The following is a 1,153,433-nucleotide window of genomic DNA, read 5'->3' as shown; positions in this document are numbered from 1 at the left end:
ATTGAATTGGTATTTTTTTTTAAAAAAAGCTACAAAGACAGTATCAGCACAGATGGATCCATTGGTGAATCACACAAACATTCAAAACAGAACTAATACCACTTCTTCAGACACTCTTCCAAAAAATAGAAGAGGAAGCAATATTTCCCAATTTCCCAACTCATTCTTTGAGGCCAGTATTACCCTGATATTAAAATAAGACAAAGATATCTCAGGAAAGGAAACCTAAAGACTAGCATCTCATAGAAATAAAGATGCAAAAATCCTCAACAAGATATTAGAAAACAGACATCTATAGAACATTCCATCCAACAATAGAATATACATTCTTTCCAAAAGCATATGGAACTTTCTCCGGGACAGACCATAGGTTAAGCCATAAAAGAAAATACTAACAAATCAAATTCAGCAACATAAAATGATTTATACTCCATGGCCAAGTGTGATTTATCACAGAAAAGCAAGGATGATTTAAAACCTGAAAAACAATTAATATACCATATCAATAGAATAAAAAATGAAAGTCAAAGTCATTTCAGTGGGTACAGAAAAAACCATTTGACAAAATATAACACCCTTTCATGACAAAAACTCAATGAATTAGGAACACAAAATAAATTTCTTAACTATATAGAAGACATATAAGATATACCCACCTACCAATGCAGGAAACATGGATTCAATCCCCCTGTTGAAAAGATCCCTTGGAAAAGGAAATGGCAACCCACTCCAGTATTCTTGCCTGGGAAATCCCATGGACAGAGGAACTTGGTGGGCTACAGGCCAGGGGGTCACAAAAGAGTTGAACACAACTTAGCAACTAAACAACAGCAAGATATACTCACATCTAACATCCATAAGATCAGCTACAAGACAAAGATATCTGTTCTTACCACTTCTGTTCAGCATGGTACTAAAGGTTCCAGCCTGGGTAATTGGGCACCAAAAAAGCAATAAAAGGCATCCAAAATGGAAAGAAGAATAAATCTATTTTTATTCACAGATGACAAGATCTTATACATAGATCATCCTAATAAATCCACTAAATACCTGTTAGAATTAATAAACATTCAGTAAGGTAAAATATAAGATGGATATACAAAGATAAATGGTATTTCTATATACTTGCAATGAACAATCTAAAAACAAAATTAAGAAAACAATTGCATTTATAATAGCAGCAAAAAGAATAAAATATTTAAGAATAACTAATAAAGGGATCTTTAATCTCTTCCAACAAAATTTTGTGATTTTCAGAGTATGTATAAGGTTTACACTCCTCCTGTTCAGGTGCCACTTGTTATGGTCTTTTTGACAGACTGGAACCTGGGGACAGGAGTCAATGAAAAGAAGGGGAAGAAAAGAAGGACACGGGGGACCCAAGTCTCTAATGGAACAAGGGTACTTTAATCATGGCAGCGTGTGCTTATATATTGTTATACACAGAAGCTTTAGGCAGAAAAATAAAGTTGAGTAAAAAACACCAAAACCAGACGCATAACAACAGTAACTAAGGGAATAACAATAGTCATAGGGCCATAACAACAGTAACTAGGAGAATAACAACCGTCACAGGGCCAGAAGACAATCCATGTATTAGAAATAAGAACATGACTAAGTAGTTTTATAAAAAAGTAAAAGGAAACTCCAGTACTTTGGCCACCTCATGCGAAGAGTTGACTCATTGGAAAAGACTCTGATGCTGGGAAGGATTGGGGGCAGGAGGAAAAGGGGACGACAGAGGTTGAGATGGCTGGATGGCATTATCGACTCGATGGACATGGGTTTGGGTGAACTCTGGAAGCTGGTGATGGACAGGGAGGCCTGGTGTGCTGCAATTCACGGGGTCGCAAAGAGTCAGACATGACTGAGCGACTGAACTGAACTGAACTGAAAAGGTTACTGAAAAAAATCCACATATGCGTTCCATCTCATGACCTCAGTCCTGAGAACTAGGTACAACTCTGCTCGTTCCTGTTTTCCAGGAACTGATAAAAACAAAAGGCCCTTGAAAAACAAAACACAACATATAAGATTCCTTAAAATTAAACGTTCCCTGACAAATAAGTACATGAAAAGGTTCTCAGGGGAACGTATATCAAAACCAATGAAATGTCCACTTCACATCTAGTAGGATCACTATAAACAAAAAGCTATATAATAACAAGTGTTGCCAAGTGTGTGGAGAAATCGGAACTCTTATACACTACTGGAGTGGTGTGGCCTCTTTGAAAACAGTTCCTCACATGGTTAAACATAGAGCTATAAGGAGTCATGCATGACTGAGTACACACACACACACACACACACACACACACACACACATCATATGACCCAGCAATTCCAATCCTAGGCATATACACAAAAGAAGTTAAAACATAGATACACACAAAAACTCAGAGACAGCAATGGCACTTCACTCCAGTACACTTGCCTGGTAGGCTGCAACCCATGGATTCGCTAAGAGCTGGACACGACTGAGCAACTTCACTTTCACTTTTCACTTTCATGCATTAGAGGAGGAAATGGCAACCCACTCCAGTGTTCTTGCCTGGAGAATTCCAGGGATGGGGGAGCCTGGTGGTCTGCTGTCTATGGAGTCTCACAGAGTCAGAAGTGACTTAGCAGCAGCAGCACACACAAAAACTTGTTCATGAATGCTCACAGCAGCATTAATCAAAACAGCCAAAAGGTATAAACAACCCAAATGTCTACCAACCGATGAACAGATAAATTAAATGTGCTATATCTGTACAGTGAAAATTTATTCCACAATAAAACAAAATGAAGTGCTAATATATGCTACAACATGGATACGTCTTGAAAATATCACATTAAGGATAAGAAAGCTGTGGTACATATACACAATGGAGTATTACTCAGCCGTTAAAAGAATTCATTTGAATCAGTTCTGATGAGATGGATGAAACTGATTATACAGAAAAGAAAAGCATATATATGGAAAAGAGACACAGATGTGTATAACGGACTTTTGAGGGGGATGATTTGGGAGAATGACATTCTAACATGTATACTATCATGTGAATTGAATCGCCAGTCTATGTCTGAAAAGAAAAATTTTAAAAAAATAAAAAAAACTAAAAAAAAAAAAAAAAAGAAAATATCACATTAAGTGAAAGAAGCCAGTCATACAAAGCCATGTATAGTATGATCCCAATTATATGAAAGGTCCACAGTAGGCAAATCCAAAGACACAGAAAACTGATTAGTGGTTTCCAAGAGTTGGAGACAGCGGGGAAGGGGAATGCCTGCTAACATGTATAGGATATCTTTTTGAGGTGAAGAGATGCTCAAAAGTTGACTGTGATAGTGGTTACACATATACTAAACAATAGTGAATTTTATGCTTTAAATGGATAAATTATATGTGAATTATATCTCAATAAAGTTGTTCTTTTTAAGGAATCAACACTTAGAATATTTTTTTAGAAAAGAAGCTGTGATTTCCTCCTGCAAGAGCACCAAAACTGCAACTAGCTGTTGAACAACCATTGACAGAAGGACACTAGAACCCACCAAAAAAGATACCCTGTGTCCAAAGACAAAGAAGAAGCTGCAACAAGATGGTAGAAGGGTGCAATCACAATCAATTCAAATCCCATACCTGCTGGGTAGGCAATCTGCAAACTGAAGAACAATAATACCAAAGAAGTTCTCCCACTCTTGTGAAAGTTCTGAGCCCCACACAAGCCTGGGAATCCAGCAAAGGGATTAGGAATCCTCAATGAATCTGACTTTGAAGGCCAGCAGTATTTGATTGCAGGACTTCTGCAGGATTGGGGCAAACAAAGACTCTATTCTTGGAGGGTAAAAACAAAATCTAGTGTGCACCAAGATGCAGGAGAAAGGAGCAGTAACCCTACTGAACCAGACCTACCTGCTAGTGTTGGAGGGTCTCCTGTGGAAGTGTGGGTCAGCAGTGGCTCACCACAGGGACGGGGGCATTGGCAGCAGTGTCCTGGAAGGTGTCCCGTGGAGTAAGCCCTCCTGGAGGTCACCATTAACCCTACCATAGATCCTGTCGACCCCAGGACTGGGTCACCTCAGGCCAAATAACTAACAGGGAGGAAGAGCAACCCTACCCATAAGCAGGTAATTGGGTTAAAGTTTTACTGAGCATGACTCTGCCCACCAGGGCAAGATTCAGTTTTTTCTTCTGGTCCCTCCCATCAGGAAGCTTACACAAGCCTCTTAGCCTCATCCACCAGAGGGCAGATAAAAGAAGCAAGAACCACAATCATGCAGTTGCCAGAATGAAAACCATGTCACAGAAAGTTAATCAGAATGAAAAAGCAGAGAGTTTTGTCCCAGATGAAGTGACAAGATAAAACCCCAGAAAGACAACTAAATGAAGTGTAGATAGGCAACTTTCCAGAGAAAAGAATTTGGAAGAGTGATAGTGAAGATAATCCAGAATCTCTGAAAAAGAAGAGAGAAGATTCAGGAAATGTTTACCAAAGACCTAGAAGAACTAAAGAACAAACAAACAGAGATGAACAATACACTAGAAGGAATTAATAGCAGAACAACTGAGGCAGAAGAACAGATAACTGACCTAGAAGACCAAAAGGTGGAAATCACTGTCACAGAATAGACTATAGAAAAAAGAATGGGAAAAAAATGAAGACTGCCTAAGAGACCTCTGGGACAACATTAAACCCACCAACATTCACATTATAGGGGTCCAGAGAGAGACAGGAGTGGAGAAGGAAATGGCTACCCACTCCAGTATTCTTGCCTAGAGAATCCAGTGGACAGAGGAGCCTGGTGGGCTGCTGTCCATAGATTCGCACAGAGTAGAACAGGACTGAAGTGACTTAGCATGCACACATGCATTGGAGAGGGAAATGGCAACCCAATCCAGTATTCTTGCCTGGAGAATCCCAGGGACAGAGGAGCCTGGTGGGCTGCCTTCTATGGGGTCACAGAGAGTTGGACACGACTGATATGACTTAGCAGCAGCAGCAGCAGAGAGAGAGAAGAAAGAGAGAAAGGACTCGAGAAAATATTTGAAGAGAAGTAGCTGAAAATTTCCCTAACATGGGAAAGGAAATGGTCAACCAAGTCCAGGAAGTGCAGAGAGTCCCAGGAAGGATAAACCCAAGGAGGAACACACTGAGACATAGTAATCAAGCTAACAAAAACCAAAGACAAATACAAAATATGAAAAGCAGCAATAGAAAAGCAGCAAATAACATATAAGAGAACTTTCATAAAGTTATCAGCTGATTTCTCAACAGAAACTCTACAAGCCAGAAGGAAATAACACCATATATTTAAAGCAATGAAAGGGAAGAACCTACAACCAGGAATACTCTACCCAGCAGGTCTCTCATTCAAATTTGATAGAGAAATCAAAAGCTTCAAAGACAAGCAAAAGTTAAGGGAATTCAGCACCACCAAACCAGCTTCACAACAAATGCTAAAGGACCTTCTCTAGGCAGGAAACACAAGAGAAGGAAAAGACCTGCAGAAAATAAACCCAAAACAATTAAGAAAATGGTAATAGGATCATACATATTAATAATTACCTTAAATGTAAATGGATTAAGCGCATCAACCAGAAGACATCGACTGGCTGGGCAGATTAAAAAAACATGTTCATGTATGCACTTCCACTTACAACACTCTACTTAACCCCCAAATTTTATGAAATTATTTTATATTGTTTGGTTAATCATGTTTCCATTATGGCTTGTGATTGTAATTATCTTTTCTTTTTTGTCTGTCTATTGATTGTAAAAACTGATAAACATCTTTTACTATTGTGATTATGTAACTATTATTCACTTAATACCATTGATTATGATTGGTTAACAGAAAATAATAAAATTCTATATCACTAAAACTACCACTTAATAGAAAAACCTTTAATCACTTAACAATCCAGATATATATCAAAATTATCTTGGACTTTTGAAAAATACAAATGCCCAGATATTGCTTTTTTCCCTCCATAGTACCACATGTGTCTCTAATGAGCATCCATGTTTAAAAACAACTGGAGTATACGATTTTTTTTACTTTTATATAGTTACAATTTTTGTATTTCATATTCAGTGTTCCCATTTCATTTAGTTTATGTTTTCCAATTTCCCTATCTCTTTATTGTTGTTATTTCTCAAGCCTTTATCAAGCATAGTAGAAAAGCCTTTGTACACACACATATATAAATAGTATGCATAATATAATATATATGTTAGAAAACTTATGGATTTTTGCCTAGCTAAAACATTTATGACATTTTGATGCCACTTGTTTGACTTAGTATGAATAGAATGCTAGATTTCAAATTTATATTCACTCAAAACTTTGAGTGGCATCTAATATTGGCATCTAATAATTTGGCATCTAATATTGGCGTCTAATAATTTGGCTTCTAATATTACTGCTAAAAGACTAGAAAGTTTATTATCTTAGTGATTTTTTAAAAATTTGAATGAGATTTGAACCTTCTAATTTGATTCTGAAAATATAAAGAAATACTATATTGTAAAAAAACACAAGAAATTAACAGGTAATATAGTGTTATTAACTAAAGTACAGATTTTGTTCAAATTTCACAAAGTTTTATGCTGGTGTTCATTATTTGTTTTCATATCTTATTCAAGATTCCACATTGTGCTCAGTTGCATTGAGCAACCTCAGCTGCATGCAACAAATTTTGGTAAATTTGGAAAATTTTTGATTTTCATTCTGTTATAAATATTTTTACTTCCTTGTTATGGCTTCTTAGATACATCCATCATTTAAAAGTTGATATTTAATTTCCAAATACATAATATTTTTAAAGTATCTTTGATATTAATTTCTCATTTAAATGCTTTTTTCTCTGCAATTACTCTTTGTGTTTTTTCAGTCTTCTAATTTTATTGAGACCCTCAATGTCTAAGTCAAATATCTCTCTTGGTAAATGTCATATTGCACTTGAAAATACGTGGGATATTTTCATATGTCTTTTAATATTGATTTCTAACATAATTCCACAGCGATAAGAGAACAGACTATGATTTGAACACTTTTAGACCATGAAATTTTTGCACTTTGTTTTATGGCCCTGGATATGTTCCAGTGTCTCCTAGTTTACAGTCTGTGGGAACTTGAATAGAATTTGTATCCTACTGTTGTGTGAAAATTGCATAAATCTTAATTATGTTGAATTGGTTCACAGTGATTTTCAGGTCTACTATATCCTTCTACTTCCCTATATATTCATTCCATTAATTTTTGAGAGTTTGATATTGAAACTCCTATAAAAATCTTGATTTATCTACTTAAAAAATAATTGTAATATATAGTGAAACTAAATGGAAACTAAGTGGAGAGTGAAAAAGTTGGCTTAAAGCTCAGCATTTGGAAAACGAAGATCATGGCATCTGGTCCCATCACTTCATGGGAAATAGATGGGGAAACAGTGGAAACAGTGTCAGACTTTACTTTTTTGGGCTCCAAAATCACTGCAGATGGTGACTGCAACCATGAAATTAAAAGATGCTTACTCCTTGGAAGAAAGGTTATGACCAACCTAGATAGCATATTCAAAAGCAGAGACATTACTTTGCCAACAAAGGTCTGTCTAGTCAAGGCTATGGCTTTTCCAGTGGTCATGTATGGATGTGAGAGTTGGACTGTGAAGAAGGCTGAGTGCCGAAGACTTGATGCTTTTGAACTGTGGTGTTGGAGAAGACTCTTGAGAGTCCCTTGGACTGCAAGGAGATCCAACCAGTCCATTCTGAAGGAGATCAGCCCTGGGATTTCTTTGGAAGGAATGATGCTAAAGCTGAAGCTCCAGTACTTTGGCCACCTCATGCGAAGAGTTGACTCATTGGAAAAGACTCTGATGCTGGGAGGGACTGGGGGCAGGAGGAGAAGGGGATGACCGAGGATGAGATGGCTGGATGGCATCACGGACTCGATGGACGTGAGTCTGAGTGAACTCTGGGAGTCGGTGATGGACAGGGAGGCCTGGCATGCTGCGATTCATGGGGTCACAAAGAGTCAGACACGACTGAGCGATTGAATTGAACTGAACTGATAGTGAAACTAAATGTAACCTTGTATTTTCCAAGTCTCCTGAAAATGTGTTATCATCCTTTCATAATTTAAAAAAATAAAAATTAAAAAAAGATGAGATGAAAGTCACAAATTAATTCTTTACTGAGATTCCTAAAATTAAAGTTTGCTCCTTGCTCTTAATATTTTACCCTCAAGAGAAGAGTTTTAAGGGTTACAAACTCTTAGATGTTGCTATTACAAAGTTGAAATAAAAAATTAAATATAGGAAAAAGAAGAAAACGAAAAAAATACCCAACAACTCAAAAAAGCTGTGATCCACTTGTGCATGTGCACTTAGTCACTCAGTTGTGCCTGACTCTTTGCAACCCCATGGACTTTAGCCCACCAGGCTACTCTGTTAATGGAATTTTCCAGGCAAGAATACTGGAGTGGGTAACCATTCCGTTCTCCAGAGGATCTTCCTGATCCCCTGGGGATCCCCCAGGGATCGAACCCAGATCTCCAGCATCGCAGGTGGGTTCTTCACAGTCTGAGCCACCAGGGAAGCCCTCAATTAGTGGAGATTTCACATACAGAACAATAAGGAAAGAAATATGGAACTTGAAAATATAGAACCTTAGGATGATCTGGCCTCATGGAGGTTAGAAGTGGATCCTAAGCTATTCTGGAGACCTCTGCAGCAGAATTTTAAATATTCACTCTTAGCTTCTCTTTTCCTTTTCTCAGATTCAACTCCCAGTGTCAGCTTCTTGACTTCTTGATTTCTCTAGTTCCAGTTCAGAATCCTTTCTGCACAGAATTTCCTGCCAGACCACTTTCAAGGCTCCACCAAGCCAACTGACCTTTGGTCAGATGGACAACTTGATTCAACTAACCATGCTTACCATTACCCCACCTCACTGGATTCAATTACTTCCTCTTCTCTCCCTTGCTCCCACAGCACTCTGAACTTCTCTCTATTATATGCCTGAGGCTCTAGGATTCTGGCCAGTAACTGCATTTCTCTCCCAGAAACCTGGCCTAATTTTTCTCTACTTCCTCCAGGGCAGCTGGCACAGCTAGGTGCAATATAAGTACTAAGCAAAAAGCATTCAACAATAATGATAATAGCATTTATCAAGTGTTTACAATGTGACAGGCAGTAAGCCCTTTGCATGAATTAATTCATTCAATCCTCACATCAACCCTATATGGTAAATGCTGTCATTATCTTCACAATACTGATAAGGAAACTGGCTTTAGAAAAGTTAAGTAGCTTGCCCCAAATCGCACAGCTAGTAAAGAATGGAATGAAGCACAAGCACTCAGCTCTCGAGAATTTGCAAATTATGTGAAACTCTGAGGACTAATACTGCTGCTGATCCTAAGTCACTTCAGTCATGTCCAACTCTGTGCGACCCCATAGACAGCAGCTCACCAGGCTCCCCCGTCCCTGGGATTCTCCAGGCAAGAACACTGGAGTGGGTTGCCATTTCTTTCTCCAATGCATGAAAGTGAAAAGTGAAGGTGAAGTTGCTCAGTCGTGTCTGACTCTTAGCGACCCCATGGGCTGCAGCCCACCAGGCTCTTCTGTCCATGAGATTTTCCAGGCAAGAGTGCTGGAATGGGGTGCCACTGCCTTCTCTGAAGACTAATAGATCCTTAGGATTACAGTGACTCAAGCTTTGAAGAGCTCTCTATAGGTTGAAATGATGAGTTAAAATGGACAGGGTGAAATATTCTAGCCCCACCTCTCACCCTCAATCCAACTGCACAAGTCTAGGAAGGGGAAGATGGGGCTTAGCAGCAGCAAATTTGGAAAACCCGTTGAACTTTTCCCTTCCCCTCATCCTCTTCAATCAACCATTTGCCAAATGAGGTTGCATTCACTTCCATGATAGTTTCCCCATCTTTGCCCTACTCTCCATTCTCACTGACTCTGCCCTAGTCTAAGACACCACCATCCCTTCCCTAGACCATAGCAAAAGTCTCCTAGGTGACATTGCCTCCAGCCACCCCTTTCTCCACACCCAGGGTGATTATAAAACCTTACTTGGCACACTTACCCTTAAAGAATCCCTATATCTCCCCTTACGAAATTGTGAGTCCTTGAGGTAGAGACCAAATCTTGTTTATCTTTTTATTCCTCCCCACTACCACCAAAAAAAGAGACACACCCACATGCACACAAATTTACACACATACAGTGTACTCAGTGCTGTGTCACCTGTGATGATTGATTCTTAAGTTTCATAGGTCTACTTAACAGGGCATATTTCTATTTCCTGACTGAGGATGGTAGGACAAAGATCTGGCCCATCACCGTCCACATGCCAGCCCTGTGTCCGCAAACTATGTCCCCAATCAACCATGACCCTGAGCGCTGTTACCAATTGATTGGGAAGTATCCTTTCCCTCCTCGTGTTGGATCACCAGCAGCTCTGCCTGACACATCTGATTATCAATTAAGTGAAACCACTCAGAGGTTTATCCAAAGGCCAGACACCTGGAGGGTTAGTAGAGCTAGGTTGTTTCCATCTCTCCAGAAAGACCACACTAGAGTGGCATCTACCAAAGGTATGATACCCTGTAGTAAGCTTTCCATGTCATTTTTATCTGGGATACTTAAGCCAGCAAGACAGTAGGCACTGGAGCAGTGGCTGCATGGTACTGGAGCGACTTTCAGGAGATATCCCACATCCAAAGGCAAAGAAGAAGCCTCAGCAAGATGGTAGGAGGGGTGAAATCACATTTACAATCAAACCCCATACCCACCAGAGACACTCAGAGGGCTCAAACATGCCTTGTGTGCACCAGGACCCAGAGACCCCACAGAGACTGAGACAGAACTGTGTTTGAGTCAGCAGTGGACTGCTGTGGGGGCAGGGGCTCTGGGTGCAGCAGACACGGGTATGGCATCAGCCCTCTTGGAGGAGGTCACCATTAACCCACCATAGAGCCACCAGAACTTACACAGGACTGGGGAAACAGACTCTTGGAGGGTACAAACAGAACCTTGTGCACACCAGGACCCAGGAGAAAGGATCAGTGACCCCAAAAGAGACTGACTCAGACATGACCGTGAGTGTCCAGGAGTCTGGTGGAGGTGTGGGTCAGCAGTGGCCTGCTACAGGATTAGGGGCACTGAGTGTATCAATGCCTGCATGGGACCTTTTGAAGAAGGTCACCATTATCTTCATTCAGTTCAGTTCAGTTCAGTTCAGTTCAGTCACTCAGTTATGTCCGACTCTTGCAAACCCATGAATCACAGCACGCTAGGCCTCCCTGTTCATCACCATCTCCTGGAGTTCACTCAGACTCACGTCCAGTGTGTCAGTGATGCCATCCAGCCATCTCATCCTCGGTCGTCCCCTTCTCCTCCTGCCCCCAATCCCTCCCAGCATCAAAGTCTTTTCCAATGAGTCAACTCTTCGCATGAGGTGACCAAAGTACTGGAGCTTCAGCTTTAGCATCATTCCTTCCAAAGAAATCCCAGGGTTGATCTCCTTCAGAATGGACTGGTTGGATCTCCTTGCAGTCCAAGGGACTCTCAAGAGTCTTCTCCAACACCACAGTTCAAAAGCATCAATTCTTCGGCACTCAGCCTTCTTCAAGTCCAACTCTCACATCCCTACATGACCACAGGAAAAACCATAGCCTTGACTAGACGGACTTTAGTCGGCAAAGTAATGTCTCTGCTTTTGAATATACTATCTAGGTTGGTCATAAGTTTTCTTCCAAGGAGTAAGTGTCTTTTAATTTCATGGCTGCAATCACCATCTGCAGTGATTTTGGAGCCCCCCAAAATAAAGTCTGACACTGTTTCCACTGTTTCCCCATCTATTTCCCATGAAGTGATGGGACTGGATGCCATGATCTTCGTTTTCTGAGTGTTGAGCTTTAAGCCAACTTTTTCGCTCTCCTCTTTCACTACCTCCACCATAGTTTGGCCTCAGGTCAAATAACAGGGAGGGAAGACAGCCCTGCCCTTCAACAGAAAATTGGATTAAAGATTTACTGAGCATGGTCCCGCCCATCAGAATAAGACCCAGTTCCCCCTCAGTCAGTCTCTCCCATCAGGAAGCTTCCATAAGCCTCTTATCCTCCATCAGAGGCCAGACAGCCTGAAAACCACAATCACAGAAAATTAACCAATCTGATCACACGGACCACAGCCTTGTCTAACTCACTGAAACTATGAGCCATGCCGTGTAGGACCACCCAAGATGGACAGGTCATTGTGCAGAGTTTTGACAAAATGTGGTCTACTGGAGAAGGGAATGACAAACCATTTCAGTATTCTTGCCTTGAGAACACCATGAACAGTATGAAAAGGCAAAAAGAGAGGACACTGAAAAATGAACTCCCCAGGTAAGCAGGTGCCCAATATGCTACTGGAGGTCATTGGAGAAATAACTCCAGAAAGAATGAAGAGAAGGAACCAAAGTGAAAACAACACCCAGCTGTGGATGTGACTGGTAATGGAAGTAAAGTCCAATGCTGTAAGAGCAATACTGCATAGGAACCTGGAATGTTAGGTCAATGAATCAAGGCAAATTGGAAGTGGTCAAACAGGACATGGCAAGAGTGAATATCGACATTTTAGAAATCAGCGAACTAAAATGGACTGGAAAGGGTGCATTTAACTCAGATGACCATTATTTCTACTACTGCGGGCAGGAATCCCTTAGAAGAAATGGAGTAGCCATCATAGTCAACAAGAGTCCGAAATGCAGTACTTGGATGCAATCTCAGAAACGACACAATGATCTCTGTTCGTTTCCAAGGCAAACCATTCAATATCACAGTAATCCAAATCTATGCCCCGACAAGTAATGATGAAGAAGTTGAAGTTCAACAGTTCTATGAAGACTTACAAGACCTTCTAGAACTAATATTCAACAAAGATGTCCTTTTCATTAATAGGGAACTTGAATGCAAAAGTAGGAAATCAAGAAATACCTGGAGTAACAGGCAAATTTGGCCTTGAAATACAGAATGAAGCAGGGCAAAGGCTAATAGAGTTCTGCCAAGAGAACACACTGGCCATAGCAAACACCCTCTTCCAACAACACAAAAGAAGACTCTGTACATGGACATCACCAGATGGTCAATACTAAAATCAGATTGATTATATTCTTTGCAGCCAAAAATGGAGAAGCTCTACACAGCCAGCAAAAACAAGACTGGGAGCTGACTGTGGCTCAGATCATGAACTCCTTATTGCCAGGTTCAGACTTAAACTGAAGAAAGTCGGGAAAACCACTAAACAATTCAGGTATGATGTAAATCAAATCCCTTATGGCTACAGAGTGGAAGTAACAAATAGAATCAAATGGGATTAGATCTGATAGACAGAGTGCCTGAAGAACTATGCATGGAGGTTCATGACATTGTACAGGAGGCAGTGCTCAAGATGATGCCCAAGAAAAAGAAATGCAAAAAGGGAAAATGGTTGTCTGAAGAGGCCTTACAAATAGCTGTGAAAAGAAGAGAAGTGAAAGGCAAAGGAAAACAGGAAATATATACCCATTTGAATGCAGAGTTCAAACAAATAGCAAGGAGATATAAGAAAGCATTCCTCAGTGATCAATGCAAAGAAATAGAGAAAAAGAATAGAATGGGAAAGATTAGAGATCTCTTCAAGAAAATTAGAGATACCAAGGGAACATTTCATGCAAAGATGGGCTCGATAAAGGATAGAAATGGTATGGACCTAACAGAAGCAGAAGATATTAAGAAGAGGTGGCAAGAATACACAGAAGAACTGTGCAAAAAGGATCTTCACTACCCAGATAATCACGATGGTGTGATCACTCATCTAGAGCCAGACATCATAGAATGTGAAGTCAAGTGGGCCTTAGAAAGCATCACTACGAACAAAGCTAGTGGAGATGATGGCATTCCAGTGGAGCTATTTCAAATCCTGAAAGATGATGCTGTGAAAGTGCTGCACTCAATATGTCAGCAAATTTGGAAAACTCTGGAGTGGCCACAGGACTGGAAAAGGTCAGTTTTCATTCCAATCCCAAAGAAAGGCAATGCCAACGAATGCTCAAACTACTGCACAATTGCACTCATCTCACACACTAACAAAGTAATGCTCAAAATTCTCCAAGACAGGCTTCAACGATATGTGAACTTTGAACTTCCAGATATTGAAGCTGGATATAGAAAAGGCAGAGGAACCAGAGATCAAATTGCCAGCATCCATTGGATCATCAAAAAAGCAAGAGAGTTCTAGAAAAACATCTATTTCTGCTTCATTGACTCTGCCAAAGCATTTGAATGTGTGGATCAAAACAAACTGGAAAATTCTTCAAGGTATGGGAATACCAGACCACCTGACCTGCCTCTTGAGAAATCTGTATGCAGGTCAAGAAGCAACAGTTAGAACCGGACATGGAACAACAGACTGGTTCCAAATTGGGAAAGGAGTACGTCAAGGCTGTATATTGCCACCCTGCTTATTTAACTTCTTTGCAGAACACCTCATGAGAAACGCTGGGCTGGATGAAGCACAAGCTGGAATCAAGATTGACGGGAGAAATAACAATAACCTCAGATATGCAGATGACACCACGCTTATGGCAGAAAGTGAAGAACCAAAGAGCCTCTTGAGGACAGTGAAAGAGGAGAGTGAAAAAGTTGGCTTAAAGCTCAACATTCAGAAAACTAACATCATGGCATCTGATCCCATCACTACATGGCAAATAGATGGGGAAACAGTGAAACAGTGACAGACTTTATTCTGGGGGGCTTGAAAATCACTGCAAATGGTGACTGCAGCCATGAAATTAAAAGACGCTTGCCCCTTAGAAGAAAAGTTATGACCGACCTAGACAGCATATTCAAAAGCAGAGACATTACTTTGCCACCAAAGGTCTGTCTAGTCAAAGCTATGGTTTTTCCAGTGCTCATGTATGGATGTGAGAGCCGGACTATAAAGAAAGCTGAGCGCCAGTGAATAGATGCTTTTGAACTGTAGTGTTGGAGAAGACTCTTGAGAGTCCCTTGAACTGCAAGGAGGTCCTACCAGTCCATCCTAAAGGAAATTAGTCCTGAATGTTCATTGGAAGGACTGATGCTGAAGCTGAAACTCCAATATTTTGGCCACCTGATGTGAAGAACTGACTCATTTGAAAAGACCCCGATGCTGGGAAAGATTGAAGGCAGGAGGAGAAGGGGACGACAGAGGAAGAGATGGTTGGATGGCATCACCGACTCAATGGACATGAGTTTGAGTAAACTCTGGGAGCTGGTGATGGACAGGGAGGCCTGGCGTGCTGCAGTCCATGGAGTTCCAAAGAGTCGGACACGGCTGAGAGATTGAACTGAACTGAACTGAACTGGACTGAACCCCATAAGGGAAGTAGGGCAGGGGCTTCATATTTCAAGGGGGCTCAGACAGGGAAATGTCCAGAGTCAGCAAAGCTGCCCATGGAATCCCAACTGCAACACACACATGCCCACTATTTTTCCCATGTGTTGATTTTATGGCATGCACACACAAATAAGCTCAGTAAAATGTGTTGCTGTGATGTATAAGAAATGGACCCTCTTGTCAAAGACCTTATGAGACCAGTAGGGGGGTAGTTGAGTCAAGGGCTCACTTCTGTCCAAGAGATATGCGTTCCAGTAGCTGCTGGGTCTTGACTGGGGCTTTGAAGGATGAGCGACATTAGAAAAAGCAGAGCACACTTGTGAGTACAGTAGCAGCGGTTCCACTCACACACATTCCTGCCATCCTAATAAGTGCAGGGATCTGAAATATCAGACATAATCTGCATTAGTTAATCAGACTTGTTAGACCACTGAAGAGCACCAGTCTCAGCTGAAAGGAAGTAAGCTGAAGCAGGACACATAAGCCACCAAGAAGCAGCTCTGGGACTGTGGCAGCGGATGTGCTATTTCTATGTGTGTATGTGGTGAGGGTGGGGGCTCAGTGGGACATGGGAAGAGATGGGACTGCAGGCACCATGAAATTCCAGGATCAACCCAAACTCCAGGGTGCCCGTTTGGTCACTTGCTCCTCATCATAGCCTCCCTCCACTTGCAAGCGTGGTTGCGAGCTTATCACTACCCACACTGCCGGTCCCCTCTACAATGTTCCCACCCCACGGAAAAGGCTTCTAAACTCCTGGAGTCCTGTGACTCCCCTATTTATAACTGACACATACATCCCTTCTAGCAACTTCTTAATTCCCTTCCCTCCTTGATTTTTCTCTATAGATTTACAACCATCTAGCATTCTATGAATTTTATTTGTTTCCCTTCGGTCTGTCTCCCTTCACTATAATCTGAGTGCCACGAAGGAAAGGATTTTTTTTTTTTTTTTACAACTGAAGTATAGTTGGTTTACAATGTTGTGCTAGATTCTGGTGTATATATATATTTCTGATCCTCTTTCTATTCTAGATTATTATAAGATATTGAATATAGTTCCCTGTGATATACACTAAATTCTTGTTTCTCTATTTTATGTATAGTAATTTTATATCCATTGATTCCAAGCTCCTCATCTATCTCTCCCCTCCTCTTTCCCCTTTGTGGCCATCAATCTGTTTTCTATGTCTGTCAATCTGTTTCCATTTTGTAAATAAATTCATTTGTAATATTTTTAAGATTCCACATATGATATATACTTGTCTCTCTCTGTCTGAATTTACTTAGTATGATGATTTCTAGGACAATCTATCTTATGTTGTTGCAAATAACATGATTTCACTCTTTTTTGGCTGAGTAATATTATATTATATATATATATATGTGTGTGTGGGTGTGTATAAATATACACACCCACACACACATATATATATATATATATATATATATACCTTGTCTTCTTTGTCCATTCATCTGTCAATGGACATTTTCGTTGCTTCCATGTTTTGGCTATTGTAAATAGTGCTACTATGAACATTGGGGTGCATGTATCTTTTTTAATTACAGTTTTCCTCTTTTCTGGATATATACCCTGAAGTGGGATTGCTGGATCATATGGTAACTTTATTTTTAGTTTTCTAAGAAACGTCCATACTGTTTTCCATAGTGGCTACACCAGTTTACCCACCGACAGTATAGGAGGGCTCATGAGGGAAGGCCTTTTTGTATGTGTTTGCCTCTTATATTCACTGCTGAGTTCCTCAGTCTCTGTAACAGCGCTTGGCACAGCATGGGTGCTCAACTAATATTTGTGGAATGAATGAGGTCTCACAAATCCTCTGCCAACCATCAAGCCTGCAAAACCTCCCAGGACACACAAGCACACACCAAGCCCACAGAGTGGTGACTGAGCACTGTTGTTACAGAGAGCCACCTAGTTTGCGTGAACAGCTAAATCTGGTGTCCTTCCTCCAGTCTCTGTGTCGCATGTGCCCCACATCCACCCACACTTGTGACTTGGGCCAGCTTCCTCTTCTCTCAACTCACATAATCCTTCCTCAAAGGGACTTTAAATTCCAGCTGAAACTCTGCTCTACTACCTCAAACTTTTCCCTAGTCTCATCCAATTTCATTGACATCCCCATCTACTGCTTTTTTCCTGGATGATAACTCAGGCCAAGAAACATTGGCTTACTGTAGCACAAGGTACAAAGCTGTTTCGACAGTCATTCAACACACAATTATTAAGCACCCATATATAAGATGCCATACAAGGACAAAAAAAGACATGATTCCTGTCCTTAAGGAGCTCCCAGTCTAGTGTGGGAGTCTGGAATGTAACCAAATAAATACTAGTCTGTGGGACCAGTTCAGTGACAAAGAAACACCCAAGAGTTGTGGGTGCCCAGAAGAAGACCCTCAACCCAGGCTGGCTTCCAGAAGGAGAGGTTGTATGGGATGAGGTTTGAAGGATGGGAAGGAGTTTGCCAAGTGATGAAATAGGAAGAAAAAAAACAAATGTTTTAGGCAGAGGAGGCAGCATGTGCCAAAATCTGGAGATGGGCAAGAATTGTTTTGTAAGGTAGGAGTGTTCCCACCTACATGGGGAGTGGAAGAGATGAGGCTGAAGAGGAAGGCAGACCCCAGAGCACGCAGGGCCTTGCAGACCATGGAGAAGAGTTTGGATTTTATCCAGGGGGCACTAGGGAGCTCCCTGAAGGGTCTTTCCAGGGATGTGGAGCATGGGTTGGAGGAGTTAAGCATGAACTCAGGGAAACAAGAGTCATTGTGTTATTCCAAGTGAGGGGGTGGGGTGAGGTAAATTAGGACTTTGAGATTAACATACACACACTACAATATATAAAATAGGGAAACAACCAGGATATACTTATAGCTTAAGAAACTATACTTAATATCTTGTAACAACTTATAATGAAAAAGAATATGAAAAAGAATATATATATATGTGTGTGTGTGTGTGTGTGTGTGTGTGTGTGTGAATATCTTTGCTATATGCCTGAAATTAGCACAACATTATGAATTAATTGGTCTTCCCTGGCGGCTTAGAGGGTAAAGCGTGTGCCTGCAATGCAGGAGACCCAGGTTATGAATTAATTATACCTCAATAAAAACTATGGACAAGTGAGTGGTGAAAGATGATGATGGTAGCAGTGTGAGTATGGAGGTGGGGACAGACTCAAACTTGAATGGTAAGGAGGAGAGAAAAATCCCTGGACTTGGGGACTGGTTGGCCAGAGGGGAGGGGAGGGGATGCTTCAGGAAGGGAGAGATGCTGAGCTGGGGTAGAACCATGGTGGCTTTGAGGTGCTTGTGGGATATCCAAGGGGAGATTCCAGTAGACAGTGAGACTCCTGAGTGCCGACATTTCCCTCTAGTGGCTCTGTCCTGTCCATCTGCAGGTTCTCCCTCTCATTTCCACCCCTAAGCCCTGTCATTTCTACCAGATCTCTGTGTTCATACCTCTCTTCCCTCTTCTTTGTGAGGCCATCAGCTTGTCTGCCCACCTCCTTCCTATTACCTTATTCTCTGTGCCACCCCAACTAAATATCCTAAATATGTCTGAGTACAACTGCACATTTCTAATTAATACATACTCTTTTTCCTGTCAGTTTCTTTCTCATAGTGAATTTTTAACTGCAGGTATGCACATTAACTCTTGACATGGAAGCATCCGATCAGAGAATTTTATTTGAGGTACTATTAATAAATAGAAAGGTCCTTAGAATGTAAAGCCGGGAGAGGGGAAGCAAATTGTCAAGGTCACACACAGTGAGCTCATAGCTGAGACAGACTAGAACCTGGTACTTCTGTATCCCAGGCTAGGGCTTGAGGGCATAGAGTGGATTCTTTCTAGCATAAAAAGGGTGCTGGGATACTGAGCAAACACCGAGGGTGGTCACTTGCCATGAAGACATAAAGAGGAGTTAGGAAATCTTCTCTTCCAAACTCCTCCAGCAGAGAGTTGTTCTTCAGTTGACTCTAGCTTTCCTGCTTCAAAACATGGGTTGTCCTAAGCTGGCCTCTGTCCCCCATGTGTTCTCACTGGGGTGAATGCCACCTGGTGGCTGTTGGTGAGCTGTTGGTGGTACAGGTGAGCTGTTGGGACCAGCCCATTGGAGGAGAATGGAGACAGGCATCTTCTTCTTCAACAGTATCTCCTTCGAGCAGAGACATGGGTGCTTCATTGGCCAGTCCAGAGATCACCTAGGGTTTGACATTCTTGCTCAAACAGTAGTTTCTGAGAGCCAGGGGCCCGATGAAGAGCAATGAAGATTAATTACTCACAAGGACAGGGTCCATCTCTTCCAGACTTTCCCTAGGGAGAGGGAAGGCATCACAATGGGAGTGGGGGAACTCCTGGGGCCTCCAACCCACTTGGTGGCCTCTCTGAGACATAGAATCTGTTCCAGAGTTCATCCAATTCACACAAAATTGCCAGTAATTATCACCCAGGGCAGGACACTTGGAGTCAAATTTCTTCTACACAACTTAGTAGCTGTGTGATCTTGGACAACTTATCTAACCTCTCTGAACCCCAATTGCCAACTCTGTAAAATAGAAGCAATTTGTATCCACCTTACATTGTTGTGAGATGCTTACAGAAGAGTACGGATGTGAAAGAGCTCTATAAACTATAAACCTCTGCAAAAATGAGACAAAATTTTATTGTCAGGAATTCTTCCTACTGTCTGACCTCTAGCATTGACTCCTCTTGCTGTAGTTTTAGTTCGTAGTCTCTTAGTAATCCTTCTTCTTCAAAGTGGAATGAGGTGTCCTCCAAACAGTACTACTGCCTTCCTGAATCTTGTGAAGCTCCCATATTCCTTTTACTTAAAAATCGAGACTCAACTGGACATAGTCTCTGACTTCAGATCTTGAAGGTGTGGTCACAAGCAGAGGTTGTATATGGGATCTGGGTGGCCTCCAGGGTGGGAGATGAAGGATGTGTGCTAAAAATTTGCTTCTTCCCCCAGCTGCCCTTCTTCCAATAGCAGAAAACCAGTCCCACAAGACCACCTCAGAAATTTGCATTTTGAACATGCACCCCATGTAAGTCCAGTGAAGAGTACCTCAGAACTGGGCTTCAAGGACAGCTGTCCAGATTTTTCAACATGGCTGGAGCCAGGAATTAGCCATTCTGTGTTCTTTGCAACTTAACACAAGGCAATATGCTTAGCCCACCAGGATCCTCTGTCCACGAGAATTCTCCAGGCAAGAAAACTAGAGTGGGTTGCCATGCCCTCCTCCAGGTGATCTTCCCAACCCAGGGAGCCTATCCAGGTCTCTTGCATTGCAGGTGGATTCTTTACCATCTAAGCCACCATGGAAGCCCAAGAATACTGGAGTGGATAGCCTATCCCTTCTTCTGGGGATCTTCCCAATCCAGGAATCAAAACAGGGTCTCCTGCCTTGCACGCAGATTCTTTACCAACTGAGCTACCAGGGAAGCCCTCACAAGGTAATAACTTACCGCAAGTAGTGGTAGTGATGCACTGTGAGTGACTGGGAATGACATCTGAGATCCAGCCTATTCACCTCTCTCAGGTGATATCTCATGAATGTGACCACACAGGCCCATAGATGCCTCAACTACAGCCCAGACTGGGGGAGCTGTGACCACCCTGGGCAGCACAGATCATGGAGAGGCAAAGAGTCAATTTTCCCAAGTCTGGAAAAAATAAGCAGAGTGACTTGGGGGAAGACAGCAGCGAGCCCCTTTCAGAAAGGACAGAAGAGGAGTAAAAGAGATGGAGCAATTGAGGGAGATTGTCAGAGGGTCTCTGAGCCCAGGATTCATGTTCAGGGAGGTGTCTTTGGGGGTAGACAGATGGGAGCACAGGGCAGCGGATTGTGTCAGGGTAGGGCATAATATGATTTCCAAGCAGCTTGAAGGGGAAGTCACCCAGTTCCTTCTCTCTATGACTGTATCAGTGACAGCAGGAACTGGTGCCATGCATGGTAACAGTGTCATCAGATGCACACCAGACAGAGAGGCAGGAATACCAGGTGTGAGTGCCACTCCTACTATAGATGCACTTGGGACACAGAGAAGGAAGGTATCTATGAACAGGTTCCAGCTCTGCATTTGCAACCAGTGCAAGGACCTCCAGAAGAGCTGGATAGCACTTGGCAGTGGTGCTGCACAAAAGATCGTTGACTATGCTAAAGGCTTTGACAGTAGATCACAACAAACTGTGGAAAATTCTTAAAGAGATGGGATTACCAGACTACCCGACCTGCCTCCTGTGAAACCTGTATGCAGGTCAAAAAGCAAGTTAATTCCGGACATGGAACAACAGGCTGGTTCCAAATGGGGAAAGGAGTACATCAAGGCTGTATATTGTCACCCTGCTTATTTAACTTCTATGCAGAGTACATCATGTGAAATGGTGAAGCACTGGATGAAGCACAAGCTGGAATCAAGATTGCCAGGAGAAATATCAACAACCTCAGATATGCAGATTTCACCACGCTTATGGCAGAAAGTGAAGAAGAACTAAAGGCCCTCTTGATGAAGCTGAATGATGAGAGTGAAAAAGCTGGCTTAAAGGGGCTTTCCTGGTGGCTCAGTGGTAAAGAATTCACCTGCCAGTTCCACAGGCATGGGTTTGATCCCTGGGTCAGGAATATCCCCCAGAAAAGAAAATGGGAACCCACTCCAGTATTCTTGCATGGGAAATCCCATGGACAGAGGAGCTTGGTAGGCTACAGTCTATGGCATCGCAAAAGAGTTGGACATGACTTGGCAACTAAGCAACATGCTATTAAGGAGCTTTCAAGAAAATAATATCCAGTGTTCCATCTTGTGGGTGAGCTGTAGTTATTTAAACAATCCCCTGTTGTTGACTGTTTAGGTTGTTTCCAATTTATCTTAAACTGCCAAGTTTTAAACAGTGCAGAGAGTCTCCTTAGTCTAAGGTGGTTTCAAGGTAGCCCAGCACAGAGGCAGGGGAATGGGTGAGATGCACTCCTCAAGTTCATCTTGTGCTAAATGCTCTCTCCAAGGGGATGGCTTCTGTTCTCCTTGAGAAGTTTATTTCAGCAATAGCTAGGGTTGTTTTTGTTTGATCTCTGAGCTGACACACTATTCCTCCCAGCTCTAAGGCAGTTATTAAACTAAATCCAGGCTGCTTATAGCTTTAGCTTTTTTGGTGACAAATTCCAATTCCTGTATTATCCACTACTGTGGTAGCTGCCAAGAAGTGTTTTTTGTTGTGGCTAACAAGCATAGCTCACAAGAAGTACCTTCCGCGGCCCAGTGAGCAACCTGATCCTTCCAGAGATGGAGGTGGGAGTGGGGCGAAGGCAACTGAAGCCAGACTATGTGGTCAAGAATGGTGGAAAGGGGCCATTAAGGTGGGTATCTTTTATTTATGGCTGAGGGACCCCCGTGAGTTTCAGGCGGACAAAAGTAGGGGGAGGGAGATCCTGCTGAGGAGAGGTGTGGAGTCAAAGACAGGAGGACCAGTTAGGGGAGGTTGACATTCCCTCTGTAAATAGAAGGTGGCAAAAAGGACAGATAATACCAATGTTTCTTCAGATCCTTTCCAAAGCATGCCAACTGATTTGCCTTTCTTATTCCGATGACTGTCCTCAGGAGCTAGATGAGACAAGGATTATGATGCCTATTTGAAGAATAAGGAAAATGAATCTCAGAGACATGAAGCAACTTACCCAAGGAGGAGGACTCATCTTTCCATTCATTCGACAAACAAGCTCAGGCACTGTGCTGGTCACAAAGATGAATGCAGCCTGACCCCTACTCTTTACTGGGCAACAGCCATGTGATAGGAATGGTGAACAAGAGGCGCATGGTCACCACCCTCAAGAAGCTTTTGCATCTATAGGCACCAGGCTGTACAGTCCAATCTGCCTGGTCTGTGGCAGGACCTGTGGCTATATCTAACTTTAAACAAGTGGAAACATATAATCTCTGTGTACCTGGAAATACAGAAAGCTTGGCATTGATGAACCCTTGGTGATGCCTATCACAATCCCACAGCTAGCAAAAATTCAACCCCGGGCTGCCTGATTCCCAAGCCTCCCTCTTTATCAGTGCTCCACTACTCTCCTCCTGCGCCCCCAGGATGAATGGCCAATAGCATCTCCCATGAGACAGCCAGCAATGGGCATAGCTTGGGGAAAGTGGAAGGGTTGGGAGAGTAGGGTCTCTCCTTAACTGTTCAGTGTCTCTCCCATGACCCTTGCCACCTAATCCCTCAAGTTCCTAAGGTGCTTTCTACCCTACTTCTGGAAGAAGTCTCAGTCCAGTGTCCTCTTCTAGTCTCTGAGCTTGGAGGAGTAGAAGTACACATGCTTCTGGTGAGGCGCACTTCACTCCACCCCTGCCACTAGCTCAGGGTCACAGAAATCCTTTTCTGTTGATTTTTGAAAATGTTAGAGCAGAATAGACAGGAAAGCCAGAGGGAATTGGGAGATCTTGGTCCTGGTGAGCAGAGAACATTAACAGAGATTCAGTTTGATGTCTGCAGCTCCTACCGCATCTTCCTGAGGTGATGTCAGGAAGCTGAGGGAGGCTAGTATAAAGGAGTCTGGGGTGAAATCATGCCAAACTACAAGAGAAGAGATGAAACTTAGATGCTGAGAATTTCCTGATGACAAAGACAATGCTTTCCTTATGCCTGTCTCCCCACTCCTCGAAGAAGAAACCATCAAACCGGGCAGCCTGGGGTTGAATTTTTGCTAGCTGTGGGCTGTGATAGGCAGGATTTAAGCATTTAGTTGCAGGTCTTCAATTATCCATCTTTCTCTTCCACAGTCTTGGTGATGGAGAAAGTCCATGCGGAGATGGTGGTATTATAAGATGGTAGCTGTTCCCCCAGCCTGGGTCATAGAACCCTCCTGCTGACCCATGGTAGACATATAAAATGAGAGTAAACTTTCTTTTGAAGTCACAGAGATTTGGGTGATATTTGTTACTGCAGCATAATCTGACCGATGTTACCTAAAACAGAAATCATGGGCAAGTTACTTAATCTTTCTGTGTCTCAGTTTCCTTGTTTGTAAAATTTGGGTAATAAAAACCTTAACCTCCTGAGGATATAAGAATAAAAGGATCAGTAAAAAGAATGAAAAGAGCTGAGGACAGTCTCAGAGACCTCTGGGACCATGTCAAAAACACCAACATTTGAATTATAGTGGTCCCAGAAGAAGAGAAAAAGAAAAGGTCTGAGGAAATTATTGAAGAGATTATAGCTGAAAATTTCCCCAACATGGAAAAGGAAATAGTCAATGAAGTCCAAGAGGCACAAAGAGTCCCATACAGGATAAACCCAGGGAAAACCATATCAAGACACATATTAATCAAACTAACAAAGACTAAACACAAAGACAAAATATTAAAAGCAGCAAGGGAGAAGCAACAAGTAACATACAAGGGAAACTCCATACACTTAACAGCTGACCTTTCAGCAGAAACTCTGCAGGCCAGAAGGGAATGGCAGGATATATTTAAAGTACTGAAAGGGGAAAATCTACAACCAAGATTACTGCACCTGGCAATGATCTCATTCAAAATTGATGGAAAAATAAAACAGCTTTTCAGAGAAGCAAAAGTTAAGAGAATTCAGTACTACCAAACCTGCTTTACAACGAATGTTAAAGGGACTTACATAGTCAAGAAATACAAGAGAAGAAAAAAGATCTACAAAATCAACTGCAAACAATTAAGAAAATGGCAATAAGAACATATATATCAATAATTACTTTAAATGGAAATGGATTAAATGCTCTAACCAAGAGACATAGACTGGCTGAATGGATACAAAAACAAGACCCATATATATGCTGTCTACAAGAAACCCACTTCAGACCTCAAGACACATATAGACTGAAAGTGAGAGGATGGAAAAATATATTCCATGCAAATGGGAAGCAAAAGAAAGCTGGAGTCGCAATCCTCATATCAGACAAAATAGACCTTAAAATAAAGAAGATTACAAGAGATAAGGAAGGACACTACATAATGATCAAGGGATCAATCCAAGAGGAAGATTTAACAATTGTAAATATCTATGCACCCAACATAGGAACACCTCAATACATAAGACAAACACTAACAGAGATAAAAGGAGAAATTGACAGTAATACAATAACAGTAGGAGACTTTAACATCCCACTCACACCAATGAACAGATCATTAAAACAGAATATTAATAAGGAAACACAAGTCTTAAATAATACATTAGATGAGCTGGACCTCATTGATATCTTCAAGACATTCCATCCAAATGCAGAAGAATACACCTTCTTCTCAAGTGCACATAGGACATTCTCCAGGATAGACCACATCTTGGGCCACAAATCAAACCTCAGTAAATTTAAGAAAATTGAAATTGTATCAAGCATCTTCTCCGACCACAATGCTATGAGACTAGATATCAATTACAAGAAAAAAAGGGTAAGAAACCCAAACACGTGGAGATTAAACAACATGTTTCTAAATAACCAACAGGTTGCTGAAGAAATCAAAAGGGAAATCAAAAAATTTCTAGAAACAAATGACAAGGAAAACACCACAACTCAAAACCTATGGGATGCAGCAAAAGCAATTCTAAGAGGGAGGTTTATAGCAAAACAATCTTACCTTAAGAAACAAGAAAAACATCGAATAGACAACCTAAGTTTACACCTAAAGCAACTGGAAAAAGAAGAACAAAAAAACCCCAAAATTATCAGAAGGAAAGAAATCATAAAGATCTGAGCAGAAATAAATGAAAGTGAAATGAAAGAAACAATAGTAAAGATTAATAAAACTAAAAGCTGGTTCTTTGAGAAGAGAAACAAAATTGACAAACCTTTAGCCAGACTCATCAAGAAGAAAAGAGAGAAGAATCAAATCAACAAAATTAGAAATGAAAAAGGAGAGGTTACAACAGACAATGCAGAAATACAAAGGATTATAAGAGACTATTATGAACAACTATATGGCAATAAAATAGGCAACCTGGAAGAAATGGACAGATTCTTAGAAAAGCTCAATCTTCCAAGACTGAACCAAGAAGAAATAGAAATTATGAACAACCCAATTACAAGCACTGAAATTGAAGCTGTGGTAAAAAAATCTCCCAAGAAACAAAAACCCAGGACCAGATGGCTTCAGAGGAGAATTCTATCAAACATTTAGAGAAGAGCTAATGCCTATCCTTCTAAAACTATTTCAAAAAATTGCAGAGGAAGGAACATCTCCAAACTCATCCTACGAGGCCACCATCACCCTGATGCCAAAACCAGAAAACCAGAAAAACACAACATAAGAAAAGAAAACTACAGGCCAATATCACTGATGAACATAGATGTAAAAATCCTCAACAAAATTTTAGCTAACAGAATTAAGCAACACATCAAAAACCTCATACACCATGGTCAAGTTGGGTTTATTCTGGGGATGCAAGGATTCTTCAATATACGGAAATCAATCAATGTGATACACCATATTAACAAACTGAAAGATTAAAACCATATGATAATCTCAATAGATGCAGAAAAAGCCTTTGACAAAGTTCAGCAGCCATTTATGATTAAAACTCTTCCAAAAATGGACGTAGAAGGAACCTACCTCAACATAGTAAAGACCATAAATGATAAGCCTACGGCACACATTATTCTCAATGGTGGAAAACCTAAAAGCACTCCCCCTAAGATCAGGAACAAGACAAGGGTGTCCACTTTCACCACTATTATTCAACATAGTTCTGGAAGTTCTAGTTACAGCAATCAGAGAAGAAAAAGAAATAAAAGGAACCCAGATCAGAAAAGAAGCAGTAAAGCTCTCACTGTTTGCAGATGACATGATCCTGTATGTAGAAAACCCTAAACACAGTATCAGAAAATTACTAGAGCAAATCATTGAATTGAGCAAAGTTACAGGATACAAAATCAATACACAGAAATTACTTGCATTTCTATATACTAACAATCAAAAATCAGAAAGAGAAATTTAGGAATCAATTCTGTTCACCATTGCAACAAAAGAATTAAATATCTAGGAATAAACCTACCTAAGGAGACAAAAGAACTGTACACAGAAAATTATAAGACAATAATGAAAGAAATCAAAGATGACATAAACAGATGGAGAGGTATTCCATGTTCCTGGGTAGGAAGAATCAATATTGTGTAAATGACTATACTACCAAATGCAATCTACAGATTCAATGTGATCCCAATCAAATTACCAATGGCATTTTTCACAGAAGTAGAACAAAAAATTTCACAATTCATGTGGAGACACAAAAGACCCTGAATAGCCAAAGCAGTCTTGAGAAAGAAGAATAGAACTGAAGGACTCAACCTTCTTGACCTCAGATTATACTACAAAGCTACAGTCATCAAGGCAGTATGGTATTGGCACAAAAACAGAAATATAGACCAACAGAACAACATAGAAACTCCAGAAATAAACCAATGCACCTATGGGTACCTTATTTTTGACAAAGGAAGCAAGAATGTACAATGGGGCAAAGACAGCTTCTTCAATAAATGGCGCTGGTAAAACTAGACAGCTACATATAAAAGAATGAAATCAGAACACTTCCTAACACCATACACAAAGAAAAACTCAAAATGGATTAAAGGCCTAAATGTAAGATCAGAAACTATAAAACTCTTAGAGGAAAACATAGGCAGAACACTCGATGACATAAATCAAAGCAAGATACTTTATGATCCACTTCCTAGAGCAATGGAAAAAAAAAAGTAAACAAGTGAGACCTGATTAAACCTAAAAGTTTTTGCACAGCAAAGTAAACTATAAGCAAGGTGAAAAGACAACCTTCAGAATGGGAGAAAACAATAGCAAATGAAACAACTGACAAAGGATTACTTTCCAAAATATATAAGCAGCTCATACAACTCAATACCAGAAAAACAACAACCCAATCAAAAAGTGGGAAAAAGATCTAAACAGACATTTCTCCAGGGAAGATGTACAGATATCTAACAAACACATGAAAAGATGCTTAACACCGCTCATTATTAGAGAAGTGCAAATCAAAACTACAATGAGATATCACTGCACACCAGTCAGAATGGCCCTCATCGAAAAGTCTACAAACTAAATGCTGGAGAGGGTGTGGAGAAAAGGGAACACTCTTGCACTGTTGGTGGGAATGTACATTGATACAGCCACTATGGAAGACGTTATCGAGATTCCTTAAAAAACTAGGAATAAAGCCACCATATGACACAGTAATCCCACTCCTAGGCATATATCCTGAGGAAACAAAAATTGAAAGGGAAACATGTGTCCCATTGTTCATTGCAGCATTATTTACAATAGCTAGAACATGGAACAGCCTAGATGTCCACTGACAGATGAATGAATAAAGAAGTTGTGGTACATATACACAATGGAATATTACTCAGCCATAAAAAGGAACGCATTTGAGTCAGTTCTAATGAGGTGGATGAACCTAGAACCTATTATACAAAATGAATTGAGTCAGAAAGACTAAAATAAATACCATATTCTAACACATATATATGAAATCTAGAAACACGGTACTGAAGAATTTATTTACAGGGCAACGATGGAGAAACAGACATAGAGAATAGACATATGGACATGGGGAGAGGGGAGGAGAGGGTGAGATGTATGGAAACAGTAACATGGAAATTTGCATTACCATATGTAAAATAGATAACCAACAGGAATTTTCTGTATGGCTCAGGAAACTCAAATAGAGGCTCTGTATCAAACTTGAGGGGTAGAATGGGGAGGGAGAGGAGAAGAGAAGAAGGTTCAAAAGGGAGGGGATATATGTATACCTATGGCTGATTCAAGTTGAGGTTTGACCAAAAAAAATTCTGTAAAGCAATATTTCTTCAATAAAAAAATAAATCAATTAAAAAAAAAGAATAATGGAGCAAAACATAGAGGGCATAGAACAGTCTGGGGCTTATAATATTAATATTTTCAATAGGGGTAAGATTTATTATTATTCTCTCCACCTGGAAAATATCAAAACGTGACCAATCAAGTTGAGCACAGGTACAAAATGAACAGAGGAGCCCGGTGGGCTACAATCCATGGTGTCACAGAGTCAGAAATGACCGAGCGACTAAGCATATTGCCTTGTGTTAAGTTGCAAAGAACACAGAATGGCTAATTCCTGGCTCCAGCCATGTTGAAAAATCTGGACAGCTGTCCTTGAAGCCCAGTTCTGAGGTACTCTTCACTGGACTTACATGGGGTGCATGTTCAAAATGCAAATTTCTGAGGTGGTCTTGTGGGACTGGTTTTCTGCTATTGGAAGAAGGGCAGCTGGGGGAAGAAGCAAATTTTTAGCACACATCCTTCATCTCCCACCCTGGAGGCCACCCAGATCCCATATACAACCTCTGCTTGTGACCACACCTTCAAGATCTGAAGTCAGAGACTATGTCCAGTTGAGTCTCGATTTTTAAGTAAAAGGAATATGGGAGCTTCACAAGATTCAGGAAGGCAGTAGTACTGTTTGGAGGACACCTCATTCCACTTTGAAGAAGAAGGATTACTAAGAGACTACGAACTAAAACTACAGCAAGAGGAGTCAATGCTAGAGGTCAGACAGTAGGAAGAATTCCTGACAATAAAATTTTGTCTCATTTTTGCAGCGGTTTATAGTTTGTAGAGCTCTTTCACATCCGTACTCTTCTGTAAGCATCTCACAACAATGTAAGGTGGATACAAATTGCTTCTATTTTACAGAGTTGGCAATTGGGGTTCAGAGAGGTTAGATAAGTTGTCCAAGATCACACAGCTACTAAGTTGTGTAGAAGAAATTTGACTCCAAGTGTCCTGCCCTGGGTGATAATTACTGGCAATTTTGTGTGAATTGGATGAACTCTGGAACAGATTCTATGTCTCAGAGAGGCCACCAAGTGGGTTGGAGGCCCCAGGAGTTCCCCCACTCCCATTGTGATGCCTTCCCTCTCCCTAGGGAAAGTCTGGAAGAGATGGACCCTGTCCTTGTGAGTAATTAATCTTCATTGCTCTTCATCGGGCCCCTGGCTCTCAGAAACTACTGTTTGAGCAAGAATGTCAAACCCTAGGTGATCTCTGGACTGGCCAATGAAGCACCCATGTCTCTGCTCGAAGGAGATACTGTTGAAGAAGAAGATGCCTGTCTCCATTCTCCTCCAATGGGCTGGTCCCAACAGCTCACCTGTACCACCAACAGCTCACCAACAGCCACCAGGTGGCATTCACCCCAGTGAGAACACATGGGGGACAGAGGCCAGCTTAGGACAACCCATGTTTTGAAGCAGGAAAGCTAGAGTCAACTGAAGAACAACTCTCTGCTGGAGGAGTTTGGAAGAGAAGATTTCCTAACTCCTCTTTATGTCTTCATGGCAAGTGACCACCCTCGGTGTTTGCTCAGTATCCCAGCACCCTTTTTATGCTAGAAAGAATCCACTCTATGCCCTCAAGCCCTAGCCTGGGATACAGAAGTACCAGGTTCTAGTCTGTCTCAGCTATGAGCTCACTGTGTGTGACCTTGACAATTTGCTTCCCCTCTCCCGGCTTTACATTCTAAGGACCTTTTTATTTATTAACAGTACCTCAAATAAAATTCTCTGATCAGATGCTTCTATGTCAAGAGTTAATGTGCATACCTGCAGTTAAAAATTCACTATGAGAAAGAAACTGACAGGAAAAAGAGTATGTATTAATTAGAAATGTGCAGTTGTACTCAGACATATTTAGGATATTTAGTTGGGGTGGCACAGAGAATAAGGTAATAGGAAGGAGGTGGGCAGACAAGCTGATGGCCTCACAAAGAAGAGGGAAGAGAGGTATGAACACAGAGATCTGGTAGAAATGACAGGGCTTAGGGGTGGAAATGAGAGGGAGAACCTGCAGATGGACAGGACAGAGCCACTAGAGGGAAATGTCGGCACTCAGGAGTCTCACTGTCTACTGGAATCTCCCCTTGGATATCCCACAAGCACCTCAAAGCCACCATGGTTCTACCCCAGCTCAGCATCTCTCCCTTCCTGAAGCATCCCCTCCCCTCCCCTCTGGCCAACCAGTCCCCAAGTCCAGGGATTTTTCTCTCCTCCTTACCATTCAAGTTTGAGTCTGTCCCCACCTCCATACTCACACTGCTACCATCATCATCTTTCACCACTCACTTGTCCATAGTTTTTATTGAGGTATAATTAATTCATAACCTGGGTCTCCTGCATTGCAGGCACACGCTTTATCCTCTAAGCCGCCAGGGAAGACCAATTAATTCATAATGTTGTGCTAATTTCAGGCATATAGCAAAGTGATTCACATATATATATATATATATATATATATGTATAATATATATATATTCTTTTTCATATTCTTTTTCATTATAAGTTGTTACAAGATATTAAGTATAGTTTCTTACACTATAAGTATATCCTGGTTGTTTCCCTATTTTATATATTGTAGCGTGTATATGTTAATCTCAAAGTCCTAATTTACCTCACCCCACCCCCTCACTTGGAATAACACAATGACTCTTGTTTCCCTGAGTTCATGCTTAACTCCTCCAACCCATGCTCCACATCCCTGGAAAGACCCTTCAGGGAGCTCCCTAGTGCCCCCTGGATAAAATCCAAACTCTTCTCCATGGTCTGCAAGGCCCTGCGTGCTCTGGGGTCTGCCTTCCTCTTCAGCCTCATCTCTTCCACTCCCCATGTAGGTGGGAACACTCCTACCTTACAAAACAATTCTTGCCCATCTCCAGATTTTGGCACATGCTGCCTCCTCTGCCTAAAACATTTGTTTTTTTTCTTCCTATTTCATCACTTGGCAAACTCCTTCCCATCCTTCAAACCTCATCCCATACAACCTCTCCTTCTGGAAGCCAGCCTGGGTTGAGGGTCTTCTTCTGGGCACCCACAACTCTTGGGTGTTTCTTTGTCACTGAACTGGTCCCACAGACTAGTATTTATCTGGTTACATTCCAGACTCCCACACTAGACTGGGAGCTCCTTAAGGACAGGAATCATGTCTTTTTTGTCCTTGTATGGCATCTTATATATGGGTGCTTAATAATTGTGTGTTGAATGACTGTCGAAACAGCTTTGTACCTTGTGCTACAGTAAGCCAATGTTTCTTGGCCTGAGTTATCATCCAGGAAAAAAGCAGTAGATGGGGATGTCAATGAAATTGGATGAGACTAGGGAAAAGTTTGAGGTAGTAGAGCAGAGTTTCAGCTGGAATTTAAAGTCCCTTTGAGGAAGGATTATGTGAGTTGAGAGAAGAGGAAGCTGGCCCAAGTCACAAGTGTGGGTGGATGTGGGGCACATGCGACACAGAGGCTGGAGGAAGGACACCAGATTCAGCTGTTCACGCAAACCAGGTGGCTCTCTGTAACAACAGTGCTCAGCCACCACTCTGTGGGCTTGGTGTGTGCTTGTGTGTCCTGGGAGGTTTTGCAGGCTTGATGGTTGGCAGAGGATTTGTGAGACCTCATTCATTCCACAAATATTAGTTGAGCACCCATGCTGTGCCAAGCGCTGTTACAGAGACTGAGGAACTCAGCAGTGAATATAAGAGGCAAACACATACAAAAAGGCCTTCCCTCATGAGCCCTCCTATACTGTTGGTGGGTAAACTGGTGTAGCCACTATGGAAAACAGTATGGACGTTTCTTAGAAAACTAAAAATAAAGTTACCATATGATCCAGCAATCCCACTTCAGGGTATATATCCAGAAAAGAGGAAAACTGTAATTAAAAAAGATACATGCACCCCAATGTTCATAGTAGCACTATTTACAATAGCCAAAACATGGAAGCAACGAAAATGTCCATTGACAGATGAATGGACAAAGAAGACAAGGTATATATATGTGTGTGTGGGTGTGTATATGTATACACACCCACACACACACACACATATATATATATAATGGAATATTACTCAGCCAAAAAAGAGTGAAATCATGTTATTTGCAACAACATAAGATAGATTGTCCTAGAAATCATCATACTAAGTAAATTCAGACAGAGAGAGACAAGTATATATCATATGTGGAATCTTAAAAATATTACAAATGAATTTATTTACAAAATGGAAACAGATTGACAGACATAGAAAACAGATTGATGGCCACAAAGGGGAAAGAGGAGAGGAGAGATAGATGAGGAGCTTGGAATCAATGGATATAAAATTACTATACATAAAATAGAGGAACAAGAATTTAGTGTATATCACAGGGAACTATATTCAATATCTTATAATAATCTAGACTAGAAAGAGGATCAGAAATATATACATATTATATATATTTATATATAATATATATATAATATATATATACACCAGAATCTAGCACAACATTGTAAACCAACTATACTTCAGTTGTAAAAAAAAAAAAAAATCCTTTCCTTCGTGGCACTCAGATTATAGTGAAGGGAGACAGACCGAAGGGAAACAAATAAAATTCATAGAATGCTAGATGGTTGTAAATCTATAGAGAAAAATCAAGGAGGGAAGGGAATTAAGAAGTTGCTAGAAGGGATGTATGTGTCAGTTATAAATAGGGGAGTCATAGGACTCCAGGAGTTTAGAAGCCTTTTCCGTGGGGTGGGAACATTGTAGAGGGGACTGGCAGTGTGGGTAGTGATAAGCTCCCAACCAGGCTTGCAAGTGGAGGGAGGCTATGATGAGGAGCAAGTGACCAAACGGGCACCCTGGAGTTTGGGTTGATCCTGGAATTTCATGGTGCCTGCAGTCCCATCTCTTCCCATGTCCCACTGAGCCCCCACCCTCACCACATACACACATAGAAATAGCACATCCGCTGCCACAGTCCCAGAGCTGCTTCTTGGTGGCTTATGTGTCCTGCTTCAGCTTACTTCCTTTCAGCTGAGACTGGTGCTCTTCAGTGGTCTAACAAGTCTGATTAACTAATGCAGATTATGTCTGATATTTCAGATCCCTGCACTTATTAGGATGGCAGGAATGTGTGTGAGTGGAACCGCTGCTACTGTACTCACAAGTGTGCTCTGCTTTTTCTAATGTCGCTCATCCTTCAAAGCCCCAGTCAAGACCCAGCAGCTACTGGAACGCATATCTCTTGGACAGAAGTGAGCCCTTGACTCAACTACCCCCCTACTGGTCTCATAAGGTCTTTGACAAGAGGGTCCATTTCTTATACATCACAGCAACACATTTTACTGAGCTTATTTGTGTGTGCGTGCCATAAAATCAACACATGGGAAAAATAGTGGGCATGTGTGTGTTGCAGTTGGGATTCCATGGGCAGCTTTGCTGACTCTGGACATTTCCCTGTCTGAGCCCCCCTTGAAATATGAAGCCCCTGCCCTACTTCCCTTATGGGGTTCAGTCCAGTTCAGTTCAGTTCAGTTCAGTTCAGTCGCTCAGCCGTGTCCAACTCTTTGCAACTCCATGGACTGCAGCACGCCAGGCCTCCCTGTCCATCATTAGCTCCCAGAGTTTACTCAAACTCATGTCCATTGAGTCGGTGATGCCATCCAACCATCTCTTCCTCTGTCGTCCCCTTCTCCTCCTGCCTTCAATCTTTCCCAGCATCGGGGTCTTTTCAAATGAGTCAGTTCTTCACATCAGGTGGCCAAAATATTGGAGTTTCAGCTTCAGCATCAGTCCTTCCAATGAATATTCAGGACTGATTTCCTTTAGGATGGACTGGTTGGACCTCCTTGCAGTTCAAGGGACTCTCAAGAGTCTTCTCCAACACCACAGTTCAAAAGCATCAATTCACCGGCGCTCAGCTTTCTTATAGTCCAATTCTCACATCCATACATGAGCACTGGAAAAACCATAGCTTTGACTAAACAGACCTTTGGTGGCAAAGTAATGTCTCTGCTTTTGAATATGCTGTCTAGGTTGGTCATAACTTTTCTTCTAAAGGGCAAGCCTCTTTTAATTTCATGCCTGCAGTCACCATCTGCAGTGATTTTTGAGCCCCCCAAAATAAAGTCTGTCACTGTTTCACTGTTTTCTCATTTATTGCCATGAAGTGATGGGATCAGAAGCCATTATCTTCATTTTCTGAATGTTGAGTTTTAACCAACTTTTTCGCTCTCCTCTTTCACTGTCCTCAAGAGGCTCTTTGGTTCTTCACTTTCTGCCATAAGCGTGGTGTCATCTGCATATCTGAGGTTATTGATATTTCTGCCGGCAATCTTGATTCCAGTTTGTGCTTCATCCAGCCCAGCGTTTCTCATGAGGTGTTTTGCAAAGAAGTTAAATAAGCAGGGTGATAATATACAGCCTTGACGTACTCCTTTCCCAATTTGGAACCAGTCTGTTGTTCCATGTCCGGTTCTAACTGTTGCTTCTTGACCTGCATACAGATTTCTCAGGAGGCAGGTCAGGTGGTCTGGTATTCCCATACCTTGAAGAATTTCCCACAATTTGTTGTGATCCACACTATCAAAGGCTTTGGCAGAGTCAATGAAGCAGAAGTAGATGTTTTTCTAGAACTCTCTTGCTGTTTTGATGATCCAATGGATGCTGGCAATTTGATCTCTGGTTCCTCTGCCTTTTCTATATCCAGGTTGAATATCTGGAAGCTCAAAGTTCACGAACTGTTGAAGCCTGTCTTGGAGAATTTTGAGCATTACTTTGCTAGTGTGTGAGATGAGTGCAATTGTGTGGTAGTTTGAGCATTCTTTGGCATTGCCTTTCTTTGGGACTGGAGTGAAAACTGACCTTTTCCAGTATATATATATCTTACATGATGTAATATGTGATATATAATTTATTTGATATATAGTATAATATATGAATGAAAGCCTGAAAAGAAATACACTAAAGTGTTGCACTGATAACCCTGGATGGTGGAGTTAAATATGATTTTTAATTTCTTCCCTGAACTGTCTACTCACCAAATTTTATCAATTAAATATACGTAATACTCAAGTACCAATCCAAGCTACAATATGAAGGTATCTTGAAAACAACATTTGGGAGAGTGGCTATCAGCAAACTACTAAGTAAATTCTCAGCAAATCTCTACTGTGTACCTAGGGCTGAAGTAAATTATGAGTCCAGTGCCCCCAATGGAGCTTGGAAGGGGAAGTGGAAAGCTTATTTGGTAGAAGAATGAGACCAGTCCCAGCTCTGCCTTGAGCTCCCTGAGTGATCTCGGGGGAAAGCACTTGAAAATCCCAGACACTCAGATCTGAAATGGGCTGTTAAATACCCTCTCTACTCATCCACAGCAGATATCACTTGTCCAGTCATGGAACTCTTTATCCCTTAGTCCAGATGTCCTCAGAATCTTCCTCAGACAGTGTTTCAGGTAGTCAGTGCTTATTGTGCACATTTTTATTCTCAATCTATAAAGGAGATATGGTATTTATACAGAATGGAATACTACCTAGCCATTAAAAAATGAAATCTCACCATTTTCAACAACATGGATGGACTTGGAGGGCATTATGCTAAGTGCAATAAGTCAGATAGACAAAGACAAAAACTGCATGCTATCACTTATATGTGGAATCTAAAAAATACAACAAACTCTTGAATATAACAAAAAGGAAGGAGACTCACAGACATAGAGAACAAACTAGTGGGTACCAATGGGTGAGGAAGGGTAATATAAAGGTAGGGGATAAAGAGGTACAAACTATTAGGTATAAAATAAACTACAAGAATATATTATATATCATAAGGAATATAGTAAATATTTCATAAGTGGAGTATTACCTTTAACATTATGAATCACTTCATTGTGCACTTGTAACTTACATAATATTATACAGCAACTATACTTCAATTAAAAAAAAACTTTTATCTCCAATTTGATCTAATTCCCTCATTTTATAGTTAAGGAGAAAAGTTTCTTGAAACCACAGAATGAGTAAGTAGTCACACCAGGACTTGTACCCAAGACTCCTGCCTCCCTATGCAATGTGTGTTCCACTTACCATCTGCCTCTCATGGGACTTCTCTACACAACTGGGGTTGGGACGCAAATAAAATAATTTATCTGAAAGCACTTCCCAAACCATTAAATGTAATACATATATGTGGACGGGTAATTGTTATTATAGAAATTGGATAACTTAACAGTCTGTATATGTTTCAAGTGCCCAGGCTGTGTGAGACTTTCTGGAGTAAGAGAGAAATACAAAGAACACATAATTCCAGGAAAGAAGCTAGTGAGCAGAGGTGGCTAGTGAGAACAGATTCCATTCATGAACATAAGAACCAGGTACAGGTCTAGGATCCGAAAGAAATCAGGTGGTATGTGAAGACTTGCTGTGTCTCTGCTTGGTTTCTTCTTTGCTTCTGTCTCAGCTTTCCATGGTCATGGCTGCCACAAGCTGGGGACATTCTGGAATTCTGAAAGTATCTGCTACAGGAAATATAGGCATAAATTATATATAAATTAATGTCTATATACTTGCAGAGAGGTGAATACACAGTCCAACTAAACCAAAAGACTTGTAGTTCCCACTCTGGGCCCTACACCCAAGGCCAGCCCCATTTCTTCTGGGCAGGATGCACCACTCCTTTATAAATTGTTTTGAAACATCTTTATCATTCATGACTATTTGTCTACATAGGGATCTTCAGTGACATTGTAGGTGGTGTCCACTCGGGAGTGTTTGGTAAGTGGCTGAATCCCAGGTGTGCTTCAAAGGCACATGTAGCCTTTAGGGCAATACTCACCAGACACAGCGGGCACCATCACCATGCAAGTAAAGGGGACTCTTCTAGACCAAGACTCTGGCAGGTGGGAGGGCTTAGGCCCTTCTGTGATAATTGAACCACTTCTCCCACAATGTACTGGGGCCTGATTCCCAGGGTGCGAGCCTGAACCTCAGGTTGTCTCCTATTGTGTACCCTCCCTTCCATTTCAAAGGCCTTGGCATTCTCATTTGGGACAGGGAAATAGTAACTCTGCCCCCACAGGATAGTTGTGAAGGTCTGAAAGAAGAGCTATCTAGAACACAGAGTATGGAGCTGCCTGTGGAGAGGCTGCCATAATTGACCACTTCCTTACCTTTCTCCAGGGACAGAGCCACTCGAGGGCCTTTGCCTCCCTGACCTGTAGCCTCACTCTCTCAGACAGCCAACCAAATGGCGTGAGGAAACCAGCAAGTCACAGTCAGGTCTTGGTCAAGAGATTTTACTTCCACTGCCAGAGGCCTTGGTTTTATTGTTCTTGTATTTTTTTTTTACTTTTCTTCTGAGTTTTTTTGTTTTGTTTTGTTTTAGGAATGAATGTTGAATGTTTTCAAAGGTTTTTTCAGAACTATTAATGTATTAACATAGCAGTTTATATAATAGATTTTTGGCTATTGAATCAACTTCCCATTTCTTCAAAATCTGTTCTTGGTCATGATGTTTTCTTAACTTGCTGTTGAAATCTGCTCACTAAAATTTAATTTTGGATTTTTTTGTGTCAGTATTCATAAGTGATATTCATCTGAAATTTAGTCCTTTAAAAATTATCTTTATCATATTATAGCATGTACTGTGCTGTACTTAGTTGCTCAGTCATGTCCAACTCTTTGTGACCTCATGAACTGTAGCCCCCCAGGCTCCTCTATCCATGGGGATTCTCCAGACAAGAATATTGGAGTAGGTTGCCATGCCCTCCTCCAGTGGATCTTCCCAACCAGGGGATCGAACCCTGGTTTCCCTCATTGCAGGCGAATTCTTTACCATCTGAGCCACCAGGAAACATATCATAGCATGTATTATATCATATTTAGATGTTAGTGTTATACTCACTTTGTAAGAAGAATGTGAACGTTTTCCTTTATTTTCTCTGAAGCAATTTATATAGCATTAAGGCTATCTGGTGTCTCTTGCAGGATTCCCCTATGATAACATCTGGGCCTACTGGATTTTGTGGGATAATTTCTTAAAAATTTGCTTTAATTCTGTTATAACTGCTCTGCTTATGCTTTCTATCAACATGTTAAAGTTTGGCAAATTGTATTTTCCTATGAAATGATGCATTTCATCTAGGTTTTCTAATTCATGTATATATATTTATACAAAGTAGTATTTTATTACTTCTTAAAAATCTGCTGTGTATTGCTAGTTATTTCTTTCCTGTCCTTTTATTTGTGCTTTTAATTTTTTAAAATTAAATTTGCTAGTGGTTCATTTCCTTTCTTGATTTGGTTCAAAAAACCAGGATATTGACTTCTTTAATCTATTGTTTTTCTATTTTCTGCAGAGGCCTTGTTTTTATCCACTGCTTCACTCAATCTCTCCAGCTGCCTTTGAGGCAAATGTTATTATTAGCTGCGTATTAGGGATGAGGTAGCTCAGCAAGGTGAAGTGACTTGCCCATGGCCACCGCTATCACAAACAGCTCTGTCTGTCTTGGAAAGCCAAGCTTGGTTCATGATGCTACATGAGTCACAAGAAAGTTCCTGTTCACTGAACTGCTATGTTCACAGCACTGTGAACGGGGGTGATCAGGAAAGCCTTCCAGCAAAGCCCTGGATCCTATAGAATTTCAGATAGGTAAAATAAGGGAAAAGAAGTGAAAAGGCAGTTCAAAGATACATGGCTTGATGGGTTGAACACTGAATAAAGCATTAATCATGGATGGAAGCTGTAACTCGTGTCCTTACAGCTGTGTAACCATGGAAGATTTACCTTTCTTCTCTGGTCTCAGTTTCCTCATCTACAAAATGGGGCAGTTATCCAACATTTTATAGGGCTACTATGAGAATTTGATGAGTTAATATATGTAGAGCTCTTGAAATAGTATACAGATGATACTTGAAATCTCAATAAACAGCAATTGGCACTAATACTTAATAGAAGAGGAAAGATCATTCCATTCTTAACTAGAAGCAAAAGCAACAGAATACAAAGGTTAATGTAATAAATAAACCAGTCTAATATGGAGTCAGATTTATTCTTCCTTACTACCAGACCAGATGGGGAAGAGCCTGGAATTTCAGGCTGAGAAGTGAGGACTTTGTCTTGAAGGTGAAGGTGAGCCTTGGATGCATTTGTAGAGACAGGGGGTGGTGTGGGTAGTACCTGCAGCACTTAGGAAGATGTGAGCTTCAGCAAGGCTCCTCCCTCTGCCTGAGTCCTTGTCTACTGGAGATGTGGAAAGGGAGTTGCTCTGTGAAAGGCTGAGAGCTCTGGGTGAAGTGTCCAGAGGAAAGGCCCATCAGACTCCCACACTAAGCTTTAATTTCCTTGGGGACACCATCTGGGTCGCTGACCACTCCAAAAATTGGGCTTTCAAGCTGGGTATTCATTCTGCCTGGGCAGGCAGGCTTCCCTGCTGTCTTCTACCATCTACGTGAGTGATCAGAGACACTTCAGTGCTCTCTCCACTTCAACACACTGCCTCCCCACAGAAGCCTGCTCTTCTTGCCCCTCAGTTTTCTCTCACCTTCCTTTAGGGGACTTATCAGCCACATGTCATTTCTAGGCCATACAACTTGAGGCTGAAAGGGAGTTCAGAGATCATCTAAGATTGTGGTCTTCAGTTCTGCTTACATGTTAGAATCACCTGGATAACTTAACCTGGGCATCTGGTGACTCTGATATGCAACCAGGGCTAAGAAGCCCTGATCCGGGGTTTCTTAAACATCCCTGGCGATAAGAATCATTACCTGGGGTACTTGTTAAACATTCACATTTCGGGGCTCTATCCTATCTAGTTGGGCCTCTTTCTGACTGGATGTAGGATTAATGTTACTTCTCCCTGCTCCTTCTATTCTCCCCACTAGAGATGAGCCTCATGGAAAGCTCTGTGTGCAGGTTGTGGTGAAGAGTTGGTGTGGGGGCATTTCACAGAGCCATTTGCCCTGGCCCATTATATGATAGAATGTTCCTTGAGCAAGAAGCAGATACTCAAAGCCTTGGCAACCATTAAGTATAGATGAGGCCTCAGCCCTGGGGGATGCTCCTTCTACTTTTTTAATAGCTGCTAATCCCAGAATAACCTGGGGAGAAAAGTAGAAGAATGGAGTTGGAATGAACCTCCCAATAAGTCTAGCTTTCCCCTCATGCCTTGGAAGAGACAGTGCTGGGCAGACAAGCAAGAATTTGGGTGTAGGGGTAGAGAAGCAAGGAAGAGGGAGTGGCAAGAGGACAGTTAGGTGTAAGGTGCGGGTTGGGCACTGCATTGTGCCCCCATAGGGCAGATATCGAAGACACAGAGCCACAGACACAAATGCCGGAGTCTGAATCTGTAACGTATCTCTTTAATATCCAGTGCCGCAGAGAATGGCAGAGCAGCAACTTTAAGGCCTAATATTTATTTTATTTTATTTTATTTTATTTTATTTTTAAATCTTTAATTCTTACATGCATTCCCAAACATGAACCCCCCTCCCACCTCCCTCCCCATAACATCTTTCTGGGTCATCCCCATGCACCATCCCCAAGCATGCTGCATCCTGCGTCAGACATAGACTGGCGATTCAATTCACATGATAGTATGCATGTTAGAATGTCATTCTCCCAAATCATCCCACCCTCTCCCTCTCCCTCTGAGTCCAAAAGTCCGTTATACACATCTGTGTCTCTTTCCCTGTCTTGCATACAGGGTCGTCATTGTAAGGCCTAATATTTAGCACTATATGATTCACAAGTGAAGCTGTGAGGTTCCTTTTTTTAAGGTTTAAGTGAAACAGAAGAATGATCTTGTGTGACTTCCTTTGAAAATTAGTTGAAAAGATAGTGTTAAGGAGCATAGAGATCACTTTCTGTTCTTTTAAGATCGTCTATACAGAAACTCTCAAGTTATGTAGAAGAGGAATAGGAGATTGATTTATTTGCCAGGGACACTCAGCTAAAAACTGGCAGTGCTGATCTCATAATTTAACTTAGTAGTTTCTTTTCCAATTATTAATGCCATTTTGGTTACAGTTCTTACATATTTTATAAAAGTAGGGGATGAAGAAAGAGGAGGGAGTGGATGTAGACTATACTTTAAAAAATGTAGCTGTGTAGAGATTGTGAACTGATGTATAGGTGTATCTTTAAGAAAATTAAATTCCTTAAAAATTTTTTTTAATTTAATTTTCTTCTGCTATGGAGTGTTTTAATTTTTGGTTGTGCTGGGTCTTCACTGCTGCTTGGGCTTTCTCGAGTTGAGGCAAGCAGGGGCTACTCTCTAGTTGCAGTGCACAGACTTCTCATTTCAGTGGCTTCTCTTGTAGAGCACAGGCTCTAGGCATGCAAGCTTCACAAGTTGTGCTACATGGACTCAGTTCAATTTCTGGACCAGGGATGAAAGGGGAAAAAAAAAATCAATTCTCCTTGTATTACTATGTAAATTCAACATGAAGTCATTCAAGAAAGAATTGAGATTTTTTAATTAACATTTGAAGGTTCATTTGAAAGAATACATACCAGAGAATAGTTAAGGGAATCTGGAAAAAGAAGATGAAGGATGGATCTCCCTACTAGGTAATAAAACATTTACTGTTAGACTTTCTAAAACAGAACGGTATTAATGAACAGCCAGGTAGACAATTGAAGCAGAATAAAATCTAGACACAGAACGATAAAGACCCAGAGAGATGTTATGGGGAGGGAGGTGGGAGGGGGTTCATGTTTGGGAACGCATGTAAGAATTAAAGATTTTAAAATTTAAAAAATAAATAAAGAAAGAAAGAAAAAAAATAAAGAAATTACTTAAAAAATTGCTAAAAAAAATAAAGGGTATGAAACATTCAAAATTAGTGGTTAGTCATGTTTTAAAAAATACTAAAGTAAATATCTGGTGGAGAAAAGAACCATCAATGTAATTGAAAGAAAGGGCAAATTGCAGGGTAGGGGGTAGATCAGAGAAATGTTTATGTAAACAAGGGGAATTTTTTCACCCATCAAATTAATAGATAATGTGTATTCAGTCATTCAGTGCAAGTTTGAATATATACCATGGGACGTCCAATCAAGAGTCCTAACAGTGCATTTACCCTCTGACTCAGCAATTCTTATTTTTAGTCATTTATCTTAAAAAAAGTCTTATGTATGCACTAAGGGTATTCGTCCAGTTGGTAGTATTAAGCAGTCTTACTGAGTATTTATCATTTCATCTACAGATGAAGGAGAATGTAATGGCAACCCACTCCAGTACTGTTGCCTGGAAAATCCCATGGACAGAGGAGCCTGGTGGGCTGCAGTCCATGGGGTCACAAAGAGTCCAACACGACTTAGCGACTTCATTTTCACTTTTCACTTTCATGCATTGGAGAAGGAAATGGCAACCCACTCCAGTGTTCTTGCCTGGAGAATCCCAGGGATGAGGGAGCATGGTGGGCTGCCGTTTATGGGGTCGCACAGAGTCGGACACGACTGAAGTGACTTAGCAGTAGCAGCATAGTAGATTCTCAAAAAATATTCATTCAATAAATGAATATGCCAAGTTTCAGGGTTCTGAGGACACACCTCAGGGCCAGCTGTTGAGAGGCAGACTGGCTGAGCTGAGCAGACACTCTCCCTTCACCAGAGGCCATCTGCTTTGATTTGCTTCATTTTTTTTTCCTGAGTTAGATTTCATTGGACCTTAGGATTCTTTTAAGTGTAGAAACCACAGATGTGTTTCAGTGTTTTCATATTATAGATAAGAAGAAATTGAAACTTAGGAGAAAGGACTTGCCTTGGTCACACACATGCATGCTGCATGCTAAGTTGCTCCAGTCTTATCTGACTTTATGACCCTATGGACTGTAGCCCGCATGGCTCCTCTGTGCATGGGATTATCCAAGCAAGAATACTGGAGTGGGTTGCCATGCCCTTCTACAGGGGATCTTCCTGACCCAGGGATCAAACCTGTGTCTTTTATGTCTCCTGCATTGGCAGGCGGGTTCTTTACCACTAGCGCAACCTGTGAGAGAACAGAAACTGGGGCCATGTCTGTGTGAGGCCTAGATTTCAGGCTCCCTAAAGTTGTCTGAGGGTGACCTTCAGCAGCTCAAGCTCCCTCACTCAAACCTCTGTTCCTCCATCTTGAGTCTACTTAGCCTGGAGATTGAGAAGAAAGCATAATGGAAAGGAAAGAGGGGTAGAGGAGGAAAAGAAGGAAGAAAGAAAGGGTTTGCTGAACTGTATGTTGAGAAAGAAGGGAAATTTTGGAGTAGAGAATATTAGAAAAGCAGGGTTGCCTTAAAGAATAACATAATTCTGGGAGAAACTTCCCAGAGTGTGGGGTGTGAGCAAATTAGCAAAAATGGCATTATCAGGCTCTCTCGCCCCACTAAAGTGTGTCTGCTGCTATGGCTGCTGCATCAGCCAGGAGAGAGGCTGGGTTATGGTTGCTGGCCAGCCAGGAGAGAATAAATGTGCCTGCAGTTCCTACGGCTCCTTGAGTCTCCTTCCACCCTCTTAGCTTGCACCTTCTCTTCCATGGATTCAGCAAACAGTGCACACAGTGAGACACAGTGAGACAATTGATGCTGTGAGCAGGGTCAGCAATACACAGAGAAATGCTGCTCTTCAAGGCTGGACTAGAGAGTAAAACAAGGTGAGACTCTCAAGAGGGAGGGGAGATATATATATATATATATATATACATGCAACTGATATACTTTGTTGTACAGGAGAAACTAACACAACATTGTAAAGCAATTATACTCCAATAAAAATAAATTAAATTTTAAAAAATAAGGTGAGACTGAGAAAAAAAGAATCAAACTTAACCCCAAAGTGTCCCAGTCTGAACTCCATAATGGCTCAGGGTACTTGGTGGTGTCTCTCTTACAATGTGCCCGAGTCAGAAGCCTTGGGCATCTGTGGGCAAATAAGTCCATCTCAGACAGATAAATTGCACTTCATCAAAATTAAACACTTTTGCACTTCAAAGAACATTAACAGTTAAATGAACAGATATCTTACAGAATGAGAGAAATAGTTGTAAATCATATGTCTGATAACAGTTTCATACTCAAAATAGAATTCTTACAGCTCAAACACAAAAAGTCAAATAACCCAATTCAAAACTGGGCAAAGGACTTGAACAGATATGTCCCCAAAGAAGATACACAAAGGGCAAACAAGCAGAGGAAAAGACATTCAACACCACTGATCACTAAAGAAATGCAAATCACTGAGGAAACACAAATCCACAATAGGATACAAATTCCCACCCACTAGGATGGCTATAATTTATTTAAAAGAGGAAAACAGCACGTGTGACAAGCATGTGGAGAAATAGGAATCCCTGTACACACCATTGGTGGGAATATAAAATGGTGCAGCCTCTACTGAAAACACCTTGCTGCTTCCTCAAAAAGTTAAACAGAGTTAACATATGACTCAGCAATTCCACTCCTAAATATATACCCAGAAAAGTTAAAACTGGTTTTCAAGTAAATACTTTTTCACAAATGTCCACGGCAGCACTATTCATAACAGGCAAAAGGTTGAAACAACTAGAGTGTTTATTAATAGATAAAAGAATAAACAAGTTGTGGTCTATCCATACAATGAATTACTATTCAAAGATAAAAATGGAATGCAGCACTGGGCTATCTTTCTATCTAGGAAACTTGGATGAACTTTGAAAGCATAAGCTGAGTGAAAGAAGCCAGACTAAAAGCCACACAATTTATGGTTCCTTTTATATGAAACATCCAGAATAGGCAAATCCATAGAGACAGAAAAGAGATTACTGGTTGTCAGGGAATGTAGGGAGGGCTGAATGAGGAGTGAATATTTAATGGATACAGGGTGTTCTTCTGGGGTGATAAAATTTTGAAATGACAGAGAGGTAGTGATTGCACAACACTGTGAATGCATAAAATGATACTGAATTGTACATTTAAAGTGGTTAATTGTATATTATGTGAATTTCACTTCAATAAAAAAAATCATGCTAGATCACAGCTGCCCTCTGTGAATAGGAGATAAGCCATCTGAGCAGTAATTTCCTTAGATCTAGTATTGCGTGGCCTTCTGAAGTCTGAGCAAACATTTTGTACACACTCCAAACTTAGCTTGATAAACAATAGCAGCTACAGATGCACATAGTGTTCCATAGTTAATCTATCTGGTTATATACAATTCAAAGTATGAAAACCAGGGCCATCCATACCCTTCTCTTTCTTATTGGAACCTTGATTGTGTTCACAGTACCCATATTCCTCTGCATGATCATGTGCTTCAAGAGATGGGTCTGATTGGCCTAAACCTATCACACAGGTATCAACCCATGGCCTATGATTGGCTTAGCCATGGGCATATAACATAGTTCAGACTAGCGAGATGCTTTGGGGAGCCTATGGAGGGCCCTTCTGGGATCTTCTTGTTTTATAACAGAGCTATGTGGGGAGAGATGATCTCTCTTGTCTTCTGTGGGATGTTGTTCTACTGAAAAGGATATCCAAAGCAGTGGCAGCCATCTTGCAACAAGACTCAGGATGAAGCCACCATATGGATCAGAGAAGAGCCATAGATAACCAAGAAACCACAGGGAGGTAAGTCCTGAAATCATCTTGATACATATCCTCATTCTCTCTTGTTCAGTCACTAAGTCATGTCTGACTCTATGTCACCCCATGGACTGCAGCATGCCAGCCTCCTCTGTCCTTCACTATCTCCCAGAGTTTGCTCAAATTCATGTCCATTGAATCAGTGATGATATCTAATCTTTTTTTACCTTCAATCTTTCCCAGCATCAGGGTCTTTTCCAGTGAGTCAGCTCTTCGCATCAGGTGGCCAAAGTATTGGAGCTTCAGCTTCATTATCAGTCCTTCCATGAAGGACTGGATTCTGGGTTGATTTCCTTGAGGATTGAATGGTTTGATCTACTTGCAATCAAAAAGACTCTCAAGAGTCTTCTATAGTAAGACAATTCAAAAGCATCAATTTTGGGGCACTCAACCTTCTTTATGGTCCAACTCTCACATTCATATACGACAACTGGAAAAACCATAGCTTTAACTATATGGACTTTGTCAGCAAAGTGATGACTCTGCTTTATAATATGCTGTCTAGGTTTGTCATAGCTTTCCTTCCAAGAAGCATGCGTCTTTTAATTTCATGGCTGCAGTCACTGTCTGCAGTGATTTTGGAGCTCAAGGAAATAAAATCTGTCACTGTTTCCAATTTTTCCCCATCTGTTTGCCATGAAATGATGGGACTGGATGCCATGATCTTAGTTTTCTGAATGTTGAGTTTTAAGCCAGCTTTTTAATTTTCCTCATTCACCCTCATAAAGAGGTCCTTTAGTTTCTCTTCCTTTTCTGCCATTAGAGTGGTGCCATCCGCATATCTGAGGTTGTTGATATTTCTCCTGGCAATCATGATTCCAGATTGTGAGTCATCCAGCCAGGCATTTCGCATGAAGTACTCTGAATGGAAGTTAAACAAACAGGGTGACAATACACAGCCTTGTTGTACTCCTTGCCCAATTTTGAACGAGTCTGTTGTTCCATGTCCGGTACTGACTGTTGCTTCTTGACCTGGCATATAGATTTCTCAGGAGACAGGTAAGGTGGTCAGATATTCCCATCTCTTTAAGAATTTTCCATAGATTGTTGCGACCCATACAGTCAAAGGCTTTAGCATAATCAGTGTAGCAGAAATAGATGTTTTTCTGAAATTCCCTTGCTTTCTCTGTGATCCATCAGATGTTGGCAATTTGATCTCTGGTTCCTCTGCCTTTTCTAAATCAGCCTGTACATCAGGAAGTTCCTGGTTCACAAACTGTTGAGGCCTAACTTGAAGGGTTTTGAACATAACCTTACTAGCATGTGAAATAAGGGCAAATGTATGGTAGTTTGAACATTCTTTGGCATTGCCCTTCTTTGGGATTGGAATGAAAACTGACTTTTCCTGTCCTGTGGCCACTGGTGTTCAGTTCAGTCGCTCAATTGGGTTCAACTCTTTGCGACTCCATGGACTGCAGCATGCCAGGATTCCCTGTCCATCACCAACTCCTGGAGTTTATTCAAACTCATGTACATTGAGTCGGTGATACCATCCAACCATCTCATCCTCTGTTGTCCCCTTTTCCTCCCACCTTGAATGTTTCCCAACATCAGGGTCTTTTCAAATGAGTCAGCTCTTCACATCAGGTGGCCAAAGTATTGGAGTTTCAGCTTCAACATCAGTCCTTCAAATGAATATTCAGGACTGATTTCCCTTAGGATTGACTGGTTGGACCTCCTTGCAGTTCAAGGGACTCTCAAGAGTCTTCTCCAACACCACAGTTCAAAAGCATCAGTTCTTCGGTGCTCAGCTTTCTTTATAGTCCAATTTTCACATCCATACATGACTACTGGAAAAACTATTGCCATGACTAGACGGACCTTTGTTGGCAAAATAATGTCTCTGCTTTTTAATATGCTGTCTAGGTTGGTCATAACTTTTCTTCCAAGGAGTAAGCATCTTTTAATTTCATGGCTGCAGTCACCATCTGCAGTGATTTTGGAGCCCCCCAAAATAAAGTCTGCCACTGTTTCCACTGTTTCCCCATCCATTTGCCATGAAGTGATGGAATCAGATGCCATGATCTTTGCTTTCTGAATGTTGAGTTTTAAGCCAACTTTTTCACTCTCTTCTTTCACTTTCATCAAGAGGCTCTTTAGTTCCACTTCACTTTCTGCCATAAGGGTGGTGTCATCTGCATATCTGAGGTTATTAATTTTTCTCCCAGCAAGCTTAATTCCAGCTTGCGCTTCTTCCAGCCCAGTGTTTCTCATGATGTACTCTGCATATAAATTAAATAAGCAGGGTGACAATATACAGCCTTGACATACTCCTTTTCCTCTTTGGAACCAGTCTATTGTTCCATGTCCAGTTCTAACTGTTGCTTCCTGACCTGCATACAGATTTCTCAGGAGGCAGGTCTGGTGGTCTGGTATTCCCATCTCTTTCAGAATTTTCCACAGTTGATTGTGGTCCACACAGTCAAAGGCTTTGGTATAGTCAATAAAGCAGAAATAGATGTTTTTCTGGAACTCTCTTGCTTTTTCCATGATCCAGGGGATGTTGGCAATTTGATCTCTGGTTCCTCTGCCTTTTCTTAAACCAGCTTGAACATCTGGAAGTTCACGGGTCATGTATTGCTGAAGCCTGGCTTGGAGAATTTTGAGCATTACTTTACTAGCATGTGAGATGAGTGCAATTGTGCGGTAGTTTGAGCATTCTTTGGTATTGCCTTCCTTTGGGACTGGAATGAAAACTGACTTTTCCAGTCCTGTGGCCACTGCTGAGTTTTCCAAATTTGCTGGCATATTGAGTGCAGCACTTTCACAGCATCATCTTTCAGGATTTGAAATAGCTCAACTGGAATTCCATCACCTCCAGTAGCTTTGTTCTTAATGATGCTTCCTAAGGCTCACTTGACTTCGTATTCTAGGATGTCTGGCTGTAGGTGAGTAATCAAACCTTCGTGATTATCTGGGTCATGAAGACCTTTTTAGTACAGTTCTTCTGTGTATTCTTGCCACCTCATCTTAATATCTTCTGCTTCTGTTGGGTCCATACCATTTCTGTCCTTTATTGAGCCCTTCTTTGCATGAAATGCTCCCTTGGTATCTCTAATTTTCTTGAAGAGATCTCTAGTCTTTCCCATTCTGTTGTTTTCCTCTATTTCTTTGCATTGACTGCTGAGGAAGGCTTTCTTATCTCTCCTTGTTATTCTTCGGAACGCTGCATTCAAATGGGTATATCTTTCTTTTTCTCCTTTGCTTTTCGCTTCCCTTCTTTTCACAGCTAAGGCCTCCTCAGACAGCCATTCTGCATTTTTGCATTTCTTTTTCTTGGGGATGATCTTATTCCCTGTCTCCTGTACAATATCATGAACCTCCATCCATAGTTCATCAGGCAATCTGTCTATCAGATCTAGTCCCTTAAATCTATTTCTCACTTCCACTGTATAATCGTTAGGGATTTGATTTAGGTCATACCTGAATGGTCTAGTGGTTTTCCCTACTTTCTTCAATTTAAGTCTGAATTTGGCAATTAGGAGTTCATGATCTGAGCCACCGTCAGCTCCTGGTCTTGTTTTTGCTGGCTATGTTGAGCTTCTCCTTCTTTGGCTGCAAAGAATATAATCAGTCTGATTTCGGTGTTGACCATCTGGTGATGTCCATGTGTAGAGTCTTCTCTTGTGTTGTTGGAAGAGGGTGTTTGCTATGACCAGTGTGTTCTCTTGGCAGAACTCTATTATCCTTTGCCCTGCTTCATTCTGTACTCCAAGGCCAATTTGCATGTTACTCCAGGTGTTTCTTGACTTCCTACTTTTGCATTCCAGTCCCTTATAATAAAAAGGACATCTTTTGGTGGCGTTAGTTCTAAAAGGTCTTGTAGGTCTTCATAGAACCGTTCAACTTCAGTTTCTTCAGCATTGCTGGTTGGGGCACAGCCTTGGATTTCTGTGATATTGAATGGTTTGCGTTGGAAAGGAACAGAGATCATTCTGTCATTTTGAGACTGCATCCAAGTACTGCATTTCGGACTCTTTTGTTAACCATGATGGCTACTCCATTTCTTCTAAGGGATTCTTGCCCAAAGTAGTAGATATAATGGTCATCTGAGTTAAATTCACCCATTCCAGTCCATTTTAGTTCGCTGATTCCTAAAATGTGGATGTTCACTCTTGCCATCTCCTGTTTGACCACTTCCAATTTGCCTTGATTCATGGACCTAACATTCCAGGTTCCTATACAATATTGCTCTTTACAGCATCGGACCTTGCTTCCATCACCAGTCACATCCACAACTGGGTGTTGTTTTTGCTTTGGCTCATCCCTTCATTCTTTCTGGAGTTATTTCTCCACTGACCTCCAGTAGCATATTTGGCACCCACCGACCTGGGGAGTTCATCTTTCAGTGTCTTATCTTTTTGCCTTTTCATACTGCCCTTGGGGTTCTCAAGGCAGGAATACTGAAGTGGTTCGCCATTTCCTTCTCCAGTAGACCACATTTTGTCAGAATTTTTCAAATTTAGTTTTCAAAATTTGCTGGCATATTGAGTGCAGCACTTTTACAGCATCATCTTTTAGGATATTAAATAGCTCAGCTGGAATTCCATCACTTCCACTAACTTTGTTCATAGTAATGCTTCCTGAGGCTCACTTGACTTCATACGCTAGGATATCTGGCTCTAGGTGAGTGACCACACCATCAGGGTTATCTGGGTCATTAAGATCTTTTTTGCATAATTCTTCTGTGTACTTTTGCCATCTCTTCTTAATCTCTTCTGCTTCTGTTAGGTCCTTACTGTTTCTGTTCTTTATCATGCACGTCCTTGCCTGAAATATTCTCTTGATATCTCCAGTTTTTATGAAGAGATCTCTGATCTTTCCCATTCTATTCTTTTCCTCTATTTCTTTGCATTGTTCACATAAGAAGGTCTTCTTATCTCTCCTTGCTATTCTTTGGAACTCTGCATTCAGTTGGGTATATCTTTTTCTTTGTCCCTTGCCTTTCACTTCTCTTCTTTCCTCAGCTATTTGTAAAGTCTCCTCAGACAACCACTTTGCCTTTTTGCATTTCTTTTTCTTTGGGATGGTTTTGGTCACTGTCTCCTACAACAAATGTATGAACCTCCATCCATAGTTCTTCAGGCACTTTGTCTACTGGATCTTATCCCTTGAATCTATTCGTCACCTTCCCTATATAATCAAAAGGGATTTGATTTAGGTCATACCTGAATGGCCTAGTGATTTTCCCTACTTTCTTCAATTTCATCCTTTGTAGAAGATTCAATAATGGCCACCCACAGCTATCCAGTCCTAATCCCTAGAAAAAGGAGCTCTGCAGATTAATTAAGTAAAGGATCATGAGATGAGGTGATTACCCTAAATTATCCAGGTAGGCTCTAGATACAATAATATGTATCTTTATAAGAGAAAAGCATAGGCAGTTTAGAGAGATGCCCAGAGGAGAAAGCAATGTGGAAGCAGAGGCAGAGATTGGACTGATGAGGCTACAAGCCAAGGAATGGCAACACTTGCCTACAAGTCACCAGAAGCTAGGAGAGAGACAGGGAACAATTCACCCCTGGAGCTTCAGAAGGGAATGTGGCAATGTCAACAGTTTAAGACTTCTGTCTTACAGAGAATAAATTTCTGTTGGTTTAAGCAACTCAGCTTGTGGTAATTTGTTATGGCAGCCCTAGCGACTTCACTTTCACTTTTCACTTTCCTGCATTGGAGAAGGAAATGGCAACCCACTCCAGTGTTCTTGCCTGGAGAATCCCAGGGACGGGGGAGCCTGGTGGGCTGCCGTCTATGGGGTCGCACAGAGTCAGACACGACTGAAGCAACTTAGCAGCAGCAGCAAGAAACTAGCAGACACCCCTTTGGCCACTCCATGGGCTTCCCAAGTGGCACTAGTGGTAAAGAAGCCACCTGCCATTTCAGGAGAAGCAAGAGATGTGCATTCAGTCCCTGGGTCAGGAAGACCCCCTGGAGGAGGTCATGACAACTCACTTCAGTATTCTTGCCTGGATGATCCCATGGACAGAGGAGCCTGGCAGGCTATAGTCCATAGGGTCAGAAAGAGTCAGACCTGACTGAAGCAACTTAATACGCATACATGCAACCACTCCATACACCTTTTACTTCCCTTGGGCTAATTCTCTATTGACTCATCCCAGCCTCAGTAGAGGTGGCACCCCCATCAATCAATTTCCCTGTGGTTGCCTCCCTCAGCTCCTACAGTACATGTTGAGCTGGATTGTGTCTATCAGGGCTGATGAGGAGGATTTTGGTGAATTCTTCCTGCTCATTCTCCCATGTTTAGCCAACCCACCCAACACAGGAGCCCCTAGTGGCCCCATCATTTTATGTATGTACACACACTCATAAAGGCCTGGTCTTCCATGGCCTCCCATTAACCTCCTGGCACCTGACCCATGGACTATCTTGTTATTCATTCCAAAAGGCCTGCTCCTCTGTTCTCTCCCTCTCCTCATCTTTTACCTCCCCAGAAACACACTTTACCAAGTCCCATGCAATGAGTAACTTCCAACAGAGAGGGAGCCATAGGCTCAGCTTCATCCTCTCCATGGAAGTAATAGTTTATCTTGTGTGTCGGCTTGACTGGACCACAGGTTGCCCAGCTATGTGGTCAAACATTATTGTGGTGTATCTGTGAGGGTGTTTTTTGGATGAGATTAACATTTGAATCTGTAGGCTGAGTAAAGCAGATTGCCTCCTGAATGTGGGTGGGCATCATCCAGTCACTTGAAGGCCTGAATAGACCAAAAAGGCTGCCATGCCCCCTCCCCTGTGCTATGAATAAGAGAGAACTCCTGCTCAAATGCTTGAGCTGGGACATCAGTCTGTTCTGGCCTTCAGACTTGAACTGTAACACTGGCTCTTCTTGAGTCTAAAGCTTTCAGAGTGGCATTTACATCATCAGTCATCCTGGTTCTCAAGTCTTTGGACCTAAACATTAGCTCTCTTGGGTCTCCACCTTGCTGATGGCAGGTCTTGGGACTTTTCAACCTTTGTAATTGTATGACCTAATTTCTTATGATAAATCTATCTATCTACCTATCTATGCTATTGGTTCTTTTTCTCCAGAGACCCCTTACTAATATACCAAGTCACCCAGTCCCTCCTAGACATTGAGTTCCTTCTACCTTGGATGTCCTAGGATTTAGAATCAGGAGACCTGGGTTCAGATTATGACTCTACCACTGTTCTGCTATGGTCACTTGGACATTTGTCCATCGATGGCCTCTGTACATTGGTCTGTAATGATGGGAATAATATCTGTCCTGCCACCTTGGTGGGCTACTGATGCAGTCAGCCGTAAGACAATGGTGGATCCATAATAATCGGTCCCATGGAGCCATCTCCCAGGGACTTGGGCCCAGATATATTCAAGTTCCAGCTACAAGGACATGATTCTGCTCTGGGTTTGGCAAGCAGGCAGTTCTGACCCTGTTCTCCAAATCAATTCACACCCCTGCCCCATCTCTCTCCCTCCATGTTTCCCTTCATCCCTCCCTCCTTCAACCTCTTCAGAGATTTGCTCAATTCTGTAACTCAGAGTGGGCCAGGTCGTCCAGCCTGTTGACTCACAAACCTGTGAATGGAGAGCATTTCCAGGCAGCCTATTTGCATAAGCCTTTTTTGTAAGGTTGTTATTTGCTTCTGATTGCCAAGACTTCTTCCTGACTGTTTCTGATTAAAGAGACATTATTTAACACTCAAAGGGATCTGGGTCCTAGGAGCCCTGCGAGTGTCTCTAAGGCTTTGTTCCTCTCATCTTTCCATCTCTCTTCCCCTTATCTCATTTTCCTAGGCCCTCTTTTCTGTTTCTTATAAAAACTACCCTTGGCATCTGTTAAAAAAAGAATAAGAAAGCCCAGATGGCCCAAGGTTGGCAGAGGAGTGAGACTTACCTTGGGGACCTCTCTTTAATTACTGCTATATCTAGTCTCCCTGGACTTCATACTTACACAGGCAGGACCCAGTTAATGCTTTGGACTGTGGGGGCACCTAGAACATTTTCCTTCATTCTCTGTCCTCAGTGTAGAATGTATAGTTAAGGCTTTCCTACAGGTACATGAATAATAGGATAGACATGGCATAAAATTGCATTATCTGGCTTACAAAAGAAGCTATTCCTGAGGCCCTTGCCAGTCCCATTCCAGCTCCTGGCCTGCCTGCCTCCACAATGCAGGCGCCACCCATGGTGTCCATGGATCTGATAGGGCTGCAGAGGTTATGTCTTACTGAAGGGCCATCTCTAGCAGTTTGAGTTTCTGGATCTGGATCTGCCACTTCCCCAGATCAGTAACCCCGGAAATGTCTTCTTTCTAGGAGAGAACATACCCACAGATGGAGTGTCTGAATGCAACACAGTAACCCACCATTCATATATTTGGCACACATTTGGTAGACGGAGATGCTCTTCTTACATTTCTTTCCTTTTCCTTTTTTTCATCCCTCTCCTCATTGCCATCTTTCTCCTCAGTATTGACCTTGTTTCTTGCATCTCACCCACAAGAGCAGAATCATTCCTGCTTCTACCTTCTGATGGCCCAGTGCTGGGGTGACAAAGCCTTTCCAAATGTCTTCTCTTGCCTTCAATGGGTGAGTCAGTTCAGATGGTTGGCTTGCACCCCTTTCTCTAGAGTCAGCTCTGCCTTGTTCAGTTGATATTACCAGTCATTTGCTCAAAAGCATGGCCTGAGCTCCCATCAGACCAGGCCCATGCTAAATGCTGGGGACTTGAGGAACTGAGTCTCTGCCTTTTAACAATCCATAGTTGAGAAGACAGGCACACAAACAGGCCAGCATCATGTGAAGGAAGCAAGGTGCACATACCCCAGAGTAGGGTTGAGAGGAAGACCAAAGAAGGCTTACAGGAGGGAATGAATTCTGACTTGAGATCTGAGTAAGGAATAAGAGTTAACCAGGGAAAAGGGAAGAGAAAGGGCTTTTCAGGCAGAAGGACCTGCATGATCAGAGCCTAGGAAATAAATGAAAGCATGACATATTCCAGGAAGTGCAAGAGGTCAAGCATGGCCCGAGCAAAGAACATAAGAGAGGATGAGGCACATGTGCAGGGGCCAGTTGTGGGCAGTTGGTATGGCACATCAGAAATCTGAGATTTTATCCTGAGGGCTTGAGGGAACCACTGAAGGGCCAACCTCATGAATCCTTGATTTTGATCCTAAGGCAGAGAAGGTGAGTGTCCCAGAGTTGCACACCTAGCTCACATGGCATAATAGCCTAGAGATGAAACACTAAGGCTCTGGAACCAGATTGCCTGGATTGTAAACACTGTTCTGCCCCTTAATACATAAATGACCTTGGACAGTTTCTTAAATCTCTATAGACCTCAATTTCTTCATCTTTAAAATGGGGATAATTATAGTACCAACCTCAGAGTTCAGTTAAGAGGATGAAATGAAATAATACATGTAAAGTACCAAATGCCTATGAAGCACTCGATACATAGTAGCCAAGAGTTTTTATTAACACACATAAATATACTCTCACTATATGCCAGGCACTGTTCTAATTATTTACGAAATATTACCTCAGTTAACCCTCACAACAACTCTATGACAGCTGACTAAAAGGAGCTACAAAAGTCTCTGGGAAAATAAAACTGATAAGGTCAGAAGTTGGCCTGAAATTGAACAAAGTTCCCATAAGGATGGAAAATCAGGAGCACTGTAACAGTCCCCTCAGAACAGAAGGTTCTGGCTGGACTGGCATGATGCCTCTGTGTGTGTGTGTGTGTATGTGTGTATATGTGTGTGTGTCTGGAAATGGGGGTGTGGTGAGAGACAGTGCCATGTAGCAGGCCAATCCCTTTCAGCTGCAGAGCCAGCTTGGCCTGTAAGTAACAGAACAGCTGGCCCCTTCCCTCTGTAATTTTGCTGGGCCTCACCCAAGTGAGAGGTGAAAGCATATCACTAGCCCTGTCTCCTGTCAATGTGGTCTGTTTAGAAGGCCTGATCTGGGACCTGTCCGGACCAATACCTCATTCAGCCTGAAGAGTACTGCCCTCCTGTCTCCTTCCTCTACATAATCCTCATCTGGCCAGAGGCCCAGGCCCCCTCCCTTCCCTTTCCCAGATAGGCTGCCTCCTTCCGTGACAGGCAAGAAGTTGAAGACAAGAACAGTCCCTGGGCCCTGCAAGGGGCATGCAAAGCACCAGCCAACATAAGCCTTGTCACCTCTGTTAGCAGGATTGGCCATGTATGTGATTTACTGCTGCGTGAGGGCTACAGGGTCATCTGTGTCTGGGCCCAGGTCCAGGTCTCCAGCCCTCCTTCAGCCCCACCGGCTCCCAGACAAGCAGTTCATCCAGTATCCGCATTCTGAAGGGGTATAAGAGCTAGCCTGCCTCTGCTATTGCCCTGTGACTGGTGTGCCCACCACACAATCTAATGCCAGCAGAGGCACAACAGGACACACCACAACCCAAGGTTGTATAACCCAGTACATGAGAAAGGAAAGGATGCATGCCAGAGACTCACGTGCATTTGTGCAGGGGTATGTGACTCTCTGTGTGTGCACCCGTGTATCTTTGTGTCTGGAGTTGTTTTTCTGTGCCACTATGTGAACACGTGCTTGTGTTGCCCTGCATCTCCATGCATGACCATAATCAGCGTATCTTTTCTTTTCTTTTTTTTCTTAAGTATAGTTGATTTCACAATGTTGTGCTAGTTCCAGGTGTACAGCAAAGTGACTCACATACACAGACACACGCATATATATGTTCATTATATATTCCTTTTCAGATTCTTTTCCATTATAGGTAATTACAAGACATTGAGTATAGTTCCCTTTGCTATACCAAGAAGGGCCTTGTTTTGATCTCTTTTAAATATAGTAGTATGTCTCTCTAATCCCAAACTCCTAATTCATCCCTTCTCCCTTTCCCTGTTGGTAACATAACATTATTTTCTATGTGTGTGAGTCTGTTTCCGTTTTGTAAATAAGTCCATTTGTATCATTTGTTAGATTCCACAAATAATGGATATATGATATTAATTTCTCTCTTTCTGACTTACTTCACTCCGGATGTGAATGTCTAGGTCCATCCATGTTGCTGCAAATGGCATTATTTTGTTCCATTTATAGCTGTGTAGTGTTCCATTCTGCATGTATACCTCATCTTTTACATCCATTCATCTGTCAATGGAAACTTAGGTTGCTTCCATGTCTTGACTATCAAAAATGGTGATGCTATGAATATTGAGATGCATGTGTCTTTTTTCTTTCTTTGTTAAATTATGAAAGTATGATAACACATTTACAGAAAATTGAAAAATATAGAAGAAACTTACATATAATTCCACTATATATTGTAATTATTTTTAAATAGTTAAATTCATATTTTTAGTTAGTTTCAATATCAAACTCAAAAATTAATAGAATGAGTAGACAGAAAAGTAGAAGGATATAATAGACCTGAAAAGCACTATGAACCAACTCTACATAATTAAGATTTATACAAATTTCACATAGCAGTAGGATACAAATTCTATTCAAGTTCCCATAGACTATAACCAGGAGATACTGAAACATATCCGGGGACATAACACAAGGTGCAAAAATTTCATAATCTAAAGATATTGAAATCGTAAGTCTGTTCTCTTATCACTGGGGATTTATGTTAGAAATCAATATCAAAAAATATTTGAAAATAACCACATAATTTCAAGTGCAATGTGACATTTATCAAGAGAGATCTTTGACTTAGCCATCAAAAGCCTCAATAAAGTTAAAAGAATGAAAAAACACAGAGGGTGATTGCAGAGAACAAAGCATTTAAATCAGAAATTAATATCAAAATGGGAGATTAATTTCAAAGATACTTTTAAAATCTAAATAAGGATGCATGTGTCTTTTTGAATTAAAGTTTTCATCTTTTCCAGCTTCATATAGCTGGGAAGTTATATGAGAGCAAGGAGTGGACTTGCTAGTTCATATAGTAACTACTTTTAGTTTTTTAGCACATTTTAACACACATTTTGAGGAGCATTCTGCTGGAGCCATTGAACACATTATGCCCAGACAGCTGCTGGTTTATGACAAAAAAGCACTGTTTTTATCATCAGGCAATGGACTCTTCTGACATCCCTGATCCTCCCTTCACTCCTGAATTCCTTCATCAATCTCCATCACAGCTAGGGTCACCAATAGAGTGAGGTGAAGTGGGTAAGTTCGGGGATGCCCTTTTCTATTTTTTCTAGTAAAGCACTGATGTGCATTTATTACTATTTCTATAGTGCAGGGCCAAGACTTTGACTTGATTTTATGCATCTTTTTTGATGTGCATAAAATACGTCCATAATGCATATTTTATGATTCCCAATTTTGTTTCAGTTTTATTGAGAAATAATTGACATACACCACTTTACAAGTTTAAGGTATACAGCTTATGGTATGATTTAATTATATTGTGAAGTGTTTTCCACAATAGGTTCAGCTAACATCCATTATCTCATATATGTTGTTCAGTTGAACAGTCATGTTTGACTCTTTGTGACCCCATGGACTGCAACACACCAGACTTCCCTGCCCTTCAACATCTCCCAGAGCTTGTTCAAACTCATGTCCATTGAGGTGATGATGCCATCCAATCACCTCATCCTCCGTCACCCTCTTCTTCTCCTGCCTTCAGTTTTCCCCAACATCAGGGTCTTTTCCAATGAGTTGGCTCTTCACATCAGATGGCCAAAATATTGGAGCTTCAGTTTCAGTACTTCCAATGAATATTAAGTGTTGATTTCCTTTAGGATGGACTGGTTGGGTCTCCCTGCAGTCCAAGGGACCCTCAAGAGTCTTCTCCAGCACCATAGTTCGAAAGCATCAATTCTTCATGGTCCAGTTCTTTATGGTCCAATTCTCACATCCATACATGACTACTGGAAACTCCATAGCTTTGATTATATGGACCTTTGTTAGCAAAGTAATGTCTCTGCTTTTTAATATGCTTTCTAGTTTTGTCATAGCTTTTCTTCCAAGGAGTAAGCATCTTAATTTCATGGCTACAGTCACTGTCCACAGTGATTTTGGAGCCCAAGAAAATAAAATCTGTCACTCTTTCCATTTTTCCCCCATCTATTTGCCATGAAGTAAGGGGACCAGATGCCATGATCTTAGTTTTTCAAATGTTGAATTTTAAACCAGCTTTTCACTCTTTCTTTCACCTTCATCAAGTGGCTCTTTAGTTCCTCTTTGCTATCTGCCACTAGGTTGGTGTCATCTGCATATCTGAAGTTATTGATATTTCTCCCAGCAATCTTGATTCCAGCTTGAACTTCATCCAGCCTGGCATTTTGCATGATGTACTCTGCATGTAAGTTAAATAAGCAGAGTGACAATATACAGCCTTAATGTATCCCTTTCCCAAACTTGAATCAGTTCATTCTTCCATGTCCAGTTCTGACTGTTGCTTTTGACCTGCATACAGGTTTCTTAGGAGGCAGGCAAGGTAGTCTAGTATTCCCATCTGCTTAAGAATTTTCCATAGTTTTTGTGATCCACACAGTCAAAGGTTTTAGCATAGTCAATGAAGCAAAAATAGACAAGATGGACTGGTCATGGTGGAGAGTTCTGATGAAACATGTTCCACTGGAGGAGGGAATGGCAAATCACTTCAATATTCTTGCCTTAAGAACCCCGTGAACAGTATGAAAAAGCAAAAAGATATGACACTGGAAGATGAACCCTCCAGGTTGGTAGGTGCCCAATATGCTACTAGAGAAGAGCAGAGAAACAGCTCCAGAAAGAGTGAAGAGACTAAGCCAAAGCAGAAACAATGCCCAGCTGTGGATGTGTCTGGTGGTAAAAGTAAAGTCTGATGATGTAAGAACAATATTGCACAGGAAACTGGAATGTTAGGTCCATGAATCAAGGTAAATTGAAAGTGGTAAAACAGGAGATGGCAAGAGTGAACATTGACACTTTAGAAATCAATGAACAAAAATGGAAGGGAATGGGTGAATTTAATTCAGATGACCATTATATTTACTACTGTGGGCAAGAATCCCTTAGAAGAAATGGAGTATTCCTCAGAGTCAAGAAAAGTTCCCAAAGTGCACAGCTGCTGCTGCTGCTAAGTCGCTTCAGTCGTGTCCGACTCTGTGTGACCCCAGAGACGGCAGCCCACCAGACTCCTCCAATGCTGGGATTCTCCAGGCAAGAATACTGGAGAGGGTTGCCATTTCCTTCTCCATCCAAAATGCACTACGTGGGTGCAATCTCAAAAACTACAGAATGATCTCAGTTCATTTCCAAGGCAAACCATTCAATATCAGAGCATTCAAGTCTATGCCCCAGCCACTAATGCCAAAGAAGCTGAAATTTATACCAGTACTATACTATTTAGAAGAAATGGAGTAGCCATCATGGTCAACAAAAGAGTCCGAAATGCACTACTTGGATGCAATCTCAAAAATGACACTATGATCTCTGTTCCTTTCCAGAGCAAACCGTTCCATATCAGTTATCCAAGCCTATGCCCCAACCAGTAATGCTGAAGAAGCTGCAATTGAATGGTTCTTTGAAGACCTACAAGACCTTTTAGAACTAACACCCCAAAAAGATGTTCTTTTCATTATAGGGGACTGGAATGCAAAAGTAGGAAGTCAAGAAATACCTGGGGTAACAGGCAAATTTGGCCTTGGAATATGGAATGAAGCAGGGCAAAGGCTAAAAGAGTTTTGCCAAGAGAACGCACTGGTCATAGCAAACACCCTCTTCCAACAACACGAGAGAAGACTCTACACATGGACATCACCAGATGGTCAACACCGAAATCAGATTGATTATATTCTTTGCAGCTAAAGATGGAGAAGCTTTATACAGTCAGCAAAAACAAGACCAGGAGCTGACTGTGGCTCAGATCATGAGCTCCTTATTGCCAAATTCAGACTTAAATTGAAGAAAGAAGGGAAAACCACTAGACCATTCAGGTATGACCTAAATCAAATCCCTTATGATTATACAGTGGAAGTGAGAAATAGATTTAAGGGACTAGATCTGATAGATAGAGTGCCTGATGAACTATGGAATGAGGTTCGTGATACTGTACAGGAGGCAGGGATCAAGACCATCCCCATGGAAAAGAAATGCAAAAAAGCAAAATGGCTGTTTGGGGAGCCCTTACAAATAGCTGTGAAAAGAAGAGAAGTGAAAAGCAAAAGAGAAAAGGAAAGATATAAGCGTCTGAATGCAGAGTTCCAAAGAATAGCAAGGAGAGATAAGAAAGCCTTCCTCAGCGATCAATGCAAAGAAATAGAGGAAAACAACAGAATGGGAAAGACTAGAGATCTCTTCAAGAAAATTAGAGATACCAGGGGAACATTTCATGCAAAGATGGGCTCGATAAAGGACAGAAATGGTATGGACCTAACAGAAGCAGAAGATATTAAGAAGAGGTGGCAAGAATACACAGAAGGACTGTACAAAAAGATCTTCACGACCAAGATAATCACGATGGTGTGATCACTCACCTAGAGTCAGACATCTTGGAATGTGAAGTCAAGTGGACCTTAGAAAGCATCACTATGAACCAAGCTAGTGGGGGTGATGGAATTTCAGTTGAGCTATTTCAAATCCTGAAAAATGATGCTGTGAAAGTGCTGCACTCAACATGTCAGCAAATTTGAAAAACTCAGCAGTAGCCGCAGGACTGGAAAAGGTCAGTTTTCATTCCAGTCCCAAAGGAAGGCAATACCAAAGAATGCTCAAACTACCGCACAATTGCACTCATCTCACATGCTAGTAAAGTAATGCTCAAAATTCTCCAAGCCAGGCTTCAGCAATACGTGAACCGTGAACTTCCAGATGTTCAAGCTGGTTTAAGAAAAGGCAGAGGAACCAGAGATCAAATTGCCAACATCCACTGGATCATGGAAAAGCAAGAGAGTTCCAGAAAACATCTATTTCTGCTTTATTGACTATGCCAAAGCCTTTGACTGTGTGGATCACAATCAACTGTGGAAAATTCTGAAAGAGATGGGAATACCAGACCACCTGACCTGCCTCTTGAGAAACCTGTATGCAGGTCAGGAAGCAACAGTTAGAACTGGACATGGGACAACAGACTGGTTCCAAATAGGAAAAGGAGTACATCAAGGCTGTATATTGTCACCCTGCTTATTTAACTTCTATGCAGAGTACATCATGAGAAACGCTGGGCTGGAAGATCACAAGCTGGAATCAAGATTGCCAGGAGAAATATCAATAACCTCAGATATGCAGATGACACCACCCTTATGGCAGAAAGTGAAGAGGAACTAAAAGCCTCTTGATGAAAGTGAAAGAGGAGAGTGAAAAAGTTGGCTTAAAGCTCAACATTCAGAAAACGAAGATCATGGCATCTGGTCCCATCACTTCATGGCAAATGGATGGGGAAACAGTGGAAACAGTGGCAGACTTTATTTTGGGGGGGCTCCAAAATCACTGCAGATGGTGACTGCAGCCATGAAATTAAAAGATGCTTACTCCTTGGAAGAAAAGTTATGACCAACCTAGGTAGCATATTCACAAGCAGAGACATTACTTTGCCAGCAAAGGTCCACCTAGTCGAGGCTATGGTTTTTCCTGTGGTCATGTATGGATGTGAGAGTTGGACTGTGAAGAAAGCTGAGCGCCGAAGAATTGATGCTTTTGAACTGTGGTGCTGGAGAAGACTCTTGAGAGTCCCTTGGACTGCAAGGACATCCAACCAGTCCATTCTAAAGGAGATCAGCCCTGGGATTTCTTTGGAAGGACTGATGCTAAAGCTGAAGCTCCAGTACTTTGGCCACCTCATGCGAAGAGTTGACTCATTGAAAAAGACTGTGATGCTGGGAGGGATTGGGGGCAGGAGGAGAAGGGGACGACAGAGGATGACATGGCTGGATGGCATCACGGACTCGATGGACGTGAGTCTGAGTGAACTCTGGGAGGTGGTGATGAACAGGGAGGCCTGGCGTGCTGCGATTCATGGGGTCGCAAAGATTCGTACACGACTGAGCGACTGAACTGAACTGAACTGAACTGACTCTACTATTTTGGTGATTATAGCACAACCTGAAACCAGGAAGCATGATGACTCTGTGTTCTTTGTCAGGATTTCTTCAGCATTCAGGGTCTTTTGTGGTTCCATATAAATTTTAGGAGTTGTTTTTTTTTTTCTACTTCTATAAATAGTGTCATTGGAATCTTGATAAATCAGCTTTGAATCTATAGTTTTTTGGCAGTTAGGTAGTATCAACAATTTTTTCTGGTAGTATTAACATTTTAACAATATTGGTTCTTCCAACCCATGAACCCGGGATACTCTCCCATTTATCTGTGTCTTCTTCAGTTTCTTTCATCAATGTCACAGTTTTCAGAGTAGTAATCTTTCCCTTTCCTGGTTAAATTTATTCCTAAGTATTTTACTGTTTACAATGTTATTGTAAATGAAATCAACTTCTTTTTCAGAAAATGTGCTGTGCATAGAAATGCTACTGATTTTACATGTTAATTTTTTATACTACAGCATTATTGAATTCATCTAAAGGTTTTTTCTTTTTGATGCGTCTTTCAGCTCAGTTCAGTTCAGTTCATTTGCTCAGTCATGTCCGACTCTTTGTGACCCCATGAATCACAGCACGCCAGGCCTCCCTGTCCATCACCATCTCCCAGAGTTCACTCAAACTCATGTCCATCGAGTCGGTGATGCCATCCAGCCATGTCATCCTCTGTCGTCCCCTTCTCCTCCTGCCCCCAATCCCTCCCAGCATCACAGTCTTTTCCAATGAGTCAACTCTTCGCATGAGGTGGCCAAAGTACTGGAGCTTCAGCTTTAGCATCAGTCCTTCCAAAGAAATCCCAGGGCTGATCTCCTTTAGAATGGACTGGTTGGATGTCCTTGCAGTCCAAGGGACTCTCAAGAGTCTTCTCCAGCACCACAGTTCAAAAGCATCAATTCTTCGGCGCTCAGCTTTCTTCACAGTCCAACTCTCACATCCATACATGACCACAGGAAAAACCATAGCCTCGACTAGGTGGACCTTTGCTGGCAAAGTAATGTCTCTGCTTGTGAATATGCTATCTAGGTTGGTCATAACTTTTCTTCCAAGGAGTAAGCATCTTTTAATTTCATGGCTGCAGTCACCATCTGCAGTGATTTTGGAGCCCCCCCAAAATAAAGTCTGCCACTGTTTCCACTGTTTCCCCATCCATTTGCCATGAAGTGATGGGACCAGATGCCATGATCTTCGTTTTCTGAATGTTGAGCTTTAAGCCAACTTTTTCACTCTCCTCTTTCACTTTCATCAAGAGGCTTTTTAGTTCCTCTTCACTTTCTGCCATAAGGGTGGTGTCATCTGCATATCTGAGGTTATTGATATTTCTCCTGGCAATCTTGATTCCAGCTTGTGATCTTCCAGCCCAGCGTTTCTCATGATGTACTCTGCATAGAAGTTAAATAAGCAGGGTGACAATATGCAGCCTTGATGTACTCCTTTTCCTATTTGGAACCAGTCTGTTGTCCCATGTCCAGTTCTAACTGTTGCTTCCTGACCTGCATACAGGTTTCTCAAGAGGCAGGTCAGGTGGTCTGGTATTCCCATCTCTTTCAGAATTTTCCACAGTTGATTGTGATCCACACAGTCAAAGGCTTTGGCATAGTCAATAAAGCAGAAATAGATGTTTTTCTGGAACTCTCTTGCTTTTTCCATGATCCAGTGGATGTTGGCAATTTGATCTCTGGTTCCTCTGCCTTTTCTTAAACCAGCTTGAACATCTGGAAGTTCACGGTTCACGTATTGCTGAAGCCTGGCTTGGAGAATTTTGAGCATTACTTTACTAGCATGTGAGATGAGTGCAATTGTGCGGTAGTTTGAGCATTCTTTGGTATTGCCTTCCTTTGGGACTGGAATGAAAACTGACCTTTTCCAGTCCTGCGGCTACTGCTGAGTTTTCCAAATTTGCTGGCATGTTGAGTGCAGCACTTTCACAGCACCATTTTTCAGGATTTGAAATAGCTCAACTGAAATTCCATCACCCCCACTAGCTTGGTTCATAGTGATGCTTTCTAAGGTCCACTTGACTTCACATTCCAAGATGTCTGACTCTAGGTGAGTGATCACACCATCGTGATTATCTTGGTCGTGAAGATCTTTTTTGTACAGTCCTTCTGTGTATTCTTGCCACCTCTTCTTAATATCTTCTGCTTCTGTTAGGTCCATACCATTTCTGTCCTTTATCGAGCCCATCTTTGCATGAAATGTTCCCCTGGTATCTCTAATTTTCTTGAAGAGATCTCTAGTCTTTCCCATTCTGTTGTTTTCCTCTATTTCTTTGCATTGATCGCTGAGGAAGGCTTTCTTATCTCTCCTTGCTATTCTTTGGAACTCTGCATTCAGACGCTTATATCTTTCCTTTTCTCTTTTGCTTTTCACTTCTCTTCTTTTCACAGCTATTTGTAAGGGCTCCCCAAACAGCCATTTTGCTTTTTTGCATTTCTTTTCCATGGGGATGGTCTTGATCCCTGCCTCCTGTACAGTATCACGAACCTCATTCCATAGTTCATCAGGCACTCTATCTATCAGATCTAGTCCCTTAAATCTATTTCTCACTTCCACTGTATAATCATAAGGGATTTGATTTAGGTCATACCTGAATGGTCTAGTGGTTTTCCCTTCTTTCTTCAATTTAAGTCTGAATTTGGCAATAAGGAGCTCATGATCTGAGCCACAGTCAGCTCCTGGTCTTGTTTTTGCTGACTGTATAAAGCTTCTCCATCTTTAGCTGCAAAGAATATAATCAATCTGATTTCGGTGTTGACCATCTGGTGATGTCCATGTGTAGAGTCTTCTCTCGTGTTGTTGGAAGAGGGTGTTTGCTATGACCAGTGTGTTCTCTTGGCAAAACTCTTTTAGCCTTTGCCCTGCTTCATTCCATATTCCAAGGCCAAATTTGCCTGTTACCCCAGGTATTTCTTGACTTCCTACTTTTGCATTCCAGTCCCCTATAATGAAAAGAACATCTTTTGGGGTGTTAGTTCTAAAAGGTCTTGTAGGTCTTCAAAGAACCATTCAATTGCAGCTTCTTCAGCATTACTGGTTGGGGCATAGGCTTGGATAACTGATATGGAATGGTTTGCGTTGGAAAGGAGCAGAGATCATAGTGTCATTTTTGAGATTGCATCCAAGTAGTGCATTTCGGACTCTTTTGTTGACCATGATGGCTACTCCAAATCTTCTGAGGGATTCCTGCCCACAGTAGTAGATATAATGGTCATCTGAGTTAAATTCACCCATTCCAGTCCATTTTAGTTCGCTGATTCCTAGAATGTTGATGTTCACTCTTGCCATCTCCTGTTGGTCACTTCCAATTTGCCTTGATTCATGGACCTAACATTCCAGGTTCCTATGCAAGATTGCTCTTTATAGCATCGGAACTTGCTTCTATCACCAGTCACATCCACAACTGGGTATTGTTTTTGCTTTGGCTCCATCCCTTCATTCTTTCTGGAGTTATTTCTCCACTGATCTCCAGTAGCATATTGGGCACCTACTGACCTGGGGAGTTACTCTTTTAGTATCCTATCATTTTGCCTTTTCATACTTGGGGTTCTCAAGGCAAGAATACTGACGTGGTTTGCCTTTCCCTTTTCTAGTGGACCACATTCTGTCAGACCTCTCCACCATGACCCGCCCATCTTGGGTTGCCCCACAGGGCATGGCTTAGTTTCATTGAGTTAGACAAGGCTGTGGTCCTAGTGTGATTAGATTGACTAGTTTTCTGTGATTATGGTTTCAGTGTGTCTGCCCTCTGATGCCCTCAGCAACACCTACCGTCTTACTTGGGTTTCTCTTACCTTGGATGTGGGGTATCTCTTCACGGCTGCTCCAGTGCAGTCACTGCTCCTTACCTTGGATGAGGGGTATCTCCTTACCACTGCCCCTCCTGACCTTGAATGTGGAGTAGCTCCTCTAGGCTCTCCTGCACCTGCACAGCCACTGCTCCTTGGACGTGGGGTTGCTCCTGTAGGCCGCCACCCCTGGCCTCAGGTGTGGGGTAGCTCCTCTTGGCTGCCTCTGCACTGTCACAGCTTGGCACTCTCCGCCACTGACTCTGACCTCGGACGCAGGGTAGCTACTCTCGGCTGCTGCCCCTGACCTCTCGGCCACACTTGCCCATCTTTAGGATTTTCTAAATATAAAATTATATCATCTGCAAATAGACACAATTTTGCTTCTTCTTATACAATTCTAATAACTTTTATTTCTTTTTTGCCTAATTACTCTAGCTAGGACTTCTTGCATTATGTTGAATATGTGTTGAATTGAGTGGTGAGAGTGAACACACTTATCCTGTTCTTTTTTTTCTTTTCTTATTGATTCTAGAGGAAAAGCTCTCAAGCTTTTACCATTTAGTAGAATGTTAGCTATGGGCTTTTCATATGTGCGTGCATGCTGAGTCACTTTAGTCGTATCCAACTCTTTGTGACCCTATGAACTGTAGCCCTCCAGGCTCTTCTGTTTATGGGATTCTCCAGGCAAGGGTATTGGAGTGGGTTTCCATGCCCTTCTTCAGGGGATCTTCCTGACCCAGGGATCAAAGCTATGTCTTTTACATCTCTTGCATTAGCAGGTGGGCTCTTTACCACTAGTGCTACCTGGGACGCTTCTGTGAGCTTTTCATGTAAAGCCTTTCTTATGTTGAGATATGCTCCTTCTATGCCTAATTTGTTAAAGATTTTTATTATGAATAGATTTTGAATTTTGTCGAATGCTTTTTCTGCATCTATTGAGATGATCATATGATTATTTCATTCTATTAACATGATGTATCACATTTATTGATTTGTGATTTTGAGCCATTCTTGTATTCCAGGGATAAATCCCACTTGATCATGGTGTATGATCCTTTGATGTGTTGCTGAATTTGGCTTGCTAGTATTTTATTGAGAAGTTTTGCATCTATATTCATCAGGGATATTGGCCTATAGTTTTCTTTGCTAGTAGTATCCTTTTCTGGTTTTGGTATCAGGATAATGCTGGCCTTGTAAAAGGAGTTTGGGAATACTTCTTCCTTTTTGGTTTTTTGGGAGAATTTGAAAAGGGTTAAGGTTAGGGTTAAGGACTGACTGACTGAAAAAGGTTGGTATTAATTCTTCTTTAATTGTTTGGTAAAATTCACCAATGTAGCCATTTGATCCTGGGCTTTTCTTCATTGGGAGATTTTTGATTACAGATTTAATCTCCTTACTAGTAATCAGTCTATTGAAATTTTCTAGTTCATTCTTATTCAATCTTGGTTAAGTTCTATATTTCTAAAACTTTTTCCATTTCTGTTAGGTTGACCAGTTTATTGGCATATTGCTGTTCATAGCAGCCTCTAATGATCCTTTGTATTTCTGTAGTTATTAGTTGTAATGTCTCCTTTTTATTTATAATTTTGTTGATTTGGATCCTATCCCCTTTTCCCTTGATTCGTTTAGCTAATGGCTTTTCAACTTTGTTTATCTTTTCAAAGAATCAACTCTTAGTTTGGTTGATCTTTCCTGCTCCCTCTTTTATTTATTTCTTCTCTCATATATATCAGTTCCTTTCTTCTGCTAACTTTTGGCTCAGTTTGTTTTTCTTTTTCTAGTTCCTTAAGGTGTAGTGTAGGTTGCTTATGGAATCCTTCTTGTTTCTTAATGTAGATGTTTAATGCTATGAACATCCCTTTCAGAATTGTTTTTACTGCATCCCATAAATTCAGATCTGTTGTGTTGCAATTTCAATGCATCTCAAGAGAGTCTTTCATTTCTCCTTTAATTTTTTCTTTTTATCCCTTTGTTGTTCAGGAGGTTGTTGCTTAATTTCTATGTATTAATGAACTTTCCAGTTTTCCTCTTATTAATTTCTAGTTTCATTCATTGTGGTCAGAGAAGATAATTGGTATGATTTCAATTTTCTTGAACTTGCTAAGAATGGTTTTGTGGCCTAATATATGGTTTTTCCTTGAAAATTTTCTGTGAGCACTTGAGAAGAATGCATTCTGATGTGGCTGGATATAATTTTCTATATATGTATGTTAGACAAATTTTGTCTATAGTGCTGCTTAAATCTGCCTTTTCCTTATTGATTATCTATCTGGATGATATATCCATTGTTGAGAGGGGGGTATTAAAGTTCCCAATCATTGTTATATTGCTGTTTATTTCTCCTTTTAGCTCTGATAGTTTTTGTTTTATATATTTAGGTGCTTTGATATGAGGCACATAAATGTTTATAATTGTTACATCTTCTTGATGAATTTGACGCCTTTATCATTTTGTCATGACTTTATTTGTCTCTTTTTACTATCTTTAGTTTAAAACCTATTTTGTCTGGTATAATTATAGGTATCTTGATTTTTTTAAACTACCATTTATTTGAAGTGACTTTTTCCATCCATTCACTATGTCTATTTGCATCTTTAAGGCTAAAGCAAATTTCTTGTAGGCAGCATATCATTGGATCTTGTTTTTTTTTTTAATCTATTTAGCCATTCTATGTCCTTTGATTGGAGAATTTAATCCATTTCTATTTAAAGTAATTATTGATAGGTAACTTACCATTATAATTTTTTTAAGAACTTACTGTTGTCATTTTATTCACTGTTTTCTGGTTGTTTTGAAGATGCGCTGTTCCTTATTTCTTGTTCTATTATCTCTTTTTCATGTTTTGATGTATTTTTGTATCAGTATGCTTTGATTTCTTTATCATGTGCTTTTATTAAATGTTCTTTTTATGTAAAAATCTGTAGAGGTTTTCTTCTTACAGTTACCATGAGGCATACATAAACTATATTAAAATTGTAACATCTCATTTTAAGCTAATAATAACTTATGGATATCAACTAGCTATGATTATACTTACTACATTCATTTTTTAACTTTTAAACTAGAGTTGTAAGAGAATTATTCACTACCATTACCAAATTACAGGATCTAACTTGGGATGTCCTATTCAAATAGAACTTGATAAAAATAATCATTTTTAAGGTGAAAATTTAATGCTTTAATTTTAAGCCTTATAAAAATATCTGTGTCAAATCTGCCCCATTAAAGCAGTCAGAACAAAATATTCCTAGTGTCCGAATGAATTCATATAAGCAATCAGGTCAAGATGTTACGTGTGTGTGTGAGTCTCTGAATGAGTATTTGAGTGTCACTGGCTACACGCTCTTTTTGTGAACATTTGGGCCAGTCAGGCACCTGTAGGCTGGGGGCCTTGTTCAGTGTATACAGTGTGTGTCCATGTGGAGAAAGGTGCCCATTGCTATTGCCTACAGCAATAGCTCATTAGAGTGTTTCCACACTTTACCAGGGTGTGGAACTGAGGCTAATCCATGGGAAGATGAGCTACTATTTGTACCTCCATCTTCACTGTTCAGCTAGCCTTCCCAAAACAATCCCTCTAGTGGGAGATCATAAAGTGTCTCATAAAAGAGAAGGAAGCCTGGGGCCAGTCATATTCATACTACACATTCCATTAGGGAGAAATGGATTTGAGGATGGTGGGTGTTGTGGGAACCCAGTCTTTTAAGATTTTAAGATGGAGAGAAGCCAGAAACCCAACCTCCTCAACTGTCAGCACACTGGCATCCTGGGCAGTCTGGAGGGACTGAGGCTGGAAAGGTAGAGTAGGACTGGTCAGGGAAAGTACAGGCAGACTTGAAGTGGGACTGGGCTGACCATGAGGGCTCAGTCCTGGGCTGTGGCAAGCTTCAGGGCACATGAACTGGGCCCAATTCAAAGACGAGGCTGGCTCTGATGTCATGAACCATCCCTGCTGTACCTTTGCTATGAGTGGGACTCTTAATTCTCCTGCCTTCATGATTACAGTTATCTCCCCTGATCTCCCTGCAGCTCTTCTTGCCTTCTCATGTCCACAACCCACACAAGCATCCAGAGTGAGCCTTCCAAAAAACAGGCCCAATCTTGTCACTCGCAACCTAAAACCCTCTGCTTGTTCCCTTGAGTCTATGGCAGCAGTCCCCAAATTATGTGGCCTGGGATGATCATTGGGATCTGAATACAAAAAGCGTTCCCAGGGCAAATATGTTAGGAAAATGCTTCATTCAAAAAAGTAAAACAGATGTCTTTATTGTAGAGCAGATCAGCATTTGTACTGTGCTAATATGTATGTCATCTATCCCGTATTTCTCATAGGACATAGCACTCAGCAGAACCCAGTTTGAGAAACACTGGTTCTGAATGCCATTTACAATCTGGTGCTTGCATACACCTCCAGCTCCCTTGCCTTTACTCATGCTGTCCCCTCAACTGGAATGCCTTCCTTGGTCTTCCCATTGTTGCCTAATTCATACTCATCTTTGAAGACATTTAGACTGTGCCTCCTCTATGAAACCTACTCTGGCTTTCCCCACCCACTCTTCATCCTTTACTCTCCAGGCTGTGCCTATGTCTGACATGTGAGTTATTGCCATGTATTGAACAATTTCCATATTTTCCTCCTGCATGGGATTTTGAACTCCTTGTAGGCAGTCTGGGCTTTATTCAACTCTGGGCCCAGAGCCCAGTCTTGTTGAATGCTAGATGGAGAGATGGGACAGAAAGAGAAATAGAGAAAGGAGAAAGAGAGCTTAAGAGGAGGAGAGAGGGAATGAAAGAGCAAAAGCAAGTATATGAAAGCTTTGGTCAGGAAGCCCTTGTAGTGCCCTAGTTTCTATGTGCCAAGCTAATGGATTGGAAATAGAAGAACAGAACATTATATAAGATGCTCTATGCAGCTTTTCTAGAAATGGACAATGGCTCTTGGCTTATTGGCATCCAATAAGGCTGCAGCCCACACACATTTCTGCTCAAGCCAGCCCTCATGTGCCCTCCAGCACACCTGCTGCCCACATAAGCCCTAAACCCAGCCCCTGCTCTTGCCCCTGCTCTTATCTGGCTTTTGGGGCCTCTTTGGCACCCCTTCCCTGTTTTTTTCAGGACATTTCCCTAGTGGCTATGAGTAGGTTTCTGTCCTGGGGATGGGAGCAAGATGGAGGGGAGATAAGAAAAGGCTCAGTGAATGTTGGGAAAGGCAGTCTCCTGCAGCTGTCCACCCCCTACCCACACTAGGTCTTGGGCCTGGAATGCTGTGCAGGGCTTAAGGCCTTGTGAGGGACTCTCTCTCTGTTCCAGGCTTTAGGTACTTTCCTTTGTTCTGCTTAATCCCCCCATCAGTGACCCTCAAGTATGCTCCCAACTTTCTGTATTTTAGCCCCTGGAGGCAGGGAGGGGAAGAATGGGGTTCTTCTGCTGCAGCATGAAGTGTAGCACCTGTAGTCATGCTTCAGAACAGATCCTCCAGCCCTGGGGGACCCACACTCTGCAAGGGACTGAATCCTGAGAACCCTTTCTCCTCTCTTGCTATAAGTAAAACCTGGCATGCCTGTCCTCTGTTGTCAGCAACCTGGAATCATGCACTGGTCTCTTACCCTGGTGGCACTTATTTGCTTTTTAACCTTGGCTGCACAGTCTGAGCACCCCATGAACAATGACACAGAGAGACCTCTCCACACACTGGTTGCTGGGTTTCACCCTCTGTGTGTAGGCAAACCAGGATAGCACAAGGCTGAGGTCCTGGCAAGAACTCCACTCGGAAAGAGACATCATCTCAGATGTTTACAAACTTCTTGGCCACGTTGTCAGGGCAACTCTGTGACACTTTCCTGGAGGCTGTCTAGGAGGAGGGCTGCAGTCCAAGAAAGGCTGACTGGAGGCCATGCTTCTGACTGCACCCCACCTGAGAGCTGGGCTTCCTGCCTCAGCAACAGCCACCTGCTGCACCCCCTTGCTGAGATTCACTTCCTTGCAGAAGTCTGGATAGCAGTAAGCTCACCCAGCTGCTTCTGAAACCATCCTGGGGCTACGATCCTTGCCTTCTGTAAGTTCTTGATCCTATCCATTCTTCTCCTCACATTTGCTTGAGCCAGGGAACAGAGAGTCTGGACTGTGGGTGTGACTTTGTGTGTGCACACATGAGTATGTGTGCAACACATATATGCATGGGCACGTGTGTATATGCATAGGCCTGCCCATACCCAGGAGAGGGCCAGGGGCTTCTTCTCAGGGAACAGGAGCCCAGAAGCCCCCACATCTACCCCCTAATGGAGAGTATGGAGGGTATACCCTGGTTCAGCCTCCTAGATCCTGTGGGGTTAGAAAAAGAGCTGGTTGTAGAGGTCTTCCTCAGGTTCACATAGTTGAGAAGCAAAAGAGTTGGGTTGAGACCCCTCACAACTTCACGGCTCTTGACTCATGGAGTAGGCTTTTTTTCTACTACCCCAGAGCAGACAGAAGCATCTTCATCCTGCCTATCCCTGAAGCACTGATGAGAACCACAGAAGCCAATGCATAGTTGGAGGATTGTGTGGCTGTGAGAGATGACTCTTAGGTACTGTCCGTCCCTGGGTGTCTGGTGGAGTGTTGAGCTCCTGGAGGGTACTCAATCTTGTCTTTTTGCTTGCCACTGCCAAGGCACCAGCTTGACAATTCTCCCCTTACATCCTGCCACTTCTCTCTGCACCCAGCTGCCCAAGCTGCAGTGGCTGTGAGGGCTGCTCCTTTAGAGCTCCGAGAGCAGGGCTGTGTGGTACAGTCAGTTCCCTGTAGTCCTTTTCTTCTCCCTTTACCTTCTCATTCTTGATCTCCAGACTTTGGTCTTGGCCAGTTAACCCCAATCACAGTCAGAAGGCATTGGGTTAGACCAGGGGTTCTCAGCCCTGGCACTATAGATGTTTGGGGGTGGGGGAATTCTTTGTTATGGAGCCTGTCCTATGTTCTAAGCAGCAGCATCCCTGGCCTCTCTGCCATTCCGTGTGCCACTGGCACATGCCTCCCTCCACCACGCCCCTAGTTGTGACAATCAAAAGCATTTCCAGATATTGTCAAATGTCCCCTGGGACACAAGACTGCCTTCCATTGAGAAACACTGAGTTAGACTGAAGGCAGCTACTGTCGTTCTGCTTCCCTTTCCTGGAAAGGCTGCCATGTGGTGGGATAGTCCAGCTCCAAAGCCCCCAGTACCTCTCTGATGGCTTTTCTCTGCCATGTTCCTTTCCTGTTTCCACTAAATCCTGTAACTCCAGGGCTAACACTTGGCGGCTAGGCCTGGACACTCCCATCCACACAAGACCTCAGGACTCAGGTGGCTTGGGGTGAGAGCTGGTGGGAGGGAAGGGGACAGAGGCTGGCGGAGGACACTAGGACTCACCAGTAATAAAACTGTAGATTTTCAATGCCAAGTCCTAGGCCAATGCATCACTTACATTTTGTAGCCCAGCTGGGTCTTTTTAAGACTTTGTCCTGCTAGGTGCTCACACCATGGCTGAGCCCCAAGCTCCTGGCTTTCTCCTCTTGAAATTCCTAATGAATTAAATGAAAAGTCTCCCTCTGGGCATGTGGGGGCAAGCCTCTGCTCCAGACCCATCCCCACATGCATGCTAAGTTGCTTCAGTCATGTCTGACTCTGTGCAACCCTATGGGCTACAGTCTGCCAGGCCCCTCTGTCCACAGGATTATCCAGGCAAGAATAGTGGAGTGGGTTGCTGTGCCCTCCTCTGGGGGAATCTTCCCAACCCAGGGATCAAACCCAGGTCTCCCTCATTGCAGGCAGATTCTCTACCGTCTGAGCCACCAGAGGTTTTGTGAGCATCTGATGAGAAAACAGATATGCAAACTGCGTCAACTACACTGAAGAGGGGCTGGGTTTCATTTCTGTAACTCCCCCTCCTTGCCCCAGGCCCTGGGCCCTGTCTCCCTTCTCCTGCCCCTCCACCCCCATTTTTGTCTCCCCTCAACTCTGCTTCCCCTCCTCATAAAGCTGTCACAGGCCAGGACATGGCCATTTCCTCTGACTACACAATCAGTGCTTGTTTATGCTGATGTTTTTCTGTGACCTGGACAACATGTCCCACACCAGGGACAAGCTGGAGCCACTGGTTCAGCTGACTCCGCCCCCTGGGGGAGCTTGTTGGAAGGAGGCCAGTCTTAGGCCAGGCTCAGTTCTTCCCCGGCCCCTCAAAGGGGAAGCTAGGAGCTGGGGGCTCTGCCTCCCAGTCAGGAGCTTGGGGCCATAAATCACTGTCATCTGACAGCAAGAAGTTTGTCTAAGGTCATATAAGCCAGTTAGAGGCCCTGATAGGAACTTGCTTGCCTCTCTAGACTAGGAAGTATAACCGGGAAATGATAAGGGGAGTCCACATTCTTGTTCAATGCGCCCAAAGAGAAATGTAGAGATGGACACCCAGCTGTGCAGGCCTCAGGACCTCTCTCTCCCTGAGCAGAGGTGTTTTTACTCATTTATAGCTTCTGTGCTGCCCTCTGCCAGGTCCAGCTTATTAGTTTTGTAGGCCCAGCATCTAGGGCCCACAAAAATGTTTTAACTTTATTATCAGAAGAGAAAAATGAATATAATGCCAATGGATATATTTATAATGATTAGTCTGGTCCAGACAATATTTGTTTTTATATCAATGCAATTTTAAAATATTGTCTAGGAAGGAAGGGCCTATGAAGACAAAAGTAGGCAAGGCCTTGAAAGTCCATATGCTGCCCCAGTCTCTGCTCAATCCCAGGCCTTTTCCATTAGCTTGAGATAACATCCAGCTGTCTAGAGGCTGCAGCAGCCCAAGGCCACCCTACGGCCCTTCTCGGGCAGGGAAGGAATCCTAGGGGCAGGCAGGCCAGCCCCCAGCAGCCTGTGGGGGTGGCCTGGGGCAGAGGAGAATAACTTCTGTGACTAGTGTGCATCCCTGCAGCCCTGTGCCTCTGCCCTCCATTCTGGTTTCAGCTTTCCTCAAATGCTTTCCCCCCCTGTTCAATAGCTCTCATGCTTACCACTCCCGGTTCCCTCTCCACCATTCTAGCAGACACACTGACACTACCAGCACGAGGTGGGAGCATCCTCTCACTTCGTTCTCAGAGGTGAGTGGGAAGAAGACAACCTTGGGCGGAAGTCCCAGCTGAGCCACTTGCTTGCTGCGCACCCCAGGGTAAGTCTCCTTGCCTCTCAGACTCTAGATCTCCATCCAGGAAAAGGGGATGATAACAATGCACAGGGGACTTTTGAAGTTAAAGGATATCCTGTATGGGCCTGGTATAGAGTCAGCAATCAGTATCCATGTGCTCCCTCCTGGGTGGCAGAAGTTTGTTGCCGTCCTTACTCAACCTTCCCCAGGTTCCTTTGAGCTCCAGGGCCCCTTCCCATTCCCACAACCTCAATTCCATGTTCTTTCATGTCTCCCTGCTCCTACATACAAACATTCAGTTGCATTCAGTACACACTCCCTGAGCTCCCTGATGTTGGCTCTTCTAGACCAGACCCGGTGCTGGCCACTGGAACTACAGAGACACCTCTCACTTGGCCCCTGTCCTGGATGTCATAGCCTAGACAAAGAGATGGGCTTGTACATTTGAGGTCAGTTTTATGTGATAAAATTCCATTCAAAAAATACTTCATGAGCTCAGAGGCAGGCTGGGTGGGGGAGGCTAGCTGAGGGTATAAACAGAAAGGATAGAAGAGCACAAACCAAGTTGCAGGGGGTGGGACTTGGACAGCAAGGGCTTGGAGTAAAGGAGCCTACACAGTAAACACAGGGAAGTGGTCCCTTTCTGCCTAGGACTAGACTGGGCACTGTACTGGATATGTGGGTTCCTTGCAACACCATAGAGAGGTAGGCATTCCTGAACCCATTTTACAGATGAGGCTCAGAGAGTCAAGTTCACACTGCTAACAAGTGGCAGAACCAGGACTTGATCCCACTTCTGTGTCTCCGGATGCCTTCCCTGGACCTCCCAACCTCCTCAAGCTGGGCACTATGAAGGACTCAGAGATGAATCTCACCAGGATCTGGATCCCAGGCGCTCCCAAACTAATGGAGATACTGGCAATGTGACTGGTACCCAAAGAATCCTAAGATGAGGCATCAGCAAGATGGAGGTCTTAGATGCACAGGGCAATGACAACTCAGAGGAGGGACAGAACAAATCTTGCTGGAAGTTCTGGGAATGACTTTATTGTAGAGACATATTGGGCCTGAGTGTTGCGAGACTGGTGAGGCTGGAGGGTGAGAGTACCTTGCAATAATCAACCTACCTTGTTAAGTAATTCACACATCTCTCTGAACCTCATTTTAGTTATGTATAGGGAAACTGGGGCCCCCGAAGATTAAATAATTTGTCCACAGCCCCACAGCTAAGAACTGGCAGAGATGAGACTTGAACCTGGGTCTACTGAGTCCAAGATAGTCCTACATAAAGGAACTAAAGGAGCATGCCCAGGACATGGCTGGAGAACAGAAGTGAAGGGGGAAGAAATGTGGTGGACAGATCAAGGCTGCACTGTGGGGTCCTGAATGCTATAGTTTAGCAGTCAACTGGAGGGGGAGGGAAAGTGGAGGCACTGACTATTTTTGAGTCAGAAAGACACTCGACTTTAGAAAGATTAACCTGGTACTGAGTATAGGTGGAAAAGGGTGCAAGAGGAGAGACAGGAGGTAAGGACCTCTGCTGAATATCCAGGTAGAAAGAAATGCACAGTGAACTGGGTTGCTGCAGACACTGGGGCCGGGGCTGAAAGGGGGACGCCATGCAGCAAGACTCAACCAGATGTGGCTACTTCCTCATTAGGCCCACGTGATCTGGCCCTACGCCTTTGATCCCACCTTCTCCCACTTTCTCCCACTCCCTGCACCCCAGCCACCCTGACCTGGAAATGTCAACTCTGTCTTCACCTTAAGGTCATGGTACTTGCTCAGTATTTCTTCTGCCCATAACTCTTTACCCTAAATCTTTGCATGGCCCATTTCTTCTCCTCAGGTCTTGGCTTCCATATCACCTGCTCAAGAAGGCCCTCTGTGACCACCCTATTGGAGTAAGTGCTCAGTCGCTATTACCTCAGCAGATTTTAATACCTTCATCACCATTATCACAGCTGAAGTTAGCTTGTCCACCTCCCTCCACCCATCCATCTACTAGAATGGCACTAAAGGCAGGTGAGACTCTTATCAGTCTTGTTAACTGATGTATTCTCTGTGCTTCAGCCGAGTCTGGCAAAAAACTGACATTCCACAACTACATGTTGAATGGCAGAATGGATGAGATTTGAATGAATGGATGTATGCATGCATTGGTTGAGAAAGAAGGAGGGATCATGGCTGATGTGGGGATCTGAGCTGGGCAGCCAGGAAGAGAGAGCACCACAAGTTGAGACAGAGCAGGAAGGGAGCAGACTGTGTGTGGGAAGATGGTGAGTTTGGCTTGAGCCTGTTAAGTTTCATATGCAGGTGGGGCCTCCAGGTGGAAAGGTCCATTTATACAGTGGGAAATATTGGCCAGAGCCAAAAGAAGTGATGGAGCTCTCAGCCATGATGGTAGGGGCATCTGAACAGAGGTTTAAACTGAAACAATGGATGTCAGCGAGGTCCCTAATGAACAAGGTGAGACAGAGAGGACAGGATAAGAAAGGAGGGCATGGAAGAAAAGCAGCAAGATCAGCCCATGGGGCCAAATTCTTCAGGAGGAAGTAGGGTGAAAACCAATCAGTGGTTAGGATACAAAGAGATCACCAGGATATTTAGAGCCTGGTGAAGAGGTAGGTGTGTCCAGAATGGTGAAAGCCGAGGTTGTGGGGGTCTGAGAGTCATAAGGGTAGGTGGGGTTTTGGTGCAAGTTAGGAAATGATATGCATATGTAGCCCACCCCCACCCAGCCACACACCCAGGTCCAAGCCCTGCACAGAGGCTGACTGGCAGGGAGGAGGCAGGGCAGGGGAGACTATGATTTATTCATGTCTGCCATGTCCTACGCACTGTGTCGCCATATTCACAATCATTGGTTTAACAATGACAACAACCTTACAAGACACAAACAGTCATTAGCCTTGTCTTCTGTGAGAAAAACCAAATCAGAAAGGTTTCATGTGCCACTTCAAGTCACAGAACCTGGTGATGATAGATCTTGTCTGGGTTTGTCTACCATCTACCCTCAGCCACTCTGGCAACAGGGCACTGGAGACTACAGAAAATAACAAATTGATGCTTGCAGATAGATTGTCCAGTTCCCATGTGGAATTCACCCACAGTCTGGTTTCATTCAAGTAGTGGGTCTGGGGAAGTATATGGGTTGAGAATTTGAAGATAAAAATTCTCTGGCAACAGGGAAAGGCCAACTCAAGGTGGATCAAGATATAAGACTGAGGGTTACAAATGGCCATGGGTGGTGCCTGCCATGTGTGGGAGCGGCCTGGGTGACCCTCATCATCATGACATTTACTCCCATGTCTATAAGCTATGGCAGTCCATTCACAGACTGCATGGTGGGCCAGGCAGAGATGCAGGGATGGAGGAATGGAAGCCTGTGCTTTACACAGGGGAATAACACTAAGGACCAGAGAAGCTCCCCTGCTTGGTACTACCTCTCTCAGAAAGACAAACATGGAAGAGCCACACCAGGCAACTGGTCCAGGGCCTCAGAGTCCAGAGCTGAAAAGACTAGGAGAATTCTCTGGCCCTTCTAAGAGCCTCCTCTGTAACCCTTTTCTGTCTCCTAGTGGCCATCACCTGGGAGGTCAATTTCATGCCACCCATGAACAGCATGCTCAAGCTCATTCTCTGTTACCATCACCATGGCCTCCTTCCATGACCAAGTGGGGCAGCACTGTGCCAGAAGGTCCCCTAGCTTCCTGCCTGGAAAACTACTGGCTTGGGCTTCACACCAGTGTGGCCTAACACCAGAGCTGCTTGAGTGATCTCCTATCCTACCATCATACATAGGTTGCCTTCATTGTTTTCCCAAAGTCAAGGGGCTAACAGGCCCTCTGCTCCACTCTCTTCCACGTCTAGCCAAGACCCCCAGGCAGCAGCAGTGAGGAAAGTTCAATGACATGTATGTATGGCTGAACCCAGAAGAGATTGGAAGAAGGTGACAGAGAAAGGGACTTGACAAGTACCCTGATCTGTTCAGGTGGGGAAGAGGTACAGACTGGGATGGGCCATGCTGAACAGTTACCAAGTCAGACTTGTGATGAGGTGATCACTGGCCTGTTTGGCCCAAGAGGAAGCTGAGGTTCTGAGAGAGACAGAGAGAGAGAGACAGAAAGAGAGCGAGCAGGACTTGTTTTCTCCAGGCTGCTCAACAGTACTCAAAGGGTACAAATAGACTGGTTGGAAAGCCTATACTCTCTCCAGCTGCCCCTCAGAGCTTGGGAATTTTATGGCTACAGCAATGTGACCAAAAAAGTGCTTCCTACAGGAAGTCAATATGAGGAGGCCTCTCTTTGCTGGTCACTAGAGCCAAATCAGGGGCTGCCCTGAGGCACTGAGACATGTCCTGTGGGTAGAACAGGGTCCCCACGCTTCCTGAGACTGGGTCATACTCTTTATCCATCAGCTTGAGCTGTGTGCAACAGAGGAAGAAAGGACAGCATAGCCAAAGGCATCGTTCCATAGGGCTATCATTAGTATGCATGAGGTCATGCTTGGGAGCTGCTCAGATGGGGGACCTGGTCAAGTCAGGGAATAGGGTTTGTGGCTTCTACTGAAGCCCTGGCTTCTTGGAATCCTACCTCCCCCCAGCCCCAATCAACTCCCAAAGAGAAAGACTGAGGCCTTTCCCCATTTCTCCTGCGGCCTCCCCTGGTGTCCTGTGTTAATGTTCACAACATCTGAACCTGAGGTTGAACTGAACCTGCATCGTAACTTGTCCCTTGTCCCTGGCCAATCATCTCCACAAAGACAACCACACAGATAGAATGCGTCTCTAGGAATGCTTTATTGTTGCACTGGGGGGTATCACATGGACTGTGCTCTCCACCTCCCCTGTTGCATCTTAAGTGCCCTGCCCCCCAAGGCTTGCTAGACCTCTGCCCCGACCCACAAATTATGGTACACTCATGATAGAATATGTGTGTGTATATATATAGATAGATAGATGTGTCTGTATAATATATATATATATATATATATTTATCTATATGTACATAAACATTTTTAATATTGATAAAATACTGACTGTACAGTATTTATAGGTACAAATAAAATAGGTTTAAACATTACAACTGGTTGGCTGGAACGCATCCCACTCCTGTTTATTCAGCCAAAAATAACAAAGCACCAGTTGGTGTTTGGCATTTGACTTTGCATGTGAACCAACACGACTAGTAGGTGGGATAGGTCAGGTTTGGATCAAGTCCCAGTGGGCTGAGATGACACTAAGCCCTTCCATCTGATGGGCTGGCTGCTTGAACCAGGGGCCAGGTCTCTGCTGGAGGAAGGGTCTGTCATATCAGCCTGCTACCACAGGCAAGAAGAGCAGAAAAAGTGATACAAACACAGATAGTGTCTCCTCGCCACCATCTGCTTTTATTCAGCCTGTGCGGTGTCTGTTTACTCACTAGCCATGGCAGTGCATGGCCAATGGCTACATGGGACCCTAGAGAGTAGCAGATAAAGTATGGAGCCCAAGTCAGGGGAGACTGGTTCATTGGTCTCTTGAGATCTGATAAAGGAAGGTTCTCCCCACTCTCACATCCCAAGCTATCCCAAATCGTCATATCACCCACTGGGACCCATCATTGCCCCCTCCTTAAATCAGCCTCGTAAAAATCAGCATCTTATTTACACAAATCAAACAGCTCATGGTGGTTGGGGCTGTGCTGTGCTCTGCCCCTGTGCCTGTCCACTCCAGTTCAATTTCTCTGCAAAAGCCAGTTCAGGATCAATGCTGGGCCCAAAGGCAAGACCAGAACCTCCTGTCCAACCTCAAAAGGACCCTAGCAGCAAACAGGATGACTTAACCTCTTGGAATAGCAGAGAGCTGGGGCTCTCTGCCTCCTCAACCTACAGGCAGGAGAGCTGAGAAGACTTTAGACTGACTGGTCGCTCCATGGACCCAGAGGGCAGTAGCTGTCTTCCTGCTCTAAAAACGACTCCTTTCTCTCAGAAAGGCAGAACACAGGTTCAGGGGTGGAGGTGGAATGGAGACCAGACACTGAAATTCTCTTTTACTCCCTTGTACATATGGAGGAACTTCAGGAAGTAAGGAGGACTGCATGGCCTTGCCTCTACCCTTAGGAGCAGCATCCATCTGGGGGCTCTCTTCTCTCATCCCCCCCATCACTGCCTTCGTGCCAGGGGGCCTGGGCAGTGGCACTCTGGGATCAGGCTGAGGCTCACAACTTTGTCTCAGGGCCAGCTGCCTGCATGGTCGGGAAGGAATCCCGGATCTTTGCCACCTCCATGGCGCACAGGTGTCCAAAGACTTTGTTGTACCAGTCAGGAGAACGGCCCCTGAGGAGATAGAAGCAGGAAGGCATGAGTTGTGGGTTCTCCCCTTGAGCCCCTACCAGGGACAAGGAAGACAGGACTTGCCTCCTAGGATCAGGGGCATGGGGCAGGGTGGGGGGGACACCAGGGCTGAGGGGGCTTTGTACCTGAGGTCAGCACGGCAGATGTGAGTGAGCCGGGAGCGGCCCAGGCCACAGGGTTCCATGAGGTACTGGGACGTGAGCATCAGAGCCCGCACCCCCGACTCTGGCACAGGCTGCTCAGGATCCAGGGACTGAGACACGAGGAGGCAACCCCCACGGGGCAGGTCAGAGCGCCACATCCTGCGGGGAAGGGATGCACACATTCAGCTTCCTGGCACTGGCCTCCTCCCCACCTCCCCAGTCCCCCAAGCACAGAAGAGTGACAGCTCAAGCCCCTCACCGGAGCACCACAAAGTCACGGCAGGGATGGGGTGCCATGCTGTCAGTGACATAGTGGTACAGCTCCACACCCGGCATCAGGGCTTCCAACACCTGGGCCCGCAGAAGATCCTCATCCCAGAGGGCCCTCTCCCGCAGGACACGGTGTAGCACCACGGCTGGAGGAGCTGCCACTTCTGTGGATGCCTTCCACACGCGCAGCGGGTGCCCGTCTGGCGCCTGTGAGCAACAAGAGTGGGGACAGGGGCAGCTGTCAGGCCTGGAGAACTCCCACTCCACCCCTGGGCACCGGCCTGCCCTCACTCTAGCCCCCAACAAAGGAAGGCTGCAGGGCTACTCCGCTAACCCCAGCCAGATCCAGACAGACCAGCCCTATGTTTCCTGTCCTCTTTCTCCTTTCCAGATTTCTGCTCCTCTGCCTGCTCAAGAGCACAAAAAGATGACAGGACACATATTCTCCAAGGCCTACTAGGCTGTACCAAGCAATGGGCATAGTACGTAGAATTTCTGGAACCGAAGATGATGGTCATCCTTAATGAACTCCCCCACCTAGCATGGAAAGCAGAGCACGTCCAAAGCAACAAAAGCTGCCACTCCTGGTGCCTTCTGCATGTGCCAGGCCCTGTACAAGCCTCTTACCCTGATCCTGTGAGGGGGTTTTTACTATGACCATGGCAAACCTCAGACTTGTGGCCTTACTTATAATCAGAATTGGAGAAGGAACATGGCTCATGTCAAGAACGACAGAGAGAAGTAACCTCCAGCCTGGGGCATGACTGGAGCCTTTGAACGGAGGAGGGGGCATATCAAGTTAGGGCTGAAAATGGCTGGGGAAATATAATGCTTGGGGCAGGTCTGTCCTGGCAGAAGAACAGCAGCGGTAAGAAGCACAAAGGTGGAAATGTAAGGAGCTCAGCGTGACTGCGGTGCAGGGAGGGATGGGAGTGAGGCTCTAAAAGTCGTGACCTGTCTGGAGCAGGCCTTCAGGAAGGTAATGCCAGCAGGTGCTCCCTAAGACAGAGCCCTGGTCTCGTTTGCTTCTCACTTTCTTATGGTGCTTGCTCTGCTGCCTGCCATTCTCCATTCTCCATGCAGAAGCACAATGAGAGGCGGGGCAGCTCCTTCCTTGAGGATCCTTGCACACAGCCTGTGCTCTGCTCCCCTCCCCTGGTCCCATGGCCAGCCTGGGCAGCAACGTCCTCACCTTCTTGCAAGCCAGCTCCGTGTGCTGGGGCCCTGGCATGCTCATCCAGCCCTTGAAGCGCTCAGCAGCATTGTGCAGCAGCTCCTGGATGCTCTCTTCCATATAGAGGCTCAGGCTTACACCAGCAGCCCGGGCCTGCCGCAGTTCAGCCAGGGCTGGGCCCGGAGGGCTGAGTTCAGCCGCACTGTAGGAGCCACACAGCTGCAGCACCATGTCTTGAGGCACCTGGGAGGGCATACACAGACTGGGTTGGGGGCCATGGGGAGTCGCAGAGGGTCAGGGACCTCCAGTTCTAGAGCCTGTGGGGTCTGCCAGGTTCACTTTAAGGGAGCAGAGGTCTGGCTGCTGCGGGGTGGTAGATGAAAAACTGCAGGGGAAGAGCTAAAAGTAGAAGATTGAGGCATATGTGGTCAAGATCGGCCCTATCCCTGATTTAGGGCGCAAAGGTCAGGTATGTTGGTTCTACTGGGTCTGGGAAGTAGGCACCATGGCCTAGAGTGACTCACCTGGAAAAGCTTCTTGCAGTCGCTGATCATGTATGATAAGCCCTGAGTGGCAGCCATGTTCTCACTCAAGTCCCTAGGGCCTGGCCGGCCAACTAGGCTGCGTTTGTTCTTGATCCTGGAGGGAAGGGCCAGGAAGAGAGGGCCAGGAAGAGAGGATGGCACAAGGGCACAAGACAAGCTCTCCAGAAGCCCACTTGCCAGTCCTGAACACAAAACTATCTGTTGCCCTTTCCATGGAGAAGGCAATGGCACCCCACTCCAGTACTCTTGCCTAGAAAATCTCATGGATGGAGGAGCCTGGTGGGCTGCAGTCCATGGGGTCGCCGAGAGTTGGACATGACTCAGTGACTTCACTTTCACTTTTCACTTTCATGAATTGGAGAAGGAAATGGCAACCCACTCCAGTGTTCTTGCCTGGAGAATCCCAGGGACGGCGGAGCCTGGTGGGCTGCCATCTATGGGGTTGCACAGAATCGGACACGACTGAAGCGCCTTAGCAGCAGCAGCAGTAGCCCTTTCCAAGCCCCTGCTTCACAGCATCCAGCTAGCCCCAGGCCCCTGAAGAGTCAGACTGACCCCTTGTGGTGATGCCTGGGAACTGCCATGCCAGCCAACCAGGGCCAAAAAGCCAATGAGCCCCAAACCCTCCCTGCCATGCCCTGCCCTGTTTCACCTGGGTGAGGGGTTATCCTTCTTGGAGACGTTGAGGTGGAAGATAGAAGGTGCCAGGCACACTGCCAAGTTACCGGCTGTCATCTGGTTCTCCTCAGCAGAGGCAATGTCACTTAGGAAATAGAGCAGGGTCTGTAGTACCTCTCGGTTCTCATCAGGGAGCAGCAAGGTGGCGGCTTGTGTGGCTGCCAACCACTGATCCTTGGGGAGGACTGTGAGGAAGGCATGACAGAAGGGCTTCCTTATTCCCCAAGAGCCTCTGCATTCCAGGAATGCAGAAGGCACAGCAGTCCCAAAGTGAAATTGGTGAGGGGGAAGGTGGACTCTGGGTGCTAGATCAAGCCCAGCTCTATGTGAAGTGTACCCTTGTGGAAGTCCCTGCCTTTCTTCAGGGCCTCAGTCTATCCTTCCATATAAAGGGTTTGGGGAATAGAATGTGGTCTTTAACAACCTTATAACTCGGCATAGAAAATCTTTCACTGAGCTCATGGGCATGCCTATACTTGCCTCCACAAGGTTTATCTTCCACAAACCCTAGGATTCAGGAAGGCTGAGAACCTGGCAAGTTACTGGGGATAGGTGGGTGACTCACGCTGGTAGATCTGCAGGAAAGTAGTAGTAAGCTTGCTGGTGAAGATGGGCTCGGGCAGGTCCCGGAAATACTGCTTCAGTAAGTCAGCCACATCATAGGCTGACTGACCGTCATAGCAGACGTTGTCAGGGGACGTCTCATTCATTTGACGCAGGTTCTGGATCCTGGACTTCACCCCAGACTTGCGGAAGATGCCCACCTGACCCATGGAGGGGAGGCAAGGAGACTGTGAGGCCAGCCATAGACTGGGTGTCAGGAGTGTAGGCCACCCCAGAGATCCCCAAGCCTGCAAGCTTCCTGCTAGGCAGGGTAGGAGAGAAGTGGAAAAACCAAAGAGATGGGTTTTTATAGCTTTGGGTCCAAGGAGAGAGATGGCCTTAGGGGAATGAATAGGAAAACAAGGTCCTAGGCTAAGGTAGGCTCCTTGTAGATGGGGGCTACTGCACTTGGGTGAGAAAAAGCTGGCACAGAGCCAGGTGAAAGGGAACTTGAGTCCATCCTTCTTTGGCCTTCATGAGTATAGGAAGTCTCTGTTGGGCCAGCCTGACCCAGGGGGAAGGCCAGAGTGGCTCCCCTCCCCCGATCCCTCAGCCTGGGACTTCTTTCCCATTGCCATCTCTCCTCATGCTCCCTGGAAGGCCTCACCTGGTCCAGGCACTGGCTACGCAGGTAGCGCATGGCTTGCTGAATGCTCTGGGGCAGTGGCTGGCCTGTGCGCTGCACATGAATGAGGGGTGGCACCCCAAATACCTGCTGGCCCCGGTAGTCAGGTGTCTTGTTCCTCTTCATGAACTTGGGGACTGACCTATTCAAGGGAGAGACAAAAGATCAGGAATGGAGACAGGGTAGGCCCAGACACGGCTTGGAGACTGTCTCTAGTCTTGGGGACTCAGGTGGGATAAGAAACATGTCATCTGCCCAGAGTCAACATTCATTGAGCACCCACTCTAGGCCCAGTCCTAGGGAGTCCCAGAGGAACACAGGGAGCTCTCAGTCTGGCCAAGGAGATGACTGCATTGACAGGCAGTGACAATACACATGGCCAGAAGTGAGCCAAGAACTTAAGGAAGACCCACAAGGGAGGGTAACTATACCTAGCGGGTCAGGGAAGGCTTCAGAGGGAAGGTAGAAATTCAGCCAGTTCTTGAGGGACAGGTAGGCATTGTCCCAGGGGAGAAATGGGGAAAAAAGATATTCCAGGCAGAGAGAAGAGCATGGCCAAAGGTAAAGAGGCAGGAACCAGATTCTACATTCAGAGAAGGCTGACTGGTCTGCTGGCCTGAATGGTGCTGTTGTTTGGGTGTGGTAGAGTAAAGACCCTGACAGATGAGGCAGGGTTGAAATGTGAAAGAATCATGATGGGAAGGAAACTGGACCCTATTCTTTGAGGAGGGTTTTGTCAGGAAAATGACCACCAAAGCTGCATTTCAGGATAATCTCCTTGATGGTAGCATGGAAATTGGGATAGAAGAGGTATAGCTGGGGAGCCTGGGGTTCCCCTTCACCCCCTCCTCATTCATGGCACACACTCATGTAAATCCCACGTGCATCTCCCACAGACATACATAAGGCACCCGGAATGGCTAACAAACATACGAAAAGATGCTCAACATCACTCATTATCAGAGAAATGCAAATCAAAGCCACAATGAGGTACCATTTCACGCCAGTCAGAATGGCTGCTATCCAAAAGTCTACAAGCAATAAATGCTGGAGAGGGTGTGGAGAAAAGGGAACCCTCTTACACTGTTGGTGGGAATGCAAACTAGTACAGCCACTATGGAGAACAGTGTGGAAAGAACTGCCTTATGACCCAGCAATCCCACTACCGGGCATACACACCGAGGAAACCAGAACTGAAAGAGACACGTGTACCCCAATGTTCATTGCAGCACTGTTTATAATAGCCAGGACATGGAAGCAACCTAGATGCCCACCAGCAGACGAATGGATAAGAAAGCTGTGGTACATATACACAATGGAGTATTACTCAGCCATTAGAAAGAATATATTTGAATCAGTTCTAATGAGGTGGATGAAACTGGAGCCTATTATACAGAGTGAAGTAAGCCAGAAAGAAAAACACCAATACATACTAATGCATATATGTGGAATTTAGAAAGATGGTAACGATAACCCTGTATACGAGACAGCAAAAGAGACACAGATGTATAGAACAGTCTTTTGGACTCTGTGGGAGAAGGCAAAGGTGGGATGATTTGGGAGAATGGCATTGAAACATGTATATTATCACATGTGAAATGAATCGCCAGTCCAGGTTTGATGCATGATACAGGGTGCTCGGGGCTGGTGCACTGGGATGACCCAGAGGGATAGGATGGGGAGGGAGGTGGGAGGGGGGTTCAGGATGGGGAACACATGTACACCCATGGTGGATTCATGTCAATGTATGGCAAAACCAATACAATATTGTAAAGTAAACAAATGAAAAAACCTGAGATTTAAAAAAAAAAATAAGGCACCTGGAGTCATGCTGGCCTCTCTAGTTTCCCAGCACATCCCACTGGTCCACTGACATAGGGGCTCTGCCTGCCTGACCCACTTTCTGAGGGTGACCCTCCCAGGACCCTGGAGTAGGGCAGGGAGGGATCTAAGACCTGGATAAGCAGCTCAGTGGCCATTCTGGCCCAGGAGGACTCACCAGACCCAGCCCTGCTTGTGGGGGATGGTGTACTTCTCCATGAAAGTGGTGAGCCGCAGCAGTGAGCCCTTGTGCAGGAGGTGTATCTGGCTGGCAAACTGCCGGTTGATCTCCAGCGACTCTGAGTTGAGGCTGGGCCGGTGAGAGTTCTGAAAGCTGTGCCAACGGAGCTTCCTAGTGAGGGGCAAGGGGGTAGAGAAGGCTGGAGGAGCAGCTTTCAGCAAACCTTAGGAAAAGTTGTGTTCTTCTGGTCCTTTTCCTCCCCCCACCGAAGAAAAAATATACAAAGAGATGGGACCACTGTCAGCACTGCTGCGGGGATCCATGGTGGAGGAAGCTTAGATTTCCAGGGCTGCCCAAAGGCAAAGATGTTGTCAGGGAGGGTGGTACAGAGATCAGGCCCATCTAGTGCCAGCAAACAGTATGAGCCCCTCTTCCATTCAAGACTGCAGGGGAGGGGCTGCTCTGAAAGACCCAGAATAGTGAAGCTGGGGATCAGAGACCATCTCCTGCAACACCCTTGATTTACACATGGGCTACCCAAAACCCAAAAGGAGCTACAGTTTGCACAGGCCATAGCAGAGGCAGGTCCTAAAGCTTACATTTTCTAGATTTCCTGAGTCCTGTACTTTCTTTTTCTCTTCTGGGACTGACTGCTGGCAGGCAATCACTCAGCCCCTAAGAACTTTCCCCTGCGCCTTGTGACTAAAAAATTGGCCTTGGGAAAGGGGGATATGGAGAGCGGATAAGGAAGGGAGGGGAGAAAAGGGGTAGAGAAGAGATGAGAGGAGGAGGACGGAAAGGGAGAAGGGAGAAAGAGAGAGACAACAGAAGCCCTGCCCCACCCTTACCCTGAACTCCCACCTGCAGGGTCTGGTAAGTGAGGCCCCGACACCTGAATCTCGTCGCTCACGGGATACTGATGTCTGGAGTCCAGTCGGGGACCCTGTAGCCTCAGCCTCGTTCATGGAGTTCCCGCTACTATCCAGCTCACTGGAGGAGGCCACAGTGTCGGAAACGTGTCCTTCTTCCACAGACAGGCTGGAGGAAGAGGTTGGTTCCCCTCCTGAATGTGTCTCCTCCTCATGATCCTGGGCAAAGCCCGGGGCCCCAGTCTCTGACTGTGCCAGGAACTCAGCCTTGGCAGGGGTCTGAGGCTGAGCCAGGACTCCAAGTTGCACATCCATGTGGCCCAGGGCTAGGGACTCCCTGACGGCTGGAGCCTCTCCCTGGGTCCAAGCCTCACGGGTCTGGCCTTCCACTCCATCGGTGGCTATTTCTACTGTTGAAGTGGCCTCCTCCTCTACTTCGTCCTCCTCTTCTTCTTCCTTATCTCGAGGCCCCAGGTCTGGGCACATGGCCTGAGACCAGAGCTCTACCCGCTGCTGCAATCCCCACACGTGCTGGAGGATGTCATCCAGGTGAGTGTAGCTGTCCCCACCTTCCTCCTCCTCCTCTTCAGCCTCGGCCCCAGCCAGTACAGGCTCAGCTGGATACAGCTCCGGCATGTTGTCATAGATGCTGGCGTGGCTGCCTGTGGAGCCACAGGAGCCCCGGCGCCCTTCACAGCCCCAGTGTCTACCTGGCTGCCAATCTGCCAGGCGGTGTCCATCCTCTGGGCACAGGCTCTCAATGGACAAGGAGCGAGGGAATGTGCCTGGTTTGTGGTCTCTGGGCACATGCACCAGGCAATCACCCTGGTGTGCCCGCGGAAGACGCTGGAACATGGCCTCAGGCCAGGCCTCCCAGGCCCTCTGAGTCTCAGAGCCACTGCCACTGGCTGAAGCGGCCGCCTGGTTCTTGGCCCGATAGAAGAAGCCATGACGACTTCGGAAAGAGAAGGCTTTGGTAACCTTTTCTGAGGTGACTGAGCTGTGCTCCAGATCTGCTTGCCGGCCTCCACCCTTCTCCTTCCGCCTCAGAGACTCAAGGTGCTTGAGGAAGCTCTGGGAACGGTGCTTCTTGGTTTTGTCCTGGGGACCCTCCTGGCCCCGAGTGGGGCTGAGGAAGGGCCAGTGACTTGGGCTGGAAGAATGGCCTAGCAAGGGCAGATCCGCTGGCTTAGGTGGTAGGCTCACGGTGATGGCAGGCAGGGAGGTGGCACTAAGCTCAGTGAGGACGCCCTCACAGCTAGAGGTCACTGGCAGGCCAGGGCTTGGTGGGGCCAACAAGTCAGAGGACCCCATGTGAGACCACTGCTTACTTTCTCGCTCAAAGGTCCAGTGGTTGCTGATGGTACAGTGCTCTTCCTCCTCTGAGTCTTCATTCTGAGAAGGGCATCACAGGGTAGGGTCACAGGTAGCCAGTCCACAAGCCCTTTCTTGGGCTCCACTCTCTGCCTCCAAACTCTTTGGGGACTTGGGGGCAAAGGGCCCTGCTCTCTGACTGAGAACACATCCTCAGAGTGGGAGGCACTCCTCTGCACTCTGGGAGTGCCAGAAGAAGCCAGGAGTCATGGAGAAAGCCTGGATGGAGGGTAGTGGTCATCTGATCAATCAAATCCCTAACCATTTTACACACAGGGAAACCCAAACAAATGAGAAGCTGCTTGCCCAAGGTCATACAATGTCACAGGAAGATCCTTTGGAGAAGGACATGGCAACCCACTCCAGTATTCTTGCCTGGAGAATCCCATGGACAGAGGAGCCTGAAGGGATATAGTCCATGGGGTTGCAAAGAGTCAAACATGACTGAGGGACTAACAATTTCACTTTCAAGTGAGTGACACAGCCGGGCTGGAATCCAAGCATCCCGACATCTTGTCCTCAGCAGCCTCCCAGTGAGTCTTGAGGCTACAGTCTTAGATAAGAATCTCAGAATGCCAGAGCTAGAAAGGATATTTTACATTTTCTAGTTTTCTACTTTGCAAAGTGGGGAAGCTGAGGACTAGAGAGGGGAAGAGGTTTGTCCAAAGTCACTGAAAAGTCAGTGCAGAGCTGGGGCTAGGAGCCCAAGGTCTCCTGTTTCCCTGGCAACTTGTTGACGGCAGGCCTCTGGTGGAAAAAGCTCCAGAGAAAAACCCATAAAGTCTGACCCCAGGGAAGGATAGGTTCATTTCCCCACCTTCCAGGGCTACATGCAGACCCAGAGCTATCTTAGTTTCTACAAGCCCAGACTAGCAGAGTCAGAAAGGTTTTTGGAGGGTATTAATGCTGCCCTCAATTCATTGTAGAGCTGGAGAAAATGAGGCTTAGTGTGGTAAGACTTTGTGAAGTGAGATTGGACATCCTGACTTCTAAGATCTTCTAAGATCATATAGGCCATGATTTTCCATCACATTATTCTGTCTCTGCCCCTAAGTCAAGGAGTTTTTGCCATCACAGAGAAGGCATGTAGGCAGATGGACTTCCCTGAGGGATGGCCATCACTAGGTCAAGTTATTAGAAAATCCAGGAGGGAGTGGTGGGCTGATAAGGCTGAGTGATGCTATGGGTCAGGGTACTTTTTCTCATACCCCAACTTCGAGACCAGGCTAGCGGAAACCCAGCAGCTTCATAAAGCCCCCTACATCCTACTCCCAGGCTGGAGCAAGGCAACACCCTGGACAGCCCAGACTCCTAGGACACTGGAACTAGTTTTATAAGTGGTCTGTGTATGTCCTGGGTTCCCCATGGTGCCACAAGACCACAGATCCTATCCTTGCCCTAACTCACCTGCTTGCATTGAAAATGAACCTCCAGTTTCATCGAGGCACAACTGTTCAAGGTCATCAGCCTCCTGCAAATAATATAAAGCAGGGTTCACCCAAGGGTCACAAGCCACTGAGCCTTCAGGGACTAGCCTAGACACTAGGAAGATGCCGTCCACTGCTTCACGTGCTCAAGACATCAAAACATCTCCCAAGTCCCCGCGTTCATGAAGGTTTCAGTGCTAGACATGATGCTTTAGATATTATGGGCTCTTGTCTTACAGGAATTTACAGATGTGAGACAAAAAATAAAAACAACCACTACAGAGATGGGACACATTCAAGAACAGAGCAGACAGAAGGCATAGAGGGCACACAGAGGGTGGGACGAGCAACTTTCCTGAAGGCAGGGGGGTGCAGTCAGAGAGAAGTCTTTCTGGAGAACAGAAATGGGATTTGGATCGACAGAGAGACAAAGACTCCTATCCCAGTCTTCAACCAAAGCCTGTGACAAGGTAGAGAGGGAAATGGTCAGTAAACAGATCAGCGCATGTGTGAGGGGAGGACTGAGACTGATAAGGCTGGTCAGAGCCATGTTGCAAAAGGCCTCAGGTGTCGTGCTAAAAAAGCTTTAGACTTGTTTCTGCAGATGGCGACATATTTCAAGCAGAGGAGCACTCACTGGGAAGCTGACTCTGGTGGCTCTTGTAGGGTTGGATCAGAGCAAGGATGGGAATGCAGAGATGGAAGACAGGAAGGCCAGTTAGAAGGATGGATCCAAGGAGTCGTAGTTTGGCCTCAAAAAGTAGAGGGGGATGAATTAGAGGAGTGTTTGGAGGTTCTAACTGAAGGGGAAAAAAAGGCCAAAGACCTTGGCTTCCTAGTGCCTGGGAGTGGGCGGTGAGGATATCACAGGCACAGAGACAGAGGGAAGAGTGAAGAGCAGGAGAGCAGCAGATGCGCTTTGTTAATAGGCAGGTTACTCTGTCGGGGGGGCAAGGATGGCTTTTTTCCCATAAGGAAGCCCCAAGCCAGGCCCATGACCTCCCAGGCCTAGCCCTTAGCCCCCCTACCTGCACAGGGCCCCCAAAGAGTCCTCGTCCAGAAAACTGTGGTCCTTCTTCACAGAGCCAATATCCACAGGAAACAAACCTTCTGTATGGCAGAGAAAAGCAGAGATGAGTCGAGAACAGCAGGTTAGAAACTCAGTGCCAGGGACCCTGCAGTGAGAAGAAGGGGGCCCAGGCAGCAGGGAGCTAGGCAGGTGAGAGCTGAGGAGGAGAAGAAAGGCTGCAGTGAAGCAGGGACCCGAGGAGATCACGGTTGGCCACAGGGGGAAGATCAAGGAGAAGACAGAAAGGTCGAGCTGGACAAGAGGACCCATCAGTCAGTGAGGCAGGTCCATGCGGGAGGCTGCGCAAGACAGGGAACCTCCTCTCTGGCCCAAGGTGAACCAAGGGCACCAGGGAAAAAATAAGGACATTGTGCAGTCAAACAATAGCTCCCTTTCCCTTCTGCTCAGAGCAAGAGCACCTGCTCCCTGGGGTTTGAGAAGGGAAAGGGGAAGAGGAAGGAGTGGAGGAAGAGGAGAGAATACCTGCAAAATCTCACACCTCTCTGCCTACTGGTAAAACAAGCCCATGGACTCATTTACTAATGTTAATTGAACACCAACTTTCTGCTAGGCACTGGGGACACAACAGCGAATGAGACAAAAACGATCCAAGCTTTCACGGAGTTTGCGCTCTCACAGGGGCAACAGATGGTGAACAGTATGTGAGAGAAACAAACTATGCTGTTACAAATGCTAGCAAAGACATGAGCCAGGGTGACAGGGTAAAGAGAGGCCTTACTAAGGCAGTAACTTCTGAGCTGAGCCCTGAAGAGCAAGAAGGGGCCCAACTGGGCAAAGAGTCTGGGAAAAGGTCTCCAGCAGGACCAAAACTAAGGCTCCAAGGAGGGCGAGAGTCTGGTGTGAGCAAGTGGTAGAAAGAAGCCCAGAGAGTAGTGAGCAAAGTGGAGAGAAGCACGTGGAAGCTGGGTGATGCAGTTTTGTCGGCCAGAACAAAGCACTGCCGCTCACTTCATTTTGGGTGTGCCATGAAGCCCATGGAGGAGTGAGTGACAGAGTGGAGTGAGGTGTACTGTGGTCAAGCCTGCACTCCCTGGGTCACTCTAGCTGCTGAAAATCAGAGTAGCGGACGGAGTGTAGAAAGGAGGCTGTAGCACTAGGCTGGGCAAGCAGGTCACACTAATGTGACAGTTAAGGTGGTATGAAGTGGATTGATTCAAGAGATAGTGTGGAGGGAGCAGGGTCTTGCTGAAGGGTTAGATACAGGCACAAAGGAAAAGAGAACCAGAGGATGATGCCGGGATGTGGGGCTTAAGTGGTGGTGGCGCCATCAGGTGGTAACATCTGAGACGTCTGTCAGACAGCTGAGCAGAGATACTGAATTGAGAGTTGAAGAGATGGATCTGGAGTTTGGGCCTAAGGTCTGGACAGAGAGACATTGGGGAGTCATCAGAATATACATGGTGCTCAGAAAAGGATCTCCTCAGAGATAAATGCCCAGAGAGAAGGGCTAGGACAGAGCCCTGGGACACTCTAACAATGAGGAGCAGTTAGAAGAAGCTGAGCCGGCGAAGGAGACTGAGAGTGGCTGCCAGAAAGCCGGGAGAAGAGGGCAGTCCAGGAGCTGGAGTGGCCAACTGCACTGAATGCTACTGAGAGATTAAGTCAGGTCTGAGAAGGGACCACTGAATTTAACCACATGCAGGTCCCTGGTGAACTTGACAAGGACTGTTTTGTTAGCGAGGTGGGGATGAAGCGAAGGTACAAGTGGGGATGTGGGAAGAATAGAAATAGCAAGTATGAACAACCCTAGAGAAAAACAGAAAAATAAAGGAAAGCAGAGAAATAAGGCCACTGGGAGGGGAGGTGAAAGCAGGGCTTCCAGAGTGCACCCTCCATGTTACGTCTACATAAATACCGTCCTTGGGAGCTGTGCAGTGCAGCGGGCCTGCTTGAGACAAGGCACTTTAACATATGGGAGACCCCAGAACTTGTGAGAGCTGATGAGCAGGCAGGAGAAAAGACAGGACAGAGGTTGTAACTATGGGAGCAGGCCAGGATAAACAGCTTCTTGTATGGTGGGAGAAAAAAAATGTTATGGGTCCCATGTTCCAACTGAAAAATGGAGGGATAAGGCAACTCGGGTTGGGCAGGGGGAACCACTGAGTGACCTTACCTTCAAAAAGCTGAGCATACTTAGGGAATCCTGTTGCTCGGAGCCACCTGCATGCTTTTTTGGCCTCAGCTTCTAAAACAGATGAGAGGAAGAGAGATAGGCAGAGGAAGAAGGTTAGCAGGTGCTGGAGGCAAGCCACCCTGGGTATGCACCCTTGAACCTCCAGCAGGGAGGTACCGATAGCTCTGGTGACCTGGAAATGACAACAGAAGCACAAAGGGGCTAGCACATTCACTCCATGTCACAGCTAGGATTTCCTCTCTGCTCCCTAAACCCTACTCCCTGGATGTGGTGGGACACCTCTCTCACACTGTATTCTCTGCCCAAGAACAGGACCACCACCAGCAACAACTCCAAGGAACATCTGGGGTCAAGGAATACTTCAGGGGAAGAAACCACCACTGTGTCTTCATCCACTCCTTCCTCCACCACCGGGGAGGCACCCCCTTCCACAGCCCAGGTCCAGCTAGGCATACAAAATGTTCAACAGCGTTATTCTATTTTCCATCATCATACCTAATATTCCCCAGCATTCTGATAACAAATCTCATTTAACACACACCATAAGCTGTGCGGATTTTAATATGCTCAATTTACACACATCCAAACAGGTTCAGAAAGGAAGGACTCATCTATAAGTCTCACACAATAAGGCAGTAGTGCAGAGGCGAGAGTCCAAGCTCAGTGTGATTCCTGCTCAAGGTTCCGACCCCTTCTAACAAAGCAGCTCTTCCTCCCCCATCACCAAGGTCCAGGTGAGGATGCCTCCATCCCCGTGGGGCTTCCCTGGACTGCTCCAGCCCTCCCCCATGGCTTGGCCTCTTTGCGGCACAACAGCTGACTGTCCAGCTGACAGTGCTGGCTTATGGGAGTCTTGGAGGGCAATGGCTGGGTTAGCCTCCCAATTCTGCCCTGGGAGTGCCTAGCGCAGGGTGGGGCACCCCTGCTAGCCTCAGTGGAGACTTGCAGGTGGACTAAAGCCACAGTGGAGGCCCTCCTGGCCATGGCAGGCTGAGTATCTGCAGCAGAACCCTGGGACTGCCCAGTTCCCCACCCATGGTGCCAGGGAGCAGCGGGGCTGGGACCATAGGAGCTGTCATTGATGTTGGGGCCACAGAGAGGCTGCTGCCTCTGCAGAGCTGCTCTGCCCATGGATTCCTGCCCCCACATGTCTTCCACTTCCTTACAGACTATAACCAGGAGCCTCCAAGGAGACTGGCGAGGATTTTCCAAGACAGGAAGAGCTCTCTCCCCAGTGCTCTCCCACAGGGAAATCCAAGATGAGATTCTGGCAGCCAGGAATCATAAGGTAAAGGACACAAATGTATTTCAGAGATGCTAGGTGGGTAGACAAGGGAAGGAAGAATGCGGGAAGGTGGAAGTTGGCCGGAAAAAGATAGGCTCCCCAAGGGTTACTAATGAGGAGTTGTTGCACAGAAGAAAAGGCTCTGCAGCCTCTGGAGCCCCTGAGGGCTTAATGGGCCAACAGGGCAGGGGTAGGGATGAACATTCTGCATTTCTGAGAGCGTGTGCATTGGTTGCTGCCGTCCCAGTATCTGTCTCCGCAAGTAACTGTAGCCAAGTTTGCTCATGTCCGTGATCCACACAGATCAGTGTGGGACCATGCACCTGGATGCACTCCCCCTCAGGCGCCTCAGTCTGTACCCACACCTGCATCTGTGTGCACACATGTTTTGCGTCACCATAACCTTCTAACCTAAGACAGAGATCTAGGAATCACGAGGACTTCTGAGAAGTACTGGAAAGTGTTTGCTCCCACAGAGCCCAGCTAGCAGTACCTCAGCCCCTCTGGCAGGGGGCAATGCTAGACCAGAAAAGGATCTGGATCTCCAGGTCAGTGGTGATTTGGGGACACAGTGAGAACAGCCCTAAGGAACTTCACTCCAGCCCAGGCCACATTTGACGGACATGGTTTTGCTGGTAGGACAGCTGAGTCAGCTGCCACAGCCACTTCCCTGTCTCTTGCTCCTACCGCCCCCCCCCCCCCCCGGGAAAAGGCCACCCAAGGCAGGGAGACCACCCTTCAGGATCAGGTCTGCATGTCAGGAACACACACTTGAAGACCCTTGTAGCCCCTGGTCACTCATGGCTAGAGGGAGAACAAGGAGGAGGCAGCAGAGGGAGACGCATCCGGATGCCCTTCCTGAGCCTGGAGGAGGTGGAAGACGGCAGAAATGAAGTCCTGATCTACACATCTGCACTTTTCACCTGAGTCACAAGGGCCCGTGGGAGAGAGGAAGGCTGCCCACGCCCCCAGTGCTTGGCAGTAGCCCTGGCCAGGGTTGGTGGGAAGGGAACCAGCTCACTCAGGTGGGTGCCAAGGCTTTTCATTCATACATAGAGCCCTCCATGCTGTGCTGTGTTTAGTCGCTCAGTCTCATCCGACTCTTTGCGATCCCATGGACTGTAGCCTGCCAGGCTCCTCTGTACATGGGGATTCTCCAGGCAAGAATACTAGAGTGGGTTGCCATCCTCTTGGGGATCTTCCCAACCCTGGGATCGAACCCAGGTCTCCCAACCTTGGGAAGCCCAAGAATACTGGAGTGGGTAGCCTAGCCCTTCTCCAGAGGATCTTCCTGACCAGGAATTGAACCAGGGTCTCCTGCATTGCAGTCAGATTCTTTACCAGTTGAGCTACCAGGGAAGCCCTTAGAGGCCTCTAGCTTCCTGCTATTCAAAGTGTGATCATTGGACTAGTGGCATCGGCTTCACCTTGGAACTTGTTAGAAAGGCAGAATCCCAGACTTTCTGAAACAGAATCTACATTTAAGTAAGTCCTTGAGTGATCTGCATGCACATTAGAGTTTGGGAAGCACTGGCACAAATCAGCTAGCTCAGGGATTTTCACCCGTGGACGTACATTAGAATCAACTAGGAAGCTTTGTAAAAATACCAATCCCTGGGAGCCCCACCCCCAGAGGCTGATTTAATTGATCTGTGGTAAGTCTCTCCAAATCAGTATTTTTTAAAAGCTACAGTATAGATATACTGAAAACGGCCCAAGGGACTTTACCAAATCACACAGAATTAAGTGTCACAACTGAAATTGCTACCATCTTTTAATTCCATGTCCTGTGCTCTTTCCATTGCATTATGGCACCCGCCTTCAGATGCCACATAAACAAAGGGCTTAGATTCAAAGGAACCAACTCCAGGTCCCCAAACTTTTTTCTGCCCTTCTGATCTAGTGGGGTGACAAGTCTGAGTTCAAATCCTGGTCAGTCACTTGCTCTCTGACTAAGCAGTCTGACTAGCTAATTCTCTAACTTTGGGCAAGTTGATTAACCTCTCTATGACTCAGTATTCTTTTCTGTAAAATGACAAAAATAGAATCCACCACTAATAGCTACTGAGAACATTAAATAAAATACCAGGGATAAAAAGCACTGGCACATTGTACCGAGCATTCAGCAGAGAGTTCCTACCCAACACTGACAGAAGGGTCCCAAGGAAAAAGAGAAAATGGGAGAAAAAGACCCAACGAGTATTCTTTTCTGGGCCTGGATAATGGCTGCATCTATATCTCTGTCAGAACTAGAACTAGATGGCTCAAGGAAGTGAAAGTAGGAGGCAGAATTATCAAAGAGGCCACAATAATTCCAAAAGACAAAGCAGCCAAGGAGTAAGAAGCAGGGTCTGAATGAATCCTCAGCAGCACCTCCTGGCAGGAATCTAAAGAATGTAATGGCTTATTACCTGGCAGGATGTCAGGGACTTTGGCTCCTGACAATAGACCACCTCACAGAGGCTTGAGAGGCCCTGAGGCTCCCTCCCAGATGAAGTGGTCAGGGACTTTTGTCTTAGTGATTAAGGGCTGAACTAAGGTGCTTTGCTTTGTCCTTCCCACCAATTCTAGCCTGTCCAGGTTGGGGCCAGGAGTGACCACCCATCCCCAGTAGTCAGTCTCCCTGGGGCTGGGGCCCAGGGAGCCCAGACCAAGGATTGTCTTATGCGCCTGGCAGGAAGAGTGACACTGGGCAGGCTGAGACGAGTGATGGAGGAATGTCTGTGGCCCCTGGTCCTGCCTGTGTCCAGATGCGCAAATTCCAACAGTTTTAACTACTACGTTCTGCAGGCCATTTTGCTGGCCAAGACTAGGGTAATATGCCAGGACAGGTCAGGGACAGCATCCGACTGGCACAAGCTGGATTCCACTAAGATTTAAGCTGAGATTCCCTGGGGAGGGGCCCAGCCGATCCCCTCAAGGGTTGGGGGAGAGGACATACTAGAATGCTCCAGAGTCAATCATGCCTCAGTCTCCCAGAGGGAACGACAAAGAAGAAATAGCTGAGCAGCAGTGTACTGTCTCAGGGGTAAATGACAGTATCTACACCTACACTTCCACAGGCCACATCCAGGGAGCCTCTTAGCACGGCACATTTTTCTACACAGAGAAGGATACAATGAAGAGAAAAGCAGGGCTTCTGTTTTAGAGAAACTCTACATGAACAAGGGAAGAGTTTATATACTTAGGAAAAAGGCAGCACTATTTCCCACTGAGGAAATACAATAACACCCAAAGATGATAACTGAGTTGGAGAAAAAGCTTTGTCCAATCAAGCTGACTCTCCCACTTGCTGCCTAAATCATATGCAACTTGCTTTACTCTCTAAGCTTTGGTTTCCAAATCTACAATTTGGGGACTAACAACTTTACTGCCTGCCTCTGAGGTTACTGTGTGTATCTGGCTGGGTTCTGTCTGATTTGAGAGGTTGTATGAAAGTTATCAGAGAGGGCTGCTTTTATTAAGACAACTTGAACTTTGTATCCACAGAGTCTTTAAAGTTCAGTTCAGATTGTGTCCTAGGTATAAAGAAGTGAGAAAGTGAGCTAGGAGAAGAAAAGACAATCAGCAACTAAGCTGCCAGAGCTCAGGTCTCATCCAGCCACTCTCTTCACTCGCCAGTCACCCCTCTTCACACCACTGTCAGGGAACTCAAGCCCTTTATGCCTTTGGTTACCCTGTGGGCTGTGAGATAGCTGCTGCCCAAGTCCTGGTTCAGCCTGCTCCCTTCCAACCCCAAATCTGGCTCAGGCCTCAGGACCGGGCAACATCCAGGGCCTAGGACAAGAAAGGGGTAGATGTCACAGAGGGCCAGATCAAAGTGTTCTTGTTACTACCAGAGCAGTCCCCTCTTGATTTGGGCTACACATTATAATCTGGGGAACTTGAAAATGCCAGTGCCAGGGCCCAATTAAATCATGACCAATTAAATCAGACTCTCTGGGGATATAATTAGTTTTGTTTTGTTTTTGAGATCTCTCCAGGTGATTTGAAAGCACACCCATCGAGAACTGCTACCCAAAACAGACATAACCTGATAAAAAGCCACAGCATAGGTCTTCAGGAAGATTCTATCGAGAGGCTACACTCAGGCGTGTTCTCATCACTGGCTCATGCTCTCTTTGGGGCCAGCGAACAGTGATGGGAATGCATGTGATAGACATCTGCAGGTGTCTGTGAAGGCAATTTATTCAGTTAGCTGACTTATTCCATGAGGCAGCTTTCAACAAACTTGGTTTCGTTTCTCTTACTTAGCTGCCTATTTGGAAGGGCATCTCCCTCGTGGCCCTCAATGCAGGATGAGTGATAGTCAGTCATGTCTGACTCTTTGCAACCCTACAGACTGTAGCCCACCAGGTTCCTTTGTCCATGAAATTCTCCAGGCAAGAATACTGGAGTGGGCTGCCATTTCCTTCTCCAGGGTGAACGCAGGATGGGTATCTCCAAAACAAGGTTTGTTTCAGCATGGTGTCTCCTACCTCCAGTGAGCCTAGGGGAAAGAGCCAATGTTCAGAGGGGTGAAGAAAGCCCTGGGAAGCTGCTGTCTATGTGACAACACAAGTTCACAGGTATCTATGTGACAACTCAAGTTTCCAGGGTGGACTCTGTGAGGCCAACTTGTTGCCAAGGTAGGCAGAGGGGCCACCGACCACTCGTCTTGCTGTTGCACCTGGGAAATGCCAAGTCCTGGCAAAGAGCTTCTCAGATCATTTCTCCTGGTTGATGCAGCTCAGTTCTTCTGCCTACCCCTACTCCTAGAGAGGGACCCCCCTTGAGGAGGTGGTGGCCTTCTAGTAGAGGGCTCGGATCTCAGCTGACCCCAAGTGCTCGTGACCTGCTCCTTCCACTCTCCCATAAGATTACACTAATGGGCTTTGGCCATGACAAATGTGTCCACTCAGCCCCGAGGCAGTACTTCATTTGAATTTGCACAAAGGGGTCTGTGGGATTTGTTCTGACCCTAGCAAAGGTGCTGCAACAGGTGACCACCCAGATATGCACCTCTCTCTCTGGGAGACTGATGGAGAAGGGCCTTCACAAGGGCCAAGACTAAGAGTTGTCATGGATGCCGGGACTGTCAAGACTTCCCCTCCTGACCTTGCAGTGGACATGCCGGGGTCTACCATGCTCTGTCCACTGGGAGGTCAGGTGTACTAGTTGTCTCTCCTGCTCTTAGCTGGAATCACAACTCTAACTAGGTTCTTACAGGGGAGGGGGAAAGGGAGACTGAGACCAAAATAGCTCTTATCCTACATTCCAACCGTTGCAGGAGGGGTGCCACAGCAAGGACTGCTGATGTCAAGCGGCCGAGCTTGATAGGGCTAGACACTGAGTGGCCTCTGGTGGCTGGGCAGAACTTGGGGCCCCTGCTGCACCTGTTCGGATGTGAGCCCTGGTTTGGGTGGCAACAAAATGAAGCCACGAAATCTACTTGCTGGCCAGTGGCAGGTTCACAGGTGTGGCCCTCCTTCTCTAACACTCCATGTCCATGCCATGGCCACGGGGCCACAAGGATTCTCAACCAGAGACAACTTAACCCCTCACCCATCACAGGAGACCTTGGGCAATGTTGGGAGACATTTTTGGTCATCACAACTGGGGAACGATGCTGCTAGTATCTACTGAGTAGAGGCCAGGGATGCTACTAAACATCCTATAATGCACAGGACACCTCCCATAATAAAAGAAAGCTTGACTCCAGACCTGAAGTGTAAGAGACCAGGAACAGCAGCTTCCTTCCACCTTACCTGGGGGCCTCATGCTCCTCCAGGCAGCCCCAGCCCACCTTGGGGATGTCCTGAGAAGTGAGGTGAAGAATGAATGCAATGTTCACTGTACGTCCCTTATCTCTGGACACTGTGGACCCCTTTCAGGGTCAGCCAGGGGAGGTGACAGTTCTTATTTTTGGAGTTTTTATAAATATGGAAGTGATACAAGGAACTTCCAACTGTGCTCTGTCTCCACACACATACACAAAGCTGTAGCCCAAGCTGCAGCTGTAAGTGGAGGAGGGCCAGACTTCTGGCCTGCTGGGGCTGCTTGAGAATTTGGGTCCAGAGGTGGCCCAGTTTGTGGTCTCCTAGGCAAGCACTTGATGCAGCAGAGCCAAAGCAGACAGCTGACATTTTGCCTAGCACAGGGCTTCCTTGTGAAAGTGAAGGTCAAAGCTGTCACCTCCTCTGCCACAGAGGCTCCATTAGCTTTCTTGCCCTCAGGGGATCCTGTCCCCTACCCCATCCCAGGTGCTCTGACAAGGTCATGGGAGACAAGGAAAGACAGGTGTTTTAATAATCCACGTGCTACTCCATCACTTCCAGTTCCCAGCCTGGAGGCAAGAGATGCCAGCCTAACTGGTATGGGGCAGATGGAACTGCCCTCCACTGTGGTATGGGTAAACAGAGTACTGGATCCAAAGTCAGGAGAACTACATTCTGATCTTAGCTCCACTAGGAACCTGTCAAATGACCTTGGGCAAGCTAGTACCTCCATCTAAGTGGCAGTTTCCCTATCTTTCAATGGCCACTCACCAAAATCTACACCCAGAACAGAAGTATGTGTGATCAGTAGAGAGGGGAGCCTCCTCTTACATGCTCTCTTCGGGGAGACTCAAGAAAGAACCCTCAATAGGGACCAAGAACAAACCCATCTTTCCCTTCTAGTTCAGCTCTCCTGATTTCTGGCCTCCAAAGGCATCAAACATTAAGGCTTAAACCTCCAGGCAGGCTGGTCGGTCCTCTCTCTGCTCATGTATTTAGCCACCAACGTCTATCCATTTTTCCATCCAACAGTCACGATTTCCCATGCCCAATCGTGCTCCAGGTTCTCATGCCTGGATTATTTCCTCCCTGCAAGTTCCCAGCCTCCAGGCTGACCTTTCAACAGGTCATCCTGCCAGCTTCTTCTCCCAAGAGCCCAGCTCTGACCTGGCCACTCTCCTAGTCTGCAACTTAACGGGCTCCCCATTGCCCACAGCTGGGGCAGACATCAAACTGATTTCCACCTCCACATTCAAGACCCAGCCTGATTTGAAGCAGCAAATTCCTATTATTTATCACGATGGAGGTCAGACACCCTATCCCATGAAAGCTTCGTTCCCTGAAGCCTTCAACCCCCTACCACCCAGTAAAATTAAGTGCCCTTCCCGAATATTTCCATTACCTTCTTGACAGCACATAACTGTGTCCCCCATTCCACTGGAGCTCCAGCAATTGGGTCCTTTGTATCTCACTCTCCCCAGTGTTATGTGGTGTGGGCTACTGCATGTTCTGGCAACACCTAGATAGATAGGAAGTCCTGTTTCCCAACTAAACATTGTGCAGACCTTCGACTTCACCCCCTCCTCTGGCATCTCCACAGTGAGGACACGGAACTGAGCTGCTGCTGCTGCTGCTACGTCACTTCAGTCGTGTCCGACTCTGTGCGACCCCAGAGATGGCAGCCCACTAGGCTCCCCCATCTCTGGGATTCTCCAGGCAAGAACACTGGAGTGGGTTGCTATTTCCTCCTCCAATGCATGAAAGTGAAAAGCGAAAGTGAAGTCGCTCAGTCGTGTCCTACTCCTAGCGACCCCATGGACTGCAGCCTACCAGGCTCCTCCATCCATGGGATTTTCCAGGCAAGAGTACTGGAGTGGGGTGCCATTGCCTTCTCCACAGAACTGAGCATTCATCTGCAACTCAGCAGACTGGCTGACTGGCAGCCCACCTTGCCCCAGGGAAGAAACCATACATTCAGGAACCAAGGACCAAAGGTGTGAGAATAGAAGATAAACTCTGGATGAGGGTGGAGGCATTCTGCCTCATGGAGCACTTAGCTCTCCCATCCCAAGCTCCTGTGAGCACACAAACTTACTTAAGAGAAGGGACATCCACCATCTTCTGCTTCCCTTTCCTGTTCTGCAAAATGTTGGTGCTCACCTGTTTTGACCCTGTACCACCACTTCTACATCCCAACCCCCCTTCCTAAACCCAACTTCCCTTTCCTCTTGCTGAGGCCAAATATAAACTTCTGGGCAGGAAATGCCTTGAAGGAGCTTGGCCCCACCCTGAGATCCAGAGAAAATTGTCTCTGACAGAAAGGAAATGGGCCTGAGAGAAGCAGCCTCCTCAGGCCAGGTCTGCTCTCCTCTGGAAGCCAACAGATACAAGCCTGCCTTGGAGCCCAGCAGCGGCCAAAGGGAGGGCTGGGACAAGGAGCTCAAAGGAGAAGGTAGGGACAGGGGTGATGATGGGTATGCTCAGGCCATGGTGAGGTGAATGGAAGGAAAACCCCAAAGAGTGGCCTGATGGCCGTGTTAGGACTCCAGAGCATACAGGTTCTGTGGTACAGTGAGTGGGAAGAGTAACAAGCTAGTGATCTTAAAGACCTGACTTTTAGTCCTAGCTCTGCTACTTCTCAGCTCTGGCTGTAATCATTATTGATAACAATTTTTATGATACTGAATGTAATTATGTTGTGTATTAAGAACAATTCATGATAGACACTAATATTTACTTACTATGTGCCAGACCCTGAGCTAAAGACTTTATATAGATCACACTGGATAAGACTTAATCTCTCTATGCCACAGTGTCCTCATCTGTCAAATAGTATTACAATCATAGTACTGACAACATGAGGTATTTGCAAATATAAAATAAGATAACAATCACAGCAGCCAAAGGGCAACAAGTCATCATTATTGTCCCAGGCATTAGATTAGGTACTTTTTATATGATTTATGTTATTGAGCCTTCATGACAACCCTGTGAGGTTAGTGCTCTGATAATATCTCTATCTGATCAATGAGAAAACTGAGGCCCACAACTTCAGAGTAATTTCCCAGGGTCATCAGTGAAGAAGTGGTGGTCCAAGATCCACATTGAGGCAGTCTGGCTCCAGAGTCAGAGCCACTACATTAGAATCCTCATTAAACAGGAAAAATTATCTAGGCCATAGACATAAAAAAAAATACCAGTTTTTCTGCAGTATGAACCGTTAACCTGAAGTCAGTTCCCAGTAGTGGAGAAGCACCTGGTCATCCTGTATCTCTTTGGTCTCCACAACAGCCCTGTCCAAGGCAGACCTGCTGCATAAAAGAGGAAACTAAGGCTATGAAATGTCAGTTCAGTTCAGTTGCTCAGTCGTGTCCAACTCTTTGTGACCCCATGGACTGCAGCATGCCAGGCTGAAAGGTCAAATGGCTTCTATTGGACTACAGATGAAACCAGGAAACTGAGTAAATGCCCACAGCCCTCCTGTTGATCTGTTCTCACATCAGCATCCCCAGGCTCTCCCCTCCAAATCCACTCCCCCTTGGTTGTGTATTTATTCAACCAATACTACCTGAGCACCTACTCTGCACTGGGCCCTGTGGTAGGCACCAAGGTCTGAAAACTGAACAAACATTGCTGGTACTAGGCCCTTCCTTCTCAGGGAGGCAGAGGCTAAGATGGACTGTCCTTGAAGCACCCTCTGGAGCTCATTTGGAGGCAAGTAACAGAATAAGCTCGAAATGGAGCTGGGAGCTGGTACAACCTGAGGGAAGGAAGCTCGCAGCACCCGAGAGCCCTGAAGTGGGAACACTGGAGGGAGGACTAGAGCATCTAGACCAAAGCCCCTCACATACATACCCAATTTTAGCACGTGCCAGGCCAGCTGGAGGGCTCACAAAAGCGAATCCAGCCAGCTACCCACATGCCCTTAACCACCCACACCTTCTAAATGATACAACCTGGTTGTGAAGATAGCTCACTAAAATGTCTCTTCTCCTAATGCCACCCAGCAGCCTGCTCTCCGCCCTCAGTGCTGGAAAGTGCTAATCAGGCAGGCCTGCCGCCATCAGAACAATCCCCACTCCCTCCTGCACACCCTCCCTCACTTCAGTGCAGCTTTGCTTTAGAGCATGGATACCCAGCCCTCAGTGTTTTCTCTCCTCTTCATCTGTCAACCCTGGGGGGTCTGGAACATGCAAGGACCTGGGGACTGTATGTACAGGACTCAGTGATTGCTGGTGGGTGTGGGGAGCAGTCAGGCAGGGGTGGGAGACTAGAGATTTAGCTCTTGCCTCCCAGGCAGGCATCTGGGAAAGGGAAGGGGAAAGCATGACACAGTCGCTAAGGATGTGGGTGGTGGACTCAAACTGCCTGTGTCCTGATCCAGCTCCATCACCCTTGAGCCACGTGACCTTGGGGCAGTTCTTTTAACCTCTCCCTGACTCAGTTTCTTCATACATAACACGGGGGTGATTATAGCAGTACACGCCTTACTGAATTGTCATGGGAGCTAAGTAAATTCAAATGTGTCAAGAATTGAGAAGAATTCACTATTGTTCTCGGTGTTATCATTGTTACTACGTCTCTTTCAGAGTCATAATGTCACTAAAGGAGCCCGGAGGAAGGGAGCCCTGGAGGCAAGCACAGTCAGGAAGAGCTTTTCAGGAGGAGGCAGAATCTGAAATGACAGAAAAGTCCAGACTTAGGCCCGAGAGGTGGCAGGTTTGAGCATAGCATGTCTCCAAGTTAGTGAGAAATAGCAGTGACAAGGTAGAAGAAAGTACTACTAAACAACAATAACAGTGAGAGTGCTATTTATACTATTGGATTTAATATTCAGCAACACCTGAGGTAAGTACATACCTCCATCTCACAGCTGACAAAATGGAAGCTCACAGAGGTTACAGAATTTGCCTGAAGTCACCCAGTGCTGCGTTATACCAGAGTCCCCACTCCTCACAGTGATACTCTCCTGCCCCGGGCATCACATGTACACTTCAGGGGGTGTTTTGCTTTGACTCCACTCTGGCCCCTTTCCCACATGACCTTCTCTGTTTGTGCCATTTAGAAGACACTACTCGGGTCGGGGCTGCTCAGACTAGGTGTTTGGGGCAACGTGCTTCCCAAGCTCGTTGCCCCTGCCTGCCTGACTTGACTTCAGCCTGGAGCAGAAAGGTTGGCTGCAAGTGCCTCTCTCGCACCTCAGACAGGCCTGCCTTTGGCCAGCCCAGATAAAGGACAGGAAATCCTCAGGCACCTCCCCTAGAGATCCCTCCCTCTACCATGGGAACAGAACTACAGCCTGGGCAGAGGTTCCTCTGCAGTGGGGAAGCTGCCAAGTCAGCCCCAGCCGCCTTGGCTGCCAGGTGTGGTTTGGGGGAAACAGGGAAGGCTGAGGGTCAGAAGACATGGGTTCCAAATCTTTCCTCCCTGGAGACTGAGCGCTTCCTCTCTCTGGGCCTCAGGTGGGGATCAGCCAGGATCCTGCTGCAGGGATCACATCGTCTATCTGACTGGGTTGTTCTGAGAACAGAAGGGGATCATGGAACTGAAAGTCCCTTGGAAACTTTAAAGAAATGGTAGGACTCGTCACTGTCATCATCATCAACTGCTAGAGGCATGGCTGAACTGGTGTTTCTCCCCATCTGATTCACACTTCTAGGCCCTGCTGTGGGCATGGCTCAGACTCATTTCCAGCTTTGATGCTCCTTAAAATATCCCTTTCCCGCACCCCCCACCAGCTCAAGAGACAAAAGCAAGTGGCAGAAAAGCAGGCTATATGGTCAGCCCCCACACAGTACAATGCAGTCAGCCCATCCCAGTGAGCACCTTCTCTCCTCAGGCTTACCCTCAGATGTGGGGACACCAAGAAGAAGGCCCTACCCTCCCAGGGCACCACAGTCATGGGAGCTACCTGGACCAGAATGACAAACAAATCAGAGAGAATTGTATGAGCTGTTTGGACCCAGGACTCCTGGTGTTCAGAATCAACCTGCTGGAGTCACCATGAAAAAGTAATGGAGAAGTCTGGAAAAGTTGAGGGTACAAATAAACGGAGGCAAGCGAGGGGCTTCCCAGAGCCACAAATGGTAGAATGTGCAAAGGCCAGTAATGAAGCTGGGAAGTACTGGTCCCAGGTCCCCTGAGGAACATTTGGAGGATCTGAGGCTGTTTGGCCTGGGGAAAACACAGAGGGACTCGGGTTCTGTCCTCAGACATCCACAGATCAGAGAAAACAGATAGGGTCTAGGTGGTCCCAGGGGGCAGAGCTGGGACCCAGGGGTAAAAGCCAAAGGGAGACAGAGATCAGCTCAACATCGGAAAAAAAAAAAAAAAAAAAAAACTTTGGAGATTCCATGGATGTAAGCAACTGCTTTGAAACACTGTGCTCCCGCTTATTGAAACTGGGTGACAGGAACTGCTCGAATACTTGGAGGGGAAACCCGAGCTACTGAAGGAGAGTTAGACCCAGTGCCCTCTAAAGGCCTTTCTTTCCTGAGCTCTGTCTGCTTCCTACCTCTAGTGTATTGCTGGAGAAGCATAAAGGTGACCAGAGCTGGTTAGGCCCTTGGCCGGTTCCCACAGAGACCTGGGATCTCAGCAGCACTGCGGGCTGGTACTACACAGGGAGGGAGCAGGTCACTCATTAACTTGTGGCTGAATGGGTCGAGGGTGGCCACCTGGGGCAGATGCAAACATGAGGAGGGGCAAGAGAGCAAACTGCACAAAAGGCCACGCTCAAGGAAAACCCAAGCTGTGGTAGTTCAAGGCCCTGCCAACCCTAACTGACCAGCCAGCTGAGAGTATTTAGTGACTAGGCATGGTACAATTTGAAACCAGCTCACCTTTGCCTTGTGGATAAGAAAACATTCTTGACTGGGAATGCATAGTCTCATGGCTAGAAGGAAGCCTGGGAGACCACCAAGTCTATGCCATGGACCCAAGCTAGGCCCAGAGAAAGAAAATTGTCTTTTCTGAAGTCACTCATGGAGAGGTAGCTAGAGAGAGGCACAACCAGAAGCCAGGTTTCCTGACCCTATCGCAGGCCCATGGGGTTCGCTAAATGTTGGTTCCTTCTTGTCTCACTGAAACTGCAGAAAACTTGTGGTCTAGAGCAGTGGTCCCCAACATTTTTGGCACCAGGGACCAGTTATGTGGAAGACAATTTTTCCACAGATGAGGGTGGGGGGGGGCGGTTTGGGGTTGGTTTCAGGATGATTCAAGTTCATTACATTTATTGTGGACTTTATTCTCATTATTATTACATTGTGATATATAATGAAATAATTATGACTCACAATAACACAGAATCAGTGAGAGCCCTGAGATTGTTTTCCTGCAACTAGACGGGCCCATCTGGGGGTGATGGGAGAGAGATGGGGAGCAACTGTAAAGACAGATGAAGCTTTGCTCGCTCACCCACCACTCACTTCCTGCTATGTGGCCTGGTTACTAATAGGCCACAGACTGCTTCCAATCTGTGGCCTAAAGGTTGGGAACCCCCGGTCTAGAGCTACCTATATCGGACGTGTGTCCTAGCTTGATCCTTCCTAATTCCCACTGCTTGTCAAGATACAGGCTCTCTGAGGAATGCCTCCTCCTCCACTATGGAGGACTCAGGTCTTATGTCCCAGTCTGGTGTGAAGGGACCCACAGCTGGACTGAAAACAGACACACACAGCCCCCCCCCCCCCCCGCCCAGTAATGGCAAACGCTTTGAGTGGGCATTTCTTGCTCTTTTAGACTTTCAAATTGAGATCAGGGATTCAACTGTTCCTTGAAACACCCCCACTCCCTATGACTCTGATGCCTAAAAAAACAAAAAAAAAAAAAAAAAACACAAAAACCTTACCCCACTGTCCATCTGAATTCCTATTAATTCAATTCCCTGGCTGTCTCTATAATACCACCCAAGATGCATATGTATCCTTCAAGCAATGTGAATGACTACTTCTGCTTCCCCAAGTGAAAACACAGGGGCAGAACCTTAATTGGCCCCAGAAGTTCTCATGTCTGAATGTTCATTAATGTCCCCTTGGGGGAAGGTAAGGGCTCAAAATGGGGTCCCTTTAAGGCCTGGGGTGGACAAAGAGTTAGTTAATGGCCATCCCTAGAGGTGACTTTCCAAGGTGGTTATTATGTGGCTCAATCATTAACCACGCAGTGGCAGGACCCCGGGTTTGTTCGAAAGGAGCCACTCCTTTCCCAAGGACAGCCCAAGAGCAGGAGGCTCTGGGGTAGCAAGGCCTGGTTGAGGGAAACTCTCCCTCAGCTACACAAGGGGGTGGAGGAGGGCTGGCCCGGATATGGAGGAAGTCAGCACACCCTTACTGGGGTGGGAGGGAAAAGCGAGACAGTGAGGGTTTTTATCATGAATGAGAGAGGAAGCTCCAAGCTGGGTCATGGTGATTAGATGACAAGCTGGGAAAGACGCTCATCCTGAATGCATCCTGTTTTGCTCTGAACTGGAACTGGCCTTGGGGGCCAGGGGCAGGGGAAGGCCAGGAGGCGAGAAGCCTCCCAGGAATTCTCCCAGGCATGCTGACCTCAAGCTCCTGGGTGGCCCTGGAACTGGGCAGGCCAGCAAGAAAGTCAGAACTCTCATTTACCCCTACAGAACTAAGGCACGCACACACTTTCTACAAGAATCCTCCACAAGTCAACCTTGGGAGCCCAAGCCCCAGAGCTGAAACCTCAGAGACAGCAGCAGGCACTTTAAAACAAGGGGGCTAGGGCTCCATAATCCCTCCAACTCAGACCATTCGTAGGCCTCTCTTTCAGGGTTCAGCTCAAATGTCACTGCCTCTGTCAGTCACCTTCCCATCGGTCAAAACTCACTGCTCCCCAGGTCAGTCTTCCCAGGGCAAAACATCCTCAACAAAGGGAAATATGAACTGCTAGAATCTTTGATGATATTAAGGAACTGTTTTCAGATGAGATAGTGGTGCAGTGTCTAACATTTGAGTCTCTATCATTCATACATATATATGTAATATGACTCTAGACAAATTGATAAGGTGTCTGGGATTCATGTCAAAATAACAAGAGAATGAAGTATAAATAGGGAAGGATTGGCCATGTGTGGCTAATGGGACTTTACTCCATCGATCATCTCTACTTTTATGTATGTTCGAAATTCTTCATAATATTTTAAAGCCCTCACCAAGGTAAAGACTTGGTGTGTCATGTACCCATGCCACTAACTCCCATCTACTAGATGACAGATTTCCGGAAGGTGGGGGTTACACTTTGTGTCCTTCACAAGAACTAGTACCAAGAACTTAATGACTAATAATTTATACAGCACTTGGTAGTTTACCAAGCACTTAGCCATGGACCTTCTCACTTAATCTACTGAAGCGGAAAAAGCAGGGAGAAACCAAGAGTCTAAGAGACTGAATGGAACAACAGAGCCTGAAGTAGAACCTCCATGTGTCCTGCTCCCAGTCCCCTGTTCTTTGCCTGACACCACGCTAGACTCCTGAGGAACTTTACCTTCAGTTCTGCAGTTCCAGCAAGGTCGGGGTAAATAGGGACAGAAACAGTGGGGCATGCAAGTTCCAAAGTGAAACGCTGGGCAGGAGGAGGCTCAACACACACAGCACTTCAGATTGGTGACAAGGACCCAGAATGGGGCCTCCTGTCCAGTGACTCAAATTTACTAGGACCTGTTCCCCCTTAATACACACACATAAGCCAAGGCCCCAAGTCACAGATGAATAAAGCTGCAAAAAACACTTGACACCAACAACTATGTGCCCAGCCTTGTGCTCAACTCCTCTGTTAACAGTTGCAGGGTGGAGGAGTTCACACATCCCATCCTAAAGCCCTTGCATCTTTCACATCCCCTCTTTACTTTATCTGATAACAGCCTCCCAAAGGATCCTACCCAAACTGGGAGCCCAAGAAAAGTTATCTTTAATCTATTCAAGCCAGAGACAACTCCTTCTTCTAGTGAGAGACCCCATGGCTCACCTTCCCCAAAAAGGTAGAGGCACACCCTGCCTTTGTTAAACCTGTCACCTGCTGAACCTTACCATCTGCCACAGCATCCCCATTATAGCCTCCATCCTCTCCTCCTTTCGGGACTTTCTGGCTTTTAAGGAACAGAAATTCCAAATCTCAAATCCAGGACATAGTTGGACAAAGGACCAGCCCAGATTGTCTAGCAATATGGTAGCTGTAGCCTTCGGGTGAGAGTCCCCCACTCCCCAAAATCATCATTCCCATCACATTCTTCTGGGTTACTCCATCAACCACTCAGAAAGCACCTGCAGATGCCATCTCCTCTACTTCTCTACACTCTTGTGCTGCCTCCTCTCATTCCCAGACAAGAATTATCTTTTATTTCAGGAGGATGAAAGTAAAGAGAAAATTCAGAGAGTAGTAAGACAGACGATGGGTGGGGACATCAACCCCTAGAGTTGGGGCAGGAACAGATCCACAGTAGGAGTCAGGGTTTGAAAATAGCCCTTGGTATGATTCATCACCGTCTCCTGCAGGGCCCCCCAACATGGGTGCTCTGAGTGAGATGGAGACAAGCCAGGGCCCTCCAGCCCAACCTCTGGGGCCCAGGGCTGGCCCCACTACTCTCCACCTTCAGTCTGGCTGCTGTCTTGGTTGCCTTTCCCAGTACCACTAGTTTTCCAGCTGGCTTAGCTGCATAACCACGACAAGGCTCTCCATCTGCATAGCTCCTGTCACCCCAAGCATCTCAGAAACAACACTTTGCCAGCTTAAGAGCCTGGACCCACGCAGCAAGTCACCAGATGTCAGGGTGGAAGAGACTGGCCCCTTATATACTGAAATCCAGCCCACTAACCAAGGTGCAGTTGAAAACACTGGCCCACAGAAGTAGCATGACTCGCCTAAGGTCACATGAATTAGTGGCTGAACTTTGGTTTTCTGAGTTAAAACTCAGTACTTTAAAAAGTCTTGGGAGAACAGAAATGGAGGAGAGAACCTCATACTATCTAAATGGGGAAATCCACCAAACTTCTACTAAATGGCTCACAGGTTCTCTAATCTAAAACCATCTTGGACTTCATGGGGTAATGGAGCCCTGAAAAACGCGACTTATCCAAAGGATTTCGCTTGATCCCCGCCGCTGTCTTAATATCAGGAAAGTCCGGGCGTTTCTCAGAAGGGAAGGCAGTGGCCTGAGGGGAAAGCCCAGGCGGCCCAACCAGGGGCTTCCTGGAAATGCGCTCAGCAGAAGAGGAAGGAGAATAGGAGAGGAAAAGCGGCGTGACTCGACCACAGAGCCCAAGCCCCGCCACCCCGCTCAGTTTCAGCCCGCCTCCGAAGCCCCAGAGCCGCGGCCCTGGGCTCCAACCAGGCCCGGGGGTAATGCGCGGACAGCTGTCTTCCACCACCCGACTCGCGGAGCTTTCTCGGGATAATCGCGGACGGCGGGCTCCGGGAGTCCCCCAATTTCGGCGACTCTGGCCTCAAATCCCGGGGACGCAAGTGGTTCAGCTCGCTCCCCTTGCGCCTCCTGTGGACGCCGCGCAGCCGAACCGCTAAGAGCGGGGCCGGAGCGCGCTGGAGAGGCGAGGCGAGGGAGCCCTGGCGCCTCGCCGGCCCCGACCTCCTCCGGCCGTCGCCCTAACTCCCACCTGGAGGCCGTGTCCGTCGCTTTGGGTTCGAGTCCTGACGCAGCTACAAGCGGGCGGGAGGCACGCGCGGAGCCTGGGGTCGGGCGGGGGTAACGGTGCCAGCCAGAGGAGCAGCTGCTGCGGCCGCTTAGCTGTTGTCAACCCGGAGCCACTCGCGGCGCAGGTGGCGACAGAGCAGCTGCGAGTCCGGCGGCGGGGACGCCCCGCCCACCTACGGGACCTTCAACCAATGAGGGCGCAGTCCGGCCCACCGAACTCCCCAGAAAGCTGCCCAAATTGTGGTGGGTGGGGCTCTGCCTTCAAGTTCTTCCAATCCCTGGGCCTCTGCCTCTACCTCCGGTCACACCGCTGAGGGGGAGGGGGGGCATTGGAGGAAGGTACAAACTCAGGGCCAGCAACTAAGGGTGAAGAAGCGGGGTGACTGGCGCGCAGACTAATAATCTATTAAGCTCTGTGTCTGGCACTCGTGTGGGGAATTTAAATACTTAGACCATGCAATCGGGAAGGTTCAGTTGCTTGCTGAGAATAATTTGCGAGGAGTTCGGAAGACACAACTTTGGTGAGATCCCTGATTAGTTGGGGCAACCAAAAGAACATTAGGTATTTGAGAAGGAAGTTGCCATTCCCACCTTGTTCAGGCCTCAGCATTCTGTAACACTCCCCACGATTCCCAGCTCTCTGCCCGTGTCCAAACTCTGTGCAGAGAAATGTAGGGAAATTTTGGGGTATCTGCATTAATCGTGTTAAAAAAAATCCCCCATAGCTCAGTTGGTGAAGAATCTGCCTGCAATGCAGGAGACCCCTGTTCGATTCCTGGGTCGGGAAGATCTGCTGGAGAAGGGATAGGCTACCCACTCCAGTATTCTTGGGCTTCCTGTGTGGCTCAGCCGGTAAAGAATCCTCCCACAATGCAGGAGACCTGGGCTTGATCCCTGGGTTGGGAAGATGCATTAATCATGAAATGAGAAGGCTCCCAAGAGTTGTGACAAGTACCACCAGAAAGCCTGTTTAAATTTGGTAAGAAACAGAGTGTAAAGTTTTGATTTCTCTCTTGCCTTTCCTCACAAGGGTCCAATACAATTTCACACTTTCATTTCATTGTTGAATCAGGAACCCCTATTAGTCAGGGATGGGAGTACCCAAGACCCCATGCCATCCAATCACTATCCTCCACATTTACAAAATAGAAACTAAGACGAAATGACTCACTCAAGTTTTCCCAGCAAATCCATGGCAGGAATAATACCTGCACACTAGTCATTTTCTCCTAATAGATGGGAGATTTCATACCTGACAAATGGGAGAAATGAAGCTGGAGTTTCTAGAAAGCAAGGAGTGCATCCAACTTGTTGCCCAGAGTACACAACATAGAGGAGAGCAAAATTTAATGTTTTTTAGCACTGCAACTTTCTTAAAGTCGTCTGAGGCAATGGCAGAACTAGACCTAGCCCCAGGTGCCCCCCCCCTTTTGCCTGGCCTTCAGTACGCTAGGCCAAATTGGAATTCTTCCACCTTCCCTCCCTGCCAGCCCTGATGAGAATGAGGGGAGAAATGGTGAAGCAAGGTGTGTACATGTCTGTTCTTCTCAATGACAAGACTGCACACAGCTGGCACTTTGTTCAAGATGAGCAATGTCCTCTTGGGTCTTGGGTGTGGATGAAGCCTGAATGCCAGAACTAACTCCTGGAAACAAAATCCAACCCAGAGTCAGAAATCTTTATCATGGGTGGGAAGGGAGATGACTTTCTTCCTGACACTGGGTTGCTATATTTGTAAGCATCCCTAAGGCTCTGAGTTGGAGCCAAACTTACCATGTTTCTGGAAAAGGCTAGAGGGATATAAGAATGTGGGTCCTGCAGTGGTCCTATAGGTTCCCTAATGATGAAAGTGAAAGAGGAAAGTGAAAAGGTTGGCTTAAAACTCAACACTCAGAAAACTAAGATCATGGCATCTGGTCCCATCACTTCATGGCAGATCGATGGGGAAACAGTGGAAACAATGACAGACTGTTTTTTTTTTTGGCCTCCAAAATCACTGCAGATGGTGACTGCAGCCATGAAATTAAAAGATGCTTGCTCCTTGGAAGAAGAGTTATGACTAACCTAGACAGCTTATTAAAAAGCAGAGACATTACTTTGCCAAAAAAGGTCCATCTAGTCAGAGCTATGGTCTTCCCAGTAGTCATGTGTGGATGTGGAGAAGGCGATGGCACCCCACTCCAGTACTCTTGCCTGGAAAATCCCATGGACGGAGGAGCCTGTTGTAGGCTGCAGTCCATGGGGTCGCTAAGAGTTGGACACAACTGAGTGACTTCACTTTCACTTTTCACCTTCATGCATTGGAGAAGGAAATGACAACCCACTCCAGTGTTCTTGCCTGGAGAATCCCAGGAATGGGGGAGCCTGGTGGACTGCCGTCTATGGGGTCTCACAGAGTTGGACACGACTGAAGCGACTTAGCGGCAGTAGCAGCAACATGCGTGGATGTGGGAGTTGGACTATAAAGAAAGATGAATGCCAAAGAATTGATGCTTTTGAACTGTGGTGTTGGAGAAGACTCTGGAGAGTCCCTTGGACAGTAAGGAGATCCAACCAGTCCATCCTCAAGGAAATCAGTCCTGAATAGTCATTGGAAGGACTGATGCTGAAGCTGATGCGAAGAGCTGACTCATTTGAAAAGACCCTGATGCTGAGAAGGCTCAAAGGTGGGAGGAGAAGGGGACAACAGAGGATGAGATGGTTGGATTGCATCATCGACTCAATGGATTTGAGTTTCAGTAAACTCCGGGAGCTGGTGATGGACAGGGAGGCCTGAAGTGCTGCAGTCCATGGGGTTGCAAAGAGTTGGACACATATGAGCAACTGAACTGAACTAAACTGTACTGAAAGTCAGGAAACCATATCAGAGCAGATTCCATCCACCACATGACACCAAGCACAGTGCCTACAGTAGCTTCTCAATAATGTTTGCTAATGGGTGAATGAATGTTAAAAGATACTCAAGGGACAACCATGAATAAATACATGAATAAATAAATCAAATGAATGATGAGCAAAAAACTCAAGTTACCTTTCGGTAGATAAATATAAGTGAATCAGATATGATGGGTTCTGAGACACCCAATTCTTTAAAAAAAAAAAAAAAAAAAGGAAAGGTTATCAAACCAGAAAACTACAAAAGGGAAAACTACAGGAAGTGAAAAACTACAAAAAGTAGAAAAATTACAAAAGGAGCAATTGCTATAAATAGTTAGAACAAGAGCTTCACAATGCCTATCATAGACTAGGTACTCAATAAAAACATCTGGTCATGAGCGAACACAAGAATCAGCAAAAGCTACAATCCTAATATTTGCAATGCACATTGTGACATTCTGAAATGGCCCAAGCAGATGTCTAGGCTATTTCTGTAGGTCTTTTTTTAAAAATCTCTTTCCCTTATCCCATGAGCTTCCAGAAAATCAAGGAGAGTTCAGTTTCTTCAGAAAAACAAAGATAACTCATCTCCTTCAAACACCAGCATCCCTTGCTCCCCAAGATCCCCAACCTAAGCCAGGGTCTTGCATGAACAGATATTCATCAACGGTTCCTGGAAGATGAGAACATGGTACCTTTTCACAGGTCCCTTTCTGGACAGCATCTTGAATAACTCTGGAGATAATGGGAAACTCCAGATTCTTGCCATCCCTTTTCCTATAACCCCCGCCCCCCATTTCCTGTGTGTCCTATAGTGTTGCTGCTGCCCTAGATGCCAGCTGAACCATCAGGCAGAGAAGTGTAGCCTTCATGAGGGTAGGCTGAGGGCAGGTGACTAAGTCTCAGGGTGCATGCATGTGTTTCTATGCCTGAGGCATGGGGCTGCCCTCATTCTATCACTACCATAGCCCACTGTGTCATACAAAAGTCAGGACAGTGGATTCTGGAGTCAGACAGCCTGGTTACAGAAGTGCAACAATGCTACTTACTAACTGTGTACCTTGGGCAAATTTACTTTCCAGCTTTCTGTGCTTCAGTCTCCTTATCTGTAAAGTGTGGATGATAATCACCATCCTGACCTTATATTGCTGCTAAGCAGATCCACTAGACTAAATTACCTAGAACAGTGACTGGCACCTAGCATGTGCTTCCAAGTGTCAGATATGATGATAGAGGCACTGAGCAATGGTGGAGTGAGTCCTGGATCAGGAAGTAGGAAAGTTGGGTGCTAGTCTCTATGGCTTTCTGTCTGTGTCACCCAGGAAAAGTCATTGTGCCACTCCAACCATCAGTTTCATCTGTAAAATCAGGGGAGAGCACAATCTCTAGTGGGTAAAGTTGAGACAATGGATGTGAATACTATAAAGGGTGACAAGATGGCACTGAAGGTGTTGCAAAGCTAAGCTTTTGCCAAAGCCAATCAACGCTTTCCTTCTAGGCAGTGGTAGAGAGAAACTCCATAGGCTGTTACCCTGAGTCTTACTCTGAGACACTTGGGTCTCAATAAGTGCCTATCTGAGAAATTAACAACAGTCCCTACACCCCTCCCTGTCCAGATGGGAATTTCTTGGGCTACTGCCATCAGACGCATAGTCCCACTCCAGAATAGTCCAGGGTAACATCAGGAGTGTTGGGGCAGCTCATGACTGCCTCCACACACTTGGACTAGGCAACTGGAGGCAGAAAACCCAGGCCCACTTAGTTCCGGTCCTCAGCTCTTCCCCAGACATCCAAGAGCCTGTCCCCATCCCACCCCTCAACGTCTCCAAACACCAGATAAAAGTGTCAGCTTGAAGGCCTGCAGCATGCACACAGTAGACCTAGCAATGAACCCCTTTCACATCCAGGCTGGGACTCTGGTCTGGCTTTACAGGACTGTCTCAAAGGAGCTAGAGGTTTTCTACTGCAAGCCCCCCATCCTTGGCCCACAATACCACCTCCCCCCAAAGCTCAGTTAGTTCCCTTGGGGAGGTCTGCCTGCCTTGGGTCAAAAAAAATAGGTGGGTTCACACTGGGTACACACTCCCAGAGCAGGATGTCCACCCCCAGCCCGACGGCCCACGCCATTCCTGCCCTTCAGAGGAAGGTCACAGTGTGTTGAAGGGAAATAAGCAAAAGCAAGCCCACTTCCAGCTAGAGACTGTCACCTTGCCCTGCATCTTCCCCATGCACACAAACAAGCAGTTGAGGTCAGAGGAACCTCCCTCTACCTTTCCCAACAGCCACCTCTGTCCAGTCTAGCTTCAGTCCTCAAACTTGCTCCTTCCTGTCTAGGCTCAGTTTCCTCATCTGAAAAAATGACTGGGTCCCGGTTTCTATGGTCCCTTCTTTCCAGATTATTCTCTACTCCTGTGAGTCTCTCTGTGTGTTCCTGTGGGAGTAGGACTTCCAGAAAATTACATGCATGGAGCTTCTGTAAAGGAAAGGATGGTGGGGTATGAGGGTCCTCTGAGGGTGGGCATTAGTAGGGGGCCAGGCAAGAAAGAGCAGATGAAAGAGTGAAAAAGGAAGAGGGGGCTGAGATGAAATTCAGAGAAAGGGAGGGGCTGAGGCCAAGCTGCCCAGAGGACTGGAGACTTGTCTTCTGCCTCCGGTGCTGTCCTCAGCTCATCCTGCAGTAGTGGACACCCAGAGCCTCTGAACTAAGCTCAGGATCCTGCCCCCTTGCCAGGATCCTTCCACATGTCCCTCCCGGGAAGCAGCTCCCAAGACAAACTCTGGGAGTGTGAGGAGATGAAGGAGGAGGGGTTCTTCTTTTCCACCCACAGTCTCCACCATCAGCCCACCACAGCCTAACCTCATGCTGCAGCCCACAAAGTTGGAGGGCTGCTGGGGCAAGGGGTTGGAAGGAGATAGAGAGTAGACTTTACAGTTCCTGCCCACAGCCTGGCCCAGATTAACCCCATGATTATGGGTCTCTGGGGTTTGGTAATCTCAACTCAGGCAGACAGTACCAGACGTGTGGCCACCTATCCACCCTGTCTCCTTCCCCTGAAGAATAGCCCTCAGAGGTCCCAGGATGGCATCAGAGAGGTCATGGGATGTGTGATGTGGCTCCAAGGTCACTCAGTAATGGCTTGGATTTTTGGCTTTGGACTCCTGTTTCATCTCAATGTTCCCTTCAGCAAGCACAGCTCTCCCCCTTCCCCAGTACCCCTACACACACACACACACACACACACACACACACACACACACACACACACAGAGTCTGATTCGACCCTGAGCCAGGGCCAGGGCTCCCCTACACATACACAACAACCTGTCAGTCAACATGGTGGGCACTCTTAGGGACTTGGGTAGGGAACAGGGTAGACAGGCCCAACAAGGGTCCTTGCATTCCTGGAACTACCATGCCAGTGCAGAGGGCAACAGCATCCCTAGATGGAGAATGCTCAACCCAGGCAGGCAGGCAGCCAGGTGAGGTCCCAAAGGACAGGGAGAAAAGAAAAGACAGCAAGGTTGGACATCTGATGTGTCTGAATCAAGCAGCCCACCAAGAAACACCAGGAAAGCTGCTCCTGGGTCTCATTCCCACCAAGACTCCTGGATCAGGGGCCAGGACACTGCAACTCTGGCTTCTACCTTGCTTCTACCACAAGGATACTGTGTGACTAGGCTGAGAATCTTGCCCTCTCTGGTCTTCAGTGCCCACATAATAAGATGGTCTGATCTGAGGATCTCCATAGCCCCCCATCCTTCAATGGATTCACACATTCCATGACAAATCTAGACCTGGTTTGCTATTCCTTACGTGGCATTTGAGTGGGAGCAAGGGGGAAATTACCAGGGGGAAAGAACGGGCAGAACATGAAAGGGTTTTTTCAGTGCTCAAAGAAATATATATTTTTTCCGTTGAAAAAAGACAAAGTGCCAGGCACTCTTGGAGACTTTCTGGAGTGGAAAGAGACCATGGAGATGGAGCTTTTAGGCTTTTCTGGCTGACTAAAAAGGTGTTGCCAGGGTGGCTGGGCTGTGTCACACAACTGTGGGAAAGAGTGGGGAAGGAAAGTGCTCTTGGAGTGATGGAGAGTGTAGGGAGCTATGGGTTCGGTAGTAAGTCATGGAGACAAAACATGGGATAGGATGGACAGATATTCGAATGAAGAGATAAAAATACATATAGTGGAACAGGAAGACATACAGGAGGCTGCAAATGCCATACCAGAGGCAGCAACAAAGTGCTAGAGGAATAGGGAGGCGGGAACATACTATTTATTAGAACTGCCTACAATGTGTTAATAACCATCAGTTCAGTTCAGTCGCTCAGTCATGTCCGACTCTTTGCGACTCCATGAATCGCAGCACGCCAGGCCTCCCTGTCCATCACCAACTCCTGGAGTTTACCCAAACTCATGTGCATCAAGTCGGTGATGCCATCCAGCCATCTCATCCTTTGTCGTCCCCTTCTCCTCCTGCCCCCAATCCCTCCCAGAATCAGAGTCTTTTCCAGTAAGTTAACTCTTTGCATGAGGTGGCCAAAGTATTGGAGTTTCAGCCTCAGCATCAGTCCTTCCAATGAATACCCAGGACTGAGCTCCTTCAGAATGGACTGGTTGGATCTCCTTGCAGTCCAAGGGACTCTCAAGAGTCTTCTCCAACACCACAGTTCAAAAGCATCAATTCTTCGGCACTCAGCCTTCTTCACAGTCCAACTCTCACATCCATACATGACCACAGGAAAAACCATAGCCTTGACTAGACAGACCTTTGTTGGCAAAGTAATGTTTTTGCTTTTGAATATGCGATCTAGGGTGGTTGTAACTTTCCTCCCAAGGAGTAAGTGTCTTTTTTAATTTCATGGCTGCAGTCACCATCCAAAGTGATTTTGGAGCCCCCCAAAATAAAGTTTACCACTGTTTCCCCATCTATTTCCCATGAAGTGATGGGACCGGATGCCATGATCTTCATTTTCTGAATGTTGAGCTTTAAGCCAACTTTTTCACTCTCCTCTTTCACTTTCATCAAGAGGCTCTTTAGTTCCTCTTCACTTTCTGCCATAAGGGTGGTGTCATCTGCATATCTGAGGTTATTGATATTTCTCCTGGCAATCTTGATTCCGGTTTGTGCTTCTTCCAGTCCAGCGTTTCTCATGATGTACTCTGCATAGAAGTTAAATAAGCAGGGTGACAATATACAGTCTTTACGTACTCCTTTTCCTATTTGGAACCAGTCTGTTGTTCCATGTCCAGTTCTAACTGTTGCTTCCTGACCTGCATGTAGGTTTCTCAAGAGACAGGTCAGGTGGTCTGGTATTCCCATCTCTTTCAGAATTTTCCACAGTTAATAACCATAGTATGCAGTGTTTGCTCTTTCTGAGAGTAGGATGCCCGCCCAAGGAGAGGTGGGGAGGGACAAAGCCAGACGGACTATAGGGATTCAAGTATGGTGTACCCAGGGACAGAGCGAGAGATGGCTAGGAATTATAAGCAAGCGGACTGCGGGGGTCAAAGCTCTGAAACGGGGTTGGCGGGGGGAGTGGGCTGCCAGTCAGGCGCGGGGTTGAGATGGGACAGATGAGATGGGAGGTGGCGAGAACGGGAGTGCAGAGCCTGCGGCAGTGCAGCCGAGCCCTGACTTCCCGCAGGGTCAGCTCGGCTCTGATCACCGGGTTTCCAGCTCTGCGGGTCCCAGCGGGTGCCCTTCACATCCCGCGGCGTCCCACTCCGGAGCATCAGGATCCACAAGTCCCGCCCCCAGCCCAGAGCCTGGGCCATGAGTTCTTGGTGGCGCTTGAGCCTCCGGTGGCGGTGGCGGCCGGGGACTCTGCGCGCGGTTGGCAGCACCGAGGGTGGGAGGAGCCAAGCGAGCTCCCGTCCCCACCTTGAGCAGAAACTCCCACTTTACGGTCTTACACCGACTTCCAGTCATTTGGCTTCACTGCGCTGCCTCGCCCGGAGAAGTCAATGGCACCCCACCCCAGTACTCTTGCCTGGAAAATCCCATGGACGGAGGAGCCTGGTAGGCTGCAGTCCGTGGAGTCGCTACGAGTCGGACACGACTGAGTGACTTCACTTTCACTTTTCACTTTCATGCATTGGGGGAGGAAATGGCAACCCTCTCCAGTGTTCTTGCCTGGAGAATCCCAGGGACGGCAGAGCCTGGTGGGCTTCTGTCTATGGGGTCTCACAGAGTTGGACACGACTGAAGCGACTTAGCAGCAGCAGCAGCAGCAGCGTTGCCTCACCAACCGGCCATGTTGTAGTCCCCCTCTGGCCTTCACCAGACCCCATATTTGAGAAGTGTCTCACCACCATCATTTCTTCCACTCCAGTTCAAGATAGTGATGGTCTTCTTTGTCAGCAAGTCAGCCCCTCCACCTCCTGTCTACCCCAGATCTCACAGACCATGTGGCATGAAGACCTTGTGCAACAGCCAGATGGTCAAGGAAACAATGGCTTCCGCCTTCTTGGCTGACTGACTGACTCACTCCTCAGCCTACTCTACTCCCACACTTCTCACCACCCCTGTTTTCTGTCTGACAAGATCAACTGGACCCTGGGTTCCAAAAGGTACCCCTTGAAGCTCTCCTAGTGTCAAGAATACCTTGGACCTTATGAGCAGGCTGCTGCTGCTAAGTCGCTTCAGTCGTGTCCGACTCTGTGAGACCCCATAGACGGCCTCCTACCAGGCTCCCCCGTCCCTGGGATTCTCCAGGCAAGAACACTGGAGTGGGTTGCCAGTTCCTTCTCTAACGCATGAAAGTGAAAAGTGAAAGTGAAGTCACTCAGTCGTGTCTGACTCTTAGCGACCCCATGGACTGCAGCCTACCAGGAAATCCCATCCATGGGATTTCCTAGGCAACTGAACCTCAGTTTTCACCCATGTGATATGGAGATCACCCTTACCCCAGAGAATACTCCACTGTAAAAGTTCCATGAGCTCACTTTTGTTTGGTTGGAACTTTTGTACCCAAGGACCCATAAGGCTGAGGGGGAAGAATGTGTAGAATCCCCAGGGGCTGAAGTTGTAACCCGAAGCTTTGTATCCAAGCAAGGAATGTCTTTAAAATACCTGCTCTTAAACATCTTGAATTTTCCAAATAATTCCAGTGTACATCCATATTGTTTTCATATAAAAATGGTGCTTTAATCCTTTAAGCCTTTGAGGAAAGTTGACACTCCAGGAAGATGAGCCACATTGGTCCTGTGCATCCAAACACCTCTAAGCCCCTGCCTTAGACCCCAGGGATACCAAGCACCTGGCACATGGAAGGCCCTCAGTCACTGAGAACAGACAGTAACATTTATGAAGCACTTGTTATGTGAGTCAAAGTTATAAACACTTTCCATGTATGATCACACTTTAAGCATCATGAAAGCTCTGTGAGGAGGTCGAATTATTATCATTGCCCTCATTTTTGGTGGGAAAATTGCAGCACAGAGCGATTAAGTAGTTTGACCAAGGCTGCACAGTTAGGAAGTGACCACTGGGCTTTAAACCCAGACAAATCTTTCAGCTTTGGTTAGTAATCACTATATATACACTGCCTCTTCAGCCACGACAGAGCCTTTTACCCATGCATCGCCACAACTTCAAACCAGGAAAATTGAATTGGCAGAAGCAGACTTTATTCCAACGAGATGAGAAGCTCCTTAAGGGGAGAGATGTAGTGTCTTCTCCCCATAACCCAGTCAGGAGCTGGTTCTCCATTCATGTGTGGCAACTGACTGTTTCCTAGCTCCAGCAATCTCTTGGACCCAGCACCTGTTGGGCTGGTGAAAGAGCACTAGCATTTCACACAGGAGTCCTCTGCCAACCTCCATAGCAAAGATCCAGATTCAGAAAGGGCTATCCATCACCTACAAGGACAAGTCCACACATCTAAGTTTGACATTCATAGTTCCACACAAGCTCACCCAGCCAAAGCAGCTGGCATTCCCAGGACACACTAAACTTCATTAACTATCCTAATGTGTTACATGTGTTCTTCTCTCAACACACACACACACACAATGCTTATCATTTCCTTCACTCATTTCACATTTACATGGTGCTTTCAATGTACCTGGCACTACTCTAAGCATTTTGTACATTTTAACTCATACAGTCATCATACAAACCCTGTAGGTATTATTATTATCCCATTTTACAGATGAGGAATCTGAGGCATAAAGAGGTTAAGGTATTTGCCCTATCTCCTTCACTGGGCAAAGTCCCACAGACCCTGTAGCCCCTCTTATGAATAGAATAAGCCATTCCCTTTCCAGTCACTCCTTCAGCTCAGTTTCATCAGCAATAATTCTATATTGAATTATCTGTATGTCTTCCTTGTCCAATAAGAGTTTGGATCCTCTGAGGCCTGGGACTGTGTTTTACTATTTATGGCATATACATTGATCAGGAAGGAGCTTGGCACAGAGTTGGTATTTAGGGAATATTTGTTCAAGGGCTGAATGAATGACTCAGAAGCAGCCTTGCCCAAACTCACTGGTGGCAGAAAGATTTGGGGTCTTCTCTCCCCAACATCACTAGGGTAGAGGAACATCAAGATGGCTTGGTGGCCAAACATGAAATGCAGCTACCTTTGGTGAGAGGAGAAGACAGAGAAGGCCTCTGCATCCCTTCCTGCACTTTGTGTGGTTAACTCAAACCTGGCACCCTGACCACAGAGCCATTTGAGCTGATGGGGTATCTACATCTAGCAAGTCATGAAAGCTGGCAGCTCTGGGTTCTGCTCCAGAGAACTGACCTCACTGGTTTCTGTGTTTCCCTCCCAAGGTCCCCACAACTGTCTGCAGTTCAGAGGTTCATGTGGAAAAGAGCTTAAATGTCCTTCCCCCAGGGAGTTGGGGTTTGCTGCTTTAAGGCTCAAATGTTATGCTTCAGTCAATTTGCTTTATCCTTCCCACACTGGCCAAATTCACTCTGTGGACAAGTAGAGGGCAGTTTGGGCACAACTCTGGCCTCAAGTCCTGGTTCCACCATTCAGTAGCTGTGTAACCTTTGGCAAGTTACTGAACCCCAGTTACTTCATCTAGAAAATGGAAACAATATTTTCCTGCCCCAGAAACCTCTAGATAATGGATCTGAGAGCACTTTTAAATGGAAAATGACCAGATATAGAATTGTGGTGGAGTACTTCTTGGATCAGTGTTCTGCCTCCAGCTGAAGGCAGAAAGGTGAAAGATGGAGAGTGTCTTTCCTGTCTCCTCTTGGCTGTGTCTGACTATGGCCCAATTATTAGCCTTTTCTGGGCCTTAGTCAAATAGAAAGGATCATTCCTAGGTCCTAGAAGCCTAGTCTTATAAGAGTTACTGGATGGGCAGCAACAGTGTATAAGTTGCACAGATTTTATCAGCTCCAGAGAAGAGGTCCCTAAGAACTGCAACTCTCAAAGCAGCCTGGACTTTGAACATCAGCATCAATGCTACTTACTAGATGACATGTCATATCACTTTTCTGGGCTTCAGTTTCATCACTATTAAAGGGAGATGGTAAATACCTACTTGGACTTCAAGGAGATCAAACCAGTCAATCCTAAAGAAAATCAGTTCTGAATATTCACTGGAAGGACTGAGGCTGAAACTGAAACTTCAATACTTTGGCCACCTGATGTGACTCATTGGTAAAGACCCTGATGCTGGGAAAGATTGAAGGCAGGAGGAGAAGGGGACAACAGAGGATGAGATGGCTGGATGGCATCACCAACTCGTGGATGGACATGAGTTTGAGCAAGCTTTGGGAGTTGGTGATGGACAGGAGGCCTGGCTTGCTGCAGTTCATGGGGCCACAAAAAGTCGGACACGACTGAGCGACTGAACTGAACTGAACTCAACTCAACTCCAACTTCACCAAACTGTCGTGTGACCCAAATGAGATATAAGATAAGCTTGTCAGTGGCAAACCCACCCCTTAGCCCTTCACCTGCCTCGCTGCTTCCTTCCTGTCCTTCCTTGTCAGCCTGTGTCACACAGGCTGATCAGTTTAGTGTCCACTAATTCTTTCTGCTTTATGTGGGAAGTAGTCATAGCACCTACCCACAGTCGCACCCCTCCCACTCCCCAACTTTAGCACACACAATTTCACCCCAATGGAACTTGCAGAAGCCCCTCCTCCTCTCTCCATTACCTGGCAAGATGCAGTACCACCAAACAGGAACAGGGACCCTGCAGTCTGGCTCAGGAGTCCAGGACTCAGTCCATTTAAGCAGCTGGCCTTGCCATGAATGGCTTTTGTGTCAGGGAAAGAGTTTGCAGTTTGGCAGGGATGGGGAAATCAGTCATCTACATCCTCACCTTTGTGTGACTAGCCAGGAGGACTGGCAAGTCATGGCAGTAAGCAGACTCTGTTTGCATCCATCACTGGGTGTGTTCCTTTGGGATTCCAGGCCAGTGCATGAGAGAGCACCAATGGGCCAGGGCCCCAACTGAAGCCCAGCATGGAGTTGGTGTGCCCTCAGAGAGCATCTGCTCCACACCCTCATTATATAGATGGAGGTCCTAGGCTCGTCCAGGGAGGGGCAAGCAACCCAGGGCCCTGTACTCAGGTTTGCCCTTCAGTATTTGCTCTTGCCTTGCCCTGTCCTGCAGATCCTGTCATCCTCCTGAGGTCTTATGGGTCTGAGTGGTTCAAATGATTAGGTCAGAAGGGATCCAGAGAAGTCCCACTTTTCTCTGAGGGGTTGTTGAGTCACTAAGCTATATCTGACTCTTTGTGACCACATGGACTGTAGCATTCCAGGCTTCCCTGTCCTTTTATATCTCCCAGAGTTTGCTCAAACTCGTGTCCATTGTGTCAATGAGGCCATCCAACCATCTCATCCTCTGTCTCCCCTACTCCTCCTGCTGTCAGTCTTTCCCAGAATCAGGGTCTTTTCCAGTGAGTCAGCTGTTCACATCAGGTGGCCAAAGTATTGGAGCTTCAGCATCAGTCCTTCCAGTGAATATTCAGGGTTGATTTTCTTTAGGATTGACTGGTTTGATCTCCTTGCAGTCTAAGGGACTCTCAAGAGTCTTCTCCAGCACCACAATTTGAAATCATCAGTTTTTCAGTGCTCAATCTTCATTATGGTCCGACTCTCGCATCCATATATGACTAGTGGAAAAACCATAGCTTTGACTGTATGGACTTTTGTCAGCAAAGTGACGTCTCCACTTTTTAATACATTGTCTAGGTTTGTCAGAGCTTTCCTTCCAAAGAGCAAGCATCTTTTAATTTCGTGGCTGCAGACACTGTCCACAATGGTTTTGAAACTCCCCAAAATAAAATTTGTCACTGTTTCCACTTTTTCCCCATCTATTTGCCATAAAGTGATGAGACTGGATGCCACGATCTTAGTTTTTGAATGTTGAGTTTTAATTCAGCTTTTTCACTCTCCTCTTTCACCCTCATCAAGAGGCTCTTCAGTTCCTCTTTGTTTTCTGCCATTAGAGTGGTATCATCTGCATATCTGAGGATGTTTATATTTCTCCCAGCAATCTTTATTTCAGATTGTGAGTCATCCAGCCCGGCATTTTGCATGATGTATTCTGCATATAAATTAAATAAGCAGGATGACAATGTACAGCTTTGACATACTCTTTTCCCAATTTTGAACCAGTCCATTTTTCCATGTCTGGTTCTAACTGTTTCTTCTTGGCCTGCATACAGGTTTCTCTGGGGGCAGGTAAGGTGGTCTGGTATTCTCATCTCTTGAAGAATTTTCCACAGTTTGTTGTGATCCACACAGTCAAAGGCTTTGGCATAGTCAATAAAGCAGAAGTAGATGTTTCTCTGGAATTCTCTTGCTTTTTCAATTATCCAGTGGATGTTGGCAATTTGATCTCTGGATCTTCTGCCTTTTCTAAATCCAGCTTGTATATCTGGAAGTCCTCGGTTCACGTACTGCTGAAGCTTAGTTTGAAGGATTTTGAGCATTATCTTCCTAGCATGTGAAAGTGAAAGTTGCTCAGTCGTGTCCGACTCTTTGTGACCTCATGGAATTCTCCGTGGAAATTTCCAGGACAGAATACTGGAGTGGGTAGCCTTTCCCTTCTCCAGGGCATCTTCCCAACCCAGGGATCAAGCTCAGGTCTCCTGCATTGCAGGCAGATTCTTTACCAACTGAGCTATCAGGGAAGCCCCTCCCAGCATGTGAAATGAGCACAATTGCATGATAGTTTGAACATTCTTTGGCACAGCCCTTCTTTGGGATTGGAATGAAAACTGACATTTTCCAGTCCTGTGGCCACTGCTGAGTTTTCTGAATTTGCTGACATATGGAGTGCAGCACTTTAACAGCACCATCTTTTAGGATTTTAAATAGCTGAGCTGGAATTCTATCACTAGGGGGGAACATCTCTAAAGGGAACATCTGTAATTTCTCCTCTGTGTGGTATCCTCAGTTAACTCACGCCAAAGTCTGTAAACAAAAGCTGACAAAGTGCAGGTTGTCAGATAAACAGTGGTGAGCCTTGAACACCACTTACAACATAAGTGTAGCAGTGAAAGGAGTGGGAAGCCAGGCTGTCCCTTTCTACTTCCCCAACAACAGTGAGTTGGAAAACAGGCTGCTGTTCCAGAACCTTGAAGGAGGAGTCTCATGAAAATGTTCTCTCATGCCAAGAGTTCAGTCAGAAGGGCTAAATGGCAGGATTTAGCCCCCGTGTCAGCTACATCCCCCAGACTGGAGAGCTCAGGGACAGGCACCACATCCCTTGTCAGAACAAAACCCCCAACCCTGTGTAGTTAGAGGCTCTGTGAGGGCAGGGCTTTGTCTTGTCTTAAAGTCTGCGGTGGGCTCAGCCAGATATGAAGGTCCAGAGGGGCTGTTCACACTCAGGGCCCAGAGGCAGGGTCTCTGGGTCAGCCTCCCCTTCCCTCCTGCTCACCCCTCCCCTCCTGCTCACCCCTCTTTTCCTGGCTCTTCTCCATCCAAGCCTGGATGGCCTATGTTCTAGTTTAACTAAGGAGGTTGTTCTCTTTGACCAAGTTATTATCCTTCAAGCCTAGTGTTGCCATCCCTTCGGCCTTTTACTAGCTATATAACCTTTGGGCAGGTTACTTGCCCTTTCAGGTCTAATGACATCTTCATCTGATCATGAAAAGGTTAGATGGACTACATCAGCAGGCTTGCAAATTGTGCCTCACAGTGGCTAGGAAGGAGGCTTAGGCCTATCGTGGGGATGTTGGGGGAAGGAGAACAAAGGAAGGCTGAGCCTATCTCACCTTGCTTCAATCAAAGTCATGCTGCTTTTTGTTTTATACTTTGAGCTTCCACATAGGATTTAGTTTACACCTAAGAAAAAGCAAATGGACTAGACATGAACTCACACTTGGGCCTCAGTTCCCTTCTGAGTGATTATTACAGGCCATAACACAAGTCAAATGTTTAGAGCAGTGCCCAGCATATAACAATGGTGACAATGATAGCTATTATTTATTGAGCACCGAGTGCCAGACATTGTGTAAAGGTTGTACCAGAGTCAACTCATTTGCTTCTTCCAAATCTTCCCAAGAGGGTGCAATTGTTATTTTCATTTTACACATAGGACACTGAGGCACTGAGAAGTTAAGCAACTTATCCAAGATTACACAGCTAATGGATGGTGCACCTGGGATTTGAATACAGGCATTTTGACTCTAGGGTCCTACTAGGATCAGTCCTACTATTGGTTCTCAATACATATTTAGTTATTTTTGCTATTCTTGTGGTTGTTTCCATTGGCATGTTCTCTTATCCTTCATCTGCAAAATGGGCTGAGTTCCACCTCTCCGTGTGACTGTGTGCCTGAAACCAGACCATGGCTGTAGAGCAGGTACATTCCTGCACTGGCAGCCAGGCCAGGCTTCAGTATGCCCTCAAGCTAAATCTGCAGAGGTAAAGCCTATGGTTTGAGGCCACTTCCCCAAACAGTGCACAATGGGAAAAGGGTGAGTTTGCTAAGAAAATAAGTGTTGGCTCACATGCTCAGAGCCTAGAGAAAACCAGAGAGCAGACCAGCGGAAACTTGTAAGGTGGCTGGATGTCCCACAGGCGACGAGGCTCTGCTGACATGCTCGGTTCAGCCCTTACTGACTCAGCACTCTAATTGCCCTCCATTTGCCCAGGTCAGCCTTCCTTCTTCCATTTCATCTCCTTTTCTGGCTCCCTCTGTTTTTCTCTTCCTTTCTTCTCCTTCTCCTTGCTCAGCAAGGCTCATAATAACTTGCCAAACCAGAACTCTCATATTTCTTATATTTCTGCATGCCAGGGGAATTTCATAGCTGGTCCTAACTTCTTCTCCTAAATGATCCCATTCTGGCCACATTCATCTCTTCTTGGGGTTCACTAACCTTCCCCAGCTGGTTCCCTCAACTTGAACTCAAAGCCCAAAGCTTTGTCCCTCTGCCACCTTTGCTTGACTGTCAGAGCCACTAACTCCCTGGGTGCGTCCCTTCTCTTTTCTGAGTCTCAGTTTCTTTATCTTATAAAGGTTGAAGGGGAGGTGGTGATTTGACTAAATGATATCTGAGGAGTTTTCTAGCTCTAACTTACAACCATTTTATATCTGATCCATTTAGAAAATTGAATTTTCTTGACCACTTCTCTCTCTCTCTCATTTGTATCTATGTATATGTTTACACACACACACGTGTGTGTGTGTGTATGTGTGTGTGTGTGTGTGTGTGTGTGTGTGTGTGCTGAGAACCCTGAAAACAGGGCTTTGGGCCAGAATCCGAGGAACTGGGAGCTTTACAAAGTGGGTCAGCATGTTAAAAACCAAGTGACTTTAGAAAAATTGTTCCCTTGTTTGAGGTTGAGCTTGATTCCAGAGGAAGCTCAGGGAAATGTGTGTCCAGAACCCAGGCAGGAGCAAAGCACCAACTCCTCTAGGTGTAGCACAGCCCCTGGGCTTGAGCTCCATGCCTGACTCTCGTCCCTTCCAAGAGTGACCTGTTGCACACAAGTCATCAGAACTAAGTGCAATGGGGACCCAACCCTGGATGGGCCAAGATTTCTGTTCTCAATGTGCTGACAGTCAAGTTACCGAGACCAGCATGGAGATAAATAGAGCATCCTTTACAGTTGTTCAAACACTTATTTATTTTGTCTCATTTGGTCCTTACAACAATGCTGTGAGATAGCAGGTGAGGAACTGTTATCCCATTTAACAGAGCAGAGGACTGAGAGTCAAAGATAGGAGATAATTCACCCTAGCTGAGTGGAGAGCTGAGAGACAAACCCAGGTGTTTAATCTTCAGAGCTAGTGCTCCCTGCAAAGCCTCATGCTCTCTCACGTTTTCAATAACCTTGATAATATAACCTTTCTGGGAAGCTACTAGAATAACTTCTTAATGGTGGCTAACTTGGAAAATGGGAGTGAAGATTAATGGGACTTTGGCTCTCTATTTTATATCCAGATATTCATTAAGGTTTTTCCTCTGAGAATGATTCCTAATCAGTATGTGAAGGAAATGGGCTTCCCTGGTAGCTCAGCTTGTAAAGAATCTGCCTGCAATGCAGGAGACCCCAGTTCTATTCCTGGGTTGGGAAGATCCCCTGGAGAAGGGATAGGCTTCCCACTCCAGTATTCTTGGGCGTCCCTGGTGGCTCCAAAGGTAAAGAATCCACCTGCAATGCTGAAGGAGGGCATGGCAACCCACTCCAGTTTTCTTCCCTGAACAATCCCCATGAACAGAGGAGCCTTGTGGGCTATAGTCCATGGGGTCGCAAAGAGTTGGACGTGACTGAGCGACTAAGCACAGCACAGCATGTGAAGGAAATACTCCAGTACAAGGGAGAACTTGATCCATTCTCTAAGACAGATATACACAGTATGCAAGAGACTTAAAGATTGGAGGACATACTATTTGAATTGAGTTTCAAAGAATGGCAAAGGTCTGAACAGACTGAAATGGAAGTGGGAGTCTCTGAATCCGACGGACCCCAGCAGCACTCCAGCTCAGCAGCTGTCAGTAACTTCTGAGAAAACCGTGCTGACTAGAAGGAATTCTTCCTGAACAATTAGGTACATAAAATGGGCAGGATTTCCTGTTTTCTTTCCTTTCTTCATTTTATATTGTGAGGTACCTAGGCCTGAATCCCAGCTTTGGGAAACACCTGCTTCACCCACTTGCCCCTCACCTGGAACATGATCACAAATGGCTCTGGGGGTGGGCCAGACCAGCCAGACTTGAGCAGAAGGAGCCATGGGGACCAGGAGGCTTTATATACAGAAGGGGGCCCAGCCAGGCCTCCCACACTGCTTTTCCCTAAGGTCCAGGATCAGTGTCAAATTATCAGATGATCAGATTGCTCACATTTTTGGAAAAACAAGGTCAAACACCTATTCAATTAAGTGTCACACAACCATAGTGTGTAGGAGATGGAAGGGCCTTAGTGGCCGCTCTATCCAATTTCTTCATTTTAATGATTGGGAAGTCAGGGCTGAGAAGAAGATAGTTGCCCAAGGTCACAGAGCTGTTAGCCACCAAGCCACTGTGCCTGACTGCAACTTTCACCCTACTGACAAACGACCCTTGTGAGCCAGGCCTCCAAGGGGCTCATTGGCCAGTATGAGAAATAGCACATCTGGTCTTTGAAGACTGAAAGGTGAATAGAAGCACATCTGATACTTCCATCACTCCGCCCAAAGTTGCCCTTTGGCCTCTACACACTGGTTCCCTGGAGTGGGGGTGGGGCTCCAGAGCAAAGAGTTAACCTGGGCCTTCCCCATCGCAGAGGCCCAGGGGCTCATTCCTGAGGTCTCAGCTCCTGCCTTCTTTAATCTCAAATCAGACTTCTGGACTGGAGAAAACGTCTCTCCCTTCCCCCACTCTCTTGCTTGGACTGGTCATGGTGGCAATTTTCATAATCATTTAATAACTATTATTTGTATATTGCCTGAGAGCAATCCCTGGGTCCAGAAGATCCCCTGGAGAAGGGAATGGCTACCCTCTTCAGTATTCTTTCCTGGAGAATCCCATAGACAGAGGAGCCTGGAAGGCTATGCAGTCTATGGGGTCACAACGAATCAGACATGACTGAGCGACTAACACTTTCACTTTGGGAGCTTATTGAGCTCTCTCACTCCCACTATCACACTTAGTTCCCACAACAAACCAAGAATTGGGTATTTGGATCTTTACTTTCAAACGGAGACAACTGAGGCTCAGAGAGGTGATCACATAGCTGATAAATGAGAGAGCCAGACATCAGACCCAGAGATGTCCAAATTTTTCAGAAACCAAGCCCTTTTCATCAACCTTAAACTACCTTTTTCACTGGCATCTTGGGAAGGATGCATAAGTGGATGGGTGGATGGAAGGATGAAGCAAATAGCCCTTGAACACTGTCTCTGTGGCTGGCTATGTATTCAGTTCAGTTCAGTTCAGTTGCTCAGTTGTGTCCGACTCTTTGCAACTCCATGGACTCCAGCACACCAGGCCTCCCTGTCCATCACCAACTCCTGGAGCCTACTCAAACTCATGTCCATTGAGTGAGTCATGCCATCCAACCATCTCATCCTCTCTTGTCCCCTTCTCCTCCCACCTTCAATCTTTCCCAGCATCAAGGTCTTTGCAAATGAGTCAGCTCTTTGCATCAGGTGGCCAAAGTATTGGAGTTTCAGCTTTAGCATCGGTCCTTCCAATGAATATTCAAGACTGATTTCCTTTAGGATGGATTGGTTGGATCTCCTTGCCAACCAAGGGATTCTCAAGAGTCTTCTCCAACACCACAGTTCAAAAGCATCAATTCTTTGGTGTTCAGCTTTCTTTATAGTCCAACTCTCACATCCATACATGACTACTGGAAAAAAAACATAGCTTTGACTAGATGGACCTTTATTGTCAAAGTAATGTCTTTGCTTTTTAGTAAGGTGTCTAGGTTGGTCATAAATTTTCCTCCAAGGAGCAAGCGTCTTTTAATTTCATGGCTGCAGTCATCATTTGCAGTGATTTTCAGTTCAGTTCAGTCACTCAGCCGTGTCTGACTCTTTGCAACCCCATGAATTGCAGCACGCCAGGCCTCCCTGTCCATCACCAACTCCCGGAGTTCACTCAAACTCACATCTGTCAAGTCGGTGATGCCATCCAGCCATCTCATCCTCTGTTGTCCCCTTTTCCTCCTGCCCCCAATCCCTCCCAGCATCAGGGTCTTTTCCAATGAGTCAGCTCTTTGCATGAGGTGGCCAAAGTACTGGAGTTTCAGCTTTAGCATCATTCCTTCCAAAGAACACCCAGGATCAATCTCCTTTAGAATGAACTGGTTGGATCTCCTTGCAGTCCAAGGGACTCTCAAGAGTCTTCTCCAACACCCCAGTTCAAAAGCATCAATTCTTCGGCGCTCAGCTTTCTTCACAGCCAATTCACACACATGACACATAAAGAAGCTCGGAGGCCAGAACTGTTTGCTTTGAAGGACCATGTTTCTTTGGCACCCTGGTGATCCACACTTCAACCCTGCCAACTAGCTGTGAACTAGGCATGTTCCTCAGCCTGGAAACCAGAACCAGAACTAGAAAGGACACCAGGGATTCTCAAAGGTTTTTTACTTCCTAAAAGACCTTTTGGTGACTGTGATTGGGAAACAAGACGGGATCCACATCCCAGGAACAGAGAGCTGAGAGGGGGAGAAAATCAGGCAAGCTTACAGCTGCTTATGTAGGTTGATGTAGTAGTTATCCTGTGAGAGATATTTAGGGACTGGTAAAGTGTGTCCCTGTTTTTGATGGCTTTCTCAAGAAAAGAAGCATGTATTTCATAAAGTTTGAATGTTGTTCTGCCATTTGCATGTTCTGTTAATGGATTAATAAACTCATTATTCATTCTGCTTATTTTCTTTGTTTTAGAGAAAGGCTCTGAGTGCCAGCCTACTTTGATGATCTTCAGGGAAACAAGAAAAGGTGCTTCGACTTTCTCTGGGGCCATAGGTTAAAGGGAGCAGGGGATCTCTGGGGTCCAGATGTGCTGATAACAGCAGTGAGGTCAAAGTGTAATAGTGCCAAGTGGCAGATGGGGGAGGTGGGGAGCTTTGGATATTCTGAAACGGTTTCTCCTCCACTCCTTACGAGTCTCCTTTGGCCTTTTTCTTATTCCAAACCTTGAAGGGCTTTGTGTTTTGTTTTCAGTAAAGAGGCCATTCCCTTCCCTGGTGGAATGTATTCCCTGAAATATCCTGCTCCAGGGGCACATGACACAGAGTTGGAAGCCTCTGTTCTCAGGAGCCCTACTTCCTATGTTTTCATTTTTCCTCTTGAAACATAAACCAAACCAACTCTTCCTGTTTCTGGTTTGGGGATGTGGAGAGTCACACAGCAGGGACCCTCTAGCAAACAGGTCAGAAGGGGCCTCTGAAAGCTGCCCCTTGGCTGCCCTGCCATGGGAGGAGGGCTGTTGGGATGGGATTTTAGTCCCATGGAAAGAGGAGAACGGCATCCAGGCTGTGATGAGGAAGCAGCCAATGCTGGTTCTGATGCCTGTTTGTTCTTCTTTGCCTTTGCCCTTACCCCAGGCTGACCAAAACCAGGTTGCCATGGAGCTTGTATCAGCTGAGCTATTGATCTTCAACACTTGGTTGCTGTCAATCTGGAGCAAGTTTAGGGGAGAATCATCAGGACTGTGAGAAATTGGGAGCTGGTGCTGTTCACTCTCTGGAAAGACAGATTCTAGGAGGATATTATACAAGAGTGGGGACTTGGGTTCTAGTCTCAGTTTTACTACTAAGTGCTCTCTTCTGTTTTTCAGATGACCTACCTACTCTGAGCTTCAGTTTCACCAGGTGCAGTGGGAGCATTAGACTGTATGAGCTATAAGGCTCCTTCCCTCTCAGACTTTGGGAAATTCTAAGCGCCAGCAGATTGATCATAGAGAGGAGGAATATAACAACTTCCACGAGACTGCAAGGGGTGAAAACAAGACCACTGAGTGGAAGTTGTGAGGAAGATTCTGGTTTCACATAAAGAAGGACTTTCAACTGAGTACAGAAAGAAAAGGAATGCTTGACCATACCTGGAGTTTGGACTGAGCCTGAGTGGATATATAGGAGGAATGGTAAAAAAAGGAGCCTGTTAGCAATTGACCACATGACTAGAGCAGTGGTCACCAATATTTACTTTTATGTGACCAACTTCAGTCTCCAAATGAAACATTTATGGAACCTCCAAGAGGTGAAGTAGATTTGGTTGAGTGAAGTAATCCCACAGCTCTGTCCTCCCCTCATATCTCCCAGTGAATCTCTGGGAACTCTAGAGTTCCTCAGAACTCAGTTCATAAGCTACCAGTTAATATAAATATGGTCTTTAAGTGTCCTTCTTGTCTTGAGATGTAGGCAACCTCCAAGTTTCAAGGGTTTGGTGGAAATGTGTTTTACATGGATCTGTACCATTGACTGCAACTCTTAGCCTCTCAAAGCCTTGTCTCAAGACAATTTGTCATCTGGAGCCAGTGAGGGCTCTGTGTTAGTGTGTAATAGCTAGTTCAGAGCTGAAAAGATAGGGAAGAATGTCTGCTGAGAAAAGAAGTCACTAGTCTAATTACCAGCAGTTCTTTCGCTGTGCCATCAAAAATAAATGGCAGTCCTTGCAGATTCATTGTTTGTGTGAGGCCCTGTACTTACTTAGTTCTGGGAATATAGAGGTCAGTCAGATGTAGCTCTTGTATACCAACAACTCATGACCCATGGGATATACAGAAAAGAAAAGAAGCAAATGCAGAACAGCATGTTGTGTTATAATAGAGATATGGACAAGGTGGGCTTGTCCAGAGAACCAGAAGATGGCTTGACAAGCCAAGTAGGGGAGCTGGCAAAGATACACGCAGTGGACAGTCCAATATAAGAGCTCAGTGTATGTACAGGAAATACTGTCCCATGAGGCTCAGAAATGTGTGGGTGTGGTGGGAGATAAGAAAGAAAGATAGGTTATTAAGTTGTGAAGAACCTTAGTTGCCAGTGCAAAAAATCTGGATTTTGACCAAAGGTAGGGAACAATCAAAGGTTTTTGAGCATGACCAAATTTTTCTTTTAAAGAGAGAACTCTGACAGCAGTATGGAAGGTGGACTGGAAGGAAAAGCAAGCTGTCAGGGAGACCAGTTAGGAACCATAGAAACCATCCATGACAGAGCTCTTAATGGCCAAAATGGAGGACTATGACAGTGTGGGTGGAAAAGAAGGGACAGATTTGAGAAATATTACAGAGAAGTTTCATGGACACGATTTGGTGACTGGATGGTAGCCAGTAAGAGAGGGAGGAGCCCAGGCAATTTCCATGATTCTTGCTTGAGTTACAAGGTGGATAATAGTACATTAACCAAGAAAAAGAATCCTAGAGAAGGAGAAGGTTTCCAGGAAAATGATGAAGAACTATGACTTTTAGTGTTGAGTTTGAAGGATTCATGTGACTTCCTGGTGGAAGTGTCCAGTAACACTTCTCAGGTCCTTTCCAGATCTGTCATTCCATTTGCAGTTCCCATTCCTCCACCCAGCCTGTGTGTAGCTGTCCTTATTCTGATCAGCCCTTATTCTGATCAGCCCTTATTCTGATCTTCTGGATTGGCCCAGGCTGCAAAAATGGGCAACTAAGCTGTGGCTCAGGACATTTGCCTGGCCCATCTGCAAGCCTGGCTTTCTATTTTGTATTCCTGAAAGCAAGCATAGGGGACCTGGAATTCCCATCCCCTTTTGACCCCAAAAGAAGCTATTAGACTCTCCTCTATGGGTCTGGAAAGCCTTTCCCTATCCCAAAGAAACATCTTGAAATTGCCCTTTCCTCTGACCCTATCCCTGCCTCTCCCTCCTTTCAGTCTGACTCTGACAGGAACAAGGGGTGGAGGATGACACAGAGTAGAGTACAGATGATCTTGAGACCTTCTATTTCAACTTTCTTATTTTTCATACATGGAAATTGTGGCTCAGGCAGGGGAGACAACTAACTCAAGGTCACAGAAGGAGTTAATGTCAGATTTGGGATTAGATCTTGGAATTTTCAACCCATAGTCCAGTGTTATTTACCTTGGCTAAATTCACTGTAGACCACAGTTGAAAGATTTCCTGTTTCAAATGATAATCAATTCCAGGAACCCGCTAACTCAGTCGATTTTTATACTACTCCAAGTTGCTGGGTAAAATATCTGTCAATTGCTAGATAAGCTATGGCCCGCAAATGTTCTTCATCAAAAGGCAAATGTTAAATGGCCAGATCTGTCAAGAATTAGTTACAATAATGATTTGGTCATTTTCAAAAGAGAGGAAGTTAATTATTATTATTCTGATAATTTTCATAGGCTCAATGTTTCGGTATACTCTCCTCTTGAGCCTTAGAAGTGATGTTTAATAGTAACTTAAATAAATATCTTTGTTTCTATTTTTCTCCCTTTTAAACTAGTCTTCTCTGCTCTCCCAGAGCTGGAGGGAAGGGTCTGAGGCATCTGATGGATGAAGTCTGGTGTTCAGGCCAAACCTGCCGCCAGGCTGAAGCCAGGTGGGTTGGGGAGCCAAGACTCTTGTTACAGGCCAACTATTACCCCCACCCCCTCACCAGGTCACCTCAGCCATTTCAACAGGAGCTTGGGGAGAAGTCCTGAATGGCTATAGGCAACAAAAGAAGTCTTGTGCACTGGGAACAAGGGGCCTCAGGGAGGATTTAGTGCAGGGCAGTGGGAGGGAAGGTTAGCAAGCTTCTCACCTCTGTGGGCTCCTGGGAAGGGGAGCTAATAGGTTAAACAGAAGTATAGGTTCTGTAAGTCAAGAAGTCATTGAATTTCATTCAGAGCAGTAAGATACCTTAGAGGCCATTTGGACCAAGCACTTCACTTTATAACTGGGAACACTAGGGCCGAGAGAGGGGGAGGGATAGGCCCAAGGTCACACAACTGGTCAAAGAGAGAGACAAAATGGGAACCTAGAACTTCTGGTACTCTGGTCAAGTGTTCTCACTTCAGTACCTGTGAGGCAGTTCCGAATGGTTCAGGTCAGAATTTGTTTGGAGGGAAGGGGCTCCTTTTAGGCTCCAGAACTTATTTCCAACTCAGGAGCAATTCGTTCTTAAGTAACAGGAATAAGGAGTATGGAGTGTTGTAGGGAGCCCAGGAGCATTCAGCAAGTCTTGGAGTGAGCCACAGAGGCCTAAAGGCCCGTTTGACCTGCCAGTTTATGTAACCACTACCTGTGGTTTCCAATGCTTGGTATATATGCAAGGGGTGATTTGGAGTGATACATCAATATTTTGAATTATGATAGATATATGTGAATTCATTATGTATTAGGAAAGCTGTAGCCAGTATCTCAATCCCTCATTTCATAGATATTTACAGCTTGGTGGTGGTTTAGTTGCTAAGTCGTGTCCAACTCTTTTGCGACCTTGTGGACTGTAGCCCCCCAGGCTCCCCTGTCCATAGAATTTTCCAGGCAAGAATACTGGAGTGGTTTGCTGTTTCCTTTTCCAGGGGACCTTCCTGACCCAGGGACCCTGGGTCTCCTACACTGAAGTGAGGTTATAGTTTAAAATCAGGCTGAAGTAAAGAAACATAGTAAATACATACTGTACAGGATGAAACGATGCCAAAAACCGTGAAGTTGGTTCACCAATAAGTGAAATTTGGAGAATATTGTGTTAGCAGATGCTTGGGCCATGATGGCAGGATCATCAAAGGTCATTCAAGCCATCCTCCTGGGCCTGGGCAGCATTATATATGTTGAAGCCAGTTAGATGTTCATAATGTTGATGCCTTTGAACTGTGGTGCTGGAGAAGACTCTTGAGAGTCCCTTGGACTGCAAGGACATCCAACCAGTCCATCCTAAAGGAGACCAGTCCTGGGTGTTCTTTGGAAGGACTGATGCTGAGGCTGAAACTCTAATACTTTGGCCACCTCATGTGAAGAGTTGACTCATTGGAAAAGACCCTGATGCTGGGAGGGATTGGGGGCAGGAGGAGAAGGGGACGACAGAGGATGAAATGGCTGGATGGCATCACCAACTCGATGCACATGAGTTTGGGTGAACTCCGGGAGTTGGTGATGGACAGGGAGGCCTGGCATGCTGCGATTCATGGGGTCATAAAGAGTCGGACACGACTGAGCAACTGAACTGAACTGAACTGAATGTTCTCCTGTGCAGATGGCGCCAAAGATTTGCTCTGTCCATGAAACCACTAGGAGAGAAGCAGTAACATGACAGAGAAACCTTTGATTGACTAATCTTAATAGGAAGAAGATTACATATGCAAAGCATCCTCAGTCATCAGCTTTGAGTCAATGTCTTGACTTTTTCTTCTCTAAAAGGTCCCTGGTCAGTCCTCCCCTTCACCATTTCCATTCTACTCTGGTGGAAACTTGCAAGAATGGCATATGAAAACACAACAGGCTCAGTGTACAGATAGAACACTGAGAGTCATAGAGGGGAAAGTTCTTAAGATCCTTCAAACATGAGTTGTGCAGTCAAGACTAGATCCCAGGCTTCAAATGCTTATTCCACATTTGCTGCCCTGCAATTCCTTCTTCATTGCCCTCTTGGCACATTCCCCTCAATCTAACCCCAAACAGGCATCTATAGCCTCCACTGAAGTCCTGGCTAGTACAGCTCACTTTCTTTAAGACCTTCTAAACTCATCAAGGGGCCAAGAAACTGGTAACATTGGTCATATCAGAGAGGATTGCTGAGTGGTGAAGAGACAGGCATAGGGAGATTTTGTATTTTCATATCTCTTGAATTTTAAAACAAGTGAAAGCATAACCTCATCCCCCCAAATCAATAATAAATCAAGAGTTCTCTCCCTCCCTGAGCTATATTTCAAAGATAATCATATTTGCTCAGCACTTTGATGTTTTAAATGAACCATTTATTACAATCCATGCAAGAACCCCATGAAGTAAGCTCCATTTTATAGACATGGCCACTGGTCCAGAGAGAGGAATTCCATGCCTGGGCCCACACAGTGAATTGCTTATGAACCAGGTCCTTCGATTTTTGGTGTCTTGCTGCTTCCACTGTCATAGTCACATAAACTCTTAATTTGTTGCAAATTGGCTTTCAATCAGCCTAAGGCAATGTGTTCACATTTGTCCTTAAATAGACATTTTCAAACTTTAACCTAGAGAAGCAGCACAAAAGTCAGTTCTAGCTCAGTTCTGTAGGTGACAACCTCTTCTGCCTGGTCTTACCGTCTAAAAGACACTCCTCTTTCCTCTAGAAACCACAGACCATCCAAGCCACCTGGTGCCCACCCTCCCAGGATGCAGCCCTGGCAATTTAGCCTGGCACAGACAATCTAATGAGGCAACCTGGTAACTTCTGCCAGTGCTTTTTTCTGGGAAGGGTCATTAAATCTTCAGGACCTGAAGATTTCTTTTTAGCCTTTGCAGCTGGTGTCGCTGAAATAGTGAAGTTTGTCCTTTCCCCACTATGGGCAGCCCACATATATTGTGCCCCCAGAAGTCTCTGTTGCAAAGTAGGAACTGTGTTCTGCAAGAAGCTCTGGAAGGAGATGGGGGAGGTTGGGGAGAGGGAGGCAGTGGAGAGAAACAGATGTATGCTGCATGCTGATCAAAGCAGTGTTCCTGCTCTAAAATGGGTCCCCTCTCATCTGCTGTCAGGGCAATGCAATAAACACCTTCCCTGCTGGCTTTTCTTTTTGAGCAGCCACCACCCAATACCTCAGGGTCCTAAGGTGGAAAAGCCCTTAGAAGGTCACCAGATCCTTTCTCTGCCTCCTTGTAAGACCAGTGACCTGGGGAGGTCCTCAGGAGCAAGGGCTCCAGTTGTCTATTCCAACATCTTACCAAGATGCTCTGCACAGGCTCTTAGCATCCCAGTCCTTAATTGGTGCCTTTCTGTTTCCCTTAGCCCCAACCCTAACTGCCATCTAGCAGCCATGCTCATTCAAGTCCTGATCTCATCCTGATGAAAAACTGTAGCCAGTGGAAATGGCTGAGGTCAGGTTGGAGCCAAGAGGATGACCTAGATGACCTCAGAAAAGCCCATTTGATGCCAGGAGTCCAGGCTCTGGCAGCAATTCTTTCCTGGAAAATATCTTTCTTTCTCTTTCTCCCCAAAGCAGTCATCTCTAAACAACTGTGTCCTCTTCAACGGAAGGTAGGTGCTCCAGAATGCCACCCACTTGTTCACACCTAAGTGGGATATCAGAGGCAGAAGACAGTTAAGCAAAGAAATTTGTAGGAGAAGAAAGAGAGGGATTTTTCTCCCTCAAGGCTATGTATATCCCTTCAGTCTTAACTGACTCTCTTGGTAGATTTCCAAATAAAGTAAGCATTGGAAATATCACAGATATCGAACTCCAAATGCCAAGTCTCTTTCCTTCACCTCTTCTTACCTGTTCCCTTTCCCAACATATCTCCCATGCCTGATATACTTTCTTGTGAAAAGAAAGCATCTGAGAAAAAGGGAAACATATGGGTGGCTGCCACTTGCTGATAGCTCTATAGGGAGACCTTCCCCTGGTTCCCTGACTGGAGAAAATCATCCATCTGAGAAACACAGAAGTTCTGCATGCTCATTCACTTCAAAAGACCTCAGAAGTGGACCTTGGGAAAGGAGCTCGGGAAATGCCCACTGGAGGGAGACAGAGGACATCTCCAGCTTCGGCACTAGGCCATCAGCTCCACAGCCCAGACACCTGATCAGCTAATCTGTGAGGATCACTGAGAAGCTCAGTGCTATCGCATGCTACGTGTGAGCCCCACCTTACACACTTACCGGCATTCTTCCTCCCCTGCAGCAATGGGAAGCACTGTAAAATAAAGAGAGAAGAAATTAAGGCATTACAGAGCCCCACAAAATATTAGAATCAGAAGGAATCCTTGAAGTCAGCAAGTTCAATCTACCCATTTTACAGAAAAGCACATGGAGGCCCACAGAAAAGGAAAATGAGGTACATGTCGAGAGCAAAGTGGAGCTTAGGAGCTCAGACTCCTGACTGCCCACTCCACACTACTTTCTCCCACTCCACTGACTGACTCCTCTGGTTCATGTCATTATCATAGAATAAGAGCACCTCCAAGTCAGGAGATTGGAGGCAGTCTGTGCAGGTCACAGTACTGTTCCAAGGCCTGACAATAAGAATTCACATAGAATCAGTCAGCATTTGCTTGGAACATACCATCCTTGGCATAGAGTCAGCCAGGTTAGAAGCAAGGTATGTTGGTGGAAAAAGCAATATTTGGAATTGGAAAGCTCAAGTTCCAATAGGGCTCCCTTTATTGCTTATGTAACATTAGATATTACCCATAACCTTTCAAAACTCACTTTCTGCATCCATAAGCCTAGGATAGTAATAATCCCAAGTTCACATATTTTGTAAGAAATTGCAATACACAAAAATATTTTAAATGATAAAGAATATTAAAAATTAACTCATTGAAAATATTTATACAGCACCCTCTCCTCCATGGATCACAGCCTTGTGATGGTTGAAGGGGCTTGTGTAACTCAATGAAGCTATGAGCCATGCTATGCAGGGCCACCCAAGATGGATGGGTCATAGTGAAAAGTTCTGACAAAATGTGGTCAACTGGCGGAGGAAATGGCCACCCACTGCAATATTCCTGCCATGAGAACCCCATGAACAGTATGAAAAAGCAAAAAGATGTGATACTGGAGGATGAGTCTCCCAGGTCAGAAGTCGTCCAGTATGCCACTGGGGAAGAGCAGAGAGTAATTACTAATAGCTCTCCAGAAAGAATGAAGCAGTTGGGCCAAAGCAGAAATGACACACAGTTGCAGATATGTCTGGTGGTAACAGTAAAGCCCAATGTTGTAAAGAACGATATTGCATAGGAACCTGGAATGTTAAGTCCATGAATCAAGGTAAATGGAACATGGTCAATCAGGAGATGGCAAGAGTGAACATCAACAGTGTAGGAATCAGTGAACTAAAAGTGATGGAAATGGGTGGCTTTAATTCAGATGACCATTATATTTACTACTGAGGGCAAGATTCTTTTAGAAGAAATGGAATAACTCTTATAGTCAACAAAAGAGTCCAAAATGCAGTACTTGGGTGCAATCTCAAAAATGACAGAATGATCTCAGGTCATTTCCAAGGCAAACCATTCAACATCACAGTAATCCAAGTCTATGCCCCAACCACTGATGCTGAAGAAGCTGAAGTTGACTGGTTCTATGAAGACCTACCACACCTTCTAGGACTAACACACACACAAAAAGATGTCTTTTGCATCATTGGGGATTGGGATGCCAAAGTAGGAAGTTAAGAGATACCCAGAATAAAAGGCAAGTTTGGCCTTGGAGTACAAAAATGAAGCAGGGCAAAGGCTAACAGAGTTTTGTTAAGAGAACACACTGGTCATAGCAAACACCCTTTTCCAACAATTAAAGATACAACTCTATATATGGACATCACCAGATGGTCAATACAGAAATCAGACTGATTATGTTATTTGCAGCTGAAGATAGAGAAGCTCTATACAGTCAGCAAAAACAAGATCAGGAGCTGACTGTGGCTCAGATCATGAACTCCTTAGTGCAAAATTCAGGTTTAAATTGAAGAAAGTAGGGAAAACCACTAGACCATTCAGGTATGACCTAAATCAAATCCTTTATAATTACACAGTGGAAGTGATAAATAAATTCAAGGGATTAGATCTGATAGAGTGCCTGAAGAACTATGGACTGAGTTTCATAACATCGTATAGGAGGCAATGACCAAAACTATCCCAAAGAAAAAGAAATGCAAGAAGGAAAAATGATTGTCTGAGGAGTGCTTGCAAATAGCTGAGGAAAGAAGAGAAGCAAAAAGCAAAGGAGAAAGGGAAAGATATAGCCAACTGAACTCAGAGTCCCAGAGAATAGCAAGGAGAGATAAGAAGGCCTTCTTAAATGAACAATGCAAAGAAATAGGGAGAAACAATAGGATGCAAAAGATGAGAGATCTCTTCAAGAAAATTGGAGATAGCAAAGGAACATTTCATGCAAGGATGGGCACAATAAAGGACAGAAACGGTAAGGACCTAACAGAGGCAGAAGAGATTAAGAAAAGATGGCAAGAATATACAGAAGTATACAAGAAAGGTCTTAATGACCCAGAAAACCATGATGGTGTTGTCACTCACCTAGAACCAGACATCCTGGAATGTGAAGTCAAGTGGGCCTTAGGAAGCATTACTATGAACAAAGCTAGTGGAGATGATGGAATTCCAGCTGAGCTATTTCAAATCCTAAAAGATGATGCAATTTAAGTGCTACACTCAATGTGTCAGTAATTTTGGAAAGCTCAGCTGTGGCCGCAAGACTGGAAAAGGTCAGTTTTCATTCTAATTCCAAAGAAGGGCAATGCCAAAGAATGTTCAAACTACCATATAACTGTGCTCATTTTACATGCTAGCAAGGTTATGCTCAAAATTCTTCAACCAAGGCTTCGGCAGTATGTGGACCAAAAACTTTCAAATGTACAAGCTCCATTTAGAAAAGGTAGAGGAGCCAGAGATCAAATTGCCAACATTCATTGGATCACAGAGAAAGCAAGGGAATTCCAGGGAAACATCTGCTTCATTGCCTACACTAATGCCTCTGACTGTATGGATCTCAACAAACTGTGGAAAATTCTTAAAAGAGATGGGAGTACTAGACCACCTTACCTGTCTCCTAGGAAACCTGTATGCGTGTCAAGAAGCAACACTTAGAACTGGACATGGAACAATGGACTGATTCAAAATCGGGAAAGGAGTATGACACGGCTGAATGTTGTCACTTTGTTTATTTGACTTATATGCAGAGTACATCGTGAGAAATGCTGGGCTGAATGAATCATAAGCTAGAGTCAAGATTACCAGAAGAAATTTCAACAACCTTAGATATGTAGATGATACCACTCTAATGGCAGAAAGTGAAGATGAAGGAACTAAGGAGCCTCTTGATGATGGTAAAATGGGAGAATGAAAAAACTAGCTTGAAACTCAACATCAAAAAACTAAGATCATGGCATCCAGTCCCATTATTTCATGGCAAATAGAAGGGGAAAAAGTGGAAGCAGTGACAGGTTTTATTTTCTTGGGCTGCAAAATTACTGCAGAAATTGACTGCAGCTTTGGAAGGAAAGCTATGATAAACCTAGATAGCATATTAAAAAGCAGAGACATCAATTTGCTGACAAAAGTGTGTATGGTTCAAGTTAAGGTTTTTCCAGTAGTTATACAGATGTGAGAGTTGGACCATAAATAAGGCTGAGCACCAAAAAATTGATGATTTCAAATTGTGGTGCTGGAGAAGACTCTTGAGAGTCCCTTAGACTGCAAGGAGATCAAACCAGTCAGTCCTAAAGGAAATCAGTCCTGATTATTCACTGGAAGGACTGATGACGAAGCTGAAGCTCTAATACTTTGGCCATCTGATGTGAAGAACTGACTCACTGGAAAAGACCCTGATGCTGGGAAAGATTGAGGGCAGGAAGAGAAGGGGGCAACAGAGGATGAGATGGTTGGATGGCCTCATTGACTCAATGGACATGAGTTTGAGTGATCTCTGGGAGATAGAGAAGGACAGGGAAGCCTGGTGTGCTGCAGTCCATGGGGTTGCAAAGAGTCAGCTACAACTTAGCGACTAAACAATAACAACAACATCAATGCCCTACAAGACACTATAATAGATGCTAAGAATATAGCATAGATTTAGATAGATAAGGTCCCTGTCCTCATGGAGCAGGGACAAATCACAAATAGGTAAATAAGTCAATAAGTAAATTATAGCTATCAGTAAGATCCAAGAAGGAGAAACCTTAAAACCAGGATAAGGTAGAAAGTGATAGGATAGATGGAATAGGCAGGGATTGCTTTAGAAAAGGTGACCAGAGAGTATCTCTCAGGGGTGCTGAACTTTGAGCAGATGCTTGAATGATAAGAAGGAGCCAACAATGTGACAATCTGTGTACAGAACATTCCAAACAGAGGTTGAGAGAGTCAAGTGCCAAATTATGCAGGGTTTTGAAGGCCAGGGTGAGGATTTGGCTTTGATTCAAATGATGTTAAGTAGCTATCGGAGGGCATAGAACAAGAGACTGGCAATCATAGAGAGATCACTCTGGCTGCTGTGTGCAGAATGGATTGTGGAACTAAAGAGGAAGCAGGGAGTCTCTCTTAGAAGGCCTTTGCAATAGTGCAGGTAAGCAATGTTGGTGGCTTAGGTTAAAATGATAGTGGTAAAATGTGAATACAATAGTTAAGGAAAGAAAGAAGGGTTCCTCTTAGAGGTGGAAGAGATTTCTTGCCTATGCTCCTGCCTTCAAGCAGCTAGTCTCTAAGCCACCCAAAATCTTATAAGGAAATGAGTTGCCATAGTACTTTTCACCTCTCTTATCCTTGCACAGATTGCTTTACCAGGTGCAGACACTTGACCACAATGATTTCTAGTCCCAGGAGATTAATATAAGCCCTAGCGACCCTGAAATGAAAAAAGTCAAATCTACCTTTGTAGACTGAAAGACAAAATCTGGTGACTCTCCAACCCACAACTGGCCACAAGAGAGAGTAGGGGTAAGAGGTGTCCCTCTTGAGTGTTCCCTGGCAAAATCCTCAAGAGACATTAGTCTCAGGGAGATGGCAATTTCTAGAATGAGATAGGTACAAAGAGAGGGAAAAGCCCAGTTGAGAGAGACTAATGAAATTCTCCTACAAAGCTCCAAAGTGGACCCATGATTAAGCAAGTCAATATAATTTTCAGTGGTGGACAAAAAGGGAGTAAAAAAGAAGGTTGAAGAGGTGGGAGGGAAAGTGGAAGCAGGGCCCTGTGAGATCCTAACTGTGACAGTTCTGGAAAATTAGGAGATGAACTGGTGGGTAGGACACACTGTTATTCTGAAATCGTATTCTATTCATATTAAATTCCCTCCTCTCCTACCCTAAACCACTAAAGGTGTAAGAGAATTGAGGATCATTCAGGAGCTAATTAGGCTTTAAATTTACACAGGTATTTGCAGGTTATAAATAAGTAAGCTATCACAAAGTAGACTGTCATAAACAAGGTAGGTTTTCTTATGCTCATGTAACACATGAGGAAAATGAGGCCCAGAGAAGAGAAATTACTTATCCAAGGCCATACAGCAGTAAATGGCAGAACCAAGTTTACAGTTTAGGCTGATGGGACTCCCAGTTTTATTTTATCCTATTCTTTTCTCTCTGGGGTCCAGGATAACCTGGCCATGAAACCCACTCTTCTTTGGACCCTGATCCTGGCACTATTTTGGTAGCTGAGAGGCTTACAAGGGAAAATGGGGTATGAAATTTTACATCACAGAGTTTGCTACAGGATGAAAATTCTTTTTGTTTCTTGGTTGTAAAACATATTCTTTTACATGGAGATTCTGGACAGAGGAGCCAGGAGCCCAGCAGTTGTAGAGATAGGCACTCTGGAAGAAGACCAGGATTGGTGGTAACAATTGGTTCCCATCCAATTGGTTCCCATCCAGTGACTCACTCAGTTACTCATTCATCCATTTACTCACTATGAGCCTCTAAGGGCCAGGCCCTTTAATAGGTACCCAGGGCTTCAGATAAATTAGATATATTCCTTCCCCTTGAGGAATTCATGGTCAAGTGGGGGCAAGAGGTAGGCCACAAGTACAAATCATCATAATTCCATGTAAATACTGGAAGAAAATCACGACAGGAGGAATAGAAATAAAGTCAAGGAGGTATGGAAGCATGAGATTTGAGGAACAGTGTATATCTGGCTGGAGAGCAGAGTGCCAGACAGAGAGTAAGAACTGGGTGTGGAGCCAGTGGTCAGGGCCAAATCATGAAGAAACCTGTAGGTCAGTGTGATAGAACTTGAACTTTATCCAGAGCCCAGTGGGGAACTCTTGAAGGGGCCTAATCAAGGTTTATGTTTCAGGATGCCTCTGTCTGTTGAGTGAGGAATTGGGAATCTGAGTGGGAGAGGTTAGGTAAAACTTGAGACAGGGAGGCTGGAGAAGATTGGGTCAGTGGCCTTTGGGATCAGAAAACAAGACACTAATATATGAACTGTCTACATAGTGGGACCACAGTAAGTGACAGGATGCGGGAGATAAAGAGAAGTTGAGGATGAGTCCAAAGTTTCTGGCCTGGGCAACCAGTTAATAGCACCAGGTGGAGGTGCTATTAACTGGGGTCAGGAACAGAGGGAAAGGCCTGATTGGGGTAAGTGGGAGGGTAATTTTCTTTTTGTAATGAATCTCATTTTGAACCTCTCAGATTTGAAGCCTATGTGGAACATCTGCTCAGAACTGTACAGTAGCCCCAGCAGTGGACCTGCAGATACAAACTTACACAGAAGCAGACATGGTTCTTGTGTTTGAGGTGCTTGCCATCTAGTGGGAAACAGAGTAGCTAGACAGAAAGAGACAGATACAGAGTTTTTGAGAGAAAAAGAGAATTTTATTGAAAGAGTATAAAAAGAGAGAGCCAGAGCCCAAAGGGGGATGGATACAGGAAGCTGGTCTCTGAGTGAGAAGTCAAAGGGTCTGCGAGGGATAGTTTGGAGGCCGTCCACAAAGACTACTGACAGGCTTTGTCCAGACTTGAAGAGTTCTCAGCATCATTGGTGGATTCAGAGCTCACCATTCCAGCATCCTCTCTGCTGGGCCTGCAGGCCCAGTACTTGTCCTGCTATCTGAAGGCAAGTCAGTGGGGACTTTTCGTCTTTTCTTTGCCTGGCTTCCTTGCTCCGCCTCAACCCCTGGCCAGTCCTGTGCCACAGGCCCCAGCCTAGGGCTGGTCATGAGAGCACGTTCTTGACATTCCAGCCTCCCCCAGCCTTCTCAGCTGGACCACACAGAGCCCTATTCACAGTCTGGGCCCCCCTCCTTAGTGGGCTATCACCACCCTCAGGCCCAGACCGTGTGTTGCCAAGAAAGACTGTGGCCACTGTGGGAAGGAGACTCCCTGATCCCTCCATAGCTGATTCCTCTGTCTCTTGGGGTCTCTCTGTCAGGAGAGGGTTCAGTGGCTTTGGTTACTTGTCTGTGCATGTGAGTGCAAGTGTGTTCTATGCACTCAGCCAACTTCCTTTAGGCTGGGCCTAAAATAGAGGCTGTGTTGGGCTGGACATAGGGGTGGATAAGACACAGGTTGGATCCTTAAAGGAGTTCACAGTCCAGCATGGAGGTAGCTGGGTACGTGGAGGGTGGTGTGCAGGTGAGGGCTGGATTGAGCCTGCCACCAGGTCTTCAGTTGGAACATTGGCGTCATGGTGTCACTTTTAAACCCCATCCCAGTGGCCTGGGAACATGTGTTCATGGGTAGGGTGTGAAATCTGGGTGTGAGGTGGTGTGGTCCTGAGGGATGCCAATTTCTTCTCTGGAAAGAACAGAAGAGACATTTAAAGGGGGAGAGAGATTTAAAATGGGACTGAGTGATAGCAGGCATTCTGGTCATGTGCCTTTGACCAGTTCTTTGCTAGACCTCAGACTTGTTGCCTATAATGATAGGTGGGTCCCTGATCATTCTAATCCTTTCATCACAAGGAAGAGGGTGAAGGACAATTCCAGCTGGGAAAAGACACTATAAGAAAGGATTTCAGGAAGGCCTTTGTAGAACTCAAACTGGGACAGCATTTTGAGGAATCCCAGAGGGTTCTTTTTTCCTTTCTCTGAGGGAGCAAGCTATCCCAGACTTAGCTTGAAATGTGTGAGCCTCTCAGAAGTTCTGACTCTCCTTTCCCACCCACCAGAACTACTATGGTCTAATAACCCACCCACCCCTAAAAGGGGATCCAACCTGTAGCCTCAGGGATACTGATCTGTATATCATTTTCTAACTCACCCACTGACAGCTATCCTGCTGCCTTGGGCTCTTTTTGCCTTAATTCCTTCCTGCCAGTCCTGGTGGAGTGTTTTTTGCTCCTTTCCCACTCCTCACTTGGCCTGCACCACGCCAGGTCTGGTTCCTTGCCTTTGGGCCCGTATCGCCCCAGCCTTCTCCAGCTTCATGCCCTCCTGCCCTCCCCACGTCCACAAGAGGCAGAGAGCTGGGCTGGAGAGGAGAGACAGCGAGAGGAAGAGAGAGAGCACAAACAGCTGCAACTCCCAGGGGTTCTCTGGACAATCTCAGGAATGTCACATCCCAAAGATTTGATTTTCCCACCAGCCAACAGGGACCCTCTTTCCTGCCTAGAGCTTGGGAGTCCCTCTGGGAGAGGGGCCTTAGACAGGGTGAGTGCAGTAAGGGACTGGAGAGGGGAGATGCAATGGTACCGCAGCAGAATGGGGCCTCTTTTTCAGATTCTGAACTAGTTTGACCCAGAGTGGGTGTAAGGGTAGAGATAGGAAGAGCTAGTGGAATGGCCTAAACAACTCAATTCCTGAGCCTGAGGGTAGTAATATCAGTGTTTCCTTCTGTCTTTTTATCTCCACAGAATGTCACCAATTCTAGGCTTTCTTTGGGCAGGTAGAATTTCACCCCATTCTATGGATGAGGAAACTGAGGGCCTAAGCCATGGGCCCAGGATCACAAGAGCAACCCATGAACTATCTTCAAATTTAAGTCAAATTTTCTAAGTACATACTGTGCAGCAAGCCCTTTCACATGCAATCAATTTTGAAGTGGAGACTATTATCCCCATATTGTAGATGAGGAAACTGAGGCTCTGAAGGGGGAGGAAAAGGCAGAATCTGGGCTCCCAGTTCCATTTCCAGCAGCTACTACATTGTATCATCATACTGCATTCTTCTCTGAAGCTTCCAGGGGGACCCAGGCCAGATTAGCTAAAAAGGCCAGAGAATTTTAACTCACACCCATTTCCAGGGCCTCAAACCCCATTTTCCAAATGCAGAACTTCCTTTCCTCTGCCCCTTGGCAGTTGCAGCCTTGGAGCTGCTGGTCTAACTGGACTCCAAGGTCCCTAGTGGCAGAGGCTGCTCAGGGGTGGGCCAAAGGGATGGGATCGAGGAGTTCCACTCCCTAACTCCACTGTGAAACCTCTGACCTCACATCCCAGCACAGGCTGCCTGAGCTGCTGCTCCCTGTTATTGTTACTAGTGATTTGGAAATGCAGGCCAGGCCCTGGCTCCCAGAGCTTCTTAGGCTATTCTCCAGCCCTAGGGACTGCTGGGAGGACTGGCCTTCAGGGCAGGCTCATTTGTCTGAGCCTGGGCTCAGCTCCACTCCCCAGGGAACTTGAGTGGAAATCACTGACATTTGGGGAGCAGATTTTTTTTCACTTAGCTTAAAAGTTCAGAGAAGTATATATTGTCAACTTGAAAAAAAAATTGCACAACCTAAAACTTGAGAATTACTTGAGAAATTCTTAAGAAAAACTTGAGAATTTTATTTGACAGTCTTTCCGAGGGCTTCAAGCCCGGAAGACAACCTCTCAGGTAGCTCTGAAGGACTGCTGCAAAGATGTAAAGGAAGAGCCAGGATATACAGAGCTTTCAAAGACCAGAGAGTTGGAATATCAAAAGATTAGTGTTAATTAAATAAAACCAGATATCTCAAGTTAATGAATGTAGCACTTTTCTGTGTGTGGGAAGATGCAAGAGTCTTGTTTGTTTGTTTGTTTGTTTGTTTTCAGTCAATGATAGTAAGTATAATGAGAGTTATTGAAGCTGGAAGGACTTTCAGAGATAAACCAATCTAACCCCCTCATTTTATAGATGGAAAAAAACTGAGGCAGAGATTACATAAACATAGTGGAAAGAACATGGATTTTGGACCTTGATTACCTGTATTTAAAATCCCAAGTTTATCACTTAATAGCTGTGTGACCTTGGATAAATTTCCTAACTGTTCTGTATTTCAGTCAAATGAGAATGATGAGTGCAATAGCACCCACCTTGCAGAGTTGATTGTGATAATGAAAAGAGTTAATATTTGTGAAGGACTTGGCACAGTGTCTACCATATACCATGTGCTCTATAAATGTAGCTAATCGCTTCTTTCTGCAGTGCTTTGGGCTGGGGCATGGGTGGGGGCACAGTGTAAGGAACTGGCATTGCCAATCTGTAGGTTTTCCCACTTTCTTCTTCCTCCACCAGCCATATCATCAGACATGTCCTCCATTCCCAGTAACCCCTACTCATACTCTTTTTGGTACCAAAGAAGCTGAAGGCAAAGTAAGAATTTGTGTCCAAAACATGAGTCAGAGTAAAAGCTTTGATTCCTATTCCCCATCTTACCTCCTTAGTGCCCATGGGCACTTCTCCCACTCCCCAAAACAAATACTGTCCAATCTCAGATGGTTCTTGAGCAAATTTCACCAACTGTGCTGAGATGAGGCAACTGGAGGAGAAGGGGCAAATTCTGGAGGTCCTCACCCCTATCCCTTGATTTTTGCAGCTGTGCTGTTGCAGAAAGTACCCTAGTCTCCAGTTAAGCTTTTCCTTTGCCTTGAGAACTAGGCAGATTTGCACACACAGAAGGGGGTGCTTGAGAGTGTGTTCTTGTGTGAACTCACGAGAGCCCTCATGCACATCTGCACTCATAGGCCTGGCTGTGAGAGTGTACAGTGACTGGGCAAAAGCATGGCATTGTTGGTTGGACCAAAACTGGATGGCCAACCTTGACAAAGTTTCCCAGTTTACAAGGGATTTTTCAGTCTGATTTGCTTTGCCTCCCATAGAAGCAGGTAGGTGAGACGAGGTTATTACCACATGCATTTATGTGCATGTGTGTGGCAGTCCTGCCGGAATTGCTATTATAGTCTACCAGAGACAAGCGGTGTTTGGATTTTGCCACAGAGCAAGTAGAAGGACTACAGACTATGTGTGGATCTGGTCACCCTATGTGCGACCTTGGGCACATCTCTTCCCCTCTTTGAGCCTCAGTTTCCTCATCCATAGTTTGAAGAGAGGAAAAGGGAGGGAGAAACAGATGACCTCATTGAACCTTGTCATCCTTGATATTGTGTGATTAGCTATGTCTGTTCTAAGGGGAAAGAACTGAGGGCCAGCAGGGAGTACTGATCCTCTCAAAGTCACCTAGAGGTCATGGCTGATATGGAACTCCAGCTGCATTCTCCACCTCCCAGGTCAGTGCCATCCAGGACCTAATAAGCTCGCCCGATACAAAGAGAGTAACATAAGAGAGGATCCATGTTCTGGGCACTCATGATGTGCATCACACCATGCTTGGTCTGGAATGGGGCAAAAGGACACATCAGAGAAATGGTCCTGTGTGTATGCGTGTGAGTATGAGGCTGAGGGGACTCTCATGCATACACAGTGCTATGTTGAGAGGTCATGGATAACTTCTCAACCTTCACTGGCCTCCAGGGAAGACGCATCAGACATGTATGGAACTATTTACACTGAGTTCATCTCACATCCAAACACCTTACCCTTGGGCTACTCCTAACCCCAGCACAGCTCAAGGCAATCCTGGACCCTGGCCTGACCTCTTCCCACCTTCCCAGTAACACTAACTTCTGAAGTATCACCCTTCAGCTCCCAAACAGGTTGTTTCTGGTCCTAGAGTCAGACAGGGCCAGAGGAGAGGGCTGAAGAGGAGTTGTGGCAAAGGAGCCAGTGAGACTTGAGTTCTTAACCCTGGAGTTGCCAAACATGGAATAACCTTTGTTCTTTCCGCCAATGCTCCCAGTGAATAGTTCAGAAATCTACTGCCAATGAGTCATGTGTATTGACCAGTTATTTCACACCAGGCACTTTAAAGACGCAACATTCTCAAATCCTCATAGCATCTCTGTGAGGCAGGCCCTGATTAGTGTTATTTTGCAGACAAGGAAACTGAGGCTCACAGAGGACTTGCTTAAAAGCACACAGCTCAGGTGTGTGTGTGTGTGTGTGTGTGCATGCGCGTGCGCATGTGATGGGGTCAGGGCTGGGATTCTAAGTTTCTTTGCTTCCTCCCTCTTCAAATATCCTCAGCTGATGGAGAGTTCCATGTGGCGCTGGATGCTAGGAGCTCAGTTTCCCCATCAGGACCACAAGAAGGTAAAATGAGACATCTGAAATGGCCATTTCAGCTACGGCAGGTTCAGGCATGGCCATGCCCCTCCCTGTAGGCAGCTTCTGCATCTGCCACAGCTCCCTCCCACACAGCCAAGCAATTGCTCACAAGGGGCCCAGCTCAGAGAGGCAGGGTGGCTCAGGGCATCCCATACCCCTGACTGGGTTTACAAGCCCAGAAGTCCTGCCTATTTGACTGGGTCTGCAAAGCAGTAGTGCTGGAAAAAGAGACACAAAACTCAAGGTGTACTTAGGTCTGGCAGGCCGCCTCTTAGTCTGAGATCTGTGTGTTGATTCATGTCTGCCACAACCCTGTGTGTGCACGTGTGTCTTTAAGCTGTATGCATGCTTCTGTATGTCTAATTGTGAGTGTGCCTGCAAGCTCATGCATGGGAGAGTATCTGTTTGTGTGCATGCATGCCTACCTCTGTATGTGCATGTGTGCATGTGTGTGAGTCTACATGCTTGTGGATGTGTACTATCTGTGTGTGCATGTGTGATTGTGCATGTATTTGCCTCTATGTGTGCATGTGTGTGTGCACACACTTGAATGGTGTGTCTATGCGTATGTGTGTGTAGCTGAGAGTATGCAGAAACACAGGTGTAGGCTCCATCTTTGTGGACACACACGTGAGTGAATGTGTGCATGTGTGCTAATGTCTGGAACCAGGGATAGAGGTCCCTGACTTTTTCTTGAGGATCTCTGACCCCAACAGTCTCTAAAAAGAGACTGTCATTGGTGAGAGCATTTGCCGGGAGTCTGACAGATTGGGGTAATGAGTGCAACGGGATTTAAATCCATGCCAAACATCCAGAATAGTTCTCCAGGGAGTGGACAGTCATATCAGTCTGGTGTCCAACCTCATAGGTACTTTCACCTCCACTTTGCCCTGCTCTTCTCATTGGATCCATCTCTCATCATCTGCTCTCTACTCCTTACTGCCATCGCAGCCACCTTCCTGGCTTTCACATCGCTACTTGGGACCCTCCACACCATTTTTACCCAAGGCCACTGGAGTGATTTTCTTAAAACTGTCCACTTAACTATATCCATACTTTATTGAACTCCATCCTCTAAAACAACAGTCCTCAGATTTTGGAATTTCATGGATGAGGAAGGCAATATTTAAATAAATGAGGAAGGGAACAGTCAGAGTATTGGAAACTTTATTTTCCTGAGGACAAAAATTTTTTAAATGTCACACTTCTATTTCATAAAAATAAATTGTTTGAACGCCACCCCCATAAGAAGTAATAGTAATCTCTAAATAAAGAATAGTCCTTTGACTTGAATTAATTTAGCTTTCTGAAAACTGCAATGCATTAGCCCTACCCTTCTCATGTTTTACTGCAGATGAGTGAAAAGCTCATTTGAGAACCTCACTAGGTGAGGGCCAGGAACACACGGATCAATTCCAAATTCTATGGGAGGTAGACTCTTGTCCTCCATCTCCAGCTTCTCTCTCCTCAAACCCTGCAATAAGGCACGTGATGAAACCAGCCCTTCCTCCAACCCATCACTGCCTCCAGACTCTTGCTGATGAAGTTCCCTCTGCCAGGCATGCCTGGAATGCCCTTCCCCCCATTTGGACTGACAAACTTCTCTTCCTTCAAGCTCAGCCCAAATGTGACCTCCTGTGAATCTATTCCAAGCTCCTCCAACGATGCCAGCTTGACTTTCATCTTGTCTTCTATGTAGTCAGGCTAGTTGTCAAAAGTTCTCCCTACTGGGTGCGGCTATGGGAAGCCATATAGTGTCAACAAGACTATGGATTTAGGAGTTCAGATCCCATCTCTGCCAATCATATCTGAGTGATCTTGTAAATATTTCTTGATCATTCATACTGTCCATTCCCCATCTATAAAAGCAGGAAAACAATGGCTTGCTTATGGCGAAAATCACCATCACAGTTGACAAACGGAAAGTGCCTAAGTCTGACACATACCATATGTGAAATAAATATCAGTTCCCTGATTCTTTAAAGCAGAAATCATATCCTCTACATCCTCATGGGTCCTGCTGTGCTGTGTATCCCGCATGTACAAGATATTGCAAGCACTCAACCACTATTTATTGACCAACTAACCATCTAGCATAGTGTCTGGCATATGTCTTGATAAAGATTTAACAATTTTCTTACCTCTTCTTTGAGGACAAAAGCTATTTGGTTTTTTGTGTAATTCCTGTGGTGCCTAACACAGAGTAGGTATTTAATATATGTTGAAGGAAATTAGTAGCAATAATCATAATAATAGTTACCATTATTTGTATGGTATGGATGCTACATGCCAGGCATCACACTAGGAACTTTACACACATCGTCTCTTATATTTCCATACATTTAATATGTAAACAATAACACCAACCTCACCACCCTATAAAGTTGGTGTCTCTATTGTCTTTATTTTAAAGCTGAGGAAATGGAGGCTCAGAAAGGTTAAGAATCTTGCCTTTGTGGCAAGGCCAGGGAAGCAACAGAGGCAAGTTTTAGAAGAGCCAGCCAGCTGTCTTATTTCTGTGAGAAAGCAGTAGAAGATCACAGAGCTGTTGTCAAAGGCAAGACTTGAACCCAAGCCTTTCTAGCTCCAAGGTAGTCTCAGAAGCCTATCTGCCTTCCAGCCAGCACTCAGTGGTCCCCAGCTGCCTCCTTCAAACCAGAGCAGTGGAGTGGGCTGGGGCTAGGTAACCTCTTACCTTCACTTTCCTGAAGCAAGCCCAAAACACGTCCAACAGAGGCATGGTGGGGTGAGGGGAACTGGCAGGGCCCAGCAGAGCTCTGCTGGGCACAGGTCTCTCCCTTTCTGGGGACCAGGCTACCCAGGCCCCTGGGCTCAGCCAGAGCTAGCTCTGATCCGGTGCTCCATCAGCGGCTCATCTTGGGAAGAGGCGGAGAGCAGCGGCCTGAGCTCAGCTCGCCTGCACTTTTCCCGGAGGGCCCGAGGGAGGGAAGGAGGGAGGGAGGGAGCGAGGAAGAGAGACTAGCTGAGGAGGAGGGGCCAGGAGGCGGGTCGCTGATTCAAACTCGGCACCGTTAACCAGTTGGCTGGTATTGGACAGCAATGTCAATTGAAATTCCCTGAATTTCAGCTCCCAAGCTTGGAGCATCCAGCCTGCTGCAGCTTACCCGCCAGTCCTGCCACCTGCACGCTGGCCTGCTTGGCTCCTGCCACCTGCGAATGATACACCAGCCCTTCCTGGGGGCCTCTGGGTAAAACCGAGACCACACAGGGACACTGGAAAGAGTGCCAAGGAAAAGCACCCAGGGAGGAGAGCCCTCGACCTGAGCAGGACTCAGGTCGGTGTGGAGACACAGAAGGGGAAAGGCCTGGGCCCTGGGTCACAGGGTCATCCTCCTCACCCTGCTTTAACGTCAGGAATCATGACTCACTCTGGCATTTTGGGGAGGCCCTCTCCTTTTTGGGCCTCAGTTTCCCAACTGTACAATGAGAGGCAGGCTCACAGGTCACTAAGTCTCAAGTCTGCTGTGTGGCTCCCATTTGGAGTTAGCTACAGGGCAAGTCTGTAGGAAGATCCCTTCTGGTAATTACTACCCCTTTCAGAACTGCTGTGCTGCCCTTAGGCATCCGTAGGAAGTCAGGGAATGCCCCAAAGAGAATCCCAGCTCTCAAAGATCATTTCCTCCATCCCCCTGCCTCAGAGCATCACAGCTTTCTCCCAACTCAGATATCCTGGCTGTGTGGCCTTTTCTGAACATCGAAGCAGATGACAATTTCCCTTCTTTATCCACTCCCATGCTCCCATGCTCAGAACACTCCAGTTCCAGTTTAGCCTGGAATCTAGTCTTGAACCCCCTGGATGCACTGAAGTCAGCTCTTTCCGTGGAAACAGAGTTAGCACTAGCCACTTCTAGAGGCTTTTTGGGCAGGAAGCCATTAAGAAATTGTGATTCCCCTCCCCCACTCCAAAGCTTCAGCAGGCAGGGTGCCATGGCTGATGGCCAGAGGGTCCCAGGGACCGACCCCAGGCTTGGGTCTCTGGGGGGATACGTCATCACAAGTCCTAGAATAACTTACCCCCCCCTGGCCTCACTTCCCTTTCTGAGATTCAGGATGGTCAGGCAAAGGGCCAAATCCTGGGGCCCGAGAAGATCTTAAGCCTACTTTGAGCAAGCCTCTGCCTCTGTTTGAGGACTTTCCTCATCTGTGATTTGGTCCAGAGGTTTGTCTTGAAGGTCTCTAAGGATCCCTCCAGTCCTGCTTACAACTTACTCTGTGGCCCTCAGTTTCCTTATTTGTACTCTGGGGAGGTTGTGATAACGGATCTCTTACCTTCTCTCTAGCCTCTGGGTCATCTCAGATATTTGTTCTCCTGGGCTCTGTCAGAAGGATATTCAGAGCTTCACAACCACCTCCAACTGTATGCATGCTCACGAGGGGAAGCCCCCTGCCTGGGGCAGGCAAGTAACACAAGAACCAAGAGTGAAGCAGTGTTTCCTCCTTTGAATGTATCTCCTCTTTCCCCTCAGCCACATGTTTGAGGATGGACAGCCACAGAGGCTGTGCGGTAAGAATGCAGGCCTCCCAGAATGACCCCCTTCATTAGATTCAGGCCCCTGGGCAGAGGTGCACCAATTGTGCCTTTGGACATCCATTCAGGAGGCAATAGTGCACAGCATACTGACTTGAGAGATCAGGAGATTTCAGTTTGGGGCCTCTCACACTAGTTTAGCTTTGAGCTTGAGGATAGCGTTCAACCACTAAGCCTATGAACTGTGGTGCTGAACTGTCTGGATTCAAATCCAAGTTCTGTTACTCTCTAACTAGGTGACCTTGGGCTGCCTTAATTTCCTCATCTGTTAAACAGGGGATAATAATAGTACCTACCTGGTTGGGAGGTTTAAATTAAATGAGTTAGAGCATTTAGTACAGAGTCTGGCATACAGAAAGTTCTCAAGAAATGTTATTTGGTATTACTAAAAAACTAAGGCTTTGGAACTTGACAGACTTAGATTTGAAAACTGGTTTAGTAGTGTGCCCTCAGGAAAGTCACCTCATTTCTGTTTTCTCATCTGTAAACTGAGGATTCTCTGTTTATATGAGGGAACTACTGTTAGGAGTTGATGGAAGAGAACATTCATTTACATTCACCATGCTGGGCACATAGTAAGCGTTCAATAGATGTGAGTTTCTTTGTTCCCTCTTCTTTTCCTGGGTGTTCCTGATTCTCCTTGCTCTTGGTAAAGCAGAAAGAATGTTAATTTGGCATTCTTTAGACCCAAATTAAAATCCAGGCCCAGCTACTTTGGGGCTATATAACTACCTTGGGCAAGTCACTTTCTCTCTGGGACTTTCAGTTTCCCTGGCTGTAACATGAGGATGCTGAAGCTGAAGCTCCAATAATTTGGCCACCTGATGCGAAGCGCCAACTCAGGAAAAGACCCTGATGCTGTGAAAGATTGAAGGCAAAAGAAGGAGGTGCAGAGGATGAGATGATTAGATAGCATCATCAGCTTAATGTACATGCATTTGAGCAAACTCTGGCAGATATATAACTACCTTAGGCAAGGCACTTTCTGGGACCTTCAGTTTCGCTGGCTGTACCATGAGGATGTTGAAGCTGAAGCTCCAATATTTTGGCCACCTGATGCAAAGAACCAACTCAGGAAAAGGACAGAGGAGGGACAGGACAGAGGAACCTGGCATGCTACAGTCCATGGGGTCGCAAACAGTTGGACACAACTTAGTGACTGAAGAACAACAAGAAACATGAAGATGAGGGTAAAGATCACTACTTACCTTCCAGACTTGTCATTAAGGAAGAAGCAACATGAAGAACCTGATGTATAGTGGTTTCTCTCAGTCAACACAGATTCTCCCTCCTTTCTTTCCTACTTCTGTCCTCCTTCCCTACCTCATGGGGGCTCTGAATCTGGGAGGGCCTCCCTTGCCTCATACCCAAGACCTCCCATGATGGGCATAACAGGCTGCTTTTGTTTGGTGGCCAGGGTCCAGAGGGGCCAGTCATTGAGGGGGTGAAGAATAGGGTATGGAGAGTATAGCAATTAGGACAGGTGGACCCAGAGGGACTGGGAACTTGTAGACAGACAAGCAGGGAGGTTATCACATTAACCCTCATGAGACTAGCTGCTTTCTTCCTTCACTCAGGAACTGGCACTGTCTGCCATAGGGTGTCTTGTCTAAGGCCCAAGTCACCAGTCTGTGCCAAGGAACCCAGGTGAGGGAGATAGTATATTATCTGGTATAGCTTAGATCTGTGAATTCGGAAGAATGGCCTACCTCCCAAGGTCACTGTGTTCTTCTCTCTGTCAGATATTGAGCAGATCATATTTGGAACCACTAAAGTGAAAAGGCTTTATAGAATGAGACAGGAAGTCAGAGACCTTACTAGAACCTTCTTAAACTTTTTGCTCTCAATATCTCTTTATAGTATTAAAAGTTATTATTAAAGATCTAGACATTCTTATTTATGTGGGTTGTATCTATGGATATTTATGGCATTAGAAATTAAGACTGAGATGTTTAAAGAGGATTGATGGATCCATTTATTTTAAAAAACATGCTTCAAAATTAGACATGTTCACATATTTTTAATATATTTTGTGAAGAATAACAATATTTCCTAAAATAAATTTACTGAGAAGAGTGGCATGGTTTTACAGTTTCTTGCTGCTCTCTTTAATATCTGGCTTAACAGAAGATAGCTGAACTCTCATGGTTGCTTCTATGTTCAGTCTCTTGTGATAGGTTGTTTTGACTGAAGTATGTGAAGAAAATCCTGCCTCTCAAAGATACATAGTTTGAAAAGGGAGACCTCATTGATCACTGAAAAGGGTTTCAGGGACCTTTAGGGATTCTTGGGTCACACTTTGAGAACCACTGTATTATGAGATCCTAATTAGACCTCATTAGAGAATTCTGAAACATTTGTGCTGGAAGAGTCTTACAGAGCATTCAGTTTGAAATTTTTCATCGAGCAAAGAGGGAAACTGAGGCCCACATAAGGAAAGGAACTACCCAACTTCACACAGCAAGCCAATGCTGGAGCTCATACTTGGACCCAGATCTCCTGCTTCCTAGGACAGTTCCCTTCCTACCAACATTGTTAAATACAGGTTAGTCAGTAAAGAATCTGCCTGCAATGCAGGAGACTCGGGTTTAATTCCTGTGTTGGGAAGATCCCTTGGAGAAGGGAAAGGCTACCCACTCCAGTATTCCTGCCTGTAGAATCCCATGGACAGAGGAGCCTGGTGAACAACAGTCCATGGGGTCACAAAGAGTTGGACATGACTGAGTGACTAACACTTGCTAAATGCAGCTCTATAGTTCCAAGTGGACTATGGTGGAGAGTACCCTAGTCTGGGTTATAGGGAGGTTTGGGTTCTAATACTAGATTTACATCATTGATGCAGCAGTCAAAGCTTTTCTAAGCATTCAAAGATTGCAGCATAGATCAAGAATGTAGTAAAGATTATGAAGTAGTGAGCTCCCCCATAATTAGATGTATACAAGGGAAAGTTGGCCCAACTAACTTCTCATGTTCCTAACATGAGAGCCTAACAGAGGTGACTATAAATGGTACATTGCACCAAAGTTCAGGCAGGATTCCTGTGGCAGGGCCTAATCAGTCCTTTTTCCAGGTTGAAACAACAGGAACATGGTAACTCAAAAGAAGTGTTTGAATAATTATTCCACACTTATTTTATTTAAAAAACTGTTTATGCATTTATTTGCTTATATTCTACCTTTCATTCACCAATGTCCATTCATTCATTCAACAAATATTTACTTGACACCTACTACACAAATCTTGGCATTTGTATTTCATCTTTTTTTCCCCTTGGTCTCTAAATATTTACCAATGTTTCAATCAGTGAAATCTACTATAACAGATGGAGAGAGCAAAGCCCAATGGAAATCAAGTTTTCTAGTAGCCCATAGGCAGACAGGAATGGAGTGAAAGGTGCAAGTCTAGATTTCCATTTCTAATAATCACAGTAGAGAATGGAAGCATAGAAGTGTTCCTATGAGACAAATAGTTGCATTACAATCTCCAAACAGCTATTTACTCCCCTAGAAAGGAATATGCTATTATATAAGCTCCTGGAGGACAGAAATTTTCTCCCAAGGGAATATGGTTTTCCAATGCTCGTGTATTTTTCAGTACACAGCCACTGCCTTTGGCATCTAGCACTTTCCATCAGTCGGGCTCAGGATCTTATATCCATGCCTTTTATGCATGTATTCATTCATTCATTCAGTAGATCTTACTGATCACCACACTGTGCTTGGCCCCAAAGACATAGAGATGATGACGTATAACAATAGCTGCCATTTATTGAGCACTTTATGTATACTCACTCTGTTCTAAACACTCTCAAAGCTTTATCACATTTAGTTTTCTCAATAAGTCTCTGTAAAAATTACTCTTATAATTCTCATTTTACAGATAAGAAAATGGAGTCTGAAAGAGGTGGAAAATCTTACCCAAGTTCACACAGTTGGTAATTGGCAGTGCTAAAATTCAAGCAAAACCCATTTGACCTCAGGACCCATGGACCTCAGGGCCCATGCCCATACACAGTACTCTCTACTCAGATATGGTCCCTGTCCTGGTAGAGGGCTGGTTCATGTTCCATAGAAGAGTTAAGCCAAGAGATAAAATAACTCTGATCCAAGATATAGCAGGGGAGGTGGAAATAGAGAGACAAGGAAAGTACTATCAAAGGATAGATCAAGGTCAGCTCAGAGAATAAGAACATTTGAAAGAAGAGATGTATTCAGCTTGAAGAATGCACAGGATTTGGGGAAATGATGGATTGAGTATTCCAGACAGAGGGGCTAGCATAAGCAGAGGCCTAGCAGTAAGAGTTCAGAAATTACCTATTAATTACATGTGACAAAATTCATTCAGGTGGTCTGCTGTGTAGGTTGCATCAAGCTGCCACACTGAGCAAAATATAAATACAAGATGCTCAGTTAAATTTGGATTTCAAATCAACAATGAATAATTCCTTAGTACAAGTATGTCTGAAATTCAAATTTAACTGGTATCCTGAATTTTAGATATTTTCTATTTTATGCAGTCCTAAGGGGGTATAAATGAGATGCTAGAATAAGAAAAAGTAGATTAGAACCAGGTCATAGACAGCCTTCAGTGTCAGGTTAGGTAGTTGCCATATGACCTTCAAAAATGCCTCACTGAGTTTCAGTTCCCCCATCTGCAATGTGAGGGCACTGAAATACATCAGTAACTCCTAAACCTGGCTATACATCTGATTTTAAAAAGAGAGACTGCCAAGCTACTTCCCAGATATCCTGAATCAGAACCTTAAGGAGTAGGGTCCGGTTCTCTGGTGATTCTGATGAATAGCTGGGATTGGAAACCAATGGGCCAAATGGCTCTAGGGGTCCTCTAGCTCCCATGTTTATTATGACCAATCCAATAATTGATTATAATGGAGAGGCAGAATATACCTTTATACCTTTAAATCCCTGAGCTCCTTCGGTCTCCTGATTTTCCTCATCGGGGGGCCTGACACCAAAGACTTTGGGAATTCCCTTTCCATTTCTCTCTGAGACAGAAGATTACCATTTTAAATGAGGCGGTCCAGCAGATGAAAAGCAGATAATCATTTCTACAAAATGCCCCTTGCCTTGACAGGAATTTTCTCATGCCCAAGGGAGGGGACCGGGTATGGTTGGAAAATGGGATGGAGACTAGGGTTCTGTGTGTTACAGGACCATTAAGGCAAGCAGCCAGAGACTGAGGCAGGCCTGAATGTGATCTCCGGAAAAGACATGAGATGTCCCTTGGAGAAGTGAAATTCCTGCTTTTAGAAAGTCTGGTCTTCCAGTCCCCAGGGCCTCAGGTGGGAAATGCAGAATTTCCAGCTCAGGAATGCAATGTCCCTGTCCACTGCCACAGTGGTTCTGCCCATAAGTAGGTCAGCTCAGCATCTCCTAGCTCCTGTGGCCCCTAGTCCAGCCAACTTGTTAGGCTGAGAGTCAGAGGCAGGGCAGGGGACATGAGATTCCCCAAGGATCAAGCTCTACTATGTTTCCTAGACAGGCTCAGCACCCCTCACCTTGGGCCAACCCACTCCACCTCTCTGGGGAGGCCTTGGGCTTCATTTCTAAGTGCAACAGCCCCGAAGGGCCACCACTGGCTTGGCCTCACAGGAAGTGGTGGTAACCGAGGGCTGAATCCCTTGAGCATCTGATTGTCAGCAAGATTGTTGGTCATTATCAGCCCAGCACATGAGCAATTTCCTGCATGAAACATTGGCTCCAAATGCTCTGACAAAGGGGCTGCTGTCTCGGCCCTCACAGGCTAGAGAGAACCTGGCAGGGTCAAGTGCAGGATGAGAAAGCTAGCCAACAAAGGGAAAGGAAATGGAGAATGTGTCACAGATGTGGGTAAGAGAACTGAGAAACAGGGCAGGAGAAAGAAGTAAACTAGCTTAGAACAAGTTCTGGGCCAATGACACAGCAGGGACCTCCTCTTCAGGCTCCAGAATGGCCTATGGGCATGACTCAGGGAGACTTTGGGTTAGGGTAGTAAATGCTTGGGAACTTCTTTGCCAGGCTTGGTGGGTAGAATGAAATTCTTTGTCATAGGATAATGGCTTCAGGAAACCTGGCTGCCCTGAGAGATGGCAAGACCTAGGCAGGCACTACAGGGTAAGCCTTGCTACATTTGCAGGAAGGCAGGCAGAATAGGCTCTCTGGAGAGCCAAGGTGACAACCAGGAGTGGGGATGCTCAGGGGAGCATGCATGCTAAGATGTTTCAGTCATGTCCAACTCTATGCAATGCTATGGACTATAGCTCGCCAGGCTCCTCTGTCCATGGGATTCTCTAGGCAAGAATACTGGAGTGGGGTGTCATTTCCTTTTCCAGGGGATCTTCCTGACTCAGAGGTGAAACCAAGGTCTCCTGCATTGCAGATTCTTTACCACTAGTGCCACCTGGGAAGCCCCATGGGGCAGTGCAGGTCTTCAGTCTCATACAATGTCTTGGGGGAGAGTGTGGCAATTGATGAGTCCATGGACAGATAATGGCAAGTACTCTAGGAGAGGTTGAGGATGTGGCACCTGGAGGGTCTCTGTCTGTGGGTGGGAGGATTCCAGCAGGGGAAAAAAGGCCAGATTCTAGTTTACGAGGGGATCAGTAAGGGCAAAGCAGGACACTCAGGTCACCAAGGATGAAACTAGGGATCAAAGTGGGGACTTGGTCACCATTACCAGTCAGAGCCCCATGAACCAGGATGCAGGGCCAGGGCCAGGCCACAACAAGGTTCTGATGCTGAGTCCAGAAGGTGGGCCTGGGCTCCCCAGTGTCAGGATGGATGCCAGAAATGGGGCTGGGCCAGTAGGTAGGATCAAAAGGTCTCAGCTATGTGGGAAAGAGATCAGCAGTGGCTGGGTCCTGGGCAATGTTAGATAATAGGCCCTACAGCACCAAGTTCAGTGCAGAAGTGTCTGTCTTCTTGAGCTTGACACCACTCAGCTTAAACAACTTGACTCAGAGTCTGCCACAGTGGCCAAAAGCCTCCTAAGAGGCCCAGACTCAGGAAAAACAAGCCTTGAACTAAGAAGCTGTGACATTCTTGGTGATTTGGTGAACTCTGAGACAAGCCATTCCTGGGCTTCTGGGTCTTCATTTTTCTATCTATCATCCATCCATAGGACTGGAGGAAGAAAAATACATACATAGAAGGAGAAGAAACCAAAAGAAGAGTAATAATAACAGTGATGACGATGATGAAATAAAATATAGAACATTAAGAGGAAAGTATAATGACGAGTTCTAATAAAATAACCACAATCATAGCTAACATGCATTAAGCACTTACTTTGTGCCAGATGCCTCTCTAAATACTTTTAATGGATAGCTTCATTAACCCTCACAGAATTCCTGAGTGGTAGCTAGAAATGAGGAAATCAGTTACTTTTGCCTGAGGTCCTAACAGTTGTCAAGTGGTAGAGTGAGCTTTCTAATCCAGGCAGGCTGGCTCCTGAGTCTGCATAAGTAACTCTCATACTCAATAGTCTCCAACAAAGAGGCTCATGGGGATAATAATAAAAAAAATCAACCCCAGCTCCTCCTTGTAGCCCAGTTAGTAGGAGTGTCTCCATCAGTGAGCATGGCTTGGTTGTCCTCCATATCTATTTGTCAACAATAAACAAATAAACAAGTAAATAAATGTGCAATAAAAACAAAGTAAAATTCCAGGTATTGACCAGGGCTATAAAAATACAACAGGAGGAGAAAATGAAAAATGAGGCCCAAAGCACAAAAAGTGTCATCTGGCTGGAACTGGAGCCTTGATCTCTCTATGCCAGACTTCCTTGCATTGTCCTATTCTGTCTCCTCACCCTCCATCCCACATCTCATCAACCACCTGCTTCATCAAAGCCTTAGACTTTGTCGATTCTACCACGGCCAGGGCTCAATGCATGTGGTGGGCTGGTTCTTCCCATGGGCAATGGGGCTCCCCTCTCTAGCTATTAGGAAAAGTGAAACTGTTAGTTGCTCAGTTGTGCCTGACTCTTTGTGACCCCATGGACTGCAGCCCACCAGGCTCCTCTGTCCATGGGATTTTCCAGGCATGGATACTGGAGTGGTTTGCCTTCTCTAGGGGATATTCCTGACCCAGGGATCGAACCCGGGTCTCCTGCACTGCAGCCAGATTCTTTCCTGAACGGAAACTCCAATTTGCCATTGTCTTTCATTGCCAGCAATGCAGGAGACTTGGGTTCAATCCCTGGGTTCGGAAGATCCCCTGGAGAAGGGAATGGTTACCCATTCCAGTATTCTGGCCTGGAGAATTCCATGGACAAAGAAGCCTGGCAGGCTACAGTCCATGGAGTTGCAAAGAGTCCAACATGACTGAGTGCCTTTCACTCTCAATTTTCACTTTTTCATCGCTCTGGACTCTGGGCTCATGAATAGTAGTGCTGACCCCTGGTAGCAAGGCCAGGCAATGGGTAGAGAGGCTAGTGTTCTAAATTCCTGGAATTCACTAGCAGTGAGCTCCTCAGCTTACAGATAGTGGTGAATCTGTACACTATTCAGAAAGTCAGGCAGTCAGCTCCTTTTTGAACATCAGCCACCACATGATTACCCAAGATGAGAAAGACACAATCCTGCCCTCAAGGAGCTTGTAATCTAGTTTCGGGAGCAAAACAGACATTTCTATTGGAAGGGAAGGAGCCCTAGACTGAGAGGAAGTAGACATACCTTATAGTCCCAAGAAGCTGAGTAATCTTGGGTAAACCTCTGCATCACTCCATACCTTGGTTTCCCCTTCTGAAAATCTGGATGACAATCTGTCTTGCTAGGGTTATTTTTAAGATTAAATGATAGGATGGATGTGAAAATACTGGAGATCTGTAAATTGAAGGGGGTATTTACCCTGGTCTGAACAGCTAAGCTGGATGTGGCCAAAGTTAACTTAGACAAGGAGAGTGTTGTGCTCTTCAACTCATTTACACTTTCTTAAGAAAATATAAGTGGAATTCTTTATGAATGCAGCTTGGCTTTTACAGCAACATCTATTAAGTTAAATACTTACATCAAATGCACAACTTACACATGATTTTTAAGTACACAAACAGATACAATTCCATACTTTTCTCATTGGTTTTCAACTGTACTTAATCATTAAGATTAAACAAGTAATGCATATGAAATATTCTTTGTAAACTGGAAAATGCAATGGAAATGTGTTATTATTACCAAATGTAGGCTCTGTTATATTTCCGTCTAGAATCCTCTAATTTTAAATTAGGCATTCCAGTAGGGCCTAACTTATCTGGCAGCTCAGGTCATTTTGGCATCAAAGGTGAGCACATCTTATAATGTTGGGATGGGATGGGTTCCTTGGATCCAGCTGAGGTCCACAGAGCTGACCAAGCTGCAGTAGATTTGGCCATTGTGGGCCACAGACAGAAGCCCTCAGGAGGAGACGGATTTTGATCTGGTAACATAAAGAATGTTAAGACCTTGGCATTTGGAGTATAAAGACCAAAGACTATAGGGGTAAAGACAGGACCAGCAGGCTTTAGAGACACCACACAGCTTCCTGTGTCCATGTCTGTGGGCACACTTTTCTCTTTTGGGAAAAGGATGGGGCAGAAGTAGAAAGAGATAGGTGAAATCTCAGGAGCTTCAAGGCTTCAGCAACTGCTCATTTCCTGCTCTGTTCTCTCTGTTTTCAACTTCCTCACTTCTGAGAAATTCTCCACTCTCCATTTTTTTAAAAAAAAATGAAATCTGCCTAATTAAATATTAGATGATTCTAGAGGGAAATGTAAGGGAGTCTACATTTGATAGCAATAACACATTTCTGTCATATTTTCCAATTTACAAAGAACATTTCACACGTATTAACTTGCTTAATTTTCACAATCAAGAATATCTGAAGACAGTTTTATTTCCAGCTTTTTAAGGAATCTCCACACTGTTCTCCATAGTGGTTGTACTAGTTTGCATTCCCACCAACTGGTTTCTTTTTCTCTGCACCCTCTCCAGCATTTATTGTTTGTAGATTTTTTTGATAGCAGCCATTCTGACAGGCATGAGATGTTACCTCATTGTGCTTTTGATTTGCATTTCTCTGATAATGAGTGATGTTGAGCATCTTTTCATGTGTTTGTTAGCCATCTGTATGTCTTCTTTGGAGAAATGTCTGTTTAGCTCTTTGGCCCATTTTTTGATTGGGTCACTTATTTTTCTGGAACTGAGCTTCAGGAGTTGCTTGTATATTTTTGAGATTAGTTGTTTGTCAGTTGCTTCATTTTCTATTATTTTCTCCCATTCTGAAGGCTGTCTTTTCACCTTGTTTATAGTTTCCTTTGTTGTACAAAAGCGTTTAAGTTTAATTAGGTCCCATTTGCTTATTTTTGCTTTTATTTCCATAACTCTGGGAGGTGGGTCATAGAGGATCCTGCTATGATTTACGTCAGAGTCTTTTGCCTATGTTTTCCTCTAGGAGTTTTATAGTTTCTGGTCTTACATTTAGATCTTTAATCCATTTTGAGTTTATTTTTGTGTATGGTGTTAGAAAGTGTTTTAGTTTCATTCTTTTACAAGTGGTTGACCAGTTTTCCCAGCACCACTTGTTAAAGAGATTGTCTTTAATCCTTTGTATATTCTTGCCTCCTTTGTCAAAGATAAGGTGTCCATAGGTGCATAGATTTATCTCTGGGCTTTCTACTTTGTTCCATTGATTTAGATTTCTGTCTTTGTGCCAGTACAATATTGTCTTGATGACTGTTGCTTTGTAGTATAGCCTGAAGTCAGGCAGGTTGATTCCTCCACTCCCATTCTTCTTTCTCAAGATTGCTTTGGCTAGTCAAGATTTTTTTTATTTCCATACAAAATGTGAGATTATTTGTTCTAGTTCTCTGAAAAATATCGTTGGTAGCTTGATAAGGATTGCATTGAATCTATACATTGCTTTGGGTAGTATACTCATTTTCACTATATTGATTCTTCTAATCCATGAACATGGTGTATTTCTCCATCTATTTGTGTCCTCTTTGATTTCTTTCATCAGTGTTTTATAGTTTTCTATATATAGGTCTTTAGTTTCTTTAGGTAGATATATTCCTAAGTATTTTATTCTTTTCATTGCAATGGTGAATGGAGTTGTTTCCTTAATTTCTCTTTCTGTTTTCTCATTGTTAGTGTATAGGAATGCAAGGGATTTCTGTGTGTTAATTTTATATCCTGCAACTTTACTATATTCATTGATGAGCTCTAGTAATTTTCTGGTGGAGTCTTTAGGTTTTTCTATGTAGAGGATCATGTCATCTGCAAACAGTGAGAGTTTTACTTCTTCTTTTCCAATCTGGATTCCTTTTATTTCTTTTTCTGCTCTGATTGTTGTGGCCAAAACTTCCAAAACTATGTTGAATTGTAGTGGTGAGAGTGGGCATCCTTGTCTTGTTCTTGACGTTAGGGGAAATGCTTTCAATTTTTCACCATTGAGGATAATGGCGGGTTTATCATATATGGCTTTTATTATGTTCAGGTATGTTCTTTCTATGCCTGCTTTCTGGATTTTTTTTTTTTTAATAAATGGATGCTGAATTTTGTCAAAGGCTTTCTGTGCATCTATTGAGATAATCATATGGTTTTTATCTTTCAATTTGTTAATGTGGTATATCACATTGATTTGTGAATATTGAAGAATCCTTGCATCCCTGGGATAAAGCCCACTTGGTCATGATGTGTGATCTTTTAAATATGTTGTTAGATTCTGTTTGCTAGAATTTTGTTAAGGATTTTTGCATCTATGTCCCACTGCTGGGCATACACAACAAGGAAACCAGAATTGAAAGAGACACGTGTACCCCATTGCAGCACTGTTTACAATAGCCAGGACATGGAAGCAACCTAGATGTCCATCAGCAGATGAATGTATGAGAAAGCTGTGGTACATATACACAATGGAATATTATTCAGCTATTAAAAAGAATGCACTTGAATCAGTTTTGATGAGGTGGATGAAACTGGAGCCTATTGTACAAAGGGAAGTAAGTCAGAAAGGGAGACACCAATACAGTTTATTAATGCATATATATGGAATTTAGAAAGATGGTAATGATGACCCTATATGAGAGACAGCAAAAGAGACACAGATGTAAAGAACAGACTTTTGGATTCTGTGGGAGAAGGTGAGGGTGGGATGATTTGAGAGAATAGCATTGAGACATGTATATTATCATATGTGAAATAGATCACCAGTCCAGGTTTGATGCATAATACAGGGTGCTCAGGGCTGGTGCACTGGGATGACCCTGAGGGATGGGATGGGGAGGGAGGTGGGAGGGGGGTTCAAGATGGGGAACGCATGTACACCCATGGCTGATTCATGTCAATGTATGGCAAAAACCACCACAATATTGTAAAGTAATTAGCCTCCAATTTAAATGTTTAAAAAAGAATAGCTGAAGGCCAGTGAGAAAATACAGGGGCTTCTCAGGTGGCCTTAGTGGTAAAGAACATGCCTGCCAATTCAGGAGACATAAAAGATGTGGGCTCAATCCCTGGGTTGGGAAGATCCCTTGGAGAAGGAAATGGCAACCCATTCCAGTATTCTTGCCTGGAGAATCCCATGGGCAGAAAAGTTTGGCAGGCTGCAATCCATGGGGTTGCAAAGAGTCGGACATGACTGAAATGACTGAGCACCAGTGAGAAAATAGAATTGTATCTGTTTGTGCATTTAAAAGGGCTTCCCTGCTGGCTCAGATAGTAAAGCATCTGCCTGCAATGTGGGAGACCTGGGTTCGATTCCTGGGTCGGGAAGATCCCCTGGAGAAAGAAATGGCAATCCACTCCAGCACACTTGTCTGGAAAATCCCATGAAATTGTGTGTGCTTTGCATTCTTAGACACCCAATACTACCACTGCCTCCCAAAACATACTTTCTGACCATAGTTTATCAATCCAGGGATGCATCTAGGGATGGTTAGCTGACTTAAGCCTGGACCACCTAATTCACTTCATGTCAAATAGATGGGGAAAAAATGGAAACAGTGACAGACTTTATTTTCTTGGGCTCCAAAATTACTGCAGATGGTGACTGCAGCCATGAAATTAAAAGATGCTTGCTCCTTGGAAGGAAAGCTATGACAAACCTAGACAGCTTATTAAAAGCAAAGACATTACATTGCCTACAAAGGTCCATATAGTCAAAGCCAAGGTTTTTCCAGTAGTCATGTATGGATGTGAGAGATGGACAATTAAGAAGGCTGAAGAATTGATGTTTTTGAACTGTGGTGTTGGAGAAGACTCTTGAGAGACCTTTGGACTGCAAGGAGATCAAACCAGTCAATTCTAAAGGAAATTAATCCTGAATATTCATTGGAAGGACTGATGCTGAAGCTGAAGCTCCAATACTTCGGCCACCTGATGAGAAGAGCCAACTCATTAGAAAAGACCCTGATGCTGGGAAAGACTGAAGGCAGGAGGAGAAGGGGAAGACAGAGGACGAGCTGGTTGGATGGCATCACTGACTCAATGCACATGAGTTTGAACAAGCTCCGGGAGATGGTGAAGGACAGGAAAAACTGTCATGCTATAGTCCATGGAGTTGCAAAGAGTTGGACATGACTGAGGGACTGAACAACAACAACAAATCTAATTGTACCCTTTAACTTTACTATCTGGAGGGATTCACTCACTCTCAGGTTATGTGAGGCACAGAGGCCATGTTATCATGTGAAGAGGGCCAGTTTTCTGCAGGTGAGACTGAAGATGGCTTGCAGAGAGAAACTGATAGTGAGATACAGCTAAATTCAGGTCCTGGCAGTGTTCAAGGGCGCAGATCCAATTGTTCCTGAGGTGCTGCTATATTCCAGTCTCTTGAGTTTGGTTTTTCAACCATACATTACACTACTTTTGCCTAAGCTACTTTGAACTGAATTGGTCAATTTCTAACAAAATTTTCTATCCTTGGTTTTTCATCTTCAAATATTTTATAGGCAGTACTGTCAAAGAGAGAAACCGAGGCAACTCATTTTTGGGTCATTTTCTTATTTGACATATTCACTTCATTTGACTATTGATTATTTCCTCTCTCTTAAAACACTTCTCTTATGTTGAAGACTCTTCATTCTCCTTAATCTCCTCTTCTGTTTCTGATTCTGCCCTTCCCCATCTCCTTCAGGGAGACATATTTCTCTGCCTCACCACTGCTATTCTCTAAAATTATATCCTAAGCTCACTCTACTCTCCCTAGATGACCTTATTCATTTTCAAGATTTCAACCACATTTTATGTGCTAATGACTCCCAACATTTGTTTTCAGGCCAAATCTCTCCTTCAGCTTCAGACCCATGCATCCATTTGTCTATTCAACACCTTTTGCTGAATGTGTCATGTGCACCTCAAATGCAACACATCCAACATTGAACTCCTCATTTTGTACTTTCGTTTATTCTTCACCTTAATGAACAGCACTCACACACATTCAGTAACCAAAATCAAAAACCTGGGAATCCTCCAGGATTCTTCTAATTTTCATTCACCATGTTCCACTGTTTCATCAGTCCGAACTGCTCTCTCAGTTTGTCAGTTGTTTTCCTTTACTTAGTGTTAATGGTAAGGGAGTTATTTGTAGCAAATTAGAATTAGAAATGGCTCCCCAAATGCCCTTCTCACTGACAAAGTTGTAATGCTTTGTAATTATCTATCTGAGTTATTATAACGGCTAGTCTAGCAAAAATATCACACACACACCTAATTCTAGAATCTCCTCATCCTCTCAATCCCTACCATCCTTGGGCTGGATCAGGCCTCAGTTTCTGCCTAAGGTAGGTGGAAGGGTTCAAAGTGCTCTGTGGAAGCATATCAGGCCACCATGAGAGGAGAGGGAAAGTGTCAGAAGCTAGGGCTCTAGACCCTACTCCTTCTTCAACAGTGCTTGTAGATGTGTTGATTTCTTGATTTATATATTGGAATACAGGAAAATTTCATTGGAGTAGACACTGTCTAACCCCTTTCACATATCTCCTGTCACTTGATCTTTACAACATCCCACAAGGCAGAAAATATGCATGTTTTGACAAGTAAATTAAGGCTCAGAAAGGTTATGTGACTTGCTTAAAATCACAACAGCTAAAAAGTAGTGGAGCCCAAATTTGAACCCATCTGTCTGCCTCTCAATTCTGCCTTTCCCCTACCATGCCATAATTCTTCCTCCCTGCTTTGCCTGGACATGCACATACCTCATTCTTCTAAGGTACTAGTTCAGTTTCAAGGACAGGCATTCACATAATGCCTAGTCGGGGAGCTGGAGAAGGGAACAGGCAGGGCAGAAATGTCTCCTTATATCACATACCAAATGGAAGAACTGGAAGAGACCTCCTATTTTGTAAGAAAGAGACATACTCCTGAGAGGAAAAAGACAGGCTGAGCATGGGCCATAGATCCAGAAAGGACTCAAACTCTTTTGATGAGTCTCACCAGTGGTTTTACATCTACAGAGCATTGAAGACTGGACTGATTTTGAGAGAACTGAAATTGCTTCATTCTGTGATCCTAAATTTTATGCATGCTAACTCACTCAGTGGTGTCCGACTCTGTAACCCTATGGACCTTAGCCCGCCAGGCTCCTCTGTCCATAGGATTTTCTAGGCAAGAATACTGGAGTGGGTTGCCATTTCCTACTCCAGGGGATCTTCCTAAAACTGCATCTCTTGTGTCTCCTTCATTGGCAGGATTCTTTACCACTAGAGCCACTGTGCTGGCATGGATTCCTTACCACTAGTGCCACTGGGAAGCTGCTCTAAATTTTATATTCATTATCATTACTTAAATTATACCTACATAAATATTTTATGACCAGAAAAATTTTTTTTTAATTTAGTTTAATAACTTTTCCTGTCACTCCCATTTTATAAACAAGAAAATAGTGACCCAGAGAGAACAGACTGGCTTGACAAAGTGGGTTAATGACAGAGCTAGGGCAGGAATCCCTCAGAAGAAACGGAGTAGCCATCATGGTCAACAAAAGAGTCTGAAATGCAGTAGCTGGATGCAATCTCAAAAACAACAGAATGATCTCTGTTTGTTTCCAAGGCAAACCATTCAATATCACAGTTATCCAAGTCTCTGCCCCAACCAGTAATGCTGAAGAAGCTGAAGCTGAACGGTTTTATGAAGACCTACAAGACCTTTTAGAACTCACACCCCCAAAAGATGTCCTTTTCATTATAGGGGACTGGAATGCAAAAGTAGGAAGTCAAGAAACACCTGGAGTAACAGGCAAATTTGGCCTTGGAATGTGGAATGAAGCAGGGCAAAGACTAATAGAGTTTTGCCAAGAAAATGTACTGGTCATAGCACACACCCTCTTCCAACAACACAAGAGAAGACTCTACACATGGACATCACCAGATGGTCAACACCAAAATCAGATTGATTATATTCTTTGCAGCCAAAGATGGAGAAGCTCTATACAGTCAACAAAAACAAGATGAGGAGCTGACGGTGGTTCAGATCATGAACTCCTTATTACCAAATTCAGACTCAAATTGAAGAAAGTAGGGAAAACCACTAGACCATTCAGGTATGACCTAAATAAAACCCTTATGATTATACAGTGAAAGTGAGAAATAGATTTAAGGGCCTAGATCTGATAGATAGAGTGCCTGATGAACTATGGAATGAGGTTTGTGACATTGTACAGGAGACAGGGATCAAGACCATCCCCATGGAAAAGAAATGCAAAAAAGCAAAATGGCTGTCTGGGGAGGCCTTACAAATAGCTGTGAAGAGAAGAGAGGTGAAAAGCAAAGGAGAAAAGGAAAGATATAAGCATCTGAATGCAGAGTTCCAGAGAACAGCAAGAAAAAATAAGAACGCCTTCTTCAGCGATCAATGCAAAGAAATAGAGGAAAAGAACAGAATGGGAAAGACTAGAGATCTCTTCAAGAAAGTTAGAGATACCAAGGGAACATTTCATGAAAAGATGGGCTCGATAAAGGACAGAAATGGTCTGGATCTAACAGAAGCAGAAGATATTAAGAAGAGGTGGCAAGAATACACAGAAGAACTGTACAAAAAAGATCTTCATGACCCAGATAATTACGATCGTGTGATCACTCATCTAGAGCCAGACATCCTGGAATGTGAAGTCAAATGGGCCTTAGAAAGCATCACTACAAACAAAGCTAGTGGAGGTGATGGAATTCCAGTTGAGCTGTTTCAAATCCTGAAAGATGATGCTGTGAAGGTGCTGCACTCAATATGCCAGCAAATTTGGAAAACTCAGCAGTGGCCACAGGACTGGAAAAGGTCAGTTTTCATTCCAATCCCAAGAAAGGCAATGCCAAAGAATGCTCAAACTACTGCACAATTGCACTCATCTCACATGCTAGTAAAGTAAGGCTCAAAAGTCTCCAAGCCAGGCTTCAACAATACGTGAACCATGAACTTCCAGATGTTCAAGCTGGTTTTAGAAAAGGCAGAGGAACCAGAGATCAAATTGCCAACATCTGCTGGATCATCGAAAAAGCAAGAGAGTTCCAGAAAAACATCTATTTCTGCCTTATTGACTATGCCAAAGTCTTTGATTGTGTGGATCGCAATAAACTGTGGAAAATTCTTCAAGAGATGGGACTATGAGACCACCTGACCTGCCTCTTGAGAAACCTGTATGCAGGTCAGGAAGCAACAGAACTGGACATGGAACAAGAGACTGGTTCCAAATAGGAAAAGGAGTATGTCAAAGCTGCATATTGTCACCCTGCTTATTTAACTTCTATGCAGAGTACATCATGAGAAACGCTGGACTGGAAAAAACACAAGCTGGAATCAAGATGGCTGGGAGAAATATCAATAACCTCAGATATGCAGATGACACCACCCTTATGGCAGAAAGTGAAGAGGAACTACAAAGCCTCTTGATGAAAGTGAAGAGGAGAGTGAAAAAGTTGGCTTAAAGCTCAACATTCAGAAAACGAAGATCATGGCATCTGGTCCCATCACTTCATGGGAAATAGATGGGGAAACAGTGGAAACAGTGTCAAACTTTACTTTTTTGGGCTCCAAAATCACTGCAGATGGTGATTGCAGCCATGAAATTAAAAGATGCTTACTCCTTGGAAGAAAACTTATGACCAACCTAGATAGCATATTCAAAAGCAGAGACATGACTTTGCCAACTAAGGTCCATCTAGTCAAAGCTATGGTTTTTCCTGTGGTCATGTATGGATGTGAGAGTTGGACTGTGAAGAAGGCTGAGTGCCGAAGAATTGATGCTTTTGAACTGTGGTGTTGGAGAAGACTCTTGAGAGTCCCTTGGACTGCAGGGAGATCCAACCAGTCCATTCTGAAGGAGATCTGCCCTGGGATTTCTTTGGAAGGAATGAGGCTAAAGCTGAAACTCCAGTACTTTGGCCACCTCATGCAAAGAGTTGACTCATTGGAAAAGACTCTGATGCTGGGGAGGGATTGGGGGCAGGAGGAGAAGGGGATGACAGAGGATGAGATGGCTGGATGGCATCACTGACTCGATGCACGTGAGTGTGAGTGAACTCCGGGAGATGGTGATGGACAGGGAGGCCTGGCGTGCTGCGATTCATGGGGTCAGACACGACTGAGCAACTGAACTGAACTGAGGGCTTAAACCCAGGTCACCTTATGGATTCAAGACATGGCTCACTCTATAATTCCATTCTGATATCCTAGACGTTCATTTCACATAACAAAAGAGGAGACCCCATCTATACCATAAGAAACAACTTTAAAAGTAGTCTTGCTCATTGTTCAGCATTAATTGGAAGAGAACATTGCTGAAAAGTTCCTGGTAGGAGGAGAGAAAGAGAAACACACTTCACAGAACCTTTCACTTTCCAACCCTTTGGAATTTTAAATCCATTTGAGCATGCCTCATTTTTATCATCATCTGGAATTTTCCAAAAAGGCATTTCACATTGCAGTCAATTATATCACATTTAATGCCACCTTGTATAACAATCAGATCATTCCATTTTGCGTACCTGCGGAAAAATGCTAACTCTTGGAGAACTTGCAGCCTTCTTCCTTCATTTGTTTTTCATTCCTCCTTTTCTATCCTGCTTTCCTTCCCAGCGTGTAAGAGGCAGACCCAGAGTTGATCAAAGGAAAAGAGAAGGAAGGAGGAGGTATACAGATCCACAGAGTCAACCTGGAACTTTCTTATAGACCCAAGTCCCCTAATCTACATCATAGGCTAAGAATTTTCAGATGGAGGAAGCAGCAGGGGCTCACAGGCAGCCACACAGTGTCAATCTCCCTCTAGTTCTGGAATCAAGTTCATATGGCCTTGCAAGTAATATCAGAGCTCTGCCACTCACATTCACCTCTCTGAGCTTCCATTTCATCATGTATAAAATACATGATGTAAAAATATGAGTAAAAATATGCATGGGGTTTCCATGTTAAGAAATGGTCATAGCATGTGTGAAAAACTATGTGGTAAACAGTACAAAGAAGTCACACTTCTGTAAGATGTGCCACATCTCTTGGTGTATATGTGTGTCTGCTTGCAGGGAAGTGGGTTGGAACTGGGACAAGATTCAGTGAATCCCTTAGCCCTGTTCCAGGCTGACATAGATACGGAGCAGTACCCTGAAGCCTTACCTTACTGGGGTCGCTGCTGCCCCTAGGGGATCACTCCTTGTCCTCTGAACCAGCTCACCAGGGGTTTACATTTATATTTGGAGGGATGAAGGAGGGACGGAGAGTCTAGTTATGCATCCCAGGACCCATTCTGAAACTAACACATACTGAAAAAATGGAGAGGGACATTCATTTGGCTAGGTTGAGGGCAAATATGTGAGTTCTTTTATATCTCTTTGCAGGCTTCTTGTTTTAGGAATTCCCTACCACCCTTCTCCAGTCCCCTAGTTAGGCAGGAAGGAAACAGCACAGGAGATAAGTATATAGAACAAAGTAGATATGATACAAATATTATCAACATGTCCATGTAAAAGTTGAAGTACAGAGGGCAAAGTTTGGAAGGAAATCTGAAGTAAAAGGTAAGGGAGGGTCTTCTTTATTATCCATCCATCTCTATAAGAAAATTTATTTTCAGTAACAAATATGATAATAATGGCCAGAAAGGAGACATAGAGTGAAACTTTTGCTTAACTTTTATTAATAATCACAATGATATCACTGTTTATTTCAAATACACAGTATGAATTGAGGAATAAACCATAGGAGTTGGAAACACAAACTTCACCTGAAGTGAGCTCAAGCAGTCCTGAATGGTTCTGAACCATTACAAACTTACTTTTGAAGAAATGCATGTTGCGGAACCTGCATGCTGTTGGGGGCTGTCTATGTAAATGGGAACTCCCAAAATTAACTTCCATGTACAATAAAATGTTTATTAAAGGTTAGGTAACAAAATCATGCTAATATGAAAAGTCGTAAAGCAATAAATTTTTTACATCATTGTTTCTTTGTAAATTTTGTTCACTGAAGAGTCAAGTAGTGTATGTACTATAACACATTTTTTCTTTACATAACTTTTTGTTTTGTCCTGGTGCTTGCAATTGACTTCATCTTTCCCTCACTTTTAAAAAACTTATTTTCATCATATTCTCAATAATTTTCTTCAAACTCTCTATCATATTAGGTATTCTAGCCAGTTCCTTTTTGTTCAGAGGTCTCCCCAGCAGAGGTTGTCCTCCTGTTTCTATCTGGGTTGTTTTGTCAGGACAAATGCACATTTCTTATCATCTTGGAACTTCAAGGTTTTCCTGGGTATGATCTAATGTTTACACTTTCTTGGTATATTCCTACATTTGGCGGAACACATCTTCAAAGGAGTTTCCAATAAAAAGGTGGGTGGAAGTTTAATTTTATGAGTTCTTATGAGTATGAATTTCAATTCCTGGGTCAGGAAGATCTGCTGGAGAAGGGATAGTCTCCCCACTCTAGTATTCTTGGGCTTCCCTTGTGGCTTAGCTGGTAAAGAATCTGCCTGCAATGCAGGAGACCTGGGTTGGGAAGATCCTCTGAAGAAGGGAAAGGCTACCCACTCCAGTATTCTGGCCTGGAGAATTCCATGGACTGTATAGTCCATGGGATCACAAAGAGTCAGACATGACTGAGTGACTTTCACTTTATGACTTTGAAGATCTTTTAAAAATTCTATTATCATACTTAATTTTCAGTTCTGTTGGGTGTAGAATTATTGGTTTAAAACATTGTATCATAATTATTTCATGATATTGCTTAATTATCTTCTAAAATGCAAAGCTTTTTGATAAGAAGCTCAAGGTTAGTCTGATTCTTATTTCTTTGTATGTGACCTGATTTTAACTGCCTGAAAGCTTTTAGGATCTCCTTTTTTTCCTTAATATTCTGAAATGCTATCATACTATGATTAGTCATCACAGGATATTAGGCTCCTTTTCATTCCTTGGGGTGATATTCATTATGCCCTTTCAATTTAGACATTCATGTTTCTTGTTTCTGGTAAAATCTTTTGGATTACTTTTCTGATGATTTTCTGCCTCTATACTTTCTTTTTTCTTTCTTTATGTTATCCCTAGTACTGGGACAATGAATCTCCTTGATTGATTCTCATATATCTCTTATCATTTTTCTTCTATAGTTTCTTTACTTTTGTCTTTTTGTTTTCTTTTCTGGAAGATTTTCTTGACTTATCCACCAATTCCTCCATCAATTTAAAATAATTTAAGAATAGATATATTTTTAAATTCCAGTTCTCTTTTGTTCTCTGATTTTTTTCCTTATCAACCTGCTTTTGTTTTCTAAATCCAGTCTTCTTGAGACAAGTTAGATTTAATGCACTTCTATCCCCTGAATTTTTACTCTTTCTTCCAAATTAATTTCTTCTTTTATTTATCTGTTCTCTGTATATTTAGCATTAGAAACAATCATATATCTGGAGATCCTTGACTTTCGATTCATATTTTATTATGAGGCATTAAAATCTGGTTAGGAACAAATAAAATCAACAAGGAAGAAGGGAAGCAAAAAATGAAATACAAACAGAAACAAATAACCCTAACTATATTTCAAATGAATAGCATAACTTCACTGAAAAGGAAAATAAAGTACCTTTTAAACACAGCATTTGACCATATAGTCTCAAGCTAAAGATAAAAACATATATATAAGCAAATATCAAACTCTAGAGTTAGTTGGGTTTTTTAAAAATAGAGGTATGATTTATTATTTCCAAAACTAATATGTGTTCTAGGATTGAGCAAGAAGTAAATATTTTGTAGAAATGGGAACCATGACTTTCACTTTTTAAAAAGGGAGTTGTAAAGTGAAAGTCTCTCAGTCGTGTCCAACTCTTTGCTACCCTGTAGACTATATAGTCCATGAAATTCTCCAGGCCAGAATACTGGTAGCCTTTCCCTTCTCCACGGGATCTTCCCAACACAGGGATCGAACCCAGGTATCTCACACTGCAAGCACATTCTTTATGAGCTGAGCCCCAAGGGAGGCCCAAGAATATTGGTGTGGGTAACGTATCCCTTTTCCAGGGGATCTTCCTGACCCAGGAATCAAACCGGGGTCTCCTGCATTGCAGGTGGATTCTTTACCAACTGAGCTATCAAGGAAGTTACTAATAGGAAAAAATGGGTAGAATGAACCATGTGGTTGGAATTGGAAGTATCAGCATGGCTTTTAATATATGCTTATATCTGCATTTATTCTAGCTCATCCTCTGAGAGCTCCACCTGAATTGTTTTCTTGCCATTGCCCATTACAAATTAAGAAAGAGTTAGTTTCAGACTAAAGCTAAGAAAATACAAGATGAGCCTGGAAAAATCTTGGTTTTCCAAAAAACATGCTCAAAGAATGTTGGGGACATGTCAAAAGGACACAGGAGCCAGTCTGAAGGGACTGAACCAGTCAAATCTGGTACAATTTGAGTATCAAAACAAAGAATGTAAGAGACTATAACTCACAGAATAAATAAGAATCCTTGAGTCCATGCAAGTACACATAAATGAATAAATGCATAATGGAGAGAGAAAACACCTCCTTAGAGTGGAATGCCAACTAATAAATGTAGAACAAGTGCTGGAATTAGGAAATTACCATTTCTCAACCACCATAGTGATTATTTCAGATAAGAATTATCCATGGATGCTAAAACTAGTGAGTAAAAGTTTAATGAGAACTAGAATAGTTACACAGAGTATCTCCCTACAAGCCACATATTAATTACAAAGAAAATGTAGTAATGTTGTAGTGGATAGACTTGGCAAACAGGTGATTAAATCAGATGGTTAAAGTGAACTTAATCAGGTGATTAAAGTGAACATTGCCAGTAATGGGACAAATGGGCATCACATATCTGATGATATGATGCACTAAGAAAGATGAAACATCACCTTCATGAAGTGAAGTGAAGTCGCTCAGTCGTGTCCGACTCTTTGCAACCCCGTGGACTGTAGCTTACCAGGCTCCTCCACCCATGGAATTTTCTAGGCAAGAGTACTGGAGTGGGTTGCCATTTCCTTCTCCAGGGGATCTTCCCAACCCAGGGATCAAACCTGGGTCTCCCACACTGCGGGCAGACGCTTTACCATCTAAGCCACCAACCTTCATAGTATGCTTAATAAAAATGCATAACCTAAATCTAATCCTGAGAGGACATCAGATAAACTCAAAGTGAGGAATATTGGTTCTAGAAAACAAATGGCCTATACTGTCCTAAAATGACAAGAGCATGTCAAGAAAGAGAAAGACAGGAAGCATCTAGGTTAAAAGAAACCGGATTGAATTCTGAACTAGAAAAAGAATTTATTTTGATTTTTCTATAAATATATTAGTAAGTCGATTGGTGAAATTTGAATAATGTTGATATTAGGTAACAGTTAAGTGTTAATTGCTCAGTCATGTCCAACTCTTTGTGACCCCATGGACTGTAGCCCACCAGTCTCTTCTGTCCATGGAATAAAAAGAAGCCTGCCAGTCAATAAGCCCTCACCAGCTCCCAACTAGATTCCTCTGTCCATGGAATTCTCCAGCAAGAATATTGGAGTGGTTTGCCATTCCCTTCTCCAAGGGATCTTCCTGACCCTGGGATTAAACCCTCATCTCCTGCATTGCAGGCAGATTCTTTACCATCTGAATATTAATTTTGTGATTTTGATATTTATATTGTGGTTATGTAAGAGAATGTCTTCATTATTAGGAAATTGACAGCAATGTATTTAAGAGTAAAGGGGCATCATGCCTGCAACTTCCTCTCAAATGGTTTTAAAATAATGTATATATAGTGATATAGATAGATATAGATAAGTAAATTGAATGAGACAAACCAAATGTGGTTAAATGTTAATACTTTTGGGAATGTAGGTGAAGGGTATATAGGAGTTCTTTTAATATTTTTGTATCTTTTCTGTATTTATGAAGTAATTTAAAAACAAACATTTAAAAAATCTGGTTGGAAATAAAACTTTCCAAACTCAAAAAAAAAAAAAAATCTGGTTGGGAACTGGTGAGGGCTTATTGACTGGCAGACTTCTTTTTAGGATGACTGGGTGGTAAACTGGATGATATACTAGGACACTCCAAAACATCAGAAAACAAGGGTATTTTCTCCAGAGTTTGTCATTTTTGTTTGAGAAAAATCCTTCAATTTTTTGGTCAAAGGATAGACAACTGACTGCTGAGAATGAGAGTGAAGAAGTTGTTAGAGGGTGATAGGGTGGTTGGGTTCAAATACTAGGTCCTGTCTTCCCTGACTAAGTTCTGAACGAACTGAGAAATGAGACAAAGAAGAAAGTCCTCTGGATAACAAAATGCAGTCTTTGTATCCATAAAGAATAAGAATACAGTGTATATCAAGACCAAATTGATTTCCTAATACTAAAGCCCAGAACTGGAATAGTTTATCCACTTGCTGCAGTGCTAGAACATTCCAGGACTCCCCATAAGGTGGGGTGGGGTGGGTTCTGCTAAGGTGGTTGCATGGTGGAGATCCACTGAGAGTACACACTCTCTATGGGAAGACCACCCCCCTCCCCATTCAAGGAGTGGAGAGGAAGGAGCTAGAATTACATGCTGGTTTCTCTTTCTAAACTCAGCAGTTAGAGTTATGAGAAGAAGAGAGTGTTTAAGAAATTCTTTCTCCCAGAAATCAGGAATGGAGAATTACTCTCTATAGAGAAGAGTTAGCACTTCTCGGCACAGACTTTCAACATCCTTGTCTTCAGCCTCACTTTCTACATCTGCTCAGCATCAAAAGAGACACAGATGTATAGAACAGTCTTTTGGACTCTGTGGGAGAGGGGGAGTGTAGGATGATTTGGGAGAAGGGCATTGATACATGTATAATATAATATATGAAATGAATAGCCAGTCCAGGTTCAATGCATGATACTGGATGCTTGGGGCTGGTGCACTGAGACGACCCAGAGGGATGGTACGGGGAGCGAAGTGGGAAGGGCATTCAGGATGGGGAACACGAGTATACCAGTGGCGGATTCATGTTGATGTATGGCAAAACCAATACAATATTGTAAAGTAATTAACCTCCAATTAAAATAAATAAATTTATATTAAAAAAAACAAAACTGGCATTTCTAAACAACTACACTGAGGGACAGTAAGAGAAGATCTTAGTGAGTACAGAGAATGCATATGCAGAGAAGTGGGAGGAAAGCTCATTAACATGAAGCTGTGCATGTGGCTCACAGAGGAATCAAGTGCCAAGAAAGGAGTTGTCAACAGTGTTATGTCAGTGAGAGGCTGTAGGAAAATGAATATTGGAGAAAAGCCCTTGGATTATAAATCTAAACTAGGGTGTCAGTGACATGTGGAGAGAGGGTGAAGGCACAAGTCCCATTGCAAGGGGTCAAAAAGTGTTGATCATTTCTCTCTTTGTGCTTCAAAAACATCCTAAAAATGACCTGCCTTCTCCCATCAAAGGTACAGACTTTTCTATCCTGGCCAGCACACAGTGTTTAGCTTTCCTCTCATTTCTGGCTCTGACTGTTTCCCAGTGTGATGATACAGAGGAAGAATGTGGTAAGAGGCTGGCTCTCACTTCAGTGCTAGTCACATGCCAGCTTTTCCCAGGCAGGATTATTCCCATCCTAAGTGCTGAGAAAACCTGAAAACTGCTTTACCCAAGCCAGGATACTATTTCCCCTCTTCCAGAGAGTCAGGTTTGAGTTCATAAGGTTGTGCAGTCCACCAATCCAATAGAGGCCATGTAGAAGGAAACGGGCCACGTAGAAGTACAGGGCTTCCCAGGTGGCACTAGTGAGAAAGAACCCACTTGCCAATACAGGAGACTTAAGAGACACAGGTTCAATCCCTGGGCCAGGAAGATCCCCTGGAGGAGGGCATGGCAACCCACTCCAGTATTCCTGCCTGGAGAATCCCATGGACAGAGAGGCCTGGTGGGCTACAGTCCACAGGGTCTCAAAGAGTCAGCCACAACTGAAGTGACTTAACGCAAGCACACACAGAAGCAGTATGGCAGAAAGGAAAGAGACTCTGAAATCATAACTTTGCTATTACCACATGAATGAGATTGGGAAAGTTACTTAACTTCTCTGAGATTTAGTTTCCTCAACTATATGGGAAAATAATGTCCATTCACTCATAAATAGCTACTAAAGATCTACTAAATGACTAGTTCTATGAACAACACAGGCATGTCATCCCAGAGCTTATGTTCTAATAAGAAGGCAGACATTGCCAACATAATCACAACAAATGTTTAATTGCTAAGGGAACAAATAGAGGGAGTACTTAAACTTGTATAGGGAGAAGGGACTTATTAAATCATCTAGAATTAACCAGATAAAATGTGTGGCTAAAGGGAGAGAATCCCAATTGGTGGTGGTGGTGGGGGGGTGGGATTCAGTGTGCAAAGACTCAAAAACAAAGGTGAAATAATTTCAGTGTTGCTTGAGAAGAGAGTGCCAAGGGAAAAGAGATGAATTTGGAAAGATAAGAAGAGGCTAGATACTAGCAGGTCTTAAGGCAAAGCTAAAGATTTGGGGCTTTTCCCCCTTAGTACTGTGGAGGGAGCAAGGTAAAAGTTTTGTTTTGTTTTGTTTTAAGCAGTGCTGGTAAGAATAACGTCATTAAAAAAGGCAGAGTAAGGAACATCCAAAATTTTTCCCTCCATAAAATCAAGAATGCTGGCAGAAATGATCAAAATTAGCTTTTTTCAGAACTTTGGAAATTAACTAAAAGTTTTGAACAATTAGAGGAGTGTTTATTCAAGAAAAGGGCTGAATCTCAGTAACAGTATATTCTATGGCACTTTAACTTGCCCTACAGCTATACCCACTTCCCGGTTCCACAGTAGACTTGAAAACCTACTACTCACAATCACAGTGAAACCAGAAGCCTGGAAGCTAATGGAAAGTGCAGAATAGAGTTGGAGCTCTAGTCTCTACAGAAGTAATATACGATTACTGTATACGATTTTGTATACGATTAAATTAAGTAGGGGTTTCCCAGGTGGCTCAGTGGTAAAGAATCCACCTGCCAATGCAAGAGATACAAGAGATGCAGGTTCAGTTCCTGGGTCAGGAAGATCTCATAGAGGTGGAAATGGCAACCCACTCCAGTATTCTTGCCCAGAGAATACCATGGACAGAGGAGCCTGGTGGGCTACAGTTCATAGGGTCACAGATAGTTGGACACAACTGAAGGCGACTTAGCATGGCACAGCAAAGTTAAGTTAAACTAATCTGAAGTAGATTGTTTTAAATTGAGATGTGAATTATAATCCCCATGGGGAAAACTAAGAAAATAACCCAAAACTATAGTAAAAAAGATTACAAAGAAATTAAAATAGTACACTGAAGATATATATTTAACATAAAAGAAGCAATAGAGAACTATTAATGGAGGATAGTGGTTCATGGGGTCGCAAAGTGACAGACACGACTGAGCAACTGAACTTAACAGAATGGTGGATTAGTGAAAGTCATTCAGTCATGCCCAACTCTTTGCAGCCCCCTGGACTGTAGCCCACCAGGTTCTTCTGTATGTGGGGATTCTCCAGGAAAGAATACTGGAGTGGGTTGCCATGCTCTACTCCAGGGTATCTTCCCAACCCAGGGATTGAACCCAGGTCTCCCTCATTGCAGGCAGATTCTTTACTGTCTGAGCCACCTGGTATCAGTACTGACATTGAATGCAAATGATTAAAGCACTACAATCAAAGGCAGAGATTTGCAGAAAGGATATAATGTAAGTATGTGTTATTAATAAGAGATATTCTTTTTCTCAAAAACACAAATAAATTGAAAGAAAAATGATGGGAAAAGGTGACTTCCCTGGTGGTCCAGTGGCTAAGACTTCCTGCTTCCAATGCCAGGGGCCTTGGTTTGATCTCTTCTCAGGGAGCTAGATCCCATATGCTGCAACTAAGAGTTTACATGCCACAGCAAAGATGAAAGAGCCCTCATGCCACAATTAAGTCCCAGCACAACCAAATAAATAAACATTTTTTTAAATTCACTTCAGTTGGATTTTTCAATCAGTCACTTCACTGAAGGCATTGTTTTAATACTAATAAATATAATAAAATACTGGGAAAAGATACACCATACAAACAGTAATCTAAAGAAAGCTGGAGTGGCTATATTAATATCAAACAAAATAGATAAGATAACATTTGTTCAGTTCCATTCAGGCGCTCATTCGTGTCCAACTTTTTGCCATCCCATGGACTGGAGCATGCCAGGCTTCCCTGTCCATCACCACCTCCTAGAATTTACTCAAACTCATATCCATTGAGTCGGTGATGCCATCCAACCATCTCATCCTGTCATCCCCTTCTCCTCCTGCCTTCAATCTTTCCCATCATCAGGGTCTTTGCAAATGAGTCAGCTCTTCGCATCAGGTGGCCAAAGTATTGGCGTTTCAGTTTCACCATCAGTCCTTCCAATGAATATTCAGGACTGATTTCCTCTAGGATGGACTGGTTGGATCTCTTTGCAGTCCAAGGGACTCTCAAGAGTCTTCTCCAACACCACAGTTCAAAAACATCAATTTTTCGGCATTCAGCTTTCTTTATAGTTCAACTCTCACATCCATACATGACTACTGGAAAAACCATAGCCTTGACTAGAATTTGTTACTAAAGGCAAATATAATGATAGAAGAGTTAATCTATCAAGAAGATATAATCATAAATGTATATGCACCAAAAAATGAAGCCTGCAAAACACATGAAGTAAAAACAGAAACAAAGGAATAGACAATTCAACAATACTTGATGGAGACTTCAATGTTTCCACTTTCAATTACACACAGAACAGCTAGATAGAAGATCAACAAGGCCTTAGAAGACTTAAACAATATTAGATACCAACTATACAGCTTATAGAACACTCCATACAACAACAGCCGAACACAGGTTTACCTCAAGTGTACATGGAACATTCACCAGGATAGATCATAATATTATGATATAGGAAGTCTCAATCAACTTAAAAGGATAGAAATTATACATAGTATGTTCTACAACTACAATAGAATAAAATTAGTAATTGATAACAGAAAAAACTTTTGGAAATTCATAAATATGTGCAAATTAAGTAACATGATTGCAAATAACTAATGGACCAAAGAATAAATCATAAGAGAAATGAAAAAAAACTTTGAGATGCATGAAAAAATACTAAACACAAAACTTATGAGATATCTGCTTTGGGGTTTCTTTTACAAGAACGCTAATCTCATTAAGTGTTAGTATTAATACCCTCTGTTCAATTTCTGATATTGGTAATTTGTGACCTAATTATCTCCCAAAGGACCCACATCTGAATACCATCACATTGGGGGGTTAAGATTTCAACATATGCATTTTGAGGGGACACAAATACTCAGTCTATAGCATGAAATGAAGCTAAAGCAGTGCTTAGAAGGAAATCTACAGCTGCACAAGTCTATATCTAACAAATAACATAAATCAGTAATCTAAATTTCCACTTTAGGAACCTAGAAAAAGAAGAGCAAACCAAGATCTGGCCAGCAGAAGAAGAAAATAAATATTTGATAGAAACTAAATGTCATAAAGAATAGAGAAACAATAGAAAAAAAATCAGTAAACCCAAAAGTTGATCTTTTGCAAATGCCATAAATATTGACAGACCTTTTACTAGACAGATGAAAGAGAGAAATTAAAATCAGAAATGAGTCTTGTATGTTATTTTTCACTTTTCCCTTGCTGCGAATGGGATGTAATTAAACTTAAAAACTTTTGCACAGCCAGGGAAACCATAAACAAGACAAAAAGACAATCCTCAGCATGGAAGAAAATATTTGCAAATGAAGCAATGGACAAAGGATTAATCTCCAAAATATACAAACAGCTCATGTAGCTCAAAAAAAAAATTAATTAATTAAAAAAATGGGTGGAGGACCTAAACAGACATCTCTCCAAGGAAGACATACAGAGGGCCAACAAACACATGAAAAGATGCTTAATATCACTAATTATTAGAGAAATTCAAACCAAAGCTACAGTGAGGTAGCACCTCACGCTGGTCAGGATGAACCATGCATGTGTGCTCAATTGTGTCTGGCTCTTTGTGACCCTATGGACTGTAGCCCACCAGACTCTTGTGTCCATGGGATTTTCCCTGCAAGAATACTGGAGTGAGTTGCTATTTCCTCCTCCTGGGGGTCTTCCCGACCTAGGGACTGGTCAGAATGGCCATCATCAAAAAGTCTATAAACAATAAATTCTGGAGAGGGTATGGAGGAAAGGGAATACTCATGCACTGTTGGTGGGAATGTAAACTGATACAGCCACTGTGGAGATCAGTATGAGGTTCCTTAGAAAACTAAAATCAGAGCTACTATATGACTTCCAAATCCTATTACTGGATATATACCCTGAGAAAACCATAATTCAAAAGGAAACTTGTACCCCAATGTTCATTGAGGCACTATAATAGCCAGAACATGGAAACAACCTAAATGTCCATCAACAGATGAATGGATTAACAAGATGTGGTACATATATACAATGGAATATTACTCAGCCATAAAAAGAAACAAAATTGTGTCATTCTCAGAGACATGGATGGACCTAGAGACTGTTATGCAGAGTGAAGTAAGTCAGAAAGAGAAAAACAAATATTGCATATTAGTGCATATATGTGGAATCTAGAAAAATGGTGTAGGTGATCTTATTTGCAAAGTAGAAATAGAGACACAGACACAGAAAACAAACTTGTGGATACTACAGAGGAAGGAGGAGTGGGATGAATTAGGAGCTAGGGATTGACATATATACACTGCTATGTACAAAAATCGGAGAAGGCAATGGCACCCCACTCCAGCACTTCTGCCTGGACAATCCCATGGACGGAGGAGCCTGGTAGGCTGCAGTCCATGGGGCCGCTAGAGTCGGACACGAATGAGCGACTTCACTTTCACTTTTCACTTTCATGCATTGGAGAAGGAAATGGCAACCCACTCCAGTGTTCTTGCCTGGAGAATCCCAGGAATGGGGGAGCCTGATGGGCTGCCGTCTATGGGGTCGCACAGAGTCAGACACAACTGAAGTGACTTAGCAGCATGTACAAAATAGATAATTAATGAGAATCTAAAAAAATTATCCATGCTCCTCCCACAAGAAATTAGAAGTGCAAAATAATTCCAAAGCAGGGCAAAGTAAGGAAATAATAAAGAGTATGAATCAATGAAAATGAAAACAGAAAAACAATAGAGAAAATCAATGAAACTGTGCCCGAATGCTCAGTTGTGTCCGACTTTTGAGACCCTATGGACTGTAGCCCCCCAGGCTCCTGTGTCCATGGAGGTTTCCTGGCAAGAATACTGGAGTGAGTTGCCATTTCCACCTCCAGGGGATCTTCCTGACCCAGGGGTTGAACCCAGGTCTCCTGCATTGGCAAGAGGATTCTTTTACTGCTGAGCCATGGAGAAAGCCCAACAATGAAACCAAGAGCTGCTATATTTTGAGTCCAATACAATTACATATACTTTGCTGAGACTGACAAAGGAAAAAAAAAAACACAAATTACCAATATCAGGAATTGAACAGAGGGTATTAATACAAACCCTGGGACACCAAAAGGATAATAAAAGAACACTACAAACAACTCTACACACATCAGTTTGATAACTTAAGTGAAATTGACCAATTACTTGGAAAAGAAATTACCCCAACTCATCTAATATGAAATAGATAATTTGAATCACTCTATAACTATTAAAGTAACTGAAATAATAATTTTAAAATTAAAGTTCAGATTGTTTAACTTGAGAATTCTACCAAACATTTAAAGAATTAACAAGCCTACACATCTTCCAATAAACAGAAAATGATTTCCAATTCATTTACGAGGCCAGTATTACCCTGAATACAAAACCAGACAAAGTACAAAAAAGAAAACTATAGACTGATATCCCTCATAAACATATACACAAAAATTCTTAATAACATATTTGCAAATAGAATTCAGTGGTATAGAAAAGAAATTATGCATCTTGACAATACGAGGTTTAATTAAGGGCCACAGGGATACAAGATTGGTTCAGTATTTGAAAATAAAATAATTTAATGCACCTCTTTAACAGGCTAAAGAAGAAAAATCACAGAATCTGAAGTGTTGATGCATAAAAATCATTTGACAAGATTCAACATGCATTCTTGATTAAAAAAAAAAACTCTCAGAAAAATAAGAATAAAGGGCAACTTCCTCAATTTGACACATATTTTCTATAAAAACCTAAAGCTAACATTATAGTTAATGATGAGATCCTAAATATTATCCCTCTAAGAACAGGAAAATTCTTACCACTTATTCAACATAGTTCTAGAAGTCCTAGCAATAAGGCAAGAAAGAAATAAAAGATGTACTGATTACAAAGGAGAAATTAAACTGTCCCTATTTTCAGGTGGCATGATTGTCTACACAGAAAATTTCAAAGGATCTACAAAAAAAATTCCTAGAACTAATGAGTGCAGCATGGTCATAGGACATAAGATAAACATAAAAATCAGTTATGCATCTGTACACTTGAAATGAACACATGGAAACCAAAACTGAAAAATACAATACCATCTACAATTACTCAAAATATGAAATACATAATCCAATAATGCATGCCTTTTATATAAGTTTTTTCCCCTATTCATCACATTGTGTAGATTTATCCATGTCATTACGTATATAATTTCATTCCATTTTGTTGTTGAGTAGTGTATTATTGTATACCACTGTCTGTTAATCATTTCTCATGTTACAGACATATGGATTGTTTCCAGATTGGAGCTACTATGAATAAGGCTACTGTGAGAATTCATGTTCATGTCTTTGTGTGGATATGTTTCAATTCTTTTTGAATACATACTTAGGTGTGGAATTGTTGTGTCATAAGAAATGCATATGTTTAAAAGAACTGCCTGTGTGTGCTAAGTCGCTTCAGTTGATTTCAACTCTTTGCAACCCTAGGGACAGTAGCCCTTCAGCTCCTATGTCCATAGGATACTCCATGCAAGAATACTGCAGTGGGTTGCCATGCCCTCCTCCAGAGGAAAGAACTGCCTAACTGTTTTTAAGGTGGTTATAACATTTTCACTACCCATTTATAAGATTTATGGTTGTTTTACATCCTTCAAAAGATTTGGTATTGCAGTGTTTTTAATAGTAAATATTCTGGAGGATATGTAAAGCTGTCTCGTTGTTGTTGTTGTTGTTGTTTTCTGAGATATAATTGACATATCTGGGGCCACTGGAGAAAGGAACAGCAAACCACTTCAGCATTCTTGCCTTGACAACCACATGAACAGTATGAAAAGGCAAAAAGTTAGGACACTGAAAGATGAACCCCTCAGGTTGGTAGGGGTCAAAGATGCTACTGGAGAAGAACAGAGAAATAGCTCCAGAAAGAATGAAGAGGCTGAGCCAAAGCAGAAATGACACACAGGTGTGGATGTGTCTGGTGGTGAATGTAAGGTCTGATTCTGTAAAGAACAATATTGCACAGGAATCTAGAATGTTAGGTCCATGAATCAAAGTAAATTGGAAGTGGTCAAACAGTAGATGGCAAGAGTGAACATTGACATTTTAGGAATCAGTGAACTAAAACGGATCTGAACGGGGAAATTTAATTCAGATGACCATTATATCTACTACTGTGGGCAAGAATCCCTTAGAAGAAATGGACTAGCCCTCATAGTCAACAAGAGTCCAAAATGCAGTACTTGGGTGCAATCGCAAAAATGACAGAATGATCTGTTTGTTTCCAAGGCAAACAATTCAGCATCACAGTAATTCAAGTCTATGCCCCAATCACTAATGCAGGAAAAGAAGTTGAACGGTTCTATGAAGACCTACAACACCTTCTAGAACTAACACCAAAACAAATGTCCTCATCAGAGGGGACTGGAATACATAAGTAGGAAGTCAAGAGATACCTGGAGTAACAGGCAAATTTGGCCTTGGAGTATAAAATGAAGCAGGGCAAAGGCTAACGGAGTTTTGCCAAGAAAATGCACTGGTTATAGAAAACACCCTCTTCCAACAACACGAGACAACTCTACACATGGACATCACCAGATGGTCAATATCAAAATCAGAATGATTATATTCTTTGTCAATGAAGATGCAGAAGCTCTATACAGTCAGTAAGAACAAGACCTGGAGCTGACTGTGGCTCAGATCATGAGCTCCTTATTGCAAAATTCAGATTTAAATTGATGAAGTAGGGAAAATCACTAGGCCATTCGGATATGACCTAAATCATATCCCTTATGATATACAGTGGAAGTGACAAATAGATTCAAGGGATTAGATCTGATAGACAGAGTGCCTGAAGAACAAAGGTTTATAACACTGTAGAGGAGGCAGTGATCAAAACCATCCCCAAGGAAAAAAAAATGCAAAAGGGCAAAATGATTGTCTGAGGAGGCCTTACAAACAGCTGAGAGTGAAAAAACTGGCTTAAAACTCAACATTCAAAAAACTAAGATCATGGCATCCAGTCCCATCACTTCATGGCAAATAGATGAGAAAATGACGGAAACAGTGACAAACTTAATTTTCTTGGGCTCCAAAATTACTGTGGCTATTGACTGCAGCCATGAAATTAAAAGACCCTAGCTGCTTTATGACAAACCTTGGACAGCTCATTAAAAATCAGAGATTTCATTTTGCTGGCAAAGGTCCATATAGTCAAAGCTATAGTTTTTCCAGTAGTCATGTACAGATGTGAGAGTTGGACCATAAAGAAGGCTGAGCAATGAAGAACTGATGCTTTTGAATTGTGGTGCTGGAGAAGTTTCTTTAGAGTAATTTGGACAGCAAGGAGATCAAACCAGTTAATCCTAAAGGAAATCAACTCTGAATATTCACTGGAAGGACTGATACTGAAGCTAAAACTCCAATACTTTGGCCACCTGATGCGAAGAGCCAACTCATAGGAAAAGACTCTGAAGCTGGGAAAGATTGAAAGCAAAAGGAGAAGGGGATGACAGTGGATGAGATGGTTGGATAGCATCACCAACTCAATGAAACTGAGTCTGAGGAAACTCCAGGAGATTGTGAAGGACAGGGAAGCCTGGCATGCTGTAGTCCATGGAGTCACTAAGAGTTGGACATGACTGAGCAACTGAAAAACAACAATAATTGATATGATATAAAATTCACAATCTTGAAGTTTGCACTTCATTTTTAATATATTCATTATGTGCAACTACCACCATCACTATATATACACAGAACATGTCTATTACCCCATACATGCTAGCAACTAGTCCCAATTTCCCCTCCCTATGTCCCTTGGAAACCACTAATCTGTGTTTTGTCTTTATGGATTTACCTGTTCTGAACATTTCATTTGAATGGAATCAAATAATATGTGACCTTTGTAACATGGCTTCATTTACCTGGCATAAAGTTTTCGAGATTCATCCATGTTGTAGCAAGTAATAATGCTTGTTTTATATATATATATATATATATAATGGATGAATAATATTCCATTGTATGGATTTACCACATTTTGTTTATTCATTCATCAGTTCATGGACTTTTTGATTGTTTCCATTTTTTGGGAGTTATAAATATTGCTGCTATTAACATTTAAATAAGTTTTGTTTGAGCATATATTTTAAATCCTCTTCATATATATCTAAGAGTGGAACTATTGGGTCATAAGGTAATTCTGTATTTAATTTTTAAGGAATTGTCAAACTGTTTTACACAGTGACTACACTATTTTACATTCTTTCCAGCAATGTATGAGGGCTCCAATTTCTCAACATCTTCACCAGCATTTATTATTGTCTTTATTTTTGATGATAACTATCCTAATGGATATGAAGTAGTGTTTCATTGTGGTTTTTACTTGCACTTCCTTATTGGTTAATTATGTCAAGCACTTTTTAATGCACTTATTGGTCATTTATATATCTTCTTCGGAGAAATGTCTATTCAAATTCTTTACTTATTTTTATATTGGGTTGCCTTTTTATTTATTGTTGAGTTTTAAGTTTCCTTTATATATTTTGGTCATTTGATACTGATATATAATTTGCAAATATTTTCTCCCATTCTGTGGGTTGTCTTTTCACTTTCTTGATAGTTTGCTTTGACACACAAGTTTTTAATATCTATGGAGTCTAATTTATCTATTTTTTCTTTGATTGCTTTTACTTTTTGGAGGCATATCTAAGAAGTAGTTGCCTAATCCAAAATCACTCAGATTTACACTTATTTTTTAATCTAAGAGTTCTATAGTTTTAAATATTACATTTAGATCTTTGATACATCATGGGTTAAATGTATAGGATGTGAGGTAGGGAACTAAATTCATTCTGGTTATCCAGAATATCCATTTGTGTCCACATCATTTGTTGAAAATACTATTCTTTCCCATTGATTGATCTTGGAACTCATTTAAAAAATCAAAATTTATATATTAAAGTCCTAACCTCCAGTACTTCAGAATATAATTGAATTTCAGTTGTTAAAGAAGCAATTATGTTAAAATGAAGTCTAAGGGTGGGTCCTAGTCCAATATAACTGGTGCTCTATTAGGAAGAGATTTGGATACAAACATACACAGAGAGAAGACCATGTGAGGAAATACATTGGAGGTGGCCATCTAAAAGCCAAGGAGAGCAGCCTCAGAAGCAATCGATCCTGACAAAATCCTTATTTCAGATTTCGAGCATCCAGAATCATGAGGAAATAAACTTTAGTTGTTCAATCCATGCTGCTGTCTCTGGTACTTTATTGTGGCAGACTAATATAATGATAAATATATACATTTATTTACAGACTCACAGTATTATTTCACTAGTCTCTCTATATATATATCTTTCTTTTTATTCTAGTACCACAGTCTTGATTATTACAACTGTGTAGTAAGTTTTGAAACTGGCAATTCAGAGTGCCTAAACTTTTCAAGATTATTTGTCTATTTGAAATTATTTGCTATTCCATAAAATTTTAGCTTTTACAATATTCTGTGTACATGAAACATTTTCTTTTTCCATTTATCTGTCATTGGACACTTAGGTTGTTTCCACCTCTTAGTTATTGCCAATAATGCAGCAATGAATATGGAAGAAAAATATATTTACCAGATCTTGTTTTCATTTCTTTTGGACAAATATGCAGAAGTAAGATTGCTGGATCATGTGTTAGTTCTATTTTTATTTTCTTGAGAAGGCTCCATACTGTTTTTCATAGTAGCTGCACCATTTTCCATCCCCCACCAATTAATTTCTCTATATCCACTAACACTCATTGTTTTGTTTTTTTTGTTTGTTTTTACATAATGACCATCATAACAAATGTGAGATGATATCTTATGGTTTTAATTTGCATTTCTCTAAATCCTGAAAGATGATGCTGTGAAAGTGCTGCACTCAATATGCCAGCAAATTTGGAAAACTCAGCAGTGGCCACAGGACTGGAAAAAGTCAGTTTTCATTCCAATCCCAAAGAAAGGCAATGCCAAAGAATGTTCAAACTACCGCACAATTGCACTCATCTCACATGCTAGTAAAGTAATGCTCAAAATTCTCCAAGCCAGGCTTCAGCAATACGCGAACCATGACCTTCCAGATGTTCAAGCTGGTTTTAGAAAAGGCAGAGGAACCAGAGATCAAATTGCCAACATCCACTGGATCATCGAACGAGCAAGAGAGTTCCAGAAAAACATCTATTTCTGCTTTATTGACTATGCCAAAGCCTTTGTGTGGATCAAAATAAACTGTGGAAAATTCTGAAAGAGATGGGAATACCAGACCACCTGACCTGCCTCTTGAGAATCCTGTATGCAGGTCAGGAAGCAACAGTTAGAACTGGACATGGAACAACAGACTGGTTCCAAATAGGAAAAGGAGTACATCAAGGCTGTATATTGTCACCCTGCTTATTTAACTTGTATGCAGAGTACATCATGAGAAACGCTGGGCTGGAAGAAGCACAAACTGAAATCAAGATTGCCGGGAGAAATATTAGTAACTTCAGATATGCAGATGACACCACTCTTATCGCAGAAAGTGAAGAGGAACTAAAAAGCCTCTTGATGAAAGTGAAAGAGGAGAGTGAAAAAGTTGGCTTAAAGCTCAACATTCAGAAAACTAAGATCATGGCATCTGGTCCCATCACTTCATGGGAAATAGATGGGGAAACAGTGGAAACAGTGGCAGACTTTATTTTTGGGGGGCTCCAAAATCACTGCAGATGGCGACTGCAGCCATGAAATTAAAAGACACTTACTCTTTGGAAGGAAAGCTATGGCCACTCTAGATAGCATATTGAAAAGCAGAGACATTACTTTGCCAACAAAGGTCTGTCTAGTCAAGGCTGTGGTTTTTCCAGTGGTCATGTATGGAATGTGAGAGTTAGACTGTGAAGAAAGCTGAGTGCCGAAGAACTGATGCTTTTGAACTGTGGTGTTGGAGAAAACTCTTGAGAGTCCCTTGGACTGCAAGGAGATCCAACCAGTCCATCCTAAAGGAGATCAGTCCTGGGTGTTCATTGAAAGGACTGATGCTAAAGCTGAAACTCCAATACTTTGGCCACCTCATGCGAAGAGTTGACTCATTGGAAAAGTCTCTGATGCTGGGAGGGATTGGAGGCAGGAGAAAGGGACAACAGAAGATGAGATGGCTGGATGGCATCACTGACTCGATGGACATGAGTCTGGGTAAACTCCGGGAGTTGGCGATGGACAGGGAGGCCTGGTGTGCTGTGATTCATGGGGTCGCAAAGAGTCAGACACACTGAGTGACTGAACTGAACTGAACTGAAAGATTATTGATATAGAAAATTTTCATATGACTATGAAATTATTCATAATTTCAAGAAATAAATTCATAATTTCAATAATTATTCATTATTTCATAATTTGGCCATTTGTATATTTTCTTTGGAGAGATGTCTATTTAACTCCTTTTTAAATATAAATTTATTTACTTTAATTGGAGGTTAATTACTTTACAATATTGTATTGGTTTTGCCATGCATCAGCATGAATCCACCAAGGGTATACACGTGTTCCCCATTCTGAACCCCCCTCCCACTTCTCTCCCCATACCATCAGTCTGGGTCATCGCAGTGCACCAGCCCCAAGCATCCTTTATCATGCATCGAACTCGGACTGGCGATTCTTTTCATATGATATTATACACGTTTCAATGCCATTCTCCCAAATCATCCCACCCTCTCCCTCTCCCACAGAGTCCAAAAGACTGTTCTATACATCTGTGTCTCTTTGCTATCTCACATACAGGGTTATCATTACCATCTTTCTTCATTCCATATATATGTGTTAGTATACTGTATTGGTGTTTTTCTTTCTGGCTTACTTCACTCTGTATAATATGCTCCAGTTTCATCCACCTCATTAGAACTGATTCAAATGTATTCTTTTTAATGGCTGAGTAATACTCCATTGTGTATATGTACCATGGCTTTCTTATCCATTCATCTGCTGATGGACATCTAGGTTGCTTCCATGTCCTGGCTATTATAAACAGTGCTGCGATGAACATTGTAGTACATGTGGGATTGCTGGGTCATAAGGCAGTTCTATTTCCAGTTTTTTAAGGAATCTCCACAGTTCTCCATAGTGGCTGTACTAGTTTGCATTCCCACCAACAGTGTAAGAGGGTTCCCTTTTCTCCACACCCTCTCCAGCATTTATTGCTTGTAGACTTTTGGATTGCAGCCATTCTGACTGGTGTGAAATGGTACGTCATTGTGGTTTTGATTTGCATTTCTGTGATAATAAGTGATGTTGAGCATCTTTTCATTTGTTTGTTAGCCATCTGTATGCCTTCTTTGGAGAAGCCGTCTGCATATCTTTGGCCGCTTTTTATTTGGATTATTTTAGTTTTGTGCTATTGAGTTGTAGGAGTCCTTTATATATTTCAGATATTAACCCCTTGTAAGATATATTGTTGCTGATTTTCAGTCGCTAAGCTGTGTCCAACTGTTTGTGACCCCACGGACTACAGCATGCCAGGCATCTCTGTCCTCTACTACCTCCCAGAGTTTGCACGAACTCATGTCCATTGAGTCAGTGATGCTATACAACCATCTCTGCTGTTCCCTTCTCCTTTTGCTTTCAGTCTTTCCCAGCATCAGGGTCTTTTCCAATGAGTCGGCTCTTCGTATCAGGTGGTCAAAATGTTGGAGCTTCAGCATCAGTCCTTCCAATGAATATTCAGGGTTGATTTCATTCAGGATTCACTGCTTTGATCTCCTTGCAGTCCAAAGGGCACTCAAGGGGCTTCTTCAGCACCACAACTCAAAAGCATCAATTCTTTGATGCTTAGACTTCTTTACGGTCCCACTCTCACATCCATACATGACTACTGGAAAAAAAACAATAGCTTTGACTATATGGACCTTTGTCAGCAAAATGATGTCTCTTCCTTTTAATACACTGTCTGTGTTTATCATAGCTTTCCTTCCAACGAATAAGTGTCTTTTAATTTCATGGCTGCAGTCACTGTCCACAATGATTTTAGAGCCCAGGAAAATAAAATCTGTCACTGCATTCACTTTTCCCCCTTCTATTTGCCCTGAAGTGATGGGATAGGATAGGATACCATGATCTTAGCTTTTTTAAATTGTTGAGTGTCAAGCCAGTTTTTACTCTCATCTTTTATTCTCATCAAGAAGACATGCCAGATATATAGTTTGCAAACATTTTCTCTCATTTCATAGGTTGCCACTCTGTTGATTATTTTCTTTGCTGTGCAGAAGTTTTTTAGTTTGATGTAATCCACTCACCTAATTTTTGCTTTTATCACCTGTGCTTTTCATATCATATCCAAGAAATAATTGCTAATACCAATGCAATAGGGCTTTCTCCATTTATTTTAGAATTTTACAGTTTCAGGACTTATGTTAAAGTCTTTAACTCATTTTGAGATATGTCTTAGTCTGCTTGGGCTGCTACAGAAAAATACTACAGGCTGCGTGGCTTATAAATGAAAGTGTAGTTACTCAGTCGTGTCTGACTCTTTGCAATTCCCATGGACTGTAGCTTGCCAGGTTCTTCTGTCCATGGAATTCTCTGGGCTAAAATACTGGAGTGGATTGCCATTTCCTTCTCCAAGGGATCTTCCCAGTCCAGGGATTGAACCTGGGTCTCCCACATTGCAGATAGATTCTTTACCATCTGAGCCACAGGGAAGTCTAGGGTGGCTTATAAGCAATAAAAATTTATTTCTCACAGTTTTAAAGACTGAAAGTCCAAGATCATGGTTCCAGCACAGACAGTGAGGGCCTTTTCTGGATTGCAGATGACTTCTTGTATCCTTCCTGGTAGAAGAGGGCAAGGGAGCCCTCTCAGGCCTCTTTTCTAAGGACACTAATCCCATTCCTGAGGACTTTACACTCACAACCTAAGTACTTCCCAAGGCCCAGCTTCCTAATACCATCACAGTTCAGTTCAGTTCAGTTCAGTTCAGTTGCTCAGTCGTGTTCGACTCTTTGCGACCCCATGAATCGCAGCACGCCAGGCCTCCCTGTCCACGACCAACTCCCAGAGTTCACTCAGACTCACATCCATCGAGTCAGTGATGCCATCCGACCATCCATCACAGTGGCTACTAAAACTTTAACATGTGAATTTTGAGGGGAAACATTCAGTCCATAATATTCTGTTCCTGTTCCCCACCCTCTGACATTCATGTCCTTATCACATGCTATCAATTCAAAACTGTAAATCCAAAGTCTCATCTAAAGCATCTAGAGGAGATATGGGTGAGACTTAAGGTAAAATCCATTTTAGGGGAAATTTCTACCTAGCTATGAACTTATGAAATCAAATAAGTTATGTGCTTTGTCAAATAAGTTTTTTGTCAAATAAGTTATGTGTCTTACAATGATAAGACAGGCATAGGATAGACATTCCTTCTAAGAGGGAGATATAAGAAGGAAAAAAATGGAAACAGGTTCAAAGCAAGTCCAAAATTTTAATGACCACTCAAGTAGAGGAACCTTCTGGACACACTGGAGCAGCAGTCCTTCACAGTTTTTGGCAACCCTGCCCCTACAGCTTTGCTGGCCACAGCTCATTCTGCAGCTCTAATGGATTGGAGTCACATGCTTGCCACTCTCCCATGCTAGAATCACACACACACAAACACACACAAACACACACACGTCACCTGCCAGTCTGCAGTTGCAAGGATAGTCTGGCCCTAGAGTTCCATTAGGCATTGCCTTAGCAGGGCCTGTCCACATAGTCCTCTGACTGGATCATGCACCTGTGGCTAAAAATGACACTGTACTTCAAAATCTAAGTGGGGTGCACTTCCCTGGTGATCCAGTGGTTAAAAATCCACCTTCCAATGCAGGGGACATGGATTCAATCCCTGCTCAGGGAACTAGGATTCCACATGCTGTAGGGAAACTAGGCCCTACAGCACAATTACTGCCACAACTTTCTAGTGCCACAACTAGAGAGGCCCATGTGCTTCAAATAGAGAAAGTCTGCATGCCACAACAAAGACCCAGCAAAGCCAAAAAAAAAAAAAAATCTAGGTGGAGGTAACCATGATCCCATGGCTTATGCACTCTGTACACTGGTAGAGATAGCACTGCACCTATGCAGCCAAATTACACCATCTGTACCCTTCAATGGAGAAGGAAATGGCAACCCACCCCAGTACTCTTGCCTGGAAAATCCCATGAATGGAGGAGCCTGATAGGCTGCAGTCCATAGGGTCACAAAGAGTCAGACACAACTGAGCGACCTCACTACACTACCACTATGTACCCTTCAAAGAGGTGGATGATTTTAGTACAGGAACGCAAGGAGCAGAGTTGTGAACTCATTCTGCCCCACGGGCCCTTTCACTATGGGCTTATGATGGGAGAGGCAGCCCCAGTGGCCTCTGAAATGCCTTTGAGGACATTTTTTCCAATATCTTAGACAACAATAAATCCTGATTTTTGTTTAGATGTCTGAGTAATCTCACCACTTTCTTAATGGATAGCACCTGGCTTCCATTGATATGGTGATGCATACTAATCTTCTTATCAAATTTGGCCTTTGTGTTTTCTCCTGACAAGCTTTCTAATTTCTTTCATCAGGAATAAGGAGATCAGTCTGGGGAGAACCAGCATCTTAACAATATTGAATCTTCCAATCCATGGATGTGGTGAATATCACCACTTACTCAGGTCTTCCTTAAGTTTTCTTAGCCATGCCTTGTAGCTTTCAGTGTGAAGATCTTGTATGTTTCTTGTTAAATTTATTCCTAAGGATTTTATGTTTTTGATACTATTGTATATTTTGAATTTAATTCTCAAACTTATACTACTAGTATATAAAATCACATTTGATGTTCTAACATTAACCTTGTATCCTCCAAACTTGTTAAATTCATTTATTAAGTCTAGTAGTTCTTCTGCAAATTTCTTAGGATTTTCCATGGAAACAATTATGTAATCTACAATAGAAATAGTTTATTTTCATTCTTTATAATCTTTAATCCCTGTATTTTTCCTGCTCTACTGTACAACACCCAGTTGTGGATGTGGCTGGTGATGGAAATACTGTCTGATGTTCTAAAAAGCAACACTGCATAGGAACCTGGCATGTTAGGTCCATGAATCAAGGCAAATTGGAAGTGGTCAACCAGGAGATGGCAAGAGTGAACATTGACATTTTTGGAATCAGCAAACTAAAATGGACTGGGATGGGTGAATTTAATTCAGATGACCATTATATCTACTACTGTGTGCAATAATCCCTTAGAAGAAATGGAGTAGCCATCATAGTAAACAAAAGAGTCCAAAATGCAGTACTTGGACGTGGTCTCAAAAACTACAGAATGATCTCTGTTCGTTTCCAAGGCAAACCATTCAATACCACAGCAATACAAGTCTATGCCCTGACAAGTAATGCTGAAGAAGCTGAAATTGAACAGTTCTATGAAGACCTACAAGACCTTCTAGAACTAACATCCAAAAAAGATGTCCTTTTCATTCTAGGGGAATAGATGCAAAAGTAGGAAGTCAAGAAATACCTGGAGTAACATGCAAATTTGGCCTTGGAGTGCAAAACGAAGCAGGACAAAAGCTAACAGAGTTTTGCAAAGAGAATGGATGGGTCATAGCAAACACCCTCTTCCACAAGAGAAGACTCTACACATGGACATCACCAGATGGTCAATACTGAAATTAGATTAATTATATTCTTTGCAGCCAACGATGGAGAAGCTCCATCAGTTCAGTTCAGTTGCTCAGTTGTGCCTGACTCTTTGTGACCCCATGAATGGCAGCACGCCAGGCCTCCCTGCCCATCACCAATGCCTGGAGTCTACCCAAACCCATGTCCATCAAGTCGGTGATGCCATCCAGCCATCTCATCCTCTGTCGTCCATTTTTCCTCCTGCCCCCAATCTTTCCTAGCATTAGGGTCTTTTCAAATGAGTCAGCTCTTTGCATGAGGTGGCCAAAGTATTGGAGTTTCAGCTTCAACATCAGTCCTTCCAATGAACACCCAGGACTGATCTCCTTTAGGATGGACTGGTTGGATCTCCTTGCAGTCCAACGGACTCTCAAGAGTCTTCTCCAACACCACAGTTCAAAAGCATCAATTCTTCAGTGCTCAGCTTTCTTCACAATCCAACTGTCACATCCATACATGACCACTGGAAAAACCATAGCCTTGACTAGATGGACCTTTGCTGGCAAAGTAATGTCTCTGCTTTTTAATTGTTGCCTAGGTTGGTCATAACTTTTCTTCCAAGGAGTAAGCGTCTTTTAATTTCATGGCTGCAATCACCATTGGCAGTGATTTTGGAGCCCAAAAAAATAAAGTCAGCCACAGTTTCCTCATCTATTTGCCATGAGGTGATGGGACCAGATGCCATGATCTTCATTTTCTAAATGTTGAGCTTTAAGCCAACTTTTTCACTCTCCTCTTTCACTTTCATCAAGAGGCTCTTTAGTTCTTCTTTCTTTCTGCCATATACAGTCAGCAAAAATAAGACTAGAAGCTCACTGTGGCTCAGATCATGAACTCCTTATTGCCAAATTCAGACTTAAATTGAAAAAAGTAGGGAAAACCACTAGACCATTCAGGTATGACCTAAATCAAGTCCCTTACGATTATACAGTGGAAGTGAAAGATTCAAGGGATTAGATCTGATAGACAGAGTGCATGATGAAATATGGATGGAGATTCATAAGGGAGGGATTAAGATCATCCCCAAGAAAAAAGAGATGTAAAAAGGCAAAATGGTTGCCTGAAGAGGCCTTACAAATAACTGCAAAAAGAAGTGAAATGAAAGGCAAAGGAGAAAAGGAAAGAGATACCCATTTGAATACAGAGTTCCAAAGAATACCAAGGAGAGATAAGAAAGCCTTCCTCAGTGATCAATGCAAAGAAATAGAGGAAAACAATAGAATGGGAAAGACTAGAGATCGCTTCAAGAAAATTAGAGATACCAAGGGAACATTTCATGCAAAGATGGGCTCGACAAAGGACAGAAATGGTATGGACCTACAGAAGCGGAAGATATTAAGAAGAGGTGGCAAGAATACACAGAAAACTGTATAAAAACGATCTTCACAACTCAGATAATCATGATGGTGTGATCACTCATCTAGAGCCAGACATCCTGGAATGTGAAGTCAAGCAAGCCTTAGGTAGTATCACTATGAACAAAGCTAGTGGAGGTGATGGAATTCCAGTTGAGCTATTTCAAATCCTGAAAGATGATGCTGTGAAAGTGCTGCACTCAATATGTCAGCAAATTTGGAAAACTCAGCAGTGGCCACAGGACTGGAAAAGGTCAGTTTTCATTTCAACCCCAAAGAAAGGGAATGCCAAAGAATGCTCGAACTACTGCACAATTGCACTCATCTCACACGCTAGCAAAGTAATGCTCAAAATTCTTCAAGCTAGGCTTCAAGAGTATGTGAACCATGTACTTCTAGATGTCCAAGCTGGATTTAGAAAAGGCAGAGGAACCAGAGATCAAACTGCCAACATCCGTTGGATAATTGAAAAAGGAAGAGAGTTCCAAAAAATCATTATTTGTGCTTTATTGACTACGCCAAAGTCTTTGTGTGGATCACACCAAACTGGAAAATTCTTCAAGAGATGGGAATACCAGACCACCTGACCTGCCTCTTGAGAATCCTGTATGCAGGTCAGGAAGCAACAGTTAGAACCAGACATGGAACAACAGACTAGTTCCAAATCAGGAAAGGAATACGTCAAGGCTGTATACTGTCACCCTGTTTATTTAACTTATGTGCAGAGTTCAGTTCAGTTCAGTCGCTCAGTCGTGTCCGACTCTTTGCAACCCCATGAATCGCAGAACGCCAGGCCTCCCTGTCCATCACCATCTCCCGGAGTTCACTCACACTCACGTCCATCGAGTCCATGATGCCATCCAGCCATCTCATCCTCGGTCGTCCCCTTCTCCTCCTGCCCCCAATCCCTCCCAGCATCAGAGTCTTTTCCAATGAGTCAACTCTTCTCATGAGATGTCCAAAGTACTGGAGCTTCAGCTTTAGCATCATTCCTTCCAAAGAAATCCCAGGGTTGATCTCCTTCAGAATGGATTGGTTGGATCTCCTTGCAGTCCAAGGGACCTTCAAGAGTCTTCTTCAACACCACAGTTCAAACGCATCAATTCTTTGGCACTCAGCCTTCTTCACAGTCCAACTCTCACATCCATACATGACCACAGGAAAAACCATAGCCTTGACTAGATGGACCTTAGTCGGCAAAGTAATGTCTCTGCTTTTGAATATACTATCTAGGTTGGTCATAACTTATCTTCCAAAGAGTAAGCGTCTTTTAATTTCATGGCTGCAGTCACCATCTGCAGTGATTTCGGAGCCCCCAAAAATAAAGTCTGACACTGTTTCTACTGTTTCCCCATCTATTTGCCATGAAGTGATGGGACCGGATGCCATGATCTTTGTTTTTTGAATGTTGAGCTTTAAGCCAACTTTTCCACTCTCCTCTTTCACTTTCATCAAGAGGCTTTTTAGCTCCTCTTCACTTTCTGCCATAAGGGTGGTGTCATCTGCATATCTGAGGTTATTGATATTTCTCCTGGCAATCTTGATTCCAGCTTGTGTTTCTTCCAGCCCAGCGTTTCTCATGATGTACTCTGCATAGAAGTTAAATAAGCAGGGTGACAATATACAGCCTTGACGTATTCCTTTTCCTATTTGGAACCAGTCTGCATCATGAGAAATGCTAGGCTGGATGAGGCACAAGCTGGAATCAAGATTGCTGGGAGGAATATCAATAACCTAAGATATGCAGATGACACCACCCTTATGGCAGAAAGCAAAAAACTAAAGAGCCTCTTGATGAAAGTGAAAAAGGAGAGTGAAAAACTTGGCTTAAAACTCAACATTCAGAAAACTAAGTTCATGGCATCTGGTCCCATCACTTCATGGCAAATAGATGGGGAAACAATGGAAACAGTGAGAGGCTTTATTTTTGGGGAGGGGGCCTCCAAAATCACTGTAGATGGTGACTGCAGCCATGAAATTAAAAGACCCTTGATCCTTGGAAGAAAAGCTATGACCAACTTAGACAGCATGTTAAAAAGCAGAGACATTACTTTGCCAACAAAGGTCAGGCTAGTCAAAGCTATTGTTTTTCTAGTAATCATGTATGGATGTGAGAGTTGGATTGTGAAGAAAGCTGAGCACCAAAGAATTGATGCTTTTGAACTGTGGTGTTGGAGAAGACTCTTGAGAGTCTCTTGGACTGCAAGAGATATAACCAGTTCATCCTAAAGGAAATCATTCCTAAATATTCACAGGAAGGAGTGATGCTGAAGCTGAAACTTCAATACTTTGGCCACCTGATATCAAGAACTGACTCTCTGGAAAAGATTCTGAAGATTGAAGGCAGGAGGAGAAGGGGACGACAGAGGATGAGATGGTTGCATGGCATTACTGACTCAATGGACATGAGTTTGAGCAAGCTCCAGGAGTTGGTGATGGACAAGGAATCCTGGCATGCTGCAGTCCATGGGGTCACAAAGGGTCAGACACGACTGAGTGACTGAACTGAACTGATTGAGATTATTGTGGAGAGACAGCAAATTAGCCAAGTAGGCATGTTCAGGTTCTCTCGCCCCACATTTTGTAAATAATGACTATGTAACAGCTAAGATCCCTTATAGCACTTCACATCATGAGTTATTCTTTTGTTCACGTGCTACTTTGTGTATGCATATATGTGAGCTCCATCCAAAAAAGCAGCGGCATTACTGCTTTGTCATGGCTGTGTCTGTTGGGTTAGCCACGAGAGGAGAGAATGGATGAATACTGCTATGGCTGTAGCATCAGCCAGGAGAGAATACTGTTATGGCTGCTGTGTCAGCCAGGAGAGAGGCTGTGTGCGGTCATGTTGTGTTATGCTATGTCTGCTGCTACAGGTGTGTGCCAGCCAGAAGAGAATAAACATGCCTGAAGTTCCTGTGGCTCCTGGCATCTTCTTCCAGCCTCTTTCCTCATGCCTTGCCTACCCTGGGTTCAGCAAATAGTGCAGAGAGTGTGAAAAGAGAGACAACTGGTGTCAGGAACAGGATGAGAAGCAATACAATTACCATATGATTTTTATCTTTTGTTAATTTGTTAATATGGTGTATCACATTGATAGATTCGTATATATTAAAGATCTGTTGCATTCCTTGGATAAATCTGACTCAATCATGGTGTATGATCCTTTTAAGGTGTTGCTGGGTTCTGTTTCCTAGAATTTTGTTGAGGATTTTTGCATCTATGTTCATCACACAAATATTAGCCTGTAATTTTGTTGTTGTGTGTGCGTGTGTGTGTGTGTGTGTGTGTGTGTGTGTGTGTGTGTGTGTGTGTGAGAGATGTCTCTGTCTGGTGGTGGTATCAGGATGATGGTGACCAAATCAACTATTCATGTTTGAGAGAGCTCTCATCCACCAAAATAAACTTTCTTGACTCTTAATTTTGTATTATGGAAAAAATTAAATGTATACAAACATAGAATAGTGTAATAAACATCCATGTAACCATTACCCAAAAGCCTGGGAGGAAAAGGTTGAAGAAAGAATGAGAGATGAGAAAGTAGAGCCAGATGGTACAGATAACTCTTTGTAGTGCTTCACCATAGGGAATAGCAGAGAATTGGAGAGTAGTTAGAAGTGCATATAGGGTAGAGAAGCATATTGGTAAGTGACGGAACTGATTCAATGGACAGGAAAATATTGATGATCATAGGAGAAAGAGAGGGTTTATTTACAGGAGGAAAGTCCTTGAATAGTCTGGAAGGAATGAACTCCAGTTCACAGTGGAAGGATGGTCTTGTGATAAGGGCATAGAGAATTCATCCTTTGTGTTAAGAAGGAAGGCATATAATACAAGGATGGATGTCTGAAGAAGGACCAATTTGGTTGTGGGAAGGTCAACTAATTGTCTTCTGATTGCTTCTGTATAGACAAAAAATAAGAATTGAGTTTATTACGAAGAGTGGGGAGATAGAAAGATGTTGGAGGCTTGAGGAGAAAGGAAAAGGTGTGAAATAGCTATCTAAAAGAATGAGAGAGTAAATGGCTAAGAAAATGTATGATTGTTAAGAGATTAGGGGCTTAAGTATTGTGGTTATAAACTTAAAGTGAGACTTGTCAACATAGCTTTTTTTTTTTTTTCCTTTCAGCCATGTTCAGATGTCTGAATGCAAGCATGGAGAAAGGGGAGAATTTGGTTGAACTAGGGCACAGTAGAGGTTTCATGGGGTCAGAGAGGGATGGGAGCTGGAATTGGATTAGAGGGTGTACAGAGCCAAGCAAAGAGAATGGTGCAGGTGATAATGGGAGGCTTGAGCTTCCTTCTTGTGGCAAATTAAACAGGAATGTAAGGCATGAAGGGTCTGATGGTCTTTTAAAGAGAATGTAACTCTGATCACTCTGGCCTTCCTGTTCATCACACACACCACACTTTTTCACATCTCAGGCTGTTTGGCTTGTTGTCCCCTCTCCTAGAACACTTTCTCCATGCCTTGTTACCTTACTGCATTCAGGACTTCATTCAAATGTGAGCATCTCAGAGAAGGCTTCCCTGACCACTCTTCCTAAAAGAGCAATCCCTCTCCTAGTCACTCTTTGTGTTTTTACTCTGCTTAATTTTCTTTCCAGCACTTAAACATCCATCTGACACATCTTTGTTTAATTATTTGTTTATTGTATCTATCTCATTACCAGAGTTTCAGCTACATGAGAGATGAGAGAAGGACTTTTTTATTATCCACTGTGGTATCCCCAGTGCCTGGCACAGTATCTGCAACATATTTGGTGCTCAGTTAACATCTGTTGAATAAATAAATGATTAGTTCTTATTATAGCTTCCTTTGGTTTGGTCCTTTGAGGTAGGTAGTATTGTGACAGCAATAAGCCAGGTACCTATCAGGAGCTTAAGGTATCCTGTGGACCACTTTATATCCTGCTGTGAGTAAGGCTGAGGCAGCAGTTCAGTTCAGTAGTTCAATTATGTCCAATTCTTTGCGACCCCATGGACTGCAGCACGCCAGGCTTCCCTGTCCATCACCAACTCCTGGAGTTTGCTCAAACTCATGTCCATTGGGTCGGTGATGCCATCCAACCATCTCATCCTCTGCCATCCCCTTCTCTTCCTGCCTTTAATCTTTCCCAGCATCAGGGTCTTTTCTGATGAGTCAGCTCTTCATATCAGGTGGCCGAAGTATTGGATATTCAGCTTCAGCATCGGCACTGGAGCTTCAGCTTCAGCATTCTTTCCAACAAATATTCAGGACTGATTTCCTTTAGGATGGACTGGTTTGATCTCCTTGCAGTCCAAGGGACTTTCAAGAGTCTTCTCCAACACCCCAGTTCAAAAGCATCAGAAACCTGTAATGGAGCCAGAAAAAAGTCTTCTAGCTTTTATCATGGTCACTTTGGAAAACATGAGGTAGGACATAGGACAGGAGGAAAGCAAGATCAACTTTCTACCATACACCTTCCCCTCATTCTAGCGAGCAGTATTACTGGTTATAGGCATGGCACCCCACTCCAGTACTCTTGCCTGGAAAATCCCATGGACGGAGGAGCCTGGTAGGCTACAGTCCGTGAGGTCGCTAAGAGTCAGACATGACTGAGCGACTTCACTTTCACTTTTCACTTTCATGCATTGGAGGAGGAAATGGCAACCCACTCCAGTGTTCTTGCCTGGAGAATCCCAGGGACAGAAGAGCCTGTTGGGCTGCCGTCTATGGGGTCACACAGAGTTGGACATGACTGAAGCGACTTAGCAGCAGAGTTCTCAAAGACTATAACCTGGAAGTACTGGGTGGTGCAGGAAAATAGCAGAGATTGTGTCTTTTGCTACTGAAATGGTTAGGGGTTCTAGGCAGAGGTAGAGGTGTATAAGATGTCAAACTTGGTTATCAGGGAGGTCAGAGCTCAAGAGTCCTGTGTGTAGCAGGCAGAATGCCAGAGCATTTGAGGGTCTGGTTTAGCATATTTCAACCAACAATTTATCCGAAGGAGATGAGCAGTGGACAGGGAGAGTAGTAGTTGAAAGCCCTGGGAAAGGCACAAGATAGATGGATTATTGATTTAAAAAAAAAATATGGCAGTGCAAGTCAAAGAGTATGTCCTGCAGGCACCAATGAGGCAGCAGATAATGGCACTGAAGTGGCAAGTCAAGAAATAGACTATCTTATTCAGGGCATCTGCCCCATAGCAAATGTGGGATTGTAGCCATAGGAGCGGAGGAATAAAAGCATAAGATAAATCTCAGGCTTTCCTAGTCTATACTTGGTCCTATATGTTTTTTTCTGTGTGTCATTCAGAACACTGGGCATTATGGAGGCCTTCGAAAAGCCTCAACAAGCAAGTTGATTGTCAGGCTGTCTGTCAGGGTAGCAGTGACACCTCAGCAGAATATCCTTGCTAGGATCTCCCAAAGGCTATGCTAGTGTTGATGCGCACTGTGAAATCTGCCAAAGCAGAGAGCTTCTGAGGCTCTGCCAGACTCTGATCATCTTGAGCATTGAATCATTACTGCCTCCTGATAGAGCCTGTCAGCACAGTAAGAGGTGGGGAATTCAAAATATCACTAAATGAAGAATTTCCTAAGGTGGAAGAGACAGTACCTGATTTCCCTTGTTTTTGACTTGTACCAGGTTTACTCAGTTCAGGGGCTCACTGGAAGCCAGCTTTGAGGGAAACAGTGTCTCAGAGATAAACAGCTACTCCTTGGTCCAAGAGGTCACAGAGGGCAATAGCCTCAAGGCCCTATAATTTGACGAGAGTACTTAACAGGCCAGAGAACATGTATTAATCACGAGCTGCAATAACAAACAACTTTTACGTCTCAGGGGCTTAGCACAATGGAAGCTTGTTTATCTTTCAAGTCAATCTGTTGGAGAATCTGTGACATATCTCCAAGTGGTGACTCAAGAATTCAGCTATTTCCATCTTGTAGCTCTATCCCACATTGTGGCTTCAAGGTCACCCTAATGTTCCAACAGTAGATAGAAAAATGAGAGCGAAGAATCACCCACTACTTAACCATATTGGCCCTGAAATGATACATATCATGCCTACTTATTTTATTGATAAGAACTAGTCAAATGGCCCTGTCTAGAGGTAGGTGGGGCTGGGAAATGGCTGGGAAGCCTCCTCTCAGAAACAAGTCTACATCATGGAAGGGAAGCTTGGACCTTTGGTCACCAGTTAGTGCTCCCTGCAACAGGACAGCCCTCGGGTACTTGAATTGCCCCAGTTCAACTTGAAATGCTCTCTTTCCCTAATATTTCTCAAGCATTAAAAGATAAATGGCCCATTGAGTTCAAATTTTGAAAATTCCTGAATTTGCTTCAACTGTTCAGCAGGATGCAATTAAACAGAAGTATGCAGCAAATCTTCTGTCCTCTTTTATAAATAATGGGGATGCCACCAGAAGAATCTGAGTGCCAGAGGACCCTACACAAAAGTTCTGCTTGAGGTATTCCCTGAATCTCAAGATTCTAACTTTGAAACAATACCTCTTTTTGCAAGGGCTGGTGACCTTGTAATGAGATCAATTACATTTTTGTGGTTACTGTGTGGAACGGCTATTCTCCATACCTCTCAGGCAGTTCTTTTACAGAATGTCTATTTGCTGGGTGAGGCAGACCGGATATGATCCACAGTTTGCCCTAGGTGAAGGACATGACAGGGTCTTTCTGAGATGGATACATGGATGCATGAATGATTGACAGCACCCATGGCCCTGTATAGTACCTATCCTGACCTGCAAGGGTAAATAGGATTACATGGGCTCCTTCCAGGAGATTTCTATTTATCTCATCCATTCAGACTTACTGTAGTGTCAGGAAAGTTGCCTAGTTAAGTCTCTTGAAACAGCTTTCATTTTAAAAGTTGTGAAATACCACAGAATCCACCCTTGCCTAGATCCATAGGTGGGCCCCAGGCAGAGGTATGCTGGTAAATGTGTAATAAACAGCCCTCCTAAAAAAAAGCTTTAATGATTTCCATGGTGCAAATATTCACTATGGCTGATTCCAAGCTATCAATATTATACCACTGAATACAAAGTTGAGGAGAGATGTACAGTATGTCTAACACTAATATATATGTTTAGTATTTCTATCATACAGGTTTCACGGATGTAAATAACTTGAGTGTAAATAACAGTAAAAGGTAGTAAAATCATTAGGAAGTGTTTAGCTTTGAGTATTTACTACCTATGTTTTAGTATAAAATATTTAAGAGTAAGTTTAATGTTTAATAATGGCTGTGATTAATAACCAGCAAGCAACATTTCTGAAAATTTATCAATCAGCTCTTGTGAACTGGCTTGAGTACATCACTGATCTCAGTCCTCTCACCCCTGTACCATGGTTAACCAATCAGAGTAGTAGAGAGAGGAGAGGAAGAGTGAGCCTAGAAATGGACAATTTCTTCTCCCAGTGGACTGAGAAATTTCCCAGCAGTGATAACAGGGTGCCCAGGACAAACCACATGATCTGTCACAGGGACAGGCACAATTGTACATGTTGGTGGCATGTGTGTTTAAAAGCAGATTTTAGGGGGACACAGCCTACATAGATTTGTGAGCTCATTTGCAGCCTTGAAGGTGAGTCATGTAAAAGCCCGAGTCATGGGTTGTACTGAATGGCCGCCCATAAACACATTGAGTCACCAGTTTAGCTAGGCTTCCATCCTACTTGTGGAATGGCTTGGAAAGTCCTAGGATTGTCCTCCATTGGAGTCATTATTCTAACACAGGGCCTATGCTGGTTAATCTATGCCTTACCCTGGAAAAAGTAGAAAATAGATGTCTTGATGCCCTCTAGCCAAGATAGCAGAAGTTTGGCCATCACATCCCTGTTCCCCATCACCTTCACACACACAGAACTGACAGAAAACGTATAGAATCTTTGAAGAAAAAGAGTTGCCAGTCTGCATAGACAGAAATGTCATCTGTCAATTCTGCCACTTGTTTATCCTCTCAAAGAGCTGTGAGGCCTAGGTCTCCATGAAGCGTTTCAATTGTATGAGAAAGTATGCTTCATTAAAAATCACTTGAGCAGAAGCAGAAAGGTTATGGTGGTAGTGCAGTACTGTCTTAAGCATGTGTAAGAATTATCCAATACCGCTTGTTCTTCTATGCTTATATAGAAGGTACCTTGGGAATTAAGGGCTCATTGCCTGGTGCTCATTTCTTGCTTCTGCATTTTTGATAGTCTTCCATTCTAGCCCACCACCTCAACTCAAGCCCTGTATTAGTTATCAACTGAGTGAGTGAGTGAGTGAAGTAGCTCAGCCCTGTCTGACTATTTGCGACCCCATGGATTATAGCCTGCCAGGCTCCTACATCCATGGGATTTTCCAGGCAAGAATACTCGAGTGGGTTGCCATTTCCTTCTCCAGTTATCTATTACTGGATAACAAATTACCACCAAAACAAGAAACAAAGCGTCTCATGGTTTCTGTGGATCAGGATATAAGGAGCAGCTTATCTGATAATCGATCTGATTTTGCTGTTGACCATCTGGTGTTGTCCACGTGTAGAGTCTTCTCTTGTGTTGTTGGAAGAGGGTGTTTGATATGACCAGTGCGTTCTCCTGGCAAAACTCTACTAGCCTTTCCCCTGCTTCTTTCTGTACTCCAAGGCCAAATTTGCCTATTACTCCAGGTGTTTCTTGACTTCCTACTTTTGCATTCAGGTCCCCTATAATGAAAGGGACAACTTTAGGTGGTGTTCTATAAGGTCTTGTAGGTCTTCACAGAAGCATTCAATTTCCACTTCTTCAGCATTACTGGTCGAGGCATAGTCTTGGATTACTGTGATATTGAATGGTTTGCCTTGGAAATGAACAGAGATCATTCTGTCGTTTTTGAGACTGCATCCAAGTACTGTATTTTGGACTCTTTTGTTGACTATGATGGCTACTCCATTTCTTCTAAGGGATTATTGCACACAGTAGTAGATATAATGGTCATCTGAGTTAAATTCACCCATTCCAGTGCATTTTAGTTTGCTGATTCCTAAAATGTTGATGTTCATTCTTGCCATCTCCTGGTTGACCACTTCCAATTTGACTTGATTCATGGACCTAACATTCCAGGTTCCTATGCAATATTGCTCTTTACATCATTGGACCTTGCTTCCATCACCAGTCACATCCACAGCTGGGTGTTGTTTTTGCTTTGGCTTCATCTCTTCATTCTTTCTGGAGTTATTTCTCCATTGATCTCTAGCAGCATATTGGGCACCTACCAACCTGGGGAGTTCATCTTTCACTATCCTATCTTTTTGCCTTTTCATACTGATCATGGGGTTCTCAAGGCAAGAATACTGAAGTGGTTTGCCATTCCCTTCTCCAGTGGACCACATTTTGTCAGAACTCTCCACCAAAGATGGAGAAGCTCTATAGAGTCAGGAAAAACAAGACCAGGAGCTGACTGTGGCTCAGATCATGAACTCTTTATTGCCAAATTCAGACTCAAATTGAAAAAAGTAGGGAAAAGCACTAGACCATTCAGGTAAGAACTAAAACAAATCCCTTATGATTATACAGTGGAAGTGACAAATAGATTTAAAGGACTATATCTGATAGACAGAGTCCCTGAAGAACTATGGATGGAGCTTCGTCACATTGTACAGGAGACAGAGATCAAGACCATCCCCAAGAAAAGGAAATGCAAAAGGGCAAAATGGTTATCTGAGGAGGCCTTACAAATAGCTGTGAAAAGAAGAGAAGTGAGAAGCAAAGGAGAAAATGAAAGATATATCCATTTGAATGCAGAGTTCCAAAGCATACCAAGGAGAGATAAGAAAGCCTTTCTCAGTGATCAGTGCAAAGAAATAGAGGAAAACAATAGAGTTGGAAAGACTAGAGATTGCTTCAAGAAATTGAGAGATACCAAGTGAAAATTTCATGTAAAGATGGGCTCACTACAAGACAGAAATGCTATGGACCTAACAGAAGCAGAAGATATTAAGCAGAGGTGGCAAGAATACACAGAAGAACAGTACTAAAAAAGATCTTCATGATCCAGATAATCATGATGATGTGTTCACTTACCTAGAACAAGACATCCTGGAATGTGAAGTCAAGTGGGACTTCTTAGGAAGCATCACTATGAACAAAGCTAGTGGAGCTGATGGAATTCTAATTGAGCTATTTCAGATCCTAAAAGATGATGCTGTGAAAGTGCTTCACTCAATATGCCAGCAAATTTTCAAAACTGAGCAGTGGCCACAGGACTGGAAAAGGTCAGTTTTCATTCCAATCCCAAAGAAAGGGAATGTCAAAGAATGCTTAAACTATCACAAAATTGCACTCATCTCACACATTAGTAAAGTAATGCTCAAAATTCTCCAAGCCAGGCTTCAACAATACGTGAAACATGAATTTCCAGATGTTCAAGCTGGTTTTAGAAAAGGCAGAGGAACCAGAGATCAAATTGCCAACATCCGCTGGATCATGGAAAAAGCAAGAGAGTTCCAGAAAAACATCTACTTCTGCTTTACTGACTATGCTACAGCCTTTGACTGTGTGGATCATGACAAACTGTGGAAAATTCATCAAGAGAGGGGAATATCAGACCACCTGACCTGCCTCTTGAGAATCCTGTATGCAGGTCAGGAAGCAACAGTTAGAACTGGACATGGAACAACAGACTGGTTCCAAACAGGAAAAGGAGTATGTCAAGGCTGCATATTGTCACCCTACTTATTTAACTTCTATGCAGAGTACATCATGAGAAACACTGGGCTGGATGAAGCGCAAGCTGGAATCAAGATTGCTGGGAGAAATATCAATAACCTCAGATATGCAGATGACACCACCCTTATGGCAGAAAGCGAAGAACTAAAGGGCCTCTTGATGAAAGTGAAAGAGGAGAGTGAAAAACTTGGCTTAAAGCTCAACATTCAGAAAAGTAAGATCATGGCATCTGATCCCATCACTTCATGGCAAATAGATGGGGAAACAGTGGAAACAGTGACAGACTATTTGGGGGGGCTGCAAAATCACTGCAGATTGTGACTGCAGCCATGAAATTAAAAGATGTTTACCCCTTGGAAAGAAAGTTATAACCAACCTCTGTTCAGTTCAGTTCATTTCAGTTCAGTCGCTCAGTCGTGTCCGATTCTTTGCAACACCATGAATCACAGCATGCCAGGCCTCCCTGTCCATTACCAACTCCCGGAGTTCACTCAGACTCACGTCCATCGAGTTGGTAATGCCATCCAGCCATCTCATCCTCTGTCATCCCCTTTTCCTCCTGGCCCCAATTGCTCCCCAGCATCAGAGTCTTTTCCAATGAGTCAACTCTTCGCATGAGGTGGCCAAAGTACTGGAGTTTCAGCTTTAGCATCATTTTTTCCAGAAAACACCCAGGGCTGATCTCCTTTAGAATGGACTGGTTGGATCTCCTTGCAGCCCAAGGGACTCTCAAGAGTCTTCTCCAACACCACAGTTCAAAAGCATCAGTTCTTCGGCACTCAGCTTTCTTCACAGTCCAACTCTCACATCCATACATGACCACTGGAAAAACCACAGCCTTGACTAAACAGACCTTTGTTGGCAAAGTAATGTCTCTGCTTTTCAATATGCTATCTAGAGTGGTCATAACTTTTCTTCCAAGGAATAAGTGTCTTTTAATTTCATGGCTGCAGTCACCATCTGCAGTGATTTTGGAGCCCCCCAAAATAAAGTCTGACACTGTTTCCACTATTTCCCCATCGATTTCCCATGAAGTGATGGGACCAGATGCCATGATCTTAGTTTTCTGAATGTTGAATTTCAAGCCAACTTTTTCACTCTCCTCTTTCACTTTCATCAAGAGGCTTTGTAGTTCCTCTTCACTTTCTGCCATAAGGGTGGTGTCATCTGCATATCTGAGATTATTGATATTTCTCCCAGCAATCTTGATTCCAGTTTGTGCTTCTTCCAGCCCAGCGTTTCTCATGATGTACTCTGCATATAAATTAAATAAGCAGGGTGACAATATACAGCCTTGATGTACTCCTTTTCCTATTTGGAACCAGTCTATTGTTCCATGTCCAGTTCTAACTGTTGCTTCATGACCTGCATATAGGTTTTTCAAGAGGCAGGTCAGGTGGTCTGGTATTCCCATCTCTTGAAGAATTTTCCAGTTTATTGTGATCCACACAGTCAAAGGCTTAGAAAGCACCACTACAAACAAAGCTAGTGGAGGTGATGGAATTCCAGTTGAGTTCTTTCAATTCCTGAAAGATGATGCTGTGAAAGTGCTGCACTCAACACACCAGCAAATTTGAAAAACTCAGCAGTGGCCACAGGACTGGAAAAAGTCAGTTTTCATTCCAATCCCAAAGAAAGGCAATACCAAAGAATGCTCAGACTATTGCACAATTGCACTCATCTCACATGCTAGTAAAGTAATGCTCAAAATTCTCCAAGCCAGGCTTCAGCAATACGTGAACCGTGAACTTCCAGACGTTCAAGCTAGTTTTAGAAAAGGCAGAGGAACCAGAGATCAAATTGCCAACAGCTTCTGGATCACTGAAAAAGCAAGAGAGTTCCAAAAAAACATCTATTTTTGCTTTATTGACTATGCCAAACTAGCCTAGACAGCATATTAAAAAGCAGAGACATTATTTTGCCAACAAGTCATAGCAAATAAGCAACAAGCAAGGTATTACTTTGCCATTTATTCAAGGCTATGGTTTTTCCAGTAGTCATGTATGGATGTGAGAGTTGGACTATAAAGGAAGCTGAGTGACAAGGAGTTGATCCTTTTGAATTGAGGCACTGGAGAAGTCTCTTGAAAGTCCCTTGGACTGCAAGGAGATCCAACCAGTCCATCCTAAAGGAAATCAGTCCTGAATATTCATTGGAAGGACTGATGCTGAAGCTGAAACTCCAATACTTTGGCCATGTGATGTGAAGACCTGACTCATTTGCAAAGACACTGATGCTGGGAAAGATAGAAGGCAGGCGGAGAAGGGGATGACAGAGGATGAGATGGTGGGATGGCATCACCAACTCAATGGACATGAGTTTGAGTAAACTCTGCAAGTTGGTAATGGACAAGGAGACCTGGCGTGCTGCACTTCAGGGGGTCGCAAAGATTCGGACACGACTTGAGTGACTGAACTGAACTGAACGATCTGACAAGTTCTGACTCAAGGTCTCTAATATAGTTGCACTTAAGATATTGGCAGGAGTTTTAGTCATCTGAAGGCTTTCATAGGGCTGGAAGATTCACTTTCAGGATGGCTCAGTCACTTGGCTTTTGGCAGGAGTCCTCAGTTCCTCACCATGTGGGCATCTCCATAGGCCATCTGAGTGCCATCATAATATATCAGTTGACTTACTCCAAAATGAGTGATCCAATACAGAAGGAGCTCAGGGGAAGGTACACTGACTTTTTATGACTAATCTCTGAATTGACACGGTTAATTCTGCTTTATTCTGTTCATTAGAAGCAACTCACTAATGAATATTCATCCTATTCATTGGAAGCAACACATTACAGGCACTTAACCTTTAAGCAGACAGGAATAGGGTCTGCCTTTGAAGGAAAGAGTGGCAAAGAATTGGTGGACATATTTCAAAACTACCACAGTTTTGCCTTTGTCCACAAATTATTGATATTCCTCCCACATGCAAATTACACTCACCACTCCCAAGGATTCTCAAAGTCTTATCCAATTATAGCATCAGCTTGAAGCCCAGAATATCATCATATAAATCAGATCCAGGTGTACTTGAAGCTCCCCTCTTGTAGTTCTTTAAATATAGTTTCTCAATGACTGTTCCTCTCAACTTGGTGACCATGAACTACAGAGACAAACTATCTGCCTTCATCACTCCACCCCACTCCCATCACTCAACATACAGTGGTTAGAAAGCATAAGATAACCTATAAAAATATTGCTCTACAAAAAAAGAGGGGAAATAGAAGGCACAAGGGAGTCACTGCTTCATAAACAATTCTGAAATCTACCTGTGAAAATGTTGGAAGTTTCTTGATTCAGTCCTCCTCCTATCTGGGAATAATTCTTCATGGCTCTTGGCTCTGCCCCGCCCCCCCCGCCGCCCCCCCCCCCCCGGAGTCTTGTTTCCACCTTCCAGGTAATCTTTCCTTTTCCTTGAAAGACAGTCTATGTTTACACTTGCAAAGTTTCTTATATTTTTTCCTGGCAGAAGAGCTTTGGGAGTCCAAATGTCTCATTTCATTTTGTACTGTTTCTGCCCATTTCAGTCCAAAATGATAGTGTTTCTCTAAATATAATCATCTTTAAAACTTTGCAAGTCTTCTGTGAATCTTCTTAATGTTTACTCTATTACATCAAAGACTCTCCCCCAAATATCTGTGAATTAAGTTCTTCCTAGCATTGAACTTCTTCTGAGAGTACTGAAGGAGGGTACCCTTAAGCTTCTTAGAAGTTCTATTGCTTGACTGGCTGCTCTTTGAGCCCTGACCTTGGATCTTTCTGAAGTCTTAATAAAGGATTTTACAGTCTTACCTTACTTAGGCTTTATCTCTGGAACATTCTATCCTGAGAAATCCCTGTTGTAAAGCCATTTCTTAATTTTAGCATTATTTATCACTTAGACGATTAGAAATCTTCAAGAGCAGCAAATCTGGACTCCTTTCACATTTCACTATAAGCAGCACGAAGAAACCAGGCAGTGCCTTCAATACTTTAGCTGGGAGTTTTCCTAGCTGGACTATCCAGTTCATTGTATAGATTTTCTACTTTCCAAATAAGTTCAGGTGAAAGTGTTGCTAAATTTTCTGCCACTACATAGCAAGGATTCCCTCTGCCTTCATTTTCCAGTAACATTCCTTACTTCTATTTAAATATTCATTTGAAGCCTCCTCAAAGTTTTAGATTTCTACTAACAATCTGCCCATAAAATATTAGCTTCTCCTTCCAGTTTTTGACTGATTCTCAAGTCATTCCCACAGTTTTGGATATCTGTTATGTTGGCATCCCACTTCCAGGTATCAAAATCTGTGTTAGTTATCTAAAGCTGCATGACAAATTACTCCAAAATCCAATGACTTAAAACACACAGACACAAAATGTATTATCTTATAATTTCTGTAGGTCAGGAATTTGGGAGTGGCTTATCTGGGAACATTGGCTCAGGGTCTTTCACATGGCTGTAGTCAGGATATAAGCAAGGTTGCAGTCATCTGAAGGCTTGAATGGTGATACAGGATTTACTTTGAAAATGATTCACTCACATAGCTGTTGACAGTTCCTCACCACATGGTTTCTTCTTAGGCTGTTTGAGTGTCCTCATGATGTAGTAACTAACTTCACCCAGAGTGACTGATCAATGAAAGAAAGCTCAGAAGAAGCCACAGTGCCTTTTATGACCTAGTCTCTGAAATGTGACACTGCTACCATTGCTTTATGCCATTCATTAGGAGCAAATCCTAAAGGAAAGGGGACTTAGGCTTCATCTTTTGAAGAAGAATGTCAAAGAATGGTTGACACATTTTAAAATCATATTTTAAATCATTATAATCCTTTGTTCCCAGCATGTAATGACTGAGACAGGTGGGCAGAATACTCTAACTTAAGCAAGAAAGAAGGAATACTCAGAGAAATTAAATGGCTTGACTGATACTCCACAATAGTTCTCATGGAATGCTCAATCTAGATACTCGGAGAGACAGCCAAAATAGAGGTAAATAAACAGGAATCAGACAATTCTACATCTTCTGAGAATGATGCTGTATATTTTCTATCTTCTTAGCCAGAAAATATCTCATCTTTATTATATGCCATTTTTTTCACTATATGCCAGTGTCCATGATCAGTGCTTTACATGCATTAGCTTAGTTAAGATTCACAAAACTCTATGAAGTAAACACTTTTATCATATCAGTTTAGAGGTATGAAATCTGTGGCTCAGGTTAAGGAAGAAGGAAGCAACATGACCCCAGAGCTACTGGCACAAAAGCCAAGAATCCAAATGTTTGTCAACTAGACTGCTTTAAACAGCACACAAGATAAAAAGTTTCCATCTTAAAGCTCCAAGAGAAGTAAAGATGAAGACTATCTGTGATTAGTCTAACTAGCAGTAGTATTATCAATGTATTTTAAGAAAATATGGCTTTAAAAGAATGAAAACTACCATTTATTAAGCACCTGTTATTCTCTAGATGCTTGACTCATGAAAGCTCATTTCATCTTCAAAACAGATGTGTGTGTAGAGTATAAGTAGCCCATTTTACAGAGGAGGAAACACTTTTTACAGATGAGAAAACACAAAGAGATGAAATTACTTGTTTTAAGTAGCACGAATATAGTCAGATGTGTTGCCAAAGCCTGGGTCCGTGACAGTGATTTTTTACGAACTCCACATAGGCTCAATATGGCCACTAAGGCTTAATGAGGCCCTGGAAGGTGCTCAACAGAGCCGATTCCCTTGTTTTAATCTAGCTTACATAGTGAACATCTATATATTTGAGTCAAGGGCATCTTGGTTTAAAAAGAGGAAAAAACAAACAAACAAAAAAAACAACACAAAGCCATTGTCAAGTACACCATAAAGCTTTTTTTGAGTCTACAGGTTTATGAAAAATTTATATTTATAGTTAATTCACTCTCTTCATTTCTTTTAAATTTTTTTATTTTATTTTATTTTTTTTATTTTACAATACTGTATTGGTTTTGCTATACATCAACATGAATCTGCCATGAGTACATAAGTTCCCACTCCTGAACCACCCCCCACGTGTACCCCAATGTTAATCGCAGCACTGTTTATAATAGCCAGGACATGGAAGCAACCTAGATGTCAATCAGCAGGTGAATGGATAAGAAAGCTGTGGTACATATACACAATGGAGTATTACTCAGCCATCAAAAAGAATACATACGAATCAGTTCTAATGAGGTGGATAAAACTGGAGCCGATTATACAGAGTGAAGTAAGCCAGAAAGAAAAACACCAATACACCAATACACTAACACATATATATGGAATTTAGAAAGATGGTAACAATAATCCTATATGCGAGACAGCAAAAGAGACGCAGATGTACAGAACAGATTTTCTGACTCTCTTCACTTCTAACATCATCTTTAGGTAGAATCGTGACAAACATTTCCAAAGGAAAGACATTAAACATGAATTTAAGGAAGACTAGGTCTTCAGAGAGTAATTCAGATGTTGGTTTGCCAGTAATTTAATAATTTTTAGTCTGTGTTTATGACACTAATAACCATCATTCTAAAGGAGGAAATGGTAACCTGCTTCAGTATTCTTGCCTGGGAAATCCCATGGACAGAGGAGCCTGGCAGGCTACAGTCCACAGGGGTCATAAAGAGTTGGACATGACTTAGCAACTGAGCACACAATAACCATCACTGTCTATTTCTGAAATAAAATTAATTATTTTAAGTAAAAATCATCTTGAAAAGTAATAATTAGGAATTTTAATTCCGGATAAGCACATTTTACAATGTCTGTCCCATTGAATGCAGTTATAAGGCATGGTGGCATGAATGGAGCAGATAATTGAGGACTCCAAAAAGTAAACAGTAACAGGAGGATTGGAGGATTGGAAAAGAAAGTTGGAATTTGAAGTATCACTTCCACTGGCAATGAGTTTACAGTTTTCTTTCCTTGAGCATTCCCTAACCTGAATTCAGTACAGCCCCAAACCAAGAAGTGGGCATTAGTGAAGATATAGTTCCAGGAAATCTCTAGTTTTAGTGTAAGGAGCTGAAAAGGGATCCCTCTAATGCTTAAAAACAGTGTAAAAATTCCCTATTTTCCTTTTGTGCTTTTTTCTCCATTCTCTTGTGCTCCAGTCCCCTGTTGCAGTACTGGTAGTGGTGGCAACAGTAACAAATAGGAGGCAACATACACAGAGAGGGAAATATTCCTCAGGTGAACCCCCTTTGCATGTTTTCCTCTCTGTTCTCCTGTCACTTGGCCCTGAATACAGGCACAGTTGCTGAAAGTGCATGACAGAACAGAGTACCTAAAGTCCTAGTTTAATGGCTAGAGGACCAAAAAGTAGAGCTACAGAAGCAGAAAGTACCAGGGAGGATCATGGAGTGGGAGAAATTCAGAAAAGTGATCTTTAAAACTCTTTATGAACTCCCATGCTTGCATTTCCAATTGTATGTGCATGGACCTGATCCAAAGTAACATACATAGATTTTGAAAAGTAAGTTAAGGGATAAAATACTAGCAAAGTTCCAAATTGGTCATTGAGTAGAACACACTTGGGCAGATCTGATTAGAACTGTAAAATCTTTGAATGAGCAAAAACTAAAATAATACAGCAGTACTAAACCTATCCTAAAATAAATATCAAGAAGTCTCCTCTAAATAGAAAAGAACCATCAATAGAAAATGTAAAATCACAGTAGGAAAAGCAAATATATAAAAGAATTGAAAATCACTTAAATAAGTTAGCACATAGGTTAAAAAAACAATAAAAAAATTTGTAAAAGCAATTTACAGGAAAAGGATAAGCATGAAGATGTAAAAATAGGACATCAAAATCTGTGGGAGGGGAGTATAAAAATGTAGATCTTTTAGAATAAGTTTGAACTTACTTGACTATCACATTAAAGCTAGTAGATACAGTTATGGGTCAACATATTTGAATTCCATGGTAACCACAAATAAAAAAATACACAACAGGTTCACAAAAACCAAAAAGAAAGGAACTCAAGAATACTACAAAAGAAAATCATCAAACGTCAAACAGAAAAACAAAAAGAGTTTAAAATGAGCAAAAGTAAATTATAAAAACAATTGGAAAACAAAGTTTAAAATGGTAATAAGTACATACCTATCAAAAATTATTTTAAATGTTGATGGATTGAGTGCTATAATCAAAGACATAGAGTGGCTGAATGGATACAAAAGCATGACCCAAATATAGGTTCCCTACAAGAGACTCCTCCTTCATGGATCACAGCCTCATGAAGAGGCTTGCATAACTCAGTGAAGCTGTGAGCCATGCCAAGCAGGGCCATCCAAGATGAACAAGCCATAATGAAGAGTTCTGACAAAACATGGTCCACTGGAGAGGGAAATGGCAGCCCACTGCAGTATTCTTGCCTGAAGAACCCCATAGACAGCATGAAAAGGCAAAAAGATATGACACGGGAAGATGAGCCCCCCCCCCCCCCCCCAGCCCGGGTCAGAAAGTGTCCAATATGCTACTGAGGAAGAGTAAGAGGGCAATTACTAATATCTCCAGAAAGAATGAAGCAGGAACAACACTCAGTTGTGGATGTGTCTGTTGGTTAAAGTAAAGTCTGGTGCTGTAAAGAACAATATTGCATAGGAGCCTGGAATGTTAGGTTCATTAATCAGGGTAAATTGGACATGGTCAAGCAGGAGATGGCAAGAGTGAACACTGACATCTTAGGAATCAGTGAACTAAAATGGACAGGCATGGATGCATTCAATTCAGATGACCATTATATTTACTACTGTGGGCAAGTATCCCTTAGAAGAAATGGAGTAACCCTCATAGTCAACAAAAGAGTCTGAAATGCAGTACTTGGGTGCAATCACCAAAACGACAGAATCATCTCAGTTTGTTTCCAAAATCCATTCAACATCACAGCAATCCAAGTCAATGCCCCAACCACTGATGCCAAAGAAGTTGAAGTTGAAAGGTTCTATAAAGACTTACAAAACCTTCTAGAACTAACACCAAAGAAGATATCCTTTTCATCATAAGGGATTGGAAAACAAAAGTAGGAAGTCTAGAGATACCTGGAATAACAGGCAAGTTTGGCCTTGGAATACAAAATGAAGCAGAGCAAAGGCTAAAAAAGTTTTTTTCAGGAGAAACACACTGTTCCAAGCAAACAGTCTTTTCCAACAACCCAGGAGATGACGTGGACATCACCAGATGAAGCAGGGTAAAGGCTAACAGAGTTTAAGTAGATACAGGGTAACAAGAGTTCTGTTGTTGCTGTTGAGTCACTCAAGCTGTGTCTGACTTTTTGGGACCAACTTGGACTGCAGCACGCCAGGCCTTCCTGTCCTTCACCATCTCCCAGAGTTTGCTCAAACTAATGTCCATTGAGTAGGAGATGCCATCCAACCATCTGGTCCTCTGTCGTACCCTTCTCCTATATTGAGTTCTATACTGAACTATATTTGAGCCTGAGGCAAATATTAAGGGAAAAATCTCAGGCTTCTAGCAAGATGAGGGAAAAAGAAAACATTTAAAAATAGCCAGAGCACTCTGCACTTAGAAAGGCCTGCCCTTAGGGGAAACTAGAGCCTAAACAGCTGGGGCATTATGAGGGCCCAATTGGCAGAGGGAAGGGAAATACCCAACTTCAGCCAACTGTAACCAACCTGTGCCACCAAAAGGGGGAGGAAAAAACTGAGAAACACTTGTGGAATATATAGTTCAGAAGCACAGGCTCACTTAAAGACTGAGACCCAATCATAGGACTACAGAATGCTTCCCCTCTTCCCTCACTTTACCACATTACTAAAGGTCTATTTACAGCAATTCTTTTTTTTTATACCTGGTACATCATGTTTGGCTATCAAGAAAAACATATAAGTACACCAAAAGGCAAAAACACAATATGAAGAGACAGAGCAAGCATGAGAGTCAGACATTGAGGGATGTTGGAATTATCAGATGAGGAATTTTAACAACTATGATTAATATGTTAAAGGTTACACAAAGAGACACATTTCCACTCCACTGATCTGATGCTTTCTACGGACTTGCCAAAGGAATAAAAGTAACATGTGCCACTTCTAAGAATACTGTTTACCAGGAGCCACTGGGTGATTCGTTCCACTTTATCTTTTCCCTTTCACACAAGACCAACAACATTCCACATAAGGAAAGCTCCTTCAGTCTGAGCCTCTTATTAAGATACAGTAGAGAAGTGCCACCAATGGCCTGCAAAGGATATAAGTGTGAGTGAGAAATAAACATTTTTTGTGGTAAAAATAGATATTAAGTGTGCCAATGGATAAAATACATAACATTCAGGAACAGATTGGCAATGTAACCTGAGAGATGGAAGTCCTAACAGCCAAAAAGATATCCCAGAGATTAAAAACAAATAAACAAACAAAAAGAAACCTGTAACATAAATGAAGAATGACTTTGAGGGATTTATTACTAAACTGGACATGGTTGAAGAAAGAATTTTCTGAGCTAAAGATATATCAATAGAATCCTCAAATACAGAAAAGCAAAGAGAACAAAGACTGAGGGAAAAAAGAACAGACTATCCAAAGAATGTGGGACAATTACAAAATGTGTAACATATGTGTAATGGGAATACCAGAAGAAGAAAGAAGAACAGAAGAAATATTTGAAACAATAATGCTGACAATTTCAACAAATTAATGTCAGACACCAAACCGCAGATTCAGGAAGCTCGGAGAACCCAAGCAAGATAAATGCAATAAACAAACAAATTACACCTATGCATATCATTTTCAATTTACAGAAAATCGAAGACGAATTTTAAAATCCCAAAAGAAGTCAGAGGAAAAAACCAGCTTGACTACAGAACAAAGAATTACATAGAACTTCTCCTCAGAAATCATGCAAGCAAGAAGAGAGTAGAATAAAATATTCAAATATTTAGAGATAGATAAAAAACCACCAACCTATATTTCTGTACCCTGGAAAGCGATCCTTCAAAATGAAAGAAATGAAGGCTTTCTCGGACAAACAAAAATATGAGGAAATTTGTTGCCAGGAGAAGTGCCATGCAAGAAATATTAGAAGTTCTTTAGAAAGAAAGAACATAATATAGGTCAGAAATTCAGACCTATGTAAAGAAAGGAAGTAAGTAAATGTTAGTTGCTCAGTCATGCCTGACTCTTTGTGACCCCATGGACTGCAGCCCACCAGGCTCTTCTGTCCATGCGATTCTCCAGGCAAGGATACTGGAGTGGGTTGCCATTTCCTTCTTCAGGGGATCTTCCCAACCCAGGGATTGAACCCAGGTCTCCTGCACTGCAGGCAGATTCTTTACCAACAGAGCTACAAGGAAAGCCATGTAAAGAAAGGAAGAGCACTGAAAAGCGAATAAATGGCAGTTAAATAAAATTTTTGTTTTTCTTATTTTTAATTGATCTAACAGATAACAATATGTTTAATATAATAATAGCAACAATAGACTCTATTATAGATACTGATGTATATGTCTCATGTACATGTACATACATTTATGTATGCTTATATATAATTGAGATAAATGACAGCAATGATACAAGGGATGGAAGAAATTAGGATTATTTTGTAATTCTAAGGAATTCACACTACCTGTGAAGTGGTATAATGTTATTTGAAAGTGGAGTTGGATTAGCTATAAACATATATTGCAAACTCTAGGGCAACCACTAAGAAAAGTTTAAAAGAGAATTATAACTAATATATTAAGAGAGAAGAGAAAATGGAATCATATAAAATTCTTGATTAAAACCACACATACAAAAAAAATAAAACAGAAAAAGAATGAAAGCTAAAATTAGGGAGAAAAGAAGGGCAACAAATAGAAAATGGTAATGAATATGATAGACATTATTCTAACTACATAAATAATCATTTTGAATGTCAATGGTATAAATGGATCAATTAAAAGACAGATTGTCAGAATAGATCAAAAACCCCAACCCAACCACAAACTCAACACTTTAAATATGAAGACACATACACATTTAAATAGAGAAAAATATGCCACAGTAACACTAATCAAAAGAAAGCAGGAATAGTTATATTAATTTGAGGCAGAACACACTTCAAAGTAAGAAAAGTTATCAGGGATAAGAAGAGACACTATGTAATGATAAAGGAGTCCACTTTCCAAGAACACATAAAATTCTTTACATGGATGTTCCTAACAACAGAACATCAAACTGTTGAGGGGAAAACTGGTAGAACCTCAAGGAGAAATAGATGAATCCATTATTGTAGTCAGACGCATCAATATCCTCTCAGAAATGAACAGATACAGCAGACAATAATCAGTAAGGACATAGTTGAACTCAACAATGAAGTGAAAGTGACTCAGTCGTGTCTGACTCTTTGCAAGCTCATGGATATACAGTCCATGGAATTCTCCAGGCCAGAATATTGGAGTGGGTAGCCTTTCCCTTCTCCAGGGGATATTCCCAACCTAGGGATTGAACCTAGCTCTCCCACATTGCAGGAGGATTCTATACCAACTGAGCCACAAGGAAAGCCCAAGAATACTGGAGTGGGTGGCCTATCCCTTCTCTGGCAGATCTTCCTGACCCAGGAATTGAACCGGGGTCTCCTATATTGCAGGCGGATTCTTTACCAACTGAGCTATGAACCCCAAAATACCATCAGTCAACTGGATATAACTGACATCTATCCACTACTTCATTGAGTAACAGCAGAATATACATACTTCTCAAGCTCACATGGAACATTCACTAACACAGACAACACTCAGTCAGTTCAGTCGCTCAGGTGTGTCCAGCTTTTTGTGGCCCCATGGACTGCAGCATGCCAGGCCTCCCTGTCCATCACCAACTCCCAGAGTTTACCCACACTCATGTCCATTGAGTTGGTGATACCATCCAACCAGCTCTTCCTCTGTCGTCCCATTCTCTTCCCACCTTCAATCTTTCCCAGCATCAGGGTCTTTGCAAATGAGTCAGCTCTTCACATCAGGTGGCCAAAGTATTGGAGTTTCAGCTTCAGCATCAGTCCTTCCAATGAATATTCAGGACTGATTTCCTTTAGGATGGGCTGGTTGGATCTCCTTGCAGTCCAAGGGACTCTCAAGAGTCTTCTTCAACACCACAGTTCAAAAGCATCAATTCTTCAGTGCTCAGCTTTCTTTGTAGTCCAACTCTCAAATCTGTACATAACTACTGGAAAAACCATAGCTTTGACTAGCTTGACCTTTGTTGGCTTTAATATGCTTTTTAATATGCTGTCTAAGTTGGTCATAACTTTTCTTCCAAGGAGCAAGTATCTTTTAATTTTATGGCTGCAGTCACCATCTGCATTTTGGCGCCCCGCCCCCTTCCCCCCAAAAAAAGTCTGTGACTGTTTCCAATGTTTCCCCATCTATTTGCATGAGGTGATGGGACCACATGCCATGATTTTAGTTTTCTGAATGTTGAGTTTTAAGCCAACTTATTCACTGTTACTCATCAAGAGGCTCTTTAGGTCTTCTTCACTTTCTGCCATAAGGGTTGTGTCATCTGCATATTTGAGGTTATTGATATTTCTCCTGGCAACCTTGATTCCAGCTTGTGCTTCATCCAGACCAGTTTTTCTCATGATGTACTCTGCATATAAGTTAAATAAGCAGGGTGATAATATACAGCCTTGACGTACTCCTTTCCCGATTTGGAACCAGTCTTTTGTTCCATGTCCAGTTCTAACGGTTGCTTCCTGACCTGCATACAGATTTCTCAAGAGGCAGGTCAGGTGGTCTGTATTCCCATCTCTTTAAGAATTTTTCACAGTTTGTTGTGATCCACACAGTCAAAGGTTTTGATGTAGTCAATAAAGCAGAATTTGATGTTTTTCTGGAACTCTCTCACTTTTTCAATGATCCAACGGACGTTGTCAGTTTGATCTCTGGTTCTTCTGGTTCTTCTGGTTCCAGCTTGAACATCTGGAAGTTCACGGTTCACCTCCTGTTGAAGCCTGGTTTGGAGAATTTTGTTTATTACTTTGCTAGCATGTGAGATGAGTGCAATTATGTGGTAATTTGAGTATTCTTTAGCATTGCCTTTCTTTGGGATTGGAATGAAAACTGACCTTTTCCAGTCCTGTGGCCACTGATGAGTTTTCCAAATTTGCTGGCATATTGAGTGCAGCACTTTCACAGCATCATCTTTTAGGATTTGAAATAACTCAACTGGAATTCTATCACGTCCACTAGCTTTGTTCACTGTGATACTTTCTAAGGCCCACTTGACTTCATATTCCAGGATGTCTGCTCTAGGTGAGTTATCACACCACCATGATTATCTGGGTCATTAAGATCTTTTTTGTATAGTTTTCTGTGTATTCTTGCCACCTCTTCTTAATATCTTCTGCTTCTGTTAGGTCCATAGCATTTCTGTCCTTTAGTGAACCCATCTTCACATAAATTGTTCCCTTGGTACCTCCAATTTTCTTGAAGTGATCTCGTCTTTCCCATTCTATTGTTTTCCTCTATTTCTTTGCACTGATCACTGAGGAAGGCTTTCTTATCTCTACTTGCTATTCTTTGGAACTCTGCATTCAAATGGGTATATCTTTCCTTTTCTCCTTTGCCTTTTGCTTCTCTTCTTTTCACAGCTATTTGTAAGGCCTCCTCAGATAACCATTTTGCCTTTTTGCATTTCTTTCCCATGGGGATGGTCTTGATCCTTGTCTCCTGTACAATGTCACGAACCTCTGTCCATAGGGCATCAGGCACTCTGTTTGTCAGATCTAATCCCTTGAAACTATTTGCCACTTCCATTGTATAATCGTAAGGGATTTAATTTACTTCATGCCTGAATGGTCCATTGGTTTTCCCTACTTTCAGATTTCAAGAGAGACCATATTCTAGGCCATTAAACACACTTTAAAATCTTTAAGTAACAAAAGTCATCCATTATCCGTTCTTCAAACACAGTGGAAGTAACTAGAAACCTATAACAGGAAAATAACTATAAACTGTTTTGATGGAGAGTAAACAACACATTTCTAAATACGGCAAGAGTCAAAGAAGAAATCTCTACAGAATCTTTTTAAATGTTTAACTAAATAAAAACAGAACACAACTTAAAAATTTGAGGGATGTAGTGAAAGCAGTTCTTAGAAGGTAATTTATAGTACTGAATATATATTTGAAAATAATAAAGATCTAAAATAATAAAGATCAAAAACGACAGAATGATCTCTGTTCATTCAAAGGCAAACCATTCAATATCACAGTTATCCAAGTCTATGCCCCAACCAGTAACGCTGAAGAAGCTGAAGTTGAATGGTTTTATGAAGACCTACAAGACCTTTTAGAACTAACACCCCAAAAGATGTCCTTTTCATTATAGGGGACTGGAATGGAAAAGTAGGAAGTCAAGAAACACCTGGAGTAACAGGCAAATTTGGCCTCGGAATGCGGAATGAAGCAGGGCAAAGACTAATAGAGTTTTGCCAAGAAAATGCACTGGTCATAGCAAACACCCTCTTCCAACAACACAAGACAAGACGCTACACATGGACATCACCAGATGGTCAACACCAAAATCAGATTGATTATATTCTTTGCAGCCAAAGATGGAGAAGCTCTATACAGTCAACAAAAACAAGACGAGGAGCTGATGGTGGCTCAGATCATGAACTCCTTATTACCAAATTCAGACTCGAAGAAAATAGGGAAAACCACTAGACCATTCAGGTATGACCTAAATCAAATCCCTTATGATTATACAGTGGAAGTGAGAAATAGATTTAAGGGCCTAGATCTGATAGACAGAGTGCATCATGAACTATGGAATGAGGTTCCTGACATTGTACAGGAGACAGGGATCAAGACCATCCCCATGGAAAAAAAATGCAAAAAAGCAAAATGGCTGTCTAGGGAGGCCTTACAAATAGCGGTGAAAAGAAGAGAGGCGAAAAACAAAGGAGAAAAGGAAAGATATAAGCATCTGAATACAGAGTTACAGAGAATAGCAAGAAGAGATAAGAAAGCCTTCTTCAGTGATCAATGCAAAGAAATAGAGGAGAAGAACAGAATGGGAAGGACTAGAGATCTCTTCAAGAAAATTAGAGATACCAAGGGAACATTTCATGCAAAGATGGGCTTGATAAAGGACAGAAATGGTATGGACCTAACAGAAGCAGAAGATATTAAGAGGTGGCAAGAATACACAGAAGAACTGTACAAAAAATATCTTCACGACCCAGATAATCATGATGGTGTGATCATTAATCTAGAGCCAGACATCCTGGAATGTGAAGTCAAGTGGGCCTTGGAAAGCATCGCTATGAACAAAGCTAGTGGAGGTGATGGAATTCCAGTGGAGCTATTTCAAATCCTGAAAGATGATGCTGTGAAAGTGCTGCACTCAATATGCCAGCAACTTTGGAAAACTCAGCAATGGCCACAGGACTGGAAAAGGTCAGTTTTCATTCAAATTCCAAATAAAGGCAATGCCAAAGAATGCTCAAACTACCGCACAATTGCACTCATCTCACATGCTAGTAAAGTAATGTTCAAAATTCTCCAAGCAGGCTTCAGCAATACATGAACTGTGAACTTCCTGATGTTCAAGCTGGTTTTAGAAAAGGCAGAGGAACCAGAGATCAAATTGCCAACATCCGCTGGATCATGGAAAAAGCAAGAGAGTTCCAGAAAAACATCAAATTCTGCTTTATTGACTATGCCAAAGCCTCTGACTGTGTGGATCACAATAAACTGTGGAAAATTCTGAAAGAGATGGGAATACCAGACCACCTGACCTGCCTCTTGAGAAACCTGCATGCAGGTCAGGAAGCAGCAGTTAGAACTGGACATGGAACAACAGACTGGTTCCAAATAGGAAAAGGAGTACGTCAAGGCTGTATATTGTCACTCTGCTTATTTAACTGATATGCAGAGTACATCATGAGAACTGCTGGACTGAAAAAAAAAAAAAGCTGGAATCAAGATTGCCGGGAGAAATATCAATAACCTCAGATATGCAGATGACACCACCCTTATGGCAGAAAGCGAAGAGGAATGAAAAAGCCTCTTGATGAAAGTGAAGAGGAGAATGAAAAAGTTGGGTTAAAACTCAACATTCACAAAATGAGGATCATGGCATCCGGTCCCATCATTTCATGGGAAATAGATGGGGAAATAGTGGAAACAGTGTCAGACTTTATTTTTTGGGGCTCCCAAATCACTGCAGATGGTGATTGCAGCCATGAAATTAAAAGATGCTTACTCCTTGACTTCCCTGGTGGCTTAGACGGTAAAACGTCTGTCTACAATGTGGGAGACCTGGGTTCAATCCCTGGGTCGGGAAGTTCCCTGGAGAAGGAAATGGCAACCCACTCCAGTACTCTTGCCTAGAAAATCCACTGGACGGAGGATCCTGGTGACCATGGGGTCGCAAAGAGTCAGACGCGACTGAGCGACTTCACTTCACTTCACTTTACTCCTTGGAAGAAAAGTTATGACCAGCCTAGATAGTATATTCAAAAGCAGAGACATTACTTTGCTGACTAAGGTCCGTCTAGTCAAGGCTGTGGTTTTTCCTGTGGTCATGTATGGATGTGAGAGTTGGACTGCGAAGAAGGCTGAGTGTCGAAGAATTTATGCTTTTGCACTGTGGTATTGGAGACGACTTTTGAGAGTCCCTTGGACTGCAAGGAGATCCAACCAGTCCATTCAGAAGGAGATCAGCCCTGGGATTTTTTTTGGAAGGAATGATGCTAAAGCTGAAACTCCAGTACTTTGGCCACTTCATGCGAAGAGTTGCCTCATTGGAAAAGACTCTGATGCTGGGAGGGATTGGGGGCATGAGGAGAAGGGGACGTCAGAGGATGAGACGGCTGGATGGCATCACGGACTTAATGGACATGAATCTGAGTGAACTCCGGGAGTTGGTGATGGACAAGGAGGCCTGGTGTTCTGTGATTCATGGGGTCGCAAAGAGCCGGACAGGACTGAGCGACTGAACTGAACTGAACTGAAAATTAATAATCTAAATGTTCACTTTAGGAAACCATAAAAAAGAGCAAATTAAATCCAAGATAAGCAAAAGAAGCAACAGTTAGAACTGGACATGGAATAACTGACTGGTTCGACATTGGGAAAGGAGAGACATATCAGACAAAATAGACCTTACAATAAAGAAGATTACAAGAGATAAGGAAGGACACTAGATAATGATCAAGGGATCAATCCAAGAGGAAGATATAACAATTGTAAATATCTATGCACCCAACATAGGAACACCTCAATACATAAGATAAATAGTAACAGAGATAAAAGGATAAATTGATAGTAACATAGTAGGAGACTTTAACACCCCACTCACACCAATGGACAGATCATCAAAACAGAAAATTAATAAGGAAACACAAGTCTTAAATGATACATTAGATGAGGTGGATCTCATTGATATCTTCAGGACATTCCATCCAAATGCAGAAGAATACACCTTCTTCTCAAGTGCACATAGGACAATCTCCAGGATAGACCAAATCTTGGGTCACAAATCAAACCTCAGTAAATTTAAGAAAATTGAAATGGTATCATGCATCTTCTCTGACCACAATGCTATGAGACTAGATATCAATTACAAGAAAAAGAAAAAAAACGGTAAGAAATCCAAACAAGTGGAGATTAAACAACATGTTTCTAAATAACCAACAGGTTGCTGAAGAAATCAAAAGGGAAATCAAAAAATTTCTAGAAACAAATGACAAGGAAAACACCACAACTCAAAAGCTAACCTATGGGATGCAGCAAAAGCACTTCTAAGAGGGAGGTTTATAGCAATACAATCCTACCTCAAGAAACAAGAAAAACATCGAATAGACAACCTAAGTTTACACCTAAAGCAATTGGAAAGAGAAGAACAAAAAAACCCCAAAATTATCAGAAGGAAAGAAATCATAAAGATCTGAGCAGAAATAAATGAAAGTGAAATGAAAGAAACAATAGTAAAGATTAATAAAACTAAAAGCTGGTTCTTTGAGAAGAGAAACAAAATTGACAAACCTTTAGCCAGACTCATCAAGAAGAAAAGAGAGAAGAATCAAATCAACAAAATTAGAAATGAAAAAGGAGAGGTTACAACAGACAATGCAGAAATACAAAGGATTATAAGAGACTATTATGAACAACTATATGGCAATAAAATGGGCAATCTGGAAGAAATGGACAGATTCTTAGAAAAGCTCAATCTTCCAAGACTGAACCAAGAAGAAATAGAAATTATGAACAACCCAATTACAAGCACTGAAATTGAAGCTGTGGTAAAAAAAAATCTCCCAAAAAACAAAAACCCAGGACCAGATGGCTTCAAAGGAGAATTCAATCAAACATTTAGAGAAGAGCTAATGCCTATCCTTCTAAAACTCTTTCAAAAAATTGCAGAGGAAGGAACACCTCCAAACTCATCCTACGAGGCCACCATCACCCTGAGGCCAAAACCAGAAAACCAGAAAAACACAACACAAGAAAAGAAAACTACAGGCCAATATCACTGATGAACATAGATGCAAAAATCCTCAACAAAATTTTAGCTAATAGAATTCAGCAACACATCAAAAACCTCATACACCATGGTCAAGTTGGGTTTATTCCGGGGATGCAAGGATTCTTCAATATATGGAAGTCAATCAATGTGATACACCATATTAACAAACTGAAAGATTAAAACCATATGATAATTTCAATAGATGCAGAAAAAGCCTTTGACAAAGTTCAGCAGCCATTTATGATTAAAACTCTTCCAAAAATGGACATAGAAGGAACCTACCTCAACATAGTAAAGACCATAAAAGATAAGCCTACAGCACACATTATTCTCAATGGTGGAAAACCTAAAAGCATTCCCCCTAAGATCAGGAACAAGACAAGGGTGTCCACTTTCACCACTATTATTCAACATAGTTCTGGAAGTTCTAGTTACAGCAATCAGAGAAGAAAAAGAAATAAAAGGAACCCAGATCAGAAAAGAAGCAGTAAAGCTCTCACTGTTTGCAGATGACATGATCCTGTATGTAGAAAACCCTAAACACAGTATCAGAAAATTACTAGAGCAAATCAGTGAATTGAACAAAGTTGCAGGATACAAAATCAATACACAGAAATTACTTGCATTTCTACATACTAACAATGAAAAATCAGAAAGAGAAATCTAGGAATCAATTCTGTTCACCATTGTAACAAAAATAATTAAATATCTAGGAATAAACCTACCTAAGGAGACAAAAGAACTGTACACAGAAAATTATAAGACAATAATGAAAGAAATCAAAGATGACATAAACAGATGGAGAGGTATTCCATGTTCCTGGGTAGGAAGAATCAATATTGTGAAAATGACTATACTACCAAATGCAATCTACAGATTCAATGTGATCCCAATCAAATTACCAATGGCATTTTTCACAGAAGTAGAACAAAAAATTTCACAATTCATATGGAGACACAAAAGACCCTGAATGTCTTGAGAAAGAAGAATGGAGCTGGAGGACTCAATCTTCTTGACCTCAGATTATACTACAAAGCTACAGTCATCAAGGCAGTATGGTATTGGCACAAAAACAGAAATATAGACCAACGGAACAAGATAGAAACTCCAGAAATAAACCCATGCACCTAATGGGTACCTTATTTTTTACAAGGGAGGCAGGAATATACAATGGGGCAAAGACAGCTTCTTCAATAAGTGCTACATGGACAGCTACATGTAAAAGAATGAAATCAGAACACTTCCTAACACCATACACAGTTAAACTAAAAATGGATTAAAGACCTAAATGTAAGATCAGAAACTATAAAACTCTTAGAGGAAAACCTAGGCAGAACACTCTATGACATTAATCAAAGCAACTAGAGAGAAAGCCCGCAGGCAGCAATGAAGACCCAGCACAACCAAAAATAAAATTTAAAAAACATTATAAAAAAGACTAGTAAACAGAAATCCTCAAGAATATAAAAGAGCTAAATAACATCATCAATCTGCATTTGTTTATTAGCTCAAATAAATTTTTGCTGATTCTTTGTAGTTTTACTTCTTCGATTTCAATCTGGATGTTTTTTCCTTTTTTTCTTCCCTAGATTCCTCCAGTACAATGTTGAATAGAAGTGGCAAAAGCAGGGACTTCCCTGGCTGTCCAGTGGTTAAGAAGCCAAGCTTCCAATGCAAGGGTCTCGGGGTTCAGTCCCTGATTGAGGGACTAAGATCCTGCATGCTGTGGGTGTAGCCAAAGTAAGTGGCAAGAGCAGAAATCTTTTTCTTGCTCCTAATCTCTAGGGTGGGGAGATGGCAGAGGGACATTCAGTCTTTTATCAGTAAGTAATGGCTCAGAGGTTAAAGCATCTGCCTGTAATGCAGGAGACCCGGGTTTGATCCCTGGGTTGGGAAGATCCCCTGGAGAAGGAAATGGCAACCCACTCCAGTACTCTTGCCTGGAGAATCCCATGGAGGGAGGAGCCTGGTAGGCTACAGTCCATGGGGTCGCAAAGAGTCGGACACTACTGAGCGACTTCACTTTCAAGAGGGTAACAGGCAGGAAGGCTAGGGGCCCCAAAACAGAGGAAATAGGCTGCAAGTGTCAGACATTTTTTATCTCTTAAGCAGCAAGAGGAAACAAACTACAAGAGTCAGATTTTTTTCTCTTCTCTATACAAATTTAAAAGGGAGTTTCTTTTAAAATTCTGTGTTGCCATGATGATATCTGAACTTTTCTCAAACCCTGAGCTAACCAATGCATTTTCTTATGGAAGTGTTTTTCTTAAGCTTTGTTAATGAACTACATATTTACCTTAGCCTCTGTCTTTCTTCAAGTTGGTTCTGCCTAAGACTCAGAGCTGGCTTGACCCACCAGTATGTTTTACTCAACAAATCAGTACGTTTTACTCATGCAAACGTTCTCTTAAGCTATGTTAATGAGACTATGTATTTGCTTGGAAACCTGCTTTTCTTCAAGATTCATGTCAATTGTTTTATGGCCCGGGATGACTCACCTTGTGCCAATGTTATCTCAAAATGCATGTTGTGGGTGAGGAGCCTGGTGCCATGCTCTGAGTTTTGAGACATTTCCTTTCTCTAATTAGCAGCATGTTAGAAGGTATATAACCTCTCACTAAAAACTACTAGGGGGGCACTCTTTCTGTCCCCTTCTGATGTCTATGTCAGAAGCCTTCTCTATCTCTTTTATACTTTAATAAACGTTTATTAAGCAAAATATCCTAGCGATCAGGCCTCGTCACTGGACCCAGATTGAATTCCTCTCCTCTGGAGGCCAAGAATCATGGTGTCTTTCACGGTTCAGGAACAACCTTTCATCTTGGAGGCTCATCCGGGATTCTTCAGGACAAGGTAAGGATGCTTAGAGCTCTAGTTCTTTGTTCTCCTAGTGAACACGTTTTCTGCTGTACTTTACTAACTCTATGGTGTGCTTGTGTGTGTGACTGAAAGAGACACACATGTGCTAACCAAGTGAAAGTCGTGTTTGACTCTTTGCAATCCCCTGAACTGTACAGTCCATGGAATTCTCCAGGCCAGAATACTGGAGTGGGTAGCATTTCCCTTCTCCAGGGGATCTTCCCAACCCAGGGATCAAACCCAGGTCTCCCACATTGCAGGCAGATTCTTTACCAGCTGAGCCACAAGGGAAGCCCTGTAGCTGTGTCCTAATCTGTGGTTCAGAGGTGACCTCATATGGCTTATGGCAGAAACCCTGTCAGGGGATTATACCAATCTGATAATGTCAAGAGGTACCCAATGTCTCCTCCGGGGGAGTGGCCAGAGATGGACCAAGTGTGTGGACTGAACTCTCCTTTCTTAGTCAAACTTTCCAATCTCTTTGACCATTTCATAACTTTCTGGGAATTAGAACTATTAACCTAATCTGACAGATCATAGACTTTGAAGAGACTCATGATCTATGCTGTTACTGTGTACTATTACTTAGGTCCCAAACTAGATTGGTAGTCAAGAAGTGCGTAGCCTCACTAGGAGTTGAAAGTTCCGAAGCTAGATGGATGTCTAGCTCCAACAGCATCTCTCAGGTTAAAGTTTACTCAGGTAGGAAGTACAGTGGGCTTCTTCCTTTAGTAACACTAGCTCTTAGTAGACCAGAGGAGTCTCTACAGTGGTTTTGTCCCAACTCTTTAGATATTCTTTCTGTGGAATTTGTGGGAATGAACTGGAAGGACTGGCCCTAATAATTCGAGGACCAAAATCACTTTTTCCTCACTGGTCAGCCCTTCACTGTTTCTTTTGCTATCACTTATACTGGTGTAGTAATGCTCAGAAGGAACATCTTTGTTCTATGTTTGTCTCTTTATGATTTACCGGTCTTATCATGGTCAGGAATATACTCAAGGTTGTGCACAGGCACCCAAGGAGACAAAGGTTTCCCCTAGCAGTCTTAGTTTGGGAGGCATTCTGAAAGGTAACTCTGATTGCATCTCAGGTGGCATCAGAGGTAAGCAAAGGTTTTAGTGATGAGGAACTGGACATTAGTCTGGGATGACATCAGGTCTACCCCTGACACATCTCCACCCCATCCCAGTGGTATAACGGGGAGGGACAGTAGTGGCATACCTGTGTCAGTAAGAGACAGGTTAACTCTGGCCAGGGAAGGAAGCTTAGGTGGAAGACCTGTCTCCACCCTCATCTAGACCAGGGAGGGATGCCTCCAATAGAAAGATGGCGCTGGTCGCTTTTTTTTTTTTCTCTTTCTCTTATAGATGGGAGCTAACAATTCCAGCCTCACTCCTTTGAATTGTATCCTGAAAAACTGGGATGGATTTGATCCCCAGAGCTTAAAGAAGACATACCCGATCTTCCTATGTGTCAGGAAGCATTTAACAGGAGGCTTCCTGTGTGCTGTTTTGGATCTGTCATGAATCTCCTGTCCCTTATTAATATTAAGAGGAGCTGGCAAACTGCTCCCGGGTCTGAGGAATTCATGCGTTTCCTTCGTTAGTTTTTCCATACAGTGATTTACGACCCTCTTCCTTTCTATGAACCATATGGTAAAAGTGGTTATTTACAATCCTCTCTCTTTGATATGGATTGCCTTATGATAATTTGTAAGTCTGGACTTTTGATTTTTATCTTTGCTGAAAATAGCTACCTTGTAAGACATGTTGAATAAAACACCTTTGCTCCATCAGAGCTTGGGTCCTAGTGTCTGTCTTTCTCTCTCCCTCTCTGACTAATTCTTTGCAGCACAGAAGCCTGCTGAGCTCACTTTCTTGCCCGGGCTTCTAAGACCCTCTCCAGAAGGTGCACTGTGCCTTCACCCCCTTGAGAGGGCACCCAGTGCCTACATGAAGCAGTGCAAGCTCTGTATCAAGGGCTTTATCGGTTTTCTGCATAAACCAAGGAATATCAGCCTCTTTCTCTGTCTTTTACTTTCTTATCTTCGACTCCAGACCACCAGGTTCTGGTCCATTAAAGGACCTCAACACCTATGTGATACTGCATGGCCACAGTATCCATTGGAAGATGGTGAATGGTGGCCAGTTGGAGGGTCTCTTAATTATAATATTGTTTTACAATTAGACAGGTTCTGTAGAAAACAAGGGAAATGGGTAGAAGTAGCATACATGTTGCCCTTTTTCTCTCTGTGAGACAAGCCAGATTTACATCCTAAGGGTATAGATTTGGGTATGAAACTTTCAGCTTCCTACTCTGCTTTATGATCTTACTTGGAAGGAAGTGATGTATATCCTGGGACAGACAGTAACTCCTGACTCAAAAAAATAGAATTTGGGGAAAGCTGTTGCCTATGGAGATGAATGGTTTGGTAATAAATCGGTAGGGAAGAGGAAGGATAAGATAGCCGCCCTCCACCCTGGGAATCAGGTGGTCCCAACTATAGAACCAGATTGGGAGTATACCACGGCTAAAGGAAGATGGGATCAGAGTCATTTTGTCAGATGTGTTCTTGAAGGACTCAGGCAAGCATGTGCCAAGACTTTATGTCAAAGTGGCAAACATAGAACAGGAAGAGAAGGAAGCTCCTGATAAATTCCTACATAGCCTGCTGCTGCTGCTAAGTTGATTCAGTCGTGTCCGACTCTGTGCGACCCCATAGACAGCAACCTACCAGGTTCTTCTGTCCCTGGGATTCTCCAGGCAAGAACACTGGAGTAGGTTGCCATTTCCTTCTCCAATACATGAAAGTGAAAAGTGAAAGTGAAGTCGTTCAGTCATGTCGGACTCTTTGTGATCTCATGGACTGCAGCCTACCAGGCTTCTCCATCCATGGAATTTTCCAGGCAAGAGTACTGGAGTGGGGTGCCATTGCCTTCTTCAAGATAGCATGAGGGAAGCCCTTTGCAGATTCACTGAGATTTATTCCAAAAGTTAAGAGGGAAGAGTGATCTTAAAAGATAGATTTCTCACTCAGTCGGCTCCAGATATCTGCCGTAAGCTACTAAAACAGGCTTATGGACCAAATCAGTCTTTAGATAATCTGTTTCAACTGGCCCAGACAGTCTATTACAGTAGGGAATATGAGGGAAAGAAAGAAAGGCAGAGAAAGACCAAGAACAGGTGGAAGCCCTTGTAATGGCTGTCAGAATCGTTCTTAAACAGCCTGAGAAAAATGCCAGGAGGGACCTAGGTAAAAAGGGATGAGCTTGCTATTACTGTGGAAAAGGGGCACTTCAAATGAGATTGCCCTCAGGCATTCAAGCCATCCCTGGTTCCATGTCCAGTTTGCAAGGGACTACCCTGGAGGAGAGACTGCCCTCAGAAGCATAGGTCCCAGGGGTCGGACTCTTGAGACAATTAGAACTGAAGGTGCCTGGGGGTCCCCACACAAGCTCCTGTCCTAATTACACCTGAAGAACCCTAGGTATTAATGACTATGGGGGGCAAATCTGTTGATTTCCTTTTGGACACTGAGACAATTTACTCTGTGCTTACTGAAGCCCCTGGCCCACTTTCTCCCTGATCCGCTTCCATAATGGGACTGTCTGGGTGAGCCAAACATTATTATTTCAGTCGTCCTCTGAGCTGCAACCAGGACTCTGTGCTATTTTTCACATGAGTTTCTGATTGTGCCAGATTCTCCCTCACCCCATTTGGGGAGGGATATACTGAGCAAGGTCCATGCCTCTGTTTTCAAGAATATGGAGCCTTCCCTTTCTCTCTCATTAATTGAACAAAATGTAAATCTTAGAGCGTGGGCTGATGGAAAAACTGTGGGTCGAGCACAAAATGCTATTCCTGTACTTCTCAAGCTCAAAGGCCCACACTCATTTCCACATCAAAAGCAGTATCCTCTGAAACCCGAGGTTAAGGAAGGGTTGAAACCCATCATTGATAATTTAAAGGAGCAGGGGCTATTAATTCCCTGTAACAGTCCATGCAACACTCCTATTTTGGGTGTAAAGAAATCAAATGATAAATGGATGCTAGGTCAAGATTTACAAATAATAAATGAGGCTGTAGTTCCTTTACACCCAATGGTGCCTGATCCTTATACTCTATTGTCTAAAATTCCTGAATGACCCAACTATTTCTCAGTAATTGATTTAAAAGATGCCTTCTATTCTGTACCATTGGTAGAGGAAAGTCAATTTTTATTTGCCTTTGAAGACCCTATTCAGCCAGCTTCTCAGTTAACCTGAACAGTTTTGCCCCAGGTATTTCATGACAGCCCCCACCTGTTTGGGCAAAGTTTGTCATGGGATCTACAAAACTTTAATAGCTCCCAGGCAGTGGTGCTACAATATGTAGATGATATTCTGCTCTGTGCTGAGACAGAGGAATCTTGCTCACAAGCCTCAGAAGACTTCCTAAACTTTTTGGCTGGCTGCAGTTATAAGGCATTAAGGGAAAAGGCTCAGCTTTGTCAACAATCTGTTAAATATCTGGGCCTGATCATATCAGAAGAGACTAGGGCCATAGGCCCTGAGAGAACTAAACCTATACTAGGTCATCCCTTACCTATGATTTTGAGACCATTGAGAGGGTTTTGGGGAATCACAGGTTACTGCTGCATTTGGATTCTGGGTTATGGGGAAATTGCCTGGCCTTTATATAAACTTATAACTAAAATTCATGAAGCCCAAACCGATAAACTGATTTGGTCTCCAGATACTCAAAAGGCTTTGAAGGCTCTTCAGACTGCTCTCCTGCAAGCTCCTGCTTTGAGCTTGCCCATAGGGTCAGAATTTAATTTGCTTGTCACTAAAAGAAAAGGTATGGTCTTCAGAGTTTGAAACAACTTCAAGGGCCTCACCAGCAACCTATTTCCTCTGTTTGGGGGTCCCTAGTCTTCCTGCCTGTTACCCTCTCATACATATGGTATTAGCTGTGGATTTCTTGTAGATGCCTTTTATCAGGTTGGGGATGTTCCCTTCTTCTCCTCATTTATTGAGTTGTATTTTTTCTTAATCATGGAGTGTTGGGTATGTTTATTGACATGATTTTTGTTCTTTATTCTTTTAATATGGTACAGTACATTGACTTTTATATGTTGAATCAACTTGACTGGGATAAATCCCACTTGGTCATGGTCACTCTACTTAATTTGAGGGTTATAGTCATGAAATTTGTGTTCTATTAGCAAAAGGAAAGTCACAAAAATCAACAGAATTAAAGTGAGACCAGAAACAGATAACAGAAATATGGCTGATTAATTTTTGATAAAGTTATAACAGCAATTCCATAAAAGGTAGTCCTTTCAATAAATATATGGAACTATTGGATATACATATGCAAAAAAACTGAAGATTGACTTAAACTGACACCTTATACAAAATTAATTCATCATTTATAGCCAAATAAAGCTGGGAAAAACAAAATTAATTTAAAATCTATCATAGATATAAATAAGAATTTCGTGAACCACACAAAATTGCCCCTGATTAAGAACCACTGATACAGATATAAAATATAAAGCAGAAAATACAGGAGTAAATATTCATGACCTGGGGTTATCCAAATAGGTATTAGACATGTCACCAAAAGTATAATCCATAAAATTAAAATCTGATAATTTGGACTTCATCAAAATTAAAAACTTTTGCTCTGTGAAAAATACTGCTAACAGAATTTTAAAAAAACAGGCTAGAGATCATGATGTAATATTTGCAAATCATATATCAGACAAGTGACCTTTGCCTGGCATATATAAAGAACTCTCAAAACTGAACAGAAAAGAATACAAGCAATCCAACTAGAAAACAGGCAAAATACAGAGACATTTCACAGAAGATCTATGAGTGGCAAATAACCACATGAAAAGATGTTAAACATCATTTGCTCTTAATGAAATACAAACAAAGTCACACATGAACTGTAACTACAAACTTACTAGAATGGCTGAAATTAAAAAAATACTGACAACACAGGGTGCTGATAGCATGCAAAGCAACTAGAAATCTCCTATATTGCTAGTCAGAATGCACAATTTTATAGCCATTTTGGAAAACAGTCCAGCAGTTTCTTATAAACTAAACAGTACATTTACCATATGAGTCATCAATCCCTTTCCTAAGTAATGCTATAGAATTTAAAACTTATGTTCACATAAAGATTTGCACAGGGATATTCATAGCAGCTCTATTTTTAATAGCACAAAACTGGAAAACAACACAAATGTCTTTCATGTGGTGGATGGATAAACTGTTATATAATACTTACAATGAGGTGGTACTCCACAATGAAAAGGAGAGAACTACACATTCACACAACTTAGATGAATCTAAAATGTATCAATATTATGTTAACAATGATAGAAGTCAGTTTCAAAAGATGATAGATTGTATGATTCCATTTACATACTATTCTCTGTAAGACAAACTGTAGCAACAGAAAACAGCTCAGTAGTTGCCAGTGTTTGGGTGGGGGGAGGGTATCATAGGCTATAAATGTACAGCACTATGGAGATATATTTTGGTTGAGGGAAATATTCTATATTCTGATAACACAAATTTATTTCTATGTATACTCATAGAACTGTACACCCCACAAAAAGGTCAATATTACTGTGAGTGGAAAAAAAAAAAAACACCTGGCAACTGTAAAATATCTGTTCCCTTTGTCAAATATGCTAGACAAAGTAATACACTCCAAAATTTCATCACAGTTTATTACAAACTGCTTTCACATAGTATAGTCCACTTAACCCTCACGATGAATGCAGAAACAGGGATAATATATTCCCATTTCACACATGGGGAATATGTGACTTAGTGGAATTGACTCCCTCCAAGTTGTTTATATAGTATATATATATATGTATAATACAATAATATAAACAATTATATATATATATATATATATATAGCCAGTCTATATACCAAATATATATATGTATATATATATAACATAGTCAATGGACAAAGCCAGGGTGAAATCCAGTTTATCTGATCCATAGTCCAGAGCTTTGTCCACTTTTCATGCTGCCTTTTCCAACTCAGACTTCTGACCTTTTAGGTGTGTAATACAGGGCACATCATTTCACCTTAGTGTCTTAATTTGTAAAATGAAGATGATAATGCTCACTTGACATAGATGAAGTGACGTCTATTATGTTTTCTACTCCTCACGTCTCTTCCTATTGGGGACCTGTCCGTCATCCACTGTGTGACTGCCGACAGTTATCAATGTGCAGGAGTCCATCTCCACCACCACAGAGAGAGACACTTAAAACAATTAATTGGATTGCTCTATTGCCCTGGACACAGTGTTCCAAGGGAGTGCACGTTACCCAGGCCAGCTTCACCCTTGTTGCTATGAGGGAAAATGCCCATCCTTCAAAGAGCTTGATTTGAGCTCTAAGGACCATGCACATTGTGAGCAGCTGAAGGACATATTTGCAATTATATGAATACCAGAGAATGAAATCAACCCCCAGGGCTGACAGAGGGGTGAAGACACACAACAAAGTCTTAAAGACATTGTTTGAGCATGTGGATGATTCAGTTGTGCCAGAAGTTAGGCCAGCCCTCTGGACTTCCAGGTAAGTGAATATGTATATAACTTAAGTTAGTTGACTTTCTGTTACTTGCAACCAGCTTATGAATATTGTAAAATTAAAGAGATTATATACATAAAATGTCTAGTCCAGTGTCTGGCACATAGCTGCCACTGAATAAACATTAATACTGTTATTTAAATTTCCATCCACCCCAACCATCTCCCCTAAATATACTAAATTAACAAATATAGATCAAATACTATGGAACTTTTTTTCTCTTGCTATTCACCTCATCTGAAGACCATATTTTGCTTATTTTCCCAGCATTTCTGTATGGATTTAGATGAAAGCCTCAAAAAAAAAAAAAAAAAAGGTGTGTGGAGGGGAGACCTGGCAGAGCAGGGCAGGTTTTTACATTCTTGTCCTACTAGGGATCTGTTTCCTACAAAAAATTACCAACTATTTACTTCATAGAGAGCCAAGGATTTACATATTCTGGATATTTCATGTAAATGGCATCATAATATATTATCTTTTGTGCCTGTTTTATTTCATATAATGTTTTAAGGTACACGTTCTACCATGTAACAGTACTTCATTCCTTTCCATGACTGAATGTTTCTATTTTTATTTGAGAGTCTTATCTTGGTTATACACTTGTTCACTTACATCTCCATTTATTTAGCATTCCTTACAGTATTAATTTCATTCCTTTTTCTACCTAATGACTTAATATTTTTTCTCACGTCTTCCATTCTAGTGCTAGGCATCTCAGATGGTGGAAAAAGCACAGGCTTTTTACTCAGACATGTCTAGGGTCAAACTGTGGTTATGTAAGGGATAAGAAGATGGTAGTCAATGAAACACTGCTACACAAGCACTAGGATAGCTAAAATTATTAACACCAAGTTTATAAAATAAGAAATACCAAGTGTTCAGGAGGATGTAGAACAATGGAACTCTCACACACCCATTTGGGAAAACTGCTTGGCATTTTTTTTACAAAGTTAAAAATACATGCATTTGCCATGTAAATCAATAATTTCCTTCCTAGGTATTTATCCAAGGTAAATGAGAGAACAGCTCATAAAAAGACGTGAACAATAATGATCATAGCTATCCTATTCAAAATAGCCAAACAATGAAAGTCATCTGTGTGAGTCTGAGTCCTCTGATAGGGCTGGGTAAAATGTGCTAGATATGTATCAGGGAAAATCCTGAGAGAAAAAATGAGGACAGAGTTAAGGGAGATTAGAAGAGCCATCAGATCATCATGCAGGTCTGATATCGACTGAAGGAGAGAAGGAAGGTTGGCTGAAAGCATTTTTGACTATAGTGCTGTTCTAAGAACAGTACAGTGAGCCAGTCCAGGAGTCCTTAAACCAAAATCGCTCATCAGAAAAGTCCCATCATCCAGGAATGAACCTGTCTTGGTATTCATATCACACTCTCATTGCAGGAAGCACCCTGTGGGAAATGTGGCTTTGGTGACAAATTCTAGAGCACAGATGAAACGTTCCTTAACAGGAGAATGGATTTGATTTATTTTAATTTGAAAAAAAAATTCCACATACAAGAAAGTTGTTTATTTTTTCTATATATGCTAGCTTTTATTAGTATTGTTTTATTGGAGTATAGTTGCTCCAAGTGGATAGTACTGTTGTTTAGTTTCTACTGTATACCAAAGTGAATCAGTCATACATAAACTTATTGGGTTAACCAAAAAGTTCCTTTGGTTTTTAAGTAAAAATAAGACACCTTTTTTAAATTTTCTCCAAGAACTTTATTGAACAACATATTCACCATTTTGTTCCACTACCGTTTGCCATTTTTCAGGCAATTTGATAATTCCATCTTCACAAAACTTTTTATCTTTTTGAGCAAAGAAATGTTCCAGGTGTCTTTTACAGTCTTCCAGGGAATTGAAATTTTTTCCATTAAGAAAATTTTGCAAAGATCAAAATAAATGGAAATCTGAAGGTGCAATGTCAAAAAAAAAATTTAAAAAAATTAAAAAAAAAATTAAAAAAAGGTGCAATGTCCAGTGACTATAGCAGATGAATCAGAACTTCCTAGACAAGATTTATCAGTTTTTGCCTGGTCATCAAAGAGACATGAGGTCTTGCATTATCCTAGTGGAAGATTATGTGTTTTCTGTTGACTAACTCCAGACACTTTTCATCAAGTGCTGCTTTCAGCTGGTCTAATTGGGAGCAGTACTTGTTGGAAACCATCCATTGGTTTTCTGGAAGGAACTCATAATAGAGGACTCCCTTCCAATTCCACCATGTACACAACATCACTTTCTTTGGATGCAGACCTGTCTTTGGTTCCCATGTCCCACAATCTCTTCTGTTCCACATTATTGTACAGTATCCACTTTTTGTCACTATTTGTTTTAAAAACAAATTTAAAATATTTTAGTTACATTTCAGTAGAGAATCACATTTGGAAGTATGGTCAAGAAGTTTTGTTTTGTTTTTTCTGCTTATGTGGAACCCAAACATCAAAGTGATTGACATAACAAAGCTGGTGGAAATGATTTCAATGCTTGATTTGGATATTTTGAATATACCAGTGATCTCCTGCATGACATAACATTGATTGTTCTCAATTAATGTCTTGATCACTATCAACTTCAACTGACCTACCCAGCCATGGAAAACTGTCACACAAGAAATCTCAGCACAAAACTTCCCAAACCACTTTTGACATGTTCAATCACACAGAGCACCTTCTCCATACATGGAGCATTTTGTGTGTGTGTTTCACTTGCATTTTTAACTTTCTTGATATAATAAAGCATAATATGCCAAAATGTTGCTTTTTTCTTCCATCTTCAATATTAAATTCACTAAATTTTATAACTTTTTAAATGCATGCTGACATAACAGTTGCATTCTAACAAAATTGTTAGAATGTTAAAAACAAGTAAGCCCTACTAGAGACATCTTACCAAAAGAAGAGAATGAACTTCTTGGTTTTCTAGAACTCTTTTTTTAGATTTCCTTCCCATTTAGGTCACCATAGAAAACCAAGTGATTTACAGTAGGTTCCCTGTGCTTTACAGTAGGTTCTCATTAGTTATGTTTTATACATAGCAGCTTATATATGTCAATCCCAGTCTCCCAATTCATCTCCACCCTCCCCCCATTACCCTTTGTATCCGTACATTTATCCTTGACGTCTGTGTCTCTATTTCTGCTTTGCAAATAAGTTCATCTACACTATTTTTCTAGATTCTACATGTATGGATTAATATAGGATATTTATCTCCTTCTGACTTACCTCACTGTGTATGACACTCTCTAGGTTCACCTATGTCTCCACAAATGACACAATTTCATTCCTTTTTATGGCTGAGTAATATTCCATTGTGTATATGTACCACATCTTCTTTATCCATTCCTCTGTTGATGGATACTTAGGTTGCTTCTATGTCCTGGCTATTGGAAATAGTGTTGCAATGAACATTGGGATGCATGCATCCTTTTGAATTATGGTTTTCTCTAGGTATATGTCAAGCAGTGGGAATCCTAGATGATACGGTAGTTCTTTTTAAGGAACTTACATAATGTTCTCCATAGAGACTCTATCAATTTATACAATTTATATTCCCATCAACAGTGTAAGAGGGTTCCCTTTTCTCCACAACCTCTCCAGCATTTGTTTGTAGATTTTTTTGTGATGGTCACTCTGACCCATGTGAAGTGATAACTCATTGAAATTTTGATTTGTATTTAAAAGACACTTACTCCTTGAAAGAAAAGTTATGACCAACCTAGATAGCATATTCAAAAGCAGAGACATTACTTTGCCAAAAGGTCCATCTAGTCAAGGCTATGGTTTTTCCAGTGGTCATGTATGGATGTGAGAGTTGGACTGTGAAGAAGGCTGAGTGCTGAAGAATTGATGCTTTTGAACTGTGGTGTTGGAGAAGACTCTTGAGAGTCCTTTGGACTGCTAGGAGATCCAACCAGTCCATTCTAAAGATCAGTCCTGGGTGTTCTTTGGAAGGACTGATGCTAAAGCTGAAACTCCAATACTTTGGCCACCTCATGCAAAGAGTTGCCTCACTGGAAAAGACTCTGATGCTGCGAGGGATTGGGGGCAGGAGGAGAAGGGGATGACCGAGGATGAGATGGCTGGATGGCATCACTGACTAGATGGACGTGAGTCTGAGTGAGCTCTGGGAGTTGGTGATGGACAGGGAGGCCTGGAGTGCTGCAATTCATGGGGTTGCAAAGAATCAGACATGACTGAGTGACTGAACTGAACTGAACAATTAGTGATGTTGAACATCTTTTCATGTGCCTCTTTGCCATCTGTATATCTTCTTTGGAGAGATATCTGCTTGGGTCTTCCACCCATTTTTTTTGATTGGGTTTTTTGGTTTTTTGGATATTGAGCTATGTGAACTGTTAGCATATTTTAGAGATTAATCCCTTGTCAGTTGCTTCATCTGCAAATATTTTCTTCCATTCTGAGGGTTGTCTTTTTGTGTTGTTTATGGTTTCTTTTACTGTGCAAAAGGTTTTGAATTTTATTAGTTTTATTTTTATCTCATTTGTTTATTTTTGTTATTCTCATTACTCTAGGAGGTGGAAGAAAAAAAGATCTTTATATGATTTATCAAAGATATTTATCAAAGATTTATCAACACTCTTGCAAATGGTATTCTGCCTATGTTTTCCTTTAAGAGTTTTACAGTGTCTGGCCTTCCATTTAGGCCTTTAATTCATTTTGAGTCTATTTTTGTCTATGGAGTTAGGGAGTGTTCTAATTTCATTATTCTGTATGTAGCTATCTAGTTTTCCCAGCACCACTTATTGAAGACATTCTTTTCTCCACTGTATGTTCTTGAATCCTTTGCTGTAGATTAATTGACCATAGGTGTGTGGGTTCATCTCTGGACTTTATATCCTGTTCCACTGATCTATATTTCTGTTTTTGTGCCAGGGCCATACTGTCTTGGTTACTGTAGCTCTGCAGTATAGTCTGAAGTCAGGGAGCCCGATTCTTCCAGCTCTGTTTTTCTTTCTCAACATTGCTTTGGCTATTTGGGGTCTTCAGTATTTCCATACAAATTGCAAAAATTTTTTGTTTTAATTCTGTGAAAAATGCCATTGGTAATTTGATAGGGATTGTAATGAATTTTTAGATTCCTTTGAGTAGTACAGTCATTTTCACAATATTGATTCTTCTAATCCAAGAAGATGGTATATCTCTCCATTTGTTTGTGTCATCTTTTATTTCTTTCATCAGTATCTTCCACTTTTCAGAGTACAGGTCTTTTGCCTCCTTAGGTAGGTTTATTCGGAGGTATTTTATTCTTTTTGTTGTGGTGGTAAATGGGATTGTTTCCTTAATTTGTCTCTCTGATCTCTTGTTGCTAGTGTATAGGAATGCAAGAGATTTCTCTGTGTTAATTTTGTATCCTGCAAATTTACTAAATTCAATGATTAGCTCTAGTAGTTTTCTGGTGGCATCTTTAGGATTTTCTATGTATAGTATCATGCCATCTGCAATCAGTGACAGTTTTACTTCTTCTGTGCCAATTTGGATTCTTTTTCTTTCTTTTTCTTCTCTGTTGTGGCTAAGACTTCCACAACTATGTTGAATAGTAGAGGTGAGAGTGCTGAATAGTAGAGATGAGAGTGGACACCCTTGTCTTGCTCCTGATCTTAGAGGAAATGTTTTTAGCTTTTTAACATTGAGAATAATGTTTGCTATGTGTTTCTCATATAAAGCCTTTATTATATTGAGATAGGTTCCTTCTATGTCCACTTTCTGGAGAGATTTTTTTTTTAATCATAAATGGGTATTGAATTTTGTCAAAAGCTTACCTATTAAGGTGATCATATGGTTTTCATTCTTCAATTTGTTAACAGTGTATCACATTGATCAATTTGTGTATATTGAAGAATCCTTGCATTCCTGGGATAAATCTCATTTGATCATGGTGTATGATCTTTTTAATGAGTTGCTGGATTCTGTTTGCTAGTATTTTGTTGAGGATTTTTGCATCTATGTTCATCAGTGATATTGACCTGTAATTTGTGTGATGTATTTGTCTACTTTGGTATCAGGGTGATGCTGTCCTCATAGAATAAATGTGGGGGTGTTCCTTGCTGTAATCTTTTGGGAAGAGTTTGAGAAGGATAGGTAGGTGTTAACTCTTTTCTAAATTTTTGATAGAATTAGCCTGTGAAGTCATCTGGTCCTAGACTTTTGTTTGTTCAAAGATTTTTAATGATGGTTTCAATTTCATTACTTGTGATTGGTCTGTTCATATTTTTTTATTTCTCCCTGGTTCAGTCTTAGAAGGTTGTACTTTTCTAAAAATTTGCCCATTTCTTCCATGTTGTCCATTTTATTGGCATATAGTTGTTTGTAGTAGTCTCTTATGATCACTTGTATTTCTGTGATGACAGTTGTAATTTCTCCTTTTTCATTTTTATTAATTTGAGTCTTCTCCCTTTTTTTCTTGATGAATCTAGCTAAAGGTTTATCAATCTTGTTAGTCTTCACAAAGAACCAGCTTTTAGTTTCACTGATATTTGCTATTGTTTTGTTTTTACTTCATTTCTGTTCTAATTTTTAATATTTCTTTCCTTCTACTAACTTTGGGTCTTTTGTTCTCTCTAGTTGATTTAGGTATAAGGTTGGGTTGTTTATTTTTCTTATTTCTTGAGGTAGGATTATATTGCTATAAACTAATGCTTTTGCTGCATCCCATACGTTTTTAGGTCATAATGTATTGGTTGTCATTTGTTGCTAGGTATTTTTTAATTTCCTCTTTGATTTCATCAATGATCCATTGATTATTTAGTAGCACACTGTTTATTTAGCCTCCATGCATTCCTGTTTTCTATTTTTTTTCCTGTAATGTACTTCTAATCTCATTATGCTGTGGTCAGAAAAGATGCTTGATATGATTTCAATTTTCTTAAGCTTACCAAGGATTGATTTGTGACCCAAGATGTGATCTATCCTGGAGAATGTTCCATGTTCACTTGAGAAGAAACTATATTTTGCTAATTTTGGATAAAATATCCTATAAATAGCAATTAAGTCTATGGTATAATGTGTCCTTTATGGCTTGTATTTCCTTACTGGGGCTTCCCTGGTGACTCAGTGGTAAAGAATTTGCCTGCAATGCATTTTCTGTCTGAATGTTCTATCCGTTGGAAAATGGGATGTTCAAATCCCCCACTATTGAGTTGCTGTCAATTTCCTCTTTTATGGCTGTTACCATTTGCTTTATGTACTGAGGCACTCCTACATTGGGTGCATGAATATTTACTATTATCTTTTCCTTGGATTGAGCCCTTGATGGCTATGCAGTGTTCTTCCTTGTCTCTTACAATAGTCATAAAAGTCTATTTTGCCTGATACGAGTATTGTTACTCCTGCTTTCTTTTGCCTGGAATATCTTTTTCTGTTCCTCCACTTTCAATCTGTATGTGTCCCTAGATCTGAAGTGGGTTTCTTGTATACAGCATATTTACTGATGTTGTTTTTGTATCCATTCAGCCAATCTGTTTCTTTTGGTTGGGGCATGTAATCCACTTACATTTATCAATATGTATGTTGCTATTACTATTTTCTTAATTGTTCTTGGTTTGTTTTTGTAGGTCATATCCTTTTGTGTTACCTGCCTAAAGAAGTCCCTTTAACATTTGTTGTAAAGCTGGTTTGGTGGTACTGAATTCTCTTAGCCTTTGCTTGTCTATAAAGTTTTTGATTTCTCTGTCATATCTGAATGAGATCCTTGCTGCGTAGAGAATTATTGGTTGTTGGTTTTTACCTTTCATCACTTTAAATACATCAGGCCATTCCCTTCTGGCCTACAGAATTTCTGCTAAAAAATCAGCTGATAACCTTATTGGGATGCCTTTGTATGTTATTTGTTGCTTTTCCCTTGCTTCTTTTTGTTTATTCTTTGTATTTCACTTTTGATAGTTTGATTTTATGTCTCAGTGTGTTTCCCCTTGGCTTTATCCTGTATAGGACTTTCTGTGCTTCTTGAACTTGGGTGACTATTTCCTTTCCCATGTTAGTTTTCAACTATAATCTATTCAAATATATTCTCAGACCATACTTTAAATGTTGGTATATTTAATATTGTTCTAGAGGTCTCTGAGACTGTCATTTCTTTCCACTCTTGTTTATTCTGCTCATCTGCAGCTATTTTCACCATTCTATCTTAAAACTCACCTATTTGTTCTTTCTCCTCATTTATTCTCCTATTAATTCCTTCTAGTGTATTTTTCATTTCAGTTATTGTTTGTTCTCTTGTTCTTCTAGGTCCTTGTCCCTCTAGGTTTCTTGGATCATCTTGATCCATACATCCATTTTATTTCCAAGGTCTTGAGTCATCTTTACTCTCATTACTCTGATTTTTTTTTCAGTTATATTATCTATTTCACCTTCATTTATTTTCTTGTGGGTTTTTACCTTGCTCCTTCATCTGAAACATATTTCTCTTTCATCTTATTTTGTCTAACCTACTGTTTATGGTATCCTTTCTCCAAGTTGTAGGGTCGTAGTTCCTCTTGCTTCTGTTGTCTGCCCCCTGGTGGGTAAGATTGGTCCAGAGGCTTGGATAGGTTTCCTGGTGGGAGGGACTGGTGCCTGCACTCTGGGGGACAGGGCTGCATCAGGTATGTGTTCTGGGGTGTCTGTGAGCTTACTACAACTTTAGGCAGCCTGTCTGCTAATGGTTGGGACTGTGTTATTATCTCTCTGGTTGCTTGGAGTTAGGTGTCCAGCAGCACTAGTACCTGCAGACAGTTGGAGCTGGGTAGTGATGTCAAGATAAATTCCTTCAGGGAGCACATGCCAATTAATATTCCCTGAGTCAGGCACTTTTCCAGCACTCCAGTATCTTAGACTCAGTGCTCCCACCCTGGAGACCAAGGCCCAACTCCTGCCTAGGGAACCAAGAGCCTGCAAGCTGCATGGCATGGTTGGAGAAAAGGGAAAAAAGTAAATACAGAAACAAAGCCCCCCCCCCCCCGCCCGCTAAAAAAAAGAAACAAAGCCCAAGACAAATTATAAAAAACAAACAAGTCAACAAACAAAACAAAACAAAAATCCAAGAAAAAACCCAAGAGAACAACCAAAACCTGACCTCCAAAATGAAATCAATCAATAAAGAGTAAGCTAACAAAAACAAAATATAAAAAACATAACCAAAAAGTAAAAACATAAAAGACACATTTTAAAAAGACATATTAAATATCTTTAAAAGAATAAGAATAAAACAACTGAACAAGACCAAATAATCAAAAAACAATAGTAATAATATTTTCCTATGGCTTCCACTATCAGTGTCCTTGCTCCCACAGTGAGTCACAGCCAACCCTCATCTCCCCAGGAGGCTCTCCAATACCTCTATCTAGTCCTCTGGACCTGCTGTGGGTATTGTGGGGTGGCTTAGACTCTGAGCCCTGGGCTTATCTTTGGTTTTGGCCCCACCTCTGCATGTGCACTACCCTCAAGGGTCTGTTCCCCACCTAGGTGAGAGGAAGTGAAACCAGGGGCTGATTGGGTCACACTTACTTACTCAGGAGGGGCATGGCACCCACAACTGGGGTATGTATGTAGTGCCAGTGGCAGCACACAGTGGCATGCAGTTGCAACAGACTGGGGCATGCTCTCTCCGGTGGAAGTTTCTTCCAGAGCCCACAGAGGCAGGAGCTGGCATGTGGTGGTGGTGGTGGCCCAACCCTTTGTGCACCACTCAACAACGGTTCCTTGTTTCCTAGGCAGACCACACTTCCTCTAGGAGCATTCCTGGCCACAGAGCCCCTCATTCCTGTTCCCTCTGTTGTATCCATGCAGCCAACAGCAGTCTCTTCCCCAGATTTGATCTCCTAACCCCACACTTTAGCACTCAGTCCCCTCCAGCATTGGCTGAGTTTCCCAGGGCTGATTTCTGAGAAGTCTTTGCCATGGGTGATACTCAGGACCTCAGAGTCTACATGGGTAGAGGCTTTGCTTGAGGGGTGGATGAGTCTGCTCAGGTGAGTGCCCTTTCCAGTGCCTGCAGAGGCAGAAGCCAGCAGGTGGGAAAGGGGGTTGCAATGGTGGCTCCAACCCTTGCATGCCACTCAACAATGATGCCTTGGCTCTATGGTGTTTCAGGCATCTTCCACAAACTTCTCCTGCTGTGGTGCTCCTCACTCCTGTCCCTGCAGGCTGTCTTTTCACACCCAACAGCTGTCCCCTCCCTGGATTTGCACTCCAAGTCCCACTTTCCAGCACCCAGTCCCCCTCCATAAGAGGAGACACATGACTCAGGCTGGGGTGCTGGGCTGTGACCCAGACCATGCACACAGTCCCTACTTTGCCCAGCCTTCCACATAGCATTCACTGCATTCCCCTCCAATCCTCAAAAGGTCCCAGCGGATTTCCCCACTGTGAGGGAGTTTTTCTGAGTGCAGGGACCTCTCCTCATCTTCAGCTTCCTGCCAGGCATGCTGGTCCCTTCCCAATTCCTCCTTTTTTTCTTTCTTTCATCCTATCTGGTTGCAAAGGAATTTTTCTTATTCTTTGAGGTGTCTGAAGTCTTCTATTAATGTTTAGCAGGTGCTCTGTGAGAATTTTTCCATTTGTAGATGTATTCTTGATGTATTTGTAAGGAGAGCTGAATACTGCATCCTCCTATTCTGCCATCTTGACTGAGAATGGGTTTTTAAAACCGTGGGATATTTATACCATACAATACTGCTGCTGCTGCTAAGTCTCTTCAGTTGTGTCCGACTCTGTGTGACCTCATAGATGGCAGCCCACCAGGCTCCCCCGTCCCTGGGATTCTCCAGGCAAGAACACTGGAGTGGGTTGCCATTTCCTTCTCCAATGCATGAAAGTGAAAAGTGAAAGTGAAGTCGCTCAGTCGTGTCCGACTCTTCGCGACCCCATGGATTGTAGCCTACCAGGCTCCTCTGTCCATGGGATTTTCCAGGCACGAGTACTGGAGTGGGGTGCCATTGCCTTCTCCACCATACAATACCACTCAGCCATAAAAAAGGAACAGACTATGGATACATACAACAAAAAGAATCAACTTATAAACATGCAGAGTGAAAGATCAGACACAAAAGACTACATGAAATTCTACTGGGTTGGCCAAAAAGTTCACTCAGCTCTTTCCCAAATGAACTTTTGGCCAACCCAACAGAATGGGAAAAACTAAAGTGACAGCAAACCGCTGATTGTCTGGGACCAGTGATTGGAGGACATTGTTTACAAGGGGACACAAAAGGCCTTTTAGAAATGATAACAAAATATTTAATATCTTGATTGTGGTGCTGATTATACAACTGCTTACATTTGTCAAAACTCATCAGCTTGTACATTTAAAATGAGCCCTTTATTATATGTAAGTTATTCCTAAAATGTACTGAAACAATATTTTTACAGAGATTGCTTGGTGCACTCAATACCTAGTCCCTCTTTTTCTTTAATAGCAATAGTCCACCTTTATTTGGGGCAGCAAATTCACTTAGCTGAAAGTGCATTTCTCTAACTCCCCTCCCCACCCCAGCTATATACACCTGATATAAGCTTCCTAGCAAGGAGATATAAGCAGAAGTGCTATGTTTAACTTCTCAGAAGATAGCTTAAAGAGAGCTGACTTGCCTGGGGAAAAAATTACTCTTTTGTTTTCCCCTGCTTCTAACTGCTGTCTGATATGCATATATAGCAGACTAGGCTCAGCAGCTGTCTTAGACCATGAGGTAACCTCCAGGAAGGAAACTAATACTGAGCATGGCAGCACCAAGAAATTGGAGCTTAGGTCCTAGGTGGTGCCAGGGAATCACCATACCAACTCCAGACCTCCCACTTCTAGACTTTTGTATATGAGAGGGAAATAAACCTCTATCTTATTTCATACATTCTTATCTGGCATTTTTTTCCTATTATATGCAGTAGAACCTAATAATAACTGATTATGTTGTTTAGAATCAGACCTGGGCTCAAGTCCCAGCTCTGCCACTTACTAACTGTGTGGCCTTGGATAAATAATTTCACCTCTGAGTCTCTGCTTTCACATTAGTAAAATGGTACTAACACAGTTTGCAGGGCTAGTGTGAGGGAGAACTCAAAGAAAGCATACACTGAATGTCAGCATATAATCTCTCCCTTTTAGTAAAGCAGCAGGCTTTCCCCTTCCCAGAAAAGACTGCTAACCATACAGAGTGAATAGCCTCATGGGTCACCAACTGCTTCAATACACTGGATAAAAACACATCTCTGGGCTCCCATAGCCTCTACTAATATGCTTTCCACATTGTAGTCACATTTATCCCTTTATCTCTCTCTCCAGCCTCTCCTTCCCTGTCCCCACTGAGATCAGACCTAACTCTACTCCTCTTTCCCTCCTACCTGTATTCTGGAATGACCCTCCTGAGTCTAAATCAGTCGACAAATATTGAGTGTCTATCATGTGCCAGTTTCCTGGCCAGGTTCTAAAGATAAAAAGTTAAATTGGCCATGATTTTTGTCCTTTTATATCTCATGATCTAGCAGAAAAGTCAAACAGGTGAGTATAATTCAGCTTAATTCAGTGTAAAGTGCAGTGACTGACAAGAACTTTACCACAAGGCAAGAAAATGTTACCTCCATGAAGGGAGAGGCTATCTTGTTCAATTTAATCAGCACTCAATAAATATTTATTGATGGAATGAAGGGTATTATGGTAGCACAGAAGACAATACCTAAACCAGGTGGCATAGGGCAGGAATTAGAAACTGCCCAGGAGGAGGGTAGTTAACTTCCTGGAAGAAGTAAGGCCTGGCTGATTTTTAAAGGAAAAGGCGGGTATGGAGAGGAGACAGCATGAGCAATAGCACAGAGGTGAGAAACAGCACAGTGGGTATTTGGGGACAAGTAGTTCATTGTTGCAAGAGCATAGAATTTAAGGCCAGGAACTGAAGCTAGAGAGGAAAGCTGGGTCAGGTAACAGAAGACCTTATAATTCATGTTATAAACACTTTCAGCTTTATCCTAGAGAAGATGGGGAGGCAGTGGAGAGATTTAAACTGAGGAGTTTTTCAGTTGCTCAGTTGTATGACTCTGCAACCCCATGGACTGCAGCATGCCAGGCTTCCCTGTTCTTCACCATCTCCCAGAGTTTGCTCCAACCCATGTCCATTGACTTGGTGATGCCATCCAACCATCTCATCCTGTCCTCCCCTTCTCCTCCTGCCTTCAATCTTTGCCACCATCAGGGCCTTTTCCAATGACTCAGCTCTTTGCATCAGGTGGCCAAAGTATTGGAGCTTCAGCTTCAGCACCAGTCCTTCCAATGAATATTCAGGGTTGATTTCCTTTAGGATTGACTGGTTTGATTTCCTTGTTGTCCAAGGGACTCTCAAGAGTCTTCTCTAGCACCACAGTTCAAAGGCATCAATTCTTTGACACTCAGCCTTTTTTTAAATATATATATTTTATTGAAGTATATTGACTTACAATGTTTCAGGTACACAGCAAGGTGATTCAATTATATAAATACACATATATAATTTTTGAAATTATTTTCCATCATAGGTTATTGCAAGATATTGACTACAGTTCCCTATGCTATACAGCAAACCTTTGTTGCTTATTGAATATATATTTTTAAATTAGAAACCTAGCATTCTATTCAGACTAAGTCAAACAAGTGGAATCAAAATGTCATAATTTTTTAGTTAGGCAAAAATTCATAAGTTTTCTAAAATATATATTATACATATTTATATCTATGTATACAAAAGCTGTTTTACTATACTTGATAAAGGCTTGAGAAAGAACATTTAAAAAAGAGATGGAGAAATTGGAGAACATAAACTAAATGAAATGGGAGCACTGAATATGAAATAAAAAATGTGAAACTAGATAAAAGTAAAAGATCATCATATAGTCCAGTTGCTTTTAAACACGACTGTTCATTAGAAACATATCTGGAGCTCTGGAGAAAAAAGCCTCTTTTATTGCCCAGCTCTCACATCTGTACATGACTACTGGGAAAACCATAGCTTAGACTACATGGACCTTTATAGGCAAAGTAACATCTCTACTTTTTAATATGCTGTCTAGGTTTGTCATTGCTTTTCCTCCAAGGAGCAAGCATCTTTTAATTTCATGGCTGCAGTCACCATCCACAATGATTTTGGAGCCCAAGAAAATAAAGTCTGTCACTGTGTCCATTGTTTCCCCATCTCTTTGCAGGGGAGATGTGGTCAAATCTACAAAGGAGGTAACTCTGACAACAGTATGACAAACAGATTTGAGCAGGTCAACTACATACAGGTTTCTTGCTATAGTCCAAACAAGAGAAAATGAGGACTGAAACCAAACTGTAAGTGAGGATAGAGAGGAAGAGATGGAGTTGAGCCGGGTTCAGTGAGTAAAACTAGCAATATTGTTGAGAATAAATATAGGGAAGTAGGAAGAAGTTTAGGGCAAATTTTTAGATTTTTAACTTGGGTAACTGGATATAATGGTAATGATGTTCTCTACAATAAGGAACATAGGAGAAGCAGGCTTTTGGAGGACCAGTCAAATTCAGTTAAGACATGACAAGCTTAGAGACCATATGGGACTTTCAAGTGACCATCCAGGAGGCAACTATTTCTATGTCATGTTATATATCATACATCAAAGTTCTGGATAAGATTTCAGAGTTATCAGAATTCCTCAAACTAATTATTGGCTCATCCATCCAGGAGTAGAGCTTGCTGTGTTTGGACACAACTAAATGCAGGGCTCAAGCCTCCTGAAGTGTTCCTCAGTTGTCAGATTCTCTTTCTATAACTCATACTCTTTAGCTGTTTCCTCCAGGTGGAGAAAAAGTTGGCCACTGACCACCCTAGGCCTGTATCTTTACAACTCACTATCCAAAAAGAAGACAGTCTTTCCTATTATTTCTAGCAGAAGACTAAGGAGGCCTCTGATTAGGCCAACTTGGACAGATACTCATCCTTTCATTAATTAGTGTGTTGAAGAGAAGGAAATAACATGATTGGCTCAGTTGGCGCTTCCTAGGTGGTGCTAGTGGTAAAGAATCTGCTTGCCAGTGCAGGAGACATAAGAGACGTAGGTTCAATCGTCGGTCAGGGAGATCCCCTGGAGGGTATGGTAACCCACTCCAGAATTCTTGCCTGGAGAATCCCATGGACAGAGGAGCCTGGAGGGCTACAGTCCACAGGGTTACAAAGAGTTGGACACAACTGAAGTGACTCAGCAAGTGCACGCAGGTCTCACGTCTACTTCTGTGGCAGGGAGGATATGAGCACCACAGATGACACCTCACAATACCAGTAAGGGAGGAATTCTTCAAAAGAACTAGAAAGAGGATGGAAACGCACATTGAACAGGCAAAAGCCTACTGTGGCAGTTGAAATTATGAGAGTAGATTTCACTATGTAGGGACTTTGTAGATTGAGAAGAGCAGGAGGCAGAGAGGAAGAGGAGCCCATTAATAAGAAATAGATGATTATGAGAACACACAGTTTGATATCATGGACAAGAGGAAATTATTTCCAGGAGAAATTAGGAGTGATGGATAGTGTCAATGAAGAAGAGTAGTGTAAGGACTTGGCAATTAGGAATGAGAACACTAAAGTGAGCATAAAAGCCAGAATACAGTTAGTTGAGGTGTTTGTTAGTTACATGTGAGTGTAGACAAGTTTTTTTGAGAAGTTTGGATGACAAGCTCTAAAGCTTAACCTATCAACTATATTCTAAATCAAAGTCCTTTTCATCTTTGGGGTGTTGCTCCCTCAATAAACCCTTTTCCCTGGAGCCTATAACTCTCATGTGCTCCTTCCTATTTCATTGTTAAATATGCACCTATCCACTGACGAAGAAAAGTGTTGGTTTCCTTTTTTCTTTCTTTTTTGGTATCAGGTTACAGTCCTATTCAGGTATTCTACTCTGATGTTACAGAAAGAACAGAGGACCAAAAGCGAAGAAAACTAGGTTATATTCTGATTCCTTTCAGTAACATTGGATAAGTAACTTTCCCTCTCTGGGACTTAACTTTTCATTGGTAAAATGAGCAAATTGAAATCAGTTACCTCTTAAATTCCTTTCATGTCTAATGTTCTGTGTCTGAAAAGACTCTTCCTTCCTTCTCATCTTTCTTTTGGCAGCCCTGCCCTCTATCAACTATGCTTGTCACCAAGACTGAGACAACGCATTCTCTCAACATGCCATCACATCTGTCAGCTCAAACCTACATATCTATGATTTCTACAACTCTCCAGACTCCTATTTCCAGTTGTCTCCAGGATATAACCATTTTGATAGCCAAACCTGGCACCTCTACAACTGTTCTCAGAAACATGGCATTTTCCCATTCGTACAGAAGAGCATCTTTCTTGCTCTTGGCACTTTCTTCTATCTTTCTCCCAATCCAATTTCTCATGTTCTCACTTATTCCTTCAAAGTCACTCTCATCAAGATATTACCATTTCAGAACATTCGGAGGTGCCTGATTTCTTACCATGAGACCTAGCTTATGATTTCCTACTTTTCAATATTTTCAATAATTTGGCCTCACCTTATTCTACTAACTTCATTTCCCCAATTCAGTTGAATTCACTTCATTATATGAGTTATTAAAAAAATCACTGTATTAACAACTTTCCAATTGTGTTCTTAAGAGACTGGCTGGCTTTGTAACCCAAGGCGTATTATTTCATTTCCCAAGCCTATTTCCTTAACTACAAAATAAGCTTAGTTTTACCTACCTCACAGAGTGAAGGAAGATGTATAAAGACAGCTAGAAAAGTGTCACAAAGCACTGTGACTGTGTACAGGACCATGTGCCACACTCACACGTGCACACAGATGGCTTTACAGGCTTGCCTTCTCCCTCTCACCTTTGCTCATGAGTATTCTCTGCTATCTGGAATGCTCTTCCTCCTCTCCTCTTGGATGAAACATTCTCAATATTTCAAAGACTTTCTCTTATTCTTACTGATGACTATGACATCTTATGTGGTACCAAAAATAAGAATCACCATGTATTTCAACTATTATATGTGTCAGTGGAGTAGAAGATATAGTTTCTCCACACAGACTGTAAACTGAGAGGGAGGATAGTCTACAGCACAAAGCTGAAAGCTGTTTTTCACCACACTCTTAAGTTGCATGACTGATCTGGTTTAGTTTAATTGGGTAAACATTTTAGTTTGGCAAGAAACTGATATAGGGGGCTATGGAGTCATAAAACGTGAGTCTGAATCCTGGTTGCACCACTATATCCCTTTGGGAAACTTTTTTAAAAATATAATTTTATTTAATTGGAGGCTAATTACAATATTGTATTGGTTTGGCCATACATCAACATGAATCTGCCACAGGTGTACACGTGTTCCCCATCCTGAACCCACCTCCCACCTCCCTCCCCATACCATCCCTCTGGGTCATCCCAGTGCAACAGGCCCGAGCATCCTGTATCCTGCATCTCCTTGAGTCCCGGTTTCCTCAACTGTGAGATTAACGATAATACCATCAACCTCAAAAGACTGCTGTGATTAAAGATACTGTGGCAGCAGGCAGGTAGCTAAATATGAGCAGAGAAATGGGGGCAGGAACCAGGGTGCAAAAGATCATGCAGCTTGTAAACAGCAGGGGTCCATGGACAGACAAAACAGACTGACATGAAACCACACCTTTTGGGTGATAAGTGTTGGGGAAGCAAAGAAAGAAAGGTGGGGAATCTCCTATGTTCAAGTGTGACCTGCTGCTCATTAGGCTCTCATTACATAAAATTGGCCTTATACATAAGGACCCATCAAGAGCCAACACCATGACAATTACAAACTAAAAAGGACAAAAACCCCTCCCACCCTCTGGAAGATGAAGCTGGGATGAAAATCAGGGAATATTACCCCCAAACCCCTCTTTCCCCAGTGATTATTCCATCCCTTCATTTGTGTACCTCTCATAACTGGCTCGCCAAAGAAACCCAGAGCAACAGCTCTGTCTGCCCACTCTTCTCCTGAGAGTATTCTTGCTCAAGGTCACTTTGCTTTCTTAACTTCCCTGCTTGTCTCCTAATTCTTTTGCAATGAGGCAAGAACCTTAACTTCACTGGGAACAATAGTGAACAGCTATTATGGAACTTCCCTGGTGATCCAGTGGTTAAGACTACATGCTTCTAATGCAGGAAACATAGGCTCCATACCTAGTCAGGGAATTAGTCCCACATGCCCGTGGAGTGGCAAGAAGTTTAAAAACAAACAAACAAAAAAACAGCACCTGGTAAATATTCTTTGCTCAGTAAATGTGACTTCCTTTCTAACCTGCTGGCTGTGCAATCCTACACGGCATTCAATATTTTCTGATGACAGTATATCTGAAAATACTAGCAGCAAATATCCCCCTGCCTTTCAGCATAAGAAAGGCACATGCAAATTCTCCTTTTCCAGTGTTTTTTATTTGTACATTTAATATTCACAAATCATTTTACAGATTTATTCTTTTCACAGGTTCTTTATAGGAAAGATGAGGATTAAAACAGTATATTGAAGAGGACCAAGAAATACCAGCAGTGACGATGCAGAGTACAAAGGCTCTGAAAGAGAACAGAGTGAACAAAAGCAGAATGTGGCCACTTCCTAAGAGGCTAGAACACTAACTTCATTAAGGCAAAACCTTTATTTACTGTGTTATTATTTCTCCCTCCCACCTAGTTTACTCAAGTAGAAAAGCATTCTATTCTCATACTACTACTGCTCTCTGAGGTCTTAGGAATATAGCTGGTACTATATGTGACCAGCGGCATCTCTTGACTATAAACACATGAATAGACAAGTTAAATTTTGATGTGTTAACTATCCCTCTAGAAGAAATAAAACAAAGAGGCAGAAGCTGCTTGATTCTTAAGACTTGATTCTTAAGATTCTTAAGATCCCTTAATGGGGAGGGATATATGTGTCTGGTGGTGCGAGGAGGGGAGGGGCTCAAGGAGTGAGGGCAGCAAACCTAACTCTTCCCAATGTACAACTGCTCTTGTGTTTTTCTCAGATGCTGCTAATGTACTGCTCCAGTACTCAGAAAAAAAAGAACAAGTTATTGACCACCTACAGCTGTAGGTTGTAATGGCTAATAATGGGGAACATACTCTGGGGAAGGGGTGTATTTATTTCATATGCATAACAATGTAATTCAAAACTATTGTCCTACTATGATCTCAGATAATGTGTTTTTCTATTTTAAATCAATTTACTGTGTGACCTTGGACAATTTAATCTTTCTGTCCCTCAATTTTCTACCAGTAAAATTAGGATTTTGGAAAAGACCCTGATGCTGGGAAAGACTGACGGCAGAAGAAGACGGCAACTGAGGATGAGATGGTTAGATGGCATCACCAATTCAATGGACATGAACTTGGGCAAACTTCGGGGGATGGTGAGGGACAGGGAAGCCCAGCATGCTGCAGTCCATGGGGTAATGAAGAGTCGAATACTATTTGGTGACTGAACAACAACAACAAAATGAGGATTGTACCACTTTATGTTGAAGACTGGAGGAGATGCACTGGCCAAATCAACAGACACAGAAAGATTGATGGCTGCCAGGGGGTGGGGAAAAGGGAAAAGGGGAGTGATGGCTAATGGATATGGGGTTTCTTTGTGGAATCATAGAATGTTCTAAAATGAGATAATGGTGATAGGTGTACTATTATATGAATATACGGAAAAATCACTGAACTGTACATTACTTTAAAAAGGTGAATTTTGTGGTAAAGTGTATCCCAATAAAGATGTTATAAAAATTCTTAAAAAAATAGAAGTGTCTGGTACACAGTAAGTGCCCAATAAATGTTAGCTATTATTAGTAGTAATATTATTGTCACATTATTATTTAGCCATCCTATGGCTCAAATAAATCCCTAGAAATTATTTTTAATAAAAGCCCACAGAATCCAGAAAAGTATTTCTATTTTACATATATGATATATGGATTAACATTCACACATTTATTTCTATCCAAATTCTCTGAGAAATGAACAGTTTAATTAAGAATCACAATTTCAGTATTCTACTCTGGAATAAAACAACTGCATGCAATGGATATCTGATCATACCGTGATAGGTTTTAGGTAAATTTCAATGACTTGATGTTAACCAAGAATCTGAAATGATGGGAGATTTTCATTTTCATCTCCAGGAATAAACAAGAAGTCCAAACACAGTAAGTGCTTAGATTATGTGGTGTACACTGTTAAACTTTCAAATATATGCTTACTAGCCTTCTAATCACTTTTTGGGGAACACTTTATAAAAAAACAAATACAGTAAAATGTTTACCATGCCCTGTGATTCCCCTCACCTTGCCCAAAAGAAAATCCCCAACACAACAAAAAGATACAACTCAACTCATGCAATAAGTCACTTAAGAGGCAAAAGGCAAAAGATCTGACAATCAGTGACTGAATTTTAACACTACTGCAAAAAGATATTTGCATCAGTTGAGTTTTTTCTAATCTGAACAGCAATTAAATCCAGTGTTCATCTTTCCTATTGCTAAAAGAATATGACAACCAGTCAATCTCAGAAGTAGGAGCAGCAAGTGATAAACCACAATGGCAGTAATGCACCACATTAGGCAGTGATGCTTACACGCTTGAATTTCATCTAAAACATGAAACCTTCCAATTCTTGGAACAGAGTTTCCTTTGTTCGAGTCCTTTTCCCTTCTGGTCTTGCTCTCTATAATTATCCATGTGCCTCTGCAGCAAATCAGGGAAAGTTGTTTTGAGGGTTACAACTTTCAGATATTCAGGTCTTCTGTGACAGAAAGCAATGCACTTTTTTTGCATATATTAATATTTATTTATACCCTCAAACTGACCACTCATTTTCAGAAAGATAATTTCAAATAAAACTATTCCCTAAGTCACCCAAAACCAACAGATTAAAACAGAACAAGTTACCTTAACACCCAATATGTGTAATACCCTCCCTCTACCCCCAACCACACACAGACCCCCACCAAAGCTGTGGCCTTAGGAATTTCTGATCAAATATTTAGCCTGAGTAAAATTCAGTAAATATTTAATTCCCTTTTAAGAAGCATGATTATTTCTTTAATTTTACATTATAATCAATGGGACAGATTGCAAAACAACTTTGGAAGAGTGTGTTTTGTGAGAAGTTAGAAAATTTCAGACAGTGGAAACAGATGACAAGTTAGGACCAATTTCAAACTTAGAACCAGTTTCAAATATTTCAAAATATAAATATTTATCAGTTCAAGGATGAAATATTGGCTTTGTCCTAACAGGATTTATTCTGAAATTGTAAAGGGAAATTGAAACAAATACATAACCAAAATATCTGGACAAGACTGGGACACAGAGAGCCAACTTTGCAATGCTCTGTAATTGAATATCATTCCAAGGACTCATTTGTCCTAGTACTGTTCACTTGGTCTTGGTTAATCTAGGGATGGGGAAAATATGCTTTTACAATTACATATCTATGTGTAGGCCATCTTCAAATACAAATGAATAAATATTTAAATTCCATGATAAAGAAAAAATGTGGAATAAGAAATTGCTATCTTTATAAGTAACTGTATATTTACAATGAATGTTTTCTGCCTGACTCCTAATCTTTGTCTATTAAGAGTTCTTCACTGTGCAATTTACAGAAGGCAGCAGTTCATATTACCTTAAAGGAGCCCCAGTTAGCTCAGAATCAGCCTGTCTCAGACACTCTGCTCCCTTCAGACTTGTGTGCATAAACAGCTGAGAATACAAGTAGGTGCACATGTGCAAAAAAGTAGCTGTAAATCTAACTGGTTTTACAAATAAAGTCTAAAACCAAGAAAATAAACTGCTATTTCCCAACCTGAAAAACACACCTAATCAAAAAACTGCTAAGCCCATTAGTAGAAAAGGTGGCAGCTGTAAACTCAACTCATCCTATGTAATGCTTTAAGCATCTAGCTGTTCTGTCAATCAGCCATCAGAACACTAAATCTCTCCATGTTCATATGGCTGAGTGCAGCCTTCTGATTCAGCTTTACTTTCTAGTTAGAGGCCAGACTACACAGAACAGTAAGAAATTCCTTACAGCTATGTTGTATCCAAACTGCCTCATTCTACCCTGAATAGAAAGTGCCCACATGATAATATGCATCAGGGACCTACCAATCTAAATTTCTGAGGTCTTCTACTTGGGTAAGTTCAAGCATTGGTCCACTAAGAGCTTCAGTAGAAGAAAAATTACATGTTCACTGCTAATATCTTAGCTTGCAAATGCAGAACTTGGGAGTAAGACTGAAAATTAAAGTGTCACTGAGCTGCTATTTAACACAGCAGAGAGGTGACTATACAGAAAGACTAAAAAAACTTATGCTTTAGATGTCCTTTTTTTTTTTTTAAGCAACAAGTTCAGAATTGTCTCTAATCAAAATCTGAATTTTGGTTAGTGCATGTTTTCTCCTCCCACATCTATGAACCCCCTTCCCAACCTCTGTCATTGTCTTTTTAAGCTTAAGAGAAGTAAAATAGACAGACTATCCCTTCTCATTTATGAAAAGAGAATATTCTAATAGTCATAAGGCAATATGTTTAAGAGCTGCACCTGAACTGGTATTCTCAAAACTGAAAATATAGTTACCAACTCTATTCAACTTGCAGAATGAATCCATGTTGCTTTCCCAAGTCATTGGCTGTCACCCAAATGAACCACAGTGATCCCATCATGCCTTAGGAGGCATTATATTTTGTGTACTATGCACACATATTTTAAAGAAATAACATTAAGAGGGAAAGGACAGCTTTTCAAACATTAGTTCCTTACATAAATGGTGACGGTGCTTTATGGCTCCTTTATAATCACCTCACACACCCAGTTACCAAGTAACTCCAAAACAGACAAAAGAGGGCCAGAGGCAAAGCTTCATGGTGAACTGCATCTCTGAGATGAGTTTTGAATTCCCTGGTTTTTAACTTCCATTTACTGAGGAGTGAAGGTGAGAATCATCCAACTGATGACAAAATAAAACAAGAAAACAGGATAAACAGCAAGGGCTTTGCGGTTTGGAGGCTGGCTATCAGCAAGAAAAGCTGTAGAAGCTAAACAAAACAAAACAAAGCAAAAGGAATATTTAATACGAATGTCACAACTATTAACATTTACTAAACTTGAATGTGCTTGGCATAGTCTGGGACACAGAATTATATACTACAAGTTCAGTTATATTTGTGACCTTAAAACTGCATTTGGCAGCAGCTGAGAGCTGCTTGGTTCAAGTATAGAAAGCTTCTTTCCTACCATTTTAGATAGAAATCTTTCTAAAAGGGGTTTCTTACACTTTTATGAGAAGCTACTGAACTGTACTAAAAAGGATTACAAAGCTCCTATGGCAAATGGTCTCACATGTTGTATTTTTTGAGTAATTGTTCTTATTATCAACTGTTTTATTATTTATCTATTTCTCTGGCCGTCCCAGGTCTTAATTGCGGCACACTGGATCTTCATTGCCACGTGTGGGATCTTCACTGTAGCATGTGGGCTCTTTAGTTACACTATGCAGGCTCTAAGTTGTGGCATGTGGAATTTTGTTCTTTGACCAGGGATCAAACCCCAAGCTCCCTGCATATGGAGCATGACGTCTTAAACGCTGGACCACTAGAGAACTCCCTATTAGCTCTTTTAGATGTCAACTCTCTTGACCATTCAGGAAATACCTACTCATCTTTTTATTCAATAATGATCCTTCAAGGAGATCTTTTCTGAACAACCATCTGGCATCCTACCACCCCAGGTAGAACTGCCCACTTACCTCTTCTGTGTCCCCACTATACCTGGCACAGACTTCCATTGCCCACCTGGAACACTTTATGGCCCTTAAGTGTTTACATGCCTAGACTGTGAACTCAGAGGATAGACACCATGCCTAGCACAGTGCCTGACACATAGTTTTTGCTTAATACACTTTAGCTGAATTACAGGTACCTCTCTCTCTTCTAAGATTCCACTTGCTGAACCCCTGTGGGCCTGGACACTGGATAACTAAGTTATTTAGAACTACATGTACAGTAAATCATCAGACTCTAAGTGAGGGAATGAGGGGTTCTTCCATAGGCAGTTTTTAAATAGTATTTGGGAAAGCAATTCTGGCATTCCCAAACCTTAGTTTGGATCACTTCTTGGCTTTTAACCATTTTCTAAAACAAAGAGATGTTACTGCACACAAAAATATTAGGCAGCCTATCTATCCCATTAAAAAGAAGCTGGTGAACACTTTCAGTTTAAGGGGGGATTTCAAGAGAATTTTAGGGATGTACAAATAATGAATAAATAGCATTCATTGCCAATGCTATAGGCTCTCCTTAATCTTTAGCAGAATTTTCTACTGAAGCAGAAAAGTACTATGTAATGATATTTAACAACCTCTACTGGGTGGTGCTATAGTACATTTCTAAAAAGGTATGTGATCTACTTGGGTTTCACACTTGACTCCCCTATTCTCTAGTTATGTGTCCTAGGGCAAGCTGCTTAACCTCCCTGTGTCTGTTTCTCATCTATAAACATGGAACCAATAAGAACACAGTTTTTATTTATTCCAGTTGTTGTGAGGGTTAAATGAGATGACATATATCAAGTACTTCCAACAGTGCCTGGCCTACAATAAGTAATCAGTAAATGTTAAATATTATCATGATTAATTTGTCTGGAAAAGGCTCAAGTCATTTCTCAAGTCACCTATGCTTCCTATATGCCAGGACTAAGCTAGGTCTAGTGTAATCTCCTTTCCCAACCCTATCCATTATTTAAAGATTGAAGAAACAAGAAAGATGTGACTTCACATCTCAGAAGTCCAGATAGCCAACTCAGATAAGATGGACATTATCCCTACTGAGAGCAGATGGTTCTATGGATAACATTAGCAAGACTCATATCACTAACGTGACTTATAAGTTACACTGCTCATCTGGTCTTTGTCTCTAACCCATATTTTCAGTCTGCTCTGCTACCACAGAGATAAGTACATTCTTACCTACTATAGACCAGGCAAACATGATGATCACCACAAAAAGCCGGACCATGAAGTTTATTGGTCCTGGCTCAGCCAAAAGTACCAGCCGGCAAACCAGCAGTGCCATTGTCAGGGGAAGTATACAGTATCCCAGCACACAAAGGCTCTGAAAAAAAGATCTAAAAACAACATATATCCATAAAGATCATAAATATAGTTGATCTATATCATGATACAATTTATTATACAGATTTCTATGTATCGTGGATCATTACTTTCTTCCAGATAGATATTACCTATACCCTAATGTTGATTTTACGAGGATAGACCTCTGTATTAAACATATGCCTTAGTTTTTCTCTCACCATACTCTCCTCCTCTCTACTTAAATGCCTTAACAGTCAGCCATTTAGGGCCTAGATGATCTACTCTAATTCCTAGAGACCTCTTTCTCCCACTAAACCACTAAGATTTTGTTTCTTAATCTTTTCTGGTTTATAGACCTATTTGAGCATTTGTTGAAAGCTATGGGGCATCTGTTCCCAAAAACAAATGTAATCTTCTAACACAAAATGTTCTGCACATCATTTCAGGGGCTGGAGAGAGAACATCTGAAGCTTATCAAAGGACCCCAGATAATTTAACATAATTTAATTCAACTAGGTTATTTCTGTTCAGTGTCTTTAAGAGAATTTTCTTTTTGCTCTCATTTATTTTGATTTTTCTTTGGAAATGGAAAAAGGATGCATTTAAATAATACTCACATGTTTCCTCCAAGAAGTTTTGAGTTGAGGGTGATGGTAACTGCACCAAACCAGACAATGACAAACACTTCTGCAAACTGGGGCCCTCCATCTTTTTCGCTATCTACAGAGCCTCTTTGAAGCATTCTGTGACAAGGAAATGGCATGAGAATTGCCTAACCTTATTTAGAGCAACACAGTTAAGGTACGGGTTCTCAAACTTTGAATCAGGGTGCTGCTCTATATCTTACCTGAAGATCTCTTATAGGGTGTACAAAAGGAAAATGCCTCAAGTATATGGCAAGGCTCCCTTATTTCAAATTCCAAATCCCTCAGGACTACAAGGGATGCTCCCTTTGATCTTGTGGGAATGTTTAAATGGATTACTGAAGACCTTTTTTGGTTAAGCAGAGGATATAAACTGAAGGGCTAAGTGTGACTCACAGACATGAGGTTGCTGGTCCATTTACTACTTTTAAAAGGTTTTAAATTCAAGTTGATGTTATTTTAAAATTGGGAGATTTCACATAAAAATATGTATTTCTGGATTTTCTTAAAAAATCAGAAGAGGTTCTATCACCGGGCCTGCATTTCTACATGGCAATAATCAGGTGCAGGTGACACAGCAGCAGATTCCTTCACAAGGGCTTTTGGTCACCAATTTGCAATACATGAATATACACATTTGAATTTGCAATTCTTGGGTTAAGATTATAGCTCTGGCATTTAAAAATGCAAACAGCCTATCTGTTTAGTTGTTGATCTTTTAAAAATCAAAGCATACAAATTATCACTAAAAGGCTTTCTTTGAAACTGAGTAATTGAACAGTCACTTAAATATTAAGAATTTAACACATAAACTGTTTTGAATTTTGGACTTACACTTGTACTCTGTGTCATTTTTTTCAGTAACAGAGTAACATCACCTCAAAACTTCTTCTTTAACAACCTCTTCTTATTACAAAGTAGAGACAAATCACACCGTAAGTCTTGCGCTGCTATGCTATTTGCCAGCACAGGCTTTTGTATTCTATGGTTCTGCATACTCCATTCCAAGTCCTGACAATTTGATGAGATGAATGCTAGCCCTGATCACTTGTTCTCTGGAACTCCTATTATTTCAGCATGGTATGATAGAAAGAGGATTAACTGTACTGGAAGGCAGGAGACTCAGATATTGATCCTAATTCTGTCACCAGATATGTAAACTAGAGCAAATCACTTGATGTCTTAGGACTCCGATTTTCTTCTCTGCAAATAAGCAGGATTAAATTCTATAATCTCTAATCTTTCAAAACTAAAAAAGGATATGCTCAGAGCTTTTAATATAAACACTTACATCAAGGCACTGGATTATGTCCCTTGATATGGTTATTAAAAGCATACGATAGAGCACTCCACGTTTTTACCTAAATTACCATGCACTTGACTTTACATTTAAAAAGGGTTAGAGAAGCCAGTAAGAAATTTGAATCTACAATCACAATAGGTTAGGCCTGGAAAGGACCCACAACCATCTACTTTTATAGATATGGAAAAGGAAACCCAGAGAGGTTAGGTAGGAAGAGATGTGTAATAATCACAGAGGTAGAGAATGGGCAGTCAAGGAAACCTGAAGTGGAATTCCAGGTCTACCACTGATTGATTATGTGATATTTAGTTCAGTCCTCAATCTCTTTGAACCTGAGCTTGTCTGTCAAAAGAGGAGAATAATATTCACTTCTTGTTATGGGGATAAGAGAAGGTATTTAAAAGTTTTTTTAGAGGCCCAAAGTCACTCTGCTGATAGCAAAGTTAGGATCAGAACCCAGAAATAGATCCTAGTGTAGTATTTTTTCTACTCTACCAGTGGTTATATTACCCTCTCCAGCAGAACTTCTGCTTTCCTTCTTCTGTCCTCTTCCTCTTTACATACAATGAGTATGGAAAATATAACACTTTGTGATCTTGCTTTGAACTCAATCACTTCTAATTTAATCTCACTTGTACTTTTAGTAAAATTTTAAAGAATTATGTTTGCAAATAAATACTACTTTAATTATTTAGTACTTAAAACTTTAAGATACTTAATTCACTTAGCTTAATGATGGGGGAGGTAAATGAGTGTGAATAAATGCTGAAATGACTAAAACATAGTAATGACTATAGAAATGACTAAAACAGGGTAAGAACTCACTGATAAATGGGGGAGGGAGTGTAATTTTCATATCTTTAGTTCCATCACTCTTTGAACTGATCTAGAAAGCTACTTGACTTTTTAGATTTAAATGCATAAGGAGTATAATTTGTCAAAGAAGTCCAAAATGAAAAATTCTGAAAATGAAATGCAGTAGAAATTAATAATGCAGTTGAAGTTAAAGTCTTCTATGGACAAGACTGATAAATCATTTTGATACCATGAATCATAAGTAACTGTTAATAAAAATCAGAGTATCCAAAAAAAATATCCCCTTCAATTTTGAAACTCCATGAAAAAAGTTTAGTCTATCTCAAATGATAAAGAAAGGCAATATAAGTACTTACAATGCAAGTGTCACACAAAGGATCAAAGGGCCCCATAAATCCCCTACAAGAAAAGAAAAGACAGAAAATTGTTAAGACACAGGCATATAGTATTTTCTGTCTTTTATTCTGCCAATCTTGGCATTCAAGACATCAAGGCTTTCTCTGTCTGCCCAAACCTTCCACCTCTCCTATCCCTCTGGTGGCCTTCTCTGCTTCCCAATTCTGAATGCTTCATATATCCTTTAAATTTTGCTCATTTCATACAACACTAATCACCCCTCTCCTCAGCTACTACAGTAAAGAATCTGCCTGCAATGCAGGAGACCAGAGTTCAATTCCCGGGTCAGGAAGATCCTCTGGAGAAGGGAATGGCAATCCACTCCAGTATTCTTATCTGGAGAATCCCATGGACAGAGAAGTCTGGTGAGCTACAGTCCATGGGGTTGCAAAGAGTCAGACACGGCTGAGCGACTAACACACACACCACCTACTAAGCCACATTCCAGCAAGCTATCATTAAAGACCAATAGGCAAGGAGTCAGAAGACTTAAATGCCCCACCCTGCACAGTTGGAAAGAAGACTAAAGCCAAGTCACTTCACCAATCTGAGACTACGTTAGACAAGGCAAGTATAATCAGGCTCATCTCAAAAATACGAAAAATGAAGTTGAGAAGAAGCAATGTGCCCAAGTAAATATAAACAGTTAAGTGTGGGGGTAGGACCAGAACCTAGAAACAAAACCAGAATCTTCTGATTCTTACTATAAAGTCCTTTCTACTCTACAACACAGCTTCCCTTTCATAATTACTACACTGAACCAATACAGAACTGTTGTTCTTATAAAGTGAGAAAACAGCCCAACATTGGTAATTTCATAGGGTTAAATATTAACAAATAACATGAAAACTTTTTGAAAACTATAAATGCTCTGCCAATATCAGGTCTAAGCATGGTGGTTCTCAACCAATAGCTGTTGAGTGATTAATACACCAATAGTTCAGTAACATAAAGCTTAAAGCACAATTATCTTCTTCAAACAATATGTAAAAAGGTACATACTACTTCTAACTTTAACTTCACTTGTACATAACTTTACCTGAAAGAGTAATTTTGACACCACTGTGGAAAGTTTGTAAAAGATGTAAAAAAAAAAAAAAAAGAAAAATCAAAATCCTAACACTCTAATAGACTATGTTTACTAGGTAAACAATAAAATGTTCATCTCCCAAACTGAAACTCCAACCTATTAAACAGTAACTCCCCAATAGCCCCTCAGTCCCTGACAACCATTTTACTTTCTGTCTCTATAAATCTCACTATTTTAGGTACCTAACCTAAGTAGAATAATATATATTCTTTTGTGTAAGGCTTATTTTACTTAGCATAAAGTCTTCCAAGGTTCATCAATGTTGTAGCATGTATCAGAATTTCACTCTTTTTAAAGGATAAGTAATATTCCATTCATATATGGTACCTACCATGGTGTATATAACATACTTCATTTACTCATCCATCCACCAATAGACCTTTGAGTTGTTTTCATCTGCTGCTATGAACATGGGTATACAAATATCTCTTTGAGTTCCTGCTTTCTAGTCTTTTGAGTATATACCCAGAAGTGGAAGTACTGAATCATGTGGTAATTCTCTACCTAATTTTCCAACGAACCACCATGCTCTTTTTCACAGTGGCTGTACCATTTTATATCCCCACTAGCAGTGCACAAAGGTTCCAATTTCTCTACATCCTTACCAATATTTGTTATTCTCCATTCCTTTGATAAGAGCCATCCTAATGGATCTGAAGTGGCATCTCATTGGGTAAGACAGCTTTTGTGAGGAAGAAACTTCAGCCTCAGAAAAGTTACCTGTCTTATCCAGGATCACACAGCTTGTGATGGAATCACTATCCAAAATCACACAGCTAGTGATGGAATCACTATCCAAAATCACACAGCTAGTGATGGAATCACTATTCAAAACCCAGATTTGTCCATGCTCTTTCCACTATATACCAGCTGTAAGGCGATGGCACCCCACTCCAGTACTCTTGCCTGGAAAATCCCATGGATGGAGAAGCCTGGTAGGCTGCAGTCCATGGGGTTGCAAAGAGTCAGACATGACTGAGCGACTTCACTTTCACTTTTCACTTTCATGCACTGGAGAAGGAAATGGCTACCCACTCCAGTGTTCCTGCCTGGAGAATCCCAGGGATGGAGGAGCCTGGTGGGCTGCCATCTATGGGGCTGCACAGAGTCGGACACGACTGAAGCAACTTAGCAGCAGTAGCAGCAGTAGTAGTAGCAGTAGCAGCAGTAGTAGTAGCAGTAGCAGCAGCAGCAGCAGCAGCAGCAGCAGCAGCAGCAGCGGCAGCAAATCATCTGTCAGCTTCAACCCACAATGTACTTTGCTGAAAAAGCATTCTGACACTGCATCCAATCACCACACAGTGATGGCACATTTGCCACATATCTGACATCCCTATGTTACAGCAGAAATGCTGCCAAAATAGAAGGTACACTCATATCCAACATCATTGTTACTATTCTCAAACAACTGAGTCTTTTTTTTTTATAAAGGGTACTAAGAAAAGCCAAGAATGTTTGAAAAGAAAAACTAAAAGTCTAATAATTTTGAGAATAAATTCTAAATAATAGCATAATTTTCTGCAAACACTGTTTTGGAATTCTTAAAGCAGTCAACAATGATTATTCTGAAAATAGAAATGTCAATAAAGCACTATTAATTTGTTAATCCTTAATGGGTATTAGCTATTACTCTAATGTAACATTTAAACATTTTGTCTTTCCCTTGGAGATCATTAAGTTTCTTGGCTGAACAAAGTCACCATGTGTTTGCCATTTACAGAAATATTTTTTGCAGTGTCTATCACAGCAGGTGAAAATATACAGTCTATATTTATTGATGAGGACAATATATTAAGCAAAATCTTCCAACCTCTGAAATTCCATCCTCAATTTTTAACTTTTTTTAAAACATTCCTCTATAATATATTCACTTACATATCTTTCATCCTGCAAAATGATATCAGTTTTATTACCACAAAGCCTTATAAATGCTTATGATAAGGTATGATGAAAAACAGCAAAGCCTCAAAAACCACACATACTTACAATCTCTCAAAAGAGTATTACTTTTCCTTGGGTACAAAACATGCATGAATTTTTTCCCAACAGCTTTTAGATCACGCATCTGAAAGATAAAAACAATATGCTGTACTGTAATGACCAAGGCTACCAAGTAGCCCCTTGAATTTGCTCAAATTTTTTTTTTTAATTTCAATCCAACTCCAGTCTAACTCCTTCACCATACAAACAAACCAGAGAGGTGGGGTTTTTGTACTAACTCCTTTTTCTATTAACTTTTCCTTTAGCTCCTAAAGCCAACATCTAACTTTTACTATATTCATCAGTTCTGTTGATTTTGATTTTTTAAACTCTGCAAAAGAGAAATATAGCCCTCTTAATATGCTACTTAAAGAAATGAAAATAATAGCACTAGTAAAATCTGTTCTGCAAAACACAGCATCTAACTTTCAGTTCAACATGATAAGGTCACAAGAGCCAAAGGGCCTGCTCCTAAGCTACCACACTCTTCACAATATGTAAAATCAATTAATTTTCAACATTCCCATTCATTCTGGCAAAAGAATCCTAGAAGTCAGATTTTTAAAAATCAAGACATTTGAAGAAGGGTACAGTTATTTAACTTCTCAAAATATAGTTGAAGTAATTTTTTCCTAAGTTTTTCACCTAAAAATTTCTTCATGTCATTAATAGTTATTTGAAAACATGATTTTTAATGGTTGTTAACCGTTCTACCACATAGCTGTAACATAATCTACTTAGCCAATTACTCTTCTGTTCAACTTTTCCCCACTATAAAGACTGCTATAACAAACATCTTTGTATAAATATTTTTCTTTTACAATTATCTTTGTATTGAATTTTTTCTCCTTATACTATACCTAGAGAAACAGAATTATCACCTTAAAAAAATGTGAACGTTTTAAGTTCCTTAATATCCATTACAGCCAAAATGATTTCCAAAAATTATTCTCTAGGGGAGAATCTTAAATTTCAATAAATAAAATACACTGAAAATTAGTGAACCAAACAAAAATATTTTACAAACTGCTATTAGTTATTTAGCCCATTACACTGAACAGAAATTCTCTCAACTCATCTAACTTACAATGGTATTCTGAACAGACTCATTTAATGTAGAGCTGTCAAATTCCCGAATGCGCGATCTCACAGGAATGGTGATTTCTCCTTCCACAGGGATGTCTTGTGAGATAGATATATCAGAAAGGCCTGCAAACTGAGAAGAGTTAGGGAAAAAATTTAAAGCTTGTAATAAACTGCAGGATTCCCCCAAAGGCATCATTTCCCAGTGAGCAGGACTATACCTTTTTATAGGGTTTTATACAGTTTTTAAAGTAAGGTGTTAGTTCACCAAACACTGAACAGTACAGTGAATTAAAATTCTCAAATACTTGTTTCTTTTAAAGAAGGAGATGGAATATGATGAAAAATATTATAAAGTAAATGGCACAGATATTTTATGGGCTTTCCTAGTGGCACAGTGGTAAAGAATCTGTCTGCCAATGCAGGAGACGCGGGTTTGATTCCTCAGTCAGGAAGATCCCCTGGAGAAGGAAATGGCAACCCATTCCAGTATTCTTGCCTGGGAAATCCCATGGACAAAGGAACCTGGTAGGGGGTCAGTCCATGGGACCACAAAAGAATCAGAGACGACTTAGCAACTAAAACAACAACAATAGATATTTTCTTGGCCTCAAATAGTTTCTTTCAAGCATGAAATCTTAATAGGACGTAGCTAGTAAGATTGCAGAACTATTGAAAAAAAGTGACCTTTCAGTGATCACATCTTAGCGCTGTCATTCTTTTACACTTCTGCTCTTTAGTGGGCTCTAGTGGCCTCTGCTGGCTAAGAAGGAACATTATGTAAAATCTAAAAGAAAATTGGGAAGAACACAGAAACAGTAAAGCACATTATTTATCCTCTTTTTTTTTTCTTTTACCAGATTGTTGGCAACCACAGGACAAATAACATTTCCAAAGTGAACTGCAAGATTGAAAACTTTTAAACTCTTACATTCATATGTCAAATTTGATTATTGAGACTGAAACTCTAGAATCTTCAAGTTCCTAAGAAAAGAGAAGCAATCCCTCCTCATACGGTTCTTGGTCCAATGGGTCTAATGTTTAGTGTGTAAAGGTTGCAGGTAAATGAAAAACAAGACAGTACAATAAAATTTTAGAAAAAATGAAGTTGTTCAGAAAACTTATAAAAAACAACTTTTTGATCACAGTTTTATTAAAAGTACTTGAAAATTCTCCACCCATTAGACTGGCAAAAACCCAAGTTTGACAACACACTCTGCAAGTAAAGCTGAGGGGAAAGAGCACTCACTGTTGGTGGGAAGGCAAAATGGTGCTAGGCCCCACTGAAGATGAATCTGGCAATATCTAGCAAATTTACATATGTATTGCTGACCATTTTTAGGAGTCTAAAGCAGTAAATATACAAAAAGACACATACACAAAGCTCCTCATTACAGTACTACCTGTAAAAGCAAAAAAACAAAAACAAAAACAAAAACAACAACAACAACAAAAACCTGAGAATAGCCCAAATGTCCATCAACAGAGAACTAGTTGAATAAAGCATGGTATGTCATAATGGAATGCCATGCAGCTGTAAGAGGAATGAGGATATCTCTAAGGAACCATCTGGTTGGCCAAAAAGTTCCTTCAGTTTTAAAGTAAAAATAAAAGACACATTTTTCATCTTCACCAAGAACTTTACTGAACAATGTACTCACCATCTGTTCTACTACCTTCTGTCATTTTTCAGGCAACTACGTAATTCCATCTTCCCAAAACTTTTTATCTTTTTGAGCAAAGAACTATTCTAGGTGCCTTTTACAATCTTCTAGGGAATTAAATTTTTTTTCCATTAAGAGAATTTTATAAAGACCAAAATAAATGGAAATCTGAAGGTGCAATGTCTGGTGAATACAGTGGATGAATCAGAACTTCCCAGCCAAGCTATTATGTTTTTGCCAGGTCATCAAAGAAACGTGAGGTCTTATGTTATCCTGAGGAAGACTATGTATTTTCTGTTGACTAATTCCAGACACTTTGCCAAGTGCTGCTTTCAGTTGGTCTCACTGGGAGCAGTACTTGTTAGAAGTAATCTGTTGGTTTTCCAGAAGGAGCTCATAATAGAGGACTCCCTTCCAATCCCACCATGTACACATTATCTTCTTTGGATGAAGACCAGCCTTTAGTGTGGTTGGTGGTGGTTTAACCTACTTGCCCCATGATCTCTTCTGTGGATATTGTCCAGCAGTGTGGAACTTTTTATTGCCCAACACAATTTGTTTTTTAAAATGGAATGTTTTCGTTATGTTTCAGTAGACAATCACATGTGAAAATATGGTCAAGAAGTTTGGGGTTTTTTCCTGCTTAACTTATGTGGAACTCAAACATCAATTAACATAACCAAGCTGGTGCAAATGATTTTCAATACTTCATATGTATATTTTGAGTAGGTTGGTGATTTCCCACCTGATAATATAACTTTGATTGTTCTCAATTAATGTATTGATTTGATCGCTATCAACTTCAACTGTTCTACCCAACCATGGAGGATTAACCAGCACACAAAACTTCCCAAAGCACTTTTGACATGTTCTATCCGTCACAGCACTTTCTCCATATACTGTACAAATCTTTTTGTGTTTCAGTTGCGTTTTCACTCTTCTTGAAATAATAAAGCATGATATGCCAAAAATGTTGCTTTTTCCCTCCCATCTTCAATATTAAAAATGGCTACACAAAAATTCACCAATTTTGGTAAGTTTTTAAAAAATGAATGTGATATGACAGCTGTCACAAGCTAACAAAACTGGTTCAAATGAAGTTAAAGACAACTAAGCATTTCTTCTCAGTAATCACCCTCTCTGTTTTTTCTCAGTCTAACCTTATTGAAGCTTTTGATGGCTAAGTCTAAGTAATCTCTCCTGGTAAACATCACAATGCACTTGAAAAACGTGGGTTATTTTCAAATATCTTTTGATATTGATTTCTAACATAATTCCACAGTGAGTGAAAATGGCAACCCACTCCAGTACTCTTGCCTGGAAAATTCCATGGACAGAAGAGCCTGGAGAGTCCATAGGGTTGCAAAGAGTGAGCCACAACTAATTGAGCACAAGAGAACAGATTCTGTATAATTTCAATACCTTTAGATCATGAAAATTTTGCACTTTATGTCCCTGGATATGTTCCAGTGTCTCTGAGTCTACAGTCTATGGGAACGTGAATAGAATTTGTATCCTACTGCTGTGTGAACTGGTTCACAGTGCTTTTCAGATCTACTATATCCTTCTACTTCTCTGTATATTTATTTATTAATTATTGAGAGTTTGATATTGAAACTCCAAATAAAAATCTTAGTTTATCTACTTAAAAATAATTGTAATATACAATGGAACTATATGCAACCTTTGCTATATATGCTGCACTTTGCTTGAGCAGCCGTAAAGAGAGACCCCACGTCCAAGGTATGAGAAACGCAAGTTAAGACAGTAGGCACTGAGAGAGGGGATCAGAAGGCAGACAGAAATCACAATCACAGACAACTAGCCAATCTGATCACGTGGATCACAGCCTTGTCTAACTCAATGAAACTAAGCCATGCCAATGGCCGGGTCATGGTGGAGAGGTCTGACAGAATGTGGTCCACTGGAGAAGGGAATGGCAAACCACTTCAGTATTCTTGCCTTGAGAATCCCATGAACAGTATGAAAAGGCAAAAAGAGAGGACACTGAAAGATGAACTCCCCAGGTCAGTAGGTGCCCAATATGCTCTGGAGATCAGTGGAGAAATAATTTCAGAAAGAATAAAGGGATGGAGCCAAAGCAAAAACAATACCCAGTTGTGAAAGGGACTGGTAATGGAAGCAGGGTTCGACGCTGTAAAGAGCAATATTGCATAGGAACCTGGAATGTCAGGTCCATGAATCAAGACAAATTGGAAGTGGTCAAACAGGCGATGACAAGAGTGAACATCGACATTTTAGGAATCAGTGAACTAAAATGGACTGGAATGGGTGAATTTAACTCAGATGACCATTATATCTACTACTGTGGGCAGGAATCCCTTAGAAGAAATGGAGTAGCCATCATAGTAAAAAGACTCCAGAATGCAGTACTTAGATGCAATCTCAAAAACGACAGAATGATCTCTGCTCATTTCCAAGGCAAACCATTCAATATGACAGTAATTCAAGTCTATGCCCCAACCAGCAATGCTGAAGAAGCTGAAGTTGAATATTTCTATGAAGACCTACAAGACCTTCTAGACTAACACCCCCAAAAAATGTCCTTTTTATTATAGGGGATTGGAATGCAAAAGTGGGAAGTCAATAAAAACCTGGAGTAACAGGCAAATTTGGCCTTGGAATACAGAATGAAGCAGGGCAAAGGCTAATAGAGTTCTGCCAAGAGAACGCACTGGTCATAGCAAACATCCTCTTCCAACAACACAAGAGAAGACTCTACACATGGACATCACCAGATGGTCAACACTGAAATCAGATTGATTATATTCTTTGCAGCCAAAAATGGAAAGCTCTATACAGTCAGCAAAAACAAGACCAGGAGCTGCCTATGGCTTGGATCATGAACTCCTTATTGCCAAATTCAGACTGACATTGAAAAAGTGGAGAAAACCACTAGACCATTCAGGTATGACCTAAATCAAATCCCTTAAGACTATACAGTGGAAGTTAGAAATAGATTTAAGGGACTAGATCTGATAGACAGAGTGTCTGAGGAACTATGGAATGAGGTTCATGACATTGTACAGGAGACAGGAATCAAGACCATCCCCCTGGAAAAGAAATGCAAAAAAGCAAAATGGCTGTCTGGGGAGGCCTTACAAATAGCTGTGTAAAGAAGGGAAGCGAAAAGCAAAGGATAAAAGGAAAGATATACCCAGTTGAATGCAGAGTTCCAAAGAATAGCAAGGAGAGATAAGAAAGCCTTCCTCAGTGATCAATGCAAAGAAATAGAGGAAAACAACAGAATGGGAAAAATTAGAGATCTCTTCAAGAAAATTAGAGATACCAAGGGAACATTTCATGCAAAGACAGGCACAATAAAGGACAGAAATGGTATGGACCTAACATAAGCAGGCGATATTAAGAAGAGGTGGCAAGAATACACAGAAGAACTCTACAAAAAAGATCCTCACGACCCAGATAATCATGATGGTGTGATCACTCACCTAGAGCCAGACATCCTGGAATGTGAAGTCAAGTGGACCTTAGGAAGCATCACTACAAACAAAGCTAGTGGAGGTGATAGAATACCAGTTGAGCTGTTTCAAATTCTGAAAGATGACGCTGTGAAAGTGCTGCACTCAATATACCAGCAAATTTGGAAAACTCAGCAGTGGCTACAGGACTGGAAAAGGTCAGTTTTCATTCCAATCCCAAAGAAAGGCAATGCCAAAGAATGCTCAAACTACCGCACAATTGCACTCATTTCACATGCTAGTAAAGTAATGCTTAAAATTCTCCAAGCCAGGCTTCAGCAAAACATGAACCATGAACTTCCAGATGTTCAAGCTGGTTTTAGAAAAGGCAGAGGAACCAGAGATCAAATTGCCAACATCCGCTGGATCATGGAAAAAGCAAGAGAGTTCCAGAAAAACATCTATCTCTGCTTTATTGACTATGCCAAAGCCTCTGACTGTGTGGATCACAATAAACTGTGGAAAATTCTGAAAGAGATGGGAATACCAGACCACCCAACCTGCCTCTTGAGAAACCTGTATGCAGGTCAGGAAGCAACAGTCAGAAGTGGACATGGAATAACAGAATGGTTCTAAATAGGAAAAGGAGGACGTCAAGGCTGTATACTGTTACCCTGCTTATTTAACTTATATGCAGAGTACATCATGAGAAATGCTGGGCTGAAGGAAGCACAAACTGGAATCAAAATTGCCGGGAGAAATATCAATAACCTCAGATATGTAGATGACACCACCCTTATGCCAGAAAGTGAAGAAGAACTAAAGAGCCTCTTGATAAAAGTGAAAAGAGGAGAGTGAAAAAGTTGGCTTAAAGCTCAACATTCAGAAAACTAAGATCATGGCATCCGATCCCATCACTTCATGGCAAATAGATGGGGAAACAGTGGAAACAGTGTCAGACTTTATTTTTCTGGGCTCCAAAATCACTGCAGATGGTGATTGCAGCCATGAAAGTAAAAGACTCTTGCTCCTTGGAAGGAGAGTTATGACCAACCTAGACAGCATATTCAAAAGCAGTTACATTACTTTGCCAACAAAGGTCCTTCTAGTCAAGGCTATGGTTTTTCCAGCAGTCATGTATGGATGTGAGAGTTGGACTGTGAAGAAAGCTGAGCACCGAAGAATTGATGCTTTTGAACTGTGGTGTTGGAAAAGACTCGAGAGTCCCTTGGACTGCAAGGAGATTCAACCAGTCCATCCTAAAGGAGATCAGTCCTGGGTGTTCATTGAAAGGACTGATGTTGAAGCTGAAACTCCAATACTTTGGCCACTCCAATACTTTGAGAAGTGCTGACTCATTGGAAAAGACCCTCATGCTGGGAAAGATTGAGGGCAGGAGGAGAAGGGGACAACAGAGGATGAGATGGTTGGATGGCATCACTGACTCAATGGACATAGGTTTGGGTGAATTCCGGGAGTTGGTGGACGGGAAGGCCTGGCGTGCTGCAGTTCATGGGGTTGCAAAGAGTCGGACACGACTGAGCGACTGAACTGAACTGATATGCAAACTTGTTTTGTATTTTCCAAGTCTCTTATAAATGTTTTATCATACTTTCATAATTGAAAAAAAAAAAAACAAGAGAACTAAGCATTTCATGCGGCCATCTTACAGATAAAACCAAACAAACTTTTTCACCACCTCAATATTATGGCGTGTTAAAGAAGAATGTGAAGAAAAGTTTGTACACATGCTACATCTACGAAAGGGATACAAATATATATTATATATACACACATACACATATCTGAATGTTACCTTTTAAAAATAAGAAATAAATCATGCAATATGACTTAGAAATGATCCCTGAAAATATAGTCTTCCCTCATGACTCAGACAGTGAAGAACCCGCCTACAATTCAAGAGACCTGGGTTGGGAAGATCCCTTGAAAGAAGAAATGGCAATCCACTCCAGTATTCTCGCCTGCAGAAACCCATGTACAGAGGAGCTTAGCAGGCTACAGTCCACTGGATCACAGTCAATCAGAATGACTGAGAGACTGAGCATGCACACACAAAGTGACTTAAGTCACATGTAATGTAAGTAGTATTTATAGATTTTTTTTAAAGCTTCCTATTTAGGAAAGGAGGGGAAAAGGTGGAGGAAATAAGGAGAGAAGTTAGGCTTCTTAGGATACACACTGTTCTGTATTTATGACAGAATTATTAAACAAAATTAAAATTTAAAAGTAGTCCCTAAAACTGAAAGAAAATGGAACAAATGAACCTGCTAAATTAAATACATAACCACACAAAGAGCAACTATCTCAAGTGAGTTTAGAACCCTGTAGTTTGATTTCTAATCAGGATACAGAAAGCTGGAATGAGCTGGAATCCACTAGAACGATGAAAAAAGCCAGATTAATTACAAAATCATAATTTTCCTTGAACCTGTCAGAGCTGAGGTTTTAGGGCAACCAAGTATCATGAAAGAAATCTAAGGAAAAACAGGCACTTCCAAGAAGAGATGGGACATGAGCACTGGCTCATCTGCAGCAAAGCATGAGAACAACACTGGGCATCACAGATGGTAAAGAATACAGCTAAAACTTAAAATGAACTGCTAAAGACCACGTGTGGACTGTTATGACAGGATAGCACCCTTTTAAGCATTAGACATAGGGGGAGTTCACATCCACTTGCAGGCTCTTCTCCACAGACTTCCACTGATCCAGGTGTGGCGGCGGGAAGCAGCTGCCTCTTCTGAGAAAAGCAGAGAGCCCAGCTCATACCCTTCTCTCCTACAGAAAAAGAGCCTTAAACCTGCTGGGGGAAGATCAGCAAACCCTGTTGTTTTCAGAGCACAGGTGAAGACCCACTGTGGCTGGGGAAAGGGAAAAGACAAACCTCGCTACTCCTGGGGGAAGGATGGGAAATCATCCTAATGCCAGGCTATTAGAGTCTCCTTCAGCTAGGGGCTTCCCTTGCAGCTCAGCTAGTAAAGAATCTGCCTGCAATGTGGGAGACCTGGGTTCAATCCCTGGGATGGGAAGATTCCCTGAAGAAGGGAAAGGCTACCCACTCCAGTATTCTGGCCTGGAGAATTCCATAGACTGTATAGTCCATAGCGTCGCAGAGTTGAACATGACTGGGCAGCTTTCGCTTTCAGCTAGGGAAAGAGACAGATCACTGAGAAAGTCTCACCCAGGAGACTCAGGGACACAGGGCAGAGGGTGGATCAAAACAACAAAAAGTCCCTACCTCCCAGGTCTCCACCACCAGACTACAATTATGGAGTAACAAAAGCTAGCAATCTAGTGCTAAGGGAGGGGCTAGAGCTTAGAGAGAAACCCACTATTTTATGCAGAGGCAAACAGAATGCAGAAAACGAAACATGGAGAAGAAACATTAAGAAAAACACTGGGCAAACCTACTGCCCTCCCTATGCACAAAGTAATAGGAGAGAAATTTGAAGCTGATGATGCATTTGACAGTTCCCCTATCAAGGACAAAAGCTAAATACAGGTTCAACTCCTTACTAGACTGACTTAATCCCTATAGTAACAACTTAACAGAAAAGATGTGCCATTTCCAGGCAGTCTCTACTACTAAATATGATAGCCAGCAATCAATAAAAAATTACCCCTTCCCCATAAACACATACACGGAAAAACAACACACTCTGACAACACAAAGCAATTAAACCAAACTCTGAGGTGACTCAGATGTTATAATTTCAGCAGAAAAAGTTACTATATGATTAATATGTTAAAAGGCTCTAGTAGAAGATATATGCAAAAATGATGGTGAATTTCTGCAAAGAGATAGAAACTGTAAGAGTCAAATGGTAATGCTAGAAATAAAAGAACACAGTAACAGACTCAACAAGGTCAAATAAAGAAATCAGTGATAGGTCAGTGAAAATTATCTAAACAGAAACAAGAGCTGGAAAAGAAAAAAAACATATCAAGTCATTCTATTGTATACCTTAAATTTATACAACGTTATATGCCAATATTTCAATAAAACAGGAATAAAAAACATAAGACCACCCCAAACAGAATACAGCATGCAAGAACTGTGGGGTTGATATTAAATAATCTAATTTGTATATTATTGAAATCCCATGAGAGAGATAATGGATCTGAAAACATATTTGAAAAGGTAAAGGCTGAATTGTTTTCCAGAATGACAGAAGACCTCAAATGATAGATCCAAGCCCAGAAAACCCCAATCAAGAAAAATACCTAAAGACAAAACAAAAGCAAAAATCCACAAACCTAGACACATTCACACTAGAGACAACCAGAGAAAAAAAAGACATTGCAATCAGGAGAAAAACACAATAGACATCTCACTCAAAATAATGTAAGAAAGAAGACAAACACACCTTTAGAGTGCTGAATGAATAAAACTGTCAACCCACAATTCAAAAAACAACAAAAATAGCTATTAAAAATGAAAGGCAATACTTGTCTCAGGTTCATGGGAGACCACCAGCTACATCCATGGACCATGGGGCTCCGTGCAAGACACATCTGCCTTGCCTTTGGCCTCTCCTCCAGAAAGAGGAAAAAAATGGAGCAGAGGGAAAAGGCCCTGAGGTCATCCATACAAAACTCAAAGGCCCAGAAACTTGGAGCCTTCCAGGACATCCTTCACTTCCTGTTCCTGATGTCCCAAGGAATAGGACATCAATGAAAGTTGAAATGACAGCTGTCTTTCCAGGCATATGTGATTTTGCCATGCAAAGGAGCCAGAATTACAGATAACAAAGATGCTTCTCAGGACGGCAAACTCCAAATACTTTTATTCATTCTCCCAGTATGATCTTAGAATCAAGTACCTTTTGAAAAGCGTCTACATACTTAAAATGGGTGAATTTTACTGAACAGGCATTATACTGCAGTAACATTGATTGAATTAAAAAGCCATTTAAAGAAGGACTAGTTTTAACTTCTTTGAAATGACAATGCTGCTGTAAAACAATGACTGACTATTTCCTGCCTTGGATGAGGGAGAACTGCTTTCCCTTTTGGTTTCTCAAAGAAAAGTGTAAACCTCTCCTGCTCCCTAAAATAAAATGAAATAAAATTAAAGTTTAACAGCATCAAAACATGAATTATTATTTTATACACATAAAACACACTCTAACCAACTTTCAAGGTAACACTGTCTTTGCTGAATAAAAGTCTTATAATAACCCCCCCCCAAAAAAGGTGGCAAAATAGACTTTTCTCAGATGAGCAAAAAGCTGAAACATGCATTCCAAGAAATGTTAAACGATAATCTTCAGAAAGGAATATGGTATCAGAAGGAAGTTTGGATTTACACAAGGAAATGAAGCTCTCCAGAAGTGGTTTAAATGAAAGTCAACATAAAAAGCACTGTTTCTTATTTTTAATGATTCTAAAAGATAACTGCCTAAAGCAGAGGTCACCAAACTTTTTCTGTGAAAGATCCAAATGTAAATATGTTAGGTTTTGAGAGCTAAATGGTTGCTGTTGGAACTACTCAACTCTGCTTCTGTACCATGAAAGAAGTCAAATACATAAAAAAATGAAGTGCAGCTGTGTTCCAATGAAACTTTATTTATAAAAATAGGTGGTGGGTCAGATTTTAAATTATAAAAATACAACATTTAGGAGAGAGCTGGAAATTTGAACACTGACAAGACAGTTGATATTAGGGAATTATTTATTTTTTTACATGTACTAATGATACTGTGGTTATGTTCTTTAAAACAGAATTCTTATCTTTTAGAGATACATATTCAATATTTATTAATGTAATGATGCTTGGGATTTGTTTTAAAATAGTATAGAAGGGAAATGGGTAGGGCTACAGAAGAAAGAAGACTGGCCATAAATTGGTAATTATTATTGAAGGTTGGGTACACAAGAGTGCACTTTACTATTCTACTTTTGTATATGTTTGAAACTTTTCTCAACAGAAAGTTAAAAAATAAACAAAAAATTCCTAATTTTAGGGGCCACCTAAGTTCGTTTTTCTTTCTGCCTCCCCTACCCAAGCCAAAATGAACCTAAATATAAACAAATCTCTAGATCTTAAGAGTTTACAGGAAATATGTGGACAGAGGCACCTACTAAAAATACCACAGCCAAATACAAAAAGTGGAGAATTCTACAAAAGAAATGACTTTAAACAAATAAATTACATTAAAAAGAGAAGGACACATATATTAAAAGACATGTATTATCCAAGTGCAATTTGACCTTGTTTGGATCTTGATTTGCACAAACTGTAAAAACTTTTTTTTTTTAGAAAATTGGAAGGTGAACAGAGATTAGATGATATTAAGGAGTGATTCTTATTATGTTATGTGTGAAAACCAAAGAAAACAAACAGTCCTTACCTATTAGAGAAACATAGTGAAGTATTTATGGGTAAAGGAATACATCTGGGATTTGCTTTAAAATACTCATAAAAGATCATGAAAGACAAGGAAATACTGAACAACCATTACAAACTGAAGAAAACTAAGGAAAAATAACAATTAAATGCAATGTGAGATCCTGGGTAAGATCCTGGAACAAAAAAGGGCATTTGTGGAAATCCTGATAAGATTCAAATAAGAACTATAGTTTAATAGTGTTGTATCAAGGTTAGCTTCCTTGTTCTGATCTATACTGTGGTTATATACAATGTTACCACTAGAGGAAGCTGAGTGAGGGCTATACAGGAACTCTGCCATTTTTGCAATTTTTCTGTCTAAAATTAGCTCAAAATAAAAAGGTTATTTTAGAAAAAAATGTGATGAAATAAATGAAACAACAGAAGAATGCTGAAAGTTATATGAGATTTATTATAGTACTCCTTATTTTATTTAAATATTTGAAGAACTCTCCTGATGGTCCAGTGGCTAAGATAAGACTCCCAAAATAGGGAACCCAGGGTTCCATTCCTGGTCAGGGAACTAGATCCCACATGCCACAACTAATACCTGTCACAGCCAAATAAACAAATAAGTAAGCAAACAAACATTTTAAAAAATAAAAGTAAATATGGTAAAATATTTCACTTCCTTACTTCTGTCACCATCTCAAACTGCTCTCCTCTTCTCTGATCAAATTGCTCTTCACTCTCTTACTTGCTTAATCCTTTTTAATCTGTACTGGTGTTCCCACAACTTTACTGACATTGCAACAATGACCTCATAATCAAGAAATATATGAATCCTGGGATATCCCTGGCAGTCAAGAGGACTCTGTACTTCCAATGCATGAGGTATGGGTTTGATAATGGCATCCCACTTCAGTACTCTTGCCTGGGAAATCTCACGGACAGAGGAGCCTGTAGGCTACAGTCCATGGGGTCGCTAAAAGTCGGACACAACTGAGTGACTTCACTTTCACTTTTCACTTTCATGCATTGGAGAAGGAAATGGCAACCCACTCCAGTGTTCTTGCCTGGAGAATCTCAGGGATAGAGGAGCCTGGTGGGCTTCTGTCTATGGGGTCGCGCAGAGTCAGACACGACTGACGCAACTTAGCAGCAGTAGCAGCAGGGAACTAAGATCCTACATGCTACAGGTTGTGGCCAAAAATAAATAAATAAAATCCACAATTTAAAAAAGGGAAATATAAGAATTCTTTCTCGGTTTTGTCTTCTGAATATTCTTCTGCACTTAATGTGTAAACCACCTCATTTTGAAGTCATTATTCTCTCTTCACTACTATGATACTGTCCTTTCAAACTCCAGGATTTCGTGTTTTGAGTTATCTTGTTGCCTGCTACAGCTAGGGTAGGCAGAGCAGTGCAGAAAAATGGGCTTTGAAGCCGAATGGCCCTACCTTGGAAACAACACTGCTATAAGAATTATGTAACACCTGCAAGTCATGTAACACACAATCAACGCTCAACATTTGGCATGTGGAGAGCCTTGGTTAAGGGTGCAATTCTCCTGGAGGCTGCTGCTGCTAAGTCACTTCAGTCGTGTCTGACTCTGTACAACCCCATAGATGGCAGCCCACCAGGCTCCCCCATCCCTGGGATTCCCCAGGCAAGAACACTGGAGTGGGTTGCCATTTCCTTCTCCACTGCATGAAAGTGAAAAGAGAAAGTGAAGTTGCTCAGTTGTGGTCGACTCTTAGCAACCCCATGGACTGCAGCCTACCAGGCTTCTCTGTCCATGGGATTTTCCAGGCAAGAGTACTGGAGTAGGGTGCCATCGCCTTCTCCGAGCATAGGGGGCTAACCACTCCTAAAAGACCAAACGTAAGATTAGAGGATTGAAGTCAAGTTTGAGTACTGTGAGGACTTCCCTGGTGGCTCAGACAGTAAAGCGTCTGCCTACAATGCAGGAGACCTGGGTTTGATCCCTGGGTTGAGAAGATTCCCTGGAGAAGGAAATGGCAACCCACTCCAGTACTCTTGCCTGGAAAATTCTGAGGATGGAGGAGCTTGGTAGGCTTCAGTCCATGGGGTTGCAAAGAGTAAGATACGACAGAGCAACTTCACTTGAGTACTGTGATACAAACCTGGTCTCTTGGGAATGGAAAAAAAAACGATCCAGTCAATCACGCCTATGTAATGAAACCTCAATAAAAACTAGATATGTGGGTGAGCTTCCCTGGTTGGCAATATTCTACATACTGTCTGTCATACATCAACGTATCAGGAGGGTAACAACGTCCTGCCTTTACTCCTCAGAGAGAAGACAAGGAAGCTTTGTATTACGAACTATCTCAGACCTCAACCTACACATCTCCCCCTCTTGCTGGTTTGGACTGTACCCTTTTGCTATAATAAAAGTGTAATTTTAAGTATATCATTGCCCTGAGTTCTATGAGTCATTCTAATGAATTACAGAGCCTGACCATGAAGTTGTAGGCAGTAGTTCAGAAGTGAGGGTAGTCCTGGGAACCTCCAAACCTGTGGCTGGTATATGAAGTGGCCAATATTTTGGAAGACTGGGCCCTTAACTGGGGAAGTTTGGCCTAACTCCAGTTATTTGGTTTTGGGAGTGACTGTAGTCACTAATGGAGAAGGAAATGGCAACCCACTCCAGTACTCTTGCCTGGAAAATCCCATGGGCAGAAGAGTCTGGTAGGCTGTAGTCCATGGGGTCTAGAAGTGTCAGACACAACTGAGCGACTTCACTTTCACTTTTCACTTTCATGCACTGGAGAAGGAAATGGCAACCCACTCCAGTGTTCTTGCCTGGAGAATCCCAGGGATGGCAGAGCCTGCTGTCTATGGTGTCGTACAGAGTCAGACATGACTGAAGCGACTTAGCAGCAGCAGCAGTAGTCACTAAAGTGCCATGTGATTCCCACTCACCCCTCATCCCAACCCTTCCTCAATCTCTCTTCTCCAGAGACTCACTAACATTGCTCAGTGAACTGAGTCAGGATCTGAAGCTCTCCAGCCCCATATATGAGACAGTGCTACTAGGCCCTCAGCTAGTGGACCTTACTCTCTGACTAGCCCCTTGGTGAGGATAAAAGGTGACTTGGACCTCATGTTCCTCCCCTTCTTCTATGCTGGCAGGCTTGTGCACATACATACATATATGTGCATTTAAACACATGTGCACACTTTGCTGCCTGACTTGGGCCAGTGAGGGGAGCAAGTAAAGGCAGGGCCAAGAACACACAGTAAATGTGGGGACTTCAGCCTTAAGAAAGCAGTTGGGAACAGATGACCAACTACTGACCAAAATTCTGAAGAGAAAAAGAAGTCAACAAGGTCAACAAGTGTGCTGGGGCAGGTGAAATCAAGCAGGAAAACAACTTGGTCCAAGCAGGCGGGTAGGGGCTTAGTGTCATGGTCCACCTGGGACCAACATCCTTCCAGACACTAGGCTACAGCAATTATTATGGCTCTTTTTTCTGCTCCTTAAATAGACAGGCAATAGACAAGCATTACCCAAGATTCTATATTCTCAACTCTATACAGATGATTCCAAATCAATCTCTCTAGTCCTGACCTCTTGTGAGCCCTGAAGTCCAGATTTTAGTGTCCAACTACCTGCTGGATATCTACTGGATGGCCTGCCAATCAATATCTGGAACTAAACATTTCCAAAAGTGAATGAATCAACATTTAGGGCTCTCATCCTCTTCTGTATTTCTGTTCAGGGTATCATTTTCCTCCCACTTCTCTATAGCCTCGTTTTTCAAAATGTGATACCGGGAGCAGCAGCACCATCTGGGAGCTTATTAGAAACGCAGAATCTTAGGCCTCATCTCAGACCTGTTAAAAGAGAACCTGCATTGAATTTGTAAATTGCTTTGGGATGATTTGGGAGAATGGCATTCTAACATGTATACTATCATATAAGAATTGAATCGCCAGTCTATGCCTGACGCAGGATACAGCATGCTTGGGGCTGGTGCATGGGGATGACCCAGAGAGATGTTATGGGGAGGGAGGTGGGAGGGGGGTTCATGTTTGGGAATGCATGTAAGAATTAAAGATTTTAAAATTTAAAAAATAAAAACTTTAAAAAAAAAAGAGTAATTGTGCAAAAAAGCAAAAAAAAAAAAAAAAAAAGAGAGAGAACCTGCAATTTAATAAGATTCCCCAGATGATTGCTAGCATGTTAAAGTTTGAAAAACACTAAGACACATTCTCCCTAGCACTGCAAATCCTCGAGGATTCTGCCTTTCTCAAATCTTCACATCTACTGCTGCTATAATCCAGGCAGCCATCACTTCATTCCAGAACTACTGCAACAATTGCACGGTATTCTAGATTCCACACATTTTCCATGGTAACTTTTCCTTTGTTATGTTGTCAAATTCATGATTTAAAACATTTCCTCCTCAAAAATTTCCACTGACTCATTGTTGCCTGTTAAACCTCCCAGCATAGTGGTCAATAAAAGGAAATAACACTTACTGCATGATTATTATGTGCCAGGCACTCTACCAAGTGCTTTATGTGTATTAACTTATTCAATCCACTGAACAACCCTGTATTACTTTATCTCCATTTTACAGATAGGGAAACTGAGACATGGAGAGATTTTGGTAACTTCCCCAATATCCCACAGTGAGTTAAATGACAGAGCATAGAACCAAACCTAGACAATTTGAACCCCAGAGCACACGAAGCCACTGTTCTATACTGCCTCTCTACTACAGTAGCTTTATCTTTTAAGGCTTCTTTTCTAATACCTCCCTGTGCTTCAACCAAAGTAATCTCTCTGTTGTTCTACAAATACATTAGTATCTCCTAACCTCTGTATCTTCACCAATGAGAGTCTGTGTAGCATTAATGGTAATAGTCTTGGTTTCAGAAGCAGACCAGGTTCAAATTTCAGCCTGGTCACCTTAGGGAAATCATCAAATCTCTCAGTCTCATCTCCCCACCTGCAAGTAAAACACAGCCTAAAAACCACCTAACTGAAACAGTTGCTATAAAGTTTAGAAAATATGCAAAGGATGTCTAGCACAATCCTGGCACATATCAGGTAATCAATCATTCATAGCTTTATGCTCACATCCTACCCATCCTTTGAGGCTCCCTCAAATATAACTTCTACCATGTTGCCTGCTTCATCACCTCAACAAGACATGATAGCACCTTTTAAATTATGTTAAAATGTTATGTGTAACTTTCTTACATACTGTCTTATGTTGGCATTGTATGTTTGTCTTATGCCTAAAATCAGACTGTAAGCACCATAAGGACAGGACTCTCGTATTTCTTAAAGCAACTAGCATAGTATATTACACTTTGTGGGAGTTCAACAAACACTGCTAAATAGAAGTGTATTGGATACAGAGTAATGAGTAATCAGAACCACTAAAATTAATTGGGGGAAAGCTTCATAAAAGAGAAGTGGGGCAGTTTAGACGAAAAACAGGAACTAAAAGCATCTAAACTCCTGTAACTATGGCATACCATGCCCTATGCTTATATTAGTTCATTTAGTACTCTGACTCTGTGGTGACTTACTATCATTTTCCAAAAGGCAAAACTGGGGTTCAGAGTGATTTCCTCAAGGTCACTAATACTCCATGAGAACTTGGACCTACTCACTCTCTTTCACTGTTGAATCCACCATGCCTAAAAGAGTACCTGGATCATAGTGGATGCTCAATAAATATTTGACAAAAGAATGAAGAGATGAACAAATAAAGCTAGTAAGCAGAACCATAACTAGAATTAGTTTCACCTGACTCCCAGATCAGTCCTCTACTATGTTGACAATTTAAAACAGAGAAAAGGAATGCACCATTTATTGAGCACCTACTCATAAACACTATTTGGGACATGACTAAATGTTGTTTGGGAGGCGGGATGGGGGCAGAATGTTGAGTTGACACTACTCAGTTATGGTACTAATTTTATTAGACATTTCACATAAATTATGTCATTTCAACTTCCTAAAAACTCTTTGAGGCAGGTATTTTTATCTCCATTTTACACATGAAGAAATACTCTCCATTAAATGACTTGCCCAAATTCACACAAGTGCCAGAATGGGTGATTCCAGACCAAGTAACATTAACTCCAAACCCTGTGTTCTTAAATACATGTTCAGGTTTTGGACTTGTAGTACTTGCAATAGAAATTCTGTCCTCTGCAGACAGGAGCAAGAGATCATCATGAAGAGGACTGCAAGAGCTGTGACAAGGGAGGGCAGGGATTAAAACAGGACGACTGGAGTTCACTGAACAAATAAATAATCAAGTTATAATATCCCATGAGAATCAATCTCTCATTAATCCCAGAATCCTGCTACTCCCTCGAGGACTAGTGACAAGTCTCGATAAAATAGGGGACAGCAGATGCAAAGATACTTAAATCGCCTGAAGCTCAGCATTTAACAAAATGAAGGGGAGGAAGACAAGTGGTGAGAGCCTGTGAAAGGAAAGTGAATTGAGAGTTTCACAAGAAGGCGTGGAAAGGAGGGGGGCGGCAGCGAGGGGAATGGGGGGTGGGGCAGTTAGCCCAAAGAACAGGTAGACGGTTGGGACTGGATCTGGCATCTGATACAGGAAGGGCCTGTCGGGAGGAAGGAATTCCAGTACTCTCAAGTACAAGCCCGTTACCCTACTTCCTTAAGGGGCACTTTGCCTCACCCTCGGTCCCCTTTGTCGTAGATCCCAAGCTCACCAGGGGCCTGGGCGTTGTTGTCCCCGGGTCTCCTGGAGACTCCACCGCTTCTGCCATCCTGGCCCTCCTCCCGGTCGCTCCCACAGGCCTTTGCGCAACCTGAGACGTGGAGGCCACGGCCCGTCAGCGCGTCTGCGCGCGGCGGCCGCGTCACCAAAAAGCGCCTAACAGCTGCTGGCGGCCCTGGCGCTCGTCTCTCGTCTTCTGGGTGGTGGACAGGGGATTCGTGTCGCCTCAGTTCCTTTCTTCGGGGCCAGGAGTGTCGCTAAATACGCTCTCTTTTTAACATTCATCCCTGATTTTCAGACAGTTCCGTATGCCAGGGGACTGCCGCTTCCTTCTCACTCCTCCCCCGGCTCAGCGCCACTCCCTCTCCAGTGTCTGCTTCCGGCTCTCAGGCGGAGGCTCAGTGTGCCGCCCGAAACCTCACCCCACAACTGCACCTTAGGGGAAAACCCTGCTCCTCCCCCAGCGGCCGAGCGACTGTTTACCAGCTGCTGAATAAAAAGATGAAGCCTTCCCTACCAGCTACTCCTTCTACTGTTGCCCCTAAGCGATCTGGGGCAAGTACTGAAGATGTTCAAGGCTGAAAGAGGGTGAATATTAAAGTAACTTTTTAAAGAATACTCCTGCATGTCCCTATCTCTTTTTCTGTCTCATCTCGGGACTTTCTCAGTGTTTCAGACTCCAGTTCACCTCTCCCCAGGCTAAAATGAGATCAGGCAATACATCCATTGTTGATGTGAGCAATATATGCTAGAGTGCCAGTTGGGGCAAATAAATACTAGTTTTCCACTTTTAACAAACAAGGAAGGAGATGATGTGAAATAGGGAGCTTTATTTTTTACTTTTTGGTTGGGCAGTCTAGGAAAGCACACAAGTAGTAAACGTAAAAGAATGTGGCTGTAGTGTGATAAAATTCCCAAACTAATGAGGTGTGTGTGTGTTGTTCTGTTTTGTTTAAGTATTCTTATAATTCACCTTGTCAGACTAAGCACATTTTCAGTACTTGTGCAAATACTGATGGGAATAATATTAAAAATTAGGCCAGTAGATATGAAACTTTTAAAAAATGTTACAAGAGAATATTATGTACAATTCCCCAGGCTCAGCTTCAGCCTCCCATACATCCTCCACCATCCCTACCAATACCATTCTCACCATCAATGCCACCCCTACCCTGTCCTGACCTCAGCACTCTTATCAGGTTACCAAGTCCCTTCTGGCTTCCCTGAGGCCTTTAGTAACCTTTTCTGTTTCCTTGCCAACCTCCAAAGTAAGTTATCTCTCTCCAACTGAAAACCACAACTATAACACCCAACCTTATCTCTTGGCCTCTTTGCCACTAATTTCAAGATGGCCTTGGTGCTGGCTTAAGAGGAGGACAGACCATACAACAGTTGTTGAGAAAGTCAGTGTTTGGCTTACCTAGGCATTATTTCAGTCTAAAAATGCCAGTGTTTCTCATTTAACTAATAGGGTACAAAGTTGAGTGTGAGATAATATGCTATGAAGAGAAACTCAGGAAAGAAAGTTGAAGAGGAAGGGGTGGCATAGGGCTACACTCCTAAAATAGTAATTATTTTATGTTCTTAATTGCAATCACATCTCACAAAATTTCCAAACTGATTCATTACTGCTTAATATGCTATACTCATTACCCTCTGTGAACATTTACCCCACATCAGAAGTCGCAGGACTTGCCCCAAATAGCTTAGAAACTTTGTAAGTGGTGGAAGTGGGATTAACAGACCCATGGGTATGAAGAACTTTGTTAGTTGTTCTAACTCTGAAAACTACTGGAAAATATTGAGGAAACAGGCAGTTTCCTGAAGAAATGGTCAAAATTAACTCAAAAAGGAAGCAGCATATTTCATTAGGACAAAATTTTGGAGGAAAATAAATTTTAATATATAAAAAGCAAGGTGCAGAACAGTTTACATGGTATGCTATCATCTCTGTAAAAAAGTACAAGGGAATGTATATCCATGTATTTGAATATTCAGACTATGTCCCAATGGCTACAAAGAAACTGGTAACAGTGGTTGCCTCTGAGGGAGAAACTGGTGGACTGACAATAAAGTGGGAGGGACTGTTTATTGACTTTCAAGGGAAGGCTATTCATTGTATGACCTTTTATCCAGTTTGAAATTTTTACTATATGCATGTGTTATGTGTTACTTAAAAAAAAAAAAGTTGACAAAGAGCTATCCTCCCCTCCCAGCCCCAAGGTACTGAATGGATTTGAAGGCTACTGTTAGGGAAGAAGAAATTTTCCTCTTTTCATCTACATTCTTCTGGCTTGTCTAAGAATTAAATTGACAGGAGAAAGATTAACAGGAGAAAATCAAACAAGGTTTAATAACATTTCTGGGAAGAGACCAAGAAAAACTGGTAACTCACCAAAATGGCCAAAACCCTCACCTTAATTACCATCCTCAGCTAAAAACAAAATAGGCTTTTGAGGGTAGGGAGAGTCAATATGGGAGGTTGCCAGGAAAAGCAACAGTAAACAAGGGTGATTAAGGAAGATTTAAGTAATTCATATTTATGACCATGGTCAGAACAAGTATGATTGGTTGGCCAAGTGAAGGCCTCCAATCTAGCAATATCAAAAGTGGCTCAAACAGAAATATAACTTCTTTCTTCTAGAATAATTTTTCTAAGACCAAGTGACAAGTGAAGTCGCTCAGTCGTGTCTGACTCTTTGCGATTCCATGGGCTGTAACCTACCACACTCCTCCATCCATGGGATTTTCCAGGCAAGAGTACTGGAGTGGGGTGCCATTGCCTTCTCCAGAGGACCTTCCTAACCCAGGGATTGAACCCAGGTCTCCTGCTTTGTAGGCAGAGGCTTTACCGTCTGAGCCAAAAGGGAAGTCTTAATTTAGGGTTGTCCAATTAAAGCCTTGGAGAAATCCACCAAGAAGTACTTTTTTTTAAAAATTAATTATTTATTTTACTTTACAATATTGTATTGGTCTTGCCAAACATTGACTTGAATCCACCATGAGTGTACCTGTGTTCCCCATCCTGAACCCCCCTCCCACCTCTCTCCCCATCCCATCACTCGGAGTCATCCAAGTGCACCAGCCCTGAGCACCCTCCCTCATCCATCGAACCTGGACTGGCGATTTGTTTCACATATGATATTTTACATGTTTCAATGCCATTCTCCCATATACTCCCACCCTCACCCTCTCCCACAGAGTCCAAAAGACTGTTCAATACATCTGTGTCTCTTTGGCTATCTCATATACAGGGTTATCATTACCTTCTTTCTAAATTCCATATGTATGTGTTAGTATTCTGTATTGGTGCTTTTCTTTCTGGCTTACTTCACTCTATATAATAGGCTCTGGTTTCATCCACCTCATTAGAACTGATTCAAATGCCTTCTTTTTAATAGCTGAATAATATTCCATTGTGTATATGTACCACAGCTTTCTTATCCATTCATCGGCTGATGGACATCTAGGTTGCTTCCATGTCCTGGCTATTATAAACAGTGCTGCAATGAACATTGGGGTACACGTGTCTCTTTCGATTCTTGTTTCCTCAGTGTGTATGCCCAGAAGTGGGATTACTGGGTCATATGGGAGTTCTATTTCCAGTTTTTAAGGAATCTCCACATTGTTCTCCATAGTGGCTGTACTAGTTTGCATTCCCACCAACAGTGTAAGAGAGTTCCCTTTTCTCCACACCCTCTCCAGCATTTATTGCTTGTAGACTTTTGGATAACAGCCATTCTGACTGGCGTGAAATGGTACCTCATTGTGGTTTTGATTTGCATTTCTCTGAGAATGAGTGATGTTGAGCATCTTTTCATGTGTTTGTTAGCCATCTGTATGTCTTCTTTGGAGAAATGTCTGTTTAGTTCTTTAGCCCACTTTTTTATTGGGTTGCTTATTTTTCTGGAATTGAGCTGCAGGAGTTACTTGTATATTTTTGAGATTAATTTCTTTGTCCGTTGCTTCATTTCCTATTATTTTCTCCCATTCTGAAGGCTGTCTTTTCACCTTGCTTATAGTTTCCTTTGTTGTGCAGAAGCTTTTAATTTTAATTAGGTCCCATTTATTTTTGCTTCTATTTCCAGTATTCTGGGAGGTGGATCATAGAGGATCCTGCTGTGATTTATGATGGAGAGTGTTTTGCCTATGTTTTCCTCTAGGAGTTTAATAGTTTCTGGTCTTACGTTTAGATCTTGCATCCATTTTGAGTTTATTTGTGTGTATGGTGTCAGAAAGTGTTCTAGTGTCATTTTTTTACAAGTGGTTGACCAGTTTTCCCAGTACCACTTGTTAAAGAGATTGTCTTTCTCATTGTATGTTCTTGCCTCCTTTGTCAAAGATAAGGTGTCCATAGGTGCATGGATTTATCTCTGGGCTTTCTATTTTGTTCCATTGATCTATATTTCTGTCTTTGTGTCAGTACCATACTGTATTGATGACTGTGGCTTTGTAGTAGAGCCTGAAGTCAGGCAGGTTGATTCCTCCAGTTCCATTATTCTTTCTCAAGATTGCTTTGGCTATTGGAGGTTTTTGTATTTCCATACAAATTGTGAAATTATTTGTTCTAATTCTCTGAAAAATACCGTTGGTAGCTTGTTAGGAATTGCATTGAATCTATAGATTGCTTCAGGTAGTGTACTCATTTTCCTATATTAATTCTTCTGATCCATGAACACGGTATATTTCTCCATTTATTAGTGTCCTCTTTGATTTCTTTCATCAGTGTTTTATAGTTTTCTATACATAGGTCTTTAGTTTTTTTTATGTAGATATATTCCTAAGTATTTTATTCTTTTTGTTGCAATGATGAATGGAGTTGTTTCCTTAATTTCTCTTTCTGTTTTCTCATTGTTAGTGTATAGGAATGCAAGGGATTTCTGGGTGTTAATTTTATATCCTGCAACTTTACTATATTCATTGATTAGCTCTAGTAATTTTCTGGTGGAGTCATTAGGGTTTTCTATGTAGAGGATCATGTCATCTGCAAACAGTGAGAGTTTTACTTCTTTTCCAATCTGGATTCCTTTTATTTCTTTTTCTGCTCTGATTGTTGTGGCCAAAACTTCCAAAACTATGTTGACTAGTAGTGGTGAGAGTGGGCACCCTTGTCTTCTTCATGACTTTAGAGGAAATGCTTTCAATTTTTCACCATTGAGGATAATGTTTGCTGAGGGTTTGTCATATATAGCTTTTATTATGTTGAGGTATGTTCCTTCTATTCTTGCTTTCTGGAGGGTTTTTATCATAAATGGATGTTGAATTTTATGAAAGGCTTTCTATGCATCTATTGAGATAATCATATGGTTTTTATTTTTCAATTTGTTAACGTGTTGTATTACATTGATTGATTTGCAGATATTGAAGAATCCTTGCATCCCCAGGATAAAGCCCACTTGGTCATGATGTATGATCTTTTTTAATATGTTGTTGGATTCTATTTGCTAGAATTTTGTTAAGGATTTTTGCATCTATGTTCATCAGTGATATTGGCCTGTAGTTTTGGTTTTTTTTGTGTGTGGCATCTTTGTCAGGTTTTGGTATTAAGGTGATGGTGGCCTCACAGAATGCGTTTGGAAGTTTACCTTCCTCTACGATTTTCTGGAAGAGTTTGAGTAGGATAGGTGTTAGCTCTTCTCTACACTTGTGGTAGAATTCAGCTGTGAAGCCATCTGGTCCTGGGCTTTTGTTTGTTGGAAGAGTTCTGATTAGAATTTTAATTTCCGTGCTTGTTACCAAGAAGTTCTTGATGTAGGTAATTGACCATAAATACAACAATTGGATTAGTTTTTAAACTCTACATGGGACTTGTGCCCCTGAAAATCATTTTGAGTTATGTGCAAAAGTCAAAGAAATGAAAACAACACTATAAATAATCATGTGGGTCAGATCCAGCATCTGGGCATAGCTATCTCCTTCTAATGTCTTCTTCTTATCCTGGAGTGGAAGTAGTTTCTCCTCTGTTTGAGTATTATTTTAAGGTGAGTTTGAGGTCATCAGTCTTCTCTATTGACAAGTCCAGTGCAGGGGCCCTTTCTAAGTGGGAAACAAGAATCCAAGAATCAATTCTCTTTAGTTATGCTGTTCATAACTGGGGCTTCCATGGTGGCTCAGATGGTAAAGCGTCTGCCTGCAATGTGGGAGACCCAGGTTTGATCCCTGGGTCAGGAAGATTCCCTGGAGAAGGAAATGGCAACCCACTATAGTACTCTTGTCTGGAAAATCCCATGAACAGAGGAGCCTGGTAGGCTACAGTCCATGGGGTTGCATAGAGTCAGACAGGACTGAGCCACTACTTAAGTAAATATATAAGTAATGCTGTGCAAGAGTTAATTAGGAGAATCTGACAAAGGTCCTTTAACCTAGGTTAGAGAGAGTTGTTTTAATGATATATTTTATATTATACATCATCTCCTGGTTTTAGACCATAGGTCACCCAGTCTTCATTCAAAAATAGATCCATGTGATAAACTTCAGAAACAATCTTAGCATATCCTTCTAATAATTGGACTAAACTTTTGTCACAATGCAAGGCAGTAACAAAGACATTCATGAAGGGAGTCTTGGGTAGTAAATACAAAATCTCAAAGACAATTAACAACATTAGAACTCAGCGTTCATAGAAACAATCATTTTCTCTCTAAAATTACCCTCATTTCTATAAAATATCCCCAAATGAAGATTAACTTGTTTGCAAAAGAAGTCTGGTTTCAGTAAATTTTGCCTGATTATTTGCATAAGTATAACTAATCATGCAGGCTTTTTTAAGTTGGCTGTGCTGGAACCTTCCATAAGAAATCTCAGATTGAATTTTAATAAAAGGCCTCTCAAGGTCAGAAAAGTCATACCGAAGACTTGTCATCAGATCTGCCTGTACTATTTATATCTGTATAGATATATAGATACATATAGATCAGGTGAATACCCCTCTGCTTGGGATCCTCAAAATATTTTGAGGTTCTTGGACTTCAAGGAAGTAACCTTCCTTATTTACCTGGTAAGGCTGCTGGGCTCTCTGTAAGTAAGGTAACAGGTTGTTTTTCCAAGGGGCTTTCTTATGGTTGTTGTTCAGTCACTCAGTTGTGTGCAACTCTTTGCAACACCATAGACTGCAGCACACCAGGCTTCCCTGTCCTTCACCATCTCCCAGAGTTTGTTCAAACTCATGTCCATTCAGTTAGTGATGCCATCCAACTATCTCATCCTCTGTTGCCCTCTTCTCTTGTCCTCAATCTTTCCCAGCATCAGGGTCATTTCCAGTGAGTCAGCTTTTCACATCAGGTGGCCTAAGCACTGGAGCTTCAGCTTCAGCATCAGTCCTTCCAATGACTATTCGGGGTTGATTTCCCTTAGGATTGACTGGTTCAATCTCCTTGCCGCCCAAGGAACTTGCAAGAGTCTTCCCCAGTACCACAATTCAAAAGCATTGATTCTTTGTCATTCAGCATTTTCCATAGTCCAACTCTCACATCCATACATGACCACTGGAAAAAGCACAGCTTTGACCATATGGTCATACTCATTGGTCTTTTCCAGTGAGTTGGCTCTTTGCATTGGATGGCTGGAGTGTTGGAGCTTCAGCTTTAGCAACAGTCCTTCCAATGAATATTTAGGTTTCTTTTCTTTTAGGATTGACTGCTTTGCTCTCCTTGCAGTCCAAGGGTATCTCAAGAGTCTTCTCCAACACCACAATTCAGGGCCATCAGTTCTTCAGTGCTCAGCCTTCTTTGTGGTCTGGCTGTCACATCTGTACATGATGACTGGAGGAACCACAGCTTTGACTTTGTGGACCTTTGTCGGCAAGGTGATGGCTCTGCTTTTGAATATGCTGTCCAGGGAATATAGCTGAAGATGTCAAAGAAATCAGAAGAGAGTGAAAAGAAGTGGAAACAACGTTCTAAATGTGTGGATTGAAACTTTATATAAAATTTTTAAGTATAATGTGAATTAACAAACAATAATGGGAATCCTTGTGCACTGTTGATAGGAATGTAAATTGGTGCAGCCACTATGGAACACAGTTTGGAGTTTCCTCAAAAGAGGAAAAATAGAAGTACCTTATGATCCTGCAAGCCATTCCTGGGTATATATCTAAAGAAAATGAAAACAGATATAAAAAGATATCTGTACTTCTGTTCATTGTGTGTTCACAACAGCTAAGGGAGATTCATAGGTGTAGCAGTGCTGGCTGAACTTTCTCTGCTCTCAGTGTAGCAACTTATCTCATTCATAATCCTCAAGATGGCAGAGTAGAAGGATGTGCACTCACCTTCTGTGAGAACACCAAAATTGAAACTAGCTACTGAACAACCATCAACAAGAGGATGTTTGAACCCACGAAAGAAAGATACCTCATGTCCAAGGACAAAGGAGAAGCCACAATGAGATTATAGGAGGGGCGCAATCACGTTAAAATCAAATCTCATACCTGCTGGATGGTAACCCACAAACTGGAGAACAATAATACCTAAGAAGTTCTTGCACTGTTGGGAAGGTTCTGCTGCTGCTGCTGCTGCTAAATTGCTTCAGTCGTGTCTGACTCAGTGCGACCCCATAGATGGCAGCCCACCAGGCTCCGCCGTCCCTGGGATTCTCCAGGCAAGAACACTGGAGTGGGTTGCCATTTCTTTCTCCAATGCATGAAAGTGAACAGTGAACTAAGCCCCACATATCAGACTTCCAAACCTGGGGATATGGCAAAGGGACTGGGAATCCCCAGGGAATCTGACTTTGAAGGACAGCAGGATTTGATTACAGAAACTCCACAGGACTGGGGTAATCAGAGACTCTTGGAGGGCACAAACAAAACCTTGTGTTCATCAGGACCCAGGGGAAAGGAACAGTGATTCCACAGGAAACTGAGCCAGACCTGCCAGTGAGTGTTTGAGGGTCTCCTGCAAAGATGTAGGTCGGACTTGGCCTGCTGCAAGGACAGGAACTCTGGCCACCACAGTCCAGGAAGGTGCATGTTAGCATAAATCCTTTTTGGAGGTCACCTTTAGCCCTACCATGCTGCTGCTATTGCTGCTAAGTCGCTTCAGTCATGTCCGACTCTGTGCAACCCCATCCATCCCTGGGATTCTCCAGGCAAGAATACTGAAGTGGGTTGCCATTTCCTTCTCCAATGCATGAAAAGCCTGTCAACTCCAGTACTGGGCTGCTGCTGCTGCTGCTAAGTCACTTCCTCAGCCAAACAACTAACTAGGAGGGAGCACAGCCCCACCCATCAGCAGAAAACTGAATTAAAGATTTACTGAGTGTGGCCCTGCCCACCAGAGCAACACCCAGTCTTCCCCCAGCCAGTCCCTGCCATCAGCTGCTGCTGCTGCTGCTGCTGCTGCTGCTGCTGCTGCTGCTGCTGCTATATTGCTTCAGTCGTGTCCGACTCTGTGCGACCCCATAGACGGCAGCCCACCAGGCTCCCCCGTCCCTGGGATTCTCCAGGCAAGAACACTGGAGTGGGTTGCCATTTCCTTCTCTGATGCGTGAAAGTGAAGTCGCTCAGTTGTGTGCGACTCTTAGCGACCCCATGGACTACAGCCCACCAGGCTCCTCCGTCCATGGGATTTTCCAGGCAAGAGTACTGGAGCGGGGTTGCACAATCCTCTTACCTTCTTCTTTCTTCAGAGGGCAGACAGAAGAAGCAAGAGCTACAATCCTAATGGGCTTTATGTCTCCATAAAGTTCACCTTAGTTCTTTAAAGCTATCTGGTCATATCTGATTCTATGGATTTTCTCAAACATGACATTCCAGTCAAAACCATGGTAATATAACCCCAATGTTTCCAGTATGTCCTGTTTTAAGAACAGATTCTTATCAAACTTATGCAAATAATTATATTGCCATAAAAATAAGAATACTCACTAAGAGTTTCTAAATTCTGTAGGAATTTGGAGAGAAAAGATGAATGTTACAATTCTGCTTACAAAGTTAAAATGTAAAATTGCTGTAAGTCATAGTTAATTTAAGGGGAACAGTTTCCTTATATTTGGACAACAAAGATTAAAAGCTAGTAATTCAGACAAAAAGTCATACAAACTAACATTCAGCCTATGTAATTAATTCTTGTTGACCATGATCTTCTGTTAACAGTTTTATGAAGTCATCAGGGTTTCCATTAGAATTATTTAATTTCTTAACTAGTTCACTGGTATGAGCTGAAAGTTATCAGAAACCTGATGTGTCAAAAAGTTCTTTCTATGAATATTTTTGAAGATGAAGCATTTTTGCAAAAGTGTCAGAATACAAAAATAACTGTCTATTGAAGACAAAAGACTTAAAAAGCAAGGTTAAAAACCTGTTTACAATGCAATTGTCAAAGAAATTTGCTATTGTAGTGGCATATAATATTAAAATAATAGCTAGAATTATGATTGATGACATCATACCAGGACATATTTAAATTTTAGAAATTTCATTTGATTTCTGGAACATTTATATTAATGACATTTGTCTATACAATGCAACCTAAAAACGTTTATCACTACTCATTTAACAATGCTTCCCATGTAATTTAACTTACAAAATAAGTCTTAATTAGTTTAATGTCTTTCTTTGATAAGAGAAAACATGCTCCAGAGGTGTTCTTAAAAACCTCAAAGTTAGCTAGAGGTCAAAAGAACTTCATTTAGAATTTGATTTAGGGGAATTTTGTTAACTATATTAAAAAGGTTTTAAAACACTTAATCAAATAGGATCATATGTCACTATGTAACCATACTTAGTTATCCACCCAAAAGTGATGAAAGATTTCAAATGCAAATACAGAAATTACAACAGTTTACTCAAAAGGTAAAAACAAAAAACAAAAACAAACAAACAAAAAAACACTTTACAATCTATTATCAAGAGCATATCAATATCTGTTATCAGTTCAGTCGCTCAGTCGTCTCTCTCTCTCTCTCTCTCTCTCTCTCTATATATATATATATATATATATATACACACACATATTCTTTTACATGTTCTTTTTCATTATGGTTTATCACAGGATATTAAATATATTTCTCTACACTAGACAGTAGGACCCTGTTGTTTACCATTCTATATATAATAGTTTGCATCTGTTAATAAAAATATAGAATGCTTCTGAAATTTGTGTGTCATCCTTGCACTGCTACTGCTGCTAAGTCGCTTCAGTCGTGTCCGACTCTGTGCGACCCCATAGACGGAAACCCACCAGGCTCCCCCGTCCCTGGGATTCTCCAGGCAAGAACACTGGAATGGGTTGCCATTTCCTTCTCCAAGGCATAAAAGTGAAAAGTGAAAGGGAAGTCGCTTAGTCGTGTCCAACTCTTAGCGACCCCATGGACTACAGCCTACCAGGCTCCTCCATCCATGGGATTTTCCAGGCAAGAGCACTGGAGTGGGGTGCCATTTGCCTTCTCCAATCATCCTTGCACAGGGGTCATGCTAATCTTCTCTGTGTGATTCCAATTTTAGTATATGTGCTGCCAAAGCCCGCACTCTCTCTCTTTTAAAAATACCTTTAGGACAAAATTACTTTATCATCCTGGAAATAAATGTGTTTCATCCCTCATATCTTTTTTCTTGAAAGCAAAGATGTTTTCTTTATTAATTTTAGTGGTTTTAATTACATATTTTAATTAGAATTCTCAACTCTTAAAAACCTTCATTTCTAACAAAAACTAAGAAGTAAGTCATTATGAATATTAGCATTCTGTAGATTGTCAAACTTCTAAATACTGCTTATGATTTTTTAAAACTATGTGCTTTTTTATAGAAGATATCTCCATGTGGCACCAAACATATTTACTAAATAGTCCTCAATATCTTTAGTTTCTCTGTAAAGGGAAGCTTATGTTTAGTAATTAATGTTTCAGTATTTTATTAGAGGATGATCTAGATATTCAATAAACTTCTGTCATTTACCTTAAATTAGCAAAACTCTAAAATTTGAAGTTGCCAAAAAGATTTAGAGAAACTCTTAAGTAGACACACCATAAAACATGATTATTCTTAAAGAGTTCACTTAAAAACTCTGAACATATGCTTAATTTACTATTAAAAATTTTATTATATCAAGTCATTTTTCTGGCTGACAAATTTTCAACAGAGGTAATAAGATCTTATTTAACTTCTTATAAATCTAGGTACAACAAAAGTGTTATATTTAATGCTGATAACTCTAAAGACATGTCTATATTAATAAAGAACTAAACTATCTTTAATACCAAACATTAATTCAGTACTGAATATTTCCCAAATCTTGTGAAACTGAAATTCATTTTAGTTTCTTTTATGTTTCTGAGAGTTTATCTAAGTGCTTAATTTTCTTTAAACCAACTAAATAGGACTCTTACAAATTAATTTTGACTATACCACACATCTACAACACTAATCCATTGTGCTCTGCATGCGTGGGTTCGTATCCCATCCTGTCCCCTCCCGCTGTAGTGTGGGAGTGAGGTTTTAGTGCCTTGTGAACAAGGTATAAATTGGTGTTCCATTACGGATGAACTGTGTAACTTTCACACATATATGTAGACACACACAAACAGAGATCCCTTAGTCCCCATTCCAAATTTTCAGCCTTGTCAGGTACAATAAATCAATACCCATTCGTTATAGAAAAAGTCAGATTTGAATTGGGTTTCTGGCAGATGGTCACTTATTTAGGTGGCTAAACCCTTTTTTTCACTAGACACTGAAAAATTATATTTTTCCTTGACAAGTCAAGTTCCAAATGACCTATCTCCTTATTCATTTTCTTTCCATAAAAATTACATTCCTAAAATTTGCACTTAAAAGATGGCCTAGATAAAACTTTCTGGAGAAGACCATGTAGAACATTTACATCTCAAAGGCTCAGGGAGAGAAATGCAAGATCCTTCTAGAAGGGCTTTCTTCCTGTAAGGACAGAATTTTTTTTTCTTTTAATACTTACAAACCTCATAAGATAGATAGGGGAAATATGGGTTAATTAGCGTTGTTTGTTGCTCGCACAGTCATGTCCATCCCTTGGCGATCCCATGGACTATAGACCACAAGGCTCCTCTACCCGTGCCATTCTCCAAGCAAGAATACTGAAATGGGTTGCCATTCCCTTCTCCAGGGGATCTTCCCAACCCAGGGATCAAACCCACGTATCCTGCATTGCAGACTGATTTTTTTTTTTTTAACCATCTGAGCCACCGGGGAAGACTAGCAGATGTTTGAGGGAGAGAAAACAAAAAAAAAAGGATTGATGGGCTTTTAATTGTTTCTCAAGCCATACCTCTGGTCCTAGAAAGAGTAGATTTGTAAAATTGAGTACTGCTGTTTTTTAATTCCTCAAGGAATTAAGTGCATGCGTCCTTTGCCCAGCCACTTCAGTTGTGTCTGACTCTTTGCAACCCTATGGGCTGTAGCCCACCAGGCTCCTCTGTCCATGGGATTCTCTAGGCAAGAATACTGGAGTGGGATGCCATGCCCTCCTGCAGCGGACCTTCCCAACCTGAATCTGCCTGCATCTCCTGCATTGCAGGCAAATTCTTTACCCACTGAGCCACCTGGAAAGCCCATCAAGGAATTGAGGAGCCACATCCTTGGTGGCTCAGCTGGTAAAGAATCTGCCTGCAAATGAGGGAGATTGGATTTGATCTCTGGGTTGGGAAGATCCCCTGGAGAAGGGCACGGCTACCCACTCCAGTATTCTGGCTTGGAAAATCCCATGGACTGTATAATTCATGGGATTGCAAAGAGTCAGACACAACTGAGCAATTTTCACTCACTTTCATAAACATCGAAGGATGGACATACCCATCCATCTGTGTTGGGATGCTTTTCTTTCCCTCTGGGTATATTTAGCTTGGGGGAGAAGGCCAAAAAGTTCCTTATCAGGCTGTGAATATCAGCTGTGTTCGCTAGTTTAGTCAGACCAATGGCCTCCCATAAAGGTAATCCATTTACAAAAACTTTTGAGGATCCTCTCTGCATTTAAGGAATTATTTAACTATGGCCCTCAGTTCACCCCTTGACCCAAAGAGGATTGCCTACAGCCTTAAGAGGTCCTATTTCTAAAGGCAACTGCTTAACAGTCTCTTCAGAGTGGAAAAGCAATTCATACAGAGGATTATAAGAATGAGTACTCAAATAAAGGAGGATAGAGGGGAGTAGGAGCTATGTCAATCTTACAGTCTTTTAGATACTTTTTATATTTTTAATCATTCATTAGCTTTATACCACAAATCCTTCAAAGAAGCTGTTTTGGAAATTAGAAGTCTTTGGGGACTTTGCATACCAATTAAAATAAGTACAAGTGTTTAAGATGAGCACTTTCTAAAATTTTAACAATTTCAAAGTCTTTCAAATTCTGAGGATCCATCATTTGTCTATTGATATTGTTCAATCAGTAAGTCATGCATACCAGTTTTTCCTGTCCTTCACTATCTCCTGGAATTTGTTCAGTTTCATGTCCATTGAGTTGGTGATTCTATCTAACCATCTCATCCTCTGCCAACCTCTTGTCCTTTTGCCTTCAATCTTTCCCAGCATCAGGAAAATGAGTTTTCCATTGAGTTGGCTCTTCGCATCAGGTGGACAAAGTATTGGAGCTGCAGCTTCAGCATCAGTCCTTCCAATAAACTTTCAGGGTTGATTTCCTTCAGGATTGACTCATTTGATCTCATTGCAGTCTAAGGGACTCCCAAGAGTCTTTTTCAGCACCACAAATCAAAAGCATCAGTTCTTCAGCTCTCAGACTTCTTTATGGTCAAACTTTCACATCCATACCTGACTACTGGAAAAATCATTAACTGTGACTGTACAGACCTTTGTTGGCAAAGTGATGTCAATTGATGAGTAGGATCTTAATAGTGACTCAACTCAATAAGCCTTTTTGTGGCTAAACCAAGTATGTAAGAGGCTTCCTGCAAGAGATCACAAAGGATGCAGCCCTCACAAGATGCAGAAATTTCACGCCCAAGGATGTTCTAAGAAAGTAAAGACTTTCATTGTACAAATGGAAACAACAAAGTTTGAGATGACAAAGTTTGCATATGGACTGAGATCTGTTATGACAAACTCCCCTGAGAGCTGACTCTGTCAGACAAAGAATTTCTCAGTTTGGAATTCCAGTATACTGAGTGACTGCCAAATGTACTTGCACCTTCTGTATGTTAGAGACAAGTTTTCAGGATATATATAAGATTAAAGGAAAACCTAATCAGACCAATAATTTTCCTCCATATGACCAAAGACACAAAAGACAGAGACAACAACAAGAAAACCTGACCAGGTCTGGGAGGAAAAAGATTAACAAACCTAGAGTACTCTTCCACATTTCAAACCAAAAGTCACTGAGTTCAAGGAGCTAACTCTACAAAAATTTATTCCCACTAATCTAATTTTAGAAACAAGAAGAACTTTTACCACTCTAATTTCCAGCAAACCTTGCAGGCAGAGGTCAAAGAAACTGACAGATATGGTAAGAATTCTTACCTTCTGCCAGCTTTCTCTAACTGCAGGCATAGAAACTAAATTTGGAATGTCAAATGAGTCTCATCTTGGCCATTTCAGGGCAAGAGTTCCTTTAATTCACAGTGTAAAAGGACTTGTGAATATAAATTCTCTAAACTGGGAAAATCCTCCTCAATGTCTGTTAACTGAGGAGTCAGGTACCTTTTTATTCATAGCCAAATAAAACTCAAGATTGTCAACCAATAATTGGTAGATCTGAGAATAAGAGACACTTATTCAATTTCATCTGGACATACATAAACCTGGTTGGGGTATTAAGTCAGAGGTTTTCTGACTCCCCTCATTTCACTGTTTGGGAAACTTACCCACTTTAAAGTTGGTTTGTCGGGATGAAATTATATGGTGGACCCGTGTGCTGTTTGTGAGTTGAACTCCTCTAGATGTCACCCTAGAGTCATTTCAGCTCTTTTATGTGTCTCAGCTTCTCCCTCATTCAGTCTAAAGCCATCATGGGTGCTTAGAGTACTGCTTGGTCAACTTTTACATTGTGTGTCACTGGGTGAGCAAGTTTTTAATTAATGAGTGATTTCCCCCATTGGACTACTGCATGGTATTAGGACTTGCCTTCACCGCTCCCATAAATTTCTCAATTGTGGAAAAAGCCATAATTGTCCAGAAAGAGCTGTGTCCCCCCCTTTTTTTTTTTAAAGCAGAGAACTCTCATATGGTATCTTCACTTTAATTCTGACAAATTCTATTAAGGTAGTCAAATTGAGAAGAGATGTTAGGCCTGTCTCCTACCTAATCACCAAGTCCAGTCTCTTTCAACTGAGCAAATCTTCCCAGTGTTTCTCAACCATGCACTTTTCCCCAGTGTCTCTAAACTGGGAAAATCCTCACTGGTCTGGACTTGCTGAGGAGGAGGATGAACATAGGACCAGGGCTCCTAGTATAATATAGTTCAGGTGAGAAGTATGCCTTGGGTCCCTTCATGGTTGCCAAAATCGTCAACAACCAAAAATCCCCAAACAATGTGAGAACTGTAAATTTCAGTTTTATTTTGGAACTTAACTGAGTACTATTGCCTGGGAGAGACAACCTCCCAGATAGCTGTGAGGAACTGCTCCAAAGAATTAAGGGAGGAGCCAGTATATATAAGATTTGGGGGGAAGGCTGAGAAATACACATAGCTGTGGTCTGAGGAGGACTTACAAATAGGTGAGAAAAGAAGAGAAATGAAAAACAATGGAGAAAGGGATATACCCAACTGAATGCAGAGGTCCAGAGAATAGCAAGGAGAGATAAGAAAGTTTTCTTAAGTGAACAATGCAAAGAAATAGAAGAAAGCAATAGAATGGAAAAGATGAAAGATCTCTTAAAGAAAATTGGAGATATTAAGGGAACATTTCATGCAAGACTGGACATGATAAAGGAAAGAAACAGTAAGAGCCTAACAGAGGCAGAAGAGATTAAGAAGAGGTGGCAAGAATACACAGAAAAACTATATAAGAAAGATATTAATGAACCAGATAACCATGATGATGTGGTCAATTTATCTAGAACTGGACATTATAGAGTATGAAGTCAAATGGGCCTTAGGAAACATTGCTATGAGCAAAGCTAGTGGAGGTGGTGGAATTTTAGCTGAGCTACTGAAAGTCCTAAAGGGTGATGCTGTTTAAGTGCTACACATATTGTCATCAAATTTGGAAAACTCAGCAGTGCCCACAGTACTAGAAAAAGTCAGAAAGAAGGGCATTGCCCATCACAAAGAAGGGCAATGCCAAAGAATGTTCAAACTACCATACAATGTTGCTCATTTTACATGCTAGCAAGGTTATACTCAAAAACCTTCAAGCTAGTCTTCAACGTTACGTGAACAAAGAACTTCCAGATGTACAAACTGGGCTAAGAAAAGGCAGAGGAACCAGAGATCAAATTGCCAACATTTGCTGGATCATAGCAAAAGCAAGGGAATTCCAAGGAAAATCTAATTCTGCTTCACTGACTATGCTAAAGCCTTTGACTGTGTGGATTTCAACAAACTGGAAAATTCTTCAAGAGAAGGGAGTACCAGACCACCTTACCTGTCTCCTGAGAAACCTGTATGTAGGACAAGAAGCAACAGTTAGAACTGGATGTGGAACAATGGACTGGTTCCAAATTGGGAAAGGAGTACACTAAGGCTGTGTATTGTCACCCTGCTCTTTTATGCAGAGTACATCATGTGAAAAGCTGGGCTAGTTGAATCACAAACTGGAATCAAGATTGCTGGGAGAAATAACAACTTCAAAAAAGCAGATGATACCACTCTGGCAGAAAACAAAGAACTGAAAAGCTTCTTGATGAGGGTGAAAGAGGAGAGTGAAGAAGCTGGCTTGAAGCCCAACATTCAAAAAATGAAGATCAGGCATCTGGTCCCATCACTTCATGGCAAATAGATGGGGAACAATGGAAACAGTGACAGATTTTATTTTCTTGGGCTCCAACATCACTGCAGATGGTGACTGTAGCCACGAAATAAAAAAGACACTTGTTCCTTGGCAGAAAAGCTATGACAAACCAATAGAGTGTATTAAAAAGCAGAGACAATTACTTTGCCAACAAATGTCCATATAGTTGAAGCTATAGTTTTTCTAGTAGTCATGTATGGATGTGAGAGCTGGACCATAAAGAAGGTTGAATGCTGAAGAATTGACGCTTTTGAACTGTGGTGCTGGAGAAGACTGTTGGGAGTCCCTTGGGCAGCAAGGAGATGAAACCAGTCAACCTTAAAGGAAATCAACCCCGAATGTTCATTGGAAGGACTGATGCTGATGCTGAAGTGCCAATATTTTAGACACCTGATGCAAAGTGCTGACTCATTGGAAAAGTCCTTGATGCTGGGAAATTTGAGGTCAAGAGGAGAAGGGGGCAGCATTGGATGAGATGGTTAGATAGCATCACTGACTCAATGGACATGAGTTTGAGCAAGTTCTGGGAGAAAACAAAAGACATGCTGCAGTTCATGGGGTTGCAAAGAGTTGGTCACAACTTAGTGACTGAACTACAAAGCATACATATCGGTAAAATGTTACTGCTAGTCGTGAGGTTCAGGTATCTCAGTTATTTTAGTGTTTTTTATGTATGGGAAGATGCAAGAATCTGGAGTCAGTGAAATTCTTCCTTAGATATGCATTGCATCTTAACTATCTAGGGGCCCATATATACAAAACACAGAATGCTTCATCCTAAATTCCTTTCAGTGTGTGCTGTGTCAGTGACTGCAACAGCTGATGACTTGGTACTTGAGAACTTGAATGGTGGGTGATTTTTTTTTCAAATTAAGTATATTAATAAAGTATGAATAGAAGTGTGCTTACTTAACATGGTAAAGAAATCTGTATCAAACCAAAATCAACCTCTTCCTATACCTGGCATTCCCATGAAACACAAGAACAGGAGAAGAATGCTTATTATCATAAATATTTGATACTGTTCTGAAAGTGCTAGGCAATGCAATTAGACTTTCCTCACTTTGGGGCCAAAGCCAGCCTTGCTCATTCTCTCTGAGGCCATTGGTGCCCATGGACATCCTCATCCATTAACCCCATCTTAACCCTCTGTCTCTAATATACAAGCAATGTTCCAGCTCTATAAACTTTAGGCATGTTTCCCACTTTCAATATTCTCCTTTCTTGGCACTTGCCTCTTCCAACATATAGCATTTCTCTGTATAAACACTCCACCCTTCCTAGTGTAAATATAGTTTCTCTTTTTACCCGTTGTAAAAAATTAGTGATAAACCTTCCCTAACCTCTCTGTTTACCTCCACCTCTTTTCCTGTTGCTGTCTTGCCCCAGCCCTTCCCTTATTCCATTCTCTAACCATTTCCCCCTTCCCTGAGGTTTTTATAACTTTTATCACTACCTCAATCTCCAAAATAAGTTATCTCTCTAACTCCTCCACCGTGTACTTTATCCCTGAACTTTCCAAGAGATTCTGACAACTGGGCTAGGAAGAGGTCAGGTTATAGTGCAGTTGTAGATTTAGTCAGTATTCAGGTTACCTGGCGGAGAAGGCAATGGCACCCCACTCCAGTACTCTTGCCTGGAAAATCCCGTGGACGGAGGAGCCTGGTAGGCTGCAGTCCATGGGGTCGCCAAGAGTCGGACACGAATGAGTGACTTCACTGTCACTTTTCACTTTCATGCATTGAAGAAGGAAATGGCAATCCACTCCAGTGTTCTTGCCTGGAGAATCCCAGGGATGGTGGAGCCTGGTGGGCTGCCATCTATGGAGTCGCACAGAGTTGGACATGACTGAAGCGACTTAGCAGCAGCAGCAGCAGGTTACCTGGATGCCTTTTCAGGCTACACACACCTGTTCCCTATTTAAAAAATATGGTTGAAGACTGATATAGGATGTAGTAGAGTACTTTATGTTTTGGGATAGGTGATCCTTAAAAAATCCACAGCTACTCTTAATATAAAAAGTTGTGAAAACATGAACAAACTCACAAAATAGTAATTGACATACTTTTTCAGGTAGAAGTATATCCAGCAATATTTATAATTGTGTATGCCTATATTAATTATTCTGTTTCAAACCATGATACTTTCATTAGAACAGTTGATATGTTACTTCTTTAATCCATAAAATTGCATTCAGATACTTAGTGTGTGTCTTAGCTATAATTTTATATAAAAAGAGATTGTTTCCAACTTATTTTTCATACTTACACGTTTTTATCTATTATTATTTTTGACTAATATGTTCCCCAGCATTTTAGTATGAATATATTCAAATATATAAACATGTTCAAAGCATAATAGAGTAAAATGTGAAAAAAATAGCACAGTGAGCAACCATATACACACAACCTGCATTCTACAATTCACATTTAGCTGTATCTGCTTTATCAGATCACTATCCATATATCCATTTATCAATCCATTCATGCATCATTTGTTTATTATATGCTTCAAAGTATGTTTCAGACATTAGTATACTTCATGCCTAAACATTTCAGCTTGCAGTCTTGAAAGGAAAAGACGGTTGTTTGTGTATTGACATATAAAGATGTCCATGATACAGTAAATTGAAAAAAAAAAAGCAGCTTATAAAAAACATTATTTATGTTAACTGCAAGGATTATATAGACATAAGAATTTAATTGCCTAAACAATAGACATTTATACCTTATTCCTTCTTATCAGAACTCCACTTTTGTTCAGTATGGCAATATGTCCAGGCCCAAATATTAAATCATCATTGATTCAAGTCAATCATGGCAATCTTATTTTCTGATTTTCCAGCTTCTTTCCTGACAGGGATAGCCATATGATCCAGTTCTGGCCAATGAGAGCAAAAATGGAGTCATCGAGGGAGCCTTTTTGGAAAGTGTTTGCTTGATTAGATAAAAGAGAGAAATTCGGCATGTGTGGCTTTCCCCCTTCCCAATAATCTTCTTGCCTTAAATGTAGACATCATATCTAAAGGTGCAACAACCATCTTACAACCATGAGAAGAAAAAGATGAGGACAAAAGCCCACGAACGAAGAATGGTCTTCTCATGTTCTCTGTAATTTTTAAAATAATCATTCACAACATTATTGTAATATATGAAAAATAATGTCTTCATTAAAATGGGGATACAATATCAGCACTAACTTAATTCAAAGCCAATTTTGGAGGCTTAACTTACACAGTGTGTGAAAAAGTAGTGAAGTGTGAAAAATTAAGTTAACCACATCTTATTGGATTAGTAGTTGGTCTAATCCTGAAAAAACAGAGCCTGAGACAAGGACTTTCATATATGTTGATGTTGGGAGTTGATTGCAGGCAACAAGAGTAGGAAACCAGTAAGAATGAAGCAGAAATGGTAGGAAAGTCATTGTTGTTCAGTTGCTCAGTCATGTCCGACTCTTTGTGACTCCATGGACTGCAGCATGCCAGGCTTCCCTGTCCTTCACCATCTCCCAGAGCTTGTGCTCTGCATCCATTGAGTCAGTGATGCCATCCAACCATCTCATCCTCTGTCATCCCCTTCTCTTGCCTTCAGTCTTTCCCAGCATCAAGGTCTTTTCTAATGAGTTGGCTTGTCTCATCAGGTGGCCAAAGTATTGGAGCTTAGAAGATTATGTTTTCAAGCTGTAAAACTGGGGATAGATCTCACTGAGGAACCACACAGAATGTACATGCAGAATCATCCTTTGGAGGGACAGAAGACTGTAATGTTTCCTTACAGCCCCCACATCTCATTGTACAAGGGTCACTACATGGAGCATTCAACTCATTGCACTTCCAAACTTATGAATTTTTCAAAATGGCAGAACAGATTCCTACAGGCCTATGACAGAAAGTGAGATACATCACAGTGTAGACAAGTGATATCAGGTTTGACATGCTTGTAGAATGTTAGGGTTAGGAGGATGTGAGGCAGGGCATGAAAGGTGTTTGATGCCCAGTCCACACACACAATAATAGATATCTGAAAAATAGTGGTGGCACTGGGAGTGCCCAGGAAGCAAATTTTCTTTCATTTTTCTTTACATTTATAAAAAGAGAGGCAACTTTGTGAAGTGAATAAGCACACAAATTTTGGACCAGAATAGCTGCATATGAAACTCAACTCCATCATTTACTTCTCACTTGACTTTTGTCAAGTTACAAAACTTCTCTGTGCCTCAGTTTCATTATTTGTGAAACAGAGACAATAAGAATCCCTTCCTTATAGAGTTGTGAGGACTACAGTTAAAAGTTAGCTACTAATACTTATAATAGAAATACAGGTTTGCTATAAAGAATCAGAATATATAAATATATAAAATACAAAGTTGTGTCCTTTATTTGTTAGAATACTTTTGTTGTCAAGTAAGAGAAAATCTACCCACACTGCCACTTAAGCATTGGAGATTAAAAGTCCCATAAATGGGATATTGAGATGGGAGGCTTTGGGCTCACACAGTTGAAGGGGGACATAAAACTATTCTGTCAGCAAAGTCAGGTCAAATGGCCAAGGGAGACTGAGGTGTGAAATGGAACTCAGATAAACTAAGTGGTGAATGTTAGTATCTGGCTAGCCAAGGAGAGGTGCTCCTTCCCTTACCTTCTTCTTTTATTACTTCTGCCTCTTTTTCTGGCATTTTACTATCTTGCTTTTTAGCAGCAATACCTCCTCTTTTGTAACTAGGAAATGGGAGAATACAGGGCTGCTGTGGAAGAATGATTTTGGCTCAGTTGACAAAAAGAACTAAACAAATATGATATCTAGTCAATGTTTGCCCTGAATAAATTCATCTGATAAGTGCACTTTTGACAATAAAACAAAACCTATGCAATTAGATTGTCATTAAAATTACAACAGAACAAAATGTGCCTGTAGGACTCTGCATTTCTTCCCACCTTTCCCTAACATCTAATTTTAGAAAGGAAGATTGTGAAAAGCACCGTATAGGAATCATTTTAAAGTAAGTTTCCTCTATCAATCAGATTGGGAAAAGGGAACAGTGTGAGTGGACATAACAAAGGTGGACAGAGGGCACTAAATTTCTTACACATTGCTGTCCCTTAGGATGAGTACATGATTAACTAATATCTGAGTTACCTGTGTGTAAATTTAGTCCAAATTATTTTCTACCTGTTTGTGTATGAATTATTATAAAACCTCATTTCTTTATATGAAATGAGTAAGAAATTTAAGCTCAGGAAGAAACAAGACCACCTCACTTCTTCTATGCTTTGATCCTCTTGGGATATATAATTCATTGATCTACCAATATTTTACTGGCTTGCCTTCCTCCAACTGATGTCCTCCCTTCCCTCCTTATTCAGCTTAAATTCCATTGATAATTGCTACTCACTCCTTTTCAACACTCTCAACTCACTTGCCCCACTTTTACTTTAACATTGTTGTTGTTGTTCAGTCATTAAGTCACGTCTGACTCTTTGAAACCCTATGAATTGTAGCACACCAGGCTCCTTGGTCCTCCACTATCTCCTAGAGTTTGCTCAAACTCATGTCAATTGATTTGATGGTGCTAACTAATCATCCCATCCTCTGCTGCCCTCTTCTTCTTTTGCCATCAGTCTTTACCAGCATTAAGGCTTTTTCCAATGAGTGGGCACATAGCATCAGATGGCCAAAGTATTGTAGCTTCAGCTTCACTAACAGTCCTTCAAAATGAATACTGAGGGGGGATTCAGGAAGATGGTGGAGGAGTAGGATGGAGAGACCGCTTTCTCCCCCACAAATTCATCAAAAGATCATTTGAATGCTGAGCAAATACCACAAAACTATTTCTGAATGCTGGCAGAAGACATCAGGCACCCAGAAAGGCAGCCCATTGTCTTCGAAAGGAGGTAGGACAAAATATAAAAGATAAAAAGAGAGACAAAAGAATTAGGGATGGAGACCCGTCCCGGGGGGGAGGGAGTCTTAAAAGAGAAGTTTCAAAAACACCAGGAGACCCTGTGGGGAGTTTTGGAATCTCAGAGGCAACATAACTGGGAGGAAAAAATAAATAAAACCCACAGATTACAGGTCTAACTACAACTCCCAGAGGAGAAGCAGCCCAGACGCTCATGTCTACCACCAGCAAGTGGGGGCTGAACAGGGAGGCGCAGGTTGCACTGCTTTAGGGTAAGGACTGGGCCTGAATGCCCTGAGGACAATCTGAGGGAGCTAATGTGAGATAGCAACCTAAACTATGGGATAGCCAGAGAGGAAAAAAAAGGGGGGGGGGAGAGAGAGAAAGAGAACTTTCCCGTGTAAAGCTAAAAGCTCTAACCTAAGGCACTACCAGGTCTGCTCACAGAACAAAGGACTGAGAGAATACCAGAGGAGAGCTAGCTGCTATGGACCACTCCATCCCCCACCAGAGGCGGGGAGTAAGGCAGGTGCTAGCCAGAGCTGGAAGGAAAGGGGCAAACTCAGCCCCAGAGACAGCATTCCCTACCAAACTGCGAGCAGGTTCTCAGTTGCTAACCAAGTCCCAGGATCCTGGGATCCTGGATGGTTGACATCCGTCAGGAGGGTCGCAGCCAGAGATCAGGTCCCCAGAAGAGACGCACAGCACACCTGAGATGCAGCTGCGCACCCAGGAAACCTAGTGGCTAGGACTGGGGAGGTGATAAGATGCACCATACCTGGGGAGTGTGCACTCTCCAAGCACCTGGTCACCTGAGCTGCTTGGACCTGGGAAGGGCACAAAACGCAGGCCCAACTGAGTCTGTGCCTTTGTGGACTACCCGAGAACCTGAACCTGAGCAGCATAGATCTGGAAAGTGCACACAACCCAAGGCCCGCCCCAGAAAGTTCCCTGGCAGAGTAACCTGAAGCCTAAGCAGTGTAGACTGGGAAAGCACACACGCCACGAGCGGGGGCAAACCCAGTGTGATCCAGACACTGTGAACACTCCCCACACATGCCAGTCATATTTGTTTGCAGTGTTCCTTCCTCCCCACAGCACAATTGAACAAGTGATCCTAAATAAATGACCACTTTTGTCCCCTTGTGTCAGGGCGGAAGTTAGATACTGAAGAGACTTGCAAACAGAGGAAGCCAAAATAAACCATGAAGAGGGAACGGCTCTGGAAGTGACAGGTGCAACAGATTGAAACCCTGTAGTTAACACTGACTACAATGGAAGGGACCTATAGACTTTGAGAAGAAGAATAAGGTAGAACAAGGAACTATGTGAAACTGAACTGACCACACATTGCCCTCAACAGCTCCAAAGAAATTTCTAGATATATTTTACTATTATCATATTTTAATTTCTTAATTTTTAAAAAAATTTTAAGTGTTTTATTAATCCTATACTTTTCATTTTTTAAAACCTACTGTTACCTTGAAAAAAAAAAGACCCTAAGTTTAAAGCAAATTCCATATTTTTTATATAACTTTGGCAATTTTCTTTTTTTTTTTAATATTGTATTTTTGAGAGTCTAACCTCTACCCTAGATTTTTAATCTTTGCTATTTGGTTATTGTTATCAATTTTGTACCTTTAAGAATCCAATCTTCAGTACCCATTTTTTACTTAGGAGTGTGATTACTGGCTTGGTTGCTCTCTCCCCTTTTGACTTTCCTTTCTCTCCCCAAGGTCACCTCTATCCCCACCCGCCCCCTTCTCTTCTGTACTTAACTCTGTGAATCTCTTTGGGTGTTCCAGACTGTGGGGAAAACTTAGGAAACTGATCACTGGTTAGATTGGTTTCTCTCCTTTTGATTCCTTCTCATCTCCTCTTGGTCACCTCTATCTCCTTCCTCCCTCTTCTCTTTTCTATGGAACTCTGTGAACCCCTCTGAGTGTTCCAGACTGTGGAGAGCAAATAGGGAATTGATTACTGGCTAGACTGCTCTCACCCCTTTTGATTCCCCCTCTTCTTCTCCTGGTCACCTCTATCTCCCTCTTCCCTCTTCTCTTCTCCATGTAACTCTTTGAACATCTCTGGGTGTCCCTCACTATGGAGGATCTTTTCATCATTAACCTAGATGTTTTGTCATCGGTGCTGTATGGATGGAGAAGTCTTGAGGCTACTGTAAGAATAAGGCTGAAAACCAGAGGCAGGAGGCCTAAGTCCAAAACTTGAGATCACCAGAAATCTCTTAACTCCAGGGACCATTAATCAACAAAAGCTCATCCAAAAGCCTCCATGCTGCTGCTGCTGCTGCTGCTAAGTCGTTTCAGTCATGTCCGACTCTGTGCGACCCCATAGACGGTAGCCCACCAGGCACCCCTGTCCCTGGGATTCTCCAGGCAAGAACACTGGAGTGTATTGCCATTTCCTTCTCCAATGCATGAAAGTGAGAAGTGAAAGTGAGGCCGCTCAGTTGTGTCTGACTCTTAGCAACCCCATGGACTGCAACCCACCAGGCTCCTCCATCCATGGGATTTTCCAAGCAAGAGTACTGGAGTGGGGTGGCATTGCCTTCTCCAAAAAGCCTGCATACCTACACTGAAACCAAGCTCCACCCAAGAGTCAACAAGTTTCAGAGCAAGACATACCAAGCTAATTCTGCAACAAAGCAGGAATATAACCCTGAGCCCCAAAATACAGGCAGCCAAAAGTCACACCAAACCCATAGACACCTCAAAACTCACTACTGAACACTTAATTGCACTCCAGAGAGAAGAGATCCAGCTCCACCCACCAGAACAAAGACACAAGCTTCCCTAACCAGGAAACCTTGACAAGCCACTCATCCAACCCCACCCACAGGGAGGAACCTCCACAATAAAGAGGAACCACAAACTTCCAGCACACAGCAAGGCCACCCCAAACACAGCAACCTAAACAAGGTGAAAAAGGCAGAGAATTATTCAGCAAGTAAAGGAACATGATAAAAGCCCACCAAACCAAACAAAAGAGGAGGAGATAGGGAGTCTAACTGAAAAAGAATTCAGAATAATGACAGTAAAAATGATCCCAAATTTTGAAAACAAAATGGAGTTAAAGATAAATAGTCTGGAGACAAGCATTGAGAAGATGCAAGAAAAGTTTAACAAGTACCTAGAAGAAATAAAAAAGAATCCATCAATACTGAACAATGCAAGAGCTGAGATCAAAAGCCCTCTGGATGGAACCAATAGTAGAATAACTGAGGCATAAGATAGGATAAGTGAGGTGGAAGATAGAATGGTGGAAATAAATGACACAGAGAGGAAAAAGGAAAAAAATAATTAAAAGAAATGAGGACAACCTCAGAGACCTCTGGGACAATGTCAAACACCCCAACATTCAAATCATAGGAGTCCCAGAAGTGGAAAACAAAAAGAAAGGCCATGAGAAAATACTTGAGTTGAAAACTCCCCTAAAATGGGGAAGGAAATAGCCACCGAAGTCCAAGAAACCCAGAGAGTCCCAAACAGGATAAACCCAAGGCAAAACACCCCAAGATACATATTAATCAAATTAATGAAGATCAAACACAAAGAACAAATATAAAAAGCAGCAAGAGAAAAACAACAATTAACCCGCAAGGGGATCCCCATAAGGATAACAGCTGATCTTTCAGTAGAAACTCTTCAAGCCAGAAGGGAATGGCAAAACATACTTAAAGTGATGAAAGCAAATGACCTACAGCCCAGATTACTGTACCCAGCAAGGATCTCATACCAATATGAAGGAGAAATCAAAAGCTTTACAGACAAGCAAAAGCTGAGAGAATTCAGCACCACCAAACCAGCTCTCTAACAAATGCTAAAGGATATTCTCTAGACAAGAAACACAAAAAGGGTGTATAAACTTGAACCCAAAACAATAAAGTAAATTGCAATGGGATCACACTTATCAATAATTACCTTAAATGTAAATGGGTTGAATGCCCCAACCAAAAGACAAAGATTGGCTGAATGGATACAAAAACAAGACCCCTATATATGTTGTCTACAAGAGACATACCTCAAAACAGGGGACACATACAGACTGAAAGTGAGGGGCTGGAAAAGATATTCCATGCAAATAGAGACCAAAAGAAAGCAGGAGTAGCAATACTCATATCAGATAAAACAGACTTTGAAACAAAGGGTGTGAAAAGAGACAAAGGAGGATACTACATAATGACCAAAAAATCACTCCAAGAAGAAGATATAACAATTATAAATATATATGCACCCAACATAGGAGCACCACAATATGTAAGACAAATGCTAACAAGTATGAAAGAGGAAATTAACAATAACACAATAATAGTGGGAGACTTTAATATCCTACTCACACCTATGGATAGATCAACTAAACAGAAAATTAACAAGGAAACACAAACTTTAAATGATACAATAGACCAGTTAGACCTAATTGATATCTATAGGACATTTCACCCCAAAACAATGCATTTCACCTTTTTCTCAAGTGCACACGGAACCTTCTCCAGGATAGAGCACATCCTGGGCCAGAAATCTAGCCTTGGTAAATTCAAAAAACTTGAAATCATTCCAAGCATCTTTTCTGACCACAATGCAGTAAGATTAGATCTCAATTACAGGAGAAAAACTATTAAAAATTCCAACATATGGAGGCTGAACAACATGCTGCTGAATAATCAACAAATCACAGAAGAAATTTTTTAAAAAAATCAAAATATGCATAAAAACAAATGAAAATGAAAACACAACAACCCAAAACCTGTGGGACACTATAAAAGCAGTGCTAAAAGGAAAGTTCATAGCAATACAGGCATACCTCAAGAAATAAGAAAAAAGTCAAATAAATAACCTAACTCTACACCTAAAGCAACTAGAAAAGGAAGAAATGGAGAACCCCAGGGTTAGTAGAAGGAAAGAAATCTTAAAAATTAGGGCAGAAATAAATGCAAAAGAAACAAAAGAGACCATAGCAAACATCAACAAAGCCAAAAGCTGGTTCTTTGAAAAGATAAATAAAATCAGCAAACCATTAGCCAGACTCATCAAGAAACAAAGGGAGAAAAATCAAATCAATAAAATTAGAAATGAAAATGGAGAGATCACAACAGACAACACAGAAAGACAAAGGACCATAAGAGATTATTATCAGCAATTATATGCCAATAAAATGGACAGTGTGGAAGAAATGGATAAATTCTTAGAAAAGTACAACTTTCCAAAACTGAACCAGGAAGAAACAGAAAACCTTAACAGACCCATCACAAGCACTGAAATGGAAACTGTAATCAGAAATCTTCCAGCAAACAAAAGCCCAGGTGCAGACAGCTTCATAGCTGAATTCTACCAAAAATGTAGAGAAGAGCTAACACCTATCCTACTCAAACTCTTCCAGAAAATTGCAGAGGAAGGTAAACTTCCAAACTCATTCTATGAGGCCACCATTAACCTAATACCAAAACCAGACAAAGATGCCACAAAAAAAGAAAACTACAGGCCAATATCATTGATGAACATAGATGCAAAAATCCTTAACAAATTTCTAGCAAACAGAATCCAACAACATATTAAAAAGATCATACATCATGACCAAGTGGGCTTTATCCCATATCTGCAAATCAATCAATGTAATACACTACATTAACAAATTGAAAGATAAAACCCATATGATTATCTCAATAGATACAGAGAAAGCCTTTGACAAAATTCAAAAACCCTCCAGAAAGCAGGCATAGAAGAAACATACCTCAACATAATAAAAGCCATATATGATAAACCCACAGCAAACATTATCCTCAATGGTGAAAAACTGAAAGCATTTCCCTTAAAGTCAGGAACAAGACAAGAATCAGTTCAGTTCAGTTCAGTCACTCAGTAGTGTCTGACTCTTTGCAACCCCATGAATCGCAGCACATCAGGCCTCCCTATCCATCACCAACTCCCAGAGTTCACCCAGACTCACATCCATCGAGTCAGTGATGCCATCCAGCCATCTCATCCTCTGTCGTCCCCTTCTCCTCCTGCCCCCAATCCCTCCCAGCATCAGAGTCTTTTCCAATGAGTCAACTCTTCCCATGAGGTGACCAAAGTACTAGAGTTTCAGCTTCAGCATCATTCCCTCCAAAGAAATCCCAGGGCTGATCTTCAGAATGGACTGGTTGGATCTCCTTGCAGTCCAAGGGACTCTCAAGAGTCTTCTCCAACACCACAGTTCAAAAGCATCAATTCTTTGGTGCTCAGATTTCTTCACAGTCCAACTCTCACATCCATACATGACCACTGGAATATCCACTCTCAAAACTACCATTCAACATAGTTTTGGAAGTTTTAGCCACAGCAATCAGAGCAGAAAAAGAAATAAAAGGAATCCAGATTGGAAAAGAAGAAGTAAAGCTCTCACTGTTTGCAGATGACATGATCCTCTACATAGAAAACCCTAAAGACTCCACCAGAAAATTACTAGAGCTAAGTAATGAATATAGTAAAGTTACAAGATGTAAAATTAACACACAGAAATCCCTTGCATTCCTATAAACTAACAATGAGAAAACAGAAAGAGAAATTAAGGAAACAATTCCATTCACCATTGCAACGAAAAGAATAAAATACTTAGGAATATATCTACCTAAAGAAACAAAAGACCTATATATAGAAAAGTATAAAATACTGATGAAGGAAATCAAAGATGACTCAGATAGATGGAAAAATATACCATGTTCATGTATCAGAAGAATCAATATAGGAAAATAGTATACTACCCAAAGCAATCTATAGATTCAATGCAATCCCTATCAAGTTACCAATGGTATTTTTCAGAGAATTAGAACAAATAATTTCACAATTTGTATGGAAATACAAAAACCTCCAATAGCCAAAGCAATCTTGAGAAAGAAGAATGGAACTGGAGGAAACAACCTACCTGACTTCAGGCTCTACTACATAGCAACAGTCATCAAGACAGTATGGTACTGGCACAAAGACAGAAACATAGATCAATGGAACAAAATAGAAAGCCCAGAGATAAATCCATGCACCTGTGGACACCTTCTCTTTGACAAAGGAGGCAAGAACATACAATGAGAAAGACAATCTCTTTAACAAGTGGTACTGGGAAAACTGGTCAACCACTTGTAAAAAAATGACACTAGAACACTTTCTAACACCATACACAAAAATAACTCAAAATGGATGAAAGATCTAAACGTAAGACCAGAAACTGTAAAACTCCTAGGGGAAAATATAGGCAAAACACTCTGACATAAATCATAGCAGGATCTTCTATGACCCACCCCCCAGAGTAATGGAAATAAAAGCAAAAGTCAACAAATGGGACCTAATTAAACTTAAAAAGCTTTTGCACAATGAAGGAAACTATAAGCAAGGTGGAAAGACAGCCTTCAGAATGGGAGAAAATAATAGGAAACAAAGCAAATGACAAAGAATTAATCTCAAAAATATACAAGCAACTCCTGCAGCTCAATTCCGGAAAAAATAAACGACCCAGTCAAAAAAATGGGCCAAAGAACTAAACAGACATTTCTCCAAAGAAGACATACAAATGGCTAACAAAAACATGAAAAGATGCTCAATGTTGCTTATTATCAGAGAAATGCAAATCAAAACCACAATGAGGTACCATCTCATGCCAGTCAGAATGGCTGTTGTCCAAAGGTCTACAAATAATAAATTCTGGAAAGGGTGTGGAGAAAAAGGAATCTTCTTCCACTGTTGGTTGAATGCAAACTAGTACAGCCACTATGGAGAACAGTGTGGAGATTCCTTAAAAAGCTGGAAATAGAACTGCCATAAGACCCAGCAATCCCACTGCTGGGCATACACAGATTTCAAAGGGACACATGTACCCCAATGTTCATCACAGCACTGTTTACAATAGCCAGGACATGGAAGCAACTTAGATGTCCATTGGCAGATGAATGGGTGAGAAAGTTGTGGTACATATACACAATGGCATATTACTCAGCTGTTAAAAAGAATGCATTTGAATCAGTTCTAATGAGGTGGATGAAGCTGGAGCCTATTATACAGAGTGAAGTAAGTAAGAAAAAAAAGCACCAATACAGTATATTATTGCATATATGTGGAATTTAGAAAGATCGTAACAATGACCCTATATGTGAGACAGCAAAAGAGACACAGATGTAAAAAACAGACTTTTGGACTCTGTGGGAGAAGGCGAGGATGGGATGATTTGAGAGAATAGCATTGAAACATGTATATTATCATATGTGAAATAGTTTGCTAGTCCAGGTTTGATGCATGAGGGAGGGTGCTCAGGGCTGGTGCACTTGAATGGCCCTGAGTGATTGGATGGGGAGGGAGGTGGGAGGGAGGGTCAGGATAGGGAACATGTATAGCATGTACAACATGTACAACATGTACAACATGTACACCCATGGCTGATTCGTGTGACTGTATGGCAAAAACCACCACAATATTGTAAAATAATTTGCCTCCAATTAAAATAAAAATGAATACTGTGGGTTGATTTCCTTTAAAATTGACTTATTTGACCTCCTTCCTGTCCAAGGGACTCTCAAGCATCTTCTCCAGCATCACAGTTCAAAAGCACCAATTCTTTGGCACTCAGCCTTCTTTATGGTCCAGCTCTTATATGGGCACCTGACGACTACTGTCTAGGTTTGTCTTAGCTTTTCTTCCAAGGAGCAATTGTCTTTTAATCTCATGGCTACAGTCATCATCCACAGTGATTTTGGAGCCCAAGAAAAGAACACCTTTCACTGCTTCCACTTTTTCCCCTCTATTTACCATGAAGTGATTAGACCAGAGGCCATGATCTTAGTTTTATTTTTTCTTTTTTTTTGATATTGTATCTCAAGCCAGCTTTTTCACTCTCTTCTTTCTCACTCATTAGGGGCTCTTTAGTTCTTCTTCACTTTCTGTCATTAGTATGGTATCACCTGCATATCTGATAGTGTTGACATTTCTCCTGTCAATGTTGAGCTCAGCTTGTGATTCATCCAGCCTAGAATTTTGCTTGATATACTCTGCATATAGGTTAAATAAGCAGGGTGACAATATATAGCCTTGTCATATTCCTTTCCCAATTTTGAACCTGTCAGTTGTTCCATGTCTGGTTCTAACTGTTGCTTATCGACGACCTGCATACAGGTTTCTCAGAAGACAAGTAAGGTGGTCTAGTACTCCCATCTCTTTAAGAATTTTCCACAGTTTGTTTTGTTCCACACAGTCAAAGGCTTTACTGTAGTCAGTGAAACAGAAGTAGATGTTTTTCTGGAACTCCCTTGCTTTCTCCATGATCAAATGAATGTTGGCAAATCAACCTCTGTCTGGTTCCCCTGCCTCTTCAAAACCCAGCTTGTCCATCTGGAAGTACTATGTTCACGTATTTTTGAAGCCTAGCTTGAAGGGTTTTGAGCATAGCCTTGATAGCATGTAAAATGAGCACAATTGTATGGTAGTTTAAACATTCTTTGGCATTGCTAATCTTTGGTATTGGAATGAAAACTGACCTTTACTATCCCTGTGGCCACTGCTGTGTTTTCCAAATTTGCTGGCATATTGAGTGAAGCATTTTCACAGCATCATCTTTTAGGATTTTTCAATAGCTCAGTTGGAATTCTGTCACCTCCACTAGCTTTGTTCAAACTAATGCTTCCTAAGGCCCATTTGACTTCATACTCCAGGAGGTCCAACTCTAGTGAGTAATCACACCATCATGGTTATCTGGTTCATTAAGTCTTTCTTGTATAGTTGTCCTATGTATTCTTGCCACCTCTTCTTGATCTCTTCTGTCTGTGTTAGATCCTTACTGTTTCTGTGCTTTATCATGCCCAGCTTTGCATGAAATGCTCCCTTGATATCTCCAATTTTCTTGAAGAGATCGCTTTTGTTTTCCTCCATTTCTTTGCATTGTTCATTTAAGAAAGCCTTTTTATCTCTCCTTGCTCTTCTCTGGACCTCTGCATTCAGTTGGGCATATCTTTCCCTTTCTCCATAGCCTTTTGCTTCTCTTCTTTCCTCAGCTATTTGTAAAACCTCCTCAGATAACCACTTTGCCTCCTTGTGTTTCTTTTTCTTTGGGGTGGTTTTGGTCACTGCCTCCTATACAATGTTACAAATCTCTATCTCTAGTCCATAGTTCTTCAGGCAGTCTGTCTACCAGATCAAATACCTTGAATCTATTCATCACCTCCACTGTATAATCATAAGGGGTTTAATTTAGATTGATGTTCAATCTTGACATCTCTTGCTTGACCACATCCAATTTACCTTGATTCATGGACCAAGCATTCCAGGTTCCTATGCAATATTGTTCTTTACCACATTGGACTTTATTTTCACCAACAGACACATTCACAGTTGAACATCATTTCTGCTTTGGCCCAGCTGCCTCAACCTTTCTGGAGTTATTATTAATTGCTTTCTGCTCTTCCCCAGTAGCATATTGGACATCTTCAGACCTGGGAAGGAGGGGCTTATCTTCTGGCTTCATATATTTTTGCCTTTTTGTACTGTCCATGGGGTTCTCCACCCAAGAAAACTGGAGTGGGTTGCCATTTCCTTCTCCAATGGACCACATTTTGTCAGAACTCTTCACTATGACCTGTCCATCTTGGACAGCGTCTGCATAGCATGGCCCATAACTTCATTGAGTTATACAAGCCCCTTCACCATGACAAGGCAGTGATCCATGAAAGGGTTGCTTTATAATTTTCACTTGGCAAAAGTCCAATCCTAGTTAAGCCCAACACTGGCACAGTCAGCTAACTGTGATTGAAGTAAAACCTAATTGTGCTTTCTTGTCACACTTGAAATGGCTTCAAAGCTTCATGAACCCTTAATGCTGCCTGGTGATCACACATATTTCACGTGTCCATTCACCCACCTATCACCTAGATTGGACCTTTCTCCTCAAGACTTCATCATTTCATTTTCAGTCCTAAATTTCAGATGATGACTGGCTTCGACTTGACTGAGAACATGATACCAATCAAAAGAGAACTACAAAATTTCACCACTGTGTCTACCCATTGTGAGCATGTGTAATCACATTCTCTGCCTCTGCTCATCCCAGTTGTCTTTACTAAGACTAACATCATAACTTGTGTACAAGGTCCAATCCCTTAACTCAAGAAAAGTCAAGATTAAAAGGAAAGGTCCACAAAAATAAAATGACTTGATATTAAAATAACCTAGCAGATAAAATGGCAACCCACTCCAGTGTTCTTGCCTAGAGAATCCCAGGGACAGTGGAGCCTGCTGGGCTGCCATCTATGGGGTTGTACAGAGTCGGACACGACTGAAGTGACTTAGCAGCAGCAGCAGATAAAAAATGACTATCATCTGCATGCTGCTGCTGCTGCTTCTAAGTCACTTTAGTCGTGTCCGACTCTGTGCAACCCCATAGACAGCAGCCTACCAGGCTCCTCCATCTCTGGGATTATCCAGGCAAGAATACTGGAGTGGGTTGCCATTTCCTTCTCCTCATGTGCATGAGTCCTACTATTTCAAACCAATTTTACATACATTATTACATCAGATTCTCACAAAAATTCTGTTAAGTAAGGTTTAATTATTATTCCCATTTTATAAGAGAATGAGACTCAAACGAGGTAAGTGATTTGCTCCAAATTGCCCAGAAATTTTGTTACTGGTAAAGGTGGGATTAAAATTTAAGCCAAGAGTAATAATGGAAAAAATATTTTAAATCTACATAAGAGTACCATGTATGAATCTGTGTAGCAAGTTTGAAAACATCAAGGAGTTGGACAAATTCTTAGGAAAATATAAATGATTGAAAACCTCATTAAAACAATAACTGTGTACAAACATATTTTAAACTGTCAGAAAACCAGTCCTTTTAACTAGAGGTTGAGAACTGTTTTCTGTAAGAGGACAGACACCTGTTATCTCTATTGCATATTCAAAAATAATAAAAGTTTTGTTGTGTTTTTTTCCCCTAGTCTTTTAAAAATGTAGTGTCAGTGTATTTGGACTGCTTTAACAAAATACAGTAGACTGGATGGCTTATAAACAACAGAAATTTATTTCTCACAGTTCTGAAGTCCTAAAGTCCAAGATCTATGCATCAGCATGGTTGCAGTGTCTGGTAAAGTCTTTTTTCTGGTTGAAAACTGGTACCTTCTCACTGTGTCCTCATATATTGGAAGGGACCAGGGAGCTCTGTGGATTCTTTTCTAAGAACACTGATCCTTACATGAGGGCCTTACTTTCATGAACTAATCACCTGCCAATGGGCCCAACAGCTAATCTTATTGTCTTTGGAATTAAGATTTCAATATGTGAAATTGGGGGTAGACACAGACATTCAGAATATACCAAGTAGAAAGCTTTCGTAACTCAGGGGCAATACAGGAGCAGGCTGAATTTTGCTTGCAGGTTGTAGTTTGTTAATACCTGCTCTACATCAAACTATTCAGTTCAGTTCAGTCGCTCAGTTGTGTCCGACTCTTTGCAACCCCATGAATCGCAGCACGCCAGGCCTCCCTGCCCATCACCATCTCCTGGAGTTCACTCAGATTCACATCCATCGAATCCGTGATGCCATCCAGCCATCTCATCCTCGGTTGTCCCCTTCTCCTCCTGCCCCCAATCCCTCCAAGCATCAGAGTCTTTTCCAATGAGTCAACTCTTCTCATGAGATGGCCAAAGTACTGGAGCTTCAGCTTTAGCATCATTCCTTCCAAAGAAATCCCAGGGTTGATCTCCTTCAGAATGGACTGGTTGGATCTCCTTGCAGACCAAGGGACTCTCAAGAGTCTTCTTCAACACCACAGTTCAAAACCATCAATTCTTCCGCGCTCAGCCTTCTTCACAGTCCAACAGTCACATCCATACATGACCACAGGAAAAACCATAGCCTTGACTAGGCGGACCTTAGTCGGCAAAGTAATGTCTCTGCTGTTGAATATGCTATCTAGGTTGGTCATAACTTTTCTTCCAAGGAGTAAGTGTCTTTTAATTTCATGGCTGCAATCACAATCTGCAGTGATTGGAGCCCCCAAAAATAAAGTCTGACACTGTTTCCACTGTTTCCCATCTATTTCCCATGAAGTGATGGGACCGGATGCCATGATCTTCGTTTTCTAAATGTTGAGCTTTAAGCCAACTTTTTCGCTCTCCTCTTTCACTTTCATCAAGAGGCTCTTTCGTTCCTCTTTGCTTTCTGCCATAAGGGTGGTGTCATCTGCATATCTGAAGTTATTGATATTTCTCCCGGCAATCTTGATTCCAGCTTGTGTTTCTTCCAGTCCAGCTTTTCTCATGATGTACTCTGCATATCAGTTAAATAAGCAGGGTGACAATATACAGCCTTGACGTACTCCTTTTCCTATTTGGAACCAGTCTGTTGTTCCATATCCAGTTCTAACTGTTGCTTCCTGACCTGCATACAGATTTCTCAAGAGGCAGGTTAGGTGGTCTGGTATTCCCGTCTCTTTCAGAATTTTCCACAGTTGATTGTGATCCACTCAGTCAAAGGCTTTGGCATAGTCAATAAAGCAGAAATAGATGTTTCTCTGGAACTCTCTTGCTTTTTCCATGATCCGGTGGATGTTGGCAATTTGATCTCTGGTTCCTCTGCCTTTTCTAAAACCAGCTTGAACATCTGGAAGTTCACGGTTCACGTATTGCTGAAGCCTGGCTTGGAGAATTTTGACCATTACTTTACTAGCATGTGAGAAGAGTGCAATTGTGCGGTAGTTTGAGCACTCTTTTGCATTGCCTTTGTTTGGAAACATCAAACTATTAGTTTATAAGAAATACAGAAGACAAAGGGACATGGTGTATGATACTGTGTGGATGCTGTGAACAAAATCCAAACTGAGAGAAACTAAACTACAACCATGTTTGTGGCATATCTTCAAAGGGTCAACATTTCCTCTCCAGTCTTGACTTTGCAAATAAATTGCAAGGGGGAAGTTTTGACAATAAATTGCAAGGACAAAAATCAATGGAAGTGTACAAATTTTATTTGGATCTTGATCCAAAAAGACAAACAGTTTTAAAAAAAGTAAAACCAAACTCACATTTGAGACAATCTGGATAATTTAAATACTGATGATATATTTAATGATATTAAAGAATGGCTTTGTTTCATTTTGTTTTTGGTATGATAATAGCTTGTCTATATCTATAATATCTGCTGGAATTTTGATTGGAATTGCAATTAATCTATTTTAATCAATTTGGGAAGGGCTGACACTTTCACAATATTGAGGTTTCCAACACATGAATATAGAGTATATATCTATTTATTTACATCTTTGATTTCTTTCACCAATGTTTTACAGTTTTCAGCAAAATTTATACACAGTTTTTAGACTTATACTTCAATATTTTATTTAGTTGAAAGTGCTATTGTACATAGTATTTTTAAAATTTCACATTCCACTCCTGCTTATTAGTATATATACTCACCTTTTATCCTGCAGTCATTTTTTTCAATTTATTTGTTTTTAGTTAAAGGATAATTGCTTTCCAATATTGTGTTGGTTTCTACCTTATATCAACATGAATCAGCCATAGGTATATGTATGCCTCCTCCCTCTTGGACCTCCCTCCCCCTTCCCAACCCATCCCATCCTTCTGGTTGTCACAGAGCACCGGATTTGAGCTCTCTGTGTCATACAGTAAATTTCCACTGGCTATCTAATTTAACATATTGTAATGTATATGCTTCAGTGCAACTCTCTCAATTTGTCCCACCCTCTCCTTCCCTCTTTGTGTCCACAAGTTTGTTCTCAATGTTTGTGTCTCCATGGCTGCCCTGTCTATCAGTACCATCTTTCTAGATTTCATATATATATATATATATATATATATATATATATATGTGTTAATATATGATACTTGTCTTTCTCTTTCTGACTTACTTCACTCTATATAGTAGGCCCTAAGTTCATCTATCTTATAAGAACTGAGTTAAATGTGTTCCAGTTATGACTGAGTAATATTCCACTGTGTCTATATATCACAACTTCTCTATATATTCATGGACTTGTAGGTTGCTTCCATGTCCTAGCTATTGTATTATTGATAATAAATAGTACTGCAATGAACATTGGGGTGTATGTGTCTTTTTCAATTATGGTTTTCTCAGGGTATATGACCAGTACTGGGATTTTGAGGTCATATAGCTGGTTTATTCCTAGTTTTTAAAGGAATCTCCATACTGTTCTTCATAGTGGCTATATCAATTTGCATTCCCACCAACAATGCAAGAGGTTTCCCTTTTCTCCTACTCTTTCTCTAGCATTTATTGTTTGTAGATATTTTGATGATGGTCATTCTGACCCATGTAAGGTGAAACCTCATTGTAGTTTTGATTTTCATTTCCCTAATAATGAGTGGTGTTGAGCATCATGTGTTTATTAGCTATCTGTTTGTCTTTGTTGGAGAAATGTCTGCTTAGGTCTTCTGCCCACTTTTTAACTGGGTTGCTTGTTTTCCTGGTATTGAGCTGAATGAGCTGCTTGAATATTTTGGAGATTTAATCACCTGTCAGTTGTTTGCTTTGCTATTATTTTCTTCCATTCTGAGGGTTGTCTTTTCACCTTGTTTATAGTTTCCTTCACTATGCAAAAGCTTTTAAGTTTAAGTAAGCCCCATTTGTTTATTTTTTTAAATTTCCATTAATCTAGGAAGTGGGTCAAAGAGGATCTTGCTGTCATTTATGTAAAAAAAGTGTACTGCCTATCTATGTTTTCCTCTAAAAGCTTTATAGTTTCTGGCTTTACATTTAAGTCTTTAATCCATTTTGAGTTTATTTTTGTGTATGGTGTTACGAAGTATTCTAGTTTTATTCTTTTACATGTATCTATCCAGGTGCCCATATGTGCGTGGGTTTATCTCTGGGCTTTCTATCTTGCTCCATTGGTCTATATTTCTGCTTTTGGGCCAGTACCATACCATCCTGATGACTGTAGCTTTGTAGTATAGTCTGAAGCCAAGCAGGTTGATTCTTCCAGCTCCACTTTTCTTTCTCAAGATTGCTTTGGCTATTTGATATCTTTTGTGTTTCCATACAAATTGTGAACTTTTTGGTTCTATTCTGTGAAAAATACCATTGGTAGTTTGATAGGGATTGCATTGAATCTATAGATTGCTTTGGGTAGTATAATCATTTTCACTGTATTGATGCTTCCAATACAGGAACATGGCATATCTTTTCATCTGTTTCTGTTGTCTTTGACTTCTCTCATCAGTGTCTCATAGTTTTCTGCATACAGGTCTTTAGTCTCTTTAGGAAGATTTATTCCTAGTTATTTTATTCTTTTCATTGCAATAGTGAATGGGATTGTTTCCTTAATTTCTCTTTCTCCCTTTACCCTGCAATCTTGCTAAACTCATTTATTTAGCTCTAGGAGCTTTTTTGTTGTTGTTGATTCATTGGAATTTCTGGGTGCACAAACACAGTATCTGTGAATGAAGACAATTTTATTTCTTCCTTTCCAATCTAGACACTTCGTTTCTTTTTCTTCTCTTTTTGCACACAATAGGACTTCCACTATGATGCTAAGCAGTTGTGCTGAAAGATTAGATCTTTGCTTTGTTCTTAATCTAGTTAAATATGTTGTTAGTTGTAGATTTTTCACTGACTCTATTAGGTTGCAGAAATTACTGTCTATTTTTAGTTTTCTGAGAGTTTTTACAGGGACAAATGTTGAATTTTGTTGAATATTTTTTATGCATCATTTTACATGATTGTGTGTGTGGCTTTTCTTATGTTTTTTTTTTTTTCTGTTAAAATGAGAAGTACTTTGATTTTCACATGCTGAACCAATCTTGCTATCCTAGGATGAACCCCACTTAATGATATTGTACTGCCCTTTTTATAGATTGCTGGATTTGACTCATTAATATTTTGTTGAGGATTTTCACATGTATGTTCAGAAAGGATTTTGGTCTGTAGTTTTCTTTTAATATCTTTGCTTTATTTTGGTATTAGAGGAATGCTGGCCTCATAGAGTATAATAGGAAGTATGCAGCCTCCTATTTTCTGAAAGGAAGTGCATAGAATTGGTATTATTTCTTCTCAAACATTTAATAGAATTCACCATTTATGTGATTTGGAACTCGATGTTTCTTTTTTGGAAGTTTTTTTTTTTTAACTGCAAATTCAATTTTTTTACTGTTTATTCTTGAGTGATTTTTGATAGATCATGTCTTCTAAGGAATTTGTCCATTTCATCTAAGTTGTTTAAATTATGGGCATAGAGTTGTTCACAGTAATTCTTTATTATTCTTTTAGTATCTGTGCAATCAGTACAGATTTCTTTAAATACTGATACTGGTACTTTGTGTCTCTTTTTTTCTTGGTGAGACTTTCCTGAGATTTATCCATTGTATTGATCTTTTTCAAAGAACCATTTATTTTTCTCTTTTTAATTTCATTCATTTCTTCTTTATATTCTTTTACTTTTCTGTTTGTTTTAGATTAATTTATTTTCTATTCTTATTTTCTCTAATTTCTTAATTTGGAGACCTAATTTACCAATTTAAGATCTTCTTTTCTAATTTAAGAATTTAATGCTATAATCTTTTCTCCAAGCACTTTTATAGCTGCATCCTAAAAAATGTGACATATTTCATTTTCATTTAATTGAAAATATTTTAAAATTTCCCTTAAATCTGTCTTCCCTTAAATCTGTAAGGTTATGCTCAAAATCCTTCAGAGGTATGTGAACCAAGAACTTCCAGATGTACAATCTGGATTTAGAAAAGACAGGCACCAGAGACCAAATTCCCAACATTCACTGAATCATAGATAAAACAAAGGAATCCAGAAAACCCTCTACTTCTGTTTCAATGACTACATTAAAGTCACAACAAACTGTGGAAAGTTCTTAAAGAGATGGGAATACCAGACCACCTTACCTGTCTCCTGAGAAACCTGTATGGAGGTCAAGAAGCAACAGTTAGAATTAGACATGGAACAATAGACTGGTTCAAAATTGGGGAAGGAGTACGACAAGACTGTATATTGTCACCCTGTTTATTTAACTTATATGCAGACCACATCATGTGAAATGCCAGACTGCATGAATCACAAGCTTGGATCAACATTGCTGGAAGAAACATCATCAAACTCAGATATGAAGATAATACAATTCTAATGGCAGAAAGTGAATAGTAATTAAAGTGACTCTTAATGAGGGTGGAAGAAAAGAGTGAAAAAGTAGACTTAAAATTCCACATTAGAAAAAACAAAGATCATGGGATCTGGTCCCATCACTTCATTACAAATAGAGGGAGAAAAAGGGGAAGCAATGACAGATTATATTTTCTTGGGCTCCAAAATCACTGTGAATGGTGAGTACAGCCATGAAGTTAAAATATGCTTGCTCTTTGGGAGGAATGTTATGACAAATCTAGACAGTTTATTAAAAAGCAGAAACATCACTTTACCAACAGAGGTCCATATAGTCAAAGCTATGGTTTTTCCAGTAGTTATGTATGGATGTGAGAGGTGGCCATAAAGATGGCTGAGTGCTGATGAATTGATGATTTCATATTCTGGTGCTGGAGAAGACTCTTGAGAGTCCCTTGGATAGCAAGGAGATCAAATCAGTCGATCTTAAGAGAAATCAACACTGAATATTCATTGGAGGGACTGATGCTGTAGCTGAAGCTTCAATACTTTGGCCATCTGATGCGAAGTGCTGACTCATTGAAAGAGACCCTGATGCTGGAAAAGATTGAAGGCAAAAGGAGAAGAGGGCGGCAGAGGATGAAATGGTTAGATAGCATCACCAAGTCAATGGACATGAATTTGAGCAAATTCTGGGAGACAGCGAAGGATAGGGAAGCCTGGCATTCTGCATTCCATGGGGTCACAAGAATCAGATACAACTTAGTGACTGAACAATAAGAACACATTAAGGATTTTATGTCTTCTTGGAGAATTATCCCTTTTATTATTATGTACTATCTCTATTTTTGATAATATTCTTTGTTCTGAAGTCTATGTTTTCTGAAGTTAATATAGACACTCCAGCTTTCTTTTGGTTAGGGTTTGGTTGGTATTTCATTTGCTATCTTTTTTACTTTAAACACAGCAGATTTTTATATTTAAGGTGATTTTCTTATAAAAAGCATACAATTGGAACTTTTTATCTACAGTTTTTATCTGTATCTGTTTTTATCATATTTAAACTTATTATTAATATGGTTTCAGTTACATATACATCATCTTGCAGATTTGTTCTATATTTGCTCCATCTGATTTGTGTTTCACTTCTTTTTTACAATTTTTTTGTGATAGACTTTTGTATTATTCCATGTTTTATCATTTTTTTACTTAATAGCTATCACTTTTTGCTGTGTTGGTTTAGTGGTCACTTTGGGGTTTATATTAAATATTTTTAACATATCACAGTCTACCTCCAAGTTATTTATACAGTCTTATTTACACTATGAGAACTTAACATTTGGCTGCCATTTCTCACTTCCATTTGTCCCCTTGTTTTCATATATCTTACTTAAATGTACATAATAAACTTCATCATATACTTTTGTTATTTTTTCTTTAAACAGTCAGCTATCTTTTAAAGATATTTAAATAATAGAAAAGAACATTTTTATATTAACACATGTAGTTATTTTTTGTCCTCTTCATTCTTTGGTGTAGACCCAAGTTTTATACTGATATCATTTGTCTATCATTTAAATGAATTTCTTTAATATTTCTTGAAATGATGATTACAAGAAATGTTAACTGATGATAAATTATTTCAGCTGTTTTACATCTGGAAATATGTTTATTAAAACTTCAGGGGGATTTGTAACCATTTATTGAAATATAAACTCAAACTAGTAAAGTAATGCTCAAAATTCTCCAAACCAGGCTTCAGCAATATGTGAACTGTGAACTTCCAGATGTTCAAGTTAGTTTTAGAAAAGGCAGAGGAACCAAGAATCAAATTGCCAACATCCACTGGATCATATACAAAGCAAGAGAGTTCCAGAAAAATGTCTATTTCTGCTTTATTGACTATGCCAAAGCCTTTGACTGTGTGGATCACAATAAGCTGTGGAAAATTCTGAAAGAGATGGGAATACCAGACCACCTGACCTGCCTCTTGAGAAACCTGTATGCAGGTCAGGAAGCAACAGTTAGAACTGGACATGGAACAACAGACTGGTTCCAAATAGGAAAAGGAGTACATCAAGGCTGTATATTGTCATCCTGCTTATTTAACTTATATGCAGAGTACAACATGAGAAATGCTGGACTGCATGAAGCACAAGCTGGAATCCAGATTTCCAGAAGAAATATCAATCACCTCAGATATACAGATGATACCACCCTTATGGCAGAAAGTGAAGAGGAGCTAAAAAGCCTTTTGATGAAAGTGAAAGAGGAGAGTGAAAAAGTTGGCTTAAAGCTCAACATTCAGAAAACAAAGATCATGGCATCTGGTCCCATCACTTCATGGCAAATAGATGGGGAAACAGTGGAAACAGTGTCAGACTTTATTTTTGGGGGCTCCAAAAACACTGCAGATGGTGACTGCAGCCATGAAATTAAAAGACACTTACTCCTTGGAAGAAAAGTTATGACCAACCTAGATAGCATATTCAAAAGCAGAGACATTACTTTGCCAACAAAGGTCCATCTAGTCAAGGCTATGGTTTTTCCAGTGGTCATGTATGGATGTGAGAGTTGGACTGTGAAGAAGGCTGAGCACCGAAGAATTGATGGTTTTGAACTGTGGTGTTGGAAAAGACTCTTGAGAGTCCCTTGGTCTGCAAGGAGAGCCAACCATTCCATTCTGAAGGAGATTAGCCCTGGGATTTCTTTGGAGGGAATGATGCTGAAGCTGAAACTCCAATACTTTGGCCACCTCATGCGAAGAGTTGACTCATTGGAAAAGACCCTGATGCTGGGAGCGATTGGGGGCAGGAGGAGAAGGGGACAACAGAGGATGAGATGGCTGGATGGCATCACTGACTCGATGTACGTGAGTCTGAGTGAACTCCAGGAGTTGGTGATGGACAGGGAGGCCTGGTGTGCTGCGATTCATGGGGTCACAAAGAGTCGGACACGACTGAGCGACTGAACTGAACTGAACTGAATGCACCTTTGACAGTAATATCACAGAGATGATGCTGTATTCTTATTGAATCCTATCAGGTGTCACTCAGTTTTACTTAACCAAAAATAGAGTTATCATATGAGCCAACAATCCTACTCTTGGGCATGTATCCTGAAAATATTAAAACTCTAATTCAAAAAGATACATGCATCCCAATGTTCATTGCAGCATTATTTACAGTAACCAAGACACAGAAGCCACCTAAATGTCCATTGACAAGAGGAATGGATAAAGAAGATGCTGTACATGTATACAACAGAATAGTACTCAGCCATAAAAAATGAAATAATGCCCTTTGCAGAAACATGGATGGACCTAGAGATTGTCATACTGAATGAAGTAAGCCAGACAGAGACAGACAAATATCATATGTTACCACTTATAGGTGGAATCTAAAAACTGATACCAAATGAACTTATTCATGAAACAGAAATAGACTCACAGACATAGAAAACAAACTCATGGTTCACAAAAGGGATAGTAGTAGTGGGGGAGAGAGAAATTAGCAGTTTGGGGTTAACATATACAAACTGCTATATATAAAGTAGGTAATCAGCAAGGACCTACTCAATACCTTGTAGCAATTTATAATGGAAAAAATCTGAAAAATTATATATATATATATATATATATATATATAAGTATAAACATGTGACTGAATTACTTTGTTGTACAGTTGAAACTAAGATAACATAGTAAATTAACTATACTTTAATTTAAAAATGATACCAGGACTTCCCTGGTGGTCCAGTGGCTAAGACTCTGCACTCCCAATGCAGGGGCCTAGATTCAATGTCTGGTCAGGGAACTAAATTCCACTTGCTGCAATTAAAGATCCTGCATGCATCTATGAAGACCCAGTGTGGCCAAATAAATAAACAGATAAAAATAAATATAAAAAACTACAAAAACTTACAAAACTCTCCTAGTATCTTTAATAACTAGTTATACATTCTTTATATGAAAATAATGACAGTTTTATGTATTCTGTGCTGTGATTGTGCTTAGTCGCTCAGTCATGTCTGACTCTTTGCGACCCCATGGACTGTGGCCTGCCAGGCTCTTCTGTCCATGGGGATTCTCCAGGCAAGAATACTAGAGCAGGTTGCCATGCCCTCCTCCTGGGGAATCTTCCCAATCCAGGGATCGAACCTAGGTCTTCCTCATTGCAGGTGGACTCTTTACTGCCTGAGCCACGGGGGAAGCCCTTAGCAAATCATTATTTTTTCTTATTTTCTTTCTTTCTTTCTTTCTTTTTTTTTGCTGATTTAAACTATGAATAAGAAGTGGGATTGTGGGTCTCACTGGCATTTTTCTAATTTTAGAGACAATACTTCCAACATTTCCTCTTTTAAGACACTGTTGTATTATTTTTGTTGTTTCCCTTTTTTCAGATTAAGGAAGTTCCCTGCTATTCCCAGTTTGCTAAACATTTTCAATTTAAAAAAAGTTGACTTTTTGTCAAGTACTCTTGTATTTATAGTGATAACCTTATGACTTTTTTCATTTATTATAACAAGTAGTAAATGTCATTGAGAGATTTCCCACTATGAAATTACCTGCATTGATGAAATAAACCCTCCTTGACAATGGCATATTGGACTTTAGTACACGGTAAGATTTTGTTTTCCAAAATTTTGTTTAGGCTTGATGTATCTATATTTATAAGTTAAATGGGCTTTTCCTTTTCCTTTCTTGTACTGTTCCTTTGTGGTGTTGATATCAAAACTATTCTAGTCTCATAAAATGAAAAACTGGAAGATCTTGCACAAAATTTGAATATTTTCCCTAAGTATTTGGAAGAACTCTTCTATAAAACTATCTGCTTTGGGAGCACAGAGAAGATGGCAGAGGAGTAAGACAGGGAGATTGCCAGCCTCCCCCAAATACATGAAAAACTCATCAAGATATTGAAAAACTCATACAAAGCAACCTCTAGGCGACAGCAGAAGACTGCAGGCCTCCAGGGGGACAGGCTAAGCTCCCTGAAATGAGGTAGGAGAGATGAGGGAGACATAAAAAGGGAAACAATGGAGAACTTTTGGACAGTAGCTTGTGCTCCAAGGGAGGGAACGAGCCTTGAAACAGGAGTTCCCATGCACAGGGAAACTCCCTAACAGGCAGGCCCAAAGGGGAGCTGGGAAGCCTTCCAAAATCAGGCAAAGAAGGGACTTGGAGGGCAGTAAACAGAGAAAGCTGTACTTTTCAGCCTGTTAACAGCTCATGGACTGTGGCCCCAAACAGACAGTGGACTTGGGCTCGGGCTCTGGGAACCAAGAGTGCTGTGGCATACAAACCCAGCCAGAGCACACTATCCTTGCAGCACAGAGGGCAGGCCCAGGTAGCCTAGTGTGATGGGGCAGACAAGCCCAGCCAGCACGCACAACCCTTGCAGCACAGAGGGCAGACTAACACAGCCAGTGCAAAGGGTGGGACTGGGGTGCCAATAGAGGGGAGGCATACAAACTTGGGCAGCACACACAACCCTCCCTGTACAGCCAAAAGAAGAACAAATAACCCCCGTGACAAATTGCAGGCAGTGTGATGAAACAAATACACATAAACCCCGCGATGCAGAGGGCCAGCATGGGAAGCTGAAACAAGTACACACTAGCCCTGTGATGCAGAGGGTGGACCTCGGGAACTGAGAGTCAAATGCACACAGCCCTGCAATGCAGAGGGTGAGCTTAGGGGGCCGAGGGAAGCCCACACAAGTCACCAGGACACAGAAGGATCCATACAAGCACCTACCTAGCAAGTTTTGGCCAGCAGCACAGGGTGGGACAGGGAAACAGAACCACTGGCAATGATCCCAGGGACAAGTAGGGAACTGGTGGCACAGCAGTTATCTTGAGAAAGCCACTTTGAAACAGCTGCAGAAATAGACTTGCCTAATACCATGAAAGCTAGAATGACTGCCCAAAGGCATACTGAACCCACAGACACTCCAAAACTTACTACTGGACACTGCACTGCCCTTCAGAGAGATGAGATCCAGCTCCATCAACCAGAACACAGCACAAGCTCAGCCAACTAGGGAAACAACACAGGACACTAACCCAACCCCATCCACAGAGGCAGACTCCACAACCAAGAATTATGAACTTAAAAACCCTTTAAAATTTTTCCTCCTTTTTTCTTTTTCTTTTTCTCTCTTATATATCACACTGTTTATTCCCCCAACATTTCTCCACCTTCACACTAGCATTTAGCAGTGCTGTGGAGTTTTCTTCTTTGTTTCTCTTATATTTATTAAAAAATTCACTTTAAGATTCTTTTTTCTTATAAATCACACTGCTTATTCCCAAACATATTTCCCCATCCCATTAGATTTTTGTGGTGCTGTGGAGTTTTCCCCTTTGTTTTCCTTGTTAAAAAAATTTATTTTAAGATTTTTTCTTTTTTTCTGATAAATCACATGGTTTATCCCCCTTCATGTTTCCATATTAGCCTTTGCAGTGCTGTGGAGTTTTCCTCTTTGTGTTTATTGTCCCAAAAAAAAAGCAAGAAAAAAATTCATTTTTTAGGTTTTTCTTCTTTTTTCTTCTCCTCACTTTCTTTTTCTTTTTCCTTGAGTTTTTTGGATTTTGTTTTTGATATATTCAACTGCTTTTCCTATTGTTCTTACCAGCTGTAGCTATTTCTGAATATATACAAACCCTTTCCACACACATCTATTCATCTTTACTTTTCTATTTTCTTCTCTCTTTTTAAAATTTTTAATCCTTTTCTCTACCCCTTCTTTTTCTCTTTTTGCTCCCTTCTCCTCTTTCCTTTCTCTCTCTTTTTGTTCTCCCCTTTTCCCTTTATTCTTTCTTCTTTCACCAAGTGAGTTAAATTGTTGAGCTCTTTATGTTATATTATCCAGTTGGCATTCTGCCCATGCTCAGATTTCCAGACTGAGCATTAGCTAACTCTGCTTTCAAATGGTTGATATCACCTCTGGTTTCCCTTGCTCATCAAGTCAATCTCCTGTACTCTTTTCTTTAGAATGCTTTGGTTATAACTGTATGTATGGAAGTGTGTGCGTATGTGTCCCAGTATTTCTGTAATTGCCTACCTGATCTCCTCCCACTGGAACACAGGAACAAGTCACCCCCAACAAGAAATCAACACAAACCATCCAACCAACATTTCCTTCCAAGGGCAAAAACCAAAAGGAAGAAGTAATATAACCCTAAAACCTGGGAAAAGGAGACCTCAAGTGAGGCAAGTTAGAAAAAAAAGATGATGAAAAGACAGAGAAATACAACACAAATGAAAGAGCAAGGTAGAAACTCACAAGACCAAATAATGAAGAGGAAATAAGTAATCTCCCTGAAAGATAATTCAGAATAATGATAGTAAAGATGCTCTGAAGGCTTGAAAATGGAATGGAGAAAATGCAAGAAGCATTTAACACAGTTAATACAATCACAGAGGATATAGAAGAAATACAGAATAAGCAAACAGAGATGAATAACATGATCACTGAAATTAAAGATACTCTAGAAGGAACCAATAGCAGAATAACTGAAGCAAAGGAACAGATAAGTGAGCTGGAGGATAGAATGGTAGAAATACTGCTAAAGAGCAGAATAAAGGGAAAGGAATGAAAAGAAATTAGGAAAGACTCAGAGACCTTTGGGACAATTTTAAACGCACCAATATTCGAGTCTTAGGGGTCCCAGAGGAAGAAGGAAAAAAGAAAGGCAGTGAGAAAATTTTTGAAGAAATTATAGTTGAAAATTTCCCCAACATGGGAAAGGAAACAGTCAATCAAGTCCAAGAAGCACAGAGAGTCCCCTACAGGTTAAACCCAAGGAGAAACACATCAAGAGACATTAATCAAGCTAACAGATATTAAACATAAAGAAAGAATATTAAAAGCAGCAAGGGAAAAGCAACAAGTAACATACAAGTTCCCATATGATTAACAGTGGATCTTTCAGCAGAAACTCTGCAGGCCAGAGAATGGCAGGATATATTTAAAATACTGAAAGAGAAAAACTGACATCCACAATTACTATACTTGGCAAAGATCTCATTCAAAATTGACGAAGAAATCAAAAGCTTTAAGGACAAGCAGAAATTAAGAGAATTCAGCACCAACAAAGCAGCCTTGCAACAAATACTAAAGGGACTTACATAGCCAGTAAACACAAGAGAAAGGAAAGACCTACAAAACAAACCCAAAACAATCAAGAAAATGCCAATAGGAACATATGTATCAATAATTACCTTAAATGTAAATGGATTAAATGAACCAACCAAAAGACACAGACTGACTGAATGGATACAAAAACAAGACCCATATATATGCTGCCTACAGGAGACCCACTTCAGACCTAGAGACACATACAGACTGAAAGTAAAAGGATGGAAAAAGACATTCCATGCAAATGGAAAGCAAATGAAAAACCTGGAGTGGCAATCCTTATTTCAGACAAAATAGACTTTAAAATAAAGAATGTCATAAGAGAGAAAGAAGGACTCTATGTAATGATCAAGGGATCAATCCAAGAAGAAGACATAACAATTATAAATGTCTATACCCCCAACATAGGAGCACCTCAATACACAAGGCAAACACTAACAGGCATAACGGGAAAGATTGACTGCAACACTATAATGGTAGGGGACTTTAACACCCCACTGTCATCAATGGATGGATCATCAAAACAGAGAATCAATTAAACGCAAACCTTAAATGAAACATTAGACCAAAAGGACCTAATTGATATCTTCAGGGCTTTCCATCCAAATGCAGAAGAATACACTTTCTTCTTAAGTGCACATGGAATATCCTCCAGAATAGACCACATCTTGGGCCACAAATCAAGCCTCAATAAATTTAAGAAAATTGAAATTGTATCACATATCTTCTCTGACCACAATAGTATGAGACTAGATGTCAACTATCGGGGGGGGGGGAACCCCAGCAAAAACCACACATTCATGGAGATTAAACAATACATTACTAAACAACAAAGAGGTTACTGAAGAAATCAAAAAAGAAATAAAAAAATTCGTAGAAACAAATGACAATGAAAACACGATGATCCAAAACCTATGGGTCTCAGTAAAAGCAGTTTTAAGAGGGACGTTTATAGTGATACAATCATACCTCAAGAAGCAAGAAAAGCATCGAATAGACAGCCTAACTCTACATCTAAAGTAGCTAGAAAAAGAAGGACAAAACCCCCCAAAGTCAGCAGAAGGAAGGAGATCATAAAAATCAGAGCAGAAATAAATGAAAAAAGCAATGAAGGAAACAATAGCAAAGATTAATGAAACTAAAAGCTGGTTCTTTGAAATTAACAAAATTGACAAACCACTAGCCAGACTCATCAAGAAAAAGAGGGAGAAAAATCAAATCAGTAAAATTAGAAATGAAAAGGAGAGGTTACAACAGACAACACAGAAATACAAAGCATCATAAGAGAATATTATGAGGAAATATATACTAATAAAATGGACAACCTAGAAGAAATGAACAGATACTTAGAAAAAATCAGCCTCCCAAGACTGAACCAGGAAGAAATAGAAATTATGAACAACCCAATTACAAACACTGAAATTGAAACAGTGATCAAAAATCTCCCCCAGAACAAAAGCTCAGGGCCAGATGGCTTCACAGGGGAATTCTATCAAACATTCAGGGAAGAGATAATGTCTGGTTTTCTGAAACTCTTCCAAAATATTGCAGAGGGAGAAATACTTGCTAACTCATTCTTCGAGGCCACAATCACCCTGATATCAAAACCAGGAAAAATCAGGAAAAAAGAAAATTATAGGCAATATCACTGATGAACATAGATGTAGCAAAATTCTAGCAAACAGAATCAAACAACACGTTAAAACGCTCATAGTCATATCTGACTTTTTGCGACCCCATGAACTGTAGCCTACCAGGCTCCTCTGTCCATTTTCCAAGCAAGAGTACTGGAGTGGGTTGCCATTTCCTTCTCCAGAGGATCTTCCCAACCGAGGGATTGAACCGGGTCTCCTGCATTGTAAGCAGATGCTTTACCATCTGAGTCACCAGGGAAGTCCTACACCATGATCAAGTCGGGTATATTACAAGGATGCAAGGATTCTGCAATATATGAAAATCAATCAACATGATATACTATATCAACAAATTGAAAGATAAAAACCATATGATCATCTCAATAGATGCAGAAAAAGCCTCCAACAAAATCCAACATCCATTTATGATAAAAATGCTTCAAAAAATGGGCATAGAAGGAACCTACTTCAGCATAGTAAAGGCCATATATGAAAAGCCCACAGCAAACATTCTCAATGGTGAAAAACTAAAAGCTTTCCTTCTAGGATCAAGAAGAAGACAAGGTTGTCCACTCTCAGCACTATTATTCAACATAGTTTTGGAAGTCCTAGCTATAGCCATTAGAGAAGACAAAGAAATAAAAGGAATCCAGATCAGAAAAGAAGAAGTAAAACTCTCACTGTTTGCAGATGACATGATACTATACATAGAAAACCAAAAAGAAACTATCAGAAAATTACTAGAGCTAATCAGTGAATCCAGCAAAGTCACAAGGTCCATATGCAGAAATCACTTGAATTCTTATATACAAAAAATGAAAAATCAGAAAGAGAAATTAAGAAATCAATAACATTCATCAATTCAACAAAAGAATTAAATATCTAGCAATAAACCTACCTAAGGAATGAAGGGATGGAGCCAAAGCAAAAACAATACCCAATACTTCTATGACTGGTGATAGAAGCAAGGTCTGATGGTGTAAAGAGCAATATTGCATAGGACCCTGGAATGTTAGGCCCATGAATCAAGGCAAATTGGAAGTGGTCTAACAGGAGATGGCAAGAGTGAATGTTTACATTCTAGGAATCAGAGAACTAAAGTGGACTGGAATGGGTGAATTTAACTCAGATGACCATTATATCTACTACTGTGGGCAGGAATCCCTTAGAAGAAATGGAGTAGCCATCAGGGTTAACAAAAGAGTCCAAAATGCAGTACTTGGATGCAATCTCAAAATGACAGAATGATCTCTGTTCGTTTCCAAGGCAAACCATTCCATATCACAATAATCCAAGCCTATGCCCCAACCAGTAGTGCTGAGGAAGCTGAAGTTGAATGGTTCTATGAAGACCTACAAGACCTTTTAGAATTAACAACCAAAAAAGATGTCCTTTTCATTATAGGGGACTGGAATAAGATGGCTGGATGGCATCAGTGACTCGATGGACATGAGTCTGAGTGAACTCCGGGAGTTGGAGATGCACAGGGAGGCCTGGTGTGCTGCGCTTCATGGGGTCGCAGAGTTGGACACAACTGAGCGACTGAACTGACTGAGTGACTGACGTGCATAAGAATGAAATTAGATCACTACCTAATGCCATACACTCAGATAAACTCAAAATGGATTAAAGACCTAAATGTAAGACCAGAAACTAATAAACTCTTAGAGGAGAACATAAGCAGAACACTCAATGACTAAAATCAAAGCAAGATCTTCTATGACCCACCTGCTAGAGTAATGGAAATTAAAATGAAAATAAACAAGTGGGACCTAATTAAACTTAAAAGCTTTTGCACAACAAAGGAAACTACAAACTGGGCAGATCTTTGGTCTTGTTTTAGTGGAATGATGTACATATATTAGGAATTCAGAGATCTACATTTCTAATAATGAGAGATGTTGAGTAACTTTTCATGTGTTTGTTAGCCATTTGTATGTCTTCTTTGGAAAAATATCTCTTTAGGCATTCTGCTGCTGCTGCTCCTGCTAAGTCACCTCAGTCGCGTCTGACTCTGTGCGACCTCATAGACGGCAGCCCACCAGGCTCCGCTGTCCCTGGGATTCTCCAGGCAAGAACACTGGAGTGGGTTGCCATTTCCTTCTCCAATGCATGAAAGTGAAAGTGAAGTTGCTCAGTTGTGTCCGACTCTTGGCGACCCCATGGACTGCAGCCTACCAGGCTCCTCCATCCATGGGATTTTTCAGGCAAGAGTACTGGAGTGGGTTGCCATTGCCTTCTCTGCACATTTTTTTTCAAATGGATTGTTTGTTTTTCTGATTTTGAACTACATGAACTGCTTGCATATTTTGGAGATTAAACCTTTGTCAGTTACTTCATTTGCAGTTATTTTCTCCTATTCTGAAGGTTGTCTCTTCATCTTTTTTATAGTTTTCTTTGCTGTTCAAAAGCTTTTCAGTTCAGTTGAGTTCAGTCGCTCAGTCGTGTCCAACTCTTTGCGACCCCATGAATCACAGCACACCAGGCCTCCCTGTCCATAACCAAATCCCAGAGTTCACCCAAACTCATGTGCATCGAGTCAGTGATGCCATCCAGCCATCTCATCGTCCATCGTCCCCTTCTCCTCCTGTCCCCAATCCCTCCCAGCATCAGGGTCTTTTCCAATGAGTCAACTGTTCACATGAGGTGGCCAAAGTATTGGAGTTTCAGCCTCAGCATCGGTCCTTCCAATGAACACCCAGGACTGGTCTCGTTTAGGATGGACTAGTTGGATCTCTGTTCAGACTCTCAAGAGTCTTCTCCAATACCACAGTTCAAAAGCATCAATTCTTTAGTGCTCAGCTTTCTTCACAGTCCAACTCTCACATCCATACATGACCACTGGAAAAACCATAGCCTTGACTAGGCAACCTTTGTTGGCAAAGTAATATCTCTGCTTTTTAATATCTAGGTTTGTCATAACTTTCCTTCCAACAACTAGTAACGCTGAAGAAGCTGAAGAAGCTGAAGTTCTATGAAGGTTCTATGAGGTTCTATGAAGACCTACCCTTTTAGAACTAACACCCAAAAAAGATGTCCTTTTTATTATAGGGGACTGGAATGCAAAAGTAGGAATCAAGAAACAGCTGGGGTAACAGGCAAATTTGGCCTTGGAATATGGAATGAAGCAGGGCAAAGACTAATAGAGTTTTGCCAAGAAAATGCACTGGTCATAGCAAACACCCTCTTCCAACAACACAAGAGAAGAATCTACACATGGACATCACCAGATGGTCAACACCGAAATCAGATTGATTATATTCTTTGCAGCCAAAGATGGAGAAGCTCTATACAGTCAGCAAAAACAAGACCAGGAGCTGACTGTGGTTCAGATCATGAACTCCTTATTGCCAAATTCAGACTTAAATTGAAGAAAGTAGGGAAAACCACTAGACCATTCAGGTATGACCTAAATCAAATCCCTTATGATTATACAGTGGAAGTGAGAAATAGATTTAAGGGACTAGATCTGATAGATAGAGTGCCTGATGAACTATGGATGGAGGTTCGTGACATTGTACAGGAGACAAGGATCAAGACCATCCCCATGGAAAAGAAATGCAAAAAAGCAAAATGGCTGTCTGAGGAGGCCTTACAAATAGCTATGAAAAAAAGAAAAGCAAAAAGGAGAAAAGGAAAGATATAAGCATCTGAATGCAGAGTTCCAAAGAATAGCAAGGAGAGATAAGAAAGCCTTCCTCAGTGATCAATGCAAAGAGATAGAGGAAAACAACAGAATGGGGAAGACTAGAGATCTCTTCCAGAAAATTAGAGATACCAAGGGAACATTTCATGCAAAGATGGGCTCGATAAAGGACAGAAATGGTCTGGACCTAATAGAAGCAGAAGATATTAAGAAGAGGTGGCAAGAATACACAGAAGAACTGTACAAAAAAGAGCTTCACCACCCAGATAATGATGATGGTGTGATCACTCACCTAGAGCCAGACATCCTGGAATGTGAAGTCAAGTGGGCCTTAAAAATCATCACTATGAACAAAAGCTTTTAAGTTTAGTTAAAACCTCAAGGTCCTATTTGTTTAATTTTGCTTTTATTTCCATTACTCTAGGCTGTGAGTCAAAGAGGAATTTGTTGTGATTTATTTATGTCAAAGAGTGTTCTGCCTATGTTTTCATCTCAGAGTTTTATAGTGTTTGGCCTTGGATTTAGGCCTTTAATCCATCTTGAGTTTATTTTTGTGTATAGTGTTAGGCTTGAAATTTTCTAATCTCATTCTTTTACATGTAGCTGTCCAGTTTTCCCAGCACGACTGACTGAAGATGCTATCTTTTCTCCACTGTATATTTTGGCATGCTTTGTTAAAGATAAGGTACCCATAGGTGTGTGGATTTATCTCTAGGCTTTGCTCTATATTTCCATTGCTCTATATTTCTGTTTTTGTTTCAGTACCATACTGTCTTGATGACTGTAGTTTTGTAGTATATTCTGAAGTCAGGATGGTTGATTCCTCCAGCTCCATTTTTCTTTCTCAAGATTGCTTTGTCTATTCAGGGTCTTTTGTGCTTCCATCCAAATTGTGAAATATTTTGTTCTAGTTCTGTGAAAAATGCTACTGACAATTTGATGGTGAAACTAGCTTGTAAAAGAATATGAACCTAGAGATTTATGAGAGGGAAAAGTTTTTACTACCACTTCTTTGTCTATATAAGTTATCTTTCTTTTTGTGCCAATTTTGGTATTTTATAGATATATATGAGGTTATCTATTTCATTTATGCTTTCAAATCTATTAGCATAAAATACATTTTTATTGTTTTTAATCTCTATTGTATCTTATTTAATCTTGATCTTATTTACCTTATCCTAATTCTTTAAAAACTTAATTAGTTTTGCCAATTTCTATCTTTTTTTTTGAGAACCAGTTTTCATTTTGTAAATTGTATCTATTCTTTCTCTTCTCTATTTCATTTTCTCTCATTCTTAGTCTTTACACTTTCTTTGTGCACATTTTTTTCCAGTTTATGAGTTGAATATTTAACTTTTTTGGTTTTTGCTATTTCTTGTTTGCAGATCAACTAATACCATAATATTTGACCTATATGCCTGTAGAACATTTCTGAGTGTGGTCCCCAAATTCTGGCATGTGTAGCTTTATTATCATTCTATTCTAGCACTTTTAATTTTTTTTAGATTTCCTTTTCAAACAATGGGATTATTTTTTAAATTAATTTTTGTTGAAGTATAGTTGATTTACAATGTTGTGTTTCTGCTGTATGGCAAAGTGAATCAGTTATACATATATCCACTTTTTAAAAAGTTCTTTTCCCATATGGGTCATTACGGGATATTGAGCAGAATTCCCTATGCTATACAGTAGATTCTTGTATATTATCTATTTTAAATATGGTAGTGTGTACATGTCAAACACAAATTCCCAATCTATCCTTCCCCTCACATTTCCCATAAACAAAGGAATTATTTATTAATATGTAATTTCATTCCCAAATATATGTGAAGCTGTTTGTTGACTTTTTTTTTTGCTAATTTCTCATCTTACTGAATGAATTTTCATAGCAGCCTTCCTCATCATAATCCCAAAGAGGAAGAAATCCAAATGACCATCAACTGATGAATGGAAAAACAAAATGTGATGTATTTATACAATGGATTTTTATTTGTCAATAAAAAGGAATAAAATGCTGATTCATACTATAAAATCGATGCTCCTTAAAAACATTATGCTATGTGAAAGAGGCGAGGCACAAAATTTCACATAGTTTATGATTTTACTTATAGGCAATGTCTGGGATAAGTAAACCTACAGAAGCATGGTAGATTTATGGATAATGGAAGCTGTGAAGTGGTGGGTTTGGAGGGAAATGGAGAATGAGTACAGAGCATTTTTTTTTTTTTGAGATGGTGAAAATATTCTAAAATTTATTGTGATGATAGTTGCTCAATTTTGTGAATATACTGAAATACATTGAATTGTACATTATAAATGTATGGTATGAGAGCTGTGAAAGTGAAAGTCACTCAGTCGTGTCCAACTCTTTGCAACCCCATGGACTATACAGAATTCTCTAGGCTAGAATACTGGAGTGGGTAGCCTTTCCCTTCTCTAGGCGATCTTCCCCATGCTGGCATCAAACACAGGTCTCCCACATTGCAGGCAGATTCTTTACCTTCTGAGCCAACCAGGAAGCTGAAACCAAAACTAAAAATAAAATAAAACAAACAAACAACAACAACAAAAACTCCAGAGCTTTCCTAGTTGCTCAGATGGTAAAGAATCTGCCTGCAATGCAAGAGACCTGTGTTTGATCCCTGGGTTGGGAAAATCCCCTGGAGAAGGAAATGGCTCCCTACTCCAGTATTCTTGCCCAGAGAATTCCATGGACAGAGGAGCCTGGCAGGCTACAGTCCTTGGAGGTGCCAAGAGTCAGATGCAATAACACATTCACTTTTCATGAAATCATTTTAGCAAGTAGTGACAAAAGTTTTTAAAACAATGAAATAAAGTAGAATAGAAAATAGTAGGACACAGTCTATGCTGTATTTTGTGAAACTTATTTTCACTATTTATATGCATATTCTGATCTCTGATGTACTATATTTCTTACTGTGTTCATCATAAAAAAGTTTTAATTGTACTGAATTAAATGATGCTCCTTGAGGTTTTGATTTGTTTTTTTGTCTTAATTTCATTCTTAACGAGATACGCTCATAGTAACAATTCAAACTGTTCAGAAGGTTGTAAAATGAAAGGTCCTCTCTCTCTTGATCCCATTTCCACTTCCACAGATCAAGACCGTTAAAATTGTTTGTGAATAAATACATATACAAACGTACCCAGTGCAATTTTAACTGATTCAATTTATATATATTACCAATTATAATATATAATATAAAACACACGAAATGATCATTCTCTAGATACTAATATGAATCTAGTTTTCAGTTTTATTCAGTTATATGCCTTGAACCATACTAAATAATATTTTTATGTTTGTATAATCTCTCATTGCATGGGTGTACATTATTTGTATATTCAATTCCATAATTGTCATTTCAAGGATTTCCTGATTGGCTACTACAAAATAATGCTATAGTGAATGTGTTTGTCCATATCTTTTCATACTTTGATGAAATCTATAGCACAAATTCCTAAAAGTAGAAGTACTTGGTCAAGGGGGATATGCGTTTAAAATTGTGGTGGATATTACCAAATTGCTCTCCAAAACATTCATACCAGTTTATAGTTCCACAATCTGTCTGTGAGACCTCTTGTCTTTCCTTGTCAGCATCAGTGTTCAGCAAGACCTTAAAGTCTGCCCAGTGTAATGAAAATTATATCTCAGCACAGATGCAAGCTAGCATAATAGTTAAGAGTGAGGTCTTGGGGTCCCAGCAACTAGGTTTAATTCCCAGGTCAACCACTTTCAAGCTGTGTGACTTTGGATGAATTAGCTCATTTTTCTAAGCTTCAGTTTCCTCATTTGGAGAATGAGGAATGACACTCTTACTTCAAAGGGTAATTGCTGTTATAATGGTTAAGTAGGTATCTTGAATATAATAAATGTTAATGTTTTCTTTATCTTTCAGTAATTCACATTAAATTAAATTCAAAGTTGTTCTTCTTAAGACTAAAAGTAAAGTAACATAGTGGCCTAATCAAGACTTTTGGAAATTGAAATGTGAATTCACCCACAATTCATTTATAGTAAGTTTTTGAAACCACTTTCCTTCCTGTGGTAATGTTGGTTTAACAAAGAGAGAAAAAATGATTGGCATGTACTGGGTGCTTGTCGAGGATTGCCAGCATACTGTTGCCTTCTTTAGATGACCGTCTTGGTGTCCACTGTTGGCAGTGTCCATTTATAAAATCACTAATATTATATTATTGCTAATTTTGGGAAAAAGACAAATTTATATTGTTCAGGAATACTTTATTAAAGTATTCTACTTTAAGTATGAAGGCATATTCATTTGCAGTCACTGACAGATTATTCTGGACATTTATGTACTACTTTTTTGATGAAAAGAGAAGAGACTGAAAGATTCAAAAGTATTGCATGTTTTATCTAACATTGCTTACTTAAAGAGAAACTAAAAGAACTTTGCTAGGCTTGATCGTCTGAAGGCTTCTTCATGGCATATAACACTTGAGACCAGAAACTTGCTGAAAAATATTTTGTTTTATTTTTCTTAATTTATCATTCTAGCAATTCTGTTAAAAAGTATGTAACATGCTATATGCTATGAGCAAAACAGACCACATATAAACTGTTACACAAATACAATGATCTTACACAAATGCCATGGTTATTTAATGACATTAACTTAATCTTTCGCATAGAATCAGATGTAAGTGGAATTAGTATGGAATCCGGAAAACCTAACTATTGCCAAAATGAGTAGAAACTTCTACTCATGTTATTAATCAAAATCGTTATTGTATGAGGGCTCTCATTTCTTAACCAGTGTTTAATAGATAAAACCCCATATCAATGCATAAGATTGGATGACTGGATTGTGGACCCCCTTCATCAGAATGCTTAAAATTAAGTACTTGTTTAAAATTAAGATTTCTCCAAGATTCACTTACATTCCTCCCCACCACCCCCTGCCCCTGCCCAAGTTTTCTTCTTCCTTATTGTTCCTAGGCATCAATCTGTACTATCTGGCCTCAGCCCATACCTGAATCTATATCATGTCATCATATTCACTGTGAGAGAGGTATAGAAAAATCTACATTTTCAAAAAATGCCATAGGTGATTCTTATGCAAGCCAAAATTCAAGGATCATTAGTATAACATTATTAATTAGGTTCCACTATGCACTAGTCATAGCAAACACCCTCTTCCAACAACACAAGAGAAGAATCTACACATGGACATCACCAGATGGTCAACACTAAAATCAGATTGATTGTATTCTTTGCAGCCAAAGATGGAGAAGCTCTATACAGTCAGCAAAAACAAGACTGGGAACTGACTGTGGCTCAGATCATGAACTCCTGATTGCCAGATTCAGACTGAAATTGAAGAAAGTGGGGAAAACCACTAGACTATTCAGGTATGACCTAAATCAAATCCCTTATGACTATACAGTGGAAGCGAGAAATAGATTTAAGGGACTAGATCTGATAGACAGAGTGCCAGATGAACTATCGACAGAGGTTCATGAGACTGTAAAGGAGACAGGGATCAAGACCATCCCCATGGAAAAGAAATGCAAAAAAAGCAAAATGGCTGTCTGAAGAGGCCTTGCAAATAGCTGTGGAAAGAAGAGAAGTGAAAAGCAAAGGAGGAAAGGAAAGATATAAGCGTCTGAATGCAGAGTTCCAAAGAATAGCAAGGAGAGATAAGAAAGCCTTTCTCAATGATCAATGCAAAGAAATAGAGGAAAACAACAGAATGGGAAAGACTAGAGATCTCTTCCAGAAAATTAGAGATACCAAGGGAACATTTCATACAAAGATGTGCTCAATAAAGGCAGAAATGGTCTGGACCTAACAGAAGCAGAAGATATTAAGAAGAGGTGGCAAGAATACACAGATAAACTACACAACAAAGATCTTCACGACCCAGGTAATCATGATGGTGTGATCACTTACCTAAAGCCAGACATCCTGGAATGTGAAGTCAAGTGGGCCTTAGGAAGTACCACTATGAACAAAGCTAGTGGAGGGGATGGAATTCCAGTTGAGCTATTTCAAATCCTGAAAGATGATGTTGTGAAAGTGCTGCACTCAATATATCAGCAAATTTGGAAAACTCATCAGTGGCCACAGGACTGGAAAAGGTCAGTTTTCATCCCAATTCCAAAGAAAGGCAATGCCAATAAATGCTCAAACTACTGCACAATTGCACTCATCTCACACACTGGTAAAGTTCTAAAATTCTAAATGCTAAAATTCTCCAAGCCAGGTTCAGCAATACGCAAACCGTGAACTTCCAGATGTTCAAGCTGGTTTTAGAAAAGGCAGAGGAACCAGAGATCAAATTGCTAACATCTACTACTGAATCATGGAAAAAGCAAGAGCATTCCAGAAAAACATCTATTTCTGCTTTATTGACTATGCCAAAGCCTTTGACTGTGTGGATCACAATAAACTGTGGAAAATTCTGAAAGAGATGGGAATACCAGACCACCTGACCTGCCTCTTGAGAAACCTGTATGCAGGTCAGGAAGCAACAGTTAGAACTGGACATGGAACAACAGTCTTGTTCCAAATAGGAAAAGGAGTACGTCAAGGCTGTATATTGTCACCCTGCTTATTTAACTTATATGCAGAGTACATCATGAGATAGGCTGGGCTGGAGGAAGTACAAGCTGGAATGAAGATTTCCAGGAGAAATATCAATAACCTCAGCTATGCAGATGACACCACCCTTATGGCAGAAAGTGAAAAAGAACTGAAGGGCCTCTTGATGAAAGTAAAAGAATAGAGTGAACAAGTTGGCTTAAAGCTCAACATTCAGAAAACTAAGATCTCGGCATCTGATCCCATCACTTCATGGGAAATAGATGGGGAAATAGTGGAAACAATGGCTGGCTTTATTTTTCTGGGCTCCAAAATCACGGCAGATGGTGACTGCAACCACGAAATTAAAAGACACTTACTCCTTGGAAGGAAAGTTATGACCACCTGGACAGCACAGGAGAAAGCAGAGACATCACTTTGTCAACAAAGGTCAATCTAGTCAAAGCTATGATTTTTCCAGTGGTCATGTATGGATGTGAGTTGGACTATAAAGAAAGCTGGGCACTGAAGAACTGATGCTTTTGAAGTGTGGTGTTGGAGAAGACTCTTGAGAGTCCCTTGGACTGCAAGGAGATCCAGCAAGTTCATCCTAAAGGAGATCAGTCCTGGGTGTTCATTGAAAGAACTGATGTTGAAACTGAAATTCCAATACTTTGGCCACCTGATGCAACGAGCTGACTCATTGGAAAAGATCCTAATGCTGGGAAAGATTGAGGGCAGGAGGAGAAGGAGATTACAGAGGATGAGATGGTTGGATGTCATCACTGACACAGTGGACATGGGTTTGAGTGGACTCCGGGAGTTGGTGATGGACAGGGAGGCCTGGCGTGCTGAGGTTCATGGGATAGCAAAGAGTCAGACACGACTGAGCGACTGAACTGAACTGATTCAGTAGGAGCTTCCAGGAACTGTTGGGGCATTTCTGACCCCCTCAGAAGATCACCCTACCTTCTAAGATGTTGGAAAATGGGGTGTACAGCAGGCTGTATTGGGATGACAGTATAAAAGCATAGAAGTTTCTAGGAGAATAAAAGTAAACAACCACACTTTCACCATAATTATAATGTGGGTGTTTTAGAATAAAAATGGACACAAAAATTGCCACAAAGAGAAAATCCTCAGGTTCTTACCAACAGGGAGCTTTGATGTAGACTTGCTAATATGAAAGTGTGATGAAATAGTGAATCCTATCAATAAAAAATGTTGGTGGGTAATCATATAGATTAAATATATTTCAAAACGGAAATTGATGGCTTTTTCCACCAAAAGCCATCATAAAAGGAGACCTGAAGGGGGAGGATAAGTGGCGAGTTGGATGTCCAAAAACAAACCATGGAAAAGGACTTTTCTGTTCCTTCAACCATTTGTCACTTATAGCTCCTAAAATCTTGGCTTAAGCTAAGTAAAGAAACTAGGCCAAGTCCAATCAAAGCACAGGATGGACCAGAGTTAAGTATAGGGCTGGGAATGGTATCAAAGTACAAGATTTAGGCTAGGCTGGAACTATGGGCAAGGTTAGCCATATCGTGGGATTGTGAGGAGCTGATATGCTTATAATGTTATGTTCTATGCATCATAAATCTAGAAATTCTAGAAGGTTGGGCATATGTGGCATGAGAGCCAGAGCTGTCAGCTAGCTCTTCAAAAAAGTTCAACATAACACCCTTGTTAATATTAAACTTGGGATAATTTAAAATAATTTGTTCCTCTTATGTATAAATGACCCTGAACTATTTTTTCCATATTGTAGTACTAAGTGCATTCAGTCAGATAAGCAGGAGGTAATGGAGATTAGTTATTGATATATTAGACTGGAAGGTATGATAAAAATGGCTTCAGATTCAGACCTGGATTTAAATCTCTGGTACATCATTTATTTTCTTGGTGACTTTAGCCAAGCTGCTTAACTTCTCTGAGTTTCAGTTGCATTATCTGTAAAGTTAAGGTGACAATAGAACCTTCTTCACCGAGTTGTTATGCAATGTAAACAAGATCGCGTATGTGACATGCTTGGTTTAAAAGAACTCAATCAAACCATGCTGCTCCTATCCATCTACTTATCATCCCTATTTCCCTTCAGTTTCTTTTCTTATTATTGACATAATAAGTCAATTAGCTTCTATATCTTCTTCACCTTTTTGTGAAAGGATTGTAACATTTTAAGACAAAGATCTTCAGGATTTGTTAAAAGAAGCACAGGGGTTATATTACCTTATCTCTTTAGAATAAAACTCATGTAAAACACATCTTATAAATTACTAAAGTCTAAAAGTGTCATTTGAAAAATTACCTTTCTTTGCAAGCTCCCCGACCATTTCCAGGAGACCCGAAGATGGAGGAGTAGAAGGACGTGTGGTCGTCTTCTCCTGTGAGAACTCCAAAATTACAACTCGCTGCTGAACAACCATCAACAAGACAATGTTGGATCCCACCAAAAAGATACCACACATCCAAGAGCAAAGGAGAAGCCATAGTGAGACACTTGGAGGGGAGAAATCACATTTAGAATCAAACCCCATACCCGCCAGAGATGCTCAGAGGGCTCAAACGAAACTTGTGCACACCAGGACCCGGAGTTCCCACAGAGACTGAACCAGAACTGTGTTTAAGTGTCTCCTGCAGAGGTACAGGTCAGCAGTCACCTGCCTCAGGTGCAGGGGCTCTGGGTGCAGTAGACCTGGGTATGGCATAACCCCACCATAGAGCCCCCAGAACTTACACAGGACTAGGGAAACTGACTCTTGGAGGGCACAAACAAAACCTTGTGCATACCAGGACCCAGAAGAAAAGAGCAGTGACTCCACAAGAGATTGACCCAGGCTTGACTGTGAGTGTCCAGGAGTCTCTAGCAGAGACATGGGTTGGCGGTGGCTTGCTGCAGGGTCGGGGGCACTGAGTGCAGCAGTGCATGCATGGACCTTTTGAAGGAGGTCACCATTATCTTCACCACCTCCAGAATGGTTTGGCCTCAGGTCAAACAACAAGGAAGAAACACAGCTCCTCCAATCAACAGAAAATTGGATTAAAGATTTACTGAACATGGCCCTGCCCATCAAAACAAGACCCAGTTTCTCCCACAGTCAGTCTCTCCCATCAGGAAGCTTCCATAAGTCTCTTATCCTTATCCATCAGAGGGCAGGCAGAATGAAAGCCATAATCACAGAAAACTAACCAAACTGATCACATGGACCACAGCCTTGTCTAACTCAATGAAACTATGAGGTGTGCCGTGTAGGGCCACCCAAGATGGATGGGTCATGTTGGAGAGTTCTGACAAAACATGGTCCACTGGAGAAGTGGCTTGCCTTGAGAACCCAAAGAACAGTATAAACAGGCAAAAGATAGGGCACTGTAAGATGAACTCCCCAGGTCAGTAGGTGCTCAATATTCTACTGGAGATAAGCGGAGAAATAACTCCAGAAAGAATGAAGAGATGGAGCCAAAGCAAAAACAACACCCAGTTGTGGATGTGACTGGTGATGGAAGTAAAGTCCTATGCTGTAAAGAATTGCATTGCATAGTAACCTGGAATGTTAGGTCCATGAATCAAGACAAATTGGAAGTGATCAAACAGGAGATGGTAAGAGTGAACATTGACATTTCAGGAATCAGTGAACTAAAATGGACTGGAATGGGAGAATGTAACTGAAATGACCATTATATCTACTACTGTGGGCAAGAATCCCTTCGAAGAAATGGAGTAGCCCTCATAGTCAACAAAAGAGTCTGAAATGCAGTACTTGGATGCAATCTCAAAAACAACAGAATGATCTCTGTTCGTTACCAAGGAAAACCATTCACTATCACAGTAATCCAAGTCTACACCCGAGCAGTAATGCTGAAAAAGCTGAACTTGAACAGTGTCATGAAGACCTACAAGATCTTCTAGAGCTAACACCCAAAAAAGATGTCCTTTTCACTATAGGGGATTGGAATGCAAAAGCAGGAAGTCAAGAGACACCTGGAGTAACAGGCAAATTTGGCCTTGGAGTACAAAATGAAGCAGGACAAAGGCTAACAGAATTTTGCCAAGAGAATGCACTGGTTCCAGCGCAAACACCCTCTTCCAACAATACAAGAGAAAACTCTACACATGGACATCACCAGATGGTCAACACCGAAATCAGATTGATTATATTCTTTGCAGCCAAAGATGGAAGGCTCTATACAGCCAGCAAAAACAAGACTGGGAGCTGACTGTGTCTCAGATCATAAACTCCTTATTGCCAAATTCAGACTTAAATTGAAGAAAGTAAGGAAAACCACTAGACCATTCAGTTATGACCTAAATCAAATCACAAAGAGAGTATATGGGTAAGTATTTAACTACTTACCAGTCACAGAAAGCAGAAGAGAAAACAAAGGGTGTATTTGAGGACCAGGAGGAACTCCAGTGTATCTGGACACAAATTCAAATTAGTTAGTTAGTTAGTTAGTGTTAGTCGCTCAGTCGTGCCCAACTCTTTGCGACCCCATGGACTGCAGTCCACCAGGCTCCTCTGTCCGTAAGATTTTCCAGGCAAAGATACTGGAGTGGGTTGCCATTTCCTTCTCCAAGGGATCTTCCCAACCCAGGGATCGAACCCGGGAAGCAGATGGTAAAGCATCTGTCTACAATGCAGGAGACCCAGGTTTGATCCCTGGGTCGGGAAGATCCACTGGAGAAGGAAATGGCAATCCACTCCAGTACTATTGCCTGGAAAAATCCCATGGACAGAAGAGCTTGGTAGGCTACAGTCCATGGGGTCACAGAGTTGGACACGACTGAGCGACTTAACTTACTTATGATTATACAGGGGAAGTGACAAACAGAATCAAGGGATTAGATCTGATAGACAGAGTGCCTGAAGAACTATGGAGGGAGGATTGTGACATTGTACAGGAGGCAGTAATCAAGACGATCCCCAAGAAAAAGAAATGCAAAAAGGCAAAGGTGATGGAATTCCAGTTGAACTATTTCAAATCCTAAAAGATGATCCTATGAAAGTGCTGTACTAAATATGCTAGAAAATTTGGAAAACTCAGCAATGGCCACAGGATTGGAAATAGTCAGTTTTCATTCAAATCCCAAAGAAAGGCAATGCTGAAGACTATTCAAACTACTGCACAATTGCACTCATCTCACACACTAGCAAAGTAATGCTCAAAATTCTCCAAGTGAGGCTTCAACAGTATGTGAACAGTGAACTTCCAGATGTTCAAGCTGGATTTAGAAAAGGCAGTGGAACCAGAGATCGAATTGTCAACATCTGTTGGATCATCGAGAAAGCAAGAGAGTTCCAGAAAAACATCTACTTCTGCTTTATTGACTACCAAAACCTTTGACTAGTGGATCACAAAAAACTGGAAAATTCTGAAAGAGATGGGAATACCAGACCCCTGACCTACCTCCTGAGAAATCTGTATAATAAACAGAACCGTACATGGAACAACAGACTGGTTCCAAATTGGGAAAGGGGTACATCAAGGCTGTATATTGTCACCCTGCTTATTGAACTTATATGCAGAGTACATCATGTGAAATGCTGGGCTGGATGAAGCACAAGCTGGAATTAAGACTGCTGGGAGAAATATCAGTCACCTCAGATATGAAGATGACACCACTCTTATGGCAGAAAGTGAAGAACTAAAGAGCCTCTTGATGAATGTGAAATAGGAGCGTGAATAAGTTGGCTTATTCAACATTCAGAAAACTAAGATCATGGCATCTGGTCCCATCACTTCATGACAAATAGATGGGAAAATAATGGAAACAGTGAGCAACTTTATTTTATTGGGCTTCAAAATCACTGCAGATGGTGACTGCAGCCATAAAATTAAAAGTCACTTGCTCCTTGAAAGAAAAGCTATGATCAACCTAGACAGCATATTAAAAAGCAGAGACATTACAACGATCAGGCTAGTCAAAGCTATGTTTTTTCCATTAGTCATGTATGAATGTAAGAGTTGGACTATAAACAAAGCTGAGCACCAAAGTATTGGTGCTTTTCAACTGTGGTGCTGGACAAGACTATTGAGAGGCCCTTGGAGTTCAAGGAGATCAAACTAGTCAATCCTAAAAGACATCAATCCTGAATATTCATTGAATGGACTGATGCTGAAACTTCAACACTTTAGCCACCTGATGTGAAGAACTCACTAATTTGAAAAGCCCCTGATGCTGGGAAAGAGTGAAAGCAGGAGGAGAAGGGGGTGACAGAGAATGAGATGGTTGGACGGGATCACTGACTCGAGGGACATGAGTTTGAATAAGCTCTAAGAGTTGGTGAATGGACAGGGAAGCCTGGCATGCTGCAGTCCATGGGGTTGCAAAGAAATGGGTATGATTGAGTGACTAAACTGAACTGAGACCATTTTCAAAAGAACTGATTTCACTTTTTCATATGTGGAGAAAAGTAAATAATTAACAAGCACTGTAAGAAATATTTTAATGAATCTAGCTACGGTCCCACATGGGAAAGATGAAACAGAAACTGGCATATTAAGTTAATACTGGATATTTATTTTGCTTTCTTGGGCAAGTATATTGCCTTTCCTAAAAATCTATAACATCTAATTTCTTTACTTTCCCTCTCCTGATTCCCTCTGGTTCTGGTTCCAGCATGAAGGATGGACAGACAGACACATCAAACTAATAAGCTCTTATCCTGGATGACCTGAACTGAACATTGTTGACCCTTAGAGCTGTCCTGCAACTCCACCTTGGAGTAGTCCACTAAACTGATTAACTCAGTTTCATGTTCTATTTCTTAAACTCTGAGAATCTTTGCCATGTTACAAAGCTGCAGACCCTGTGAGTATTCTGAAAGTTGAGATAGCATATTAATTACACCACAAACCAGATTAGAGTTTCTATGTGAGTTGAAATGTTAATTACTCTGAATGTGCCTTTTTAGTTTCCTATGATGATGATGAACAGGAATCAAATTCTGTTATTAGAAAGAGAGCGAGAGAGTAATATTTTCTAGGAATATCATTGTGAATAATGACTCCTCCCTGCCTCTGATGCTATCCATCAGAACAAGAACAATGAAAAAGCACTGGATTCAACCAACATTTATCAAGGAGTTATTATGTGCTAAGGACTTCCATATACATTACCTATGGTTAATCCTTAGAAGAAGGTACTATTCCAAGGATAGTTTACATGAGTTGCTCAAGGTCACAGCATTTCTAAAGAATGGAGTCAGATTCAACATCAGGCCTCTGTTACTTGTATTTCTTCAAATTCAGTATTCTTTCCACAGCATCACAGCTGAAATAGGATGATTCTTTAGGGATGAGGTATTTGTTGTGAATTAAGACTGTGGAGGTGTTGTTACTTTGACATATAAGATGCATGGGAAATAGGATTTCTGTCCTTCCACAAAAGTTTATTTTTAGGGCAGTTTTAGGGTCACAAAAACTGAGAGGGAGGTACAGAGATTTCCTCTATATCATTGCCTCCAACATATGCATAACTTTCCCTCATTATCAACATCCTCCACCAGAGTGGCACATTTGATGAATTTACATTGAAACCACATCATAATCACTCAAAGTCCAAATTTTACACTAGGGTTCACTCTTGGTGTTGTACATTCTATGGGTTTGGACAAATGTATAATGAAATGTATCCACCAATATTATATCATACAGAGCATTTTTACTGCTATAAAAATCCTCTGGTATTCTACCTATTCCTTTCTCTCTTCCCTCCTCACAGTCCTGGCAACAACTGATCTTTTTACTGTCTCCGTAGTTTTGCCTTTTTTAGAATATCACATAGTTGGCATCATTTTGTATGTAGTCTTTTCAGATTGACTTCTTTCACTTAGTAATATGTGCATGTGTTTACTCCATATTTTTTCATGTCTTAATAGCTCATTTCTTTTTTTTAAAAATTTTTATTGGAGTATAGTTGATTTACATTGTTGTGTTAGTTTCTGCTGTACAGCAAAATGGATCAGTTATACATATACATCACTTGCCTGGAGAATCCCAGGGATGTCGGTGCCTGGTGGGCTGCCGTCTATGGGGTCGCACAGAGTTGGACACGACTGAAGCGACTTAGCAGCAGTTCAGTTCAGTTCAGTCGCTCAGTCGTGTCCGACTCTTTGCAACCCCATGAATTGCAGCACGCCAGGCCTTCCTGTCCATCACCATCTCCCGGAGTTCACTCAGACTCACATCCATCGAGTCCGTGATGCCATCCAGCCATCTCATCCTCTGTCGTCCCCTTTTCCTCCTGCCCCCAATCCCTCCCAGCATCAGAGTCTTTTCCAATGAGTCAACTCTTCTCATGAGGTGGCCAAACTCTTGCATCCATACATGACCACTGGAAAAACCATAGCCTTGACTAAACGGACCTTAGTCGGCAAAGTAATGTCTCTGCTTTTGAATATACTATCTAGGTTGGTCATAACTTTTCTTCCAAGGAGTAAGCGTCTTTTAATTTCATGGCTGCAGTCACCATCTGCAGTGATTTTGGAGCCCCAAAAAATAAAGTCTGACACTATTTCTACTTTTTCCCCATCTATTTCCCATGTAGTGATGGGACCAGATGCCATGATCTTCGTTTTCTAAATGTTGAGCTTTAAGCCAACTTTTCCACTCTCCTCTTTCACTTTCATCAAAAGGCTTTTTAGTTCCTCTTAACTTTCTGCCATAAGGGTGGTGTCATCTTCATATCTGAGGTGATTGATATTTCTCCCGGCAGTCTTGATTCCGGCTTGTGCTTCATCCAGTCCAGCATTTCTCATGATCTACTCTGCATATAAGTTAAATAAGCAGGATGACAACATACAGCCTTGACGTACTCCTTTTCCTATTTGGAACCCATCTGTTGTTCCATGTCCAGTTCTAACTGTTGCTTCCTGACCTGCATATAGGTTTCTCAAGAGGCAGGTCAGGTGGTCTGTATTCCCATCTCTTTCAGAATTTTCCACAGTTTATTGTGATCCACACAGTCAGAGGCTTTGGCATAGTCAATAAAGCAGAAATAGATGTTTTTCTGGAACTCTCTTGCTTTTTCCATGATCCAGTGGATGTTGGCAATTTGACCTCTGGTTCCTCTGCCTTTTCTAAAAACCAGCTTGAACGTCAGGGAGTTCATGGTTCACGTATTGCTGAAGCCTGGCTTGGAGAATTGTGAGCATTACTTTACTAGCATGTGAGATGAGTACAATTGTGCGGTAGTTTGAGCATTTATTGGCATTGCCTTTCTTTGGAATTGGAATGAAAACTGACCTTTTCCAGCAGTAGCAGTAGCATACATATAAATCCACTCTTTTTTATAGATTATTTTTCCATATAGGCTATTACAGAGTACTGATTAGAGTTCCTTGTGCTATATTATATATCCCAGGACAAGTTCCCTGTCCTTATTTTATACATAGTGGTATGTATATGTCAATCCCAATCTTCCAGTTTATTCCCCCTCCTACCCTCTACCCCACTCCTGTAACCATGTTTGTTTTCTACATCTGTGACTCTGTTTCTGTTTTTTAAATAAGTTCATTTTTATCATTTTTTTTAATATTCCACATATAAGTGATATCATGATAGCACATTTCTTTTTAGCTCCGAATGATATTCCATTCCATGGATGTATCATAGTTTATTTATCCATTTACAAATTATGAATAAAGTTGAAAGGGGAACAATTTTCAAATCACTAAATTCATTTAGTACTATTTGCTAAATGATGTTTGCTAAATAGTTGCTAAAAATGATTTGCCTTTCCCACTTCTTTTCCCCACCTCTTTTCCCCAGTCTCTAAAAAGAAAAGCATACCTTTCAAATGTCAGGAATCTTACTGTGATACTTTGACTCAGGCTGCATAAACCCTTGAGGCTAAGTAAAACAACAATTCAAATATTCACATCCAGGAATCTTCTTTAACTCAAAACCCTGCAACCTACCTCTTCCTCATCCATCTCACTAATGGATGCATTTCAAATAAAATTTTATATTTTATTTTTTAATAATAATCACAATGTATAATATCTTCATGCTATTCTTACCTATTGTGTGTGTATAACAATTGCAACTATAACTCAATCTAGAAGACTTTTGATAATTAGACACTTATGGCTACAAGGAAATAAAAATAATTCAATTTCTATTTATGTACCTATTTTGTTGCAGAAAAATTCAATATGGAGTTCAGTAGAGGACTTTCAACTATAAAAATATATTATGATAGGCTATGATTCTATAGGAAGAATGTAATGGATATTTGATTTCAAGGAGAAAAAAGAAACAATGCATTTTTCCTGATGGTTAAAGAAAAGTTAACACTTTCAAGTTTAATGTTTGATGATAGACATCAATTGCCCTGGTTTCTAGAATCCAATGAATATCTTTAAATATGTAATGTAACAGTTTTATTTTAAATTGTCAATATGTATAGTATGCTACAAATTATACCTTTTGCAACTGCTTAAACATGATGACAAAATTTAGATGTTAACTTAGAAATGAGTGAGGGAGTAAATAGCTTCTCAAAAAACTTTTAGGAATTATGTGAATAGACCTTTGAAGATCCCAATACTATAGGGGGTGTTGTCAGGGTTAGGTTTAGTGTGTGCAAAGCATCTAGGATAACAATTAATACTGCTATTAACTAAAGGACTAAGTTCTAATTTTAACCCTCTTTCTTCCTTGGTATTTGTTCCAGGCACTTTTATTTCTCTGCACTTTAGTTTCATTGTCTAGATAAAGGATAACACAGATGACTGTAAAACACTTTGAGTGCAGGGTTTAGATGATAGCTAAACATTAGTAAGGTTAATGATAATTTTCATCATGATGAAAATATAGGCATAGGCTCTATCAATCAAGAAATAAAGTAGGTGTTCAATAAATGTTTATTGAATTAGTTGATGAATGTTATATGGAATCTTCCTAGAATGAAAGACCATTTACCCATTCCTTGGGCGTCTTCCCTTAGTATCTGCATTGGTGTTTTTAAAGAAAATGGACATTTTCTCATAAAGAAAAATGAGTAGGAAATAAAATCCTTTCCTGGGATGTGGCTACCTATTAATTCTCAGAAAGTTTCATCATTGGACTCTTGTCCATTACTGTGATATAGTGTAGTGGTTAAGAGCAAGGTAGGCTCCACATGTAGGTCAGATGGCTAGTGGGAAGCTGCTATATAGCACAAGAAGTTTAGCTCGGTGCTCTGTGATGGCCCAGAGGGGTGAGATGGGTGGTAGGAGGGAGGTTCAAGAGGGAGGGAGCTCAAGAAGGAGTATATATATGTATACATATAGCTGATTCACATTGTTGTACAGCAGAACTGTACACATGGCACTCTAAAGCAATTATACTCCAATTGAAAAAATTAAAAAAAAAAGATTTTTTTTTAAAAAAGCAGGATAGGTTCAAGTTTAAACTAGTTGAGGTTAAGTCACTTAACCTCTCTTCAACTCAGCTGTCTCATCTTTAAATGGATATAATAATAACAATACTAACTTCATAAGATTGTTTTGAGGAATCACAAAGTCGGTTATGGGCTTCCCAGGTGGCTCTAGTGGTAAAGAATCTGCCTGCTGATGCAGGAGATGCACGTTTGATCCCTGGGTGGCGAAGATCCCCTGGAGTAGGAAATGGCAGCCCATTCCAGTATTCTTACCTGGAAAATTCCATGGACAGAGGAGTCTAGTGGGTTACGGTCCATGGGGTCCCAAAGAGTTGGAAATGACTGAGCCACTCAGCATGCATGCCCCCATACATGTGTAAGTTGGGTTGTGGGATTATAGACTGTGTGGAAAGTAAAGAATATTTCTTCCATAGACATCCATGTCACAATCCCTAGAATGTGTGACTGTATTGTCTTACATGGCAAAAGGACTTTTCAGGCTTAAGTATCTTGAGATGGGGAGATTATCTTGGGTTATTGGTGGGTCCTTATAAGAGAAAGAGGGAGGCAGGAGGGTCAGTGTCAAAGTGATGCAGTGGGAGAGAGACTTGACTGACTACTACTGGCTTTAAAGATGGAGGAAGGGGGCTATGAGCCAGGGGATGTGGACAGCTTCTAGAGGCTGGAAAAGGCAAGGAAATGGATTCTCTCTTAGAGTCTCCAGAAAGGAACACAGCCTGTTTGGTATCTTGATTTGGCCCACAGAGTTGTATTTTTAATTTCTGACTTCCAAAAGTGTGAGATAATAAATTTGTGCTATTTCAAGTCATCAAAGTTGTGATAATTTGTTACAGCAGCAATAAGATACTAATACAGGTAGAGAAGCTGTTACTATTCTATTTACAATCTCCTTTAGTTCTGGCTTTCTTCACAAGGCAATGTAATCTAAACACTTTCCCAAAATTGAATTCAATCTTTTTTGCTCATGTACACAGTATTTTCCAGCCCCTAGTTACTGTTAGTCTAAAGGCAGCCACCTGTAAGAGTAGCCCTAGTTCTCCTACAATAGACAATGGACAAGAGGCCTCTCAGGGAAGCTGCAAGACAGTTTATAACATCCTCTTTATAGCTTTTCTAGTTACACATGGAAAATCACATGCTTTAATCAACAGCCAATGCAATGAGTTGGATCACAAAAACCACACTTTGTGGTCCTATTCAGGGAAAAATGAATTCCTAATTATGGCCTCCTTTTCTCTGGCAGGGGGTTCTGAGCTTAACACAGAGATCCAAGAGCAGGAGTCAACCCTTCAGGTAGAAGGCACATGGGAATTAGAGCTCATAGAAATGGGAAAGGGCAGAGAAATAGAAGTGGGTCAGTCAGAGGGAAGCTGGAAAAAGGAAGGGAAAAAACAACAATAAACAATCCAGCCAAATAAAGAGAAGTGAGAGACATCATCCCACAGTTGATCTCTCCTGGGTTCTCACTCCCTCCCATTTTGGAAACTTTCCAGGAATACTCTAGGGGCTTCCCAGGTGCCTTAGTGGTAAAGAATCTGTCTGCTAATGCAGGAGATGGTGGGGAAGATCCCCTGGAGAAGGCAATGGCAACCCACTCTGGTATTCTTGCCTGGGAAAGCCCATGGACAGAGGAGCCTGGTGGGCTACAGAGTCGCAAGAGATTCCCACACGGCTTGGCGACTGAAAAACAACTAGTGCGGGCGCACCTGCCTCTGGAGGCTGCGCTGGGACAGCTATTAGCTGGGGTGGGCTGGGAATACTCTTTGTGAGAGCGGGCGCCCTGGCGGGGTAATGCGGAGATAGCAGGAAGGAGTCACAGGGCGCGAAACGGAAAGACTACATCTCCCAAGCCGCCACGCTTTCCAACTGGAGTCTAGGGCGCTGACTGCTCCCCAGTTTCCGTAGGGAAGCGCCGGGCTACCGCAGCTATTGTGCGTCGCGCTGTTGCCCTCCTCTTCCCGTTCGGGCGTCTTTGGAGGAAGGCTACGTTTCATTGTCGCCCGGCTTAACACCTCTGGCGCTTAGCAGGACAACAGGCCGCTCCCTCGGACCAGGAAGAACTTTTGGAGACGGCAGATTCTGGTAAAGAGACCCTAGGGTGCAAGTAAGATACAGTTTAAGGAACCCGAGTACCCTGCCTCGGTACATGGGCTTCGCCGGGGAAGGGCGGAGGCGCTGGCTTTAAGAAGGGGGAGGGGACAGTGCACTCCGGGTTACCCGCGGAGCTCGGCAAAGGAAATCTTGGGCTGGCTCGGCAGTTGGGAGCAAGGAGAGGCACCTCCCACGCTCGGCGCTCACCCCCGCCTACACCCTGGGCGGGCCAAAGTGTCACGTTTGCAGTTGCTCGGGAAGGATCCAGCCGCTCTCCGGAGAAGAGAGGAGTTGGTTTCTGCTGCTTGTAAGGGGAGCTATGACTAGGGGGCATGTTGCTTGTTAAGCAGCACCCCGCCGGGATCCAACTACGTTAGTTAGCTCTCCCCGTCACCTGAAGCAATCGCCGGGCCGCCCGTTTCCGGTACAGACCAGCCAGCTCTCCCCAGGAATCTCATCTGAACAGGTATCTGTCCTCTAAAGGGAGGGAGGCTGCAGCTTCCTAAACGGGTCCTGCATTCTGTGCAAACCATCTTTTCCTCCTACTGTGCCACTGATGCTCTTGGTCTTTATGTCTTTCCTTTCTCCTTCCAATCCCTGTCATCAGAACCATGGGGCATCCCCCGCTGGAGTTCAGCGACTGCTACCTGGACAGTCCTGATTTCCGTGAGAGGCTCAAGTGTTATGAGCAGGAACTGGAGAGGACCAACAAATTCATCAAAGATGTGATCAAAGACGGCAACGCGCTTATCAGCGCAATGAGAAGTAAGTGGAAGACTTAGATGAGCAGTTTCCGTGAGCTGGTGGTTCTGGCCTTTGGAGATCTTCCACACCCCAGCCCAAGTGTCTGAGGCTCATGGTTTTCCGGATATTTTGGAAGTGGGGTCAGTAGAAGTGGAAGTTGGTGGCTACAATTAGAATTGGGGTTTTCCCCTTTAGTGGTTTTGGTTTTATAAGACAGGATCTGTAGCTGAGGGACTGTCTTGTTCGGCAGCTATCCTTTCTTGTCAGACTCCTGTTCTAAAGGGACAGGCCGCTTGTATTGCCAGACATGTTTATACCCATGTATGAAAGGGTCATCTAAGCTGACCAAGGAACTGCCCCACAACCTCCTAAAGAACTGGGAATTCAGGCCAGCAGCTTGAGTCAGGGTTTTGTTCCTGCTTGGCCTCTGGTTGCTGCAGATAAATATGGGGATAGTGAAAAATTGCCAATGGCAAGTTATTTTCTAAGGAAAGCACCTTTGCTCTTTAAGTTACTGAGTTATGGTTGTGTTCAAGGTTGGTCTAAGTTTAGAATTATTAAATGACCTCACGTGCCACTGAATTCTCCTTGCAGGTGGAACAAAGATTTGCCTAGTCCCTATTAGGAGGAGCCCAGATCCCTGGGAGCATAGAGAACTCAGGTTGGGAGTCACCAGGTTGAAGGAACCTCACCTAGCTTGGCTTTCCAGGTCCTCAGAACTAAGAACTCTGGGATCCTCCCCTGCTTCCCCACTGTGTATAGATTTTTTATTTCTGCTAGTTGGCAGAAGGTTTGGAGTAAGAGAAAGAATAATAAACATCCCCAACAAGAGTGCAGGCAGATCAATCCATTGTGACAAAGTATATACCCAGAAGAATGGAAGATAGGGAATGGGTGGTAATAATCCATTTTTTCTCTTCTTGGTTGAAGGATGATTATGAAAAATAAAGTCAAAGTCACTGGCAAATATATTCTGTATACCTGTAATATTTTTTTTTCCGAGTGGATTTATCCCACAAATAGTGTGTCTGATCCAGCGTGGGGACCTTCTTAAGGCAAATACAGCCAACCAAGAGCAAGGAGAAAGACTTGGGAGCCACAGTGCAGTGGTTTTTGTTGTGCAGCTCTCCTGATTTGCCCCTTGGAGTCTGGGCTTTCCCTGTATATGTTGTCTGCCTACTTTGGTCATAAGTGTTGCAAGTTCCTACTTGTTGTTTCATTGAATTGGATCATGTGATAGTGTGTCTTATTTTAGTCTGAACAAGAGTAAACTCTTGGTTGCATCTTAAAGATGGGGTATTTGAAATGCTGATCCGTAGAGACTTTTAGCCCAGGGTTTGGGGTGTTTTGCGACTTAATAGACTTCATTGAGAGGTTAAAGATATGCTGGTTGTGCTACAAAAGTAGTTAGAAAGGTGAGGGTTCCTGAAAGGAAAAGCGGGAAATGTTTTGGTTTTTTGTTTTGTTTTGTTTACTCGTTACAGTAAACTACTTAGTGCAGTATTCATAGTTAAATGAAGCTCATCTAAGCCCCCAGAAGGGACTGGCTTTGTGAAGTATAGGATAAGCTGAAAGTATTTGTGAAAATACAGTTAATAAAATGGTGGAGGAAGGGCAAAGGTTTTCTAGGCAAGTGGTAAATTGCGGTTTTTATTCTTTCCTTTTGGGGGATTAAAAGTGGTGAGAGTTGACAATTATGCAGGTTTAAACCTTTGCATATGGGCAGAAGATCCAAGAGTTATTTTGGCTCAGGGGGTTCTTGGTATTTATGGTGGTTTTCCTTTCTTGAGTATACACAGAAAGCCAAAAATAGGACAGTTAGGAAATAAAACCCAGCAACTAACCCAGACTCCATTTCTTTTCTTTAAGTTACATGATTCTAAAAACATGATTTGCTAGAGGCAAAGACAGGATGTTTCCCACTGTCTTGACCACAGTAATGTTTATACTCCCACTCTGCTTCCTCAAAATGGGCTAGCTGGGCAACTTTTTCAGAGTAAGTGAGGTAGACGCAAAACAAAGGTATACTTTTGCTTTGTATGGAGGAAAAAGGAAGAGAGAACACTGGGATTAGATTAGAAGACCTGGGTTACAATCTTGGCTTCACCATTTTGGGATAGGAAGGCACATATCATATATTTCAGATACAAAATGAGGGTAATTATATGCACCTCACAGAGTTGCTTTGAGGCTCAAAGGAGTTAATGGATTGTGAAAGTATTTTGTAAGTGGAAATGGCTAAATATTCTAAGTTGTTGATAATACATCTTCAGGTTAATAATATACTGGCTGAATATACTTTTTGGTAGGTTTCTAAAGGGAAATCCATAAACAAAAGTAGTTGGAAACATTCTTTTTGCTGTGATCTTGTTGGAAAATTCATTCCCTATATTGGCATGGCTCAGTGATTAATTTTGTATATGTGTGTGGATTCATTTTGTCATTTGGAATCTGGCATTAAAAGTAAAGAAGAATTATTGGCATTTTTTCATTTAATTTATTAAATTGGCCATCAAATCAACTGGTTAGTATTTCTGGTAACCAATGAAACCTGGTGCTTCACGCTGCAAAATCAGCTGCAGTTTTTGTTTAAGTTGTTAAGCTAGTTGGAAATTGATTTCCAGCTTGTGTGATTTTGTACAGAGCTCTAGATAAGGTTTTAGTCACAGCTGTGTGTGATAATTAGTTTATTAAATATGGATTCTATTTGAATATCTAGATTTTCTTAGATCTGTGCTCAGAGGTAATTGATGTTATGAATGATATTCAGTATGTCTTCTTTGGGAAAGTGACTGATTTGCTCCCTCCCCTTAAATGTGATCTATTCATAATCATTGGAGTAAAAAATGGTGATTATAATTTAAATCAATGACAAATAAAAACATTGGCACCCTGAAAGGTGAATATATTGCCGACTTTTCTTTTTGTTCTATTTTTAAAAATATTTATTTATTTGGTTGCATTGGGCATGTGCGATCTTTTGTTGTGGCTTGCAGGCTGCCCCATGGCATGTGGAATCCTAGTCCCCCCACCAGGGATTGAACCCATGTTCCCTGCATTGCAAGGTGGATTCTTAACCACTGGACCACTAGGGAAATCCCTGTTCTTTGTTTTTATATTGGCAGCTTTGGTCCTTGATGTTGTATGCATATTTTCTATGCACTTAGGCTCGGTATTTACAAGAAGTGAACATGATACACCTAATAAATGTTATAGAATTCAGTGAACATGTATCATTCATTTAGTAAATACTCATTCATGTACTAAATTCAAGCCATTGTACTCAGGGTTGTTACAAATGTTACAGAGAAAGTTACAGATGGGATCCTGCCCTCAAGGAGGTCCTAGATTGGTAAGGGAGATAAGATATGTGTAGAGATCACTGAAGTATAAGGTAGTAGATATGGATCAGAGCCATAGAGTGGGACAGGTGGATACTATGGTATACAACATGACGGAGAGGTCATTTCCCTGTGGAAGGATAAGGGAAAGCAAAGGAGAAAGTAGCATTGTAATTGGGGAGAATTGACTTATCACTTGTTTAGCTGTTCCTATATGTTGTTGTTGTTCAGTTGCTCAGTCATGTCTTACTCTTTGCGACCTCATGGACTGCAGCAGACCAGGCTTCCCTGTCCTTCACCATCTCCTGGAGCTTGCTCAAACTTGTGTTCATTGAATCAGTGATGCCATCCAACTATCTCGTCTTCTGTCATCCCCTTCTCCTGCCTTCAATCTTTCCCAGTATCAGGGTCTTTTCCAATGAGTTGGCTCTTTGCATCAGGTGGCCAAAGTATTGGAGCTTCAGCTTCAGCGTCCATCCTTCGGATGAATATTTCCTTTAGTATTGACTGGTTTGATCTCCTTGCAGCCCAAGGGACTCTCAAAAATCTTCTCCAACACCACAGTTCAAAATCATCAATTCTTTGGTCCTCAGCCTTCTTTATGGTCCAACTCTCAAATCCATACATGACTGCTGGAAAAACCATAACTTTGACTATATGGACCTTTGTCAACAAAGTAATGTCTCTGCTTTTTAATGTTCCTGTATGCCAAGAATTAAAATCTTATAATAGATTTATGAGGCAAGGATTATTATTTCCACTCTTTATGTGAGAAAACTGAAGTTCAGAGGAATTAAGTAACTTTCTCAGTTGATAAGGGCAGGAGTCTGAATTAGAGCCCAGATCTGACTCGGAGGGCCCTGCATTGCACTATATTCAGAACAGGGAATTTCATGTAGTAGGAATGACATAGAGAATGTAAAGGGATAGCAAATAATTCAGGTCATCTGGGTTATATGGTGCAAGAAGAGAAGTTTGGGAGATGACCTTGAAATGGAAGGTTGAGGGCCTTGACTGTGCATGACCTGTTAAGTACTTTAGGCTTTTCTTTACAGGCAGGGAGTATTAAAAACATTTTTGGTAGCACAGAGGCATGGTCTGAACTGTGTTTTAGGAAGATTGATCTGCGAGTGATATAAGATGTTCCAATTCTAAACAAATATTTGTGACTTTTCTGCAGATTATTAGGAACTTTAAATTTTTCTTTGATATAGCTCAGGGGTCAGCAGACCTCTTCTGTAAAGGGCAATATTTTAGGCTTTGAGGGCATGTAGTCTCTGTGGCAATTACGTAATTGCCATTGTTGTGAGAAAGCAGCTATAGATAATATGCACATGAAATGAGAGTGGCTGTGTTCCAATAAAACTTTACTTATTGACATTGAAAAGTAAATGTCCCATAATTTTCATGTCACAAAATATTATCTTCCTTTGAATTTTTCAGCTGTTTAAAAATATAAAAACCGTTTTCACCTTAGCTAGAGCAGGGGCATTCAGAAATAGCTATGGGCTGGGTTTGATTCAGTGGTTGTAGTTTGCAGAACTTTAATATGAGTAGTTAACCTAAATGGACTTTTTTATGGTAAGGCCGTGAATATAGTTATTGGTAAAACATAATGCCATATTTAATATTTTCCATTAGTTTATTTAGTTTATTTTACTTTGGTGTGCTGTTAATTATGCCTACATTGGATTCAGGGTTCACAGGTTCCAGTGCTGTCTCCGTGGCCAAAGAGAAAACAGAAAAGTATGAAGCTATTGGAAGTGGGTTAATAGGACTGGAGTAATTGGGGTAAAATACAGCAGCTTCATCTCATTACAGAAGCCTTCACTTTCTTTAAAACTGTGGTAGCTAAATGAAATGTATTCACAGCCTGGATTCAATCAGGTTGCAATTCCTGAGCTAGATGATCTACTTCTAACAGTCTAGGAGTATTGGAAATGGGCTAGGAAAATGAAAAGTGATAGTCTCCAGAAAGAGATTTCTCTGGGGAAGCACCACTAGACACTGCAAATGGAGAGAGGCAGTATGATGGTATAGTGGGAAAAAACCCTAAATGTGATGGGTATGGTGATGGTTCTGCTACTAATAGGATCTGTGACCTTGTAAGTCTTTTTGCTGGGGTTCTTGGTCTGCAGCTTTACATAAGTGAGGATGGATAGGGGATATGTAAGCCCATTTTCACATCTAACATTCCATGACTTTTTCATTGCATATTATAATTTAATCATTTGGGAAGGGAATGAGTAACTTAATTATAGGATCTTATTTTATACCTACATACATTTTCACATTATATTAGTGTACTGATAGTATTTAATTAAATACAAAAAATTTAACAAAAATTTAAAGTAATCTTTCAAAAACCAAGGAAAATGTACTTTATATGTATAAAACAGCTGTCAGAAAAAAGAATTATATCATTAAGCTCACTCATATACATGCACAAACCACAAACACAGAGGCTGTCTTGGACTAATGGAAATTTATGTTTTAAAAAAATGCAAAAATGTCACTTTCTTACATTCTGTACTTTTAATGATAAAGAGTTTTAGATGTTTACATTAAGGTGACCTTTTGGGGTACCTGTTCAGCTCTTGCTTTGGCAACTGGGACACCTATTTGGTAAATTTTTGTTTTCCTGAAAGGATGGGTCAGTTCCATCTTTGAGGCAAATTTCATATTGAATATACTTTATGGAACCATCTCTAGCTTTACACACAGAGAACCTGGGTGCTGGTTCCAACTGTGCCACCTCCTAGCTATATGACTCTGAGTAAGTCTTTAGTTTCATGAACCTGAGTTTTCCCATTTCTAAAATTAGAGGTTTTGTCAGTGAACTTTAGGGTTCCTCCTGGTTTCCTCATTCGGTTTTCTGGGCTGCCACTGTATTGCACAGCCAAGCAACCTAAATTGATTCCATTGTAAACTTTGGAGCAAATTCGCCTTTCCTCTGAGAGAACGGAAAAAATGAAAATTGAACTGATATGTTCAATGTGAATAAATAACATGAATCATGCTAGCCTATTTAATTATCCTCTTGATGAATGCTTCTTGAGAGGTCCCAACCCAGTGCCTTTCAGTTCTGTCCTGAATAGATCTATACTGAGGGAGACCAAAGCTTTTAATCCCTTTGGAGTGGGTGTAGTGCTATATGGTGTGCAGGGAGGAGTTGAGGATGTAGTATATACATTCTCAGTCAGCAGATATCCTGTCATTATCCTGGTGATAGTTAATCAGTGCCTTGGAGGACATTTTGTTACAGTTGGCTCTGTATCTGCAAGTTTTGCCTCTCTGGATTCAACCAACTGGGGATAGAAAATATTTGGAAAAAATTCCAGAAAGTTCCCCAAAGCAAAACTTGATTTGCCACATGCTAGCAACTATTTACATAGTATTTACATAAGATATTATAAGTAATAGGAGGATGTGGGTAGATTATATGTAAATACTTCTCCATTGTATATAGAGACTTGAATATTTTGTGGATTTTGGTATCCGCCAGGGTTCTGGAACCAATTCCCCACAGATACTGAGGGAAGGACTGTATTTTAGATGTTCTGAAGAGTAGCTCAGATCAATGTAATGAGTATTTTATATGGTATTGCTCTTAGTAGGTATGAAGCAAAGTCAAATGGAATTTGCGGAAGGCAGTATTACTATATTCATAGAAGGCCCTTGGAAGACCAGATTCCAAAGTAGCCAGACGAGTGCTGTGGGGACTAGGGTGCAAAAGTGAACTGAGCCAGCCTTTCAGTGTGTGACCATTTACAAGAAGCGGTTTTTTAAAAATGGATGGTGAATGGTACAGGGAAGATTATGCCTTGATTTGCTTATTAAGAAAAGTTTTTCAGAGCTTAAAGTGATGAAGGAAAATTAGTTTTCAGCTTCATTTTTACAGCCTTGTTTTGTAAAGCATAACCCAAACCTTCTGTTTAATCTGACATCTGTTTCTCTAATCAGTTACTATAGAAATTTCCTAAAAGTTCATAATGATCTGGAAAGATACATGCTTTTCCAGAGGAGTTTTCTGGAAATCTAGAGCTGAATTTTTCACCTCCTATCTCCATCGGATGGAGGGCCCTCATGATGCTTTACTGGGCTTGTATCAAGTGCTAAAGCTTTACACAATGTAAAGGTAATTAATTTTAATTCAAAAAAGATTTACGAAGCACCCACACTGTGTCTGGCAACTGGAGATACAATGGTGAATAAGGCTGATACGGGCTTTGCCTTCTTGGAGCATACATTAAATGTCTGATTACTCACATAATATAATTACAGTTATGAGAAGAGCTATGAAGAAGTTCAGGATATGATATATATTCTGTCACATATTATAAAAGTGGATCATTTTAGGGGAAAAATGAGCTAGACCATGGGGATACAACTGTCTATAGCAAAAAAGAATAAACTGGGGGAAAGAATTAAGTCAAAGATATCTGCTCTATTGCTGTGGTAGTTAATGGTCATAATAATGAGCAAGACTCTTTAAGTGAATGAAGAGTGCCGGTTAAACTCTCAGTAGGGTGTAGTATATCTCATGGTGTCTTTGGTCATACTGCATGGCTTGTGGGATCTCAGTTCCCTGATCAGGGATTGAACCTGGGCCACAGCAGTGAAAGCATGGAATCCTAACCACTAAAGCCACCAGGCAACTCCCCTCCTTCTCCTTTTATAATTATATTAAAAATGTTTTTTGAGTAAGTAACACATGAACATGGTAAAAATTTCAAAAGGTACAAAAGGGTAAACCTTTTTTTGTCGCCTGTGTCCCAGTTCCCCAGTTTTTCACACTAGAGGTAACAACTGGCGATTTTTTGCTTACCATTTGGAAAGACTTTTCCTAGTGCTTTTTTCAGCTTCCAGTACTCAGGAATGTGTTCATTGTAGGCAAATTGTTAGTCATACTGGAGCAAGGTTTCTTTAGGGTTGTACTTGGAGGGAATGGTAAATTAAAGATCTCATAAAATCAACTCCTCCATAAAAACAAAAGGGTACTGGCAAAAATTGATAAAATCAACTTTTTCAGAACTCTGTAAATGAACCAAAAGGCTCATGACAATCTGAAGAGTGTTTATTGATGGAAACACATTGAGCCTTAGTAGCAGCAGATTTTGTGGCATTTTAACTTAACCCTGCCTCTCATTCCCTTTTCCAGGGCTTTGTGGTAACCTTGAAAACTAACAGCCCCTTGACCACAGTAGCTATGGAAACCAGTAACCTTTTAACACCGTAGTGGGGAGACTGGGTTTGTAGTTCCTCAAAAACTCACAGACCTATAGTCTTGTCATTATTTAATATGTCTTAAAGCTAGCTAGAGAAGCCTCATTCACACAGCTTCTCATTACTTTACCTGACTTAGAGCTACCTAAGAGGGAAAAGTTCTATCCCCAAAATGTTTAACATCTCAGGTGATTTAGACTAACTGAAACTAACTAGGGCAAACAAAAGCCTGGCCAAAAACATAAAAGGGGAATGAAACATATACTGGGGGCTTTGAAAAGATCTGACATATTCCTGGGATCTAGATGGCCATGCGCATGCCCTGGGCTGTGCATGTGCCTAGAAAAGACCTGAGAAGGCCTTTTAATAATTTATCTCCTGTGGCTGAGCTTGAGGTAGTTATAAACTGTTTGGCTAAATGTTGAAGAAATGATCCAACATGCAACACAGAGCACCTCAGAAAAAAGTAGAAGACTTAATGGTTTAAGACATTTAAGGAGATCTGTGAACAATTATTAGCTGGCCACTTATCTAACCAGGCAGAGATTTCAGGGGACACACTCCAAGGAATACAAACATTATAGAATTTGTCTAAGAAATATGTCTAAACAAACAGCGACAATGACAGTGACAAAAACAATAACAACAAAACCTGGGGGAAATCTAACTTCCAGAAGAACCATATTATATTGTGTCTAAACTTCCCATTTTCTACAAAAATGATCAGATATGCAAAGATACAGAAAAGTATGGTCCATACATAGGAAAAAAGCTGTCAATAGAAACTGTCCCTGCTGGAGTCTAAATATTGGAATTTAAACAAAAAAATGAAATCAGCTAATATGTGTGTTAGTCTCTCAGTCATGTCTGATGCTTTGTGACCCCACAGACTCTAGTAACCTGTCAGGCTCCTGTGTCCATGGAATTCTTCAGGCAAGAATATCGGAGTGGGTAGCCTGTTCCCTTTTCCAGGGGATCTTCCTGATCCAGGGATCAAACCCAGGTTGCCTGCATTGCAGGCAGGTTCTTTATCATCTGAATCACCAGGGAAAGAACTAAAGGAAACCATGTCTAAAGATTTAAAGAAAAGCCTGAGAACAGTGTTTCGCCAAAGAGACAAGGAAAGCCTGAGAACAGTGTTTCACTGAGACAATATAAAGAGATGAAAATAATAAGGAAGAGTCAGATAAAAATTCTAGAGTCGAAAAATAAAATAGCTAAAATGAAAAATCCATTAGTGAGTTTCAACAGTGGATTTGAACTAGCAGAAGAGAGTCATAGAACTTGAAGATAATCCAGTCTGAGATTATCCAATCTAAGCAAAAGAAAGAAAAGATGAAAAGAAAATGAACAGAACCCTAGAAATTATGTGACACCATCAAGTGTATCAACATAGGTGTAATGAAAATCCCAGAAGAAGATAGAAAAAAAAAACCAGAAAGAATATTTGAAGAAATAATGGCCAAAACTTTCCAAATTTGATGAACAACACTAATATCCAGATCCAAGAAGCTAAAATAACCCAAGTAGGATAAACTCAAGAATATCCATACCTAAGATACATTATAGTCAAATTGATGAAAACCAAAGGCAAAGAGAGAATCTTAAAAGAAGCAAGAGAAAACTAACTCATCAGTTGAAAAGCACCCTCAATAGGATTGAGAGCTGATTTCCCATCAGCAACCATGGAGATGGGAAGGCAGTGGCTTGGCATATTCAAAATGCTGAAAGAAAAATGATGTAAACTAAGAATTCTTTATCAAAACTATTCTTTTAAAATAAGGGAGAACATTCAGAAGAACATGTACTTCTGCTTTATTGACTATGCCAAAGCCTTTGACTGTGTGGATCACAATAAACTGGAAAATTCTTAAAGAGATGGGAACACCAGACCACCTTACCTGCCTCCTGATTAATCTGTATGTGGGTCAAGAAGCAACAGTTAGAACCAGATATGGAACTACGGACTGGTTCCAAATTGGAAAGGAGTATGCCAAGGCTATCTATTGTCGCCCTTCTAATTTAACTTCTATGCAGAGTACATCAGGAGAAATGCTGGGCTGGATGAAGGACAAGCTGGAATTAAGACTGCTGGGAGAAATATCAATAGCCTCAGATATGCAGATGACACCACCCTTATGGCAGAAAGCAAAGAGGAACGAAAGAGCCTCTTGATGAAACTGAAAGAGGAGAATGGAAAGGCTGGCTTAAAACTCAACAATCAAAAAACTAAGATCATGGCATCTGGTGCCATCACTTCATGGCAAATAGATGGGGAAACAATGGAAACATTAACAGACTTTATTTTCTTGGGCTCCAAAATCACTGCAGATGGTGACTGCAGCCATGAAATTAAAAGACACCTGCTTCTTGGAAGAAAAGTTATGACATACCTAGACAGCATAGTAAAAAGCAGAGACGTCACTTTGCCAACAAAGGTCCATATAGTCAAAGTTGTGGTTTTTAGTCATGTATGGATGTGAGAGTTGGACCATAAGGAATGCTGAATGATGAAGAATTGATGCTTTTGAACTGTGGTGTTGGAGAAGACTCTTGAGAGTCTCTTGGACTGCAAGGAGATCAAGCCAGTCCACACTAAAGGAAATCAGTCCTAAATATTCATTGGAAGGACTGATGCTGAAGCTGAAACTCCAATACTTTGGCCATCTGATGCGAAGAACTAACTCATTAGAAAATACCATGATGCTGGGAAAGATTGTAGGCAGGAAGAGAAGGGGACGATGGAGGGTGAGATGGTTGGATGGCATCACTGACTCAATGGACATGAGTTTGAGCAAGCTCTGGGAGATGGTGAATGGTGGTGCAGTCTATGGGGTCGCAAAGAGTCGGACAGGACTGAGGGACTGAAGTGAACTGAAGACATTCTCAGAATAACAGAAACCAAAACTGAGCTAGCAGGACTGCCTTACAAGAAATACTAATGGGAGTCCTTCAGGATGAGTTAAGCAATGATGTATGGTAATTTAAATTTGCACAAAATAGGAAGAGTATCAGTAAATGTAACTACATAGGTATATATGAAAGATGGTCTAATTGTGTGTGTGTTTTTTTTTTAGTAACTCCTTTCTTCTCCATCTGGTTTAAATGACAACTGCATTGTGCAGTAGTTAGAAAACTTAATCAGCTTATAATATATAAAAATGCAACATGCACAAAGGAGGGGGATGAAACAATTATATTGCAGTAACATTTCTGTTGGGTTCCTCCCTGTAGCTCAGATGGTAAAGAACCTACTTGCAATGGGGGAGATCCCGGTTCGATCCCTGGGTGGGGAAGATCACCTGAAAAAGGGAATGGCAACCCACTCCAGTATCCTTGCCTGGAGAATTCCATGGAGCGAGGAGCCTGGGGAGCTACAGTCCATGGGGTCACAGAGTCAGACATGACTCAGCGACTAACACTTACTTACTTACTTAACATTTCTGTGTGTTTTCTAAGTTAAGTTAAAATTAATCTAAACAATATTGTAATTTAAATTCTGAGATCAGTCACTAAGAAAATAAAAAAAAATATAATGAAAGTAGTAATGAGAATCAAAATAGTACAGTAGACAATATTTAACACAAAGTAATGGGAAAGTAGAGGAAAAAAGATGACATATAGAAAACAAACTAAATGGCAGACAAATCTTATCAGTAAGATAAAATATAAATGAAATACACACTTTTAATAGAAAGGTACAGATTGGCAAAGTTGATAAACTGATCAAAAATGGATTAATTGATTGAAATACATGCTGTCTTTTAAGATACACATTTTGTGTTCAAAGATACAAATAGATGGAAAGAAAAAGGATGGAAAAATGTGCCAGGCAAACAGTAACCAAAGAGAATTAGGATGACTATATAAACATCAGACAAAATATATTTTAAGACAAAATTTTCATGACATACAGACAAGACATTTTATAATGGTAAAACCATAAATATATCAGGAGAGTATCCATTATAAACATATGCACCTAACAACAGTGCCCCCAAATTCATGTAGCAAAAGTAGACAGAAGTGAAGGGAGAAAGAGATAGTCTAATAGTAATAGTTGGAGACTTTAATACTGTACTTTCAGTAATGGATAGAACTACTAGACAGAGCTCAATGAGTAAAGAGGAATCGAACAACACTATAAACCAAGTAGATCTTCTATAGACATCTGTAGAATACTCGTACAGCAGCAGAGTACACATTTTTCTTAAGAGCACATGGAACGTTTTCTAACACAGACCGTCTGATAGGCCATAAAACTTGCCTGAATATATTTCTTTATACAAATTATGTTCTGTAGCCACAGTGGGATGAAATTACAAATCAAAAACAGAAGAATATTTATGTAGTTCATAAATATGTGCAAATTAAATATCACACTCCTGAATAACCAGTTGGTCAAGGAAGCTATCACAAGGGAAATTAGAAAATATTTTGGAATGAATAAAAAATGAAAACTCAATGTGCCAAAACTGATGGGATGCAGCTAAAGCAGTGCTTAGGGGAAATTTTTATAGCTTTAAACAACTATATTAGGAAAGAAAAAAGATCATAATTCAATAACCTGACCATTAAGAAACTAGGAAAAAACCAAACAAATCTGAAAGCAAATAGAAGGAAAGAAATGATAAAAATTACAGCAGAACTAAATGAAATAAAGAATAGGAAGATCTCTTTTCTCTATATAAAACAGAAAAATTTAAAAATCAGTAGTTGGTTTTTAAAAATAACAACACTGAAAAAACATTAACTAGACAAGAGAGAAAAGACTCAAATTATTAAAAGCATAAATGAAGGAGGAAACACTATTACCAAACTAAAAAAAATTAAAAAGAACAAATGGAAATATTATAAATAACTGTATGCTAATAAATTATATAATTTAGGTAGAATGGACACATTTTTAGGAGGACCTAAACTACCAAAATTGACTCCACAATAAATGGAAAGTCTGTATAGACCTATAACAACTAAAAATTAGTGGGTAGTATTTTGAATCAGTAATCAAAATACTGCCCACAAAGAAAAGCCTAGGCTTAGATGGCTTCACTGATGAATTTTTCCAACCTTTTAAAGGAAAATTAATACCCCATCCTTCTCAAACTTCCAAAAGTTAGCAGTTTCTTAACACATTGAGGCCACTCTAATTAAGATACCAAAACCAAAGACATCACAAATAAACTATTGACCTAATTCCCTTAAGAATATAGAAGCAGACTTCCCTGGTGGTCCAGTGGTTGAGAGTCCAGCTGCTGGTACAGGGAACATCGGTTGGGTCCCTGGTCCAGGAGGATTCCACATGCTGTGGGGCAACTGGGCCCAGGCATAATTACTGAGCCTGCACTCTAGGGCCTACCAGCTGCAATTACTGAGACTGTGTGCCACAGCTACTAAAGCTCTTGTGCCCTGGAGCCAATGCTCCACAACAAGAGGAGCCATAGCAATGAGAAGCCCACCCACCGCAACAAAGAGTAGCCCTTGCTCACCACAATTAGAGAAAACTCGCATGCAGCAGTGAAGACCCAGTACAGTCAAAAATAAATAAATAAATATATTCAAAAGAATATAGATGCAAAAACCCTTAACAAAATACTAGCCAAACCAAATCCAGCAGCATATAAAAAGAATTATACATCATAAGCAAGTTAAATTTATTCCAGGAATGCAAAGTTAGTTTAATATCTGAAAATCTTTCAGTATAATAGTGTAATATTTATATCATACATAATAATTGGAATAAGGGGAAAACATTATTATATCAACAGATGCAGGTATTTTTAAAAGTCCACTACCTTATTATGCTAAAAAATTTAAATGAACTATGTATGTTAAGTGACTGGTTGTCTCAGGCTGAGAGAGAGAGTTAGGATTATTTTGACTACTAATGGGTAAAGGATTTCTTTTTGGGATTGTGAAATTTTTCTAAAATTAGATTGTGATGATAGTTGCACAACTCTGTGAGCATACTAAAAACCACTTAATTGTACACTGTGATACATGAATTTTATGGTATGTGAGTCATATCTCAAAGCCATTTTTTTTTTTAAAGACTGTGCTTGGAGAAACAGAGGTCCTTGGCTTATGTACCTACATCTTCCTTTGGCTCTTCCTTATAGAACAAAAGACCTGGGAAGTTGTTTAGAAAGCTTCCCATCCATTCTGTTGAGTTTATATCTAGAGAAAGGAAGCAAAGAGAGAGAACTGCCAGGGATCTAGAGCTAGAGTATGAATTGGGACGAGAATCAGGTTTTCTGGTTTCCCATTCTAAGGCTCTTTCTGTACTGTACTCTAAAGTAGGTACATTGCATTAAAACTCTGGATGTTCTTTACTGGGGCTGGGGGTGCTTTTGTTTGAAGTGACTCACTTGGCAGTGAAGAACTGTGCTAGTGGAAAGTTTCCTCTCTTTTTTTTTTCCTTCCATTATCATGGCTGTGATCAGGTGGTGTCCCTGTTGAGCAATCTAGCCCCAATTTAATTAGGGCCTGGTTATGTTTTCTTTTTGTCCCAGAAGAATGGCAGTATATTACATCTTGGTGGTGTGCCACCTGTCCCCTTTGTTTCCTGCTCCAAGAGCCTACACCAGCTGGTTGGGCAGTTCCAGAGGCCTCTCGTCTTTTCTGCTCATCTGTTGGCTTTTTACAGCAAATGCAGCTGCTTTTCATGTAGAATATAGTGTATATTGGAAAATGTGTGGCGTTACTAAAGGGTGACAAAGTTCTCCCCCCATGTTATTTTTATCCCTAGGCTGCATGGAATTTCTCATGAGAGGCAAGCAGTAGGCCCAGCCCTATAGTACCATATTAGGAATTTCAAGGCAGTTCTTTGCAAAAGGTTTTCATTAAAAGGACTTCCCAGAAGCAGGAGAGCCACATTTCAGCTTCCAACTCTCTTTCCAGAGTCAGGCTATTGTGGAAAGAGCCTTTCCCTGTGATTGAAAAAAATATGTATTATGCATGTGGCAGTTGACAGCTGGAGACTAATCCTGAACTCATCCATCCTGAATTCATTAGGTGGGGGGAGGAGGATGGATAACAAGCCATTGAGGTATTTTATAGCTGCCCCTTACAAATTTTGCTTAGAGCAGGAAAAAAAAAAAACCTGAAAAGAGAGTTCTTAAGAGAATGTCTCTGCTACCATTATCACTATACTGAATTTCTCTTGCTCTTCACATTGGAAATATTGATATCTTTCCATATTTGGTTTATCTGGAGTGATTTGTCTTCTAGATTCTAAGCCCAGTGTTCCAGGGTTTGTGGAAGTGAATGTTCTGTTGTGGTACTAAATGGGAAAGCAGTTGGGTAACAGCTCAGTCAGGGAGTATATGGCTGAATCAGCAGAATGAAAGGGGAGGGAAATCTGGGGTTTCTTGGCATTTTGTTTGCATTTCCTTTGTGAAAAGCAGATGCTGTGTAACTGTTCCCTTTTCTTTCTGATTAATGGGCAGTATCTTGCTGGAAATGGACTCATAGAATTCTAAGGGAATTAAGAGAACATTTCGTTTAACTCTTCCATATTTCAGATGAGGAAACAAACCTAAGAGGGGATGTTCATTGTCTAAGGTCACTGAGACAGTTAATCACAAAGTCAGTATGGGAACCCAATAATCAGTCCCATTCTTGGGCTCTGTGCAGTGTCACTGTGCCTTTTGAAAACAGTCTCTACCCTTCACCAACCTCCTTTTTGCTGAGCCTGTGATTTTTTTTCAGAATCAGTTTCAGCTTGTGAAAGAAAATAATTATTTCCTCTTCACTGCTTCTTGCCAAGAATGCACCTCCAGTGTTGATCTGAAGGCAGCCAAGCATTTCACAGACCTGCAAGAATGGAGTAGGGGAAGGTCAGGAAATCTGAAGTCACTGATGTACTTTTTCTGATTGGCCCTTGCTTAGTAGGAATTTGATGAAATGGAAGATGAAAAAACAGACCTTCTATGATAGAACATTTACCCCTAGATATGTGGAATTTAGAGAATCCAATTACGAACGAGGAAGAAGCAACTCTAATACAAATTGAGGTGAGATTTAGGATTGGTCATGTTCGTACTGGGCAACAGCAAGGCTGGGATCCATGAACATGATCTCACTCAGTTGACCAATTACCTGGATGTGAGCAATAGATATAGATATGGGCATAAGCTAATATTTGCAGAGCACTTTATAATGTACAAGGCACTTTCACATACATATTTAACTTAATCTGGGAAGAAAAGTGTTACTTCTGTTTTGTAGATGAAGAAACTAAGGCTTAACAGAGTTTAAGGACTTTCATGCTGCTAGTCAGTAGTAGAATTAAGACTTAGATTTTCTGAATATTTGCACTCTTCCATTTTAATTTTATTTCCTTTAATAATGAAAGAGAATATAAGTGCTGTTCAGAGGAACATGTGGTTCAGAAGGTAGAGTTATGAAGATGAGACATAGGGCCTTCTGTAGAGAAATGGGAGCAGCCATTTCCAGTACACACCTCTACAGGAAGTAGCCATTAGGATATGCTTGTAAGCTGGAGAACAGCAGTGGATGAATGGTAGCGAATAGGACTAATAGACCAGAGCTTGTGGTAGAGTTTCTGGCGTCATCAAACTTGGGCTATTCTGTGAAGGTTCCTGTCGAGAAGACTGTCTAGACCAAAGTGGCGGCCTTAAAAGGAGAATTCTCTGAACCATTCTCAGTGGAGGTGGTTAAAAGGAATTAGGGAAGCTTCATACTGGATGAGAGAGAGGGTGATCCTAGGCTTTTTTGATTATATCTTTAGGATGGAATATAAACCTAAAATTGTAAATTAGTTAACAAGGAAGAAAAATAGGGACATATTTTAATAGGCTGTTTGGTTTTTGATTCTGAAAGTTTCATAGGTGGTACAGACATTTTTTTAGCCCAAGTTATCTGTGAATATTGAATTTTGGGGCTAATACGCATCTTGTTTAAAACCAGCTTAATTCTTATGTGAAGTTATGTGTTTAAACTGTTGCCATAAATAATAACATTTCATAAGAATAATAAAAGTATAACATCTTTCTTCATATTTTTCAGTTCACCAAACAGTTTGATCTCTACAACAACCCTGTGAACCAATCAAGCAGGGTACTGTTAATGTTCTTTTTATATAGATAAATTAACAAAGGGAAGATAATGGTTTCACAGTTTTATAGATAAGGAAATTGAAATTCAGAGTAGTTAAGTGATTTGCTTAGAGCTACTCAGCAGTGTGTGGCAAATAAGATCAAAACCCAGATATTCTGCTTCCTAAGGGATGCAAATTTTCTACTATGTTCTGATGTATGCTCTGTAGAAAGGGGTCAGTACTTATACCTTACAGGATGTGTATGGGAAGTTTGTGTCTCTGGCCTTTCCTGTATGGTACATTCCTGTAACAGTTACCTTGTTGCAGGAAGGGAGAGCCCTTCCAGGGCCTGAGAGTGGACTCTTGCCTAACACTTGGAAATGAATTGTCTGAGGATGCAAATGTGCTGACAAAGCAAGAGACTTTATTGGGAAGGGGCGCCCTGGCAGAGAGCAGTAGGTTAAGGAAACCCAGGAGACTACTCTGTCATGTGGCTCACAGTCTCAGGTTTTATGGTGTTGAGATTAGTTTCTGGGTGTCTCTGGCCAATCATTCTGACTCAGGGTCCTTTCTGGTGGCACATGCATCGCTCAGCCAATATAGATGGCAGTGAGGAGGATTCTGGGAGGTGGTAGGACACATGGCATCTCCTTTTGACCTTTCCTGAATTCTTCCAGTTGGTGGTGGCTTGTTAGTTCTGTGTTTTTACCAGGACCTCTTGCCATGAAATAACTCACACAAATGGTTACTGTGGTACCTGGCCAGGGTGTGTGGTTTTAGTCAGTGTGTTCCTGTAACAACTTCCCTTTGAGATACTTCTTGGGAATTGGGTTGGAGGTTTCTTTCATCTGTAACTACTTACAGCTGAGAGTTGTAGTCCTGCCTAGTAGAGCAGAAGTCTCCCTCTACCTGATCTAAATCAAGGTATTCTGTGCCTGAAACCAGTTTTCACCCACATAGTAACAGCAATTCAGCCAGAAACTGTTGGATCCTGTCAGAGATGAAAAAGATAGGAGCCAAACAGGAGGCCTAACAGGACAGTCATCACTGGGCCTAGAAAAGGAAGGCAACATTTGGAGTGAGGGATGCACGATATGTGACTGTCTTCTGATTGATTGGTGGTGAGGTAGCAGTGTAGTACTCTAGGAATCTTGCACTCAGCCTGGTTACCATACTCCACTTGGGTGGGGACTCCAGTTCTGCAATGAAATCAAAGGCATTGCTATGGATATTCCTTGAACAGGAACCAGGACCTTGCCCCAAGGCTGTACCACCACTTTACTGCTCCTCCCCTGTTTCTGTATCCCCTCCCTTCCCTGACCAGCAGTGGTTTGAGTCTGCCCTTTGGAACTCAGGGAAGGTCAAGGATGCTGAACAAAGCCTATATCCTACAAACAAGAAACAGGGGACACAGAAAGGATTTGTACTGAAGAGTCCCAGAGTCCTGCTCAGTGTTAATTCAGGGAACTGGGCAACTATGGCTCTGACAGCTTCCTGTCAAAATGGGGCATAGTGCTGCCTTCAGTTTGGAGAACAGACACTGAATTGGAAGTATATGAGTTCCAAGCCCTGGATGTGAGTCTTGTATGATTAAAACCTCAATCCCTTGGTATACCATTTTATTGTAACAGACCCAATTAGAAGTAGTCAGAGGAGTGACAGCTAGAATTTTAATAGACAATAAATCTCACTTCTTTTCAGAAGAATAAGCCTGAAATCCAGCCTGGACCTGGCATTTTGGGGGGACTTATAGCCAGGTAGCCAGTTGTTTAGTTTTATCTGCTGCTGCTGCTGCTGCGTCTCTTCAGTCGTGTCCGACTCTGTGCGACCCCATAGACGGCAGCCCACCAGGCTCCCCTGTCCCTGGGATTCTCCAGGCAAGAAGACTGGAGTGGGTTTCCACGTCCTTCTCCAATGCATAAAAGTGAAAAGTGAAAGTGAAGTTGCTCAGTTGTGGCCGACTCTTAGCGATCCCACGGACTGCAGCCTACCAGGCTCCTCCGTCCATGGGATTTTCCAGGCAAGAGTATTTACTGGAGTGGGGTGCCATTGCCTTCTCCGTTAGTTTTATCTAAGTAGGTTTTAACATTTAAAGTAGTATTGACGTACAGATAACAGGTGCTATTGGTAATCATACATGTCTCTTCTTTTTGTTAATGTATGATCTAAAGCAATTTCCTTGTCTAAAAATGTAATACAAGAAGAAACCTTTAAAAAGTAAGGTTACAGTTACTGGCTGCCAGCAGACATTATTTTGAAAATATCCAGGGACATCTGGTGGGATCCATAAGTCTGACACAACTCAGAAAACTCATGTTCCTGTAAAAAAAACTTGTCTGAATTATACCTATAATGTCACCTAGGTATTTCCTTGGATGTCTGAACCATAACTACTCCATTTTGACTTCAATTATCCTTAGTAGCCAAGGCAGATGTCATCATTAACAATGTTAGTATTTCTCTAGGTATGAGAAGATGCAAGAATTGGGACTCATAAAATCTCCTGAATCTAACTATGTGAAGGCCTGTTCTGCCAGTGTTTCCCAGAGCACAAAGTGCCTCATTCCTGATCTCCATCCTGAACTTCTTTCAGGGAATGTTGCAGGTCAGAAGTTGCAGTGGCCATGGTCTAATCTTTTTAGAGGTAGATGGCAAGTGCCAGTTTCCAATTGGCAGGGCTTATTCATGGTCATAAATTTGATCATGGTTTGGGTGGTGCATTTCATGACCACTTCATCCCATGATGCTGGGAATGCTCATTCTCAGGTCTGGCAAAGAATTTGCTGATAGGCCACTCAATGTGTTGTTACTGGATTAGGCCCTAAAACAGTATCCAAAATTCTCTGGACCACCTCTCTATATTAGCCTCTTATGTATGAGGAAAATAAGCGTGGGCTCTTGTCTAACATTCAGAAATGAATTGTCAAAGGTGACACATGGGCTGACAAAGCAAGAGACTTTATTGGAAAGAGGCACCCGGGTCGAGAGCAGTAGGGTAAAGAATCCCAGGAGAACTGCTCTGCCACATGGCTCGCAGTCTTGGGTTTTATGATGATGGGATTAGTTTCTGGCCAATCATTTTGATTTATGGATCTTTCTTGGTGGTACACACATTGTTCAGCCAAGATGGATCCCAGCCAGGAGGATTCTGGGAGGTAGTAGGACACATGGCATCTCTTTTTGACCTTTCCCAAATTCTTCCATTTGGTGGTGGTTTGTTAGTTCTGTGTTCCCTACCAGGACCTCTTGTCATAAAATAACTCACTCAAATGGTTACTATGGTGCCAGGGTGGGCGGTTTTAGTCAGTATGTTTCCCCTAACAATCTGATTCTTCTCGATGTCTGTCTCAGCTCTGACCTGGCTTTGCATCCAGCCTTCTGCTGTTCTTTGAGCCTTTCCTCCTAACACCATCTCCAATGCAACTCATTCTCTGTAAAACCCTCACTGTTACCTGTTGCCAGCTGCCATTTCCTTCTCCCCCCCTTTCAGAGACCTTGCCTTAATGTTCCTTGTTTTTATGTCTGGTTACCTGTCCTTACTCTGATGTGTCACCTGCCAACCTCCAAACTGTGATTTAAATTCTACTGGACCCTCTCATGCCACATGTTAGCGCCCTTTCAAAGGAGCTCAAAAATATTGGTGTGCTTTGGTGCTATTTAGGACCAATTCTTTTTCCTTTCTCTTAACCCTGTGCCTTTAATCAGCTTCTGCTTCCCTGGCAGTATGGGAATAATTGGCTTATTTCTTAGTCAGAGCCCATTACATAGATTTCTCTGACAGCAGGCAATTTTGCCCTAGTCCATATCTGGCATTGAGTGAAAGTCGCTCAATCGTGTCCAACTCTTTGCAAACACATGGACTATACAGTCCATGGAGTTCTCCAGGCCAGAATACTGGAGTGAGTAGCCAGTCCCTTCTCCAGGAGATCTTCCCAACCCAGGGATCAAATCCAGGTCTCCACATTGCAGGCGGATTCTTTACCAGCTGAGCCACCAGAGAAGCCCATATCTGGCATTATTACCAAGGTGATTGCTATTGTTTTATCAAGTCTAACAAGTCCAGCAGGTCTTGCTGATTGAAGCATTGCAAGGAGGCACTTGCTTGGCAAGTCTCTCCAGAGAGAATTCTTTTCTTCTGTTAGTGGTCTCACCCTCAAGGAGTTAGTAGCCCCCTTCAGGACTGACTTTCTCAAAGTGTGGCCCTCCAGGAATTTCTGGGTGTTCTGAAGGCTGCTGACCAGTTGTAGCTTTGATGTTTCTTATGGGATGTTATCTGAATTTCTGCATCAGGCTGGAATTATTAACATGATATTTAATAAAATCCATGTGTCCTCCCATTGGCACACCAGAGAAGGTATTTCTGATCTGTCCATTGGACCAGTGAAGGTTTTTATTTTCTAATGGTCATAAGTACAATTGAGTAGAATGGATACTCACAGGCCTTGTTTACTTTGAAGTATTTTATAGTCTCTAACGTTGAGAATAACTGATTGAGGAACCTTCTAGCCTTGTACCTTTGGTCTTTGTTCCTTCTCAGGAGTTCTGGGCAGAAGGGCAAGGGAAGAACAAAGAGTAACTTGATTTCTCAAAGAGGTCTCCTTGTTTACTTTGCACTAAAGAAGGGTCAGCATACTAGGGCCCATGAACCTAATTCTGCTCACCACCTGTTTCTGTAAATAATGTCTATTTTTTTTTTTAGATTTTTTAAAATTTTATTATTTTTTAAATATAAATTTATTTATTTTAATTGGAGGTTAATTACTTTACAATATTGTATTGGTTTTGCATTACATCCACAATTATCTGCCACAGGTATACACGTGTTACCCATCCTGAACCCCCCTCCCTCCTCCCTCCCCGTACCATCCCTCTGGGTCTTCCCAGTGCACCAGCCCCAAGCATCCAGTATCATGCATTGAACCTGGGCTGGTGACTTGTTTCATATATGATATTATACATGTTTCAATGCCATTCTCCCAAATCATCCCACCTTCTCCCTCTCCCACAGAGTCCAAAAGCCTGTTCTATACATCTGTGTCTCTTTTGCTGTCTCACATACAGGGTAATCGTTACCATCTTTCTAAATTCCATATATATGCATTAGTATACTGTATTGGTGTTTTTCTTAACATTTTATCAGCATGTAGCCACACTCACTTGTTTACATATTGTCTACAGCTGCTTTTCCTCTAGAATGGCAGAGTTGAGGGCCATTATATTTCTCAAAGACTAAATTAAGCTGTGAATTTATTGGCTATTGTTGGATAGGGCAGGACATTGAGTTTGTTGAGTGTTTCCTGGACCTTCTTATTGTTCTCCATCTTGAGCTGAGTATGTGAAGAGAGATATGCAGGGAAGTGGTTTTGGAAATAGCCTACTTCCTCATAAATAATAAAGATTTTTAGAATCCATATGATGCTGCTAGGTGTTTTCTTGTTTGAATGGGCAAAATCTCCATTATCAGTGATGCATTCCTAGTACCTACCCCAGGGCCTGACACAATTTCAGCTCTGGTATCAATAAGCTATCATCCAGGGGTTCTGTTTTTCCCAGTGGTCAATTAGAAACATACTACTTCTCCAATGTAGAAGCAGTTTGCTCTTTTTGATTGTCTGTTGTTATTTCATCATGGACCCCTATTTCTTTCCCATTATAGACAGTCATTGGATTTTTTACAAAGGCCCTGCATAGTTTATATACATTTATTGATTTTGAATTTTAAACTGGTCTATTAAATATTAAGCCCCAAGGTATATGGTGTATGTGTGTGTTAGTAGCTCAGTCGTGTTTGACTGTTTGTGACTCCATAAACTGTAGCCCACGAGGTTCCTGTGTTCATGGAATTCTCCAGGCAAGAATACTGGAGTAAGTAGCCATTCCCTTCTTCAGGAGAAGTTCCAGACCTGGGGATTGAACCCAGGTCTCCTGCATTGCAGGCAGATTCTTTACCATCTGAGCCACCAGGGAAGCTCAAGGTATATGAAAGTGGAAGTGACAGCACTCAGTTGTGTCTGACTCTTGGTGACCCCATGGACTATACTCCATGGAATTCTCCAGGCCAGAATTCTGGAGTGGGTAGCCTTTCCCTTCTCCAGGGGATCTTCCCCACCCAGGGATCGAACCCAGGTCTCCTGCATTGCAGGAAGATTCTTTACCAGCTGAGCCACAAGAGAAGCCCAGTATATGGTACAACTAAATAATATATAAATAATGTATGGCTCTGCTGGAAGGGAAACCCATGATTTCTGATGTATTATTTATCATGAGATAAATTAAACGACAGGAATCTCCTTCTCTCTCTGACAAATTTGGCAACTGCTGGTTCATTAAAGGGGCTAGACCAGCATTTCCCTTTATAGTTAACAATGATGTAATATACCAAGTAGTGAAGGTGACAGGACAGGAACCACAAAAGTCACAATAGGGCATGTTGCCTAGTTAGACTTTCTCCACTGGTCAGATAATATTTTACTGAGGTCTAAAGAAATGAAATGTCACGAACAGGAGTACCTCTCAGCTTCCATGGTACTTATTCATTCCTTGTGATTGATTGGTATGATTATGATATTTTGCTGTGATTATTATGATATAATTTAAAAGGAATTTTAAAAATGTGACAGTTGCTGGATGCAATTTCATATTATTGGTGGTACTTTACTAAAATGGACCAATTAGGCATCTAAAACCTGGTCGTATAGACTAACCTACATTTTATTCTCCTATATAAATAGGGCAAAGAGAATAAGAGCTATAGTGTTGGGGTGGGGTCTGGGAGTTCATGGAGTCCACTGGAGTGGGAGTGCTTTGTTTTCCAGGCATCAAAACCAACCAATATAGGTAAGAGCTAGAGAAGGAATTAGATTGTTGCCTTGGTGATGTTTTTCATGATTAATTTCTGTCCTTTGGGAACACTAGAAACTAGTTTGTTAGGGAAAATATAACTTTTGGACCCCAGGGCTTTATAATTAACTCTTCTTTTTTTTAAAAAAAATCTCAAATGACATTTGGGACTAAGTGGTCAAAGATACAGTTTTGGTTGAAGTTATGGTATTGAGTTTAGGTATTTCAGCGTATTCTCTATCTAGGAAAGAGAGCTAGCTCATCAGTAAGGCAGCATGGTAAGGCTTAGCACAGTGGTTGCTCTTGTGGGAATAAGTGTTGTCACTGAAAGAACACAGACCTATGTTTGTATTCCATATCTGCCATGGACTAGTTGGGTGACATTTGGCAAGCTACCAACCTCTTAAAGTATCAGTTTCCTCAACTGTAAATGGAAACAGTAATACCAACATTGGGTCATTAAGTATATTAATAAAATAACATTTAAAAGTAGCATGCCTTTAATAAATGTTAGTCTCTGTTAGCTAGGAATTTTCTTAAAAACATATTTTTTACTGAAGTGTAATTGATTTACAATATCATGTTAGTTTCAGGTGAAGAACACAGCAACTCAGTTTTGTACACACACACACACACACACACACACACATATTCCTCTTCAGATTTTTTTTCCTTATATGTTATTGCAAAATATTGAGTATAGTTATCTGTGTTATACAGTTAAAAAAACATTTATGGCTTTACTTGTGACATGAATAAACTTTAATTTAATTAGCAACTTGGTTTGAGTTTGGATATGGGCCATTTCTCCAGAATTCAAGAACATGTTTTACAAAGAGAAGAGCAAAGAATGTGAGTCATATTGCTTTCTGTCATACAGCTCTGCAGTTACTCTAATGACAGTAAAGTAGGGACTGATCAGAAAACCTTCTAGGCTGGCTTATAAAAGCAACTTCATTCACAAAGTATGGGTATGCCTGGTCTTGGTCTCTTTTTCTATAATAACCATTTGAGTAAGATTAACATTGTTATTTGTAGTGCCCTTGAGTGTGATGTTATATAATACCTTTGCTTTGATTCTACTGACTTGGTAGGTCTGGTCAAAGTGCCTAATCCTTAGTATTCTCTAAATGTTTTATTTGAATTGAATAGCGATACCTTATTTTACAGCAGATGAATTGAGACACAGAACAGTTAAATAGCTTATCCAGGAATTAACACACAGAGACTGTGGCCTTGTCCATATGGGACCTGGTTTCCTTCCCTGGTTTCTTAACACAAATCCTTCTGTTTCTAGCCTGTCTTTCCTCTTACTCAAAGCATATTTTGCAGTATAAAGACTTCCTTCCCCTTTCCAGCTGGTGATTTGCTTTTACCTAAATTAGGGGAGTGGGTTAAAAATGCAGTCAGAGTGCATATGGCAATTCAAATGTTTTATATAGGATTTTGGAATTGAAATCACAACAAATAGGGACAACTCTTTTTGTCTGTTTCATCAGAGCTGAGGTTGAACAAAGGGTCTTGGGCGGGGCTGTGGAAAAGGATGGGTGGTCATGGCATAGATTTTTATAGACAGATGGTGTTGGCTTGGAAGAAAAACAAACAGTGGTGTGTGTGTGTGTGTGTGTGTGGGGGGGGTTATAGAGAGTATGTCTCCTCCTACAGCCTGAATCTTTGAATCTGATTACATTCCCCAGGGACTTTGCATTGATTTACTTAAAGTTGCTTATTCTGATAGAGAAAGTCATAGGAGGAAGGCTAATGTACATTAATGGAGCTGTGTGTAGAAATCCTCTCTTTCAATATGCAGACATCCTCTGTCTCTAGAAAGCTGGCCTCTGTTTGAACTTATTACTCTGCTCCAGTTGTTGCAGAAGTAATTTAGAAGCCCCAGAAGAAATACATTGACAAGGTCTATTACACACCAGGCTTAAGTTGGAGAGGAATAGTTTTCACATTTAATGACAGACTGTTTGGCCTGTTTGTCTTTCCTATCCCTTTGCTTCCTGTCTGATGTTGAGTCATTGCAACAGCTCTTTATGATTGTAGGGAGCCTTGGCCAAGGAGGGAATGGAACCCAGGCATTTTGATTTCTGATCTGACATCTGGACTACCTTCAGAATGCTCCTGGAACTTGTATAAATGAAGAAATGCTTTTAGGAGTGAAGTGAAGTGAAGTGAAGTCGCTCAGTCATGTCTGACTCTTTGCGACCCCATGGACTGTAGCATACTACGCTCCTCCATCCATGAGATTTTCCAGGCAAGAGTACTGAAGCGGGTTGCCATTTCCTTCTCCAGAGGATCTTCCTGACCCAGGGATCGAACCCAGGTCTCCCACACTATAGGCAGACGCTATACCATCTGAGCCACCAGGGAAGTTCAAGCTTTTAGAATTAATACTAGACAAAAAATTAAACACTTCTATATGAAAAGCAAGCCTTAGTTGCTTAGTTGTTTTCTTTCCCTTTCAGGTCCCAAGTACACAGCTGAGATGGGCTTATTATCTTTCTTTCATATACTGTTTTAGACAAATTCTTCTCTGTTCATAGAAGTTCCTTCTGATTATCAGTATTCCTTATGAGGTCAGGAAAGAGGTATGTTTAATAGAGTCTGATGAATAATTTAATATTGTTTCTAATTATGGTAAAACATATATAACATAAAATTTACCAGTGTAAACATTTTAAGGGTTCAATTCAGTGGTTTTAAATAAATTCATATTGTGCAACCATGACCACCATCCATCTCCAAATTAATTTCATCTTTCAAACCTGAAAGTCTATCCTATTAAATAATAATTCCCATTTTCATTTGCCTCAGTTCCTGGTAACCATCATTCTGCTTTCTGTCTCTGTGAATTTGACTCTTCTAGGTACTCCATATTATGAACTCACACTATTTGTCTTTTTTTGACTGGCTTATTTCACTTAGCACAATGTCCTTAAGGGTTTATTCATGTTGTAACATGTGTCAGAATTCCCTTTCTTTTTTAAAGCTGAAGAATAATTGACTTACAATATTATATTACTTTCAGATATACAGCACAATTATTCAATATTTTTTACACATTACAAAATGATCACCATAATGTCTAGTTGCAATCTGTCACCATATAAAGTTTTCACAATGCTATTGACCATATTCCCTATGCCAAATAATAATTACTTCTCTGTGATTTATTTTATAAGTGAAACTTTCTGCTTCTTAATTTCCCTCACCTATTTCACTCATCCTCCCCACCCCACTCTTCTGTCAACTGCCAGTTTGCTCCATGTATCTGTTAATCTTTTGTGTTGTTTTATTATGTTCAGTAGTTTTGTTTTTGAGATTCCAACTGTAAGTGAAATCATGTGGTGTTTGTCTTTCTCTGCTTGACTTATTCCACTTAGTATAATACCCTCTAGGACCATCCATGTTGTTGCAAATGGCAAAATTTCATTCATACTTATGACTGAGTAATTCTCCATTGTATGTATTTATGGATGTATGTTGTTCAGTCGTTCAATCATGCCCGACTCTTTGCAACCCCATGGACTGTAGCATGTATGTAGCATAAAGATAGCTTCTTTATCCATTTGTCTGTTGATCAGCACTTGGGTTGCTTCCATGTCTTGGCTATTGTAAATAATGCTGCAATAAATATAGGCATGCATATAGCTTTTAAAAAAATAAATTTATTCATTTTAATTGGAGGCTAATTACTTTTCAATATAGTAGTGGTTTTGCCATACACTGACATGAATCAGCCACGGGTATACATGTGTTCCCCATCCTGGATCCTTCTCCAGCCTCCCTCCCCATCCCATCCCTCTGGGTCATCCCACTGCACCGGCCCCAAGCACCTTGTCCCAAGCATCGAACCTGGGCTGGCAATCCATTTCACATATGATAATATACATGTTTCAATGCCATTCTCTCAAATCATCAAACCCTTGCCCTCTCCCACAGAATCCAAAAGACTGTTCTACACATCTGTCTCTTTTGCTATCTTGCATATAGGGTTATCGTTACTATCTTTCTAAATTCCGTATATATGTGTTAGTATACTGTATTGGTGTTTTTCTTTCTGGCTTACTTCACTTTGTATAATTGGCTCCAGTTTCATTAGAACTGGATTCAGATGTATTCATTAGAACTGATTCAGATGTATTCTTTTTAATGGCTGAGTAATATTCCATTGTGTATATATACCACAGCTTTCTTATCCATTCATCTGCTGATGGACATCTAGGTTGCTTCCATGTCCTGTCTATTATAAACAGTGCTGCAGTGAACATTGAGGTACATGTGTCTCTTTCAATTCTGGTTTCCTCAATGTGTATGCCCAGCAGTGGGATTGCTGGGTCATATGGCAGTTCTATTTGCAGGTTTTTAAGGAATCTACGCACTGTTCTCCATAGTGGCTGTACTAGTTAGCATTCCCACCAACACTGTAAGAGGGTTCCCTTTTCTCCAAACCTTCTCCAGCATTTATTGCTTGTAGACTATTGGATTGCAGCCATTCTGACCGGCATGAAATGGTACCTCATTGTGGTTTTGATGTGCATTTCTGTGATAAAGAGTGATGTTGAGCATCTTTTCATGTGTTTGTTAGCCATCTGTATGTCTTCTTTGCAGAAATGTCTATTTAGTTCTTTGGCCCAGTTTTTGATTGGGTCGTTTATTTTTCTGGAATTGAGCTGCAGGAGTTTCTTGTATATTTTTGAGATTAAATCTTTATCGGTTGCTTCATTTGCTTTTATTTTCTCCCATTCTGAAGGCTATCTTTTCACCTTGCTTATAGTTTCCTTCATTGTGCAGAAGATTTTAAGTTAAATTAGGTCTGATTTGTTTATTTTTTCTTTTATTTCCATTACTGTGGGAGGTGGATCATAGAGGATCCTGCTGTGATTTATGTCGGAGAGTGTTTTGCCTATGTTTTCCTCTAGGAGTTTTATAGTTTCTGGTCTTACATTAAGATCTTAAATCCATTTTGAGTTTATTTGTGTGTATGGTGTCAGAAGGTGTTCTAGTTTCATTCTTTTACAAGTGGTTGATCAGTTTTCCCAGCACCACTTGTTAAAGAGATTGTCTTTTCTCCATTGTATATTCTTGCCTCCTTTGTCAAAGATAAGGTGTCCATAGGTGTGTGGATTTATCTCTGGGCTTTCTATTTTGTTCCATTGATCTATATTTCTGTCTTTGTGCCATTACCATACTGTTTTGATGACTGTAGCTTTATAGTAAAGCCTGAAGTCAGGCAGGTTGATTCCTCCAGTTCCATTCTTCTTTTCAAGATTGCTTTGGCTATTCGAGGTTTTTTGTATTTCCATATAAAACGTGAAATTATTTGTTCTAGTTCTGTGAAAAATACTGTTGGTAGCTTGATAGGGATTGCATTGAATCTATAGATTGCTTTGGGTAGTATACTCATTTTCACTATATTGATTCTTCCAATCCATGAACATGGTATAGTTCTCCATCTATTTGTGTCCTCTTTGATTTCTTTCACCAGTGTTTTATAATTTTCTATATATAGGTCTTTTGTTTCTTCAGGTAGATATATTCCTAAGTATTTTATTCTTTTTGGTGCAATGGTGAATGGAATTGTTTCCTTAATTTCTCCTTCTGTTTTCTCGTTGTTAGTGTATAGGAATGCAAGGGATTTCTGTGTGTTAATTTTATGTCCTGCAACTTTACTATATTCATTGATTATCTCTAGTAATTTTCTGATGGAGTCTTTAGGGTTTTCTATGTAGAGGATCATGTCATCTGCAAACAGTGAGAGTTTTACTTCTTCTTTTCCAATCTAGGTTCCTTTTTTTTTTCTTTTTCTGGCCTGATTGCTGTGGCCAAAACTTCCAAAACTATGTTGAACAGTAGTGGTGAGAGTGGGCACCCTTGTCTTCTTCATGACTTTAGAGGAAATGCTTTCAATTTTTCACCATTGAGGATAATGTTTGCTGTGGGTTTGTCATATATGGCTTATATTTGTTGAGGTATGTTCCTTCTATTCCTGCTTTCTGGAGAGTTTTTATCATAAATGGATGTTGAATTTTGTCAAAGGCTTTCTCTGTATCTATTGAGATAATCATATGGTCTTTATCTTTCAATTTGTTAATGTGTTGTATTACGTTGATAGATTTGCAGATATTGAAGAATCCTTGCATCCCTGGGATAAAGCCCACTTGGTCATAATGTATGATCTTTTTAATATGTTGTTGGATTCTGTTTGCTAGAATTTTGTTAAGGATTTTTGCATCTATGTTCATCAGTGATATTGGCCTGTAGTTTTCTTTTTTTGTGGCATCTTTGTCAGGTTTTGGTATTAGGGTGATGGTGGCCTCATAGAATGAGTTTGGAAGTTTACCTTCCTCTGCAATTTTCTGGAAGAGTTTGATTAGGATAGGTGTTAGCTCTTCTCGAAATTTTTGGTAGAATTCAGCTGTGAAGCCATCTGGTCCTGGGTTTTTGTTTGCTGGAAGATTTTTTATTATAGTTTCCATTTCCATGCTTGTGATGGGTCTGTTAAGATTTTCCATTTCTTTCTGGTTCAGTTTTGGAAAGTTGTACTTTTCTAAGAATTTGTCCATTTCTTCCAAGTTGTCCATTTTATTGGCATATAGTTGCTGGTAGTAGTCTCTTATGATCCTTTGTATTTCTGTGTTGTCTGTTGTGATTTCTCCATTTTCATTTCTAATTTTGTTCATTTGATTCTTCTCCCTTTTTTTCTTGATGAGTCTGGCTTATGGTTTGTCAATTTTATTTATCTTGTCAAAGAACCAGCTTTTAGCTTTGTTAATTTTTGTTATAGTCTCTTTTGTTTCTTTTACATTTATTTCTGCCCTAATTTTTGTCATTTCTTTCCTTCTACTAACCTTGGGGTTCTTCATTTCTTCCTTTTCTAGTTGCTTTAGGTGTATAGTTAGCTTATTTATTTGACTTTTTTCTTGTTTCTTGAGGTAAGCCTGTTGCTGTGAACCTTCCCCTTTACACTGCTTTTACAGTGTCCCATAGGTTTTCGGTTGTTGTGTTTTCATTTTCATTCATTTCTATATATATTTTGATTTCTCTTCTGTGATTTGTTGGTTATTCAGCATCGTCTTGTTCAGCCTCCATATGTTGGAAGTTTTAATAGTTTTTCTCCTGTAATTGACATCTAATCTTACTGTATTGTGGTCAGAAAAGATGCTTGGAATGATTTCAATTTTTTTGAATTTACCAAGGCTAGATTTATGGCCCAGGATGTGATCTATCCTGAAGAAGATTCCATGTGCACTTGAGAAAAAGGTGAAATTCATTGTTTTGGGGTGAAATGTCCTATAGATATCAGTTAGGTCTAGCTGGTCTATTATATCATTTAAAGTTTGTGTTTCCTTGTTAATTTTCTGTTTAGTTGATCTATCCACAGGTGTGAGTGAGGTATTAAAGTCTTCCACTTTTGAAATTAGTGTTTGTTTTAATATTCAGGAATTTCTACATAGTATGGTAGTGCATTTTTAAATTTTTGAGGACTCTCTATTATTTTCCATAGTGGCTGCACCAGTTTACACTTCCATGTAAAGTACATAAGGGTTCCTTTTCTCCCACATCCTCGCCAGCACTTTTTTTTTTTTTTGTAGATAGCCCTTCTGACAGGTGTGAGGTGGTATCTCACTGTCGTGTTGAATTGCATTTCCCTGATAATTAGTGATGTTGAGCATTGTTACATGTGTCTATTTGCAATCTGTATATCTTCCTTGGAAAAATGTCTATTCAGGTCCTCTGGCCATTTTTTAATCCTGTTATTTGCAGGTTTGTTGTTGAGTTGTGAGTTTTTTGTTTATTTTGGATATATCCCCCTATCAGAGTTATTGTCTTCAAATTTCTTCTTCCATTCACTAGGTCACCTTTTCATTTTGTTAGTTCCTTCAGTGTGCAAAAACTCTTTAGTTTGATGTAGTCTCATGTGTTTATTTTTGTTTTTGTTGTCTTTGCTTGAGGTGACAGATCTAAAAAACATTGCTAAGAATGATATAACAAAGTGCCCATGCTTTCTTTTAGTTTTATAGTCTCAAGGCTTAAGTTTTTAATCCATTTTGAGTTCAGTTTTGTAAAGTTGTAGTTTATATATGGTGTAAGATTAGTTTTTAAGATTAGATTAGTCCAGATTAGTTTTTTTACATGTAGGTATCCATTTTCCCCAACATCATTTTATTGAAGACATTGTCTTTTCCCACTGTATATTCTTGTCTCCTTTGTTACAGATTGACCATATGTGTGAGTGTGTTTAATTTTGGGCTATTTTGTTCCACTGGTAGGTGTGGAACAAAATGTGTGTTTTTCCGCCAGTGAAAGTGAAAGTGAAGTCGCTCAGTCGTGTCCAACTCTTTGCGACCTCGTGGACTGTAGCCCTCCAGGCTCCTCCGTCCATGGGATTCTCCAGGGAAGGATACTGGAGTGGGTTGCCATTTCCTTCTCCAAGGGATCTTTCCGACCCAGGGATTGAACCCAGGTCTCCCGCATTGCAGGCTGACGCTTTAACCTCTGAGCCACCAGGGAAGTCAGTATCATAGTGTTTTCATTATTATAACTTTGCAGTACAGTTTGAAGTGATTCCTCCAGTTTTGTTCTTTCTCAAAATTGCTTTCACTATTCAAGTTTTTTTTTTTGTGGTGCTGTACAAATTTAGGATTATTTGTTCCAGTTCTGTCAAAAATGCCATTAATATTTTGATAGGGATCACATTGAATCTGCAGACTGCTTTGGGCAATATGGACATAATAAAAATATTAATCCTTCTAGTTCATGTGCATGGAATAGCTTTTAATTTCTTTGTATCTTCTTTAATTTCTTTCCTCAGTATCTTACAGGTTTCACAGTACAGGTCTTTAAAAAAAGATGTTAGTTGCTCAGTCATGTCTGACTCTTTGTGACCCCATGGACTGTAGCCTGCCAGGCTCCTCTGTCCATGGAATTCTCCAAGGAAGAATAGTGGAGTGGGTAGCCATTGTCTTCTCCAGGGGATCTTCCTGACCCAGGGATCTAACTTGGGTCTCCTGTATTACTGTCTGAGCCACCTCTTCAGTTAAATTTATTCCTAGGTATATTATGCTTTTTGATGCAATTGTAAATGAATTGCTTTCTTAATTTCTGTTTCTGATAGTTTGCTACTAGTACATAGAAATGCAATAGATTTCTATATATTAATTTTATATCTTACAGTTTTACCAAGTTCACTGATGAGCTCTAGTAGTCTTTTTGTGGTATATTTAGGATTTTCTATGTATAGTGTCATCTTCAATTAGAGACAGTTTTACTTCTCCCTTTCCAGTTTGGATTTCTTTTTTTTCTTGTCTGACTGCTGTGTTTGATTCCAATACTTTCAATACTGTGTTGAATAAAACAGGTGAGAGTGGTCATCTTTGTCTTACTCTTGATTTTAGAGGACATACTTTCTTCAGCTTTCACTATTGAGTATGAGGTTGGCTTTAGGTTTTTCATCTATGACCTTTATTATGTTGAGATATGTTTCTTCTATACCAAATTTTTAAAGAACATTTGTCATGAGGGTACTAAATTCTGTCAAATGTTTTATTATGCATCTATCAATAGGATCATGTGATTTTTATCCCTTATTCTATTAGTGTGCTATATCAAGTTCATTGATTTGCAGGTGTTGAGCCATCCCTGGAATAAATCTTAATTGGTCATTGTGTATGATCCTTTTAATGTGTTGTTCAATTTGTTTTGTTTATCATTTGTTGAGGACTTTTGCATCTATGTTCATCAGGGATACTGGTGTGTAATTTTCTTGTAGTAATTGGCCTGTGATGTCCTAGTCTGGTTTTGGTTTGGGTCAGGGTAATGCTGGTGTCATAAAATGAGTTTGGAAGTATTCCCTTCTCTTTAATTTTTTGAAAGAGTTTGAGAATGACTGGTATTATTTCTTCTATAAGTGCTTCGTAGAATTCACCAGTGAAGCCATATGATTCTGCACTTTTGTTTGCTGGGAGATTTTCAATTACTGATTCAATCTCCTTACTAGTAATCAATCTATTTAGATTTCTTTAAGATTCAGTCTTGGAAGGTCCTATGTGTCTAGGAACTTTAGACACTTCTTTTTGGTTGTCTAACTTTTTGTCATATAATTGTTCATAGTATTCTCTTACGATTTGTGTATTTCTGTGGTGTCAGTTTTTAATGTCTCCTCTTTCATTTCTGACTTTATTTATTTATTTTTAAAATATTATTTATTTATTTATTTATTTTACTTTACAATACTGTATTGGTTTTGCCATACATTGACATGAATCTGCCACGGGTGTACATGAGTTCCCAATCCTGAAATCCCCTCCCACCACCCTCCCCATATCATCTCTCTGGATCATCCCAGTGCACCAGCCCCAAGCATCCTGTTATTTGAGCTATATCTTGATTTCTTGGTGAGTCTACCCAAAGGTTTGTCCATTTTTGCTTATCTTTCATTGATATTTTCTGTTGTCTCTTTAGTCTGCATTTCATTCATTTCCACTCTGTTCTTTGTTATTTCCTTCCTTCTACTGACTTTGGGTTTTGTTTATTCTCTTTTTCTATCCTGGAGGAGTAAAGTAAGCTGTTTATTTGAACTTTTTTCATATTCTTGATGTAGGCATGTATCACTGTGAACTTTCTTCTTAGAACTGCTTGTGTTGTATACCATAAAATTTTGTATATTTCCATTTTCATTATTCTGAAGATATTTTTTGATTTCCTTGTTGACCCATAGGTTGTTTAGCAGTATTTTGTTTCACTCTACATGTTTGTATTTCTTCCATTTCTCTTCTTTTTTTAAAAAAAATTATTTTTAAATTTATTTTTGGTTGTGCTGGGTCTTTGTTGCTGCACAGGCTTTTCTTTAGTTGCAGTAAGTGGAGGTTACTCTCTAGTTTCAGTGCACCAGCTTCTTATTGCAGTGGCTTCTCTTGTTGTGGAACAAAGGCTCTAGGGTGTGTGAACTTAAGTAGTTGTGGAAAGTGGGCTCAGTAGTTATAAGTCCTGGGCCTGAGAGCACAAGCTCTGTAGTTGTGGCACATCAAACCTGGGTCTCCTGCTTGGCAGGCAGAGCCACTAGGGAACCCCCATTAGGTCTGTTAATGCTTGTCATATATTTAGGTTCTCCTATGTTGGGTGCATAAATAATTGTTACATTTTCTTCTTGGATTGATACTTTTTATCATCATGTAATGTTCCTTTTTGTCTCTTGTTACAGTCTTTGTTTTGAAATTTGTTTCGTCTCATATAAGTATAGTGATCCCAACTTTCTTTTAGTTTCCATTTGCATGGCATATCTTTTTTCCATCCTTTTACTTCATTCTTTGTTTGTCCTTACATCTGAGGTGAGTCTCTTGTAAGCAGCATCCATTTACTAACTATGCCTCTCTCAATTGAAGGTTCATTTCTCGATTTAGTTCATTTACACTTGAAGTAGTTTATTGATACACATGTGTGTATTGCTTCCTGGCTGTTTGATAGTTTCTTTCTTTTATTTTCTTCTCTTGTTCCCTTTCTTTGTGGTTTGATGATTTTCTTTAGAGGTATGCTTAGATTCTTTTCTCATGATTTTTGTATATACTATAGAATTTGCTTTGTGGTTTTCATAAAGCTTACATATAGTAATCTATTTTTATAGCAGTCTGTTTTAAGTTGATAACATTTTGAACACATTCTGAAACTCTGTTTTTACTCCCCCCAACATATTATGTTTGTGATGTCACATTTTACATCTTTTTATCTTGTGTATCCTTTATTGTACCTATAGTTATCTTTACTACTTTTGTCCTTTAAAGCTTCATATGTTGTGCTTAGTCACTCAGTTGTGTCCGACTCTTTGTGCCCTCATGAACTGTAGCCTACCAGGAGCCTATGTCAATGGGGATTCTCCAGGTGAGAATACTGGAGTGGGTTCTTCCCAAACCAGGGATTGAACCCAGGTCTCCTGCATTACAGGAAGATTCTTTATTGTGTGAGCCACCCAGGAAGCCCTTAAAGCTTCATATTTGGTTTATAAATGATTAATCCACTACTGTGACTATGTTTTTCTTTACCAGAGAGATTTATAATTTCATATATTTTCTTGTTAGTAATTAACACCCTTTTTTCATCTTAAAGGAGTCCCTTTAACATTTCTTATAAGGCCAGTTTAGTGGTGATGAAATCCTTTAGCTTGCTTCTACCATTTCACTTTTGTGAATAACACTGCTGTGATCATGGATGTACAAATATCTCTTGGAGACCACACTTTCAGTTCTTTTGGACATATACCCCAAAGTGGAATTTCAGAATTATATGATAGTTCTATTTTTATTTTTTGAAGAACTTGATAAATATTTGCATGAACTAGTCATAAAAGCATTAGTTACACCACTTTGATTCAGACCCATGATCTGTTCAGCCCAAGGTTTTTGGACATTGGACATTTGTTTTGATTTAAACCCATTATAAATGGTTTATGGGCAGAGTTATATCACCTCACAGAATTATTAGATACTAAAAAAATCTGATTTCTCTGTCTTGATTCCATATTAATTTTTCTTACAATTGCATTCCACATACCTTAGAGTAAAGAATTCCATGAGTCTACCACATGAAAATATTACATTCTTTAATTTGTCCTTAAATTGATTATTTTGAAACTTCAAGAGGATACATCCTTAACTTTTGTGTTTTTCAGTTCAGTTCAGTTCAGTTCAGTCACTCAGTTGTGTCCGACTCTTTGCGACCCTATGATTTACAGCACGCCAGGCGTGTCCATCAACAACTTCAGGAGTGCACTCACACTCATGTCCATCGAGTTGCTGATGCCATCCAGCCATCTCATCCTCTGTTGTCCCCTTCTCCTCCTGCCCCCAACCCCTCCCAGCATCAGAGTCTTTTCCAGTGAGCCAACTCTTCACATGAGGTGGCCAAAGTATTGGAGTTTCAGCTTTAGCATCAGTCCTTGCAACGAACACCTAGGACTGATTTCCTTTAGGATGGACTGGTTGGATCTCCTTGCAGTCCAAGGAACTCTCAAGAATCTTCTCCAACACCACGGTTCAAAAGCATCAATTCTTCAGCACTCAGCTTTCTTCACAGTCCAACTCTCACATCCGTACATGACCACTGGAGAAACCATAGCCTTGACTAGACAGACCTTTGTTGGTAAAATAATGTCTCTGTTTTTTAATATGCTAACTAGGTTGGTCATAACTTTCCTTCCAAGGAGTAAGCGTCTTTTGACTTCATGGCTGCAGTCACCATCTGCAGTGATTTTGGAGCCCCCCAAAAACAAAGTCTGACACTGTTTCCACTGTTTCCCCATCTATTTGCCATGAAGTGATGGGACCAGACGCCATGATCTTAGTTTTGTGGATGTTGAGCTTTAAGCCAACTTTTTCACTCTCCTCTTTCACTTTCATCAAGAGGCTTTTTAGTTCCTTTTCACTTTCTGCCATAAGGGTGGTATCATCTGCATATCTGCGGTTATTGATTTTTTTTTTGTTTTTAGACTTGCTAAAAATATATTAACATTTCCTTACCTTGTGTGACTCTAAACTTTTCTATTTTCAGCCATTAGCCTCTACTTTTCAGACAAAAGAATTGTAATTTTTCTATTTGCACCTCATTTTAAAATATATTAGTTTCTTGGCCAGTTTATTTTGGTCCTATCTCTGGATCATCTCCAGCTCACATATGGGGTTCTGAACATTGTCCTTAGCATTTCAGCTCATTGCCAATTCTTGGAAAGAGATTTTAGCCTTCAAAGTTTATAATCCTCTGCCTGGTGATGATCCCCGTTTACTTTGGCTTGTATTTTGGGGGAAGGAGTCCATACTTCCTCTTCTCTAGGACTGTAGCTTATAAAATGTTCTTCAGAGATACTGCACTTATAGAGATGCTCCAGAGTGTCCATCAGAGTCAGCAGCATGAGCACTGGCCTGGGATTCCTAGAACAAGAATTCAAGTCCCAAATCTTCGGTAACCAGATCTTCAGTTCATTTCAGTTCAGTCGATCAGTCGTGTCCGACTCTTTGCGACCCCATGAATCACAGCACACCAGGCCTACCTGTCCATCACCATCTCCTGGATTTCACTCAAACTCATGTCCATCAAGTTGGTGATACCATCCAGCCATCTCGTCCTCTGTCATCCCCTTTTCCTACTGCCCATAATCCCTCCCAGCATCAGAGTCTTTTCCAATGAGTCAACTCTTCGCATGAGGTTGCCAAAGTATTGGAGTTTCAGCTTCAACATCATTCCTTCCAATGAACACCCAGGGCTGATCTCCTTTAGAATGGACTGGTTGGATCTCCTTGCAGACCAAGGGATGCTCAAGAGTCTTCTCCAACACCACAATTCAAAAGCATCCATTATTTGGTGCTCAGCTTTCTTCACAGTCCAACTCTTGCATCCATACATGCCCACAGGAAAAACCATAGCCTTGACTAAAAGGACCTTTGTTGGCAAAGAAATATCTCTGCTTTTGAATATGCTATCTAGGTTGGTCATAACTTTCCTTCCAAGGAGTAAGTGTCTTTTAATTTCATGGCTACAGTCACAATCTGCAGTGATTTTTGGAGCCCCAAAAGATAAAGTCTGACACTGTTTCCACTGTTTCCCCATCTATTTCCCATGAAGTGATGGGACCAGATGCCATGATCTTAGTTTTCTGAATGCTGAGCTTTAAGCCAACTTTTTCACTCCCCTCTTTCACTTTCATCAAGAAGCTCTTTAGCTCCTCCTTACTTTCTGCCATAAGGGTGGTGTCATCTGCATATCTGAGGTTATTGACATTTCCCCCAGCAATCTTGATTCCAGCTTGTGCTTCCTCCAGTCCAGCGTTTCTCATGATGTACTCTGCATATAAGTTAAATAAGCAGGGTGACAATATACAGCCTTGACATACTCCTTTTCCTATTTGGAACCCGTCTGTTGTTCCATGTCCAGTTCTAACTGTTGCTTCCTGACCTGCATATAGGTTTCTCAAGAGGCAGGTCAGGTGGTCTGTATTCCCATCTCTTTCAGAATTTTCCACAGTTTATTGTGATCCACACAGTCAAAGGCTTTGGCATAGTCAATAAAGCAGAAATAGATGTTTTTCTGGAACTCTCTTGCTTTGTATATGATCCAGTGGATGTTGGTAATTTGATCTCTGGTTCCTCTGCCTTTTCTAAAACCAGATTGAACATCTGGAAGTTCACGGTTCATGTGTTGCTGAAGCCTGGCTTGGAGAATTTTGAGGATTACTTTACTAGCGTGTGAGATGAGTGCAATTGTGTGGTAGTTTGAGCCTTCTTTGGCATTGCCTTTCTTTGGGATTGGAATGAAAACTGACCTTTTCCAGTCCCATGGCCACTGCTGAGTTTTACAAATTTGCTCGCATATTGCTTGTAGCACTTTCACAGCATCATCTTTCAGGATTTGAAATAGCTCAACTGGAATTCCATCACCTCCACTAGCTTTGTTCGTAGTGATGCTTTCTAAGGCCCACTTGACTTCACATTCCAGGATGTCTGGCTCTAGGTGAGTGATCACACCATCATGATTATCTTGGTCTTGAATATCTTTTTTGTAGAGTTCATCTGTGTATTCTTGCCACCTCTTCTTAATATTGTCTGCTTCTGTTAGGTCCATATGATTTCTGTCCTTTATCGAGCCCATCTTTGCATGAAATGTTCCCTTGGTATCTCTAATTTTCTTGAAGAGATTTCTAGTCTTTCCCATTCTGTTGTTTTCCTCTATTTCTTTTCATTGATCACTGAGGAAGGCTTTCTTATCTGTCCTTGCTATTCTTTGGAACTCTGCATTCAGATGCTTATATCTTTGCTTTTCTCCTTTGCTTTTTGCTTCTCTTCTTTCACAGCTATTTGTAAGGCCTCCTCAGACAGCCAGTTTGCTTTTTTGCATTTCTTTCCCGTGGGGATGGTCTTGATCCCTGTCTCATGTACAATGTCACGAACCTCCATCCATAGTTCATCAGGCACTCTATCTATCAGATCTAGTCCCTTAAATCTATTTCTCACTTCCACTGTACAATCATAAGGGATTTGATTTAGGTCATACCTGAATGGTCTATTGGTTTTCCCTACTTTCTTCAATTTAAGTCTGAATTTGGCAATCAGGAGTTCATGATCTGAGTCACAGTCAGCTCCTGGTCTTGTTTTTGTTGACTGTATAGAGCCTCTCTATCTTTGGCTGCAAAGAATATAGTCAGTCTGATTTTGTTGTTGACCATCTGGTGATGTCCATGTGTACAGACTTCCCTTGTGTTGTTGGAAGGGGGTGTTTGCTATGACCAGTGCATTTTCTTGGCAAAACTCCATTAGTCTTTGCCCTGCTTCCTTCCATATTCCAAGGCCAAATTTGCCTGTTACTCCAGGTGTTTTTTGACTTCTTGCTTTTGGATTCCTGTCCCCTGTAATGAAAAGGACATCTTTTTTGGGTGTTTGTTCTGAAAGGTCTTGGAGGTCTTCATAGAACCATTCAAACTCAGCTTCTTCAGCATTACTGGTTGTGGCATAGACTTGGATTACTGTGATATTAGATGGTGTGCCTTGGAAACGAACAGAGATCATTCTGTCATTTTTGAGATTGCACCCAAGTACTGCATTTCAGACTCTTTTGTTGACCATGATGTCTACTCCATTTCTTCTAAGGGATTCATACCCGCCGTAGTAGATATAGTGGTTATCTGAGTTAAATTCACCCATTCCATCCAGGTCTTATGTACAGCTAATCTTTTAGAATCTCAGTTTCCTTATGTGTGAAACAGGATTAAAAACACTTGCACTCTTCACCCCACAAGATTATTCTGAGAATCTAGTGAGATCATAGAAGTTGGAGTATTTTCTTATTAAGTGCTTGAAAGAAATGTTGAATAATTGAGACTTAAGTACTGTGTTGTTTTTAGTTGCTAAGTTGTATCTGACTCTTCTGTGGCCCCATGGACAGTAGCCTGCCAGGCTCCTCTGCCCATTGCAATTTCCAGGCAAGGATATTGGGGTAGGTTGCCATTTCTTCCTCCAGGGTATCTTCTTGACCCAGGGATCAAATTGTGTCTCTTGCATTAGCAGGCAGATTCTTTACTGCTGAGCCAACAGGGAAGCCCCTTAAGTACTGGCATCCGTGTGTACTAAGTCACTTCAGTTGTGTCTGACTCTTTGTGACCCCCAGGGCTGAAGCCTGCCAGGCTCTTCCATGCATGGGATTCTCCTGGCAAGAATACTGGAGTGGGTTGACATTTCATTCTCCAGGGGATCTTCCCAACCCAGGGATTGAACCTGCATGTCTTAGTCTCCTCCATTGGCAGGTGGTTCTTTACCACTAGTGTAGCCTGCAGAGCTCCCTAAAATACTGGAAGGTGTATCAGATAATTTTGCTTCCCTGGCTTAATTTATTCTGGCCCATGGACCAGTTGCTAAGAATAATCAGCTTATCATTCATAACACTGATCTCATTGCTTCATTACAGTAATAGCATTATGCATTTGGACGTCGTTATTCTAACCTTAACATCTAGAATACAACTGGTACTCTATAGCAGTTCACCCCCAAAGGCCTCAAAGACATAAAGTGATTTTCAGTGGGCACTCTAATTCATGGTAGAGGATATATTTTCCTACTCCTGAGAAATTTAGAAGTAGAAACTAGGGATATGAATGTGAAGTGGGAAGAAGTATAGAAACAGAACTTTGAAATAAAAAGTTATTCGCAATTGAAGTGAAATCCAGCAAGAGACTGGAAATACCTGAAAAACAGATATAAAGTATCTAAATCATTGTGCTTTGGGCACATTTTATGTAGGAGTAAGTAGTTCTACATACTTGAACACTCAACAAGTCTATGACAAATTCAAATTAATTGTTGATGTCATGATGATAAAATTGAGTTATGTAAAATTCATTTAAGAAGATAGGGAAGGTATTAAGTGTTAGCTTTCCATTAAAATGGTTAAAATAAAAAAAAATTCTCAGTGCTTAAAAGGATAAGCTTTATTGATGTTGGTAATTAGTTTTCTTTAAGTTTATTATCTCATAATGCTAAATAAATAGGATATCACTGTATTAATATTTTATTAGTCATTATATTATATGATTATTTTTATTTCTTGCAGTTGGACAATTTTTTATTTTTATTCCTAATGTATAGGTAGAGAGCATTGACAGGGTATTATTATGCCAAGCTTATAGCATCACTGGGAGAGGAGAGGAATATATGGTTCTTTCTTCTGGTATATTACCAAGGTCTATAAATTATAAATTGTATAGAACTTTCCTATAGGCATAGTCTCATTTTACCTCCATCATGATCCATTGAGGTACACGTTGTTACTACTGTTTTACAAATGAGAATGCTGAAGCTTCTAGGATCAATACAGTCTGATCATATAAGTGGTAAAGCACTGTATTTAAATTTCATCTTTGATTCTATAGCTTTTGTTTTTACCAAGTCTTCCACATGGGTATCATCTTTCGCTTTGTGTTTTAGAACACTTCTGGAAAGGAAGTTAGGACTTATAGGCATCCTTACTCTTATTTTATTGTCTGAGGAGATTGAATGGGAAGATCAATCCATGTGAATTGCCAAGGGTCACATGATGGCTAGAATCCAGGTTTACTGATTTCTGGGACATTCAGTTCAGTTCAGTTCAGTCTCTCAGTCGTGTCCGACTCTTTGCGACCCCATAAATCAAGCACGCCAGGCCTCCCTGTCCATCACCAACTCTTTATTTTGAATTATCAATACTTTCCAACTTACAGTGAAGTTTAAAAATAATACAAAGAACTTCAGTACATCATTCATTCAGATTCACTGATTGTGAATGTTGCTAATTCTGTCTCTGAATATTTCCATATTATTATTTTTTTCTTAGCCATTTGAGAATAAGTTGCATGTATCATTAGCCTTTCCCTTGAATTATTCAACATGTATTTCCTAATAACAAGTATGTTTAGAATGGAATCAAGATGGTGGAGGAGTTGTTGGGTGTGGAATACATCTCTCTCCATGGGTGCATTACAAATATATCTACAGATACAACAGTTCTCCAGAACACTGGCTGAATATTAGTGGGAGTCCCTGACCACTGGAAAGGATTATATGAATCCGCACATGGCTGGGTAGGACAAAAGAAAGAAGGGAGAAGGAGGAGGAGAGCAAGTAGGACTGGACTTGCACTTTGGGGTGGGGGACCTGAAGTAGGGGAGAGACTCCTATAACCAGGGCAATTGGTTGGGACAGAAGCAAAGCATTTAAGGCTATCAGAGGAAGGTGAAGCAGCTGATCTGTGACAGTCTGAATAGAATCACACAGATAATCTGTGCCATGGTCCTACACACCTTGGACAAGGTTGCGGGTCTACTGATGTATGCAGGGGCTGGGAGCTGGATCGTGGGGTTTGGAGAGAAATCCTGGGGTGAAGACTGCTGTTGACCATGGGGAGATGGCTTGAGGGAACTAGAGAGAGGAAGTCTGCAATAGGGAATGCCTTTGGAGAGAAACTGGGTAGCCATGGAAGCAGGGAGCTACTTCTGAGTCATATGCAAGGGGTAGATCCACCACTATAGCCTCTTTCTGTCTACATGGAGGCACCAGTAGCTGCGAAATAGAGAAGGATCTCAGCAAGGGAAGCTCTTTGAGTGCCTGCTGCTGGAGGCTAGAAAAGGCTCCTAATAGAGTCATATCTCTTGTGCCTATGGCCACTGGCTTCCCATGCACCTGGCCCTGCTGAGTTCTCTGCAGTTCAAGCAGGCATGCCACCTCGTTGCTGTACTTTCACTGGAACAGACCCAAGTTCTCCAGGGTATCCTCTTGGAGCAGACTCCTGTGGGTGGCCCACACACAGAGGTGGAGATAAAACCACAATGAGCTCCAGGGGTGGAGCAACTAAGGAAGAGGATTGAAAACTTTTCTATCAGCTGCACAAGCTGCAGATTAAATCCACATGATTAACTAAGTAGACTGTATCTATGGAATATATGAAAGGACAATGAGTGTTCCTCAAAAGAAAACACTCTAGCTCTGGAAGCTGTGGATATTGGAGGCAAACACATGTGGAAGTAGGGCCAGATTAGAGTCTGAGCTGTCCCCATGCCTGGAGACCAGCCCTCCCCAGAACTGGAAGGACTCCTAGGGAGACAGAGGCAGGCTATGACTTATAGCAGGAGCAAGGGCATTGAAAGCTGGGACCCTAGGAAAATACATATTAGTTTTTTTGATTCATTTTGTTGTTGGCTCTGTTTTTATTTTTCTTTTCTTTTTCCTCTGTTGTTGTGGTTGTTATTATTATTATTATTGTTTAGGCTTTTGGGATTTATAAAAAAATCATACTTTTGATTTTCTTTATATATTTCTACAACTTTGGCTTTCTGCTGTTTTGTGTCTTTTAAATATATATATCTTTTTAAAATATACTTCTATTTTAACCTTGCTTTTCTTTTTTTTTTTTACCATTTTTGTCTGTTTGTCTTGTTTGCTTTATTCCTCAGCTGGTACTCTGGTTAGGTTTTGATTTCTAATTTGTGCTTTAGTAAGATTTGTGTTTAATTGGTTGATTTCATTTTTAGTTTCTTTTGTTCTCCAGGTTGCTCTCTTATAATTTGTTTTCTTTTGTCTGCTTTGGTTTCTTTTGTGCGTGTATGTTCCTTCATTTTTGTTTCTGTTTGTCTGGTTTTGTTTTTACCATTTGTCTGGATTTTGTTTTTTTGTGTTTTTTGGTATTTTTTAAAAAATCTTTTTTATTGAAATGACAAACGGCTGGTGGGGTCTCGGTTCCCTGACCAGAAGTTGGGCCTGAGCCTCTGGTGTGGGTGCACTGAGTCTAGAACTCTAGACTGTCAGAGAATTCCTGACCCCAGTGGATAATGATCAGTGAGAAATCCCATGAAGGCCTCCATCCAAATCTAAGACCCAGCACTACCCACCTGCCAGCAGCACCCAGCACTGGATGCCTCACTCAAACAACAAACAAGACAGCAACACAAACTCAACCATCAGCAAGCAGACAGACTGTCCAGATACCCCAAAACACAGCATGTCATAGGGCTCTGCCCATCAGACAGAAAAAACTCACTTTCACCCACCAGAATGCAGAAAAAAGTTCCTCTCAACATGAACCTACACAAGCCATTGAAACACACTCACCCACTAGGGGCAGAGGCCAGAAACAAGAACTACAACTCTACAGCCTGGGGAAAAGATACCTCACACATAGTAAGTTAGTAAAAATGAAAAGTCAGAGAAATGTGCAGATGAAAGAACAGGGTAAAAACTAACAAGACCAAATAAATGAAGAGGAAATAGGCAAATTACCTGAATAAGAATTCAGAGTAATGACAGTAAAGATCATCTAAAATCTTGAAAATAGAATGGAGAAAATGCAGGAAATATTTAACATATTTATCAAGGACCTGGAAGAAATAATGAACAAACAGTGATGAAAAACACACAATTACTGAAATTAAAAATATTCTAGAAGGAATCAATAGCAGAATAACTGGGACAGAAGAACAGATAAGTGAGCTGGAAGATAGAATGGTGGAAATAACTGCTGAAGAGCAGAATAAAGAAAAAATAATGAAAAGAACTGAGGACAGTCTTAGAGACCTCTAAGGACAATATTAAACACAGCAACAGTTGAATTATAAGGATCCCAGAAGAAAAGAAAGAGAAAGGGTTTGAGAGAATATTTGAAGAGATTATAGTCAAAAACTTTCCTAACATGGGAAAGGAAATAGTCAAAGTCCAGGATGAGCAGAGAGTCTTATTAGGATAAACCCAAAGAGAAACACACTGAGACACTTATTTATCAAACTAATGACCTTTATTAAAAACCCACAGTATATCTATTAAAACCAGGATATTTAACACTGATATACTACTACTATCTAAAGTCCATACTCAAATTTCATTAATGTTCTAATATTGACCTTTATGGCTGTTTGTCCAGGTCCTAGTCTAAGATTATGAATTGCTTTTATTTCTCACTGGATTATTACTCTTTATATAATAACTTGTTGCTTCCCTTAGCCCATTTTCTCCTAAAACTTTATGAAACATTTTTTAGATGAAAGATGTACATAAAATGAATTAAAAGATAATAATGGGAACATGGGTACACTTTACTTTGTACTCACCTCAGATTGCTTGAGGTTCCTCTCTGGAACCTCAGCTACCACCTAGACCCAATGAAGATGTTTGTGCCATCCCTCCAGTGTTCTTGAGATGTGATTATGGCACTTTTAGAATTTTCCTTGATCCTATGTGGTACAGCTGTATCCTTGCTCAAGAAATGCTCTACTAATCAGGCATTGTTTCTGGTACAGTTCCTGATGTCATAGTGGTCAGAATGCTGCTTCAGTTGAGACTTATTACTTCTCCTTTGCATTGTGCTCTTGAGCCTGGGAATGCATAGAGGACATAAATGAGGAAGCTGCCAATTGGCACAGCTCTTTCAGTGATAGTGAGTTTTCCATTTTTAGAGTTAAAAGGCACAATTGTTTTTTTATTTAGCTGCTGAGCACTGAGTCTCTCTTTAGATTTTTACAGATTTAAAGCAGATATCATTTCAACATAAAATTCTCTGAATATAACACACTCCTGCACTCATGCAAAATGATTGCTGATCTGTAGAGATGAGTGACAGTTAAAAAAAAAGCAAATTATTTCTATATTCCAATTGTAATAGTAAACACTATCATTTTCTCTAGGATATTTCCTATCAGGAGTTGTTTCTCCCTGATTTGAATTTTTAAAATTTGGTTTCCATTTTATTTGGTGCCTTTTCCTCTTTCCATAAGGATCATCTCAGTAATCTATTGTGTTAAAGTTAAAGGCATTTGACTGTGTGTGTTTTTTTTTTCTTTTAAACTGGGCTCTGATGTAGTAGTGTGAAAGCTTCTAACATGAGACCTCTGACTTACAGATTCCTGAATAAGGTGTCCTATTGGAGTCTGCAAACTTAAAATATTTGGCATTGTTCTCCTTTTCCTATTCAGCACACAGGAGCAGTTGGCAGCTGGAATTGTGTCTTAATTCTCTGTCTTAGGTTTGTTTCCTTTATCATCTTTCCAGTTCACCCACTTCATGCTGGCCTGTTAAAGTTCTGTCTTCTAGGAAGTTATCATTTTTTCTAGGCAGGCTATCAAAAGGTTAGATTTTTATTTCAAATACTTCTGTATAACTCTTTGTAGAGTTTTGTGGAAATTCCTTTCAGTTTTATATTTTAATGTGTGAATAAGTGCTAATGTATGTTTTTCTCAGGGAATAAGTCTATAGAGTTCAATTCCCAAAGTTTAAAAACTGCTGGCCATATTCAGAAATGAGTGGTATGATATATGTAAGTGATGAGAGAAAAAACATGCAACCAAGAATATGTACCTGGCAAGGTTTTCATTCACTTTTGAACAATAAATCAAGAGTTTTACAGGCAAGCTAACATTTTAAAAGGCCAGTACCATAAAAGCAACTTTATAAGAAATGTGAAAGAAATTTTTCTAAGTAGAAATGAAAAGGCCACAACTAGAAAGATGAAAATTATAAAAGGAAAAATCTCATTGGTAAAGGCAAATATACAATAAAGGTAGGACATCAATCACTTGTAAAGGTAGAAGGAAGGTTAAAAGACAAAATTGGTAAAGTCATCTATATCCACAATAAGAAGTTAAGGGATTTATAAAACAGAAAGATGTAAAATATGGTGTCAAAAATGTTAAATGTGGTTGAGGGTTGTAAAAATGTAGGGTTATTAAAATGCATTCAATCTTAAGAGATCAGCAACTTAATCACATATATATATAGATTGGTATATGTAAACCTTATGGTAATCACAAACCAAAAATTTGTAGTAGATACATATACACAAAAAGAATAAGGCTTTTAAGTATAACCCTAAAGATAGTCATGAAATCACAAGGCAAGAGAGTGAAAGAAGAAAAAGGGAACAAAAAAGTATCAAAATAATCCTCAAACATAATAAAATGACAGTAAATACATACCTATCAATATTTGCTTTAAATGTAAATAGACTAAATGCTATAATCAAAAGACATGTATTCATGCTATATTTTAAATGGGTAACCAGCAATGACCTACTGTACAGCACAGGAAACTCTGCTAAGTGTTATGTGGCAGCCTAGTTGGGAAGGGAGTTTGAGAAAGAAAAGATACATGTATATGTATGGCTGAGTACCTTTGCTCGCCACCTGAGATGATCACAGCATAGTTATTTGTCTATACAGCAACATAACATAAAACTATTTTAAAAATAGAGTGGCTGAATGGATAAAAAAGCAAGACCCATCTATATGCTGCCTGCAAGAGACTCACTTCAGGGCCAAGATACATACAGATTAAAGTAAAGAGATGGAAAAGACATTCCATGTAAATGAAAACTAAAAGAATGTTGGGATACCATTACTTATATAAGACAAAATGAACTTTTAAACAAAGACTGTAACAAGAGACAAAGAGGGTCATTATATAACTCTAAAAGGATCAATCTAAGAAGATATAACAATTGTAAATATATGTGCACCCAATATAGGAGCACTTAAATGCATAGGGCAGATATTAGTAGATATACAGGGAGAAAATAAGAGTAACAATAATAGTAGTGGACTTTAATATTCTACTTACATCAATGGAAAGATCAGCCAGATAGAAAATCAGTAGGGAAGTACTGGCCTTAAATGATACACTAGATGAGATGGAATGCACATACACACAGACACACATAATATTCCATCCCAAAGCAGCAGAATGCACATTCTTTTCAAGTGCACATTGAACTTTCTCAAGGATAGATCACATGCTAGGCCACAAAACAGGGCTCAGTACATTTAAGAGATTGAAATTATATCAAACATCTTTTCTGAATCCAATGCTGTGAGACTAGAAATCAATTATAAGAAAAAACTTGCAAAAATACAAACTTTGAGGCTAAAATATATGCTATTAAACATCCAGTGGGTCACTGAAGAAATCAAAGAAGAAATAAAAAATAAATGTAGACAAAAACACAATGATCCAACATCTATGGGATGCAGTAAAATCAGCTCTGAAAGGAAAGTTTGTGATGATAGAAGCCTAACTCAGAAAAGAAGAAAAAATTCAAATAAAAAAAACCTAAAGTTACATCTAGAGGAGCTAGAAAAAGAAGAACAAAGGAAACCCAAAATTAGTGGAAGGAAATAAATAATAAGATCACAGCAGAAAAAAATGAAATAGAGACTAAAAAAAAAAGGTAAGGTCAATGAAACTAAGAGCTTGCTCTTTGAAAGGTAAAATTGAAAGTATTTAATCAGACTTATCAAGGAAAAAGAGAGAGGGCTCAAATCATACTTTCAGATGGTATATTTGACAATAGGTTAGCATCCAACATATACAAAAACCTTATATAACTCAACATTAGAAAACAAGCAACCCAATTAAAAATGGACAGAAGAATTGAACAAAGAGTAAATCATTTAGTAAATCCAAATAATTATCACAAGGAGAAATACTTTTTTCCATTTTAATTTTCTATCTATATGAAATGATTGATAGTCATTAAACTTATTATGGTTATCATTTCATGATGTATAAGTCAAATCATTATGCTGTACCATTTAGCTTATACAGTGCTGCATATCAATTACATTTCTTTAAAACTGGACAAAAAAACCATAACCATAATACCAAAAAAAAAAAAAAAACCCTCCTGGCTATATGTTGAACCTGTCTTGGTCCTTTTCATTGTGAAAATGTGTGGAATTATTTGAAAACTTGATTTTATAAGAACTCATCTGAATATCTTATCAGGGCTTATTTCTTAGGTCTCTAGTTCTTGGTATAGCACTATCTATAACTCTTATTGGGCAGTTTGAAGAGAACAGATCACGATACCTGTCAAAATAAGATATGCAACAGGATTATTTATACTTGGGCTTTAATGTTTTGATTTATGCTGACATTTAGTCAGCATTTTCTTTGTCTTTGTTTTGAGTCAAACCCAGCTATGCATTTTCCCCACATCCTGCTGACTTCTTTATTTGATTCATGGCGTCCCCAATTTTGTGAGTTGGCCAGACTTGAAACCTCAAAGACAGCTTCTCTTTCTTTGTGCCAAGAACCTCACATCCAATAAATGGCAAAGCCTGGGAAATTTACCTCCAGCAATGTCTTTTGCATATCGCTCTATCTTTCTTTCTCCTTCCCCCTCACACCGCATTTCAACCAACCCTTTTTATTTTTGCCTGAGCAAAAACTGTTCCCCAGCTGTTCCTCTCTTTTTCATTTAGTTCACCCTTTACTAATTCCAGATGAAGTATTCCAAACCAAAGCATCCATCATACCCCTTCCTATGTAGGTAGGCTAAATGGCTTATCATTCTGTGAACATCTGTTTTTTTTTTAAAGGAATATTCAGCCTGACCTTCAGGAATTTCCAGATTATGCACTCAGCTGTCTTTCTCTGTCTTGTTTTCTGCCACTTCCATTTCTATCCTTTGCTTCCATGCTAAATTGGATTCCTCAGTGTTCTCCAAAACTGTGCTCAGCTTTGTTCCACTTCAGTCCTTTTTACTTAAGCCATTTATTTTTCCTGGAATGCTGTTACCTCCATCCATCTCTGTTTGTTGTAATCCGACCATCTTGCAAGGCCCATGTCAAATGTCACCTTCTTGTATTCCTCCCAGGTACTCTCAATTGAATATGATTTCTTCCTCATTTGAATTGTTATCTGTGTCACATGATGCTTGTGTAAGCTTTGATGTTAGATGTTTATACACTCATCTTCACTGCTACATTGGATGCTGTCTTTGGAAGACAAGAGATGTTTCTTAATAACCATGTTATTTAACAATATGAGGCCTGAAATCTTGGGACTATCCAGTTTTCAGTTTATTTGCACAACCAGAGTTGTTTTCTTTAGTTTTTTTTTTTAATTGCTCCAAGTTTATTTTGAGTCTTTGTAGACCAGTCCCAAATACCACCTTCTGAGTTAGAATTACCACTCCCCACTTGATTGTGACTTATATGTTGTTCATATAGCCATCTATCTTAGTCATATTTGTGAATATATTCCCTACCTTCATGAGAGGCATTGGTTCTGACTGATCTTTGTATATCTCATGCCACTTAGTACAATACCTGGCTCACAGAAAACATTGTTACCCTTAGGTGAATTGAGTAACTCTTTCAATACAATTATCTTAAAGTTGTTATGTTGTTTTCACTTTTTTCCAAGGTAGGTATTCTTGTAACCAATGAATTCAGGTGAAGGAGTTATTTATTGTGGTCTTGATGGTTTGCCCTTAGGTGGGAACATCCCTATGCAGACTGCACATGCTAGTGCCTATGGTGGGAGAGCTGTATTTGATGAGGACGCAAGTCATGTTTTTCTTCAGGTTGTGCTGACAGCTATCACCTTTGTAGGGTATGGGGCTGAAGTTGGAGGGATTATAGCTGGATCTCGGTGTGAAGTGTGACTTCCCCTCTTCTCAGTGGCCATCACCACCCTAGTGGGAGCGCACTATAATCCCAGGTTGCTGAAGCAGTAGTCCTGAGGGCCAGTCCTGAGTGGGCTCTGTTTCCTTTAAGTGTGTTATTTCTGTCTCAACCCTGGAACTTTAGCCCTAAAGTGAGTAGTGCTGAAGCAAAGGGGACCCAGGTGGGTTCTCCACTTGTGTTGTCTGTAGACAGAGTTTTGAGATATCTCTGATGTGTTGCCTGTGCAGGCAGTGGCAGTTGTTCCCCTCACTCTGTTTGGATGCAGCCTTGAGTCAAAGTTCCCTTTGTCCCTCATGGCCAATCACTGTACCCACTGTACTCCTGTCATCCCTGCCCTGTTTTGGAGCCAAACCACAAGGCAGGCAGGCCCTGCATGGACTCTGGGTATATAATGGGTTATGAACTGAGGTGACAGGCCACAGCCAGTGTTCTGTGCTATTGTTAGCACTGTTTGAGTATGTGCCAACAATGGTGGCTGCCTCCCCACCCAGATGCTGCCCCAGTACTGACTCGCCTCTCTCTGCTTTCAACAGCTGAGATTTTTGCTTAGTCATTGCAGTCTTAGATCCAGTGTTATGCTGTCTTGTTAAATAAGTGGGAATGTGGTGTGCATGCTCCTCACAAGTGGAGTCCAGTCTTCCACAGCCCTTCTGGTAGTGACTCTCCATCTTCCTTGTGTAGGACCACAAGACTGGGATGCTCAATCACACTCTAGGGTGTGTCTCTGCCTTTTCCTCCCTTTTCCTCTGAGATCCCCCCAGACAGAACAGAGTTGTCAACTTGATCACTTTTTTTCTCTTCCTACCTGATTATGTGTGGAGTTTTCTTACCGCCTTGGTTGTACAGGAGTCCTTCTGCCAGTTTCCAGTTAGTTTTCAGTGAGAATTGTTCCACATGCGGATGTACTTTTGATGTGTTTGTGGAGGGAGGTGAGTTACATATTCTCTTACTCCACTATCTTGATAAATCTCCTCAAAGGTTTATTTATTTATATTTTTATTATCATGCATGTCCTTGGAGGTTTGGCTGCACACGCTACTTCATAGATTCTCAGACTGAGGTTCATGGTGCTTCATTTTTATACATGCTTTCATGATCACTGGGGAAGGGGAAAAAGAACATGAGGGATTTCTTTGTGGCTCTTAAAGCTTTTATTAGAAATGACACATATCACTTCTGGTCATATTACATTTGCTAAAGTAAGTCACCTGGCCATAGCTGCCTTTATGGGAGGTGGGGAAGTACAACTCTAGTAGATGCCTTGATAGAGGAATCAGCAATATTTGGTGAGCAGCACTAATATTTACCAGGGCTTCCCAGCTGACTCAGTGGGTAAAGAATCTGCCTGTAATCAGGAGGTACAGGAGACGCAGGTTCAATCCTTGGGCAGGGAAGATCTGCTGGAGGAGGGCATGGCAACCCACTCCAGTATTCTTGCCTGGAGAATCCCATGGACAGAGGAACCTGGCAGGCTACAGTCCATAGGGTCGCAAAGAGTCAGACATGACTGAAGTGACTGAGTATAGTACAGCACAGCCCACTAATATCTACCACACATGGTAGTAACTTCATGAAAGGAATATCTCAACAATCAAATTCAGGATGCTTAGGAAAGGTAGGTGAGAGGGATAAGAAAGTGTTCAGCTCAATCGGAACTCAAGTCCTTAAGAAGTAGTTAGCAATCACCTTTTATATACTAGGCGTTGGATAGTGTGGTGAACAAGACTAACATGGTCTCTGCCTTCAGGGAATTTATATTCCAGAGGCAGGCAAACAACAAGTAAGCAGACAAATAAAATGATTATAAGTTATGATAAAATTGTGAGAGGACTAAACAAAGCCTGAGAGAATAACAGAGAGAGGCCTTATTTTGGTAGTGTGGTCATGAAAGTCTTCTTAAAAGAGGTGATATTTAATTTGAGAACTGAATGATAAGAAGGCACCAAACATAAAGATCTGGGTAGGATATTAGGAAGAACATTCCTAGCATAGGGAACAGTAATGCAGAGACTCCAAGCTTGCTTTTTTCCCCCCTTCAGGATACTAACAGAGGAGCAGTATGGTTGGAAGGTATTGAGTAGTTGCCTGGTCATTCAGAGCCTATGGGCCAGATAGGGAGATACAGTATGAACCCATCAGAACATTTAAAGCAGGAATGTTCCAGTGATGTGATTGATATTCTGAGCTTACTCTGACTGCACTGTGGAGAATTACTTCAGGATGGGCATTAGGTGGTAGCTGCAGTAGAGAGATGATGATGGCTTAGACTAGAAATGGAAAAAAAAGTGTGTTAAAGACATATTTTTGAGTTTAAATCAATGGGATTTGGTGACGAATTAGATATGGAAGGTGATGGAGAGAGAGAGATCATGGATGATTACCTGGTTTCTAGTTGGATGGCAGGGCTATTCTATGAGATGAGGGATTCCTGGAGAGGACCAGTTGTTTGAGGGAAGATTGGATGTTCGATTTATATATATTGAAGAGTCTTCAAAACTCACAGTCTGAGTAAGCACACTGCCTCTTGGTCAGTGCTTTAACTTACTGATTTTGTGTAAATGTTACCCTCATTTAAGACAGAAGTACCAGAGCAAGTGGTGTCTTCTTTTTTTAAAAAAAAATTATTTTTTAATTGAAGGATAATTGCTTTATAGAATTTTTTGTTTTCAGTCAAACCTCAGCATGAATCAGCCATAGGTATACATATATCCCTTCCCTTTTGAAACTGCCGCCCATCTCCCTCCCTATCCTACCCCTCTAGGTTGATACAGAGCCTCTGTTTGAGTTTCCTGAGACACACAACAAATTCCCATTGCCTATCTATTTTACATATGGTAATATAAGTTTCCGTGTTAGTTTCAACATACGTCTCACCCTCTCCTCTCCCCTCTCTGCATGTCCACAAGTTTATTCTCTATGTCTGTTTCTCCATTGCTGCTCTGCAAATAAATTCTTTGGTGCCATTTTTCTAGATTCCATATATATGCATTAGTATATGATATTTATCTTTTGCTTTCTGACTTACTTCACTCTGTATAATAGGCTCTAGGTTCATCCACCTCATCAGAACTGACTCAAATGCATTCTTTTTTATGGCTGAGTAATATTCCATTGTGCATATGTACTACAACTTCTTTATCCATTCATCTGTTGATGGACATCTAGGTTGCTTCCATGTTCTAGCTATTGTAAATAGTACTGCAATGAACAATGGGATACATGTGTCTGTTTCAATTTTGGTTTCCTCAGGGTATATGGCTAAGAGTGAGATGGCTGAGTCATATGGTAGTAGGAGACTTTAACACCCCACTCACACCAATGGATACCTCATCAAAACACAAGTCTTAAATGATACATTAGATGAGCTGGATCTCACTGATATCTTCAGGACATTCCATCCAAATGCAGAAGAATACACCTTCTTCTCAAGTGAACATGGAACATTCTTCAGGATAGACCATATCTTGGGTCACAAATCAAACCTCAGGAACTTTAAGAAAATTGAAATCATATCAAGCATCTTTTCTGCCCACAATGCTGTGATACCAGATATCAATTACAAGAAAAAAGTATAAGAAATACAAACACATGGAGATTAAACAATACATTTCTAAATCACCAACAGGTCACTGAAGAAATCAAAAGGGAAATCAAAAAATTTCTAGAAACAAATGACAATGAAAACATGACAACTCAAAACTTATGGGATGCAGCAAAAGTAGTTCTAAGAGGGAAGTTTATAGCATTACAGTCCTATCTCAAGAAACAGGAAAAACGTTGAAGAAGCAACCTAACTTTACACCTAAAACAACCGGAAAAAAGAACAAAAAACCCCGCAAAATTAGAAGGAAAGAAATCATAAAGATCTAAGCAGAAATAAATTAAAAAGAAATGAAAGAAACAATAGTAAAGATTAATAAAACTAAAAGCTGCTTCTTTGAGAAGATAAACAAAATTGACACTTAGCTAGACTCTTCAAGAAAAAAAGAGAATAATCAAATCAACAAAATTAGAAATGAAAAAGGAGAGGTTACAACAGGCAATGTAGGAATACAAAGGATTATAATAGACTATTATGAACAACTATATGGTAATAAAATGGATAACCTGGAAGAAATTGACAGATTCTTAGCGAAGTTCAATCTTCTAAGACTGAACTAGCAAGAAATAGAAATTATGAACAACCCAATTACATGCAATGAAATTGAAACTGTGATCATAAGTCTCCCAAAAAGCAAAAGTCCAGGACCAGATGGCTTCACAGGAGAATTCTATCAAACATTTAAAGAAGAGCTAATACCTATCCTTCTAAAACTCTTTCAAAAATTTGCAGAAGAAGGAACACTCCCAAACTCATTCTACGTGGCCACCATCACCCTGATACCAAAACCAGACAACACAAAAGAAGACTACAGGCCAATATTACTGATGAACATAGATGCAAAAATCCTCAACAAAATTTTAGCAAACAGAATTCAGCAACACATTGAAAAGCTCATACACCATGATCAAGTTGGGTTTATTCCAGGGATGCAGGGATTCTTCAATATATGCAAATCAGTCAATGTGATACACCATATTAACAAATTGAAAGATAAAAACCATATGATCATCTCAATAGATGCAGAAAAAGCCTTTGACAAAATCCAGCAAGTGATTTCTTTACAAGCCTGGCAGCCCTGTGTTCCTATGTAGTTTCTTTTCTGCCATTAAATGCATGGTCAAAAGTGTTGGAGACATTTTTGTGGGTTTGAAAATTTCAAGTGAAAAATGTTTTGGCTTGAAATCTTTGGAAACCATTCCATAGGGTTGTTAAAGCTATAGCTGACATCAATTAACGGAACTGCAAATGAAAATCCAAAACATCCAAAGATTATTCAAATACTGGGGCACTGTTGAAGTGACTTTACACCCCACTCTCCAACTCTCCCACTTTCAGTGGGAGAAAGGTCACTTTCTCCTACTGCATAGAGCATGAGAAGAATGTATACACATGTGGTCATGAAAAACTATTAAAGTGTCTCCTAAGAATAATAGCAAATGAAAGCTAGTAAATGGAGGTGGGGAGAAAAGACAGGAGGCAACATAAGATCAAAATCAGCTCTGGTTTCTTTGCAGTACCTTGTGTCCCAGTCTGATAATTATCCTCCACATGCTCTGGTCTGGATAACATCTTGCTTCTCAGTCATTCTTTGAATCCCACTTCCCCCTGAATCCCCAAACAGAATCATGGAATTCTATTTTTGTTAATGTTATAGGATGCAATAGGAAGGAGCCAGATCTAAGAAGAAGTAAAAAAAGTAGAAAGGAAGAACAATGTTAGATATGCCAGTGCTAAAAAAAAAAAGCTGGTGGTGATAATGAAAAACGTGTTAACTAGTTAACCTAACAGAAAATAAAAAGCCAAAAGAAACAGGCCCTAGGGCTGTGCTGAGGTCACAGTGTGGAAACTGTTCCAGCTACCTGAAAATCTGCAGGTTTGCAGTGAAATGTAATTGGCTTCACTGATAAGAGGCTGGGATACTGGGAGAAGCTTGTTTCGTAAGCTTTTGGGAATCCTTTAGGAAACACCTGTGGTCCCTAGTTTATAGCCAATTAGAAGTCAGGAGCAAATAAAACAAACAAACAAACAAAAACAAGGAAAAGGTTGTTATTCTTGCTGTCAGTTCAGTTCAGTCGCTCAGTTGTGTCCAACTCTTTGCGACCCCATGAACCGCAGCACGCCAGGCCTCCCTGTCCGTCACCAACTCCCAGAGTCCACCCAGACCCATGTCCATTGAGTTGGTGATGCCATCCAACCATCTCCTCTGCCCTCCAACCATCTCTTCTGTCATCCCCTTCTCCTCCTGCCCTCAATCTTTCCCAGAATCAGGATCTTTTTCAAATGAGTCAGCTCTTTGCATCAGGTGGCCAAAGTATTGGAATTTCGGCTTCAACATCAGTCCTTCCAATGAACACCAAGGACTGATCTCCTTTAGGATGGACTGGTTGGATCTCCTCACAGTCCAGGAGACTATCAAGAGTCTTCTCCAACACCACAGTTCAAAAGCATCAGTTCTTCTGCACTCAGCTTTCTTTATAGTCCAACTCTCACATCCATATATGACCACTGGAAAAACCATAGTTTTGACTAGATGGACCTTTGTTGGCAAAGCAGTCTCTGCTTTTTAATATGCTGTCCAGGTTGGTCATAACTTTCCTTCCAAGGAATAAGCGTCTTATAATTTCATGGTTGCAATCACCATCTGTAGTGATTTTGGAGCCCAGAAAAATAAAGTCAGCTGCTCTTTTCACTGTTTCCCCATCTATTTGCCATGAAGTGATGGGACCAAATGACATGATCTTAGTTTTCTGAATGTTGAGCTTTAAGCCAACTTTTTCTTTTTTTATTTGAAATATTTTTATTATTATTATTAATTAATTAATTTATTTTTTACTTTTCAATATTGTATTGGTTTTGCCATACATCAACATGAATCTGCCATGGGTGTACACGTGTTCCCAATCCTGAACCCCCCTCCCACCTCCCTCCCCATACCATCCCTCTGGGTCATCCCACTGCACCAGCCCCAAGTATCCTGTATCCTGCATCAAACCTAGACTGGTGATTTGTTTCTTATATGATATTATACATGTTTCAATGCCCTTCTCCCAAATCATCCCACCCTCTCCCTCTCCCACAGAGTCCAAAGCCTGTTCTATACATCTGTGTCTCTTTTGCTGTCTCACATCGGGGTTATCGTTACCATCTTTCTAAATTCCGTATATTTGTGTTAGTATACTGTATTGGTGTTTTTCTTTCTGGCTTACTTCACTCTGTATAATAGGCTCCAGTTTCATCCATCTCATTAGAACTGATTCAAATGTATTCTTTTTAATGGCTGAATAATACTCCATTGTGTATATGTACCACAGCTTTCTTATCCATTCGTCTGCTGATGGACATCTAGGTTGCTTCCATGTCCTGGCTATTATGAACAGTGCTGCGATGAACATTGGGGTACACGTGTCTCTTTCTATTCTGGTTTCCTCAGTGTGTATGCCCAGCAGTGGGATTGCAAGGTCATAAGGCAGTTCTATTTCCAGTTTTTAAGGAATCTCCACACTGTTCTCCATAGTGGCTGTACTAGTTTGCATTCCCACCAACAGTGTAAGAGGGTTCCCTTTTCTCCACACCCTCTCCAGCATTTATTGCTTGTAGACTTTTGGATTGCAGCCATTCTGACTGGCGTGAAACGGTACCTCATTGTGGTTTTGATTTGCATTTCTGTGGTAAAGAGTGAAGTTGAGCATCTTTTCATGTGTTTGTATGTCTTCTTTGGAGAAATGTCTATTTAGTTCTTTGGCCCATTTTTTGATTGGGTCGTTTATTTTTCTGGGATTGAGCTGCAGGAGTTGCTTGTATATTCACTCTTCCCTTTCACTTTCATCAAGAGGCTCTTTAGTTCTTCTTCACTTTCTGCCATAAGGGTGGTGTCATCTGCATATCTGAGGTTATTGATATTTCTCCTGGCAGTCTTGATTTCAGCTTGTGCTTCCTCCAGCCCAGCATTTCTCATGATATACTCTGCATATAAGTTAAATAAGGAGGGTGACAATATACAGCCTTAACATCCTCCTTTTCCTATTTGGAACCAGTCTGTTGTTCCATTTTATCTAAACAGAACTTACATTGCAGGCTGAGAGGGAATTTAAAAAAAAATGTGTTGAACTGTTCGGGAGGCTATTTCCACACAGCTCCTGCTTAGCAGTCATGGTACTGCTCCCAAGGTGAGAGCTACTTACCATGGGAAGATAGTTTTTATTAGCCACACAAGGAAGATTAACCACAGGATCGAGTTTTTTGTAGTCTCTCTGAGCCCTTCAGTCTAGAGACAGCCACATACCTCTGGGGGTAATCTCCTCTGAGAAGATGGGGAGTGATGCATGACTTTCAACCAGTTACTACTGACTGGGACTCAAACTGCAAACAAGAGTATTCATTACTATTGAGTCAGGAACTCCCTAGCAACATCAAACTAGGTTTTAGGCCCTAGATATAAGAAGAAGGCATGTGGCTTTACTTAGGTTCCCCAGCCTTGATCCTTATTATCTATACAGGGAAGTCCTGCCTTGTTCTGTCTCAGGGAGGAATGGGTGAGAGTCCTACCAGCCAACCTCCACCCTCAGTAATCTCTTGGTCTGAATACGTAAAATGCCTTCAAAGAAGGACCCTAGACTCCTTAAGTATCCTGAAATCATCCTGAAATTGCCTTCGTATAAAATAGTAACAGAACATATAATGGAAGAAAAGACCCCATTTAATTAGCAACAGAAAAGAGAAATACCTAAGAATAAACACCTAATATACAAGTTGTACATGAAGGAGAGTGTTAGTGAGGAACACCAAAGAAGACTTAGACTAATAGAAAGACACTTCATATTCTTAAATGGAAAGATAATATAAAAATATCAGTTCACCTAAGAGTAGGATAAATTAAACTTAGTTCAAATAAAGATACATTTTTTGGTTAATCTGGTTGTAAAAGTCATATGTAAAAACAGGGAAGCATGGGACTTCCCTGGTGGTCCAGTGGTTAAGATTCCACACTCCCAACGCAGGGGTCCCCAAGTTTGATCTCTTGTTGGTGAACTAGATCTCACATTCTGCAACTAAGAGTTTGTGTGCTGCAACTAAAAGACCCCGCATGCCTGAACTAGAAGATCTCACATGCCACAACTAAAACAATAATAATAAAAACAAGCAGGCCTGAAAATCCAGGGAAATTAGGAAACAGGGAGTAGTTAGGGGAAATTCGTTTCAGCAGAGATTAAAAGTAAAATGCCATTAAGCTGCAGTAGTTAAAACAGTGTGGTACAGGTACATCTGATAAAGATGGTATTGCAGATTAGTAGGGAAAAATGAATTATTTAACAAAGTTGTTGGGACACCTTCTTCAGGAAGGAAAGTTATTTCCATACACCTCATACTTAACACCCAAGTAAGTTACAGATAAATCAAATAATTAAATGTAAAATATAGGGCTGTAAAACATCTATAAAAAGTGGGAGTGTTTAAAATTAGAGTATGGAAGGATTTTAAAAATAAGATATAAAATTAGGAAGTAATAAAACGAAAAGTTGATATCTCTGAGACCATGAAACTCAAACTTCTATATGGAAAAAGAGCATCATATAAAGTCAAAACTGAAATGAGTGTTCATGGCTGTAGTAGAAACTGGCAGAACTTCTGTGGAGGTAGTTCAGAAGTTTAAGTCAAAATTTTAAAATGCACATACCTTAACCCAGGAATTCTACTTCTTTCATTTTATTCTATAACTATACACAATATCTCCATACATGTTAACAAAGTTATATGTGCAATGATGATCATCATTGCCAGTGTAATAAATTACCACAAATTTAGTGGACTGAAACAACACAAATTTATTCTCTTATAATTTGGGAGGTTATAAGTCCAAAATCAGTTTCACTGGGCTCCAATCAAGGCATAAGCAGGGCTGGATTCTTCTGGAGACTCTGAGGGGAGGCTCTGCTTCTTTGCCTTTTTCAACTTCTAAGGCTGCCTGTATTCCTTGGCTTGCGGCCCCTACCTCCATCTTTAAAAAGCATCACTCCAGTCTCTACTTCCGTTGTCACATTGCTCCCTTCTCTCCCATGAATACTTCGGCTTTCCTCTTATAAAGACCTTTGTGATTATATCTAGACTTATCCAGACAATTGGTGATAAATACCTTATCCCCACATCATTGAATTAATCACATCTGTGAAATCCATTTAGGAATGTAAGATAAGATAATAATAGGTTCTGGGGATTAGGACATGAACATCTTTGAGAGAACTTATGCAGCCCACCATAGACATGTTCTTGTATACCCTATTTCTAGAAGAATAAGAAATTGCTAATGATAAATGTTTTTTGGACAGAGAAACCTGGAGGCTGAGGGACAAAGGACAAAGGGACAAAGGACAAAGACACTACTGCAAACCTCTTGTGCTTTTTGTTTATGTACCTGTAGTCTATATTTTTAAAAATGTGATATATGGTCATTGTAGAAATTTTAGAAGTTGCAAAAAAGAGAAATGCATAAAATAATAATCATAATCAACCATATAAGCTGAACAACTGTTAATGTTCCTGGTATATTTCCTTCTATCATTTTTTCTATTCATAATTATGTTTGTGGTAAACAAAATAAATGGCTTTCCAAAGATATCCAAACCCTAATCTCCAGAATCTGTGAACATGCTGCCACACATGGTTAAAAGGACTTTTGTAATGTAAGTGAGGATTGTGAGATAGGGAGATAATCCTGGATTATCTGGGTGGACTCAGTGTAGTCACAAGGATCCTTATAAGATGGGGTTGCAAGAAGGTAAGAGAAGGAGAGAAGGTGATGTGTAAAGGAAACCAGTGGTACAGTTATGCAACAAGGAGCCAAGGATAAGTACAGCTGTTAGTAGATGAAAAATGGAATGACTGAACTCCTGGACTTCTGTCCTCTAGAATTTTAAGAGAATAAACATGTCATTTAAAAATATTAACAGTTTGGTAATTTGTTACATTTAGGAAACCAATGCAATGTCTTTAAATGATAAACATTTCACCATGTTCTTTAACATTTTTTGTGCATACTATAATGATACCTTACTTAATATTAATATTTATGTATTTGCTTTCTCTTCTAGACACTAAATTATACAAGGTCAGGGACCGTTTATGTCTTTTCTCCCAACTTTATTAAGGTATTAATAATGTATGTGTCTGTTTAGAGTGCACAACATGATGATTTGATATATGTATATGCATGCATGCTAAGTCGCTTCAGTTGTGTCTGACTCTGTGTGACCCCATGGACAGCAGCCTACCAGGCTCCTCTGTCCACATGATACTCCAGGCAAGAATACTGGAGTGGGTTGCCATTTCCTTCTCCAGATATGTGTATATATTGTGAAATTATTACTGTGATAAGGTTAGTTAACACCTTTGTCTTATCACATACTTTTATTGGGTATGTGATGATGACATTTAAGACCTATTCTCAAAACTTCCAACTATCAATATATAATACTGTACTGTAAATTATACTCTACAGTTAATATTGTACTGGTGATAGACAGGGAGGCCTGGCCTGCTGCAGTCCATGGGGTCGCAAAGAGTTGGACACGACTGAGTGACTGAACTGAACTGAACTGAGCTGTTAATTATAATCACCACACTGTCCACTTGAGCCCCAGAATTTATTCATCTTATATCTGAAAGTAGGTAATCTTTGACCAGTATATCCTCGTTTCCCCGAACTCCTAACCTCTAGTGAGACCATCAATCTACTTTCTACTCCTTTTTTAAAAATAAAATTTTATTGTTGTTATATTATCTTTTGGCCACAGTGCACAGCATGTGAGATCTAGTTCCCTGATCAGGGATCAAACTCATGCCACCTGCCTTGTCAGCACAGAGTCTTAACCACTCTATCACCAGGGAAGTCCCTCTCTATTCCTTTTTTTTTTTTTACAGTGATACAAGTAGTTGTGTTTATGATAGTAAGTCAATAACAAATGAATTCATATTCTAATAGCTTTTTTATACCTAGTACTTTGTACCTCTTAATCTCCTTCCCCTACTTTGTTCCTCCCCTCACTCCTAAACCCACTGATAACTGTTAGTTTGTTCCCTATATTTGTGAGTCTATTTCAGTTTGTTGTATTTATTCATTTTATTTTTTATATTACATATGTAAGTGAAAGCACAGTACTTGTCTTTCTCTATCTGGCTTACTTTACTAAGCATAATATTGTCCAGGTCCACCGATGTTTTTGCCTTTTATTTATTTTTTAATATAGATTTATTTATTTTAATTGGAGGTTAATTACTGGCAAAATTTTATTCTTTTCTATGGCTGATAATATTACATTGTGTGTGTGTGTATATCACATCTTCCTCATTGTTTCCTCTGTTGTTGGAAACTTAGTTTGCTTCCATATCTTGGCTACTGCAAATAATACTATTATAAAACATTGGAGTGTATATATTTTTTTAAATTTGTGTTTTTATTTTCTTTGGATATGTACCCAGGAGTAGAATTGCTGAATCATATGGTATTTTGAGATTTTTGAGGACTCTCCATACTGTTTTCCACAGTGGCTGTACCAATTTGCATTCCCACCAACAATGTACTAGGGTTCCCTTTGCTTCACATCCTCACCAACATTTATTATTTGTTGTCTTTTTGACAATAGCCATTCTGACAAATGTGAGGTAATATCTCATTGTGGTATTGATTTGTTTTTTCCTGATGATTTGTGATGTTGAGCATCTTTTCATGTACCTGTGTTTATTCTTCAGGGAAATGTTTATTCAGGTCTGCCCATTTTTTAATTGTATTGTTTGTGTGTGTGTGTGTGTGTGTGTTTCATTTTAAGTTGTATGAGCTCTTTATTTTGGACGAAAGGGAAAGTGTTAGTCGCTTCATCATGTCTGACTCTTTGTAACCCCATAGACTGTAGCTGACCAGGCTCCTCTGTCCATGGAGTTCTCCAGGCAAGAATATTGGAGTGGGTAGCCATTTCCTTCTTCAGGGTATCTTCCTGAACCAGGGATCAAACTGAGGTCTCCTGCATTGCAGGCAGATTCTTTACCATCTGAGCCACCAGGGAAGCCAACTTGATAGACATATCACTAGTAAATATTTTCTCTCATTCACCAGGTTGTCTTTTCATTGGTCGATGGTTTCCTTTACTATGCAAAAGCATTTATATTTCTTAGGTTCTATTTATTTTTATTTGAATTGACTGAGGAGACAGATCCGAAAAATATATTGATAAAACTTAAGGTCAAATGAGTGTGCTGCCTACATTTTCATCTATTAATTTTATGGTTTCTGGTCTTATATTTAGATCTTTAATCCATTTTCAATTTCTTTTGTATATGGTGTGAGAAAATGTTGTAATTTCATTTTTTGACATGTAGCTGTTCAGTTTCCCGAAGACCACTTATTGAAGAAAATGTCTTTTCCTCATTGTATATTTTTGCCTCCCTTGCCATAGATTAATTGATCATGCATGTATGGATATATTTCTGGACTCTCCATTCTGTTCCATTTGTCTTTCCTAGGTAGTTTATTCTTTTGATGTGATTCTAAATGGGATTTTTTCTTGCTTTTTCTGATTAGTATATAGAAAAACAACAGATTTCTATATATTAATCTTATATCCTGCAACCTTACTGACTTTATTAGTTCTAATAGAATTTTTTTTTTGGTGGATACTTTAGGGTTATATAATTGAAAGGAAGAAGTAAAAGTGTCGTTACTTGCAGATGATGTGATGCCTGTTATTTTTCTTTTATGATTGCTGTGGCTAGGACTTCATGAACTCCTTATTGCCAAATTCAGACTTAAATTGAAGAAAGTAGGGAAAGCCACTAAACCATTCAGGTATGACCTAAATCAAATCCCTTATGATTATACAGTGGAAGTGAGAAAGATTTAAGGGACTAGATTGGATAGACAGAGTGCCTGATGAACTATGGAAGGAGGTTCCTGACACTGTTCACGAGACAGGGGTCAAGACCATCTCCATGGAAAAGAAATGCAAAAAAGCAAAATGGCTATCTGAGGAGGTCTTACAAATAGCTGTGAAAAGAAGAAAAGTGAAAATCAAAGGAGAAAAGAAAAGATATAAACATCTGAATGCAAAGTTCCAAAGAATAGCAAGGAGAGATAAGAAAGCCTTCCTTAGCAATCAATGCAAAGAAACAGAGGAAAACAACAGAATGGGAAAGACTAGAGATCTCTTCAAGAAAATTAGAGATACCAAGGGAACATTTCATGCAAAGATGGGCTCGATAAGGGACAGAAATGGTATGGACCTAACAGAAGCAGAAGATATTAAGAAGAGGTGGCAAGAATACACAGAACTGTACAAAAAAGATCTTCATGACCCAGATAATCACGATGGTGTGATCACTCACCTTGAGCCAGACATCCTGGAATGAGAAGTCAAGTGGGCCTTAGAAAGCATCACTACGAACAAAACTAGTGGAGGTGGTGGAATTCCAGTGGAGCTGTTTCAAATCCTGAAAGATGATGCTGTGAAAGTGCTACAATCAATATACCAGCAAATTTGGACAACAGGGCACAGGACTGGAAAAGGTCAGTTTTCATTCCAATTCCAAAGAAAGGCAATGCCAACGAATACTCAAACTACCACACAATTGCACTCATCTCACATGCTAGTAAAGTAATGCTCAAAATTCTCCAAGCCAGGCTTCAGCAACACGTGAACCATGAACTTCCAGATGATTAAGCTGGTTATAGAAAAGGCAGAGAGGGAGGGAAAGATGGCGGAGGAATAGGACGGGAAGACCACTTTCTCCCTCACAAATTCCTCAAAAGAACATTTCAACGCTAAGCAAACTTCACAGAACAACTTCTGTAGGCTGGCAGAGGACATCAGACAACCAGAAAAGCAGACCATTGTCTTCAAAAACAGATTTTTAATCTTTGATCTTAGGTGTTTGTTGCCAATTTTGTACATTTAAAAACCCAAACTTCACTACCCCAGTTTACCTGAGAGCGAGATTACTGGCTTGACCACTCTCTCCTCCTCTGGACTCTCCTTTTTCTCCACCAGGTGGCCTCTGTCTCTTTTCTCCCCCATCTCTCCTCTATCCAACTCTGTGAATCTCTGTGTGTTCCAGACGGTGGGGAACACCTAAGGAACAGGTTACTGGCAGGATTTGTCTCTCTCCTACTCATTCCTCTCTCTGATCCTCCTGGTCACCTCTGTCTACTTCCTCCCTCTCCTCTTCCCCGTATAACTCTGTAAATACCTCTGAGCAGTCCAGACTATAGAGCGCACATAAGGAAGTGACTACTGGCTAGCTTGCTCTCTTCTCTTTTGATCTCACCGCATCTCATTCCAGTTACCTCTAACTACCTCCTCCATCTTCTCTTCTCCTTATAACCCAGTGAACCTCTCTGAGTGTCCCTCAATGTGGAGAAACTTTTCATCTTTAACCTAGATGTTTTATCATCGGTGCTGTATAGATGGAGAAGTCTAGAGGCTACTGTAAAAATAAAACTGAAAACCAGAAGCAGGAGGCTTAAATCCAAAGCCTGAAAACATTAGAGAACTCTTGAATTCAGGGAACATTAAGCAATAGGAGCCCATCTAATGCCTTCATACCTACACCAAAACCAAGCTCCACCCAAGGGCCAACAAGTTCCAAAACAAGACATACCACGCAAATTCTCCAGCAACACAGAAACATTCCCCTGAGCTTCAATATACAGGCAGCTCAAAATTATCCCAAAACCTTTGATGTCTCGTAACCCATTACGGGTTACTCCACTGCACTGCAGAGAGAAGAAACCCAGCTCCACCCACCAAAACTCCAACACAAGCCTCCCTAACCAGGAAACCTTGACAAGCCACTGATAGAACCCCACCCAAAGTGAGGAAGCTCCATAATAAAGAGAACTCCACAAATTACCAGAATATAAAAAGGCCACCCCAAACGCAGCAATATAACCAAGATGAAGAGACAGAGGAATACACAGCAGGTAAAGGAACAGGAGAGTTGCCCACCAAACCAAACAAAAGAGGAAGAAGTAGGGAATCTACCGGAGAAGGAATTCTGAATATTGATAGTGAAAATGATCCAAAATCTTGAAATCAAAATGGAATCACAGATAAATAGGCTAGAGACAAAGATTGAGAAGATACAAGAAAGGTTTAACAAGGACCTAGAAGAAATAAAAAAGAGTCAAAATATAATGAATAATGCAATAAATGAGATCAGAAACATCTGGAGGCAACAATTAGTAGAATAACGGAGGCAGAAGATAGGATTAGTGAAATAGAAGATAGAATGGTAGAAATAAATGAATCAGAGAGGAAACAAGAAAAACGAATTAAAAGAAATGAGGACAATCTCAGAGACCTCCAGGACAATATGAAACGCTCCAACATTCGAATTATAGGAGTCCCAGAAGAAGAAGACAGAAAGAAAGATCATGAGAAAATCCTTGAGGAGATAATAGTTGAAAACTTCCCTAAAATGGGGAAGGAAATAATCACCCAAGTCCAAGAAACACAGAGAGTTCCAAATAGGATAAACCCAAGGCGAAACACCCCAAGACACATATTAATCAAATTAACAAAGATCAAACACAAAGAACAAATATTAAAAGCAGCAAGGGAAAAACAACAAATAACACACAAGGGGATTCCCATAAGGATAACAGCTGATCTTTCAATAGAAACTCTTCAGGCCAGGAAGGAATGGCAAGACATACTTAAAGTGATGAAAGACAATAACCTACAGCCCAGATTACTGTACCCAGCAAGGATCTCATTCAAATACAAAGGAGAAATCAAAAGCTTTACAGACAAGCAAAAGCTGAGAGAATTCAGCACCACCAAACCAGCTCTCCAACAAATTCTAAAGGATATTCTCTAGACAGGAAACACGAAAGGGTGTATAAACCCGAACCCAAAACAATAAAGTAAATGGTAACGGGATCATACTTATCAATAATTACCTTAAACGTAAATGGGTTGAACGCCCCAACCAAAAGACAAAGACTGGCCGAATGGATACAAAAACAAGACCCCTCTATATGCTGCTTACAAGAGACCCACCTCAAAACAAGGGACACATACAGACTGAAAGTGAAGGGCTGGAAAAAGATATACCACGCAAATAGAGACCAAAAGAAAGCAGGAGTGGCAATACTCATATCCGATAAAATAGACTTTAAAACAAAGGCTGTGAAAAGAGACAAAGAAGGCCACTACATAATGATCAAAGGAACAATCCAAGAAGAAGATATAACAATTATAACTATATATGCACCCGATATAGGAGCACCGCAATATGTAAGACATATGCTAACAAGTATGAAAGAGGAAATCAACAATAACACAATAATAGTGGGAGACTTTAATACCCCGCTCACACCTATGGACAGATCAACTAAACAGAAAATTAACAAAGAAACGCAAACTTTAAACGATACATTAGATCAGTTAGACCTAATTGATATCTATAGGACATTTCACCCCAAAACAATGAATTTCACCTTTTTTCAAGTGCTCATGGAACCTTCTCCAGGATAGATCACATCCTGGGCCATAAATCTAAACTTGATAAATTCAAAAAAATAGAAATCATTCCAAGCATCTTTTCTGACCATAATGCATTAAGATTAGATCTCAATTACAGGAGAAAAACTATTAAAAATTCCAACATATGGAGGTTGAACAACACACTTCTGAATAACCAACAAATCACAGAAGAAATCAAAAAAGAAATCAAAATATGCATAGAAACTAATGAAAATGAAAACACAACAACCCCAAACCTGTGGGACACTATAAAAGCAGTGCTAAGAGGAAAGTTCATAGCAATACAGGCATACCTCAAGAAACAAGAAAAAAGTCAAATAAATAACCTAACTCTGCAACTAAAGCAACTAGAAAAGGAAGAGTTGGAGAACCCCAGAGTTAGTAGAAGGAAAGAAATCTTAAAAATTAGGGCAGAAATAAATGTAAAAGAAACAAAAGAGACCATAGCAAAAATCAACAAAGCCAAAAGCTGGTTCTTTGAAAGGATAAATAAAATTGACAAACCATTAGCCAGACTCATCAAGAAGCAACGAGAGAAAAATCAAATCAATAAAATTAGAAATGAAAATGGAGAGATCACAACAGACAACACAGAAATACAAAGGATCACAAGAGACTACTATCAGCAGTTGTATGCCAATAAAATGGAAAACATGGAAGAAATGGACAAATTCATAGAAAAATACAATTCTCCAAAACTGAACCAGGAAGAAATAGAAAATCTTAACAGACCCATCACAAGCACGGAAATTGAAATGGTAATCAGAAATCTTCCAGCAAACAAAAGCCCAGGTCCAGACGGCTTCACAGCTGAATTCTACCAAAAATTTCGAGAAGAGCTAACACCTATCCTCCTCAAACTCTTCCAGAAAATTGCAGAGGAAGGGAAACTTCCAAACTCATTCTATGAGGCCACCATCACCCTAATACCAAAACCTGACAAAGATGTCACAAAAAAAGAAAACTACAGGCCAATATCACTGATGAACATAGATGCAAAAATCCTCAACAAAATTCTAGCAATCAGAATCCAACAACACATTAAAAAGATCATACACCATGACCAAGTGGGCTTTATCCCAGGGATGCAAGGATTCTTCAATATCCGCAAATCAATCAATGTAATTCACCACATTAACAAATTGAAAAATAAAAACCATATGATTATCTCAATAGTTGGAGAGAAGGCCTTTGACAAAATTCAACATCCATTTATGATAAAATCTCTCCAGAAAGCAGGAATAGAAGGAACATACCTCAACATAATAAAAGCTATATATGACAAACCCACAGCAAACATTATCCTCAATGGTGAAAAATTGAAAGCATTTCCCCTAAAGTCAGGAACAAGACAAGGGTGTCCACTTTCACCGCTACTATTCAACATAGTTCTGGAAGTTTTGGCCACAGCAATCAGAACAGAAAAAGAAATAAAAGGAATCCAAATTGGAAAAGAAGAAGTAAAACTCTCACTCTTTGCAGATGACATGATCCTCTACATGGAAAACCCTAAAGACTCCACCAGAAAATTACTAGAGCTAATCAATGAATATAGTAAAGTTGCAGGATATAAAATCAACACGCAGAAATCCCTTGCATTCCTATACACGAATAATGAGAAAGTAGAAAAGAAATTAAGGAAACAATTCCATTCACCATTGCAACGAAAAGAATAAAATACTTAGGAATATATCTACCTAAAGAAACTAAAGACCTATATATAGAAAACTATAAAACACTGATGAAAGAAATCAAAGAGGACACTAATAGATGGAGAAATATACCATGTTCATGGATCGGAAGAATCAACATAGTGAAAATGAGTATACTACCCAAAGCAATTTACAAATTCAATGCAATCCCTGTCAAGCTACCAGCCACATTTTTCACAGAACTAGAACAAATAATTTCAAGATTTGTATGGAAATACAAAAAACCTCGAATAGCCAAAGCAATCTTGAGAAAGAAGAATGGAACTGGAGGAATCAACTTGCCTGACTTCAGGCTCTACTACAAAGCCACAGTCATCAAGACAGTATGGTACTGGCACAAAGACAGACACATAGATCAGTGGAACAAAATAGAAAGCCCAGAGATAAATGCACACACATATGGACACCTTATCTTTGACAAAGGAGGCAAGAATATGCAATGGAGTAAAGACAATCTCTTTAACAAGTGGTGCTGGGAAAACTGGTCAACCACTTGTAAAAGAATGAAACTAGATCACTTTCTAACACCGTACACAAAAATAAACTCAAAATGGATTAAAGATCTAAATGTAAGATCAGAAACTATAAAACTCCTAGCGGAGAACGTAGGCAAAACACTCTCAGACATAAATCACAGCAGGATCCTCTATGATCCACCTCCCAGAATTCTGGAAATAAAAGCAGAAATAAACAAATGGGATCTAATTAAAATTAAAAGCTTCTGCACAACAAAGGAAAATATAAGCAAGGTGAAAAGACAGCCTTCTGAATGGGAGAAAATAATAGCAAATGAAGCAACTGACAAACAACTAATCTCAAAAATATACAAGCAACTTCTGCAGCTCAATTCCAGAAAAATAAACGACCCAATCAAAAAATGTGCCAAAGAACTAAATAGACATTTCTCCAAAGAAGACATACAGATGGCTAACAAACACATGAAAAGATGCTCAACATCACTCATTATTAGAGAAATGCAAATCAAAACCACAATGAGGTACCAGTTCACACCAGTCATAATGGCTGCGATCCAAAAATCTGCAAGCAATAAATGCTGGAGAGGGTGTGGAGAAAAGGGAACCCTCCTACACTGTTGGTGGGAATGCAAACTAGTACAGCCACTATGGAGAACAGTGTGGAGATTCCTTAAAAAATTGCAAATAGAACTACCTTATGACCCAGCAATCCCACTGCTGGGCATACACACCGAGGAAACCAGAATTGAAAGAGACACATGTACCCCAATGTTCATCGCAGCACTGTTTATAATAGCCAGGACATGGAAACAACCTAGATGTCCATCAGCAGACGAATGGATAAGAAAGCTGTGGTACATATACACAATGGACTATTACTCAGCCATTAAAAAGAATACAGTTGATTCAGTTCTGATGAGATGGATGAAACTGGAGCCAATTATACAGAGTGAAGTAAGCCAGAAAGAAAAAACACCAATACAGTATACTAACACATATATATGGAATTTAGGAAGATGGCAATGACGACCCTGTATGCAAGACAGGAAAAAAGACACAGATGTGTATAACGGACTTTTGGACTCAGAGGGAGAGGGAGAGGGTGGGATGATTTGGGAGAATGGGAATTCTAACATGTAGACTATCATGTAAGAATTGAATCGCCAGTCTATGTCTGACGTAGGGGGCAGCATGCTTGGGGCTGGTGCATGGGGATGACCCAGAGAGATGTTGTGGGGAGGGAGGTGGGAGGGGGCGTCATGTTTGGCAACGCATGTAAGAATTAAAGATTTTAGAATTTAAAAAATGAAAATTAAAAAATAAAAAATAAAAAAAAAAGAAAAGGCAGAGGAACCAGAGATCAAATTGCCAACATCTGCTGGATCATTGAAAAAGCAAGAGAATTCCAGAAAAACATCTATTTCTGTTTCATTGTCTATGCCAAAGCCTTTCACTGTGTGGATCACAATAAATTGTGAATAATTCTGAAAGAAATGGGACTACCAGACCACCTGACCTTCCTCTTGAAAAACATGTAAGTCAGGAAGCAACAGTTAGAACTGGACATGGAACAACGGACTGTTTCCAAATAGGAAAAGGAGTACATCTACGCTGTATATTGTCACCCTGCTTATTGAACTTCTGTGCAGAGTACATCATGAGAAACGCTGGGCTGGAAGAAGCACAAGCTGGAATCAAGATTGTCGGGAGAAATATCAATAACCTCAGATATGCAGATGACACCACCCTTATGGCAGAAAGTCAGGAGGAGCTAAAAAGCCTCTTGATGAAAGTGACAGGGGAGAGTGAAAAAGTTGGCTTAAAGCTCAGCATTCAGAAAATGAAGATCATGGCATCTGGTTCCATCACTTCATGGGAAATAGATGGGGAAACAGTGGAAACAGTGTCAGACTTTATTTTTGGGGGCTCCAAAATCACTGCAGATGGTGATTGCAGCCATGAAATGAAAAGATGCTTACTCCTTGGAAGGAAAGTTATGACCAACCTAGATAGCATAAGCAGAGATATTACTTTGCCAACATAGGTCCATCTAGTCAAGGCTATGGTTTTTCTAGTGGTCATGTGTGGATGTGAGAGTTGGACTGTGAAGAAAGCAAGCACTGAAGAATTGATGCTTTTGAACTGTGGTGTTGGAGAAGACTCTTAAGAGTCCCTTGGACTGCAAGGAGATCCAACCAGTCCATTCTAAAGGAGATCAGTCCTGGGTGTTCTTTGGAAGGACTGATGCTAAAGCTGAAACTCCAATACTTTGGGCACCTCATGCGAAGAGTTGATTCATTGGAAAAGACTCTGATACTGGGAGGGATTGGGGGCAGGAGGAGAAGGGGCGACAGAAGATGAGATGGATGGATGGCATCACTGACTTGACGAACATGAGTTTGATGAACTCCAGGAGTTATTGATGGACTGGGAGGCCTGGTGTGCTGCGATTTTCAGGTCACAACGAGTTGGACACGACTGAGTGACTGAACTGAACTGAAGACTTCCAATACTGTATTGAATAGAAGTGATGAAAATGGGCATTCTTGTCTTGTTCCTGATATTAGAGGAGAAGTTTTCATCTTGTTACCATTGAGTATGATGTTAGCTGTGGGTTTATCATAAATGGTCTTTAGTATGTTGAGATTATGCATTTTCTGTATTTGTTAAGATTGTCATGTGATTTTATTTTATCTTATCTTTCCTTTCCTTTGTTAATATGGTGCATCATATTGATTTGTGAATATTGAACCATCCTTTAGTCCCTGGAATAAATCACATGATCATGGTATATGATCCCTTTTATATATTGTTAAAATTGGTTTGCTAAAAGATTTTGTGAAGATTTTTGCTTCTGCAGTGATGAGAGATGTGTGTGTGCTGAATCCCTCAATGTGTCCTACTCTTTGTGACTCCATGTACTGTAGCCCGCCAGGCTGCTCTATCGATGAAATTTTCCAGGCAAGGATACTGGAAATATTACAGGGGATCTTCTGACCCAGGGAGCGAACCTACATCTCTTGTATTTCCTGCATTGGCAGGTGAATTCTTTACCACTGTACAATCTGGGTAATATCTTTGCTTTGATGTCACGGTAATAGTGGCCTCAAAAGATGAATTTGGCAATGTTTCCTCTTCAGTTTTTTTTTTTTTTTTTGGCAGTAGTTTGGGAAGGAGAAGTATTATGTTTTCTTTGTATGCTTGGTATTCAATAGAATTCTCCCATGAAGACTTATGGTCCTGTACTTTTTTGGGGAGGAGTTCTTTGATTACTGATTCAATTTCAATCCTAGTAATTGGTCTGTTCAGGTTATATCTTTTTGATTCAGTTTTGGAAGAATGTATGTTTCTAGTAATTTATGCATATCTTCTAGGTTGTCCAATTTGTTGGCATATAACTGTTCATAGTATTCTCTTATGATTGTATCTCTGTGATATCTGGGGTGAATTCTCCTGTTCCATTTATTATTTTGTTCATTTGGTTCCTTGCTTTTTTCTTACTGAGCCTGGTTAAAGGCTTATCAATTTTGGTTTCAGAAAACCAGTTTTTGGTTTCATTGATCTTTTTTTTTTTCCATTGTTCTCTATTTCATTTATTTCCACTGTCATGTTTATAATTTCGTTTCTTCTTCTGACTTTGAGCTTTGTTCTTTGCTGCTAATTCCTTTGGATGGTAATTTAGGTTGTTTATTTGAGATAGGCTTACTGCTATTTTGTTACTTGTTTTCCCATTTTTCTCATTTTCTGTGTTTCTTATTCTTTAGGTATTGGTCCCTTATGGTTTGATGATCTTCTTTTGTGTTTTATTTGTGTTCCTTTCTAATTTTTGTGTATCTATTGTACATTTCAAGCTGGTTTTAGAAAAGGTAAAGGAACTGGAGATCAAATTGCCGACATCTGCTGGATCATCGAAAAAGCAAGAGAGTTCCAGAAAAACATCTATTTCTGCTTTATTGACTATGCCAAAGCCTTTGACTCTGTGTATCACAATAAACTGTGGAAAATTCTGGAAGAGATGGGAATACCAGACCACCTGACCTGCCTGTTGAAAAACTTGTATGCAGGTCAGGAAGCAACAGTTAGAACTGGACATGGAGCAACAGACTGGTTCCAAATAGGAAAAGGAGTACGTCAGGGCTGTATATTGTCACCCTGCTTATTTAACTTATATGCAGAATAATCCATGTGAAATGCAGGGCTGGATGAGGCACAAGCTGGAATTAAGTTTACCAGGCTAGATATCAATAACCTCAGATATGCAGATGATACCATCTTTATGACAGAAAGTGAAGAACTAAAGAGGCTCTTGATGAAAATGAAAGAGGAGAGTGAAAAAGTTGGCTTAAAGCTCAGCATTCAGAAAACGAATGGCATGTGGTCCCATCACTTCATGGGAAATAGATGGAGAAACAGTGGAAACAGTGTCAGACTTTATTTCTTTTTGGGTCCAAAATCACTGCAGATGGTGATTGCAGCCATGAAATTAAAAGACACTTACTCCTTACAAGGAAGGTTATGACCACCCTAGATGGCATATTCAAAAGCAGAGACATTACTTTGCCAACAAAGGTCCAGCTAGTCAAGGCTATGGTTTTTCCAGTAGTCATGTATGGATGTGAGAGTTGGACTGTGAAGAAAGCTGAGTGCCAAAGAATTGATGCTTTTGAACTGTGTTGTTGGAGAAGACTCTTGAGAGTCCCTTGGTCTGCAAGGAGATATAACCAGTCCATCCTAAAGGAGATCAGTCCTGGGTGTTCATTGGAAGGACTGATGGTAAAGCTGAAACTCCAATACTTTGGGCACCTCATGCGAAGAGTTGACTCATTGGGAAAGACTCTGATGCTGGGAGGGATTGAGGGCGGGAGGAGAAGGGGCGACAGAGGATGAGATGGCTGGATGGCATCACCTACTCAATGGACAAGAGTTTGTGTGAACTCTGGGAGTTGGTGATGGATAGGGAGGCCTGGTGTGCTGCGATTCATGGGGTTGCCAAGAGTTGGACATGACTGAGCGAGTGAACTGAACTGATTGTACGTTTTTCATTCGTGTTTTAAATTGATAATCCCTTAAATTCAGACACATTCTAAAAATCTACATTTTTCAGTTTTGCCTCACATTTTGTGTTTTGGATGTATTTTGCATCTTCATGTCTACCCCTTAACTGTTTATTGTAGTTATAGTTGACTTCACAATTTTTGTCTTTTAATCTTTGTGCTTGCTTAGTTAAATGATTGATCCACAGTTCTTTACTATATATTTGCCCTTACTTATTGGTTATTCGTTTTCTTACAATTTATCTCTTGTAGCCTTTATCACCCGGAGAAGGCAATGGCACCCCACTCCAGTACTGTTGCCTGGAAAATCACATGGACAAAGGAGCCTGGTAGGCTTCAGTTCATGGTATCTCTGAGTCGGACAGTACTGAGCGACTTCACTTTCACTTTTCACTTTCATGCATTGGAGAAAGAAATGGCAACCCACTCCAATGTTCTTGCCTGGAGAATCTCAGAGAAAGGGGAACCTGGTGGGCTGCCATCTATGGAGTTTCACAGAGTCGGGCATAACTGACGTGACTTAGCAGCAGCAGCAGCAGCAGCAGCAGCCCCAGCTTTTTTCACTTAATGAAGATCCTTTAACACTTCTTGTGAGATGGTTTAGTGTTGATGAACTCTTTTAGTATTTGCTTATCTGAGAAGCTCTTTATCTTTTTCAATTCTAAATGATAACCTTGCTGGGTAGACTGCCCTAATTTGTAGACATTTTTTCCATTCAGCATTTAAAATATATCATGCACTCTTTCTGGCCTGTAAAATTTCTACTGAAAATTCAGCTGATAGCCTTATGAGGATTCTCTTGTATGTGGTTTTTTGTTTTTCTCTTCAGTTCAGTTCAGTTCAGTTCAGTTCAGTCGCTCAGTTGTGTTCGACTCTTTGCGACCCCATGAATTGCAGCATGCCAGGCCTCCCTGTCCATCACCATCTCCTGGACTTCACTCAGACTCACATCCATTGAGTCCGTGATGCTATCCAGCCATCTCATCCTCTTGCTGCCTTTAAAATTCTCTCTTCATCTTTTGCCATTAACATTTTGATACATCTTGGTGTAGGTCTCTCTGGGTTCATCTTGTTTTGGAATTCTGTACCTGAATATCTGTTTCCTTCTCCCTGTTTGGGAAGTATCCAGCCATAATTTCATTAAATACATTTTCTATCCCTTTCTCTCATCTCCTTCTGGGCCTTATATAATATGAATGTTATTATGCTTGATATTGTCCCAGAGGTCCCTTAAACTATCCTCTTACAAATTTTTTCCCTTTTACTGTTTTTATTGGGTTATTTCAAATATTCTTATCCTATCTTCCAGTTCATGTACGCATTATTTGCTGTCACCTAATCTGTTAATTCCTTCTAGCGAATTTTTAAATTCAGGTGTTGTATTATTCAGCTCTGACTGGTTCTTTGCATATTTTCTAGTTTTTTGTTAAAATTCTCACTGTGTTCATCTATTCTTTTCTCAGTTCATTTAGTGTTCTTATTACTATTGCTTTGAACTCTTTATCAGGTAGATTATCTGTATCATTATGGTTTTTTTCATATTTGACCTTGTTCTTTTGTTTGAAACACATTCCTCTGTCTTTTCATTTTAACTTTTTCTGTCTCTATGATGTTAGGTGAAACAGTGACCTATCCTAGTCTTGAAAGATGTTCTTGAGTGGTAGCTCCATTATGCAGTCTACATGTGTCCAGTGGCTTTCGTGGGAGAGCTGGACCTTAAGTGGGCAATGGCAGCATCTTTGCCTGGGGTACACTGGAAACCACCACCTTGGTGGGAGGTAGGGCTGGAGTTGAAGCAGCCAGAGCTGGAGATAGAGCCATGTGTGAGCCAGAGCTTCTCCTATTCTCAGTGGCCATTATTGTCATAATGGGGAAAGTCACAGGACGTGAGAGGCTGGAACAGGAGTCCTGAGGGAGTTGGGTTCTCCTGGGTGTAATGGTATTCTTTGCTTTGGGTGGGATCCTGGTTGGAGCTTGGGACTGCAGTTTTGTGCTGGTTTCATTTTGTTGTGTGTATGCCTTGGTTAGAGACTGGTTTGGGGTTAGAGGGGTTGGTGCCACACTAATGAGCTGCTTTCTTTCCTGCTGCAGATGGTGTTCTCTACTCTAGAGCTAGGTTTGTTCCTCTGTAATCTTGGTTTGGACATGTACACTGACAGTGACTTCCTCTGCCCTGTTTAGAGGCTAGACTGTAGTCCAAGCTGGCTCCATTTCCTCTAAGTGTGAGCACACTAATTGGCAAAAGCAGCTTCTGCCTTAGTGGGCAGCAGCACTGGAGAAAGAGGAGCTAGAGCAGGATCCTGGTATCGGCTGGGTGTGCGTAGTGGAGCAGTCCTACCAAGCTGGCTAGAGCCCAGGCAGCTTTGAGTATGCTGCCTCTGTATTATATGTGCATTCTTCAAGAGTAGAGTCTTATTTTCTTCCAGCTTTCTGGTAAACCTGACTTATTTTCAAACCAGATCCTAGGACTGGGGTGCCTAATTTCCTTCCTGTCAGATTCTGTGTGGATCTTCCTTTACAGTCTTGGTTGTGAAAGAGCTGTTCTGCCAGGTTATTTTTCACATGCAGTTGTATTTTGGATGTGTTTGTGAGGGGAGGTGAGCTCAGCCTCCTCCTGCTCAGCTATATTTATCTCTCTCCCCTACTCCCTAAATTCACCTTTTTTTTTTTAAGATTCTATGTATAAAGGAGAATATATAGAACTTGTTTTTCTTTCTGACTTATTTCACTTAGCATAATGCCTTCATGGTCCATCCATATTGCTGCAAAATGCAGGATTTCATTCTTTTTAATGGCTGATTAATATTATGTTATAGTTATCCAGGCAACATTATGTTGTTTCTGTGTCTTGGTTATTGTGAATGCAATGAACATGGGGATATAGGTATCTCTTTCAGATAGAGTTTTCATTTTCTTTGGAAAAATATATGGGAGTCAAATTGCTGGATTGTATGGTAGTTCTATTTTTAATGTTTTGACAAATTTAAATACTGTTTTCCTTAGTAGGTGCACCAACTTACATTCCTATAAACAATGCACAGGGGTTCCTTTCTCTACATCTTCTCTAACATTTATTGTATTAAATTTTTTATCCATTCTAATAGGCATGACGTGATATTTTACTGTGGTTTTGATTTCATTTCATGATTAGAGATATTATGCATTTTTTCATGAACATATTGGGCATTTGTATGTCTTCTTTGGGAAAAACCTGTTCTGGTCCTTCGCTAATTTTTAAATCAGGTTACTCTTTTGGCTGTTGAATTTGAATTCATTATACATTTTGGATAATGTCTAATCAGATGTCTAGTTTGCAGATATTTTCTACCATTCTGTATGTTGTCTCATCACTCTCTTGATTGTTTCTCGTGTTTTACAAAACTTTATTAGTTTGATTTGGTCACATTTGTCTATTTTTCTTTCACTTTTATTGTCATATCAAAAAAATGTTTTAAAGACCAATGTCATGGAGCTTTTCTCATCAGTTTTCTTCTAACAGTTTTACACTTTGAAGTCTTGCATTCAAATCTTTAAGCCATTTTGAGTTAATTTTTTTTTCAAATTTTAACATGGTAAATCTTTTGGGTTTTTAAAAAATTAATCTATTTATTGAATGATAATTGCTTTACAGAATTTTGCTTCTTTCTGAGTTAATTTTTATGAGTGGTTATAAGATAGGGGCCCAGTTTCATTCCATTTCCTGTATGTATTTAGTTTTTCCAACACCATTTATTGAAAAGGCTATCCTTTCCCACTGAGCATTGACTCCTTTGTCAAATATTAGTTGACCATGTATATACATGGGTCTATTTCTGGGCTCTTAATTCTTTTCCATTGTTCTATGTGTCTGTTTTTATGCCAGTAGCATTCTGATCTGATTACTATAGCTTTGTAATAAAGTTTGAAATCAGGTATTATGATTTCTCCAGGTTGTTTTTTTCTTTTAGCTCAGGTTGCTTTGGCTATGTGGGTCTTTTGTTGTTCCCCATGAATTTTAGGAATTTTTTTTCTATTTTTTCTAAAATGCCATTGGAATTTTGGTAGAGATTGCATTGATTCTGTTTATGGCTTTAGGTAATAATGGGCATTTTAATAATACTAATTGTTGCAATCTATGAACAGGAGATATCTTTCTATTTATTTGTGTTTGTCAGTTTTTTCATCAATGTTTGTAATTTTCAGTGTATAGATCTTTCATCTTTTTGGTTAAATTTATTTCTAGGTATTTCATTCCTTTTGATGCTATTGTAAATGGGGTTGTTTTCTTTATTTATCTTTCTGATTAGTTCATTGTTACTATATATAGATGTAGCTGATTTTTATACAGTGGTGCTATATAAGAAGGTATAACTGCCTTCTGTTTATGTCTTGATCAGCATTAGAATTCCACTGTCTTTTTCACAGTGGGCCCTTACTGGCTACTCATTTAATGTCAATGAATTTGCAATATCTTACTATTATTTCATTTTAGATGTTAAGATATTAGATATTTTTCCAGTGCTTTGCTTTTTTTTTTAAGTAGCTCTAGCTAAAATATAGCTGATAATGCTATTGCTATTCCTACTGCTACTACTACCACTAAGCTCTTAAGTGCTGTAATTACTTTATTTCAAGTTAATCTTTATGAAAACCTCATGGGATTGGATGCTATTATACTCTCCCTTTTTCTGGGTCACAGTAAGTGGCAGAAACCTAGTTCTGTCAGATCTATCACTAAACTGCTCCATCCTACTGTCAACCCACAAATTGGATCATATCATATATGCTAATTTTGATAACTTGCTTTTTTACTAAATTAAACATCATGAATATCTCCTTGTATGATTACAAAATTTTTCTATCATATAAAAATGTTGCTCAATGTTCCATTATATGTATCTATTCTTAATTTATAGGTCTAAGACTTTATTACTAAATATTTTAGATTATTTCCACTGCACATGTAATTAAATTTATTTCCAGTTTTAACATGGAAAAATCTAAATATGCACAAAAGTAGAGAGGATCATATAAAGAGCAGTTATGTACCTATCATTCAGCTTCAATAATTGTTAATATATGGCCTATCTGTTTTATCTATAACCCTCATACAGTACTTTTCCCCTGGGCCTGGATTACTTTGAATCAAAATTTGCAGACTGTCATTTCATCTGTAAATACTTTATCACTGAACACAGTTTTTATACTCTACAGTTAGAGTGATAGTATCCTAGTAGCTTACTAATTCAAGTTACCCTAGAAATGAGTATTCAGAGACAACCTGGTAGAGCTAATATCTCACTTTGGTTGGAAAAAGCACAGTTAGATGTCTATCCTCCATGATCTGCAAAAGAAAATTTTGTGTATTCCAAGAGGGGAAAAAAGTTCAGATCTATGGTTCTTAATCTTGGCTGAACACTGGAAATACCTGAGGTACTTTAAAGGTATTGATCTCACTCCCAGAGATTCTGATTGAATTGGTCTAGGATGGGGGCCTGATAATTTTTTTTTGTTATTTTGGTAGAATACACATAACATAAAGTGTATCTTTTTAACCATATTTAAGTATAAAATTCAGTGGCATTTACAATATTCACAATATCATACAACCATGACCACCCCACATTTCCAGAACTTTCATTATCTCAAACAGAAACTCTGTACCCATGAAGTAATAATTCCCTGTTTTCCTGTCCCCTCTGCCCCTTGCAATCACCATTATTCTTTTTGTTTGTATGGATTTTCCTACTTTAGATATCTAATATAAAGTGGGATCATATTGTATTTGTGCATTTGTGTTAGGCTTCTTTCACATAGCATAAAATTTTCAAGCTTATTCCACATTGTAGCATGCATCAGAATTTCTTTTTTGGAGTAATATTGCATTTTTGTATCACCACATTTGCCAATCTGTGTATCTGTCAATCTGTTGATAGACATTTGCATTTTTTCTGCCTTTCGGTTATTGTGAATAATGCTGCTGTGAATATTGGTGGTTGAATATTGAATATCTGCTTGAATTCCTGCTTTCCGTTATTTTGAGTATAAATCCAGAGTGGAATTATTGCTTGATCATATGGTATTTCAATATTTAGTTTTAAGAGGACTCTCACCCCATTTTCTACAGTAGCTGCACCATTTAATTTTACCACCAGCAATACACAAAAGTTATAATTTCTCCACATCCCTGACAATGCTTGTTCTTTCATTTTTTATCAGATCAGTTCAGTTCAGTCGCTTAGTTGTGTCCAACTCTTTGCGACCCCATGAATGGCAGCACGCCAGGCCTCCCTGTCCATCACCAACTCTCGGAGTTCACTCAAACTCACGTCCATTGAGTCAGTGATGCCATCCAGCCATCAAATCCTCTGTCCCCTTTTCCTCTCACCCCCAATTCCTCCCAGCATCAGAGTCTTTTCCAATGAGTCAACTCTGCGTGAGGTGGCCAAAGTACTGGAGTTTCAGCTTCAGCATCATTCCTTCCAAAGAACACCCAGGGCTGATCTCCTTCAGAATGGACTGGTTGGATCTCCTTGCAGTCCAAGGGACTCTCAAGAGTCTTCTCCAACACCACACTTCAAAAGCATCAATTATTTGGCACTCAGATTTCTTCACAGTCCAACTCTCACATCCATACATGACCACTGGAAAACTATAGCCTTGACTAGACGACCCTTTGTTGGTAAAATAATGTTTTTACTTTTGAATAAGCCGTCTAGGTTGGTCATAACCTTCCTTCCAAAGAGTAAGCGTATTTTAATTTCATGGCTGCAATCACCATCTGAGGGGATTTTGGAGCCCCCCAAAATAAAGTCTGACACTGTTTCCACTGGTTCCCCATCCATTTCCCATGAAGTGATGGGACCAGATGCCATGATCTTCGTTTTCTGAATGTTAAGCTTTAAGCCAACTTTTTCGCTCTCCTCTTTCACTTTCATCAAGAGGCTCTTTACTTCTTCACTTTCTGCCGTAAGGGTGGTGTCATCTGCATATCTGAGGTTATTGATATTTCACCTGGCAATCTTCATTCCAGCGGTGCTTCTTCCAGCCCAGTGTTCCTCATGATGTACTCTTCATATAAGTTAAATAAGCAGGGTGACAAAAACAGCCTTGACATACTCCTTTTCCTATGTGGAACCAGTTGTTCCATGTCCAGTTCTAACTGTTGCTTCCTGACATGCATACAGGTTTCTCAAGAGGCAGGTCGGGTGGTCTGGTATTCCCATCTCTTTCAGAATTTTCCACAGCTGATTGTGATCCACACAGTCAAAGGCTTTGGCATAGTCAATAAAGCAGAAATAGATGTTTTTCTGGAACTCTTGCTTTTCCATGATCCAGCGGATGTTGGCAATTTGATCTTTGGTTCCTCTGCCTTTTCTAAAACCAGCTTGAACATCTAGAAGTTTACGGTTCATGTATTGCTGAAGCCTGGCTAGGAGAATTTTGAGCATTACTTTACTAGCATGTAAGATGAGTGCAATTGTGCGGTAGTTTGAGCATTCTTTGGCATTGTCTTTCTTTGGGATTGGAATGAAAACTGACCTTTTCCAATCCTGTGGCCACTGCTGAGTTGTCCAAATTTGCTGTTATATTGAGTGCAGCACTTTACAGCATCATCTTTCAGGATTTGAAATAGCTCAACTGGAATTCTATCACCTCCACTAGCTTTGTTCGTAGTGATGCTTTCTAAGGCCCACTTGACTTCACATTCCAGGATGTCTGGCTCAAGGTGAGTGATCACACCATTGTGATTATCTTGGTCGTGAAGATCTTTTTTGTAGAGTTCTTCTGTGTATTCTTGCCACCTCTTCTTAATATCTTCTGCTTCTGTTAGGTCCATACCATTTCTGTCCTTTATCGAGCCCATCTTTCCATGAATGTTCCCTTGGTATCTCTAATTTTCTTGAAGAGATCTCTAGTCTTTCCCATTCTGTTGTTTTCCTCTATTTCTTTGGATTGATCACTGAGGAAGGCTTTCTTATCTCTGCTTGCTATTTTTTGGACCTCTGCATTCAGATGCTTATATCTTTCCTTTTCTCCTTTTTGCTTCTCTTTTTTTTCATAGCTATTTGTAAGGCCTCCTCAGACAGCCATTTTGCTTTTTTTGAATTTCTTTTCTAGAGGGATGGTCTTGATTCCTGTTCCCTGTACTGTGTCACGAACCTCCATCCATAGTTCATCAGGCACTCTATCTATCAGATCTAGTCCCTTAAATCTATTTCTCACTTCCACTGTATAATCATAAGGGATTTGATTTAGGTCATACCTGAATGGTCTAGTGGTTTTCCCTACTTTCTTGAATTTGAGTCTGAATTTGGCAATAAGGGGTTCATGATCTGAGCCACAGTCAGTTCCCAGTCTTGTTTTTGCTGACTGTATAGAGCTTCTCCATCTTTGGCTGCAAAGAATATAATCAATCTGATTTTGTTGTTGACCATCTGGTGATGTCTATGTGTAGAGTCTTCTCTCGTGTTGTTGGAAGAGGGTGTTTATTATGACCAGTATGTTCTTTTGGCAAAGCTCTATTAGCCTTTGCCCTGCTTCCTTCCATATTCCAAGGCCAAATTTGCATGTTACTCCAGTGTTTCTTGACGTTATAGTAGCCATCTTAATGGGTGTGAAGTGGTATCTTATAGTTTTTATTTATATTGTCTTAAATGGCTAGTGATGTTCAGAATCTTTTCATTTAGTTATTGGTGATTTCTATATGGGAGAAATATCTATTTAAGTCCTATGCCCATTTATTAATTGGATTTTTGTTGTTTTGAAAAATTTTTATTGGAGTATAGTTGATTAGCAATGTTGTGTTAGTTTAAGGTATACAGAAAAGTGAATCAGTTATACATATACATATATATATATATATATATATATATGTCTCCATTGTTCTTTTTTTTAGGTTATTTTCCCTTATAGGTCTTTACATAGTGTTGACCAGAGAGGTCTGGTAGGTTTTTATTAATTACATATTTATATACTGTAGTGTGTATATGTCAATCTCATTCTCACAATTTATTCTTTACCCCCTTATCTCCTGGTAACCATAAGATGGTTTTCTACATCTACATTTGGTTGACTCAAATTCCATGTTGTAAATCAATTCACTTGTACCCATTTTTTAGATTCCACATAGAAGTGATATCATGTTATATGGCTTTCTGTGTCTGACTTACTTTACTCGGTATGACAATCTCTAGGTCCATCCATGTTGCTGCAGATAGCATTATTTCATTCTTTTTAATAGGTGGGTAATATTCCATTGAACATATGTACCACAACTTCTATATTCATTCATTGGTCATTAGACATTTCAGTTGTTTCCATGTCCTGGCTGTTGTAAACAGTGCTGTAGTGAACCCTGGGGTGCTTGTATCTTTTTGAATTATGGTTTTCTCCAGGTGTATGCCTAGAGGTGGGATTGCTGGATCATATGGTAGTTCTATTTTTAGTTTTTTAAGGAGCCTCCATACAGTTCTCCATAGTCTCTATTAGCAATTTACATTCCCACCAACAGTGTAGGAGGGTTCCATTTCTCTACACCCTCTCCTGAATTGATTGGTTGTACATTGTTTGATGATGGCCAGTCTGCCTGTTGTGAGGTGATACTTCATTGTAGTTTTGATTTGAACTTCTCTAATAATTGGTGATGTTGAACATCTTTTCATATGCTTTTTGGACATATGTATGTCTTCTTTTGGAGAAGGAAATGGCAACCAGTGTTCTTGCTTGGGGAATCCCATGGACAGTGAAGCCTGGCAGGCTACAGTCCATGGGGTCGCAAAGAGTTGGAGACAGCTAAGCAACTAACACACATGCACACACACACACACACACACACACACACACACACACACCCCTTCTTTGGAGAAATGCATGTTTAGCTCTTCTGTCCATTTTTGATTGGGTTGTTTTCTGATATTGATCCGGTCTTTTTATATTTGGAGATTTTATATTTTATATTTTGGAGATTTTATTTAAATTTTTATCCATTTTGAGTTCATTTTTGTGTATGGTGTTAGGATGTGTTGTGATTTCATTCTTTTACAGAAGCTGTCCAGTTTTCCCACCACCACTACTTGAAGTGGGTATCTTTTCTCCACTGTATATTCTTGCCTCTTTTGTCAGAGATAATGTGTCCATAGGTGTGTGAGTTTATCTCTGGGCTTTCTACTGTCCCATTGATTGATCTGTATTTCTGTTTTTGTGTCAATACTGTACTGTCTTTGATTGCTGTAGCTTTGTCGTATCATCTGAAGTCAGGGAGCCTGATTCTTCCAGCTCTGTTTTTCTTTCTCAGGATGGCTTTGGATTTTTGAGGTCTTTTGTGTTTCCAGAGATATCATAAATTTTTTTGTTCTAATTGTGTAAAAAAATCTCATTGGTAATTTGATTAGGATGCACTGAATCTGTTAATTGCTTTGGGTGGTATAGTCATTTGCACAATATTGATTCTTCAAGTCTAAGAATGTGGTATATCTGTTTGTGTCATCTTTGATTCCTTTCATTAGTATCTTGTATTTTTCTGAGTAGAGTTTTGCCTCCTTAGGTAGGTTTATTCCTAGCTTTTTATTCTTTTCATCGCAATGGTAAATGGTATCGTTTCCTTAATTTCTCTTTCTGATCTTATGTTGTTAATGTAGAGGAATACAAGAGATTTCTATGTATTAATTCCGTATCCTGTGACTTTACTAAATTCATTGATTAGCTCTAGTAGTTTTCCAGTGGCATCTTTAGGATTTTCTGTGTATAGTATCATGATATCTACAAACAGTGACAGTTTTACTTCTTTTCTAGTTTAGATTCCTTTTATTTCTTTTTCTTCTCTGGTTGCTGTGGCTAGGACTTTAGAACTATGGTGAATAATAGTGGCGAGAGTGGGCACCCTTGTCTTGTTCCTGATTTTAGAGGAAATGCTTTCAGTTTTTCACTGTTTAGAATAATGTTTCCTATGGATTTGTCATATAGGGCCTTATTATGTTGAGGTAGGCTCCCTGTATGCCCACTTTCTGGAGAGTTTTTATCATAAATGGGTGTTATCTTTCCCTTGCTGCTTTTAATATTTGCTCTTTGTGTTTGATCTTCATTAATTTGATTAATATATGTCTTGGGTTGTTTCTCTTTCCGTTTATCCTGTTTGAGACTCTCTAGGTTTCTTGGACTTGGGTGGCTATTTCCTTCCCCATTTTAGGGAAGTTTTCAACTATTATCTCCTCAAGTATTTTCTCATGGCCTTTCTTTTTGTCTTCTTCTTCTGGGACTCCTATGATTCGAATGTTGTGGCATTTAACATTGTCCCAGAGGTCTCTGAGATTTTCCTCATTTCTTTTAATTATTTTATCCTCTCTGCTTCATTTCCACCATTCTGTCTTTCATCTCACTTATCCTCTCTTCTGCCTCAGTTATTCTACTGTTGGTTTCCTCCAGAGTGTTTTTGTTATCAGTTATTGAATTATTCATTATTGATTGATTCTTTTTTTTTAATTTCTAGGTCCTTGTTAAACATTTCTTGCATATTCTCAATGCTTGTCTCCAGTCTGTTTATCTGTAACTCTGTTTTGTTTTCAAGATTTTGGATCATCTTTAGTATCATTATTCTGAATTCTTTTTCAGGTAGACTCCCTATCTCTCTCTCTCTCTTTTTTTTTTTTTTTTTTGGTTTGGTGGGCCATTTATCATGGTTTGGTGGGCATTCCTTTATGTGTTGAATATTTCTCTGCCTTTTCATTTTGTTTACATTGATGTCTTTGGGGTGGCCTTTGTGTAGGCTGGAAGTTTGTGGTTTCTCTTTATTGTGAAGGTTGTTCCCTCTGGGTGGGCTTGGACTAGTGTCTTTTCAAGGTTTCCTGGTGAGTCTGTGTTCTGGTGGGTGGAGCTGGATCTCTTCTCTGGAGTGCAATGTCCAGTAGTGAGTTTTGTGGTCTCTATGGGTTTGGCATGACTTTTGGCCATCTGTATTTTAATGCTCAGGGCTGTGTTCCTGCATTACTGGAGAATTAGCATGGTATGTCTTGCTCTGGAACTTGGTTTCAGTGTAGGTATGGAGGCTTTTGGATGAGCTCTTGTTGATTAATGTTCCCTGGAATCAGGAGTTTTCTGGTGTTCTCAAGTTTTGGATTTAAGCTTCCTGCCTCTGGCTTTCAGTCTTATTCTTACAGTAGCCTCAAGACTTCTCCATCTGTACTGCACTGATGATAAAGCATCTAGGTTAATGATAAAAAGATTCCCCACACTGAAGGACACCCAGAGAAGTTCACCGAGTTACATGGAGAAAAGAAGAGGGTGGAGGGAGATAGAGGTGACCAGGAGGAGAAGAGAGGGAGTCAAAAGGGGAGAGACCAGTCTAGCCGTTAGTCAATTCCCTAAGTGTTCTCCACAGCCTGGAACACCCAGTGAGATTCACAGAGTTAAGTAGAGAAGAGAAGGGGGAGGGAGGAGATAGAGGTGACCTGGGGGAGAAATGGGAGAGTCAAAATGGGAGAGAGCAATCAAGCCAGTAATCACACCCCTAAGTGAAAATGGATACTGAAGATTAGATTCTTCAGTTCAGTTCAGTTGCTCAGTCGTGTCCGACTCTTTGCGACCCATGAATTGCAGCATGCCAGGCCTCCTTGTCCATCACCATCTCCCAGAGTTCACTCAGACTCATGTCCATTGAGTCCTTGATGCCATCCAGCCATCCCATCCTCGGTCGTCCCCTTCTCCTCCTGCCTCCAGTCCCTCCCAGCATCAGAGTCTTTTCCAGTGAGTCAACTCTTCACATGAGGTGGCCGAAGTACTGGAGTTTCAGCTTCAGCATCATTCCCTCCAAAGAAATCCCAGGGTTGATCTCTTTCAGAATGGACTGGTTGGATCTCCTTGCAGTCCAAGGGACTTATGGGTACAAAATTGATAAAAATTCCAAAAAGTAAAATGTAAAAATCTAGACTAGAGGTTAGACTCTCAAAGAAAGAATATTGAAAATACAGAACAAAATCACAAAAATTATAAAAAATATATACATGAAATTTGCTTTAAAAATAGGGTCTTTTCAGCAAAAAAGACACAGATGTGTATAGCGGACTTTTGGACTCAGAGGAAGAGGGAGAGGGTGGGATGATTTGGGAGAATGGCATTGAAACATGTATACTATCATGTAAGAATCGAATCACCAGTCTATGTCCGATGCAGGATACAGCATGCTTGGGGCTAGTGCACGGGGATGACCCAGAGGGATGTTGTGGGGAGGGAGGTGGGAGGGGGGTTCATGTTTGGGATTGTGTGTACACCCGTGGTGGATTCATGTCAATGTATGGCAAAACCAATACAGTATTGCAAAGTAAAATAAAGTAAAAATAAAAATCAAAAAAAAATTAATAAGTTAAAAAAATAGGGTCTTTTTTGGTAAGGTAATAGTAGCGTATAAAAATGAAAATTAAAGGCATAATAAAGAACTTAAAAATAAAAAATAAAAATGATAATAGTAAAAATATATCTAGAAATTCTCTGCAGTTGTTGTGGGCAGTGTGGGGTCAGATAGCTCCTTGTTCCAGCTTGTATTTCTCCGGGTCTTTAGGCCCCGTCCAATGCTTAGTCAATGTTAACTACAGGGTTTTAATCTGTTGCACCTGTCACTTCCAGAGTGGTTCCCTCTTTATTTATTTTGGCTTCCTTTGTTTTCAAGTCTCTTCCATGTTTAATTTCCACCCTGACACAAGGGGGCGAAGGTGGTCACTTATTTAGGCTCACTTGTTCAGTTGTGCTGTGGGGAGGGAGGAACACTGTAAACAAATATCACTGGCATGTGTTAAGAGTGCTTGCAGTGTATGGACCACACTGGGTTTGTCCAAGCTCATGGTGGTTTGTGCTTTCCGGGTCTATACTGCTCAGGCTCTAACATGCTCTGCAGGGGTACTGTCCAAAGCCTGCACTGCATTTCGTGCACTTCCAGGGTCTTAGCTGTCAGTTTCAGATTCTTGGGTACTCTGCAAGGGCACAGACTTGGTTGGGCATACGTTGTTTACCCTTCCCAGGTCCGAGCAGCTCAGGTGACGAGGTGCTTGGTGAGCACACTGTCCCAGGTGGGCTGTGTATCTTAATCACATCCTTTGTCCTGGCTGCTTGGTTTCCCAGGTGCACCGCAAGAGCATCATCTCAGGTGTGCCATGTGTCTCTGGGGAGCTGATCTCAGGCTGTGACCCTCCTGGCCTGTATTCTGTGTCTGGAAAAATTCCTTTAGCATTTGTTGTAATGCTGGTTTTGTGGTGCTGAATTTTCTTAGCTTTTGCTTTTCTATGAAGCTTTTGATTTCTCAGCCAATTCTGAATGAGATCCTTCCTGTGTAGAATAATCTTGCTTGTAAGTTTTCCCCTTTTATCACTTTAAATATATCTTGCTACTCCCTTCTTGCCTGAAGATTTTCTGCTGAGAGACCAGCTGTTAACCTTATGGGATTCCCTTGTATGTTATTTGTTGCTTTCCCCTTACTGCTTTTTTTTTTCTTTGTGTTCACTTTTTTGTTACATTGATTTACATGCGTCTCTGCATGTTTTTCATTGGGTTTATCCTGTATTGGACTCTCTGGGCTTCCTGGACTGGGCGACTATTTCTTTTCCCATATTAGGTAAGTTTTCAAATAGAATCTTTTCAAAGATTTTTCAGAACCTTTCTCTTGCTCTTCTTCTTCTGGGACCACAAGAATTTGAATGTTTGTATGTTTAATGATGTCCCAGAGGTCTCTGAGGGTATCTTCACTTCTTTTCAGTTTTTTTCTTTTTTCTGGTCTATGGTAGTTATTTCCACCATTCTATCTTCCAGCTCACCTAGCTTATCTTATGCATCAGTTATTCTGCTTTTGATTCCTTCTAGTGCATTTTTAATTCTAAGATGTTGTACATCATTCTTTCTTAGTGCTTCTAGTTCCTTGTTAAATGTTTCTTGTATTTTCTCCATTCTATTTTCAATATTTTATATCATCTTTACTCTCATTACTTTGAATTCTTTCTCAGACAGATTGCTTGTTCCCTTCTCATTTATTTGGCCTTAAGCATTTTTTTTTTTTTACCTTGCTCCTCAGTGGCAGCAACACGTTTCCGTGTCTTTTCACTTTTTTAACTTACTGTTTTGGGGATCTCTGTTCCACAGGCTGCAGGGTCTTAGTTCCTCTTCCATCTGTTGTGTCTTCCCCCTGTTGGTAACATCGGTCCAGTGGCTTGGGTAGGCTTCCTGTTGGGGGTCACTAGTGCCTGCATTCTGGTGGCTAGAGATTGATCTTGTCCCTCTGATGGGCAGGGCCATGTCAGGTGGTGTGTCTTGGGTAGCTCTGAGCTTTGTATGACTTTAGGCAGCCTGCCTGTTAATGTGTGGGATTTTGTTTCTGTCTCGCTAGTTGATTGGTGTGAGGCATCCAGCAGTGGAACTTGCTGCCAGTTGCATGAGGCTATGTCTTGGTATTGATATGGAAACCTCTGGGAAATCTCTTTGTGATTAATAGTCCCTGGTGCTGGGAGATTGCTGGCAGTCCAGGGTCTTGCACTTGGCTCGGACAGCTCAGAGGCTCAGGCCTGACCTCTGGTCAGACAACCAGGACCCCACAAGCATCAGAGCATGGAAGAGGAAGAAAATAATCATTAAAGAAAAAGGAAAAGAAAGCTAACAGACAAGTCCCCCAAGACAAATGGTAAAAGTAAAACCAAAGAAACAAAAACACACAAAGAAACACCGACAGACACACAAACTGACAAAAAGAGAAAGAAAAAAAGAAAACGAAGGGAGTAAACAAGCAAATAAACCCCAAGCCAAAAATGAACTATAAAAACGAAAGTAAGAAAAACAAAGCAGCAAGCAAATTAATAAAAAGAAAAAAAAGATAAAATCAGAACTAATGAAAGAAGAAAACAGCAACAAAACACAAAACAAAAAAATATGTAAAAATGGAAAATTACAGAATATAGTTCAAAAAGGTGATAAAAACAAAAAAAATGAAAATAAGGAAAAACTGCCATATAGAAAGAAGTAAAGTAGAAAGTAAAACAAAATAAGATATATATTACAAATAGAAGCATAAAAAAGAAAAAATAAATAAAAATAAAAGAATAATAAAGGAAAACAACAATAGAACAGAATGAAACAAAAAATAGTACTGTTACTATTAATATTATTGCCCTCAGCTGTCAGTTTCCTCATCCCCACATTGAGCCACAGCCAATCTTCACCTTCCCAGGAAGTCCTCTGATAGTTCTAGGTAGGTCTCTCAACATGCTGTGAACATTGTGGTACCAGTTCAGGATCTGATCTAGCCCAATTCCCCCATGTACTTGCCCCCAAAGTCCACAGTTATTAACACTAGACCAGCCTCAAATTGTGGGAGCCTTCATTTGTTCAGATATTCCACAGCTGCAAGGGTTATTAAGCCAATTGTGGGGATTTAATCTACCGCACTTGCTGTTCCTGTGCTCTCTTCTCACTGAGAGAATTCCTTCTCTTCTTTGGTTGTACCATCCCTGGGGCTCAGCAGGCTGATTCGGGCACACTTAGGCAGGCTGAGGTGAGGGATGGATATGGCAGCCACAGTTGGGATGTGTGGGGAAAGCCTGCAGCCTTTAGAGGATGGCAGGAAGTTGCAACAGTCTGGGGCATGCCCAGTGCTCTCCCAGGGATGTTGTCCCTGGATTATGGGACCCTTGGCAGTGGCAGACTGCAAACCCTCCCAGGAAGGTGTAAGCATTGTCTTGTGCTTGCTCACAGGACCCTTAGGGGGAGTGGTGGCAGTAATAGCAATCCCTATCTTCATTCTTTTGTATGTGGATGTCTAGTTTACCTAGCATCACATGTTGAAAACCCTGTTAGTTCCCCATTGAATGATCTTGGCATTTATATTGACAATCAATTGATCATATATGCAAAGGTTTATTTCTGGGATCTCTATTCTATTCCATTGTCCTATATGTCTGTCTTTATGCCATACCACATGGTTTTGATTACTGTATCTTTGTAGTAAGGTTTGGAATCTGAAATTATGAGTACTTCAACTTTATTCTTCTCTTTCAAAATTGCTTTGGCCATTTTGGGGTCCAAATTAAGGCCATTCAGATTCCTTATGGGGTTTTTCTGTTTCTGCAAAAACTGCTATTGGGAATATTATAGGGCTTAAATTTAATCTGTTGATTACTTTGGATAGTATTGCCATCTTAGCAATATTAAGTTCTTCAATCCATGAGCGTTCTTATTGGTCTTTAATCTCTTTCAGCAAATTTTAGTTTTCAGTGTAGAAATCTTTCACCTCCTTGGTTAGATTTATTCCTAAGTTTTATTATTATTATTATTATTGATGTTATTGTAAGTGGAATTGTTTTCTTACCTTCCTGTTTGTTTTGTGTATTACTAGTATTTAGAAATACAACTGAGTTTTCCATGTAGATTTTGTATCTTGCCATTTTGGTGAATTTGTTTATTAGGTTTAACATTTTCTTGTGTGAAATCCTTAGGATTTTCTAGACATAAGATCATGTAGTCTGTGAACAAAGATAATTTTACTTTTCCAATTTGGATGCTTTTAATTTCTTATTATTCCTTTAATGCTCTGGCTAGAACTTCAAAATTATGTTGAATGAAGGTAGTGAAAGCAGACATCCTGGTCTTGTTCCTGGTCTTAGAGGAAAAGCTTTTTTGTTTTACCATTTAATATGATGTTAGATATTGTTCATGAGGAAAGAATACTGAAGCGGTTTGCCATTCCCTTCTCCAGTAGACCACATTTTGTCAGAACTCTCCATCGTGACTCGTTTGTCTTGGGTGACCCTAAATGGCATGGTTAATTGTTTCATTGAGTTAGACAAGGCTGTGATCCATGTGATCAATACATTTGCCATCATTAATTTTGTTTTAGGTCTGGTTATACATTAGGTAATGCAAGAGGCAACAATCTTAGAAAATAGATATAAGTAATATATCTGCTGCTGCTGCTAAGTCGCTTCAGTCATATCGAACTCTGTGCAACCCCATAGATGGCAGCCCACTAGGCTCCTCTGTCCCTGGGATTCTCCGAGCAAGAATACTGGAGTGGGTTGCCATTTCCTTCTCCAGTGTATGAAAGTGAAAAGTGAAAGTGAAGTTGCTCAGTTGTGCCTGACTCTTAGCGACCCCATGGACTGCAGCCTACCAGGCTCCTCCATCCATGTGATTTTCCAGGCAAGAGTACTGGAGTGGATTGCCATTGCTTTCTCTAAGTAATATAGCTAGTAACATTAATAAGGTTATTGTACAGCAGAGAGAGACACAAAGCATAAATAATTTGAAAATAACAAAAATATAACAAATTTTCAATAACTACTATCAGTTCAGTTCAGTTCAGTAGCTCAGCCATGTCCGACTCTTTGGGACCCCATGAATTGCAGCACGCCAGGCCTCCCTGTCCATCACCAACTCCCGGAGATCACTCAAACTCACATCCATCGAGTCAGTGATGCCATCCAGCCATCTCATCCTCGGTCGTCCCCTTCTCCTCATGCCCCCAATCCATCCCAGCATCAGAGTCTTTTCCAATGAGTCAGCTCTTCGCATGAGGTGGCCAAAGTACTGGAGTTTCTGCTTTAGCATCATTCCTTCCAAAGAACACCCAGGGCTGATCTCCTTTAGAATGGACTGGTTGGATCTCCTTGCAGTCCAAGGGACTCTCAAGAGTCTTCTCCAACACCACAGTTCAAAAGCATCAATTCTTTGGCACTCACCTTTCTTCACAGTCCAACTCTCACATTCATACATGACTACTGGAAAAACCATAGCCTTGTCTAGATGGACCTTTGTTGGCAAAGTAATGCTATAGCTAGTTGTAACTTGGTCACAAAGAGTTGCAAAGAGTCAGACATGACTGAGTGACTGAACTGATGATGTTAGATGTGCACTTTTCATATATGACCTTTATAATGATGATAAAGTTTTTGTCTACTCCTATTTGAGTATTTTCATCATGAATTTTGTCAAATATTTTTTGAATTGATTAAGATAATCATGTGTTTATTTCTTCTTTCATTGCATTGATTGATTGATTTGCATGTGTGTGTGTGTGTGTGTGTGTGTGTTTAAATATCCTTGCATTCCAGGAATAAAACTTATTTGGTCATGGTCTATAATCCTTTTAATATGCTGTTGAATTTGGTTTGCTTGTATTTTGTTGAAGAGTTTTGCATCAGTATTCATAATGGATATTGGCCTATGGTTTTCTTGTAGTGTTTTTTTAAAAAGTTAGTTAATTTATTTTGATTGGAGGCTAATTACTTTACAGTATTTTGGTGATTTTTATCATGAAGCAGGACACTCAAAACTGGAGGGATGGGGTGGAGAGGGAGGTGGAAGGGGGCTTCTTGTAATATTTTTATTTGGGTTTGTATCAGGGTAATGTTGGCATCATAAAATCAGCTGCTGCTGCTAAGTCACTTCAGTCGTGTCCGACTCTGTGCGACCCCAGAGATGGCAGCCCACCAGGCTCCCCCGTCCATGGGATTCTTCAGGCAAGAACAGTGGAGTGGGTTGCCATTTCCTTCTCTAATAAAATCAGCTAGGAAGTGTTATCTCCTTTTCTGTTTTTGATGAGCTTAAAACTGATTGGTCAATGAGAATTTTTAAAGCTCCCAGGTGATTCTAATTGGCAGCCAGTGTTGATAGTTATTGCTCAGCAAAGTGTGGTTCCTGTGCCAGCTGCAATGACATCACTTGGGAGCTTATTAGAAATGTAGAATATTGGGTTCCTCCCCATACCTGCTGACACAGAATCAGCATTTTAAACAAGATCCCTAGTTGACTCCTATGCACGTTAAATTTTGGGACATGTTGGTTTATATTAGAATTGTGACAAGTGACTGAGATTACTTGATAAGGCTTATCTGGGGTAACTGTTTCCCAGGCTCAGATAAGATCCACTGACTCAAACTCTGAATGTGAGGAGCCTGCTAAGCTCTCTTGTAAAAAACAAAATTTAAAGTTTTTATTTTCTGTGAAAGTTTTGAAAAACTGCCTAGGTGATGGAGCTAAGCAGTGCAGTGATTCTCAACCTTGGGCATTCTGAAGCAAAGGGACCTAGTTGAACACCAGGGTGGTAGGGGATCATGGGGGAATGGTTGTAGTCCTTGATGCAGGAGGTAGGACGAGAGACTGTTTTTAACTCATACCCTTCTGTACAGGTTGAGTTTTTTCTTCCCACAAATGTATATTGTTTTCAAAGATTAAAAAAAAAAGAAACCCTAAAAGGTGATTTACATTCTGAGAGATTTAGATTTACTAGTTCTGGGGTGCAGAGATGGCAATGGCAACCCACTCTAGTACTCTTGCTTGGCAAATCCCATGGACGGAGGAGCCTGGTAGGCTGCAGTCCGTGGGGTCGCTAGGAGTCGGACACGACTGGGCGACTTCACTTTCACTTTTCACTTTCATGCATTGGAGAAAGCAATGGCAACCCACTCCAGTGTTCTTGCCTGGAGAATCCCAGGGATGGGGGAGCCTGGTGGGCTGCTGTCTCTGGAGTTGCACAGAGTTGGACACGACTGAAGCGACTTAGCAGCAGCAGCAGCAGCAATAGTTCTGGGGTGGGACTAGGAATCCATGATGTTTAAAAATAATTTCTTAGCTGAATTGGTAGCAGGTGGGCTTCCCTTGTGGCTCAACTGGTAAAGAATCTGCCTGCAATGTGGGAGACCTGGGTTCGATCCCTGGGTTGGGAAGATCTCCTGGAGACGGGAAAGGCTACCCACTCCAGTATTCTAGCCTGGAGAATTCCAAGGACTGTATAGTCCGTGGAGTCACAAAGAATCAGACAGGACTGAGTGACTTTCAATTGCTTTGCCTCTCTCCAGTTTGTGCACTCGTGCCCCTGTTGCCTGGGTTATCTTCCTAAAAAACAGATCTGATCAGTAGATATATCTTGGATGGATGAATCCCTTTTACTCTTTGCTTGCAGTTGACCCCTGCCCCATCTAATACCAAACTTCTTAATAAGACATGTTTAAGATCCTTTATAATCTGACTGCAGCCCATATCTTCAAGCTTCTTTTTCTATCATTTTCTTCTCTCTATATATGTATATTCTGTGTTCCACATACCAAACTAATTACTGTTTTTTGAACATAACTGGAAGTCTTGTGCCCATATCCTTGCTTAAGATGCCATTCTCTGCCTGTGCTCTTCTCTTTGTCTGCCATGCCCTTCACACATTTTCTTGGTCTGGAAAATGCACTCACTCTTCAAGTTCCAGTTCAACTTTATTCTCACCCGTGAAACTTTATGCATCTCACCCAAACACGGTCAGGAGATTACTCTATATTGTTCCAGTGACTTTCAGTGATCTATCCTTTTTTAAAACTGCATTCACAGCATTGTGTTGTAATTATTTAATGTTAAATCCATCCTGTGACGTCTCCAGGTCATGGACCATATCTTCTTTGTCTCCATTACACATAACACCTAGCAGAGTTTTGTCAGATAAGGGCTCACTGACAGTTTATTGAATAATCATTTATTTATTCATTCTGAAAATATTTATTGAACATATCCTGTATGCCAGGAACAGTTCTAGGTTTGTAGATACAGTAATGAAAGAGATTGAGTCCTTTCTCTATGGATCTTGAATTTTAATGGGGAGAGGCATAAAATACACTAGTAAACAAGATATTTTATGATAGTTATTAGTTCTATAAAGAAAATATAACAAGATAACAGGATAGAGAATATTATGTATATCGTATTTTTAAAAGAGAATTCTGGCTTCTGTAAGTTTAATGGATTGTAGGAGTAAGGGTGGAAGCAGGGATATCAGTTATAAGTCTGTTGCAATAATCTGGTCAAGAGATGATGATGGCCTGGACTAATATGATGGTGGAGGTGATGAGAAGCACCTTGGGATTCAGGATATACTTAGAAAGTGGAACCATTATTGCTTATTTCTTGTCAATGTATTAGATGTGGGGGAAGGGAAGGGAAGGGAGAAAAATCAAGGATGAGTCATGTTTATTTGGCTTGAGCACCTGGATCATGTGTGTGTGTGTGTGTGAGAGAGAGAGAGAGTCAGAGACAGAGACAGAGAGATATTGAGAGTTCTGTTTGGACATAATATTGGATTAGCCAAAAGATTCATTCAGTTTTTAAGTAAAAATAAAAGACACATTTTTTATTTTCACCAAGAACTTTATTGAACAATGTACTCACCATTTGGTTCGACTACCTTCTGCCACTTTTCAGACAGCTTTCTTAATTCCATCTTCCCAAAACTTTTTATCTTTTTGAGCAAAGACTGTCCCAGGTGCCTTTTACAGTCTTCTAGGGAATTGAATTTTTTTTCCATTCTGAGAATTTTGTAAAGACCTAAATAAATGAAAATTTGAAGGTGCAGTGTTTGGTGAATATGGTGGATGAATCAGAACTTCACAGCCAAGCTGTAACAGTTTTTGTCTGGCCATCAAAGAAACTTGAGGTCTTAAGTTATCCTGATGGAAGATTATGTGTTTTCTGTTGATTTATTCCAGTTGACTAATTCCAGATACTTTTCATCAAGTGCTGCTTTCAGCTGGTCTAATTGGGAGCAGTACTTGCTGAAAGTAATCCTTTGGTTATCTGGAAGGAGCTCTTAATAGAGGACTCCCTTCCAACCCCACCATGTACATACACATCACCTTCTTTGGATGAAGGCCTTTGTTGTGGTTGGTGGTGATTTATTTCACTTGCTTCATGATCTCTTCTGTTTCATGGTTTTGTACAGAAAACATCTCCCATCACAATTTGTTTTTAAAATAGAACATTTTCATTATGTTTCAGTAGAGAATCACATGTGGAAATATGGTCAAGAAGTTTTTTTTTTTTTTTTTTTTTTGCTTAATTTACATGGAACCCAAACTTCAAAGTGATGAACATAACCAAGTTGGTGCAAATGATTTTCAGTGCTTGACTTGGACATTTTCAGTATGTCAGCTATCTCCCATGTAATATAAAAGTTGATTGTTCTCAATTAATGTCTTGATTTGATCCCTATTAATTTCGACTGGTCTATCTGATTGTGGAGCATTGTCCAGCGAAAAATCTCTAACACAAAACTTCCCAAACCACTTTTGGCATGTTTGATCAGTCACAGCACCTTCTCTATATGCCACACAACATTTTTTTTAGCCTTTTCAGTTGAGTTTTTACCTTTCCTGAGATAATAAAGCATAAAATGCTGAAAATGTTTTTTTCTTCGATCTTCAGCATTAAAATGGCTACATAAAAATTCACCAATTTTGGTAAGTTTTTAATGCACACTGATATGACAGCTGTCACAATACAATCTAACAAAATTGTTTCAAATGAAGTTTAAAGACAACTAAGCACTATTTATAGCCATCTTACAGAAAAAAAAAAAAGGATGAACTTTTGGGCCAACCCAATAAAATTTGAGATACCTATTTGATATGAATAAAGCAAGATTACTTTTATTCAGTCTAAAATTTCTGAAAATCAGTTTGCTGAGGCATGAAAGTTGCTAAAGTTTACCCAGGTTTCTTTAATATTGTACACTTTGCAAATGTTAGATGGAGACAAGATGTTGTTTTCCCCTCCCCTTCCTTATTCAGTTTACAAAATAACCTGACTGACACAACTAGTCTTTAACAAGGGCTATTTAGGTCTATGAAGGTTGTGGGTAGAATTGGCCAGGATAGGTTAACTTGTCGATGGCAGGGAAAATAGCTGAGTTGTCAGAATCAAATATGGGTATTAGTTCCTCCAGAATAGATGAGAATTTACTGGTAGCAAAATATTCTTAGATATAAGATACTGCTAAACAGTAAGGATTAATTGTTCAATATTGGGTTTGGCCTTATTTGAAACATTAGACCCTAGCGTTTGAACAGCAGCCTAGTGAGGCCACTGGTGAAAAATACTAGCACAACTTAGGATTTTTATACTTCTGGAATTTGAGGCTACATTGTAGGAGACTGCTGCCAAGATGGGGCTGGCCACAGAGGTCTGCTTTTTCTCCCGCAGAAAATTACTGCTGTTTGAAATTCACCCTTAAAAGGAAAGGGCTTTTTCATTATAGCCTCTTGTCTAGTTTCAGGAAAGGGTTAAATTTGGCTTAGATAAGCAATGGGTTTGGACGGAATTATTACCATTTGTGTCCAGAGAAATCAGAAAAGTGATTTTTTTCTCAAAGCCATCTTCTCAAAAGATTCTATTTAACAGTTGACCCTTCATTGTGGTGTGAGAGGCTTTGATTTTCTCTCTCTGGCTGCTGGTATTAGTGAGTTAACTGCCCGTTTATAAGTATGTGGTTAAAACCATGGGATTAGAATTTTTATTCCAACTGATTTACTTTCTGATTGATAGTAGCAGACACAAAGAGTTCATTGTTTATAATCCATAAGGCAGAGTATACCATGCAGATTTGTGGGAAGAATTTCAGAGCAGACATTAAAAACAGTAAATTAATAAGCAAAGCTTCTTCAACTGCATCCTCTCAACTCTTGGGATGCAGCTGATAAAGAAGCATTCATGCTTTTTTAAAAAATTTTATTGGACTGAAACACATGAATCCAGCAGGGTGAACATTTTGCTGTTTTATGAATTCTTTTCCAAACTTCTCTTACTTGCCCCTAATTCAGATGTACTTGGATTTCAAATGTGAACAACAGCCTAATGGAATTCACTGTTTTTTTTTTTTTAAACAAATGGTTGTTAAAGAACATCTGGTTACAGTTAATAAAGTTCCTTCTGTATGTGTGTGACTGTGTGTAAGGTTCATTTCATTGCCAGATTTAGATCTTATTGCAAAGTGGGGAAAACTACTAGACCATTCAGGTTTGACCTAAACCAAATCCCTTATGATTATACACTGGAAGTGAGAAATAGATTTAAGGGACTAGATCTGATAGACAGAGTGCCTGATGAACTATGGATGGAGGTTTGTGACGTTGTACAGGAGACAGGAATTAAGACCATCCCCATGGGAAACAAATGCAAAAAAGCAAAATGGCTGTCTGGGGAGGCCTTACAAATAGCTGTGAAAAGAAGAGAAGTGAAACGCAAAGGAGAAAAGGAAAGATGTAAGCATCTGAATGTAGAGTTGCAAAATATAGCAAGGAGAGATAAGAAAGCCTTCTTCAGTGATCAATGCAAAGAAATAGAGGAAAACAACAGAATGGGAAAGACTAGAGATCTCTTCAAGAAAATTAGAGATACCAAGGGAACATTTCATGCAAAGATGGGCTCAATAAAGGACAGAAATGGTATGGACCTAACAGAAGCAGAAGATATTAAGAAGAGGTGGCAAGAATACACGGAAGAACTGTACAAAAAAAGAGCTTCACCACTCAGAATATCATGATGGTGTGATCACTCACCTAGAGCCAGACATCCTGGAATGTGAAGTCAAGTGGGCCTTAGAAAGCATCACTACGAACAAAGCTAGTGGAGGTGATGGAATTTCAGTTGAGCGGTGTCAAATCCTGAAAGATGATGCTCTGAAAGTGCTGCACTCAATCTGCCAGCAAATTTTGAAAACTCAGCAGTGATCCAATCCCAAAGAATGCTCAAACTAGCTCACAATTGCATTCATCTCACACGCTATAAAGTAGTGTTCAAAATTCTCCAAGCCAGGCTTCAGCAATACATGAACTGTGAACTTCCAGATGTTCAAGCTGGTTTTAGAAAAGGCAGAGGAACCAGAGATCAAATTGCCAACATCTGCTGGATCATGGAAAAAGCAAGAGAGTTCCAGAAAACATCTATTTCTGCTTTATTGACTATGCCAAAGCCTTTGACTGTGTGGATCACAATCAGCTGTGGAAAATTCTGAAAGAGATGGGAATACCAGACCACCTGACCTGCCTCTTGAGAAACCTGTATGCAGGTCAGGAAGCAACATTTAGAACTGGACATGGAACAACAGACTTGTTCCAAATAGGAAAAGAAGTACATCAAGGCTGTATATTGTCACCCTGCTTATTTAACTTCTATGCAGAGTACATCATGAGAAACGCTGGGCTGGAAGAAGCACAAGCTGGAATCAAGATTACTGGGAGAAATATCAATCACCTCACAGATGCAGATGACACCACCCTTATGGCAGAAAGTGAAGAGGAACTAAAGAGCCTCTTGATGAAAGTGAAAAAGGGGAGTGAAAAATTTGGCTTAAAGCTCAACATCCAGAAAACAAAGATCACAGCATCTGGTCCCATCAATTCATGGGAAATGGATGGGGAAACAGTGGAAACAGTGTCAGACTTTATCTTTTGGACTCCAAAATCATTGCAGATCGTGATTGTAGCCATGAAATTAAAAGACACTTACTCCTTGGAAGGAAAATTATGACCAACCTAGATAACATATTGAAAAGCAGAGATATTACCTTGCCAACAATAGTCCGTCTAGTCAAGGCTATGGTTTTTCCAGTAGTCATGTATGGATGTGAGAGTTGGACTGTGAAGAAAGCTGAGCGCCAAAGAATTGATGCTTTTGAACTGTGGTGTTGGAGAAGACTCTTGAGAGTCCCTTGGACTGCAAGGAGATCTAACCAGTCCATCCTAAAGGAGATCAGTCCTAGGTGTTCATTGGAAGGACTGATGCTGAAGCTCAAACTCCAATACTTTGGCCACCTCATTCGAAGAGTTGACTCATTGGAAAAGACTCTGATGCTGGGAGGGATTGGGGGCAGGAGGAGAAGGGGACGACAGAGGATGAGATGGCTGGATGGCATCACCGACTTGATGGGCGTGAGTTTGAGTGAACTCTGGGAGTTGGTGATGGACAGGGAGTCCTGGTGTGCTGCCATTCATGGGGTCGCAAAGAGTTGGACACGACTGAGCAACTGAACTGAACTGAACTGTTTGCACTGGGTTCTAGAAAAGATTTTGTTAATTACACATTTTATTTTATTTATTTTATTTTATTTTTTTAGTTTTTTATTTTTTAAATTTTAAAATCTTTAATTCTTACATGCATTCCCAAACATGAACCCCTCTCCCACCTCCCTCCCCATAACATCTCTCTGGGTCATCCCCATGCACCAGCCCCAAGCATGCTGTATCCTGCGTCAGACACAGACTGGCGATTCAATTCTTACATGATAGTATACATGTTAGAATGCTATTCTCCCAAATCATCCCACCCTCTCCCTCTCCCTCTGAGTAATTACACATTTTAAAGCATGATTAACTGTAGGATAAACTTTTCTATTTTTGACCAAGCAAAAGATGACTGGTGTTTCCCCACTCTTCGGAAGTAAAAGGACAATCACAGTGTAGCAGTTTTCTTTGGCCGATGGGGTGAAAGATTTTAACGGCTGATGAGATCTTAATGATTTTATCCAGTTATTTCTGGAAGGGACAAGTAATGTACTCGACATTTTGAGCAGCCAGTTCTTCACTGTTTGTCTGTGTTCTGGACATTGCTAGCTGCCCCTCCCTCCCCTGCAAAAAATGCCAGTAGTGTTCTCTGAGTCGTGCCAAACTAAATCACCTCCACACCTTTCCAGATGCCCCATGGGGTAATACTACCTTGAGATTGAGAACTACTGCTTTACTTTAAACCCCTCACCTTTCAGAGGAGGAAACCGAGGACCACAGAGACCTGCTCAAGGCATAGAACTATTGACAAAACTGGAATGAAACCCAGCTCCCTTGAATCCTTGCCTAGTGTCCTTTTTTGCACTTTATTTTGAAGGGCTTATTTAAATACTTCATACTGGTACCTTTAGTGGTTTTAGGGATTTTTTTTTTTTTTACTGCTGGTAAGATATTCTTAGGCATTCATATCGTGAAAGGACAGTAGAGTGGAATTTAATTAAAGAATAGCATGTTGTTGTTCAGTCTCTAAGTTGTGTCTCTGTGACCCCATAGACTGCAGCACACCAGGCCTCCCTGTCTTGCACTATCTCTTGAGAGTTTGCTCAAATTCATGTCCACTGAATCAGTGATGCCATCTAGCAATCTTATCCTCTGTCATCCCCTTCTCCTTCTGCCTTCAGTCTTTCTCAGCCTCAGGGTCTTTACAAATGAGTTGGTATTCGTATCAGGTAGCCAAAGTATTGGAGCTTCAGCTTCAGCATCAGTCCTTCCAATGAATATTAAGCATTGATTTCCTTTAAGATTGATTGGTTTGATCTCCCTGCACTCCAAGGGACTCTTAAGAGTCTTCTCCAGCACTACAGTCCCAAGGATGGACATGATAAAGGACAGAAATGATAAGGACCTAACAGAAACAGAAGAGATTAAGAAGAGGCGGCAAGAATACACAGAACTATCCAAAAAAGATCTTAATGACCCGGATAACTATTATGTTGTGGCCATTCACCCAAAGGTAGACATTCTGGAGTATGAAGTCAAGTGGGCCTTAGGAAGCATTTCTATGCACAAAGCTAGTGGAGGTGATGGAATTCCAGCTGAACTATTTAAAATCCTAAAAGATGATGCTGTTAAAGTTCTGCCTTCAAAATGTCAGCAACTTTTGAAAACTCAGTAGTGGCCACAGGAGTGGAAAATGTCAACTTTCATTCTAGTCCAAAAGAAGGGCAATGCCAAAGAATGTTCAAACTACTGTACAATTGTGCTCATTTCACAGGCTAGCAAGGTAATGCTGGAAATCCTTCAAGCTACGCTTCAACAGTATGTGAACTGAGAACTTCCAGATATACAAGCTGGCTTTAGAAAGTCAGAGGGACCAGAGATCAAAGAATAGTATATTCTAATCTTATTCAACCAAGAAATTTTGTGCATGTCTGTTGTGTGACAGGTGGAAAAATGGACCTCTCAGAAGCCTCTGCTCTTGACATAATATAAATGAAAATGGATGATGGTATGAAGGAAATTTCCTTAAGCATCTAGAGAGTGATCTATTTTAAGTTGATATGCAATGAAATGCTTACAATCCATTTTCTCTTTTCCTCTATATAGTTCCTTCCTGGTATTCAGTAGGAATCACCAGCAGCATTTTTTTTCTTCAGTCACTCCTCCTCCATAAGTTGTAGATGATGTACAGATTTCTCCTCATTTTCTAGTTATTTTATCCAGATCCGAGTGTAAACTGATCAGGTACCTGGAAAAGACTGTGACTTCTGGGTCTTGGCTTTGTCACCAGTAAAACTAAGGCAAATGAGAGAAGGAATTGAAAGTACAAGTTGGAGCTGTCTGAGCATCCTTGGGCCTTATCCCCTTCTGGACAGCCTATTGTTTTTCCATTTGTTTTTTTTTCCTTGCTTTCCATGTTGAGCTTCCCTTTGGAGGACTTTCCCCCAACACTTCTGTTTAGTTACTTTTTGATCATGGCAACAACCTAGATGTCCATCAGCAGATGAATGGATAAGAAAGCTGTGGTACATATACATAATGGAGTATTACTCAGCCATTAAAAAGAATACATTTGAATCAGTTCTGATGAGATGGATGAAACTGGAGCCGATTATACAGAGTGAAGTAAGCCAGAAAGAAAAACACCAATACAGTATACTAACACATATATATGGAATTTAGAAAGATGGCAATGATGACCCTGTATGGAAGACAGGAAAAAAGACACAGATGTGTATAGCGGACTTTTGGACTCAGAGGGAGAGGGCGAGGGTGGGAGAATGGCATCGAAACATGTATACTATCATGTAAGAATCGAATCACCAGTCTATGTCCAATGCAGGATACAGCATGCTTGGGGCTGGTGCACGGGGATGACCCAGAGAGATGTTATGGGGAGGGAGGTGGGAGAGGGGTTCATGTTTGGGAATGCATGTACACCCGTGGTGGATTCATGTCAATGTATGGCAAAACCAATACAGTATTGTAAAGTAAAATAAAGTAAAATTAAAAAAAAAACTTTTTGTGAGTGGACTTTTCCCATCTGTAGCTTATCTTTTTAAAAATCCTCTTATAAGGATCTTTCATAGTACAAAATTTTTTACTTTTATGGAGTCCCATTTATTTAATTTTCTTTATAAATCGTGCTTATGGAGTCATGTGTAAGATGTCACATAACCCTATGTCACTAAGATGTTTTATTTTTTGTAGTAGTTTTATAATTTTAGGTTTTATATTTAGATATATGACATATTTTGAGTTTATTTTTATATAAGGTTGTTGTTGTTCAGTCTCTCAGTTGTGTCTGACTCTTGGCGACCCCATGGACTGCAACATAGCAGGCCTCCCTGTCCTTCACTATCTCCTGGAGTTTGCTCAAACTCATGTCCGTTGAGTCAATGTTGCCATCCAACTATCTCATTCTCTATTGTCCCCTTCTCCTCCTGCCTTCAGTCTTTCCCAACATCAGGGTCTTTTCCAATGAGTCAGCTGTTCACATCAGGTGGTCAAAGTATTGGAGTTTCAGCTTCAGCATCAGTCCTTCCAGTGAATGTTCATGGTTGATTTCCTTTAGGATTGACTGGTTTGATCTCCTTGCTGTCCAAAGGACTTTCAAAGGGTCTTCTCCAGCACCACAGTTTGAAGGCATCAGTTCTTTCGCTCAGCTTTTTTTATTGTCCAGCTGTCACATTCATACATGCCTACTGGAAAACCATAGCTTTGACCACATGATCTTTGTAGGCAAACTAATGTCTCTGCTTTTTAATACACTGTCTAGGTTTGTCATCGTTTTACTTCTGAGGAGCAAGCATCTTTTAATTTCATGACTGCAGTCACCATTTGCAGGGATTTTGGAGCCCAAGAAAATAAAGTCTGTCACTGTTTCCATTTTTTCCCCATTTATTTGACATGAAGTGATGGGAGTGGATGCCATGATCTTAGGTTTTTGAATGTTGAGTTTTAAGTCAGATTTTCCACTCTCCTCTTTCACCTTCATCAAGAGGGCCTTTCCTTTTTACTTTCTGCTGAAAGGGTGGTGTTTTCTGCATATCTGAAGTACAAGGTACCAGGTTTAAGTTGAGCTTTTTAAAAAATTTATTTGGGCTTTTTTGACCTATGGATGTCCAATTGTTCCACACTGTTTTTTGAAAATCTCTGCCACTTCTTAACTGTAATATCTTGGGAAATGACTTAACCTCTCATGGATTTGATTTTCTCAAAACTGAGGATACTAATAGGTCCTGCCTCCTAAGGTTGAAGTGAGGATTTTAGACTATATGTTTAAACACCTAGTGCACAGTAGATAGTCATAGCCATTATATTTATAGAATTTCAAATTTTGAGATTTTACTTTATGATTTAGAAAATTTGAGAACGTATGATACATTATTCCTTTTAATCCCTTCCAAGGGTATTAGGGTATATGGATACATGCTGAGGTGGGGTTCTGATGGATTCTATTGAGATGGTGACTGAAATCATTTATAATCAGGAAGTGATAGCAATTTCTAATTGGGAAGGGAGCTGAGTCCAAGGCCAGTTCAATAAGGCAAGAGTGTGTAGCCAAAAGCAGGCAATGAAAAGCGAATTCAGATGCTGTGGAAGTCAAGAAGAATTCAAAAATTCTTCCTCATTAAATAGGTGAAAGCGAAAGAGTTTTAGACCTCAAGTATGGCCAAAGCAGGATATTGAGGTATATGGAGTACTTGCCCCATAGCTTTGTTTAATGTGTTGGCCTTGGTTTTTCACTTTAGGATGGATTTCACTAGCTGTGTATGAAGTGTTTTGCTCTCTGTTCTCCAAACAGATCTAGTCCAAGACTGTTTTGCTGTGAGCACTGTTGTTTTGGTGCCAATAGCCTGGGGATGTGCCAGGTTCTCTTTGGGTAGTCTTTCTAAAACATACTGCTCAGGAGAGCTGAAAAGGCTGAAGAACCCTCTCAGCAAGCTGATTATGCCTGTGGTAGGTCTTCATCTGGGAGCCATTTCACAAGCTGGATTCCACTGCCATTTTGTTGTTCCTTACTGTGCTCTCTGTCATTTCATGCTGTGTCAGCTCCCCTGGATGTCTCCTTAGCCTCCCTGAGAAAGAGCTAGCGCCTTCAATGTGTGTGTGTGTGTGTGTGTGTGTGTGTGTGTGTGTGTGTGTGTGTGCGTGTGTGTATTTTACTTTCTTTCTGATCAATGTTATGAGATCCTTAGGTGAATTAATCTTTTGTGACAAGCATGTGCAAGATACCTTAAAAGGTATCTTGTGCTCTTAAATGAAAAAGTTGTAGTTACAACCAGTCTGACCAGAGATCCTTATCAGGCTGGTCAAGTGTAAAGTTTTACCACTTGGAGTGTTGTCATTGGAAACTTAGAATGCTGTTGAAATTGCCTGAGCTGCAGGATATGACAAAACACATATGTTTTATTGCACAGTGCTGAAAAGCAACTTAATGTTGTAATTTAGGTATAAATCTTCAAGATAATAATGGCACTTGACCTCAACTCTTTGTAGTTTAGAAAGCCCTGTGCTATTCTTTATTTAATTTGATTCTTACAAAAGTATGAGAGAGAGAGTACAGGGATTATTATTTATATTTTACAGATATAGTGCTGTCAGTGTGTTCCAACTGGCAGGGCCTGGGATATCATCCATGGTGGTCAAGAGCACAGGCTCTGAAGCAGATTGTTTACTCAAAATATTTATTTTCAATTTTGAACATAAGTGTACAATTCAGTGGCATTAATTACATTTGACATGTGTAACTATCACCTCTGTTTCCCATTTTTTTCATCACCTCAAACAGAAACTCTAAGCATTAAATAACTTCCCATTGCTTTCTCCCCTCAGCCAGTAATAACCTCTGATCTACTTACTGTCTGTATGAATTTTCCTGTTCCAGATATTTCCTATAAGTGGAATCGTATGCTATTTATTTTTTTAATCTGGCTTATTTCACTTAGCATAATGTTTTTAGGGTTCATCCATTTTGTAGCACATATCTGCTTATTGCCAAAAAATGGATATTTTATACACACACACACACCACATTATTTATTTATCTATTGATAGGCATTTCACATACTGGCTATTGTGAATGAATAGTGCTGCTATAAATATCCATGTACAAGTTTTTATTTGAATATGTTTTAAGTAAGTCCCTTTGGGTATATACCTAGGAGTATATTTGCTGGGTCTTATGATAATTCTATGTATTGCTTTTTTGAGAAAGTTCCAAACTGTTTTCTAAGCAGCTGTAGCATTTTACATCCCCCAGCAATGTATAAGGTTTCCAACTTCTCAGTATTCTCACCAACACTTATTATTTATTTATTTTATAATTATTGTATTAGTTATGAAGGGGGTATATTGTTATAGTTTTAATTTCAATTTCCTTAATGATTAAAGATGAGTGTTTTTTCATTTTTATTGGCCATTTGTATATCTTTTTTGGAGAAATGTCTATTCAAGTCCTTTGCCCATTTTATTGCAAAATTGAGTTATTTACCTATTTGTTATTGAGTTGTAGGAGTTACTTATGTATTCTGGATATTAACTCTTACCAGAAACATGATTTCCAAATATTTTCTCCCATTCTGTAGGAGACTTAGTGTACCTATATCCACTCTTTTTTAGATTTTCTTCCTATTTAGGTCACCACAGAGCATTTAGGAGAGTTCCCTGTGCTTAACAGTAGGTTCTTATTAGGTATCTGTTTTGTATACAGTAGTGTATATATGTCAATCCCAATCTCCCAGTCCATCCCACCCTCTTTATCGTCTTGTTAATCATAAGTTTTTCTCCATCTGTGACTCTATTTCTGCTTTGCAAAAACTTCATCTGTACCACTTTTCTACATCCCATATATAAGCAATATTAAATTTCTAACTTAATCTCACTCTGATGATGTCTAGGTCTAGTTGTGTTGTTGCAAATGGCATTATTCCATCCCTTGTTATGGCTGAGTAATATTCCATTGTATATATGTACCACATCTTCTTTATCCATTCCTCTGCTGATGGATATTTAGCTGATGCTGATGCTTTCATGCCCTAGCTATTGTAAATAGAGCTGTAGTGTACATCAGGGTCCATGCATTCTTTCAGATTATGGTTTTCTTTGGATATATGCCCAGGAGTAGGATTCTTGGACCGTATCGTGGCTCTATTTTAGTTTCTTAAGAGACCTCCATAGTATTTTCCATAGTGGTGCTTACCAATTTACATTACCACCAACAGTGTAGGAGAGTTCCCTTTTCTCCATACCCTCTCCTGCATTTATTATTTGTAGATTTTTTTGTTGATGACCATTCTGATTTGTGTGAAGTGATACCTCATTGTAGTTTTTTTAAAAAATATAAATTTATTTTAATTGGAGGTTAATTATTTTACAATATTGTATTGGTTTTGCCATACATCAACATGAATCTGCCTCGGGTATACACGTGTTCCCCATCCTGAACCCCCCTCCCTCCTCCCTCCCTGTACCATTCCTCTGGGTCGTCCCGGTGTCCCAGCCCCAAGCATCCAGTATCATGCATCAAACCTGGACTGGCGATTCATTTCATATGTGATATTATACATGTTTCAATGCCATTCTCCCAAATCATCCCACCCTCTCCCTCTCCCACAGAGTCCAAAAGCCTGTTCTATACATCTGTGTCTCTTTTGCTATCTTGCATACAGGGTTATCATTACCATCTTTCTAAATTCCATGTATATACATTAGTATACTGTATTGGTGTTTTTCTTTCTGGCTTACTTCACTCTGTATAATAGGCTCCAGTTTCATCCACCTCATTAGAACTGATTCAAATGTATTCTTTTTAATGGCTGAGTAATACTCCATTGTGTAGTTTTGATTTGCATTACACTAATACTAGTGATGTTGATCATCTTTTCATGCATTTTTTTTTGCCATCTGTATCTTCTTTGGAGAAATGTCTATTTAGGTCTACTGCTCATTTTTTTTTAATTGGATTGTTTGTTTTTTATATTGAACTGCATGAGCCGTTTAACCCCTTGTAAGCTGTTTCATTTGCAAATATTTTTTTCCCATTCTGAGGGTTATCTTTTTGTTTTGCTTATGGTTTCCCTTTGCTGTGCAAAAGCTTTTAAGTTCCATTTATTTTTGTTTTTATTTTTAGTACTCTAGGCAGTGGGTCAGAAAAGATTTCGCTGTGATTTAGTTCAAAGAGTGTTCTGCCTATTTTTTCCCTTAAGAGTCTTATAGTATCTGGCCTTACACTTATGTTTTTAATCCATTTTGAGTTTATTTTGTGTATGGTGTTAGGGAGTGTTCTAATTTTATTCTTTTACATGTAGTTGTCCAGTTTTTCCAGCATCACTTATTGAAGAGATTTTCCTTTCTTCCATTGTATATTTTTGTCTCCTTTGTCATAGATTAGGAAGCCACGGTGCATTGGTTTATTTCTGAACTTTCTGTCCTGTTCCACTGATCTATATTTCTGTTTTTGTGCCAGTGCCATACTGTTTTGATTACCAAAGCTTTATATTGTGAAGTCAGATAGCCTGATTCCTCCAGCTCTGTTTTTCTTTCTCAAGATTGCTTTGGATTTTGGGGGTCTTTTGTGTTTCCATATGAATCATAAAAGTTTTTGTTCTAATTGTGTGAGAAATGCCATTGATAATTTGATAGAAATTGCATTGAATCAGTAGATTGTTTTGGGGTAGTATAGTCATTTTCACAATATTGATTCTTCCAATCCAAGAATATGGTATATCTTTCCATTTGTTTGTGTCATCTTTGATTCTTTTGATCAGTATCCTATATTAATAGTTTGCTGAGTACAGGTCTTTTATCTTTTTAGGTAGACTTATTCTTAGGTATTATATTCTTTCTGATGTGACTGTAAATGGAATTGTTTTTAAATTTCTCTTTCTGATCTTTTATTGTTAGTGTACAGGAATGCAATAGATTTTTGTATATTAATTTTGAATTCAGCAGCTTTGTAAATTTTATTGATGAGCTCTAGTAGTTTTCTGGTGGTGTCTTTAGGATTTTCTATGTAAGAGTCATGTCATCTGCAAACACTGACAGTTTTACTTCTCTTCCAATTTGGATTACTTTTGTAGGATTCTTTCAGCTCTTCACCATTGAGTATGATGTTAGCTGTAGATTTGTCATATACATCCTGTATTTTTATGTTAAGGTTACTTTCCTTTAAGCCTACTTTCTGAAGAGTTTTATTTTTAAAAAATCATAAGTAGGTGTTGAATTTTGTCAAAAACTTTTTCTGCATTTATTGAGATGATCACATAGTTTTTAATCTTCAATTTGTTAATGTCATGTATCACATTGATTGAGCTTCCTCAGTGACTCAGTGGTAAAGAATCTTCCTGCAATGCGGGAGCCGCAGGAGAAGAGGGTTTGATCTCTGTGTCATGAAGATGTCCTGGAGGAAGTCATGGCAATCCACGCCAGTATTCTTGCCTAGAGAATCCCATGGACAGAGGAGCCTGGCAGGTTATAGTCCATGGAGTCACAAAGAGATGGACATGACTGAGTGACCCAGCACAGCAAAGCACCCACAGTATAAATTGTAGACCTGGTGATATTATTTCTTTACATAGAGATTAAAGCCTGTGAGAAATACATGCAGAGCAAATTAGTGGGCTCTGGTGATTAACTAGTTTCTATGAAATAGTAATGTGACTTGGGGATGGCTTTTTTTTTTCACTTTGTTGATCATATTCATTCAGTGTCCTTAATCACTGTTTTATAGTTTTCAGTTTATAAGATATTCACCTCCTTGGTTAAATTTATTCTGAGGTATTTCTTTTTGACACAATTTTAAATGGACTTTTTTTTTTTTTTTTTACTTTCTGATACGTCATTATTACTGTAAATAAATGCAGGAGATCTCTGTATATTAATCTTACATCTGCTACCTTGGTGAATTCATTAATTAGTTCTAATAGTTTTTGTGTGAAGTTTGTAGGATTCCCTGTATCATGCTATCTGCAAATAAGGACAGTTTTACCTCTTCCATTCCAATTTGAATGCCTTTTATATCTTCTTCTTGCCTGATTGCTGTGGCTAGGACTTCCAATACTACAGTAAAGGAAGGTGGTGAGAGTGGGCATCCTTCCTTGTATTGTTCCTGAATTAAATGGGAAGGCTTTCAGCTTTTCATTAAGTATTATGTTGGCTGTGGGTTTGTCATAAATGGCTTTTATTATGCTTAGGTATATTCCCTCTATGCCCACTTTAGTGACAAGTTTTTATCATGAATAGCTGTTGAATTTTATCAAATCCTTTTTCTGTGTCTATTGAGATGATAATATGGTTTTTGTCTTTTCCTTTGTTAATGTGATGCATTGCATTGATTGATTTGTATATGTTGAATTGTTCTTGCAACACTGAAATGAAGCCAACTTGATCATGATGTATGATCCTTTTTATTTGTACTGTGGGATTTGGTTTGCTAATATGTTGTTGAGGATTTTTGCATCTATGTTCATCAAAGATGTTGGCCTGAAATTTTCTTTTTTGTAGTGTCTTTGTCTGATTTTGGTATCAGGATGATGATTCATAGAGTGAACTTGGGAGTGTTTCCTCCTCTTATATATTTTGGAATAGCCTGAGAAAAATTGGTATAGGTTCTTTGTATGTTTGGTAGAATTACCCAGTGAAACTGTCTGGTCCTGGACTTTTGTTTGCATGGAGCCTTTTATTATTATTATAGAGTCTATTTCACTTCTGGTGATTAGTCTGTTCAAATTATATGTTTTTCTTGATTGAATTTTGGCAGACTGAATGTTTCTAGAAACTTGTCCGTTTCTTCTAGGTTGTCCAGTTTCTGGCATATAACTGTTCATATTATTTCTTACATGTTTTGCATTTATGTAGGGATAGAACCTTTTAAATCAGTGCTTCCCCTTACTTTCTGGAACTATATACAGATAAATTGGAATTTTGTAATTCTCTTTTGAGAGCACTCTTGAATATACACTCATTGGAGAGAAGAGAGAAAATAATGCTACTGACTTCCTAGCCTATGTCTTCCCCTTCCTGTGACATAGTCATGTAGCTGAAATCTACTTAAGGGAAACACAAAAGAATCTCTGATAAATAAAGAAGTCACTTAAAGATAATATGTGGGCTAAGAGATTTGAAAATATGGCAGAGGCAATCTTCAATCTTACACCTCAGTAACACTTAGCATGTTAAAGTCTCTCCCTACCATGAAAATATGATTTGGTTATTTTTTGGTTCATAGAAGTTTTTGTAGGTTGAAATTTAATTTTTTTTTGTGTGGCATTCAAGGCTTGTCAGTTTTTCTTCTATTTATAATACTTCTTTAGTTTTATTTCCTGTTGCTTCTCCTCATATCCCCTACTTGTCAACTGTGTTCTCAGAATCTTTCTATTTTTTCCCCCTAGATTCATTGCCTCTTTATTTGATATTTTCTCTGCCTGTAATTTCACTTCCTTTCTCACTTGGGTGAATATCTCTTTACCTTTTTTTTTTAACCATACATTCCAGGGGTATGTGTGGGGAGCTTTTTTGTTTGTTTTTACATTTATGCAGTTTATATTGCTTGACCCATAAGTAACACTTATAAGATTAATAGGGCCATAGTTTTAAAGAGTATATACAGAGCCCCACTGTGCATATGGGCTTCTTAGGTGGCTCAGTGGTAAAGAATCCACCTGCAATGCAGGAGTTGTAGGAGATGCAGGTACGATTGCTGGATCAGGAAGATCCTTGGAGGAGGGAATGGCAACCCACTCCAGTATGCTTGCCTGAAGGATCCCATGGGCAGAGGAACCTGGCGGGCTACAGTCCGTAGGGTCGCAAAGAGTTAGACACGACTGAAGCCACTTAGCACACACACATGCCCTGTGCATACTGAGCCTTTTTAATATTGAAAAATAAAGAAAAATGAATTTTCCATCACTAGGAAATATAAATTTGACCATCTAAACTTATAAACCCTGACTAAAATATAAGCAACCATTTCATCCATTCCCTGGCTCAGCCTGTAAAGAATCCGCCTGCAATGCAGGACACCTGGGTTCAATCCCTGGGTTGGGAAGATCCCCTGGAGAAGGGAAAGGCTACCCACTCTAGTATTCTGGCCTGGAGAATTCCATGGACTATATAGTCCATGGGATCGCAAAGAATTGGACATGACTGAGCAACTCAGTTTCACTTTCATCCATAAATGCTGTTTTTGGTTCCCTAGCAAATCTAGTACTACAGTGTAACAAACATCTTACATTTCAGGGATATAAAAATATTAACTTTAAAATCTGAGCTGTATAGTATGTATATTAATATTTGTACCATTAAATTAGAAATATACAAGTCTATGAAGTACTGCATTATAAATAGTAATGTTCTTTTCAATCTGTAGTTGGAGCTAATACAATATAATGTTTACTTGGCTAGTGAGGGTTGGAAGGGGATGAGGTGACTTCACATGATGAGATGCACAGTGTTGGCTGGGTCACATGACTGCATGCATGCCACACAACAGGACAAGTCATTAGTATCTGGACCAACCAGGCACAGATGAATGACAAACACCATTGCCTTACAAAGGCAGCTCAGATTCTCCATTGTCTGAAATCAACACTCCCATGCAATCACTTCTCAAAAGCTTCTTGAAGATCTCTTGAGGGTTGGAGATCAAAGCACCTGTGATGTACCCAACAGGCACAAGAGATTCTCTTTATCTTTGAAATTACAGCCAAATATAAATCATTATTTTATGAAACCTCTCCTATGCCAAAATAGTCACCCTCTTGTTTGTGTTTTCAGCCCTATACCTGTCACAGTTCCTGACACAAAATAGATGCTGAGTAAATAAACATTTGCAGGAGGTTTTTTTCTTCTCCCATTATAATAATAACAGTATATATTCACTAAGAAAATTTGAAAAATACAGAGGAGTATAAATAAGAAAGTAACACTCATGGACAGTCTCAGTGAAAACCACTTTTTTTGACATTTTCCTTCAGTCTTTTCCTCTATGCATATCATATATTTTGTAGACTGTTGGTGATTGATTGTTTTGGTAAATGTTTAATAAACTGCTCCTTTTCTATTCTTTTTTTTCAGTCTCATGTTTCATTATTCTTGTAATAGGTTTCTTGCTCTGGTCCTGTTCATACAGCTACTATGTTTTCTCTCCATCATCCACTTTCACACTTGCTAGTTCCCTTTTCAAAACTTGATTAACTTCTCTTCTCTCTGCCAGCTATGCCCTCCAGTTATAAAACTGCATATAAAACCAACACTCAGAATATGAGTTTTGCATAACTGAGTGCATCTGCTTCTATATTTTGTTTTAATAGATAATACATTTGAATGTTTACGTTGGAAAAAATCTTGGGGAAAGTAGTTCTCCCTTGTCATTATGTATAACTCATATGCCTGGCACATAGTAGATGCTCAGTCAGTGTTACTGCCCTCCCTAATCCTAGCCTCTTGTTCCTACTAGTCACACAACTGGTAATTGGCAGCCTCAGAACTAGATTCCAGGTCTACTGATTCCCAGGCCAATGTGTATTTCTTGACAGGTTACTCTGTTAAAGTGTTGTTTAAGATCTCTTTTATCTCCGAAATTCACGTCTTCTCCCTCACCAAAATTCTTGCAAAATTTGTATTCTTTATATCATAGCTTGACTGATCCACTGACCCTGATTAGAATGGCTCCTTCCTTTGGAATGTACTCAGGTATATCCAGAGAACTTTTTAGCAGACTTAGTGATAAAATCAATAATTTTGGACTCTTAAGTTTTGAATTTAGGCCATTGGACCAACTGATTTCCCAGAGGAGAGTTCCTAATTTTCTCATAAGGAAATATACATTTGAATATATTCAATATATTCAAACTCTCTATAGGTGTTAGGAATTTGATTATGGCAGTGTTAATTTAGCTTTCACAAAATCATAGTACGTTAAAGGTGGGAGAAACCTTTGAAGTCATCTCACTGTAGCCCTCTCATTTACTGATGAAGGAAATTGGGTGCAATATTACTTAGCTGTGAATAGCTGAGACAGTATTAGGAGATCAGGCCTCCTGTCATTTGTTCTTAAAGACATTAGAGGATATGCCTAGGTAGGAGCCAGGGGATAGGTGAAAGAGATGGGCTTTGGATATGTGTCCTTCCTCTGACATAGCAAGTATCGTACTGACAAATGTCAAGTGGTCTACAGTTCTGTACTTGCTTCTTACACTCTGTCTTGTATATACATATGAGAGATTATTGAAAGTAGTTAAAGAAACTGGATTGTTTTCCCAGAAGAATTCTCTGGAGAGCAATTGAGATTACATTGCCTGATTTTTTACAATGAACACAATTTGGAATATAATGATTTGAAGGCTTTTGATTTCCCTTGTAAAAAATAGTAACATTCTAAGCATACAGATGGAGAAGGCAATGGCACCCCACTCCAGTACTCTTGCCTGGAAAATCCCATGGATGGAAGAGCCTGGTAGGCTACAGTCCATGTGGTCGCTAAGAGTCAGACACAACTGAGTGACTTCACTTTCACTTTTCACTTTCATGCATTGGAGAAGGCAATGGCAACCCACTCCAGTGTTCTTGCCTGGAGAATCCCAGGGACAGGGGAGCCTGGTGGGCTGCTGTCTATGGGGTTGCACAGAGTCGGACACAACTGAAGCGACGCAGCAGCAGCAGCAGTAAGCATACAGAGCTTTGGAGAAAACAGTTGGTGTTTGTGGAAAGAGATCTGGCCTGGTATTAATTGTTAGAATACATTAAGCCAGAACTCATTGTGGACTTTTCACAATGTCCTTCTCCTTTTCTTGGCCTAGGTTTCCAACTGTGTAAAATCATAGGTTACATTGGTTCCTCTCATGGGTCTTCCTGTACTGATATTCTAGGTTCTAGGGGCATTTTTAGCATTCTACTGAAGCAGCCACTTCTCTCAGCCACCTGCTATATTCCAGGAAGGGTCCCCATTATCTCCTTATTGCCTAATTAGATTGTTTCATGTTATAGACTAATGGATATGTTGTGCTTGTCATTTCTACAGATCTCTTTGTCTTCTCTTGAATCACTGTTGTTTCTTTTCTTGCTCATTTCTCTTCGGACTCTGTTGTACTCCTATTAATAGTGGTTTGTCTTCTTGGTCACCTCTCTGTTCAGCTCTTCAGTTATGAGAATTACAACTTTCATGTAGTGCTCAGGGTACTCCACTCCTTTATTGTTTCAGCTGGTTTGGCTCCACCTATAACAGTGTGTGTGTTTCAAGGTCGTTCAGTTGGCACTTCTGCTAATAATGGTCTCTATAACTTCTTTAAAAAAGGTATTTATTTACTACTAAAATACTCTTGTAATAACAGTGAAAACTAATTTTACCCATAAGGTAAGCTTTAAAATTTTTTTATGTACCTATTTTACTCATATGTGTTTATATATTTGTTTTTTAATTCCTCCCTCCCCCCAAAATAAGTCAGTGCTGCGACATAAAAATCCTTGAAATAAAGAAGAGGAAAATAAATCACCTCAGAATGCCACCACTCTAATTTTCTTGTTAATTAATAGCATACTGTTTTATTTATTTCTGATTTTTCCCCTTCCTTTGTTTTATTTTTAAATTATTTTAATTGGAGAATCATTATTTTACAATATTGTAGTGGTTTTTGTCATATATGAACATGAATCAGCCATGGGTGCACGTGTGTCCCTCCCATCCTGAAACCCACTCCCACCTCCCTCCCCATGCCAACCCTCTAGGTTGTCCCAGAGCACTGGTTTTGGGTGCCCAGCTTCATGCATCAAACTTGAACTGGACTTCTATTTCACATATGGTAATATATATCTTGCAATGCTATTCTCTCAAATCATCCAACCCTCACCTTCTCCCACAGAGTTCAAAAGTCTGTTCTTTACATCTGTGTCTCTTTTGCTGCCTTGCATATAGGATCATTGTTACCATCTTTCTAAATTCCATATATATGTGTTAATATACTTTGTTGGTGTTTCTCTTTCTGACTTACTTCACTCTGTATAATAGGCTCCAGTTTCATCTACCTCAGAACTGATTCAAATGCATTCTTTTTAATAGCTGAGTAATATTCCATTGTGTGTATGTACTACAACTTTCTTATCCATTCATTTGCCAACGGACATCTAGGTTGCTTCCATGTCTTATGTTCTGGTATGTTCCTTCTATGCCTGCTTTCTGGAGAGTTTTTTTTTTTTAAATCATAAATAGGTGTTGAATTTTGTCAAAGTCTTTCTCTGCATCTATTGACATATGTATATATATATATGTGTGTGTGTGTGTGTGTGTGTGTGTGTGTGTGTGTGTGTGTGTCTGAGGTTTTCTGGGATTTTTTTAATTTCCCTTTTGATTTCTTCAGCAAGCTGTTCATTATTTAGAAATGTAAGAATTAAAGATTTTAAAATTTAAAAAATAAAAAACTAAAAAAAAAAAAAAAGAAATGTATTGTTTAATCTCCCTGTGTTTGTGTTTTTTACAGTTTTCTCCTTGTAATGAAAATCTAGTCTCTTTAACATTGTGGTCAGAAAAGATGCTTGATATGATTTCAATTTTCTTAAATTTACTGAGGTTTGAGTTGTGCCCCAAGATGTGGTCTATCCTGGAGAATGCACTTGAGAAGAGGTGTGTTCTGCATTTGGGTGGAATGTCCTGAAGATATCAGTGAGATCCATCTGGTCTAATATATTATTTAAGACTTGTGTTTTCTTATAATTTTCTGTTTTGATTATCTGTCCATTGTTGTAAGTGGGATGTTAAAGTCTCCTACTATTACTGTGTTACTATCAGTTTCTCCTTTTATGTCTGTTACTGTTTGTCTTATGTATTGATGTGCTCCTGATAGCTTATGGTGAACGATGTTGGATTCGTGATCTCTGAAGTTTTAGTTTCGGGACCAGGGAGCAGGCTTGATCACTCAGGAGCTTTTGTGTAGCAGAGTTTTAATAAAGTTCCCCCTTATTTGTTTATAATATTTGTAAAAAGAGTTCTGATCATTAGAGTTTGTCCAATTTTAACAATCTTTGCATGAAGGCAATGGTAGATGACAAATATAATTATCAAGACAATCATTAAAATTACAGTTCCAGACCCGATGTTATGAGTAATGCTTTGAGACCATCCACGTGGTTCTAGCCCAGATAATTGATTAGCTAGTTGTTCAGCTAAAGTTTTCAAATTAGTGAAAGTAGGCAGATTATTAGAAGAGGTTTCAAATATTTCTTTTTATAATAATTGTACATTCAGAGAGACATTATCATGTATGTTTTGTAAATGAAATTTGATTTGTTCCCAGTTATAGGCATTATTATTTAAATGAACAGGAGTAACATAAAATTGAGTAGAATTCTAATCACATTTTAACATTACCTGTTTTTGTACATCTGTTAATTGATCTCCAACCTATATGATGGCTGTTTTTAGTTCCTGTATTTCCTCTTGAATATCCTCATCTATCTGAGACTTAGTGGCCCACACAGTATGGACATCTTTAGTCCAATTTTGAATAAAATTACGTGTTTGAATTGAGGTTTTTAAAGCAACACCAGTGACAGCAGCAGTGGTGCAAATAGCTATTGATCTCAAAATGCCAAAAATTAGTTATCCAATGAATTGCTTAGATCATTGGAGCAATTTAGTAAGTAACTGGGAAGCAAGTCCAGCCATGGGACCTCCTTCCTAGGGCCGTTGGAGATTTTGGTAACCGTAGATTATGTTGAAATCAAAGAATCAAAAGGGAGTGATTTCTCAAGGAAATAGAGGTGTTAATACAAGTATATAATTTACAATTTTTACAAGTTACAGAATATAAAGTCTTATTGAATTGTAAGTTTCTTATAGTTACAACAAAAGGAAGTGGAACAGAGGCTTGTATAAAATATGATTCATTATAGCAAAAGAAATAATTGCTATGGCTACGATTAGTGCTTGTGAAATGTCCAGTCCAAGTCCCAAGTTCCTTGAAGCTTTCAGCAAGTTTCCAGATATCCCATTGTTCAGGCCCAATCTGTTTATCAAGAACGATTTGAGGATGAGGCGGGGCCATTCCATCTTCAAGCCATCCAAGAAGTCCTCTGTCATGGTAATGCTCCATTGTAGTATTAGTAACCTTCTATGTTATTTAAGTTATATAATCATATATAGTGTTATTAATATCATCTGAGCAGTTCAGTGAAATCAGTGAAGTTGCTCAGTCGTGTCCGACTCTTTGCGACCCTATGGACTGTAGCCTACCAGGCTTCTCTGTCCATGGGATTTTCCAGGCAAGAGTACTGGAGTGGGTTGCCACTTCCTTCTCCAGGGGATCTTCCCGACCCAGGGATCGAACCCAGGTCTCCTGCATTGCAAGCAGACTGTTTACCCTCTGAGCCACATACCATGGGGTCCCCAATCAACAATTGTATGATTAGCCATAAACATTAATTTTCTTGATTTGGCCTGACCTTTGCATAGTGTTCTTTGTTTTTTCCTTAACTCTTTCCCTAAAGTTTTAGTAGTATAAACATGGTTCATGGACAAAGAAAGGACAAAGAAAGGGTAGTAAATAATCCAAGCAGTGTCTGAAAGTCCTCTTTTAGAGGCAGGGTGAAAGCCCAAGTTTGTCAGCTAACATTTATGCATAATTCTGTTGGGCCCATATACCAAGAAAGGACTTCATAACCTAGAGAGATACTAATTTTAGTTTTTCTTCTTCAGGGTGAGAGGGCCCCTCCAAGTTCCAAGGAGGGGCATATGTGTTGAGTCATTAGTGGATATGATTAGTCTTATATCTGTCCATTTTATAACCTACAATAGAAAAGGGGGGTTAGGTATATAAGCCCATTAAGTGTGATCAATCAAGTCAGCCTAAGCAGGGGAAGCAAAAGCAAGCAAAGCAAGCATAGCAAAGAAAAATATTTTCAGGATTCCGAGGCATTCCCTGTTGAGGAATCAGTTTCAGCTTGATTAGTAAGGGTATTTATCTGTCCCCAAGTAGGGAGATCATAAGTTTGGTGACGTCGAGTGCAGCGTTTTTTGGAAATTTTTAAAGTCACCGTGGCTTGTTTTGGAATTCCTTCTTCCTGAGTGTTTTTTCTTTGCATTGTCTCTAGTCTGAATGTTGGGGGCCCCCTTAGGTTGAATCTTCTGGAGAGGAAGTCATATGAGTTCGTTGGATCCACCTGGAGAAATAGAAGCATATCCCTTTCCCTGTAAGATGAGTTTCTTAGACTTTCATAGGTTAGTTAACCCATCTTGATATCAAATGGGCAAAGGAAGGGAGGTGCCCTTTAATGTTTCAAAATGTTTTTCTGCCTTTGTCAAAATATCTGCTTGTGGTAAGTTTAAAAAATTTAAAACAAATAAAGCTATATTAATAATAGTTATAGAAAGAAAGGAAAGTGATAATGATGAAAACATTCCTAGGAAATATTTCAGTCCAAAAATAATCATCTAGAGATCTGTTTGGGGATTGGTAGATAATGTCCCCCAAGAGGACATTGAGAAGCTTTTATTTTAAATTGACCTTGACTCTTGACTACTCAAAACTTTCTTCTTGAATGTTGTTTCCATGAATTTATTTCTGTGTCAAAGGTATGAATCATCATCTTGTTCAGCCAATGCTATTGTTCTTCTTTTGCATATATGTAAATCAAATAGACTCAATTTTGGTTTTAAGTTAATTTGTTGGTCTTTGGGCATTTTGGGATTGACAACATTGATGTTGTTAGAGGTAGGTTTTTCTGGTTGATATAGTTTATGCCTCATATTTAACAGATGGGACAGTTAGTGGCTTAAAGCAAGCCTTTGTAGATATATGTACCCATTTAAAAAATATTTTTTTCATTAGGCCCAGGTATTAGTGGCATAGTCTGTCTAATGCAGAGTTTATCAGTTCCAACCAAGCAATGTGTCAGTAAGTAAGTAAGTTTGCCTTAATTTCCATGAGGTACTATAGTCTTGTTTTCATCATTAAGTAACCATGAAAATTTGGCTATGGTTTTGAAATAATGGGTTGATTTCTTTCTCATTTAGCATATATGTATTTTCTGATATAAATGGAATCTGACTGTGTTTGAAGTGGTTTGTGTTATTTGGGGCAAAGGATTAGGAGCAAACATTCAAATATTTTTTCTTAAGTGAAATTATTGAAAAGCTGATGCAAAACAACTTGATAAATGAAATGTTGCTCATACCCAAATATATTTGACCTTGTCCTTGGAAAAGAAATGAAGCCTGGCAGTTGTTGAATCTTTCTGTTCAGTGTGTCAAGGAAGATGATTATACTTTTAAGACATACCTGAAAAGAAGGTGAATATTTTGCACTTTTGATATTCCTAGGAACAAACAATCTTTTTGGCAAATGGTGTCTTTTTTATGTTGTTTTGTTTTGCATTGTGAAACAGGCATTGAAGTTGATGTTATTTTGTTTTAAAAATCTTACAGATTGGAAATAGAAATAAAGCTATATTAATAATAGTTATAGGCTTAAAGACTATATTGTATTAGAATATAGTAAAGTGTGTTCTGGATAAGGAAGATAAAAGTGTTCCTGTGTATTTTTCTTTATTTAATTTTCTATTTGTAGTTACAGTGTATAATGTGTTTGTTTAATTATGTCTTTGTGGATTATAAGGAATGTCTGTATTCTGTTTACTAGAGAATGAATGTAAAAATTGTTTGAATTTGCTTAGAAATATAGGTAGGGCCATTGTCTATTTTTGTAGAATTAGGTATTCTCATTATTGTAAAGTAAGCTAATAGGTGGGTTATAACACATTGTGTAGTTTCACCTTGGAGAGGTGTAGTCCATATAAAATAAAAAGAATTTGTATTGATTGAGACATGTAAGAAGGAAGAGGAAGAAAGTTCAGGGCAATGAGTTATATCCATTTGTCATAAAATTTTCTTTCATTTGTCATAAACTCTTTTTATATTTTTGTATTCATCATTTTATTTGCCATTTCTTATATCCTTTTATCAAAAGCATATATCTTACTTTTCTTTAGCAACAATGAAGTGTCTTGTATGTTAGTATTTTATAGATTGGTGAAGATATTTATTATATCATATTATATATTATATATTTATTTTTATATAAACATATTTATATACATATTTATTAATAGTTTAAAATCTCTTTAGTTTTTCTGTAAGAAAAATTTTATGTAAGAGGAAGTTAATGTTCAGTGATTAATGTTTTAAAATCTTACTTCATTTGGAAATGACCTAGCTATTTAATAAACTTTTATTATTTAGTATAATTCCAGAAACTTAAGTTACCCCAATCCTAAGAGATTATTTTAGATTATAATAACAGATTATTCTATTAAAAATATAATTATTTTTAATAAAGTTTATTTAAAAGTTTTCATCATATAAAGTTACCCTTTTGTTGACAAATTTAATTTACCTTAAACCTAGGCATAATAAAAGTATTATATAATGTTGATGACTTAAGACATGTCTTAATTAGATTAGCAAACAAGTGAATTTAAATAGAGCTCATTAACTTCATATTATTCAAAAACAAAGACATATTTTGAGGCATAGATAATATTAGATAGATAGGCGTAGTTTTCTTCTTGAAATTTAAAATATCTTTTTGGTTTATTTTTGAATTTTAATATATTTATATATTAAAAAAATTTTGTTTTTAGTTCCACCAATTCATTTATGGCTGGAGTCCTAGATAGAGTGGGCTGTGTATCCCAAGGACATGACAAGTTAACTTTGGGTTTTTTCTTTGGCCTGTTTTTGTTTTCCAGGCAGAATTGGAGCACCAAAAAAAGTTTTTTAAGGAGTTAACCTTTTCCTAACTGCACGTGTAAAAAGAACCGGTTTTGCAATTTCAAAAAAGATTTTATTTTAATCAGTTTTCTCTGGAGTCTAAAGAATATCATGGCCATTCAGTATCAAAAATATCATTTCTCCTTTTTGTAGTTACAGTATATTATTAATGATATATGCATGAGGGAATTGCTGTCACATAGGAAGTAAAGCTTTGGCTATAAAATTCTGATAAATATTAGGATTGTTAAGCATATCTTGAGGTAACATAGTCTATTGAAATCTTTTATGAGTCCTGATATGATTAGGATAAGGGAGAGAAAAAATGAATCTTTCCCGGTCTAAAGGGTGCAGAGGTATATTTAAAAAGTTATCTTGTAAATCAGTAACAATAATGTGCCAATTTTGAGGAATAGTAGTAGGTGATAGGATCCCTGGTTGTAATATATTCATAGGTTTCATAGATGCATTAACTTTTCTAAGGTCTGTTAAGAGACACCATTTGTTAGATTTCTTTTTTATAACAAAAATAGGAGAGTTCCAAGATGAGCAAGATTCCTCAATATGTTTCAATTCTAATTGTGTGTCTATAAGTTCTTTAGTAGCCTGTAATTTATCTTTCATAAGGGGCCATTGCTCTGTCCAAATAGGCTCGCCATTCTTCCAAGTTATTTTAATAATTGCTTTGTTTGTTAAATGAGCAGTGGCCTCTAGGAAAAATGTGGAATGTATATCTGAGTTTGCCATTGCATAAGTAAGCCTCTTTCTATTAAATTAAGGGGTGCATTTATCAAATAAGGTATTAATGTTATAGGCTGGCCTTTTGGTCCTTCATATGGGTAGATTTGAATATTTTGATAAATTTCTGGTACTTTGGTTTGAGAAATTTCTGCAATTCGGTAAGAGATTTTTTGTATAGGCTAGGATTTGTGCCATAAGTGTTTGGAAGTAATAGTAATATCAGATCCAGTGTTGAGGAGACCAGAAAATCTTTTATCATTAATTTTGATATTTACATTTGGTCGGGCATATTCAGATACCAATGATATCTATAAGGATTGTTTTTGATCTGTACTGCCGAACCCGTTTGTCCATACATTACTAGAGGAGTTAATAGAAACATAAAGCAAAAGAAGTAATTGAGCAATTTTGTCCCCCCTTTTGAATTGCCATAGAATCTGAGATGACATCATAATTCGAATCTCTCCTTTATAATTTAAATCAATTATTCCAGGGTGGACAGTAATTCCTTTAGAAGCCAAACTAGATCAGCCAAATAAAAGACTGAAGTTTTGTGGGGGCAGGGGTCCAAAAAGTCCAGTAGGTATTCTAGAAGGGACTGCTTGAGGGTAAAGGAAAATATCATTTAGGGCTGGTATATTGACAGCAGCACTGCCAGATGTTGAGGGGAAAGATAGAATTTGCCCCTGGTTTTTGTTGTAGAGGACCTGGGGGGTCCCCTGTTTGGAGTTTCTTGGAATAGGCTTTCCTTCAACATCAAATTTAGATTTACAATCTTTAGCTCAGTGCATTCCTCTACGGCAGTGAGGGTGAATTCTTGGAGGTTTTTTTTATTAGCCTTTTTAGGGTAGTCCCTTTTTAAATGGGTTTTATCTCCACTTGTAAAGCATCCTTCATTTCCCTTTTCAAAGGCAGTAGCCATTGTTTCAGCTAGCATTTGCATCTTTTGAGATTCTGATCCTAGATTGTGACAAGCTTTCAAATAATCAATAATGGTCCCAGTCTCATGAATTGCAGTGATAGCTCTCTGACATTCCTGACTTGCATTCTCATAAGCAAGTAATTTCTCTAGCTGTTTCTTGGTTTCTTCTCCAATTACAGTATAGGAAATAGCAGTTTCTAATCTAGCTAAAAAATTAGTATAACTTTCATTAGGTTCCAACAAAGGAGAGACTTTTGGAGTTGTGCCTGTTTGCAGGGGAGGAGCATTTGGAGCAATGGGGCAGGACTAGTAAGAAAATTTTGAAATATTTTATGTTGTTCTAATTGGGCCTTTCGTAAGTTTTATCATCTAATTCATATTCATGCAATAAGTGTTCTGTCTGTTGCCAAATATTAGGAGGGTTAGAATTTACCTTGAAATGGCCAGAAATCAATTGGAATATTTTTTCCTCACTTGGTGGCTTGTTCAACATTTTCTGTGATCTGGTGCCAAATTTCTAAATCCAAACTGCCTTTATCAGGGAACCAAGGATTACATTTAACCAGTGTTTGAAAGTAAGCCTCTATTCATTGATGCGAAACCAAAAGTCCCTGAGCTTTAAACAAATGGTGAAGTAAAGCAGAGAAATGATGGGGCTTTCCAGCTGTATAACCCATGTTTTAGTACTTACTGATCTCAATAGGTCCCAACCTCAATAGGTCCTGAATCCCTCAGCCGTTTGACCCAAGTCTTAATACTTAACCGACATCAGTAGGTCCTGACCTCAATAGGTTCTGAGTCCCTCCGACCGAAATGCCACGTACGCTAGTGTCCCTGTTCAGGAGCCACTTGTTAGGGTCTTTTAATGGACCAGGACCTGGCGGTCCGGAGGCGACAATAAGAAAGTGAAAGAGAGAAAGAGGCTGATACTCCCTGGTTTACACAGAAAATCAATAAAGTCCTTGACGCAGGACTTATGTCTCTCATGAAGGCACCAGGCGCCCTCTCGAAGTGGGGTGAAGGCACAGGGCACTTTTCGAGAGGGTCTTAGAAGCCCAGGCAGGAGAGTGAGCTAAGACGGATCTCTGTGCTCCAAGAAATCAGCTGAAAAGAGAGAGAGAGAGAGAGAGAGAGAGACAGACACGGGGACCCAAGCTCTGATGGAGCAAAGGTGCTTTAATGATTTTTCTGTGAGTTTATATAGGCTATAGTACAAGAAGTTTCTTTCGTCAATGATAAAGATCAGAAAACCAAATGTACAGTAACCGTTACCAAGGGAACAAGGGATGATGATGGTCACAAGGTCAGGAGACAATCCATATCTCAAGAAAGGGGATTGAGACTAAGCAGTTTTGTGATAAAGAGAATGTTTACTAAAGAAGATTCAAGCCTGTCTCACACAATGACCCCAGTTCCTGGGAGCAGTGTGCTGTTCCACTTAAAAATAAACAACGGGCTTGTGAGAAACAGCATGTAGGAATCCTCCTGTTTAAACATTCCCTGACAGTGAACGATGTTGGATTCGTGATCTCTGAAGATTTAGTTTCAGGACCAGGGACCAGGCTTGATCACTCAGGAGCTTTTGTGTAGCAGAGTTTTATTAAAGTTTAACAAAGGACAGAGAGAGCTTCTGACATAGATATCAGAAGGGGGATGGAGACTGCCCCTCTCTCTAGTGTTAGCAAGGGAGTTATATACTTTTTCTATTGTTTATTAACAATAAGTCAAGAGAATGTCTCAAGGTTGTAAAGGTCTTTCAGACCCACTCCCACAACTTACATTTTGAGATAATGGGAGTAAACATAACAATAGAAAGATCTTACTAGACCTGCTCCCACAATATACATACTAAGATGACAGGATTAGTCAGAAAGTTCTTAAGAAGGAGAAATATGTCCTAGAGCAGGATACATTGTTGCTATATAATCATTGGTACAGAGTTTAAGGAAAACCATATCCATGAGCAAGATGAGTTGTTTTGTTGTGTAATCATTAGCTCTGGGCTTAAAGAAAAAAACCTTTATGTGACTAATAGGAGGGAGTGTATAAAAAAATGTCCTTTTCTTCTCCTCAAGAGCCCCACACCCCTTTCTCCTCCTTGGGAATCCTGGACTTCTTATCAACCTACCTAAGCATTAAGTCTCATATCCCCCGTTTCTTTTAGAAGTATGTTGCCAAGGGTCGGCATTTTCATTCTATAACTACTTCCTGCTGGGATGTGGTGCTGTCCCTAAATTGTTGAGGCAAGATATTTTCCTAACCCTCATATTGAGGGTTGGAGAGGGCAATGGCACCCCACTCCAGTACTCTTGCCTGGAAAATCCCATGGATGGAGGAGCCTGGTAGGCTGCAGTCCATGGGGTCGCCAAGAGTCGGACATGACTGAGCAACTTCACTTTCACTTTTTACTTTCATGCATTGGAGAAGGAAATGGCAACCCACTTCAGTGTTCTTGCCTGGAGAATCCCAGGGTTGCACAGAGTCGGACAGGACTGAAGTGACTTAGCAGTAGCATATTGAGGGTTTCTGATCCAGGAGCCCCAAGTAATAGTTGGAGGAGGCTGTGGCATTGCTAGAAGCCTGGACAACCATTTGTAACTTAAAGCTTTTGAACGGTTAGAAACAAATCCACTTACACAGTTACAGATGCAGGGAGCAAACAGTTAAAACTGAACAATTATAATTATTACAATTAAGATAGTTTTCCACCATGGGGAGTTAGTTAATGTTTCCCAAAGTGAGGTGACTGAGGCTTCAGGAGTATCCATAGCCTGAATCATCTTGTTTGTGTGTTTAGTAAAGTGAGTAACAGTTGTGCTCATATCTGGTATATATATACAGCATTTCATATGAATAATGACACAAGTTCCTCCTTGTGCAGCCATTAGAATATCTAAGGTCAATCTGTTTTGTAAAATCACCTTTCTAATTTGTATTTGTTTAGCATTAAGGGCTGAACTAGCTTTTTGAGAATCTTGTAAAGCCTGTTGAGTAAAGTTAGTCAGAGCATCAACTCGTAGCATAATGTCTGTAGTTCTTAGAGAGGGAGTGAATATTTTGAAATACAGACCTTGCCCAGTGAGTTTTAAGGTGTGACAGATTAGCAGCCTTCTCTGGAAGCTTTGAAAATATGAGGCCATGTGTAAAAGCTAGACCTAGGGTGGATCTCCCTATCCAGCCAGGGGGAAGCCATGCCCATAGGTAACAGCCACATATCCAGTAGGTCCTGTTTGGAGCAAGTCAGACTGAAGGATCCAGTCCCAATCAGTGTCTGGCCAGCCAAAAGGAGGAACTGAACTGGGATTGGAAAACAGGAATGATTACATTGCTTATTTCCTGAGGCAAAAATCTCAATTGCTTCCTGTTATTATAATTAAGTTGTTGGCTAACTTCTGGGAATGACTCTATTTGTTCCTAGTATATGTGGGGTGTTGGATAGTAGGTGTCCCGTTTTAGGAGGTAGCCATATGACCTCATCTCTTATTTGATAAACATCAGGTAGAAAACCACTATATCTAGACCCGTTTACCTTCTTATATGTAGCAAAATAGTTATTAAACCAAGGTAATGTATAATCAAAGTTAAAAGTCACATTAAAGTCCATAGTTAAGGTACAATATGTTATACCAGTCCATCTTAGGATTCATAGATGTCATTGCAGAGTTGAGTAAAGTCTTTTCCTTGAAGTTGAAAAACCCACCATGGGAAGCTTTCAACTGATGAAGAGTGGGGTACTCCACAGACTCAGCAATTAGACCAATTGTGGACTGTGGAGTAAGAATGAACCTAGGACAGGAAGGTGTTGTCTTGAGGGTCAAACGGCAGACTCAGGACTTTTGGAGTCAGTAGAAACAAGCTCATATATGTTATCAGACCAATGTCTGTTCCTGGCTCAAACAGTGGCTTGCTTGACTCAGCAGCTGGGTCAGGAGTCACCTCCTGGAATTCCTCTAATGTCTGTTGAAAAGCTAAAAGCTGAGTCACATAGTTATTTCTGAGGCTTCAGGATCTATAACAATATCTGTGTGTAAAAACAGTCTGTCATAGAGATAGTCCCTTCTTCTTAGGGGCAGTTCAAGCCCTCATTAAAACTATGGGTAAAACTTTAAACCAACTGTCTTGGGTTTCCTGAGTTAGCTTATGCAGATGCCTCTTAATAATTTCATTAGCCTTTTCAACCTTTCCTGAAGATTGGAATGTCCAGGAATAGTGTAAGTGATAATCTGTTCCTAGAGTTCTGACACCCCTTGAGTTACAGCAGCTTTAAAGGTGGAGCCATTGTCACTCTGAGCTTTAGAGTTTAAGATTCTGCTCACATCATGAGAAATCAGTACAGTGAGATTTCGCCCACTAGTAAACTTAAGAGCTTCAGGCACTAGCATGGCAATAGAAACTACAGGTTGTCGGTGAGAGCCTTGGGGTTGTGTCATAACTCCCAAGGCCATACCTTTTCTTTCAATAACAAACAGATTAAACTCTGATCCTGTGGGCAGGTTTAAAGCAACCTAGATCATCTTTACTATCATTTTTCTGAATTATTTTTCAGGTAGTTTGCTTATTTCATCTTCATTCATTTAGACTTGTGTATTTCTATGTTGTTCCTTCATTTGTGCAGTGTTTCTTTGCCTTTTCATGATTTTTTAAAAACTTATTGTGTTTGAGGTCTCCTATCCCAGGGTTTGAGGTTGAATTCTTTCTTCCTTTTGGTTTCTGCTCTTATAGGTTGGTCCAGTCATTTGTGTAAGTTTCATGTAGCGTGTGACTTCTTCTGGTGGGAGTAACTGAGTTTCATTTTTTTCCTCTGATGGGCAGGGCTGAGTGAGTTGGTAATATTGTCTACTGATGACTGAGTTTGTATTTTTGTCTTGTTTGTTGTTTGGATGAGGCATCCTGCACAGGGTGCTACTGGCAGTTGGGTGATGCTGAGTATTGTATGCAAGTGGTTGCCTTTGTGGGAGTTCTCACTATTGGAAACTTTCTAGAGTTCTCTGGCAGTCTAGGGACTTGGAGTCAGTGCTCCCACTCCAAAGGCTCAGGGCTTGATCTCTGGTTGTGAATGGAGATTCCAAAGGTGGTTTTATGGCATTAAATGAGATTAAAACAAAGACCCAAAAATGAGAAACAAAAGAGTCACCCCAGATAAATGGCAATTACAAAATCAGGCAACTAATAAGTAAAATAATGGAATATACACAGATACATACACACCTATAAGCAAAATCAAAACAGCCCCCCCCCAAAAAAAAAGTACAATAGATTGATCTGGCAAATAAAGGAAACCAAAAATGATATTCACCAGTTAAGAACAAAACTATCAAAAGCACAGATCAGAAAACAAACTAAAGCAATGTGCTGAATGAGGAACAAAGCAACAAAAACAAAACAAACTAACAAATACGGTGAGAAAGAGAAAGGAAAGAAAGAAAAGAAAGAATAGAAATGCAAAGTTAAATAGAGGTAGATAAGGAAGATTTATATATATTAAAGATTATCTGCAAGGGGAAAAGAACAGTAGTAAAAGGAAACAAAGTAATAAATGTAGAAAAATTAATAACTTTAAAAATTCAAAAATTAAAGTTAAAAAGAGAGAAAAAAAGGAAAATTCCACAGAACTTCAAAAGACCAACTAGATATTAAAAATGTGATTGAAAAAAAATTCTCAAAAGCTCAATTAGATTTGATAATACAATAAATTCAACAACTACAACAACAGAGGGGGGAAAAAGGGGAAAAAATCCAGAATAAATTACAGAACAAGTCAAAATATAAGAATAATAAATGTTTTTTCCTTGCTGGGAGTTACAGTCCACCTCACCTCCCTAGAAGGCTCTCCAAACTTCTCTGGTCTCTGGATCTGCTGTGGGGGCAGCTCAGACTCTAATCTGGTCCTACTCCTGTGTGTTCTTGCCGCCAATGTCCACAATTGTCACAACTAGTGTGTTTTCTTTTGTGAGAACTCTACTCTAATTGTCCTTTTATATATTCCATAGACACAGTCTGCCTAGTTGATCATGTGGATTTAATCTGCAGCTTGTACAGCTAGTGGGAAGGTTTTGGTTCCTCTTCTTTAGCCACATTGCCCCTGGGTTTCAATTGTGGTTTTATCTCCACCTCTGCATGCGTGTCATCCACAGGGGTTTGCTCCTGAAGCTGCCCTGGAGGACTTGGTTCTGCCCCAGAGAGTGCCAGGTGTGGAGATGGTATAGCTGCTTGGGTAGCAGGGGCCCTGGCAGCCCCAGGTACTCAGGGGAGCTGGTGGCTAGGGCAGCAGTAAATTTGGTGCTCTAGAAGGATATGGCTACCCATGCCAGTATTGCTGCCTGGAGAATCTGCCAGACAGAGAAGCCTGGCAGACCATAGTCCACAGGATTGCAAAGAGTTGGATACAACCAAAGCAACCCAGAAAGCACAGAACTTTTTCTCGCCTGGGTCACCTCCCCCAGTGAGGATTGAGTGTGAAGGCGGTGCAGCTGCTTGGGTTGTGGGGATCTTGGCAGTGCCAAGTGTGTGGGGACACGGACTACCTCAGCCGCAGGAGCTATGGCCCTATCAGAGTCTTTTTCTAGCCTCTGGCAACTGGAGATCAGAGGGTCTGTTTGGACAGTCCTCCATTGTTCCGCCCATTCAGGCATTTAGAGGGCTCCCCTGCCTGTGGTCCTTCTCTGTTGCTCAGCTCGTCAGGTACATAAAGGGGCCCCCTGGCTGGGGCCCTACTCTGCTGACAAGTCAGGCACTAAAAGTTCTCCCTCGACTGGGGTCATTCTCTGTGGTTTGGTGCATCAGGCACTTAAAGGGGTACTCTGGCTGATGTCCTACTCTGTTGCTCAGGCCACATCAGGTGCTTGAAGAGCCAACCTCTGTTGTTCAGCTGTGGATGCTGGCGTGTGAGGAGAGGGAGGCTATGGTGGTAACTCCATCCCATACGCAGGATGGAGCAGCATCACCTTGCTTCCATGGCTGCCTGGCTTTTCTCTGCAGGCATTTCCCACCACAATCACCTTCCTCATGTCCCCTCAGGCTGTCTTCCTTCAGTTAACAGCAGACCTTGCCTTTGGATTTCTCTACAGTCTCTATGCTCCAGCTCCCAATTGATGTGCCTTGTATGGGATCTGTTCCCTTTCCAGGGTATGTATGACTGTGGCAAGGATAGTCTGTGTCATTCTCATTCCATTTAGGTTGCCACAGATCAGCTGCTTCATTCTCAGCCTCAAATGTTCCTGCTGTGACCAAAACAGTTTCCCTGATGTGGGGATCGGACCACTGCTTCAGTTCCCCAACCCACCAAGGGCAGGTCTAGTCCTGCTAACTATTTTGTTTTTCTTCCTAATTCCTTCCCATTACCCAGTTTTAAAAGTGAAAGTTGGTCACTTGTGTCCAACTCTTTGCAACCCCATGGACTACAGTCCATGAAATTCTCCAGGCCACAGTACTGGAGTGGCTAGCCTTTCCCTTCTCTAGGGGATCTTCCCAACCCAGGGATCCAACCCAGGTCTCCTGCATTGCAGGCAGAACCACAATGTGGTTCTTTACCAGCTGAACCACACGGGAAGCCCAGGAATACTGGAGTGGGTAGCCTATCCCTTCTCCAGCAGATCTTCCCAATTCAGGAATCGAACTGGAGTCTCCAGCATTCCAAGTGGGTTCTTTACCAACTGAGCTATTAGAGAAGCCCACCGAGTTTTGCATGTTTCTATATATCCTTTTCTGGTGGCCAGGTACTCCTGACCACTCTCAGCTGGTGTTCTGCAAGCACTTCTGTGTCAGAAGGTGTATTCCTAATGTATCCATGGAGAGAGATGTACTCCACATCCACCTACTCCTCTGCCATCTTGTTCCTCTCCAACTTTTATTCTTGAATTGTTTATTTCTCCCTTCAAATTTGTCACTATTTGCTCCATGTATTTTGATGACTCTATTGTTAGGTACACATAGGTTTATAGTTTTTAATAACTTCATGATGGATTAGGCCTTTTATCATGTACAGTGTTTTTCTTTATTTCTAGTATCATTTTGTTGCTTTGAGATATGTTTTATCTGATACTTATATAGCCACTAAAGCTTTTGTGTATCTATTACATCTTTTTACTTTTGACATGTTTGTATCTTTGAATGTGATATGTGTGTCCTGTAAAGAGCATACAGATTATTTTTTTAATTCATTTTGTCACTCACTATATTTTATTTTATTTATTGATGTATAGTTGATTTACAGTGTTGTGCCTATCTCTGCAGTACAGCAAAGTGACTCAGATATACACATATAAGATGTTCTCTTTTTATATATCACTCACCATCTTTTGATTCAGTTATTTAATCAATTTACATTTAATGCTGTGATTGAAATAGTTGGATTTCTATCTGCCATTTTACTTTTTAAATATATTTCATATTTTTTTTGTTCATATATTTCTCACTTACTGTTTTTTTTCTGTTTTAAATGCCATTTTTGATATATGTGTTGCTGCTAAGTTGCTTCAGTGGTATCCGACTCTGCGTGACCCCATAGATGGCAGCCCACCAGGCTCCTCTGTCCCTGGGATTCTCCAGGCAAGAACACTGGAGTGGGTTGCCATTTCCTTCTCCAATGCATGAAAGTGAAAAGTAAAAGTGAAGTCGCTCAGCTGTGTCCAACTCTTCGTGACCCCATGGAGTGCAGCCTACCAGGCTCCTCTGTCAATGGGATTTTCCAGGCAAGAGTACTGGAGTGGGGTGCCATCTCCTTCTCCGATATGTGTGTTACATCTGTATATTTAGAAAACTAACAATTCATGTTATAATTACCTTTTAAAGAAGTTGAGAGAAGAAAGGAGAATAAGCATACATTTATAGAGTTTGCTATATTGACTTTCTTCAGTGTAATTTCTTGTTCTCTTCATTTGTTTTTTGTTTTTGAAAGCTACCATTTTGTGTCGCACTTTAAAGCTTTGCTTTCACGTTCCTTCTTTGTGATTATATTCTAAAAAATATGTTTTTGTATGTTCAGTTCAGTTCAGTCGCTCAGTCGTGTCTGACTCTTTGCGTGTTACAGTCCCCAAAATGCAATTATATGCATAAAGTTTTATGCAAATGCCTTTCATATCAGATAAGAGAAGAAGGGAGAAGATATGTATCATAGTTACTATTTATTTGTAGTCATTTATAATTGCAAAATTACTGTTGCAGGCAATCTCAGTTTTTCATGTGAATTTGGATTACTCTCAACTGTCTATTGCTTTTTAAAATTTTATTTTCTAAAATTTAACTAAGATATGTGTGTATATATATATTTTCTTCTGGTTTTATTGAGATATAATGGACATATAGCACTCTAAATTTAATGTGTACAACATAAAACATGTATAGCACTTGCACATATCATGATGTGATGGTCACAGCATGTTTAGTGAATATTTATCATATCATATAGAGGCAAAATTAAATAGTAAAAATCTGTTTTCCTTGTAATGAATATTCTCAGGATTTGCTGTTTTAACTACTTTCATATATAACATACAGCAGTGTTAATTATATTTATCATCCCACACTTTACATCTCTACTACTTATTTTTGTGCGTGTATGTGTGATAGTAATTAAAACTTTATTTGTAGAACTATCATTGTTTTATTAATATTACAGTGACAGAGCATGCAGTAAATAGTATTAATTATAGACTAAACATAAAGTATTAGTACTCAGATATAAAACGTCTCCTTGACATACTGTGGAAACTGACCATGGATCACGTCCCATGGACATAAAAAAATAAGCTCACATTCATTTATTTTTATTAATTTTATTGGAGTATAGTTGATTTACACTTTTGTATTACTGTTTGCTGTTCAACAAAGTTAATCAGTTATACATACACTCTTTTTATGGATTCTTTCCCCATATGATCATTACAATCTATTGAGTACAATTCCCTGTGCTATACAGTAGGTTGTTATTAGTTTATCTATTTTATGTGTGTGTGTGTGTGTGTGTGTGTGTGTGTGTGTGTGTGTATGCTTAGTCACTCAGTAATGTCCAACTCTTTATGATCCCATGGACTATAGCCTGCCAGGCATCCCTGTCTGTGGAATTTTCCAAGCAAGAATACTGGAGTGGGTTGCCATTTCCTACTCCAGTGGGTCATCTTGATCCAGGGATCAAACCCATGTCTCTGGCATCTCCTGTATATTGGCAGACAGATTCTTTACCACTGCACCACCTGGGTAGCCCTATTTTATATATATTAGTGTGTATATATTGGGATCTCAATCTTCCATTTATCTCTCCCCCCACCTTCCCCTCGGTAACCATAAGATTGTTTTCTGTATCTTTATTTCTGTTTTATAAATATGTTCATTTGTACCACTTTTTAAGATTTAATATATAAGCGATATCATGCAATATTTGTCCTTCACTGTCTCACTTCACTGAGTATGACAATCTCTAGGTCCATCCATGTTATTGCAAATGGCATTATTTCTTTCTTTTTTTTTTTTTTAGTGGCTAAGTGATACTGGGCTTCCCTGGTGGCTCAATAGTAAAGACTCTGAGTAATATTTATGGCTGAATTATATTGGGCTTCCTTGGTGTTTCATTAATAAAGAATGTGCCTGACAATGCAGGAGATGTGGGTTTGATCCCTAGGTTGGGAAGATACCCTGGAGATAGAAATGGCAACCCACTCCAGTATTCTTGCCTGGGAAATCTCATGGACAGAAGAGTCGGGGTCTCAAAAGAGTCAGAGATGACTTAGTGACTAAACAATAACAGCATATACACTTATAATAATATATATGTTATATATATATATATATATATATATGTCATTCAACCATAAAATATTACTCCACCATAGAAAAATAATAATGCCATTTGCAGTAACATGTATGGATTTAGAGATTGTCATACTGAGTGAAATGTCAGACAGAGAAGGACAAATATCATGTGGTTATATATATATATATTTATATACCACATCTTTATTCCTCTGTCAGTGTACATTTAATTTGCTTCCATGTCCTGGCTATTACAAATACTGCCACAATGAACATTGGAGCACATATATCTTTTCAAATTGTGGTTTGCTCTGGGTATATGCCCAGGACTGAGATTGCTGAATCATATGGTAACTCATATGGTAATTTTTAGTTTCTTAGGAATATCCATACTCTTGTCCATAGTGGCTGTATCAATTTACATTTCTACAAGCAGTGTAGAAGTAGCAACCACTTTTTTGTTCTCTGAATGTATGACTGTTTATGTTTTGTAATTTCATTTGTTTTATAGATTCAACATACAGATGAAATCATGTAATATTTGGGTCTCTGTCAAACTTATTTCGGAGAAGGCAATGGCATCCCACTCCAGTACTCTTGCCTGGAAAATCCCATGGATGGAGGATTTTAGTATAATACCTTCTAGGTGTATGCATGTTACTGCAAATTGCAAGATTTCATTATTTTGTGGCTGAATAATATTCCATTGGATGTATATCCCACATCTTCTTTATCCGTTTACTTATTGATGGGCATTTAGGTTGCTTCTTTATCTGGGGTATTGTAAATAATGCTTCAATGAATATAGGGTTGCATATATCTTTTTGAATTAGTATTTTTGTTTTCTTCAAATAAATTCCCATGATTAGAATTAGATCATATGCAACTTTCGTTTTTTGAGGAATGCCCATACTTTTTCCATAATGACTGCACCAATTTACATTCCTACCAAGTGCATGAGGCTTCCATTTTTTTCCCACGTCATTGCTGACATTTGTTGTCTTTCTGAAAATAGTCGTTCTGACAGGTGTGAGGTGTAAGGTGATATCTCAGTTTGGGTTTGAATTGAAATTCCTTGATGATTAGTTATGTTGGGCATCTTTTCATGTGGCTATTGCCCACCTATATGACTTTGTTAAAATGTCTACTCTTCTTCTGTTTTTTAAATTAGTAGTAGTTTTTTTTTTGAGTTGTATGAGTTCTCTGTGTATTTAAGATATTAGCCCTCAAATTGGTGAGAATGGGCATCTTTGTCTTGATTTTAGAGGAAATGCTTTCAGCTTTAATCATTCTCTGTGTTGTTATTTGTGGGCATATCATATATGGTCTTGGTTGTATTGCTGTGTGTTATTTCTATACTCACTTTGTTGAGAGTTTTTTTTTAATCATAAATGAGTATTGAATTTTGTAAAAAACTCTTTCAGTGTCCATTGAGATGATCATATGATTTTTATTCTTCAATTTGTTAATGTGATGTATCACACTGATTAATTTGTGGACATTGAACCATCCTTGCATCCATGGGATAAATCCGTTTATCATGTTGTATGATCCTTTTACGGAGAAGGCAATGGCACCCCACTCCAGTGCTCTTGCCTGGAAAGTCCCATGGATGGAGGAGCCTGGTGGGCTGCAGTCCATGGGGTCGCTAAGAGTTGGACGTGACTGAGCGACTTCACTTTCACGCATTGGAGAAGGAAATGGCAACCCACTCCAGTGTTCCTGCCAGGAGAATCCCAGGGACTGGGGAGCCTGGTGGGCTGCCGTCTATGGGGTCGCACAGAGTTGGACACGACTGAAGCAACTTAGCAGCAGCAGCAGCAGCAGCATGATCCTCTTAATGTGTTGTTGAATTCAGTTTGCTAATATTTTGTTGAGGATTTTGTGTATATGTTCATCAGTGATTTTGAGTCCTAATTTTCTTTTTAGGTAATATCTTTGTCTGATTTTGATATCAGGATGAGGCTGGCTTCATGGAATGATTTCATGAACATTCCTTCCTATACATTCTTTGGTAATAATTTCAGAAGGATAGGTGTTAACTTTCCTTTAAATGTTTGGTAGAAATGATCTATATTGAAATTGAGTCAGTAATAAAAACAACTCCCAACAGACAAAAGTGAAAAGTCCTGCACTTTTGCTTGCTGAGAGTTGTTTCTGATTACTGTTTCAGTTTCATTACTGGAAATAGGTGTGTTCATATTCTCTATTTTTCCTGGTTCAGTCTTGGGCTACTGGACATTTCTAGAAATTTGTCCATGTCTTCTATGTTGTCTATTCGTAAGCCTGTAAGTATTGGTAGTTATTGCTTATGACCTTATGTATTTATGTGGTGTTGGTTGTAATGTCTCCTTTTTCATTTCTGATTTTACTTATTTGGGCTTTCTCATGCTTTTAGCCAAAAGTTTATCAATTATTTTTACATTAAAAAAACCCGGCCTTTAACTTCATTGCTCTTTTCTATTAATTTTTTAGCCTCTATTTTATTTATTTTTATTCTGGCCTTTATGATTTTTTCCATCTACCAACTTGTGGTTTTGTTAGTTCTTTTTTTCCCCTAGTTCCTTTCGTTATAAGGTTAGGTTGTTTATTTCAGCTTTTTCTTGTTTCTTGTGGTAGTCATGGTTTCCTGTAAACTTTCCTTTTAGAAACACTTTTTCTGTATCCCATAGATTTTGGACAACTGTGTGTTCCATTTCACTTGACTCTAGATATTTTAACTTTTTAATTTCTTCAGTGATCATTCAGTTGATTAATAGCATGTTGTTTAACCTTCACATGTTTATGTTTTCTGCAGGTTTTTTCTTCTGCATGTTTTTTCTTATTGTTGTGTTCTAGTCTCATAAGGTTATGATCAAAGAAGATACTTCATGTGCTTTCAGTTTTCTTAAATTTATGGAGACTTGTTTTTTGACATACTATGTGATATATTTTGGGGAATGACCCACATGCACTTGAAACGACTGTAAATTCTGCTACTTTTGTATGGAATCTCCTACATATATCTATTGAGGCCAATGATGTAATGTATTGTTAATGAGTTTTTTGTTGTTAATATTTCAGTGTTCATCTTCTGTATGGATTACCTGTCCATTTGCTATAAGGGGGATGTTAAAATCTATTATCATTTTGTTACTATATATATCTCCCTTCAGTTCAGTTCAGTTCAGTCACTCAGTCATGTCTGACTCTTTGTGACCCTATGAATTGTAGCACGCCAGGCCTCCCTGTCCATCACCATCTCCCGGAGTTCACTCAAACTCACATCTATCGAGTTGGTGATGCCATCCAGCCATCTCATCCTCTGTCGTCCTCTTTTCCTCCTGCCCCCAATCCCTCCCAACATCAGAGTCTTTTCCAATGAGTCAACTCTTTGCATGAGGTGGCCACAGTACTGGAGTTTCAGCTTCAGCATCATTCCCTCCAAAGAACACCCAGGGCTGATCTCCTTTAGGATGGGCTGGTTGGATCTCCTTGCAGTCCAAGGGACTCTCAAGAGTCTTCTCCAACACCACAGTTCAAAAGCATCAATTCTTTGGAGCTCAGCTCTCTTCACAGTCCAACTCTTGCATTCATACATGACCACTGGAAAAACCATAGCCTTGTCTAGATGGACCTTTGTTGGCAGAGTAATGTCTCTGCTTTTCAATATGTTGTCTAGGTTGGTCATAATTTTTCTTCCAAGGAGTAAGCATCTTTTAATTTCATGGCTGAAGTCACCATCTGCAGTGGTTTTGCAGCCCCCCCAAATAGTCTGTCACTGTTTCCACTGTTTCCCCATCTATTTCCCATGAAGAGATGGGACCAGATGCCATGATCTTCGTTTTCTGAATGTTGAGCTTTAAGCCAACTTTTTCACTCTCCTCTTTCACTTTCATCAAGAGGCTCTTTAGTTCCTCTTCACTTTCTGCCATAAGGGTGGTGTCATCTGCATATCTGAGATTATTGATATTTCTCCCAGCAATCTTGATTCCAGCTTGTGCTTCTTCCAGCCCAGCGTTTCTCATGATGTACTCTGTATATAACTTAAATAAGCAGGGTGACAGTATATAGCCTTGATGTATTCCTTTTCCTATTTGGAACCAGTCTGTTGTTCCATGTCCAGTTCTAACTGTTGCCTCCTGACCCGCATACAGGTTTCTCAAGCAGCAGATCAGGTGGTCTGGTATTCCCATCTCTTTCAGAGTTTTCCACAGTTTATTGTGATCCACACAGTCAAAGGCGTTGGCATAGTCAATAAAGCAGAAATAGATGTTTTTCTGGAACTCTCTTGCTTTTTCGATGATCCATCTATTAATATGTGTTTTATGTATTTAGGTGCTTCTATGATGGGTGCATATGTATTTACAATTGTTTTTTTCCTTTGATGAATCCCTTGATTATTATGTAATGCCCTTCTTTTGCTCTTGTTACCTCCTTTGTTTAGAAGTCTTTTTTTTTTTTTAATGATAGCATTATTGCTACTTGCCTTTATTTTTATTTCCAGTTGCATGGAATTTATTTTTCTTTTTCTCACTTTTAGTCTGTGTGTGTTGTTAGATCTGAAATGAGATTCTTGTAGGCAGCATATATATATATATATATATATATATATAGATCTTGTTTTTGTATCCATATAGATGGGCCTTTTTTTTGGGGGGGGGCCTTGTTTTTGTATCCATTCAAGTACTCTTTATCTTTTGATTTGAGCATTTAGTCAATTTACATTTAAGATTGTTTTTCTTATTGCCATTTTGTTGTTTTTAGCTGCTTTTGAGCTTCTTTTTTGTTTCTTTCTTCTTTTTTCACTATATTCCCTTATGATTTGATGACTGTCTTTAGCGTTATGGTATAGTTCCTTTCTACCATATTTGTGTGTGTTTATGTACAACAATCTATATGTGTATCTCTACCTATATATGAGATTATTTTAAATTGCTGATCTTTTAAAGTCAACTGCATATTAATAACTATATCTTTTTGCTCCCCCACCTTGTTTACTGGCCTTACTCAGTGATTCAGTGGTAAAGAATCTACATGCTAGTGTAGGAGATGCGAGTTCAATCCCTGGGTCAGGAAGGTCCCCTGGAGAAAAAAATGGGAACCCACTCCAATATTCTTGCCTGGGAAATCCCATTGACAGAAGAGCCTGGCAGGCTAAAGTCTATAGAGTTGCACAAGAGTCAGACACAACTGAGCGAATAAATAACAACACTCCCATTTACTGTTTTTGACATCATATTTCGTATCGTTTTCTTTTAGATTTCCTTTATACACTTATTCTGGATATAGGTTATTTTACTGCTTTTGCTTGTAACTGTCTTACTTGCTTTATACATCCATGATTTACAAACTTTACTATGTATCTGCCTTTATCAATGAGATTTTTGATTTCATAATTTTCATATTTCAAGTTGTGGCTTTTCTGTTGCTTGTAGAGATCCCTTTAATGTTTCTTGTAAGGCTGGCATGGTGGTGCTGAAGTCTTCTAACTTTCACTTGTCTGTAAAAATTTTTAATATCTCTATCAAATGTGAATGAAAGCCTTGCTGGGTAAAATATTCTTAGTTGTAGATTTCCCCCTTTCATTCCTTTAGATATATTGTGTTACTCCCTTCTGATCTGCTGAGTTTCTGTTTAAAAGTTGTTGCTGTTCTGTCAATAAGATGTGTCCAACTTTTTGCACCCCCATGAATGCAACATGCCAGGCTTCCCTGCCCTTCATCTCCTCTTGGAATTTGCTCAGAATCATGTCCACTGAGTCAGTGATACTATCAAACCATCTCACCCTCTGTTGCCCCCTTACTCTTTTGCCCTTCATCTTTCCCAGCATCAAGGTCTTTTCCAATGAGTCTGTTGTTTGCATCAGGCCAAAGTATTGGAGCTTGAGCTTCATGCATCAGTCCTTCCAATGAATATTCAGGGTTGAATTTCCTTTAGAATTGACTGGTTTGATCTCCTTGGTGTCTGAGGGACCCTCAAGAGTCTTCTCCAGCACCACAGTTGGAAAGCATTAATTTGTCAATGGCACCCCACTCCAGTACTCTTGCCTGGAAAATCCCATGGATGGAAGAGCCTGGTAGGCTGCAGTCCATGGGGTTGCTAAGAGTCAGACATGACTGAGCGACTTCACTTTCACTTTTCACTTTCATGCATTGGAGAAGGAAATGGCAACCCACTCCAGAGTTCTTGCCTGGAGAATCCCAGGGACGGGGGAGCCTGGTGGGCTGCCATCTGTGGGGTCGTACAGAGTCATACACGACTGAAGCGACATAGCAGTAGCAGCAGCAGCCTTCTTTATGGTCCAATTCTCACATCCTTACATGACTACTGGAAAAACCATAGCTTTGAATATATGGACCTTTGTCACAAAAGTGATGTCTCTGCTTTTTAATATACTGTCTAGGTTTGTCATAACATTCCTCTCAAAGAGCAAATGTCTTTTAATTTCATGGTTGCAGTCACTATGCTCAGTGATTTTGGAGCCCAAGGAAAAGAAAAATCTGTCACTGTTTCCACAGTTGCCCCATCTATTTGCCATGAAGTGATGGGACCAGAACCATGATCTTAGTTTGTTGTGTTGAGTTATAAGCCAGCATTTTCACTCTCCTGTTTCAGCCTCATTAAGAAGATCTTTTCCATATATGTGCATTCATATATGTTATTTATCTTTCTCTTTCTGACTTACTTCACTCTGTATAATAGGCTCTAGGTTAATCCACCTCATTAGAAGTAACTCAAATGCATTCCTTTTTATGGCTGGGTAATATTCCATTGTGAGAAGTCAAGTAGGTCTTAGGAAGCATCACTATGAACAAAACTAGTGGAGGTGATGGAATTCCAATTATGCTATTTTAAATCCTAAAAGTGCTATACTAAATATGTCAGCCAATATGGAAAACTCATCAGTGGCCACAGGACTGGAAAATGTCACTTTTCATTCTAATCTCAAAGAAGGGCAATGCCAAAGAATGTTCAAACTACCATACAGCTGCACTCACGTCACATGCAGGAAAATAATGCTCAAAATTCTCCAAGCTAGGCTTCAATAGTACATGAACTGAGAACTTCCAGATGTTCAAGCTGAATTTAGAAAAGGAAGAAGAACCAGAGATCAAATTGCCAACATACATTGGATCATAGTAAAATCAAGAGAATTCCAGAAGAACATCTACTTCTGCTTCATGACTGCACTAAAGCCTTTGACTGTGTGGATCACAACAAACTGGAGAATTCTTAAAGACATAGGGACTACTGGACCACCTTACCTGTCTCCTGCAAAACCTATATGCAGATCAAGAAACAACAGTTAGAACCAGACATGGAAAAATGGACTGGTTCAAAATGGGGAAAGGAGTACATAAGGGCTGTATATTGTCACCCTGCTTATTTAGCTTATATGCAGAATGCATCATGCAAAATGCCATGCTGGATGAAACACAAGCTGGAATCAAGATTGCAGGGAGAAATATCAATAAGCTTGGATATGCAGATGACACCAGCCTTATGACAGATAGCAAAGAGGAACTAAAGAGTCTCTTGAAAAAGGTGAAAGAAGAGAGTGAAAAAACTGGCTTACAATTCAACACTCAAAAAACTAACATCATGGTATCTGATGCCATCACTTCATGGCAAAGAGATGTGAAAACAATGGAAAGAGTGACCAACTTTATTTTCTTGGGCTGCAAAATCACTGCAGATGGTGACTGCAGCCATGAAATTAAAAGATGCCTGCTCCTTGGAAGAAAAGCTATGACCAATCTAGACAGCATATTAAAAAGCAGAGACATTACTTTGCAGACAAAGGTCCATCTAGTACAATCTATGCTTTTTTCCAGTAGTCATGTATGGATGTGAGAGTTGGAGCATAGGAAAGCTATGTGCCAAAAAATTGATGGTTTTGAAGTGCAGTGTTGGGGAAGACTTTTGAGAGTCCCTTGGTCTGCAGAGAAGATCTAACTGGGCAATTCTAAAGGAAATCAATCCTGAATATTCATCAGAAGGACTGATACTGAAGCTTCAATACTTTGGCCACCTGATGTGAAGAGCCAACTCTTTAGAAAAGACCTGATGCTGGGAAAGATTGAAGGCAGGAGGAGAAAGGGATGACAGAGGATAATATGGTTGGATGCCATCACCAACTCAATGGACATGTGTTTGAGCAAACTCTGGGAGTTGTTGAAGGACAGGGAAACCTGGCATGATAGAGTCCTTGGGGGTGCAGAGTTGGACACGATTGAGTGACTGAACAACAACAATATTCCATTGTATAAGTAGCATAGCTTCTTTGTCCATTCATCTGTTGATGGACATCTAGGTTGCTTCCATGTTCTACCTATTATAAATAGTGCTGCATTGACAACTGGTGTACATATATCTTTTTCAGGTTTGGTTTCCTCAACCTAGTGGGACTCCTGGGTCCTATGGTGATTTTATTCCTAGCCTCTAAGTAATCTCTGTAATGTGTCCATAGTGGTTGTATCAATTTACATATGCACCAGCAGTGCACGAGGTTCCCTTTTCTCCACACCCTCTCCAGCTTTTTATTGTTTGTAGACTTTTAATGATGGCTCTTCTGACTGGTGTGAGGTGATATTTGATTGTAGTTTTGATGTGCATTTCTCTAAAATGAGCAATGTTGAACATCTTTTCATGTGTTTGTTAGCTATCTGTATGTCTTCTTTGGAGAAATGTCTGTTTAGGTCTTTTCCCCAGTTTTTGATTGGGTTGTTTGCTTTTCTGGTATTGACTTGAATGAGCTGCTTGTATACTTTGGAAATTAATCTGTTGTCAGTTGTTTCATTTGCTATTATTTTCTCCCATTCTGAGAACTGTCTTTTCACCTTGTTTATAGTTTCCTTTACTGTGCCAAAGCTTTAAGTTTAATTAGGTCCCACTTGTTTATTTTTTTTTCCCCATCACTCTAAGAAGTAGATAATAGAGGATCTTGCTTTGATTTATGTCATTGTGTGTTATGGCCATGTTTTCCTCTTAAAATTCTATAGTTTCCAGTCTTACATCTAGCTCTTAATCTATTTTGAGTTCATCTTTGGGTATGATGTTAGAAAGTATTCTAATTTCACTCTTTTACACGTAGCTGTCTAGTTTTTCTAGCACCGCTTATTGAAGAAGCTATCTTTTCCCCATTGTATATTCTTGCCTCTATTTTCAAAAATAAGGTACTCGTAGTCTTGTTCCTTTGGTGTATATTTCTGTTTTTGTGCCAGTACCATACTGTCTTGATGACTGTAGTTTTATAATATAGTCTGAAGTCAGGAAGGTTAATTCTTCTAGGACCATTCTTCTTTCTCAAGTTTGCTTTGGTTTTTCTGAGTCTTTCATGTATCCATGTAAACTGTGAAATTTTTTGTTCTAGTTCTGTGAAAAATGCCATTGGTAATTTGATAGGAAACGCATTGAAACTGTAGATTGAATTTGGTAGTATACTCATTTTCACAATATTGATTCTTCTAGCCCATGAACATGGAATTCCAGGCCAGGCTTTAGCAATATGTGAACTGTGAGCTTCCAGATATTCAAGCTGCTTTTAGAAAAGGCAGCGGAACCAGAGATCAAATTGCCAACATCCACTGAATCATTAATAAAGCAAGAGAGTTCCAGAAAGACATCTATTTCTGCTTTATTAACTATACCAAAGCCTTTGACTGTGTGGATCACAATAAACTGTGGAAAATTCTGAAAGAGACGGGAATATCAGACCACCTGACCTGACTCTTGAGAAACCTATATGCAGGTTAGTAAGCAACAGTTAGAACTGGTCATGGAACAACAGACTGGTTCCAAATAGGAAAAGGAGTACGTCAAGGCTGTATATTGTCACCCTGCTTATTGAACTTCCATGCAGAGTACATCATGAGAAATGCTGGGCTGGAGGAAGCAGAAGCTAGAATCAAGATTACCAGGAGAAATATCAATAAACTCAGATAGGCAGATGACACCACCCTTATGGTAGAAAGGGAAGAACTAAAGAGCCTCTTGATGAAAGTAAAAGTGGAGAGTGAAAAAGTTGGCTTAAAGCACAACATTCAGAAAACTAAGATCATGGCTTCTGGTCCCATCACTTCATGGCAAATAGATGGGGAAACAGTGGAAACAGTGGCTGACTTTATCTTTTTGGACTCCAAAATCATTGCAGATGGTGATTGCAGCCATAAAATTAAAAGATGCTTACTCCTTGGAAGAAAAGTTATGACCAACCTAGATAGCATATTCAAAAGCAGAGACATTACTTTTCCAACAAAGGTCCGTCTAGTCAAGGCTCTGGTTTTTCCAGTAGTCATGTTTGGATGTGAGAGTTGGAATGTGAAGAAAGCTGAGCACCCAAGAATTGATGCTTTTGAACTGTGGTGTTGGAGAAGACTCTTGAGAGTCCCTTGGACAGCAAGGAGATCCAACCAGTCCATTCTGAAGGAGATCAGCCCTGGGATTTCTTTGGAGGGAATGATGCTGAAGCTGAAACTCCAGTACTTTGGCCACCTCATGCAAAGCGTTGACTCATTGGAAAAGACTCTGATGTTGGGAGGGATTGGGGGCAGGAGGAGAAGGGGACGACCAAGGATGAGATGGCTGGATGGCATCACTGACTCGATGGACGCGAGTCTGAATGAACTCTGGGAGTTGGTGATGGACAGGGAGGCCTGGCATGCTGTGATTCATGGGGTTGCAAAGTGTTGCACATGACTGAGCAACTGAACAGAAGTGAACTGAATGTTCCATTGTGTATTTGTACTACAACTTTCTTATCCATTCATCTGCCAATGGACATCTAGGTTGCTTCCATGTCCTAGCTATTGTAAGCAGTGCTGTGATGAACATTGTAGTACACATGTCTCTTTCAATTCTGGTTACCTTGTTGTGTGTGCCCAGCAGTGGGATTGCTGGGTCATATGGCAGTTCTATTTCTAGTTTTTTAAGGAATCTCCATACTGTTCTCCAAAGTGCTTGTACTAGTTTGCATTCCCACCAACACCCTCTCCAGCATTTATTGTTTGTAGACTTTTTGATAGCAGACATTCTCAATGGTGCAAGATGGTATCTCATTGTGGTTTTGATTTTCATTTATGTGATAAAGAGTGATGTTGAGCATATTTTCATGTATTTGTTAGCCGTCTGTATGTCTTCTTTGGAGAAATGTTTGTTTAGTTCTTTGGCCCATGTTTTGATTGGGTCATTTATTTTTGTTGTATTGAGTTGCATGAACTGTTTGCATATTTTTGAGAGAAATTCTTTATCAGTTGCTCTGTTTGCTATTATGTTCTCCTGTTCTGAAGGCTGTCTTTTCACTTGGCTTATAGTTTCCTTCGTTGTGCAAAAGCTTTTCAGTTTAAAAGGGTCCCAATTGTTTATTTTTGCTTTCATTTCCATAACTCTATAAGGTGGGTCATAGAGTATCCAGTGGTGATTTATGTCAGATAGTGTTTTTCCTATGTTTTCTTCTAGGAGTTTTATAGTTTCTGGTCTTATACTTAGATCTTTAATCCATTTTGAGTTTATTTTTGTGTATGGTGTTAGCAAGTATTCTAGTTTCATTCTTTTAGAGGTGATTGACCAGTTTTCCCAGCTCCATTTGTTAAAGAGATTGTCTTTCGTCCTGTGTATATTTCTGCAAGACAAGGTGTCCATAGGTATGTCAATTTAACTCTGGGCTTTCTATTTTATTCTATTGATGTATATTTTTATTTTGTTCCACTACCACACTGTCTTACTCACCGTAGGTTTGTAATATAATCTGAAATCAAGCAGGTTGATTCCTCCAGTTCCATTTTTCTTTCTCAAGATTGCTTTGGCTATTTGACATTTCTTTTTTGTATTTCCATACAGATTGTGAAATTATTTGTCCTAGTTCTGTGAAAAATACTGTTAGTAGCTTGATGGGGATTGCATTGAATCTGTAGATTGCTTTGGGTTATATACTCATTTTCACTATATTGATTCTTCCAATCCATGAACATGGTATATTTCTCCATCTATTTTTGTCATCTTTGATTTCTTTCAGCAGTGTTTTATAGTTTTCTATATATAGGTCTTTTGTTTCTTTAGGTAGATTCATTCCTAAGTGTTTTATTCTTTTTGTTGCAATGATGAATGAAAATGTTTCCTTAATTTCTCTTTTCTTTTTATCATTTTTAGTGTATAGGAATGCAAGGGATTTCTCTGTGTTTATTTTATATCCTGCCACTTTACTGTACTCATCGATTAGCTCTAGTAATTTTTTGGTCATGTCTTTAAGGTTTTCTATGTAGACGATCATGTCATTTGTAAACTCTGAGAGTTTTGCTTCTTTTCCAGTTTGGATTCCTTTTATTTCTTTTCCTTGTCTTATTGCTGTGCCTAAAACTTTCAAAACTATGTTGAATAGTATTGGTGAGAGTGGGCACTTTTGTCTTGTTCCTGACTTTTGGCAAATGCATTCAATTTTTCACCATTGAGAATAATGTTTGCTGCAGGTTTAGCATATATAGCTTTTATTATGTTGAGTTATGTTCCTTCTATGCCTGCTTTCTGGAGAGTTTTGATCATAAATGGTTGTTGACTTTTGTCAAAGGCTTTTTCTGCATCTATTGAGATAATCATGTTTTTATCTTTCAGTTTGTTACTGTGTTATATCACATTGATACAACAATATTTGGAAATACTGAAGAATACTTGCATTCCTCAGAAGCCCACTTGGTAATGATGTATGATCTTTTTATTGTGTTACTGGATTCTCTTTGCAGAAATTTGTTGAGGATTTTTACATCTATGTTCATCAGTGATATTGGCCTCTAGTTTTCTTTTTTTGTGACATCTTTGTCTGGTTTTGGTATTAGGATGATGGGGGCCTTGTAGAATGAGTTTGGAAGTTTATCTTCCTCTGCAATTTTCTGGAAGAGTTTGAGTAGGATAGGTGTTAGCTCTCCTCTAAATTTTTGGTAGAATTCACCTATGAAGCCATCTGGCACTGGGTTTTTTTTTGTTGGAAGATTTTTGATTATAGTTCAATTTCTGTGCTTGTAATGTGTCTGTTAAGATTTTCTGTTTTTTTCTGGTAAGGTTTTGGAAGGTTATACTTTTCTAAGAATTCACCCATTTCTTCCAAACTGTTCATTTTATTGTCATGTAGTTGTTGATAGTAGTATCTTATAATCTTTTCTATTTCTATTTTTTCTGTTGTGATTTCTCCATTTTCATTTCTAATTTTGTTGATTTGATTCTTCTTCCTTTTGTATTTTTTTGATGAGTCTGACTACTGGTTTTTGTATTTTATCTTCTCAAAGAACCAGCTTTTAATTTTTGTTGATTTTCACTCATTTCCTTTGTTTCTTTTTCATTTATTTCTGCCCCAATTTTTATGATTCTTACCTTCTGCTAACCCTGGGGTTCTTCATTTCTTCTTTTTCTAGTTGCTTCAGGTGTAAAGTTAGGTTATTTATTTGATTTTTCTCTTGTTTCTTGAGCTAAGCTTGTATTGCTCTGAACCTTTCCCTTATCACTGCTTTTACTGTATCCCATAGGTTTTGGGTTGTTGTGTTTTCATTTTTGTTTGTTTCTATGCATATTTTGATTTCTTTTTTGATTTCTTCTGTGATTTGTTCGTTATTCAGCCTCCATGTCTTTGTATTTTTAATTGTTTTTTTTTTTTCTGTTGTTGACACCTAAATCTTACTGCATTGTGATCAGAAAAGATGCTTGAGATGATTTCATTTAAAAATTTTTTTCAGGGCTAGATTTATTGCCCAGATTGTGGTCTGTCCTGGAGAATGTTCCGTGTGCACTTGAGAAAAAGGTGAAATTCATTGTTTTGGGGTGAAATGTCATATAGCTATCAATTAGGTCTAACTGGTCCATTGTATCATTTAAGGTTTGTGTTTCCTTGCTAATTTTCTGTTTGGTTGATCTATCCATAGTGTGAGTGGGATATTAAAGTCTCCCACTATTGTGTTCCTGTTAATTTCCCCTTTCATACTTTTTAGCATTTGCCTTACATATTGTGGTGCTCCTATGTTGGGTGCATATATATTTATAATTGTTATATCTTCTTCAGTTGATCCTTGGATCATGATGTAGTGTTCTTTGTTTCTTTTCATGGCCTTTATTTCACAGTCTATTTTATCTGATATGAATATTGCTACTCCTGCTTCCTTTTGGTCTCCATTTCCATGAAATATATTTTTCCAGTTCTTCACTTTAGGTCTGTGTGTGTCCCAAGGTTTGAGATTGGTGTCTTGTAGACAGCATATATAGAGGTATTGTTTTTGTATTCATTCAGCCAGTCTATGTCTTTTGGTTGGGTCATTCAGTCTATTTACATTTAAGGTAATTATTGATAAGTATGATCCCGTTGCCATTTATTTGTTGTTTTGGGTTCCAGTTTATACACCTTTTCTATATTTCTTGTCTAGAGAAGATCCTTTAGCATTTGCTGAAGAGCTGGTTTGGTGGTGCTGAATTCTCTGAGCCTTTGCTTGTCTGTAAAGCTTTTAATTTCTTCTTCATGTTTGAATGAGATCCTTGATGGGCTTAGTAATCTAGGTTGTAGGTTTTTCTCTTTCATCACTTTAACTATATCCTGCCATTCCTTCTGGCCTGAAGAGTTTATTTTTATGGGGCTCCCCTTCTGTGTTATTTGTTGCTTTTCCCTTGCTGCTTTTAATATTTGCTCTTTGGACTTGATCTTCATCAGTTTGATTAATATGTGTCTTGGGGTTTTTGACAGGGACACCCAGTGAGGGATATCCTGAGAGGTTCACAGAGTCACATGGAGATGAGAAGAGGGAGGAGGGAGATAGAGGTGTCCAGGAGGAGAAGAAGGGAATTCAAAAGGGGAGAGACAAATCTAGCCAGTAATCAGTTCCATAAGTGTTCTTCACCACTCAAGACACCCAGAGAGATTCACAGAATTAAATAAAGAAGAGAAGGGGGAGGGAGGAGATAGAGGTGACCTGGGGGAGAAATGGGAGAGTCAAAAATGGAGAGAGCAATCAATTCAGTAATCATACCCCTAAGTGAAAATGGATACTGAAGATTAGATTCTTGAAGGGACAAAATTGATAACAAATACCAGAAAGCAAAGATTAAAAATCTAGAGTAGAGGTTTCCACTCACAAAAACAATATTAATGCAAACTAGTACAGCCATTATGGATAACAGTGTGGAGATTCCTTAAAAAACTGGAAATAGAACTGCCTTATGACCCAGCAATCCCACTGCTGGACATACACACTGAGGAAACCAGAATTGAAACAGACACATATACCCCAATGTTCATCGCAGCCTTGTTTATAATAGCCAGGACATGGAAGTAATCTAGATGTTGATCTGCAGATGAATGGATAAGAAACCTGTGGTACATATACACAATGGAGTATTACTCAGCCATTAAAAAGAATACATTTGAATCAGTTCTAATGAGGTGGATGAAACTGGAGCCGATTATACAGAGGGAAGTAAGCCAGAAAGAAAAACACCAATACAGTATATTAATGCATATATATGGAACTTAGAAAGATGGTAATGATAACCCTGTATGTGAGACAGCAAAAGAGACACAAATGTATGGAACACTCTTTTGGTCTCTGTTGGAGAGGGAGAGGATGGGATGATTTGAGAGAATGGCATTAAAACGTGTATAATATTCTATAAGAAATGAATCGCTATTCCAGGTTCGATGCAAGATACAGGATGCTTGGGGCTGGTTCACTGGGATGACCCAGAGGGATGGTATGGGGAGGGAGGGGGGTGGGAGTTTCAGGATGGGGAACATCTGTACACCCGTGGCAGATTCATGTTGATGTATGGCAAAACCAATAAAATATTGTAATTAGCCTCTAATTAAAATAAATCAATTTAAATTTAAAAAATTATTAAAAATTCAAAACAAAATCAGCCACAAAAGTTGTTAAATATATATATATATATATATATATATATATATATATATGAAATTTGCTTTAAAAACAGGGTCTTTTTTCCAAGGCAATGAATGAATGAAATTGCTCAATCATATCTGACTCTTTGTGACCCCATGGACTGTAGTAGGTTATAAAAATGAAATTAAAGGAGTAATAAAGAACTTAAAAAATTAAAAAGTGATCATAGTAAAAATATATCTAGGCATTTCTGTGGAGCTATTGTGGGTGGTGTGGGGTCAGTTTAGCTACAGATAGTTCCTTGTTCCTGCTTATACTTGTTCTCAAGGTCTATAGGTGCCCTCCAATGCTTAGTCAATGTTAGCTTACAGGGTTTTAGTCTGTTTCACCTGTCACTTCCAGAGCAGTTCCTTCTTCTTTGTTTTCTTTGGTTTCCTCTGTTTACAGTTCTCTTCTGGGTCTAATTTCCACCGTGACACAAGGGAATGAAGTGGTCACTTATTTAGCCTCACTTTTTCAGCTGTGTGGAGGGAGGGACACTTCAAACAAATATTGCTGTCATGTGTGGGGTGTGCTCACCGTGTATGGATCACACTGGGTTTGCCCCAGCTCAAGGCGGCTTGTGTTTCCTGGGTCTACATTGCTCAAGCTCCAGGGTGCTCTGCAAGGGCACTGTCCAAAACAGGTCCTGCACTTTGGGCACTACACAGGTCTAAGCCACTCATGTTCTCGGGTACTTCAAAAGGGCACAGACTCAGTTGGGCATAGGTTTTGTGTCCTTCCCAGGTCTGAGCATCTCAGGCAACTAGATATTTGGTGAGTGCACTGTCCCAGGTGGATTGTGCATCTTAATCGCCTCCCTGGTCCCAGCCACTCAGTTTCCGGGGTGCACCATGAGAGCACTGTCTCATGTGTGCCATGTGTCTCCTCTGGGGAGCTGATCTGAGGCTGTGACCCTCCTGGTGGATGTCAACTGTTTAGGGTCCCAGGAATACATGGTTAGCAACTGGGAGCCTGCTCAGAGTTTGGTGGAAGATGCTGGTCTCTGGGGCTGAGATTGGAGCAGCCCCTTGTCTTCCGGCTTTGGCTGTGGCATGCCTGCCTCTGTGCCTCCAGTTATGGGGGCGGGGGGAGGGGGGGATGTGCTGTACAGAGTCGGCTAGGTCTCCTTTGGTATTTGTTGTATCCTTTGTTCTATGGGCAGGCCAGGCTGTGTGTTAAAGCCTCTAGTGGGTAAGTTCTCTCTTTTTCTCTTTGGCGATCCCACAGTTTGGGTTGCTATCTCATGTTAGCTCCCTCTGATTGTCTTCAGGGCATTCAGGCCTGGTCCTTACCCTAAGGACTGATAATGCAGCCCATGCCTTCCTGTCCAGCCCCCACTTGCTGGTGGCAGATGTGAGTGTTTGGGCCACTTCTTGGTTGGCATTTGTGGTTAGGCACATATTTTGTGTTGTTGTTTTTCCCTCCTGGTTATGTTGCCTTCTGAAGTTCCAAAACTCCCCAAAGTCCCACCTGTGAGAGGGTTTCCTACTGTTTGGAAACTTCTCCTCCTTCTTGACTCCATCCCCAGCACGGATCTCTATCCCTAACTCTTTTTGTCTTTTATATTTTGTCCTACCTTTTTTAAAAGAGAATGGGCTGCCTTTCTGGGTGCCTGGTGTCCTCCGCCAGCATTCAGAAGTTATTTTGTGGAAGTTGCTCAGCATTCAAATGATCTTTTGATGAATTTGTGGGGGAAAAAGTGGTCTCCTTGTCCTACTCCTCTGCCATCTTCTCTACATCTGTCCATTGTTTTTCAGGCAGTCTGTCTACCAGATCTAATCCTTTGAATCTATTCATCACCTCTGTTGTATAATCATAAGGGAATGAATTTAGGTCATATCTGAAATGTCTAGTAATGTTCTCTACTTTCTTCAATTTAAGCCAGAATTTTTCAGTATGGAGCTCATGATCTATGCCACAGATTAAAAGTTAGCTGATAGCTTAATAACAGTTTCAGGAGATCAGCCCTGGGATTTCTTTGGAAGAAATGATGCTAAAGCTGAAACTCCAGTACTTTGGCCACCTCATGGGAATAGTTGACACATTGGAAAAGACTCTGATGCTGGGAGGGATTGGGGGCAGGAGGAGAAGGGGACGACAGAGGATGAGATGGCTGGATGGCATCACTGACTCGATGGACGTGAGTCTGAGTGAACTCCGGGAGATGGTGATGGACAGGGAGGCCTGGCTTGCTGCGATTCATGGGGTTGCAGAGTCGGACACGACTGAGTGACTGAACTGAACTGAACTGTATTTAATGTGCTGCTTTTCCTTGGCTAATTTTAATATTTTCCCTTTCTCTTTATTTTTTCAATTTTAATTAAAATGTGTTTTGATTTGGTCACCATTAGCCTGATCCTGTTTTGGACTCTCTATTTTTCTTGCAACTGGATACCTATTTCCTTTCTCACATTGGGTACTTTTTTAGCTACTGTGTTTTCAACTATGTTCTTTGCCCCCTTCTTTTTCTGGGACTCTTATAATGCAAATGTTAGCACACTTGATGTTGTGACTGAAGTCTCTTTTATTGTCCTTATTTCTTTTCATTCTTTTTCTCTTTTTCTTCTTTAGCTTCAGTAATTTCCACTACTTTGTTTTCTAGGTTGCTGTTTACTTCCTGTGTATCATTTAATCTGCTGTTTTTTCTTTCTATTTTTTTTTTAAATTTCGATAAGTATATTCTTCATCTATGTTTGGTTCCTCTTTATATTTTTAGCTGTTTGTTAAGACTTCTAACTTTTCCTCTTTTCATCCCTTCTTCTGAATTCTTTGGATATCTTTATTTTCATGAGTTTGTACTGTTTATCAGATTGATTACCTATCTCTATTTCACTTAGTTCTTATTAAAGGGTTTTATTTTATTCATTTCTTCTAACATATTCTTTTGTCAAATCATTTTGACAAACTTGTTGTCTTTATTTTTATCTATCTGGTTGTTTGGTTGCATTTCCCACTTTGGAGAAATGGCCTCTCATAGGAGATGTCCTGTGTATACCAGCAGTGCATTTTCCACTCATCACCTGAACTAGATGCTCTACTGGTGACTTTTATGTCATCTGTGTGGATCCCTCGGTTGTGAGGCACTGCCTACTGTGGGCTGTCTAGCAGATGTGATTGGCCCCTGGTATAGTTGATGCCAGGCCCTACCTTGTATGGAGACCGAAGGCTACTGGTTGGTGGGATAGGTCACAGAGTTTCTTATTGTGAATTCCTTGGTGGGGTAGTGCTGGTCCAGTTTGGGGTGGAGCTGGATTCTTGGGTGGGTGGTTGTGGGTTTGGGGGTTCTATGACTACTGTCACCCTGCTGGTAAGCAGGCCAATTCTTAATACCACTGATTGTGGTGTTCAGTGTTTCCCAAAACTCATGAGTGCTATTGGATCCAGGGGCAGCTGACTGAGGGTTCTAGGGTGTTTCACAGTTCGTGTTGGCCTGCTAATGCATAGTGCTGGTTTCTGGGACCAGTGACTGAGGGGCCCAAGGCCCAAAGTATTTCTCTGCTGATGGGTAGTTCCTAGTCTTGGTGAGTCCCTGGGCTGATGCCTGGCGAATGCTGATCCACAGTTCAGTGAATCCTGGTGCTGATGCCCATCCAGTGGTATGTGAACCTGGTCCTGGGGCTCATGTCAGCCAACATTTGGGTAGAGTCAAGGCCTGGGGTCTCTGGTTGCAGGACCCTTGGTTTCCTGGAGTTGTTGCCAGTCTACTTTTGGGTGAGTCCATGTCCTAGTATCTGCCTGCAAATCCTAGGTGGTTGCAGGGATACTAATGGTACACTGCTATGTGGACCTCGGTCCTGGGCCTTCTGATCAACAGAGCTGGCTCCTGGTATGACTGTGGACTGAAAGGGTGTTGAGGTTGGTTGAGTGCTGGAGAGTTGGGCTATGTCCCTCTCTGGATAGCTGCTTGACCTCAGGCAGCCCAAGACTCATGTTGAGACACTAGTACATAGGCTTTTTTCTTTTTCTAATAAGCTAGAGAGAAGTTTTCAAAATACTGATTGCCAGCACCAGTGTTCTCATGGTAGAATGTGCTACCCCAAATGGCTGTCATCAGTGTCTCTGTTCCCAGGGTTAGCTTCAGTTTCTACTTGCTTATCCAGGAGCCTCTCCAAATCAGCAGTTTGTTCTTTTCACATTGCTGCTTTTACCAGGGGTCCCAGAGTGTGTGAGTTTCTGGCACACCTTAAGAGGGGAATCTCTATTTCCCACTGTCCTTGGCATCTCCCAAAAGTATGCCTTGCTGGCCTTCAAGGTAAAATATCCTGGGTGTTTATCTTTCCCATGCAGAACACCTGGGTTAGGGAACCTGACATGAGATTAGGATCCCTTGCTTCTTGGGGAGAACCTCTGTAATTTAGTTATCCTCCCAATTGTTGGTAACCTACCCAGGGTTGTATGTCTTGAGTATACCTGTCTCTGCCCCTCTTATCCATCTCCTTGTGGTTCTTTCTTTGCATCTTTGGTTGCAGAAGATATTTTTTGCTAGTCCTCAGGTCTTTCTCATGGATAGTTTCTCTGCAAGTCTAATTTTGGTGTGGACTATTGTTTCTCTTGACTGTTCTTCCTTTGTCTCACATCTCCTACCTTCCCTGCTGTTTGAACTCCTTCCCTACTCCTACTGTTTGAACCTGCCCCTTGGAATTCAGGATAGGTCATGGAGGCTATATTAAGCCCATTTTCTGTAATCAAAGAAATGAGGGACAAAGGAATGCTGCTTTTGTGCCCAGGAGCCCCACAGGGTTCTGCCTGGTATCAATGTCCCTTTGTAGACTACTGATATTAAGCCTGTATGCATATGTAAGACATCACTGTGAACAAAGGAAACTACAATTTTTTGAGCATATATTCTGAGAAACTGTATATGTTATCTCACTTAGTCCCTAACTGTTTTACAAGTAGTGATAGAATAAGTTACCAATCTATTTTCCAACTCTATTGGAATACAAACATTGAAATCCAACATTAAAAACCAATTATAAAAAAATCCAACTACACTGAAATCCATGACTAAATAAAAATTCAAGTATATAAAAATCCAATAGGAGAGATAGACGAGGAATGGTGTTTATTAAGGGTGTTAAGAGCACTTTATTGCACTCTTCTACCTCTTCACCAAGAAAAGCACACAATTGTGACTTGTCTTATCATTAGCTAGAGTCTGTTAAAATTTAGCTATGATACTACACTAATTATGTTTTTGATTTAGGGGAAATCATGCTTCCTTCCTGTACTTCAATCTTTTCATTTTAAAATAAGCTGTTTTACCAAAAAATCTTTAAAATATCCTTTTAAATTTCATCTGTTTGTTTAAGATGTGCTAAGGTGTGAAATTTAGTGATTATTAAAAGCTATAAAAACTTTTTCCATAGTGAACTTTAAGAATTAGAGAAGTAATTATCTTTCTGGTATGGATTAACTATAAGTGTCAATATCAGATTAAGATTTATTGGATTGTATTGGACTGAAGTAGAAAATGACAGCTGAATTAGGGAAAATTTCCCTGTCAAAATTGGGCCTTAGAGTATGATTAGAGGCTCTTACAAGTGAGAGATAAGCCTGAAATTAATGATACTTGTTTTCTGATATAGAGTTCGGTAGGTTCAGTCAGTTCAGTTGCTCAGTCCTTTCTGACTCTGTGACCCCAGCACGCCAGGCTTCCCTATCCATCACCAGCTCCTGGAGCTTGCTCAAACTCATGTCCGTTGAGTCGGATGACAACATCCTCTGTTGTCCCCTTCTCCTCATGCCTTCCATCTTTCCCAGCCTCAGGATCTTTTTCAGTAATTCAGTTCTTCTCAACAGGTGGCCAAAGTACTGGAGCTTCAGCTTCAGCATCAGTCCTTCCAATGAATATTCAGGACTGATTTCCTTTAGGATGGACTGGTTGGATCTCCTTGCAGGCCAAAGGACTCTCAAGAGGCTTCTCCAACACCACAGTTCAAAAGTATCAATTTTTTGGTGCTCAGCTTTCTTCATAGTCCAACTTTTGCATCCACACATGACTACTGGAAAAACCGTAGCTTTGTCTAGACAGATCTTTGCCAGCAAAATAATGTCTCTGCTTTTTGATATGTTGTCTAGATTCATCATAGCTTTTCTTCCAAGGAGCAAGCATCTTTTAAATTTCATGGCTGCAGTCACCATCTGCAGTAATTCTGGAGCCCAAGAAAATAAAGTCTGTCATGGTTTCCATTGTCTACCCATCTATTTGCCATGAAGTGATGGGACCAGATGCCATGATCTTTGTTATTTGAATGTTGAGTTTTAAGCCAGCTTTTTCACTCTCCTCTTTCACTTTCATCAAGAGGCTCTTTAGTTCCTCACTTTCTGTCATAAGGGTGGTATTATCTGCATATCAGAGGTTGTTGTATTTCTCCCAGCAATCTTGATTCCGGCTTGTGCCTCATCCAGCCTGTTGTTTCACATTATGTACTCTGCATAAAAGTTAAATAAACAGGGTAACAATATATTGCCTTGACGTACTCCTTTCCCAATTTTGAACCAGTTCATTGTTTCATGTCCAGTTCTAACTGTTGCTTCTTGACCTGTATACAGATTTTCATGGGGCAGGTGAGGTGGCCTGGTATTCCCATCTCGAAGAATTTTCCACAGTGTGTCATGATCAAAACAGTTAAAGGCTTTGTCATAGTCAATAAAACAGAAGTAGATGTTTTCCTGGAACTCTGTTGCTTTTTCTATGATCCAATGGATAAAGAGTTACTTTTTGTGTGATGAGTTGCTGTCAGTGTGATGGTGCTCATTTTCTATATTTTATCATAGCCCTTTAATATATAGGTTGTGAGTGTGTATGTGTGTACATGTATATAGATGCTTTGAAGTACCAGTATTGTTAGCTGTATAGTATTACATTATATGTAGTATTTATATGCATTTCTTGGTCACCATTACATATATGTATTGTAATATTACTTTAACAGGGGCTAGAGCGTGAACTTGAAGCTGCAGCATTTTGGTTCCTTTCTCTGTAAGTTTGAATAGACTGGAAACTAGCTGATTGATAGAGTAGTCAGTCTCTGAAGAAACTGTCTTCCTGTGGTAAAGAAACACATTGGACCCCAAGGGACATTTGCTATTGTCCCTGCATTCAGGCAGCAGAATCTGTTCACTTTGCCTCCTGTAGATATGTATATAGGTATAGCAACAGCCTATGTTCTTATGGTTTGAAAACTTTAATCTTTCTGCTTAAAATAAATTCTACAAATGAAAAATTAGAGTAGGAAAAATATTGGAGTGGTTATAAAGATTTCCCCTCTATCCTCTTTGGCCCAGAATTCTCCTCCTTTGTTTTCTCAAAAACGGAATCTTTTGCAGAGGCTTTGCCAAGCAGAATTGGAGTTTTCCCTTGGGAATCAGGAAAGGCGTAGTACTCAGCAAATTTGAAGAAAGAAAAGCTTTTCAAATGTTAATGAGTCTAAGCAGGACCCAGGACTCTTTGTGTTCTAGGGGGCAGATTAAATACATAAGCAGTATAACCTTTCCCTGGCCTATAGCCAGGTTCTTAGTATTGTTGGTGATAACTGCAATAAAGGATTACAAAGGTAGAAATCCCCCAGATGGCATCACTCCGAACTTGGAATTCAGTACAACTCCCAAAAGTCACAGTGAGTGAAAAAGTACTGACAACATCAGGCAACATTTTGGGTGCCAAGTTTTCACATTTTCTTTGGTTTTCTCTATGTCCCTAACCTTGGTTGTTAGTGAGTGCTGAACTGCCAACTGCTGCCACAAACATTATATAGGAAACTTGAGGAAAAAAACTCTGCTTTGGAAAGAGCACAGGAGCTCAGGGGAAACCCAGTTACTTGTTTTATTAGTATCATCACTACTCATACTATTGATGCAAATTTAAAAGCACAAAGAGTCATATAGAAAAAAGATTTTTGGATTTATCCCTGAAGATGAACACTTTGTCATGTTTGCTTCATTGCTCTCTTTCTCTCAACAAAACATTACAGAGATAGTGAAATATGCTTTTAACCCTATTACCAGTATTCAATAAAAGGAACCACAACCCTGAATTGTGTGTTTATACTTCTTGGTGATATTCTAGGAGATATATATATATATATATATAAAATATATATACACATTCATATATATTTCTGGGATATACACACATATGTCTAGGATTACTTTATATATATATATATATTTTTTTTCTCTCAAGTGGCATCATACAACAAGTACCATTGAACTTAACTTTTTTACTTAGCTTTATTCCTTTTAGATATTTAGATGTTTTAACATTGAGATACATATATATATATATACATATATATAATCCCTTTTCTTTTTATATAATGAAAATACAACTGTTATGAATGCTATTGGGGAAAATTAAAAAATAAAATTTTCTACCAATCCAGGAATTATTTTCATAGATGTAGAAAAGAAAGAAAACCATTTTATGATTAAATAAGCATTAAACCATAAAGAAGAGTTGGACCGTGAAGAAGGCTGAGCACCAAAGAATTGATGCTTTCAGACTGTGGTTTTGGAGAAGACTCTTGAGAGTCCCTAACCAGTCAATCCTAAAGAAAATCAACCCTGAATATTTATTGGAAGGACTAATGCTGAAGCTCAAGTTCCAGTACTTTGGCCGTCTGACGCAAAGGTGGTCAACTCATTAGAAAAGACCCTGGTGGTGGGAAAGATTGAAGGGAGGAGGAGAAGGGAACAACAGAGGATGAGATGGTTGGATGGCATCATTGACTCAGTGCACTTGACTGTGAGTGAAGTCTGGGAGATGATGAAGGACAGGGAAGCCTTGCATCCATTGGGTCACAAAGAGTTGGACATGACTGAGTGACTGAACAACAATAAAGCATTAAACCAAACTGGGTTGCAAGTGACAAGCAGTCCAAGAAGACTGCAATGATAGAAAAAAAATCTTAATTCTATTAAGTAGCTAACCAAATATAATCCATTATGTAGATGTTCCAAGATAAACCATAAACTGACCTCAAGTAAAATGACTTGACAGCACTATTTGCTGTACAGAGTTTAACCAAAGTGCATCTGGCAATTGGGGTGGCCATGAATTAGTTAATTCCCTTTGTCCAAAGGAAGGAAAAAAATGAAACTTTTCTTATCTCTATGATAAGCAGACAATTAAGATTTAACTAGGGGCCTAGGCAAAGCTCCCAGGTGACAGTGAAATAGGACCTGTCTTCCTTGTTGTTGTTCAGTCACTAAGTCATATCTGACTCTTTGTGACCCCAGGGATTGCAGCATGCCAAGTTTTCCTGTCCTTCCCTATCTCCCGGAGTTTGCTAAAGTTCATGTCCATTCAGTCGGTGATGCTATCTAACCATTTCATCCTCAGCTGCTCCTTTCTCCTTTTGCCTTCAATATTTCCCACTCTCAGTGTGTTTTCCAGTGACTCAGCTCTTTGCTTCAGGTGGCCAGAGTGCTGGAGCTTCAACTTCAGCATCAGTCTTTCCATGAATATTCAGGGTTGATTTCCTTCAGGATTGAATGGTTTGATCTCCTTGCTGTCCAGGGGACTCAGAAGAGTCTTATCCAGCACCACAGTTGGAAAGCATCAATTCTCTAATGCTCCACATTCTCTATATATCTTTCATATCTGTACATGACTCCTGGAAAAACTATACCTTTGAGTCTATAGACATGTATTGGAAAAGTGATGTTTCTGCTTTTTAATATGCTCTATAGTTTTGTCATAGCTTTCCTTCCAAGAAGCAAGTGTCTTTTAATCTCATGGCAGCAGATACCATCTGCAGTAATTTTGGAGCCCAAGAAAATAAAATCTGTCACTATTTATACTTTTTCCCCTTCTATTTGATGAGAAATGATAGGACTAGATACCATAATCTTAGAGTTTTGAATGCTGAGTTTTAAGCCAGCTTTTTCACTCTCCTCTTTCACCCTCATCAAAAGGCTCTTTGGTTCCTCTTCACTTTCTGCCATTAGAGTGGTATCATCTGCATATCTGTCGTTATTGATATTTCTTTCAGCAATCTTGATTTCACCTTGTGCTTCAGCCAGCCAGGCATTTTATATGATATACTCTACATAGAAGTTAAATAATCAGGGTGACAGTATGCAGCCTTGTCATATTCCTTTCCCAATTTTGAACCAGTCTGTTTTTCCATGTTTGGTTCTACCTGTTGCTTCTTAACTAGCATACAAGTTTCTCAGGAGACAGGTAAGATGGTCTGGTATTGCAATCTCTGTAAGAATTGCTCACAGTTTGTTGTGATCTACACAGTCAAAGGCTGTAGCTGATGAAGCAGAAGTACATGTTTTTGTAGATTTCCCTTGATTTCTCTATGATCCAGCAAATGTTGGCAATTTGATCTCTGGTTCCTCTGCCTTTTCTGAATCTAGCTGGTACATACTGTCTTGATGACTTAATGTCTTGATGAATGTAGCTTTGTAGTATAGCCTGAAGTCAGGAAGCTTGATTCCTCCAGCTCTGTTTTGCTTTTTCAACATTGCTTTGGCTATTTGGTGACTTTCTGTTTTCATACAATTGTAAAATTTTTTATTGTGGTTCTCTGAAAAATGCCATTGTCAATTTGATAGGAATTGTATTGAATCTGTAGATTGCTCTGGGTGGTATAGTCATGTACGTGATATTGATTCTTCCAATCCAAGAACAAGGTGTATTTCTCCGTTTATGTTGTCTTTGATTTTTTTCATCAGTATCTTACAGTTTTCTGCATGCAGGTCTTTTGTCTCTTTAGGTAGGTTTATTCCTAGGTATTTTATTCTTTTTGTTGTAATTTTGAATGAGATTGCTGTCTTAGTTTCTCTTTCTGATTTTTCATTGTTAGTGTATAGAAATACACTATGTATTAATTCTATATCCTACAACCTTACTATATTCATTGATCAGCTCTATTTTCTGGTGGCTTCTTTAGGGTTTTCCATGTATTGTATCATGTTATCTGCAAATAGTTTGAGTTTTACTTCTTCTTTTCCAATCTGTATTCCGTTTATTTCTATTTCTTCTCTGATTGCCATGGCTTGGACTTCCAAAACTATGTTCAATGATGGTGGCAAGAGTGGGCACCCTTGGCTGTTCCTGATCTTAGAGGAAATGCTTTCAGTTTTTCAACATTGAGAATAATGTTTGCTGTGATCTTGTCATATGTGGCCTTTAATATGTTGAGGTAAGTTCCTTCTGCACCTATTTTCTGTAGACTTTTTATCATATATGTGCATCGAATTTTGTCAAAAGCTTTTATCTGCATCTATTGATAGGATCATACGGTTGTTATATTTCACTTTGTTAATGTGGTGTATCACATGTATTAATTTTTGTATATTGAAGAATTAGTACATCTCTGGGGTAAATCCCACCAGCCACATGACACAGAAGAGAATGAAAAAGAAAGAAACAAAAAAGAACGAACAGACAAAACTCCAGGAGAAATGGTAAAAGTAAAACTAAACAGACAAAAGCACAGAAAGAAGTTCACATGCTCACACTCAGTAAAAGACAAGAACTGAAAAAAAAGAGAAGAGGAAGAGCACAAAAGGGGAAACAAAAGAGAAGAGAGCAATCAAGCCAATAAGGAAACCCATAAATGAAACAAACACTAAAAACTAAAGAAGCAAAAAACTAAAACTGAAATGTAAAGAAATGCAGAAAGCCAACTAAAAAATTGCAAGGAAAGCATAAAACAAAGCCATCAATACAATGATAAGGAAAAATATAGAAATAAAAGAGAGATGAAAACAAAAGGAAAAAGTGTAAAACATCAAAGAATTAAAGATAGCAAAGTATAAACTATAGTTAAAATAGACAAAAATAAGGAAAAAAACAAAAACAAGGAAAAAATGCAGTGTAATAATTATACTGTGGAATTAGGAAATAAAGTAAATTTATTTAAAAATAAAAGCATAAAAACTGAAAAGGTAAATAATAAAAATTAAAGAATAATACAACAAAAGAACAATGAAACAAAATGAACGAAAAGGTATATATGTAGTGGGCTTCCCTCATAGCTCAGTTGGTAAAGAGTCTGCCTGCAATATGGGAGACCTGGGTTTGATTCCTGGGTTGGGAAGATCCCCTGGAGCAGGAAATGGCAATCCACTCCAGTATTCTTGCTTGAAAAATCCCATGGACAGAGGAGCCTGGCGGGCTACAGTCCATGGGGTCACAAAACTCAGACACGACTTAGCGACTAAACCACCACCAAAGTGGTAGTAAGAATATTTTCCTGTTGCCTCTGTTGTCAGTGTCCTCACCACCACAGTGATCTCCAGCTAATCTGCCTTCTCAGGAAGTCCTCCAGTATTTCTAGGAAAGTCTCTGGACCTGCTGTGAGCACCTTGGGACCAGCTCAGACTCAGATTTGACCTTAGTCCCGATTGTAGTTGCTAAGTCCATAATTGCCCCCAATGTCCACAGCCTCAGTGTGGGAACCCTCATTCTTTTTTCTGACAATTCACACATGCAGGGTTAGGAAGCAAATTGCAGAGATTTAATCTGCTACTCCTGTGGCTGCACAGGTAAAATCCCTTTCTGTTATTTGGTCATACAGCTCCTTGTTGTTAGCTTAGGTTTTGGCATAGTCTCTTTTTGTATGTTGTCCTCTGGTGTCTGTTTCCTCCCCTACCCAGACAAAAGGGGGCTAATGCAGTGGCTGATTAAAGCTTACTTGCTCACTTGGACCAGGGAGAGGGAAGAATATGGTGGACACATGTGGGATGTGTGGGAGGAATGCCTGTTTTGGTAGAGGCCTGCAGGAATTTACTACAGACTAGAATGGGTTGTGTGCTCTCCCAGGGGAACTGGCCCCAGGTCATGGGTCCCTCAGCAATGTCAGGCTGCACAGGCTCCTAGGAGGGTATGGGCAGTGACCTGCACTTGCTCACCACTCAGTGGCAGTGGCAGGGCTATTGCTCCCACCTCTAGGTCAGAGCCCACAGCCATGGGTCACCCCACATCTGGCACTCCGGAAAGCAGTGCCCTACCATCTGTGAGTGCACAGAGTTAGAACATCCCTGGCTGACCCGCCCTTCTTGCCTACCTGGCGTTGAGATCTCTTGCATCTCTGGCACCCCCAGACTTTTTTCGGCACTCTCTGAGCTGTTTCATAATACCCACTCAGACAGTCTTCATGGCAGTCAACCTCAGTCTTCTCCCTGAGGTCTCACCTCTGAAGCTTGAGCCTCAGGACCCAGTCCCCACTAGCCCTGGTGTGCATGCACATAGTCATTTCAGAGTGGGGAATACTACTTTGGCACTGATCTCTGTGCAGAATTCTCTCTGCTTTACCTTCTGCACATGTTACTGCACTCTCCTCTGAGGTTCTAAAGCTCCTCCATGAGGGGTTTTCCAAGTGTCAGAAATTTTTCCTCCTTCACAGTTCCCTCCCAGGGGTGCAGGTCCCATCCTGATTCCTTTGTATTTTGTTTCTTATTTCTTTTGCCCTACTCCATTGTGTGGAGATTAGCTTGCCTTTTTGGAAGTCTGGGGTCTTCTGCCAGCATTCAGTAGGTGTTCTGTAGGAGTTGTTTCACATGCAGATGTATTTTTGATATATTTTTTGGGGGAAGTTGATCTCCACATCCCACTCCTCTGCCATCTTGAAGATCCTCCTCTCTTTTTTTTACATGTGTTAAAAGTTTTGCTCTCCACATTTAGGTTAGAATCCATCTAGTTTTATTTTTGTGTATGATGTGAATAGGTATCTAAATTTTTGTATGGATAGACAATTGTCCTAATATATTTTATGTAATAACATATCCTTTTTGCACTGGTTTGTTGTGTCCTCTGTGTCATATACTGTTTTCCCATATATATGTGGATCTGTTTCTGGGATTTCTATTTCTACTCTATCTAGTTACTTGCCTCTCCTTGTACTTATACTGTCTTAATTATTATAGCTTGTAACAAGTCTAGCCTATTGATAGGGAGAGTCTGACTAACTTGTTCTTAAATATTCTCCTGACTGTTCTTGGTTTGGGACTTCTCTATTGAATGAATGCATTTATCAAGTTCTATAAAAAATCTACTCATTATAATTGCATTAAGCTTATAGACTGACCCCTTATTATATCATGTTTTCCCATGTTTGGAAATGGATAATTATTTCCCTAATTAGGGGGAATTTATGTCTTTCAATATTGTTAAAAATTTTTTTCATGAAATTCATGTACATCTTTCCTTAGATGTATTTTAAGGTAGCTTATTCTTTTAGTTGTTATAATCAATCCTTTAATAATATTTTATAATAGTTTATTTTTGACATATAGGAATTCTGTTGAGTTTTCATGTTTATTTTTAAATTTTCTATTGAAGTACAGTTGATTTACAATATTATATTAGTTTCAGGTATACTGCATAGTGATTTAATTTTTTTTTTTTTATTTTTAGGTTGTACACCACTAAAAGTTATCATAAGATCGTGGCTGTAATTCCTTGTGTTATATAATATACAGTATCCTGTCATTTACCTATTTTATACATATTAGCTTTTATCTCTTCATATCATACCTCTAATGGGCCCCTCCAGCTTTCCCTCTTCCCACTGGTAACCACTAGTATGTTTTCTATAACTGTGAATCTGATTCTGTTTTACTATATATTCACTTTATTTTTTACATTCCATGTATAAGTGGTAGCATACAGTATTTGTCTTCTCTGTCTGAGTTATTTCATTAAGCATGTTGCCTAGGTTCATCCTCATTGCTGCAAATGGAAGAATTTATTTCTTATGACTGAATAATATTTCATTGTATATATGTATTTTTATACCTACCATATCATCTGTATAGATTAAGTTGTTGATGGCCACTTAGATGCTTCCATATCTTCGTTGTTGCTGCTATGTTGTGCATGTATCTTTTTGAGTTGGTATTTTAGTTTCTTCCAGATATATACCCAGAAGTGGAATTACTGGGTCACGTGGTAATACTATTTTTAGTTTTTTGAGGCACCTCCATACTGTTTTTCATAGTGGCTGTGCCAATTTACATTCCTATTGACAGTGTACAAGGGTTCCCTTTTCTCTGCATCCTCTCCAATATTTGTTATTTGTATATATTTGTAGCCATTCTGACAGGGATGAGGTAATATTATTGTTTGGATTTGTATTTCTCTACTAATTAGCAATGTTAATCATCTTTACATGTGCCTGTTAGCCATCTCTGTGCCTTCTTTGATAAAGTGTCTGTTCAGGTCTTCTGCCCATTTAATTTGGCTGTTTAGGAATTTTTGGATATTGAATTGTGTGAACAGTTTATATATTTTATATACAAGGTCCCCTTGCCGGGTACACCATTTGTAAATATTTTCTCACATTCAGTAAGTTGTCTTTTTATTTTGTCAGTGGTTTCCTTTGCTATGCAAAAGCTTTGAATTTTAATTAGGTCCCATTTGTTTATTTTTCTTTGTTCCTTTTGTCTTAGGAGACAGATTAAAAAATATTGCTACCATTTATGTCAGACTGTTCTGCTTATATTCTCTTCAAGGAGTTTTATGGTTTCAGGTATTACACTTACATATTTAATCCATTTTGAGTGCATTTGTGTATATAGTATGAAGAATGTTCTAATCTTATTCTTTTACATGGAGCTGTCTGGTTTTCCCAGCACCACTTACTGAAGAGACTGTCTTTTCTCAATTGTATATTCTTTTTTTCCTTTGTTGTAGTAGACTAGTTGACTAATAGGTGCATGACTTTATTTCTGGGTTCTCTATTCAGTTCCAATGATCTATGTGTCTGTCTTTGTTCCAGTACTGTGCTGTTTTGATTACTGTAGCTTTGTCATATAGTCCGAAGTTTGGGATTTTTCACATGTCTAGATTTTTTTCTTTTTTTTTTTCCCTGAAGATTGCCTTGTCAATTGGGGTTTTCAGTGTTTCCCTAAGAATTTCAGGATTGTTTGCTCTAGTTCTGTGAAAAATGTCATGGGCATTTTGAAAATGATTGCATTGTCTGTAGATAGCTTTGGGTATTATGGCTGTTTTAACAGTATTCTTCCAATTCAAGGGTACAGGTTATCTTTTCATTTCTTTGTATCATTAATTTCCTTCATCAGTGTTTTATAGTTTTCAGAGAATTGGTCTTTCTGTTCATTGGTTAAGGTTATTCCTAGATATTTTACTCTTTGATGAAATTTTAAGTGATATATTCTTAACTTTCCCTTTCTGATGTTGCATTATTAGTGTATAGAAACACTTCTGTATGTTAATCTTGTATCCTGTAACCTTCCTGAATTTATTAGTTCTAATTGTTTTTTGGTGGACATTTAGAGTTATTCATATATCATGTTCTCCTCAAATACCGAGAATTGTTCTTCTTCCCTTCCAATTTGGATAACTTTTATTTCTTTCTCTACTATGACCGCTATAGGTAGGGCTTCTAATTAATATGAATTTTTCTTGGTTCAGCCTTTGCTTGGTTGTAATTAACCTTTGACTGTTTCCCAGAGCTCCTACACAGTTGGTTTAGACAGCTTCTGGTTGTTTTCGTTTGTGTGTTTGTTTTGAAGTTCCTCTGGTGGACTGAGATCCTGGAGTTTCACAGCCTGTCATTTTGCTGACCTCTACCCCCATCTCTTTTGCTCTCTTCTTTTGTTATTCTTATTAGGGCCTCTTGTCTTTCTGCCTCTTTCATTTTATTTTATATTTTCTTTATGTTTATTTTTCTATGCTGTTCTGGGGGTGATATTCTCAGGTATGTTTTCCAGTTCAGTATCAGTAGGTTGATTGTTATTTTCTCTTATCATGTTAAAATTAATACTTCATTTTATTATTTATATTTATATTGGTTATTATTAAATGGTATGTTTGATTATTGTCCCTTATGAGATAATATACACATAGATTTTATTTTTTACTTTATGTCTGAATATTATAAATATACTTATTAAAATACCTTTTAGATTGTACTATAATTCTAATTCTCTCAGAAAATAGTATTCTGATTTATTTTGGCTCTTATGTTACTTTCCTAGTATCAGTTGTAATTTTTGACTATTAAATTCTCCTGGGTGGGAGATCTTTGAAATTTCCTCATGTACCCTGGATTCTGGAGGCATCTTTAATGGGGCAGTTATCCTTTTACTTCTTGGAGCTTGCTGGTGCGGGTTCATGATTAGTTTTAAAGTTAATTTCTTTTCACCTATTTGCAAAGTACAAATTTGAACCTCAACCAACAAAAGCTTGTGGTTCTTGATTACTATTAATTTTACCTTAGTGTTAGACTGACTGACTGCCGTATTCCCTGCAACATTTTAGGCCAGTGTGTTTCATGCAGAAACTTCATTCTAGCTTCCACCTCCTACAAAATATTACCCTTGCTTGTTGATAAAATCCCAGTTTCCACATACATTTACTTCTTTTTATTCATGGTAATTATCTTTTAAAAGTCATTAGAGGAAACCAGAAATGAAAGAGACACATGTACCCCAATGTTCATTGCAGCACTATTTATAATAGCCAGGACATGGAAGCAACCTAGATGGCCATCAGCAAATGAATGGATAAGAAAGCTGTGGTACATATACACAGTGGAGTATTACTCAGCCATTAAAAAAGGATACGTTTAATTCAGTTCTAATGAGGTGGATGAAACTGGAGCCGATTATACAGAGTGAAATAAGCCAGAAAGAAAAACATCAATACAGTATACTAACACATATATATGGAATTTAGAAAGATGGTAACGATAACCCTGTATGCGAGAGAGCAAAAGAGACACAGATGTATAGAACAGTCTTTTGGACTCTGTAGGAGAGGGAGAGGGTGGGATGATTTGGGAGAATGGCATTGAAACATGTATAATATCATATAAGAAAAATAATATAGTATGACAACTCTGAAAGTTAGATCATATCCCAATCCCCAGGGTTTGTTATAAGTGACTGTTGTTGTTTGTTTGTGTTTTGAACTCCTGGACTATTTCTGTGTTAAAGTCTGTAGTTTTTGTTGTGTGAAGCCATTGAACCTTTGATAGGTTAGCTTAGTGTTCAGCTAATGATTGGGCAGTGAATTTATGAAATAATTTGAACCTGTAAGTCTCCAAGCTTTGCTGAAGGGCTTTCTGTATGTGTTGAGGCATTTCTTAGATATTCAGCCAGTAAATTTACAGCTCTGCCTTACCACTCTCTTCCTGCTTTTATAGGGCCTCAAATTCAGGCAGAAGAGAAACAGAATTCTTTCATGGGCAAACATACAACCCAGAGTTTGCATATGTTTCTTTGCATGAATGTGTCTTTCTAGATTCTAGGAAGAGTTTGAATCTTTGTTAAGACCCCTGTGGACATGTCATTCTCTAATCTGTCACCCTCCCCCATTTATTTAAGTGTTTTGGTCCATCTCTTTATAACTCCAATTTGTACATTGCCCTAGGTCATCATAGTCTTAAATGATTTCAGATGATTGTTTTTGATAAATGCTCCAATGGCAACATTGTTTACAGAGAATAAACTTTGGGTTAAGGCAAGCAAAGATAAACTCTAAGAATGGAGGTTTCTGTATCTGTCAAACTGGACAAATAGTGATAATTTTCTGAGAGTGGGGTCTTGTGAACCTCTAACACCCTTCTGCCTTCTCCAGTGGCTACTAAACTGTTGATTTCATAGGTACTATAGTTATGAGGCTGTTGGTTTTCAGTGGTTATTACAGAGCTGGAAAGAAGGTGATTTGATTAGGGTAACTTTATATACCAAAAGTTCATTGGTTTTTAAAGTCAAAATTCTGAGAGTGTTTTGCCTATGTTCTCCTCTAGGAGTTTTATAGTTTCTGATCTTACATTTAGATCTTTAATCCATTTTGAGTTTATTTTTGTGTGTGGTGTTAGAAAGTGATCTAGTTTCATTCTTTTACAAGTGGTTGACCAGTTTTCCCAGCACCACTTGTGAAAGAGATTCTCTTTACTCCATTGTATATTCTTGCCTCCTTTGTCAAAGATAAGGTGTCCATATGTGTGTGGATTTATCTCTGGGCTTTCTATTTTGTTCCATTGATCTATATGTCTGTCTTTGTGCCAGTACCATACTGTCTTGATGACTGTGGCTTTGTAGTAGAGCCTGAAGTCAGGCAAGTTGATTCCTCCAGTTCCATTCTTCTTTCTCAAGATTGCTTTGGCTATTCGAGGTTTTTTTGTATTTCCATACAAATCTTGAAATTATTTGTTCTAGTTCTGTGAAAAATGTGGCTGGTAGCTTGATAGGGATTGCATTGAATTTGTAAATTGCTTTGGGTAGTATACTCATTTTCACTATATTGATTCTTCCGATCCATGAACATGGGCAAAACACTCTCAGACATAAATCACAGCAGGATCCTCTATGATCCACCTCCCAGAATTCTGGAAATCAAAGCAAAAATAAACAAATGGGATCTAATTAAAAGTAAAAGCTTCTGCACAACAAAGGAAAATATAAGCAAGGTGAAAAGACAGCCTTCTGAATGGGAGAAAATAATAGCAAATGAAGCAACTGACAAACAGCTCATCTCAAAAATATACAAGCAACTTATGCAGCTCAATTCCAGAAAAATAAACGACCCAATCAAAAAATGGGCCAAAGAACTAAATAGACATTTCTCCAAAGAAGACATACGGATGGCTAACAAACACATGAAAAGATGCTCAACATCACTCATTATTAGAGAAATGCAAATCAAAACCACAATGAGGTACCACTTCACACCAGTCAGAATGGCTGCGATCCAAAAATCTGCAAGCAATAAATGCTGGAGAGGGTGTGGAGAAAAGGGAACCCTCCTACACTGTTGGTGGGAATGCAAACTAGTACAGCCACTATGGAGAACAGTGTGGAGATTCCTTAAAAAATTGCAAATAGAACTACCTTATGACCCAGCAATCCCACTTCTGGGCATACACACCGAGGAAACCAGAATTGAAAGAGACACATGTACCCCAATGTTCGTCGCAGCACTGTTTATAATAGCCAGGACATGGAAACAACCTAGATGTCCATCAGCAGATGAATGGATAAGAAAGCTGTGGTACATATACACAATGGAGTATTACTCAGCCGTTAAAAAGAATTCATTTGAATCAGTTCTGATGAGATGGATGAAACTGGAGCCGATTATACAGAGTGAAGTAAGCCAGAAAGAAAAACACCAATACAGTATACTAACACATATATATGGAATTTAGGAAGATGGCAATGACGACCCTGTATGCAAGACAGGGAAAGAGACACAGATGTGTATAACGGACTTTTGGACTCAGAGGGAGAAGGAGAGGGTGGGATGATTTGGGAGAATGACATTCTAACATGTATACTATCATGTGAATTGAATCGCCAGTCTATGTCTGCCGCAGGATGCAGCATGCTTGGGGCTGGTGCATGGGGATGACCCAGAAAGATGTTATGGGGAGGGAGGTGGGAGGGGGGTTCATGTTTGGGAATGCATGTAAGAATTAAAGATTTTAAAATTTAAAAAAAAATAAATAAATAAAAATTCTCATCACAAAAAAAAATAAATAAAAAAAAATAAAATCAAAATTCACTCATTTTTCTTCAATAGACAACCCTCAGATTGTTAAAACTTTAGTTCATTTAGATAGTATCTGAGATATATATATATATATATACACAAAAACATATATAGAATATATAAAGAAATATTATAGCTCAATAATAAAACAAGCAACATAGTTATAAAACAGGCAAAAGTTTGAACAGATCCTTCATGCAAAAAATATGACAAATGCCCAATAAGTAAATGATAAGATACTCAGCACCATTAGTCATCAGGAAAATGCAAAGTAAAACTTGTTAAAAACCACTATATACCCATTAGAATAACTAAAGTTAACGTGCAGAAGTAACCAGATGCTGGAAAGTATGTGGATCAGCTGAAATTCTCATATGTTGTTAAGAGGAACACAAAATGGTACAGTTGTTTTGGAAGACAGTTTGACCTTTTCTTGTGTAGTTTAATTAATAGGCACTTACCAATTAACCATTCACTGCACTCCTAGAGGGCACTCCTTGGGAGAAGTGAAAGCATATGAACCAGAACGACTTTTACATGAGCATTTATAACAGTTTTATTCACAATAATGAAAAGCTAAAAACATTGCAAATGTCCCTGAATAGGTGAATGAATGAATTATGGTATATTTATGCAATGTGATACCAGTTTTCAACAAAAAGGATGAATTACAGGTTAATAAATTACCAAGACATTGTGCAGACTTAAACAAGCTAGAAATAAAAGAAGATATTCTGTATAATTCTGTAGAAAAGTATAGTGATAACCAAATTGTAATCTGTGTAACATGAATTAATTATTAACTAATCAATCCCATTTATGTTCTACCTCATTCCCATAAAACTTCAATTGCCTCATAGGCACTATTCAACTACATTCTTAAATGAATTAGAAAAAGATGAGGGTAAAACATTATAGAAGACACATGAATAAATAAGTAGTTGATGGAGAGAGAACCAACAAAGATAGTTTGAAAAATTATGAGAGAGTGGCTTTTTGGGTGGGGATGGGGAAATATCAGGGAGGATATAAGGGTGAGTTTACATGGTCTACATGATACAGTGATCTTCAGAATGATAAGAAAATAAATGTCCTTTCCATGACAAGCCTTTCTAAGTTATCTGTTGATTCTTTGTAGTCAAGAAATTCCCCAACAGTTTTATCTAAAATATGAGTCTTTCCTGGCACTTCCCTTAGTACAGAGGCCAAATAAATGAGACACTGTTTTCATGAAAAGCTGTTAATTTATGTTTGTATTTTTGTGCATGTGACTTGCTGCATTGTCTCATTTTCTGTGTTTGTTTATAAGGTGAGGATGGTAATACCAATCTTTAGATACTTGGGGAAGGTAAATGAAAGGTATTTGTGCAAAGCCTTTCATAAACATTTTCAAGCTCTGTGCAGATGTAAGTGTAGTGTTTTGAAGTCCCAGAAATCTGGAGAAGAGTGTTGGTGCAAATAATGAAATGGGGAATGAATGTAACTCCTTTCTCACTCCATGCCTTTACTTACAAAATACTGTAAATGTTGAAAATTGTAATATTTGAGGTTTTTGAAGTGTTCATATAATTCTAAATGAGAAGTCATTTATAACTGTACTTAGCTTAGCTCAATTTATGAAATCCTGGTATTTATGAAAGAGCAATATAATGAATAATATATTTAATTTTCCAGAGTCAAGCAGAGTGCATGGGAACTTCTGGGGTTGCCTTTTTTTTTTTTTGCTGCTAGCCAAAGAGGCCAAAGAAAAGGTTTTCAGATATGGAACCAGTTTTGTTTTCTCTTTGCTGATGAAATGTGGAAGGCAGTGTATGCATACTCCTCTTCATATTTATGTGGCCTAGATTTGAAGTGGAAACGTGATTCTAAAATGTGGAAATTTGAAAAGGCATGGTAACCTGGTCTGCAGCCTCCAATCTCTGTGAAGTATTTTTTGTTGTTGTTGTTATTATTGCCATTGATGTGTTCAAAGGATCAAGGTTCTAAATAATGAAAATAAGAACTTCTGAAAACAGGACATAGACAAAAAGATAATAAAACTCTTTGCAGGTTTATCTGTTTCAAACAAATGCTTGAGCATGTTTTATTGTATTTAACCATGATAGTCTAACCATGATAGATTTTCACTGAAAGGGATAGGGACTGTTGTTTGTATTGTCTCTCTTTCTGTTAGGGTGAGAGCAAAAATTTTCTGTAGCTTGTATATCTGATAGATATGAAGTTGGGGGATTGTGAAACTAAGGAGTGAAAGAAGAAATAGGAAAGGGGGAACAAAAATTATAAGAAGCTTGATATTTCCTAGAATATGGTCTTAATGTGTTACTTTAGTTGGTGAGAGCAGTGCTCTTCAAACTCTAAAGAGCATGTGAATCCCCTAGGGATTATTTAAAAATACAGTTTCTGATTCAGCAAGTCTGGGGTGTGACCTGGGAATGTGTATTTCCATTAAGCTCCCAAATGATGATGATACTGGTGGCCTAAGAACCTCTCTTAGAGTAACAAAGTTGGAGATTTGACTGAAGATCTTAGTGAAGGTCATATTTTAAAATTTTCAATAAGGTTAATTTGTCATAATGGTAGCTAGTTGTGTTTAATTTTACATCATCAATAAACTTTTGTATAATGAAGTTTAAAATCATTGACCAAAAATCACATACATATGTCTGGCATACCACCCTCAATTTTTTCATCAACTATTTCCTTATTTTAGATCCCTTAGTAAATGCTCAGTGAGGAAGTTAAATTTGTGTTTCTGCCAGATAGTACCTTCACTAAAGCTGCCATCTGGTTAATGTGTAAAATGTTAAAGTGTTGTTTATATGGTCATAGGAGAGGCCCCAGAAAGGCAGACAGACCACTAGGCTTCTAGTTCCATCTCTCCCAGCTAGCTTTGGAACCTGGAGCTTTTTTTGTCTTTTGTAAAATGACTGTGAATATTTGTTTAGTAGACTTGAGAAAGTAACTAGTCCATTGTCCACAATAGGTACTCAAAAAAGCTTAAGGAGACTCTTAAGAGTAGAACTAAGCAGCTTTAGGTCTCACAGATCGGTCACATAAGACAGGGACTGAGGATAAAGCATGTCCAATAACTTAAATGGAGGACTTCACTAAGCTACCCTACTTCATCTTTAATGTGTGATTTTAGTTGCTCAAATCTTCTGTGGAAGGTCTGATGTTTTCTTTAACATCTTCCAATGCAATTTGCTACCTGCCGGGAGCACTTCCCTTTGTCTTTCTCCTGTCTGTCCTAACAGAGATGAGGAAATCAGGCAAAAGGCTGCAGCACTGACCATTTCTCCCATTTCCCTTCCTTTGCAGATTATTCCTCTGCTGTTCAGAAATTTTCTCAGACATTGCAGTCCTTTCAGTTTGATTTCATTGGAGATACACTGACTGATGACGAGATTAACATTGGTAAGTCTTCAGCTATTTGTAGACATGTGACTCTCAAAGCAGGTCTGAAAAAAAGCAGCCTCCTTGGTGGATATAGAGAACGTGAGAATCTTTGATCCCCCCTTTGTCACCTGTTGTCCTAAGTTCCTGGGAGACTGCTCAAGAAACATAAAGAAACATTCCCTCCTAGTCCCATTTCTTCCTCATACAAAAGCAATCAAAAGATATCCCTTTGGACTTCCCTGGTGGTACAGTGGATAAGAATCTGCCTACCAATGCAGGGAATATGTGTTTGATCCCTGGTCCCAGAAAATTCCACAAGCCTTGGAGCAACAGGCCCATGTGCCACAACTACTGAGCCCATGTTCTAGAGCCTGTGAGCCACAACTACTGAGCCCATGTGTTGCACCTACTGAAGCCTGTGCTCCACAACAAGAGAAACCCCCACATTGAGAAGCCCATGTACCACAATGAAGAATAGCCCCTGCTCACTGCAATGAGAGAAAGCCCATACACAGAAAAAAAGACCTAGTACAACCAAAAATAAATAAATCAAAAATATATGTTTAAAAAATATCCCTTAATCTTCCATTTAGGTCTTTGACTCAGTCTGCAGAATTTTTCTTTAAAAAAATCTAAAACATGAAAACGGAGCTTCCCAGGTGGTGCAGTGGTAAAGAATCCACTTGCCAATGCAGGAGACACAGGTTTGATCCCTGAGTCAGAATATCCCCTGAAGAAGGAAATGGTAAACTATTTCAGTATTCTTGCCTGAAAAATTCCATGGACAGAGGAGCCTGGTGGGCTACAGTTCATGGGGTTGCAAAATTGGATATGACTGAGCAAAACACATGAAAAAATATATATTTTTGGTGAAGAATGAAAATTAATTTCTTGGTTTATTTCCCCAAATAATTCAGAATAAGGTTCTTCTAAGGAACAAATCCCCTAGAAAGTTTAATATTAGCATTTATGTATGTATACTTTTCAGGCAACAGGAGATTTGGCATCTCCCTTGGGAACTGAATTTAAGGACTTGCCTTAGTGTTTTCCTCTGTAAAATGTGGTTAATGTGTATCTCTCAAAGATGTTATAATTAGGAAATTGAACAGTGGAAATATAAAGAGCTTTGTGTTTGTGTCAGTTATGAAGTTAAAGTAGTATCAGCAAAGTATAACTCTTCCCTGGTAAAGAATCTGCCTGCAATGCAGGAGACTGCCATTGTAGGAGATGCAGGTTCAATCCCTGGGTCAGGAAGATCCCCTGGAGAAGGAAATGGTAACCTACTCTAGTATTCTTACTAGAATACTGGAAAATCCCATGGACAGAAGAGCCTGGTGGCCTACAGTCCATGGGGCAAAATATGGCCCATAGACTTAACTGAAATACAGTTAAATATTGTCTATGGGTGGTTTTGTATTATAACAGCATTGAGTAGTAGTTGCAGAGGCTACATGGTTTTCAGAGCCTCAAATATTTGCTGTCTGGCCATTTAAAAAATGTTTTGTAACCACTGAGTTAAAGAGTTAGTGCAAAACATTTGCTAGATGAGAGCACAGAACTATTATGAATGATCTAATGTCACTGAAATAATTATGTGTATGAATCTGGGAAATAAAATATAAAAATGTATTATTATTATATTGAATGCTTGTGCAGTAAATATGAATAACATATGTGTATAAAATATGAAATTACCTATACTAATAAGGTATTCCAACATAGAACTGTTTTGTGTGTATTGTAATTTAATTCATACTAAATACATAATTTTATCTAATTTTAATCTAACATTTCATCAAGCATTTTCTCATATCATTTAAAAATCTTTGAATGCTTCATGGGAGTGTAGGACAAGGACATTGTTTCATTCATTTCTATTTCCCTAGCATGTAGAGGAGCACCTAGCATATAGCAGATAATCAATACATGTTTGTTGAATGAATGAGTAATGAATGCATTTGAGATTCATTATTATAGGAGCTATACTTTACATGCTGTTCAACTATTGTTAGAAATTTGGCTTATTTCTAACTTTTCATGATTATAAATAACCCTGCAATGGATATTTTTATTAGGTTGATGACTAATGTTTTGGATAAATGTGGCAGTATAACTAGTGAGACAGACATTTGTATTTGGATTATTTCTTTACTCATGCCACATCATTCTACTTCTGCATATCTATATGAGGGCATGGCTTATTTAAAGGTTAATATTGTGAGGGTTTGATAGCCCAAGTTTGAACTCTAGTTTCTCAATGTATTAGCTATGTAATCTTGGCAAGTAACTTCACCCCTATGAGTGTAACATTTCTCATCTGTAAAATGGGAATGAGGTAATCAATGCCAAGTGTTCAGTGTCTAAATAAATGTTAGCTATTTAATCATTGTTGTTAATATAACGTTTGACTACTTTATACTTTTTAATGGACTGGATGTTTTTGTATCTCCACAAATTCATATGTTGAAATTCTAACTTCCAATGTGACAGTAGTAGGAGGTCGGTTCTTTGGGAGTTAATTAGGTCATGAAGGTGAAGCCCTCATGAGTGGTATTAGTATCCTTATCTCTGTGACAATCTAGAAGAGTGGGGTGGGGAGGGAAATGGGAGGGAGGTTCTGGAGGGAGGGGACATGGATGTAAAGAGGGCTGATTCTTGTTGATGTATGACAGAAAACCACAAAATTCTGTAAAGCAATTATCCTTCAATTAAATTTTGTTTTAAAAAAAGAGAGAGGGAAAAGAAAACAGATTCCAGAGCACTCTATCACCCAGAGCACTCATTCCAGAGCACTCTTTCTATCATGTGAGGATACAGTAAGAAGTTGGTAGTCTGCAGCCTGGAAGAGAATGCTCATGAGAAACTGACCTTGATCTCAGACATTTAACCTCCAGAACTGTGTGAAATAAATAAGCCCACCCAGTCTATGGTATTTCCCTATAGCATCCTGAACTCAAACAAACAAACAAACAAAAAAAGAGCAGGAATTTGTACTGAGATTTGGAGGGTGTTGCTATAATGAACACCTGAAAATGTGGATGTGGCTTTGGAACTGGATAATGGACAGAGGCTGGAAAAGTTTTGAGGTGCATGATATAGAAAGCCTAGATTGCTGTGAATAGAATTTTAAGGGTGATTCTGGAGAGAGCTATGAAAGAAGAGAAGGGTAGAGAAAGCCTCAATATTCTTAGAGAATACCTAAGTAATCATGCATGAAATATTAGTAGAATATAGATGGTAGACTCCATTTTGATAGAGTCTCAGACAAAAATGAGCAACATGTTATTGGAAAATGGAGGAAAGGTGATCCCTGTTATAAAGAGGCAAATACTAGGCTACATTTTTTGTATTCTAGTGTTCTGTGAAACGCAAAACTTGGAAGCAATGAAACTGAAAATTCGGTTTATGCAATTTCTAAGCAAATGTTAAAAGACAGGTTTGGTTTCCACTGGCTATTATACTAAAATGTGAGAGGAAAGAAATGAACATAAGGTAAAATTTTTAAGGAGAAAGGAACCATAACTTAAAGATTTGTCCATATTACAAAACATGAGGAAGCTTATTTGGAAGAAAACACTATTGCACTTCGCAGGTGGTGCAGTGGTAAAGAATCTGCCTGTCAATGCAAGAGTCTCAAGTTTAATCCGAATCAGGAACGGGTTTAATCCCTGAGTCAGGAAGATCCCATGGGGTAGAAAATGGCATCTCACTCCAGTATTCTTGCCTGGAAAATTAAATGGACAGAGGAGCCTAGAGGGCTACAGTTCATGGGGTCACAAAGAGTTGGACACTACTCAGCATCTCACACGCTAGTAAAGATATGCTCAAAATTCTCCAAACCAGGCTTCAGCAATATGTGAACTGTGAAATTCCAGATGTTCAAGCTGGTTTTAGAAAAGGCAGAGGAACCAGAGATCAAATTGCCAACATCCGCTGGATCATGGAAAAGCAAGAGTTTCAGAAAAACATCTATTTCTGCTTTATTGACTAAGCCAAAGCCTTTGACTGTGTGGATCACAATAAACTGTGGAAAATTCTGAAAGAGATGGGAATACCATCTTGCTTCTTGAGAAACCTGTATGCAGGTCAGGAAGCAATAGTTAGAACTAGACATGGAACAACAGACTGGTTTCAAATAGCAAAAGGAGTACGTCAAGGCTGTATATTGTCACCCTGCTTATTTAACTTCTATGCAGAGTACATCATGAGAAACGCTGGGTTGGAGGAAGCACAAGCTGGAATCAAGTTTGCCGAAAGAAATATCAATAACCTCAGATGCAGATGACACCACCCTTATGGCAGAAAGTGAAGAGGAACTAAAAAGCCTCTTGATGAGAGTGAAAGAGGAGAGTGAACAAGTTGGATTAAAGCTCAACATTCAGAAAATGAAGATCATGGCATCTGGTCCCATCAGTTCATGGGAAATAGATGGGGAAAGAGTGGAAACAGTATCAGACTTTATTTTATTATTTTTTTTTTTTGAGATTGATTTGGCCTATTAGCAAAGACTTTATTTTTTTTTTTTTATTTTTTTAAATTTTAAAATCTTTAATTCAGACTTTATTTTTGGGCTCCAAAATCACTGCAGATGGTGATTGCAGCCATGAAATTAAAAGACGCTTATTTCTTGGGAGGAAATTTATGACCAACCTAGATAGCATATTGAAAAGCAGAGACATTACTTTGCCGACAAAGGTCCGTCTAGTCAAGGCTATGGTTTTTCCAGTAGTCATGTATGGATGTGAGAGTTGGACTGTGAAGAAAGCTGCTGCTGCTGCTAAGTCACTTCAGTCATGTCCGACTCTGTGTGACCCCGTAGACAGCACACCGAAGAATTGATGCTTTTGAACTGTGGTGTTAGAGAAGACTCTTGAGAGTCCCTTGGACTGCAAGGAGATCTAACCAGTCCATTCTAAAGATCAGCCCTGGGTGTTCTTTGGAGGAAATAATGCTAAAGCTGAAACTCCAGTACTTTGGCCACCTCATGCGAAGAGTAGACTCATTGTAAAAGACTCTGATGCTGAGAGGGATTGGGGGCAGGAGGAAAAGGGAACGACAGAGGATAAGATGGCTTGATGGCATCACCAACTCGATGGACATGAGTTTGGGTGAACTTTGGGAGCTGGTGATGGACAGGGAGGCCTGGTGTGCTGCAATTCATGGGATCGCAAAGAGTCAGACATGACTGAGTGACTGAACTGAACTGAACTGAACTGAACTAGGCCACTAACTGAGCAGACATACACATGGTTCAGTTCAGTTCAGTCACTCAATCATGTCTGACTCTTTGTGACCCCATGGATTGCAGCATGCCAGGCATCCCTGTCCATCACCAACTCCTGGAGCTTACTCCAACTCATGTCCATTGAGTTGGTGATGCCATCCAACCATCTCCTCTTCTGTCTTCCCCTTCTCTTCCTGCCTTCAATCTTTCCCAGCATCAGGGTCTTTTCCAATGAGTAAGTTCTTCACATCAGGTGGCCAAAGTATTGGAGTTTCAGATTCAGCATCAGTCCTTCCAATAAATATAGAGGACTGATTTCCTTTAGGATGAAGTGGTTGGATCTCTTTACAGTCCAATGGACTCTCAAGAGTCTTCTCCAACACCACAGTTCAAAAACGTCATTCTTTGGCACTCAGCTTTCTTCATAGTCTAACTCTCACATCCATACATGACTACTGGAAAAACCATAGCTTTGACTAGATGGACCCTTGTTGGCAAAGTAATGTTTCAGCTTTTTAATATGCAGTCTAGGTTGGTCATAACTTTTCTTCCAAGGAGCAAGCATCTTTTAATTTCATGGCTGCAGTAATCATCTTTCAAACTTAGGGACAAATGCAGACTGAAAGTGAAGGTCTGGAAAAAGATATTTCACACAAATGGAGACCAAAAGGAAGCAGGAGTAGCAATACTCATATCAGATAAAATAGATTTTGAAATAAAGGCCACAAAAAGAGACAAAGAAGGACACTACATAATGATCAAAGGATCAATCCAAGAAGAAGATATAACAATTACATATGCACTCAACATAGGAGCCCTGCAATATGTAAGGCAAATGCTAACAAGCATGAAAGGGGATATTAACAGGAATAGAATAATAGTGGGAGACTTTAATACCCCAGTCACACCTATGAATAGATCAACTAAACAGAAAATTAGCAAGGAAACACAAACTTTAAATGATACAATGGATCACTTAGACCTAATTGATATCTATAGGATTTTTCACCCTAAAACAATGAATTTCACCTTTTCTCAAGTGCACACGGAACCTTCTCCAGGACAGATCACATCCTGGGCCATAAATCTAGCCTTGGTAAATTCAAAAAAATTGAAACCATCTCAAACATCTTTTCTGATCACAATGCAGTAAGATTAGGTGTCAACTACAGGAAAAAAAGCTGTTAAAAATACAAACATATAGAAGCTAAAAAAGACACTTCAGAATAACCAACAAATCAAAGAAGAAATAAAAATATGCATAGAAACGAATGAAAATGAAAACAAAACAATGCAAAATCTATTGGATTCAGTAAAAACAGTGCTAAGGGGAAGGTTCATAGCAATATAAGCTTACCTCAGGAAATAGGAGAAACATCAAATAAATGACCTGACCTTACACCTAAAGCAACTAGAAAAAGAAGAAATGAACTACCCCAGGGTTAATATAAGGAAAGAAGTCATAAAAATTAGGGCAGAAATAAATGCAAAAGAAACAAAGGAGGGCAGAGCCAAAATTAAGAAAGCTAAATGCTGGTTCTTTGAGAAGATAAATAAAATTGACAAACCATTAGCCAGAGTCATCAAATTATAAAGGAAGAGTCAAATCAACAAAATTAGAAATGAAAATGCAGAAATCACAAGAGACAACACAGAAATACAAAGGAACATAAGAGACTACTATCAGCAACTATATGTCAATAAAATGGACAACTTGAAAGAAATGGACAAATTCTTAGAAAAGTACAACTTTGCAAAATTGAACCGGGAAGAAATAGAAAATCTTAACAGACCTATCACAAGCATAGAAATAAAAACTGTAATCAGAAATCTTCCAACAAACAAAAGCCCAGGACCAGATGGCTTCACAGTTATATTTTACCAAAAATTTAGAGAAGAACTAACACCTATCCTACCCAAACTCTTCCAGAAAATTGCAGAGGAAAGTGAACTTCAAAACTCATTCTATGAGGCCACCATCACCCTAATACCAAAACCAGACAAAGATACCACAAAAAAAGAAAACTACAGGCAAATATCACCGATGAAAATAGATGCAAAATCTTTAACAAAGTTCTAGCAAACAGAATCCAATGACATATTAAAAAGATCATACATCATGATCAAATGGGCTTTATCCCAGGGATGCAAGGATTCTTCAATATCCGCAAATCAATCAATGTAATACACCACATTAACAAATTAAAAGATTAAAAACCATATGATTTTCTCAGTAGATGCAGAGAAAGCCTTTGACAAAATTCAACATCCATTTTTGATAAAAACCCTCCAGAAAGCAGGAATAGAAGGAACATACCTCAATGTAATAAAAGCTATATATGACAAAGCCACAGCAAACACTATCCTCAATGGTGAAAAATTGAAAGCAGTTCCCCTAAAGTCAGGAACAAGACAAGGGTGCCCACTCTCACCACTACCATTCAACATCGTTTTGGAAGTTTTAGCCACAGCAATCAGAGAAGAAAAAAAAATCCAGATTAGAAAAGAAGTAAAACTCTCACTGTTTTCAGATGACATGATCCTTTACATAGAAAACCCTAAAGACTCCACCAGAAGATTACTAGAGGTAATCAATGAATGTAGTAAATTTTCAGGATATAAAATTAACACAGAGAATTCCATTGCATTCCTATACACTAACAATGAGAAAACAGAGAAATTAAGGAAACAATTCCATTCACCATTGCAATGAAAATAGTTAAATACTTAGGAATATATCTACCTAAAGACATAAAAGACCTATGTATAGAAGACTATAAAACACTGATGACAGAAATCAAAGAGGACACTAATAGATGGAGAAATATACCATGTTCATGGATTCCAGGAATCAACATAGTGAAAGTGAGTGTACTACCCAAAGCAATCTATAGATTCAGTGCAATCCCTATCAAGCTACCAACGGTATTTTTCACAGAACTAGAACAAATAATTTCATAATTTGTATGGAAATACAAAAAACCTCAAATAGCCAAAGCAATCTTGAGAAAGAAGAATGGCACTGGAGGAATCAACCTGCCCTAGTTCAGGCTATACTACAAAGCTACAGTCATCAAGACAATATGGTACTGGCACAAAGACAGAAATATAGATCAATGGAACAAAATAGAAAACCCAGAGATAAATCCACGCACCTATGGACACCTTATCTTTGACAAAGGAGACAAGAATATGCAATGTAGAAAAGACAATCTCTTTAAAGACGTTCTGGGAAAACTGGTCAACCACTTGTAAAAGAATGAAACCAAAATACTTTCTAACACCATACATAAAAATAAACTCAAAATGGGTTAAAGATCTAAATGTAAGACCAGAAACTATAAAACTCCTAGAGGAAAACATAGTCAAAACACTGATGTAAATCATAGCAGGATCCTGTATGACCCACCTCCCAGAGTTATGGAAATAAAAGCAAAATTAAACAAATGAAACCTAATTAAACTTAAAAGCTTTTTCACAATGAAGGAAACTATAAGTAAGGTGAAAAGACAGCCTTCAGAATGGGAGAAAATAACAGAAAATGAAGCAACTGACAAAGAATTAATCTTAAAAATATACAAACAACTCCTTCATCTCAGTTCTGGAAAAATAAGTGACCTAATCAAAAACTGAGCCAAAGAACTAAATAACATTTCTGCAAAGAAGACATACAGATGGCTAACAAACACACGAAAAGATGCTCAACATCACTCATTATCAGAGAAATGCAAATCAAACCACAATGAGGTACCATCTCACGCCAGTCAGAATGGCTGCTATCCAAAAGTCTATAAACAATAAATGCTGGAGAGGGTACAGAGAAAAAGGAATCCTCTTACACTGTTGGAGGGAATGCAAACTAGTACAGCCACTATGGAGAACAGTGTGGAGATTCCTTCAAAAACTGGAAGTAGAACTGCCATACAATCCATCAATTCCACTGCTAGGTATACACACCGAGGAAACAAGAATTGGAAGAGACACATGTACCCCAATGTTTATCACAGCACTGTTTACCATAGCCAGGACATGGAAGCAACCTAAATGTCCATTGGCAGACAAATGGATAAGAAAGCTTTGTTACATATACACAATGGAATATTCAGCTATTAAAAAGAATGCATTTGAATCAGTTCTAACGAGGTGGATGAAACCGGAGCCTATTATACAGAGTGAAGTAATTCAGAAAGAAAAACACCAATACAGTAGATTGACACTCATATATGTGGAATTTCAGTTCAGTTCAATCACTCAGTCGTGTCCGACTCTTTGCGACCCCATGAGTCACAGCACGCCAGGCTTCCCTGTCCATCACCGAAAGATGGTAACAGTGACCCTATATGTGAGACAGTGAAAGAGACACAGATGTAAAGGACAGACTTTTGCACTCTGTGGGAGAAGGCGAGGGTGGGATGATTGAGAGAATAGTATTGAATCATGTATGTTATCATATGTGAAATAGATCGCCAGTCCAGGTTCAATGCATGAGAGAGGGTGCTCAGGGCTGGTGCACTGGGATGACCCTGAGGGATGGGATGGGGAAGGAGGTGGGAGGGGGGTTCAGGATGGGAAACACATGTACACCCATGGCTGATTCATGTGAATGTATAGCAAAAACCACTACAGTATTATAAAGTAATTAGCCTCAAGTTAAAATAAAAAAAAAAAAGAAAGGAAAAGAAAAAGAAAGTAGAAAATACAGCCAAAGAGCCTTACTCTCAAAACTCAAGATCACATGGAACTTGCCTTGCTAGATTTTGAGCTTGCTTGGGACCTATCATTCTGTCCTTCTTGACTTTTTTCCCTTTTGGAGTGGGAATGTCTATCTTATGCATGTCCCATCATTGTATTTTGGAAGCACATACCTTGTTTGTTTTCACAGGTTGACAGCTAGAGAGCAATTTTGCCTCCATACAATTTGTACCTTGAGTTTCACCCATTTTGATTTAGATATTTAGATAAAATTTGAACTTTTGATCTATGAGTTAATGCTGGAATGAGTTAAGACTTGTAGGGCTGTGGGAATTGATTTAATATATTTTACATAAAAGAAGGATGTGGATTTTGTCAAGCAGTATTGGAGCTTCAGCTTCAACATCAGTCCTTCCAATTAACACCCAGGACTGATCTCCTTTAGGATGGACTGGTTGGATCTCCTTGCAGTCCAAGGGACTCTCAGGAATCTTCTCCAACACCACAGTAGTCAGTAGCATTAACCCCTTTGTAGATACCAGCTGAGCAACAGAGATGGTAATGATTTCTAGGGAAAGTCTGAAGCTTCTCTGAACAGTTTCTTCCTTTGTTGATCAGCCTTTAGGTCTCACAGTCTATATATAACAGAGACAAGTGAGAGGAAGTGTCTGACTTCCCTGACTATGACATTTGTCACTGCTTTAGAGTATGACATGTATACTTTCAACTGACATTGCCTGACCTTTTCTTTATCTCTATGGCCCAGTAACTAGAGGAAATTCTAAGTATTTAGGTAGTGGGTGTCTACTTCAGGTTTGATGTTTAGTTATTGGCTATGAGGTCTTGAAAAAATTACTTGGGTCTCTGTTTTCCTCATTTGTAAAGTAGAGAGTATAATCTACTTCCCAGAATTACGAGGAGTAAATTATACAAATAAATATATCAGAGGGTTTATATAAATCCTTTTTCTCAGCTTCCAGTGATCCTACTAGGAAGGTGGAGAACCTAATTTTTGGAGAGAGATGTTAGTTTGAAATTATTGCCTGAGTTTACTACAAAATGAAAAGGTAGAAAAAGTCAATGTTTAAAGGGACCTTAGGAAACATCTAGTTCAGTTAATCTTAATATAGCTTTGTATCAGGATTACCTGGAAAGCATGTTGATCCAGAGTCTCAGGACCCATCTTAGATGAAATGAATCAGTTTGTTTATTTGTGCATGGAGAAAGAAAAAGCAGTGTTTCCAAGTCTCAGACTGCAAATCAAATTTCTAATCTTGTCATTGTAATATATTTAACATAAGTCCTTTGCAGACCAAGCAGATTGATTTAAAATCAAACTTGCAAGTAGCAGTTCCATCAGCCACCCATTACTGCATTACTGCATAGGACTCAGGACATTCTACATTGTCTATTCCCCCTAGCCCCCACACTTATATTCAACATGAATATTATTAATTGCTAATAACTCATAGGTAATCATAAATCTGATTGGGATAAAGTAGGGCTTAAGAAATAGTCTCTTGAGGATGTTTGCTAGTGTTTTTCTATAAAATCAGTTAGACCATCTTTTTAGATTGTGATGGTCAGTTGTTTTAGGGTCCTGAAATTCAAGTATCCTAAAAGAAGAGGGATGCCCTAAATGAAAAAGAAAAATATTAGTATAAAAGTTAAAATTATTTAAGTTTTATTTTTATTGACGTATAGTTGATTTGCAGTGTTGTATTAATTTCTGGTATACAGCAAATGATTGTGTTATATATGTGTATATATATAATCTTTTTCATATTCTTTTCCATTATGGTTTATTATAAGAAATTGAGTATATTAACAGTTCCCTGTTATATACAGTAGGACCTTGTCATTTAATGCAAAAGCTTCTACTACAGAAAAGAGATGTGAATTGAACCCTGAGGGTCCAGTGATTTCTAACTGGTCAGTAGTAGACATTTATTTTTGATTACATAGTGTCACTCATTAGAGTTTCTTGAAGCTCTCAAGGTAGGATGCTAGTCCTCTAGGTGACATTGTCCACAGTCCTGGCAGTCTTTCCTATAAGGGCATATATGAATTGAACATTTTACCAGACTTCCTTAACTCAGATAGTGGTTTGTCCATGGAAAATTTAAGCCCAATGCATGGTCTGCTATGGTGGCAAGCACTTAGAGATTTATATCAAGTCATCAGATTTTAGTTTATAGATCTTCTTCAGATCATGGGGAAAGGGTCAATTGCATGGTGACCTGGAATCCTTATAGGGATCTGGATCATCAAGTCTCAGGTCTCTCTGATTCCAGGTCAGATGAGAAGGGGAAATTTAGGATTGCTAGTTTGGAGTATTATAACTAGATACTGGAAGAAATAGAAGGGATTGAAGATATGCTAAATATAAGTTGGGTAAAGTAACAGGATCCAGTTCAATTTACAGATGGATACCAAAACAGTTTTTTTTTTTTTTTTTTACAGAAGGGGTGCAAGTCATTTAAATCTCAACCAGACAGGTCTGAGTGTGCATCCTTATAGGTTACGTTCCAGTAACAAGAGGTGCAAATGTTCAGCTAGCTCAAAGACAAAGAATAGGGCAAACTTCTGATAATCCAAAAGGATGTGATCATATAATTGCTGATAATAGTCTCTTATGATCCTTTGTATTTCTGTGTTGTCTGTTGTGATCTTTCCATTTTCATTTCTAATTTTATTGATTTGATTTTTCTCCCTTTGTTTCCTGATGAGTCTGGCTAATAGTTTGTCAATTTTATTTATCCTTTCAAAGAACCAGCTTTTTACCAGAGCTCATCAATGAATATAGTAAAGTTGCAGGATATAAAATCAACACACAGAAATCCCTTACATTCCTATACACTAACAATGAGAAAATAGAAAGAGAAATTAAGGAAACAATTCCATTCACCATTGCAACGAAAAGAATAAAATACTTAGGAATATATCTACCTAAAGAAACTAAAGACCTATATATAGAAAACTATAAAACACTGGTGAAAGAAATCAAAGAGGACACTAATAGATGGAGAAATATACCATGTTCACGGATTGGAAGAATCAATATAGTAAAAATGAGTATACTACCCAAAGCAATTTATAGATTCAATGCAATCCCTACCAAGCTACCAGTGGTATTTTTCACAGAGCTAGAACAAATAATTTCACAATTTGTATGGAAATACAAAAACCTCAAATAGCCAAAGCAGTCTTAAGAAAGAAGAATGGGAGTGGAGGAATCAACCTGCCTGACTTCAGGTTCTACTACAAAGCCACAGTCATCAAGACAGTATGGTACTGGCACAAAGACAGAAATATAGGTCAATGGAACAAAGTAAAAAGCCCAGAGATAAATCCACACACATATGGACACCTTATCTTTGACAAAGGAGGCAAGAATATACAATGGATTAAAGACAATCTCTTTAACAAGTGGTGCTGGGAAAACTGGTCAACCACTTGTAAAAGAATGAAACTAGATCACTTCCTAACACCACACACACAAATAAACTCAAAATGGATTAAAGATCTAAATGTAAGACCAGAAACTATAAAACTCCTAGAGGAGAACATAGGCAAAACACTCTCTAACATAAATCACAGCAGGATCCTCTATGACCCACCTCCCAGAATATTGGAAATAAAAGCAAAAATAAACAAATGGGACCTAATTAAACTTAAAAGCTTCTGTACAACAAAGGAAACTATAAACAAGGTGAAAAGACAGCCTTCAGAATGGGAGAAAATAATAGCAAATGAAGCAACTGACAAACAACTAATCTCAAAAATACACAAGCAACTCCTGCAGCTTAACTCCAGAAAAATAAATGACCCAATCAAAAAATGGGCCAAAGAAGTAAATAGACATTTCTCCAAAGAAGACATACGGATGGCTAACAAACACATGAAAAGATGCTCAACATCACTCATTATCAGAGAAATGCAAATCAAAACTACAGTGAGGTACCATTTCACCCCAGTCAGAATGGCTGCAATCTAAAAGTCTACAAGCAATAAATGCTGGAGAGGGTGTGGAGAAAAGGGAACCCTCTTACACTGTTGGTAGGAATGCAAACTAGTACAGCCACTATGGAGAACAGTGTGGAGATTCCTTAAAAAACTGGGAATAGAACTGCCTTATGACCCAGCAATCCCACTGCTGGGCATACACACCAAGGAAACCAGAATTGAAAGAGACACGTGTACCCCAATGTTCATTGCAGCACTGTTTATAATAGCCAGGACATGGAAGCAACCTAGATGTCCATCAGCAGATGAATGGATAAGAAAGCTATGGTACATATACACAATGGAGTATTACTCAGCCATTAGAAAGAATACATTTGAATCAGTTCTAATGAGGTGGATGAAACTGGAGCCTATTATACAAAGTGAAGTAAGCCAGAAAGAAAAACACCAATACAGTATATTAATGCATATATATGGAATTTAGAAAGATGGTAACGATAACCCTGTATGTGAGAGAGCAAAAGAGACACAGATGTATAGAACAGTCTTTTGGACTCTGTGGGAGAGGGCGAGGGTGGGATGATTTGGGAGAATGGCATTGAGACATGTATAATATCATGTATGAAATGAATCGCCAGTCCAGGTTTGATGCATGATACTGGATGTTTGGGGCTGGTGCACTGAGATGACCCAGAGGGATGGTACGAGGAGGGAGGAGGGAGGGGATTTCAGGATGGAGAACACGTGTATACCTGTGGCGGATTCATGTTGATGTATGGCAAAACCAATATAATATTGTAAAGTAATTAACCTCCAATTAAAATAAATAAATGTATATTAAAAAATAAAAAAAACAAATGGATATGATCTAGACAATTATCATTTTCCATTGAAACACAAAAGTTCTCCCTTTTGATGAAAGTTAATCTCAAAGAAAAAATATTCTTGATTAAAAAATAAGGCTAGTCTCATTAGATTTGGCCTAATTATTTGTAGTTGCAATAAGGATAATCATTTGATACATGGGTCTGTTTAAGTTTGCATTACTGAAAGTTTTCAAGAATTGTAGATTGTAATTTTTTATATATAAATTTATTTATTTTAATTGGGTGCTAATTACTTCACAGTATTGTATTGGTTTTGCCATACATCAACATGAATCCACCACACGTGTACATGTGTTCCCCATCCTGAACCCCCCTCCCACCTCCCTCCGCATACCATTTCACCTGCAGAACCTAAAAACTTGAGTGAGTTCTTCTCTAGTTAGGCAAAATATCCTGAAGTTTTCATTTCTGCCAGGAAGAGACTTTCCTCACTCAACTATAAGGCCAGGAACTCTGCAAGCCAGGTATTAACCTGATTTTCCCAAGAGGGCTTTGTAATCTTTGTTAGCCCCATAGTCAACCTTGCTCATTAAACGTATCTGGTCATATCCGCTTCAATGAGAATCATTTCAGATATGTCATTACAGGTAAGGCCTTGGTTGCCTAAAGTAATGTTTCCAATCATTTCCTAATAATAAAGAGGACAGACCCTAATTTAACCTATGTAAATAATGATACTGTTGTGTAAATGAGAGTATTTAATTTCAGTTTCTGAATCCCGGAGGGGATTTGGCAGAGATAATTTGACTTACAAATGTAATTTAAAGGTAAAGTCATTTCATCCCCACTTAACAATAGAATAATCTAAATTGTTTTGAATTATAATATTTATAACTTACCAAATCTATATGTGTAGTTACAGAATAAGAGAAATGGGTTCCTTTATATATCCAAAAATAAAACTTGATAGCATCAGTATTCCCATGGACAGAGGAGCCTGGTGGGCCACAGCCCCATGGGATCACAAGTATGAGACATGACTTAGCAACTAAGTCACAGCGACATCAGTAATATTACAGACGAAACCCTCAGTCATCCTTCATTAATTCATTCAGTCCTATGTCGTTCTTGTTTTACTAAACCTTGCATTAGCAAACCCATAAATTCATCTGATCCTCTATTAGAGTTCTCAGAATCCTGACTCAGTTCAGTGGTATGATCTCAAAGTATTTTAAAGGGTTTTATCAGAAGCCTGTACACAAAAGGATTGGTATAGTCCTTTTCTTTGGGGTTCTGAGAAAGTCCTTGTTTGTTAACAGTGAAGTACTCTGGCCTGTAAACAATTGCAAGTGCTTTCAGGGATGTATTAGATTAAAATATAAAGTTATATCTATAGATGAGGAAAAGATTCTCATAGCTGTGGCTAACTTTCCACTAGGCATTTTCAAAAGTGAGAGATATGATGAGAGTTCATTATAAGAATAATAATGCAACAGACAAGGACTTGTGACTATTTCTGTGATATACAGAACAAATAAAGCCAATCCAAAAAAAAGGTTTTGGACAAAATATTTATGAACATAATGATTTCTATCTCCAAGGAAGGGTGGATGTTGCATCTAATTTATAAAATGGGTGAATATAATCTTTAGAAAAAAATCTTCAGGTACAAGGTAATAATAATGGCATAATATACCAACCATATAGTTAGAGTATACCAGAAATACATTAAAAATGTCATGCAAATGGAATCAATAATCTGGGGTAGTCCTTAACATCTCTATATTAATAAGATTCCAACAGTAAGAGAAATGAGTCCCCAATTGAAACCACTGATTTAAAGACACTAAATTCAAATTAAAGAATCAACATTATTCAAGTTGACATTAAAAAATAGATTACAGCTGATAAGACTATACTGTTTTCTAGTATTAGGCAGGGAGAAGGAAATGGCAACCCACTCCAGTATTCTTGCCTGGAGAATTCTGTGGACAGAGGAGCCAGGAAGGCTGCTCTCCATAGGGTCACACAGAGTCAGACATGACTGAAGCAACTTAGCATGCATGCCTGCATTGGAGAAGGAAGTGGCAACCCGTTCCAGTATTCTTGCATGGAGAATCCTAGGGACAGAGGAGTCTGGTGGGCTGCCGTCTATGGGGTCGCACAGAGACGGACACGACTGAAGTGACTTAGCAGCAGCAGCAGCAGCAGTATCAGGCAAGGAAGCACCAAGAAACATATCATGGACAATGAGAGCATTGACAATTTTCTAGTAACTTCCTGTACAACATATAATGTTTGAAATATGTGTAATAAAACATTTTACCCACACACATTTAACCCAGGGAAGGCTAAGCATTTCTTTGATTTGACAGTGCTTCCTATGCAGCCCAAATGATAAAATCAAAAGTACCCAAACTGTGCACTGGCCAGTTTAAGAAGGTGGTTGTATGCACAATCTTGTCATAGGGAAAACCTTCATTAATGAGGAACATTTTAAAGAAAAAGAAGGATACTTGGGGGTATTGTAGAGGTAGGTAAACAAGAAAGTCATCTGTGAGTCTTATGGTAGTCATGAGAAAGATAGAGATAGGTCTTGTATGTGAGGGCAGGGTGGTCCTTTGTGGTTTGTTGCTTTTCAGAACATGAAAGGGTATTTCTTAATAGTCTCTGCTGTCCTGGAGCCCAGAGCTCAGAATAAGTTCAATGTTGTCAGTGTTCTAAGATTCACAGTGCAGGGTATAACCAAGAGTGCTTTCAAAGGGAAGTGCCAGCTCTCAGTTCAGTTTAGTCGCTCAGTCATGTCTGACTCTTTGCGACCCGATGAATCACAGCACGCCAGGCCTCCCTGTCCATCACCATCTCCCGGAGTTCACTCAGACTCGCGTCCATTGAGTCAGTGATGCCATTCAGCCATCTCATCCTCTGTCGTCCCCTTCTCCTCCTGTCCCCAATCCCTCCCAGCATGAAAGTCTTTTCCAATGAGTCAACTCTTCGCATGACGTGGCCAAAGTACTGGAGTTTCAGCTTCAGCATCATTCCTTCCAAAGAACCAGTAAACTACTAGAGCTCATGAAAGAATTTGGTCAACTTGAAGGATACAAAAGTAATATACAGAAATCTGTTCTGTTTCCATGTACTAACAACCAATTATCAGAAAGAGAAATGAAGGAGATAATCCCATTGAAACTATTGCATCAAAAATGATAAAATACCTAGGGATACAGACCTGTCTAAGGAGGTGAAAGACCTGTACATGGAAGACAATAAGACACTGATGAAAGAAAATGAAGATGGCACAAACAATTGAAAAGATACGCATTGGAAAAATTAAGTAATCAAAATAAGCATACTACCCACGACAATCTATAGATTCAATGAAATTGCTATTAAAATACCAGGGACATTTTTCACAGAACTAGAATAAACAAGTTTAAAATTTGTATGGAAACACAAAAGATCCCAAATAACCAAAGGAATCTTTAGAAAGAAGAAGAAAGCTGAAGGAATTGTACTCTCAGACTATAGACTATATACAAGACTGGAGTGCTGCAGTTCATGTGGTCACAGTGTTGGACATGACTTAATGACTGACCAACAGAAACAGTTATAGAAAAAAATATGGTATTGCATAAAAACAGACGAATAGATCAATGGACCGGTATAGAGCACCTTGGGGGGGAAAAAAAAAACAACAACACACACTTATGATCAATGAATGTTGTCAAAGGAGGCCAGATATAAAATGAAGAAAAAAATCTCTTTAATAAATGGCACTGGGAAAACTGGACAGCTTCATGTAGAAGAATGAAATTCTCTAACACCATATACAAAAATAAACTCACAACGGATTAAAGACATAAATGTAAGACAGAAAACATAAAACTACTTGTTGTTCAGTCACAAAGTGTTTTCTGACTCTTTGCAACCCCATGAAATGCAGGACATTATACTTCCTTGTCCTTTACTATCTCCTAGAGTTTGCTCAGATTCATGTCCATTGAGTCAGTGTTGCCATCAAACTGTCTCATCCTCTGTCTCCTTCTTCTCCTTGGACCCTCAAGCCTTTCTAGTATCAGGGTCTTTTCCAAAGAATCGGCTCTTCACATCAGAAGAACAAAGTATTGGAGCTTCAGCATAATTTCAGTTCTGTTCAGTCACTCAGTCGTGTCCAACTCTTTGAGACCCCGTGTACTACAACACGCCAGGCTTACCTGTCACCAACTCCCAGAGCTTGCTCAAACTCAAGTCCATCTAGTTAGTGATGCCATCCAACCATCTCATGCTCTGTCATCCCCCTCTCCTCCTGCCTTCAATCTTTCCTAGCATCAGGGTCTTTGCCAATGAATCAGTTCTTCATATCAGGTGATCAAAGTACTGGCGCTTCAGTTTCAGCATCATTTTCCAATGAATATTCAAGGTTGATTTCCTTTAGGATTGACTGGTTTGATCTCCTTGCAGGCCAAAGGACTCTCAAGAGTCTTATCCAACACCAGAGTTTAAAAGCATCAATTCTTTGGCGTTCAGCTTTCTTTATAGTCCAACTTTGACATCCATACATGATTATTGGAAAAACCAGAGCCTTGACTAGACGGACCTTTGTTGGCAAAGTAATGTCTGCTTTTTGAGATTCTGTCTAGGTTCATCATAGCTTTTCTTCCAAGCAGCAAGCATCTTTTAATTTCATGGCTGCAGTCACCATCTGCAGTGATTTTGGAGCCCCCAAAAATAAAGTCTGACACTGTTTCCACTGTTTCCCCATCTATTTGCCATGAAGTGATGGGACTGGATGCCATGGTCTTAGTTTTTTGAATGTTGAGTTTTAAGCTAACTATTTCACTCTCCTCTTTCACTTTCATGAAGAGGGTCTTTAGTTCCTCTTCACTTTCTGCCAGAAGACTGGTGTCATCTGCATATCTGAGGTTATTGATATTTCTCCTGGCAATCTTGATTTCAGCTTGTGCTTCATCCAGCCTGGCATTTCACAGGATGTACTCTGCATGTAAGTTAAATAAGCAGAGTGACAATATATAGACTTGATGTACTCCTTTCCCAATTTTGATTCAGTCTGTTGTTCCATGTCAGGTTCTAAATGTTGCTTCTTGACCTGCATACAGATAAGGTGATCTTGTATTCCCATCTCTTGAAGAATTTTCCACAGTTTGTTGTGATCTACACAGTCAAAGGCTTTGGCATAGTCAATAAAGCAGAATTAGATGTGGTTTTTTTTTTTCCTTCTGGAACTCTCTTGCTTTTTTGTTGATCCAACGGATGTTGGCAAATTTATCTCTGGTTCCTCTGCCTTTTCTAAATCCAGCTTGAACATCTGGAATTTCTTGGTTCACGTACTTTTGAAGCCTCGCTTGGAGAATTTTGAGCGTTATTTTGCTAGCTTGTGAGATGAGTGCAATGTGCAGTAGTTTGAACATTATTTGGAATTGGAATGAGAACTGACCTTTTCCAGCCCTGTGGCCACTGCTGAGTTTTCCAAATTTGTTGGCATATTGCCTGCAGCACTTTCGCAGCATCGTCTTTTAGTATTTGAAGTAGCTCAACTGGAATTCTATCACTTCCACTAACTTTGTTTGTAACGATGCTTCCTAAGGCCCACTTGACTTCTCATTCTAGGATGTCTGGCTCTAGGTGAGTGATCACACCTTTGTGGTTATCTGGGTCATGAAGATCTTTTTTGTATAGATTTTCAGTGTATTCCTTCCACCTCTTCTTAATATCTTCTGCTTCTGTTAGATCCTTACCATTTCTGTCCTTTATTGTGCCCATCTTTACATGAAATTTTCCCTTGATATCTCTAATTTTCTTGATGAGATCTTTCGTCTTTCCCGTTCTATTGTTTTCCTCTATTTCTTTGCATTGATCACTGAGGAAGGCTTTTTTATCTCTCCTTGATATGCTTTGGAACTCTGCATTCATTTTGGTATATCTTTCTTTTTATCCTCTGCCTTTTGCTTCTCTTCTTTTCTCAGCTATTTGTATGGCCACCTCAGATAACCATTTTACCTTTCTTTTTTTCAGCATCACATCTTCCAATTCAGGATTATTTTCCTTTATGATTGACTGGTTTGATCTCCTTGCTGCCCACAGTACTCTCAAGACTATTCTCCAGCACAACAGTTTCAAACCATCAATTCTTCAGCACTCAGTCTTCTTTATGGTCCAATGTTCATGTCCGTACATGATTACTGGAAAAACCATAGCTTTGACTATATGTACTTTTGTTGGCAAAGTAACTTCTCTGTTTTTAATGCTCTGTCTAGGTTTGTCAAAACTTTTCTTCCAAGAGCAAGTGTCTTAATTTCATGGCTGCAGTCACTGTCCACATTCATTTTGGAGCCTGTTAAAATAAAATTTGTTACTCTTTCTACTTTTTCTCCATCTATTTGCCATGAAGTGATGGGACCAGATACCATGATCTTAGTGTTTTGAATGTTGAGTTTTATGCCAACTTTTTCACTGTCCTGTTTGACCCTCATCAAGAGACTCCTTAGTTTGTCTTCATTTTCTGCCATTAGATTGGTATCATCTGCATATCTGAGGTTTTTGATATTTCTCCCAACCGTCTTGATTGCAGTTTGTGATTCATCTAGCCTGGCATTTCACACGATGTACTCTACAAAGAAGCTAAATAAGCAGCGTGACAATATACAGGCTTAATGTATTCCATTCCCAACTTTGAACCAGTCTGCTGTTCCATGTCCAGTTCTAACTGTGCTTCTTGACCTGCATACAGGTTTCTCACGAGACAGGTAAGGTGGTCTGGCATTCCCATCTCTTTAAGAATTTTCTGCAGATTGATTTACTCCTTACAGTCGAAGGCTTTTATGTAGTCAATGAAGCAGAAGTAGTTTTCATATAATTCCTTGCTTTTTGTACAATCCAACAAATGTTGGCAATTTAATCGCTGGTTCTTCTGCCCTTTGTAAATCTAGCTTGTAAATCTGAAAGTTCTCAGTTCACATACTGCTGAAGCCTAGCTTGAAGCATTTTGAGAATTACCTTAGCATGTGAAATGAGTGAAATTGTACGTACTTTGAACAGTCTTTGCCATTGTCCTTCTTTGAAATTGGAATAAAAACTAACCTTTTCCATTACTGTGGCCCCTGCTGAGTTTTCCAAATTTGCTGACATATTGAGTGCAGCAATTGAACACGAAAATTTTAGGATTTTAAATAACTGACCTGGGCTTCCATCAGTTCCACTAAATTTGTTCATAGTAGTGCTTCCTAAGACCCACTTGACTTCACAGTCCAGAATGTTTGGCTGCAAGTGACCACACCATTGTGGTTACCTGGGTCATTAAGACCCTTTTTGTATAGTTCTTCTGTGTATTCTTGCCACCTTTTAAAAATCTCTTCTGCTTCTATTAGGTCTTTCTTGTTTCTGTCCTCGTGCCCATCATTGTATGAAATGTTCCTTTGGTATCTCCAATTTTCTTGAAGAGATCTCTAGTCTTTCCCATTCTATTGTTTTCTTCTATTTCTTTGCATTGTTCACTTAAGAAGGCTTTCCTATCTCTCCTTGCTACTCTCTGGAACTCTACATTCAGTTGGGTATATCTTTCCCATTCTCCTTTGCCTTTCAATTTTCTTCTTTTCTCACCTATTTGAAAGGCCTTCTCCAACAACCACTTTTCTGTCTTGCATTTCTTTTTCTTTCGGGTGATTTTGGTTAACACACGAATATCCATCCATAGTTCTTAAGGCACTTGGTCTACCAGATCTAATCCTTTGAATCTATTTGTCACCTCCACTGTATAATCATAAGGGGTTTTATTTTGGTTATACCTGGATGGTCTAGTGGTTTTCCCTACTTTCTTCAATTTAAGTCTGAATTTTGCAATAAGGAGCTGATGATCTGAGCCACAGTCAGCTCCCAGTCTTGTTTTCACTGATTGTATAGAGCTTCTCCATCTTCAGCTACAAAGAATATAATCAATCTGATTTTTGTATTGACCATCTGGTGATGTCCATGTATAGAGTCATCTTTTGTGTTGTTGGAAGATGGTGTTTATTTTCTTCAAATTCTTTTCTCATATAGAGTGAGTCCTTGTGCTATACCATAGGTCCTTGTTGATTATCTGTTTTATATAGAGTAGTGTATATATGTTAATCTCAACCTCCTGTTTTATTCCTCCCCAACTTTCCACTCTGGTAACCATACATAAGTGTTTTTTTTTTTTTTCTTACGTTTGTGATTCTGTTTCTGTTTTTAAGATAAATTCATTTATATAGTTTTGGATTCCACATAAGTCATAATGTGGGAGACCCAGGTTCAATCTCTGGGTCAGGAAGATTTCCTGGAGAAGGAAATGGCAACCCACTGCAGTACTCTTGCCTAGAAAATCCCATGGATGGAGGAACCTGGTAGGCTACAGTCCATATGGTCGCAAAGAGTCAGACACAACTGAGTGACTTCACTTCACTAAGTCATATCATATGATAGTTGTCTCTCTGTGTCAGATTGCTTCACTTAGTACGATAGTCCCTATGTCCATCCATGTTGCTACAAATGGAAATATTTCATATTTTTATGGCTGAGTAATAATTACATTTTATATATGTACTATATATACAGATAGCATCTCAGACTCAGTGGACATGAATTTGAGAAAACCATAGGAGATAGTGAAGGACGGGGGAGCCTGGCATGCTGCTGTTTCTGGAGTTGCAAAGAGTCAGTCATGAGTTAGTAATTGAACAAAAACAACATTTATGTACCACATCTTCAGTATCCCTTCATCTGTTGATGGATATCTTGGCTATTGTAAATAGTATTGAAATGAAATTTTTATGCATATGTCTTTTCAAATTATGATTTTCTCTGGATATTTGCTGAGGAATGGGATTGCTGGATCATGTACGTGTGCACATTTGTCTGCTAAGTCTGCATTTCCATTGCTACCCTGCAGATTGATTCATCACTACATATTTCTAGATTCCATACACATGTGTTAATATACAATATTTGTCTTTCTCTTTCCGAGTTACTTCACCTCATTAAGACTACTCAAATGTGTTCTTTTTTTATAGCAAAGTTATATTCAATTATATATATATATATATACATATATATATATAAAATCCATTCATCGATAAATGGACATCTAGGTTGGTTTCATGTTCTAGCTATTATAAAAAATGCTTCAACAAACATTTTGGTACATGTGTCTCTTTATATTATGGTTTTCTCAGGGTATATGCCTTGTAGTGTGATTGTTGGCTTATATGGTAGTTCTAGTCCTAGTTTTTTAGGGAATCTCCATACTGTTCTCCAGTGGCTGTATCAATTTACATTACAAAAACTATAAGACACTGATGAAAGAAATCAGAGATGACACAAATGGTGAGATAGATCATATTCTTGAATAGGAAGAATCAATATTGTGAAAATGACTGTACTACCCAAAGTAACCTACAGATTTGGTGCAGTCCCTATCAATCTACCAATTGTATTTTTCACAGAACTAGAACAATCAGTTTCACAATTTGTATGGAAAGACAAAGAGCCTGCATAGCCAAAGTACTTTCAAAAAGAAGAATGGAGCTGGAGGAATGAAGCTTCCTGACTTGATACTATACTACAAAGCCACAGTCATTAAGAAAAAGCCAAAGTGCTTTGAAAAAGAAGAATGGAGCTGGAGGAATCAACCTCCCTTCAGTTCAGTTCGGTCGCTCAGTCATGTCCGACTCTTTGCAACCCCTTGGGCTGCAGCACGCCAGGCCTCCCTATCCATCACCAACTCCCAGTGTTTACTCAGATCATGTCCATTGAGTCAGTGATGCCATCCAACCATCTCACCCTCTGTTGTTCCCTTCTCCTCTCATCTTAAATCTTTCCCAGCATCAGGATCTTTTCCAGTGAGTCACTTCTTTGCATCAGGTGGCCAAAGTACTGAAGTTTCAGCTTTAGCATCAGTCCTTCCAATGAATATTCAGGGCTGATTCTTTTAGAATAGACTGTTTGGATCTCCTTGCAGTCCAAGGAACTCTCAAGAGTCTTCTAAAAGCGTCAGTTCTTTGGCACTCAGCTTTCTTTATAGTCCAACTCTCACATCCATACATGACTACTGGAAAAACCATAGCTTTGACTAGATGGACCTTTACTTGCCAACAACTTCTGTTTCTTCAGACTATGCTACAAACTGCAGTCATTAAGACAGCATGGTATTGGCACAAAAACAGAAATAAAGACCAATGTAACAAGTTAGAAAGCACCTATGGGCACTTTGTCTTTGACAAGGGAGGCAAGAATGCACAATGTAGAAAAGACCACGTCTTCAATAAGTGGTACTGGGAAAACTGTACAGCTACATGTAAAAGAATGAAACTAGAATACTTTCTAACACCATACACAGAAATAAACACAAAATGGTTAAAAGATGTAAATGTCAGGCCAGAAATGATCACGCTCTTAGAGGAAATCATGGGCAGTGCACTCTTTGACATACATCACGCAAGATCCTCACTTAGAGTAATGAACTAAAAAGAAAAGTGAATAAATGGGACTTAATTAAGCATAAAAGCTTTTTCATAGCAAAGAAAATAAACAAGTTTAAAAAGACAACCCTCAGAATGGGAGAAAATAATTTCAAGCGAAACAGTTGACAGTGGATTAATTTCCAAAACATACACAGCTGATGCAGCTCAATACCAGAAAAACAAACAACCCAATAAAAAAAAAATATGAGTGAAAAACCCAAACAGACATTCTCCCAAAGAATACATACAGAAGGGCAACAAACACATGAAAAGATGCTCAACATTGCTTGTTACTAGAGAAATGCAAATCAAAACTACAACAAGGTATCACATCACACCAGTCAGAATGGCCATCATTTAAAAATCTACAAAAAGTTAATGCCATAGCGGATGTTCAGAAAAGGAAACCTTTTTGCATTGTTGGTGGGAATCCATCATTTATTGTTTGTAGACTTTTTTGATGAGTATTCTGACCAATATGAGATGATACCTCACTGCAGTTTAGATTTTCATTTCTTTAATAATTAGAGATGTTGAGCATCTTTTCATGTGATTTTTGGCCATCTGTATGTAGCTCTATTTTTAGTTTCTTAAGGAACCTCCATACCAATTTATATTCCCACCAAGAGTATAGGAGACTTCCCTTTTCTCCATATGCTGTCCATCATTGTTGTAGACTTTTTGATGATTGCCATTCTGACCAGTGTGAGGTGATACCTCATTGCAGGTTAAATTTGCATTTTTTTAGTAATTAGTGCTATTAAACATCTGTTCATGTGTTTCTGGCCATCTGCATGTGTTATTTTGAGAAATACATATTGAAATATTCTGCTCATTTTTTTTAATTGGGCTATTTATATTTTGATATTGTGCTGCATGAGCAGTTTGTATATTTTGGACATTAATTCCTTGTGCTGTTTGCAAATCTTTTCTCCCATTCTTTGGGTTGTCTTTTATCTTTGTTTACGGTTTCCTTTTCTGTGCAACAGCTTTTAAGTTTAATTAGGTTACATTTGTTTATTTCTTTGTATGGTGTTAGTTCAGTTGCTCAGTTGTGTCTTACTCTGCGACCCTATGGACTGCAGCACACCACGCCTCCCTGTCCATCACCAACTCCCGGAGTTTACTCAAACTCATGTCCGTTGAATCGGTGATGCCATCCAACCATCTCATCCTCTGTCGTCCTCTTCTTCTCCTACCATCAAATTTTCCCAGCATCAGGGTCTTTTCCACTGAGTCAGTTCTTTGCATCAGCTGGCCAAAGTATTGGAATTTCAGCATCAGCATCAGTCCTTCCAGTGAGTATTCAGGACTGATTTCCTTTAGGATGGACTGGTTTGATCTCCCTGCAGTCCAAGGGACTCTCAAGAGTCTTCTCCAATACCACAGTTCAAAAACATCAATTGAACTTTGAACTGTATGGTGTTAGAATGTCCTGATTTCTTCTTTTACATGTAGCTCTCCAGTTTTCCCAGCACCAATAAATGACAATGCTGTCATTTTTCAATTGTATATTCCTGACTTTTTAATCTTCGACCAATTGACTAAATGTGTCTGGGTTTCTTTCTGGGCTTTCTATCTTGTTCCACTCATCCAGAAGCCTATCTTTGTGCCAGTACCATATGTTTTGCTTCCTGATTCCTCCAGAACTTTTTTTTTTTCCTTCTAAATTGCTTTGGCTATTTGGAGTCCTTTGTGTTTTCATAGAAATTTTAAGAGTTTTTGCTTTTAGATAAGCAAAAAAAAAAATGTTATTTTGATAGGGATTTCATTCAACCAGTAGATTACCTTGGGTATTAGAGTCATTTTGACTAAATCAGTTCTTCCAGTTGAAGAAAATGTTATATCTTTCCAAACCTGTTTCTGTCATCTTCAGTTTCCTTCATTACAGTTTTTGGAGTACTTGTGTTTGGCCTCCTTAGGTACCTTTATGCCTAGGTATTTTATTTTGTTGCTGACATGATGATTTGGGATAATTTCCCTAATTTTTCTTTCTGATCTTTTGTTGTTAGTGTATAGATATTCAACAGACTTTTTTGTATTAATTTTGTATCCTGCTAGACCATTCAGGTATGACCTGAATCAAATCCCTTATGATTATACAGTGGAAGTGAGAAATAGATTTAAGGGCCTAGATCTGATAGATAGAGTGCCTGATGAACTATGGAATGAGGTTCGTGACATTGTACAGGAGACAGGGATCAAGAAAATCCCCAAGGAAAAGAAATGCAAAAAAGCAAAATGGCTGTCTGGGGAGGCCTTACAAATAGCTGTGAAAAGAAGAGAGGCGAAAAGCAAAGGAGAAAAGGAAAGATATAAGCATCTGAATGCAGAATTCCAAAGAATAGCGACAAGAGATAAGAAAGCCTTCTTCAGCGATCAATGCAAAGAAATAGAGGAAAACAACAGAATGGGAAAGACTAGAGATCTCTTCAAGAAAATTAGAAATACCAAGGGAACATTTCATGCAAAGATGGGCTCGATAAAGGACAGAAATGGTATGGACCTAACAGAAGCAGAAGATATTAAGAAGAGGTGGCAAGAATACACCGAAGAACTGTACAAAAAAGAGCTTCACCACCCAGATAATCACGATGGTGTGATCACTTACCTAGAGCCAGACATCCTGGAATGTGAAGTCAAGTGGGCCTTAGAAAGCATCACTACGAACAAAGCTAGTGGAGGTGATGGAATTCCAGTTGAGCTGTTTCAAATCCTGAAAGACGATGCTGTGAAAGTGCTGCACTCAATATGCCAGCAAGTTTGGAAAACTCAGCAGTGGCCACAGGACTGGAAAAGGTCAGTTTTCATTCCAATTCCAAAGAAAGGCAATGCCAAAGAATGCTCAAACTACCGCACAATTGCAGTCATCCCACATGCTAGTAAAGTAATGCTCAAAATTCTCCAAGCCAGGCTTCAGCAATACATGAACCGTGAACTTCCAGATGTTCAAGCTGGTTTTAGAAAAGGCAGAGGAACCAGAGATCAAATTGCCAACATCCGCTGGATCATGGAAAACATGAGAGTTCTAGAAAAACATCTATTTCTTCTTTATTGACTATGCCAAAACCTTTGACTGTGTGGATCACAATAAACTGTGGAAAATTCTGAACGAAATGGGAATACCAGACCACCTAACCTGCCTCTTTAGAAATCTGTATGCAGGTCAGGAAGCAACAGTTAGAACTGGACATGGAACAAGAGACTGGTTTCAAATAGGAAAAGGAGAAAGTCAAGGCTGTATATTGTCTCCCTGCGTATTTAACTTATATGAAGAGTACATCATGAGAAACGCTGGACTAGAAGAAACACAAGCTGGAATCAAGATTGCCAGGAGAAATATCAATAACCTCAGATATGCTGATGACACCACCCTTATGGCAGAAAGTGAAGAGGAACTAAAAGCCTCTTGATGAAAGTGAAAGAGGAGAGTGAAAAAGTTGGCTTAAAGCTCAACATTCAGAAAATGAAGATCATGGCATCCGGTCCCATCACTTCATGGGACATAGATGGGGAAGCAGTGGAAACAGTGTCAGACTTCATGTTTTGGAGGGGGGCTCCAAAATCACTGCAGATGGTGATTACAGCCATGAAATTAAAAGACGCTTACTCCTTGGAAGGAATGTTATGACCAACCTAGATAGCATATTCAAAAGCAGGGACATTACTTTGCTGACTAGGGTCCATCTAGTCAAGGCTATGGTTTTTCCTGTGGTCATGTTTGGATGTGAGAGTTGGACTGTGAAGAAAGCTGAGTGCCGAAGAATTGATGATTTTGAAGTGTGGTGTTGGATAAGACTCTTGAGAGTCTCTTAGACTGCAAGGAGATCCAACCAGTCCATTCTGAAGGAGATTAGCCCTGGGAGTTCTTTGGAAGGACTGATGCTAAAGCTGAAACTCCAGTACTGTGGCCACCTCATGGGAAGAGTTGACTCATTGGAAAAGACTCTGATGCTTGGAGGGTTGGGGGCAGGAGGAGAAGGGGACGACAGAGGATGAGATGGCTGGATGGCATCACTGACTCGATGAACGTGAGTCTGAGTGAACTCCAGGAGATGGTGATGGACAGGGAGGCCTGTCATGCTGCGATTCATGGGGTCGCAAAGAGTCAGACATGACTGAGTGACTGAACTGACTGACTGATTGTACTAAATTCACTGATGAGCTCTAGTAGTTTTTTGGTAGCATCTTTAGGCTTTTTATTTATAGTATCCTATCATCTGTAGCAGTTAGAGTTTTACTTTTTCTTTTATAATTTGTATTGCTTTATTTCTTTCTTTTTTTCCAATTGCTGTGACTTGGACTTCCATACTGTGTTGAATAAAAATGTGTAAATTCAGAGTGGACATCCTTGTCTTCTTTCTATTCTTAGAGAAATGTTTTCAGGTTTTTTTCTATTAAATTTCTTACAGTATTACTTCTGGTTTTTTTTTGGTCATGGAGCATGTGGGATCTCAGCTCCCCAGCAAGAGGTCAAACCCACAAGCCTTAATTGAAAGACAAAGTCTTAACTGGATTGCCTGGGAAATACTGTGGAGAGGTTATTTTGTTTGTTTGTTTTTAATCACATATGGGTAATTTTGTCAAAAGATTTTTCTACATCTATTGAGATGATCATATGGTTTTTAATTCCTCAATTTGTTGATGGAGTGTACTGCAGTAATTGATTTGTGGATATTGAAAAATTTTTGTATCCCTGAAATATATCCCATGTGATCATGGTCTATGATCCTTTTAGTGTGTTTTTGAATTCTGTTTACTGTTATTTTGTTGAACATTTTTGTATCTATATTCATCAGTGATATTGGCCTTTAATATTCTTTTTTGTGGTATATTTTCTTGGTTGTGGTATCCGGGTGATGTTGGACTCATAGAATGAGTTTGAGAGTGTTCCTTCCTTTGCAATTTTTTGGCATTGTAGTTTGAAAAGAATAGGTTTTAAATCTATAAATATTTGATAGAATTTGCCTGTGAAGCCATCTTGTCCTGGACTTTTGACTGTTGGGAGCTTTTAAGTCACAGTTTGTATTTAATTTCTTGTGGTTGATCTGCTCATTTTTTTTTTTTTAATTTCTTCCTGGTTCAGTCTTGGAAGCTTATACTTTCTAAGAATTTGTCTAGTTCTTGGTTTTCCATTTTAATGTCATACAGTTGCTTTTAGTAGTCTTTAAGATTCTTTGCATTTCTGTGTTGTCAATTGTAACTTCTTTTTCAATTCTGAATTTACTGACTTGAGCCCTCCTTCCTTTTTTTTTTTTTTTTTTCTGTGTGGTTCTGGTTAATGTTTATCTGTTTTGTTTATATTTTCATTGATCTTTACTGTTCTTTTCTTCATCTCTATTTCATTTATTTCTGTTTTGTTCTTTATTTCCTTCAACTAACTTTGAGATTTTTTGTTGTTGTTGTTATTCTTGTAGATATAAGGTGAGTTTGTTTATTTGAAAATTTTCTTGTTTTTTAGGTAAGGTATTATTGCTATACACTTCCCTCTTAATACTGCTTTTCCTGTTTACACAGGTTTTCATCATCATGTTTTCGTTGTCTTTTATCTCTAGATATAGTTTGATTTCCTCTTTGATATCTTCAGTGATACATTTATTGTTTAGTAGAATATTTTTTAGCCTGCACATGTTTTTTTTTTACAGTTGTTTCTTTCTTGCAGTTAATTTCTGATATCATAGTGTTGTGTTCTGAAAAAATGTTTGATATTTCAGTTTTCTTAAATTTACTGAGGTCTACTTTTTGGCCCAGAATAAGATCTATCCTGTTGAATGTTTCATGTGCACTTGAAAAGAATGTGCATTCTATTGCTTTTGGGTTAATAAATATCAGTTAAGTCTAGCATGTCATTTAAGGTCTGTGTCCTTACTGATTTTCTGTCTCGGTGATCTGTTCATTGCTGCAAGTGAAATGTGAAAGTCCCTCACTATCATTGTGCCACTGTTTCTCCTTTTATGGCTGTTAGCATTTGCCTTATGTATTGAGGTGCTCCTTTGTTGAGTGAATGTATTTACTGTGCTATGTCCCTTCAGTCATGTTCCCAGGTGGCACTGGTGGTAAAGAACCTACCTGTCAATGCAGGAGACATAAGAAATGCAGATTTGATCCCTGGGTCAGGAAGATCCCCTGGAGGAAGAAATTACAACCCACTCCAGTATTCCTATCTAGAGAATCCCATGGACAGCAGAGCCTGGTGGGCTGTAGTCCATGGGGTTGCAAAGAGTGCATATATATGTATAATTTTTATATCTTTTCCTTATTGGATTGATCTTGAACATTATGTAGTGTCCTTCTTTGTCTCTTTTAACAATCTATATATTAAGGCCTATTTTATTAGTGATGAATATTGCTACTCTGTCTTTGTTTTGATTATAGTTTTCCTGGAATACCCTTTTCCATCCCCTCGCTTTCAGTATGTGCCCCTAGATGTGAAATTAATCTCTCTGCCAGCATATATACAGGTCTTGATTTTGTAATTGTTCAGTCAGTCCATGTCTTTTGGCTGGAGCATTTGATCCTTTCACAGTTAAATTAACTACCAGTATGTATGTTCTTATTGCCATTTTGTTAATTGTTTTGGGTTGGTTTTTGTAGGTCTGTTTTCTTTCTTTCCTCTTTTGTTCTCTTCTCAGTTTTTATGACTATCTGTAGTGTTGTGTTTGGATCACTTGTGTGTGTGTGTATATATCTGTTATAGACTTTTGGTTTGCAGTTACCATTAGATTTTTATATTGCAATCTACATATATACAAGATTATTCTAAGTTGCTGGCCTCTTAATTTCAAATGCATTACCAATATCCCTTCATTTGTACTCTCCTCGTATTATGTTGTTTGGTTTTGATATCTTATTTGTGTGTTTATGGTTTCCTAACTTTATTGTATGTTTGCCTTTACTAATGAGCTTTCCCATTAATAATTTTCTTTTTTCTAGCTGTGCCCTTTTCTTTTTTGCCTAGAGATATTACTTTAGCATTTGTTGTAAAGTTGGTTTCCAAACCAACTGAATTCTGTTAGCTGTGCTGAATTCTGTTAGCTTTTGCTTCCCTGTTAATTTTTTATTTGTCCGTTGAAACTGAATGAGCACCTTGATGGATAGAGTATTCTTTGTTGAAGGTTCTTCACTTTCATCACTTTCATTTAATTATTTATGTTTGCCACACCATGTATCATGTGAGAGCCTAGTTCCTTGATGAGGGATTGAATCCATACTCCCTGCATTGGAAGCATGGAGTCTTAATCACTGAATCACCAGGAAAGTCCCCCATCCTTTTAAATATATCATTCTATTCCTTCTGGCTTGCCAAGTTTCTGATAAAAATCAGCTAATAACTTTATGGAAATTCTCATGTGTGATTTGTTGCTTTCCCCTTGTTTCTTTTTAATATTTTCACCTTGTTTCTAAGTTTTGTCAATTTGATTACTATGTGTCTCATCATGTTTCTCCTTGTGTTCATCCTGCCTTGGACTCTCTGAACTTCCAGAACTTGGGTGACTATTTCCTTACCCATGTTAATGAAGTTTTCAGCTATTCTCTCTCTAAATATTTTATTAAGCCCTTTTTTTCTTCTCCTTCTGGGGCCTCTATAATGCAAATATTGGTGTGTGTAAGTTGTCCTAGAGGGCTCTTAAGCTGTTCTCATTAAAATTTTTTTCCCTATTCTCTCTTCCTTTGCAGTGATTTTCCCCATTCTATCTTCCAGCTTACTTATCCATTCTTTTGCCACATTTATTCTCCTACTGATTCCTTCTACTGTATTTTTCACTTCAGTTATTGTATTGTTCAGTTCTATTTGTTCATTTTATCTTCTAGCTTTTTGTTAAGCATTTCTTGTATCTTCTCCTCTGTTCTTTTTTTGCAGCTTTGGATCTTTACTGCCATTACTCTGAATTCTTTTTTAGGCATATTGTCTATCTCCAGTTCATTTAGTTGTTTTATGGGTTTTTACTCTGTTCCTTTCTCTTGTGTTTCATTTTGTCTAAATTTCCATGTTTGTGGTATCTGTTCTATAGGCTGCAGGACTGTCACTCCTCTTGCTTCTGGTGTATGTCCCCTGGTGAGTGAGGCTGGCCTAATATGCTTTTACTTGCTTCCTGGTGGGAGGGACTGGTGCCCTTCTACTGGTGGGTGTAACTGCATCTTGTCCCTCTGGAGGGCAGTGCCATGTCAAGGAGTGATTTTAGAGGCTGTTGTGGGCTCAGGAAGACTTAAAGCAGCCTGTTGGTTAATGGGTGGGGCTGCATTCCCACTGTGCTGGTTGTTTGGGCTGATGCATCTCAGCATTAGAGCCTACAGGGTATTTGGTGGGACTAGGTCTTACTGACATAATGCTGGTCTTTAGTTGAGCTCAGTTGAATGAGTACTCCTAATATTTCCACTTCCAGTGTCCTTGTCCCCTAGAAAGAAGCACAGCTACCCTTAAGCACCCCAGAAAACCCTGAAAGAAATTCAGGTAGGTCTGGCCTAGGTTCCTATGAGGTCATTGCTTTTTCTGAGGCCCTGTGCATACAAGTCCTTGTGTCCACCCTCTAGGAATAGAGTTTCTATTTCCCCCAGTTTTGTGGACTTCCTGTGATCAGGTTCTGCTAGCCTTCAAAGTTAAATGCTCTGAGGTCTCTCTTCCTGCCTCCTGACCCCAGACTGGGGAAGTTGACATGGAGCTCAGAACTCTCACTCTTATGGGAAAACTTTTACTATATAATTATTTTCAATTCATGGGTTGCCCATCTTGCTGGTATGGGATTTGACTGTATAGAGAGTGCACTCCTACTACCTAGTGGTATTTTCTTTGTCCTTATATGTAAAATACCATTTTTGGTAGGTTTAAGTCTTACTTTCTATGGTTGGATAACAGTTAGTTGTGATTTTGGTCTTTTCACGAGAGGAGGTTAGCTCAAGTACTTCTACTCTATCATCTTGTCTCCAAACTTCCTATCTTTTATCCTTTTAATACTACTCATTATAAGAGGCATAAGTTGATTTTGATTTGTATGTTTCATTATGGTTTCAATTTGCACATTTCTAATGGTTAGTGAGAAATGCTGGGCTGGAAGAAGCACAAGCTGGAATCAAGATTGCCGGGAGAAATATCAGTAACTTCAGATATGCAGATGACACCACCCTTCTGGCAGAAAGGGAAGAGAAACTAAAGAGCCTCTTGATGAAAGTGAAAGAGGAGAGTGAAAACATTGGCTTAAAGCTCAACATTCAGAAAACGAAGATCATTGCATCTGGTCCCATCATTTCATGGGAAATAGATGGGGAAAGAATGGAAACAGTGTCAGACTTTATTTTTTGGGGCTCCAAAATCACTGCAGATGGTGATTGCAGCCATGAAATTAAAAGACGTTTACTCCTTGGAAGGAAAGTTATGACCAACTTAGATAGCATATTCAAAAGCAGAGATATTACTTTGCCAACAAAGGTCCATCTGGTCAAGGCTATGGTTTTTCCAGTAGTCATGTATGGATGTTAGAGTTGGACTGTGAAGAAAGCTGAGCGCCGAAGAATTGATGCTTTTGAAGTGTGGTGTTGGAGAAGACTCTTTAGAGTCCCTTGGACTGCAAGGAGATTCAACCAGTCCATTCTAAAGGAGATCAGTCCTTGGATTTCTTTGGAAGGACTGATGCTAAAGCTGAAACTCCAGTACTTTGGCCACCTCATGCGAAGAGTTGACTCATTGGAAAAGACTCTGATGCTGGGAAGGATTGGGGGCAGGAGGAGAAAGGGATGGCAGAGGATGAGATGGCTGGATGGCATCACCGACTCTATGGACATGAATTTTAGTGAACTCTGGGAGTTGGTGATGGACAGGGAGGCCTGGTGTGCTGCAGTTCATGGGGTCGCAAAGAGTCAGACATGACTGAATGACTGAACTGAATGTATAGTGATTCTAAGCACTTTTTTATTTACCTGAGCTGTTTCAATATCTTTTTTGGCAAAATTCTTGTTCAGTTCCTTCATCTATTTTTAATTGAATTATTATTGTTGCTATTGAGTTGATGAATCCTTTATGTATTCTGGATATTTACCCTTTATTAGATGTAGGATCTGCAAATATTATCTCTGATTTCACAGGTTGCCTTTTCATTTTGCTACTCATTTCTTTTGCTGTTTGAAAGTCTTGTTTGATGTAGTCTCACTTTTAAAATTTTGTTGTTTGTGTTTTAGGTATCATATTCAAAACTCATCGCCAAGACGAATGTTGAAAAGCTTTTCCTTTATGTTTTCTTCTGGTTTTGTGACTTCAGGTTTCACATTTAGGTCTTTAATCCATTTCAAATTAATTTTTGTGAATGGCATAAGATAAGGTCTAGTTTCATTCTTTTACATGTGAACATCCAATTTTTCCACCATCATTTATTGGGAAAAAATGTCTTTGCTTCATTGAATATTCTTGGTTCTCTTATCCAGTATTGGCATGGCTCTATTTATGGGTCTTACTTTTGTCCCATAAGTATCTGTTTTTAATGCTGTGCTATTTTTATTACCGTAGATTTAAAATATAGATTGAAATCAGGAAGTGTGATGTCTTCCACTTTGTTTTTCTTTCTCAGGACTACTTTGGCTATTAGAGGTCTTTTGTGGTTCCACACAAAGTTTAGAATTATTTTTCTACTACTGAAAAAAATGGCAATGGGATCTTGATAGGGATTATATTGTACATATAGAGCCTGACAGGCTACAGTCCATGGGATCGCAAAGAGTCGGACACGACTGAGCCACTTCACTTCACTTCACTTCATAGATGTCGTTAGGTATTATTGTCATTTTAACAATTTTAATTCTTCTAATCCATGAAGATAGGATATTCTGCCATTTGTATCTCTTCATTTTCTCTTGTGGGATTTTTTTTTTTAGTTTTCAGCATAGCGATTTTTCACCCTCTCAGTTAAATTAATTTCTATTTATTTTATTTTTTGCTGTTTTTGTAAATGGTATCATTTTCTTTCTTTTTCAGCTAATTCACTATTAGTATATAGAAATTTTTCTGAATTTTCTATTTTGATTTTTATCCATTAACTTTCCTGGGTTTGTTGGTTATATATCAGTTTTTTGGTGGAATCGTTATGATTTTTCTGTATATAAAATCATGTCATGTTCATAAAAACAGTTTAAATTCCTCCTTTCTAATTCTGTTGCATTTTTTTTTCTTTTTGTTGTCTGATTGCTCTGGCTAGGACTTTCTGTACTCTGTTTAATAGGAATGTTGAGAATGGGCACACTTGTCTTGTTCCTCATCCTAGAGGAAAACCTTTCAGCCTTTCACCATGGAGCATGACATTAGCGGAGAAGGCAATGGCAACCCACTCCAGTACTCTTGCCTTGAAAATCCCATGGATGAAGGAGCCTGGTAGGCTGCAGTCCATGGGGTCGCTAAGAGTCGGGCACAACTGAGTGACTTTACTTTCACTTTTCACTTTAATGCATTGGAGAAGGGAATGACAACCCACTCCAGTGTTCTTGCCTGGAGAATCCCAGGGACAGGGGGGCCTGGTGGGCTGCTGTCTATGTGGTCGCACAGATTTGGACATGACTGAAGCAACTTAGCAGCATCAGCAGCAGCAGCATGACATTAGCTATAGGCATGTCATATATAGCTTTTATTATGTTGAGGTAAGTTCCTTGTGTACCTAATTTTTTTAGAGTTTTAATGACAAAACACAGTTTTTTCAAATGCTTTCTCCACATCTATTGAGATGATAATATAATTTTTATTTTTCATTCTATTAATGTGACATATCACACTTATTGATTTGCTTATGTTAAACTCTCTTGGCATCCCAGAGGTGAATCCTACTTGAACATGGTATATGATCCATTTAATGTGCTGCTGAATTCTGCTTACTAGTATATTTTTGAGAATTTTTGCATCTATGTACATCAAGGATATTTGCCTGCAATTTTCTGAGAGTTCTTTTATATCTAACTCATTTTATCCTCACAGTCACCCTTAGGAGTAGCTAGAATTACTTTCATTTCATAGATAAGCATAGATTGAGGGAGTAGTAATGGATATACTTTCTAAAGGAAAATGGTACAATAATCCTGAGAATTGAGTTTAGTTCCCCACAGTACTCATTGATCTAGAGAAATTTCTCTCAATTTAGCCCTTTCATGCCTCAATTTCCTTGCCCATAAAACAAAGATATTACTAATTGTTACTTCAGAGTCATTATAAAGATGGAATAAAACAATTAGTTTCTAACAATTTTTGTAAAATACTGTGTCATTTTTCCTGTGTTAACAGCACTGTGGTTGAATAGAAAGCACATATGAATTACTAACTCTGTGACCTTTGGCAAGTTACTCAAATTCTCTGAGACCCAGGTTTGTTACCTAGAAATAATAATTCCTGTCTCATAGAGTTACTTCATGTTTGTGTTGAATGTGTTAGTCATCCAGTCATGTCCAACTCTTTGCAACTTCTTGAAACCATAGCTTTTTAGGTTCCTCTGTCCATGGGATTTTTCAAACAACAGTGGAGTTGGTTGCCATTTCCTTCTCCAGGGGATCTTTCCAATCCAAGGATTGAACTTGGTCTCCTGTATTGTAGGTGAATTCTTTAGCATTTGAACCATCAGGGAAGCTTTGTGATTAAATAAGATAATACATGCATAACTCTAAGCACCAACAAAAGCCTTTTTAAAATGTTAGTTTTGTTCTTCTAGAATGTAAGGCAGATATTCAACCCTGGCTACATATTAGAATAATCTAGGGAGCAATACTTCATCTTTCCTCATAACACTTATACCCAGATCCATCTGCTAAGTTTCAAAAAGCCTAGTTGGTGTGAAATAATACCACAGTAGAAGTAGAAGTGAACACCCAGAGTTTGAGCCAGGAAATAAAGCTTAATTACCTGACAGTGTGTTCTTATATTGAAACAAAAAATGATTGAACAAAAGAAAATGACAGCAACAATAAAACTCTATTCTTGTAGTACAGAGAACCATAAACCCCAGTTGGCCTCTTGTTCTTTCTGTTTTTGTTTTTTAACTTTAAATTTAAAAAAAGGATTATTGATATTTGTCTCTTTCTTATTATATTTAACTATCAGCTCCTTGACCCAGTTCTATCAGAATTTGAACAATAAGCCCAAAACAAAAACAATATAAATAGTAACAGAGTCTGTTCACAGTAACAGAGAGGACTCAGATGGTCTTATTTCTTTTTTTAGTTTATTTTTAAAATTAATTTATTTTAATTGGAGGCTAATTACTTTACAATATTGTATTGGTTTTTGCCATACTTTGACATGAACCAGCCATAGGTGTATATGTGTTCCACACTCAGATAGTTTTATATAGCTCTTCATGCAACATCCATTAACAGCCATCCTGATCACACACCTCTAGTGATAACAGTGGTAACAAACTTCTCTAGGTGTGCCCTGGACTATCACAGTTATAAAACTGAGTAACCCACATCTGTGGAAAACCTCCAGTGCCACTTTGACCAGGACTGTTAACCCACCCTAACTGACAGGGTCACATTCTCTCCTGAGGCAGGCCATTTCTCACTTTCAGCATGACTCCACTGAAAAACCATTCCTTCATATTAAACCTAAAACCATTTTCCTGCATTCTGCTTTTTTTTCTCCTTGGGTTCCTAAAGAGCTCTTTTGGGACTGTAGATCCAAAAAGCATGTGGTATATTAGAAAGAACAATAGATGTGGTAAGAGATGTGGTAAAAATCAGAGACATTACTTTGACAAAAAAAGTAGTCAAAGCTATGGTTTTCCCAGTAGTCATGTATGGATGTGAGAGTTGGACTATAAAGAAACGTGAGACCTGAAGAATTGATGCTTTTGAACTGTGTTGTGGGAGAAGACGCTTGAGAATCCCTTGGACTGCAAGGAGATCAAACCAGTCCATCCTAAAGGAAATCAGTTCTGAATATTCATTGGAAGGACTGATGCTGAAGTTGCAACTCCAGTACTTTGGCCACCTGATGCAAAGAACTGACTCATCAGAAAAAGACCCTGATGTTGGGAAAGACTGAAGGCAGGAGGAGGAGGGGATGACAGGATGAGATGGTTGGATGGCATCACTGACTCTATGGACATGAGTTTGAGTAAGCTGTAGGAATTGGTTATGGACAGGGAAGGCTGGTGTGCTGCAGTCCATGGGGTCGCAAAGAGTTGGACATGACTGAGCTACTGCACTGAATTGAAGAGATGAAGAGGATTCTAAGTGAAGGGGACAGGATAGAGAAATAGAAGATAAAAACCCAGATTAGTTTAGGACATCAGACAATGCATTTCTTTCTTTGGGGGCTTAAGTTGCTGCACACTCCTAAGGAAGTCACAGTTGTAAATATAGAAAATTAAATCTCAAATTGAGCATAAAGAAGAATAACACAATCAGAAAGAATAAATAGGAAAAATGAAAATATTCACTGATCTCCTGTATCTAAATACTTTATATTACAAAAGGAATCAGAGAGATATTTTTGTTATTCTGGTACTTTTTGAGGGAACATCAGTTTGCCTACAGAGGAAATGTAATTATTTAATACTGGAACATTTAAAGGAAAATTGTAATTTCCTAAAAGGTAGTTGTGTCAAGCCCTTTGATTCAGAGTTTAATGCTCACAATGAATTTATTAGATACATGTAATTATCCCTAATTTGAATGGAAGAAAACTAAGACTCAGAGAGGCTAAGTAACTTGTTCAAGGGCACACAGAAAATAAGTGGTACAACTAGGTTTCAAATTCAGATACATCTTGCTGCAGAGCTAAGTTCTTGCCACTTTCACAATGCCTGCACTGCACCTCCAGGTAGAGGTAACCAAAAAAAGGCTTATTAAATAATATTTGAACAGATAATCGAACAGAGTTGGGAGGAGCTGCTACTATCAGCAGCTAGGCTTTTAAAATGAATAAGGCTTCATTATTCATGAAGTAAAACTTCAAAATTAAACCATACTAACTGTGGAAAATTCTGAAAGAATGTGAATACCAGACCACCTGACCTGCCTCTTGAGAAATCTGTATGCAGGTCAGGAAGCCACAGTTAGAACTGGACATGGAACAACAGAATGGTTCCCAATAGGAAAAGGAGTACGTCAAGGCTGTATATTGTCACCCTTCTTATTTAACTTACATGCAGAGTACATCATGAGAAACGCTGGACTGGAAGAAACACAAGCTGGAATCAAGATTGCCGGGAGAAATATCAATAACCTCAGATATGCAGATGACACCACCCTTATGGCAGAAAGTGAAGAAGAAGTAAAGAGCCTCTTGATGAAAGTGAAAGAGGAGAGTGAAAAAGTTGGCTTAAAGCTCAACATTCAGAAAACGAAGATCATGGCATCCGGTCCCATCACTTCATGGGAAATAGATGGGGAAACAGTGGGAACAGTGTCAGACTTTATTTTTTTGGGCTCCAAAATCACTGCAGATGGTGACTGCAGCCATGAAATTAAAAGAGGCTTACTCCTTGGAAGGAAAGTTATGACCAACCTAGATAGCATATTCAAAAGCAGAGACGTTACTTTGCCGACTAAGGTCCATCTAGTCAAGGCTATGGTTTTTCCTGTGGTCATGTATGGATGTGAGAGTTGGACTGTGAAGAAAGCTGAGCGCCGAAGAATTGATGCTTTTGAAGTGTGGTGTTGGAGAAGACTCTTGAGCGTCCCTTGGACTGCAATGAGATCCAACCAGTCCATTCTGAAGGAGATCCGCCCTGGGATTTCTTTGGAAGGACTGATGCTAAAGCTGAAACTCCAGTACTTTGGCCACCTCATGCGAAGAGTTGACTCATTGGAAAAGACTCTGATGCTGGGAGGGATTGGGGGCAGGAGGAGAAAGGGATGACAGAGGATGAGATGGCTGGATCGCATCACCGACTTTATGGACATGAATTTTAGTGAACTCCGGGAGTTGGTGATGGACAGGGAGGCCTGGTGTGCTGCGATTCATGGAGTCACAAAGAGTCGGACACGACTGAGTGACTGAACTAAACTGAACTGAAGGATGCCTATAAATGAACTTTGGCTAAATGATTATTTTATAAATCAAGATGTTATTTACACAGAAATGTACCATTTAGAAGTGTGCAGCGCAGTGGCGTTTAACATTTGAAGACAGTTGTACAAACATCACTGTCAGAATTCCAAATTATTTTCATCACTGCTAAAAGAAACCACAAACTGTTAGTATCAATCCCCATTGCCACCTTCCCCCTACATGCAATGAACCACTGATCTGCTTCCTGTCTCTATGAAGTTGCCTAGTCTGGACATTTCATTTAAACAACAATAATATAATATGCGGCTTTTTCTGACTGACTTCTTTGACCAAGCATGTTTTCAAGGTTATTTCATGTTATTCTGAGTGTCAATCCTTTGTTTCTTTTTACTGCTTCAAATTGTTCCTTTCTATACCTGTGTCACAACTGTGTAACCATTCAGCAATTGATGAATACTTTCATTCTTTCTATTATTGGCTATTATGAACAGTGTTCAAACTACTTAACAATTGTGTTCATTTCACATGCTTATGCTCAAAATCCTTCAGGCTAAGCTTCAACAGTACATGAAATCAGAAATCCCAGATATACAAGTTGGATTTAGAAAAGGCAGAGGATCCAGAGATCAACTGCCAACATCCGTTTGGTCAGAGGAAGCAAGGGCATTCCAGAAAAACATCTTCTGCTTTAGTGACTACGCTAAAGCCTTTAACTGTGTGGATCATAGTTCAGTTCAGTTCATTCGCTCAGTCATGTCCAACTCTTGGAAACCCATGGACTGCAGCATACCAGGCTTCCCTGTCCATCACCAGCTCCCGGAGCTTACTCAAACTCATGTCCATCAAGTCGGTGATGGTATCCAACCATCTCATCCTCTGTTGTCCCCTTCTTCTCCTGCCTTCAATCTTTCCCAGCATCAGGGCCTTTTCCAATAAGTCAGTTCTTCACATCAGATGGCTGAAATATTGGAGTTTCAGCTTCAGCATTAGTCCTTCCAATGAATAATCAGGATTGATTTCCTTTAGGATTGACTGGTAGGATCTCCTTGCAGTCCAAGGGACTCTCAAGAGTCTTCTCCAACACCGCAATTCAAAAGCATCAATTCTTCAGGGCTCAGCTTTCTTTATAGTCCAACTCTCACATCCATATATGACTACTGGAAAAACCATAGCTTTGACTAGATGGACCTTTGTCAGCAAAGTAATGTGTCTGCTTTTTAATATGCTGTCTAGGTGGGTCATGTATTTTCTTCCAAGGAGCAAACACCTTTTAATTTCATGGCTGCAGTCACCATCTGCAGTGATTTTTGAGCCCAAGAAAATAAAGTCTGTCACTGTTTCCATTGTTTGCCCATCTATTTGCCATGAAGTGATGGGACCAGATACCATGGTCTTAGTTTTAGAATGTTGAGTTTTAAGCTAACTGTTTCACTCTCCTCTTTCACTTTCATCAAGAGGATCTTCAGTTCCTCTTCAATTTCTGCAGTAAGGGTGGTGTCATCTGTGTATCTGAGGTTACTGACGTTTCTTCCGTCAATCTTGATTCCAGCTTGTGCTTCATTAAGCCTGGCATTTCACATGATATACTCTGCATAGAAGATAAATAAGCAGGCTGACAATATACAGCCTTAATGTGCTCCTTTCCCAATTTGGAACTAGTCTGTTGTTCCATGGCCAGTTCCAACTGTTGCTTCTTGGCCTGCATACCAATTTCTCAGGAGGTTGGTATGTGGCCTGGTATTCCCATCTCTTAAAGAATTTTCCACAGTTTGTTGTGATCTACATAGTCAAAGATTTTGACATAATCAATAAAGCAGAAGTAGATGTTTTTCTGTAATTCTCTTGCTTTTTCTATGATCCAACGGATGGTGGCAATTTGATCTCATGTTCCTCTAAATCCACTGAACATCTGGAAGTTCATTGTTCACATTCTGTTGAAGCCTTGCTTGGAGAATTTTGAGCATTACTTTGCTAGTGTGTGAGATGAGTGCAATTTTGTGGTAGTTTGAACATTCTTTGGCTTTGCCATTCTTTGGGATTGGAATGAAAACTGACCATTTTCAGTTCTGTCGTCACTGTTGAGTTTTCCAAATTTGCTAGCATATTGAGTGCAGCACTTTAACAGCATCATCTTTTAGGATTTGGAGTAGCTCAACTGGCAGTCCATCACCTCCAGTACCTTTGTTCATAGTGATGCTTCCTAAGGCCCACTTGACTTCATATTTCAGGATGTCTTGCTCTAGGTGAGTGATCACACCATCATGGTTATCTGGGTCATGAATATCTTTTTTGTATAGTTCTGTGTATTCTTGTCACATCTTAATATTTCCTGCTTCTGTTAGGTCCATACCATTTCTGTCCTTTACTGTGCCCATCTTTGCATGAATGTTCCCTTGGTATCCCTAATTTTCTTGAAGAGATCTTTAGTCTTTCTCATTCTCTTGTTTTCCTCTACTTTCTTTGCACTGATCACAGAAGAAAGCTTTCTTATCTTTCCTTGTTAGTTTTTGAAACTCTGCATTCAAATGGGTATATCTTTACTTTTCTCCTTTGCCTTTAGCTTTTCTCATTTTCTCAGCTATTTTAAGGTCTTCTCAGACAACCATTTTGCCTTTTTGCATTTGTTTTTCTTGGGGATGGTCTTGATCACTGCCTCTTGTACAATGTCACAAACCTTTGTCCATAGTTCTTCAGGCACTCTGTCTATCAGATGTTGAATCTATTGAATTTAATAGAATCCCTTGAATTTATTCGTCTCTTCCAGTGTAATAATAAAGGATTTGGTTTAGAGCATACCTGAATGGTGTAGTGGTTTTCCCTCCTTTCTTCAATTTAAGTCTGAATTTTACAATAAGGAGTTCGTGATCTGAGCCATAGTCAGCTCCTGATCTTGTTTTGCTGAGTGTATAGAGCTTCTTCGTTTGGCCGCAAAGAATACAATCAATCTGATTTCAGTATTGACCATCTGGTGATGTCCATGTGTATGTAGAGTCTTCTCTTGTGTTATTGGAAGAGGTTGTTTGCTGTGACCAGTGTGTTCCCTTGGCAAGACTCTGTTAGCCTTTGCCCTGCTTCATTTTGTACTGGTCCATTTTGTGGATCACAAGAAACTGGAAAATTGTTAAAGAGATGGAAATACTAACCAATTTACCTGCCTCTTGAGAAACCTGCATGCAGGTCAAGAATCAACGGTTAGAACCAGACAAGGAATAGCAAACTGGTTCCTAATTAGGAAAGGAGTATGTCAAGGCTGTGTCTTGTCACCCTGCTTATTTAACTTTTATGCAGAATCCATCATGCAAAACATTAGGCTGCATGAATCACAAGCTGGTATCAAGATTGCAGAGAATCATATCAATAACTTCAGATATGCCGATGATACCACCCTAATGATAGAAAATGAAGAGGAACTTAAAAGCCTCTTGATGATAGTGAAAGAGGAGAGTGTAAAAGCTGGCTTAAACTGAGCGTTTAAAATCTAAGATCATGGCCTCTGATCCCATCACTTCATGGCAAATAGATGGCGAAAAAATGGAAACTGTGGTAGATTTTATTTTCTTGGGCTCCAAAATCCCTGTGGACGGTGACTGAAACCATGAAATTAAAAGATATTTGCTTCTTGGAAGAAAAAAGGTATGACAAACCTAAATGACATATTAAAAAGTAGCAACATCACTTTGTTGACAAAGGTCTGTATAGTCAAAGCTTTCTTTTCTCCAGTAATTGTGTAAGGATGTTAGATTTGGACCATAAGGAAGGCTGAGTGCTTAAGAATTGATGCTTTCAATCTGTGATACTGATGAAGACTCTTGAGAGTTCCTTGCCAGCAAGGACATCAAACCAGTCAATCCTAAAGGAAATCAACCATGAATATTCATCGGTATGAATGAAGCTGAAGCTCTAGTCTTTTGGCCACCTGATTAAAAGAGCCATCTCATTGAAAAGACCCTGATGATGGTCAAAATTGAAGAGAAAAGGAAAAGAGGGCCAGGATGAGGTGGTTGTATAGCATCATCGACATAATGGACATGAGTTAGAGCAAACTCTGGGAGTGAGTAAAGGCCAGGGAAGCTTGATGTGCTGCAGTCCATGGGGTTGCAAAGAGTCGGACATACTGAATTGACTGAGCAACAAACAGCAGTGAATAAAACAGTCAACAATATTTGTACAGAAATGTTTGTCTGGATATGTTTTCAGTTCTTTTGCGAATATACAAGGCATGGAATTGCTGAATCATATGATAACTATATGTTTAACTTTTATTTATTTTTTAGCACTTGTCAAAGTCACTTTAAACTTACAGAATGTTATATGTCAATTATATATCAAAACTGCAGGGAAAAGCTGAGGTAGGAACATTCCCCCAAGAAAAGAGAAGGAAAAAGGAAATCAATATTGAATTGAATAGGTACTGAACTTTTCTTCTTTTGTCCTTCGATTTGATACCTGTAGTGGTGCCATTGGGTTGTGGCACTGGTTTCTACCTCTTTTCCCTTAGACCTCTGCCCACTTGCCCGTCAAGTACCATAATTAATTTGGCTTATCTTTTATTCTGTTCTTTCAGCTGAATCCTTCAAAGAATTTGCTGAATTGCTCAACGAAGTAGAAAACGAGAGGATGATGATGGTAGGTCATTAACACTTGGCCTGGAGCCAAGATCATGGCTGACTTTGGACATTTTCTCTGTCCTCATTAGTTGGAGTGTTGCTTTTTTGTTTGAATTTCTGTCTCATTACAACCTGGGTACCATAAAGACTGGAATTTGATTTGGTTATTCTATCTCAAGTTCCCATTCTGAGAGTTTAAAGGGAAATCACTCTATTCATTTCAGTGAGATAATACTTGAGAGGACATTAAATTTGGCTGTTGAACATATTGACAAAAATTGTGGTCTTTAGTGTTCTTAAACAAATTATCTATTTGCGTTTATCTGCTTTTAGGAATCATGAGTTTATATTTATATGTTTACATTTAAATGTGATAGTTTTATTTATATCTATGTGATAACTGTTTTCTTACATTTAAAATCTAATTCATTTTAATATTAATAGACTGATATTTAGAGCAGTTTTAGTTTTGTAGAAAAATTGAGTGAAAATACAGAGATTTCATATACAGATGCCCTTTGAACATGTGTTTGAGCTCTGTGAGTCCACTTATATGTGGGTATTTTTCAATGAATACTACAGTACTACATGATCTGACTTTGGTTGAATTTATGGGTACAGAACCTCAGATACTGGAGGACTGAGTGTAAAGCTATATGCAGAGTTTTGACTGCACAGGGTTGGGGCTTATGCCCTTAACACTTGCACTGTTCGAAGGTAAACTGTACTCCCTTTCTCCTTGCCACCACTCCCCATATAGTTTCCCTTATTATTAACATCGTGCATGTGTGGTTTCCCTTATTATTAACAACTTGCATTTGTTCCAATTAATGAACCTATATCAACACAATATTATTAGCTAAAGTCCATAGTTACTTTAGGGTTCAATTTCTGTGTTGAATATTTTATCACTTTTGACAAATATTTAATGGCATATATACAACATCAAAGTCTCATCATACAGAATATTTTCACTGCCCTAAAAATCTCCTGTGATTCCCTCTACCTTTTCTGACACCCAAACCCCTGACAAACACTTATCTTTTTACTGTGTTTTGCCTCTTCTAGAATGTCATATAATTGGAGTTGTATAAAATGGCTTTTTCAGATTGGCTTCTTTGACTTAGCAACATGCATTTAAAGTTCCTCTATGTCTTTTCGTGGCTTCATAACTCATTTCTTTTGGTCAGTGAATAATATGTATGCATATATTATAGTATATATTCCATTATATGGATGTGCCATGGTTTCTTCATTGTTTCACCTTATGAAGAATATATTGGTTACTCCCAAGTTTTGGCAATAATGAAAAAACTTCCATACACATCTGTGTGCAGATTTTTATGTGGATATAAATTTTCAGCTCTTTTCAGTAAATTCTAAGGTATACAATTTCTAGATTGTGTGATGAGTAGGTCTAGATTTGTAAAAAACTGCCTGTTTTCCAAAGTGGCTGTACCATTTTGCAATCTCACCAGCCATGAATGACAATTCTTTTTGCTGCACATCATTGCAAACTTTTGATTTTGGCTGTGATTTGGATTTTACCCACTCTAATACGTATTTTCATTGTTGTTTAGTTGCTAAGTCATGTTCAGCTCTTTGTGACTCCATGGACTGCAGCGTGCCAGACTTCCCTGTATTTTACTATCTCCTGGAGTTTGCCCAAACTCATGTCCATTGAGTTGATGATGCTAACTATCTTGTCATCTGTTGCCTCTTTCTTCTCCTGCCTTCAGAATTTCCCAGCATTAAGTTCTTTTCCAATGAGTTGGCTCTTTGCATCACGTGGCCAAAGCAGTGGAGCTTGAACTTCAGCCTCAGTCTTTCCAGTGAGTATTCAGGGCTGATTTCCTTTATGATTAACTGCAAGGTTTGATCTCCTTGCAGCTCAAAGGACTCTGAAGAGTCTTCTCCAGGACTAGAATTCAAAGGTATCAATTCTTCAGCACTCATCCTTCTTTATGGTCCAACTGTCAACATCAGTACATTACTACTGGAAAAACCATAGCTTTGGCTATACAGATTCTGTTGGCAAAGTGAAGTTGCTGATTTTTAGTATGCTGTCTAGGTTTATCATAGCTTTCTTTCCAAGGACCAGGTGTCTTTTAATTTCATGGCTGCAGTCACCACCCACAGTTATTTTGGAGCCAAAGAAAATAAAATCTGTCACTGCTTCTACTTTTCTCTCTTCTATTTGCCAGCAAATGATGGGACCAGTTGCCATCATCTTAGTGTTTTGAATGTTGAGTTTTAGCCAGCTTTTCACTCTCCTCTTTTACCCTCATCAAGAATCTCTTTAATTCCTCTTCAGTTTTTGCCATTGGTGGTATCATCTGCATATTTGAGGTCTTTGACATTTCTCCCAGCATCTTGATTCTAATTTGTGTTTTATCCAGTCTAGCATTTCACATGAGGTACTCTGAATACATGTTAAATAAGCAGGGTGACAATATATAGCCTTGAGATACTCTTTCCCCAGTGTTGAACCAGTCCATTTTTCTATGTCTGGTTCTAATTGTTGCTTCTTGACCTGCATACCAGTTTCTCATGAGACAGGTTAGGTGGTCTTGTATTCCCATCTCTTTAAGAATTTTCCATGGTTTGTTGTTGTCCACACAGTCAAAGACATTCGTGTAGTCAATGAAGCAGTAGTAGGTATTCTTCTGGACTTCCCTTGCTTTCTTTATGATCCAGCAAATGTTGGCAATTCAATCTGTGGTTCCTCTGCCTTTTGTAAATCCAGTTTGTACATCTGGAATTTCTCAGTTCACATACTGCTGAAGCTTAGCTTGAAGGATTTTGATCATTACCTAGCTAACATGTGAAATGAGTGTAATTGTACAGTAGTTTGAACATTCTTTAGCATTACCCTTCTTTGCAGTTGGAATGAAAATTGACCTTTTCCAGTAGTCCTATGGCCACTGGTAGGTTTTCCAAATTTGCTGACATATTGATTGCTGCACTTTAATAGCATCATTGTTTAGGATTTGAAATAGCTCAGCTGTAATTCCATTGCTTTCACTAGGATTGTTCTTAGTAATGCTTCCTGAGGCCACTTGATTTCACACTCCAAGATGTGTGGCTCTGAGTGAGTGACCATACCATCATGGTTATCTGGGTCATTAAGACCTGTTTTGTGTAGTTCTTCTGTGTATTCTTATCACCCCTTCTTAATGTCTTCTGCTTCTGTTAGGTACTTATCATTTCTGTCGTTTATCATGCCCATCCTTATATGAAATGTTCCTTTGTGTATAATGGTAAATGTTTGCTGTTGTAATTTGCTTTTTCCTGATGACATTTGATTTGGAACATATTTCCATATGCTTATTTGCTATCTATACATCATCTTTCATGAGGGACGTGTTCATGTCTTTTGCCTACTTCTTGAAAGTGAAAGTCTCTTAGTAGTGTTCAACTCTTTGTCTTAATTTCTTTTCCCTATTGTTAAGTTTTAAGATTTCTTTGTATATTTTGGATGCCAGTCCTTTATCAGAAATGTTCTTTGCATAAAATATTCCAGTCTGTGACTTATTTTTTCATTTTTTAAGAAAGTCTTTTGCAGAGCAGAAGTTTTGAATTTGAATGAAGTCCATTTTATCAGGTCTTTCATCAATCATGCTTTTGGGGTTGTATCTAAAAAGGCATTACCAAACAAGTCATCTATATGGTTTCATATGTTACTTTGTAAGGCTTCCCTAAGGCTCAATGGGTAGAGTATCTGCCTGTAATACAGGAAATACATGAGATGTATGTTCAGTCCCTGGGTTGGGAAATTCCCCTGGAGGAGGAAATGGTAACCCACGCCAATATTCTTGCCTGAAAAATTCCCCATGTTGAGGAGCCTCATGGGCTACAATCCAAAGGGTCACAGAGAATTGGACACACTTATGCACTGGCATAAGATCTTGTAGGAGTTTTATAATTATGTTATACATTTAGGTCTATAACCCTTTTGAACTAATTATTTTTTGTTTGTTTTCTTTTTAAAAAATTTATTTATTTTTAATTGAAGGGTCATTGCTTTATATAATTTTATTTTCTGTTAAACATCAACAAGAATCAGCCATAAGTATACCCACATCCCCTCCCTCATGGATGTCCCTCCCATCTGCCTCCTGATCCCACCCTTCTAGATTGTCACAGAGCCCCTGTTTGAGTTTCCTGAGCCATACAGCAAATTCCCATTGGCTATCTGTTTTACATATGGTATTGTAAGTTTCCATGTTACTCTCTCTGAATCTCACCCTCTCCCTCCTCCCCTCCCCTCATGTCCATAAGTCTGTTCTCTATGTCTGTTTCTCCATTGCTGCCCTGAAAATAAATTCATCAGTACCATCTTTCTAGATTCCATATATATGCCTTAGTATATGATATCTATATTTCTCTTTCTGACTTACTTCACTCTGCTTAATAGGCTCTAGGTATGTCCACATTATTAGAACTGACTCAAATGCATTCCTTTTTATGGCTGAGTAATAGTCCATTGTATATATGTACCACAGCTTCTTTATCCTTTCATCTGTCAGTGGATATCTAGGTTGCTTCTATGTTCTAGCTATTGTAAATAGTAGTGCAGTAAACATTGGGATACATGTGTCTTCTTCAATTTTGGTTTCCTCAGGTTATATGCCTAATAATGGGATTGCTCGGTCATGTGGTGGTTTTATTCCTGGTTTTTAAAGGAATCTCCATACTGTCTTCCACAGTGGCTGTATCAATCTACATTTCTCCACACCCTCTCCAGCATTTATTGTTTATAGACTTTTTGATGATGGCTATTCTGACTGGTGTGAGGTGGTATCTCATTGTTGTTTTGATTTGCATTTCTCTAATAATGAGTGATGTTGAGCATCTTTTCACATCTTTATTAGCTATCTGTATGTCTTCTTTGGAGAAATGTCTCTTTAGGTCTTTCCCCCACTTTTTGATTGGGCTGTTTGTTTTTCTGGTATTGAGTTATATGAGTGGATAGTATATTTTCAAAATTAATTCTTTGTCAGTTGTTTCCTTTGCTATTATTTTCTCCCATTTTGAAGGGTTGTCTTTTCACCTTGTTTTCAGCTTCCTTTTCTATACCAAAGCTTTTAAGTTTAATTAGATCCCACTTGTTTACCTTTATTTTTATTTCTGTTACTCTAGGAGGTGGGTCATAGAGGATCTTGCTTTGAGCATGTTTTCAAGTATTCTGCCTCTATTTTCCTCTAAGAGTTTTATAGTTTCTGGTCTTATATTTAGGTTTTTAATCCATTTTGAGTTTATTTTTGTGTATGGCATTCAAAAGTGTTCTAATTTCATTGTTTTGCATGTAGCTGTCCAGTTTTCCTAGCACCACTTATTGAAGAGGCTATCTTTGCCCGATTGTATAGTCTTGCCTCCTTTGTCAAAAATAAGATACCCATTGGTGCATGGGTTATCTCTGGGCTATCTAGCTTGTTCTGTTGTTACATATTTCTGCTTTTGTGCCATTGCCATACTGTCTTGATGACTGTAGCTTTGTAGTATAGTCTGAAGTCAGAAAAGTTGATTGCTCCAGCTCCATTCCTCTTTCTCAAAACTGCTTTGGGTATTTGGGCTTTTTTTTGTATTTCTGTATGAATTGTGAACTTTTTTGTTCAAGTTCTGTGAAAAATGCCATTGGTAATTTGATAGGAAACACATTGAATTTGTAAATTGAATTTGGTAGTATAGTCATTTTCACAATGTAGATATTCTTACCCAGGAACATGGAATATCTCTCCATCTGTTTATGTCATCTTTGGTTTCATTCATCAGTATCTTATAATTTTTGATATACAGTTATTTTGTCTCCTTAGGTAGGTTTATTCTTAGATATTTTATTCTTTTTGTTGCAATGGTGAATGGGATTGATTCCTTAATTTCTCTCTCTGATTTTTCATTGTTACTATATAGGAATGCACGTCATTTCTGTGTATTGACCCTGTATCCCACGACTTTGCTACATTCACTGATTAGCTCTAGTAATTTTCTGATGGTTTCTTTTGGCTTTTCTATGTATAGTATCATGTCATCTGCAAACAGTGAGAGCTTTGCCTCTTCTTTTCGATCCGGATTCCTTTTATTTCTATTTCTTCTCTAATTGCCATAGCTAGGCAAAATTATGTTGAATAATAGTGATGAGAGTGGACACCCTTGTCTTGTTTCTTATCTTAGAGGGAATGCTTTCAGTTTGTCATCACTGAGAATGTTTGCTGTTGGCTTATCATATGTGATCTTTACTATGTTGAGGTAGGTTTTTTCTTTGCCCATTTTTGGATGCATTTTAATCATAAATTGGTGCTGAATTTTGTGAAAGACTTTTTATGCATCTATTGAGATTATCATACGGTTTTTATCTTTTAGTTTTTTAATATAGTGGATCACATTGATTGATTTGTGTATATTGAAGAATCCTTACATCCCTGGAATACATCCAACTTGGTCATGGTGTATGAGCTTTTTAATGTGTTGTTTAATTCTGCTTGCTAGAATTTTGTTGAGGAGTGAATCTATGTTCATCAGTGATATTGACCTGAAGTGTTCTTTTTTTGTGTGTTGCCTTTGCCTGATTTTGTTATCATGGTGATTTTGGACTTGTAGAATGAGTTTGAATGTGTTCCTTTCTCTGCAACTTTTTGGAATAGTTTCAGAAAAATAGGCATTAGTGCTTCTTTAAATGTATGATAGAATTCTCCTGTGAAGCCACCTGTCCCTGGGTTTTTGTTTCCTGGGAAAGTTTTGATCACAGTTTTGATTTCAGTATTTATAATTGCCTTGTTCATAATTTGTATTTCTTTCTGATTCAGTCTTGAGAGGTTGAACTGTTCTGATTATCTGTCCATTTCCTGTAGGTTGTCCATTTTATTAGCATATAATTGCTCATAATATTCTCTTATGATCCTTTGTATTTCTGTGTTGTCTGTTGTGACCTCTCCTTTTCATTTCTATTTTTTAATTTGATTTTTCTCCCTGATTTTCTTGATGAGTCTGGCTAGTAAATTGTCAATTTTGTTTATCTTCTCAAAGAACCAGCTTTTAGTTTTATTAATCTTTACTTGATTCCTTCATTTCTTTGTCATTTATTTCTGCTCTAATCTTTATTATTTCTTTCCTTTTGATTAATTTGGGGTTTCTTGTTCTTCTTTCTCCAGCAGCTTTCAATGTAGAATTAGGTTGTCTATTCAATGTTTTTCTTGTTTCCTAAGGCAGGATTATATTACTATAAACTTCCCTCTTAGAACTGATTTTGCTGAACCCCATAATTTTTGGCTCATCATGTTTTCATTTTCATTTGTGCTAGGAATCTTTTTATTTCCATTCTTATTTCTTCAGTAACATCTTCATTATTTAGTAATATATTGTTTAATCGCTGTGAGTTTCTAGTCTCAGTGTTGTGGTCAGAGAAGATACTTGATACAATTTCAATTTTCATAAATTTACTGAGGCTTGATTTGTGGCCCAAGATATGGTCTATCCTGAAGAATGTGCCATATGCACTTGAGAAAAAAGGATATCCTACATTTGGATGTAAAATCCTGAAGATATCAATTTGGTCCATTGTGTTTCCTTATTGATTCTGTTTTGATGATCTGTCCATCGGTATAAGTGAGGTGTTTAAGTCCCTTACCATCACTGTGTTGCTGTCAATTTCCCCTCTTACGCTTGTTAGTGTTTCCCTTCTGTATTGAGGTGCTCCTGTGTTGGGCTCATACATCTTTACAATTGTTATGTCTTCTTGGATTGATCCCTTTATCATTATATCCTTGATCATTATGTCTTTCTTTGCCTCCTGTAATAAGTCTGTCTTGTCTGAATTAAGGATTTCCACTCCAGCTTTCTTTTGGTTTCCATTCTCGTGGAATATCTTTTTTCATGCTTTTATTTTCTTCCCTTTACTTTAGGTCTGAAGTGGGTCTCTTGTAGACAACATATATATGAGTCTTGTTTCTATATCCATTCAGCCATTCTGTATTTTTTGATTTGTGCATTGCATGTTCCTATTGGCATTTTCTTAATTGTTTTGGGTTTGTTTTTGTAGGTCTTTCCTTTCTCTTGTGTTTGCTGGTTATGTAAGTCCCTTTAGTATTTGTTATAAGGCTGGTTTGGTGGTGCTAAACTCTCTGAACTTTGGCTTGTCTGTGAAGCTTTTGGTTTCTCCATCAATTCTGAATGAGATCTTTGCCAGGTATAGTAATCTTGGTTGTAGATTTTTTTTTTCTTTCAGTACTTTAAATATATCCGTTTCTGCTAAACGATCTGCTGTTTATCATATGGGTTTTCCTTTGTATGTTGCTTTTCCCTTGCTGCTTTTAGTATTCTTTCTTTGTGTTCAATCTCTGTTAGCTTGATTGATATTTGTCTCAATGTGTTTCTCCTTGGGTTTATCCTCTAAGGGACTCTCTGTGATTCTTGGACTTGATTGACTATTTCCTTTCCCATGTTGGGGAAGTTTTCAACTATAATTTCTTCAAAAATATTCCTCAGTGCCTTTCTTTCTTTCCTTCTTACTCTGGGACACCTATATTTCGAATATTGGTGCATTTATTGTTGTCCCAAATGTCTCTGAGAATATCCTCAATTCTTTTCATTCTTTTTCCTTTATTCTGCTCTTCAGCAGTTATTTCCACCATTTTGTCCTCCAGCTCACTTATCCATTCTTCTGCCTCAGTTATTCTGCTATTGTTTCCTTCTAGAATATTTTAACTTCAGTAATTGTGTTATTTATTATCTGTTTGTTTATTCGTTATTTTTTTCTACATCCTTGGTGATTATATTAACTGTGTTGTTCCTTGCGTTTTCTCCATTCTATTTTCAAGTCTTTGGAACATCTTTACTGTCATTGTTCTGAATTCCCTTCCAAGTAGATTGCCTATTTCCTCTTCATTTATTTTTTCTTGTGAGTTTCTACCTTATTCTTTCATTTGTTCTCTATTCCTCTGTCTTTCCATGCTTTTTTCTAACTTGCTCCATTTGAAGTCTCCTTTTCACAGGTTTTATAATTGTATTCCTTCTTCCTTTTGGTTTTTGCCCTTGGAGAGAAAGGTTGGTTGAGTGGTTTGCATTGACTTTTTGTTAGGGGTGACTTGTGCCTGTGTTCTAGTTAGAGGAGATCAAGCAGATCAAGCAGGTAATTACAGAAATAATGGGACACATACATACTTCCACACACACAGTTATAACCAAAATATTCTAAAGAAAAGAGTACAGGTGACTGACTTAGTAAACAAGGGAAACCAAAGTTGATAATGACCAACTGAAAGCAGAGCTCACTAATGTTCAGTATTTAAAACTGAGCCTGGGCAGAGTGCTATCTGGGGAATATAGCAAAGATAGCACAACAATTTAAATTACATGGTGAAAAAAGAAAGAGTGAGGAAAGGAAAAAAGGGAGAAGAGAAAGAGAAAAGAAAGAGGAGAAGGGAGAGAAAAGAGAAAAGGAAGGGCATGAAAGAGAGGGTAAATAAAAGAGAAAAAATAGCAAAGCAAAGATAAATAGAGACATGTGACAAAGGTTTATATACATTCAGGAATAGCTACAGCTGATAAAGAAGTTTAAGAAAGCAGTCAAATATATAAAAAACAAAATCACAAAAATCACAAAAAAATGGTGAAAAAAATCTTAAAAAGAATTTTTTTAACAAGAAAAACAAAGAGGAAAACTCTACAGCACTGCAAAAGGGTAGTGTGAACCTGGAAGTATGTAGGGCAAATAAACAGTGATTCATAAGGAAAAAATAAAGTTCTCAAGATGGTAGTTCTTGTTTGTGGAGTCTGCCCCCATAGATGGGGTTGGATTAATGTCCTGTGATGTTTTCCTGGTTGTGGGAGCTTGTGCCTGTGTTCTTCTGGTTGATGGAGCTGAACCTCGTCTCTCTGAAGGGCAGTGCAGTGAATGTTGGTCGGTTTGGGGGGTGTCTGTCGGTTCAGTATACCTTTGGACAATCCTTCTGGCTTTGTCAGTGTTAGACACATCTATTTCCACAGCCATTTCAAAGTGGCCCTCTCAGGATAATTTTACTGTCACCAGCCCCCTACTTGTCCCTGGAATCTTCGCTGGTGCTTCTGTTTCCTGGTCTTGCCTTGGATTGCAGACCAAAGCTTGCCAAGTTGGGGCCTGTATGGATCTTTCTCTGCTCCCTGACCCTTCCCTTTGTATCACAGAGATGTGTATGGGCTTCCCTCAGTCCCCTGAGGTTGCCCTATATGTCACAGGGCTTGTGTGCATTTGCTTGCTGGTTTACTGGACCCACCCTCTATGTTGCAGGTATTGTGTGCACTTGTCTCAGGCCCACTCTCTGCGTGGAGCGGGTGAAGGGGGGACCCGTGTGCACTTGTCCCGTCTCACTGGGCCTGCCCTCTATGTCGCAGGGCTTGTGTGTTCTTTTGGATCCCCAGGCCTGCTCTCTATGCTGTGAGGTTTGTGTGTGTTACAGAGGTTTGTATGCCATGCTTCTCTTGGCACCCTGGGCCCACTCTCTGTACCACAGGGCTTCTGTGGGCTTGTTTCAGTTCCCTGAGCCCAGTGTCTGGTTGGGACCACAGTCTGTGAGCTGTCTATGGGCTGAGAAGTGCAGCCTTCTCTGTTCTCCGACCTCTAAGTCTCTGCTTTGTCCAGCCTTCTGAGATTGTGCAGATACCCCTCCCCACAATGAGGTTGCCTCCCAGCTCATGGCAACTGCCCCTGTTTCCGAATTCCCTCCCTCCCTCTCTCAGCACAAGCTCCTGTCCAGATGTTCTATGCCTTTTCCCTTTTTATATCTCCATCTTCTCTCCTACCTCATTCCAGGGAGCTTAGCCTGCCCCCTGGAGGCCTGTATGTCTCCATTTTCTCTCCTACCTCATTCCAGGGAGCTTAGCCTGCCCCCTGGAGGCCTGGGGTCTTCTGCTGTCGCCTACAGGTTGCTTTGTAGGAGTTGTTCCATATCTTATTGAGTTTTTGATGTATTTGTGGGGAGGCTGACCATCTCCCTATCTTACTCCTCTACCATCTTTTTCTGGCCCTTTTCCCCTTTTGAGCTAATTCTTGAGAAACTGTAAAGATTGTCTCCAGATTTTTTTTTTTAATGTGGATATCTGGTTGTTTCATCACTATTTCTGAAAAGACTGTCCTTTTTCCATTGAATTACTTTAGCTCCTTTGGCAAAGATCAATAGATTATTTTTGTGTGAATCTATATCTGGGCTCTGTTCTCTTCCACTGGTCTATTTGTCTATTTCTTCAGCAATATTATACATTTTTTTGCAAAGTTAAAAAATATTGAAATATAGTTAATTTAAATATTGTGTCAGATATATGTTGCTCTTGTTTAGTCACTTAGTCATGTCTGAATCTTTTGTGATCCCATGGACTGTAGCCTGTCAAGCTCCTTTGTCCATGGGATTTCCCAGGCAAGAGTCCTGGAGTGTATTGTTATTTCCTTCTCCAGGGGATCTTCCTGAATCAGGGACTGAACCCATGTCTTCTGTATTGCAGGTGGATTCTCTATTTCCAAGCCACTGGGCAAGCCCATAATTCAGATACATATATATTAAAATAATTTTCCATTATCAGATATTACAAGATGTTGAATATAGTTCCCTGTGCTATACAGTAAATCCTCATTGCTTATCTATTTTAGGTATAGTAGTTTGTTTGTGTTAATCCTATCCCCTTGGTAACTGTAAATTTACTTTTTATGTCTGTGAGTGTGTTTCTGTTTTGTATATAGATTCACTTGTATTATTTTTTAGCTTCCACATGTAAATGATATTATATGATACTTGTCTGACTTACTTCACTTAGTATGGTTATCTTTAGGTCCATCCCTGTTGCTGCAAATGGCAATATTTCATTGTATGAATCTATGCTTATATATACATATATGTGTATATTTTTATATATACATATATTACATATATACTATATATATATATACATATATATATATAGTGTATATATATACCACATGTGTATGGGCTTCCCTGGTGGCTCAGACAGTAAAGAATCTGACTGCAATGTGGGAGCCCTGAGTTCGATCCTGAGTTGGGAAGAACCCTTGGAGGAGGGCATAGCAACCCACTTCACTCTTCTTGCTTGGAAAATCCCCATGGACAGAGGAGCCTGATGGGCTACAGTCCATGGGCTTGCGAAGAGTCAGACATGATTTAGCGACTAAGCACAGAATGAATATATATATATATATATATATATATATATATATATATGATATGTGTAAGATGTGATATATATATATATCACATCTTCTTAAGCCAAACATGTGTTGATGGGCACTTGGTTGTTTCTGTGTCTTGGCTGTTGTAATAGTGCTGCTATGTACATTGGGGTACATGTATCTTTTGGAATTAAATTCTCATTTTTTTGGATATATCCACAGGATTGTGATTGCTAGATCATATGGTAGCTCTATTTTTAGTTTTTTAAGGAACCTCCATACTGTTTTCCATAGTGGATGCACCACTTTATATTCCCACAAACTGTGTAAGGGTTCCCTTTTCTCTGTATACTCTCTAGTATTTATTATTTGTAGAATTTTTAATGATGACCATTCTGACCAGTGTGAGGTGATGTTGTTCACTTGCCCCCTTGTGTCTGACTCTTTGTGACCCCATGGACTGCAGCACACCAAGTCCCCCGGTCCCTCACCATCTCCCAAAGTCTGCCCAAGTTCATGTCCATTACATTGGTGATGTCATCCTGCCATCTCATCCTCTCATGCCCTTTTGTCCTTCTACCCTCAATCTTTCCCAGCATCAGGGTCTTTTCCAATGAGTCAACTGTTCACATCAGATGACCAAATTACTGGAAATTCAGCTTCAACATCAGTCCTTCTAAATGAGTATTCAGGGTTGATTTCCCTTAAGATTAACTAGTTTGATCTCCTTGCTGTCCAAGGAACTCTCAAGAATCTTCCCCAGCACCACAGTTGAAAGTGAAAGTGACTCAGAGTGTCTGACGCTTTGCGACCCTGTGAACTGTAGCCCACGAGGCTCCTCAGTCCATGGGATTCTCCAGGCAAGAATACTGGAGTGGGTTGCCATTTCCTTCTCCAGGGGATCTTCCCGACCCAGGGGTCAAACCCAGGTCTCCCACATTGCAGGCAGATGCTTTAACCTCTGAGCCACCAGGGAAGCACTACAGTTGGAAGGCATCAATTCTTCTGTGCTCTGCTGTCTTTATGGCCCACCTCTCACAACCGTACATGACCATTGGGAAGGCCATAGCCTTGACTATATGGACCTTTGTCAGCAAAATAATGTCTCTGCTTTTCAACACACTGTCTAGGTTTGCCATTGTTTTCCTGCCAAGAAGCAAACATCTTCTGATTTCATGGCTACAGTCACCATCTGCAGTGATTTTAGAGCCCCCAAAGAAAAAAATCTGTCATTGCTTCCACTTTTTGCCCTTCTATTTACCATGAAGTAATGGAGCTGGATGCCATGATCTTAGTTTTTTTTTTAATATTTAGTTTTAAGCCAGCTCTTTCACTCTCTTCCTTCACGCCCATCAAGAGATTTTTTAGTTCCTCTTTGCTTTCTGCCATTAGAATGGTATCATCCAGATATCTGAGGTTGCTGATCTTTCTCCCACCTATCTTGATTCTAGCTTACAACTTATCCAGCTTGGCATTTCTCATGATGTGCTCAGCATATGGATTAAACAAGCAGGGTGACAGCAGACAGCCCTGTTGTACTTCTTTCTCAATTTTGAACCAACCAGTTATTCCATACAGAGTTCTAACTGTTGCTTCTTGACTTGCATATAGGTTTCTCAGGAGACAGGTAAAATGGTCTGGTATTCCCATCTCTTTAAGAGCTTTCCACAGTTTATTATGATCCACACAGTCAAAGGCTTTTGTGTAGTCAATGAAACAGAGGTAGATGTTTTTCTGGCATTCCCTGGCTTTCTCTATGATCCTGTGAATGTGTGAGGTAATACCTCGTGGTTTTGATTTGCATTTCTCTAATTATTTAGTGATATTTAGTACCTTTTCATGTGACTGTTGACCATCTATAGTTCTTTGGAAAAATGTCTATTTAGATCTTTTGTCTAGTTTTTAATTTTTGAATATTAAATTGTGTGAGCTGTTTGTATATTTTGGCTATTAACTCCTTGTTATTCACATTGTTTGCAAATAATTTCTTCTATTCTGAAGGTTGTTTTTTCAGTTTGATGATTTCTTTGCCATACAAGAGCTTTTAAGTTTCATTACATCTCATGTTTATTCTTGCTTTTATTTATTTTGTTTTCAGAGACTGAGCTAAGAAAGCATTGCTGAGTTATGTCAGAGAATGCTTTGCCTATGTTCTCTTCTAGAATTTTTATGGTATCATGTCTTATATTTAGATCTTTCTTCCATTTTGAGTTCGTTTTTATATAGAGTGTGAGGGGTGTTCTAATTTCATTGATTTACATGTAACTGTCCAGCTTTTCCAACACTGCTTATTGAAGAGACTATATTTTATCCACTGTATATTCTTCTTACATCCTTTCTTATAGTTTAATTTACTATGTGTCTGTAGATTTACTTCAGGGCTCTCTGTTCTTTTCTTGTTGTTGTTGTTCAGTGGCTAAGTTGTATCTGACCCTTTGTGACCCCTGTGAACTGCAGCATGCCAGACTTCCCTGTCCTTCAGTATGTCCTGGACTTTGCTGAATCTCATGTCCATTGAGTCAGTGATGCCATCCAGCATCTCATCCTCTGTCACCCCCTTCTCCTCCTGCCTTCAGTCTTTCCCAACATTAAGGTCTTTTACAATGAGTTGGCTGTTTGCATCAGGTGTCCAAAGTATTGAAGCTTCAGCTTCAGCATCAGTCCTTCCAATGAATTGATATTCCTTTCTATTGATCTGCATTTGTGCCAATACCATGCTGTTTGGATAACTGTAGGTTTGTAATGTTGTCTTAAGTCTGGGTGAGTTATGTCTCTAGCTTTGTTCTTTTTCCTCAGGATTGTTTTGGAAATTCTGAAACTTTTGTCTATTATATGTTCTAGCTCTGTGAAAAAAGTTATGGACCAACACCACACTATCTTGATTTAATGTAACTTTGTAAATAAATTGTGAAGTAGGGTAGGAACTTTAGAACCTGTTTATCAATATCCACAAAATAAATTGCTGGGATTTTGGTAATATGTTGAATCTATAGATTAAGTTGGGATAAACTAACATCTTAAAAATATTGTCTTACTATTCATGAGCATCAATTATCTCTTCATTATTTATACCTTCTTTGATTTCTTTCATCAGAGTTTTATAGTTCCCTCCTATTAGATTTACTTTTTTGGATATATTTTTTGTGAACTATTTTAACAGTTGAAAAAAACAAACAAAAAAAAAAACCCAAAAAGTCTAGACCCATACCAGCAGTGTCACCTGGAAAAATTGGTAGAAATGCATGTCTTTAGCCACACTCCAAAGTTGTTTGAGACTTAAATATGGAAGTACCTATGTTGTTCAATATTTATTTTTATTAGGAGCATGTGGTTGAATTGGAAGCAATGTAAAGGACCACAAAATGGTCTATCTTCCCTTTCTGTCATTAGATGACTTTCTATTGGCAGCTCAGTTTTGTTAAACCCATTTATTCTGATAGCAAGAGCTCTTTAATCTTCCTGCTTCAACAGGAAGTAATCACTCTTCCTGCTTCAATAGGAAGTAATCACTCTTCCTTTTCAACAGTGTGATTTCTCAGAATACTGCTACCATTTTATCTCAGCTCCTGGAGAGTTAGGATTGAAAGCAGGGCCTTTAAGAAGGGAAATAATTGCTGTGCCAATAACGTGGTTGTTGACTTCACACTAATCACTTTATTTCTTCTAGTCTCCCTTTTTTTATATGTAGAGTGAGAAAATACTTCCCACCTCCCAAGTTTGTTGTATATACATCGAATGATAAAATGAATATGGAAGTGTTGCATAAATAGAAAAAACACTGATCATATAAATGTTTCTAGTTATCTTTTGTTACCTAAAAGATTAGGCTTGTGGAAATGTGACTTTGGGAATTTTCTTCATTTAAGAAATTTGCTTTTGAAAAGATACTTAAGAGTTAAATATGGGTAGTCTTCCTGGAGCCTATTAGATGCCCCACTAGTTTAATGTTTTCTTCTATCACAAGAGTTTTTGGACTGCTACAAATTTGATCTCAAAGACATTCACCCCCATTTCATTCAGATGCCACTAGAAATGTCATCTGTACAGCTCTTAAGCTCTATTTGTTTCTTGACCTCTTTTATTGATCCCAAAGCTCTAAAATATGCACCTTTTAAGATGTTTTCCTCACCATTCTTCTGGTTGTTTTCCACTGGACTAGCTAATTTTCTTCTGTCTTTAATTATAGTGTGCTCACTCAATTCTTCAATCATATATTGAGTGTTGGCTTCCCATTTCCTATTTAATTCCAGGAATGCTGCTGTGAAGGTAGGGCTAAATGAAGGCCTTTTACAACATGCCAGGAATTTATTGCTTGACTGCATCTCTTTCATCTCCTGGAAGTGTAGTAAAAGTACTTGTGTACCTCAGTATGGTAGCTGTTAAAGAGCTTTTTATCATTTCTCTAACAGGAGGCCAAAACAAGCTTTAGTAGAAGAAGGAGGAAGATCACAATCCTAGCATGTGACAACTGCAAATATTTAGTCATTCTCATAAACAAGTTTTAATGTGTGGAAGAAACTATGGGGAAAACAAACAAAGAGAAGCCTTTATTTCTTAACAAGTACAGTGGAGGAGGTAGTAGTACCTCTGAAAGTGTCCTTTAAAAATCTCGATAACAGACTTTCTCTATAATTAAAGATAGGAGGCTTGGCTAGGTGCCATTCTGACTCTGAAGGGAACTCTATTGGCAACGGTAAGGTCTGTTTTTGAGGACTGCAAAAAATGAACTTAAACAGTGTACTTTCGATGCCTTCTTTTTGTAATATGTTAACCATCAAAGACTCATTTACTAATGATCTATTGCTACATAACACCCTATTCTAAAACTTATCAAGTTAAACTAAAACTATTTAATTTTATTTCATGTTTTTTTTGGGGGGGGTCAGGAATTCAGGCAGGGATCACCTGGGAGATTCTTCTGCTTTATGTGGTGGCATTCACTTGGGATATGGGGTGGTATGGAAGATTAAAAAATAGCTTCATTTACATATCTGACTCCTTAGTGAGATGACTGGAAGCCTGAACTCAGCTGAACTACTGACAAGAATGTCTATATTTGACCCCTCTAGCTTGGTAGTGGCAGGATATTTCAACTTCTTATACTGTGGCTCAGTTCTTATGAGGACTATTCCAAGGCAAGCAAGTGGAAGTTACTGGCTTTTTATGACCTAGCCTGAGATGTCATGTAGTATCACTTCTGCTGTATTTTGTTGGTTCAGAACAGGAACAAACTCACTTGTATTCAAGGTAGAGGGAATAGAGGCCTTTCTTCTCAGTGGGAGGAGCATCATAGAATTGGTGGCCATGCTTTAAAACTTCCACTGTAGTAAAGAAAAAAAAATTACTCCCTGTATGTGATCTATGACACCAAAGATTAGTTTATTTCCAGGTGGGTACACAAAGTTGATAGCACATAATTCACAATCCATGGAAAAGTAGCATGTATTAGGCAAGAGAGACAGGCTGGTACTTTTAGTGAGAATATTATTGTTTTCAATTGAAGATAGTCATGGAGCTTTGATTGGATGAGAGTTTGCCCATTTATTTGAACCTTAAATCATACCTGGTTGCAAAATAAGAGGTCCTGCTTGTAGGACCTGAATGCAATATGTATTAATGCTTCAACTGGCCTTGCTCTTTGTTGATAGTTTAAAAATTGCTTCTTAGTTTGGAAAATAAGAGGTTCCCTGATAGCTCAGTTGGTAAAGAATCTGCCTGCAATGCAGGAGACCTGTGTTTGATTTCCGGGTTGGGAAGATCCCCTGGAGAAGGGAAAGGCTACCCACTCTAGAATTCTGGCCTGGAGAATTCCATGGACTGTATAGTTCATGGGGTTGCAAAGAGTCGGACACGACTGAGTGACTTTCACTTTTGGAAAACATAGGACTGGTCAAAACTGGCTTTCTAGTCTGTCTTCTGTTTCTGTTATAAAGATATTTCTTGTCTTACTGATACTTCAGTCTCATCAGATAAGGAAACTAGTCCCTCTTTTTTTTTTCTTGCCTTGTAATAGATCAAAATTAAAGCATAGCTAACTTGCACCTCTGAAAAAACAAACCCTGCTTGTTGCATTGGATAGATGCAAATTCCCAAGAGGTTTATATGACCAACAAAGCTTTGTATATCTCTGCCTTCCCAGTGTACAAGGGCTTCGGTTTGGCAATGATGTTTTTAATTTCCAAAACACAATATTGCCAATATTTTTAGTATGTGGAAAGGCTGTTCCTGTCAGGTTCTGAGCGTACAGTTATGTCTTTTGAAGGCCTGGTCCAGTATTCTCTGTGATGCTGTAATAAATTCCTAGTTCTGAGGGAAATGTTCTGGCTTTATGACAAACCAGGGCAGGGCTAGAAAACAGTTTATACTGGGATATTTCCTGGTGCTATTACTATTAACTCATTTGCTTCCCATGAAATGATTTGTACTTGGTGCAATTGCCCTTTTCATGTGTTTTTGCATTCCCCTTTTTGTCTCTTTTCCACATATACTTCAGGCTTCCTGTGTCTGTTTCTGGTCATAACTCTGGATATTTATCAATTGAAAACTCAGATCATACTACCAGTAAAGTTACAGAGAAAGGCCCCTAATGTTTCCTTTCTCATTTTCTCTGAAAGCATTGGATTTTGAAAGACCAATATGGGAAAATAGTAACAAAACCCAACAAACCAGAAAACTAGTTAACATTTTGCACCAGGTAACATTTTGCACTAATACACATTGATGGTGTATTATAAGGAAATATTCTAGTAACAATGAATCTTGAATCTGAACCTTGCTAATTTGAAAGTTATTTTGTGTGTTTTTTTTTTCCTTTTTCCCTAGGTACACAATGCTAGTGATTTGCTGATCAAACCCCTGGAAAATTTCCGGAAGGAACAAATAGGCTTCACAAAGGTACATTTTCTCTATGTGTGTGTATATGTATATATATATATATATATATATATATATATATATATATATATATATTTTATAGCATGTGGATAGTTGTTTGTGCTACCACCCTTCACCCTTCAAGCTTGAGGAAGATTCATCTCTATAAGAAAACTTCTTATCAGAAAGTGAGAAAATCTGGATTTGGTTCCTGACTGTGCTTCCAGCTACCTCTGTAACTGTGGACAAGATACTTCTCCTTTTGGAGCTTCAGATTCTCCATATGGCAAATGGGGAACTTGATAATAATAGATATTATTTAAAGATGACTTACTATGTGCCAAGCCCTGGGCTAGGTGTTTTACATTCATTCTCTTAATCACAACAAACCTGTGAGGTTCTGATATTATCCCCATTTTACAAATAAGGAAACTGAAGTTTGAACAAGATTAATAACATGACCAAAATTATTGTGATGTAATTAGTAACTGACAGTCACTGAGATTTAAAACTGAGGATCTATTTAGCTTCAAATCCCACATTCTCTCCATTAAACTATATTGTCTATATCTGTGCTATCCAATATGGTAGCCAAAAACTATATAAAGAAAACAAAATTAGTTTCTCAGACATGCTAGTCACATTTCAAATGCTTAATGAGTCACATGTGGCTAGTGGCTGTTGTATTGGATAGTGCAAACATAGAACATTTCCATTATTGTAGAAATTTCTACTTGGCAGCATTGTACCAGATAATGTCAAATTCCCATGGATCTCTCTGATTCCCCAGTGTCTTGTGAAGGGGCCTGAATAACTGTCAAATTTCTTCTTTTTCATGAGAATATTTGGAGAAGCTTTATTCATAATAGCCCCCAAACTGGAAACAGCCCAAAGTTCCATCGATGGATAAATTATTGCCAATGAGTTTTCTAAGATGCTTCCATGTCCTGTTGTTGTTCAGTTGATAAATTGTGTTCAACTCTTTGATATCACATGGACTGCAGCCTGCCAGGCTTCCCTATCCTACACATTCTCCCAGAGTTTGCTCTAACCCATTTCCACTCAGTTGGTGATGCTATCTAATGATCTAATCCTCTGCCACCCACTCTCCTTTTGCCTTCAATCTTTCCCAGCATCAGAGTCTTTTCCAATGAGTTGGCTCTTTGCATCAGGTGGCCAAAGTATTGGAGCTTCCGCTTCAGCATCAGCCCTTCCAATGAATATTCAGGATTGATTTCCTTTAAGATTGACTGGTTGATCTCCTTGCAGTTCAAGGAACTCTCGAGTCTTCTCCAACACCACAGTTCAAAAGCATCAATCTTCAATGCTCAGATTTCTTTATAGTCCAACTCTCACATCCATACATGAAATGGAAAAACCATAGCTTTGACTAAATGGACCTTTGTCCGCAAAGTGATGTCTCTGTTTTTTACTATGCAGTGTAGGTTTGTCATAGTTTTTCATCCAAGGAGCAAGCATCTTTTAATTTCATGGCTGCAGTCACCATCTGCAGTGATTTTGGCACCCAAGAAAACAAAATCTACCATTGTTTCTACTTTTCCCCCATCTATTTGCCATGAAGTGATGGGACTGGATGCCATGCTTTTAGTTTTTTGAATGTTGAGTTTTAAGCCAGCTTTTTCATACTCCTCTTTCATCTTCATCAAGAGATCTCTAGTTTGTCTTCACTCTCTGCCATTATATTTGTATCATCTGCATATCTGAGGTTGTTGATATTTTCCCTGGCAGTCTTAACTCAGCTTGTGATTGATGCAGCCCAACATTTTACATGATGTATTCTACATATAAGTTAAATAAACAGGGTGACAATATACAGCCCTCTCATACCATTTCCTAGCTATTTAAATGAATTTTGGGGTGCAGGTATCTTTTTGAATTCCTTTTTCCTATGGGTATATGCCCAGTAGTGGGATTGCTGGGTCATATGGTAGTTCTACTTTTATTAATAGATTTTTATGGAATCTTTATAGTGTTCTGCATAGTGGCTGTGTCATTTTACATTCTCACTGACAGTGTGTGAGGATTCCCTTTTCTCCACACCCTCTCCGGCATTTATTCTTTATAGATTTCTTTGATGATGGCCATTCTGAAGTTTTGGAAGTGATGCCTCATTGTAGTTTTTATTTGCATTTCTCTAATAATTAATGCAGAGTACATCATGAGAAACACTGGGCTGGAAGAAGCACAAGCTGGAATCAAGATTGCCAGGAGAAATATCAATAATCTCAGATATGCAGATGACACCCCCATATGGCAAAAAGAGAAGAGGAACTAAAAAAACCTCCTGAAGAAAGTGAAAGAGGAGAGTGAAAAAGTTGGCTTAAAGCTCAACATTCAGAAAACTAAGATGATGGCATCCGGTCCCATCACTTCATGGGAAATAGATGGGGAAACAGTGGAAACAGTGTCAGACTTTATTTTTTTGGGCTCCAAAATCACTGCAGATGGTGATTGTAGCCATGAAATTAAAAGACACTTTCTCCTTGGAAGGAAAGTTATGACCAACCTAGATAGCACATTCAAAAGCAGAGACATTGCCAACAAAGGTCCATCTAGTCAAGGCTACGGTTTTCCAGTGGTCATGTATGGATGTGAGAGTTGGACTGTGAAGAAAGCTGAGCGCCGAAGAATTGATGCTTTTGAACTGTGGTGTTGGAGAAGACTCTTGAGAGTCCCTTGGACTGCAAGGAGATCCAACCAATCCATTCTAAAGGAGATCAGTCCAGGTTGTTCTTTGGAAGGAATGATGCTAAAGCTGAAACTCAAGTACTTTGGCCACTTCGTGCGAAGAGTTGACTCATTGGAAAAGACTCTGATGGTGGGATGGATTGGGGGCAGGAGGAGAAGGGGGCGACAGAGGATGAGATGGCTGGATGGCATCACTGACTCGATAGATGCGAGTCTGAGTGAACTCCGGGAGTCGGTGACGGACAGGGAGGCCTGGCGTGCTGCGATTCATGGGGTCGCAAAGAGTCAGACATGACTGAGCGACTCAGCTGAACTGAACTGAACTAAATGATTAATGACATTGAGCATTTTTCATGTTCTTTTTGGCCATCAGTATGATTTCTTGGGAGAAATGTCTCCTTAGGTTTTCTGTGCATATTTTGATTGGGTTACTGATTTTATTGATATTGAGCTGCAGGAGCTTTTTTTATATTTTGTAGGTTAATTCCTTTTTGGACATTTCATTTTCAAATATTTTCTCCCATTTTATGGGTTGTCCTTTTTTTTTATTTATGGTTTCCTTTGCTGTGCACAAGCTTTTAAGTTTAATTAATTTATTTTTATTTTCATTACTTTAGGAGGTGGGTCAAAAAAAGGCTTGTAGTCATTTATGTCAGAGAGTGTTCAACCTATAGTTTCCTCTAGGAGTTTTATAGTATCAGATCTTACATTGTCTTTAATCCACTTTGAGTTTACTTTTATGTATGGTGGTGGTGTTGTTGTTCAGTTGCTGAGTCGTGTCTGTCTCTTTGCGACCCCGAGGACTGCAGCATGCCAGGGTTCCCTGTCCTTCACTATCTTCCAGAGTTTGTTCAAACTCATGTCCAATAAGTCAGTGATGACATCCATCCAACCATCTCATCCTCTGTCATCCCCTTCTCCTCCTGCCTTTAATCTTTCCCAGCATCAGGGTCTTTTACAATGAGTTCTCTCTTTGCATCAGATGGCCAAAGTATTGAAGCTTCAGCATGAGTCTTTCCAATGAATATTCAGGGTTGATTTCCTTTAGGCTGACTGGTTTGTATGGTTTTAGGGAGTGTTCTAATCTCAGTTTTGCATGTTGCTGTCCAATTTTCCCAATACTACTTACTAAAGAAACTATCTTTTACCCATCATATATTCTTGCCTCCTTTGGCATAGATTAGTTTACCTTAGTTGCATAAGTTTTTTTCTGGACTTCCTACCCTGTCCCATTGATCTATATTTCTGTTTTTGTGCCAGTATCATCCTATTTTGATTACTATAATTTTGTAGTATAGTCTGAAGTCAAGGAGCCTGATTCTTCCAAATCTGTTTTCTTTTCTCAAGACTGCTTTGGCTATTTGTGGTCTTTTGTGTTTCCATATGAATTGTAAAAATTTTTGTCCTAATTTTATGAAAAACAACATTGATAATTTGATAGATATTGCTTGAATCTGTACATTTCTTTGGGTAGTATAGTCATTTTCACAGCATTGATTCTTCTAATCCAAGAACATGGTATATCCGTCTATTTTGTCATCTTTGATTTCTTTCATCAGTGACTTAATTTTCTGAGTACAATTTTTTGTTGTTGTTGTTGTTTTAGGTAGATTTGTTCATTGTATTTATTCTTTCTAATGTGATGAGAATTGGAATTATTTCCTTAATTTTTCTTTCTGATATTTTTTTGTTAGTGTGTAGAAATGCAAGAGATCTTTATGTATTAATTTTGTATCCTGCAACTTTTCCAAATTCATTGATAAGCTTGAGTAGTTTTCTTGTAGAATCTTTAGAATTTCCTATGTATAGTATCCTGTCATGGGCAAACAGTGACAATTTTCTTTTCCATTTTGGATTTCTTTTCTTTTTCTTCTCTAGTTGCTGTGGCTAGCTATGTAGAATTAAAGTGGTGAGGGTGAATATTCTTGTTTTGTTCCATATCTTACAGGAAATGCTTTCACTTTTTCAACATTGAGAATGATGTTTGCTGTGTGTTTGTCTGTTTTCCTTTGTGTTGAGATACATTCCCTCTATGCCTACTTTATGGAGAGTTTTTATTATAAATGGTTGTTGAAGTTTTTAAAAAGCTTTTTCTGGTGCATGGGGATGACCCAGAAAGTTGTTATGGGGAGGGAGGTGGGAGGGGGGTTCATGTTTGGGAATGCATGTAAGAATTAAAGATTTTAAAATTTAAAAAATAAAAAACTAAAATTAAAAATAAAATAAAATAAAATAAAATAAAATAAAGGAAAAAAAATAAAAAGCTTTTTCTTCATCTTTTGAGATGATTATGTTTTTTATTCTTCAGTTTGTTAATGTGGGACATTGCTTTGATTTGTATATATTAAAGAATCTTTGCATACTTGAATAAATCACATTTGATCATGGTGTATGATCCTTTTAATGTGTTGGTGATTGGAATTTTCTAGTATTTTCCTGAGGATTTTAGCTTATATGTTCAGCAGTGATATTGGCATTTAATTTTGTGTGTTTGTGTGTGATATCTTTTTCTGGTTTTGCTATCAGGCTGATGGTGGCCTCATAGAATGAGCTTGAGTCTTCATCTGCAAGTTTTTCAGAGTTCAGAAGGATAGGTGTTATCTCGTCTTAATATTTGATAGTATTTACCTTTCAAGCCCTGTAGTCATGGAATTTTGTTTGTTGGAAATTTTAAAGTTATGGTTTCAATTTCAGTACTTGTGATTGTTTTTTTCATATTTTCTTTTTCTTTCTGGTTTGGTCTTGGAAGGCTTTCTACAAAATTCCTTATGTCTTATGAGTTGTCCACTTTACAGACATATAATTCTTGTAGTAGTTTTGTATGATTCATTTCTGTGCTATCATTTGTATGTTTCTTTTTTTTTTCTACTTTTTAAAATTTTATTTATCTTAACTGGAGGACAACCACTTCACAACACTGTGGTGGCCCTGTCACACATTGACACAGATCAGCCGTGGGTGCACATGTGATCCCCCCATCCTGAACCTCCCTTCATCTCCCTCCCCACCCCCAACCCTCTGGGTTGTCCCAGAGCACAGACTGAGTGCCCTGCTTTATACATCAAATTTGAACTGGTTATCTATTTTACATATGATAATATACATGTTTCACTGCTATTCTCTCAAATCATCCCACCCTCGCCTTCTCCCACATAGTCCAAAAGTCTGTTCTTTACATCTATGTCTCATTTGCTGCCTTGCATATAGGATAATCATTACCATCTTTCTATTTTCCATACATATGCATTAATATACTGTATTGGCGTTTTTCTTTCTGACTCACTTCACTCTGTATAATAGGCTCCACTTTCATTCACCTCATTAGAACTGATTCAAATGTGTCCTTTTTTTTAAATAACTGAGTAATATTCCATTTTGTGTATGTACCATGACTTCCTTATCCATTCGTCTACCGATGGACATCTAGGTTGCTTCCACGTCCTGGCTGTTGTAAACAGTACTGAAATGAACACTGGGGTACACGTGTCTCTTTCAATTCTGGTTTCCTTGGTGTGTATGCCCAGCAGTGGGATTGCTGGATCATATGGCAGTTCTATTTCCATTTTTTTAAGGAATCTTCACACTGTTCTCCGTAGTTGGCTGTCCCAGTTTGCATTTGCACTGAGTGTAACAGGGTTCCCTTTTATCCACACCCTCTCTAGCATTTATTGTTTGTAGACATTTTGATGGCAGCCATTCTGACCAGTATGAGATGATACCTCACGGTGGTTTTGATTGGCATTTCTCAAATAATGAGTGATTTTGAGCATCTTTTCATGTGCTTATTAGCCATCTGTATGTCTTCTTTGGAGAGATGTCTGTTTAGTTCTTTGGCCCACTTTTTGATTGAGTTGTTCATTTTTCTGGTATTGAGCTGCATGAGCTGCTTGTATATTTTGGAGATTAATTTTGCTTGTCAGTTGCTTTGTTTGCTGTTATGTCCTCCCATTCTGAAGGCTTCCTTATCACCTTGCTTGTAGTTTCTTTCCTTGTGCAAAACCTTTTAAGTTTAATTAGTTCCCATTTGTTGAATTTTGTTTTTATCCATTACTCTGGAAGGTATATCATAGATGATCCTGCTGTGATTTATGTCAGAGTGTTTTGCCTTTGTTTTCTTCTAAGAGTGTTATAGTTTCTGGTCTTACATTTAGATCTTTAATACATTTTGAGTTAATTTTTGTGTATGGTGTTAGAACGGTTTCCAGTTTCATTCATTTTCAAGTGGATGACCAGTTTTCTCAGCACCACTTGTCAAAGTGATTGTCTTTTCTCCATTGTATATTTTTACCTCCTTTGGCAAAGATAAGATGTCCATAGGTGCATGGATTTATCTCTGGTCTTTCTATTTTCTTTCATTGACCTATATTTCTGTCTTTGTGCCAGTACCATACTGTCCTGAGGACTGTAGTTTTATAATATATTCTGAAGTCAAGAAGGTTGATTCCTCCAGGTCCATTTTTTTCTGAAGATTGCTTTGGCTATTCAAGGTTTTTGTGTTTCCATACAAACTGTAAAATTATTTGTTGTAGTTTTGTGCAGAATACTGTTGGTAGCTTGATAGTAATTGGTTGACTCTATAGATTGCTTTGGGTAGTATACTCATTTTCTCTATATTGATTCTTCCAATTCAGAAACATGGTATATTTCTCCACCTATTTGTGTCATCTTTGCTTTCTTGCTCAGTGTTTTATAGTTTTCTGCATATAAGTCTTTTGTTTCTTTAGGTAAATTTATTCCTAAGTATTTTATTGTTTTTGTTGCAATGGTAAATTGGATTTGTCAGGGAACATTTAACAGGATGATTCCTGCATGTTCCTATTCCTCAAAGATTCCCTGTTCCTTATCAGTTCCTATCAAGAATTGAGTAAAGCTGCACACAGTTCTGAGGACTGAGGTCATAGGATGAGACATGCAGTGACTCTTTTCAGCATCAGTGACCTTGTATGTATTAGACTATCCAATACTCTTGCCTGGAAAATCCCATGGATGGAGGAGCCTGGTAGGCTGCAGTCCATGGAGTCGCAAAGAGTCAGACACCACTGAGTGACTTCACTTGCACTTTTCACTTTCATGCATTGGAGAAGGAAATGGCAAGCTACTCCAGTGTTCTTGCCTGGAGAATCCTGAGGACGGGGGAACCTGGTGGGCTGCTGTCTATGGGGTCGCACAGAGTAGGACATGACTGAAGCAACTTAGCAGCAGCAGCAGCAGCAGCAGCAGCAGCAGCAGCAGCCTCCTCAGACAACCATTTGCCTTTTTTCATTTCTTCTTCTTGGGAATGGTCTTGATCGCTGCCTCCTGTACAGTGTCATGAACCTCAGTCCATTGTTCTTCAGGCACTCAATCTATCAGATCTAAAATCTTGAATCCATTTGCACTTTCACTGTGTAAGAGATTTGATTTAAGTCATGCCTGAGTGATCTAGTGGTTTTCACTACTTTCTTCAATTTATGTCTGAATTTGACAATAAGGAGTTCACATTCTGAGCCAAAGTTAGCTCCCAGTCTTGTTTGTGCTGACCATATAAAGCTTCTCCATCTTCGGTTGCAAATAATAGAATGAATCTGATTTTGGTATTCACCATCTGGTGATGTCCGTGTGTAGAGTCTTCTCTTGTGTTGTTGGAAAAGGGTGTTGGCTATGAGCAGTGGGTTCTCTTGGCAAAATTCTGTTAGCCTTTGCCCTCCTTCATTTTGTAGTCAAGGACCAAGCTTGCCTGTTACACCAGATATCTCTTGACTTCCTACTTTTGTATTCCAGTCCCCTATGATGAAAAGGACATCTTTTTTTGGTGTCAATTTTGGAAAATCTTATAGGAGTTCATAGAATCATTCAACTTCAGCATCTTTGGCATTAGTGGATGTGACATAGATTTGGATTACTGTGATATTGAATGGTTTGTTCTTTGGAAAAGAACAGAAATCATTTTGTCATTTTTGAGATTGTACTGAAGAACTGCATTTTAGCCTCTTTTGTTGACTTTGAGAGCTACTCCATGTCTTCTAAGGGATTCTTGCCCACAGTAGTAGATATAATGGTCATCTGAATTCAGTTTGCCCATTCCAGCCCATTTTAGTTCACTGATTCCTAAAATGTTGATGTTCACTCTGCCATCTCCTGTTTGACCACTTTCAATTAAGCTTAATTCAGGGACCTAACATTCCAGGTTCCTATGCAATATTGTTTTTTACAGTATCAGACTTGCAAATGGGGTGATACTCTTCAAACAACACTGAAATAGTAAAATGTCTTATGTGAAATTTGTGAAATGGTGATGGGGCAAGCATCATGAGGGGTGACTCGTGATACTCAGTAATCTCTTGTGGGTCCTGAATGGACAGATTTTGAGCTGTTGCTCAGGGACTCTTTTGCTGGATAATGCAAATCAACCCATTTGCAGAGTTAATTTATATGCCAGTTGAATCTATGGCACTTTAACTTGTTTGTTTAGGCCCCGGTGGATATGCTCTTTCAATACTCTGAATGTCAGAAAGCTGTTTTGTAGCTGAGTCATTTCACAAAGACAGTGGTTCCCATCAGATTAGCCAATGTGATATCTTCTGTTACGCAGTAGCTTCTAAATAAATGGTTGTCAGATGGTTCCCTTCCCAAATATCATATAGATGCCAATCAGGGCACTGTTGAGTTCCTGGACATGGAAGACATTTTCTTCCCTATTTCTTGTAGGCAGGACTCCAGCCTCCATGATCTTCCCTGAGTTCCAAAGGGCAAATTCAGACCCTTGCTAATCACGTGAGGAGCAGCCCAGAAACTACCTGAGGCAAGATTTAAGGAACTAGAGAAGTTCATCAAGATTAAGAGACCTGGCCATTAGAGTTGCTGTCAGGTCAGTTCAGTCGCTCAGTCGTGTCCGACTCTTTGCAACACCATGAATCGCAGCATGCCAGGCCTCCCTTTCCATCACCAACTCCTGGAGTTCACTCAGATTCACGTCCATCGAGCCAGTGATGCCATCCAGCCATCTCATCCTCGGTTGTCCCTTTCTCCTCCTGCCCCCAATCCCTCCCAGCATCAGAGTCTTTTCCAATGAGTCAACTCTTCGCATGAGGTGGCCAAAGTACTGGAGTTTCAGCTTTAGCATCATTCCTTCCAAAGAAATCCCAGGACTGATCTTCAGAATGGACTGGTTGGATCTCCTTGCAGTCCAAGGGACTCTCAAGAGTCTTCTCCAACACCACAGTTCAAACGCCTCAATTCTTCGGCACTTAGTCTTCTTCACAGTCCAAGTCTCACATCCATACGTGACCACGGGAAAAACCATAGCCTTGACTAGGTGGACCATAGTCGGCAAAGTAATGTCTCTGCTTTTGAATATACTATCTAGGTTGGTCATAACTTTTCTTCCAAGGAGTAAGCATCTTAATTTAATGGCTGCAATCACAATCTGCAGTGATTTTGGAGCCCAGAAAAATAAAGTCTGACACTGTTTCCACTGTTTCCCCATCTATTTCCCATGAAGTGATGGGACCGGATGCCATGATCTTAGTTTTCTGAATGTTGAGCTTTAAGCCAACTTTTTCACTCTCCTCTTTCACTTTCATCAAGAGGCTTTTAGTTCTTCTTCACTTTCTGCCATAAGGGTGGTGTCATCTGCATATCTGAGGTTATTGATATTTCTCCCGGCAATCTTGATTCCAGCTTGTGTTTCTTCCAGTCCAGCGTTTTTCATGATGTACTCTGCATATTAGTTAAATAAGCAGGGTGACAATATATAGCCTTGACGTACTCCTTTTCCTATTTGGAACAAGTCTGTTCTTCCATGTCCAGTTCTAACTGTTGCTTCCTGACCTGCATACAGGTTTCTCAAGAGGCAGGTCAGGTGGTCTGGTATTCACATTCTTTCAGAATTTTCCACAGTTTATTGTGATCCACACAGTCAAAGGCTTTGGCATAGTCAATAAAGCAGAAATAGATGTCTTTCTGAAACTCTCTTGCTTGTTCCATGATCCAGCAGATGTTGGCAATTTGATCTCTGGTTCTTCTGCCTTTTCTAAAACCAGCTTGAACATCTGGAAGTTCACGGTTCACGTATTGCTGAAGCCTGGCTTGGAGAATTTTGAGCATTACTTTAGTAGTGTGTGAGATGAGTGCAATTGTGTGATAGTTTCAGCATTCTTTGACATTGCCTTTCTTTGGGATTGGAATGAAAACTGACATTTTCCAGTCCTGTGGCCACTGCTGAGTTTTCCAAATTTGCTGGCATATTGAGTGCAGCACTTTCACAGCATCATCTTTCAGCATTTGAAACTGCTCAACTGGAATTCCATTATCTCCACTAGCTTTGTTCATAGTGATGCTTTCTAAGGCCCGCTTGACTTCACATTCCAGGATGTCTGGCTCTAGATGAGTGATCACACCATCATGATTATCTGGGTCATGAAGATCTTTTCTGTACAGTTCTTCTGTGTATTCTTGCCACCTCTTCTTAATATCTTCTGCTTTTGTTAGGCCCATCCCATTTCTGTCCTTTATCAAGCCCATCTTTGCATGAAATGTACCCTTGGTATCTCTAATTTTCTTGAAGAGAATTCTACTCTTTCCCATTCTATTGTTTTCCTCTATTTCTTTGCACTGATCACTGAGGAAGGCTTTCTTATCTTTCCTTGTTATTCTTTGAAACTCTACATTAAAATGGGTATATCTTTCCTTTTCTCCTTTGCTTTTCAACTCTCTTCTTTTCACAGCCGTTTGTAAGGCCTCCCTAGACAGCCATTTTGCTTTTTTGCATTTCTTTTCCATGGGGATGGTCTTGATCCCTGTCTCCTGTACAATGTCACGAACCTCATTTCATAGTTCATCAGGCACTCTATCTATCAGATCTAGTCCCTTAAATCTATTTCTCACTTCCACTGTATAATCATAAGGGATTTGATTTAGTTCATACCTGAATGGCCTAGCGGTTTTCCCTACTTTCTTCGAGTTGAGTCTGTATTTGGTAATAAGGAGTTCATGATCTGGGCCACAGTCATCTCCTGGTCTTGTTTTTGTTGATTGTATAGAGCTTCTCCATCTTTGGCTGCAAAGAATATAATCAATCTCATTTCGGTGTTGACCATCTGGTGATGTCCACGTGTAGAGTCTTCTCTTGTGTTGTTGAAAGACGGTGTTTGCTATGACCAGTACCTTTTCTTGGCAAAACTCTATTAGTCTTTGCCCTGCTTCATTCTGCATTCCAAGGCCAAATTTGCCTGTTAGTCCAGGTGTTTCCTGACTTCCTACTTTTCCATTCCAGTCCCCTATAATGAAAAGGACATCTTTTTTGGGTGTTAGTTCTAAAAGGTCTTGTAGGTCTTCATAGAACTGTTCAACTTCAGCTTCTTCAGCGTTACTGGTTAGGGCATAGACTTGGATAACTGTGATATTGAATGGTTTGCCTTGGAGATGAACAGAGATCATTCTGTTGTTTTTGAGATTGCATCCAAGTACTGCCTTTTGGACTCTTTTGTTGACCATGATGGCTACTCCATTTCTTCTGAGGGATTCCTGCCCGCAGTAGTAGATATAATGGTCATCTGAGTTAAATTCACCCATTTCAGTCCATTTTAGTTTGCTGTTTCCTAGAATGTTGACGTTCACTCTTAGACATTTTAATTTTTTCAGCAGTCACACTCTTTTGAATCTCTGCAGAAGAAAGAAGAATGCAAAACTGTTATTGCTTGATCCTTATCACATTACCTCAGACCAGGAGTCCTAACTGTATAGCCTTTCCTTATTCCCTAGGGAGTGGGGGGTACAGTTCTTGAGGTGCTGGCCTACTGTGATTCCACTTTGCCTGGCAAAGGAATACAGCCACTCTTTCTGTCTTCTCTATAGGTCTGTATCCACATTTCTGTTGAGAATTGATTCACAAAGAGCCAAGGTTTTGGCATCAAAATTGTTGGTCAAGTGATCTCAAACGTGTCCTCTTTATTATATTTTTTTGTATAGATGTGATCTTTTGATTGGAGCTCCTAATTCTCTCCTTCAAGCAGGGGAGTTTCCTTTGGGTCTGTATTACAAACCGGATTTTGGGGGCAGTATTTGTTTTTAAACAGAACTCTATTAGGTAAAAAGTCCATAAACCACTTCTTTTTGCTAAAATTTGATACATTTCACTTTTCCAATTAAATAGCATATTTCTTTCAACCTCCATATGGCAATTTGTGTATTTATGCAGTTAGATAGATATTTGTCTTCTTCTAATTTTAATGTGTCATCTACAAATTTATAAGACTTCAGTTCAGTCGCTCAATAGTGTCCAACTCTTTGTAACTCCAGGAACCGCAGCAAACCAGGCCTCTATGTCCATCACCAGCTCCCAGAGCTTATCCAAACTCAGGTCTATTGAATTGGTGATGCCATCCATATCATACTCTGTAGTCCCATTCTCCTTCTGCCTCAGTCTTTCCTAGCATCAGGGTTTTGTTCAAATGCAAAAGTTCCTTCACATCAGGTGGCCAAAGTATTGAAGTTTCACTTCAACATCAGTCCTTCCAGTGAATACCGAGGACTGATCTCCTTTAGGATGGAGTGGTTGGATCTCCTTGCCATCCAAGGGACTCTCAAGAGTATTCTCCAACACCACAGTTCAAAAACATCAATTCTTCAGAGCTCAGCTTTCTTTATGGTCCAAATCTCACATCCATACTTGACTAATGGAAAAACCATAGCCTTGATTACATGGACCTTTATTGACAAAGTAATGGCTCTGTTTTATAATATCTTATCTAGATTGGTCATAACTTTCCTCCCAAGGAGTTAACGTCTTTTAATTTCATGGCTGCAATCACCATCTGCAGTGATTTTGGAGCCCAGAAAAATAAAATCAGCCACTGTTTCCCCATATATTTCCCATGAAGTGATGGGACCAGATACCATGATCTTAGTTTTCTGAATGCTGAGCTTTAAGTCAACATTTTCACTCTCCTCTTTCACTTTCATCAAGAGGCTCTTTAGTTTTTCTTCACTTTCTGTCATAAGGGTGCTGTCATCTGCGTATCTGAGGTTATTGATATTTCTCCCAGCAATCTTGATTCCAGCTTGTGCTTCCTCCAGCCCAGCGTTTCTCATGATGTACTCTGCATATAAGTTAAATAAGCAGGGTGACAATACACAGCCTTGACATACTGCTTTTCCTCTTTGGAACCAGTCTATTGTTCCATGTCCAGTTCTAACTGTTGCTTCCTGAACTGCATACAGATTTCTCAAGAGGCAGGTCAAGTGGTCTGGTATTCCCTTCTCTTTCAGAATGTTCAAAAGTTTATTGTGATCTACGCAGTCAAGGGCTTTGGCATAGTTAATAAAGCAGAAATAGATGTTTTCATGGAACTCTCTTGCTTGTTCCATGATCCAGCGGATGTTGGCAATTTGATGTCTGGTTAGTCTGCCTTTTCTAAAACCAGCTTGAACATCTGGAAGTACATGGTTCACGTATTGCTGAAGCCTGGCTTGGAGAATTTTAAGCATTACTTTACTAGCATGTGAGATGAGGACCGTAGTGTGGTTGTTTGTACATTCTTTGACATTACCATTCTTTTGGATTTGAATGGAACTTGAACTTTTCCAGTCCTGTGGCCACTGCTGAGTCTTTCAAGTTTAATGGCATATTGAGTGCAGCACTTTCACAGTGTCATCTTTTAGGATTTGAAATAGCTCAACTGGAATTCCATTATCTCCACTGGGTTTGTTCATAGTGATGCTTTCTAAGGCCCACTTGACTTCACATTCCAGGATGTCTGGCTCTAGGTGAGTGATCACACCATCGTGATTATCTGGGTCGTGAAGATCTTTTCTGTACGGTTCTTCTGTGTGTTCTTGCCACCTCTTCTTAATATCTTCTGCTTTTGTTAGGCCCATCCCATTTCTGTCCTTTATCAAGCCCATCTTTGCATGAAATGTACCCTTGGTATCTCTAATTTTCTTGAAGAGAATTCTACTCTTTCCCATTCCATTGTTTTCCTCTATTTCTTTGCACTGATCACTGAGGAAGGCTTTCTTATCTTTCCTTGTTATTCTTTGAAACTCTACATTAAAATGGGTATATCTTTCCTTTTCTCCTTTGCTTTTCATTTCTCTTCTTTTCACAGCTATTTGTAAGGCCTCCCCAGACAGCCATTTTCCTTTTTTGCATTTCTTTTCCTTGGGGATGGTCTTGATCCCTGTCTCCTGTACAATGTCACAAACGTCTGTCCATAGTTCATCAGGCACTGTGTCTATCAGAAGTAGTCCCGTAAATCTGTTTCTCACTTCCACTGTTTAATCATAAGGGATTTGATTTTGGTAATACCTGAATGGTTTAGTGGTTTTCCTCACTTTCTTCGATTTCAGTCTGAATCTGGCAATAAGCAGTTCATGATCTGAGGCACAGTTAGCTCCCGGTCTTGTTTTTGCTGACTGTATAGAGCTTCTCCATCGTTGGCTGCAAAGAATACAATAAATCTGATTTAGGTGTTGACCATCTGGTGATGTCCATATGTAGAGACTTCTCTAGTCATATCAGACTAATCCCGTTTAATAATGCTTCACTTTTCAAAAAATAGTTTGTAGTTTTTGCATTCTGAAGATTGAAATTACATATAGTCCCTCCCAACATATATCATTTCAAATGATATAGTATTGTTGACTGAAAAAAATGCACCTCCTGAAATTTCACAAGACACAGCTCTGATCAACTAAGGCATGAGCCAGGATATGTTGGGTTTTTTGCAGCAAAAATCAGCCAGTTAGAACTTAAAAAGATTACTGTTAATTAAAGAAAAGTGGGCATCTCAGGTTAATGAAACTAGCATATGAATTTTCTAGTGTATGGAAAGAAGCAAGAGCCTAGGCTCATTGAGATCATTCCTTTGATGTGTATCGTAACTATTAGGGCCAGTATCCTGTTTTTCTCAATCCTGAATTCCCTCAGAGTGCACAGTTGGAGGTGGATGCAATGGGTGATGACTTGATGGCTGCAACAGCTTTCGTTTGCTGAAATGGCAGTAGACCTTCTTAGTCCATAGTATAATAAGATCTGTAAAGAGACTCAGCAGTCTCCACTCTTTCATTCCTTCTCAGAGGCATCTTTTTTTTTTTTTCTTTTCCATTATGGTTTGTTACCGTGTATTAAATACAGTCCCCTGTGCTTTCAATAGGACCTTGGTATTTATCCATTCTGTATATAATAATTTGCCTCTGGTATTCTCAAACTCCCAATCAAATTCTCTCCTCTTCCCCATCTCCCTTGGCAACTGCAACTCTATTTTCTATATCTGTGAGTTTATTTCTGTTTTGTCTATGAATTCATTTGTCAGTTTTTTTCAATTCCACGTATAAGTCATATCACTTGTCTTTCTGTGATTTACTTCAATTAGTATAATAATCTTTATGTCCATCCATGTTACTGTAAATGGCATCATTTTATTCTTTTTTTATGGCCAGATAATACTTAAAGAGATGAGAATACCAGACCACCTGACCTGCCTCTTGAGAAATCTATGTGCAGGTCAGGAATCAACAGTTAGAACTGGACATGGAACAACAGACTGGTTCCAAATAGGAAAAGGAGTATGTCAAGGCTGTATATTGTCACCCTGCTTATTTAACTTATATGCTGAGTACCTCATGAGAAACACTAGGCTGGAGAAAGCACAAGCTGGAATCAAGATTGCCAGGAGAAATATCAGTAACCTCAGATATACAGATGACACCACTCTTAGGGCAGAAAGTGAAGAAGAACTAAAGAGCCTCTTGTTGAAAGTGAAAGAGGAGAGTGAAAATGTTTACTTAAAGCTCAGCATTCAGAAAACTAAGATCATGGCATCTGGTCCCATCATTTCATGGTAAATAGATGGGGAAACAGTGGAAACAGTGGCTGACTTTATTTTTCTGGACTCCAAAATCACTGCAGATGGTGATTGCAGCCATGAAATTAAAAGATGCTTACTCCTTGGAGGGAAATTATGACCAACCTAGACAGCATATTCAAAAGCAGAGCCATTACTTTGTCCACAATGGTCCATCTAGTCAAGGCTCTGGTTATTCCAGTGGTCATATATGGATGTGAGAGCTGGACTATAAAGAAAGCAGAGCACAGAAGAATTGATGCTGATTTGTACTATAGAGAAAGCTGAGCGCAGAAGAAGTGATGCTTTTGAACTGTGGTGTTGGAGAAGACTCTTGAGAGTCCCTTGGACTGCAAGGAGATCCAACCAATCCATCCTAAAGGAGATCAGGCCTGAGTGTTCATTGGAAGGACTGATATTGAAGCTGAAACTCCAATACTTTGGCCACCTAATGCAAAGAGGTGACTCATTGGAAAAGACCTTGATGCTGGGAAAGATTGAGGGCTGGAGGAGAAGGGAATGACAGAGGATGAGCTGGTTGGATGGCATCACTTACTCAATGGACATGGGTTTTGGTGGACTCCGGGAGTTGATGATGGATGGAGAAGCCTGATGTGCTGCAGTTCATGGGGCCACAAACAGTCAGACACTACTGAGCGACTGAACTGAACTGAACTGAATACCTCATTTTATACACATATTGCACCTTCTTTATTCATTCATCTGTCGATGAATATTTAGGTTGCTTCCATGTCTTGTCTGTTGTAAGATGTGCTGCTATGAATATAAGGATGCACATATCTTTTTGAGTTATAGTTTTGTTGAGATATATGCCCAGAATTGGGATTGGTGGACAACTGTCTTTTTAGTTTTTTGAGAACCGTTTATAATGTTCTGTATAGGGGCTGCACCAGTTTATATTCCCAGAACAGTATGGAAGTCTTCCCTTTTCTCTCCAGCCTCTCCAGCATTTGTTATTTGCAGAATTTTTAATGATTGTCATTCTGACCAGTGTGAGTTGGTGCCTAATTGTAGTTCTGATTTACATTTCTCAGAGCCATCTATTTTTAACCAGTTTCATTTGTACTTTCTTGGTAGTTATTTTCCTATGTAAAATTTACTTGTATTGCTGTTTCTTGATTTATCAAATTTAAAAATTATTTCTTCATGCTCTAAATACAAGAAAGCATTGTTGACACCTGTCTTTTTCTCCCTTTAAAGTTCTTTTGAATAATTATAAAACCCTTTTTGCTTCCTCTGTTGCTTAACTCTGTTACTTTAAATAATATAATTAAATAACTATTTCCTACTCATCAAGTTCTCTTTGTGTGTGTGTATCAATATTCTTTTTCATACCCTTTTTCTTTCCAGTTTTCTCGACAGATAGCACTACAGAAGTTTGAGGTTTATACTATAATGATTTGACTTACATCATGAAATGTTTATTACAATAAATTTAGGGAATATCAATCAACTTCACATAAATACTAAATTAAAGATTTTTTTTCCTTGTGGTGAAAACTGTTAGGATTTAGTCTGTTAACAGCTTTCATATATAATATACAGCATGTTAATTATATTTATTATGTTGTAAATTATATCCCTTGTACTTATTTATCCTAGAAACAGATGTTCGTACCTTTTGATTGAATACATCTAATTCTTCTGATCTTTCACCCCTAGCCTCTGGTAGCCACAAAACTCTCTTTTTCTATGAGTTTGTTTATTGGTTAGTTTGTTTTTAAAGTATAGCTCACCTATGCCATTGTCTTAGTTTGTGGCACATAGTGATTTGATTTTTCTATATGTTCAAAATAATTGCCATGATAAGTCCAGTTGTTATCTGTCACCATTTAAAGATTATATTGTTACTGACTATATTCTCCATACTGTATGTGTCATGCCCATTACTCATTTATTTTGTATCTGGAAGTTTGTACCTCTTAATCTCCCCCACCTAATTTTTTCCTCCTCAAACTTCTCTCCCCTCTAGCAACCATCTGCTTGCTCTCCAGATCTAGAACTCATTTTCATTTTGTTACATTTGTTCACTTGTTTCAATTTTTAGATTCCACATATAAGTAAAATTGTACAGAATTTGTCTTTCTTGGTCTGACTTACTTCACTTATGATACTCTCTAGGTCCTTCCGTGTTGACATAAATAGGAAGAATTCATTTAATTATGGCTGAATAATATTTCATTGTGTATATATGCTACATCTTCATCTGTTCATCTATTGATGGGTACTTAGGTTGCTTCCATATCTAGGCTATTGTAAATAATACTGCAAGGAAATTAGTGTTTTCATATTCTTCAGATAGATACCTGGGAGTGGAGTTGCTGGATCATATTGAAACTCTATATTTAAGTTTTTGAAGAATGTTCATAATGTTCCTCATAGTTGTTGAACCAATTTACATTCCTACCCACAGTGCACGAGGGTTTCCTTTTCTCCATATTGTCTCCAAAATTTGTTATTTGTTGCCTAGAACTCATCAATAAGTTTGGTAAGGTTGTAGGATTTAAGATTAATATACAAAAATCTGTTGCATTTCTATACATCTACAATGAACTATCAGAAAGAAAAATAAAGAGAACAATCCTATTTAGAATCAAGCAGAGAGAATGAAATACCTAGGAATAAATCTAAGTGAGGAATTAAAAGACTTAAAACTGGGGAAGAATTAAGATACCAATGGAAGAAACTGAAGATGAAACAGAGGGAAAGATATACTGTGTTCTTGGATGGAAAGAATTAATATTGCTTAAATGTCCATATTACCCAGGCCAAGCTACAGATTCAGTGCAAACCCTATCAAAATGCCAATGCTCTTTTTCACAGAACTAAAGCAAATAATTATAAAATTTGTTTGGAACCACATAAGACTTCATATAGTGAAAGTAATACTGAGAAAGACGAATATTAGAGGCATCAGACTTCATATTTTCACACTATAATACAAAGCTATAGAAATCCAAACAGTATGGTAAAAGCACTAAAACAGTCCAAATAGACCAATGGAGCAGAATACAGAGGCCAGAAATGAGCTCTCACATATGGTCAACTAATTTATAACAAAGGAGGCAAGAAGATAAAATGGGGAATTAGACAGCCTTTTCAATAAATGATGTTTTATGATGCTGGTATTATAGTTATGATATGGTGTGTTCTCACCGAAGAGATTTCTTCTCAATGAATAAAGATCAAAGAAAGAACTTTAGGCAAAGGGCTTATTCCGGAGGAAGATGGGTTTGAAAATGTGCAGAAGATAGAACAAAGCACAAACATGCTATTCTGGGTAGATGCAAACAAGCATGTTAGTCTGCCCTGCATTCCAAAGGCCAGTGTCCTAGGAGAGAGAGGAAGAAAACAGCTGCAAATCGCCATCATGTGCCACAAACGACTTGCATTTTAGTTGGCCCCTGCTCCAGTTAGGGTCTCAGTGGCCACAAGATCACATTAGCAAGAAGAATCAAGTAGTTAAGGTACCCAAAAGCTAAGCTTTGTGATAGTAATTCATAAATGATTTATGAGCTAATATTGAATATTTTACAAGGCTTATAATTATCACCTACTTGGTACTTGCTATATGTTTTCTTGCTGGTGGTTTAGTTGCTAAGTTGTGTCTGACTCTTGCAACTCCATGGACTGTAGCCCACCAGGCTCCTCTGTCCATGGAATTTCCCAGGCAATGGGTTGCCTGGAATGGGTTGCCATTTTCTTTTCTAGGGGATCTTCCTGATCCAAGGATTAAACCTGTATCTCCTGCATTGCATGCAGATTCTTTACCACTGAGTCACAAGGGAAGTCCTCATATGTTAAGCATTATTGTCCACATCCTATAGATGAGAATGTAAAGACATAATAGTCAAATAGCTTGTCCAAGGACACAGTTATTAACAAGCAAGCTTCAACCAAATTTGTGTTGCTACAGAAACTATATTCTTTCCACTCTACTGCACTCTGAACCTAACTTTGTGGGGCTGTGATGGATGGATATTAAAAAAAAATCAATAATTTCTTTGAATAACTGAATCAGTTCAGTTCAGCTCAGTCTCTCAGTTGTGTCCGACTATTTGCAACCCCATGAAACCCTGTCCATCACCAACTGCCGGAGGATACCCAAACCCATGTCCATTGAGTCAGTGATACCATCCAACCATCTCATCCTCTGTCATCCCCTTCTCCTCCTGCCCTCAATCTTTCCCAGCATCAGGGTCTTTTCAAATGAGTCAGCTCTTCATATCAGGTGGCCAAAGTATTGGAGCTTCAGCCTCAACATCAGTCCTTCCAATGAACACCCAGGACTGATCTCTTTTAGGGTGGCCTGGTTGGCTCTCCTTGCAGTCCAAGGGACTCTCAAGAGTCTTCTCCAACACCACAGTTCAAAAGCATCACTTCTTCTGTTCTCAGCTTTCTTTATAGTCCAACTCTCACATCCATACATGACTACTGGTAAAACCATAGCCTTGACTAGATGGACCTTTGCTGGCAAAGTAATGTCTCTGCTTTTTAATATGCTATCTAGGTTGGTCATAACTTTCCTTCCAAGAAGTAATGGAATTTGTGGTAAAATTCATATTGTTTTAGCCATGAGAATGAATGAACTAGAGATATTGTATACCACGATGGTTGAATCCAACAAATACAGGGTTAACAGAGGGGGAAAGTCAGTCACAAAATATTACTTGCTGCATGAGCCCATTTCTGTAAACTTCAAAAACAGAAAACTAAGTGATGGTATTAGAAGTCAACCTCAGAGTGGGCAATAGTAACAAAAAATAGCACAAGGGGGCCTTTACCAGTGTTGGTATTTTTTTTTTAAATCTGACTGCTGATTACACAAGTGTGTTCAGTTGGTGAACATTTATTGAGATTTATGCAGAGTATTTTTCAGAGTATATGTTATAGTTTTTTTAATTCAAAAAATTTTAAGATATTAGTATTTCCTTATAGCATGTTTTCCACTGACAGTCTGGTGTGTATGTACATATAAGGAGGCAGTGGTTGAGAGAAGCTCTGGGTTTATCCTCCTAATTATCTTTACATATGAACCTTCCTACTCTATTATTACTTTCCTTCCCTTTTCCCACATATGTGAATTCCCCAAAGCAATACATAGTATTATTTTATATAGTATAGTGATTCAACTGTATAATACAAGTAAAACTACCTGGATTTTTATCCCGTCTCTTCCATTTACTAGCTCTTGAGCTTAGGAAAGTCACTTATTTTCTCTGGGCCTTAGTTTCCTTAACTATATGGGGTAAGTAATAATACCTACCTTATAGAATTTCCCTCAGAACAGAGATTGAAAGCCAGTGACCCCATATATCTTGGTGTCTGGGCAGTTGCTGAATTGTGCCATCTCCCTTTCCATAATTTTTCTTGAATTTAAAGGTGATACTTTAAAAATGGATTAAAGACTTAAATGTAAGGCCTGAAGTTATAAAACTCTTGGGTGAAAACATAGACTGTACAGTCTTTGACATAAATCACAGTAGTATTCTCTTTGACCCACCTCCTAGAGTAATGGAAATAAGAACAAAAATAAACAATTGGGACCTAATTAAAAGCTTTTGCACAGCAAAGGCAACCATAAACAACATTAACAATATTAAAAGACAACCCTCAGAATGAGAGAAAATAATTGCAAACTAAGCAACTGACAAAGGATTAGTCTCTAAAATATGTAAGTAGCTCATACAGTTCAATATCAGAAAAAAAAGCCCAAACAAAAAATGAGCAGAAGACCTAAACATACATTTCGCCAAAGAAGACATACAGATGGCCAATAACACATGAGAAGATCCTCAACATTGTTCATTACTAGAGAAATGTAAATCAGAATTATAGTGAGGTATCACCTCACACCAATCAGAATGGGCATCATCAAAAAACTACAAACAATTAATGTTGTAATGGATGTAGAGAAAATGGAACCCTCCTTCATGTTGATTGGAATGTGGATTGGTACAGCCACTATGGAGAACAGTATATTGATTCCTCAGGAAACTGGGAATAATATTACCATATGACCCAGCAGTCCCACTACTGGGCATATACCCTTAGAAAACCACAATTCAAAAAGACACATGTACCTAATGTTCATTGCAGCATTATTTACAACAATCAGGACCTGGAAACAACCTACATGTCAAGCAACAGATGAATGGATAAAGAAGTAGTGGTACATATATGTATATATAATGGAATATTACTCAGCCATAAAAAGGAATGAATTTGAGTCAGTTGTAATGAGGTAGATAAGCCTAGAGCCTGTTACAGAGTGAAGTAACTCAGACAGAGAAAAACAAATATCATATATTAGCACATATATATGGAATCTAGAAAAATAGTACTGATAAACCTATTTACAGAGGAGAAATGGAGATGCAGACATAGATAATGGACTTGGGCACAGTGCAGGAAGGGGAGTCTAGGAGAAATAAGAAAGTAGCATTGACATATACATACTCTCATGTGTAAAACAGATAAGTAGCAGGAAGCTGCTATATAACACAAGGAGCCAAACCTGGCACTCTGTGATGAATAAGAAAGATGGAATGGGGTTGAGGGGTGGAGGCTCAATAGGGAAGCTAATATAGTATTGTGCTGTGCTTAGTCACTCAATTGCATTTCACTGCGATACCATGGACTGTAGCCCGCCAGGTTCCTCTGTCTCTGGGGATTCTTGAGGCAAGAATAGTGGAGTGGGTTGCCATCCCCTTCTCCCAGGGATCTTCCTAATCCAGGGATTGAAGCCAGGTCTCCCACATTACTGGTGCATTCTATTTTTTTTTTTTTTTTTTAGATTTCAGTATATTTAATCCATACAACAACTTTTTGAGGAAGTTTGTTTTTGTTTTTGTTTTAATTTATTTTTTTTTTAGTTTTTTATTTTTTAAATTTTAATATCTTTAATTCTTACATGCGTTCCCAAACATGAACCCCCCTCCCACCTCCCTCCCCATAACATCTCTCTGGATCATCCCCATGCACCAGCCCCAAGCATGCTGCATCCTGCGTCAGACATAGACTGGCGATTCAATTCTTACATGATAGTATACATGTTAGAATGTCATTCTCCCAAATCATCCCACCCTCTCCCTCTCCCTCTGAGTCCAAAAGTCCGTTATACACATCTGTGTCTCTTTCCCTGTCTTGCATACAGAGTCGTCATTGCCATCTTCCTAAATTCCATATATATGTGTTAGTATACTGTATTGGTGTTTTTCTTTCTGGCTTACTTCACTCTGTATAATCGGCTCCAGTTTCATCCATCTCATCAGAACTGATTCAAATGAATTCTTTTTTAAGGCTGAGTAATACTCCATTGCATATATGTACCAGAGCTTTCTTATCCATTCATCTGCTGATGGACATCTAGGTTGTTTCCATGTCCTGGCTATTATAAACAGTGCTGCGATGAACATTGGGGTACATGTGTCTCTTTCAATTCTGGTTTCCTCGGTGTGTATGCCCAGCAGTGAGATTGCTGGGTCATAAGGTAGTTCAATTTGCAATTTTTTAAGGAATCTCCACACTGTTCTCCATAGTGGCTGTACTAGTTTGCATTCCCACCAACAGTGTAGGAGGGTTCCCTTTTCTCCACACCTTCTCCAGCATTTATTGCTTGTAGATTTTTGGATCGCAGCCATTCTGACTGGTGTGAAATGGTACCTCATTGTGGTTTTGATTTGCATTTCTCTAATAATGAGTGATGTTGAGCATCTTTTCATGTGTTTGTTAGCCATCTGTATGTCTTCTTTGGAGAAATGTCTATTTAGTTCTTTGGCCCATTTTTTGATTGGGTTGTTTATTTTTCTGGAATTGAGCTGCATAAGTTGCTTGTATATTTTTGAGATTAGTTGTTTGTCAGTTGCTTCATTTGCTATTATTTTCTCCCATTCAGAAGGCTGTCTTTTCACCTTGCTTATATTTTCCTTTGTTGTGCAGAAGCTTTTAATTACACCTATCCTCCTCAAACTCTTCCAGAAAATTGCAGAGGAAGGTAAACTTCCAAACTCATTCTATGAGGCCACCATCACCCTAATACCAAAACCTGACAAAGATGTCACAAAAAAAGAAAACTATAGGCCAATATCACTGATGAACATAGATGCAAAAATCCTCAACAAAATTCTAGCAATCAGAATCCAACAACACATTAAAAAGATCATACACCATGACCAAGTGGGCTTTATCCCAGGGATGCAAGGATTCTTCAATATCCGCAAATCAATCAATGTAATTCACCACATTAACAAATTGAAAATAAAAACCATATGATTATCTCAATAGATGCAGAGAAGGCCTTTGACAAAATTCAACATCCATTTATGATAAAAACTCCAGAAAGCAGGAATAGAAGGAACATACCTCAACATAATAAAAGCTATCTATGACAAACCCACAGCAAACATTATCCTCAATGGTGAAAAATTGAAAGCATTTCCCCTAAAGTCAGGAACAAGACAAGGGTGTCCACTTTCACCGCTACTAGTCAACATAGTTCTGGAAGTTTTGGCCACAGCAATCAGAGCAGAAAAAGAAATAAAAGGAATCCAAATTGGAAAAGAAGAAGTAAAACTCTCACTGTTTGCAGATGACATGATCCTCTACATGGAAAACCCTAAAGACTCCCCCAGAAAATTACTAGAGCTAATCAATGAATATAGTAAAGTTGCAGGATATAAAATCAACACACAGAAATCCCTTGCATTCCTATACACTAATAATGAGAAAGTAGAAAAAGAAATTAAGGAAACAATTCCATTCACCATTGCAACGAAAAGAATAAAATACTTAGGAATATATCTACCTAAAGAAACTAAAGACCTATATATAGAAAACTATAAAACACTGATGAAAGAAATCAAAGAGGACACTAATAGATGGTGCATTCTTTACAGTCTGAGCCACCAGGGAAGCCCAAGAATACTGAAGTGGGTAGCCTATCCCTTCTCCAGGGGATCTTCTCAACCCAGGAATCAAACCAGGGTCTCCTGCTACATTGCAGGCAGATTCTTTACCAGCTGAGCTCCCAGGGAAGCCCCATATACACACACACACATGCACGCACACACACACAGACAATTATGACAAATTCAGTTTGACGTATGGTGAAGACTACCACAACTTTATAAAGCAATTATCCTACAATTTTTTAAAAAGATGATACTGAATCTGAATTTTATATGTAGTGTTGAAGGTGAATCTTACTTTATAGTTTTGAGTTGTTTAATTTATTATGTTTATTATTTCTTCTCTGAATCCCCAGAAAGAAATTGTTAAATCTTTGCTGCTGCCCTTGTATAGAAGGGCCTGAGTATGTTGCTAAATGCTAGAGTCATGTTCTGTGAACAGAATCATCCTTCTTTACAAGGATTAATGCACTCTACACATAAAGCTCCCAGTCCTGTTTGCTGCATGCTGGGATCCTCAGGGATTGGCAAAAGTAGGTGGAGGAGGTTATATAACTTAACATTCCTTTCCAAGTGGGAGGAGGAGACAATCAACAGCTGCCAATTCGACAGCTTTTCTTGCCAGCCCAAGTGATCCCAGACTTATTTGGCTAGAGGAGCTTCCTCAACATTTAGAGGGGAGATTTGCTGAATCATAAACAATGTCTTAAACCTTTGGCAATTTATGTTAACTTCCTCCAGCTAGGAAAGAAGATTATTTTGCATACCTTCGACTTTGCTGAATACAGTTATTGGTTATTATGACTTTCAAGTGAATCTTGGGATTTGGGGATTTTCATGTCATCTATGAATTGGCTTCTCTGGTGACTCAGTCAGTAAAGAATCTGCGTGCAATGAAGGACACCTGGGTTCAATCCCTGGGTTGGAAACATCCCCTGGAGTAGGAAATACCAACCCACTCCAGTATTCTTCCTTGGGAAATCCCATGGATAGAGGATCCTGATGGGCTCCAATCCATGGAGGTCAGAAAAGTCAGGCATGACTTAATGACTAAATCACCAACCACCACCAGCTATGAACAGAGATAATTTTACTTTTTCCTTTGCAATGTGAATGCATTTTAATTTCTTTTTCCTGCCCAATTGCTCTGGTTAGAACTTCCAGTACAGTGTTGAATAACAGTGGTGAAGCCAGGCATCCTTGCGTTGTTCCTGACCTTAGGGGGAAATTTTCAGCTTTTTGCCATTTAGTACAATGCTAGCTCTGCATTTTTTATAATTATCCTTTATTATGTTGAAGAAGTTCCTCTCTGTTTCTAGTTTTCAGAGTGTTTTTACAATCAACTATTTTGAATTTTGTTCAGTGACTTTTCCGCATTAATTGAAATGATCATATGGCTTTTTCCCCCTTCATTCTATTAGTGTGGTATACTAAATTGGTTTTCCTATGTAGAACCATCTTCGCACTTATGGGGAAAAACTCACCTGGTCATGGTGTATAATCCTTTTAAATTCTCTTAAATTTAGTTTGTTAGTATATTATTGAGGATTTTTAAAAATCTATATTCATAGCTGATATCAGTCTATAACTATTTTCTTGTGGTGTCTTTATCTGACTTTGGTATCAGGATAATGTTGGCCTTGGGGCTTCCCTGGTGGCTTAGTCGTTAAGAATCCACCTGCCAATAAAGGAGAAACAGGTTCCCTTGGAGAAGGAAATGGGAACCCACTCTAGCATTCTTTACTGGAAAATCCCATAGACGGAGGACCCTGGCAGGCTATAGGCCATGGGGTCGCAAAAAGGTGGCCAGGACTTCTTGACTAAACAGCAATGTTGACCTCAGACAATGAAGTAGAATTTACCAAGGAAGGCCTTGATTTTTCTTTGTTGGGAAGTTTGTGATTACTGATTCAATCTTTGTGCTTGTTATAGGTGTGTTAATATTTTCTATTGCTTCCTGAGGTGGCTAATGTAATTTGGTTGTTTCTTGCAATTTGTCCATTTCATCTAGGTTGTCTAATTTGTTGGCATTTAATTTTTCACAATATTCTTTTATAATCCTTTCTATTTCTGTAAAGTTGGTAGTAATGTCACCAATTTTACTTTTTATTTTACTTTGTCTCTTTTCTATTTTTTTTGTCCATTTGCTTAAAGAGTTGTCAATTTTTTCCAAAGAACGAACTTTTGTCTTTTTATATTCTATTCTTCCTGTTATTTCATTCTGTTTGCTCTAAGTTTTATTCCTACATTCTACTAGCTTTGGAGCTTACTTTGCTCTTCTTGTTCTAATTCCTCAAGGTATATATGAAGGTTATTTTTCAATGAGTGGGGAGATGTGTTAAATGTACATGTTAGAATTTTAAGATATTTAAATATACAGCAATTTTTAGATTGATGCAGTTAGAGTTTTTTTTCCCCCTACAGTTTTATTGAGATATAATTGACATACAGACTTTAAGTTGAGGTGTAGAACATAATCATTTGACTTATATACATCATGAGATGATTATCACAATAAGTTTAGTGAACATGTATAATCTCATGTAGATAGCAAATTAAATAGAAATTTTTTTCCTTTAATGAAAATTCTTAGGATTTTCTCTCTTATCAACTCTCATATAAAACATACAGTAGTATTAATTACATTTAACATGTCCCTTCATTGTGTTCCCAGTACTTATTTATCTCATAACTGCAGCTTCATATCTCTTGACTTCCTCCATTCAATCACCCCTCTCCTCATCCCATGCATCTGGTAGCTACAAATCAGATATCTTTTTTTATGACTTTCTTTGTTTTTGAAGTATAATAACCTCCTAGTGAACAACATAGTGATTCAATATTTCTGTAGAGTTCAAAATGATCATCACCATAAGTCTAGTTACAATATGTCATCATACAAAGAGATTACACATAGTCATTGACTGTGTTCTCCACATTGTTTTTTTGTACCTGTGAATCATTTATTTCACAAGAAAGTTTGTGCTTCTTAATCTCATAAACTGTTTCTTTCCACACCTTACTCCCTTACTATCTGGCAACAACTGTTTGTTTCTCTGAATTAATAACTCTGCTTATGTTAACTGTTCATTTATTTTGTTATACTGATTCCACATATAAGCAAAATTCTGCAGTATTTCACTTTGTCTTGTTTTACTTAGTATAATACTGTCTAGGTATATTCACGTTTTTGCAAATAGCAAATTTTTTTTAAAGCTAAGGAATAGTTTACTGTGTGTGTGTGTGTGTGTGTGTGTATACACTTTATCCATTCATCTATTGCTAGGCACTTAGGTTGCTTCTGTATACTGGCCGTTGTAAATAATGCTGCTGTGAACATCAGTTCATCAGTTCCATTTAGTCGCTCAGTCGTGTCTGACTCTTTGTGACCCCATGGACTGCTGCACGTCAGGCCTCCCTGTCCATCACCAACTCCTGGAGTTTACCCAAACTCATGTTCATTGAGTCAGTGATGCCATCTAGCCATCTCATCCTCTGTTGTCCCCTTCTTCTCCTGCCTTCAATCTGTCCCGGCATCAGGGTCTTTTCAAATGAGTCAGCTCTTTGCATCAGGTGGCCAAAGTATTGGAGTTTCAGCTTCAACATCAGTCCTTCCAATGAATATTTAGGACTGATTTCCATTAGGATGGACTGGTTGGATCTCCTTGCAGTTCCAGGGACTCTCAAGTCTTCTCCAATACCACAGTTCTAAAGCATCAATTCTTTGGCACTCAGCTTTCTTTATAGTCCAACTCTCACATCCATACATGACTACTGGAAATACCACACCCTTGACTAGATGGACCTTTGTTGGCAAAGTAATGTCTCTGCTTTTTAATATGCTGTCTAGGTTGGTCATAACTTTTCTTCCAAGGAATAAGTGTCCTTTAATTTCATGGCTGCAGTCACCATCTGCAGTGATTTTGGAGTCCAACAAAAATAAAGTGTTACACTGTTTTCCACTGTTTCCCCTCCTATTTGCCATGAAGTGGTGGGACCAAATGCCGTGATCTGAGTTTTCTGAATGTTGAGTTTTAAGCTAACTTTGTCACTCTCCTCTTTCACTTACATTAAGGGCTCTTTAATTCTTCACTTTCTGCCATAAGGATGGTGTCATCTACATATTTGAGATTATTGATATTTCTCCTGGCAATCTTGATTCCAGTGTGTGCTTCATCCAGCCTAGCATTTCTCATGATGTGCTCTGTACAGAAGTTAAATAAGCAGGGTAACAATATACTGCCTTGATGTATTCCTTTTACTATTTGGAACCAGTCTGTTGTTCCATGTCCAGTTCTAACTGTTCCTTCCTGACCTGCAGTGCATGTATTCTCTAACTAGTGTTTTCATTTTTTTCTGACAAACACCCAGAAGTGGACTTGCTGATTCATATGGAAGCTCTATTTTTAAATTGTTTAGGAATCTCCATACTATTTTCTGTAGTTGCTGCTCCAATGAGCATTCCCACCAAAAATGCATCGGGGTTCCCTTTTCTTCAAACCTTCATTTACCATTTCTTATCTTCTTGGTAATAGCTATTCTGAGAGATGTGAAGTGATACTTTATTGTGGTCTTGATTTTTGATTTGCATTTTCCAGATGATTTGTGATGTTGAGCATCATTTCATGTGCATGTAGTCATCTGTATGTCTTCTTGGGAAAAATAGCTTTTCATATCCTCAACCTATTTTTCAATCAGATTTTTTTTTGATGTTCATTGTATGACTTTTTATATTTTGGATATTAACCATTTATTGGATTTATTGAATGAAAAGTAGGTAGCTTTTCATTTTGTTGATAGTTTCCTTTTCTTTGCAGACCGTTTTTAGTTTGATGCAGTTCCACTTGTCTGTTTTTGCTTTTGTCTTCCTTATCTGAGGAAACATACAAAAAATATTACTAAGACCAATGTCAAAGAATTTACTCCTATGTCTTCTGGAAGTTGTATTGTTGCAAGTCTGACATTTAAGTCTTTAAGCCATTTTCATTTGATATTTGTGCATATTGATAGAGTATTCCAGTTTAATTCTGTTGGTTATAGCTGTCCAGTTTTCTGATCACCAGTTACTAAAGAGGATGTCTTATCCCTGTTGTATCTTCTTACCTCATTTGTTGTAGATTAATTGCCCATATAATTGTGATATCATTTCTGGGCTCTCTGCTCCATTCCATTGATCTTATGTATCTGGATTTTTTTTTTGCCCTTATTATACTCTTTCCACTGCTGTAACTTGGTAGGATAGCTTGATATCAGTAAGCATGATACCATCAGCTTTGTTCTTCTTTCTTAAGATTGGTTTGGCTTTTCTGGGTATTTTGTGTTTCCATACAAATTTGTAGATAATTTGTTCTAATTCTATGAAAGAATGTCATTGATATTTTAATAAGGATTGCATTGACTCTGTAGATTAGTATGGTCATTTAAACAATATTAATTCTTCTAATCCATGCTGTATTTTTCCATCTTTTAACTCCTTGTTTAGATTTATTCCTAGGTATACATTTTTCTTCTTGATGTAATTTTAAAAAGACTGTTAAGTTCTCTGATAGTTGGTTCTTAGCGTATAGAAATTTAACAGGTTTCTACTTAATTTTGCATCGTACAACTTCGCCAAGTTCATTGATAAGTTCTAGTAGTTTTTTAAATAGCATTTTTATGACTTTTCTGTGCATAGTATTGTGTCATCTGCAAATAATAACAGTTTTACTACTTCCTTTATTTCCACTTTGGATTCCTTTTATTTCTTTTTCTGGTCTTATTGTGGTAGCAAGGACTTCCAATACTATGTTGAATAATGATGGTGAGCATGAGCATTCTTGTTCTTCATATAGTATTGTCCTCCTGGTAGGTAGGGCCAGTGAGAAGAAATACCAACTCCAGGATACCCAGGCCATACAGACAAAGTTCCCAATACTGAACTCCCACCCACCAGTGGGTGGGCACCAACCTGTTGGTGGATTTTGGCTATTTTCCTATCCTGCTATCTGCTTGGCCTGAGCTGTCCCAGTATTGTTGCCTAAAGGCTGATGGGCAGGTTTGTGTTCTGGTGCTAATAAGCTAGATAGAGGATTCCGAAATGGCACTTGCCAACATTAATGTCCTTTTGATTGAGGAAGCTCCCTAAAATCATTGCCTCCAGTGTATATGTCCTCAGGATAAGGTCCTGCCTTTCTGACAGGCACTCTAAGATTAGAAGGTGGGTCTGATCCAGACTCCTTTCAAATTGCTACTTCTGCCCTGGTTCTCAGAGCATGTGAGGTTTTGTTTGCCCATTGAGAGTGGTTGCCATTTCCTTCTCCAGGGGATCTTCCTGACTCAGGGATCAAACTGAGTTCTTCTGCATTCCAAGTAGATTCTTTACTATCTGAGCTATCATGGAAGCCCCTTGCTGCTGCTGCTGCTGCTGCTAAATTGCTTCAGTTGTGTCCGACTCTGTGTGGTCCCATAGACAGCAGCCCACCTGGCTCCCCCATCCCTGGGATTCTCCAGGCAAGAACACTGGACTGGGTTGCCATTGCCTTCTCCAATGCATAAAAGTGAAAAGTGAAAGTGAAAGTCGTGTCCCGACTCTTCGCAACCCCATGGACTGCAGCCTACCAGGCTCCTCCGCCCATGGGATTTTCCAGGCAAGAGTATGGGATTGGGTTGCCATCGCCTTCTCCGATCAGGGAAGCCCCTTACTTATCTCTAAGTATTTTCTTATTCCCCTTGTGGTTTATTTTTTGTCCCATTGATTGTTTGAGAGAATGTTGTCTGATTTCCACATATTTGTGAATTTTCCTGCTTCCCATCTGTTACTGATTTTGATTTTCACTCCATTATGGTTGGAAATGATATTTTGAGTAATTTTAAAGTTTAAAAATTTATGCAGACTTATTTTGTTTTCTAGCATGTTGTCTATCCTGCAAAATATTCTGTGTATACTTGAGAAGAACATGTTTTCTGCCATTGTTGGTAGGGTATTTTATATATGTCTGTTATATGTAGATGGTTTATAGTGTTGTTCAAGCATTCTATTTCGTTATTGATCTTCTGTCTAGATGATTTATGCATTATTGAAAGTGGGTATTCAAGTCTTCAACTATTATTGTAGGATTATGTATTTCTTCTCTCATTTCTGCCAATATTTGCTTTATATATTTGAGGGCTTTTTTGTTTGGTACCTAATTCTTAGTAATTTTTATATCTTCTTTATGAATAATCCTTTTATTAATATATAATATTCTTATTTGTCTGTTATACTGGTTTTTTACTTTAAGTTTGTTTTTATCAGACATTCTACCTGATAAAGCCACCTCCATTTGTTTTTGGTTTTTATTTGCATGAAATATCTTTTTCCACATGTTCACTTCCAAACTATTTGTATTTTTGAATCTGAAGTGAGTCTCTGTAGAAGCATATAATGGATCATGTTTTTAAATTTATTCAGCCAATCCATACCCTTTGATTGGATATTTTAGTCAATTAACATTTAAAGTAATTAATTACATGAAAGGACTTACTTCTGTCATTTTGCTATTTTTTCATATACCTCATGTCTTTTCTATTATTTCCTTATTACTATATTACTTTGTGTTTGTTTGAATTTTGCAGTGAACCATTTTGATTCTCCTGTCATTACCTTTTGGGTTTATGCAAGCATATTTCAGAGATACTGCAGGTTTGGTTTCAGACCACCACAATAAAGTAAATATCACAATAAAATGATTTACACAATTTTTTTTGTTTTCTGGTTCATACAGAAGTTATGTTTACAGTATACTTATTCTGTGTGCAATTGTATTATGTCTAAAACATTGATGTACACACCTTAAATTTAAAATACTTTATTGCTAAAAATGCTAATCATCATCTGGAAGCCTCAATGAGTCATAATTTTTTTGCAATAGTTGCATCAATGATCATTGAACACACATCACTATAACAAACACAAATAGTGAAAAAGTTTGAAATACTGAGACAATTGCCAAAATGTGACATGGAAGCACTTAATTGAGCAAATGCTGATGGAAAAATAGCACTGATAGACTTCTTCAATGCAGAGTTGCCACAAGCCTTTAATTTGTGAAAAAATGCAGTATCTGTGAAGAACAGTAAATCAAAGTGCATAAAAGGAGGTCTATTTGTATTTTGGATATTTTATTTGTGGTTGCCATGGGGATTACCTTTAATATACTAAATTTATATCAATTAAATTTTAATTCTTACTCACTTAACTTCAGTAACATACAAATACTTTGCACCTTCTCCTTGTATTGTCACATTTAAAAATTACATTTTTTTACATTATTTGCCCATTAACATAGATTTATTGTTATTTTATGCATTTGCCTTTTAAATGCTATAGTAAATGAATAAGCAGAATTACAAAACAAAAACACTAATCTGTTCTATGTATATATAGTTATTTTTACTGGCAAATTTAATGTTTTCATATGGCATAGAGTTGTTGTCTAGTGCTGGCTCATTAACACTTGAATGACTCCCCTTATTATTTCTTGTAGGGCAGGTCTACTGATAATGAAGTTTCTCAGCTTTTGTTTGATAGGCAATGTCCATAGTTTTTGAAGGTCATTTTTGCCATATATTGAATTCTTGGTTATCAGGGATTTTTGTTTTGTTTTGCTTTTAACCCTTTTATATGTCATCCATCTGCTTTCTGGCCTCCTTGGTTTATGAGGAGAAATTGACTGTTAATCTTACTGAGGATTTTTTTTACATGACAAATTGCTTCCTTTATGCTGCATTCAAAAATGTCCCTCCGATTTTAGGTTTCAAAAGAAAGAAATGTTAAGTGTGTTACCAGTGTATATGTCTTTGAATCTATCCTATTGGAATTTGTTGAGATTCTTGGAGGCATAGACTCATGTCTTTCATCAAATTTGGGTTTTGTACCTTGAGTTCCACATTAGGTGAAACAGAGAAAAGTGCTTTCTTTAGTCCTTCAGGTAGTGCCCAGACAGTTTAGAATAGACATACGTAATAATTTGCAAATAATGCCTGTTCTGCTGCTTCCCTAACCAGGGACACCAGTGCATGAGTGAGAATGTGGTCTAACATCTTCAAGATAACCATCAAGCTAACTAACTGCTGTGTGAACAATGCATAGTAGTAGGGCTAAAGTGCTATCAACTATGCCAGATGGGAAGCTACTGCAGTCATCCAGGTGAAAGATGAGTGTGGTCTTAACTTAAGTGGCAGTAGTAGAGATGGTGATAATCATCACTATCTATCACTGTAGATGAGAAGTGAGTCTATACTGCCTACAATAACTTGGTGAGTTAGAAATCTACCTGCTCACTTCTTCCTGCTTTCACTCAAAACTCTTACTTTGAAGCAACTATCCCTATTATTAATGCCTATTGCTGGAGGTTTTATAACATATAATCAAATTGCAGTGTTGAGAGGTATGAACACAAAATAGTTTAAACCTTATTCTGTATTTCCTTTTAAATAAATTTCTGTTTTTTTTAAGTGAATTATATGTACTCATTGTTTAAATAATGAGGCATATAGTATACTAGAAAATATAAATCATGGAAAAACCTTTTGCTGGAAATTACCTAGAGATAAACAGGTTAACATTTTGATGAACCTCTGTTCAAGCCTGCCCCCTCAGCCCCTTTCTTTCAGTGCCCACTGCTTTTGCTTGTTTCTACTTTCTACCTGATACCTAATGCTAACATCAAATATATATATATGTATACATACACATACAAATGCTGATATATGTGCATTGTTGTTGTTTTTCAGTCACTAAGTTGTGTCCAGCTCTTTGTGACCCCATGGACTGCAGCACGCCAGGCTTCCCTGTAACTCACCATCTCCCAGAGTTCACCCAACTTCATGTCCATTGAATCAGTGATGCTATCCATGCATCTCATACTCTGACACCCACTTTTCCTCTTGCCTTCAATATTTCCCATCATCTGTATCTTTTCCAATGTGTTGGCTGTTCACATCAGATTCAGCATCAGTCCTCCCAATGATTGTTCAAGGTTGGTTTCCTTTACGATTAACTGTTTTGATCTCCTTGCTGTCCAAAGGACTCTCAAGAGTCTTCTCCACCACCACAGTTCAAAAGCATCAATTCTTCAGCACTCAGCCTTCTTTATGATCCAACTCTCACGTCTGTACATGACTATTGTAAAGACCATAGTTTTGACTATACAGACCTTTGTTGGCAAAATGATGCATTTGCTTTTTAGTATGCCGTCTAGGTTTGTCATAGCCCTCCTAAGAAGCAAGTGTCTTCTAATTTCATGGCTACAGTCACCGTCCATAGTGATTTTGGAGCCCAGGAAGAGAAAATCTGTCATTTCTTCCACTTTTCCTCTTCCTATTTGCCATGAAGGAATGGGACTGGATACCATTATCTTAGTTTTTTGCATGTTGAGTTATAAATCAGCTTTTTCGCTCTCCTCCTTCACCTTCATCAACAGGTTCTATAGTTCCTCTTCACTTTCTTCCATTAGAGATTATCTGCATATCTGAGATTATTGATATTTCTGCATATCTGAGATTATTAATATTTCTCCTGGCAATCTTCATTCCAGATTGTAACTCATCCAGCCTGCATTTCGCATGATGTATCCTGCATATAACTTAAATAAATAGGGTGACAATATACAGCCTTGTCATACTCCTTTCCCAATTTTTAACCAGTCAGTTATTCCATGTATGGATCTAACTTGCTTCTTGACCCACATATGGGTTTCTCAGGAGATAGGTTAGATGGTCTGATTTTCCTATCTCTTTAAGAATTTTCCACATTTTGTTGTGATCCACACTGTCAAAAGACTTTCACATAGTCAATGAAACAGAAGTAGATGTTTTTGTTTTTGTTTTTTGAATTCTTTTGCTGTCTCTATAATCCAACGAATGTTGGCAATTTGATCTCTCATTCCTCTGCCTTTTCTAAACCCATTTTGTGCATCTGGAAGTTCTTGATTCAAGTACTGCTGAAGCCTAGCTTGAAGGATTTTGAGCATAACCTTACTAGCAATTATCTGGTAGTTTGCACATTCTTTTTCATTGCCCTTCTTTGGAATTGGGTAAAAACTGACCTTTTCCAATCCTGTGGCCGCTACTGGGTTTTCCAAATTTGCTGACATATTGAGTGCAGCACTTTAACAGCATCATCTTTTATTTTAAATACTAAAATATATGAGCTGAAATTCCATCACTTCACTAGCTTTATTGGTAGTAATGATTCTTAAGACTCACTTAACTTCACACTCCAGGATGTTTGGCTTGAGGTGAGTAACTACACTATCATGGGTATCTGGGTCATAAAGCCCTTTTTTGTACAGTTCTTCCGTGTATTCTTTCTCCTTCTTTTTAATCTCATCTGCCTCTGTTAAGGCTTATTGTTTCTGTCCTTTATCATGTGTATCCTTGCATCGAATGTTACTTTGATATCTTCAATTTTCTTGAAGAGATTTCTAGTCTCCCATTCTATTGTTTTCCTGTATTTCTTTGCATTGTTCATTGAAGAAGGCCTTCTTATCTCAACTTGCTATTCTCTGGAACTCTGCATTCAGTTGGGTATATCTTTCCCTTTCTTACTTGCTTTTCACTTCTTTTCTCAGCTATTTGTAAAGCCTCCTCAGACAACCACTTTGCCTTCTTGCATTTATTTTCAATTGGGATGGTTTTGTTCACTGCCTTTTGTACAGTGTTATGAACCTCTGTCTATAGCTCTTCAGGCACTCTACCAGATCTATTACCTTGAATCTATTTGTCACCTCCCCTGTATAATCATAAAGGATTTGATTTAGTTCATACCTGAATGGCCTAGTGGTTTTCCCTACTTTCTTTAGTTTTAAGCCTGAATTTTGCTATAAGGAGCTGATGATCTGGAGCACAGTCAGCTCCAGGTCTTGTTTTTGCTGACTGTATAGAGCTTTTCCATCTGCAGCTGCAAATAATGTAATCAATCTGATTTCAGTACATCCATCTGCATGTGTATGTGTATATATGCATAATTATAGATAATTTTACATTATTGGAATCATATGTCACGCTGCTTTGTAACTTTTGTATTCTACTTACTGATCTCATGGCCATCACTCTATGTCAATAAATATAAATGACAATTACTCATGATGTTCTCTTATATAAATAAGTTATAATTTAGGAAACATGCTATTTTTAGGTTTTGTTTGATTTTTCTCTCACTAGTAATTTAATAAGACATCCTCATGATAAATGAAATTAATGAAGTAGTTAAAACAGTAATTGTATTGGAAGATTTTATGTGCCTCTCAGAGATCAATTGTAATAGAGTAAAATAAGCAGCAATACTAGTTGCTGCTGCTGCTGCTGCTGCTGCTAAGTCACTTCAGTCATGCCTGACTGTTTAACTCCAGAGACGGCAGCCCACCAGGCTCCTCCAACCCTAATCTTGAGATATTCTAAATACATAGAGGATAAACAGAAGATATATATTCTTTTTGAGAATACAGGGAACATTTACAAAAGTAAAGTATATATTAGGCTATACAGGAAGCCTCTCATATTCCAAGGAATCAATATCATATAGACTGTGTTCTCCAACCATGATCATAAAACTGAAAATTAATTATAAATATTAAAATATCCCATGTTTGGGAACTATCATAATGTTTAATATTCTTTGAGTTAAAAAAGGAAATACATTTTAGAATGGAATAGTGAAATTGCTATACATCAGCATTTGTGGAAAACTATTTAATACTTGAAATATATTGGTCATCAAGCAAAGGTTAAAAACAAATTTGATGAGCATTTAATTGAATACATTGGAAATAGCAGAGAACACCCAATGTAACAAGACAGACTCAACATATAAGAGTTAAGGGTAGAAATTAAATAAGTTAAAAGATTACTAGAATAACAATAAAAATAGCAGAGATTATTAACAAGTCAAAATTGAAAGCCTGAAAAGTTTAGCAAGATAAACCACCTGTAGGACTGATGAAGGAAAAAGATGTAAAGAAAAAAATACAAATATAGAATAAAATAAATGGAATATTATAAATACAACGGATTTTTTAAAAGACAAAAGAATTATCAATAGCTATATGATAACATATTTGAAGGATTAAATTCCTAGAAAATATAAAATTACAAAAGTGGCACAAGAAAAAAATAGTAGACTAATGCATTTTATTTTTTTAACTACTTGCTTATTTTATTTATTTTTTATTATAAATTTACTTATTTTAATTGGAGGCTAACTACAATAGTGTAGTGGTTTTGCCATACATTGTCTTGAATCCATCATGGGTGTACATGTATTCCCCATCCTGAACCCCCCTCCCACCTCCCTCCCCATGCCATCCCTCTGGGTCATCCCAGTGCACCAGCCCTGAGTACCCTGTCTCATGCATCAAACCTGGACTGGCAATTCATTTCACATATGATAATATACATGTTTCAGTGCCATTCTCCCAAATCATCCCACCCTCACCCTCTCCTCCAGAGTTCAAAAGACTGTTCTATACATCTGTGTCTCTTTTGCTGTCTCGCATATAGGGTTATCATTACCATCTTTCTAAATGCCATATATATGCATTAGTATACTGTATTGGTGTTTTATTCTCTGGTTTACTTCAGTCTGTATAATAGGCTCCGTTTTCATCCACCTCATCAGGACTGATTCAAATGTATTCTTTTTAATGGCTGAGGAATACTCCATTGTGTATATGTACCACAGCTTTCTTATCCATTCATCTGCTAATGGACATCTATGTTGCTTCCATGTCCTGTCTATTATAAACAGTGCTGCGATGAACATTGGGCTACATGTTTCTCTTTCAATTCTGGTTTCCTCAGTGTGTATACCCAGCAGTGGTATTGCTGGGTCATATGGCAGTTCGGTTTCCTGTTTTTTATGGAATCTCTACACTATTCTCCATAGTGGCTATACTAGTTTGCATTCCCACCAACAGTGTAAGAGGGTTCCCTTTTCTCCACACCCTCTCCAGCATTTATTGCTTGTAGACTTTTGGATAGCTGCCATTTTGACCGGCATGAGATGGTACCTCATTTTGGTTTTGATTTGCATTTATCTGATAATGAGTGATGTTGAGCATCTTTTCATGTGTTTGTTAGCCATCTGTATGTCTTCTTTGGAGAAATGTCTGTTTAGTTCTTTGGCCCGTTGTTAGACTGGGTCGATTATATTTCTAGAATTGAGCTGCAAGAATTACTTGTATATTTTTGAGATTAATTCTTTGTCAGTTGCTTCATTTGCTGTTATTTTCTCCCATTCTGAAGGCTATATTTTCACCTTGCTTATAGTTACCTTTGTTGTGCAAAAGCTTTTAAGTTTAGTTAGGTCAGATTTGTTTATTTTTGCTTTTATATCCAATACTCTGGGAGGTGGGTCATAGAGGATCCTGCTGTGATTTATGTCAGAGAGTGTATTGCCTATGTTTTCCTCTAGGAATTTTATAGTTTCTGGTCTTAATCTATTTTGAGTTTATTTTTGTGTATGGTGTTAGAAAGTGTTCTAGTTTCATTCTTTCACAAGTGGTTGACCAGTTTTCCCAGCACCACTTATTGAAGAGAATGTCTTTTCTCCATTGTGTATTCTTGCCTCCTTTGTTGAAGATAAGGTGTCCATAGGAGTGTGGATTTATCTCTGCACTTAGTATTTTGTTCCATTGATCTATATTTCTGTCTTTGTGGCAATACCATACTATCTTGATGACTGTAGCTTTGTAGTATAGCCTGAAGTCAGGCAGGTTGATTCTTCCAATTCCATTCTTCTTTCTTCAGATTGTTTTTGCTATTTGAGGTTTTTTTGTATTTCCATACAAATTGTGAAACTATTTGTTCTAATTCTGTGAAAAATACTGTTGGTAGCTTGATAGGGATTGCATTGAATCTATAGATTGCTTTGGGGGTAGTATGCTCATTTTCACTATATTGATTCTTCCAATCCATGAACATGGTTTATTTCTCCATCTATTTGTGTTCTCTTTTATTTCTTTCATCAATGTTTCATAGTTTTCTATATATAGGTCTTTTATTTGTTTTTAGGTCGGTATATTCCTAAGTATTTAATTATTTTCGTTGTAATGGTGCATGGAATGGTGAATGGAATGGTGAATGGAATTGTTTTCTTATTTTCTCTTTAGGTTTTCTCATTGTTAGTGTATAGGAATGCAAGGGATGTCTGTGTGTTAATTTTATATCCTGCGACTTTACTATATTCATTGGTTAGCTCTAGTAATCTTCTGGTGGAGTCTTTAGGGCTTTCTGTGTAGAGGATCATGTCATCTGCAAACAGTGAGAGTGTTTCTTCTTCTTTTCCAATCTGGACTACTTTTATTTCTTTTTCTGCTCTGATTGCTGTGGCCAAAACTTCCAAAACTATGTTGAATAGTAGTGGTAAGAGTAGGTACCCTTGTCTTGTTCCTGACTTTATGGGAAATGCTTTCAATTTTTCACCATTGAGGATAATGTTTGCTGAGGGTTTGTCATATATAGCTTTTATTATGTTAGGTATGTTCCTTCTATGCCTGCTTTCTGGAGGGGTTTTATCATAAATGGATGTTGAATTTTGTCAAAGGCTTTCTCTGCATCTATTGAGATAATCATGTGGTTTTTATCTTTCAATTAGTTAATGTGGTGTACTAATGTGGTTGATTGTTTTGTGGATATTGAAGAATCCTTGCATCCCTGGGATAAAGCCCACTTGCTCATGATGTATGATCTTTTTAATATGTTGGATTCTCTTTGCTAGAATTTTGTTAAGAATTTTTGCATCTATGTTCATCAGTGATATTGGCCTGTATTTTTCTTTTTTTGTGACATCTTTGTCAGGTTTTGGTATTAGGGTGATGGTGGCTTCATAGAATGAGTTTGGAAGTTTACCATCCTCTGCAATTTTCTGGAAGAGTTTGAGTAGGATAGATGTTGGCTCTTCTCTAAATTTTTGGTAGAATTCATCTGTGAAGCTGTCTCGCCCTAGGCTTTTGTTCGCTGGAAGATTTCTGATTACAGTTTCAATTGCTGTGCTTGTGATGGGTCTGTTAAGATTTTCTATTTCTTCCTGGTTCATTTTTGGAAAGTTCTACTTTTCTGAGAATTTGTCTAAATTTTCCAAGTTATCCATTTTATTGGCATATAGTTGCTGATAGTAGTCTCTTATGGTCCTTTCTATTTCTGTGTTGTCTGTTTTGATTTTTCCTTTTTTGTTTCTAATTTTGTTGATTTAATTCTTCTCCCTTTGTTTCTTGATGTTTCTCCACAGTGAGGGACACCTGGAGAGGTACACAGAGTTACATGGAGAAGAGAAGAGGGCAGAAGGAGATAGAGTTGACCAGGAGGAGAAGAGGGGTATCAAAAGGGGAGAGAGCAAGCTAGGCAGTAATCACTTCTGTATGTGCTTTCCATAGTCTGGACCCCTCAGAGATGTTCACAGAGTTACACAGAGGAGAGAAGAGGGAGGAAGGAGACAGAGGTGGCCAGGAGGAGAAAAGGGGGAATCAAAAGGGACGAGACAGATCCATCTAGTAATCAGTTCCCTAAGTGTTCCCCACAGCCCAGAACATACTAAAGAGATTCACATAGTTGGGTAGAGAAGAGAAGAGGGAGCAAGGAGATAGAGGCGACCTGGTGTAGAAAAAGGAGATTCAAAAGGGGAATAGAACAATCAAGCCAGTAATCTCACTCCCACGTCAAAATGGGTACTGAAGATTGGATTCTTAAAGGTACAAAATTGATAAGAAATACCAAAAAGCAAAGATTTAAAATCTAGAGTAGATGTTAGATTCTCAAAAATACAATATTAAAAAAACAAAATTCACAAAAATTATAAAATATATATATGAAATTTGCTTTAAAAATAGGGTTTTTTTGCAAGGTAATAGTAGCTTAGAAAAATGAAAATTAAAGGAGTAATAGAGGACTTAAAAATTAAAAATATAAGTTTAGAAAAATGATAATAGTAAAAATATATCTAGGAATTTCTCTGGAGCTGTTGTGGATAGTGTGGGGTCAATTCATTTTCAGGTCATTCCTTGATCCAGCTTATACCTCTCAAGATCTATAGGCCCCTTCCTATGTGGTTGGTGCTAACTGCAGGGTTTTAATCTGTTGCACCTGTCACTTCCAAAGCAGTTCTCTCTGTTTATTTTAGCTTCTGTTTGCTGGTCTATTCAGTGTCTAATTTCCACCCTGACACAAGGGGGCGATGGTGATCACTTTTTTAGGCTCACTTGTTCAGTCGTGCTGTGGGGAGGGAGGAACACTGGGAAGAAATATCACTGGCGTGTGTGGGGAATGCTCGCAGTTTTAGCTACTTTGGGTATGACCCCACTCACGGCGTGTGTGCTTTCATGGTCTACACTTCTCAGGCTCTAGGTTGCTCTGCTGAGAACTGTCTGAGGCAGGCCCTGGTTTGCTTGCCCTTCCCAGGTCTGAGCTACTCAGGCTCAGGTTCTTGGGTACTCCACAAAGGCACAGACTCAGTTGGGCCTGTGTTTTGTGCGCTTCCCAGGTCCGAGTAGCTCAGGTGAGCAGGTGCTTGGTGAGCACAGTCACCCCGAGGTGGAGGGTTCGTCTTATCGCCTCCCCCGTCCCAGCTGCTCAGTTTTCCTGGGTGTGCCACAGGTGCGCCTTCTCAGGTGTGCTGTGTGTCTCTTCTGGGGATCTGGTCTCTGGCTGTGACTCTCCCAGTGGATGTCAGCTATTCAGAATCCCAAGAAGTCTTGGTTAGCAATGAAGCCTGCTTGCATTTTGGTAGAGGATGCCTCTCTGGGGCCAAGATTGCCCCCTTCTGCCTCTGCCTGCCTGTCTCATGTGGGGAATGGGCCAGTCTGCAGCCTGCTAGCTCTGCTCAGTCCTTTGTTCTGTGAGCATTCCTGGCAGTGTCTTAGGTTAGAGCTTTTCACAGTACAGTTCTATCTCTGTCTCTCTCTCTCTCTCTTTTTTTTCCTCTCTCTCTGGCTATCCCACAGTCTGGGTTGCTATCTCATGTTAGTTCCCTCAGAGTGCCCTTGGGGCATTCAGGTCTGGTCCTTAGCCTAAGCAATGCAGCCCAAGCCTCCCTGTCCAGCCCCCGCTTGCTTGTGGTGGATGCAAGCATCTGGCCTGCTTCTGCTCTGGGAGTTGCTGTTAGGCAGGTAATCTGTGGGTTTTAATTATTTATTTATTTTTCCTCCCAGTTATGTTGCCCTTTGAGATTCCAAGACTCACCACAGACCTGCCGGTGAGAGTGTTTGCTGGTGTTTGGAAGCTTCTCTCTTTTTTAAGACTTTCTTCCCAGGAGGGATCTCCGTCCCTACCTCTTTTGTCTCTCTTTTTATCTTTTATATTTTTTCCTACCTTCTTTTGAAGACAATGTGCTGCCTTTCTGGGTTCTTGATGTCCTCTGCCAGCATTCAGAAGTTGTTTTGTGGAATCTGCTCAGTGTTCAAATGTTCTTTTGATGAATTTGTGGGGGAGAAAGTGGTCTCCCCATCCTATTCCTCTGCCATCTTGGGACCGCCTAGACTAATACATTTTAAAGAAATTGAAATAGAAGACAAAGATGTCCTCTTCTCTTTAATCACCAACAAAAAAAGTGGTCCTAGTTGGCTTTGTTGGTGAGTTGTAACAAGCAATTAAGGTAACAGTTAATTGTTATTGGTATATAAATTATTCTAAGGAATAACATAAGAGTGAAAGCTCTCAGAATAATTTATAGTAGTATCATAATTTTGATTTCAAAAATGAGATAAAAAAATCATCCCATTTTGCTTATGAACATAGGTGAACTCTGAAGAATGAAATTAAAAAAGCAAAACAGAGACATATTTCATGTTCATGGATAGGAAAACAATGTCAAAATGTAAGTTCTTTCCTACTTTAATATAGAGATTTAGTGCAATCCAAATCAAATTCCTAGCAAGTTATTTTGTGGTTAACAGCAAAATTAATCTAAAGTTTATATGGAAAGGCAAATATACCTAGTAGCCAACACAACATTTGTGGTTTTGTTGTTCAGTTGCTCAGTCATGTCCGACTCTTTGTGACACCATGGACTGCAGCACGCCAAACTTCCCTGTCCTTCATCATCTCCTGGTGCTTGCTCAAACTCATGTTCATTGACTTGGTGATGCCATCCAACCATTTTGTCTTCTCACACCCACTTCTCCTGCCTTCAGTCTTTCCCAGCATCAAAGTCTTTTCCAATAAGTAAGCTCTTCACATCTGGTGTCCAGGGTATTGGAACTTCATTTGTGGCTTAGAGGAACAAAATTGGAAGACTAGCACTATCCGAGAAGGGGATAGCAGAGGATGAGATGATTGGATGGCATCACTGACTCAATGGACATGAGTTTGAGTAAACACTGGAAGTTGGTGATAGACAGGGAGGCCTGGTGTGTTGCAATCCATGGGGTGGCAAAGAGTCGGACACGACTGAGTGACTGAACTAAATTGAACTGAACACTCTGACTACAAGGCTTAATATAAAACTATAGTAATCAAGACACTGTGGTATTGGTGAAAGAACAGACAGATCAATGGAACAATCTCGAAAGCCCAGATATAACACATATAAATATGGTCAACTGATCTTTGACATCATGGCATCTGGTCCCATCATTTCATGGCAAATAGATGGGAAAACAGTGGAAACAGTGAGAGACTTTACTTTTTTGAGCTCCAAATAGAGATGGTGACTGCAGCCATGAAATTAAAAGGCACTCTCTCCTTGGAAGAAAAGCTATGATCAACCTAGACAGCATATTAAAAAGCAGAGACATTACTTTACCAACAAAGATCTGTTTAGTCAAACTACGATTTTCGAAGTAATCATGTATGGATGTGAGAGTTGGACTTTAAAGAAAGATGAGTGCCACAAAATTGATGCTTTTGAACTGTGGTGTTGGAGAAGACTCTTGAGAGTCCCTTGAACAGCAAGGAGATCCAACCAGTCCATCCTAAAGTAGCTCAGTCCTGAATATTCATTGGAAGGAGTGATGCTGAAGCTGAAACTCCAGTACTTTGGCCACCTGATGCAAAGAGCCAACTCATTGGAAAAGACCCAGATGCTGGAAAAGATTGAAGGCAGGGAAGAAGGGGACGAGAGAGGATGAGATGGTTGGATGGCATCACTGACACAGTGGACATGACTTTGCGTAGGCTCTGGGAGTTGGTGATGGACAGGGAAACCTGGCATGCTTCAGTCCATGGGATTGCAGAGTCAGACATGACTGAGTGACTGAAGTGAACTGAACTGATCTTTGACAATGGAGCAAAGAAAATACAATGAAGCAAAGGTAATCTTTTCCACAATTGATGCTGGGAGTTGCATGACGTTCACAGACACACACAAAAGAATCCACATGCAAAAGAAACCTTACCACTTCACAAAAATTGACTCAAAATAGGTCATAGGCCTAAGTATAAAGTGCAGAATTATGAGCCTTCTAGAAGATAAAATAGGCAGAAAAAAAACTAGATGATTTGGGGGATGATGATGACTTTTCAGATACGATATCAAAGGCATAAATCATGAAAGAAATAATTGTTAACGTAGACTTCATTAAAATTAAAACTACACCATTGAAAACAATGTCAAGTGAGTGAGAAGACAAGCCAAAGACTGTGAGAAAATATTTGCAAAAGACATCTGATAAAGATATATATGGACAACTCTTAAAGATAAACAGGAAGAAAGCAAACAACTGGATTAAATATGGGCTAAAGAACTTAATAGACACCTCGCCAAAGAAGATATACCTATTGAAAAATTACCATATGAAAAGATTTTCTGCATCATGAAAGGTATTATTGAAACAAGAATAATACTCTCTGTAAAGGAGATATTCCTTTACACCTGGTAAAATGGCCAAAATCCAGAACACTGATGAGGGTGTGAAGCAACAGGAACTTTTATTTACCAGTGATGGGAATGTAAAATGGTACAGCTACTTTGGCTTCCCAGGTGAGGCTAGTGGTAAAGAACCCACCTGCAAATGCAGGAGACATCTGAGACTCAGGTTCGATCCCTGAATCAGGAAGATCCCCTGGAGAAGGGCATGGCAAACCACTCCAGTATTCTTGCCTGGAAAATCCCATGGACAGAGGAGCCTGTTGGGCTACAGTCCATAACTGTCGAGTCAGACATGACTGAAGCGACTTAGCAGGGACAGCTACTTTGGAAACAGTTTGGCAGTTTCTTAGCAAACTAAACATACTTTTATTAACTAGCACTCCTTGCACTCCTTGAAGGTGTTGAAAACATATTCACTTAAAAACCTCCACATAGATGTTTATAGCAGCTTTATTCATAATTGCCAAAATCTGGAAGCAAATAGGATGCTCTTCAGTAGGTGAATGAGTACATAAATTGTGGTACATAGAGGCAATGCAATAGTATACACCACTGAAAATAAATAAGCTATCAAGTCATGAAAGGAAATGAAGGAAATGTAAGTGCATATTGCTACGTGAAAGAAACCAATCTTCAAAGTTTACGTACTCTATGGTTTCAATTCTGTGACATTGCAAAACTATGAAGATAGTAAAAAGATCAGGAGATGATGGGGGAAATCATGAATAAGTGGAGTACAGAGGATTTTTAGGGCAGTGAAAATATTCTTTATTTTACCACTATAATGATGGATATATGTCATTATGCACATGTCCATACCCATGGAATATACCACAGCAAGTGAACACAAATGTTAGCTATAGAATTTGGGTGATTATGTGTTAATGTAGGTTCATCAGTGGTAAAAAATGTACCACGTTTGTGGGGGATGTTGTTATTGGGGAAGGCTATACTTGTAGGGAGTAGGTGGAAACTTCTGTAGTTTCTTAATTTTGCTGTGAACCTAAAACTGCTTTGAATAAATGAAGTCTTTGAAAAAAACAAAGACTTCTTTTACTTAATGAAAATAGAATGCTGAAGTATTAGCTAACTGAATCCAACAACAAAAATACACATACACACATACAACCACACACTCACACATTGAAGATATTGTGGTTCCAGATCCTTAAAGTGATTATTGCAACAAAATGAGTCACATGATTTCTTTTTGTTTCCCACTGCATATAAGTTACACCTACAGTATACTGTAGTCTACTAAGTATTCAATAGATTTATGTCTAAAAAAATAATGTATATAGCTTAATTTAAAAATAATGCTGTTAGAGAAATGATTGTAGTAAACGTACTAAACATGTGGTTGTCACAAAACTTTCAACTGCAAAAAACACAATCTGCAAAGTTAAATAAAGTACAATGCAATAAAACAAGGAATGCATATATATGTGTGTGTATGCACATACACTTTATATATATATATATATATATATATATATATATATATATATATATATATCAGGAATCCAAGGAAATCATCTTTAGAAATCAGTCATGTAATTCACTTAATTTTTAGTGTAAAGGAAAAAAAAATATCGTTATCTTCATCTAGAGTTGAAGGGAAAATTCTTAACTTGATAATGGTTATACAGATATTCCTCAACTTAGTAACGACGTTCAGCTTTATAGTGGTTCAATACTCATTCAATAGAAGCCATACTTCGAATTTTGAGTTTTGATGTTTTCCCTGGCTAGCCATATGTCCAACAGTACTCTTTTTCAATACTGGCAAGCTTCAGCTTCCAGTCAGCTATATATACATTCATGACGGTAAACAACTGATACACTTACATCCATTCTGTACCAACACAAACATTCTGTTTCTCACTCTCAGTATTCAGTTCAGTGCAGTCGCTCAATCCTGTCAGACTCTTTGCGACCCCATGAATCGCAGTATGCCAGGCCTCCCTGTCCATCACCATCTCCCGGAGTTCACTCAGACTCATGTCCACCGAGTCTGTGATGCCATCAAGTCATCTCATCCTCTGTCGTCCCCTTCTCCTCCTGCCCCCAATCCCTCCCAGCATCAGAGTCTTTTCCAATGAGTCAACTCTTCTCATGAGGTGGCCAAAGTACTGGAGTTTTAGCTTCAGCATCATTCCTTCCAAAGAAATCCCAGGGCAGATCTCCTTCAGAATGGACTGGTTGGATCTCCTTGCAGTCCAAGGGACTCTCAAGAGTCTTCTCCAACACCACACTTCAAAAGCATCAATTCTTCGACACTCAGCCTTCTTCACAGTCCAACTCTCACATCCATACATGACCACTTGAAAAACCATAGCCTTGACTAGATGGACCTTTGTTGGAAAAGTAATGTCTCTGCTTTTCAATATGCTATCTAGGTTGGTCATAACTTTCCTTCCTAGGAGTAAGCGTCTTTTAATTTCATGGCTGCAAGCACCATCTACAGTGATTTTGGAGCCCCAAAAGTAAGTCTGACACTGTTTCCACTGTTTCCCCATCTATTTCCCATGAAGTGATGTGGCCAGATGCCATGATCTTTGTTTTCTGAATGTTGAACTTTAAGCCAACTTTTTCACTCTCCACTTTCACTTTCATCAAGAGGCTTTTAGCTCCTCTTCACTTTCTGCCATAAGGGTGGTGTCATCTGCATATCTGAGGTTATTGATATTTCTCCCGGCAATCTTGATTCCAGCTTGTGCTTCCTCCAGCCCAGCGTTTCTCATGATGTACTCTGCATAGAAGTTAAATAAGCAGGGTGACAATATATAGCCTTGACGTACTCCTTTTCCTATTTGCAACCAGTCTGTTGTTCCATGTCCAGTTCTTTTTGTTGCTTCCTGACCTGCATACAGGTTTCTCAAGAGGCAGGTCAGGTGGTCTGGTGTTCCCATCTCCTTCAGAATGTTCCACAGTTTATTGTGGTCCACACAGTCAAAGACTTTGACATAGTCAATAAAGCCGAAGTAGATGTTTTTCTGGAACTCTCTTGCTTTTTTCATGATCCAGTGGATGTTGGCAATTTGATCTGTGGTTTCTCTGCCTTTTCTAAAACCAGCTTGAACATCTGGAAGTTCACGGTTTGTGTATTGCTGAAGCTTGGCTTAGAGAATTTTGAGCATTGCTTTACTAGCATGTGAGATGAGTGCAATTGTGTGGTAGTTTGTGCATTCTTTGGCATTGCCTTTCTTTGGGATTGGAATGAAAACTGACATTTTCTAGTCCTGTGGCCACTGCTGAGTTTTCCAAACTTGCTGGCATATTGAGTGCAGCACTTTCACAGCATCATCTTTCAGGATTTGAAACCGCTCAACTGGAATTCCATCACCTCCACTGTCTTTGTTCAGAGTGATGCTTTCTAAGGCCCGCTTGACATCACATTCCAGGATGTCTGGCTCTAGATGAGTGATCACACCATCATGATTATCTGAGTCATGAAGATCTTTTTTTTACAGTTCTTCCGTGTATTCTTGCCACCTCTTCTTAATATCTTCTGCTTCTGTTAGGTCCAGACCATTTCTGTCCTTTATCGAGCCCATCTTTGCATGAAATGTTCCCTTGGTATCTCTAATTTTCTTGAAGAGATCTCTAGTCTTTCCCATTCTGTTGTTTTCCTCTATTTCTTTGCATTGATCACTGAGGAAGGCTTTCTTATCTCTCCTTGCTCTTCTTTGGAACTCTGCATTCAGATGCTTACAGCTTTCCTTTTCTCCTTTGCTTTTCTCTTCTCTTCTTTTCACAGCTATTTGTAAGGCCTCCCCAGACAGCCATTTTGCTTTTTTGCATTTCTTTTCCATGGGGATGGTCTTGATCGCTAACTCCTGTACAATGTCATGAACCTCCGTCCATAGTTCATCAGGCACTCTATCTATCAGATCTAGTCTCTTAAATCCAGTTCTCACTGCCACTGTATAATCATAAGGGATTTGATTTAGGTCCAGTAAAGTAGACTGGATATAATGCAACCTTCAACAAGTTACTTCACCTTTTTTGAACCTTAATTTTCTTTACAATGTGTACTTTTCAGGGTTGTGAAGACTTAATGAGATAAGAATTTTAAATACCTAGCAAACTGCCTGGCCTGATTTAGGCCTGAGTTAATGTTACCTTCCTCTCTGACATTTTTCCCTCTGGTTAAAATACATATTCCTCTTTTTAAAAAAAAACAAATGAATTATCTCTATTTTTTAAAAATTAATTAGTTGTTTTTTTAATTGAATGATAATTGCTTTACAGAATTTTGTTGTTTCCTTTCAATCCTCAACATGAATCAGCCATAGATACATATATGTCCCCTCCCTTTTGAGCCTCCCATCAATCTCCTTCCCTATCCCACCCCTCTTGGTTGATACAGTCCCTGTTTGAGTTTCCTGAGCCATACAGCAAATTTCCATTGGTCATCTATTTTATGTATGGTAAGGTAAGTTTGCAGGTGGTGATTGCAGCCATGAAATTAAAAGACTCTTACTCCTTGGAAGGAAAGTTATGACCAACCTAGATAGCATATTAAAAAGCAGAGACATTACTTAGCCAACAAAGGTCTGTGTAGTCAAGGCTATGGTTTTTCCAGTAGTCATGTATGGATGTGAGAGTTGGGCTGTGAAGAAAGCTGAGCGCCAAAGAATTGATGCTTTTGAAGTGTGGTGTTGGAGAAGACTCTTGAGAGTCCCTTGGACTGCAAGGAGATCCAACCAGTGCATTCTGAAGGAGATCATTCCTGGGTGTTCATTGGAAGGAATGATGCTAAAGCTGAAACTCCAGTACTTTGGCCACCTCATGAGAAGAGTTGACTCTTTGGAAAAGACTCTGATGCTTGGAGGGATTGGGGGCAGGATGAGAAGGGGATGACAGAGCATGAGATGGCTGGATGGTATCACCAACTCGATGGACATGAGTTTGAATGAACTCCAGGAGTTGGTGATGGACAGGGAGGCCTGTTGTGTTGCAATTCATGGGGTCGCAGAGTCGGACATGACTGAGCAACTGAACTGAACTGAATGTAAGTTTTTATGTTTCTCTTTCCTTATATCTCACCCTCTCCTGCCCTCTCCCCATGTTCATAAGTCTGTTCTCTATGTCTGTTTCTTCATTGCTGCCCTGTAAATAAATTCTTCAGTACCATTTTTCTAGATTCCATATATATGCGTTAGAATATGATATTTATCTTTCTCTTTCTGACTTGCTTCACTCTGTATAGTAGTCTCTAACTTCATCCACCTCGCTAGAACTGACTGAAATATGTTCCTTTTTATGGCTGAGTCATATTCCATTGTGTATATGAACCACAACTTATTTATCCATTTATCTGTCTATGGACATCTAGGTTGCTTCCATGTTTTAGCTATTGTAAATAGTTCTGCAGTAAACAATGGGATACATATGTCTTTTTCAATTTGATTTTCTCAGAGTATATACCTAGGAGTGGAATTGCTGGGTCATATGGTGGTTTCATTCCTAGCATTTTTAAAAATTAATTTATTTTTTATTGATGGATAATTACTTTACAGAATTTTGCTGTTTTCTGTCAAACCTCAACATGAATAAGCCATAGATATACATATATCCCCTTCCTTTTGAACCTCCCTCCCATCTCCCTCCCCATCCCACCCCTCTAGGTTGATACAGAGTCCCTGTTTGAGTTTCCTGAGCCATATAGCAAATTCCATTGGCTATCTATTTTACATATGGTAATGTAAGCTTCCATGTTACTATTTCCAGTGTTCTTGCCTGGACAATCCCAGGGACAGGGGAACCTGGTGGGCTGCCGTCTATGGGGTCGTACAGAGTCGGACACGACTGAAGCGACTTAGCAGCAGTAGCAGCATGTTACTCTTTCTACTCTATCCATACATCTCACCCTCTCCTCCCCTCTCCCCATGTCCATAAGTCTATTCTCTATGTCTGTTTCTCCATTGCTGCCCTGTAAGTAAGTTGTTCAGTACCATTCCTTCTAGATTCTGTATATATGTGTTAGAATAAGGTGTTTATCTTTTTCTTTCTGACTTACTTCACTCTGTTCTAGGTTCTAGGTTCATCTACCTCATCAAAACTGACTCAAATGTCTTCCTTTTTATGGATGAGTAATATTCCATTATGTATATATACCACGGCTTCTTTATCCATTACTGTTGATGGACACCTAGGTTGCTTCCAGGTGCTAGCTATTGTAAATAGTACTGCAATGAACAATGAAATACATGTGTCTCTTTCAGTTTTGATTTCCTCAGGGTATATGCCTCGGAGTGGGATTGCTGGGTCATATGGTGGTTTTATTCCTAGTTTTTTAAGGAATCTCCATACCGTCTTTCATAGTGGGTGTATCAAGTTACATTCCCACCAACAGTGTAAGAGCATTCCCTTTTCTCCATACCCTCTCCAGCATTTGTTGTTTGTAGACTTTTTGAGGATGGCCATTCTGGCTGGTGTAAGATGATATCTAACTATAGTTTTGATTTGTATTTCTCTAATAATGAGCGATGTTATACATCTTTTCATGTGTTTGCTAGGCTTCTGTCTGTCTTCTTTGGAAAAATGTCTGTTTAGGTCTTTTTCCCACTTTTTGATTGGGTTGTTTGTTTTTCTGGTATTGAGTTGTATGTGCTGCTTGTATATTTTGAAAATTAACCCTTTGTCAGTTGTTTTATTGATTTTTCTCCCATTCTAAGGGTTGTCTATTTACCTTGCTTATAGTTTCCTTTGCTGGGCAAAAGCTTTTAAGTTTAATCAAGTCCCACTTGTTTCTTTTGTTTTTGTTTCCATTACTCTAGGAGGCGGATCAGAGAGGATCTTACTTTGATTTATGTTATGGAATGTTCTGCCGATATTTTCCTCTAAGAGTTTTATAGTTTCTGGTCTTACATTTACATCTTTAATTCATTTTGAGTTTATGTAAAAAGCACATTCTTGACAGATAAGAGGTCACTCAGTTTTGCCTTGGCTTCCTGCCCAGCAATAGATTGCCTCTAGAAATAAACCATGGGTGAGGTATATATATTTTTTTTCCTGTGTGTCACTTGCTTTGCCTCATCTAATACTTGGCACGCTATAGGTACTCAGTGAGTTTAGATTTCCTATGTGACAACACAAGCCTTTTACATGAATTTCCCAATGTGGTGCTGAGAGCATTGCAGGATGTCAGCATTAGTCTGTGACAAGCTAGCATTCTTAGTGCTCCTTTGGAGACTGTGTGATTTCTATTAATTGTTGTGCTGAGAGGCAGAGAGCTTAACACAAATAACGAGTGAGTCATCCATCCCTCATAAGGCTTTTCAACTCCTGATTTTCAGTTAAGCCTTGCAGGATTTTTCCATATCTTTAACAACATCTTTTAACATGTAGTACTGAAATGCTTAAACAGTATCAAAAAACTTATAATTTACAGAGTTAGTCTTAGATTCCAATTTTCTTGGAAATATTTTACTTATTATTAGACTGTATAAATGCATTATAGATTAACATTTGACAGGCATATTCACTGTTGAATATTGTGTTCCTTCTTCTTCTTTTCAAAAATTAATGTAGTTAATACATGTGAAAAATATTGAGGAGAGAAAAAAATTAACTGGTATACAGGTGAATTTTAAGTGTCATTGTCTGAGCATTAGCTCCCAGAGCCTTTAGCTATACCAATAGTAACTACCCTTTGCGTAGGTTAAATTGTTCAAGGTTATATTTGAAGAAGCTGAAACTGCTGAGATAAAATCCTGACTTGCTTTTCTGACACTGTGTTGTTCATTCTCATTTCTGAGCAGATTGAATTAAAATCACAGACATCTTTCTCTTTATCTTCTCTCCCACCTCTAGGAGCGGAAAAAGAAATTTGAGAAGGATGGAGAGAGGTTTTATTCCTTGCTGGATCGGCACTTACATCTGTCTTCCAAAAAGAAAGAATCTCAGTTACAAGAGGTATGTTCAAAAAGCCTGTCCCTGCCTTCTATTACCAGGTATGCCCTGGTACATGGCAGGTTCCTATTGCAAGGGTTGTCTCTTACTCTGCCTCAGCAGAGAACCATGTATAATGGTTGTGCTTGCAGATTCAACTATGACCAGGGTCTCAGGACTCCTGAGTTCTTAAGTCAGCTCCTCCACAAACTCACAGTGTTACCTTGGATAAGATATTTCTTTCCTGGCCTCAGTTTCTTTGTCAAAGGAAGTGTGGTACTACTCACAGATCCCTTCCAGTTCTAAGTTTCTGATTGCAGATGAGGTTATAGAGTTAAATTAGCATTGTAGGACAGAAGAAGATGGTGGAGGAGTAAGATGGGGAGATCATCTGCCTCCCCACAAATACATAAAAAATTCATCAGAATATGGAACAAGTCCTACAGAACAACTTCTAAATGACAGCAGAAAACCCCAAACCTCCAAAAAAGGCAAGCAAATCTCCTCTGAATGAGGTAGGACAAAGGATAAACACACACTCACACAGACACACACACAGAGACACACACAGACACACACACACACACACACACAAAGACAAAGGACTTCAGGGCGGGAGCTTGTGCCCCAAGAGAGGGAGGGAATCATGAAGGAGGAAAAGTTTCTGAGCACTTATAAAGCCCCTCACAGGTGAGACCAAGAGGGGAGCTGTGAAATCTCAGAGTGCTGTGCAACAGCAGCGACTCAGAAGGCAAAATACTGAGAAAGCTGCCTAACAGCACTTCTCAGTCCATAAGCAGCTCACACGCCCCAACCTGGAATTGGGGAGTAGCCGTGCAGGGAGCCAAGCCTCCAATGAAGATTCCAGGGAGAGGTAGGGGGCTGGTGGCCATGACGATATGTGCTGAGAGTGCTACTTTGACAAGGCTGAGGAATTAGACATGCCTGCCACTGCCAAAGCCAGGAAAGGTGCTGGAAGCAACAGACAAAACACTACTGATACGTTCTCAGTCCCAGAGGTTGCAGCTTGCACCAGGCCATGAGCAGGCACAGGTTACTGCCCACACCTTGCAGGGAACTTAAACAGCTTGGCTCTTTCTAGAGACCCATGAACTTGGGTCCCTAGACCCCAGTTTTCTCTGGGAAAATTCACAAGCTGCCTTAGACTGTAACAGCATCCAACAGCTTACTACTTTCACAGGCATTCCCCTGTACAACTTATATGTGGATGGCATATCCTCCTCTCTCCCCAGCCCAAGAGAGCAAGTGAGCATTAATGAGCCTCAGCCTTCACTCTCTTTTGTCCAGGTGGGGAACAGACTGTGAACTCTAGGAGAAACTGAACTTTAGGAGCAACTATAAACTGAAATGAGGCCAGATGTGATACTGACTCCATGCGGCCCACAAGTTTCAGAGACCTTCCTAGAAGTATTAGAAGACTTCGGTGTAGGTTTCACTGAGTATTCTGGGCTGCTGAGTGTTGCCTTCACCACTAGTATAGGGAACTTATCTTTTGCGTTGTGTGGCTTGTGAGGTCTTGGAGCTTCAATAGGCAATGAGCCTGAACCCCTGAGGTAGAGACGCAAGCCCAGGGCTTTGAACCACTAGAGTACACCTGACCCTAGGGAACATTAATGGATGAGAGACCCCTGAAAGGCCTCCATCTCAACACCAAAGCCAAACCCACCCAAAGGATAGCAAGCACCAATACCCAGATACCCCATGCTAATCCTTCAAGAAAACAGAAATAAAACATTACACACTAGCAGACAGGCTGCCCAAAGTGACACTGAACCCATAGACACCCCAAAACCTACTACTGGACATGGTGCTACCCATCAGAGAGATGAGATCCAGCTCCATCAACCAGAACACAGGCACAAGTCCCCCCAACCAGGAAACCCTTACATGGCACTGGTCCAACCTCATTCGTGGGTGACTGACTCCACAACTAAGAATAATGACCTTGAGACTTTATTATTTTTTTAAAAATCACAATCTTCATTTCCATTATATACTTTTACTTCTGCACTGGCCTTCTGTGGTGCTGTGGATTTTTTTTTCCTTTTTGAATTTTTTTTTTCTTCTGTTTGAATTTTTAAAAAATTATTATTTCCTGCTGTAGTAGTTTAATATATTTAAATCATTTTTGCATACTTCTATTTAATCTCACTTTTCTTTTTTCTTCTTTTCTTCCTTTTCTTTTTCTTTTTTTCCCTGATTTTATTCTTCTTTTTTCATCATGTTTGTTAATTTGTTTTGTTTTCTTTGCTTTATTCCCCAATTGGCACTCTGCTTTAGTTCTGTTTTCCAGTTTAAGTTTTAATTGGCTCTGTTTTTAATTGATTGATATATTTTTGGGTCCTTTGTTTGCCAAGTCAATCTCTTGTACTTTCATTTCTTTGGAATATTTTTGTTATGTTTGTGTGTGTGTAAGTATGTATACATGTTCCACTGTTTTTGTAATTATCTGTCTGATTTGTATTTACCATTTGTCTGGGTTGGTCTTTTGTTTCTTTTAATGTTTTGTTATTTATCTCTGTGTGTTTGTTTTAATCCCATTGAATACCATAACAAAGAATTTCAGGAATCTCAGTCCCTTGACCAGGGATTGGGCCTGAGCCTTTAGAGTGGGAGTACTGAATCCAGGACCTCAGAGTGCCAGAGAACTCCTAATCCCAGGGAGTATTAATTAGTGAGAAATTCCATGAAGGCCTACACCTGTAAACAAAACCTAGTATCACACAGCTGCTGATGGCACCCAGTGCAGGATGCCTCACCCAGGCAACAAAGAAGACAAAAACACAAAAATAATCATCAGCAGACAGTATTCTGTCAGGCACTCCAAAATATATCACCTCACACAACCCTGCCGATCAGAGGGGAGAAAATGCAGGCGCAAGTCACCCCCAACATGAAGGTAACACCAACCACTAGACCAACCTTAACGATTGAGGGCAGAACCCAAAAGGAAGAAGAAATACAACCATAAAGCCTTGGAAAAGAAGACCTCAAACACATTAAGTTAGAAAAAAATGAAAAAAACAGAGAAATATAGCACAAATGAAGGAACAAGGTAGAATTTTACAAGACCAAATAAATGAAGAGAAAATAGGCAAACTACCTGAAAAAGAATTCAAAGTAATGACATTAAAGACATACTAAGGCCTCAAAAATAGAATGGATAAAATGCAAGAATAAATTAACACAATTAATAAGGACCTAGAGGAAATAAAGAGACAAACAGCACAATCACTGAAATTAAAAGTACTCTGGAAGGAATCAATAGTAGAATAAATGAGGCAGAACAGATAAGTGAGCTGGAAGATAGAATGGTGGAAATAACTGCTGAAGAGCAGAATAAAGGAATGGAATCAAAATAATTAAGGATAACCTCAGAGACATCTGGGACAATGTTAAATGCACCAACATTCTAATTATAGTGATCTCAGATGAAGAAGAGAAAAGTAAAGGGTCTGAGAAAATTTTTGAAAAGGCTATGGGAAAAAAAAAAAAATCTTCCTTAATATGGGAAAGAAAGTAGTCAATCAAGTCCAAAAAACGCAGAGAGTTCCATACAGGATAAACCCAAGGAGAAACATGTCAAGACACATACTAATCAAACTAACAAATAGTAAATACAAAGAAAAAAAATTAAAAGCAGCAAGGGAAAAGGAACAAGTAATGTACAAGGGGAAACCCATATGATTAACAGCTGATCTTTCAGCAGAAACTCTGCAGGCCAGAAGGAAATGGCAGGATATATTTGAAGTACTGAACGAAAAAAAATGTATAACCAAGATTGCACTACCTGGCAAGGATCTCATTCAAAACTGATAGAGAAATCAAAAGTGTTACAGACAAGCAAAATTTAAATGAGTTTAGCACCACCAAACCAGCTTTACAACAAATGTTAAAGGTATTACTATAGGCAAGAAACACAAAAGAGAGAAGAGACCTACAAAAACAAACCAAAACAATTATGAAAATGCCAGTAGGAACATATATAAAAATAATTACTTTAAATGTAAATGGATTAAACACCACAACTAATAAACTCAGAGTGGCTGAATGGATACAAAAACAAGACCCATATATATAATGTCTACAAGAAACCCACTTTAAGATCTAGCGACAGATAAAGACTGAAAGTAAGAGGATGAAAAAAGATGTTCTATGCAAATGGAAATCAAAAGAAAGCCAGAGTGTCAGTTCTCATATCAGACAAAACAGGCTTTAAAATAAAAAATATTACAAGAGATAAAAAAGGACAATATATAATGATCAAGGGATCAATCCAAGAAGACATAAAAATTTTAAATATTTATGCACCCAACATTAGAACACCTCAATACATAAGGCAAACTCTAACGGACATACAAGAGGAAATTGACAGTAACACAATAATAGTAGGCGACTGTAACATCCCCCTTACATCATAGGACATATCATCAAATAAGAAAATTGATAAAGAAACACAAACCTTAATTGAAACTTTAAACAAAATGGACCTAATTGATATTTTCAGGACATTCCATCCAAATGCAGAAGAATACGCTTTCTTCTCAAGTGAACATGGAACATTCTCCAGGGTAGACCACATCTTGGATCACAAATCAAGCCCAAGTGAACTGACAAAAATTGGGATCATATCAAGCATCTTTCCTGACCACAACACTGTGAGACTAGGTATCGGTTACAGAAGAAAAAAGACTGTGAAAGCACACACATGGAGATAAACAATACATTTCTAAGTAACGAATAGGTTACTGAAGGAAGAAGGGAAGTTAAAATATTCCTAGGTAAAAAAATGACAGCAAAAATATGACAACCCAAAGCCTGTGAGATGCAGCAAAAGCAGTTCTAAGAAGGAAGTTTATAGCAATACAATCTTACCTCAAAAAATAAGAAAAACATTGAATAGACAAATTAACTTTATGTGTCAAATAACAGCTGGACAAAGAAAAACACAAAATATCAAAGTTAGTAGAAGGAAAGAAATCATAATGATCAGAGCAGAAATAAATGGAAAGAAATGAAGGAAACAATAGTAAAGATTAATAAAACTAAAAGCTGGTTCTCTGAGAACATAAACAATATCGAAAAAAAACATTTTCCAGACTCATCAAGAGAAAAAGGCAGAAAAGTCAAATGAACAAAATTAGGAATGAAAAAGGAGAGGTTACAACAGGCAATGCAGAAATACAAAGGATCATAAGAGATAATTAAGAGCAACTATATGCTAAATATGGACAAGCTGGAGGAAATGGATAGATTCTTTGAAAAGTTCAGCCTTCCAAGATTGAACCAGGAAGAAATAGAAATTATGAATAAGCCAATCACAAATATTGAAATCAAAACTGTGATAAAAAGTCTCCCCATAAAACAAAGCCCAGGGCCAAATGGCTTCAGAGAATTCTGTCAAACATTTAGAGAAGAGCTAATGCCTATTCTTCTGAAACTCTTCCAAAAAATTGCAAAGAAAGGAATACTTGTGAATACATTCTGTGAGGTCACCATCACCCTGATGCCAAAACCAGACAAAGACATCACACACAAAAAAGAAAATTACAGGCCAATATCACTCAAACACCCTCAACAAAATTCTAGCAAACAGAATTCAACAAAAGATTAAAATATCATGCACCATGATCAAGTCAGGTTTATCCCAGTTATGCAAGGTTTCTTCAATAGACACAAGTCAATCAATGGGAGACATCATATTAATAAATAGATAAAATCCATATGAAAATCTCAATAGATACAGAAAAAACTTTAACAGAATTCAATACCCATTTATGATAAAACTCTTCAAAAACTGGACATAAAAGGAACTTAACATAATAAAGATCATATACAGCAAACCCACAGCGAACATTATTCTCAATGGTAAAAAACTGAAAGCATTCCCTCTAAGATCAGGAGCAAGACAAGCCTGCCTACTCTTGCCACTATTATTTAACATAGTTTTGGAATTCTCAACTATGGCAATCAGAGAAGAATGAGAAATAAGGGGAATCCAGATTGGAAAGGTGACTAAGATTGGAAAGGAAGAAGTGAAACTCTATCTGCAGATGACATGATATTGTACGTAGAAAATCCTAAAGATACTATAACAAAATTACTAAAGCTAATCAGCAAATTTAGTATCACAGGATACAAGATCAATACACAGAATGCCCACCATCAAAAAATCCACAAACTAGTGCTGGGGAGGATGTGGAGAAAATGGAATGCTCTTGCACTGTTGGTGGGAATGTAAATTGATACAGACACTATGGAGGACAGTATGGAGATTCCTTATAAAACTAGTAATAAAACTACCATATGACCCAGCGATACCACTTCTAGGCATATACCATGAGGAAACCAAAATTGAAAAAGACACATGTACCCCAATGTTCACTGCAGCACTATTTACACTAGCTGAGACGTGGAAGCAACCTAGATGTCCATTGACAGATGAGTGGATTAAGAAGCTATGGTACATATATACAATGGAATATTACTGAGCCATAAACAGGAACACATTTGAATCAGTTCTAATGAGGTGGATGAACCTAGAGCCTATTATTCAGAGTAGGTTAAGTCAGAAAGAGGAAAACAAATATCATATATTACACACATACGCACATATATATGTGCATGTGTGTGTAATCTAGAGAGATGGTACTGATGAACCCATTTGCAAGGCAGAAATGAAGACACAGATAGAGTGATGGATGTATGGATATGGTGGAGGGGAGGAAAGAGAGGGTAAGACAAATGGAGACAGTAACATGAAAGCATGTATGCTATGACTTGTAAAATGGATAGCCATTGGAAATTTCCTGTATGACTCAGGGAACTCAAACTAGGGGTCTGTAACAACCTAGAGGGGTGGGAAAGGGTGGGAGATGGGAAGGAAGTTCAAGAGTGCAGGGACATATGTGTACTTATGGCTAATTCATGTTGATGTTTGGCAGAAAGCAAATCAATATTGTAAAGTAATTGTTCCTCAATTTGAAAAATTTAAAAAGATAACTAGCATTGCATTTGCTAGATCAGGAATAGATACGCTTTTTTCTGTGAGGTTTTCCAACAGTAAGTTTTTTATTTTAGGTTCTGCACTAGGTCTACAATCACAGAAAACTAAACAGACTGATCATATGGATTGCAATGTTGTCTAACTCAATGAAGCTATGAGCAATGCTGTGTAGGGCCATCCAAGACAGATGGGATATGGTGGAGAGTTCTGATAAAACATGTTGGACTAGAGAAGGGAATGGCAAATTACTTCAGCATTCTTGCCGTGAGGACCCCATGAATAGTATGAAAAGGCAAAGAGATGTGACAATGAAAGATGAACTCCCCAGGTTGGTAGGTGCCCAATATGCTATTGTAGAAGAGCAGAGAAATAGCTCCAGAAGGAATGAAGAGGCTGAGCTGAAGCAGAAACAGTGCCCAGTTGTGCATGTGTCTGGTGGTGAAAGTAAAGTCCTATATTGTAAAGAACAACATTGCATAAGAACCTTGGATGAGGTCAGTGAATCAAGGTGCATTGGAAGTGTTCAAACAGGAGAAGGCAAGAGTGAACATTGATGTTTTAGGAATCAGTGAACTAACATGGATAGGAATGGTCTATTTAATTTAGATGACCATTTTATTATACTGTGGGCAAAAATCCCTTAGAAGAAGTGGAGTAGCCCTCACAGTCAACAAAAGTGTCCGAAATGCAGTACCTGGGTGCAATCTCAAAAACGATAGAAAGATCTCAGGTTGCTTTCAAGGTAAACCATACATCACAGTAATCAAATCTATGCCCTAACCACTAATGCCAAAGAAGCTGAAGTAGAGCAGTGCTATGAAGAACTGCCACACATTCTAGAACTAACAACAAAAAAGATGTCCTTCTCATCACAGGGGACTGGAATGCAAATGTAGGAAGTCAAGAGATACCTGCAGGAATAGGAAACTTTGACCTTGGAGTACAAACTGAAGCAGGGCAAAGCTAACAAATTTTTGCCAAGAGAACACATTGGTCATAGCAAACACCCTCTTCCAACAAAACAACAGAAGACTCTAAACATGGACATCACCAGATGGTCAATACCAAAATCAGATTGATTATATTCTTTGCAGCTGAAGATGGAGAAATTCTATTCAGTCAGAAAAAACAAGACCTGGAGCTGACTGTGACTTAGATCATGAACTCCGTATTGTAAAATTCACACTTAAATTGAAGAAAGTAGGGAAAACCACTAGACCATTCAGGTATGACCTAGGTCAAATCCCTTATGATTATACAGTGGAAGTTACAAATAGATTCAAGGGATTAGATCTGATAGAGAGAGTACCCTAAGAACTATGAATGGAGGTTTATAACATTGTATAGGAGGTGGTGATCAAAACCATCCCCAAGAAAAAGAAATGCAAAAGAGCAAAATGGTTGTCTGCGGAGGCCTTACAAATAGTTGAGAAAAAAAAAAAAGAGATTCAAAAAGCAAAGGAGAAAAGGAAAGATATACCCATCTGAATACAGAGTTCCAAAGAATAGCATTACTTTGCCAACGTCTTAGAAGTGTTCTTTTTGTCTTAGAAGTGTTCCATGTGAGTAAAATCAGATTGTGTGAGCTCCACAGAACTATCAGAGTCCCACATTACTTTGCCAGCAAAGGTCCACCTAGTCAAGGCTATAGTTTTTCCAGTAGTCATGTATGGATGTGAGAATTGGACTATAAAGAAAGCTGAGTGTCGAAGAATTGATGGTTTTGAACTGTGGTGTTGGAGAAGACTCTTGAGAGTCCCTTGGACTGCAAGGAGATCCAATCAGTCCATCCTAAAGGAGATCAGTCCTGAGTGTTCATTGGTAGGACTGATGTTGAAGCTGAAACTCCAATACTTTGGCCACCTGATGTGAAGGGCTGACTCATTTGCAAAGACACTGATGCTGGGAAAGACTGAAGGTGAGAGGAGAAGGGGGCTACAGAGGATGAGGTGGTTGGATGGCATCACTGACTCAATGGATATGAGTTTGGGTAAATTCTGGGAGTTGGTGATGGACAGGGAGGCCTGGTGTGCTGCAGTCCATGGGGTCGCAAAGAGTTGGACATGACTGAGCAACTGAGCTGAACTGAACTGATGCTGGTTCTTTAGACTGTGTTTATTGGTGTATTTCACTTTTTTGTACACTTTGTAACATTTTGTTGAATGCTGAACATGATGCCCTGGGTAAAAGGAACTGAGATAAAAGGATGTTATTATGTGGTTTTATGCTTATCTGACTAGGATTTAGACTGTGCTTAATTTGCTATAACTGCTCTTGCTAGAAGCGAAAATCTCGTCTGGTATCTTTGTGTTTTGTCTTCCCTATTGTCTTTGGATTTTTTAATTGATTAATTTATTTATTTTACTTTACAATATTGTATTGGTTTTTTAAGATATCTTAAATAAGGTCTGACACTTGTTGCAGCATCAGGCTTCTGCTTCTGGGCTTCTGCTCTGATAATCTCAGATTCTCTATATTCAACTATCTATCCAATTTTTGAGACAGTTGTTTTTCCTTTGACTTAAGTGGTCTGTTGGTTCTAAGAACAGTGGTTGATTCTCAGTTTAGCTTTTCCTTGTATGAGGATGAGCACAATAACTTCCAAGCTTCTTATTTGTTAGGCCAGAAACCAGATATCGTGCATCAGTCACTTTTTCTATCTTGGCTTCATGTTTTCTATTTGTAAAGTAAAGGGATAAGATCACTGCTTGGTAGCATAATTTTCTTCCAGCCCTAGCATTCTGTTGAATCCATAAACACTGACTTGCACAAATGACTATGGCAATATGTGATATTTATTACCCTTCTTCTTCAGGCAGACCTCCAGGTGGACAAGGAGAGGCACAATTTCTTTGAGTCATCCCTTGATTATGTTTATCAAATCCAGGAAGTTCAAGAGTCTAAGAAGTTCAATATTGTGGAGCCAGTAAGTTCTAATGATGAATGGTCTAAAAATATTTACCAAATGTCAAGTAAATGTAGAGAACTTTGATTATAAAATTGGAGTCTCAAAGAATATGAATATAGTCAATGCTTAATAATGAATGTCAAAGAAATAGACACACTGGCTTGTGTTATTCTTGCTCTCCAACCTATGTTCTCTCTCTCACTCTCCTCACTCTTCCCCACATTCCTTCCTCCTCTGATTTCTCTCTATAGCTATGATTTTTCTTTATATTTCTTTTCCTCCTCTCCTTTCTCCTGTTCCTTGATTTTTTGTCACCCTTCATTTTACCTTGTTCTCCTCCCTTCCTTTCTCTCACACTTTCATAAGGTTTCTGAAAATACCCATCATATCCCAGACACTGTTGTAAGCATGCATGTTTCTTGCATCCAATGACTTCCCATTCTATTTTTACTTCTATCCTTTGAATATTTTTCTAATTAAATATCCTTAATGTATTATAGAAGATGATGTACTGTGGTTTGATAAGTATTTTGATTTTTAGCAACTTTCTTTTTTATTATAAAAACAATGTAAAAACAGTTGCAGAAAAAGCTAGAAAAAATTTTTAATATGTGTAAAACAAATACAACATATCCCCCATACAGAGATGATCACTGTTCATATTGTGGTGTTTACCTCCTGAATTCTGTGTGTCTGTTATATTCTTTTGTTTATCTCTTATGCCTATGTGCTTGTTGGTGTGGGTGTGTGTACACATGTGCATGTGTGTGTATACATATTACACATAAGCATGTATATCTGTGTACATGTTATCTGTGGTCACAGCTGTATATATCTGTATATGTACATTTGCAAACAAATATTTATTCATTCATCCAATAATCATTTATTGAGCCTCTGTTATATGCAGGCACTGTGCTAAACACTGGGTATCATACAGTGAAAAAGACTCAGTTTCTGTCTTTGTGAAGACTACATTTTCATGCGGTGGAAAGAAGGATACACATAAATAAAATAATTTGTGTTATGGTGCTGCTGCTGCTGCTGCTAAGTCACTTCAGTTGTGTCCCACTCTGTGTGACCCACTAGACGGCAGCTCACCAGGCTCCTCCACCCCTGGGATTCTCCAGGCAAGAACACTGGAGTGGGTTGCCATTTCCTTCTCCAATTTGTGTTATGATAACGGCTAAAACAAAGAACAGGAGCAGACAACTACTTTAGGTCGAATGGTCAAGGGGGATCTCTGAAAGTGTCATGTAAGATGAGATCTAAAGAAGGAAAAGATAAGGCAGTGTGAATAATGAGAAGAGAACTTTCGAGGCACAGAAAAAAACACATGTACATAATCCTTAAGTTAGTAAAGAATGGTGAGAATGGTGTTAGTAAGTCCTTAATGGTGTTAGTTAGAACAACACCATTAAGGAACAACACTCAAGCAACAGTTAGAACTGGACATGGAACAACAGACTGGTTTCAAATAGGAAAAGGAGTATGTCAAGGCTGTATATTGTCACCCTGCCTATTTAACTTATGTGCAGAGTACATCATGAGAAATGCTGGGCTGGAAGAAGCACAAGCTGGAATCAAGATTGCTGGGAGAAATATCAATAACCTCAGATATGCAGATGACACCACCCTTATGGCAGAAAGTGAAGAGGAACTAAAAAGCCTCTTGATGAAAGTGAAAGAAGAGAGTGAAAAAGTTGTCTTAAAGCTCAACATTCAGAAAACGAAGATCATGGCATCCGGTCCCATCACTTCATGGCAAATAGATGGGGAAACAGTGGAAACAGTGTCAGACTTTATTTTTTGGGGCTCCAAAATCACTGCAGATGGTGACTGCAACCATGAAATTAAAAGACGCTTACTCCTTGGAAGGAAAGTTATGACCAACGTAGATAGCATATTGAAGAGCAGAGTCATTACTTTGCCAACAAAGGTCCGTCTAGTCAAGGCTATGGTTTTTCCAGTAGTCATGTATGGATGTGAGAGTTGGACTGTGAAGAAAGCTGAGCGCCGAAGAATTGATGATTTTGAAGTGTGGTGTTGGAGAAGACTCCTGAGAGTCCCTTGGACTGTAAGGAGATCTAACCAGTCTGTTCTGAAGGAGATCCGCCCTGTGATTTCTTTGGAAGGAATGATGCTAAAGCTGAAACTCCAGTACTTTGGCCACCTCATGCGAAGAGTTGACTCATTGGAAAAGACTCTGATGCTGGGAGGGATTGGGGGCAGGAGGAGAAGGGGACGACAGAGGATGAGATGGCTGGATGGCATCATGGACTCGATGAATGTGAGTCTGAGTGAACTCCAGGAGTTAGTGTTGGACAGGGAGGCCTGGTGTGCTGTGATTCATGGGGTTGCAGAGTCGGACACGACTGAATGACTGAACTGAACTGAACTGAACAGTGTTAGTAAGTCCTCAATTTAGTACAGAATGGTGAGTATCACTGATGAAAGAAAAGGAGGGTGGCAGGAAATAATATCTGACCAAAAGGCATAGGGCCTGTAGGCATGATGAAGGGGTTAGATTTTAGCCTGAACTGTAGTAGAAAAATCACTGGTGTATATTAAATAGGATATGACATGAACTGTTTTGTTGTGTGGAGAATAGCTTGGAAGAAGACAATGTTGGAAATTAGGAAATGAGTTAGGCTATCCCAGTGGTCTAGGCAAGTGAAAATATTGCTTTGGATTAGGGTGGTGGTAGTAGAAATAGAAAGAATGATTGAATTAGAGATATATTTTGGAAGCAAAACTGGCAGAGCTTACTGATTGATTAGACTAAGATGTGAGTGAAAGAAAACCAGAATTATTTGCTTTTTGGCTTGATTAACTAAGTAAGTAGGTGGTAGTATCATTTCTTTGGATGGGAAAATTTGAAAAGGAAAAGGAAGGATGTCTTCATAACTATGTGTTTGGTACATACACTCATGTACATTTATATATATGTTTGTACATGTACACATATATAATTGTATGTATGTATGTATATTTAGGGCTTCCCTGGTAGCTCAGTCAGTGAAGAATCTGTTTGCAGTACAGGAGACTGGGGATTGATCCCTGGGTCAGAAAGATGCCCTGGAGAAGGAAATGGTAATCCACTCCAGTATTCTTGCCTGGGAAATCCCATGGACAGAGGAGACTGGTGGGCTACAGTCCATGGGGTCACAAAAGTTGGACATGAATTAGTGACTAAACAAACCATTACCACCACCGTGTGTGTGTACACACATATACACATGTATATAGTACACAAGTATGTACATAGTTTTTAATATGTTTATGTATATATACATATATTGGGTTACCCAGAAGATTTGTTCAAGTTTTCCCATAATAAAATCTTACAGAAAAATCCAAATAAACATTTTGGCTAACCCAATATATTTAGTTTGTGTTTGTCTGTTTTTGTGTGTGTTAGTCGCTCAGTCATTTTTGACTCTTCACGACCTTATGGACTATAGCCCACCAGGCTCCACTGTCAATGGGATTCTCCAGTCAAGAATACTGGAGTGGGTTGCCATTTCCTTCTCCAGGGGATCTTCCCTACTAAGGCATCAAACTTGGGTCTCCCACACTGCAGTCGGATTCTTTACCATCTGAGCTACCAGGGAAGCCCATAGTTTGTGGTTATGTATATATATGTTTGGCAAATTTGGAAAACACAGCAGTGGCCACAGGGCTGGAAAAGGCCGGTTTTCATTCCAATCCCAAAGAAAGCCAATGCCAAAGAATGTTCAAACTACCACACAATTGCACTCATCTCACACGCTAGCAAAGTAATGCTCAGAATTCTCAAAGCCAGGCTTCAACAGTATGTGAACTGTGAAATTCCAGATGTTCAAGTTGAATTTAGAAAAGGCAGAGAAACCAGAGATCACATGGCCAACATCTGTTGGATCATCAAAAAAGCAAGAGAGTTTCAGAAAAACATCTACTTCTGCTTTATTGACTCTGCCAAAGCCTTTGACTGTGTGGATCACAAGAAACTGGAAAAGTCTTCAAGAGTTGGGAATATCAGACCACCTGACCTGCCTCCTGCAAATCTGTGTGCAAGTCAAGAAGCAACAGTTAGAACTGAACTTGGAACAACAGACTGGTTCCAAATCAGGAAAGGAGTATGCCAAGGCTGTATACTGTCACCCTGCTCATTTAACTTATCCAGAGTACATCATGAGAAACACTGGACTGGAAGAAACACAAGCTGGAATCAAGATTGCCAAGATAAATATCAATAACCTCAGATATGCAGATGACACCACACTTATGGCAGAAAGTGAAGAACTAAAGAGCCCGTTGATGAATGTGAAAGAGGAAAGTAAAAAAGTTGGCTTAAAATTCAACATTCAGAAAACTAAGATCATGACATCCAGTCTCATTGCTTTATGGCAAATAGATGGTGAAATAATGGAAACAGTGAGAGACTTTATTTTTCTGGGCTCCAAAATCACTGTATATGGTAACTGCAGCCATGAAAATAAAAGACACTTGCTCCTTGGAAGAGAAGCTATAACCAACCTAGACAGAATATTAAAAAGCAGAGACATTACTTTGCCAACAGAAGTCCATCTAGCCAAAGGTATGGTTTTTTCCAGTAGTCATGTATGGATGTAAGAGTTGGACTGTGAAGAAAGCTGAGCGCCGAAGAATTGATGCTTTTGAACTGTGGTGTTAGAAAGTTTCTTGAGAGTCCCTTGGACTGAAAGGAGTTCCAATCAGTCAATCCTAAAGGAAATCAGTCCTGAATATTCATTGGAAGAACTAATGCTGAAGCTGAAACTCTAATACTTTGGTCACCTGATGTGAAGAACTGACTCATTGGAAAAGACCCTGATGCTGGGAAAGATTGAAGGCAGGAGGAGAAGGGGATGACAGAGGATGAGATGGCATCACTGACTTGATGGATATGAGTTTGAGTTTGTGATGGACAGGGAGGCCTGGTGTGCTGCATTCCATGAGGTCGCAAAGAGTTGGACATGACTGAGCCACTGAACTGAACATATATATTAATACTCACATATAGATGTATTTGTATGCATATAGTATATAAGTGCATATTTATATGTGCTTTTTTGTTTACTTTCTAAAAAGAATTCAGTTCAGTTCAGTTCAGTCACTCAGCTGTGTCTGACTCTTTGTGACCCCATGAATTGCAGCACACCAGGCGCCCCTGTTCATCACCAACTCCTGGAGCTCACCCAAACTCATGTCCATCAAGTCGGTGATGCCATCCAGCCATCTCATCCTCTGTCGTCCCCTTCTCCTCCTGCCCCCAATCCCTCCCAGCATCAAAGTCTTTTCCAATGAGTCAACTCTTTGCATGAGGTGGCCAAAGTACTGGAGTTTCAGCTTTACCATCAGTCCTTCCAATGAGCACCCAGGACTGATATCCTTTAGGATGGACTGGTTGGATCTCCTTGCAGTCCAAGGGACTCTCAAGAGTCTTCTCCAACACCACAGTTCAAAAGCATGAATTCTTTGGTGCTCAGCTTTCTTCAAAAAGAATAGAGCAGTTTTTATTACTTCCTCTTACATTTTACTCCCTGGTGTAAAGAGGAGATGGTAAAGAGTCCTCCTGCAGTGCAGGAGACCTGGGTTTTATCCCTAGATCAGGAAGATCCCCTGGAGAAGGGAAGGGCAACTCAGTCCAGTATTCTTGCCTCGGAAATCCCATGGACAGAGGAGCCTGGCAGTCCCCAGCCTATGTGGTTGCAAAGAGTCTGACACAACTGAGCAACCAACACACACACAGACACACACACAGACACACACACACACATTGCACTTTAGTATTGCCAGCATTTAGCATTGATTTTTAATATGTTTGTATTTCACGGATGAATTTTTTTTCTGTTGTTTGTATATATTTGATTTTTATTGGAGTGAACATTTGAAACAGTAAAAATATAGTTTATTGATCATTTCTGTGTCTTCTGCAATGTCCCACCCCTTCCCCAATATGTTTCTAATTTAAAGATTGTTTTTCAAAAAGAGATCCTTGGATATTTTAGCATTATGACATTGTTCATTATGATCAGTTTTCCATTTTTACTTATTGTTTTTATCAACAAATATTTGAGTCTCCTTCCTCAGTGGCTCAGCATTAATCTGCCTGCAGTGTTGGAGATGCAGGAGACAGTTGTTCAATCCTTGGGTCTGGAAGATCCCCTGGAGGAGGGAATGGCAACCCACTCCAGTATTCTTGCCTGCACAATCCTATGGACAGAGGAGCCTGCAGACTACAGTCCATGGGATCACAAAGAATCCAACACTACTGAAGTGACTGAATATGCATGTATTTATGAGTACTTACTCTGTGCCAGTCCTGAAGATATAAATACAGCTATTCCCACATTATGTTCATCCTATCCACATTTTGATTGGTTTCATATGCTATCTGAAAAGGGTATTGTTGAATAAATTTGTTAGTCGTTCTTACTTTCTGGATTTGAGTCCAGTGTGAATGTTTAACCTAATTGAAAGAATAGCTATGTGTAGACCAATTTGTGTTTGCATTACGCTTTTAACACTATACTGGTTAAACACTGTGCAGTTTCTTTTTTGTGTATCTCATTTCCCTTTATTTGATTAATGAGAAGTTGGTGGTGATAAAGTTATTTTTATACATTTTCTCTAGGTCTTGGCCTTTCTTCATAGCCTCTTCATTTCCAACAGCTTGACTGTGGAACTAACACAGGATTTCCTCCCGTATAAACAACAGCTTCAACTCAGTTTACAGAATGTGAGTTTGCATGTGGGTTTCTTCACCAGTCTTTGCATTACAGTTGGATTTCACTCTCAATATCTTGACTTTGGAATTTTAGGTTATTATATCCCAGCTAATTTGTGAGGACCAACTGGTGTGGATCACAAATATTTTAGTGTAATAGATTGTTTTCACTCTTCCAGTTTCAACTATTCTTTATCTTTGAGGCTGTTGTTCAAACCCACCCTTCCACCCACTAACACATCTATCTATCCAATATTTATTAAATGTTGCTAATTTGCTATATCTCTCCCAGATTAGAACCCATCTATGGGCTTAAGTACAGGTCAGGTCTTAAGCTAGTTAGTCAAGATACTCTCTTTGTAGGTTTTATTAATATGAATGTCCATTCCTCCCTTCCTTTTCTCATTTCTTTTCTCATTACATTAATATAGTTAAATTATCTTGAAAGATTATTTCAACCTTCTTTCCCATGCTGTCCCTTATAGATGAGCATAGGCACTGCCTTCCCTTCCTTGTCGCATATCATTTTTCTCATTCAGTTATTTAACCCACATTTAACAATTACTTATGCGGAGAAGGCAATGGCACCCCACTCCAGTACTCTTGCCTGGAAAATCCCATGGACGGAGGAGCCTGGTAGGTTGCAGTCCATGGGGTCGCTAAGAGTCAGATATGACTGAGTGACTTCACTTTCACTTTTCACTTTCATGCATTGGAGAAGGAAATGGCAACCCACTCCAGTGTTCTTGCCTGGAGAATCCCAGGGACGGGGGAACCTGGTTTGCTGCTGTCTATGGGGTTGCACAGAGTCGGACATGACTGAAGTGACTTAGCAGTAGGTATATAATGAATGCTTTGTGCCAGGCATTGTAAAATGCACTGAACATACCATAATGAGGCACGTTAGCTTTTGTCTTCAGGGATTATTCAGTCTCTTAGAGCTTAGAGAGATAAACAGAGATACAGCATGATTACTTATGAAAAGTGCTAAAATAGAGTTAAGACCAAAAAAGTTAAAAAAGCAGAGTACAGAATAATTGTCTGATACAGTAAAAGAAGGCACCATTGAGGTAGTGATTTTGGACCTGTTACATTGCATAAAATTTATAGATGAATTTTTGGATGAAAACAATTTGTTGTTTAGGAGATTCCTGACTTACACTTGTTTCTTTCTGGGTACTCTCTTTCACCAGAATGTTAGAATTCCTATCTTCTGCTGATTTACAAAATATTTCTATAACTAGGTCAGTTACTTAATCTTCCTCCAAATATAACTTGAAAAGTCTGAGTTTAGCAACAAATATTTGCATATATATATACATATATATATACATATATATTGGTCTTTATTTATATATATATACACACACACACACATATATATATATGGCTTCCCTGGTGACTCAGAGGTTAAAGTGTCTGCCTCCAATGTGGGAGACCCGGGTTCGATCCCTGGGTTGGGAAGATCCCCTGGAGAAGGAAATGGCAACCCACTCCAGTATTCTTGCCTGGAGAATCTCATGGATGGAGGAGCCTGGTAGGCCACAGTCCACGGGGTCTCAGAGTCAGACACGACTGAGAGACTTCACTTTCACTTTCATATATATATATATCAAACTCACAAGATAATCTACAGAGTGAGTTCAACTAGGTAGGACAGCCCACATCACCTTTTTCAATGACATCATGTGACAATCTTGAGACTAAACACTAAAGACTTATCTCTAGTGATTCTGATACACACATTTCAAACTGTGTTTTGCCATTGTTCTTTAGTAATGTACTTTTAAACATACTACTTCTTAATATTGGCTTTTCTTATTCATGAGCATGAAAACATAGGTTTTCTGTTGACCTATGTTCAAAAAGAGCACACTCTCATAGCCTTTATTCTAATGGCCAGGATTTGATTCAGTGTCAAATAATCAGTAACTTTACCTGAGGTAGAATGTAGACGTTGCCATGATAATATTATCCTAAGGAACCTTTTTTATAGCCTTCCTTTTTGTAAGGCAGAGTTAGTGTGAAGCTCAGAATTCTTAGAGCTTTTATTTCTTGGAAGCTTTTGTGATTTCCATTAGAAAATGTCTCCCAGGTACATTGTTATTTACATTTCTCTCTCCCTTTTACCCTTTAGTACTGTTAAACTACACTAAATTGTTTTCTAGTTACTATGCCACTCAACACTTGTTTTTTGCTATGTTGTAGCACATGATAAAAGCTGAGAAAACTCTGCACTAAGTCTCTGATCATTGAATGCTTATTCATGATGATGGTCCTGATGATAATGATTATGATAATATCTTGACAGACAAGAAATCATTTCTCCAGTACCCGAGAAGAGATGGAAGAACTTAAGAAAAGGATGAAAGAAGCTCCACAGACATGCAAACTTCCAGGACAGCCAACCATTGAAGGCTATCTCTATACGCAAGAGAAATGTGTGTAGCAATACAGGGATAGCCACTGGGTTTAAGTAGGCTAATACACACTGCCACTTGGTCTCTCCAAACTCCAGGCACCCATATAGTTCATAGACCTCTTCCAGCTATACCTCTTTGGAAACCAGCCTAAGAACAGAGAAAATAAAAAGGAGGGCGAAATTAAAGGGGGAGGTTAAGTATTTGTATTACAAAGGCTGTGGGATGATAAGACTTAAGATTTTCTCTGAGATTCAAAATGAGGGTTGTTAATGGCTTAATGCTTTCAATGACTCTGACTTAGACTAAAAGGAAGGTAGGAGAGAGGAGGCATAAAATAATATTTATTATACCTATTATGTGCTAGGCATGGTGTTAAGTGCTTTAAATATACTACTTCATGTAACCTTTGAAAACACTTTACCATACCCATATTCACATGAAGCCACGGAGGCTTAGAGAGATCACTAACTGAAAGTCACCTAACTATCAAGTAATAAGGCTAAGTGTAAAGTCAGGTTTTTGAAATGCCAAAACCTATGCTCCTACAACTGTACCCTATACCTTCCATTACCTTAGGATCACAAGGTTGCCTTTAAAGCACTACCCAACCATTGTGATTTCAGTGAACAACACAGTTGTTCATTACTAAGGGAAATGGGTTATCTTATTCAGTTACTGAATATTTCAGAGGTTTAAGCTTTTCTGCCTCCTAATGTTATGTAAACCGGTACGTGCTATTTGATTTCCTTTTGAACTGTGATAAAATGTCTCCAAAGCCTGTGACTTCAGTCTCTGACCTAGTGAGTAGGTAGAAGAGACTATTCAGAGGTTACCAGTGGCAGAACCCACTGAAATCCACAAACCATGGTATTTCAGCATTGCTATTATCATACTTTTCCTCCCTTAGAGCAGTCCACTTTGATGATTTTCAAAGGTGTGTTCTATTTGTCAGGTTCAGTTCTTCACCCCTCCGTTGCAAGATCTCTCAATCTCAGTGCTATTGACATTTCAGGTTGGGTAATTCTCTGTTTTAAGAGGTCATCCTATGCATTATAGGCTGTTTTGAAGCATCTATAGCCTCTCCCCACTTTATTCTGATAGTACTTCCAAACTACGATAACCTAAGATGTCTCTTGGCATTGCCAAATGTCCCCTGGGAGGCAAAACTGCTCCTAGTTGAGAACCACTGCTGTGTTATACAAGGGGCAGAGTAATGAGTATGTTGTCTTGACTCTAATATCAACTAACTATGTGATCTTTCTATTCCCCAGTTTTTTAAATTTTAAAATGGATATGACATTCCAACTCAGTTAAATGTATGTTTACTAAAAATCCTTTTTGCCAGACAATGTGTAATGCATTGGGGGTACAAAAAATGGATCAAACTTAGTTTTTGACCTCAGGAAGTTTACGGTCTAATGAAGACACAAGTATATTAAAGAATTATAATGAAGTGTGTTGAGCATTGCATTTGGAGAATATATCTATGGGCTTCACTGAGGAAGTGATATATGAACTGAAATGTGAATTAAGAGTGGGAGTTTGACAGGTAAATAAAGGCAAAGAAAATTCCAGGTGTATACCATTGCATGAGTCAAGGCACAGAGGTATGTGAGAGTGTGTTATATTTGTAGGGTCTTGGTTATCTAGGAAGAGTCCTGGTTTATACTTGTTGTCCATATACAATTATTAATAGTGCCCTGTTCACTATTAAATATGTCCTGAACTTGGTCTATCAATTATATCCCCGACTATTTATTTGATAACTGAATGTAATTCAGTGAGTCAGGGGCATAGAGGTGAAGGGGGCAAAAAGCCAAGTTGAAAAACTAAATACAATCACATTATAAAAGGCTTTGTGATCCAACCTAAGGAATTTGGAGAGAATGGGAAATCCATAGGTGGTTTATAATAAGAGGAATGATATAAATAGAGATATATACTTTTAAAATATTCTTTAACAAAAGAGTAGAGAATAGGCTAGAAAGGAGTGATCAGAGAAGGCCACTGAAATCATTAATTGGAGAAATAGTGAATTTTTGTTTTTCTTGGAATATCTTATAAAACATTTTTTTTTTGCCAAACATCAGAAATAGAGTCTTGAATGAATTCAGCTATAAAAGGAGTGAAAAAAGAGACATGTAGGGGGTAGAATGAGCAGAACCCTACCACCAATCAAATAGGGCAGGTTATAGGGAAGAAAAAGCAGAAGATTACAGATGTTCCTAGCTCATACAATAAAATGTATAATGGGAGCATTCACAGGGAACACAGTAAGGAGAGTGGTTTGGAACAAGCCAGAATAGATGTGGAAAGTAGTTGATGAGGATTACAATAACCATATGTGTAGTGGGCTGGTGGTACTGCATAGCTGGAGCTCAGGGGAATGGTAGGACTAGATCTGGATCATGACCATGAAAAGTAAACTGTGCACAGGTTCTGTCTTACAGGTAAACTGACCATGCAGCCAAAATACTTATTCTATCATCTCACTGTTGCCTGTCTTTGTAGGGGCTTTGGGAATATCCTGGGTGAAATACTACTGCCAATATGAGAAAGAGACCAAAACGTTCACTATGACGCCTATGGATCAGAAGCCAGGTGCTAAGCAGCAGGTCAGTTCTTTTATGGGCTACATTTTTTTTGAAATGCATCTTGTGACTGAATCTCAGAAAAGAATATATATTGACTTCATGTCAAAGAATTGAGTCTACCACTGTCACATGAACCCATGTCTTCATATGTTTTCCTTGGCCTAAGTTTGCATTGGCCCAGATACTACTCAGTTGAGTGAAGAATCTCTGTAAATGATTTCAGGCCTTCAGAAAGTGCCTTTACTCTTTTAGATCATTTTTACAAGTTTCTATCTCATTGTACAAAGAAAATTTACAAAAAAATATGGATAAATTGAAGGAGGAGAGTATTACTTGCTTTTAAGAAGGCTCTACTATGGATTCTTTTAAATAGTGTTTAAAAAGAAGCATTTTCCAAAGTTCCTTTTTTAAAGGAGTATTCTGTCATCTAAATTTGAAACAACCTATATACTACATTTTATGCAATGCTCAAATATCTTTAAGCACTTAATTCTTCTGGAAAGGCCTCCAGACTTTCCTCTACTCCCCAAAATGGCAAGGTGAGTTCGACACACTGACATGATAGTTTACTTACTATCATGAGGAGGAATTTGATACTATTTATATTATATTATAAATTCTATACTATTTCATATATGACCACCCAGCTAAAAAATTTAGTCTGTCATCTCACTTTTTCCTATCTTTGTAGGGGTTTTGGAAACATACATACATAGAACTCTGAAGGTTTCTTAAGATAAAAGCTAATAGACTGACTATTCATATTCTAAAAGTAATATCACTTTAACTGTCTTTCAGACAGGGCCTTAGGGTATAATTTATAAAAGTTTCCATTATTTACAAATTGTTTACAAAATGAAACAAGGTTTACTTGTTAGCATTGAAAGTTGTGGTACATGAAGACCCAATTTCCATAGGCAGAAATTTGGAGACTTCTGGGGCCATTGCTGGTGATTTCCATGGAAGATCGCTCTTGTGTGGCTTGTTCATAGGACTATACTACAAAGCTACAGTCAACAAGACAGTATGGTACTGGCACAAAGACAGAATTATGGATCAATGCAACAAAATAAAAAGTCCAGAGATAAATCCACGTACCTAAAGACACTTTATCTATGGCAAATGAGATAAAAATATACAATGGACAAGAGACAGTCTCTTCAGCAAGTGGTACTGAGAAAACTGGCCAATTATATGCAAAAGAATGAAACTAGAAAAATTTCTAACACCAAACACAAAAGTAAACTCAAAATGGATTTTAAGACCTAAATGTAAGGTGAGAAACTGTAAAACTCTTAGAGGAAAACTGCTTTTCTTTTTTTGTCATTAACAAGAAATTTTGGGATTCTACTTTGAATGTGGTTTAGACATGGGATGCACCTCTCACAGAGCATACCAAATGGGGTTTTCACAGTCTTCACCCATGTTTATATGTAGGTCAAGTTGCTCATTCATGACTTCGGTACTGTTTAGTTTCTGGTCTGCCAATTGCCGAAGAACTTTTAAATGTGGTTCCAGTAAGGTGTGTTGTCACATAGAATTTGTTCCTTTTCTGTGAGAAGTTAGCTTAAGTATTAATATCTGACTAACCAATGCTTTTAAGCAACCTGTAATCTCTTCCTTCTCTTTTTCTACACATATTACTTTCCAAACCTTGGACTTCAAAATTGCTTTCTTAGGTCCTATAACAAAGATCAAGCCACAGGCAGCAGATATTAATACTACTTTCATAGTTTCTTAATATCTTCTGCTTCTGTTAGGTGCATACATTTTCTGCCCTTTATTGTGCCCATTTTTTGCATGTAATATTCCCTTGGTATATCTAATTTTTTAAAAGAGATCTCTAGTCTTTCCCATTCTATTGTTTTCCTCTATTTCTTTGCACTGTTCACTTAAAAAGGCTTTCTTATCTCTTTGTGCTATTCCTTGGAACTCTCCATTGAGATGGGTATATTTTTCCTTTTCTCCTTTGCCTTTCACTTCTCTTCTATTCTCAGCTATTTATAAGGTCTCTGAAGACAAGCATTTTGCCTTTCTGCATTTTTTTCTTGAGGATGGTTTTGTTGACTGCCTCCTATGCAATGCTATGAATCTCTGTCCATAACTAGAGATGCCAAGGGAACATTTCATGAAAGATGGGCATAATAAAGGAGAGAAATGGTATGGACCTAAGAGAAACAAAAGATATTAACAAGAGGTGGCAAGACTGCACAGAAGAACTATACCCCCCCCCCCAAAAAAAAAGGTCTTAATGACCTAGACAACCGCAATTGTGTGGTCATTCACCTAGAGCCAGCCTACCTGGAGTGTGAAGTCAAGTACACCTTCAGAATCATTACTACCAACAAAGCTAGTGGAGGTGATGGAAATCCAGCTGAGCTATTTCAAGTCCTAAAAGATGATGCTGTTAAAGTGCTACACTCAATATGCCAGCAAATTTGGAAAACTCAGCAGTGGCCACAGGACTGGAAAGGTCAGTTTTCATTCCAGTCCCAAAAAAGGATAATACCAATGAATGTTCAAATTACCTCAACGTTGTACTCATTTCACATGCTAGCAAGGTAATGCTCAAAATCCTTCAAGCCAGGCTCCAGCAATACATTAATTGAGAACTTCCAGTTGTACAAGCTGGGTGTAGCAAGGGCAGGGGAATGAAAGATCAAATTGCCAACAACCACTGTATCATAGAAAAAGCAAAGTGATTCCAGAAAAACATAGAAAAATCAAAGAGATTCCAGAAAAACAACTGCTTCATTGAATACACTAAAGCCTTTGTGTGAATCACAGCAAACTGGAAAATCCTTATAGAGACGGGAATACCAGACCACCTTACCTGCCTCCTGAGAAAACTGTATGCAGGTAAAGCAGCAAGAGTTAGAACTGGACATGGAACAACAGACTGGTTTAAAATTGGGAAAGGAGTATGTCAAGGTTTTATTGTCACCATGTTTATTTAACTTCTCTGCAGAAGCACATCATGTGAAATGCTGGGCTGGATGAAGCACAAGCTGGAATCAACATATACTGGAGAAATATCAATGACCTCAGATAGGCAGATGACACCACCATAATGGCAGAAAGTGAAGAGGAACTAAAGAGCCTCTTGATGAAGGAGAAAAAGTAGAGTGAAAAAGCTAGGTTAAAACTCAACATTCAAAAAACAAAGATCATGGAATCTGGTCCTATCATTTCATGGCAAGTAGATGGGCAAACAGTAGAAACAGTGACAGACTTTATTACCTTGGGCTCAAAAATCACTGTGGATGGTGACTGCAGCCAAGAAATTAAAACACACTTACTCCTTGGAAGAAAAGCTAGACAACATATTTGCTGACATATTGAGGGCAGCACTTTCACAGCATCGTGTTTTAGGATTTGAAATAGCTCAACTGGAGTCCATCACCTCTACTAGCCTTGTTCATAGTGATGCTTCCTAAGGCCCACTTCACTTCGCATTCCAGTATGTCTGGCTCTAGGTGAGTGATCACACCACTGTGGTTGTCTGGGTCATGAAGACTCAGATAGTTTTTTGCATAGTTTTTTTGTGTATTCTTGCCACCTCTTCTTAATATCTTCTGTTTCTGTTAGAGAGTGAAAGTGAAGTCGCTCAGTTGTGTCCAACTCTTTGTAACCCGTGAACTGTAGCCCACCAAGCTCCTCCATCCGTGGGATTCTCCAGGCAAAAATACTGGAGTGGGTTGCCATTTCCTTCTCCACTGTTGCTGCTGCTGCTGCTAAGTCGCTTCAGTTGTGTCCGACTCTGTGCAACCCCATAGACGGCAGCCCACTGGGCTTCCCTGTCCCTGGGATTCTCCAGGCAAGAACACTGGAGTGGGTTGCCATTTCCTTCTCCAATGCATAAAAGTGAAAAGTGAAAGTGAAGTCGCTCAGTCGTGTCTGACTTTTAGCGACCCCATGGACTGTAGCCCACCAAGCTCCTCCGTCCATGGGATTTTCCAGGCAAGAGTATTGGAGTGGGATGCCGTTGCCTTCTCCACTGTTAGGTCCATACAATTCCTCTCCTTTATTGTGCACATCTTTGCATGAAATGTTCTAATTTTCTTCTAAAGAGATCTCTAGTTTTCCCATTCTATTGTTTTCCTCTATTTCTTTGCATTGATCACTGAGGAAGGCTTTCTTATCCTTTTTGCTATTCTTTGGAACTCTGCATTCAAATGGGTATATCATTCCTTTTCTCCTTTGCCTTTCACTACTTTTCTTAGCTATTTGTAAGGTCTCCTCAGACAACCATTTTGCCTTTTTGCATTTTTTTTTTCCTTGGGGATGGTCTTGATCACTGCCTCCTATACAGTGTCACAAACCTCTGTCCTTAGTTCTTCAGGCACTCTGTCTATCAGATCTAATCCCTTGAATCTATTTGTCACTTCCACTGTATAGTTGTAAGGGATTATATTTAGGTCATTCCTGAATGGTCTAGTAGTTTTCCAAACTTTCCTCAATTTAAGTCTGAATTTGGCAATAAGGAATCCATGATCTGAGCCACAGTTAGCTATTGGTCTTGTTTTTGCTGATTGCATAGAGCTTCTCCATCTTTGGCTATAAAGAACATAATCTATCTGATTTTGAAATTGACCATCTGATGAGGTCCAGGTGTAGCATCTTCTCTCCTGTTGTTGGAAGAGGGTATTTGCTGTGACCAGTGTGTTCTCTTGGCAAAACTCCATTAGCCTTTGCCCTGCTTCATTTTGTACTCCAAGACCAAATTTGCCTGTTCTCCAGGTATCTCTTGACTTCCTACTTTTGCATTTCAGTCCTCTATAATGAAAAGAACATCTTTTTTTGGGTGTTAGTTCTAGAAGGTCTTGTAGGTCTTCATGGAACTGTTCAACTTCAGCTTCTTCAGCATTAACTGGTCAGGGTATAGACTTGAATTACTGTGATATTGAATGGTTTGCCTTGGAAATGAACAGAGATCATTCTGTCATTTTGAGATTGCATCCAAGTACTGCATTTCGGATTCTTTTGTTGACTGTGATGGCTACTCCATTTCTTCTAAGGGATTCTTGCCCACAATAGTAGATATAATGATCATCTGAGTTAAATTTACCCATTCCAGTCCATTTTAGTTCACTGATTCCTAAAATGTCAGTGTTCACTTTTGCCATCTCCTGTTTAACCTCTTCCAACTTGCTTTAATTCATGGATCTAACATTCCAGATTCCCATTCAATATTGCTCTTTGCAGCCTCGGACTTTACTTCTATCATTAGTCACACATCTGGGTGTTGTTTTTGCTTTGGCTCTGTCTCTTCATTTTTTCTGAAGTAATTTCTCTACAGATCTCCAGTAGCATATTGGGCATGTACTTACCTAGGGAGTTCATCTTTCAGTGTTCTATATTTATTTCAAATACTAAAAGATGATGCTGTGAAAGTGCTGCACTCAATATGCCAGCAAATGTGGAAAACTCAGCAGTGGCCACAGGACTGGAAAAGGTCAGTTTTCTTTCCAATCCCAAAGAAAGGCAATGCCAAAGAATGTTCAGTCTACTACATGACTGCACTCATCTCACATGCTAGCAAAGTAATGCTTAAAATTATCCAAGCCAGGCTTCAATAATACGTGATCTGTGAACTTCTGTATGTTCAAGCTGAATTAGAAAAGGTAGAGGAACCAGAGATTAAATTGCCAATATCCACTGGACCATCAAAAAAGCAAGAGAGTTTCAAAAAACCGTCTACTTCTGCTTTATTGACTCTGCCTAACCCTTTGACTGTGTGGATCACAACAAACAGTGGAAAATTCTTCAAGAAATGGGAATACCAGACCAACTGACCTGCCTCCTGAGAAATCTGTATGCAGATTAAGAAGTACAGTAGAATGGGACACGGAAGAGCAGACTGGTTCTAAATCGGGAAAGGAGTATGTCAAAGCCATATAATATCACCCTGCTTATTTATGTGCAGAGTACACCATACGAAATGCTGGGCTGGATGAAGTACAAGGTGGAATCAAGTTTGCCAGGAGAAATATCAAGAACCTCAGATATTCAGATGACACTGCCCTTATGGCTGAAGGTAGAGAACTAAAGAGCGTCTTGAGGAAAGTGAGAGGAGAGTGGAAAAGTTTGCTTAAAATTCAACATTACAAAAACTAAGATCATGGCATCTGGTCCTATCACTTTATGGCAAATAGATTGGGAAACACCAGAAACAGTGACAAACTTTATTTTGGGGGGCTGCAAAATCACTGCAGATGGTGACTGCAGCCATGAAATTAAAAGACCCTTGCTTCTTGATAGAAAAGCTATGATTAACCTAGACAGCATATTAAAAAGCAGAGACATTACTTTGCCAACAAAAGTCCATCTAGTCAAAGTTATGGTTTTTCCAGTAGTCATGTATAGATGTGAGAGTTGGACTATAAAGAAAGCTGAGAGCTGAAGAATCGATGCTTTTGAACTGTGGTGGTGGAGAGAGTCTCTTGGACTGCAAGGAAATCGAACAAGTCCATCCTAAAGGAAATCAGTCCTATATATTCATTGAAAGGATTAATGCTGAAGCTGAAACTCCAATATTTTGGCCATCTGATGTGAAGAACTGACTCATTGTAAAGGACCCTAGTGCTGGGAAGTATTGAAGGCAGAAAGAGAAGAGGTAGACAGGGGATGAGATAGTTGGATAGCACCACCGACTTCATGGACATGAGTTTGAGTAAGCTCCGGGAATTGGTGGTGGACAGGGAAGCCTGCATGTTGTAGTCCATGGGGTCAAAAAGAGTCAGACACGATTGAGCTACTGAACTCAATTGAAGTGAGACAGCATATTAAAAAGCTGAGACATTTATTTGCTGGCAAAGGTCCCTATAGTCAAAGCTATGGTTTTTCCAATGGTTGTGTACAGATGTGAGAGTTGAACCATAAAGAAGGCTGGAAACTGAGTTTTATGATTTCAAACTGTGTTGCTTGTGAAGACTCTTAAGAGTCTCTTGGAATTCAAAGAGATCAAAGCAGTCAGTCCTTAAAGAATCAACTCTGAATATTCATTCAAAGGACTGATGCTGAAGCTGAAGCTCCAGTACTTTGGCCACCTGACGGGAAGAGTCAACTCAGTTGGAAAGACCCTGATGCTGGGAAATATTGAAAATAGGAGAATGGGGTGACAGTAGATGAGATATTTCGATGGTATCATTGACTCAGTGGACGTGAGTTTGAGTTAAATCCAGGAGGTAATGAAGGACAGGGAAGCCTAGCGTGCTTCAGTCCATGGGTTGCAAAGAGTTGGATATGTGAGTGACTGAACAACAAAAACATAGCTTCTTAGCAGATTAGAGCAAGCCCTTCTTTCACTTGTTCTTTCCCTCTGCCCTTTTAATTGAGTTATTTGTATTCCTTTTGATGATAGTCATTCAGACAGATGTGAGGTGAAAGCTGATTCTGGTGAAAGCTCATTCAACCAATGATTAGTGAAACTGAACATCTTTTAATGTTCCTGTTGGCCATTTGTATGTTTGTTTGTTTGTTTCAAAAAAATTAGTTCCCTTGTGCACTCTTTAATATTTTCTTTGATTTTGAATTTTATGAGTTTCCTGTATATTTTACATATTTACCCTTTATCAGGTATATCATTTACAAATATTGTCTTCCATTCAGAAGGTGGCTTTTTCATTTTGTTGATAGTTTCCTTTGCCTTGCAAAAGCTTTTTAGGTTGAGGAAGTCCCATTTGTTTATTTTTGCTGTTGTTACTTTTTCCTGAGAAGATTAGAAAAAAAACAAACAAACTGGGATGACCCTAAGGGATGGGATAGGGAGGGAGGTGGGAGGGAGAGTCAGGATGGGGAACACATGTACACCCATGGCTGATTCATGTCAAGGTATGGCAAAAACCACTACAATATTGTAAATAATTAACCTGCAATTAAAATAAATAAATTAATTAACAAAACAAAAAATATTGCTAAAGTCCAATGTCAAAGAGAACTGCTTATGTTTTCTTCTAGTTTTTTTTATGCTTTCAAATTCTCCACCTGAGTCTTTAATTCATTTTGCATTTAATTTTGTTTTCAGTGTGAAAAATAGTCCAGTTTAATTATTTTGCATGTAGCTGTCGAGGTTCCCAACACCATTTACTAAAGAGAATATTTCCTATTGTATATTCTTGCATTCTTTGTCACAGAATAATTGGACTGTATAAGTGTGGGTTCCTTTCTGTTCTCTGTGTTCTGTTGCATTGATTTTTGTGTCTGTTTTTGTGCCAATAAAATACTGTTTTGATTATTCTGCATGCATTCTTAGTTGCTCATTTGTGTTCAGCCCTTTGCATCCCCATGTACTGTAGCCCACCAGGCTCCTCTACCTGTCTGGAATACTGTAGTGGGTTGCCATTTATCTTTATAGTATAGCTTGAAATCAGGGAGTATGTTAACTTCAGCTTTGTTATTCCTTCTCAAAATTGTTTTTGCTATTCAAGGTATTTGCATGTACATACAAATTTTAGAATTACTTGTTTTAGTTATGTGAAAAATGGTATTGCTATTTTGATAGTGATTATATACAATCTGTAAATTATCTTGGATAGTATGGTCATTTTAATAATATTAATTCTTCTAATCCACGAGTATGGAATATCTTTCATTTGTTTGTATCATCTTCAGTTCCTTTCATTAGTGCTTTACACTTCTCTGAGTACAGGTATTTTACCTCCTTAGATTATCTCTAGGTTTTTATATTCTTTTTTATGTGATTGTAAATTGTTTTATTAGTTTCTCTTTCTGACAGTTTGTTTTCAGTGTGCATAAATGCCGCAGATTTCATTTTAAATTATTTATTTTTAATCGAAGGATAATTGCTTTACAATTTTATGTTGGTTTCTGCCATACGTCAGCATGAATCACCCATAGGTATACATACGTCCCCTCACTTTTGAACCTCCCTCCCAGCTTCCACCCCATCCCAACCCTCTAGGTTATCACAGAGCACCCATTTGAGGTCACTGAATCATACAGCAAATTCCCACTGGCAATCTATTTTATAAGACCTTATAGAACTAACACCCCCCCCCCAAAAGATGTCCTTTTCATTATAGGGGACTGGAATGCAAAAGTAGATAGTAAAGAGATACCTGGAAAACAGAAATATTTGGTCTTGGAATACAAAATGAAGCAGGGCAAAGGCTAACAGAATTTTGCAAAAAGAACACATTGGTCATAAAAAACACCCTCTTCCAACAACACAAGAGAAGACTCTACACCTGGACATCACCATATGGTCAATACCAAAGACAGATTGATTATATTCTTTGTAGCCAAAGATGGAGAAACTCTATACAGTCAGCAAAACAAGACTTGGAGCTGACTGTGGCTCAGACCATGGATTCCTTATTGCTAAATTCAGACTTAAATCACAGAAAGTAGAGAAAACCACTAGACCATTCAGGAATGACCTAAATCAAATTCCTTATGATTATACAGTGGAAGTGACAAATAAATTCGAGGGATTAGTTCTGATAGACAATGTGCCTGAAGAAATATGGACAGAGGTTCCTGACATTGTAAGGAGGCAGTGATCAAGACCATCCTCAAGAAAAAGAAATGCAAAAAGGTGAAATTGTTAACTGAGGTGGCCTTACAAATAGCTGAGAAGAGAGGTGAAAGGCAAAGGAGAAAAGGAAAGATACACCCCTTTGAATGCAGAGTCCCAAAGAAAGCCTTCCTCAGTGATCATGCAAAGAAATAGAGGAAAACAATAGAATGAGAAAGACTAGAAATCTCGTCAAGAAAATTAGAGATACCAAGGGAATATTTCATGCAAAGATGTGCACAGTATAGGACAGAAATTGTATGGACCTAACAGAAGCAGAAATATTAAGAGGTGGCAAGAATACACAGAAGAACTATACAAAAAAAAATCATCATGACCCAGATAACCACAGTGGTGTGTTCACTCACCTAGAGCCAGACATCCTGGAATGTGAAGTGAAGTGGGCCTTAGGAAGCATCACTGTGAACAAAGCTGGTAGAGGTGATGGAATTCCAGTTGAGCTATTACAAATCCTAAGAGATGATGCTGTGAAAGTGCTGCATTTAATATGTCAGCAAATTTGGAAAACTCAGCAGTGGCCACAGGACTGGAAAAGGTCAGTTTTCATTCCAATCCCAAAGAAAGGCAATGCCAAAGAATGCTCAAACTACTGGACAATTTCACTCTTTTCACATGCTAGCAAAGAAATAGTGAACATTTTCCAAGCCAGTCTTCAACAATACGTGAACCATGAACTTCCAGATATTCAAGGTGGATTTTTAAAAGTCAAAGGAACCAGAAATCAAATTGCCAACATCCGTTGGATAATTGAAAAAGCATGAGAGTTCCAGAAAAACATCTACTTCTGCTTTATTGACTATGCCAAAGCCTTTGACTGTGTGGATCACAACAAACTATGGAAAATTGTTAAACAGATGGAAATACCAGACCACATGACCTGCCTCTTGAGAAATCTGTATGCAGGTCAAGAAGCAACAGTTAGAACTGGACGTGGCAACAGAGACTGGCTCCAAATCAGGAAAGGAGTATGTCAAGGCTGTATATTGTCACCTCAATTATTTAACTTATATGCAGAGTACATCATGCGAAGTGCTGTGCTGGATGAAGCACATGCTGGAATCAAGACTGCCAGGAGAAATATCAATAAGCTCAGATGACACCACACTTATGGCAGAAAACAAAGAAGAACTAAAGATCCTCATGATGAAAGAGGAGAATGAAAAAGTTGGCTTAAAACTCAACATTCAGAAAACTAAGATCTTGGCATCTGGTCCCATCACTTCATGGCAGATAGATGGGGAAACAGTGGAAACAGTGACAGACTTTATTCTGTCAGGCTCCAAAATCACTGCAGATGGTGACTGCAGCCATGAAATTAGAATACGCTTGTTCCTTGAAAGAAAAGCTATGACTAACCTAGACAGCTTATTAAAATACAGAGATGTTACTTTGCCAACAAAGGTACATCTAGCCAAATCTATGGTTTTTCCAGTAGTCATGTATGTATATGAGAGTTGGAGTACAAAGAAAACTCAGTGCTGAAGAACTGATGCTTTGGAATTGTGGTATTGGAGAGGACTCTTGAGAGTCCCTTGGTCAGCAAGGAGATCCAACCAGTCCATCCTAACAGAAATCAGTCTTGAATATTCATTGGAAGGAATGATTTTGAAGCTGAATCTACAATCCTTTGGCCACCTGATGCAAGGAACTGAATCATTGGAAAGGACCCTGATGCTGGGAAACATTGAAGGCAGGAGGAGAAGAGGACAACAGAGAATGGTATGGTTGAATGGCATTACTGACTCTATGCAGATGAGTTTGAGTAAACTCCAAGAGTTGGTGATGGACAGGGAAGCCTGGTGTGCTGGAGTCCATGGGGTCGCAGAGTCAGACAGGACTGAGTGACTGAACTGAACTGGTCTATTTAACATATGGTAGCGTATATGTTTCCATGCTTCTCTCTCCATTTGTCGCATTCTCTCCTTCCTCCCCTGTGTCCCTAAGTCTGTTCCTTTGTCTGTGTCTCCATTCAGTTCAGTTTAGTCACTCAGTCATGTCCGACTCTTTGTGACCCCATGAATCGCAGCACGCTAGGCCTCCCTGTCCATCACCATCTCTCGGAGTTCACTCAGACTCACGTCCATTGAGTCCGTGATGCCATCCGGCCATCTCATCCTCGGTCGTCCCCTTCTTCTCCTGCCCCGCAATCCCTCCCAGCATCAGAGTCTTTTCCAATGAGCCAACTCTTCTCATGAGGTGGCCAAAGTACTGGAGCTTCAGCTTTAGCATCATTCCTTCCAAAGAAATCCCAGGGTTGACCTCCTTCAGAATGGACTGGTTGGATCTCCTTGCAGTCCAAGGGACCCTAAAGAGTCTTCTCCAATGCCACAGTTCAAAAGCATCAATTCTTCAGCGCTCAGCCTTCTTCACAGTGTAACTCTCACATCCATACATGACCACAGGAAAAACCATAGCCTTGACTAGATGGACCTTAGTCGGCAAAGTAATGTCTCTGCTTTTGAATATACTATCTAGGTTGGTCATAACTTTTCTTCCAAAGAGTAAGCGTCTTTTAATTTCATGGCTGCAGTCACCGTTGGTACCCTGCAAATAGTTTCATCAGTACTATCTTTCTAGATTCCACATACATTCATTAATTTACAGTAGTTTTTTTTCTTTTTCTGACTTACTTTCCTCTCTCTAATAGGCTCTAGAATCATCCACCTCATTAGAACTGAGTCAAATGTGTTCATTTCTATGCCTGAGTAATATTCCATTGTGTATATATACCACTACTTCTTTATCCATTCACTTGTCGATGGGCATCTAAGTTCCTTCCATGTCCTAGGTATTATAAATAGTGTTGCAATGAACATTGGGGTACCTGTGTCTTTTTCCTTCATAATTTTCTCTGGGTGTAAGTCCAGTAGTGGAATTGTTGGATCATATGGTAGGTTTATTCCACCCTTTTTAAGGAAACTCCATTCTGTTTACCATAGTGGCTGTATCAATTTACATTCCCACCAACAGTGCAAGAAGTTTCCCTTTTCTTCACACCCTCTCCAGTATTTATTGTTTCATAACTTTTTTGTATTTTAATTTTGTATCATGCAACTTTACTATATTCATTGATGAGTTCTGATAGGTTTTTGGTGATTTCTTTAGGATTTTGTATTTGTGATATGTCATCCACAAATACTCGCACTTTATTTCTTCTTTTCCAGTTGGGATTTGGTTTATTTTATTTTATTTTTTCTTCTCTGATTGCTGTCGACTAGAATTCCAATATGTTCACTAATAGTAGCAAGAGTTGGTGTCCGTGTCTTTTTTCTGCTCTTGAAGAAGATGCATTTAGCTTTTCACCATTGACTGATGTTAGTTTTGGCCTCATCATATTTGGGTTTTAATAATAAAGGTATGTTGAGGTATGTTCCCTGCATATCAACTTTATTAAGAATTGATTTTATCGTAATGGATGTCACATTTTGAAAAAAGTTCTTTTTGCACCTATTGAGGTGATCACATGACTTTTAGTCTTCAGTTTATTACTGTGTTGTATCACATTGATTGATTTGCAGATATTGACCCATCTTTGCATTCCTGGGATAAATCCTAGTTGATCATGGTGTACAAACTTTTCAATGTTAAATTGGATTTGCCAAAGTTTTGTCGAGGATATTTTCATGTATGTGCCTCAGTGATATTAGTGTGCAATTTTCTGTTTTTGTAGTATCTTTGCCTGGTTTTGGCCTTTTAGAATGAGTTTGGAAATGTATTGCCACTGAATTTTTGGAAATGGTTTGAAAAGAATAGGTGTTAATCTTCTTTAAATGATTGATGGAATTCACCTGTGAAGCCATCTAATTGTGAACTTTCGTATGCTGGGATTTTTTTAAAATTACTGATTCAGTTTCATTACTGGTAATTGGCCTGTTTGCATATCTATTTCTTTCTTATTTCATTTTGGAAGATTGTACATTTATTCATAGGCATTTCTCCTAGGTTGTCCATTTTTTTGGTATGTGAGTGGTATTAGTAATCTCTTATGATCTGATATACTTTTGTGTTGTTTGTTGTAATTTCTCCTTTTTTATTTCTGATTTTATTGATTTGGGCTCTCTTTTTTTCTTGATGACTCTGAGGAAATATTTATCAATATTGTTTATATTTTCAACTAGCTCTTAGTTTCATTAATCTTTTCTGTTTTTTGTTAATTTTTGTCTATATTTCATTTTTTTTCTGCTCTAGCTTATGGTTTCTTTTCTTGTAGTGACTGGCTTTTGTTTATTCTTTCTCTTGTTACTTTATGTGTAAGGTTAGGTTGTTTGAGATTTTTCTTGTTTTATGAGTTAGGCTTATATTGCTATAACATTCCATTTTTGAATTGCTTTTGCTGCATTCCATAAAACTTGGATTGTTGTGTTTTCATTTTTATTTTGTCTCTAGATATTTTTGATTTCTTCTTTGATTTCTTCAGTGATCCTTTTGGTTGTTCAACTGTTGATCCTCTATATATTTATGTTTTTTGCAGTTTTTTTCCTTTAGTTGATTTCTAGTCATAATGTTGTGATTAGAAAAGATACTTAGTGTGATTTCTATCTCCTTTAATTTACTGACGCTTGTTTTGTGCCTTAGCTTGTGATCTAGCCTTGAAAATGGCTCCTGTATATTTGAAAAGAATGTATATTCTGCAGCAAGCTTTTGAATAGAATGTTTTATATTTAAAAATATGCCCCTTCTTTTGGTGGGGCCTACCAGTACTTTGGCCACCTCATGTGAAGAGTTGACTTATTGGAAAAGACTCTGATGCTGGGAGGGATTGGGGGCAGGAGGAGAAGGGGACGACAGAGGATGAGATGGCTGGATGGCATCACTGACTTGATGGACATGAGACTGAACTCTGGGAGTTGGTGATGGACAGGGAGGCCTGGCGTGCTGTGATTCACGGGGTCGCAAAGAGTCGGACACGACTGAGTGACTGAACTGAACTGTACTGTTGTGGGCACACTGGTGAGCATGGGCTGATCCCCTCCACCTGATTGTTTATCTACTGCTGAAGCTGCTTCCTGCTGATGGGCCAGTCTGAGTTCTATTGCATTTGGTGGTGGGGCCCAAGGAGCCCTGTTACTGGTTAATGCCCCTTGGTAGTTTAGGCTGTGTCCTGGTCCTAGCCCACTGGTGGGCTTAGCTGGGCACTGGTTGGCTTCTTGCGAGGCCTAAAGAAAGTGTCCCAGAATGGTTGTCAAGCTGCTGCTGGATTAATCTGGGGCCTGGGGCTTGGTATCAGCCTGTTGTTTGGTGGGTCTGGATCTTGGGTAAGCTGTTTGTAGGACATGATGTATCTCAAAGTAGCACATTGGTTGGCAGTGTTGGGGCCCAATATGTTCTAGGGCTGTTACCTGTCTGCTGCAGAGCAAACGAGTTCCTTGGGGCTCATGCCAGCTTACTGGTGGGTGGGGCTGGGTCCTGGAGTGTCTGGGTAGTCCAGGGGGACCTATTGCTGCCTCTAGCCTGCTGGTGATGAAGCTATATCCACACCAGGCATGCCAACTGGCTGGTGGATAGGGCCATGTCCAACATTAATAAGCTACAGGGCGGATTCCAAAATGGTGCTTTCTAGCATCTTTTTCCTCATGGTAGAATTAGCACCTCAGAATAGTTGCCTCCAGCTTCTATGTCCCCAGAGTGAGTTCCACTTATCTCATGTCTCTGTATGGCTCTCTACTATCAGCAGGTCAATATGACCCAGGCACCTTCCACCTTGCTTTTGTCCTGGTTCTCAGAGCATGTGAGATTTTCTGTGCAACCTTTAAGTATAGAATACCTATTTCCTGTACAACTCTGGCTCTCCTTGAAGCAAGCCCTGCTGGCTTTCAAAGCTATATGTTCTGAGGCCTTGTCTTCTAGGTTCAGGACCCCTTGACTAGGAATCTAATATGGGGATCAAACCCCTTGCTCCTTAGGGATAAACTCTACGATTGTAACTATCCTCTTATTTGCAGATCACCTGTTTAGAGGTGTGGGCCTTGACTATACTATGCATACGCCCCTCCTACCTATCTAGTTGTGATTCTTTCCTTATATCTGTAATTGTAGGAGATCTTTCCTGCTAGTCTTCAGGTCATTCTCACCATTGACTGTTGCCCTGTAAATAGTTGTAATGTTATCGAACAGGGTTCTTGGCCTTCCCCAATCAATAGAAATTGACTACAGGCCAGACAAGAAGTTCAGGCCAGGCTTTATTGTGGCTCCTGATGCAGCAGGGGCAGCAAGAACAGACAACAAGTTCCCTTTCTTGATCACCTCCCAAAGCAGGGCAAGGTTGTTTCTTTTAGGGTGAGTGTAGAAGTGTGTCCACGGATTGGAGCAGAGGGGTAACTTAGGTGTTTTGCCCACACCATAGGTGGTGGTAGGTGTAGGGGGCGTGCACAATACTCTGCTTTTGCTCCCATCCCCCTGCTTTTGCTCCAGGCTCTTCAAAAGAGGCAGGTTTTTTTTTTTTTTTTTGTCTCTTTGTATCTTTTGTCCATAATTTGTCCCAACTGGGCATGCATGCAGTTACTTTTAGTCCCATACCATTTGCTTGTATTTTGTTGCTGGAAGAGTGGTGTGGCCATGTGCAAGCATTGCAACATTGCAGCAAAGGGTCAAGCTCAGGTTCTTCCTACTCCATCATCTTGGACACTCTTGTTTTAAGAACTAGTCTGAAATCCTAGTTCCAAGGCCTAGTAAATTGTGATCTTGAGTAAATCAGTTATGGTTGCTCACCATCATTTTTCTCATCAGAAAAATATGTCAAGGATGATAGTCTAGTTTATATATATTTATTGAGCATTAACTTTTTACTAGGTGCTAGAGATATAAAGATAAATAAGACGCTGCCACATCCTTGAGTTCTTAGTCAAGTAGGGGAATCAGACATGGAAAAGAGAAGCTTTAATACAATGCAGAAAACACAAAGCAGACAGTATATATATTGGGGAAAGATTTTTGAGGAAATGAAAGCTGAACTGCAGGTTGTAGCACAAGTAAGAGTTTGTCAGTCAAAGACTATAGATAAAGTCATTTTGGGTGGAGGAAACAATATATGCAAAGTTGGAGTCATGAAAGAGCATAATACATGTGTGAAACAGGAGTACTTTTACACTGATGGGACATCATAAATTAGATGAGGGTGGTTGAAGGTGAACCTGGAGTGGTGGGCAGGATGTTGTCCCCTGAGCTGTGATGTCATCTCACCAAATCTAACGGAGTTGAGAGTTTAAAAAGGGAATGTGAGCACATGATGTAGTTAATTGCTCTTATCTTGCAAGGCTGACAATGCTTGATATCCTAAGTATTGGAGTTTTAGAAGGCAGATTGAAAGATGAATATGGAGTTGTGTTTCTATAGTGCAGGAGCAAGAAAAAGGATAGACCTGCAAAGGGCTTGAGTGTGACAATGAGAGAAAATTTATTTGATGATCAACTGTATGGGCCAGTTAGGACAGTATAGTGCTTAGGTACAGACTTGGCACTTTGGGCAGAAACAAATTCAGTGTTTCTGAATTTGAGACAGCAAGGTTGGTAGTATTATTCCCATTTAATTGATTATGAGGTTTATATTCAGAGAGGAAAAATTATTTACCTTGGGCCACATACCTAGTAAAAGTCATAACTGAGACAACACCCCAGCTTTTAAACTTCTTAGTTTATTGATATTTCTACTATACCGACTTGGATAACTGGGTGAGCCATTTTACCTCTCTGAGCTTCACTTCCCTCTGAGGGCTGTTATGAAGAAAAGTGGTTTAAAAATACCTAGCATAATATGTGGCATGTATTAGTAATCAATAAATGTTACTTCTCTTTTCTATACCACATTGCCTCTGTTGTAAACTGAACTAGATGGGATTTGAGGAATTTTAATCTGTTAACATGGGCTTCCGTTATGGCTCAGTGGTAAATAATCTGCCTGCAGTGCAGAAGCCACAGGGAACACAGGTTCAATCACTGGGTCAGGAAGGTCCCCTGGAAGACATGGCAACCCACTCCAGTATTCTTGCCTGGAGAATCCCATGGACAGAGGAGCATGGCAGGCTATAGTCTATGGGGTGGCAAAGAGCTGAACATGACTGAAGCAACTTAACACACACTCAACCTGTGAACCCAATGGATTTCTATGGCCTTGTTAAGTGCCCACAAGACTAATATGGGACACATTGTCCTGCACAAATGAAATACCAAATTCCACCTTGACTATCACACAGATATCCTTATTTTCCCTACTCTTGCCCTATCTTTGGAGAGACTGCTTTTGTAATTCCCATCATCTTAAAGGTTCTGGAAGTGGGGAACCAAAAATGTTTTTCCTCCTATCTTCTATCTGCCACTGTAATGGAAGGGACATTTCAGAAAACCACTTACTCAGTTTCATCTCCCTACCTAGAAGTCTCATGAAATTTTATTTTGTATGCTTAATACCATTTTACACCCCATTTCTCCTACATCCCCCTTATGAGTTTCCTATTTAATATACCATGCTTGGAAAAGAACACTGGTTTATCCTGAGCAGTTTCTTCTGAACTCAGTCATTGATTTTTGGAACAGAGAAAAACCATCTGCCACTTTGCTACAATTACCCTTTGAGGAGACATGGTCCTCAGTGAGGCTAAACATTGTTCCTGCTGCTGTAACAGATGCCTTCCAAGTGACATTAAGGACATTGCAGTAAGCAGAAGAAGCTTCTGTGTATTTTTTACAAACTGGCTGTTAATCCTTCTGTTATTTCAGGGGCCCTTGGACTTAACCCTGAAGTACTGCGTGAGAAGGAAGACGGAGTCTATCGATAAGAGATTCTGTTTCGATATAGAAACAAATGAAAGGTAAGGATGTGAACTGGCAGCATCCCATGTTCCAGTTTCTGAGCCTGGGTAGGCATTTTATTTTCATCTGTCATCTCTTTTTGGTAAAAATGAGCAAAACTATTCATGACACCATTTTCTTGGCTCTTTTGGCTGCCCCTCCCAGGGATCCCTGTTAGAGCTGGACTAGAGCTGGTTCTCTCTATTCAAGGTTCAGTCAGCTTTGCCTTAATTGCTGTAGGCAGAAGTTACTCCTAGGATTTAATTTGCTATGATATATGCAAAAAGTCAGTATTTGGTGGTGCTGCAAAAGAACAGGATAACAAAACTCATTCTTTTTTATCCCAATATACAAGAACAAATTAATTAAAACACATATTTAAGGGAACATAGATTGGATGGAGGGTGGTAGTAGTATTGGGGACGCTTTTTTCCCCCATTTGGTACAAATAATGTGGACTTTTCCTACCTTGCAGATATTTACATAAAGTATAAATAGTTTAATTATCAACTTTCTGATTTCAGCAAAGCTTGCAATGTTTGGACTTGGTTGCATTTGTTCCTATCCAATTTTCTCTTTTCGTCTTTTCAACCTGGACAATTTATTGGTAGGGAACTTTAACTTTTACTTTTGAATTTTAAAATGAGAGCATTTGGAGTTACTTTGGAAAAAGACATGTTATATAGTTGGGAAGTTGATCCAGAATTTAGTGAGTAAATGTGTTTCTATATTTTATTTCCATCCATTATTCCTGTATATTAGGCATTAAGTATTATAATAGAATTTAACAAAAGATCAGATTGCTAGAAAGGAACTTGGTTGAATTACAATATCATATGAGCAAAACTGGGAGAAGGCAATGGCACCCCACTCCAGTACTCTTGCCTGGAAAATCCTATGGATGGAGGAGCCCGGTAGGCTGCAGTCCATGGGGTCGCTAAGAGTCGGATACGAATGAGTGACTTCACTTTCACTTTTCACTTTCATGCATTGGAGAAGGCAATGGCAACCCACTCCAGTGTTCTTGCCTGGAGAATCCCAGGGACAGGGGAGCCTAGTGGGCTGCCGTCTGTGGGGTCGCACAGAGTCGGACACGACTGAAGTGACTTAGCAGTAGCAGCATGAGCAAAACTATCAGTAACTAGAATCATATAGATCAGATTAAGAAAATAAGGCATTTTTTTGTCTTGGTATAAGTAGCTATTAATTCTCTTCCCCATTTTAAATTTATGTTTGTGAATCTATATGCTTTCTTTGTTAAGAATGGATGGTCCCAATCAAAGATGGCTGTAATAGTAAACAGTGTTAGTGATAATCATGAGGCTGTCACTCATTTCCACCCCACAACTTTGAGCTCAGTAGGAAGGGGAAAGGAACTGTTGGCTGTGGCTTCCTTTTTATGAACCTTTAGTGTCTTTGGGTCTGCTGAATTAATGTACTTAAATAAAGTTTAATTTTTCTGTGTCTAATTCCATTCTGATTCAATTTTCAGCTTAAATTTGCAAGCCACTTTGCAAGTATTATTCTCATAGACTCAAAGCATTTGCAAACAGTTTGGCCCTGAGGTTAAGGGCAAGGATCAATATATATTTATATATTGATAAGGATCTATCTATCTATAGATATATTGCATCTAGTGCTATGTATGGCTCATGGTAGATACTGAATCTGGTATTCATTTAAAAAATTTTTCCCTACCCAAGAATACTGGGGAATTCTGAAACTAGAACCCAAGATTAAAGTTTTGATATAGCTATGATTTTACTTACCACATATTGGGCATTTAGAAAATATTCCTCCACTGAACTCCACCCTCATTTTACAGGTGAGGAGACTGGGACTTGTATATGTTTAACTGCCTTGCCTAATCAAAGTCACATAGTGGCAAGGTTGAGCTCAAACTCTGGTCTGTAGGTCTCCAAACCCCATGTTCTTTTAAATTTTATTCCATTGTCTATTATAAGCAAAATAAATATGTTGTGAAATAGGGGGTCAAATATAATAATGCACAGATGCTGAGGTGCCTCTGTGCATGTGGAGTTTTCTGAGTAATATGACATCTGCGTCTGCTTTCCTGGCTGGTCAAACTGATATAAGGGACAGAGGCAGGCCTCGCAGTAGACATCAGGCTCCTGTACTCATGTTCCCTGCTGAATTGAACAGATGACTCTTTGAATCCCCTTTTCTATTTCTGGAATAGAGGATAACTTTTTTTTTTGTTCCTACCAGTATTTGAAGCCACAGTCTCATAGCCCACCAGAACTTGAAGGATAGTAATTATAGTAATAATAATAATAACATTGATGATGACGGTGACAGCAACAACTGCTAACATTCACTGAGTACCTCTATGTGCTAGGCACCATTCTCAGCCTTTATTTTATTCTTTTTCTTTGCTTTTTTAAGTATTTATTTTAATTGGAGTCTGATTTCTTTACAGTATTGTGGTGGTTTTTGCCATACATTGACACGAATCAGCCAGGGTGTACATGTGTCCCCCCATCCTGAACCCCCCTCCCACCACCCTCCCCACCCCATCCCTCTGGGTTGTCCCAGAGCACCAGCTTTGAGTGCCCTGCTTCATGCATCAAACCTGCACTGGTCATCTGTTTTACATATGGTAATATACATGTTTCAATGCTATTCCCTCAAATCATCGCACCCTCGCCTTCTCTCACAGAGTCCAAAAGTCTGTTCTTTACGTTTGTGTCTCTTTTGCTGTCTTCCATATAGGGTTGTCATTACCATCTTTCTAAATTCCATATATATGCATTAATATACTGTATTGGTGTTTCTCTTTCTGACTTACTTCACTCTGTATAGTAGGTTCCATTTTCATCCACCTCATTTTAAATGTATGATTTCCTTTAGTCTTCATCACAGTCACATGAAGCGGGTGGTGTTTTTATCCCAGTCTCACAAAGACCAGGAGACAGAGAGAAGTTAAGCACTTAGATTATACAACTAGTAAATGTTAGAGCTAGGATCCAAATCTAGGCATACTAATTTCCAAGCCCACATTCTTAACCACTGAACTCTACTGCAAATATATGTGCCTTTTTGGTTTAGAGGAGTGACTGAGACCTCAGGGTAGGCACAGGATTTGTCTAAAATCATGATGGAAAAGCCTGGCCTAGAAGTCAGTACTCTTTCTACTTTGTCATTTTGTTCTTAACAATATTGTTCTTTGAATTTGACTTTTAGAGGCACCAGAGAATCTCCAAATGCTTCCTGAACAGTCACTTATTTATTCTTTCAGCTTCTCTGTATGATCAAGGAAGGATACATACCAGCTTTCTGATTTCCTAAATAGGAAAACTGTGTCTGTAATAGGTTTAACTTCATATCTAGTCTACAACATCTGCTTTATGTTTTTTGCCCATTTTCTTGCTTTCCTTCTTTGTAGCTTCAGGATCCAGCTGGGTAATTATTTTTACAGAGAGTTGTAGACTTTCTAGCCCCATAAGATATGTCTAAAAGGTTGGATATTTCTTAGAGAAAGGTAGACTTGAAAGAGTCCAGTACTGAAAGCCAAGTTCTAGTTTTCAGTTGATTCTGGCTTAAAGGTCATTTGGGGGCTTTACTTATTAAGGAGTACTTGAGATGGCTGGATGGCATCACTGACTCAATGGATGTGAGTCTGAGTGAACTTCAGGAGTTGGTGATGGACAGGGAGGCCTGGTGTGCTGCGATTCATGGGGTTGCAAAGAGTCGGACACGACTGAGCAACTGAACTGAACTGAACTGAACTAATGTAGTAAGAACAGAAGGACAGGTAGGATAGGAATCCCATGGTGTCAGAACTAAAAAGGACCTACCAGTTCATTAGATCCAAAATTTTTATGGCTAAAGAAATTGAGGCACAGTGACTTTCCCACTGAACTCTCTTGTCATTACTCTGTTACTATTTCATGACTCAGAGAGGTCTTATCTTAACATGGAAGGAGCACAAGGAACAAATATCTCCTCGTGGTACAACTAGGCCGAGAATGGAAGAGACCTTATGCCTGCAAGTAATATGATTAATCCTCAAATTCCAGTTTGGTTTTGAAGGTCTGAGAAGAACAGTGTATACCAAATTGGGGTATATTTGGGTATATAGTTGCAGTTACTGCAAATAAATAAAATTGGATTTCAAGTTGTATGTCATGCAGAAGAGGCCTTATAATGTATTAGCTAAGAAAGAACATGGCTGCTGGAATAAAATTCCTAAATCAAAACCCTGGCTCTACACTTACGACAGACTCAGGTAACCTCTCTGTGCCTCAGTTTTCCCTTCTATAAAATAGGGATTTCTATAGTCCCTGCTTTATAGGCTTCTTGTGTAGATTAAGTGAATTTATACCTATAAAGTACTTATAGTACTATGGCACTTACTGAGCATTCAGTAACTAGTAGTTGTTGTTATTATTTATAAGATTGCTTAAATCAGCCAGAAGGCCTCCCTGTGCATGTTGTTGACTTCTTTCCATCCGAAATGCTCCTTGGACATCCTAGGCGGTAGAAGTAGCAAAGCCATTTTCCTGATATATGTACTTATAGTGAACATGCTCAAACCCGTTTGAATTCAGACCAAATGACTGACTTCTAAGAGCAAGAGGCAGGGAGAGCTTCAGTTTGTTTTAAGCACACAATGGGGTCAATTTAAGCCTATTTTATGGTGAGAAGTCAGCATCTGCCTTCATATTTCCTTGCCTGACCCTGGCATGAAGCCACCAAGATACTACCTCCACCAATGTTTTCAAAATTACTGTTCTCTAAGTTCCACTGTTTTTCTGAGTAAACAAAGATTTTGAAAAATTGGAAATCTATATTCCTGTGTCTGCTCAGTGTCATAAACTCCCAGGGCTGAGAGGAACCCTAGATTATAAGACTCCATTCTCTCAGTTAACTTTTCTGCTCTCAACTTGTCATTTATTCCTTAGACCAGGAACCATCACTCTGCAAGCTCTTTCAGAAGCTAACAGAAGACTATGGATGGAGGCTATGGATGGGAAAGAACCTGTAAGTTACCCTGGGGAAACATCAGTAACATAGACCAGTATATGAGTGTGCTCTAGTGGTAGCAGTGAGTCCAGGACAATTAAATGGTGATAGATAATTCATACCCAAAAGTTTAGAGTTAGAAGGAAATGCTGAATAACATTTCTTGTTTAACAAGTTAGGCAACTTGAGTTCCAGAGATGATAAAGGACTTCTCTAGAATTAGCCTCAGAAAGGCATCGCAATGGACCTAGAAACTAGGTCTCTCAGCTTCTTTCTTCTTATACAGCTATGCCCACAAGGTTTTCTTAAGAAAGAAATTAAGCCTGTTTGTAGTTTACAGCATTAATATGTGTTCATATATAAGGATGGAAAATAATTTTCATGACTGTGAACAAGCATTTATTAAGATTTTATTCAGAATGGTTTTACTGCTTCTCCCTTACATTCCTAAGTCAACTTATTTTCTTTAAGGGCAGGAGATCACATTGTCATCCTATATCCCAAAATGCACCATTCCGTTTAGAACACTGTTACATAGGATTACAAGCAATACTTTTACAGGGCTAACAATTATCATAGAAAGACCAATATGAACAGTCAGGTCACCAAAAAGCATTTTTTTTCTTCAGTATCTTCTGTGTAGGTTTCTTCCTGTGGCATATGACGTAATGTCAGCTTCTTAGTTTTGGAATCCCAAAAGGTTATATTTGGGTCTGGTTCTGCCATTCAATGATTGTGTGACCTTGAGCTACTTATTTAATTTCTCTGAGATTCTTCTCTTCAGTAAAATGGCTTTAATAATTTCTGTTCTAGCTATTTCACAGAGCTGCTTTGAAAAAAAAATCAATTGAAAGCCAGTTTGTCAGCCATAATATGCTATATCAGTTTGAAGTTCTTCTCACTGGTCTGAAGGCTTGGTGCAAAGCTACTGAAATTCAGTAGTATTTGGGTACAATCTAATCTTCTTGCTTTATGCAAGGCAAAAGCCTGCTAAAATGGAGAATATATTACAGGGACTTCTTTCTGTGGTTTCTAGTGCCTTGAAGACTAGTGAGGAAGGCCCAGCTATAAGACTCTATGTATAGCAACCAAGAAGATAGCAGGAAAGAAGTGGTGTTGTAAGGACTGTCATCCAGAAAATAGGCTAGGGCCTTTCTCTGCTCCCTTCTCTCACAGAAACTTGGAGCTTAACCATTACATGCCTATGATATTTTTCTAGCAGGATACTAGCAAGCCCAGCAAGACATTTTATTCTTTTTGTTGTTGTTGTTCATATTTATTTATTCTTTAATCAAAATATAGTTAATTTACAATGTTGTAAGTCATTTTACTCTTAATTCCCTCTCCTGAACTTGCTCTCCCTTTAAAGTTTTTTTCTTTTTTTAATATAAATTTATTTATTTTAATTGGAGGTTAATTACTTTACAATGTTGTATTGGTTTTGCCATACATTAACATGAATCGGCTGCAGGTATACACGTGTTCCCCATCCTGAAACCCCCTCCCTCCTCCCTCCCCATTCCATCCCTCTGGGTCGTCCCAGTGCACCAACCCCAAGCATCCAGTATCATACATCGAACCTGGGCTGGCGATTCATTTCATATATGATATTATACATGTTTCAATGCCATTCTCCCAAATCATCCCACCCTTAAATCAAAGGGTACAGATGGCTTCTTGTGAAGAATGATGTTAGAACATGGGCCCTTTGAATGTGGATCCTTATCAACTTGACCTGTCTCAGTGACCTATCCATGGGCATACACATATAGGCAGAAAATTTTATTTTAAAAGGAGAGATTGTTAAAGCAGATTATACAGATGGCATATAGAGGACTTATTTCCTGAATTACTAATGTTGCTTCTGCTCTACTAACAACCCCCTCCCCAATTCACTAATATTATACATAGTAAGAAGATCAGTTCTTGAAGGAACATCTACCGCAACACTGATCATTTTAGCGATATGAATTTTGAAGTCTAGAGAATGAATGGCACATGCCTAAGTTTCATAATGATGAAGCCATAAAGCCAAGACTAGGCTTCAAGAGTCAAGGATATTCTCTTGTTTCTCACATAGCTATCACAATTCATACTTCAAGATGACTCAGAGAAAGTTTGGTGAATACATGGATCTCTTTCAGATGGGCACTTGCTTTTCTACCCATCTGGGTAGAAAATACCCACTAACACCTTTGGGTAAGAAGATTGGTATTAGTAATATTTAAACTTTACCATCAGCTATTCAACACTACAGTCTCTTATCCAGATCATTGAAGGTTTGTTTGATGAGGCTTATTACAGCAAGATCTAACTCTGCTTTCTTCTGTCACTAACCTGGAGAAAACCGCTTCCTTTCTATCATACTCTGTTGCTCCATCAGGAAAATTCTCTAAGTTTTACATAAGTAAATGTCTAAGATGGGTAGGCTACCACTGCAGTGAACTGTGTGAAATCCAATGTTATCTTCAGGGATTGTTAATCCTACTGTTTCTAGTGACCTAGGCAAAGATGATTCTGTTTAGCCCATTTTATTACTTGTTAAACTCGTAAAGTCACTAATGCTTTTGATGGCTTATTTGAGGAAAGATATTTAGTATTTGCTGTACTTACTTGTAGTGATTCGCAATATCCATGGCTCTTTCTGTCTCTTTTTTTGTAGATCTACCACAGCCCTATAACAAAACAGGAAGAAAGTAAGTCAGATTTCTGATCGACTGGCATTGTAAACTGTTAGCTGTCCTAATCACAGTAAATGCTATCATCAATAATTTGTAATATTGATACAAATGTATTTATGGGTACCTTTGTGTGAAATGAAATTCAGACCTGTTTTTTTAGAAGGTGTCTTTCGACTGAGCTAAGGAAGTCACTTAATCTATCTTAGCTTTTTGGTGGGGTAGTTGTAGTAATATAGAGAAACAGTAATTATATTCTTCTTTTTCTAGACACACAATAGAAATTATGTGCATTTCCAGCTTAATTTTTCACATTTGATGTAGCTCATGCCTCAAGCAGATATACAAAAAGGGTCAAGTAAAAACATTTTGTGTTATAAGAGTAAAAAATCTAACCCCTTCTCTCACCCAAATGAAGAGTCTTTCCATTTAAAGGTGATTGAAGGAGAGAGACTAAACCCCTAATTCTCTCACTGTAGTCTCTTAACCAGATCCCTGAAGGTTTGTTAGGTGAGGCTTATTACAGTGGGATCTAACTCTGCTTTCTTTTGCTTGAAACAGTGGAACTGAATGAAGTGGGGTTCAAGTTTGTTAGGAAGTGCATCAATATAATTGAGACCAAAGGTAAGATATGAGCCATAGCCTTGGCATTGTTTGAATCTGATTATTCTTTTTTTAATGATTTAAAAAATATTTTTAATTTTTATTGATGTGTAGTTGATGTGCAATATTAGGATCACAGCCTTGTCATGGCAAAGAGGCTTGCATAACTCAATAAAGCTATGAGTCATACCATGCAGGGCCATCCAAGACAGATGGGTCACAGTGAAGAGTTCTGACAAAGCAAAAACCTCCAGTGATCCAATGGAGGAGGAAATGGCAAACCATGTCACTATTCTTGCCTGGAGAACCCCATGGACAGTATGAAAAGACAAAAAGATACGGAACTGGAAGATGAGTCCCCCAGGTTAAAAGGTGTCCAATATGCTACTGCAGAAGTTCTGAGGGCAATTACTAATATCTATAGAAAGAATGAAGCAGCCAGGCCAAAGTGGAAATGATGCTCAGTTATAGATGGTGGTGAAAGTAAAGTACAATGTTGTAAAGAACAATATTGTATAGGAACCTGGAATGTTAGGTCCATGAATCAAGGCAAACTGGACATGGTCAAGCAGGAGATGGAGAGCATGAACATCAAAATCTTAGGAATCATTGAGCTAAAATGGACAAGAATGGGTGAATTTAATTCAGATAACCATTATATGTGTGTGTGTATGTATATATATAATATCTACTACTGTGGGAAAGAACCCTTTAGAAGAAATGGAGTAGAACTCATAGTCAACAAAGGAATCCAAAATGCAGTATTTGGGTGCAACTGCAAAAAAGACACAAACAGTTCATTTTCAAGGCAAACCATTCAACTCCACAGTAATATGTCTATACCACAACCACTAGTGCTAGAGAAGCTGAAGTTGAACAGTTCTATGAAAACCTACAAGACCTTCTAAATCTAACACCAAAAAATGTCCTTTCCATCATAGGGGATTGGAATGCAAAAGTAGGAAATCAAGAGATACCTGGAATAACTGGCAAGTTTGGCCTTGGAGTGAAAAATGAAGCAGGGCAAAGGCTAACAGAGTTTTGACAAGAGAATATTCTGGTCATGGCAAACACCCTTTTCAACAACCCAAGAGACAATTCTACACATGGACATCACCAGATGGTCAATACCAAACTCAGATTGATTGTGTTCTTTGCAGCCAAAGATGGAGAAGCTCTGTACAGTCAGCAACAACAAAACCTGGAGCTGACTGTGGCTCAGATCATGAGCTCCTTATTACAAAATTCAGGTATAACTTAAAGAAAGTAGGGAAAACCACTAGGCCATTCAGTTCAGTTCAGTTCAGTCACTCAGTCGTGTCCAACTCTTTGTGACCCCATGAATTGCAGCACACCAGGCCTCCTGTCCATCAACAGGTCCCAGAGTTCACTCAAACTCACATCCATCGAGTCAGTGATGCCATCCAGCCATCTCATCCTCTGTCATCCCCTTCTCCTCCTGCCCCCAATCCCTCCCAGTATCAGAGTCTTTTCCAATGAGTCAACTCTTCTCATGAGGTGGCCAAAGTACTAGAGTTTCAGCTTTAGCATCATTCCTTCCAAAGAACACCCAGGACTGATCTCCTTTAGAATGGATTGGTTGAATCTCCTTGCAGTCCAAGGGACTCTCAAGAGTCTTCTCCAACACCACAGTTCAAAAGCATCAATTCTTTGGCGCTCAGCTTTCTTCACAGTCCAACTCTCACATCCATACATGACTACTGGAAAAACCATAGCCTTGACTAGATGGACCTTTGTTGGCAAAGTAATGTCTCTGCTTTTGAATATGCTATCTAGGTTGGTCATAACTTTCCTTCCAAGGAGTAAGCGTCTTTTAATTTCATGGTTGCAGTCACCATCTGCAGTGATTTTGGAGCCCCAAAAAATGAAGTCTGACACTGTTTCCACTGTTTCCCCATCTATTTACCATGAAGTGATGGGACCAGATGCCATGATCTTCGTTTTCTAAATGTTGAGCTTTAAGCCAACCTCTTCACTCTCCTCTTTCGCTTTCATCAGGAGGCTTTTTAATTCCTCTTCCCTTTCTGCCAGAAGGGTGGTGTCATCTGCATATCTGAGGTTATTGATATTTCTCCTGGCAATCTTGATTCCAGCTTGTGTTTCTTCCAGTCCAGCGTTTCTCATGATGTACTCTGCATAGAAGTTAAATAAGCAGGGTGACAATATACAGCCTTGACGTACTCCTTTTCCTATTTGGAACCAGCCTGTTGTTCCATGTCCAGTTCTAACTGTTGCTTCCTGACCTGCATATAGGTTTCTCAAGAGGCAGGTCAGGTGGTCTGGTATTCTCATCTCTTTCTGAATTTTCCACAGTTTGTTGTGATCCACACAGTCAAAGGCTTTGGCATAGTCAATAAAGCAGAAATAGATGTTTTTCTGAAACTATCTTCCTTTTTTGATGATCCAGTGGATGTTGACAATTTGATCTGTGGTTCCTCTGCCTTTTCTAAAACCAGCTTGAACATCTGGAAGTTCATGGTTCACATATTGCTGTAGCCTGGCTTGGAGAATTTTGAGCATTACTAGGCCATTAGGTATGGCCTAAATCAATTCCCTAATGATTATACAGCTGTGATGCATGGATTCAAGGAATTAGATTTGGGAGACAGAATATCTAAGGAACTATGTGTGGAGGTTTGTAACACTGTATAGGAGGCAGTGACCAAAGCTATTTCAAAGAAAAAGAAATACAAGGAGGCCATGTGGTTGTCTGAGGAAGGATTACAAATAGCTGAGGAATGAAGAAAAGCAAAGACAGGGGAGAAAGGGAAAGACATACCAAACAGAATGTGGCGTTCCAGAGAATGGCAAAGAGAGAAAAGAAGTCCTACTTAAACCAACAATGCAAAAACATAGAGGAGAACAATACAATGGGAAAGGCTGGAGATCTCGTCAAGAAAATTGAAGATATTATGGGAAAATTTCATGCAAAGATGGGCACAATAGAGGACAGAAACATTAAGGACGTAACAGAAGTAGAAGATATTAAGAAGAGGTGGCAAGAATACACAGAAGAACTATACAAGAAAGGTCTTAATGACCCAGATAACCATGATGGTGTGTGGTTACTCATGTAGAACTAGACATCCTGGAGTTTGAAGTCAAGTGCGACTTAGGAAGCATTACTATGAACAAAGCTAGTGGAGGGGACAGAATGCCAGCTGAGATATTTAAAATACTAAAATATGATGCTGTTAAAGTGTTGCACTCAATATGTCAGCAAATTTGGAAAATTCAGCTATGGCACAGGACTGGAAAAGGTCAGTTTTTATTCCAATCCCAATGAAGGGAAATGCCAAAGAATGTTCAAACTACTGTACAATCATGTTCATTTCACATGCAAGTAAGGTTATAGTCAAAATCCTTTGAGCTGTGCTTTAGCAGTATGTGAACTGAGCTTCTGGATGTACAAGGTGGGTTTCAAAGAGGCAGAGGAACCAGAAATCAAATTGCCAACATTCTTAGGATTATGGAAAAAGCAAAGGAGTTCCAAAAACACATGTACTTCTATTTCATTGACTATGCTAAAGCCTTTGACTGTGTGGATCCCAACAAACTGTGGAAAATTCTTAAAAAGATGGGAATACCATACCACCTTACCTTTCTCCTGAGAAAACTGTATGCTGGTCAAGAAGCAACACTTAGAACCAAATGTGAATAATTTGTGGTTTCCTGCTTTTACTTATAAAGAAATTCAAATGGCATATAAAATATTTTTAAATACTATCTGGTACTTTTGAAGCAGTGTTATGTTAGTTCCACCCTAAATAAATAAGAGTTCAGTTTCTGCCACAATACATATTGATTTAAAAATTGTTGGGGACAAAGTTAAAATCAAGCAAATGTGGCATTAATATTTTTCCAGATTAATGATACTTTGTTATTTCTGAGAATATTTTGAATATAGGCAATAGTAGTGTGTACGCCAGGGCTCTTTTCTTTTTTTTTCCCTCCCAAATGTTACTTCAATCTTTCTCAGTACACAAAATGTTTATTTGCTTCACACCTGCCATACTGTAGCTCTCTCTTACTTCATATCTCTGCCCAGGGACAACTTGAAGGTTGATATCTCCTCCTTTTTCAACTAAACCCAAGCTTCTTTCCAAAATGACAACACTGTTCTCTGTTATCCGCTGCTACTCACATAAGCATTTTTTTTCCTATTTACAATAGAATGTGTTCTTTTCTAGTCATGTTATTGAGGGCTTGGTACAATCCAAATGAAAATATGGAAAGAATAATTTGCAGAGATGTTTCAGGACTGTTTCCCTATTGTAGAGGAGGGCTGGAGAGATTGGAGACAGTAGGGAGATCATTTCTTGTTTGAACTGAATCCATTGTGTAAGTATCCACTTTCTCTACCTTGAGGGAGATGAAAGTTCTAGCTATATTAATAAAACTGACCTGGTTTTCTTTCTCTAGGAATCAAGACAGAGGGATTGTACCGTACCGTGGGCAGCAATATTCAGGTTCAGAAGCTGCTGAATGCCTTTTTTGGTAACACTTTTAATTTCATAATTCTTTTGGAGAGTTGTTTGTATATTAGAAAGAAATATGGCTATAAGAGAAAGCAGACATTGATTAAGGTTGTAGAACATATTTTTAAATATAAAGTGTACACTTACTTGCCTATGCTGAGTCAGAGACACCTTTCCTTGAAATAATGATTAGCATCTCTCCTTCTCAAATCTGGATTCTACCCCAACCTCTCCATTGGAACTACTCTGGCCAGGCATAGAAGGTATATTCTTATGAAATTCAGTGAACTCTTTTCAGTTTCTGTCTTAGTTGATATCTTTATTGACCACTCCCTCCTTTTGAATTTCTCTCTAAATGACGTTTATGATTCAACAGTCTCTTTTTTTTAATTTTTATTTTTACTTTATTTTACTTTACAATACTGTATTGGTTTCGCCATACATTGACATGAATCCACCACGGGTGTACATGCATTATTCCTTTCAAGTGACTTTTGTCAGGTCCCTTTTCTTCTTATTTTGTAAATCTTGTCTGGGTATTTCCCAGCCTTCTATCTTTGCCCCCCATTCACTTCTTCTACATGTTTTCCTAATGATTAGATTTTTATCCTAGCTATGGATCATATTTTTCTTTTTTTTTTTTTTACATAAGTCTGGTAAGTTTTGTTACATGCTGTACATCGTGACTTGAGTGTTGCAGTTTTGGTGATTTCTTTTTTAGTGTGTTGAATTTTGTTTTGCAGTCAGTTATTTGTGTATCAGCTTGCTTCATTTGAGGATTATTTTTAATCTTACTAGGACAGATATAAAGTATTCTTTCCTGGTTAGTTTAGCCTTACATCTAAGGTCTAATTTCTTTTGTCTCTTCATTTTTAGTGTTTGGAACTTAAACAGTTGCCAGCTCTGTGTGAGTTCTGGGTATTCTCCAGAATAAAGCTTCTTGGTATTTCTTTGGCCTCATGGATTTTCATCTTAGGCACTCATGGTTTTTTTGTATTCAGTGACAGACACAAGTGGACCCATAGCTAAGGGTTTTTCAGTTCTTTTTCTACATAGATCCCTCTTCTCTGGTACTGAACTTCTAGTTTACTCAGCCTTTCTGACCTCTGATCTTTGTCTCTTCAACTGAGCAAGACGTCCATGCTCAGCTTGAACTCTCACTCCCCATGCTACCATTCAAAAAATGTTTTCAGGTAGCAAACTGGTAATGATAAGGCTTATCTTGCCCCCCCCCATTTTAGGGTTCTATACTGTGTATTGTTCAAGTACTACAAACAGCTATTTCATATATTTTGTCCCAGATTCTAATTGTTACCACAGGAGAGAAAGTCTGGTTCTAGTTACTTCAAATCTCTTTGGTTTTTACTAGCACCTCTGTGCTGTCAACCCACCAAAATCACTAATCCAGACATCATATCATGAGTTCTAAACTAATGGATCCAGTTTCACACTGGACCTGTGCTTTTCAAACATATTTAGGTCATGGCACACATTGGGCTTCCCTGGTGGCTCAGTGGTAAAGAATCCACCTGCCAAAGCAGGAGATGAGGGTTCTATCCCTGGATCAGAAAGATCTCCTAGAGAAGGAAATAACAACCCACTTCAGTATTCTTGCATAGGAAATCCTGTGGAAAGAGGATCCGGGCAGGCTATAGTCCACGGGGTTGCAAAAGAGTCAGACATGACTTAGTAACTAAACAACAACAGCTATGCATTAAAATGATCATATCTGTGTAACACACTCTGGTAAATGGATAAAACTGATCATGGCTGAAGCAGTAATCCCCAAAGGCTGAGGAAATCAGTACTGGAATTTTTGCACAAGATCTCTGTACATAGATACAGGTACATATGATTTACATGCCCAAAACTAAATTCATTTTTTATGTCTTCCTGAAAACCTGCTCTTCTTCCTTTTTTTGAATGGTGATGAACTGTCTGCTAAGCTCAGTTCTCATAAAGTTTCATAGAACAAGTTGAGTGTGGAAAGATGCAGTTTGGATAAAGCATAGATTTTTGGTCTTTTCTGTGGTGCATAGCTTAACTTCCATAACCTTACAGACCTGACATCTCAATCTGTTAGCAGTTGAGGGTGCTGTAGTATCCAGTAATAACAGTAATGTAGATTTTGCATTGCAGATTACATCACTGATGCCTCAGTATATGTCTTTGTTTATCACTTTACACTCTTGACTTTTAAAAATGTTAAGTTTTGTTTTCCTGGCCAATTAACATTGCATTTTATAAGCTAAAGGACACTTCATATATAAAACAATTGACAACATGGCCCAGGATATTTAGTCTCTGAAAAATTATTTACTCTCATAAGTTATTTAGAATTATATTTCCAGTATCACTACATTCTTCTACCTGATATATAATAAGCTAAAACAAAATGTCATACTACTCATCCCACTGATTCAGTTATAGGGGTCAATAGGACCAAAATGGTTCATTCAAATCACACATGACAGTACAATTCAGTTGGTATAGTGCATCTGTGTACATCAACCTCCAAATAGGAATATCTAAAAAATAGACAAAGAAGTTATGAATATAAATATTTATAAATGTAAAATAGTGTTAATTTACTTATGTATGCATAAAACTGGTAAACCTTGATCCCTGGCCCACTATCTAATTCTAGATCTGGTGATGATCCTAATTCATTTATTCATTGATTTTAGCTAACATTTGAGTACCTACAAAGGGCCAAGCATTACAGTCAGGGCTATAGTTTAAACACTGAACACCCTACTTGTATATCCTATCTTTGTGTGACTTACATTCTATGGAGAAGACTCAGCTAGCACATAATCTATACTTATGTAAGGAGACTTCCTTTCAAAGATTCTCTCGTATTATGTCTTCTGGAGATTCTCATTGGGATACTCAATTTCCCTGCTTCTTTTGACCTATCCTGATCTTTTCCCACACCACTATGAATTGGCTGCCTTGGCTTCATGTAGGCTCACCATAATTTATCTAGGAAGAAAAGCATTCATTTTCTTTTACCAGTATATCTTGTCCTTAATTCTTTTCTTATGTCTCATGCTCTTTTCTAGCTATTTTTAACCCCTAAATCTGTATACTATAGACTACCTTCTATGACATCTATAATATTTAACTGTAGGTGTTCTTCTGTTCTTTACTAGAGCCTTTCATACTTCCTTTACCTGAAAATATGTCTTTTTGGCAAATAAAATATAACAATCAAAAGGGATATATCCACAATTAATAATTATTTTTCAATCAGTTTGTTGGTTAACTAATCACATTTCTCCCCTACCCTAGATTGTTGCATGATACCCTACATGAATAGATCCAATAAACTGTGAGGAATAGTCTACACTTGGAGTAGATCCATCAGAAGCTAACTTGGTCACAGAGAAACTAATCTGCTTTCCTCTGAGATAGCTTGTACCTCAACTAAGAGTTCTGCTTGTTCACCTTTTTACCAAGTCATAGGCATCTTATCAGTGATAATGCCTACTGTTATCATTATAATCTTGATAATCAAAATTATGCTCTTGATAATGCCACATACCTAGTCCACTGTGTTCACTCAGTAACTGTTCCTTCAATGAAGCTCTAAAATCATGATGTGCTTCAGAGACTAAGCATTTGACAATGATGTGAGTAGATAGAGGGGATGAGGCATAGAGAGTGAAGAAACTGGATATATTAACTGAAGTCTTTGATGAAATTGAACCTGGCTAGAAAAGTTATGACCAACCTAGATAGCATATTCAAAAGCAGAGACATTACTTTGCCAATAAAGGTCCGTCTAGCCAAGGCTATGGTTTTTCTAGTAGTCATGTATGGATGTGAGAGTTGGACAACAAAGAAAGCTGAGCACTGAATAATTGATGCTTTTGAACTGTGGTGTTGGAGAAGACTCTTGAGAGTCCCTTGGACTGCAAGGAGATCCAACCAATCCATTCTGAAGGAGCTCAGCCCTGGGATTCCTTTGGAAAGAATGATGCTAAAGCTGGAAGTCCATTACTTTGGCTACCTCATGCGAAAAGTTGACTCATTGGAAAAGACTCTGATACTGGGAGGGATTGGGAGCAGGAGGAGAAGGGGACGACAGAGGATGAGATGGCTGGATGGCATCACTGACTCGATGGATGTGAGTCTGAGTGAACTCTGGGAGTTGGTGATAGACAGGGAGGCCTGGCGTGTTGCGATTTATGGGGTCGCAAAGAGTCGGACACGACTGAGCGACTGAACTGAACTGATGGGGCTGCATAACATAATCTTAGTTTTTTCAATAATGAGTTTTAATTGGTGAAAAATCGCTTTACAGTGTTGTGCTGGTTTCTGCCATACAACAGTGTGAAATAGTAATATCAGTTCAGTTCAGTCTCCCCTCCTGTTGAGCCTCCCTCTTCCCCCATAGCACCACTCTAGGTCATCAAAGAACACCTGGCTGCACTCCCTGTGTTACGTAGTAACCTCCCACTATCTATTTTACACATGATCGTGTATATATGTCAATGCTGCTTTCTCACATCTTCCAACCTCAACTTCCCCTGCTTTGTCCACAAGTCAGTTAGAGAATGGTTCATCAGTGCCCTTCTTCTAGACTGTATATGTGTTAATAGATATTTGTTTTTCTCTTTCTGGCTTCACTCCGTATAAGAGGCTCTAGGTTCATCCACCTCATTGCAGCTGACTCAAATTTGTTCCTTATTATGGCTGAGTAATATTCCATTATCTGCCACATTTTCATTATCCATTCATCTGTCCACGGGCATCTAGGTTGCTTTCATAACCTGGCTATTGTAGCTATTGCGGCAATGAGCATTGGCATACATATGTCTTTTTGAATTGTGATTTTCTCAGGGTATATGCCCAGTAGTAGGATTGCTGGGGTCATATGATAGATTTGTTGCTAGTTTATTAAGGAATCTCCTTACTGTTATCCATAATGGCTGCATCAATTTACCTTCCCACCAACAGTGCTGAAGAGTTCCCTTTTCTCCACATCCTCTCCAGCATTTATCGTTTGTGAATTTTTTGATGATAGCCACTCAGATTGGTGTGAAGTGATACCTCATTGTAGTTTTCTTTTGCCTTTCTCTAGTAATGAGCAATGTTGAGGATCTTTTCATATATTTATTTGCCATCTGTATGTCCTCTTCAGAGAAATGTCTGTTTATGTCTTCTGCCCATATTTTGTTAGGATTGTTTGTTTTTATGATATTGAGCTGTATGTGCTTCTTATATATTTTGGAAACTAACCAGTTGTTAGTTACTTCATTTGTAATTATTGTTTCCTATTCTGATGGTTGTCTTTCCATCTCATTTATAGATTCTTTTGCTTGTCAAAAACTTTTAAGTTTCACTAGATCCCATTTTTTTTATTTTTGTTTTTATCTCCATTAATCCCGGAGGTGAGTCAGAAGGAATCTTGCTGTCATTTATGTCAAAGAGTATACTGTGTATGTTTTTCACAGAGAGCATTATAGCATCTGGCCTTACATTTCAGTCTTTAATCCATTTTGAGTTTTTTTTCATGTATGGTGTTAGGTAGTGTTCTAATTTCATTCTTTCACATGTAACTGTCCAGTATTCCCACTGAAACTTGTTGAAGAGACTGTCTTTTCTCCATTGTATATTCTTGCCTCCTTTGTCAAAAATAAGGTGCCCATAGGTGCATGGCTGCTCTATCTTGTTCCATTCGTCTCTATTGCTGTTTTTGGGTCAATACCATTCTGTTGTGATGACTGTAACTTTGTAGTATAGTCCAAAGTCAGGGAAATTGATTCTTCCAGCTCTGATTTTCTTTCTCAAGATTGCTTTGGCTATTTGGGATCTTTTTTGTTTCCATACAAATTATAGATTTTTTTGTAGTTCTGTGAAAAATACTATTGTTTATTTGATAGTAATTGCATTGAATCTGTAGATTCACTTGATTAGTATCATCATTTTCACAATGTTGATTTTTCCAGTTCAAGAATATGGTATATCTATCTGTTTGAGTCATCATTGATTTCTTTTGTTAGTGTCTTTTAGTTTTCTGCATACAGGTCCTTTGTCTCTTAAGGGAGGTTTAGTCATATGTATTTTATTCATTTTGTTACGGTAGTGAATGGGACTGTTTCCTTAATTTCTGTTTCTGAGTTTTCATTGTTAGTGTATAGGAATGCAAGGGATTTTTGTGTATTAATTTTATATCCTGCAACTTTACTAAATTCATTGAAAAAGTCTAGGGATTTTTGATGGCAGTTATAGAGTTTTCTATCTATAGTATCATGTCATCTGCAAACAGTAGAGTTTTACTTCTTTTCTAATCTAGATTCCTTTTATTTATAGTTCTTCTCTGATTGCTGTGTCTAGGACTTCTAAAACTATGTTTAGTAATAGCGACCAGAGTGGGTACCGTTGTCTTGTTCCTGATCTTAGAGGAAATGCTTTCAGTTTTTCACCATTGAGAATAATATTTGCTGTGGGTTGGTCATATATGGCTTTTATTGTGTTGAAGTAGGCTCCTTCTATGACATATTTCTGGAGATTTTTTTTATCATCAATGTGTGTTGAATTTTGTTGATTGCTTCCTGTGCATTTATTGAGAGAAGCATAGTTTTTTTTTCTTTCAATTTTTTAATATGACATATCACATTGATTGATTTGCATATAGTGAAGAATCTTTTCATCCCTGAGATAAATCCCACTTCTTTTAATATATTGTTGGATTCTGTTTGCTAGAACTTTTTGAGGATTTTTACATCTATGTTCATCAATGATACTGGCTTGTAATTTTCTTTTTTTTCTGATATATTTGTCTGCTTTTGGTATCAGGGTGATAGTGGCCTCGCAGAATGAATTTGGGGGATTTCCTCCCTCTGAAATTTTTTGGAAGATTATAAGCAAGATAGATGTTAGCTTTTCTCTAAACATTTGATGGAATTTGCATGTGAGGCCATCTGGCTTTTGTTTGCTGGAAAAAATTTTTACCACAGTTTCAATTTCAGTACTTATGATTGGTCTGTTCATATTTTCTAATTTTTCCTGGTTCAGTCTTGGAAGGTTATACTTTTCTAAGAAAATGTACATTTTATCCAAGTTCTCCATTTTATTGCATGTAGTTGCTCATTGCATGTAGTCTGTTATAACCCTTTGTATTTCTGCCTGTCTGTTGTAACTTCTCCTTTTAAATTTTAAATTTTAATGATTAGAGTCATCTCCTTTTTTCCTGATGTGTCTAGTTAATGGCTTTTCATTTTTTTTTATCTTCTCAAAGAACCAGTTTTTAGTTTTATTGATCTTTTTGGTTGATTCCTTAATTTCTCTTTCATTTATTCCTGCTCTGATCTTTATTATTTCTTTCTTTCTACTAAGTTTGGGATTTTTTTTTTTCTTTTTCCCATTGCTTTAGGTATAAGTTTAGGTTGTTAATTTGAAGTTTTTCTTGTGTTCTGATCTGGCTTGTTTGCTCTAAACTTATCTTTTAACACTGCTTTTACTAGTTGTCATGTTTCCATTGTCATTTGTTTCTAGGTATTTTAAAAAATTTCCTCTGATTTTCTTCAGTGACCTCTTGGCTATTTAAAGTCATATTGTTTAGCCTCTATGTGTTTGTGTTTTTATGGTTATTTGTTGAGTCCAGCTCAATGGCACAGGTTCCTGAAAGTGCAGCACAGCAAAAGAATGAGAAACAGTCAAGAAAGTTACAGCAGGAATAAGGGGACCAAAACCACCACGAGGTGAAGGTGCCCAAACTATCTCAAGTCTGCTTTATTATACTTTTTGAGACTTGCTTGTACGTGTTTGGGTTTCCCTGGTGGCTCAGATGGTAAAGTGTCTGCCTGCAATGCAGGAGACCTGGGTTCGATTCCTGGGTCAGGAAGATTCCCTGGAGAAGAAAATGGCAATCCTCTCTAGCACTCTTGCCTGGAAAATCCCATGGATGGAGGAGCCTGACAGGCTACAGTCCATGGGGTCGCAAAGAGTCGGACATGAGCATAGCAGGCCAGGTGTCCTTCAATGATAATCCTGTGCTGTTAACGTTTAACACTTTTGTATCCCTGTTTTTCTGCCTCATGGACAAAGACCCAGTTAATCTTTATTTACCTCCCAGGTGCCAAAGATAGGAACAGTCTGTTGATGGCTTTTCATCCCCAGGCATTGGAGAAGGAAATGGCACCCCACTCCAGTACTCTTGCCTGGAAAATCCCATGGACGGAGGAGCCTGATAGGCTGCAGTCCATGGGGTCACTAAGAGTTGGACACCACTGAGTGACTTCACTTTCACTTTCATGCATTAGAAAAGGAAATGGCAACCCACTCCAGTATTCTTGCCTGGAGAATTCCAGGGACAGGGGAGCCTGGTGGGCTGCCATCTGTGGGGTCGCACAGAGTTGGCATGACTGAAGCGACTTAGCAGCAGCAGCAGCAGCAGCAGCGCCCCCAGGCATACATCCTGCTTTCAAGATGTTTTTTTGTTCCTTCTTGGATTCCTTTGGGAGTCACATACTGGAGTCCTGTCCTCTCAGCAAGATTGTTTAATTCTTTTGCCAGGCCTTTTAGTAGGCCTTTCTCCTACAATTATTTTTCTGTAATTAATATGTAATGTTATAGCATTATGTCAAAAAATTCTTGATACAAATTTGAATTTTGTTAAATTTACCAAGGCTTGATTTGCGACCCATGATGTGATCTATCCTGGTGAATGTTACAGGTACACTTGAGAAAAAAGTGTATTCTGCTGTTTTTGGTTTGAATATCCTGTAGTCATCAATTAGGTCTATCTCGTCCAATGTGTCTTTTAAGTCTTGTATTTCCTTGTTAATTTTCTGTCTGGATGATCTGTCCATTTAGGGTGTTAATGTTTCCACTATCATTGTGACCCCTATGATTCAAATGTTGGTGTGCTTAATGTTGTCCTAGAGGTCTCTGAAAGTCTCCTTAATTGTTTTAGTAATTTTTTTCTTTATTCTGTTCTGCTTCAGTTATTTCCATCATTGTATCTTGCATCTCACTTATCTGTTCTTCTGCCTCAGTTATTCCACTATTCCTTCCTCCTTGCGTATTTTTTTAAATTTCAGTTATGTTGTTGATTGTCGTCTATTTCTTCTAGGTCCTTGTTAAATATTTCTTGTGTCTTCTCAATCCATGGCCCCATTTGATTTATCTGTGCCTTCATTTCATTTCCACAGTTTACTGTCATTACACTGAATACTTTTTCAGGCAGACTGCCTATTTCTTCTTCATTTGTTTGGTCTGGTGGGTTTTTACCATTCTCCTTCCTCAGCTGCATGTTTTATGTCTTTTCATTTTGTTTCATTTACTATGTTTGATGTCTCCTTTACACAAGCTCCCACATCATAGTTCATGGTTTCTGCCTCCAGTGCTGTGGTTTTTGCAGTGCCTTGTGAAGTTTTCCTGGTGAGGGGGACTGGTACCTATGTTTTGATGGGTGCAGCTGGATCTTGTCTTTCTGATGTCAGTGTCATGCCCAGTGATGCATTATTGGGTGTCTGTGAGCTTGGTATGACTTTGGGTAGCCTGTCTGCTAATGGGTATGGTTGTGTTCCTACTTTGTTAGTTGTTCAATATGAGTCATCTGCCTACTCAGTGAAAGTGAAAGTCACTTAGTCATGTCTGACTTTTTGTGACGACATGGACTATAGAGTCCATGGAATTCTCCAGGCCTAAATAGTGGAGTGGGTAGCCTTTCCCTTCTCCAGGGGATATTTCCAACCCAGGGATCAAATGCAGGTCTCCCACATTGCAGGAAGATTCTTTACCAGCTCAGCCACAGGGGAAGCCCAAGAATACTTGAGTGGGTAGCCCATCCCGTCTCTAGCAGATCTTCCCAACCCAGAAATCGACCTGGGGTCTCTTGCATTGCAGGTGGATTCTTTACCAACTGAGCTATCAGGGAAGCCCTGCCTACTCAGAAAGTCCCCTTGTATTTCTAGGAAGGTCTGTGGACAATGTGGGGTCAACTCCTACTCAGATCTGGCCTTATTCCAGGTTGTTCTTTCTTTCAAGGTCCACAGTTGCCTCTAAAGTCCACAGTCTCAAGGTAATTATGGGAATTTAATCTGCTGCACCTGCTGCTGCAGGAATGAATTCCCTTCATCCTCTTTGGTCACACAGCCCCTGGTACTCTGCTTTTGTTTTGGCCCCACCTTCGCTTGTAGGCCACGCCTCCCACCCCCACCCCCGAATCTGTTCCTTGCCCATACAAGAGGTGGCAAAAGCTGTGGCTTATCAGGGTTCACTTTCTCAGTCAGGCTGGGGAGAAGTGGTATGACAGTTTAGGGAGTGCCTGCAGCAGTATAGACCTGCCAGAAATTGCTAGTCTGAGGTGGGTTGTGCACTCTCTCAGAGGTACTGGTTCTGGTCATAGGTCCCTTGGATGAGCCAAGCTACATAGTCTCCCAAGATGTTGTGGGTAGTGAAATGTGCCTGTTCACAGCTTGGCAGTCAGTGCAGCAACAATCATGCCCAGCCTTGGAGTCACAGCCCTGTCTTTTCCCCTACCTCTGGCACTCATGCCAGCTTTGGCAGCAGCAGGTCCATATATCCACCTCTGAGGTCATAGACCACAGCCAGCTCATCCCACCTATGGCACTTTCGAAGGTGGGTACCTGCCATCTGTGAGTGCATGGAGTTAGAGGGTCCCTGCAACAATGATCTTGTCTCTCTGGTGGGCCTGGCATTTTCCCTAGACTCCCTTGGCTGTGTTGTACTAAGCCCCTCAGAGTATCTTCACAGAATTCAACTCTGGTCCTCTCCCTGGGGTTTGACCCCTGGTTCCTGAGCCTTCACAGCAGACTGCATTTACCACAGTGGGTGTGCAAACCCCTTCTTGGCTGGGAGGTGATGGTCAACAGTGATCACTGTGGTGAATTCTCCATTTTGCCTTCCAAGTATCTACTGTGTCATTCCCCAAAGCTCCCCGCTTCCCCACCTGTAAGGGGGTTTCCAAGTATGCAGAAGCTTTTCCTCCTTCACAGCTCCCTCTTTGAGATGCAGGACCTGTCTGGTTTCTTCTCTCTCTCTCTCTCTTTTTTTTCCCCTCAGTGCTATTTCCCTACTGCTTTATGTGGAGATTAGCATGTCTTTTTGGAAGCCTGAAGTCTTCTGCCAGCATTCAATAGATGATCTGTAGGAGCTTTTTCACATGCAGCTGTATTTTTGATTCATTTGTGGGGAGATGATCTTCATGTCTTACTCCTCTGCCATCTTCAACCCCTCATCTTGACATTATTTCTTGATGCATGTCTCTCCCAGGATATAGATATATATATTTTATCAGAAGCAGGAACCATACCAGATATGGCTTGGAGTGCTGTGCTCAGTTGCTCAGTCGTGTCTGAGTCTTTGGGGCCCCATGGCTATAATCTGCCAGGCTCCTCTGCCTATGGAATTTTCCAGGCAAGAATACTGGAGTGGGGTGTCATTTCTTATTCCAGGAGCTCTCCCCAACCCAGGGATCAAACCTGTGTCTCTTGTGACTCCTGCATAGGCAGGCAGATTCTTTACCACTAGCACCACCTGGGAAGCTTGTACTTAATACTGTTGTACAAGTTCCTACCCTGTATACTTTCACAAAGCTGCTATGAATCACTACAGATAGCATCAAGTTATTTGAACTGACATGTAATTAATATTTGGGAATAACAGAATTAGCAAGTCATTAGGTTGTTCTTGTTTTTTGTTTTTTGTTTTTTGTTTCTGTATGGGGCCTAGAATTTTCAAAGATGCCTAAATTCCAATTAGATGCAATTCTTCATTTAAACTGTATAGAGGATAATGGACAAATGGAAATAGTAGCTGTTTTCTGTGTTTAAGGGCATCTTTTATTTGTTCTTCCTATTTGCTGGCCAGATGATCATATCCAGTTTTCCTGTTGGCTCTTCTTACCTGGGTAGTTAGTTCAGTTGTAATATTTCTCCCTATTCCAGTCATGTTTTTTATTCATCCCATCTTTAGACATGTTGTGGTCTCCTTCTAGTGGAAAAACTGTGGTCTCAGATAAAAGGGAAAGAAACCAATGCAATATAAATCAGACTGTTTGGTCATTTGGTCATTCATGCTTCCACATTTGTCCACCATGTGAATTCTTGTTCATCATCAGATTTCTCTTGATATCCTTTGATATTTCTCTTGTAGCCTTTGAAGCCAAATCTCATCTTACCAAGAGTTAATCACTTCCTTTTCTCTACCAGTTTTACACTTTGCACTGTTTCTATTATTGTGTATTTCTTGCTGTGACATAATGACATCTGAGTTTATCTGACCTGCGCGAGTGCGCAGGGAGAGGGACTATTTCTTAACCTTGAGGAAGAAAGACTAGTCTTGAGGAAGAGGGACTATTTCTTAATCTTGGTTGAGAATCATGTGTACGTACGTCTCCAAAATTTCTAGACTTTTAATTTAGTGGAATATGACTACAGGTCTTTAATCAACTCCATTTCCCTCTGAAATTCCTGGAAATGTCTAAAATTTGGGACACTTCTACCACCAAATTACCTGAATAATATTTAGATATAATATATCAGCAGTAGAGATGACAAAGCTTCTTAGCAGTTCCTCTTGTTTCAATATCAACTTCATTTCTTCTAAGGACCCTTTAGAATAGTCTGCTTTCCATTGCATAGTCCCAGTTAGGTGCTTGTATCTGTGTTTAGTTTTTGTACATAAAATGTTTGTGACACCTAAAATTCCAAAAAGTCCAGAGAGGATCCTGCTCTTTCTCTTCTCCCAATGAGCCTGTCCTTTTCCTCTTCCCCCTCTCCCTTCTTTCTTTTTTTCTTCTCCATACCCAGCTTCTCTTTCTTTTATCCTTTTCATATGTGATTCCTTCTATCTTAGGATGCCTTTATTCCCAAAGCACTCAGTTACCCCCAAACCTTTTATTTCCCTAAACATATTCAGGATAGGACCCTCTCAGTGGATATTGGTTGTTTCACACATGTAGGCTCCCAAGTGGAGAAACCTCTACTTTAGGAAAAGAAACCACAGCCCTTCTTATTAAGTTCATCCTAAGATTTTATCAAACTGTAATTGTTTGCATACCTCTAATCTGTTTTTTTCACTCTTGAGCCTAAGGTGCAACAACTACCCTATATCTGTGTGCATTTGCCAGTGTTCTGGGAGATCAGCCTGCTCTTAAGCCCACCTATTCAGCTAAATAACTGCCTTCTACAGAGGCTAATTACCTGGTAATGTCTCTAGTCATCCAGCCACTGGTCAAGGTACTAGACATGGGATTTGTGTACCCCATGGACTGAAATTCAGATTTGACATGTGAGTGGAAAATAATCCTAAGATAAGGATGACGTATATATATATATGCCCAATAAAATTCCAATTTCAGATCAACAGATTAGGGACATACTTATATTAAAAAAATTAACCATTGTTTACATGAAATTCAAATTGAACTAGGCAACCTGTATTTTATTTGCCAATCTCAGTCTGGGGCTTTTTCTGCAAGACCTTGTCAGTCATATTAAGAATTTTATTCCAGAATCTAATGACCCATAAGTAAGTAAGTAAGTGTTAGTCACTCAGTCGTGCCTGACTCTTTACGACCCCATGGACTGCAGCCCACCAGGCTCCTCTGTCTGTGATATTTTCCAGGCAAGGATACTGGAGTGGGTTGCCATTTTCTTTTCCAGGGGATCTTCCCAACCCAGGAATCAAACTCGGGTCTCCTGCACTGCTGGCAGATTCCTTACCAACTGAGCTACAATGACCCATATGTATGTATAATAATTTTCCATTGAAACATAAAATGTCTCTGTAGAGTCCTCCCCTTTTTAGATTCTTGTTTAGAAAATTTTAAGGTTGTTAAATTTTTATTATTTACATAAGCACAGCAAGAATTTTGTTTGACTATATAGGCCTTTTTAAATTTGCTTTGCTGGAACTGTCTGTAAAGAATCTCAGATTATGTGGATATCATTTTCCTAGTGCCATTTATTGAAGACTGCCTTTCCCCATTGAACGGTCTTGATACCCTTGTCAAAAATAATTTTACCACATGTGGGAGGATTTATTTTGGGGAGGATTTTTTTCTCTATTCTTTTCCTTTAGTTGTCTTTATTCAGTACACTGTTTTTTCCCCATAGTTATTTTTTCACTTGTGATGAGAGCTTCTAAGATCTACTCTCTTAGTACCACACTTTAATTATGGTAGCATTGTGAAAGACAAGTGCACCAGACAATTAAGAAAATAGTTTTATTCAGTCTTTTGCAATAGCCAGAACCTTTATTAATAATGAGCATCTCAAATACCTATCATAGAAAAGGAAGGAAATTTGGGGTTTGTAGAAGTATTATTTTATGTTATTATGCAGTATTACTCAACCATAAAGAAAGATTGCATTTGAGTCAGTTCTAGTGAGTTAGCTGAACCTAGCACCTATTTTCAGAGAAGGCAGTGGCAACCACTCCAGTACTCTTGCTTGGAAAATCCCATGGATGGAGGAGCCTGGTGGGCTGCAGTCCATAGGGTTGCAGACAATCGGACACAACTGAAGTGATTAAGCAGCAGCAGTACCTATTTTACAGCATGAAGTAAATCAGAAAAATAAATATAGTGCATTAACTCATATATATGGAATCTAGAAAAATGATATGGATGAACCTATTTACAGGGAAGGAATGGAGACGCAGATAAAGAGAACAGACTTGTGGACACAGTCGAGGAAGGAAAGGGTGGGATGAGTGATTAAAGTAGCATCACATGTATATACTACCAAGTGTAAAACTGAGAGCCGTCTGAGATATATGTCTGGAGTTACTGCTGTGTATGCCACTTGGGATGCTTTAATTTCAACACCTAGAAATCTTCTCAACTAGTTGTCCTACTGCTAAATCACAATAGATGGTTCAGCTGGTCCTTAATGAACAAAAAGGTGACCACATGGGAAATGGACTTATATTGTTCAAAGGAGAAATAATGCCTATTGTATTGTATAATAGATAAGCAAGGGAGTCAGCATGAATTTTATGTAGGTCATGTGGAAGGACAGAGATGTGTCATATTCAAGGGCAAGGTGGTCCTTTGAAGTTTGTTGTTCTGGATACAAAAATAATGAGGGTGATTTCTTAATTATCCCTGTTTCCTTGGAACATAGGGTTCAGGTAAAGTTCAACATTGTCACTATACTTAAGTTGACCTTTTTTCTTTGTCAGAATTTGGATTAAAATATTAATACTATCCTGGATTTTGAACAGATAATGATTCACTTTTTAAAGATATTTATTTAGGTGTTTGAATAGGAAAAAACTTGCTTTGGCTTAAATAGTTACATTCCTTTTTTAATCATGCTATAATTTATTTTTTCCAACTAAATACATTAAACATACAACCAATTATGTACTTAAGTAACTCTGCTTGCCTTGCAAGATAATATTTTGTGTGTGACTCAGAAGACAGTTTGATTTGTTTAATGTGCTTAGATGACATAATTATTAGGTTTACAGTATAAAGTTTGTTCCAAAATGTGTATCTCCATTTTGATTGTTGAGATAATCTCACAAATAATGATGTGTGAAAGTAAAAGTCACGCAATTGTGTCCGACTCTTTGTGACCCCATGGACTGTACAGTCCATAGAATTTTCTAGGCCAGAATACTGGAGTAGGTACCCTCTCCCTTCACCAGGGAATCTTCCCAACCCAGGGATCAAACCCAGGTCTCCCACATTGCAGGCAGATTCTTTACCAGCTGAGCCACAAAGGAAGCCCAGGAATACTGGAGTGGGTAGCCTATCCCTTCCCCAGTGGATCTTCCTGACTCAGGAATCAAACCGAGGTCTCCTGCATTGCAGGTGGATTCTTTACCAACTGAGCTATCACCCTGTCATTTAAATTATTCTTGGGTTTTTCTTTATGTGTTATAAAGATTACTTTTGGACTTACTCTAAAAATAGAACTTTTATATTTGGGATGAGAAAAAATCAAAACCAGTCTTGTTTGGAATGATTCATCTAAAATCCAAAGAGCTATAAAACATCCATAATTATGTGAAAAAATTAGAAAATTTGAATTTTTTAATAGTTTCTTGGGTTTTAGATGAATCATTCCTAAAAAGTCTGGTTTTGACTTTTTCTCCTCTCAAATATTAAATTCTATTTTTAGAGTTAGTCCAAAAGTAATCTTCATAACACAGAAGGAAAAGTCCAAAAATAATTTAAATGACAGGGCTATAACAAAAGAATATGACTGCATAGTTAGGAAGTGTGCCTTTAATAGGAAGAAAAGAGCCACTTCTGATAGTAAAAAAAAGTCCAAGAACAATTTAAATGACAGGGCTACAACAAAAGAATATAGCTGCATAGTTAGAAAATGTGTCTTTAATAGGAAAAAATAAAAGCCACTTCTGATAGTAAGAACATTTTTTCAGTGTTTCAAGGATAGGCTTTGGGCTTTTATTTACCCTTTTTATTTTATTTTATTTACTTGACTGTCTGTTTTATTGGGGTGAGGTGCACCACAAAGATGATGTAAACAAGAAAAAAAGGACAAAGTCCAAGAAACAACAATAAAAAAAGAAACCTACCCAATAAATGTCACATGGCAAAGATGCTTGCTCCTTAGAAGAAAAGCTATGACAAACCTAGACAGAGTACTACTAAAAAGCAGAGACATCATTTTGCAGACAAAGGTCCGTATAGGCAAAGCTATGGTTTTTAAAATTGAGGTATAATTATTCTCAGATGGTTAAGCGTCTGTCTACAATGTGGGAGACCTGGGTTCAATCCCTGAGTCAGGAAGATCCCCTGGAGAAGGAAATGGGAATCCACTCCATTACTATTGCCTGGAAAATCCCATGGACTGAGAAGTTTGGTAGACTATAGTCCATGGCGTCACAAAGAGTTGGACATGACTGAACGACTTCACTTCACTATTGGACAGATCTTAAATGTATATTTAAGGGTTATACATGGATCTTAAATGTATATTTTTAATAGACACTTTAAACTTTATATTGGAATATAGACGATTAATCATGTTGTGACAGGTGACCAGCAAAGGGACTCAGTCATACATGAACAGGTATACGTTCTCCCCAACCTCCCCTGCCATCCAAGCTGCCATATAATATTCAGCAGTTCCCTATGCTATACAATGTCTCAGACGGTAAAGTGTCTGTCTACAATGCGGGAGACCTGGGTTTGATCCCTGGGTCAGGAAGATTCTCTGGAGAAGGAAATGGCAACCCCCTCCAGTACTCTTGCCTAGAAAATCCCATGGACGGAGGAGCCTGGTATCCATGGGGTCACAAAGAGTGGGACATGACTGAGTGACTTCACTTTATGCTATACAATAGGACTTTGTTGGATATTCATTTTGCTTTACAATATTATGTTGGTTTCTGCCATATAACAACACAAATCAGCCCTGATTAAACATATATCACCTCCCCCTTGAGCCTCCATCCCCTGCCCCTATCCCACTCCTCTAGGTTATCACAGTGCACCAGGCTAGACTCCCTGTGTCATATAGCAGCTTTTCACCAGGTGTCTATTATACACATGGTGGTGTATATATGTTGATGCTACATTCTCTATTTTTCCCACTCTTTCCTTCCCTCACTGTGTCTGTAAATCCATTCTTTATGTTGTTTTTCTAGACTCCATATATATGCATTAATATACTATATTTGTTTTTCTCTTTCTAACTTACTTCACCTGTTAAATAGGTGCTAGGTTCATCCAACTCACTAGAACTGACTCAATATGTTCTTTTATATGGTTGAGTAACATTTCATTGTGTATATGCACTTCATCTTTATTCATCTGTCAATGGACATCTAGGTTGTTTCCATGTCCTAAATTTTGTAAATAGTGCTGCTATGAACATTGGGGTGTATGTCTTTTTCAATTATGGTTTTCTCAGGGTATGCCCAGCAGTGGAATTGCTGAGTCATGTGGTAGTTTTATTCCTAGGTTTTTGAGAAATCTCCTTACTGTAGTCCATAGAGGCTACACCAATTTATGTTCCTACCAACAGTACAATAGGGTACCCTTTTTTCGACATCCTCTCCAGCATTTATTGTTTGTATATTTTTTGATGATGATGACCATTCTGACTGGTGTGAGGTGATACCTCATTGTAGTTTGTATTTCCATTCTCTAATAATTAGTGATGTTGAAGGCAATGGCAACCCACTCCAGTACTCTTGCCTGGAAAAATCCCATGGACTGAGGAGCCTGGTAGGCTGCAGTCCATGGGATTGCTATGAGTCAGACATGACTGAGCGATTTCACTTTAACTTTTCACTTTCCTGCACTGGAGAAGGAAATGGCAACCCACTCCAGTGTTCTTGCCTAGAGAATCTCAGGGACTGGGAAGCCTGGTGGGCTGCCGTCTATGGGGTTGCACAGAGTTGGGCACGACTGAAGCGACTCAGCAGCAGCAGCAGAACATCTTTTAATGTGTTTATTGTGCATCTGAATGTCTCCTTTGGAAAAGTCTCCTTAAGTCTTCTGCACATTTTTTTATTGGGCTATTTGTTTTTCTGATATTGAACTCTATGAGCTATTTATTCACTTTGAAGATTAATCCTATTTTAAGTTATTTCATTTGCAATTATTTTCTCCCATTCTGAGGGTTGTCTTTTAATCTTATTTATGGTTTCCTTTGCTATGCAAAAGCTTTTAAATTTGATTACATCTGATTTGTTTAGTTTTGTTTTTATTTCCATTACTCTAGGAGGTGGGTCAAAGAGGATCTTGCTTTCATTTATGTCAGAGTCTACTACCTATGTTTTCCTTTAAGAGGTTTATACTTTCTGGCCTTATATTTAAGTCTTTTGTCCATTTTGAGTTTGTTTTTGTGTATGGTGTTAGGAAGTGTTCTACTTTGGTCCTTTTACATGTACCTGTCCAGTTTTCCCAGTGTCACTTATTGAAGAGGCTTTTCACCATTGTGTGTTCTTACCTCCTTTGTCAAAGGTAAGGTGCCAATAGGTGCATGGGTTTGTCTCTGGGCGTTTTATCTTGTCCCATTGGTCTATATTTCTGTTTTTGTGCCAGTACCATACTGTCTTGAGGGATTTGGCTTTGTACTTTAGTCTGAAATCAGGAAGGTTGTTTACTCCAGCTGTTTTTCTTTGTCAAGATTCCTTTGGCTATTTAGGATCTCTTGTTTTCCCATATAGATTGTCAAATGTTTAGTTCTAGTTCTATGTAAAATACCATGGGTAGTTTGTTAGGGATTGCATTGAATCTGTTTGTTGCTTTGGGTAGTATAGTAATTTTCACAATACTGATTCTACAATCGAAGAACATGGTATATCTTTCCATCTGTTTGTGTCATCTTAGATTTCTTACATCATTGTCTTATAGTTTTCTGCATACAGGTCCTTTGTCTCTTTCAGTTCAGGTCAGTCGCTCAATCATGTCTGACTCTTTGCGACCCCATGAATTGCAACATGCCAGGCCTCCCTGTTCATCACCAACTCCTGGAGTTCACCCAAACTCATGTTCATCGAGTAGGTGATGCCATCCAGACATCTCATCCTCTGTCGTCTCCTTCTCGTCCTGCCCCCAATCCCTCCCAGCATCATGGTCTTTTCCAATGAGTCAACACTTTGCATGAGGTGGCCAAAGTATTAGAGTTTCAGCTTTAGCATCAGTCCCTCCAATGAACACCCAGGACTGATCTCCTTTAGAATGGACTGGTTGGATCTCCTTGCAGTCCAAGGGACTCTCAAGAGTCTTCTCCAACACCACAGTTCAGAAGCTTCAATTCTTCGGTGCTCAGCTTTCTTCACAGTCCAACTCTCACATCCATACATGACCACTGGAAAAACCATGCCTTGACTAGATGGACCTTTGCTGGCAAAGTAATGTCTCTGCTTTTGAATATGCTATCTAGGTTGGTCATAACTTTCCTTCCAAGGAGTAAGTGTCTTTTAATTTCATGGCTATAATCACTATCTGCAGTGATTTTTGAGCCCAAAAAGATAAATTCTGACACTGTTTCCACTATTTCCCCATCTATTTGCCATGACCTTAGTTTTCTGAATATTGAGCTTTAGGCCAACATTTTCACTCTCCTCTTTAACGTTCATTCTGTCATAAGGGTGGTGTCATCTGCATATCTGAGGTTATTGATATTTCTCTCGGCAATCTTGATTCCAACTTGTGCTTGCTCCAGCCCAGGTTTTCTCATGATGTACTCTGCATATACGTTAAATAAGCAGGGTGACAATATACAGCTTTGACATACTCTTTTTCCTTTCTGGAACCAGTCTGTTGTTCCATGTCCAGTTCTAACTGTTGCTTCCTGACCTGCATATAGGTTTCTCAAGAGGCAGATCAGGTGGTCTGGTATTCCCATCTCTTTCAGAATTTTCCACAGTTTATTGTGATCCACACAGTCAAAGGCTTCGGCATAGTCAATAAAGCAGTAATAGATGTTTTTCTGGAACTCTCTTGCTTTTTCCATGATCCAGCAGATGTTGGCTATTTGATCTCTTGTTCCTCTGCCTTTTCTATAACCAGCTTGAACATCAGGGAGTGCACGGTTCATGTATTGCTGAAGCCTGGCTTGGAGAATTTTGAGTATTACTTTACTAGCATGTGAGATGAGTGCAATTGTGCAGTAGTTTGAGCATTCTTTGGCATTACCTTTCTTTGGGATTGGAATGAAAACTGACCTTTTCCAGTCCTGTGGCCACTGCTGAGTTTTCCAAATTTGCTGGCATATTGAGTGCAGCACTTTCACAGCATCATCTTTCAGGATTTGAAACCGCTCAACTGAAATTCTATCACCTCCACTAGCTTTATTCGTAGTGATGTTTTCTAAGGCCCATTTGACTTCACATTCCGGGATGTCTGGCTCTAGGTGAGTGATCACACCATCATGATTATCTTGGTCATGCAGATCTTTTTTGTACAGTTCTTCTGTGTATTCTTGCCACCTCTTTTTAATATCTTCTGCTTCTGTTAGGTCCATACCATTTCTGTCCTTTATCGAGCCCATCTTTGCATGAAATGTTCCCTTGGTATCTCTAATTTTCTTGAAGAGATCTCTAGTCTTTCCCATTCTGTTGTTTTCCTCTATTTCTTTGCATTGATCTCTCCTTGCTATTCTTTGGAACTCTGCATTCACATGCTTATATCTTTCCTTTTTTATTTTGCTTTTCGCTTCTCTTCTTTCCATAGCTATTTGTAAGGCCTCCTCAGACAGCCATTGTGCTTTTTTGAATTTCATTGTCTTGGGGATGGTCTTGATCCCTATGTCTTGTACAGTGTCACAAACTTCCATCTGTAGTTCATCAGGCACTCTATCAGATCTAGGCCCTTAAATCTATTTCTCACTTCCACTATATAATCATAAGTGATTTTATTTAGATCATACCTAAATGGTCTAGTGGTTTTCCCTACTTTCTTCACATACCTGAATGGTCTATTGGTTTTCCCTACTTTCTTCAATTTAAGTCTGAATTCGGCTTAATTGGGATGAATTAGGATGGACGGGTTGGATCCCCTTGCAGTCCAAGGCACTCTCAAGAGTCTTTTCCAACACCACAGTTCAAAAGCACGAATTCATCAGTACTTAGCCTTCTTTATTGTCCAATTCTCACATCTCTATGTGATTACTGGAAAAACCATATGTTTGATTATATGGACCTTTGTCAACCAAGTAATGTCTCTGCTTTTTAATATGCTGTCTAGGTTGGTCATAGCTTTTCTTCAAAGGAGGAAGCGTCTTTTAATTTCATGGTTGCAGTCACCATCTGCAGTGATTTTGGAGCCCCAAAATATAAAGTCTGACACTGTTTCCACTGTTTCCCTATCTATTTCCCATGAAGTGATGGGACCAGATGCCATGATCTTCGTTTTCTGAATGTTGAGCTTTAAGCCAACTTTTTCACTCTCCACTTTCACTTTCATCAAGAGGCTTTTTAGTTCCCCTTCACTTTCTGCCATAAGGGTGGTGTCATCTGCATATCTGAGGTTATTGATATTTCTCCCGGCAATCTTGATTCCAGCTTGTGTTTCTTCCAGCCCAGCGTTTCTCATGATGTACTCTGCATAGAAGTTAAATAAGCAGGGTGACAATATACAGCCTTGACGTACTCCTTTTCCTATTTGAAACCAGTCTGTTTTTCCATATCCAGTTCTAACTGTTGCTTCCTGACCCTTTTAGAGATGGTTGACCAGTTTTCCCAGCACCACTTTTTAAAGAGATTTTCTTTTCTCCATTGTATATTCTTGCCTCCTTTATCAAAGGTAAGGTGTCCATAGGTGAGTGGGTATATCTCTGGGGTTTCTATTTTGTTCCAGTGATCTATATTTCTGTCTTTGTCCCAGCACCATACTGTCTTGATGACTAGCTTTGTAGTATAGCCTGAAGTTAGGCAGGTGGATTCCTCTAATTCCATTCTTCTTTCTCAAGATTGTTTTTGCTATTCAAGGTTTTTTGTATTTCCATACAAATAGTGAAATTAATTGTTTTAGTTCTCTAAAGAAATAGTTTTAGTAGCTTGATATGATTTGCATTGAATCTATAGTTTGCTTTGAGTAGTATACTCATTTTCATTATTTTGATTCTTTGAATGTGTGAATATGGTATATTTCTCCATCTATTTGTGTCCTCTTTGAATTCTTTCATCAATGTTTTATAGTTTTCTATATATAGGTCTTTTTTTTCTTTAGGTAGATTTAATTTTACGTATTTTATTCTTTTTGTAGCGATGGTGAATGGAATTGTTTCCTTAATTTCTCTTTCTGTTTTCTCATTGTTAGTGTATAGGAATGCAAGTGATTTCTGTGTGTTAATTTTAAATCTTGCAAATTTAGTACATTCATTGATTAGCTCTAGTAATTTTCTGGTGGAGTCTTTAGGGTTGCTATCTAGAGGATCATGTCATCTGCAAACAGTGCGAGTTTTACTTCATCTTTTTCAATCTGGATTCCTTTTATTTCCTTTTCTGCTCTGATTGCTGTGGCCAAAACTTCCAAAACTATGTTGAATGGTAGTGATGAGAGTGGGCACTATTGTCTTGTTCCTGATTGTAGGGGAAATGCTTTCTATTTTTCACCATTGAGGATAATGTTTGCTGTGAGTTTGTCATATATGGCTTTTATTATGTTGAGGCATGTTCCTTCTATGCCTGTTTTCTAGACTGTTTTTATCATAAATGGATGTTGAATTTTATCAAAGGTTTTGAGATCATCATATGGATTTTATCTTTCAATTTGTTAATGTGATGTATTACATTGATTAATTTTTGGATATTGAAGGATCCTTGCTTCCGTAGGATAAAGCCCACTTGGTCATGCATGATGTATCATCTTTTTACTATGTTGTTGGATTGTATTTACCTGAATTTTGTTAAAGACTTTTGCATCTATGTTCATCAGTGATGTTGGCCTGTAGTTTTCTTTTTGTGTGCCATCTTTGTCTTCTTTTGATATTAGGGTGAGATTGGTCTAATAGAATGAGTTTGGAAGTTTACCTTCCTCTGCAATTTTCTGGAAGAGTTTGAGTTAGCTCTTCTCTGTATGTATGGTAGAATTCAGCTGTGAAGCTGTCTGGTTCTGGGCTTTTGTTTGCTGGAAGATTTCTGATTACAGTATCAATTTCCATGCTTGTGCTGGGTCTGTTAAGATTTTCTATTTCTTCCTGGTTCAGTTTTGGGAAGTTATAGTTTTCTAAGAATTTGTCCATTTCTTCCAAGTTGTCCATTTTATTGGCATATAGTTGCTGATAGTAGTCTTATGATGCTTTGTATTTCTGTGTTTTCTGTTGTAATTTCTCCATTTTCATTTTTAATTTTGTTGATTTGATTCTTCTCCCTTTGTTTCTTGATGAGTGTGGCTCATGTTTTGTTAATTTTATTTATCATCTCAAATAACCGGCTTTTAACTTTATTGATTTTTGTTATGGTCTCTTTTTTTTTTTTTGCATTTATTTCTGCCCTAATTTTTAAGATTTCTTTCCTTCTACTAACCCTGGAGTTCTTCATTTCTTCCTTTTCTAGTTGCTTTTGGTGTAGAGTCAGGTTATTTATTTGACTAAGTTTTGTTGCTTGAGGTAAGCCTATATTGCTATGAACCTCCCCCTTAGCATTGATTTTACAGTGTCCCATAGGTTTGGGGTTGTTGTGTTTTCATTTTCATTCATTTCTATGCATATTTTGATTTACTATTTATTTCTTCTGTGATATATTTTTTATTCAGAAACATTTTTTTCAGCCTCCATATGTTGGAATTTTTGATAGTTGTTCTGTGATTACATCTAATCCTACTATGTTGTCGTCAGAAAACATGCTTGGAGTGATTTCAATTTTTTTTTTAAATTTACCAAGGCTAGATTTATGGCCCAGGGTGTGATCTATCCTGGAGAAGTTTCCATGTGCACTTGAGAAATAGGTGAAATTCATTGTTTTGTGGTGAAATGTCCTATGGATATCAATTGTGTCTTCCTGGTCCATTGTATCATTTAAAGTTTGTGTTTCCTTGTGAATTTTCTGCTTGATTGATCTATCCATATGTGTGAGTGGTGTTTTAAAGACTCCCACTATTATTGTGTTCCTGTTAATTTCCCCTTTCATTCTTGTTAGCATTTGCCTTGCATATTGTGGTGCTCCTATGTTGGGTGCATATATATTTCTAATTGTTATTTCTTCTTCTTGGATTGATCCTTTAATCATTATGTAGTGTCCTTTGTCTCTTTTCACAGCCTTATTTTAAAGTCTATTTCATCTGATAGGAGTATTGCTACTTTTGCTTTCTTTTGGTCTCTATTTGAGTGGAATATCTTTTTCCAGCCCTTTTCTTTCAGTCTGTATGTGTCCCTTGTTTTGAGGTGGGTCTCTTGTAGATAGCATATATAGGCATCTTGTTTTTGTATCCATTCAGCCAGCCTTTGTCTTTGCTTGGGGCATTCAGCCCATTTACATTTAAGGTAAATATTTATACATATGATCCTGTTTCCATTTACTTCGTTGTTTTGGGTTTGAGTTTATACACCCTTTCTCTGTTTCCTGTCTAAAAAAGATCCTTTAGCATTTGTTTGATGAGCTGGTTTGATGGTGCTGAATTCTCTCAGCTTTTTCTTGTCTGTAAAGCTTTTGATTTCTCCTTCATATGTGAATGAGATCCTTGCTGGGTACAGTAATCTGGGTTGTGTCTTTTTCTCTTTCATCACTTTAAGTGTGTCCTGCCTTTCCCTTCTGGCCTGAAGAGTTTCTATTGAAAGATCAGCTGTTATCCTTATGGGTATCTTCTTGTGTCTTATTTTTTATTTTTCCTTTGCTGGTTTTAATATTTTCTTTGTGTTTGATCTTTGTTAATTTGATTAATATGTGTCTTGGGGTGTTTCACCTTAGGTTTATCCTGTTTGGGACTCTCTGGTTTTCTTGGACTTGTGTGACTATTTCCGTCTCTATTTTAGGGAAGTTTTCAACTATTATCTCCTCAAGCATTTTCTTATGGCCTTTCTTTTTTTCTTCTTGTTCTGGGACTCCTGTGATTCTAATGTTGTGGCATTACCTTGTTCCAGAGGTCTCTGAGCTTGTCTTCATTTCTTTTAATTCTTGTTTCTTTTTCACTCTCTGCTTCATTTATTTTTACCATTCTATCTTCTACCTCACTTATCCTATCTTCATCCTCCATTATCTTATTGTCGGTTCCCTCCAGAGTGTTTATGATCTCATTTTTTGCATTGTTCATTATTGATTAACTCTTTTTAATTTCTTCTAGGTCCTTGTTAAACATTTCTTGCATATTCTCAATCCTTGTCTCCAGGCTATTTATCTGTAACTATATTTTGCTTTCAAGATTTTGGATCCTTTTTACTATGATTATTCTGAATTCTTTTTCAGGTAGACTCCTGAGCTCCTCTTCTTTTGTTTGATCTGGTGCGCATTTATCCTGTTCCTTTACCTGCTGAGTATTTCTCTGCCTTTTCATTTTGTTAATTTGCTGTGTTTGGGGTGGCCTTTCTGTATTTTGGCAATTTGTGGTTCCTCTTTATTGTGGAGGTTCCTCACTGTGGGTGGGGTTGGATAGCTGGCTTATCTAGGTTTCCTGTTTAGGGAAGTGTGCGTTGGTGACTTTTTAATGATGGCCTAGTGTTATGTGATAACTCTGACTAGTGTTATGTGATAACTCATTGTAGGCTTGATTCACAATTCTCTAGTATTCAGTGATGTTTAACATCTTTTCATGTGCATTTTGGGCATCTGTATGTCTTCTTTTAGATCTTCTGCTCATTTTTTTTTCACATTTTTATCTATTTTTTGTTTCAATTAAATAAATTTTATTGGAGTGTATTTGATTTACAGTGTTATGTTAATTTCAGTTGTACAGAGTGAAGTAAATCATACAGTAATACAAATATCATATGAAATCATTTATATGTGGTATCTAAAAGAAGGATCGAAATGAACTTATCTACAAAACAGAAATAGAATTACAGATGTAGAAAACAAGCTTATGGTTCTCAGAAGACACGTTGGGGTGTATAATTTGGAAGATTGGGACTGGCATATACATATGTAAAGTAGATAACTGATCAGGATCAACTGTATACCTCGGGGAACTCTACTCATTACTTTGTAATGACCTATATGGGAGAAGAATCTAAAAACAAGTGGATATATGTATATCTGCCTATTTTGGGGTTGGGTTGTTTGTTTTTTTTTTTTTATGTTGAGCTGCATGAAGTGTTTGTATATTTTGAACATTAATTCCACATTGGTTGTTCTGGTAGTAAATAAATTCTCCCATTCTGAGGATTGTTTGTTCATTTTGTTTTTTAATTTGGGGGGGATATCATTGATTTACAATGTTGTGTTAGTCTCATATTCTTGCTTTTCCTTTGTTGCTTTTAATATTTTTTCCTTGCTTTTAATTTATGTCAGTTTGATTAATATGTGTCTTGGCATGTTCCTCCTTGGCTTTATCCTGTATGGGACTCTCTGTCCTTTCTGGACTTGGGTGACTGTTTCTTTTCCCATGTTAGTGAAGTTTTTGGCTATAATCTCTTGAAATATTTTCCAGGCTCTTTGTCTTTCTCTTCTTCTTCTGGAATCTCTATAATGTGAATACTGATGTGTTTAATGTTGTCCCACAAGTTACTGACGGTGTACTCCTTTCTTTTCATTCATTTTTCTTTTTTTTAATATAAATTTATTTATTTTAATTGGAGGTTAATTACTTTACAATATTGTATTGGTTTTGCCATTCATTTGTCTTTATTTTGTTCTGTGGCAGTGATTTCTGTCAATCACTGTTTTCCTTCTCACTTCTGTGTTCTACAGCCTCAGTTATTCTGCTTTTGATTCCTTCTTCTGTATTTTTCATTTCAGTTATTGTGTTGTTCATCTGTTTGTTTGTTCTTTAATTCTTCTATCTCTTTGTCAACATTTCTTGTATCTGTGACTGTGCATCCATTCTTTTTCCAAAATTTTGAATCATCTTTACTATCATCACTTAGAATTTTTTTAGGTATATTGCCTACCTTCTCTTTGGTTGTTCTTGTGGAGTTTTATCTTGTTCCTTCATCTGCTACTTGTTTCTTTGTTGTCTTATTTTGTCTAATTTTCTGCATTTGTGGTTTCCTTTCTACAAGCTGCAGGATCATAGTTTTTCTTGCTTCTGGTGTTTGTCTCCTGGTGGATGAGCTACGTCCAGGAGCTTGTGCTAGATTCCTGGCTAGAGAGACTCATGCCTTCCCTTTGGTGGGTGTAGCTGGATTTCATCCCTCTCGTGGGCAGAGCTGTGTCAAGGAGTGTGTTTTGAAATGGCTGTGCTGCACAGTATGACTTTAGGCAACCTGTCTGTTTATGGGTGGGGTTGTGGGTTGTTTTCCTATTTTGCTGATTATTTGTCCTAAGGCATTCCAGCACTATAGCATGTAAGCCATTGTATGGATCTGGGTCTTGTTTCCAAAATGGGGACTTCCTGGATAGCTCATGTCAATAAATATTTCCTGGTTTCCCTGCTACCAATGTCCTTGCTCCCACAGTGAGCTGCAGCTGATCCCTGTCTTCTCCAGAGACTCTCCAAACATCCTAGGTAGATTTAGCCTAGGTTCCTATAGAGGTACTTCTTTGTGCTGGGTCCCAGTGCTCTTTAGATCTTATGTGGACCCACCAAGAGTGGAGTCTCTATGTACCCCAGCCCTGTGGAGTTCCTGCACTGAAACCCTGCTTGCTTTGTCAATGTAAAAAAACATAAAAGTTAAGAGTTTTTCATTCAGTGGAAATTTTAAGGACTTTAAGCATGGGACACAGCATCTCAAGTGACTCTGAGAGAATTGCTCCAAGGAGGCAGGGGAAGGAGTCAGGTTATATACAAGTTTACAAAAAAGGGAAAGTAGTCCGAATATCAAAAGTATTTTTGTTAATTAAAGAAAACTAGACATCCCAAGCTAAGGAATTTAGCACTTTTCTATGCATGGGAAAATGCAAGAATCTGGGCTCACTGAAATCATTTGTTTCATATGTATCTCAGCTATCCGGGGCCACTATCCTCTGTTTTATACATCCTGAGTTCCTTGGTGCTCACCATAGGGTGTGGCTGCAGCCTGATGGCTGCCAGATCACTGGTATTGTTCTTCTTTCTCTGTGCCCTCAGGGCTCAAAAATTTACGTTTGGAGGGCCTGAGTCACTGATGAGTGTGACATCCTTGCTTACTGATATGGGAGGAAATACTCCATTTCTCATCTTCAAGACTAGATGACACGGGAGTTCTTCCTAATGCCAGACCCTCAGACTGCCTTAGAGTGCTATTTTCATGTGGGAACATCCTTGCATAGCCTGCATGCTTTAATATTTTTTAGTGAGAGTGTTATTTTTAGTATGGATGTCTACCACCTCCTTCCTCAGTGTATGCTGGCCATTATCCCCTTGATAGGTGTAGCTAATATTATAGTGACCAGAGCCTGCCCTGGATATTGAGCTGGGCTTGCCCTTTGCTCTCTGGTTGTCATTGCACTGTTAGCGATGGAGTCTACTCCCTAATTGTTGGAGCATAGACCCTGGGATCTGTTTCTGTGTTGTTTCTGATCTGTAGTGCAAGGTACACAGGATTGGAACATTCCTACTGGGAGAGTAGCCACTGAGTATTCTTCCTGTGGTTCTGCTCACCTGTGAGTGTACTCTGTTCTGTCATCTTTCACAAGTTGTGCAAATTGTACTGTTTTTGTAACTTCTCTCAGCCCCATCTTAACTGTCAGTATGCTGTCAATTTGTACTGGTGCCTCTCAGGTGTTGTTTTAAGTAGGCCATCAGCATAGATCCACTGATGTCATGTCCCTGTACTGCAGTAATCATGGACCAGTACATGCTGTGTGCACTGTGGGGACAGCTCAGACTCTGGCCTGTTCCACACCTATATGTATGTACCCACAAAGCCTATAGCTGTTAAAGCTAGACCTGTCTCAGATGCAGAGGCATTCATGGTTTGCTTAGACGTTCCACAGACACTGATTTTCCAAAGCCAAGAGCGAGTGTGTATGTCTGTATTTTGCACAGGTGTGAGGAGAGATTTTGGAGAAGGAAATGGCAACCTACTCCAGTGTTTTTGTCTGGAGAATCCTAGGGACGGAGCCTGGTGGGCTGCAGTCTATGGGGTTGCACAGAGTCAGACATGACTGAAGCGACTTAGCAGCAGCAGCAGCAGCAGCAGCAGCAGCAGCAGCAGCAGAGGAGGAGAGATTTTAGCTCTTCTTCCTTAGTTTCACAGCCCCTGGGACTCTGCTATTGTTTCAGCCCTGCGTTTGCATGTGAGCAATCCACCAACATCTGGTCCTGAGGCTGCCCTAGAGTGCAGGAGCCTACTCTTGTGGGACTGGGGTAGGGGTGGTGCTTGAGCAGGGCACATGAGCCTACCCTGAAGGGGATTCTAGTTATATGTTATGTAGTAAAAATAAAATACAATATCCTCTAGCCTAAAAAGTAAATTTTATTATTTAACAACCACATGAGTTGTTAAGGGAAATGACTGGTAAATACAGTCAATTATGTGATCAACTCCTTTGTATTCTAGTAATAGTTTATGACACAATTCCTATTTGATTAAAGAACATAGGTATAAAACACATTTCTAAAATTTTTTTTCCTGTGAAAAATTGAAAAGTTACTATTTCCCATATAATGACTGTTGAATATACACTTTGGAAGGCATAATTTTAAATTATATAGCTATATTTTATAGATTATTGGCAATTAAAGAGGAATAATTTTGGGAAATAATTCTTCCATTCTCCTCAGCTTATATTCTAAAATCATTTCTTTTTCTATTTTAGCAGTTCTGATAATACTTTTTATACTGTCAACTTAAAAAAAAAATCACAAACAAAAGTTGAGAATTCTGCTCTATTCAGTGGGAATTTTTAAGACTTCAAGCCTGGGAGACAGCATCTCAAGTAACCCTTAGAGAATTGCTTCTTAGGAATTTAGGAGCCAAACTATACAGAAATTTTCCAACAATGGGCAGGTCATCTGAACATCAAAATATTATTCTTAATAAAGAAAACCAAATATCCTAAGTCAAATTTAACACTTTTATATGTATGTGAAGATGCAAAAGTCTGGGCTCACAGAAACCATTCCTTTCATTTATCCGGGCCAGTATCCTGTGTTTTTTACATCCTGAGCTCCACTGGGGCTCACCTTAGGGAATGACTGCAGTCAGATGGCTGCTAATTCACCAGTATTTTTCTCTTTCTGAGTACACTTAGGGCTCACCAGCTCACATGGTAGGGCTGTAATCACTGATGACTGTGACATCCTTGTTTACTGATATAGCAAGAAATGCTCCATTTCTCAATATCATCCAGAGGCTTTGACTGTTTGGCCTTTCAGTTCAGTTCAATCACTCAGTCGTGTCTGACTCTTTGTGACCCCATGAATTGCAGCACGCCAGGCCTCCCTGTCCATCACCAACTCCTGGAGTTCACTCAAACTCATATCCATCGAATCAGTAATGCCATCCAGCCATCTCATCCTCTGTCGTCCCCTTCTCCTCCTGCCCCCAATCCCTCCCAGCATCAGGGTCTTTTCCAATGAGTCAACTCTTCACATGAGGTGGCCAAAGTACTGGAGTTTCAGCTTTAGCATCAGTCCTTTCAATGTACACCCAGGACTGATCTCCTTTAGGATGGACTGGTTGGATCTCCTTGCAATCCAAGGGACTCTCTAGAGTCTTCTCCAACACCACAGTTCAAAAGCATCAATTCTTCGGCACTCAGCTTTCTTCATAGTCCACCTCTCACATCCATACATGACCACTGGAAAAACCATAGCCTTGACTAGATGGACCTTTGTTGGCAAAGTAATGTCTCTGCTTTTGAATATGCTATCTAGGTTGGTCAAAGCTTTCCTTCCAAGGAGTAAGCGTCTTTTAATTTCATGGCTGCAATCACCATCTGCAGTGACTTGGAGCCCCCCTCCAAAAAATAAAGTCTGACACTGTTTCCACTGCTTCCCCGTCTATTTCCCATGAAGTGATGGGACCGGATGCCATGATCTTCGTTTTCTGAATGTTGAGCTTTAAGCCAACTTTTTCACTCTCCTTTTTCACTCTCATCAAGAGACTTTTTAGTTCCTCTTCACTTTCTGCCATAAGGGTGGTGTCATCTGCATATCTGAGGTTATTGGTATTTCTCTCTGCAATCTTGATTCCAGCTTGTGCTTCTTCCCACCCAGCGTTTCTCACAATGTACTCTGCATATGAGTTAAATAAGCAGGGTGACAATATACAGCCTTGGCATGATCCTTTTCCTATTTGAAACCAGCCTGTTGCTCCATGTCCAGTTCTAACTGTTGCTTCCTGACCTGCATACAGATTTCTCAAGAGGCAGGTCAGGTGGTCTGGTATTCCCATCTCTTTCAGAATTTTCCACAGTTGATTGTGATCCACACAGTCAAAGGCTTTGGCATAGTCAATAAAGCAGAAATAGATGTTTTTCTGGAAGTCTCTTCTAGAGTGAGTCAGTTCTTCACATCAGCTGGCCAAAGTATTGGAGTTTAAGCTTCAGCATCAGTCCTTCCAATGAATATTCTGGACTGATTTCCTTTAGGGTCAACTGGTTGGATCTCCTTGCAGTCCAATGGACTCTCATGAGTCTTCTCCAACACTACAGTTCAAAAGCACCAATTCTTCAGATCTCAGCTTTCTTTATAGTCCAACTATCACATCCATACACGACTGCTGGAAAAACCATAGTTTTGAGTAGACAGATCTTTGCAAACTAATGTCTCTGCTTTTTAATATGCTGTCTAGATTGTTCATAGCTTTTCTTCCAAGGAGCAAGCATCTTAATTCATGGCTGCTGTCACCATCTGCAGTGATTTTGGAGCCCCCTCCCAAAATAAAATTTCCCACTGTTTCCATTGTTTCCCCATCTGTTTGCAATGAAGTGATGGGATCAGATGCCATGATCTTAATTTTCTGAATTTCTCAATGTTGAACTTTAAGCCAACGTTTTCACTCTCCTCTTTCACTTTCATCATAGGCTCTTCAGTTCTTTCCTTTCTGCCATAAGGGTGGTTTCATCTGCATATCTGAGGTTATTGATATTTCTCCCTGCAATCTTGATTCCAGCTTGGGGTTCATCTAGCCCAGCTATTCGCATGATGTACTTTGCATATAAGCTAAATTAGCAGAGTGACAATATGCAGCCTTGACATACTCCTTTTCCTTTTTGGAACCAGTCTGTTATTCTAAGTCCAGTTCTAACTGTTGCTTCCTGACCTACATACAGATTTCTCAGGAGGCAGGTCAGATGGTCCATTATTCCCATACCTTGAAAATTTTTCCACAGTTTGTTTTGATCCAGATGTCAATGGCTTTGGTCAATAAAGCAAAAGTAGCAAAAGTATTGACTATAGTCAAAAAGCAATAGTAGATGTTTTTCTGGAACTCCCTTGCTTTTTTGATGATCCAACATATATTGGTAATTTGATCTCTGGTTCCTCTGCCTTTTCAAAATCCAGCTTAAACATCTGGAAGTTCATGGTTCATGTAGTGGTCAAGGCTGGCTTGGAGAATTTTGAGCATTACTTTGCTAGCAGGTGAGATGAGTGCAGTTGTGTGGTAGTTTGAACATTCTTTGGCATTGCCTTTCTTTGGGACTGGAGTGAAAACTGACCTTTACCAGTCCTGTGGCCATTGCTGAGTTCTGCAAATTTGCTGGCATATTGAGTTCAGCAGTTTCACAGCATCATCTTTTAGGATTTGAAATAGCTCAACTGGAAATCCATCACCTTTCCTAGCTTAGTTCATAGTTATTCTTCCTAAGGCCCACTTGATTTCCCATTCTAGGATGTCTGGCTCTAGGTGAGTGATGACACCATGGTTGTTATCTGGGTCATGAAGATCTTTTTTCTATAATTTTTCCATGGACTCTTGCCACCTCTTCATAGTATCTTATTCTTCTCTTAGTTTTATACGATTTCTGCCCTTGATTGTGCTCATCTTTGAATGAAATGTTCCCTTGGTATCTCTGATTTTCTTGAACAGATCTCTAGTGTTTCCCATCCTATAGTTTTCTTCTTTTTCTTTTCATTGTTCGCTGAGGAAAGCTTTAGTTTCTGTCCTTGCTATTCTTTGGAACTCTGCATTCAAATGGTCTGTCTTTAATTTTTTTCTTTGCCTTTAGCCTCTCTTCTTTTCTCAGCTATTTTAAGGCCTCCTCAGACAACAATTTTGCCTTGTTTGCATTTCTATTACTTGGAGATGGTCTTGATCACTGCCTCCTGCACAATGTCATGAACCTCTGTCCATAGTTCTTCAAGCTCTCTGTCAGATCTAATGCCTTGAATCTTTTTGTCACTTCCAGTGTATCATCATAACGGATTTAATTTTGGTCATACCTGAATGGTCTAGTGGTTTTCCGTACTTTCTTCCATTTACTCCTTAACTTGGCAAAAAGGAGGTCATGATCTGAGCCACAGTCTGCTCCCAGTCTTATTTCTGCTAACTCTATAGAGCTTCTCCCTCACTGACTGTGAAGAATATAATCAGTCTGATTTCAGTATTGAACATATGTTGATGTCCATGTGTAGTCTTCTGTTGTGTTGTTGGAAGTTGTTGTTTGCTATGACCAGTGCATTCTCTTGGCAAAACTCTATTAGCCTTTACTCTGCTTCTTTTTTAACTTCAAGGCCAAATTTATCTGTTACTCCTTTTATCTCTTGACATCCTACTTTTGTATTCCAGCCCCCTATAATGAAAAAGATGTCTTTCCTGAGTGTTAGCTCTAGAAGGTCTTGTAGATCGTGATCAAACCATTCACTTCAGCATTACCGGTCAGGAGATAGGCTTGGTTTACTGTGATATTGAATGGTTTGCCTTGGAAACAAACAGAGATCATTCTGTAGTTTTTGAAATTGCATCAAAGTATTGCATTTTGAACTCTTTCTTGACTATGATGGCTCCATTTCTTTTAAAGGATTCTTGCACACAGTAGTAGATATAATGGTCATCTGAGTTAAATTCACCCATTCTGGTCCATTTTAGTTTGCTGATTCCTAAAATGTTGATATTCACTCTTGCCATCTCCTGTTTGACCACTTCCAATTTGTCTTCATTCATGTACGTAACATTCCAGGTTCCTATGTAATATTGCTCTTTACTGCCTTGGATGTTACTTCCATCACCAGTTGCATCCAAAACTGGGTGTTGTTTTTGCTTTGGCTCTGTCTCTTCATTATGTCTGGAGTTATTTCTCCACCACTGTCTAGTAGCGTATTGGGCTCCTACCAACCTGGGGAGTTCATCTTTCAGTATCCTATTATTTTGCCCATGAATAGTATGAGAAGGCAAAAAGATAGGACACTGAAAGAGATATAGAAATGGCCACCACTATTATCCTATTCCCTGCATTCCTATTTCCTCTTCCTTTTTTAGTCAAATATTATTATAATACCTATTTTGCCTGAATCCAATACAGCTTTGTACCAAGTGCATCCTTGGGCTGTTATTGTGAAGTATATTGCATTGTATTTGTTATAGACCCCCAAATATAATAATAGAGATTTTAAAGAATTGATTTTTGCCTCAGCTATGAGAAAATACAAAAAATGCAGTTACACTGCCTTTTTTTCATAATTTTTGAAGATATTTTAAAAGTTTATTAATTAAAGGCTAATTACTTTACAGTATTGAGGTGGCTTTTGCCATACATTGACATGAATCAGGCATGGGTGTACATGTGTTCCCCATCCTGACCCTCCCTCCCATCTCCCTCCCCACCCCATGTCTCAGGGTCATCCCAGTGCACCAGCCCTGAGCACCCTGTCTCAAGTATTGAACCTGGACTGGTGATCTATTTCTCATATGATAATATACATGTTTCAATGCTATTCTCTCAAATCATCCCACCCTTGAGTTCTCCCACAGAGGCCAATAGTCTGTTCTTTACATCTGTCTCTTTTGCTGCCTCGCATATAGGGTCACCATTACCATCTTTCTAAATTCCATATATATATACGTTAATATACTGTATTGGTGTTTTTTTGTTCTGAATTACCTTACTCTGTATAATAGGCTCATTTCATCCACCTCATTAGAACTGATTCAAATGCATCCTTTTTAATAGCTGAGTAATATTCCATGGTGTATATGCATCACAGCTTTCTTATCCATTTGTCTGTCGATGGACATCTAGATTGCTTCCATGTCCTGGCTGTTTTAAACAGTGCTGTGATAACATTGGGGTACACGTGTCTCTTTCAATTCTGGTAACCTTGGTGTGTATGCCCAGCAGTGGGATTACTGGGTCATATGGCAGTTCTATTTACAGTTTTTTAAAGAATCTCCACACTGTTCTCCATAGAGGCTGTACTAGTTTGCATTCCCACCAACAGTGTAAGGAGGGTTCCCTTTTCTCCACACCCTCTCCAGCATTTATTGCTTGTAGACTTTTGGGTCACAGCCATTCTGACTGGCATGAAATGGTACCTCATTGTGGTTTTGATTTGCGTTTCTCTGATAGTGAGTGATGTTGAGCATCTTTTCCTGTGTTTGTTAGCCATCTGTATGTCTTTGGTGAAATGTCTGTTTAGGTCTTTGTCCCATTTTTTTATTGGTTCAATTATTTTTTCTGGAATTGAGCTGCAGTAGTTACGTGTATATTTTTGAGATTAATTCTTTGTCAGTTGCTTCATTTGCTATTATTTTCTTCCATTCTGAAGGCTGTCTTTTCAGCTTGCTTATAGTTTCCTTTGTTGTGCAAAAGCTTTTAAGTTTAATTAGGTCCCATTTGTTTATTTTTGCTTTTATTTCCATTACTCTGGGAGGTGGGTCATAGACGATACTGCTATGATTTATGTCAGAGTGTTTTTCCAATGTTTTCTTCTAGAGTTTTATATTATCTGGTCGTACATTTAGATCTTTAATCCTTTTTGAGTTTATTTTTGTGTATGGTGTTAGAAAGTGTTCTAATTTCATTCTTTTGCAAGTGGTTGACCAGTTTTCCCAGCATCACTTGTTAAAGAGATTGTCTTTTCTCCATTGTATATTCTTGCTTCCTTTGTCAAAGACAAGATGTCCAGTGGTGTATGTATTTATCTCTGGCCCTTCTATTTTGTTCCATTGATCTATCTTTCTGTCTTTGTGCCAGTACCATACTGTCTTAATGACTGTGGCTTTGTAGTATAGCCTGAAGTCAGACAGGTTAATTCTTCCAGTTCCATCCTTACTGAGATTGCTTTGGCTATTTGAGGTTTTTTGTAATTCCATACAAATTGTGAAATTATCTTTTCTAATTCTCTGAAAAATACTGGTGGTAGCTTGATATGGATTGCATTGAATGTATAGATTGCTTTGTGTAGTATACTCATTTTCACTATATTGATTCTTCACATCCATGAACATGGTATATTTCTCCATCGATTTGTGTCCTTTTTGATTTCTTTCATCAGTGTTTTATATTTTTTTTAATATATAGGTCTTTTGTTTCTTTCGGTAGATTTATTTTTAAGTATTTTATTTTTTTTTTGTTGCAATGGTGATTGAACTTGTTTCCCTAATTTCTCTTTCTGTTTTCTCATTGATGGTGTATAGGAATGCAAGGGATTTCTCTGTGTTAATTTTATATCCTGCAACTTTACTATATTCATTGATTAGCTCTAGTAATTTTCTAGTGGAGTCTTTAGTGTTTCTATGTAGAGATTCGTGTCATCTGCAAACAGTGAGAGTTTTACTTTAATGTTTGCTGTGGGTTTATCATATATGGCTTTTCTTATGCTGAGGTATGTTCCTTCTATTCCTGCTTTCTGGAGGATTTTATCATAAATGGATGTTGAATTTGGTCAAAGGCTTTTTCTGCATCTATTGAGATAATCGTATGGTTTTTATCTTTCCATTTGTTAATGTGGTGTATCACATTGATTGATTTATGAATACTGAAGAATCCTTACATCCCAGGGATAAAGCCCACTTGGTCATGATGTATGATCTTTTTAATATCTTGTTGGATTTGTTTGCTAGAATTTTGTTAAGAATATTTCCATTTATGTTCATTAGTGATAGTGGCCTATTAGTGATATTGGCCTTAATTTTCTTTTTTTGTGGCATCTTTGTCTGGTTTTGGTGTTAGGGTGATTGTGGCCTCATAGAATGTGAGAGTTTGAGTAGGATAGGTGTTAGCTCCTGTCTACATTTTTGATAGAATTCAGCTGAGAAGCCATCTGGTCCTGGGCTTTTGTTTGTTGGAAGATTTCGGATTACAGTTTCGGTTACTGTGCGTGTGATGGGTCCGTTAAGATTTTCTGTTTCTTCCTGTTTCAGTTTTGGAAAGTTGTACTTTTCTAAGAATTTGTCCATTTCTTCCAAGTTGTCCATTTTATTCACATACAGTTGCTGATAGTAGTCTCTTATGATCCTTTGTACTCCTGTGTTGTCTGCTGTGATTATTTTTGTTCTAATTTTCCCAATTTGATTCTTTTCCCTTTTTATCTTGGTGAGTCTGGCTAATGGTTTGTCTAATTTATTTATCTTCTCAAAGAATCAGCTTTTAGATTTGTTGATTTTGGCTATGGTCTACTTTGTTTCTTTTGCATTTATTCCTCCCCTAATTTTTTATGATTCCTTTCCTTCTACTAACCCTGGGGTTCTTCATTTCTTCCTTTTCTAGTTGTTTTAGGTGTAGAGTTACGTTATTTTTTTATTTCTCTCCTGTTTCTTGAGGTAGGCTTCTATTGTTATGAACCATCCCCTTTGTACTGCTTCTACTCAATCCCATAGGTTTTGGGTTGTTTTATTTTCATTTTCGGAGAGGACAATGGCACCCCACTCCAGTACTCTTGCCTGGAAAATACCATGGACGGCAGAGCCTGGTGGGCTAAGAGTCCATGGGGTCGCTAAGAGTCAGACAGGACTGAGCAACTTCCCTTTCACTTTTCACTTTCACACACTGGAGAAGGAAATGGCAATTTTGGTGTGACTTTTGGCTGCCTGTCCTTTTGTTATTAGTGTTTTTTCCTGCATTGTTGGGGAATTAGCTTGGTATGTCTTGCTCTGAAACTTCTTGGCTCTTGGGTAGAGCTTGGTTTCAGTGTAGGTATGGAGGCTGTTGGATTAGCTCTTGTCAATTAATGTTCCTTGGAGTCAGGAGTTTGCTGGTGTTCTCAAGTTTTAGATTTAATCCTCCTGCCTCTTGCTCTTAGTCTTATTCTTACAATCACCTGAAGACTTTCCATCCATACAGCATTGATGATAAAACATCTAGATTAATGGTGAAAGTATTCTCCACAGTGAGGGACACCCAGAGAGGTTCACAGAGTTACATGGAGAAGAGAAGAGGGAATAGGGAGATAGAGGTGACCAGGAGGATGAGAGGGGGAATCAAAAGGGGAGCAAGCAATCTAGCCATTAATCAATTCCCTTTTTGCTCTCCACAGTCTGGAACACTCATAGAGGTTCATGGATTTCCATAGAGAAGAGAAGAAGGAGGAAAGAGATAGAGGTGACCTGGAGGAGAGGAGGGGGAATCAAAAGGAGAGAGACCAATTTTGCCTGAGATCAGTTCCCTAAGTGTTCTCCACAGCCTGGAATACCCAAAGAGATTCACAGAGTTAAGTAGAGAAGAAAAGGAGGAAGGAGGAGATAGATGTGACCTGGTGGGGCAAGGGAAATTCAAAAGGGGAGAAAGTGATCAAGCCAGTAATCACACTCTTAAGTAACCTAAGATTGGAGTCTTAAAGGTACAGAGTTGATAACAAATATCAAAAAGCAAAGATTAAAAATCTAGAGTAGAGGTTAGACTCTCAAAAATACAATATTAAAAAAAAATCACAAAAGTTATAAATATATATATGAAATTTGCTTTAAAAATAGGGTGTTATTTTTTCCAAGGTAATAATAGGCTTTAAAAATGAAAAATAAAGGAGTAATAAATAACTGAAAATTAAAAAAATATAATAGTAAAATATATCTAGGAATTTTTCTGGAGCTGTTCAGTTTCCGATAGTTCGTTGTTTCAGCTTATACTTCTTCTGAAGGTCTATGGGTCCCTTCCAGTGTAGCCAATGCTAACTACAGGGTTTTAATCTGTTGCACGTGTCACTTCCACAGTGGTTCCCTCCTCTTTGTTTGTTTTGGCTTCCTCTATTAGCAAGTCTCTTCAGTATCTAACTTCCACCCTGACACAAGGGGGCGAATGTGGTCATTTATTTAAGCTCACTTGTTCAATTGTCCTGCGGGGAGCAAGGAACCCTGCGAACAAATATCACTGGTGTGTGTGGGGAGTGCTCGCAGTCTCTGGGACACACTGGGTTTGCCCCCACTCACAGTGTGTGTGCTTTTGCGGTCAACACTGCTCAGGCTACAGGTTTCTCTGCAGGGGAACTCTCTAAGGTGGGCTCTGGTTTGTGTGCACTTCCCAGGTCTAAGCCACTCAGGTTCAGGTTCTCGGGTACTCCACAAAGGCACAGACTCAGTTGGGCCTGTGTATTCTGCCCTTCTCAGGTACAAACAGCTCAGGTGACCAGGTGTCTGGCGAGTGCACACTCTGCAGGTGGGACGGTGCATCTTATCACCTCCCCCATCCCAGCCGCTCGGTTTCCTGGGTGCACAGAGGGAGCGGCATCTCAGGTGTGACCTTTGTCTCTTCTGGGGAGCTCATCTCTGGCTGTGACCCTCCTGGTTGACGTCAACCATCCAGGATCCCAGGAAGACTTGGTTAGCAACTGGAAGCCTGCATGGATTTTGATAGAGGATGCTGTCTCTGGGGCCGAGTTTGCCCTTTGCCTTCTGGCTCTGGCTGTCACCCACCTGCCTCTCTGCCTCTGGTGGGGGATGGGCTGGTCCACTGCCAGCTAGCTTTCCTCTGATATTCGCTCAGTCTCTTGTTCTGTGAGCAGGCCTGGCAGTGCCTTAGGTTAGAGCTTTTCATGGGAAAGTTCTCTCTCTCTCCTTTTTTTTTTAATCCTCTCTCTGGCTATCCCATGGTTTGGGTTGCTATCTCATGTTAGCTCTCTCAGATTGTCCTCAAGACATTCAGGCCCAGTCCTTACCCTAAGCAATGCAGCCTGCACCTCCCAGTTCAGCCCCCACTTGCTGGTGGTGGATTTGAGCTTCTGGGATACTTCTCCACTGGAAGTTTCAGTTATGTGTGCAATCTGTGGGTTTCATTTATTTATTTTTTACTCCCAGTTTTGTTGCCCTCTGAGATTCCAAAACTCCCCACAGACCTGCTTGTGAGACTGTTTCCTGGTGTTGGGAAACTTCTCCTCTTTTACGACTCCCTCCCTGGGATGTGTCTCCATCCCTAACTCTTTTGTCTCTCTTTATATCTTTTATATTTTGTCCTACCTCCTTTTGAAGACAATGGGCTGCCTTTCTGGGTGCCTGGTGTCTTCCGCCAGCGTTCAGGAGTTGTTTTGTGGTATTTGCTCAGTGTTCAAATGATCTTTCGATGAATTTATAGTGGAGAAAGTGGTCTCCCTGTCCTATTCCTCCGCCATCTCACAGTGCTTTTTATAATTGCCTGAAAGTGATAGTTGCTCAGTCGTGTCCAACTCTTTGCTACCCTATGAAGAATAAGTCCACGGAATTCTCCAAGCCAGAATACTGGAGTGGGTAGCCATTCCCTCTTCAGGGGATCTTCCCAACCCTCGCATCGAAGCCAGGTCTCCCACACTGCAGGTGGATTCTTTACCAGCTGAACCACTTGTGAATCCCTTTATGATGGCCTAATTACCTTTATTGGTACTTTTGTGTGTGTCTGTGTCTGTGTGAGTACTCAAATTATTGTTTTGCACTTTTGTTAGTTGGAGAAGGCAATGGCATTAGTCTCAAGAGCTTTCTTTACCATTTTTTGAAAATTGAATCTGCTGGTAAAAGAATTCTTTCAGTTTTTTAGAGATCCTGAAATGTCATTATTCCATATTTGCTCTCAGAAAACAGTTTTACATAAGATAAAATTTGTGATTGATTTTTTTGAATTTCCTTTTTAACTTAGACTACATCATCTCATTGCTTTCTGTCCTCCATTGTTCCTAAGGTGATATGGGCTGTATTGATCTTTTAAGATCCCTTTGTATGTGACAAGTCACTTTTCTCTTGCTGCTTTCACAATAATTTTTTTTCCTTTTTCTTATGACATTTTTGCTATAATATGTCTAGGTGTAAGTGTTAGTTACTCAGTTGTCTATGTCTCTTTGTGACCCAGTGGACTTAACCTGAAAGGTTCCTTTGTCCATGGAATTCTCCAGGGAAGAATACTAGAGCGGGTAACCATTCTCTTCTCCAGGGGATCTTCCTGACCCAGGGATTGAACTCGGGTCTCCTGCACTACAGGTTGATTCTTTACCATCTGAGCCACCAGGGAAGCCTGGGTCTAGGTGTACATATTTTTCAGATTATCCTACTTCTATCTCACTAGCCTTCTTGGATATGTAGATTAATAATTTTAATCAAATACGGGATATTTTCAACCATTATTTTAAAATATATTTTATATACTACTCTCTCGTTTTTCTGGTAATGCCATTTCATATATGTTGGTGTGCTTAACAGTGTCTTATAGAGAAGGCAATGGTAACCCACTCCAGTACTCTTGCCTGGAAAATCCCATGGACAGAGGGGCTTGGTGGGCTACAGTCCATGGGGTCGTGAAGAGTCGGACACGACTGAGTGACTTCACTTTCACTTTTCACTTTCATGCATTGGAGAAGGAAATGGCAACCCACTCCAGCATTCTTGCCTGGAGAATCCCAGGGACGGTGGAGCCTGGTGGGCTGCCATCTCTGGGATCGCACAGAGTCGGACACGACTCATATGACTTAGCAGCAGCAGCAGCAGCAGCAGCAGCAGCAGCAGTGTCTTACATTTCTTTGAATCTGTTTATTTGTCTTTATATTTTATCTTCATTATATTTTCGCTCTTCTTCAGATTGCATAATTTCTACCTGTCTATCTTCAGTTTCCTAATTTTTCCTTCTGCCAATTGAAGTCTACTATTGAGCCCCTCTTCCTTGGTGGCTCAGTGGTAAAGAATCCACCTGCCAATGCAGGAGATGCAGATTTGATCCCTGGGTTGGGAAGATCCCTTGAAGAAGGAAATGGCAACCCACTCCAGTATTCTCACCTGGGAAATCTCATGGACAGAGGAGCCTGGTGGGCTACAGTCCATGGGATTGCAAGAGTCAGACATGACTTAGCGACTAAACAAAATCAACAAGAGAATTGTTTTATTTCATTTTTGGTACCATTTACCTACAAAATTTGAAATTAATTATCTTTAAAATAACTTGTTTTGCTTTATTGACATTCACTATTTGCAGAGGCATTGTTCTCATACCTTCCTTTACTTTTTTAAAGCAGGTTTTTCTTTAGTTCTTTGAAAATATTAAAAATAATTTTCTGCAAGTTCAATACCCAGGCCTTTTCAAAGGCTATTTTCCATGTGATTCAGCCAAATTTTTCTTTTTCTTTGCATATCTTGCAGTTTTTTGGTCTGTAACTGAACATTTTAGATTATATACATATACATATATATATATATATATATATATATATATATACACATACATGCACATATATTATAGCAACTCTGATTTCTAATGTACCATCCCCTCTGTAAACTGAGAGCTTAGTGGCTTTATTTAGCTGTTTATTGGTTTGTTTAGTGACTTGTCTGGACTCTTCAAGCAAAGACCATTTTCCCTGTAGTGTATAGCCTCTGATGTTGCTCCTCAAATAGCACTGCCTTGGGCATGTGCTTATTCAGTCTGACATGGCAATAGTTTTACCAAGGCTGTCTTTAACTATCTCTCTGATCTCTGCATTAGATCATTTGCCTTTTTTTGATATCAAACTGAGCTATTAGCCCTGAATAATTATTAGCTGATTGCTACATTGACTTTAAAAATACCCAGGGACATAAGTTGTTTCACAGTGTTTCAGTTAAATTTGGGTCCCTTCCCAGATTGTTCAATTGGTGAGGAATCCACCTGCAATGCAGGAGACTCCAGTTCAATTCCTGGGTTGGGAAGATCCCATGGAGAAGGGAAAGACTATCCACGCTAGTATTCTGGCCTGGAGAATTCCATGGACTGTATAGTTCATGGGGTTGCAAAGAGTCAGACATGACTAAGCAACTTTCACTTCACTTCCAGAGGGAGTCTTCGAGGCCATTGTTTCAGGCTTGATCTATCTTTTCTTGGGCTGTTCTTAGCTATCCATTTCCTTGTTTGTTTGTGTTAAACTGGCTGTTTTGTGGTTTAGAGAGCTCATGAAGATACCATGCATGCATGTGTGTTAAGTCACTTCAGTTGTGTCCAACTCTTAGTGACCTTATTGACTGTAGCCCACCAGGCTGTTCTGTCCATGGGATTCTCCAGGCAAGAATACTAGCGTGAGTTGCTATGCCCTCCTCCCAGGGATCTTCCTTACCTAGGGATCGAGCCTGTGTCTCTTACTTCTCCTGCATTGGTAGACAGATTCTTTATCACTAGCACCTCCTGGGAAGCCCCATGAAGATACCACCTTCCTCTTAATTGGTTACCATCGAAAGTTCCATTATATTTGAGAGTACCTTTAGGCTTGAACTTCCTAATATGCTCTTTTAAATAAAGTCAGTCTCTTTGGGGACAGATTTGAAACTTTTTATTGCCTGCCCCTCCCCCTGGATAGAACCTCTACACAAATGAACTGGGAGGTGGGGATGGGGACAGTGACATGCTTCTCACAGAATTACACTCATGTTCTATGATTCTGCTTCAGTAGAAGCACAATCTCTTGGTCTTCTCAGTTTCTCTCTCCCTGCATGGAACTATTTCCCTGTGAGTGAGCAGGCACAGAGATAATTTAGACCCATTATTCTAGTCCTGCTGTTTCTAGAATCAAAATTATGCCATATGAGTGGAGATTCTGCTGAGGGAGAGAGCTCTAAATCTCTTTGACATGCTTTCCTGGATAGAACTTCTGAAAACTGGTGCTAAGAGTACTAATAGAAATGTTGAAGACTTTTCTCGGGGAGAGAGAGACCTGTCTTTTGGCTGCATGTGGCAGGAGCAGGGCTTCTGTCTTGCTGAACTGGCAGGATAAGATTGAAAGTGGCAGATATTGGGGCTCAAATGCCATAGACTCTCACTGTTTTCACAGATATTTATTAGATTTTGCTAAATGTATTTATCCATATATGACATTGCTGGAGTTTCTAGAGATTATGGGCTTCCCTTGTGGCTCAGCTGGTAAAGAATCTGCCTGCAATGTGGGAGACCTGGGTTAGATCCCTGGGTTGGAAAGATCCTCTGGAGAGGGGAAAGGCTACCCACTCCAGTATTCTGGCCTAGAGAATTCCATGGACTATATAGTCCATGGGGTTGCAAAGATTTGGATACAACTGAGTGACTTTCACTTTCACTAGAGATTATAAATGGATATATTTTTGTTTAAATGATTTTCTTTAAACACAGAAATGGTTGTTTCACTGGGAAGAGGATCCATGGAGCACCTCTTGCTGCCATTTCACATCTCCTAACTTGGAGAATCATTTGACATATGAAAAATGTACTTTATTAATAACAACATAACCAAGCTTTCTGAACACCATTAAAGGTTTCTGCCCTCAAATCTTTATTTCCTACACTAATTTTTTCTCAATCTTTTATATGTCACTGTCCGCCAGCCACAGTAGCTGCCATGCTATATTTAGAAGCATGCCCAGCCTATAGTTGCTTCAGGCCTTTGCTCTAGCTATTTTGCCCTTCTGCAGTGCTTTTATCTCATATATTTATAAGGCTTACTCTGCATTTTCTTCAGTTCTCTACACAAACCTCATTTGAGATTTCCCCAGACCATTCTATCTAAAATAGCGTCTCATCTCCTCTTTCTTGTTCCCTCACACTTTTTCTATTTTATCACCATTTAATATATTCTATGTAATATATTTTGTTTATTTGTTTATCTTCTCTTTCCCATCATTAGCACTTAAACTCCACAGTGGTATAAATTTTGCCTGTTTTGTGTATTAAAGTATCTCTAGTACCTAGAGTGGGCTTCCCTGGTGGCTCAGTGGTTAAAAAAATTCGCCTGCCGATGCAGGTTTGATCCCTGGGTCTGGGAAGTCCCTTGGAGAAGGAAATGGCAACCCATTCCAGTATTCTTGTCTGGGAAATCCCATAGACATAGGAGCCTTGTGGGCTATAGTACATGGGGCACAAAACAGACACAGCTTAGCGACTAAACACAATAACAGTACCTAGAGCAGTGTCTTTTACATAGTAGACTTCTCATTATTATTATTTGAAAGAATGAATGAATCATACTATGACAGTTTTATGTATCTTTAGAGTAGCATTGTCTAATAGGATTTTCTGCGATGATGGGCATGTTCTGTGTCTGCATTGTCCAGTACAATAACTGCTAGCTATGTTTGGCCATTGAAGACTTGAAGTGTGGCTAGTGCAACTGTAGAAGTATATTTTAAATTTTAGTTAATTTAATTTAGATTAAAATAACCAAATGTCGGTACGGTTGCTTGACAACCCAGGTTGAGAAAGTCATATGCCTTGCCGTGGAATCTTTTCATGGCTTATTTTTAATTTTTTTTATTTTCATTCATAGTGTTAATTCTACCATTCCTGACACTGCTATCATTTATCCTATATACTGTGTATGGTGTAAGCTTCATAGGTCTTTACAGAAACTCCCTTTGGTTATAATAGCTATTAGTAAACAAAGTTGGGAATTCTGAAATATTGTCTACAAATGAAATCAACTCCTCAGTTTTGCTTGATTTTGAAAATCAACATCTAATTTTATCCCCATCGTTCATTTCATATGAAATAATTAGCGTTTAAGATACACATTTTTGTATGTACATTTAATGCAATATTTTCTGCAAATAAATAGGATAAATTACTGATACATGTTAAAACATGGATAGACCTTGAAAACATACTGATTGAAAAAAGGCAATAATAAAAGCCTATATAAGATTACTTTTATATATAATTTCTGTAATAGACTAATTCATACAGAATGAAAGTAGATTAGTTTTTCCATAGAGTGGGGGGTGGGGAAGAGAAAAGAAAAATGGATAGTGACTGCTAAAAGTATGGTCTTTCTTCTACAAATAGTAAAACTCTTTAATAAATTATTGTGGTGATGTTTGTACAACTTTGTGAATTTTATCTAAAGGTCACTGAATTGTATAGTTAAATATTTATTTATGTGTGTGCATAAATGTACTTCTATATGCTTTTTTCTTGGCCTCCTCCCATAGACAGTTCTGATTCAGTAGACCTAAGATGGGAGTCTGTATTTTAAACAATTCAGTTTTAACCCAGATGACCAAAACTTATTTGAGAAATACTGTCTTAGGCAAGAATGTTTATTTCTTGTTTTACTTTTTTTAAAAAAAGAAATTTGTGCTGAAGTAAGGTGATGCATATCTTTATCTTTGGTATATACTAATACCTTGGCCTCCTTGGCTATATTTTGAACTAATTCAGATCTGGGTAATGTTGACACATTTTCTCTAAATGACAGGTCACTGCTACTTTAGGCAGACCATGACAGTTGCTGTGGGGTACTTAAATGGCTTTATCTTCTCAGTTGAAATTTCTTTTTCTATGATTTTCCTTTCAAAACTAAAATTGATATTTGTTATAGTATATCCTCTGCAATAGGTTTCAAAGTAATTGTAAAAGCACTTTCTCTACATTATCCTGTGTGCTTAGTTGCTCAGTCATGCCTGCCTCTTTGCGACCCCATAGACTGTAGCCCGCCAGGCCATGGAATTCTCTAGGGAAGAACACTGACATGGGTAGCCTTTCTCTCCTCCAGGTACACAGTCTTGAACTGTGGTCTCTTTCACGGCAGGTGGATTCTTTACCAGCTGAGCTGCCAGCGAAGCCCAATCTTCCTATTTCATTATATGCATCTCAGATGGTGGATTGGGTTATCTACTGAGATATTTGCAAGATAGCCTACATAGGCCAGTGTGTATCTACATGTGGTGGTAGGCTACCTGTTTCTGAATCATCTAGAATGTTTGTTAAACTTCCCTGAACCCAAGTTTCAAAGTCTCCAAAGGTAGAGCCTAGAAATATGCATAAATATTATACATACTAAAGTTTAAGAACCACTGACTTATGTAATGATCTTTGTCTTTGAATTTTCTAATATACGACTTGAGAAGAGTTTTAAATTTCTTCTAATTTTTCTTGTTTTATTTATTTATTTTTAAAATTTTTATTTTTACTTTACAATACTGTATTGGTTTTGCCATACATTGACATGAATCCACCACGGGTGTATATGCAATCCCAAACATGAACCCCCTCCCACCTCCCTCCCCACAACATCCCTCTGGGTCATCCCCGTGCACCAGCCCCAAGCATGCTATATCCTGCATCAGACATAGACTGGCGATTCGATTCTTACATGATAGTATACATGTTTCAATGCCATTCTCCCAAATCATCCCACCCTCTCCCTCTCCCTCTGAGTCCAAAAGTCCGCTATACACATCTGTGTCTTTTTTGCTGTCTTGCATACAAGGTCATCATTGCCATCTTTCTAAATTCCATATCTATGTGTTAGTATACTGTATTGGTGTTTTTCTTTCTGGCTTACTTCACTCTGTATAATCGGCTCCAGTTTCATCCATCTCATCAGAACTTGCTTTCTCTAGGAAGGGTAGACTTTTGCTTCCATGCTTGTAGCTCCTAAGTTTTATTTGTTTGTTTTTACTTCATCTTGCTGTTTTAATAAGAACTGTACTTTTGCCATTTTTATGTCTAGTTATGCTTTTAGTCCTGCCCACTTCCCTGCTCTGATTTCTGGACTAATTAACTTTGTCAGTATGTAATTCATCTTGCTCTATGGACAAAACGTCTATTGTGTGTGTATATATACAGTATTATTGCTGCTAAATTTTTATTCATCTTTGGCTATTGTTTTAATAGGTGAAAGAAAATAGTACAGGCTCTGGAATCAGACTGTGTAGCTTTAAATTCTGACCCTACCTATTCCTAGTCATGTTGTTAGTTGAGTTAACTAATAATTCTGGGCATCTATTCCTCCATAGGTAAAAGGAGAAAAATAATAGTACCCACATCATATAGTTATATTGAGGAATATACCCATGTGAAGCATTTAACACAATGCCCAAAATATAATAAGTAATCAATACATGTTAGCTGATTTTTAAAATTTTTTTTAATGTTTATTTTTACTTTATTTTGCTTTACAATACTGTATTGGTTTTGCCATACATTGACCTGAATCAGCCACGGGTGTACATGAGTTCCCAATCCTGAACCCCCCCTCCCACCTCCCATCCTATATCATCTCTCTGGATCATCCCTGTGCACCAGCCCCAAGCTTCCTGTATCCTGTATCGAACACAGACTGGCGTTTCGTTTCTTACATGATAGTATACATGTTTCAATGCCATTCTCCCAATTTTTAAAGTAGGAATCTTAAATGCATATTTTGAACTCTGTACAGTACATCAGATAAATATTGCTATTAAAATAATCATCATCATTAATGAAGTGATTCTGTGAGTGAAGGGATCTACATATAGTGTCTCATTTAATCATCAGAAATTCACTAATCCTATCAATTTTTATAGACAAGGAACTGAGTTTCAGAATGATTACAAAATTTGACATAGACTGAAGTGAAGTGAAGTCACTCAGTTGTGTCCGACTCTTTGTGACCCCATGAACTGTAGCCTCCCAGGCTTCTGCGTACATGGGATTTTCCAGGCAAGAGTACTGGAGTGGGTTGCCAAAAGACTGCTGCTACTGCTAAGTCACTTCGGTCATGTCCGACCCTGTGCGACCCCATAGACGGCAGCCCACCAGGCTCCCCAGTCCCTGGGATTCTCCAGGCAAGAACACTGGAGTGGGTTGCCATTTTCTTCTCCAATGCATGAAAGTGAAAAGTGAAAGTGAAGTTGCTCAGTCATGTCCAACTCTTAGCGACCCCATGGACTGCAGCCTACCAGGCTGCTCCGTCCATGGGATTTTCTGGGTAAGAGTACTGGAGTGGGATGCCATTGCCTTCTCTAGTAGGTAGTAAATGGCTATGTGGACATCAGGCACCTGGTTTTCCTTAAAGAAAATCCTGTGCTGTTTTTTTCTTCCAGTTTTTTTGAGATTAATCAACATACAGCATCTTATAAGTTTAAGGTGGATAGTGTAATCATTTGACTTACATACATCATGAAGTGATTATCACAGTGTTTGTTGAACATCTGTCATCTCATACAGATACAAAATTTAAGAAATAGAAAAAATATTTTACTTGTGATGAGAATTTTAAAGATTCACTCTTGAAAACTTTTATCTGTAATATACAGCAGTGTTAATTACCTTTATCATGTTGTACATTATATTCCTAGTACTTATTTATCCGGTATTCCCAGCCTCATTTGTTTAAGAGACTACTCTTTGCCTTTTGGGTATTCTTGACTCTTTTGTTGCAAATCAGTTGACCCTATATATGTGGGTTTATTTCTGAGCTTTCTGTCCTTTTCTGTTAACCTATATGTATAACTTTATGCCAATACCATACTGTTTTAATTACTGTAGATTTGTAATGTATTTTGAAATCAAGAAGTTTGATGCCTTCACCTTTGTTTTTCTCAAGATTATTTTGGCTATTTGGTGTATTTTATGGTCCCATATGAATTTTATGATTTTTTAAAATATTTGTTTAGATACTGCCACTGAGGGTTTGATGAGGATGACATTGAATCTGTAGATCACATTGGGTAATATGAATACTTTAAAAAAATATTAAGTCTTCAAGTAAATGAAAATAAAATGCCTTTCCACATATTTGTGGCTTTAATTTTTTTTTCTTCTTCTTTTTTTTTCCTTTTTTTTTTCTTCTTCTTTTTTTTTCTTTTCCTTTTTTTTCTTCTTCCTAGGTGTTTGATTCTGCAAATTTCAGAGACTAAACAGATAATTCCATTATCCTAATATTCTCTGAGTGAAGAAAATCAAATTTTAATTTATGATGACCGAAAATCCTAGTGCCAGACCTGAAGGCAATAGGAGGAACAGTCATCAAAGTGGCTTTAATTTTTCATTAATATTTTGTAATTTTATGTGTATGTCTTTTACTTCTTTTGTTAAGTTTATTCCTAGGTACTTTCAATATTTTATTTTTTTAATGGTATAGTAAAGGGGATTGTTTTCTTCAGTTTTTGTAGCTATACAGTCAGAGAAGGCAATGGCACCCCACTCCAGTACTCTTCCTGGAAAATCCCATGGATGGAGGAGCCTGGTAGGCTGCAGTCCATGAGGTCTTGAAGAGTCGGACATGACTGAGTGACTTCACTTTCACTTTTCACTTTCATGCATTGGAGAAGGCAATGGCAACCCATTCCAGTGTTCTTGCCTGGAGAATCCCAGGGACGGGGGAGCCTGGTGGGCTGCCATCTATGGGGTCGTACAGAGTCAGACATGACTGAAGCAACTTAGCAGCAGCAGCAGCAGCAGCAGCAGCAGCAGCAGCAGCTATACAATATTATACAAGTTATAGGTACACAATATAGTGACTCAAAATTTTTAAAGGTTATACTACATTTATAGTTATAGCATATTGGCTATATTCCCCATGTTGCATGGTATATCCTTGTTGCTTATTTTATACATAATAGTTTGTACCTTTTACTCCTCAACCATTTTATTGTCCCTCCCACTACCCTCTCTGCATTGATAACCACTAGTTTGTTCTCTGTATCTGTGTCTGCTTTTTTTGTTGTTGTTATATTCAGTAGGGTTTTTTATTTTATTTTATTGATTCCACATATACATAGTATCATACAGTATTTGTCTTCTCTGTCTAACTTACTTCACTTAGCATGCATGCTCAGTGGCTCAGTCATGTCTGACTCTTTGTGACCCCATGGACTATAGCCTGCTGGGCTACTCTGTCTATTGCATTCTCCCAGCAAAAATACTGGAGTGGGTTGCTATATCCTCCTTCAGGGAATCTTCCCTAGAAATGGATCAAACCTGGCGTCTCCTGCATCTCCTTCATTGACAGGAAGATTCTTTACGACTGTGCCACCTGGGAAGCCCTCACTTAGCACAATGTCCTCCAATTCCATCCATCTTACTGCAAATGGCAAAATTTTGTTCTTCTTTATGGTTGAATAGCATTCCATTTTATCTCTGTCATCATCAGTATCTACATGCCACATCTTCTTTATCCATTCATCTATTTGTGGACACTTAGGTTGGTTCCATATTCTGTAAATTGCAGATAATACTGCTATGAACATTAGGTTTCATGTATCATTTCAAATTGCTATTTTTTATTTTTTTAAATTTATACCCAGAAGTCAAATTGCTGGGTCATATGGTAGTTCTATTTTTGTTTTCGAGAAATCCCCATACTGTTTTCCACAGAGGCTGCATACCAATTTATATTTCTGCCAACAATGTATAAGGACTGATTCCCTGTTCACCACATTCTTACCAATATTTGTTATTTGTGCTCTTTCTGATGATAGCCATTCTGACAGGTGTGAGATGATATCTCATTGTGGTTTTGATTTGCATTTCCCTGACAATCAGTGATGTTCAACATCTTTTCAAGTGTATGTTGGTCATCTGCATTTCCCATTTGGAAAAATATGTGTTTAATTCTTCTGTCCATTTTTAACTTCAATTGTGTGGGATTTTTCTGATGTTGAATTCTGTGAGCTGTTTATATAGGTTGAATATTAATCCTTCATCAGTCATATCATTTTCAAATATTTTCTCCCATTCTGAGGTTTTTGTTTTGTTTATGATTTCCTTTCCTGTGCAAAAGCTTCTAAGTTTAATTAGGTCCCAGTTGTTTACTTTTGTTTTTATTTTCGTTACTCTAGGAAGTGGGTCAAAAAAGATCTTGCTGTAATTTATGTCAAGGAGTGTTCTGCCTGTTTCCCTCTAAGAGTTTTATAATGCCCAGCCTTACGTTTAGGTCTTTAATACGTTTTGAGTTTATATTTGTGTATGGTGTTAGGGAATGTTCTAATTTCATTCTTTTACATGTAACTGTCCAATTTTCCCAGTGCCACTTATTGAAGATACTGTCTTTTCTCCGCTTTATGTTCTTGCTGCCTTCATCTTCAGTACCATCCTGTTTTGATTATTGTAGCTTTGTAGTATAGTCTGAAGTCAGGAATCATGATTCCTGAGCTCTGTTCTTTCTTAAGAATTGTTTGGCTATTCACGGTCTTTTGTGTTTCCATTCAAATTTAAATTATTTTTTCTATCTATGTAAAAATGCCATTTGTTCTGATAGGAATTGCATTGAATCTATAGATTTCCTTGGACAGTATAGTCATTTTAACAATATTGATTCTTCCAATCCAAGAACATGGTATATCTTTCTGTTTGTGTTGTTTTCAATTTCTTTCATCAGTGTCATATAGTTTTCCAAATATAGGTCTCTTGCCTCCTTCAGTTCAGTTCAGTCACTCAGTCGTGTCCGACTCTTTGTGACCCCATGAATTGCAGCACGCCAGGCCTCCCTGTCCATCACCATCTCCCAGAGTTCACTCAGACTCACGTGCATTGAGTCATGATGCCATCCAGCCATCTCATCCTCTGTTGTCCCCTTCTCCTCCTGCCCCCAATCCCTCCCAGCATCAAAGTCTTTTCCAATGAGTCAACTCTTCGCATGAGGTGGCCAAAGTACTGGAGTTTCAGCTTTAGCATCATTCCTTCCAAAGAAATCCCAGGGCTGATCTCCTTCAGAATGGACTGGTTGGATCTCCTTGCAGTCCAAGGGACTCTCAAGAGTCTTCTCCAACACCACAGTTCAAAAGCATCAATTCTTCGGTGCTCAGCGTTCTTCACAGTCCAACTCTCACATCCATACATGACCACAGGAAAAACCATAACCTTGACTAGACGGACCTTAGTCAGCAAAGTAATGCCTCCTTACGTATGTTTATTTCTAAGTATTTTATTCTCTTTGATGTGATGTTAAATGGGATGGTTTCCTTAGTTTCTTTTTCTGATCTTTCATTGTTAATGTATAGGAATGCAACAGATTTCTGTATATTAATTTTATATCCCATAACATTACAGAATGCGTTGATGTGTCCTAGTAGTTTTCTGGCAGCATATTTAGGATTTTCTCTGTACAGTATCCTGTCACTTGTTAACGGTGACAGTTAAAGGAGATTGTTTTCTTAAATTCCTTTACAGGTAGTTCCTTGTTAGTCTACAGAAATTCAGTTGATATGTTGATTTATATGTTAATTTTCTATCCTGCAACTTTACTGAATTAGTTTTTAGTTCTAAAACTTGATTATCAGCACATAAGATTGTGTTATCTGCAGAGACAATTCTCCTACTTCCTTTCTGTTCTGGATGCTATGAATTTTTTTCTTGCCTAATTGCTCACTTCAGACTTTCAGTACTATTTTGAATAGAAATGGTAAGAGTTGACATCTTTATCTTTTTCCAGATCTTAGATAAAAAGTTTTCAGGTTTTCCACATTGAGGATGTTTGCTATGGGACTTTCCTATATGGTCTTTATTATGTTTAATTTCTTTCGATACCTAGTTTGTTGAGAGCTTTAAATCATGGAATTGTCTTGAATTTTATTCAATGTTTTTTTTATGCAGGTGTTGAAATGATCATATATTTATCTTTTTTTTTTAACATGGTGTATCATATATATTAATTTGCATATTTTGAACTATCCTTGCATCCCAAGGATAAATCTGACCTCCATCACAACTGAAAGGAACAAGCTGCATTCACATAGAGAGAATCTCAGAAAAATTATGCTGGTGGAAAATTCTGAGCCTTCAGTTCAGTGGCTTTATACCTGCCATGAACAATATGCCTGGACATTAATTTAATATGTGTTGGCTACAACTTGGTATAGCTTCTCATGAATTGGTTTCTTCTATATTCATTCATTCATTCATTCTCATAAATTTGTTTCTTCTATATCCTGCCACTCAATGATGTAATAATATTTTGACAGTTTGCAAGGAACTTGGAAAGGTAAGTGTATGTGGTGATTTTTTCTTGTGGCTTAGTCAGTTATTTCAATTGCATGGGTTTCAGGGCTGCAGGTGCAAGACCAAGGAATTACTTAGTGGAGTGATTAAGACTGGCAGGGTCTGATTCATCAAAACATCAAATGTGGCTTTGTTAGTCTTCATAATAATATTCCTAAATTTGGGAATCTTCGCAAAGCATCTGCAGGACCAAATTACGTTTTCCAACAGTTATATGCTCTTTCTCTTTAATAAGCCTCTTCTTCCAGTAAAGTTCTATTCTATGACTGTTTTAGTATCAAGACAAATATTTTGCAGACTGGATTATATTGATATTTTATTTTAATTTTAAAAGTAATTAAAAGATTTCATGGACCTCTAAAAATATTATGGGCCCTAGACATAAAACTTATTACTGTGTGTAGTGGATGTCAACCTTGGATATATGGACATATTCCTCATGATATATATTATTGCCCTTTGTGATTTTTATTGTCATTGACTTATGAATCCTTAACCATTACTGTGATTACTTCCTTGTAATATTAATAATTTTCTTTACAACTGAATGTGTGTGTATGTCACTCAATCGTGTCTGATTCTTTGTGACCCCATGGACTTAGCCTGCCAATGTCCTCTGTCTATGGAATTCTCCAGTCAAGAATACTAGAGTGGGTTACCATTCCCTTCTCCAGGGGATCTTCCCGACTCAGGCATCGAATCCGGGTCTCCTGCATTGCAGACAGATGCTTTACCATTTGAGCCACCAGGGAAGCCTCCTTTAAACTATATTGAAACTATGATGAAATATTTTTTCATCAGTTTCATTATAGAATAAGAACTATTTTAGAACCTCAGCTTTTTCCATTTCATTTTCATTTTCTATTTAATATCCTGCCATTTTTGCAATATTACCATTTGAGCTCTCAGATGTTGGGAAGGTCTTCTCAGATCAAGCCTTTGGTGTAGCATACTATTTTTGTTTAAATATATTTCAAAGGATCAAGTTGAATCCATTTGATGTCCAGTGACAGCACTGGGGAGACATGACAACACAGGCTGGAAAAGAAAAATTCACACAAGTGAGGATTTTTTTTAATTGTGAAAAAATGGGAGAAATAAAAATCAGCATGTTATAAATTCACACAATGAAATACTACACAGTGATTACCGTGAACAAACTGTTAAAAGAGTTGGAAAACTCTATAAAGAGCAAAACAGTAAATAGTTTAATTATTTATGGTTGTATGGTCTTTGTCTCAACTACTTTACTATGCTGCTATAGTTAGAAAGCAGCTGTAAATAATATGTCAGCTAATGAGAGTGGCTCTGTTCCAATAAAGCTTCATTTACAAAAACGGGCGGTAGACTGTTTTTGGCCCAATGATAATAATTTGCTGACCCTTAAACTAAAGCAGAATATATCAGCATGTATAAGTATCAGACATGTAATTTACTAGAAAGATTCATAGATTGTATTACCATTTGGAAAAGTTTAAATACCTGCAACGTATATGTTTATGTATATGTGTGTGTGTGTGCACACCTACATTCGTGTGTGTGCACATATGCATGGGGATGATGAACACTGTATTCATGATACCTATTATTTAGTAGAGTGAGTAAATTTAATTTCTTTATAAGAGCTATCTGATGGAAATATGGCATCATCTTAAAATATGATTAGTATATGAGTGTTTGCTTTATTTTTTCTTTGTATCTTCATGTTTGAAATATTTTACAATAAAAACTACACTGGCAAAGCCAATCAAAACATATTTTCAGGCTGAATTTGACTCAGATGCCATCACTTTGCCACCTCTGCTGTTTATGCATCCAAGCATTCTAAAGGATACCAACATCATGGAAAATAATGAGTCTTTATGTTAACAGGTTGGAATCTATTCCATATGTATCTGGAGGTTTTAATGTGTTAACAGTCATTGACAGGTGCTCTGGATATTAACCAGAATGTAAGCTACTTTTCATCAATATAACCTTTCTCTTTCTTTGCAAAACTGTTACAGAAGTTATTGACAACATATATATCATAGTTACCGTTTTATGATTTTATTCTCTAGCTTTCCATTTCCTCTGTCATTTTGTGGATTCTTAGACTCAGCTTGTTCCAGTTAGAACTAATTATTTTAAAATCCAGTTAACCACCTCTCCTCATCATGGAAGCCTTTTATCAGACTTGCCTCTAGACATCCCAGCACTATCCTAGAAAATTTGGAAAGCATTGTGCCTTTTTAACAATATGATGTTCTATAGCCTTTGTTTTTCTTGGTCCAATATCAAGGCTGGGTAGCTTTTTTGTTGGCCTTGATCCTGTTAAGAGTCATGAAGTGATCCATATATTGAGCTCTATTAGGGCAGAGATTTTGCTTTATTTCCTGCTATCTTCTTATTCATATGTGTGTATATATCAGATTGTATATAATATGCTATGTGTTGCTTCATTCAATTTCATGTGTTAGATATATTTTATAAACCTAAACATGCAAATGCCAACTTGTGGTTTTTTAACTGAAATTTGTTTTTATAACTATGCCAATTTTCTTTATACTTAATATTTATATCTGTGATGTTATCATTTCCATGGCATTTTAGTACATTACTCTCTATACTTGCCACCCTTTATGGTACAGTGCAACTAGTCAGTGTCAATTGAGTTATTAAAGACTGAAAAGGAAATTTTATTTCTTCTTAAACTAGTCCTGAAAATGTACTACCTATATGTATTGGGGATCTCAAAAACTACCCCCAGTTTGGTTATTTGCTAACAGGAGTCAGAATTCAGAATATAGTCATACTCATAACTATGATTTTTTATAGTCAAATGATAGGAAAATTAGCAAAGGGTAAAGGCACATGGGGTAAACTTGGCACAAGTTTCCAAGAGTTCTCTTCCAGTGGAGCAACAGAATGTGCTCTTGATTCCTCCAGCACTGAATTATGACAATACATGTGAAGTATTGTCTACCACAGGAGCTCATTAGGTTTTTATTGGTAGCTGGTCATGAAGACAGCTTCATCCCAGCATGCACCAGAATTCTAGACTGCCAGTGAAAAGCAGGTGTTCAGCATAAACCATGGTGTTTGTACAACCAGTCTAGGCACAATGAGCCACTTTTATCAGTTCTGGAAATGATGGAAACACTTCCAAAATTCGAAGTTCCCAGACACCAGCCTAGGACATACCTTGAGAGGAGGCCTTTCTAAGGATAGCAGTCTCAGGTCTGTTACGTTAACTTCTTTCTGTACACAATATGAATATAATTCTATATGAATTTCCCTAAGTGATTAGCTTAATATAGGAAGCCTATTTTGGCATACTGCCTATCAGTGAAAGGGAGAAGATAGAAGCTCATAACACATAAAAATGTTTGTAAGGTAAATGGATATTAATATCATTGATTGGTTTGTTAGATTATGCATTTATCCAGGTCCTTTTCCCCATGTTTTAAAATTTCAAAAGTGGTGATTATCTGTCAGCCTCCAGTAACAGAAGATATAGGTATACCTTCATTTGGACTATACCAATTATCCCATTTAGAATGCTGTCAATATGATCCCAGAAATGGTATGTCTGCTGACCTTTTGAGTATTCACTATCTCCTCACTTAGCCTCACTATCTCAATTGCAGATGGGCCCTTGTGATTACCAAGCCCCAATTTCCCAAAGATGAAATCAAATTTCATTTTGTTGTTACTTAAGATCTTTTCCTTTTTCTCCTCCTTGATAGTTTCAACTCTATGCCTTTACCACTAAGCAGAACTTCAAACTTCCTCTAATCAGCTTCTCTCTTTAACTAATGTGAAGATTCCTTTTCCTACATTCTATCTCAGAATGCAGCTTGTTGATTTTATATTTAGTACACTGTTATACATATAGCATGTTTATTAGAAAGTTTCCACTGATGCCAAGCACTGAGCAGTCTTGTTATATGCCACACATAGGGGGTGATTCTAAAAAGTATTATCAAATATTGATTTCTGTAGGTATTTTGGGGGCTTCCAGAATCTTCACTGATAGCCCAGTATTCCTTAGGAAAAGAGGAGGTTTTCACGTTTGAATCCAAGATAAAGAAACTTATGGAGAAGGCTTGTTCTATATGGCACTTAGTATAGAAGATAACAGGCCACAAACTGTATCAGTTGACTAATATGGGGAAACAAAGCAACTGAAATCAGACAAGACAGAACGATCCTTACAGGACAATATGTACCAAGAACAGTGGCTAACTTTTCATCTAAGTTTTTGAACTTGAATGTATGATTTCCATTTGACATTTTAATTTTTATGGAGTGAGTCTGATAGTAGATTTTCATTAAAGAAAAAGAAGCATAGCCACAATTCAAGTGCTGGCCATACTCCATTCTAGCAAAACTTTCACATGTATATTATATCTCGAATATTCTCAATATTGTTATAAATAATTCCTAGTCACTTTTCTTAACTTTCCAGAGGTAAAGTCAAATATAAAAGAGACTAGGGCAATGTATAAAGTAAAACTTTGATGAGTCCTGTTTCTTGGCTGCTCAGACAGTAAAGAATCTGCTTGCAAGGCAGGAGACCTGGGTTCTATCCCTGGATTGAAAGATACGCTGGAGAAGGGAAAGACTACTGACTCCAGTATCTGTCCTGGAGAATTCTACGGATAGAGGAGCCTGGCAGGCTAGAGTCCATGGGATCACAAAGAGTCAGACATGACTGAGTGATTTACACTCAGATTTTACCTAATTTAACTACTTCCTAATTGTTCTCCTTTTTTATATTCTTCACCACAGATTAGTGAGTATGGATAATTTATCTCAAGATTTTATTTCATAAATCTCTAAAATAATGATACCATTTACCAATAAATATTCATCCTCCCCCAAATTAAAGCCAGCTGGGAAAATGTTTCATTCCTTTTAACTATTAATTACATACTTGTCCCTATCTCATTTTATTATAATGCTTTATTTTCATGTATGACTCTTACACTACACTATATGTTCTTTAAGACTTTGAATAATCCTTTCTCGTTTTCATTTGTGTAACACCTAAACACCTTTATAAAAGTCAGCATGCTTTTGCAAGAATTTCCCAGAGTATTCATGGCCTGGAAGATTGCTGTTTGTGTCATAAGTCCTGTGTCAGCACCATCAAAATATGGACTAGGCACTCTTAGATTTCAGTCAGCTAAATAGATGCTTAACCAACATTTGAAAGACCATCGAGGAGAATTAGGGAAGGGGACAATATCAGAACCCCAGGGCCTATTTGCCAGGGGCTTAGTCGTGGGCATCATCCCTGGGACTGTCCAGACTCTGTCTGGCAACTGTCCAGGCAACTGTCTCATTTTTAACTCTTCTGTGCTTCCCTCTCTAATTCCCTTTTTCTGAGCAGCATCACATTTTCTGCTATTAAATTGTCACCAACTTCATTTTCTCTTCCATTTTTGGCTTTTCCTTTCCTGGCCAGAATGTTCTTTTGGTTTCTTCTGGGGACTTTCTTGTCCAGAAATCTCAGATTTCAAACCCTTTTTGTGAAATACTATATTCCCAATGGGAATGAGCCAGTCCAAACAACTATAAACCTCATATTTCATTGATTCTAGGAATTACACCATTTTCACATTTTAACTTCTGTTAAATTTGAATTCAGTCTTATAATTTTTCATATGTCACAGTATAGTTGGCAGAGTTTTTTTCTTTCTCAGTAGTATAAAAATGAAGATGGAAATTACAATTAAAGCCATGTTAGATTTGAAGTAGCAGTGATTTTTAAAAAAATACACAAAGTTACACTGGTAACCTGCACACACAAATTTTGCTTGCATGTAATTTCTCTTTTCTTGCCTGACCTCACCACATTGCTTCATACTGGCCTGTTAAATCAGAATAACAAATAGCCTTCACTCTGGTCTGAGTCTTCCCTGTTATATACGTCTCTCTTGAGTCTGCCAGTTTAATGTTTGCTGAATATTTGCTTGAGCCAAGCATGGTGGTAAGGATAGAAAGATGAGCAAAATCAGAAATAGTTTTTGCTGTTTTGATTATAGACTCTTTTAAGATAGTGTTATTGATTAGAATTATAAATTGGTCTGATAATAGGCCAGATCATTCACTGGTTCCAGCAGTACATAGATTCCTCAATTTTTCCATCTTTCACAAGGAAGAAACTATTCTGGGTGATCATTTTGGACTTGTGTCCAATGAACCTGTAAAGATATGGCAACAGTTTGACTTGACCACTTCAAGTTGATTTATCTCTTTCATGGCATCATTTGTTATCTCTCTAAGTTTTTCTTCCTAATGTGCAGATCCAGTCTGTTTCAAAGGAACTATAATAAGTCCAAATACAATTTCCTCAGGGTTTGATTTTTCTCATTACTCATAATAATAATTTTAAATAGTTCTAAGGAGTATTGCTCAGAGAACGTGTCAGCTAGCACTTGCTCTGCCCTACAGGGGAGCTGTGACTTAAGTTATTCTCAAGAGATCGGTGTCTGTGTAGATATACCTCAGTGCCCTACCTGTTTTCTTAGTCTTCTATGTTTTATGTATAACTACTTTCCCTTGATACAACAAGTACCCAATATTCACTCTCTTGATATGTGCCTGCCCATGATGAGGTTTTTTTTCTTTTTGAAAATTTTTGTTGAGATATAACTGACATATTTTGAACATATATTGAACCTCTCTACCCAGCACCTTGATTCAGCATGTGTCTACAAGTAGTTAGCCTTGTTTCAGTTATACCATCACCCACTTTCTCCTCCATCTGCTGAATTATTTATTTTTCCTTTAAAAAATTAGTGAAGTATAGTTGATTTACAATGTTATTTTAGTTTTAGATGTACAGCAAAGTAATTCAGTTGCTGTACTTAGTCGCTCAGTTGAGTCTGACTGCGAGCCCATGGACTGTAGCCCGCCAGTCTCCTCTATCCATGGAGATTCTCCTGGCAAGAATACTCAAGTGGGTTGCTATGCCATCCTCCAGGGGATCTTCCCACCCCAAGGATCAAACCCAGGTCCCCTGAATTGCAGGCGAATTCTTTACCAGCTGAGCGGGGATTCCCTGGTAGCTCAAAGGGTAGAGTCTGCCTGCAATGTGGGAGACCCGGATTAGATCCCTGGGTCAGAAAGATCCCCTGGAGAAGGAAATGGCAACCCACTCCAGTATTCTTGCCTGGAAAATCCCCATGAACAGAGGAGCTTGGCAGGCTGCAGTCCATGGGGTCACAAAGAGTCGGACATGACTGAGTGACTTGACTTTCATTTCCATATATATATATATATATATATATATTTCAGATTAGTTTCCATTACATGTTATTACAAGATACTGGATATAGTTCCCTGTTCATGACTGCTAAGTCACCTCAGACGTGCCTAACACCCCATGACCCCATGGACTGCAGCCCCCAGCCCCCCACCCACCCCTGCCCTGTCATCCACGGTATTCCCCAGGCAAGAACACTAGAGTAGGCTGCCACACCTGGCTGTTTTTTCTTTCTTTCAGTTTATTTGTGTAAATAAACTAGATTGTTTATCCTGTAGAATATTCCACATTTTTCTAATTTCATCACCAGATACAGTCTGTCTGTCACCAAATACAACCTCTGTTCTATAAGCTGCTATTTTGATTTAGAGATTTGATCAGTGTGGTAGGTTCTATTTATGACACATACTTTATAGGCAGTGTTTATGTGGCCATATTCAGTTTTAATATTATGGATAAATCAGGCAAATTGCCTGTTTTAGTTTTATTTTATTCTATTTTTTATAGCATTTTGATTAACTGCATAGACTCTGTAACCAACTTGCCTGAGTTTGTATCCAAGTGTCATAGTTTAGTTCCTGTATAATCTTGGACAAGTAATTCCACCTCTCATTGCACTTTTTCTCATCTATAGATTGGGCATAGTAATAGCACCTAATTCATAATGTTTTTGTGAGGAATAACAGTTAAATATGTGTACTGCATTTAGAATAGTACCTTGGCACATGATAGGTGTTAATGCTTACTAACTATTAGACTGTTATATTTTTTATTTCTGTATCATCTGATATGTTATAGCCAGAATTTCCATATTACCAAACTCCAGGGATCACCATTTATTTCTGGGCATTGTGAATGATGTTCATCTGGTAGAGTATACATTGTACAGTCTGTGTGGCCATATGTGGAAACCCAGATGTAGCCTCACATCGTTCAGCTTTTATGTTTTCCAGCAATATTTTGCAAACTAGATTTAGTCTCCATGTGAATTTCTTGTTAGCAAACATATATATCAACTGCTTTATTTCTATCCTCCTCTTCCTTGAAATGTGCATGTATATGCACCCATATGTACATATCCCTTTAAAGTCAGAGCTAAGCAATACTGCTCATACAACCTCTCTCCTAGCCTTGTGATGTTAAGATCAAGTGTCTTTGGTGCATTCCACTTAACATTCCATAGTATACATCCATGGAGAGTTGAGGTTTTCAGTCACATACCAGCAAATTAGACGTCTCTATTCCTAGTTACCCATGTAGTCATTTTCAGCAATCTCACAATTTTTTTTTCTGTATCTTTCCTTAAAATATGGCCAAGCAATGCAAGATAGATGCCTTCAGAATGAAGACCCTGTGGAGTGGCCTAAAAAATCTGGATTTCTTAATTGTTGCCAAGCTTAATAGTTCCTCTGGGAGCAATTTACTTCTCTGTTTTTCCTCAGTTCTAGCATGGGAGCCATTAATGGAAAAGTACATCTTTCTAGATTGCGCTCAAGAGGGCAAGTGAGAGGGGAGAAGGAATCAGTCACTAATAAAATCTTACTCGTATCCTTTCTAATTTAACAAAAAGACAATATAATTTCCACAAATGTGGCACCAAAGAATTAAGGAATGCGGAATCCTCATTTTTAAAGTTTTCTAACTCACAGCTAATTCACTCATGCACACACACACATACATACATACATGCCCAACTACCTAAATAATATATAGTTACAATAATCCGTTCATTAAAAGTCAGCCATGGGCTTAGTTGAAGCAATAGCAAATTTAGCTTATTGGGTGGTTTAGATGGAATGTGCCCAGCAAGGTCCTATTACACAGAGCATTTAGGAAAGCCCAAGAAAACTCTCTGGTGATTTAATTATTATATTCTGGATAATTACCATTAACCATAAATCAGTTTCAGATTGAACCAGAATATGCTTGATATTGAAGTAGGGGTTGATTTGATAATCTGTATTATCTAAGGTCACCATTCTGTTGACTAAGGTCTGCTTATGGGTCATAAGCCAGTCAAGGCTTTACCCAAACTTATCCATGAGGGCAAATGCAAATTCAAATTTTAAAATGTTCTTTATAAACCAGTCTCTCTTGTCTTCCTTTCCTATGATTTAATTCATTTTTTCATGATATAGGCTTAGTTAGTATTACCTATAACCATTCAATCTACCAAAGACATGCTGTCATGCTTTGACAATACAATGGAAATTGACAGAGTTAGCCCTGGCAAATATAGAAATCACTGTAATGTATTGATTCATCCTGTCTCATATTATATCACCCCCCAATAACACACCTGCTCTTATTCATAGATGTATTATTATTCAATAATTTTTATACAGTGCAAATTTTACACATATTTACTTATTCATCATAGCAGTGACACTGGTACACACATAGACAATATATTGAAAAATTCTGAGCCTTTTTCAAGACATTGGCTTGAAGGACTTTCCTGGTGGTCCAGCGGTTAAGACCCTGAGCTCCCAATGCAGGGGGTACTGGTTCAGTCCGTGATCAGGGAACTAAGATTCTACATGTCACAGAGTATGGCCAGGGGGAAAAAAAAAGACACTGGCATGAAATCTTCCAAACACATGTTTCTCAAAACCTTTCTTGTAAAACATTTATTTATTCATACTCTGCCCTGACTCAAATTCAATTGTTGGCATCTAGTGATATATTCCAAACATAATCAACCAATTTGTCACTGTGATTTTACAACACAAAGAAATATCATTGATTTGGCAGTTACTATATGCAATGATATGTGCTAAACATTTTGTAAATATAAATTCATTTAAACCTCACATCATGTCATCGAATCAGATTTTTTATTATTATCTCATTTTACAGATGAAATAACTTAAGGCACAAAATTTAAGTAGATTCCAAAAGTTAGAACCAGGATTTGAACCCAACCTTTTTGTGTCTAGTGTCCATGATTTTAAAACTACCTTTTGTAATACACTGCCACTTTTGCTTCTAAGGGCTTCCCTGGTGGCTCAGAGGTTAAAGCGTCTGACTCCAAAGCAGGAGACCTGGGTTCGATCCCTGGGTCAGGAAGATCCCCTGGAGAAGGAAATGGCAACCCACTCCAGTATTCTTGCCTGGAGAATCTCATGGACAGAGGAGCCTGGTAGGCTACAGTCCACCGGGTCGCAAAGAGTTGGACATGACTGAGCGACTTCACTTTCACTTTGCTTCTAAAATTGTGACTTGTTAGGCTTGCCTTTATTTCTTTCTGTTACAACTTGGCTGATAGGATCTAGTACAGCATAGTCCAAAAGAACTTTCCTGCTGATGGAAGCAGTTTTTATCTATACTGTCTAATATGGAAACCAGCAGGCATAATGTTATTAAGCATTTGAAATATGACTAGTGAGAATAAGGAACTGAACACTTAACATGCCATATGTAGCTAGTGCTGACTGTAATAGCATAGGTTTTAGCACAATACCTGGCATAGGGATGACATGAAGTAAGCATTTGTTGGATGAAGGAATGGCCCTCAGATTTATTTCTCCAGCCCAGATCTCTCCCCTAAACTGCTTATTTGGAGCACCTCCAAACTTATTATGTATAAAGTGAACTACTAATTTACCCCTCCAAATCTATTGTTTCCACAGATTTCTCAATTTCAGTTTTTTTTTTTTTTAACTCTCTCAAGCTAAAAGTTCAGTTCAGTTCAGTCACTCAGTCATGTCCGATTCTTTGTGATCCCATGGACTGCAGCACGCCAGGCCTCCCTGTCCATCACCAATTCCTGGAGCTTACTCTTACTCATGGTCATCGAGTCAGTAATACTGTCCAACCATCTCATCTTCTGTTGTCCCCTTCTCCTCCTGCCTTCAATCTTTCCCACCATCATGGTCTTTTCCAGTGAGTCAGTTTTTCACATCAGGTGGCTAAAGTATTGGAGTTTCAGCTTCAACATCAGTCCTTCCAATGAATATTCAGGACTGATTTCCTTTAGGATGGACTGGTTGGATCTCCTTGCAGTCCCAGGGATTCTCCAGAGTCTTCTCCAACACCACAGTTCAAAAGCATCAATTCTTTGGTGCTCAGTTTTCTTTACAATCCAACTCTTATATCCATACATGACTACTGGAGAAACCATATATTTGACTAGATGGACCTTTGTTGGCCAAGTAATGTCTCTGCTTTTTAATATGCTGTCTAGGTTGGTCATAGCTTTTCTTCCAAGGAACAAGTGTCTTTTAATCTCATGGATGCAGTCACTTTGCAGTGATTTCGGAGCCCCCCAAAAGAAAGTCTGTCACTGTTTCCTTTGTTTCCCCGTCTATTTGCCATGAAGTGATGGGACTGGTTGCCATGATCTTAGTTTTCTGAACATTGAGTTAAAAACTGTATAGCTAAAAACTGTAGAGTTATCTTTAACTTCACTTTTTCTTCTTCTCATAACTATGCATGAACAAATTCTACAGCTCTTTCTTCAAAATGTTTCTATATAACCTTACCATTTCTAACTATCTCCATTTTGTATGGCTGAATAATATTCAACCATATACCCACATTTTGCTTATCTGCAGATCAGTTGAGGAACATTGGTTTGTTTCCACATTTTATCTGTTATGAATAGTGCTGCTATGAAGCCAACATGATTTTGAAAAGGATCACATTGAATCTGTAGATCAATTTGTGAAATGGTGTCATCTTAACAATATTGTTTTCCAGTTGACGAACATGGCCTGTCTGTCCATTTGTTTGAGTCTTCTTTTCTAACAATGTTTTGCAGTTTTCAGAAATAAGTTTAGTACTTCTTATATTAGATTTATTCCTAAATATTTTATTTTTGATGCTATTGTAAATGAAATTGTTCTCTTAAATTTATTCCAGTTTAATAGTCACTTTTAACTTTAAAATTATGTTTACATTTTAAATTCTTGAAAGAGTCTAAATTTCCAAAACTGTATTTTTCCTGAAAATTGATACATGATTCTTTTATGTGTTTTAAAGGAATCCTTAATTTAATACCTTAATTGCTTAAGTAAATTCTACCATTTTTTTAATAAATTGCCTTCTTGTATTATTTTTTCTTCTTTCTCACCTTTTGTTGGTTTCATTAAATCTTCTTTGTTCCATTTTTTTTTCCACTAAAAATTTGAAAAATTTATATAATATTCTATTCTGTTGTTGTTCAGTTGCTCAGTTGTGTCTGACTCTTTGTGACCCCATGGACTGCAGCATGCTGGGCTTCACTGTTCTTCACCGTCTCATGCAGTTTGCTCAAACTCATGTCCATTGAATTGGTGATGCCATCCAACCGTCTCATCCTCTGTAGTCCACTTCTTCTCCTGCCCTCAGTGTTGCTGAGCATCAGGGTCTTTTCTAGCGAATCAGCTCTTCACATCTGGTGACCAAAATATTGGAGTTTCACCTTCACCATCAATCTTCCCAATGAATCTTCAGGGTTTATTTCCTTTAGGATTGACTGGTTTGATCTCCTTGCTGTCCAAGGGACTCTCAAGAGTCTATTCCAGCATCACAGTTCAAAAGCATCATTCTTCAGTGCTCAGTCTTCTTTATGGTCCAACTCTCGCATCCGTACATGACTACTGGAAAAACCGTAGCTTTAACTAGACAGACCTTTGTCGGCAAAGTAGTGTCTCTGCTTTGTTAGTGGGTACCCTAATTTTTCCCATAATTTTTGATTATATTGATTGACATTTTGCCACATTTCCAAGTGTTCTCTGTCTCTGTCATGATATCTGTCTCTATCTGTATTATTTATATATCTTTATCTTACTTTATATTAGAGACAGGGAGAGAGAATACACCCACATACACACAATACTCCCAAATGCATCAACATGGAACTCCTAAGAATAATTCTCATATGTAACCATAGTATTATTGGCCTAAACAGTTATTTCCATAAGATTATCTGATATTAATTCATAGTCAGATTTATCCTGTTTTAAAATAATTTTTGTTACATCTTTAATCTCTTTTAATCTAGAATAGTCCCTCAAACTTTTTTTCTATGATGTTGACTTTTGGCAGAGTCCTATCCAATATTCTCAGAGAATATCCCATGTTCTAGATTTGTCTCATGTTTTGATCAGTTCATCATTTTATTTAATTTTTTCTACTATCACCCATGTTTCCTACAAATTGGAGGTTGGGTCTGAAAGATTGACTATATCAGCATAAACATTTTTGCACAAATGCTTAATAGATGAGATTGCATACTTTTCATTGTATCATATCAAGAGAAACCTTCTTGTACCATTGTTAGTGATATAGTTTGATCTCCTGCATGAGCTAGTGATTGCCAGATATCCCCAATATAAAAGTGTATTTCTCTTTTGTATTTAGTAATTAATTTATTAAGTGATACTCTGGCATCATTTGAATAGTCTGCTTCCTAACAACCTTATTTGCAATGGCCTTACAATCTATTCATGATTCTGGCCTGCCTGAATCAATTATTATATTGATGGTGGCCCTTATGTATTCTTAACCCATATGCTTAAACATATTTTGGTAGGTTTCAAAGAATATTAAGTCATTTTATCTAAATTACTCTTGCTTATATTTAAAAATTAACTTATTCATAAGGAGTCAGTAAATTTGACTTGTGAGCTGTTGGTTACATGGATATATGTTTTTTTCTTAAAAGAAAGTGAAAGTGTTAGTCACTCAATCTTGTCGGACTCTTTACAACGCCCTGGAGTGTAGCCCACGAGGTTCCTCTGTCCATGGAATTCTCCAAACCAAGAACACTAGAGTGGGTTGCCATTCCCTTCTCCAGGATATCGTTCTGACCCAGGGATTGAACTCAGGTCTCCCACATCACAAGCAGAGTCTTTACCATCTGAGCCACCCCTTGCATCAGCAGTGTACCATTAGGCTTGAGAGTGAAGGCATATTCAAATCATAGCTCCTCTGCTTACTAATTGTGTGTCCTTAGCAGGTAACAGAATTTCTCAATGCACGTTTCTTTATGTATAAAATGAGACATTTAAGATTACTTGTTTCATAAAGTTTCAAGGATTTAATAAGATAATCTATGTAAAATACTCAGCAAATTTTCTATCATATAGCTAAACACTCCATATTTGTTAGTTATTAAAAATAAATGGTTGTTAGCATTATGATTTGGATTATAATGAACATTGTAACTCCCTTCTGATCTTCTCTGGCTTGTTTATAATCTTTCCTTTCCCAAAACAGGAATACTTTTTCTTTCTTTTTCTTAGAAATTAATCTACCTTTTCTTTCTGTTTTAGGTCATGGAGATGTCTCTTAGATATTTTGAGCTTCTTTAACCTCTGATTCATTGTAGTGATCCAGGATATAGTATAACTTTTACAATGTGAAGATTCTAATTCCACTACTTACTCCAGTGACCTCCCTGGGGTGCTGGCAATGTAGACAAGACCGGTCTGCTTTTTAGTATCTTAGAAAAGTTTACTGACTTCTTCCATGTCTTTTAGAAAGGCTTATAGAGCTATACATCTGTCTTTATTATAATAACTTTTTCAGTTCTCTCCCAATTAAACCCCATCTGGCATCATAAGCAGTAGCAAAATAAATGGTGATGGAGAGATACTGACATCTTTCTTGAGATTCCTTTTGTAGACTTCTGATATCTTGTGATACAAGTCATCTGCAGTTAACACTAACAAATGGAACCAAATTCTTCTCAATCTAAGTGCCTAAGGACTTATTAAATTCGTGTGTCTCCTGCATGCAGATACCAGAATGAAGAGTGCTAAGGGACAATAATTTTGCCGAGAAATTAGTGAAAGAGGCACCCTAGGTCTAATTATCTAAATAGAATCAAACAGGGAGCCTGAAAAAATATGCTAAGGCAAGATAGATTGTAAGGTCAAGATGGTGAAATAGGAAGATATGGAGTTTTCCTTTCCCCACAAGTACATCAAAGATACACCTACAAGTGGAACAATTCTCACAGAGCACCTGTTGATCACTAGCAGAGGATCTCAGACGCCTCAAAGTACAAGAAAACCTCTCATGTAACAGGATAGGATAAGAAAAGAGGAAATGAGACAAATCCTGCACCCCTGGGTTGGTGAACTAAAGGAGAAGACAGGTTCCCACACTCAGGGAAGCCCGTCTACCAATGGGGAGCTCAGCTAGGACAGAGAAGGAGCTTCAAGGGATCAGAGGAGAGCACAGCAGGGATCCGTGCCAGGCAGGACATAGTAAGACTTACACAGATAATCTGTGCCACAGCCCTGTGTGCCCCCAGCCTGAGATAGGTGTCTCCTAGTACACAAGAGTTCTAGGTGCTGGAATATGTGGTCTGGGGAATGGACAAGGGAGGAGACAGTGGTTTGTGAAGACAGACTGAAGGGATAGGACTAAGGAGCTCCACAACTGGGAAAGATTGTGGAAGAAGCCACCATAGGATCAGGCACCACTGTTCAGTGGTGCAAAAGGGGAGGGGCCCCCATTGCAGCCCTTTTCCCCATATGCCAGCCCCTACCTCCATGGGCACTAGGAGGGGCACCTGTCTTGAGCAGCCTTCCTTGCCCCTCAAACCAAAGCCTTCTCTACCCAGGCTTGCAGAACTGCCTGTGCACTACTCCCTGCCAAATCCTCCTCTGCTTTTACCTCCTTCTTCCTGATTGGCTGCCTGTGCTCTAGGCAGTCTTGGGGTACAGACACTGGTGAGAGGAACACACACAGAGGTGGGGCTTAAACCACAGCTAAGCCCCTGGGACAATGCAACTAAGGAAGAAGAACTGAAATCTCTCCTCATGGCTGAGGGAACCACGGATTCACACCCTAGCTGCTGGCTTTGTAAACCCAGAGCCTGCACAATGTCTGAATGGATGAGTGCTCCTGCAGCTCAGATTGGTCTAGCTTTACCAGTGATGGACTTTGTGGGCACACATGGATAAGGATTGAGTCAGATCAGAATTGAGATGCCTCAAAAGCTCACACAGTAGTTTCAGGTAAACAGTTAATGCAGTTCTGGGACATGACTTTGGTAGATGTGCACTGGTGGCCTGGTGAAAACAGCACCTGAAAGACATGAGGATCAAGTCTTCTTGCCGGCATATCCATGGTTAAGGTGGAGCTGAGATTAGTTTCAGTGATGATATTTATGAGCAAGCATTATGGGTGAAAAGTGATATGAGAGCACACTCACAGCTCCAGAGGAGGAATACTCAGAGGCTTCTCTCCAAGTGGGAGTGCTCAAATCCCACCTACTTCACATGGATGATCAGAAACACAGCTCTGAAACAGATATGTGAGCCTCTATCCCAACAGCTAAGGAGTAGACCCTGCCCCTGGCAGGACAGTAATAACCACAGAGAAAAGGGGAGGACCCGCTTAATATGCAGGGGAGGCTTAGGTCACCACATCATCAGTTCCCCCACCTTCAATCAAGGGGATAATGGCCAGCATAAACTGAGGAAAGTGGTGGCAGACATCCATACTAAAAGCAGCTCTCATACCCAAAAATTTGGAACACATAGGGAATACACAGGGACGTTCCCACATAAAAATATCCCTCCAAGACAGTCTGAGGGTCAGGCATTGGGAAGAACTCCCAGAGCATTTGCTTTGAAGGCTACTGGGGCCTGAGTGCAAGAGAGCCATAGGGCTGGGAGAAAAAGAGACTCCACTCTTGAAAAGTGCACATAAGTTCATACATGCATTAGGAGCTAGCATAAAACAATACCTTCATGCAAACCAGGGATACACCTGACTATGGGTCTGGGAGGGCCTCCTGGGGAGGTGGGGATAGACTGGAGTTCTGTCTGGGTGCAAGGACATTGGTGGCGGAGGTCCCAGATAACATTAATTGGTGTGAGCTCTCACAAAGTTCCCTATTTTTGTACCAAGACCCAGTCACACCCAATAACCTACAGGCTCCAGAGCCAAAACATCTCATGCCAAACAACCAGCAAGACAGGAACACAGCCCCATCCAACAGCAGACAGGCTACCTAAAGTCATACTGGGCTCACAGTTACCTCAAACACAGGACTTGACACAGCCTTTTCATCAGAGGAACATGACCCAGCTCCACTCGGCAGAGGGCAGGAACCAGTTCATCCCATAAGGAAGCCATCATGGGCCCCTTGACCAACCTCGTCCAACAGGGGACAGATGAAATAAGCTACAGGAGCTACGATCCTGCATCCTCCAGAAAGGAGACCACAAACACAGGAAATTAGACAAACTGAGATGATAGAAAAATATGTTGCAAATGAAGGAACAATACAAAAACCCACAAGAACAACTAAATGAAGAGAAGATAGGCAATCTGCCTGAAAAAGAATTCAGAGTAATGATAGTAAAACTGATCCAAAATCTGCAGAAAAGAATAGATGAATGGATCAAGAAGGTATAAGAAATTCATTAACCAAGAGTTAAAAGATTAAAAAAAAAACAACAAATGAAACAAACAATAACTGAAATGAAAAATTGCCCTAGAAGGAATCAATAACAGAATAACTGAGGCAGAGGACTCCTAACTAAGCTAGAAGACAGAGTGCTGGAAATCACTGTCATGGAATAAAGAAAAGAGAATGAGAAGAAATAAGGACACTCCCAAAGACCTCTGGAACAACATTAAATGCACCAACATTCACATTATAGGGGTCCCATCAGAGAAAGACAAAAGACCTGAGAAAATGCTTAAAGATATTGTAGCCAAATTTTTCCCTAACATGAGAAATGAAACACTCCAATCCAGGAAGCACAGAGAATCCCTTATAGTATAAATCCAAAGAGGAACATGCTGAGGCATATATTAATCAAACCAACAAAAATTAAAAGGCAAGGAAACTTTTTTTTTAATAACAAGGGAAAGCATCAAATAACATACAAGGAAATCCCCATAAGGTTATCAGCTGATTTTTAAGCAGAAAATTTCCAGGCCAGAAGGGAGTGGCATAATATATTTCAAATGAGGAAATAAAAATAACCTATTCAGCAAGGCTCTGAAATGATGGAAAAATCAAAAACTTTATGAACAAGCAAAAGCTAAGAGAATTCAGCACCACCAAACTAGCTTTAAAACAAGTGTTAAAGGAATTTCTCTAGGTGAGAAAGAGACCAGCAACTCAAAACAACCTTTACAAACACAAACTTCTTTATCAAAATTTCATGGGAAAAGCAAATGAAAGAAATTGCAACAGATACACATACAAAAAAGAAAATGCAACCAAAACATGACACTAAAAATAGTCATCAAACCACAAGAGAACGAAAGAGGAAGGGAAGAAAAAGAACTACAAAAACAAACACCAAACAAATGAGAAAATGGCAATAGGAACATACATATCAATAATTACCATAAATGTAAATGGATTAAATGCTCCAACCAAAAGACATAGACTCACTGAATGGATACAAAAACAAGACCCATGTAAATGCTATCTACAAGAGATTCACTTCAGATCTAATGATACAGAAAGTGCAAGTGAGGAGATGCAATAGAAAGCTTCCATGTAAATGGAGACCAAAACCCAAAAGAGATGGAGTAGCAATACTCATTGGAGAAGGCAATGGCACCCCACTCCAGTACTGTTGCCTGGAAAATCCCATGGATGGAGGAGCCTGGTAGGCTACAGTCCATGGGGTCACTAAGAGTCAGACACGACTGAGCGATTTCACTTTCACTTTTCACTGTCATGCATTGGAGAAGGACATGGCAACCCACTCCAGTGTTCTTGCCTGCAGAATCCCAGGGACAGGGGAGCCTGGTGGGCTGCCGTCTATGGGGTCACACAGAGTCAAACATGACTGAAGTGACTTAGCAGCAGCAGTAGCAGCAGCAATACTCATATCAGAGAAAATAGACTTCAAAATAAAGACTGTTAAAAAGAAGGACACAATATAATTATCAAAGGGCCAACTCAAGAAGAAGATATAACAATTTTAAATATATATGTGCCCAACATACAAGCATATATAAGTATATAAGCAAAATGCTAACAAGCCATAAAAAATGAAATAGACAATAACACATAATGGTGGGGTTGGTATTTAACACCCCACTTACTCCAATGGACAGATCATAGAGACAGAAAATCAATAAGGAAACAAAAGCCTTAAATGACACATTAGGGCAGACAGACTTAATTGATATTTATAGGAGATTTCGTGTGAAAGCAGTAGAGTAAACTTTATTCTCAACTGCAAATGGAACATTCTTCAGAGTAGATCACATCTTGGACCACAAATTAAGCCTTGGTAAATTTAAGAAAGTTGAAATTATATCAAGTATCTTTTCTGATGATAACACTATGAGTCCAGAAATCACTTGCAGGGAAAAACTGTAAAAACACAAAAAAACAGGGAGGCTAAACAATAGGTTTGTTGTTCATTCACTAAGTCATGTCAAAATCTGTGTTTCCATAGACTAGCATGCCAGGCTCCCCTGTCCACTGTCTCCCAGAGTTTGCTCAAAGTCATGTTCATTGGGTTCCTGATGCTATCTAACCATTCCATGCTCCATTGCCTACTTCTCCTTTTGCCTTCAGTCTTTTCAATGAGTCTGCTCTTTGCAACAGGTGGCCAAAGTATTGAAACTTCAGCATCAGTGCTTCCAATGAGTACTCAGGGTTGATTCTTTTAGGATTGAGTGGTTTGACTTCCTTTCAGTCCAAGGGACTCTCAAGAGTCTTCTCTCTAGCACCACAAATTCGAAAGCATCAATTCTTCAGCACTCAACCTTCTTTATGGTGAATCTTTCACATCTGTACATAACTACTTCTCTGGTGCCTCAGATGGTAAAGCATCTGCCTACAATGTGGGAGACTTGGGTTTGATCCCTGGATCAGGAGGATCTCCTGGAGAAGGAAATGGCAACCCATTCCAGTGTTCTTGCCTGGAAAATCCCATGGACAGAGGGGCCTGGTAGGCTACAATCCATAGGGTTGCAAAGAGTCAGACATGACTGAGTGACTTCACTTTCGCTGGAAAAAACATAACTTTGACTATACGGACTTTTGTCAGCAAAGTGATGTCTCTGCTTTTTAATATGCTGTCTATGTTGGTCATAGCTTTCCTACTAAGCAGCAAGTGTCTTTTAATTTCATGGCTGCAGTCACCATTGACAATAATTTTGGAGCCCAGGAAAATAAAATTTGCCAATATTTCCAATTTTTCCCCTTCTCTTTGCCATGAAGTGATGGGACTGGCTGCCATGATCTTCGTTTTTTGAATGTTCAGTTTTAAGCCAGCTTTTCCACTCTTCTCTTTCACTCTCATCATCAGGCTTAGTTCCTCTTCACTTTCTGGCATTAGAGTAGTATTATTTGCATAACTAGGTTGTTGATACTTCTGCCAGCAATCTTGATTCCAGCTTGTGATTCATCCAGCTCAGTATTTCATACTGTTTATATTCTTTGCAGCCAAAGATAGAGAAGCTCTACACAGTTAGCAAAAACAAGATCAGAACCTGATTGTGTCTCAGATCATGAGCTCCTTATTGCAAAATTGAGGCTTAAATTGAGGCAAGTAGGGAAAACTAGTAGGCCATTCAGGTATGACTTAAATCAAATCCCTTATGATTATACAGTGAAGATGACAAATAGACTCAAGGGATTAGATTGAATAGGATGCCTGAAAAACTATGGAGGAAGGTTTGTAACATTATACTGGAGGCAGTGACCAAAACAGTCCCAAAGAAAAAGTAATACAGACAGGCAAAGTGGTTGTCTGAGGAGGCTTTACAAATAACTGAGGAAAGAAGACAAGTGAAAGGCGAGAGAAAAATGGAAAGATACATAAAACTGAGTACAGAATTTCAGTGAATAGCAAGGAGAGATAAGAAGACTTTCTTAAATGAACAGTATAAAGAAATAGAAGAAAACAATAGAATGGAAAAGACTAGCAATCTCTTCGAGAAAATTGGAGATATCAAGGGAATATATCATGCAGGGGTGAATATGATAAAGGACAGAAATGTTGGCGACATAACAGAAGCAGAAGATATTAAGAAACTGTGGCAAGAACACACAGGATAACTATATTCAAGACTGAGTGACTGAACTGACCTAATGACCTGGATAACCATGATGGTGTGGTCACTCACCTAGAGCCAGACATCCTAGAGTATGAAGTCAAGTGGGCTTTATGAAACATTTCTATGAATAAAACTAGTAGACATGATGGAATTCCAGCTGAGCTATTTAAAACACTAAAGGATTACGCTGTTAGAGTGCTAAACTCAATATGTCAGCAAATTTGGAAAACTCAGCAGTGGTGACAAAACTGGAAAAGGTCATTTTTCGTTCTAGTCACCAACTAGGGCGATGTCAAGGAGTATGCAAAGTATGACACAGTTGCTTTCATTTCACATGCTAGCAAGGTTATGCTCAAAATCCTTCAAGCTAGACTTCACCAGTATATGAACTGAAAATTCCAGAGGCACAGGCTGGGTTTCAAAGATGCAGAGGAACCCAAGATAAAATTGCCAACATTCATTGGATCATAGAGAAAGCAAGGGAATTCCAGGAAAAAAAAATTCTACTTCTGCTTCATTGACTATGCAAAAGACTTTGACTGTGTTTAGTTCAATTCAGTCTAGCTCTCTTCATGACTCCAGGGACTGCAGCACGCTAGGCTTCCAAACTGCCAGAGCTTGATCAAACTCATGTCCATTCAGTAGGTGATGCCATCCAACCATCTCATCCTCTGTTGTCCCCTTCTCCTCTTGCTTCAGTCTTTCTCAACATCAGGATCTTTTCCAATGAGTCAGTTCTTTGCATCAGTTGGCCAAAGAATTGGAGATTCAGCTTCACCATCAGTCCTTCCAATGAATATTCAGGACTGATTGCCTTTATGATTGACTGGTTGGATCTCCTTTCAGTCCAAGGGACTCTGCAGAGTCTTCTCCAACACCACAGTTCAGAAGTATCAATTCCTCAACACTCAGCTTTCTTTATGGTCCAACTCTCACATCTATACATGACTACTGGAAAAACCATAGCCTTGACTGGATGGACCTTTGTTGGCCAAGTAATGTCCCTGCTTTATAGTATGCTGTCTAGGTTGGTCATAGCTTTCCTTCCAAGGAGCAAGTGTCTTTTAATTTCATGGCTGCACTCACCATCTGCAGCGATTTTGGAGACCCCCAAAATAAAGTCTGTCACTGTTTCCATTGTTTCCCCATCTATTTGCCATGAAGTGGTGGGATTGGATTCCATGATCTTAGTTTTCTGAAAGTTGACTCTTAAGCCGGGTTTTTCACTCTCCTCTTTCACATTCAACAAAGGTTCTTCAGTTCCTCTTTGTTTTCTGTGATAAGGGTGGTGTCTTCTGCATATATGAGGATATTGATATTTCTCCCAGTAATCTTGATTCCAGCTTGTGCTTCATACAGCCCAGCATTTTGCATGATGTACTTAAATAAACAAGGTGAAAAAATATAGCCTTGATGTACTCCTTTCCCAATTTGGAACCAGTCTGTTGTTCCATGTTTGGTTCTTACTGTTGCATCGTGACATGCATACAGATTTGTCAAGAGGCAGGTAAGATGGTCTGATATTCCCATTTCTTGAAGAATTTTCCAGTTTTTTTGTGATCCACACAGTCAATGGTTTGGCAGAGTCAATAAGGCAGAAGTAGATTTTTTTCTGGAACCCTCTTGCTTTTTCTATGATCCAATGAATGTTGACAATTTGATCTCTGGTTCCTCTGCCTTTTCTAAATCCAGTTTGAAAATATGGATGTTTTCAGTTCATGTACTTTTAAAGTCTTATTTGGAGAATTTTGAGCATTACTCTGGTAGCATGTGAGATCAGTGCAGTTGTACGGTAGTTTGAACATTGGCATTGCTTTCTTTGGGATTAGAATGAAAACTGACCTTTTCCATTTTGTGGCCCCTGCTGAGTTTTCCATTTGCTAGCATACTGAGTGTAGCACTTTCACAGAATCATCTTTTAAGACCTGAAATAGCGCAGCTGGAATGCCATTACTTCCACTATCTTTGTTCGTAGTGATTCTTCCCAAGGCCCACTTGATTTCACATTCCAGGATGTCTGGCTCTAGGTGAGTGATCATACCATCATGGTTATCTGGATCATGAAGATCTTTCTTGTATAATTCTTCTGTGTATTCTTGCCCCCTTTGCTTAATATCTTCTGCTTCTGTTAGGTCCATACCGTTTCTGTCCTTTATCATGCCCATCTTTGCATGAAATATTCCCTTGGTATCTCTAATCTTCTTGAAGAGATCTTTAGTCTTTCCCATTCTATATTTTTCCTCTATTTCTTTGCATTGATCACTGAGATAGGCTTTCTTATCTCTCTCCTTGCTATTATTTGGAACTCTGCATTCAGATGGGTATATCTTTCCCTTTCTCTTTTCCTCTTAGCTTCTCTTATTTTCTCAGCTATTTCTAAGGCCTCCTCAGAGAAACTTTTTGCCTTTTTGCATTTCTTTTTCTTGGGGATCACTGCCCCTTCTACAATGTCATGACCCTCCATCCATAGTTCTTCAGGCACTCTGCTTATCAGATCTAATCCCTTGAATCTATTTCTCACTTCCACTGTATAATCATAAGAGATTTTGTTTAGGTCATATATGAACAGTCTGGTTGCTTTCTATACTTTCTTCAATTTATGTCTGAATTTTGCAATGAGTACTTTATCTGAGCCACAATTAGCTCACAGTATTGTCTTTGCTGATTGTGTAGAACTTCTTCCTCTTTGGCTGTAAAGAATATAATCAGTCTGATTTCGGTATTTACCATCTGGTGATATCCACGTGCAGAGTTGTCTCTTGTGTTGTTGGAAGAGGGTGTTTGCTATGATCAGTGTGTTCTCTTGGCAAAACTCTTAGCCTTTGCCCTGTTTCACTTTTTACTCCAAGGCCAAACTTGCCTGTTATTCCAGATGTCTCTTGACTTCCTACTTCCTACTTTTACTTCTGCTATGATGAAAAGGACATCTTTTTTTGGTGTTAGTTTTAGAAAATCTTGTAGGTCACCCTAGAACCATTCAGCTTCAGTTTCTTTGGCATTAGCGGTTGGTGTATAGACTTGAATTACTGTGATATTGAATGGTTTGCCTTGGAAATGAACAGAGATCATTCTGTCATTTTTGAGATTGCACCCAAGTACTGCATTTTGGACTCTGTTGTTGACTATGAGGGCTACTGCATTTCTTCTAAGGGATTCTTGCCCTCAGTAGTAGATATAATGGTCATCTGAATTAAATTTGCCTGTTCCAGTCCATTTTAGTTCACTGTTTCCTAAAATGTCTATGTTCAGTCTTGGGATCTCCTGTTTGACCACTTCCAATTTACCTTGATTCATGCACCTAATATTCCAGGTTCCTATACAATATTGTTCTTTTCAGCATTGGACTTTACTTCCATCGCCAGTCACATCCACAACTGGGTGTTGTTTTTGCTTTGGCTCTATCTCTTCATTCTTTCTGGAGTTATTTCTTTACTCTTTTCCATAGCATGCTGGGCACCTACAAACCTGGGCAGTTCATCTTTCAGTGGCATTTCTTTTTGCCTTTTCATACTGTTAATGGGGTTCTCAAGGGAAGAATACTTAATTCCTTTCTCCAGTGCACCACATTTTGTCAGACATTGTAGATCACAGTAAACTGTGCAAAATTCTTAAAGAAATGGGAATACCAGACCACCTTACATGTCTCCTGAGAAATCTATATGCAGGTCAAGAAGCAACAGTTAGAACCAGACATGGATCAATTTACTGGTTCAAATGTGGGGAAGGAATATATCAAGGCTCTATATTGTCACACTGCTTATTTAACGTATTTGCTATATATGTGTTAAATATTTCCTCCCAGTGTCAATTTTCTGTTAGTATGCTGCTGCTGCCAAAGTCGCTTCAGTCATGTCCGATTCTGTGCGACCCCATAGATGGCAGCCCACCAGGCTCTGCTGTCCCTGGGATTCTCTAGGCAAGAACACTGGAGTAGGTTGCCATTTTAATTTATAATAATTCTGGCCCGTATTTAAAAGCTTTCTGAGTAGTGAATTGTATCAGTATTTTACGTTATTGCACCTAGATTTATAATCATAGTTAGAAAGACTTTCCCTACACACAAGATCTCAGTTTTCTCCTAGTACTTCTGTGGTTTCATGTTTTACATTTATATCTCAAATGCATTTAAGCGCTTATTGGAGGAGTGGCCAACATGGGAGGACTCTGAGCTCACCACCTATCATAGAAACACCAAAGTGCATCTATTTACAGAGCAGTCATCAATGAGAAAGAACAGAAGACTAGCATAAATGTTCTTCTACAGCAAAAGATATTTATATAAAGAGGGAACCACAGTGAGATTTTAGCAGGAGTAAAGATGTAGTATATTCAATTTTCATACCCCCAAGTGGGCAACCCACAAATGGGAGGATAATTAAAATTGCAGAGGTTCTTCCCAAGGACAAAGGAGTCTGAGCCACCCATTGAGCTCCTCACTCAGGTATCCTGTGCCAGGAAGATGAGCCCTTAGAATGTTTGCCTTTGAAAGCCTGGAGAGGGGGGTTACTTTTGGGAGAGCCAGTGGGCTGTGGGAATTTGAGACTCCGTTCTCAAAGAGCACACACAAAATCTCATATATACTACATGACCCAGGGCAGAAGCAGTAATTTGAAAAGCCTGGGTCAGACCGACCTGATGATCTTAGCCTCCTGGAGAAGCAGAAAGCAAGTGGAGCTCACCTTTGGGACATAGTCATGCGTAGCAGAACTTTGTGGGAGCTAGTTCTATCACAAAAACACTGTGTTAGCAAGTTCCATTTTGGAATCCTCCCTCTAGCTTATTTCTGGAACCAAACCTCACCCACCAGCCTGTCTTACCAGTACTGGAATGTGTCAGGACTAGCATCTAGCCAGCTGGAGACTCAGGCCCATCCACCAACAGGCTGGCTGTCTTAAGATACCCTGAGTCCATAACCACCCTGGGACCTGGACTTGTCCAGGTATGGCCCAGCCTTTCATACCAGTGCACTGGTACTAGTCCCTGCATTCCCAGGGCCTGACAGCCAGTGACCACATGATCCAGCTCTGCCCACCAGTGGGTAAGAATGAGCCCTGCTACCCACACACAGGGCCCTTGCCCCATCACCAGGACGCTGATACCAGCTGTAGGAGCCCCCAGCCCCACCCACCCACCAGCAAACCAGCACCTGCTCTGAAATACCTTGGACCCCTCCACAAGTTCCCCTGTGATTCAGTCCCACTCATCAGACAACCAGCACCAGTTTTGAGAAACCATGGACCTGGCAGCCAACCATGTCAGAAACCAGCTCTATCCACTAGCAGACTGACATTAGACCCAGTACCCCCAGCCCCACAACCACCCACCCAGTATCCTAGCTCTGCACACAGTGGGCCAGCACTACCCCCCGTGACCCCACAGGGCCCTGAAACCAGCTTGCTTGTGACCCAGCCCCACCCTCCAGTGGCCAGCAGGCTCCACACAAGATGGCCTTGTGTCAACTGGAGTGGGAAACAGCCACACCTCTAAGCCTGCCCATAGTAGTCAGCCAGCTACAGGAGGACAGATGCCACCCACGTAGAGGGTATGCAAGAGCACATGGCTCTGTTGACCAAATGGATATGTACTGGTGGAATCCATAAGACATCCACAAAAGGCCACTTTGCTAAAATTGGAAATTGTAATTCAACCTACCAAATACATGACAGTGAAAACAGCAATTAGGCAAAGTGAGACTACAAAGGAATATGTTCCAAACCAAAGATCAGAATAAAAGCCCAGAAAAAATATGTGAAGTGAAGATAGGCAATCTACCAGACAAGGCGTTCAAGGTAATGATCATAAAGATGTTCAGAGAATTCAGAAGATTGGATGAACAAACTGAGAAGTTAGAGAACTTTCTAGCAAGGAGAAATTGTAAAGAAGAGAGTTGAAACATGCAATAACTGAAATGAAAAATACACTAGACTGAATTGACTATAGGTTAGATGATACAGAGGAACAGATCAACAAGCTGGAAGACAGAGTGCTGGAAATACTGATGCTGAACAGAAAACAGAGAAAAGATTAAAAGGAAATGAGGACAGTTTGAGACCTCTTCAACAATATCAAGCATATTAAAATTTTCATTATAGTGTCTGAGCCCACCATAAAAGGGGCAGAGAACATAATTTAAGACATAATAGCTGAGCACCTCCCTAACCTGGGAAGTAGAGCGAGTCCCAAATAGGATCATACCAAAGAGGACCACATCCAGGCATTCTGTTAGTAAAATGGCAAAAAAAAAATTAAAGAGATAATATTAAAAGCAAGCAAGGGAAAAGCAACAGGTTACGTACAAGGGAACTCCTATAAGACTATCAGCTGACTTCTTAGCAGCAGTTCTGCATACCATAGAAAAGTCACACGTGATATTTAAAGTGATAAAAGAGAAAAATCTACAGTAAAAAATGCTCTATCAGGCAGGGATTCCATTCAAGTTTGATGGAGAAATCAAAAGTTTTACAGATATGAAAAAGGTAAAAGAGTTTTGCACCACCAAACCAGCTTTAAAAGAAATGTTTAAAGGACTTTTCTTAGTGAAAATGAAGCCACAACTAGAAATAGGAAAATTATGAAAGGAAACACCTCATTGGTAAAGTAAAATACATAGTAAAAGTAGTAAATCAACCATGTATAAAGCTATTAGGAAGGTTAAAAGAGAAAAGTAATTAAGGGAGGCACAAAGAAAAAATGATGTAAAATATGTTGTCAAAAACAGTAAATGTGGAGGAGTGGAGTAAAAATCAGTGATGTGATGTTCAAATGTATTTGAATTTATACACACACACCTCTCATGGTAACCACAAACCAAAAATCTCTGACGGATATACCAAAAAAGACAAAGGAATCCAATGATAACACGTTTTTCCAAAGACATTCCTTACTGAATGCTTCAATTGTTTTAACTTTCTCATTTGTTCTATAGATTTTTTAGGTATACTCTCATATTATCTGCAAATAAAAATAATGTGCCTTGTGTTTTCCAGTTCTTAGGCACTTCTCTCTCTCTTTGTGTGTGTGTGTGTGTGTGTGTGTGTGTGTGTATGTGTGTGTGTGTGTATGTGTGTGTGTGTGTGTATTTTATCATGTTAAGAATTCTAATCTATCAATTTCTAATTGTAATCTTTTTAAAGTCAGGAAATTTTGTTTTGAATTTTGTTGAAGGTGTTTTCAATATCTTTGGGGATAATCATGATTTTTCTTTAAACCTATTAAAATGGCATATGAGTCAATTTCCCAATACTGAACCACTGTATATTTCTAGATGCAATTCTGCATTTTTGCAATAAATCCAGTTTAGCTATGGTATATTATTTCCTTAATATGGTATTGGATAATGTTCGCTAATAATTTATTTTAGATATAGCATAATTATTTATAGGTGATATTGTTCTGTGAGTTTCTAGTACACTCTTTATTAGATTTTATTATGATTATTATACTTGTTTATACAAAAGTGTACAGACTTTTTCTTTGTTTTCAATGTCCCAGAATGATTTATGAATCATTGGAACTCTCTGTTCTATGTTTAGTAAAATTTCCTCTGTAAGTATGTATGTGTGTGTCCCCACATTAGTTCAGTGATAACTTTCTCTATTGCCACTGTGAAAAATTATCTTTTAAAGATATCTACTTCTAATGGGATCAAGCTTGGTAAAATTTCATCTAGCTTTAACATTTATTAGCAATGAGTTCTGAGTCTCTTATGACTTTTAAAATTTCTTCCATTTCAGTGATTTTTTTTTCCTTTTTGTACATGTGTGCTTTTTGGATATTTCTTCTTTTTTGATAAAATTATGCTATGGTTTGTCTATTTTGTAATGGTTTTTCCAAAAAAGGATTTAAATTTATTAATTAGGTCAACTGATTTTTATTCCCCGCCTCATTAATTTTGACTTTTTTGTTGTTTCTTTTCTTACTTTTGATATGCTTTGCCATTCTTTCCTTAGTATTTTGAGCTTACAATTTATTTTTACTCTTTCACTTTATTGATAAATGCATTTAAGTTAGTGAACCTTCCTTCTTATCATTTCATTAAATATATCTCATAGGTTTTCACATGTAGTGTTTTTATTATCATGATTTTTTTTTCAGAATTTTTGTGATTTTAGCTTGCATTTCTTCCTTTACTCAAGAACTATTTAATAGAAAGTAAAAGTTTCCAGGTAGATTGGACTTATCATTTCTAGTTTTATTGCACTGTGATTAGAAAATGTTTACATTTCAATTTTGTGGAACTTATTGATGTTATCTTTGTGAACTAGTATATGGTTAGTTTATGTGTTTTATGTGCACTTGAGAAGAAGTGTATTCTCTATTATCAAGGTATATAATTTAATATACATCTATAATAACAACCATATTGATTATATTATTTAGCCTCTGTATTTTAACTTGTTCTTTGTCCACTTGATCTATTGTGTGATAGAACTGGTATGTTTAAAGTCTTTTAGTGTTTCTAATGACATTTCCTTTTATCTGTTGTATTTTTGCTTTATAAAGTTGGTTGCTGTATTATTTGATGCACCAATATTTATAGCTATTCTTTTTTTTTTTTCTATTTTGAGTATGGCTGTTAGCATTTAAAAATATCCTTTGTCCCATTTAATACTTTTTGGCTTGAAATTTACTTTGTCTGATATTGATTCTGTTTGCCTGGTAGATCTTTGCCCATTTCTAAAATTTCCTCCTTTGTTTCACTTTCCTTTGTCCGCTCAACCTTCTAAGGGTGTTTTTCCTTACTTTTTGCCTCCCTCTTTTTAGAAGCAATACCTTTCAAAGACTGCCTTTTGAATACTTCTTTTTTTTTTTTTAGTTTTTTATTTTTAAAATTTTAAAATCTTTAATTCTTACATGCGTTCCCAAACAAGAACCCCCCTCCCACCTCCCTCCCCATAACATCTCTCTGGGTCATCCCCATGCACCAGCCCCAAGCATGTTGTATCCTGCGTCAGACATAGACTGGCGATTCAATTCTTACATGATAGTATACATGTTAGAATGCCATTCTCCCAAATCATCCCACCCTCTCCCTCTCCCTCTGAGTCCAAAAGTCCATTATACACATCTGTGTCTTTTTTCCTGTCTTGCATACAGGGTCGTCATTGCCATCTTCCTAAATTCCATATATATGTGTTAGTATACTGTATTGGTGTTTTTCTTTCTGGCTTACTTCACTCTGTATAATCGGCTCCAGTTTCATCCATCTCATCAGAACTGATTCAAATGTATTCTTTTTAACAGCTGAGTAATACTCCATTGTGTATATGTACCACAGCTTTCTTATCCATTCATCTGCTGATGGACATCTAGGTTGTTTCCATGTCCTGGCTATTATAAACAGTGCTGCGATGAACATTGGGGTACATGTGTCTCTTTCAATTCTGGTTTCCTTGGTGTGTATGCCCAGCAGTGGGATTGCTGGATCATAAGGTAGTTCAATTTGCAATTTTTTAAGGAATCTCCACACTGTTCTCCATAGTGGCTGTACTAGTTTGCATTCCCACCAACAGTGTAGGAGGGTTCCCTTTTCTCCACACCCTCTCCAGCATTTATTGCTTGTAGATTTTTGGATCGCAGCCATTCTGACTGGTGTGAAGTGGTACCTCATTGTGGTTTTGACTTGCATTTCTCTAATAATGAGTGATGTTGAGCATCTTTTCATGTGTTTGTTAGCCATCCGTATGTCTTCTTTGGGGAAATGTCTATTTAGTTCTTTAGCCCATTTTTTGATTGGGTCGTTTATTTTTCTGGAATTGAGCTGCAGAAGTTGCCTGTATATTTTTGAGATTAGTTGTTTGTCAGTTGCTTCATTTGCTATTATTTTCTCCCATTCAGAAGGCTGTCTTTTCACCTTGCTGATATTTTCCTTTGTTGTGCAGAAGCTTTTAATTTTAATTAGATCCCATTTGTTTATTTTTGCTTTTATTTCCAGAATTCTGGGAGGTGGATCATAGAGGATCCTGCTGTGATTTATGTCTGAGAGTGTTTTGCCTATGTTCTCCGCTAGGAGTTTTATAGTTTCTGATCTTACATTTAGATCTTTAATCCATTTTGAGTTTATTTTTGTGTGCGGTGTTAGAAAATGATCTAGTTTCATTCTTTTACAAGTGTTTGACCAGTTTTCCCAGCACCACTTGTTAAAGAGATTGTCTTTACTCCATTGTATATTCTTGCCTCCTTTGTCAAAGATAAGGTGTCCATATGTGTGTGGATTTATCTCTGGGCTTTCTATTTTGTTCCATTGATCTATATGTCTGTCTTTGTGCCAGTACCATACTGTCTTGATGACTTTGGCTTTGTAGTAGAGCCTGAAGTCAGGCAAGTTGATTCCTCCAGTTCCATTCTTCTTTCTCAAGATTGCTTTGGCTATTCGAGGTTTTTTGTATTTCCATACAAATCTTGAAATTATTTGTTCTAGTTCTGTGAAAAATGTGGCTGGTAGCTTGATAGGGATTGCATTGAATTTGTAAATTGCTTTGGGTAGTATACTCATTTTCACTATATTGATTCTTCCGATCCATGAACATGGTATATTTCTCCATCTATTAGTGTCCTCTTTGATTTCTTTCATCAGTGTTTCATAGTTTTATATATATAGGTCTTTAGTTTCTTTAGGTAGATATATTCGTAAGTATTTTATTCTTTTCGTTGCAATGGTGAATGGAATTGTTTCCTTAATTTCTTTTTCTACTTTCTCATTATTAGTGTATAGGAATGCAAGGGATTTCTGTGTGTTGATTTTATATCCTGCAACTTTACTATATTCATCGATGAGCTCTAGTAATTTTCTGGTGGAGTCTTTAGGGTTTTCCATGTAGAGGATCATGTCATCTGCAAACAGTGAGAGTTTTACTTCTTCTTTTCCAATTTGGATTCCTTTTATTTCTTTTTCTGCTCTGATTGCTGTGGCCAAAACTTCCAGAACTATGTTGAATAGTAGCAGTGAAAGTGGACACCCTTGTCTTGTTCCTGACTTTAGGGGAAATGCTTTCAATTTTTCACCATTGAGGATAATGTTTGCTGTGGGTTTGTCATATATAGCTTTTATTATGTTGAGGTATGTTCCTTCTATTCCTGCTTTCTGGAGTTTTTATCATAAATGGATGTTGAATTTTGTCAAAGGCCTTCTCTGCATCTATTGAGATAATCATATAGTTTTTATTTTTCAATTTGTTAATGTGGTGAATTACATTGATTGATTTGCGGATATTGAAGCATACTTCTTATAACACTTTCCCTAAGTGCTGTGATCTACCCTGACTGTTTTTCAGAATTTTCTTTGTTTTTTTTTTTAATTATAGAGACAAGATTTATTTATACCATAAATATTTCAACAAATTCCACTTTCTACGATGAGTTCAATCTTCACAAAAGTAGGATGAACAGCACCTGTTTCCACTAGGATCCATAGAGCGTGAAAATCTTAATGATGACCACCAGAAAGGTCAGCACGGTTGATATCACAGATTTTTCAGTGTTCCAATACAAGTTCTACCCAAATCCATAAAGAAAGACATACGCATAGGAAACTACAAATTGAAAGCAAGTCTATTGAGATAAATATTGGACATCAATTGTATGAATCTTTAAGGCATAACTGCAGACATTCTTCAGACATTCTTCAAATTCATAGAATGACAACAAAGTATGGCTACGTACAATCCATTCGGTTTTATAAACCACTCATGAATAACCTCACAAGCCATTTGAAACCAGATGACAATTTCAAATAGCTTTGATCTACAAACAAGGCTGTAAGACAGAAAGTTAAAATCGAAATACATGAAGTAAATCCTCAATAGATATGAAAACATCCCATGGTAGTGAAGTCAATTAGCATTAGTTATTAGGGCTTTCATGCACAGACTCATCTCTGATCGATGTGATCCGAATTCATATTTGGCAAAAAATACGAAAGCTGATCTTAACAGTCATATTATTTTTCTTTGTACCCCTGAAAAGAAAAATGAACATGAAAAACTAAATTAAGCTTGGAGGCTCACATTTCCCAATCGGTATACAAAGCAACAGCATGTCAAACTTTCTAATTCACATATGCATTTAAATGAAATTGGATGAAATACCCCTAAATAAACACATACTTCTATGCCCAATGTTTCACAAGGCAGAAAACGCTCAATGAATGAAACTGAGAGGGTAACAGCCAGGAAGGCCAGGGGTCTCCAAAGGGAGGAAATGGGGTGCAAGTGTCAGACAGTTGTTATCTGTCACTTCCGAGGCAGGAGGAAACAAGCTGTTATCTTTTTTCCCCTTCTTGATACAAATTTAAAAAGAGATTTTTCTCTTACAATTCTGTGTTGCTATGATGACACCTGGTTCCGCCTGAACTTCACTTTTCTCAGACTTTGAGCTGACCAAGGCATTTTTCTCATGGAAAGGTTTGCCTTAAGCTATGTGAATGTACTATGTATTTACCCTAGACTCTATCTTCAAGTAGGTTCTGCCTAAAGGCTCAGAACTGACTTGACAAACCAATATGCTTTACTCATACATGGCTCTCCTGATCTATGTGAATGAAGCTATCCATTTGCTCATATCAATCGTTTTATGGCCCAGGATGACTCACCTGGTGCCACGGTCATCTCCATATATCTTGTGGGTGAGGGGTCTGCTGCCATTCCTTTCTCTAATGAGTAGACTACTAGTAGCTAGATAACATCCAGCCAAAGATGAGTAGGGGGGCACTCTTTCTGCCCCCTTCTGATGTCTATGTCAGAAGCTTTCTCTCTTTTATACTTTAATAAAACGTTGGGACACAAAAGCTCTGACTGATCAAGCCTCATCACTGGCCCCGGGTTGAATTCTTCCTCTAAGGAGCCCAAGAATTCAAGCATCTTTCATGGTTAGACAACAACCTTTCCAAACAATGGTCTTTTCAAAAAAAAATGATGATAAGTGATGAGTATGCATATGTCTACGAATGAAATGGGACCTATATGTCAAACCACATAAAAATATATCTTCCCTCAACATACATATAACACAACCAGGCCTTCACATGCATCGATTCTCCAACTATCAAGTCATACAAATATGGATGTAAAATATCACAATACATTCCAAAGTTTAAAAGTGATGGATATTGACTTTCGCCCGCTGGTGCTTCTTTTTATGTCATCTCCATTATATTAGCTATGACAACGAATCATGTGCTGTGCGAAGTCACTTACATTGTGTCCAACTCCTTGGGATCATATGGACTAGGCCCCACCAGGCTCCTCTCTCCATGAGATTCTCTAGGCAAAGATACTGGAGGGGTTGCCATGCTCTCCCTCAGGAGATCTTCCTGCCCCAGGGATGGAATCCATACCTCCCATGTCTCCTGCATGGGTATGTTCTGCATGTTCTTTACCACTAGAACCACCTGGGAAGCCCCAAGACACATGAACATCAGTGGATTTGGGGATCCACGGGGCATATACAGAACCATTCCTCCAACAAAACTGAAGAATGACTTTAAAATCTCAAACAAAACATGAGTATATGTGTTCACAAACTTCATGGAGCAAGGGTTTCTTCGATCTGAAAACTGGCATCGATGAAGGACTGTGTGAAGAATACTTCAAAGTCTATTTGGCAAACACAGCCTACATTGGCTATATTTAGTCCTCAGTTGAATGGAATGTCATGAGTACTGGTCATTTCAAATAAGTAGCCTATGACGCTGTTTACACTTATTGGGACGCGTGGTATACCACATTCACACATTTCAGTAGCATTGGTGCAAAAACGATACATTTCTCAGGGGAAGCTTCTACATGGACTCCTGGGATCAGAGCTCTAACTCATACACACATACTTTTCCTTTTAAAATGATCCTGCATGATAAGCAAACAAAACACTGGATGAACACCTAGACGGTGAGCTCTGTACTAAATGATTTTAAAGCCAGTAGATGGAATGAGCTGATGAGGAAGACTACAAACGAGTCATCTTCTTCAACTTGGTCAAACTGCTCATAGTCATACAAGTGAATGAAAAGTTGAGCCTGTTGTCATTAAATCCAGATGAAGTTCAAGGGAAGCTGCGATGCTCACTGCCCGTGAAGGAGTCCACGTGGAATGAAGAAGTAGTGTGGGAAGTCTATTAGTAACCACCATGTCTTGGGTCCTCTGGATGACCTACTCCCAGGATCCACTTCGCTGGAATCCATCTCAGCTGAGTGATGCGTGTGCCCCCAAGAAGGATCCCAATTCAGAATGCCGATGCAGGGAACACGGGTTCAATTCCTGTGTAGGAGATTCCACACGCCCAGGGGCAACGAAGCCCTTGAACAGCTCTTGAAGTTTGCATGCTCCAGAGCCCAAGTTCTGTGGCCCACAGCCCTGCGCTCTGCTCGCTGGATGCCAATCGACGGGGACCCAGGAGCCCACGAAACGAGCATTCCCAGCTGCAATGGCGAGCCCTGAGAGCCCTGTCCCCCGACGCGCCGCCATGTTCATCCCGCCCCTCAGAATTTTCATATTTTGTATAGACCTTCTTTCTGGTTCAGTTCAGTTCAGTTCAGTCGCTCAGTCATGTCCAACTGTGCAACCACATGAACCGCAGCACGCCAGGTCTCCCTGTCCATCGCCAACTCCTGGAGTTCACCCAAACCCATGTCCATCGAGTCAGTGATGCCATCCAACCATCTCATCCTCTGTCGTCCCCTTCTTCTCCTGCCCTCAATCTTTCCCAGAATCAGGGTCTTTTCCAATGAGTCAGCTCTTTGCATCTAGTAACCAAAGTATTGGAGTTTCAGCTTCAACATCAGTCCTTCCAATGAACACCTAGGACTGATCTCCTTTAGGATGGACTGGTTGGATCTCCTTGCAGTTCAAGGGACTCTCAAGAGTCTTCTCCAATACCACAGTTCAAAAGCATCAATTCTTTGGGGCTCAGCTTTCTTATAGTCCAACTCTCACATCTATACATGACCACTGGAAAAAGCATAGCCTTGACTAGATGGACCTTTGTTGGCAAAGTAATGTCTCTGCTTTTTAATATACTGTCTAGGTTGTTCATAACTTTCCAAGGAGTAAGCGTCTTTTAATTTCACGGCTGCAGTCACCATCTGCAGTGATTTTGAAGCCCAGAAAAATAAAGTCAGCCACTGTTTCCACTGTTTCCCCATCTATTTGCCATGAAAGTGATGGGATTGGATGCCATGATCTTCTTTTTCTGAATGTTGAGCTTTAACCCAACTTTTTCACTCTCCTCTTTCACTATCATCAAGAGGCTCTTTAGTTCCTCTTCACTTTCTGCCATAAGGGTCATATCATCTGCATATCTGAGGTTATTGATATTTCTCCCGGTAATCTTGATTCCAGCTTGTGCTTCCTCCAGCCCAGCATTTCTCGTGATGACACGTGACAGTATACAGCCTTGACTACTCCTTTTCCTATTTGGAACCAGTCTGTTGTTCCTTGTCAAGTTCTAACTATTGTTTCCTGACCTGCATATAGGTTTCTCAAAAGCCAGGTCAGGTGGTCTGATATTCCCATCTCTTTCAGAATATTCCACAGTTTATTGTGATCCACACAGTCAGAGGCTTTGGCATAGTCAATAAAGCAGAAATAGATGTTTTACTGGAACTCTGTTGCTTTTTGCTCTCTTGTTCCTCTGTCTTTTCTAAAACCAGCTTGAACATTTGGAAGTTCACAGTTCGTGTATTGCTGAAGCCTGTCGTGGAGAATTTTAAGCATTACTTTACTAGCGTGTGAGATGAGTGCAATTGTGTGGTAGTTTGAACATTCTTTGGCATTGCCTTTCTTTGGGATTGGAATGAAAACTGACCTTTTCCAGTCCTGTGGCCACTGCTGAGTTTTCTAAATTTGCTGGCATATTTTTTTTTTTTTTTAGTTTTTTATTTTTTAAATTTTAAAATCTTTAATTCTTACATGCATTCCCAAACATGAACCCCCCTCCCACCTCCCCTCCCCATAACATCTTTCTGGGTCATCCCCATGCACCAGCCCCAAGCATGCTGCATCCTGCGTCAGACATAGACTGGCGATTGAGTTCACATGATAGTATAATTTGCTGGCATATTGAGTGCAGGTGATGGCTTTAAATTAATTTTAGGCCTCCAGTCCTCTTTCTTTCTCATGAATGAACTTCTACCAGGATTGCCATTGCTTCCTACAAAGATTTATGGGCAGAAACTGAGTGATATCTCACTAGGATTTAGTGTTCATTTTCCTAGTTACAGTTAACTTGGAATTTGGGTGTTCTCTGTGTTTTTGTGTGGAAGGCATGGCTTTGTGTACTTTTAGGTATTTCTAGTGCTTCTGTGTTGTTTTATGGAAGATGTCTAGTATGGGGATTTAGAGTTTTCATGACCACCATTACCTTGACATAAGCATTTCCCATATGATTAAAAAGTCTTTATATGTATTTTAATGGCTGCATAATATTATGATAGATAAAAGAACCAAAATTTATCAGATAATGTCCTTCTTTATCAGCATTTCATTTGCCTCCTTTTTAGTGATTATGTAATTTGTGGATGAGTTAGTTTTAATGTATACTTTGCATAGATTTGCCAAAGTAAAATTAGTGCCTCAAGGTTATAAATATTATTAACAATCTTTGTATAATTTGAATCCAGGAAAACCAATAGGTCACTTATGGAGTTATTTTAATCTGCTAAGTTAGCTTCTACCTTTTCTTCAGATAACATCCCTCTCTTCTATATATATAGCAGAAACCAGGTCTGAAATAGCTGAGATGCATCAGTCTGGCTATTTCTGATGCTTACAGCCAGCACCTCTGCTTATTGATGGAACCATGTCCATTAATAGTTATTAAATATTTGAAGGTCTACTGCAGCCATTGTTTATAGCATTTGTTTTCCTATGGATGTATTGTCTTTTATCACTGTACTTGAGACACACACATATAGCAACAACAAAAGAAAAGTGACCTTTATTTCAGCTGTCCTTTAGTCTGCCATCCCTGGGTTTTATAACTAAAGAAGAGGGATAAGCAAGAGCCTGAGCTGGCAAGATTCTAACTTGGTGAAATTAATCAATCTTCACATTAGTCATTACTGCATTTACCACTTGTGTCAGAGCCCCATAGGTTCTTTTTCTGTCCACTTTCTGTTAGTCACTTCTCTTTTCTTCCCCTCACTCTGTCAGTTTCATCAACTGCAAGTAATCCAAACTTGTCTTAACTATTAATGCAACCAGAATTTTCATAGTAATACTATGTTACTAATGTTTTCTTCATTAATTGTTATACTCTGATGTGACTCTGGTGTTTTAGAGGAACCACTGTAACCTTCTTGCTATTTGATGTTGGGGGGTGTTTTTGTTATTATGTTTTTTTTTTTTAACCTCTAAATGTGAGGGGAAAAAATCTTTATGCCTTCATTTGGAGTGGTTTTTAGAACTTTGACCAAGATATGATTATTTTTACTCCCAATCTTATCATCTTTCATGTTGTTATTGCTTTTGTTGTTGTTTAGTCATTGTTGTGTCTGACTCTTTTCAACCCCATGGACTGTGGCCCACCAGGCTCCTCTGTCCATAGAATTTCCCAGGCAAAATGCTGGAGTGGGTTGCTGTTTCCTTCTCCAGGGCGTCTTCCCAACCGAGGGATTGAACCCACATCTCCTATATTGAGAGGCAGATTATTTACTGCTGAGCCACCAGGGAAGCCCTGTCTATCACATTATACAATAGGAAAACAGGCTTATCCTAGAATCACATGTGAGAAGTTGTTATTAAAAATCAAAACAAAACATCCCAGGCTTAATCCTTAACCTGATGAAACAATCTCTTGTATTGAGATACAAGAATCTGTATTTCACAAAGTTTCCCAAATGACTCTGATGCAGTTTCTCACCTGACTGTAGGCTCATTTTGGGGATGCATAGTTTCAATGAAAGTTCTTCATCAAATCATGACCCCATTATATCTCCCAAGTGGTCATTTCTGTGTCAATTTCTAGACCTTTCCAACTTTGCAGTATATTCATGACATGCTCTAGGGTGCATACAAAACTTAACTTTCTAAAATACTCAGAATGCTATTCCAAAACCAAAAGCCTGTAAAAATTAATTTGTGTTTTTGTGTGTGTGTGTGTGTGTGTGTGTGTGTGTGTGTGTGAATTGAACGGTTATTTATTTATTTATTTATTTTTTACATTTTAAGTCTTCTGTTAATTAGAAATTGACTATGTTGTTTGGCTGTAAAATAGGAATCTAACTTTATTTTTTTCCAAATTGTTAATTTTCTATGCTCCATTTATTGAACATGTCTTCTTTTTTCACTAATTTATAATGTTTCTTGTATACTATTGAAGGTGGGAGAAGAAGGGGACGATAGAGGATGAGATGGTTGGTTGGCATTACTGATGCAATGGACATGGGTTTGAGTAGGCTCTGGGAGTTGGTGATGGATAGGAAAGCCTGACTTGCTAAAATCCATGGGGTCGCAGAGTCAGACATGTCTGAGTGACTGAACTTATTGTGTATTAAGTTCTTATATTTACATGATGATCTTTTCATGAGCTCTTCACTTTTTCCATTTGTTCTCGTACTAGTATGACCTTGTTACTGTTGTAGCATCATTAATTATTTTCTTATCAAGTAGCACAAATCCTCCTTACATATTCTTCTTTGAAAAAATGTTTTAGCCATTTTTGCCCACTGATTGTCCCCATAAACTTTTTATCATGTTCCAGAAAACAGAAGCTTTTTGATATTTTTATTTAAATCATGTTAAATCTAAAACCTAGTTGGAGTCAAGTTGATAACTTTTCAATATTTAGCCTGTATGTCCCAAATCACAGGACTTGTTTTCATTTATGTGGTTTTATTTTTATATTTTGGAGTTTTATCTAGATAAGTCCTAAATATTTATGCATATTTATTCCTAGGCTTGATTATATAAATAATACACATACATGTATAGTGTACCATTTTTCCTAATAAACTTTTGAATTGACTATTGCTTGTATTTAAGATACTTATAATTCTCATATCTTTACTTTCTGACCAGGGATTTTAACAAGGTTTCCTGTGTATTTTAACAACTTTTTTATTGTTTATTTTGGGATTTTCAGGAAGAAACTTATATCTTAGATAAATAAATGTTACTCTGTCTCCTTTCTAACAGCTTTAAGTTCCCAATCTTGTTTAATTACATTACGCATCCTAGGTATTCACTGTCTTTGCCATTCATTAAAATCATCTGGAGACTTTAGGAAACAATCAAGACTCACCTCCCAAGATTCTGATTAATTTACATAGAATGGAACCTGGGCATTCTTTTTTAAAAAGCTTCTCAAGAAATTTCTAGAAGCTAGTTTTGAGAATCATTGTTCAAAGCACTCTGATCCAATGATAAGTAGTAATGATAAAAGAAGGTTGAGATGGTTGGATGGCATCACTGATTCAATGGACATGAACTTGGGTGAACTCTGGGAAAGGGAGAGGGATACCTGGCATGCTACAGTCCATGGGGTTGCAAAGAGTTAGACGTGATTTAGTGACTGAACAACAACAAAGAAGGATTCCTTTCTGGCTTCTGACCTTAAGCTTTAACTGTGATATCAACTGATCATTTGAGACAGATTCAGGGGTGTACTGGATGAGCACATACTGGCTCATGAGACCTGATTTTGCACATTATTTCCCAAGTTTATTGAAGTCATGTGGCAACTTGGAATTGGCCCCACACCACAGAAGTTGGTATATGTTGCAAATCAAGGCTTGCCTCCTTCCCCAGCCAACTTGATCATTAAACATTTACCAGCACATCATTGTAAATCTTTATCTTCTATTCCTAGGCTAAGAAAAATTTTTATCTTCATTACTATTTGAGTTTTATTGAAGTCACCTTTCATCATATTGACAACTTATCACCAAAATTTTAAAACTTTTTATTTCTTACAATATTTTTTTTTTCCCAGAGGAATCCCTGTATTCTGATTCTTCAGAGTATCTCCCTTGTTTTGAACTGCATTGGCTTTTCCTAGATCTAATAACTTTTCAGTTTGTTGCTTTGATTGCATTATAGACATGGAGGTGTCAAATTTGGGTTTGTAAGATTTTGGTTTAAATTCTTGCTCAAAACTTTCAGGTCCAAATGAGTAGAAGACAGAAGAATTACTCCAACAATGACTGCTGTGGTTATCTTCAGATTCAGAGGGTAGTTTGGGTAGAAAGGAAAATTTCAGTCACTTGAGTATCTTGACTGCATGTCTCTCTATTAATTCTCTATAAATACCACCTTGTCACAAAGTTATATATAAAAATTAGCTGATATAAATCTGAAATTGTCATTCTCTGAGAAGTAATTGGAATGCAGAAATCATAACCATGTCAGTTACATGCAGATGCTTTACAATCAAGTGAGCTGAAATTTGGATTGATAGATTCTTATGAAAATTAAGGAGTCTGAATAGGACACATGGCTAAATTGGTGGTCATTTTACTTACACTGAGAATAGACAGGTCTTAGACAGGGCCAAGCTTTTACATGAATAAAGCTGCAGTAAGCTTCAGAATATACTGGTTACCAATTTATATAGGAAAATATTTTCATTCAAGCAGTTGAAGTGTTGATTCTGTAGACAGGAATCTTTTGCCTTTATTTAGTGCAAAAGGCCACCTCATGCAAAGAGTTGACTCATTGGAAAAGACTCCGATGCTGGGAGTGATTGGGGGCAGGAGCAGAAGGGGACGACAGAGGATGAAATGGCTGGATGGCATCACTGACTCGATGGATGTGAGTCTGAGTGAACTCCGGGAGTTGGTGATGGACAGGGAGGCCTGGCGTGCTGCGATTCATGGGGTCGCAAAGAGTCGGACATGACTGAGCGACTGAACTGAACTGAACTGAGTGCAAAAGGATGAAGCTTACCTACTATATGCCAGACACCCTTCTGAGAGAAAAGGGTTATATCAGGAGAAGCATAGGCACAGGCTTGAAGTGGTTGCCCCTCTAGAGGGCACGGGCACTAAACTTTGTGGGCACCAATGCAAGTGCCAGCATGCAGAGTGCAAGAGCTATGGAGATATGACTACTTCCACATGCATGTTGGTAGATGGAGACAAAGAACTATTGTGAAGGTATGGCCATCACAGATTGCCCCCACTGGTGCAGTACCCAGTGGTGCTGTGGGGATGGGGCTGCCTCCATTACCACAGTCTTATAAAACCACATTTATGCAGTTCTAACCTTGGAGAGTCACCTGTCCTGAACTCTAACCCAAGAGAGCTGCTGAATAGGCTGTGCCACCCAAACCATGGGAGCAGAGCTGTCCAAAGCCTTGGGGACCTGACCACTACCAAATATGTCTAGAAGGCAAGATCCCCACTCAAACTGGCCTTAAGATGTGGGACTTGATCAATCCTAGTACCCCCTTTCAATTTTTCTATTTCTGTCTTTTAGAGTGAGAGTGTTTGTTCTATGCCTATCCCATATCTATTTTAGAAGCATCTAACTTGTTTTCAGAGGTTGCCAGCTAGGGAGCACATTGCCTCAGGATGAATTATCTTACCCATATCTGATTTATATGATATGTAGCTGATGCATTCAACTTAGACATTTTTAAAATCATAGATTTTTATTTAATCTGATATATTAAGAATATTATCAATTTAATGTGTAATATAATAAATTATTAATGAGGTATTTTACACTATAATTTGTATAAATTGTTCAAAATATGGTGTCTATTTGATATGTAAATAATATCTCAATTCAAAATAACTATTTTCCTTCCATTTTTATTGAGATATAATTGACTTTGAGTGTTTGGGTGTCTCCTGCAGAGATATGGGTGAGCAGGGGCCTTCTGCGGGAACAGGGGCTCTGGCTGCCGCAGACCTAGGAGGCACAGCGTGTGAGCCCCACCATAGCGCCACCGAGCAGATAACCCACAAACTAGAGAACAATTATACCAAAGAAGTTCATGCACAGTTGCAAAAGTTCTAGGGCCCACAGTAGATTTCCCAACCTGGGGATCCAGCAAAGGGGCTGAGAACCCCCAGGGAATTTGACTTTAAAGGCCAGTGCGATTTGATTACAGAATTTTCACAGGACTGGAGGAAGAGGCTCTTGGAGGTCTCAAACAAAACCTTATATGCACCAGGACCCAGGAGAAAGTAGCAGTGACTCCACAAGAGACTGAGCCAGACTTGTCTGTGAGTGTCTAGGAATCTCCAATGGAGACGTGGGTCAACATGACCTGCCATGGAGTCAGAGACACTGAATACAACATCCTGGCATAAGTCCTTTTGAAGGAGGTCAAGATTAACACCATTACCCCTACAGTAACTTGGCCTGAGGCCAAACTACAGAGAGGGAACACAGCCCCACACATCAACAGAAAATTGGATCAGAGCAAGACCAAGATTCCCCCACAGCCAGCCTTTCCCATAAGGAAGCTTCCACAAGCCTCTTATCCTTATCCATCAGAGGGCAAACAAAATGGAAACCACAATTACAGAAAACAAACCCAACTGATCACTTGGATCACAACCTTGTCTAACTCACTGAAACTATGAGCCATGCCAAGATGGAGGGGTCATGGTGGAGAGTTCTAACAAAACGTGGTCCACTGGAGAAAGGAATGGCAAACTACTTCAGTATTCTTGCTTTGAGAACCCCATGAACAGTATAAAAAGGCAAAGAGATAGGACACTGAAAGATGAACTCCCCAGGTAGGTGTCCAATATGCTACTGGAGAACAGAGGAGAAATAGCTCCAGAAAGAATGAAGAGATTAAGACAAAGTGAAAACAATGCCTAGTTCGTGGATGTGACTGGTGATGGAAGTAGAGTCCAATGCTGAAAAGAACAGTATTGTATACGAACCTGGAATGTTAGGTCCATGAATCAAGGTAAATTGGAAGTGGTCAAATAGAGATGACAAGAGTGAATATCCACGTTTTAGGAATCCATGAACTAAAATGGACCAGAATGGGTAAATTTAACTCAGATGACCATTATATCTATTACTGTTGGCAAGAATCCCTTAGAAAAAGTGGAGTAGTCCTCATAGTCAACAAAAGAGTCTTAAATGCAGTACTTGGGTGCAATCTCAAAAATGACAGAATGATCTCTGTTCGTTTCCAAGACAAGACATTCAATATCACATAATCCAAGTCTATCCACCAACCATTAATGCCAAAGAAACTGAAGTCTAATGTTTCTATGAAGATCTACAAGAACTTCTAGAACTAACACCAAAAAAGGTGTCCTTTTCATCATAGGGGACTGGAATGAAAACGTAGGAAGGCAAGAGATACCTGGAGTAACAGGCAACTTTGGCCTTGGAGTAAAAAATGAAGCAGGGCAAAGGCTAACAGAGTCTTGCCAAGAGAACGCACTGGTCGTAGCAAACACCCTCTTCCAACAACACAAAGACGACTCTACACATGGACAAAACCAGATAGATGGTCAATACAGAAATCTGACTGATCATATTCTTTGCAGCTGAAGATGGAAAAGCTCTATAGAGTCAGCAAAATCAAGACCAGGAGCTGCCTGTGGCTCAGATCATGAACTCCTTTTTGAAAATTCAGACATAAATTGAAGAAAGTAGGGAAAACCACTAGGCCATTCAGGTGTGACCTAAATCGAATCCCTTGTGATTATATAGTGGAAATGAGAAATAAATTCAAGGGATTAGATCTGATAGACAGAGTGCCTGAAGAACTATGGACAGAGGTTCGTATCATTGTACAGGAGGTGGTGATTAAAACCATCCCCAAGAAGAAGAAATGCAAAAAGGCAAATGGTTGTCTGAGGAGGCCTTACAATTATCTGAGAAAAGAGAAGCAAAAGACAGAGGAGAAAAGGAAAGATATACCTAACTGAATGCAGAGTTCCAAGAAAGAGCAAGGAGAGATAAGAAAGCCTTCCTCAGGGATCAATGCAAAGAAATAGAGGAAAACAATAGAATGGGAAAGGCAAGATACTTCTTTAAGAACTTTAGAGATACCAAGGGAATAGTTTATACAAAGATGGACACAATAAAAGACATAAATGGTATGGACCTAACAGAAGCAGAAGATATTTAGAAAAGGTGGCAAGAATACACAGAAGAACTATACAAAAAAGATCTTAATGACCCAGATAACCATGAAGGTGTGATCACTCACCCAGAGTCTGATATACTGGAGTGTGCAGTCAATTTACGTTAGGAAGCATTACTATGAACAAAGCTAGTGGAGTTGATGAAATTCCAGCTGAGCTATTTCAAATCCTAAAAGATGATGCTATGAAAGTGCTGCACTCAGTATGCCAGCAAATTTAGAAAACGCAGCCGCAACCATAGGATTGGAAAAGGTCAATTTTCATTCCAATTCTAAAAAAAGGCAATGCCAAAAAATGTTCAAGCTACTGCAGAATTGCACTCATCTCACACTAGTACAGTAATGCTCAAAAATCTCCAGGTTAGGCTTCAACAATACACTAACTGATAACTTAATCAGTTCAGGCTGGATTTAGAAGAGGCAGAGGAAGAAGAGATCAAATTGCCAACATCTGTTGGATCATAGAAAAAGCAAGAGAATTCCAGAAAAAAACATCTACTTCTGCTTCACAGAGAACGCTAAATCCCTTGACTTTGTGTTTCACAACAAACTGTGGAAAATTCTAAACAGACAGGAATACCAGACCACCTTACCTGCTTCCTGGTAAATGTGTATGCATGTCAAGAAGTAACAGTTAGAACTGGACATGGAACAATAGACTAGTTCAAAATTGGGAAAGAAGTATGTCAAGGCTGTATATTGTCACCTTGCTTATTTAACTTATATGCAGAGTACATCATGCCACATGCCAGACTGTATGAAGAACAAGCTTGAATCAAGATTGCCAGGAGAAATATCAATAAGCTCAGATATGTAGATGACACCACCCTTATGGCAGGAAAGTGAAGAGGAACTAAAGAACCTATTGGTGAAAGTGAAAGAAGAGAGTGAAAAAACTGGCTTAAAACTCAGCATTCAAATAACAGAGATCATGGCATCCACTCCCATCACTTCATAGTAAATAGATGGGGGAGCAATGGAAATGGTGAGAGACTTTATTTTCTTGGGCTCCAAAATCACTGCATATGGTGACTGTAGCCATAAAATTAAGAGATGCTTGCTCCTTGAAAGAAAAGCTATGACAAACCTAGATACCATATTAAAGGGCAGAGACATTACTGACAAAGGTCCGTCTAGTCAAAGCTATGGTTTTTCCAGTAGTCATGTATGGATGTGAGAGTTGGACCATAAAGAAACCTGAGCACCAATGAATTGTTGTTTTTGAACTGTGGTATTGGAGAAGGTTCTTAAGAGTCACTTGGACAGCAAGGAGATCAAATCAATCAATCCTAAAAGAAATCAGTCGTGAATATTCATTGGAAGGACTGATGCTGAAGCTGTAACTCCTATACTTTGGCCACCTGATGTGAAGAACTGACTCATTGGAAAAGATCCTGATGTTGGGAAAGACTCAAGGCAGGAGGAGAAGAGGTTGACAGAGGATGAGATGGTTGAATGGCATCACTGACTCGAGCTCTGGGTGTTGGTGATGGACAGGGAAGCCTGGTGTGCTGCAGTCCATGGGGCACAAAGAGTCTGACATGACTGAATGACTGAAATGAAGTTTAAGGTATACAGAAAAATGATTTAATTTACATGCTCAGTCACTTCAGTTATGTCCCACTCCTTTGTGACCCCATGTCGCCTGCCTCCTGTATCCATGGGATTCTCCTTGCAAGCATACTGGAATGGGTTGCCATGGCTTCCTCCAGAGGATCTTCTTGACCCAGGGAATGAACTTACATCTCTTATGTCTCCTGCATTGTCAAGCAGGTTCTTTACCACTTGCACCACCTGGGAAGCCTGATTTGACTTACTTATATCATGAAATGATTACCACAATAAGCTTAGTAAAAATGCATAGTCTCATATAAATAAAGCGTAAAAGAAGTAGAAGATAAAATTTACTCTCTTGACAACTTTCATGTATAGGATACAGCAGAGTTAATTATCTTTGTCATGTTGTAAATTACATATTGAGTACTTATTGATCTTCTAACTAGATGTTTATAGCTTTGACCACCTTCATCTAGTTCCCCATTTCCCCCATCCCTTGTCTCTGGTGACCACAGGGCTGATCTCGTTTTATCTGAATTTGTGTGTTTTTGAAGTACAGTTGACCTACAACACTGTATTAGTTTCTGGTACGCAAAATAGTAATTTGATATTTCTTTACATTTCAAAGTGATCACCAGATAATTATAGTTTTCATCTGTCAGCTTACAAAGATATTATATAATTATTGACTATATTCCCCATACTATACATTTCATAATGTATCTGGCAGTTTAATCTCCCTCACCTATTTCTCTCCTCCCCTCAACTACTACTCCACTGATAAATAACCTCTTTGTTTGGTTATATTGTTGCATTTGTTTTTATTTTTATTCCACATATAAGTGAAATCATATAGTATTTGTCTATCTTTGTCTGATTTATATCACTTAACATAAGACCCTCTAGGTTCATCCAAGTTGTGACAAATAGCAAGATTTCATTCTTTTCATGGCTGAGTAGTATTTCACTGTGTATATATACAACTTATTGTTTATCCATTCATCTATCTATAGACACTTAGGTTGAACCTCCATATTTTGGCTATTGTAAATAAAGCTGCATATATGATCCATGTATCTTTTTGAATTAGTATTTTCATTTTCTTCACATATGAAATTTCTAGATTGTATTGTAGTTTTTCAGTTTTTTAGGGGATCTCCATATTGTTTTCTAGGGCCTACACTAGTATACATTTCTACCAACAGTGAGTGAGGGTTCTTTACTCCATATCTTCACCAACACTTGTTATTTCTTGTCTTTTTGGTAATAGCCATTCTGACAGATGTGTGGTGTTAGCTCATTGTAGCTCGTTTGAGCTGCATTTCCCTCATGATCAGTGATGTTGAACATCTTTTCATGTGCTTGTGGCTATCTGTATATCTTCTTTGGAAAAATCTCTATTCATGTCCTCTGTCAATTTTTAAATTGAGTTGTTGCTCTTTTTAAAGTCAAATATATGATTTATTTTTATATTTTGAATATAGAAATATTATATAATAGATATATATTATCCTTGTTGGATATATCCTTGTTGTGTATGTGAATATGTATGCATATATATATAATATATATGTATTTATAGTTGTGTATATATATATATATTAATATATATAGTTTTGTTTTTGTTTAGTCATTAAGTCATGCCTGACTCTTTTGTACCCCCATGGACTATAGTCTGCCAGGCTTCTTTGTCCAAGTGGTTTCCCAGGCAAGAATACTGAAGTGTATTGCCATTTCCTTCTCCAGTGGATCTTCCTGATCCAGGGATCAAACCTGGGTCTTCTTCCCAGGAGGTGCAGTGGTAAAGAACCCATCTGCCTATACAAGAGACATAGAGATGCAGGTTCAATTCCTGGGTCAGAAAGATCCCCTGGAAAAGGAAATGGCTCCCCAATCCAGTATTTTTGCCTGGAAAATCCCATGGATAGAGGAGGTTGGAAGGCTACTATCCATGGGGTTACAAAGAATTGGACACAACTGGGCGACTTTATATACACAGAGACACGTATTCTTGGAGAATTAATCCTTCTGTTTAATGACCCTCTTTACCCCTGATAATTTTCCTTAATCTGCTTTATTTGAAATGAATGGAACTACCTCAGTTTTTTATTCATTAATGTTAGTATGGTATATCTTTCTCTATCCCTTTTAGTTTCAGAAGTTCCTACTGACATTTCTTCAGGTTCACTGATTATTTTCTCAACTGTGTCCATCAATGAAATTCTTCATTTCTGTTATGGTGTTTTTGATTTTTAAATTTTCCTTTTGATTTTTTCTTACAGTTTATATCTCTCCACTTACATTAATCCAATTCATTGTTTTATGTTAACCACTTTATTCATTATGATCCTTAGTGTACTAATCAGTTATTTAAATTCCCAGTTTGATAATTGTTTCTTTTGCATTTATTTCTGCCCTAATTTTTATAATTTCTTTCCTTCTACTAATCCTGGGCTTCTTCATTTCTTCCTTTTCTATTTGCTTTAAGTGTAGTGTTAGGTTATTTATTTTACTTTTTTCTTGTTTCTTGAGGTTTGCCTGTATTGCTATGAACCTTCCCCTTAGCACTGTTTTCACAGTGTCCCACAGGTTTGGGGTTGTTGTGTTTTCATTTTCATTCATTTCTATGCATATTTTTATTTCTTTTTTTTTTTATTTCTTCTGTGATTTTTTGGTTATTCAGAAGCGTGTTGTTCAGCCTCCATATGTTGGAATTTTTAATAGTTTTTCTCCTGTAATTGACATCTAACCTTACTGCATTGTGATCAGCAAAAAGGTGCTTGGGATAATTTCAGTTTTTTTGAATTTATCATGGCTAGTTTTATGGCCCAGGATGTGATCTATCCTGGGGAAGTTTCCGTGTGCTCTTGAGAAAAAGGTGAAATTCATTGTTTTAGGGTTGAATGTCCTATAGATATCAATTAGGTTTAACTGGTCCATTGTATCATTTAAAGTTTATGTTTCCTTGCTAATTTTCTGTTTAGTTGATCTATCCATAGGTGTGTATATCTACCCATAGGGGTATTAACATCTACAATTATTACTGTGTTATTCTTAATTTCCCCTTTCATACTTGTTAGCATTTGCCTTACATATTGCAGTGCTCCAATGACAGGTGCATATATATTTATAATTCTTATATCTTCTTCTTGAAGTGATCCTTTGACCATTCACAGCTTTTATTTCAAAGTCTATTTTATCTGACATGAGTATTGCTACTCCTGCTTTCTTTTGGCCTCTATTTGCATGCAATATCTTTTTCCAGCCTTTCACTTTCAGTCTGTATGTGTCCCATGTTTTAAGGTGGGTCTCTTGTAGACAGCATATATAGGGGTCTTTTTTTTTTTCTTTTTAATCCATTCAGCCAGTCTTTGTCTTTTGGTTGGGGCATTCAACCCCTTTACAATTAAGGTAATTATTGACAAGTATGATCCCGTTGCTGTTTACTTTCATGTTTTGGGTTCCAGTTTATACACCTTTTCTGTGTTTCCTTTCTAGAGATCATTTAGCATTTGTTGAAGAGCTGGTTTGGTGGTGCTGAATTCTCTCAGCTTTTGCTTGTCTGTAAAGCTTTTTATTTCTCCTTCATAGTTGAGTGAGATCCTTGCTGAGTACAGTAATCTGGGATTTAGGTTTTTCTCTTTCATCACTTTAAATATGTCTTGCCATTCCCTTCTGGCCTGAAGAATTTCTATTGAAAAATCAGCTGTTATCCTTATGGGAATCCCCTTGTGTGTTATTTTTTGTTTTTCCCTTACTGCTTTTAATATTTGTTCTTTGTGTTTGATCTTTGTTAATTTGATTAATATGTGTCTTGGGGTGTTTCGCCTTGGGTTTATCCTGTTTGGGACTCTCTGGGTTTCTTGCACTTGGGTGACTATTTCCTTCCCCATTTTAGGGAAGTTTTCAACTGTTATCACCTCAAGTATTTTCTCTTGGCCTTTCTTTTTGTCTTCTTCTTCTGGGACTCCTATGATTCTAATGTTGGGGCGTTTGACATTGTCCCAGAGGTCTCTGAGGCTGTCTTCATTTCTTTAAATTGCTTTTTCTTTTTTCCTCTCTGCTTCATTTATTTCCACCATTCTATCTTCTACCTCACTTATCCTATCTTCTACCTCAGTTATTCTCCTGTTGGTTCCCTCTAGAGTATTTTTTCATCTCATTTATTGCATTATTCATTATTGATTGACTCTTTCTTATTCCTTCTAGTTCCTTGTTAAACATTTCTTGCATCTTCTCAGTCCTTTTCTCCAGGCCATTTATCTGTAACTCCATTTTGTTTTCAAAATTTTGAATCATTTTTACTATCATTATTCTGAATTCTTTTCAGGTAGACTCTCTATCTCCTCCTCTTTTGTTTGGTTTGGTAGGCATTTATCATGTTCCTTTACCTGCTGAGTATTTCTCTGCTTTTTCATCTTGTTTAGATTGCTGTGTTTGGGGTGCCCTTTCTGTATTCTGGCAGTTTGTGGTTCCTCTGTATTGTGGAGGTTCCTCCCTGTGGGTGTGGTTGGACGAGTAGCTTGTCAAGCTTTCCTGGTTAGGGAATCTTGTGTTGGTGTTCTACTGGGTGGAGCTGGATTTCTACTCTCTGGAGTGCAATGAAGTGACCAGTAGTGAGTTTTGAGATGTCAGTGGGTTTGTTGTGACTTTGGGCAGCCTGTATATATAAGCTCAGGGCTGTGTTCCTGAGATGCTGGAGAATTTGCATGGTATGTCTTGCTCTGGAACTTGTTGGATCTTGGGTGGAGCTTGGTTTCAGTGTAGGTATGGAGGCTTTTGGATGTGCTGTTATTAATTAATGTTCCCTGGAGTCAGGAGGTCTCTGGTGTTCTCAGGTTTTGGACTTAAGCCTCCTGCCTCTGGTTTTCAGTCTTATTCTTACTGTAGCATCAAGACTTCTCCATCTATGCAACACCGATGATAAAACATATAGGTTAATGGAGAAAACATTCTCCACAATGAAGGACACCCAGAAAGGTTTGCTGAAATACATGGCGAAGAGGGGGAATCAAAAGACGAGAGAGCAGTCTAGCCAGTAATCAAAGCCCTATGTGCTCTCCACAGCCTGGAACACCCAGAGAGATGCACGGAGTTACATAGAGAAGAGAAGAGGAAGGAAGGAGATAGAGGTGACCAGGAGGAGAAGTCAGTTCATTCGCTTAGTCATGCCTGACTCTTTGTGACCCCATGAACTGCAGCATGCCAGGCCTCCCTGTCCATCACCAATTCCTGGAGTCCACCCAAACCCATGTCCATCAAGTCGGTGATTCCATCCAACCATCGCATCCTCTGTCATCCCCTTCTCCTCCCATCCTCAATCTTTCCCAGCATCAGGGTCTTTTCCAATGAGTCAGCTCTTTGCATCAGGTGGCCAAAATATTGGACTTTCAGCTTCAACATCAGTTCTTCCAATGAACACCCAGGACTGATCTCCTTTAGAATGGACTGGTTGGATCTCCTTGCAGTCCAAGGGACTCTCAAGAGTCTTCTCTAATACCAAAGTTCGAAAGCATCAGTTCTTCAGTGCTCAGCTTTCTTTATAGTCCAACTCTCACATCCATACATGACCACTGGAAAAAACATAGCCTTGACTAGACGGACTTTTTTTGACAAAGTGATGTCTCTGCTTTTCAATATGCTGTCTAGGTTCCTCATAACTTTCCTTCCAAGTAGTAAGCATATTTTCATTTCATGGCTGCAGTCACCATCTGCAGTGATTTTGGAGCCCAGAAAAATAAACTCAGCCACTGTTTCCACTTTTTCCCCATCTGTTTGCCATGAAGTGATGAGACTGGATGCCATGATCTTAGTTTTCTAAATGTTGAGCTTTAAGTCACTTTTTCACTCTCCTCTTTCACTGTCATCAAGAGGCCCTTTAGTTCTTCTTCACTTTCTGCCATAAGGGTGGTGTCCTCTGCATATCTGAAGTTATTGATATTTCTGCATATAAGTTAAATAAGCAGGGTGACAATATACAGCCTTGATGTACTCCTTTTCCTATTTGGAACCAGTCTGTTGTTCCATGTCCAGTTCTAACTGTTGCTTCCTGACCTGCATATAGGTTTCTCAAGAGGCAGGTCAGGTGCTTTGATGTTCCCATCTCTTTCAGAAGAGGGGGCATTAAAATGAAAGAGACAGATCTAGCCAGTAATCAGTTCCCTAAGTGTTCTCCAGAGCCCAGAATACTGAAAGAGATTCACAGAGTTGGGTAGAGAAGAGAATGGGGAGGGAGGAGATAGAGGTTACCTAGGGGAGAAAAAGGAGAGTCAAAAAGGGGAGAGGGAAGTCAAGCCAGTAATCACACTCCTGAGTAAAAATGGGTACTGAAGATTGGCTTCTTAAAGGTACAAAATTGATAACAAATACCAAAAAGCAAAGATAAAAATGTAGAGTAGAGATTAGACTGTCAAAAATACAACGTTAAAAAAAATCACAAAGATTATAAAATATATATATGAAGTTTGCTTTAAAAATAGGATCTTTTTTGCAAGGTAATAGTTATAAAATTAAAATTAAAGGAGTATTAGAGGGCTTAAAATTTAAAAAAATTAAATGATAATAGTAAAAATATATCTAGGAATTTCTCTAGAGCTGTTGAGGGCAGTGTGGGGTCTGTTCAGTTTCAGATAGTTCCCTCTTCCAGCTTATACTTCTCAAGATCTATAGGCCCCTTCCTACATATTTGGTGCTTATTACAGGGTTTTTATCTGTTGCACCTGTCACTTCCAAAGCAGTTCCCTCTGTTTATTTTGGCTTCTTCTGTTTGCGAGTCTCTTCAGTGTCTTAATTTCTTCCCTGGCACAAGGGAGTGAAGCTGGTCACTTATTTATTCAGTCGTGCTGAGAGGAGGGAGGAACACTGCTAACAAATATCACTGGCGTGTGTGGGGAGTGCTCACAGTGTCTTGGCCACACTGGGTTTTCCCCTGCTCATGGTGTGTGTGCTTTCCCAGTCTACACTGCTTAGGCTCTGGGTTGCTCTGCAGGAGAACTGTCTAAAGCGGGGCCTGGGTTGTGAGCACTTCCCAAGTCTAAGCCACTCAGGTTCTGGTTCTTGGGTACTCCACAAAGGTTCAGACTTGGTTGGGCCTTCGTTTTGTGCCCTTCCCTGGTCCGAGCAGCTCAGGCGACCAGGTGCTTGGCGAGCGTGCTCTCCTTAGGTGCAGTGAATCTTATCACCTCCCCTGTCCCAGCTGCTTGGTTTCCAGGTTGCACCATCTCAGGTGAGCTGTGTGTCTCTTTTGGGGAGCTGATCTCTGGCTGCAACCCTCCCGGCAGATGTCATCTGTCCAGGATCCCAGGAAGACTTGGTTGGCCACTGGGAACCAGCTCCTAGTTTGGTGGAGGATCCCGTCTCTGGGGCTGAGTTTGACCCTTTTAGGCTCTGGCTGCCACCTGCCTGCCTCCCTGCCTCCGGCGGGGGATGGGCCAGTCTGCTCCTGGCTAGCTCCTCTGGTATTAGCTCAGTCCTTTGTTCGGTGAGTGGGCCTGGCCGTGTCTTATGTTAGGGCTTTTTGTGGGAAAGTTTTCTCTCTCTCTCTTTTTTTATTTTTACTTCTCTCTCTGGCTATCCCACAGTTTGGATTACTATCTCACATTAGCTCCCTCAGCTTGCCCTCAGAGCATTCAGTCCTGGTCCTTACCTAAGCAATGCAGCCTGCACCTCTCTGTTCATCCACTGCTTGCTGGTGGCCGATGCAAATGTCGGGGCAACTTCTCCACTGGGAATTGCCATTGGGCATGTAATCTGTGGGTTTTATTTATTTATTTATTTATTTATTTTTCCTCCCAGTTATGTTACCCTCCAAGATTCCAAAACTTCCCACAGACCAGCTGGTGAGAGAGTTTCCTTTTGTTTGGGAACTTCTTTTTTATGACTCCCTCCCCAGGAAGGAGCTCAATCCCTAACTTGTCTCTCTTTTTATCTTCTATATTTTGTCCTACCTCCTTTCGAAGACAATGGGCTGCCTTTCTGGCTGTCCTCTGCCAGCGTTCAAACGTTATTTTGTGGAATTTGCTCAGCGTTCAAATGTTCTTTTGATGAATTTGTGGGGGAGAAAGTGGTCACCTCCACCATCTTAGGACTGCCCTCATCTTTTAGTGTTTTCTAATGATTTTTGTTCCAAGCCAGACATGATGGGTAAAAGGAACTGAGGTAAACAGGTTTTAGTGAGAGGTTTTATTTATCTGACTAGAGTTTAATCTGTTTTTTGTTTGCTTTTTCTGTACATGTCAGAAGCTCAACTTACCTCTGGTGTTCTTTTTATTATATTGATTGTCTTTTGTTTTCCTTAGAGTCTTCTTAAATGTTTCTGAGAATACTTCTTTTAGTCACTTTCCTTTGTTATTATCCAGGAAGTCTGTTGATGTGGTGGTAAATTGTGAGGAGAGAGGTAGCATTATATAATTCTACAATCATGTCTCAGCACTTCTTTTTATTAAATTATTTTAATTGGAGGATAATTACTTTACAGTATTGTGATGATTTTTGCCATACATCAATATGAATCGGCCACAGGTATACATATGTCCCCCCATTCTGAACTCCCCTCCCACCTCCATTCCTACCCTATCCCTCTGGGTTGTCTCAGAGCACTGTCTTTGTGTGCCCTGCCTCATGCATCGAACTTGTACTGGTCATGTATTTTACATATGGTAATATACGTGTTTCGATGCTATTCTCTCAAATCACCCCACCCTCATCTTCTCCCACAGAGTCCAGAAGTCTCTTCTTCACATCTGTGTCTCTTTTGCTGTCTTGCATATAAGGTTGTCGTTACCATCTTTTTAATTTCCATATGTATGCATTAATATACTGTATTGGTGTTTCTCTTTCTGACTTACTTCACTCTGTATGATAGGCTCCAGGTTCATAAACACCTCATTAGAACTTATTCAAATGCATTCCTTTTTATAGTCGAGTAATGGTCCTTTGTCCAGCTGTACCACAACTTACTTATCCATTTATCTGCTGATGGACATCTAGGTTGCTTCCATGTCCTTCGTATTGTAAATAGTGCTTCAGTGAACATCAAGGTGTATGTGTCTCTTTCAATTCTGGTTTCCTTGGGGTGAATGCTCAGTATTTTACTGAACCTGTGCTTCTCGCTTATGATCTTCACAAATGTTGTTCAGTTTTGTTTCAGTTTTCCCCCTTAGAAGAGACAGGGAGGCATTCCAGTTCTCAAGTTGTGAATTTCCCCTTTCCAAGGTCAGCCAAGCTCTGGTAAAATAGTTTCTCTTGAGGGTAGGTCTCATTAAGAAAAATGAAATGCTCTGTGCATATTTTTAAATGGCTAATTTTCTTATCCGCTTTTCAGAATGACAGTAACATGATGGAATTTTTCTCAGATCTTCACTGTGAGAATCTGATAAGGCTCCTGTAGATAAAACTCCCAAAAGCTTAGGAGTCCCCTAGGACTGGGCCTGCTTAAAATTTTTAACTCTCAAGCCTGTTCACACTGAGCTTCTAGCAATTTGCCAATTATTGATTAGGTTTTCATCGCCCTGCACTGGTTCCCAAGGACTTCTCTGCTCTTGGGCTTCTGCCCTATGTGTTTTGATTCTCTGTGTCTGCTTATCTGTTTCTTCAGCTTGCCCTATGACCTCAGTTCTCTGATGGAGCTAAGAGGAGTTGATTTTCAGGTTGTTCCATTTTTTTGTCTTCTTGTGTGAATGAAAGAGTTGACTTTCGAGCTCCTTGCATGCTTAACTGGAATGCAAGGGAATTTTTTGATACCTCAAAGACATGTTTGTTGTAAAGTTTTCATTTTGTGAAAACTGGTTAGAGTAACTATCTTTTAATTAATGTACTTTATTTTTCTTTTAAAGGGGTAAAATCTAATATCTTGTTGAAAAATAACTTTTTTCATTTTTTTTTCCTCTTGAATAGATCCTAAATGCCCAGGAGATATTGATTTTCATAATAGTGACTGGGACATTAAGACAATCACCAGCTCCTTGAAATTCTACCTCAGGTATGTCTGATATGATTTGGAGCATTGCTTTTCAGAATTGATGGAATTTGGATGGATGGAGATGGAGTTAATGTAGTCCCAATTTGGGGAGGTTAGATAGAATTGCTAAAGAAAAAAGAATGAACGGAATTTTTGTTAAAGAAAAATGTGCATTAGGAGCCTTTTTTAAATTGGGAATTTAAGCAAGGGAAACATCAAAATAATAGAATTATTATTGAAATGTGGATTTCTGAAGAAAATTTGCTTTAAAAACAATTTGAAGGTTTGCCTTTGTGCACAGAGTGATATCACAGTGGGTTCACCAGCAAACTCAGGAGTTGTGAAAACTCAAGGTTGTTAACCTGTATTGTTGAATAATAATAATTTTGAAACATTAAATTGCATTTACACAAACATAATTTGTGTATTTGTTTGTATTTTTTAATAATGTGAATAAAACCCCCCAAAAAAACAAATATAAAAAAGTTAGAACTGAAAAAGAAAAACAAATGTTAGAACTAAATGAAGTGATGGCAGTAGGAAAAAATTAACTCATGAGCAAAATATGGGGATACACAATGACAGTTTATTGGTATAACTTTATATTGCATAAAATTATTTGTGACATATATACTTTTTAAACTCATTCATTTCTTACCATTTTCTATGTCCCATAGTATGCACTATACTTTTTGTGCTAAAATGTCTTTTCAATTATTGTACTCTTTAGTCATTAAAATAGCTATTTATGATATGAGAAATATCATTAATCCAAATAGATTGGTCCCAGATATTATTAAATGACCTTCTGCTATTGCATCATCTTAGAACTTTAAGTAAATATGAATGCTCTTTCCAGGAGTATTTCTCTTGCATTTGCCAAAGAAGAAAAATCACTGTTCTAGGAGGGTTTATTCTGTGCTAGGCAATGTTCTAGTTGCTTATGTTGACAATATCATTGTAATCTTATGAGGTAGGTGTTACCATACTTATTTTACAGATGAAGAATTACAACATACTTTCTCCGTCGTTAAGTAATATTCATGATCACAACTTATATTATTTGAACCTAAGTATCTCTAACTTGTAAAGCCACTGGTATTAGAGCATCTTATTTCGCTATTCTCCACATCCTAGGAGCTGTGACTTTCTTGGAATTGCTTGGGTAATTTAGTAACGACAGAGCAATCTGCTATGCACACTTTCAGGAGACTTATGATGATGATAATAGTGCAAATAAATGACTCTATGTCTCTAGCCTCTTTAAAAGGAGTTACTTTTTAAATAGATTTATGTAGGGTAATTCCCTCCCACATTTTATCTTTCCCAGCTCATTGTATAATAAGCAGTGAAGCCCATTTGAAATATGAACCTGAAACTTTGAATGGCCAGCACTTCCAATAAGAGATATTTATTGTTGAGAGTCTTATGAGCCTTTAATATGTACTAGCCAGTTAACACCTTTTCGATTTCTTTTTTAAAAAATTGTGTTGGTATTTTCAAAATGAACTTGTGTTGGTATCTTCAAAATGAACTTGCTTCGTCTGTGTTTTAGACACCTAATTCACCCCTTGTCTCCAATATTTCTAGAAAATTGCTCTAAAAACCATCCCTTCTCTCTTCTGCATCTTTAACCTTTCTCATTTAATGGATTCTTTCCTCTGAACATACAAATAGGAAGACCCCAACCACAGAAAACTAACCAAAATGATCACATAGATCACAACTTTGTGTAACTCAGTGAAATTATGAGCCATGCCATGTAAGGCCAGCCAAGACGGATGGGTCATAGTGGAGAGTTCTGGCAAAATGTGGTCCACTGGAGAAGGGAATGGCAAACCACTTCAGCACTCTTGCCTTGAGAACCCCATGAACAAATATGATCCAACATTGCACATCTCTCTAACCTTGTGTTTTGTTTCATTTATTCATTTATCCCACCATTCACTAAACCATTTAGTAAACATTTCGTGAGTACCTACTCAGTGCCTAGCATAGTATCTGGCAGTTGGTACACAGTTGTGAGTAGATATGACCTTTAAAAAGTTATAGTTGGGACTTCCCTGGTGGTCCAGTGGTTAAGGATCTGCCTGCCATTGCAAGGGTCACCGATATGCCACAGCACAATTAAGCCTGTGTGCTGCAACTGCATTTGAGGGATATGACAGTAAAGAGTAGCCCCTACACTGCAACTACAGAAAAGCTCAGCACAGCCAAAAACAAATAAATAAAACATTTTTTTAAAGTTATAGTCCAGTAGAATGGACAGACAAAAAATAATTATACAAATATAATGAACTGTAATAAGTGCTCTGAATGAAAACTGCAAAGTGCTATGCAGTCATATAATAAGAAAGCCTGATTTATTCTGGTTTTCATTTTGAACTGAGGTTTGAATTATAACTTGAAGTCAACTGGCAGGGGGAGGCAGTTCCAGACAGAAATAACTTCATATGCAAAGACCTTGAAGCACAAGGAGGACCCTTTTAAGGAACTACATGTACCAGTATATGTGGAGTATTGAGTATAGAGGGAGGGAGAGATATGTAGGGCCAGATCATTCAAGGTCTTTTAGGATATGTTTAGAATTGGAGTATGAATATATATTTAAAGGAATGGGAATATACTGAAAGATTTTAAGCAGGAGGTTATATGATGAGATTTGCATTTTGAAAAAATATAGAGAGATGAGATTAGAGAGAGGTGAAATAAGTAGAGGTGGAAACCAATTAGCAGGCTACTGCTGTGGTACCGGAAAGAGATGATGCTTCTGTGGGACTAGGGAGTAGCATTAGGAATAGACAGAAATAAGCATAGTCAAGAGAATTAAGGAATAAACTTAGATATGAAGATGGAGGAGAGGGAGATAAAAGAATGACTTCCTCATTTCTAGCCCATGCAACCAAATGACGGTCATACATTTACTGATTTGGGAAACATTTTTTAAAAATTACCTCATTTGAGGGAGATGACAAATTAGGTTTTAAATATGTCAAATCTAGGTGTCTTTGTAGAAACTAGGGCAAGAATTTTAAGTAGGCACTCTGATATATAGGAAATATATAGGAATGTAACTCAGAATTCTGGGCTTGAGTTAAGAAATTGGGGATCATTAACAGTGCAGATGACAATAGGAGGTAGGAGCTTAGATGAAATTGCCTAGTGAGATATTTCACCCCTTCCCAATCTAGCTTCAGTGTATGAAGTAATACACACCCCCACCTTTACTTTTAATCTCCGAGTTTACTTTTTAACCCACTGCAATCTGACTCACGCCCTCTTCTCTATGAAGCTGCTCTTGCCAAGGTCACCAGTGATTCTCAATGCTAAACACAATGGATGATTGTCAACCTTTACCTTATTTGATCTCTTTGTAGCATTTGAAGCTGTTAACAAGCCCTCCTTGAAACTTTTTGTTCTTTTGGATTCTGTTAATCCATTACTTTTGGATTTTCTCTCACCTCTTTAATCACTTTAAAAGTCCCTTTTATGGGCTTTCTATCTGGTATTTCCCAGGGCTTTCTTCTCATTTTGCTATACGGGAGGAATGGAAAATACAAATATTTACAGGAATAAGGACATGAAAATGACTGAAGGACTACTTTCATATTAAACTTGTTGCCTATAAAACCCTTACTTGCATGGCAATCCCTTTGTTTATATAAAAACAGCAATATTCTTTACTCCCACAAACAACCATAGGAGCCCAATATAGACAGATCTTTCCATTTTTCAATAGAGACAGATAATATTGATCTTATATGTGAAATACTCAATTTTCTTCATATTATGATGACTGATTCAATTCCATTTCTTTTTTACACACTATTCTGGACTGGAAAGAAATGTTGAAAGACCTCATGTAACTGTTGGCTGCCAGTTTGCCATCTCTCCTTGAGCCATGGTATTCGTTCTTATGGTTCTAATAAGCCCTGCTTCTCAGATCTGGAAAAGCACTTCATCCATCTTCCTAATAAACATCTGCCTTTGGCTATCCCAGAAACCCCTCAGACATAGCATCTCTACTTCCCTCTGAATCAATTTCTAATATGTTCAGTCCCAAACCAGATTACTCTGGTTTTGTGTACCCAAACCAGATTACTCTGTCCCTCATAAACATTAATCTCTCCCTTATAACTGTTGAAGGAGCTGTCTTTAATGTCTTTCAAATAACTCTCCTCACCTTTTCTTTCTACCCCTAATGGCACTATTTTCATTTAGGTTTTTATTATCTCTTGCCTATATTACTACAATAAGAGCAGTGGCAAGCAGTATAACATAATGATAAAGAACATGGACTTGAGACAAACTGCTTACTTCTACCACTTACTAACTATGTGGCTTAGGATGAACTATTTAGCTTTTCTGAAGTACACTTTCCTTATCTAAAAAATGGAGATAATATTAGTATCTAACTTACAGGGTTGTCATGAGAATTAAATGAGTAAATAAATGTTAAACACTTAGAACAGTGACGAGTTTGCTATTATTACTATTATTAGTGGATTGCTTCCTTCTTCTGGGCCACATACTACCCACTTTTATCATTATACTTGTTACCTTACATTGCAAATTTTGTGTATGATACTCTCCCCAACTAGACTGTTAGCTGCTTGAAGGTTTAGACTACGTCTAATTCATCTGGATTCCCAATACCTGGCACAATGCCAGTCACAAGTAGGTGTTCAGTATATATACCACACAACCTGTGGGATTATAGTTCCTTGACCAGGGGTCAAACTCATGCCCCTTGAAGTGGAATTACAGAGTTTTAACCACTGGGTCACTAGGGAAGTCACTCAACCAGTATTTTTTTTTGTCTAAATAAAGATACCTATCTTAGCCTCGATTTCCTTCTCCATTAAACACGGACTTGAATTACTTCTTCACAGGATTTTTGAAGGGATCAAATGGCAGGACAGATGTAAAAGAACTTGGAAACTGAGGAACTAACAAACTGTAAGGACTTCATAGTATCAATCATAGTGGGTCCACTTTGGAATTTTGCAGGGCTGGTCTATGCCTCTTTTCACTTTGGAGAACTAGTTGGAGACCCTGCTCAAGGTCTTGGCTCATACTTTCTTCTGTTGAATTACGAGAAATGAGGATTCCTCTAATAAATTTTCAGTTGAACAAAAAATGCATATAGTCATATCAATCTGTGAGCTCAGAAACTTCAGCTTTGCTTCTCACAGAACTGAGATTCTAAGTCCTCACTACTCCCTCCCCAAAGGAACTTACAGTCTTCATTAATTTCAGGAATCTTTCTGAACCTGTCATGACCTATAGACTTCACAAAGAGCTGGTCTCTGCTGCCAGTAAGTATTTATGTTACTTAGTTGATTGTGTTTTCCTGGCTTCTAACTAATATTTACAACAATAAGCCTAGAAGACTGCTTGAGGGAAAGTAAAGGAAAAAACAAACATACTTACAGGTTTTGTCCACTGTCACATGAGGATACTCTTACTTGCTAACTCACATGCTGTATTAGTTTTCATAAATCAGTGTTAGTTGAGTAAATTGGAGAAAACTGACTAACTTGAGGGATGCAAAAGTTCTGAGGACTTGATTGATTGTGCCTTATATCAGAACAAGCATATTGGCTCACATTGTCAGGAAACAGCAAAATGGTTCCATTACAGTTATTGTTTCAGCTTTTTTTCAACACTTTGCCCTTTCAAATGCTTTTCAATTGTGTTGTGAATTACTACTCTTAATTTTTTAGTGCTGGCATCACAATGTTTAGATTATGAGACCAATGGTGAGACTGGAGGAATACATAGGAAATAAGGTATATATAATCACTCAAAAAGTTGGCAGCTGAAGAAGCATTCGAAGTTTTGGCTGAGGCCACTGTATGAGTATCCCTCCCTACCTCCATGTGACTCTTTTGCATTGTGCCTTGTATGGTATTGAGGAAAAAGATTCAGGGGATTTGTCCTCATAATGAATCTTTGTTGAGGCAAGAGAGCCTTGATTTTCACTCTGAGCTCTCTCAGTAATTTTCATAGGAACCTAGAGGCAGCAGCACACCTCCCAGTTCCACAAGGAAATTTGCTGGGCAAGCATTTCCAGCTGGAAGTTTACATGCAGGAAGAGCAACCTGCTGTATCTAGAATTCTGACTTGTTCTGATACAGTCTTCTCTTCTCTCTTCTGTTTTCTCTTCTCTCTTGTATATTATTCTCCTTTCTAGACTAATTTATTTGTTTTAAATCTATGTTTTTATCTTTTAGTCAGTCTCTCTCTTCCCCCTTCAGTGTCTTTGTTTCTTGGTCTCTTTCTGTCATTTTGTCCCTGTGTCTATATATCTCTCTTTTCATCTCTCAGACTTTCTTTGTGTCTCTGATTATCTCTGCATGTGCACATGCATGGGTGTGTGTATGTGTGTCTGTGCATGAGAATTTGCTTAATCCAGTTGCCCAGAAGGCAAAACTCTCTCTCTGTTCTCTCTCAGAGTCTGACAACCTGGATTATCGATTGGGAGCTATTCACTCCCTGGTATATAAGCTACCAGAAAAGAACCGAGAGATGTTGGAACTTCTTATAAGACACTTGGTCAAGTAAGTAACTTCTAGGTTTTCAGGAAGAGTTCCTGTTAGAAGAATGACCCACATGATAGCACTGCAGATAAACTTTCTTTAAGCTCATTAAGTCCCGACCCCCAATTACTTCATCCTAGGCAATCTGAGTGCTCGGTGAGAAACAAGATTTTGCCTTTACCCTTGTATGTATCTTATCCAGGTCATCATGCATCTTATTTGAGGGGTTTTCTCAGTTGCTTTGCTGTAAGATAAATCTGGTTTCAAATACCAGCTCTACCCTTTAGCTTTATAATCTTAGGAAAAGCTCTCTTAACCTCTGTTTGCTGCTGCTGCTATTGCTAATAAGTCACTTCAGTTGTGTGTGACTCTGTGCCACCCCATAGATGGCAGCCCACCAGGCTTCCCTGTCCCTGGGATTCTCCAGGCAAGAATACTGGAGTGGGTTGCCATTTCTTTCCCAATGCATGCAAGTGAAAAGTGAAAGTGAAGTCGCTCAGTCGTGTCTGACCTTCAGCGACCCCATGGACTGCAGCCTTCCAGGCTCCTCTGTCCATGGGATTTTCCATGCAAGAGTACTGGAGTTGGGTGCCATTGCCTTCTCCGAACCTCTGTTTGTTCATCTTTAAAATAAGAGTAGTATTGTTTGCCCCTTAAGACTGTTGTGTGGATTTGAATGAACACAGGTAAAGTGCCTGGGAAATAGGAAGTTCTCAAGGCATGGGAGTCATGATTATAGTCATCTTCTTTGCTTGGGTATGGCAGGTAGGAAGACAGCAGCATTTCAGAATAGATCTGGTGATAGGCTCTAAGTTGGGTGGGTATAAGGGGCATGTGTGCCCCACTGTGGTGCTTCCTGACCAGAGGGTTCAATGTTGTGAATAGAGATAAATTTACTTGACTCATCAATGTTCATCACAGCACTGTTTATAATAGCCAGGACATGGAAGCAACCTAGATGTCCATCAGCAGATGAATAGATAAGAAAGCTCTGGTACATATACACAATGGAGTATTATTCAGCCATTTAAAAGAATACATTTGAATCAGTTCTAATGAGGTGGATGAAACTGAAGCTGATTATACAGAGTGAAGTAGGCCAGAAAGAAAAACAGCAATACAGTATACTAACACATATATATGGAATTTAGAAAGATGGTATGATAACCTTGTATGTGAGACAGCAAAAGAGACACTGATGTATAGAACAGTCTTTTGGACTCTGTGGGAGAGGGAGAGGGTGGGATGATTTGGGAGAATGGCATTGAAACATGTATAATATCATGTAAGAAACAAATTGCCAGTCTAGGTTCGATGCAGGATACAGGATGCTTGGGGCTGGTGCACTGGGATGACCCAGAGAGATGGTATGGAGAGAGAGGTGGGAGCGGGGTTCAGGATTGGGAACTCATGTACACCCGTGGTGGATTCATGTTGATGTATGGCAAAACCAATACAGTATTATAAAGTAAAATAAAGTTAAAAAAAAAAAAGGCTGCTCTAAGGAAACAATATGGAACAGAAAAAAGTACTGTAGCCAGGAGTGAGCAAACCTGGGTTCCAGCATCAGTTCTGCTACTTGCTTTCTTGATGATCATTGACAGGTCACTCTTAAGACCCCTCCTACTGTGTTAAAAGGTAAATAAATGAGACAACAAGCTTAGAAAAATTGTGATGTATTCTAAGTCTATGTGACAAAATTAAGCTATCAGTACACTCATAAAAATGCATCTGGAAATCACTTCAAAAACAACATTTATATTTCCTCATTGTTTTTCATTCCTGTATAATGCCATATTGTTTGAATACACAATTATTTATACAAGTAGTCACTTATTGTTGGAGAATATCTCAAACACTAGGGGATAGGTGGTGAATAGGGTGGAAGGGATAGGCATGGATGCTAGACTCCCCTGAGTCTGCCTCCTTTTGACTTTTGTGCCATATTAATATTTTATGTATCCAAATAGTAAAGTTAAATCAAAAGGAAAATATTACAAACTCTGAAATGAAATGCAAAAAAAGCAAATTATTCCAAATATCAAATTCATAGCATACTAGTACAGAGAAAACAGTTATTTCATCAAACTTGTCAACACAGCTGCTAATTCATGCTAATAAAATATATTCTGAAAATAAGAAAAGCTGTGAAAAAGTTATAAGCATCACCCAATAGGATTATTAGTACTATTATTCATACAAGTTTTGCCAAGAGAATGGACTAGTTATAGCAAACACTCTCTTCCAACAACGTAAGAGACAACTACACATGGACATCATCAGATGGTCATTACTGAAATCAGATTGATTATAATCTTTGCAGCTGAAGATGGAAAAGCTCTATACAGTCAGCAAAAACAAGACCTGGGGCTAGCTGTGGCTCACATTCATGAACTCCTTATTGAAAAATTCAGACTAATATTGAAGAAAGTAGGGAAAACCACTAAGCCATGCAGGTATGAGATAAATAAAGTCCCTTATGATTATATAGTGGAAGTGAGAAATAGATTCAAGGGATTAGATCTGATAGACAGAGTGCCTGAAGAACTATGGATGATGGTTTGTAACATTGTACAGGAGATGGTGACCAAAACAATCCCCAAGAAAAAGAAATGCAACAAAGCAAAACAGTTGTCTGAGGAGGCCTCACAAATAGCTGAGAAAAGAAGAGAAACTAAAGGCAAAGGAGAAAAGAAAAGATATACCTATTTGAATGCAGAGTTCCAAGGACTAGCAAGGAAAGATAAGAAAGCCTTCTTAAGTGAAAAATGCAAAGAACTGGAGGAAATCAGCAGAATGGGAATTACTAGAGATCTCTTCGAGAATATTAGATGCCAAGGGAACATTTCATGCAGAGATGGGCACAGTAAACGACAGAAGCATTATGGACTTAACAGAAGCAGAAGGGATTAAGAAGAGGTGTGAAGAATACACAGAACTATACGAAAGAAGTCTTAATGACCCAGATAATCATGATGGTGTGATCACTCACCTAGAGCCCGATATCCTGGAATGTAAATTCAAGTGGGCCTTAGGAAGCATTACTACAAGCAAAGCTAGTGGAGGTGATGGAATTCAATCTAAGCTACTTCAAGTCCTAAAAGTTGATGCTGTTAAAGTGCTGTTCTCAATATGCCAACAAATTTGGAATACTTAGCAGTGGCCACAGGACTGAAAAAGGTAAGTTTTCACTCCAATCCCAAAGAAGGGCAATCCAAAAAAATGTTCAAGCTACTGCACAATTGTACTAATTTCACATGCTAGGAAGGTAATGCTCAAAATCCTTCAAGCTAGGCCTCAACAGTACATAAACCAAGAACTTCCCTATGTACATGCTGGATTTAGAAAAAGCAGAAGAACCAGAGATCAAATTGCTAACATCTGTCAGATCATAAAGAAAGCAAGGGAATTCCAGAAAAACATCTACTTTTGCTTCATTGACTACATGAAAGCATTTGACTGTGTGGATCACAACAAATTGTGGAAAATTCTGAAAGAGTTGGGAATACTATATCACCTTACCTGCCTCCTGATAAACTTGTATTTGATCAAGAAGCAACAGTTAGAATCAGACATGGAACAATGAACTGGTTCGAAATTGGGAAAGGAGAATGAAAATGCTGTACATTGTCAGCCTGCTTATTTCAGGTTATATGCAGAGTGTGTGAGTGTGTGCTCAGTAGCTTTAGTCTTGTCCAAATCTTTGTGACCCTATGGACTGTTGCCTGTCAGGCTCCTCTCTCCATGAGATTCTCCAGGCAAGAATACTGGAGTAGGTTGTTGGGCCCTCATCCAGGGGATCTTCCCCACCTAGGCATCAAACCTGAGTCTCCTGCATCTTCCACACTGCATCATGTGAAATGCAGGGCTGGATGAATCACAAGCTGGAATCAAGATTGCCAGGAGAAATATCAATAACCTCAGATATGCAGATGATACCACTTTAATTGCAGAAAGTGAAGAGGAACTAATGCACATCTGTATGAAGGTGAAAGAGGAGAGTGAAAAGCTGGCTTAAAACTCAACACTCAGAAAACCAAGATTATGGCATTCAGTCCCATCACTTCACAACAAATAGATGGGGAATAAATGGAAACAGTGACAGACTTCATTTTCTTGGGCTCCAAAGTCGCTGCAGATGGTGACTGCAGCCAGGAAATTAAAAGACAATTGCTCCTTGGAAGAAAAGCTATGACAAACCTAGACAGTATATTACAAAGCAGAGACATTACTTTGCCAACAAAGGTCCATCTAGTCAAACCTATGGTATTTCCAATAGCTATGTACAGATGTGAGAATTGGACCATAAAGACGGCCAAACACCAAAGAATTGATGCTTTTGTACTGTGATGTTGGAGAAGACTCTTGAGAGTCCCTTGGACTGCAAGGTGATCAAAGCAGTCAATCCTAAAGAAGTCAACCCTGAATATTCATTGGAAGGATCAATGCTGAAACTGAAGCTCCAAAACCTGATGGGAAGAGCTGACTCATTGGAAAAGACACTGATGCTGGGAAAGATTGAAAGCAGGAGGAGAAGGGGGTGACAGAGGATGAGACAGTTGAATGGCATCACTAACTCAATGGACATGAGTTTGAACAAACTCCAGGAGTTGGTGATGGACAAGGAGGCCTGGCATGCTGCAGTCCATGAGTTCGCACAAAGTTGGTCATGACTGAAGGACTGAGCAGCAACAACACTCTACATAAAAATAAGCTCAAAATGAATTAAAGACCTAAATATAAGACCTGATACTATGAGTCTTAGAGGGAAACGTAGATAAGCCATTCTTTGACATAAATTTTAGCCATTTTTTTTTATCTCTTTCCTAAGGCAAAGCAAACAAAAGCAAAAGAAAACTGGGACCTAATTAAACATAAAACCTTTCTAACAGCAAAGGAAACCATCAATGACATGAAAAGACATTCTATTGAATTGTAGAAAATATTAGTAAATGATATGACTAATAAGAGGTTAATATCTAAAATATACAATCAACTCATGCAACTAAATATCAAAAAAGTGAACAACCCGATTAAAAAACAGAAAAAGGAATAACATTTTTCCAGAGATGATATACGATGATCACCAGATGCATGAAAAGATGCTCAACACTAATAATAATCAAAGAAAGCAAATAAAATCACATTCAGATATCACCTCATGAACATGTCAGAATGACTATCATTAGTGGGGATTGGGAGATTGGGATTACTACTATGTGTAAAATAGATAGCTAATGAGAACCTACTATATTGCAAAGGGAACTCTACCCAGTGCTCCATGGTAATCTAAATGTGAAGAATATCTCCAAAAAAGTAGACATATTTATATGTATGTCTGGTACATTTTGCATCATAGCAGAAACTAACACCACATTGTAAAGCAACTATACTCCAAGAAAAATTAAAAAAAAAAAAAAGACAAGCCCATGCACCTATGGTAAATAAATCTATGACAAAGGAGACAAGACTACCTAATGTTGGAAAGAAGCTTTTCAACAACTGGTGCTAGGAAAACTGGATAACCACGTGTGAAAGAATATTTTAGATCATTCCTTTACTTCATACACATAAATAAGCTCAAAATGGATTTAAAGACCTAAATGTGTGACTAGACACTATAAAACTCCTAAAGGAAAGCATTGGCAGAACACTCTGACATAAATCACAGCAACATCTTTTTTGATACATCTCCTAGAATAATGGAAATAAAATTAAAAATAAATGGAACCTACTTAAAAGCTTTTGCACAGCAAAAGAAACAATAAACAAAATGAAAAGACAACCCACGTATTGGGAGAAAATATTTGCAAATTATGTGACCAATAAGAAATTAGTCTCCAAAACTTGCAAACAGCTTATGAGGCTTAATTGCATCAGAGCAAACAACCCAGTCAAAAAATGAGCAGAAGACCTAAATAGACATTTCTCCAAAGAGGGCATACAGATGGCCAATAGGCACATGAAAAGATATTCACTATCAGAGAAATACAAATCAATATTATAAAGAGATACCACCTTACTGCAATCAGAATGACTATCATCAAAAAATCCACAAAAAACAAATGCTGAAGAGAGTTTTGAGAGAAGGGAACCCTCCTACACTCTTAGTAGGAATGTAAATTGGTACAGTCTCTATGGAGAATAGTATGGAGGTTCCTTAAAGAACTAAAAATAGAGCTATCATATGACCCTGCAATCCCACTCCTGGGTATATATCTGGGAAAAATAAAAACATGATACATTCATCCCAATGTTCATCTTAGCACTGTTTACAGTAACCAAGATATGGAAGCAATGTAAATGTCCATCAACAAAGGAATGGATAAAGAAGAAGTGGTACATATATACAATAAAATATTACTCAGCCATCAAAAGAATGAAGGAATGTCATTTGCAGTAACATGAATGAACCTAGAGAGTGTCACACTGAGTAAGTTAGAGAAGGAGAAATATATGGCATCTCTTATATGTGGAATCTAAAAAGAAATGATGCAAATGAACTTAACTTACGAAACAGAAAGAGACTAACAGACTTAGAAAATGAACTTATGGTTGCCTGGGGGGAAGGGAGAGTTAGGGACTTTGGAACATCATATACACACTGCTATATTTAAACTGGATAACCAACAAAGACCTATTGATAGCACATGGAACTCTGCTCAATGTTATGTGCCAGCCTGGATGACAAGGGAGTGGGGTGTGGGGAAGAATGAATACAAGTATATGTATGGCTGAGTCCTTTTGATGTTCACCTGATACTGCCACAACATTCTTAATCAGCTATATAGGGTTAGTAGAAGGAAAGAAATCTTAAAAATTAGGGCAGAAATAAATGCAAAAGAAACAAAAGAGACCATAGCAAAAATCAACAAAGCCAAAAGCTGGTTCTTTGAGAAGTTAAATAAAATTGATAAACCGTTAGCCAGACTCACCAAGAAACAAAGGGAGAAAAATAAAATCAACAAAATTAGAAATGAACATGGAGAAATCACAACAGACAACACAGAAATACAAATCATAAGAGACTACTATCAGCAACCATATGCCAATAAAATGGACAACTTGGAAGAAATGGACAAATTCTTAGAAAAGTATAACTTTCCAAAACGGAACCAGGAAGAAATAGAAAATCTTAACCCATCACAAACACAGAAATCGAAACTGTAATGAGAAATCTTCCAGCAAACAAAAGCCCAGGACCAGATGGCTTCACAGCTGAATTATATCAAAAATTTAGAGAAGAGCTAATACCTCTCCTACTCAAACTCTTCCAGAAAATTGCAGAAGAGGTAAACTTCCAAACTCATTCCATGAGGCCACCATCACCCTAATACCAAAACCAGACAAACATGCCACAAAAAAAAAGAAAATTACAGGCCAATATCACTGGTGAACATAAATGAAACATCCTTAACAAAATTCTAGCAAACAGAACCCAACAACATATTAAAAAGATCATACATCATGACCAAGTGGGCTTTATCCCTGGGATGCAAGGATTCTTTAATATCTGCAAATCAATCAATATGATACCACATTAACAAATTGAAAGATAAAAGTCATAGATGCAGAGAAAGCCTTTGACAAAATTCAACATCCATTTATGACAAAAACCCTCCAGAAAGCAAGCATGGAAGGAACATACTTCAACATAATAAAATCCATATATGATAAACCCACAGCAAACATGATCCTCAATGATGAAAAATTGAAAGCATTTCCCCTAAAGTCAGGAACAAGACAAGGGTGCCCACTCTCATCACTACTATTCAACATAGTTTTGGAAGTTTTAGCCACAGCAATCAGAGCAGAAAAAGAAATAAAACAATCCAACTTGGAAAAGAAGAAGTAAAACTCTCACTGTTTGCAGATGACATGATCCTCTACATAGAAAACCCTAAAGACTCCACCAGAAAATTACTTGAGCTAATCAGTGAATATAGTAAAGTTGCAAGATATAAAATTAACACAGAGAGATCCCTTGCATTCCTATACACTAACAATGAGAAAACAGAAAGAGAAATTAAGGAAACAATTCCATTCACCATTGCAGTGAAAATAAGAAAATACTTAGGAATAAATTGACCTAAAGAAAAAAAGACCTATATATAGAAAACTACAAAACACTGATGAAAGAATTCAAAGAGGACACAAATGGATGGAGAAATATACCATGTTCATGTATTTGAAGAATCAGTATAGTGAAAATGAGTATACTACCCTAAGCAATCTATAGATTCAATGCAATCCCTATCAAGCTACTAATGGTATTTTTCAGAGAACTAGAACAAATAATTTCACAATTTATATGGAAATATACCCAATACAAAACAAAAAGTTTAACGTTTGGGGGGGGGAAACATAGACAACAGCAACTTTTTTATGTTGGGAAAGGTAAGCACATAAGCACAAAGTGCTGTGCAGTATTTTAAGTAAAAGATACTCATTGCAAAAGCAAGGGTGTAAGGGTGAGTAAGAGGAAACTAAATTTTAATTGATAGCTCAGAAAAGTATTAATTTTATAATATGTTTTGAATCAGTAAAATGTGACACAGTTTAACCTGCTACACTTTTCATACAGAGCATTTGGCAGAATTTAAAAATCAAAATCCAGCTTTTATGGAAAAAATAAATAAGACTTTGGATATGAATGTATGCTTAATGTCACCAATTATTTTTGAGGAGAATTAATAAAAAGGAATTCCATAGGGATGCTCCAGTTCCTGCATGATTTGTAACTTTCTCCAAGTTCAACAGTGTATCATAAGGATAAGTGGAAACATCCTGGATCTAAGGGATGGTTTTTTTTCTTTCTTTATTTATTTTTTGGATTGAAGGATAACTACAATATTGTGTTGGTTTCTGCCATACATCAACATGGATCAACCATAGGTATACATATGTCCCCTCCCTCTTAAGACTTCCTCCCGCCCCATCCTATCTCTCTAGGTGGTTATAGAGCCCTGGTTTGAGTTCCCTGAGTCATACAGCAAATTCCCAGTGGCTATCTATTTTATATATGGCAGTGTATATGTTTCCATGCTACTCTCTCCATTCATCCCACCCTGTCCTTTCTACCATGTAGAAAGTGTGTCCATAAGTCTGTTCTCTATGTCTGCATCTCCATTGCTATGCTGCAAATAGGTTCGTCAGTATAATCTTTCTAGATTCCATATATATGTGTTAATATACAATATTTGTTTTTCTTCTTCTGCCTTACTTCACTCTATTATAAGTTTTAGGTTCATCCACCTCATTAGCACCGACTCAAATTCATTCCTTTTTATAGCTGAGTAACATGACATTGCATATATATACCACAGCTTCTTTATCCATTCCTCAGTCGATGAACATCTAGGTTGCTTCCATGTCCTAGTTATTGTAAATAGTGCTGCAGTGAACATGGGGTTGTTGTTGTTCAGTTGCTAAGTCATGTCTGACTCTTTGTGACCTCATAAACTGCAGCATGCCAGCCTTCCCTGTCCTTCACCATCTCCTGGAGTCTGCTCAAACTCATGTCCATTGAATCAGTGATGCCATCCAACCATCTCATCCTCTGTCACCCCCTTCTCCTCTTGCCCTCAATCTTTCTGAGCATATGGTCTTTTCCAATGCACCACCTCTTCCCATCTGGTCGCCAAAGTATTGGAGCTTCAGCTTCAGCATCAGTCCTTCCAATGAATATTCAGGGTTGATTTCTTTAGGATTGACTACTTTGATCACCTTGCTGTCCAAGAAACTCTTAAGAGTCTTCTCCAGTGTTCATAACCATGTCAATTACAAATGCCAAGATGTGGAAGCAACCTAAGTATCCATCAACAGATGAATTGATAAAGCAGCCATGGTATATATATGTACAATGAAATACAACTAAGCCACAAGAGGAATGAAATTTTGTCATCTGCAACAACATGGATCGACTTGGAGGGTATTATGCTAAGTGAAATAAGTCAGATAGAGAAAGACAAATACTCCTTGTTATCATTTATATGTGGAATCTAAAAAAGTTAAATGGATGTACATAGCAAAGCCACAATAGACTCACAGATATAGAAAACAAACTAGTGGTTACCAGTGGGTAGAGGGAAAGGGGGAAGGGTAAGATAGTGGTAGGGGACTAAAGTACAAAGTGTATGCTTACTAAGTCACTTCAGTCCTGGCAATCTCGACGTGACCCTATGGACTGTAGTCCCCCAGGGTCCTCTGCCCATTGGAATTTTCCAGACAAAATACTGGAGTGGGTTGCCAAGCCCTCCTCCAGGGGATCTTCCTGACCCAGGGATCGAACCTGCCTCTCATGTCTCCTGCACTGGCAGGCAGGTTCTTTACCAGTAGCACCACCTGGGAAATGCTATACAAAGTAGTGTGTATAAAATTAAGCTACAAGGATATATTCTACAGCACAGGAAATATAGCTAATATTTTATAACTTTGAATGGAGTATAATCTATAAAGATATTGAATCACTGTATTGTATTCCTGAAACTAATATTGTAAATTAACTATACTTTAAAAGAAAAACTACTAGTTTGCAACCTCAGTGCCCTGTTTCAGGCATAGATCAATACCACTGGGTAAAAGATTTTTCAGGAACAAGATATGCATAAAGTTTCAAAGTGTTATCCACAGATTACTTACTAATTACAAATGAAAAACTTTATCTTTACAATGAAGTTATCTGGCAAACACTGCCTTAATTAATTGATCAAATTTAGCATCACTGATAATAATACAAACTGACCTTCTGATGGGATATGGTAAGACGTATACAACATAAACAAATATTTTTGCCAAGAATGTTTCAGTTCAGTTCAGTCGCTCAGTCGTGTCCGACTCTTTGTGACCCCATGAATCGCAGCAGGCCAGGCCTCCCTGTCCATCACCAACTCCTGGAGTTCACTCAGACTCACATCCATCGAGTCAGTGATGCCATCCAGCCATCTCATCCTCTGTTGCCCCCTTCTCCTCCTGCCCCCAATCTTTCTGAGCATAGGGTCTTTTCCAATGCACCACCTCTTCCCATCTGGTCACCAAAGTATTGGAGCTTCAGCTTCAGCATCAGTTCTTCCAATGAAATTTCAGGGTTGATTTCCTTTGCGGTTGACTGGTTTGATCACCTTGCAGTCCAAGGGACTCACAAGAGTCTTCTCTCCAGGACCACAGTTTGAAAACATCAGTTCTTCAGCACTCAGCCTTCTTTATGATCCAACTGTCACCTCTGTACATGACTACTGGAAAAATCATAGTTTGACTATATGGACCTTTGTGGGCAAAGTGATATCACTGCTTTTTAAAATGCTGTCTAAGTTTGTCATAGTTTTACTTACAAGGAGCAAGTGTCTTTTAATTTCTTGGCTGTAGTCATCATCCACAGTTGATTTTGGAGCCCACGAAAATAAAGTCTGTCACTATTTCCATTTTTTCCCCTTCTATTTGCCATGAAGTGATGGGACCAGATGCTATGATCTTAGTTTTTGAATGTTGAGTTTTAAACCAACTTTTTCATTCTCCTCTTTTATCCTAATCAAGAGGCTATTTAGTTCCTCTTCATTTTCTGCCACAGAGTGGTATCATCTGCATATCTGACGTTGTTGATATTTCTCCTGGCAATCTTAATTCCAGCTTGTGTTTCATCCAGCCCAGTATTTTGCATGATGTATTCTGCATAGAAGTTAAATAAGCAAGGTGTCAATATACAGCCTTGACATATTCCTTTCCCAAATTTGAACCAGTCCTTTGTTTCCTCTCTGGTTCTAACAGTTGCTTCTTGACTCACATATAGGTTTCTCAGGAGGCAGGTAAGGTAGTCTTGTATTCCCATCTCTTTAAGAGTTTTCCACAGTTTGTTGTGATCCACACAATTAAAGGATTTAGAATAGTCAACGAAGCAGAAGTAGACGTTTTTCTGGAATTTCTTTGTTTTTTCTATGATCTAGTGGATATTGGCAATATGATCTCTGGTTCCTTTGCCTTTTCTAAATCCAGCTCACATATCTAAAATTTCTCAGGTCACATACTGTTGAAACCAATAACCTGCTAGTATGTGAAATAAGCACAATTGTATGGTTGTTTGAACATCTTGTGGCATTTCCCTTCTTTTGATTTGAATTAAAACTGACCTTTTCCAGTCCTGTGGCCACTGCTGAGTTTTCCAAATTTGTTGGCATATTGAGTGCAGCACTTCAACAGCTTCATCTTTTAGGATTTGAAATAGCTCCACTGGAATTCTGTCACTTCCACTAGCTTTGTTCATAGTAATGCTTCCTAAGGCCCACTTGATTTTATACTCAAGGATGTCTGGCTCTAGGTGAGTGATCCCACCATCATGGTTATCTGTGTCATTAAGACCTTTTTTGTATAGTTCTGTGTATTCTTGCCACCTCTTCATCTCTTCTGCTTCTGTTATGCACCTGTCCTAGAGTGTGCAAAAAAACTAACAAATACATATATTAAATTCCTTCCATTATTAGGAGCCCTTATCTTTTTCAGATTGTAACATGAATTTTGGCTCCCTCTTAGAAACAATGGCTTCTTAAAATCACTGTTATCAGGTGGCAGTTTTTATGTAATTGTCATAACTTCTACATGCATGAACATGGTCATTGCTGCTCATGTTATAGTCATTTTAGTTAAATTGTATTCATTGTTGAATTTATTTTCTATTTAAAATGTCTTCAGAAGCATAATGAGTTGACAGTGAATTTTTTTTCTTTCTTAGTAGTACACAATACAATAATGATGTCATTGCAATTAATGATATTGGTGAAATTCAGGACATTTCACTGGCTATGTGTAAGTATTTAAAGTAAATTATGGATAACATAACACCAGTATAACACCAGTGGAAGAAACCAAAGCTGTCTACACATGGATGGTAATGTTAGCAAAAGCTCAGCTTCTCTGTATACTGTTTTGAATCTAATCTTGGTGACAGTTTCTGGGTGAAGTAGAAAAGAATGGCTTTATTATTTTGCCAGGCAAAGGGGGACACAGCAGGTTCCTGCTTCAAAAAAAAAAAAAAAAAAAAAAACTGCCTGTCACAACCCCAGAGGATTTGATAAAGGGTTTTATAACAATGGTTCAAGGATAAGGTCTCTGACAAGATTAGGGTGTGAGCAGGGCTTGTGCTCCTTTGATCTCATCTCAAGTGGTTGGTCTTCTAATCTTTTTGTTTTGTTTTCTCTTTCTTTTTGAATTATGAAATTATGATAACACATTTACAGAAGACTTAGAAAATACAGAACAAAGTTACATATAGTTCCACTATATATTACAATTATTTTTTCAGTAGATAAATTAAGATTTTTAGTTGGAGTTTCAATATAAAACTCTTAAAATTAATAGAATAAATATACAGAGGAGTAGAAGGATATAGAAGACCTGAAAAGCACCATGAACCAATTCAACTTAATTAAGATTTATACAGTTTTCACACAACAGTAGAATAAAGTTCTATTCCAAAATGGCAACCCACTCCAGTGTTCTTGCCTGGAGAATCCCAGGGATGGCGGAGCCTGGTGGGCTGCCATCTAGGGGGTTGCACAGAATCAGACGCAACTGAAGCAACTTAGCAGCAGCAGCAAGTTCCTACAGACTGTAAACTTCTAATCTTGATGAGCTTCTCTGGTCTCTTTAATCTTGTCTCAGGTAGTTACTTGGCTGATCCTCACTTGATTAGCAATTGTTCAAATCTGCCCTTTGGATGCAAGGAAAGTCATGAAGGCTGGAATTTGTCTATAAGTAATGGGTGACAAAAAAAGGCCTCCATGCCTGGGAGCCCCACAGGGCCCTGCTTGGTTTCAGGGACTGCTCACTTAGTGACAGACACTGACTCAATCTCATTCATTTAAAAACTATATTATTCAAGACTTTAGGTATATGCAATATTTAATACTGATATGTTGTTGTTGAGTATTTAATATTCAAACATAAAAAACAGAAGGAATAGTAAAAGGAACTCTCTCGTATGCCTACTACCCAGATTCAACAATTATCAACATGTAGCAAATCTTGTTTCATTTATATCCCTATTATTTATTATTTTCCCCTCTATTTTATTTTGAAGGAAGTCTAAGACATTATATTACTTTATCCATAAATATTTCAGTATGTATATTTTAAATTAAAGTTCTTTGTACTTATAAATGTGATATAATTTATCATATCTTAAAAAATTGTTAACAATTACTTAATATTAAATATTCTGTGATCAATTTTCCAGTAGTCTCAAATTTGTTATATGTTTTTCTTTGAATCAGGGTCCAAATAGTATCCACACATAGAAATATTTTCTAATATATATTTTTTAATTCTCTTAATCTCTAGCGGAAATCAGCAAAACGTTTTCTGGAAAGGATTAGATAATGCATATTGAAGGTTTTGTGAGGTATATGGACTTCCTCCAAGCTACTTAGTTCTACCATTGTAATATAAACAGCCATTAAAATATGTGGATGAATACACAAAACAATTCTCCAGTGAAACTTTACCTACAAAAACATTGGATTTGGCTGAAGGGCCACAGTTTGGTGATTCCTTATCTATAGCAGTGGTTCTCAAACTTTTGTGTGTATCAGAATCACGTGTGTGTGTATTAGTCACTTAATCCAACTCTTTGCAACCCCATGGACTCAGGCCTGCCAGGCTTCTCCGTCCAGCCATTGCCTTCTCCGTCCAGCCATTGCCTTCTCCAGAGGATCTTCCCAAGCCAGGGATTAAACTCTGGTCTCCTGAATTGCAGGCAGATTCTTTTACCATCTGAGACACCAGGGAAGCCCATCAGAATCACTTGGAGGGCTAATAAAGAACATAGAGGCCAAGGTTTAATAGGATAGTCTCCATGATTTTTTTGTCATGTTCCTAATCTATAAGTTCCTTCTTTTGAATGAAATTATTTATTTATTTTTGGCTGCCCTGGGTCTTTTTTGCTACATGCAATCTTTCGCTAGTTGCAGCAAACGGGGGCTTCTCTCTAGTCATAGTACATAGACTTCTCATTGTGGTGGCTTGTCACAGAACACAAGCTCCAGAGTGAATGGCTTTCTGTAGTTATGAAGCAGGTGAAATCTTCCTGGACTAAGAAATGAACCATGCCCATATGTCCTCTGCATTGGCAGATTCTTTACTGCTGTGTTTCAAGAGAGTGAGTTGTGAGTGGATGGTCATGTCCCACGCCTCAGGCAAGTCCCTGAGATGGCCACCAAGTGCAGATTCTTGGCTTTGCACAGGAAAGAATTCAAGAGTGAGCCATAATAAAGAAAAAGAAAGTTTATTCAGGGAGATACACACTCCATAGACCCATAGACAGAGTGTGGGCCATCTTAGAAGGCAAGAGGCAAGAGAGAGAAAGCACAGGGTTGACAGTTTTTATAGGACTGGGTAATTTATAGGCTAATGAGTGGGAGGATTTTTCCAGCTATTTGGGGGAAGAGGTGGGGATATCAGGGAGTTGGGCTCTGCCCACTTTTTGAACTTTCATGGTCAGCCTCAGGACTGTCATGGTGCCTGTAGTGTGTCATTTAGCTTGCTAGTGTATTACAGTGGGGCTTCCCAGGTAGCTCAGTGGTAAAGAATATGCCTGCCAATAAAGTAGATGTGGGTTCAATCCCAGGGTCAGGTTCGATCCCTGGAGGAGGAAATGGTAACCCATATCAGTTTTCTTGCCTGAAAAATCCCATGGACAGAGGAGCCTGGTGGACTACAGTCCATAGGCTCACAAAGAATCAGACGTGACTGAGTGACTGAGCACACATGTATGACAATGAGCATATACTAAAGTTCATGAATTTGGGTAAACTCCAGGAGCTGGTGGTGGACAGGGAGGCCTGATGTGCTGCGATTCATGGGGTTGCAAAGAGTCGGACACTACTGAGCGACTGAATTGAACTGAACTGATACTAAGGCTCAAGTTCTAGTGGAGGCCGACTTCCCACCATCTTGGACATACTTAGTTCTAGCCAGTCTGCAGTGTCTTTGGGCAATGTCATTCCTTCCTGCCCCATTCCTGTCTCCACTGGACCACTTTTGTTTTTGAGTCACTAAGTGGTGTCCGACATTTTTGTGAACCCATGGATTATAACTATCCATGTTTCTCTGTCCATGGAATTCTCCAGGCAAGAATACTGGGGTGGGTTTCCATTTCTTTCTCCAGGGGATCTTCCTGACCCAGGGATCAAACCAGAGTTTCCTCCATTGCCAGGAAAAGTGTTTACCACTAAGCCACCAAGGAAACCCTCAGTTCAGTTCAGTAGAGTCACTCAGTCGTGTCCGACTCTTTGTGACCCTATGAACTTCAGCACACCAGGCCTCCCTGTCCATCACCAACTCCCGGAGTCCACCCAGACCCATGTCTATTGAGTCGATGATGCCATCCAGCCATCTTATCCTCTGTTGTCCCCTTCTCCTCCCACTCTCAATCATTCCAAGCATCAGTTCAGTTCAGTTCAGTTTAGTGGCTCAGTTCTGTCTGACTTTTTGCGACCCCATGAATTGCAGCACGCCAGGCCTCCTTGTCCATCACCAACTCCTGGAGTTCAATCAAACTCATGTCCATCGAGTCGGTGATGCCATCCAGCCATCTCATCCTCTGTTGTCCCCTTCTGCTTCTGCCCCCAATCCCTCCCAGCATCAGAGTCTTTTCCAGTGAGTCAACTCTTCACATCACGTGGCCAAAGTATTGGAATTTCAGCTTTAGAATCATTACTTCCAAAGAACACCCAGAGCTGATCTCCTTTAGGATGGACTGGTTGGATCTCCTTGCAGTCCAAGGGACTCTCAAGAGTCTTCTCCAACACCACAGTTCAAAAGCATCAATTCTTCGGCACTCAGCTTTCTTCACAGTCCAACTCTCACATCCATACATGACCACTGATAGCCTGGACTAGACGGACTTTTATTGGCAAAGTAATGTCTCTGCTTTTCAATATGCTATCTAGGTTGGTCATAATTTTCCTTCCAAAGAGTAAGTGTCTTTTAATTTCATGGCTGCAATCACCATCTGTAGTGATTTTGGAGCCCAGAAAAATAAAGACTGACACTGTTTCCACTGTTTCCCCATCTATTTCCAATGAAGTGATGGGACTGGATGCCATCATCTTTGTTTTCTGAATGTTTAGCTGTAGGGCAACTTTTTCACTCTCATCTTTCACTTTCATCACAGGCTTTTTAGTTCCTTTTCACTTTCTGCCATAAGGGTGGTGTCCTCTGCATATCTGAGGTTATTGATATTTCTCCCAGCAATCCTGATTCCAGCTTGTGCTTCCTCCAGCCCAACGTTTCTCATGATGTACTCTGCATGTAAGTTAGATAAGCAGGGTGACAATATACAGCCTTGATGTACTCCTTTTCCTATTTGGAACCAGTCTGTTACTCCATGTCAAGTTCTAAATGTTGCTTCCTGACCTGCAAACATATTTCTCAGGAGGCAGGTCAGGTGGTCTGGTATTCCCATCTCTTTCAGAAATTTCCACAGTTTATTGTGATCCACATAGTCAAAGGCTTTAGCATAGCCAATAAAGCAGAAATAGATGTTCTTCTGGAACTCTCTTGTTTTTTCAATGATCCAGAGGATGTCGGCAATTTGATCTCTGGTTCCACTGCTTTTTCTAAAACCAGCTTGAACAGCTGGAAGTTATTGGTTCACATATTGTTGAAGCCTGGCTTGGAGAATTTTAAGCATCACTTTACTCGCGTGTGAGATGAGTGCAATTGTGCAGTAGTTTGAGCATTCTTTGGCATTGCCTTTCTTTGGGATTGGAATGAAAACTGACCTTTTCCAGTCCTGTGGCTATTGCTGAGTTTTCCAAATTTGCTGGCATATTGGGTGCAGCACTTTCACAGCATCATCTTTCAGGATTTGAAATAGCTTAACTGGAGTTCCATCAACTCCACTAGCTTTGTTTGTAGTGATGCTTCTTAAGGCCCACTTGACTTCACATTCCAAGATATTTGGCTCTAGGTGAGTGACCACACCATGGTGATTTCTGGGTCCTGAAGATATTTTATGTACATTCCTTCTGTGTATTGTTTTTTTTTCTTTTTCTTTTCCTTTTTTATTTATTTAACTTTATTTATTACTATTATTATTTTTTACTTTACAATATTGTATTGATTTTGCCACACATCAACATGAATCCGCCACACCACCTCTTCTTAATATCTTCTGCTTCTGTTTGGTCCCTACCATTTCTGTCCTTTATTGAGCCCATCAGAAGTACTATTAGTTCCTTCTTCATCTTTTTTCTTTTTTCTTATAACTTATTTGTTAAATAAAGCAGGTAGTTTGTTCTTTAGTTTACCATAGTTGAATCAAAAGGCTTGCTCTGATTCAAGTTCTTTTTATTTCTTTTTTGCGAAATTTGAGTTGTTGTTGTTGTTGTTGTTATTTTGGATTTTCTTTGAGAGGGTGTTTCAAGTAAGGGGGCAAACATACTTAATAAATGGTTCTGTGTTCTTCCAACAGTAGACACATAATGTGTGACTGTCTTTTTTCTAATTATTTTCCAGAGAGGATGCTCATAGAGTCACTGAATGGCAGAGCCAAAAGGCTTTTTAGATTACACAATAATCTTATTTTAGATGTGAGGGAACAGATACTTAGGGATAGAAAAATATATGCCCAAAGTCATATAACACGTTATTGATGGAACCAGTTTAATGAACTTATTTAGGTTTTGCTTTTATTTTTTCATGTTTGTTGAGGTTTAATTGACAAATAAAGTTGTATAACTTATATACCATAATGACATTTGGTATATCTATATTCTGTGAAATAATTGCCATAATAAAGCTAATTAGATGCCAGTTTGATCCCTGGCTTGTTTGATCCCTTGGAGAAAGAAATGACCACCCACTCCAGTATTCTTGCTTGGGAAATTCCATGGACAAAACAGCCTGGCAGGCTATAATCCATGGGGCTGCAAAAGAGTTGGACACAACTTAGTGACTAAATAACAACATCACCTCATATAGTTACCATTTTCTTTCTTCCTCTCTTCCTTCCATCCTTCCTTCCTTCCTCGCTTTTTCTTTTTCTTTCTTTTTAGTAAGAACACTTATGATATACCCTGTTAGTAAATTTCAAGAGGAAAATGCAATATTGTTAACTACATTCATATTGATATATATTAGATCTCCAAACTTACTCATCTTATGTACCTGAAACTTTGTACCTCTTGACCAATATCACCCCATTTTTCCACCACTCTCCTCAGTCTCTGGCAACTACCATCATTTCACTCTCTGTGTCCAGCTTATTTCACTTAACATAGTGTCCTCCATGTTGATCCATGTTATTGCAAATGGCAGGATTTCCTTCTTTTGAAAGGTGTATTGATAAACCATTTTATGTATACCCTTATCTGTTTGTCCATCTAAAGACACAGGCTATTGTGACTAATGCTGCAATGAACATAGGAATACAGATATTCTCTTTGAAATTTTGATTTCATTTCCTTTGGATATGTACCTAGAACTGGGATTATTGGATAATAAAGTAGGAATTTTGATTAGATGGTTTGGATCAGAGGTTATAAATTAAAATGTCTATAAAAACAAAACTTATAACCTCTTATCTAAACCATTCAATCAAAGTTATTTTTTCCTAAACTTGAGGCTTCTTAAGTGCTATGATTAGTCACTCAGTCATGTCCAACTCTTTTGCAACCCCATGGACTGTAGCCCACCAGGCACTTCTGTCCATGGGGATTCTCCTGGCAGGAATACTGAAATGGGTTGCCATGTCTTCCTCCAGGGGATCTTCCCAAACTGGAATCAAACCCAGGTCTCTTTCATTACAGACAGATTCTTTACTGTCTGAGCCACCAGGGAAGCCCTTCTTATAACCTCCCTATAATACCTGTTTCTTTGTTTTAAATTTGATCTTCAAAAAGTTGTACCCATTTTCTCTAGTCTAAGTGACCTAGAGAATTTAAGATTTCTTTGCTCTCAATTCATGTCACCAACTCCTACATAATTCACTACTCATGATGCCCTTATTTTTGGTTTTGTTCATCTTATTAACCAAAAATTATGCCTCTTACTGGTTTTCAAAATGTATAACAAAAGGAGAGATATCACATGGAAAGAAATTTCCCCAGAGAATAGAAAAACTTTCAAATCTCATAAGAAGACCAAGAAGGAAAAGAATGTCTTAAATGAAATACCAAGCAAATACATCAGAGAAATATAAGGTAGCTTTAGCTTAAAAAGGATCCCATTGGGGCTGATTTCTTGACAGGAACTATATACTAGATAAGGAGGCAGTGGGATGCAATGAGATGACTGTAAGACTTGGAGCCCAACAGTTATGGGTTTGAATCCCTGTATTGCCATATACTCACAAATTGACCTTGACTAAGTGCTTTTCCCTCTGTGAAACTAGGCTTCAGAGATCAAATACTATGCCTTTTGGAGTTATGGGATTAGGTGAATTGCATATTCAACCAAAGTAACTTTCTTGCAAAACTCTAAGAAGGAGATAAGCAATCATACATGCTGGAGGCTGTTGTCTCACTAGTGTCCTTGATTTGTTACTAATGGTTTAGCCATTCTGGATCCCTTGGTGGCAGCATGGAGTTGCTTTTCTGTTTCAACATCTAAACAATTCTGTCACTAAAGAATAAAGGTTAATTAATTGTGTAAGTATTTAAGGTTGAAAGGGATCCATCACCAGTCCAGCTATATCAAAGGCCAGTGAATAGTTACTGTTCATTATCATCTGAATGGTACCCAGCCTTTGTCATGGGATTAACAGATTTTGTTAGGATTTGTTTAAGGATTCAGTCCCTGTCAATTTACTCAGTGACTAGAGCCTGCCTCTTGATGCCAGTGAATCTTTCAAGGGCCTTGATCTGGACAGGATTTTCAATTTGGTTTTCAGTGAGCTATTCCACTGCCTTATCCCCTCAACTCACAACCAAAGTGACCAAGGGCCAAACAGTTTTTACTTGGCTGCCTGAACTACTACTACATAAAAGAGCACTAGAGTCTCTGAGTTCTATCAAAATAATTATCAGTATCTGCTCTGTGTGAGGCACACACACACTTGGAAGTTATTTACCAATTAGTAGGAAAGGCAGATAGGAAACAGAAAATTGCAACATGCTAGACTTACCAATGGTGTCAATCAAGATGAGGACAGTGGGCTAAGAGAGCCCTGAAGAAGATGTCACCTAAAGTGAATCTCAAAGGATAAATAGACATTCTTTGGATATAGGAGGATGGAGAAATTAGAAACAGAGGAAATAGCATGAAGCAAATATATGGAGATCTGAAATAGCATAATACAGCCAGAAAACCTTATCTAGGCAGTGTAGTATATGTGTCAACATTTTAGGATTCAGTAAATTAAAATGGACAGGGGGGGTAAATTTAATTCAGATGACCATTATGTCTACTATTCTGGGGCAAGAATCCCTTAGAAGAAATGGAGTATCCCTCATAGTCAACAAAGGAGTCCGAAATGCAGTACTTGAGTGCATTCTCTAAAATGAAAGAATGATCTCAGTACATTTCCAAGGCAAACCATTCAACATCACAGTAATCCAAGTGTATGCCCCAACCACTAATGCGGAAGAAATATAGGTTGAATGGTTCTGTGAAGACCTACAAGACCTTCCAGAACTAACACCAAAAAAGGATTTCCTTTTCAGCATAGGGGACAGGAATGCAAAAGTATGGAGTCAAGAGATGCCTAGAGCAACAGGCAAGTTTGACCTTGGAGTACAAAATGAAGTAGGGCAGAGGCTAACAGAGTTTTGCCAAGAGAACGCACTGATCATAGCAAATACCGTCTACCAACAACACAAGAGACAACTCTACACATGGACATCACCAGATAATCAATACTGAAATCAGATTGATTATGTCCCTTGCAGCCAAAGACGGAGAAGCACTATACAGTCAACAAAAACAAGACCTGGGGCTGACTGTGGCTCAGATCATGAACTCCTTATTGAAAAATTCAGACTCAAATTGAAGAAAGTAGGGAAAACCACTAGGCCATTCAGGTATGACCTAAATAAAATCCCTTATGATTATACAGTGGAAGTGACAAATAGATTCAAGGGATTAGATCTGGTAGACAGAGTGCCTGAAGAAATATGGATGGAGGTTTGTAACAATGAACAAGAGGTGGTGACCAAAACCATCCCAAAGAAAAATAAATGCAACAAGGCAAAATGGTTGTCTGAGTAGGCCTTACAAATAGCTGAGGAGAGAATAGAAGAGAAAGGCAAAGGATAAAGGGAAAGATACACCCATCTGAATGCAGAGGTGCAGAAAATAGCAAGAAGAGAAAAGAAAGCCTTCTTAAATGATCAATGGAAGGAACTAGAGGAAAGCAATAAAATGGGAAAGACTAACGATCTCTTCAACTAGCAAAGCTAATGCATACAGCATCATTTCATTCCTTTTTCAGTGATGTGTGGCATATTTCTTTTTTGCTACAGTCTTTATAATGTAATTTTATAAAGTAATATTAAATTTTTAACTCAGAATTTTATGAAGGAATGTGTTGACCTTAAGCATTTTAAAAGGTTACAAAAATAATGTACAGTAGTAATAAGAAATGAAACATAACAGAAGTGTACCAAGCACAAAACCACTGTAACCCTACTCCTCACATTTTATTTGTATGATTCTTAATATGTACCTTTTTTGTTATTAGACAGGATAGGTAGATTTTGATTAAATTGTGGGAAAAGGCCCAATAGGAGGAAAAAGCAAATTATATTTGATTCAAAAGATAGTTAACTGTACTTTTTATTATTCTACTTATGCTTTATTTTGTAACTACTACTAGTCTGTCTCCCCGTGTAAACTGTGATCTTCTTGATAGCAGAGACAAGGGTATTTTCATTTTTTATACAGTACTTTGCACATAGTAGACACTCATACGTTATTTGAACTGAATGCACAGTAGAAAGTGCCTTGTTCAGCATTGTTGTGTTTTAACTCAGTGACCTGGGGCAAGCTGCTTCATCATTCTGTGTCTCAGTGCAGGTAATTCACCAGGAAGGTCAGAGACTGTGTCCCTTATGGCTCCTTCCAACTCTAAATATTTGTAACTTTATATGTAGGCTAGAAATTATTTCCATAATTGTTCACCTTTTTTTTCATATTTATATAGTGCTTGTAATTTGAAAAAAAAGGGTATATATATATATATATATATATATATGTATGTATATATATATACATACATATATATATATAAACTAGTCTGTCTCGGAGAAGGCAATGGCAACCCACTCCAGTACTCTTGCCTGGAAAATCCCACAGGTGGAGGAGCCTGGTTGCAGTTCATTGGGTCGTGAAGAGTTGGACACGACTGAGCGACTTCACTTTCACTTTTCACTTTCATGCATTGGAGAAGGAAATGGGAACCCACTCCAGTGTTCTTGCCTGGAGAATCCCAGGGATGGGGGAGCCTCATGGGCTGCCGTCTGTGGGGTCGCACAGAGTCGGACATGGCTGAAGCGACTTAGCAGCAGCAGCAGCAGCAACGATCTCTTCAAGAAAATTAGAGATATCAAGGGAACATTTCATGCAGAGATGAGCACAATAAAGGACAGAAACTGTAAGGACCTAACAGAAGCAGAAGTGATTAAAAAGACATAGAAGAATACACAGAATAGCTATACAAAAAGAGGTCTTAATGATTTGGATTACCACAATGGTGTGGTCACTCACCTAGAGCCAGACATCCTAGAGTGTGAAGTCACGGGGACTTTAGGAGGCAATACTAGGAACAAAGCTAGTGGAGGTGATGGAATTCTAGCTGAGCTATTTCAAATCTTAAAAATGATGCTGTGAAAGTTCTGCACTCAATATGCCAGCAAATTAGGAAAACTGAGCAGTGGCCACAGGCCTGGAAAAGGTCAGTTTTCTTTCCAGTCCCAAAGGGCAATGCTAAATAATGTTCAAACAACCTCACAGTTACACTCATTTCACATGCTAGGAAGGTAATGCTCAAACTCCTTCAAGCTAGGCTTCAGCAGTACATGAACTGAGAACTTCCAGATGTATAAGCTAGATTTAGAAAATGCAGAGTAACAGAGATCATATTGCCAACAACTGTTGGATCATAGAAAAAGCAAGGGAATTCCAGAAAAACATCTTCTGCTTCATTGACTACTTGAAAGCATTTGACTGTATGGATCACATCAAATTGTTTAAAATTCTTAAAGATATGGGTATACTCTGGTATACCCACCTTACCTGCCTCTTGAGAAATTTGTATGCAGGTCAAGAAGCAAAAGTTAAAACTGGACATGGAACAATGGATTGGGTCATAATTAGGAAAGGATTACATCAGGATGTATATTGTCATCCTGCTTATTTAACTTATATGCAGAATATATCATATGAAATGCTGGGCTGAATGAATCACAAACTGGAATCAAGATTGCTGGGATTAATATCAGCAGCCTCACATATGCAGATGATACCACCCTTATGGCAGAAAGTGAAGAAGAGCTAAAGAGCCTCTAGATGAGTTTGAAAGAGGAGAGTGAAAAGGCTGGCTTAAAACTCAACATTCAAAAACTAATATCATGAATGACACTTAGTCCCATCACTTCTTGGCAAATAGATGAGGAAAAAAAATGGAAACAACAGTGGATTTTATTTTCTTGGTCTCCAAGATGGCTGTGGATGGTGACTGAGGCCTTAAAATTAAGACACTTGCTCCCTGGAAAAAAAGCTGTGACAAACTTAGACAGCATCTTAAAAAACAGAGACATCACTTTGCCAACAAACTTCTGTATAGTCCACACTATAGTTTTTCCATTAGTCATGTACAGATGTGACAGTTGGACCGTAAAGAAGGCTGAGTACTAAAGAACTGATGCTTTCAAACTGTGTATGTTGGAGAAGACTCTTGAGAGTCTTTTGGATGGCAAGGATATCAAGCCAGTCAATCCTAAAGGAAATCAACCCTGAATATTGAAAGGACTGATGCTGAAACTGAAGCTCCAATACTTTGGCCACTTGAAGAGAAGAGTTTACTCATTGATGAAGACCTTGATGCTTGGAAAAATTTAGGGCAGGAGGAAAAACAGGCAACAGAGGATGAGATGATTGGTTGGCATCACTGATCCAATGAACATGAATCTAAGCAAACTCTAGGAGATAGTGAAGGACAGGGAAGCCAGACTTACTGCAGTCCACTGTAGCCTACCATAGACTGTAGCCTACAGGTTTCTCTATCCATGGGATTTTCCAGGCAAGAGTACTGGAGTGGGTGGCCATTTCCTTTCCCAGGGGATCTTCCCAACCCAGGGATCGAACCCAGGTCTCCCACATTGCAGGCAGACGCTTTACCCTCTGAGCCACCAGGGAAGCCCAGTTACTACAGACCATGGGGTTGCAAAGAGTCAAATACCACTTAGAGACTGAACAACAACAACCTATGGGTGTTATATGTCTGCAATTTTTAGATGGAGCCTCCCGGAGAGGTCATTATAATAGTAGATACTTCTAATTAAATATTTCTAGGATACCTTTCTAATGCAATTTAGCTCTATTTATTTCACAACCTTCTGAGATGTATACTATTTTCACAAGTGGGAAAATTTAAGCCCAGAGAGGTTAGGTCACCAATATGCACTGTTACACATCTAATGGGTGACAGTGTTGGGATTCAAACCCAGGTCAGCTTCAGAGCCCAGGCTGTGCATTGAGATTGGAAGTAGGTGTCAAGTTACTGAAGAGTTTAATTGCTACTTTAAGGACAATTGGCAGTGCCCTATAAGTAATAGGAAGCCACTAAAGGTAATTTAAGTAAAGAACGTAATTAAGGACAGGAAAATTTTGGATTACAGGCCCTTCAGTAATCAAGCTAACTGATTATGGCTTCAGCCAAATCTCATTCATTGGACCTCTGTTTTCTCATCTATAAAGTAAGGATAATGCAAAAGTGCTGTTCTTAAATCTCTTTTGGTTCTTTGAGCTCTTTGCCTCTCTAGCTAGAGCTGACGAAGAGATTAGATTCCTGACTGCTAAGAGTGGTAGGAACTTTCTCTATGTGCTTTTTCTTTATATATGCTGTAACTCTTGCCCTGGAATGCCATCTTGCTTCTCACCTGTCTTTCCAGACACTATAGCCATCTCCTTCCTTTCTCGTGACTTGTACAGTGCTACGAACTAAGTTAGCTATGTTTCACTTTGGCCCCTAATTAAGCACTATCTTGTATTCTTTGCTAGTTGCTTCCTTTGTAATCTTTTCTTACCATTTCTATTTTGGAACTCTCCTTTTCTTCTGTTTTGTAGTTTCTCTTACCCCCTAAAGTATCTAACACAGTTTTAGTTACAAGAGGGTCTTGGAAAAAATCTTGTTAATCATTTTCTTTCTCTTCTGGCAGTGTGTGTGAGCACAGCAAAGAGAATCTTATGACCCCCTCTAACATGGGGGTGATCTTTGGGCCCACTCTCATGAGAGCTCAGGAGGACACTGTGGCTGCCATGATGAACATCAAATTCCAGAATATTGTGGTGGAAATCCTAATTGAGCACTTTGTCAAGGTATGTATTTCCTGTCCTCACCATCACTCCTCCAAACATGTGACACTTTCCCCTAGCCTATTTTTAAAGCTGTATCTTCTCTCTGGCTCAGGTTACAATGGAAGGAAATTCCATATGATATAGTGACATTTAATAACATTGTTGACCTTGTGAAATTCATTTATTCAACAAACATTGCTTGAGTAGTCAACTATTTTTTTGTCAAGCTCCATGCAAGAATGTATAGAAGAAGAAAAATATCATAGTCCATACCTTTAAGGAATTAATTGTATAATATGGAGACAATTATGTAAACAAAGGAAAATGATATGTGTAAAAATGATATATGTACAATTAAACCATAAAGAAATGGTTTAAATCCCCTTATTTAAATCCCATCACATTCTGAAAGAATTTAAGGTGTTATATTTTTATGGTATGTAAAATATGAGGTAGTGTACATTATAATTAGGTCAAATCAAAAGTGAAAAATAATGATACAGACAGAAAATAAACCCAAGGATGAAGCTAGACAAGAAATACTTATTGACAAGTCCTATACACTTGCCTGGAGAATCCTAGGGACGGGAGAGCCTGATGGGGTCGCACAGAGTTGGACACGACTGAAGTGACTTAGCAGCAGCATACACTTGCTATGAATGACCCTACATTTGACTCTTAGCTTTCTAGCAGCCAGTACTCTCTTCAGTTCAGTCACTCAGTCATGTCCGACTCTTTGCGACCCCATGAATTGCAGCACACCAGGCCTCCCTGTCCATCACCAACTCCTGGAGTTCACTCAGACTCAGGTCCATCAAGTCAGTGATGCCATCCAGCCATCTCATCCTCTGTTGTCCCCTTCTCCTCCTGCCCCCAGTCCTTAGCAGAGCACAATTCAATAAAAAAGTTTCTTCATGGGGAGGGGATTGGTGATACAGTCCAGGTGGTATGTACCGTTCAAATCCAAGCTCTTAGGATAGGATACATTAGGTAAGATACATAGATTAAGCTGCTAAGACACCACAATAGCTTCAAGACATTTATTTCTTGGTTCTGTAACAGTTCAGCAAGTTTGTCCAGGCCTGATATGGTGATTTCACAAGGACTATAACTCAGGTTACTTCTTTGTTGTTCTGTCATCCCTAAGGTGTTGCTTCACTTACATGACCAAGTATTTTCTACATTATATCAACTGGGAGGGATGAAAGAAAGGAAGTGGAGGATATAGCTGTTTTCTTTAAGGCAATGACCTGGAAGTCTCACATATTACTTTTATTTACATACCATTTATCAGAACTTAATCTCATGGTCACATCTAGCTATAAGCTGCTGCTGCTAAGTCACTTCAGTTGTGTCTGACTCTGTGTGACCCCGTAGATGGCAGCCCACCAGGCTCCACCGTCCCTGGGATTCTCCAGGCAAGAATACTGGAGTGTGTTGCCATTTCCTTCTCCAATGCATGAAAGTGAAAAGTGAAAGTGAAGTTGCTCAGTCATGTTCAACTCTTCACGACCCCATGGACTGCAGCCTACCAGGTTCCTCCGTCCATGGTGGATTGCCATTGTCTTCTCCACTAGCTATAAGAGAAGCAGGGAAATTTAGTTTTTATTTGGGGCACCCATGTGTCCAGCTAAGACTTTAGTTTTTTTACTAAAAGGAATAGAGAATGGATTTTGGAGAACAATTGGTATTCTTTGCCATATTATCTTTGTTACCTTAAATAATGTAACTTCTCTGGTAGTCATTTTTTTTTCAGCTGAAATGTGAAGGTGATAATAAACACATGCTGTGTGATAGTTGTGCTTCCCAGGTGGCTCAATGGTAAAGAATCTACCTGACAATGCAAAGCTGCAGGAGACTCTGGTTCAATCCCCTAGCCAGGAAGATCCCCTGGAGGAGAAAATGGCAACCCACTCCAGTATCCTTGCCTGGGAAATATCATGAATGAGGAGACTGGAGACTGGTGGTGTTCATGGTACCGGTAGCAAGAGTCAGACATGACTGAAGCAACTGAGCACACACCCACATGTGATAGTTACATGCCCCAAACTTAGCTAGTGACAAACCTGGAATTTAAATCCAAGTACCTGGCTCAGAGTTGAAGTATTTAATCACTATGCTGTGCTGCCTCAGCAATCATTTTGGTACAATTGTGTTACTGGGTATATACAGGGCACTTTGGGTTTATCAAAGATGGGTACTTGCAGAGAAGTACAACCTATATCAGTATTTAAAGTGGGAAAGAAAGGAAAATAGAGAAATGAAATTTCCAGAAGATGGTCCAGCATGAACTAAGGCCCAAGGGCCTAAAATCCCTAACCATTTTATGTTATTGGATCATGAAATGGAAATAGGAGTGGCAGGAGATGTGATTGGAGGCAGACAGTGGCCATATCCCAAAATGACTAGACTTTGACTCATTAAGGAGTTTGGAATGTTTGAAATAGTTCTTGCAAGTGATAGCTTATGATGAAAGATGTTGGAGTCTGATCTCCAAAGAAGACTTAGCTTTGGGACCAGGGACCAGGCTTGATCACTCAAAAGCTTTTGTGTAGCAGATTTTTATTAAACTGAAAAAGGGACAGAGAAAGCTTCTGACATAGACATCAGAAGGAGGCCAAAGAGTGCCCCCCTCGTTAGTCTTAGCAAGGGAGCTACTTTTTAATTGATGATTATAATAAATCAAAAGAATGTCTCAAGGTTGTAAAGATCTTACTAGACCCATTCCTACAACTTACATTTTAAGATGATAGGATTAGAACTAACAATAGAAAGATCTAACTAGACCCACTCCCATAATATACATTTTAAGATAACAGGATTAGTTAGAAGGTTTTCAAGAAGGAGAAACTGTTCTCAAGCAGGATACATTATTGTTATATAATCCTTAGTACAGAGTTTAAGCTGAGTTGTTTTGTTATGTAATTATTAGCTCTGGGCTTAAAGAAAAAAACATTTTATGTGACTAAGTAATGTAGGAAAAAATGTTTGTCCTTTCCTCCTCTTTGAGAATTCCAGACCACTATCTCCTCCTTGAGAGCCCCAGACCCCTTTCTGCTCCTCGGGGACCCCGGACTTCTTATCAACTGGCCTAGAAATTGACTGTCTTACAAGCTTGGGAAAGCCTTGCTTCAAACTTAAGTAGTATGATGAATAGATTTACATTTGGGATACTGTGTGGATGGGGCTGTACTTCATACATGTAAGAAATACAGAATGAGAAAATTTTGGAGGGATGGAGAAAAAGCTCAATTTGGGCCATATTGGATTTGAGATTTCTGAAATACATCCAGAGATCAATATCTTAGAAGTAGTTGACTATGAATCCAAAGCAGGAATTGACAAACTTTTAAAAAATTAATTTATATTTTTATTGTAGTATAATTACTTTATATAATTTTGTTGCTTTCTGTCAAACCAATAAAATTCCATTGGCAAAACTGGCAGCAGACCTGTGAGCTGTAATTTTCTGACTCATGGTCTGAAGAGCAAATATTATATATTGATTAACTGGTTTGGTTCATTCATTCAGAAAATATGTATTGAGTACCCACACTTGTGATGTGGAGAGCTGACTCATTTGAAAAGACCCTGATGCTGGGAAAGATTGAGGGCAGGAGGAAAAAGGGACGACAGAGGATGAGATGGCTGGATGGCATCACCGACACAATGTACATGGGTTTGGGTGGACTCTGGATTTGGTGATGGACAGGGAGGCCTGGCGTACTGCGGTTCATGGGGTTGCAAAGAGCCAGACACAACTGAGCGACTGAACAGAACTGAGCTGAACCCACATTTGCCAGGTATTGTTTTAGGCGCTGGAGATACAACCTTTATGTAAATTAGAAAAGCAGTGTCCATGTAAGTAAAATATATAGTACATTAAATGGTGATGACCATTAAGATGAACAGTAAAGCAGAAAAAGGGCGTAGGAATGTTTGAGATAAGTGATTTTCAAATTTTAAATACAGTGCCCAGGAAGACCTCATTGGTCTTCTGAGAAGACCTACCTCTTCTGAGAAGAAACCTACAAGAAATAAAGGAATAGTTCATTCAGGTGTCAGTGGAGAAAGCAATCTAGGCTGAAGAAATGTTAAGTAGAAAATGTCTGAGGCAGAAATGTGCTTATCATGTTCATGGTACAAAAATGAGGCCGGATTGGCTAGAATGGATGAATCAAAAGAAGAAACAGAAGAATATAGATTCAGAGAGGAAACAGGGAGGGAGAGCTGAATAGATCCTATAGGGCCTTAGAAACCTTTGGAAGGAATTTGACTTTGCTATCTGAGTAGGATAAAGTGATGTTTTTGATTAGAGAAATGACATGATTTGACTTAATAGGAATATTCTGAATGGATAACAGCTGTAGGGGAACAAGGGTAGAAGCAAGAAGACTGATTAGGAACCTGTTTCAATAATGGAATTAAGAAGTGGTTTGTACCTCAGATGATGGTGGTACAAACAGTGGAGATGGTGAAAAATGGTTAGATTCTAAATAATTTCGAAGGCAGAGCTGTCAGGACTTGCTGACAAATCATATGTGGAATATGGGAGACAAAGAGGAGTCATTGATAACTTCGAGGTTTTATATCTTAGCAACTGGAAGGATGAAGTTGCCATTTTACTATGATGGATAGGCTGAGGAAGGAGAAGAATTAAAAAAAAAAAGAGTACAAGTTCAGTTTGGGACAAGTTATGATAGATAGGCTTGTGAGACCTCTGAGGTAAGATAGGAAAACAAGATTAGGGACATACAGTTGGCCTTTTATAGCATAGAAGCAGTGGTTAAAACGATGCGAGCAAATAGTCTTGCCTAGGGAATACCTGAAGCAGGAGAATAAATGTTAGACCAAAGATTGAAACCTAGGGAGTGCCAATGTTTTAAGGGCCATTAGAAGAGACCACAAAATAAATTAAAAAAAAAAAAAAAAAGAACGTTCAGTTACAGGAGAATGAGGAGCTAGGGAGTCATAGACTCCTGGAAAAGAGGTGGTTTTTGGAAGGAACAAGTGGACAGTGGTTTCCAGTTCCCAAGACATGTCATGTAAGACAGGTACTGAAAAGTATCTACTGTTTTAAGTGTTTTTAAAATTTTTAAATATGAGCTGCTGCTGCTGCTGCTAAGTCGCATCAGTCATGTCCGACTCTGTGCGACCCCATAGATGGCAGCCCGCCAGGCTCCCCCATCCCTGGGATTCTCCAGGCAAGAACACTGGAGTGAGTTGCCATTTCCTTCTCCAATGCATGGAAGTGAAGTCACTCTTAGCAACTACAGCCTATGAGGCTCCTCTGTCCATTGGATTTCCCAGGCAAGAGTACTGGAGTGGGGTGCCATTGCCTTCTCCATAAATATGAGCAATACATGGTAAAAACTTCCAACCATGAAGAAAGTGTAGAATAAAAGAGAATTCCATCCTTTACCTATTCTCAACTCCTAGTTCCAATTGTCATTTCAATAATTTCTTCTTTGTCATTCTGTCAAAGAAAAGCAGTACATATGCACATATACAAATGCATTAATGTGCATATTTTATTCCTCTACTTGAAAAGGTTAAAAACACTAGACACTATATATGAAACCAGCACAGAACAGAAACAGATTCATAGACTTAGACAACAAATTTATGGTTAATAGGGGAGTAGAGTAAAGGGCAGGGAAAAACTGGGAGTTTAAGACTGACAAGTAGACACTGCTATATTTAAAACAGATAACAAGGAACTACTGTATAGCACAGGGAACATTGCTCAATATTCTGTAATCTAAATGGGAAAATTACTTTAAAATTAATAGATACATGAATATGTATAACTGAACCACCTGAAACTAACACATTGTTAATCAAATATGCTCCAATATAAAATTTTTAAAAAATTTAAAAATGAAGAATCTAAAATTTGAAGGGAATAAGGCACACCAGACCAGCTATGGATCTTGGGACCTGAGGAATGATGGGGCCACAAGTCATCAGAGGTTTGTTTTTGCCTCATGTTCCCCAGATTGAGTGGTATAGAAGCTGACAAACTAAGAACATCAATGGGTACAGTCAAAATGGTCCCAGCAAAAACCTGTTCTCACTATCCAAGGGAACTGGAGAAAAACAGCCTAACAACAAAGAAAAAATTTTTTGATAACCCCTTCACACCAAAATGCCACCAAAAACTTGAGGCCTCACCCCCAGTCTCAGCAAAGGCAGAGTGGAAAGCCAGTCTGTAACAAGGCACCTCAACCAACCTCTTCCTGCTCCATGTGATTATCTCAAGGAGGCCAGTTGGGAACCAGACTTCATCCTCACCTTCATCCTCAACCTCCCCCACCATCTATTATGTCAGAGGAGGCCTGCTGGAAATACAGGACATTAGCACTCAGTGGTAATAAGTCTACCACACTGGTGGCAAAGGAAAGAAGACCATGTGGGGAAAAGTAATGGACACCCTTCTTTTCCAGCCAGAGTGGTATCAACAGGGCCTAGTTGTTGTTGTTGTTCAGTCACTTAAGTCATGTCTGACTCAGTGCAACTCCATGGACTGCAGCATGCCAGGCTTCCCTGTCCTTCACTGTCTAAGAGTATACTCAAAACTCAGGTCTGTTGAGTCAGTGATACCATTCAACCATCTCATTCTCTGTCACTCCTTTCTCTTTCTGCCCTTAATCTTTCCCAGCATCAGGGTCTTTTCCAATGAATTGGCTCTTCGAATGAGGTGGCCAAAGTATTGGAGCTTTAGCATCAGTCCTTCCAATGAATATTCAGGACTGGTTTCCTTTAGGATTGCGTGGTTTGATCTCCTTGCTGTCCAAGAGACTTTCAAGAGTCTTCTCCAGCACCACAGTTCAAAAACATCAATTATTTGGCCCTCACCCTTCTTTATGGTCCAACTCTCACATCCATGCATGACTGCTGGAAAAACCATAGCTTTAACTGTACTGACCTTTGTTGGCAAAGGGATGTCTTTGCTTTTTAATATGCTGTCTAGGTTTGTCATAGTTTTTCTTTCAAGGAGCAAGCATCCTTTAATTTCACGGCTGCATTCACCATCCACAATGATTTTGGAGCCCAAGAAAATAAAATCCACCACTGTTTACATTTTTTCCCCATCTATTTGCCATGAATTGATGGGACCAGATGCCGTGATCTTAGTTTTTTGAATGTGGAGGTTTGTTTTTTAAAAAAAAAAATTAATTTATTTATTTTAATTAGATACTTATTATTTTACAATATTGTAGTAGTTTTTGCCATGCATTTACATTTATCAGCCATGAGTGTACATGTGTTCCCCATCCCGAAATCTCCTCCCACCTCCCTCCCCATCCCATCCTTCAGGGTCATCCCAGTGCACCAGCCCTGAGCACCCTGTCTCATGCATCAAAGCTGGACTGGTGATCTGTTTCTCATATGATAATATACATGTTTCAATGCTCTTCTCTCAAATCATCCCACCCTCTCCTCTCACAGAGTCCAAAAGTCTGTTCTTTACATCTGTGTCTCTTTTGCTGTCTCTCATATAGGGTCATAATTGTCATCTTTCTAAATTCCATATATATGTGTTAATATACTGTATTGGTGTTTTTCTTTCTGATTTACTTCACTCTGTATAATAGCCAGCCTTTTCACTCTCTTGTTTCACCTTCCTCAAGAGGCTCTTTAGTTCCTCTTCACTTTCTGCCATTAGGGTAGTGTCATCTGCATATCAGAGGTTATTGACATGTCTCCTGACAATCTTAATTCCAGATTATGATTCATCCAGCCCAGCATTTTGCATGATGTACTGTGCGTATACTTGCCAGGGGACAATATACAGCCTTGACATAGTCCTTTCACAGTTTGAATCAATCCATTGTTCCATGTCCAGTTCTAACTTACTTCCTTACCTGCATACCAGTTTCTCAAGAGGCAGGTAAGGTGGTCTGGCATTCCCATTTCTTTAAGAATTTTCCACAGTTGTGATCCACAGTCAAAGGCTTTCATGTAGTAGTCAATGAAGAAGTAGATGTTTTTCTGGAATGCTCTTTCTTTTTCTGTTATCCAACGGATGTTGGTAATTGGATCTCTGGTTCCTCTGCCTTTTCTAAATCCATCTTGTACATCTGGAATTTCTTGGTTCACATACTGTTGAGGCCTAGCTTGAAGGATTTTGAGCATTACCTTGCTAGCATATGAAATGAATGTAATTGTATGATCGTTTGAACATCCTTTGGCATTGCCTTTCTTTGGAATTGAAATGAAAACTGACCTTTTTCAGTCCTGTGGCCATTGCTGAGTTTTCCAAATTTTCTGGCATATTGAGTAAAGCACTTTAACAGCATCATCTTTTAGAATTTGAAGTAACTCAAGTGGAATTCTATCACCTCCACTAGCTTTGTTCTTAGTAATTCTTCCTAAGGTCCACTTGTCTTCACATTCTAGAACAGGGTGTAGTGGGGAGCCTCAACTCCTACTTTTGCCTATCAGTAACAAGAATTTTTTCCTTCCCATGGGGATGTAGAGGGAAAGTTGAAAATCTGGATTTCCAGGCATCCTGGTAATAATAAGATAGTGCTTCTCCCATCAGAAACACTGTCAGAGGAGGCCTGCACTAACAGAAAGTATAAGCAAAAACAAGATTTGCATAATTCTCAAAATGTACAGACTTCAGTTGAAAATTATTTTCCATACCAAGAACCAGGAAGATCTCAACATGAATGAGAAAAGACCTCCAGTAGCAACACAGATGACAGATGATATAATTGTTAATTATCTGATAAGAGTTTTAAAGCATTCAGCATAAAAATGCTTTAATGAGCAATTAGGAATACATTTGAAACAAATGGAAGGCTTGCTCCTTGGAAGGAAAGGTGTTGATAGGTGAACAGTGTTAGTTGCCTAATCCCTGAAGATTTAGTTTGGGGACCAGGGACCAGGCTTAATCATTCAGAGCTTTTGTGTGGCAGAAGTTTTATTACAGTGGAAAAGGACAGAGAAAGCTTCTGACATAGACATCAGAAGGAGGACAGAGAGTGCCCCACTTGCTAGTCTTATCAAGGCCTTATATATTTTTACCAGACTCACTCCCACAACATACATCTTAAATTAACAAGATTAGAACTAACAGCAGAAAGGTTTTACCAGACCCACTCCCACAACATAAGTCTTAAAATAACAAGATCAGTCAGAATGTTCTTGTTAGGAGAAACAAGCAAGAAACATTGTTATATAATCATTAGCACAGAGCTTGAGGGAAAACATAACCTTGAGCAAGATCAGTTGCTTTGTTGTGTAATCATTCAGTTCAGTTCAGTTGCTCAGTCGTGTCCGGCTCTTTGCAACCCCATGAATCGCAGCACGCCAGGCCTCCCTGTCCATCACCAACTCCCAGAGTTTACTTAAACTCACGTCCATCGAGTCAGTGATGCCATCCAGTCATCTCATCCTCTGTTGTCCCCTTTTCCTCCTGCCCCCAATTAGGCTTAAAGAAAGTTAATCTTAAAATATTGTTTTCATAAAAGCTCAGAATTTAAGAAAAAATGTCTTATGGACTAAGTGTCCTTTCTCCTCCTTGAGATCCCTGGACCCCTCCCTCCTTGAGGACTCTCTGATCAACCCACCTAAGAATTAGCTCTCTCAGTATGACCTAGACAGCATATTAAAATGCAGAGACATCACTTTGCTGACAAAGCTCCATATAATCAAAGCTATGGTTTTTCCAGTAGTCATGTACAGATGTTAGAGTTGGACCATAAGAAGATTGGATACTGAAGAATTGATACTTTTGAATTGTGGTGCTGAAGAAGACTCTTGAGGGTTGCTTGGACTGCAAGGAGACCAAACCCATAAGTCCTAAAGAAATCAACTCTGAATATTCATTCACTGGAAGGACTGATGCTGAAGCTGAAGCTCCAATACTTAGGCCATCTGAAGCAAAGAGCAGATTCATTGGAAAATACCCTGATGCTGGGAAAGCACCAACCGAATGGACATGAGTTGGAGCAAACTTAGGGAGATAGTGAAGGACAAGGAACCCTGGCATGCTGCAGTCCATGGGTCGCAAAGAGTTGGACACAACTTAGTGACTGAACAACAATGGAAAATTTCTGTAGAGAAGTACAAAGACTCAGCAAAGGAACAGAAGATATAAATAAGAACCAATTGAAAATATAGAATGGGAAAATGAATTGAGTGAAATTTTTAGATTCAGTGGATGGACTAAACAATACAATAGAAAGGCTAGGAAATAGAAACAGTGAACTTTTTGAATAACAGAAATTATGCTATCCAAACAACAGACAATTATGAAAATTTGTTACAGCAGACATGTTCTAAAAGAGAGGTTCCTAGGTGGTACTAGTGGCAAAGAAGCTGATAACCCTAGTCATATCATGGCAAAACACTTGTTAATTATATTACAACTGATTCCTTATAAATCAGATCACTTTCTAACAGAGCCGCTAGCTGTAGTGGTACTGGTTGAAAAATATCATGTTGATATGTGTTAGCTGCTTCTTGCCACTTTTAGTAAAGTCTTATGAAAGAGACACACTTAAACTGATTTAAGTGGTAACTTTGTGGAAGCAGCTTCAACAGGAAATAACCAAGTGGCCCTCAAACTTTCTCAAGCCAGCCCTTTTGGAAATTTTCAGTTAGACAGTGGTGGCCAGACCAGCACCAAAGATCAGGTTGTTTCAGATAGCTTCAGGGTAACTGCCATTAAGATAAGAGAGAGGGGGCATTAACAATACAGATGCAAATACAGAAATAATTAAAGTTTTAAAGTATAAAAACTATTTCTTGGATACTGAGAAAGGTTAAAGATTAGGTATATCCAAAAACTCTCTGCTCTGGAAAAAAAAATCAATGAGAAAACTGTCAAAATTGTCAACTTCATATTTTCTAAGACTCTGGAAATTAAAGGTTTGTAGCAGTCTGGGGATGGACTTCCAAGGTGGTTAAGTGGTTAAAAACAAAACAAAACAAAACACCCACCTGCCAATACAGGAGACATAAGAGATATGATTGTGATCCCTGGGTCAGAGGGAGGACATGGCAACCCAGTACAATATTCTTGCCTAGAGAATCCCGTGGACAGAGGAGCCTGGTGGGCTACAGTCCATAGGGTCACAAAGAGTCAGACATGACTGAAGTGACTGAGGACACACACATGCAATCCTGAAAGAATGACTAAAGAAAGTTCTCTAAACAGAAAAGGCACAATAAAGGAAGGGCTTTTGGAATAGCAGGACAGAATAAAAAACAACAGAAAGAGCAAAATTGTGGATACATTTAATAGATTTTTTCTTCTCTCCTTGAGTTTTCTCAATTATGTTTGATGCTTAATGCATAAAATAAATTTTTCCAGCTTTATTGAGATAAAGCAAAAATTATAATGTGATCTGATATGAGTCTCAGTGTATGTGAAGAAAATACTTGATAGTTGTATTATAATAGATGGAACACAAAGAACATCAAGTGAAAAGAAATTTGCACATTTCACCAAACACATGAAATGTTGACACTTAGTAGCCTATAAGTTATATATGTACAATATAATACCTAAAGTAACCACTAACAACCTATATAAAGAGATGCACTCAGAAACCCTATAGATCAATGAAATTGGAATTCTAAGAAATGTTCAAGAAAACATAGCAATCCTAAATGGTTATGTACAAAATAATCAAAGAAGCTTCAAATCAATGAAGCAAAAACTTTTAGAACTGAAAGAAGAAAGAAAAAAATCCATAATTAAACTTTAACAACCTCCTCTCCCAACAACTGAAAATGCAATTATACAGAAAATAAGAAATGATTTAGAAGTCAAGAGCACCATCAAACAACAGGATCTGATCAATATTTATGAATACTATACCCAACAATAGCAAAATATACATTGTTTTCAAGTGACCATAGAACATATAACAAGGTAGACAATATCCTAGTCTATAAAACAAGCTTCAATTTTTTAAAATTGAAATCATGCATGATTTCTCTGGTTCCAATGGAAGCAAACTAGAAATCAATAACAGAAAGGCAACATGAAGCTTGGCAGAAAAAATGGTGATGGTAGAAAATCTAACTTCCTTGTCCCCTCATATTGATCAATGATTGGATAGCTATCCATGAACAAAAACCTCTAGGAGGCTTCTATAGTCTACTTAAGAAGTTTTAGAAACACATTAGAACAACAAAAACAACAAAAAGATAATAATTTCACAAAAAGAGAAGGAAGAAATTGCATTTTGGTTGCATCATCCCAATCCTTCAAGTCAGCATTGTTTGTGCCAAGAAAGAACTTCCCGGCTAGAAAGAGTTCCTTTTGCCAGGAAGGAAAGAGGAAGGTGAGTGACCAGCTTCTCCAGCCTCTCATGGTGCTATGTAAAGGTTCTACTTTGGTTTCATACTATTCAGACCAGCAAAGCAGAAATATATACAGCTGACTGGGAACAAAGAAGAAAAACAGAGGCTGTTATTAGCAGACATGCAGTGGGACTGATTAAACTCCACAGAGACCTGCTCTGCAGACAAAACTCAGAGGATTTCACCATCGATGAAGCCAGTGGTCAGCACAGCTGCTGTGGACCCCTTATAGATCTCATCAGCTTTCTCCTCACAGGTATTCATGTTCCCTAATGCCAGCCAACTGAATCAGTCTCCACTCTCTCCACCTACTCACCCCTGATGAGTCCAGGAACCACATTGGCAGCCATCCAAAGTGTCTGCAGCTGCACAAGTGTGAAACACAAGCTGCCTGAGACCCTCCTCACCCTATTGGAGCCCAGGAACCATACCTACAGCCAGTGTGGGCCTGCAGCTGTCTGAATAGGGCTGGTTTAGTACACCAGCTTACAGACCCTAGGGTCCCCACTGCCACTGTGCCCACATTTGGAGCTAGCCTACCCATTTGTGCCCCTGCATTCTACTGGCCTGATCCTCGTCTTTGGCCTCCACCATAATGCACACATCCTGGGGGAAAGGCATGCAGCCATGGATGACAACTGCTTGTGGACCTGAATCAAGCTCTGCCTTCTGTCACTGGCCAGCATCACTGTGCCCAGCTGTAACTTGCCCTTCTGGCTATGTACCTGCATACCCAAAGCCCAACTCAAATCACCAGCTGCTACTGCAGCATGCATGCCTGGGGCGGGGGTTGGAGGGGCAGTGTATGCAGCTGCAGGAATGTACACCAATATCCAGGGACTCCACCACTACTTATGGGCTCAGATCAGGCTATGTACGCCTTCTGTCACTGGCCAACACAATAGCACCCATCCTTCCATCTGTGGGCCTGCATATCTCTAACCTGAACTATGTCACAAGCCTCTACTGAAGTGTGCATACTTGGGGGAAGAGTGTGCAGCCATAGGAGATCATTCTGACATCTAGGGCCTCTACAGCTATCAGTGAGCTCATAGTTGGCCCCGACCTTTGCAGTTTGTCCTTGTTCCCATCACTTTACATGTCTGTCTGCAATTAGCCCTTGCCTATAAACAAGCACCTGCAACTGGTCCCTTTAGCTGAGTTTGTGTACACCAGCAACTCCACCCATCACAGCTGACTGCCCTGGTCCCTAGCTATTGGTCCTGGAGGTTCCACTTAGGATGCCAATAATCCTTGCAGCTACTGTTGACCCCCCACAGTACCCACCAAGCACCATGGAGTTGATGATACTGTGGACCCCGGTAGCTTCAGCCAAAGAGACATCATGCCCCCATAGTGCCTGACGTGCTCCTAAACTTAGCACACTATACTACAAGACTGGGGGTCATAGCACAACCCTGCATGCCTCCACTCACAGGTGAAAGGCAAAGTCAATCTTTACCAAATCTTTACCTTTACCAAAGTCAATCCATAAAGTCTGGAAAATATGACTGCTTCTTCAAATGAGCAGACACCTATGAAAGGCTACATGGGATTATGAAGGATTTGAGAAACATGTCTCCACCAAAAGAATATGGTAAACCTCTAACAGCTGGCCCCAAAGAAATGGAGACCAGGAATTGCCTGACAAAGAATTCCAAATAATTGTTCTACAGTGACCAGAGAGTTATAAGAGAAAACAGACAAATGTTTTATCAAATCAGGAAAACAAAATGAGGAGTCAATAAAGAGATGGAAAACATAAAAAAGAAACAGATTTTGAGGCTGAAGAATATGACTAACGAATTCAATCAATTCAATCAACAGCAGACTTGAATATGTAGGAGAGGATCAATATGCTAGAAGACAGACTAATTGAAATTATCTAATCAGAGAATAAAAAGAAGAAAATATGAAAAATAATGAAGAAAACCTGCAGGACTTATGAATGAATATCAACAAAAATAATGTACTAATGATTGGAGTCTCAGAAGGAAAAATGGATTTAAAGTTTATTTAAATTAATGGCTGAGAACTTCCTACACCCAGGGAAATATTTCTGTATCCACGATCATGAAGCTAATTTTAGATCACCTCAAAATTTCAATCCACAGCAATATTCTCCAAGATACATAATAATAAAACTGTCTAAAAGTGAAGATAAAGATTTTTTTGGGGGGTGGAAAAAATAGTTTATTTGGGGTCTTAGGAGACACAGCTTTGGGTAAAAAGGAAAGAGTATTCTGGGGAAGAGAAAGTTAAGAACTTATAAAGACAAAATTAGCTACAAAGATGTTCATTGTTTTCTGGTGAGAATTGTGACTGACTCTAATACAAATCAGGAAATATTTGCTATTAAGGCATCACAGGTTATTTTAGGGTAGGTGTCTGAGAAGTAGACAGGCTGTCATAAGTTATTTTAGAGTAAAGGTCTAAGAAGTATCTTGAGTTTCTGGCAGATATTCTGAATGACTTCATTAGGAGAACAAGTGGTCAAAAAGTCAGATTCTATCCAGGCTGAGATGTATTAATACATAAGCCACACTTACTTTATGGCCTCCCAGTTCCATTTTACAGAGCTATTTGAGCAATACTAACTTCATTTTGATTTTTCTTTCATAATATCCAGGAGCATTTTCCATCTGAAGTGTTTACAAAAGGAAGACTACAATATTTCCTTGTTACATCAGTGGTTCACCATTGGTTCTCCTGGTTCTCATTGGTCTCATTGGTTCACCTGGTTCTCCCACATTGCACTCAGATTCTTTACCATCTGAGCCACCAGGGAAACCCATTTTGCATGGGAGTGAACTTAAATTGCTAGCATAAAATAGACTTTTGTATATGAGATGTTTTACGTAAAATTCATAGTAACCACAAAACAAAGACTTTCAGTAGATTCACAAAAGATAAAGAGAAGGCAATCAAAACACACCACGATGGAAAATCATCAGTTTACAAAGGAAGGCAGCAAAGAAAGGAAGAAAGAAAAATAGAAGTAAAAAACAGCCAGAAAACTATAAGATGGCATTAGTTAAGTCCTTAGGACTTCCCAGGTGGCTCAGCGATAAAGAATCTGCCTTCAGTGCTGGAGACACAGAAGACATGGGTTCGATCCCTAGATCAGAAAGATTCCCTGGAGGAAGGCTTGGCAACCCACTCCAGTATTCTTGCCTGGAGAATCCCATGGACAGAGGAACCTGGTGGGCTGCAGTCCATGGGGTTGCAAAGAGTAGGACATGACTGAAGCAACTGATCATGCACAAAGCTAAGTGCTTACTTGTTAATAATTACTCTGAATGAGTAGTAGATATAATTCTTCAATCAAAAGACAGAGTGGCTGAATGGATAAAAAAAAAAAAAAACAACCATATGCTAACTCGAAAAGATTTACTTCAGCTTTAAGGATACACATAGGCTCAAAGTGAAAAGAGGATAAAAGACATTTCATGCCGATAGGAACCAAAAGAAAGCATGGATGGCTTATATTAATATCAGACAAAACAGACTTTAAACAAAAATGGTAACAAAAGACAAAGATGGTCGTTATATAATAATAAGATCAATTCGTCAAGAATATATAACAATTATGAATAAATTTGTACCCAAGATTGGAGTACCTAAATATCTTTTTTAAAAATTGGAGCACCTAAATATTTTAAGCAAACACTAAGAAATCTGAAGTGAGGCATAGACAAAAATACAACAGTAAAGGACCTTAATACCTCCCTTTCAACAATGGATATATCATCCATGCAGAAAATAAACAAGGAAATGTTGAACTTGAACCATACTTTAGGCCAAATGGAACTAACAGACATACATATACATAGCTTGCATGTATTGTGGGTTCAGTTCCAAACCACTGTAATGAAGTGTATATTGTAATAGAGTGAGTCACACAAACTTTTTCTTTCCCAATGTATATGTTATGTTTATAGTATAGTGCAGTCCATTATGTGTGGGATAACATTATGTCTGAAAAACAACATGTACACTTTAATTTTTTTATTTATTTTTTTATTTTTTACTTTACAATTTACAAATTATTTATTGCTTAAAAATGCTAACTATCATCTGAACCTTCAGGAAGTTGTAATCTTTTTGCTGGTGGAAGATCTTGCCTCAGTGGTGATGGCAGGGTGTTGGTTGCTGAAGGTTCAAGTGGCTGTGGCAATTTCTTAACATAAGGCAACAATGGTGTTTGTCACATCAGTTGTTCCTTTCATGAATTATTTCTTTGTAGCATGAAGTGCTGTTTGATAGCACTTTACCCACAGTAGAACTTCTTTCAAAGCTGGAATCAGTTTTCTCAAAATCAGCCACTGCTTCATCAACTAAGCTTATTTGTAATATTCTAAATACTTTTTGTCATTTCAACAATCTTCATACAATCTTCACCAAGAGTAGATTCCCTCTTCAGAAATTACTTTCTTTGCTCATCCATAAGAAGTAACTCACCATTCATTACAGTTTTATCATGATATTGTAGCAATCCTGTCACATCTTCTGGCTCCACTTCTAATTTTAGTTACCTTGCTATTTCTATCACATCTGCAGTTCCTCCTCCACTGAAGTGTTGAACCCCTCAGAGCTATCCATGAGGGTTGGAATCAACTCCTTTCAAACTCCTGTTAATATTGATATTTTGACCTCTTCTCATGAATCACAAATGTTCTTAATGGCATCTAGGGTGATGAATTCTTTCCAGAATGTTTTCATTTACTTTGTGTGGATCCATCAGAGTAATCACTATCTATGTCAGTTATAACCTCATAAAGTGTTTTTGTTAAATCATGAGACTTAAAAGTTGAAATCACTCTTTAATCCATGGGCAGCACAATGAATGTTGTATTAGCAAGCATGAAAACATTAATGTCATTGTACATTCTCCATCAGAGCTCTAGGGTGACTAGGTGCACTGTTAATGAGCAGTAACATTTTGAGCGGAACCTTTTTTTCTGAGCAGTAGGTTTTAAGAGTAGGCTTAAAATATTCAGTAAACTATGTTGTAAACAGATGTGCTGTCATCCAGGATTTGTTGTTGCATTTGAAAAGCCCAAGCAGAGTAGATTTAGCATAATTCTTAAGAGCCCTAGGATTTTCAGAATGGTAAATGAACACTGACTTCAACTTAAAGTCACCATCTGCATTCACCCATAACAAGAGAACCAGCTTATATTTTAAAGCTTCAAAGCCAGGCACTGACTTCTCCTCTCTAGCTGTGAAAATTCTAGATGGCATTTTTCCAATAAAAAACTGTCTTGGTTATATTGAAAATCTGTTGTTTAGTGTAGCCACTTTCATTATCTTCGATAGATCTTCTGAATAAGTTGCTGCAGCTTCTACATCAGCACTTTCTTTTCACTGTACCCTTTTATGTTACGGAGACAGTTTTCTTTCCTTAAACCTCACAAACCAACCTCTGGTAGCTTCAGACTTATATAATTTTCTCACCTCTCTTACATTCACAGAATTGATGAGTTAGTATCTTGCTTTGGATTAGGCTTTGGCTGAAGGGAATGTTGTGGCTGGCTTGATCTTCTGGCTAAGCCACTAAAACTTTCTCCATGTCAGCAATAGGCTATTTCAACTTCCTTTTTTTTTTTTTTACTTATTTTTATGTTTAATTTTCATTGAAGTATAGTTGATGTACAGTACTATATAACTTACAGATGTGTTATATAGTGGTTCACAATTTTAATAGTTATGCTCCATTTATTGTTATGATAAAATATTGGCTAATTCCCTGTACAGAACAATATATGCCTGTAATTTATTTTATACATAAAGTTTGTACCTCTTAATCCCCTTACCCTCCCTGCTTCTTTCTCCCACTGGTCACCACTAATTTGTTCTCTGTATCTGTGAGTTTGCTTCTTTTTTGTGTTATATACACTAGTTTGTTTATTTTTTAGATTTCGCATAAAGTGACATCATGCAGTATTTGTCTTTCTTTGTCTGACTTATTTTGCTCCAAACATAATACCCTCCAAGTCCATTTGTGTTGCTGCAAATGGCAAAATTTTATTCTTTTTATGGCTGATTAGTATTCCATTGTGTATGTACATATATATATATATATTTATATATATCACATTTATCCATTCATCTCTTGATGGACACTTATGTTGTTTCTATATCTTGGCTATTGTAAATAATGCTGCTATGAATGTTGGGGTATGTATATCTTTTCAAATTAGTGTTCTTTGTTTTTGTTGGATATATATCCAAGAGTGGAATTGCTGGATCCATTTTCAATCGCGAGAAAGAAGAGCAAAGCTGGAGGCACCATGCTAATTGATTTCAAACTATACTATTTAAACAAACTATAGTAAACAAAACTCTATGGTATTGACATAGAACTAGACACATAGGCAAATGGAACTCAATCAAGAGCCCAGAGATACCCTTCTGTATATACAGTTAACTAGTATCTGAAAGAATACTCATTGGGGATAGGATAGCTTTTTCCATAAATAGTGTTGGGAAAACTAGATTACCACATGCATAAGAGTGAAATTGGAACCCCATCTTAAACTTTACTCAAAATGAATTAAATACTTAAACATAAGATCTAAAACTGTAGATATCTGAGAAGAAAACATAAGCAAATGTTCTTCGACATTGATATTCTAGTTATTTCCTGTAAAGCATAAGTAACAAAAGAAGAAACAAATAAATGGAACTACATCAAACTAAAAAACTTCTGCACAGCAAAAGAAAAAATAAACAGAAACAGACAATGAAATGAAAAGGCAATATAAGGAATAGGAAAGATTGTTTGCAAATCATATATTGGGTAAGGGCTTAATAACCAAAATATATAAAAAACTCATATAACTCATTATTTAAAAAAAAAAAACCCTATTGAAAAGTGGGCAAAGGAACTGAATAGACAGTTTTCCAAAGAATACATACAAGTGAACAACAGGTATATGAAAAGATATTCAGCATCACTAATTGGTGAAATGCAAATCAAAACCACAGTGAGATATCACTTCCCACCAGTTAGAATGACTATTATCAAAAAGGCAAGAGATAACAGGCGTTAGCCCTGATGCTGGGAAAGATTGAAGGCAGGAAGAGAAGGGGGCAAAAAAAGATGAGATGGTTGGATGGCATCACTGACTCAATGGACATGAGTTTGAGCAAGCTCCAGGAGTTGGTGATGGACAGGGAAGCCTGGGGTGCTGCAGACCATGGGGTTGCAGAGTCAAACACAACTGAGCAACTGAACTGACTGACTGAACAAGTGTTACCAAGGGTATAGAGAAAAGGGGAACACGTGCACTGTTAGTGGGAGTGTAAACTTGGTACAGCCACTATGGAAAATAGTATGGTGATTCCTCAAAAATTAAAAATAAAACTACCATACAATCCAGCAATCTCACTCCTGGGTTTATATCCAAAGGAAACAGAAACTGATTTTTAAGGGATATCCACACCCACATGTTCACAGCATAATTAACGATAGCAAGATATAGAAACAATCGAAGTGTCCATCACAGATGAATGAAGAATTTGTGAGATTATGAGATTATAAATAGTATAAGTGAAAAAAGATGTTGTGAGGTTAAATATAACATATATAGACATGAAAAAGAAAGAAATTCTGCTGCTTTGCAATAACTGGGTGACCCTTCAGGACATTATGCTAAATGAAATTAATAAGACAGAGAAAAACAAATGCCATTTGATATCAATTATTTGTGGAATCTAAAAAAAACAAACTCAGAGAAATAGAGTGGTGATTATCAGGAACTGGGAGGTAAGGGAAATGGGAAAATACTGTCAAGGAGTACAAGCTTCCAGTTGCAAGAGTAATAAGTTCTGGGGATCTAATGTACCGCATGGTGATTGTGGTCAGTAATACTTTATTATATACTGGAAAGTTGCCAAGACAGTAGATCTTATATGTTCTAACCACAAAAAGAAATGGTAATGCTATGGGGGTAATCATTTGTAACATACAGTGTATCAGATCAACAGACTGTATACCTTAAGCTTCCACAATGTTATATGTCAGTTACAACTCATAAAGCTAGAAAAAAAGAAGCAAAATGTGAAGATTCTCCAAACACTTAAATATTAAACACACTCTTCAATAATGCATGAGTAAATAATGAAGTTTCAAGAGAAATAAGAATAACACTGAACTGAATGACAGTATAAATATATCTCAATTTATGGAAAACAACTAAATCGTTTGTTGAGAGGCATACTCATAGGATTGAATGCTTACCTTAGAAAAGAGGAAAAGTCTAAATCAATAAACCAAAATGTCACTTCAGAAACTTAGAAAAATAAGAGAAACATAGTAGAAAGAAGGAAATAAATGTAATTAATGAAGATACAAGTTTTAAAAATCCCTGGAGTTGAAAACAGAGAAACAATACAGAAAAATCAATGAATGAGTTGGTTATAAGAGAAACAATATCTAAAAATCAATAAAATTAATAATTTTTTAGAAGGCTAATGAAGCAGAACAGAAGAAGCAAAGGAAGTAAGTGAACACAGACTACCAATGTCAGGAACAAAGTGGAAGGTATCATACTGATCGTGTGAATCTGGAAAGGATAATAAAAGAATAATATGAACAGTTCTATACACATAACTTTGGTAACTTAGATGATATGGATGAGTTCCTTAAAAAGTAAAAAGTACTACAACTCACTCAGTATGAAATAGATCATTTGAATAGCCCTAAAACTACTAAGCATATTGAATTCATATTTAAATAATCTCTGAAAAAGAAATCATTAGGCCTGGATTGTTTTACTGGAGAATTATACCAAAAATTTAAATAAAAATTAGCATAAATTATACAAAATATCTCCTGGAAAGCAGAATAGGAGAAAATACTTCCCAAATTGTATAAAGGCAGTATTTGTCTGACATCAAAACCAGAAATAAAAATGATATAGAGAAAAGAAAGTTATAGAAAATTATAGACTAATAATATTCCTCATAAATATAAGTGCAAATATCATTAATAGTATGAAGATAGAATTCATAAAAACTAAAAAACCAAAAATATACACCATGATAAAATGGAGTTCATTCCAGGAATGCAAGGTGGTTCAGTTGATTTTAAAATAAACCATTTTATATATTAACAGGCTGAAGAAGCAAAATCACAAAAACATGTTAGTTACATAAATTTATGCAGAATATGTACTTGAAAAAATTACCACACATTTGTAAACACACACACACACACACAAAATCCTCAACAAATTAGGAATAAGAAATAATCACCTCAGCTTGGTAAAGAACATCTTAAAGAAAACCCTGTAGCTAACATCATACTTAATGGTGATTTGTTGAATACTTTTCATATAAGATTGAGAATAACATGAGAATGTTTGCTCTTGTCACTGCTATTCCGTATAGGAATGGAATTTAGGGGAAAGGGTGGGAGAGGGATAAATTAGGAATTTGAGATTAACATATACACATTATAGCACAGAGAACTATACTCAATATTTTGAGTGTATATGTATGTATATATGTATACACACACACACACACACACACACACACATATATATATACATATATATGAAATTGAATCACTTTGTGGTATACCTGAAATTAGCACAACATAAATCAACTATAATTCAATTTAAAAAATGAAATAACTTTAGAAAGTAAAAAAGAAAAAAAAGGAAAGGAAATAAAACATAGTTTGGATACGAGGAAATATAAGTCCCTACCTGCCAATGACGTGATTGTCTACATAGAAAATTCTAAGGAGGACATTAAAAAAAAAAAAAAAAAAAAAACTTCCAGAAATAGAAAGGGAATTTATCAAGGTTACAGGATACAATGCCAACGTGCAAAAATCAATTGAATTTTTATACTAGCAATGAAAATGTGAAAAATGAAATTAAAAAACAGTGCCATTTATAATCTCTCAAAACAAATGAAATGCTTAGGTATATGTCTAATAAAACATTTATAAGATTTATATGCTGAAAATTACAGAATGCTGATAAAAGAAGTTTAAGAAAATTTAAACAGAAAGACATAAGGAGTAGAAAGCTCAATATAGTGAAGGTTTTCATTTCTTTATATATATATATATATATATATATATATATATATATGGCAATTAATATGAAAACCTGAGCAAGATTTTTTGCAGAAAGAGACAAGGTTATACTAACATGTGTATATATACATACACACACACATATATATATATATACACACACACAATACAGTATGCATATATACATATAAACACACATCCATGTACACAGAGGAACTAGAAGAGCTAACAATTTTTAAAATAAAAAATGAGGCGATATTATTAATGTTTATTATATTGCTTCAGAAGCCAAACAGTCTGAAATTGGCAGATGGATAGACACATACATCGATGTAAGAGAACCATCTATAAATAGCCTCATAGTTCAGTTCAGTTCAATTCAGTTGCTCAGTCGTGTCCGACTCTTTGCGACCCCATGAACCACAGCACACCAGGCCTCCCTGTCCATCACCAGCCCCTGGAGTTTACCCAAACTCATGTCCATTGAGTCGGTGATGCCATCTAATCATCTCATCCTCTGTCGTCCCCACTCCTCCTGCCTTCAGTCTTTCCCAGCATCAGGGTCTATTCAAATGAGTCAGCTCTTCGCATGAGGTGGCCAAAATGTTGGAGTTTCAGTTTCAACATCAGTCCTTCCAATGAACACCCAGGACTGATTTCTTTTAGAATGGACTGGTTGGATCTCCTCGCAGTCCAAGGGACTTTCAAGAGTCTTCTCCAACACCACAATTCAAAAGCATCAATTCTTCTGTGCTCAGCATTTTTTATACTCCAACTCTCACATCCATACATGAATACTGGAAAAACCATAGCTTTGACTAGACGGACCTTTGTTGACAAAGTAATGTCTCTGCATTTTAATAGGCTATCTAGATTGGTCATAACTTTTCTTCCAAGGAGTAAGCGTCTTTTAATTTCATGGCTGCAGTCACCATCTGCGGTGATTTTGGAGCCCCCAAAAATAAAGTCTGACACTGTTTCCCAATCTATTTGCCATGAAGTGATGGGACCAGATGCCATGATCTTCGTTTTCTGAATGTTGAGTTTTAAGCCAACTTTTTCACTCTCCGCTTTCACTTTCATCAAGAGGCTCTTTAGTTCTTCACTTTCTGCAATAAGAATGGTATCATCTGCATATCTGAGGTTATTGATATATCTCCCAGCAATCTTGATTCCAGCTTGTGCTTCCTCCAGCCCAACATTTCTCATGATGTACTCTGCATATGAGTTAAATAAGCAGGGCGACAATATATAGCTTTGATATACTCTTTTTCCTATTTGGAACCGATCTGTTGTTCCATGTCCAGTTCTAACTGTTGCTTCCTGACCTGCATACAGGTTTCTCAAGAGGCAGGTCAGGTGGTCTGGTATTCCCATCTCTTGACTTTTCCACAGTTTATTGTGATCCACACAATTAAAATCTTTAGCATAGCCAATAAAGCATAAATGGATGTTTTTCTGGAACTCTTTTGCTTTTTCAATGATCCAACAGATGTTGGCAATTTGATCCCTGGTTCCTCTGACTTTTCTAAAACCAGCTTAAACATCTGGAAGTTCATGGTTCACGTATTGCTGAAGCCTGGCTTGGAGAATTTTGAGCATTACTTTATTAGCATGTGAGATAAGTGCAATTGTGTTGTAGTTTGAGCATTCTTTGGCATTACCTTTCTTTGGGATTGGAATGAAAACTGACCTTTTCCAGTCCTGTGGCCACTGCTGAGTTTTCCAAATTTGCTGGCATATTGAGTGCAGCACTTTCACAGCATCATCTTTCAGGATTTGAAATAGCTCCACTGGAATTCCGTCACCTCCACTAGCTTTGTTCATAGTGATGCTTCCTAAGGCCCACTTGACTTCAAATTCCAGGATGTCTGGCTCTAGGTGAATGGTTACACCATCGTGATTATCTGGGTCATGAAGACCTTTTTTGTACAGTCTTCTGTGTATTCTTGCCACCTCTTCTTAATATCTTCTGCTCCTGTTAGGTCCAGACCATTTCTGTCCTTTATCGAGCCCATCCTTGCATGAAATGTTCCCTTGGTATCTCTAATTTTCTTGAAGAGATCTCTAGTCTTTCCCATTCTGTTGTTTTCCTCTATTTCTTTGCATTGATCATTGAGGAAGGCTTTCTTATCTCTCCTTGCTATTCTTTGGAACTCTGTTCAAATGGGTATATCTTTCCTTTTCTCCTTTGCTTTTCAATTCTCTTCTTTTCACAGCTATTTCTAAAGCCCCCTCAGACAGCCATTTTGCTCTTTTGCATTTCTTTTTCTTGGGGATGGTCTCGATCCCTATCTCCTGTACAATGTCATGAACCTCCCTCCATAGTTCATCAGGCACTCTGTCTATCTGATCTAGTCCCTTAAATCTATTTCTCACTTCCACTATATTATCATAAGGGGTTTGATTTAGGTCATACCTGAATGGTCTCATAGCTTTCCCCACTTTCTTCAATTTTAAGTCTGAACTTGGCAATAAGCAGTTCATGATCTGAGCCACAGTCAGCTCCTGGTCTTGTTTTTGCTGACTGTATAGAGCTTCTCCATCTTTGGCTGCAAATAATATAATCAATCTGACTTTGGTGTTGACCATCTGGTGATGTCCATGTGTAGAGTCTTCTCTTATGTTTTTGGAAGAGGGTGTTTGATATGACCAGTGCATTCTCTTGGCAAAACTCTATTAACCTTTGCCCTGCTTCATTCTGTACTCCAAGGCCATATTTGCCTGTTACTCCAGGTATCTCTTGACATCCTACTTTTGTGTTCCAGTCCCCTATAATGAAAAAATCATCTTTTTTGGTGTTAGTTCTGAAAGGTCTTGTAGGTCTTCATAAAACCGTTCAACTTCAGCTTCTTCAGTGTTACTGGTCGGGGCATAGACTTGGATTATCGTGATATTGAATGGTTTGCCTTGCAAACGAGCAGAGATCATTCTATCATTTTTGAGATTGCATCCAAGTACTGCATTTCAGACTCTTTTGTTGACTATGATGGCTAATCCGTTTCTTCTAAGGGATTCCTTCCCGCAGTAGTGGATGTAATTGTCTACTAGACTAAATCTGATAGACAGAGTGCGTGATGAACTATGGACAGAGGTTCGTGACATTTTACAGGAGATAGGAATCAAGACCATCCTCAAGAAAAAGAAATGCCAAAAAAGCAAATAGCCTCATAAAGTATGGCCAAATTGTTTTTGACAGAGTTACAAAAGCATGTAGAAGGAGGAAGGATAATCTTCAATAAAAGATGGTGAAAGTGAAAGTGAAGTCACTCAGTCGAGTCCGACTCTTTGCAACCCGTGGACTGTAGCCCGCCAGGCTCCTCCGTCCATGGGATTCTCCAGGCAAGAATACTGGAGTGAGTTGCCATTTCCTTCTCCAGGGGATCTTCCTGACCCAGGGATCGAACCCAGGTCTCCCACATTGCAGGCAGATGCTTTAACCTCTGAACCAGGTGGAGCAATTCATATCTATAGGCAACAAAAGTGAACATTGACCTAAAACTCACATCTTATGGAAAAATTAACTTAAAATCAGCATACATAAAAATGCAAAAGTATACAACTTTTAGAAGATAATATAAGAGGAAATATATGGACCTATTAAAGAGCTTTATTGAGCAGATTTTTGTGTTTACACAAAAGCACAAAGAAATACATTAATAAATTGAACTTCATCAGAATAAAAATATTTGCTCTGTAAATTATAAAGATAAAAAACCAATCTACAGACATGGAGAAAATATTTACAAACCATGTGTCTGATAAAGGACTCATAACTAGAATATTAGCTCAGCTGATACAGAATCTGCCTGGAATGTAGGAGACCCTGGTTCTATTCCTGGGTCAGGAAAATCTCCTGGAGGAGAGCATGGCAACCCGCTTGAGTATTCTTGCCTGGAGACTCTCCATGGACAGAGGAGCCTGGTGGGCTACAGTCCATGGGGTCACAAAGAGTCAGACATGAATGAGCAATTAAGCAAAACTAGAATTTACAAAAAACTCTCAAATTTCAACGGTAGAGAAAAAATCAGACAATCCAATTCTAAAATGAGCAAAAGATGTGAAAAAGATAAATGTATGACAAATAAACACATCAAAAGATGTTCAAGATCACTAGCCATTCAGTTCAGTTCAGTTCAGTCACTCAATTGTGTCCGACTCTTTGCAACCCCATGAATTGCAGCACACCAGGCCTCCCTGTCCATCACCAACTCCCGGAGTTCACTCAAACCCACATCCATCGAGTCAGTGATGCCATCCAGCCATCTCATCCTCCATCGTCCCCTTTTCCTCCTGCCCCTAATCCCTCCCAGCATCAGAGCCTTTTCCAATGAGTCAACTCTTCACATGAGGTGGCCAAAGTACTGGAGTTTCAGCTTTAGCATCGTTCCTTCCAAAGAACATCCAGGACTGATCTCCTTTAGAATGGACTGGCTGGATCTCCTTGCAGTCCAAGGGACTCTCAAGAGTCTTTTCCAACACCACAATTCAAAAAGCATCAGTACAACCAGTAATAGGACCAGGGTATACAGAAACTGGAGCTCTCTTATACTTCTGGTGAGAAAAAATTGATTCTGGAAAAGTTCTTAAGTTTCTTTGAAAAAAAAAAAAAAGTACTTACTGTACAACCCATCATTTTATCCTCCAGGGCATTTAATTCAATGAAACGAGAACTTGTTCACACAAAACTTCTACAGATGTGTACATAGTATTTTTACTTGTAATAACCAAAAACTGGATATAATCCAGATTGTCCTTCAATGGATGAATGATGAATAAATTACAATAATTCATATTCTAGAATACTATTCAGTAGTAAAAAAAAATCGTGAATTTTTCATGCACACAACAAGTTTGATGGAACTCAGGGGTATTATATTGAGTGAAAAAGCCTATCTCAAAGAGACACATACTGCATAATTCCACTCAGCACTCTCAAAAGGAAAAAAATTCTAGAGATGAAAAACAGATTGATGGTTGCCAGTGTTTAGGTGATGGTAGGGTTGGAGGGTGGTGGGTATGACTATAAAGGGGTAGCATGAGAGAGATATTTGAGATAATGGAATGGTGTCTTGACTGGTGGTGGGTACATGAACCTACACATGTGATAAAATGGTAGAGCACTATTTATACACATTGCGCTAATGTTATTTTCCTAGTTTAGACATTGTAGTATAGTTATGTAAGATGTCCCCTTTTGGGGGAAACTGAGTGAGCAGAATGTGCAACCTCTCTGTACTATCTTTGCAACTTCCTGTGAATCTATTTTATTTCAAAATAAAAATTTAGAAAATATAAACCAACTCAAATTTACATTTTTTGATTTTAATAAAGTATATTTTAAAAAATTTAAATGAAAACCTCATATGGAATGCTTTCTATTATATACTGAAAACAGCGGAGTGCAGAAATGTGTCTATAATATGATACCCTTATGGAAGGAAGGAAGGAAGGGATATAAGAAAATATAAATGGATTCATTTATTATGAAAGGGATTTACAAGACAGGTAAACCAGAACCTAATGAATTGGTTACCTATAGGTGTTCAGCCGGAGATGGAAATGGCAACCCACTCCAGTGTTCTTGTTTGGAGAATCCCATGGACAGAGGGGCCTGGTGGGCTGCAGTCTGTGGGGTTGCAAATAGTCAGACATGACTAAACAATTCACACACACACACACACACACACACACACATGGGTTCAGCAGGTATTAGGTGGTAACAATGGGATAATAACAGTAGTACAGCAATAATGAGAGAGGAGCAACTCTTTGAATGTACATTTTTTTGCATCAGTCAGTTCAGTCACTCAGTTGTATCCGACTCTTGGCAACCCCATGGACTGCAGCATGCCAGGCTTCCCTATCCATCACCAACTCCTGGAGCTTACTCAAACTCATGTCCATAAAGTCGGAGACGCCATCCAACGATCACATCCTCTGTTGTCCCCTTCTCCTCCCGCCGTCAATCTTTCCCAGCATCAGGGTCTTTTCCAGTGAGTCAGTTCTTCACATCAGGTGGTCAAAGTATTGGAGTTTCAGCTTCAGCATCAGTCCTTCCAATGAATATTCAGGACTGATTTCCTTTAGGATGGACTGGTTGGATCTCCTTGCAGTCCCAGGGACTCTTGAGAGTCTTCTCCAACACCACAATTCAAAAGCACCATTTCTTCAGTGCTCAGCTTTCTTTATAGTCCAACTCTCACATCCATACATGACTACTGGAAAAAACATGGCTTTGACTATATGGACCTTTGTTGGCAAAGTGATGTCTCTGCTTTTTAATATGCTGTTTAGGCTGGTCTTAACTTTTCTTCCAAGGAGCAAGTGTCTTTTAATTTCATGGCTGCAGTCACCATCTGCAATGATTTTGGAGCCCCTCAAAATAAAGTCTGTCACTGTTTCCATTGTTCCCCCATCTATTTGGAATGAAATTACGGGACCAGATGCGATGATCTTAGCTTTCTGAATGTTGAGTTTTAAGCCAACTTTTTCACTCTCCTCTTTCAGTTTCATCAAGAGGCTCTTTAGTTCTTCTACACTTTCTGCCATAAGGGTGGTGTCATCTGCATGTCTGAGGTTATTGATATTTCTCCCAGCAATCTTGATTCCAGTCTGTGCTTCCTCCAGCCCAGCGTTTCTCATGATGTACTCTGCATATAAGTTAAATAAGCATGGTGACAATATACAGTCTTGACGTACTCCTTTTCCTATTTGGAACCAGTTTGTTGTTCCATGTCCAGTTCTAACTGTTGTTTCTTGACCTTCATACAGGTTTCTCAAGAGGCAGGTCATGTGTTCTGGTATTCCCATCTCTTTAAGAATGTTCCACAGTTTGTTGTGATCCACACAGTCAAAGGCTTTGGTGTAGTCAATAAGCAGAAGTAGATGGTTTTCTGGAACTCTGTTGCTTTTTTGATGATCCAATGGATGTTGGCATTTTTTTTTTTTTGCATAGGTCTGATTTATAGATTCATAGTATTGTTTCTTGTACTCAAGCTAAATAAAAAAAAAATCAACCTTACAGTTGGAAGGACCCAAAGTGAAGCATAAAGTGTAACAAATCAACCTAATTATATTACAAATTAGGAACATAGCTATACAGAAAAGGATGGGATGAACTAGCCAAATTAATTTTGGAAAGCAGTATTTCTACTGTATATTTTAGTACTAGGGATGAAAAAGAACTTTATACAAACACTGCCCTAGTTGGTAAATATATAGCTCACAGGGATATGGGTTAGCAACTCAGAAACTAATATACTTACATTGTGGGTTTAAATAAATAAGTAAATATATTATGAATAATGAAAACTAGATTTCTTGCTATTGAAGAAGAACATTTCAAATGAGCAAAGAAGAAGTGCTAAATTTATCACTGTAGTATTGAATTAGAATGGAAGCAGTCAATGTTTTTAAAACTCATGTTTTACAAATATACAGATAGATACAAAAGTAAATATAGGTAAGTATTTGTATATTCATAGAATACCTAGAAGCAATGCCACTCTAGTAGCAATGAACTCACTTAGAACACAGGCCTTGGTTTTTAAATAATATTCCCCTGTAAAATATCCTGGGCTTCTTGGAAAAATAGCTGATTCCAGGGATGGGACATGGAAAAATATGAGACTGGAATATCTTATGGTGCCAAAAAGTAAGGAAGTGCTGAAAAAATTACAGAAATATGATAAAAGAACATGGGAGCCAACATGGAACTGGTCCCAGTGGTCAAAGTGGGAATATTTGAGCAACAAGACAAATAAGGATATTCCTGGACTATAGCCCATAGAATAAAATGAACTAACAAATGCACACATACAATGGAGAAAGAATGGCTTGCTCTTACAATAAACTATCATTTAAAACAAGATATGAGCAAAGTGGAAAATTACTACAATATATGCAACAGTCATTTGTGGGTGTGAATCATCAACAAAGACTAAAAATAGCAGGTGAAAATGTGGCAAGAATCAGGATGTATGCATAACCTCAAATATCTCACTTCAGGATATCTATTAATGATAAGGGGAAAAATAATGTCTTTACAGTAGATAATATCTTTACTGGCATCACCAGTAATAAGATATAGCAACATCTTATAATATTAGTATGATTCACTGAGAGGGGTTCAGCATCACTTCTTCTCCAAAATGTTTAACCTAAATATATTCATGAGAAGGCATCAGAAAAACCCAAGTTGAGTGAATTCTATAAAATAACTGACAAATTGCATGTATCTTGCCATGTAATTTAATATGTTTATAGGTTTGGGGGTACTAAGATGTGGACATTTTTAGGGTCATTATTCTGTCTGCCACAGTTCACTCTCTGGCCTCAAAAAATTTACATCAATCTTATTTCAACCTCCCGAAAAGATTTAACTGACTATAGCATCAATTCAAGTCCAAAATCTCACCTAATTATAATCTGCTCAAAAGTCCCAAATATCATCATCTGAATCATCCAAGCTGGGTAAGATAAGTTTCTGGCTGTGATTCACTGTAGGGTAAAATTCCTTACTCTCTATTCACTTGTGAATCTAAAAAACAATGGATTTGCTCCCAAAATACAGTAATAGGATAGGTATAGGATAATAATTAAAGATATTCCCATTCCAAAAGGGAGAAAATGGAAGAGAAAAAGATGAGTCACCAATATCAAGTAATCTTGAGGTCTAGTGGGCAAATCCCTTTAGATCTCAAGACCTGGAATAACCCTCTGTGAATGTGGCTCAATCCTTTCAGCTTGCAGCTCCACCCTCTTAGTCATCTTTCCTATTTTTTAAGTAGCTTGTGTTTGAAACTGAGTAATCTTATCAGCCTGTTTCTTGCTTGTAGAATTATGGGGATCTGAGAGACTTCTTTTTATTTCACCTTATCTCTGTCCCTTTTAGGTAAGCTGGCAGTGTTTATATTGGTATAACATCCTCAACATTTTGTGGGTCCCCCAGTATGTCATTGAGATTCATTCAATTTGGCAAGAGGATCCTCCACAAGTCATTCTTAAATAATTGCCTTAGCTGTCCATCCCCTCTCTGATTATGGTTTCTACTGAGATAGCTGAAGGGATCCATGAGTCATGTCAACTTTAAAAAAAGATTGACTCTGTCAGAGTTGTGAATTAAGTTTTATCTGAGGCAAAATGAGCACTGCTGCCTGAGAGACAGCACCTCAGATAACTCTGAGAAACTGCTCCAAAGAGGTAGGTGGAGGGAGGTCAATATATGTAATTTTGGTGAAGGGGGAGTTAATGCAATCAAGCATTTTTCTCACAAAAGGTTTTCTGCTAGTCACAAGGAGTTAATGTCATCATGAAAGGATGTAGTGTTTTTCTAGTTATGAGGAGATGCAAGGATTGGGTTCATAAACTCAGTTCCTGAAAACATCTAACTGTCTAAAAACCAGTTCCACCAGTTTTCCTGGAACACAAAGTGCCCATTTCTGTTATTCAGCCTGAACTTCCTTCAGGGTGTGTGGAAGGTGAACAGCTTCAACAACACAGGATTCAGTCTTCTCAGAGGCAGATGGCAAATGTTCTTGGCAAGCACCAGTTGACAGTCACACACCTCATCTCTTTAAAGAGCCCCCCAGACCCCCTGGAGGAGGGCACAGCAACCAACTCCAGTATTCTTGCATGGAGAATCCCATGGAGAGTGGGCCCTGGTGGGTTGTGGTCCATAGAGCTGCAAAGAGTTGGACACGACTGAAGAAAGCATGCACACATGCACTGTATAACTGAATACTGTGATCTTTTGACACTCTGAACCACTAGCAAAAGACTGTCCAGCCTCACCCTTGGCTTTCTCTTAAGAACATGCCTTCCTGACAATAAATCTCCTAATTTTGACATTTTTTGTAATCTGCATAGGCTGAGAATTTCCTATATTAATAGTCCTAGGAGTCCTAGTTCCTTTTTGCTTAAAAGTTCTTGCCTCAATTTTTCTCCTCACACATTTTACTATATGCAGCAAGAATAAGCCAAGCAATACCTGTAATACTTTGCTTGGAAATCTCAGCTAAATAACCAAGTTAATGGCTTACAAGTTCTGCTTCCCACCTAACTGTACAACACAATTCAGCTAAGTTTTCTGCCATATATAACAAGGATCCCCTTTTCCCCAAGTTTGTAATAACATGTTCATTATTTCCTTCTGAGTCTTCAGCAGCAGCACTGTTAACATCCACATTTCTATGAACAGTCTGCTTATAATGATTTAAGAGTTCCTTTAGGGGCTTCCCAGGTGGCTTAGTGGTAAAGCACCCACCAGCTAATGCAGGAGATATGGGTTCGATCCCTGGGTCAGGAAGATCCCCTGGAGGAAGAAATGGCAACCGACTCCAGTATTCTCACCTGAAAAATCACATGGACAGAGTAGCCTGGTGGTCTACAGTCCATAGGGTCACAAAGAGTCAGATACAACTGAGCAACTGAGCACATGTTACATCAGTATACATTTTTCTCTACTGTGCTCCTCACTTACTTCTGAGCCCTCACTAGCAGAATTGTTACTTTGCACCTTTTAACAGTTGGTTCAAAGCAATCAAGACTGTTTCTGACATGCTCCTCTAAATTCTTCCAGCATCTTCTCACTGCCCATTACAAAGCAACTTCCACATTTTTTTCAGTTTTTATTTTACTTTTAATTGGAGGATAATTGCTTTACAATATTGTGTTGGTTTCTGCCACACATCAACATGAATCAGCCATAGGTATATATATATATACTCTCCCTCTTGAACATCTCTCCCACCTCCCACTTCATTCCACCCCTCTAGGTTGTCACAGAGCACTGGATTTGAACTTCTTCATCATACATCAAATCCCACTGGCTATCTATTTTATATATGGTTATGTGTATATTTCAGTGCTACACTCTAAATTCGTTCCACCCTCTCCTTCCCCCAATGTGTCCACAAGTCTGTTCTTTATGTCTATGTCTCCTCTGTTGCCTGCAAATAGGTTCATCAGTATCATCTTTCTAGATTCCATATTAACATATATATATATGATTTTTTTTCTTTCTTACCCCTCACTCTGTATAATAGTTATAGGTTCATCCACATCATTAGAACTGACTCAAACACATTCCTTTTTATAGCTAAATAATATTCCATTGCATATGTACCACAATTTTTTTTTTAGTGTGGAAAGAATTTTATTTTATTTTTATTCTTTTTAATTTTTATTTTTACTCTATTTTACTTTACAATACTGTATTGGTTTTGCCATACATTGGCATGAATCCACCACAGGTGTATATGAGTTCCCAATCCTGAACCCCCCTTACACCTCCCACCCCATATCATCTCTCTGGATCATCCCTGTGCACCAGCCCCAAACATCCTGTATCCTGTATCGAACATAGACTAGCGATTCATTCCTTACATGATAGTATACATATTTCAATGCCATTCTCCCACTTCATCCCACCCACTCCCTCTCCCTCAGAGTCCAAAAGTCTGTTCTATACATCTGTGTCTCTTTTGCTGTCTCACATACAGGGTTCTCATTACCATCTTTCTAAATTCCATATATATGTGTTAGTATACTGTATTGGTGTTTTTCTTTCTGGCTTACTTCACTCTATATAATTGGCTCCAGTTTCATCCATCTCATTAGAACTGATTCAAATGTATTCTTTTTAATGGCTGAGTAATACTCCATTGTGTATATGTACCACAGCTTTCTTATCCATTCATCTGCTGATGGACATCTAGGTTGCTTCCATGTCCCGGCTATTATAAACAGTGCTGCGATGAACATTGGGGTACATGTGTCTCTTTCAATTCTGGTTTCCTTCGTGTGTATGCCCAGCAGTGGGATTGCTGGGTCATCAGGCAGTTCAATTTGCAATTTTTTAAGGAATCTCCACACTGTTCTCCATAGTGGCTGTACTAGTTTGCATTCCCACCAACAGTGTAAGAGGGTTCCCTTTTCTCCACACCCTCTCCAGCATTTATTGCTTGTAGACTTTTGGATCGCAGCCATTCTGACTGGTGTGAAGTGGTACCTCATTGTGGTTTTGATTTGCATTTTTCTGAGAATGAGTGATGTTGAGCATCTTTTCATGTGTTTGTTAGCCATCCGTATGTCTTCTTTGGAGAAATGTCTATTTAGTTCTTTGTCCCATTTTTTGATTGGGTTGTTTATTTTTCTGGAATTGAGCTGCAGAAGTTGCTTGTATATTTTTGAGATTAGTTGTTTGTCAGTTGCTTCATTTGCTATTATTTTCTCCCATTCAAAAGGCTGTCTTTTCACCTTGCTTATAGTTTCCTTTGTTGTGCAGAAGCTTTTAATTTTAATTAGGTCCCATTTGTTTATTTTTGCTTTTATTTCCAGTATTCTGGAAGGTGGATCATAGAGGATCCTGCTGTGATTTATGTCTGAGAGTGTTTTGCCTATGTTCTCCTCTAGGAGTTTTATAGTTTCTGGTCTTACATTTAGATCTTTAATCCATTTTGAGTTTGTTCTTTTGTGTGGTGTTAGAAAGTGATCTAGTTTCATTCTTTTGCAAGTGGTTGACCAGTTTTCCCAGCACCACTTGTTAAAGAGATTGTCTATACTCCATTGTATATTCTTGCCTCCTTTGTCGAAGATAAGGTGTCCATAGGTGTGTGGATTTATCTCTGGGCTTTCTATTTTGTCCCATTGATCTATATGTCTGTCTTTGTGCCAGTACCATACTGTCTTGATGACTGTGGCTTTGTAGTAGAGCCTGAAGTCAGGCAAGTTGATTCCTCCAGTTCCATTCTTCTTTCTCAAGATTGCTTTGGCTATTCGAGGTTTTTTGTGTTTCCATACAAATCTTGAAATTATTTGTTCTAGTTCTGTGAAAAATACCGCTGGTAGCTTGATAGGGATTGCATTGAATCCGTAGATTGCTTTGGGTAGTATACTCATTTTCACTATATTGAGTCTTCCGATCCATGAACATGGTCTATTTCTCCATCTATTAGTGTCCCCTTTGATTTCTTTCATCAGTGTTTTATAGTTTTCTATATATAGGTCTTTGGTTTCTTTAGGTAGGTATATTCCTAAGTATTTTATTCTTTTCATTGCAATGGTGAATGGAATTGTTTCCTTAATTTCTTTTTCTACTTTCTCATTATTAGTGTATAAGAATGCAAGGGATTTCTGTGTGTTGATTTTATATCCTGCAACTTTACTATATTCATTGATTAGCTCTAGTAATTTTCTGGTGGAGTCTTTATGCTTTTCTATGTAGAGGATCATGTCATCTGCAAATAGTGAGTTTTACTTCTTCTTTTCCAATTTGGATTACTTTTATTTCTTTTTCTGCTCTGATTGCTATGGCCAAAACTTCCAGAACTATGTTGAATAGTAGTGGTGAAAGTGGGCACCCTTGTCTTGTTCCTGACTTTAGGGGAAATGCTTTCAATTTTTCACCATTGAGGATAATGTTTGCTGTGGGTTTGTCATATATAGCTTTTATTATGTTGAGGTATGTTCCTTCTATTCCTGCTTTCTGGAGAGTTTTTATCATAAATGGATGTTGAATTTTGTCAAAGGCCTTCTCTACATCTATTGAGATAATCATATGGCTTTTATTTTTCAATTTGTTAATGTGGTGAATTACATTGATTGATTTGCGGATATTGAAGAATCCTTGAATCCCTGGGATAAAGCCCACTTGGTCATGGTGTATGATCTTTTTAATGTGTTGTTGGATTCTGATTGCTAGAATTTTGTTAAGGATTTTTGCATCTATGTTCATCAGTGATATTGGCCTGTAGTTTTCTTTTTTTGTGGCATCTTTGTCAGGTTTTGGAATTAGGGTGGTGGTGGCCTCATAGAATGAGTTTGGAAGTTTACCTTCCTCTGCAATTTTCTGGAAGAGTTCGAGTAGGATAGGTGTGTGAAGCCATCTGGACCTGGGCTTTTGTTTGCTGGAAGACTTCTGATTACAGTTTCAATTTCCGTGCTTGTGATGGGTCTGTTAAGATTTTCTATTTCTTCCTGGTTCACTTTTGGAAAGTTGTACTTTTCTAAGAATTTGTCCATTTCTTCCACATTGTCCATTTTATTGGAATATATTTGCTGATAGTAGTCTCTTATGATCCTTTGTATTTTTGTGTTGTCTGTTGTGATCTCTCCATTTTCATTTCTAATTTTATTGATTTGATTTTTCTCTCTTTGTTTCTTGATGAGTCTGGCTAATGGTTTGTCAATTTTATTTATCCTTTCAAAGAACCAGCTTTTGTCTTTGTCGATTTTTGCTATGGTCTCTTTTGTTTCTTTTGCATTTATTTCTGCTCTAATTTTAAAGACTTCTTTCCTTCTACTAACCCCGGGGTTCTCCATTTCTTCCTTTTCTAGTTGCTTTAGGTATAGAGTTAGGTTATTTATCTGACTTTTTTCTTGTTTCTTGAGGTATGCCTGTATTGCTATGAACTTTCCTCTTAGCACTGCTTTTATAGTGTCCCACAGGTTTTGGGTTGTTGTGTTTTCATTTTCATTTGTTTCTATGCATATTTTGATTTCTTTTTTGATGTATTCTGTGATTTGTTGGTTATTCAGAAGCGTGTTGCTCAGCCTTCATACGTTGGAAGTTTTAATAGTTTTTCTCCTGTAATTGAGATCTAATCTTAATGCATTATGGTCGAAAAAGATGCTTGGAATGATTTTGACTTTTTTGAATTTATCAAGGTTAGATTTATGGCCCAGGATGTGATCTATCCTGGAGAAGCTTCCATGAACACTTGAGAAAAAAGTGAAATTCATTGTTTTGGGGTGAAATGACCTATAGATATCAATTAGGTGTAACTGGTCTATTTTATCTTTTAAAGTTTGTGTTTCTTTGTTAATTTTCTGTTTAGTTGATCTGTCCATAGGTGTGAGTGGGGTATTAAAGTCTCCCACTATTATTGTGTTTTTGTTAATTTCCCCTTTTGTACTTGTTAGCATTTGTCTTACATATTGTGGTGCTCCTATGTTGGGTGCATATATATTTATAATTGTTATAGCTTCTTCTTGGCTTGATCCTTTGATCATTATGTAGTGGCCTTCTTTGTCTCTTTTCACAGCCTTTGTTTTAAAGTCTATTTTATCAGATATGAGTATTGCTAGTCCTGCTTTCTTTTGGTTTCTATTTGTGTGGCATATCTTTTTCCAGCCCTTCAGTTTCAGTCTGTATGTATCCCTTGTTTTGAAGTGGGTCTCTTGTAGGCAGCATATATAGGGATCTTGTTTTGTATCCATTCAGCCAGTCTTTGCCTTTTGGTTGGGGCATTCAACCCGTTTACATTTAAGGTAATTATTGATAAGTATGATCCCGTTGCCATTTACTTTATTGTTTTGGGTTCAGGTTTATATGCCCTTTTTGTGTTTCCTGTCTAGAGAATATCCTTTAGCATTTGTTGGAGAGCTGATTTGGTGGTGCTGAATTCTCTCAGCTTTTGCTTGTCTGTAAAGCTTTTTATTTCTCCTTCATATTTGAATGAGATCCTTGCCAGGTACAGTAATCTGGGCTGTAGGTTATTTTCTTTCATCACTTTAAGTATGTCTTGCCATTCCCTCCTGGCCTGAAGAGTTTCTATTGAAAGATCTGCAGTTATCCTTATGGGAATCCCCTTGTGTGTTATTTGTTGTTTTTCCCTTGCTGCTTTTAATATTTGTTCTTTGTGTTTGATCTTTGTTAATTTGATTAATATGTGTCTTGGGGTGTTTTGCCTTGGGTTTATCCTGTTTGGGACTCTCTGGGTTTCTTGGACTTGGGTGATTATTTCCTTCCTCATTTTAGGGAAGTTTTCAACTATTATCTCCTCAAGTATTTTCTCATGGTCTTTCTTTTTGTCTTCTTCTTCTGGGACTCCTATAATTCGACTGTTGGAGCGTTTCATATTGTCCTGGAGGTCTCTGAGATTGTCCTCATTTCTTTTAATTCGTTTTTCTTTTTTCCGCTCTGATTCATTTATTTCTACCATTCTATCTTCTATTTCACTAATCCTATCTTCTGCCTCTGCTATTCTACTATTTGTTGCCTCCAGAGTGTTTCTGATCTCATTTATTGCATTATTCATTATATATTGACTCTTTTTTATTTCTTCTAGGTCCTTGTTAAACCTTTCTTGCATCTTCTCAATCCTTGTCTCCAGGCTATTTATCTGTGATTCCATTTTGATTTCAAGATTTTGGATCATTTTCACTATCATTGTTTGGAATTCTTTCTCAGGTAGATTCCCTATCTCTTCCTCTTTTGTTTGTTTTGGTGAGCTTTTCCCCTGTTCCTTTACCTGCTGGGTATTCCTCTGTCTCTTCATCTTGGTTATATTGCTTCATTTGGGGTGGCCTTTCTGTATTCTGGGAATTTGTGGAGTTCTCTTTATTATGGAGTTTCCTCACTGTGGGTGGGGTTGTATCAGTGGCTTGTCAAGGTTTCTTGGTTAGGGAGGCTTGTGTTGGAGTTCTGGTGGGTGGAGCTGGATTTCTTCTCTCTGGAATGCAATGAAGTGACCAGTAATGGGTTATGAGATGTCAGTGGTTTTGGAGTAACTTTGAGCTGCCTGTGTATTGAAGCTTAGGAGTGTGTTCCCGTGTTGCTGGAGAATTTGCGTGGTATTTCTTGCTCTGGAACTTGTTGGCCCTTGGGTGGTGCTTGGTTTCAGTGTAGGTATGTATGCATTTGATGAGCTCCTATCAATTAATGTTCCCAGGATTCAACAGTTCTCTGATGTTCTCAGGATTTAGACTTAAGCCTCCTGCTTCTGGTTTTCAGTTTTATTTTTACAGTAGCCTCAAGACTTCTCTATCTATACAGCACTGATGATAAAACATCTAGGTTAAAGATGAAAAGTTTCTCCACAATGAGGGACACCCAGAGAGGTTCACTGAGTTACATGGAGAGGAGAAGAGGGAGGGGGTAGTTAGAGGTGACTGGAATGAGATGAGGTGGGATCAAAAGAGGAGAGAGCAAGCTAGCCAGTAATCACTTCCTTATATGCACTCCATAGTCTGGACTGCTCAGAGGTGTTCACAGAGTTATACAGGGAAGAGGAGAGGGAGGAAGTAGACAGAGGTGGCCAGGAGGATAAAAGAGGGAAATGAAAAGGAGCGAGACAGATCCAGCCAGTAACCAGTTCCCTTAGTGTTCTCCACCATCTGGAACACACAGAGATTCACAGAGTTGGGTAGAGAAGAGAAGGGGGAGGAAAGAAACAGAGGCCAACTGGTAGAGAAAAAGGAGAGTCCAAAGGAGGAGAGAGTGGTCAAGCCAGTAATCTCACTCTCAGGTAAAATTGGGTACTGAAGATTGGGTTTTTAAATGTACAAAATTGACAGCAAAATCAAAAAGCAAAGATTAAAAATCTAGAGTAGAGGTTGGATTTTCAAAAATACAATATTAAAGAAAAGAAGAGAAAAAAAAACAAAGCCATAAGAATTATTAAACAACAACAACAACAACCACAAAAAGACTATATATGGCATTTGCTTTAAAAATAGGGTCTTTTTTTTGAAAAGTAATAATAGGTTATAAAAATAAAAATAAAGGAGAAATAGAGGACTTAAAATTTTAGAAAAGTTAAAAAAGAAGAAGAAAAAGAAAAGAAGAAAAAACAATCACACGACATCAACAACAACAAAAAAATGAATGATTGTGAAAATAGTAAAGATATATCTGGCCCTTTCTTTGGTGTTGTGGGCAGTGTGGGGTCAATTCCAAGGCAGTTCCCTCTGTTTAACTTCTTCTGTTTGCTGGTCTCTTCAGTGTCTGATTTCCGCCCTAACACAGGGGGGGTGGTGGTGGACACTTTTTCTTTTTTTAGGCTCACTTGTTCAGTCGCGCTGTGGGGAGGGAGGGATGCTGCAAACAAATAACACTGGCGTGTGCTCACAGTGTCTCAGACTCACTGGGCCTGCCCCTGGTCATGGCGCACACTGCTCAGGCTCTACGTTGCTCCACTGGGAACCATCTGAGGCTGGCCTTAGGCTGCATGCACCTCCCCGGTCTAAGCCGCTCAGGCTCGGCACTCAGGTAGCCCTCAGAGGCACAGATTCGGTTGGGCCTCCCAGGTCCAAGTAGCTCAGGTGTTTGGTGAGCACAGTCACTGCGACTTATCACCTTTCCTGTCTCTGCTGCTCAGTTTTCTGGGTGTACCACTGGCGTCCCTTCTCAGGCGGATGATGACTGTCCAGAACCCCCAGAAGTCTTAGTTAGCAAAGAAGCCTGCTTGCATTTTGGTAGGTAATGTTTCTCTTGGGCTGCAATTGCCCCCTTCCAGCCCTTATGGCTCTGGCTGCCTGTCACCAGAGAGGGATGGTCTGCAGCTGGCTATTTCTGTTCTGTTCTTTGTTCTGTGTGTGGTCCTGGCGGTGTCTTATGTTCGAGCTTTTTGCGTGGTAGCTATCCCACAGTCTGGTTTGCTAGTCCAAGTTAGTTTGCTCTGGTTATGCGCAGGGCATTCTGGCCCAATTCTTAAAAAGCACTGCAGTCCGCACCTCCCTGCCCAGCCCCCACTTGCTAGTAGCGGATGCAGGCGTCTGCGCTGCTTCTCTGCTGGGGGAGTTACTGTTGGGCTCGTAATCTGTTGGTTTTAATTATTTATTTATTTTTCCTTCCTGTTATGTTGCCCTCTGTGCTTCCAAGGCTCACCACAGACTCGGCAGTGAGAGTGTTTCCTGGTGTTTGGAAACCTCTCTTCTTAAGATTCCCTTCCTGGGACGGGACTTCCTTCCTGGGACGGAGCTCTCTCCCTACCTCCTTTGTCTCTTTTTTGTCTTTTATATTTTTTCCTACCTGTTTTTGAAGACAATGATCTGCTTTTCTGGGTGTCTAATGTCCTCTGCCAGTATTCAGAAGTTTTTTTGTGAAATTACTCAGCGTTGAAATGTTCTTTTCATGAATTTGTGAGGGAGAAAGTGGTCTCCCCATCCTATTCCTCTGCCATCTTAGGACCGCCTCTCTGTACCACAACTTCTTTATCGATTCATCTGTCAATGGATATCTAGGATGCTTCCATGCCCTAGCTATTGTAAATAGTCCTACGATGAATATTGGGGCACATGTGTCTTTTTCAATTATGGTTTCCTACAGCCAATAGGGAAGCCCCAAAATATGCTCAACATCACTCATTATTAGGGAAATGCAAGTCAAAACTACAATGAGGTATCACTTCACACAGGTTAGAATGGTCATCATCAAAGCATCTTCAAACAATATGTGTTGGAGAGAGTGTGGAGAAAATAGAATTCTCTTGTACTGTTGGTGGAAATGTAATTTGATATAGCCAGTATGGAGATTCCTTTTGTAAAGTTTTGATACCTGGAGTAACAGGCAAATTTGGCCTTGGAGTACAAAACAAAGCAGGTCAAAGGCTAACAATTTTTGCCAAGAAAATGCACTGGTCATAGGATATACTCTTCCAAAAACAAAAGAGAAGACTGTACACATGAACATCGCCAGATGGCCAATACCAAAATCATATATATTATATTCTTTGCAGCCAAAGTTGGAGAAGCTCTTTATAGTCAGCAAAACCAAGACTGGGAGCTCCTTATTGCCAAATTCAGACTTAAGTTGAAGAAAGTAGGGAAAACCACTAGACCATTCAGGTATGACCTAAATCAAATCACTTAGGATTATACAGTGGAAGTGACAAATAGATTCAAGGGATTAGATCTCATAGAGAGAGTGCCTGAAGAACTATGGACAGAGGTGCATGACATTGTACAGGAGGCAGGGATCAAGAAATCACAGCAGGATCCTCTATGATCCACCTCCCAGAATTCTGGAAATAAAAGCAAAAATAAACAAATGGGACCTAATTAAAATTAAAAGCTTCTGCACAACAAAGGAAAATATAAGCAAGGTGAAAAGACAGCCTTCTGAATGGGGAGAAAATAATAGCAAATGAAACAACTGACAAACAACTAATCTCAAAAATATACAAGCAACTTATGCAGCTCAATTCCAGAAAAATAAACGACCCAATCAAAAAATGGGACAAAGAACTAAATAGACATTTCTCCAAAGAAGACATACGGATGGCTAACAAACATATGAAAAGATGCTCAACATCACTCATTATTAGAGAAATGCAAATCAAAACCACAATGAGGTACCACTTCACACCAGTCAGAATGTCTGCGATCCAAAAATCTGCAAGCATTAAATGCTGGAGAGGGTGTGGAGGAAAGGGAACCCTCCTACACTGTTGGTGGGAATGCAAACTAGTACAGCCACTATGGAGAACAGTGTGGAGATTCCTTAAAAATTGCAAATAGAACTACCTTATGACCCAGCAATCCCACTGCTGGGCATACACACCGAGGAAACCAGAATTGAAAGAGACACATGTACCCCAATGTTCATCGCAGCACTGTTTATAATAGCCAGGACATGGAAACAACCTAGATGTCCATCAGCAGATGAATGGATAAGAAAGCTGTGGTACATATACACAATGGAGTATTACTCAGCCATTAAAAAGAATTCATTTGAATCAGTTCTGATGAGATGGATGAAACTGGAGCCGATTATACAGAGTGAAGTAAGCCAGAAAGAAAAACACCAATACAGTATACTAACACATATATATGGAATTTAGGAAGATGGCAATGACGACCCTGTATGCAAGACAGGAAAAAAGACACAGATGTGTATAACGGACTTTTGGACTCAGAGGGAGAGGGAGAGGGTGGGATGATTTGGGAGAATGGCATTCTAACATGTACACTATCATGTAAGAATTGAAACGCCAGTCTATGTCTGACGCAGGATACAACATGCTTGGGGCTGGTGCATGGGGATGACCCAGAGAGATGTTATGGGGAGGGAGGTGGGAGGGGGGTTCATGTTTGGGAACGCATGTAAGAATTAAAGATTTTAAAATTGAAAAAATATAAAACTAAAAAAAAAAAAAAAGATGAAAAAAAAAAGAGAGAGACCATTCCCAAGAAAAAGAAATGCAAAAAGGCAACATGGTTGTCTGAGGAAGCCTTACAAATAGCTGAGAAAAGAAAATACACTAAAGGCTAAGGAGAAAAGGTAAGATATACCAATTTGAATGCAGAGTTCCAAAGAATAGCAAGAAGAGATAAGAAAGCCTTCCTCAGTGATCAATTCAAAGAAATACAGGAAAACACTAGAATGTGAAAGACTAGAGATCTCTTCAAGAAAATTAGAGATACCAAGGGAGCATATCATGCAAATTTGGGCATAATAAAGGACAGAAATGGTATGGACCTAAGAGAAACAGAAGATATTCAGAAGAGGTGGCAAGAATACACAGAAAAACTATACAAAAAATATCTTCATGACCCAGATAACAACGATGGTATAATCACTCACCTAGAGCCAGACATCTTGGAATGTGAAGTCAAGTAGGCCTTAGGAAACACCACTACAAACAAAGCTAGTGGAGGTGATGGAATTCCAGTTGAGCTATTTCAAATCCTAAAAGATGATGTGGTGAAAGTGCTGCACTCAATATGCCAGCAAATTTGGAAAACTCAGCGGTGGCCACAGGACTGGAAAAGGTCAGTTTTCATTGAAGTCCCAAAGAAAGGCAATGCCAAAGAATGCTCAAACTACCGCATGATTGCAGTCATCTCACATGGTAGTAAAGTAATGTTCAAAATTCTCCAAGCCAGGCTTCAGCAGTATGTGAACCATGAACTTCCATATGCTCAAGGTAGAGTTAGGAAAGGCAAAGGAACCAGAGATCAAATTATGTTGAATCATCAAAAAAGCAAGAGAGTTCCAGAAAAACATCTACTTCTGCTTTATTGACTATGCCGAAGCCTTTGAATGTGTGGATCACAACAAACTGTGGAAAATTCTTCAAGAGATGGGAATACCAGGCCACCTGAAAAGCCTCCTGAGAAATCTGTATGTGAGTCAAGAAGTAACAGTTAGAACTGGCCATGGAACAACAGACTGGTTCCAAAACAAGAAAAGAGTATGTCAAGGCTTTATGGCTTTATATTGTCACCCTGCTTATTTAACTTACATGCAGAGTACATCATGGGAAACTCTGGGCTGGATGAAGCACAAACTGGAATCAAGATTGCTGGGAGAAATATCAATAACCTCAGATATGCAGATAACACCACCTTTATGGCAGACAGTGAAGAAGAACTAAAGAGCTTCTTGATGAAAGTGAAAGAGTAGAGTGAAAAAGTTGGCTTAAAACTCAACATTCAGAAAACAAAGATCATGGCATCCAGTCTCATCACTTCATGGCAAATAAATGGAGAAACAGTGACAGACTTTATTTTAGGGGGTGCCAAAATCACTGCTGATGATGAGTGTAGCCATGAAATTAAAAGATGCTTGCTACTTGGAAGAAAAGTTATAACTAACCTAGACAGCATATTTTGTTGACAAAGGTTCATCTAGTCAAAGCTATGGTTTTTCCAGTAGTCATTTATGGATGTAAGAGTTGGACTATAAAGAAAACTGAGTGCCAAAGAATTGATGCTTTTGAACTCTTGTCTTGGAGAAGACTCTTGAGAGTCCCTGGGACTGCAAGGAGATCCAGCCAGTCCATCCTATTGGAAATCAGTCCTGAATATTCATTGGAAGGACTGATGCTGAAGATGAAACTCCAATATTTTGGCCAACTGATGGGAAGAACTGACTTATTGGAAAATACCCAGATGCTGGGAAAGATTGAGGGCGGGAGGAGAAGGGAACAACAGAGGATGTGATTGTTGGATGGCATCACTGACGCTATGGACATGAGTTTGAGCAAGCTCCCTGAGTTGGTGATGGATAAGGAGGCCTGGGGTGCTGCAGTCCATGGAGTCACAAAGAGTTGAACATGATTGAGCGACTGAACTGAACTGACCTGAGGAAATTAATATCAAGCAGTTTGCTTGTAAAGGGAAAGAACAATTGGAGGCAATGACTATAGAGGCCTTGATTCAAGAGAGAATCTTTTTAAGGCTGGGAAACATGTACATATTCCCAGGGACACTGAAGCTCGTATGGAGGAAGAGATTGAAGATCCAAGTAAGATAGAAAATAATTGATGGAGGGAGGCCCCTGATAAGCTTTGAGCATATGACCTCTAGATTATTTTATTATCTTTCAGGGAGAGAGAGGAAAATAGAATCAGATCCATATAAATTTTTAAGCTATAGGTATGAGGAAGCAGTGTCTGAAAATTCAGGAACATAATGTTTCAGTTCAGTTCAGTCGCTCAGTCGTGTCCGACTCTTTGCGACCCCATGAATCGCAGCACACCAGGCCTCCCTGTCCATCACCGTCTCCCGGAGTTCACTCAGACTCACGTCCATCGAGTCTGTGATGCCATCCAGCCATCTCATCCTCAGTCGTCCCCGTCTTCTCCTGCCCCCAATCCCTCCCAGCATCAGAGTCTTTTCCAATGAGTCAACTCTTCGCACTAGGTGGCCAAAGTACTGGAGCTTCAGCTTCAGCATCATTCCTTCCAAAGAAATCCCAGGGTTGATCTCCTTCAGAATGGACTGGTTGGATCTTCTTGCAGTCCAAGGGACCCTCAAGAGTCTTCTCCAACACCACAGTTCAAAAGCATCAATTCTTCAGCACTCAGCCTTCTTCACAGTCCAACTCTCACATCCATACATGACCACAGGAAAAACCATAGCCTTGACTACCCGGACCTTAGTCGGCAAAGTAACGTCTCTGCTTTTGAATATACTGTCTAGGTTGGTCATAAGTTTTCTTTCCATCTGCAGTGATTTTGGAGCCCCCAAAAATAAAGTCTGACACTGTTTCCACTGTTTCCGCATCTATTTGCCATGAAGTGATGGGACCGGATGCCATGATCTTCGTTTTCTGAATGTTGAGCTTTAAGCCAACTTTTTTGCTCTCCTCTTTCACTTTCATCACGAGGCTTTTTAGTTCCTCTTCATTTTCTGCCATAAGGGTGGTGTCATCTGCATATAAGTTAAATCATTTTCTCACGTAAAATGTAAGTTTCTCATACCTGCTGAGAGTAAAAGAAAGTGGATGTAGGGCTGGATGCTTGAGGAAAGTAAAACGATTTAGAAAATTTTGTGAAGGGAATGGAAAGAGAGGTAACCAAGGACATGTTAAAGGGCTGTTATTGAAGGAAAATGCACACCATAAATCTAGAGTGGTATCATCCCATCGGCCTCTTACCTCTCCTAAAACACTGCTCAAAACTAGTGTGTAAATGTTTTCTCCCTTTCTGTGTATTGATTTTTGTTTGTTTTATGGTTTGCTTTGGTGTGTAAAAGCTTTTAAGTTTATTTAGGTCCCATTTGTTTTTTTTTTTTTTTTTATTTTCATTACTCTAGGAGATAGGTCAGAAGAGATCTTCCTACAATTCATATCAGAGTCTGTTCTTCCTGTTTTCCTCTAAAAGTTTTATACTATCAGGTCTTACATTTAGGTCTTTAATCTATTTTGAGTTTATTTTTATGTGTGATGTTAGAGAAGGTTCTAGTTTCATTCTTTTATATGGAGCTGACCAGTTTTCCCAGAACCATTTATTGAAGAGAATGTCTTTTCTACATTATATATTCTTGACTCTTTTGTCATATATTAGGTGACCACAGGTACATGGGTTTATCTCTAGGCTTTCTATCCTTTGCCATTCATCTGTATTTATTTTTTTGTGCCAGTATCATATTGTCTTGATTACTGTAGCTTTGTATTATAGTCCAAAGTCAGGGAGCATAAATCCCCCACTTCTGTTTTTCTTTCTCAAGATTGTTGGCTTTTCAGGGACTTTTGTGTTTCCATACAAATTGTGAATTTCTTTGTTCTAATTCAGTGAAAAATTTCATTGGTAGTTTGACAGGGATTGCGTTGAATCTAGAATGCTTTCAGTAGTGTGGTCATTTTGACAATATTGATTCTTCCAATCCAAGAACCTGGGATATCTCTCCATTTGTTTGTGTCATTTTCTATTTCTTTTATCAGTATCTTATATTTTTCTGTGTACAGGTCTTTTGCTTCCATACATAGATTTACTCCTAGATATTTTATTCTTTTTGTTGCAATGGTAAATGGGATTATTTTCTTAATTTCTCTTTCTGAACTTTCCTTGTTGGTGTATAGGAATATAAGAGATTTCTGTGTATCATTTGTTTATCCTGCAGTGTTACTAAATTTATTGATGAGCTATAGCAGTTTCCTGCTATTTCTCTTTGTATATTATCATGTCATCTGCAAACAGTGATAGTTTTACTTCTTTTCCAATTTGGATTCCCTTTATTTCTTCTCCTTCTGATTGCTATGATTAGGACTTTCATAATTATGTTGAATAAATGATGAGAGTGGACATCCTTGGCTTGTTCCTTATCTTAGAGGAAATGTGTCTAACTTTTTACCATTGAGTATGATGTTAGCTGTCGGAGAAGGCAATGGCACCCCACTCCAGTAATCTTGCCTGGAAAATCCCATGGACGGAGGGGCCCAGTCTGCTGCAGTCTATGGGGTCGCGAAGAGTCAGACACAACTGTGTGGCTTCCCTTTCACTTTTCACTTTCATGCATTGGAGAAGGAAATGGCAACCCACTCCAGTGTTCTTGCCTGGAGAATCCCAGGGATGGGGAAGCCTGTTGGGCTGCCGTCTATGGGGTCACACAGAGTCGGACACGACTGAAGTGACTTAGCAGTAGCAGTAGCATGATGTTAGCTGTGGGTTTGTCATATATGGCCTTTATTATGTTGAGTATGTTCCCTTGCTGTTCACTTCCTGGAAAATTTTTTATCATAAATGGGTGTTGAATTTTTTCACAATTTCTTGACATCTTTTAAGATGATCATACCATAGCTTTGACTATACAGACCTTTGTTTTTCTTCCAAGGAGCAAGCATCTTTTAATTTCATAGCAGCAAATACTATCCACAGTGATTTTGGAGTCCAGGAAAATAAAGTCTGTCACTGTTTCCATATTTTCCCCCATCTATTAGCCATGAAGTGATAGGCCCAGATGCCATGACCTTAGTTTCTTGAATGTTGAGTTTTAAGCCAGTTCTTTTCATTCTCCTCTTTCATCTTCCTCAAGAGGCTCTTTAGTACATCTTCAATTTCTGCCATTAGAGTGATATCAGTTTGTTGATATTTCTCATAGTAAAATTGATTCCAGCTTGTGATACATACAGCCCAGCATTTTGCATGATGTACTCTGCATAAGTTAAATAAGTAGGGTGAAAACATACAGCCTTGACATACTCCTTTCCAAATTTTGAAAAAGTCCATTGTTGCATGTCTGGTTCTGACTGTTGCTTCTTGACCTGCATATAGGTTACTCAAGAGACTAATAAAGTGGTCTAGTATTTCTATCTCTTTAATAATTTTAAACAGTTTGTTGTGATCCACACAAAGACTTTCACATAGTCAATGAAGCAGAAGTAAATGTTATTATTTTTTTTTTTTTTGGAATTCCCTTACTTTTTCTATTATCCAGTGGAATTCTTCAATTTAATCTCTGATTCCTCTGCATTTTAAAATCCAGCTTGTATATCTGGAAGTTCTCAGTTCACATACTGTTGAATCCTAACTTGAAGGATTTTGAGCATTACTTTGCTAGCATGTGAAATGAGTGCAATAGTACAGTAGTTTGAACATTCTTTGGCATTGCCTTTTCTAGTGATTGGAATGAAAACTGACCTTTCCAGTCCTGTGGCCACTGCTGTTCAGTTCAGTTCAGTTCAGTCACTCAGTTGTGTCTGACTCTATGTGATCCCATGGACTGCAGCACACCAGGCCTCCCTGTCCATCACCAACCCCCAGAGTTTACTCAAACTCATGCCCATTGAGTCGGTGATGCCATCCAACCATCTCATCCTCTGTTGTCCCCTCCCCCCCTTTCAATCTTTCCAGCGTCAGGGTGTTTTCAAATGAGTCAGCTCTTCGCATCAGGTGGCCAGAGTATTAGAGTTTTAGCTTCAGCATCCTTCCTTCCAGTGAATATTCAGGACTGATTTCTTTAAGATGGACTGGTTGGATCTCCTTGCCATCCAATGGACTCTCAAGAGTCTTCTCCAACACCACAGTTCAAAAGCATCAATTCTTCAGTGCTCAACTTTCATTACAGTCCAACTCTTCACATCCATACATGACCACTGGAAAACAATAGCCTTGACTAGATAGACATTTGTTGTCAAAGTAATGTCTCTGTTTTTAATATGCTGTCTAGGTTGATCATATCTTTTCTTCCAAGGAGCAAACATCTTTTAATTTCATGGCTCTAGTCACCATCTTCAGTGACTCTGGAGCCCCCCAAAATAAAGTTTGTCACTGTTTCCACTCTTTCTCCATCTCTTTGCCATGAAGTGATGGGACTGGATGCCATTATCTTTGTTTCCTAAATGTTGAACTTTAAGTCAACAATTTCACTCTCCTCTTTCACTTTCATCAAGAGGCTCTTTAGTTCTTCTTCACTTTCTGCCATAAGGGGGGTGTCATCTGCATGTCTGAGGTTATTAATATTTCTCTCAGCATCTTGATTCCAGCTTGTGCTTCATCCAGCCGAGCATTTCTCATGATATACTTTGCATATAAGTTAGATAAGCAGGGTAACAATATTCAGCCTTGACATATTCCTTTTCCTATTTGGAACCAGTCTGTTGTTCTATGTCCAGTTCTAACTGTTGCTTCCTGACCTGCAAACAGATTTCTCAGGAGGCAGGTCAGGTGGTCTGGCATTCCCATCTCTTTCAGAACGTTCCACAGTTTGTTGTGATCCACACAGTCAAAGGCTTTGGTGTAGTCAATAAAGCAGAAATAGATGTTTTTCTGAAACTCTCTTGCTTTTTCAATGATCCATTGGATGTTGGCAATTTGATCTCTGGTTCCTCTGCCTTTTCTAAAACCAGCTTTAACAGCTGGAAGTTCACAGTTCATGTAGTTTTGAAGCCTCTCTTGGAGAATTTTGAGCATTACATTACTAGTGTGTGAGATGAGTGCAATTATGTGGTAGTTTAAGCATTCTTTGACATTGCCTTTCTTTGGGGCTAGAATGAAAACTGACCTTTTCCAGTCCTGTGGCCACCGCTGAGTTTTCCAAATTTGCTGGCATATTGAGTGCAGCACTTTCACCGCATCATCTTTTAGGATTTGAAATAGCTCAACTGGAATTCCATCACCTCCACTAGCTTTGTTCATAGTGATGCTTCCTAAGGCCCACTTGACTTCACTTTCCAGGATGTCTGGCTCTAGGTGAGTGATCATACAATCATGATTATCTGGGTTGTGAAGATCTTTTTCGTACAGTTCTTCTGCATATTTTTGCCACCTGTTCTTAATATCTGCTGAGTTTTCCAAATTTGCTGGCATATCAAGTGCAGCACTGTCACAGCATCACCTTTTAGGATTTGAAATAGCTCAACTGGAATTCCATCACCTCCACTTGTTTTGTTCATAGTAATGCTTCCTACGATCCACTTGACTTCACAGGATGTCTGGCTCTAGGTGAATGACCACAGCATCATGGTAATCCAGATCATTAAGACCGTTTTTATATAGTTCTTCTGTGTATTATTGCTACCTCTTCTTAATCTTTTCTCCTTCTGTTATGTCCTTGCCATTGCTGTTCCTTTATTGTGCCCATCTTTACATGAAATGTGCCCTTGATATCTCCAATTTCCTTGAAGAGATTTGTAGCCTTTTCCAACCTATTGTTTTCTTCTATTTCTTTACGTGGTTCCCTTTGGAAGACTTTCTTATTTCTTCCTGCTGTTATCTGGAACCCTTCATTCAGTTACAGATGTATTTCCCTTTGTTTTCCTTTCACTTTTCTGCTTTTCTCAACTATTTGTAAGGCCTCCTCTGACAACTGCTTTGCCTTCTTTTTTTTTTTTTTTCCTTAGGGATCATTTTGATCTCTGCCTCCTGTAGAGTGTTATGAACTTCTGTCCATAGTTCTTCAGGCACTATATCAGATCGAATCCCTTGAATCTACTTGTCATCTCCATTGTAAAATAATAAGGGATTTGATTTAGGTCACACCTAAATGGCCTAGTGATTTTCCTACTCTCTTCAATTTGAGCCTGAGTTTTGAAATAGGGAACTCATGATCTGAGCCACAGTCAGCTCCATGTCTTGTTTTTTGACTGTGCAGAGCTTTTCCAACTTTGTCTGCAAAGAATATAATCAATCTCATTATATATATATCAATCAATGTTGACGGTCTGGTCATAACCATATGTAGAGTCATCTCTTGTGTTGTTGGAAAAGGATGTTTGCTATCACCAATGTGTTCTTTTGACAGAACTCTATCAGCCTTTGCTCTGTTTCATTTTGTACTCCAAGGCCAAATTTGTCTGTTACTCCAGATATCTCTCTCTTTTTTTTTTAAGGGACAGTATTTTTCATTTTTTAAATTAATTAATTTATTTTATTTGGAGGCTAATTACTTTACAATATTGTAGTGATTTTTTGCCGTACACTGATATGACTCAGCCATGGGTGTACATGTGTTCCTCATCCTGAACCCCCCTCCCACTTCCCTCCCCATCCCATCCCTCAGGTATCTCTTGACTTCTGACTTTTGTATTCCAATCCCCTGTGATAAAAATTACATTTTTGGTGTTAATTTTAGAAGATCTTGTAGGTCTTCATAGAACCATTCAACTTCATCTCCTTTGGCCTTAGTGATTCTTGCATAGACTTCTTTGATTTTGCATGGTTTGCCTTGGAAATGGACCAAGATCATTCTGTCATTTTTTTTAGATTGCACCCAATACTGCATTTTGGACTCTTTTGTTTTCTATTAGAGTTACTCCATTTCTTCTAAGGTATTCCTGCTCCAAAATAATAGGTATAATGGTCATATGAATTAAATTTGCCCGTTCTTGTCTATTTAAGTTAACTGATTCCTAAAATATCAATGTTCATTCTTGCCATCTCCTGCTTGACCACATCCAATTTACCTTGACTCATGGACCTAACATTTCAGGTTCCTATGCAATATTGTTCTTTACAGCACTGAACTTTACTCTCATCACCACACACATCCACAACTGAGCATCATTTCCACTTTGGAATACCCTCTTCATTCTTTCTGGAGCTATTTCTCTGCTCTTCCACAGTAGCATATTGGACAGCAACTGACCTGGGGAGCTCACCTTCCAGTATCATATCTTTTTACCATTTCATACTTATTATATTGTAATTGAGGCAAGAATACTGAAGTGGTTTGCCATTCCCTTCTCTAATGAACCATATTTTGTCAGAACTCTCCACCATTACCCATCTGTCTTGGGTGGCCCTGCACAGCATTGCTCATAACTTCATTGAGTTATACAAGGCTATGATCTATATGATGATTCTGTTTAGTCTTCTGTGATTGTGGTTTTCATTCTGTCTGCCCTCTGATGGATAAGGATTAGGCTTGTGCAAGCTTCCTGATGGGTGGGACTGGCTTTGGAGAAAACTGTGTACTTGTTCTGGTGGACAGGACCATGCAGAGTAAATTTTGCATCCAATTGCCTGTTGATGGTTGAGGCTGTGCTCCCTCCCTGTTCATCATTTGACCTGAGACAACCCAATTCTGGAGTCTGCAGGCTTTATGTTAGGTCTTTTGGCTACCTCATGACAACATGAGACTCCCAGGACTGCTGCTTCTAGTCCCCCATCCCCATGGCAGACCTCTGCTGTCCCATGTCTCTGCAGGAGACCCTGAAACACTCACAGACAAGCCTGGCTCCGTCTCTTACGGGGTCACTGCTCCTTTCCCCTGGGTCCTGGTGTGACCAGGTTTTTCTTGTGCCCTCTAATATTCTCTGTTTCTCCCATTCCTGTTAAATTTCTGTAATCAAATCTTGCTGTCCTTAAAAGTCAGATGCCCTAGGGATTCCTAATCCTTTTGCTGAATCTCAAGGTTGGAAAGTCTGATATGGGGCCTCGAAACTTCACAATGCTGCAAGAACTTCTTTGGTATCATTGTTCTCCAATTTGTGTATCACCCACCCAGTGGGTATGGGATTTGATTTTATCACGATTACTCCACTCCTGCCACCTCATTGTGGCTTCTCCTTTGTCCTTATATGTGGGGTATCATTTTGGTGGGTCCCACATCTTCCTGTCAATAGTTGTTGAAAAGCTAGTTGAAAATTTTGGTGTTCTCACAAGAGAAAAAGAGTGTATGTCTTTCTACTATGCCACCTTGGATTATAAAATCTTTTTTGTGAGCTTAGTATGTAGCCTGTCTGCTGATGCATGTGGCTGTATTCTTATCTTGATGATTGTTTGGCCTGAGGCATTCACCAATGGAGTTTGTACATAGTTGGGTGGAGCCCTATTTTGGTGCTGAAATGGAGGACCTGGGGGAGAGCTCATGCCAGTTAATATTTCCTCAGCCAAGAATTCTCTGGCCATCCAGCATTGAGGACTTGGTGCTGTTACCACAGGGGCTCAGTTTCGATCCCTGGCTGGGGAACTAAGACTCCATAAGCCATGTGGTGTAACCAACAAAAAGAATAGGGGTAGACGAGCAAAAATGAAGACAAACAACACAAACATAACTAAACAAAACAAACGAAGGAAAAAACCACAGAGAAAACAACAACAACAAAAAGCATCCAAACAATTAATCCCAAACAAACACAAACAATAGAAACAAAATTAGCACAATAAAAAAGAAAAGAAAAACTAAAACAAAAAAGCATAGAAAATAAAAATCAATTCACAAAATTACTGCAAAACAAAAACAAAAACCCAAATAAGGAAAAGAGGCAAAAAAAAAGACAAACAGCATAAATAGAATCAAACAAGGACATAAAGAAACAACAACAACCAAAAAAAAAAAACCACAAAGAAAACAGAAAAAATCAAAACACTTCAAAACCAAAAAGAATACAAACAAAAACCCAAACTAGAACAAAAAAAGCAAAGAAAACAAAGCAAATAACATAAAAATAAACTCACGAAATGACAAAACAAAATCTAAAAAAGGAAAAGAAAGCAAGTTAAAAGCAAGACAAACAATAAGAAAAACAAACATACAAAAACAAGCAAACAAAAAAATCCAGAGAACAAAAAAAGAAGAAAAAAACAATCAAACAAAAGTACCCTGAAACCAAAACAATGAAAACTAATTATAGGAGGGTCCTTTTGTCTTTTTAGGTGTCTGTGGTCCTCTGCTAGTGTTCAGTAGTTCCTCTGAGTGAACTGTTCCACTTGAAGATGTATCTTTGATGTACTTGTGGGAAGAACTTAACCCCAGGTTTTCCTATTCCACCATCTTGACTGCTCCGTCTTTCAGACTGACAGCCATTCCTGGCTGCAAATAGGGCTTTAGCTGGGGAGGTCCCTTCCAAGAATGGTGGCCTTGTGGCTGTGGGCAGCGTTGGGGGTTGCACTGCTCTCCTCTCAGGTTCTTGGACAGCTTAATGACAGCAGAGGGAAAAGACACTGAGCCAGGATTTTCAGCCCTGCAGGGACCAGGGCTCCAAACCTGGCAGCAGGGATGGGTCCACTGGCCCTTAGTCATTCAGGAAGGGATGTGGGGGCACCTGGGAGGAAGCTCCCAAGAGCTCGGTGCAGTGCCTTGCCTCAAGGGGCATCCTGGAGGGGCATTCCAGGCATGGGGGTGAGGCCACCCTCTGTGATCACAGCCCCAGCCAAACAATACCTAAATGTCAGAGTTTGGAGCAGAGAAAGGCTTGTTGCAGAGCCACGCAAAGAGATGGTTGGCTTATGCACCCTAAAACCTCTTTGTTGTTATTCTTTACAATTTCTTAGGTGAATTGCCAACTTCAGTTTTTTCCAGAAAATCCATTTTTCAATGAATGAGCTCAATCTCTATTGAGTTTCTGAAAGTGTGATTTTGCTACGATTTTGACCAAGATATGAGAAGTGTATTCTGTTGGGTGATTTGCAGAGCAATTGAAGTGCTAGTTACCTGTTATTGCTCTGACCTAATAGGAGATTATTTCTGTTAACCAGTGGTCAGCTTTTAAGTGAAGTTGTTACACCCTTGTAACCTATAAATATGTATTGAATTATTGAAGTTCTGACCTTCGTATGATACTAGAGATGAACTGTGATCATATTTTCCAAACAAAGACATGGTAATCAAAGATTTTTCTGATTTATGAATTTATTCATATGAAGATATATGGAGATATAAAAAGTACCAACTTAATAAACTTTTATCAAATTGCATTTTTCAAAAAAGAACAAAATGAAATGTGGGTGAGATTGTTTCAGAAATTCTGGACTTTATGTATGTGTAACCTCATAGGATGGTTGTGGAGATTAAAAGAGAAGAGTTATGCTTGTTTACAAATATCAGGGATTATATGTTCCTGCCACATTGTTCTGTTAATGGGATGTGACTTTTCAGTTGACATATATTATAATTTCAGTAATGTGTGTTTTTTTTTCCATTTGCACTTGCTCTTTAATAGAAAAAAGGCTTAAACACATTGGTTTTAAATTTCCTTGTCCTTCTCTTCCTTTTGCCTCTCTTTTAAGAATATCTATGTTCTGTAAGTAAAATTTAAGTGAATCAAAAGTATTGATACTTAAAGGAGTCCATTCTTAAGTCTTTTAAAAAGAGTATTTGAAAACAATTTTAATCATCATCTTTAAATTACTTATTTTCTGAGTTGGTGGGTAAGTAAGTTACAGGGTAAGAAAATCTACCTCTATACTGATCCCTCAATGGTGTCAATGATTCTTAAGTTCTCTCACTTCAATCTCACTGAACAGTATCTATCAAAGTGCCCAAATCTAATGCTGATGCTTTGAGACAAAGAAGCCATTTAGATAGACAGAGGGATGTTGACTTCTGTTTCTGAAAATTTTGTTTTGGGGAAATGCGGTGAATTACAGGGGAATCGAGAGGTCAGTCCTGAAGGCAGTTCTTAGCAATTTTTTTGAGGACAATTATTTATTTTAAACTTAAGGGGACAAAATGTGGAATAGAACCATATGAGTATTAGAACTATAAAGGGACCTTGAAAACCTTCTGGTACAGGCTCTTCATTTTACAAAAGTCCTTTTATGCATGCTGCAGTAGTGGTGGCAAATTTTTCTTTCTCTAACTCCATTCCTACTCATCTACTCTTTGGAACTTTAGTTCACCCCCCACTAACCTAGCCCCACAGTTCTTCTTGTCTCACTTGCACTTTGCAAACTCATCTTCTTAGTTATGCAATCTGGCACTGGACATTTCCTTCCTTTATTATTGCTGGGATCATTGTATTGGGGCTAGGAACCTCTTAAATTTAGACTTGTATTCAGGGAACATGAAATCAGGCTAGGTGCCATATATGGGGCAATGTACTTTTATCTCATTCAGTCATTATTCTAATTCTGTGAATGATAGATATTATTATTTCCTTTTTTAATTAGGAAACAGAGGCACAGAGTGTTGTAAGTGGCCAAGTTGAGACTTAACTCTAGGTCTGTTGGGTTAAGCCTGAACTTCAGGGAATGGGGACTTGTTCTACATGAGATGTTAAAGACAACAGCGACTTGTACTTCTCTTTTCATCACTGACATTGACTTAGCTCTTCTAACCTTAACTCTTCTCTTGAGTTCCTTTCCAACTGCTAATTTTTCTCTTTTACTGGGTGGTAAGCTGCTTTTGTGAGCTTTTCTAGTGGCTCAGATGGTAAAGAATATGCCTGCAATGCAGGAGACCTGGGTTCAATTCCTGGGTCAGGAAGATCCCCTGGAGAAGGGAATGGCTACCCATTCCAGTATTCTTGCCTGGAGAATTCCATGGACAGAGAAGCCTGGCAGGCTATACAGTCCATGGGGTCGCAAAGAGTCACACAAGACTGAACGACTAACACTTTTACTTTCACTTTTCAAGCTGCTTTTTAATCCAACAAGTTCCTTCTTTATTGCCTTATGTACAGTTTTCTGGGTGAATAATTATTTTCAAAGTAATTAGAAATTCCATTATCAATGTATATGAAAATGGATTTTATTTTTATGTCTAAAAATGTATGGTTAGAAACCATGGTTGAGGGAACTGAATGGTACAATCTTTGCTGAAGATATAGATGGTTAAGAAAAGTTTTTTCCTATAAATTGGCCTCAGAAAGTTGGGTTGTTCTCAATGCAGAGTTTGTGGGAACTCAGTTGCTGCCTATGTTCCCAAATGGCCAAATGGGGTCTTGTCCAGAAAAAAAACCAACATTATAGCAATGTAATGGATTTAGGGAGGCAAACAAGAGTTCCTTTTAAGGACCAGCTCTGGTTTATGTTATTCTTCAGACACCCAGTCTAGCAGCTTAGAGGAAACAGATTTCTTTTAGTCGTAGCCTGTGCCTCCTGTCTCTCTGAAATATGGCTTCTGTCAATTTTGTTCTGCCACAAGAGGGCAGCAAAGGAATAGATGAATATTTCCCTCTACCTCTGCTTTCTGGAATGATAGGTAAGTAGGTTGGTAGAGAGATAATTATTTTAAAATATGTATAAATATAAATATAGATTTATACTTTATGGATTTGTAGTTTATGTATCATAAAATATGTCTTTATGTATCTATCTACACATATACGTATAGATACAAAACACACACATGTACACAAATGGAGAGAGAGAATCTAATTAAGCCAGGTTTATACATCATTGCCTTTAAATCCTGAAATGATAGAGTTAAGCTAAAAGCTATTAAAAATAACATTTGTATTAGTCTGTATATATGAGAACAGTATAAAGAGTATAAAAAAAGACAGTATATGAGAATATAAAATGTACTTAACTAGGGATTTGGCAAACATTTTCAAATGAATCTTCAGAAAAAAATCACTTAAGTAGTGAATATTAAAAGCAAAGTATAACCTGAAGAAAAATATCTTTGAGCAAAGAATGATTCGATTGAGAAATTTCAAATATGTTTATCAGTCATAGTGAATCTTTGAAAACACAGCTTTAAGTTTCCAATTCTTACTAAATCAAGAAGATCTTCACACACTTTCCAAAAGCCTAATTCTCTTAGCTTTGAAGTGAGGTCAGGACCTGTTTGAAGTGAATAAGCATGTCCAAACCTGATGAGATAGTGTGATAAGTGTAGGATACAGCTGTAAGCTGGGGTTTACCCCTCAGTGTTCAGAGAGCTGAAACCTTCCTCATGAGTCATCCTTTTGATTCTTGTCGTCCTAAGAATTATTGTCAAGATTTAGTAAAAGGCGGGAATACCCTCTCCCTTCCTTTTCCTGTCTCCAGCTGGCACTGAAACAAAAGTCACAATAGTACAAATAATAGTTGGCCTTTATCTAGATTTTGCTACTAGTGCCACTACTACTTGTGCCACTGGCTGTGCTGAAATTTTGGTATTCAACATCTTCAGTGTCTCATTGACTTCTCATAACTTTTATGAAGTATTTCCTTATTTTATTTACAGGTAACTGAGACCTGAAGGGATTAAATTTGTTATAGATTTCAAAGTCAATTATCTGTTTTTATTGTATTTTAGGTGGCTTCTGATTTGCTTGTGTGTTTGTGTGTGTGTGTGTGTGTGTGAGAGAGAGAGAGAGAGAGAGAGAGAGAGAGAGAGAGAGAGAGAGAGAATGAGAGAATTAATATATAATCAGAGATTTTTGAGAATTTAATAAGATCTCCCCATATCATATAGCCCATTCCCCTCAGTGGTCAATGATTTTCCCATATCATATACTTTTGTCTTAGCTATTCTCCTTTGGGTGGTCTGAATCTCAGGTTTGAACATCAGAGTCTGAATAAGACTGGGGCTACTGTGCTAGAGGGTCAGATAGGTATAATTTGGCAGCTAGACATGAAGCAGACCGAGGTTCCTCAGCCTGGTGACACTACCCGTAGGAATTTCAGAAATCAGGTATCAGCGGAGGAGCATTGAGATTGGGTGAACTTTTTCTTTGCTCTGAGATTTTGGGACTAATGGCTGTCACTGCTATTTTTGGGATTAAGACTGAAAACTGAAAATGCCTAGCCCACATCTATAGGTTTTCCAAATAACCATAAAGATGAGAGTATTATGGAAATAATGGAAAATAACTTTGGAAGCAGATGACCCTGAGGCTGAATTCCAGCTCCAATATTTGCTAGCCAGGTAGTCTTCAACAAGCCAATCTACCTCCCTGAAACTTGTTTCCTTCATTTTAAAATTGGGACTAATAATTAAACTTACCTCACTCAGTTGTTGGGAAGGTTCAATGAGATAAATATATCAAGTACTTTGTACATAGTATTGCCCACTAAATGCTACTGAGTTAGCCAAAAAGTTTCTTTGGGATTTTCCCTAATATCTAACAGAATGAACTTTATAGCCAACCCAATAATACCTTCCCATCCCTTTAGTATATTGATAGGAAACTAACTTTATCTCAGTGATGACACTCTTCCATAATCTATGGTATAAACTAAGTAGTCAAAGTGGTACTTTTTAGAAGTCCTTAGATCATTGTCTAGGTTGTCTAGGTTGGTCATAACTGTTCTTCCAAGGAGTGAAGTGAAGTGAAGTCTCTCAGTCGTGTCCGACTCTTTGCTACCCCATGAACTGTAACCTATCAGGCTCCTCAGTCCATGGGATTTTCCAGGCAAGAGTCCTAGAGTCGGTTGCCATTTCCTTCTCCAGGGTATCTTCCCAACCCAGGGATCGAACCCAGGTCTCCCGCATTGTAGGCAGATGCTTTACCATCTGGTTTTCTTCCAAGGAGTAAGCATCTCTTAATTTCATGGCTGCAGTCACCATCTGCAGTGATTTGGGAGCCAAAAAAATAAAGTCTGACACTGTTTCCACTGTTTTTCCATCTACTTGCCATGAAATGATGGGACCGGATGCCATGATCTTAGTTTTCTGAATGTTGAGTTTTAAGCGAACTTTTTCACTTACCTCTTTCACTTTCACCAAGAGGCTCTTAGTTCTTCACTTTCTGCTATAAGGGTGGTGTCATCTGCATGTCTGAGGTTATTGATATTTCTCCCAGCAATCTTGATTCCATCTTGTGCTTCATCCAGCCCAGCATTTCTCATGATGTACTCTTCATATAAGTTAAATAAGCAGGGTGATAATATACAGCCTTGACATATTCCTTTCCCTATTTGGAACCAGTCTGTTGTTCCATGTCCAGTTCTAACTGTTGCTTCCTGACCTACATACAGATTTATCAAGAGGCAGGTCAAGTTGCCTGGTATTCCCATCTCTGTCAGAATTTTCCACAGTTTATTGTGATCCACACAGTCAAAGGCTTTGCCATAGTCAATAAAGCAGAAATAGATGTTTTTCTGGAACTCTCTTGCTTTTTCAATGATCCGGTAAATGTTGGCAATTTGTTCTCTGGTTCCTGTGCCTTTTCTAAATCCAGCTTGAACATTTGGAAGTTCACAGTTCATGTACTGTTGAAGCCTAGACAGCATATTAAAAAGCAGCAACATTACTTTGCCAACAAAGGTCCGTCTAGTCAAAGCTATGGTTTTTCAAGTAGTCATGTATGGATGTAAGTGTTGGACTATAAAGAAAGCTGAGTGCTGAAGAATTGATGCTTTTGAACTGTCATGTTGAAGAAGACTCTTGAGAGTCCCTTGGACTGCAAGGAGATTCAACCAGTCCATCCTAAAGAAAATCAGTCGTGAATATTCTTTGGAAGGACTGATGCTGAAGCTGAAACTCCAAAACTTTGGCCACCTGATGCAAATAACTAACTCATTTGAAAAGACCCTGATGCTGGGAAAGACTGAAGGCAAGAGAAAGGGACGACAGAGGATAAGATGGTTGGATGACATCACCGACTCAATGGACATGAGTTTGAGTAAACTCCAGGAGTTGGTGATGGACAGGGAGCCCTGGCGTGCTGCATTCCATGGGGTCACAAAGAGTTGGACACGACTGGGTGACTGAACTGAATGAACTGAGATCATTGTTAATTCATAGTTGTTAAATGATGCAGAGCTCTTCACTTCCCTAGTCTGAAGGTATTGTAAGTAGGTCTTAAGAGAAAACTCCACTTGAAATCTGCCATTGCATTCTTAGTAGAACACATAAATCCTTGCCAAGTGGATGGAGGTGTCCTTAGCAGATTCTGACTTAATTCTTTCCTAAGTATCTTCTTCCCAAGGCAACTAGAAGGGGAATGGACTGACAGAGCATGGATTAGACATGTTAGATACAATCAACAGAAGTATAAAACTTGGTTTCCTATTATGTATATGTTAACTTTTAAGAAATAAATGTTATTTTAAAAACCTTAAAAAAAACAGTTTCACAAAGGAGGTACTATGTTTTAAGGGGATAGGGCGCTAGATTGAGGATTAGAATTTTGGGGTTCTAATCAAAGTTTTACCACCTACTAGCTTTGGAGACATGAGCAAACCACTTCCTCTCTTTGGATATCAGTTTTACCTTAAGTATGTTGTATGGGTCGTGTGTCATGTAGAAGAACCTTAAAGTCTATATGTTGCAGAGACCAAAGACAAGCCTGGTGACAGCCCTCTTTAAAAATTTTTGGCTCTTAGTAACAACAGACATGATATTTTCAAAGTTCTGTGCAAACTCTGAGAGAACTTGTTGACACACTTGATGTTTAAAGTGGTCTCTGCCAAATGCTAAGAGCTCATTATTTTTTAGCCAATCACCACCTTTGTTTCTAATGAAGTTCAGAGTGCAGTTTTTGCTAATATAATGAGACCTCAGAAAGTGCAACACAGCCTCAGCCAGAGTGTAAATGGAGGCTCAGTAGAAAGCTGAGCTTCATCAGGGCCAAGTCTTATATCTTTGATTTATAGAAAGACAAGATGCTTTTTGTACAGTCTGATATTTGCAACCCTGAAGCAGCATCTGGGGAGAATCTGGATAGTTACTGAGTTCTGTCGAAATTTCCAAGAATTTAGATGACTGTGGATCTTATTGCTTTTGGCATTTGAAAAATGACTATCTTATGTTAAAATTTCTTCTATCTTTCATGCCTAAAGACATGATAGAGAAGAAACTTTGGGGGGATTAATATGTTATCAAATTCAGGCAAGAGTTTCATTAACTCCCTCTGCAGTGAAAGTGATACCTCTCCTGTCTGTGCCTCAAAGCCCAACAAATGTTATCATCCAGCTTTAGTCCTCAGGAGCCTTCAGGGAAAGGATTTCCAGGAGCTGGATTCATGATGACCATCCCAGACAATAGCCAAGGCCCAACAGAGTGAAATAATATCCTTGTATATTGATTTCTCTTAGACTTAGTCTTTAGAATTCAACTCAGCTAACATTCAGGGCCAGCCATGTGCCCAGAAAACAAATATCATTGGTTTGCTCCCAGACTCTGTACTGGTTATTCTCTGGGACTTTTCCCAAAGTCAGTATTAAAGACCACAAAATTCTAGGTGTTCTTAACCAGTTTGCAGAAAGCCAAATCAGTTCACCCTCTTTCAGAAGTTTTGCAAGGTGGGAAAACAAGTTTGGCCTGATACTGTTCCCATCCAAGGAATTATTTTTAAACTTAAAATGTTTTCTTCTGTGTTATATAGCGGAAAGAATATTAACCTTAATGTCAGATAAATCTTAAGTTCATGTCATAGCCCTGCCACTTAGGCCTTCTCCTGCTACTGGTATCACTTCCCTTTTCCAAAGATTGCATGAGATACAGAGGAGCTAGTTGTGCATCCTCTGCCACCTGGTATTTCACTCCATTCACCCCTATAAGAAAGCCCCACACATTATGATTTTCCCATTCTTTTAGAATTTATTTTTTTTTTTATCATCAGAGGGTACATTGTGATTCCTCTCTTAGGACATACTTTTCATGGATACTCAAGAAGTCAATAGGGAATTGAGTTTCTTTTCTTAGGCCTTTCTTAACATTAAAACTGAGTTGTCAAAACTAAGTTCAGAGATCTTGGGCCCATCATTTCTTCTTCTTCCTCTCTTAAGAGAAACTATGGATATTTGCCAGGTTTTCATTCCCAGGACACTAGTTATATCTGTAGTTTGTATTCCTCCTTCAAAGAACTAATGATAAAATTTAAATTTCATAAACACTAAATTTTTATCACATACCAGGCAAAGTTTTTGGCACTGAAGATAGATATACTTGTGAATAAAACAAAGGCCTTTATTTCATGGGTCTTGTATTCTATCGGGAAGTGACAGATGATAAACAATTCAATATATTGGCAGGTGGTGATAAGTGCTGTGAATAACAAAGTAAAGGATGGTTATCTATGGTTATCTTGTAGAAGGTGGTATTAATATGATTTGTAGGCAGAAAACTAAAGAGTATTAGCCATGGTGGATAGCCTGAGAAAGAGCAGTTCCAGGAATAGTAAACAGTGAATGCAAAGTTCATGAGGCAGAACTGTCCTTGGCATGTTGAACAGCAATGAGGCTAAACTGGCTAAGGTTGAACGAGCAAGGAAGGCAAATTTACTCCATTTCTTTTACCAAAGGGAATAGCAGTAACATATAGGTTAAAGCTCATCATTTAAAAATAGATCTGATGTTGGGCTTTTTGAGGGCCCACAGAACAGAGAGAGAGGTAAATGGATTCTCCCTACCACAGTAATTGCCAGTATTTCCACATTAAATCTTGGCTTCAAGGTTTACATCTGTAGGCCAGCTTTGGGAAGAATGTTGCAATCCATGTTGACTCTAGGTTTATCCAGGCCATGTTTTAATTTTAGAAAGGACACACAACAGGAAGTATCCCCTCGGCTTTTCTAGACTTTTCTCATTTAGAAAGACTGGCTTTAAGCCTACTGAGCAACTTCTCTGAGCCCAGCCCATGGGCACATTGGCAGAACTTGTCTCAAAACTTTCCCAACCAATGTCTCAGTCTACCTGGAGGAGACAGAGCCTATAGATAGCAGCCTGTCCAGGTGGATTTTGCTGGCTTTCATTGCAAACCCTAAAAAGTAGTGATCCCATATCTTTCTTGGGGTCTGGGTAGCTCTTTGAAGATGAGCAGGCTGTGAGGAAGGAGTTTTGCCAATGAGAAACAAATAACTGCTATCACTAGAGGAAATAAATAAAATAACTTAATCTGACAGAGACCTCAAAGAGCCATCAAGTCCACAACTTCTGATTTGCATAGCACATAACCACTTCACCCCTTATTCCTTTAGTCTCAACCTCCCTCTGTCCCCTATTCCTTATCCCCTCCATCTAATCTCTCCATCCCTCTCTCCCTGCTTCTCTCCAAGGAAACATGAGTTTAAGTCATTTTTAGGGTTGTGGTAGTTACCATCTATAGAGTGCTTAACATGTTCCAGACTAGGCTCTTTACATTTATTTTCTCATTCAGTCATCACAACAACCATATGAGGTAGGTGGTTATAGTGATTATTATCACTATTTAGGAAATTGAGGCTTGCAAAATGCAAACTGAGCTTCACGTTTGAGGCACATATAGTTTAAGTACCTTTCCTGAGGTTGCATCGTTAGCAAGTAGCAAAGCGTCTACACAGCTGATTCTTGCTCAAAGCTAGTTCTTTAATCTCTGACTTATACTCTCTTTCCCCATTTCCAGTTGGAGAAGAAACAAGTGAGAAAAGTCTCTAGTATTTAATAGGCCTCAAGGGGCCTGGCAGCCAAAACCCATCCATTCATTATCAAAACTGTCACTGAACTGCTTTTTGTGTCTGGTATCCTAATAAGGCTCTAGTTTGTAGAGATGAATGAGACCAAAGTCTCTACTGTCAGGAAGCTCATGATACTGAGAGGAAATTGGAGGGTAATCAGCACTCAGGATACAGTGTAATAAGTAATATGAAGGTGTACATCAGATGCTATGGGAGCAAGTGGAAGTAGAACATATCTCTGGCCTGGGAATCAGCTAAGGCTTCCCATAGCCTCAGTACTAACTCATGTTAGTACATGAGTTAAGACACAAAAGTTAAAAGGGGATGAATGAATTAAGGTACAGTCTAACTTCCTGTAATACAAAGAAGAGCAAATTTGGTGACTTAAATAAAAGACACGTTCATTTTGCATTCATGCAAAAGTCCAGAGGGAAACAGTCCAAAATTGGTGGAGTAGTTCTGCTATCCTTACTGCTTGGCTTTAATCTTTGGGTCCAACATACCTGTTCCATCAGTCTTCATGAAAGAGAAAGGGAAACAGAATGGAATGCAGACAAATTCTTTATAAAAACGTGATCCAGAAGTTTGTATAAATCACTTCCTCCTGTATTTTATTGTTTAAAACTTAAGTGCATGGCCTTACCTAGCTTTAAGGGAAGCTGGGACATGTAAGCATGGGTACTCAGCTAAAATTCAATGACTTCCATTAATTAGTAAAAGGAAGAAGGGTGGATGGATATCATAGTATAAAGTGAGGGTAAGAATAGAGGAAGATGAAATTGGAGATTGTAGTCAGGGGCCAGATTATACAGCACTTTGTTTACTAACTACAGAGTTTGGACTTTGTCTCAAAGATAGTGAGGAGTCACTAAAATATAAGCAGAAGGGTAAGACAATTATGTTTTGAGTTTAGGAAGGTCCCTCTATTCATACTTTCATAGACAGATTAAATAAAAGAGTGACATGAGACACAGAGAATAGTTACAAGACCACTGTGATAATATTAGAAAGACATGATGAAACTCTGAACTGAGGCAGTGGTATGAACAGAGAGACTAGATTAGAGAAATATTAAGGAAGTATAACTGATGGAACATGGTGACTAAATGGATATGGGATGTGAGAGAGAGGGAAGATGCTAGGATAACAATACCCAGATTTCTGGATTGGACATTAGCATTGTTTTAAGGAATAAACAATTAAAAGAAAATAAATAGTGTAATTTTAGAAATGCTGAAGTTGAGATGCCTCTGGGATATCCAGATGTCGGTATTGAGTAAGCAATTTTATATATATAAGGAATCCAGGTGAGGGATTATAACACCTAGTGAAGCAAAGAAATAAGAAAAGACACAATGAGGAAGAAAGATAGAGTCACTGTCTTTCATCCCTCTCCCAAGATTCAGCCCAGTGTGGAGAATGACAGTCTTCTTGGGGGAGGAGAATGAAGTGAACACTTGATTTCACTGTTAAACCCCAGTACCAGCCCACCTCAGCATCAGACCAACTCCTGCAGACAGATGTCTCTCATGGCCCCAGGCTCCCAATGGTATCCCAGGCAAACCCAGGCCCTTGCCCTACGCTGTTATCCACCAGCTTCTGTGGCCCCAGGCATTTCCCAAAGTCCAAGAGAGCTCCTGCAGCACCATGCTACCAGAAGGTTCCTGCCAACTCAAGCTCTCAAAACTCTCAACATTGCCCAGCACCTATATCCCCAGACACTTCCCAAGGCCTGTGTGTGCTCACACAAACCCAGGTTCCTGGATGACCCCACTGTCAGCCAGCTCTGTCACCAGGCTTCTAGTGGATTCCTGAATGCAGATTCCTGGCCCATTCCAGAATGGGTCAGCTCCCACAGACCTAACCTCTAGACCAGCTTACATAGACTGAGGCACCCAGCCTACCTCAATTCCAGGATTGTTCCTATGGCTCAGGGTCCAGACAGGCTCCTGTAGACCCAAGCTTCTGGCTAACCTCAGTGTCAAACAAGCACTTGTGGCCTCAGCTTATAGGCTGGCTTCCAGAGAACCATACTCCTGTCCTACATCAGCAACAAGCTGAACCCCATACACTTAATCTCTAAGCTGGCCCTTGAGGCCCAAGATGACAGGCCATTTTCCATGGCCCTTGGCTCCCAGTGTGCCCAAAGGGCAAACTAACCCCATTGACCTAGGTTCTAGCCCAGTTCCTATGAAATCAAGCTCCTGGCCCATCCAGCACCAGAATAGTCCCTGTGGACCCAGATTGTAGGCCCACCCCAGTGATTCCTTATCTTGGTCAGCCCCCATGGACCCAGATCCGGATTCATTCACATGAACCCAAATCATAAGCCTATCACTGCAAACTCAAGTGTTAGGCCTATCCCAGTGAATCCAAGCCCCAGTCCATACACTTGGACCCAGGCACCAGGCTTGCCCTAGTGGATCCAAACACCAAGCTTGCCCACCTGATGACCAAGGCACCAAATTTGACTTCCAAAGAACTCAGGCAGCTAGTCTCCCCCAGACACCACCAGATGGCCCACCTAGAATTTCAGGATAAGAATGTGAAGAAAAGGGAAGAACCCTATTCATTGTTTATATGAAATTCAGATTTAACTAGCACCTTCATTTTTATTTGCCAAACCTGGCAAGGGTAATTACCAGGTTTTAGACTTAGGAGAAGGCAATGGCACACCACTCCAGTACTCTTGCCTGGAAAATCCCATGGACGGAGGAGACTGGTGGGCTGCAGTCCATGGGGTCTCTAAGAGTCGGACATGACTGAGCGACTTCACTTTCACTTTTCACTTTCATGCATTGGAGAAGGAAATGGCAACACACTCCAGTATTCTTGCCTGGAGAATCCCAGGGACGGCGGAGCCTGGTGGGCTGCCATCTATGGGGTCACACAGAGTCGGACTCTACTGAAGCGACTTAGCTTAGGTAGTACATTGCTGGTGGAAATGCAAGGTGGTGCAACCAATATGGAAGTCAGTGTGGATGTTCCCTAAAAAACTAAAAATAAGATTACCGTGTGATTCAGCAAGTCCACTCCTGGGTATATATCTGAAAGAAATTAAAACATTAATTTGAAAAGATATATATATATATACCCCAATATTCATCATAGCATTATTTACAATAGCCAAGATATGAAGGCAACCTGAATGTCTATCGCTGACGAATAAAGCAGCTGTGTGTGGACTATTAGCCATAAAAAGGAATGAAAATTTTGCCATTTGCAACAACATGAATAATTTAGAAAGTATTATCCTAAGTGAAATGTCAGACAAAAACAAATAGTATATGTTACCACTTATATGTGGAATCTAAAAGCTAAAACAATTGAATAAAATAGAACAGAAACAAACTCAGATATAAAGAACAAAAAATGGTTATCAATGTGATGAGGGAAAGAGGGGAGAGCAGTATAGGGTAGGGGATTAAGATATATGTAGGGATGGAGCCAAAGCAAAACAATACCCAGTTGTGGCAGCCCTGGGATTTCTTTGGAAGGAATGATGCTGAAGCTGAAACTCCAGTACTTTGGCCACCTCATGCGAAGAGTTGACTCATTGGAAAAGACTCTGATGCTGGGAGGGATTGGGGGCAGGAGGAGAAGGGGACGACAGAGGATGAGATGGCTGGATGGCATCACTGACTCAATGGATGTGAGTCTGAGTGGACTCTGGGAGTTGGTGATGGACAGGGAGGCCTGGCGTGCTGCAATTCATGGGGTCGCAAAGAGTCAGACACGACTGAGCGACTGAACTGAACTGATGTATACTTTATATAAAATAAATAAGCTACAAGGATATATTATATAGCATAGATAATATAGTCAATATCTTATAATTACTTTAAGTATAATCTATAAAATTATTGAATCACTATGTTGTATACTTGAAACTAGTATAATATTGTAAATCAACTATGCTTTAATTTAAAAAGATATTCAGTAAACTATAAGAAAACAAAGATAAACAAGTAAATGAAATTAGGGACACAAGGCATGAAGAAAACAAGTTCAACAAATAAACAAATCATTAAAAAACAAAAACAAAACAGAAATCCTAGAGTTCAAAGAACAATGACTGGACTGAAGAATACAATAGAGAGCTTCAATATTACACTCTATCCAAAAGAAGAAAGAGTTAGTGAATTAGAAGACAGGTTGTTTGAGATCATCTATTCACGGGAGCCTAGATGGGGAAAAAGTGGAAATGGTGACAGACTTTATTTTCTTTGGATCCAAAAATCACTGCAGATAGTGACTGCAGCCACAGAATTAAATTAAAAGATGTTTGCTCCTTGGAAGAAAAGCCATGACAAACCTGGATAGCATATTAAAAAGCAGATATATCACTTTTCCAACAAAGGTCTGTATAGTCAAAGCTATGGCTTTTCCAGTAGTTATGGGCGGGTGTTAAAGTTGGACCATAAAGAAGGCTGAGTGCTGAAGAATTGATGCTTTTGAGCTGTGCTGAAGAAGACTCTTGAGAATCCTTTGAACAGCAAGAAGGTAAAACCAGTCAATCCTAAAGGAAATAAACTCTGAATATTCCCTGGAAGGACTGAGGCTGAAGTTGAAGCTCCAATATTTTGGCCACCTGATGCAAAGAGCCAACTCACTGGAAAAAACCCTGATGTTGGGAAAGATTGAGGGCAGCAGGAGAAGGGGGTGAGAGAGGATGAGATAATTGGATGGCATCATCAACTCAATGGACATGAGTTTGGGCAAACTCAAGGAGATAGTGAAGGATAGGGAAGCCTGGCATGCTGCAGTCCATGGGGTTGCAAAGAGTTGGACGTGACTGAGGGACTGAACAACAATATCAATATTCAGGGTAGCATAAAGAAAAAATAATGAAAAAGAATGAGTATAGTCTATGTGAATTATGGGGTCCATTAAAAGAAAGGTTTATGAATTGTTGGAGTCTCAGAGATCCCAGAAGGAGAAGAATGAGAGAAAACTTTTTAAAGAAGTAATGTCTGAGAATTTAAACCTAGGGATAAATTCATGAAGCCAACAGTTATCTCAAAATGTCAACCCAAATCAGTCTTTTCCAAGACACATTGTAATGAAAGAGTTTAAAATCAAAGACAGAATGTTAAAAGCAGCAAGAGAAAAAACATACCCTCACATATACAGCTATCAAAAGATTTCTCAGCAGACCCCTTGCAGACCAGAAGAGAGTTGGATGGCATATGCAAACTGCTGAAAAAAAGAAAAACTTCCAACCATGAATATTTTACCCAGCAAAGTCATCTTTCAGAAATGAAGGAAAGATAAAGACTTTACCAAACAAATAAAAGCTGAGGGAGTTTGTCCACACTAGTCCTGCCTTTCGAGAATACTGAAAGGAGTTCTTCAAGCTGAAATGAAAGGATGCTAGTTAGTAATGCAAAAATAAATGAAAGTATAAAACCTACTGATAAGATAAATATATTGTCAAATTCAGAATATTCTCATACTGTAATATGGCACTGTGTTAATTATGTAACTCTAATATAAAGGTTAAAGGACAAATATATTAATGATAACTTAGCTTACAGTAATTTGTTAATGAATATACAATATAAAATTGGGTAAGTTGTGATGTCTGAAACATAAAATATAGAGGGAGATGTAAAATGGTAGGGTCTTGGTATATGATCAAAGATAAGCTGTTATCAGCTTTAAATAAATTTTTATATCTATAATTTTGTTTATATAAGCCTCATAGTAACCACAAATGCAAAAACCTGTAGTAGATAAAAGATAGATAAAAGACAAAAGATAGAGAGAAGGAAATCAAAGCATGACATTACAGAAAATGATAAATTCATAAGAATAAAGACAACAAGTGATGAGGAAAGAAATAAGGGAATTTCAAAATAGCCTGAAAATAATTAAGATGGAATTAATAACTCCTTGCCTTCAATAATTACTTTGAATGTAAATGAATTAAATTATCTAATCAAAAGGCAGAGGGGCTGCATGGATTAAAAATAGAACCCTACGGTATGCTGCCTAAAAGAAACATTTCAAATTTAAGGATACACATAGGCTCAAAGTTAAGGGTTGGAAAAGTTATTTCCTGCAAATAGAATCCAAATGAAAGCAGGGATGCTTATATCAGACAAAATAAACTTTAAATCAAAAACTGATAAGGTAATGAAGAAGGTCATAATTTAATGATAATGTGGTCTATTCATCAAGTTCAGTTCAGTTCAGTCGCTCAGTCGTATCTGACTCTTTGCGACCCCATGAATCGCAGCATGCCAGGCCTCCCTGTCCATCACCAACTCCCAGAGTTCACTCAAACGCATGTCCATCGAGTCGGTGATGCCATCCAGCCATCTCATCCTCTGTCGTCCCCTTCTCCTCCTGCCCCCAGTCCCTCCCAGCATCAGGGTCTTCTCCAATGAGTCAACTCTTCACATGAGGTGGCCAAAGTACTGGAGTTTCAGCTTTAGCATCGGTCCTTCCAAAGAACACCCAGGACTGATCTCCTTTAGGGTGGACTGGTTTGATCTCCTTGCAGTCCAAGAGACTCTCAAGAGTCTTCTCCAACACCACAGTTCAAAAGCTTCAATTCTTCAGTGCTCAGCTTTCTTCACAGTCCAACTCTCACATCCATACATGACCACTGGAAAAACCATAGCCTTGAATAGACATACCTTTGTTGGCAAAGTAATGTCTCTGCTTTTGAATATGCTCTCTAGGGTGGTCATAACTTTCCTTCCAAGGAGTAAGCATCTTTTAATTTCATGGCTGCAGTCACCATCTTCAGTGATTTTGGAGCCCCAAAAATAAAGTATGACATGGTTTCCACTGTTTCCCCATATATTTCCCATGAAGTGATGGGACCAAATGCCATGATCTTCGTTTTCTGAATGTTGAGCTTTAAGCCAACTTGTTCACTCTCCTCTTTCAATTTCATCAAGAGGCTTTTGAGTTCCTCTTCACTTTCTGCCATAAGGGTGGTGTCATCTGCATATCTGAGGTTATTTATACTTCTCCAGGCAATCTTGATTCCAGCTTGTGTTTCTTCCAGCCCAGCGTTTCTCATGATGTACTCTGCACATAAGTTAAATAAGCAGGGTGACAATATACAGCCTTGACGTACTCCTTTTCCTATTTGGAACCAGTCTGTTGTTCCATGTCCAGTTCTAACTGTAGCTTCCTGACCTGCAAATAGGTTTAATCAAGAGGCAGGTTAGGTGGTCTGGTATTCCCATCTCTTTCAGAATTTTCCACAGTTTATTGTGATGCACACAGTCAAAGGCTTTGGCATAGTCAATAAAGTAGAAATAGATGTTTTTCTGGAATTTTCTTGTCTTTTCCATGATCCAGCAGATGTTGGCAATTTGATCTCTGGTTCCTCTTCCTCTTCTAAAACCAGCTTGAATGTCTGAAAGTTCATGGTTCATGTATTGCTGAAGCCTGGCTTAGAGAATTTTGAGCATTACTTTACTAGCATGTGAGATGAGTGCAATTGTGCAGTAGTTTGAGCATTCTATAACAATTGTACATATGTGTGCACCTAGCATTGCAGCACCTAAATATATTAAGCAAATACTAACAGTTCTGAAGGGAGAAATAAACAATAAAATAATAGTAAAAGACTTTAATATTCTACTTTCAAGTTTGCATAGATCATTCAGACAGAAATTCAATTAAAGAAACATTGTACCTGAACTATACCTTAGACCAAATAAACTTGAATGACATATACAGAACATTTACCCACCACCAGCAGAATACTCATTCTTCTCACGTGGACATGGAACTTTCTCTAGGATAGTTAATGTTAGGTCATAAAATAAGCAAATGTATGAAGATCGAAATCTTATCAAGTATTTTCTGGTCACAATGGTATGAAACTAGAAATCAATAACTGGAAGAAAACAAAAATTTTCAAAGATGTGGTAGACAACGCACTTTTGAACAACCAAAGGGTCAAGCAAGAAATCAAAAGAGAGAAAGCAAGAAATCAAAAAATATCTAGAAGTATGACAATAGAAAAACAACCAATCGAAACTTATGAAATGCAGAAAAGGCAATTCTAAGAGGGGACTTCTACAAAACTCTACATTTACACTACATTTACATCACATTACATTACACTGCATTTACATTAAGACAAGAGAAAGATCACAAATAACCTAACTTAACATTTCAAACAATTGGTAAAAGAACAAACTCAGCCCAAAGTTTGCACAAGGAAGGAAATAACAAAGATCGGGGCAAAAAAGAGAGAAATCAATGAAATAGAGAACAGGAAACCAATAGAAAAGATAAATGAAATTATGTTCAGTTTTTTTAAAAAATAAATAAAACTGAAAACCTTTAACTAGACTAAGAAATAAAGAGAGAAGACCTGAATACATAAAATCAGAAATAAACAAAAATCCACTACAGAAATAGAAAGGATAATAAGAGACTACTATAAATAAACCTATGCTAACAAATTGGATAACCTAGAAAAATTGGTAAGTTCCTAGAAATACATAAGCTAGTGAAACTGAATCATGAAGAAATAGAAAATCTGAACAAATAGTGACTGAGGAGCTTGAATCAGTATTCAGAAATCTTCCAAAGAAGAAAAGCTCAGGTCCAGATTGTTTCATTGGTGAATTCTACCAAATATTAAAAGAAGAATTCATGTCAATTATTCTCAGTTAAAAACGTTGAAAGAGAGAGAACACTCCCAAACTCATTTTATGAGGCCAACATTACCATGATGCCAAAGCCAGTTTCAGTTCAGTTCAGTTCAGTCCCTCAGTCGTGTCTGACTCTTTGCGACCCCATGAATCACAGCACGCCAGGCCTCCCTGTCCATCACCAACTACCAGAGTTCACTCAGATTCATTTGCATCGAGTCAGTGATGCCATCCAGCCATCTCATCCTCTGTCATCTCCTTCTTCTCCTGCCCCCAATCCCTCCCAGCATCAGAGTCTTTTCCAATGAGTCAACTCTTCACATGAGGTGGCCAAAGTACTGGAGTTTCAGCTTTAGCATCATTCCTTCCAAAGAAATCCCAGGGTTGATCTCCTTCAGAATGGACTGGTTGGATCTCCTTGCAGTCCAAGGGACTTTCAAGAGTCTTCTCCAACACCACAGTTCAAAAGCATCAATTCTTCAGCACTCAGCCTTCTTCACAGTCCAACTCTCACATCCATACATGACTACTGGAAAAACCATAGCCTTGACTAGACAGACCTTTGTTGGCAAAGTAACGTCTCTGCTTTTGAATATGCTATCTAGGTTGGTCATAACTTTTCTTCCAAGGAGTAAGTGTCTTTTAATTTCATGGCTGCAATCACCATCTGCAGTGGTCTATTAAAAAAAAAAAGAGAGAGAGAGAGAAGGAAGAGGAGGAGGGGGAAAGAGGACGGAGGAAAAGAAAGCTATAGGCCACAGGCCAACATACCTGATGAATACAGAAAGCATATATTCTCTACAAAATACTAGCATACTTAATTGAACAGCACTTTAAAGGAATCATAGACTATTATCAAGTGGAATTCACCCCTGGGATGCAAGGATGCTTCAACATATGAAAATCAATAAATGTGATATACCACATTAATAAAGTGAAAAATAAAATTCTCAGTGGATGCATAAAATACATTTCCCAAAATTAAATATCCTTTTGTGATAAATACTTTCAACAAATTTGGTATGGAAAGAACAGACCTTAACATTACTAAGACCATATAGGAAAAGCCCACAGCTAACATCATCAGTTCAGTTCAGTGTCTCAGTCATGTCTAACTCTTTGTGACCCCATGAACTGCAGCATGCCAGGTTTCCCTGTTCATCATCAATTCCTGGAGATCACTCAAACTCATGTCCATTGAGTCAGTGATGCCATCCTACCATCTCATCCTCTGTTGTCCCCTTCTCTTCCTGACTTCAATCTTTCCCATCATCAGGGTCTTTGCAAATGAGTCAGCTCTTTGCATCAGGTGGCCAAAGTATTGGAGTTTCAGCATCCTTCCAAAGAATACTCAGGACTGACTTTCTTTAGGATTGACTGGCAAGGTAGACAACTGTTGCTAAGATCAGGAATAAGATAAGAATATTCATTGTAACCACTCCTATTCAATACAGTATCACAGTCCTAGCCAGAGCAGTTGAGCAAGAAAAAGAAATAAAATACACCAAAATTAGAATGGGCTATTGGGGAATTTGAGGGAGAATGGATACATGTATATGTCTGGTTAATTTCCTTTGATATCCAGCTGAAACTATCACAGCATTGTCAATTAGCTATACTTAAATATAAATATAAGAAGTTTAAAAAGAAATAGCTATGAATAATTTATTTCTGATAATTTTTTATCAGACACAAGACATTAATTTTACCTTCTTGAATTCTGGCTATTTTTTAATTACTATAGGTAATATTCTTGAGCTTTTTCTGGGGTGCAGTTGTTACCCAAATACAGCTTAATATTTACAAGTATTTCCTTTAAGCTTAAGCAGAAAAAGAATAGTATTTAGTTATGTTAATTTTTCTTTGTGAATGAGGCAAAACTTGTCTGTGTACTCTACTCAGTGCTCTGTGAATTATTTAATAGCTCACTGTGGCTAGTGAGAACAGGAACTCTTCCAGCCACTGTGTTTCCCTTTAATTTAGTCCTGTGGTTCTTGCCTTACACATATGTATTGATCAGTGTGCAGCTAAATTCTTATATAGGACACCTGAAGATCTCCAGAGTTCTCTGTGCAGTTTATGGAGACTGCTGGGCTCTTCTGGGTTCCTTGTCTTGTAGTATGGCCTGAAGAATCTTTCCAGGCTTTATGCTGGGACAGTCATGGAGTTCACTTCATTTATTTTTCCTCTCTCATGGATCACTGTCCTTCATTGCCAGATTTCAAATGCCCTAATAATGATCAGAATCATTATTACATTTTTTTCTAGCTTTTTAGTTGTTCCATGCTGATGATATAAATCTAGGCCCTTTTACCCTATTTTGGCTGGAAGGGAAAGTGTCTGTCATGTTATTTTCAGAGGCCAATTTGGCCTTTTATATCAGAATTTTAAATGTGTTAGTTTTTTGGCCCAGCAATTCTAGTCACTCTTCTAACTTCTGGAGATACAACAGTGAACATGATGATCTACATTAGTATAGTATACAATCAAGTAGAGAGGCAGATAACCAAAAGCTAAATAAGTACAATATATGGTGTTAAAAGACCCTGATGCTGGGAAAGTTTGAAGACAAAAGGAGAAGAGGGAGGCAGATAATGAGATGGTTAGATAGCATCACCGACTCAATGTACATGAACTTGAGCAAACTCTGGGAGATAGTGGAGGACAGGGAAGCCTGGCGTGCTGCAGTCCATGGGGTTGCAAAGAGTTGGACATGACTTAGCAACTGAACAACAACAACAGCAGTGTTAGAAAGTGATAAGAAAATAAGTTAAATAGAGATGGGGGATAGAAAGCACAACAGAGGGAAGCATGTCAAAATTTTGATACATTCATCTGCAAGGACTCGCTGAGAGGAGTGTATTTGATCATTAATACTACTGAAATCAAGAGCACAAGCTAAGGATATGGTTACCTGGAAGAAGCGCACTCCAGGTAGATGAAACATTCAGTGCAAAGACCCTGGTGCACTTGATAAATAACAAGGGATATTTGTAACAACTACTACATCTGCTTAAGATGCTCACAAAATGGTAGCTATTTAGAATATTATTACTAATGATGACACCAGAAATATGACCTAAAAGTATATGGCCTCAAAGCTCATCTGCTTGCTACTATGTCATATTCTTTTTTCCCTATTCCATGAGATACTGAAACATGTACTGCCTTATGGTTCTTATTACTTTGTTCTCTATCATTGTGCAGCTTTCACACAGGCTTGCCTTGTGTTCCCAATCATGTAAGTTCTGTGTCTATGCAAACTATGTTGATTCCTGCCTGATAGAATGTTGGGCTATGACATTATTTTGCACAAATCATTGGGATTGATTTTATTATTGCAATGTAACCAGTTCCCTTCCTCCATCATCACATATGTGTGTCTTTCCAAACTGTGTGCACTCTGGCCAAAAGGTCATTCTCCTCAGGTGTAGGAAGATCGTTAAGTACATATGAGACACTATATACAAATTTTAATCACAGCTCCTCCCTCACTTATCCAGCAATTATCATAACTTCAAGGAACTTTGTTTTTATCCTTTCTCTGTTGAATAAGTAATGCATACATGGTTTGAAAATTTTTAAAGATCAAAATGATATAGGAGTGAAAAATGTTTCCTCCATCCTTCCCTGAGCCACTCATTATTCCTGTCTTGTGCAAACAATGTAATCAGTTTCTTTGTATCTTTTCAGAAATATTGAATGCATGTCGTTATTTTTAATCATTCTTCACACCCTACCTCTACCCACCTCTACCCATACAATGTACTTTGACTACCTTTCCACTTGGTTCTCAACACATCCTGTGATAGGTGGTGCTCCCTGTAATTTACAGATGAAGAAGCTAAGGCTCAGAGATGGGAGGTGATTTTTTAATGAGTTTTGCTTGGAAACCTTTTATACAGTTTTTGTTGGGAAAAGCTTTTTTACAGTTTCCCAGGCAGTAAGTGGAAAATTCAGGACTGATGTTGCACAATTCTTTTAATAATAATTTAATTGGTTTTGTTCAGTGAATATGTGTCATGCAGCAATCCCCCCTAATATATAGAAGAGTACACTCCTGATGTTGCCGTTTTTGTCTGCATTCTTTCCTCCACACTGAGAAATCCCAGGTCCTGCACCTCAAACATGGTGGGAAATCTCTACTTGCTGGTGGTTAGAGTGTTTAAGAAAATATCCCCAATTCCTTTAGTAATATTAGAATTTCTATGGCAGACACTAGGTGTAATGCTGATGGGCATCAACTGGTAGTTAGCATTAGAAATACAAAATGTTGACCTTTCTAATTGTTTTCTGGAAATACTCCCCTTCTACAGATCTATTCAGGTCCACCTGAGGAAAGTACTGCACCCCCAGTGCCTCCACCTCGAATAACAGCAAGAAGACACAAACCAATTACAATTTCAAAGCGCTTGCTGAGGGAAAGGACGGTTTTCTATACTTCTTCCCTGGATGAAAGTGAAGGTCAGTATTACAGTTTACCCTCATCTTAATAGTGACTGGAGATAAGAAGTATATTGAAAAGCAGAAGTAGAGGCATAATCATTTTTTTTTCCATGTAAAGGTAGACTTTTTCTGGGTCCTGAGCCAGGAAAGGCAAGGTTTGTAAAATTTGTGCCCAAAAAGTGAATTAGTCTTTTGGCAGTGGATAGGACAGAGATGAACCCATCCTAATCAATTTATAGATGAATCTGTAAAATTATTTTCCCTTAGCAGATCAGTGGAAGATACAAGGTGTTCTTAAGTCTGTACTTCAATACATTGAAATAGGTGAGCAATGTGTTTTCTGAATATTCTGAGATTTTAAATAAAATTCTGCTAACCCAGGGGACAGATGGCTTAACAAGAGTTCCTAGTGCTTTTCCCTTCACAGTAACGTGAATGAATTCAAACAACTATCTATGCAATAAAATTCCTTCAATGAGAGCTATGGAATCCATATGACAGATAAGAATACCTGGGTGGAGTACAGAAATAAGAAAAAGTGCATTGCAGATGCTAGAAATGACACTTTCATATTACCCATGTCACCCTTCCCCAAAGCTCACACTATGTAGTCCAGGGAGAGATCCCCTCCACATGGAGAAAGGAGAGTGAGGGGAGCAATCAACTTTACCTTGGACTGCAGCACCAGGCCTACCCCAGTAAACTCAAGCACCAACTCATCCTCCATTTTTCCAGACTCCAGGCCAGCCTCTACAAAGCTAGGCTCTAGACCTGCCCCAGTACTAGGCCATTCCATGTGGTCTCAGGCTCTAAGCCTGCTCCTAAAGACCCAGTATCCAGGGCCAACACATGCCAGGCTGGCCCTGTGGCTCTAATCACCAGGGTGTAACCACAGCTCAGCTTCTAGTCCAGTCTTCTGTGGACCAAGCCTCTAGGTCTGTCTCAGTGCCAGCTAGCCCCCTGGGCCTAGGCTTCAAGATCCAGGCTGATCCCCTGCAGATATAGGCTGAAAGCTTGCCCATTCACTGACCCAGGCACCAGATCAGCCTACTCAAGGACTCCAGCAGTAAGCTCACCTGTGGAGCCTGCCAGGTGGCCTGGTTGTGCTGATGAATAAAAGGCTTTCCTCACCAAAGCCAGTCTATAAAGACTGGAAGATGTGCCTAGTTCTTCAATAGGGAAACGCCAACTAAAGGCCACTAGGATGAGGATTAATCAGGGAAACATGACACTACCAAAGGGACCAAATAAGGCACATGAACTGGTCCTAATGAAATGGATATCTATGAACTGTCTGAAAAGGAATTCCAAATAACCATCTTAAGGAAGCTCAGTGAACTACAAGAGAACTCAGACAACTAAACAAAATCAGGAAAATGATACATGAGAAGTTCAAGAAAGTCATGGAAATTATAAAAAAGAACCAAAAAGAAATTCTGGAACTGAGGAGAAGAAAGAATCACTGCAATCAAAGACAGATCACTTAAAATTATCCAGTCAGAGGAAAAAAAGGAAAAAATATTATAAAAGAAACTAATGGGATACCATATACAAACCAATATACACATATGGGAGGGAGTCTCAGAAGGAGCACAGAAAGTAAAATGGGCACAAAGCTTATTTAAAGAAATAATGGACCAAAAAATTCCTAAATCTGGAGGAGGAAATGAAAACCTGGATCCTCGAAGCCCAAAGAAATGCAAATAAATTATAAAGAGATTTTAGCCAGAAACATTTTTATAAAATTCTCAAAATTCCAAGATGAAGAGAATTTTGAACATACCATGAGAAAAGCAAATCATCAAATAAAAGGAAACTCCAATAATACTATTAGCAGATTCCTCATCTAAAACCTTGCAGGCCAGGAGAAAGTGAGATGATATCTTTACAGTACTGAAAGGAAATAACTTCCAATCAGGAATACCATATTAGACAAAGTAATCCTTCAGAAATGAGGAGAGAGAAAACTTTTCCAGACAAACAAACCTGAAGGAATTGATCACCAATAGACTTGGTTCAAATGTATGGGAAAACCAATACAGTAATGTAAAGTAAAATAAAAATAAATAAATAAATAAAAGATAGCATACTAAGTGAAGTAAGCCAGACAGGGAAAGACAAATGTCATACGAAATTTGCTTATATGTAAAATCTCAATAAAGAAACAGATGCAAATGAACATAATTACAAAACAGAAATAGACCCACAGACATAGAAAACAAACCTATGATAACCAAAGGGGAAAGTGGAGAAGGGATAAATTAGGATGTTTGGATTAACACATACACATTACTGTATATAAAATAGATATATGTGTTGATGTATGGAAAAAATCAAAGTGTTGTAATTATCCTTTAGTTAAAATATATTAAAAAAATAGATAGTCAATAAGGACCTACTGTATAACACAAGAAAGTGCACTAAGTCTTTTTAATAAGCTATAAGGGAAAAGAATCTAAAAAAAGTATATATATATATATATATATATATATATATATATATATAGAGAGAGAGAGAGAGAGAGAGAAGAGTCAAGATGGTGGGATAAAAGGATGCAGAATTCATGTCTCTTCACAAGTACATCAGCAATACATATACAAATATAACGATTCTCACAGAGCACCTGCTAAACACTAGTGGAAGACTGTGGACAACTAAAAGAAAAGAAAACTGTCCTTGAAACTGGATAGATTGAAAGAAGTGAAAAAAGAAAAGAGGAATAAAAAAAGGGACCAGTAACTCTGGCAGGAAGCTGAAGGTGAGGAGAATAAGTCAAAAAGGAAAAACAAATATCATATATTAATGCATATACACGGAATCTAGAAATATGGTAGTGTTGATCTTTTTGCCGAACAGAAATAAAGACACTGACTTATAGAACAAATGTATGGGAGGAGGAAAAGGGAAGTAGGATGAATTGGGAGACTGGGATTGACATACATACACTGCTATGTGTAAAACAGGTAACTAATGAAAATCTGCTGTATAGCACAGGGAACTCCACTCATTGCTCTAACCTAACCAGGTTAGTGGTAACCTAACTAGGAAGGAAATTTTAATAAAGAGAGTATATGTGTAAACATTTGGCAGATTCACTTTGACGTACAGCAGAAACTGATGTAGAAGTGTAAAGAAACTATATTCCAATAAAAAAGAATATATGTAACTGAATCACAGTGCTGTACATCTGAAACTAACACGACATTGTAAATCACCTGTATTTCAATAAAATAAGTAAATAAATCAATAAGACATGCTAAAAGAGGGTCAGTCCAGTTCAGTTAAGTCATTCAGTTGTGTCCGACTCTTTGCGATCCCATGGACTACAGCATGCCAGGCCTCCCTGTCCATCACCAACTCCTGGAGCTTATTCACACTCATGCCCATTGAGTGGATGATGTCATCTACCATCTCATCCTCTGTCGTCCCCTCCTCCTTCTGCCTTCAATCTCTCTTAGCATCAGGGTCTTTTCAGATGAGTCAGTTCTCCACATCAGGTGGCCAAAGTATTGGAGTTTCAGCTTCAGCATCAGCATCAGACCTTCCAGTAAATATTCAGGACTGATTTCCTTTAAGATGGACTGGTTGGATCTCCTTGCAGTCCCAGGGATTCTCCAGAGTCTTCTCCAACACCACAGTTCAAAATCATCAATTCTTTTGTGCTCAGCTTTCTTTATAGTCCAACTCTCATATCCATACATGACTACTGGAAAAGCCATAGCTTTGACTAGAAAGACCTTTGTTGGGAAAGTAATGCCTTTGCTTTTTAACATGCTGTCTAGGTTGGTCATAACTTTTCTATCAAGGAGGAAGCGTCTTTTAATTTCATGGCTGCAGTCACCATCTGCAGTGATTTTGGAGCCCCCCAAAATAAAGTCTGTCACTGTTTCCATTGCTTCCCCATCTATTTGCTGTGAAGTGGTGGGACCAGATGCCATGATCTTAGTCTTCTGAATTTTGAGTTTTAAGCCAACTTTTTCACTCTCCTCACTTTCATCAAGAGGCTTTTAGTTCCTCTTCACTTTCTGCCATAAGGGTGGTGTCATCTGCATATCTCAGGTTATTGATATTTCTTCAGGCAATCTTGATTCCAGCTTGTGCTTCTTCCAGCCCAGTGTTTCTCATGATGTACTCTGCATATAAGATAAATAAGCAGGATGACAATATACAGCCTTCACGTACTCCTTTCCTGGTTTGGAACGAGTCTGTTTTTCCATGTCCAGTTCTAACTGTTGCTTCCTGACCTGCATACAGATTTCTCAGGAGGCAGGTCAAGTGGCCTTGCCTTTCAGAATGTTCCAGTTTGTTGTGATCCACACAGTCAAAGGCTTTGGCATAGTCAATAAAGGAGAAATAGATGTTTTTCTGGAACTGTCTCACTTTCTCAGTGATTCAATGGATGGATGTTGGCAATTTGTTCTCTGGTTCCTCTGCCTTTTCTAAATCCAGCTAGAACATCTGGAAGTTCATGGTTCATGCACTGTTGAAGGCTGGCTTGGAGAAGTTTGAATATTACTTTGCTAGCATGTGAGATGAGTGCAATTGTGCACTACTTTGAGCATTCTTTGGCATTGCCTTTCTTTGGGACTGGGGCTTCCTTGGTGGCTTAGAGGGTAAAGCCTGCAATGCAGAAGACCCAGGTTCAATCCCTGGGTTGGGAAGATTCCCTAGAGATGGAAATGGCAACTCACTCTAGTACTCTTGCCTGGAAAATCCCATGGATGGAAGAGCCTCGTAGGCTACAGTCCATGGGGTCACAAAGAGTCGGACACAACTGAGCGACCACACACATTCTTTGAGACTGGAATGAAAACTGACCTTTTCCAGTCCTGTGCCCACTGCTGAGTTTTCCAAATTTACTGGCATATTGAGTGTAACACTTTCACAGCATCATCTTTTAGGATTTGAAATAGCTCAGCTGGAATTCCATCACCTCCACTAAGTTTGTTCGTGGTGATGCTTCCTAAGGCCCACTTGACTTTATATTCTAGGATATCTGGCTCTAGATGAGTGATCATACCATCCTGATTATCTGGGTCACGAATATCTTTTTTGTATAATTCTGTGTATTCTTGCCACCTCTTCTTAATATCTTCTGCTTCTGTACCATTTCTATCCTTTATTGTGCCCATGTTTGCATGAAATGTTCCCTTGGTATCTCTAATTTTCTTGACATTCTATTGTTTTCATCTATTTCTTTGCATTGATCGCTGAGGAAGGCTTTCTTATCTCACCTTGTTATTCTTTGGAACTCTGCATTCAATTGGGTTTATCTTTCCTTTCCTCCTTTGCCTTTCACTTCTCTTCTTTTCACAACTATTTGTAAGGTCTCCTCAGACAACCATTTTGCCTTTTTGCATTTCTTTTTCTTGGAAATGGTCTTGATCCCTGCCTCATTTACAGTGTCACAAACCTCCGTCCATAGTTCTTCAGGTACCCTGTCTATCAGATCTAATCCCTTGAATCTATTTCTCACTTCCATTGTATAATCCTAAGCGATTTGATTTGGTCATACCTGAATGATCTAGTGGTTTTCCCTACTTTCTTCAATTTAAGGCTGAATTTGGCAATAAGGAGTTCATGGTCTGAGCCACAGTCAGCTCCCAGTCTTGGTTTTGCTGACTATATAGAGCTTCTCCATTTTTGCCTGCAAAGAATATGATCAATGTGATTCTGGTATTGACCATCTGGTTATGTCCACGTGTAGAGTCTTCTTTTCTGTTGTTGGAAGAGGATGTTTGCTATGACCAGTGCATTCTCTTGGCAAAACCTATTAGCCTTTGCCCTGCTTCATTCTCCACTCCAAGGCCAAATTTGCCTGATACTACAGGTATTTCTTGACTTCCTAGTTTTGCATTCCAGTCCACTATAATGAAAAGGACTTCTTTTGGGGGTGTTAGTTCTAGAAGGTCTTGTAGGTCTTCATAGAACCATTCAACTTCAGCTTCTTCAGGATTACTGGTCAGGGCAGACTTGGATTACTGTGATATTGAATGTTTGCCTTAGAAACAAACATAGATCATTCTGTCGTTTTTGAGATTGCATCCAAGTACTGCATTTCAGATTCTTTTGTTGACTATAACAGGTATTCAAGTTGAAATTAATGGACATAAACAATATGAAAACCTGAAAGTATAAACCAAATTTTTAAAGATAAGAATATAACCCCATTCACAATATTCTACTGTAATAGTGATGTGTAAATCACTTTTAACTCTAGTATGAAAGTGAAAATACAAAAGTATTTAAAATTACTTTATGTACAATAATTTATTAATAGATACACAATCTAAAAATCTATAAATTATGACATCAGTAACATAAAATGGAGGGGTAAGGAAAATTAAAATGTACAGTTATTGTATATAGTCAATGTTACTTTGCTAGCTTCAAACAAACTGTTATGTTTTATATAAACTTCAAGAAAAATACTCCAAATATGCAAAGCAGTGTTGAGAGAGAAGAGCAAATTTGAAGATACCACACTTTCTGATTTTAAAATATAATATGAAACTATAGTAACCTACACAGTATAGTTCTGGCATAAAAGCAGACATATAGACCAATGAAATAGAATAATGAGCGAGAAAAAGTACACACATTTATGGTCAGTGTACCTTTGACAATGGGGCAAGATTACACAATGGGAAAGTATAGTCTTTTCAATACATGGTATTGGGGAAAATGGATATCCACATGCAGAGAAACTGGATCCTCATCTCACACAGTGTACAAAGATCTCAAAATGGATTAGAGACATAAATGTAAGACCTATAGCTGTAAAACTACCAAAAGAAATGGTAGGGGGAAAGCTACTTGGAATTGTCTCATCTGGGCAGTGATTTGTTTGGATATAACTCAAAAAGTACAAGCAACGAAAGTAGAATAGACAGATGTGGTTACAGAACGCTAAACAGCTTCTTCACAGCAAAGGAAACAGTCAAGAAAGTGAAGAGACAACCTACAGAATTATATGAAGATATTTGCAAACCATATATCTAATAAGGGATTAATGTCCAAAATAAATAAGGAACTCATACTACTCAAGAATTAACCCAATTTTTAAAGGTCAAAGTACCTAAATAGACATTTCTTAGAACATGACATATAAATGGTCAAAAGATATATGGAAAGTTGCTCAACATCACTGATCACCAAGGAAATGCAAATCAAAACAACAATGAAATATCACCTCACACCTATTAGGATGATTATTACCAAAAAACGACAAAAGATAATTAGTGTTGAGAAGAATTTGGAGAAAAGGGAACCTATTTGACTGAACTGAACTGAACTGAATGCAAATTAGTGCAGCTATTATGGAAAACAGTATGTAGGTTTCTCAGAAAATTAAAAAAAAAAAACTACCATATAAATTTGTCAATTGCCTGGTTGAATGTCCAAGGTATGCTCAAACATTCATACAAAACCCCTTTTCAAAGACTTGGAGTCATATTGGTGCTTGGTGTTTTAAAGTAATCTCTGCCTAATCATTAGCTAACCAAAAAGCTAACTAAGCATTGTCTTTGAGGGCCACACTTGACAAATGATAAAGATTTAACAGAAATGGGCGGGAAAAGTCAGTAAACAAACTAACAACAATAACTAAAACAAATAGCAACAACAACAAATCGGGGAGGAGAGAGAATCTGATTTCCAGAGATGCTATATGACACTGTCCAGTTTTCAATAAAAATATGATATGTAATAAAATAAGAAAGCATGACCCATACCCAAAAAGAAAAACAAAAAACAGTCAGAACATGGCTTCACAAAGACTAACATTTGAATATTTATAGCAGCTTTGTACATACCAGCCAAAAGCTGTAAACAACCTAAATGTTTGTTAACTGACAAATGAACAAACCTGTTGTGGCATATACATACAATGGAGTACTACTCAGCAATAACACACAGGAATGAACTACTGATACATAAATCATCCCTATCCTCCAGGTATATCAGGTTCTTTCAAGATCTCTAGCATGCCTCATAATCCAGGCCTCTGCACTTGCCATTCCCTTTGCTGGACACTTTCCCCTGCACCTTCACATGACTGGGTCATTCTCATGCTCCAGGTCCTGAGACCTGGTCCAGATAAATGCCACCTCTCCAAAAGACCCTCCTTAACCACACCCAAAGTGGCTCTCCTTGGTTGTTTGCCTATGCCCTTAGTTTGTTTCATTCATGCCACTTACTAATAATTCTTCATATTTTCTGATCATGCTACTTCTTTTTGGTTGCCCATAGAATAATAGTTACCAACTGTGTCAATTAAAAAACAACACTAGCAGTAATTCTATTTCTGAATATATATCCAAAGGAAATGAAATTAGTATATCGAAAAGATATCTGCCCTGTCATGTTCATTGCAGCATTATTTACAATAGCCAAGATATGGAAATATCAAAGTGAAATATCAACAGGTGAATGGATAAAGAAAATGCAAGAGGTACACAGATACTTACTCAGAAACACACAGACACACACAGACACACATAATGGAATATTATTCAGCTTAGATAAAAAGAAGGAAAGTATGTAATTTGTGACATAGATGAACCTGAAGGACTTTATGCTAAATGAAATGAACCAAGCACAGAAAGACAAATGCTGCATGATCTCACTTATATGTGAAATCTAAAAATGTCAAACTCATAGAAGCAGAGAATAGAATGGTGGTTGCCAGAGACTTGGGGGAGAGTGAAATGGGGAGGTGTTGATCAAAGAGTGCAAAGGTTCAGTTGTGCAGGATGAATACATTCTGGAAATATGATACAACACTGTGATTGTCAGTAATACTATATTGTATACTTGAAGTTTATGAAAAGAGTAGATCTTAACTGTTCTTACCACATATAAAAAATGGAAACTATGTGAGGTGATTGATATGTTAATTAGATTGAGTGTGGTACTCATTTAACATATATTCATATATCAAAATATCATATTATATACCTTAAACATATACAATGTTTGTCAATTTTATCCCAATAAAGTTGGAGAGGAAATCAGCTCACATGGACTGAATAAGTACTGGGTTAGGTGGAGTTAAGACACCATCCCTGGCCTCAAGGAGTTTATAGGCTAAATGGAAATAGATAATAGACAGATAAACAAATAAATGCCATTGAGTAGAGTAATTGTTAGTATGGAACCTGCACTAATTCTAAATGGGCCTTTCTCCTCAGTACTCTGTGGAGACCATTTTTTGTCAAGATAACCAGCAATCTCCATGTACTATTCCACTATTGTTAACATACTCAGCTTGTGAGCAGCATTTCAGTTTACTAATTCTTCCTTCTTTAAACATTTTATTCATTTTGCTTTCAGGACACCAAACTCTCCTTCTGCCTCACTAGACATTCCATCTCAAGTCTCCTCTTGATTTTCCTTCTCTTCTCAATTTCTGCATGTTGGAAGGTCCCAGAGTTGTGTTTTGTATTTCTCAGTCCGCTTTTCTCTCTATATTTATTTCCTGCATGATTGCATTGTCTCACAGCTTTAAATATCTTTTAAATATGAGGATGATATCCAAATTTGTATATCTGGGAGTATTATCTTCCTTCTTTCCATCTTAAACTCACTGCGCAGCAGTTCTCCTTAGATGACTCAAGGAAATCTCCAATTTTAAAATGTACAAATACCCTAGATTGCCTATTCCTCCTCAATCTGGTTTTCCTCTGGTCTCCCTCGTCTAAGTAATTGACAATGTTTTTGTTGTTGTTCAGTCACTAAGTCATGCCCAACTCTTCGTGACCCCATAAACTGTTGCATGCCAGGTTCCTCTGTCCTCCACTGTCTCTGAAGTATGCTCAAATTCATGTCCATTGAGTTGGTGACACTATCTTAACTATCTCATCCTCTGCCACCCCCTTCTTTTTTCTTCAGTCTTTCCCAGCATCAGGGTCTTTTCCAGTGAGTCAGCTCTTCACATCAGGTGGCCAAAATATTGGAGCTTCAGCTTCAACAACAGTCCTTCCAATGGATTTTCAGGGTTGATTTCCGATCTCTTTGCAGTCCAAGGTACTCTCAAGACTTCTTCTCCAGCACCACAACTTGAAAGTATCAGGTCTTTGGCACTCAACCTTCTTTATAGTCCAACTCTCACATCCATACATGACTACTGGAAAAGCCATAGCTTTGCCTATATGGACTGTCAGCAAAGTGATGTCTCTGCTTTTTAATATGCTGTCTAGGTTGGTCATAGCTTTCCTTCCAAGGAGCAAGCATCTTTTAATTTCATGGCTGCAGTCATCACCATCTGCAGTGATTTTGGAGCCCCCCAAAATAAAATCTGCCACTGTTTCCATTTTTCCCCATCTACTTGCCATGAAGTGATGGGACAAGATGTCATGATCTTAGTTTTTTGAATGTTGAGTTTTAAGCCAGCTTTTTCACTCTCCTCTTTCACCCTCATCGAGAGGTTCTTTATTTCCTCTTCACTTTCTGCCATTAGAGTGGTATCATTTGCATATATGAGGTTGTTGATATTTCTCCCTGCAACCTTGATTCCAGATTGTGTTTCACTCAGCCCAGATGAATTGGCAGTACCAGTCACCTAGTTAGTAAGGTCAAAAACTTTCAGATCATCCTTGACTATTGTCTTTGCTTTTTCCCTCATATCTAATTCATCAGCAATTCCTGTTAGCTCTATGTGCACATTATATGCTGAACCTACTAATTCCTACTGCTACCTTACTAGCTGAGCCAGCATCATCTTTTACTTGAGTGGCTACAGGAGCTTCCAAACTATTATCTTTACTTTTCTTCTTGCCTGACAACAGTTTTTTCTCTGCAGCAGCCAGTAAGATATACAGTCTTTTAAAACTGGAAAGCAGATCATATCATTCCCTCTGATCTAAATTTCCAGTGATTTCTCTTAATTTTTAGAAGAAAATTTACATTTTATTTTGCTTTATATGGTCCGCACATACGTTTTTTATCTCATTTCTGAACTTCACTATCTCTATGCACCCTTTGTTCTCTGCTCTGATCTCACTGGTTATGCTGTTTCTTATAGATGTCAGACTTACCCAAGGGCCTTTTCATTTGCTGTTTTCTTGGTCCTGAACAGTCTTCCTCCAAAACTTTGCAATTTCACTCCTTCATTCAGATCTCTGCTAAATGACATCTCTTCATAGAGACCTTCTCTGAGTATTTTATTTAAATAGATCTTTCTCCTCCTCCATTACTGTCTGTCCTTTAAACTGTATTATTTTATTCATATCACTTGCTGCCATTAATATTTAATAGCATGTTTATTGTTTGTCTTTCTCAATAGAATGTCAGATCCACTTTCATCACCAGCCTCTAGAACAATTCCTGTATATTGCATGTGTTCAGTAAATACTTGTAGAATAAATGAGTGGGTGTAGAGGGAATAATGAAGAGAAAAAGATCACCCAACTTAAGGGATCACCTCCTTAGGAGATGATGTAGCATTTAGGGAAAAGTGAAAGGGAACATTAAGTGCTTACCCTGTTGTTCCATAATCTCATTTTAATTGGATAAACTCACTTATTTGTCTATTCACATCTCCCCAAATACACATCAGAAAATATAATTTCTATGCTAGCAGAAAATTTTCACTCTGTATCCCATAGTATCCAGCATATCATATGTCCTCAATAAATATGTGTAATAAATGAATGAGCTAGGTGTTGGTAGACCTGGGATAAATTTCCTCTTGGCTTCTAGCTTGCTCAATAACTTGGGCTAATCATTTCCTTATTCTGGGTCTTAATTTGCCCCTCTGTGTGATGAGGCCTTCATGCCAGAAGTTCACCATTGGGCACCTACCCTAGCCATACCTTTTTTTTTTTTTTTTTTTAACTAAGATATAATTCATATGACATAAAATTCACCCTTTTCAAAGGTAGGTCAGTGCATTTAGTATATTCATAAGCTTGTGCAACAGTCTATTTCCAGAACATCTTCATCGTCCAAAAAGAGCCTTTTACCTCCCAATACTTCCCTCCTCCCTTATTCCTGATAATCACTAATTTACTTTCTGTCTCTATGGATTGCCTATTCTGAGAAAATTTCATATAAATGGGATCATACAATCTGTGGTCTTTTTGTGGCTGGCTTCTTAGGATAATTGTTTCAAGGTTCATCCATTATGAAGCATGTATCAATACTTCATTCTCTTTTATGAATGAGTGATATTGTATTATATGGCTATAACACATTTTGTTTATCATTCATCATTTGCTGGATACTTGGATTGTTTCCACTTTTTGCTATAATACTGCTGTGAACCTTTATGCACAGACTTTTATGTGGATGTATGTTTTCAGTGATTCTTGGTGTATATTTAAGAGTGGAATTTCTGGGTCATACAATCACTGTATATTTTATCTTCGAGGAATCATTTTGAGGCTATTTTTAGAATCAGGTACACAATTTTACTTTCCCACCAATAATGTATGACAGTTCCAATTTCTCTGCATTTTTGCCAGCACTCTTTTGTGTCTTGATTTAGTAAAATTGTATATGTTCAAGTTACACAAAGTGATGATTTAATACACATATACATAGTGAATTGATTATTGCAGTCAAGCTAATAGACATGTATTTATTTATTTATTTTGGATGACAGTACCTGAAATCCACTCTCCACAAATTTCCATTATTCAATGCAGTATTGTTAGCTATACTTGTTATGGTATACATTAGATTTCTAGGCTTATTCATCCTATATAACTGCAACTCTATCCTTTGGCCAACATCTCCCCATTTTCTCTGTCCTCTTGCTCCTGGTAACCACTGTGCTCTCTGCTTCTAAGTATTTGACTTTTAAGCATTCCACATATAAATGAAGTTATGTAATTTTTTTCTTTATTTGTCTGGCTTATTTCACTTAGCATAATATCTTCTAGATTCATATATATTATAGCAAATGAATGGCAGGAGATCTTTTTTAAGTCTGAAACAAACAAGCAAAGTATTTATTCATCCACTGATGGATACTTAGGTTATTTCCATATCTTGTTATCTTTTAATTCTAGCCATCCTAAATGGGTGTGAATTCATATTCATTTAATCCTCATCACTTCTCATAGAACAAGCATTAGAGGCTTAGATATGGTGTGTAGTTTGCCTAATTCACGCAGCTAATGAATTACAGAAGAGCAACTTGCATTCGTCTTATTCCAGAGCTCATTTATCTACTGTAATATTGTACTTCCTATAACCTCTTTGAACGCTGTTCTGAGAAAGAACAAATCCCTCTGCTCACCACTGTTCTTTACCAGTAGCATTTCATTATCTTACCTCTAAACTTGTTATTCCCCTCATATATAGTATTATAATGAGTTCTTTCACTATCATCATGGACTCCCTCACATCTCCATATCTAAGCCCTGTGCATTCCACTCCCTTAATGGCCCTTAAATCTGTCTCTCTTTGCTGCTGCTGCCACTCCAGTTTAGATCCAGCAGCCCCCATTTGGTCTTCCTACCTCCAGTCTCCTCCAGTCTGTTTAGTTCAGTCTACTCTTCGTCATGAACCTAAGGGTATATTCAAAAAATACATGTGATAGTGCCACTTTTCTGTGAAAAAAAGTCATGGTCCTCTGCAGCCCAATGATAAAATTCATATCCCTGAACATGGCATTCATGATATAGCCCCACCCTACCTTAATAACTCTTCTCCAACTACTCACACTTTTTATCTAAAATTCGTTCCTATGCTCAAACCATACTAAGTATTTTCTTTTACATTTTCGTAAACAAACCATGAACTTTCATTCTTTCAAGTTGCTCTCTCTTTGAAATTCCCTTTCCTTCTTTTTCCATCTATTGCAATCCTTCAAGGCCTAGCTCAACATTACCTCTTTCACAAAATTTTCTTCAACATCACCAGAAAGAATTAGCACTGTCGTTCTCATAGTGCTTATTTGCATGATTCTACCTGTATTATAATAATTGATCTATTTCTCCTGCTGGACTAGTGTGCAACCTCTTAAAGCTATTCCCCATCACTCGCCTACACTTAGAAGAGAGGCCTCTAGTTGGCCACTTGCCTATTTATGAGGCCTCCTTTTCTGATACTTATTCACTCCTAGTTCTCTGCAGTTTCTGAAGCTGGCTTTTGTGTTTTCCCATGGAAAAAGATGGCTGATTAGAGAAAGGGGATGATGCTGAGCTCTTATTACCCAACAGGAGCAATGAACGCTGTCTTCAGAAAGAGTATGTACTCTGAAAACAGACTTCAAGCTATGAAAACTGGCCCTAACATATAAGTTTTGTGACACTGAGACTTTTAGGGCCTTTGATTTCTTATCTGTAAAATGGGACTGATAACAATTTTACAGAGTAGTTTTGAAGGTTATGAGAGATAATCCATGTAAAGCACTTAGAACAGGCCCTGACACAAAGAAAGTGTTTAAATAATGGTATCTGCTAGCATTATTATTATCATTGTCATTATTATAATTATTACCATTTTATCTTTATTATTCAGCATATCCCAGAGCCTTGAAATGGTTTTCATGGCAGAATGGCCTAGTTCCAAATCCTTACTGCTGCTATCATCATATGTCTTATTTCCAAGCCAGGAAAAGATCCTTTCCAATGTGGAAGGTAGTGGCCTGAGACTGTGTTTGTGGATCATCTTTATGAGATTGGACCTTCTTTTACTGTATTGAGATGGTGATGATACCATAGAGCATGACCAATCGCTGTTGCTTTCCCTAAATGAGAACAGGGATGGAATTTCCTAGAGTTTCTTCACCAAAAGAAAACATTCAGATAGAAACATGTAACTGAGATGTTAGACTCAAAGCATGTGGGAGAATGAATTTATATCACTTCATGTGTGACATAAGAATTTACTTCATACTTTCTAGAAGGTACATGTGCTTAAGGTTAATTCTAAGTGCTGTAGGTTAGATGGCCTCTGCCACAAGGCATCTTCCGGAAGCATGTGATCTAATTACATTGCACTTTTGAGCTATGTCAGTAGTATTATTATTAATGAGTCTTTGATATTTTTTGTTTGACTAGTCTGATGGCAGTTGTACTAGGGTTAATAAAAGCAAGGCTATGTATCTACCCTGGGACCAAAGTAGGGGAGCTATAGAGGAACTCCTTGGCTCTAACCCTTATGGTGGTAGCAGCAGGCAGTCATCAATAAAAAGCTCCCAAGAAAAAGAAAACTCTTGGGGAAAAATTCTTTGAAACAAGACTTACTCTTTCTTTCCCCATGGAAACTCTTGCCCCACTGCCTACTGAGAACATAATAGTATAAATAATAACTAGCAATTATTGAGTGTTTGTTATGTACCAGGCACTGAAATGAGTATACTACCTCATGTAATCATCACCACAACCTCATGAGGTAGGTACTACTATTATTTCTTTTACTGAGGAGAAAATTTTAGATATAGAAAGATTATGAACTTGCCCAAGATCTCGCAGTTGGTAAGTAGCACAACTGGCTCCAGAACCTGCAGTTCTTTTAAAACTTTATTGTGGAGAGTTTCAAATGTAAAAGGAAATTGTATATTTAATAAAAAAATACACAGTATAACATACAGCATAGCACATTCCACATGTCCATATTGCCCAGCTTCAACATTTACAACTACATGCCCAATCTTGTTTCATCTATACCCTTACCCATTTCCTTAAAACAGACATTATGTCATTTCTTCCATAAATGCTTCAGTATGTACATGTAAAAGACGAAGACTCTTTTTTAACCAAAACCTCAATATCATTATCATACATAAAAGAAACTAAACAAAATAGTAATTCCTTAAAAGCAGTAACTATCTGGTCAGTGTCCTAATTCTCCTTCTTACATTAAAAAAAAATTAATCAGGATCCAAATAGGACCCATGTGTTTTAATTGCTTAACATATCTCTCAGGTCTCATTTAGCTGACCAGAACCTCTGTTCTTAACCACTACACTCTGACACAGGTTTTCTATTACCAAGGAAGGTGACAATTTCCATATAGCAGGAGTTCTCAATTAGCTGTTCATTAACAGATTCAGGGGGCTCTATGAATCTCTTAAAATTGGTTTTCAAAATTTTACATGTATTTGTGTAGGTTAATTTTTCTAGGGAGAATATCCTTGGCTCTCATTAGAGTCTCAAAACTTTAATTAAGACATAAGACAACTGAAAAGCATATGCTATTGTCACAGGAAATTGTAAACCACAATAGCTAGGGGAAGGCCATAACGTGGCTAGTTGAGGATGGGAAAAGAAGTTAAATTCAGTTTAGCACATTACACTGAAATATTAGAGATATTTATAAGTAACTTTTTAGATAAATAGAAATAGTTGAGGATTACCTGATGTCTGTATTTGAAAGTAATATAATCTTGGCATATTGTGGTTTTGCTCAATTGTGGTCATGAAAATAATTTAATTCCTTATATTATGAGACCTGTGTCTCCACATGAAGTGGGGTAGGTAGAGACTGATTTTTGTGGAATATCATTGATTTGTTCCATAACAAAAGCTCCTTTGAATATGTATATAATTTTGTAATCTTATGTCTACATGTCTAAAAATGAAAAGGTGATAAAGGTTATCATTAATCTTTCCTCTACACCAACTTTTCCTAGATGAAATTCAACATAGAACACCCAATGGTACTATCATCAGCAGCATAGAACCCCCCAAGCCACCACAATACCCCAAAATGCCTATGCAAAAAAGTGTGGAAGCAGATCCTGGGAGGAAGTCCCCAAGCAGGCTTGTTTCAGATGTCAAGTTGGAGACCTGCCTCGAGGTGGACGTGGGGAAATTGGTGTCTAGGCTGCAGGATGGAGGGACCAAGGCCATACCAAAGGCCAGCAATGGACCTGTGCCAGGCCCTGGGACCACTAAGGCCCCCTCTTTCCACATAAAGAGATCAGCACCTCGGCCTCTGGCTCACCACAAGGAGGGTAAGTGCTTGGGAATTCCAAGAGGAAGAGAAATGACCTCAACTACTTTGCACCTTGAAACACTTATGAGGTTGTAGGTATTTAAGTAGAAATCTGTTCCGGTTTATTACTACTAATGTTGAAATCTTCTTTGCGACCCTATGGACTATAGCCTGCCAGGCTCCTCTATCCGTGGGGATTCTCCAAGCAAGAATACTGGAGTGGGCCTCCTCCAGGGACTCTTCCCAACCCAGTGATTGAACCCAGGTCTCCCACATTGCAGGCAGATTTTTTACCAGCTAAGCCATCCAGGAAGCCCAAGAATACTGGAGTAGGTAGCCTATTCCTGGGCTTCCCTGGTGGCTCAGAGGTTAAAGCATCTGCCTGCAATGCGGGAGACCTGGGTTTGATCCCTGGGTTGGGAAGATCCCCTGGAGAAGGAAATGGCAACCCACTCCAGTATTCTTGCCTGGAGAATTCCATGGACGGAGGAGCCTGGAGGGCTACAGTGCACGGGGTCGCAAAGAGTTGGACACGACTGAGCGACTTCACTTAGCCTATTCCTTCTCTAGGAGATCTTCCTGACCCAGGAGTTGAACCAGGGTCTCCTGCACTGCAGGTGGATTCTTTACCAGTTGAGCTACCAGGGAAGCCCAAGAATATAGAAACCATTCACAATAATCACTAGAATGTAAGCTTTATGAGGGAGGGATTTTGGCTGTCTTATTTACTTCTATATCCCAAGTACTTAGAACAATGCCTGATTGTCACATAGTAGGTACTCATTATTTGTGAAATAAATAATAATAATATTATTTTTTCCATTATAGGTTATTACAGGATATTGAATATAGTTCCTTGTGCTATATAGTATGACCTTATTCATCCATTCTATATATAATAGTATGTATCTGCTAATCCCAGATTCCCAATCCATCCATCTTCCACATGACTCCCCCCTTGGCATCCACAAGGCTGTTCTCTATGTCTATGACTCTTTTAAGGTTTCATAAAATAAGTTCATTTGTGTCATATTTTAGATTCCATGAATATTAGTGATACCATATTTGTCTTTCTCTTTCTGACTTACTTTACTTATTATGATAATCTCTAGATCTATCCATGTTTCTTCAAATGACATTAGTTCATTCTATTTTTGTTTGACTAGTATTCCATACAATATATGCATACATACATACATACACACACACACACACACACATACACACACACAGAGTGAGAGAGGATTCCCAGATGGCCCTAGTGGTAAAGAATCTGCCTGCCAGTGCAGGAGACACAAGAGACTCAAGTTTGATCCCTGGGTTGGGACGATCCCTGGGAATAGGTAATAGCAACCCGCTCCAGTATTCTTATCTGAAAAATTCCATGAACAGAAGAGACTGGCAAGCTATAGTCCATGGGGTCGCAAAGAGACACAACTGAGTAACTGAGCATGCACACACAGACACACACACATATATTGCATCTTCTTTATCCATTCATCTCTCGATGGACATTTAGGTTGCTTCCATATGTCTTGGCAATGTAAATAATGCTGCTGTGAACAGTGGTGTGCATGTATCTTTTGGAATTGATATTATTTATTAATATAATTTTTGCTGTCATTTATTTATTTCTACTTCTGTATACATTATGGCATGCTCACCACCAAGAATTTAGTTTCTATCCATCACCATACAGTTTATTCCCTTTACTCATTTCACCCACTCCTTCCCCTCTGGTAACCATTGCTCTGTTCTTTGCATCTGCATGTTTGTTTTGTTTTAGTTTGGTTTGTTCATTTATTTTGTTTTCTTTATTCATTGATTATTTTTTATCTTTTCCCACATAAACAAAATCATACAGTATTTGTTTTTCTCTTCTTTCACTTAGCATAATATGCTTAAGGTTCACCCATGTTGTTGTGAATGACAGTATTTCATCTTTTTATGACACAGTAGTATTCCTTTGTATATATCACATCTTTACTTATTCATCCATTGTTGTGTACTTAGGTTTTCCCCCATATCTTAGCTATTATAAATAATGGTGTGATGAACATAGAGTTACATATATTTTTTGAATTAGTATTTTCATGTTATTTGTATAATATCCACAAGTGGAATAGCTGTATCATATGGTAGTTCTAGTCTTAATTTTTGAGGAATCTCCATACTGTGTCCTATAGTAGCTATACCAAGTTACATTCCCACCAACAGTATAAGAGGGTTCACTTTTCTCCACACTCCTTTCCATAATTTGTTATTGTCTTTTAGGAAATAGCCATTCTGATGGGCATGATGTGATATCTCACTGGGGTTTTGATTTGCATTGTCCTAATAATTAATGATCTTGGACACATTTTAATATTCCTGTTGGCCATTGTTATGTCTTTTTGGGAAAATGTCCATATAGCTCTTCTCTCCATTTTTAAAGTAGGTTGTTTAGGGTTTTTTGTTGTTGAGTTACATGAGTTCTTTAAATGTTTTGGACATTAACCCCTTATAAGATATATGATTCAAAAATATTTTCTCTCATTCAGTAGATTGTCTTTTCATTTTTGTGGAAGGTTTCCTTTGCTGTGCAGAAGTTTGATATAGTCCTATTCAGTTTGATATAATCCTTTTTGCTTATTTTTGCTTTTGCTTCCCTTGCCTGAGGAAAATATTCAAAAAGATATTGTTAAGATCACTGTCAAAGAGTGTACTGCATATGTTTTCTGCTAGGAGTATAATGGTTTCAGGCATTACATTCAAGTCTTTATTTTGAGAGTTTTTTGTATGTTGTGAGATAGTGGTCTAGTTTGTTTGTTTCTTTCTTTTTTTGTGGCTGTGCAGTTTTCCTAGCACCATTTATTGAAGAAAATATCTTTGTCCATTCTAAGATCTTTAATCCTTTGTCATAAATTAATTTTCCATATATTTGTGGGTTTATTTCAGGGGTCTCAATTTTGTTTTATTGATATATGTGTCTGTTTTTCTATCAACACCATGCTGTTTGATTACAAGAATTTTATAATATAGATTAAAATCAGGGATTATAATACCTACAGCTTTGTTCTTTTTTTTTTTTTTTCTCAAAATTGCTTTAACTTTTTGACTTCTTGAAGAATTGATGCTTTTGAACTGTGGTGTTGGAGAAGACTCTTGAGGGTCCCTTGGACTGCAAGGAGATCCAACCAGTCCATTCTGAAGGAGATCAACCCTGGGATTTCTTTGGAGGGAATGATGCTAAAGCTGAAACTCCAGTACTTTGGCCACCTCATGCGAAGAGTTGACTCATTGGAAAAGACTCTGATGCTGGGAGGGATTGGGGACAGGAGAAGAAGGGGACGACCGAGGTTGAGATGGCTGGATGGCATCACTGACTCAATGAACGCGAGTTTGGGTGAACTCTGGGAGTTGGTGATGGACAGGGAGGCCTCGCGTGCTGCGATTCATGGGGTCGAAAAGAGTCGGACACAACTGAGCAACTGAACTGAACTGAACTGATGGTTCCATATGTTTTAGAATTGTTTGTTCTATTTCTATTAAAGCTGTCATTGGGATTTTGATAAGCCTTGCCCTAAACCTGTAGATTGCTTTTGGTAATATGAGCATTTTATTATTTATTTATTTATTTTTAATATAAATTTATTTATTTTAATTGGAGGCTAATTAATTTACAATATTGTAGTGGTTTTGCCATACATCAACATGAATCCACCATGGGTATACTCGTATTTTTTGATTTATTTTTTTAAACTTTTCTATTTTGAATTGAGGTATAGATGGTTAGCAATGTTATGATCATTTCAAGTAAACAACAAAGGGACTCAGCCATACATATACATGTATCCATTCTCCCCTAAATTCCTCTCCCATCCAGGCTGCCACATAGCATTGATAAGAGTTCCATGTGCTATACAGTTGGTCCTTGTTGGTTATCCACTTTAAATATAGCAGAGTGTACATATCCATCACAAAGTTCTCCCCACCCCTCCCACCAGCAACCATAAATTCATTCTCTCAGTCTATTAGTCTCTTTCCATGTTGTAAGTAAGTTCATCTGTATCATTTCTTTTTAGAATCCACATATAATGGATGTCATGTGGTATTTCTCCTTCTCTATCTGACTTACTTCACTCAGTATGACTATCTCTAGATCCATTCATGTTGCTGCAAATGGTACTATTTCATTCTTCTTAATGGCTGAGTAATATTCCATTGAATATATGTACTACATCTTTACCCATTTCCCTATGGGTGGACATTTAGGTTGCTTTCATGTTTTGGCTATTGTAAACAGTGCTACAATGTTAGGGTGCATGTATCCTTTTGGATCATGTTTTTCTCTGGATATATGCCCAGGAGTTGGATTGCAGGGTCATATGGTAGCTCAATTTTTAGTTTTTTAAAGAACCTCCATACCATTCTCCATAGTGGCTTTTCCAACTTACATTCACGCCAACAGTGCACAAGGGTTCCCATCTCTCCACACCCTCTCTAGCATTTATTGTTTGTGGATTTTTTGATGACAACCATTCTGGTTGGTGTGAGGTGATAACTCACTATAGTTTTGATTTCCATTACTCTGATAAATAGCAGTGTTGAACATCTTTTCATGTGCCTCTTGACCATTTGTATGTCTTCTGTGGAGAAATGTCTACTTAGGTCTTCTACCCATTTGTTGATTGGGTTGTTTGTTTTGATGCTGTTAAGTGTCGTGAGCTGTTTATAAATGTTGGAGTCTAATCCCTTGTCAGTCACATCATTTGCAAATATTTTCTCCCAACCTGTGGATTGTCTTTTCATTTTTTATTGTTTCCATTGCTATGCAAAATCTTTTGAGTTTAAGTAGGTCCCATTTGTTTATTTTTGTTTTAATTTCCGTTATTCTGGGAGTTGGATTAAGAAAAGATATTGCTGCAATTTACATCAGAGAGTGTTCTGCCTATGTTTTCCCTTGGGAGTTTTATAGTGTCTGGTTTCACATTTAGACCTTTAATATATTTTGAGCCTTCTTTGTGTATGGTGTTAAAGAATGATCTAATTTCATTTTTGCATGTAACTTTCCAGTTTTCCCAGCACTATTTGTTGAAGAGAGTTTCTTTCAATCATTGCATAGTCCTGCTTCCTTTGTCATAAATTAATTAACCATAGGTGCAAGGGTTTATTTCTGGGTTTTCTATCCTGTTCCTTGGACTATATTTCTATTTTTGTGCCAGTGCCGTACTGTTTTTATAACAGTAACTTTATAGTATAGTCTGAAGTCAGGGACCTGATTCTTCCAGCTCTTTCTCAAGATTGCTTTGGCTATTCAGGGTCTTCTGTGTCTACATAAATATCTTGAGATTTTCTGTTCTAGTTCTGTGAAAAAATGTCATCAGTAATTTGATAAGAATTGTGTTGAGTTTGTAGGTTGCCTTGAGTAGTATAGTCATTTTGACAAAGTGAGTTTTCCAATCCATGAGCATGGAATATCTTTCCATCTGTGTGTGTCTTCTTCAATTTCTTCCATCAGCATCTTATAGTTTTTGGAGTACAGGTCTTTTTACTCCTTAGGCAGATTTATTCCTAGTTATTTTGATCTTTTTGATGTGATGGTAAATGGAATTATTTCTTGAATTTCTCTTTCTGATCTTTCCTTGTAAGTGTATAGAAATGCAAAAGATTTCTGTGTGTTAATTTTGTAACCTGCAACTTTACCAAATTCATTGATTAGCTCTAGTAGTTTTCTGATGTCATCTTTAGGGTATTCTATTTATAGCATCATGTCATCTGCAAAGAGTGGTGATTGAACTTCTTTTCCAACTGAATTCCCTTTACTTCTTTTTCTTCTCTGATTTCTGTAGCTAGGACTTTCAAAACTGTTGAATAAAAGTGGTGAGAGTGGACTTCCTTATCTTGGCCCTGACTTAGAGGAAATGCCTGCAGCTTTTCACCATTAAGTATGATGTTAGCTGTAGGTTTGTCATCAGTTCAGTTCAGTTCAGTCGCTCAGTGGTGTCCAACTTTTGTGACCCCATGAATCGTAGCACGCCAGGCCTCCCTGTCCATCACCAACTCCCGGAGTTCATTCAGACTCACGTCCATCGAGTCAGTGATGCCATCCAGCCATCTCATCCTCTGTCGTTCCCTTCTCCTCCTGCCCCTAATCCCTCCCAGCATCAGAGTCTTTTCCAATGAGTCAGTTTGTCATATATAGCCTTTATTATGTTGAGATATGTTCTTTCTGTGCCAACTTTCTGCAAAGATTTTTATCATAAATGGGTGCTGTAATTTGTCAAAAGCTTTTCCTGCATTTATTGAGATGATCATATGTTTTTTATTCTTCAATTTGTTGATGTGGTTTTATCACATTGATTGATTTGCAGATATTGAAAACTCTGCATCCCTGGGATGAATCCCACTTGATCATGTTGTATGATCTTTTTAATGCATTGTTGAATTCAGATTGCTAGTATTGCTAGTTTAGGATTTTTGCATCTATGTTTATCAGTGACGCATGTGTGCATGATAAGTTGCTTCAGTTGTGTCCAACTGTTTTTGATCCTATGCACAATAGCCCACCAGGCTCCTCTATCCATGGGGTTCCCCAGGCAAGAATGGTGGAAGGTTGCCATGCTCTCCTTTCACGGATCTTCCTGACCCAAGGATCCAACCCACGTCTCTTAGGTCTCCTGCATTGGCAGGTGGGGTCTTTTCCACTAGTGCTATCAGTGATATTGGCCTGTAATTTTTTTTTGTATATGTTTTTCTGATTTTGATATCAGGGTGATGATGGCCTCATAGAATGAATTTGGAAGTTTCCTATCTTCTGCATTTTTTTTTAGAAAAACTTTGAGAAGGATGGATTTTAACCCTTCTCTACATGTTTGATATAATTCACCTGATGTGAAAACCTTAGGTCCTGGACTTTTGTTTGTTGAGAGTTTTTCAATCATAGTTTCAATTTCAGTACTTGTGAGTCATCTGTCCATATTTTTTATTTCTTCTTGGTTCAATCTTGGGAGACTGTACCTTTCTAAAAATTTGTCCATTTCTTCAAGGTTGTCCTTTTTATAGGCATACAGTTTTCTCATATTAGTCTCTTATGATCCTTGATATTTCTGTGGATCAATTATAACTTCTCCATTTTCATTTCAAATTGTTTGAGTCCTCTCCCTTTTTTTCTCGATGAATCTGGCTAAAAGTTTATCCATTTTGTTTATCTTTTCAAGGAACAAGATTTTAGTTTCATTGATCTTTCCAGTTGTTTTCTTTGTCTCTACTTCATTTATTTCTGCTCTAATCTTTATGATTTCTTTCCTTCTGTTAACTTTAGGGATTTTTTTGTTCTTTTTTCTCTGGTTGTTTTAGGTGTAAAGTTAGGTTGTTTGAGATTTTTCTTGTTTCTTGAGGTAAGATTTTATAAATTTCCCTCTTAGAACTGCTTTTGCTGCACCCCATAGGTTTTGGACTATTGCACTTTCATTTTCATTTGTCTCTAGGTATTTTTAAATTCCTCTTTGATTCTTTCAGTGACCCATTTGTTGCTTAGTAACATATTGTTTAACTGCCATGTGTTTGGTTTCTTATAATTTTTCCTAGCAGTTTATTTCTAATCTCCTAGCGTTGTAGTCTATAAAGAGTCTTGATATCATTTCAATTTTTTTAAATTTGCCAAGGCTCATCTTTGTTTATTTGCATTTTATTGCATTTTATCAATGAAAATAGTTATTTGATGGAATCTTTAGAATTTTCTTTAGATAAAATAATATCATCCTCAAATGTGGTAGTTTTACTTTTCCCTTTCCAATTTAGATGCATTTTATTTATTTTTCTTGCTCTGGCTAAGACTTCCAGTTTTATGTTTAATAAGAGTGATGAGAGTGGGCATCCTTTTCTTACTCCTTTTCTTGAAGGGATAGCTTTCGGTTTTTCACCATTGAGTATGATGTTAGCTACACATGTATAATATGTAGTCTATGACCTTTACTATGTTGAAGTACTTCCTTCTATACCCATTTTTTTGAGAATTTTTATCATTTGTGAGTATTGAATCTTGTCAAATACTTTTTCAGCCTCTATTGAGATGATATTGTATTTGATTTGCTAATATTTTGAGATTTTTTTACATCCATGTTTACCAGGGATAATGGCCTGTAATTATGTGTGTGTGCATGTGTTGTCCTTGTTTGATTTTGGTATCAAGATAATGTTTGCCTTGTGAAATAAGTTAGGAAGTGTTCCCTCCTCTTTAATTTTTTAGAAAAACTTGAGGAAAATACATATTACATCACCTTTGAATGTTTGGTATAAACCACCTGGGAAGCTGTCTGGTCATGGACTTTTGATTATTAGAGGTTTTGTTTACTGTTTTAATCTCTGTATTAGTGATCAGTCTATTCAGATTTTTCTATTTCTTCATGACTTAGTCTTGGAAGATTGGGATTCAAAGAATTTGTCCATTTTTTCTAGGTTGGGCAATTTGTTGACATATACATTTTTTTGTTCATATCATTGTCTTACAATTATTTGTATTTCTGTGGTATCTGCTATTATTTCTGTTCTTTCATTTCTAATTTTATTTATCAGAGGCTTTTGCTTTTTTTTTTCTTAGTGTCTAGCTAAAGGTTTGTTAATATTTCTTTTCATCATTTCAAAGAATCAGCTCTTAGTTTCTTTGACCTTTTCCATTATCTTTTTGGTCTCTGTTTCAATTTACTTCCACTCTGATCTTTATTATTTCTTTTCTTGTACTGACTTTGGGCTTCATTTTTCCCCCTTTTTTTCTAGTTCATTTATGTGTAAGGTTAGATAGTTTCCAGATAGTTTCTTTGAGATTTATTATTTCTGTTTTAAAATGTTTCTTTCTTTCTTTATTATTTATTTTTGGTTGTGCTCAGTCTTCATTGCTGTGTGGACTTTTCTCTAGTTGAAGCAAGAGGGGGCAACTCTCTAGTTGCAGTGTACAGGCTTCTCATTTCAGTGGCTTCTCTTGTTGCTGACGTGGGCTCTAGGGCATTCAAGCTTCAGTAGTTGCAGCACTTGAGCTCAGTAGTTGTGGTTCCTGGACTTTAGAGTACAGGTGCAATAGTTGTGATGAATGGGCTTAGTTGCTCTGTGGCATGTGGGATCTTCCTAGACCAGAGATCAAACCTGTGTCCCTGCATTGGCAGGCAGATTCTTTACCACTAAACCACAAGGGAAACCCTAAATTTTATATCTTGGGGTAGCCTCTATTGCTATAATCTTCTCTCTAGTACCCCTTTTGCTGCATCTAATATATTTAATATGCCATGTTTTCACTTTTACTTGTCTTCAGGTAACTTTCAATGTCTATTTTGATTTATTTGTTATCTCAATAGTTGTTCAGTAGTATGTTTTTCATTCTCCACATATTTATAATTCTTAAAGATTCTTGTAGTTGATTACTAGTTTCATTCCACTATGATTGGAAAAGCTGCCTGATATGATTTCAATTTTCTTAAATTTATTGAGACTTGTTTTTTGTCCCAACATACAGTCTTTCCTTGAGAATGTTCAATGTGCACTTGAGAGGAACATATATTCTGCTACATTTATTTATTTATTTATTTTAATTTTTTATTTTTACTTTATTTTACTTTACACTACTGTATTGGTTTTGACATACATTGACATGAATCCACCACGGGTGTACATGCAATCCCAAACATGAACCCCCCTCCCACCTCCCTACCCACAACATCCCTCTGGGTCATCCCTGTGCACCAGCCCCAAGCATGCTGTATCCTGCATCAGACATAGACTGGCGATTCGATTCTTACATGATAGTATACATGTTTCAATGCCATTCTCCCAAATCATCCCACCCTCTCCTGGAATGTTTTGTACGAACCTATTAAGTCCATATGATCTACTGTTTCATTTAAGACTTCTGTTTCCTTGTTAACTTCCTGTATAGATGATCTATTAATTGATGTGAGGAGTTAAAGTCCCCTACAATTGCTGTGTTTCTCACTTTGTTGTTGTTGTTCAGTCACTAAATCATGTCCAACCTTTTGTGACACCATGGACTGCAGTGTGCCAGCTTTCCCTGTCCTTCACTATTTCCTGGAGTTTGCTCAAACTCATGTCCATTGAGTCAGTGATACCATCCAACCGGTTACCTCTTTCAATTTAAGCCTGAATCTTGCAATAAGGAGCTCATGATCTGAGCCACAGTCAGCCCCAGGTCTTGGTTTTGCTGAGTGTATAGAGCTTCTCCATCTTCAGCTGCAAAGAATATAATCAATCTGATTTATATATTAACCATCTGGTGATATCCATGTGTAGTATCTTCTCTTGTGCTATTGGAAGAGGGTGTTTGCTGTGACAAGTGTGTTCTCTTGGCAAAACTCTGTTAGCCTTTGCCCTGCTTCATTTTGTACTCTAAAGCCAAGCTTGCTTGTTACTCCAGGTATCTCTTGACGTCCTACTTTTGCATTCCAGTTCCCACTGATGAAAAGGACATCTCTTTTTGGTGTTAGTTCCAGAAGGTCTTGAAGGTCTTAATAGAACTGTTCAACTTCAGCTTCTTCATCATTAGTGGTTGGGGCATAGACTTGGATTATTGTGATGTTGACCACAAAGGATGAGATGGTTGGATGGCATCACTGACTAAATGGACATGAGTTTGAGCAAGATCTGGGAGATGGTGACGCCAGGGAAGCCTGGAGTGCTGCAGTCCACGGGGTTACAAAGTTCAGACACACCTGAGCAACTGAACAAAATCAGCAGCTGTGATGTTGAATGGTTTACCTTGGCAATGAACCAAGATCATTCTTTCATTTTTGACATTGCATCCATGTACTGCATTTCAGATTCTTTTGTTGACAATGAGGGCTACTCAAGTCCTGAGAAATCTATAAATGCTATGATTCTTTAGTTATGGTCATTTGATAGAGAATGGGGAGGGAGGGAACAAGTTGAGCTGGAGAGGCAGATAAAATTTATAGTAAGTCACGTTAAAGTCCAAGGTTAAACATAAATTACAAGGAAGTACAATTTGGTATAAATACCACTAAGCTGAAAAGGCTTAGTGAAGTCTCAGGTGTGACTTAGGCTCCAGAGTCTCTGAGACATGAATTTGAATCTTGACCCTGTTTCATCCTAGTTGTGGGACCTTGGAGAAGTCACAGCCTCTCTGAGCCCAGTTTTCTAACTTGTAAAATGAAGATATTTATGTGTATAAGATTGCTATAATGATGAAATGAGATACCTATATAGTTAGCACATAAGGAGTACTCAGTTTAAGGTAGCATTTGTTTTGATTTTACAGGAATCCAGTTACTAACTACATGATCTTAATGAGGTAAACTTCACTTCTCTGAGCCAGTTTTCTCAACTGTAAGTGAAGACAATGCCTATATTGCAAATGAGGTTTTTTTGGGTTTTTTTTTGTGGTTTTTTTTTTTTGGTGTTTAAATAAGATTAGGCATACAGAATTTATGGTAATATAATAGAAGTTCAAAAAATGGTAGTGCTACTGATTGGGTAACAGCCTCTTAGGAAATGGCAGGCATGGAAGATGGTAGATGTTTACTCTTCTATATTCTAGAGCTGATGAGAAGCCTCAAGCTCTAAATGTAGAGGTTATAAAAGAGCTCAGAGCTACTTTTTCCACCCTCAGCCTATTTCTGACCATGCCAAACACTCAGGAATAGGAGGACAATTGATAAGGGGAAGGGGCAAGGAAGGCTTCTTAGCCATCTTCCTCAAAGTCCAGCCTTTTGACAATCCTACCTCAAAATCCAGCCTTTTGACAATCCTACCCCAGGGAACTCTCCCTTAACTCATTTCTTTTGGCACCCAAGTTTGACCCTTTAGTGTGGATGCTGAGTTACAATACTCATGCTTATTTCTCATGAGTATGACTCATTCTTAAACTCAGTTTTAAGCCTCTGGATGGCAAAGTCTATGTCAAAACATTTTTTTGCATCTCCTGTGAGAGCATAAGGCTGGGCACAAAACCCCTCAAGAAACACTCAATAAATTGAATACCTTTCAGTTTATATTTTAGAATAACCCTCAAATTTGGATATATCATGTTTGTGTGTGTCACAGATGGCACAAATGGGGACTTCAAAAAGGAAAGCTTTTCCCACTGTCCTTCTAGTGGACTGAGCTACATTTTTCTTTTCTCAGTGAGTATTAAATAGCATCTACATGCAAGGCAATTTACTTGGGCCCTTGCTGAATAAAGAGAGGGATCTCACCTAGATCTAGCTCTCAGGTTGCTCCATCTTAATTGGGGAGGTAAAGCCAACAAAACAAAGAGCCCTGAATCAAAGTACAAGGTGATTAGTGCTGTAAGAGTGAGAGAAAGGAATTTGCAGCATATTAGGCTTCCAAAAGATATGAAACTTAAGTTGAATCTTGATGGATGATGCAAATTGCGGTATATAAGAAGAGGTAGAGGGCATCTTAAAAAGAGATTATTAATTGTATGATGTGTACATGGAACAAGAAGTAATACTATTTATGTGGACTATAGGATATGTGAAGAGGAATGGTGGAAAGGTAGACCAGAATGATCAGTTGAATTGAGACCAAAGAAGGTAATAAATTCCAGGTTTAAAAATGTTTGTGCATATACTGCAGATAACAGGGAGCTGTGAAATCTAAAACCAACTATTATCTAGCTAGCTATCTGATTAGGTACATGATCAGAACAGGGTTTTAGAGTAGCATATGAAGGTCAGCAGGGAAAGATATAGGCCTATAGACTTATATCATGGACCCATTGATCTGGAAAGCAGTCCAAGTCCACATTGTAAAGGTAGGGAAATGATCCATTCAAGGTCACACAGCAAGTTAGTTTTAGTATTAATACTGGAATCTAGGTCTCTCAACTCTTGGGTATTATTACTCTTCCCTCTCTGCCTGTTTGACTTGTGGCTTTGCTGTGACACATTAGAGGTAGGAGAGAACAACATTGGGGTCTTTCAACCAAGAAAGCCCTTTGCTACTATTCCGAAGTTTGACTTATAATGAAACATCAATTTGTAGCTCCCAATAAGGAGGCTGGCAGCTGAACTGGTGAATCCACCTGCAATGCAGGACACCATGGTTCAATTCCTGGGTGGGGGATATCCCCTGGAGAAGGGATAGGCTACTCACTCCAGTATTCTCAGGCTTCCCTAGTGGCTCAGATGGTAAAGAATCCACCTGCAATGTGGGAGACCTGGCTTTGATTGCAAAATTGGGAAGGTCCCCTGAAGTAGGGAGTGGCTACTCACTCCCTTATTCTGGCCTGGAGAATTCCATGGACAGAGGAGCCTGGCAGGCTACAGTACATGGGGTCACAAAGAGTCAGACATGACTTAGTGACTTTCACTTTCATAAAGAGCCTAGGAAGATGCAAGTCTAACGACATTTGTTTTCCAAGGCCTTAGGTAGATGTCTATTTGGATGTGCCTGCAACTGGTAAATGAATGGGGTGTCATCAGGGAGTGTCATCCAGTTCTCTCATCAAAGGAAATGATAGCCTTAGGGTGGACACAGCTTCAGGTAGAAATGTTTTCTGGCTCTGATTGAAGTGTATGCTTCCTATCCAGTACTCACTCCAGCAACCAGTAGAAATGGAACAGTGTTGTCAACTGTTATAATCTGATCTGCAGGTGAGCAAGCACCATCATGTGGCTAGAGGTTCTCAACTATGGCTATACATAGTGTCACTTGGGGAACTTTTAGAAAATATCCATACCCAGGTCATACCCTAATCAATTAAACTGGGATCTCTGTCTATTGCGTCTCCAGTACTATATAATTTCAATGTTCTCTATGTTTAGCCAGGGTTGAAAATCACTGGTACTTGTGACTACTTGGGCTTTGGAAAGTAGATAGACCAGGATCTATTGCCAATTAACTATGCAGTTACTTCTCATCTCTCTGTTTCTTCAGCTGTAGAACAGGTATAATACTTTATATCTTTCAGGGTTATGGTTAGTGTTAAATGAGAATATGTGCATAAGGGACTGAGTATAGTATCATAGTATCTAGAACAGAGCAGGTGTTCAATAAAAAATGGTAGCTAAATTTTTATTACTTATTTTATTACCATTATCATTATTGTTATCATTTATAACTTTTTCCTTTTTAATTTATTTTTTATTGAAGGATAATTGCTTTACAGAATTTTGTTGTTTTCTGTCAAACCTCAGCATGAATCAGCCATAGGAATACATATACCCTCTCCCATTGGAACCTTCCTCCTATCTCCCTCCCCATCCTATCCCTGTAGATTGATACAGAGCCCCTGTTTGAGTCTCCTGAGCCATACAGCAAATTCCCTTTGGATATGTATTTTACATATGGTAATGTAAGTTTCCATGTTACTCTTTCCATACATCTCGCCCTCTTTTCCCCTCTTCCCATGTCCACAGTCTATTCTCTATGTCTGTTTTCCCATTGCTGCCTTGTAAATAAATTCTTCAGTACCATTTTTCTAGATTCCATATATGTGCATTAAAATACGATATTTATCTTTCTCTTTCTGACTCACTTCACTTTTACTACTACTAACAACAAAACAGCAAACACTGAGAAAAACAGTGGATGCAGAAATAGGAGTTATAAGTCTCATTCCTCTCTCTACCACTTACCTAATTATGTGATCGTGGATGAGTGAGTTCACCTTTCCAAACCTTAGTTTACTTCTCTGTAAAATGGAGAAGATAAGACCCATCTACTATTCTTTCCTTACAAGCTTATTGTGAACATCAGTAGTTATCTGGAAGAGTACTTTGAATGGTATAACATTTTAGAAAAATTAGATTATTATTATTATTATTTTGGTCATTATTTAGCTACAATTTTGTGTACATGACCTGGTGCTAAGGGGAATGGTGTGTCCAGAAATGTAAGATACAGCCTAGATGGGGAGACAGAATTTCTCTGTGTGTGACTGAATAGTACTTGGCTCATATCACCATTAGAGCACAAATCATACTGTATTATCATTATCATTTTTTTCATATTTGTCTCCCTCACAAGAATGACTAGCTAGAGGAATGAAAAAACCCTACAGAGCAATATATGTACTTTATGAGCATTTACATAGATGGAAATTACCTATGCCAGGTGGAATGTTCAGAGGATTGAGATTTGAGCTGAGTGTTTAGGGGTGGTTTCAATACAGATCGGGCTTTCCTGGTGGCTCAGAGGGTAAAGCATCTGCCTGCAATGCGGGACACCCAGGTTTGATACTTGGATCAGGAAGATCCCCTGGAGAAGGAAATGGCAACCCACTCCAGTATTCTTGCCTGGAGAATCCCATGGACAGAGGAGCCTGGTAGGCTACAGTCCACGGGGTCGCAAAGAGTCAGACATGACTAAGCGACTTCACTTTCTTTCTTTTCTTTTTCTTTCAATACAGATCAAACATGAAAACAAGGGTATATATTGGACAAGAAGCAGGACAGAGTCTAACACTCACTTATCCCAGCTGTCAGCTAGGTACTCTCTATCAGCCATCTAATTTAGTTCTTACAACTACCTCATAAGGATACCCATTTCTCAGATGAATACCTTCATAGTCAAAGAGTTGAAATAACTGTCCAGGGTCTCACAGCTTAGAAATAGCAGAACAAGGCCTGAAAGCCAGATCTGCCCAACTGAAGACTCTGCTTTTCACACTGTACCATACTGTCTCATCTAGAAGTAAGAACCAAGGGATTGCTTTGATAGGGCCAGTTAGGAGACTGGTTTAACAAAAGTAGAGCTGGAGTTAAAGTCCAGTGTTAGTGCCTGGGATAATAATTTGGGACCAACTCATAGAAGGCCTTGAATTTTTGCTAGGGAGTTTGAACTTTATCCTGTACGTTTTGTAGCCACTGAGAAAATCTAGAAAAAATTTTTCAAATACTTAAGGATTATGGATAAAAGTTGATATTTTTTACATTTACCTTAAAAAGTTTTGTAGAAGAAAAATTGATTATCAGGGTTTACTGACAAAAACTGAGTGAATATCAAAATCTGATAACACCCTTGCACATGTGTCTATTTCCAGATGGGGTTCATCAGGCCATGAATATTTCTGTGGCCTTTTCTTCAGTTAATATTATTTTATATGAATACATTTTTCACCTAGCCCAAATCCTTGTTAGTTCATGCATAATATGTATTGGTTAAATGCCTGTAAGAATTTAATTATTTCCTTTGTGCTTGAGTCTGACTTTGTGCTATTAAGAAGCATGTTTTTGTGCTGATTGCTTATTTTTTCCTCTTGGGTTAATTTCTTTGGGTCTGTTCTTCAAAGTGGATCAACTGGATCAATGAGCATGAACTGTCTCATATGTATTATTTTGCATTTCATCCACATTGTTCCACAATTCTTGATGTCAGGCTATCTAGATAGAGTATACTGTATAGTGCCCACTGTATAAGCCCACTGTATAGTGCTACGAGCAATGTGTGCATGCATCTGTTTCAATATATTCCTGCCAGGACTGTTTTATTAAAAAAATTATGTGTATTTATTTTGTGCTGAGTCACATGGAGACTAGAGACATAGAGGTAGAAAGTTCAGTTAGGAGACTGCTACAATAGTCAAGGTTTAAGCGAAAAGAACTTGATATTTTGGTGATGATGACTATAACAAATTCATCATCAGATATTGACTAAGCACCTGCTATGTGTCAGTCACAATACTAAACATATTAGTGAAAAGTGAAAGTGAAGTCACTCAGTCGTGTCCAACTCTTTGCCACCCCATGGACTGTAGCCTATCAGGCTCCTCCATCCATGGGATTTTCCAAGCAAGAGTGCTAGAGTGGACTAGCCATTTCCTTCTCCAGGGGATCTTCCCTACTCAGGAATCGAGCCCGGGTCTCCTGCATTGCAGACACTTTACCATCTGAGCCAGTACCTAAGTAAATTCTCCCAGTGCCTCTGTAAGGTAATGTATTATTGGTCTTAATTATATTGTTGAAGAAACTGAGACTGAGCAAATTGATACCCTCAGTTCAATTCTGTTCAATCGTTCAGTCATGTCCAATTCTTTGCGACCCCATGTACTGCAGCATGCCAGGCTTCCCTGTCTATCACCAATTCCTGGAGCTTACTCAAACTCATGTCCATCTATTCAGTGATCAGATATTGACTAAGCACCTGCTATGTGTATTATTGGTCTTTATATAGTTGAAGAAACTGAGACTGAGCAAATTGATGCCCTAGGTGACACAAATATGAAATTTCAGAGCTGGAGTTCAAACATAGACTATCTAAAGGGATAGCTGCTAGAATAATTTTTTAATCCAGAGTTGTTAGCAACCAAAAAGAAATGGGGACCAAGAAAGGTGGCCAATATCACTGCAATATCAAGTATCTCCTGAGGAGTAGTGTTCAATTTGGCTAACTGTTCAAGTTCTTGTTGTTCTCTCTTCCAGGAGACTCTGACAGTTTCAGCAAAGTGCGGCCTCCGGGAGAAAAGCCAACCATCATCAGACCCCCAGTGAGGCCTCCAGACCCTCCTTGCCGGGCAACTACTTCCCAGAAACCAGAACCAAAGCCAGATGTTATGGCTGGCAATACAGGGGAAATCCCATCATCTGTGTAAGTAGGGCTGTTTTTCAACCTTGACCTAAAGCCCACCTTAAATCACTAAGAATGCTTTTAAGATTATCATTATGGTTATAAAGGGTGTACAATGCACAACCCTGGGGCATCATTCACTTCATAGTGAAAGGAACTGTCACAGACCAGCCCTGTTCAGAGTTTTCTACTGGGAGAGTTTCCTGAGAGTTTTCCTAAGCTGAAGTGTTTAAAACTTAATGCCTGATAGGACACCCATTTTTCTTAGTTGCCCTGACCTCTGTAGGGTAATAAGATTACCTGCTGCTTTCATGCTTCCTTGGCCTGGAAATTTTTTATCTTATTATTACTACTTGTTTTAAAAGTAATTTAATGAACAGACTTGTTCATTTTACTTGTACTTTAAGGCTTTTGTTAAAAAAGGCAAAGTATGATTTTAAAATTTTTCCAAAATGACTCTCATTCTCCAAAGAGCATCTTACAGGGTAAGAACAGAACTAATATCCAGCAGGTCTTTCTGAGGCTGGTTTGCAAGCCAAGAGACCAGGGATAGAGCAGCTAAGATGGGGCCACAGCACCTCTTAGGGACCAGCCTTGCTTGGCCACAAAACTAACTTAGCTGGCTTCTCCATAGCCAGTGCCTGGGACCCCTCTCAGTATCCTGCTTCCTGGTTTTCCTTTTTCTTGTGTTTATTGTCTCATAACTGTAAAATTGAGGAAGTAAGAAAATAAAAGCCTCTACCACTTGGACTGATTAGCTAAGTGTATTTATAAAATGCCAAAAACTATACTCTGAAACCAATAACTTGTTTTACTTATTTCTCCCAAGAGTAGCCTGAATGCATATCATACTTAGACCATTCTGAACTAAGGGGAAGCAGAAAGTATCAGCCATAGCCTTGGGAGTGCCTATGGTGTCTGAGCCATTTCACATTCTGATATGTAGATTTTCCCTCAGACCCAGATCCTTTGCAAGCTAAGGCAGAACGTGACATTCGTGGCCTGTCTGGTTCATATTTTATTCTCATTTCTATTGGCCATTGGTTTTCACACATATTTCAGAGCAGTTCATGGGACTTGGTTGACTTCTGTTTGCAGAGTGGCTTCCAGGACCAGATTCTTTGAAACAGCTTCCCGGAAAACAGGAAGGTAAGAGATGCACATGACAGAACTCAACCAAATCACTTTTTAATAAATGCATCATGAGTGTGTCATTTACTGTCTTGACATTCTCCTTTTCTGTTTCCTGTAGCTCTGTCTCTGTCTGACTGTGTTTGTTCCTTTCTCTCCCTCAACACTGTCTTTCTGTCTCCCCAATCTTAACTTGTGTTTCTGCCTTTTCCCTATACCTGTGTGTCTCTCTGCCTATGTCACTCTTACCTATTTGTTTCTTTTGCACTATTTCTTTCTCTGTCTCTGTAATTCTCAGTCTCTTTCTCTCTCTTTGTGTTTTTCTACTTATGTCTCTGTTTATTTGTCTCTCAGTTTCCCTATCTCTTTGACTCTTTCTGTCTCTCTCCCCATGTCTCTTTCTTTGTCTATCTCTGTATTTGTTGTCTCTGCTCCTCTGACTCTGTTTTTCAATCTCTCTCTCTCTCTCTCTCTCTCTCTCTCTCTCTCTCTCTCTCTCTCACACACACACACACACACAGAGTACTCACATGCCAAGTGGTATTGCAAAAATATTATGCTCATTGTAGGTCTTTTTTTGTTAGTTTGCTTATTTAGATCCTATTTTATTCTAAAAGGGCAACTGATAGAAATATATAGAGTGCAATATTCTAACATAAATGGCCTTAGAATGAGCATAGTCCTGATTTCAGAGGTAAGCATTAGACTTAGGTGACTGTTTTCAAACTGGCTGCACATATAAATCACCTGGAAATTTTTGAGGGAAAAAAAAATGAACACAGATTCCTGCCTTCCACTCTAGACTCATTAAAACAGAATCTCCAGGAGTAGCTCCTGGGAATCTAGGTTTTTACATTTCTTTCCTTTCTTCTTTCCAATTAATTTGTTTTTAAAATTCTTCAAATGCTAGTATAGACTTTCCAAGGCCTATCATTTGGGACCCTTTAGATTGGAACACTTGGAGAAATGATTGCTTATCCTTCAGGGACTCTTCTGTGAGTTCACTTAGTGTTGCTTATCAGAGAGATCAAAATTGTGTTTCCTGGTGGGTGATAGGAGTGTAACTCTTCTGGGTGTTCAATTAAAAGCAGAGTAATATGCCTTTACCAGCACTGGAGCTGGGATAGGTTAGACATCATTTAGTTAAAACTGTGGGCCCTGACTCACCAGGACATGATTCTGAATAGCAGGCCACTGAAATTCTGCTTGGCAGTCAGTCACATGGAACTCTAGTCTAGACCAAATTCTCCTTAGACAATAATTTACCATTTATTCTACCATAACAGATGAAAGCGAGGTCAAAGCCCTAGATTTCTCCTACTGATATAATGAAGATAAAGTTTTTACCTAGAATATTTTTTGAAGCAGGCTTAATCAGATAGGCTTGAGGGGGGGAAAGAAAAACAGAAAGAGACACCTTAATATTCTTAAAGCATCTGCCTATAAGCAGGACTATTTACTACTTCTGGGTAGTCCTTCCTCCCTCCATAGGATAAGCCATATGATAAATAAATACCAGGAAAATAGAATAAAACAATCTTGAATTAATAGAATGAAGTGTGCATATCTAAAGGAAAGCTTTTTAGAGGTAGTGGTATCTGAGATGAAGCTTGAAAGATGGGTAGAATACACTGAAAATGAGAACTATTGTTCTGTAGTCTTGAACAGGGAACCAAGGCATTGAGCTGTATATGTACTAGGCATGAACAAAGTCCAGTAGAATCTTTAAGGCAGCTTGATTTCTAATAGGGAAACTATAGCCAAACTGATGTTGAAAATGTGGAAAGATTGGTAACCATTGCCTAGGCTTTGTCATAGTGCTCAGAGAAGTCTTGAACCAACTGCAAAATAGGGTACTATGGCCAAAGCAGGCACTTCAGGATGGAGGATGACCCTACCAGTCCTATATTCAGGCCTCTGGAACCTAAATTTAATCCTCTTCCTTATCCCCAGATTCTATCTTGGCAGGAGTGTGTAAGACCAAGGTGGGTACACCAGTCCTCCAATATGTCATGAGTCACCTTCCTAGGTACCTACAGAGTCCTCCCATTCAGCATCCACATGACAAAAGCACCCCTTCCATCTAGACCCGTTTTTAAAAAGTAATTTATTTTAATTGTAGGCTAATTACTTTATAATATTGTAGTGGGTTTTGCCATAAACTGACATGAATCAGTCACAGGTGTACATATGTCCCCCCCATGCTGAACCCCCCACCCTTCTCTCTCCCCATCCCACCCCTCTGGGTTTTCCCAGTGCAACAGCTTTGAGTGCCCTGTTTCATGCATTGAACTTGGACTGGTGATCTATTTCACATATGGTAATATACATGTTTCAGTGCTATTCTCTCAGATTATCTCACCCTTGCCTTCTTCCACAGAGTCCAAAAGTCTGTTCTTTATATCTGTGTCTCTCTTGCTGTCTCGCATATAGGGCCATCATTACCATCTTTCTAAATTCCATATATATGTGTTAATATACTGTATTGGTGTTTTTCTTTCTGACCCCAGTTTTGTAACCACTATTTTCATCAGTGCACCTACATGCTGGCTGCTGGTCAAAATTCTTAGACTAGCCACAGTCAATCTCATCTCATCACTAATGAAAATGATAATCTATTTAACCTTTGCTGTGCCCCCTTTTGCCTCCAATTTGTACACCTGACTATATGTAACCTGATATTTGAATGACCTCACTTTTCATTTATCTCCCATATACAACAATTTAAAAATTAAAAAACTCAAGAGAAAGGAGGGGGAAATATTTCAGTAAGGCAGAACCACTTATTCAACACAAGTTCACACAGAGCTTAGTGTTCCACTTTGGCTGGAATGTGGGGTTGAGGGCAAGAAGCTCAGCTGGAAGTGAGGCCAGGAAGATGGATTGGGGCCAGATTGTAAAGGCCTTATATAACATACCAAGGAGTTCAGTCTTTATTCCCTAGTCATTATGGAGAGCTTAAAAGCTTAAAAAATGACAATGCATATTCTAATCTGCATGAATTATTTTGAAAGGCACACACATTCTGTTGGTAATGAGGAAGATAGGAGAGTAAAACCTGAAGGCAGTGAGACCAATTAGGAGGCTAATCATCATGGCAAGAGTTGATGAGGTCTTGATATATGGCATTGTTAGCAGGAATAGAATGAAAGGATAGATTTGAGGTAGACTCAGTAAGACCTTAATGACTTTTCAAATATGGAACATTGGAGAAGGATTAAGAGAGAAAAAATCTAACTTGGATAGCTGGGTAGATGGTAGCAATAGTTAATCATGGTGGAACAGGTTTTGTGGAAAACTTTCTCTGATCAAGTTTGGACACTGTGTATGAAGATTCTGTGTGACATCCAGATAGTAATGACCAATGGGTAACTACAACTTAGACTAGTAATTGGTACTGGACCTACATACATTTAGGGGTAGAATTATTGAGTACAGACACTGTACAAATTTATTCACTACATATACTACAATATGAATAGTATCCTTTGGGGTGGGAGTGGGGTCTCAGTGCTTGATGGGAATTGAAATCATGAATGGGAATAAGATCACTCAGGGAGTAGGTATAAATAGACTCAAGAGAGAGGAGAAAAACAATGTTGAGAACATAGCCCTGGGACCAGCTATTGTCTGGGATTTTCTGCCCACATTATATGGACCTTAATTCTCCAGGGTTTTCTCTTTCCTCCAACCATCTCTAAACAAGGTGACCATAGGACTGATCTAAAGACATCAAGAGGCCAGGCAAAGCTTGTTTGGTCTCTGAGGCAAAGGAAGATTCATGTTTCATAGAAGGTATTTGCCTTTCCTCTTTGCCCTTCTCTCATTGGAGATAATCATAGAATGTAGTCTTTGGTCTTAGGGCAATTTCTCTGGTCTCCCCTAGCCTCCCATTGTATGACACTCAAAGGATTGTGGTAGCACCTGAAAGATGTTTTTGTGTCTGGGACACTGGGCTCTCTAAATCTGCTAGAAAGGTAGCCTAACCTGTAAGCATGGAGTGAGATGTTTTGAAATATCTGGATGGAATCACTTCCTAATTTTTCAAATGGCCTGATTGTCACTGTCTTGGAAGGGTTACCCACCCACTTGTTTTGCCTTTCCAGTTCTGATTTCTAGAGTCTTAGTGAAATGTCTTTCATCCTTTACCCGCAGTTCTCAAGGCAGACTTCCTGGAGATGAGAGTTGAGGCCTCAGGTATGTAGTATCCTCTTCTGATTACAAAACCTTGTTACACATATGCCTTCTTTTATGAGATCTGAGTTTTTGAGAACTGGAATGCCATGTAGGTCCAGAGGGTGGGAATTCACCTCTGTGGCTCAGTTTACTACTTTGTAATTACATGACCCTTATACTTACTGTCATTTAATACTGAGGTTCTCTGTTTTTAAGTTTACTTTTTCTTTCTTTCTCTCTCAGCCAAACTACAGTATAATTTTATGAATTGCCTTTGAATCAAGGTCATTAGAAATCTTAGGTTGTGATATTTGGGGCAATTACATTTCCTTTCCTGGGCCTCAATTTCCTAACATGTAAAATGAAACATTTGGAACCTTTTAATTCTGACATCCTTTAGGTCTGTAAGAATATCAGTAAACTCTCATTTGATATTTTGGTAAGTCCCAAGAGTCTACCTTAGTATTTGTAGAGGGATTTCATTCCTTCAGCCCAAATCTCTATTTCATACTCCTTGAACCTTCATCCTTAGTTCTTTATATATGTCAAATACAAAGCACTTTCACATCCATTAGCTCATTTAGTCCGTATCAAATGTCAGAAATAAGGAAGATAATATGTACTTTCACTAAACATATAAAGAAACTGAGGTTCAGAGGGGATACATAACTTACTAAGATCACCAGAGCCATGGAGATCATGGAAATTTCTTTCTCTGCCTAGAAGTTCTGATTGACAATCAGAGTGTTGGCATGATATAAACCAATACATGCATAAACAAGATCCAGGTATCTGTAGCAGAGCTTTCCATGTACTCCTCAGCCTTCCTTTTCTTCCTATCACTGCCGGTCCTCAGAGGTCTGTGGGTAGATAAGCTTTTTCTTATCAGCTCTCATGAAGGTAAAGTCCCAGTAAAAGTAAATCTGGAGTTATTGTAGGGCCATAAAGGCAGTGACCATTCGGCAAGGGGGGGGGGGGTAATCTCAGAGATATCAGGCTTCTATATCCCCTGTAGACTTTTTGAGGATTAGAGTTCAAGCTAAAGGCACAGGGTTTCCAGCCCTGATTATAGCACCATATTGGGCCTGGTCTATGGAATCTGAGTTATAAGGGCTTTTTCCAAGCCAGCTGCTGTTACTCAGCAGATTTGCTACCTACCACGAGAGGCCCTACTGCCCAGTGGCTATTAAGTGCTTAACCAATCATAGCTAATTCCTTACTCTCTTCTTTCCCTTTCAGGTTGTAAAATCCTTGGCCTCAGGGGACCCTTTCCAGGTTCTAGAAGGGTCTTCTTCAAATCCTTGTGTGCTGAAGAGCAGATTCTTCCTGTCCCTGCACCTTCAGGCTCTGGGAGGTTATAAAATAAGGGGCACATGTCCTATACACATTTATTTCTCCTTTGTATTCTCTCTTCATTCCCCTAGAAGGTCTATCTTGAGCTCCTATAAGACTGTGAATGGCTGAACTTCCTCAAGCCAGACTGCAGAAACCAAGCTGTCCACTGACCTGAGTCGAAGAGAGGAGCTCAGTTTTCAACTGTTTTCTGAACTTCCTGCCTCCTCAAAAGGCCATCTATCTCTGAAAGATTTGGGGCTAAAGATTGATCTTAGAAGTCTTACCCTAAACTAAAAATTACTTGAGTTGGGGCCATTGCTTACCTTGGAAGTAAGGGAGTAGGAATGTTTGCTGAACTTTGGAGGCTCTTACCATGTCTCTCTTACTGAAGATATGGACTTTAGTGCCAGTTTGGAGCTCTGGCATAGTACTACATTGCCAAGAATGCATCTGCTCCTATGGCCCAGACAGAAAGAGTAATGCTTCTATAATCCCTCCAATGTGGACTCAGGAAGGTGCCCTTCCTGCTTTTATATACTTAGGACAAATCTGCAAAGCATGTTTGGCATGTCAAAGCCTATGTCTGTTTGAATTATTCTTCTTCCTGCTTTGTCCTAACAGCTTCCTTTCCAAGCAATCAGAAAAAAACAAATGTTTAAAACAGTTCTTTTTTTTTAAAGGCAGACTGTGTTTGTTCTGTAGGAGTTCCATTTTGGGATCAAATGCTGGGGAAAATTGTTAAGATGGATAAAGGCCAGGTAGTTGTCATTGTTGTTTCATGTTTGCTTTTTGAAGATAAGCTCTTTTATCACCTGAAAGAAACAGTTCTTAACCCATTATCTATGGACTCAGGAACTTCATAAAGCCTCTGAAATGGTATGTAGACTTCCACAACAATGTACCTTTTCTGAGGAAATGGGCCATAACATTCTAGTGAATTGCAAATTGGATCTGTGACATAATAAAGATTAAGAACCACAGCCCTTGAGACAAAAGACTCTTTTTACAATTCCTAAAATAATTGATTAGAAAGGCCTTTCAGTATTATTTAGTCAAACTGCTTAGTTTACTATTGGGGAAACTGAGGCAGAGCAAGTTAGCAGCTGTGCCTAAACAAGATCCAATATCCCTACTCAAGGTTCTTTCAATTATACCATGCTTATCAAGCAAAGGGCCTCTTGATTGGTAGCTTTAGGGACCACCATTTTGAGAGTTTGGCTTTTGCCCTCTTTCTTGAGCCACATATACTTGCCACCAAATGGGACTTCCAGAACTAAGTTCCTGGTCTTCCTCATTTGATGTTTCAATCATTGAAAAGGAACTAAAGCACAATTAATTAGTGAAGTGAGTCAGAAATCTGACAAGTAGACATTTCTGATTCCTATTTATTGAAGAGAAGCTGCTGGAAAAAGTGTCACCACTTGTTTCCACACAGGTGCCTTGATTTAAGGATAGGTTTTAAGATAGCCTGTCTTTCAGTTCAGTTCAGTTGCTCAGTCATGTCTGACTCTTTGCGATCCCATGAACCGCAGCACACATGGCCTCCCTGTCCATCACCAACTCCCAGAGTTCACTCAAACTCATGTCCATCGAGTTGGTGATGCCATCCAGCCATCTCATCCTCTGTCGGATCTGTGTAATTATTGGGTTGGCCAAAAATTCATTCAGGTTTTTCCGTATGATGGTACAGAAAAACCCAAATGAACTTTTTGACCAGCCCAATATAATGTGGTCCAGTGTGAGAGAAAGGACTTTCCTATTGGACTCTTCTAGCAAGGCCCCACTAGTGCACTTACTATAGTACCGAGAAGAAGCCTAGACATGGGGAAAAGAGGAGGTGAGAGATGGGATGATGAGAAGAGAATGCACACATGCACTAACCAACTCTGAGATGCCTTTGGAACAGTGTTACTGAAAGGCAATAGCTACTTTCAAGATTTAACTCTGCTGCTGCTAAGTTACTTCAGTCGTGTCTGACTCTGTGCAACCCCGTAGACGGCAGCCCCCCAGGCTCACCCATCCCTGGGATTCTCCAGGCAAGAACACTAGAGTGGGCTGCCGTTTCCTTCTCCAATGCGTGAAAGTGAAAAGTGAAAGTGAAGTCACTCAGTTGTGTCCGACTTTTCGTGACCCCATGGACTGCAGCCTAACGGGCTCCTCCGCCCATGGGATTTTCCACGCAAGAGTACTGGAGTGGGTTGCCATTGTCTTCTCTGAGATTTAACTCTAAATATGGCTTATTGATGAGTTGGTGACATGTTTTCTGACATAAACACACTGAGAACGTTTGTGGAAATAATTTAGTAGAAATTTGACAACATTCTTAATGAAGGTGTACCCAAGTGGCCATATTGAACTCTCAGCTCTACCCAGTCTCAAAGGCCAAGTTGCTAAGAAACCAGGAGCACGTAAGCCAAGTGGCTACCATTCTACCTGCTGCTCACCCCCAAACAGAATCTCTGTGAGGCCTGGTGGACTCAGTCAGGAAGTACTCATTGAGCCCTAATCTCAGAGCTGTAGACTCTCTGCTCTGTTCCATTAGATGACTAACTAAACCAAGCAGGTATGCAGATTTTAGCCACAGAAGCGGTGTCCAGCCTCAGTACTTTTGAAGATATTAGAGATACAGTTCCACTGTGGTTTCCTTGGGGGGAATATTCCACAATCAATTTTTATTCCACCATAAATATTGAGAGATTATTGAGAACCAGAGAAAGTGAAAGTCACTCAGTTGTGTCCAACTCTTTGCGACCCCATGGACTGTACAGTCCATGGAATTCTCCAGGCCAGAATACTAGAATGGGTAACCTTTCCCTTCTCCAGGGGATCTTCCCAACCCAGGGATCGAACCCAGGTCTCCTGCATTGCAAACAGATTCTTTAGCAGCTGAGCCACAAGGGAAGCCCAAGAACCAGAGAAAGATACCACAATTCTAGTGGAATATGTGTCCCAAAAATGTGGCTGTGAGATTGCTATGTGTTTCCTTGGAAACAGATCAAGAACCTGGTCTAAAGTGTTGGGACCACCAGTCTGGCTGGAAGCCAAGAGCAGTGACTGGCTAGCTCTGTTCCTGCCCTGGGCTATACTCAAAGAATTACAAAGAATGAACCTCAGCATCTACCCTTTTGTTCTCTGATTTAAAGAGAAAAAGCTTCTGTGAGAAGAGATTGACTTGACCTGGGGTTGATGGATAGTCATTCAGAAGAGGCTACGGCAAGGGGGTGATAATTGAAGTGTGTCAACTATAGGAAATTATCTGCATACCTCAGTCAGGAGGCTAGAGAAACTGGCAATGTAAATCTTGAGCTGACAGTGATAGCATTTATTAAGCACCTACTAAGTGCTAGGTGCTCCATATACCTTATATCCTTTAGTCCCTACAACAACCATACAAGTGGGTACTATCCTCATCTTACAGATAAAGGATTTATGGCCCAGCAGGCTAAAATAACTGGCACAAGGTCACACAAGTAAAAAATTGTTATTCTAATGCGGATCTCTCTGATTCTGCACCCCATATTGTTTTCCTTTTGTAATATAAAGGCCATATTACTGGAGCTGACATGACTCTCTGACTCTTGCCTGATTAACAAAATATTGAAAGGCAAGCATTTGAGGGGAAGGAGGGAATGTAGGTCCAATTTACTGGGGAAAAAAAAAACTGGGCTGAAAGCGATTTCTGTTATGTTTCCTCCTCCCATTCAGTATGACCATTTCTTACGGTTTAAAAAAAAAATCATTTACTTTTACATTGTGACATGAAGGATTTGTTTTTTGTTGGTAGTTGTCAAATCCTTGGCTTAGCTGCTTTTCAAAGAAGAAAAGGCCCTTCTATATGTCTGTTACTTCCCCAAAGTTCTAGCATGTGCAGTGTCACCCTGAGACTGGTGACATCCATACATGTAGTTTGAGAAGATGAAATGATCTTGGTGCTTCTGCAATACTTGATGCCTTGGGATCAAATCCCTATTAAAGGTTTTCTCTGGTGATGGCAAAAATTAAGAGATGATTTAGAATAAAAAATATTATTGAATTTTTTCTTTAAAAAATATGAGGGATATTGTCCAGCCACTGAGGGACAAAACTCAGCATCCAAGTTGAGTAATAAGTGTTGTCATGTAGACTATTTCTAAAATAAGTTGCTATTATGTGAAAGAATCCTTCCCTTTTCAAGAAGTTCTTTAATGCTGTAATAACTAGAATAAATAAAGTAATGAAAAAGTACTTCTGTGACTAGAAAAATTGCTTTTGAGAGAATGTAGATCAATGATACTATGTTTAATGTAGCTGTCTCTAATGGCCTTGACATATTACAAGCCCAGAAAAAGCTTCAGAAGCATTTAAAAATTGCAGAGAAAAGCAAGATAACTTGAAGAGACGTTTTTGATGAAGAAAAGCCTCCATTTTCATAAGGAAAATAATCATTTGATACCAAGGAAATTAATAGATCCTAGAAAGATGCCTTTATGAAATACATGTGTAACATCAGAAGAAAAAGAATTAGATCCTGGAGTACATTCACATGACTTTTAATAAAGTATACAGACTGTCTAGTATTAATGGCCTCTATCTGCAGTTTGTCATGGAAACAATCTTTGAGCATATTATGCATGATCCAATCATTGTTCCTATTGTCTTCCATAATTCTAAGGAAATATATGGCCCAGAATCTGTTTGTACCTAGGGATCTCCATCTGCAGTCTATTTTGCACCAAGTCCAGTTATTCCTTAAGGCCTCACAACATCACTGTGTGAAAGCGATAGCCCCATTCTATAGATAAGAAAACTTGAGACTCAGGAAGATGAAAAATAATTTGCCCAATGTCATACAGTTAGGGATTGATTAAAAACCCAGCACTAGAAGCTACAGGAGCAATCCTGTTTCTAATATAGCACACTGCTCCAAGTGGTAATGGAATTCTGACAGTAAGTGGAGATGATGTTTAGAAATGAGACTAACAACATCTGCAAGTCTTGCTACTCAAAATAATGGTGCATAATCAGCCTCAGCATCAGTATTACCTGGGAACTTACGAGAAATACAGATTCCTGGGCCCCCTCCCAGACCTCTGACATCAGAAGTTGTATTTTAATAAGATATCCAGTAGATAACTATGCACATTAAAATTTGAGAAGCACAGATTGTAAGCCAAAGTAGGTTGAGGAAGGAGAGATCTTGGTGAGGTAAAGACCAAAAATGGTAGATAAGACTAATCTGGTATGTTGGAAATGTTTACAAAGATTATATCCATAGATGCCTGCTTCTTACATTGCTTTGTACATGGTCTTATACTTTGATGAAATATAAATGAAGTTTTTCTACTTCAAAGAATAGTGAAACCACCTTAAGACTGAAAGTTACCTGAGTTTCAAATCTCTGAGCATTAAAAGCAGTAGAAAGGCAAAATGGAGCATTGTAAAGAGTTCATTCAGGAGTGTTGGGGGTCCAGACTCACTCCTCACTGCCTGTTTGTAATGCTGAGCAAGTCTCCCCTAAATTATCTGCCTTTAAACCAGGTAGTCTCAAAAGGTATTTTCAGTCTTGACATTCAGTTATTCTCAGCTGTGGATTTTAACTACAGTCAAGAGATTAGTATCTTAGTTCACATGAGAAGGAGTATTCTGAGAGGAAATACCACAGTCATGACAAAGCTACGTTAATGGAAATTGCAAGAAACTGGGAGGAGCATGACTCTAGTTAACCGATTTGAAATTGGCAAGTATTTTAATTAATGTATAACCAAGGTATCCATATTCCTTTGAGAACCAGCTGCTTCAAACCACATACTTGGAAATCAACTCTTATATCCTGAATAGGGCATACTTAACAAAATTTAATAAAACTCCTCTAATTTGGGATGGGGGGGTAGTTTATTCGGGGTAGGAGAGACTTGTAAAAAAGAGAAGACTCTTGTTCATCCTCCAGCTGGCATCTCTCCAGGTGATTTTGATGCTCATTAGCTGAAAACAACTAGTTATAATCTAACCTCTTAAAATGGAGAAACAGACTCAGAGAGGAGAAGGAACTGATATAAGGTCACATGCCAAAGCCAATGGCAGAAAACAGGTGCTCAGTGTACCACCCCAAGGGCCTTTCAACTCTACTTTGTTTGGGTGACTAGTTTACCAGAATCAAGATCTCTGCTTCCAGCAGTAAGGCACACACTGGGAAGGATGAATATGCCTTCCATCTGAGTACTTTGCTTCCATCACATATTCACACCCATTTCTTTATTGAGGCTCAGAGAGATAACATAACTTGCCCAAGGTCACACAGATAGGAAATAGACTTGTACCTAGGTTTTCTGATTTCACCTATGCTGTACTACTTCTCTAGGAGAGAAGCAGCCCTCCAAACCCTCAGCACTTCTCCTGGGAAATGTCAGGAGCTCTAAGCTTTTAATTGCTTTAATCCAGTTGTTTCAAAACAGATCAATTTTTTCCCTACTGGAGAATATACTAACAGCTTTATAACTTGTAACTCTGCAGAGCACACTTATGTCCATCATTTTGTTCTCAGACCCATAAAGTATGTAAGATAGGTATTAAGCCCTCATTTGACATGTACAAAGTGAGGCACAAAACCACTGTATTAATTTTCTATTGCTGTTGTAACAAATGATGACAAACTTAGTAGCCCATCAGGCTCCTTTGTCCATGGAATTCTTCAAGCAAGAATACTGGAGTGGGGAGTCATTGGCTTCTCCAAGGGATCTTCCTAACCCAATGTAGGTCTCCTGCATTGCAGGCAGATTCATTACTGTGTGGGCCACCATCTGCTATATGCCAAATGTGAGCCTTAGTACTTTGCATGAGTTTACTGAATTTGTCCAGATAATATTCCTATAAGGTAAGTACTGGCATTAGCCTCATTTTACAGGTGAGAAAACTGAGGCACAGAATAGCTACATAATTTGCTCACATTCCCTAAGCCAGAAAAGGGTGAATTCAGGATTCAAATTCAGACTTTGTGCATGCGTGCTGAGTTGCTTCACTCATGTCCAACTCTATGCAACCCTATGGACTGTAGCCTGTCAGGCTCCTGTGTCCGTGGGATTCTCCAGGCAAGAATACTGGAGCAGGTTACCACGCCCTCCTCCAGGGAATCTTCCCAACCCAGGGATCAAACCCACATCACTTAACGTCTCCTGCAGTGGCAGGTGGTTTCTTTACCATTAGAGCCACCTGGGAAGCCCACAAACTGAGACCATTCCCTTAACTAAGTCCTTGTGTCTTCTATAAGACTGAGAAAATTCTCCTAGAGGAGATGTAAAAGTCAAATTAATGTCTCTTGCACCTTTAATGCTCTAAGCTTGCCCTCAGAGCCCTGGCATTCTGATAACCCAAGTCAGCACAGCTGAGTATCCTGAAGGAGTCAGAGACTTGCTGTGTTTTATGGGGTCAGTGGGGGCTTTCCATTGGCTCAGCAGTAAAGAATCTTCCTGCAATGCAGTAGATACAGGTTCAATCCCTGGGCCAGGAAGATCCCTGGAGGAGGGCATGGCAACCCACTCCAGTATTCTTGCCTGGAGAATCCCGTGGACAGAGGAGCCTGGCAGGCTACAGTCCATAGGGTCACAAAGAGTTGGACACAACTGAAGCAAATGAGCATGCATGCACACATGGAGCTGATGGAGTACAAAGCGAAGGTGCCCAACACTTTCTCAGAGACTGGAAGAAAAGGAGCGTGTCAGTCCAGGTAGGTGGGGTCTAGATGGGTTGGTCCAGGGACTTCCCTGTCAGCTCGGTGGCAAAGAATCCACCTGCAAATGAAGGAGGCATGGGTTCAATCCCTGATCTGGGAAGATCCTACATTCCACAGATCAACTAAGCCTGTGCACCACAACTACTGAGCCCATGCACCACAGCTACTAAAGGCTACACTCACTATAGCCTGTGCTTCACAACAAGAGAGGCCACCACAATGAGAGGCCTGCGTACCGCAACTAGAGAGTTGTCCCTGTTCACCGCAACTAGGGAAAAACCTTCCCAGCAACGAATACCCAGTACAGCAAAAATAAACTAATCTTTTTTCAAGAACAGATGGACCGTTACTACATGCAAGGCAGCAAAAGAGACAAAGATATAAAGAACAGACTTTTGGACTCTGTGGGAGAAAGCAATGGTAGGATGATTTGAGAGAATAGCATTGAAACTTTTATATTACCGTATGTACACTAGATAACCAGTTGCACATTCCATGCATGAAGCAGGGCACTCAAAACCAGTGCTCTAGGACAACCCAGAGGGATGGGGTGGGGAGGGAGGTGGAAAGCAGGCTTCAGGATGGGGTACACATGTGCATCCATGGCTGATTCATGTCGATGTATGGCAAAAACCATCACAATATTGTAAAGTAATTATTGTCCAATTAAAATAATTTAAGTTTGTTTTTTTTTTTAAGATGAGGCAGCCCCAGGAATATCCTCTGCAGAGTAATATTTCCACTGATTCCCCATGAGACAGGTGGGCCTCCCTGTTGTGGTGTGCATTCAAGTTGTGTCATTTCCTCTGAAACTCTATGAATACCATTTCTTGAAGACCCAGGCCCTGAGCATGCCCCTAAAAAGTGCCTGAAATTAAGGCTGCAACAAAGAGTTTTCCTGATTCTGGAGAACAGGGCTACACACTGACTTTCACTATACCTTACATTTCCCAGCATTTGACAAGACTGTGGTTACTAAGTTTCCACTCATATTGTCAGCCCTGGATTTATTCCTCTTATTTCTACTTCCTCAGTTATTTCCATCTAGGTACCATGATGCTGGCAGGTGCCACTCTACTGTAATTTCCAGAGCTATCATGATGTGAGGTAGGTAGGGTATGGACAACCTCAGTCCTGTCACTCACCTCTTCTCCACCCCTGCTACCATCCCTTAATACTCAGAATTCTGTCTCCTTTCTGAGCTTGAGATCTAGAGGGACTCAGTAGAAGTTGAGATCCTCTATTCTCCATGTCTCCTTTGCTAGCCCTGGCCTCTAAACCCCCTGAAAGGAACTCAAACACCATTATCCATATTCATGCCTCAATCACCATTGGCAAATTACTTCATCAAAATAACCATGATTGGCCTTTAAATAATGCTCAATTAATATTAACAAGTGGTGGTAGTAGCAGCAGCAGCAGCAGCAGCAGCAATAGCAGTGGCTGCCTTAGTTGCTATATAAGAATGGGTTCTTCTCTATACCTATTCAGGGCTAGTGGAACATGCCCTGCCATTCAAAATCTTCCCAAATGTTAACTATCTATCACTTGATTCTTGAATTCTTCAGTATAGTGAAATGATTGTCTGGAAACAGTCATGTTCATTGGCCCTATACCTAGCCACCTTGATCCCCATCACCCTGTGGAACCTGTCCTCATGCATGGTTCAGTTTCCCCAAAATACTTATTCTCTTATGCAGAAGTTTCATGTCAATAATCCAGGCCCACTACTCTGCCCTGTGCAGTTTCCAAGAGTCAGGTCTATGAAACGTTCCTGAAGCATTCCCATGACTTGAGGAATAGAGACTCCTTCCTGCTATGGCCGTTAAACTCTTGGTTATGTGGCTTAGGTACCTTCACCCTCATGAAGACCAATCTTCTGGGGAACAGCTGTTTTTCCCACATTGCTTACTCTCTGTTCTCTACATTTTTCACTCTTATTGTCATTACAATAGTGCTTATTGTGTTTCCTCAGATGTCTTCAGTGAGCAAGTGGGTAGGTCTTGAAGGAGATATAGAAGAAGAGCACTATCCTGCTGCCAGCTGGTTTCACACTTAATTAGAAATTAATCTTGCCTCTTGGCTGTCCAGGGTACATTCATATCCAGTAAGAAATCACATTATTTTCCCTGAAGTGAATAAGACATCACAAAATACCTTTGGATATGGGTGTAAAGATTCTTTCAATGAATTTGAAGAGCTCTGGGAAAGAAACATAGGACGCTAAGTAGCCAAACTGGTTCCACTGTGGCAAAGAGGAAAGCGGACTTAATCCTGACCACAAGTGAACAGTTTATGAGAATCTGATCCAGAACCTTTGCATAATTTGTCCTTCTAGAATTCAGAGCCTGGGAAGTTGAAACAAGCCCCATAATGGAACTGGGTGTCCCCTGGGACCAAGGTAAGGAAATAAACTTGTTCAGCATTTATTGTGTCAAGCATAGCTGGGAGAGGCCTGAATCCTTGAGCCTTCCCAGAAGATCTGGCAAAAGAGTTAGGGAGGTAATTGGGTTAAAAAATGTACTACAACTGGACAGGCACATTGCATACATTTTCTATACATTGTCTCATTTGATCCTTTTAACCACCTCATTTTAGTTCCATTTTACCTATAAAGACTTGAAATACAGAAAGATTGTTACTTGCTCAAAGTTTCATAGAGAGCAAAAGGTAAAAGCCTAGATAGAAATGGACTCCTAAGCCTATACAAAGCATATTTTCATTACTAAAACATTCTCTAACACAGAAGACTCAAGTACCTAGGGTTGAACCAGTTTTCGAGAAAGAACTTTTCATTGCTTTTGCTGTGATGCTCGAGGTGGAGCAAGGAAAGAGTAAATAAGGTTGTGGCCAGTACCTGAAGCAAGTTGTGATAGGAAAGGTGAAGGACCACTTATAGCTTATATGGAGACTTTGTGTGAACTAGACAAAGCACCCCTTGCTCAAGATACTTTATAACCATCTTCCATAAAGTTGTAACAGATGCATAAATCTCTTATTAATATGTGAGAGACACTGCTAGATGTGGCCATATTAACTGCATTCAATGGCCCCAAGGAGGTGAAATAATCATGGGGCTAACTGAAGCATTAATGAGTGTGCCTCAGATCCATGTAAGGCCTAGACAGTCATTCTACAGATTATAGCCTAAGCAGTTCTAAATGAGAAGGGATTATGGAGCTTAGTTAATGGGAAGGAGGGGCTTTGAATTTCTAGAATTAAATTACATTTTCAAAGCCCTGAAAGTTTTAGGATGCTGATTTGGAGCTGAGAGAAAGAACTGGGCAATGGGGGAGGGAAAGGTCCTCTGTTAAAACTTTTACACTTTTTTATATACTCCTCACAACAGTCATGGACTTCCCTCATGGCTCAGATGGTAAAGTGTCTGTCTACAATGCAGGAGACCTGGGTTCGATCTCTGGGTCGGGAAGATTCCCTGGAGAAGGCAATGGCAACCCACTCCAGTACTCTTGCCTGGAAAATCCCATGGATGGAGGAGCTTGGTGCAGGCTACTGTCCATGGGGTCGCAAAGAGTTGGGCACAACTGAGCGACTTCACTTTCACGACAGTCATGGGAAAGATAGTATTATCTTAATTGTAGATATGAGAAAACTGAAGCTCTAAGTTTAAATAACTTACCTTAGATCACACAGATATTAATTGGTTGTCCTAGGATTTGCCCCCAGGTGTGTCTAACACAAGAAATACTACTTTACTATTGGGCATTTAGGTGTGCATTCAATCAGTCAGAAGCATTAGGTTGCTGGCAGCCTTAGAGAATAAAGAAGCTCCACAAATCATGTTCAGGAGTGCATGATCCTTGACTGAGCAAAGGGTAATAACCAATACTCAGACCATAATGATTGAAATCATACCTGTACAGGGCAGTGAGAGTCTCCCTATTGACCATCAGCTTTACCCCACTCACAGAAGGGTTTTCAGTGGTAAATGGAGATCATACTTTCCTCCCTTCCCACCCCAGATTTCCAGGAAACCCTAAGGTATCCATAGACATATACACATCTATGAATGATATATATCTTTATCAGTTCTGGGTCAAGAAGGTATGGCCATGGAATTTTTTTTCCCTTGCTAATTTGACGCTAGTGTGAAGGAATCTGAAACGTGTAAGTTTCTGGGTTTTTTTTTTGAACCAGATAGTGTTATGATTCTCAAGCCCTGCTTTCATAATCTGTAGTCAAAACTTCCAATCCTCCAGATGATTATCTCCATTCTTGCTATCATCTCAGCAGCCATTTCCAGACATGAAGGTAAAATAGAGGTCAGAGAGAGCTAGCTAACCAACATCAAGCTGTAGTGAGAGAACAAGGAAGGGTGGGCACAGAAATTCACAAGACAGAGAAACCACATACTTTCTCTCAAGCTTTTCAGATTGGGTCTCTCTAGTTCAGCCATTAGCCTTAGCCTTTCTCCAGGTTTAGGAGAAAAGCTGATTTTCTTCTGGGAGAGTCTGCTTCCTGATCTAGTTCCTTTCTTTTCTTCTCCAGTCCCAAGAATGGAAGAATCAAGAGATTTTAAAGGAATAGAAATGGCTCTATATTTTAAAAATATATGACATTGACTCTGTGTCACTCTTCTCAGTGCTTTACAAATATTAATGCATTTAATCCTACAATACTATGAGGTAGATACTATTGAGACACGGAAAGGTTATACTTGACTTGCTCATGGTCATATAGCTAAGACACGGAGGAACAAGGATTCAAAACCAAGTTTTTAATTCTGAGGTTTTAACCAGTATATTGTACTGCTCATGTGATACTGTAGGAAAAATATTGGCTTTAGAAGTCAAGTAGCATCTGAATTCCAATGCTTATTCTGACACTTGTTAGCTACTTTACACCCTAGTAAATCATTTCCACTAAGCCTTTGTTTCCTTGCCTGTAACATGAGGGTGATAGCACATGCCTCTCAGGGTTGTAGTAAGGAATAAATGGAAAATGTTCAGCCCAGAGTAGGTATTCTAAGTTGATTCTTCTTTTCATTTTCCTAAGACTTGATAAAAAACTGATTTAATATCCAAACTCAATAGCCACATCAACTTAGACTGTGCCAGAGTTAAACTAAGCAAACACTGCTTGGCACTATCGGTGGCATTCACTTCTGCTGGAGTGCTATATTTCCACCAGAAGAGATGATATAACCGGCATTTCTAAAGACAGAATTCTATCAATTATTTAGCTATATGGTTCTGTTTCTGCACAGACATGGGGAAGACATAGCCAGCAGAGGGACATTTGCAGGAAATGAAGGCATTGTGCCCAACCAAGAAGTCTCATTCACACTCCTGCACGTACCCCACAAGGTACCACCAGCACCTTTAGTTAATGGATGGGCCAATGAACTTAGGTGGAGATATCTTTCTTACCCCATAGAGTATAAAGTTGTAGGGCTGAAAGACACTCTAAAGGTCATATAGACTAATTTATCATCCAACTTGGTCTAGTGAAGCACCCAAATGCTAGACTTAAGCAGGAACAGGTTCAAATCCTCATTTTCTATTGATTATCAATCTAGTAGGCAAGTTATTTCTCTTTTCTGAGACTTAGTTTTTTTCACTTGTAAAATTGAGATCAATAAGTGCTCACTTTTAAGAGTTGTGAAGATTCGAAGAGATAATGGAGATAAAATGTCTGGCACACAAAAAATATTCAGTAAATTGTAGATCTTAATTCTGGCCTCATCTGTGTAACAAATCAACAAACCTCAGGAGTTCCCAACTGAGAACAAAGTTGGTTCATAAAGGCTCTTCATGACCTACTCACAAAGTCTTTCATGAAAAGAGTCATACAAGACTCTGCCATGTAGACTCTGCCTCATCTTCTTTCTGTTCTCCCCAGTCACACACTTTAAATTCTGTGAAAACTGGACCTGTGAATGTTCTCAGTTACATTTGCAATGGTCCTGCAGGAATTAAATTGATAACTTTCAAAACTGTGGCTTAGTGGTATCAACAAGACATGGTGAAGCACTCAAGGTCTAGGAATAACAGGAAGCCATTACACCTTTGAACTGGAGGAGTAAATAAATGGGAAAGTGTTACCAGCACCTAGAGAGAGCTGGAGCTGTGAAGAAATTCCTAGTAGAAAATATAATCAGGGAAAACTCCAGACAGTGTCAGAAATGAGAACTAGAGCAGTAAAGTAGTGAGGAAGAAATAGCAAGACCTCTTCTCCCACTCTTGACTTGTCAGTGCCTCTCGTTAGCCAAACCCAGCCAGAAGCAATTAGACAAGTGAATAGAATCACAAGATTAGCCTCTTGGAAGACAGAAGAGGGAAGATAATGGCAAAGAATGGATCTGGAGGTGGCAGATGACAGCTGAAGAATAACTATTAGGTAAGCTCAGCTTTCCTATCTCCATGCCTTTCATATTTGGTTCCCTAAAACTGTAATGATATTTTGTGAACCAATGAATACCTGTTCATCTTAAGGTCCTGCTCACCTTCTTCATTTCATTATAGTCACTCCTTCTCCATTTCATTATAAAAATGTAATGGGATTTATTTCATTAGTCTTTCCCTGATAGCTCAGTTGGTAAAGAATCTGCCTGCAATGAAGGAGACCCCAGTTTGATTCCTGGGTCAGGAAGATCCCCTGGAGAAGGGATCGGCTACCCACTCCAGTATTCTTGAGCTTCCCTTGTCACTCAGCTGGTAAAGAATCTGCCGGCAACACTGGAGACCTGTGTTTGATCCCTGGGTTGGGAAGATCCCCTGGAGAAGGGGAAGATTACCAACTCCAGTATTTTGGCCTGGAGAATTCCATGGACTGTATAGTCTGTGGGGTCACAAAGAGTTGGACATGACTAAGCCACTTTCACTTTCATTTCAGTATTGAAAAAAAGCCTTTTCCATTTCATTTTAGTCATTCCCTCTCCAATCATACTGATTTTAGTGCTGATAATACTATGTATTATACTATGTATACTATGTATTTCTGCCTGATTTCCTGAAGAGAATATAAACTTTTCAGGGGTATGAGCTTAGTTTTATTCAAGTCTGTATTTCAAGCTCTTTGCAGAAGGTATGGTTCAAATGTACCCCCAGTTAAATGGGTTAAATTGACCGAATAAACTCTACCCTAGAAGCTTTACCATAGGACAGTGTCTACAAGATATCCAAACACCATATTAATTTTCATTAACATCCTTTAGACCCCTGTCCCTGGGGTAGCCTTTCTTAACTAGCCAGATGCTATAGAACAAGCAGCATTCTTTAGAGTTAGCTTCATTTGGAGGATGCACAGAAACTCTCTCTTGACAGTTAACAAATGCTTTTAAAACAAATTTTAGCCAAAGAGAATATTCACAGTATATGCCATTTGAAAAATTATGGGAAAAGCAAAGTTCTCTGAAACAGGAAATTACATTTTTCGCCAAATTCAAAATATTGCTTTAGGCTTCACTCCTGGAGAAGGGCATGGCAACCTACTCCAGTGTCCTTGCCTGGAGAATCCTACAGACAGAGGAGTCTAGCAAGCTACAGTCCATAGGGTCTCAAAGAATCAGACATGACTGAAGCTACTGAGCATGCACACACACAGGCCTCTCCTAGTGTTTTTTATCCAGGCCTAGGGAGCCAAATAAGGGCATTGTGTGTAATAGGCAGTGGTAACAGAACATCAGTTCAATTAGTCTTCTTCAGATGGGAGCAATAGTTTTCAGAAGGCCTCCTGAATGCCTGCAGGTCCCTCAGACATTTCATTTAAGGATAATGACTAGACAGTGTGGATGGAACTGAAGAAACTAAAAAGGATAAGAATGGTGTTAGAAAGTGTTCTAGTTTCATTCTTTTACAAGTGGTTGACCAGTTTTCCCTGCATCACTTGTTAAAGAGATTGTCTTTAATCCATTGTATATTCTTGCCTCCTTTGTCAAAGATAAGGTGTCCATAGGTGTGTGGATTTATCTGTGAGCTTTCTATTTTGTTCCATTGATCTATATTTCTGTCTTTGTGCCAGTACCATACTGTCTTGATGACTGTGGCTTTGTAGTAGAGCCTGAAGTCAGGCAGGTTAATTCCTCCAGTTCTACACTTATTTCTCAAGATTGCTGTGGCTATTCGAGGTTTTTTGTATTTCCATATAAATTGTGAAATTATTTGTTCTAGCTCTGTGAAAAATACCATTGGTAGCTTGATAGGGATTGCATTGAATCTGTAGATTGCTTCGGATAGTGTGCTCATTTTCACTATATTGATTCTTCTGATCCATGTACATGGTATATTTATCCATCTATTAGTGTCCTCTTTGATTTCTTTCATCAGTGTCGTATAGTTTTCTATATATAGGTCTTTAGTTTCTTTAGGTAGATATATTCCTAAATATTTTATTCTTTTCGTTGCAATGGTGAATGGAATTGTTTCCTTAATTTCTCTTTCTATTTTCTCATTATTAGTGTATAGGAATGCAAGGGATTTCTGTGTGTTGATTTTATATCTTGCAACTCTACTATATTCATTGATTAGCTCTAGTAATTTTCTAGTGGAGTCTTTAGGGTTTTCTATGTAGACGATCATGCCATCTGCAAAGAGTGAGAGCTTTACTTCTTCTTTTCCAATTTGGATTCCTTTTATTTCTTTTTCTGCTCTGATTGCTGTGGCCAAAACTACCAAAACTATGTTAAATAGTAGTGGTGAAAGTGGGCACTCTTGTCTTGTTCCTGACTTTAGGGGAAATGCTTACAATTTTTCACCATTTAGGATAGGTTTGCTGTAGGTTTGTCATATATAGCTTTTATTTTGTTCAGGTATGTTCCTTCTACTTGTAAAAGAATGAAACTAGAACACTTTCTAACACCATACACAAAAATCAACTCAAAATGGATTAAAGATCTAAATGTAAGACGAGAAACTATAAAACTCCTAGAGGAGAACATAGGCAAAACACTCTCCGACATATATCAAAGCAGAATCCTCTATAACCCACCTCCCAGAATATTGGAAATAAAAGCAAAAATAAACAAATGAGACCTAATTAAAATTAAAAGCTTCTGCACAACAAAGCAAACTATAAACAAGGTGAAAAGACAGCATTCTGAATGGGAGAAAATAATAGCAAATGAAGTAACTGACAAAGAACTAATCGCAAAAATATACAAGCAAGTCATGCAGCTCAATTCTAGAAAAATAAATGACCCAGTCAAAAAATGGGCCAAAGAACTAAATAGACATTTCAACAAAGAAGACATACAGATGGCTAACAAACGCATGAAAAGATGCTCAACATCACTCATCAGAGAAATGCAAATCAAAACCACAATGAGGTACCATTTCAAGCCAGTCAGAATGGCTGCAATCCAAAAGTCTACAAGCAATAAATGCTGGAGAGGATGTGGAGAAAAGGGAACCCTCTTACACTGTTGGTGGGAATGGAAACTAGTACAACCACTATGGAGAACAGTGTGGAGATTCCTTAAAAAACTGGAAATAGAACTGCCTGATGACCCAGCAATCCCACTGCTGGGCATTCACACCGAGGAAACCAGAATTGAAAGAGACACGTGTACCCCAATGTTCATCACAGCACTGTTTATAATAGCCAGGACATGGAAGCAACCTAGATGTCCATTAGCAGATGAATGGATAAGAAAGCTGTGGTACATATACATATTGGAATACTACTCAGCCATTCAAAAGAATACATTTGAATCAGTTCTAATGAGGTGGAAGAAACTGGAGCCTATTATACAGAGCGAAGTAAGCCAGAAAGAAAAATACCAATATAGTGTACTAATGCATATATATAGAATTTAGAAAAACGGTAACGATAACCCTGTATGCGAGACAGCAAAAGAGACACAGATATATAAAACAGTCTTTTGGACTCTGTGGGAGATGGAGAGGGTGGGATGATTTGGGAGAATGGCATTGAAACATGTATAATATCATATATGAAATGAATCGCCAGTCCAGGTTTGATGCAGGATACAGTATGCTTGGGGCTGGTGCACTGGGACGACCCAGAGGGATGGTACGGAGAGGGAGGAGGAAGGGGGGTTCAGGATGGAGAACACGTGTATACCTGTGGCAGATTCATGTTCATGTATGGCAAAAGCAATACAATGTTGTAAAGTAAATAACTTCCAATTAAAATAAGTTTATATTTTTAAAAACAAAATAAAACAAAAAGGATAAGAATATGTCCCATGAGTTACTTTTCATCTGTGCCAACATGATTAAAGGTTTATTGTTCTTAGATCAGGCCAAAGTCAAGGGTTACTTCCTTTAAGAATGTTCCCACGCAGAATTTTTTAAAGCTCAGTTCAGTTCAGTTCAGTTCAGTCGCTCAGTTGTGTCTGACTCTTTGCGACCCCATGAATCGCAGCACGCCAGGCCTCCCTGTCCATCACCATCTCCCGGAGTTCACTCAGACTCACGTCCATCGAGTCAGTGATGCCATCCAGCCATCTCATCCTCTGTCGTCCACTTCTCCTCTTGCCCTCAATCCCTCCCAGCATCAGAGTCTTTTCCAATGAGTCAACTCTTCACATGAGGTGGCCAAAGTACTGGAGTTTCAGCTTTAGCATTAGTCCTTCCAAAAGAACACCCAGGGCTGATCTCCTTTAGAAGGGACTGGTTGGATCTCCTTGCAGTCCAAGGGACTCTTAAGCGTCTTCTCCAACACCACAGTTCAAAAGCATCAATTCTTCGGCGCTCAGCTTTCTTCACAGTCCAACTCTCACATCCATACATGAAGACAAGAAAACCATAGCCTTGACTAGATGGACCTTTGTTGGCAGAGTAAGTCTCTGCTTTTGAATATGCTATCTAGGTTGGTTATAACTTTCCTTCCAAGAAGTAAGTGTCTGTTAATTTCATGGCTGCAATCACCATCTGCAGTGATTTTGGAGCCCCCAAAATAAAGTCTGACACTGTTTCCACTGTTTCCCCATCTATTTCCCATGAAGTGATGGGACCAGAAGCCATGATCTTAGTTTTCTGAATGTTGAGCTTTAAGCCAACTTTTTCACTCTCCTCTTTCACTTTCATCAAAAGGCTTTTTAGTTCCTCTTCACTTTCTGCCATAAGGGTGGTGTCATCTGCATATCTGAAGTTATTGATATTTCTTTCAGCAATCTTGATTCCAGCTTGTGCTTCCTCCAGCCCAGCATTTCTCATGATGTTCTGCACATAATTTAAATAAGCAGGGTGACAATATACAGCCTTGACGTACTCCTTTTCCTATTTGGAACCAGTCTGTTGTTCCATGTTCAGTTCTAACTGTTGCTTCCTGACCTGCAGAAAGGTTTCTCAAGAGGCAGGTCAGGTGGTCTGGTATTCCCATCTCTTTCAGAATTTTCCACAGTTTATTTTGATCCGCATAAGTTAATTCTCCTTCTCTCCAGAGGCTTCAATAGTTTCTGCTCTATGTAACAGCTTCCATGTAGAGAAGTATGCAAAGAATGGCAGGAATTTAGGCTCTAGCTCTGCCACTCACTTGCTGTGGAACTTAGATGTCTCCTTCTTTTCTGTGGATTTCAGTTTTGTTATTTGTGAAAATGAAAAAGACAGTTATGTACATTGGAGAAAGTAAGTACATTGGTGTAAGTAAGTACATTTTACTCATAAAGTACATTGGAGAAAGTAAGAAGAGATCAATAAAGCTGCCAAGTAGGGAAGGGGGACCCAGAGAAATATGATGTTCAAATTGGCTAGATGTCCTAGGCATGGAGGTAAGAATGAGAATGGCAAATGGAAGGACTAGCAAGTTACCTGATACAGATGCAGCTGTTGTGTGGAAAGCAGTGCATGGAGGGGAGTGATACGAAATGAGACATAAAAGGGAGCTTTAAGCCTGTCTATAAAAGGCCTTGAATTCTTAAAGGCCATTAAAGCTTAAGAACCAGGTAGATGACATGGGTAGTATAGGGGAAATGTTTTGATCTCAGTATCACACTTATACTCTTAAAAATTACTGAGGACTTCAAAGAGGCTTTGATGTTGTGGTTGATATCTATTAATGTTTACCATATTGCAAATTAAAACTGGGAAATTAAAAACATTTTATTGCTTCATTGAAAAAATAACAAAACAATTATACTCCAATAAAAACAATATTAAACCAATGTATATTAACATATTTTTATTTAAAAATATATTTTCTCATTTCATTTTAAAAAATTTTATTGGAATATAGTTGACTGACAATGTTGTGTTAGTTTCAGGTGTACAGCAAAGTGACTCTGTTATGCAGATACATATATCCACCCTTTTACAGATTCTTTTCCCAGATAGGCCATTACTGAGTATTGAGTAGAGAGTTCTCTGTGCTATACAGCAGGTTCTTATTAGTATTTTATGTATAGTAGTGTGTATATGTCAATCCCAACATCCCACTTTATCCCTCCTTCTCTTACCTCCTGGTAACTACTACTTCTGTTTTATAAATAAGTTGATTTGTACCATTTTTTAAGATTCTGCATGTAAGTGATATCCTATGATATTTGTTTTTATTTTACTTCACTCACTATGACAATCTCTAAGTCCACCCATGTTGCTGTAAATAGTATTATTTCATTATTTTAAATGGCTGGGTACTATCCCACTGTATATATGTAACACATCTTCTTTATCCATTCCTCTGTTTAATGCACATTTAGGTTGCTTCCATGCCTTGGTTATGGTAAATAGTGATTCAATGAACACTGGGGTGTATGTATCTTTTTAAAAAATCTACTTAAAAATATAATTTACTAAATTGTTGTAAGCCTTAATGATAAAAAAGAAGATTCATAGAAAGGACTATTAGACAAGTATACATTTCTGATAAATTTCAGAGTTGTATCTTTTTGAATTATGGTTTTCTCCAGTTTATGCCCAGGAGTGGGATTGCTGGCTCATATGGCCACTGTATTGTTAGCTTTTTAAGGAACCTCCATAATATTCTCTGCATTCCTACCAACAATATATTAATAGGAAGATTTCCTTTTCTCCACCCCTTCGCAAACATGTATAGTTGGTAGATTTTCTGATGATAGCCACTCTGCCACGTGTGAGATGATACCTCATAGTTTTGACTTGAATTTCTCTAATAATTAATTATGTTGAGCATCTTTTCATGTGCTTTTTGGTCATCTGTATGTCTTCTTTGGAGAAATGTCTATTTAAATCTTCTGCCCATTTTTGATTCAGTTTTTTTTTTTCATATTGAGCTGCACGAGCTATTTTTATATTTTAGAGATTAATCCCTTGTCAGTTGCTTCATTTGCAAATATTTTCTCCCATTTTTAGGGTTGTCTTTTTGTTTTGTTTATGGTTTCCTTTGCTGTGCAAAAGCTTCATATATTTTCCAAAAATAAAACATACTGAGAAGAATGGTATCATTTCAGATTTTTCCAAAAACCCTTTCTCTATGGTTTAGTAGAAGACAGCCAGATTCTAGTGGCTGTTTCTGTTATGATGTCATTTTATTTGAAGGAAATAAAGAAAATCTGGCCTTACTTGGGTATGTGGATAATCTTTGTGCACGCATGCTCAGTCATGTCCAACTCTTTGAGACCCTATGGACTGTAGACTGTCAAAATACTACAGTAAAACTCCACAAGTATAGTTTTTTAAACTTTAGTTACAGTGTGGATCCAAAAACTATCTTAATGAACTTTTCATATTCTATGACATTAAAATCCATTGATCTATATTGCACTTTGAGTGAATCATTTACCCAGGAATGATTTTGTAGCACCATGCCTTGGTCATTTGGAAAACTTTTAGTACACTTAGTAACACAAATCCTGCATGTACATTTCATTACACACTGATTTTAAAAGACTGTGTTAATAATACCATTGATCTTATCAAAAATATTGTGGGAAACTCAAGCTCATGGTGGAAGATAAAATTTTTCGAAAATTCCAATTTTTACTTGAAAACTCAAATGTCATCATTGACAACAAATATTGTCACTTGTTTTCTGTAAAGTGACAAGTTCACATCATTCATTTTAAAGAAAATGTCTGCCAAATATCTAAGTCTGAATAAGCATAGTTTATCTCTCAGTTGCTCTGTCAATTAAAAATGATATTCTGTGTAAAAAGCAGCTGGTTCAGCCCACTACTCACAAGTGCTTTCCCTGAGACAACCATCATACTGTGTTGTACAGCAGAGATGTTTTATGATTAATTTCCATTTTGTCACATAGAACATTAGAAAGTTACATACTCTAGGATTGAGATTTAATAAAATTAATATTTTTGCTGCTTAATCAAGGATATTTTAAAAGTGAAAGTGTCTTATTTTTTCTGGAAGTTAGTGGTAGTGAAGAATATAGTGACCATTTAGTTTTATGAAATTTTTATACATGCCATAATTTTTATGCATGCCAAAATTTTTATGGTGCCAGTCATGCAAATATCCACACAATGAAAAAGGTAAATTACTTTAATACAAAATACTAAAAACTTAGTATCATTATGCAAATAGTTTTGACCTCAAAGTGAAAATGAAAGTGTTAGTTGCTCAGTCATGTCCTACTCTTTTTGACCCCATGGACAATAGCCTGCCAGGCTCCTCTGTCGATGGAATTCTCTAGGCAAGAATACTGGAGTGGGTTGCCATTCCCTTCTCCAGGGAATCTTCTTGACCTAGAGATTGAAGCTGGGTCTTTTACATTTCAGGCAGATCCTTCATCAACTGAGCCACCAGAGAAGAATGGACACCCTAAAATGATCTCAGGGACCTCCATGAGACCACAGTTCTCTTCTCTGAGAACTCCTTATAGAGAGGTGTTTTGAAAGAATGGATTATTGGAAACAAGAAGACCAGTAAGGAGATGGTTGCAGATAATACAAGTGAGAAATTATAAGAACTTCAACTAAGACAATCTCAGTAAGAATGGGGTGGCAGGCATTAATGCAAAAAAAATTTAAAATATTTAGTCAGTGTGACTGTGTTCCTTTTATTATATTTTCAGTAGCTCCCACTAAACTAATCACTTCTCTGAAGTCCTATGCTGCTGCTGCAAAGTTGCTTCAGTCGTGTCCAACTCTGCACAACCCCATAGATGGCAGCCCAAGAGGCTCCTCCATCTGAAGTCCTATAAACATACTCAAATATCTTCTATCTTAAAAAAAATTCTCCCACAAGCAATATTTCCTTCTCATCCTCTTCTCTCTCTACACACTTCTAGTTCCTGCTCCATTGTTCTTCTGTACATAGCCAACCAAGGCTTTTGAAAGAAAGTGAAAGAAAGTTAAGTCACTCAGTCTTGTCCGCCTCTTTGCGACCCCATGACTGTAGCCCACCAGGCTCCTCCGTCCACAGGATTTTCCAGGCAAGAATACTGGAGTGGGTTCCCATTTCCTTTTCTAGATCTTCCCAACCCAGAGGTAGAACCCAGGTCTCCTGCATTGTAGGCAGACGCTTTTACCATCTGAGCCACAAGGGAAGGCTTTTGAGAGACTTGATTATTCTCAAAGTCTCAAATTCCTTAACTTCTCTCACACTTCAACCCACTACAGTCTGGCTTCCCTTCCTACCACTTAACAAAAATTGCTCTTGCCAAGGTCATTAAGTACCCCAGTGATATTAAAACCAATAACACTTTTCAGTGCTGATTCTATTTTTCCTGTTACATTTGACACCAGTGTCCAGTCTTTACTCATTGAAATTCTTCCCAGGACAATATCTTAGTTCTCCTTCTGCCTCTTGTCTATTTGTTCTTCATCTCCTCTTTTGGTTATTACTGGACTTTCCTTAGAGATCAGTCTTAAGCCCTTTTCATCTCTTCTATACATGTTCTTCCCTGGAGATTCATACATGCTCATGGCTTTAAATAGCATCTTTTTGTCAAAAAATTTGAAATCTCTCTCTTCAGCCCATACAATTATTCTGAGCTCCAGATTTACTAATCCAACTATCCATTTAACATCTCCATCTGTAAGACTCTGGCATCTCAAAATAAACATGTTTAAAACCAAGCACTTGATTTATATCCTATCTCAGTCTAAATATGTTCTTCCTTCTATTAATAAATAGTAATCTCCATCTATTAATACAATTGCTCATGTCAAAGATAACTGGGCATAATTTTAATAGCTCCTTTCTCTCACTCACCACCCAGGTGCATCAGTCGTTTTTGTTGTTCAGTTGCTAAGTCGTGTCTGACTTATTGGAGCCCCTTGAACTGAAGCACACCAGGCTCCTCTGTCCTTCACTATATCCCAGAATTTGCTCAAACTCATGTACATTGAGTTGATGATGCCATCCTAGCATCTCATCTTCTGTCACCCCCTTCTCCTCCTGCCCTCAGTCTTTCCCAGCATCAGAGTCTTTTCCAATGAGTTGGCTCTACACATGAGGTGGCCAAATTATTGGAGCTTCAACTTCAGCATCAATCCTTTCAATGAATATTAAGTGTTGATTCCTTAAGGATTGACTGGTTTGATCTCCTTACATTCCAAGGGACTCTCAAGAGTCTTCTCCAGCACATTTAAAAAGCATCAACGCTTGGGTACTCAGCCTTTTTTATGGTCCAACTCTCACATCCATATATGACTACTGGAAAACTATAGCTTTGACTATATGGAACTTTAGTCAAAGTAAAGTGACGTCTCTATTTTTAAATTTTCTGTCTAGGTTTGTCATAGCTGTCTTCCAAGGAGCAAGCATCTTTTAATTTCATGGCTGCAGTCACTGTCTGCAGTAATTTTAGAGCCCAAGAAAATAAAATCTGCCACTATTTCCACCTTTTCCCCATCTATTTGTCATGAAGTGATGGGACCAGATTCCATTATCTCAGTATTTTGAATGTTGAGTTTTAAGCCAGCTTCTTCATTCTCCCTTTTCACCCTCATCAAGAGGCTTTTTGTTTTGCTTTCTGCCAGTAGAGTGGTATCTACATATCTGGGTTTGTTGATATTTCTCTTGGCAATCTTGATTCCAGTTTGCAATTCATCCAGCTTCTGTGTATAGGTTAAATAACCAGGGTGACGTTGTACAGCCTTAATGTACTTCTTTCCCAATTTTGAACCAGTTCATTGTTCTATGTCCAATTTTAACCATTGCTTATTAACCCACATACAGGTTTCTCAGTAGACAGGTAAGGTGGTCTTGTGTTCCCATCTCTTTAGGAATCTTCTACAGTTTATTGCAATCCACACAGTGAAAGGCTTTAACACAGTCAATAAAGTAGAAGTAGATGTTTTTCTGGAATTCCCTTGCTTTTCCCACAGCCTCCAGAATGAAAAGCACTATCACAGAAAGCTGAACAAAATTAACACATGGATCACAATCTTGTGTAATTCAGTGAAGCTATGAGCCATGTCATACAGGGCCACACAAGACAGATGGGTCATGGTGGAGAGTTCTGACAAAACGTTGTCCACTGGAGAATGGAATGACAAACCACTGAAGCATTCTTGGCTTGATAACCCCAGTATGAACAGTATGAATAGGAGGGCTGAAATTCTGAAATATCTGGAAATCTCTAACAAGAGTTATGTTAGAGTGCTGTAGACAGGTATAAGCCTGCTCTCCATATAAGAAATAGTATCCCAGCAGAGCACAGTTTGTATTGAGAGCATAAATATAATTTATTATCATAAGGGTGATGAATTTTTGTTCCTTAAAATGCACAGATACTTTGAGTGGAATCAAATCATTTATTTAAAGCAAACTGAAGTGCCTCTGAAGAGAACAAAATGACTATCATAGCCAAGATACCGCCCCCTCCCCCCCAATATATAAGCCTATTTCTGATTGACTAGGCCTTGCTGCTAGGATTATAATGACCTCCACATTTTGCTGACATGAAGTCAAAGTTTAATTTTTATAAGACTGAAGGTTTGGACTAGTGTTGTTAGAGAAAGTTAAGTACTAAAGGGACTTTTAAAAGGAAGTTGTCTTTTGAAAGATTTAAAGAATCTGCAAGCAATAAATGCTGGAGAGGGTGTGGAGAAAAGGGAACCCTCCTACACTGTTGGTGGGAATGCAAACTAGTACAGCCACTATGGAGAACAGTGTGGAGATTCCTTAAAAAATTGCAAATAGAACTACCTTATGACCCAGCAATCCCACTTCTCGTCATACACACCGAGGAAACCAGAATTGAAAGAGACACATGTACCCCAACGTTCATCGCAGCACTGTTTATAATAGCCAGGACATGGAAGCAACCTAGATGTCCATCAGCAGATGAATGGATAAGAAAGCTGTGGTACATATACACAATGGAATATTACTCAGCCGTAAAAAAAAAAATTCATTTGAATCAGTTCTGATGAGATGGATGAAACTGGAGCCGATTATACAGAGTGAAGTAAGCCAGAAAGAAAAACACCAATACAGTATACTAACACATATATATGGAATTTAGGAAGATGGCAATGACGACCCTGTATGCAAGACAGGGAAAGAGACACAGATGTGTATAACGGACTTTTGGACTCAGAGGGAGAGGGAGAGGGTGGGATGATTTGGGAGAATGACATTCTAACATGTACCCTATCATGTAAGAATTGAATCGCCAGTCTATGTCTGACGCAGGATGCAGCATGCTTGGGGCTGGTGCATGGGGATGACCCAGAGAGATGTTATGGGGAGGGAGGTGGGAGGGGGTTCATGTTTGGGAACACATGTAAGAATTAAAGATTTTAAAATTTAAAAAATAAAAAACTAAAAAAAAAAAAAGATTTAAAGGAACAGCTATTAAATGTTTATTATATAATTCAGGTGAGAGGTGTTTAGTAGCTATCATCTGGGGAAAATATATAAGAGAATTTTGAGTCCTCTTCAATGATAGGAGACCATAAGGATCAGAAATAATAGGATAATGATAAGGCAGATCAGGAGATCATCTTAGTGGTTTAGTTAACCAATCCTTCAAAATGGATTAATAGGCAGTTTAGTAGTAAAGGGACAGGAAACAGTGCTGAAGAATCAGGAAACTAAACTATTCCACTGTCTTGAACCAGGGAACAGAGGGAAGCTGTCCCTATCGGATGTGATAGTTTCCAGGGGATTTGTAAGAATCCTGTTTAGATTTTAGTTAGAATAGATATTCAGTAGTCAGGAAAGAGGAATGTAGCTATTTTGAGCTGGGAAATATGCATGTAAGGATCTATAACTTCAAGTTTTATTTCTGTGTCTGTTGTTAGCAGTATCTGATAAGGTCCTTTTCATCAAGCCTAAAGGGCAGTGTTTTTTCCAAAAGATTAAATCTCAGATTTGAAGATCACAAAAAGATTTATTTTTGTGCATGTTTTAGAAATGGAGTGTACTGAGTGTCACATGAGTCACATGAGTCTCTTGAGGTAATCAATCATATCTGCTTGCAATATAAAATTCTTGGGGTGGCCTATTGCTATTTTATAAGGAGATAACCTTCAGATTCTAGAGAGAGTTGATCTTCTATACATTAAAGGTAATAGCAATACTTTAGGATATGAAAGTTCAAGAATTTCTGAGAATGTCTTTAATTTTAGTTTTAGAATTCTGTTAGTTTTCTTTTCTCCCTAATGACTATGGAAAAAAAGGCCCTTGACTATTTTGGGTAAAAGTTAAAATTTTACATATTTCCCTGATAATATACTGGTAAAATGAGAATCTATGTTGATAGATAAATAGGAATTACCTGGGTTGGATAAAGGAATCACTGGGGTTGGGGAGGCGGTTTACAGTGTTGTAGCTCTCCAGTAAGGAAAGCTTTAACCCATTATAAGAATAAACAAAAATAACTGGAAAATATCATAGCCTGTAGCATAAAGCATTTGTATGAAATCCATTTGGAGGTGCTTAAAGGGCTTTTGAGGCTTTGGTTTCTGCCCACGTCCTATCTTCCCAGTTTTTCCAGGATTGATTTGCTGGCAAGTAGGACATGTTTTGGGTCATCCTTGGCAATACCACTAAAATTACCCCACCAGTGATGGTTTAATATTGTTGCCAGGTTATGTCTGCAATTGCTAATAATGACATGAAACATTTTTACTAAATTCCATTTTAAATTGTTTGATGCTATCAGTTGGCAATCCTGAGAGTGTCAATTATTCAGTTCAGTTCAGTTCAGTTGATCAGCCTCATTCAACTCGTTGTGACCCCATGGACTGCAGCATGCCAGGTATCCCTGTCCATTATCAACTCCTGGAACTTGCTCAAACTCAGGCCCATTGAGTTGGTGATGCCATCCAAACATCTCATCCTCTGTCATCCCCTTCTCCTCCTGCCTTGAGCATGAGGGTCTTTTCCAGTGAGTCAGTTCTTAGCATCAGATGGCCAAAGTATTGGAGCTTCAGCTTCAGCATTCATCCTTCTAATGGATATTCAGGACTGATTTTCTTTAGGATTAACTGGTTTGATCTCCTTGCAGTCCAGAGTCTTCTGCAAAACCACAGTTCAAAAGCATCAATTCCTCAGCACTCAGCTTTCTTTATTGTCCAACTCTGACATCCATACATGACTACTGGAAAAATCATAGCTTTGACTATACAAGCCTTTGTTAGTAAAGTAATGTCCCTCCTTTTCAATATGCTGTCTGGATTTGTCTTAGATTTTCTTCCAAGGATTAAATCATCTTTTAATTTAATGGCTGCAGTCACCATCTGCAGTGATTTTGAAGTCCCCCAAATAAAGTCTGTCACTCTTTCCATTGTTTCCCCATCTTTTTGCAATGAACTGATGGGACCAGATGCCATGATCTTCATTTTTTGAATGTTGAGTTTTCAGCCAGTTTTTTCACTCTCCTCTTTCACTTCATCAAGAGACTATTTAGTTCCTCTTAGCTTTCTGCCATAAGGGTGGTGTCATCTGTATATCTGAGGTTATTGATATTTCTCCCTGAAATCTTGATTCCAGCCTATTCTTCATCCAGCCCAGCATTTCATATGATGTACTTACTCTGTGTATTCTTGATACCTCTTCTTAAAATCTTCTGCTTCTGTTAGGTCCATATCATTTCTATCCTTTATTTGTGCCCATCTCTGCAAGAAATGTTCCCTTGGTATCTCTAATTTTCTTGAAGAGATCTCTAATCTTTTACATTCTATTGTTTTCCTCTATCTCTTTGCATTGATCACTTAGGAAGGCTTGTTTCTCTTTCTCTCCTTGCTATCCTTTTGAGCTCTGCATTCAGATGGATATATCTTTCCTTTTCCCCCTTGTTTTTTTTTTCTTCTCTTCTTTTCTCAGTTATTAGCAAGTCCTTCTCAGACAACCATTCTGCATTTTTGCATTTCTTTTTCTTGGAGATGGTTTTGATCCCTGCCTCCTGAACAATGTCATGAACCTCTGTCCATAGTTCTTCAGGCACTCTATCAATCAGATCTAATCCCTTGAATCTAGTTGTCACTTCCATTGTATAATCATAACGGATTTGATCTAGATCATACCTGAATTGTCTAGTGGTTTTCCCTACTTTCTTCAATTTAAGTCTGAATTTGGCAATAAGGAGTTCATGATCTGAGCCACAGTCTGCTCCCTGTCTTTTTTTTTTTTTTTTTTTTTGGCTGACTATATAGAGCTTCACTATCTTCGAATGCAAAGTATATAATCAATCTGATTTTGGTATTGACCCTCTGGTGAGGTCCATGTGTAGAGTCATCTCTTGTGCTGCTGAAAGAGGGTGTTTGCTATGGCCAATGTATTCTCTTGGCAAGACTCTGTTAGACTTTGCCCTGCTTCATTTTGTACTCCAAGGTCCCACGTGTCTAGTACTCCAGGTATCTCTTGACTTCCTACTTTTGCATTCCAGTCCCCTATCATGAAAAGGACTCCTTCTTTTGGTTTTAGCTTTAGACAGTCTTGTAGGTCTTCATAGAACTGTTCAACTTTGGATTCTTCAGCATTAGTAGACCTGTATTTCTGTGATATTGAAAGGTTTGCCTTGGAAACGAACAGAGATCATTCTGTGTCTCTATTTCTGCCCTGTAAGTAGATTAATCAGTACCATTTGTCTAGATAACATATATATGTGTTTACCCACAGTATTTGTTTCTCTCATTCTGATATACTTCATCCTGTAAAACAGGCTCCAGGTTCACCCACATCAGTTCAACTGACTCACATTTATTCTTTTGTGTGGCTGAGTGATATGCCATTGTATATATGTACCATAGTTTCTTTATCTATTCACCTGTTGATGGACATCTAGGTTGCTTCCATGTCTGGGCTATTGTAAATACTGCTGCAATAAACACTGGGGTACATGTATCTTTTTGAATTATGCTTTTCTCAGAGTATGCTGTCCTTGTTAGTATAGTGGTGAGTATCCCCGCCTGTCACATGGGAAACCAGGGTTTGATTCCCCAGCGGGGAGGCAACACACCCTTTTGGTTTTCCCTCATAACTCAGTAAAGACTCTGCCTGCAATGCAGGAGACCCGGGTTCAATTCCTGGGTCAGGAAGATCTCCTGGAGAAGGAAATTACAGTCCAGTCCAGTATTATTGCCTGGAAAATCCCATGGACAGAGGAGCCTGGAGGGCTACAGTCCATGGGGTCACAAGGGTTGGACACATATTGCTGCAGATGGCATTATTTCATTCTTTTTAATGGTTGAGTAATATTCCATTGTATATGTATAACACATCTTCTTTATCCATTCCTCTGTTGATGGACATTTAGGTTGCTTCCATGTACTGTCTATTGTGAACAGTGCTGAAATGAATATTGGGGTGCATGTAATACTTTTTGATCATATTTTTCTCTGGATATATGCCCAGGTGTGGGATTGCAGGGCTATATGATAGCTCTACAAGACCTTTCAGAACTACCCCCAAAAGATGTCCTTTTCATTATAGGGGACTGGAATGCAAAAGTCAGAAGTCAAGAAACACCTGGAGTAACAGGCAAATTTGGCCTTGGAATACAGAACGAAGCAGGGAAAAGCTAATAGAGTTTTTCCAAGAATACACTGGTCATAGCAAACAGCCTGGCAAGAATACAAAGAAGAACTGTATAAAAAAGAGCTTCACAACCAAGATAATCACGATGGTATGATCACTCACCTAGAGCCAGACATTCTGGAATGTGAAGTCGAGTGGGCCTTAGAAAGCATCACTATGAACAAAGCTAGTGGAGGTGATGGAATTTCAGTTGAGCTATTTCAAATCCTGAAAGATGAAGCTGTGAAAGTGCTGCACTCAATATGCCAGCAAATTTGGAAAACTCAGCAGTGGCCATGGGACTGGAAAAGGTCAGTTTTCATTCCAATCCCAAAGAAAGGTAATGCCAAAGAATGCTCAAACTACCGCACAATTGCATTCATCTCACACGCTAATAAAGTAATGCTCAAAATTCTCCAAGCCAGGCTTCAGCAATATGTGAACCGTGAACTTCCAGCTGTTCAAGCTGGTTTTAGAAAAGTCAGAGGAACCAGGGATCAAATTGCCAACATCCGCCGGATCATCAGAAAAGCAAGAGAGTTCCAGAAAAACATCTATTTTTGCTTTGTTGACTATGCCAAAGCCTTTCACTGTGTGGATCACAACCAACTGTGGAAAATTCTGAAAGAGATGGGAATACCAGACCACCTGACCTGCCTCTTGAGAAACCTATCTGCAAGTCAGGAAGCAGCAGTTAGAACTGGACATGGAACAATAGACTGGTTCCAAATAGGAAAAGGAGTAAATCAAGGCTGTATATTGTCACCCTGCTTATTTAACTTCTATGCAGAATACATCATAAGAAACGCTGGGGTGGAAGAAGCACAAGCTGGAATCAAGATATCCAGGAGAAATATCAATAACCTCAGATATGCAGATGACACCACCCTTATGGCAGGAACTAAAAAGTCTCTTGATGAAAGTGAAAGAGGAGAGTGAAAAAGTTGGCTTAAAGCTCAACATTCAGAAAACAAAGATCATGGCATCTGGTCCCATCACTTCATGGGAAATAGATGGGGAAACAGTGGAAATAGTGTCGGACTTTTTTTTTTTTTTTTTTGTGCTCCAAAATCACTGCAGATGGTGACTGCAGCCATGAAATTAAAAGACACTTACTCCTTGGAAGAAAAGTTATGACCAACCTAGATAGCATATTGAAAAACAGAGATATTACTTTGCCAACAAATGTCCGTCTAGTCAAGCCTGTGGTTTTCCCTGTGGTCATGTATGGATGTGAGAGTTGGACTGTGAAGAAAGCTGAGCGCCAAAGAGTTGATGCTTTTGAAGTGTGGTGTTGGAGAAGACTCCTGGAAGTCCCTTGGACTGTGAGGAGATCCAACCAGTCCATTCTGAAGGAGATCAGCCCTGGGTGTTCTTTGTAGGGTATGATGCTAAAGCTGAAACTCCAGTACTTTGGCCACCTCATGTGAAGAGTTGACTCATTGGAAAAGACTCTGATGCTGGGAGGGATTGGGGGCAGGAGGAGAAGGGGACGACTGAGGATGAGATGGCTGGATGGCATCACCGACTCGATGGACATGAGTTTGAGTGAACTCTGGGAGTTAGTGATGGACAGGGAGGCCTGGCGTGCTGTGATTCATGGGGTCGCAAAGAATCGGACACAACTGAGCGACTGAACTGAACTGAACTGATGGTAGCTCTGGGATTCTATGATAACTCAGTTGGTAAAGAATCTGCCTGCAATGCAGGAAACCCCAGTTCAATTCCTAGATCAGGCAGATCCCCTGGAGAAGGGAACAGCTACCCACTCCAGTATTCTGGCCTGGAGAATTCCATGGACTGTATAGGTCCATGGTGTTGCTAATAGTCAGACATGACTGAGCCACTTTCACTTTTATGGTAACTATTTTTAATTTTTAAAGGCACCTTCATACTGTTCTCCATAGTGAATTTCTTGAATGTATTTGTCTGATCTTTTGTTATTATTGTATAGAAATGCAACAGGTTTCTGTATATTAATTTTGTAATGTTCAACTTTACCAAATTCATTGATTCACTCTAGTAGTTTTCTTGTGGCATCTTTAGGGTTCTCTGTATATGGTATCATGTCATCTGCAAACAGTGACAGTTTAGTTTTTTTTTTTTCCAATTTGGGTTCTCTTTACTTCTTTTTCTTCTCTGATTGCTGTATTTAGGACTTCTAAAACTATGTTGAGTAAAAGTGGTGAGAGTGGACTTACTTGTGTTGTTCCTGCTCATAGACGGAATGCTTTCAGCTTTTCACCATTGAGTATGATGCTAGCTATAGGTTTGCTATATACAGCTCTTGTTATGTTGAGGTATGTACCCTCTATTCCCACTTTATAGAGAGTTTTTTAAATCATAAATGGGTACTGAATTTTGTCAAAAGCTTTTTCTGCATCTATTGAGATCATATGGTTTTTATTCTTCAGTTTGTTGATGTGATGTACTGCATTAATTGATTTGTGGGTGTTAAAAAATACTTGTATCCCTGGGATGAATCCCACTTGATCATGGTATATGATCTTTTTAATGTGCTGTTTGATACAGATTACTAGCATTTTGTTGAGAATTTTTGCACCCATGTTCACCAGTGATATAAGCCAGTAATTTTCTTCTTTTTTTTTTTTGTGGTATCTTTTTGTTATCAGAGTGATGGTGACCTTATAAAACAAGTTTGGAAGATTTCATTCCTCTCCAATCTTTTGGAACAGTTTCAGAAGGATAGGTTTGAACTATTCTCTAAATGTTTGCTAAAATTCACCTTTGAAGCTGTCAGGTCCTAGACTTTTGTTTGTTGGAGATTTTAATCACAGATCCAATTTCAGTACTCTATTTTTTCTTGGTTCTGTCTAGGGAGACTTTACCTTTTTAAGAATTTGTCCATATCTTCCAGGTTGTTCATTTTATCGGCATACAGTTGTTTGTAGTAGTTTCTTATGATCCTTGGTATTTCTGTGGAGTCAGTTGTAGCTTCTTTTTCATTTTTAATTTTATTGATTTGAGTTTTCTTTTTTTAATTTAATTTTTTATTTTTTATTTTTTTATTTTTTTAATTTTAAAATCTTTAATTCTTACATGAGTTCCCAAACATGAACCCCCCTCCCACCTCCCTCCCCATAACATCTCTCTGGGTCATCCCCATGCACCAGCCCCAAGCATGCTGCATCCTGCGTCAGACATAGACTGGCGATTCAAATCTTACATGATAGTATACATGTTAGAATGCCATTCTCCCAAATCATCCCACCCTCTCCCTCTCCCTCTGAGTCCAAAAGTCCGTTATACACATCTGTGTCTTTTTACCTGTCTTGCATACAGGGTCGTCATTGCCATCTTTCTAAATTCCATATATATGTGTTAGTATACTGTATTGGTGTTTTTCTTTCTGGCTTACTTCACTCTGTATAATCGGCTCCAGTTTCATCCATCTCATCAGAACTGATTCAAATGAATTCTTTTTAACGGCTGAGTAATACTCCATTGTGTATATGTACCACAGCTTTCTTATCCATTCATCTGCTGATGGACATCTAGGTTGTTTCCATGTCCTGGCTATTATAAACAGTGCTGCGATGAACATTGGGGTACATGTGTCTCTTTCAATTCTGGTTTCCTCGGTGTGTATGCCCAGCAGTGGGATTGCTGGGTCATAAGGCAATTCAATTTGCAATTTTTTAAGGAATCTCCACACTGTTCTCCATAGTGGCTGTACTAGTTTGCATTCCCACCAACAGTGTAGGAGGGTTCCCTTTTCTCCACACCCTCTCCAGCATTTATTGCTTGCAGATTTTTGGATTGCAGCCATTCTGACTGGTGTGAAGTGATACCTCATTGTGGTTTTGATTTGCATTTCTCTGATAATGAGTGATGTTGAGCATCTTTTCATGTGTTTGTTAGCCATCCGTATGTCTTCTTTGGGGAAATGTCTATTTAGTTCTTTAGCCCATTTTTTGATTGGGTTGTTTATTTTTCTGGAATTGAGCTGCAGAAGTTGCCTGTATATTTTTGAGATTAGTTGCTTGTCAGTTGCTTCATTTGCTATTATTTTCTCCCATTCAGAAGGCTGTCTTTTTTTTTTTTTTTTAGTTTTTTATTTTTTAAATTTTAAAATCTTTAATTCTTACATGCATTCCCAAACATGAACCCCCCTCCCACCTCCCTCCCCATAACAACTTTCTGGGTCATCCCCATGCACCAGCCCCAAGCATGCTGCATCCTGCGTCAGACATAGACTGGCGATTCAATTCACATGATAGTATACATGTTAGAATGTCATTCTCCCAAATCATCCCACCCTCTCCCTCTCCCTCTGAGTCCAAAAGTCCGTTATACACATCTGTGTCTCTTTCCCTGTCTTGCATACAGGGTCGTCATTGCCATCTTCCTAAATTCCATATATATGTGTTAGTATACTGTATTGGTGTTTTTCTTTCTGGCTGACTTCACTCTGTATAATCGGCATAAATCACAGCAGGATCCTCTATGATCCATCTCCCAGAATACTGGAAAATAAAGCAAGGTGAAAAGACAGCCTTCAAACTCCTGAGCTAGAAGGCTGTCTTTTCACCTTGCTTATATTTTCCTTTGTTGTGCAGAAGCTTTTAATTTTCCAGTATTCTGGGAGATGGATCATAGAGGATCCTGCTGTGATTTATGTCTGAGAGTGTTTTGCCTATGTTCTCCTCTAGGAGTTTTATAGTTTCTGGTCTTACACTTAGATCTTTAATCCATTTTGAGTTTATTTTTTGTGTGCGGTGTTAGAAAGTGATCTAGTTTCATTCTTTTACAAGTGGTTGACCAGTTTTCCCATATGAGGCTACCATCACCCTAATACCAAAACCTGACAAAGATGTCACACACACAAAAAAACAAAAAAACAAAACTACAGGCCAATATCACTGATGAACATAGATGCAAAAATCCTCAACAAAATTCTAGCAATCAGAATCCAACAACACATTAAAAAGATCATACACCATGACCAAGTGGGCTTTATCCCAGGGATGCAAGGATTCTTCAATATCCGCAAATCAATCAATGTAATTCACCACATTAACAAATTGAAAAATAAAACCCATATGATTATTTCAATAGATGCAGAGAAGGCCTTTGACAAAATTCAACATCCATTTATGATAAAAACTCTCCAGAAAGCAGGAATAGAAGGAACATACCTCAACATAATAAAAGCTATATATGACAAACCCACAGCAAACATTATCCTCAATGGTGAAAAATTGAAAGCATTTCCCCTAAAGTCAGGAACAAGACAAGGGTGTCCACTTTCACCGCTACTATTCAACATAGTTCTGGAAGTTTTGGCCACAGCAATCAGAGCAGAAAAAGAAATAAAAGGAATCCAAATTGGAAAAGAAGAAGTAAAACTCTCACTGTTTGCAGATGACATAATTTTATTTTTACTTCATTTTACTTTACAATACTGTGTTGGTTTTGCCATACATTGACATGAATCCGCCACAGGTGTATACTAGTTCCCAATCCTGAATCCCCTCCCACCTCCCACCCCATATCATCTCTCTGGATCATCCCCGTGCACCAGCCCCAAGCATCCTGTATCTTGTAGCAAACATAGACTGGCGCTTCGTTTCTTACATGATAGTATACATGTTTCAATGCCATTCTCCCAAATCATCCCACCCTCTCCCTCTCCCTCACAGTCCAAAAGTCCTGGTGAGTCTGGCTAAAGGCTTATCATTTTTTAATCTTTTCAAAGAATCAGCTTTTAGTTTCCTTGATCTTTGCAATTGTCTTCTTTGTCTTTATTTTATGATTTCCTTCTTTCTACTAAATTTAGGTTTTGTTTGTTTTTCTTTTTCTAGTTGCTTTAGGTGCAAGGTTAGGTTGTTTCCTTCCCCAGTGGATCTTTCCAACCCAGGGATCAAACCTGTGTCTCCTGCATTGAAGGTGGTTCCCTTCATTGCAGGCAGATTCTTTACTGACTGAGCCACCAGGGAAGCCATTTTTCATGTTTCTTGAAGTATGATTAGAAATGCTTTTGTTGCATCCTATATGTTCTGGACCATTGTGCTTTCATTTTCATTTGTCTCTAGATATTTTTTAATTTACTCTTTGATTTCCTCAGTGATTCAATGGTTGTTGAGTAGCTTTTTTTTTTTTTTAACTGCTATGTATTTGTGGGTTTTAAAGGTTTTTTCCTTCTAGTTTATTTCTAATTGCATAGCATTGTGGTCAGAAAAGATGTTTGATATAATTTTGACATTAATTTACCAAGGCTTGCCTTGTGGACCAGCATGTGGTCAATCCTGGATAAGGTTCTGTGTGCACTTGAAAAGAATGTGTAATATGCTACTTTGGGGTGGAATATTCTATAAGTATCAATTAAGTCCAACACGTTTAAAATGTCATTTAAGGCCTGTGTTTCCTTATTAATTTTCTGTCCAGATGATCTGTCCATTGATTAAAGTGGAGTATTAAATTCCTCCACTATTACTGCATTACTGTTGATTTCTCCCTTTATGGTTGTTAATATTTGCCTTTGTTTCTATGTTGGGTGCATATATATTTATTTGTCATATCTTCTTGGATTGAACCCTTGATCATTATGTATTGTGTGTTGTCCTTCTTTGTTTCTTGTAATATTCTTTATTTGAAAGTCTGTTTTGTCTGACATGAGAATTGCTACTCTGGCTTTCTTTGGATTTCCATTTTCATTGTTTCAGTCTGTATATGTCCCTAGGTCTGCAGTGGGTCTCTTGTAGATAGCATATATAGGAGTCTTATTTTTGTATCCATTCAGCCAGTCTATGTCTTTTGGTTTGGAGCATTTAATCCACTTACACTTAAAGTAATCATATGTGTGTGTGTGTGTGTGCGCACACACACGCATGCGTGTGTGTATTTGTGTGTGTTTTTGCTGGCGTTCCCTCAATAGTTTTGGGTTTATTTTTGTGGTTCTTTTTATTCTCATGTATTTCCCACCTAGAGCAGTCATTGTAGCATTTGTTGTAAAACCGCTTTGGTGGTGCTAAATTCTCTTAACTCTTTTTTTAGCATTCAAATGTCTAATACTTATTAAAATTGTGTTAATTCTCACTCCCCCATATAAATTACTTACATTAAAGCACACAGATTGGCGTTCATGTAGATAAATTTATTGTCCATGAGTTATCTTATAGTCTGTAAGAATGGAAGCTTCAACTCTTTCTTCTCCAATAGGGATCAGCTTAATTTCTATAGCAGCATCTGTGTCTTGAGCGTTTTGCAATATCCCCTTGGGATATATTTCATATTTTTAAAAATATTCAGTTCAATAGTACAGATATCTACAGATTGAGTAGTTAAGGACTGAATGTGCATGGACTGTAGATTCGTGATTTTTTTGACCAATACCTTGAACACCTGGACCAGAATGCATTTAGCTAAATGTTTTGCCATCCAGAAACTAAGGTATTAAAGGACATATAAAAGTGGGATTGGAGGCAGTAATTTTTTTTTATTCCATTGGTAGCAAAAATGTGGAGAATTTTTGGATGTATACGAACTGATTTTTATTTTTTGTCTGTGTGCATACTTTATTTGTAGTTTAAGAGCTGCTTCTTATAAGAAATGGAGCAAAATAATTTCTAGTTACTACCAGAGTGACCTTTCATGAACACATTAATCATTTACACTGTTTCTTTAACTAGATTGTAAGCTCTAGGAAAGTATGAGTGGGTTTCTATTTCTCACGATTATGTACACTATTGCCCCATGGTTGATGCTAAATTATTATGTTGAATAAAAAGAATGAAAATCAGAGCTCTCTCAAGTTTTCTGCAGTATATCTCTCCTTCTCAATGAAACATTGCTGCCATCACCATACTGATGTTCATTTATTCATTTGTTGGAATAATTTTATTCTATATAAAATGTCTTTTTTTTTTCCTGTTAGAAATGGTTTTATTTGGTGTCTCAACATCTTTTCAGTATATTCCAATGATTACCAGTTTGGTTTTTGCATTGATGCTCTGTGATGACCTAGAGGAGTGAGATGGGGGAGTAGAGGGAGGTGATATACGTATAATCATGGTTAACTTGATTGTTGCACGGTAGAAACCAACACAACATTGTAAAGCAATTTTCTGCCAATTAAAAGATAAATTATAAAATAAAAGAGCAGAGAAAGTTGTAAACCATAAAGATTTTTTAATATAAATTAATTTATTTATTTTAAATATAAATTTATTTGTTTTAATTGGAGGTTAATTACTTTACAATATTGTATTGGTTTTGCCATACATCAACATGAATCTGCCTCGGGTATACACGTGTTCCCCATCCTGAACCCCCCTTCCTCCTCCCTCCGTGTACCATCTCTCTGGGTCCTCTCAGTGCACCAGCCCCAAGCATCCAGTATCATGCATCGAACCTAGACTGGCAATTCATTTTATATATGATATTATACATGTTTCAATGCCATTCTCCCAAATCATCCCACCCTCTCCCTCTCCCTCTCCCACAGAGTCCAAAAGACTGTTCTATACATCTGTGTCTCTTTTGCTGTCTTGCATACAGGGTAATCATTACCATCTTTCTAAATTCCATATATATGCGTTAGTATACTGTATTGGTGTTTTTCTTTCTGGCTTACTTCACTCTGTATAATTGGCTACAGTTTCATCCAGCTCATTAGAACTGATTCAAATGTATTCTTTTTAATGGCTGAGTAATACTCCATTGTGTATATGTACCACAGCTTTCTTATCCATTCATCTGCTGATGGACATCTAAGTTGCTTCCATGTCCTGGCTATTATAAACGGTGCTGCGATCAACATTGGGGTACACGGGGAGCCACTATGGAGAACAGTGTGGAGATTACTTAAAAAACTGGAAATGGAACTGCCTTATGACCCAGCAATCCCACTGCTGGGCATACACACTGAGGAAACCAGAATTGAAATATAAATTTATTTATTTTAATTGAAGGCTAATTACTTTACAATATTGTATTGGTTTTGCCATGCATTGACGTGAATCCTCCATGGGTGTACATGTGTTCCTCATCCTGAACCCCCTCCCACCTCCCTCCTCATACCATCCCTCTGGGTCATCCCATTGCACCAGCCCTGAGCATCCTGTACCATGCAAAAAACATGGACTGGTGATTCGTTTCACATGTGATAATATACATGTTTCAATGCCATTCTCCCAAATTCTAGAGTATTTTTAATTTCAGTAATTATGTAGTTTGTCACTGTTTGTTTATTCATTTATTCTAGGTCCTAGCTAAATGTATTAAATGATTGTTGCATCATCTCCATTCTATTTTTGAGATTTTGGATGATCTTTACTATCATTCCTCCAAGTTCTTTTTCAGGTAATTTCCTATTTCCTTTGCTTATTTGGTCTTATGGGTTTTAACCTTATTAATTTATCTGCCTAGTGTTTCTCTGTCTTTTCATTTTATATAACTTACTGTGTTTGAGTTCTCCTTTCCCCAGCCTATAGGGTCATAGTTCTACTTGACCCTAGTCTGGTCTCTGTCCTCAGTGAGTGAGGTTGGTTCAATGGCTTGTGTAGGCTTCATGGTGGAAGGGACTTTTGCCTGTGTTCTGGTGGGAGAAGGTGAGTAATTTTTTTTTCCTTCTGATGGACAGAGCTGTGTGAGGTAATGTGTTTTGGGGTACCTGTGGGCTGTCTGTCTGCTGATGGCTGTGCTTGTGTTCCTGTATTGTTTGTTGTTTGGTTGAAGTGTCCAGTGCTGTGGTCCTGTATGCTGTTAGGTGGTGCCAGGTCTTAAGTTCAGGTAGAGGCCTTCGTGGGCATATTTACAGATTAATACTCCCTGGGGTCAGGAGTTCTGTCACAGACTAGTGCCCTGAAATCTATCCTCTCACCCCAGAGGCTCAGATCCATCTCCTCTTCAGGGAACCAAGACCTCCCAAGCCATGTATCATGGCAATAAAATGGATTTTAAAAAACAAAACCCAAAAAAACACTAAAAAGCAAAAAATGAAAAACAGACAAATGATAAAAGCAAAATAGACAAACAGAAACAAAACAAAGGAACACACAAATACACACACATGCAGACACATGAGAAACCAAAACAGAGCAAAAAAAGCAAAGTACAAGAAAGTGACCTGGTGCACAAAAGAAACCAAAAATGAAATCAACTAATTAAAAAGAAAAACAACTGAAACAGAAAACAAAACCAAAGCAGAGTGCCAACTGAGAAATAAAGCACAGAAACACAAAAGAAATAAAAATGGTGAAAAATAGAAAATCAAATTTAAATAGAAGTATATAAAATTTATCTATGTATATTAAAAAAAAGTAAAACAACCAAAAAACTAAGCAGATTTATAAAATACAAAAACAACAGCAGAAAGCCAAAGTAGAATTATAAATATTTAAAAGAATTAAAATGCATTATTTAAAAAAAACAAAAGTCTAAATAGAAGTAATAATAAGAAGAAGAACAACAATCACAACAGTAGAGAAAAACAAAACCAAAAAAAGCAAACAAACAAAAACGGAACCAACAACAGAACCAATCAAAATATAAAATCATAATACTTGTTTTTTTTAGCATCTCAGCTGTCAGCATCTTTGCCTCTGCTGAGCCACACAGCACAACCTCTGCCTCCCTAGTAGGCTTTCCAATGTAGAGGAGGGCTTGTCTCTGAACCTGTTGTCAGGAGAGAGTTCAAACTCCAGTTTGACCATATTTTGTGTGTTCTTGTTTCCAACGTCCACAGTTGTCAGAGGTAGAGCATTTTCTTTTGTGGGAACACTCATTGTCCCTTAATATATTCCATAGATACATGCATGTGTGCTAAATTGCTTCATTTTTGTCTGACTCTTTGTGACCCCATGGACTGTAGCCCACCAGGCTCCTCTGTCCATGGGATTCTCCAGGCAAAAATACTGGAGTGGGTTACCATTCCCTTCTTCAAGAGATCTTCCTGAACCAGGGATCGAAACTGTGTCTACTGCATCTCCTGCATTGCAGGCGGATACTTTACCACTAAGCCACTGGGAAATCCCATTCCATAGGTACAGACTCTACCTATTTGACTTTGTGGATTTAATCTGCAACATTTGCAGGTGATGGAAAGGTTTTTGTTCCTCTTCCTTCCTTGCTCTGCCCTTGGAGCTCAATTGTGATTTTATCCCCACCTCTGCATATGGACCATCCACAGAAGCCTGACCTCAAGGCTGCCCTGTAGGACTTGGGTCTGTTCCAGTGAGGACAGGGCATGGAGGTGGCATGGCTACTTGAATTTCAGGGACCCTGGCAGTACCAGATATGCAAGGAAGCCAGTGGCCTTGGGTGCAGGAGATATGGCTCTATTAGGAGTCTTTTCTAGCCTCTGGCAGCTGGCAATCAAAGGGCCGCCCTGCATGGTGCTTCTCTATTGCTAGGCACACCAAGCAGTCAAAGGGGCATCCTTGCTGAGGTCCTTACTACTGTTTTGCCGTCAGCAGCAGGTGTATAGGGAGAGAGAAGCTAAAGTGGTATCCACTGTGTGTGAATCGTCAGTAGTGTCCTGTTTCATTGCCAGTTCAGTTTTCCTTCAAAAAGCATTCCCTGCTGCACATTTTCTCCCTCCCATTCCCTTAGGCCATCTCCTGACAGTCAACAATAGTCATCACCCCATGGTTGCTCTCTAGTCTCCATACTCCAGCTCCTAGCTCCATTCACACCAGTGGAGATGGGTCCCTGTCTGAGATATGTAGGGCCATGGCATTGATTGTCAGTGTGGTTCTCACTCTTTTAAGATTGTCATATTATCTGACAGACTCAAATTCTCCCCCTGTGTCCCAACTGATTTCCCTAGTTGTGGGATCTCTCATCTTTTTTGGCTCTCCCCCCTACCCAGGGGCAGGTCCAGTTCTGCTAGTTCTCCTCCTCACTTTCCCCCTCTTTCTTTTGCTTTACCTAGTTATGTGTGTTGTGTTCTGTGAGAGCTGAAGCATCTGTAGATGAACTATTTATGCATCTATGGAGTGAGATGTACTCCATGTCCACATACTCCTACACTATCTTGCTGCTAAGTCGCTTCAGTCATGTCTGACTCTGTGCGACCACATAGACGGCAGACCACCAGGCTCTCTCATCCCTGGGATTCTCTAGGCAAGAATACTGGAGTAGGTTGCCATTTCCTTCTCCAATGCATGAAAGTGAAAAGGCAAAGTGAAGTTGCTCAGTCATGTCCAACACTTCACGACCCCATGGACTGCAGCCTACCAGGCTCCTCCATCCATGGGATTTTCCAGGCAAGAGTACTGGAGTGGGGTGCCATTGCTGCTCCACAGTGAACTTTCAGTTCAGTTCAGTTCAGTCGCTCAGTCATGTCTGACTCTTTGCGACTCCATGAATCGCAGCACGCCAGGCCTCCCTGTTCATCACCGTCTCCCGGAATTCACCCAGACTCACATCCATCGAGTCCATGATGCCATCCAGCCATCTCATCCTCGGTCGTCCCCTTCCCCTCCTGCCCCCAATCCCTCCAAGCATCAGAGTCTTTTCCAGTGAGTCAACTCTTCACATGAGGTGGCCAAAGTACTGGAGTTTCAGCTTTAGCATCATTCCTTCCAAAGAAATCCCAGAGTTGATCTCCTTCAGAATGGACTGGTTGGATCTCCTTACAGTCCAAGGGACTCTCAAGAGTCTTCTCCAACACCACATTTCAAAAGCATCAATTCTTCAGTGCTCAGCCTTCTTCACAGTCCAACTCTCACATCCATACATGACCATGGGAAAAACCATAGCCTTGACTAGACGGACCGTAGTTGGCACAGTAATGTCTCTGCTTTTGAATATGCTATCTAGATTGGTCATAACTTTTCTTCCAAGGAGTAAGCGTCTTTTAATTTCATGGCTGCAGTCACCATCTGCAATGATTTTGGAGCCCAGAAAAATAAAGTCTGACAGTTTCCCCTGTTTCCCCGTCTATTTCCCATGAAGTGATGGGGCCGGATGCCATGATCTTCATTTTCTGAATGTTGAGCTTTAAGCCAACTTTTTCACTCTCCTCTTTCACTTTCATCAAGAGGCTTCATAGCTTCATAGCTCCTCTTCCCTTTCTGCCATAAGGGTGATGTCATCTGCATATCTGAGGTTATTGATATTTCTCCCAGCAATCTTGATTTCAGCTTGTGTTTCTTCCAGTCCAGCATTTCTCATGATGTACTCTGCATATAAGTTAAATAAGCAGGGTGACAATATGCAGCCTTGACGTACTCCTTTTCCTATTTGAAACCAGTCTGTTGTTCCATGTTCAGTTCTAACTGTTGCTTCCTGAGCTGCATATAGATTTCTCAAGAGGCAGGTTAGGTGGTCTGGTATTCCCATCTCTTTCAGAATTTTCCACAGTTTGTTGTGATCCACACAGTCAAGGGCTTTGGCATAGTCAATAAAGCAGAAATAGATGTTTTTCTGGAACTCTCTTGCTGTTTCCATGATCCAGCGGATGTTGGCAATTTGATCTCTGGTTCCTCTGCCTTTTCTAAAACCAGCTTGAACATCAGGGAGTTCACGGTTCACGTATTGCTGAAGCCTGGCTTGGAGAATTTTGAGCATTACTTTACTAGCATGTGAGATGAGTACAATTGTGTGGTAGTTTGAGCATTCTTTGGCATTGCCTTTCTTTGGAATTGGAATGAAAACTGACCTTTTCCAGTCCCATGGCCACTGCTGAGTTTTCCAAATGTGCTGGCAAATTGAGTGCAGCACTTTCACAGCATCATCTTTCAGGATTTGAAACAGCTCAACTGGAATTCCATCACCTCCACTAGCTTTGTTCGTAGTGATGCTTTCTAAGGCCCACTTGACTTCACTTTCCAAGATGTCTGGCCCTAGATTAGTGATCACATCATCATGATTATCTGGGTCATGAAGATCTTTTTTGTACAGTTCTTCCGTGTATTCTTGCCACCTCTCCTTAATATCTTTTGCTTCTGTTTGGTCCATACCATTTATGTCCTTTATCGAGTCCATCTTTGCATGAAATATTCCCTTGGTATCTCTAATTTTCTTGAAGAGATCTCTAGTCTTTCCCATTCTGTTGTTTTCCTCTATTTCTTTGCATTGATCGCTGAAGAAGGCTTTCTTATCTCTTTTTGCTATTCTTTGGAACTCTGCATTCAGATTCTTATATCTTTTTTTTTCTCCTTTGCTTTTCACCTCTCTTCTTTTCACAGCTATTTTTAAGGCCTCCCCAGACAGCCATTTTGCTTTTTTGCATTTCTTTTCCATGGGGATGGTCTTGATCCCTGTCTCCTGTACAATGTCACAAACCTCATTCCATAGTTCATCAGGCACTCTATCTATCAGATCTAGGCCGTTAAATCTATTTCTCACTTCCACTGTATAATCATAGTAACTTTTAAAATAAACAAACATAAAATCAAATTTATTATTCACATACCTCTGACTTTGTAATTACTGTACCTAGTAGAACTGTCTACATTCACTAGTATCTTTAATTAAGGTAAACAATTTGCTCTTTTTTGCTCAAGACACAAAACTTCCTAAGGAGAGAAAGTTAATAGCCATTCAGTTATTTTTTTTCAGCTTCATTTATATTATTTAAACAATTTGAAGGTCATAAACAGACATAGACACATTATTAATCAAAACTATTTGCATATTTTTAAATCTCCTGACATAATAAGAAATGAGAAAAAATAGAATTTAAGCTTAGTAACCGGTATTTTGTAATTATTTTCTTTTTAGAAACTGTTCAAACACTCAGAGACTATTTATTTATGAACTTAAGTTCAAATCAGTTCATTACAGTCACTCAGTCATATCTGACTCTTTGCAGCTGCATGAACTGCAGCATGCCAGGCGTCCCTGTCCATCACCAACACCTGGAGATTGCTCAGACTCATGTCCATCAAGTCAGTGATGCCATCCAACAATCTCATTCTCTGTCAACCCTTTCTCCTCCTGCCTTCAATTTGTCCAAGCCTCGAGGTCTGTTCCAATGAGTCAGTACTTCGCATCAAGTGGCCAAAGTATTGGAGCTTCAGCTTCAGCACTAGTCCTTCTGAAGAATATTCAGGACTGACTTCCTTTAGAATTACTAGTTTGAACTCCTTATAGTCCAAGGGACTCTCCAGAGTCTTCCCCAACACCACAGTTCAGAAGCATCAATTCTTTGGTGCTCAGCCTTCTTTATGGTCCAACACTCACATCCATACACGACTACTGGAAAAACCATAGCTTTGACTAGATGGACCTTTTGTCAGCAAAGAAATGTCTCTGCTTTTTAATATGCTGTCTATGTTGGTCATAGCATTTCTTCCACAGAACAAGCGTCTTTTAATTTCATGGTTGCACTCACCATTTGCAGTGATTTCGGAGCCCAGGAAAATAAAGTCTGTTACTGTTTCTATTGTTTCCCCATTGATTTGCCGTGAAGTGATGGGACCTGATGCCATGATCTTCGCTTTTTGAATGTCCATGTTTTTTCACTCTCTTCTTTCAATTTCATCAAGAGGCTTTTTAGTTCCTCTTCACTTTCTGCCATAAGGGTGGTGTCATCTACAAATCTGAGGTTATTGATACTTCTCCTGGCAATCTTTTTTTTTTTTTTAATTAATTGATTTATTTTAATTGGAAGCTAATTACTTTACAATATTGTGGTAGCTTTTGCCATATGTTGACATTAATCAGCCATGGGTGCACATATGCCCCCCCTCATCTTGAACACCTCTCCCACCTCCCTCCATACCTCATCCCTCTGGGTTGTCCAGAGTAACAGCTTTGAGTGCCCTGCTTCATCCATCAAACTTGCACTGGTCATATATATTGCATGTGTTAATATGCATGTCTCAATGCTATTCTCTCAAATCGTCCCACCCTCATCTTCTCCCACATAGTCCAAAACTCTAAATTCCAAATATATGTGTTAATATACTGTATTGGTGTTTCTCTTTCTGACTCACTTCACTATGTAAAATAGACTCGTCTCATCCACCTCATTAGAACTGGCTGAAATGTATTCTTTTTTATAGCTGAGCAATATTCTATTGTGTATATGTACAAGAATTAATTACCCATTTGCCTGCTGATGGACATCTAGGTGGCTTCCATGTCCTAGCTGTTGTAAACAGTGCTGCAATGAACTTTTGGGTACATGTATCTCTTTCAATTCTGGTTTCCTCAGTGTGTATGCCCAGCAGTGGGATTGCTGGATCGTATGGCAATTCTATTTCCAGTTTTTATAAGAATCTCCACATTGTTCTCCATAGCGGCTGTACTAGTTTGCATCCCCACCAACAGTGTAAGAGGATTCCCTTTTCTCCACACCCTCTCCAGAATTTACTGGTTGTAGACATTTTGATGGCAGCCATTCTGACTAGTGCAAGATATACCTCATTGTGGTTTTGATTTGCATTTCTCTGATAATGAGTGATGTTGAACATTTTTTCATTTGTTTGTTAGCCATCTATAGGTCTTTTTTTGGAAATGTCTGTAAATTCTTTGGTCCATTTTTTGATTGGGTAGTTTATTTTTCTTGTATTGGGCTTCATGAGCTACTTGTATATTTTGGAGATTGATTCTTTATCAGTTGTTTCATTTGCTATTATTTTCTCTCTATCTAAAGGCTGTCTTTCACCTTGTTTATAGTTTCTTTCATTGTGAAAAAATTTTTTAAGTTTAATTAGGTCCCATTTTTTTTTAAATTTTGTTTCCATTACTCTGGGAGGTGGGTCATAGAGGATCTTGCTGTGATTTATGTCTTGCTATGATTTCCTCTAAGTGTTCTAAAGTTTCTGGTCTTACATTTTAGATTGTTAATCCATTTTGAGTTTATTTTTGTGTGTGCTGTTAGAAAGTGTTCTAGTTTAATTCTTTTACAGGTGGTTGACAAGTTTTCCCAGCATCACTTGTTAAAGAGATTGTCTTTTTTCCATTGTATATTTTTGTCTTCTTTGTCAAAGATAAGGTGTCCATAAGAGCATGGATTTATCTCTGGGCTTTCTGCTTTGTTCCATTGATCTATATTTCTGTCATGTGCTAGTACCATACTGTTTTGATGACTGTTTGGAGTATAATCTGAAGTCAGGCAGGTTGATTCTTCCACTTCCTTTCTTCTTTCTCAATATTGCTTTGGCTATTCAAGGTTTTCTTGTGCCTCCATACAAATTGTGAAATTATTTGTTCCAGTTTTGTGAAAAATACCATTGGTAGCTTGATAGGAATTTATATGAGTATATAGATTGCTTTGGGTAGTATACTGATTTTCACTATATTGATTCTTCCAGTCACGAACATGGTATATTTGTCCATCTATTTGTGTCATCTTTGATTTCTTTCATCAGTGTTTTATAGTTTTCTAGTATGGAAATACAAAAAACCTCAAATAGCCAAAGCAATCTTGAGAAAGAAGAATGGAACTGGAGAAATCAACTTGCCTGACTTCAGGCTCTACTACAAAGCCACAGTCATCAAGACAGTATGGTACTGGCACAAAGACAGACATATAGATCAATGGAACAAAATAGAAAGCCCAGAGATAAATCCACACACATATGGACACCTTATCTTTGACAAAGGAGGCAAGAATATACAATGGAGTAAAGACAATCTCTTTCACAAGTGGTGCTGGGAAAACTGGTCAACCACTTGTAAAAGAATGAAACTAGATCACTTCCTAACACCGCACACAAAAATAAAATCAAAATGGATTAAAGATCTAAATGTAAGATCAGAAACTATAAAACTCCTAGAGGAGAACATAGGCAAAACACTCTCAGACATAAATCACAGCAGGATCCTCTATGATCCACCTCCCAGAATTCTGGAAATAAAAGCAAAAATAAACAAATGGGATCTAATTAAAAGCTTCTGCACAACAAAGGAAAATATAAGCAAGGTGAAAAGACAGCCTTCTGAATGGGAGAAAATGATAGCAAATGAAGCAACTGACAAACAACTAATCTCAAAAATATACAAGCAACTTCTGCAGCTCAATTCCAGAAAAATAAACGACCCAATCAAAAAGTGGGCCAAAGAACTAAATAGACATTTCTCCAAAGAAGACATACGGATGGCTAACAAACATATGAAAAGATGCTCAACATCACTCATTCTCAGAGAAATGCAAATCAAAACCACAATGAGGTACCACTTCACACCAGTCAGAATGGCTGCGATCCAAAAATCTGCAAGCAATAAATGCTGGAGAGGGTGTGGAGAAAGGGAACCCTCCTACACTGTTGGTGGGAATGCAAACTAGTACAGCCACTATGAAGAACAGTGTGGAGATTCCTTAAAAAATTGCAAATTGAACTGCCTTATGACCCAGCAATCCCACTGCTGGGCATACACACCGAGGAAACCAGAATTGAAAGAGACACATGTACCCCAATGTTCATCACAGCACTGTTTATAATAGCCAGGACATGGAAACAACCTAGATGTCCATCAGCAGATGAATGGATAAGAAAGCTGTGGTACATATACAATGGAGTATTACTCAGCCGTTAAAAAGAATTCATTTGAATCAGTTCTGATGAGATGGATGAAACTGGAGCCGATTATACAGAGTGAAGTCAGCCAGAAAGAAAAACACCAATACAGTATACTAACACATATATATGGAATTTAGGAAGAGGGCAATGACGACCCTGTATGCAAGACAGGGAAAGAGACACAGATGTGTATAACGGACTTTTGGACTCAGAGGGAGAGGGAGAGGGTGGGATGATTTGGGAGAATGACATTCTAACATGTATACTATCATGTGAATTGAATCGCTAGTCTATGTCTGACGCAGGATGCAGCATGCTTGGGGCTGGTGCATGGGGATGACCCAGAAAGTTGTTATGGGGAGGGAGGTGGGAGGGGGGTTCATGTTTGGGAATGCATGTAAGAATTAAAGATTTTAAAATTTAAAAAATAAAAAACTAAAATTAAAAAAAAAATATCGTTTCCCCTGTAGTTGACATCTAATCTTACCACATTATTATTAGGAAAAATGCTGGAAATGGTTTAAAATTTTTTAAACTTACCAAGGCTAGATTTATGGCTCATGATGTGATCTATCCTGGAGAATGTTCCATATGCACTTGAGAAAAAGGTGAATTCCGTTGTTTTGGGAAGTGCCCAATAGATATCAATTAGGTCTAACTGGTCCATTGTATCATTTAGAGCTTGTGTTTCCTTGCTAATGTTCTGTTTGGCTGATCTAGCCATAGGTGAAGGTAGGGTGTTAAATCCCCCACTATTACTGTGTTACTGTTGATTTCTCCTTTCATATTTGTTAGTATTTGCCTTACATATTGAGGTGTCCTATGTTGGGTGCATATTTATTTATAATTGTTATATCTTCTTCTTGGGGATGATCCTTTGATCATTATGTAGTGTTCTTCTTTGTCTCTTATCATGGTCTTTATTTCAAAGTCTATTTTATCAGATATGAGTATTGCTACTCCTGCATTCTTTTGGTCCCTATTTGCATGAAACATTTTTTCCCCCCAGTGCTTCACTTTATCTCTGTGTGTGTCCCAAGGTTTGAGATCGGTGTCTTGTAAACAACATATATAGGGGTCTTGTTTTTGTATCCATTCAGCCAGTCTTTGTCTTTTGGTTAGAGCATTTAAACCATTCACATTTAAGGTAATTATTGATAAATATGACCTCGTTACCATTTTATTTGTTATTTTGGGTTTATTTTTATAAACATTTACTGTGCTTCCTATCTAGAGAAGATCCTTTAGCATTTTCTATAGAGTTGGCTTGTTGGTGCTGAATTATTTCAGCTTTTGCTTGTCTGTAAATCTTTTTATTTCTCCTTCATATGTGAATGAGATCCTTGCTGTATAGAGTAACCTTCACTGTAGGTTTTTCTCTTTCATCACTCTAAGTATGCTCTGCCATTCCCTTCTGGCCTGAAGAGTTTCTATTGAAAGATCAGCTGTTATCCTTATAGGGATACACTTATGTGTTATTTGTTGCTTTTCCCTTGCTGCTTTTCATATTTGCTCCTTGTGTTTAATCTTTGTTTGATTAATATGTGTCTTGGGGTGTTTCACCTTGGGTTTATCCTGTTTGGGACTTTCTGAGTTCCTTAGACTTGGGTGGATATTTCCTTCCCCATATTAGGGGAGGTTTTGAGTATTATCTCCTCAAGTATTTTCTCATGGCCTTTCTTTTTGTCTTCTTCTTCTGGGACATCTATGATTCGAATGTTGGGGGTGTTTAACATTGTCACAGAGGCCTCTGAGGTTGTCTTCATTTCTTTTAACTGTCTTATCTTTTCTCCTCTCTGCTTCATTTATTTCCACCCTTCTATCTTCTACCTATGTATCCTCTCTTCTGCCTCAGTTATTCTACTGTTGGTTCCTTCCAGAGTGCTTTTGATCTCAGTTATTGCGTTATTCATTATTGATTGAATCTTCTTTATTTTTTCTAGGTCCTTGTTAAACATTTCTTGCATCTTCTCAATCCTTGTCTCCAGACTATTTATCTTAATTCCATTTTGTTTTCAAATTTTGGGATTATCTTTACTATCATTATTCTGAATTCTTTTTTTTTTTTTTTTTGACATCCTTTTATTTTATTTATTTTTTTTTTTATTTTTTTTTTAATTTTAAAATCTTTAATTCTTACATGCATTCCCAAACATGAACCCCCTCCCACCTCCCTCCCCATAACATCTTTCTGGGTCATCCCCATGCACCAGCCCCAAGCATGCTGCATCCTGCGTCAGACATAGACTGGCGATTCAATTCACATGATAGTATACATGTTAGAATGTCATTCTCCCAAATCATCCCACCCTCTCCCTCTCCCTCTGAGTCCAAAAGTCCGTTATACACATCTGTGTCTCTTTCCCTGTCTTGCATACAGGGTCGTCATTGCCATCTTCCTAAATTCCATATATATGTGTTAGTATACTGTATTGGTGTTTTTCTTTCTGGCTTACTTCACTCTGTATAATCGGCTCCAGTTTCATCCATCTCATCAGAACTGATTCAAATGAATTCTTTTTAACTGCTGAGTAATACTCCATTGTGTATATGTACCAAAGCTTTCTTATCCATTCATCTGCTGATGGACATCTAGGTTGTTTCCATGTCCTGGCTATTATAAACAGTGCTGCGATGAACATTGGGGTACATGTGTCTCTTTCAATTCTGGTTTCCTCGGTGTGTATGCCCAGAAGTGGGATTGCTGGGTCATAAGGTAGTTCTATTTGCAATTTTTAAGGAATCTCCACACTGTTCTCCATAGTGGCTGTACTAGTTTGCATTCCCACCAACAGTGTAGGAGGGTTCCCTTTCTCCACACCCTCTCCAGCATTTATTGCTTGCAGATTTTTGGATCACAGCCATTCTGACTGGTGTGAAGTGGTACCTCATTGTGGTTTTGATTTGCATTTCTCTAATAATGAGTGATGTTGAGCATCTTTTCATGTGTTTGTTAGCCATCCGTATGTCTTCTTTGGAGAAATGTCTATTTAGTTCTTTGGCCCATTTTTTGATTGGGTCGTTTATTTTTCTGGAGTTGAGCTGCATAAGTTGCTTGTATATTTTTGAGATTAGTTGTTTGTCAGTTGCTTCATTTGCTATTATTTTCTCCCATTCAGAAGGCTGTCTTTTCACCTTGCTTAGAGTTTCCTTTGTTGTGCAGAAGCTTTTAATTTTAATTAGATCCCATTTGTTTATTTTTGCTTTTATTTCCAGAATTCTGGGAGGTGGATCATAGAGGATCCTGCTGTGATTTATGTCTGAGAGTGTTTTGCCTATGTTCTCCTCTAGGAGTTTTATAGTTTCTGATCTTACATTTAGATCTTTAATCCATTTTGAGTTTATTTTTGTGTGCGGTGTTAGAAAGTGATCTAGTTTCATTCTTTTACAAGTGGTTGACCAGTTTTCCCAGCACCACTTGTTAAAGAGATTGTCTTTACTCCATTGTATATTCTTGCCTCCTTTGTCAAAGATAAAATAAAAATAAAATGTAAAACATAATCACATATGGAATTTGCTTTTTTTTAAAAAAAGATGTTTTTTGAATGGTAATAGCAGGGTATAAAGTGAAAGTTTAAGGGGTAATATAGAACTAAAATATTTTTTATAAAAATTAAAAAGTCATAGTACTAAAAATGTATCTAGGAATTTCTCTGGAGCTGTTGTGGGCAACGTGGGGTCAGTTCAGTGTCAGATAGTCCCTTCTTCTGGCTTGTACTTGTTCTCAAGGTTTATAGGTGCCCCTCAAATGCACAGTCTCCAGTATTAAATGCAGGGTTTTAATCTGTTGCACTTGTCAACAGGTGCAGTTTCCCCCTTCTTTGTTTATTTTGTCTTCCCCTGTTTGCAGATCTCTTCAGTGTCTACTTTCTGCCCTGACACAAGGGGGTGAAGGTAGCCACTTATTTAGGCTCACTTGTTCAGTTGTATTATTGGGAGGGAGGGACACTGCAAACAAATACTACTGGCATGTGTGGGGAGTGCTCACAGTGGGTGGACCACACTGGGTTTGCAACAACTCAAGGTGGCATGTACTTCCCAGGTCTACACTGCTCAGGCTTCAGGGTGCTCTGCAGGGGCACTGTCCCAAATGGGCCCTGTGTTTCATGGAGTTCCCAGGACTAGGGCACTCAGGTTCTCAGGTGCTCTGCAGGGGCACAGACTCATATGGGCTGTGCATTTTGTGCTCTTCCCAGATCCAAGCTGCTCAGATAACCAGGTGCCTGACAAGTACACTGTCCCAGGTGGGCTGTGTGTCTTATTTATCTCCCCAGTCCTAGCTGCTGGATTTCCGAGGTGTGCCATGAGTGTACAGTCCCAGGTGTGCCATGTGTCTGGGGAGCTGATCTCAGGCTGTGACACACCTGGCAGATGTCAACTATCCAGGATGCCAGGAAGATTGGGGTAGCAATGGGGAACATGCTCACAGTTTGGTGGAAGATGCAGTCTCTGGGGCTGAGACTGCAGCAGCCCCTTGCCTTCAGGTTCTGGCTGTAACACGCCTGCATCTCTGCTTCCAGGGCCCTATATGGCAACAAACTTGCTCTCCTTTGCTATTTGCTCAGTCCATTTTTCTGTGAGCATGTCAGGGGTCACAGCAAGGCATCAGAGCCTTTTGCAGGAAAAGTCTCTCTCTCTCTTTCTTTTTTGTCTCTCTGGTGATCCCACATCAGTTATCTCACATTAGCTCCCTCAGATTGTCCTCAGGGCACTCAGGCCCAGTCCTTATCTTAAGGACTGATGATGCAGCCCACGTCTCCCTGCCAAGCCCGCACTCGCTAGCGGCAGACAGGAGTATCTGGGCCACTTCTTCACTGGCAGTTGTGGTTAGTGGCTTATTCTGTGTTTATTTTTTTTTCTCCCAGCTATGTTGCCCTCTAAGATTCCAAACCTCCCCACAGATATGCCCCTGAGAGGGTTTCCTACTGTGTAGAAACTTCTCCTCCTTCACAACTCCATCCCCAGGACGGGTGTCCATCCCTAAATCTTTTGTCCCTGCTTTTGTCTTTTATATTTTGTCCTACATCCTTTTGAAGAGATTGGGCTACCTTTTCTGGGTGCCTGGTGTCCTCCACCAGGGTTCAGAAGTTGTTTTGTTGAAGTTGCTCAACATTCAAATGATCTTTTGGTGAAAATGTGGGGGATAAAGTGGTCTCCCTGTCCTATTCCTCTGTCATCTTGGTACTGCTCCCATCCTGGCAAAACAGATTCTAGCTTGTGTTTCATCCAGCCTGGAATTTTGCATGATGGATATAAGTTAAATAAGCAGGGTGACAATATACAGACTTGACGTACTCCTTTCCCAATTTGGAAATCTGTTGTTCCATGTCCGGTTCTAACTGTTGCTTCTTGACTTGCATACTGATTTCTCAAGAGGCAGATAAGGTGGTCAGGTATTTCCATATCTTTAAGAATTTCCCACAGTTTGCTGTGATCCACACAGTCAAAGACTTTGGCATAGTCAATGAAGCAGAAGTATATGTTTTTCTGGAATTCTTTTGCTTTTTCTTTGATCCCATGGATGTTGGCAATGTGATCTCTGTTCCTCTGCCTTTTCTAAATCCAGTTTGAACATCTGCAAGTTCTGGGTTCACGTACTTTTGAAGCTTAGCTTGGAGAATTTGGAGCATTATTTTGTTAGCATGTGAGATGAGCACAATTGTGCAGTAGTGTGAACATTCTTTGGCATTGCCTTTCTTTGGGATTGACTTGAAAACTGACTTTTTCCAGTCCTGTGGTTACTGCTGAGTTTTCCAAATTTGCTGGCATGTTCAGTGCAACCCCTTAACAGCATCATCATTTAGGATTTGAAATAGCTCAGCTGAAATTCCATAATCTCCACTAGTTTTGTTCATAGTGGTACTTCCTAAAGCCCACTTGACTTCGCATTCCAGAATACCTGGCTCTATTGTGATTATCTGGGTCATGAAGATCTTCTTGTACAGTTCTTCTGTGCATTCTTGTCAACTCTTCTTAATTTATTCTGCTTCTGTTAGGTCCACACCATTTCTGTCCTTTATTGTGCCCATCTTTGCATGAAATGTTCCTCTGGAATCTCTAATTTTATTGAAGAGAGCTCTAGTCTTTCCCATTCTATTATTTTCCTCTATTTCTTTTGCATTGTTCATGTAGGAAGTCTATCTTATCTCTCCTTGCTATTCATTTGATGTTGCATTCACATGGATATATTTTTCCTTTTCTCTGTTGCCTTTCACTTTTCTTCTTTTCTCAGATATTTGTAAGAACTCCTCAGACAACCATTTCTTTTTGCATTTCTTTTTCTTAGGAATGGTTTTGATCACTGCCTCCTGAACAATGTCACGAACCTCCATCCATAGTTCTTCAGGTACTCTATCTGTCAGATATAATCCTTTGAATCTATTTGAATGAAGCAGGTAAAAGGCTAACAGAGTTTTGCCAAGAGAATGCACTGGTCATAGCAAACACTTACTTTCAACAACACAAGAGATGACTACACACATGGACATCACCAGGTGACTAATACCATAATCAGATTGATTATATTCTTTTCAGCCAAAGATGGAGATGCTCTATACATTCAGCAAAAACAAGACCAGGAGCTGACTGTGGCTTAGGTCATGAACTCATTGCAAAATTCAGACTTAAATTGAAGAACATAGGGAAATCCACTAGATCCTTCAGGTATGCCCTAAATCAAATCCTTACAATTTATTAACTTAGTAAGGTTAATTAATCTAGAAATTACAATTTAGTTATCACACTAAATCTTTCTGAATTGTAGCATTTAGAAACTAAACCCTTAAAAAGACATTCACTGTAATTATATTTAATTAAATATATTTTTAAATTAGAAAAGTTATGGAAACAGTGAAATATTATTTAACTCATGCAAGTAGTTTCAGGCTATTTGGAAGTTTAAATCATGAGAAATTTACTGTTTGTTCTGAACAAACCAAAATATTATAGTAATATTTTATTTTTGGTAAAGCAATTTTTAAGTCTGAATTGTATTTAGAAGCATCTTCATACCAATTAAAATAGTTTATTTGATGAGGTTTATCTCCTTTTGTTTTAAGACATTTTTAAAAACAATCTGTCCATATCAAAGTTCCCCCGATGTTACCACGTAATTTCAAATTTTCTGTGGTGAGATTGTGACAGTTTGAAAGTTATGCATATTAACTTCTAGTTAGAAAGCAAAATAAGCAGGCGTTTGACCTGAAGGAAGCAGTTTTAGATGGAAAAGACTCCACAAAACTACACCATGTCCATAAAAAGGTATTTCTATGACCTATGTATCCAGAGCTTTGTCAATGACCCGTAGTCATTGATCAAGAGGTGGACAAAACTTTCCAATTCTCGGCAGACTGAACTAAATATCAGAAATTCTCAAGAACACGAAAATGAGACTGAAAAAGTCCTTATTACGTTTTGTTATGGTGAGCTAGGACAAAGTTTGTCCTAAGGAAAAAAAATTTAATTTCTCAGCTCCTAAGGTTAGTGTGAGGACAGACTTATTGGACAAGTGCTCCTCCTCTCTCTATAGACTTTTCATCTGATAAAAAAGCAACAATCAATACATTATACAAGAATATAGACAAAAAAGGCATTAGAGAGTCGGTGTTAGATGCTAGAAAATATTTCATCAAACAACAATGCAAATCTAATCAATAACCAAAATCTCAAAGAGGGATTTATTCTTAGGAAAGCAAAAATTTAACTCAACGCTAAAAGGCTTCTGTGAAATGGTGGAGCCAATTCAGCATGGATTTATTGCTTAGTCAATAGCATGTGAAACTTTGTTCAGATAGAGACACAAGGGATCTCAAATGTGCACAGTGTTATATACTAAAGTTCTCAGTCCAAGGGAATGAGTTTCTCTGGGAAATCTGTTACCTCAAATTCTGTCAATACAAGTCAACCAAAGACCACCAGGGACATCTTGTAATTAAACAAGTTGAGTTTGTTACTTATTGCAGCAAGAGAAAACACAAATCATGTAGAACCATGGGGTAGCTCAGTTAAAAAAAAAAAAAAGTTAGTTAGAAAGAAACTGTTATAAGATTTGGGCTTTTGTGTGATTTTAGAGAGGGTCTAAGAGAGTGGACGTTTGCTTTAGGAGCTGTTGAAACTATGGGTGGGGGGGAGCAATTTTAAGATTGGATATGCTATAGGTGACACAGTCACCTTGATTTTGTCACTGTTGTTGTTGTTTAGTCTACAAGTCATCTCCAACTCTTTGCAACCCCATGGACTTCAGCACACCAGGCTTCCCTGTCCTCCACTATCTCCTGGAGTTTGCTCAAATTCTTGTCAATTTAGTTGGTAATGCTATCTAACCATCTCATCCTCCGTCTCCCCCTTCCCCTGCCCTCAATCTTTCCCAGTATCAGTGTCTTTTCCAATGAACTGGCTTTTGTGTCTGCTTAGACAAAATTATGAAGAAACTTGTTTTGCTTCACTTTGACTTGGTTTCAGAGTAATATTGCCTGGGCTGGTATTCTATGAGATATTTTCTGTCCAACAGGAGAAGAAAATCACCTGGCTGTGTGTCTGACCAGTGTGTAATAATACTGAGTTTGAATCATAAATACAAGATCAGTTGTGGACATCAGGAGCCGTTTTTGTCTTGATCAGTGCCAAGTACTATTCAATGTGCTGGTGTACAGAGGTTAAAAAAAAGCAAACAAACGAACGCCAAAGTTTTATTTTCTTGGAGCCCTAATTCTAGTTGTGGGGATAGGGAGAAAAATAATGCTGGGTAAAAGACGCTTACTCCTTGGAAGGAAAGTTATGACCAACCTAGATAGTATATTGAAAAGCAGAGACATTACTTTGCCAACAAAGGTCCGTCTAGTCAAAGCTATGGTTTTTCCAGTGATCATGTATGGATGTGAGAGTTGGACTGTGAAGAAAGCTGAGCACTGAAGAATTGATGCTTTTGAACTGTGATGTTGGAGAAGACTCTTGAGCGTCCCTTGGACTGCAAGAAGATCCAACCAGTCCCTTCTAAAGGAGATCAGCCCTGGGTGTTCTTTGGAAGGACTAATGCTAAAGCTGAAATTCCAGTACTTTGGCCACCTCACGCAAAGAGTTGACTCATTAGAAAAGACCCTGATGCTGGGAGGGATTGGGGGCAGGAGGAGAAGGGGACAACAGAGGATGAGATGGCTGGATGGCATCACTGACTCGATGGACGTGAGTCTGAGTGAACTCTGGGAGTTGATGGACAAGGAGGCCTGGTGTGCTGCAATTCATGGGGTTGCAAAGAGTCGGACACAACTGAGCGACTGAACTGAACTGAACTGAAAGGGAAGAGAGAATGATAAGGTTGATGTATTATGTTAAACAAGGTAGTCAAGAATGGACTATTTGACAAGGCTACATTTGAGCAGAGATGTGAAGTAATTGAAAGAATGAGACATAAATATTAAAGATGATTCCAGGCAGAAGGAAAAGGGAATGATCAAGGCAAAGGTTCTGAGAAGGACACATGCTTGGTGAGGAAGAGAAAGCATGCCAATGTGATTGGAGCACAGTGAGGGGGGAAATAGTAAGAGATGAGGTCAAAGAGTTCTTATGGACATTTAAATGGCTTTGACTTTTCTCATTGAGTTTGGAAGCCATTCATGTTTCTGAGCAGAGGAATGGCATGATTTTTGTGGAAGGCACTTGATTTTTTTTTTTTTGATGAGGGAAAGGAATAAATGAAGAGAAAGGTTGGGGATAGAGAAGAGATGGAGAGAATGGGAGAAAGAAAAAGTAAGAGGTTGTAGAATTTTCATAGATAATTTTTTTCCAGGCGAGGATGTTTCTTTATATTCCTAGTGTATTGAATGTTTCTACCATAATAACTTGACAGATTTTGTCAAATGTTTTATCTGCATGTATGGAGGTGATAATGTGGTTTTTGTTTATTATTCTATTGATATGATATATATATATATATATATATATATATATATATATATATATATATTACATTAATTGATTTGGGGGGGATGTTGAAACAACCTTGCATCCCTGAGATAAATCCCATTTGGTCATTTTGTATAGGTTTCTAAAATGTTTCTCAATTGGGGTTATTAGTATTTTTGCATTTATATTTGAAGGATATATTGATCTTAGTTTTCTTATCTTGTGATGTCTTTGCTTTGATATTAGGTAATACTGGGCTCATAGAAATTGGAAAGTTTGCCTGCCATGTCTATTTTCTGGAAATTTATATATATATATATATTATTTTAAAACTTTTGATAGAACTGAATGGTGAAGCTTTCTAGGCCCAGGCTTTCCTTTGTAGGTAATTTTTGGTTACCAATTCAGTCTCTTTATTTGTTGTAGATCTATTCATAATTTTCATTTCTTCTTGAATGAATGTTGCTAGTTTGTGTCTTTTTAGGAATTTATCTGTTTCATTTACTTTCTAATTTATTGGCACACATTTTTTCATAGCATTCCTACCTTTAATTTCTGTAAGGCCACTAGTAATCTCCTCTCTTTAATTTTCTGGTTCCAGTAATTTCAGTTTTCTCACTATTTTCTTCATCAATTTAACTAAAGGTTTGTCAGTTTTTTTAAATTTTTTCAAAGGAACAGTTTCATTTCATTAATTTTCTCTATATTTTTGCATATTCTATTTCATTAATTTCTCCTTTAATCTATATTATTTTGTCCACCTCCTTGCCTTAGGCTTAATTTTTACCATTATTTTTCCAGTGTCTTATGGTGGAAAATGAGGTTCTTGATTTGAAATAAACTTTATTTCTTAAAATAGGCATCTATAGCTATAAATTTCCCTCAAAGCTCTGCTTTAGCTGTATCCTGTAAGTTTGAATATGTTGTATCTCACTTTTATTTATCTGAAAATATTTTCTAATTTCCCTTTGGTTTCTTCTTTGACTCATTGGATATTTAGGAAGAGATTGTTTAATTTTCACATATTTCTGACTTTCCCATATTTCTCTTTGTTATTGATTTCTAATTTCACACCATTGTGATTAGATAATGTACTTTGTATTATTTATATTATTTTAAATTTATTAAGGTATAGTTTATGGCCTAGATATGGTCTATCATGGAGTATGATCCATGTCCACTTGCCAAGAATACATACATAGTCTGTTGTTGTTGAATGGAGTGTTCTATCGATATCTGATGTAGTTGGATTATAGTATTACTCAAGTCTTTTATTTCCTTGTTGATCTTCTGCCTAGTTGTCCCATCCATTATTGAAAGTGAAGTATTGAAATCTCCAACGATTACTGTTGAATTGTATATTTTCATTTCATTTCTATTAGTGTTTACTACATGCATTTTTGTGTTCTATCATTAGATACATACATATTTATAATTGTTATATATTCTTACTGGATTAACATTTTATCATTAGAAAATTTCACCCTTTATGTCTTTAATTTTTTTTTGGTTTTAAAGTCTATTTTGTCTGATATTACTGTAGTCACATCGGTTTTCTTGTGATTTCCATTTGTGTGATATTTTGATATTTCTATCTCTAGTCTTTGACTTTCACTATATTTCATTTTTAAACCTCTAGTGTTTTTTTTGTAAACAGCATAAATTGGATCTTTTCTTAATCCATTCTAATAATTTTAGTGTTTTGAATGGATTATTTAATCTATTCCCATGTAATGACATTATTAATATACATGGATTTACATCTGTCATTTTACTTGTTGTTTCTATGTCATATATTTTTTCCTTCTTCTTTTCCCCCTTTACTGCTTTCTTTTGAATTAAGTGAATATTTCCTAATGTATCATTTTAATTTCTTTAATGACATTTATATTTTTGAATTATTTCCCTAATGGTTGTACTAGAGCTTACCATGTACATACTGATCAGAATCAGCTTCAGATTTTTGTTATTAATATCTCCATTCCAGTGTGATATAGAAATACATACACACACACACACATACACACACACACACACATATTCCCCATTCTCCTTCTTTTATGGTATTATACATATTACATGTATACATGTTTCAAATTCAATAATACATTGCAACAATTATTACTTTATATAATTTTATGCCTTTTAAGAAATTGAAAGAAGAACAGAGAACAAGAATATATTTTTATCTGTCTTATATTAATACCCTTATTTACTATTTTTGGTTCCCTTCACTTATCCTTGTGTTTGACTTGTCATATAGGCTCATTTAATTAGCAAAATGTATCTTTTTCTTCACACACAACCTTCTTTGTGCTGCAGTTGGCAAATATGCTACATTTTGTTATATTATTATAGGCCCCCCAAATACAATATATACATAATATTTTACACAGCTGTTTCTTTTTTTTAATCTCAGTTTTATTTATGTATTTATTTACTTACTTTGCAATATTGTATTGATTTTGCCATACATTGACATGAATCAGCCATGGGTGTACATGTGTTCCCCATCCTGAACCAACCTCCTACCTCCCTCCCCATCCCATCCCATCCCTCTGGGTCATCCCAGTGCACCAGACCTGAGCACCCTGTATCATGCATCGAACCTGGACTGGCAATTCGTTTCACATGTGATAATTTACATGTTTCAATGCTATTCTCCCAAATCATCCCACCCTCTCCCTCTCCCACAGAGCCCAAAAGACTGTTCTATACATCTGTGTCTCTTTTGCTGTTTTGCATACAGGGTTATCATTACCATCTTTCTAAATTCCATATATATGTGTTAATATACTGTATTGGTGTTTTTCTTTCTGGCTTACTTCACTCTGTATAATCGGCTCCAGTTTCATCCACCTCATGAGAACTGATTCAGATGTATTCTTTTTAATGGCTGAGTAATATTCCATTGTGTATATGTGCCACAGCTTTCTTATCCATTCATCTGCTGGTGGACATCTAGGTTGCTTCCATGTCCTGGCTATTATAAACAGTGCTGTGATGAACATTGGGGTACACATGTCTCTTTCAATTCTGGTTTCCTCAGTGTGTATGCCCAGCGGTGGGATTGCTGGGTCATATGACAGTTCTATTTCCAGTTTTTGAAGGAATCTCCACACTGTTCTTCATAGTGGCTGTACTAGTTTGCATTCCCACCAACAGTGTAAGAGGGTTCCCTTTTCTCCACACCCCCTCCAGCATTTATTGTTTGTAGACTTTTGAATAGCAGTCATTCTGACTGGCGTGAAATGGTACCTCATTGTGGTTTTGATTTGCATTTCTCTGATAATGAGTGATGTTGAGCATGTTTTCATATGTTTGTTAGCCATCTGTATGTCTTCTTTGGAGAAATGTCTGTTTACTTCTTTGGTCCACTTTTTGATTGGGTCGTTTATTTTTCTGGAATTGAGCTGCAGGAGTTTCTTGTTTATTTTTGAGATTAATTCTTCTTCTGTTGCTTTGGTTGCTATTGTTTTCTCCCATTCTGAAGGCTGTCTTTTCACCTTGCTTATAGTTTCCTTTGTTGTGGAGAAGCTTTTAATTTTAATTAGGTCCCATTTGTTTATTTTTGCTTTTATTTCCAACATTCTGGGAGGTGGGTCATAGAGAATCCTGCTGTGGTTTATGTCGGAGAGTGTTTTGCCTATGTTTTCCTTTAGGAGATTTTTAGTTTCTGGTCTTACATTTAGATCTTTAATCCATTTTGAATTTACTTTTGTGTATGGTGTTAGAAAATTATCTAGTTTCATTCTTTTACAACTGATTGACCAGTTTTCCCAGCACCACTTGTTAAAGAGATTGTCTTTTCTCCATTGTATGTTCTTGCCTCCTTTGTCAATGATAAGGTATCCATAGGTGCATAGATTTACCTCTAGGAGCTGTTTCTTAAATCAGTAAAGAAAAGAGGGTAAATTATGTTAATTTATATTATCTTTTATAATTACAAATTTTCCTTTACCAGTTCTGTTCATTTTTTGTTTGTGAATTTCAGTTACTATCTGGGATCACTCATTTTTGGCCTAAAGAATTTGATTCAGTAATTTTTGAAAAGCAGATTATTAGCAAAAAATTATCAGCTTTTTGTTTATCTGGGAGTGCCTTTTTTTTGCCTTTAGTTTCAGAGGGTAGTTTTGCCTGGGTAGATTTCTTGACTGACCAGTTTTTTATTTTCCCTTTTCTACTTTGAATGTGTTATGCCACTGCATTTTGGCTTCTGTTGTTTCTGCTGGGAAATCAGCTGCGAACCTTACTGAGATTTCCTACACATTTAGGAAGCTCAACAACTCCAAGTAGGATAAACATAAAGATACCCACAAATAGACACACCATAGTAAAAATGCTGAAAGCAAGAACCAAGAAGATAATCTTAAGAATAGCAAGAGAAAACTGTATTTTGTAATGAAGTGTTCTTTTACATATGGATATATTTGACATCATGTTCAAAGGACCCTCAGTTAAAGTCATCAAATTCATTCTTAAATTTAGGTATTATATTTTGCAGTTTTAAAGTTTTCTTATGACTCTTTTGTGAATTTCAAATATCTGAAGAAATTCTCTTTTATCTATTTTATTTACCTATTACTTGTTTTGAACTTAATGATTGTAATCATTTTAAGCTTCTTGTAAATTAACCCTAATATTTAGACAATCTTTGGGCATATCTTTAATGCCTGTTCTTTCCATTTTTCATCAAGTGGTCTTTGTTTTAGCTCAACACAATTCTTTTTCAGTGAACGTCAGATATGGTGTAACAATTTTGCTAAGTCAAATTAGGATTATCTTCCTTCAGAAAAGCTTCTGTCTTCACTCTATTAGGTAGACATTAGGTAGATAGCATTGTGAGTGATGACCTTATTCCAATCAAGAACTGTGCTAAGTTACCTCTGGGTTGCACTTCTCCTGATAAGGCTCAATGTTTATCTGGTTTGCTGTAGGACTTTCAAGGCTTTCAACTTAGTCCTGGTGTAATTTGTAATTTCTAGTGGATCTTCAACTAATTTTTGATTAATGTTAGTGTCATAACTTAAGTGCTCTAATTTTCAGGATCTCATAAGATTTATCTTCTACTCCAAGTATTCCTGCTGCTGCTGCTACTGCTGCTAAGTCGCTTCAGTCGTGTCTGACTCTGTGCGACCCCATAGACAGCAGCCTACCAGGCTCCGCTGTCAATGGGACTCTCCAGGCAAGAACACTGGAGTGGGTTGCCATTTCCTTCTCCAATGCATGAAAGTGAAAAGTGAAAGTGAAATCGCTCAGTCGTGTCTGACTCTTCGCGACCCCGTGGACTGCCGCCCACGAGGCTCCTCTGTCCATGGGATTTTCCAAGCAAGAGTACTGGAGTGGGGTGCCATTGCCTTCTCCGGCAAGTATTCCTAGTATCTACCAGTTATATGAGGGGATACAAGCCATACATTTGAAGTGTCTCCACCTCCACCAAAAGCTCTGCTGGTTCTATGACCCACAGCAGCAGCCCACATTACTGACTACTGGATTACCAGGTCCATACCCATACCTAGAACAGGCAAATTTTACCGGGGTAGAAGTGGCTACAAAACTTTGTTCACCCCTTTAAGTTAATATTATCTCTGTATTGTTATCTTCTCTAGTTTCTGTTGTCTCAGTTCTCTATTATATTCAAATAGAATATTTTGTTTTATCCAGCTTTTCTGGTCATTCTAGATAGAAGTACTAGATTCTATCATCTGTTGTATGCAGTTATGAACATAACCCAGTATCTGCTTCATACTTTTCTCTGTATCTTTTCTTCACTGCTAACTTTTGCTCCCTAATATACTCTATTCTCTCCTAATTTTGGCTTGTAGTTACCTTATACAGACTTCCCTGGTGGCTCAGATACTAAAGAAGCTGACTGCAATACAGGAGACCCAAATTCAATCCTTGGGTCAGAATGATCCCCTGGAGAAGGGAATGCCAACCCACTCCAGTATTTTTGCCAAGAAAATTCCATGGACAGTGGAGCCTGGTGGGCTATAGCCCACGGTGTTTCAAAGAGTTGGACATGACTAAGTGACTAGCACAGCTAGCCTACAATAACCCTTCATGATTCTTCCAGTCTTTCTTCATCATGATCTTTCAGCTTTAGTGCCTGCTGTTAACTGATTTCTTTTCTTGGAACATCCTAATTCAAATTTCTGTGAGATAACTTAATTGGCTTAGGTCAATGTTTGATGTCAGATTACACCTATAATTGGGTAGCCTATGTATAGCTTTTTTTTCCTTTAGTTAGGTGGTCACCTTGGTTCAGTTAGTGATGGCTAAGTTGGGGAGGGGGCACATCATATGACCCAAAGCATGGTTACCTAAGGATGGCCCTAATAGGGCTTTGGAAGGGCATCTTCCCTTAGAAAACACTGTACATATGTGACAGATATCACAGTTAACATGTCTAGGACAGACATGCCTATTCATTCTAGATACCAATATCCAGAGAAAAGGAAGCACCATAATTTTCCTTTTGAAGTATCCTGCTACCAAGACTACAGCGCAGCTGCCATGTCAACAAGAGGATCTAGTTGCAGAGGTGCTAACAACTCTGTGTAGGCTGGGCTGGATGTGGGAGAAAGGCTAGATGTAGGAGATGTGGGAGAAAGGCTAGGTGTGGGAGATGTGGGAGAAAAGCTGTCTTCTGTTGCTTTTGACTGTCAGATTACTGGTCATGTCAAATACTAATGCTCAGTCACCAGACTTGTGTGGGTGAGGAAAGAAGATAAACATGACTAATTTATTCATTCAACAAACACATACTAAGCACCTACTGTATTCTAAGAACTGTTCGTGTGCTGGGAAACAGCAGTGAATAAAGCAGACCAAATTTTTCTATACTTATAGAGTTTATATTCCATTATAAACTTCAAAAGTACATATGGAGAATGAGAACAGTAACAATTATTGAGCACTTACTATGTATTTGTTATCATAAGTATGTACACATATTAATTCATTTAAGTCTATGATTGGATAGCTATTAGTGTTATCATCATAATTATTATCCCAGTTTTAGAGTTGAAAAAAAAAAAAAACAAAACCAGGAAGCAGCAGGATTAGAATTTACACTCAGATGTGGTGGCTACAGATGCTCTTCCTTAAGCACAAGGCTCAATTGGCTGAATCATAAACTAGAAAATCTTGTATCTAGAAGTTCCCAACTCTTGCCTATGATGGAGAGGTAAATAATATGTATTTATTTTTTCAGTCATTATTTGCCAAATGTTTATAAGCCCTATTTCATTTGGCTCCCGCAACAACCCTGAGGATTGTACTGTAATTCTAATTGTATAAACCTAGAAATGAAGGCTTAATGTCTGGCCCAAGATCACACAGCTAGTAAGGGACAAAATTTAGATTTGAGCTGAGGTCCTATAATTCAAAAGTCAATCTTCCTCTTTTCACTAAACAGTGCTACCTTCTATACCTGTCATTTTACCTGAGAGACACTGGGAATTAAAACTTTCTAAATTGAATTGAAGCATGTATTGGAATTGGTTGAGTTTATCAAGAGGACAGGTGGGAAAATGATATGTGCTAATTATTTTGAAAACAAAAAGGACGGGATGTGTTGTGGAGTGGTTTTGCATCATGAATATACACAGATGTGCTTAAGCTGTATATATATATATATATATATATATATATATATATTTTTCACATGATAAGGAGGGATGGTATGGGGAGGGAGGAGGGAGGGCGGTTCAGGATGGGGAACACATGTATCTTGTGGTGGATTCATGTTGATGTATGGCAAAACCAATACAATATTGTAAAGTAATTAACCTCCAATTTAAATAAATTTATATTAAAAAATTTTTTTAAAGCTATGTTTTTAGGCCAACAAAAAGAGGATCTTTTGGTCTGTTTCTCTATGGCCACAGGATGTAGGTAAGGAGGGCACAAAGTATTCTGAATCACATTGACTGCTCTCAGCCACAAGTTCCCTTTCATTTCCTTCACACAGGCCCTAAGGACTTGGCTTGCTTTTCTCTCCTCTAAACTGCCCCTACTATTCTGTTCCTCAAGACCCCACTCTCCACAGAGTTGGAATTGAAGTGAGCTTTCCTCTCCTTTGCTGCTCTCCCTTAGAGAAACCCTTTGTGGTTGTATAATTTTACAGCTATTCATCTCCAGTGTGCGTGTGTGTTTATGTGTGTGTGTTGGGGGGGGGGGTTGGGAAATAGAGGCTCAGAATGGGAGAACACCATGAGATGAGGAAAGAAAGAACACTGCAAGGAAACAAGAAGGGAAATTCAAAGAGGGTCACAGCTTTAAGAATCTAATTACCTTATTTTAACTGGGAATCTCTAATCTCAGTCGTGTCTGACTCTTTGCAACCCCATGGAATGTAGTCTGCCAGGCTCCTCTGTCCATGGGGATTCTCCAAGCCAGAATACTGGAGTGGGTTGCCATGCTCTCCTCCAGGGGATCTTCCTAAGCCAGGAATCAAACTCAGGTCTCCTGCATTGCAGGCAGATTCTTTATCAGCTGAGCTACTCGGGAAGCCCCTATGTGAAGAACAAATGGCTGACAACTCACACAATTTGGCAAAGGAAATCAAGTTACAGATTCATTCACCACATCAGAACCCAAAGAACATAAATATGAAGAAACTACACTTGAATACATAACAGGCAATCTTCTAGAAATGAAAGATAAAAAGAAATCTAGAAAATAGCCAGTGAAAAATGACACCTTATATATGGGACAATTATATATGAAACAATTTAAATATCTGAAACAATTCAAATCATAATATTCAGAATTCATGAAGTCCAGAGGAGAGTGGAGTAGTATCATTAAAGTGCTGAAAGAAAAATTGTCAGTTTAGAATTCTACATCTAGTAAAAATAACCTTCAAGAATGGAGGTAAAATTAAGATATTATCAGGTAAAGGAATTCTGAAATAACTCACTGCCACTAGATCTAGACTATACAAAAACTGAACAGGATTCTTTAGGTTGTAGAAAAATCATGCTAGAGGGAAACCCAGATCTTTGGGACTAAATGAAAAGCATCAAAAATATAAATATCTAGGTGAATATAAAAAAAATATTTTTATACATATTTCAATGCCATTCTCCCAAATCATCCCACCCTCGCCCTCTCCCAAAGAGTCCAAAAGACTGTTCTATACATCTGTGTCTCTTTTGCTGTTTCGCATACAGAGTTATCATTACCATCTTTCTAAATTCCATATATATGCATTAGTATACTGTATCGGTGTTTATGAAACAAATTGCCAGTCCAGGTTCAATGCATGATACTGGATGCTTGGGGCTGGTGCACTGAGACGACCCAGAGGGATGCTACGGGGAGGGAGGAGGTAGGGGGGTTCAGGATGGGGAACATGTGTATACCTGTGGTGGATTCATGTTGATGTATGGCAAAACCAATACAATATTATAAAGTAACTAACCTCCAATTTAAATAAATTTATATTTTTTAAAAAAATATTTTTTCTCTTACTTTCTTTAAAACACAACTTACTGTATATGTGTGTGAATAAGATTGACTTAAGTTTATAATGTATGTAGATTAGTATACATAGCTATATGTATTAAATATTGTATAAAAGATTGAGGATTGCTGTAATAATAAATGTATATGTTGCCAGTTTTATATTTTCTATGAACTCCAAACACATGGTGAAGTTAGGTATGTATACTACAATCTGTAGGATAACCACTTAAAAATGCAAATGCTGCTGCTGCTGCTGCTGCTGCTGCTAAGTTGCTTCAGTCATGCCCGACTCTGTGCAACCCCATAGATGGCAGCCCACCAGGCTCCACTGTTCCTAGGATTCTCCAGGCAAAAACGCTGGAGTGGGTTGCCATTTCCTCTCCAATGCATGAAAGTGAAAAGTGAAAGTGAAGGTGCTCAGTCGTGTCTGACTCTTCGTGACCCCATGGACTATAGCCTACCAGGCTCCTCCATCCATGGGATTTCCCAGGCAAGAGTACTGGAGTGGATTGCCATTAATAGATAAAATGAAAAGATGTTTACAGTGAAAAAAGTTAGCAAATCCAAAACAAGATAGGAAAAAGAAATAGTAGGACAATACCTAGAAGAGAAAAATAGGGGAAAAAAGAATAAAATAATATTCTTAAATCCAACCATTTCAATTAATTGCATTACATGTTAATAGACTAAGTGCTCTAACTGAAAGGTAGGGATGATCAAAATGAATTAAAAAGACAAATCAAACTATATGTTATCTACAAGAAGCCCACTATAAATGTAAAGACTCAGAGAGGTTGAAAGAAAATAGATTCAAATGGCTATGCCTGGCAAATAATCATATGAAGTCTGAAACGGCTATATTAATATCTGATAAAATAGACTCCATAAAAGAAATATTAACCCCAAAGATTGCTATTCCATAAATATAAAATGACATATTCATCAGGAATAAAAATCATAAACATGGATACGATTAATAAAAAAGCCTCAAAGTACATAAAGCAGAAACTAGCAGAGCTTATGGGACAAATAGGCAATTGAACCATTGTAGTAAGAGATTTTAACACCTTTCTCTCAGAAATTTATAGAAAAAGAAAACAAAAAGTCAGTAAAGATATAGTGGATCTAAACAATACAATCAAACACCTTGACATTTAAATTTATAGAAAAGACTATGCAAAATCTTCTGACTGCATACTCTGTTCAAGTGCTCATTGTACATTCACCGAGAGACCATAAAACAAGTTCCCCAAGAGACTGGTTCATAAAACAAGTCACAACAAATTGAGAAATTTAAATCATATAGAGAATGAAATCATATTGAGAATGTTCTATGACCATAATAGTGTTAAGCTACAAATGTTGCAAGATAGCTAGAAAAACAATAAGTAGTTAGAAATTAATCAATAAACTTCTAAATAAAGAAGAAATCACAAAGGAAATTAGAACATAGTTTGAATGAAACAGTGAAATACAACATGTCAAAATGTGTGGGATCCAGCTAAAAGCAGTGCTTGTATGGCAATTTATAACTTTATATGTTTAAATTAGAAAATAAGAAATGTTTTAAATTAATGAACTTAAGCTTAATTTTGAGAATCTAGGAAAAAGAAACAAAGTAAAGTATGACTAACCTAAGAAAAGGACATACAAAAATAAAGATAGAGGCAGAAATAGATGAAATATTAAAAAAGCAAATGATAGAACAAATTAAGAAGGCCACAATTTAGTTCCTTTAAAAAGTTTAATAAATAGGGACTTTCTTGGTAGTCCAGTGGCTAAGACTCCAAGCTTCCAATGCAGGGAGATCAGGTCTGAACCCTGGTCAGAAAACTAGTTCCCACATGTCACAACTAAGTGTTCGCATTGCACAACTAAAGATTCCACATGCTGCAAGTAAAGATCCCACATGCAGCAATGAAGGTTGAAGATCCTGCAGGCCATGACTAAGACCCAGCACAGCCAAATAAATAAATACATAATTTTTAAAAGTTCAAAAAATAAAAAAATTCAACAAACTGATAATACTCTAGCAAGACTAAACAAGGAAAACAAATCAGCAATGAAAGCAGCATTACCACTACATTTCTTACAAACACTAGTATACAATAATATGGACAAGTCTATTCCAAAATTTGAGCAATTTAAATGAAATGAAGAAATTTATTTTTTTTTAATTTACCAAAATTGACTCAACATTAAACAGAAAATCTGAATAGTTTTATGTCTATTAAAGAAATTGCAGTTATCATTAATAGCTCTTTCATAAAGAAAAATTGCAAGGCCATTCATATATTTTTACTGTTGAATTCTATCAAACATTAAAAGAATGAATAATACCAATTTATAACACAAAAAATTTTCAGAGAATAGAAGATGAAGGAAGATTTCCCAATTCATTTTAACAGACCAGTATAACCTCAATACCAAAAGCTGATAAAGGCATTAAAAAAGAAAAAAAAAAAACCAAACAAACAAAAAAGGCTTCCAGTTCAAGATGGTGAGGAAGAAGGATGTGCACTCATCTCCTCCTGCCAGAGCACCAGCTGTTGAATAACTATTGACAAGAGGACACTGGAACCTACAAAAAAAAGAAAAAGTAAAGATACCTCACGACAAAAGACAAGCCACAGTGAGACAGTAGGAGGGGCACAATCACAATAAAATAAAATTCCATACCTGCCAGGTGGGTGACCCACAAACTGGAGAACAATAATACCATGAAGTTATCCCACTGTTGTTAAGGTTCTGAACCCCACATCAGGCTTCCCAACCTGAGGACTCAACAAAGGGACAGGAAATCCCCAGGGAATCTGACCTTGACGGCCAACAGGATTTTCTTTTTTTTTTTTTTTTTTTTGATTTATTTTTTAATTGAAGGACAATTGCTTTACAAAATTTTGCTGTTTTCTGTCAAACCTCAACATGAACCAGCCATAGGTATACATATATCCCCTCCCTTTTGAACCTCCCTCCCATCTCCCTCCCCATCCTACCCCTCTAGGTTGATACAGAACCCTGAGTTTCCTGAGCCAGACAACAAATTCCTGCTGGCTATCTGTTTTACATATGGTAATGTAAGTTTCCATGTTACTCTTTCCATCCATCTCACCCACTCCTCCCCTCTCCCCATGTCCATAACTCTATTCTCTATGCAGTTTCTCCACTGCTGCCCTTTAAATAACTTCTTCAGTACCATTCTTCTAGATTCCGAATATATGTGTTAGAATATGATATTTATCTTTCTCTTTCTGTAAAATAGGTTCTAGGTTCATTCACCTCATCAGAACTGACTCAAATGTGTTCCTTTTTATGGCCAAGTAATATTCCATTATGTATATGTATCACAACTTCTTTATCCATTCATCTGTTGATGGACATCTAGGTTGCTTCCATGTTCTAGCTATTGTAAATGGTGCTGCAATGAACAATGGGATACATGTGTCTTTTAAAATTTTGGTTTCCTCAGGGTATATGCCTAGCAGTGGGATAGCTGGGTCATATGGTGCTTTTATTCCTAGTTTTTTAATGAATCTCCATATCGTCTTCCCTAGTGGCTATATCAATTTATATTCCCACCAGCAGTGCAAAAGCATTCCCTTTTCTCCACATCCTGTCCAGCATTTATTATTTGTGGACTTTTTGATGATGGCCATTCTGACCTGTGTGAGGTGATATCTCATTGTGGTTTTGATTTGCATTTCTTTAATAATGAGCAATGTTGAGCATCTTTTCATGCGTTTGTTAGCCATCTGTATGTCTTCTATGGAGAAATGTCTGTTTAGGTCTTTTTCCTACTTTTTGATTGGGTTGTTTGTTTTTCTGGTATTGAGTTGTATGAGCTGCTTGTATACCTAGGAAATTAATCCTTTCTCAGTTGTTTCATTTGCTATTATTTTCTCCCATTCTGAGGGCTGTCTTTTCATCTTGCTTATAGTTTCCTTTGCTGTGCAAAAGCTTATAAGTTAGTCAGGTACCACTTGTTTACTTTTGTTTTTATTTCTATTACTCTAGGAGATGGGTCATAGAGGATCTTGCTTTGATTTATATCATCAAGTGTTCTGCCTATGTTTTCCTCTAAGAGTTTTATAGTTTCTGGCCTTACATGTAGGTCTTTAATCCATTTTGAGTTTATCTTTGTGTAATTGGAGAAGGAAATGGCAACCCACTCCAGTGTCCTTGCCTGGAGAATCCCAGGGACGGGGGAGCCTGGTGGGCTGTCGTCTATGGGGTTGCACAGAGTCGGACATGACTGAAGCGACTTAGCAGCAGCAGCATGGTGTTAGAAAGTATTCTAATTTCATTCTTTTATTTGGTGTGGTTCAGTTGAACCATTTATTGAAGAAACTGTCTTTGCCCCATTGCATATTCTTGCCTCCTTTGTTAAAAATAAGGTACCCATAAGTACATGGGTTTATTTCTGAAGTTTCTATCTTGTTTAGCTGGTCTATATTTCTGTTTTTGTGCCAGTACCATTGATGACCGTAGCTTTGTAGTATAATCTGAAGTCAGGAAGGTTGATTCCTCCAGCTCCATTCTTCTTTCTCAAGGCTGCTTTGGCTATTCTGGGTCTTTTGTGTTTCCATATGAATTGTGAAATTTTTTTGTTCTAGTTCTGTGAAAAATGCCTTTGGTATTTTGATAGGGATCACATTGAATCTGTAGATTGCATTTGGTTGCATAGTCATTTTCAAAATATTGATTCTTCCTACCTAGGAACATGGAATATCTCTCCACCTGTTTATGTCATCTTTGATTTCTTTCATTAGTGTCTTATAATTTTTCTTGCACAATTCTTTGTCTCCTTATGTAAGTTTATTCCTAGATATTTAATTCTTTTTGTTGCAATGGTGAATGGGATTGATTCCTTAATTGGTCTTTCTGATTTTTAATTGTTAGTATACAGAAATGCAAGTGATTTCTGTGTATTAATTTTGTATTCTACAACTTTCCTAAATTCACTGATTAGCTCTAGTAATTTTTCTACAGTATCATGTCATCTTTAGAGGTTTTCTACATAACTTTTATTTCCTTTTCTTCTCTGATTGCTATAGCTAGGACTTGACTATCAATAGTGGTGAAAGTGATTGTCTTATTCCTGATCTTTGCTTTTTTTCATTGAATAAAGTTTCTGAATATACTTTTACTATGTTTCCTTCTTGCCTAATCTAAATGGGGAGGCTGCATCTAGCTATGTTGAGGACTGATGTTGAATAATGAGTGGTATAATCTTCAGTGTGAACACCTCATCATTACCTGATCTTAAGAAAATGCTTTCAGTTTTTCACCATTGAGAATAAAGTTTGCTGTAGGCTGGTCATATATGGCCTTTACTATGTTGAGGTAGGTTCCTTCTATGCCTATTTTTGAAGAGTTATAATCATAAATGGGTACTGAAATTCCTCAAAGGCTTTTTCTGCATCTATTGAGATTATCATATGATTTTTATCTTTCAATTTGTTAATAAGGTGTATCCCACTGATTGATTTGTATGTATTGAAGAATCCCTGTATTCCTGGAATAAAACCAACTTGATCATGGTGCATGAGTTTTTTGATGTGTTGCTGAATTCTGTTTGCTAAAATTTTGTTGAGAATTTTTGCATCTATGTTCATCAGTGATATTGGCCTGTAGTTTTCTTTTTGTGTTGTCTTTCTCTGGTTTTGGTATCATGGTGATGGTAGCCTTGTAGAATGAGTTTGGAAGTGTTTCTTCCTCTGCAATTTTTAAAAAAGTTTTAGAAGGACAGGCATTAGCTCTTCTCTAAATGTTTGATAGAATTCTCCTGTGAAGCAATCTGGTTCTGGGCTTTTAATTTTGTGGAGACTTTTGATCACAGCTTCAATTTCAGTGCTTGTAATTGGGTTGTTTGTAATTTCTATTTCTTCCTGGTAGAGTCTTGGAAGATTGAACCTTTCTAAGAATCTGTCCATTTCTTCCAGTTTATTCATTTTATTGCCATGTAGTTGTTCATAATAGTCTCTTATATTCCTTTTTTATTTGTGCATTGCCTGTTGTAACCTTTCCTTTTACATTTCTAATTTTTAAATTTGATTTCTTGATGAGTCTGGCCAAATGTTTGTCAATTTTATCTTCTCAAAGAACCAGCTTTTAGTTCTATTAATCTTTACTATTGTTTCTTTTATTTCTTTTTCATTCATTTCTGCTTGGATCTTTATGCTTTTTTTCCTTCTACTAATTTTGGTGTTTGTTCTCCTTCTTTTCCCAGTTGCGTTAGGTGTAAAGTTAGATCATCTATTTGATGTTTTTCTTGTTTCTTGAGGTAGGATTGTATTGGTATAAACTTCCCTCTTGGAACTGCTTTTGCTGCATCCCATAGGTTTTGTGTTTTCATGTTTTCATAGTCATTTCCTTCTAGAAATTTTTTATTTCTCTTTTGATTTCTTCAGTAACCTGTTGGCTATTTAGAAATGTATTGTTTAATCTCCATGTGTTTGTGTTTCTTACAGTTTTTTTTTTCTTGTATTTGATATCTAGTCTCAAAGCATTGTGGTCAGAGAAGATGCTTGATATGATTTCAATTTTCTTAAATTTACTGAGGTTTGATTTGTGACCCAAGATGTGGTCTTCTGGAGAATGTTCCATGTGCACTTGAAAAGAAGGTGTATACTTCTGCATTTGGATGGAATGTTCTGAAGATATCAATGAAATCCCTCTCATCTAATGTATCATTTAAGACTTGTGTTTCACTATTAATTTTCTGTTTTTTATGATCTGTCCATTGGTGTGAGTGAGGTGTTAAAATCTCCTATTATTGTTACTATTATTTTCTCCTTTTATGTCTGTTTGTGTTGTCTTATGTAGTGAGGTGCTCCTATTTTGGGTGCATAGATATTTACAATTTTTATGTCTTCCTCTTGGGTTGATCCCTTGATTATGTAGTGTCTTTCCTTATCGCTTGTAATCCTCTTTATTTTAAGGCCTATTTTGTCTGATATGAGGATTGTGACTCCAGCTTTCTTTTGCTTCCCATTTGCATAAAAATATTTTTCCATCCTCTCACTTTTAGTCTATATGTGTCTTTAAGTCTGAAATGGGATTTTTGTAGACAGCATATATGTGGCTCTTGTTTTTGTATCCATTCAGCCTGTCTTTTCTTTTGGTTGGAGCATTTAATCTACTTACATTTAAAGTAATTATTGATATATATGTTCCTATTGCCATTTTCTTAATTGTTTTCAGTTGATTTTGTAGATCTTTTCTCTTCTCCTGTATTTCATGACTATATAATTCCGTTTAACATTTGATATAAAACTGGTTTGAAGTGAGGTAAAGTTGCTCAGTTGTGTCCGACTCTTTGCAACCCCGTGGACTGTAACTTACCAGGCTTCTCTGTCCATGGGATTCTCCAGTCAAGAATACTGGAGTGGATTGCCATTTCCTTCTCCAGGGGATCTTCCCAACCCAGGGATTGAACCCGGGTCTCCCGCATTGGAGGCAGATGCTTTAACCTCTGAGCCACCAGGGAAGATCAAAACTGATTTGGTGGTACTGAATTCTCAACTTTTGCTTATCTGAAAAGCTTTTTATTTCTCCATCAGTTTTGAATGAGCTCCTTAAGTAATCTTCATTGTAGATTTTTCCCTTTCAGTACTTCAAATATATTATGCCATTCCCTTCTGGCCTGCAGAATTTCCACTGAAAGATAAGCTGTGAAGCCTATGGAGTTTCCATTGTATGTTATTTGTTGCTTCTCCCTTGCTGCTATTAATATTCTTTGTCTTTAGTCTTTGTTAGTTTGATTAGTATGTGTCTTGGCATTTTTCTCCTTGGGTTTATCATGTATGGGACTCTTTGTGCCTCTTGGACTTCATTGACTGCTTTCTTTTCAATGTTTGGGAAATTTTCAACTATTATCTCTTCAAAAGTTTTCTCATACCCTTTCTTTTTCTCTTCTTCTTCTGAGACCCCTATAATTCGAATATTGGTGCATTTGATATTGTCCCAGAAGTCTCTGAGACTATCCTCAGTTCTTTGCATTCTTTTTACTTCATTCAGCTCTTCAGAAGTTATTTCCACCATTTTATCTTTCAATTCACTGATTCATTCTTCTGCTTCAGATATTCTGCTATTGATTCCTTCTAGAGTATTTTTGATTTCAGCATTTGTGCTGTTTATCTCTGTATGTTTATTCTTTAATTCTTCTAGGTCTCTGTTAGTTGAGTCTTGCATCTTCTCCATTTTGTTTTCAAGGTTTTTGATCTTTACTATCATTTTTCTGAATTCTTTTTCAGAGAGTTTTCCTGTTTCCTCTTCATTTATTTGGACTTCTGTGTTTCTAGTTTATTCCTTCATTTGTGTAGTATTTCTCTGACTTTTCATTATTTTTTTAACTTATTGAGTTTGAGGTATGCTTTCCCCAAGCTTCAAGGAAAGTTGAATTCTTTCCTTGAAGAACGTTGAATTTTCCCTTCCTTTTGGTTTCTTCCCTCCTAAGGTTGGTCCAGTGGTTTGTATGAGCTTCATATAGGGTGAGATTTGTGCTGAGTTTTTATTTGTTTGTTTATTTTTCCTCTGATGGGCAAGGCTGAGTGAGGTGGTACTCCTGTCTGCTAATGATCTGGTTTGTATTTTTGTTTTGCTTGTTGTTTAGATGAGGCATCCTGCACAGAGTGCTACTGGTGGTTGGGTGATGCTGGGTCTTGTGTTCAAGTGGTTTCCTTTGTGTGAGTTCTTACTATCTGATACTCCCTAGGGTTAGTTCTCTGGTAGTCTAGGGGCTTGGAGTCAGTGCTCCCATTCCAAAGGCTCAGAGATTGATCTCTAGTCAGGAATAAAGATTCCCTAAGTGTTTTGTTATGGCATTAAGTGAGATTAAAACAAATATCAAGAAAAGAAGAAACCAAAGATTAACCCAAGACAAATAGTGGTTACAAAACCAGGCAAATAATAATTAAAATAATGGAATATACACATGTACATATACACCCATGAGTAAAGTCAAAACAGTCCAACAAAAATAAAGATTGACCTGGCGAATAAAGGAAATAAAAAAAAAATATATTTATGAGTTGAGAACAAAACTAACTAAAGCACAAACTGGAAAACAAAATTAAAGTAAGGTGCCAAGTGGGGAATAAAGCAATGAAAACATAACTAACAAATATGTTGATAGGAAAGGAAAGAAAGAAAGAATAGCTATGCAAAGTTAAATAGAGGTAGATGAAGAAGCCTTATATACATTAAGATTAACTGCAAGGTGAAAAGAACAGTAGGAAAGCTATACAAAGGAATAAATGTAAAAAAAAATAATAGGTTTAAAAGTTAAAATTATAAAAAAGAGAAAAAAAGAAAAAAATGGAGGAAGGAAAAAAAAAGGTGGGGGGCAGGGAAGGAAAACTCCACAGAACTGCAAAACCTCAAAATAGAGGCAGAAGTTTCTAATGACAATAAAAAAGTGTGACTGAATATACACATATACATATACACCCATAAGCAAAATCAAAACAGTCCAACAAAAATAAAGTACAATAGATTGAACTGGCTAACAGAGGAAACAAAAAATTATATCTACCAGAAGAAAACTCACTAAAACACAAATTGGGAAATAAAACTAAAGCAAGTTGCCAATTGAGGAATAAAGCAATGAAAATAAAACTAACAAATATGTTAAGAGGAAAGGAAAGAAAGAAAAGAAATAATAGATATACAAAGCTAAATAGAGGTAGATAAAGATTTATATACATTAAAGATTAACTGCAAGGGGCAAATAACAGTAGGCAGAGCAAACAAATGAATAAATGTAGAATAATAATAATAGGTTTAAAAAAATTATAAAAGGACAAAAAGGAAAACTCCACAGAACTGCAAAAGCCCAATGTGGGGTCAGAGGTTTTTAACAACAGCAAAAAATGTGACTGAGAAAAAAAAAGCTAAAAAACTTAATTGGATTTCATAGTGCCAATAATCAACAAATACAACAGAGTGAGGGGAAAGGAAAGAAAAAGAGAAATATTCAAAAGAATCTACAAAACAAGTTAAAACATAAGAGTAATAAATATTTTTTCTTGAGTCACTGCTATCAGAGCACTTTCCCTCACTGGGAGTCACAGTCCACCTCACCTCCCTAGGATGCCCTCCAACACTGTGCTGACCTCTGCTGTGTGGGAAGCTCAGATTCTGATCTGGTCCTACTCCTGTGTGTTCTTGCCTCCAATGTCCACAGCTATCAGAACTATCAGAACTATGTTTTCTTTTGTGGGCACTCTCAATGACCTTTTATAAATTCCATAGGTGCAGAGTCTGCCTAGTTGATCATGTAGATTTAATCTTCACCTTGTACAGCTGGCAAGAAGGTTTTGGGTCTTCTCCCTTAGCCACACTGCCCCTGGGTTTCCAATTATGGTTTTATTTCAACCTCTGCATGTGCGTTGTCCACTGGGATTTGCTCCTGAGTTTGCCTTGGAGGACTTGGGTTTGCCCCTGTGAGGGCCAGGTGTGGAGGTGGTGCAGCTGCTTGGGGTGCAGGGGTTCTGGCAGCACCAGGTACTCAGGGGGGTTGGTGGCTAGGGAAGCAGGAAATATAGTGCTCTGGCTATGGCTTTTCCAGTGGTCATGTATGGATGTGACATTTGGACTGTGAAGAAAGCTGAGCACCGAAGAATTGATGCTTTTGAACTGTGGTGTTGGAGAAGACTCTTGAGATTCCCTTGGACTACAGACTGCAAGGAGATCCAACCAGTCCATCCTAAAGGAGATCAGTCCTGGGTGTTCATTGGAAGGACTGATGCTAAAGCTGAAACCCCAATAATTTGGCCAGCTCATGTGAAGAGTTGACTCATTGGAAAAGACCCTGATGCTGGGAGGGATTGGGGGCAGGAGGAGAAGGGGACGACAGAGGATGAGATGGCTGGGTGGCATCCTGACTCGATGGACATGAGTTTGGGTAAACTCCGGGAGTTGGTGATGGACAGGGAGGCCTGTCGTGCTGTGATTCATGGGGTTGCAAAGAGTCGGAACGACTGAGCGACTGAACTGAACTGAACTGAAAAAGGGTAGGGCAACCAGTATTGGCCAATATGCTCCAGTATTCTTGCCTCGAGAACCCCCCTCACTGACAGAGAAGGCTGGCAGACCACAGTCTACAGGGTTGCAAAGAGTCAGACACTACTAAAGCAATCCTGCATGCATGGACACACAAGACTTTTTTTTTTTTTTTTTGCCTGTGGCAGCTCTGCCCCAGTAAGAGTTGAGCATGAAGGTGGTGCAGCTGTTTGGCTTGCTGGGACTCTGGTGGCGTCAAGTGTTCAGGGACATGGACTGCCTCCGTGGCAGGAGTTATGGCCCTATCAGAGTCTTTTTTCAAGCCTCTTGTAGCTGGTGAAGGCCTCTTTGATCAGTCTTTCTCTGTAGCTCCCTCTATTCAGGTACTTAGAGGGCTCCCTTGCCTGGGGTCCTTCTCTGTAATTTGGTGCATCAGGCACATAGAAGGGCCTCCCTGTCTGGGGTCCTATTCTGTACATTGGCTCATCAGACACTTAAAGGGGCACCTCGGATGGGGTCCTACTCTGTAGTTCAGTGCATCAGGTGTTTGATGGGCCAGCCTCTCTATTGGTCAGCTGCTGATGATGGCCTATGGGGAGAGAGAGGCTATAGTGATGGCTCTACCCCGATGCATGACTCAGCAGTATCGCCTTGCTTCCATGGCTGCCCAGCTCTCCTCCACAGGCATTTCCCACCACAATCTCCTCCCTCACATCCCCTAGATCCGTCTCTCCACAGTCAACAGCAGCCCTCACCCTGGGATTGCGCCACAATTCCTAAACTCCAGCTCCCAGTTGCTGTACCTTCCAGGGGACCTGCATCTTTATCCAGGGTATGTGTGACTGCTCAAGGACTGTCTGATTCTCATTCCACTTAGGCTGCCCCAAATCAGCTGTTTCACTCTTAGCTTTAAATGTTTCTCCTCTGACTCAGACAATTGCCCCAATGTGGGGATTGGACCCCTGCTTCAGTTCCCCCACCGGCTGAGGGCAGGTCCAGTCCTACTAACCCTCCTGTTTTTTCCCCCTAGTCCCTTTGTCCTATGGAGTTTTGCATGGTTCTATATATTCTTATCCACTGGTCAGGTACTCCTGTTCCCTCTCAGCTGGTGTTCTGCATGCACTTCTGTGTCTGAAGCTGTGTTCCTGATTTATCCATGGAGAGAGATGTACTCCACGTCCACCTACTCTTCTGCCATCTTGTTCTCTCCAAAACTTATGAATTTTTGCCTAACTGAAATTTATGAAATTTTGATTCTATTTGTTTGAGTTAATGTAAATAGAATGCTAGATTTCTAGTTTAACGATAGATGTGCAACAACCAACAAAAGTTTATTGTATAGCACAGGAATTATATTCAATATCTTGTAATAACCTATAATGCAAAATAATTTCAAATATAATATACATGTCTATTTATAACTGAATCACACAGAAAAAAGAATTCTACTTTTTGAAATTTTATTAAGTTTATTTTTTGCCAGTTTTTCTAAATGTCCTATGGATATCTAATAACAATGTATGAGATATAAAATTTTAAATATAGTTGCATAGGATATACAATTAATAAAGTTAAATATAAAACTATTATTTTAAAATTATCAATATGACAACATTTAATATACTCCTCTTATTTTTTCTGCACTTGATAAAATATTCAGAAAAATATTAATATGTCTCACTATGATTATATATTTTTTATTTTCCCTTATATATCATCTGATTTTTGCTTTATATATCTTTTTTCTTTGTTGTTAGGTGTCTAATGTTTTATGATGTCTATATTCTTTGTGAGTTGTACCTTTTTTCATTAAAGAGATTTATCTTTGTTTCATTTAAAATAAATAAATATAAAGGAAAAAAGAGGAGGAGAAGGAGGAGGGGTAGAAAAAAAAGGGATGGGGAAATAAGATTACAGATCAGTAAAATTCATGAATATAGATCCAAACATCCTTAACAAAATATTAGCAACTCAAGTCAAACAATATACATAAAGGCAGTACACAGTGACCAAGTGGGGCTTATCCCAGAAATGCAAGGTTGGTTTTGCATTTGAAAATTCAGTGTAATTTACTATATTGGCAGAATAATGAGAAACAAACAAATATCATTTTAATAAGTGCAGAAATACTATTTGACGAAATTCAGGGCTCATTCATGATTCAAATCCGTCTGAAGCTGAAACTCTAATACTTTGGCCACTTAATGCAAAGAGCCAACTCATTGGTAAAGACCCTGATGTGGGGAAAAATTGAGGGCAGAAAGTGAGGGGGGCAACAGAGGATGAGATGATTGGACGGCATCATCAACTCAATGGACACGAGTTTCAGCAAACACCAGAAGATAGTGAAGGACAAAGAAGCCTGGCGTGCTGCAGTCCATGGGGTCACAAAGAGTCAGACATGACTTAGCAAATGAAAAACAATTCATGATTAAAATCCTTCAGGAAAATAGGAATAGGTACAACTTCGCCAAAATGAGGAAACTGTGAATAAAACTACAGCTTAAATTATTTATAATGATGAAATATTGAGGACATCCCTCAATATCAAAAAATAAAATAAAATAATTCCTGCCCTCACCACTTCTATTCAAGATTGTACTGGCGATCCAACTCATCATAATAGTGAAGTGGACAAAAAGGCATAAACTTTAGAAAGGAAGAAGTAAATCTCACATTTTTATATAAGCATGTTAAGCAATTTGAAAATGAATTATTAAAAAAATTAAAATAGCACTAAAACCACAGTACACTTAGGATTAAACACTTACTAAAACTGTGCAATGTTGCTGAGATTAATAAATGAAGGACTAAATAAATGTGGAGATACATTATGTTTATGAATTGAAGGCCTCAATATTATTAATATGTCAAGTCTTGCTAAACTGTTTTACAGATTTAACATAATTTAAATAAAAAATTAAGTACATTTTTAAAATAATTGGCAAGATGAATCTAAAATTTCTATGACAATGCAAAAAACAGAATAATTTTTTTTAAAATATGGGATATAATTGCTTTACAAGTTATGTTACTTTCTGCTGTACAACAAAATTAATCAGCTATATGTATACATATATCCTCTACCTCTTGAACTTTCCTCACACCCCACCCCAGTTCCACCCATCTAGCTCAATACATAGCACTGAGATGTGTTTTCTGTAATATACAGCATTTGCACTAGCTGTCTCTTTTACACTTGGCAGTGCACATACATCAGTCCCAATCTCCCAATTCATCCCACCCTCTTCCTCCACCATGTCCACATGTCCATTTATGCCAGTGTCTCTATTCCTGCCTTGCATATAGGCTCATCTGTACCATTTTTCTAGATTCCATATATATGCATTAATATATGATATTTGTTTTTCTCTTTTTGATTTACTTCACAATGTACGACAGACTTTAGGTCCATCCATGTCTCTACATATGACACAATTTTGTCCCTTTTTATGTCCGAGCAATTTTCCATTACATATGTACCATATCTTTATCTATTCCTTTGTTGATGGACATTTAAGGTTGCTTCCTTGTCCTGGCTATTATAAATAGTGCTGCCATGAAGTTGGGGTGTAATTATTAAAAATTATGGTTTTCTCAGTAGTGGGATTGCTGGGTTATATGGTAGTTCTATTTTTAGGTTTTTTTTTTTTTTAACTCTACACTGCTCTCCATACTGGCTATTTCAATTTATACTCCCACCAACATTACAAGAGTGTTCTCTTTTCTCCATATTCTCTCCAGCATTTATTGTTTGTAGATTATTTGATGATGGTCACTCTGATCATTGTGAGGTGATATCTCACGGTAGCTTTTATTTGAATTTATTTAGTAATGAGTGATGCTGTGCATCTTTTCATGTATTTGTCGGCCATTTATATATCTTCTTAGGAGATATGTCTATTTAGGTCTTCCACCCAATTTTTGATAGGGTTGCTTATTTTTTTGATTCAAGCTACATGACCTGTTGTATATTTTGGAGATTAATCCCTCATCAGATGCCTTATTTGCAAATACTTTATCCCATTCTGAGGGTTGTCTATTTGTTATGTTTATAGTTTTCTTTTCTGTGTAAAAGATTTTAAATTTAATTAGGTCCTGCTTATTTATATTTGCTTTTATACTCTTTATATGTGAATATCTATTCATTAATCTGGGAGGTGGGTCAAAAAAATTCTTGTAATTTATGTCAAAGAGTACTCTGCCTATGTTTTCCTCTGAGTTTATACTGTCTGACCTTAAATTTTGGTCTTTAATCCATTTTGAATATATTTTTGTCTATGGTGTTATGCTGCTGCTGCTAAGTTGCTGCAGTCGTGTCCGACTCTGTGCGATCCCATAGATGGAAGCCCACCAGGCTCCCCCGTCCCTGGGATTCTCCAGACAAGAACACTGGAGTGGGTTGCCGTTTCCTTCTCCAATGCATGAAAGTGAAAAGTGAAAGTGAAGTCGCTCAGTCGTGTCCGACTCTTTGCAATCCCACAGACCGCAGCCTACCAGGCTCCTCTGTCCATGGGATTTTTCAGGCAAGAGTACTGGAGTGGGGTGCCATTGCCTTCTCTGGTATGGTGTTATCAGTTCAGTTCAGTTCAGTTCAGTCGCTCAGTCGTGTCCGACTCTTTGCGACCCCATGAATCGCAGCATGCCAGGCCTCCCTGTCCATCACCAACTCCACGAGCTCACTCAGACTCACGTCCATCGAGTCAGTGATGCCATCCAGCCATCTCATCCTCTGTCGTCCCCTTCTCCTCCTGCCCCCAATCCCTCTCAGCATCAAAGTCTTTTCCAATGAGTCAACTCTTCACATGAGGTGGCCAAAGTACTGGAGTTTCAGCTTTAGCATCATTCCTGCCAAAGAAATCCCAGGGTTGATCTCCAGAATGGACTGGTTGGATCTCCTTGCAGTCCAAGGGATTCTATTCTAATTTCATTCTTTTACATGCAGTTGTTCAGTTTTCCCAGTACCACTTATTGAAGAGACTGTCTTTTCTCCACTGTATATTAGTGCCTGATTTGACATAAATTAGGTAACAGTAGGTTTATGGGTTTATCCCTGGGCTTTCTATCCTGTTCCATTGATCTATGTTTCTGTTTATGTGCCAGTACAATACTGTCTTGATGACTACCTTTGTAGCTTACTCTAAAGTAGGGAGTCTGATTCCATCACTTCCATGTCTCTTAAGATTTCTTTGGTCATTCAGGGTCTTTTGTGTTTCCACACAAATTGTAATTGTTTCTTGTTCTAATCTGTGAAAACTGCCATCAGTAATTTGATAGGAATTGCATTGAATTTGTAGATTGCTTCTTGGTGGCTTCCCAGGTGGTGATAGTGGTAAAAAACAAACAAACAAGCAAAAAAACCACCTGCTATTTCAGGAAACATAAGAGACAGAGATTCAATCCCTGGGTCAGGAAGATTCCCTGGAGGAGGGCATGGCAAACCACTCCAGTATTCTTGCCTGGAGAATCCCATGGACAGAAGAGCCTGACAGGCTAAAGTCCATAGGGTCACAAAGAGTAGGATACAAATGAAGCGACTTAGCACACATGCACAAATTGTAAAAATTTTTGTCCTAAATCTGTGAAAAATGCCATTGGTAATTTGACAGTGATTGCATTGAATTTGTAGACCTTCAGGGAGTATTTGTAACTTTTATCATATTGATTCTTCCTATCCAAGAATATGGTATATCTCTCCATCTCTTTGTGTCATCTTTGATTTCTTTCATCAGTGTCTTACAGTTTTCTGAGTACAGGTCTTTTATCTCCTTAAGCAGGTTTTCTTGTTATTATTGTTCAGTAGCTGAATCATGTCTGGCTTTTTGTGACCCCATGGACCCCAGCATGCTGGGCTCCTCTGTCCTTCACTATCTCCTGAGATTTGCTCAGATTCATGTTCATTGAGTCAGTGATGCTATCTAACCATCTCATCTTCTGCTGCTCTCCTCTGCTTTTGCTTTCAATCTTTCCCAGCATCAGGGTCTTCTCCAATGAGTTGGCTCTTTGCATCAGATAACCAAAGTATTGGAGTCAGCTTCAGCATCAGTCCTTCCAATGAATATTCAGGACTGAATTCCTTTAGGGTTGACTCGTTTGATCTCCTTGTGGTCCAAGGGACTCTCAAGAGTCTTCTCCAGCACCGCAGTTCAAAAGCATCAATTCTTCAGCATCAGCTTTCTTTATGGTCCAACTCACACACCCATACATGACTACTGGAGAAACTATAGTTTTTGCTATATGGACCTTTGTGGGCATTTCAATATGCTGTCTAGGTTGATCATAGATTTTCTTCCAAGGAGCAAGCATCTTTTAATTTCATGGCTCTATCCACCTGGTAAAGGTGTCAACCCAAACCAGTGGTTTTTGATGTCCCTTGGCTTTTTGCATATGAGTGAAGTCTATCTGCCAGTCCTCTCCAGGATATCTTCCTGTACACTGTAAGCCTGGGAGAACTGAGTGGTTGTTATGGGAATTATTCTGACAGCCTTTTCATCCTTTAACAATCTGGCTTATAAAAATGAGATTAATAAAAACTTATTAATAAAAATGTATTAAAGCCTTTTCCCTTGAAAAGACTCTTAGGAAGTTGGTAAGTATTTTCAATTCCCAAATGGAAAGTTTGGTGTAGAGTTTTAAGAATTTTCTGTTGGGTGCTAGAGAGAGGGCAACACAAGTTTTTCATCTTCTGTTTGAAGTCATTCAGAGGGGAGTAGAGAATCTTAAAGAGAAAAAGAGTATTGAAGTTCCTCGGGAGAATACTTGGGTTTTACGTCAGTGGGAATCTTATCACAGAAGAGGGAAGCCTGAGTATTAAAAGGTGGGTGGCTGCCTTTTTCGCTTGTCAGTTGGCTCTCCTATTTCCCTCCATTATGTCAAAATTATCCCTTTGATGCCCCCAGGAGTATATTACTGCCGCTTCTTTGGGTAGCTTAAGTGCATCTAAGAGGTGCATAATTTCTTGGTAGTATTTAATGGGGATGACATTTGAGGTTTCTTTACTGAGTTTCTTTACTTCCACATGGCAGCATGAGCATGATGGATTAAGTAAGCATATTTAGAGTCAGTATAGGTGTTCACTCTCATTAGTCCCCAGCTGTAAGGCTCTGCTTAAAGCAATCAATTCAGCTAATTTAGCACCAGAGGGTCAGGCGCTAAAATTTCACTCTAGAAAATTTTAGATAATGTGACCACTGCAAAACCTGCCTTATGGTCTCCTTTATCCACGAAGGAGCTGCCATCTGTAAACATAGTTTCATCAGGATTTTCTAAACGCTTATCTTTTAAGCCCTCCCTGGCTGAATAATTTAAAGCTAGGACTTGATGGCAATCGTGTTCTGACTTCTTATCTAATCACTCAGGAAGGAATGTTGCTGGGTTTAAGGCTGAACAAGTTTTTAGCTGAACTATGGATCCTTCTAAGAGCAGAGATTGGTATCTGAGAAGCCGATTGTCAGATAACCATAGCCCTCCCTTCAGTTCAGTTCAGTTCAGTTCAGTCGCTCAGTCGTGTCTGACTTTTTGCGACCTCATGAATCACAGCACGCCAGAGCTCCCTGTCCATCACCAACTCAGACTTATGTCCATCGAGTCAGTGATGCCATCCAGCCATTTCATCCTCTGTCATCCCCTTCTCCTCCTGCCCCCAATCCCTCTAAGCATCAGAGTCTTTTCCAATGAGTCAACTTTTCGCATCAGGTGGCCAAAGTACTGGAGTTTCAGCTTTAGCATCATTCCCTCCAAAGAAATCCCAGGGCTGATCTCCTTCAGAATGGACTGGTTGGATCTCCTTGCAGTCCAAGGGACTCTCAAGAGTCTTCTCCAGCACCACAGTTCAAAAGCATCAATTCTTCGGCACTCAGCTTTCTTCACAGTCCAACTCTCACATCCATACATGACCACTGGAAAAACCATAGCCTTGAATAGACAGGCCTTTGTTGGCAAAGTAATGTCTCTGCTTTTCAATATGCTATCTAGATTGGTCATAACTTTCCTTCCAAGGAGTAAGAGTCTTTTAATTTCATGGCTGCAGTCACCATCTGCAGTGATTTTGGACCCCCCCCCCCCCAAATAAAGTCTAACACTGTTTCCACTGTTTCCCCATCTATTTGCCATGAAGTGATGGGACCAGATACCATGATCTTCGTTTTCTGAATGTTGAGCTCTAAGCCAACTTTTTCACTCTCCACTTTCACTTTCATCAAGAGGCTTTTGAGTTCCCCTTCACTTTCTGCCATAAGGGTGGTGTCATCTGCATATCTGAGGTTATTGATATTTCTTTCAGCAATCTTGATTCCAGCTTTTACTTCCTCCAGCCCAGGGTTTCTCATGATGTACCCTGCATAGGAGTTAAATAAGCAGGGTGACAATATACAGTCTTGATGTACTCCTTTTCCTATTTGGAACCAGTCTCTTGTTCCATGTCCAGTTCTAACTGTTGCTTCCTGACCTGCAGATAGGTTTCTCAAGAGGCAGGGCAGGTGGTCTGGTTTCAGAATTTTCCACAGTTGATTGTGATCCACACAGTCAAAGGCTTTGGCATAGTCAATAAAGCAGAAATAGAGGTTTTTCTGGAACTCTCTTGCTTTTTCGATGATCCAGCAGATGTTGGCAACTTGATCTCTGGTTCCTCTGCCTTTTCTGAAGGCAGCTTGAACATCTGGGAGTTCACGGTTCACGTATTGCTGAAGCTTGGCTTGGAGAATTTTGAGCATTACTTTACTAGCGTGTGAGATGAGTGCAATTATGCGGTAGTTCAAGCATTCTTTGGCATTGCCTTTCTTTGGAATTGGAATGAAAACTGACCTTTTCCAGTCCTGTGGCCACTGCTGAGTTTTCCAAATTTGCTGACATATTGAGTGCACCACTTTCACAGCATCATCTTTTAGGATTTGAAATAGCTCAACTGGAATTCCATCATCTCCACTAGCTTTGTTCATAGTGATGCTTTCTAAGGCCCACTTGACTTCACATTCCAGGATGTCTGGCTCTAGGTGAGTGATCACACCATTGTGATTATCTTGGTCGTGAAGATCTTTTTTGTAGAATTCTTCCGATTATCAGATGACCATAGCCCTCCCTTAGAGTTTAACATTACAGAGATATCATGTGAATATAGACTGTCAGATCTTGGCCTATAATTAACTTAGTAGTTTCAGGAATTAATAGAGCTACTGAGGCTACTATTCATAGACAACGTGGCCATCCTTGGGCTACAGAATCGAGCTCTTTTCTTAAATAAGAAATAGATTATTGTGGGCTTCCTTTGGGCTGAGTTAGAACTCCCAGTGCTATTCCTGATCTCTATGTTACAAAAATATTAAATTGGTCTTCTTCAGGCAGGCTGAGAGCAGAAGCCTGAAGAAAAGACTGTTTTAAAGTCTTAAATGCATGTATTTCTCCATTTTCCCATTGTGATATCTTTTGTCCTGATTGTTGAGTCTCTTTTAGTAACATATATAAAGGTTGAACCAGCTCTTCATATTTGGGAATCCAAATCCAGCAGTAGCCAGTTATATCAAGGAAACCATGGAGTTGTCTAATAGTATTAGGGAGATTATGTTGTAAAATGGATTCCATTATTTTTTGCTCCATGGGAGAGTTTGAATACTAACTATCTGACTTCTTGGCACATTTGAGCTTTGGATGTTGATATCTTGTAGCCACATCGAGCTAGATAGTTAAGAAGGTCACAGGTGGCTTGATTACATTTTTTCTCTGTGTCAGCACAAAGGAGAATATCATCTACATATTGAATGAGTTTGATAGATTCAGTTGTCCAAAAGGCAGATAGGTCTTTGGCTGAAGCCTGCCTGAATAAATGAGGGCTATCTCTAAATCCTTGAGACAATACTGCCCATGTTAACTGAGTAGAGGAATTAGTTGGATCCTCAAAAGGAAGCAAAAATTGTGAACTTTGAGCTAAGGGTATGCAAAAAAAAGGCATCCTTCTAATCTAAAATGGTAAAATAAGTGGCTGTTTCTGGGATTTGGGAGAGTAGAGTATAGGGGTTAGGCATGACAGGATGTAATGGAATTACTGCGTCTTTACTGGGGCAGAGGTTCTGAATTAGACACCATTCCCCATTAGGCTTTTGGACTCGCAGAATAAGTGTATTACACGGGCTGTTACATTTGATTAAGAGCCCCTGTCCTTTGAGATTTTTAATCAAGGGAATGAGTCCCTGTTTTCCTTCTGGCTTTAGAGGGTATTGCTTCTGATGAGGAAAGTTATTAGGATTTTTAAGAGTTATCTGTACTGGTTGAGCTGAGATGGCTCTTCCTATCTTTCCTCCGGTTGCCCAGATTTCAGGGTTAATTTCTACTTTTGTCAGGGATAAGCATAAGTTTTCTGTAGATTCCACTTCCATATGAATGGAAGCATAAATTTTACATAGAATACCTCTTCCTAAGATGGGGGTTGGGCTATCTGGTATTATCAGAAAGGCATAAGAAAAAAGAATAAAATCCCAGTTACAACTCAACTGCTGTGTAAAGAATTGTGTAATCGGCTTTCCAGAAATGCCACCTATAGCAGCTGACTTAATAGAAGGAAGACCCAGATTAGAGAGGAGGGCTGAAAAATTGGCTCCTGTATTGAGTAGGAAGTTAACAGGATGGCCTCTTACAGTTAGAGTCACCTGAGGCACCTGTGCGATGATGAGAACAGGAGCCAAAATGGGAAGCCCTGGGCTCCATCAGTCTTGATCCTGGGTCTGAGTTTCTGAGCCCTGAAACCTACATCCCTGGGGACAGTTATTCTTCCAGTGATCTCCTTTGCAAATGGGGCAAGGCCACTGTGGTGGCCTCTGCTTGCCTTGAGGGCATTGTGCCTTAAAGTGTCCATCCTTGCCACAATGGAAACAGACTCTAGCGTTTGGCTTTTGTCCTCCCACCTTTGAAGCCTTAAAGTTAACTCCCTGTAGGGCCATAAAAAGAGCTTCAGCCTTTCTGTTTTCTCTCCTCTCTTTTTCCCTATACTCCTCTTGATCTCTGTTAAAGAATACTGATATGGCAGCTCTTAGGAGACACTCTAAATCCATATTAGGGCCGAAGGCCAATTTTTGGTTTCTTCCAAATAATTGGAGCCAATTGAGTAATAAATTAGTCTTTAGGGATAAGTTGGCCCCCTGGGATATGTCACACGCTCGCAAAGTAATGCTCAAAATTCTCCAAGCCAGGTTTCAACAGTATGTGAACCAAGAACTTTCGGATGTTCAAGCTGGATTTAGAAAAGGCAGAGGAACCAGAGATCAAATTGCCAACATCAATTGGATCATAGAAAACGTAAGAGAGTTCCAGAAAAACATCTACTTCTGCTTTATTGATTATGTCAAAGCCTTGGCTTTATGGATCACAACAACTGGAAAATTCTTAAGAAGATGGGGCTACCAGACTGCCTTATCTGCCTCCTGAGAAATCTGTATTCAGGTCAAGAAGCAAGAGTTAGAACCAGAGATGGAACAATGGACTGGTTCCAAATTGGGAAAGGAATACATCAATGCTTTATATTGTATGCAAAATACATCAGGTGAAACGCTGGGCTGGAGGAAGCACAAGCTGGAATCAAGATTGCCAGGAGAAATATCAATAACCCCAGATATGCAGATGACACCATATTTATAGCAGAAAGTGAAGAAGAACTAAAGAGCCTCTTGATGAAGGAGGAGAGTGAAAAGTTGGCTTAAAACTCATTATTTAAAAAATGAAGATCATGACATCCAGTCCCATCACTTCATGGCAAATAGATGGGGAAATAATTGGAACAGTGACAGGCTTCATTTTCTTGGGCTCCAGAATCACTGTAGATGGTGACTGCAACCATGAAATCAAAAGACACTTGCTCCTTGGAAGAAAAGCTATGACCAACCTTGACAGCATATTAAAAAGCAGAGACATTACTTTGCTCACAAAGGTCCATATAGTCAAAGCTATGGTTTTTCCCAGTAGTAATGTAGGGATGTGAGAGTTGAACCAGAAAGAAGATTGGGCACTGAAAAATTGATGCTTTTGAACTATGGTGTTGGAGAAGACTCTTGGGAGTCCCTTGGACTGCAAGGAGAGCAAACCAGTCAATCCTAAAGGAAATCAGTCCTGAGTATTCATTGGAAGGACTGATGCTGAAGCTCCAATGCTTTGGCTATCTGTTGCAAAGAACTGACTTACTGGAAAACACCCTGATGCTGGGAAAGATTGAGGGTAGGAGAAGGGGATGACCGAGGATGAGATGGTTGGATGACATCACCAACTCGATGGACATGAGTTTGAGCAAGCTCCAGGAATTGTTGATGGACAGGGAAGCCTGATGTGCTTCAGTACATGAGGTCACAAAGAGTCAGACATGACTGAGCGACTGAACTGAACTTAACTGAACTGAGGAATCTGGGTCCAAATAAGTGTAGTCTCTCAATGTCTCCCTGAGCCCTTCCAGAAAAGCTATGCGATTTCCCTCCCTTTCCTGAGTCAATCCAGATAGTTTGGAGTAGTTTAAGGACTTAGCTCACAATCTTCAAAAGCCTTAATGCAAGTGGTGAAGTGAACTCTCCTCCAGTCATCACTGTCTTTGTCGTGTGCCCAATTAGGATTAGCTATGAGCACTGCCTGGAGTCCTGTAGGTAACCAGGCTGATTCACTGTCAGCTCTCCCCTGCATGTTAGTAGAGTACCATTCATTTCCCCATTCTTGGGCATTTTTATTTACTCTACTTCTTTCATTGTCAGGATTAGCATATCTTTCCTTGCCATTTCAAAAGATTAGCTTAGACTCTGGAAAACACATATAATTATCAGGATCTCTAGTAAAGCTTCCCTAATTTAATTTGTCTTTTCTTGGAGAGGGAAAAGGATATGGTTTTGCATGGGTCCCAAGTCCCCATTAGGAACTTCCTGTAATGGAAGGAGGGAAGGATACAGCCTAGAGATCACCAAAGTTGTTTAGGAGCCACTGGGGTAGGAGCTGCTGCTGATTCCAGAGGCATTGCCAGAGATTGTGGCTCCTCTTGGCTAGGATTGGGCAGCCCTGGATAAGGGGGAGAGTTTGAACCCAAGGGTTTGGTGTAAGTTATAGGTAACATAGAAGGAACAAGCCCACAACTCCTGCCTAAGAGGGTGTTTTCTCTCAAGACAAAGAAAACCTATATATATGGGACTTCTGAACATTTTCCTTCTCCTCTACAAAGGAGGTCTATTTGGAGGATGGTATTATAACTAAGTGAGCCTTCAGGGGGCCATTTTTCACCATCAGGTAGATCATATTGAGGCCATGCCTCAGTGCAGAAAAAGATTATACACATCTTTAACAGGGTCTGAGGGTCAAACTTCTTCCAGTTCTTCAGTATACATGCCAAAGGCATCCACTTTGAGCCAGGTAGGGAACTCGAAGACGTTGCTTCTATCTGAAAGAGAGAAGACCAGCATACAGCACTCTTTGTCTTTTCTCTGGTTCCTCTGATAGAGGGTGTCTCCTACTTGAGGAGTGGGAGCAAAGAAACACCATTAATGTATGCTTCCCTCAACTTTGGTGTGGACCCAAGCTTGACCACCCTTATCCAGGTGCCCTGGGCCTTTGTCCTCTTCCTGTCTCTATCTTCACTTTCATCTAGAGATAGGTAGAGTGAGACTTCCACATGCCATGTTTTTATAGCATAGGTGGACTTCCTATGCTCTTGAACATTGGGTATGCCTGAAGTGGAGTTCCCCTTAAGCAAGCTATGCAGTGCACAAGGTTTTGTAGCATTTACCCACCCTCCAAAATGATCCTACCTTAAGTGAAAAATCTCATGACCTCTAAATGTTAGGAAAGAGAAATGATAGATGTCCGGAGGTTCTCACTGAGGCAGCAGCCTAGCAGAGGTTTTGCTCAGCACCTCCAGGTTGGTTGACTGGCCAATACCGAGACCTGAGGCCACTGTCTACTAACTCTGTCTGCCTTTGGAATTCATGCAGGCTTGTGAAACAAAGAGTGGCTCAAGAGACCTGCAGTTAGATTAGGTAACAAGAGGTGAATGACAGTGTTGAGAGTGTCTGTGTTTACTTTGAGTAGGCATTGAGGAATCCTGGATGAGCCCCCAAAAGATGAGACAGGAATCCCGAGTTCTTGTCCATGGAGCAAAGAATGGAATCCACAAACATGCAAACACTCATGGTAGCAAGCAAACAGGATTTATTAAAGATGAGGCAAGTACAAAGCTCTTAGCATAGACACTGGGAGAGGGTAAAGAGTGCCCTCAAGATGGCACTTAAAGCAGTTTTTATATCCTTCCTTAAATCACATTATTTCTAACCAATGAATTTAAGGTCAAGATACCTAACATCTTTATGGCCTCTCTTGATTCTTGGATTAAATTACCACCCTTTTTCATGCCCTCTGGTTATTTTTACCATGAACCAGATGTATGGGTTTAAGATTAATGATCTCCAATTGTTTTTCCCTCAAGCATATGGAACATAATTTAATTTCTGCTCTTCCCTGGATCTGAGTGCTGATAATTTATCAGACTAAAGACACATTCCAGGAATTCAGGACAATGGAGCAGGATATTTACTGCAAACAAGACCCAGGTTTCAGAATTCTACACTGACTGCCTAGTAATTTCTACCTCAGTGAGGCCCTGATGACCTGCACCTCCACAGGAGCCACTCTGACACTAGCAGGTAGTTTTGGTTCAGTCTCCTGTGGGGTCACTTCTCCTTTCCTCTGGGTCTTAGTGTGTGAAATATTTTGTTTGTCCCTCCAGTCCTTCCAATACTGGAGTTTCTGTTTCCTACAGTCCTGTGGAAGTCCTGTAATCAAATTCCATTGGGTCAGATTCCCTGGGTATTCCCAGTCCCTTTGTCAGATTCCCAGGCTGGGAAGACTGACATGGGGTTCAGAATCTTCACAACAGTGGGGGAGCCTCTTTAGTATTATTATTCTCCAGTTTGTGACTCACCCATCAGAAGGTTATAGGATTTGGTTTTATCATGATTGCACCCCTCCTTCCATCTTGCTGCAGTTTCTTTGTCTTTGGACGTGGGGTATCTGTTTTCAGTGGGTTCCAATGTCCTCATGTTGATGGTTGTTCAATAGCTAGTTGCAATTTTGGTATTCTTGCCGGAAGAGATGAACATACATCCTTCTACTCTGCTTGAACTGCAACCTCACATCAAACATTTTTGAAAATGCTTCTTATACACGCTTTTTTATGTACAAATATTTATCTTTTAGTCTTTCACAAATGCCATTACTTCATTGAATGGTACATACAATTTTTTTTAATTTTAGTGAACACTACCTGCCTTCCACAAAGTTCTGTATGAATTTATTATATTTTCATCAACAGTGTATGAGAATGTTTTTCCCATCACCTTCATCAGTATTTTATACTACCATCATTTAAAATTCTTGTCAGTTTGATGGATGAACAGATCACATTCTAATTAGATTAGAATCACCAATATTATAAGTGATCTTTGAGCATCATTTAATTTGTTTTTTAGCCTTTTGGATTCCCTATTATGTGAATTGCTTTTCTTATTTCTCCATTTCCAATTGAATTGTTTCTCTTTTCTGTCTTGGTTTGTAAGTGTTCTTTTTACATTCCAGATGTTAATTCCATGAAAATAATTTTCTAAATCTATTAGTTTTATTTTATGTTTGCTTTTTGTTTTAGAAAGTTTTTGCATTTTGATGTCAAATTTATAAATCTCTTCCTTTAAAATTTGGATTTTTAATCTTATATAAGAATTTCATACTCCACATTTACAAATATTTGCTAAAATCAATAACTGTTTTCCACATTTAACTGTTTAATTATTGTGAAATTATTTACTTTTGTAACTAGTATCAGATGGGGATTTCTTTCTTTCTTTCTTTTTAAATAATATGACCAATTGTTCCCAATCTATTTAGTAAACTCAACCATTCTTTCAGCACTAATGTAAAATACCATCTTTGTTACATATCAATTCACATCTTTATCTATGTTTATGGCTATAAACCTATAGTCCGTTCCTAGATTCCATTTTGTTCTATTGATTTGTCTGTTCTTGTGCTGATTATACTTTTTCAATAATTAAAGCTTCGTGTTTTGATATCTGATGGGAAAATGTTTATGTTACTTTTATTTTCAAAAATATTATATATATATATATATAGGTGCATTTCTTCTTGAGAACAAATTTTAAAATTTCCACTTAAATAAGACATATTAGATTTTATTGAGATCTCTTTAAATTTACAGAGCAATTTTGAGAGAATTATCATCTCTTTAATATTTTCTGTCTTTGAAATGGACATGTCTCTCTACTTATTTGTGTTTTTTTTTATTGTTAAGTAATGTTTTATTGGTTTTTATTTCATATATGTCTTACATATTTCTTGTTATGTTTATTCCTAGATTGGAGAAGGAAACGGCAACCCACTCCAGTACCCTTGCCTGGAAAATCCCATGGACAGAGGAGCCTGGTATGCTATAGTCCATGGGGTCGCAAAGAGTTGGACACGACTGAGCAACTTCACTCACTCACTCAATCCATTCCTAGATATTTTGTAGTTCTGGTTGGCATTATAATCATTATGTTTTTGTCTGTAACATTTCCTAATTAGTAACTACCAATGAATGTTTATTTTGTGTCTGAGCTCTGTTACTACACAGTGGCTGATCAGATCTATGTTACTTAATTTCTTAAGTCCTCACATACGCCTCGCATACTTGGGTGAGTGACGTTCTATTAGTCAACTGGCAGGCCAAAATCCTGACTGAGCTCCTTTTAGCCCTCTTCTTTAGTTGGCTGAATCCAGTTCTCTTTCTTGTGTAAATTAAACTAAATTTTGGTTTGTCCTGAGAATGATCAATGGCCAATAATATCCTCTTTATACCCTCATTCGTTTAGCATTTTACCCTCACTGGATCCTTTTAGATCCCAATGCCTATTGTATTTAATGGAAGTTTACTGTCTTCGATTGTTCCATACAGGTCTTTTTCTGGGAAGTAGATATGGCTACTGCTGCTATGGTATTATGTTCTCTGTTTCATCCTTACCTGGAATACTCTCAGCTCATTCCATCATGCTGTATGTCTAAAGTTCTTGACACAAAATAGATGCTCTGGAAATGTTAGTTCTATTTATGCTAAAAAATAAAGTAAAATATAATCCTAAAGGACACTCAAATATCCAAATGAAGCAGATTCCCAACTTTCCTGTCTTATAAGACCTCTACATTATGTGAACAGCAATAATGGCATTTTCTAACCCCTTGGGGGAGTCCAAAGATTCTCCTATTCTCCTCTCTTCGTCTCTCTCTCTCTTTTTAAACCAAAGAGACAACAGCAAAACACACTCATTTAAGATATAAAAATGAGGTCACTGGATTCATGAAATCAAGAATTAAACAGAGGCTTTTTCTTTGGGCTCACTGTTCAGGGGTGCCACTAGTAATTATGGCAATTAGATCCAGAAAACCATGATCTCTGTAAAATTCTGAGGGCTTTTTGAGGAAGGAGGGCATAGGACAAGCTGCTTAGCCCTGTATCTGGTCCCTGTCAGCCCGACCTGATAAACTCTGATCTTAGTGATAGGAAACAACCTTAGAGTTTGGGTCTAGACCCCTGACATGGAATAAAAATTCTATGTTGGCCTAGAGTGTCAGCTTGTCATCTAACCATTATGTTCTTTGAGGATTTAGTATGATGGTCTGCAGCTGGTAAAGAATCGGAGTTTTAGGGTCCTAGCCAACATCTCTTCCCATAAGAGACACAACTAGAGTCAGAGCCAGTATCTCTTCTAATTGTTGGCAGATGTGAGCAGACATTCATTTTATTTTAGTGTTTAACTTGAAGTTCTGAAATGTGAAATGTGTTCACTGTAGCTTGGAAAGTGTAACAGATATTGAGAACTCAGTTCTTCAGATCCTAGTCCAGTTCATAATATGTTTCCCAACCTCACACTTGCTCTAACCTGTTTTTCTCCACTGCTCATGGACAGACATTTAAGATGTTGCCGGATCTCTCAGTAAATTCTATTCCAGGCCTCTCCATCACTGTATTCCATATGTCCAGTAACCCCTCTATTGCTAACTGCAGGATCTTTTGGAATCTATTGATCATTTGGATCATTACCTGTTGCTGTTCTCTGTATTTTCTGAGTATCATGTACTGTGAAGAATTAGATTTTCTGTTAGTACTTGAAACAGAGAGGGAGAAAGAAAAAAAAAAGTATAGACTAAAAGTTAGATTGACCTCAGTTTAATTATTTGTTCTGTTAGTTCAAAAATACATATTTTATGACTTTTGGATATATTTACTATATGGGAAATTTTTTTAAAAAAATAATTTATTTCGAATCCACCATGGGTGTACATGCGATCCCAAACAGAAATTTCAGGAAAAGTAGAACAAACATCTCCATTAATCATGAAGAATTGGCAATTAATATTGAAATAGTTAATGCTGCTATTTTCCATTTTATCATATTTATATCAAGTATTTTTAATCTAAGTACATTATTATAGGTAAAGCTAAATCTCACTTTTTTCCTATCCTCATTCCCATTTCACTCTTTTTTTTCCTTCTAAGCAGTTGCGATCATTAATTTAATGCATGCTTTCCTCTTTTTTACATATTCCTATATCCATGAACAATATATAGTAATGTTTTGTGTGTGCTTTAAAAATGTACATCAGTAGTATTATTTGATGTTATATTATAGGGATCAATTGATATTTATAAGTTTCTATGTTGACTGGTTATATGTTTTTACAAACATATAATGCATTACTTTTTCTATATAGTCTATCATGTACATATGTTGCTGTTCAGTCATTCACTAGTGTCTGACTCTTTGTGACCCCATGGACTGCAGCACTCCAGGCTTCCCTGTCCTTCATCAGCTCCCAGAGCTTGCTCAAACTCATGTCCATCGAGTCAGTGATGCCATCCAACCACCTTGTCCTCTGTCATCCCCTTCTCCTCCTGCCTTCAATCTTTCCCAGCATCAGGGTCTTTTCTAATAAGTTGGCTCTTTGCATCAAATGGCCAAAGTAATGGAGCTTCAGCTTCAGCATCAGTCCTTCCAATGAATATTTAGCATTGATTTCCTTTAGGCTTGACTGGTTTGATATACTTGCAGTCCAACGGACTCTCAAGTCTTCTCCAACACCACATTTCAAAAGCATCAATTCTTCGATTGATGAAAGAAAGCTCAGCCTTCTTTGTGGTTCAAAGCTCACATCCATACATGACTACTGGAAAAACCATAGCTTTGACTATATGGACCTTTGCCAGCAAAGTAATGTCTCTGCTTTTTAATATGCTGTCTAGGTTGGTCATAACTTTTCTTCCAAGGAGCAAGTGTCTTTTAATTTTGTGGCTTCAGTCACCATCTCCAGTGATTATGGAGAAAAAGAAAATAGAGTTTCTAACTCTTTCCATTGTTTCCCCATCTATTTTGCCATGAGGTGATGGGACTGGATGCCATGAGCTTCGTTTTTTGAATGTTGAGTTTTAAGCCAGCTTTTTCACTTTCCTCTTTCACTTTCATCAAGAGGCTCTTTAGTTCTTTGCTTTCTGCCATAAGGGTGGTGTCATCTGCATATTAGAGGTTATTGATATCTCTCCCAGCAATCTTGATTCCAGCTTTTGCTTCATCCAGCCTGGCATTTCACATGATATACTCTGCATAGAAGTTAAATAAGCAGGGTGACAATATATAGCCTCGATGTATTCTTTCCCCAATTTGAAACCAGTCCATGTTGTTCCATTTCCGGTTCTAACTGTTGCTTTTTGGCCTGCATGCAGGTTTCTCAAGAGTACATATATATCATGCACCTTTACATGATATATATGTACATGATATATATGTATGTGTGTGTGTGTATATATATATATATATATATAGTACATATACCACAGCTATAGAGTGAATGTTTAGGTTTTCCCCAACTGTTTTCTAATATGAATATTACTGCAATAAACATCCTTCTACATGTGTCCCTATATGTACAAGAGTTTAACTAGAGATTAAAGAAATACATTTGCTGGATCCTAGGGTATGTGAGCTTTCTATTTTTCTATTTACAGTCAAATAGATTTCGTAAGTGATTAGAGCAATTCTCATCTCCACCAGCAGTGAAAGGAGGTTTCTATTTACTCACCTTCTTGCCAAGATGTAAAATGATATCTTTCATAATATTTCTCAATCTAATGTGTGAGAAATAAAACTTATTGTTTTAATTGTTTGGTTTGCATATTCCTGACTACTAATGATATTGAGTATTTTCTCATATTTTCATTAGACAGACATATTTCTATTCTGTAAATTGGTGATTCATTTCCTTTGGTGACTTCTTTCCTACTTAAAATATTTTGTTTTACTATTGTATATAATTTTAAAATTTCAATTTACTTCACTTTTTGAAAAGTAGAAGAACAGAGTAAAGGAAAATCACATGACATAAAATGATATACAATTAAAAGTAATTCTGACTTTCTTTCTCTGATCCCAGTCACCCAGTTCCCCTTTCTTAATGCAACTGTTATCCAATTTTGTATATATTTTCAGAGATCTATGTATTTATACACACAGTATTTTTTCTTCACAAATATTAATTTTGCACTTTTCTACACCTTGTAACTTTAACTTAATGTATTGGAACCCTTTCCATGTAGTGCTGACTTATTCTTTTATAAATTTAATTTTATGTTTTAAAATTAATTTTATATTTTTAAATTAATTTTTATTGGACTGTAGTTGTTTTCCCAGGTGGTGCACTTGGTAAAGAATCTGTCTGCCAATGCAGGAGACACAAGAGACACGGGTTCAATCTTTGGGTTGAGAACATCCCCTGGAAAAGGAAATGGCAACCCACTCCAGTATTCTTGCTGGAAATTCCCATGGACAGAGGAGTCTGGCAGGCTACAGTTCATGGGGTCCCAGAGAGTCAGACACGACTGAGGATGAATATTATTATTATAGTTGATTTACAATGTTGTGTTAGTTTCTGCTGTACAGCAAAGTGAATCAGTTATACATATACATATATCCACCCTTTTTAAGATTCTGCTCCAATATAAATCATCACAGAGTACTGAGTAAAGTTCCCTATGCTATATAATAGTTTCCTATTAGTTATCTGTTTCATATATAGTAGTGTGTATATATCCATCCCAATCTCCCAATTTATCCCATCCCCCTTTCTCCCCTTTGGTAACCGTAAGTTTATTTTTTACATCTGTGCTATTGTTTCTGTTTTGTAAAGAGATTCATTTGTACCATTGTTTAAATTCTACATATAAGCAATATCATATGATATTTGTCTTTCTCTGTCTGACATTTCACTCAGTATAACAATCTCTTAGCAACAATCCATGTTGCTGAAAATGGTATTATTTCCTTCTTTCTTATGGCAGAGTAGTATATATGTACCAAATATATATGTAATAGTATATATGTACCACATCTTCTTTATCCATCCCTCTGTCAATGGGCAGCTAGGTTGCTTCCATGTCCTGGCTATTGTGAATAGTGCTGCAATGAACATTTGGATACATGCATCTTTTTGAATTATGGTTTTTACCCTGATACATGCCTAAGGGTGAGATTGCTGGATCATATATTAGCTCCATTTTAGTTTTTAAGGAACCTTCATACTGTTTGTTTTCCCTAATGGCTCTACCAATTTTCACTCCCACCAACAGTATAGGACAGTTCCCTTTTCTCCGCATCTTCTCCAGTATGTATGGTTTGTAGATTTTTTTATGATGGCCATTCTTTTTTTTTTTTTTTAACTTTATTTTACTTTACAATACTGTATTGGTTTTGCCATACATTGACATGAATCCACCACGGGTGTACATGCGTTCCCAAACATGAACCCCCCTTCCACCTCCCTCCCCATAACATCTCTCTGGGTCATTCTGACCAGTGTGAGATGATACTTCATTGTAGTTTTGATTTGCATTTCTTTTACAGTTAGTGATATTGAGCATCTTTTCATATGCCTACTGACCGTCTATATGTCTTTGTTGGAGAAATATCTAGATCTGCCCATTTTTTGATTGGATTCTCTTTTTAATATTGAGCTGCAATGAGCTTTTTGTATATATTGGAGGCTAATCCCTTGTCAGTAGCTTTGTTTGCAAATATTTTCTCCGATTGTCTTTTCTTTTTGTCTATGGTTTCCTTTGCTGTGTAAATGGTTTCTTTTGCTTTTTATTTAAATTTAATTAGGTCTCATTTGCTTATTTTTATTTTCATTACTCTAAGAGGCGGATTAAAATGGCTTTGTTATTTTGTTAGCTATTGCATTATATTTTGCCATATAGTGTGAAGGCATTTTAAATTAATTTTCCAATTAGTAGATAACTATAAAGCATATTTATGTGCTAATAAGGTACTTGAATACATAAAATGAAATTTCTGTAGAGGTACAAACTTATAGAAATAAACCTGTAGTGTGAAATTTTAATATAACACAGTTTTTGAAGGGTCAAGTAGCCAAATATTATTAAGGCTACAAGGCTTTTGAAACATGTAATTATTAATAACTATATTGAACATTTTACCCTATAAAACAGAGACAAAATCTTACTTTCCAGTGTTCATTAAACATTTACAAAATTTGTACCATTATCAAGTTTCAAAATTTTCAGAGTAAGTAGTCTATGTATGAAATGATTTGATACAACTAACAAATATTATATAATTTAAATATAGAATAATTTTATAATACCTAGTTTACCATTCATTTTCTTAAAAAATTATTTGTGTATAACTGGTTTACAGTGCTGTATTCCTTCTGTACAGCACAGTGAATCAATTATACATGTACATATTGCACTTTTTAAAGAGTCTTTACCCATATAGTAGTTTACCATTCATGAACATGGTCTAGCTCTCTGTTTACTTAGATCATCTTTAGATGATCAGTGAAAGTTCATATTTTTGTCTACAATGGCCATGAGTATTTCTTCTTATGCTTATTTCTAATTTCTTTATTTTTATGTTGTTATTGTGATTATGTTATATAACTCTTACATTTTTAATTGACAATAAATGATTTGTAGGAAAGCTATTTTTTAAATATTTTGTGGCTACATATTTTCTTAATATATGTAATATAAAATTAAAAGATCCTTGCTCCTTTGAAGAAATGCTATGACAAAACTAGACAGTGTATTAAAAAGCAGAGATATCACTTTGCCAACAAATGTCCCTATAGTCAAAGGTATGGTTTTTCCAGTAGTCATATATGGATGTGAGAGTTGGACCATAAAGAAGGCTGAGTGCTGAAAAATTGATGCTTCCAAATTGTGGTGCTGGAGAAGACTCTTGAGAGTCCCTTGGACTGCAAGGAGATCAAACCAGTCAATCCTAAAGGAAATCACTCTGAATATTCATTGGAAGGACTGATGCTGAAGCTGAAACTCCAGTACTTTGGCCAACTGATGCAAAGTGCTGACTCATTGGAAAACACTCTGATGTTGGGAAAAATTGAGGGGGTGACAAGGATGAGATGATTGGATGTCATCACTGACTGCACATGAGTGTGAGCAAACTCCAAGAGATAGTGAAGGACAGGGAAGCCTGGCGTGCTGCAGTCAATGGGGTTGCAATAAACTGAACATAACGTAGCAACTGAAAAACAATTTTCTTAATATGATAGTTGTTCCTCTTTGAAAACATCTTTATTCTTTGTTGTAGGTTTATCTGGATATTTTTCTGGTTTTGATGAAAATGATTTTATTTCAACTTTATGCTTCATATGTCCTGCACGTTTCTTGAAGGACAAATTTTCAACTTACGGGAGTTCTGTTATATGTTAGCTTGCCAAGGTTTTTTTTTTTTTCTGTGAAATAATGGATGTGAGATTTTTACCAACTACTTTTTTCCACATCTGTTGAGATGATCATGTAATATTTTGTCCTTTAATCTGTTAAAGATGGACTTTCTGATTTCCTGTCGTTGCATTTCTGAGACAAACTTCACTTAGCTATGCTTTATTATTTTCCTAATATGCTACTGACTTAATTTGTCAATGTTTTATTTAGATTTTTTCATTTGTGTTAATAAGCACATTATTGCATATTGGTTAGAATTATGGATTCTGTAGTGAAAATATCTGAATTTGAATTATGGCTTAATCATTTATTAGCCCTGTGATCTTAGACAAATTACTTATTTCCTTTCACCATTTGTAAAATAGGGATAATAATTGTATTTATTCTCTACGGTTATTAAAATGATTAAATATACTCATATACATTTTAGTTATCTTTTACTGTATAAAAGATGCAACGGGTATTTGTCTGCATTGGTTGAAATCTATTTCAAATGACAATTTCTGTTCCTGTTCTTCTTTTACATAACAAATAAACAAATATAGTGGCTTAAGACAATGATTATTCTTATTATATCTTGTAATTATCTGGGATTACTAAGGTGTCAATCAGCTGGGAGCTCAACGAGGCTGGAATGTCCAAGATGACTCACTTGTATGACTGGCAGTTGATGCTACAGATGAGGTTGTCTTTGGGGGTGCCTACATTTTGTCTAACTATGTGGTTTGGCTTTCTCACAGCTTAGAGCCTGGATCTTAGAGAACACTGCAAAAGAACCAGATGAAGTTGAAAGGCTTCTTATAATTTAGCTTTTGAGGTCTCAGAATACCACTTCCACTGGAGCTCAAGAACTTCTTCCAAGCTCATGGAGGATATTGGCAGAATTTATTCCTTGTGGTTGTAGAACTGAGTATCCATATTCTTGCTGCCAACTGCAGAGGGAAGGATTTTTCTCTACTCCTAGATGCCATCCTCAGGCCTAAGCCATGTGGCCCTCTGATTACACGACAGTTTACTTCTGCAAAGAATCCTTTTTCAGTATGCTACTTCAAGGGCTTATAAGTAATTGTGACATTGACTATCTCATCATATTTGTAATATAGTGTAACCTGATATCAACTACCCATCATATTCATAAGTCCCACTCACACTCTAGTGAAGGACATGTTCACCAAGTACTGAGAATCTTGAAAGTTTTCATTTTAGAAATTTTCCTATCATAAAGGGCAAAAGGCATGAATAGGGAAACCGCAAGAAATAGAAATTGCCATTAAAGACCTGGAAAATAATCATAATAAAATAAGTGCAATTAAAATGTTGCCACTTTCCCCTTTGTTGGATTGGTAAAGAGTTAAAAAGACTGATAGCTCAGTATTGGGCAGGATGTGAAGAATTTGCCATTTTTACCTACTGACATGACAGCTTACATCCTTGATGGCTCAGCAGGTAAAGAATCCACCTGCAATGCAGGAGACACAGGTTCAACCCCTAGTCCAGGAAGACCCCCTGGAGAAGAAAATGGCAACCCACTTCAGTGGACCTGGAAAATCCCATGGCCACAGGAGCCTGGCATGCTACAGTCCAAAGGGTCACAGAAAGTTGGACACAACAAAGTGATGAAGAGAGAGAGAGAATCTTTCATAAGATCAACTTGAAGATTAAAAATATTGTTACTCATATTTTTATAGTTTGAAATTCATTGAAGCCCTCTTTATAATAAAAAGCAATTAGAAAGCACCTAAGTATAACAATAATGTGGGATTAGTTAATTAAATTAGATCTTTAAATAGACTTTGCAACCATATTTAATTACTGAGGGAAATCTTCATAAAAAGTAAATAAAATGGTACTGAAGAATTTATCTGCAGGGTAGCAATGGAGAAACAGATGTAGAGAATAGAATTATGGACATGGGGAGAGGAGACGAGAGGGTGAAATGTATGGAGAGAGTAACATGGAAACTTACATTACCATATGTAAAATAGATAGCCAATGGGAATTTGCTATATGTCTCAGGAAACCCAAACATGGGCTCTGTATCAACTTAGAGGGGTGGAGTGGGGACGGAGATGAAAGGGAGGTTCAAAAGGGAGCAGATATATGTATATCTATGGCTGATTTATGTTTAGGTTTGACAGAAAACAACAAAATTCTGTAAGGCAATTATTTTCAATTAAAAAATAAATAATATTTTTAAAAAACAAATAAAAATGTCCAGAATTATCTCATAAAAAAAACAAAAAAAACCCTTTCCCATTTGCTAGTGTTAAGGGCTCCTTCAGGTTGGGAGTGGTCAGACACAAGGCTATGTCACTTCACATAAGAAGCCATTCTTCCACACTTTACCTTTCATTCTTTGAGTGTAAGGTTACATGAGGTGTATGTTAAGAAGTTTAAGTGAAGTGGTAGTAGTAGGCATCATGCCATATAGAACCAGATAAGTGTAATGCTTTGAGGGAACTCAGAACTGTACTTGCTTTCTACATGGAGAAGTGGTGTGGAACACTAGAAAGAGTACAGGATTAGGAATAAGAAGACTTATACTCGAGTTTATTTCACTCACTTGTTATGACATCTTTGACATTTCTTTTCACCTTTGTGAGCCTCAATTTGCTGATATGCAATGAAAAGATTGGACTGTATCAGTGCTTCTCAACCTTGACTGCACATTAGAATTATTTATGAATTTTTTAAAATGCTGATGCCTGAAGCCCCAATCATGACTAATCAAATATGAATTTCTAGGGATAAAGCTGAAAGGACTGATATTTTTGTAAAGGTTCACCTCTATCATTGAAAATTCTGATGTTAATAGCCATGATTGAGAGCCATTCAACTAGCTAATTCTACAGATAGATCCTCCCAAGTGTGATAGTTGAGATTCTTTGAGAGACAAAGACTTGACATTGAGGTGGTCCTGTCAGTTTAACAACCCCCCCCCCACACACACACATAAAACAAAAGGACACACAAGGTGTCCAAGGATCATAGGATTCAAGGAGAGAGTTATACAGCTAACTCCCAGCAACTAATTGGAAAGCAAACACTGGATAGAATGGAACATATTTCAATAACTGTGCCAATATTTACCTCTTCTGGATTTTCACCTCCTTCTCTGCCCAAGCTCATCAAATTTTTTAAGATGTTCAACTTAGGAAACTTTGTTCACATTTGATCTCACCCATCTCTTTAGGTCAGTTGAAGTGTGACCAAATCCTTTTCCCTTTACCTTAGCTACAAGTGAGTTGGAATGTTTGAAAGATTTCTCCTGAGAAATCTGTATGCAGGTCAAGAAGCAACAGTTAGAACCAGATATGGAAGGCTGTCCATGGAACATTGTTCCAAACTGGGAACATGGTTCCAAATTGGGAAAGGAGTACGTCAAGGCTGTATATTGTCGCCCTGTTTATTTAACTTCTATGCAGAGTACAGAAGTCACTCAGACATGCCTGAGTGACTGAACAACAACAAGAGAAGAATTACTCAACAAGAGAAAAATAAACAATAGAAAAGACGAACTAAACTAAGATTAAAAACATGAACAAATTTGACAACCCTTAGCTATATTTACCAAGGAAAAAAGAGAGAGGACTCAAGTCAACAAAATTATAAATGAAAAAGGAGACATTGTACCTGACACCACAGAAATTAAAGGGAGCCTATGAGGATACTATCAATATATATACAGTAACAACCTAGACAGCCTAAAAGAAATGGAATCACTCTTAGAAACATAGAATCTACCAAGACTGAATTAGAAAGAAATAGAAAAGTCTGAATAGAAAGGAGACTAAATCAATAAATCAAGAGTTTCCCAGTGAAGAAAAACCCTGGACCAGATGGCTTCACCAGTGAATTTTAACCAAATTTTTAAAGAATCAATATCAATCCTTCTCATACTCTTCATAAAAGTTGAACACGGGTAACACTTCCCAACTCATTTTACAAGGATAAAATTATCCTGATACCAAAGCCAGAAAAGGGCACAAGAAAGAGATCTACAGGACAATATTCATGATTAACATAGATGTAAAAATTCTGTATAAAATACTAGCAAATTGATTTAGCTGAACATTAAAAGGATAATTTACTACCATCAAGTGGGATTTATCATTGGGATGTAAAAATGGTTCAGCATGTGCAAATCAATAAATGTGATACATTGCATAGAATGAAAGAAAAATCACATGATAATTTCAAAAGAGAAAAAAAATACATTTGGTGAAATTCAATCGGTTCATGATAAAACAAAATTAGAGAAGGAACATAACTCAGTGTAATAAAGGCCATATATCACAAGCCCACAGTTAACATCATATTCCATGGTGAAAGGTTGAAAGCTTTTCCTTTGAGATCAAGAACAAGACAAGAGTGCCCACTTCCATTTCTCCTATTCAACATAGTTCTGGAAGACCTAGTCACAGCAATCAGGCAAGAAAAAGAAATAAAAGACATCACAATTAGAAAGGAGGGAGTAAAATTGGCTATTTGTGGATGATGTAATTTTACATATAGAAAATCTTGAAGATTGTACCAAAAAAAAGCTGTTAGATCTGATCAGCAAATTTAGTGAATTCACAGCAAACAAAATGAACATACAAAAATCAGTGGTGTATAATAAATTATTTGAAAGATAAAGGAAACAATCCATTTGCAGTATCACCAAAAACAAAATATTTAGGGATAAATTTAACCAAAATAGAACTACAAGATACTGATAAAAGAAATCCAAGACACAAACAAATGAAAGGTATCTTATGTTCATGGGTCAAAAAATTAATGTTTTTAAAAAGTCAGTATTGACAAAAGCCGCATACAGATTCAGTTCAATGCAATAAAGATACCAACAGTATTTTTTACAGAAATAGAAAAAATTCTAAAATTTAGATTGAACCACAAAAGAATCCATATATTCAAAACAATCTTGAAAAAGAAGAGCAAAGTGGATTACATATACTTTCTGATTTCAAGTTTTGTTAAAAAACTATAGCAATTGAAACAGTATGGTACTGGCATAAAAGCAAATACATGGACCCATGGAACAGAATAGAGAGCTCAGAAATAAACCTGTTCACATCTGGTCAATCAATAATTGATGGGGGAGCCCATAATACTCAATGGAGAAAAGACAGTCTCTTCAATAAATAGTGCTGGGAAAATTGGATATTCACATTAAAAGGAATGAAACTAGACCCCATCTTATGCCACTAACATAAATTAACTCAAAATCATTTAAAGATATAAATGTAATATATTAAACCACAGGACTCCTAAAGAAAAGACAGGAAAACTCTCCTTGACATGGTTCTTGGCAATTAGTTTTTTGGAAGTGATACTCAAAGTACAGCAAACAAAATAGAAGCCAAACAAGAGGGATTTCAACAAACTAAAAGGCTTCTGCACAGTAAAAGAAATGCAGAAAAAATGAAAAGAGAAACATTATGACATGAAAAAGGATTATTTGAAAACCATTTATCTAATGGGAGTTAATATCCAAAATATACAAAGAACTCATACAACTCAATAGCAAAGAAAGCTACACAATACAGTTAAAAACGTGCAAAGGACCCAGTCATTTTCCAAAGAAGATATACAAGCAGTCAAGGTGTTCAACTAATCATTCAGTTCAGTCACTCAGTCGTGTCCGACTCTTTGTGACCCCATGAATTTCAGCATGCCAGGCCTCCCTGTCCATCACCAACACTTGGAGTTCACCCAAACTCATGTCCATCGAGTCAGTGATGCCATCCAGCCATCTCATCCTCTGTCGTCCCCTTCTCCTCCTGCCCCCAATCCCTCCCAGCATCAGAGTCTTTTCCAATGAGTCAACTCTTCTCATGAGGCGGCCAAAGTATTTGAGTTTCAGCTTTAGCATCAGTCCTTCCAATGAACACCCAGGACTGATCTCCTTTAGAAGGGACTGGTTGGATCTCCTTGCAGTCCAAGGGAATCTCAAGAGTCTTCTCCAACACCACAGTTCAAAAGCATCAATTCTTTGGCGCTCAGCTTTCTTCACAGTCCAATTCTCACATCCATACATGACTACTGGAAGAACCATAGCCTTGACTAGACAGACCTTTGTTAGCAAAGTAATGTCTCTGCTTTTGAATATGCTAACTAGGTTGGTTATAACTTTCCTTCCAAGGAGTTAGTGTCTTTTAATTTCATGGCTGCAATCACCATCTGCAGTGATTTTGGAGTCCAAAAAACTAAAGTCTGACACTGTTTCCACTGTTTGCCCATCTATTTCCCATGAAGTGATGGGACCAGATGCCATGATCTTCGTTTTCTGAATGTTGAGCTTTAAGCCAACTTTTTCATTCTCCTCGTATCATTAAGGAAATGCAAATCAAATACACAATGAGATATCACCTCATGTCTGTTGGAATGACTATAATCAAAAAGACCAAAGATAATGTAGGCAAGGTTATAAAAGAAAGGTAATCCTCTGAATTATTAGCAAGATTGTAAATTGGTACAGCAACCATAGAAATCTGTATAGTGGTTCTTCAAAAAATTAAAGATAGAATTACCATATGATTCACCAATTACACTTCTGGGAATATATTTAATGGATACAAAAACAATATTGAAGAGCTATTTTATGAATTGAAGCATATTCATAGAAGCATGTAAGCATTATTTGTAATAGCTGAGACATAGAAACTAATTAAGTGTGCATGGATGGATGGACATATAAAGAAGTTGTATATGTATATGTATATATATATATATATATATATATATATATCCTGATTTGAGGAAGGTGGAGATAAATCCCTCCTTTTCAGACAATCAAAAACTTGAGGAGAGTGAACAAGATTTTGGATGTGAGAATAGTCAGCACATGGCTGAAAAATACTACATAATTATTTCTTTTCTTCTCATTTTTTTTTAATGTGAGAAAGGAGAGTAACATAAGTTATTCCATCTCGGATGCTAAGATCTAAGAGCAGAGAGTCTCTTGCTGTGCTATATAGTAGACATATTTTTGAAACCACAGCTTTTAAATAAGCTCTTTTTTGAATGAATATAACTATAGAGATTTACACCAAGGAGCCTAAAAATTTTAATTTAATGGAATAATGAAATTACAGAGTTATAGCATGTCAGAGTAAGAAGGACACATAGACTAAAAAGTTAGAAAATTCTATCTCTTATCTTAGTAGATGAGCCATGGTGATATTTGAACTGATCTTTTAGTTCAGTTCTTCCAGAAGCATCTGTTGTATCCCTAGAATGTGACAGGAATGTGCAAGAATTTGGTGTATATTTGTGAGTACAAAATATCTCTCCCTTTATGGATTTTAGTAGCCCAGTAGGGAGCACAGGGAATATACAAGTAAATAAATGAATAAATAAAAACATATACACACAACTTGAAATGCTATAAAAATAAACAAGTACTGAGAGAATAATCATGTGGTGGAAGACAGGAAATTTATTAACCTTGTTTGTAGATTGTTTGTTCAGGAGAAACCTCAGAGAATATTTAACTATTTAGCTGAGACCTGAAGGAGTAACAGTAGTAAACGTTTTGAGAAAGAGCGTCAAGAAAGGGTAATAGCATGTTCAAAACTGCTAAAGCTAGGAAGTATTCCAAAAACTAAAGAACGGCAGAGCAGAAAAGAATTAGGGGGAAGTATAAAATTAAGTTGGAGAGGTAAGCATGGGTTAAATGATGAAAGACCTTGTAAGCCAAGATGTAGAATTTTGATTTTATTCCAAGTGCAGTAGGAAATAATTGTGAGGTTAAAGCAGTGGAGTGATATCCATTTTACATTTGCAAAAGTTTACTCTGTCTATCTTGTAGCAATTAAGTGGAGAGAGCAGTAAAGGCAATAGGACCAAAAAGTTCAGCAAGAAATGATGGTAGCTTGGAATAAGGTAGTGGTGGTGGAAATGGAGACAAGAGCATGGGTATAGCATACGTTTTGTAAGTAGAATAAAAAGAAATTACTCAAGAAAATTTAAAGCACAGAGAGGGAGAAGTCAACGAGTATTCCCAAATTCCTGCTTTGAGTAACTGATAGATAGTTGTATCATTTACTGAGATTCATAAGATAATGAAGTTTTAAAGGGGTAGTGGAAATCAAGAAATCCTTTTGGAATATATTAAGATTAAAACATTTGCAAAATTTTCAATTTGAGATGTTAGATAAGCAATTGGATATATAATGTCAGAAAAGAAGTATGGGCTAGATATTTAAATACAGATGTTGTTTACCTACAGATGACATTTATAAGGCCATTGATGAATGAGAGCACCTGGGAAGAACATATGAAAATAAAATAGAAGACGCCATAGTAGGAAATTAAGTGCCAAGGAACCCAGGGGAGGAAAGAGTCAGAAAAGGTGTCAGTAATGAGTGACCAGAGTGTGGATCAGAGCAAACTGTGGAAAATTCTAAAAGAAATGTGGATATGAGACCACCTCACCTGCCTTTTGAGAAACCTGTAGGTGAAGAAGCAATAATTAGAACCAGGCATGGAACAATGGATTTGTTCAAAACTGGGAAAGGAGCATGTCAAGGCTATATATTGTCATGCTGCTTATTTAACTTCTATGCAGAGTATGTAATGTGAAATGCTGGGCTAGATGAAGCTCAAGTGGAATCAAGACTGCCAGGAGAAATATCAATAACCTCAGCTATGAAGATGATATCATTCTATTGCCAGAAAGTGAAGAGGAACTAAAAAGCCACTTGATCAAAGTGAAAAAGTTGGATTAAAATTCAACATTCAAAAAATGAAGATCATGTCATCTGGTCCCATCATTCATGGCAAATATGTGGGGAAAAAATGGAAACAGTGACAGATGATGCTTGCTCCTTGAAAGAAAAGCTATAACAAACCCTAGAGAGCATATTAAAAAGGGGAGACATTACTTAGCTAACAAAGGTCCCTAAAGTTAAAACTGTGGTTTTTCCAGTAGCCGTGTATGGATATGAGAGTTGTATCATTAAGAAGGCTAAGCACTGAAAAACTGATGCTTTTCAACAGTGGTGTTGAAGAAGACTATTGATAGTCCCTTGGACTTCAAGGAGGTCAAACCAGGCAGTCCTAAAGGAAACCATCTCTGAATATTCATTGGAAGGACTGATACTGAATACTTTGGCCACCTGATGCAAAGAACTGACTCATTGAAAAAGACCCTGATGCTGGGAAAGATTGAGGGCAGGAGGAGAAAGGGACGACAGAGGATGAGATGGTTGGATGGCATCACCAACTCGATGGATATGGGTTTGGGTGGACTCTTGGAGTTGGTAATGGACAGGGAGGCCTGGTTTGCTGCCGTTCATGCAGTTGCAAAGAGTCAGACACCACTGAGAGACTGGGCTGAAATGAACTGAACACCTATCCTACTCAAACTCTTCCAGAAAATTGCAGAGGAAGATAAACTTCCAAACTCATTCTATGAGGCCACCATCACCCTAATACTAAAACCAGACAAAGATAACAAAAAAAAGAAAACTACAGGCCAATATGAACATAGATGATGAACATAGATGCAAAAATCCTTAACAAAATTCTAGCAAACAGAATCCAACAACATATTAAAAAGATCATACATCATGACCAAGTGGGTTTTATCCCAGGGATGCAAGGATTCTTCAAAATTCACAAATCAGTGTGATACACCACATTAACAAGTTGAAAGATAAAAACCATATGATTTTCTCAGTAGATGCAGAGAAAGCCTTTGACAAAATTCAACATCCATTTATGACAAAAAACCTGCAGAAAGCAGACATAGAAGGAAAACACTTCAACATAATAAAAGCCATACATGATAAACCCACAGCAAACATTAACCTCAATGGTGAAAAATTGAAAGCATTTCCTCTAAAGTCAGGAACAAGACAAGGGTGCCCACTTTAACCGCTACTATTCAACATAGTTCTGGAAGTTTTAGCCACAGCAATCAGAGAAGAAAAAGAAATAAAAGGAATCCAGATTGGAAAAGAAGTAAAACTCTCACTGTTTGCAGATGACATGATCCTCTACATAGAAAATCCTAAAGACACCATGAGAAAATTACTAGAGCTAATCAATGAATATAGTAGAGTTGCAGGATATAAAATTAACATGCAGAAATCCCTTGCATTCCTATACACTAGCAATGAGAAAACAGAAAGAGGAATTAAGGAAACAATTTCATTCACCGTTGCAACGAAAAGAATAAAATACTTAGGAATAAATCTACCTAAAGAAACAAAAGACCTATATATAGAAAACTATAAAACACTGATGAAGGAAATCAAAGATGACACGAATAGATGGAGAAATATACCATGTTCATGGATTGGAAGAATCAACATAGTGAAAATGTGTATACTACCCAAAGCAATGTATAGATTCAATGCAATCCCTATCAAGTTACCAACAGTATTTTTCAGAGATCTAGAACAAATAATTTCACAATATGTATGGGTTTTTCAAAAAACCTTGAATAGCCAAAGTAATCTTGAGAAAGAAGAATGGAACTGGAGGAATTAACCTACCTGACTTCAGCTACTACAAAGCTACATTCATCAAGACAGTATGGTACTGGCACAAAGACAAAATTATAGAACAATGGAACAAAATAGAAAGCCCAGAGATAAATCCATGCATCTATGGATACCTTATCTTTGACAAAAGAGTCAATAATTACATAATGGGGAAAAGAAAATCTTAACAAGTCGTACTAGGAAAACTGGTCAACCATTTTTAAAAGAATGAAACTAGAACACTTTCTAACACGATACAGAAAAATAAACTCAAAACAGATTAAAGATCTAAATGTAAGACCAGATACTATAAAACTCCTAGAGGAAAACATAGGCAAAACACTCTCTGACGTAAATCATAGCAAAATCCTCTATCACCCACCTCCCAGACTAATGGAAATAAAAGCAAAAATAAACGAATGGGACCTAATTAAACTTAAAAGCTTTTGCACAAAGAAGGAAACTACAAGCAAGGTTAAAAGACAGCCTTTAGAATGGGGAGAAATAATAGCAAATGAAGCAATTGACAAAGAATTAGTCTCAAAAATATACAAGCAGCTCCTGCAACTCAATTCCAGAAAAATAAATGACCCAATCAAAAAAAAAAAAAAAAAAAAAGGGCCAAAGAACTAAACAGACATTTCTCCAAAGAAGACATACAGATGGCTAACAAACACATGAAAAGATATTCAACATCACTCATTATCAGAGAAATGCAAATCAAAACGACAATGAAGTACCATCTCACACCAGTCAGAATGGCTGCTATCCAAAAGTCTACAAATAATAAGTGCTGGAGAGGGTGTGGAAAAAAGGGAACCCTCTTACACTGTTGGTGGGAATGCACACTAATATAGCCACTATGGAGAACAGTGTGGAGATTCCTTAAAAAAACTGGAAATGGAACTGCCATATGACCCAGCAATCCCACTGCTGGGCATACACACCGAGGAAACCAGAATTGAAAGAGACACATGTACCTCAATGTTCATCGCAGCACTGCTTACAAAAGCCAGGACATGGAAACAACCCAGATGTTCGTCAGAGATGAATGGATAAGAAAGCACTGGTACATATACACAATGGAAGATTATTCAGCTATTAAAAAGAATGGATTTGAATCAGTTTTAATGAGGTGGATGAAACTGGAGCCTATTATATCGAGTGAAGCAAGCCAGAAACAAAAACACCAATACGGTATACTAACGCATATGAACTCTGGGAGTTGGTGATGGACAAGGAGGCCTGGCGTGCTGCGATTCATGGGGTTGCAAAGAGTTGGACACGACTGAGCGACTGAACTGAACTGAACTGAATGCATATATATGGAATTTAGAAAGATGGTAACGATGACCCTAAATGCGAGACAGCAAAAGAGACACAGATGTATAGAACAGACTTTTGGACTCTATGGGAAGCGAGGGTGGGATGATTTGAGAGAATGGTATTGAAACATGTATATCATCATATGTGAAACTGATCGCCAGTCCAGGTTCAATGCATGAGACAGGGTGCTCAGGGCTGATGCACTGGGATGACCCTGAGGAATGGGATGGGGAGGGAGGTGGGAGAGGGGTTCAGGATGGGGAACACATGTACACCCATGGCTGATTCATGTCAATGTATGGCAAAATCCACTACAATATTGTGATTAGCCTCCAATTAAAATAAATACATTTTAAAAAATAAAAATAAAATGATAATTCATGCAACAAATATTTATTGTATGGTATGTGCTACTCACTATTCCAAGAGCTCAAATTCATCAGTGTACAAAACAATACAATCTCTGCCTTTATAGAGCTTGCATTCTATTGTGTGAAGAGAAATGAAAACAATAAACTGAATCAATCAGTCAAACAATCACGTATGCTTATATGCAATGAAAAACATAGAACAGGGTAAGGGATATCAGGAGTTCTGAGAGAAGGAAGATTGTAATTTAAATAAGGTGTTTGATATAGACCCCACTAAGTAAATGAAATTTGAGGAATGAGAAGGAAGTATGGAAGGTTGACATGCTGTTTTCTAAAGGAAGAGCCTTCCAGACACAGGGAATAGTTGATGCTGAGGTCTAAAAGCTACAATATGCCTGATGTGTCTGAAAGATGGCAAGCAAGGAGATCAGTGTGACTGAAACAGAGTGAGCCAGGGAGAGCAAATAGGAGAATAACAGGGTTATGTAGACTCTTAACAACCATAGTAAGTCATTTGGTTTTTCCTCTGAATAAAATGGAAATCCACTGGAAAACTTTTAGCAGTCCTCCTGGACTTTCTCATTTACCCCTTTGGGTGCTTATGAAAAGCAATATTTCCCTGTGTCTGGCCTCCATTTCATCAATTGCTCCAGTCTATTCCTTCTGTGTCTTGCTCTTTGGAAATGGAGAGCATCTAGTCCTCCTCAGCTGTATAGCCAGCCTCCAGCTCCTTCAAGTACTGTGGGATGCAGGAGGACCCTTCTAGTTGAGGTAATAAATGAGAATTTCACTACTCCCACTCTGTTTTTTATGACCTAATTTGGGCCTTGTAACTGGAGCTATCAACTGTTCTGTTGTGTTTTGAGTTTCCAAAGAGAAATGATCCCTTACCTTGGAAGTCTCTGCTGGGCCCATATACTCCAAAGTTTCTCCTCATTCAGAAGTGTATGAATCTTACACCACATACTTAACTGTATAAGAACTATTATATATACTTGAAATGAATCCCTTCTGGGGTGATGGAAAATTCACCCTCAATGCTAGAAAGATCCTTTCTTCTCTCAAAGGTCTCACAAAAATCCAGAAAATTTTGGTGGTATCTATAAAATGGGAGAAAACATTTCAGTCTTCAATTCATCATTGCTGGCAAATCTTCTTGCTCTAAGCTCACAAAGTTCCTATGCCAGATAGAGTGTGTCAAACCTTACTGAGGCTTAGCATCCTTATATATAAGGTCCATATTTCCAGAGTGCTCCATGCCACCACTCACTTACGTTCTGCAATAATTGTAAGGCTCAGCCAGTGATCAAGGTATGGATGCTCTCTACCTATGGGAAAACAGATTTAATCCCTTTCCTAATCTATGAAAATTTCTCTTTCTTAGTGCTTTTACTCTCACACAGAAGTCAGTTATTTCACTCCTCACTTCGTCTATCCAAATCCTTCCCCACCTCAAAACATTTAGGATGATGAAAACCAGAAAAGTGAATTCTCTGAAGACAATTTTTGTTTAGGAACACAAACTTCCTTTGACACAAGCGAACACATGATCATGATACTTCTTGGAGGGTATTCAGACTGTAGCTAATCTTCAATATCAATTCTTCCATTTTCCCCTTATTAACAGAGTCCCCAAATTTCAGTTGGGCAAATGGCCACCCAGTATAAATAATACATTGTCCAGGCTTCTTTTCAGATTTGTGTAGCTCTCTGGCCAACAGACTGTGATCCAAATCAATACGTGCAACCACCAGTTCCTCTCTTTAAGGTAAAGAATATTCTCCTCCTTCTTTCTCTTTCCCCTTCCTGATGGTTGAAATGCAGGAGTGATGATGGAAGCTGGAACAATCATTGAATATTTGGGCATTTTTAAGAATAGCATAATAATTATATAGAAAGGGCCTCAATCTTCAAATGTCCATACTGCAAGTGTTCAACACTATTAAGTATCCATACTAACCCTGAGCTCCTGACCTGAATTTATAAGAATTAAGACTCTATTTTAAGGCATTATATTTTAGGGTGACTTTCTGTTAAATCAACCAACCATGTATACTCACTAACAGAATTTGTTACCAGAATTGAGATACTACCAGTATTAAGCATGAGTAGCACGCATAGAAAACACAAACAGTGCAAGTTAGAAAGCTGATAATCCTAGTCATATCATGGCAAAACACTTATGAATTATATTACAACTCATTCTTGTAAAACAAATCACATTCTAACAGAGTCTCTAGCTGCCTAGTGGTACTGGTTGCAAAATATCATGTTATAATGTGTTAGCTGCTTCTTGCCACTTTCAGCAAAGTCTTGTGAAAGAGACACACTTAAGCTGATTTAAGTGGTAACTCTGAAGAAGCAGCTTCAGCAGGAGATAACCAAGTGGCCCTCAAACTGTCTCAAGCCAGCTCTTTTGAAAAATTTCAGTCAGACAGTGGTAGCCAGCCTAGCACCAAAGATCAGGTTGTTTCAGATAGCCTCAAAGTAACTGCCATTAAGATAAGAGAGAGGGGGCATAAACAATACAAATGCAAATACATAAATAATTAAAGTTTTAAAGTGTAAAAACTATTTCTTGGATGTTGAGAAAAGTTAAAGATTAGGTATCTCCAAAAACTCTCCACTCAAACAAAAAAAATCAATAAGAAAACTGTCAAAATGTTCAACTTCATGTTTTCCAAAATTCTGGGAATTAAATGTTTGTATAATCGGGGGATGGACTTTGAAGGTGATTCAGTGGTAAAGAACCCACCTGCCAATGCAGCTGACATAAAAGACGTGGATTCTATCCCTGGGTCAGGAAGATCCCCTGGAGGAGGGCGTGGCAAACCCCTCCAGGATTCTTGCCTGAAAAATCCCTTGGACAGAGGAGCCTGGTGGGATACAATTTCATGAATCACAAAGAGTCTGACACGACTGAGCACTGAACACACACACAGACAGCAGTCTGGGGAGTATTTATTTAAGAAAAATGGATGAATCTTAGTAACAGTAAACAGTGAGATTTGCAGCAGTTCAAGTTGACCTATTCCCATTCCTCTGTTGTCAGCTCTGTGGTAGCCTTGAAAACTGAGTCTGCAATCACAGTGTAAACCAATTCAGGCTGGCAACCACTGGAGGCAGCAGAATGGGGTATGTGCTCCTTCAAAGCCTCATTCCCAGAGAACGGTCTTTATTAACCTGTATATGGGTTGAAAATGCCACCTGCAAGGATATCTTTGAATTGACTCAAGCTTGCCCTGTGTGAAAAGATCTTTCACTGGGGGCATCAGCTGAAAGCATTTAGAGGTAATCTAACTTCACTGTTGCCTGAGGAGATGGATAACAATTGGGGCAAACAATAGGTTAAACAAAATTCTTTAAGGAAAAGATGATCAATGAGATATCCATAAGGGCTTTGAAAAGCTATGACATAGTTCTAAGAATTTATAAAACCAGATACATCTCTAAGGCTGTGTGCATGTACAAGGAGCAGTGTGCATGCTTAAGAAAAACATGCCAAGGCCCCAATTTCTCACCTCTGGCTAAACTTGAAGCTCTGCACAAATAAGAAGTGAAGGCTAAGGCATAGCTGTCAGCTACATGGCTGAGTGTTGAAGTCATATCCCAATACATACACAGATCTCCTTGCCAAAGACTTGAAGGCTCATTAATTCCAGACATTTAAAAGAATTTCTGTTCAATCATTAGCTGACTACTAATCTAGCCAAGCAGAGATGTCAATGACCATAAGAAAAAAGAATGCAGAATTAGTTCAAAAAGTCAATAAGCAGAAAAATCCATCACAATAGACAAGAACAAATCCTGATGAGATGGAAAAATCTGATTTCTAGAGTTGTCAATATATATTCAAAATGTTAGCTTTCAACAATGAAAATTACAAGACAAACAAGATAATATTACCTATATATGGAGAAATCAGTACAAACTTTCCCTGTGAAGGCCCAGATATTGAACTTACTAGGTGAAGACTGTCAATCGTCTATTTTAAATATATTAAATCAAGAAAAATATGTCTGAAGAGTGATATCTCACCAAAGAGAGAATTTTTGAAATGATGGAAAATTTTAATAGAATACTTTGGTAGTATTGCCATTTTAACAAAATTAATTCTTCCAAACCAAAAAAATGGGATATCTTTTAATTTCTTCAAATCCTTTTGCATACTAAGTAGCTTCAGTCGTGTCTGACTCTTTATGACCCTAAGGACTGTAGCCTGCCAGGCTTCTCTGTCCATGGGATTCTTCAGGCAAGGATACTGGAGTGAACTGCCATGCCCTCCTCCAGGGGATCTTCCTAACTGAGGGATTGAACTCACATGTCTTACATCTCCCTTGCACTGGCAGGTGGGTTCTTTACCACTAGTGCCACCTGGGAAGATCAAATCTTTTAAAATTTTCTTGTTTTCATTGTCTAAGTATATAAATCTTTCACTTCTTTAGTCAGGTATATTCCTAGGTATTTTTTGATTCAATTTTTAAAGGTTTTTTTTTTTTTTTTAACATTTCCTTTCTGATATTTCATTGTTAGTGTAAAAAATGCATCCGATTTATTTATTTTCTTTTACATATATGTATATATTCTCTTTCTTTTTTATTTTTATTTTTTATTTTTTTTCTCATGAGTTTAATTTTATTATTATTATTATTATTTTACTTTATTTTACTTTACAATACTGTATTGGTTTTGCCATACATTGACATGAATCCACCACGGGTGTATACAAGCTCCCAATCCTGAATCCCCCTCCCACCTCCCACCTCATATCATGTCTCTGGATCATCCCCATGCACCAGCCCCAAGCATCCTGTATCCTGTATGGAACATAGACTGGCACTTCGTTTCTTACATGATTTTTAGATTATGAAAGTATGATAACACTTAAAGGAGACTTCAAAAATGAAGATCAAAGTTACATATAGTTCCACCATATGATGAAATTATTTTTTTAAGTAGATGAATTTAGATTTTTAGTTGGAATTTCTGGCTCTCACCAAGAGTCAGACATCCTGGTATGTGAAGTCATGTGGGCCTTAGGAAGCATTACAACAAACAAAACTAGTGGATGTGATGGAACTCCAGCTGAGCTATTTCAAATCCTAAAAGACGATACTGTTAAGGTGCTATACTCAATATGTCAGCTAATTTGGAAAACTCAGCAGTGGCCACAGGACTGGAAAAGGTCAGTTTTCATTCCAGTCCCAAAGAAGGGCAATGCCAAAGAATGTTGAAACTACTGCACAACTGCCTTCATTTTACATGCTAGCAAGGTGCTCAAAATCCTTCAAGTGAGGCTTCAACAGCACATGAACTGATAACTTCCACATGTACAAGCTGGATTTAGAAAAGGCAGAGGAATCAGAGATCAAATTGCCAACATCTGTTTGATCATAGAAAAAAAACAAGGAATTCCAGAAAAATATCTACTTTTGCTTCATTGACTATATGAAAGCATTTGACTATGTGGATCACAACAGTGGGAAAATCTTAAATGGATGGGAATACCAAACCATATTATGTGCCTCTTGAGAAACATGTATGCAGGTCAAGAAGCAACAGTTAGAACTGGACATGGAACAATGGACTAGTTCAAAATAGGAAAAGAAGTATGTCAAGGTTGTATATTGTCACCTTTCTTATTTAGCTTATATACAGAGTACATCATGTGAAATTCCAGGCTGGATGAAGCACAAGCTGGAATCAAGGTTGCCAGAAAAAATATCAATAACTTCAGATATGAAGATGACACCACCTTAACAGTGGAAAGAAAAGATGAAAAACAGAGCCTCTTGATGAAGGTGAAAGAGGAGAGTGGAAAAGCTGGCTGAAAATTAAACATTCAAAAAACTAAGATCATGCCATCCAGCCCCATCATTTCATGGAAAATAGATGGGGAAAAAATGGAAACAGTGGCAGGCTTAATTTTCTTGGTCTCCAAAATAACTGTGGACAGTGACTGCAGCCATGAAATTAAAAGACACTCTCTCCTTGAAAGGAAAGCTTTGAGAGACCTTTGTTTGTTTGTTTCTTTGTTTAGTCACTAAGTTGTGTCTGACTCTTGAGACCCCATGCACTGTAGCCCACCAAACAACTCGGTCCATGGGATTTTCTAAGCAAGAATACTGGAGTGGGTTGGGATTTTGTTCTCCACGACAAACCTAGATAGCATAATAAAAAGCAGAGTCATCAATTGGATGGCAAAAGTCCATCTAGTCAAAGCAATGATTTTTCCAGTAGTCATGTATGGAGTGACAGTTGGACCAGTAAGAAGGCTAAGTGCTAAAGAATTGATATTTTTGTATTGTGATTTGAAGAAGACTCTTGAGAGTCCCTTGGACAGAAAGGAGATCAAGTCAGTCAGTCCTAAAGGAAATAAACCCTGAATATTCATTGGAAGGACTGATGCTGACGCTGAAGCTCCAAAGTTTGGCCACCTGAAGAGCTGACTCATTGGATAAGACCCTGATGCTGGCAAAGATTGAAGGCAAGAAGAGAAGGGGCCAACAGAAAATGAGATGGTTGGATGGTATTATTGACTCAAGGGACATGAGTTTGAGCAAAAGCCAGAAGTTAGTCAAGGACAAGGAAGCCTGGAGTCCATGGCTGCAGTATGTGATGTCCTTGGGTTGAAGCGAAGCTGTAGTCCATGGTGTTGCCGAGTTGGACAAGACTGAGTGACTGAACAAAAGCAAGTTGAAATTTCAATATCAGTAGAATATATACACAGAAAATTGGAAAGATACAGTCGACCTGGAAAGTACCATGAGCCAATTCAACACATTTAAGATACAACAGTAGGATACAAGTTCTATTCAAGTTTCCATAGACTATAAACTAGGAGACACTGGAAAATATCCAGGGACATAAACAAGGTGCAAAATTTTCATGGTCTAAAGGTCTTGAAATCACACAGAGTCTGTTTGCTTATCACTGTAGAAATATGTTAGAAACCATTATCAAAAGACATTTGAAAATAAGCCACATATTTTAAAAGTGCTATATAACACTTACCAAGAGAAATCTTTGTCTTAGCCATGGAAACTTTTAATAAAGTTAGAAGATTGAAAATAACATAGTGGGTAATTGCAGAGAAGAGAAAAGTTAAATGAGAAATTAATATCAAAGTGAGAATTAATATCACAAATAATATTAAAGGTACTTTAAACAAAATCCCATGTATTTGGCAATTAAATTGTTATTCAGTTGATAAGTCATGTTCCACTCTTCACGACCCCATTCACTGCAGCACACCAGGATTCCCTGTCCTTCACTATCTCCCAGAGTTTGCTCAAATTCATATCCATTGAGTCAGTGATGTTATCTAACCATCTCATCACTTTTATTTTATTTTTTAGTAAAAAGTGGAACTGTGTTTATTTTATTTATTTATTATAATTGGAGGTGAATTACTTTACAATATTGTAGTGTTTTTTTGCCATACATTGACATGAATCAGCCATGGGTGTACATGTGTTCCCCATCCTGAACCCCTCTCCCACCTCCCTCCCCATCCTATGCCTCAGGGTCATCCCAGTGCATCAGTCCTGAGCACCCTGTCTCATGCATTGAACCTGGACTGGCGATCTGTTTCACATATGATAATATACATGTTTTAATGCTATTCTCTCAAATCATCCCACCCTCGCCTTCTCCCACAGAGTCCAAAAGACCATTCTATACATCTGTGTCTCTTTTGCTGTCTCGCATACAGGGTCATCATCACCATCTTTCTAAATTCCATATATATGTGTTAATATACTGTGTTGGTATTTTTCTTTCTGACTTACTTCACTCTGTATAATAGGCTCCAGTTTCACCCACCTCATTTGAACTGATTCAAATGTACTCTTTTTAATGGCTGAGCAATAGTCCACTGTGTATATGTACCACAGCTTTCTTACCCATTTGTCTCTGATGGACATCTAGGTTGCTTCCATGTCCTGGCTATTATAAACAGTGTTGTATTGAACATTGGGGTACACGTGTCTCTTTCAATTCTGGTTTCCTCGGTGTGTATGCCCAGCAGTAGGATTGCTGGGTCATATGGCAGTTCGGTTTCCAGTATTTTAAGGAATCTCCGCACTGTTCTCCATAGTAGCTGTACTAATTTGCATTCCCACCAACAGTGTAAGAGGGTTCCCTTTTCTCCACACCCTCTCCAGCATTTATTGCTTGTAGACTTTTGGATCGCAGCCATTATGACTGGCGTGAAATGGTACCTCATTGTAGTTTTGATTTGCATTTCTCTGATAATGAGTGATGTTGAGCATCTTTTCATGTGTTTGTTAGCCAGACTCCACCAGAAAATTACTAGAGCCAATCAATGAATATAGTAAAGTTGCAGGATATAAAATTAACACACAGAAATCCCTTTCATTCCTATACACTAATAATGAGAAAATAGAGAAGTTAAGGAAACAATACCATTCACCACTGCAACAAAAAGAATAGAATACTTAGGAATAACTCTACCTAAAGAAACAAAAGGCCTATATATAGAAAACTATAAAACACTGATGAAAGAAATCAAAGATGACACAAATAGATGGAGAAATATACCATGTTCATGGATTGGAAGGATCAATACAGTGAAAATGAGTATACTACCCAAAGCAATCTATAGATTCAATGCAATCCATATCAAGCTACTAATGGTATTTTTCACAGAACTAGAACAAATAATTTCACAATTTGTATGGGTTTACAAAAAACCTCAAATAGCCAAAGCAATCTTTAGAAAGAATATAGAACAATGGAACAAAATTGAAAGCCCAGAGATACATCCATGCAACTATGGACACCTTATCTTTGAAGAAGGAAGCAAGACTATACAATGGAAAAAAGACATTCTCTTTAACAAGTGGTGCTGGGAAAACTGGTCAACCACTTGTAAAAGAATTAAACTAGAACACTTTCTAACACCATACACAAAAATAAACTCAAAATGGAGAGGGATGGTAGGGGGAAGGAGCAGGGGGGGGGAGTTCAGGATGGGGAACACGTGCATACCTGTGGTGGATTCATGTTGATATATGGCAAAATCAATACAATATTGTACAGTAATTAACTTCCAATTAAAAGAAATAGACTTATTTTTTTTAAAAAAGATCTAAATGTAAGCCCAGAAACTATAAAACTCCCAGAGGAAAACATAGGCAAAACACTCTCTGACATAAATCACAGCAGGATCCTCTATGACCCACCTCCCAGAGTAATGGAAGTAAAAGCAAAAAATAAACAAATGGTACCTAATTAAACTTAAAAGCTTTTGCACAAGGAAGGAAACTATAAGCAAGGTGAAAAGACAGCCTTCAGAATGGGCAGAAAATAATAGCAAATGAAGCAATTGACAAAGAATTAGTTTCAAAAATATACAAGCAGCTCCTGCAGCTCAGTTCCAGAAAAATAAATGACCCAATCAAAAAATGGGCCAAAGAACGAAACAGAGATTTCTCCACTTCATCACTTTTGAATGATGGGTGTGTCTAAGAAGCCATAATGAGGAAAATTAGAAAATATTTTTAATGGAATAAAAATGAAAAGATAGTTTGCCAGGTTTGTTGCATGCAGCTGAACCTGCTCAGTGCAACTAAATACAGTGTGCAATCTTGAATAAGTTATCAAAACAAATAGTAGACACTAGCATAAAATTTTGTGAAATTTGAACAAATTAGCAATATTGCAGCACAAGTTGATTTCCTGTTTTTCTTAAAATAGTACCTCTTTATACTTTCAGAATTGGATTAGAGATGCCAAGCCCTGTTCAATTTTTTTTTATATCACTAAGATAATACTTTCTAGACTTTTAGCAATAACACTAGATGCCAAGATACATGAAACTATATCAAATTTTTGACCAAATATAAATTAGAAATCTATTAATAGCACTCTATTCATACAAAGTCAAACAAGTGGAATCAAAATATAAATTTTATCTATGCAAAATTTTTCTAAAAAATATATTGTGTATATATATATAATACATATGTATGCACACAAAAGTTTTTCTACTATTGTTAAGGAAGAACAAAAGCAACAAAATGAAAAGGAGAAATTGTAAAACATACTAAATAAAATGAGAACACTGAATATGAAATAGAAAAAGTGAAAGATCATCACATAGTCCAGCTGTTTTTAAACATGGTTGCTCATTAGAAACACATCTGGAGCTTTGGAGGACAAAAGCAGTACCTGGACATTTATATTTTTTCAAATAATTCCAAGATAATATTGATATTGTTGTTCAGTTGCTCAGTCATGTCTGACTCTTTGTGGCCCCATGGACTGCAGAACATCAGGCTTCCTTGTCCTTCATCGTCTCCTGAAGTTTGCTCAAATTCATTTCCATTGAATCAGTGATACCACCCAACCATTGTGCCCTCTGTCACCCCCTTCTCCGTCTGCCTTCGGTCTTTCCCAGCGTCAGGGTCTTTTCTAATGAGTCAGTTCTTCACATCAGGTGCCAAAGTATTGGAGCTTTACTTTCAGCATCAGTCCTTCCAGTGAATATTCAGAGTTGACTGGTTTGATCTTCTTGCAGTCCAAGGGAATCTCAAGAGTCTTCTTCAACAACACAGTTCAAAATCATCACTTTTTTGGCACTCAGCCTTCTTTATGGTCCAACTCTCTCATGTTCCATATATAAAACACATCTCTTTTACTTATTCCTCTGTTCATGGACATTAAGTTTGCTTCTATGGCCTGACTATTGAAAATAGTGCTTCAGTGAACATTAGGGATCATGTGTCTTTTTTTAATTGGAGTATAATTGCTTTACAATGTTGTGTTAGTTTCTGCTGTACAACATATATATATAAGCTCCTTCTTGGACCTGCCTCCCATGGCCACCCATCCCACTCATCTGGGTTGTCACAGAGCACTGAGCTAGATTCCCAGTGCTATACAGATTTCAAATAGCTATCTATTTTACACATGGTAGTGTAGATATCTCTCCCAATCTCCCAATTCATCTCACTCTCCCCATGCCCTACTGTGTCCACAAGTCCACGTCCAGGGCATCTCTATTCCTGCCCTGGAAATAGATCCATCAGTACCATTTATCTTGATTCCAGATATATACATTGATATATAATATTTGTTTTTCTCTTCCTGACTTAAAATTGGACCATAGACAATTTTGTTCCTTTTTACATGTGAGTAATATTCCAGTATATATATCAAAAAATAACTGCAAGCAGGTATCACCTCACAGCAATCAGAATGGCCATCATCAAATAAAACAAAATACAAACAACAAATGCCGGGGAGGGTGTGGAGAAAAAGGAACGCTATATATATATGTGTATGTATATATATATATATATATATATCACTATATATATAATGCTATGTATACATATATATATACCATATATTCTTTATCCATTCCTCTGTTGATGAACAATTATATTGCTTACAAGTCCTGGCTATTATAAATAGTGCTGCTATGAACATTAGAGTGCATGTGTCACTTAAAGTTATGGTTTTCTCAGGATATATGCCCAGTAGTGGGATTACTAGGTCATATGGTATTTTTTACTACTATTTTATTACTGGGCCATATTTTTAATTTTTAAGAAACCTCCATACTGGTCTCCATAGTGGCTCTATCAATTTACTTTGTTGTTTGTATTTTGTTTTATTTGATGATGGCCATTCTGATTGCTGTGAGGTGATACCTCCTTGCAGTTCTTTTTTGATTTTTCTAATAATTAGTGATGTCAAGCATCTTTTCATGTGCTTTTTAACCATCTGTATGTCTTCTTTTGAGAATGTCTATTTATCTCTTCTGTCCATTTTTACATTGGGTTGTTTACTTTTTTGATATTGAGCTGCATGAGCTACTCGCATATTTTGGAGGTTAATCCTTTGTTAGTCGCTTCATTTGCAAATATTTTCTCCCATTTTAAAGATTGTGTTTTCATTCTGTGCATGGTCTTCCTTTTCTGTGCAAAAAATTTCATTTGCTCATTTTTGTTTTTATTTTCATTACTCTAGGAGGTGGATCAAAAAAGATATTCCTGTGATTTATCTCAAAGACTGTTCTGCTTATGTTTTTCTCTATATTTGTATAGTGTCTAGCCTTACATTTAGGTTTGTAATCCATTTTAAATTTATGTTTGTGTATGATATTAGAGAGTTTTCTAATTTCATTATTTTACATGTAGTTGTTCAGTTTTTCCAGCACCACTTATTGAAAAGACTGTCTTTCTTCAATGTATATTCTTTCCTCCTTTATCATAGATTAGGTGACCATAGGTGATGGACTTATCTCTGGGATTTCTACCTTGTTTCCTTGATCTATATTTCTGTTTTGTGCCAGTAGCATGCTATCTTGATTACTGTAGCTTTGTAGTATAGTCTGAAGTCAGAGAGCCTGATTTGGCCAGCTCCTTTTTTCTTCCTCAAGATTGCTTTGGCTATTTAGGGTCTTCTGTGTTTCTGTACAAGACATAAAATATTCTATTCAAGTTCTATCAAAATTTATTGGTAATCTGATACGTATGCACTAAATTTGCAGTTGCTTTGATTTTCACATTGTTGATTCTTCCAAGAACACCTGTTTGTGTTATCTTTCATTTCTTTAATCAAGATCGTTTAGTTTTCTGAGTACAGGTTTTTGGCCTCCTTAGATAGGTTCATTCCTAGATATTTAATTAATTTTGATCCAGTGGTTAATGGGATTGTTTCATTGATTTTTCCTTCTGGATCTTTCATTGTTAGTGTATGGGGATGCAAGAGTTTTGTGTGTATTAATTTTGGATCCTGAAACTTCCCTAAGTTTACAGATAAGCTCTAGTTGTTTTCTGGTGGCATCTTTAGGATTTTCTATGTAAACTATCATGTTATCTGCAAACTGTGACAGTTTTACTTATTATTTCCAAGTTGGATTCCCATTATTTCTTTTTATTCCCCATTGTGTATAGAGTTTCCAAAATGATGTTCAATGATAGTGGTGAGATAAATGCTTTTATTTTTTTGACTGTTGAGAACGATGTTTGCTGTGAATTTGTCATATATGCCCTCTATTATGTTGAGTTAAGTTCCTTCTATGCACACTTCCTGGAGAATTTTTAATAAAAAATTGATGTTGAATATTATCAAAAACTTTTTTTGCATATATTGAGATGATCATATTTTTTGTTTGATTTGTTGAAGTGATGTATCACATTAATTGATTTGCATATGTTGAAGAAAACTTGAATCCCTAGGATAAATTCCACTTGATCATAGTGTCTGATTCTTTTAATGCATTGTTGGATTTGATTTGCTACATTTTGTTGAGGATTTTTGCATATATGTTCATCAGTGATATTGGCCTGTAATTTTCTTTTATTGTGACATCTTTGTCTGGCTTTGTTATCAGTGTAATGGTGGCCTCTTAGAATGACTTTGTTCGTGTTCCTCACTCTGTCATTTTTTGGAAGATTTTGAGATAGACAGGTGCTAAATGTTCTCTAAATGTTTGATAGGATTAATCATTGAAGGCATCTGCTCCAGGACGTTTATATGTTGGAAGATTTTTCATCATAGTTTCAATTTCAGTACTTGCGATTAGTCTGTTCATACTTTGTGTCCTCCTGGTTCAGCCTTGGAAGGTTGTACTTTTTAAGAATTTGCTCATTTCCTCCAGTTTATCCATTTTATTGTCATACTGTTGCTTGTACTAGTCTCTTATGATCCTTTGCATTTATATGACAATACTTGTAACTTCTTTTTCATTTTTAATTTTATTGATGTGAGTCCTCTTTTTTTTTCCTCCATGAATCTGGCTAACGGTTTATCAGTTTTGTTTATCTTATGAAAGAACTTTTAGTTTCATTGATCTTTGTAGTTGTTTTCTTCATTTTTATTTCATTTATTACTGCTCTGATCTTTATGATTTCTTTCCTTCTACTAACTTTTGATTTTTTTTTTTGTTCTTCTTTCTATAGTTTCTTCAGGTGTAAGGTTAGCTTGTCTATTTATTTGTTTATTTTGTTCTGAGATAGGATTGTATTGCTATAAACTTCCCTCTTAGAAATGCTTTTGTTGCATCCTATAGGTTTTGGGTCATCATCTTTTCATTGTCATTTTTTTCTTTTCTTTTTTTTTTTTTTTGTAAATTCCTCTTTGATTTGTTCAGTGATTTCTTGGATATTTATTAGCATATTGATTAGCCTCTCTGTGTTTGTATCTTTTGCTTTTTTTCCCCTATAGCTGATTTTTTTTTCATGTACTCTTGTGTTCATAAAAGATTCTTGATAAGATTTCAATTTTCTTAAATATACTGAAGTAAAGTGGCCCAAGATTTGATTTATCCTGGAGACTGTTCCATGTGCATTTGGGAAGAAAATGTATTCTACTACTTTCCTATGGAATGTTCTATAATTACAATTAACTCTATTTTGTCTACTGTGTCATTTATGGCTTGTGTTTTCTTACAATTTTTTTGTTTGGGTGATCTATCCATTGGTGTCAGTGGGGTGTTAAATTTCTGCAATATTAGTGTGTTGATGTTGATTTCCTCTTTTATGGTTGTTAGCATTTGTCTTTTGTATTGAGGTGCTCCTATGTTGGGTGCATAAGTATTTAAAATTATTGCATATTCTTAGATTGATCCCTTGATCATTGCATAGTTTCTTTCCTTGTCTCCTGTAGTAATCTTTAATTATTTTTTTTTGACATGAGTATTAATATTCCACCTTTCTTTTGATTTTCATTTGCATGGAATATATTTTTCCATCCCCTCACTTTCAGGCTGTATATGTCTCTAGGTCTGAGGTGAGTGTCTTATAGGTAGTATATATATTGGTTTGTTTTTCTATCCATTCAGCCAATCTGTGTATTTTGGTTGGATCATTTAATCAATTTACATTTAAGGTAATTATCAATATGTATATTCTTATTATCATTTTCTTAAGTGACTTGGATCTGAACCCCCTCCATTGGCAGTGCAGATTCTTAACCATTGGATACTAAGGAAGTCCCTGTTTGGTGTTTCTATTTGTAAGTCTTTTTATTCTCTTGTTTTTTCCCACCTAGAGAAGTTTTTATTTTTTTTTTAATTTGTCATAAAGCTGACTTGATTGTGCTTAATTCTTTTAACTTTTGCTTGTCTGTTAAGCTTTTGATTTCCCCTTTGAATCTGAAGCAGATACTTGCTGGGTAGAGTAAAATATGCCCTGTCCTTCTCTTCTGGCCAGTAGCATTTCTGCTGGAAAATTAGCTGATAAACTTGTGGAGATTCCCTTGTATGTAGTTGGTTTGGCTGAAAAGTTCATTTAGATAATTCTGCAGGATGTTAAAGAAAATCTCTAATGAACTTTTTGACCAACCCAAATTTGTTGCTTTTCCCTGCTGCTTTTAATATATTTTTCTTTGTAGTTTCTGTTAGTTTGGTTAATATGTATCTCAGTGTTTCTCCTAGTGTTTATCCTGTATGAGAATCTTCGTGCTTCATAGAATTGATTGATTATTTCCTTTCCTATGTCAGGAAAGTTTTCAACTACTATCTATTCAAGTATTTTTTCTGTCCCTCTCTTTTCTCCTTACACCATTGTAATTCTAATGTTGGGGCATTTAATGTTGTCCCACATGTCTCTGAGTGTCCTCATTTCTTTTCATTCTTTTCTCTTTACATTGTTCCTTGACAGTTATTTCACCATCTAATTTCTAGCTCATTTATCCGTCCTTCTGCCTCAGTTATTCTGCTACTGATTCCTTGTAGTGTATTTTTCATTTCAGTTATTGTATTGTTAATATTTGTTTGTTTCTTTTATTTAGTTATTCTAGGTGCTTGTTAACTTTTTCTTATATTTTCTCAATCCATGCTTCCATTTTACTTCCACGATCTTGGATCACCTTTACTATCATTAATCTGAATTCTTTTATTAGGAATATTGCTTATTTCCTGTTCATTCATTTGGTCTTCTTGGTTTATCCTTGCTTCTCCACAATGTGTTTTTTTGTCATGTGATTTTTTTTTCCTGTGGCTTATTTTGATTATATTCTCCTTCCTGCAGGGCATATTTTCTCTTGGCTCTTTTGTCTGACCTTTGATGGATGTTGTTTGTCCAGGGGCTTGTGTGGACTTATTGGTGCAAGGGACTGATGCCTTTGCTCTGGTGGGTGTAGCTGAGTCACTTCCCACTGAAGGACAAAGCCACATCAAATGGTGTGTCTGTGTTCCTGTCTTGCTGGTTGTTTTGTGTGAGAAGTCCAGCACTGGAGCCTGCAGGCAGTTGGGTGATGCCAGGTTTTGGTTTTGAGATGAATGTCTTCAACAGAGTACACGCTGATTAATATTCTGTGCTGTGAGTCCTTTGGCAGTTTAGTTTCCTGGACTTGGTGTTCTCACCCTGGAGGCCCAGGGCTGACCTCTCACAGGGCACTAGGGCCCACAAACCATAAAGTGTGGCCAGAGAAAAAAGAAGGAAAAGAAAGACATAAAATAGAAAAGAAAGCAAACAGCCAAAAAATATTCAAGACAAATAACAAAATGAGAACAAACAGCAATAACAACAACATAACACACACATACATACACAAAGAAGAAAGAAAACAGATACACTAAATCCAAGGCAAATGAAAACAAAACCAAGCTCACTGAAACCAAAAAAAAAAAGCAGATAGAGAAGAAAAAAAAATCAGGAGCACAAACAGAAGAACTCAATAATGAGAACAGTTAATAAGGATAAAATTAACAAAAAGAAAAAAAAAAGAAAAATAAAGAACAGCAGAAAGTAAAGTTGGGGGAAAAAAGGATGTATACAAAAACACATAAAAGTGACCTGAAATGAAAATAAAAAATATATATTTTTTAAATAATTTTTTTAAAAAACTAAAGAACAAAACCCAGACAAAACAACAACAACAAAAAGTAAAAATATATAAAAATAAGAAAAGAATATATTAAAATAAAATCAAGAACATCAACATCAGAACAAAGTGAAACAAAGAATTATAGTAATAGAGATATTTTTCCAGGCATTCTCCACCATGTGTCATTATACCCACAGTGAACTACAAAAACCCCACCTCCCCAAGAGGACATCCAGTGCTTCTAAATATGTTTCTGGATCTACTGTGGACCCTGTCAGGCTAGCTAAGACTTTGACATGCCCCAACCGCACATGGTGGGGCAAGGCTGCTAAAACACCCATATGCCAGCTCCTGGTTCTTCAGGCACTGGGAGAGACTACCACAAGAGCAAGTGAACCCCATTTCTCTAGTGTTTGCCTTTTAAGAGTTTAATTCATTTACAGTTTAGTTACTAATAAGAAAGGACAGATTCCTGCCATTTTGCTGTTTATTTTCTGTATGTCTCATACTTTTTGCTTTTCCAATTTCTCTCAATGCTTTCTTTTGTAATTTAGTAGGTTTTTATAGTGTATTATTTCTTTTTTTCTGAAATATTTTTCTATATATTTACTAATTTTTGGTTACCTCAGGGATTAGAAACAACAGCTTAAATTCATAGCCATAAAGTTTTATTTGAACTTCCCAAGTGGCTCAGTGGTAGAAGAATACACCTGCTCAGCAGGAGATGTTCAGTCTCTGGTTAGGGAAGATCCCCTCCAGAAGGAAATAACAACCCACTCCAGCATTCTTGCCTGGGAAAAAAACCTTAGGACTTTCTTAGGTCTTTTTTGAGTGTATGCTCTGCCCTGGGCATGCATGTGGACTTACAGATTCTCAAGGATATGTTGAAGCTTCCAAAGCTCTTATTCCTCAAAGCATTTTACTTCTCCACATATTTCCTTTCTGGCTTTGGGTGTGTCTACTCTTTGCCCTAATTGATATCCTTAGTCCTGAGCAGCAATGGCTGATTTATTTGTCTAAATATTTTTGACAAACACTTTTTGTGTTTGTCACACCAAGAGCATTCAAGTCAGGTGAAATAAAGGTAAGCCCTTTACATTGCTGACACGGTCTCCTTTGGTGTCTGCTCTGAGGACTTTGGGTCTCTGGACACACGCGGGGCTCTGGGCTTTTGGGCCACCAGCTAGCACCTGATTCGGCCCTTGCCGCTGGAGCCGCCCACCTGGGCCCATGCACTGGCTCCTGTGTGGTGTTGTCTGGCTGACTCGACCTGTGGTGCCACCTCCGAGTTGGGCTTCCCTGGTGGCTCAGAGGTTAAAGCATCTGCCTGCAATGCAGGAGACATGGGATTGATCCCTGGGTCAGGAAGATCCCCTGGAGAAGGAAATGTCAACCCACTCCAGTATTCTTGCCTGGAGAATCCCATGGATGGAGGAGCCTGGAGGGCTACAGTTCACGGGGTCGCAAAGAGTTGGACATGACTGAGCGACTTCACTTTCCTTTACATTAGTCTTTTTGGGAGCTAGCAAATGCATCAAAACGGTTATTTGAGAATAAGTTTTAATTTGTTCCCTCTAGCACCAGTAAGCAATGCCATAAAGGCAGGATGCCATCTTCAAGACTGCCAAGTCAGATAGGGGAGGTATGGAAAGTGTAAGGTAAAATATAGCAAAGAATTCCTACTAGGTTTCAGCCAAAAAGTTTATTATGACAATTTTCCCCATGTTTCTGTAGAAGGACAAGCTCTGAATTTCCCAGCCCTTGTCATTTTTGCTGATAACATTTCTTTGTATTACTTTTTAATAATAAAAGAAAACATTTCTTTCCAGTTTAAACAAAAAGAAGAAAATGTAAACAATGGGAGAGCCTTATGGAGTACCTCTAAAAGAACTTTTCTTGAGTAGTCAAGCTCTATTATAAAGAAGTATGGAGGACACTGGTGGTAGAAAGAAAGAGGCTTCTTAGTTCATTGTGATAGTCTAATAGGTAATCTCACAACGTATTATGAATAGTTAAGGGAATCTATGCTTGTCTCCACCCTCTTTTTCTTTCTTTTAATTTTCTTCTATTTCGGATTTAGAAATGATTTCCCCCTAATTAGTCGGACACAACTGAGCTACTTCACTTTCACCTTTCACTTGCATGCATTGGAGAAGGAAATGGCAACCCACTCCAGTGTTCTTGCCTGGAGAATCCTAGGGACGGGGGAGCCGGTGGGTTGCTGTCTATGGGGTCGCACAGAGTCGGACATGACTGAAGCAACTTAGCAGCAGTAGCAGCAGCACAACATAATCCAAGGTATTGTATAAACTCTCTTTCTTTCACCACTACCACTCCCTCCATTAATGATAGTTTTCTGAGGCTAGTTGGGAGAGAGAGATGAGGCTCAGTGCTAGAAAAATGATAATTCTAGAATGTCAATGCAGCCAAAATTCTTAAAGACTATCTGGCTGACTATGTTTTTGGGTAACTTTTAAAGAAGAGGAAGAAAAGTATGTATGATGTAACATACATATATATATGATGTATATATATATAACTGCTCAGCCTACTGCTAAGTTGGATTTCCTTCCTCACTCCTTCCTTCTAATTCTTGCTCTCTCCCATCATCTTTCACATATGTATATATATATATATGTGTGTGTGTGTGTGTGTGTTTAAAAAGGAAGTCTCAAAAAAATAAAAAGGAAGTCTCACAAAGAATATAAACACACAGACACACATAGACATTTTTTTTCCATGTGTTACTTGAAGAACTCCACAGAATTATTGGATTTTAAAAGTACATTATCAAGTCTACTAATCCAGGCCATCACTCACATTTTATTGTTAAGGTAGTTGGAACTCAAGGAGGGGAAGATTTTGACCAGCCAAAGCTCTTCAGAGATTCAGTGGCAGAGTCAAGCCTAAGTCCCAATCCTTTCTAACACCTTTCTTTCTTTGCCTCTATCCCTAAGCTAGAAATCATTCCCTGTTCATTTCCAAGAATCTTCAGAGCTAGAATGTAAGTGTTCTTATTTCCACAACAGTCATTGAATTGCATAATGGCAAAGTGAAAAAATGCAGCTTATTAAAGACTAGCTGATGCTGAGAAATAATCAAATAGATTGAATATGCCAGAGAAAAAGGATAGAGCCATGGGGCACCCCTGAGGTTTTTCAAGGGTTCTATGGTAATTATACAAACAACTTGGGCAATAGAACTCTCCCCAGCATACTAGCCAGAGAGTTCTGTATTCAAGCATTACCATCAAAATGACTGTTACACATTATGTTGCCTCAATTGCAGACATTGGTTCAGCAATGTAAAAAGCCATATTGATGGGAGTGGAGATCAAATAATTCATAAATATTTCAGCTGTATTGTTAGTCCTGACAAAAGCCTTGAGCTGAAGTTCTGGTAGTAGGCCTTTTTGGAATTCCAAAGTGATATTGACTTAGTTTTCTCCAAAGAGATTTTATTTGCTGCTTGGTATGACTCCTCAACTGCTCAGCCTACTGCTAAGTTGGATTTCCTTCCTCACTCCTTCCTTCTAATTCTTGCTCTCTCCCATCATCTTTCACATTATAGAACAATATCTTGGCTTATAGCTTAACCCATCAAAAGAAAATTGGATTAGAGATTTACTGAGCATGGCCTCACCCATCAGAGAAAGACACAGATTCCCCCACAGCCAGTCCTTCCCATCAGGAAGCGTCCACAAGCTTCTTATCCTTTACCATCAGAATGAAAACCATCATCACAAAAAAACTAACCAAACTGATCACATGGATCACAGCCTTGTGATCAATGAAACTATAAGCCATGCCATTTAGGGCCACCAAAGACAGACGGGTCATGGTGGAGAGTTCTGGAAAAAAAAAAATGAGGTCCACTGGAGAAGGGAATGGCAAACTACATCAGTATTCTTGCCTTGAGAACCCCATGAACATTATGAAAACGCAAAAAGATAGGACATGGAAAGATGAACTCCCCATGTCTATAGGTGTCCAATATGCTATTGGAGAAGAGCAGAGAAATAGCTCAGAAAATAATGAACAGGCCAAGCCAAAGTAAAAACAATACCTGGTTGTGGTCATTTCCAAGGCAAATCATTCAATATCATAGTAATAGAAGTTTATGCCCCAACCACTAATGCCAAAGAAGCTGAAGTTGAATGGTTCTATGAATACCTACAGCATCTTGTAGAGCTAACACCAAAAAAATATGTCCTTTTCAACATAGGGGACAGGAATGCAAAATTAGGAAGTCAAGAGATACCTGAGTAACAGGCCAGTTTGGCCTTGGAGTACAAAAATGAAGCAGGGCAAAGGCCAACAGAGTTTTGTCAAGAGAACACACTCAAAGCGAACACCTTCTTCCAACAACACAAGAGACAACTCTACACATGGATATCACCAGATGATCAATACTGAAATCAGATTGATTATATTCTTTGCAGCCAAATATGGAGAAGCTCTATACAGTCAGCAAAAGCAAGACTGGGAGCTGTCTGTGGCTCAGATCATCAGCTCCCTATTGCAAAATTCAACCTTAAATTAAAGAAAGTAGGAAAAACCACTAGACCATTCAGGTGTAACCTAAATCAAATTCCTTGTGATTATAAAGTGAAAGTGACAAATAGATTCAAGAGGTTAGATATGATAGACAGAGTGCCTGAAGAACTATGGACAGAGGTTCGAAATATTGTACAGGAGGCAGTGATCAAAACCATCACCAAGAGAAATAAATGCAAAAACGCAAAATGGTTGTCTGAGGAGGCCTTACAAAGAGAAAAGAAGAGAAGAAAAGGACAAATGAGAAAGGGAAAGTTATATCTATTTGAATGTAGAGTTCTAAAGAATAGCAAGGAGAGATGAGAAAGCCTTCCTAAGTGATCAATGCAAAGAAATAGAGAAAAAAACAGAATGGCAAAGACTAGAGAGCTCTTCAAAAAATTAGAGATATCAAGGGAATATTTCATGCAAAGATGGGCACAATACAAGACAGAAACAGTATGGACCTAACAGAAGCAGAAGTTATAAAGAAGAGGTGGTAAGAATGCACAGAAGAAGTATACGAAAAAGATCTTAATGACCTAGATAACCATGATGGTGTGATTACTCATGTACAGCCAGACATCCTGGAGTGTGAGATCAGATGGGCCTTAGGAAGCATCACTATGAATAAAGTTAATGGAGATGATGGAATTTCAGCTGAGCTACTTCAAATCCTAAAATATGATGGTGTGAAAGTGCTGCACTCAATATGCCAGCAAATTTGGAAGATTCAGCAGGAGCCACAGAACTGAAAAAGATCAGTTTTCATTTCAATCCCAAAGAAAGGCAATCCCAAAGAATCTTCAAACTACCACACAATTGCACTCACTTCACAAGCTAGCAAAGTACTGTTCAAAATTCTCCAAGCCAGGCTTCAACAGTAGAGAACATCCATATGTTCAAGCTGGATTTAGAAAAGGCAGAGGGACTACAGATCAAATTGAAAACAACCATTGGATCATAGAAAAAAGGAAGAGAATTGCAGAAGAACATCTACTTCTGCTTCATTGACTACATCAAAGTCTTTGACTGTGTGAATCACAACAAACTGGAAAATTCTTAAAGAAAAGGGAATACCAGACCACCTTACCTGCTTCCTGAGAAATCTGTATGCAGGTCAAGAAACCACAGTTAGAACTGGATGTGGAACAACAGACTGGTTCCAACTTGGAAAAGGAGTACATCAAGGCAGTATATTGTCACCGTGCTTATTTACTTTTATGCAGAGTATGTCATGCGAAATGCCAGGTTGGATGAAGCACAAGTTGGAATCAAGATTGCCTGGAGAAATATCAATAACCTTAGATATGTAGATTACTCCACCCTTATGGCCGAAAGCAAAGAGGAACTAAAGAGCCTTTTGATGAAAGTGAAAGAGGAGAGTGAAAAAGCTAGCTTAGAACTCAACATTCAAAAAATGAAGATCATGACATCTGGTCCCATCACTTCATGGCAAATAGATGGAGAAACAGTGAACGGTGACAGACTTTATTTTCTTGGGCTCCAAAATCACTGCAGATGGTGAAAGCAGCCACAAAACTAAAACACACTTGCTCCTTGTAAGAAATGCTCTTACCAACCTAGACAGCATATTAAAAAGCAAAGACATTACGTTGCTCACAAAGGTCTGTATAATTATAGCTCTCGTTTTTCCAGTAGTCATGTATGGATGTGAGAGGTCGACCATAAAGAAAGATGAGCACTGAAGAATTGCTTCTTTTGGACTGTGGTGTTGGAGAAGACTTTTGAGAGTACCTTGAACTGCAAGGAGATCAAATCAGCCAGTCCAAAAGGAAATCAGTCCTGATTATTTATTGGAAGGACTGATGCTGAAGCTGAAGCTCCAATACTTCGACCACCTGGTTTGAAGAACTGAATCACTGGAAAATATTTCGATGCTGGGAAACATTGAAGGCAGGAGGAAAAGGTGACTACAGGGTGAAATTGTTGGATGGCATCACTGACTCGATGGCCATGAGTTTGAGCAAGCTCTGGGAGCTGGTTTTGGACAGAGAATCCTGGCCTGCTGCAGTCCATGAGGTCACAAAGAGTCGGACATGACTGAGTGACTGAACTGAACTGATAGCTCAACTAGGAACTAGATATCTTGCATTATGAGATTAAAGAATGTCAGTGCCATTGTCCTTATCAATTACTCAGGTAATCCTACAAGCTGTTAAACTGGAACTCTAGAGCAGTCATGTAACTTTCCTAAAGGCAAGCAAATAATTGGTGATGGACCTGGAACTGTAACATTTCCTGAGTCTCAATCCATTTTCCAATTTTCCACTAAACCATGTGGAGAAAGAAACAGAAGACGAGAGTTTTGAGACAAAATGGAAGCCTGTATCAGGGTATCAGCTCCCATACCGATGAGAATTTGCTTTTCCTTTCAACACTCTCCTTACAAACTGTTCTACTCATTACCTGAAGCCCCTGATTGTATGCTGACATGAAAAGAAATGATCTATCCATCTGAGGATGATGGATCTATTTAATCTCAAGAGTATTTTCTCTCAATGAGATGAGGATAGTTTCCAAGTTTAAGGTAGAGCAGAATTTCTTTGCATATTTCATAAGGAAGGAGCATGTGAACATTGAGCACAATGTTCATAAAGGAAAAAACGAGGGAGATATGGGAACAGTGTATGACTAAGTAGAGAAAGGATGAATTTGAGATATTAAATACGGTCATTGATGGTAACTTTGAACTCCTTTGCTGAGGAGTGTGTGATATAAATTCATCCATCCATCTCTAATTTTTTTAGTCAAGATTTGTATTATTTAACAATTCCTTTGTTCAATAAGATTCTGTTGGAAAGAGGGAGCTTAAAGAGGAAGATGAAAGGAATATCTGCAAGGAACCATAAAATCTCAACTCAACTGATGCAAATAGTACCAACTTTACAATTTTTCTTAGGAAGAAGTCCTAAGTAAGGCAACTCAAGGGTTGGTAATTCAGTGGTTATACAAATACAAGATCCCAGGTTCTTTCCACCTTTCTGCTATCATATTCTCAGTATGTCAGCTCTTCTCGAGGTCAGCTCCCTTCAGTAATCAAGTTGATGTCACACTTTCAGGCATTACATTTAGAGCTAATGACATGTAGCAGATTGGCTCTAACCTAGTGGTAACTCTACCTCCCAAGGGACATTTGAAAATGTTTGGAGACATTAGTGAATTGTCACAAATCAGAAGGGTTGCTACAGTCATCTTGAAGTTAGAAACCATGAATGTTGCTAACTATTCTCTAACACAAAGGAAAGCTCCACACAACAAAGAATTATCTAGTCTCATATATCACTGAGTAATCCAGCTATTGATAAACCTGATTCAGCAAAAGAAAAGGAGTTATACTTTCTCTTATGCTTCTGAGAAGACTTTTCATGTTTCAAAATTGGGTTACAAGCCCATCTTTAAAACACTCACTGACAAGGACAATGAAACAACGTTTTAAACTTAGACAAATCAGTACTCAACACTCAGCCCATTAGAGATAGAACAGCAAAGAAGAGGAGGAAATTTCTAGTATAGAAGTAATCATCAGTCCTAGCTACAAAGGGATAGCTATTTGGATAACACACGTTATGTCCCAAGCACAAAACTAGGCGCATAAAAAATATTTAATGTTGATTTCTTAAAATATTTACTTAAGACTTTGGGTTCAAGATGGCAGAGTACAAAGATGTGTTCTCATCTCCTCCTGCAAGAACACCAAAACTGCAACTAGCTTTTGAAAAACCCACCAAAAAATGATAGCGCACGTCCAAAGACAGGAAGCTATAATGAGATGGTGGTAGGTACTCAATCATGATAAAATCAAATACTGTACCTGTTGGGTAGGTGACCTATAAACTGGACAGCAATATACTAAAGAAATCCTCCCACTCTTGTGAAGATTCTGACGACCATGTCAGGGTTTCAAGCCTGGGGATATAGGCTTGAAAGAGACTGGGAATTCCCAGGGAATCTGACTTTGAAGGCCATCACGATTTGATTACAGGACTTCCATAGGACTGGGGGAAACAGACTCCACCTTGGAGGACACAAAGAAACTCTTGTGTGCACCAAGACCCAGGGGAAAGGAGCAGTGATCCCACAGAAGACTGAATCAGGCCTACTTGCTAGTGTTGGGGAGTCTCCTGGGGTGGCATTGGTCAACAGTGGCTCAGCATGAGGACGGTGGCACTGGCAGGAGTAGTCCTGGAAGGGATCCTTTGGCATAAGTCCTCTTGGAGTTTACCATTAATCCTACCATAGAGCCCATAGATCCCAGAGCTGGGTTGCCTCAGGCTAAACAACTAACAGGGAGCCAGCCCCACCCATCAGCAGACAATTGAATTAAAACTTTACTGAGCCCAGCCCTGCCCACTAGGGCAAGATCCAGTTTTTGCCACCACCAGTCAACCCCATCAGGAAGCTTACACAAACCTCTTAGCCTTCTCCACCAGATGGAGGCAGAAGTAAGAAGAACCACAATCCCACAGCAGCTAGAACAAAAGACACATTGAAGAAAGTTAATCAGGATAAAAAAAGCAGAAAGTTATGTCCCAGAAGAAGGGACAACATGAAACCCCAGAAAAAACAGTTAAATGAAGTGGAGATAGGCTAACCTCCAGGAAAAGAATTCAGAATAGTGATAGTGAAGAGGATCCAGGATCTCAGGAAAACAAGGGAGAATATGCAAAAAATGTTTACCAAAGACCTAGAAGAGCTAAAAAAGACATGAAAAATACACTGAAAGGAATCCATAGCAGAATAACTGAGGCAGAAGACCAGATAAATGACTTGGAGGACAAATTAGTGGAAATCACTGCTGTAGGACAGAATATAGGAAAAGAATGAGAACAACCTAAGAGACCTCTGGCACAACATTAAATGCACCAACATTCACATTATATGGGTCCCAGAAGGAGAAGAGAGAGAGTTAGGACCTGAGAAAATATTTGAAGAGATAATAGCTGAAAGCTTCCCTAACATGGAAAAAGAAATAGGCAACAAAATCCCAGGCAAGATATGCCCAAGGAGGAACACACTGAGACACATACAATCAAACTGACAAAAATTAAAGACAAAGATAAATATTAAAAGTAACAATGGAAAAACAACAAATAATATTCCAGGGAACTCCCATAAGATTATCAGCTGATTTCTCAGTGGAAACTCTGCAAGCTAGAAGGGAATGGCATGATATATTTAAAGTGATGAAAAAGAAGAACCTGCAACCAAGAATACTCTACCAGCAAGACTCTCATTCAGATTTGATGGAGAAATCAAAAGCTTTCCAGACAAGCAAAAGTTAAGAAAATTTAGCATCACCAAGTCAGCTTTACAACAAATGCTAAAGGAACTTTTCTAGGCAGGAAACATAAGAGAAGGAAAAGACATACAGAAAATAAACCCAAAACAATTAAGAAAATGGTAATAGGATCATGCATATCGATAATTACCTTAAATGTAAATGGATCAAATGCATGAACATAGACATAGACTGTCTGGGCAGATGAGAATCTGTGCATGTATTCACTTCTACTTACCACATCACTCTACTTAATCTTTCAAATTGTATGTAATTATTTTATATTGTTAGATTAATCATGTTTCCATCATGGCTTGCAATTGTAGTGATGTTTTATTTTTTGTCTATTGATTGTGAAAACTGATAAATGCCTTTTACTATTGTGATTTTTGCTTAATACAATAATTTTATCATGATACAATTATTGCTTAATACAATAGAAAATTATAGAAATAGAAAATAGAAAATTATAGAATTTTATAGAATTCAATAGAAAATTATAGAATTCTATGTCACTAAAATTACCATTTGATAGAAAAACCTGTAATCCCTTTTCAAAATCCAGATGCATATCAGAATTATCTTGGGATTTTTTGAAAAATGCAAACACCCAGGTATTCCTGTTTTTTTTTTTCTCCAAAGCTACAGATTTGTCTCTAATGAGCAGCCATGTTTAAAAACAACTGGATTATGATGCTATTTTACTTTTATCTAGTTGGTTTCACTTTTTCTATTTCACATTCAGTGCTCTTATTTCAGTTCATTCAGGTTTACATTTTCCAATTTACCCATCTTTTAAAAAAATGTTCTTTCTCAAGCCTTTATCAAGCATAGTAGAAAAGCTTTTGTATACATATATATATAAAATGTATGTATGTACAAGTCTGGGTATCAACCTTAGGCTTTGACATGGCACTATTCATCCTCTAGCCAGATAGCTGTGGTTTAAGACACATACTTTTTTTTTTTTTAGGTTTTGGCTTTATCTTTTATTTATTTTTTAAATAAATTTATTCATTTTAATTGGAAGCTAATTACTTTACAATATTGTAGTGGTTTTGCCACACATTGACATGAATCAGCCACTGGTGTATATGTGTTCCCCATCCTGACACTCCCTACCACCTCTCTCCCCAATCCCATCCCTCTGGGTCATCCCAGTGCACCAGCCCTGAGCACCCTGTCTCATGCATCAAACCTGGACTGGCGATCCATTTCACATATGATAATATACATGTTTCAATGCCATTCTCCCAAATCATTCCATCCTCGCCCTCTCCCACAGAGTCCAAAAGACTATTCTATACATCTGTGTCTCTTTTGCTGTCTCGCATATAGGGTTATCATTACTATCTTTCTAAATTCCATATATATGCATTAGTATATTGTATTGGTGTTTTTCTTTCTGGCTTACTTCATTCTGTATAACAGGCTCCAGTTTCATCCACCTCATTAGAACTGATTCAAATGTTTTCTTTTAATGGCTGAATAATATTTCATTGTGTATATGTACCATGGCTTTCTTATCCATTCATCTGCTGATGGACATCTAGGTTGCTTCCATGTCCTGGCTATTATAAACAGTGCTGTAATGAATATTTGGGGTACATGTGTAAGACACATACTTTTTAACAGCTGATACTGCATAAGACAAGACGGAATGCAAAATTAGGCTTTGATTGGCACTTTTTGAAAAATATGGAACAATTAAGGGATATAATCTGGATGGCCACTTCTGTACTTAATGTGAAATATTTAGATACCTTTCAAACACTTAATAGTTTCTTTGAAAATGACTTTTATAAGGATTGATAGTATATAATCCTTGGATTTTGCTGTATTGTCACCTAAATTGCTACAGGCACTGAGGAAAATCTAATGGATAAGCATAACACTCTTGGTCACATGTTTTTCCTGCAGCCTGAAAGTTTTTAAAAGAAAAAGATATCAAATGCCTGCTGCTGCCAGTCTTTTAAATTGCTATCTTTTGGAAAGCACCAGTATGTGTTTTAGACTGATTTCCCTATTTTAGGGAAATGACAGTCAATAGCTTTCACTTCTGATGGTATAAGCAAACAAATAAAACATGTTTATAAAAGTTGTACCTTGAAACACTGGCATTCAACAGTTAGCAGCTTATGTGGTTCACCCCTTGCAGTTTAGTGTTACTAATTTTATGGTTATCTCCAGCAGCTATTTCTACAGTACTTGCCCTTATCTTTTGTCTAACCCTAACTGAATTATCTGTTTCACGTGGAGGTATTTATATTAAAAATGGTGATTCCTTCCCATAGATATGTATAGGGAGAGTCCCAAGTCTGATGACAATGGACAGTTTAGTAATTTATGTACGATGTTGAAATTTGTGCCAGCAGTTGAAGCACTAGTTCTGTGTGCCTATGAACTTAATGTTGCTTGTTGTATCCCACTTTGACTTCATGGGGAATTAACCCCACCTTATATTAAGCAAGGGGAATTTCCCTGGTGGCTCATATGGTAAAGTGTCTACCCGCAATGCAGGAGACCTTGTCCAATCCCTGGGTCAGGAAGATCCTCTGGAGAAGGAAATGGCAACCCACTCCAGTACTCTTGTCTGGAAAATCCCGTGGATGGAGGAGCCTGGTAGGCTACAGTCCATGGGGTCGCAAAGAGTCGGACACGACTGAGCGACTTCACTTCACTTCACTATATTAAGCAAAGGCTACTGAGTTAATGGTATTTTCTGTGCAGAAATTGAATTTAGTTTTCAGCCTTTAGCTAAGGACTTTTCCGGTAGGTGCTCACCTACTTAAACCCATAAAACTATTCTCAAACATTCATCATTAGACAACTGGAGTTTTTGATGGTTTTGTAACCTTTTAAAATGGATAGGCTATTGAACATTCCATATTCAAAAGTTTGTAGGGTGGTGGGGAAAGGGGGAATATTCAATGTTTATTTTAAAATAAAAGAAGTTATTGACTTTTAAAAATGGGTGTATTATATATATATTTTAGAAAACTTACAAATTTTTGACTAGCTAAAAAAATTATGATATCTTGATTCCACTTGTTTGACTTTGTATGAATAGAATGCTAGAATTCTAATTTACAGTCACTTAAAATTTTGATATAGTTCCATGTATTTTGGCATCTAGTATTACTGCTAAGGGCTTCCCTGGTAATTCAGCTGGTAAAGAATCCACCTGCAATGCAGGAGACCCCAGTTCAATACCTGGGTCACGCAGATCCCCTGGAGAAGGGATGTGCTGCCCACTCAGGTATTCTTCCTGGCAAATTCCCATGGAGCCTGGCAGGTTACAGTACAAGGGGTTGCAAAGAGTTTGACATGACTGAATGACTAAGAACAGCATAGCCCATTACTGCTAAAAGTCTGGAAAGTTTATTATCTTAGTGATTAAAAACAAAATTTGAATGAGGCTTGAAGCTTCTAATCCAATTCTGAGTATATAAAGAAATATTATGTTGTAAGAAAACAGAAAATTAACATGTGATATAGAATTAGTAACTAAATTATAAATTTTGTTCAAATCTCACAAAGTTTTTGGCTAGTGTCCATTATTTGTTTCCATATCTTATTCAAGGCTTCATATTGTATTTAATTGCATTGAAGGCTTCTGTTACATGAAACAAATTCTGGTAAATTCTCTTTTCATTTTTCTTCTATTACAAGTATTTTCTAAAACTCCTTGTTATGGCTTCTTAGATATACCCATCACTTAGAAGCACACATTTAATTTCCAAATAATGGGATTAAAAAATATCTTTGATATTAATTTCTCATTTAAATGCTTTTCTCTCTGCAGTCACCGTCTGTGTTTTTTTCATTCTTCTAACTTTATTGAGGATTTCAATGGCTAAGTCAAAGATCTCTCTTATAAATGTCACACTTGAAAACACGTGGGTTATTTTCAAATATCTTTTGATATTGATCTCTAACATAATTCCACAGTAATAAGAGAATAGACTCGGTATGATTTCAATATCTTTAGACCATGAAATTTCTGCACCTGAACTTATGTCTCTGGATATTTTCCAGTGTCTCCTAGTTTATAGTCTATGGGAACTTGAACAGAAGTTTTATCCTACTGTTGTGTGAAAATTGTAAAAATCTTAATTATGTCAAATTGGTTCATAATGCTTTTCAGGTCTACTATATTCTTATACTTCTCTGTACATTCATTCTACTAATTTATGAGAATTTGATACTTAAGCTCTTACTAAAAATCTTAACTTATCTACCTGAATCAAACAATTATAATATATAGTAGAACTATATATAGCTTTGTTCTGTATATTCCAAATCTCCTGTAAATGTGTTATATTTTTGTAATTTGAAAAATAAAAAAGAAAGCTAAAAATTATTTACTTAAAATCCAATGTAAGAAAATGATATTTTTAAATCAAAGAAATGATGTCTTCTTGCAACAATGCAGAAGAGGGCATAGGAAGGTACTCAGCATGATTCCCATCTGGTAAGAAAAATAGAGGTCAATTCCAGATGTGCAGTCAGGCAGGCCAAGCACAGTGGTATGAGACACAGTCATGATTCTGTTGAAATTTCCATACTTCTATACTATACAAAATTCTTATATACTTTCCATAGAATATATATAAGATTTCCATACTTCTATACTATAAGAAATACCTCTATGCTATAAGGACTATAAAGAAAGCTGAGTGCCAAAGAATTGATGTTTTTGAACTGTGGTGTTGGAGGAGACTCTTGAGAGTTCCTTGGACTACCAGGAGATCAAACCAGTCAATCCGGAAGGAAATCAGTCCTGAATATTCATTGGAAGGACTGATGCTGAAGCTGAAACTCCAATACTCTGGGCACCTGATGAGAAGAACTGACTCATTGGAAAAGACCCTGATGCTGGGAAAGATTGAAGGCAGGAAGAAAAGGGGACGACGGAGGATGAGATGGTTGGATGGCATCACTGACTCAATGGACATGAGTTTGAGCAAGCTCTGGGAGTTGGTGATGGACAGGGAAGCCTGGCATGCAATAGTCCATGGGGTCACAAAGAGTCAGACACAACTGGGCTACTGAACTGAACTTCCATACTTCAGTCTGAAGCACAAGGGGTAGTTGGTATCTCAAAGCAGAAGACCTTCCTCATACCCTTTCTATCAGTCTACATATGTTTCTAGAAGATAAGTAAAGGCTTGTTCTTCTATGCCCAGACAGATGAGGCATAGAAGAATGTGAGGGTTGCTTGGTATCAGAATACAAGACATGATGTTTTCTTGCAACAATGCAGAAGAGGGCATAGGTACTCAGCATGAGTCCCATATGGTAAGAAAAATAGAGGCCAATTCCAGATATGCAGTCAGGCAGGTCAAGCACAGTGGTAGAGGTATGAGACATAGTCATGGTTCAGTTGAGAGTCAGTCAGGCAGACAGCCAATCAGGGCAGTGCCCGCTACTTCTAAAGAGCTGCCCCGAATGGCTCTTTTCTTTTTCTGGAATCAAAATGGCTTACTTAAAGTTGCTTATCCCAAGTAGAAATAGAATTGTGGTTTTATTTTGTGCTGTAAATTTGGGCAATTGGCCTTGGAAATTTTAAAGAGGAACCTCACTGCTCTACTAACCAGGAAGTCTGTCCGTGGGAGGCAGATTACAGTCACAAGTTAGGAAAGCATAGAGGCTAAGAGAAAATAATTTGGAATCAGGCAGACCTGAGTTCCAGTTCTGCCTCTGTGTCTTCCTAGATGTGTAATTTTAGCTAATAACGTAAACCTCTTTGAGCGCTGTAGGACCCACTCAAAATGAGGAGCAGAGGAAAGGAGATGACAGTGGGGTTCCTCTTTAAAATTTCCGAGACCGATTTCCCAAACTCACAGCACAAAATAAAACCGTAGTTCTATTCCTACTTTGAATAAACAACTGTTAAGTAAGCCATTTTGATTCCAGAAAAAGAAAAGAGCCATTAGAGGAAGCCTCTTTAGAGACTTGTCAGAACTCAGCACACCTCTTCCTCTGTGGAGAATTGTGGTAGAATGACTGACTGAGGTATTACTTTGTGTTTTGTTCTCATTGTATAATTTCCCTCACCACTTGATTTCAAACTGCACTTCACAACACACATATCTTGTATTATATAGGATGAATAATTGACTAATATAAAGTTCAAAATACAATGGCTTAACTGAGATAAATATTTATTTCTCTCTCATATGATAGACTGCTTATATTTATCCCAGGACATCATAGGTATAGGGATTTGACAGTGAGATGTACCTTGTTATTTGTCATTTAAAATAAAACATGACTTCCATCTTATGGTGCTAGATGACTGCTCCAGTCCTTATCATCATATCTACATTCCAACCAGGGGAAATGGGAGATCATGAAGGTGAGATGGATAATTGGGAAGAAACTAAAATTCATTACTGATACTTTCCTTTGACTTGAGCACCTAAGTGCTTCTCTCGACATAGGGCACAATCACCCACTCCCAGGGAAGACAAGTCAAATTTTCTCCCAGTTGCTAAATTTGGCCCTAAAGCCAGAATATCTGGACAATACACAGTTCTATCAGATTTGAATGTATCTTCATATAGTCTAGTGATCTAGACTCTGTGAGATATATTATTTACCTCTTCATCTCCCAAATCCAAAATATATTGGTGAAGTAGGAACAGACAAATGTAATAATACTTTCATATGGAAAAGGGAATAATTAGAAACACACAGTAGTCATTGGTACAAAATAATTATCAAGTCTCAATGGACAGGAACAGTAAAACTTCCCTGCCAAAGAAGTGTAAGTAAGTTTATAGCTTAACCCTGGAGGTTCCTGGCTATTTGTAGAGAATGACACTTTGGTCTAGCCTTCTCTACAGCCCCTGGTTCTTCAGTGTTCATTATTACCCATGCCAGTCCTGAAGTGGTCATTGGAGAATAATTCAGCATTTGTATTCATTCCCCTTGACTCAGATATGGAGCCCATAGTTGATTAAGATGTTAAATGATAATGGATTTTTGCAAGCCAGGATGTGAATCCTTTTTCAATACAATTTATTTAGAAATTTATATCACTATTACCTCCCTCCTCTTAGTGCTGGTATGGTCACAAAGTTATACCTTTATACATTACATGCCCATAAACACAGATTTATAATAATTTATGCACTTGTTTTTTCAATGAGATAGGGTGAAAAAAGAGCCACTAAAAATACAGTATACTGATATTTGCCAGTGTGTTTTTCTTATTCCTACTTATTTCTTCATATGGATTTGAATAACTATGTCTTTTGATTTCAGCCTGAAGGACTTCTTCTAGTTTTTCTTATAGGTCAGGTTTACTAGCAATACATTTTCGCCATTGTTTATCCTGGAATGTCTTTATTTCTCCTTGATTTTTGAAGTAAAGCTATGCTGGATATAGAATCGATATAGAATTGAAACATATTTTATTTGAACAAGTCATTTCACATCCTTCTGGCCTCCATAGTTTCCATGGGGGGGTGGGGGAGACGGTGAAGAATTGTTGACTTATTGAGGTTTCCTTTTATGTGATGAGTTGCTTCTTTCCTGTTATCAAAATTTATTCTTTGCTTTGACTTTTAATAGATTTTCTATTTATCTATGGGTGGAAATCTAGTTTGCCTTATAAAAGTTCAGAGATCAAATTTCCAGCATCTGTTGGATCACTGAAAAATCAATAGAGTTCCAGAAAAACATCTACTTTTGCTTTATTGACTATGCCAAAGCCTTTGACTGTGTGTATCACAACAAACTGTAGAAAATTCTTAAAGATAGGAATACCAGACCACCTTACCTGCCTCCTGAGAATTTTTTATGGAGGTCAAGAAACAACAGTTAGAATTGGACATGGAACAACAGATTGGTTCCAAATTGGAAAAGGAGTATGTCAAGTCTATATATTGTCACCCTGCTTATTTAACTTTTATGCAGAGTACATCATGAGAAATGCCAGGCTGGATGAAGCACAAGCTGGGATCAAGATTGCTGGGAGAAATATCAATAACCTCGGATACACAGATGGCATCACCCTTATGATAGAAAGTGAAGAACAACTAAAGAGCCTCTTGATGGAAAGTGAAAGAGGAGAGAGAGTGGAAAAGTTGGCTTAAAACTCAAAATTCAAAAAACTAAGATTATGGCATCATGGTCCCATCATTTCATGGCAAATGGATGGGAAAACAATGGAAACATTGACAGACTTCATTTTCTTGGGCTCCAAAATCACTGCAGATGATGACTGTAGCCATAAAATTAAAAGATGCTTGCTCCTTGGAAATAAAGCTATGACCAACCTAGACAGCATATTAAAAAGCAGAGACATTATTTTGCCAGTGAAGGTCCATCTGGTCAAAGCTATGGTTTTTCCAGTAGTTATGTACGGAGGTAAGTGTTGGACTATAAAGAAGGCTGAGAGCTGAAGAACTGATGCTTTTGGACTGTGGTGTGAAGACTTGAGAGTCCCTTGGACTGCAAGGAGATCAAAGCAGTCAATCCTGAAGGAAATCAGTCCTGAATATTCATTGGAAGGACTGATGCTGAAGCTGAACTCTCATACTTTGGCCACCTGATGCAAAGAACTGACTCATTTGGAAATACCCTCTTGCTGGGAAAGATTGAAGGCAGAAGGAGAAGGGGATGACAGAGGATGAGATCGTTGGATGGCATCACCAAATCGATGAACATGAGTTTGAACAAGCTCTGGGAGTTGGTGATGGACAGGGAAACCTTAGCGTGCTGCAGCCCATGGAGTCACAAAGAGCTGAAATGAACTGAACTGATCTGATAAAAGTTCAATGAGTTTCCTAGATGTGTAGATTAATGTTTTCAGTCAAATTTGGGCAGTTTTGGCCAGTATTCCTTCAAATGCTCTTTCTGTGTCCTTTATCTCTTCTCTCCTTTGGGATTCCCTTTACATGTATGTTGGTATATTTCATAATGTTCAATAAATCCCTTAAGCTCTGTTCACTTTTCAACATTCCCTTTTGCTTGTGCTTATTAGACTGAATAAATTCCAATCAAGTCAAATACCTTTAAATTCACTGATTCTTTTGCTGCCAATTAAAATCTGTTGCTAAGTCCTTCCAGTAATTTTTACATTTATTGTACTTTTCAGCACCATAGTTTTTATTTTGCTCATTAAAATTTTTCCATCTGCATTTTTCACATCATTTTTTAAAATTAAACTTTGTATTGGAGTATGGCCAAGTAACTATGTTGTGATAGCTTCAAGTGAAGAGCAAAGGAACTCACCCATATATAAAAATGCATCCATTCTCTTCCAAACTCCCCTCCTATCTAGGCTGCCACAAAACATTAAGTAGAGCTCCTTGTACTATACAACTGCTCCTTGTTGGTTATCCATTTTAAATATAGCAGTATATACCTACTATTTTTATATTATTTTCCATTATGATTTATCCTAGGAGATTGACTATAGTTCCCTGTGCTATACAGTAAGACCTTGTTTGTTTACCCATTCTTAAGGTGCAAAGCTTAGTTCAGTTCAGTTCAGTCTCTCAGTTATGTCTGACTCTTTGTGATCCCATGGACTGCAGCATGCCAGGTCCCCTGTCCATCACCAAATCCCAGAGCTTGCTCAAACTCATGTTCGTCGAGTCAGTGATGCCATCCAACCATCTCATCCTCTGTTGTCTCCTTCTTCTCCTACCCTCAAGCTTTCCCAGCATCAAGGTACTTTCCAGTGAGTCCGTTCTTTGCATCAAGTGGCCAAAGTATTGGAGCTTCAGCTTCAGCATCAATTCTTCCAATGAATATTCAGAACTGATTGTCTTTAGGATTGACTGGTTTGATCTCTTTGCAGTTCAAGGGACTCTCAGGAGTCTTCTCCAACACTTCTCGAACAGTTTGAAAGTATCAATTCTTTGGTGCTCAGCCTTGTTTATGGTCCAACTCTCATATCCATACATGACTACTGGAAAAATCATAACTTTGAGCATACGGACCTTTGTTGGAAAAGTGATGTCTTTGATTTTTAATATGCTCTCTAATTTTGGCATAGCTTTCCTTCCAAGGAGCAAGCGTCTTTTAATTTCATGGGTGTAGTCAATGTCTATAGTGAATTTGGAGCCCAAGAAAATAAAATATGTACCTGCTTTGACTTTTTTTTTTTTTGGCAGACTGGGAATGAATTTTATTTTATTTTTTAAATATAAATTTATTTATTTTAATTGGAGGTTAATTACTTTACAACATTGTATTGGTTTTGCAATACATCAACATGAATCAGCCACAGGTATGCTCCTGCTTTCACTTTTTACCTTCTTTTTTTTTCCATGAACTGATGAGACCAGATGCCACGATCTCAGCTTTTTGAATGTTGAGTTTTAAGCCAGATTTTTCACTCTCCTCTTTTACACTCATCAAGAGGCTCTTTAGTTCCTCTTCACTTTCTGCCATTAGGTAGTATTATCTGTATATCTGAGGTTTTTGAGATTTCTCAAGCAATCTTTATTGCAGCTTGTGATTCATTCACCCTAGCATTTTGCATGATGTTCTCTGCATATAAGCCAAATAGACAAGGTGAAAATGTACAGTCTTGCCATACTCCTTTCCTGATTTTAAACCAGTCAGATGTTTCGTGTAAGGCTCTAACTGTTGTTTTTTTGACCTGCATACAGGATTCTCAGAAGGCGGGTAAGGTGGTCTAGTATCCCCATCTCTTGAAGAATTTTTCAGTTTGTTGTGATCCACATAGTTAAAATCTTTAGCGTAGTCAATGAAGCAGAAGCTGATGTTTTTCTGGAATATTCTTACCAACAAATGTTGGCAATTTATTTTCTGATTCCTCTACCTTTTCTAAATTCAGCTTGTAAACATGGAAGTTCATGGTTCAAATAATGCTGAAGTCTAGCTTGAAGGATTTTGAGCATTACCTTGCTTGTTAGCTAGTGTAATTGTCCAGTAGTCTGAGCATTCTTTGGCATTGCCCTTCCTTCGGATTGGGATGAAAACTGACTTTTTAAAGTCCTGTGGCCACTGTTGAGTTTTCCAAATTTGCTGGCATATTGAGTGCAGCACTTTAACAGCATCATCTTTTAGGATTTTGAATATTTTAGCTGGAATTACAACCTCCACTAGCTGACTTGACTTCACACTACAGGATGTCTGGCTATAGGTGAGTGATCACATCATCGTGGTTTTCTGGGTTATTAAGACTTTTTTGTATAGTTCTTCTGTGTATTCTTGCCACCGCTTCTTAATCTCTTCTGCTTCTGTTAGGTCTTTACTGTTTCTATCTTTTATTACACCCATCCTTACATGAAATTCCTGGTGGCTCAGACTTCCCTGGTGGCTCAGACTTCCCTGGTGGCTCAGATGGTAAAGCATCTGCCTACAATGCGGGAGAGCCACGTTCAATCCCTGGGCTGGGAAGATCTCCTGGAGAAGGAAATGGCAACCCATTCCAGTACTCTTGCCTGGAAAATCCAGGGCTGGAGGAACCTGGTAGGCTACAGTCCATGGGGTTGAAAGAGTCAGACAGGACTGAGCGACTTCACTTTCACTTTGCATGAAATATTCCCTTCAGTTCAGTTCAGTTCATTCGCTCAGTCGTGTCCGACTCTTTGCGACCCCATGAATCGCAGCATGCCAGGCCTCGCTGTCCATCACCAACTCCCGGAGTTCACTCAGTCTCATGTCCATCGAGTCAGTGATGCCATCCAGCCATCTCATCCTCGGTCGTCCCCTTCTTCTCCTGCCCCCAGTCCCTCCCAGCATCAAAGTCTTTTCCAGTATCTCTGATTTTCTTGAAGAGATCTCTAGCCTTCCCCATTCTATTGTTTTCCTCTACTTCTTTGCATTGTTCACTTAAGAAGGCCTTCTTATCTCTCCTTGCTATTCTTTGTAACTTTGCATTCAGTTGCATATATCTTTCCCTTTCTCCCTTGCTTTTTGCTTCTCTTCTTTCCTTAGCTATTTGTAAAGCCTCCTCAGACACTTTGTCTCCTTGCATTTCTTTTCTTTGGGATGATTTTGGTCACTTCGTTCTGTACAATGTTACAAGCCTCTGTTCATAATTCATCAGACAGTCTATCTACCAGAAATAATCCTTTGAATCTATTCATCACCTCCACTGTATAATCATAAAAGATTTTATTTAGTCATACTTCAATGCCTATTGATTTTCCCTACTTTCCTCAATTTAAGATTGAATTTTGCAATAGGGAGCCGATGATCTTAGCCACAATCACCTCCAGGTCTTGTTTTGCTAACAGTATAGAGCTTCTCCATCTTTGGCTGCAAAGGATATAATGAATCTTATTTCAGTATTGATCATTTGGTAATCTCCATTTGTAGAGTTGTCTCTTGTGCTGTTGGAAGAGGGTGTTTGCTATGACTAGTGTGTTCTCTTGACAAAACTCTGTTAGCCTTTGCCCTGCTTCATTCTGCACTCCAAAGCCAAACTGGCCTGTAACTCCAGGTATCTCTTAACTTTTTATTTTGCATTCCTGTTCACTATGATGAAAAGGACATCTTTTCTTGATGCTAGTTCTAGAAGTTCTATGCAAATCTTTACAGAACTGGTCAACAGCTTCTTTGCCATCAGTTATTGGGGCATAGACTTGGATTATTGTGATGTTGAATGGTTTGCCTTGGAACTGAACTGATGTAATTTTGTCATTTTTGAGATTGTACACAAGTACTGCATTTTGGGGAGAAGTAAATGGCAACCCACTCTAGTATTCTTTCTTGGAGAATCCCATGGATTGGTGCCTGATGGGCTATGGTGCCACTGTGCCTCGTGGTCTACAGTCCATGGGGTCGCACAGAGTTGGACACGACTGAAGTGAGTTAAAATGCACTGCATTTTCGAACTCTTTTATTGACTATGAGGGCTACTCCATTTCTTCTAAAGCATTCTTGCCCACAGGAGTAGACATACTATTCATCTGAATTAAATTCACCTATTTTCATCCATTTTAGTTCACTAGTTCCAAAATTGTTGATGTTCAGTCTTGCCATCTCCTGTTTGACCACTTCCAATTTACCTTAATTCATGGACCTAACATTCCAGATTCCTATGCCATATTGTTCTTTACAGTATCAGGCTTTACTTTCACCACTGGACACATCCACAACTTGGCATGGTTTCCGCTTTGGCTCAGCCTCTTCCTTCTGTAACTATTTCTCCACTCTCCTCCAATAGCACATTCAACACCTACTCACCTGGGTGGGGGTGGGGGTGGGGGGGGGGGGGGGGGGTGGATCAGAGTTCAACTTTAAGTGTCAAATCTTTTTGCCTTTTCATACTGTTAATAGGGTTCTCAAGGCAAGAATACTGGAGTGATTTGCTATTCCTTCCTCCAGTGGACCAAGTATTGTTAGAACTCTCCACTATGCCTTGTTGACCTTGGGTGGCCCTGCACAGCATTGTCATAATATCATTGAATTACGCAAACCATTTCACCACAATAAGGCTGTGATCCATGAGTTGATGTTATCCTCCAGGGGCTTTATAGTTTCTGGCCTTACATTTAAGTCATTAATCCATTTTGGGTTTATTATCGTGTATTGTGTTAGGTTTTCCCAGATGTTGCAAAGTTAAAAGACTGCCTGCCAATTCAGGAAACAGAAGTGATGTGGATTCGATTGCTGGGTCAGGAATATCTGCTGGAAGAGTTAATGCAATCCCCTGCAGTATTTGTGCTTGGAAAATCAAATGAACAAAGGAGTCTGATGGGCTATAGTTCAGTCAGTTCAGTCACTCAGTCGTGTCTGATTCTTTGCGAACCCATGAATCACAGCACGCCAGGCCTCCCTGTCCATCACCAACTCCTGGAGTTTAAACAAACTCATGTCCATTGTTTCGGTGATGCCATCTAGCCATCTCATCTTCTGTCATCCCCTTCTCCTTCCCCCAATCCCTCCCAGCATCAGAGTCTTCTCCAATGAGTCAACTTTTTGCATCAGGTGGCTGAAGTATTGGAGTTTCAGCTTTAGCATCAGTCCTTCCAATGAACACCCAGGACTGATCTCCTTTAAAATGGACTGGTTGGATCTCCTTGCAGTTCATGGGACTCTTAAGAGTCTTCTCCAACACCACAGTTTAAAAGCATCAATTCTTTGGCACTCAGCTTTCTTCACAGTCCAACTCATATCCATACATGACCACTGGAAAAACCATAGCCTTGACTACATGGACCTTTGTTGGCAAAGTAATTTCTCTGTTTTTGAATATGCTATCTAGGTTGGTCATAACTTTCCTTCCAAGGAGTAAGTGTCTTTTAATTTCATGGCTGCAGTCACCATCTGCAGTGATTTTGGAGCCCCCCAAAATAAAGTCTGACACTGTTTCCACTGTTTCCCCATCTATCTGCCATGAAGTGATGGGACCAGATGCCATGATCTTCTTTTTCTGAATGTTGAGCTTTAAGCCAACGTTTTCACTCTCCTCTTTCTCTTTCATCAAGAGGCTTTTTAATTCCTCTTCACTTTCTGCCATAAGGGTGCTACAGTCCAGGGAGTCGCAAAGAGTCAGACATGACAGCACACATGCATGGTGTTAGGAAGTATTTTAGTTTCATACTTTTACATATAGCTATCCAGTTTACTCAGCACCACATATTGAAGAGGCTGTCTTTTCTGCATTGTGTATTCTTGCCTCCTTTGTCAAAGATAAGGTGCCCATAGATGCGTTGGGTTTCTATCTTGTTCCATTGGTCTATGTTTCTGTTTTGTGCCAATACTATACTGTCTTTTTTTTAAAATTTAAATTTATTTATTTTAATTTGAGGCTAATTACTTTACAATACTGTATTGGTTTTGCCATACATCAACATGAATCCACCACGGGTGTACATGTGTTCCCAATCCTGACCCCCCTCCCACCCAACTTTGTAGTATAGTCTCAAGTCAGGAAGATTGATTCCTCCAGCTCTGATTGTCTTTGTCAAAATTGCTTTGGCTATTTGGTGTCCTTTGTGTTTCCATACAATTTGTGATTTCTTTTTTTTTTTTTGCTATACATCTGTGAAAAATATCATAGGTAGTTTGAATCTGTAGATTGTTTTAGGTAGTATTGTCATTTTCACAATATTGATTCTTCTGATTCAGGAACATGATATTTGTGTCATCTGTTTGTGTCATCTTCGATTTCTTTCATCAGTGTCTTACAGTTTTCTGCATATACCTTTTTTCCATTTAGGTAGGTTGATTCATAGGTATTTTATTTCTTTTTGGCAATGGTGAATGGAATTCTGTCCTTAATTGCTTGTTCTGATTTTTTTATTCTTAGTATATAAGAATGAAAGGGATTTCTGCTTATTAACGTTATTTCCTGAGACTGTCCTATATTCCTTGATTAGTTCTAGGAATTTTTTGATGACATCTTTGTTTTTCTATGCGAAGTATCACGTCAACTGCAAACAGTGAGAATTTTACTTCTTTTCCAATTTGGATTCCTTTTATTTCTTTTTTCTTCTCTGAGAGTTGTGGGTAGGTATTCCAAAACTATGTTGAATAATAGTTGTGTTATTGTCTTATTCCTGACCTTAGTAGAAATGCCATCAGTTTTTCTCCATTGAGAATAATGTTTGCTGTGGGTTTGTTATATATGTTTTGTCATGTATTTATTATGTTGCATCATGTTCCTTCTATGTCAATTTTGGAGACTATTTTTTAAAAAATCATAAATGGGTATTGAATTTGTCAAAAGGTTTATTTTCATCTATTGACATTTCAATTTGTTAATATACCCTACCTCATTGATTTCTTTGCATATACTGAACAATCCTTGCATCCCTGGGATAAAGTCTACTTGATCATGATGCATGATCCTTTTTATGTGTTCTTGGTTTCTGTTTGCTGGAACTTTGTTTAGGATTTTTGCATCCATGCTCATCAGTGATATTGGCATAAAGTTTTATTTTTTGTAGCATCTTTGTCTGGTTTTGGTATCAGGGTGATGGTAGCCTTGTAGAATGAGCTTGATAGTTTTCTTTCCTGTGAAATTTTCTGGACAGTTTGAGCAGTATAGATATTATCTCTTCCCCAATCTCTTGGTAGAATTCACTTGCAAAATCATCTGGGCATGGACTTTTGTTTGTGGGGAAGATTTTTATTACAGTTTCAATTACAACTGGTGATTGGTCTGTTCATATTTTCCATTTCTTCTTGTGTCAGGTTTTGAAGGTTATGCTTTTCTAAGAAACTGTCCATTTTTTCCAGGTTGTCCATTTTATTGGAATATAGTTGCTCATGGTAGCCTCTTATGATCCTTTGTATTTCTGCATTGTCTGTGGTAACTTTTTACTTCAAAGTTTGTTGACTGAATCGTCTCCATTTTTTTTTTTTTTTTGATTAGTATGGCTAGTGATTTTTCAATGTTGTTTTTCTTCTCAGAGAATGAGTTTTAGTTTTATTGAACTATGCTGTTTTCTCCTTCATTTCTTCGTCTTTTATCTTTGCTCTGATCTTCGTGATTTCTTTCCTTCTAATAACTTTGGAGTTTTTGTTGCGGTTGTTCTTCCTTTTCTAGTTGCTTTAGGTATAAGTTTAGGTTGTTTATTCGATGTTTCTCATTTTCTGAGGTAGGATTATATTGCCATTAACTATGATGCTTTTGAACTGTGGTGCTGGAGAAGACTCTTGAGAGCCCCGTATATTGCAAGGAGATCCAACCAGTCCATTCTGAAGGAGATCTGCCCTGGGATTTCTTTGGAAGGAATGATGCTAAAGCTGAAACTCAGTACTTTGGCCACCTCATGCAAAGAGTTGACTCATTGGAAAAGACTCTGATGCTGGGAGGGATTGGGGGCAGGAAGAGAAGGGGATGACAGGATGAGATGGCTGGATGGCACCACTGACTAGATGGACATGAGTCTGAGTGAACTCTGGGAGTTGGTGATGGATAAGGAGGCCTGGTGTGCTGCGATTCATGGGGTCTCAAAGAGTCAGACACGACTGAGAGACTGCACTGAACTGAACCTTCTTAGCACTCCTTTCAGTGCATCCCATAGGTTTTGAGTTGCTGTGTTTTCATTGTCATTTGTTTTAGGTGTGTTTTGATTTCCCTTTTTATTTATTTATTAATTTTTTTGATTCCTTTTCATTATAGGTGACTGGAATGCAAAAGTAGGAAATCAAGAAACACCTGGAGTAACAGGCAAATTTGGCCTTGGAATGTGGAATGAAGCAGGTCAAAGACTAATAGAGTTTTGCCAAGAAACTGCACTGGTCATAGCAAACACCATCTTCCAACAACACAAGAGAAGACTCTACACATTGGACATCACCAGATGGTCAACACCAAAATCAGATTGATTATATTCTTTGCAGCCAAAGATGGAGAAGCTCTATACAGTCAACAAAAACAAGACCAGGAGCCGACTGTGGCTCAGATCATGAACTCCTTATTGCCAAATTCAGACTTAAATTTAAGAAAGTAAGGAAAACCACTAGACCATTCAGGTATGACCTAAATCAAATCACTTATGATTATACAGTGGAAGCGAGAAATAGATTTAAGGGCCTAGATCTGCTAGATAGAGTGCCTGATGAACTATGGAATGAGGTTCGTGACATTGTACAGGAGACAAGGATTAAGACCATCCCCATGGAATGCAGAGTTCCAAAGAATAGCAAGAAGAGATAAGAAAGCCTTCCTCAGCGCGCAATGCAAAGAAATAGAGGAAAACAACAGAATGGGAAAGACTAGAGATCTCTTCAAGAAAATGAGACACCAAGGGAACATTTCATGCAAAGATGGGCTCGATAAAGGACAGAAATGGTCTGGACCTAACAGAACAGAAGATATTAAGAAGAGGTGCCAAGAATACATGGAAGAACTATACAAAAAAGATCTTCATGACCAAGATAATCACGATGGTGTGATCATTCACCTAGAACCAGATATCCTGGAATGTGAAGTCAAGTGGGCCTTAGAAAGCATCACTACGAACAAAGCTAGTGGAGGTGATGGAATTCCAGTTGAGCTATTTCAAATCTTGAAAGATGATGCTGTGAAAGCACTGCACTCAATATACCAGCAAATTTGGAAAACTCAGCAGTGGCCACAGGACAGGAAAAGGTCAGTTTTCATTCCAATTCCAAAGAAAGGCAATGCCAAAGAATGCTCAAACTATTGCACAATTGCACTCATCTCACACACTAGTAAAGTAATGCTCAAAATTCTCCAAGCCAGGCTTCAGGAATAGGTGAACCGTGAGCTCCAAGATGTTCAAGCTGGCTTTAGAAAAGGCAGAGGAACCAGAGATCAAATTGCCAACATCCTCTGGATCATCAAAAAACCAAGAGAGTTCCAGAAAAACATCTATTTCTGCTTTATTGACAATGCCAAAGCCTTTGACTGTGTGGATCACAATAAACTGTGGGAAATTCTGAAACCAGACCACCTGCCCTGTCTCTTGAGAAACCTATCTGCAGGTCAGGAAGCAACAGTTAGAACTGGACATGGAACAACAGACTGGTTCCAAATAGGAAAAGGAGTACATCAAGGCTGTATATTGTCACCCTGATAATTTAGCTTATATGCAGAGTACATCATGAGAAATGCTGGGCTGGAAGAAGCACAAGCTGGAATCAAGATTGCCGGGAGAAATCAATAACCTCAGATACGCAGATGATACCACCCTTATGGCAGAAAATGAAGAGGAACTAAAAAGCCTCTTGATGAAAATGAAAGAGGAGAGTGAAAAAGTTGTCTTAAAGCTCAACATTCAGAAAATGAAGATCATGGCACCTGGTCCCATCACTTCATGGGAAATAGATAGGGAAACAGTGGAAACAGTGTCAGACTTTATTTTGGGGAGCTTCAAAATCACTGCAGATGGTGACTGCAGCCATGAAATTAAAAGATGCTTACTCCTGGGAAGAAAAGTTATGACCAACCTAGATAACATATTCAAAAGCAGAGACATTACTTTGCTAACAAAGGTCCCTGTAGTCAAGGCTATGGTTTTCCAGTGGTCATGTATGGATGTGAGAGCTGGACTGTGAAGAAAGCTGAGCACCGAAAAATTCATGCATTTGAACTGTGGTGTTGGAGAAGATTCTTGAGAGTCTCTTGGACTGCAGGGAGATCCAACCAGTCTATTCTGAAGATCAGCCCTGGGATTTCTTTGGAGGGAATGATGCTAAAGCTGAAACTCCAGTACTTTGGCTACCTCATGCAAAGTGTTGACTAATTTGAAAAGACTCTGATGCTGGGAGGGATTGGGGGCACGAGGAGAAGGGGGCAACAGATGATGAGATGGTTGCATGGCATCACTGACTCAATGAACGTGAGTCTGAGTGAACTCTGGGAGTTGGTGATGGACAGGGAGTCCTGGCGTGCTGTGATTCATGGGGTCGCAAGGAGTCGGACAGGACGAGAGACTGAACTGAACTGAAGTGATTCCCTTTTTGATACCTCCAGTGATCTGTTGATTATTCAGAAGTGTATTGTTTAGCCTCCATGTATTTGTATTTTTTAATAGTTTTTCCCCTATAGTTGATATCTAATCTTTTTTTTTCTTTTCATTATTTTTATTTTTAATTTTTAAAAAATTTTTTTAATTTTAAAATCTTTAATTCTTACATGCATTCCCAAACATGAACCCCCCTCCCACCTCCCTCCCCATAACATCTCTGTGGGTCGTCCCCATGCACCAGCCCCAAGCATGCTGTATCCTGCGTCAGACATAGACTGGCGATTCAATTCTTACATGATAGTATACATGTTAGAATGCCATTCTCCCAAATCATCCCACCCTCTCCCTCTCCCTCTGAGTCCAAAAGTCCATTATAGCATTATGTTCAGAAAAGAGTTGACATAATTTTAATCTTTTTAAAAAATTTACCAAGGCTTGACTTGTGACCCAAGATGTGGGGTCAAAATTCTTGGAGAACGTGCCATGAGAAAAAAGTGAAATCTACTATATCTTGGATGAAGTGTCCTTTCGTTGTTGTTGTTCACTTGCTCTGCCCTCAGTCCGTCCCAAGATCTAAGTCTTTTCCAATACATTGGCTCTTCACATCAAGTGGCCAAAGTATTAGAGCTTCAATATCAGTTCTTCCAATGAATATTCAGTTGATTTCCTTTAAGATTAACTGGTTTGATCTCCTTGCTGTCTAAGGGGCTCTCAAGAATCTTCTCTTGGACCACAGTTCAAAAGCATCAATTCTTTCATGTTCAGCTTTCCTTATGGTCCAACTCTCATATCCATATATGACTACTGGAAAAACCATAGCTTTGACTATATGCACATTTGTCAGCAAAGTGATAGCTCTGCTTTTATTGTGCCATCTGGTTTGTCACAGCTTTTCTTCCAAGAAGCAAGTGTCTTCTAATTTCATGGCTGCAGTCTCTGTCCACAGTGATTTTGGAGCCCAAGAAAATAAAGTCTGGCGCAGGTTCCAATTTTCCCCCTTCCATTTGCCATGAAGTGATGTCTTAGCTTTTTGCATGTTGAGCTGTAAGCCAGCTTTTTCATTCTCCTCTTTCACCTTCATCCAGAGGCTTTTTAGTTTGTCTTCAATTTCTGTCATTAGGGTGGTGTCATTTGCATATCTGAGATTATAGATATTTCTTCCAGCAATCCTGATTCCAGCTTGAGCTTCACCCAGCCTGGCATTTGGCATGATGTACTCTGCATAGAAGTTAAATAAGCAGGGTAACAATATATTGCCTTGATGTCCTCCTTTCCCAATGTTGAACCAGTCCATTGGTCCATGCCCAGATCTAATTTTTGCTTCTTGACCTGCATACAAGTTTCTTAGGAGGCAGGTAACATGGTCTGATATTCCCATCTCTTAAAAAATTTTCCATTTTGTTGTGATCCACAGAGTCAAGGTTTAGCATAGCCAATGAAACAGATGTTTTTCTGTAATTCTCTTGCTTTTTAAAATAATCCAGTAGATGTTGTCAACTTTATCTCTGGTTCCTCTACCTTTTCTAAATCCAGCTTGTACATCTGGACATTCTCAGCTGACATATTGTTGAAGCCTAACTTGAAGGATTTTATGCATTACCTTGCTAGCATGTGAAAGGAGTGCAATTGAGCAATAGCTTGAACATTCTTTGGCATTGCCCTTCTTTGAGGTTGGAGTGAAAACTGACCTTTTCCAGTCCTGTGGCCACTGCTGAGTTTTCTAAATTTTCTGGCCTACTGGGCATAGCACTTTCACAGCATCATCTTTAAGGATTTTGAAGTAGCTCAGCTATAATTCCATCAGCTCCACTAGCTTTGTTCATAGTAATTCTTCATGAGGTCCACTTGACTTCACACTCCAGGATGTCTGGCTCTAGGTGAGTGGTCACAACATCATGGTGTGACCTTGGTCATTGACCATCCTGGTCATTAAGACCTTTTTGTACAGCTCTTCTGTGTATTCTTGCCACCTCTTAATACCTTCTGCTTCTGTTAGGTCCTTACTGTCTGACTTTTATTTTGCATATCTTTTCATGAAATGTTCCCTTGGTATCTCTAATTTTTTTGAAGAGATCTCTAGTCTTTTCAATTCTATTGTTTTCCTCTGTTTCTCTGCAGTGTTCACTTAAGAACAATACAATATTGTAATGTAATTAACCTCCAATTAAAATAAATAAATTTATATTTTTTTAAAAAAAGAATGTTTTCTTATCTCTCCTGGCTATTCTTTGGAACTCTGCATTCAGATAGGTATATCTTTCCTTTTCTCCTTTGCCTTTCTCTTCTCTTCTCAGCTATTTGTAAGGCTTCCTCCTCAGACAACATTTTTGTATTCTTTCATTTATTTTTCTTGGGGATGGTTTTGGTCATCACCTCCTGGACAATTTTACAAATCTATGTCCCTTGCTCTTCATGCACTCTTCCTATGAGATTTAATTCCTTGAAGGTATTTGTCACCTCCACTGTATAATCATAAAGGATTAGATTTGAGCTTTCCCTGATGATTTAGGTGGTATAGAATCTGCCTGCAATGTGAGAGACCTGGGTTCACTCCTGAGTTGGGAAGATCCCCTGGAGAAGGGAATGGCTACCCAGTCCAGTATTCTGTCCTGGGGAATTCCATGGACAGAGGAGCCTGGTTAACTATAGTCCATGGGGGTCACAAAGAGTTGGACATGACTGACCAACTTTCACTTTTTTGAATGGCCTAGTGGTTTTCCCTGCTTTCTTCAATTTAAGTCTGAATTTTGCAATAAGGAGTTCATGATTTGAGCCACAGTCAGCTCTTGGTCAATTTTGGTGACTGTATCTTTTCCATCTTTGGCTGGAAAGAAGATCAAAGAAATGCCCTGTAGATATCAATTGGATCCAACTGGTGCAATGTGTCATATTTAGCTTGTGTTTTCTCATTAATTTTCTGTCTGAATGAGCTGTCCATTGGTATGGGTGGTGTATTATAGTCCCCCACTATTATTGTGTTACTGTCAATTTCCTCTTTAATAGTTGTTGGCATGTGGTTTATGTGTTGAGGTGCTCCTATGTTGGATGCATATCTTCTTGGATTGATTCCTTGACTATTGTTTAGTGTCCCTCTTTGTCTTACCTTGTAATGGTCTTCATTTTCGAGTCTATTTTTTCTGATATGAGTATTGCTACTCCTGCTTTCTTTTGATTTCCGTTTACATGGAATATATTTTTCTAGGCCCTCACTTTCAGTCTGTATATATCTCTTGGTCTGAGGTGGATCTCTTGTAGACAACCAATATAGACGTCTTGTTTTTGTATCCGTTCAGGCATTCTGTGTCTTCACTGAAGCACGTAGCCCATTTACACTTAATATAATTATTGATTACATTAATTATTGTATGATCCTATTACCATTTATTGTTTTAGGTTTGTTTTCATTTTTGTAGGCCCTTTCTTTCTCTTGTTTTTTCTGTCTAGAGATGTTCCTTTAGTATTTGTTGTAAATCTGGTTTGGTGGTGCTGAATTAACTTTGCTTGGCTGTAAAGCTTTTGATTTCTCCTTTGAATCTGAATGAAATCCTTGCAGGATTGTGTAATTTTGGTTGTAGTTTTTCTTCCTTTCATCACTTTAAGTATACCCAGCCCCCTCCCTTCTGTTCTGCAGAGTTTCTGTTGAAAGATCACCTGTTAGCCTTGTGGTAATTCCCTTGTATATTATTTATTGCTTTTCCTTTGCTACTTTTAATATTTGTCTTTGTGTTTAATTTTTGTTAGCTTGATTAATGTGTTTCTTGGTGTATTTCTCCTTGGGTTTATCTTGTATGGGACTCTGGGCTTCCTGCCTTGGGTGGCTATTTCCTTTCCCATTTTAGGGAAATTTTTTTACTATAATCTCTTCGGATATTTTCTCACGTATTTTCCTTTTGTCTTCTTCTGGGACTCCCATGATTTGAATATTATTATACTTAATACTTCCCTAGAGGTCTCTGAGACCATCCTCATTTCTTTATTTTTTTTTTAATTTCATTCTGCTTCAGTTATTTCTACCATTCTATCTTCCAGCTCACTTATCCATTCTTCTGCCTCAGTTGGTCAACTGTTGGTTCTCTACAGTGCACTTTTAATCTCAGTGTTTGCATTGTTCATCACTGATTGTTTGTTCTTTAATTCTTCTAGGTCCTTTTAAAACATTTTTTTATATCTTCTCAATCTTCTCAATAGCCTCGAATCTATTTATCTGTGCTTGCATTTTATTTTTAAGATTTTATATCATCTTTAGTATCATTACTCTCAATTATTTCCTCTTCATTTGTTTTGTCTCATGGGTTTTTACCATGTTCCTTCATCTGCTGCATGTTTCTCTTTTCATTTTGTTTACTGTATTTGGGGTCTCCTTTCTGTAGGCTAGAGGTCATAGTTTCTCTTAATTGTGCAGTGTGGCCCCTGTGGATGGGGTTGAATCAATATCTTGGAAAGATTTCCTGATTGGGGGAAATTTGTGCCTGTTTTATTGTGGATGCAGCTGGATCTTGTCTTTCTGAGGTGCAATGACATGTCCAGTAGTGTATTTTGGTATGTCTATGGGTTTGGTAGGGCTTTGGGCAGCCTGTCTGCGAATGTTCAGGTCTGTGCTCCTGTTTTGCTGAAGGATTGGTGTGAGACATCCAGCACTGGAGCTTGCTAGCCTTTAAGTATGGCTTGGTC

The 1,153,433-nt window shown here is 39.3% G+C and overlaps 3 protein-coding genes, 1 long non-coding RNA gene and 2 other non-coding genes across 51 annotated transcripts; 2 read left to right on the top strand and 4 right to left on the bottom strand.

The window, feature by feature from the left end:
* Positions 1–81,564: 81,564 nt before the first annotated feature.
* On the bottom strand, positions 81,565–159,384 carry STARD8 (StAR related lipid transfer domain containing 8). Of its 4 annotated transcripts, none has more exons than XM_015104923.3 (15): positions 159,191–159,384; positions 144,297–144,330; positions 96,032–96,103; positions 93,857–93,938; positions 92,809–92,872; positions 90,020–91,422; positions 89,156–89,329; positions 87,139–87,298; positions 86,494–86,692; positions 85,903–86,113; positions 85,230–85,344; positions 84,724–84,948; positions 83,521–83,738; positions 83,244–83,420; positions 81,565–83,100 (listed from the first exon to the last, which is right to left on the bottom strand). In XM_015104923.3, exons 1-15 carry the CDS (start codon positions 159,233–159,235, stop codon positions 82,983–82,985), a joined length of 3,297 nt encoding a protein of 1,098 aa, XP_014960409.2. In that variant the 5' UTR covers positions 159,236–159,384; the 3' UTR covers positions 81,565–82,982. The 4 variants fall into 4 exon arrangements, with proteins under 4 accessions (XP_014960409.2, XP_027818646.1, XP_027818648.1 ...); XM_027962845.2 differs by having other exon boundaries at positions 87,244–87,298; XM_027962847.2 differs by lacking the exons at positions 144,297–144,330; positions 159,191–159,384 and adding an exon at positions 114,709–114,873.
* A 107,622-nt stretch (positions 159,385–267,006) lies between these two features.
* On the bottom strand, positions 267,007–299,320 carry YIPF6 (Yip1 domain family member 6). Of its 2 annotated transcripts, XM_004022148.5 has the most exons (7): positions 299,239–299,320; positions 281,049–281,177; positions 279,968–280,046; positions 276,852–276,894; positions 274,350–274,475; positions 273,607–273,764; positions 267,007–271,678 (listed from the first exon to the last, which is right to left on the bottom strand). In XM_004022148.5, exons 1-7 carry the CDS (start codon positions 299,293–299,295, stop codon positions 271,560–271,562), a joined length of 711 nt encoding a protein of 236 aa, XP_004022197.1. In that variant the 5' UTR covers positions 299,296–299,320; the 3' UTR covers positions 267,007–271,559. The 2 variants fall into 2 exon arrangements, with proteins under 2 accessions (XP_004022197.1, XP_011962229.1); XM_012106839.4 differs by lacking the exon at positions 274,350–274,475.
* Positions 299,321–299,387: 67 nt separating this feature from the next.
* On the top strand, positions 299,388–315,910 carry LOC132658727 (uncharacterized). Its single transcript, XR_009598711.1, has 2 exons — positions 299,388–299,834; positions 306,902–315,910. It is a non-coding gene; the product is annotated as an uncharacterized LOC132658727 (long non-coding RNA).
* Positions 310,607–310,709, bottom strand: LOC114111798 (U6 spliceosomal RNA). The gene has a single exon (XR_003587545.1). It is a non-coding gene; the product is annotated as a U6 spliceosomal RNA (small nuclear RNA).
* Positions 315,911–374,411: 58,501 nt separating the features above from the next.
* Positions 374,412–1,091,097, top strand: OPHN1 (oligophrenin 1). Of its 42 annotated transcripts, none has more exons than XM_060407305.1 (25): positions 374,412–375,067; positions 375,209–375,366; positions 552,267–552,362; positions 598,093–598,154; positions 617,109–617,180; positions 671,261–671,362; positions 681,181–681,291; positions 687,911–688,015; positions 690,315–690,444; positions 692,938–693,041; positions 711,291–711,382; positions 716,288–716,366; positions 719,011–719,044; positions 719,588–719,650; positions 724,073–724,147; positions 835,334–835,418; positions 840,657–840,715; positions 841,855–841,960; positions 868,306–868,465; positions 946,199–946,346; positions 962,914–963,237; positions 980,591–980,756; positions 981,798–981,884; positions 986,022–986,063; positions 1,083,105–1,083,176. In XM_060407305.1, the coding sequence occupies exons 2-24, from the start codon at positions 375,213–375,215 to the stop codon at positions 986,053–986,055; spliced, it is 2,448 nt and encodes an 815-aa protein (XP_060263288.1). In that variant the 5' UTR covers positions 374,412–375,067; positions 375,209–375,212; the 3' UTR covers positions 986,056–986,063; positions 1,083,105–1,083,176. The 42 variants fall into 42 exon arrangements, with proteins under 42 accessions (XP_060263288.1, XP_060263295.1, XP_060263294.1 ...); XM_060407312.1 differs by lacking the exon at positions 1,083,105–1,083,176 and adding an exon at positions 1,042,641–1,042,695 and having other exon boundaries at positions 981,834–981,884; XM_060407311.1 differs by lacking the exon at positions 1,083,105–1,083,176 and adding an exon at positions 1,009,718–1,011,017 and having other exon boundaries at positions 981,834–981,884.
* On the bottom strand, positions 774,472–774,615 carry LOC114111835 (small nucleolar RNA SNORA79). Its single transcript, XR_003587573.1, has one exon. It is a non-coding gene; the product is annotated as a small nucleolar RNA SNORA79 (small nucleolar RNA).
* Positions 1,091,098–1,153,433: the final 62,336 nt, after the last annotated feature.

The sequence above is a fragment of the Ovis aries genome, chromosome X, assembly GCF_016772045.2.
Source record: "Ovis aries strain OAR_USU_Benz2616 breed Rambouillet chromosome X, ARS-UI_Ramb_v3.0, whole genome shotgun sequence".
In the NCBI taxonomy this organism is placed as follows: domain Eukaryota; kingdom Metazoa; phylum Chordata; class Mammalia; order Artiodactyla; family Bovidae; genus Ovis; species Ovis aries.
Note: the sequence above shows the minus strand (reverse complement) of the source record. Positions and strands in the feature narration are given on the sequence as shown.

Coding starts and splice junctions, on each gene's coding strand:
- STARD8 (XM_015104923.3), bottom strand. CDS start 159,235: ATGCCTCTGTTGGACGTGTTTTGGGCTTGCTTCAGGAAAGTGAAG. Junction 144,331..159,190: donor CTTGCTTCAGGAAAGTGAAG/GTAAGAGGTTAC, acceptor TTTATTTTACAG/TGCTTCCCATTGCTGCAGGG. Junction 87,299..89,155: donor CACAAGCAGGGCTGGGTCTG/GTGAGTCCTCCT, acceptor TCCCTTGAATAG/GTCAGTCCCCAAGTTCATGA.
- YIPF6 (XM_004022148.5), bottom strand. CDS start 299,295: ATGGCAGAAGCGGTGGAGTCTCCAGGAGACCCGGGGACAACAACGCCC. Junction 274,476..276,851: donor CTTTGTGTGACACTTGCATT/GTAAGTACTTAT, acceptor TCCTTGTCACAG/AATGCTTCAAAGAGGCTCTG. Junction 271,679..273,606: donor GTTTGCCTGGTCTATAGTAG/GTAAGAATGTAC, acceptor TGTTTTGTTTAG/CTTCTACAGCTTTTCTTGCT.
- OPHN1 (XM_060407302.1), top strand. CDS start 375,213: ATGGGGCATCCCCCGCTGGAGTTCAGCGACTGCTACCTGGACAGTCCT. Junction 688,016..690,314: donor TTCAACTCAGTTTACAGAAT/GTGAGTTTGCAT, acceptor ATATCTTGACAG/ACAAGAAATCATTTCTCCAG. Junction 719,651..724,072: donor CAATATAATTGAGACCAAAG/GTAAGATATGAG, acceptor TTCTTTCTCTAG/GAATCAAGACAGAGGGATTG.